This window comes from Geotrypetes seraphini, chromosome 2, assembly GCF_902459505.1.
Source record: "Geotrypetes seraphini chromosome 2, aGeoSer1.1, whole genome shotgun sequence".
In the NCBI taxonomy this organism is placed as follows: domain Eukaryota; kingdom Metazoa; phylum Chordata; class Amphibia; order Gymnophiona; family Dermophiidae; genus Geotrypetes; species Geotrypetes seraphini.
Genome location: NC_047085.1, coordinates 113053696 through 114146039, shown reverse-complemented (window position 1 = coordinate 114146039; position 1092344 = coordinate 113053696). Strand labels below are relative to the sequence as shown.

General features: G+C 42.2%; 2 protein-coding genes across 8 annotated transcripts; both read right to left on the bottom strand.

Annotated features, from left to right (window-relative positions):
- Positions 1 to 11096: 11096 nt before the first annotated feature.
- Positions 11097 to 166268, bottom strand: NSMAF (neutral sphingomyelinase activation associated factor). Its single transcript, XM_033933475.1, has 31 exons — positions 165902 to 166268; positions 155973 to 156062; positions 148905 to 148983; positions 139288 to 139355; positions 139150 to 139186; positions 133339 to 133389; positions 131683 to 131754; positions 129372 to 129419; positions 129229 to 129281; positions 128317 to 128446; positions 126341 to 126412; positions 120459 to 120567; positions 114302 to 114478; positions 110789 to 110868; positions 100778 to 100868; positions 97475 to 97538; positions 89900 to 89951; positions 89670 to 89790; positions 87605 to 87736; positions 76638 to 76677; positions 65779 to 65936; positions 63492 to 63600; positions 59135 to 59193; positions 52347 to 52414; positions 40918 to 40985; positions 38162 to 38285; positions 30721 to 30804; positions 24706 to 24856; positions 19131 to 19233; positions 14460 to 14569; positions 11097 to 11719 (listed from the first exon to the last, which is right to left on the bottom strand). Exons 1-31 carry the CDS (start codon positions 165949 to 165951, stop codon positions 11625 to 11627), a joined length of 2745 nt encoding a protein of 914 aa, XP_033789366.1. The 5' UTR covers positions 165952 to 166268; the 3' UTR covers positions 11097 to 11624.
- Positions 166269 to 305556: 139288 nt separating this feature from the next.
- On the bottom strand, positions 305557 to 955969 carry TOX (thymocyte selection associated high mobility group box). Of its 7 annotated transcripts, none has more exons than XM_033933701.1 (10): positions 955864 to 955962; positions 770017 to 770115; positions 627462 to 627527; positions 573221 to 573463; positions 430613 to 430891; positions 400410 to 400640; positions 361244 to 361324; positions 339756 to 340142; positions 330040 to 330191; positions 305557 to 306488 (listed from the first exon to the last, which is right to left on the bottom strand). In XM_033933701.1, the coding sequence occupies exons 3-10, from the start codon at positions 627510 to 627512 to the stop codon at positions 306452 to 306454; spliced, it is 1461 nt and encodes a 486-aa protein (XP_033789592.1). In that variant the 5' UTR covers positions 627513 to 627527; positions 770017 to 770115; positions 955864 to 955962; the 3' UTR covers positions 305557 to 306451. The 7 variants fall into 7 exon arrangements, with proteins under 7 accessions (XP_033789592.1, XP_033789587.1, XP_033789593.1 ...); XM_033933696.1 differs by lacking the exon at positions 955864 to 955962 and adding an exon at positions 948588 to 949466; XM_033933702.1 differs by lacking the exon at positions 770017 to 770115 and having other exon boundaries at positions 955864 to 955969.
- Between the last annotated feature and the right edge of the window lie 136375 nt (positions 955970 to 1092344).

Below are 1092344 nucleotides of genomic sequence, written 5' to 3'. Positions count from 1 at the left end.
TAACTTTAAAATCCTATAAATTTTGATTGGGATAGTCTACAGTTCTAAATTTGATATGTACGGATTCCATATGATACTGCCTTTATGTAAACAAACTGGTTCCGACATTCATTCATTAGCGTCGTTGCCAGATTGACGAGAAGATTCACTTGCCACACTGTCCATAAGCCAGAAGTGTGATTTTTTTTTAAAAAAATAATGATATTTCACAAAAAAAATCAATTTTTTGGCATCTGCAAGCCCTTTTTACCATAAAAATGTCGCAAAAACAAAAAAATTGGCCTACGATCCTTATGGTCCTGAAAGGGTTAAGGCAGATTAAGCAATTTTCAAACAAACTGCAAGTTGGATGGAAGGATAGAGTAGTATTTTCTTACTTACATATGGAAACAGTTTTTTGAAACTACTCTTCTGACACCAGCCATGTCCCCTCCCCCCAACACTCACCTCAAGCGGCATCAATCCTACCATATAACCTCTTCCCCTCCCCTCAAAAAAAGAAAAGCTTTCCTGCCCTTTCAATCTCTCCATCTCCCAATTCCACCCTTGCCTCTCTCTGGAGGTAGTCTTGCAGTACAACTTTATATGGTTGCCAGACCCTAAGAAGTAGTACGATGAGACAATTCTTTGTCAACTTCTCCAGACCAGTACAGCCTTAACTTTTGGGTAATAGGTAACCATGACCATCAGGTGGAGACTGAGACCAAACCTTTGGTTATACCGCGTTTCCCCAAAAATAAGCCCTAGCAGGATTTTCGGGATAGGTCTTAATATAAGCTGTACTCCCAAAATAAGCTCTAGTCCCGGGATTCGCTGGCATTTTCCCTTCCCTCCCTCCCCTTCTGCAGCAGAACCCTTGAGCGAGCAATGCACCCGCCGCGAGCCCTACTTACCTCCTTAAGCAGTGTCAGGCCAGCAGCACTCTAAACAGGCTGCTTCAGCCTTGTCTGCCCATGAATTCACTGTGCGCACATGTGGGGGAGAGAAAGGAAAGAGGAATAATTGGGGTGAAGGAGAGGAAGGGAGAGATGATCATGTACATAACCCTGAAAATAAGACCTAGTGCCTTTTTTGGGCCTAAAATTAATATAGATACTTTTTTTTAAAATTCAAATTATAGTTTTACAAGTATAAATCTTGACAATGAAAATAGAATTACAGTGCAATAACAAAAAATTCTTATTCATTTAGGAATAGAAAACAAAAATTTTCCTAATGCAATTCTAATTACACCTCATTAATATAAGAAAACATGAGACAACTAAAGGCAGCTAAAGGCAAGAAGTAAAAATCACAGGGTTTATAATTGGCAGATAGCACTTTAACTATCTATATTTTCTGCTTTGTTAACATTTGAAGGTGTGAAGACTGCTATTGGAACTAGAGGTTTCCTTGATTCCAGAAAATTTTGTAGATGTACAGGGTCCAAGAATGCAAAAATTTTCTCATCTATTTTGACAATACATTTACATGGAAATTGCAGAAAAAAAGTCCCTTTTGAGGTCCATTACCAGAGGTTTTAAGGCTAAAAAAGCCTTCCTCCTCTGTTGAGTGAACCTACAAAGGTCAGGAAAAATCATAAGTTATAGAAATTTTGCATCCACAAACTTAGCAATAAGGGTAGCTTTGTTAAATTTTTCATCAGATTTTTCCAACAAGTCAGTAACATCAAGACTAGCTTCTTGGTTCTGGACTGGAATTGTTTTTTTCAGTGGGATACCAACATTAATATAGTAAATTTTTAGTTACTGTAGGCATAGATTGAACAGGTATTTGTAATACTTTTCTTAGAATTTTTTTAAGCATTTCTATAGGTTGTAGAAGAGAAGATTGAGGAAAATTCAAAAATCTCAAGTTCAAACGCCTTTCATAATTTTCCAATCTTTCTATTCTCTGATGAATGTTCAAATTGTCCTTAACCAAGGTAGTTTGAACTTTTTTTAACTCCTTCTATAACCTCAAATTCTTTAACTAGGGAGTCCACTTTAGCAATAAAGTCCCCTGTTTGCTTAATATGAGATTGTACTACCTCTGGAAGTTGAAACAATTTATCTAAATGTTGAGTCAATTTTTCCTCTAGAGTACTAACAGTCTCCCATAACTCCTCCAGTGTCACTTTTTCTGGTCTTCTCTTCAACCTGGTGGAATTCTCCAACCCAGCCTCATTGGTTCCAGTCGCAGCAGGTCCTGGCCTCGGGAGCTTACCCTCAGGCTTTCCTCCTACTGCTCCTTCACAGCTCTCCCTGGCTGGTTGTTAAACCACGGCAAGCAACGATGGAATTGGCGTCCCTGCAAGGAAGCTACCGTTGGCAACCTCTTTGGTAGCCGAGTCTTCCCATCGATTCCTCCGATTCACTTCCGGGTTGCGGTGGAATCTCGCGGTCCCCAGAGCTCAGCGTGGTTTCAGTCACGCTGCGGATGAGTTCCCATGTTTGATGCTCACTGCTGCTCTGAGGATTCTCCAGTGCTAGCGGTAAGAGGAATTTGTCCAGCGTCTGCTGTCCCGATACAGGGGAGGGAGCCGAATCGGCCAAAAACATTTGAAGCTTCCCTTTCCTCTTAACCCAATCATCTTTGGCGATATCAGTGTCCTCTCACACAACCGCCACCGCTGCAATCTTCAAGACAATCTTATTTTCAGGGGAAACACAGTAGTATTTAATAGCTGTCCCTCCCACTAACTAACAGTCTTCTCTTAATCTCCAGCAGTTAGTAGCCTCGGGGACATCTCTAATGACTTGTTGCGGACTTCAGCCAAGTCCATGTCCCTTGGGGTGGCTATGTGTCGTACCTTATTGCTTTGTGCTTGGTCGGCGGATGCGGCTTATAAGGCTAAGCTGACAAAATTTCCCTTTTGGGGGTCTTTTTTGTTTGGCAAGGATCTAGACAAGTTGGTTCAAACCTTGACAGATTCTAAAATTCCCCATTTGTGTGAAGACCATGCTTGGAGGGGGGAGGGCTGCGCAAGGTGGCATTGTTCGGGGGCATTTGCGTGCGTTCCACAGATATCACCCTAGTCGAGGAGCTTCTTCCTTTTCAGCCTCTGGGTCATCCTGGTGTCGTTTCAGCACATGCAGTCCTTTGGGGGGGGAGACATGTGATTTCTCTGCTTGCCAGCGCCTCCCTTGGTTCCTGTGGGCACTCGGTTGTGAGGTTTTTACCAGGGGTGGCAGCTATCACATCAGATCAATGAGTCCTGGAGGTAATTCGGGACGGTTATGCCCTGGAATTTTCCCACTTGTTGCCAGATCCCTTTCTTGATTCTCGTTGTAGGCGGCTTGGAAGAAGCCTCTTCCGCTGCCCCTCTCGCCCAACCTTCTGACTCAGGGTCCCATTCCAATGTTTGATCCGGGTCCCTTTTGTTTTACGGCTTGGCTCTTGAGTGGAAATGCCTAGGTAAGAAAGGTTATCTGAAGTGATCACTCTCTTGGAGGCCTGGAGACTTTCCTCTTCCCAGACTTATGTGCATGTGTGGCGTATAATTGAGGAGTGGTGTGCTATATTTGAGTGGTTTCCTTTTGCACCTCTTTGCCTCACATCTTGGAATATCTTGCAGGATGGCCTGGCCTTGTCTTCTTTCCAGGTTCAGCTTGCAGCATTGTTCGCTTTTCGTGGTTTGCTCCAGGGTAGGCACTTGACATCTCTGCCGGACGTGGTTCAATTTTTGATGGCAGCCAAATTTCTTCAGCCTCCGGTGCGACTGTCTGTTCCATCTTGGGATCTCAATCTGGTCTTGTCCTTGCTTGTGCGCTCTCTCTTTGAGCCCTTACTCTTAAAGCAGTCTTTTTGGTGGCTATTATTTCTTTGAGACGCGTTTCGGAGCTATAGGCGTTCTCGTATAGGCCTCCCTTCCTGGAATTTTCTAGGGAGCGTGTTGTGTTTCGTCCTGTTCCTTCCTTTCTGCCTAAGGTGGTTTTGCCTTTTCATGTCAGTCAGCAGTCCTCCTGGTTTTGGGAAGTCGGGAGGACGCTTCAGAGCAGAAGCAGTTGCGCAAGTTGGATGTCTGCCGAGTCCTTCTCTTATGTTCATCTGACCCAGAAGTTCCGGAAATCGGATCATCTCTCTGTCCTCTTCAAGTGTCCTCGTAAGGGGGAAGGGGCTTTCTCAAGGCTTACATTGCGTGCTGGATTAAGGAGACTATCGCTTCCGTGTATCTTGAGAAGTCTGTTCCGAAATTTCTCAAGGCTCATTCCAGTCAGGGTCAGGCAGCTTTGTGGGCAGAGTCTTCTCTTCTACCTTTAGGGTATATCTGTAAAGCTGCAGTGTGGTCTTCTCTGCATTCTTTTGTTTGCCATTACCATGTGGATGTTCAGGCGCGTCGGGACGCAGTGTTTGAGCATGTTCTGGTGTTGGCCCGCCAGAGGTCCCACCTGTGATGGGTACTGCTTTGGTACGTCCCATCAGTTAAGGCTATATCAAGCTGGAGAGAATGACAAAGAAGGAGAAGTTTAGGTTCTTACCTGCTAATTTTCTTTTTTTAGACTCTCCAGACCAGTATAGCACCCCACCCTGTCTTGTCATTGTTGTTTTGGTTTTTTCACGTGAAGATTTTGCTTTTTTTGCAGGTTCTAGTATTTTTTTAGGGCTGGGGAGATCAAGAACAGCAGCTGTGGCTGGGCTGGCGTAGCTGTGGGGACATTTGCTGCAAGGGCCTGTTCTGTGCATTTGCAAACAGCATTCCTGTATATTAGTTGTTACTCCTGTTGGGAGTGTTACTGGGTTTTTATTTGTTAGATTTCTTAGTTCTGCTTGGATATTCGACAGACAGGAGGGAGGGACAGCTATTAAGTACTATAACCAAAAAGATTGTTCTGTCTCCACCTGCTGGTCATGGTGAGCTATTACCCATCAGTTAAGGCTGTACTGGTCTGGAGAATCTAAAAGAAAGAAAATTAGCAGGTAAGAACCTAATTTCTCCTTACTTGATGTGGGATTTAGAACTAGAACAGGAGCAACTGGGGGTGTTCTCTACTCCCCTTGGACACCAAATACCCCTAGTGTTGGCGGATTAAGTGTACTTGTTGGGATGGATAAAAACAGTTTGGACATGGAATGGGGGGGGGGGTTACTCTTGTCTTTTGCATCTGCCATTCCAGTAGGCACTTATTTGCACCTTTGGAACAGGTGTAACTGCTGTCTTGAATATTTTTTCATATCAATTTGCATTCCTCTTCTAAAATGCAGAATATAGTTTGATATGTTTGGCTCCTCCTAACCATGACTTTGTGCTATTTTTTCCATATGTAAATAGTTCTATTCAAAAATGACTTTTGCATGTGTGTCAATCTACATATGGGGGAATGCGCCAAACTAAAGGCCTTAATTATTGTGCCAGAAGTTTATCCTGTCATTGCCTACATTCTAATATAGTATTATACCGTTTCCCCCAAAATAAGCCCTAGTTGAAGCACTGGATTTGAAGGCAGCTGTGCCCCCCCACGCAGACTGCATGACCGACATACCATTACCTTCTTCTAAACAGTAGTTGCAGTAGCAATCTAAACGTGCTGCTTCGTAGAAGACCTGAAGCAGCCCGTTTAAATTGCTGCCATTTGGAAGAAGGTAAATGGTATGTCGGTCTTGTGGTCGGCATGGGGAGGGAGAACCGGAAGGGTTGGTAGGGATAGAAAGATGCTGTGGGTTTGTGATTGGGCATTATTGGCCCAAAATTAATATGACAGTCTGATTTTTGGGCCAATATTGGGCCTTATTTTTCTTGCTGCTAGTAACCTTGTGAAATTATCAACTTTGGCATTTTTTTCTACTGTTTTGGGGGGAATACATCCTAAAATGACTTTTGCATGTGTATGTCAATCTACATATGTAAAAGCTGCTATTTTATATGTAGGAATGCTCTAAAATAAAGGCCTTAATTATCTTGCCAGAAGTTTATCCTGTCTTTACCTACATTCTAATATAGTATACCTATTTCTCCCACTGCCAGTAACTTTGTGAAATTATCAACCTTGGCATTTTTTCCCGCTATTTTTGGAGGAATACAAACAAAAGTAGAAGTGGTGAGGGAGACACTATCAAACAGTAATAACAACCAATTTATTGAAAATACATTAAAAAAATAGATATAGATTATAGATATAGATAGATATAGATTATAGATATAGATAGATATATATAGAGAGAGATATTACATGCATGGGTGCTACAATAGCCCTACCTATACCCTGATCTCACCCATGCCCCGCCTCTATCACGCCCGGACCCTGCCTCCCGCAGCACTCCCTTTCCCACCCTCTACCATCTCTCTCTGACCCTGTTTCACCCCTTTTGCCCTCTTTCCCTTTCCTGTCCCCCTCTGTCCTTCCCCCAAGACCATCTCTCTCCTGCCCACTCCACACTCCCTGAAGTCTATCTCTCCCTATCCCCTACCATCTCTCCTGGTCCCCCTAGTAGCCCCTCTGTCCTTCTCATCCATCTGTCTCTCTCTCCTTTCCTCACTTGAGTCCAACATCTCTCCCTTCTCCCACTCCCTCCCCCGAATCTGGGGGAAATCCACTGCTTTATTTTAAGCAGCATAAATTTGTTCTACTCTTTGGGACTTGTGGTCTGTCTCAGTATGGTAGCTCTTATGCATCTCTGGCTTACTTCCTTTTGTTCTCTAATCACCAGTAGCTTTGGTGGTAATGGAAACCCTATTTCCCTGACTGTCAGCAGCTGAGGAGAAATCCCTGTGTTAGCTGCTGGTGGGCAGGGCACTCGTAAAGGGGATCACTAGACACTGTCACCTGGAGCTGATGAGGATTCCCCTTCGCCACGGCTGGCACACTGTGAGCCCAGGCCAACCTCTCGGCTGGAGCACAATGAGAGCACTTTTTCTCTTTAAAAGTGCTCATTATCCAATATGCAGACTAGCTAAGGCAAGAGTGCAGGTTGACAGTAAATCAAGTATAGTCAGTTGAAGGCTTCCCTTCAGACTGGTATTGCCTTAGGAATTTTTTTTTTGTCAGAACAGACTTCTCTGGCTCTCTAAGTCATGCCTTGTCAGTATCTGTGGCAAAGCTTACAGCTGAGGCACCTCTACAAAATGTTGGGAAGATAGAGGAAATGGGAGGAAGGACTCGTGACCCAGTAAGTGTGACACCACTGAGGTCAGATGGAGACAAGAAGGTGACTAAACAACTTCCACCAGGCCTATACTCACCCAGGGAAGACTAGCAACAGCTTACCACACCTGCTTGGAGACTGAGAACAGACTGAATGTATTAGGGGGAAGCACAGCTACTTGTATTACAGCCAAAAGGTATTGTTTCTGTCTACACCTGCTGGTCATGGTGAACTATTACCCACCAGTGAACTGGTCTGATCTAGAGAGTTGCTAAAGAAATTGCCTTTACAAGCTGGCTTTTAGACTAGGGAAAAAGCAGCAAGAGAATTTACAAGGAATCCTTATTATTGGGGGGGAGGGGGGTGGAGAGAGGTTAGCCCTAGTAAGGACAAGTGAATCACAGGGAAACCCTGGGGCTAGGGAATAGCCTGAGCAGGGAAAGAGGTGATTCTGAAACAAGTTTCTGGAAGACAAGTGTGTTCCCCTGTTAGATAGAAGCTAAAACCTAGAAGGAAACTTACTTGGGAGCAGTGGTGTGGGAGATTCCTCAGGTGGTGGTGCCCATCAGTGCCTTGCTATGCATCCCCTTCTGCTCTTTTCGCTGCTGCATATGCACACACTTCCAATTTTTCCAGCATCAACTAAGAAGTGATGTTAGCAGAGCTAAGGCCAGCAGGTAGAAGATGGAAGACAGGAGGAGTTATTAGAAGTCCCTGCTTGGTTATATAGTAAGGATGACTTTAAATTTAAGATTGAATATAGCAACAGATAAATTATTTTTCTGGATATAAGAATTATAGATGAGGTGACAGGTTAAAAATCCACTGGCATTAATAAGTTATTACAATGAAAGTAACTATATTCACACATTAGTATATGATTTTTCCTTATAGCCAGTTTTTAAGGGTGAAGAGAGTCTGCGCAGAACATGATATGACCAGACCTTGGTTATAGCTTCTAGGTTTCACGAAAGAGGTTACCTATTGAAGTATAAGGGACGTTTTTATTAAAGTAGGGTTTCAAGTAGCGATGGACACTGGAACAATGATTCATCAGAGTCCTTGCATTTTCATCCCCAACCCTTCACTGTCTCAGCATTTTTCAGCCCTGTCCCCACAGTCTTAATTTTCTTCCCTGCATCTTTCTGCTCAAAATAGAAAGATGATTTCATGCAATTTTATGGGCCCAAGGCATTGTAAATAAACATTTTAAGCCTATAGTGGGGTGTTTCTAACTTCTATTTGATTAAAAGAACTTAAGTAAAAGTACAACTTGTGAGGCATGCTAGCCTGGGTTCTGCATTGTACACAGAAAACCAATCAGGACCAAGTTCATATGAGCAAAACATTTTCTATTACCCTACTTTCCCCCTCCCCCTTTTTACAAAACCATAACATGGTTTTCACGCCAGCCATGGAGATAACATCTACACTCATAAGAATTCTATGAGTGAGCAGTTAAAACCGTGGCTGGTGCTTTAAAAGGGGGAGGGGGGTGTTTGTGAGCATTGAACCGCAAGGTAAAGGCGGAATAGAAATCACTAATGTAATGTAATTTCTTTACATCAGGGTGGTTTTTTTCCTGCAATTTCCATGTAATATTTTGTTTAATTAGCTGATGCCATGCTTTTCAAAAAGTCTTGAAGCAATATCACTTCCTATCTCTTTACTGATGTCACCTTCTTCTAGTGGTCTGGATGCAGATATTCTTATTCCACAATCTTTATTTATATCTTGGAATAAAACCAGCGGTGATTAAAAAAAAAAAGCTCACTGCCGTCAGTTGAATGTCTACACCTAAATGACTAGCTTGTCTTGTGCCTGATCAACCGTAAGGCCACCACTCCTGATATGTCAATTTAATTTGTGATACAACATTTTGACTTAAAATATTTTATAACATTTTTCAATAAAAAAGATTGTGAAACATAAAAATAGAAACTGTAATTGGAAAAAGAATGAAGGTGACAACAAAAGAGCAAAATTACAAATGTTTTTCTAATTTATTTTTTAATATTTTGCTTATTTATTCATTTTCCATTTTTCTACATTTCTCCTTTTACTTTCTTCTAGATATTCTTTTCCTAATTGCCTTTGATTTTAATTTTTGTAAACCCTTTGATTCATGTTTTTGAAAGGCAGTATACAATACAAAGTTATTCAGAGTAGTGAAGACACAGGGGGATTGCGAAGATCTGCAATGTGACATAATCAAGCTTGAGAAATGGGCATCGACATGGCAAATGAGGTTCAACGTAGATAAGTGTAAAGTGATGCATGTCGGTAACAAAAATATCATGCACGAATAAAGGATGACCGGGGCAGTACTTGGAGATACCTCCCAGGAAAGAGACTTGGGAGTTCTGATCAACAAGTCGAGGAAGCCATCTGTGCAATGTAGGGCGGTGGCGATAAAGGCAAACAGAACGCTAGGAATGATAAAGAAGGGGATCACAAACAGATCAAAGAAGGGGATCACAAACAGATCAAAGAAGGGGATCACAAACAGATCGAAGAAGGTTATCATGCCGCTGTACCGGGTCATGGTGCACCCTCACCTGGAGTACTGTGTCCAGCACTGGTTGCTGTACATTTAGAAGGACACGGTACTAGAAAGGGTCCAGAGAAGAGCAACTAAAATGGTTAAGGGGCTGGAGGAGTTCCCTTGAAAAGAGGAGACTAGAGGGGACATGATCAAAACATTCAAAATACTGAAGGGAATAGACTTAGTAGATAAAGGCAGATTCTTCACCCTCTCCAAGGTAGAGAGAATGAAAGGGCACTCTAAGTTGAAAGGGGATAGATTCTGTACAAACCTAAGGAAGTTCTTCTTCACTCAGAGAGTGGTAGAAAACTGGAATGCTCTTCTGGAGTCTGTTATAGGGGAAAACACCCTCCAGGGATTCAAGACAAAGTTGAATAAGTTCCTGCTAAACTGGAATGTACGCAGGTGAGGCTTGACTCAGAGCACTGGTCTTTGACCTGGAAGCTGCTGTGTAAGCGAACTGCTGGGCATGATGGACCACTGGTCTGACCCAGCAACAGCAATTCTTATGTTCAATTAACAAATATATATTTCTGTCCTGATGTCCCTTTGTGGTCTTACTGGCTTAATTCCCACATGCCAGTCCTTTCTGTGAACTATTTTGTTTTATTTGTATTTCTCTTTAAAGAAGGGAGATAAAAGAAGATAAAATACCATGAGATAAGATAGTCTCACTCCCTTCACTCCTTCTTGGCAAAATATACCATCCCCTTGTTTCCCCTTTCTAGAAAATGACACAGTGACAGAATAACTGCAGGAAACTGTCCCATGTCATTCTTTAGTGTCTGTCTCAACCTCAGTCCTACACCAGCATTCTTCAATGCAAGGCTTGCGGCTCTGATATGGGTAAGGTTTTCTACCGTTATCTGTGGGGACAGGGACGGTGATAAAATTCTGTCAGTGTCATTCTCTACCCTATTGTTACACTCTGCTCACTGCTTGTTCATCACATACACACCAGCATTTGTCTAATTTCTATCCCTTCCATTATATCTGCCACCACTTCGTCTTTCTTCCACCTCTCCCATTTTTCTTCATTCCTCATTTCTTTTCCTTCACTCTCTTTCTTCCACCCCTCCTAACTCCCTCAAGCTCTTTAATAGGGTGTGAGCCATGGATTACCTAAACAGCCGCAGCACTCTCTTTTCCATCCATCTCATTTCTTTCAAAAGGAACTAGGCTGCCGTGATATGTAGCACTTCAGCATTTCAAAGACCCCATGGCCCATGTTGCTACTGCTGCCCCGTGCAGCTTTTGAAAGTTCTGGGATCATTGGGGTTGGGAGGTTCAAATTGATTTGACTGTCCTGGGTGTTGGACTGCTAAAGTAACTCTTCCCCTGACATCACTTCCTGAGCACTGGGCTAGGCCACAGTTTAAGCTGGGGACTGCAGCATAATGACAGCAAGCACCTGGAGAAAAAACCCCAAACGCCTTGCTTTGAAGTAATAAGACAGAGTCAACCAAACAGACACTACTTATAAACAATGAACTACAAAACAAGTATTTTAATGTACAGTATAATAATACAGCAACAGTTTAGAAAGTTGACAACTGAACTTTCTATCTGGTCAAGTCATTGCACAGGGGGAGGAGGATTTTCAAAAGCTATTCACCCAGACAAAAAGGGGCTGTTTGAAAGCTGCCCTTCCTTAACCCAGCTAAAAGCACATGCAGGATACTACAGAGCACCTGCTTTTAACCCAGTAAAGGGAATACATTCATTGGGGCACGATTGGGCTGCATTAAGATGTAGCACATATGTGTTACCTCCCAGTCACATTCAGCCAGCACTCAAGGTATCTGCAATATGCATTGGGCAGTTTTCCTCACGGGCAGTTTTCAAAGGGAATACAGACATGGGTAAAAGCTACCCTCAGACCTGGCACCTGGGTGGCCTGCTTTGAAAATTGCCCCCATAATTCATTAAAATAAATTTGGTTTAAAATAGAGTAAAACTAAATGGTTTTCATTGAAATTCCGAAGTGCAGGAGGGCAGGAATAAGGCAACAAGGCACTTAGTATAGCAGTTTCCAGAACAAGATCTGTTTGTCTTCTCCCCCTGTGATGATGCTGCTGCACTGTTCATTCATCCACATGCATGTCACGGCACCTGGAAGAAAAGAGAACTATGAAATATGAAGCACATTCGCATTGCACTACCATTCGACAGAGCCTTGAAAATAATGTGGGCGGAAAGTTTGTAACACCCATAAAACCCACAGGCTGTTACATAAAATATGTGTATAAGTTTGCTTTGAAAATTATCCTGGCAAAGCTAGCTGCACACCTGACATCAGTTGTAAATAGTTTGCCAGGATAATTTTCAAAGCAAACTTATACCCATATTTTGTGTACTCTGGCAAAACTAGCTGTACACCTGACATTTGTTGCAAATAGTTTTGTCAAGATAATTTACATATATATTAAAATTTAGACACATAGTGCCACCCAGATCCTGCCACCAGCAGAGACTCTCCTGAATGCAGATAAGAGAAATTCTATAAAACAGAGGCCGATGCCTACCATAGGCAGAAGCAAGTAACTAATGAGTGGTCTAAGTGTTCATTAAAGGCTGCATGATGCAGAAAGGGTTTTAGTGCTGTAGATTTCTCACATGGTAGACATATTAAAATATATGGTAAAGAAGCCATTAGCTAATCTGTAGCATTGATGCCTACCACATGAAAAAACTACCACCAAGTGGCATAGAAAGGAGATCCTCCCGACCTGAATCCCCAGAGCTGGATATGCTTTCTGCATCGGCCCAGTATCCCTAGCAGTACTTCCTCTCTGAACCCCACCCAACTTTTAAAAATGTCCTGGTGTCTTGTGGCACCCCATCACCCCTTGACATGACCTTCCCCCTCTCGCATCACTCTGACTTTAAAAAGTCATTGAAGTCTTAGTGGCAACCATGGTCTCCCCCCCTCATTGAAAAAAACAAACCCTGGTGTCTACAGTGAACCTCCTGTGACCCCCTCAACTCCCCAGGCTTCCCAAATGTTTTCCCTGAGTACCTTCTCAAAGAGGTAGGCTCCTGCTCCTACACTGCCATCTTGAAAAATGGTGGTGTCTGATCCCGCGAGGTGCATCCTGGGATGCTGAGTGGGGTCAGTCTACAAAAAAAGGGGTGCCATAGGAGGAATGGCACTGGAAGGACAGGAACGACTGAGGATCAAAATATAACTTCTGAGAGGTATAAAGAAAAGACAGGCATGAAGAAACCAATGGCAAAGCTTTGGTGGTGGTGGTGGGGAGCCTTGGGGACCTAAGCCCGTCAATTTAGATTCGGGCTTCTCCAAAATTGCTGAATCATGTGCTGCTTTGGTTGGCAGGAGTCTCCAAGCCCCACCAGCAGAAGTACTACTTCACCCACGGCCTGCATTTTTTTTGGGTTGCCACCAGTCCCTACCCACTGCTTTGTTTTCATGAAACTGAGCATGCATATGGGGTAGGCCTCTCCCACACATTCTCCGTTTCATGGAAGTGATAGCGGTACAGTGGGATTGTGGATGGAGTGGCTAAGAGTATTAGGAGGGTAGGATGAAGATTGGTGGTGGAGGGAGCAAAGAGCCAGGGGCTGAGCCTAAATTTTGTGCCCCTTACTTTTGAGCTCAGACACTACCCCTCCTTCTCCCAAGAGAAACAAGGTCTGGCTACATGGCTGGAAGAAACACAGATGTTGGCAGAAAATGATCATTTGGTCCACCCGCTGGTGAAAGAGGATAGATAACAAAGTATTAGAGTGGAGAGAAGGAAGACAGCACAAGATGGAATAAGGATAAAAAACAAGTTGAAAAATGCACACTTGAAGCACTGCACAAAGGTTTGTGTGGTGTGTGTTTCTGAGGGTGTTTCTGGGCTAATGAGATCATGTGGATATTATGAGTAGTGGTGGAGGCCGAAGGAGTAGATGTGGCCGATAGTAGAATGAGGAGCTACGTGATAGGTGTTTATGAGTGACAGTGTATACAGGGAAACCTTAAAGAATGCTACAGGGAGGCATGAGTTAATGTGGAGGTGGGACAGCGGGGGTTGATATGAAACTGCTGGAGGAACGTTTTCAGTATGAGGAGTTCCTTCCTTCCCCTTCTCATGCCTGCCTCTCACCTTTTTCCTTTGCTTTCCTTTCTCTTACTACTATTTAGCGCTTGGTTTCAAGTCTCAAATGATCTTTGCCAGCATGGTTGCAGAAATCTCTACTAGCATATATAACTCCATAGTCATGGGTCCCAGTAATCCTGAGTGGCAGGGATAATGGGAATCTCCTCCACTTATTCCATCAACTCTCCTTGGCCTCTCCCCTTTTTCAGCAGGTGCAACCTGGACTTCCCGCCTGCCTTAGCGTTTCTCTCTATACTTTTGGGGAAGCAGGGCTTAGTCTTTTTACCACCATGTTTCTTTTGGTGTCATCAGCCCTTGCTCTCCTCCCGATTTTATCTCCATACACTTAGGCTTCTTAGCACATGCAGAGATATATAATTGCTGCAGCCTCTGAAGGTGAATCCCCTTGCCTTAACCCCTACCTAGGATGTTTCTTACCAAGATTAATAAAGTGTGCATGTGTGTGTGATATTTTAGAGTGCCTGTAAGGTCTAGGATGATGTTTTTAATGGTTTCTACCTCAACATAAGAAAGTGATTAAAGTTTCCACTCAATTTTAGTACTGGTGGTTGCATTAAAGTTTTAAAATGCCTTGCCCCTGAAACATGCCCCTTGTATTCACTTTTCCATTCAGAACAGCCTTAAACTGGATGTTTAAAAAAAAAAAATTCAGACTTACTGAAACATCCTGCTGATTTCGGGGACTGCTATTTATTGAAATATAGAAAGTGATCTATAAGATGTACCTGAGTGTCCTTGGATTCTTTCCATCACTTTACCAGCAACCAAGTCCCAGACCAGTAATTCACCTGATTGGCTTCCAGATAAAACTGTGTTTCCATCCCAGCAGAAACACCTGCAATAAAAATTCAGCAGCAGCACATATGTTTCACAGGAACTGATAGAACAGTAGATTCAAACATAGGCTGTAGCAAAATCAGCAGCTGACCCAGGACACATTATTAAAAACAATTGACACAGACACCCGAAAAGCAGGAACAGTGGAACTGGGGATTTTTCTAAAGCAATGGTTCTCAACCCAGTTCTCAGGGAACACCCAGCCAGTCAGGTTTTCAGGATATTCACAATGAATATGGATGAGATAGATTTACTTGCACTGCCATACTTACATGCAAATCTGTCTCATGCATATTAATTGTGGCTATCGTGAAAAACAACAGTAGATTATCAATACAAACAAAATCAAAGTTCAAACTATTTAATATAAGGAAACACAATGTTTCCTTTGAATAAATATTTTGAACTTTGATTCTGCTTGTATTGGTGCTTTGCTCCAGTTTGCTGCTTTTACACAGATCTCAGCCTTGTTTTTTGTTCATTCAGTTATGCTTTATACATCCTAACAGAATGATTTGCAATCAGCCTAGCTTATTGGGAATGGCAGAAACAAAAAGGAGACGTTGGGAAAAGACAGATTAGATTTACCTCTATAATCTTCTTTCTTGTAGATGTGTCTAGTAAGTCTTGAACACAAGGGTTATGCATCTGAACCTGCAAGTTGCTTGCAGAATGATATCGCTCATCTTTAAACACCGCCTCCTTCCAAGAAGGCTTGCTCCTGCCCCCTCAGTTTGTGAAAAAGCAGTAAAGAACCACTTTAATGGAAGACATCACTGGAAGGAAGGCAATGGGGAGAATTCCTCAACACCATACTTCTGTTCTGCTTGAAACAAGTGGCAGCAGATAGATAGGGTAAGGAGGAAGTAATTCCACCGAGTCCCTCCTTACCCCACCTCAGAACACATTGTCAGTGGAATCCCCGCCTACCTGACGAGAGACTTAATGGTCCTACAGCAGCTCTAAAATCAGAGAAGACCAGGCGGGCCACTCCCAAAGGGCAACACGGACCGATCCCAGGACTATACCAATACTTCTTAGAAGGAAACAACAATCACCCATAACCACCATTACTAGACACCAACAAATTAAGAGGAAAGAGCAAGGAGAACACGTAAAACAATTTAATTAACCAATTAAATTATATTTAACCTAGTATGTCCACCCCTTAAGAATACCAATCAAGTGCAAAGCCCCTACCCAGGAGGAGTTGACACTAAAGGGAACTAACTGCCATAGCAGGTAGCGTTACATAACTGGGCTATTATAACATTGAGGATAACTGCCTGTAAATAGTAAAATGAAATGGCTACAAATCTACTGCTTCACCTTGATAGGTTTAATCCTGATTAAGGCAGGAGCAAACGGAGGGACATACAATGATGCCGCATCAACCAACATCTTGATGTTCTTAAATAGAGTAGGATGACCCAAGACTCACTTGAGACTTTGCTATAATCAACAAAACTTCCATGGTCGTGATGTTACTTCACCAGAAGGCCGAAAGTGATCAGAGGAAATAGAAAGAAAAATCCCTCAACTTATCGTAATAAAAGAAGGGATTGTAAAAATTTAAAACAAATCCCGTGTAATATAGAAATGTACCCTGAGGAATATCAGTTGGTAGAATGCTTATATCTAAATGCATGATTGGTCTGTAACAAGACCTTGTTCCTAAGAGACCTGATAAGCAATCATCAGGCAGGAATAGTCTGTATAACAGAATCATAGATACCGGAATATAACTCCCCAATTCTGGCTGACCTTTGTCCACCAGGATACAAAATCAAAGAGGTGAAGGATTGCTATTACTATATAAATATTTTCTCTCATTAAGGCTATCAGATAGTTGCAATGATCAGGGACTAGAATATATGATTTATAAAATGAAGAATCCTGAGGAAGGAAAGACTTAGGTATACTCCTGGTCTACAGACTTCCGGGTAACTGGAACAGGACAGATGACAAACTATTTAACCTGATCTTTCACTTCACTAATCTGATTACCGTATTTTCACGCATATAACGCGCGCGTTATACGCGTTTTTACCTACCGCGCATACCCCTCGCGCGTTATATGCGTGAGCGCGGTATACAAAAGTTTTAAAACATAGTTCCCACCCCGCCCGACACCCGATTCACCCCCCCAGCAAGACCGCTCACACCCCCACCCCGAACGACCGCTCGCACGCGCTCCCACCCGCACCCGCATCCACGATCGGAGCAAGAGAGAGCCCAAGCCCTCTTGCCCGGCCGACTCCCCGACGTCCGATACATCCCCCCCCCCCCGGCAGGACCACTCGCACCCCCACCCCGAAGGACCGCCGACTTCCCGACAATATCGGGCCAGAAGGGAGCCCAAACCCTCCTGGCCACGGCGACCCCCTAACCCCACCCCGCACTACATTACGGGCAGGAGGGATCCCAGGCCCTCCTGCCCTCGACGCAAACCCCCCCCCCTCCAACGACCGCCCCCCCCCCAAGAACCTCCGACCGCCCCCCCAGCCGACCCGCGACCCCCCTGGCGACCCCCACGACCCCCCACCCCCCTTCCCCGTACCTTTGGTAGTTGGGCCAGAAGGGAGCCCAAACCCTCCTGGCCACGGCGACCCCCTAACCCCACCCCGCACTACATTACGGGCAGGAGGGATCCCAGGCCCTCCTGCCCTCGATGCAAACCCCCCTCCCCCCCCAAGAACCTCCGACCGCCCCCCAGCCGACCCGCGATCCCCCTCGCGACCACCACGACCCCCCCACCCCCCTTCCCCGTACCTTTGGTAGTTGGCCGGACAGACGGGAGCCAAACCCGCCTGTCCGGCAGGCAGCCAACGAAGGAATGAGGCCGGATTGGCCCATCCATCCTAAAGCTCCGCCTACTGGTGGGGCCTAAGGCACGTGGGCCAATCAGAATAGGCCCTGGAGCCTTAGGTCCCACCTGGGGGCGCGGCCTGAGGCACATGGGCCCAACCCGACCATGTGCCCAAGGCCCCGCCCCCAGGAGGGACCTAAGGCTCCCGGGCCTATTCTGATTGGCCCAGGCGCCTTAGGCCCCACCAGTAGGCGGAGCTTTGGGCCAGATGGGCCAATCCGGCCTCATTCCTTCGTTGGCTGCCTGCCGGACAGGCGGGTTTGGCTCCCGTCTGTCCGGCCAACTACCAAAGGTACGGGGAAGGGGGGTGGGGAGGTCGTGGGGGTCGCCAGGGGGGTCGCGGGTCGGCGGGGGGGGCGGTCGGAGGTTCTTGGGGGGGGCGGTCGTGGGGGGGGGGGGGGGTTTGCGTCGAGGGCAGGAGGGCCTGGGATCCCTCCTGCCCGTAATGTAGTGCGGGGTGGGGTTAGGGGGTCGCCGTGGCCAGGAGGGTTTGGGCTCCCTTCTGGCCCAACTATCAAAGGTACGGGGAAGGGGGGTGGGGGGGTCGTGGGGGTCGCCGGTCGGCTGGGGGGGCGGTCGGAGGTTCTTGGGGGGGGCGGTCGTTGGGGGGGGGGGGGGGTTGCGTCGAGGGCAGGAGGGCCTGGGATCCCTCCTGCCCGTAATGTAGTGCGGGGTGGGGTTAGGGGGTCGCCGTGGCCAGGAGGGTTTGGGCTCCCTTCTGGCCCAACTACCAAAGGTAGGGGGGTGGGGGGGTCGTGGGGGTCGCCAGGGGGGGTCGCGGGTCGGCTGGGGGGCGGTCGGAGGTTCTTGGGGGGGGCGGGCGTGGGGGGGGGGGGGGGTTTGCGTCGAGGGCAGGAGGGCCTGGGATCCCTCCTGCCCGTAATGTAGTGCGGGGTGGGGTTAGGGGGTCGCCGTGGCCAGGAGGGTTTGGGCTCCCTTCTGGCCCAACTACCAAAGGTACGGGGAAGGGGGGTGGGGGGTCGTGGGGGTCGCCAGGGGGGTCGCGGGTCGGCTGGGGGGCGGTCGGAGGTTCTTGGGGGGGGGCGGTCGTTGGAGGGAGGGGGGTTTGCGTCGAGGGCAGGAGGGCCTGGGATCCCTCCTGCCCGTAATGTAGTGCGGGGTGGGGTTAGGGGGTCGCCGTGGCCAGGAGGGTTTGGGCTCCCTTCTGGCCCGATATTGTCGGGAAGTCGGCGGTCCTTCGGGGTGGGGGTGCGAGTGGTCCTGCCGGGGGGGGGGGGCAGGGCAGGGCAGGGCGGGTAAACGGAGAGTCGGGACAACGCACGGAGAGTCGGGGAGGGCGAAAGGAGAGTTGGGGTGGCCAGAGGAGAGTCGGGGCAGGCGAAAGGACAGTCGGGCAGCATGCGCAGTATACAAAAGTTTTTGTACATAAAATCGTGGTTTCTGCGCGCTATACCCGTGTGCGCGTTTTACACGGGTGCGCGTTATCTGCGTGAAAATACGGTATGCCCCTCTATATCTTTATCTTAACTCTAGCTTTCCTATCTCTAATGGAGTTCCTTTCCTAATTTATCTGTATTTTACTGTAAACCACTTAAGCGGTATATCAAATGTTAATAAAACAAACAAACAAGTAAATTAACAAACAAATTAGACCACATTGTGCAAGAACATGTTCATATACATGGCAAATGTAGTTAAATACTACTCTTTTTTGGCTATATTGCAATACCTCTGTGGTTGTCCTGATGGTATGGATGAGATGAGCATTCCTGTTTGTACATCAGTCACTTTAAGGCAGCCATCTTTTCCTGTGCTGAGGATATGTCTGCTGTCTGCACAAAAGATTTTTTTTTTTTTTTAAATCTTAGTATCAAAACCCACTATATTTATGTTTATTAAAAACTGATATCCCTCTGAAGCTTACAACAGTTTTCAGCAGCTAACAAAAAATAGCAATAATTATATAAAGCAGGGGTGCCCACACTTTTTGGGCTTGCGAGCTACTTTTTAAATGACCAAGTCAAAATGATCTACCAACAATAAAATAAAATAAAAAACACAAAGCACATTGTACGCATAGAAAATGTTAATTATCATTCCTATTCCAGGGTTTTTCAAAGAGGTCAAAGCAGATGACTCTATGCACTATCACCTCAGTAACAACCATACAAAAATAGACAAATATACCCCCTCCCTTTTTATTAAACCACGATAGCAGTTTTTAGCGCAGGGAGCTGCGCTGAATGCCCAGCGCTGCTCTCGACACTCATAGGCTCCCTGCACTAAAAACCTCTATTGTGGTTTAGTAAAAGTGTAAAATATAGACAGCAGATATAAATTCAGACACATTTTGATCACTAAATTTAAAATAAAATCATTTTTCCTACCTTGGCTGGTGATTTCATGAGTCTCTGGTTGCACTTTCTTCTTCTGACTGTGCATACAATCTTTCTTCCCTTCTTTTAGCCTGTATGCTTCCTCTTCTCCAGACATCATTCCCTCCCCCAACTTTTCCTTCCTCTCTCCCTGCCCTTTCTCTCGGCCTCCCTTTCTTTTTTTCTGTTTCTCTTCTTTCCTTCTGTCTCCCTGCCTGCCCTTTTTCTTTCTTTCTCCCTGCCCTCCCCCAAGCTACTGCCACTGCCATTGGGGACCAGGACTCAAACGCCACCAATAACAGGCCCCAAGCTCTCCCTGCTTCGGCCAATCAGCATTCCTCTCCCCGACGCCAATTCTGCCGTCGGGAAGAGGAAGGCTGATCAGCCCAAGATCGTGATCAATCTATTGGGGGAAATGCTGCCGGGTCCTGCCTTCGCGGAAACAGAAAGTAGGCAGGACCAGGCAGCAAGAAGAGGAAATGCTTCACTTAACTTCCCGCCTTAGCCCGTAGCAAATGCTTGCTTCAGGGCTCTCAACATGTGCGTGCCGGCTTCCCTTCTCCCCCCCTCCCCCCCCCGGACATAACTTCCGGTTTCGGAGGGAAGAGAAGAGAAGCCTGCACACACACGTTAGAGTCCGGAGCATAAGTTCGCTACGGGCTGAAATCTCCAAGCCGGATTTTTTGGGTTTTTTTTAATGTTCAGCAGCGGCAGATGACAGCTGGGCGGACCGCCCAGCTAAAAGGCCCTAGGGAGAACACTGATCAGCCCGTAGATCAGGACGGCAACACGAGTCTATCACGGAGCCCGGGATGGGTTCCGCGATCGACTCACATTGCCTTCCTGAGCTACTGGTCGATCGCGATCGACGTATTGGGCACCCCTGATATAAAGTAACTCCATAAAATACTGTACCTACTCCTCTCATACAATAACACAAAATACAGAAATAAAACCCTATTGCATATGATTCACGCGTTATTGGGATGGCGGCCAGCTTAATTCAGGAGCTGAGAGCTTGTGGGCGTGCTTACACAGGACAGTGGCTGGCTTAATTTGGGAGCTGAGAGCTCATATATCAGGACGGCGATTGTTTTGAGAGGTGAGATTTGCGGGAGTGTTTAGCTCATCTTGCAAAACACTCGCAAACCGCGTTACTCACAAACCGAGGTTTGACTGTATACATAAAATAAAATTTAAAAAAAACTTAGATAACCAAATAATTAGAAAATAAGACTAAAAGACTAAACGGTTTATTAAGTTTGTGATATCCATGTAAGTTCAAACTAATTACCCAAATATTTAGAAAACTAATGTCTTTAAGGGTTCCTTTTACAAAGGTGCGCTAGCATTTTTAGCGCACATACCAGATTAGCAACTACCGCCTACTCAAGAGGAAGCAGTAGCGGCTAGCGCGCGTGACATTTTAGCGCGCACTATTCCACGCGTTAAGTAAGGCCCTAACGCACCTTTGTAAAAGGAGCCCTAAGGTCCTGATTCTCTAAAGTGCATCCCGATTTTAGGCGTCCTACAGCTGTCTAATCAGCCAATCAGGATGCACGTTTTAAAAAAAAAAAAAATGCTCCCCAGTCAAGCCTGAAGGCACCTCCGGGAGCCTAGGGAGACCCACAAGATGCTTAAGCTCGTCTAAGGGCCTTAGGCGGGCCTTAGGTTGAACCTAGGCGGCCCTACGCGTCTCCCTAGTAGAGGCGAAGCTTAAAATGTAGGCCAGCAAAATGCTGGCCTACATTGTAAGTAGACGCGGCCGCTATACTTATCGCGGCAAGGGATCTCTCTGCCGCTATAAGTATAGCGGGCCACGGCCCCCTGACCAGGATGGTGCCCAAACCCTCTGCCTGAAGACGCACCCCCCCGACACTACCGATCCCCCCCCGACATTACCGATCCCCCCCCCCGACAATATCGATAGCTGGCAGGAGGGTGCTCAATCCCTCCTGCCCGAAGACACACCCCCCCTCCCCCGGCGCTAACCCCCCCCAAACCTCAACTCCACCAAACCTGTTCTTAGAAGGGTCTTGCACGTCTTGAGCCGGCAGGCACGCCTCGTCTCGTCGAAATGAAGCGGGCCCGCCCCTTCCCGGCCCATCCCGCCGAAGCCTAAGGCCTGATTGGCCCAGGCTCTAGAAGCCTGGACCAATCAGGCCTTAGGCATAGCGGGTCCACCCATCCCCACTTAATCTAAGGCCTGATTGGCCAATCAGACCTTAGACTTAGTGGGGATGGGCGGACCCGCTATGCCTAAGGCCTGATTGGTCCAGGCTTCTAGAGCCTGGGCCAATCAGGCCTTAGGCTTCGGCGGGATGGGCCGGGAAGGGGCGGGCCCGCTTCATTTCGACGAGACGAGGCGTGCCTGCCGGCTCAAGATGTGCAAGACCCTTCTAAGAACAGGTTTGGTGGAGTGGAGGTTTTGGGGGGGGTTAGTCTTCGGGCAGAAGGGATTGGGCACCCTCCTGCCAGCTATCGATATTGTCGGGGGGGGGGATCGGCAATGTCGGGGGGGGCGGTCGGTAGTGGGGGGGGTGCGTCTTCGGGCAGAGGGTTTGGGCACCCTCCTGGTCAGGGGGCCGCGGCCCGCTATACTTATAGCGACAGAGAGATCCCTTGCCGCGATAAGTGTAGCGGGCCGTGTCTAATCTAACCCGTTTCTCTAACCCGCGTCTGTAACATGGACGCCGGTTACAGAATCGGGGTTTAGTTTAGGCCGATTCTGAATAGGACGCCTCTCCCGGGCGTCCTATTCAGAATCAGGGCCTAGGTGTCTTGCGGGCCTCGCCTTCAATATAGGCGGCCTGCCTGGGGAGCATTTTTTTAAAAAACGTGCATCCCGATTGGCTGATTAGACAGCTGTAGGATGCCTACAGCTGCCTAAAATCGGGACGCACTTTTAGAGAATCAGGCCCTAAGTGTCTTCTAAAGTCCACATAGGAATTGGAAGACATGATCAAATATTCCAGATCCTTGCCCCATAATGCTGCCTGGTATGACAAAAGATATTGATAGTATTTTTTTAGGTTACAACCTCTTGTATCTAAATCCCTTGGAGTGAAGATCATTGAACTTTTAAGACAAGAGTATGACATGTGTTCATTATGTGGGACTTTTTTGGATGTTTTTGTGTATATGGTTTTGTGTATTTCAGAAAATGATTCAAGAAGTAAGCTGTTCTGAAGAGTGCAGCACTCTGATGCAGAGCCAGCACTAGAAATGTGATCACATTGGTGCTACTCCTATTAGTTTGATTTTGAAAGCAATACATTTCCCCAGTAAATATTGGTGGTTTAAAAAAAAAAAATTATAAATAAGATTGTACAAAAGACTCAGAAAAAATAGTTTGTGGGACTGATGATTATATTCATAGTAGGCTCTTTAACTATGATGAACATATAAGTGAACTTTATAGCCTCTGATATGATGGCCCCATTAACTTTTATAAGCACCTACCTTTGAATTAAAGATTGAATTTAAAAAAAGTATTTTAAAAAACAATTAAAGGGAAGGGATTATGTTGGTATTTCACCTAATTTTGGGATTTAATCTTAGAGCTATCTATTTGGTTTTGTAAAATAGGAATTAAAACAAGCTCCAGAATAGAGAGTGCATGGAGACTGCCAGCAGAAGCAGTGTCTCCCATCTCCCTCCTCCTCCTCCCACTCTGAAGAATCTTGGCTTATTTGAAGAGAAGTGGAGCTCATTACCTCAGGATGCATATTCCCCTTCTTTTGCTGGGCTACAAGTATTGTTATTTTAAATCAAACAGTATTAAAGTGTCCTATATGGTGTGAAGCAAGACACTGGCCCTGTGTAGCAAAGGGGAAAGATGGCACTATACTACCACTATCGGTCTACCACAGTCAAGCTGCGAGTGGACATTAAGAGAAGGTTTGGGAAGTGCGAGTAGTAGGGGTACAAAAATGTAAAAATGATAATTATTTATTTTTATATACCGCCTAACCAGCAGTTCATAGCGGTTTACACAATAGGTACTCAGCATACAATATAACAACATCATACATAATAAAATTCTAAGTAACTAATACAAGCATTAAAATTAATGAATAAAAAAACACAATATAAACTAAAATAAGAATAGATAAAAAGATTAAAAGTACATTATAACTACATGCTAATATGAAAATCAGTAATGTATATTATATTTTTTAAATAAGTGGGTTTTAAGATCTTTTCGACATTGATAGTAAGTAAAAAATGGAGAAACAAGAAGATTCAATGAGTGCAAGGAAGGGGATAAGGGCAAGAAAGCATGTGAGAGCATCAGAGGGTGCAGGGTGTGAGGACCGAGAGGAGTGGGTAAAGCCATAACTGATGGGATAGGAGGGATAAGGTTAAGTGAGAGGTTCAAAGGAGTTGATGGTTGAGAGGGAAGGGATTGGAAGGGTCGTGGTGTGTGAATGAAAGAAAGGACTGGTGTCAGAAGAAGCAGTGTAAGTGGTCCTCCTTTTTCTCCTTCCCCTTCTTCCATTATTCACTTTCCTTTTCTTTCCTCTCTTCCCCAATTCTCTCTATCCTTCTACCCCTCCAGCCTGAGACTCCTCCATTTCCTTCTTAACAATCTCTTCCTTGGCCCATTTCCCAGACCCCTTTCACTGTTCTCTAACCCTCTCCTTCCTTCCCAGCACTGATCACTAAGATCCCCTTTTCACTAATAGAAAACCACAAATTCTACTAGATGGTGAAACGCCAGAACATGACTATTTTTATAAAATAAAATTTATTATGAAAATACACCACATGATCATTTCAGAATTCCAGAAACTTTGCTGCATATCCTACCCTTGAGTTGCCTCATGACACCAGAGCTTGTGGTTAAACTAAATATGACTGCTACTATGGTGTCTTGTTTAATAGTTGTTCTTAATTCAGATAGATAAAAAGCAAGACTATACATACCAGGGCTAAAAGCAGCATCATGTACAACCCCTGAATGACATGAAAGCTGGTGTAGCATACTGGCTGTAGAAAGGTCCCAAATGCTAAGAGATCCTTCGGTGGTTCCTGATACCAACATTGAATTTGCAGGGTTCAGGTTGATTATATTTACCTGGAAAAAGGAATTGTAGTTTTCAGTCCAGATATATGCATTAGGTTCACATGAATGGGCCACACGTACCAAGCTGGTGCAGCCAAGGAAGTCCAACTTCAAACTCTTTCAAAGTCTCATTAGCACCTCATGGAGGCCCATTTTAAGCATGGCTGGCAAAAAAGGCATTTTTGTATTATCTGAATTTCTGGTTGTGCGCTGTTAGCATTACTACTTGCACAGTAAAAAAAAAAAAAGAAAGCATTGCTGTAGCACCCTTATCACCTCCTATTTAGGTGACATTAAGGACATTAACGGCTCCCATTTATGGACACACCAACTGGTTAGCATAGCAATAATGTGCACGTGCCAGCTGATTAGCACATCCAGGCCCATTCTCTTTGCTCCCAAAAATAAGTTACCATGCAGTTAGAGCGCACAGATGCAAAACTAAAGTGGAATGCTTTAGTGCATCCTGTGTTAGGTCATTTTTGCTGTCCTAACTCCCCCCACACACAATTTTTACTAAACCATGGTAGATGTTTTGATCATGGCCCGGAGCACTAAATGCTCTGACGCTGCTCCGACACTCATAGAATTCCTCTGAGCTTCGGAGTGTTGTCGGAGCATTTAGTGCTCCAGGCTGTGGCAGAAACCTCTACCATATCTTAGTAAAAAAAAAAAAAAAAAGGGTGGGGAGGAGGGGTGTTATGCATTCTAAACTAAACTAAAGCTTAAGAGTCATAATTCTGAGAAGGCTCGATTTGTTTTACAGCAATTAAATAAACAGGGAATAATTTACAAATGATAAATAGAAAATAATAGCAAAATTTGAAAAGCATTAATTTTCAAATTGTTTGGCAAATAGAGTAGTTTTTAAAGATTTATGGAAAAATTGAAATGAACTGAACTCCTTAAAAAAGGGGGAGATCATTTCAGAGTTGAGAGAGTTTAAAGACCAAAGATTGACTAAAGATCTTGACTCCTTTAATCCCTTTTTTAGAAGGAAGTTAGAGTTTAAATTGTTGGCTATTTCTTGCAATGGAGAATCGGTAAACATTCCAAAGTAAAGGAATAAGAGGATTAAAGATACCATGTAGAATTTTAAAAGAAATACAAGTGAATTTAAACTGAATTCTAAAATAAACCGGGAGCCAATGAAGACTCTGAAGCAAAGCAGTCACATGGTCAAATTTATGTTTTCTAAAGATCAGCTTCGCAGCAATATTCTGAATTAATTGTAATCTATGAAGACAAATTTTTGTAATTCTGAGGTAGATAGCTTTACAGTAATCAAGACGCCACCAATTGGTTAAGTGGACACTCTGCCCTCAGCTCACCCCTACCCTGGCTATTTAGAGAATGGTTGTTTAGCGGGGATATTCAGTGTGAATATCAGGAATTAGGGTTAAACATTACTCTACTCTTCCACTTACACATGTAACTTACAGAATACTAATACTGTATTTTAAATCAAGCAATATTAATGTGTCCTATATGGTCTGAAGCAAGATGCTGCCCTGTGTAGCAGAGGGGAATGATGTAACCTGACCAGTGAGTGCATCACATGGAACCTGGTCTACCCTTTTTCTCCATTCTAATCTTCTGCCTAAATTTCTGTATAGTCCACTCTCAGCCTATACTCAAATAACTTGTATCTAAACTAAACTACTTATATTTAAACTACTGTTCTTAATTTGCTGTATAGTCCCTATATTTACACTGCTGCACAATCTCTTATGTCCAAGTATTTAAATCTACTGTATAATCTTGTATGTCCAATTCACTCCATTGTGAATGTTTACTTGTAAACCGTACTGGGAGGACGGGATAAAAATCTAAATAAATAAATAAATAAAATACACCTTATGACGAAGACCATCAACCATTTTAGTAGCCTTCAACTGGACAACTCCATCCTGATTATATCTTTTTGAAGGTGTGGTCTCCAGAATTGTACACAATATTCTACAGCAGGGGTGTCAAAGTCCCTCCTGGAGGGCCGCAATCTAGTCGGGATTTCAGGATTTCCCCAATGACTATGCATGAGATCTATTAGCATACAATGAAAGCAGTGCATTCAAATAGATCTCATGCATATTCATTGGGGAAATCCTGAAAACCCGACTGGATTGCGGCCCTCCAGGAGGGACTTTGACACCCCTGTTTTACAGTAAATGAGGTCTGACTGGAGTCTTACACAGGGGCATCAGTACCTCCTTTTTCCTACTGGCCATTCCTCTCCCTATGTCCCACAGTAAGTCTTTTTAATATGTGGTAAGCGCGCACTAGCTCTTACCTCAGTTTAGTAAAAGGATCCCTGGATGTCTTTAATCACTTCCAATCACTTTAATGTCTTTAATCACTTTCCTGAATTTTTGTTTTCAGCTATTCAACCTTTACCTAGTTAAACTATCAGCAAAGCTACTAGAAAGTATGAAGGCTATAAGATTTCCAATTCCATCATTTTGAAACCAGAAGGAGCTGATATAATGCAACAGCATCCAGCATTTATTTATACTCAGCAGTGAAGGGGCAGCTGCTGAATTTTGAAATTCGCCTACATACCAAATGTTTGGTAATTGATGTTTAGCAATCAGGGTTTACAACATTCACTAGTAATGTCTTCTGCATGCAGAAGTATCATTAAAAAGGGTATCACGACCAGGTCGAAGGAAGTCATCCTGCCACTGTATCGTGCAATGGTGCGGCTGCATCTGGAATACTGTGTCCAGTACTGGTCGCTGTACCTCAAGAAGGACATGGCACTACTTGAGGGAGTCCAGAGAAGAGCAACAAAGCTGATAAAGGGTATGGAAAATCTCTCATATACTGACAGATTGAAACAGTTAGGACTGTTCTCCCTGGAGAAGCGGAGACTTAGGGGAGACATGATAGAAACCTTCAAGATCCTGAAAGGCATAGAGAAAGTAGACAGGGACAGATTTTTCAAACTAAGGGGAACCACAAGTACAAGGGGGCACTTGGAGAAATTGAAAGGGGACAGGTTTAGAACAAACGCTAGGAAGTTCTTTTTCACCCAGAGGGTGGTGGATACATGGAATGTGCTTCCAGAGGCTGTGGTAGACAGGAGCGCTGTACAGGGCTTCAAAGAAGGTTTGGATAGGTTCCTAGAGGACAAAGGGATTGAGGGGTATAGATAGGTGTAGATATGGGTTGTAGGGATAGGAGTAGAGGTAAGTTACAGGAATAGGAGTAGAGATAGGTTATAGAGCTAGTCAGGGACCACTGCTCAGGCAATGGGCCTGATGGGCCGCCGCGCGAGCGGACCGCTGGGCGAGATGGACCTCTGGTCTGCCTCAGCAGAGGCAATTTCTTATGTTCAGGTTGCTATTAAAAAAGTTATGGGATGCCATTTCATGTTAAAAAAAAACTTAAATTAGGAAAATTATCTTGAGATATTTTATTTGAAATAAACATTTTTCAAAGAAATAGTGTCCAATAGCAAATTCCAGAAGAAAGTCCTGACCTTACTAAATACATATGTTAAAATTCAACCTTCGTCAGAGCCCCTTCTTCTGAATAAATCAGTGGTCCTGATAATTAAAAAGACATAAGTGGTCTACACAGACTGTCTCTGTTCTACACACAATTTATGCACAGGCCACAATTTCACACAGGAACGGTTTAAGGTGGGTAATATTCATCTGCTCTGCGTACACCTTCTATCTACGTCAGTCAGGCCAGCAAAACACAAAAACAGATGACACAGTATATTTAATGTGCCATTTAAAAGCTAGGTCCACCGATTATACAGATAATGTAAAATGCTGCTACCGGTAATTTACTTTACCCAGCTACTGCAGCCTTTGAAAATCAGGTCAACAATTTTCTAAGTTTAGAGTTTCTGAGGTTAGCAGGCGCTTAAAAAGATCTATTTAAAACGACTATCTTCAAACGTCATCTATGTCTCTGACTTGTATCGGATTATTTGGCACAATACAGCTAGATTTTGGTTCTATAGGCATTAAAACAACTTAAATTTTATTTCAGATGAGAAAAATATTAAACTACTGTCCAGTAAGCACAGTTACTTACCGTAACAGGTGTTATCCAGGGACAGCAGGCAGATATTCTTGACTGATGGGTGACGGCACCGACGGAGCCCCGGTACGGACACTTTTAGAGTGATTGCACTCTAAGAACTTGGAAAGTTCTAGAGACCGCACCGCGCATGCGCGAGTGCCTTCCCGCCCGACCCCGACGCGCGGTCCCTCAGTTTCTTAGTTTCCGCGGAGCTAAGAAGTCGCATTTTCAACGCATTAAAACAACTTAAATTTTATTTCAGATGAGAAAAATATTAAACTACTGTCCAGTAAGTAAAATATGTTTAAAGTGATTAACCAGGAAGTGCTAAGGGAAAGAGTCTAAGGGCAGTAGTTTCTAATGTGCTCTGAGGTGGCATTATCTTTCTACCCTAGGATCATTGGTCCACTAACACACTACCTAATGTGTTCCCAGAGACTGGAGTGCCTAAATTGGTGAGCCTCCTTGCTATTCCCTTTCCCCCTCCACAATTAAAGTCCCCTGCCTACTACTGCTACTACTTATCACTCATATAGCACTGAAAGACGTAAGCAGCGCTGTACATTTTGACAGTTATAGACCTCCCCGAAATGATCCCCAACCTCCTTTCCCGAAGTGTACCCCAGGGGAGGGGGAGGGAGGGTTCTTGATGTTTAGCAGTCGAGGCAGCAGTGATCCTCAATTGCTCCTGCCCCAATGGTCTCCAGGCTAAAATGCACCAGGTCATCCTAGTAGAACCACAAGACTATCACCGGCACTACTGCATTTTGAACTCAAGAGATCAATTCAAGAAGCAACTAAAAACCCAATTGTTTGCCACCGCATTCTTATGACTTAACAGTTCTTTGGAAAAGAAAAGTTAGTTCTCTCCCCTGTTGATTTTAAGATTTTAGTTTTGTCATAATTACTATGTTTTTTATTTTAATTCATGTGAACCGTTTAGTTCTTAAGTGGTATAGAAAAGTTTTAAATAAATGAAAAGCTGAGACCAACTGGAGATTGTTCCTGCCCCAGTTGCTAGACATCAGGGAGTGACTGGTAGGTTCCTAGGTGGGATCTTTAGGAGGGATCTATAGGTGTGACTTCCATAGGGTTAGCATTTGTTCTGAGCAGATGTGGGTCTTTGCTTGGTAAGTACGGGGGGAAGGGAGAGCGCATCAGTTCATATGCACCGGCCTCTTTTAGATGTCCCAGGGAGCAATGGCCCATGTGTTAGTAGCCTGATGTTTCTAGGAAATAGAATAATGTTGCTTGTGAGGCTGATCCCAAGTTGCATTATTGATATACTGCAGGAGTCAGTTTACTGCAGCAAAGTAATTACATTACATTACCTCCCTAAATCATTAAGAAGCGAGTGATGGGAGTAGAGAATGACACGGTGACAAAATTCATCACCGTCCCCTTCCCCGTGGATAACCGCGGGAAACCATCTCGATGTCATTATTCAAGGAGAGAGGGAGGAATCAAGAGTATGAATGGGCTCAACCACAGACCCTTAAGCCTTGCATTGAAGAATGTTGGTGTAGAAGGACTGAGGTTGAGATAGACACGTAAGAATGACACAGGATTGTTTCCCGTGTCATTCTCTAGATGGGAGCATAGAATTGGGTTTTAGTGATGACTACTAACCTGTCCAAGGATCCAAACAAACAGAAGCAACGTTCTTTGCTACCCTGTACCATTCAGCTTCCTCCTCCAGTTCTGTCTTATAATAGCATGCTGTACATTGTGATGAATATTACATTATCAATGCGAGACTATTACAACCAGCTGCTCACAACAAAGAAACAAAAAATGAAAGGTTCTGAACAGGCAAAATGCTTGTGCTCCATACTCACACTGGCATCTTGTTCTAACTCAGCTAGCAATTCAAAATCATTTCTTTTGGTCCCTGAAACTTCAGTAGAAACACAATGCCAAACCTACAAATATAAATAACATAAAAATTTATTTAAATACCGCAATACCTTTGGAGTTCTATGCGGTTTACAAAAGAAAATGGAAAGTGACAAAAACAAATGACCTAGAAATTATAAAAATTTGCATGCAACAAACCTACTCAATCACTCAGTGAGCAATTGAGACATGTGCAAAGCCCTAACAGTAGTGAGAGGAGAAGCAGCATCCTGTCACTGCTGTCAGGGCTTCTGCTTTTTTTTTTTTTTTATGGGACAAATGTTCTGCGCAACTTAAATGTGCACCATCTGTCCCATTAAAAAAGCCCTCCCCCCATGCTAGCACCCCTGAGCTACCACCAGTGTTCCCTCTAAGCGGGCGGGTGTTGTGAGCAAACTTTTTTCACTGTGAGCTAAAAATATCGGGCGCCAGCAAATTATGAGCCAAATAAATATGTTGTCAAACTTGCTGATACATGAGGACGAGGTATTCAAAGGAATTTTAGGCCTACACGCTAAATTAAATAACGTTAAATAATATTTTTAAGAACACAAAACAACGCATTAATTCTTGAAAGTACAAAATTCTTTATTTTTTTTTATTTTTATTTTTTTTTTTTACCAGAAAAACTCAAATTTATTTTAAAACAGTCTACAGAAATTGTAGGGATGAAATGATATCTTAATAAATGTTTTACAACAAATGTAGTTATGTCTGTTACATCCATATGTGTAAAATGTAAATTAAAAACAGTCCAGAAGACAATACGTTTGATGCTTTCAATTTCTAGACAATCTATCAATTCCAGCTTCTACACAAAAGTATAAATACATTAAAACAAAATATTGAAAACCAAATGTGTCCGTTTCATTGATTTTAGCATGTTCTGGAAGTTCTTCATAGGCTTTTAGGCTCCAAAATTCTTTATTAAGATTGTTCTCTTCTGCCTTTTTCTGATTTCCAAAAATTGTAAACACTGTCTATGTTTACATTATTTCCTGTGTCTAAATAAAGTTTGATTCTAATTAGGCATTCCAAATGTTCTACTCTTAACTTATTACGAGTCTTTGTCTTTATAGCATTCATCAAGCTAAATCCTCTCTCACAATCGGCACTTGAAGCCTGAAAGGTGCAACACACGTCTAATAGAGCATTTAGTCCACTGAACTGTTTATGCTGCTGAGTAAAATTGTACATTTCCTGAAGCGTATGTATAGCTCCTGCTTTTACTTTTTCAGCAATAATATATTTGAACTCCGAATATTCTGAAATAAGCTGCCTTTTGAAACAATGTTCATCATCTTTGTTCATTAACAGAAAATAACGGTTAGATAATCGTGAAAATTGTTCGTTTCCAAATGTAAATTCCTCTAAGTTGGACGGATTTGAGATACAGTCTTTGTCGAAAACACGCCAGTCCTCTAATTCATTGTCAGGAAATCTTTTGTCCATATGATCACAAGTTTGTGTAATAAATGTAAGAATATGATCTGTTTTAATTACAGAATTACAAGATGAAATGAGAGTTTCAACATTTTCATTGAAATGTGGTTTTTTCCCCAGATATTGAGATCTGAGTTTCCTTAATTTGGCTTTAGTGAACTGGAATGCATCCAAAGGTGCCAAACAACTCTTCTGAAGAAGCTTACACAGTGATCCAAGCTCCTCAAGAACATCGCAGAGAATAAATAGCGCAACTTTAAATTCCAGATTACTCAATTTAGTCAGGCAGTATTTGTGCACGGGATCATTGTCTTCTTCCACCTGTTCTTGACAATATTCTAACAGGATGTCATAATTTCTAACCACTGCACTTACAGCAAAGTGCCGAGACAGCCACCTAACATCATGTATAGCTTTAAATGAAATGACATCTGAGTCTGCAGCATTAGCAATATCCTCCAGTTTGGCTTTTCGTACGCTCGATCTACTGAAAATCGTATACACGGTGCGTATTAGAGTTTCGATCTCTTTCATGAATGGGATCGTTTTCCATGCATCATCTATGCCTAGATCTTCGCGGTGAGCTACACAGTGTTGCTCTAGAAGATGAGGAACTGATTGACGTAACTTTGCAGCTACACCATTATGCTTCCCAAGCATGACTGATGCTCCATCGGACGTGAACATGACCATACGACTGAAATCTAAATCGTTCTCACTATAAAACTGCTTTATAGCATCAACTATAGCTGTGCTGTCACAAGCAGTTAGATGTTTGATGCCAGCAAAAAGTGTCTCATGAATGTTGCTGCCACTTCTTCTAAATTTAATGTATATTATGAGCATTTTCGAAACAGAAATATCAGTACTTTCATCAATTATTAGGGTATGAAAAGGAGACCTCAGGATTTCTGTAAATGTTTCCCGTTTAACAATGGCATTTATGCAGTCAAGGAACTCGAAAGCATAGTTTTTGCTTCTCCAGCTATCAGGTATTTTTACGTATTTAGCCATGTGATTGTTAAATTCCTGGACGGATAGCATGGACATATTCAACTTTACCGCTAGCAATATATTATCAATTAAAATGTTAACTTCCTCTGGACTTGATTTATATCTCTGTGCGTATTCAATTCTGTTGTTCCGACTATCGGGAGTTTCTTTCAATAAATTCATTAGAAAACCTCGGCTTTGATTGTGAATCTTTTGAACCGCTTCTAAATGAGAATTATGATTCAGATGACGCTTTAAATAATCAATTTTCCAATCAGACCAAGTCTTCCCTGTGCTCCATTCTCCGTTAACACCTGCTTTTCGGCATAGGGAGCAAATTAATGCGTTGTCCGTGTCGCTATATTCGAATATTTCTTTCATCGCCACTGTTTTCCGTCCACTCGCGTGCGGCAACGTGGTGTCAACCAAAAACTCGGTCAGCCATTCCTTCTTAAATTGGTTGCGCTTTTTCTTTGTGCTGCTACCAAACTCTTCATTCTCTTTACGCTTCGACATTTTCGAATGGATGTAAAAATTATTTGACTGAATCTATGGAAGATCACAAAAGAAAGTTTATGCACACGCTTCAAACGATCTAAACTTGAAAAGAACTTGCTTCATGCATGTATAGATAAACAATGGCTCTCGTGCGGCCTCAGTTTTGTAGCACCCCCACCCCGACGTCCGATTCCTCCCCCAGCCTCCCCTTACCTTTGCGACGCGTGTAATATAAAGCTGTTTGAGGATGCGGTTAAAATGAACAATTTCTCTTACACAAGGAGGTTTCCAGATCTCACCCAATGACTATATCCCCAAACTCTCAACATGCTTCATTTCTTGCAGCTGGCTCCTTTGTTTTAACACTAACAAGTCCCGCCCTCCCATGTTTGGTCCTTCTCTCTCTCTGTTTTCATCTGATTTTTACGAAGTCAATATTTAAACACTGCAGTTGGCGTTTGTTGTTGCATCTCCCAGACACCCAAGAACCGGCACAATGTCTTTCGACCCTGGGGCGCTCTCAGTCCCACACCAACAGGGCCAATGAGAACCTCCAGGGCCAAAGAACAAACCCTCTCCCCCAGGGTCATCCAGACCCCACAAAAGAACCATCCATGATCAGGGACATAGCACAGAATGTCTTCCCCTTTGGGTCTTCCCTGCAAATGCCCCTGGAGTGGTGACCTCCCGGGCAAGCCACAGCCCAACTCCACAACCGCTACCTCCCCCCACAGATATAACAAGCTCCGCCGGGGGCGAAGGCACGCCGCGACCAGGGCACGCGGCGACCAGGGCGGGCCGCACCCCCCCCCCCCAATTGGAAAGCGGACGGAGGGACGGAGCGAGAGGGGCGGGACGAGGCAGCCAGGGCCGCAGAACACCACCGGGGCCGAACCGGCCGCCGCAGCGCAGAAACCGGGGCAGCCCGCGGCCGCCCCACCCGACAACGGAGACCATCCAAATCCCTCCCCACCACCAGCAGGAGGGCGGCGGCGGAGCTCTGGAGGCAGACACGCCGAATCGGCAACGGAGGAGGACGAAACTCCCGCCAACCCCCCCCCCCCCCCCTGCAGCTGCAGATTTTGTTTTTGCAGTCCTAAGTTTATCTGGGATATTTATCCAGATAGTGGGACCTCGCGGCCCACCTCCAAACCCTTACCTCCAGCGGACACCGGCACCGGTTGAGGTTTGAATGTTGGCAGCGTGGTGGTGTGTGCGCTGTGACGAGAAACTTGTGCGCTGCGATGTATTATTTTGTGCGTCAACGCACGTCAACGCAGCTTAGCGGGAACACTGGCTACCACCCCCCCACACTCTAAAAAAATGGCAGGAGGAATGCCCACTCCCTCCTGCCATGAAGGCTCCTGCCTGCCCGCCCGCTCCCCTGAAATAAATGGCAGGAGGGATGCCCACTCCCTCCTGCCACCGCAGTGCCCCCTCCCCGCCCCGGTGCCCGTACCTTTCTGTTGGGAGCAGGAGGTACCGAAAATACCTCCTGCTTCTCCTCTGGTCGCTACGCCACTGGACCTTAGGCCCTGCCCTGGTGCATCATGTGATGCACAGGGAGGGGCCTAAGGCCCTGATTGGCTTAGACTCCTCGAGCTCCTCCCTTGGGTAAGTCATTTTGATAATCCACCACTAAAATGCATGAATGCTAAACCAGCCGGAACTGGTTTAGCAACCACGTTAAAGTTTTGAGAATCTTCCCCTCAGTGGTGTACTACTATTTATTATTTCTACAGTGCTACCAGGTTTAGCCATGGTGGGGGGCCTTGGGCACCCCCCCTTTGGGTTTGGGCCCCCTCCAGAACTTCAGCATCCATTTACCTTTGCTGGTGGGCTTGTTGAAGCCCTGCCAGCCAAATAAATACAGTGCTGTCGCTCCCCTCATCCTCGTGCCGCTTTCTTAAGGCAGAGGTTGGCAGCATGCTGACAGCAAGAAGTCCTGGTGTCAGACACTGAAGGCATAATTACATTACATTACATTACTGATTTCTATTCCGCTTGTACCTTGCGGTTCAAAGCGGATTACACAGGAAGAGAACTGGACATTTCCAGGAGGGTACATGACATTGGAGAATACAGGTTGAGGGTATAGACTTAATAACAGAATGAGTGTATAGACATAATAACATTGGAAGGTAAATCTGGTTACATTACATTACATAGCAGATTGTCTGTTTCCATATGTTGGTAGGTAATCTGTTTCGGAAGATGATTTAGGTTCCATTTTTTTTTATTGGTCAATTGAGGGTATGGTGTCAGGGAGTGCATAGAACCTTGTCGGTGTAAGTGGAGGAGGAGAGGGAGATTAGGAAGATTGTAATGGTATTGAACAGTAGTGTTTTGATTTCTAGGGGGAGAGGAGAGGGAGGTTAGGTAGTTTGTATATACTTTTTGAATAGCAGCGTTTTGATTTCTTTACGGAATGCTTTGAAGTCAGATGTTGAGGTTAATAGCCTGGTAATGGAGGGTTCGAGTTTTGCTGCATGCGTTGCTATGAGGTTATCGTAAAGCTTTTTACGATGAGTGCCATTGAGTGGTGGGTATGAGAATGGTGTCAGTGTTCTTCTTGTTCTGGGTGGAAGGTTATAGTTTAGGCGATCGTTTAGATAGGCAAGTGCAGTACCGTTGATTACTTTGAAGATTAGACAGTATAGTTTGAATTGAATTCTGGCTCGAATCGGTAGCCAATGTGAGTCTAGGTAGGCATTGGTGATGTGATCAAATTTTCCGAGGGAGTAGATTAGTCTGAGGGCTATGTTCTGAACGGTCTGTAGTTTTTTGATCATGTTTGTAGGGCATGGTAGATATAGGATGTTGCAGTAGTCCACAAGACCTAGTACCAGGGATTGTACAATGATTCTGTAGTGTTCTTTGTCAAAGTATTTCCTTATTTTTCTTAAGTTGCGCATTGTGAAGAATGCTTTTTGGGTAGTTTTATTGATTTGAGTCTGCATAGTGCAGCATCTGTCTATCAGCACTCCCAGGATTTTGAGGGAGGTTTGGATTGGGAATTTGATTGCTTTAATTTCCAGGTCTGTTATGGATGGGTTTTTGTCCATTTCAAGCATTAAGAATTTGGTTTTGTCCGAGTTTAGTTTTAATTTTTGGTTTGTCATCCATTTTTCTACTTCATCCAGTATTGTTTCCAGGTGTCCTGTTGTGGTGTGGTCTTGGGATTCGAAGGGGAGGAGAATAGTTATGTCGTCTGCGTAGCTGAATGATGTTACATTTAGGTTGTCTAGGATGGTACCGAGGGAAGAGATGTAGAGATTGAATAGAATGGGTGAAAGTGGAGATCCCTGCGGGACTCCGCATGGATTTGACCATGGGTTAGATTTCGTATCATTTATCTTAACTCTGTACGTTCTTGTTTTAAGGAATCCTTGAAACCAGTTATAAACCACCCCTGAGATCCCTATTGCATCCAGTATCTGGAGTAGTATGGTATGATCAACTAGATCGAAGGAGGCGGAAAGATCTAGTTGGATGATTAGGATCCTGTGTCCTTTACTGAGGTATTGTCGGGCTATGTCCAGTAGTGTTGCTAGTAGTGTTTCTGTGCTGTGGTAAGATCTAAATCCTGATTGAGATGAGTGAAGTATATTGTGGTCAGCTAGGTAGTTGGTGAGGTATTGAGCCACCAGTCCTTCAATCAGCTTGACGTATAATGGGATCGAAGCGATAGGTCTATAGTTGGTAGGTGTGTCTATAGGGCCTTTTTGGTCTTTCAGTAGAGGTGTGATTATAATCTCTCCAAGATCTTGCGGGAATTGGCCTTCTATGAGAGTGCTTTGTATCCATTGCGTGAGGCTGGTTTTGAATTTAGGGGAGGCATTTGTAAGTAGATACGATGGGCAGTAGTTCAAGTCGCATGAGGTGTGGCTGTATTTTTTGTATAGTCGTGCCATACTCTGCCTCAAGGAAGCAGTGTGAGGTGGAGGGGAGCGACAGCACTGTATTTATTTGACTGGCAGGGTCTCAGCAACCCCACCAGCAAAGATATGTTTGGCGAAGAGGGAAAGGAAAGAACTCCTCCCCCCAGTCCACCCTTGGTCACCCCTATATTTGGAGGACTGGCTATGCCTGTTTCCACTGTCCTCTCTCTCTCTGTTTTTCTTCAATTCTAGTAGTAGTTTTGATATCTCTTTTCTGCAGAAAACCACTTTGATTTCTCAGAACTGGTACATTAAGCTTAAACAAAAATATGACCATCCTTTTCATGACATACAAGCACAGGCAAAAGCTATAACTAAGTGACATTGTCTAAGGTTTGGAACCCATATTCCCTGCCCTCCCCATGTATCTAATTGTGGTTATAAAACAATTTTAAAAAATATGCACATATACATTTGAAGAAACAAAGGGTGAAAGTATTGATTTAGATAGTAGAAAGGGCATTAGTATGTACTTAGCTAAGAGATTGCAACTATTTAAAATGCAAACCTTTACTGTAGAATCCCAAGATGCAGAATACAACCTATTGTCATGCCAACAGATCTTGCTAACAGCATCATCGTGTCCCATTAATGTGTCTTGCCGTCTACCAAATGCTACTGAATAAAAATATCTGTGGCAAAACATGACAGGAGGGTTATTGAAGTCTGTAAATGAGTGTAGAGGAAAAGCAAGCTTATTTTACTTTATAGATGCTGGCTACATTCATTTAAAATTTTAGAGACAAACTAACTCTGCCTTGGTGTAAACCCTGCAGATACTTCTTACCTGTGCGGTTTACAGCAATAATCATTGAAAAATTGTCCAGGTCATTTTGCTTAGCATACTGCTGTGGTTACAAAATAAATGCATTATCTGTACCTGTGTTTCTTTGCAGACAAAAGTTAAGGAAAATAATGGCGTTAAATCCAGAAACTGAATGCTGGGCCATGTCTGGCCACCAACATTGAATTCCTGGGTTTCTGGAGCTAACACACAGTTAAGTGCTGAATATTGCACTTAACAGGCTATGGATTACTGCATAAAGACTTAACCTGGCTGGTTAAGTACTGAATATCAGCAATTAGCTGGCCAAATGCCGACACTGCTCATGGAATGCCTCCTCCCCCCCCCAAAAAAAAATAGCCAATTTTCAGTTTGGTGCTAACTGGTTATTTTCAGTGGCACTAACCAGTTAAGTGCTGATGAAAATTAGGGGGTAGCCTCAAACAGAGATTTAACCAGCCAGGAGCTGTTTCTAGTCAGTTAAATCACTTTGAATATCAACCTATGCGCAAAACATTTTCATCCCAATCCAAACAAACCTTCAGGAATTCATCTTGCCTATGTGGGTTAAATTACACACACTGTTGCAAACTTTTAAGAAGCTGATTTCCATAGATGGAACAGATTTTACCTGTGGAAATCAGCTTTCAAAATTACCATGTTTTAGATCTGGGGTGTCAAAGTCCCTCCTCGAGGGCCACAATCCAGTCGGGTTTACAGGATTTCCCCAATGAATATGCATGAGATCTATTAGCATACAATGAAATCTGTGCATGCAAATAGATCTCATGCATATTCATTGGGGAAATCCTGAAAACCCGACTGGATTGCGGCCCTTGAGGAGGGACTTTTGACACCCCTGTTCTAGATCAACCCAAATGAAATGGAAACTGACAAAAGGACGAGATTAAAAAATAAATTCTTATAATGGTCACACTGTCTTTGCTCAGAATTTATTTAGAAGTATTATGCCAGCATATAAAACAATATGGGGCTCAAAATCAAAACAAAAAAAAAGTCTAAAAAGTGGCTTAAATGGGAACTTGGATGATCAAAAAGCCTGATCGGCCAAGCACCCATAACCAAAGCTGGTTTTAGACGTATCTAAAACCAGCTTAGGCCTTTCCCCTGCCTCTAAACGCATAGAGCAAAAAGAGGCATTTTAAGAGGAGGGGAAAGGGTGGGAGATGGGCAGGAGGTGGGCCTACCTAGACATAGCCGTACAGCATGTATAACCAAAGGTTTAGGCAGGTTGCCTAGTCGGCACTTATACGTTTTGACTTAAACCAAGTCAAAACAGGTATAAGTGCCGAAAAAGGGGCCGCTGAGCTGATCGCGGCTGCCGCGATCAGCTCAGCGGCCCCAGCAACCTACCCCTACTGCAACGATCGTGACAGAAGAGATGACTCATCTCTCCTGCCATGATTGCGATTGCCATTGCCCACCTCCCTGAACCGCGGCACTTCAGGGTGAGGATCGAGGCAGGGAATCTCCCCTGCTGCGATCCTCATCCTGAAGTGCCACGGTTCAGGGGGTTGGGTGATCACCATCATGGCAGGAGAGATGAGCCATCTCTCCTGCCGCGATCCACACCCCTAGCAATGATCGGGGCAGGAGGGAGCCCAAGCCCTCCTGCCCGAACAACCCCCACCCTCCCCGATGCGATCAGGGCAGGAGGGAGCCCAAGCCCTCCTGCCCCAAGCCCTCCTGCCCCCTACCCCCACTAAAATACGGGCAGGAGGGATCCCAGGTCCTCCTGCCCCAACAGAGTCCCCCCACATCTGACCCCCCAGAACGCCCAATCAGCCCCCCACCCGCCAACCCTGCGATCCCACCCCCGTACCTGAAGAACGTTGGCCGGACAGACGGGTCCCAAGCCCTTCCGTCCGTCCAGCTGCGTCGGGGCAGGGGGACCTGGGATCCCTCCTGTCTGTATTTTAGGGGGGGTAGGGGGGGCGCCAGGGAAGGAGGGCTTGGGCTCCCTCCTGCCCCAATCATGTTGGGAAGGGTGGGGGTTGTTCGGGCAGGAGGGCCTGGGCTCTCTCCTACCCGATCCAATCGGGAGGGGGGGGGGTAGATCGCGGCAAGAGAGATTGGCTATCTCTCCTGCTGCGATTGTTGCTGGGGAGTGGATTCTGTAACTGGTGTTCTTTTTCACAGAAATCAGTTACAGAATCCAGCGTTTAGGTAAAGGACTGGCTCCTCCTTCACCTAAAAGCTCGTCTTGGGCATTTGGGACTTAGGCTTTTTATTGGTTGATTATATGTTGTTAGTGTAGACGTAATGGTGGTCTGGGCGTTTAAACAGCTGAACGCAGAGGCAGGCCATTATCAAAAAAACCATTTGGACATTTTTTTTTGAGAATGGACATTTTCCCTGCTTCTACTTTCAGCGTTTAGGGCCTAGGCCACAAGGGACTTAGACGGGTTTGTTTTTTTTATTATGCCCCTCCCCGTTGACAAGAAAAATCAGATACACACATATGATTGTCCCATGAAGAACACACTACAGTCGAGTCTTCCGGTAAGATTACACAAGATGACAAAGCCTGAAAAACAAAAAATAAAAAGTTATTTCACCATTATTTATTCTAGACATGGTATACTCTTTTCATTGTTTAAATTTAAAAAATAAGAAACAAACTCAATTGCCTTTGGTTTTAAACTCCTGCTTTTGTTCCAGACTGGCTTCCTACTACTAATCATTTCTACAGCACTACTAGACGTATACAGTGCTGTACACATTATATGCAGATACTTTCTCTGCTCCTAGTGTGCTCACAATTTAAGTTTTGTACTTGGGGCACTAGAGGGTTAAATGACTTGTTCAGGGTCACAAGGAGCTGCAGTGGAAACTAAGCCTAGTTCCCCAGGATCACAGTCTGCAGCAATAACCATTAGGCTACTCCTTGCCTAAATTATAAGTTGCAACTACTTTTGGAGGATAAGTTCATAATAAGACACTATGGGGTCTCTTTACTCAGCTCCAGTAAGCACTAGTGGGTGCTTACCGCAGCTTAAAAGGGCTAAAAGTGGGACATGTTCAGGCATCCCGTGTTTTGAAAACATTTGATTGCTTCAGTGCTGGAGTTGAAGCAGATACCGGGATAAGCTCTCAAAACTTCTATTTTTCTCCATTTTATTCAAGGTAAGGGATTCATTTCAGGGGTCTTACACTAAAAAAAAACCATGAAGCCTCTGCTTATGCATTGTTTCACCATGGCGCCATCTTGGATCCAACTTGTCTTTCTATAGTAGGTGCACTCAGGAGAGGAGCGTGGAGAGAAATTCATGATTTACCAAAAAGAACATAAGAATACCCTTACTGGGTCAGATCACTGGTTCATCTAGCCCAGTAGCCTGTTCTCACTGTAACCAATCCAGGACACCAGTACCTGGCAAAACCCCAAATAATAGCAACATTCCATGCTACCAATCCAGGGCAAGAAATGGTTTCCCCCATGTCTGTCTCAATAACAGTCTGATGTACATTTACATCTGCTCCTGAGCAGGCATAATATCTGCACCTTCAATCTTGGCACAATTTTGACAAGAATTGTGCTAGCATTGTATAAAGACAGATAGGTGTCTTTGTGGCCCTTTTACTAGAGATTACCGTATTTTCACCCATATACCGCGCACCCGTGTAAAACGGGTATAGCGCGCGGGGAACACAAATTTAAGTAAAAAAAAAATTTAATATAGCGCGCACACGCGTATACCGCACATGCTAAAACCTCCTCCCGCCTACTCCGAACCGGCATCCTCCCCCCCGCTCGCTTACCCGACAGAGCATTTTTTTTTTCATTCGAATCCGGCATTCCCCCTGCGAACCGGCATCCTCCCCCCCACTCGCGTCACCCCCCTCCCCCCCCGCGATCCTACATCCCCCCCAGCATCGCAAAACATCTCTTACCCGATTGGGTACCGGCACCAGCACCAAGGCACAGGATGTGCCAGTGCCTGTGCCCGAAGATCCTCCCTCGTTGGGTTGGGCTGGGCTGGGCGGTGCGGTGCGAGAGAGATCCTCCTTCTTCCTGCGCCGGGCTGGACTAGGCTTTGAGCATTTGCGCATGCTCAAAGCCTTCTGGTCTCGCTCTCTCCGAGAGAGCGAGACCAGAAGGCTTTGAGCATGCGCAAATGCTCAAAGCCTAGTCCAGCCCGGCGCAGGAAGGAGGATCTCTCTCGCACTGCACCGCACCGCCCAGCCCAACCCAACGAGGGCGGATCTTCGGGCACTGGCACATCCTGTGCATGGGTGCTGGTGCCCAATCGGGTAAGAGATGTTTTGCGGTGCTGGGGGGGGGGGGGGGGTGTAGGATCGCGGGGGAGGGGGGTGACGCGAGCGGGGGGAGGATGCCGGTTCGCAGGGGGATGCCGGATCGGATTGAAAAAAAAAAGTTGTAAAACGCGCTCACACGTATAACGCGCACGGTTATGCACGGTTTGTAAAATCGTGTATAACGTGCGCGTTATATGCGTGAAAATACAGTAGTATGCACTAATGGAATTAGCGCACACTAAATACTAAGAAGCCCACAGATATAAAATGGCTTATTAGCTTTTAGTAAGTGCTAATTCAGTTATCTTGTGCTATTGTTTAGTAAAAGGACCCTTATGTGTCTTTATAAAATGTATGTTAAAAATAGGCCTTCCTACCCAATTAAACTAAGTGCCCTGTTATGAAATGTGTGTTGTAAGCCACATTCCCTTGAATTCTACAAAGGTGATCCAAATTTGAGCGCAGATGCAAGATGCGTGCGCAAACTAATTAGTTAATGAACCGTTAACTATAAATTGACGTTAACCATCAATTCTTGAAGTTAATTTGCAATAATTAGGATTTGTACGTGCATATACCATGTGCTATTCTAAGAACATAAAAACATAAGAATAGCCTTATTGGGTCAGACCAACGGTCCATCTAACCCAGTATCCCAAATTCATAGTGGCCAATCCAGGTCACAAGTACCCGGCAAAAACCCAAATAGTAGCAACACTCCATGATATCAATCCAGAGCAAGCACTGGCTTCCTCCATTCTATAGTACCAGTTGCCTAAATCTCATAGGGCTCCTTTTACAAAGGTGCACTAGCGCTTTCAGTGCGTGCTAACCCCGCGCTACACGGAAAATACTAACGCCAGCTCTATGGAGGTGTTAGCGTCTAGCACGCGCGGCATTGTAGCTAGTGCACCTTCGTAAAAGGAGCCCATAGTGTGCAATTCAAAAGGGGACATGTCCATGGAGGGACATGGACGGGTCATGGGCATTCTGAAAATTTGGGTGTAGTTTTATAGAATTGCATCATTTACATACCCAATTGACACAGGTTGGGTGCCAACATTTACACCAGGCTTCAGCTGGCAAAGGGTGCTAGTGCCCAAAGTTGAGTGTGGGAATCAGTGTTATGAACTGTTCTATGAAAGGCAGTCAACTCGGAGTGCGCGTTATTGAATGCCATTTACTGAATCTACATGTTACCGGGGAATCGAATATGTACTGCCTTCCAGCACTTGTCAAAACTTGCCCCATGGGCATTGAGGCTCTAGAGAGAAAGGTGTGAATGTCTCTTCCGCCTAGCCTCAAAGTTGGGATACCGAGCTTGATGGACCTTTGGTCTGACCCAGTATGGCAGTTCTTATTTTCTTTCTGAAAAACTGGCTGGCTAGTTATCAGAAAGTGCAAAAGAATCCATGTGCAAAAGCAAGTATCTACTTTTTTTTTTTTTAGAATACTAGTTTAAATGGGAACCCTATAGCTGGTGTAAATGTTTGAGCTTAGAAGTTAACACTTATGCAGATACCTTTGCACTCTAACTAAACTCTGCTCATGTACACACTCACTGGAGCAGTACACATCAACAAATCACAGCGCATATTCTGCAAGGAGTCATTTATACATTTACTGCAATGCCCTATTCAAGGGAATAGCTCAAAATGAAATCAAGCGTCTACAAATCATTTAGAATGCTTCTATCAAGCTCATATTCAAAGCCAAGAAGTTTGATCACGTAACACCCCTTCTCAATAAAGCGTACTGGCTTCCAGTTGCTCACCGGATAACATATAAACTATGTTTGCTCACATTCAAATCCCTTCTTTACAAAACTCCAGCTTTCATTTATAAGTTATTAATTCCATATACTTCCAATAGAACGTTAAGATCTACTGAACAGCACTTGCTGATGATTCCCTCTCTTTGAATTATTAATACTAGACGACAATTGATTTTTTCTGTTACAGCCCCCCAAACTTGGAACTCACTTCCTATTCACTTGAAGGAAGAACACAACTTAGAAAAATTCAAAAGTAAATTAAAGAGCTTTCTTTTTAAAGACGCCTTTGAAAATTAGCCATTTAGTCTTCCAACCAATTTTACTTTTTCTCTCTAATTTTATTGAAGTAATTTTTAACTTCCCTTTCCTTCTGTATCTCCCTTATATGTCTCTTTAATTTTTAAATAATTTGTAGTTCTTATCCCTCTCTTCCCTTATGTTCTTAGTTTTGTTACGTTTGTCAATAGTCTTGTCAGACCTGATTTTTATTTATTGTATTGTTCCCCACATTTTGTAATTTTATTATTATGTACATCGCTTAGAATTATGATTAAGCGATTAATCAAATCTCCATTAAACTTGAAACTTCCTGCTGTCTAAAACTAGGTGGCTCCTTATATAATTACTCCCTTTGTGTCATCCTGCACATTAAAAACATGAATAAAGATTTACATGCTTCTGGATGAGATTTGTCCCAGTTATTGTTGGATTATGTCACCCACTGAAGTGGACTATACTGCTGTCCTCAGAGAAGTTTGCATTATTGTTATTTGTATTGTTTGTTCCTGTATATTCTAAAATATCAATAAATTATTTTATGAAAAGAAACGGGGACAATAAGATTGACAAGAATATCTCCTATTCACTGAAAACCTGACTAACAAACAAGGGACCCTTTTATTAAGCTACACTATGAGATAGCAGGCACTATGACTAGCACATGTTTTCCCAGGTGCTGAGGCCAATATAAGCATGGATGTAAAATGCCTACATTTCATATTTCCTCCATTAACATCTACTGCTAATTTCCCAGTTAGCGTGTGCTTGTTAGCACAGAAGCCCTTATTGACACAGCCATTTAGAAAGTGGGGCGGGTCCAGGCAGCAGCGCAGAACACACGCTCCTGCCGGCTCATATACCACAAGGCTTAAGGAGCGTTTATAAAGATACTACGGAGCGGGGGGTGTTTTAAAAGGAAGTGCTGGCGGGCAGGCCATGTTTTTGAAGGGCGGGTGGTGTTTTAATAAAGTACCAGGAGAAGGGGGGATCAGCACGCTCCTGCCGGCTCATATACCACAAGGCTTAAGGAGCGTTTATAAAGGTACTACGGAGCGGGGGGTGTTTTAAAAGGAAGGAAGGGCGGGTAGGGGTGTTTTAAAAGGAAGTGCCGGCGGGCAGGCCATGTTTTTGAAGGGTGGGTGATGTTTTAAAAAGGTACCAGGAAAAGGGGGGGAGGGGGGGATCATCTACGCTCCATAAGACGCACCCACTTTTCCACCTCTTTTTTGCGGGGTGGATAAAATGTGTCTTATGGTGCGAAAAATACAGTATATAATTTTTAAACAATTCTTGAATGTTTCCATATAAGAATTGATGAGAAATCATTACTGCTTTATACTGTACTCTGAAGGTGACTGGTAGCCAATGCAATTTTTGGAGATGTGGCGAAATGTGATCATATTTAGACAATCCCATTATCAATCTTGCTGCTGCATTTGTATAACCTGCAATACTCTTCAGTGGTTCCCAAACCCTGTCCTGGGGGACCCCCAGCCAGTCGGGTTTTTAAGATATCCCTAATGAATATGCATGAGAGAGATTTGCATACCTGTCGCTTCCATTTTATGCAAATCTCTCTCATGCATATTCATTAGGGATATCTTGAAAACCCGACTGGCTGGGGGTCCCCCAGGACAGGGTTTGGGAACCACTGCTCTACATCTTGCTTCCAAACTTTTTTTTAAACCACACTAACTGATTTTACCACATTCTCCAGCCCCAAACATGCGGTAGTGGATTTTTAACCTGTGAATAAAACACGTTAGTGCTTATTGCAGCTTAGTAAAAGGACCCCATGGGAAAAATGGAACCTCCTCTCCCATGCTGAAAACAAACCCTTGCTATAAGAATTAATCTGAATCTCAGAACAGGACTTCTCTTGTTCCTCCTCTTTTAGTAGTCATGAACCAGTTAGTTGCTGCTCTAAAAGAGCATAACACCTCTTCACCCAGCATTTCCTCAAATTTGATTTATTAAATTTATACACCACTCAGCACAACCAAGGTATTAAAGCAGTTTACAAAAAAAACAAAAAACCCCCACAACAAAACAAAACAATACAATGCAAATACTGGTACAGTATAGACCAGGGGTAGGGAACTCCGGTCCTCGAGAGCCGTATTCCAGTCGGGTTTTCAGGATTTCCCCAATGAATATGTATGAGATCTGTTTGCATGCACTGCTTTCAATACATATTCATTGGGGAAATCCTGAAAACCCGACTGGAATACGGCTCTCGAGGACCGGAGTTCCCTACCCCTGGTATAGACAAATTACACTTCTCCCTCCGTATTCGCGGTTTCCGTATCTGTAAATTCGCTTATTTGCGATTTTTCGGCTGCTGATTCCGCCCCCTCATTTTCATCACTGAACCCGGCGTTTCACATTGGAAATCGCTGCTCCCGGTGGTTCATGGAGGAAATCCCTGCTCCTGGCGTTGTACGGAGCAAATCGCAGGTCAGGTTATTCATGGTTCAATATATTTTTCAGATCTATTTTACCGAAAACCGTGAATAACATGCAAAAAAGTTATTTGCAGTTTTTCGTTATTCATGGCTATGTTCTGCCCGCATCCCCCGCGAATACGGAGGGAGAAATGTATAGCAAAGCACGTAAAGAGACATGCTAGAATTATATCATTCAACCCATAACTCTTCTCAAATAGTCAGGTTTTCAAAGCCTTATAAAATGATAAACAACAAGTAGGAGTACCACTTAACTCAGCTGGCAGCAAATTCCACAGTAGTGATTCATCATAAAAAAAATACTCTGTTCCTAATAGTAGCCAATTTAATAGAACTTAAAGAAGATAATTGATTCAAGCATTTTTTACCTGTGATGTTTTTATTTTATCTAAAATATGTCTATCCTGTACTATCCTAGGCCACTGTGAGAACAGGCTACTGGGCTTGATGGACCTTTGGTCTGACCCAGTAAGGCTATATTATATATGAATAAAAATAAGAAATGAGGTGTTTATTTTATTTATTTTAAAAAAACTTATATGCCACCTAAAACTAAGTCATTTACAAAAAAATCAACTTCAGCTAGTATTTTAAAAAAGGAGCTGCAGACATAGAGCCTTTATTAAATTCATGCAGGAATGGATGTTTTTAAGCCAGCTGCGTGCAGTGGGAGCATTCATTTTGTAAGTGTCAATGGGGCCAACACTCCAACACACCCGTATGTGTGCCAGCATATGCACACGAATAGACTTGAAACATTCAATTTCAATAGAAGGAATAGCTCCGAATCACAATTGAAGGGATGGAATAATTCAACCTCCCCTAAATGCCTTCTATGTAAATAATTCTTCCGGCCCTCAGAAGTGCCACCAAATGTTCAATAGACTTTCATAACAGTTGGCTTTATGCACCCTATCGTCATCGGGTCACTAGTCTAATATAATAAAATGGTAAGCCGCGCATGCGCACTTCCTAAGCGTGCATCCGTTTTCTGTGAGCTGTAGCTAGGAAGTGCGCATGCGCGGCTCACCCCCCTGCCCTCTCCGTCGCCTCCCGCCTCCAGCGGTGTGTCAGTTTTCAAAGAGGCGCGGTATTCTTTCAACGCGGAACCACCAGCCGTTAAAGCTCCTGGCGCAGACTCCCAACGGTGGAGGAGAGGCAAGGTAGAAGAAGATTTCCACTGCCCGGCACCCAAGTCCTTTGCCGCCCCCCGCGGCCACGACTGGCGATTTCAGCAGTGTGTCCAGCAGTCTTCACACGCTGCTTCGGGCCCTTCTACTGCCCTGATTTGCTCCGGACGTGCCAGAGTAAATCAGGCCAGTAGAAGGACCCGAAGCAGCGTGTGAAGACTGCTGGACACGCTGCTTGAATCGCCGCCATGTGTAGTCGGACCCGCGGGAAGGGAAGGGAAGGAGAGGGGCCGCCAAAGGACTCGGGCCCGCGTTTGTAGTCGCTACTGTGGGAAGGGAAAGGGGGTAGAGGAAACAATAATGCTGCTGCACAGGGAACTGGTGTGGGGGGAGGGAAATGGAAGGGGGAGGGAATGTTGCTTTGGACAGACAGACAGAAGGAGGAAGGGAGACAGAAAGACAAGAATAAAGACACAGGGGCAGGTGCACAGGGAACTGGTGTGGGGGGAGGGAAATGGAGGGGAAGGGAATGCTGCTTTGGACACACAAACAGAGGGAGGAAGGGAGACAGAAAGACAAGAAGAAAGACACAGGGGCAGGTGCACAGGGAACTGGTATGGGGGGAGGGAAAGGTGCTGCTGGACAGGGGGGAGGTAAAACAAAGGGAGAAGGGCTGCTGCTGCATAAGGAGAGCTGTGAAGGGGTGGTGGTGGACACAGGGGAGGTAAAAGGAAGGGAGAATGGACAGGGGGAGCAGGCAAGGGGTGGTGATGGACAGCCAAGGAAAAAGAAAGAAAGAAAGCGGTTAAGGAGAGAGAGAGAGAAAAAGAAATAGAGAGACACACACACACATATATTCTAGCACCCGTTAATGTAACGTAAGACTGGTTTAATAATATTATATCTACAATGGTTGAGTTAAATCTTCAATAAGTCCAGTTCATTTAGAGAATTTTCTTCAAGATAAAAATAAAGTTAATATATTACCTGAAACTAATACAGAGATTGAAATTGAGTGAAATATAGAAGTTTTTCTTTGCCTTACTTGAAGATTATTGAATAATTTCCTGTTAAAATTTCTATTTATTTTTTTGGTGATGTCAATAGAACAAGCAGCTCTCATATAATGTGGACTTGAATTGGATTCTCTTTTATTTTTGATGCATTTTCCTTGATTATTTGTTTTCATGGAATTGTTAGAAGTTTTAACAAATGAATAAATTTATAAATAAAAAAAAAAAAATAATAAATAAAATCTTCAATAAGTTAAGTAAAACCATCAGCTTAACTGGATAATAAAGTGAATGTGTACTTAGCTTGGGTGGTTGACCAAGAGGGATGAAGTCGCCAACATGTTTCACCCTTAGGGGGTTTCTTCAGGGCACAATCCCTCAGTTTTACTCATTTCTCACGACGTGGCCACCCGATATATGATCAAATGACACACAATATATGACACATTCACTTTATAATCCAGTTAAGCTGATGGTTTTACTTAACTTATTGAAGATTTAACACAATCATTGTAGATATAATATTATTAAACTAGTGACCCGATGACGATAGGGTGCATAAAGCCAACTGTTATGAAAGTCTATTGAACATTTGGTGGCACTTCTGAGGGCCGGAAGAATTATTTACATAGAAGGCATTTAGGGGAGGTTGAACTATACCATCCCTTCAATTGTGATTCGGAGCATATGCACACTGACATTTCAGAACATAAAAATCTCTGTCTGCCATTTTAGAAACCTACTGTACATGTCTATTTCCTAAGCTGCCATTGAACTCATTATCATTCGCCAGTATCATTTTCATGGGGGGGAGGGGGGACCACAAAAAAATGCTCAGGGGAATAAAAGGGCAATCTCCCCTAATCTTTACAGCAGAACACCCTCTCACTCTTCATAAAGGTGGTTAATAAATCCCATTAAATAAATACTGTATAAAACAAACATTTTCATATAGCCAGCCTATATGTCCCTAAGAGCAGCTGTAAATCCTAATGTAAATCTCTGAGGACATAAGTGTGCATTCTCCTTCTGAAATAGAGAATGCATGTGTGTATTTTAGCTCAGTCTAGTTGCAACCAAAACATACTCAGACCACACCACACCCCTTTGCTATATTTACAACAGGAACACATATATTCCAGCTTTCTAAAAGCTGGATTTAGATGTGCATGTGATATACCAGTGTATCTCAAATTTCTTTACCTCCGGCACACTAAACGGAGCAAATGGTTTTTTTTTGTGGCACATTATAATTGAAATTAATAAAATTGCAAAATCAAGAAAAAAACTAAATTTGAGAGTTATTTATTTAAAGTTCTTAAAGCTATGTATAGGTAAATGTAATAATGGTTAAACTAAAGTAGATAGAATTGTTAATCAATGCAATGAATGTGCTTGTTTTTGAGTGCAAATTAACCTAAAACGTGGCTCGATAGTTGACAAGCAAACACGCAATTCATCAGCCACCATCTGCAGTCATTCTTTTTTTTTTTTTCAATTTAATTTCTATCAGAGATAAGAATCCAAGTTTGCATAGGTAAGAAAATCCAAACGGTAAGAAAGTCTTGATTGCTTTGTTGCTCAATTTAGGATAACTAGTGCATAAAAAATAAAAATAAAAATTACTTGCCGTTTTCAAAGACCAATCGCATCAAAGAATGACGCTTTTCTGGGCGGTTGTATCCCGACGCACACCGACACTCATATAACATTGACAGACTCTTGCGTACATGACATACATGTCACCTATTCTAGCGTATACTTATGAAGGGAATTTTTAAAAATAAAGGAAAATTCTGGAATCTCTTGTGGCACACCCGGAATCTCTTCAGGGCACACTGCAATATACTGTACATGTTTAAATGCTGGTTTCTGCACATCCACATTGTTAACAGGGCTTCTAAAATAAAAGGGGATGGAATTTGATATACTATCTTTCTGTGGTTACAATCAACATGGTTTACATATTATATACTGGTACTCCTCCACTCCACCGCATCTTAATGATAGCCCATGTTGAGAACTTCCCACCTAAATGTTCCAAACCTTTCTTTTTATAGCTGTAACAAAGAAGGCAAGTCTTCTTAACTGAATGAAGCAAACCCTTCCCTACCGACAAAAGAATGATAACAGCTGCCTACAGCCACCTACTTTTATTTTTAAATTTAATCAGAAGTGAGGTGCAATGAGATAAAGGATCTTTTTCGAACAGCATGTCAAATTGCAACACTGTCAACACACCAAAAGCAAAACACTTAGGGCTCCTTTTACTAAGGTGCACTAACGTTTTTAAACGCATGCACAAGATTAGCGCACACTATAGCGTGCGCTAGCCAAAAAATTACCGTCTTCTTAAAAGGAGGCGGTAGCGGCTAGCGCACCTTTGTGAAAGGAGCCCTTAAAAAACACAAAAAAACTCCCGAATAGATATGACGGCAAATAATGACTGTAAACTTAGGGCTACTTTTATCAAGGTGTGCTAGTGGGGTTAGCGCGTCGGACATTTCATCACGCGCTAACCTCCGCGGCAAGTCAAAAAACTAACGCCTTGTCAATGGAGGCGTTAGAGACTAGTGCGGCAGCCGGTATTCCGCGCATTAAACCCCTACCGCAGCTTGATAAAAGGAGCCCTTAGCCACCATACACCATCTATGTACCTAACAGAATATGATGGCGGATAACTACAAAGCAAACCTTACGCTGTCCGTAGGTCTCACAGAGAAATGTAGAGATCAAAACAAAAGGTAGCAAGTTAGCAAAAAGGAACTTGGTCATCGAGCATCAACTCAGCAACAGCGACTTATCTAATGAAAAGTGAACAAGATCTTAGCATGAGATTTCCTGTCAATACCTACAGAGGAGTTAATGATAAAAGGTTGGGAAGAGATGCAAGCTCCTGAGCAGAACCTGATCTCAGATGATCCTGCGGCAGAGTCGCATCGCTGTATCTGAACATGAAATACTCACCATATTTGAAAAAGAAATACTTCTTTGGAGTGTTCCTAATTCCTTAGAAAACATCTTCAGAGTTGAATCTAAGTGAACATTATTGAATGAAAAACAAACAAACAAAAAAAAAAGATATGCATATTTAATTTCAGGGAAATAAAAATTGTTTTATTCTCTGCAATAGCGATTGTAATGGGAAAACGGCAGGTAAATAAATGTGGTGCGTTTTTATAACAGAGCCCCTCAGAGACACAGACGGCAGATATGGTTCTCTTAAGGGTACTTTGATTGCTATTGTTTCCATTTCTGCCTAATTCAGCGCCAAAAAACTTTTTTTCAATCTATTATGCCAGTGCTATCTGCATTTCCCGAGGTTCCCTTAATAGTTGCAGGTAATTTTAATGCTATTTTAGACTCTACAATAGAAACTAACATTATATTGATTGGTGGGACCTTGAGATCTGATAAGGGTCTTAACATTTTTACTTGCAGTGTGGGGCAGCATGTGGCGCAGTGGTTGGAGCTACAGTCTCCGCACCCCGAGGTTGTAGGTTTAAATCCATCGCTGCTCCTTGTGACCCTGGGCAATCACTTACCGTATTTTCACGCATATAACGCGCGCGTTATACGCGTTTTTACCTACCGCGCATACCCCTCGCGCGTTATATGAGTGAGCGCGGTATACGAAAGTTTTAAAACATAGTTCCCACCCCGCCCGACGCCCGATTCACCCCCCCAGCAGGACCACTCGCACCCCCACCCCGAACGACCACTCGCACGCGCTCCCACCCGCACCCGCATCCACGATCGGAGCAAGAGGGAGCCCAAGCCCTCTTGCCCGGCCGACTCCCCGACGTCCGATACATCCCCCCCCCCCGGCAGGACCACTCGCACCCCCACCCCGAAGGACCGCCGACTTCCCGACAATATCGGGCCAGAAGGGAGCCCAAACCCTCCTGGCCACGGCGACCCCCTAACCCCACCCCGCACTACATTACGGGCAGGAGGGATCCCAGGCCCTCCTGCCCTCGACGCAAACCCCCCTCCCCCCCAACGACCGTCCCCCCCCCCAAGAACCTCCGACCGCCCCCCCAGCCGACCCGCGACCCCCCTGGCCGACCCCCACGACCCCCCCACCCCCCTTCCCCGTACCTTTGGAAGTTGGCCGGACAGACGGGAGCCAAACCCGCCTGTCCGGCAGGCAGCCAACGAAGGAATGAGGCCGGATTGGCCCATCCGTCCTAAAGCTCCGCCTACTGGTGGGGCCTAAGGCGCGTGGGCCAATCAGAATAGGCCCTGGAGCCTTAGGTCCCACCTGGGGGCGCGGCCTGAGGCACATGGTCGGGTTGGGCCCATGTGCCTCAGGCCGCGCCCCCAGGTGGGACCTAAGGCTCCAGGGCCTATTCTGATTGGCCCACGCGCCTTAGGCCCCACCAGTAGGCGGAGCTTTAGGACGGATGGGCCAATCCGGCCTCATTCCTTCGTTGGCTGCCTGCCGGACAGGCGGGTTTGGCTCCCGTCTGTCCGGCCAACTACCAAAGGTACGGGGAAGGGGGGGTGGGGGGGTCGTGGGGGTCGCCAGGGGGGTCGCGGGTCGGCTGGGGGGGCAGTCGGAGGTTCTTGGGGGGGGCGGTCGTTGGGGGGGAGGGGGGTTTGCGTCGAGGGCAGGAGGGCCTGGGATCCCTCCTGCCCGTAATGTAGTGCGGGGTGGGGTTAGGGTGTCGCCGTGGCCAGGAGGGTTTGGGCTCCCTTCTGGCCCAACTACCAAAGGTACGGGGAAGGGGGTGGGGGCGTCGTGGGGGTCGCCAGGGGGGTCGCGGGTCGGCTGGGGGGGCGGGCGGAGGTTCTTGGGGGGGGGCGGTCGTTGGGGGGGAGGGGGGTTTGCGTCGAGGGCAGGAGGGCCTGGGATCCCTCCTGCCCGTAATGTAGTGCGGGGTGGGGGTAGGGGGTCGCCGTGGCCAGGAGGGTTTGGGCTCCCTCCTGGCCCGATATTGTCGGGGAGTCGGCGGTCCTTCGGGGTGGGGGTGCGAATGGTCCTGCCGGGGGGGGGGGATGAATCGGACGACGGGGGGGGGGTGAACGGAGAGTCGGGACAGCGCACGGAGAGGCGGGGCAGTGCACGGAAGTCAGGGGGGTGAACGGAGAGTCGGGACAGCGCACGGAAAGTCAGGGCAGTGCATGGAAGTCAGGGGGGGGTGAACGGAGAGTCGGGACAGCGCACGGAGAGGCGGGGCAGTGCACGGAAGTCAGGGGGGGTGAACGGAGAGTCGGGACAGTGCACGGAAAGTCAGGGCAGTGCACGGAAGTCAGGGGGGGGTGAACGGAGAGTCGGGACAGCGCACGGAGAGGCGGGGCAGTGCACGGAAGTCAGGGGGGGGTGAACGGAGAGTCGGGACAGCGCACGGAGAGGCGGGGCAGTGCACGGAAGTCAGGGGGGGTGAACGGAGAGTCGGGACAGCGCACGGAGAGGCGGGGCAGTGCACGGAAGTCAGGGGGGGTGAACGGAGAGTCGGGACAGCGCACGGAAAGTCAGGGCAGTGCACGGAAGTCAGGGGGGTGAACGGAGAGTCGGGCAGCATGCGCGGTATAATCGTGAGCGCGTTATACCAAAGTTTTTGTGCTTATCATCGTGATTTCTGCGCGCTATACACGTGTGCGCGTTTTATACGGGTGCGTGTTATTTGCGTGAAAATACGGTAATTCCCCTCATTGCCCCAGGTACACTAGATAGAGTTTGAGCTCGCCGGGACAGATAGGGAAATATGATAAAGTACCTGAATGTAAACCACTTAGGACAGGGGTAGGGAACTCTGGTCCTCGAGGGCTATAATCCAGTCAGGTTTTCAGGATTTCCCCAATGAATATGCATGAGATCTATTTGCATGCACTGCTTTCAATGCATATTCATTGGGGAAATCCTGAAAACCCGACTGGATTACACCCCTCAAGGACCGGAGTTCCTTACCCCTGACTTAGGATATAAGTGGTATATAAATAATAAAATAAATGAAATGAAAAAAAAAAATTGATTTGGGTGGACTCTTGGAAGGTCTTCCACCCCACGGAGCGTGACTATATGCATATCTCCAGAGCTCATGGGGCGATGGCATGAATAGATTATATCTGTTTCCAGAAGCTTATTTCTTAAAGGGAGTACAGCAAACATAGGACCTTTAATAGTTTCCAAACCATTCCCCGATATCTATTGAGCTTGAAAGTTTGGGAGCTGAGAGAGGGGGAAAACCTAGTTGGTAGTTTCCAGCATTTCTTTAACGTTGTTTATTTATTTATTTAATTTTTTTTTACCACCATTCTAACCATGCACTTATCACAATCTCTCCAAAGCCTGGTAAGGATCAAATGTTACCAGGATCCTTTCAACCCATCTCTTTCATTAATGTGGATCTGAAACTATTGACTCGTATCGTGGCTGAATGTCTTGCTAAGGTTTTGCCACAGCTTATTTATAAATCTTTATTAAATTTTTAAGGCTAATACAAAGTGCAGAAAATTATACATGCATTAATAATCATCTTATAGATGAGGAACAGACAGGCAGTTATAAAATGTCAGGAAATTGCTATTAGCTTTAGAGACTTATAATCAACATTCTACTCCAGCGTTGGCTGTAAGCTTTGATTCAGAAAAAGCTTTTGACAGGGTGTAATTGACTTTTCTCTTTTCTGGTATGGTTTCTCTGGGGGGGGGGGGGTTTGCGGACACTATTAAAGCTTTATATACCAACTCTACTGCACCCGTCTTAGTAAATGGTTTTCCCTCTATGTATTTTAAGCAATGCAGGGGCACAAGACAAGGGTGCCCCTGCCACTCCTTTTATACTTACTGTTTCTGAAACCTTTATTACTAAAGCTCAAAACTGATTGATCCTGGTGTGTCTGGATTATTTTGTGGTCCTCTTTCAATCATATGTTTAGAATTCGCAATGGGCAGCAATGGGCAGAGTCAGATGGTGAAGCCTGATGTCAAACCACATTTGGTGGAGAGGAGAAGCACAGCTCCAGAGAAAAACAGCAAATCCCTGAAGAAGCATTTTTTGCGAAACAGGGGGCCCTGTTGGATGTTTTGGAAGAATATTTAGCTTAGATGATTGGTAGCTTTTCTTCCATGGAGCAGTTTTTCCTGCTTTCTTAACCCAAGGACTACACTTGAATACCAATACTCAGATAAGTGACTTCTATTTTGTAAAACAACTGTTCAATATGAGAGACTAATTTTGAAAATACGAAGAAAAATTTGAAAATTATAAGAAAATCATAAGAAAAATTAAGAATAGAATTTCACATGTAATTTGGGAGTTTATTGACCAAGGATGTGTCTACTAGGATTAAATTCTGTTTAAAACTAGCCTGTCTATGTGGGAAGCTTATAAAGCCCCTATTAGACACTGAGGTCTTTTCTCCCTTTTTTGGAAAGAAAGGTGTTTTTTGTCCTGTTTTGTTGGAGGGTGCAGTATTTTTGTGATTTATTTTGGGCATCCTTCTCTTGAATTTCTTTGATATCTTTAGAATTCGCGGATGACATGTTAATATTCATTGATCCTGCCCAGTCTTTGTTATGGATATTTAACATTTTTGAGAGTTTTGGTGCCATCTCTGGCCTTAAATTAAATGTTTCTAAATCAGAAGCGATACCATTAAATATTTCTATAGCACAGCTATGGGGGCCTTTCTCCTTATAGGAGACTAAAGGGCAAGTTCGATACCTGGGGTTTTATGTTCGTGAAAATACCCAGATGGTATAAGTGGACAATATTTGGCCACTATTAAAAACTACACTAGAGAAGCTGAATCTTTGGGAGGCATTTCCAGTATCTCTTTCTGAGAAAATATTTTTTACAATATGCTTATAGTGCCACGATGGCTTTGGGGCTCATAGTCAAAACTTTAAAATGTCCAAAAACCAGCCTATGTCAGCACTTGGACGTCCTAATAGCAGGGACGTCCAAGTGCTAAAAATCAAAGCCAACTTTCTGGACATGCAGCAGCACTTCTAAGCTCCTGTGCATCCAGAGAGCAAAGGGGCATGTTAGGAAATGTGTTATGGGCAGGCTTCAACTTGGATGTATCCCAACCATAATCAAAGCTTTCCTAGAAGGAACTTCGAGACTCTGGCAGTTAGACCTGTTTGAGTTGCGTCTAAGTTCTACAAAGGTGCCCAAACTGACAAGATGACCACCACCCAAAGAGCAAAAAAAACATAAGGCATCCCATCAGCTGATTGCGGCAGAGGAATCCCCATCAACTGAGCCGGTTTCAGGGATTCCTGGCAGCTCAGTTGATGGGGATTCCCCCTGCCAGGATCAGCTGAGCTGCAGAGTCTTACACCCCTCCCCCTGACATCCCACATATCTCCTTAACTTCCCTGACATCCCCCTGACATCCTGGACCTTCCCTGACATCTCCGCCCCACCCCCCCTCCTATATGCCCCCAACATTCCTGGAACCCCCCCTACCATATCCCCGGACCCCCCCCCTCCCGTACCTTCAGATGAGAAAACAGCAGGAGGGAAGCTAACTCTCTCCTGCAAATGACAGGGCTTCCCCCTCCCAATGCATCTTGGGATGCAATAGGAGGGGCCAAAGGCCCTGATTGGCTCAAAATGTTTAAAAAAAATATATTTAAGCTACATATTTAAAAATGTAATATGTATTGATATTTATTGTTTTTACAGTTTTTGTCTTTGTCCCTGACATAAGAGGGGGCAAAACATGGCCATGTTGGGCTATTGAGAATTATCAGTGTTCATTGTAATGCAACAATTTATTTATATATCTTTATGCTAGTCTGCTGGTTTTGTTTTTTGGACTGAAAACTCCAGCTCAAGCAGTACTTATCCCTTTCCCATGATGGGAGGAACTTCCTTTCTCTGTGTTAGGCCTCCAGTCCACTGCACTTCCTCTAGGTTAAACAAATCCTTTATTTTTTTCCAACATGAAGAGGGAGAAAAGAGTGCAGGGCAAATACCAAATGGGGCTGTAGGAGATGGGTAGGGAACTGGCATCACCAGCTATACCCTGATATAGGCACCCAGGAAGCCTAATCCCCTCACTCAACTGAATAAGCCAAGCCAAAATAGGAGCCTTGCTGGGCATGATAAGCACAGATGAAACTAGGAGCAGGAAAGGGACCGTCCAACAGCCTGCTGGAGATAGAGAATACTGGATGACCAATGAGCCTACCATCCTATATAAAGCATATGGGACAGAGCTCAATTTGATGCTCTCTATCTCCATCTGCTGGTAGGTGGTTACAACCAACTCACCTCTGGATTCATCTGCTATTGATGATATTTGTATCTTGTTATTTATCAGTAGAGCAAACAGGTATATATATGAGTGTCCCACTTCTATGGACCATACAACTCAGTAAAGGCAAATAGACAATGTAGACAAAAAAAATATCCCCTTTCCTTTTCTCTAGTAAATACAGCTTGAGGTTTTGCAGCTCTTATTTAATTTTAGTAACCTCTCTCTAAACCACTTCCTTCCTCAATGTGTTTACAATGTTGTTGCCTCTACAACTGTATATAATACTCAAGTATTATGTGACATTTGGATATTTCTCTTGAAGTGACAATCACATAGATATGGCATACATTTAGGATTTATATTTATTTAATGGATAGAGAACTGTTATACAAAATGTGATCTCTTCAGGGGTATTTTTTATTTTTATTTTTTACTGCCTTGCAATGTACAGTGAGCTTGGCTTATTTATTTATTCCAAACATTATTAAAGTGAAAACAGGAATAAAATAAAAAGAATAATTTTCAAGCGAGACTAACCTTGAGAGGTAGTAAAAACGGAAGACCCATTGCAAGTGACAGCTATCCCTGTCACTGCCCTGTTTAATAAAAAACAACAACAAAAGTCCATTAGAAACCATCACCTGATCAACAAATCAAGTAATTTTTCATTAGTAAGTAGGACTATAAAAGTTAGAATCTCTCTTAAGCAGCATAAAAATAGATGCAAAATAGAGTCAGATTTTTTAGTGTGAAACACCAGTGCCAATAGCTTAAAGGTAGTTATTACTTGCTAGATTAACCAAACATTAACTTGTCTGATTCTTCTTACTCCCAAGGTCTCTCTTCTTTTTAACAGTGATCTTGTCACATCTTTTTGTAATAACCTTTTATTATCACAGCATCTTTCCTGTTCTTCAAGAGTTTGTGCTACACTCGTATTATCTTAAATACATATATTAAGAACAGTACAAAGATTTATTTGCCTTGGTTTTGCAGTGGAAAGTAAGGTTACTTACTGTAGCTGTAATGGAGATTCTCCATGGAGAGCAGGATAAATCAAAATGACAATATCTCTGACAATGCCAGGTTGGATCCTCTGAACCAGATCCCAGAAAAATCTGGAAAATTACCTGGGCATGCAAAAGTGGTTTACTCTATGTGACCACTATTTTTTCCCCTTCAGTCCATTCCAAAGCGTAGGCAATTTCAACTGAAAGAGTAGGTGAGAGGCTTTGTCTTGCTGATTTATCGTACTGTCCACACAGAATGTCCATTATAAGTAAGTTACCTTAATTTTTCCATGGACAAGCATAATATATTCCGCAACACTCATGGGTGACTTCCAAGCTGGTACTTTGAATGGAGATTAATAACTCTTACCACCTGGAAGTTGTAATTGTGGTATAATTGAATGAGATAAGAAAGTAAGAATGAATTATGGAGTGGTGAACCAAGGCCGCGTGCTGCAAATGATGGGCCTTCCCCCTCTCAGTGAATCTTGAGATGCAGTTGGCTCAAAATTTTGAGACAATCAGGGGGCCCCTCCCACTGCATCCCAAGATGCTTTGAGTGGGGGAAGGCCCATCATTCGCAGCAAGTGGCCCTGTAAGCAGTGGGCTTCCCTTCTGCTGATTTTGCTTCGGAAGGTATAGGGGTGTTTGATGATGTATGTGTGGGGGGATTTTGCCTTATATTGGGTGGTGTCGGGTGATGTGGATGGGTGTTGCCTGATGTCGGGGGTGTTGGGTGATGCTGGGGGGGGGGGTGTCCAGTAATGTTGGACGATATGGCGGGGATGCAGGGGGGGAGGGTCCAAGGATGTCTGGGGATGTCGGGGGGAGGGGTGGAGTACTCCACAGCTCAGCTGATCCTGGCAGGGAGAATCCCCATCAGCTGAGTCACCAGGAATTCCCGAAACCAGCTCAGCTGATGGGGATTCCTCTGCTGTGATCAGCTGATGACAAGCCCTCAATGTGCTGTTTTTATTCCCCCCATCTCTGAGTGGTGGGAGGGGGGGTTGTGACCACTGGGGGAGTGAGGTGGGGGGTCATGCCTTAAGCCCTCCAGTGGTCATCTTTTCAGTTTGATCAACTTTGGAGCACTTACACCTGTTTTACTTTGGTCAAGTCTTGGCGTGTAAGTTGCGTTTAGGATGTCCTGGAAAAGCATTGATTATTGCTTCAGGACGTCCAGGTAGAAGCCTGCCCGATTCCTGCCCATAACACACCTCCAAACACATTCCTTTGAGCTTTGGATGTACAGCAGCTTAGAAGTGCTACTGAACATCCAGAAAGTTTGTTTTGATTATTGGCACTTGGATGTCCCCTACTATTAGTACGTCTAAGTACTGACTTAGGCAGATTTTTGGACGTTTTAAAGTTTTGATTATGCCCCTTAAATGTTTATTTTAGTATATTTTTAATTGTTCATAACAGAGAGAATTAGTTGCCCAAGTTAGCAGAAGATCAGGATTCAAGCAGTCATTTGAGATTATGCTCACCATTGCTCCCACTGGATACCCAAATAAAGAGATTTATTTTTTTTTTAAATGTAAATGTCAACATCTTCAAAGAAATTAAATAAAATTTAGGACATAAGGAGAGTTAATAATTGTTTTGTTTTTATTGTCTGAATTTCCCATACTACCTTTGCTAGTAGTGATGCTTACAGGGCCATCCTGGGGGCTGTGTGGGCAGTACAGCCTCACATAGTGCATGGGAGACAGGGGAACAAAAATTGCTCCCTGTTCATTGTCTCCCCTGCAGGGGCCATGGCACAATAAGTTAGGCAGGGTCACCACAGGGTATGTCACACAAGGTACCTCTCTGGCTTGGGATGCTCCTGGTTGCTTTATAATCAGGGAATGATAATAATCATGCATTATTTTATATTATGTAGGACAATGATTTCTGGAGTTATTCCAGTAGTGAAGCCATAGCGATGGTTTGGGGGGGGGGGGAGGAACTTGGGAGCCTGGGCCTCTCCTCCACTTTGGGCTCAGGCCTCTTTCCAAACCTGTATGGATTGTGAGGATATCAAAACCCCCCATCAGTCCAAAACATTCCCTGCTGAGCCGCTCCTCTCTTCCTTGCACTGCTGCAATAATACGGAAGTCAGTGGGGTGCTTCCAGTTGCCGACGATAGGACTCTTCATGCTTGCTCATTTCATGCAAGAACTGAGTGTGCTTGCGGAGTCCCAGAGTTATTAGCTGGAGGCACTCCTTAAATTTCCAGGTTACTGGAGCAGTACGAAGAGGGGAGCAGCTTTACTGGTAGGACTTTGCTCCCTCAGTCTACCTTTGGGGGGTCCCCCCAAATCAAGGCCTGACTTTACCTCGGAGCCATCCCTCACATTGCAAATTTTAAAGCCACTCATATCATGAATAAGCTATGGGGCTCCTTTTCAAAAAAGATAGATGTCCAAAAGATAGCATAAACTGGCACTTGGATGTCTTACTAGTCAAAACATCCAAGTGGGCATTTTCAAAACTAACTTTTGAGATGTCTTTCTAGTCATTTTGTCTCCAGTGCATCTAAATCTTGAGGGGGAATGTTAGAGGCATGTTTTGGGTGGGATTAGGACGGGCCTAGTACTTGGACGTTTTACAGTGATAATCAAACATTTTACAGAATATCTAATTTGAACATTTTGGGCTAGATCCATTTTTAAAATAAGGACCACAAAGGTACCCAAACTGACCAGATGACTACTAGAGGGATGAAAATATGACCTCCACACACTCCCCCAGTGGTCACTGATCCCCTTCTCATCCCCAAAATATCTGCATGAAACAGTACATATCTGTCTCTATAACAGCTGCAGATACTATGGCCATTCCTAGTAGAGATGCAAGCAGGTCTCTGGAGTAGCCTGGTGGGCAGTGCAGTGGACTGCAGAGAAGGGGACCCAAGTCCATATGCCACCTTAACCAGCACACTTGTGGTAGAAAGTGTTTGTACTGCCATTTAGCTGACACCTGTAGGCATAAGGGCTACTGAGGTGGTAAGACAGGTAAGCACAGTAGGTTTGGAAGAGTTTTAGAGGACTCATCATATAATTTATGGGGGTTATGGTGAGATGTGTACCTGGCACCCTTAATATGAAGTTCACAGCAGTGCCCCTTATGCCTTACTGCTCTGCTAGCATGTCTGTGTGGCCAATGCATTAAAATGCTGGCCCCTCGTACATGCAAGTGGCTTGTTTTAGATGTTTTTAATTTGGATATTTTCTTTTCTGATAATTATAAAAAAAAAAGTCTAGGTGGACAAAACATCTAGCTGGGTCATTTAAAAAAAATAAATAAATAACTCCCCCCCCCAAAAAAAAAAACAAAACACCATGAAAATGGACATTTTCTCCTCCCAATTTTTGGATTTTTTTCTCAAAATATCCAAAGTCGGACTTAGATGTCCTATCGAAAATGCCCCTCCAAGTATTTCTTCTGCCTTAGTTTGCTTACCTTCAAGATGAGAACATCAGTAGAACTGAAAAGAATCATACTCTCACATATACTATATGCTAATTGCAACAAAATGCTGTGTAACCCTATTTTTACTTTATGAATTTAAACTAAATGGATTACAACAATTTTAGCAACTACTGTATATTAGTTAAGGTGCGAGAATCTAGCATCGTTTAAATGCCATCTGGGATGAATAGTCCTAGGAACTTTTTAACAGGAAAAGTGAAGAAATAAAATTGCATGCATATCCTTTGGATGCACTTTATGAATGTTGACTGCGTGAAGTTTTAGGATTCAGCTATAGCATAGATAATGCAAGACTATCCTCATTTAAATTCTCATAACTTTTGGTTTTCAAAGTACATGAGAGAAAGCATGTGCAACTGAGGCACCAGAATGGCATTTGATTATTTTTCAGTAAAGAGACTTACTCTTTGTGAATTTTATGTTGATTGTCTAACTTTAGTTTGGTGATATTGCTCCATGCTAGCAATCTGCTTTCTTCCGTCAGATCTTCAAAAGATTCTTCATGAGGAGATACTTCAAAATATTAATATCACATTAACAAATTAAAATTGCAAAATGAAAACAAAAGGTTACTAATCCAAATCAGCTAAATTAAGTTTGTAACATCTGGTTCCGTGATTCTGTGAATGAGTGGGGCATTTTCCTAGTGGTTGTAGAAGTGGGCTGAGAACCAATGAAGTCAGGGTTCAAATCTTATGCAACCTGTCATTGCCTCAGGCACAAACTTAAAAGTTGTAAGCCCCACAGAGCAAAGAAGGGCCTACTGTACCTGAAGTGTAACTCAATTTGAGCTTGAATTTAAAAGTACACCTGCACTTCCTGAGATCATATACAGCCACCTTTCTAACTTCATGTGGATTTCTTTGAATTGGTCCTTTAATTAATTTAAAAAAAATGTATATACTGCATAAACTACATGGTTTACAAAATGACATACAAATTAACTTAGGCTCCATAAACAAACAATATCTGATTTTGTTTCAACAAAACAAACTCCTGTTTATGTTATATGCCTATATGTTCTACCTTCACATACACCCTACATGCCTATATGTTCTACTTTCACTTATACCCTATGCTATCCATTAAGACATAGGAATCTACTCTGTGGGTGCTTGAGCACCCCTAACATTGAACAAACTCCTTGACTGTGTCAGGGAGAGGTAATTTCCATTACACTTATCACCCTGAGATTGCAGAGAGAACGAGAGCCAGAAGATCTTGAGCATGCGCAGATGCCCAGCCCAGGCAAGAGGCAGGATCTTTCTTTAACTCGCACCGGCAAGCAGCAGATGGGGTAAGGAGTTTGTTTGGGAGGGCAGGCGGGCGGATGCCGCTTCTAGCACGGGAGTGCAATGCCGGTTTGAGCGGGGGAGGGGGGGATGATTGAGCAGCGCCGGTAGCCTCGGGGGGGGGGGGGAGGAGGAGGTGGAACATATCAAGCAAGTTTCCCTTACTTCCTATGGGGAAACTCGCTTTGATATACGAGCAATTTGGTTTATGAGCTTTAGAGAATGACACGGTGACAAAATTCATCACCATTCCCGTCCCCGCGGATAACCGCGGGAAATAATCCCATGTCATTTTCTAGTGTCTATTTCAACCTCAGTCCTTCTATACCAGCATTCTTCAAAGCAAAACTTGCGGGTCAGTGGTTGTGGCCATTCATACTCTGATTCTTCCCTCTCTCCTTAAAGAATGACATAAAGATGGTTTCCCGCGGTTATCCGCGGGGACGGGAACGGTGATGAATTTTGTCACCGTGTCATTCTCTAATGAGCATGCTTCTGGAACGAATTATGCTCGTAAACCAAGGTTCAACTGTATTTCTAAATGTATGTTCCATTGAAGTGCTGCAATTTGCTTCTTTGACATGATATTTTGGACATGAGTTCTTTTTGTTTATGCCTTGTTAATTATTATAACTGAAATGGCTCTTAAGATATATTTTTTTAAAGTAACAAAAGTTACTGTTTTCCTCATATCATCACTTTGTCTGATTTACTCACAATGTTCAGCAACCCAACATTTCAGATCCCAGAACTCCCACCTTTTTTAAATTATAAAAAAAATAATAATAAAGGATTAAAATTTTCCATATCTATTTTACCAAGTCTATACTGTGTATTGTTATAGCTTATTTATACTAGAGAGGAAGGCAGATCTGATTCTTGTTTGTAGTTTAAACAAGTCTCCTATGGTGAAATTCTTAGAGGATTTGCATGTTGAATTTCTCTCTGGGTATGGTAACATTTAAACTGAACTCCTTTAAATAGATTTTCTATTGCATCGCATAAACACAGTCGAAAATCTCATGCCTTGTTTAATTTTCCTTCTGTACAGGGTTGTAAAAGCATAAAATTTCTTGAACATACTTTGGCATTTCAGGTAGCTTCCCATGATAAAGAATTTTGATCGTTATTACTTACTGCTTATTCCTATAAACATTTTAGGACTTTGTTGAAAACTTATCTTTTTTCAAAATACTTGGTTAAATGATTTATTTTGTTTCCAATAATATTGTTCTTTGTTTATAATCTTTTGTAAACCGCATTGAACTTATGGCTACGCGGTTTATAAGCATGATGTTATGTTATGTTATGTAAATAACAAATATTAAGGTATTAACCTCCCCAATGCATCCTTTAATATGAAATACTGGGAACATGAATAATTGCGTTTGAATCTTACCTGGAGATTCAATCCTGCAATGGCTAGATGACCTGGATATACTTTTAAATTTTGGTGTTATTTTCCACGGATGAGGCTTTGTAAACAATTGTTTTGGTGTCTGCCCAAATTCCAGAATTTGCGTCAGGATAGCTATTTTCTGATTGGGGTCTTCAATACTTAAAAGAACAAAACAAAACTTTGCAGTACCATGCCTTTTAAGCAATTCATCTGCAGTTTAAATGCGACAAACAGAAGGTTAATATCTATATAATTTCAATCATATCTAACTCTTTCTCTTGAATATAAACTATGACAAACTCCTGCTTATTACCTGTGCATGATTATATAACCTGAAGCATCATCAGTTTCACTGTTTTGGCTGGGGGGAGTTACGGGGAGACCTTTTACTTGAAGTACAATTGGCAGGCCACTCACCTACCGTATCCATGAGTTGAGTTCAAATCTAATGTGGAGATTTCTGTCAGGTAGTTGGTTTCTGGCGAACTCAACCATCCAATTTCAAAATGAGCACCTGGCCTTAGCCAATGGAAGCAAAGATAATGGGGAAGTCAATGGCAAACTGCTCCATTAGTCTGCCAAAAATCTGTCACACAAGTGGTGGCCTCTGAAAGTTGTTCTTGGCTTGGTACTTGGATACATGGGACAATCTTTATCTTTTACTTTTTTTGAGGTATCCAATCATATCAGGGTCTACTTCAGAGTCACTCACTGTTATGTGATCGGAAAGGCCTGAAGCAAAACCATTAAAGATTTTCACTAACAGCTAAATGTTTAAGAACATCTTCAGTTTCAATCCCAGCCATTAGGATATCTGAAAAAGACTACTTATACCACAGTGACCCTGATCTGAATTCAGAGGAATATAACCTAGACAATAAGGTACTAAACTATGCTCATGTTTGAAACACATTTAGGGCCAGATTCTGTATGATCCCTATATTAGGCACAGCTAGGCACCCTAATCAAGGATACCTAATGATGCTTAACTTAGGAATCCACAAACAACTTCTTAAATTGGCTTAATTGGTGTGGTAATTTAACCATGACAGTTTTCAGCTGTTTTTTTTTTTAAAAAATTAAATTTACACTTAAGAGATCATCAAACTCTTAGGAAACCTAGCAACACCTAAGTGTGGACACCCTCTGACGTCTAATGACACCTATCTGAAAAGTAGGCATGGTTAGGAGCAGAGAACAGGTGTGGTTGGCTTAGGCATCACTAGACCTAATATACCGGTGCCTACCTCTAGGACATCTAGTGATGTCTAAGCACATCTAGGCACCGCTGGGTGGAATTCTATAAGCAGCACCTAGCGACTGATTGACAATGTAGGCGCTGTTTATAAAATTCAGTCCTTAATGTGTGCTAAAACGAAAAATACATGCTATTCTGTATGTCAGCATATCTGTGTACTACTTGCAATTTTAGCACAGGTAAATATTTAGCTCTTATGAAGATCTATGCAAAATAAATCCTAAAATAGGTCATGAGCTGCACATTATATAAGTCAGTTCATTACTTATGAATGCACAGCCAATCAACACATGACTATAAGCATGAGAAACTTATCCACATCTCAAAGAGCTATAGCTAAGAAATTTCGCAATAACTGCAGCATCCTCATACAAACTTTAATACGTACAAGTGTTTTAACCCCAAAGTGATTTGCATGCTATCAGAGAGGGCCATTATAACATGTTAGTTAATGTGATAATGACCCATTTTATTGTAGCTTAGCACAGACCTCTTAGGCTTAAATACATTGAATAGGGCCATACTTGATCCATCATTATCAAATTTAATAACAGATATTGATTCATGTATCATAAGACTTCAAGGCTGGGCTTCCTCTGTACGGATGAAACTAAATGCTTCAAAAACCAAACTATTATGGTTTGGTTCTATTACATATAATCTTCCGTCTTCTATAAGACTAAGTTCAGGTTTTTCTTTACAGATGGAATTTTCATTTAGAATTCTGGGATTTGTTTTGGATTCTACTTTTTCAATGACAAACCAAATTAATAACATATCTAAAAAATGTTTCTTCAGTTTACGGATGTTAAGGAGAGTAGGTTGTTTTTTTTCATCAGCATCATTTTGCAATATTGGCTCAGGCTATAATATTGGCTTATTTGGATTATGCAAATTCCCTTTACATTGGCTTAAGTAAAGGTAACCTAAAGAGATTACAACTCATTCAGAATATGACAGCTCAAGTAATATTTGGGAAAAATAAATACTATCATGTCACTCCATTATTGAAGGCTCTGCACTGGCTTCTGATATATTGGAGAGTTCAGTTTAAATGTGTAAATGTGATTTTTGACTTTCTGTACACTTGTTGTAAAATTTAAAATGAATAAAGATTTAAAAAAAAAAGTTTATATGGGATTTTTTCCCCATTATTTCCACTTTCTTTTAACTCTAATTGTTTCAATTCTATGAGATATATACATCAATTTAAACTACTACTCCCCCGTTAAAGGGATTCAAACTTTAAGCAGATTTTCACACTCCTTAGCCTTTGCAATGGTGAAGATCTGGAATGACCTTCCTCCAGATATTAGAACTCTTGCCTCATTGTCCAGTTTTAGAAAAACTTTAAAAACATATTTTTTAACGAAATATCTTACAAACAGCTGTTAAAATGTTTAGCTGATCATATTATGTTGTTATCTATCGATCCTCCCGAGTCCCTTAGTGAAATGATCTGGTATATAATCTTAAAGATTAGATTAGATTAGAAGACTAAAATGCTGTTGATTACAAACTAGGAATGAGCCTATAAAGCCAAGCAAGAACATCCAAACATAGCAGGAATACATAAGAACATAAGAACATAAGAAGCGCCATCTCCGGATCAGACCTTCGGTCCATCAAGTCCGGCGATCCGCACACGCGGAGGCCCTGCTAGGTATTCACCTGGCTTATTTTATAGCCAACCATATCTTTATATGCCTATCTCAAGGAGATATGCATCTAGTTTGCTTTTGAAACCTAGGACTGTCGATTCCGCAATAATCTCCCCTGGGAGAGTATTCCAGATGTCAACCACTCTCTGTGTGAAGCAGAACTTCCTGACATTAGTCCTGAACTTGCCCCCCCTTAGCTTCATTTCATGTCCTCTTGTCCGTGTCAAATTGGACATTGTAAATAATCTTCTCTGCTCTATTTTGTCAATTCCTTTCAGTATTTTGAAGGTCTCGATCATATCCCCACGCAGTCTCCTTTTCTCAAGGGAGAACAATCCCAGTGTTTTAAGTCGATCCTCATATTCCAGTTTCTCCATACCCTTCACTAGTTTAGTTGCTCGTCTCTGCACCCTCTCCAGCAGTTTTATATCCTTCTTTAGGTAGGGAGACCAATGTTGGACGCAGTATTCCAAGTGGGGTCTGACCATTGCCCTATAAAGCGGCATTATAACTTTCTCCGATCTACTCGAGATTCCTTTCTTTATCATGCCCAACATTCTATTTGCCTTATTTGCCGCTGCCACGCATTGTGCCGACGGCTTCAGGGTCCTATCTATCAGTACACCCAGATCTCTTTCTTGTTCACTTTTCCCCAGAGTTGCACCTGACATTCTGTACTCGTATTCCTTATTTTTACTGCCTAAATGCATTACCTTGCATTTCTCCACGTTGAACTTCATCTGCCATTTCTCCGCCCATTTTTGTAACCGACACAAATCGCTCTGGAGTTCCTCACTGTCCTCCTGCGATCTGATTGCCCGGCAGAGTTTTGTGTCGTCTGCAAACTTGATGATCTCACTGGATGTTCCGTTTTCCAGGTCATTGATATAAATATTAAAAAGGATCGGCCCAAGTACCGAGCCCTGGGGCACACCACTAGTCACTCTCTCCCAGTCGGAGAACTTCCCATTTATGCCCACTCTCTGCTTTCGGTTTTCCAGCCATTTGCCTATCCATCTTTGTATATCTCCCTCTATGCCATGGCTTTGTAGCTTCCTGAGAAGTCTTTCGTGTGGAACTTTGTCAAATGCTTTCTGGAAGTCCAAGTATATTATGTCCACCGGCTTTCCACTATCAATTTGCTCGTTCACGGTCTCAAAGAATTGGAGTAAATTCGTCAGACACGATTTCCCTTTCCTGAATCCATGTTGACTGGGTTTCATCAAGTCGTGTGTGTCCAAGTGCTGAACTATGCTATCCTTGATCAGTGATTCAATCATCTTGCCGGGGACAGACGTAAGACTCACAGGTCTATAGTTGCCCGGTTCTCCTCTCGATCCTTTTTTGAAAATTGGCGTGACGTTCGCTTTCCTCCAGTCGTCTGGTATCTGACCAGTTCTGATTGACAGGTTTGCAAGTTTTTGCAATAACTCTCCAATTTCAATCTTCAATTCCTTCAAGACTCTCGGGTGAATTTCATCCGGTCCAGGTGATTTGTCACTTTTAAGTTTGTCGATCTGATAGTATATCTGGGCTAAGTCCACTTCAACTGTGGTGAGGCTGTCTTCTATTTCTCCTGCAAACACTTTCTCCGCTTCAGGTATTGTTGAGGTGTCCTCCTTCGTAAAAACGGACGCAAAGAAGGAATTTAGTTTGTCTGCGATTTGTTTATCTTCCTTGATGTACCCTTTTCTTCCCTTGTCGTCCAGGGGTCCCACTGCCTCTTTTGCAGGTTTTTTCCCTTTCACGTATCTAAAGAAGGGCTTGAAGTTTTTGGCCTCCCGGGCTATTTTTTCCTCATAGTCCTGTTTTGCTTCCCTCACCGCCTTGTGACATTTCTTCTGTTCATCTTTATGTTTGTTCCAGGCTTCGGTTGTCTTCGTGCATTTCCATTTTTTGAAAGAGTCCTTCTTTACCTTTATGGCTTCCTTCACCTGTATGGTAAGCCATGCCGGTTCTCTTTTGCCTTTAGTTCTCCGATCTTTGGAAATCCTCGGAATGTAGAGATCTTGTGCTTCTGCAATAGTATTTTTCAATAGGCACCATGCCTGATCTACTGTTTCAAGTTTGTCCACCATCTTCTCGAGTCGTTTTGTTACCATGGCTCTCATGCAATCGTATTTACCCTTTTTAAAGTTTAAGGTGGTGGTTAAGGTTTTGACATGTTTCCCTTTCCCGATGTCAAGTTTAAAGTTGATTACATTGTGATCACTCGTTCCCAGTGGAACCATGACTTCTACTTCTGTTATCGGTCCAGTGAGACCATTTAGGACCAAGTCCAAGGTGGCGTCGCCTCTTGTCGGCTCTTTTACCATTTGCTCCAGGAAGCAATCCCCTAGCACCTCCAGGAACTTGGCCTCCTTGCCGCAGTTGGAGGCTCCTAGTTTCCAGTCTATTCCTGGGAAATTGAAGTCTCCCAATATAACTACATTGCCTGTCTTGCATACTTGTTTGATTTCCTCCATCATTTCTGAGTCAGTGACTTCCGCCTGTCCTGGGGGACGATAGTAAAGGCCAATTTTTATATCTGCGCCATTGCGACCAGGAATTTTGATCCAGAGGGACTCCAGCTTCTCTTTCCTGTCTGTTGTACTCATTCCAACAGAATCTATTTCTTCCTTAACATATAGGGCAATACCTCCACCTTTCTGCCCTTCTCGATCTCTTCTATATAGTTTGTATCCCTGTAGTACTGTGTCCCATTTGTTTTCTTCATTCCACCATGTTTCTGTTATGCCAATGATATCCATGTTCTCATGTCTTGCTATCGTCTCTAGTTCTCCCATTTTGTTTCCTAGACTTCTAGCATTTGTATACATACATCTAAGTTCCCTTCGTGTTACCTTTTTGGACCTTCTACTCTTGGCTGTCCTTACAGTTTCATTTACGGTATCCTTTACTGCTCCTGTGTTATCTCCCATGTTTGCTGTGTGGTCATCCCCTCCTGTGTCTGAGTTGTCCTTTCCTGCTTGTTCTCCTTTGTTGGCTGTGAGGTCGACCTCTCTTGTGTATGAGTAGTGGTCCTTTGTTCCTACGTCGGGGCATCCTGTTGTCCGTGCCATCGACCGGTTGTCGACTGTCGGCTTTCCCCTGTCCTTCAGTTTAAAGCCTTCTCTATTGCTTTCTTCATGTTGCCTGCCAAAACTCTTGCTCCTTCCTTGTTGAGGTGTAGTCCATCCCTTCTGTAGTACTTGCTTTTTCCCCAGAACGCCGTCCAGTTGCGCACGAAGTCGAAGCCTTCGTCTTCGCACCATCGTCTCATCCAGGCGTTGATCACTTGCAATTCCCCTTGTCTCTTTCCATCTGCTCTTGGTACAGGGAGGATTTCAGAGAAGGCCACCTTCACCTCCCTGATCTTCAATTGTCTTCCGAGTGAGCGGAGCTGGCCCTTCATCTCTTCCCTGTCATACTTCCGCCCGCTCACATCATTTGTTCCCACGTGGATAAGCACAGCGGTGTCCACTCCCCGTGCGCCATCTATGATCCTGGAGATCCTGCTGGTCACATCCTTTACTCTTGCTCCAGGCAGACAGGTGACGACTCTGTCCTCTCTTCCTCCTGCGGTGTGGCTGTCCACGTGTCGTATAATGGAGTCGCCTACGATGATCCCCATCTTCTTTATTCGGGAGTTCCTTGGGGGGCGTAGGTCCACGTCCTTGGAGTAGGGCCAGTCATCTTCCTCCAATGATACTCTTGAAATTGTTTCCTGTTCTTTGGGTGGGGGGACATCTTCCTGTGCTCTCACTATTCCTCCTGTTGTGCGGTTGTCTCCTATCTCGTCTTCGTTTTCTTCTGTGTTTGCATGGATGTCTTCTCTCCTCACATGTGTTTCCTGAGTACAGTTTTCCAGCCCTGGGAACTCTACGTGGTGCTGATGGGCTTCCTCTATGAACGTTTCTAGATCCTTGACCTCGTCGTTTGGGCTGTACTCCACTAGAATCTTCCCTTGTGCTCGGATTCTGTCTTCGAGTTCCATCACTGTTCCCTCCAATAGTCTTACCTGACATTTCAAGCTATCCATCTCCATGCATCGATCGCAAATGTATGCCTGGATCCCCGAAGGGAGGTAGTCATACATATTGCAGTCGATGCAGAAGACAGGAAAGCTCATCTTCTGACTTCCTTGGGCTTCCATTTCGTGCTTCACTAGCTACATTTCCCTCCACCTGCTTGCTCTAGTTGAAACATGTATTTGCCCTGAGCACTCCAGTGCCTCCAGCACTCCATTGCTGCCCTCTCCCATGGTGGCTACCATTTCTCCCATACACCTACTGGTTGAGGCGTATATCCTCTTTGGTAAATACAGATGAAAAAAACATGTTCAGTCTGTCAGCGATAGCCTTGTCCTCCCTTATCGCTCCCTTTATTCCTAGGTCATCCAAAGGTCCCACTGCCTCCTTCGCAGGTCGTTTCCCTTTAATATAGGGGTGTCCAATGTCGGTCCTCGAGGGCCGCAGTCCAGTCGGGTTTTCAAGATTTCCCCAATGAATATTCATGAGATCTATTTGCATGCACTGCTTTCATTGTATGCTAATAGATCTCATGCATATTCATTGGGGAAATCCTGAAAACCCGACTGGACTGCGGCCCTCGAGGACCGACATTGGACACCCCTGCTTTAATATATCGAAAGAACGGCTTGAAGTTTTTCGCCTCCTTGGCTATTTTTTCCTTGTAGTGTCTTTTAGCAGTGAAAGACTGCCTTAGGGCACCTGTGTTGATGTTGTTTGTGCTTATTCCAATTTTCATCTGTTTTTGATCTTTTCCATTCCTTAAACGAGGTTTTTTTTGTCTCTGATCGCTTCCTTAACCTCTGTAGTGAGCACGCCGGTTCTTTATTTTTTTCTTCTTTGATCCCTTTTTGATATGCGGTATATATAGATTTTGTGCCTCGGTGACTGTATCTTTAAAAAGAGACCAAGCTTGCTCTAGTGTCTTCACATTTTTTATCTTCTTCCCCACTATGCGCCTCATCCCTTCATAATTCCCTTTTCGGAAGTTTAGTGTCATGGTCATCGATCTGGACCAATGTTTCGTCCCTGTTTCCAGGTTGAAGCGGATCATATTGTGATCGCTGTTTCCCAGCATCCCTTCTACTTCTACATCCTGTGCTGGTCCTCTTAGCCCATTTAGAATTAAGTCCAGAATTGCGTTTCCTCTCATGTTTTCCTTGACAAGTTGTTCCAGGAAGCAATCGCCTACAGTTTCCAGGAACTTGGTCTCTCTAGCACAGCTGGAGGTGCCGAAGTTCCATTCTATCCCCGGATAGTTGAAGTCACCCATGACAACTGTGTTGCCTTCTTTGCAGTTGCATTTAATCTCATCCGTCATTTCTTCATCAATTTCTTTCGACTGCCCTGGGGGTTGGGAGTAGATGCCTATCCTCGTTTCCGGTCCGTTTGTTCCTGGAATTTTGACCCATAGAGACTCTAACCTATCCGTCTGTTGTGGCATGTTCTCTCCAGTAGATTCAATTCCCTCTTTAACATATATGGCAATGCCTCCTCCTTTTTGAGTCACTCTGTCTCTGCGGTATAGTTTGCATCCCGGTAGCACCGTGTCCCAGACGTTTTCATCAGTCCACCATGTTTCTATGATGCCGATGATGCCAACGTTATCCTTTTGTGCCACAGCTTCTAATTCACCCATCTTATTTCTAAGGCTCCTTGCATACGTGTACATACACTTTGAGTTTGCAGCCTGTTCCCTTCTTTCGTGCCCTTCCCTCGTGTCCCTTTAAGTCTGTCTTATCTGTGATCTGGTGAGTCTTCCCCTCCATCTTCCTGCACGGTATTCTCCAGGAATACCAGTTCCCGAATCATCGACTCTGTCTTGGTCAACTGTCGGCTTTCCCTTTCTTCCTAGTTTAAAAGCTTCTCAACTTCTCTCTTGATATTGCTTGCAAGTAGCCTTGTTCCATCTCTGCTGAGGTGGAGTCCATCCTTACTGTACAGCTTGCTCTTCCCCCAGAACGTCATCCAGTTACGCACGAAGTAGAAAACCCTCTTCCTCACACCAGCGCCGCATCCACGCGTTGACTGCTTGCAGCTCCATCTGTCTCTTCTCATCTGCCATGGGTACCGGCAGGATCTCCGAGAATGCTTTCCTCTGCATTCTGGTCTTCAGCTTCCTTCCTAGTGCCCAGAACTGGTGCTTCAGTACATCTCTGTTGTAGTTCCTGTTGCTCATGTTGTTTGTTCCCACATAGACCACTGCCGTATCTTCTTGTTCCACGCTGTCGATGATCCTGTCGATGTGGCTCACTATGTCTTCTATCTTGGCTCCTGGTAGGCAGGTCACCATTCAATCCCGTCTTCCTCCCGCTATGTGGCTGTCGACTTGTCTGATGATGGAGTCCCCCACGATGATTGCTGTCCTCTGTCTTCTCTTGATTCTCCAGCCGCAGGTCTGTGTCCTCCCATCTTCCCTAATCTTGGCATTGGCTCGCATCGGACTTGTCTTCTTGTGGGTCCCCTCCGCTGCCTCCAGATCCAGCTGCTATGTTGTCCTGCTGGTGGTCCTCACTCTCTGTAGATGTATCCCGTAAGTTCCACTGTTGCTGGTGATTTTTCACAGTCTCCTTGTATGGCTCCTCTATGAATTTCTCCAGCTCTCTGATCTCTTCTTTGATGGTTTCCTCTGGCATGATGTTCTCTGCATCCTTGTCCTCCTCCTCCTCCACTGCTCGAAGTGCCTCCAGTTCCAGTATTCTGCCCTCCAGGAGTATGACTTGTTTCTTCAGGCTCTCCAGTTCTCTGCATCGAGCGCAAACATAAGACCACCTCCCAGAGGGGAGGTAGTCATACATATGGCAGACAGTGCAAAACACTGAGTAGCTCAACTTCCTACTTCTGTCTGCTGCTTCCATTGCTGTCCTCCGCGTCTGCTGTGGGTGTCCTCTGCGCCTGCTTTGTCCTCTGTCTGCCTGGTTGTGTGTCCTCTGTACCTGCAGTGAGTCCTCTGCGCCTGCTGTGTCCTCTGTGTCTGCCTGGTTGTGTGTTCTCTGTACCTGCTGTGTGTCCTCTGCGCCTGCCTGGTTGTGTGCTCTCTGTACCTGCTGCGAGTCCTCTGCGCCTGCCTGGTTGAGTGCTCTCTGTACCTGCTGCGAGTCCTCTGCGCCTGCTGCGAGTCCTCTGCGCCTGCCTGGTTGTGTGCTCTCTGTACCTGCTGCGAGTCCTCTGCGCCTGCTGCGAGTCCTCTGTGTGTGCCTGGTTGTGTGTCCTCTGTACCTGCTGCAAGTCCTCTGCGCCTGCCTGGTTGTGTATCCTCTGCACCTGCTGTGGTCTCCTTCAGTGGTGGCTCGTCCCTTTCTCAAGGCCCTTCGCAAAGGCGCTCTCGCTAAGGTGAGTGCCTTTAACGCACGCCTTCGGCGCGCGTCGAACGGCTGGGCGCCATTGGCCCCTCTCCTTTTAAGGAGGAGCTCCGGTTCTGCTCTGTGGTGACGTCGGAGGGGTGGGCGGAGCTATCTCTCGCCGCTGCCCCTTACTATCTCCTGCCTTCTCCCCTTCGCTTCTCTCCTCTGCCTCCTGACTCTCCTGCACCTGCCCTGCTCTCCTCACAGTGATCATGTAGCTGCCCTGCTCTCCTCACAGTGATCCACAAATCAAGGCCATAAATACCCAGCAGATCTCATAAGTTTGAGCTATTCATCATAGCTCATTTCCAGGGATAAGCAATGACCCCAAATCTACCTGGCTAATGATTTTTAATGGGCTTTTCCTCCAGGAACTTGTTCATACATCTTTTGAATCCTGATTTCTAGTCACCTTGGGCAGCTTAACTATGTGCTGAATGAACAGAATAAATTTGGAAGACTGGATGGATTTGGTCTATTTCCGTCATCATTTATTATGTTGCCATGAAACCAGAGAGAACTTAATCAAAACAAGCCAATGCAAAATACCCCTTCTGAAACACTAATTTTATAAGAGTTTAATTACCTGTCCAAGTTCACTCCTTCATATGTCAATGGATGGAACACTGAGAAAAGGAACAGTAATAAAAAAAAATAAATTATTTCCACAGATTTGGAAATCTATCAAAGTGCATGCTGTCACTCTGCTCTGCCCTTCATATTATAATTTTTTTAGAAGATTGTTCATCATCATCTTTATTTGATATACCGCAAAGTCAGCACAGGCATTTAAATGGTTTACAATTAAATATGATCTAAAATGGGGAGATAAAACATTGAAAAGGGGAAATACATAGATACAAAATACATTCAATAGCACTATATATTAAAACTATAGGGGCCCTTTTATTACAATATGCTAATTGGACTTACACTAATGTAGGCTATTCTCACATAATAAACGCAAGCAATGCTTTTTTTTGGGCAGGTTCTTTGCTAATATTTCATTAGAACATGGAACCTACAAAAAAGTAATACAGAAGCACTTACTACTTCCTATTTAGGAGGCACTAAGGGGTCCTACGTTAATTCTGCGTTATCCAATTAGCAGGTGCTAATCAGAATGTACATAACTTAAGAATACTTGTAGCCATACTAGGGCCTAGATTCACTAAACCTCCAAACCGTGTGCGATCTGTTTGCATGCCGGCCGATCAATTCAGTAAAGGCCTGCATGCAAATGGGAATGATCGTTAACACCCCCCCCTACCCATGGCCAGAGCGATCCCCACTCATGCGCACACCCTGACAGTAGTGACAGGAGAAGCAGCCTCCTGTCACTACTGTCAGGGCTCAACCCAGCCCAGATCTCTCTTGCCTGCTCCTAGACTCTCCTGCTCTCTGCCGCCGTTCCTTGCAGTGCAAGCCCATGGTTTTAAAGCGGGCCTGTACTGCGGGGAACGGCGGCAGAGAGCAGGAGAGTATGGCGAGCAGGGAAGAGAGATCAGGCACCGGCCCGACATAACAGCCATGCTTGACAACAGCACTCGCAACACGCCCGCGCCCCCTCACCCCTGGAAAAAAAAGCAGGAGGGATGCAATTCCCTCCTGCCATCAGCGTTTAAAAAAAACAAAAAAAGCTGCATGCATGCAGCACGGCCCTCACCCCCCCCCCCAACTGGCACGGCCCACCCACGACATTAAAAAGTTGTGAGCAGGAGGGATGCTCAGTCCCTCCTGCTCCTTGGTCTCCCATCCCCCGGCCCACCCCGGTATCTTTAAAATAGTTAGGAGCAGGAGGGATGCCCGGTCCCTCCTGCTCCTTGGAGGCTCTGAACATCTTCGGGAGCAGGAGGGGTGCCCAGACCCTCCTCCTGCTCCTACGCCGCTCCAAAATATTCGGGAGCAGGAGGAAAGTCCTCCTGCTCCTACTCTGCTGCCGACCGCAGCCCAATAGAGCCTCAGCCAATCAGTGCCTTAGGCCTCTCCCCGTGCATCAGATGGTGCGCCGGGGCGAGGCCTAAGGCCACTATTGGGTGGCGGCTGGCAGCAGAGTAGGAGCAGGAGGACTTTCCTCCTGCTCCCGAAGATTTTGGAGCAGCGTAGAAGCAGCAGGAGGGTCCGGGCACCCCTCTTGCTCCTGAAGATGTTCGGAGCCTCCAAGGAGCAGAAGGGATTAAGCATCCCTCTTGCTCCCAACTATTTTAAAGGTAACAGGGTGGGTGGGTGGACCCGACCGCTTGGGCTGACTGGGGTGGGCCAGGTGGTGGGAGGCCTAGGAGCAGAAGGGGCTGAGAACCCCTTCTGCTCACAACTTTTTACTGCAGGGGGTGGGCTGTGCTGGTCAGCGGGGGGGATGGCGAGGGCAGTGTCGGTCAGGGGAGGGGGCTGATGTTAAGAGGGAATTGGCATCCCTCCTGCTTTTTTCTCAGGGGGGGTGCAGTCCGTGCTGGGAGTGGGGCGAGGGCTGTGCTGGTCGGGGGCAGCCTTGCTTGGGGGGCGCGTTTTAGTGAGAGGGTACATATTTTTTTTGACAGGCCTGTCTTGTCTTTTTTGTTCTTTTTTTTTTTTTTATGGGGCAGATATTTTGTGTGTGTAACATATGCAAAATATCTGTGCCATGGAAAAAAAATGAATAAAAAAGACAGGCAGGCCTGTCAAAAAGCCTGCAGACCTGACAGTAACTCAGTTACCGACAGGTTTGCAGCAGTCGGGTTTGCCAATTGTAAAATCCGACTCAAAATAGCCAAGCAATTGTTAGTGAATCAATCGCTTGGCTATTTTGCATGGGGTTTTACTATTTGCATGGGACGATCGGAACCGGATCGCTACAGGCGTTAGTGAATAGTGTAGGAGGGAAATCTAGTCGTAAAGGGCTTGCAAACCAATCGATACACGATCGGTTTGCTTAGTGAATCTAGCCCTAGGTCAGCCCAATGATCCATCTAGCCCAGTATCCTGTTTCCAACTGTGGCCAATCCACAGTTCAAGCTTGATAACACAGGAATGCAGAGTCTCCGCCCCCTTATCATTAATGCAGGGTTTAGTGTGCAGAAATAGGGAAAATAATGCAAAATGCTTTAAGATACACCCTGCTTTTGCACATAAAAGTATTCAGGGACTTAATGCTCTTTAATAAAAGAGCTTCATAAAGAGGTATAATCTAGCATTATAGGACATGTAATTATGAAGGAAAGTAGAGAAGCGCAAATCACAAGACAAGTGAAAGATAGAACAGATAAAAAGAGTTGCAGAAGATGAGCACAAACAAACCAGGCATTTGAAGTTAAAAACTAAAGCTTGGCAAATACTGTACAAGTATAAAAGGTTTTCAAGGCAGATTTAAATTTAGGGTGTATAGATTCAAAACCAATATATAGTGGAAGTTCATTCCTTAGTGCAGGAGCTTCAAATGAAAAACGCCATAGACAAAATTTAGCTAGATCTGGAGATGAAACTTGTTATTAGGTGCTGCCACAAACACTGGAGGATGCAAGAAGGGGTGTAGGGAATAATGGTTATATAGAAAAGAAGGCACTGTAAGCAAGAACCAGAGGCTTAAAGAGGGGCTGAAACAGCATAGTTTCTAAAATACTTGCAGGAGTGCTCTATAGAATTCAATATGATGCACTATTGAGTGGTGAGCACTAGATAAAGCACAGACATTGTGAACCATATACCCCCGATCCTCAGAGACACCACACTAGGCTCAAAAACTTTCATTTGCCTAATGATTTACATGTCATCTCCTCACTCGATCTGTGTTTTAACTATGCAGTTTCTTGAAATCCTGACTTTATATTCAAGTTAAATATTAGTTAATATTAATTTATAAATTAAGTAATAGTACTTTTTTTTTTATTATTCTTTATTCATTTTTTAATCTTACAACAAGTGTACAAATAATAAAACATTTAAAATTAAATACCGTATTTGCCGGCGTATAAGACGACTTTTTAGTACCTTAAAATCCTCCCCAAAGTCGGGGGTCGTCTTATACGCCGGGTACAGTTTACATGCCCTTACTTGCGGGGCTGGATGTACTCAGTCGCGCGGCTCTTCTTCTCCCTACCTTCTCTGCTTGCAGCACAGAGCCGAACGGAAGTCTTCCCGACGTCAGCGCTGACTTCGGAGGGGAGGGAGGGCTTAAACAAAGCCCTCCCTCCCTCCGACGTCAGCGCTGACGTCGGGAAGACTTCCGTTCGGCTCTGTGCTGCAGGCATGGCAAGTAAGGAGAAGGAGAGTAGCCTCGCGGTTCGAGTGGCTACCAAGAGAGAGGGGCGGCCGCCCCGCCCCGGTTGCAGCACAGCCGGCCAGGTTCCCTTACTTTTGTGGCACTTCCCCGACCGACCGATAACAGCCCGGGCCCGACAATCCTCCCTGCCCTGTAGCCGCGAATCTAAATACCTTCTTACAGCAGCTGTAAGAAGGTAATTTAGATTCGCGGTTAAGGGCAGGGAGGTTTGTCGGACCGGGGCTGTTGTCGGTCGGTCGGGGAAGTGCCACAAAAGTAAGGGAACCTGGCCGGCTGTGCTGCACCCGGGGCGGTAGAGAAGGTGTGCGGAAGAAGGGGTCGTCTTATACGGCGAGTATAACACAAAACTCTATTTTTTAACTAAAAGTTGGGGGGTCGTCTTATACGCCCAGTCGTCCTATACGCCGGCAAATACGGTACATCACTTGAATTTCTTTCTAGTATAGCATCAAATAAATAAATTTATTCCCTTCTCACTCACCCTTTCCTTTAGCATTCAATCAAAAATATACAAATATAAATATTCTTTACTATTGATTAAACCTATAGTAAAACTTTAATTCACCCTCCTCCCCCATTTGCAAATATACTTTCAATAAAAAATGGTGTTTACTCATTACAGTAAGTCGTCAATGGCCCCCTGATCTTTTTAAATTTATTATAATACCCTTTTTGAATAGCAATTATGCTTTCATTTTATAAATGTGACATAACGAATTCCACCAGAAGGTATAATTTAATCTATTGCAGTTTTTCCAATTACTTGTGATATTTTGAATGGCAACCTCTGTCATAATCAATAAAAGTTTATTGTTGTTTGATTAAATCTGACTTTTTGTTCTCATTGATGTACCGAATAGAATCTTATCATATGATAATGCTACATGATTCTCTAATAAACAATTAATTTGGCACCAAATTGATTTCCAAAAGGCCATGATAAAGGGACAATAGAATAATAAATGATCTAGAGTCCCTGCTTCAAGTTTACAATGCCAGCATCTATTAGTAATAGTACTTAGCTTTGTGGTCATTACGCTAGGGATCAATTGAAATCACCCATTATTAGAAACATGATGGCAGATAAAGGCCAAATGGCCCATCTAGTCTGCCTATCCACAGTAACCATTATCTCTTTCTCTCCCTGAGAGATCCCACGTGCCTATCCCAGGCCCTCTTGAATTCAGACACAATCTCTGTCTCCACCACCTCTTCCGGGAGACTGTTCCATGCATCTACCACCCTTTCTGTAAAAAAGTATTTCCTCAGATTACTCTGGAGCCTATCACCTCTTAACTTCATCCTATGCCCGCTCATTGCAGTTTCCTTTCAAATGAAAGAGACTCGATTCATGCACATTTACAATACGTAGGTATTTAAATGTCTCTATCATATCTCCCCTCTCCCGCCTTTCCTCCAAAGTATACAGATTGAGATCTTTAAGTCTGTCCCCATACGCCTTATGATGAAGGCCACATACCATTTTGGACTGACTCCATCCTTTTTATATCTTTTTGAAGGTGCAGTCTCCAGAATTACACACAATATTCTAAATGAGGTCTCACTAGAGTCTTATACAGGGGCATCAATACCTCATTTTTCCTTCTGGCCATACCTCTCCCTATGCAACCTAGCATCCTTCTAGCTTTCGACGTCACCTTTTCAACCTTTTTGGCCACTTTACGATCATCACAGTCACACCCAAGTCCCACTCTTCTGTTGTGCACATAAGTTCTTCACCTTCTAAAGTACTGTTCCCTCGGGTTTTTGCAGCCCTAATGCATAAACTTGCATTTCTTAGCATTAAATTTTAGCTGCCAAATTTCAGACCAAGCTTCGTCAGGTCTTTCTTCATGTTATTCACACCATCTGGTTTGTCTACTCTATTGCAGATTTTGGTATCATCCGCAAAGAGGCAAATCTTATCTGACAACCCTTCAGCAATATCGGGGTTTGTCAGGTATGATTTGCCTCTTTGCAGACGATACCAAATCTGAAATATTAGGGCAATTGAAATCATCTATTATTCTGTTACTCAGTTTGTTAGCCTCCCTAATTTCTGAAAAATATTTCAGCATCTGTCTGTTCATCCTGACCAGGTGGACAGTAGTACACACCTATCACTAGAAAACAACAGGGCAGGCGGTCGGCAAAATCCAAAATGGTAGTCAACGAAAAGCAGCACAGCCAAAAAGATGTGTAGGAACCAAGTTCAATTTTATTGTGCACGATCAGATAAAACATCACATAAAACCCAACAGGCTGTGCTTTGCCCACATTAAGGGCTGCATCAGGAGTAAATAAAACTATGTGGTGTATAAAAACTGAATCACCAACAGATGAAAGCCACAAAGTAAAAGGTAACAACACTCAAAAGTGCCTCTCTGTGGAGACTAGCAGCATTAGATAACAGCACTTATAAATGTGTCTCTGTGAATATTTATATCTATATTTAAATCTATATATGTATATATTGCTTTTCTGATAATACAGACTAGATAAACCATGTAGTATGGTATGGTCTTTGTCTCTAACACAGGCTGGGGAGCACCTTTTGGTCCCTTCAAGACCCAGGGTCATCGGGGGCCCAGCAGAGCTATATCTACACATCACTACGACCCCATGTTCTATGTCTGGCGAATCTTCCAGCCATATAGACAATATTCTACGTCAACAAGCAAGGAGGTTCAGGATCCCTATTCCTCTGCAGGGAGGCATACCACCTCTGGGGCTTTGCTTTGTCCCTCCAAGTGGACTTTCAAGAAGTTCACGTCCCAGGTCAATCAGTTGTATTAGCAAATTCACTGTCAAACTTAAACCTCACAAGTGGTCTCTAGACACTGCAGTTATCTAAACACCGTTCCAGCGATGGGGAACCCAATCAGAGCTCTCTTTACCTCAACGAACCACACAAAGTGCCCACAATATTGTTTTCTCCGACCAGCATAACAAGACTATCGAATGAGATGTCTCCACTATTCCTTGGGTGAGGAACTCTTGACATGTCTTTCCAATAGGGTCCTTCAGAAAATCTGTGCATCCCGATTGCTCCTCGGTGGACCAGACACCTCTGAATTCCTCTTCTTCTGGAATCATAAAGTATTTGGAGTAGTACCCTCTACTTTGGTGGAAGTGAGAGTTTCTGGTGAAGCACAACAAAATTTACTGCCCCCCCCCCCTTTTACAAAGCCTCGTTAGGCTCTTTTGTTTTATCGCCAGCTGTGGTGGTATTAGCTCCGATGTTCACAGAATTCCTATCAGTGTTGGAGCTAATACCGCTGCAACCGGCATTAAAAAAGTAGCTTCGGAAAAAAAGGGGGGGTGTTAATTACCAGCAAAATCCATCCTTTTATAGTGAGAAAAATAAATTCATGAAAATTTATCCATGCATTCTGAACATCTTCATTAAAACATTCTACAAAAAGAAACTTAGTTTTCACTTCTAATCAAACCGATAGATTACGGACAGGCTTACTAAACTTCAGGAAAGCAATAAAAACCCACCGTTTTACCTGACTCTTGCAACACGCCCCTAACCCCTATTTCTACCTCAGCAAAATTATTCTGCCACATTGAATGTGCCCTCCACTTGCCTTACAGGCAGAACTAAGTCTCGAGGCACACACTCGGTGCGAAACTAAGCAAGATCTTAGCTCCCTACTACAGTTACCCAAACCATAAATGCCAAAATCTGTCCTACACTTCAAATATATTGTAATTCTAGCTGCTTTACATATAGGGCCTCTCGGTTGCCATGCTACTGTGTTTAGCCCCAAATCTTGTACTCTCCTCTCCATACAGTTCATAAGAATTATCCCTCTGCTGCTGTTCTTCCCTTTAATCTGCTGTTCTGAATATCTTATATGTGAATTTGTATCCTTGTTGCCCATCGTTTGCCATGTTACTGTGCCCAGTACCCAAAACATGTACACAGGAATTTCTACTACTGTTCTTCATCCTTTTGATTAGCTGTTCTGTCTATCTGCTGTATATCCTATATAATAAAAGGCTAACTCGCGCATGCGCATTCCTATTTGCGTGTTCCGTGCGCTGTAGGTCTGTGGCCTAAGGAGTGCGCATTCGCGCTAATACGTCACCAGCCTATCAACTCCACAAGCCGGACCGCAGCCAGACGACGTTCTCCGTTTCTCCTGCCGCCGCCGACGATCTCCGTTTCTCCTTTGCCGCCCACCCCCTTCTTTTCCCGCGGGCCCGAATGGCGATTCCAGCAGCGTGTTCATCAGTCTCCACACGCTGCTTCGGGCCCTTCTACTGCCCTGATTTGCTCTGCCGCGTCTCTGATGATGTCATCAGGGACGTGCCAGAGTAAATCAGGGCAGTAGAAGAGCCCGAAGCAGCGTGTGGAGACTGATGCAAGCGCTGCTGGATTCTGGAATCACCACCTTTGTAGTCCGGCCCGCGGGAAGGGAAAGGGGGGGGGGGGGTAGAGGAAACGCTAATGCTGCTGCACAGGGAACTGGTGGGGGGGGAGGGAAATGGAGGGGAAGGGAATGCTGCTTTGGACGGACAGACAGACAGAGAGAGGAAGGGAAACACAAAGAAAATAAGAAAGACACAGGGGCAGGTGCACAGGGAACTGGTGTGGGGGGAGGGAAATGGAGGGGGATGGAATGCTGCTTTGGACAGACAGAGAGAGGAAGGGAAACACAAAGAAAATAAGAAAGACACAGGGGCAGGTGCACAGGGAACTGGTGTGGGGGGAGGGAAATGGAGGGGGATGGAATGCTGCTTTGGACAGACAGACAGAGGGAGGAAGGGAGACATAAAGGAAAGAAGAAAGACACAGAGTCAGGGAGATACACAGAAAGACAGGCAAAGGAGGCCAGGGACAGAGACAGACAGAAAGGACAGCGGGAGCCGCGTCAGGAGGGGTGCGGGATGCGGCAGTGGGAACTTTTCCAATGGGTGCAACTGGGCAGCTGTCGGGAACCTTTGATCAGGGGCAGAGCAAGGTAAGAGTATCATAGGGATAAGAAGGAGGAGGGAGGATAAAAAAGGAAGGGATGCCTACTGCTGGACAGGGGGAGAAGGAAAGAGATGCTGATGGACAGGGGAGGTGAAGAAAAAGGAACGGAGGACTAATGTTGGACAGAGGGAGAAGGAAAGAGGTGCTGCTGAACAGGGGGGAGGTAAAACAAAGGGAGAAGGGCTGCTGCTGCTTAAGGAGAGCAGTGAAGGGGTGGTGGTGGACACAGTGGAGGTAAAAGGAAGGGAAAATGGACAGGGGGAGCAGGCAAGGGGTGGTGATGGACAGCCAAGGAAAAAGAAAGGCAGAAAGAAAGAAAGCGGCTAAGGAGAGAGAGAGAAAAAAAGACAGACACACACACATATGTTCTAGCACCCGTTAATGTAACGGGCTTAAAGACTAGTGAAGTTATAATCTTGTTGCTAAACCTTTTACTGTGTATGTAAACTTGTAACCCATTCTGGGCTCTTCTAGGAGGACGGGCTAGAAAGTCGACTAAATAAATAAATGATTAGTGCATTTCTTTGATTACTATCCTTCTTAGGTTGGCTATAGGGTAGCTTAAATATGACTTTTATTATCACCACCAAAATGGAGCCATTCTAGTTTTGGAATGCTGAAATTGGCTTTTTTTTCAGAATATATCTGCTCTGAAATGGAACTGACAAAACACGGGTCTTGTCGGGGATCATCAAAATTTGTTTTGAACTAGGTGATTTTTTTAAAAAAATATTAATCAGTAAAATATTGTAGCAAAGAGGTAGTTTTCTAATTAGCGATTGGATGGATCGGTTCGATGATTATATACGCAAAATGTTCTGAGGTCTTTTTCACTCCCTGCAGTGGGTTCTAACAATTTATTAAGTAATTAACCCCCCTTCTACAAAAACACGCAACAGGATTTTAATGCCGAATGCTCTGTGCTGCTCCAATGGTCATAAAGCTCCTATGAGCATCAGAGCAGCACAGAGCATTCTGCATTCTGGCCAGCGCTAAATACCTCATAGAAACATAGAAGATGACGGCAGAAAAGGGCTACAGCCCATCAAGTCTGCCCACTCTGCTTACCCACCCCCTGTCTATGCCCTAATGACCCAATTTCCTTATCTTGACCCTTGTAGGGAGCCCCTATGGGTATCCCATTTATTCTTAAAGTCTGGCACGCTGTCTGCCTCGATCACCTGCACTGGAAGCTTGTTCCAATGATCAACTACTCTCTCTGTGAAGAAATACTCTCTAATGTCGCCATGAAATTTTCTGCCCCTGAGTTTGAGCGGGTGCCCTCTTGTGGCCGAGGGTCCCTTGAGAAAGAAAATATCATCTTCCACTTCGACATGTCCCGTGAGGTACTTAAATGTTTCGATCATGTCTCCCCTCTCCCTACGTTCCTCAAGAGTGTAGAGTTGCAATTTGTTCAGTCTTTCTTCGTACGAGAGACCCTTGAGCCCCGAGATCATCTTGGTGGCCGTCCGTTGAACCAATTCAATTCTGCGCACATCTTTACTGTAATGTGGCCTCCAGAATTGCACACAGTACTCCAGATGAGGTCTCACCATGGCCCTATACAACGGCATTATGACTTCAGGCTTTCGGCCGACGAAACTTCTATTGATACAGCCTTGCCTTAGATGAAGCCTTCTCCACTTGATTGGCAGTTTTCATGTCTGCACTGATGATTACTCCTAAATCTCGTTCTGCTGAAGTCCTAGTTAAAGTTTCTCCGTTCAAGAAGTACGTCCTGCATGGATTTCCGCTTCCGAGGTGCATGACCTTACATTTCTTAGCATTGAAGCCTAGCTGCCAGGTTGAGGACCAACTTTCCAATGTAAGCAGGTCCTGTGCCATATAATTCTGTAAACTGCATTCACTTACTATATTACATAGTTTGGCATCATCGGCGAATAGTGTTATTTTACCTTGAAGCCCTTGAGTCAGATCCCTTATGAATATGTTGAAAAGGAGTGGACCCAGGACCGAGCCCAGCGGCACTCCACTGGTCACCTCCGATGTTTTAGAGAGGGTACCATTAACCACCACCCTCTGAAGTCTGCCACTCAGCCAATCATTGACCCATGCAGTTAGTGTCTCTCCTAACCCCATCGATTCCATCTTGCTTAGCAGCCTGCGGTGTGGGACACTGTCAAAAGCTTTACTGAAGTCCAGGTACACCTCTTGCACAGTTTTGTAAAAAAGGGAGGGGGGTTTAAGTGTCTACTGTTAATTCTTGTGGCATTAACTCTTTTTTTCATCTGTCAAATTACCCCCATTCTGAGATTTAAAAGTTCACTTTTCTGCAGTGTGGTCTTCATACCATTGTGCGCCATAACAGCTTCGCTCCCTCTCTGTTTATAGCCAAATATTAGGTCAATCCACTCATGGAGGTGTTCGGACACATGCTGACTTTCTAAAGCTTCTCGATTTTTCTGAAGAAAATCACTAGGATCTATTGGAATAAGAAAACAGAAAGGATAATGAATTTATAGTATGTACTTAGAAAGAAAAACCACAAACACACACACCACATTATGACCACCATCTGAGCCTGTTCTAACTTTAGCCCCTTAAGTTAGTGGATTGAATATTTAAGTTCTGGCTCCACCCAAGCTCTGCCCATAAACTGCTCTGGCCCTAACTGAACAGTGCAGGAGCGGTTTGTGCCAATATTCATTGGCAGTTAAATGCCACTGAATATCAGCAGGTAGACAGACATACGCGATTAAATCTCCTTAAACAGCAACCTGTCAATATCACTGGATTATCTGACTACTATGAGGTTTGCTAACAAAAAAAAGGTTAAATTCAAAATCACCCTGTATTTTCTTTTCTATAGAAAATTTCACTTTCCATATTTTATTGGAGTCTGTCATATAATCAAATGATGAAAAAGAAAAAACCCATTAAGATGATGACCGTGATCACAAGATGGTAGACAAAGCTTAAGGTTGTACCCTTGGCTCAAATGACCTTTTTAAGAACATAAGAATTGCCGCTGCTGGATCAGACCAGTGGTCCATCGTGCCCAGCAGACCGCTCAAGCCTGCTTGTCTTTTCTTTTTATGGGGCAGATATTTTGCGTGTGTAACACAAGCAAAATATCTGTGCCATGGAAAAAAAAAAATGAAAAGACTTGTCAAATAACCCCCCCCCCCCCTCAACAAACGCGGGAGATTTCAGGGCAGCAGAGAGCAGGAGAGTCGGCAAGGACAGTAGCGACTGGTCCTCAGCAGTCGCTTCTTTTTGGATCGGCCAGCCCAATCGGTGTGCCTGAATTTTGTTAGTAAATCGCGTCCTTCCTACTTTGCATGCCGTTTCCCCTCATTTACATGCACGAATCGAATCGGATCAGCACAGAGGCTAGTGAATTGGGTCGGAGGAAAATCGGGTCGCACAGGGGTCACAAACTGATTGGTACACAATCGGTTTGCTTAGTGCAGGGGTGTCCAATGTCGATCCTCGAGGGCCGCAGTCCAGTCGGGTTTTCAGGATTTCCCCAATGAATATGCATTGAAAGCAGTGCATGCAAATAGATCTCATGCATATTCATTGGGGAAATCCTGAAAACCCGACTGGACTCCGGCCCTCGAGGACAGACATTGGACACCCCTGGCTTAGTGAATCTAGTCCTAAATGTCTGGTTCAGCCACTGATCTAGAAGTTATGAAGGTACTGGCTGAGACCTACATAGCTACATGGGCAAAGATAGGACTGCCTTTCGTAAGGTCCAACCTGTCCACTTAGCTATGCGAGCACTGGCACTAAATATGGCTGGTGTCCACATAACTTTTGGCACTTCCCTGGCACTAACCATGCAAAGTCACTGCACTCAGAGCAGATATTCAGCAGCACTGTGTAGTTAAGTGCTGCCGAGTATCTGGGAATGGCCTGTTAAGTGGGGTTTAAGTGGGCAAAAAGCCTCTCCTGTCCACTTAAAACATGTTGAATATTGATCCCCAAATATTTGCTCTTTAATGAGGGGGAACCGAATGAATACATGGCTTGCAAAAATTGTTTTAGAAGCTTCCTCCTATCTTGACTTTAGAAAACAGATAAAAACATATCTATTCAACATGCTAGAATCTTAATGTTTATTTTTTAATCTAACTTTTATCCTTTTAAATTGTTTGTATTTCTTAATATAGTTAACATTTTATTATGCATAATCTTCAGAAGATTTAATCTGATGTATGCATTTGGATTGTATATATTGCATCGTATGTACTATGACTGATTGTTGTAAACCGCCTAGAACTCTCAGGTATGGCGGTACATAAAAATAAATTATTATTATTATCCAAATGCCCATTGACAGAGACTTACTACTGAAGAAAGTCAACTTATACAACTCATTGGAGTGAATGCATACTGAGTGGATTTACCTGTAGCCCAAAGTGGAAGTTCAATGTCTTCAACTACCTTTCCTCCCTGTCTCTTGCCAAGGTCTAGCTTTAAACTGTTCAGCATGAAGTCACAATCAGGTCCATAAAACTCTGGAATCAGCTACAGATAGGATGAAGTACATGGAAAAAGCAGTGATCCTCAATAAAAGCAGACTTCAAACATGTAGACAACATGTAAACAATGAACATTACTATCGCAGGATGCTTACCTCCTTAAAGTCTGTCACACCAACCAAACAATTTTTCCAGGTTTCTGCAATGCTAAACAATATAACAATACTGTTAGGCAGTTTTCTTTTTGTTTCCAACATATTTTTCTCACACAATTATGCTACCATGAAAAAATGTACAAAATGTGGCATATGTATTTGCTTTCCTCCCAGAAGTACATCATGGAAAGAGAAGATAGTTTCCTGTAATGGGGGTTATCTACAGACAGCATGGTACTGTATTACCCATGTTCCGCATTTTGACAGTTTCGCCAGATCTACAGCTGGCGTAGTTGCAAACATGTAAATGCAAGGTGCACTGATACTGGGTTACGATAGCATTCCGTAACAGAATCTAGGCACCCAGATGAAAGCCTATTCTATAATGGCATCTGGGAGGGCTCCCACTTAGATGTATAACTTAAGAGTACAGTGTTACCCATATTCCGTATTTTGACAGTTACGCCAGATCATAACCTCTTCATAGCATCCCTAGGCATAACCCTAGACGCCCTAAACACAGTATCATTCAGCTATGCAGATGATATAACTATCCTCCTACCCTTTAATATTCAAGACCCCTTATCCACAAACCACCTGAAAATGATAATGGAAACGGTAGAAAAATGGATGTCAAGTCATAAACTAAAACTGAACTCGGAAAAAACTAAATTCCTACTACTGGAAAGGGAAAAAAAACCTTCTCTCACAGAACTAGAAGTAAATACAATCAAGTACCCAATGCAAAGCACACTCAAGATCCTGGGAATTCAACTAGACAGAAACTGCACAATGCAGTCTCAAATCCACAAAATCATCCAAAGAGCATTCTTCACAATACGTAACCTAAGAAAAATAAGAAAATTCTTCAACAAAGATCAATACAAGATATTAGTACAATCCCTAGTACTGAGTATTGTAGATTACTGTAACAGCCTATACCTATCATGCCCAAATTACATGATAAAACAATTACAGACAGTTCAGAACACAGCCCTCAGAATCATCTACTCACTAGGCAAATATGACCACATCACCAAAGCATACCTAGATTCACACTGGCTACCAATAAAAGCAAGATCCCAGTTCAAATTCTACTGTCTACTATACAAAGTAATACATGGAACAGCACCCAGCTACCTAAACAACAGACTACACCGTAACCTCTCACACAGATTAAGGAGAACTCAGAGCCTATTCACTCACCCCCCTCTCAAAGGAACACGACGAAAGAAACTATATGACAGCCTTTTAGCGACACAGGCAGCAAAGATCGATACTACCATCACCAATCTACTGACCAAATCAATAGACATTAAAGCATTCCGAAAAGAAATCAAAACTCATCTCTTCAAAAAACATTTCCCATCATCATAACCTCACAAAAGTATTAGAAAATGCTCTCATGACTACCCTAACACCACCACCAGCAACACCCGAATCCGGACAGTATTATCTCTATTCGTCTAAACAGCAGAATCCGGACAATATTATCTCTATTCGTCTAAACAACCTATCACTATCTAATATCTACTACCAATTTATCCTGGAAAAGTCCAGAACAACAATTGTAACTTAACGCATTCTTGATTATATGTACTGCAATGCTACTGGAAATGTCCAGTCTTCTAACTTGTAATCCGCTTAGAACCGCAAGGCACAAGCGGAATAGAAATCACTAATGTAATGTAATGTAATGTAATGTAATCTACAGCTGGCATAGTTGCAAACATGTAAATGCAAGGTGCACCGATACTGGGTTACGATAGCATTCCGTAACAGAATCTAGGCACCCAGATGCCATTATAGAATAGGCTTTCATCTGGGTGCCTAGATTTTGTTATGGAATGCTGTCAAAACCCAGTATCAGTGCACCTTGCATTTACATGTTTGCAACTACCCCAGCTGTAAATTTGGCGTAACTGTCAAAATGCGGAATATGGGTAACACTGTAGTCTAAGTTATACATCTAAGTGGGAGCCCTCCCCATTGCCTGCCCATACATATGCCCTCTTGGGTTTTTTTTTTTAATATTCTTTATTCATTTTTATAACTTACATCAAGTGCATCAAAAAGTAACAACATTTTAACTTAAATACATCACTTGAAATTCTACAATTTTTCACATTAAATAGAATTTATCCCTTCCCCTCCCAACCCTTCAATATCTCATAACACATATACCATATAAAAGTCTTTCCTTCCATTCAAAGCAAATAATGAAAATTCAAAAAACTACCCCCCCCTCCCCATTATTTCATTTGTATTAATCAGGGAAAATGATACCTATTCATTGCAATAATTTGTTAATGGCCCCCACACATCTTGAAATTTATTAAAAATTCCCTTTCTGAATAGCTAATGTTCTTTCCATTTTATAAATAAGACACACTGAATTCCACCAAAAACTGTAGTTCAATCTATTCCAATTTTTCCAATTACATGTTATTTGTTGTATGGCGACTCCTGTTAAAATAAGTAAAAGTTTATTATTTCTGGAAAATATTTGGCTCTTAGCTCTCATAGACATGCCAAATTCTGTATTATATGATAATGCCACATGATTTTCTAACAAACAATTTATTTGCCCCATATTGATTTCCAAAAAGCCAAAATAAATGGACAATAGAATAATAGGTGATCTAAAGTCCCTGCTTCAAGATGACAATGCCAACATCTATTAGACTTAGGGCAATCTAATTTTTGTAAACGAATAGGGGTCCAGAATGCTCTATGCAACAGGAAAAACCATGTTTGTCTCATAGAGAGAGACATTGTACATCTCATCCTCCAAGACCAAATTCGTGGCCATTGAGACGCAGTAATTTGATGCTTAATCTCAATGCTCCAAATGTCCCGAAGACCAGTCTTTGGATTTTTATTCATAAATCCAGATATCAATTTATACCACTGAGCGGCCTGGTGTCCCAGGAAGTCCACCTGAAAACATAAGAATTCCAAACTATATTGATTAAGATTTAGATTAAGAAATTATATTGATTAAGATTTTTCCATTCAGGGAACCCCACCTGAATGGCCTGCTTCAGTTGCATCCATCTAAAACTTTGTGATTTATTGAGGCCATATTTATGTTGCAACTGTGAAAAATCAAGCAGCTTACCATTAGAAATAACATCTTCTAATACACGCATTCCTGCAATCATCCAACACTTCCAGATGACTTTAAATCCACCAATTTGAATCTTGGAGTTCAGATTTTGCAGGTGTTTCTTGCATCTTCTGCTTGTTTGATGCCATTTTAGAGATTTTATATTCAAATAGAAGAAAAATTGTTTCTTTAAAGTTTCTTTAAATAATGCTCAGAGGAGGGAGCTCAACTGCTAGCCAACCATCCACCAAGCCTCCAAGTTCCGGAATCCACATATGCCCTCTTGTATTTATGCTCGTTGCAATTTACTTGTGCCTGTAGAGTGCTTTGGCATCCTGCTGGCACTTTCAAGGGTAAGTGTACCCTTATGCTAGTATTCTGTACCTTTACGCATGCACAGGGCATGTAAATGTACAATATATAATTACCTTTTAGGTGGCCACTACAAAGTTTCAAACTGAGGTTTTATCAGCTGAATAACAACATTCAGGTCCCAAGGGAATAGGGACTTTCTGTTGGAGACTTTGTATGCCAGATATCCTTCATAAATTTGATACTGGAGAGCGCATCAAACAGCTCTTTAGCATTCCATGGTATGCTACTCTTGGAGTAAAATTAAAAGGATCTACATTTCAATGTTACAGTACTTCTCCTATGTTCTGTATTCTGGGACTGCTGCAGATGTATACAGTACATGGTAATCTCCACATTAAAAAGATCTGCATACAATCAATATGCTAGATGATGTTATTATCAAATTGTATACTGTGTACCTAATTGTGTAAACCGCTATGAACTGCTGTTTAGGCGGTATATAAAAATAAATTATTATTATTATCATATGGTATCAAGATTATACTGATCATCTTCTCTTAACATAATTAAGTGATGCTCGTTGGAAATTCTCTTATATGTCAGACATAACATTTACTGATAATGCGTGTGTTAGTCTTATATATCAGTTATATATATTTCATACATATAAGAACATAAGAATAGTCTTACTGGGTCAGACCAATGGTCCATCAAGCCCAGTAGCCCATTCGCAGGGTGGCCAATCCAGGTCACTAGTACCTGGCCAAAACCCAAGGTGTAGCAATATTCCATGCTACCGATCCAGGGCAAGCAGTGGCTTCCCCAGTGTCTCTCAGTAACAGACTATAGACTTTTCCTCCAGGAACTTGTCCAAACCTTTCTTAAAACCAGCTACGTTATCCGCTCTTATCACATCCTCTAGCAACGCCTTCCAGAGCTTAACTATTCTGAGTGAAAAAAAATTTCCTCCAATTGGTTTTTAAATTATTTGCACAGTTGATTTGTTTTATGTTTTATTCAATAATTATACACTTTGTTTATTTGTTTTAGAAACTTAATAAAAATAAAAAATAAAAGATCTGCACTTTTTGGGTTTTTTTTTACAATAGGAATAGGTTCTTCAAAAAGCATAACAGTGAGAGTATGCTCCCTTGTAACTGTGCCAGTCCTCCTGCAGGGTTGAGCAGTGGTTTTTAATGAGGGGTTACCATTTCATTAATGCCAACACTGAACAAGTTCTCAACAGTACATGGGATGTCTCCTACTCTGGGCTAGATGCACTAAACATGGTCAGTAAGACTGTGCTATGGGCTAATATTTTGGCCGATTCTGAAACAGCAATCGATGCTCAAACAAGTTTGCATATAAATGATTTGCGCAGAGGTTCACTGCAATCTCTGTTTGATCCTGTCCGATCGATCGCTGTGAGAGTGACTCTCACACATGCACAGAATAGCCCAGTTGATACAGCAACAGTGTATGCATATGCCAGATTTGTTATGTCAGTCATAGGCGTGGATTATTGTAGCGTGTCATATGCGTACATCATTGGCACATGTCGAAGGGAGTCGGTCGCAATGCATTCTTGTCGCAAAATGCTTTATAACACGGTCATTAAGAGATTTTCCTTTTTTTGGAGCTGTTGGAAGGAGCTTTTGGAAAGGAAAAGAGAACAGGCGGTGTTTACAGAACAGTTTGACCATTGGAACACAAGACCCATGGAGCACAAAACACATGTAGTTAATAAATGCTGGTATTTCACGCGCTTTTAAATTGCACAGTGAGGGCAATGTGCCACTGATGGGTGTTTTGAAGCCTCCTTAGAGCTCTTCTCCTTACATCCAAATGATCCAGCTTTGGCTGAAGGACCTCCATTTCAAATACTGTGAACTTCCTTGCTCTGGGAGATATTTTTTGCACAGGAGGAGCAGTTGGGGACATCATGAATAAATTCTATACAGTGACAGCAGATAGCATGTGAATCTGTGATCAATATTCTTTCTGCACAGGCAAAATCTGAAGCTTGATGGAAGGGTATCTATGGGAGAAGAGCTAACTGGCAGGGTTGAACTCAATGGCAGTCAAAATGTCCTGAATGGGTAGCAAGAATCAGAAAGGAAGAGAGTTGCCTAAACTAGGGAAGTAAAGACATGAAGTAAGGCAATAAAGTCCAAAAGAGCTAGAGAAAAAGATCTGTATCCACACAAAAGTTTGGACAAAAGGCTGGAAAATGGAAGAGGCAATTGTATGCAAGGAAACTTCCAATCACAAATAGACGAGGATGTCCGAGCTTAAAATAAGTCAGTGTTGGTATCACTACTTGAAAGGGTCCAGAGAAGAGCGACAAAAATGGTTAAGGAACTGGAGGAATTGCTGTACGAGAGGCTAGAGAAAAGAGAAGACAGAGGGGATATGATCGAAACATTCAAGATATTGAAGGGAATTGACTTAGTAGAGACAGAGAGATTGTTCACCCTCTCTAAGGTGAAGAGAACGAGAGGAAACAGCTCCTGGCTGCTTAAATCGCTTATTCAGGGCTGGCCAGTCATTTTCAACAGCACTTAACTGGTCAGTGTCTATGTAAAAACTGGCTATTTTGGGGGTGCGATGGGGATGAAGTCAACACTTGGCCAGTAATGGCATTTCACTGGCCATGGTAACTGCATATTAAGGTCGGTCCTATCTTTATATGGTGCCCCATAGCTAATTAAGTGCTAAATTTCATATTTAACTGGTTATGTATTAGCCAGTTCTGCAAACCTGAAAATTCATGCTGAAGTCCGGACATGATCCAGTACTGAACTCCAAGGCATAACAACAGTGGCAGTCAGCAAAATGCTGAGCACCGCTGGCTGAATATCGACCCCAGAAGTATTTGAACACTCTTATTACAGAAAAAAAACAAACAAACAAACCCCAAAAAACCACACATTAAAATAAAAAATCTCTAGCAGTTTCCATGACTTGCTTTTTGTCACATGTTTTAAAGAGAAAGAATGTCTGGATAAATGTCTAATGGCCTGGGCTGGTAACACGTTGTCATGTAATAGAACCCCAAATATCCTCTAACATATAATCTTTTCAGAACATTAAAGTTAATTCATTAAATGATTCATGCCTTAAAGACATATGGGTCAATTTTCACCATAGTTAATGAATTTAAACCACTGACAGCCACGGATTAAATTAAGCCTAAATATTCAATGCTGGGCGTGTCTGGATATTGGCATTGGGTTAGCATGGCTATCCAGAAGTTACTCAGACACCAAATGATATTCAGACTGATGCCCAGGTAGCTCAGTGGATGAAGTCAGGAATGCCTTTTTGCTTTATTCACTTACTTAAGCAGTTAGCAGCTTGAACATTTCCACTAATTGGGTAAGTCTTTCTTCAGCCTGACTCTGCCCCTGGAACACCAACGCACTGCCTAGGCAGTGCTGCAGCAGTCAGAGCCAATATTCAGCTATACTGTCAGGTTAAAGTGCCTCTCAATATTGGCAGCTGGCCTGCAACATTAGAGTCTTTTGCAGGCTCATAGTAACAAATAAAAAAAACAAAAAAATACTATTGATGCATGGTACATGGGCTTGTCATGCTACTGGGTTTGTACACATCTGAGAAGCTGAAAGCTATGCTGTCGTTAGTTTCACTACCAGCAGGGCCTCCCAAGGCGGACAGGTTTCAATGGAGATGTCAGACTAATGATGTACCACCTATCTGGGCAGCAGCAGATGGGCAGTGTTGGAGGCGGAGGATTGTGTTTGATGTAAAAATGATGACAACATCAAATTATACTGTGCAAAAGAAAGTCTCGGCAATCTACTTCTGTATTCTGCCATGAAAACTTGATGATGTTCTTCAAGTCGCTAGGGCTCGAACATGAGTCGATGGCACCTAATATATACTACTGTGTATATACATTTACATATATACACACACACACACACACACACACATACATACATATGCATACTGTTTTTTCTTAGTTCCCCCCCCCCAAAAAATAAAGGAGAAAACCGTGCACTCCCACACCAAACAAATGCAGAATAGTACAGTGGGAATTATCAAAATTGATGAGCCAAGATGCAGGCAAATGTTTTTTTTCATAAACATTTACAAAGCTATACGAACATGGAGATTACACAACACACCTGTTAAACATTCTGTCAGCATGGTCAAACTTGCCATTTTGAATACAGAGCATGTACTCAGGTGCTAAGGAAATAAGAACAAAGAAGAACACATAAGAGACATCCCTCTTCTTGTGAAATTAACTTCTTTCTTAGGATTCTATGTAATAAATTTTGTGAATGAGCCCAAGCAGGAAAAGTTCTCAAGCTCCAGTTCAAGTCTTATAAATGGCTGTGTATCGTGACAAACTATTCACAACAATAGCCCAGCTGAAGCAATTAAAACTGATTTGTCTAATATCAGAAAAAAACTAAGTCCTGAAGGAGGGTGAGGTAGTGTGGGGTCTGCTCTTGGGGGCTTGGTTCAGGGGGAGGCATCAGATCAGGAAGGACATAGATCATGGCTATGCTACCAGGCTGCCAGTAACATGGCTACACTTAGCATTCCTGAAGAGGCAGTGTTATCAGCAATCAAAACAGCTAGTGTGCTACATTGTCACTGGCAGCCGTACCTACGTCCATCCATGTGATGCATATGACTTATCCCTATCTGCATTAAGCAGCTAATATTTTGATGCAAGGTAGCTGTTAGCCCAAGTCCATGCAAATTGCTTAACGCAGCTTAATAAAAGGGCCCCTATATGTGGAGACAAAGATTATGGGCCCCCTTTATATCAAGCTACGCTAGAGTTTTTTTAGTGCGAGCCGGCACGGCAAATGTTTCAACACTCACAGCATTGGAGCACTTACCTCGCTGGCCTACACTAAAACCCTCTAGCGCAGCATGATAAAAGGAGAAGTATGAAAGGTAAGCAGACTGGTCAGCAACATTATCTGAAGTCTCACAAATTAGAAAACTCATTCCACTATTTTTCTTGTTGGCACAGTGGATTTCTTTATAAAATGCGATGCCTTTCATTTGGCCAAACCAGAATGATGTGCACTAATAAAAGTGTCCTTCAACTCATCCGATAGTGTAAAAACCTTTATTCATCCAATAGCACAAAAGTTCATCCAACGACTCGATGGCTCGACATGTACATGTTTCGGCCAACGGGATTGACTCAGGAGTCTTAAGAACCTCCAACGCCAATGAAAATTGGCATGGTGCCAACTTGGGAGATTTTTTAATCACACCAGTAGCACCCATTACAGTTGGGGAAATTTAGTTATTGTCTATCACATTTTGTTTTGTTCTGACTACATTTCTTGGTACTTTAAGATCTTCTTTTCTTAATATATTATACAGAATAAATAATTTTGTGCTGGTTCTTCTATTAGTAATCTTATTCATGTGTTTTTCTCCTTTACTGCTATATCTAGTTTTCAGGGTCAGCTTTGGGGAGAGGAGACGGCAAACAAGATAGCTGCCCTGGGCCCCAGAACTCCAGGGCCCGGCATCTTTTCTCTTTCTCCCTCCCTACCTTCTCCAAACTCTCTCGGCCTACTTCAATGTGCATTTCTCTTCACATTGGCCATCAGAGCTTTTCTTTTGCTATGTTCTGTCCCTTCTGACTCTAATTCCTATTTCTGCCTGGATGGAACGCGACAGAAGGAAAGCTCCAGAAAGGCTGCAGGCATTGCATCAGAATCACTGCTGGGCTGGCAACCAATGTGAAGAGAAATGTATATTGAGGTAGACATCAGACCAGGGTGGGGAGGAGAAAAGATGCTGGACCATGCGGGCCCCCTGAAGATGTTTGAAGATAGAGCGGGAGGGGGGTTGAGCAAGAGGGGGAAATGCTGGACCAGGGGTGGAGGGAGGGGCTGGAGGAAGAAATGATGGGTAGGAACAGAAGGGAGGGGAAGAGAAAGATGGTGGACAATAGGATGAAGGGAGGGAAGGGAAGAGAGAGAAAGAAAGAGAGAGAGAGAAAGAAAGAGAAAGAGAGAAAGAAAGAGAAAGAGAGAAAGAAAGAGAAAGAAAGAGAAAGAGAGAAAGAAAGAGAAAGAGAGAAAGAAAGAGAAAGAGAGAAAGAAAGAGAAAGAGAGAAAGAAAGAAAGAGAAAGAGAGAAAGAAAGAAAGAGAAAGAGAGAAAGAAAGAGAGAGAGAAAGAAAGAAAGAGAAAGAGAAAGAGAGAGAGAGAGATATGTTAGACCTGGAGATGGTGGGGAGGGACGATGTAAGAAGTGCATCATCTTTAATAAATTTTAGGAAACTAATTAAAAACAGTGCTGGTTGAGAGATATTTTTTATGTAAGTCAGATGGTTGAGAGGAAGTCATATGGCCACCTATCATTAGGCCTGTTGCACTGAGGCTGGTTTTTAGATTTTTTGGTTACCTTAATGGATGTGGTTTTCTGTTTTTTTGTGATGGTTATTGTTTGATGTTTGCTTAATTTATGGGTGTTTACTTGTAACTCACTCAGAATTGTAGATGTAGTGAGTAAGAAATTTTTAAATAAAGAAATGCTGAACATGAGGATAGCGGGGAAGAAAGATTTTTTTGATCTAGACATACAGTAGAAGGGAGGGAGGGAAGGAAGAGGGAGAAATGCTGAACAACAGGAGGAAGAGAAGGGGAGAGAACCTGTATAATTGTTTGTGAGGGTGTGAAAAACAGCAGGAAAGAGAGAGGAGATGATGTTGGACAATGGGGGGTGGGGGGTGGGGGTTGACATGTCTGTAATATTGTGTGTGCTTTTGGTCTATTTGATCTTTTCTATTTTATGCTGGAGTTCCTTTTCCAATATTTTAATTTGAATTATAAACCACTTTGTCCTTCTAGTCAGCAAAGGCAGTATAGAAACTGTAAGACTACGTATTTCCTCCCCACCTAATTCTAGAAAGTTGCACACTCAAATTTATGACTAGCAAGCAAATTTACATGTGCAAGTTATACAATAAGGCCATTTCCACACATAACTTAATGAGCCAATGGTGCTAATGATTATTAGTCTATAAATTGGCACAAATTACTAGTTACGTATGTTAACTGCCCTTAGTCAGTATTCTATAAGTTGCATGCTCTAATTTCAGAGACCAGAATTTCAAAGGGGTGTGTGGGAGGGGCATGAGTAGATCAAGGGTATGTCAGACAGTTATAGAATACTAGTATTTTCTCCAGCCATTGAGCTGGCATAAGTGCTCACGTTTAAAATTAGGCACACAAACGTGGACTTGCACTAGTGTTCATAACAGCAGTTATGTGCACAACTACCATTATTAGAATTTGTACTTAGCCCACATCATCCCAATGGTTAGCTTTAGGCATTTTACTAAGAATTACCCCTTTTGTGCCTAATTTTTTTTGTATAATTCTGTATCATGGTAAGTAATACAGTGGCGTGTTACACAGTATTCAATTGGTTAAAGAATCTTACCAACTCTGACAAGATAGAACAGAACATAGCCTGGAGAGGAGTAGTGACTCCCATACATAAACTTTGGATCTGACATTTCCTGATAGCGTGTCTGAAACACATACAAAAATAAAAAAGAAAAATTATTGCTTTTAAAATATTAAATACACATACCTCTAGATTCTATATACAGTACCCAAAATTGCACACCCATCAGGCATATTACATAATTGCGTGTACAACTTGATCAATAAATGAGCAGTTAATTTCAATAATTGGATTTATATACACATCTTGCTAAGAGCTATTCCATAAAGATGCATATGTATATCTTTTAGTGTGCAACTGAAAAGGAGGCAGGGAGAAGTATGGGTGGTTCGAGGCATTCACTAAAGATGTACACTTTATTATAGAATTTGGGGGATCCACGCCTAAGGATAGAGATACATTTGGTGAGAAGAGTGCCCAGGAGGTTTTAGATCAGAAATAGGCCCAGTCTTCTAGTGACAGAAAAATTTGATATATATAATCTGTTCAGCTCTTCTCCAAGTCTGTTACAACATTTAGTAAAAACAAACACAAAATCTTAAATATCACAGAGGCAAAATGTTCTATAGCCAATGAAAGATTAGGTTCTTACCTGGATAATCTTCTTTCTGTTAATCTACTATGGATTCCGTACATGTGGTGATAAATCCATTCCCATGAACTAGACTTGCAGAAGGGAGAATACTTACAGCTTTGAGTACCTCCTATATGGAGGCGAAGCCCAGTGTACCCTCCAGTTATGTCCCAAAGCATGAGAGTCCCATTGGAAGTTTATCAAGTTTCAAGTTTATTAAATTTTTAATATACCGACCATCAACAGGTATCTGGCCGGTTTACAATAAAATTATAAAAAGAGAAAAAAAGTCATAAATATAAAAAGCCAATGGGTGAACATCAAAAACATAACTTGACTAACATGAAAGTGAGGATAAGGGGAAAAGGAGGGGAAAAGTTACATGTTTTGGAGAAGAAAGGGAGAAAGTGGGAATGGGAAGAAAACATATTGGAAAGGGTCGCTTTTTTTTTTTTTAAAGCGGTTGGTTTAATAAATTGGAATCAGCGAAATGGAGTAGAGAAGAAAGAAGAAGAGAGAAAAAAAAAAGAAAAAAAAGAAAAACGAGAAAAGGGAAATAGAGAAGAAGAAGAGAAGAAAAGGAAGGTGGGTTTAAGGACAGGCAAAGGCGTCACGAAATAAGAACGTCTTCAAGTTGGTTTTGAATTTATCTAAATGTTGTTCTTCTCTGAGTTGTTGTGGTAGGGCATTCCATAATGTTGGGGCGACAACTGTAAAATTTATTTTCCGGGTATAGTAAAACTCTTTTACGGAAGGAATTCGTAGAAGTTTTTGGTCAGTTGACCTCAAAGTATGTGATGAACATTGGGGGATGATGACCTTATCAAGATATAGGGGCTGGTGTGAGAGTTTTATTTTAAAGGTGAGCAAAATGATTTTGTAAGTTATACGATGTATGATAGGCAACCAATGTGCCTCTTTCAGAAGTGGGGTAACATGATCATATTTGCCTATTTTGTAGATGAGTTTTATTGCTGTATTTTGTATTAATTGTAGACGGCGGGTTTCTTTTCGTGGCAGGCCGTTATAAAGGGAATTACAATAGTCTAAATGAGAGATAACAAGAGAGTGAATCAGAATTGTGATTGCCTCTATCCCTAGAATTGAAGTTAATGAACGGATGAGACGAAGTTTGAAGAAACAGATTCTAACTACTGAACTGATTTGATTGTGAAATGTAAGATTCTCATCTATAATAACTCCTAATAATTTTATTTTTGATTCCATTTGTATAGGAGTGGATTTGATAGAAATTTTGCCAGGTAGAGATTCACTGTTTTTGATTGGGAGTAGTAGGGCACAAGATTTATCAATATTGAGAGAGAGTTTATTTGTAAAGAGCCAGTTATTTACAGTATCAAGTTTATTATTTATGTCTGTTATATCTGAGGAATTTGAGGTATTGATTGGGTGGAGTAATTGTATATCATCAGCATAAGCGAAGATTGTGAATCCAATAGACAAAGAAGGAGGGGAACGGGGCATCTCCCAGCATACAGTAAACAATTCTGTTCTGCTCTGTAACTTAGAAAACAATTCAGCATAGCAATTGTAAAATAACCATAGAGATACAACCTGCTGTGTGCAATTGGCACTAACAATAAAGAAACCAGAGACTGAGGAATACACATACTCTTAGTAAATGTTTTATTTTGGGGAAGAAATGTATCATGTGTTGCTGGCTGTCTCCTGAACCACCTTCATTCTGGTACTGGAGGAATCGCCTCCATGAACTTATGGGATGGGAGGCCCGTTTGGCTCGTTCTTCTCGACGCCGGAGCAGAGACTTTGTTCACACTTGGACTCCGTATTTGAACATTTTGACTCCTGAGAGTCGTAGCCGGGTCTTGAATAGACTCCACCTCTGAAACTGTGCTTCTAGGTGTCACTGCTGTTCCCTGCTTACGAGTTTTTCTGTAGATGTGGGGGGATGGGGGAGGGGTGGGTGGGGGGTAGGGGCTTCTTTGTCGGGGGGTGGGGGTATGATGGGTCCGGGGAGGACATAAGAGTCCAGTCCTCCGCGGGTGTTTGATGGAAATGTATACCATGGTTGTCATTGCTGTTGTATTTACTGTTGCTTAATAAAATAGATTTGAATATAACTGTCTGGCTGAAAGAAGAATTCCAGGTGTGGAATACAAATATCTGAGGCAGAAAGCAGGCGGTACAGAATATACAGAGGTCGAGACATATGGAATCCGTAGAAGATTAACAGAAAGAACCTAATCTTTCATTCTGTTACATCTACTCTAGATTCCGTATATGTGGTGACGTACCAAAGCAATAGCGACATCTAGGGATGGACAAAAGAGCCAACCATAAGACCGAGGACCCAAAAGTAGCATCCTCTTGAGCTGCCACATCTGCCCTGGAAAATCTGGAAAAAGTATGCAGAGTAGACAAGTAGCTGCTCAACCAATCTATGTGGGAAGAACTGCCCAAGACTCCGCACAGAAAGAGGTGACACTCCTGGATGAGTGTGCCTTGAGAGAGACTGGTGGCTGCTTACTGCAGGTAATGTATGCCAAAGAGATGGCCATACGAATCCATCTAGCAATAGAGGCCATAGAAGCTGGCGTGCTAAGCCTGGAGTGGCTGGTATGCACGAACAGATGGTCAGAAAGGCAAAAGTCATTTGTCCTTTCCAAATACTAGAGCAAAAACCTGTGAACGTCCAGCTTCTTCAACACTGTATCCTGTTTGTCATACCCCGTGGGTTGAAAAGCAAGCAGACGAATGTTCTGGTTGACGTGGAAATCTCGGAGAAACAAGAGAGAGATACCGCCTTCCCAGAACTTGGAAAGCAAGAAACAACAACAAAGGTGACTTTGGTGCTCAGTCACTTAATTGTATTATAAGACTCAACATGATCATGTTTCAACCCAAAGGGACCTACCTCAGGAGTCTAAATTCTGATTAAGAAGTAATTGTGACAGAATCTCTTAAATGGTCAATGATTATATAGCGATGCTTAACCATTGCATTATCAGATCAAAAGTAATGTTATCAGTGAAGTATTGCTTGTAAAATTATTATTGTGTTTGACAGAAGAAAATGTAAACACCAGGTTGCAGTGTGTGTGGACACCAGCCCACACACACTGCAATAGTTGGAATAATCCTTTCAAACTAGCACAGACCACTCAGAAGCCATGCTGTAAGACCAAAGTGCTGTGGATTCTCCATGGGGGCTAGCCTCTGACTGAGAACACTGTGATGAAGATGCAGCCAGAGACCTTCATCCAGGTAAAGACATATTAGGTCTGCATATCAAGCCCGACAAGGGCAGACTGGAGCCACCAGGATCACAAGGCTTGGATGAGTTGCAATCTTGTGGTTGGCCCAGCCTACCATGGGCCCAAGGTGGCAGACAAAAAGGAGACTGTCGAGCAGCCAGGGCTGGACCAAAGCATCCAACCTTGTGCTTCCTACTTCAGTTTTTGACTGAAAAAACATTTGGCTTTTGTGTTCCTGGCCAAAGCCATCAAATCTATCATTGGTCTTCCCCAGTACTGCACAATTAGATCAAACACCCTATGCGAGAGCGACCATTCCCCCAGGTCCATGAACTGTTGACTTATAAAGTTGGCCTTAACATTTTCCACTTTGGCCACGTGGGCAGCGGAAAGAGCCTGAAAGTGAGCTTCCATTTGCAAGGGGGCACTCCTTGTAATCCCTGTATGTTCACATAAGTTACCACTCTGGTGTTGCTAATCTTACAGCCTTTACAAATGAAGAAAATAAGAAGAAACACAAGCACTGGCAAGTTAGATGCAAAACATTGATAAAGATAGTAAAGGAAGAATATTACATTACATTAGGGATTTCTATTCCGCCATTACCTTGCAGTTCAAGGCGGATTACAAAAGAATTATCCAAGATATATTACAACAAGAACTTACAAAAAAAAAAAAAATTGGTCATTTTCAAAAAGAGTTAGAAATGGGTAAGGTTATTTGTTTGGGGTAGTTGGCTTTAGTGAGAGGTGGAGTTTGAGACTTGTGGTATTATTTCTTTTTTCAGAGTTTTCTTGAAGAGTATGGGCTTTATTTCTTTTCTAAAAGTCTTGTAGTCGAGGGATGCCGTCAGTAGATTGGCGATTTGGTTGTCTAGTTTGGCTGCTTGAGTGGCCAGGAGGCCATCATATAGTTTTTTCCGTTTGACCTCCTTAATTGGGGGGTATGAGAATGGGGTGTGAGTTTTCCTATGTCTGGTTGCGGTGTTGTGGATGAAGCGGTTATTCAGGTAGTTTGGACTGTCTCCGTATAAAGTCTTAAATAGTAGGCAGTAGAATTTAAATTGTATTCTTGCTGGGATCGGAAGCCAATGCGATTGGAGATATGCTTCTGTAATGTGATCATGTTTCTTTAATGAGTAGATGAATCTTAGTGCTGTGTTTTGGATAGTTTGTAGTTGTTTTGTTATGGTTGTAGGGCATGGGAGGTAGAGGATATTACAGTAGTCAAGTAGGCCTAGTATTAAGGACTGAACTATGAGTTGGAATTGAGTTTTCTCGAAGAATTTCCGAACTTGTCTTAAGTTTCTCATGACTAAGAATGACTTTTGTATTGTTTTATTGATTTGCAGTTGCATGGTGCAGCATCTGTCGATAGTTATTCCTAGCAGTTTTAGAGGGTGGTTTGTATGGGGTAGTTGATTGCGTTGATTTCAATGTTGGTTATGGTTGGTATTTTGTTGTTTTCTAGGAGGATGAATTTCATTTTATCTGGGTTCAATTTCAGTTTGTGATCTTTCATCCAGGTTGCTATTGATTTTAGTGTTTGGTATATTGTGTTCATCATGGAGAGTTCAGGTTGATCGAAGGGTATGAGAATGGTAATGTCATCGGCATAGCTGTAGGAGGTTATGCCTTGTTTGTCCAGGTGAGAGCTGAGGGAGGCTGTATAGAGATTGAAGAGAGTCGGGGATAGAGGGGATCCTTGGGGAACTCCGCAGGGGTTTGACCAAAGTTCAGATTTGTTTGTCTGATTTTACTCTATAGGTTCTTGATTTAAGGAATCCTTCAAACCATGTGTATACTTTATCTGTGATACCTATTGTATCCAGGATTTGTAGTAGAATGTTATGGTCCACCAAGTCAAATGCAGCGGTAAGGTCTAGTTGTATGAGCATCATTTTTTTTTCCTGTGCTGAGATGTTGTCTGGCTGTATCCAAGAGAGATCCTACTAGTGTTTCCGTGCTGAAGTTGTTTCTGAAGCCGGATTGTGTGGGATGGAGTATGTTATGGTTTTCTAGGTAATTGGAGAGAAACTTGCAAAAGAGGGAAAAACTCATAGTAATTTTTTAGGTACATCAGAAGCAGAAAACCTGTGAGGGAATCTGTGGGACCTTTGGATGATCAAGGAGCAAAAGGGGTGCTCAGGGAAGATAAGGCCATAGCAGAAAGACTGAATTAATTCTTTGCTTCGGTCTTTACGGAAGAAGATGTAAGAGATCTACCTGAACCAGAAATGGTTTTCTAGGGTGATGATGCAGAGGAACTGAAAGAAATCTCGGTGAATCTGGAAGATGTAGAGCTGCTTTCTACGTGGGTTGAGCAGCACTCTGACTTAATGTGGTGGGACAATAGAGTGGGCAGACTTGATGAGCTATAGCCCTTTTCTGCCGTCATCTTTCTATGTTTCTAAATCAAATCGACAAGTTAAAAAGTGATAAATCGCCAGGACTGGATGGATGGTATACATTCCAGGGTACTAAAAACTCAAACATGAAATTGCTGACCTACTTTTAATGATCTGTAACCTGTTGCTAAAATCATCTGTAGTACCTGAAGATTGGAGGAGACTGGCCAATGTTACGCCGATTTTTAAAAATGGCTCCAAGGAAGATCCAGGAAATTACACACCAGTAAGCCTCAATTCAGTGCCGGGCAAAATGGTAGCAACGATTATAAAAAATAAAATTGTGGAACATGATATAATGAGACGGAGTCAGCATGGGTTCAGTCGAGGGAGACTGTGCCTCACCAATTTGCTTGACTTTGAAGGTGTGACTAAACATGTGGATAAAGGTGAGCTGGTTGATCTTCAGAAAGCTTTTGATAAAGTTCCTCACGAGAAGCTCGTGAGAAAATTAAAGTATCATGGGATAGGTGGCAAAGTTCAGTTGTGGATTAGGAATTGGTTATTGGATAGAAAACAGAGGATAGGGTTAAATGGTCATTTTTCTCAATGGAGGAGAGTAAACAGTGGAGTGGCACAGGGGTCTGTACTGGGACTGGTATTTAACTTATTTATAAATGATCTGGAGATTGAAATGACGAGTGAGGTGATTAAATTTGCAGATGACATTAAACTGTTCAAAGTTGTTAAAACACATGCGGATTGTGAAAAACTGCAGGCGGACCTGAGGAAATTGGAAGACTGGGCGTCCAAAAGGCAGATGAAATTTAATGTGGACAAATGCAAAGTTATGCACATTGGGAAGAATAACCTGAATCATAGTTATCGGATGCTAGGGTCCACCTTGGGGATTAGTGCCCAAGAAAAGGATCTGGGTGTCATAGTAGACAATATGATGAAATCCTCCGCCCAATGTGTGGCGGCGGCCAAACAAACAAACAGGATGCTAGGAATTATTAAAATAGGGATGGTTAACAAGACTAAGAATGTTATAATTCCCCTGTATCGCTCCATGGTGCGACCTCATCTGGAGTATTGCGTTCAATTATGGTCGCCTTATCTCAAGAAAGATATAGTGGTGCTAGAAAAGGTTCAAAGAACAGCGACCATGATGGTGAAGAGGATGGAACTCCTCTCGTATGAGGAAAGACTAAAATGGTTAGGGCTCTTCAGTTTGGGAAAGAGACGGCTGAGGGGAGATATGATTGAAGTCTACAAAATCCCGAGTGGAGTAGAACGGGTACAAGTGGATTGATTTTTCACTCCATCAAAAATTACAAAGACTAGGGGACACTCAATGAAGTTACAGGGAAATACATTTAAAACCAATAGGAGGAAATTATTTTCAGGAACGCGTTGCCAGAGGATGTGGTAAAAGCGGATAGTGTAGCAGGTTTTAAGAAAGGTTTGGACAAGTTCCTGGAGGAAAAGTCCATAGTCTATTATTGAGAAAGACATGGGGGAAGCCACTGCTTGCCCTGGATCGGTAGCATAGAATATTGCTACTCTTTGGGTTTTGGCCAGGTACTAGTGATCTGGATTGGCCTCTGTGAGAACGGGATACTAGGCTTTTTGGACCATTGGTCTGACCAGTAAGGCTATTGTTATGTTCCCTCCAGGATGTTTTCTAGAGCTACTAAGGCCAGTCGAATAGCTTGGAGTTCCAAACAGTATATGAACCACGTCTTCTGAGCTCCTCAGCCAAAGAGGCTGGCATCGGTTCCGAGTCATCCATTCTGAGATCTGGAGAGGCATGCCCTTCAACAAGGAAGCATTCTGAAGCCACCAGCGTAATCTGACCCTCCCAGCTCCCAAGGGAGCTGCATCTGAAGAGGATGTCTCTGCAGAGACCACTAGGACAGAAGAGAGTTCTGTAGGGGGTCACATATGAGCCCTGGCCCAGGGGACAGCCTCCAGCATGGCTACCATGGAGCACAGTACCTGAAGGAAATGGCAAGCAGTCAGAGTCTGTATCTCCAAGAGAGACAGAATTTGTCTCCAGAGCTTCTGTTTGCATGACTTGGGAAAAAAAACTTGGCTGTGCCGCATGGAGCCTGAGTTTAAAATGAATGTACCGGGCTTAGGGGGGTGGAGTCCACAGCGTGCCACTGCTATACGGCGGCAGAGATGTCACAAAGAAAACTGCTGGAATAAAGTAAGAGCAAAATAAGATAACAAACATATATCAAAATCATTAAAAGCAGTAAAACCAATTAAAAAAACAGTTTCTATAAAATGTGGTGTACAAACAGTGCTTCGGGTGAAGCTTCCCACTATTTCCCCCTCCCCTTATGTTTGCTACCTTTTTTCTAGTTGTTTTTATGTATCCTGTTACCATATATGGTCTTTCCATATATGACCCATGCGAAATGCTATAAAAGGTGTATGCAGTACTCTGAATAAAGAAGGAGAAAGGGAGATATCTTTTTGCCTATTTGCAAGTGTTTTTATGTATGTGTTTTTCTTTCTAAAGAGATGTCCCTGAATGCATCTGTAGTCAGGACAGCAGAACGAGACTACTGCAAATTGGGACCTGGTCGTTTCAGCGGTCACAAGGTGCAGTGCGGGATTTGAACCCACAACCTCAGGGTGCCAAGGCCCTCTCCCCATGAATGCGATGGTCCAGTTGGATATCTTTGGGCATAATGGTGACTCTTAGAGTAGAGAGCGCAGAGATTGGTGTCTTCAAAGAGCCCCAAACGATAAGTCTCGCTAGTTTCCTGCAGGGCCATGAGCTTTAGAAGAGCAAGTCGGTCTTAAAATCTTGCACGATCTCTAGCACCAGGCACTGGAAGGGCAGTTTGTGAATAAGCAGCTCAGTGGACTTATGATGGAGGATTTCTTTAAGCGCTACAGTGCCTAGTCAGTGGCAATGAGGTTTCTTCATACCACCTGTGGCATGGGCACTTTAACACGTGCATATTTTATAAAACACAGATGTACATCGCAACCCCATCTTTACCCAAATGATACCCCTGGAAGCATGTAAAATAGACACACACTATGTGCATACTTTTAATGTAAGCACAAGGTTGTGCAATTTTTACTTTCAAACAATTTTGTTGATGAAAATGCAAATAGAACAGTATAGGACCAATACTAATGACAATGGCAAAATGGGATAAGAATGTAAAATTCTGTAGTAGTCTGTCCACACAATATCAGCATCATCATTTGAGAAATAGAAATATACCAAAATATCAACCCATCCCCTGTCCCTACCCTCAAAACAGAAAACCACACAGAACAATGAATAAAACATGGCAGGGCCCTGGATTCTGATGAGCCCTGGGAAGAATAATAAATCTACCAACCCATCCCAAACCCCGCTGAATAATAACAAGACATAGGCAATGTAAACATAGATCATCATATAGGTTGTGCAATTTTAAAAAAGTTCTTTTCTGCATGAATTACAGGCTTTACACATGGAAAATCCTTTATAAAATTATTCTTAAAGTCAGAAAATTTGTCCTGACTTTACAGAAGGCAAAAATGTGTGCACTTTCAAAGGGAAAGTACACACACAGTTTAGTTTAGAAAACTACTGTAACTTATGCATACATCTGACATACAAATTAGGCTGTCTGTTGGAGGGGATGGGAAGCATTTTGCTAATATTATATATATATATATATATATATATATATATATATATATATATATATATATATATATATATATATATATATATATATATATTTTAAATCAGTTAAGCATCTAGTACCAGTACCTTATCCAGTGACAAAATAAAATCACTATACATACCAATAATCTTTCCAACCTTTCCTTATTCAATGCACCAATCGGTTTACTGAGATCTCGAAAAGTTTCAGGGTTTATTAGATCTAGCACGAAAAGGAAAAGTTCATTTTTTATTAAAGATAAACAGAAACATACAAAAAAACTAGAGAACGCACATACAACAGCTGAATTAGTAATCCTGTTTTCCCTGTACTACAGGGCCTAATTGATCTCCAGATTTATTTTTGCTTTCCACTACAAAGGCACATGCCAAAATTTCTACAGTACAGACAAATCCATGCATTTGTAAGTGTTGTGGTGGATTTGCAAGACAAATATGGAACAATCTTCTTTAAAAACATGACAGTTTGTGGCAAAATCTGTAAACCATAAGGGTCTAAACAAAAAAACCCTGCAATAGATTTTCTATTATAAACAGCCAAAACAACTCTAGGATGTCAGCAGAAGAATTTGCATTCAATATAGGATCTTTTTTGTATCTCATACGTGAAAACAACATTCAAACATGTTCATTTCCTACATATTAATCACAGTTGTTCAAGTAATAAACTACTGTATTTCTAAAGTTTTAACAGGACTCTCTTGGAGGATGGTTTGGAGGTCTCTTTTGTCTCAATATCTGAAGGATCCAATGGTCTGAAGTTATTATGAACCAGCAATGGTAATAGTGGATGATTTGGCCTCCTATGTGCAAAGAGTGAAGAAGGGGTTCTGAAATACTGGCTAAGCTCTGTGGGATGGAGTCAAAAAGACTATTGTGGTTTATGTCATTGGTGAAGCAGCAGAGGGAAGCCTTAGTAGGGCAGATCTCGAAGCAGAGGGAAGCCCTAGTGGAGCAGGTCACGAAGCAGCCCATTCAGAGCACTGCCGTTGCTACAGGAGGCCTTGGAGGTATTTCAGGTTTCATGGTGGGAGGATTGGTGAGATGCTGCTGCGCAGGGGGATGGGAGGGGAGGAAAGATGCTGTACATGGGGAAAGAAAGGAGGAAGAGGAAGAATTGTTGGGGTGGAGGAAAGGAAGGGAGAGATGAAAGGTAGAAAGGGGTGAGAGAAATTCTCCATATGGTAGAGGGGAAGAATACATGCATGGAGAAGAAAGAGGGAAAAATGTTGGAGAAAGGGTGGATGGCAGGGAGAGATGGTACATGAGGAAAGAGAAAGAAATGTTGCACATGATAATGGAGAGGATGAAGGAGATGCTGCATTGAGTGGAATAGATAGGTTTGACCCAGGGCACAAGCCAGGGGGAGTGAGAGAGATGTTAGACAGTGGGAAAGATTCAAATGTTGGTTACGACAGTGGAAGGTAGAAAAAAATAATTTTCTATTTTGTGATTTCAATATGTCAAATTTGCCAGAGCTGGAACTAGACAGCGAGTGCAAGCTAGGACCTAACAGAGAAAGGAAAAGTATTTTTTATTTTGTTTACACCACGGCACCATCGTGGGAAATTCGATAGTGACATAAGGAAGTATTTCTTCACAGAAAGGGTGGTAGATCACTGGAACAAACTTCCAGAGCAGGTGATCAAGGCCACCAGCGTTATTGACTTTAAGAATAAATGGGATGCCCTAGTAGGATCCTTACGAGGGTCAAGTTAAGGAACTAGGTCATTAGTACTCAGACTTAATGGGGTGGGTCAGTAGAGTGGGCAGACTTGATGGGCTATAGCCCTTTTCTGCCGTCATCTTTCTATGTTTCTATGTTTCTATGAGAGGGCAAATGAGAGGTGAAGTGGGTGGAAAGACTACAAAATAATTAATTGCCCCAAGTGCACTAAACTGCAAACAGATATGAACTAATGTGCACACAGGTGATTATAACACACACTTTCTAATACTTCTCAGTGCTCAGAGAACCGTTTTTAGCTTACGAGACCACTGGGTAAGCAAAATTTTTAGCCCATTACTGATACAGCTCAATTCTCAATCATTGTACTGGTCCTTGTAGTATCTATAAGTATAATACTCTCTCTCATTTTTTTTTATCTTTTTTAAATACTTTTTGTCTTTTTAAATGCTCAACTTCAAAACAGACAGCTTTTAATGCAGGGGTTCAACGGGTTCTGACGCGTTTCGCCATGCTGCCTCAGAGAACCCGCATCAACACGAACTTAATTCTGCCCCCACCATGTCTGTTTTTACTTCAACCGCTCTTGCTAAGACCAAAGGTCTTTCGCCATGCTGCCTCAGGGGTCTTAGTAAGAGCGGCTGAAGTAAAAACAGACATGGTGGGGGCAGAATTAAATTCGTGTTGATGCGGGTTCTCTGAGGCAGCATGGCAAAATGCGTCAGAACCCGTTGAACCCCTGCATTAAAAGCTGTCTGTTTTGAAGTTGAGCATTTAAAAAGACAAAAAGTATTTTTAAAAGATCAAAAAAGTGAGAGAGAGTATTATACTTATAGATACTACAAGGACCAGTGCAATGATTGAGAATTGAGCTATATCAGTAGTGGGCTAAAAATTTTGCTTACCCAACGGTCTCATAAACTAAAAACGATTCTCTGAGCACTGAGAAGTGTTAGAAAGTGTGTGTTATAATCACCTGTGTGCACATTAGTTCATATCTGTTTACAAAATAAACCTGCCAGGACGTTTGAAAAACGAACGAAAAAAAAATCCCCAATCGATTTGAGCAGGAAAAATGAATCAAATTTCGATTCAATAGGCTGACTCGAATTGAAAACATTTTCCCTGAATCGGGCAGAACTACCGAGTAGTACCAGTGGTTGTTGTAGCTATACAACAGATACTTATATTTACATTATAGTACCTAGGAAACGTCATATAAAAATAAGAAAATAAAAGCATCTGCACCTTGGGCTTGCAATGCTGCCGAGGTAGGGGCAGAGCCCTAGCCATTGTACTTGATGTGTCAGATTTAGGGATCCTTTTACAAAGGTGCATTAGGGCCTTAACGCGCAGAATAGCGCGTGCTAGCCACTACCGCCTCCTCTTGAGCAGGCGGTCGTTTTTCGGCTAGCGTGCACTAATCTGGTGCATGCGCTAAAAACGCTAGCGCACCTTTGGAAAAGGAGCCCTTAATGTACAGGGAAAACTGGCCATAAAAGAAAACGAAAAAAAACTTTACTGAAAAAGGTAGATCTGCTACTCTGGTGACAAAACAAATTAATGAGATTACTATGGTTAACATCACATAGAACAAGGGATATAGAAGCATTTTCTTGAATTAACCTACTACTATTATCCTCTGAGCCTTATTGTCTTTAATAATAATTTGCATTCCTGTAATATTTTTCTTCCAATTAACATACTGACATTGTTTATTGTCATTGCAGATCAGACACAACATGTAGGCGCTTTCAGCATGGAAAGATATGAACAATGCAGCTTTGAAGGGCATAAGGATGAATCATGCTTATAATGTTATTACCATTTAATTAAAGTTACTGTACTTGGACTGACACAAAAAAGTGATTTGGGCTCAGTTATTTTAAAAATAATAGAGGTGTCGTCCTCCCTTCTTTAATGATATGAAATTAGAAAAGCGTGTTACCAAGTTCTGAACTAGTATAATCTGCTATTATCCATGGAAACACAGGGTACTGCGAGAGGTCATTACAGCTCCGGTCTGCCAGGTTGTTGAGGTGAAGAAGGTATTCGTAATTTGAAAGGTGACCCTTCTGCCACTGTAACATGTAGCTCTCTGCTGTGTGCTCTGTAACATGATTCTCTAAAGAAGAGGGAAAGAATAAAAGGGTATGATGATCAAACCACCTCCCTTCTCAGCCCTCTCCCCAGTGCTAAATACACTTCACATAGGATAAAAAGGGAATGGAACCTGTAGGATCTCTCAGAGTTTGTGATTTGTCTAACTTGAAAAAGCAAGTCAAATAATTTTTTAAAAAAGGGGGAACTAATGAGATTGGTTCAATCAAGTGCACATTTTCTGAAGAAAGAAATTAGTACCTGTGTTTTGAGGATAGACCCAAGGGCACTGCTAAATCTCAATTTTCCCCTACGAGTTCACCCTCCTTAGGCAGAGACTACAGCACAGTTTGTTGGATTTTTAATTTATTCAATTTGTACATAGCAGTGCTTCTCAGCCTATGAGTATTGCAGCATTTAGCGCTCTGGGCCATGGTAGAAACCTCTACCACAGCTTAGTAAAAGAGGGCCTTAAAATATCAAAATAGTGAAAAATAAGTTAGCATCCATTGACATAACAGTAATTAAGAACTTTATAACAAAATAAATCACATTTAAACATGAATATACTACAATAGAGATTCCCAAACTTTTCTGATTAGACCATATAGTTAATTTCAAATCAAGAAGAGCGGTGGATGGGGATTGGTTCAGAGAAAGGTTTGATGAGTAGTGAAGGGAGGACAATATCTGGCCTCTTCAATGGATTTCAAATGCTGAAGGAGGAAGGGGAAAAGGTTCCCAGGGGTGTGTAATACAACTCTATCCCCTACTTCTATCCTTTCCTTAACACTTGTCCCTGGCAGACTGGGTGTGTGGCATCCTCCTTTTACATTCCCCATAAACTCTCCATTTTCTTTCCTTTCTACCCTCATTTTCTCAGTCTCCTTCTCTCTTTATTATATTCTCTTACTCCTTTCTCATTCCTCTCCTTCAATTCTCTCACCTGCCCCCAACCTCTTCTGATCCTGCAACCCAACAACAAGATGTTCCCATTTCTACATTCCTGATCCTGCATCATTGAGAGCAGAAAGCACCCAACACTTACATCCAGAAGTTGCAAGCACTTACATGTACTGCCGGTCCTAAAGTTCTGGGGCAAGGAGATGCACCATCTTCGCTCTCCCTCTCAGGCCCTACATTTTAAGAATGGAGAGTTATTCCCACATATGGAAGTGAGGATGCTCAGGCTGTGAAGAGAATGGACCTAGGCTGAATTGCAGTCATGGAGAATTGTGGCTGTTGGGCAGATCCACTTTTGGGAAGTGGTTATTCCCAGCCCTGTTCCTGAGGCCATTACCACTTTCTCAGCAGATGTTAGAAGGATCAGAATTTTAGCAGTAGGAAAGTGTGGCAAGTAGGGATAGAAGAACAGACCACTGAATCAGCTGGCTGCAGAAAGAAAAGGAAGAAAGAGAGTGAGGGATAAAAACAATGCAAAAATAAATTGGTTCCATGGGCTGGATCTAATCTAGGGAGTGAAAAAAGTATGGATATCCAGAAAAACTTGAACTAAAGGGCCATATCTGATCCTCGGGCCATGGTTTGGTGATCTTTGTACTAAGAATCTAAATCTAAACAAATAATTGCATAAAACTAGATAGCAAACAAAAAGAATTATAAGATTCACAATTTAAAATTCCGTTCTATCTGGTACACCTACTAAAACAAATCAGGTTTGAAGCAGAAGTAATCTAAAATCAAAAGGCTGTTTAAAAAGTCGGGTGTTAAGTTTCCAAACAACAACAACAAAAAAACAAACAACCAAACTACTTTTCAACCTTGCTTCAATAAGAAGTGTGTGTAAGGCTGGCGTTACATAAAAGGCTATCTGTGCCTTAGTTCTGGACAAATGGAAATCTGATTGCTTGGCAGAGCATAAAGCTCTGGTAGGAATATAGCAACTAGGCAGAATTCCAATTTGATTTGGGTCAATGCAATTCAAGACCTTAAGGAAACAATTTTCCAAAGAATTCCCCATGGATAAATGACCGTTTCCCTACAAAGAACTCCCATTTGAAAATTCTGCCTCTTTCCCCCAATGTGCTGTGGTTGCAAAAAAACAAACAAAAAACAATCCAATACAATGTTAGGGATTATCAGAAAAAGTGATAGAGTACAAAACCAAAAATATCATTATGCCTTGTATAGGTTCCTGGTGCACCTACACTTTTGAGTACTGTGTGGCGTTCTAGTTATTTATTTGGATTCCAAAAACTTTATTATTCTCTTCCATTAATTTACTTACCACAGAAGTCAGACTTACTGGCCTGTAGTTTCCAACCTCTTCCTTACTTCCACTTTTGTGGAGAAGGATCACATCTACCTTTCTCCAGTACTCCAGGGCCTCTCCAGGGACTAGAGAAACATTGAAAAGGTCAATCAGTGGAGCCACCAGAACCTTTCATAAGTTCCTCAGTACCCTCAGATGTATACAATCTGACCCCATCGCTTTATCCACTTTAAGTTTAGCTAGCTCTTTATAAACATAATCCTCTGATAACTGATCAGGTTCCATTTTTCCTGAAATCGCAGACCCAGGCCGGCTGCCCAGCCCTGGGGGACCTAAAGGAGGTGAAGCCCAAAGCTCCCACCTCCTCCCCCAACATGCTGTAGCACACAATATATGGTCACAGATCCAGCACCAATCTGGCGCAACATAAGAACAGAAGAATTGCCGCTGCTTGGTCAGACCAGTGGTCCATTGTGCCCAGCAGTCCGCTCACGCGGTGGCCCTCTGGCAGCGCCCTAACTGAGACTAGCCCTACCTGCATACGTTCTGGTTCAGCAGGAACTTGTCTAGCTTTGTCTTGAATCCCTGGAGGGTGTTTTCCCTTATGACAGACTCCGGAAGAGCGTTCCAGTTTTCTACCACTCTCTGGGTGAAGAAGAACTTCCTTATGTTTGTACGGAATCTATCCCCTTTCAATTTTAGAGAGTGCCCTCTCATTCTCCCTACCTTGGAGAGGGTGAACAACCTGTCCTTATTTACTAAGTCTATTCCCTTCAGTACCTTGAATGTTTCGATCATGTCCCCTCTCAATATCCTCTGTTTGAGGGAGAAGAAGCCCAGTTTCTCTAATCTTTCGCTGTACAGCAACTCCTCCAGCCCCTTAACCATCTTAGTCGCTCTTCTCTGGACCATTTTGATTAGTACCGTGTCCTTCTTCATGTACGGCAACCAGTGCTGGAAGCAGTACTCCAGGTGAGGATGCACCATGGCCCAGTACAGCGGCATGACAACCTTCTCCAATCTGTTCGTGATCCCCTTCTTTATCATTCCTAGCATTCTGTTCACCCTTTACGCTGCTGCCGCACATTGCGTGGATGGCTTTATCGACTTGTCGATCAGAACTCCCAAGTCTCTTTCCTGGGAGTCAGAACTCCCAAGTCTCTTTCCCGGACATCATGTATTTGTGCATGAGATTTTTGTTACCTACATGCATCACTTTACACTTATCCACGTTGAACTTCATCTGCCATGTTGATGCCCATTCCTCAAGCCTGATTATGTCAAGTTGCAGATCTTCACAATTCTCCTGTGTCTTCACTACTCTGAATAACTTCATATCATCCGCAAATTTAATCACCTCACTCGTCGTACTAATGTCCAGATTGTTTATACAGATGTTGAAGAGCACAGGTCCAAACACCGAGCCCTGCGGCACCCCACTGGTGACGCTCTTCCAGTCCGAGTATTTTCCATTTACCCCCACTCTCTGTTTCCTATGCTCCAGCCAGTTTTCAATCCACTTGAGTATTTCACCCTCGATTCCATGACTTGCAATTTTCCTAAGTAGTTGTTCATGTGGAACCTTGTCAAACTCCTTCTGAAAATCCAGATATACAATGTCGACCGGGTCGCCCTTGTCTATCTGTCTGTTTACTCCCTCAAAGAAGTGCAGCAAGTTTGTCAAACAAGATCTACCTTTGCTAAAACCGTGCTGACTGGACTTCATCAGCCCGTGTCCGTCAAGGTGATCAATGATGCGGTACACAAACAGATTAAAGGCTGGGGAGTCCATCCCAAATAATTTTTAATCAGATTGAGGGGGTTTTGAGGCAGAAATAAAACTTTGGAAAAAAAAAAAAGATTGTTTAAAATCCAAGATGGCCATTGCCAGTGAATTCATGTCAAATCAGCAAAAATAAACAAAATCCAAAAATAAAAAATAGCAGTCTGGGGAGGTGGGGACCTGAGTACTACCCTCAGAAACCTAGTGTAAAAACTTGGAATGACCTACCAGAAGCTATCAGGACAGAGACAAACTACACTACATTCAGAAAAAACCTGAAGACTCACCTCTTTGACAATTAACAGTCTTAGTTTCTGTATAACTCCCCCTACTTCTGGGTCCCCTCTCTTTATTTATCCATACCCCTTCCCTACTACTTTCCCCCTTCCTCCTTGATCTGTCGCTTTGAGCCTGTATAGGTATGTGCAACGCACAAATGGAAGATTAGATTCGATTAGAAACTGTGAAAAACAAATTTTAAAACATTTAATAAGTCACCCACTGACGTTCCCATAGGAAATAATGGAGGTTTTACTCAGTTTCAGCAATACCAGCCTGTCAGCAGTTTCACAGCAGCTAAATGGAGGAAAAGGATCTTCTGCCTCAGAATTGCTCCAATTTGGCCAGACTTGAAGCTCTTCGGACTGCCAGTCACACTGCCAGATATTGACTGTAACTTCCGCCCCCACGGATGCTCTCCATGCAACTGGGGGTGGGAAACGAAGCCTGTGCTCTGAAACCCAAGGGGGTTTCACTCTTGATGCATACAGCCTGTGTTTAAACCCATGACAAGGTCAGCAGACAATCGAACTACCAGGGGAATGGACCCCGAGTCCAAGAAGGGTGGCACACAGGAGGCTGGCTCCACAGATCCACCAAAGTTTCTCAGTGAAGCAGCAGTCTGGCTCCGCGGGACTGTGTCCTTTCCTCCAACAGGGGACCACCAGAAAAGGATCTCAAGGCACTGAAGCCATCAAAAAAGCGTAAGTGAAAAAATAGGAAAAAGAAACAGAGTGGATTGCTTGCAGAAATTGAAACTAGATATAGCTCCAGCTCTCAGTCTAAGAGGGAAGAGCAAGTACTCTTGTACTCAGAAAAGTGTTGGATTTCTGCAACTCCTGGACTGTGGGATGGGCTTGAACACCTAGCGTATGGAATCCAGAAGTGACGTAACAGAATGAGTTATTGATGCCCCTAGTAAGACCTTATTTAGAATATTGTATACAATTCTGGAGACTGCACTTTCAAAATGATATAAACAGAATGGAGCCAGTCCAGAGGAAGGCTTTGTGGTCTATGTCATAAGGCATACAGGGACAGATTCAAATATCTCAATGTGTATACTTTGGAGGAAAGGTGGGAGAGGGGAAATATGATAGACAAATTTTAAATACCTACGTGGCAGAAATATGCAGGAGGCTAGTCTCTTTCAATTGTAAGGAAACTCCAGAGTGAGAGGATATGGGATGAAGTTAAGAGGCGATAGGCTAAGGAGTAATCTATGATAATACTTTTTTACAGAAAGAGTGGTAGAGGTAGTGGAGACAAAGACTGTGTCTGAATTCAAGAAAGCATGGGACAGGTACATGAGATCTCTTAGGGAGAAGGAGGAGATTGTGGATGCTGCAGATGGCAGACTGGATGAGCTATTTGACCTTTATCTGCCATTGTATTTCTACGTTTCTGTTATAACAGCTTTGGTATAAGGACCCCTAAGTATTAGTGTAGCTTAAATAACCATTAATAATTCAATCATATTTTAAACATAAAAAATGTAAAGATAATAAATTCAATTATTGCATTCTTGCATGAGGGACGAGTGTTAACAAGAGAAATCCACAAATACTAACTCTGTGGTCAATTAAGGGATGGCACATAAGAGTGTAGGTGCCAATCCAAAGGAGGCAACAGACTGCAGGCATGAAGAGGTAAAACCCCCACATTTTCATCAATTAAACAACAGAGAAAGCCACAATAAAAGGCTCTAACCTAGATAAGATGCGATATAGTAATAGAGCTCATCTCGATCCTCAGGCTTGTAGAACTTTAAGTAGATATCAGAGCACAAATCATTTTCTGTGCAAAACACTTCAAGACCCTAAGAAATAATAAAAAATACAAATTATTCAAATTTAAATTAAAATACTAAGCTTACTATCAGTGCATTAGCCATTTAGGACAAGATTCTATATATGGGGCCAAAAAATGAGCACTAAGCACTAAGGCCCATATTCTATAAACAGCACCTAAGCTGAGCAAAAAATGCCATTTAAATATCATTTTAAACAGATTTTCAAGGCACCTACCAGCATCTAAAGAAACAACACCAGAATTACGCTTCCCTAGGTGCTTTATGGTGCCTAACACCACTGTAGGCATGCCTAACGCCAGAAGTGGCGTAAAACGCCTACGGAGGCACAGAGTGGCGTAAAGTGCCTATGGAGGCACAGAGTGGCGTAAAACACCTAAGGAGGCACAAGTCATATCAAAGGTAGGTGTCGGAAATGTATGCCTACATTTCCGGCACCTACCTTTTCCAGAGGTGTGATTCTCTAATGGTGCTGTCATGTGATTGACACAATCGGCGGCTGCTTTTAAGGTGATTGTCAATCATAGCGCTGTTTAGAGAATCCGGCCCTTAAGTACTATTCTATAAATGCATTTATTTAAAAAATTTCTATTCTGCATTAAAATTCAAATGACAAAACAATCACAATAACCTAAATGGCATTCTGAATTGGGCACTGTTTATAGAACAGCACCTAACTTTTAAGCGCAAGGATTTATACCAACTGAAATCTGGTGTAAATCCCCATGCCTGAATTAGGAGTAGATTGAGCATAGTCTATAACAATCTGCAGAAGTTCTTGGAATGTCCATGGCCTCACCCTCTTTTCAGAGGCATTCACTAGCATTTACGCACGCATCTTTATAGAATACAACTAGTAAGATGTGTGCATACATTTTAATTGTTCTCAATTAGCGCCGGTAATTACTGGCTCCCAATTATTCATTTCAATTGCATGTGGAATTTGGGTGCACACACAATTTTGAGCGCCATATATGGAGTTTGTGGGTTAACTATGAATAATTATTTTAGAAACTTGATTCTAAACTGCAAAAATATTACAGTAAGCCTATTTGATATATATCGGTCATGTATATGGGTCCCCATTCTGTCTACTAAAGGCCCAAAAGTTAAACTTTATTTTGTGAAAGAGGTAATATGAGTAAAAGGAATTGAAACAAAAGCTTAAATATGCACATTGGTAGATGCGTGGAACAGTCTCACGGAAGAGGTGGTGGAAACATAGACTGTGTCTGAATTCAAGAGGGCCTGGGATAGGCATGTGGGATCTCTGAGAGAGAAAGAGATAATGGTTACTGTGGATGGGCAGACTAGATGGGCCATTTGGCCTTTATCTGCCATCATGTTTCTATCAGTGGTAAAACTCTGCTAGAGATGTAACTATATCTCTGTGTTTAATCTCTTTCGTAAGTGTTCTGGCAAAAGGCACATCGTACTTTAAAAAATGCTTTGTGGTAGAAGTTCTTCATGGGGGGGGCATGCTCACTAAAGTCAATAAGACTTGCAATTAATGTGGAATTTAGCATATGTTACCTTCAAATCTGTTATTTTTAAGGGAATTTTTTAGGTAGGTCATGCGCTAATGAGGTTATTAGTGCACGGTACCTGCTACAATTTAACACATGATCACAGCATCTCCTATGTAGGAGGCACTATCAGCCTGTTTTACAAAGCCGCACAGCAACAGCCCCAAATCCCTTTAAATCTCTATGGGTTTCGGAGCCGTTACCGCACAGCAGCCGCTAGCGCGGCTTTGTAAAACAGGCCCTATGTGATCCTGTAATTCCTGAATTAATCCAGCACTATCCAGTTAGCATGCATTAAGCAGAACACGCTAGCTGAATAATGTTTCCATTCCCATGCCCCAATTTCTCCCAGAGAAATTCCCTGAAAATTGCTAATGCACAGGTTACAGCACATTAACCATAAAATTGCAGCAGAATGCCTTAACACAATCAGGTGGTTCCCCATTAGTGCATGTTAAGGGCTTAAGGCTGTTTAGTAAACATGTTCTATGATTAGTTTTAAATAAAATTAATATTCCTATATCTTCAGAACTTTTGGATATTTCATAACTACCGGGCTGGCAGCCTTACTGGAGAGTAGAGACATGCATTCATGCACCATTAAGTATATTAGTGTGCCTCAAAATTTTTACTACTCACTCAACCTATGCACATTAAGATAATTCTATAAAGCGGTGCCTACATTTAGGAACCTAGGGACCGATATTCAAAGCGCTTTCAAGACTCCTCACATTATTCCAATGTCCCAGGAACACTGGGCCACATAGCTGTAGTCTGACGATCCCAAGCTGACAGAGTACAGCAAGGTTCATCCTGGTTTATGTCCCTCCCAGCTCAAGCCCCATCCCCAAAAGATCCAAGCTCCCCCATCACCACTTTCTAGACAGCCCTCAACCCACTAAAAGAGCTACATTTGTAACCATTGGTTATCCAGGGGGGAGTGGGGAGGCTTGGATCTTTTGAGGGGTAAGGCTTTAGCCTAGGACGGGAGCTGTCTATGGCCTTTGGGACCTTGCTTTTCTGGGCAAGGAGCACTGGGCTGCAGCTTTGTGGCCCAATGCTCCCAAGTGGTAAAAAAAACAAAACAGCAAAAAGCCGAGGTTATTTCATCATGGTTTTTTTTTGCCCAAACATGACTTGTGGTGTATCACTGCAAGTTGCATTACAGTATTTGCATAGTAATGAGATTTAAAGCATGTATTTGAATCTCATTACTATGTAACCCTAATGACTTAAATATCACTGCAGTAAATTTTGTTAAGCTATGTTAGGGTCCTTAAGTTGCATTAAGGGGCAAATGATGCTACACAAAGCCATAATGCAGCTTGATAACTTTCCCCCGTGTGCTTTTATACAGTAACCAGATCCAACAGTGTGCAAATCCCATGTACAAATTTATACCTACTCTGAAAACAACTGTATGGAATACATGTATATCCTCAGGTGCACCCATGAACTTTAAAATACACACCACCTCTGCCCCTCTCAAACTACATCCCCATGAATGTTTATATACAGTTTAAGTGAAAAGTAGTTGCATTCTTTACATACAAATAATTTTTACCCGCATATGCTGCTGTATAATTTTATAAAAGCCCTTTCCTGTATGTAAAAAGATTTTATAGATAAAATAAGGGCATAGGCTTCCTTATGTCTTACAAATCCGCTCATCATTCTGTTTACTTATCACTTCCTCTTGTATCTTTCCACCAATCATTTTATTTATTACAACCACAGCAATATGACCAGCAATTTATTTGCATATTCAGTCATCACATTAACTGAATCTTGCTTTGACCAGATAGATGGAGTATAGGTCTCTTAAAGTTAGTTAGTTATGTATTACATTAGACCGATAAAAAGGCATCTACAACTTTTTTGCTGCAGTTCTTAGGTCTTTAACTTGGACATGCTGGTATTTCAAATTCACTAATTTTTGTTTTCATGTCGTTCTTTAAAGAAACATGTAGGATGCATGCTCCTTCTATGCAGGATTAAACATCAGTATACATGAAACTGAAAGCTGAATCTAACAGAGAAAAAGTCTGGTGCATTTTAATTAAAATGGCAACCTTAAAAGCAGATTTCATACTTGCTTTTTGGTTTGTTTGGGGGGGGGGATTTGTTTTGTTTTTTCGTTTTGCAACACTTAAAGCCCAATTTTGTGCAAGTTGCTAAGGTAGGAAAAGAATGTCCAAGCCTGGATTTCACAGTTAACCAGATATTCTACAAAAATCTAGCTCAAAGCAGAGGTTTCTGTAAAATAGTTCTAAGGACACAGGAAAAACTTGTCCAGTGGGATCAGCTACGAGTATCTTACAAAATAACAAAAACAGCAGCATCCCTTAGGGTGTTCAATGTGCAATGCCAGTACTTACATATGTGAACGGCAAATTTTGCAAGCTACATGTGTTTAGTATTGCCACACACATGTGGAACTGCTAGATTTTGCTAAACTGGAACCAATTAAGGAACAAAGTTGAAAATAAAAACCTTGAAATGCCAAAGAGGATAGCCATAATTTCCCTAACTTCAGTTCCAAATGATTATATGGATAAGACTTATGTATGCCTTGGCACAGTAAGTTTTGATATGTAGATTTGTTCATGTCTGTGTATTTAGGCTGCAAACCAGGATATACCGTATTTTTCGCTCCATAAGACGTACCTGACCGTAAGACGCACCCTATATTTAGAGGAGGAAAACAAGAAAAAAAAACCCCATTCTGAACCAAATTCTTCCTGCCAGGCTCTGCACTCAACTTCACACTCCCTACCAGGCTCTGTACCCTGTCCCCCCCTCTGGTGGTAGGCTGGGACAGGGCACAGGGTGGGCAGGGACAGGGCACAGAGCGGGCAGGCCTAGTGACAGGCAGGCCCCATACCCCCATGTACCCCCCCCCGGTACCTTAAATCATCCCCCCACATACCCCAGTACCTTTTTTAATCATCCCCCTCTTGTACCTTTTTAATCATATCCCCCCCCTTTGTACATTTTTAATCATACCCCCTCTTGGACCTTTTTAATCATACCCCCCCTTTGTACCTTTTATATCATACCCCCCCTTTGTACCTTTTATATCATACCCCCCCTTTGTACCTTTAAAAAAACACACAAAAAAACAACCCGTACCTTTTTTAATTCTTCCCTCCCTCCCTCCACGGCTCTGCATTATTTTCTGGCACCAGGAGCGCGAGTCAGGAGCACGGTGGTCAGGGCCAAACTTTACACACTCCTGCTTGGGCCCGCGCCGCTTTCTGAATGGCTGCAAACAGTTCTCATGAGTCCCGCGAGAACTGCCGCTAGCCATTCAGAAAGCGGCACGGGCCCAAGCAGGAGTGTGTAAAGATTGGCCCTGACTGCCGTGCTCCTGACTCGTACGCCGGGAAGTAATACAGAGCCGTCGAGGGAGGGATATACACTGGATTACCAGGCTTGGAAACAGGTATGGCAGCGGCGGGTTTGTAATTCCACGGGGGGGGGGGGGGGGGGACAAGCGATGCTGAATGGTAGTACGGTGCGGAGGGGTGGTGGTTTTTTCAATTGTATGGGGCAGGGGGGCGAGCGGTGCAGAAACATAGTGTGGCTGCGGCGCGGGGGTGTTTTCTAATTGTATGGAGGGGCGGCGGCAAGCAGTGCTGAAAGGCGGTGCGGGGGGGGGGGTGTTGTTTTTTTCAATTGTACGGGGGGGCCGGCGGTCGATGTTTAACAGGGCGGTGCGGCTGCTGCGTGTTGGTTTGGGGTGTTACAGCTATGCGGGAGATTATAATTCTTTTTTACCTTCACTTCATATGACGCACGGAGATTTCCACCCACTTTTGGATGGAAAAAAGTGCATCTTATGGAGCGAAAAATACAGTATATGCAGTTTTCAGGTTCATCCAAACAACATTAGGAACACTCTTCTTTGGAAAATGTGCATACTGCAGATATCCACATGTAAGTAGCAGCTTTTATAATATTGCTACTTAGACACGTTAGATATCTGTACAGTATTTGAGGGAGGGTGGGATGAGGGTTACATTTTTAATTAAAAGTTATAATTATAAGATGTTCAAGTGCTCAAACTAATTGTATTTATTATGAATATTTGTACACTTGATGAAAGTTTTAAAATGAATAAAGAATTAAAAAAAAAAAAAAAAAAAAAAATATATATCTGCACAGTAAACTGAAATTTGCACATGTCAATACCACAGAAACCTTTTTAAGAGGACCTGCAGGAGTCTGAGCCAAGCAATCTTTTCCTAGCTTACCAGTGGCATTAGACCATGTCTTCTTTTGTAAATACGCTGAATATCATGCAGTCTTATCTGGACCACAGGCACCTTTAGAGAAGAAAATGAATATTCAATATAAATAAAATATACACACATACAATTATTACACATATACATGTATAATTATTACACATAAATCCAAAAGTATCACTCCAAGACAAAAGCACCACACAAGCCAAAAAAGCTAGCTTAATACTTAAGCGAAAGAAAAGCCTCAGACAAACGGAGAGGTGTACCCACACTCTTCCACCCAACCATCATAGGCAAAAAAACTTTCGCACAAGTCTAAAGTTAGCATGTGGGATCAAAAAAATAGCTGAGAATGATTAATGGTAAAAACCACTGAACACAAACAGGCCAGGCCGACGATCGTTTTGTGGCCGGTAACCACTGCTTCAGGACTTTCAGGAGCAGTTAGGATCTGTGTACTGATAGCCTGGATTTCATGTGCTTTGCTTCAGTAACACATTATTAAACATCTTTTTCTATTATTATCAAATAGGAGTCCTCTTTAGCCCCAAAATAGAAGTTTAGTATGCAATATATATATATTTTTTTTTTTTTTTTATGTGCTTTGCTTAAGTAATGCATTGTTTAACATATTTTGAGCTTAATATCAACCTGGAGTCCTATAAAACCCAAAAATAAAAGTCCTGTTCATCTATAAACGGATGCTTAAGTGATGCCTAACTGATGCCTAAGTCACGTTCATCTAGCTAGCGTCTACCTAGCGCGCAGCTCACGCTCAAAAGTAAACCTGGTTTTGCAACATCTATATTAGACATCTATATTAGATAGATGCCTTCAGGCGCTGAACAGCATACGATTCTGTAGATTGGCGTCCAAATCAAAGCCACTTTCACGCCGTGCCCATTTTTTAGGCACAGCTTTTTCTGATGATGTCCATGAAATAGTGGATGTCTATTTGTAGAATCGCATCCAGCATTTAGACATCTAAGTTCCAATTAATGCTTTTTAAAGTCATTAATTGACCTTATTATCTACTTTATTTGGACGCTTATGTCAGTAGACGCCCACATTTTGGACGCCTAAAGTTAAACGTCCTTTACAGAATCTAGGCCTTGGTATCTCCATTTAGGCACACCAACGTTGCATGCCGAGTGTCAATTCTATGACAGCATTTGTTTTCCCAAGATGAAATTATAGAATAGTGCAAACCTGAATTAGGAAAGGGGAAGGAGATGGGACTCGATATACTGCTTTCTGTGGTTGCAAATCAAAGCAATTTACATATTATACACAGTTACTTTAATTTGTTCTTGGGGCAATGGAGAGTTAAGTGACTTGCCCAGTCACAGGGAGCTGCAGTGGGAATTGAACCCAGTTCCCCTGGTTCTCAGGCCACTGCACTAACCAATAGGCATTGGAGCATGTAAATTTAGGCATGATTTGTGTCAGATCAATGGCAGGCATAAGTGGGCCTGCCTTAATGCATCATGCAAAGCATCCAACTTATAACATTCTATTAGTTATGTCTGGTGGCTGGGGACACGGCCATAGCCGCCCATGCCCTGCCCACATGTTCACCTCTTTGCAGTTATATACGACATGACTTAGGTGCGACCTTATCGAACAGCGTCTAGTGCACTTGAAAGGTAACTGCCAATTTTGGTGCCTATTATTTCTTAAGTGACATGTGAGTGTCGATACCAAGTTATAACTTTTAAACATATGTAGGGTGACTTTATATGCGAGGCTGCATATTACCATCAAGATATGTTGAGGGTATTTGTTTTGCAACTTCTATAACAGGCAGACCCTAGTAACATTAGAAGTCCCAAATTCAAAAAGCATATTAAAAACTATCAAAATTCAAACCTATACACAAAAATTCCAGCAATAATGTGAAGCCAGAATAGAACACTGACTGGGGCAGGTTTTAGAGGCGACACAGGTTGGCAAATACAAAATTTGAGGCCCTTTTTACTTACAGGATATCCATTAAGGGGCTGGAAATACAGGCTTTTGTCTGTAATGCATACATGCCCGGGATTTGTCACCAGGGGTGTCACCATCTCTGCCTCACATTCCATGTGCGACATTTCAGTAACGCTTTGAAATCTATTAATAAAAGAATGTTCACATCAAATGCTGAGCATGTACCCATTTTGTTCAGCAGAAATGTAATATCAATACCATGTGCATTCCAAACACAATACACCAGAATTTTGAACAATTTTAGTTGACTAGATACAGCTATTTTGATACCGTTTCTTATGTTGGTCCTATTAAGTTTAAATCTGCCATTGCCAAGATCACCTCATTTATTGTATTTATGTTTACTGTATATTTGGTCTTGTTGCTTTATTGATTTATGCCATGTGTACCAATGCTGTGTGTCTTTAATACTACTACTACTGCTATTTATCATTTTTATAGCTCCGAAAGGTGTATGCAGGTCCTCCCTTTCCTCCTCTCCACTCCCATAGCATAATCCATACCTTGATTTCAATCCATTCTTCCTTTCCTCCTACCAGGAGGTCAGCTTCTAAATTATATCTGACTTCTCCTCTGTTGGCTTCTATCTGAAGTCTGACCATATGATACTGGTGGGTCCTATAACACTTCATGGCCTCACACAGTTCAGATTTCAGATTGAAGTTGAAAGAGGAAACAGCAAATGCAGGTAAAAATCAGTGTGCTTCTCATGCCAGCTATGGGGAAGGGGGTAACAGAAGATAATGTTGATGGTGACCTTAAGTGCATCTCTGCTGTGCCTAATGCAAAATCTATTTCAATAAGTATACCATAATTAAATTTTGTTCTACTTCTAAGCCAAAATACAACTTTTAAGTCTCAGCAACAAATTAAAATAACTATTTTTATTTTTTTTAAAACCCTACCTGTTCTTATCAAATGATGTCCTAGCCAGACGTGATTGCAAAATGGCAGTTATCTAAGTAAAAAATTAGAACACATTTTTTTAACTTAAATAAAATTATTTGCTTAAAAAGTAAGATATCTGAAGTTACTGAATTATTCTTACCATGGCAGTTTGGTCACCTAATTTGTGAAGACCAGAAGCTCTGTGAAGCTAGACAAAAAAAAAAGTAATTTTATCTTAGCAAAACAGTTCATTTAAAACTTAGCACTTATGTTGAATTGGATTTGAATTTTTGACTTATTACTTCTACTCCATAATTATCATTGTATGCTTACTTTGAAAACATATGGTCTAATATTCAATACAAACTATGCATTCATTGGCAATGTGAACGTGTAAATTGTCAATCCATTTTTTTTCAAAATATATATGAACAACATTGGAACATTTAAGGCTCCTTTTACGAAGGTGTGCTAGCGTTTTTAGCTCACGCTAGCCGAAAAACTACTGCTTGCTCAAGAGGAGGTGGTAGCGGCTAGCGCACGCTATTCCACGCGTTGGGGCCCTAACACGCCTTCGTAAAAGGAGCCCTTAAATTGCTAAATGATCTGACATGATAGAATAAAAAGCAGATGGGGTGAGGACAGGCAAAAAAAAAAATCCCAATAGCAACTATACTTAGCCGCTATCTCGAAAAGTTACCTATATATTTAGTTTAGGCCTGCCAAATACAGACCTAAACTAAAAATGACAGTGCCAGCATAGTTGTTTCATTATTTGATGATGGCTGACTAATAGTTATATTGTTTGTTAATCGAAAAACTTAATAAAAAAATGTAATAACTGTCTATCTTAACATTCAGTGCCACACCATCTATGGGATAATAGTACAGAGTACTCAGATTTAGTTGAACATAGTGACCGGTGTTTAACTTAAAATCAGCTACCATGTTGGTTGAAATCTAACCTTGGCTGTACTAGATAAGCAAGGTCTTATTCAAAGGAACTTAAATATAGATGAGTAATCCCATGTCAACTGGTCTATTTTCAAAGAGGGTCCCCACACGACATCGTCCACGGATACAAAAAAGTGACCCAAATAAAAGGGGCCCCTAACTCTGGACCTAGTTTAGACCATGCCCCAATACTCTGCTTATGTTCATTAAAGGTCCCTAAAAAAATCATCATCAATTTTTTTTGGCTGTTTAGAAATTATACATTGAAGTACAGTAGTATTTTTCTAAGGTTTATTCAATAAACTCTTTTTAAAAAATTGATTTATTTGCATCTGGGATGTTTTATTTGTGTATTGGTTAAAGCCTAAATATCAGAACTCCATATCACAATCAGGGGTTATCTTCTTTAAATTCATATCCCAGTGAACAAGTTAAAACTGAAGACCTGGTTTACAATGGCACTGCCAGTAGGGCTTACTTAATGGTGGAAGTCATTTTCTAGTCTAAATCCCTTACCAAACACTGTTTAACTTATAGCAAATGAAATATTAGTAACATTTGCCCAAAAAAGTAATGAGCGGTAAAATGATTTGCCTATGTTCATAAGGCACATCAATAGAAGTGAGATTTAAGCCCTGGTTTGTCCAATTTCTAGCTCATTGCTCTACCCCAGGCCACTCCTCAGATTTACAAACAGTCTTGAAATCATCAGATATAAAGGGCTCCTTTTACAAAGGTGCATTAGGGCCTTAACGCACGGAATAGCACGCGCTAAAATGCCCCGTGCGCTAGCCACTACCGCCTCCTCTTGAGCAGGCAGTAGTTTTTCGGGTAGCGCGCGCTAAAAACGCTAGCGCACCTTTGTAAAAGGAGCCCAAAATGCATATACTCTAGTGCAGTGGTTCCCAACCCTGGCCAGTCGTGTTTTCAGGATAACCCTAATGAATATGCATGAGAGCGATCTGCATATAATGGAGGTGCCAGGCATGCAAATCTGCTCCATGCATATTCATTAGGGCTATCCTGAAAACACGACTGGCCTGGGGGTCCTCCAGGACAGGGTTGGAAACCACTGCTCTAGTGGTCCTTCATTTGTTCGGTTAAATATCTATCAGTGAATAAGAAGGTTTTTGTTTTTGATTTGAAATGGTTTAATTGGTTTTCTTCTCTTATATAAGTTGGAATAGAATTCCAGAGTGAGGGAACTGTTACTGAAAAAATAGAGGATTTGGTTGTATCGTAGTTTATGTGGTGAAAAGAAGTTATTGTAAGTAGATGTTGGGATTGCGATCTAAGTGATCTTGAACATGTATAGGGGAATATGCTTTGCATATTCACTCCCTACTAATTATGAGACTTCTTCAGCTGTATTAAAGAAGTTGTCCAGTTTAATAGAAACATGGCATTTGCTGGGAGAACTACCCATTCTTTGTTTGGCAATGGACACAAACAAGATTAAATACAACACATCAATACAAAGATAATGTACAATCAAACCAAAAAGTAGAAATCCGTACCTGACGTAAAGTCTGTACAACATCAGCTACCTTCCCAGCAACCTCCAATCGAAATAAATACTGCATTTCACCCTGGATAAAAGTTGAATTAAAATTTGTATTTAGATTTTCAACACTTGGAAAAATGTGTGTGTAGTATTATATAAGAACCTAAAATATAAGCTTAAGTGTGCACAGCTATACCAGGCATAGGACTCATGCCAAAAGACATAGTTACTCACATGTAGCAGGTGTTATCAATATGACAGTGAGACTCTTACTGGACACACTAAATGTCACCACTGTCAGTGGTGTAATCTTATGTTGGAAGGGCCCCAATGGATTGACCCCCAATCAGGTTACGTGGTGAGAGCTAGGGCTGACACGACCTGCAAGACAGCGAGGGTGGTGTATATAATTGTTTGCCCATGTGATCTTGTATATGTGGGCCGTACTAAGAGGGCTATCAACATACGCCTTAACGAACACAAATCCTGCATTAACACTGGGGCAGTACAAGCCCCCATAGTTCAGCACTGGCTGGATATGGGTCATGGGATTCAACATTTAAAATGGAGGGTTATAGACTATGTACCTGAAAGAGAATTAGAAGGGGATTGGGAGGGAAGACTTAATCTAACTGAACAATGTTGGATCTATCGTTTGAATACGGTGGTCCCGAATGGATTGAATAATGAGCTGGAGTGGGCTTCACTAATATGAGGCTGGCTCTGGGGGTTCTCAGTTACTATCTTCCGTCAAATAGAAAAAATGTGCTAGTTAATTCTGGTTACTGTAAGTTTTGACGTCAGACTCTGACGTCCCTGATCACCTGGGACGTTGGCGTCTGGGTCACGTATAAATCAGCTGATTAAGAGCGTGACCGCCATTTCATTTTAGACGCGATGGTGGGAGAAAAAGGTTATGAACGGTAAGGGTTATTGCATGGAATAAGTTTAAATTGTATTAAGTAATTATGTGCTTTACAACAGTATGGACACTTAGAAGTGTTTTTTATTCTGTTTAGGGAGAGGGAGCCTTGATAAAGCCCTTGAATTGTATGGGCGAAACATGTTGGGTGATTGATGTTTCTACCCTCCCGATTAGCATCGAATCCACAAGCTAAGTACTTTTAGCATATATTTATATATAAAAATTTCTAAAAAATTAATATTTGCGATACATGCATAGAAAAAAATATATAGATGAGTCCAATGACGAGTGGGAGCATAAAGCCCCACACAATGAGATGGTTTGAGTGTGTGGTGGCCCGCTGAGGACCTTAAAATATTGTGAAGTCATGCAGAATGAAGTTTGGTAAATCAGTGAGATAACATCTTACTGAAGCTGGCTGTTATATGAGAATATTCTTCATTCAAATTGATTACATCTAGTGCCTAGCTTTTCATTATAAGGCTCTGTTGATGACATCACACACGTGAGAATATGCTGCCTACTTGTCCTCAGATAACACAAGTATGCATACATACCAGAGATACTGGTGTTCTATATAGGAAAATTAGTGCATACTTTCTTTAATAAAACAAGTGCCACAATGGTGTCTCTAGACGCACAGCTGTGGAATTACTCGTTTTATTATTTTTTCATTGTGTTAATATTCATTTACATCCCCCACAAGTTTTGTGACTTCCCTGCTTGCAACCAAAAAGCACTCACTCGTTGGATTTTATAAGGTGCCACAAGATTTTCTTCTTTAATGAAATAAACCTGAAAGGACAAAAAGGAAAATTTAGAACCAGAATTTTTTATCTGACATAAAAACATAAGACTTGCCGCTGCTGGGTCAGACCAGTGGTCCATCGTGCTCAGCAGTCCGCTCACGCGGCGGCGGCCCTCTGGTCAAAGACCAGCGACCTAACTTAGACTAGCCCTACCTGAGTACATTCTGAGGATTTTTAAGAAGCTACTTTGCAAGAAATCTTAAACAAATAACAGAAATGAATAAGATTCCATGGCAAAAATTATTCTCTATTCCCATGTTCTCGTGTTTAATGTAAGGGTAAAAAACATAGAAAATCTGAGCATCAGCCAAAACTAGAGTATTATCTGCAATTCTGGTTACTCATCTCAAGAAAGTTATTGTGGAAATGGAAAATTTGCAGAGAAGGGTGACCACTAGTTCTGCTCGATTCAGGAAAAAAAATTTTGATTCGATTTGATTTTCTTGCCCAATTGGGTGTTTTTTTCAAACATCCTGGTGGGTTTATTTTATAGCCTCTTCACCCCCTTTGCCTTCTCCTAACCACACTGGTGCTGTGGTGTAAACAAAAAAGACTTTTCCTCTCTCTCTTAAATCCTAGCTCACATTTGCAGTCTAACACCAGCTCTGGCAGGATACATGTTTCAAATCTGACATATTGTAATCACAAAAGGGAAAATATAATTAGTTTTTCTACCTTTTGTTGTCTGGTCATTCAAATCTTGTTGGTCCCAGGCTCTGGTTGTCTTCTGATAACTTGCTTGCCAGGGTCTCCTTCTTCCTTCTTTCTGCATGTTAACCATCCATCTGTCATCTCTGTCCTCCCCTTCCATTTCCCTTCCCTCCCCTGGAGGTCAGGTATCTTTCTTTTTTTACATCCCCATCCACAGATCCATCTTTTCTTAACTACCCTTTCATCCAGCATCTCTCTCTCCTTCCCCACCACCCCAGGGTCCACCATTTCTCCCTTTCTTTTCTCAACTACCCTCCTATCCAGTTTCTCTATCCCCCTTCCATACCATACCTTGTGTCCAACTTCTCTCCCTTTCTGTTCCTTCCCTCCCTAAATCCCATTGTCCATCATCTCTTCCTCTCCTCTATTTTCAGACCCATTATTTCTTCCCCCCCAAAGTCCGGCATATGCATGTCTCTTTGAACCCCCCTTCCCTCCCTCCGTGTACTTCTACACTAGGGCCCCCCTCCCCTGGTCTGTCCCCCCATTGAAGGCCTGCACCTCCCCATGAAGACCTGTACCCCCCTCGAAGGCCTACATCCCCCCAGAAGGCCTGCCTGCCTGTCTCCCCCCCCTTTGAAGGCCTACATCCCCCCCCATAAGCCTGCCTGCCTGTCCCCCCCTTTGAAAGCCTGCCCGCCTATCTCCTCTGAAGGTCTGTACCCACCTCCCCCGGAAGGCTGCACCCTCCCCGAAGGACTACACCCCCCCTCCTCTGGAAGGCCTGCTGTTCCCTTGGCCTCCAGAATCAATCTCCCTAACTTCAGCAGCCAGCAATAAGATCGCTGGTGCTAGCGATCTTTGCAAGCTGCTGAAGTTAGGGAGATTGATTCTGGAGGCCAGGGGGAAGACGGAGAGCACAGCAGTGGGTAAGCCACTTCCTGACTGACCCTCCCTACTCGCCCCTCTAAAGCAGGAGCGGCAGGCCAGCAAAAAGCAGCGCTGCCGCTTCTGCTTTAGAGGGCGAGTGGGGAGGGTCAGTCAATGGGGAGGCCAATTTTTTGGCGGGGTAAATTGATTCAAATCGATTCACTCAAAATGAATTGGTGAATCGATTTGAATCGTGAATCGGGCAGCACTAGTGACCACAATGATAAAGGAATGGAACTCCTCTCCTATGAGGAACGTCTAAAGAGGCTTGTGCTCTTCAGCTTGGAGAAAAGACAGCTGAGGGGGAGATGTGATTCAGGTCTATAAAAACCTGAGTGGAGTAGAATGGATAAACACAAATTAATTGTTTACTCTTTCAAAAAGTCTAGGGACACTCCATAAAGTTGCATAGTAGCACATTTTAAACAGCTACCTGTAGGAAAAAATATTTTTTTACCCAATGTACAGTTAAGTTTTGGAACTCATTGCTAGAGCAAGTGGTCAAAGCAGTTAATGTAGAGGGGATTCAAAAAGGTTTGGACAAATCCTTTAAGGAAAAGTCCATACACCATTATTAAAGTAAACCCAAGGAAAGCCACTGCTTGTTCCTGACGTTAAGCAGAATGAAATCTTGCTACTTTTTGGGACTCTGTCAAGTACTTGTAACCTGTACTACCATGTTTCCCTGAAAATAATACCTACCCCAAAAATAAGCCCTAACATGATTTTCGGGGTAGGTCTTAATATAAATCCTACCCCAAAAATAAGCTCTAGTCCTGGGATTCATCAGCATCAACTCTTCAACCAGGCCCCCGCCCCTGAACCACCACTGACCCTCCATCCTTCCCTCCCATCCGAATCCCGCCGAATGCAAGCGAGCCCTACATACCTTCATCCAAAGAAGTGTCGGGCTGGCAGCACTCTAAACAGGCTGCTTTGGCCTTCTCCGCTGGGGAATTCACTCTGCTGTGGGGGCGGGAGGATGCTCAAGGGTTCTGCTACACAAGGGATGAGAGGAAGGGAACGAAAGATAGAAGCCGGGCAAGGGTTCTGCTGCACAGGGGGATGGGAGGAAAGATGCAACACATGTGGGGGAGAGAAAGGAAAGAGGAAGAATTGGGGTGAAGGAGAGGGAGAGATGATCATGTACATACCCCGAAAATAAGACCCAGTGCATTTTTTGGGCCCAAAATTAATATGACACTGTTATTTTCGGAGAAATACGGTAGTTACTGTTGGGAACAAGATACTGGACTAGATGGACCCTTGGTCTGACCCAGTAGAGCAACTCAAGTTTTTTCAGGAGCCCAAGAATATTTTTGTTTCTGCTTCTTTTGGGGGGTGGGGGATTTATTTTTTGCTTCTTTTATTCATTTCAGTGTATACATGAAAGCTAAAGCATATGTACAACAAATTTTACATTAAATAGTAAAAGTTATCTTATAAAATAAATAAATGTTTCATACACTTCTCCCTCCGTATTTGCGGTTTCAGCATTCGCAGTTTCGATTATTCGCGGTTTTTAGCTTGCTGGCTCTTCCCCCCCCCCCCAATTACGTCAGCTTGCATAGAGAAATCGCCGATTCCAAGCGTTTACAAAGAAAATTGTCAATTCCCAGCACTTTCTTCACTGTGTTTTGCCTCTCCTTCAGGAACAGGCCAGGTCTCCCACCATGTTATTCGCGGTTTCACCATATTCACGATGGTTTTTAATAGAAAACAGCAAATAATATGAAAAAGTTATTTGCAGTTTTTCTGTATTCGCGGTTCTGTTAATCTCCTATCACAGCGAATACAGAGGGAGAAGTGTATTTGTTTCCATGTATTATTTATTCAAAGAACAAAAGGCAGCATAGCTCTCAAATGTATGAAATTAATCCAATAAAAAGAAGATTATCGCCTACAACTTTATTTGTTGGCCTTTACTTCTATGTGTCCAAGGGGACTAATATAACAATGTGTCTACCTCATTTAAAATAAAAACCTATCTATTTATGACTGGATGAGCAGTAAATGTTAAATAAACAAGCATGTAAGATGTTTATTGCCATAGTTTTCTTCTAATAAGATTTATTGTTACGGAGTGTGATAGAAAGTAAGGCTCCCAGTGTCCTTCAAAGCTCTAGAGTAGATTCTGTGACAAGACTTAAATTTGTGTAGGTTTTGTTACAAATTTGAATCCATTTGCGCACGTAATTAATAAGCTTCACACAACTTAACACACCACAACTCTTAACTTTTTATGAAATTTAAAAGTTATAGCACTGAGAAGAACTTGATAAAAAAAAAGCAAAAATATAAGTCAATAATGAAACATTTTTAATGTTAGTATATGTGTATGTTTGCCCACATAAAAGTGGGATTTAATTGTTACCCCTTTATGCAAGCAGCCAAGTGTGCTCACTTACTCAATGACAGCATGCATACATTTACTCCTGCCTGCCCTCCCCCCCCCCAAAAAAAAGCAGCCCTTGCTCTCCCTGCCTGAACCAGCAAGCATGGAGAGCAGGGGCTGATTTTTTTTTTTTTAAATGGGAGCAGCTGCTTGTGCATAGAACACACATAAGAGCTGTGCCTATAAGTTCCCTTCCTGTCTGTCTTCTACGATACGAGTGGATACGAGTGATACGAGTGGGGGAGGGGGAAGGAGAGAAAGAACGGTCCACTACATCAACAGGCTTGTGTGGTGGGGAGCTGTGGGAGACTGTCGAGGGGAAGCTTGCAGCTGGGGTCAGGGGTTATGTGCACAGCTCTTGTGTGTGTGCTGTGCACAAGAAACCCAGAAACAGGGCTTAAAATTTGAGGCACCAAAATGAGTGTCTTGTAGTCTGAGGTATATTACAGATAGCAGCTGACCATTAAAATTGTTTTTATTTCGGGTTTCTTGTATTATTAGTCTGAGTCTCTGAACCCCCTGGTAGGGATTTCTTAAAAAAACATGATTTCAGATTTTGACAAGACAGTATCTGTGGTTGTGTGAATTATGATGGTAAGTGAGGTTCCACACTTTTGCTATTTGGTACTTGAATGATTTGCTGTGAGATGTCTTGTATTTTATATCTTTCAGAGTTGGGAATGATAGGATCAGGTTGTTAGAGTTACTTTGATCAGCAGATCTACCCAGTAGTTCAGTGCATGGCATAGACGCTCTTAAATGGAGGTATCATATTACCCTCTAACAGAGGAAGCGCAATGCTGTACCATCAGGTCTCATTGTTATATTTTATATGGGTTTTTAAATAAACAATGCACAGAAAGATTGCAGGTATAACAGAACATAAACCGGAATAAATCCAGCTTCATGCATGTTACAGAAGGGTAGTGGGAATACAAAGGCAACGAGCAATAAAGCCACAAATCTGAAACCAAAAACAAAAAAGAGAAAATGCTGCTAGAACCAAACCTTAAGGATTTTAAATATATTGCAGGCTTTAGATATGAGAAGGTTATCATGCCGCTGTACTGGGCCATGGTCGGTGTACATGAAAGGACACAGTACTACTCGAAAAGGTCCAGAGAAGAGTGACAAAAATGGTTAAGGGACTGGAGGAGTTACCGTACAATGAGAGGCTAGAGAAACCGGGCCTCTTCTCCCTTGAAAAGAGGAGATATGATTGAAACATTCAAGATATTGAAGGGAATAGACTTAGGGCTCCTTTTACTAAGCTGTGCTAACGGTTTTAATACGCTAGACGCTAACGCCAGCATTGAGCTGGTGTTAGTTCTTGGCGCGTAGCGCGGGGTTAGCGCACGCTAAAAACACTAGCTAGCGCACCTTAGTAAAAAGGAGCCCTTAGTAGAGAAAGAGAGATTGTTCACCCTCTCCAAGGTGAAGAGAACGAGAGGACACTCGCTAAAGTGAAAAGGGAATAGATTCCTTACAAATGTAAGGAAGTTCTTCTTCACCCAGAGAGTGGTAGAAATCCGGAACGCTCTTTCAGAGGCTGTTATAGGGGAAAGCACCCTTCAGGGATTCAAGAAAAGGTTAGATAAGTTCCTGCTGGACCAGAACATACAAATTCATACAATAGTATTGCAGTTAATATAAGAATGTTTCATCAGACAAGCTTTAAAAGCTTAAGTATTGCGGACTAGTTCTACCCACCTGTTCAATGCAACTTTTAATAAAATAATATCAATACATTCTTTCAGACTTATTTCTTACCTGATTGAATACAATTAGAAAGCCACCAGACCTATTCCTAATACAAAAATAAAAACATTTTAAAAACTATCAATTTGCACACAATTTAAATAATAAAACACACCACGAAGTATCCAAAATGCATAAAAATGTTCATACTGTACAAATGGGTTATTATTTTCATTGTCTTCTGCCTCTTCTATTTTTACACAGTCTCTCAATGTGATCTGTAATAGATTATAAAAACAAAAAAACCTTGTCACATTCATTATACATAGAGCTCATGGGGTCCTTATATATGATCTGTTCATAAAAAAAAAATTGAATTGGAAGCTGCTTTCCTCCATCAGTTCAGGGCTGTTAACTCTAGACAGCTAAAAGCTAAGCCTCATTAGGGAGAAATTTGCTGAACCAAAGACCACTCAATAATATTAAAGGAAGGGATTTGGGATTTTAGCTTACACCTCTTTCAATTGCAGCCTAAAGGGCGTTACCTTCTTGTACAGTAGCCATTTTCCTCTCTATGGACAGATTACAATCTGAAATGTGTACCTGGGGCAGTAGTAACAGGGCAGGATTAATTCTTTAGTAGACCCTAAGCACACAAGAACACTAGGCTCCCTACCCATGGCCCTGCCTACTCCCTACCCCTCCCACAGCCCTGCCCATTCCCCCATATTTCCGACAGCCCTGCCTATCTACTCCCCACCCAGATAGCACTGTAAATATTACACTGGGCCCTAGAAATACTATTACACTACCTAATGGGAAAAAAATAACAAAACCAACAACCCACACACGGGACTGCCACAAGATCTCTACACAGAAACTGCATGCCAGAAGAACACCACATCCTGGTCACACATTCAAAACATAGACCCTCAACAAATATGAAACTAGGGACCACAGATCTGTAATAGTGATATAAAGGCAAGAAACTGAGCTGGAAATCTCAAGAAATCAGACTCATGTATAGCAATACTAAAGAAATAGAAAGTGAAATACAAGGTATCAGAAATGGGCATTTCTAAAAGCTAAAAAAATAAAATTAAAAAATCCAAAAGGAAAAGAAAACCCCCACGAACAGACAAGGTAAACCAAAGAAGGAGTGGGGAAGGGACTGAACACATCAACCTAAGGAACAAATGTCATTTTATTATAAGCAAAAATAGCATAAAATCAAATCATATACCTTATATACTCGAATATAAACTGGGATTTTGGGGCCAAAAAATGGGGGTCCTGGTTTATATTCAGGCCAGCACCCCCTCCCAGAATTATTGCAGGTCGCCGCCAGGCTCTGCACCCTATCCTCTCCTCCCTGCCCTGTCCTCGTACCTCTTCTGCCGAGCCCTGGTGGTCCAGAAGTGCAGCAGGCAGGAGCGAGCTTTCTGCGCTCCTGTCCCATTGCTAACCCAGTCGGTGGTGACTGCCGTGAGATCCGGTTTCTTCTGCCGCTGAGCAGCAATGAACAGGAGCGCGCTTTGGCGCTCCTGCTTGGCATGGGCAGTTTCTTGACTGGCTCCTGCAAATTCTCAAACTTGCCCAAGATCACATGAAACAGCAGTAGAAAACTTCCCTGGTTCTCAGCCAGTTAGTTTCTCCACTTTCTAATAATTTAATCAGCCCTAAATTTCTAGTCAGCCACAATGTACTGAAATGCTGCTTTAGCAGTAACATAGAAATATAGAAATAGACTGCAGATAAGGGCCACAGCCCATCCAGTCCGCCCACCTAATGACCCTCCCCTACCATTACCCTGTGAATAGATCCCACGTGTCGATCCCATTTGGCCTTAAAATCAGGCACGGTGCTGGCCTCAATCACCTGAAGTGGAAGACTATTCCATCGATCAACCACCCTTTCAGTGAAAACTACTACAGTACTACAGTTTAGTTAGCCGTGATGGTTTAAATCAGTGTTCTTAAACCGCCGGTCCGTGCACTGGTGCTGGTCCGCAGAAATTTCTTGCCGGCACATGCGTCGGGCCTGAGACAGTGTTCTTCAGCCGCTGGTCCACGATGCGATCGATGCGGCGTTGTCTTTGGGCCGGCTCCCTCTTCCTCAGTGCACAAAGTCTCAACGTCAGAGGGAAGGCTTTCAGATGAGGCGCAGACACGCAAGGAGCCGCTGCCCTTGGCTTTGTGCACTGCAGCACTGAGGAAGAGGGAGCCGACCCGAAAATAACACCAGGGAGCGGCATAAAATGGCCAGGCTGGAGCAGGCCAGAAGGCAAGGCACAGCATGGAGGGAGGGAGACAACAACGGTAGGGGGAATGATTTTATGTTTGAATTTAGTGATTGATTTACATCTGCTGTCTGTTCAGGAAGAAATGCATTTGTTTCTTTTCCTCTGAGGTTGTACTGCATGCAGAGTCTTGCACCTTAGGGTTTGTTTGTATATATATTAGTACTTTTAGTTTAGTCTTGTATTTGTAAAAGGGTTATCTGTGTTCTGGTAGGAATGAATACTGAGAAGCATACTGCGTGCTTTGTGTAGTTTAATTTTGTGGTTAACCATTATGTGTTAATACGATTATATTGTGTATGTGTGTATATATATGAAAAATGAATGGAAAAAATGGTGTTACAATTAGTACTATTATGGGGGCGGGGTCTGGGGCGGAGATTGGGTGGGGTCTGGCCCACGCCTTAGCCCAGTGTTCTTCAACGGCCGGTCCACAAAATAATTATTTTATTTCCGCCAGTCCATAGATATCAAAAGGTTGAAGAAAACTGGTTTAAATCATAATCTTCCTTACAGTTTTATTATGCTGAACTAAAGTCCTGCAGACGTTGAAAAAAAGATTTTTGTAAATTAACACATCGTTTTTTGTCATAACTAGAGATTTTCATTGGCTGTCATGGTCTAATGCCCCACTTATCTCTTATGAAGCCTATAAAGGAACTGCTGGGATGGTGCAATGCCGCAACAGAGACTCATACATTACAGGACTCAAGAGTCACCCTTCAATTCACTTCTGCAATATTCAGCCCTATTCACGCAATTAATACAAGCAACTGAATCCGACTTCTAGTTCCTTCTTCAACAGAACAAATCAGCTTTGTATTTAATTTAAATTGTTGCTGTAATTCATGTAAAATGCTAGCAATTGTGTTTTCAGTTGCTAATTGATTTTCATTCTCCTTACTTTTGGAGAGGTATGGTCAACAGATAATTCTATTGAGTTTTCAGAGAGAAAACATCATTGGAAAGTATATGGTGGCTCCACTCTTGATTGAAGTTTGAGGTGGTTTTAAGTGTAATTATTTACATTTCTTTTTCAGACTTTTTGTAAAGTATTTTAACCGCTAATGCAGGCTTTGCCAAAACATGGCCAAAACAGATTTTTATTGTAACGATATCCTCCCTTTAGAATTTTGTGATATTGTATAAGTTTGTAATAAAATGATTGTTATTTTATATTGCTAAAATTATTTCCCTATTTATTGATTAATGTATTTATGCACATATTTATTCATTCATATATTACTGTAGACTCGCTGTCTGTTTGGTTTAGACATCTATAGCAAACAAAGGCTCAGCTGTCTGAGGCCAACTTGGAAGAGCTGCTATTCTTGGCAGCAATCAGCAACTGGATATGAACAAACCAGTGCAGACACTACTTAAATATATTTCATGGAGCTGATTCAATGTACGCTGGAGTGCAATCTGACGTCTCCCCTTTTTAGTAAGCACGTCGGCTGATTTTTCAGCAGCTTTTTCCCTTCTTTTTAATACGTCACTTAAGCCAATGTTCATTGGTTCCGTGCTGTCAGCGTTCTATTTGAAATTGGACACCATTTTTAAGCTCTGTTTTCAGATCTTAATCTGAGTTGTGCGAGGAGAGCCTCTGAGAGTACTGGACTTTAAATGTTAAAAAAGCTAAGTATTCTTAGTGCTACGTATATAGAGTGTGGAACAATTGGGTTTTCTCATTGATTTAACTACTATCAATTTTATATATTAAAATGAAAGGAAAAATTAAGTTTTTTAGGGCCTTTTCTATCAAACTGCGCTAGCAGTTTGTAGCACGGTGAACCGCGCTGAATGACCCATGCTGCTTTTAACACTCAGAGTTCCTATGAGCATTGGGAGCAGCGCGGGCCATTCAACGCGGCTCTCTGCGCTAAAAACTGCTAGCGCAGTTTGATAGAAGAGGCCCTAACGGCCTCTTTTACAAAGTCGCGCTAGTGGCTGCGCTGCGTTAACGGCCCCAAAGCCCATAGAGATTTAAAGGGCTTCGGGGTTGTTGCCACGCAGCCTTGTAAAAAGAGGCCATAAGTCTTTTTATAAAATTAAATTAATTAATAAACATTTTTGAAAGTGTAGAGGGATATAAGAGACCTATGATAGTTCTACTTCAAACAGACGTAGGCACTTGAGGTCACTGTTCCCCAAAATACTAATCAATAAGAAAAAAGTTAAAAATGAAAAAGAGAAAAAGAAAAAAGAAAACAAGGAAGAGTGTACTTTCCATGTTAACCATAATAGAAGGGTAATGTGTCATTGAAAAAAGTAAGTAGTCATAACGAGATAGGCATTTTAAGGCAGATATGTATTGTTCAGCTATTCCAGCAAATAAAACAGCCATCTTAAGCGGTAAGATTAATTACACATAACGGGTAGTGAATCTCGTAATGCATCATAAGGAGTGCAAACATCTATGTATTAATATTTTCTCTTTAAGGTTAGTGCTTTTTCAGACAAAAAAAAAAGTTTAATCGATTAATTTAATGGAGAAGCATTTATGAAGTTTTCTAGTCAGACAATTGTGATGGCTATCTCTCACATGAAATATTAAAATATTAAGACCGATAAATCCTGTTGAACTTTATCTATAGTGATTTCCTTTGTTTCACATGTAACAGTCAATATATAGGTTTCAACCTTTAAGATACAACATATTTATAAAATTATTTATAATAATTAAATAAAATGAAATATTTAATATCAACATCAATTCACTTTTTAACAGGGGTTTGTTGGAATTTTCACGTATTATAAATTATTAATGCAGTTTATGTTTGAATGCAGGATATAAATGAGATTTTGAAGAGCAGCAGCCCCTGAGGAAACTTTACCAGTGAAACGGCTGGGTAGCCGTCAGGCCACAAGTTAAGTGCTCTTCTTAATATCAAGTACTGCACCACATTGGTAAAAATTTGTTTTTGCCTGCACTAAATAAATAATTTTGAAACAAGACCGATGAGGAACACTTTACCCCAGCAAGGACACAAAATATATTTAAGTAGTGTCTCGGGTGTTTGAGGTCTTGAATACAAAGTAAATCTGTACCAGTTTGTTCATATCCAGTTGTCTATTCATTTATAAGTTGAACAGACTGTTTTTCCATTGACAGTTTGGATTCTTGGTAGCAATGCCATAGCCTGAGCTCTCTGCTACCGCTATGCTGAGGAGGCGTGGGAGAAGAGGTATGTCTGGTTTTCATCACATGCATCCACTTTGTATTGTGAGACGCCACCAGTAATGCGTTTGTGAGAATTTCTCTCAGCTTTTGGTCATCACAGATGCATGGAATATATTTAAAATCTTGTCAGCTTTTTCAATCAGTGAACAATGAATAGAATAGCATTTTGCTTAAGGCTCCTTTTACTAAGGTGCACTAGCGTTTTCAGTGCACACACAAGATTAGCACGCGCTAGCTGAAAAATTACTGCCTGCTTAAAAGGAGGAGGTAGCAGCTAGCGCACGCAGCATTTTAGCGTGCACTAAGCGTGCACTAAAACCACTAGTGCACCTTTGTAAAAAGGAGCCCTTAGTGTTTCTGCATATTAACCCCATCAAATCATTTCATTGAACTAGTCGCAAGGTAATGGCGAAATAGAAATCTCGAATGCAATGTAATATCCATGCTGCTTCTCATGTTCTAACCCTGTTCTATTTACACATTACAGATGCAAACAATTCTGCTTTTCTATTCTTTGAGGGTAACGACATGCAAGAATTTAGGTCATAACTCAAATGTTGTGTGTGCTGCGTTAACCACCATAAACTGAAAGTCTTATAAAATGAACCACAATGATGCCGATTTACTGCTCCATTTCCTGGGGCACTTGCCTTATGTATAAGGGGGAAAATGCAACAGGCTAGCAACTCCCACACAACAAGGAACGTGTCTTAAGATACAGAGCAGTCGGTCACAAGAAAGAGTGCTAATAAGATCAAGGTCTCTAGAAGATCAAAAAATTAACAAACACAGCTAAGAGAAACCAATAGCTGGACTCAAAAAAATATTCTTACTGTTTTACTATCAAACTTTGGTTTGGTCTTTTACAGAACTAAAAACAAAACAGTTTCAGGGATGTTAGAGAGAAAACAAAAATGTTTCCTTTTTGCTACATCAGAAAATGAAACAGGTAGCAGCAGCTGATGAGTTATTATTAGCATAGTCAGTGAAATATGCTGGTGGAAGGGGATAAAAATTTACAGAACATGACACCCACTCCTTTCTCTCGTTCTTCTGTAAACGCTCACTTTCAATTTCTCTCTCTTTTGACATTACTTAGATCTCTTGTACTGTTTTGTCTCTTCTTTAACCACCTCTCTCATTTTAGTTCTCTAATTTATCTGGCAGACTGGCACTGCACCTCCTCTTCAGCTGGTCCCTCAAACTGCCTCACTTCTCTTAAGAGCAACATGCCCCTTAAGTAACCAAGTTCTGAAAAAAGAGCTGCCCCAGTCACTGCAACTGACTTACATATGGTTGCAGTGGGCAGGATAGTCTGCCCCCATCATTTTAAAGAGAAAATTGGTTGCTGCATTTCAGATGAATCAGTGGTGTAGCTAGACAGACAGTTTGGGGTGGACCAAGCCTGATGTGAGTGGGCATTTCATTTTCTCTGCCCCCTACCCACAATCTAGCATCTCCCCTCTTCTGGTGATCCAGTATCTCTCACACCACCCTCCTCCACTGCAGTGGCGTACCCAAGAGCAGGATGGTGGGGCAGTCCGCCTCAGGTGCCAGGAGCTTGGGGTTGCTGGGAGCTTGGGAGTGCTGAGAGGTATGTTGTAGTATGTTAGTCCCACTCCCTCCGATGTCAACTTCCTATTCCAGGGTGCTGATGGCCGCACACAGGCAGCTCACAAACTTGCAACTGATCCACACACCTTCCCATTACCTGGAGGAATGGAATGTTCCGCCTTAGGAAGGGATGCTCCTCCCCAGGTTCCCAGTGTACGCTTAAAAAAAAATTTTCACTTGAAGTCGCCAGTAGTGACTCGCACACACTTCACACCAGCCCCAGATCCTTCCCTAGAATGCAACTTCCTGCATCCACACAGGCAGGACAACATCAGAGGGAAGGCTCTGGGGCCGGTGGAAACAGCATATGTGAATCATTGCTTACTGCTGGCGACCGAAGGAAGTGATGAGAAGTTTGTGAAAGGTACACTGGTGGGAGGCTTAGGGATCCTACCAGCCACAGCAAGGATGTGCTGCTGCTGAGTAGGCCTCAGCCCACAGTAGCCTGTGCCCATGCCGCTGATATGTATATTATTAGGGAGACAAAAAAAATTAAGTGACTGGAAATTGCTCCTTCCTACCCTACCCTAGTCCGCCAGGGATCCCTTACAGTAGGCCTGAGGTGCAGAGGTATCTCTGGCGAGAAAGGGAAAATGGGAACATCCTCTTATCGTATGCCAATTCCTTTAAGATGGTGCCTTTAAGATGGGAGTATCAGGCTGCATATTAGTGACCCAATGTTCCCAGGGAGGAAGAAAAAGGCCAACTTTGAGCTGATGTTATTTTCAACAAATAATACAGCTTGTGGCATTTACCACAAGCTGCATTATGCAATTTACATCATATTGCGTTTTGCACCCATTTGCACTTTTTATATGCTGGTTTTGAATAGCACGTAGCACTGGCTGAAACCTCTGACACCCTAATTCTGAGAGGAAATACCTTTCCCATCACCCCTTCAATTAGAATCCTGGGAGCTCACCTTGATAAACAGCTATCTATGACAACTCAAGTGGACTAAGTCATATGCAAAGGCTTTAGCATGGTTTGGAAACTAAGATCCAGAAGAAAATTCTTTGAACCGGCATCTTTCCAGCTACTAGTTCAAGCACTAGTGTTACATCTACTGACTACTGCATCATTTCATACTTAGCAGGACAACGCAGGCATTTCCAGAAACTCAGTATCATCCAAAACACCACGGTAAGACTAATCTTTAACCTAAAAAAATTTGTTGAACACTTAACTCCATTCTACCAAAAACTATATTGGCTTCCTGTCGAGGGAAGGGTTCTCTTCAAAATTAGATGCCTCTTCTACGAGCACTATATGGCCTACTGCCTAACTACCAAGATGATAAAGGGGATGGAACTCCTCTTGTATGAGGAAAGGCTAAAATGGTTAGGCCTCTGCAGCTTGGAAAAGAGATGGCTGAGGGGAGATATGATTGAAGTCTACAAAATCCGGAGTAGAGTAGAACGGGTACAAGTGGATTGATTTTTTTACTCTGTCAAAAATTACTAAGACTAGGGGACACTCGAAGTTGCAGGGAAAAAACCAATAGGAAGAAATATTTTTTCACTCAGAGAATAGTTAAGCTCTGGAACGTGTTGTCAGAGGTTGTGGTAAGAGACATGGGGGAAGCCACTGCTTGCCCTGGATCGGTAGCATGGAATATTGCTACTCCTTGGGTTTTGGCCAGGTACTAGTGACCTAGATTGTCCACCGTGAGAACAGGCTACTGGGCTTGATGGTTCTTTGGCCTTACCCAATAAGGCTATTCTTATGTTCTTAACTGCTCAGTTCCTATTCTTGTCTCCAAGTCATGTTACACGTTATTTTTTACCTTCCCTTCCATCAAAAGCTGTACTTGGAAAAGATTCATTAACCAACTTATCATACCAAGCCACTACCAAGGATCCTGAACTGGGCCAAATGGTTAGAATATCAGCTTCATATATGCATTTTTAAAAGCTAACCCACCTGTTCTCAAAATTACTATAACCCCCTCCAGAGTAGCACATTGATAGAATACTACTGTTAACTTATCTATGTCAATGATCTATTGTAGCTCACTGACAATGGTCAGTTCACCTCTTTTGTAAATCATATAGAAAAGGCTTTTGCGATACATAAATAATAATGTTATGTCCCAAGGACTGGGTTGAGAACCACTACTTTAGAGAGTCATGTGCTGAAATATGAACATGTGACACCTCTATTAAATTCTCATCACCATCTCCCTGTCACTTTTAGGATCAGAGTTAAGAGTCTCCTAGTCCACAAAGTTCTCTACACTGATATTTCATTCTGTCATCATTACTTGTCCCCTATGTACCCTCTTGTGTCTTTCAGTCATAGTGTAATCATCATCTCATCATCCCCTGAGTAGCTTGTTTAAGACTGGACCTGCTTCTACATCCTTCTGTCTATCTTTTCATCCAAATGTACTAGGGTTGCTAAACATGGATGGAATTGGGTGAAATCTAGTTGAAGAGACTTCTACTAATGTTCTAAACCTCCTACAAGTTCCATTCAACCTGTCTACAGAAAATATCACAGATTTATATGTGGACAAACAGTTCATAGGTGCTTTTCTGACAGAAAAAAACCCCACGCACCTATAAACAATGCACAACATATTTAAAAATACTATAAACCTTTTTATTGTGACCTTGCTTGGCAGGAGGGGGGGCAAAGGGGGGGAGGTTGGACATGCAAGTCACTTTGTAATCAATAAGCATAACTCAATAAATTTGGAATATTTTAACAAACTATTCTGTAACTTACTTTAATGATAGGCTTTGATATTTCATCTGGCTCAAATATGATAGATTTTGAGCAGATTTTCAGAGATCCTCTAATAGTGCTGAAAGAAAAAAAATGAATTATTTTACCAAAGTAAATGGAAATGCTCATGTTTGTATTTTCAAGATGCACATTTCTAGGTTGTCAGTGTTGTATAGTTCTGCTCAACAAGTCTACTGATGCAATTCACTTGACCTACGCCAACCTAAGAGGTCATTTAGTTGACTTATAGTGCATTTAGACATGTAAACTGTGATTTTAAAAAGGCCACCATTTACAGATTTAGAACCACTGCACAAAGTTTGGAAGGGGGTACTGAAGGAATTTAGGGCTCCTTTTACAAAGGTGCGCTAGCATTTTTAGCTAACGCAGGATATTACCGCACGCTACGCGGCTAGAACTAACACCAGCTCAATGCTAGCGTTAAGGTCTAGCGCGCGCTATTCCGCACATTAATGCCCTAATGTAGCTTAGTAAAAGAAGCCCTTAGGGAAGTTCTGTAAGCTTTGCTGGCTGATATTTTCAATGCTTCTCTAGAAACATAGAAATAGACGGCAGATAAGGGCCACGGCCCATCTGTCTGCCCACCCCAATGACCCTCCCCTACCTTTCTTTGTGAATAGATCCCACGTGTCTAGCCCATTTGGCCTTAAAATCAGGCACGCTGCTGGCCTCAATAACCTGAAGTGGAAGACTATTCCAGCGATCAACCACCCTTTCAGTGAAAAAGAATTTCCTGGTGTCCCCGTGCAGTTTCCCGCCCCTGATTTTCCACGGATGCCCCCTTGTTGCCGCGGGACCCTTGAAAAAGAAGATATCTTCTTCCACCTCGATGCGGCCCGTGAGATACTTGAATGTCTCGATCATGTCACCCCTCTCTCTGCGTTCCTCGAGTGAGTACAGCTGCAACTTATCCAGTGTCAGGAGTGGTCCCAGAGGTTTGGATATGGCTGGATGAAGAATAGCGCACGCTAGCCGCTACCGCCGCCTCTTGAGCAGGCGGTAGTTTTTCGGCTAGTGCGGTGCGTGCGCTAAAAATGCTAGCGCACCTTCGTAAAAGGAGTCCATAGTGATGACAGTTTCTTAGGGTTAGAGAAAAGGATGTTCCCAAATATTTCCAAGACTACTAAGAAGAAATGAAAGCACTTTTTGTTATTGTGAGAAGGCATTATTCAGTTTAGGGGACTTTCATTTTCTTGCATTTCCTTATAAATGTGTAATCAATCAAGTATCAGTCTGATCTATTTTCTTTGAATCCAATGGGTGAAGAATGGGCCAGTATCTTCAACATTGGATTTGTGCTCCACATCTGAATCTGCTGATAAGCACATAACAGAACTGTTAGCACTGTCATATTCTGCCAAGGTGATGCTTAAATTTTGTTTCCTGCTAATGCTGATTTTGGATCTCCCACTATGAGGATTTGAAGTGATTTCCCGAGTGCAATGTATCCGAGTTCCTGATTAATTTCTTTACTGTCTTTAATTTCTGTGCAAGTACATTCCTTGGAATTGTAAAATAACATTTATTTTATTTTTTGTATTTATTGCTTTATAGCTTTCAGCAAGCTTAGTGCTTCTTTTACAAAGCTGCAGTAAATCGCTCCAATGCCCATAGGGATTTAATGGGCGTCAAGAAAGTTTACTGCGCGGCAGCCATTACCACTGCTTTGTAAAAGGGAGGATAGTGACTTCCTTGCATGATGACTTAAGAGTAATTACAATCCTAATTTTAGTAATAAAGATTTATCCTTACTTTTTATATACTTTATCCAGCAGCTCAATCCAATATTCCAAGTAGTCTTTGTCCTATAATTAATATGCTATCCTCTAATCATGGCCTTGAAAGCATCCCATTTGATTGTTGGTGAAATATATTCATTATATTTAGAATATTCTTCCATTTCCTTCTCCAATAATGCATCATCATCATCATCATCAAAATGAATACAGGCCAAACTGTTCCAAATGAACTCATGTACAACGTTAGTGCGATCTGACACTACAGTGATCTGATGTTTATGAACCAAGATTCAAACGTGCAAAGAACAAATAGGCCTCCTAAAGTTCAGGCACCATAGGCATATATGCACATATATGCAAGTATTCTAATCAATCATTTTTGCCCTCATATTTTATAAAGACATAGATGTCTATATGTGTTTATAAAGCAGGTGCCTAGATAACTTTCACACATAGGCAACCAGTTATAAGATTGCCCTATACAAACTAATTATCTTTTGAAACAATGGAAAATCATATCCTTTCATAAAAACCGTTTAACAATATATGTTTTCTACCTTCTAGGTTTGCTGTCTTCACTTAATACATGCACAATTGGTGCATAAATGCTAGCACCTATGTTATATAATTAATCTCTTACCCCTAAATTTTATAGTCAGGGACCCAACTTTCCGCTTAGCATGCAAAGATGCGAGTGCAAGTTACAGAAGATCAGTTCTGTGCATAACTTAATAATATAATAACAAGCTGATAAAAAAAGCTTCAGGACAGTGGCCCAAGCAGTCCTCCTCCCCCACTTGGACTATTGTAACTCCCTCTACTGCTGCATCGCAGAGAAAGACCTTAAGAAACTGAAGATACTCCAAAACACAGCAGCAAGACTTATCCTTCACAAAACCAAACATGAGAGGGCAAGTCCACTACTTAAGGAACTGCACTGGCTACCAGTCAAAAGCAGGGTTCAGTTCAAACTTGAATGTATGGTCCATAAAGCAATATACAGTGGTGCCTCACACAACGAACTTAATTGGTTCCAGGAGCAAGTTTGTTATGCGAAAAGTTCGTTATGTGAAACGCGTTTTCCCATAACAATACATGTTAAAAAAAATAATTCGTTCTGTAGCATAAAATATGCTAAGATGACATAAAAAAAGATAAATTTTTGGTTATTATTTTTATTTAGATACATCTAAAAACATAATTGTTTTTTAAAACAACACACATTTTTTAAATTTAAAGACAGACTAAGTAGAGTCTAATTTTACAGTGAGAGGGCAGAGTCTCAGCGGCAAAAACTGGGACTTAACTGTTCATTTTTTTTTTTTTTCTACCGTGTTTCCCCGATGATAAGGCAGGGCCATCAAATAAGACAGCCCCCCCCTTTTTAGAAAAAAATGTAAAATAAGGCACCCCCCCCCGCAAATAAGCCACCCACCGATACCTGCGCTTACCCGAATCGGGTGGTACGGTGGGTGACTCCGTGTGGTCCCTGGCACCCCCGACACGATCGGGGCAAGAGGGAGCTCAAGCCCTCTTGCCCCCCCCGACTCCCCGACACGATCGGGGCAAGAGGGAGCTCAAGCCCTCTTGCCCCCCCCGACTCCCCGACACGATCGGGGCAAGAGGGAGCTCAAGCCCTCTTGCCCCCCCGACTCTCCGACACGATCGGGGCAAGAGGGAGCTCAAGCCCTCTTGCCCCCCCCGACTCCCCGACACGATCGGGGCAAGAGGGAGCTCAAGCCCTCTTGCCCCCCCCGACTCCCCGACACGATCGGGGCAAAAGGGAGCTCAAGCCCTCTTGCCCCCCTGACTCCCCGACACGATCGGGGCAAGAGGGAGCTCAAGCCCTCTTGCCCCCCCGACTCCCCGACACGATCGGGGCAAAAGGGAGCTCAAGCCCTCTTGCCCCCCCGACTCCCCGACACGATCGGGGCAAAAGGGAGCCCAAGCCCTCTTGCCCCGCCGATTCCCCAACTCCCCGACAATATCGGGCCAGGAGGGAGCCCAAGTCCTCCTGGCCACGGCGACCCCCTAACCCCACCCTGCACTACATTACGGGCAGGAGGGATCCCAGGCCCTCCTGCCCTCGACGCAAACCCCCCCTCCCCCCAACGACCGCCCCCCCCCAAGAACCTCCGACCGCCCCCCCAGCCGACCCGCGACCCCCCTGGCCGACCCCCACGACACCCCCAACCCCCTTCCCCGTACCTTTCTGTAGTTGGCCGGACAGACGGGAGCCAAACCCGCCTGTCCGGCAGGCAGCCATCGACGGAATGAGGCCGGATTGGCCCATCCGTCCCAAAGCTCCGCCTACTGGTGGGGCCTAAGGCGCCTGGGCCAATCAGAATAGGCCCGGGAGCCTTAGGTCCCTCCTGGGGGCAGGGCCTGAGGCACATGGTCGGGTTGGGCCCATGTGCCTCAGGCCCCGCCCCCAGGAGGGACCTAAGGCTCCCGGGCCTATTCTGATTGGCCCAGGCGCCTTAGGCCCCACCAGTAGGCGGAGCTTTGGGACGGATGGGCCAATCCGGCCTCATTCCGTCGTTGGCTGCCTGCCGGACAGGCGGGTTTGGCTCCCGTCTGTCCGGCCAACTACAGAAAAGTACGGGGAAGGGGGTTGGGGGTGTCGTGGGGGGCGGCCAGGGGGGGTCGCGGGTCGGCTGGGGGGGCGGTCGGAGGTTCTTGGGGGGGGCGGTCGTTGGGGGGAGGGGGGGTTTGCGTCGAGGGCAGGAGGGCCTGGGATCCCTCCTGCCCGTAATGTAGTGCAGGGTGGGGTTAGGGGGTCGCCGTGGCCAGGAGGACTTGGGCTCCCTCCTGGCCCGATATTGTGTGGGGAGTTGGGGAATCGGCGGGGCAAGAGGGCTTGGGCTCCTTTTTGCCCCGATCGTGTCGGGGAGTCGGGGGGGGCAAGAGGGAACCAGGCGGAGAGAGGGCAGTTAAGCGCAGTGCCTGCGCGGAAGGATGCAGCTCGGGCGACTTCGTTGTGTGAAACGAAGTTCGTTGTACGGATCAAGACATAAAGTTCGTTGTGCGCAGCGTTCGCTGTGCGAGGCGTCCGTTATGCGAGGCACCACTGTACGAAGAAAACTCAGCTGGACTCACTTCTGCTACCCCAGTTGTACGGTCCTTCAATGACTTGAGGATAATTCAACACTGGAAGCTACCACTCCCCTCCCCATTCCAGGTTCGGAGAAAAGCTCTCTTTGAGACCACCTTTGAATTCCAAGGACCCAAAATCTGGAACAAACTCCCAAGCAACTTAGGACGATTTATCACATCCTTCCAATTCAGGAAAGCACTGAAAACGCATTTATTCTGCACTAACCTGTTATAACGTATTCAAATATGTTGTCATCGGTACACAGAAGGCCCCAGCGAGAAGGCCGTGAAGCAGTCTGTGAGTGCTGATGGCCCGACACTCCTCTGTCGAAGGTATTTATGGTCGGCGGGGATCGGTTGGAAGGGAAGGATGGAGGGTCAGCGGGGATTCGGCTGCGTGGGGGGTCAGGGGGAAGCGCAGCTGCCTAAGACTACAGCTTATTTTCGGGGGTAGGGCTTATATTAAGTCCTACCCTTAAATGTGTTTCTCAATATAACAGATGTAACTTTAACCCCCCTTCCCTTCCAATTGTTGTTAGTCTTGTCTTACTTCTAATGTTTATATATATATACTGTATGTATTTTAACTTAACTTATTTTATTATTATGTACATCGCTTTGTATAAAGATATAGCGATTCATCAAATATTTAATAAACCTTGAAACCTTGAACCTTGATACCCCGAAAATCATGCTAGAGCTTATTGTCGGGGAAACACAGTACTATTTATTATTTCTATAGTGCTGAAAAAGTGTACGCAGCGCTGTACATTTTAACATACAATAAACAGTCCCTGCTCAGAAGAGCTTACAATCTAATTTAGACAGGACATTACAGGATTGGGGAGATTATGGTAGAGGAAATGATACAGTGGGTAGAAGAATCTGACAGCAATGAGTGGGAGTTAAAGAGTTGAAAGCAGTTTCAAAAAAGTGGGCCTTTAGCTTGGATTTGAACACTGCCAGGGATGGAGCACGACGTATTGATTCAGGCAGCCTGTTCCAGGCATATGGCACCAATTAGCAGTTACAAGTGGAACCGACCTTAAGTTGACATTCTACAACATGGGAGTGCAAAATCCATCATGCACAATTACAGTGGGGGAGTGGACTGAGAAGGGGCATGGACGGGGCAGGAGCATGCCCAAGTTATAGAATACATACAGATACATGTAAGAACACTTATACCAGCCTTTGAGATGGTGTAGGTGCTCATGCCTAAGCTTACTAAGTATTCTATAATGGCAGTTCCATCCAGAACTAACACTTAGAACCAAAGGTTTGATGACTTCTTGAATTTAAGCCTTAATCATAGTAAATGTTTTTTTTTTAATCTGGAGTAACTGTACTGGATAAACCCTCAATGGTTATAATACAAGTTTGGTTACAACATGTTAATTTTTGCAAAGGCATGATAGTTGCAAATTTTTACTGCATTTTAGTAAAAACAGCCTCTAGGGGGGAATTGGCATAACCTGCTTTGAAACTGCTGCATACACTTGTCATTAATTTATCTTTGAAACTGTGATAGAATGCAGGAACAAAAACAGTTTCACTGTTGTATAATGTTTGAATATTCTATTCTATGAACCAACAATGATACACATTTACATTTATTTCTAAGCATTAATGGTAGACACTAGTTATAATATCTCACAATGATAGGGTAACCAAGATACAAATGCCGTTTCTCTCCCATTATGCCTAGAAAAAAAGCCCAAAACAAACAACAACAAAAAAAAACCAACAACAACAAAAAAAACAACCCTGGCTTGATTCTCTAAACCAGGGGTGCCCAACCTGCGGCCTGAGGGCCGCATGCGGCCCGGTCGAGGGCGATGCAGTGTTTTCCTCTGCTGCCCCTGGGTGTTTACCGTCTTGCCGGTTCCCTCCTCTATCTTGCTGCAGCGTTTGTGCATTTGTGTGGCCCCAGAAACATTTTTTTCAGTCAATGCAGCCCAGGGAAGCCAAAAGGTTGGACACCCCTGCTCTAAACGGTGTCGTCTCGTGATCAACATACAATCAGCGGCCGCTTTTAAGGCCGCTGCTGATAACAACGCTGTTTAGAGGATCCAGGCCTAGGTGCCTAGATGACCTTCACACACAGGCAGTCAGATAAGATTACCCTATAAAAACTAATTATCTTTTGAAGGAATAGAAAATCATAACCGTTCATAAAAAACTGTTTGTACAATTAATATATGTTTTCTACCTTCTGGGTTTGCCGTCTTCACTTATTATGTGATAACCTATATGTTGCTCAAAAAAATACTCTTCCAAATCAAGCAGAAGCAGGGTAAACCTAGGTAGGAAATAAAATGATAAATATTCTACATTAGTAGGGCTGAAAACAGAAAAATTATCAATTTCACAATGAAGGAAGAATAGAAATTTATAATCTTACATTTTTCCTAAATTGAAAAATATTACTAAAGTAGATTTTAACACTTGGTGGAATACTGTTTGCATAACTAATAAATCTGAATGCGTAATTGCTGAAAAATATAAAAGCATAGCTAATTATGGGGTCCTTTTACTAAGGTGCACTAAATTGATTAGTGCACCTTAATAAAAGTACCCCTATGTTAAAATATGGAAACCTTTGCAAGTTTACTGTGAAACCTCTTGATATCTTATTTGGTCAGAAATGTATAATCTCTTTAGTAATAATGTTTATTCTAATCTATTGATTAGATAGCGATGCAATTTTTGGGAATTATAACACTATATAATTTCTGACAAGGGATCTTTGAATTATCTCCATGCGCTCTCAAACATATCATTAATGACAACAATATTGTTTTCTGAGTATATTACATATGATATGTTGATGTGTCCCCTTTCTATGTTTAAATATATGTTATATTTGTTATTTGACAATAAACGCAATAAAATATTTTGAACAAAAAGAAATTTGCAATCTTACTTTTGAACATGTTTTTAGTTTACCTTGGCTTGTAATGACAGAGGCTGATAGCACCTATTAGGTTAACCAGTTTAATGTGGCATTAATGTTCAAGGATATAGAGCTACAATCAAGAGGCATGGCAGTTGACCTTAACATGGTGCACAGCCTCCCAGCCTCTCAACCTCATTCAGTTTATTGTTGCAACATCTGCAACTGAACTTCTTTCTGCAGCTCAGGACCCTGCAAGGAGGAAAAGACATTAAACTTGAGAGCAGCTGACCATAAGGCAAAAAAATGTCAACTCTTGGGGCTCTTGACCATTCTTCTTCTTCAATGGTCCTCTTCGGGATTTGCAACATCTCAATATTTGGGATTGCCAGCTCAGAATGTGGATTTTTAGAAAAGCAATCTTTCTCAATCAATTGATTATTCTTCTGACCTCTGCCCATGCTGCAAGATGAAAGGTGATCTAGAACATAGTAGAGCATTTACTCCCCTCATGCAGCAAACACTATCTACATGGCTCTGGCTACAGTGGTATTAGGCTTGGAACACTCCAGTCACTGCATTAATGGTGTTCAGCTTAGGGTGTGGAAAGGGTCAATATTGTCTCAACACTAAATAGTCACTTGTATGGGTATCAGGCACAGTCTAAAATGTAGTCACAACATGACACCTTTCAAATCCAACCAGCCTCTCTACTTAGTTCTCAGTTGGCCAACAAGTAAAGCAGCATGACCCAAGAAAATGGTTTTCCTACTAACTTCATATAGGAATATTTAACCCTATAATGCTACTCTCTCATGGATGACATCAATACTTCAGCCATGGCTTCATCTGGACCTGGAAACTTTATCAGACACAGACTCCCAGTGAACCCTGTTTGCCCATTTCCCAAGGTTTACCACACTGGCTACTCTTGTAACGCCAGTGTATTTGTAAGACCTAGTCTAGTACGTCTACTAGCACACAGTGGGGCTAGTCATTTTACCCCAGATGCATGGCCTAGTTCACAAACTGCCCTGATAAGTACCTAGACAGGATCTGTGGTGAGATTTGAAGTAGGATTAAAGAAAGTAGCATCCAGACAATCCTAAAAGTAATGCGGTATTAGACAGGGGGAATGAGAAACTGCCCAAATCCTGGAATTCCTCTGACGTTAAACCACAGAGCACCATCCATAAATTTAAAATTTACAAGTCCAACTAATCATGGTGGAATTAATTTATAAACCACACAAAAACATAAGAGAAAGCATAGCTCCACACCCAGCAGCAATACAGATCTTATCTTACGTTTATCGTCTCTTGAGCAGATTCTTCTTCAGAGGAGGACAGAAACATGGAGGTTCTAAGTCAAGTAAGAAAAGATCAAGGAAAAGGCTTATCTGCACCGTCATCCCTATCTTGATTGTGGGAGTTGGTTCCCAAAAGTACCAGAAATGACTGTGAACCATATCTTTGTAGTGCACTATGATTGTAAAGGCTGAATTTGGTATAATTATGACAAAGAATTCAGAGATCATCTAGATGAGAACAGATTCATGATTTGGGGGCACTACACATGTTGGTTCATGGCAGCAAACAATAACTAATGAGGATTATCACTCCAATCTGCAGAATCAGCCTGGTTCCCTGGCTCAGGGCAAGATGTAACCTATCACTTTAACACATCATCAATATGCCTGCACATATGGTACTAACCACACAGCAACCCACTACCCCCAAAAAGCTACCGATTAAACATGTGCACAGATAAGCCTACCAGAAAGCACCATCTTTCCCCAAGGCTCTTCAAATACCCAAAGAAGCAAGTGGCAAGACCAACCTAGAGTACTGATAGAATTGAAAAATGAACTTGCAGAGCTATTAGTAATCTGTAACTTTATCTATAAAATCCAGCATGGTACCAAAAAGACTGGAGGGTGGTCAATGTAATATCAATTTTTAAAAAGGGTTTCAGAGGTAGATCTGGGAAATTATAGAATGGTGAGTGATATAGGTAGAGACTATTCTAAAGAACAAAATTAGAGAGCACATACATAAGTATGGATTAATGAGACACAGCCAACATGAATTTAGTCAAGGGAACTCTATCTTGCCTCACCTCGGCAATTTTCCAAGCGAGGAATTGGCCTTTGGTGACCAAAAATCAGCGACTGGACCCGGTACTGTGCTGCACTGTGAAAAGCATATCTCTGGTGTGCGTTTTGATTGTGACTAATGGGAATAAATAAATATTACAAGATTCACATAAATTATAGCAGTATTTTTTGGGGTGAGGGAGGACAAAATCATGCTTCTTGAGTGCACGTGTGTCTTATGTGTTTCTAGTTGTGGCTCATGATATATTAAAAACAAATTATCAGATTTTACATAAATTATAGTAATTGAAAGCCAACATTTGCATCTCCCTTCTCCTCTAATCGTGCCCATTGGTCCACAGGGGTGGAGGTGAGGTCAGGCTCTGTGTCTGGCTGGCAGCCCGAAGATCAGCATTGGAAAGACATTCCCAGCTTAAGGCAATGATTCTTCTCATTTCCAGCTACTTTTAAACTGAGGGGAAGATTTTTAAAACTTTGTGGTAAAAACTGGCGGGCCACTGTCGCAGCCATTATTGTAATGATTTTTTAAAAAGTCATGTCATTCTCAAAAAAACATGCATGTAAATGAGGTTGTGGAGAGTAGCAGAACTCACTAAATTTACTTGAGCCTCTGTTATACTTCACTGGGCACCCTAGCTCCACCTGCAGTTTTTCCCTTCTGCAATCATGCCAGCAGGAATGTATATGTTCTGCTCTCCATTTTATTATTTTATTAGGTGTTTTTTCATTCCCTTTTTTTTTTTTTTTTTGGGGGGGGGGGGGTGTTCTTGTGCTCGGAGTGATTATTCAGCTGTGCCTGCATTAAGATCACACAGACTTTGGTCTGCAGCTGACAGACCAATCCCTGGTGGTACCTGTCAGCCAGCCTGCATTTGCTTCACTAGAACAAGGGGTCCATCTCCAGCTTTCTCCTGCTGAACAAAGGTTCAAGCACAGGCTGTTAGGCATCCATAGGAGACTGGGTGGTGTCTCACAAGATGAGCGTCTTCTCACCTCCACCTGTCGGTCCGCAGGGGGGGAGAGCACGACACACAAACCACTTGTCTAAAATTTAGTCTCACCTATTTGCACTTGAAATTCATTTACAGGGAAATTAAAACATGGAAGGTAACCTAGGATGAGGTTTTTCAGGATCTGACATTATGAGTCCATGACATCTTAGAGTACAATTATGTTGTTATCTCCTTAGACTAAGGGGGGAAATTCATCAAGAGGTGCTAAACGCCAAGACGCCCTTAGTAATACAATAGGTGTCTTAGTGTTCAGTGTGCACTAATGGGCATTTGGTGAGCGGGAAGTGACTGCCATAGCTATGTTGCTGCCTATCCCCTCGTCTCCCCCATAAAAAAACATATTTGCGGTTTTTCAAGATTTGCGGGGGTTCCTGGAACGGAACCCCCGCCAATATCAGGGGAGTACTATACCACAAGTAAATGCCTGGTCACCTACTGCAGCATCAGCAAACACATTCATTCTCAGATGCATAGTGAAATGTAAACATAAGAATAAGAAAATAAGAATAGTCTTACTGGGTCAGACCAATGGCCCATCTAGCCCAGTAGCCCATCTTCACAGTAGCCAATCCAGGTCACTAGTACATGGCAAAAACCCAAATAGGTTATTGAATTAGGATATTTTAAATATTTCAATTTTCCATACTAAAGCACAATATTGCCATAAAGCAAGAATAGACAAATCAGTAAGTTAAGGGATTGAACAAACATCAAGAAGCTGAATGCAGGCAGACCACTAATATGCAAAACAAATGACACCGCCTAGAGAGGATTCATCATAGGTCTGTTACAAGACAAAGGCTGTACATGCTTTTCCAGTTCCATGACCTCTTCATCAGGAAGCACTAATAAGATCATGAGACTGAGGCACATGATATAAATCTGTAAATTCCTATATTTCTTCACTGTGTATAGATGTTAGACTATGGCTGAGAGAAATAAATCAATGATGAATCTTCCAGTAGGAAGAATTCAAACTAGCTTCTGCGTTCACATAATAGAATCAGCTCATTGTAGGAAAAAATGCTTCATGATGCTCATGAATTGTGTAGTAAGCAAAAGAACTCATGGGGGACTATTAGCAAAACTGAAAGTGGTCAATGCAAAGGGATCAGTTGGCATACATCCTAATATAACAGGAAAATAATGGAGAAAGGAAAGAAGCTACAGGAAGAAGCTACAGAACTGGAGACAAGCAGCTACTGCTTTGTTGTTTTTGAAGAGGAACAAATAAGTGGGGAAAACATGCAGAACATGGCTCATGGAATTCTTTCCAAACTCCCTGTGCATGCCCAGTCCCCCAGCCTTGTAAGATCCTTGTACTATTCTCAATCAACTCAGGATTTAACAATTTTGAAGTCTTATGCATCTGCAAATTTAGTCACCATACTAGTCACTCCCTTTTACAGAGCAAAAGAAAACCACTATCCCACTATCAGTCAGGTTACCCAAGGACTCTGCCCTGGGACCTCTTCTTTTCTCCATCTATATTCATTTCCTTGATGTTCTGATCCCCTACCATGGTTTTCAGTATTACCTTTATGAGGACGACTTGCAGATTGACTTCTCTACAGCAAAAATCTCTACAGGAATCCGGGCCCAAGTCTCAGCCTGCCTGCCTGTCTGACATTGCTGCCTGAATGTCTCACCAGTACTTAAAACTGAATATGGCCCAGTCTGAGCTATTTATCCTTCCCCTGTTCAAGCAAGGCTGAAGACTTGAACATCGGGGCCAAAATTGCCAGAATGGATTCTCTCTCCCACATGGCTGGGCTAGAGACTCCGTTCTGTGAATTCAAATAACAGACATGAGGTTTTATTAATAGTTCTCCTGTGCCTGGGAAGAGCCAATATAGTCCATCACAATTTCACTGCTCTCCAAAGGGAGAAAGCAAGGACAAACAGATTTATACTCTATGTCACATCATTTGTAGTAACTATCATGCTTTAGAACAGTGTTTTTCAACCTTTTTACACCCGTGGACTGGCAGAAATAAAAGGACTACTAGAACTAAAATTTTAAAACCCCATTTCCGCCCCATCTACGCGAGCTCGGTCACCTCAGTAACTATAGAAAAATAGACAAATATAGTGCAAAATATAGACAGCAGATATAAATTCTTAAAACTGACACGTTTTGATCACTAAATTGAAAATAAAATCATTTTTCCTACCTTTGCTGTCTGGTGATTGATTTCATGAGTCTCTGGTTGCGTTTCCTTCTGTCTGTGTATCCTTTCTTTCATTTCTTTCTTTCTGCACTCAGCCCAAGAATTGTCCCTTTCTATTCCCTCCCTTTTTCCTTCCTATGTCCTTAGTGCCCCCGGTGCCTCCTTCCCATGTCCTTAGTGCCCCTTCCTGCTTTAGTGCCCCCAGTGCCTCCTTCCCATGTCTTTAGTGCCCCCAGTGCCTCATTCCCATGCCCTTAGTGCCCCTTCCTGTCAGTGCCCCCAGTGCATCCTTCCCATGTCTTTAGTGCCCCCATGCCTCCTTCATATGTCTCTATCACTGCCTTCCACACTTTGTCCCACCCCCACCCCCCAAGCCATCCTGCCTGCCTGTCTACCTCTCTCTCTCCCTCCCTGGCCAAAGCCAGCCTGCCTACCTCCTTCCCTCCCTGCCGTGCAAAAAAAAAAAAAAGCCTCCCTCCTTCCTTTCCCCGGGTCAGCTGCTATCTGACCGCCCTGCTACTGCTAAAGCCGACAGGAAGTCTTCTTTCCGACGTCAATTCTGATGTCGGAAAGGACGTTCTGGGCAAGCCAGGCAGCGATTGTCTGGCCCAGAATTGATGTCGGAAAGAAGACTTCCTGTCGGCTTTAGCAGCAGCAGGGCGGTAAGATAGCAGCCGACCCGGGGAAAGGAAGAAGGGAGGCTTATTTTTTTGCGCGACAGGTAGGGACAGGAAATGATTGCCTGTCCCGTTGACAACGGGACAGGAGGTCTGAAAACAGGACCTATGGTCACCTTAATATTGCCGGCCCTGCGTGGACCGGCAGAAATTTCCTGCGGACTGGCACTGGTCCGCGGACCGACGGTTGAAGAACAGTGCTTTAGAATACAATGGCACAGTTGATCACATGACTTCCTTTCCAAGAATGCCTTACGTCAATGTTACATTTAAATCCTTAATTTTAATGTTAAGTCCATTCTAATGTTAAGTTTTTTAAATCCAGTAGGTGGCAGTGTTTCACATTTTCTTTCTTAATCACTTTTGATCTCTGACCTTTTCAGACACCAATCGTGTCAGTAAAAGGCCGGCATCCTGCAGACACATTCTAACTTCTGTATGATCTCCCAATTAACATTGCATGAAACAGATTCTCTGTAAAAACCCCAAGTTTCCTGCTCCTCTGAGAACTTTATGAACAATGGTACATAAATTGGCCTATGTCTTAAGAGTCACAAAGACAAACTAAACTTTTGAACTTCCTTTAAACTTTTCAATCTTTAATTACAATGCCTCAGACTTTTCCACTAGAGCTCATTTTAATTCCCTAAATTTATATATATATATACATACACACACACACATACACACACACTCAGTTTTGATTCATTCACAAAGTAATAGTTTTCATATCTTGAGACACCTATCACCCTGTAAACTTCAGGAATTCTTCACCACCACCTAAACCTTCCTCTCCCTGCATTCTCTAGCTCAGTGGATAATACTGTCATCCCCACTTGCAACCTTGGGGTCATGTTTGACACCTCTTTCTCTGCACAAACCCAACAGACTGCCAAAACCTGTTATTTCTTTCTCTATATCACCAAGATCCGACCTTTCCTCTCTGAGAACACTAACAAAATACTTATCCACATGCTTATCTCTCACTTAAGACTACTGCAATGTGCTTCTCCCTAGGTTTCCAATTAACCATCTCTCTCCTTTTCAATCCATTCAAAATTCTGCTGCATGACTTATATTCCGCCATAGTTGCCATGCTCACATCACCCCTCTCCCACCAGTCACTATACTCACATTACCTCTCTCCTCAAGTCACTTTACTGGCTCCCTATCCATTTCCGCATACAGTTCAAACTCCTCTTATTGACTTATAAGTGCATTCACTCTGCAGCTCCACAATATCTCTCCTCTCTTATCACTCCCTATACTCCTTCTCAGAAAATCCACTCACTGGGCAAGTCTCTCCTATCTGTGCCCTTCTTCTCTACTGCCAACTCCAGGCTATGTCCCTTCGCTCTTGTTGCACCTTATACCTGGAGCAGGCTGCCTGAGTACATATGCAAAGCTCCATCTCTGGTAGTATTCAAATCTAGGCTAAAAGTCCACTTTTTTCAAGGTTGCTTTTTAACTCTTAATTCCCACTCGCTTGTAAGACACCCTGCTGTATTGCTTCCTCTCTGAGAAACTCCTTAACCCCCTGTTTGTCTGTTTGATTAGATTGTAAACTCTACACAGGGACTGTTTCTTGAATGTTTAACATACAGTGCTGTACGTACATCTGTAATGCTATAGAAATGATAGTAAATACTATCCCAAAAACTACAAGGCTGTTGGGATTAAGAGGAAATAAAGGGCTGCAAGCAAGTAAATAATATAGCATTGACTCTTGCAGGTGTGGTGGAGATGGAGAAAATTAATTGTGGGGATGGAATGGATCTTAGCAAGTATGGATGGGGATGTCCACTGTACAATTATTATGTTCCTAACCATATTGTTAATCCCTTTTGTCATTCCTGAGACTTGTAAGTCACCTTCTTGAACCTCTAAGTATAGAGCGACTCAGAAATTGCAATTTGCAACTTTCTACCCACAACCTCAGGGACAAAGAGCAAAAAACTCAAATATAGAATAATCATCAATGTATATGTTTTAAAAAAGAAAAAGGGTGAAGCACTTTCCACACAAAATCAAGTTTTTAAATAATGATATGTATACTATCTACCCTCTAAAACGAGAGCAATGAAAGACTATTAAAAAATGTGTTGGGTGCCATACATAGTAACTTCTCTTCCATTAACACGGTGAAAAAACAGCCTTCTCCTACATGCAGGCTAACAATACAACGGACAAACTACTACTACTAATTATTTCTAGAGCACTACTTGACGTACGCAGCGCTGTACAGATTTAAACGAGACCCACCATCATCATCTATTCTAGCGTCCCTTTGGAATGTTATTTGCCCCACCTCTATAGCCTCGCTTTGGATCACAACCCCGCCCCCTATAAAAGATGACTTCACGCTTACAGTACTTCTTTCCAGCTTGTCAGGTTAAAAGTTTTTTAAGTTATTTTACTGTTAGTGATGCCTGAAACTTTAAAATAAAAACAGTACCAATTCCCTAATTTTTCTCCTCCTCTCCTGTCTCTCGCATAGTATCCTGCGGCCACCACGCTTCCCCAAACTACTCGCCTTTCATGCGTTCCTTGCACCTGCTAATGCTACTGAATGCACTAAACGCGTTTAAACAGAGGCAGTCAGGACGAAGGCTCGGTGATGACGACGACTATAGCTCCTAGGCTAGGCAGCAGGTGAGACTGAGGGACGCGGGTAGGACGCAACAGAAAAAGGCGTCCAAAGGTCTCGAGCTCTCTCCAGAATTCATAAAGAACGCCAAAAAAAAAGGCAGAACGTTTCAAAATAGTACAGAGACACGAATAGCTCGATCACGAGATTCTGATCACCGTCTCCATTCTCTCTGGTCAATAATAATTAAAGTTTGATGCTGCAACTACTAGACAGAAAGCTACATTGTTCACGTCGCCATCTCTGTTTATCTTTGCGTTGTGTACGCGTGCCACTTATGCCGGCTGCGGCTGTGACGTAAATAGTAGGGCAGGGGCGCTTCGTTCCATCCTTTCTCCCCTTTAGCGAGTTTGTCTCCTCACGCCGCTCCCGGCCCCACCTCCACAAATAAATGTTTTGACTCCCCCTGCGGAGACTTTCCGGCTCTCACCCTTTTGCCACCTTCATAAGGTTAAGCACGGCTGGTGTGCCGTTTCAACCCAAGTACTGTAATTTGTTAGGTTGGGGGCAGTAAGCAAGGGTATAGCTGCCTCAGGCAAAGACCGAGCGCGCTCCCTCCCTCCTCCTCCTCTGACAGAGAAACCGGCAGTGAATGCCCCTGCAAAGAAGAAAGCCACGAACCTCTCTTTGGAGGAGTGCTGGTCCCGTTCCTTCCTTTTCCTGAAAGCCATCGGAACGAGGGCAAAACAAAACAAAAGCCAATAAATACAACCGCCCCCCCTCCTCGCCGGAGCCCGAGTCGGTCCAGCGGGTGGGCGAGGGGACCTCCTGCTTCTGCTCCCGGCGAAGAGGAAACGAGGCGGGATCAGGGCGGGAAGGGGGAGGAAAGTAAACCTTTCACCGCCCGGCCGGAGGAGCAAGCAGAAGCAGCGGCCTCCTGTTTACAGGAAGCGAGAGAAGGTGGCTCCTGCTGGCGTTATATACAAACGGAAAGAGTCTGGGCCTGGGCGCTAGATTTCTCTCATTGCGGTCGCTGGATCAGAGCGAAAATGTGCTCCATTTATAGAAACGCAAGTGGTTGGCGACTCGTTGCTTTTGCTGGAGACAACCCCCTGCTTTTGTATTTTCAAATGTGAGCTTCTTGAGTGCATATATTATAGCCAGTTTGTGGTAAACGGTAAATACTTGAGTACCGGAAAGTAAACCAGTTAGGTATAAGTGGTGTATTAAATACTAATAAATAAATAAATCTTGTGGTTTTGCTCTTTTGTGGGAGAAAGTATATAGGGATATGTTAAAGAAGAAAAGCGATCTCGCAGGAGTCTGAAACATACTGTATGCTCTTCTGAGCCAGAGTATGTCCTGCAGGAGGAATGTATGAAGGATTGATGTCGCTGGATTTATGGGTTGTTAAAGTTTCTGTTGGAGTTTTGATCCCGAGTTTACAGATTGAAATAGGAAGGTATGTGTGCCTGTGTCACAGCAGTGCTAAAAAAAAAAAAAAAAAAAGGGGGGGGGGGAAGGGCCAAAGTGTGTTTATGTGTAGGCTTTCCCTCTAGCATGATGATTTTGGCTTGTGGTGCATGGCAGCAGAAGCCTTGTGTACTGCCTTTCCAGTTGTAGCAACTATAGGACACTTGGAAACAGTTTGGGCGGGTTTCACGATCAACTAAATTTGGGGAGGCATGTTTCATACAGGCTGTCACTAGATCTATGCTAGGACAGGTCTGTGAGTGTCACAAGGAGAAAGAAAATCACCAAAAGTAAAAGTTTTGGGTCAGGATACGTTTTCTCCATATTTCCTGGAGAGAGGTGTGTAACCCAGCTGGCAGGGGCTTTGGACTAGCTCTTCTGATAGGCCTAGGGCCTGAGGACTAAGAGTCCTTGTGCTAAAGGACCTAGTTGCATACTGGAGCTTGGCAATTATCTTTTGAACTGGAATATAGATATTTTGTCTTTTGGTATTTGCTATGAACTGCTAGTGGGAGGGCAGGCTGGGATTGTGTCAGGAAGATGTGAAATGCTGCCCTGAAATAATTGCTCCAGACCACAGTTTAACAGCATATGTTTTGGTGAGTTCAATAAATCCTGAGATCCTTGTGAAAAGATTCCATTATCCTGGATTTTCCTTATTTCCAGCACCACGAAAAAAAGGAGTAAAAATCTTTACCTGGGGTTCGGGCAGGTCTCTGACTGGCTGGTGGGCCGTGCCCGGCCACTATATATACTGTGTATATATAATTAGCACACAATTAGTGTAAATTGCAATTAGTAAATATCACTAACTAGTACCACACAATATATATTGTTACAATATTAAGATTACCTGAGAAGATTATAAAGAAGGAACTAATATTTGACTTAGTCTAATTAAAGTCCAGTAAATAACCTCTCCTTTGCAAGCCAAGGAAATTAGAGGGGCATAATCAAAAGAAACGTCTAAGTCCATTTTGGCCTAACTCACAATTCGTCCAAAGTCGGACACTGGAAAAGGTCCATTTTCAAAAAATACGTCCAGCATATTTTAATTTTTTTTAGAAAATCGTCCAACTGTACGTCCAGCTGTCTAATCGTCCAGACCGCTAAGTCATCCATCTTTATACCCCATTTTCGTCCAAAAATTTATCCAAGTCAAAAACGCCTAGAAAAAGACCTTTTGGATGTGGGAGGGGCCAGAAAAGTAAGGGACTGGACACCCAGACATGGCAACAGAGTAGTGGGGCACCTTACAGGGCACTGCTGTGAACTTCACAAAAACATCTCACAACAGCTCCCTTATAGGTCATGGTGAGCCAACCAAAACACTCCAAGAATCTACTAGATCCATCTCTCTACCACTCCAATAGCTCTTATGGCTGCAGAAGAAAAGCAGCTACAGAGAGAGGCAGAGGGAGAAAGAAGCCAAAAGGGGAAAAAAGCAAATAAAAGCAGGAGAGAGAAGCAGAGGCAGGAGACCAAGAGAGGAATCAGTGAGAGCTCCGCCCACCCCTTGACGTCAAGCACTGAAACTGTGCCTTAAAAGGGGAGGGGCCAATGGTGTAGAGTTGATCTGAGCAGGAGACAAGCAGCTACAGAGAGGCAGAGGGAGAGAAGCCAAAGGGGGAAAAAAAGCAGATAAAAGAGCAGGAGAGAGAAACAGAGGCAGTAGACCAAGAGGGGAATCAGTGAGAGTTAGCTCCGCCCACCCACCCCCGACTTCAACCACTGAAGCTCTGCCTTAAAAGGGGCGGGGCCAACAGAGCAGAGTTGATCTGAGCAGGAGAGAGCAGGAGAAAAGCAGATACAGAGAGGCAGAGGGAGAGAGAAGCCAAAGGAGGAAAAAAGCAGTTAAAAGAGCAGGTGCAACCACAGCAGACACAGAAGGCATCCGCAGCAGACCAGCAAGCAGGCAGCAATGGAAGCAGCAGACGCAAGCAAGATGTTGAGCTACCCAGTTTTCTGCATCGTCTGCCATATGTATGACTACTTCCCCTCTGGGAGGCGGTCTTACATATGCGCTCGATGCAGAGAACTAGAGAGCCTGAAGAAACAAGTCAGACTCCTGGAGGGTAGAATACTGGAACTGGAGGCACTTCAAGCAGCGGAGAAGGGAGACAGAGATGCAGAGAACGTCCAGACAGAGGAAGCAGAGAATAAGACAGAGGACACCATCGAGGAAGAAGTCCAAGAGCTGGAGAAGTTCATAGAGGAGGCATATAGGGAGGCTGTGGAAAATCACCAGCAACAGTGGAACTGCCGAAAGACACCTACAGAGAGTATGGACCACCTGACGGACAACCACCAGAAAGAATGGATGACACAGCAGCAAGAACGAAGGACATGGACCTGCAGCAGGAAAGATGGACATATACCAGGGACATGGACCTGCGGCTGGAAAATCAGGAGAAGACAGAGAGGACAGTAATCATCGTGGGGGACTCCATCTTCAGTCAAGTCAACAGCCACATGCCAAGGTAGAAGACATAGTGAGCCACATCGACAGGATCCTCAACAGTGTGGAAGAAGAAGATACGGCGGTGGTGATCCATGTGGGGACGAACAATGTGAGCAACAGGAACTATAACAGGGAAGTACTGAAGGACCAGTTCTGCATGCTAGAAAGGAAGCTGAAGACCAGAACCCAGAGATCCTGCCGGTATCCAGAGCAGATGAGAAGAGGCAGATGGAGCTGCAAACAGTCAATGCCTGGATGCGGCACTGGTGTGAGGAAGAAGAATTCCACTTCGTACACAACTGGACGACGTTCTGGGGGAAGAGCAAGCTCTACAGGAAGGATGGACTCCACCTCAGCAGAGACAGAATGAGGCTACTTGCAAGCAACATCAAGAGAGAAGTGGACACGTTTTTAAACTAAGAAGAAGGGGAAAGCCGACAGTCGACCGAGAGAGAGAGAGTCGATGTTTCGGGAACCGGTATACCAGGAGGATACCGTGCAAGAAGATAGAGGGAAAGACTCACCGGATTACAGGCAAGACAGATCAAAAAGGACACAAGAGGGAAGGAAATGCAAGAAAAGAACAGGCCGCAAACTCAAATGTATGTACACAAACGCAAGGAGCCTTAGAAATAAGATGGGTGGATTAGAAGCCATGGCACACAAAGATAACGTTGACATCATAGGCACCACGGAAATATGGTGGAGTGAGGAAGACATCTGGGATACTGTGCTACCAGAATACAAACTATACTGCAGAGACAGAGTGGCTCAAAAAGGTGGGGGCGTTGCCATATATGTCAAAGAGGAAATTGAATCTACTGGAGAGAACACGCCACAACTGATAGATAAGTTAGAGTCTCTATGGGTCAAAATTCCAGGAACAAATGGCCTGGAAACGAAGATCGGCATCTACTATCGACCCTCAGGGCAGTCTGAAGAAATTGACGGAGAAATGACAGACGAGATTAAATGCAACTGCAAGGGAGGCAACACAGTTATCATGGGTGACTTCAACTATCTGGGAATAGACTGGAACCTAGGCACCTCCGGCTGCATTAGAGAGACCAAGTTCTTGGAGGCTGTAGGCGATTGCTTCCTGGAACAACTTGTCAAGGAAAATACTAGAGGAAATGCAATTCTGGACTTAATTCTAAATGCCCTGCGAGGACCGGCACAAGATGTAGAAGTAGAAGGGATGCTGGGAAGCAGCGATCACAATATGATCCGCTTTGATCTGGATGCAGGGGAGAAACATTGGTCCAAAACGACAGCCACGGCACTGAACTTCCGAAAAGGGAATTACGAAGGGATGACACTCATGGAAGGGAAGAAGATTAAGAAGAGGATAAGCACTGTAAAAATGCTAGAGCAAGCTTGGTCCCTTTTAAGGACACAGTCACTGAGGCGCAAAATCTATATATACCGCGTATCAACAAGGGATCCAAGAGGAAAAAGAACAAAGAACCGGCGTGGCTCACTGTAGAGATAAAGGAAGCGATCAGAGACAAGAAAACATTTAAGGAATGGAAAAGGTCAAAAACGGATGAAAACTGGAACAAGCACAAACAACATCAACGCAGGTGCCATAAGGCGGTAAAAGGGGCCAAAAGAGACTACAAGGAAAAAATAGCTAAGGAGGCGAAGAACTTCAAGCCGTTCTTTCAATATATTAAGGGGAAACGACCTGTGAAGGAAGTGGTGGGACCATGGAATAAAGGGAGTGCTAAAAGAGGACAAAGCAATTGCCGGCAAACTGAACATATTTTTTGCATCTGTATTTACCGAAGAAGATGTACACACTATACCGGAACCCATCAGGCTATATGCTGGAAATGAAGACGGAAAGCTGACAGGATTGACGGTCAGTCTAGAGGAGGTGTGTAGGCAGATTGATAAGCTTAAAAGCAATAAATCCCCGAGACCTTCAATATATTAAGGGGAAACGACCTGTGAAGGAAGTGATGGGACTGTTGGATGACCATGGAATAAAGGGAGTGCTAAAAGAGGACAAAGCAATTGCCGGCAAACTGAACATATTTTTTGCATCTGTATTTACCGAAGAAGATGTACACACTATACCGGAACCCATCAGGCTATATGCTGGAAATGAAGACGGAAAGCTGACAGGATTGACGGTCAGTCTAGAGGAGGTGTGTAGGCAGATTGATAAGCTTAAGAGCAATAAATCCCCAAGACCGTATGGCATCGATCCAAGGGTCATCAAGGAACTGAAAGGGACCATAGCTGAACTGCTTCAACTAATAGTCAATCTGTCGATCAAATCGGGAAAGATTCCGGAAGACTGGAAGGTGGCGAATGTTACGCCGATCTTCAAGAAAAGTTCGAGGGGAGATCCAGGAAACTACAGACCTGTGAGTCTGACCTCGGTACCGGGAAAGATGGTAGAGTCACTGATAAAGGACAGCATCATTGATCACCTTGATGGACACGGGCTGATGAGGACCAGTCAGCCCAGTTTTAGCAAAGACAGATCGTGTTTGACAAACTTGTTGCACTTCTTTGAGGGAGTAAACAGACAGACAAGGGCGATCCGGTCGACATTGTATATCTGGATTTTCAGAAGACGTTCGACAAGGTTCCGCATGAATGACTACTTTGGAAAATTGCAAGCCATGGAATCAAGGATGAAATACTCACGTGGATTAAAAACTGGCTGGAGCATAGGAAACAGAGTAGGGGTAAATGGATAATACTGGGACTGGGAGAGCGTCACCAGTGGGGTGCCGCAGGGCTTGGTGCTTGGGCCCGTGCTCTTCAACATCTTTATAAACGATCTGGAAATAGGTACAACAAGTGAGGTGATTAAATTTGCGGACGATACGAAATTACTCAGAGTAGTGAAGATGCAGGGGGATTGCGAAGATCTGCAATGTGACATAATCAGGCTCGAGAAATGGGCATCGACATAACAGATGAAGTTTAACGTGGATAAGTGTAAAGTGATGCATGTCGGTAACAAAAATCTCATGCACGAATACAGGATGTCCAGGGCGGTACTTGGAGAGACCTCCCAGGAAAGGGACTTGGGAGTTCTAATCGACAAGTCGATGAAGCCGTCCACTCAATGTGCGGCGGCAGCAGAAAGGTCAAATAGAATGCTAGGAATGATAAGGGGATCACAAACAGATCAGAGAAGGTTATCATGCCGCTGTACCGGGCCATGGTGCACCCTCACCTGGAGTACTATGTCCAGCACTGGTCACCGTACATGAAGAAGGACACGGTACTACTCGAAAGGGTCCAGAAAAGAGCGACTAAGATGGTTAAGGGATTGGAGGAGCTGCCATACAGCGAAAGATTAGAGAAACTGGGCCTCTTCTCCCTCCAACAGAGGAGATTGAGAGGGGACATGGTCGAAATATTCACAGTACTGAAGGGGATAGACTTAGTAGATAAGGACAGGTTGTTCACCCTCTCCAAGGTAGGGAGAACGAGAGGGCGCACTCTAAAGTTGAAAGGGGATAGATTCCTTAAAAACGTAAGGAAGTTCTTCACCCAGAGAGTGGTAGAAAGCTGAAACGCTCTTCCGGAAGCTGTTATAGGGGAAAACACCCTCCAGGGATTCAAGACAAAGTTAGACAAGTTCCTGCTGAACAAGAACGTGTGCTGGTAGGGCTAGTCTCGGTTAGGGTGTTGGTGTTTGATCAGAGGGCCGCTGCGTGAGCGGACTGCTGGGCATGATGGACCACTGGTCTGACCCAGCAGCAGCAATTCTTATGTTCTTATATGGCAGTACAAAGGGTTTGGGTTTTTTTGGGGGTGCACATGTTTCTCCATGAATGCAGTGATTAGAGTGGCTTATGGGCCTGGGTCCTCCTCTCCATTGTTCACTAACCTACCCCCAAGACCACTTAAGCCACCTCTGTACAGGTCTACTAGGCTTTCCTATGCCAGGCTGGCAGGTGCTGATGTTCTGGAGGCAGATATGTACTTTTTTTTATGGGGGGGGGGGGGTCAGTGATCACTGGGGCTGTGTGTGGAGGTCTGTACTTTGTGTCTGCAGTGCTTCTCTGGTCACTTTGGATACCTTTTGTAGACTTAGACCTGGTTTTAGATGGCCTAAGTCACAATGTCCAAGTTCTGTCTAAGCAGTATTATAAAACCTTCGGTTATACATGCAGTAAGACTAAGTCTAGGACAGCCCACGTCCCGCCCAAATCCGCCCTCACCACTCCTCCTAAAATACCCCTTTTAGCTCTGGTTGTTCAGGAGCACTGTGAAGGCCTAAGTCGTTTTTAAATACATCTAAAACCCTGTTCGATTATCGGCACTTGGACGTTTTTTGTTACTGATCATCCAAGTGCCGATTTAGGCCGGTTTTTAGATGTTTTTCTGTTTTGGTTATGAGTCCCTTACTGTCTAACCCCTAAAACAGGGGTCTCAAAGTCCCTCCTTGAGGGCCGCAATACAGTCGGGTTTTCAGGATTTCCCCAATGAATATGCATGAGATCTATGTTCATGCACTGCTTTCAATGCATATTCATTGGGGAATTCCTGAAAACCCGATTGGATTCCGGCCCTTGAGGACCGAAGTTGCCCATGTCTGGCCTAGAAGGTCCTGCAGATAAGATCCAAAATCCCAGCACTGCTACAATGGAAGGTATTTCAGATACATAAAAACCATAGAGCACTCCTATTATTCGTGGAAAAGGTCATAGGCCAAAGACAAAATTCATTAGTGTCTAGACTAGTGGTTCTCAACCCTGTCCTGGAGGACCACTAGGCCAATCGGGTTTTTAGGCTAGCTCTAATGAATATGCATGAGAGAGATTTACATATAATGGAGGTGACAGGCATGGAAATCTGTTCCATGCATATTCATTAGGGCTATCCTGAAAACCCGATTGGCCTAGTGGTCCTCCAGGACAGGGTTGGGAACCACTGGTCTAGACACAAAAGAGTCCCTATCAGCCAATGGGAGGTATGACAGGCAGGAAGGTTTCTTCTCAAATTTGCTTTGTTTCTCCTCTAAATGCTCAGGAGAACTTTCAAAGTTCAGACTTGAACTCCTTCAAGTCCAAACACGACTGAGTCCAGTTTGCGCAGTTTCTCTCACTGCACAGGTGACACACATGGACCAATCAGGACCTGTCCAGAAGGGTATTGTCATACACAGAAGAATAGTGAATAGGCTTCTTGTAGATGAATCCACTGGTCAAACAGCACGTCTCACCAAAGATGGTAAGAGAACAAGACATAGTTCATAACATTGCCTGCAAAGCTCTCTCCTATATATTCAAATATATTTATTGAGCTCAACAATAGTAAGTAACAAGCAAAACAAACAAGCTCAGTATTTTAAATAACAAAATCTATACCTATGAATAACCCAACACAACCCACTCCCCCAAATAAATAAATAACACCCCCCCAGGGTCCTTCCAAATACATTTCAACCCAGAAAAGTGCAACCAGGTAACTACATAAAATAAAGGAAAACAAAATAAAGGAATTCAACAATTTAGCAAGCGGCTTCGGGCCAATGGAGTCATTGTTGTCCAGAAAGGTTCCCAAGTCCGTTGATGAAGACTTGTTAGTAATTAGAGTAGAAAATGTAATTTGGAATCCTGACCGGGGTGGGGGGGGAGGGGGTGCTGCTGGAAGAGTAGAAAAATCCAACACATCCCTCCTTTCCCACATCAAAAGGGTAATCATCCAACATCTCCAAAAAGAATAATCAGGAGCTGTATCTTCAAGCCAATGAATCAAAATACATTTTAGGGCCACCACAACAGTCCATTTCAGAAAAACAGTAGCGCCCCTCAGTCGAGGAAAAAAATGAGGAACAATCCCAAATAATAGCAAAGGAGAACGACGAATGGATATTTTCCAAATGCGCTCCACAAAGAATATCTTTACACAGCAAGAAGGGCCCAGTGTTGGTATATGATCTTGACTATGAATACATGCATCTTGTAAACAAGTCCATAATGCTTCTGGAGAGAAAAAGATTGTTCATGGCCTAGACAGGCTTTAAGCCTCCAAAAGGTAAAGCAAGGATACACCCCCCTCCCCCCCGCCATTGAAGGAGCAATAACTACAAAGGAGTCTTTCACTTTCAATCTTAGAATCTATAATAATAAAATGTTAGTCGCGCATGCGCACTCTAAAGTCGTGTTCCCTGATCCGTCGCGGACATGAGAGTGCGCATGCGTGCTTATCACGCATCGGGCTTACCACCGCTGAAGCCAGCTGAGGTCTATGACGCAGCTCAGCCTCTTCAGACACCGCCGCTCCTCTTCGGGCAGCAGGCTTCTCTCGCGCCCAGCGCCGCCGCTCGGAGGCCGGCGGGACAGAGCTGTGGCACCGATCGCCTCCACCAGTCGGGCAGCCAGCCGCCGATCTCCAGCGGGCGGGGTATCGGAGGAGAGGGATCACGGCCGCTCAGTGCCCCCACCGAGGAGCCCAGCAACTTTCCGCCCGGGCTCTTTAACTGACCCCGCCGCCCGGTGGCGATTCCAGCAGCATGTGCAACAGTCTTCACATGCTGCTTCGGGCCCTTCTACTGCTCTGATTTGCTCTGCCGCGTCTCTGATGATGTCATCAGAGACGCGGCAGAGCAAATAAGGGAAGTAGAAGGACCCGAAGCAGCGTGTGGACATTGCTGCACACGCTGTTGGAATCACCAGGTTTGTAGTTGGGCCCGCGGGAAGGGAAAGTGGGGAAGAGGAAACGCTAATGCTGCTGCACAGGGAACTGGTGTGGGGGGAGGGAAATGGAGGGGGAGGGAATGCTGCTTTGGACAGACAGAGGGAGGAAGGGAGACAGAAAGAAAAGAAGAAAAACACAGGGGCAGGGAGATGCACAGAAAGACAGACAGACAAAGGGGGCCAGGGACAGAGACAGAAAGAAAGACAGCGGGAGTCGTGGGGGGGGGGGGTGCGGGATGTGGCAGAGGGAACTTTTCCAATGGGTGCAACTGGGCGGCTGTCGGGAACCTCTGATCAGGGGCAGAGCAAGGTAAGTGTATCATAGGGATAAGAAGGAGGAGGGGGGGAGAAAAAGGAAGGGATGCCTACTGCTGGATAGGGGGAGAAGGAAAGAGGTGCTGATGGACAGGGGGGGTGACGAAAAAGGAACAGAGGCCTAATGTTGGACAGGGGGAGAAGGAAAGAGGTACTGCTGGACAGTGGGGAGGTAAAACAAAGGGAGAAGGGCTGCTGCTGCATAAGGAGAGCAGTGAAGGGGTAGTGGTGGACACAGGGGAGGTAAAAGGAAGGGAGAATGGACAGGGGGAGCAAGCAAGGGGTGGTGATGGGCAGCCAAGGAAAAAGAAAGAAAGCGGCTAAGGAGAGAGAGAGAGAAAGAAATAAAGACAGACACACACACATATATTCTTGCACCCGTTAATGTAACGGGCTATAAGACTAGTATTAGAATATAACTGGATTGGTTAAACTGAGACACATGGTAAAGACAAAAGAAATGCATAAACAATAACATAAGCATTTCACATGACTAACAAAATCAGCAATAAGGCTAGAAATAACTAGTAATCAATGATCAAACAACAGCAAAAAAGGACCAAAGCCATAAGTAAATGATCACAAAAACTAGACTGATAAAATGTTAGTATAATGTCTTACACATCAAAACCAAAACTAAAACATGGCAATAAAAATGGATGCCAAAGCAAAATGTAGTACTGAAAAATCAAAAGGAAAAATACGGCTGGACCAAAAATCAATCAGTCATAGCTGCAACAAAGTCTTGCAGTCTTAAGTTCATTTGAGTTGGACAGTGACGAATAAGATGTTGCAGCTGTAGGACATTCCATATAAAAAAAGACATTTTTTTATATTGGAAGAACCAGAACAAGATGACCCACAGGCTTGGGATGACCAAGGTGATGAGGAGGTCAGTGCTATAAGTAGCAAGAACTTCATGAAAACCAGGGGAGTCAACAGTAGCAACATGCAGGTCAGTACTATCAACTTCAGGTTCAACAGTGTGAGAGGATCTGAACATAAGGACCTGATTGATTTTTCAAGTAAAGTTGATAGGATGTTCATGGAAAACGCCCATAACTTCAATATCAGTTATGTTGGAATCTGTGTCAAGATAGAACAGAGAAACACCTCCAACAGAAGTACCTGTATGCTCAGTCTACCGCTTTGAATGTGGTTATATAACTACAAAAAGGCAGTATACAAGTCTCAATCCCTTTCCCCTCCTTCCACTGCTGCAGCACCTTTCTCCCTTTCCTTCAGCTCCAGCCCCCTCCTGTGGGTCCAGCAGATCTCTATCCTTTCCAAGGGCTCCAGCCAGCCCCTCTCCGTTTGTGGGTCAAGCACCTCTTGCACCATTCCCTTTAGCTCCAGTCCCCCTTACTGTGCCTTTCCCTCCAGCAGCACCCCCTCCCCCCCACCCCAGTCAGGATTCCAAATTACATTTTCTACTCTAATTACTAACAAGTCTTCATCATAAAACATATGGGGACAGACTTAAAGTCTTCAATATGTATATTTTGAAAGAAAGGTGACATAGATAAGATATTATAAAGATATTTAAATACCTCCGTGGTATAAGTGCACAGAACATAAGAACATAAGAAATGCCTCTGCTGGGTCAGACCCGAGGTCCATCGTGCCCAGCAGTCCGCTCACGCGGTGGCCCAGCAGGTCCAGGACCTGTGCAGTAATCTTCTATCTATACCCCTCTATCTTCTTTTCCAGTAGGAATTTGTCTAATCCTTTCTTGAAGCCCAGTACCGTACTCTGCCCAATCACGTCCTCTGGAAGCGCATTCCAGGTGTCCAACACACGTTGGGTAAAAAAGAACTTCCTAGTATTTGTTTTGAATCTGTCTCCTATCAACTTTTCCGAGTGCCCTCTTGTTCTTTTATTATTCGAGAGTTTGAAGAATCTGTCCCTCTCCACTCTCTCTATGCCCTTCATGATCTTATAAGTCTCTATCATATCCCCTCTAAGTCTTCTCTTCTCCAGGGAAAATAGACCCAGCTTCTCCAATCTCTCAGCATATGACAGGTTTTCCATACCTTTTATCAGACGCGTCGCTCTCCTCTGAACCCTCTCGACTAATGCCATATCCTTCTTAAGGTACGGCGACCAATATTGGACGCAGTACTCCAAATGCGGGCGCACCATTGCCCGATACAATGGCAGGATAACCTCTTTCGTTCTGGCTGTAATACCCTTTTTGATTATACCAAGCATTCTATTCGCTCTCTTAGCGGCCGCTGCACACTGTGCCGTCGGCTTCAATGTCATGTCCACCAATACCCCCAAGTCCCTTTCCTGGGTACTTTTATTTAATAATATCCCTCCCATTGTATAGTTGTACCTCGAGTTTCTGCTCCCCACATGTAATACCTTACATTTCTCAACGTTGAACTTCATCTGCCATCTCATCGCCCAATCTTCTAGTTTGTTCAAGTCCCTTTGCAATTCTTCGCATTCCTCTGTAGTCCGAGCTCCATTAAACAGTTTAGTGTCATCCGCAAATTTTATTATCTCGCACTTCGTCCCTGTTTCTAGATCATTTATGGCAAGTCTTTCAATCTGAAGTACTTGTGGTACTTGAAGTACTGTGAGGCTGTTAGAGGTAGCAGCAGACATGTAGCAGCCTTGGACTTGAGCAGGAGCAAGTGGACCACTAGGGATTCTTCAAGGTAGACCCAGGGGAGGAGGGGGCTGGCGAGGCTGGGTGCCCAGGCATAACTTCATAGCTGGAGGGAGGATTATTTCCATTCAGGGGGGTGAGGGAGTGGTGGTGGTGGTGGTGGTCAGGAATAAGCTGTGGTAGCCAGGAACTGTGCATTAGTCCTGTATAATCAGTGCCGATGCCTGGATATATCCCAGCAATGAATACCAGGGGCTAATTCAGCTGGTGATGGTCAGCATGTACCGTATTTTTCGTTCCATAAGACACACATGATCATAAGACACACCATAGATTTAGAGGAGGAAAACAAGAAAAAAAACCATCCTGAATCAAATTCTCCCTGTCAGGCTCTGTATCCTGTCGTCCCCTCCCCCTTCCCCCCCCCCCCGGTGGTCTAGTGGTAGGCCGGGGCAGGGCACAGAGCAGGCAGACCTAGTGGCCTAGTGACAGGCAGGCCTAGTGACAGGCAGGCAGGTCTAGTGGCAGGCAGGCCACACACACCCCAATACCTTAAATTATCCCACGTGCCCCCAGTACCTTAAATCATCCCCCCACACCCCAGTACCTTAAATTATCCCCCATACCCCCAGTACCTTAAATCATCCCCCCATTAAACTATGTGCCCCCCAGTACCTTTAACCATCCCCCTCCGTACCTTTTAATTCCTCCCTCCTTAGATGGCTCTCATCTTTCCCAGCCAGCGCTGCACAGGCCAGAAGTGCAGAGATCAGGAGCAAGTCCTCCGCGCTCCCGCCTGGGCCCGCACCGATCTCCGAATGGCTGCAGTTAGTTCCCACGAGTCCCCCGAGAGCTGACTGCAGCCATTCGGAGATCGGTGCAGGCCCAGGCAGGAGCGCGGAGGGCTTGCTCCTGATCTCTGCACTTCTGGCCGGGAAATTCGCTGGACCACCAGGTATGATGGCAGCAAGTGAGCGGGTGGGATTAAAGATGCAGCGGTGGTGACATTTTTTTTTTTTTTAAATGTGGCGGCGGGGAGTTAAACATATGTGGTGGCAGCGGAGAGGGGTGTTAAAAAAATATGCGGCAAATTTGTATCTTTGCTTCATAAGACGCACTTACATTTATACCCCCTTTCTGGGGGTGGAAAAAGTGCTTCTTATGGAGCGAAAAATATGGTAAATAAAACGCTGACCACTAACAGCTAAATATCAACTGCTTTTTTTCCTTCAACTCTCCTTAGTTGAGTCTGATAGGTTTTCGTGCAACCCCTTGTCTGGACTGATCAATTTCTTCTTATGATGGCCCTTTATAAGGAATGTACTGATAGTTTCAATAAAGTGATTAGAACAGCAAACTACATTCACTTTTCCAATTGACTTCAGAGAACTTTTTTCATGGATAAAGGTGCTGTATAATATTCTTAGCTTAGTTGCACCTTTTTCAGAGCTTAAAAACTTTGCAGACATTAGTATAGGTGCTCCCCAAGTTGCTTGATTTTGTATGACAATATTGATGATCTGCAGGCATCTGCTTCCATTTGCAAGTGTCTCCTCTCTCCTCTACTATATTACTGCAATTCTTTTGGACTTGGATGATGAAGACTTTGGCGCCACCTTCTGTGCTACCTGTAGTAGTTTTCCTATAGTCAATCTGCTTATGCTGAAAAAGGTTCTCTGCTCATTAAGGCCTGCTTCTTTGGATCTGCTTTTGGCTTCCCGGCTAAAAATTTGGCCTCAGATCTGCTTTCTTTTCTTTTTGCTATGATTAAAACTAATTTCATGTCAAGTTTGTTTCCTTTGGAAATCCAATGTCCTCCTCATTCATGAAAAATCCTAAACACGATAGCAACTTGCTTCCTAGTTATCCTAACTCACATCTTCCTATTGTACTAAAATTATCCCAGAGGACTCTGTACCACCTATCTTGTCCCCATCTATATATCTGCACTTGGCCCCTGGGCTATATAGTAAGCTGTATTGTAGACAAGCATTTGCTTCATATATACAGTATATTATTTGAATATTCTAATGTGTGCTTATTAGGTGTAACTTACCAACTCAAAGAAGGAGGAATGGAAGGATAATAATCAAAACAACAGCACAAAAATCACTCCATTGAAAACAAACCACCAAATGCCAAGAGTAATTTATACTAAGAAAGAAAAAGCCTCAGACTAACGGAGAGGTGTACCCACACTCTTCCACCCAAGCATCATAGGCTAAAAACTTTCACATAAAGTAAATAATGGCAAGTAGGAGCATAAAAATAGCCAAAAATAAATACTTTTGTGGAAAACACACTAATGGCAAGAAAGCACAGCCAGGCCAATAATCGTTAAGTGGCAAACAGCCACTGCTTCAGGGCCTTGACAACACTCCAGAGGTTGCATGCAGTAGTTCTGATCTGCAAACAAATAGCCTGGAATGTGGTTGCATGCAATAGTTCTGCATGCAACTTTCTTAAAACCAGCTATGCTATCTGCTCATACCACAACCTCTGGCACAACCTTTAGCATTGAATGCCTCACCTTCTCCATTGGGCATACCAGAAGCCACACATTTGCCCTGATCTACAGAGCCCCAAACTCCCCCACGAATGTCCTAGATGACCTCATAACAGTCATCATACTTCTCATACTTGGTGACTTCAACTTCACAAACTACCTCAACATCACCAGGGCACAAGCTGACTTTATAACAACAATATCAGACTTAGGCTTCCACCAGATCATCACCTCAACCACCCACATTACAGGCCATACTCGACCTAGTTTTCACACAAAATAACTAACCAACCTCTTTGTAGCCTGGGGAATGGTAGCTGGCTATTATAAACATGCTGAAGATGTATCTGGAAGCATTGTAAAATTATTGACTGAAATGTTGCTGGTTTAAGATCTTCAATAAAATAAGCAAATGTTAGAACAGCTCTGAAAATCTTAAAAGTAGGGACTGCAGTATTACAAGAAGACATGGTAAAGATGTGTTTTTTGGGCCAAAAAATCTATATGTGTATTGCTCATATTACAATGGGAATATACGAGGACCCGCTGGAAAGTTCTCAGCCCAACCAATAAGAGAATGATGTGGAGCCATGAAACTTGGTTATTCACACTTTTCTTGACACTTTTCGTTTCAGTGATATTAAATGAAAAGTGTCAAGAAAAGTGTGGAATAACTTGAAAATGTCATTACTCCACATCATCCTCTTCTTGGTTGAGCTGAGAACTTTTCAGCGCCTCTCAATGTCAAGTTGCTAGAGGGGTCGGCAGCCCTGAAGCTTCCCCAAAACACCACTTGTCCCCATAGTTTAAATGCACACAATGATCTACACTAGAGTTTTCTTTATTAATTATTTCAAGTCAAAGGCAAAAAACAAACAAACTCTCTTTTATCTCAGGTAATGACTTTGAAAAAATTATAGAGATCAAGCAATGTTTCCTAAGGGGGCAGGATAATCTCCCAAGTAAATCCTTTGTTTTATCCTCCTCCTTAAGCCAGAAGTTCAGCAAGGAGTTTGGGTTTTATTTTGTTTGGCTCAGTTCAAGTCAGTCTTAAGCAACAAGTCTCAAGCATTCCTAATGCATTTAATACTTGTACTGGATAGAAATTCTCAATTGTAGGGTTGCTTGAAATTTCAATGCTCCTTTATACTGCAGTTTCAGGGCTTTTTCAATGTAAGGCAGAAAGGGAAATTTAATGCTTCCCTTCTCCCTACTCCTATTTATTATTTCTATAATGCTACCAGACGCATGTAGCACTGTACATTAAGCACACAAGAAATGGTCCCTGCTCGAAAGAGCTTACAGTCTAATTATGATAGACACACTGGACAAAAATGATGAATCAACATATGCTGCCTATATAGGGAAATACAAATGGAAGAAGAGGTAGAAAGGGTAGGGGGACTACAGAGAGAATGACAAATATAATGCTTTACAAATTGGTAGGGTTAGAACTTAAACGTTCTTTCCTGCAATAGCAATTCCAAAAACAAGTCCTTTTTGAACAGAAATTCTAGGTCACAACCCTACACAGTTGTGCCTGCAGCCCACAACCCACTTGCCGGGATTTTAATGGTTCTAATCTGGTGTCCTTGCAGCCACTCACTGGGCTGGGTAATTAAATAATAGAAAATGGAAATTTAAGCTGAGACTCACTCTGCTTTAATCTCCATTGGCTCCTCAGGACAAAGCTCCCACTCCTCCACAACTTCCATGTTTTCTTCTAATGGCTCAGGGAAAGTGTTTCCAGGCTGCTGTTCTGCTCTGCTACTGAAAGCTTTTTGCCAAGGTGCATTTATTTATTTAATTTTATATACTGTTCTCCCAGGGAAGCTCAGAATGGTTTACATCAGTGGCGTACCAAAGGGAAGCGGGGGGGGGGGGAGGTCTGCCCCGGGTGCAGCCTTAGGGGGGGTGCACAGCCGGCCCGGTCCTTATCGCACTCCCTCCCTCCTTACTGCCGCCTTCCTTACTGTCGCCACCGAGTTGAATCAGCTCCTTTTCTCCCTCCCTGCCCCTTACCTTTGTGGTGCTTTCACACACCCCCTTACCTTCGTGGCGCTTTCACACCCCCCTTGCCTTTGTGGCGCTTTCACCCCCCCCAACAGGCCTGGTCCGACAAACCTCCCTGCCCTGTGGCTGGCGCTTCTTCGGCAGCCGTAGCATTGTAGTTGCATATGGCTGCTGTAAAGGTCGTCTCTGACGCAACCGGAAGTTGCATCAGAGACCTTTACGGCAGCCATATGCAACTACAACATTACGGCTGCTGAAGAAGCGCCGGCCACAGGGCAGGGAGGTGTGTCGGGCCGGGCCTTTTGGGGGGGGTCAAAGTGCTACGAAGGTAAGGGGTGTGTGAAAGCGCCACGAAGGTAAGGGGAAAGGAGGGAGAAAGGGAGGAAAGGTGGGGTGAGAGGAAAAGACACTGAAGGGAAATGGGTAAAAACAGAGGGGGGAGTAGGACGCTGAAAGCACATGGGGAAGATAGAGTGGGGTGCAGGATGCTGAAAGGACATGGGGAAGACAGAGGGGAGAGAAGGACGCTGAAAGCACATGGGGAAGACAGAGGGGGGAAAAGGACGCTGAAAGCACATGGGGAAGACAGGGGGGAGAAGGACTCTGAAAGCACATGGGGAAGACAGAGGGGGAGAAGGATGCTGAAGGGAAATGGGGAAGAGAGAATGGGGAGAAGACGCTGAAGGGAAATGGGGATGACAGAGTGGGGAGAAGACGTTGAAGAACATAAGAACATAAGAAGTTGCCTCCACTGGGTCAGACCAGAGGTCCATCGTGCCCAGCGGTCCACTCCCGCGGCGGCCCATCAGGTCTATGACCTGTGAAGTAGTTCCTGACCATTTTTATAACCTACCTCTACTCCTATCTGTACCCCTCAATCCCCTTAACCTTCAGGAACCTATCTAAACCTTCCTTGAAACCCTGTACTGTGTTCTGGCCTATCACAACCTCCGGAAGCGCGTTCCATGTGTCCACCACCCTCTGGGTAAAAAAGAACTTCCTAGCATTTGTTTTAAACTTGTCTCCTTTCAGTTTCTCTGAGTGACCCCTAGTACCTGTGGTTCCCCACAGTCTGAAGAATCTGTCCCTGTCTACCTTCTCTATGCCCTTCAGGATCTTGAAGGTTTCTATCATGTCTCCTCTAAGTCTCCGCTTTTCCAGGGAGAACAGCCCCAGCATTTTCAATCTGTCAGCGTATGAAAAGTTTTCCATACCTTTTATCAGTTTAGTTGCTCTTCTCTGGACCCCCTCAAGTACTGCCATGTCCTTCTTGAGGTGTGGCGACCAGTACTGGACACAGTATTCCAGATGTGGGCGCACCATTGCACGATACAGCAGCATGATGACTTCCTTCGTCCTGGTTGTGATACCCTTTTTAACGATACCCAACATTCTGTTCGCTTTTTTTGATGCTGTCGCACACTGTGCCGATGCTTTTAATGTTGAGTTCACCATCACCCCCAGATCTCTTTCAAGGTTGCTCACCCCTAGCAATGATCCCCCCATTTTGTAGCTGAACATCGGGTTCTTTTTCCCTACATGCATGACCTTGCATTTCTCTTTGTTAAAACTCATTTGCCACTCTTTTGCCCATTCTTCCAGTCTCGTTAGATCCCTTTGCAGGTCTTCACAGTCTTCCGTGTTTCTAACCCTGCTGCAGAGTTTGGTGTCATCAGCAAATTTAATAACCTCACATTTCGTCCCCGTCTCCAGGTCGTTGATAAATATATTGAACAGGAGCGGTCCCAGCACCGACCCCTGCGGAACTCCGCTCGTGACCCATTGCCAGTCTGAGTAATGGCCCTTTACTCCAACCCTCTGTTTCCTGCCTGCCAGCCAGTGTTTGATCCATCGGTGGACATCCCCTTGCACCCCGTGGTTCCACAGCTTCTTAAGTAGCCGCTCGTGTGGTACCTTGTCAAAGGCTTTTACCACACGAGCGGCTACTTAAGAAGCTGTGGAACCATGGGGTGCAAGGGGATGTCCACCGATGGATCAAATACTGGCTGGCAGGCAGGAAACAGAGGGTTGGAGTAAAGGGCCATTACTCAGACTGGCAATGGGTCACGAGTAGAGGTCCGCAGGGGTCGGTGCTGGGACAGAGGGTGGGGAGAAGATGCTGGAAGGGAAGAAGACAGAGATGACAGACTATTGGGGGGGGGAGAGGAGGGAAGAAAATGGGTACCAGACCAATTTGGAAGGGGGGAGAAAGGGAGAGGCACAGTAACAAAGCAAATGGAAGACGAAGAGAGACAGTGGATGGAAGGAATTGAATGAGTAGATGAGGAAAGCAGAAACCAGAGACAACAAAAGGTAGAAAAAAATCATTTTATTTCTATTTTGTCATTAGAATATATCAGATTTGAAATATATATCCTGCTAGAGACATAACTGGGGACTGCAAAGCCCAGGCAGTGCTTCTTTAGCTTCTAGCTGGCTTAGGGCTCTCTCGGACCAGGGGGCAGTTACCCTAGTTGCACTCCCCTAATACTATTCCTGTCATGTGTGACTGCAGTATTCTGTTAGTGTGATATTTCTGTGTAGCATTCTATAATAATTTGGCTTGTTCAGTTTTCTTGATAGTAGAGGGGATATATGTGAAGGGGAGGGGAGACAGGGGTTTTGTTGGTTCTTGCTCTGTATATTTATATTTATAAAATGACAATTGTACAGAATATTGTTTCTTTTTATACTTTAATAAAATATGTTCAATATAAAATCTTAACTGACACTTGTGCAGATGGGATCAGATGGTTTGCGGGGACTGAGCTTTCAGAGAAGGGGTAGAAATGTGTTTTTTAAATTTCAGTCTTAGTAGTTTGACGGTCCACAAAATAATTCTTTTATTTCTGCCGGTCGACGGGTGTAAAAAGGTTAAAAAACATTGCTCTAGAGCAGAGTCGTCAGCTGCGCTGAGGTGCAGGAAGGTCCCCCGATGATTCGTCTGCTGGCTTTGCTCCGGAAGAAGTAAGTTATGTTGAAGGGGGTGGACCCAGCAGAAGCAGTATTCGCGGGTCCTTGCCGCAACTCCCTGCGTCTCCGACATAACTTCTTCCAGAGCAAAGCCTGGAGTCATCGCGGGACCTTCTAGCACATGGCTGCCGACTCTGCTCCAGAGCTAGTACGTCGGAGTGGGGTGGACCGGCAGCCGGCAGCTACAGTCATCGTGAGAAAGGAGCAGGTCTGCTGGAATAAAAGAGTGGTGCAGGGAGAGAAAGGGGGCAGGGTGGTATGGAAGGGTGGTGCTGATGGAATTGATGTACAGGGAAAGGGGAGAGAGACATAAGGGGGAAGGATACTGGATGGAATTGGATCAGAGGGAAAGAAAGGGGGCAGATGCTGATTGAAGAGGGGTGGATGGAGAGAGAAAGGGCAGACATTGGATGGTAGTGTGGCGGGTAGAGGGGGAGCCTATGCTGGATGGAAGTGCAGATGGGAGAGATAAGGGAGAAAATGCAGGAAGGAAATGGGAGGAGAGAAAAAGGGGAGCAGACAATGGAAGTGGACAGAGAGAGGAGAAGGTACTAGATGGAAGGGGTAGAGAAAGAGGGCACCTGATGGAAGGAGGGGATAAATAAAAGGAGGGCACATGATGGGGGAAAAGGACTGAGTTAGGGAAATACTGGAAGGGGTGAGGGAAAGAGGTGGTGAGCTGTAGTAAGACAGTAAAAAAGGAAATTGATGAGAGGGTAGTAAGAATGTAATCTAGATGGATGCAGAAAATAAATTGAAAAGGAAAATAAGGGAAGAAAGGGATTGCAGAAGAGAGGTGTGGGAGAGGGAAGGAGAGGAGAGAGATGCCAGACCAATGGGGGTGAAAGGAGAGATGGAAGGGGGAGGTATACAGTTTCTGGAAGGGGCATAGAAGGAGAGAAGATGCAATATAGGGGCAGAGAGATGGCAGTCAGTGGATGGAAGGAAGAGAGTAACAAGAAGATGAGGAAAGTAGAAACCAGAGAAGACAAAGGTAGAACAAAAATTTTCTATTTATTTATTGCTTTAGGAGATATGTGTCACTGTTTCTGTGGTGTTGCATGTAAGCAGAGTTCAGCTTCTTGCTGGTTCAATTTAACCTTTGTCTATGTACAGTATTTCTATTTTATCCCCCCTTTTACAAAACTGTGGAGTGTTTTTTAGCAGCTCTGATGCTCAGAATTCCATGAGTGTCAGAGCTGTTACCACCGTAGCTAAAATCCACACTACAGTTTTGTAAAAGGGGGAGGGGTTAGTTTATGATGACATTCCATACTAAGCAAAGGTGTTTTCTGTGTTCTGTGTGTTCAAAAGACATGGTTTTCTGTTAGGATTGAAGGTGTAGGATTGATCTGTACTAGTCTGGCTTGTTTAGTTTTACAATGGGTGTATTGCTATTGTACTGCTCACTATAGTATGTAAGATGCTGCCTTTTCCTAGGTACTCATGTGTGATATGTGGCTTGTTACTAAAAATCATGTTTTTTGTACAGATGGGGGTGTGTGCCAAAAAATGATGGGCCCCGGGTGTCACATATGCTAAGTACGCCACTGGTTTTACATTAATTTATTCAGGTACTCGAGCATTCTATACCATTCTCCCAAGGGAGCTCAGAACAGTTTATATGAATTTATTGAGGTACTCAAGCATTTTTCCCTGTCTGTCCCAGTGGATTCACAATCTATCTAATGTATCTGGAGCAATGAGGGGATTAAATGGCTTGCCCAGGGTCACAAGGAGCAGTGTGGGTTTGAACCTATAACCTAAGGATGCTGAGGCTCTAACTTTTATCACTGCACTACACTGCCCATCCCCTTTCCAGGCTCTATGTGGTTAAGAACATAAGAATAGCCTTACTGGATCAGACTAATAGTCCATCAAGCCCAGTAGCCCATTCTCATGATGGCCAATCCAGGTCACTAGTACCTGGCAAAAAACCAACATTCTATGCTACTGATCCAGGGCAAGCAGTGGCTTCCCCCATGTCTTTCTCAATAACAGATTATGGACTTTACCTGCAGGAAGTTGTCCAAACCTTTCTTAATACCAGCTATGCTATCCGCTCTTACCACAACCTCTTCATGGAAGCCAATCCAAGTCACAAATTCCTGGCAAAACCCCAAATAGTAGCAGCATTTCATTTTATAAACTTTACTGAAAGTGCAAAGTGATGCATGTAGGAAACAGGAACCCAACTACAGCTATTTGAAGCTAGGTTCTACATTAGGAATCACTGCCCAGAAAAAGGATCTAGGTGTCATTGCTGATAATATGTTGAAACCCTCTGTCCAGTGTGCAGCGGTGATTAAGAAAGCAAGTAGAATGCTAGGAATTATTAAGAAAGGAAAAGAAAACAAAAAAGATTATTATAATGCCAGAATTATAATGGCAGAATCTTTAACTATAGTTTTACCAAAGCCAAATAAAGATCCTATGTTGGTTTCAAATTACAAGCCTATTTCTTTGATTAATGTAGAAGGAAAACTTTTGGCTGTTATTGGCTTTGCGTTTGGCCAAGGCTCTCCCTTGCCAGAGACATTCATCAAATAACACCAGACTAGCCTTTCACATGTTAAATCTAACAAAAACTATGAAAGATCCGGCCTTCTTCATATCCTTGAATGCAGAGAAGGCCTTTGATCGTGTGGAATGGACCTTCATGTATCAGGCAATGGACTGGTTTGGTATTGGTTCTGGATTTATACAAATGATTCAAACCTTGTATAGTTCCCCTTATGCAAGATTATATGTTAATAATAAGTTTTCTGAACGTTTTTGTCTTAAAAGGGGAGTTAGACAAGGGTATCCGTTATCTCCTTTGCTTTTTGACATTGTACTGGAACCCTTGTTATTGGCTATTCAGCAGGCAAAGGAGATACAGGGTATTCCTTATACAGGTCGGGAATTTAAGGTCTCTGCTTATGCGGATGACATATTGCTTCATTTGAGGAATCCTGAAATTACCATTCCGCATGTAATGGATCTGATTGATAGATTTAGAAAATTCTCTAGTTATAAAATAAATTAGAGCAAATCAGAGGTTCTTCCACTAAATGTATATTGTACAAAATGATTTTTTGATACATTCCCTTTTCTCTGGAAGGAAGAGGGTATAAAATATTTAGGTATCTGGATAAAAAGTACACTGGAAGAAACTATGAAAGTCAATGAAAAATTTTTATTGCTGAAGGGTACAGAAATGTGTGAGCATTGGAACCCATTACATGTCTTGGTGAGGGAGAGTCCAAACAGATAAGATGATGATTCTGCCTGTAGTCTGTTACCAAATGGGTATGTTGCCAGTGTTTTTCCAGGGGTCTTTTTACAAGAAATTAAATAGTATTCTGACAAGATTTATTTGGCTGGGGAAAGCAGCAAGAATTGCCATGGTATCTTTACAAAAACCAATTGCGGAGGGTGGGGTATATTTCCCAAACTTTTATCGGTACCATCAAGCCTATATTATGCGTCAAGGTAAGTATTGGATCCTTCCTGAGCTCATGGAAAAATTTCCAGATTGGTTGACGTTGGAATGGCAACTCATGTTTCCTCTGAGATTAAGCCATGTTCTCAGTATCAAAATGACTAGGTTATATAAAGAAAATAGAATATTAGTAGATACATGGAAAACGTTAAGATATGTTAATAACTTAACACCTATTTCAATACTTAAATCAATGTATGGCTAAACTCCAAGATTCAAATTGGCGGATTTAAGATCATCTGGAAATATTGGATGAAGGCAGGTATATGTACTTTAGATCAGTTGTCCTGGAGGACCACCAGGCCAATCGGGTTTTCAGGCTAGCCCTAATGAATATGCATGAGAGAGATTTGCATATAATGGAAGTGGCAGGCATGCAAATCTGCTCCATACATAAAAGGCTAGCCTGAAAATCCGATTAGCCTGGTGGGCCTCCAGGACAGGGTTGGGAACCACTGCTTTAGATGATGTTATTTCTAATGGTAAGCTGCTTGACTTTTCACAATTGCAACACAAATATGGTCTTAATAAATCACAAAATTATAACTGGTTGCAATTGAAGCATGCCCTAAATGGAAAAATCTTAGTGATAAGTATAGTTTGCCTTTCTTATGTTTTCAGGTGGACTTTCTGGGACACCAGGCTGCTCAGTGGTACAAATTGATATCTGGATTTATAAATAAAAACCCAAGGGCTGATCTTCGGGACATTTGGAGCATTGAGATTAAGCATCAAATTACTGCATCTCAATGGCCACAAATTTGGTCTTGGAGGATGAGATGTACAGTATCTGCATCTATGAGACAAACCTGGTTTTTTCTGTTACATAGAGCTTTTGGACCCCGGTTTGTTTACAGAAGTTAGATAGCTCTAAATCTAATAGATGCTGGCACTGTCATCTTGAAGCTGGAAAATTAGATCATTTGTTATTCTATTGTCCATTCATTCTTGCTTTTTGGAAATCAATATGGAGTCAAATTAATAATTTGTTAGAAAATCCAGTGGCATTATCCTATGACACTGAATTGTTAGGCATTTCAATGAGGGCTAAAATCCAAATATCCTCTAATAATAACAGGCTTCTGCTCATTATGACAGGGGTTGCCATACAACAGATTACAAATAACTGGAAAAATTAGAAGAGGCTGAATTACAGCTTTTGGTGGAACTCTTTATGACACATATTCATAACCCTAACAAAGAAAAACCTTCACAGACTCCAACGGATTCAAAATGCCGCAGCCAAGCTTATCTTTTCAAAAAGTAAATTTGACCACGTCACACCGCTCCTTTTCAAGCTTCATTGGCTTCCGATAATTTCCAGAATCCACTTCAAATGCATCTGTCTAACCTTCAAGATCATCCATGGCATCATTCCTCCATTAATCCCGCTCTCTTGGAACTCCTCAAACCCTAACGCCTCCAGACCCATCCAAAAATCAAAACTCTCCTTCCCCTCACTAAAAGGCATTTCTCTCCCAGGAAAATTAGGGACTTCCCTCCCCTTCAGACTCACCGAGCTCTGGAACAACCTTACCTTCCCTCTTCGGAACCTTAGTGCTCTCCAACCCTTCCGTAAACAGCTGAAAACCTGGTTATTCTCTAAAACCTAACATCCCTCCTAATTTGACACCCTTGCCCTCTAACCTCCCTCTTTCCTCTGTTACTCTTCTAACACTTTCCATGGAGTTCCTTTCAAATTACTATTCATGTAAACCGTGCCAAGCTCCACGATTGCGGAGATGGTGCGGTATATAAACCTAAGGTTTAGTTTAGTTTAGTTTAGTTTATATTCAAAATGGAAAGGATAATTGCTAAACATCAGGGAAATTTAAAAAATTTTTCAGGTTATTTGGGAGCCATTAACAATATATTGCAAAGATTGAAAGTATTGTATAGAATAAACATAAATTTTTTTTTTCATTTGGTTCATATATGTCCAGGGTGATGTGGGGGGATGGGAATATTTTATGATTTCTTTTACTTATAAATAAATATAGAATACAAGGGCGAGGGATTATTTGATATAGTTTAGAATTTGATATTATATTAAATGTGATTTAAGTATAAATGATTGTATTATATGTTACACTTACTGGGAGCTTTAAAAATGAATAAAGATTAATTAATGTAACAAGTTATGGGGGAAGAAATGATTGTTTTATGTATTAATTGTGTATTGTGTCTTTTTTGTAGTGTTTATATCTAAATTAATTGTATGGCACTGTCAAAGTTTGAAAATCAATAAAGATTAATGAAAAAAAAGAAAGGTTCCCTAGTAGCATTAGGCTACATATGTTTTCAAGGAGAATCATAAATCAGATTGTGAAGCTGATTGCAAGTAGTGTCATTCATTTACCATCGGAGTCACTAACCTATTCTGTATAGCTTTGTGAGTAGCAAAACTACCCAGCACCATTCAGTGATCAATAACTTTTCAATTAAATTAAGTTTGATTTGTGTCTCAGTACTCATGAAGTGACCCCAGGAAACTATTTAATAGCTAATTTCAAAAGCCATGAGAACACTAAGAAAAGATTAAGCGTGTGACCATCTGTTATACCAAGCAGGGAATAATACAATTTTTGCATATAGATGTGTCATGTCTCTAACATTTTAACCTCTATAAGACTAAAATCACTGAAGATAGAGGAAAAATCAAGGTACACTGTGAATAAAGAAAAGAGCTGGTTTTACAAAAGTATTCAATTTGGCACACTTCAAGTTCTAATTTTATGTGAAACATAAAATGTAACTTTATTTATGGCCAATAGATGGCACTAATTTATCACTTTGTTTTTTTGTTTTATTTCTATATAACACTTAATGAGAAAACTGTACAAAATCAGCATATGAGAGCTTTTGTATGGCAAAACTGTTTATAATATTTCAACTTATAAAAGTATGTGTGATTTTTGAAAATTTTCAGAATTAAAGTGCTTCATGAGGCTGCTAAAGTAAAATAACCGATATCTAAGTATCCAAACCTGTAACAGATGGCAAATGGTCAGAAAGAAATAGGTGTTTTAACACCATTTAGATGCTGATTGGTGCTGGGTTTGGTGTGGTATCTGGAGGATGGTTACCATATGACTCCAGAAAAAAAATAGGATGGATTGAGATATCTGGGCATTACTTCCATTGATAGCAATGAAAGTAAGAAAAACAGATAGAGACATCTGGGTTTTACTTCCATTGAAATCAATGGAAGCAAAACCTGGATATCTCAATCTGTCCTCCTTTTTATGGAGCCACATGGTTACCCTAATCAGGATCCCTATGTACTGTATCTCCATACAATAAATGTAAACCAAATAACAATTACGGGACAAAAATATATCTAATATAGCCTCAATTAAATCAATACATCTTATTATAAAGAAGCTATTTAGCAAATATAATCATTCATCAAAATTATTCTTTATTACAACAACTTTTCTATATTATACAAAAATAATTATAGATACAGTAAAACCTTGGATTGTAAATAACTCGGTTTGCAAGTGTTTTGCAAGACAAGCAAAACATTTGATTAAATTTTAACTTGATATACAAGCAATATCTTGCAATACGAGTACATACCGTATACACACATCACAAGTGAGACGATGGTTCTTCTCTCTGACACTGCAAGAGTGTAGTGACTGTTCTAAAAAGCAAAGTCTTGCAATACGAGTACATACAGTATACAAGTGTCACATCGTCACAACTGACCTTGTGGTTCATCTCTCTCTGACACTGCAGGAGTATAGTGACTGTTCTAAATGAGCGAGGTCTTACAATGCAAGTACATATAGTATTCTGTATTAAAGTTTTAGGGTTGTGGAACGAATCGTCTGAGTTTCCATTATTTCCTATAGGAAAATTCACTTTCATATACAAGTGCTTTGGATTACAAGCATGCTTCTGGAACGAATTATGCTCGCAAACCAAGGTTTAGAAACAAAGAAACATATAAATTGACGGCAGAAAAGGGCCATAGCCCATCGAGTCTGCCCATACCAATGACCCACTCCCTGATTCTTACTCCCCTATAGATCCAACATGAATATCCCATTTTCTCTTAAAATCTGACACGCTGTTGGCCTCAATCACCTGCTGAGGCAGCTCGTTCCAATGATCGACCACCTTTTTGGTGAAGAAGTACTTCCTAGCATCACCTTGAAATTTCCCTCCCCTGATTTTCAGCGAGTGTCCTCTGGTTACCGTGGGCCCTGTAAGACTGAAGATATCATCTTTCACCTCTATACACCCCGTGATATATTTAAAGGTCTCAATCATGTCCCCCCTCTCTCTTCGCTCCTCCAGTGAGTACATCCACAGTTTTTTAACCTTTCTTCATATGTGAGATCCCTGAGCCCCAAGACCATCCTGGTAGCCATTCGCTGAACCGACTCAACTCTCAACACATCTTTCCGGTAGTGTGGTCTCCAGAATTGAACACAATACTCGAGATGAGGTCTCACCATGGATCTGTATAGTGGCATTATGACTTCAGGTTTTCTGCTGACAAAACCCCTACGGATGCAGCCCATCATTTGTCTTGCTTTGGACGAAGCCTTTTCCACATGATTGGCAGCCTTCATATCATTGCTAATGATCACTCCTAAATCACGTTCTACCGTGGTCCTGGACAAGGTTTCACCATTTAGTGTGTAAGTTCTGTGTGGATTTTTTTTGCCTAGGTGCATCACTTTACATTTTTTAGCATTGAAGCCTAACTGCCAAGTTGATGACCACTGTTCCAGCTGCCGTAGGTCCTGTGTCATAAAGTCAGGCACACTGCTTTTGCCTACTATGTTGCATAGTTTGGCGTCGTCGGCAAACAGTGATACTTCTCCTCTAAGCCCTTGGGTCAAATCTCCTATGAATAAATTGAATAGAATCGGCCCTAAGATGGAACCCTGAGTTACTCCACTCGTCACTGCTGACGTTTTGGAGGGGGTACCGTTTACCATCACCCTATGAAGCCTACCATCTAGCCCAGGGGTGCCCACACTTTATGGGCTTGCGAGCTACTTTTATAATGACTAAGTTGAAATGATCTACCAACAATAAAATAAAAATAAAAAACACAAAGCACACTGAAAGGCAGAGAAAATGTTAATTATTCATATTCCGGGTTTTTTAAAAGAGGTCACGGCAGATGACTCTATGCAATGTCACCTCAGTAACAAAATACAAAAATAGACAAATACACCCCTCCCTTTTTACTAAACCACAATAGTAGGTTTTAGCACAGGGAGTTACGCTGAATGCCTCGCGCTGCTCTCAATGCTCATAGGCTCCCTGCGCTAAAAAACGCTATTGCGGTTTAGTAAAAGGGAGCAATAGTGCAAAATATAGACAGCAGATATAAATTCTCAAAACCAACACATTTTGATCACTAAATTGAAAATAAAATCATTTTTCCTACCTTTGCTGTTTGGTGATTTCATGAGTCTCTGGTTGCACTTTCTTCTTCTGACTGTGCATCCAATCTTTCTTCCTTTCTTTCAGCCTCCTGTATGTTTCCTCTCCTCCAGACCTCATTCTCTCCCCCAACATTTTCTTTCTGTCTCCCTGTTCCCCCTTCTTTCTGTCTCCCTGTCTGTACCCTTTCTTTCTTTCTCCGTGCCCTCCCCCAAGCCACTCGGTTTGCTGCCACCGCCATCGGGGAACAGCCCCCAAGCCACCGCCGTCCAAGCTTTCCTTGCAGAAGCGTCGCGCTGACCAGCATTCCGCTCCCTGACGTCAATTCTGACGTAGGAGAGGAAGTTCCGGGCCAACAAGGCATTTCTCCTCATTCCATCCAGCCTGAGCCCCATCTCTCCTTGATCTAGCATTTCCCTTCTGTGTCTGTCAGAATTACCATTCCACCTATTTTCCAGCATCACCCTTCTATGTGTCCATCTCACCTATATCCCTATCTCACCACTTTTTCAGAATCTTCATTTGTTTCTGTCCTTGTCTTTACCCCATGTTCACCATTTGCCCTTTCAATGTCTTTATCTCCCCCCACACACACTTTTTCAGCATTACTTCTATGTCTCTATTTCACCTCCTCTTCATGTCCCCTCTGTATCTCTATCCTTATTCAGTAGGTCCTGCTTACCCTTTCTCTTCTTTATGTCACTATCTCCATTTTCAGCTTTCCCCCCTTTTCCTTTGTTACTGCACCCTGTAACCAGAATCTTTCCACCCTCCCTCCACTTCGGCCCAGCCCAGTATGAAATATTTCCTTTTGTTTTCCTCCCCTCTCTCTTTCTCTCTCTCTTCTCCTCCCGCACCCACGAGTCCTGCATCTGGCCCTCTCCCTTCTACCTGCACCTGGCAAAATCCCCATGCTCCGCGGCTCTCTTAAGCAACTCATCAGCAGCGGTGATCAAGACAAGCTGCCGACATCGAGGCCTTCCCTCTACGAGTCCCGCCTTTGTGGAAAAAGGAAGTTGAAACAAGCGGGACTCGCAGAGGGTAGGGTCCGACGTCAGAAGCTTGTGTCGATCGCTGCTGCTGAGTTGCTGAAGAGAGCCGCGGAGCAGGGGGTGTGGCCGGAAGCAGGTAGAAGGGAGAGGGCTGCTGGAAGAGGTAGAAGTTCCGGAGTATGACACCGACCCGGGCCAGGATGATTTCTTTTTCAGGCTGTTGCTGCTGCCGCCGCCACACCACCACGCCCCCCCCCCCCCCGAAATGACAAAAACAGCCTAATGCCCGGCGTCGGCATCTTTGACGTCGGGGAGAGGAAGGCTGATAGGCCCGGTAGATCGGGACGGCAACACGAGTCTATCACGGAGCCCGGGATGGGCTCTGCGATCGACTCACATTGCCTTCTTGAGCTACCGGTCGATCGCGATCGACGTGTTGGGCACCCCTGATCTAACCAATCCCTTACCCATTCAGTGAATGTATCCCCTAATCTCATCGATTTTAGTTTGTTCAACAGCCTGCGGTGTGGGACGCTATCAAAAGCTTTGCTGAAGTCCAAATACATCACGTCCAGGGACTCCCCGGCATCCAGATGACTGGTCACCCAGTCAAAGAAGTCAATCAGATTAGATTGGCAGGACCTTCCCCTGGTAAATTCGTGTTGGTGTGGATCCCGTAAATTTTCTTCGTCTAGAATTTTGTCAAGTTTCTGTTTGATCAGTGTTTCCATGAGTTTGCACACTATGGATGTAAGACTCACCGGTCTGTAATTTTCTGTCTCTGTTCTGCAGCCCTTTTTGTGGAGTGGAATTACGTTAGCTGTTTTCCAGTCTAGGGGTACTTTTCCCGTGCGCATGGAAAGATTGAAGAGCACGGATAGTGGTTCATCCAGAACTTCACTCAGCTCTCTGAGTACCCTGGGGTGTAGATTGTCTGGTCCCATGGCTTTGTCTACTTTGAGTCTAGAAAGTTCGTGGTAGACGCTACTGGGTGTAAACTTGTAATCATGAAACAGGTCATTTTGGCTGTCTCTTATCTGTAGTTGTGGACCAGCTCCCGGTGCTTCACAGGTGAATACTGAGCAGAAGTATTCGTTTAGCAGTTCTGCCTTGGTAGTATCAGAGTCTGCGTAGTTTCCATCTGATTGCCTAAGGCATTCTATCCCATTTTTGTTTCTCTTCCTGTCGCTAATGTACCTGAAAAATGATTTGTCCCCTTTTTTAATGTTCTGTGCTAGATCTTCCTCTGTTCGAAGTTTGGCTTCCCTGACTGCCTTTTTGACAGCCTTAGATCTGGCCAGATAGTCTTCTTTTGCCTCCCTTTTCCCATATAAAACCAATAAAATCTCACACTCCCGTGGAACCCTCTCCCCTCAACCACTTTCATTAAAAAAATATTAATGTTTGTTGTACAAGCTTGCTCTGAATATCAGCTGAAAAGCCAAGATTACTGTCCTTTGTTTCCAAAGTTGCTTTTCTCCGAATCTTTTGGCAATCTTGTTTCACCAAATCTCACTCCATATGGTCAGTAACTGTTGATTTAGGTTTTAAACAGTCCAGCTCAACACAGGTTTCACAATCAAGCATCTTCAGGAGCCGCGACTGGAGAGGACTCCCACATCAGTCATCAAACTCCATGTTTCATTTTGCACTGAGGCTTTCTCATTAACGACAGGACTGGAAGAAGGAATGAAGGGTCAGACTTCAGGTGGAAGGAGAATGGCTGATACAGGGATGCAAGGATAGAGAGTAGATAGCAGGTGCTGTGAGGCGTGGAGTACAGTGGCCTAGTACACTGCTGGTGGCAGGATCCTGAAGATGTGAATCTGAAGAATGATGGAAAGAAAGGGAAGATTACCTACTACCTATGACAACTTCAGAAAATAAGGAACTACTTCTCAGAATCTGACTTCGCCAAATTTCTCTATGCCTTCGTACTCTCTTGCATGGATTACTACAACACCCTATTCAACAGCCTCACAACAAAGAATATAAAACCAATGTGTAAAAAGTGCAGCGATCAGATTTCTAAAGAACCTTCATGCCCATGATCCTATCTCCCAGGCTCTATCATCAGACCACTAGCTACCCATAATCAAATGCTGCATCTTTAAGGGCTTGAAGCTAGCGTACAAATCTCTGCACAACATGACACCAGACTGCATGTCAAATAAGTTTCTACCATACATGCCAAACAGATCACTCTACTCCCAGGAGGAAACATGCCTCGAAACATCCCCTGGTCGTGCCCTTGAACTACAGAATGCCAGCTGATGATCCTACTCCCATTCCTTTCCAAGCTACTGGAATCAACTTCCCCTGCAGATCAAATCCCTCAAAGGACTCCTGAACTTTAGAAAAGCAATAACAATTTACCTTGCCTATTGGAAAGAAATCTCTATATATGCTGAGTTAGGATGAAAAAAGTGTATTGTATGAGTAATCAGTGGCTCAGAGCCTGGGTGATCTTGCCTACAGGTGGTTGGAACCAGAGAGTAATCTATTTAATAGTCCTGGAACAGTTCTTGAATATCTTTCCCCCATTAATAAAGACCTGGGTGACCAGGCAAGGACCGGGGTCACTGGATGAAGCAGTACTCTTAGTAGAATGCTATCTGGAAGCACATGAGGGTTGGAAGGAAAAGAAGGAGGAACCTTTAGCCAGGAGACCCCCAGCCAACCTGGTAGAAAGGAAGAGCAAGCCCAAAACTCCAGTGGGTAAAGAAGAGGGTTCTAGGGGAGGGAGAATGAGCCCTAGGACCTGGGAACCCAGGAGGATAAAGTGGGAAGGCCCTGACCCCAAACCTAGGCCTAGTGTGCGTCCTGGCTTAAAATGTTATGCATGTGAGGAAGAGGGCCACTACCAGAGGGATTGTCCCCAGATGGAATGTTCATTTTCGGAACAGGAATAGGGCAGATGGGGAGGTCCATGGGGGAGAAGCCAGCCCTAAAGCAGGGGGTTTGGGTGGCTGGGATAGAAATTGAAGCTCTTATAGATACTGGTAGTAATCAGTCTCTTATATCCAGGGCCTTAGCAAGGAGATTGAAGGTTGGAAAAGGGGTAGGGAGTTCAAAGGAATAGCACAGTACATGGAGATGTTGAAAAGAAACTAGTATATGAAATTGGTTTAACCTGGAGGGGTAAAACGGTTCCCTTGAGGGTAGCTGTAGTAGAAAAACTACCCTGTCCTCTAATATTAGAAAGAGACTGGGGAGGAATGGAGGAGGTTATGGCAGTTAAAGAGACTTGAGTGGCCACTCGAACTAAAGATTATAGTAAGTATGGCAAATTGTAAACCGCTTTGACTGTATATTATTTATGTTATCCTGTAACCCGTTCTGAGCTCATTGGGGAGAATGGAATAGAAAACAAATTAAATAAATAAATAAGACAACGTCCTCTCCTTTGCATCTCTGCTCTCAAGCACCTCTTGGGGAAGTGACAGTATAAGCCAGCCAACCAAACCCACCAATAAAATAAACTTATAATTTTTTCCAAATAAAGCTATTGTATTGGCAAATCATTAAACATCGTTTCAAATGTTATACATAACTAGTTTTTTAGCCCGTTACATTAACGGGTGCTAGAAGCTCTTCTTCCTTACTTTTTTCTCCCCCCTGTCCAGCAATACCACCTCCCTTTCTCTGATCCCACAGTCTAGCAGTAGGCCTTTTCCCTTATTTTTATTTCCCCCTTGTCTAGCAGCATCCTTTCACTGCTCCCCCTGTTCAGCAGTAGCCCATCGCCACCTCTTCCCTGCTCCCCCTGTCCAGCAGTAGCGCTTCTCCCTAACTTTTACCTTATGTGGAGCTATCTCCAACATTCACACTCTCTCCATGTCCTCCTGCTCCAGGGTGCTCAATTTCCCCCGATTTCTGGTCCTTTGCTTCCTGTTTGTCTCCGTGGCCAGCATTTTTTTTTTTTTTCATATAACCTGCTGAAACCGCCGTGTGCGCCGCATGCCGCAAACAGTCACGTGCCACAAATAGAATACGGCCATGGAAGCACTAATCACAATGGTAGGGATCACGGCCTCCTAAGTGCGCATGCTCGCTTAGGTTTTTAACATAAGAACATAAGCAATGCCTCTGCTGGGTCAAACCTGAGGTCCATCGTGCCCAGCAGTCCGCTCATGCGGCGGCCCAACAGGTCCAGGACCTGCGCAGTAATCCTCTATCTAGACCTCTCTATCCCCTTTTCCAGCAGGAAATTGTCCAATCCTTTCTTGAACTCTAGTACTGTACTCTGCCCTATTTCGCCGTCTTGAAGCGCATTCCAGGTGTCCACCACACGTTGGGTAAAGAAGAACTTCCTAGCATTTGTTTTGAATCTGTCCCCTTTCAACTTTTCCGAATGCCCTCTTGTTCTTTTATTATTCGAAAGTTTGAAGAATCTGTCCCTCTCTACTCTCTCTATGCCCTTCATGATCTTGTAAGTCTCTATCATATCCCCTCTAAGTCTCCTCTTCTCCAGGGAAAAGAGTCCCAGTTTTTCCAATCTCTCAGCATATGAAAGGTTTTCCAAACCTTTTATCAGACGTGTTGCTCTCCTTTGAACTCTTTCGAGTATCGCCATATCCTTCTTAAGGTACGGCGACCAATATTGGATGCAATACTCCAGATGCGGACGCACCATCGCCCGATACAACGGCAGGATAACTTCTTTCGTTCTGGTTGTAATACCCTTCTTGATTATGCCTAGCATTCTATTTGCCTTCTTAGCGGCCGCTGCGCACTGTGCCGCCGGCTTCATTGTCATGTCCACCATTACCCCCAAGTCCCTTTCTTGGGTACTCTCATTCAATAACATCCCTCCCATCGTATAGTTGTACCTCGGGTTTCTTTTTCCCACATGTTATACTTTACATTTCTCAACGTTGAACTTCATTTGCCAAATCGTTGCCCATTCCCCTAGTTTGTTCAAGTCCCTTTGCAATTCTTCGCAGTCTTCTTTAGTTCGAGCTCCACTGAATAGTTTGGTGTCGTCCGCAAATTTTACTATCTCACACTTCGTCCCTGCTTCTAGATCATTTATGAATATATTAAATAGCAGCAGCCCAAGCACCGAGCCCTGCGGGACCCCACTCGTGACCCTCCTCCAGTCCGAGTAATGGCCCTTCACTCTTACCCTCTGTTTCCTACCCGCCAACCAATTTCTGATCCATCTATGTACGTCTCCTTCCACCCCATGGCTCTTCAATTTCTGTAGTAGGTGCTCATGGGGCACCTTGTCAAAGGCTTTTTGGAAATCTAGATATATGATGTCTATGGGGTCTCCTTTGTCCATCCGTTTGTTAATTCCTTCGAAGAAGTGCAATAAGTTCATTAGGCACGAGCTCCCCTTGCAGAAACCATGTTGGCTGGTTATCAGAAGTTCGTTTCTTTCAAAATGTTCTTCGATGTTTTCTTTTATCAGTGCTTCCGCCATTTTCCTGGGAACCGAGGTCAGACTCACCGGTCTGTAGTTTCCCGAGTCACCTCTTGATCCCTTTTTAAAGATGGGAGTAATGTTGGCTATCTTCCAGTCCTCCGGGATCATGCCTGTTTTCAGGGATAGATTGCAAATTTGCTGCAGTAGTTCCGCTATCTCCTCCTTTAATTCCTTCAGAACCCTTGGATGGATTCCATCCAGACCCGGGGATTTGTCAGTTTTTAGTTTTTCTATCTTCAAGGCTCACTTCCATGGATGTTAATTTTTCTCCTTTGATTTCCATTGAAGAATTGCTCAGGTTCCGGTATGTTGGATGTGTCTTCGTTTGTAAATACAGATGAAAAGAACATGTTAAGTCTCTCTGCCACTTCTTTCTCCTCCTTCACCACTCCCTTCCTGTCTCCGTCGTCCAGCGGTCCCACCCCCTCCCTAGCCGGTTGCTTCCCTTTAACATATCTAAAGCAGTGATTCTCAACCCTGTCCTGGAGGAACACTAGGCCAATCGGGTTTTCAGGCTAGCCCTAATGAATATGCATGAGAGAGATTTGCATATGATGGAAGTGATAGGCATGCAAATTTGCTTCATGCATATTCATTAGGGCTAGCCTGAAAACCCAATTGGCCTGGTGTTCCTCCAGGACAGGGTTGGGAACCACTGATCTAAAGAACGGTTTGAAATTTCGTGCTTCCCTGGCTTGCCTCTCTTCATACTCTCTTTTGGCTTTTCAAACCACTCGGTGACATTCTTTTTGGTACTTCCTGTGCTCTTTCCAGTTCCCCTCAGTTTTGTCCTTTTTCCATTTCCTGAATGAATTTTTCTTATTGCCTATCGCTTCCTTCACTATTTTAGTTATCCACGCCGGGTCTTTTGTTCGACTCGTTTTGCACACCTTTCTGAATCTGGGGATATACAGATTTTGTGCCTCACTCACTGTGTTTTTGAGAAAAGATCAGGCTTGTTCTACCGTTTGCCATTTTTTAGAAGTGTTCCTAAGTTTCTTCCTTACCATTTCCTTCATTGCTTCGTAGTTTCCATTCCTGAAGTTGAAAGTTATCGCTATGGTTCTCTTTCCTTTCGGTATTCCTACCTCAACCTTGAACTTGATCACGTTATGATCGCTGTTTCCTAACGGTCCCACTACCTCTACTTCCTTTGCAGGTCCCCTTAACCCATTTAGGATTAAATCTAGAGTGGCATTTCCTCTTGTCGGTTCTCTGACAAGCTGCTCCATGAAACAATCTTGTATAGCCTCCAGGAATTCTGTCTCCCTAGCGCATTTTGAGCTTCCAAGACTCCAGTCTATCCCAGGATAGTTGAAGTCTCCCATAATAACCGCTTTTGCATTCTCTCTTCATCTCGACTTCCATTTCTTCATCGATATCTCCGGTTTGCCCGGGTGGACGATAGTATAGGCCCATCTTTATTTCAGTCCCTTTCCTTCCCGGTATTTTAACCCATAGCGATTCCAGCTTGTTGGTCGTCTCTGCTGTGTCCTTTTTTGTTGATTATATGTTTTCTTTTATGTATAGGGCTATTCCACCTCCTTTCTGTCCTGACCTGTCCTGGCGATAGAGTTTGTACCCCGACAGTGCTGTATCCCATTTGTTTTCCTCATTCCACCATGTTTCAGAGATTCCAATGATGTCTATGTCTTCTGCATTGGCCATGGCTTCTAGTTCCCCCATTTTGTTTCTTAGGCTCCTTGCATTAGTATATATGCAATTTAGATCCTGGTATTTTGTTGTCTTTATGTCCATTCCCTTTCCTTCGGTCTTTAGTTTCTTCTCTTTTGGGTTGGTCGACTCCTGCAATTTGTCCCTTGCTTCTTCCCAGCCTTTTTTCCCCTTAGTATCTTCACGGGATACCTTCTTCTGAATCGTCGACGCTTGGTCGACTTTCCCCTTCTTCTTAGTTTAAAGCCTGTTCTATTCCTCTCTTGACGTAGTTTGCTAGAAGTCTAGTTCCCGCTGCGCTCAGGTGCAGTCCGTCTCTCCTGGATACTAAAAGCAACAGGGAGAGAGTATATATAAAGCAGCATAACAAAACTATCATTCTCTCAAGCTACAAGGAAAGCAGACCACTGGGGTGATGAGGGACTTTCATTCACTGATACAATGGGAAGATGAAAAAAGCACAGTCCCGCAGCAAAGTATCACATAGCCTAAGGGCTTATTCAAATTGAGATGGTCTCTTCCTCCACTTGATAGATATCTAGCTCCAAATCTTCCACCTCTGATCTTTTGCCCTGAAATACTTATACTATGGTATGGACTCAGAAGAAGTGCTAGACATAGTAGTTGTTGCTTAAAGAATGTTAAAACCCCTACCAAAGAGTAAAGAAGATGCTTGGATGACTGTTGTCAGTCTGCTGTTCATGTGTTGTTTTGCCATGTAGTATTAAATGGTCAGCAAGCAAAGAGGGTCTGATGGCCTGGCTCTCCATAAGCAGTTCCAGAACAACCCATCAGGCTATCAGTAGTTATCCACAGAGGGCTTGTGTGAGGTGTGTCTAATGTCAGGAACTGTAGTGTCAGCTGGTACCAAGCCTGGCATGAGAAATGCAGGGCTTGGTGGTGCTGTTTCATCAACCTAAGATTTAGTCTTTTCCTAGGGAATCCTTCATTTGGAACTGAACATGTGCTCTGAACACCACTAGTATCTGTTAAAGCAAGATGCAGAAAATACGTACAGTATATTCATAGTAACACATGCATGTATGTGCTTGTAAGACACTTATACACCTTCCAAGGTTGTTCCCCTCAAAGGAATATGATTGAGACATGATCAAGACGTGATCGAGACATGATCGAGACGTTCAAGTATCTTACGGGCCGCATTGAGGTAGAAGAGGATATCTTATTTTTCAAGGGTCCCAAGGCAACAAGGGGGCATCCATGGAAAATCAGGGGCGGGAAACTGCACGGTGACACCAGGAAATTCTTTTTCACTGAAAGGGTGGTTGATCGTTGGAATGGTCTACCACTTCAGGTGATTGAGGCCAGCAGCGTGCCTGATTTTAAGGCTAAATGGGATCGACACGTGGGATCTATTCACAGAGTAAAGTAGGGGAGGGTTATTAGGGTGGGCAGACTAGATGGGCCGTGGCCCTTATCTGCCGTCTATTTCTATGTTTCTATTCCCACCTGCTGCCCATTTCTCCTTCCATCAAGCACAATGAGCATCTAGGGATAAACATTATGTTTAGAGAAAGGAACACTTTTGGTCTTTAGATCTGGTTTTAGGAATTAATCTTACGTGTATCCAAACGATACCCAAAAAACAAAAAGTAGAACCAGAAAGAGGGTACAGTATCCAACAAATCAAGTTTATTGTAACATCTTATGTAGATTCATAACCCATTCATAGTTATTATAACATCGTATATAGATTCATAACCCAACACAGTACCATATTTCAGTGAAGATACACCTTCTTCAGGGGTTAATAAACCAGGATCTATAAGAAACATAGAAAATACTTAAGAACATTGATAAATAATAAATGATAAAGAACATAGATGATGTGCAAATAAAAGGCTTATAAATGATAAAGAACACAGATGATGTGCAAAGAAAAGGCTTATAAAATAAGATTATACAATGATATATATCCAAAACTGGATTACAGTGACAAAAAGTATTCCTCATATATATAAATCTTTAAAAAAAAATCAATAAATAAGAATAGGAGAATACATAATATTTGCATAAACTATAGTCACAGAATGATATAGATTAAGGGCCTTTTTCACAAAGCTATGGTAGTGATGCTGACCAGTGCACCAAAGCCCATTCAATTCCTATGGGCTTCGGTGCCTTTACTGCAGCAACAGCGCTACCAAAGCTTTGTAAAAGGAGCCCTAAATAACCAAAGTATGCTCAACAAACTATCCCTCCTTTTACAAAACTGTAGCGCAGTTTTTAGCACCAGCCACGGCAGTAATAGCTCTGACGCTCATAGAATTCCTATGAGCATCGGAGCTGTTACTGCCATGGCTGGCGCTGAAAACCGCTCTACGGTTTTGTAAAAAAGGGAGTATGTAAAAAAAAAATAATATGAAATAATACCCACATATATAAATTAAAAATGACACTTATCATGAGCTCACAATTACAGTCTGATCCACTAGGAGCAAGAAATTCATAAATCATTAGATGAGACACCAGATACAGTATAATCTCGTTATAACAGACTCACTTATAATGGAATATCATCCATGGTCCATTGGTCCCGGCCGTGTGCCTTTTCAAACATGCAGAAAAGCACCACATATAGCGGACCCACATATAACAGAATTTTGCATATAACGGACAAACAATTTGGTCCCCAGAGCCGCTGTTAGCTGTAGTTTTGTTCAGCTATAACGTACATGCAGGCTACGCCTACAAGGCGAATGGCATGCCGGTGATACATTATCAAAATGCAGCCCAGAAGAAAATGACAGATTATTTTTCTTTCCAGTACAGTACAACATAATGCTTTAAAACATCTTTTAGTGTTCTGGTTTTGCAATAATTTCATGCCATACCAATGTTTTGCTGAGTTTTGTTACTGATATTTCATGTTGACCTAAATAAAGTTTTAAAAAAAATGCAACTCTGGATATAACAGACTGTTTTGCCAGGTCCCTTGAAGTCTGTTATAACGAGATTATACTGTACTGTGTGCAAAATGATATACTTTTATTAAGTCTTGATAAAATCATTAGACATTTTGGAGGACAAAATACTAATTAAGGGCTCATTTTACTAAACGGTGGTAAAGGCTTCTACCACTGGCTGATGAATTAAATGCGCTGATGTTCATATGAATCTTATGAGTGTCCAGAGCATTTAACTTGCCTGCCCGCAGTAGAACATAAGAACATAAGTAATGCCTCTCCTGGGTCAGACCTGAGGTCCATCGTGCCCAGCAGTCCGCTCACGCGGTGGCCCAACAGATCCAGGACCTGTGCAGTAATCCTCTATTTATACCCCTCTATCCCCTTTTTCAGCAGGAAATTGTCCAATCCTTTCTTAAACCCCAGTACCATACTCTGCCCTATTACGTCCTCTGGAAGCGCATTCCAGGTGTCCACCACGCATTGGGTAAAGAAGAACTTCCTAGCATTCATTTTGAATCTATCCCCTTTCAACTTTTCTGAATGCCCTCTTGTTCTTTTATTTTCTGAAAGTTTGAAGAATCTGTCCCTCTCTACTCTCTCTATGTCCTTCATGATCTTGCAAGTCTCTATCATATCTCCTCTAAGTCTCCTCTTCTCCAGGCAAAAGAGACCCAGTTTCTCCAATCTCTCAGCGTATGAAAGGTTTTCCATACCTTTTATCAGACGTGTCGCTCTCCTCTGAACCCTCTCGAGTAGAAATTTCTACCGACATTTAGTAAAACCCAGCATAAAAGAATGTTGAGAAAAAAGATCAACTAAATGTAGTAGAGCAAACATAATTTTAAAACCAAATACCATTTACACATATTACAAGAAGTGAAATGTTTTCAAAAGATGTCACTACAGTAACATCTCTTTTAAGAGTCATGTGATATTGACATGGACCTCGTTCGTGTTGCTATAAGTACTCCAGACAAAATATGTGTAAAAAAATTATTACTTAAAACATATTTTTTGAATCACTAGTGAGCTATTGTGAATTTGGGGTTTTTTTTGTTGTATATCTGCATTTTATGAGTGGAGCATGGGATAAACCTCTTTGTGTATTTTACTTTTATGATTATTTATTTATTTCAATTTCTTATATTCTGCTTCTATTTGAAGCGGATTACATTCATATACTGTATTTCTAACTATCTGTTGCAGCAGTCTCATAATCTAACTACGGTACCTGGTGTAACAGAGTGTTAAGTGACTTACCCAGGGTTACAAGGAGCGGCGTGAGGATTGAACCCACAACCTCATAACACATTTTTTACTTAGTCCACAGCACATAATCTGGTTTTCTCATTCATAATGTTGATGATCAACCCCTTTGCATCCTTACCAACATCCCATTTTCCATTCATTAGTATTATAAACTTTTTTGCTCTCCCGTGTTTTCAAATTTGCAGTTTTAGGCCTATTTTATGTTGGATTTTACTTATTTAATAAATGGGTGCATTTGTACATGTTTGAGTGATTTTTACAATCATGGAAACATATCTTTATGAGGCAGGGTCCCATTGCTTAGAGTGCAAGCATGATGTTTTGTGAGTCCATGCTTTTTCCTTTAAAAGAATAATACACCACAAGCATGCTTTACTATAGCCCGTGCTTTTCTTGTGGATGCTAGCTTCAGATATTTGCTAATACCCTATGCACTGAATGGTCTCAAAATTTCTTAAGATATTCCTTTTTCACATTGGAAGCAATAGGATATTAAGGAATACTTGGTCTGCCTTTCGGTTTGTACATTTTGGTGTGTGTATTCATGATAGCTTACTGGTGGTTCAGACAATATATTTTAAGAAGCAAGGATTCATTGGACCATAGGGACAAGTAACAGACCTTATACCCAGTTGCTGACATGTTTTAGTGAGGAGGTATGGTAACATTCCCAGCCCTTCTAGTACTGAAAAAGGAGAGAGGATTCATATAGAGTAACTGTAGTGACATCCAGGCTTTTGTAATTAGTGCATGCAGGAGGAGTAAAGGTGTTTGTAACACCTGATAACATCATTACTGCAGAATCACTGAATCTATCTTCTAGATACCACGGAGCTTATAAGTGTTACATTTGATTAAATCTTGATAACAGAAGCTAATTTCTGTGCCGTGGAGACCTGTGAGGAAAACAGACCCCTAATTCTGTATAAATAAAAGCCTATTCTTCTGCTTCCTAAGACTGCTTGTTAGCATTTGTGTGACTTCTGTTGGGTGACCGGGCTACGGCATTGGTCCAGCGGGACGGCTTTGGTCCCATAGGTGGGGCTGAACCTATAGCCACCCAGGCACCATTCTCGGATCAACTGCAGTCCTCCCAGAGAACCGATCTAGAGCAACTGGTGTTCAAAAACAAAGATATCTTTTCTATGAAGCCAGGGCAAACTCATCTAGACACATACAAGATCATCATGGATCCTGGAATAGTTGTCCGCCTACTAGATTCCTGAGTCTCAACAGCAAGCAGCAATGAGGGAGGTAGAAGACATGTTACAGATGGGAGTCATAGAGGAGTCTTCCAGTAACTGGTCCTCGCTGATAGTACTGGTGCCGAAGCCCGATGGAAGTATAAAGTTGTGTATTAATTCAAGGGATTCAAGTAGGAGACCCCATCATAACTGTCACTGGCTGATGATTACCCACTACTTATTAAACTGCTGGCATCATTTCGGTTGATGAGATAAGGAACCTATTAAGCATGGCTCAGATTCCAGCTTCTTTGGACAAAGGCTAGCCTGCTTTGATAAGATCTCTGGTAAAGTCTTGGGCCCTTTTTTAAACTACCTACATCAATTTCTCATTTTCAAATGCCGTATTGTGTGCTTTGGGAGTACTCTACCTTTGCCAGTTCCTGCAGTCTGATCAGGACTCTAGTATTTCTCTCTGTACAGGGTGGTAGGCTGGCCTTCTTTTCCTGGCTGTGATCATTTGGGGCATGGGAGCAAGAGACTCCAAACCTTTGGGACAATAGATGCCAAGCGAAGAAGGCATCTTCTGCTGCTTTTGCGATGCAGTACTGCCTGAACACTGCCAAAGGAGCACATCTAAGTAGCTCCTTGGCTTGCCCTTTAATGTTTATCTTGGTCATGTTTTTGAACTAGATTAGTAATGTCGAAGATTTTGTTTTTAAGGTCTATTAATTAGGTCAGGGGTCCCCAAAATTGAGGGCCGAATCCAGTCGGGTTTTCAGGATTTCTCCAATGAATATGCATTGAAAGCAGTGCATGCACATAGATCTCATGCATATTCACTGGGGAAATCCTGAAAAACCGACTGGATTCGGGCCTCAAGGAGGGACTTTGGGGACCCCTGAATTAGGTATTACTGTAGCTCATGTGGTTTTATATGGATGTGAAGGGATATGTATGGGTAGGGAAATAAAGGTTGTCAAACTTTTGTGGAGGAGAATAAATGACAACTATAGGATCCTTGGTAGACATCATTTGTTGAAATTAATTCTGGAGGGGTACAGATGATGTGAAGGAATAATAATAGTGGGTTTATTGAAGACAGATGTGATTAAGGATTTGATTAATGAGTATAATGTTCATACTTTTTGCTTGACTGAAACCTAGGTGGGGGAGGAGAACTTGGTATCGATGATGCGGGCATGCCTGATAATTTTTATTTGTTTTCTTCATCAAGCTGACAAAGAAGACAGAGGGTTTTCATTTCTTTACCATCAATCACAAGTTTTGCTGCAGCCCAAACTTTACCTGAGTTTCCTATTTGAGCAATAATATACACTATTGACAACAAAGAAAAAAAACAAATGCGGGGGGGGGGGGGGGGGACATAATTTCAATTAAAAAAACAACATGAAATGAGATGAGAAATGAACATTTCAAATGAATGCACCTCCTTAGAAACCACTGATTAGTGTAGCTGGGTTTAAAAAAAGTTTAGATGAGTTCCTGAAGTAAAGGCCCATAGTCTGCTATTCAGCTAGACATGGAAGAAGCAATTGCTTGTCCTGGGGTTGGAAGCATAGAATGTTGCTACTATTTGTGTTTCTCAGGTACTTATGACCTGGATTGGCCATTGTTGGAAACAGGATACTAGTCTGATGTAGTATGGCTATTCTTATGGTCTTATGTTCTAGATAGGCTGGGGGGTAATAGTGTAAACAAGGATCAGGGGTGGGCCCACGGATGCACAGACATGTTCATAAAGATAAAACAAAATTCTTTATTAACTCAAAAGGATAAAGCCTGTTACTTCACCAGTACAGAATTGAAGGGTTAAAGTCTCTTTAGATTCAAGGAAGTCTGAACTTTGGCCTGTGGCTGACAGGCCCCAAATATAGGTTGCAGTCTCTCTCAGGTACTTTAGTAAAAGCAATGAATGTCTCGTGGGATCTCTTGGAGAAAGATATAATGGTTGCTGCGGATGGGCAGACTAGATGGGCCATTTGGCCTTTATCTGCTGTCATGTTTCTATGTCTGAATTCAAGAGGGCTGGGGTAGGCACTTGGGATCTCTCGGAGAGAGAAAGAGATAATGGTTGTTGTGAATGGGCAATTTGGCCTTTATCTGCTGTCATGTTTCTATGTGTCAATCTGTTCTCCTTTTTCTGGTCAATATATTAAATGAACTACTACTATAAATATATCAAGCAAACCAAACATTAATATAGTAGGAAAGGACAACTATAACAAAAGCCCTCTGCACTTACGCCCCCTTTTACAAAACCGTGATAGCACTTTTTAGTGCAGGTCAGTGCGCTGAATGCTCTGCACTGCTCCCAACACTCATAGGAACTCTATGAGTGTCGGGAGCAGTGCAGAGCATTCAGTGTGCCGCCCTGCGCTAAAAACCGTTATTGCGGTTTTATAAATGAGGGGGTGGTAATGACATAAAAATTGTGGAGATAAAGAGACTTCAGAAAATTTTCACCCCTTATTTTCAATACAACTCATGTCCTGCATAGGGGTTAGCACAGCCATTGGTCTCTTAAAAAAAAAAATCCACAAGATTTTAAAATATCTCAGTTCTTCAATGTAAACAGTCTTTTCAGACATCAGAGTATTTTTTGGAAGGGTTACAGAAACTTCAGACACGATGTGCCAAGTGTTTTGAACTTAGGAGTGAATATATGTAATAACTTGTAAGTTTCATGTCTCCAAATCATTTCCTTCTTGGTTGGTTCCCATTTTGCCAAAGCTCATCCTTAATGATTACAATTTTATTCAACGATTTTCCACTGTATTTTATTGAATGCTTCTTTTTTTTTTAATAAATTGAGTTTAAACATTATTATTACATAATATAATAACAAGGAAAGGATATTACATGGAAATGTTGAATGCTTCTTTAACACTCCTCAAGTCAGACCAAGTAGTATAGTTAAAAGTGATAAATGATAAGTAGATTGGTATCATAATCTCTCTTTCATGAATTCACCTGAGGCATCTAATACCCTTGCATTAACTGAGCATGGAGAACTCTCCCTACTCCTCATGGTTCCAGTCCATGTTGATTCTCTTCCAATCTTACTTTCTTCACTGAGAACTTTCAGCACTCCTCCTATACACATTTATGTGAAGCTTGGAGAATCTGAAACTATTTTTGAAAGCTAAATGTTCTTTTCAGAACTGAAGGTCTAAACCCTTAAGAGTGATCTCTTATCTTAGAATTCTAAGGAATTCTGTGGTACAGAGCTGTTTCCAGTCAGCATTCCTGATATGCCAACAGGCTGTATGAGAAAGCTGTGAGACTGAGACAATTACTGAGGAGTTTCATTATTTCTGAATCAAAGATACTTGGATGTACAGATAAAGCTGAGGTTGCTCAGATATTGTGAATGTGTGTGTTGAAACTCTGTCAGCTGATTTCAAATCAGAAACATTTTTTTTTGTTTTTGTTTTCATAGGAGGGTCAGTTTAGGGATTAAAGAATCTGTTCTTTTTCACATTTAGTTAGACATACAAGGCCTTAGCATGGGACAGTGAGAGAGGATAAAGCATGGAAGCTCTGGATACATCCCTGTAAGTCCTGACATTAGCAAGCCAGGTGAAGTGGGATACATCCCTGTAAGTCCTGACATTAGCAAGCCAGGTGAAGGGGGATGGGATAAAGACAAAGATCACTTTTCTCTTTACAGAAAAACTGCCCTCACCCCCTGCAACTGACATCTACCTTATCTATCTCTGCAGATGATAGAAACAGTAGATTAACTATGGAAAGATATTTCACCATTAAGTGAAGAGCATGCAAAGATGGAGAAATACGCTGTTTTATGAGTTCAATTAGCTACTGTAGAAGTAAAACTAGAGAAAAAGCAACAGGTCCTGAGGCTGTGGGCTAGCTGTGGTTTTACACCAAGGCCCACCCAGCCAGATACCATAAAGAGATAAACAGACCATGGTCAGAAGACAGAATTCTCAGAAGAAAGAATTCATAAGAAAAATCATCTAATAGAAAGTATCAGAGATGTTTAAAGTTGGGAGGGGGGCTTGTGCTCGGAAATACTAATATGGTGGGGAAACAGGCATTTCGGGGAAAAAGGTAGGTTTTACGGAAAACAGAGTGAACATATAACATGACGTAGGTGAGAATAGCCAATAAATGAATGTAGTTAGGCAGTAATGCATAAGTAAATAACCAATAAGGATGTATCATGTGATGTAAACCAACGTGGTGTTGGCCACTAAGAACTGTATAAAAACCAGGCCTTTAGAAGAGAGAGGTCAGAACAGACATCAGAGGACCTCTAGGCCTAGAGATCACCTTCTGTTACGCTATATGCTAAATGATTTATTCCTGTAAGCTGTTATTGATTGGCTAAATAAATATATACTTATTGAAACCAGTATATAGCGTTCGAGGTCTCATTACCGAGGTAGGCCTGGACAGCGGCCTACATCAACAGTCACACAACCATTCACTGGTATACATATATCTTCCAACATTGATTTCCAAACCATTGCAACAATCAGCTCATAAATCAAAAACATCCCATTTGTGACTCACCAGTGCCATGGAATTTGATTCCTGAAGTCAGAGTTTTAAAGTAATTAGAGGCTGTTTTGGCTGTGGAGCTTAATCCACGCGATGACGCACCACTGTAGCAAAAGTGAGACAGTGCTAAGAAGAAGAGTGATAGAGAAAGGATTTAAATGCTGACTTCAGCTACTGTCGGGTCTCACAGAAGTACCTCCTCTTGTGCAAATATTGTGGTTTGGAAATCAGCGTTGAAAGATACCGTATTTTTTGCTCCATAAGATGCACCTGACCATAAGATGCACCCTAGATTTAGAGGAGGAAGACAAGAAAAAAAACATTCTGAACCAAATTCTCCCTGCCAAGCTCTGCACCCAACCCCATACTTCTTGCCAGGCTCTGCACCCTGTCCCTCCCTACCACGCTCTGTACCCTGTCCCCCTCTAGTGGTAGGCCTTGACAGGGCAGGTCGGGACAGGGCAGACAGGCAGGCCTAGTGACAGGCAGGCAGGCCCCATACCCCCCCACATAACCCCCAGTACCTTAAATCATCCTCCATCCCCTCCACTTACCCCCCCAGTACCTTAAATCATCTCCTCATACCCCACTGAAACTTTTTTAATCATCCCCTCTTTACCTTTAATCATACCCCCACCGTACCATTTTAAATCCCTCCCTTCCTAAACGGCTGTCTTGTCGATTTCCCAGTGAGTCCCACGAGAACTGACTGCAGCCATTCAGAAATCAGAGCGGGCCCAAGCGGGAGCGCGGAAAGCTTACTCCTGATCTCCATGCTTCTGACCTGTGAGCCGCTGGATGGGAAATACGCTGGACCACCACGCTGGACCACAAGGTATGACAACAGTAGTGGGCGGACTGGTTTAAAAATATGCAGCGACAGTGGCGGGTTAAAAAAATTAGTATCTTCGCTTCATAAGACGCACTTACATTTCCACCCCCTTTTTGGGGGTGGAAAAATGCATCTTATGGAGCGAAAAATATGGTATATGTATACCAGCGAATAGTTGTGTGACTGTCTCTGGCAACTATGAAGATAAGTACCTTGCTGCACAGTGATACTAAAAGATCTTGAAAAAAATTGTTTATATTGAAGAACTGAGATATTTAAAAAATCTTGTTGAGTTTTCCGGGGAGTTTTTTTTAGAGACCAATGACTGTGCTAGCCCCTATTAAGGACATGAGTTGTACTGAAAACAAATGGTGAAAATTTTCTGAGGTCTCTTTTCTCTACAATTTTTATGTCATTAAGTACAGAGGGCTTTTGTCATAGTTGTCCTTTCCTACTATATTAATGTTTGGACTCCTTTTTCTGGAGCCATATGATAGTAGACACTTGAAAATTCCATACTTTTCATTCACATGGTTCTATCAGTGATCTGAAACGTCAAAACATAGCATTACAATTCTGCAAATTGGCACGTTGCAAAATAAAATAACATTCTTTTCAGCTACAGTGGCAAAATAATACTCAGAGTTTAGGAAGTTGGTTGGTCTGAGAACTTTTCAGCACCCCAGGGCCGTCATCAGGGCAGTACTACCAGTCCTGCATTCAGGGGCCCGGAGCTGACAGGGGGCCCGGGCTCCCCCAGGGTCCTAGGCAGTGTTCTAAGGCAGGGGCGCCAGTAGCTCGCCAAGGCAAAGTGAGTCGATCACCCAGGACTCACTTTGTCTTGGCGATCTAATCTATCAGGCCGATCAGTCTTCCTCTCCCCGACGTCAATTCTGTAGTCGGAGAGGAAGTTCGGGCCAGCCAATCGCTGCCTGGCTGGGCGGAACTTCCTCTCCGACGGCAGAATTGACGTCGGGGAGAGGAAGACTGATTGGCCCGAAGCAGGGAGAACATGCGTCGGCGTCGGCTTTGGGGCCTATTATCCATTGGTGGGTCCTGTTCCCCGATGGCAGTGGCAGTGGCTTGGGGAACGGCAGGGAGAAAGAAAGAAAGAAAGAAAGAAAGGGGGCAGGCAGGGAAACAGAAGGATAGAAGAGAAACAGAAAAAAAGAAAGAAAGGTCAGGGAGAGAGGAAGAAAAAGTTGGGGGAGGGAATGAGGTGTGGAGGAGAGAAAGCATACAGGCTGATAGAAGGGAAGAAAGATTGGATGCACAGTCAGAAGAAGAAAGTGCAACCAGAGACTCATGAAATCACCAGACAAGGTAGGAAAAATGATTTTATTTTAAATTTAGCAAAGTGGAGGCAGTATTACCACAGTTTTCAAAGGAATTTGACCAAATAACTTAATAGTTAACTGGGTAAATTCCCAGAGATGAAAACTTCCCTTCACTTACTAAGCACAGTTCTGAATTTATATCTGCTGTCTATATTTTACAATATGGTCCCCTTTTACTAAACCGCAATAGTGGTTTTTAGCGCAGGGAGCCTATGAGCGTCAAGAGCAGCGCTGGGCATTCAGCGCAGCTCCCTGCGCTAAAAACTGCTATTGTGGTTTAATAAAAAGGATGGAGGGTATATTTGTCTATTTTTGTATGGTTGTTACTGAGGTGACAATGCATAGAGTCATCTGCCTTGACCTCTTTGAAAAAAACCCAGAATAGGAATGATAATTAACATTTTCTCAGCGTATAGTGTGCTTTGTGTTTTTTAATTTTATTGTTGGTAGATCATTTTGACTTGGTCATTTTAAAGTAGCTCACAAGCTCAAAAAGTTTGGGCACCTCTGAGCTAGAGCGTTGAAACTGTGTATTTCTATTTTATCCCCCCTTTTACAAAACTGTGGAGCGTTTTTTAGCGCCAGCCGTGGTGGTAGCAGCTCTGATGCTCAGAATTCTATGAGCGTCAGGGCTGTTACCACTGTGGCTAAAATCCACACTACAGTTTTGTAAAAGAGTGAGGGGTTAGTTTGTGATGACATATTCCATACTAGGCGAGGGTGTTTTCTGTGTTCTGTGTGTTCGAAAGACATGGTTTTCTGTTAGGATTGATGGTGTAGAATTGATCTGTGCTGGTCTGGCTTGTTTAGTTTTACAATGGGTGTATTGATGTACTGCTCACTGCAATATGTAAGATGCTGCCTTTTCCTAGATACTCATGTGTGACGTGTGGTTTGTTACTAAAAATCATGTTTTTCTTACAGATGGGGGGGGGGGTGTGTGCCAAAAAATGATGAGCCCCGGGTGTTACATATGCTACGTACGCCACTGTATGTAAAGATACCAGAAAGCTGGCGTAGCAAAAACTTTAAGTAAATTGTTATTCTTCTAAGTTTTGAGTATTTAACCCTCCCACAATCTCACGGGCACTCGTTTCAAGTTTCAAGTTTATTGAGATTTTGATTTAAACGCAATATCAAATATTTTCAATGCATATAACAAAAATAAATTTGGGGAAATAAATAAAACCATTTGAACAATAAACATACAAACATATCCGTAGATGATTAAAATTACATAAGGAGTACAAGGATAAACTACATTTGTTTAAAAATGCGTTCTCCGCGCCTGCTCATAAATTTGTTGACTGGAAGGATCCAGCAATGTGGCCAGATGCCATTCAGGACAAAGACAGAGAAAGAATTGTGCAATTTGGATTAATGATGGAAGATGATTTAAAGCAAATGGCACAGTCTATGAGTAAAGATCTTGACGGACGTTCTTTTTATGAATATCTCCTCTATGCCAAATCACCCAATGGACGTGAGAAGATTTTACGGGACTGGCTTAGGTGGAGCATTAGCAGAAAAGTATGTGTGTATTCGGCCCATGGAAGAAGGGGGGCCGTCGGGGGGAGGGAAGGGGTGCATGGGGGGCCCAATAGGATTGCTCAGTAAGGGGCCCAGAAATTTCTGATGGCGGCCCTGCAGCACCCCCTCATACTGGTTAAGATCTCAGCAGATTAGTAATCAGAAAACGTTGTAGGGATTCAATCCAGCATTGCAGCAGAAAAACAGCTGAATACTCAAATACAAACATTTGCTTTAAACACTAATGATATTAGGCAATCTAACTTGAATCAGTGGTCTTGCACAGTGAAGGGATTAAAATTCTCTATGTCCCAGTACTTAATATTTCTTTTTAGCAATAGGAGTCACAAAATTCCAGTTTAAATGCTAAATAATTTTAAAAGTTCTTATCAATTTCCCTTTGAAACATAACTCCAAACTTCATTTAGAAATCTCAATAAATCATGTGAACCAGCAAGTATCAGATAAGTTCTTGACCCCCAACTCACACAAACTCAGCTGTATCAGCCTTCTCATTACATTCTTCAATAGAGAATGACACGGTGGCTGTTACCCGTGGATAGCCGCGGGTAACCCGCCAAAAAGGTGAGGGGGAAAAGTGCTCACCGTGGGTATGGGTACAAGGCCATCCACCGCCCCATGGAGTGGTGAATGGCCTTGTCCCCGCTGTTAAGGGAAGGAACACATACGGTCCCCTCCCTCCTTCCTAACTACCCGAATCTCTCTATCTCCCTCCCTCCCCCTTACCTTCGCAGTGCGTTTTGAGTAACTTTCGCAAAGCCATCAGAGCCTGCAAGCAGTAGCGTGCATGTGTGGGTGGAAGCTTTTCCTCTGACATGCACACTCTGTACATGCTCGTGTCTGCTTTCCAATTGTGGAATACCTATGCTTGAGTATCTGATTGTTAAACCGCTTAGATAACCGGTATATACTTTTTATATACCGCTTGATAGGCGGTATATAAAAAAAAAAACCCCAAAAAACCAACCCTAACCTAATAATTTGAGCAGCCTGGTGTTGATTTTGTGCACATGAATGATACTTTAACATTTTTTTTTTTTAGAATTGTCTGCTATGTGCCTATTCTTGCACCGAAACCAATGAAATAAGCTGGGAAAGCTGAATTTGTGCCTTGAAACATCTTCTCCATTAGTAAGGTGATAACTATGATGCACTAACTGAAATTGCTGATGACACCACAGGATCTTCTGCTAATACCTCACAAGCCAAAGGCGTTTCAAGTTTGTGGTTTCTCTTGTTGTGTGGCATGACATTCTTTTTGAGATCAATACGTCTAGCAAACAGCTTCAGGGAAGGAAAAAGAATCTGACATACATAATACTATTTAATAATGAAAAAAGCCAAGTAGTTTCTTGCAGACTGCAGAAGTCATGGAGAGCTTGTGAAAACACTGATAGATATTTGTGAACTTGCTGAGTGAGGTATTGGAGATGTTGCTGCACTTTGAAGCAGATCTCATTTCTACTAGGAGAAAAATATAATTCATATATGAAGATCATGAGCCTATCTGGAGACGAAATTCAATGTGAACTTTTTGCACTCCTTAACACACCAGCAAGTCAAGTAGCCAAGGCTCAAATCCCACTGCTGTTCCTTATTATCTTGGACAAATCACTACAGTCTCCATTGCATCAGGTACAGACGTAGGCCCTTTTTTTCCTCAGACTTGATAAAATAGCATGTTTACATACAAGGAAAATAACTGTAGGATTTACTAACCAGTACCACATATTTGGGAAATCCATGGTAATTGTCTTTTCATGTTATGGCTGGGAACAATGCAAAACAAGTCCCAATTCAGGAGAGGATGGGACTTGAATACTGCTTTTTTCTGTGTGTGGTTACAATCAAAGTGGTCTATGTATTTTTAGACAAGTATTTATTTTGTACCTGGGGCTATAAAGCATTATGGGGTCCTTTTATCAAGCTGCAGTAGGGGTTTAACGCGCGTTAAACCGTCTGCCGCGCTAGCCGCTAGCGCCTGCATTGAGCAGGCGTTAGTTTTTTAGCCAGCCAGCGTGTGATGAAATGTCCAATGGGCTAATCCCGCTAGCGCGGCTTGATAAAAGGACCCCTAAATGTCTTGCGCAGAGTCACAAGAAGCTGCAGTAGGAGTTGAACTCACAACCTGAGGCAGCTGCTCTAACCGCTAGGCTACTCTTCCACTCTGAGGGGTGGGAAAGGATAACCTTGCTCCTCACCATTACACCACAAAGACAGTCAATCCCTAAAGTGGGGGGACATTTTCTATTTGGAAGTCAGCACCTTCAAGTTGCTCCTTGAGAACATTAGTTGTTTGTTAACAGGCCAGCGCTCCCATCATTGGCAAACAAAATCCTGCCCATTTTGCCAAAGCTCATCCTTAATGATTACAATTTTATTCAACGAGTTTCCACTGTATTTTATTTAATGCTTCTTTTTAAAAAAAAAATTGAGTTTAAACATTATTATTACATATAATAACAAGGAAAGGATATTACATGGAAATGTTGAATGCTTCTTTAACACTCCTCAAGTCAGACCAGATAGTATAGTTAAAAGTGATAAATGATAAGTAGATTGGTATCATAATCTCTCTTTCATGAATTCACCTGAGGCATCTAATACCCTTGCATTAACTGAGCATGGAGAACCCTCCCTACTCCTCATGGTTCCAGTCCATGTTGATTCTCTTCCAATCTCACTTTCTGTCATTAGTAATAGAAGCAGGAAAAGTTTAAACTTGAGCTGCTAAGGTCTTTCATTCATGGCTAACTTTGATTGTTTATCTCCCCCCCCCCCCCCCCCATTTTCAAAATGTCTTTCTCTCTTCCAGCTCAGCCACTGCAACACCATACACAAATAAAAAAGCCACGTACCATAGATTTGTCTTAGACTTAACAGCCATACAGCCTTAAGTTAGACAGAATTTTTCATATTTTAGTTTAACACATTGAGAACAGCATTAGTATCCAAAACAGGTCACGAAGTGGCTAAATTCCAAAACTGTAGTCAAACTAAATGTACTTACATTTCATTTGAAAACCATTGCTGTATAAATCAATAGCTAAAATCAATCTAACTGTTCAGTAGAAAAACAGTTTCCTATCTTCCATATGTTACCAACTGGATTAGGTTAAATGAACATTTTTTTGGCATGATTTTAGAAAGTAATACTTTACAGATCATGTGGAGCTAAAAAAAATATAAATGTACTTTTAAGTCGTTCACCAATTATCTTTTGTTTCTGCCTATGGCAAAAATCTTTAATCACAAAATGTTAACAGGTTGTAACTATGTCCACAGATGAGCTTATGGCATAAAAACAAAGACATTTTCCTCCAACTTTAAATAATGTTAGTTTCATTGTATAATCAGAAATTATAGTGAATTTTTGTTATTGGAACAGAAGCCAGGCAATTATATGAAAGGGTTCAGTAACAGGAAAATCCTTTATTCTCTAATAGTTTATAGACAAAGGGCACAGATCGGATTGGATCCATGTCCGGGGGCCTAATTCACGAATCGCTCTCATGCAAATGAGGGCGATCGGAATCATGCCCCCAACCGACCGCCGGGTTCACTCTGTAGCAATCCCGACGCATGCGCAGATCTTCTGTAGATGGTCTGCGCATGTGTCTAAGAGTCGCAATTTAAAAAAAAAACTTTTTTACTAGCCCAGCAAGCCTGTGGTTTTAACCTGTGGGATAAAACCACAGGCTCGAACTGTGGGGGAAACCCAGGGCAAGGAGCAGGAGAACAGATTTGGGGCAAGGAGCAGGAGAGCAGATTCGGGGCAGAGAGTCAGGGCAAGAAGCAGGAAAGCAGATTCGGGGCAGAGCAAGGTGGCAGGAGAAAATTGCGGCAGAGAGTCAGGGCAGAGAGAGCAGAAGAGTCGGGGGCAGAGAGCTGGAAAGACAGTAGGCAGAGCAGGAGATGGCAGTCGGAAAGTTGTGAACGACTGGTTCCCAGCAGTCGCTTGTTTGTGATCGGCCAGCCCAGTCAGTGTTGCAGGGTTTTTGTTTGTGAATCGCGGCCTGCCATCATTTCAATGCCGTTCCCCCTCATTTGCATGCGTGGATCGGAGGATGATCAGGACAGAGGTTAGTGTATCAGGTTGGAGGGAAATCGGGTCACAAAGGGGTCGCAAACTGATCGGTACACGATCGGTTTGCTTAGTGAATCTAGCCCAAAGGCCCGGATTCTTGTCGGGAGCCAAAAGTTAGGCAGCAGTAGGCATCTTACTGCTGCCTAATTTAATTGTTTTAATTGGTGCTAAACGATGCGGTAATTGACTGCATCATTTAAAACCAATTAAAAAGTCATTTTAAAAAGGGCGCCGGCATCTAGGTCCCTGGAGGCTAGCAGAGCATAGTAATGCTAAAGGCTGGAAGTGAGCTTGGTTAGGGGCCACAATTCTGACAGGATTCTAAGGGCTAGATTCACTAATCCTATTTGTATCCTATTTGTGTCCTATCCATTTCCGAGTCATTCTGGCAGATCGATTCAGTAAAACTTGTCCATGCAAATGATCAAATCGTAAACAGCCCCACGCCTCGCTGTAACATAGATTGATGCGCGTGCGTACTGTCTCCTTGTTGGTTTTGAAGCACCTAACGCATGCGCTAGCTCTTTAGGACTTCACTGCGTAGAAATGGGACAGGGTTTAATCGCGGACATCTTTGGCAGGCTCCGAATGTGCCTACCGCAAAGCATTGTTGCTGTACAAAATGCAATACAAGAACTGTAGTTTTTACCAACCTCTCTTTTTTTCTTAAGAGCTGTTGCAAGCTGTATAAGCTGTGACCGTAGCTTTTTGAAAAGTTTGTTGGAGAGGTTTAAGGAGAAACAGCATCAGAGGTTTGTGAGCGAGCTGTGGAAATCTTCGAATTCGTCCTTTTTTTATGGATCGTTCTCGAAGTTTATTACGTGCTTCCAAACAGCTTAACATTTCTCTCAGGAAAAGAACTGTTAAGTTGTTAGAAGGTGCAACAGTTAACAGCAGTTGAATGCGCAGGGATCATGCGCTGTTATATACAGCCTACAAATCCCAGGAGGCTGTGCGGCTCTTTCTGCCGTGAAGCATGAAGCAGCCAAAGGCAACCCTGTGACGTCAGATGCATGCGACAATCTTGCTGGCATTGATATTTGAAATGTACAATGCGCAGGGAGAGCACGGGGTTAATCCGTGATTTTCTCGCCATGCGCATTACAAATCTGAGATTCACTCCTGCATTCGCTATGCACATTCCAAAAAAATAAAAAAAAATATTTCTAATGCTTATGTACATGAGAGTTTACATATATTTAAAGTTTAGATATATTTTTGATTTTTTGCGGGGTAGATATATATTTTTAATGGGGTTCTTAACATGCATGTGGCAGTTGCTAGGCAGGAATAGTCGGCGAGGATGTAAAGCGACTGGTCCTCAGCAGTCGAAACTTTTTGGAATGGAAAGGCCAGTCGGTTTGGACGATATGGTTTCATGAATCGAGGCCTTAAGAAAATTACATGCCTTTTTACTCATTTGCATGCGCAGATCGGATAGGGTGCAAATGGGGTCTGGAGGAAGGTTAATGAATCGAGCTGTAGTAGGAAAGTGAAGGCAAACCGAGTGGTACGCGATCAGTTTGCTTAGTGAATCTAGTTCTAAGTGCTGGAAATGTAGGCCTGCAAAACCCTGGCCTACATTTCTGGTGCCTAAGGTTCTGTCAAGCCATTATTCTGGAAGTGGCGCCCGTCAGTGATTGACACGTGGCTGACGCTGCTTACAGAATCAGCCCCAAAGGGCCTAATTCAGAACTGACTTCTCATTGTTAAAGGCCTCTAGTTTAGAAAACTCTATTTGTGATTTGCATGCGTAAATACATATGGAGACGCACATTTTGCTTTGCATACTTTGCTAACTCTCTAGGCCTGGGGAGCATGGAAAGTGGTAGTAAAGTCATGAATCTATCGATCACAAAAATAGTAGTGAATTTTCACTGGAGTGTGAAAGATGGGCATGAACACTGTGAGAAGCAGGCAGCAGCAGGAGCACCTGTGCACCAGCTCACAGTTCACAGTTATTTGATGGATATTTAATTGATTTTGCAATATAAGTAGATTACAAAGGTTAAAAGAGAAACCAACTTACAAACAAAATTAGAGAGAATCGTCAACAAGAACAAAAAGGTAATAAAGACCGAAAACAAAAAGGAATAATAGCTACATAATAAAAACAAATAAAAATGGAAAATACAACATAAGGAGTAGAAATAAGTTAAAGACAATGGTTCTGATATTCAGGACTATTTAACTATCAGAAACAGCTGCTGATCGGTTTAATAGTGCTTTTGAGGCTCACCATGAATATTCAGTGGGAGATAACTGGTTATCTTTGCTAAATATTCATGGGTAATGCCTATCACTAAGGCAGTGGCGTACCTAGGGTATGTGGCACCCGGGGCCCATCATTTTTTGACACCCCCCCCCCCCATGTAAAAAAATATTTTTTGTAATGACCATGAAACGGAATAAATGGTCAGAATAGAAACAGGCAGTGAAAATTTTCTTATATTCCAAACATAACATAACATAAATTATGTCTGAATTGTCATGACATCAGAAGTACATATGGAGTAGTTGCAGGTGATGCTTGGGACAGTTCTGATTGTGTTAGTTCGGTTTTATGTGTTTTTTGAATAGAAGGGTTTTTATTTCTTTTTGAAGGTTTTACAGTCTGTGGTCGATGTCAATTGGTTGTAGAGTTGGGGGTCGAGTGTTGCAGCTCAAATGGCTAGGAGGTTGTCGAACAGTTTTTTTCTTTTGACGTTTTTGGTTGGAGGGTGTGTGAATGGTGCGTGAGTTCTCCTATGTCTGTTTGAGGTGGATTGAATTATTTAGCTGAAGAAATTAGTTACCCCCTCATTCCACACACATTAATTCTCTTCCATTTTTGTTCCCATTATAAAAAACACTGATAAGTTCCCAGAAAAAAAATATATTAAAATAAGAAGTGAAAACAAAGGCCCCTACAGATGAGAACATAACATAAGAATAGCCTAACTGGGTCAGACCAATGGTCCATCATGCCCAAGAGCCCATTCTCATGGTAGCCAATCCAGGACACTAATACCTGGTCAAAACCCAAAGAGTAGCAACATTCCATGCTACCGATCCAGGGCAAGCAGACACTTCCCCCATGTCTTAATAACAGATTATGGACTTTTCCTCCAGGAATTTGTCCAAATCATAACTTCTGGCCACTTCATTTTTAAGTTTAGATCTTTCCTTTCAAACAGAGACCTTGCTAGATGTCAAATACAGCACAAGGTAACTTCACATGGACTTAGCTGTGCAGGAAATGTGAATCTCCTCATACACCCACCATATAGTGCAAAAATGTGCAAAGGTCTGTTTTTTTTCATTTGATCACTACATAGCCTAATGCCACACAAGCAGCGCTGTTACAAACATATTCTGTAGGTCAATGCTAAGGATAACAAAGTTTCCTTCCTTGGACCAGAAGGAGATACTGAAAAACCACTGGAAGAGATCCCAAACAACACCCAAAGACCCACTCAGTGTGTGAACCAGTTGAGTGGAGTGGACTAACTGGGGGTTGGAAACACATCACTGGGTAGGCCAGCTATGCTATAAACTTTATAAAACACATTATTATATTTTCTTATAAAGCACATATTTTAACTGAACTCTCTGACATCCTCAGCCTTTCCATTCACAAAAATAGAAGGAAGAAAAGTTCCCATTTCCTTCTGTCTCATGTCCCCGGCCTATACAATATTTTTTTTCTGCACACCCTTCAAAAGTCTGACCATATCCTCATTTCACTTGCATTATAAAGTACTGAGGATGCCATCTCTCCCCAATCCCAGGTCCTAAAGTCTAAGACAGTAGCGCAAACTAATGCTGCCAGATTCAGGAAAAAAAAATTTCGATTCGATTCGATTCAGCCTATTGAATTGGTTTTTCAATTCGATTTTCCTGCCCAGTTGGGTGATTTTTTTCAAAACTCCTGGTGGGTTTTATAGCTTTTTCACCCCCTTTGGCTTCTCCTAACCACACTGGCGCTTTGGTGTAAATAAAATAAAGAAACAAAAAGGACTTTTCCTCTCTCTGTTAAATCCTAGCTCATGTTTGCGGTCCAACACCAGCTCTGGCAGGATACACATTTCAAATCTGACATATTGTAATCACAAAACAGAAAATAAAATTAATTTTTCTACCTTTTGTTGCCTGGTTATATTTCAAATCTTGTTGGTCCAAGGCTCTGGTTTTCTTCTGATAACTTGCCTGCCAGGGTCTCCTTCTTTCTGCATGCTAACCATCCATCTGCCCTTTCCATTTTTCTTCCCTCCCCAGGAAGTCTAGTATCTTTCCTTTTTTTCATCTCCCTCCACAGATCCACCTTTTCTTAACTACCCTTTCATCCGGCATCTCTCCCTCCTTCCCCACCACCCCAGAGTCCACCATCTCTCCCTTTCTTTTCCCAATTACCTTCCTATCCAGTATCTCTATCCCTCCTCCACACCATCCCTTGTGTCCAATTTCTCTCCCTTTCTGTTCTTTCCCTCCCTCCCTAAATCCCATGTTCCATCATCTCTCTCCCTCTCTTCTATTTTCAGACCCATTATTTCTTCCCCCCCCAAAGTTTGGCATATGCACGTCTCTTTGAACACCCCCTTCCCTCCGTGTACTTCTAAACCAAGGTTCCCCCAAAGGCCTGTCCCCCCTTAAAGGTCTGCCTATCCCCCCTTGAAGGCCTGCACCCCCCTTGAAGGCCTGTCCCACCCCCTTGTAGGCCTGTCCCCCCCTTGAAGGTCTGCACCCCCCCGAAGGCCTGTCCCCCCTTGAAGGCCTGTCCCACCCCCTTGTAGGCCTGCCTGCCTGTCCCCCCCTTGAAGGCCTGCCTGTCCCCCCCTTAAAGGCCTGCACCCCCTTGAAGGTTTGCACCCCCCTGCCCCGAAGGCCTGCACCCCCCCCCCGAAGGCCTGTCCCCCCCCCTTGAAGGCCTGTCCCATCCCCTTGTAGGCCTGTCCCACCCCCTTGTAGGCCTGTCCCCCCCTTGAAGGTCTGCCTGTCCCCCCCTTGAAGGCCTGTCCCTCCCCCTTGAAGACCTGCCTGTCCCCCCCTTGAAGGCCTGCCTGCCTGCCTGTCACCCCCCTCCCCCTTGAAAGCCAGCCTGCCTGCCCGCCCCGCCCCACCCTGAAGGCCCGATGCCCCAATCCACCCCGAAGGACTGCTCGCCCCCCTGGCCTCCCCGCACCACCTATGAAGCAGCTGCAGCAGGATCGCGACGTCAGCGATCCCTGCGCTGCTTAGGCCCTGCTTCCTGCGCCACGGTCCCACCCCTCCTCTGACGTCAGAGGAGGGGCGGGACCGTGGCGCAGGAAGCAGCGCCCAAGCAGCTCAGGGATCGCTGACGTCGCAATCCTGCTGCGGGCTGCTTCATAGGTGGTGCAGGAAGGTCAGTGGGGCGAGCGGTCCTTCGGGGATGGGGGGGACTGAACGGCAAGGCCGGGAGCACCTCCTCAGGGCTGGCACCCGGGGTGGACCGCCCCTCCTGCCCCCCCTTGGTACGCCACTGCACTAAGGGCCTCTTTTACAAAGCCGTTTAGTTCAGGCCGATGTGGTAATGGCCCCGAAGCCCAGAGAGATTTAAAGGAATGTCGGCTTAACCCATTAACTGTTTAGCGGCCAAAACCCCCAGATATTCAATACTAATCAATGGAAGCGGCCCACAGATGAGCTGCAATACACTAGAATAAACAGTTCTTCTTTAAGGTATATAAAATAAAGTAAACTGAACTAAAGGAAGGAAAAGTCTTTTGTTTAAATCAAGAGGTTACTTGACGAAAAAGATCTGACCCTAGCAACCTCAATAAGTAGTGGATTCTCTTGTTGGAAGTAATTGAAGATGAGTGGTAGTGAACAGGGCAGGATTAATTTGTCGAGGGCCCCCTGCCCCACCCCACCATGCCCCGTCCCCTGCCCCACCCTCATGTACTTACTCATTTTCTTATTTACTTCTTTATTTCCACTTTATTTCAAAATTCAAAACAAACAACAAAGATTACCATACCAGGGCCAGTATACAGTTTTTCTTCTCTGCAACCTCCAAACATCTGTGATCAAATCCCCCCCTAGATGAAGAGATCTTCAGCTGGCAGGGCTTTGGGAAGCCCACCAATTTATATTTTGCATATAGGTAGGAGGCATGGGGCATGGCGAGAAGAAAATTTAGTGCCCATCATTGTATTGGACTAATACATTTCTCACTTAGCTTTTAGAGGTTAAAACCTCTTTCTTCAGATCAGTAAACTATACTGCTGTTACAGTATCCCTGTCCTGACCTGAGGAAAGGAGTTATGGTCTCTGAATTAGTAAAAAAATGTATTAAAATTAGTTCAATAAACAGTATCATCTTATTTCCATTTTCTATTAATAAACAATTATAAATACAGCTACAATAATACCTTATCCTAAAGCAAAAATAAATAAATAAAACAAATAGAAATTTTTTTCTACCTTTGCTGTCTGGTTTCTGCTATCCTCATCTTCTCATCATTCTCTCCCTTCCATCTCTCTCTCTCTCCCCCCCCCCCCAATTGGTGTGGCATCCATCTTCTTCCTTTCCCTCTTCCAAAGGTCTGGCATCTCTGTCCTCTCCTTCCCTTCCCTCTCCCACACCCCCGTGGTCTAGCATTTCACTCTCTCCTTTCCCTTCCCCCCACTTCCATCAGCATCAGTCCCCTTTCTTTCCCTCCAACCCAATTAGATAAAGTATCCTTCCCCCTTATGTTTCTCTTCCCTTTCCTTGCACACCAATTCTATCAGCATTTGCCCCCTTTCTCTCCCTCCACCACCCTTCCATACCACGCTGCCCCACCACCGCAACGGGTTACCCCCCCCCCTGCATCAATGGCAATGGGAAAAAAAATTGGCATATTGGTAAGTCGTCCTTCAGCGGGCCCCCCTGACTATTTTGGGCCCTAGGTACGTGCCTTCTGGGCCTATTCATTAATCCGGCCCTGGTAGTGAATTCAGTAGAGTATAATGTTAAGTAGTGCAAGCCTAGGAGTGGGATGAGGGGCAGGGTAGGAGGGCCTAAAATAAGAGATCTGTAGGCAGTATTAGCTGTGAAAACAATCACCAAGTCTATTATAACTTATTATAATTTACAGTACTGCTGCTATTATGTTTTGTAAGACTTTATGTGTATTGTATATTTATTATGTATGTAAAGTTGTAATCCATCTTGTTAAAGGCGGACTATAAATAATAAAACCACAAACTATCAGGTGCTTGCAAAGATGGGGGAGGAGGAGACAGAGGCTATCACAATTTGCATAACAGGAAATAGTTATCTGAACAGCCACTGATAAATCTCTAATTTCCACCAAGGCTGGTACTAAACAAGATATTTAACACGGTTGACCAATCTCAAGCTTCAGGCAGGGCAGGATTAATTTGTCGAGGGCCCCTAGGCACACAAGTACACTGGGCCCTCTGCCCCGCCCCACCCCACCATGCGCTCAGGTGAAAACAGGAAGCTGTGTCAGAGGGAAGCTTTGGGCAAGCAGCACCACTTGCACAATTACAGTTCCCGTTGCCTTTCTTACCCGTATTGCTTGCTTGTCTTACTTTCCATTGATGGGGGGAGGGGGTTTCCAATTGGGGTGGGGCCCACATTGCCGATTGATGCTGGAGGGGCCCATCGCCGTTTGGAAAAAAACAATGTTGATGCTTTCCTTCATCGGTCCCCCCTGACCATTTCGGGCCCTAGGCACGTGCCTATTTGGCCTATTGGTTAATCCTGCCCTGGCTTTAGGATAAACCAAAGATTAAAAACTTTTATCTCCACACAACAGAACAGAAAGCCAGAATTGTTCCACACAAACAGAATAGCAAACCAGAAAGCTCAACGAAACAGTAAGGATTAGTTAGAAAAATGAGAGAATGTAAAAATGTTTGCTAACTCAAAACCAGGGAGGTCCCTGCAGGCAGATCAGCTCATGTAAGGCTTTGCCAGAACAATCACTACACCCCTCTGTAGTTCTCTTTCCTCCCTCACTGGTCAGGTACTTTGGAAAGTGGGGGAAGGGGGCAGAGGCTAGCACAATTTAGGAAATAGTTATTTGAAGGGCTACTGATAAATCTCCAATTTCCACCAAGGTTGGTACTAAACAGAGATCAATAGAGTTAACCCGTCCTGAGCTCTTTGGGAAGGATGGGATAGAAAATGAATTAAATAAATAAATAAATAACCAGTGCTTAAGCTTCAGAATAAACCATTCATGCACAAGATCCTTACCAGCATGTAAATAATTTGGGACTTGAAACAAATTGCATAAATAATTTAGTACAAAGTTATACCCACAATTTCTGCTTCCAGAGCTTGATAATGGGATCTCCATTCCATGCTCACTCTTTTTCTTCTCTTAAGGCACAGAGAAAGAAAGTGAATTTTGGATTTAGCTCATGTCTTTTACAGTTGTAGCTCAAAGCAAGTTGCATTTAGGAATAGTAGGTATTTTCCTGTCACTAGAGAGCTTACAATATAATTTTGAACCCGAGACAATGACAGGTTTAATGATTTGCCCCAAGATCATAGAGAGCCACAGTGGGCTTTGGACCAGGTTTCTCTGTTCTTAGTCTACTGCTTTAACAGTTAGGCTATTCCGCCCTAGGCGGTGGCGGAGTAAGGGGGGGAAGGCAGTCAGTCCCAGGCATGGTCTTCCTAAGGCTTCAGCACCCCTCCTTCTTTCCGCCTCTGCCTTCACATCCATGCTCCTCTCTTTGCCACGCGCCCTTTGCCTTCCCCTGTACATTTTGTACTTCCCTGGAGCGAGTTTACTGCCTGCGTCGGCATCGGTGCTCTCTCTGATGTCACTTTCAGGACCCACGCCTAGGAAGTGACATCAAAGGGCAAGCCAACATTGACGTGGGCATGCTGCTCATGCTGGAGAAGTTAAAAAGGTATGGGGAAAGGGAAGGGGGCATGCGCATGGTAGGAGGCAGGGGAGGGGCACCACCGCCCCGGGCGTCGTTCACCCGTACTATGCCACTGTCCCTAGGAATAGTGTCCCAAGTCTCACATTAATTCCTCCTTCTTCCTGGGTCTCTGTGGTTAGAGCGGGGTGGCCAGGTGGAGGGAGGAGAGAGAAATAGGTCAATGGCAGTAAAAGGCCAAGAAGAGGGAAGCTGTGCACTAGTGCTGCCCGATTCGCAATTTGAATCGATTCACCAATTAATTTCAGGTGAATCGATTTAAAATCAATTCGTTTCTGTAAAAAAAAAAAAAAAAATCGGCTTTGCCGATTTGGAGCCCAACCCTCCTTCCTGTGCCTTTAGGTCTCCTAAAGCAGGATCTGGCCATCCACTGCTGCTGCCACTCCTACTTTAGGGGGTGAGGGAGGATGGTTAGTCAGACCCGCGCACCTGTCCAGAGTTCTTTTCCACCCCCCTGCGGGATCCGGTACTTATTTACCCTGCTAGCTCCCCAACAGCACTGCACGCGTTCACTGTCGGGGTCGTGGGTAGTGTTATAAACACACTGCCTTCGCGAGCCCCGGAAGCTTTTCCTCTGCTCTTCACCTGTGTTTTAGGTAAGCGCTTTCATTTTCTTCATTAAGGCTGTGCTCATTACTATGGCTTATGTTTATTTTATGTTCTTTTTTGAGGCTAGTTGTATTTCTAAAGTTCATCACATGCTAGATTGCCACAAAATGCTTTTAGTTTTCTTTCCGTTCTGTCTCCCCTATCGTTTTGCTTATGCGGGGCCAGTGGACAGTTTCTCTCCCATCGGGTAGCAAGTTACATTATATATCTTTTATATTTATATATATATTTTTTAAGTTTTTGAGTTTGTAGTCCCCTGATAGTTTCTCTCTCATTGGATAGTGTGTTTCACTTTCTTAAGGGCTTTTGTCTTTAGCATTTTTGCTTCATCTTCTCTCTGGGGATTTATATCAGATTCTCTCCCATTGAGGGGTGTGTTAAATTTTGTAATATTCTCTTATTATTTAATTTGTAGTTGCCTGACTGGTACTCTCCCATCGGGTAGTGTATTTTTAGTTTTTATATTTTTGATTCGTTTACTCTGGGAATTTTAGATAGTTCCTTGCTGATATTTCTTTCATGGTATTTTCATGTTTTGCCCTTTTCTGCTTCCCTTTCATTAGCAGCACCGGCATGCAGGGTTGGCATGGGAGAATAGAGTTCTGGACACGTGAGCAGGCCCAGATGAGTGAGATAGGCTGGAGGGAGAGAGATTTGACCTATGGGGAGCTAGTCAGAGAAACTGCTGGAGTTTGGTTGGGAAATGTTAAAAAGAGAAGGGGGGAAGAAATAATGGGTCTAAAAACAGAGGAGAGGGAGAGAGATGGTGGACAATGGGATTTAGAGAGGGAAAGAACAGAAAGGGAGAGAAGTTGGAGACAACTTGAGAAAAGAAAGGGAGAGCTGGTGGACCCTGGGGTGGTGGGGAAGGAGGGAGAGATGCTGGATGAAATGATAGTTGAGAAAAGGAAAGATGGTGGATCTGGGAGTGGTGGGGTCTATCGCTGCAGCAGTGGGGATGGAGATGAAAAAAGGAAAGATGCCAGACCTCCGGGGGAGGGAATGGAAATGGAAGGGAAGGACAGAGATGAATGGTTAGCACAGTGAAAGAAGGAAACGATAAATTGGCAGGAGACAAGCGAGTTATCAGAAGACAACTAGAGCCTGGGACCAACGATTTCAATAATGACCAGACAACAAAAGGTAGAAAAAATAATTTTATTTTCTGTTTTGTGACTACAATATGTCAGATTTGAAATGTGTATCCTGCCAGAGCTTGTGTTAGACAGCAAGTGTGAACTAGGACCTAAAAGAGGAAAAGTCTTTTTTATTTGTTTATTTTGTTTATACCACAGCACCAGTGTGGGTAGGAGAGGGCAAAGGGGGTGAGGAGGCTTTAAAAGGGATGAAGAGGCTATAAAATAAACCCACCAGGATGTTTGGAAAAAAAACAACAACACCCAATTGGGCAAGAAAATCGATTCAATAGGTTGAATTGAATCAAAATTTTTTTTCCTGAATCGGGTAGCACTACTGTGCACCAAAGTCATAGAAGGGTAGGGGAATTTCCTCTTGCTAAATTTTACAATTCAGCCACTGACCTTCACTATACCAGATATCCCTTAAAAGCCAAAGAAAAGGATACCTGAACCCACACTGATTCCTGTTTATAAGACCAGAAGACAGAATGCTTGAACCAGTGTTGAACATGAGGCACAGGAGTCTGGGCGTGTCTCTGCTATGATCATTTTTACAATATCCACTGTCTTTTATAGGCTCTCTTTTGTTTATTACCATATTACTTTTTTTTTCCTTAAAATCTGTAAATTTTTTGCATAGCTACAGCTTTTACTGTTTCCAAAGATACCTCAACCATATTTGGACGTCAATAGGAAGTGTCCAAATGGAGCTTCCCACAGATGATGATAGCTCAGTACTAGTTTACAATGGGTTCTATGTTCAGATTTGTTTGTTTGTCTTTGGGGAAATAACAATAAATCTTTCCTTTTGAAATCTGGGAGGTGCCAAGTGGCTATCCGAATGTTCTGGTACAATTTAACCAGTTATGTTGGCAAGGAGTCAGAAGCATGCCAGTTAAAGATAATCAAGTCAGACTGAAAGTTGCTGTTCTGAAGCTGACTGGATAAGTTGTTCAGTTAACTTTAGACAATAATTTTCATTGGTCTGGTTTAACTCGTTATGTTCTGTGAATATCCAGTTAAAGATAACTCAATAAGTTATCCAGTTGATGGCCAAGCATCATTTTTTCTTATTCTTCCAAAGTTAGTGGCAATTTATCTTTTAATTACTTATGTTCCCTTGTTAGAAATGTTTTTCAGTATATTTTCAACATTTGCTAAGGTTAAAAAATCCAACTTGTTATAATTATTCATGAAATGTGGCAGACACCTTCCATTAGGGGATTATCTTTCTTTCTTTTTTTTTTTAGGCCATTCTATTGGAAAAACCTGACTCATAATATTTAGTCTGCACATTTGCCTTGTCTCAGTCAGGAGTCAGGACCCATCTGTTTATAGAATTGTTTCCTGGTTTCATTTAACATGTGTGTCCTTTTAATTTGATTTAATGCATTTTTGTTTTCATTTCCTGTAATTCTGTACCAGCTTCTAATAGTTTTGATTGGTTTCCTGGTTTAGAGTGCTTTAGAAATACTTAAGCAATAATAACAATTATAAGATCGTCAGAGGTCCCTTAGCACAGAAAATATCTCACAGACCTTACAGATTTCAGATTTTGGTGAAAAATGAGCAATGCTGCCAGCCCAGAAGACAGAAGCATCCTCACTTCTGTGTGATCAGCACATTTGTCAAAGTGCTTGACAACTGTGCTGTAAAACAATTTCACATCTTTCAAAAGCAAGATTTCTAACACCTCTGTTTAATGATTTGAGATCATTTGCTGCTTTAAGCCTGAGGAAGCAATACTTCAGCATCCAAACCATTGTTTTCTCAAACATGTCAAGTACATCAAATAGCTCAATAAATGCAATATCCATTCTCTGGTAAAATAAGACTTTGGCAAGAAACATTCTTCACAACTTGCTGAGGAAATAAATACATTTTATTTGCCTTGGTGCCTTTCTTAGATTCATGTTCACACTCAAATAGGCCTAAAATAAAGTGAGGGTGTCTTCACCCAGCAAGAAAAATTAAGAAGGGAGAACAGACCAGGGATTTATTCTCCCCATTTCGATCCATGAATTGGGTAAGATGCTAAATAGGAAGTGGTTCTGATGGCAAGCCCAAGGGACGGGGCTCCTCTTTTACAGGAGGGGTCTGGCACTTATATACATCTTTTTTTCTGTCTAGCTCAAGCCTTTTCACTTGTAACTTATGGCAAGATACATTCAGGTCACTAGGGGCCACTTTCTATATATGATGCCTAGAAAATCAGCACCCAAAAGGACAGAGCATAGTGTAATTCTATAAAAAGCATCCACAGTTACATGTAGTTTATAGAATGATGTTAAGCAACCACATACTGAAAGGGACCATAGATGAACTGCTTCAACTAATAGCCAATCTGTCGATCAAAACGGGAAAGATTCCGAAAGACTGGAAGGTAGCGAATGTTACGCCGATCTTCAAAAAAAGGTTTGAGGGGGAGACCCGGGAAACTACAGACTGGTGAGTCTGATCTCGGCACCGGGAAAGATGGTAGAGGCGCTGATAAAGGGCCACATCAATGATCACCTTGACAGGCCGATGAGGACGGTCTGATGAGGACCAGCTAACACAGTTTCAGTAAAGGCAGATCTTGTTTGACAAACTTGCTGCACTTCTTCGAGGGAGTGAACAGGCAGATAGACAAGGGCAAACCGGTCGACATTGTATATCTGGACTTTCAGAAGGCGTTCGACAAGGTTCCGAATGAACGACTACTTCGGAAAATTGCAAGCCATGGAATAGAGGGTGAAATACTCACATGGATTAAAAACTGGCTGGAGCAAAGGAAACAGAGAGTGGGGGCAAATGGACAATACTCGGACTGGAAGAGTGTCACCGCGGGGTGCCGCAGGGCTTGGTGCTTGGACCCGTGCTCTTCAACATTTTCATAAACGATCTGGACATAGGTACGACGAGCGAGGTGATAAAATTTGTGGACGATACAAAGTTATTCAGAGTAGTGAAGATGCAGGGGAATTGCGAAGATCTACAAAGTGACATAATCAGGCTCGAGGAATGGGCTGCGACATGGCAGATGAGGTTCAACTGTAAAGTGATGCATGTTGGTAACAAAAATCTCATGCACAAATACAGGATTCCGGGGCAGTACTTGGAGAGACCTCCCAGGAAAGGGACTTGGGAGTTCTGATCAACAAATCAATGAAGCTGTCCGCGCAATGTGCGGTGGTGACGGCGAAAAAGGTGAACAGAATGCTAGGAATAATAAAGAAGGGGATCACAAACAGATCGGAGAAGGTTATCCTGCCGCTGTACCGGGCCATGGTGTGCCCTCACTTGGAGCACTGTGTACAGCACTGGTCGCCGTACATGAAGAAGGACACGGTACTACTTGAAAGAGTCCAGAGAAGAGCGACTAAGATGGTTAAGGGGTTGGAGGAGCTGCCGTACAGCGAAAGATTAGAGAAACTGGGCCTCTTCTCCCTCAAACAGAGGAGATTGAGAGGGGACATGATCGAAACATTCAAGGTACTGAAGGGGATAGACTTAGTAGATAAGGACAGGTTGTTCACCTTCTCCATGGTAGGGAGAACGAGAGGGCACTCTCTAAAGTTGAAAGGGGATAGATTCCGTACAAACGTAAGGAAGTTCTTCTTCACCCAGAGAGTGGTGGAAAATTGGAACGCTCTTCCAGAATCTGTCATAGGGGAAAACACCCTCCAGGGATTCAAGACAAAGTTAGACAAGTTCCTGCTGAACAAGGACGTACGCTGGTAGGGCTAGTCTCAGTTAGGGCGCTGGTCTTTGACCAGAGGGCCGCCGCGTGAATGGACTACTGTGCAGGATGGACCACTGGTCTGACCCAGCAGCGGCAATTCTTATGTTCTTATACTTGACTAACATTTAGGTGCACCCATTTAGATCAATGAAAAAGCCTAAACAACCGTGCCTAAGTTGTGCGTGGATTGGGCGTATTCTATAACAGTGCACTTAACTTTTAAGAACATCCATGATCTGCCAATGCTCTTCCCCTGGCCACACCCCTTTTGAGTCACACACTAGAATTTATGATACCATTTAGAGTTAATTATAAGGTGTTAATTGCCAATTAGTGCAGATTAGCTTATTAAATAATTAAATTGTACGCACAAATCAGCAATGCACACTGATTTATGAACATAATTTTTGTTGTACTGTGCAGAATCTGGTCCTTGGTAGTTCCTTACCTTAGAGGGCTTGCAGTCTAAGTTTGTATCTGAGGCAATGTTAAACACTAAACAGTCATTCCTCATCTGTTATCTGTGCCCTAATCTGATCTTGTGCTCTGAAATGCAACTTAAAATATGTGGAGAGGCATAATAAAAAAATACATCTAAGTCTGTTTTGGGCCTAAGTTGCTAGTCGCCCAAAGTCGGAAATGTCCAAAGTCCATTCTTGAAAAATACATCCAAAATATATATTTTTTTTCCGAGAATCGTCTACTTATACGTCCAGCCATTTGATCAGCCAGACTGCTAAGTCATCTATCTTTATATCCCATTCTCATCCAAAAATTTGTCCAAGTCAAAAACGCCTAGAACAAGACCTTTTGGATGTTGGAGGGGCCAGCAAAGTGATGGACTCGTCACCCAGACATGGCAACAGAGTAGTGGGGCACCTTACAGGGCACTGCTGCGAACTTCATAAAAAGAGTGCCAAATAAACATCTCACCACAGCTCCCTTACCATGGTGAGCCCCCCCAAACCTCCCTGTCTACCACCCTAATAGCCCTTATGACTGTAGGTGGCACCTATATGGCAGTACAATAGGGTTTGGGTTTTTTTGTTGTTGGGTGCACATGTTTCACCATGAATATAGTGGTTAGAGTGGCTTATAGGCCTGGGTTCTCCTCTCTATGGTTCACTAGCCCAGACTACTTAAGCCACCTCTGTGCAGCTCTACTAGGTTTTCCTATACCAGGTGCTGATGTTCTGCAGTCAGGTATGTACGTTTTTATTCTGATTTTTATGGGGGGGGGGGTATCAGTGATCACTGGGGGAGTGTGTAGGGGTCTGTACTTTGTGTCTATAGTGATTATCAGGTCACTTTGGATACCTTCTGGGTATTTAAACCTGTTTTAAGATTGCCTAAATCACTATGTATAAGTTACGTCTAAGCAGTCTCATTAAACTTTCAGTTATACTTGCAGTACGACTTAAGTCTAGGTCGGGCCACATCCCGCCTACCTCCCGCCCTAACTACTCCTTCAAAAATGCCCCTTTTCACTCTGAGCATACAGCAGCACTGAAGAGGCCTAAGCTGTTTTTAGATACGTCTAAAAATCCATTTCGATTGGCACTTGGACAACCTGTCTTTTTGATCATCCAACTACTGATTTAGGCGGGTTTTTAGAGGTTTTTATTTTTTATTATAAGCCCCTTAGTAATTTAGATTAAAACACTTTTATATAAAACCCTAACAGAGACTCTAAACTTGGCTACACTATTGCCTAAACTGACTTTGCTGAAAAAGGCAGAGTACTGAATTTAAAAAGTAAAAGAGTAGGACAATGAAATAACCTACTGAAACCCAAATTTACCTTTTCCCAAGTTTGAAAGCCAGCAGATAAAATATTCCAAAATGGAGTTTTTCTTCCCCTTAGCAGATCCTCACTCAGCACCTCTTCAGGACTAGGAGCAGTTGAAGTCTGGAAAAATTAGGAGAGGCTGGTCGAGTAGTCAGAAAAGCAAAGATGCAAATGGAAGAAAAAAATAGCCGACATTGTAAAATGGGGGGAGGGGGAGGGGGGAGAGGGACAAGACATTTTTTTAGGTATATTACAGATAGGAAGAAGTGCAAAAGTGGTATTGTGAGACTCATGTAGAAGCTGATAAAGAAAAGGTTGATTTGCTTAACAAATATTTCTGTTCTATATTCATAGCTGAAGCGCCGGGAGTGGTACTGCAAGAAGACAGATGCAAATAGGGATGAAGGTGGGGTAGAACCTGATCGATTTTCAGAGGATTGTGTTAATTAGGAGCTAGCTAAACAAAAGGTAGACAAAGCGATGGGGCAGGATGGTGTACCGCTGAGGATACTGAAGGAAATTAGTGAAGTTCTAGGGATCCGCTGGCTGACCTTTTCAATGCTTCTCTAGAGTGACATCCTGTTTGTCTGTCTTGCCTGTTTAGATTGTAAGCGCTTTTGAGCAGGGACTGTTTTCTTATTCTTTGTGACTCTGTGCAGCACTGCGTGCGTCTGGTAGCGCTATAAAAATAATTAAAAGTAGTAGTAGTAGAGCTGGGAATGGTACCAGAATACTGAGAAGGGCGGATCTGGTCCCTCTCCACAAAAGTGAAAGCAAGGAAGAAGTAGGGAGCTACAGGCTGGTAAGTAAATTAATGGAAAATCTTTTTAAAAAAGAGAAAAGAATAGCGACATTTCTGGAATCCAGTGGCTTACAGGACCTGAGGCAACTTAGATTCACTACAGGAAGGTCTTGTCAAACAAATCAGATCAATTTTTTGACTGGGTGACCAGAGAATTGGATACAGAGAGTGTGCTAGATGTGGTGTATTTAGATTACAGCAAAGCCTTTGACAGTGTTCCACACAGTGTGGGCCCCAAAGTGATGGACTGAGTCACTGGAAGGCTCTGAGTAAAGGGATGTTGTCAGTGATGTGCCTCAAGGATCAGTTCTTGGGCCTAATCCTTTTAACATTTTTGAAAGCAATGGCATGGAAAACATGAGGAAGAACCTAGTGAAGCTTGAGGATTGGTCTGAAATTTGGCAGCTAAGATTTAATGCTAAGAAATGCAAGGTCATGCATTTGGGCTGCAAAAACCTAAGAGAATGGTACAGTTTAGGGGTGAAGAACATTTATGCACGAAAGAGAAGTAAGACTTGGGTGTGATAGTATATGATGATCTTAAGGTGGCCAAACAGGTTGAAAAGGCGACGGCGAAAGCTAGGATACTTGGGTGCACAGGGAGAGGAATGGCCAGTATGAAAAAGGAGGTATTGATGTCCCTGAATAAGATTCTTGTGAGACCTCATTTAGAATATTGTGTACAATTCTGGAGACTGCACCTTCAAAAAGATATAAACAGGATGGAGTTGGTACAGAGGAAGGCTACTAAAATGGTCAGTGGTCTTCATCATAAGGCATATGGAGGAAATGCAGGAGAGGAGGCATATCATGCAGACTTTTAAATACCTATTTGGCATAAATGCACATGAGGCAAATCTCTTTCTTTTGAAAGGAAGCTCTGGAATAAGAGGGCATATGATGAAGTTAAGAGGTGATACGTTCAGGAATAATCTAAGGCAGGGGTGCTCAAGAGGTCTATCGCGATTGACCAGTAGACCACAAAGGCAACACGAGTCGATTGCGTTGCCTTCGCGTTCTACCTGCTTCCTGACACAGAAGTGCCGAGCTGACCAACCTTCCCCACCCGACATCAATTCTGACGTCGGAGAGGAAGTTCCGGGCCAGGCAATCGCTGCCTGGCTGGCCCGGAACTTCCTTTTCCGATGTCAGAACTGACATCAAGGGTGAAGGTTGGTCGGCTTGGTGCTTCTGTGTCGGGAGGCAGGGAGAGCTTGGGGCGGCGGTGTTTTGGAGGCCTGTTCCCCAATAGCAGCGGCAGTGGCTTGGGGGAGGGAAGGAAGAAAGAAAGAAAGGGGGCAGGCAGGGAGACAGAAAGAAAGAAGGGAAACAGAAAGAAAGAAAGAAAGGGGGGACAGGGAAACAGAAAGAAAAAAAGTAGGCATGGTGAGAGAAAGACAGACAGAAAGAAAGAAAGGGGAGGAAAACAGGGAGATAGGAAGAAAAAGTTGGCAGAGGGAATGAGGTCTGGAAGCATACAGCAGCTGAAAGAAGGGAAGAAATATTGGATGCACAGTCATAAGAAGAAAGTGCAACCAGAGACTCATGAAATCACTAGACAACAAAGGTAGGAAAAATGATTTTATTTTCGATTTAGTGATCAAAATGTGTCCGTTTTGAGAATTTATATCTGCTGTCTATATTTTGCACTATGGCCCCTTTTTAATAAACCGCAATAGCGGTTTATAGCACAGGGAGCCTATGAGCGTCGAGAGCAACACGGGGCATTCAGCGCAGCTCCCTGTGCTAAAAACCACTATCGCAGTTTAGTTGTTACTGAGGTGACATTTCATAAAGTCATCTGCCTTGACCTCTTTGAAAAAAATCCAGAATATAAATGATAATTCACATTTTCTCTGCGTACAGTGTGCTTTGTGGTTTTTTTAAATTTTATTGTTGGTAGATCATTTTGACTTGGTTATTTTAAAAGTAGCTCGCAAGCCCAAAAAGTGTGGGCACCCCTGATCTAAGGAAATATTTTTTTACAGAAAGAGTGGTAGATGTGTGGAATAGGTTCCCAATAGAGGTGGTGGAGAAAAAGACTGTATCTGAATTCGAGAAAGCATGGGACAGGCACATGGGTTCTCTTAAAGAGAGGAGATAGTGGATGCTGTGAATGGGCAGACTGGATGTGTCATTTGTCCTTTATCTGCCATCATGTTTCTATGTTTCTAAGTAATGGAGGGAGGGTTAAGTGATTTATCCAGAGTTACTAGGAATGGGATTTGAGCCCTGGTTTCCATGGTTCTCAGCCCACTGTTAGGCTACTCAAAAAGAAATATTTACAATAAATGAAACTAAAATCAACCCCTCCCCACACCTAGGGACACTTTTACTAAAGTGAGATAAGGTTTTGCACTTACTGTACTTCATTGCAAAATCTGTGCAGTAAATGAAGGGTGTATGCCCAGTATCTGCTGTGCATTAACTGCACAGGGCAAACACTTACTGCACGGCACCATATTACTTAGCATGGAAACTCTGCACAATCTGTTATTACATTTAAGACAGTAGGTGAACACATAGATATATAAATGAATGAACATTAACCACTATGGTGGAACACAATCCATTTGATTTCCCCTGCATATCCCCTGCATATCCCCACTGATACCTCTACATATCTAATCCATCACTGAAGGCCCCTTGAAACTCCAATGCCTCTCCCATGCAAACACCTTACCCTCCTCCTAAAACCCTGCCTGCTCAAGAAAACCATCTTCAAGCCCATCACTTCGCCACCACCCTGACCCACCTCTGGACTTACTCAGGAGTGTTCATGGTAATCAGTGGTGGCAGGTAAGAGCAGTCTCCTGTTCCTGCTCAGGTTTCCTCAGGCTTCAAAATGGCCTCTATGACCTCTAGAAATAGTCTCATTATACTACTGCTAGGGGGCATTCTTTCATATAATATTTTCTGCTTATATGGAGAGCAGAGAGGGCTGCTCCTGTTTGATCATCACTGACAACCATGGAAACCTTGGGGTAGGTTCCTGGAAGCATTGAACTGATTGGGGAGAGGCAGGCTTGAGGGGAAAGAGATTTTCTTCAGGTGTGGGGCTTTTGTATGATGCAGATGTATGCATGTGGGTGGTATCAGAGCAGGGACAGGCAGAGAAATGGGGGCGTGGAAGCACCACTATGGATATGTTTGGATAAGTACAGCCAAGACTGGTAGCATATGGTAATGACCTACATTCTAGCTGACACAGCTGCTCCTCTGTTGACCTGCCCCTGTCATACATAGTTTCCACACCATTCCAGGTTAACAGATTAATGTGCCAGCTTCACATTAATAATTAACTCAGCAGTGAGATAGCACTTAACAATATTGGTAAATTAACTACTTATTACACTTTAGTAAAAGAGCTCCCTAATGACTATAAGATAATGAAGATTTTTACCACCTCAGGTGAAGCACAACTCATATTACATCCTATCAATTCTAGAGGGAAGTTATTTTTGGAACAATCTATATCCTACGGCAGTGGTCTCCAACATGCGGCCCCAGGGCCACAAGTGGCTCCCAAAGTCCTCCATTGCGACCCTCAAACATTTGGCTGAAGTGCTCTTCAAATCCTGTAAATGCATTAATTTAAATAAGAACATAAGAAGCGCCATCTTCGGAACAGACCCTAGGTCCATCAAGTCCAGCGATCCACACACGCGGAGGCCCCGCCAAGTGTACCTTGGCATAGTTTTGGTCCCCATATCGCTCCAAGCTTCTCGTAAAGAGAAGTGCATCTAGCCTACCCCACTTGATATAGTAACTGCAAATAATCTCTTATGTGTGTTACTCAAATGCCTCATTTATGTTGACAATCCAAAATAAAGTGAGTTTTAAAAATATATTCTTGAAGTATTGTAGAATCAATATTAGTATTAATGTTTAATAGCCAGTCTGAATAAGTAGGTCAAGGTGTAAGTTTGAAATCTTTTTGTAGCCCTCAGAGCTTACTCATATTCACACTGTGGTCCTTTACATGAAAAAGGATGGAGACCACTGTCCTAGGGCAAGCATTAGCAGTAAAGATGAAAGCCTAGATAATACCTGACCTACCCCAACTTAGGAGTAAGGATCATTACTGTCATGATATTTGCAAAGCTAATCTGTTGGAGGATACTGTTCTAAAGAGTTTTTCCCCCTTTGCTTCACATAAGAGGAAAGTAAAGGATTTATGTGCTATTTGTTCGAAAGACAAGTTTTGCAATTTACTATTCTTGTCATGGCAATGACTTGTTAAAAGCTATCGGAAATGGCTCTAAAGTGGATTTATTGCAACTCTTTCCAGAGACTTATTTTCCAATCAGATGGAGTAAAGGGAAATAATTTGATACAAGTTGGATCCCATGATTTTCCTTTGGAGGAAATTAAATAAAAATAGCAGACACCACAAAACATTTGTGGCAGCCCTGGCACTCACTGCCATTTCATAAAAAGTAGATAGAGCAGCTTTAAAACTAAAATGTGGGGGGGAAACTGACAGTCTAATCTAATCTTCTTTTCTGTGTTGCACATACCTAAGCAGGCTCAAGGCGACTTACAAAGAGAAGTGAGAGGATGCAGAGAAAGGCAGGGAGAGACGGGGAGGAGACATGGGGAGAACATTTGGGCAGGGGAAGATCTGAGATGTTCAAGTGTCAAAGAGGTAGGTTTTCAGTTTATTTCCAGAATGTGGTGTAGTTGGGTTCCGTTCTGGTCGTTTCAATAAGGTCATTCCAGGTTTTCACCCCTAGGAAGATAAGCATGGAGTGAAAAATTTGCTTGTATTGGAGATTCTTTGTTGAAGGAAGGTTTAGTAGTTATAACATGTCTTTGAGAAGAGTTGGATGAGTGGAGCTGCTGAGTTTCCGTGTATTATTTAGTATATGATGCATGAAGTTTAAAATTTTATTCGCGATGAAGGGAATAGACTTAGTAGATAAAGGCAGGTTGTTCACCCTTTCCGAGGTAGGGAGAACGAGAGGGCACTCTCTAAAGTTAAAAGGGGTTAGATTCCGTACAAATGTAAGGAAGTTCTTCTTCATCCAGAGAGTGGTGGAAAACTGGAACGTTCTTCCGGAGGCTGTTATAGGGGAAAACACCCTCCAGGGATTCAAGCCAAAGTTAGACAAGTTCCTGCTGAACCGGAGCATACCTAGATGGGGCTGGTCTCAGTTAGGGCACTGGTCTCTGACCTAGGGGCCGCCGCGGGAGCGGACTGCTGAGCACGATGGACCATTGTTCTGACTCAGCAGCGGCAATTCTTATGTTCTTATGTTCTTAATGGATAATCAGTGTAGTTGCTTGATGAAGGCTGATATCGAGTCGTATTTTTCAGGTTGAAAATTAGTCTTACAGCTGTGTTTTGTATGAGTTGCATTTTTTGGATCAGTGTGGTGTTGATTCTAATGTAGTCAGCGTTACAGTAGTCCAGCTGTGGTAGGATCATCGGCTGTACAATCAGAGCAAAGTGATGCTGATGAAAGTATGGTCTGATGAGTCTTAGTTGCCTCATGGTGAAGAGGGACTTTTTCCGGATATTAATGATTTGAGCTTCCATGGTTAACGTGGAGTCAACAATGCAGCCTAGGATTTTAGATGTTTTATTGATAGCGAGGGTGTGGCCCGATCGGAGAGTGATGCTTGTCGATGCTGTCTGTTGGGCTGTGTAGAAGTCTAAGATTTTAGTTTAGGTTTAATTTTAGCTTGATTGTTGCCCAGTTTTGAATTCTTTCAATATATTGGTTAAGACTTTGTTGACATCTGACAGGTTGTTGGTTGTGGAGATGAGAAGCAGAATGTCATCTGCGTAGGACATTATCTAATCTAATCTAATCTAATCCTTAGGTTTGTATACCGCATCATCTCCACGTTCGTAGAGCTCGACGCGGTTTACAGTAGGAGAAATAGGAAGGAACTACAACAGAGGGTTAGAGATAGAAGTGTGAAGAAAATTTAGAGGACTTGGGATGCCAAGATATAAGAGTTTCATTGATTCCTAAGTTGGAGGGAGACTTACATTTTTTGAGAAAAGCCAGGTTTTCAGATGTTTGCGGAAAACTTGGAGCGAGCTCAAGTTCCGAAGAGGGGAGGTAAGGTTGTTCCAGAGCTCAGTGATTTTGAAGTGAAGGGAGGTCCCTAGCTTTCCTGTGTGGGAAATGCCTTTTAGCGAGGGGAAGGATAGTTTTAATTTGTGGGAGGATCTGGTGGTATTAGGGTTTGAGGAATTCCAAGAAAGAGGGATAAAGGGAGGGAGGATACCATATAGGATTTTGAAAGTTAAACAGGCGCATTTATAGTGGACCCTGGCGATTATCGGAAGCCAGTGGAGCTTGGCCAGGAGCGGGGAGACATGGTCAAATTTACTTTTAGCGAAGATGAGCTTGGCCGCGGCATTCTGAATCCATTGGAGTCTGTGGAGGTTTTTCTTAGTTAGGCTTAAGTAGATAGAGTTGCAATAGTTCAATCTGGAGAGGATGATGGATTGGACAAGGAGGGTAAAATGTTTTTAATGGAAGCAGGATCTCACTTTCCTCAGCATGTGAAGGCTGAAAAAGCATTTAATGTGGAATCAATGATGATGCCCAAGACCTTGCTCGAGAACTCAAGCTGCAGAGAGGAGCCAGAGGGTAGTGGGATGGAGGTGGGTAGGTGATCTAGTTTTGGACCGAGCCAAAGAAGTCTTGTTTTGGACTCATTCAATTTCATTTGCACAGTGTGGGCCCAGGATTGTAGGTTCATTGTACAAGAGGATATGTTCTTAGACAGGTCAGTGAGGTTCGAATCAGTCTCGAGGAGGACGAGGATGTCATCTGCATAAGTGTAAATTGTTTCAAGGGGGGATAGGTGGAGGAGTTTTAGGGAGGACATATAGATGTTGAAAAGGATAGGGGATAGTGGAGAGCCTTGCGGGACTCCACAATTCGGTTTCCAGGGGGAGGATGAGGTGCCATTCATGTTAACAATGTAAGAACGAGAGCGGAAGAATTTAGAGAACCAACCTAGGACTGTGGAGTTGATACCTATCTCAGAGAGTTGGTAAACAAGAATATCATGGTGAACAACGTCGAAAGCAGCGGAAAGGTCAAATTGTAGGAGGACGGCGAACATTATGCTTTCATCATTGAATTTGATGTTTCCGAGGGAACTCATGAAAAGGTTAAACAGGATGGGGGGAAGTGGATAGCCTTGAGGCACCCCATAGAAGGCCTTCCAGGGTTTGGAGATCTCTTCATTCTTTTTAACGATGTAGTCTCTGTTTTGTAGGATGTCAGAGAACCATTTTAGCACTGTTCCGGTTATACCAATTTCTGACAGTTTTGTTAATAGAAGGTGATGATCCACGGAGTCAAAGGCAGCTGAAATGTCAAATGCAGGAGTATTGCTTGACGTCCCGTACTGAGTAGTTGTTTGGTTTTTGTGATTAAAGTGAGGATGAGAAGTTCAGTGCTGTGTTGTTGATGGAAACCGAATTGGGTCGAGTGGAGACATGAATGTTGCTCGATGTAGGTTGCAAGTTGTTTACTTACATGGGTCTCGATGATTTTTGTTAGGAAAGGTATGCCAGCGGATGGGTCTGTAGTTGGAGGTCATGGAGAGATCTGCCTTAGGATTTTTTTGGTATGGGAGTAAGTGCTATTTTTCCCATAATTTCTGATAATTGGCCTTGGTTTAGGGAGGTATTGAGAAGGTTGGTGATCCAGATGATGATTTGCTCGGGCGCAATTGCAAGGAGGTAGGTGGGGCAGTTGTCCAGGGGACTGCGTTGTGCGGACATTTTGGATAATAATTTTGTTGTATCCGAGATGGACAGGCCAGAGAATGAAGTCCAGATTTGGTCTGCTTTAGTGGGTTCCGTGGAATGCCACTGAGTGTCAAGAGAATGATGTTCCATAATGGTCGCTTTGGCTACTTCAGATTGAACTGTCTTGATTTTATTTAGAAATAATTCTGCTAGTTCTTGTGCAGTGATTATGTTGGGGTGACCCGTGGAGTCTTGTTTCGGTGGGGTAGTGAGCTGTCGCACCAGGAGGAATACATTTTTTGTGTCTAACGTTTTGGTGCCTAGTTTGGAGGTGTAATAGTTTTTCTTGGCCTCCGAAATGTTGAGTTTGTATTTATTTATTGCTTTGCGTCAAAGTGTTCTGTGTTCCTGCATTCCACTCTTTCTCCATTTCCTTTCCAGTCATCTTCATAATTGTATGTCTGTTCTCAGTGATTCGATGAACCAGGGGAAAGTTTGATTTTGTTTTTTGGGAGTGGGGGGGGGGGGGGGTTAGAGTGTTCACTGTGTTGGTTATGGTATGATTCCAGCTTGCTAGCATTGATGTAGTACAGTTAGAAGGGGGGATTAGGGAGTTCGTTACTATGTTCCAGAAGAGGTTTGGTTGTATCCTTCCTCGTACTAATTTCTCTTCTTTGATGGCTTTGTCACTCTAGTCCTCCGTTGTAAGGTTTAGGTGAAAGTTTAGGAGGTAATGGTCCAACCATGGTACAGGGGTCCATTTGATGTCAGTAGTGAGATTGGTGGGAGTGGTTACCAGTATATCTAGGATGTGTCCTTTTTCGTGTGTGGGTCCCGAAGGCATTACAGTGATTTTGTAGTCTTCGAGTAGTGTTTTGAGCTTATGGACATCTTTGTTTTCCATGGATTCAAGAGGGAGGTTGATATCTCTGAGTATAATCATTTTGATGTGTTGGTATGTCAGGCTAGTTATTAGTTCTGTCATTTTGAGGATGGAGCTTGATTAAGAGTTGGGGGGGGGGGGATCTATAGATCAGAAGAATTCCGATGTTGTTGAATGTGGAGTTGGGCTTGTCTTCCAGTTTACAGACGAAATATTCTGGATCTGGGTGGGTAGCCGAGTCTAATTCAGTGATGGTGTATGAGCTTTTGTATATTATTGCTAGGCCGCCACTTCGCTTGTGCAGGGCCGGATTAATCAATAGGCACACTAGGCATGTGCCTAGGGCCCAAAACGATGAGGGAGGCCCGCTGAAGGAGGATGACTCACCTTGCGGGCAATGGGCCCCCCTGGCATGAACCGCAATGGGCCTCCCCCTCCCAGCAGCAATGGCAATGGGCCCCCTCCCGGCAGCAACTGTAACGGGCCCCCTCCCAGCAGCAACCGCAATGGGCCCCCTTCCCGGCAGCAACCGCAATACAGCCGGATCTGTTACTGGAAGGTCCCGTGATGACTGCTTCTGCCGGTCCATCCCACTCCGATGTCACTTCTTCTGGAGCAAGTAAGTAATGTCGGAGGGGGATGGACCGGCAGAAGCAGTCATCGCGGGACCTTCCAGTAACAGATCCGGCTGTATTGCGGTTGCTACTAGGAGGGAGGCCCGTTGCCGTTCCTGTGGGGGGGAGGGGGGGCCGTTGCCATCAGCTGTTATAATGCTGCTTTCGGGCAAAGAAGCTCAGAGGGCAGAGCCAGCAGCAATGTTTGGAGAGGAGAAAGGAGCATGGAAGGGTGGTGAAGGAAGAGAAGGGGGCAGGGTGGTATGGAAGGATTGTGAGAAGGATGTATGGAAGGGTGGTGGAGGAAGAGAAAGGGGGCAGGGTGGTATGGAAGGGTGGTGGGAAAGATGGTGGAGCAGCGTGGTATGGAAGGGTGGTGGAGGGAGAGAAAGGGGGCAGATGCTGATGGAACTGTGTGCAGGGAAAGGGAAGGATACTGGATGGAATTGGGTTGGAGGGAAAGAAAGGGGGCTGATGCTGATGGAAGTGGGGGAAGGGAGAGGAGAGAGTGAAATGTTAGACCATGGGGGTGTGGAAGAGGGAAGGGAAGAAGAGAGGAGAGAGATGCCAGACCATTGGAGGAGGGAATGGAAGAAGATGGATGCCAGACCAATGAGGGTGAAGGGAAAGATAGAAGGGGGAGGCATACAGTTCTTGGAAGTGGCACAGAAGGACAAAAGATGAAAGGAAGATATTGACAAGAAGATGCTTTAGGGGACATGCATCGCTGTTTCTGTGGTGTTGCATTGTATGCAGAGTCCAGCTTCTTGGTGGTTTTATTTAACCTTTGTCTATTTTATCCCCCCCTTTACAAAACTGTAGAGAGCATTTTTTTAGTACGAGCCATGGCAAAAAACCATACTACAGTTTTGTAAAAGGGGGGAGAGGCTAGTTTGTGATTACATATTCCATACTAGGTGAAGGTGTTTTATGTGACCTGTTTGTATGAAAGACATGGTTTTTTGTTAGCGTTGACTAGCCTTGTTTGACGAAATGCATCAGGCATGGTTCTTGGGAGCACCTTGAATTAACCTGATTTGAATCTTCTTATTTTCTGCCAATCTTCTTTTGTTTCATGTTGGATTCTTTGGTGGACTGCTTGCCTTGTTGTTTCGTTGCAAGTTAACATACATGGAGTGGAACGTACTAGAGGAGTTACAGATATGGTTGTTTATACATACATTTGGGTTACAGTTGGTTGATGTAAAGTGAGGCAGTTGAGAGGCGTTGTAAACTTGGTTATTAATATAGACTTATATTTCGGATAGTATTACTGCTTTACAAATATTTGAACACTTTCATATATGCATGGAAAGGGTTCAGAGTTAAATTCCTGGGTAAATAGGTGGGAAGGGAAGGAAGGGAGATTTGTTCAGAGATGTTTGGGGGTTGCATAGAAGAAAAACTGTGCACTGGCATACTAATCTTTGTTTGTTTTGAATAAAAAAAAAAGAAGAAATTCAAGTGGAAATAAAGAAGTAAAGAAGAAAACAGATAAATGGTGGCAGGACATGGGCGAGGTGGGGGCGGGACATGGGCAGGGTATGGGTGGGTTAGGGGCGGGGCAGGGCCAGGGGGACCCAGTGTACTTGTGTGCCTAGGGGCCCTCGAAGAATTAATCCTGCCCTGCGCTTGTGTTTCCTGGGGAATTGAAGTATGTTGTATCCATGTGGGCAGAGCTGTGGGAGTTCTGGGCCATCTGGGTCCTTTAGGTTTTTATGTGGAATATTTTATCTTTATGTGGATTATTTTATTGTACCTTTGAACTTAGATTTTTTCAATAAAGTTCATTTCAGGAACATCGTTACTATTGAAACAGGACATTTAGGGAATCCCAATAGAGAGGTTTTAACAATGGTGAAAGGAAGCCAGAAGAGCAGAATAAAGAATGCACATTTTCCCTGTCAGCTTTTAAGCAGCCTGTAGATGCAGGGGAAAAAACCCACATTTTGAAGTATCTGTACACAAATGCTAGAAGCGTACAAAATAAAGAGAGAGTTAGAGTACAGGCAGTCCTTGAGTTACAAACACCCGACTTAAATACAACTCGTACTTAAAAACGTATTTGTGGCTTCATTTGATTTCACTAAGCAGGAGAGAATGTGATTGCCCTGACGCAGCCGTTATTCGGCGAAACAAGAGCCTTGTTGGTGACATCCAGTTCCTTGTCTTTTTTCAGCGCAAGAAGTGCTATAGCAGGAAGATCTACTCGCTGTTGTTGTTGCCATCATCAGAAGATAAGTGAACTGTTTTGTTCTTTTTATGGCTCCCTGTGCACAGGGCTTTGGTCCCGTTTTGAAAAGTTACATTTTGAAACGTGTGGAGTTTTTTTTGCCTATGATACAGAGCAGGAATGGCTTAAGAACTCATTGGGTTGCCGTCCTTATATTGTTGATAAGTTGAGGCTTTTTCTCCACCTATTATAAATGTACTTTCATGGGGCATCTCCACCACTGGGCTAATAACAATTTTTTTGCTGATTGTATTTAAACGTCTCTATTATATCTCCCTTCTCCCGCCTTTCCCCCAAAGTATACAGATTGAGATCTTTAAATCTTTCCCCATATGCCTTATGATGAAGATCACATACCATTTTAGTAGCCTTCCTCTGGACCGACTCCATTCTTTTTATATCTTTTTGAAGGTGCGGCCTCCAGAATTGTATACAATATTCTAAATGAGGTCTCACCAAAGTCTTATACAGTGGCATCAATACCTCCTTTTTCCTATTAGCCACACCTCTCTCTATGCAACCTAGCATCCTTCTAGCTTTCGCCATCACCTTTTCAACCTGTTTGGCCACTTTAAGATCATCACATACAATCTCACCCAAGTCTCGCTCTTCTGTCGTGCACATAAGCTCTTCACTCTGAGGTTTTTGCAGCCCAAATGCATGACATTTCATTTCTTAGCATTAAATTTTAGCTGCCAAATTTCAGACCATTCTTCAAGCTTTGCCAGGTCTTTCTTCATGTTATTCACACCATCCGGCGTGTCTACTCTATTTCAAATTTTCGTATCATCCGCAAATAGGCAAATATTACCCGACAACCCTTCAGCAATATCATTTATACAAATGTTAAAAAGAACAGGCCCAAGAACAGAACCTTGAGGCACACCACTGGTAACATATCTTTCCTCAGAGCGATCTCCATTATCACCCTCTGTTGTCTTCCACTCAACTAGTTTTTGACCCAGGCCATCACTTTGGGACCCATCGTGAGAGCACTCAGTTTATTTATTAGACGTCTGTGTGGAACACTGTCAAAGACTTTGCTAAAATCTAAATACACCACATCTAGCGCACATCCTCTTCCCAATTCTCTGGTCACCCAATTAGAGAAATTGGTCATATTTTTCTGACAAGACCTACCTCTAGTGAATCCATGTTGCCTCCAGTCCTGTAATCCATAGGATTCCAGAAACTTGACTATTCTCTGTTTTAAAAGTGTTTCCATTAATTTGCTTACCACAGAAGTCAGACTTACCAGCCTGTAATTCCCTACTTCTTCCTTACTTCCACTTTTGTGGAGTGGGGCCACATCCACCCTTCTTCAGTCCTCTGGTACTCCTGACTCTAGAAACATCTTTTTTTTTAAGACCACCCAAGTCCATTCTAAAACATACCTAGAACACACCCTCTTGCCATATCCACATTCTTCATTTGTATGCATTTATATCCTGGCTTTTTAAAATCATGATTTCGATGTCCAAGCAACATGAATATCTAAATGCTAGTTTATGAATCTGTTGTTCTATCGTCCTTTGATACTCAACTTTTGGAAGTCAATATGGGGACAGATTAATACCATACTGGAGTTATCGATTCCATTGACATATGAGGTAGTCATATGTGGGATGATATTGCATCTTAAACCCTCATTGGATAGATATAAATGTTGGCTTTTCCTTATTATGAGTGGGATAGTCATGCAAATGATTACTCGTAATTGGAAAAATTGGGATCACCTTAGTTATACTTTTTGGTGGGCGAATTTATGCTTAAGTTATAAATATGAGAAAATGAATGCTGACATGCTAGAGCATACTAAGATATTCAAATTATTTTGGGGTCCATTGACATCTTTTATAGAGTTGTTATAGTTGGCCTTTATCTTTATTTCCCGTTGTTTTAGCACCCACACATCCAGGGGAGGTTGGGGGTATATTTTTTGTTTGGTATTATTCCCTGATGGAAAATGTTGGATGGGAGAGGGAGTTTTATTTTTGTATTGATACTGATTGATTATAAGTGCTTATTCTTGGACGAAGGGAATCTACGGGACCCCAATCAACATGGATTCACCAAGGGTAGGTCCTGCCAATCAAACCTCATCAGCTTCTTTGACTGGGTAACAAAAAGACTGGACGAAGGAGATTCACTAGACATAGTGTACCTGGACTTCAGTAAAGCTTTTGACAGCGTCCCACACCGCAGACTGTTAAACAAGATGAAATCGATGGGGTTAGGAGAGACTCTGACGGCATGGGTCAATGATTGGCTGAGTGGCAGACTTCAGAGGGTGATGGTTAACGGTACTTTCTCTGAGACATCGGAGGTGACCAGCGGGGTGCTGCAGGGCTCGGTCTTGGGTCCACTCCTCTTCAACATATTCATAGGAGATCTGACTCAAGGGCTTCAAGGTAAGGTAACATTATTCGCCGACGACGCCAAACTATGTAATATGGTAAGCGAGGACAATCTACAAGATATTATGGCGCAGGACCTGCGTACATTGGAATGCTGGTCCTCAACCTGGCAGCTGGGCTTCAATGCTGGAAAGTGTAAGGTCATGCACCTGGGTAGCAGAAACCCATGCAGAACTTATACCTTGAACGGGGAGACCTTGACCAGGACTTCAGCAGAACGAGATTTAGGAGTAATCATTAGCGCAGACATGAAATCTGCCAATCAGGTGGAGAAGGCTTCCTCAAGGGCAAGACAGATGCTGGGTTGCATCCGTAGAAGTTTCGTCAGCAGAAAGCCTGCAGTCATAATGCCATTATACAGGACCATGGTGAGACCTCATCTGGAATACTGCGTGCAATTCTGGAGGCCACATTATCGCAAAGACATGCAGAGGGTCGAGTCGGTCCAAAGGATGGCCACCAGAATGGTCTCAGGGCTTAAAGGTCTCTCGTACGAAGCAAGACTAAACAATTTGCAGCTCTACACTCTCGAGGAACGCAGGGAGAGGGGAGACATGATTGAGACGTTTAAATACGTCACCGGACGTATAGAAGTGGAAGATAACATTTTCCTTCTCAGAGGCTCCTCAACCACAAGGGGGCACCCGCTCAAACTCAAGGGCGGAAAATTTCACGGCGACACCAGGAAGTATTTCTTCACGGAGCGAGTGATTGATCAATGGAACAAGCTTCCAGTACAGGTAATCGAGGCCAGCAGCGTGCCATATTTTAAGAATAAATGGGACGCCCATGTGGGATCCCTAAGTGGGTCAGGGTAAAACATTGTATAATATTAAGGGGAGGGTCTATAGAGTGGGCAGACTTGATGGGCCTTGGCCCTTTTCTGCCGTCATCTTTCTATGTTTCTATGTTTCTATTATTTGTATCTATATTGTATTGCACTTTTTGTTGGCTTTGAAAACTAAATAAAGATTTAAATGTTAGTTTATGAATGTTCAGAACATGAATACTGCTTCTAAAATAAGCATCTGCATATATTTATTATAAACCATTGAGAACTTTGGAGATCAGGCAGCCTAGAAATATTATTATATATAACTAAAATTGTTTGGAGTGATGCTCGGATCTGTATTGATCGGACTTTATTTTATTTGTTGTACTTATTTTATTTTAGTCTGTTTTTATTTCTGTTAAGTTCTATTTAATTTTATTGCCTTAATTTCTATTTTATTTTTGATGGATATGTACATACATATAATACTTTTTTCATGTTCTATATTTCCCTTGGTACTTTAACTTAGAACGTGAGCCAGATAAGTTTCTAAGTGACTTAAGATAATGTAATTTACATAAATTATAATCCGCTTAGGCTTAAGCGGAATAGAAATGTTAAAAATAAATAAATAAATAAAAATTACTCCCAAAGGGTCTCTAGCTACTCATTTTAACAGATCGGGAAATCTGCCTAGTAAATGCATGGACTTACATCAATTCATATGAGGGACAGTAGAATGCCCCGCAAAATTGTATGGCACTTTCAAATTTAAATAATCAGGCAGCCGCTGCGCAGCATCAAGAAAGCCTGCCCACGGAAGTCTTCATTCTACTTCCGGAAGCAGGTCTGCTCCTTCAAGTTGCGTGGTGGCAACTGCCCGATCATTTTAAGTTAAACCCTTGGAGGGTGGGCACCAGTTTTTGGGGAGGCCATGGCCCCTGTGGCCTCCCCTGTTCCGATGCCTATGATTCACATTCTCCAGTACTGGAGCTTAGGCAGTACAACACCAACTGTGATATTGTGCCTGAAGATCAAATTCTAATTGAGTTTAATTATGCCTGGTGACAGAGTTTTCTCGACATGAATTCATGTTTCGCCTGTAAACTGAATCATGAGGGTCTCCATTTCATGAAGCTTGCACTTTCTCTTCAAGTGCAAGCGTTAAGAAACAGAGACCCTCACGATTCATCTTACAGGTGAGACACGAATTCATGTCGAGAAAACTGTTCCCAGGCAAAATTAAGCAGTGAGAATTCAATCTTCAGGCACAATTAAGCTCTGGATCTTCATAAATAAGATAAGTAAATTTATTTTTGAATTTATGTCTTTACAAAAATATCTAAAAAATATATTTTGATGACCTAATGAAGAAGATGGTTATCCTTTAAGGGCCAACTGCATCTTCAAAACACTTTAAGGGCACACCTCAGAAGGTCATTTACCGAAAATGAATAGTTTAAAAATCTATATATGCTTGATTTGGTTATAGAATGATTATTATAGTATATACAAGTTAAAATTTTCTTTTGCCACATGTAAGTCAGTGAAATAATCTACTTCATTACACGAAGTCGGCCAGCAGGAGGGATGCCCACTCCCTTCTGCCGAACACCCCCCCCCTCCCGAATGTTCACGGCAGGAGGAGTGCCCAATTCCTCCTGCTGCAACGGTGAACCCTCCTGACACAGTCCACAGCAGGAGGGATGCCCACTCCCTCCTGCCACCACCCCTATAGACATCCCTAGCAGGAGGGATGGCCACTCCCTCCTGCTGGAACCCCTGAAGCCCCCCGAATGTCAGCAGCAGGAGGAGTGCTCAATTCCTCCTGCCGCAATGGCAAACTCTCCTGACACAGTCTGCAGCAGGCAGAGTGTCCAATTCCTCCTGCTGCCACACCCTGAGGCATCCCCGTGCAGGAGGGATACCCACTCCCTCCTGCCGGAACACATCCCCCCTCCCCCCGAAGATCACTGGCAGAAGGTATTCCTACTCCCTCCTGCCGAAATGCCTCCACCCCCCTGAAGATCACCGACAGGAAGGATGCCCACTCCCTCCTACTGAAACCCCCCTAAAGACATGCACCCATCTGAACATCCCAAGCCCAGCCGGATCCCCTGTACCTATTTCTCACATGCCAGCTGGAGGGATGCTTACTCCCTCTGGCCAGCAGGCCCTTCCTGGTGCATCCTGGGAAGGGTGGGGCCAAAGGCCCTGATTTGCCCATGCCTAAGGTCCCTCCCATAGGAGGGGCCCTAGACACCTGGAACAACTGGAATCTTAGGCCTCCCTCCCAGTGCATTCAGGAAGGGGAAGGCCCACCATTCTGCTGCTGTCCAGAGGGAATAAGCATCCCTCCAGCTGGCCTGCAAGAAATAGGTATGGGTGGGAAGGGTCCAGGTTGGTTTGGGGGTATTGGGGTGGGGGCATGTCTTCAGGGGGGTTCCAGCAGGAGGGAGTGGGCAGCCCTACTGCTGGTGATCTTCGGGGGGGGGGGGAGAAAGCCAGCCAGAAGAATTGGGAATCCCTTCTACTGGTGACATTCGGGGTGGGTGTGCCGGTAGGAGGGACTGGGCATCCCTCCTGCCAGCCAACTTCACAGCTGGGGGGTTTCCTGCCGCGACCGTTCAGCTGATCGTGGTGGAGAGATTCCCTTGCTGCAATCAGCTCAGCGGCAATGTGATTCTCTAACTGGTGTCTGTGACATGGGCACCGGTTAGAGAATTGGGGTGGTTAGGTGGGGTTAGGCGTCTGTCGGTCAGGACAGATGTGATTCTATATAGGACGCCCATGTGTGATTCTCAAAAGCCGCTTCTGCGGCTGCTGAGACCGGGCATCCTATATAGAATCAGGCCCTTTATCTGCAATATAACAATGTCTTCTTGCATTTGCAACAAATATGAGCAAAATTAGACCTGCATCATAAAAATAAACAACTGGAGCAAAGTAGTAACAAAAATTTATTTGTGTTTTATTCTAATTGTTTATTAATACAAGATTCAAGACAAATGAGGGCTACCTGCAAATGAAGGAGTGGAAAGATGGCCTCTGATATGGCATACCTATATGGTTAATTTGATTAACCATTCCATTAAGATGTATTTCTGGCATGATACAAGCTGTGATCTTTCCTTATTGCTCCAGAAACAAAACTCAACAGCTATGATGGATGTTTAATAATTTATCTACCTGAGTATGAAAGAAAGTAGCAAGCATATTGAAACAAATCTGTGCATGTTGTAACATGTCTCAAGGTTACTCATGCACAGCTTCTGCTCAGTGCGAATCTAACATTCCAAGAGACAGGATGTCAGGAGAATCCTTGTGCAAATCAAGAAACTGTTAGATTTGGAGCACCGCTCAGTGATAACATGTCTCACAAAAGAAGGGAAAAAGCCAAAGGAGATCCATAAACGCTTGACTGCAGTTTATGGTGAGTCTGCCCCATCATTTTACAAAGTAAAATTTTGGAACAAGCAGTTTATGTGGGGTAGAGAGTCCATTGAAGATGATGCTCACACTGGACAGCCTGTGGAAGCAACTTCCACAGAAATGTGCAAGAAAATCGAGGATTTAATTTTGTCTGACAGACAAATTAAGATTTCCAGAATAACTGAAGAAATGGGCATCTGAACAGGTACAGTTTGGAAAATAATTCATGAAAAGTTGGGCATGTCCAAGGTTAGTGTAAGATAGGTTCCAAGAATGCTGACATTATGTCAGAAGGCCACGAAGCTCCAGTGCTGTCAGGAGAACTTGGAGATGCTCCATGAAGACCAAGTGAATTTTTTTCATTGTTTGGTGACTGGAGATAAGACTTGGGTCTATCACAGAGAGCCTGAATTCAAAATAAAGTCAATGCAGTGGAAACACAAGTCATCCCTACCCCAAAAGAGTTCAAAGACAGAAAAATCTGCAGGCAAAGTCATGGCAACTGTCTTCTGGGATGATGAAGAACTTTTGCTTCTGGAGTTCATGCCACACAAGACAACCAAACCAGGGAGAGTTACATCAATGCTCTTCTGGAGTCTGTCATATGGGAATCCCCTCCAGGGATTCAAGACCAAGTTCGACAAGTTCCTGCTGAACCGGAATGTACGCAGGTAGGGCTAGTCTCAGGGCACTGGTCTTTGATCAGAGGGCCGCCACGTGAGCAGATTGCTGGGCATGATGGACCACTGGTCTGACCCAGCAGTGGCAATTCTTATGTTCTTATGTATGTTCTAACACAATGATCGCTTTGCTAGAGTCAATCAAGAATAAGATGAGGAAAACTCATAGCAGGTGTGCTGCTTCTTCATGACAATGAGCAGGTGCATATGTCATGAAAATCACCAGCTGACTTCCAATAATGTGGGTTTCAGCAGCTGAACCATCCACCTTACAGTCCTGACTTAGCTCACTCGGATTATTTCATGTTCCGAGTTTTAAAGAAATCTCTCCATGGAGCGCGGTTTTCAACTGATAAAGACGTTTGAAGGCCAAAGGGTTAAAGTCATTGCAGGAAAAGTGGATGACGCGTATGGAGCTATCAGGGGACTATATCGAAAAATAAATTTTTTTGAAAACTTTTCTTTCCGACTGAGGTAGATAAATTATTGAACGCCCCTCATTTGACTTTGTTTTTGATGTGCAGGAGTGGTACTTAAATGGAAGATCCAGCAGTGAGGAAGTGAAGCTTATGCTGGACACACTTCTATGGTCTGTATCCTGTATATGGCAAGACAGATTGGGATGGGATGGAGTTAGCTTTGACGGTAACTCCAGCAGTGGCAAGACAGATTGGGATGAGCTGGAGTAGGTTTTGATAACACCTTAGTAGCTGGAAAGTAGGGCAGTGAGGGCAGGATACAGTATACTGAAAATGGCAAGGATGGATCAGGAGGAAGTATGTATATTCTATACCACATTCATATCAAGTGATTACAGGTTTTGCATATTTCAGGTGGAGGGGAAGATGGCTTAAAGGTGGAACTTAGGAAGTAAAAAAAAAAATAATATACTGGATTGCTGGTTCAATATTGACCTGATAGTGAATGACTGTTGGGCTGACTGGACGGACCATGCAAGTCTTTATCTGACATTTACTATGTTACTATGTAGATTGTAGAATACATAACTGCTTTCAGCCATTATGTTCTGAGTTAACCTTTCAACTATAAGGGCTTTACTGAAATGACCTATAAATGACACATTAGTCAGAGTTATGACTTAGAATAGGTTCATTTTTTGGACTTCTCAGCCTGTTATAAAATTTCCCTCTTCAATGTGAATTTATAAACATTTGTATGAAATCTGCTCATTGACAACGAAATGGATTAGGCAAAGCTACTCAAAAAGTTGGGAGTCCTGATCAGATTGAAAATATAAAATTTAAACTAATCTGCCAAACCTGCAAATTTCTTCTGGACTCATTCAATTACTTCATAGTCTTATTTCATTTACTTATCTCTGATCAGGAATAGCATCAGTAAACATTGCTTGACTGTACAGTAAGGGCATTGGAAGCAGAGCCTTCCATTGGAGATGATGGAGGCAGAAAGAGTAACAGAATTGAACAGAGTATATAATAAGCAGAGATTATCTGCACATATTGGGAACTGAAATGTTGTTTTCAAATGGAAGAAAAGAGGGACAGGCAAGAAGGGCTTCATGACCTCTATCTGCTATCATTGGTTTCTTGTTTTCCATGTTCCTTTTTCTGTGACCTGTTGGTTTATAAATGACAGAGCTGTGAAAGTACATATTTTTGTAACAATATAGGTCTCTAAGGTCTGATTTAACAGGGACACGAAATATGAGGTAAATATCTTTCAAATGGAAGAGCAATGACTTCTCTGGAAAGCACATCTGGCTTCCCATTCAAGCTGCTCCAGCTATGAAACAGATGGTTTGAAAATAGAGAGCAGAAGGTGGGATTGAAGATTACGATACAGGCAACTTTCCTAGTAGATCATTACTGGCAGTTTGGGGTGTTTGAAATAGCTTTACTAGTAAGAAAAAAAATTAGTATGTGTGGTGGGACATTATCATTTAATACTAATTAGAGGGAAAGTACAATATATATAAAAAAAAGAATTGGGTAGAAACATATGTGCACATTAAAAAGCCTGCATAATGTTTTATTTATAGATAATTTCAATAAAGTCCCTGTAGTTGAAAGATCAACTCGGAAGATAATAGCTACAAGCTGAGTTATACATTCTGAAGCAAAGGGAATTTCAAATCTGAGATTGATATTGTATAGGGAACTGGAGAAATAGTGCTCCAATTTTTGTGAGCTATTTGTTTAGATTCATAGCTGTCAATGAGTGATCATAAAGACACAGGTACAGGTCTGAAAGAGAGATGGAGTAGAAAAATCTAGTTTATTCTGATGTTTTTTATACAGGGTAGACTTGGATTTAAAGACATATCCTCCTTTAAGTGGAAGTAAACCGGTCAATTGTAATATTGCTTCTTACTGATGACAGGGTAGTAGTTAAAAGAAAAGATTTAATAATAATAATAACAGTTTATATACCACAGGACCGTGAAGTTCTATGTTTACAATGATTAAAAATGCTACAAATTGAGTAGAATGAACAAAGTTAGAAATTAGTGACTCACAGTTCTAGAGATCAGTTGTTGTGGGAAAGATCGTGTAGATCAGCTAGCTAAGTACTTCAGGAACAGATATGTTTTGAGGTGTCTCCTAAATTCCCCATAGTTATTAGCATGCATAAGCAATTGTTCTAGTAGATGGCAATTCTAAAAATAAGTGCTAAGATTTAGGCATCTCGTTGCTATGCGCTTAGCTCCAATTCTATTGAGACTTTATGGCACCAGGATTCCATTATAGAATACTAGAGATAATATGTAGAAATAAAAAGCCCCCCCCCCTCAAAAATCAAACAAAAAAAAGGATCCAAGTGATAACCATGCTCTAGCTGGTCCAATCAAAAAGGTATCACTTGGATTCTTTTTGTTTTATTTCTTTTTACTTCTACATATTATCTTCAAGAGTGGGCTAACATGGTTGCCACACTATTTCTCTCAAGAATATTAGAGTAAATCAGTATCCACCTTCGCATTTAGTTCAAGCTCCTATTGCTGACCTACAAGTGTGTTCATTCTGCTGCCCCTCAATATCTCTCCTCTCCTTATACACCTCCCAGAAAATCTAGTGCTCAAGTGAACAATACACTGAAACCTTCTGCCTAATGTGCAGTGGCATCCAAAAAAGCAAACAAAATGCTGGAGGAAAAATCCATAGTCTGTTATTAAGAAAGACATGGGGGAAGCCACTGCTTGCATGGGATCGGTATCATGGAATATTGCTACTCCTTGGGTTTTGGCCAGGTATTGGTAACCTGGAGAATGGGCTACTGGACTTGATGGACCATTGGTCTGACCCAGTAAGGCTATTCTTATGTTCATATAAAAATTGTTGATGAAAATTTCAGATTTTTCAGGTGTAATCTAGAACTAGTATTTCTCAACTCAGTCCTGAAGTACTCCCTTGCCAGTCGGGTTTTCAGGATATCCACAATGAATATGCAAGCAAAGAATTTTACATATATGCAGATTTACATGTATGCAAATCAAGTTTATGTGTATTCATTGTGGATATCCTAAAAATCTCATGCTTACCATAGCTTAAAAGGGTTACTGTGGGATGCACTGAGGCATTCTGCAGTAAATTTGGCAATCTGCACATGCACACTGCACGCTAAAAAAATAATTGTTATTTTCTAGGAAGAGGGCATGTTTGTGGTGGAGAGTGGACATGACAGCACAAATCAGTTAGCATACAGGGGATTGCTGCATGCTGATTAGCGTGGGATTGGTGCATGAATCTATACCACCTACATAATGGGTGGTGGTAAGGGCTCATATAGTAATATTTTTAATGGCCATGCACTAATTGCACATTTAGCACATGGCCATTAATTCCAGAAATAGAAAAGCTGCCCTATTTCTAGCCACAGCATGCGGCCTTGATGCATGGGAAAAACTCACAGTAAGGGTATGCTAAGGCTACATGTGTCACAATCATGTCAACCCTTCTTTTAAAGAAAGCACACTGGTTGCCAATTCCTCACAGGATAACTTATAAAATCGCCGTCTTAACACTTAAAGCCCAAAAGACCAAGGAACCCGCCTTCATAGATAGACTTCTGATCCCTACATGACCCATCCAGAATCCTAAGATCCACCTCCCAACATCTATTTTATGTCCCTTCTTTAAAGATCATCTGTACCCATAGGGCCTCCATCTTCTCTGTAACAGCTCCCATGATCTGGAATTCTCTTCCAATTAACATCAAGGCAGAACAAAACATTTACAAATTTAAAGGAGGATTAAAATGCTTCCTTTTTAAAGATGCCTATGAATAAGATACCCTTTCTTTGCTAAATCGATTCCTTCTTCCTACCAGACTCTCCCTCCTCACCTTTTGTACATTTCCCTTCTATGTCTTCTTTCCTTTCAAATTTTGTAGTTCTCCCTACTCGCCTACAGTTTTCATTTTAAGTCTATATTATGTCTTGTTTAGTTCCTCCTATTTTTATTTTATAATTGTAAAATGCCTAGAATACATGATAAGCGTTTTATCAAATTTTAATAAAACTCAAAACTTTAATAAAACTCATCACACAGCTTCAGTAAAAGGGCCCTGTGAGGGAGTCTATAGAATACTACTTCTTCTCCTGCTAGATACTTCCTCACAGTGTCAGAGCCACCTTAAGTTCAATAGTCCCTTCCAAACAGGAAAAGACACAAGAGGGGTGGAACTAGGAAGACAGCTGCCAGGAAGTATAAAAGGCAGGGCCAGAGTTGGGTTAAAGAGGCCCAGGAAAAGGAAGAAATGGATCCCTAGCATGTACCTGCCTCAACTGTGTGTAATTACTACAACTTGGCTGAGATAAGCCAATTATTGATTTAGTACTGAAGAGAGAGAGAGTTTGGTCTGGCTGGAGCTCCTGAAAGAGACTGTAATCTCTTTCAGCCACATCCTCAAAATCAGACTTCTTTGAATTTAAGGAGACTTTAATTCATGAATCCTGAGCCTGTGAGTTAATAAAGAGTTTTGTGTTACTTTTATGATCGTGTTTGGCTGTATGTCCATGGGCCCACCCCCAACCCTTGCTTACGCTATCACCGGCCCCCCAAAGGGCTGTTCCTGAATATTCAGTAGTACCTAACTGCACAGGGCCACTGAATATCCCCTCTGACTGCTGCCAACACCATGGTTATGTAGGGTCATGAAATGGTTAAATGTTGTTTGAAATACTGCTCTGGCTTACATAGCTGGAAACAGTGTACAATCTGCTGACATCATCTGCTTGAAATGTATGTCCCTTCCTTACCACATTGTAAGCTAAATTGATAAGAGTTTGAGCCATGATGTACCTTGTCCTCTTGAACATGTAACAGTTAGAACTGCAAGGCTTAGATAAGCAGGTAAATGAACTAGCTTCCTATAGGACTATAAATTGTACCCCTGAACCTATCGCAAGTGCTGGTTTAGGACCAATAATAATTGTAGAAAAGTTATAGAAGTAACAAATGAGAAGTTGTAGATTTTGCATATATTAGACACATTGAGTAACTAAGGTATTTGCCAGGGTAGGCCTGGCTGGGCCTCCGCGTGTGCGGATCGCCGGACTAGATGGACCCAAGGTCTGATCCGGTGCAGGCATTTCTTATGTTCTGGGTCAGAGGTTAACCAAATATTCAATGCCGGTGTCTAGACATAACCTAGCATTGAATATCCACTGATCAACACATGCTGAATATTGGCCTTTATAAGTTTTGTAAAACAAATGAAGCCCACAACCTAGTATTATTCAACTGAAAAGTCTCTAATAACTTCTTTACAATAGGAAGTAGAAACATTTAGCAACCTGAGAAAGAAGATCAATAATATTGATGGTGGCAGATGATTTGTTCTTCATTGCTGTTAAAATGTTTTGTGTTAAAAGGAGTACATATCTTCACTTATCTGAAGCTATAAGTGATCTCAACTAATTGTATGCACAAACATAGGCTGTGTAACATTTTTTTTGTTTGGAGGTTGCACAAAAGTTCTGCCCTAGACCCTGCCCAAGCTCTGCCTTAGACCCCCAACACCATAATAGTAGTACTAATTGTAATGCTCTTTCTTCCATTCATTTTTCATATACAATACATAACGGTAACCACAAAATTAAACAACACAAAGCACACTGACTGCAAAGAAAATTTTAATTAACTATCATTTATATTCTGCTTTTCAGAGAGGTCAAAGCAGATGACTTTTAAATATGCAATTGTTACCTCAGTAACTGCTACAGAAATATATATAAATATAGTGCAAAATATAGACAACAGATATAAATTCTCAAAATTGACACATTTTAATCCCCTCTTCGGAACTTGAGCTCTCTCCAAGTTTTCCGCAAACATCTGAAAACCTGGCTTTTCTCAAAAAATGTAAGTCTCCCTCCAACTTAGGAATCAAGGAAACTCTTATATCTTGGCATCCCAAGTCCTCTAAATTTTCTTCACACTTCTACCTCTAACCCTCTGTTGTAGTTCCTTCCTATTTCTCCTACTGTAAACCGCGTTGAGCTCTACGAACGTGGAGATGATGCGGTATACAAACCTAAGAATTAGATTAGATTAGATTAAATTGAAAATAAATTCCTTCTCCCTACCTTTGTTGTCTAGTGATTTTATTTTTCTAATCATCTTTTTTTAGTCTCTGGTTGAAATTCCTTCTGTCTATGCTCTTAACTGTATTTCCAAGGCCTTCTTATCCATTTGCTGTTTTTTCTCCTTCATTTTCTGCCCTACATCCATCTTTGGCATTAACTTTTAACATTCAACTTTCTTCCATTTTCTGCTTTCTTATCAAAATCTATTTACTTTTCCATGTCTTCTTCCCTTCCCTTCCTATCTATCCATGTGTACCGTAACCTCCCTCTTTTTTCTACCCATTCCCATCTTGCAATAAACAGCATTTCTTCTATCTCTCTTCCTTTCCCCACCCATCACTGTGCACCATCTCCTCCCTTTCTTCTTCCCCTCCATCCCTGTGCACCATCTCCTCCCTCTTTTCTCTTCTCCTCCATCTCTGTGCACCATCACCTCCCTCTCTCTCCCTTCCCCTCCATCCCCGTGCACCATCACCTCCCTCTTGCTTCTCTTCCCCTCCATCCCCATGCACCATCACCCCCCTCTCGCTTCCCTTCCCCTCCATCCCTATGCACCATCACCTCCTTCTCGCTCCCCTTCCCCTCCATCCCTGTGCAGCATTTTCTCCCTCATCCCTTCTGCTCCATCCTGTGCACCATCATCCCTCTATCTCCCCTCCCATGGTCTGACATCTGTCTTCCCCCTTCTATGGTCTGTCATCTTTCCCCTCTACTTCCCACAGTTTGGCATCTTTCTCCTCTCTCATGGTCTGGTACCTCTCTCTCCTTCGCTACCCCTTCCAGTGGTCCAACTTATCTCTCCGTACCTTCCCTCCTTCCTATGATCTGGTATCTCTCTCCTCTACTTCCCATAGTCTGACATCTCTCTCCCCTCCTTCCCTTCCCTCTCTCCTCTTACTGTGGTCTGGTATCTCTGTCCCGTCCCCCCCACACCAGTCTAGAGTCTCTCCTCCTTCCCCGATCTTTAATATCTCCCTCCTCCATTTCCTACCTCCCAGTAGTCCGATATCTCTCTCCTTCCCTTCCCTCCTTCCCATGATCTGGTATCTTTCTCGCATCTCCTTCCCACAATCTAGCATCTCTCTCTCCTCTCCCATGTTCTGGCATCTCTCTCTCCTTCCCTTCCCATGGTCTAACATCTCTCTACTTTTTTTAGGTTTCCGTGCTTGGCATCATGCTGTTGTCCAGGTCTCAATATGTCTGGGTAGCGTGATGGCTGAAATGTTGGTTTTGCGTATCCAGACATGGCAAGACTTGGACAACAGCAACAACCATCCCTCGCCTTTCCTCCCCCTTCTTGTGGTCTGGAAGTTATCTCCCTTCCTTCCTACAGTCTGGCATCCCTCTCGTCTCCTTCCCACATTCTGGCATCTCTTCTCCTTCCCACAGTCTGACATCTCTTTCCCCTTCTTCCCTTCCCCATCCTCCCTACTTTGGTCTGACATCTCTCTGTCCTCCCCTCCAGTCTGGAATCTCTCTCTTCTACCATGGTATTACATCTTTCTCTCCTCATCTCTCTCCTCCTTCTGTGGTTTCACATCTCTCTCCTTCTTCCTTCCCTCCCCCCCCCCACTCCCCATGGTCCCACATCTCTCTCCTTTCCTTCCTCTTTTTCTTGGTCTGGTATCTCTCTCCTCTCCTTCCCGCAGTCTGGCATATCTCTCTTCCCTCCTTCTCTTCTATTCCCTGGTCTGGCATTTCTCTCTCCTTCCTTCCCCTTCTAGTGGTCTGACATCTCTTTCTTCCTCCTTGCATCATCCTTCTTCAGAATCTGACATCTCTCCCTTCCTTGAGTCATCTCTCCTCTCTCCAGTTTAATATTTTCCCCTCTTTCCTTTCTACCCCCTGCTGTCCAACATCTCCCCTCTCCTCCTCCTTTCTGGTCCCCTCCCAGTTCAAAATTTCTCCCTCCTTTCCCTTCACCAGTCCAACATTTCTTTCTCACTGCCTCCTGCATACTTCTTCTCCTCTGGTCCTCATTCCCTTCCCATTCCAACATCTCTACCTCTCCCTCCATGAGTCCAACTTTTTACTCTTTGCGCTCTCCCCCTTCCCCCGAGTGTGACATATCTCCTTTCCTCCTTCTCCATCCAACATCTTTCCCTCTTTCTCTTCATGAATATAACACTTTCTGCTTCCTGCACACTTTCTCTCCCCTCCTTCCCTCAAGGGTATTTTTCCCTCCTTCAGTCTATCTCTCCCTCCTTGTATGCTCTCTTTGCTCCAGCTCTTCTTAACCTCCACCCCACAATCTACCTTCACTTGCGGCCAAAAGGATGTTGCTGGTGGCAGCCAATCACATATGCTACCTTGCTGCTGGTATCGGCATCTCCTTTCTACTGCAGCCCACCTTTGAGAAAATGGAAGTTATAACAGAGAAGGGGGGGGTGCACAGAAGAGAGAAGATGCCAGTACTGACGGCAGGGCAGCATATGGAATTGGCTACTGATGGTGATGTCCTTAGGGCCATAAATTAAGACAATGCTGGGCCACCAATTTTTGAGGGGGTCATGGCCCCTGTGAACCCCCTGTTCTGATGCCTATGTGCACAACAGTTTAAAGAATTCTGAATCTACTTAGATTATTAATTGTGGACTATGTTCAAACTGACCCAGTATTAGACACCTGAAAAAGAAACACGAATCATGTTTTGCAAAGGGCAGATTGCTTTTTTTTTGTTTAATGAATACTTGATTTTGTTTTTTACCATCAAGTGCTCAGACCTTCCAATACTCCAAATAATGTCTTTGGCTCATTTCCTCAGCCAGCTGTTAGTTTTGTAAAATGTTGTTGTGATTCTTAGCATCAGTTGATTCAAGCTGTTCTCTATTTGACAAAAATAAAGATTCTGAATTGAAACGATGTCACAGTAAAATACTAAATACCCAGCTAGTTCAGGGAGGTCAAAGCCATTATATTTCAGACTAGACCTGCCCTATATGTTATGCTTGAAGAGAGAATACAGATGACTAATGACTCCAAATAAATTGTGAAGTGAAAGAAGGTTTCAGTACAGACTCATGTGAGTCTGAGAACCACTAATCTGAAATTACTTCTAGTTTTGCAGGGTGTTCACAGTGCTCTCATTAGTTAGTTAGTTAGGTGCCATCAACTTGCACTCGACTCCTAGTGACTTGATGAATTACAGATCTAAAAAGAGATGGATTTTGTGCTAGTCCAGTAAGGTTCTCCAGTGTCATCCCCATGGTTGTTTTCAACATGTTCAGCCATCTGATTGCAGGTTGCCTTCTTTGCCTGGTTCCTTCGATCTTCCCAAACATAATGTTCTTCTCCAATGATCTTTCTCCTCTGACAATCGTAACTTCATCATTTGGGCTTCGAGTGACATAGCCGGTTTGATCTCTTCCAGAATCGATTTGTTAGTACTCTCCTTACATCATAGATTCCTCCTGGTGCTTAAACTGAATGTGTTCTAATCCATAAACCTAAATATTCAATTAATAAATCTATATTCAGTCTTCAATGGTATTATAAACAAATCAAATCCCCCATGGGATATGATTATTTATAATAATATACTGTAACTATTCAAAAGAGGGAGTTTAAAACTTATCTTAAATAATAATAATAATAACAGCTTATATACTGCAATACCGTGAAGTTCTATGCAGTTTACAAAGATTAAGCAAAGGTACAAATTGATTGACTTTAAGAGGGAGGAAGAAAGAGGGTTAATAGGACAGGAAATCCATTTTTGAGGAGAGAATGATCAACAGAACAAGTTAATCGCTATAGAGGGGAGAGAGAAGAGAGGATTAGTTGTTTAGATACTTTAGGAACAGGTGTGTTTTCAGACGTTTCCTAAATTCCTCATAAGTAGTGGGCGAAAGCAATTGTTCTAGGTCTTTACCCCATGATGCTGCTTGGTGCGAGAGAAGATGTTCATGGTGGTTTTTCAGTTTACAACCTCTCACTGGGGGGGAAACAAAGTTGGAATGTGAGTTTCTCTTGTGTCTGTTGGCTGAGAAGACGAAAAGGTCAGTTATATATTTAGGGGCAAGTCCTTGTAGTGCTTTGAAGCAGAAGCAGGCAAATTTAAACTTTACGCATGCCTCCATTGGCAGCCAATGCAGCTGCCGGTAGTAGGGTGTCACGTGGTCAAACTTCCTCATCCCAAAGATCAGTTTGACCGCTGCATTTTGCATCAATTGTAAACGCTGCATGTTCTTTTGGGAAATTGCTAAATAAGCAATGTTACAGTAGTCAAGTAGACTCAGTACGAGGGATTGGACTAGGGTTCTGAATGCCGCTGTATCGAAATAAGCTTTAATGGATCTGAGTTTCCAGAGAGTGAAAAATCCCTTTCTGATCAAGGAGTCCACCTGGTCTCTCATGGTTAGGCACTGATCCAAAGTTACACCTAGTATCTTTATGGTAGGTTGGATAGGGTAATTAAGATTATTGATACATAGTGGTGATTTGGTGTCAAGTGGATGTGGCGAAGCAACAAAGAAAGTTGTCTTTTCTGAATTAAGTTTGAGCCTAAAGGTTGTCATTCAGTGCTCCATCACGTTTATGGCTTCTGAAGCTTTAGGAATAGTTTCAGAGATAGAATTAACGAATGGGATGATGATCGTAAAATCATCTGCATAACTAAATAGTTTTATCCCTAACTGGGTTAGCTGCATACCTAGTGAGGACATGTAGATGTTGAAGAGCAATGGAGATAGCGGAGACCCTTGTGGCACACCGGATGGATTGCTCCAGGTATCTGAAAGTTCATAATTAAAACGGGACATATGGAAGCCACGGAACCAATTCAGCACCTCGTCCCTGAATGGCATCCCTGAATGGCGTCTAGGCATTGCAGCAATTTCCCGTGGTCTACTAGATCAAAGGCAGAACTCATATTGAATCGCATAACCAGGGCATTAAGGCCCTTACTAAACAGTAAGCGCAGATTGTCTAAAATAGCCGCAATTACTGTCTCAGTACTGCATAACGGTCTAAAACCGGATTGAGTTTCATGTAGGAGAGAGAACTGATCCAGATAATCCATCAGTTGGGTGTGTACCAATCCCTCCATAATTTTTACAATAAACGGAATGGATGCTACTGGTCTGTAGTTGGATATTATAGCTGAAGATTCTTTTCGATTTTTTAGAATTGGGGTTATTATTATGTGACCATTATTAGAGAGGAACTTCCCAGTTGTTAGGTTATGAGCCAAATATTGCATCAATGATAATTTAAATACTAAAGGTGCCGCTTTCATGATTTCTGGGGGGCATGAGTCCAGAACGCAATAAGATTTAGAGTATTTGTTATATAGTCTGTTGTAATTGTTCCACTCTAAATCTTGAAAGGAGCTCCAGATCATGTCTGCTGGTGTATCATTTCCTTGGGTGATAGGTATCGGATGATCACTAGGGTCGTTTGTTGAACAATGAATTCTAAGGTTTTTAATTTTCGAATCGAAGTGTAGTGCTAAGTCATTTGCAGAGGGTAACTTAGAGTTGTGTGTGGGTGTGGTGTAGCGAGCGGTGTCAAATAAATTTGTGATCAGGTTGAATAGCTCTTTTGTATTGATTCCTCGTGAACCATTACAAGATGAGTTGATTTTAATTGAGTAGAATGCTTTACATTTGTCTTTTATCATTTGTTTGTAGATTTTTATGTTAGCTCTCCATTTGTTACGGTCTGTTAGTTCTCCTGTTTTTTTCCAAGTTCTTTCTAGTCGTCTAGCTAGTTGTTTCAGTTTTAGAAGTTCGGTGTCAAACCATTTGTTATATTTATTTGCATTGCTTTTGCTATTGCATATAGGGGCGATTTTTATCTAAAATGGATGTGCTGGTTGTCATCCAGTGATCCCAGAAATCAATTCCTTCTTCTAACTCTGATTGCAATTCATATTGTGACCAGAAATCTATTGGATTAATATAGCCTCTGGTGTGATGTTCTCTTTTTATTATTGGGCGTGTTTTAGATTTAGAATAAGACCAGATTAGCTTGAAATAATAAGTAAAATGATCAGACCAGATATCATGACACCAGGTGCCTTTACGTATAGAGATGGCAGAGTATGGGATGTCCTTTGTGGACATGGCTACCATATCTAACTGATGGCCTTTTTCATGTGTTTGTGTGGGTAGAGGGAGGTTGTAATTGAGTAGGGATAGAAAGTTTTTAAGCTCTTTCGCGTTTGTACTGTCCTCTTCATCTAGGTGTAAGTTTATGTCTCCTGCGATGATATTGTAAGAAGAACCGAGTGAATTGCTTAGGACAAATGCACAGAAGTCTTCTTTGGCTTTTGGCCAGCTTTTTGGTGGGACCAAAAATCACTGCTCAGTAAAATGGAAGACATGAAATAACACGAGCTATACAGTTATACATTTTGAAGACATTTTACAATCAATGGCAAAATTATTAAGTCTGTTATACAAATAGTTTTAATGAAGCTCTTGCCTGATTTCATTAAATCAAATTGTGCACCTCAGTATTCAGCAGCATTTAACCAGGTAGTACCTCTGAAAAACACACAAAAGAACCCAATTATTCCACAGTAGAAAAGGGTTTCCTTTTGAAGAGTGGAGTAGCCTAATGGTAAGTACAGTGGCCTGAGAACCAGGCTACTTGGGTTTGAGTCCCACTGCACTTCCTTGTCAAGTTACTTAACCATCCATTGCCTCAGGTACAAAATAAATGCCTGCATATAATATATAAACAGCTTTGTAACCACAGAAAGACAGTGTATCAATCCCATCCCTTTTCCATATCACTACTACTACTACTAATCATTTCTATAGTACTACTAGACATACGTAGTAACGCTTTACATCAAAACATAGAAAGAGCTTACAATCTAGTCAAGACAGACAAAACTCGATAAGAAGGTGCATCCAGAGGCACAGTGAGGGTGGGAGGCACCTGGGGCTGTGGCCACCCACCCTCTTCTCTGTCCCTCCACCGCACATGCCCCTTCCCTTTTCCCGCACCTCTTTAATTTCCTCAGTGCAAGCAGCATCTCCAACCTGCTGCCCACGCCGGTCTTGGCTCTCCCTCCGACATCACTCCCCGGTTTCACAACCCAGAAGTGAGAGTCGAGTCCAGAACGAGCAGCAGTGAGATCTTAAAGGCCACTACTTTATTAAGATATCTTCTACTTGCAGATAACTACCAAAGGTGTCTCTAACAATGTCAGAATTTTGCACTAAATCCTCAAAATAGTTCAATCCATCTGTCCTCTGAAATAACTGATGCACATATCTCAGACCTTCTTATTGCCACTCACCAAAGACAGCAGCAAATTTGAAAAAGACAGGTATGGATTGTGTGCCACTGAAGTCATGGGGAAGTAATTTCACCTGAACTATTTCATCATGCATGTACAATCATTGGAATAGGTGTATTAGTTTTTCAGATTTTAAGAATGACATAACCAGTAGTAACTAATTTGCCCAACCTAACAGTACCAGCCTAATAACTCTCCAAATCCAGTCAAGGAGCCTATGGCTCTCATCCAAACAGTCCCACAAAAATTGGAATCTTGCCACCCAGTAGTAAAGTCTATATTATGGTAGCCCTTGCCTAGAGCTGGTGTCTGCCTAGGATGAAACAATTTGGGGGCAGCCTTACTATGGCGATCAAGATGTCTACAGAAGACTCATCATGGCCTGCCATGTCTTACTCCTGCTGAACAAGGAAGTTTGGAGGGTTCAGATTCCAGCAGGCCTTAAGCATGTACAGATGCTCAAAGCCTCATGCCATAAGGAATCTTCTGCCAGTGCCAATGGCACCCTAGAGGGGGGAAGGGAAAAAAAGAAGCCACTGAACTAGGGTTATCATACAGCTCCAGAAAAAAAAAAGGACAGATTGAGACATCCAGGTTTTACTTAACTTGGAAATAAAACTTGGATGATTCAATCCATCCTCCTTTTTCTGGAACCATATGGTAACCCTCCACTGACCACTGTGGGGAGGTGAGAAAGAAGAGAGATTATAGGGCACTGAGGGGCAGGGGACGTAGAAAAGGAGAGAAATGCTGGATATCATAGCGGGAGGTAGATAAAGGATTAACTACATATCCACTAATTAACCCTGGGATTAGTAACATGGAATTTTGCTACTCTGAGAGATTTTGCTAGACTGGCAAGATACTAAGCTAGATGGTTTATCATTCTGATCCAGTGTGGCTATTCTTGCGTTCTTATTTTTTAAGAAGAGAGATGCTCGTCACCTTGGGAAGGAGAGGTAGGGAAGGAGAGGGATGCAAGACACCACTTTTCTTGACCTTAGAATTACAGGGCTCTAAGTGACAATTTTCAGTATTTTTAACTCCGATGACTTCCGGGTTCTATCTGACATGTAGATGTTACAACACTCACGAGGATTTATTGCAACTTAACCATTCCTTCATTTCATAAGAAATTACATGGTAAATCAGCACATGTCATTGAATACCAAATTGCTCCACAAACCTCCACTTCAAATTCCTGAGAATGACTTTCGGTACAGTTAGAACCATGTAATTCTAAGGTCGCGTCTTGCTGACCCACCACTATTGTGACACTTAAATAAACAGCTTATTTGATTGGGGTGACTTTATATTCAAACAGCTCTTTGGAACTCATGATTTTGGCCTAACAGGAAACATCTCTGACTTAAGAGAAGTTACATAGTAACATAGTAGATGACAGCAGATAAAGACCCGAATGGTCCATCCAGTCTGCCTAACCTGATTCAATTTAAATTTTTAAATTTTTTTTCTTAGCTATTTCTGAGCAAGAATCCAAAGCTCAACCCGGGACTGTGCTTGGGTTCCTACTGCCAAAATCTCCGTTAAAACCTACTCCAGCCCACCTACACTCTCCCAGCCACTGAAGCCCTCCCCAGCCCATCCCCCACCAAACGGCCATACACAGACACAGACCGTGCAAGTCTGTCCAGAACTGGCCTTAGTTCAATATTTAATATTATTTTCTGATTCTAGATCTTCTGTGTTCATCCCACGCTTCTTTGAACTCAGTCACAGTTTTACTCTCCACCACCTCTTTCGGGAGCGCATTCCAGGCTTCCACCATCCTCTCTGTAAAGTAGAGTTTCCTAACATTGTCTTTGAATCTACCACCCCTCAATCTCAAATTATGTCCACTGGTTTTACCATTTTCCTTTCTCTGGAAAAGATTTTGTTCTACGTTAATACCCTTCAAGTATTTGAACGTCTGAATCATATCTCCCCAGTCTCTCCTTTCCTCTAGGGTATACATATTCAGGGCTTCCAGTCTCTCCTCATACGTCTTCTGGCCCTCCTCTGGACTGCTTCAAGTCTTCTTACATCCTTCGCCAGATACGGTCTCCAAAACTGAACATAATACTCCAAGTGGGGCCTCACCAATGACCTGTACAGGGGCATCAACACCTTCTTCCTTCTACTGGCTACGCCTCTGTTTATACAGCCCAGCATCCTTCTGGCAGCAGCCACTGCCTTCTCACACTGTTTTTTCGCCTTTAAATCTTCGGACACTATCACCACAAGGTCCCTCTTTCCGTCCGTGCATATCAGCTTCTCACCTCCCAGCATATATGGTTCCTTCCGATTATTACCGTAATCCCCAAATGCATTATTCTGCATTTCTTTGCATTGAATTTTAGTTGCCAGGCATTAGACCATTCCTCTAAGTTTTGCAGATCCTTTTTCATATTTTCCACTCCCTCTTCGGTGTCTACGCTGTTACAAATCTTGGTATCATCTGCAAAAAGGCACACTTTTCCTTCTAACCCTTCAGCAATGTCACTCACAAACATATTGAACAGGATTGGCCCCAGCACCGAACCCTGAGGGACTCCACTACTCACCTTTCCTTCCTCCGAGCGACTTCCATTAACCACCACCCTCTGGCGTCTGTCCGACAGCCAGTTTCTAACCCAGTTCACCACTTTGGGTCCTAACTTCAGCCCTTCAAGTTTGTTCAACAGCCTCCTATGAGGAACTGTATCAAAGGCTTTGCTGAAATCTAAGTAAATTACATCTAGCATATGTCCTCGATCCAGCTCTCTGGTCACCCAATCAAAAAATTCAATCAGATTCATTTGAATTTTTTGATTGGGAAACAGAATAACAAAACTCCAAAGCACAGGAAACAGTGGAGGCTACAAAAAAACAGGACAACCAGTGGATGACCACATTTCAGCTAAATGGCCTATATCAGGACTCTGACAGTATTTGAAAATGAACAACTGATGTTGATACTCAGTGTTCTCAAAAAACAAATCCAGCACAGCCGAAGTATAAAGGGGTGTTTTTTGTTTTTTTTTAAAAATTGTTTATTTATAACAAAAAACAGTACAAAGAAACAGCAATACATCACAAAAGTAGTACATGCAGCAAAACTCCAAAACCCATTGATGTCACCCCCAGTCCCCAACTCCCCCCATCCCTCCCCCCCTGGTAACAGCAAGTAGAAACGCACACACCCCAAGATCCATACAAAACCACTGATTGTTGTCGCAGCACCCAAGGAGTTGGATGGATGTTTTTGATATGATATCCAAATCCGAGTTTGGACATTTTGCAGAAGACGCACAAAAACCCAGTAGCAAACATGACCATTTTTGAAACAGCAAAATGTTGATCTTTTTGTTTTGAAAATGGTCATTTTTCAGAGTGATTATTCTCAATGCATCTATCTTTTTGGACCATTAAAAAAAAAAAAAAAAAAAAACCCCACACAAAACACCCCAAAACAAGTCTAAAAGAAAAACACACAAAACAAGCCATTGGGATATAGGAGGGGGTCAGCATTTTTAGTAGACTGGCCACACAGACATCCAAGCAGAGCAGTGGGACACCTCATGGGGCACTGCAGTGAACTTCACAAAAAAAGGCCCAGGTATACATCTCACCATAACCCTCCAAAACCTGCTGGGATCAACTGTACACCAAACCCATAGCCCTTATGCCCGCAGGTGTCACCTATATATAAGTATAGTAGGTTTTGTTGGGCTCACACTCTCTACCACAATTCTAGTAGTTAGAGCAGGATACTGCACTAACCACCAGGCTACTCCAGAAATCTGCATGCTGCCGTACTAGGATTGGACTAGGATTGGCCATCATACAGGCACGTATATACTGTTTCATTTACATCTTTGGTGGGGTGGGAGGGAGGTCATGCTTACATCCCTCCAGCGGTCATCTGATCCATTTGGGCAACATTTTGGCACATATTCATTATTAAAACTGGTCTAGCCCCAAGACATCCAAAATTGTGACCTGGACATAAGAACATAAGAATTGCCGCTGCTGGGTCAGACCAGTGGTCCATCATGCCCAGAAGTCCACTCCCGCGGCAGCCCTTAGGTCAAAGACCAGTGCCCCAACTGAATCTAGCCTTACCTGCGTACGTTCTAGTTCAGCAGGAACTTGTCTAACTTTGTCTTGAATCCCTGGAGGGTGTGTTGCCCTATAACAGCCTCTAGAAGAGCGTTCCAGTTTTCTACCACTCTCTGAACATAAGAATTGCTGCTGCTGGGTCAGACCAGCGGTCCATCCTGTCCAGAAGTCTGCTCAGGTGGCGGCCCTCAGGTCAAAGACTAGTGCTCTAAATGAGTCCAGCCTCACCTGCATACATTCCAGTTGGAACTTGTCCAACTTTGTCTTGAATCCCTGGAGGGTGTTTTCCCCTATTAACAGACTCCGGAAGAGCGTTCCAGTTGTTTACCAGTCTCTGGGTGAAGAATAACTTCCTCACATTTGTATTGAATCTATCCCCTTTAGGTTTTAGAGAGCTCCCTCTCGTTCTCCCTACCTTGGAGGGTGAACAAGCTGTCTTTATCTATTTAAGTCTATTTCCTTCAGTATCTTGAACGTTTCGATCCTCTCTGTCTCCTTTTTTCAAGGAAGAAGTGGCCCAGTTTCTCCAATCTCTCACTGTACGGCAACTCCTCCAGCCCCTTAACCATTTCAGTCACTCTTCTCTGTACCCTTTTGAGTAGTACCGTGTCCTTCTTCAAGTAAGGCGACCAGTGCTGGACGCAGTACTCTTGGTGAGGGCGCACCAAGGCTCGGTACAACGGCATGATAACCTTTTTTGATCTGTTCGTGATCTCCTTCTTTATCATTCCTAGCATTCTGTTCGCCCATTTCACCGCCACCGCACATTGCGAGGACGGCTTCATCGACTTGTCAATCAGAACTCCCAAGTCTCTTTCCTGGGAGGTCTCTCCAAGTACCGCCCCGAACATCCTGTATTTGTGCATGAGATTTTTGTTACCGACATGCATCACTTTACACTTATCCACGTTGAACCTCATTTGCCATGTCGATGCCCATTTCTTGAGCTTGGTTATGTCACGTTGCAGATCTTCGCAATCCCCTCGCGTCCTCACTACTCTGAATAATTTCATATTGTCCACAAGTTTAATCACCTCACTCGTCGTACCAATGTCCAGGTCATTTATAAAGATTTTGAAGAGCACGGGTCCAAGCACTGAGCCCTGTGGTACCCCACTGGTGATGCTCTTACAGTCCGAATATTGTCCATTTACCCCCACTCTCTGTTTCCTATGCTCCAGCCAGTTTTTAATCCACGTGAGTATTTCACCGATTCCATGGCTTGCAATTTTCCAGGTGAAGAACTTCCTTAGGTGTGTACGGAATCTATCCCTTTTAATTTTAAAGAGTGCCCTCTCGTTATCTCTACCTTGGAGAGGGTGAACAACCTATCTTTAGCTACTAAGTTTATTCCCTTCATTATCTTGAATGTTTCGATCATGTCCCCTCTCAGTCTCCTTTTTACAAAGGACAAGAGGCCCAGTTTGTATAATCACTCACTGTACGGCAACTCCTCCAGCCCCTTAACCATTTTAGTCAGTCTTTTCTGGAATCTTTCAAGTAGTACCGTGTCCTTCTTCAAGTACGGCGACCAGTGCTGGACGCAGTACTCTTGGTGAGGGCGCACCAAGGCTCGGTACAACGGCATGATAACTTTTTTTGATCTGTTCGTGATCCCCTTCTTTATCATTCCTAGCATTCTGTTCGCCCTTTTCACCGCCACCGCACATTGCGAGGACGGCTTCATCGACTTGTCAATCAGAACTCCCAAGTCTCTTTCCTGGGAGGTCTCTCCAAGTACCGCCCCGGACATCCTGTATTTGTGCATGAGATTTTTGTTACCGACATGCATCATTTTACACTTATCCACGTTGAACCTCATTTGCCATGTCGATGCCCATTTCTTGAGCTTGGTTATGTCACGATGCAGATCTTCGCAATCCCCTCGCGTCCTCACTACTCTGAATAATTTCATATTGTCCACAAGTTTAATCACCTTACTCGTCGTACCAACGTCCAGGTCATTTATAAAGATTTTGAAGAGCACGGGTCCAAGCACTGAGCCCTGCGGTACCCCACTGGTGATGCTCTTACAGTCCGAATATTGTCCATTTACCCCCACTCTCTGTTTCCTATGCTCCAGCCAGTTTTTAATCCACGTGAGTATTTCACCGATTCCATGGCTTGCAATTTTCCAGGTGAAGAACTTCCTTACGTGTGTACGGAATCTATCCCTTTTAATTTTAAAGAGTGCCCTCTCATTATCTCTACCTTGGAGAGGGTGAACAACCTATCTTTAGCTACTAAGTTTATTCCCTTCATTATCTTGAATGTTTCGATCATGTCCCCTCTCAGTCTCCTTTTTACAAAGGACAAGAGGCCCAGTTTGTATAATCACTTACTGTACGGCAACTCCTTCAGCCCCTTAACCATTTTAGTCAGTCTTCTGTGGAACCTTTCAAGTAGTACTGTGTCCTTCTTCATGTACGGCGACCAGTGTTGGATGCAGTATTCCAGGTGGAGGCATACAATCGCCCGGTACAGCAGCATGATAACCTTCTCCGATCTGTTTGTGATCCCCTTCTTAATCATTCATAGCATGCTGTTCGCCCTTTTTGCTGCCACTGCGCATTGCGCAGACAGCTTCATTGACGTGTCGACCAGTACTCCCATATCTCTTTCCTGGGGGGTCTCACCGAGTATTGCACCGAATATCCTGCATTCGTGTATAAGATTTTTGTTACCGACATTTCAAATAGTGATATGAATTAAATAAAATAATGTAAAAAAAAAAAAAAATCAGTTCTTTCTTGATATTAAAAAAAAAGTTACCTTAAAATCACCTTAAAGTCCCTTCTTGTTTAGAATGATCTGTTAGGAGCAAAGTTTCACCAATCTGATTGCACTTAACATAAGATAGCAAGAATGAAAATAAAAAATAACTGTAAAAAATATGTTAATTGGTACTGGAATGATATATATACACAAAAAATAAATAAATTGTCCTAATTAATGTGAGATATTATCCAATGATATAGATGAATAATTTATGTACAAACTACTCATTACCCCCCCCCCCCCCTTTACAAAACCGTAGCATGGTTTTTAGCGCTGGTCGTGGTGGTAACAGCTCCAACGCTCATAGGAATTCTATGAGTGTCAGAGCTAATATTGTTGTGGCCAGAGCTAAAAACCATGCCACGGTTTTGTAAAAGGGAAAGTATATCTAGTGTGTTAAAAGTGTCATTTTAATTAAATAAATAGTGCACAAGTGAAACTAATTAATATATAATCGTTTGAGGTAAATATTCAATGACGTTCATTGCCTCATTATTTTGTACAAAGAAACAATATAAGTATATGTGTATTATATACAAAAATAATCTTACTACTGTCGGGTGAAAATAAAATTATAACTAAAGAGTAAAGTTAAACAAGGGAGTAAACATCTCACATCAATTAGTCTGTCATTTTTGATTATTGTTTGAATATTCATATTTTATATTAGGGGGGTCATAACTTAATCCCTCCAGTGGTCATCTGGTCAGTTTGGGTACATTTTTGGCACTTAGATGTTATGATCTACACCTGTTTTAAAAGTGTCTAAGTTCTGTCCATGACATCTTGGGAAAGGTTTGATTATTACCGCAAGCCTGCCCATAACACACCTCCAATACCCCCCTTCCCCTTTAGTCTTGGATGCATAGCAGCTAGGACACCTCACAAGATGTCCAGAAATACAGTTCCAAAAATCAGCACTTGGATGTTTTATGGATGTGTTAGGGTTTTGAAAATGCACCTAAATGTGAGCAACAGGAAGCTACTTTCATGCCTTAAGGAGAACCCCTTAGCAAATGCCACAATATTCACCACACTGGTAAAAACCAAAGAAACCCTTCCCCTTAAAAGAGGGAAACTTGTGAATGCTGAAGCCTTCCCCTTTAGAAAACATAATGCTTTTAACAGACACCAGTGGATGAATGTAGAATACACATTGGACCCTGTGGATCCTTCTCAGAATGTGTTATGTTTAAGTGTTCTCATAGAATAGGGCTATTACTCTGTTTTTAGGTTGCCTAAATGGAAGCACCCAGATTCTGATATAGAATCCTAATGTGAACCCACATTGGCATGCCTATTTACACTAGGTCAATAGTAGGTATAAATGGGCACATCTAAGTGCACCATGAAATGTGTAAACAAACTGATATATGTAAAGCTGAAGAAACAAGGGTAGTAGAGCGTTCAGATCCTTCCACCAGAAGACTATCGGGGTGGCAGCAACATAAAAGTCAGTGCTGAAAGAACCCATACTCCTGTAGCCCAAAATGAAAGAATACCCATGGTAGCAACACAGTTTTCAACCTAAACCAGCAGAAAAGGAGGATACACCCACAGTTGTCTAAATGACAGCAATTAGCTGGGGGAGGGGATCTAGTCCCTGCTGGCTGAATAAGAGGTGTTCTGCTGCACTGGAAGAGGAGCTGGTCAGGCTCAAGAAGATATAAAAAAAAGCTTTAGAAAGTATGTGTGTGTGTGTGTGTGTGTGTGTGTGTGTAGGGGAAGAAGAAATACAGTATGTAATAGAGGGAGTGAAAGAGAGATGAGGAAAGTACAAAAGGGAGAGAAAAGGAGTGATAGCAAGAAACAATACACAGTCACAAACACCCAAAACCACTTCTGTCTGTCTTTCACTCTCACTCTCTCTCTCTCTCTCATACCCCCCTCTCTAAACCAACAATCAATTCCCTGCCACCCTCATGCTGCATTCTGTCTTCCTTGCTTCATAGCACCGTATGACCATCCTCAGAGCATTTCCTCTACCCGGCTCCAGATGTTCATGAATAAAGAGAGAATATCTAGTTATTAAAGAACGAGATCATAATATCACACTCGTATATAGTACTGAAGCTGATCATGCACTATGTGATATATAGAGGTGAAATCTAAAATCCCTTGTAAAGTGGGTATATTCAGATTTCTGAAGACACAACAGTTTCTTTCAACCAAGATGATCTGAATATATTTGTAAGTTGCCTAAACCTTCTTGGGAATTTAGGAGAATAATAAATGGAATATGTACCTAAAGTTATATGAAATATTTACACATAGAGTTGACAAATCTCTTATTACTTAAAAATTTTCCAAGTGCTGAACTTGGATTAACTGAGCCTATATTTACATCAGTAGACAAAGGGACTCATTTGCAAAGCACCTAGACACCCAAAGTACCATAGGTTAAACTATGGTGTTGTATGTCTAAGTGCTTTGAAAATGAGCCCTATAGAATGGTAGAGCTTGCATTTTGCCCATTCTCTCTACTTATCATAGCATCATAAAACCTATTTAATTCTGCAGAGCCTGTTTAGCTGGTAGAATCAAGATCTCTAGCTAGCCAGTAATAAACTGAGTTTAAAAAAGGCACTTTTGAGAGACTGAAAGTAACATTTTCCATTTCTGCTTGTTGGGAAATTTCACTTCGATACAGAACTATGCTTCATGAGTGGCTTTTATTTTGTTTTTTTGTGTCATAGGGTGATATGTTTTGTCTTTGTTTTGTTCTATTTCTATCATTTAAATTTCTCCAGAATTCTACTGTTCAACGGCTCCCCCTTCTGCTTCTATTCCTTTCTCTCCTCTCTTCTACATTCCAAAGTATTTAGATCAATGCTGTCTTGTTAAAATGTTTATTTTATTTTTATTTTTCCTCTAACTCTACTTTTCACTTCTCTATTACCCTCCAGGTACTTTAGTTAGATTGTGAGCCTTCGGGACAGTAAGGGAATTTTTCAAGTACCTTTCTTATTTCTAATCTTAATGTATATTTTCTGTAAACCGCTTAGAACCTAACGGATGTAGCGGTATATAAGAAATAAATTACATTACATATGTCTCAGAGTGCTGCTTACAAAGTAATATTAACTGTCACACTGAATTCTCAGTCCTGCTACTTGCATGTACTGTATTGTTCCTGTAGTAATCAGTATAAGTATAATCAATGTCGTGTTGCTGCTTCCCTTCCTACCGATTCTTTCCATCCCTTCTGTTCAAGCAGCAAATACAAGATCAGCAACGGGTGGTAAACTTTAGCCATTGCATAAAGATAAGCAGATGCTATTCAGTGGTCCTATCCATTTAGGTAGGATTGTTGATCAGGCTGCCCTTAAATGGATAACCTATGTATATCAGCCAGGACTCCTGTTTACACAGTTCTACTAAATGAATAAATGAGATAATTCTAGAAATGGCACTCAGCACGTATACTTGAGCACACAAGCAAGTGCCTAAATTGGCAGTTAGGTGTGCTAATTCACTACCCACTATTTTATTTAAAACATTTATAGACTGCTTAATATCTAAGCGGTTTCCAGCAGCAAACACACATATAAATTTACCATAAAACATATTAACATAAAAGACAGACATTCTCAAAATCTCATCTTATATGGTAACAATATATCAAGGCAGTTAGAACGAAATTAGCCTTTTTACAAATAGGCCTCAACAAAAAGTTGTGAGGGGCATAATTGAAAGGAACATCTAAGTCCATTTTCATCTAAGTCGCAAGTCATCCAAAGTAAAAAACTGCCTAGGACACATTTTCGACGTCCCAAATTTTTTTTGTTTCGAAAATCGTCTAACTATATGTCCTGCCGATCTGATTGTCCAAGTCGCTAAATCGTCCATCTTTATACCACACTTTCATCCAACTTTTCGTCCAAGTCCAAAACGCCTGGAACAAGCCCTGTTGGAGGTGGGAGGGGTCTGCAAAATGATGGACTGAACACCCAGCATGGCACCTAAATAGTGGGGTACTGCTGTGAACTTCACAAAAAAGGTGCCATGTCTTTTCCTCACTACAGCTCCCATATAGGTCATGGTGAGCCCCCCAAACCAGCTCCAGAATCCCTTAGACCCACTTATCTTCCACCACAATAGCCCTTATGGCTGCAAGGGTTTTGGGGGTGTATAGGGAAGTGCACATGTTTAAGTATCAATGCAGTAATTACAGGGGCTTATGGGCATGGGTCCTCCTCTCCCCCAAGATGTCTTAAGTTGCCTCTGGGCTGGATGACTAGGCTTCCTATGCCAGGCGGCCAGGTGATGATGGTCTGAAGGCTGAAATTTAAAGTTGTGAATAAAATTTTTATGGGGGTAGGGAGGGGGGTTGGTGATCACTGGGGTAGTGTGTGGGGGGTCTGTATTATGTGTTTGCTGTGCTTATCTGGTGACTTTAGGTGGGTTTTTGGGACTTAGACCATGTTTTAAATGGTCTAGGTCAGTGGTTCCCAACCCTGTCCTGGAGGACTACCAGGCCAATCGGGTTTTCAATCTAGCCCTAATAAATAAGCATGAGGGAGATTTGCATATAATGGAAGTGACAGGCATATAAATCTGCTCCTTGCATATTCATTAGGGCTATCCTGAAAACCCAATTGGCCTGGTGGTCCACCAGGACAGGGTTGGGAACCACTGGTATAAGTCACAACATCCAAGTTCCGTCAATCCTGGGCTGTATAACTTTCGGTTATACGTGCTGTATGACTAAGTCTAAGCCGGCCCACGTCCTGCCCAACTCCCGTCCTTGACACTCCTCCTGAAACGCCCCGTTTAGCTTTGGTCATTCAGCGGCACTATGAAGACCTAGGTAGTGCCGACTTAGGCCGGTGTTTGGATGTTTTTCTCTTTCGATTATGAGCCCCTGTGTCTTTAAGAGCTTCTTAAAGTTAGTACAATTCGTTCACAATCTTAGTTGTCCAGGTAAATTATTCCATAGATGTACCCCAGCAATACTAAACATTTGTTGTTTTGGGGTTTGTTTTTTTTAGGAAACGTACCATACACTTCTTTCCTTAATTGCAGCTAATCTCATAGCTCCCTCTGATCTCAGCATTCTACCAGGTCTATAGATCTATATGGTAGCACAGAAAGAGGGCCATACATGTGGGAGAGGCACAAGAGGCACAAGCATTTCTACTACATTTGAGTGACAAGTTTAGGCACACCCACTTATGCCTGCCATTGACTTGGCATAAATGGGTGTGTCTTCCTTTTGGTTGCTCCGATGTGGGTGTATGCTATTATTCTATAACAGAATCTGATTCCATTACAGAATTGGCACTGCCCTTGGTGCATCAGGGTGCCCAAAAGGAGGCACCACTTTAGAGATTTGCCACTAAAATAATTAGGACTGTGGCTGAATTTCACCCCTATCCAGAAAAATTTTCCATCTATTCTCAGATTGTCTCTTTCCCATCTCTTCTTGATTTTGGCCAGGCATCCATTTCACCAGCCAAATTTATCCATTCACCTGCAACACTAAGGTGTCTGCTGTCAGCCACCAATCACATTTGTTTTCATTCCTCTCAGATTGCATATTCTAATTTTCTTTTGTCACTCCAAATTTGTACATGCTTTGCATTTGGCTTCACTTTCTGGTCATCTATTCTCACACACTGCCAAGGAGTGACTCAAGCAGCAGACAGTTGCTGCCTATGATACGAGTTCTGTATTATAAACCTCTTTGTTCATTTAAACATATTATCAACACAGCATGGTCATCACTGCAATACAACAATCTCTGTAAAGAATGGGCAATAAACTAGTTTTTCCACACTGATCCACTCACTGATCAGCCTCATTCTGAGTTCTGCATGTTGCTGTCTCTGTCCCCATTACTCATTCTCCTACCCTTTGTGATTTTTGTGCTAATCAGTAAATCATTTACATTTCCTAGAGAAGATGGTGGGGAATCCCCAGGTACCTTGCTGGGGATTTATTGCATTGCTAACTGATTTACCATACCATAAAAATCCTTATACCCTCACAAGTTATCTGCACGGTTTCACTGCAGCTTACAAAAGATTCCTAGAGTTTTCTGTGTAGCTACAATAAAATTCCTATGTTATAGAAGAATACTAAACTTGGAGAATAGGAATGTTTTAAACATTTTCCTGAAATGATATAATAGGAAGTGATCTGGTGGAGACATAATGGTAGGTCATTCCATATTTTAGGGCCCTGATATTTGAAGGTGGATTCAAATAACTTTTTTCAACTTGGTAGAGAGATAGAAATGTCAGTTTGAAGCTTTGGATAGTTATTGAGTTATGGAAAGAACTTATAACCTTTATATCAGTTATCAGTCCCTTAGAATTGTCTCCATATATTGCCTTGAAAACCATACAGGCAATCTTGAACTATGTTCTTCTTCATATTGATAACCAGTGCAGCTCCCTCAGTAATGGACTTGCCTTTTCAAATTGACTTAGTTTATATATCAACCTGGCTGTGGTGTTTTGGAGTAACTGCAGTCTCCTGTATTCCTTCTCTGTGATACCAGAGTACAGTGAATTGCAGTAGTCCAAATAAGGGAGCAAAACAGCCTTCTGAAACTAGTTTGGCTTAAAATAGGTCTTATTGCGCTTAACTATCTTAATCTGAAGAATTTTTTTGATTAAGGAATCAATCTAGTCTTCTAGGGTAAGGTAGGAATCCAAAATAATACCTAGAATTTGACGTTCTTTCAGTCTTAAGTTTCTCTCCTGTTATCAGCATCAGGTCTATATGTGGCAGAGAGTTGTAGTCATAGAACCAGAGCACCTTGGTTTTTAGTTTTCCATAATCCGATTTTTGGGCTAAGTATAGGAAGAAAATATCATCTGTGTAAAAGCATGAATGGACAAAGGGGAAGGTCAGAATCCTACCCAGTCTACTCATGTATATGTTAAACAGCGAGAGAGACAGTGGGAAGATTTGTGGCACGCCATAGAAGGCATTCCAGTTTTGGGACTTTTTACCACCCTTTCTGACCTCATATGTTCTATTACTTAGGAATTCAGTAAACCAATTTAGTACTGCTTCATGTAGTCCTAGTTCAGTCAGTTTGAGGATTAGTACAGAGTGATCTATTGCATACTATGAATTGACATATGATTATTATTCTTTTTTGTAAACCAGTTTGGGTTGTAACTTGATATAAAAAAGCAGTAAAGAAATATGTTAACATAACATACAGATGACTGACAAAGATTCTGTTTCTTTTCATAGTTACCACATGAACAGTCATCCACAGGAAACACTTTTCTTGACTAAATTTACATGTATGGATCCTCATTAGGGCCATTGTTTCCATATAGTGTCCCAAGGAAAGTAAAATCCTCTTCTCCAAATATCTCCTACAATAATCTTTTTTTAAAAAAAATATACAGTATATAGCCCCATCATTTTCTTTTGGTTATGTAAGTATAAAAATGAACACAGCTAACATCATGAATAAGTATGAAGGAGAAAAACTTCCAGAGTGGCAGGATGCATAAATCACATTTACAGAATTATTTTCCAAAGTATAAAGGTTTCATTAAAACTTTTCTTCTCAAAGATCCATTAGCCACATAGTAGTGTGAATGTTCATTTAATAGTAAGAAGAAGGATGATTAAAGTATTAAAGAGTTTGGCAGAAATCTCTTTCCTTTTTCGAGCCTTAGGCAATAAGTTAATAAATGGGTGTTTTTTGTTATTTTTTTGTATGAAAATAATTGCACAAATGAAAGTAATAGATTATATCCAAACCATCTGTTGCTACAGAAGCACTTAAACATGAAGCCAGGTATGTAAACCCTCAGAGACCCACCTAATATGTAATGTGTTAATAGAAGAAAATACTGTGTTTTTTATCTGGGCATCTATGTTCTGGTCAACCAGAGAGGTTACCTGGACTGCACACAGATACTTCAAAACCGCGGAACAGTACTTTCATTCATAGTGATCATGCTATCTCTGGTCTGACCTAAGATCAACAACACTAGACCCCTGCGGAATGTGCTTTTAGCTCTGAAACACAGGCTGTATCGGGTCCATATAGGATGTTGTATTAATTTTTATACAATAAGTTGCCAGTCTTGAAATTTGAATCATAAGTAATAATAATAATCAGTTTATATACCACAATGCTGTCAAGTTCTATGTGGTTTACAGTAGTTAAAAAAAAAAACAATAAAGAAGTTGAATAGAACTAAAAAAGTTAAAAGCCAATAATATTTCAAAAACAGATATGTTTTTAGATGTCTCCTAAATTCCCCATAAGTGTCAGTAAGCAAAAACCAATTGTTCTAAATCCTTACCCCATAACGCTGCTTGATATGAAAAAAGATTTTGATACTGTTTTCTAAGTTTACAATCTCTAAAAGGCAGAAAAACAAAATTCAGATGTGAGTTTCTCTTATGTCTGTTGGTTGCGAAAGAGAAAAGCTCAATTATATATTTGGGAGCTGAACCAAACAAAGCCTTAAAAAAAAGCAACCAAACTTAAACTTCACCTGCGCCTCCATAAGTCGAAGTTTCTTTCCATCCCCCCCTTTTTTGACCATCTTGATTTCTTCATGGTGATTGTTTTCCATTTATGCTTGCACATTTATAGCACTGCCTTTTCTTAGGTGGGTTAGGACTGTTATGGTGTGTTAAGTTTTCTGCATAGGTTTTGAGTATCTTTTTGCAGGATTTTGTGTTATTTTGCAAAGTACCTGTCCTATTTGAAATCAGGCATTAGAGCAAGAGCTGCCTCACTCAAAATAAAAATGCTCAAGACCAGTGGGCTCCACATCTTGTTGAGTTATCGTACAAACAAAAACCTGTCTGCTTTAAACAAAGTGTCTGGCAGTGGAAGAAGCTGTTCCTGAGCTGATGATCATAATTTGAATACTTATGTTTGATGAGTTGCAGTGGCTTGCAGTAACATTTATAACAGGGAGTTCAGTAAATGTGATAAACAGGAGATTCCACAACACCAATATAGCACCTCCTACCCTCACAAAAAGATCAAGAGGGGCTGAGCAGTCCCAGCACCATATGTCCCACTAGAGAATGATATGGTGACAAAATTTATCACCGTCCCTGTCCCCGCGGATAACTGTGGGAAACTATCTCCATGTCATTCTTTAAGGAGAGATGGAAGAATCAGAGTATGAATGGACACAACCACTGACTCTCAAGCCTTGCATTGAAGAATGCTGGTGTAGCAGGACAGAGGTTGAGATAGACACAAAAAAATGAGGAATAGGATTGTTTACTGCGGTTATCCATGGGGACGGAAATGGTGATGAATTTTGTCACCATATTCTCTATGTCTCACTTCAGCAAGAAACTCCAACAAACTCCAACAAAAAACAACAAAAAAAAACCCAAGAAGGGCTTGTTAGCCCCCAACATAGCAGTTCCCACCTCCAGTGGAGACAGTAAGCCTCAATGACCACAACAAACACCACCAGAATTAATTAACCAGTTTTACCAGACAGTTTTTCTCCTCTCTGTCTCTCTTTTCCTTTGGACTTCCCTTCATTCTTGTCTCCCATCCTTTCAGCCACACTCTCCTGCCTCTTATCCTGCTGTCCATTATTTCCTGTTTCCCCAACCCTCTCACTCCCACTACCTTTTCTTCTTCTCCTGTTGCCATACCCACTCTGTTCCTATCCTAAACACACCCTACACTTTTCTCTTTGTTCTTATCCCTTTACTCTTTCACTCCTTGTGCCCTGAACTTCCCTCTCTGTCCTTCAATCATTCTCACTCTTGTACCTCACATCCCCTTCTTCCTTTCCATCCTGCCCCAGCCCTTACCCTATTTCTCTTCCCCTCTTGCCGCTCTAAACTCTCCCATCTATACCCTCCCCTCTGTACCCCCGTTTGCCCCTATTCCTTCTGTCGTACCATTCTGACCCAGTATCACCTTTTTTTTTTTTGCCCTCCCTGTGTCCTTTCTCTCTTTAGTCTCTTGCTCCCTAAACTCCTCTGTCTTTCTCCCTTACTCCTGACCAGGCTGAAAAAAACCCAAAAACCAGCATTGGACCTAGTAGGTCTATTCTCCTCCTACCACAATGATGATAATGGACCAATCTCTCTTTTTCTTGTTTCACTAACCTGGGACGTTAATGTGACTATGTGTATGTGAAGAGTGGGGGATTGAAGGCTTTAAGGGAAATGCTGTTTCCTGCTGCTTCTTGGAACCAGGTTGCCAAATTTTTGAAAAAACATCAAACCCCAAAACCAGAAAACCCACCACCTGCTGCAGCTCTCCCACTGCTCTCCCTCCCCCCCCAAATAACTACAGCTAGGACAGAAATATAAGATTCAACAATGCCTGAAGGTCTCAATGCCTGGGGGACGTACAAGAGACTTCAGTCCCACATGCTTCACCCATACAGTTTTAAAGCCAAAGAAATTCTGTATCCACGGAACTAGGGTTACCAGACGTCTGGGAAAACCCGGACATGCCCTCTTTTTAGAGGACTGTCCAGGTGCCCAGGTTTTCCAAAACCCGGCAGTTTGCCCAAGCTTTGGAAAGCCCCGACAAGTTCCAGCCCCATCTGGAGGGCCTCTGAGCATACATCCACGCATGCTCCAGGCCCTCCAGATGCGGCCGGAGCTAGTCAGGTAAGAAGAGAGGAGGCTGGGGCAGAAGGGGGTGGGGCCATATGTCTGGGGTTTTGTAGCCCAAAATATGATAACCGTACACAGAACTCTCTGGTCCTCCTCCAACAATGAGTGCAGAGAAGAGCTAGGAAATTTCATCATAAAACTCTACATATAAATACATTTCTGATTCTGACATAATCTCACTAATATAACATATAGAGATGCCAGTGCCAGTGTCAGTGCTTCTTCCTTATGTAACATAAACTCTCTCAGTACCAGGCATATTGTGAAGTAATACAACTCTACAAATAAGTAACTCAGGACTTAAGAACAAGTGTTCCGCAAGGGTCAGTGCTGGGACCACTGCTGTTCAATATATTTATTAATGATCTAGAAACGGGGACAAACTGCGAAGTTATCAAGTTCGCGGATGACACAAAACTCTCCAGCAGGGTCAGAACTGTTGAGGAATGCAAAGAACTGCAGATCGACCTGAACAAACTGAGTGAGTGGGGAAAAAAATGGCAGATGAGCTTCAATGTGGATAAATATAAGGTCTTGCACATAGGGAAGGGGAACTCCATGTACAGCTATACGATGGGAGGGAGGGTACTCGGGGAAGGCAGCCAAGAAAAAGATCTGGGGGTATTGGTGGATAACACAATGAAGCTGGCGGCGCAATGTGCAGCAGCCTCAAAAAAAGCGAACAGAATGTTGGGCATTATCAAAAAAGGTATCACTACCAGAACGAAGGAAGTTATCCTGCCACTGTATCGAGCAATGGTGCGCCCACATTTGGAATACTGCGTCCAATACTGGTCGCCATACCTCAAGAAGGACATGGCAATACTCGAGAGGGTCCAGAGGAGGGCAACGAGAATGATAAAGGGTATGGAGAACCTTTCATGTGCCGAACGGTTAGACAGGCTGGGGCTCTTTACCCTGGAGAAGCGGAGACTGAGAAGGGACATGATAGAGACTTATAAAATCATGAAAGGCATAGAGAAGGTGGAGAGGGACAGATTCTTTAGACTAGCAGGGACAACTAAAACAAGAAGTCATTCAGAAAAACTGAGAGGAGACAGATTCATAACGAATGCAAGGAAGTTCTTCTTCACTCAGAGGGTGGTGGACACCTGGAACGCGCTTCCCGGAGAGGTGATAAGACAGAGTACAATTCTGGGGTTCAAAAAGGGACTGGATGACTTCCTGGAAGCGAAGGGGATAACAGGGTACAGATAGAGGTTTACCTTACAGGACATTGAGCGAATAGGGTATGGATATTTTAGGTTAGGTTGGGAACACTTTCAGGTCATGGACCTGGAGGGCCGCCGCAGGAGCGGACTGCCGGGCACGATGGACCCCTGGTCTGACCCGGCAGAGGCAATGCTTATGTTCTTATGTTCTTAATTTCCAAAACAAAAAGCCCAATTATACAAAGATAATGCCCTAAATATTAAAATGGACTGGCGAATTTCAATACCTCCATTGGAAAAACTGAACAAGCTAAATTACTACAGATCACTAAATAAAAAATTCATGCTAAAAGAATACTTGGTCTCAGTCAGACACACAGATACCAAATACAGAATAACTGACCACAAACTAGAAGTACAGTAGAACTATGTAGACAGAAATTAAACTGAAACCACAAAAAAGCAGACCTTGCATGAAGTACAACACTAGAGAAATAGAAAGAGGTGTATTTCTCTCTGTGTAGTGCAAAATATATAGGGTGCAGATGTCAGGTTTTACTTCCATTGCTTTCAATAGAAATAAAACCTGAATGTCTCAATCCGTCCTCCTTTTTTTGGAGCCATATGGTAACCCTAGTTGTGGGGACAATTGAAAGGCTTATTTCCAAGACTCTCTAAGTTCAATGTGACTAATATGGACTTAGCAGTTTTTGGAAGTAAGCCCTTCAATTGCCCCTTACCTCCCTAGCCAGAAAGAACGCCAAGCCTGCCTGAAGCTAAAGAAGGCACAGGCTGATAGTGGGCTTTGGGATTTCCCCCACTCTCCTCTCCCCCCCAAAAAAAATTCTGTCCCGAGCTCCACCTATGTTTAACACCAGCTCTGGCTGCAATCCCTCCTCCGGCAACGATTTTGACAGCTGTCGGTGGTTGGTGCATTGTAGTGGGGAGCGACGCGATGGTGATGTCTGCTCATCGGGGTGGCGAGGCTCGCACATCTTGGAGGACGCTGAGCTGGGATGGACTGGAACTGCACGTCTGTGGCCTTCAGTTACCTCAGTCCGGAGCCCTTTTTGCCAGTGTTGAGTGTGATGTACTGCTCCCCTGTAGCTGGAGATCCTGTTGATGCTGGCTGGCTGGCTTGCTTTGGACTGCTTTGGGACTTTGAGGTTTTTTTTATTTACTTTTATTCTCTTTATTTTTTGAATTGTACCCTTCCCTCACCATTCTAGGAATTTTGTTATATCTTTACGATTTTAATAATTGTTTACTCAGGTACTTTAGCTAGATTGTGAGTCTTCGGAACAGATAGGGAAGTTCTAAGTACCTAATTTTATTTTATTGTAACCCATTCTGGACTCCTTGGGAGTTTGGGCTATAAAAATGAATAAATAAATATATTCAAAAAACTGACATAGGGCCTCTTCTATCCAACTGCGCTGAATAGCCTACACTGCTCTCAATGTTCATAGAGTATCTTTCTTGTCCCCCTGCCCCAACCAGGTTCACAGTTCCTTTATTGCAACTTTCTATTTAAGTGTGGGCAAACATGCGAGAGGGAAGGATCTGAGGCATAGCCCAGGCAGTATAGGATCACTAACACTGCTGACCAAAGAAATAAAGTTTGAAAGACTAAGAGGGGAGGCTGAGGGATGGAAAAGGAGATGTACTTGAATTCTGCGAGAATAGGAAAGATGCTGGACTTTGGGGGGGGGGGGGGGTGTTAGAGAGATACTAGATTCACAGCAAAAGGGAATGGAGAAAAATGCTACAGACTTTTAAAAAAATACCTGACAGTGCCACAGGCTGGGGATTCACTGATTCCCTTGAAGGCTCTGATTGTATGCTACTGGTGAGTTGTAAGGGGGATACATCTCCATTGTTGGGGAATATGAAGTTTGTGATACAGAACTGGCTTTGGGATTTATATTGTGATTCTGACCACACCTGTAGAGCAGTAGTTCTCAAATCTGTCCTGAAGAATCACCAGCCAGTTGTGTTTTCAATATATCTACAATGATTAAATTTGAGAGAGATTTTCATGCCTCCACATCTATCACATGCTAATCTTTCTCATGCATGTTCATTAGAGATATCAGAAAAACCTAACTGGTTGGTGGTCCCCAAGGATAGGTTTGAAAACCACTGCTGTGGAGAATGCAAACTTCACTCTCACACAAAATAATTTGTTGTATGCTGGTATAAATTATAATGGTAGTTTTTTTTTGAGTAGCTGAAACTGACTGGAGGGGGGCGGGGGGATGGTTTCTTTATGCATAGAAAGCCCAGGTGTCTTATATTGGTAATTTAACAGTTGGGATGAAGAGGACTTTGATGTACAGAACTGTCATGTTGGCTTGCCACCCCCCACATACTTAGCTTGCCCCTTGTTGCCACCCCCAAATATTTTTGTCTAGAGATGCCACCGCCAGTGATTCTTCCTTATGTAACTCTCCAGCATGAGGCCTTCCAGCACTTGTACAATGACAGGCCCTGTGATGCTCTGCACCTTGAATTGGGGCCAGAAAGCTTGTGCTGGAGGAAGGGATATTGTTGGTTTCTAGCAGAAACCTAGAGTTGGAAAGGAGGCAAAGGTGTATAGCTCTTTGGGAAACTTAAAAAATAAATTACGGTACTCTTCAAAGCTAGAGCATAATACATGTGCGGGAGGCCAAATAGTGGCAAACTGGGCACTAATTATACCGTGCATGATCCAGATGATTTTATTTTGAATATGCAAGGTCAATTGTGTGATATCAAGCTTCTGTGGAAAAAGACTGAGCAAGCAGAGGTGCATAGTGATGCCAAAGTCTGGCACCACCTCTAAACGTGCCCTTTTTCTGGGCTTTGGTGTCACTTTGTGCCGCTAGGCACCAGGGACAGATGTGCGGTCCTGGAGGCTGCGTAGCAGGGCTATTTTTTATTTTTAAATGAAGGTTTAATTGGGTATTAATGGTGCAACCCATTATCGTGCCACTTAATCTCAGTTAAACCACTTATGTTAGGCACCGTTAGGTTCGATCTAGGTGCTTGTTTGTGAATCCGGACTTATGTGTACTTTTTTGTGTGCCAGACATGATCCTGTTTTTCATGCAATGCTTTTACTCCGTTCATCTGGTAAATCCCTCTTATGTTTCAAGTTTATTAGTTACTTGATATACCGTCTATCCAGAATATCTAAATGGTTTCCACTGGCTCCCACTAGAATCCAGAATCATATTCAAATTTGCCTGTTTTTGCTACAAAACAATATTTGGTTTATCCCCAAGCTACACCCTAAACCACAACTATAAGAACTCCCGCAAAATTCAACTCAATGTAATTCCCTGTACCACATTTGATGTCACTTCCTAGGTACAGGTCCCAGGAATGATGTCAGAAAGAGCACCAAAAAGGTATAGGGAAAGGCAAGGAGCATGCACAGCAAGGAGAGGAGCGGGGAGCGAGCAGGCGGGTGGGGAGCAGGGAGCGAACGAACGGGTGGGCAAGTGAGTGGGAGAGTGGGCGGGCAGGCTAGGGAGCAAGCAAGCGGGCGAGCAGGTAAGCCAGGCTGGGGGGGGGTTGAGAGAGGAGGAAGGGTGCTGCCTTGCCCTTAGGAAGACCACACCCAGGGCGGACTGCACCCCCCTCTTACTACTGACTGCAGCTGATTCAGAATACACAGCCAGTCCTATTTTTCGTAGATCTAAATTGTCTCCTCTGCTGATTGACCTCCACTGGCTTCCAATAAAAATATGGATAATTTTCAAGATATGTTGCTTCGTTTTCAGAATTGTGGAGGGAGATTGTCCCGTTGAATTAACATCATTAATATCTTCATTGGGTGATTTTGAGAAATGGCAAACTCGAATAGACCATGTGTTGCGATTCCTGCCTTTTAGAGATGATTTTATAAATAATCTTTTACAATTCAAATAGCAAAATTTTGGAATATTCTCCCTGTGGAGATTAGATTGTGTTCATCCATTATTTATTTTTGAAAGTTGCTGAAAACATTTTTGTTTTCAGAATTTTTCATGTGATATTGTCAAAATTTCATTGTTGAATGTAATTGTTATTCTGGATCTAAGTATCTTGTTGTGTTAACTCGCTCTGAACTTAATTGTGTGGGGGGGGGGGGCAAAGAGGGCTATAAATCCTGTATCGTATCGTAAACATCCTGTAACTGTTCTCTTGTTAACATCTTGTACCATTGTAAACACCCCAGTACCTACTCATTTTGTATTATCCTGTATCCTACTGTTAACACTGTACTCTCTCCAGACACGACTTTCACTGTAAACCGCTTCGAACTTAGGGTATAGCGGTATATAAGAAATAAAATTATTATTATTATTATATTCCCTGGGGTTTGCTTTTGTGGTGAAGAGTTGCCCTTTTGGAAGTTTAATTATACATGTTTATTTTGTTAGGCTTCTGCAGCTAGAGTCATGATTGTTACACTTCTGTATCTCACCTGTGGCTTTCTTCAGGGTGTGCTGTGAGGTCTGCAGTTTTCTCCACTAAAATTCAAATTTCTGACCAATGGCATTTTCTGCCAAATTCAAATTCATGACCAAGGGACTTTCCTGCCTCAATTACCCCACCCAATTAGGTTTGAGGGCCCCCTATATATAAAACCAAACTGTAGACCTTTCAACACACCCTGAAGAAAAGCCACAGCTGGTTCTATCTACCCAGATGAAGTAAGACCAGGACAACTACAAAAATCAATTATTCATATTGTCTTCTTTGCAACCTTGCACTTTCTGCTTTCTATGTTGTTAAGACATTCTGACAGACTTTTTTTTTTTTTTTTTTTTTTTTGCTGTCTTGCCCTGACATATTGCTACTTTGCATCCAGAAGGAAAATGGGAGAGCATCTTCTAGACAGAGGCAGTGACAGAGCCTGCAACTCCCTCTTAACTCTGGGACCTCACAACCACATAGGAAAGAGACAGGGAATATTTTTTTAAAATGTACCTTATTTTTGTTTTTAAAGATATTGTTTGTTTTTTTATGGTTTCTGTCTCATTAGGTTTAATGATATACAGTATAGGCATGAATGGTTGCTGCAGAATGAGTGTGTGCGTGTGTGTAGCTGGATAAGAAATGAAACTTGCCTGGAGGTAATATCCAAAGGCAAGTTTTCTGGTTTTGCCCATTCAAAATCCCTTTGAAAATTGCTCCCTCTGAGGCATTGATTTGAAAATATTCATTGAAAATATTGCAAAGATTGAAAGTGTTATATAGAATAAACATTAATTTTTTTCCTTTGGTTCATATACGTCCAGGGTGGTGTGAGGGGGATGGGAATATTTTATGATTTCTTTTACTTATGAATAAATATAGGATACAAGGGAGAGGGATTATTAGATATAGTTTGGAATTTGATGTTATATTAAGTGTGATTTAAGTATAAATGATTGTATTATATATTACAATTACTGGGAGTTTTAAAAATGGATATAGGTTAATTAATATAACAAATTATGGGGAGGAGAGGTGAGAAATGATTGTTTTATGTATTAATTGTGTATATAATGTGCCTTTTTTGTATGGCACTGTCAAAGTTTGAAAATCAATAAAAATTAATTAAAAAAAAAGAAAATTGCTCCCTAAATTTTTCAAACTAAATAATGAGTGCACATTTCCAATGTTTTTAGCACAGTTTTACAGACTGCTTAATATTCACACCAGCTGTAGTCAGACTATTCACTTATCTTTTATTACACTCATTTTGTAAATATAAAACGTACAACAGTGAGCAATTAAAGTAAAGGAAACGTATACACCTAATGTATGTTTCTGATGGATTCCAAATATTTATATATTGTATTTTCCATTTCGGTTTGACTGACTTTTGAGACATCTCCAGCAAGGACACATACATCTTATGAAGCTGAAAATGTATCCTGAGCCCATGTTCTTTTTAGGTGTGGTCATCAGCCAGCAAAATGATTGTCCACAACTTACCAGTATGCCTGCGTGAGTTGAAGCACTATTTTTGAATTGCTTTTCCCCCTCAGGTTGTGGTCATTACTTTAACAGCTTTCTAAACACTTTTATGGAGACAGTTACACGCTGTGGTTTGCAATTCTCTATCACGTGCCTAACTGTGACACCACTGTCTTTGTGTGGGATGGTGCTCCTAGCACCTTTCTAACCGCCTACTGGCTTCCGGTATCTGTTATCAGCTCAGTCATCAGCCCAGAACAGCCATCTTGGCTTGCAGAGGCTTACAGGAGCCCACAGAAGGATTTTTAAAAAAGGCTCATTTGGCAATGCTTTGCTTTTGCTGTTTGGCCTGGAGAAAGACACACAAAGTGGGATAAGATTGTTTAGTAACAGCTGGCAAGCACCAGGATGTAGGAGCCTGGTTTTCAGATCTGACGAGCACTCGCAGGATTGTTGCCAGTTACATCTGTTCAAAAGCTTTAATAAACAGCAAGTCAATGCTAATCTTTTCCAAATTAATCTTTTCCCTGACAGCCCATCATAGCAATTAAGTTTGCATTTATTGTAAACACACAGTTGTTATGCAAGCTTTTTTTTTTTTTCCCCCTAACCTGAGATAGGCTTTTCTTAGGTTGTTATTTATTTTACAGATATCATCGGTCACGTGGCCCCTCGGTCTCAAAGTCCATCTAGGTAGCTCACACAGCCCCTGTTCATGAAGTGAAGCAGTCCGTTGCCTCCAATGATGCGGAGTTCCTTTCAGCCCACATGGCCACCAGAGTCAGCCGGTGCTTGTTTCAGCAGGGTAGGCCAGGGACCCCACACACTCCACTGGCTACTGACAAACAGACCCCAGTCCTTAGTCATTAATTTATAAATGTCTTATTTGGAATTTGATAGCATACAGTCGTGTCTGTCTTTCATTTTCACCAAAATGCACAGAAATAAGACAATTTAAATGAAAGCTATTTTTATGAAGTTGGGAATGGGAGTCCCTAACAGACTGTGATGTAGTGGCATTTTCTAAATTTATGTGTGTATGTACTCATTGACAGCTTTCTCTAATTAAGCAGTAATTCTGACAGCTGCTGGAAATGTTATAAGTCATTTTTTGTACTGTTTCAAATCTAAAAAAAATGTAAAGGATGATATCTATTTTTGATTTTCAGTATTTATAAATAAAAGCATGCAAAAAAGGAATAAAGTATAGGCTACAGTGCCATAAGATCACAAGTTTTACTGACATGATCTTGCATGGCCTCGCCAGCCCTTTTTTTTTTTCCCCTCGAGTTACAGACACCCAACTTAAGTACGACTCGTACTTAAGAACGTGGTTACGGCTTCATTTGATTTCACTGAGCAGTATTTCCAGTGGCATAGACGCCTACACTTCTCCTGCAGCAGGTTCAGGAATGATGCACGGCCATATTAGGAACAGTGTGTGGTTGTGCATGCTGTACCTTAGAGGGTTTTCAAACTATTGTTTAAATTTATATCTTGCTTTATGAAGCAGCTTATAATACTTTTAAAAGACACAAGGGGAATCTCAGAATGCCACTTGTCTGCTTATTGGTTCCTGCAGTACAATGTGGCAGCACTTGTCACTGGCTCACCCAAATGTGCCCTCTATTCTATTCTCTTTTTTTCTTTTTTTATATTCTTCACACTGTTTCTAATTCTAATTTTTCATACTGTTTCTGTGCTCTTTAATAAATAAATAAATATGCTAATATCTTTAAAGTCATTTCCAAAATCTCAATTCATTGAATTTTTTATCTCTTCCATATGTTTTCTTAGTCATTTCATTCATTTCAATAATTTATCATTCTTTCTGATTCATTTTCAAGCAATATACTGAACATTTCTTATCCCCTAGATAACTTAGCTTTGTTAGTGCAATGTCGCTGTTACACTAAACCCCACCAATGCGTTTCGTATCTTCCTCAGGACGGGGGAAGTGCCTTAACTACAACAAAGCAAACACAGCAACATAAGAGTTATTGGGAGGGGAAGTTCAATGAATAATTATCGGTATTATATCATTCCCTTCAAGTACTCACCAACTACATTTCATTCATTCGCTTTCTCACGCTGCTTACAATATGTCATCCAAATATGGCCGCGGCCCCTTATGTTGCTGTGTTTGCTTTGTTGTAGTTAAGGCACTTCCCCCATCCTGAGGAAGATACAAAACGCGTTGGTGGGCGTAGTGTAACAGCGACATTTGATCTCGGGGTTTTTTTTCACCCTGCCCAGATTACTCTTTTTGAAGAAACTTTTGGACTCCAGCAATGTGCACTTGTATGCACGTTTATAATCTCTCATTTGGACTATTGTAATGTGGTCCATGCAGACCTGTCTCAGTCATAGCTTAAGCTGTTACAAACTTCAGATAACACTGCAATGCAAATCATTTTGACCATTGCACTCCTCTTTTGAAATTGCTTCACTGGCTGCCATTCTCTGTCTATTCCATAAGGCCTTACATAACAGGAATTCCATTCTAACTCTTTAACCTAATTTTGGCCTACAACCCTAGATACTCACTGTCTTGTTCTCCGCTTCCCAGACTTTCCATGAGTCTACTAGACATTCTGAATTATTCTTTTTAGCATCAAAGTTATGGAATCTTTTGCTATAATACATTTGTAGTCTCTTAATTTTCAAAACATTTAAGAAAACCCTCAAAACATATTTTTTGAACAGGCCTTTTCTTGCCCTTAATGTTGAGTAGATTCTGGTTTGATTCCTGTGTCGAATAGCGGTTTTAGTTTAGTTCTAACTTAGTTTTATACTTCTCCCTCCGTATTCGCTGTGATAGGAGATTAACAGAATCGCAAATACTGCAAAACCATGAATAACTTTTTTATATGTTATTTACTGTTTTCTATTAAAAACCATCGTGAATATGGTGAAACCACAAATAACATTGTGGGAAACCTGGCCTGTTTCTGAAGGAGAGGCAAAACACGGTGAAGAAAGTGCTGGGAAACACCGATTTTCTATGTAAACCCTTTGAATCAGCGATTTCTCTGTGCAAGCTAATGTAATTTGTGGGGAAGAGCCAGAAAGCTAAAAACCATGAATAAAAGAAAACGTGAACACTGAAACCGCGAATACAGAGGGAGAAGTGTAGTTTATTTTGTATATTTTATATAGTATGATGTAGTTTTAATATTTGAAGTGAATGGTCTTTTGTGTTTAAATCTGTTGGTTTTATGTTGGAGTTCTTTTTTATCTTATTATTTAGTGTTTATACTACTTTGACCTTTTTTTTGGAAAGGTGGTATAGCAAGTCTTTTTAATAAACAATACCTGGTACCCTTATCTGGGAATTGGTAATATTCAGATTTTATATCCAGATAACTATCCAGTCCTAAGTTAACTGAATCATTATCTTGGTCCTGGCACTGAATATCATTGATACTCAGATAAAATCCTGTTCCACCTAGTGTAACCAGGGTTAAAAGTTTAAAAGTTACCTGAGTGAGAAAAACAGGGTTTAAAGAAGATTTTAAAGGGTTTTTAAAGCAAAGAAAATCTGGAATGTAAGACCTGTGGGTTTTTTCCTATTTTGAGAAGTTTGGTTTGTGTATCTTTTGTATTGGTGCAGTTTTGGTATTCTGTTGCTGATCTCCTGCACAGGTTTGCTGTCCTAGTGCAGAGATCAGCATTAGAGAATGACACGGTGGCGGTTTACCCGCGGCCACCGCATTTTAGCCGCGGGTCACCGCCGAAAACGGGGAAGAAAACTAGCAGTCGCTGCGGCGACGGGGACAAGGCCATTCACCGCCCTCGGGGCGGTGAATGGGTCTTGTCCCCGCAGTGAGGCATGAAGGATCGCACGGTCCCCGCAGCTCACACCCGCCTGCCCAATCGATTCTAGTGTTTAGCCAGCTCTCTCCCTTCTCCTCACCTTAGTTTGTAGATTTTCTTTTTCGGCGACCCGCACGCTATCAGAGAGCCGCGCACCCGCTGCTGCTCAGTTTCGATCTTCTGCTCTGACGCAACCGGAAACAGGAAGTTGCAGCAGAGCAGAAGATTGAACACTGAGCAGCCGCGCGTGTGCGGCTCTTTGGGAAAGCGTGCAGGTCGCTGAAAAAGAAAGCCTGCAAATTAAGGTGAGGAGAAGGGAGAGAGCTGGCTAAACACTAGGATCGATTGGGCAGGCGGGTGGGGGCTGCGAGGACCGTGCGATCGCTAGTGTTCCCGGCTCAGACTGTAAGGAGGGAGTGAAAGGGAAAAGGATTCTGGGCCAAGGTGATGAAAACGGAAAGAAAAACCCACAGCAGGAAAGAAAGGGAAGGACAGGCAGGTGAGCCAGATGCTAGAAGCAGGGGGGGGGGAAGAAAGAGGGAAAAAAGCTAGATGGGGTTGAAAAGAAGAGACACACTGGTATGGAAGAGGAAGATAGGGGAAATCTGGACACAGGAAGGTAACAGAAAGAGGGGAAATTATGTGCATTGGGGCATAGGGACAGAGACAAAAAGGGGACATGCCATGTGGATGGAATATGGACACAGGGGGGGGCAATGGCAGATACATAGGGGAGATATTAGAAAAGTATATAAAATCGTACCCGTTTGAGGCTTTTATGTATGCAGCAGTGACGGTGACGGGGCGGTGAATGGGATGGCAGTGGCGGTGACGGGGCGGTGAAGAGGATGGTGAGATGGGGACGGGGCGGTGACGGGGATGATGAGACGGGGACGGGGCGGTGACGGGGATGGTGAGACGGGGACGGGGCGGTGACGGGGACCAATTTTTTCACCGTGTCATTCTCTAATCAGCATCAGCTGTTTGAACATTCTAACTGTCAGATTTGACAGTTGGGAGGGTGACTTGAATCTGTATGGAGGTGTTTTGGCTTGGGAGGGTGTTGAGAAGGTAATTATAGCTGGTTTTATTGAATTTTGAATGGGAATTTGAGGTTTTGGTTGAAGTTGAGGTTTGATTTATAGATTCTGGTATTTATCAAGGTTGAAACCATTTCTTTCTGGCTGATGTGAAGAACTGTTTTATCTGTGAGATGGTGGTTGATAAAATGCGTTTGCTTGTCAACTGTTGAGCCACATTTTGAGTTAATTTGCACTCAAAAACAAGCACATCCATTGCATTGATTAGCAATTCTATTCTATCTGCTTTAGCTTCACTGTTGTTACAATTACTTATACATAGCTTAACAAACTTTAAATAAATAACTCTCAAATTTAATTTTTTGTTGTTTTTGCAATTTTATCATTTCAATTATAATGTGCTGTGAAAACCATTTGCTCCATTTAGTGTGCTAGAACTGAAAAAGTTTGAGAGACACTCACCTAGATAGTGCTGAGGCAGTTTCTGGATCTTCAGCCATATTCACTGGATATTGCTGCTGAAATCCAGGTATACTATTACCATGAAGAAGGCACAGGTGAAACAGGCACCTGTCGAGATCATAGAAACATGATGGCAGATAAAGGCCAAATGGCACATCTAGTCTGCTCATCTTCAGCATCCACTATTTCCTCATCTCCCTAAGACAGTGGTTCTCAACCTTTTCTATACCCTACCCCTAGAAAATATTTTATTAGTGTTTGTACCCCCTACAAAAGTAATATCACAACCACCTACTGCCACTGTTCTAGGCACACTGGCAGCTGGTTGAGTGATGACTTATGACTGGTCACAAAGAGATACAAGTCACTCTTTCACACCCTTTAAAATTCCACCTTGCACCCCAGGTTGGGAATCCCTGTCATAAGAGATCTCATGAGCCTGTACCACACTTTCTTGAAATCAGACATGGTCTTTATCTCCAACATCTCTACCAGGAAACTATTCCATGCATCTACAACCCTTTCTATAAAAAAGTATTTCCTTAGATTACTCCTGAACCTATTTCTTCTTAACTTCATCCTATGCTCTCTCATTCCGGTATTTTCCTTCATTTGAAAAAGGCTCACGTCCTGTATATTGCCATCGAGATATTTAAATGCCTCTATCATATTCCCTGTCTTCTGCCTTTCTTCCAGAGGGTACAAGTGGATCGATTTCTCACTCCGTCAAAAATTACAAAGACTAGGGGACACTCAATGAAGTTACAGGGAAATATTTCTAAAACCAACAGGAGGAAATATTTTTTCACTGAATAAATAGGTAAGGGGAGTGTGTGGCACAGTGGTTAGACAGCCTCAGCACCCTGAGGTTGTGGGTTCAAATCCCATGCTGCTCCTTGTGATACTAAGAACATAAGAATAGCCTTATTGGGTTAGACAAATGGTCCATCAAGTCCAGTATCCCATTCTCACAGTGGCCAATCCAGGTCACTGGGCAAGTCACTTAATCCCTCATTGCCCCAGGTACATTAGATAGAATGTGAGCCCGCCAGAGCAGATAGGGAAAAATGCTTGAGTACCTGAACATACACCCATTAGGTTATAAGTGGTATATAAATACATAAATAAATAAATAAGCTCTGGAACTTGTTGCCAGAAGATGTGGTAAAGTGGTTAGCATAGCTGGGTTTAAAAAAGGTTTGGATAAGCTTCTGGAGAAAAAGTCCATAATTTGCTATTGAGACAGATATGGGGGAAGCCACTGCTTACCCTGGGATTGGTAGCATGGAATGGTGCTACTATTTGGGTTTCTGCCAAATATGGGTTGACCTAGATTGACCACTGTTGGAAACAGGATACTGGGCTAGATGGACCATTGGTCTGTCCTAATACGGATGTCTATTCTTATGTTCTTATTAACAGTTAATGTGGCACCGTGGAGGGGAATTTTTGATATGATGTCCAAGTCCAATTGTAGATGTTTTGTGGAAAATGTCTAGAATTCTCATTCCAGACATAGCAGTTTTGAATCAAAACATCTAGTTTTTGTTTTGAAAATCACTACTTTCTAGGTGTTTTTGTAGCCAGTATGTATTTCTTTAAGTATTATTAAAAAAAAAAAAAAAGTCCAAGAGAAAAATGCACAAAAGAAGACATAGGGATGGCTGTTTGACACTGTTCCAGGTAACTGGTCACACAGATATCACACCAGAGCAGAGGGGCAACCTATTGATCAGTGCAGCGGACTTCACATAATGGGACTCAGGTACAAAGATCACCTTCAAACCTTTATTTTATATTGTGAGCCCTCCAGAAACACCTACAAACCTACTGCACTTAACTGTACACTATTACAAAACCCTCAGGTCTGCAGGTGTCTCCTATCAATAATAATAATAATAGTTTATTTTTGTATACCGCCACACCATCAGTTCTTGGCGGTTTACACAATAAATTACAAAGTATTTAAAATACAGAGCCAGATAAGTTGGTATTTTGTGTATTTTTGAAAGCTCACAATTACCACCACAATTATTCTAGATAAAGCAGGATGTGGACCTGAGTCCCTTTCTGTAGAATCTACTGTGCTGCCGATTGGCTAGGGTTACCAGATTTTACGATTGTTAAAGCCGGACACCCTAGAACCGCCCATCTCCGCACCAGTCCTGCCCTAGCTCTGCCTCCTGCCTGAGGCGATTGAGAGGAGGCTTTTCAAAACCTGGACAAAGTGCCGGGTTTTGAAAAACCGTCCAGACCCTCAAAAGGACCAAAACCTATCCGGACCCCCAAAAGGAGGACAAGTCCGGGGAAAATCCGGACGTCTGGTAACCCTACAATTAGCCAACTCCTGGGACTAACTTGCTGTTCTAATAGAATAGCAATACACTTCTCCCTCCGTATTCACGGTTTCAGCATTCGCGGTTTCGATTATTCACAGTTTTTAGCTTGCTGGCTCCTCCCCCCCAATTCCGTCAACTTGCATAGAGAAATCACTAATTCCATGCATTTACAAAGAAAATCACTGATTCCCAGCACTTTCTTCACCGTGTTTTGCCTCTCCTTCAGGAACAGGCCAGGTCTCCCACCATGTTATTCGCGGTTTCACCATATTCACAATGGTTTTTAATAGAAAACAGCGAATAACATATGAAAAAGTTATTTGCGGTTTTTCTGTATTTGCGGTTCTGTTAATCCCCCTATCACAGTGAATACGGAGGGAGAAGTGTACTATCTAAAGCTGTTAGAGAGCTTGATGTGTATCATCTCTGTCACATCATTGTGGGGCGGGAGGGGGTCGGTGATCACTGGAGGATTAAGTGGGATCATGCCTTAATCCCTCCAGTGGTCATCTGGACAGTTTAGGACACCTTTTTGTTACTTAATCATGATTGAAACAGGTCCAGATAAAAATATTCCAGTTTGTGCCCTAGACATTTTTAGGTTCATAGACAAAATCGCGCGAGACAACGGTGCGCCGACAACTGAGCGCAAGGTTGATGGCGCACCGAAGAAAAGCACTAATTTAAAGGGTCCCGAAGGGGGGGGGGGTGTTGGTGGGGAACCCCCTATTTTATTTAACAGACATTGCGCTGGCGTTGTGGGGGGGGGTTTGAGGGGTTGTAACCCCCCTCATTATACTTGAAACCAAACTTTTTGCCTGTTTTTTAGGGAAAAAGTTCAGTTTTAAGTATAATGTGGGGGGTTACAACCCCCCAAACCCCCCACAACGCCAGCGCAATGTCTGTTAAGTAAAGTGGGGGGGGGGGTTTCCCCCCCACACTCCCCGTCGGAGCCCTTTAAAATAGTGCTTTTCTTCGGCATGCCATCAACCTTGCGCTCAGTTGGCTGCGCTCAGTTGTCGGCGCGCCATTGTCTCGCGCGATTTAGTCCCGTCACCCATTTTTAGCTTGTTCCAGTATCCCTGAAAAACATCCACATTCTGAGACCACCCAAATCCCACCCAAAACATGCCCCAGCATACCCCCTTGTGATTTAGATGAATTGCAGAGAAAACCTTCTCAAATCTGAGTTTTGAAAATTTTGGCTGGCATGTTTTTCCATGAAAAACGTCCATCTGCCACTTCGTCCTGGTTTTGAGACATTTTTTCTTTTGGAAACGAGGGCCTTACTGTGTGTTAATTGCCACGTTAAATAGCTGGGGTGGAGAGAAGCAAGATGTGCCTGAGAAATGGGTGGGGGATGTGATTTACAGTTAACATGGAAGTAATTACTGTTTGTTAATACCAACTTAACAGGTGGAGCTAAATGCATCATGATGTCTACAATGCAGTTAATGTGTATTGACACATTTTCCTTTGTGTTAACCAGATGGGAAACTGCTGGGAACATTTCCAATAGTTAATACCTAGGTTTTGCAGCTAGTAAACATTAAATTTGGCATAGTGACTGCAAAACCCTACTTCTAGTCAATAAATAGGCTCTTGAGTCCCTTATGGTTACCATTTCTATCTGAGTCTTGCATTAGCATGATATATTCACTGAGTGAGACACCACACTAAGATTAAGAAGCACATGCATGTGCACGCACACTCACATACACAAACATACACACATACATACATAAATATCTATATCTATGAGGGACCACTGAAAAGTTCTCAGCCCAACCAGGAAGAGAATGATGTGGAGCCATGAAACTTACAAGTTATTCCACGCTTTTCTTGACACTTTTGGTTTCAGTGATTTGAAATGAAATGAAAAGCGTGGAATAACTTGTAAGTTTCATGGCTCCACATCATTCTCGTCTTGGTTGGGTTGAGAACTTTTCAGTGGCTCCTCGTGTGTCCTGTTTATCAATCTTTAAATAGAAAGATGTGCACGCAAATACATTTATTTATTTAGCTTGGTTTAATCAAAGAAGTGCAGAAATAAAAATAAGCCGGTTTTGTTTAGTGCTGAAAAAAATCTGGTTTGGTTTTATTAATGTCACAGTAAAAACTCAATAATGAAGTATTTATACCAGTCGGAAATGTGCAGCAAGAAGGGGAAGAGGTTTAACAGCAAAAGTTCAAACATCAAAGAAACCTCTTTAAAAGGCTAACAAATTTACTTACAAACACCTATATTTATTATTTCATAAATAGGCGCAACAAGTTCCATAAAAAAAAAAAAAAAGATTAAATACAGACACGGTATGAAGAAACAGTAATACACAGCTATATGTCAAGGTTATAATTTAGCTGTTTCCAATCTGTCTCTGATTCTAATATAAAATAGCAGGTAAGCATTTGGCAGGTTTATACATTAAAAGGACTTAAATGACATTTACTAAGCATTACACAAGAAGTGATACAAAACCCTCCCCAAAAAAGGAAGCAGCTTTTATGCAGTAGAAAATAAACGTGTTTTGCTTTTCTCTCTTCCCCTTATCATACCCCCTCTTTTACAAAACTGCGGAAGCAGTTTTTAGCACAGGCCGGCGCTCTGAAGGCTCTGCGCCGCTCCCCACACTCATACCCCCTCTTCTATTAAACTACGCTAGCAGTCTGTAGCGCAGAGAGCCACGCTGAATGGCCCGCGCTGCTCCCAACGCTCGTAGGAACTCTGAGCGTCGGGAGCAGTGTGGGCCATTCAGCGCGGCTCACCATGCTAAAAACTGCTATCGCAGTGTCGTAGAAGAGGGGGATATATGAGCATCGGGAGCAGCACAGAGGATTCAGCGCACCGGCCTATGCTATAAACTGCTTCTGCAGTTTTGTAAAGAGGGGGAGGGGATTTTTTGAGTCCTGTCACTGAGGCAAAGCCAATCTTTCTTCTACTACTTCTATTAATATTATTAAAATCATTTGGGTACACTTCCTTTCTTTTTCTCCATTTTGAAAATATAGAACTATCAGTCGCCTGTTTTAATAATGAAGTAAAAATATGAATGTTTACCATTTAACCCCTCCTTTGAAACCGGAACCCTCCCTAAAACATTCCAATTAAACAATAAAACCTTGAATGAGCCAGTTTCAAATTACAGTTTAGCTACAAAAAAAGAAATTCACATTTATACTCTAGGAGAGTGTAACACAGAAGCTATTTACAACCTTGCTATGAGTGCTACATCAAGCCATTTAAAAAGTCTTTAGTAGTTTCATATAAACACCCATTATGAAAACCAATGAAAAATCTAGGATTTGTATCCCAGACACCTACAGTTGCTAAGGCAGTTGCTAGAGTAGCACTTCACAGCAAAAAGAAAAAAAAAAAGATTAAAAAACAAAAAGAAAAAACCCCCAAAGAAAAATCCCTCCCCCAAATATTTAAATTTTCCAAAGTTTCCTTTGTGAAGGAAGTAAAACAATGTCTTCTAAAAGATCTCTGAAAGAAAAGAACGAAGCAAGACTACTTTTTGGAGTGTGTCACCCACAAGCTCACATTGTCCTAAGTGCTTAGCAACTTGTATTTTCTAATAAACCACAGAACTGCCCTGGCTGCACAAAGCAATCCTCGATGTAAAGCTTTCCCTGCATTCCTCAAAAGAAACATAGAGGTTTGATAGTTTTGCAGGTCTTCAGGTAAGGTACAGGGCTTTGTCCCTCTGCATGCCCCTGCAGGGAAAAAAAAAATCATGGTTAATACATATTGACAAAGGACAAACTTACTAATTCAACTATTAGTCTACAAACTTACTAATTCAACTGTTTGAGCTTTTGTTACGTAGCCACTTTAGACACATGGAACCTCCTAGCAAATATACTACTACTACACATAAATATAGGGGCCTTTCAACCAAACTATGGAAAAAAGTGGTCTTAGTGCATCCTTACATTGGTCATTTCTATAATTCATGATGCAACCTCAATAAAAATGAGATTTAAAAAAAGAACATTATTACAACCAGGGTACAATGGCCAATTTTTCCTATTAATGGCCATGATTTTCCCCGTAGCATGAGTCCCTACTGCCATCTTTTATGTAGGCAGTAAGGCCCCGATTCTCTAACCGACGCTGTTGTTGGTGGCTGCCTTAAAAGCGGCCACCGACTGCATGTCAATCAGGCAACTGCGCCATTTAGAGCTAATCTGTAGCGCGGGAAGCATGAGCTGTGTGTACTAAGGGGGATTTCCTTGATACAGCCCGTATGGGCGAAACGTAGGACTACGTCGGAGTGCTTACCCCCACCCGCGTAGTATAAGATGAGTACTTTAATCTAAATTTATCTATTGAAATATTTATAAAAATCTTTGCAAAATAATTATGAGACCAATGACGATTAGGGATACCTGTTGTTCTGTATGATCTAAAAGTTTAGTGGCATACAGATGGTATCACTGAGGTCTTTGAGTGTATAAAATCTTAAGAAAACATCTTTATGAGATCTTCTTACTGATATATATGTTGACTTCCTGCATTAGCCACACTGATAGTGACATTAGGCGCTGGTAGGTACCTCCAGATGTGCGATTCCAGCACTGGTTGTTTAGGCACCGGTAGGCACTTTGAATTTGCCCCTTAACTTCTGTTTCAAACATGCTTCCCTCTTAACTTAGGTGCTGGTAGAGCGCTTACCAGCACCTAAGATAAGGCGCTATTTATAGAATTTGCCCCTAAGAGTTCATGTGTTAATCATGCTCTAATCAGGTAGTAAGCCAGCAATATAGCTGCACTAGCCAATCAGCATAAAGCATGCTCACTCTCCGCCCCAAACCCACCCCCCAGCACTAGCACGTGGGTAGTGCGCAGGTAGAAGGTGCACATGTAAAAATTACCACATGATGCTTGAGTATGCTCCTTGGTGAGACATTTTTTGCTGCAGTAAGCATACACTTGTGTTTGCCGCAGCTATAAAAGGACCCCATACAGAATAATTGGTGTATACCATTCTGGTTTGGTTTTGGAAAGCATAACTTTCATTTGTATTAAGGAATGAATATGTTTGATTTCTTAATTATATTGTATCTTAGCTGGAGAAAAGAAAAAAATTAAGTATTAAAAAAGCAAAAACTTTTTTTTCATTATGCCATTTTCTACCTAAAAAATCAGCACAGACCAGAACGCTTAGAGGGGCATAATCGAAAGGGATGTCTAAGTCCGTTTACGTCCATTTCGCAAGTCCTCCAAAGTAAAAAAGAGCCTAAGTCCCATTTTCGAAAGAGACGTCCAACGTCCTTTGACTTTTGAAAATCGTCCAATTATACGTCCTGAAGATCTGATCGTCCAAGCCGCTAAAACGTCGATCTTTAAAGCACATTTTCGTCCAACTGTCCGTCCAAGTCCAAAACGTCTAGAACAAGCCTTGTTGGACGTGGGAGAGGCCTGCAAAGTGATGGACGGAACACCCAGACAGGGCACCTAAATGATGGGGTACCTTACAGGGCACTGCTGTGAACTTCACAAACAGGGTGCCATGTCTTCTCCTCACTACAGCTCCCTTATAGTTGACGGTGAGCCCCCCAAACCACCTCCAGAATCCCCTAGACCCACTTATCTACCACCCCAATAGCCCTTATGGCTGCAGGAGCCACTTATATGCCAGTAAAAAAGGGTTTTGGGTGTATAGGGCAGTGCACATGTTTAAGTATCAATGCAGTGATTACAGGGGCTTATGGGCATGGGTCCTCCTCTCTATGGGTCCCTAACCCACCCCCAAGACGACTTAAGCTGCCTCTGTGCTGGACGACTAGGCTTTCCTATGCCATGCGGCCAGGTGATGATGGTCTGGAGGCTGAATTTTAAAGTTGTGATTAAAATTTTTATGGGGGTGGGGTTGGGGGGGTCGGTGACCACTGGGGTAGTGTGTGGGGGTCTGTTTTATGTGTTTTCAGTGCATATCTGGTGAGTTTAGGTGGGTTTTTGTGACTTAGACCATGTTTCAAATGATCTAAGTCACAATGTCCAAGTTCCGTCGATCGTGGGCTGTATAACTTTTGGTTATACATGCTGTACGACTAAGTCTAAGCCGGCCCACGTCCCGCCCAACTCCTGCCCTCGACACGCCTCCCGAAATGCCCCGTTTAGCTTTGGACGTTGAGCGGCACTATGAGGGCTTAAGTCGTTTAGAAATAAGTCCAAAACCCAGTTTGATTATCAGCGCTTGGACGTTTTTGAGAAATGTTCGTCCAAGTGCCGACTTAGGCCGGTTTTTGGACGTTTTTCTCTTTCGATTATGAGCCCCTTAGCGCAATTCTATAAAAGCATTCACTATATATAGAATCATGCTTAGGCCCATATTCTATAAATGGTGCCCTACTGGCCCCTAAGTTAAGTCCAAAATGCTGATTAAAAGTGAACTTAAAAGAAAATTCAAGGCGCCTCCAGAGGTGCTTTACGATGCCCAATGTCACTGCAGGTATGGCTGATACTGGAAGTAGCGTTAGGCGATTCATGTCAAAAGTAGGCGCTGGAAATGTAAGCCTTCAAAAACCTGGCCTACATTTCCAGCATCTACCATTGCCGGAGGCCCAATTCTCTAAATGGTACCATTACGTGATTGACACGCAATTGGCAGCCGCCGACAATGGTGCCATTTAGAGATTCCGGGCCTTATTGCTTGTATACATGACTAACATTTAAGCACACCCATTTAGGTAAATGAAAACCAGGCCTAAATACTGGAACCTAAGTTGTGTGTGGGTTGGGCGTATTCTATAACAATATGCCTAACTTTTAGGAATGCTGACTTTTCGCCAATGCTCTTCCCCTGGCCATGCCTCCTTTTGAGATGTGTCCACTAGAATTTATGTGTACCATTTTATCGAATGCACTTAGAAAGTTGTGCGCATAACTTCTAATTAGTACCCAGTAGCATCAATTTGAATAAGCGATCCATCAAATATAAATAAAAACCTGAAAAACCTGAATTATTTATTTATTCAGTTTTCTATACCATTCCCCCAAGGCAGCTCAGGACGGTTTATATTAATTTATTCAGGTACTCAAGCATTTTTCTCTGTCTGTTCTGGCAGGTTCACAATCTATCTAATGTACCTGGGGCAATGAGGGGATTAAGTGATTTGCCCAGGATCACAAGGAGGAGCGTAAGTTTGAACCCATAACCCCAGGGTCCTGAGACTGTAGCTTTAACCACTGCGCCACACACCCCCCTAGGGTATACATATTCAGTAGGGTGGTTCCAAAAAATAAAGTTCATGGGACATGATCTCCGCAAGTCTATTTTTGCATGGAACAGCCTTCCAGTAGAGGTGGTGGAGACAAATACTGTGTCTGAATTCGAGAAAGTGTGAGACCTGCACGTGGGATCTCTTAGGGAAAGGAGAAGATAGTGGATGCTGCATATGGGCAGAGTGGATGGGCCATTTGGTCTTTATCTGCCATCATGTTTCTATGTTTCAGTTCTATGTCTGGCCAGGGTTAATTGTGCCAAATTATAAGCCTTTTGGTGAACATTTAGAGGTCACTCAATGATTTTTAATTTAATTCATAAATGCCAATTATTGGCACTGATTAGCTTATTAAACAATTATGTTTTGCGTGCAATTTGGGACACGCCCCCAATCCTGTCCTAGCCCCACCCCAATCTTTCCCTAGCCCCGCCCCAATCCCACCCTAGCCCCGCCCTCAATCCCATCCCCAATTTCTTCCATTCATTTTTCATGTACACATAATATCTTATTAATTCATAATGGTAACCATAAATTTTTAAAAAAACTACAAAGCTCACTATATGCAGAGAAAATGTTAATTATCACTTATATTTGGGGGGGGGGGTTTCAAAGATGTCAAGGCACTATACAGAATCTAAGCCTGATTGCATACAAGGACGTGCCGAAAAGTTCTCAGCCCAACCAAAATGAGAATGACGTGGATATGGCTCAATCAACGATCTGAAACAATGTCAAAATACAGAATTTCATTTCTGCAAAATAAGAGAATACTCTTTTCAGCCACAGCAGCAAAATAACGCACAGAATTTAGGAAGTTGGTTAGTTTGTCTGAGAACTTTTCAGCACCCCATAGAACATAAGAATAGCCTTACTGGGTCAGAGCAATGGTCCATCAAGCCCAATAGCCTGTTCTCACGGTGGCCAATCCAGGTCACTAGTACCTGGCCAAAACCCAAGGAGTTCTACAGATAAATTTGGCCATTTTATTTATAGAATGCCTGACTTGTAAAGTTCTATGCATATATTTTTAAGCAGCCCTAATACATATAAGTGCTGCTGAAACTATGCTTAATTTTAAAAGGCTAGATACCTACATGTGAGCTTCTATTGGTGGCTGCATTGCTGAATACTGAACTCACTGTATTACTGAATCTATAGTTTTTTTCTTTGCTTGGAAAAATAAAAGAAGATATTCTGGGTCTATGCTTTTCTGTATGCATAATTTTCAGTAGTTCTCCAAATTTTGCTGACTCAGGGCATTAATGTAATGTCAAACAATATAAATCTCTAGGCTATGTGCTTGTGTGAATTCCCACTGTTCAGACGGCTGACAGCCTGACAAGTTCAGCTAATGTGTGCAGTAATTCCTGACACAACAAAGCCTGCCTGGTCATAAACTTATAAAGAGCAAATGAAAAGAGAAGTAACGTTTGGTCTATATGAAAATGGTGCTCATAAGTCATTTTGAAAGAAACAGGCAGAAGTTATCCAAATGTTCTGACAAAATAACAAAATTTATTGCCTAGATTTATATTCAATAGCTAAGAAATGATTATTTTCATGGCTTTTGCTTTTTAGTCAAAATACAAATTATTGTTCTTCTGTTATATTGTTTGGGAATAAGCAATATATGCTTTTATGAATCTAAACACCGGTTGAATTTCTTGTGTCTAAAGAAGAGGCGAGGATCCAACTATCTGTTCCACAACCCACTGAGGTCAGCTAGAATATGTTTGCAGCAGGAGGTGTCCTGATAATCTGATTCTCTATTTACTTCATTGTTTGTTGTAATCTTGGATCACATATTGTGGTTGAAAATTATAGGCCCCCTTTTACTAACCTCCTCTTCTACGAAACCACGCTAGCGGTTTTTTAGCGCAGAGAGCCGCGCTGCTCCTGACGCTCATTGAGTTCCTATGAGTATCGAGAGCAGTGCGGGCAATTCAGCGTGGCTACCCACGCTAGAAACTGCTATCGCAGTTTTGTAGAAGAGGGGGTAAATCGCAGTAGAGGTTTCTACCGTGGCCTGGAGCGCTAAATGCTCTGACACTCATAGGAATTTTATGAGCATCGGAGCATTTAATGATCCGGGCCTCAGTAGAAACCTCTACCACGGCTTAGTAAAAGGGGGGGGGGGGGAATAATTATTTAGGGCACCCTTTATCAAGCTGCGCCACAGGTTTCTAGTGCAAGCTGGCATGGTAAATGCTCCAATGTTCATAGAATTCCTTTTAGCATCAGAGCACTTACTTCAGTGGCCTGTACTAAAAACCTCTAGCGCAGCTTGATAAAAAAAGGGGGGTAGGGGGTGTTTTTGAGGGTTGCGTAATATTTCCTATATCACAATGGTGTAATTATGATTGTTAATTTGAATATATAAAAACAAAGTGAAAAAACCTCCAATTTATTGCTGTTATCCCTCTTTATTGCCCACTGATATATATGGGACAGCACCAGACATAGTAGAAGAAAAATCTGGGTGAGGATAATCAGTCTGGGTAAGGGAAAGGAAATGATGGGACAATGCAAGCCCAAACTTAGCCATAATCAACACAGGCAACCATCAGATAGAAACCAAAGAAGAACTTTCTCCCACTTTAGGGTCATGTGCATATGCTACTTCAAAAGGGCACCACGGGTCCATCTCCAACAACTTAAATTGAAGCCGCTGCCGCGGTTAACCTGGGAGCCTGATACCTGACATCTGAGGGATACCGGAGGTGACTCTTTGTAGCTCCCGAGCTTCCTGCAGCAGCGGTTTTTGTATTCTTTCGCTGCTCAACGAGCAGGCACTGCAAGAGACGGACCCCTGACGTCACTGGGTCTGTCTCCAACAACTTAAATTGAAGCCGCTGCTGCGGTTGCGGCTGCAGGGCGTGGCCAAAGGGGCATGCCCTAAGGGGCATGTTTGCCCCTTGGGAGCCACGAGGAGCTGGAATTTAAGGTTATATCATTTATTTTATAACGTTTGATAGATCGAATATGGGGAAAAGAAAAATTAAACCTAAGAGTTCAACACCCTATGGATTGGCATTTGACATTATTAATTGAAAAGCCTTCAGTTGCACCACTTAATATGAACTTTTCTATGTCAGGTGCTTCAATGAGCCCCCTCAAACGGACTCCTCCCCTTCATCCAGTATCAAGTGATAGTAGGAATATAAATCCTACTAATTCCACCGAATACGTGGTATCCTCCACTTAGATAAATAAGTTAGTTTTTACTGAAATACCTATATCATTTGATTTTTCAGGTGCAGTGGAAGATCAACCACAAATGGAGGTAACACAAGATATTACCCTTAAAGATTTGTGGTTAGGTATTTCTAGAGTAGAAGGGTTTCTTAGATCAACTGTGAAACAAACGGTGGATTTTTCACAGTCTGTTTCTCATAAATTAGAAAATGTGGATTCCAATTTGAGTTGTTTGGATAAACGATTAAATGTGGTTGAAGCTCAATGTAACACACTTCAAGTTGTCTCAGTATCTGCTGTTAAAGATTCCATAGTGATACATTCTAAAATGGAATTAATGGAAAATATGTATAGGGTGAGAAATCTCCGCCTGGTCAATTTCCCAGTAACTCATTTATTATCATCTGAAATCTTACTAAGGAAATTTTTTAAAGAAATACTGGGGTTGCCCAACGCAGAGAATTTTCCAATCAATAATTATTATTATGTTCTTCAAAAAAAAATTGAATCTGCCCAGGAGGTGGACCATTTTGTCACAACTGAAATTAATTTGACTGAGTTTTTGGAAGATAGGATGTGATCCAGAGTCGGTCCACTCTGGTGATAACATGCATGAGTGAGATAGATAAGATGTTAATAATGAAATTTTATTTTAAAACAGGTTAACAAAATTTTGTGGGGATTTGGTTAGAATTTTTCCAGATGTCTCTAGAGCTACTCAATTAAAGAGGAAAGAGTTTCTGAAGTTAAAAGCTAGAGTTTTAGCTCTAAAGGCATCTTTTTACCTAAAATTCCCATGTAAATACATTGAATATGTTTTTTGGGACTCCATACAATTGCAAAAATTTCTAATTGCTCGAGAACAGAAATGAGTTAATTTTAAGAGGTTTAAAGTTTCACTGCTGAGAAATAAGAGGAGGAAAAATTAAGAATACCTTTAAGAGTAAGGAATGGTTTAGGATTTGCGAGGGTGAATCAAGAATTATTTCCTTTCAATAATTTCATTTTCCTGCATATAATAATATCATAATATATCCTAATATACAATACAAATAAAGAATAAAGTTACCCAAATATAACTATCAATATTTATTCCCGTCCCTCCAACCCCCCACCCCACTGGATGTGTAAAGATAAATAAACCAAAGAAAAGAAGAGATATGATGAAAATATATTATTATGTTTTTACAAATTTAGTCAATGGGCTCCAAATTTTATTAAATACCTCACTAAAACCCCTACATTCTGCATTAATTCGTTCATATCTGTATGTAGTACACACATTCACCCACCAAAATGTATAATTAATTCTATCATGGTTTTTCCAATTACTTGTAATCAATTGAATGGCTATACCTGTTAGGATCATATATAGACGATTCTTATATTTATCTAGAGTGGGTTTCACATATAAAATTGTTCCACAGATTATAGCCTCATATGAGATAATAGTGTAATATGTGGAATATCTTTTGTTCTTTCATTTGTATGACACTGTTTTTCATTAAAAATCAATAAAGAATTTTTTTAAAAAAAGAATTATTTCCTTTATCTTTTCTTATAAATTTGTTTTTGGTAATTGTATCATGTCTCCTCATTTGTGTGGGCTTAAAAATGAATTTTGTATGAATGATTATGTAATATTTAAGGAAGATCTTTTTTTTCTTTTGTATCATCTGATATTGTAATTATCTAAATTTATAAATTAAAAAAAAGGCCACCACTACAGCACCAGGCCTTCCTCCCGTCATCTTCTGGATGTCCAATGATTGAGATCTCTGATACCTTCTTTGACTCTCCTCCCCCTTTCAGCTCTGAGATCTGCTGTCTGCTATTTGCCTTTGGGCATCAAAGGCTTGGACCTGGACCCAGGGAGATGAAAGGTCACCAGGTTACTACCAAAGGAAATACTACCCAAAATCCAAAAAAAAGATGGAAAAGTGAGATCTTCAGAGAACACCTCAAAAAATATAACCAATCTCACTGTATGGTATTTAGAATGACTCAGGAGGAGAGGGTCTCAGAACCCGCTTGGATTTAGGTAAAAATACCTTATCACAAGGTTGACTGGTTAGGAGTTTTAATCATTGACCCTGCATCCATCCTCCTCCCTATACTAAATAAATGTTTCTTTTATTTATGCTTTATTCTTTTTTTGCCTTTTAGTTATTACATTTAAACCATCATCATTTCAAAATTCCAAAAAATTGGCAAGCAATTCACTTAGCTTGATGTGCAGATTTCCAGATAGCCCAACAGGATCTGTTTCGCCACAGCAGTGGCTTTCTCAGGGGTTTCATCGGACAATCTACATGTATTTTTATGTATTCCTCTCTTAGGGCTAAAATTCTTGTTTTTCCAGTTTTTAATTTTTCTCCTCTGCTGTTGCCAATTCCGCTATCAGACCCATATTTATTTATTCAATTTTCTATACCGTTCTCCCAGGAGAGCTCTGAACGGTTTACATGAGTTTATTCGGGTACTCAAGCATTTTACCTTGTCTGTCCCAGTGGGCTCACAATCTATCTAATGCACCTGGGGCAATGGGAGGATTAAGTGACTTGCTCAGGGTCACAAGGAGCAGCGTTGGTTTGAACCCACAACCTCAGGGTGCTGAGGCTGTAGCTTTAACCACTGCGCCACACTCTCCCCTTGTTCTTGAATGTTTTAATTGCTAAAACGCAGTGGAGTACCTAGCATATGTGACACACGGGACCCATCATTTTTTGACACCCCCCATCTATATGAAAAATATGATTTTTAGAAAGAATCCACATATCGCACAACAAGAGTGTACCTAGGAAAAGGCAGAATCTTAAACATTGCAGTGAGCACTAGAACACCAACACATACATTGTAAAACTAAACAAGCCAGATCCCGCACAGTCAATTGATCCTGCAGTCAATGCCAACTGAAAACTATGTTCTTTTCATACATACAGAACAGAGATACACCCTCGCCCAATATGGAATAATCACAAACTAAAAATAGAAATATGTAGACAAAAGTTAAACAGAACCGCCAAGAAACCAGACTCTGCATACAATGCAACACCATAACACCACAAAAACAGTAACACATGTCCTCTAATACTGTGCAAAATATAAAGACAGTAAATTTGAAAAAACTCATACATAACAATCACCACTTTACAAATTAACAAATAAAAATAAAACAAATAATGAGAAATAAGAAAATACCATTTTATTGGACTAATCACCGTACGCACGGTCCCCATTCCTGCAAACCATCTGATTCCATCCACACAAGCCTTGAATTGTTTTATATTGAACTTATTATATTAAAGTATAAAAAGAAACAATATTCTGTACAATTGTCAATTTATAAATCAACGTCTTTTCCCCACTCTCTCTTCCCCATTTCCCTTCAGCGTCCTCAGCCCACTCTCACTCCACTTTCCTTCAGCGCATGCACATAAAAACAAGCAAGTAATTTTATATCATTTTCATTCTTTTCATTCATAGAAATTAAAGTCTAAATAATGCCAGTCACATAACAAAACATGATTTTACAAAAATAATTCCCTGCACAGTCAAGCCTGCAAGGATTACTAGATGTCTTTCAACAGCTCTCCTCCCTCCCTCCCCCTTAATTTGTAGCCAAGTCAAAATGATCTACCAACAATAAAATCTTAAAATCACAAAGCACACTGTACGCAGAGAAAATGTTAATTATCATTTATATTCCGCGGGTTTTCAAAGAGGTCAAGGCAGATGACTTTTTGCAATGTCACTTCAGTAACAACTATACAAAAACAGACAACTATACCCCCTCCCTTTTTACCAACACGCGATAGTGGTTTTTAGTGCAGGGAGCTGTGCTGAATGCCTCACGCTGCTCTTGACGCTCATAGGCTCCCTGCGCTAAAAACCGCTATTGCGGTTTAGTAAAAGGGGGCCATAGTGCAAAATATAGACAGCATATATAAATTCTCAAAACGGACATATTTTGATCACTAAATTAAAAATAAAATCATTTTTCCTACCTTTGTTTGGTAATGTCATCAGTCTCTGCACTTTATTCTTCTGACTGTGCATCCAATATTTTGTCCCTTCTTTCAGCCTCCTGTATGCTTCCTCTCCTCCAGACCTCATTCCCTCCCCCAACTTTTTCTTTGTTTTATCCTGCCCCCTTCTTTCTTTCTCTCTCCATGCCCCCTTTCTTTCTTTATGTCTGTCTTTCTCTCTTTCCATGCCCCATTTCTTTCTTTCTTTCTCCATGCACCCTTTCTTTCTGTATGTCTTTCTCTCTCTCTCCGTGCCCCATTTATTTATTTATTTCACCCTGCCCCCCTTCTTTCTTTCTCTCTCCATGCCCCCTTTCTTTCAGTATGTCTGTCTTTCTCTCGCTCCATGTCCCATTTCTTTCTTTCTTTCTTTCTTTCTTCCTTCCTTCCTGCCCTCCCCCATGCCACCGCCATTGGGAAACATGCTGCTACCACTGCCGCCGGGGAGAGGCTGCTACTGCAGCCATCGGGAACAGGCCGGCGCCGAGTTCTCCCTCCCTGCTTTTCTTCTCCGCGGGGCCGACCAACTCTCACCGCCCGACGTCATTTCTCCACATTAAAGGTCATCTGCTATTTGGATGCCCAGTTTTCCCTTTACTAAGATCTTCTTGCAATTTTTCAGTCTCCGTGTGTTTTAAATATTTTGAATAGTTTTGCGTCATCTGCAAATTTAATCACCTCACTTGTTTCTATTTCACCCTGCCCCCTTTCTTTCATTCTAGCTCCCTGTCCCCCCTCTTTCTTTCTTTCTTTCTTTCTCCCTGCCCTCCCCCATGCCACTGCCATTGGGAAACATGCTGCTGCCACCACCGCCGGGGAACGGCTGCCACTGCAGCCATCGGGAACAGGCTGGCGCCAAGTTCTCCCTCCCTGCTTTTCTTCTCCATGGGGCCGACCAACTCTCGCCGCCCGACATCAATTCTATGTGCATCACTTTGCATTTCTCCACATTAAAGTTCATCTGCTATTTGGATGCCTAGTTTTCCAATTTACTAAGATCTTCTTGCAATTTTTCACAGTCTCCGTGTGTTTTAAATATTTTGAATAGTTTTGCGTCATCTGTAAATTTAATCACCTCACTTGTTTCTATTTCCTGATCATTTATAAATAGGGTATGAATAGAACTGGTCCCACTACAGATCCCTGTCACTACAGATCTACTAGTCACCCTTCTCCATTGATAAAAATGTCCATTTTGTCCCTCTGTTTTCTGTCCAATAATCAGTTCCTAATTCACAACAGAACATAACATTGTCTCCTATCCTATGAATTTTTAGTTTTCTCAGGAGTCTCTCAAGAGGAACTTTATGTTGTATGAGGTTATACATACAGTAGATGGTATAACTGGATTATGTTTCTGTTCCACTGTTTCAGGTTTACTACTGTTGTATTGATTGTATGTTTTTTCTTTATTTTTTGTATCTTTGTATTTTTCCTAAACTCACAATAAAAATTTTGAACTAAAAGAAAAAAAAAAAAAAAGAAAGCTTTCTGCCCCTAACTTTTGGCATCAGACTTACACCTGCTGTAAATTGGTGTAAATGCTAGCATCTATGGATAAAAATAACTTAAAGCCACACATCCGTGTCAGACATTCTGGAAAGGGTCATTTTGCCTTCAAAGTATGATTTGCATCAAGATTCTCTACTGTTTACATACATCTTTTACTGAAAAAATTGGCAGAAGGAGCCAAACAGCTTAACACAATTGTGTATACTTTCTATATTTTTCCATGAAAAAAATGTCTGAACAATAAACAATCTCAGCACAGAAAGCTGATAAAATGATACTTTCAGAAACATATAATAGATTCTTTGGCCAAATTTCTGCTAACTCATAATTCCCCTGAGATGGGAGTGGTATCACAGATGATGGGAAGCTGAAGCACATTGTTCCAATTCACCAGAGGATATAGGCTTTTCATCTTTATGCAAAACATTTGTGCTTGTGTTCCAGCACACATCATTTTCTGTACTTTCAAAGATTACAACTTATGTCAGGATGCCCTGTTGTTAAGATGTTTTTACAGGAAAAATTGGCAGTCAGGGGTTTCTAGGTTAGCATCATTTAAGATAGAAGTTGTTCCCTCTTTTCCCTGTATAAAAAATAAATAATTTTGTTACAAGCTACTTTAGCTAACAGTAAACAAAAATATTTTTTTCAGAAATTTTAGGATCACATTGTCACCTGTGTATGTGTGTATGTGGTAATTTTCAAACAGCTCGCACAGATTTACATTACATGATTACTTTTAACATAACATACATTTTCAAAGATAAATCAGGGACGTTCATTCTGTTTGAAAAATTAGTGTAAACTAGAAGCGGCATTAAGCTTAATTTTAAAGGTTAATGGATTTGATATACTGCCTTTCTGTGGATACAAATAAACAAAAGTTGACCCTTGGTGCTCCACAGAGACGAAGACACAACCAAAACCAAGAGAACTGTGGAGGAGATGTTCAAGATGCAGGCTTTTTATTTGAAATATAGTCATTTAATCTACATGGTATAATGTCTAAAACCCAATTGATGGGGACTGTGGACCCAACATGGTCCGTGTTTCGATGACCCTGTCTTCCTCAGGGGTTCCAAAACAAAGTCCTAAGGTAAAAAACGTGGATCCAATGCTAAAAACGGTCCTGTTTAAGAATGCTACGCGTTGGAGTAAAACTTCTAAATTATTCATTATTATGTACAGCACCATATAGATACAATACGGTATCATAGTCTGCATTCAAAAATTAAACAAGACCAATGATGAATATGTCACCCCAGTAAGGACACAAAATCAGTTCAAGTAGTGTCTCGGGTGTCTGAGGTCTTGGTAAACACATTTATTAGAAGCATAGAAACATAGAAGATGACGGCAGATAAGGGCCATAGCCCTTCAGGTCTACCCACTCTACTGACCCACCCCCAAGTCTACTATCCTAGGGATCCCACACCTGATGACAGGTTTCCTTAGTTTAACCTTCTAAGGGATCCCACATGGGCATCCCATTTGCTCTTAAATTCTTGCACACTGTTTGTCTCGACCACCTGCACCGGGAGCTCGTTCCAAGGATCAACCACTCTCTCGGTGAAGAAATATTTCCTGGTGACAGTTTGTTTATATCAAGTTACATGTGGCATGATTAGTTGAACAAGCTATTTTTCCATTGATCCCTTAGGATTCTCCAAAATTGTACACAATATTCTAAATGAGGTCTCACCAGAGTCTTATACAGGGGCATCGATACCTTCTTTTTCCTACTGGTCATACCTCTTCCTGTGTACATTAGCATCCTTCTAGCTCTTGCCATCACCTTTTCAACCTGTTCGGCCACCTTAAGATCATCACATACAATCACACCCAAGTACCACTCTTCTGTCATGCACATACTGTAAATTCTTCACCCCCTAAACTGTACTGTTCGTTCAGGTTTTTGCAGCCCAAATGCATGACCTTGCATTTCTTAGCATTAAATTTTAGCTGCCAAATTTCAGACCATTTTCAAGCTTTGCTAGGTCTTTCTTCATGTTATTCACACCATCCGGGTTGTCTACTCTATTGAAGATTTTGGTACCATCCACAAAGAGGTAAATCTTACCTGGCAGCCCTTCAGCAATATCGCTTATAAAAATGTTAAAAAGAACAGGCCCAAGAACCAAACCTTATGGCACACCATGGTAACATCCCTTTCCTCAGAGTGATCTCCATTGACCACTACCCTCTGTCATCTTCCACTTAACCAGATCCTGACCCAGCCAGTCACTTTGAGGCCCATCCTAAGAGTACTCATTTTATTTATTAGATGTCTGTATGGAACACTGTCAAAGGCTTTGCTAAAATCTAAATACAACACATCTAGCATACTCCCCAATTCTCAGGTTACCCAGTCAAAGAAATTGATCAGATTTGTCTGACAAGACCTACCTATCCATTTTGCCGGATTCCAGAAACTTCACCATTCTCTGTTTTATAAGCATTTCCATTAATTTGCTTACCACAGAATTCAGACTGACCGGCCTGTAATTCCCTACTTCCACTTTTGTGTAGAGGGACCACATCCACCCTTCTGCAGTCCTTCAGTACCACTCCTGACTCTAGAAAAATATTGAAAAGGTCAGTCAGCGGAACTACCAGAACTTTCCAAAGTTCCTTCAGCACCCTCGGATATAAACCATCTGGCCCCATCACTTTGTCTACCTTTAATTTAGCTAGCTCTTTATAAACACAACCCTCTGAAAATCGATCAGGGTCTAACACTTCACCATCCCTATTCGCATTTATCTTCTGCGGTCCAGTTCCCAGAACGTCATCCGTGAACACAGAAAAGAAATATTTGTTAAGCAATTCAGCCTTTTCTGTATCAGCTTCTACATATTTCTCCCCTTCACATTTGAGTCTCACAATGCCACTTTTGTACTTCTTCCTATCCTATCACATGGTATATATCTAAAAAATGTATTATCTCCCCGTTTTACTGTGTCAGCAATTTTTTCTTCCACTTGTATCTTTGCTTTCCTGACTACTTGACTAGCCTCTCTTAATTTTTCCAGATATTTTTGCCTGTCTTCCTCTTTCTGTGATGTTTTGTAGTTTATGAAAGCTAACCTCTTATTCCTTACCTTCACAGCTACTACTTTTGAGAACCAAAGTGGCCTTCTTTTCCTCTTACCTTTACTTACTTAACTCACAAAAAGATGTCACCCTTACAATAACTCCTTCCATTTTTGCCCACTGCATTTCTACTCCTTCCAGACAATAATTCCTTGACACAATCCCCCATCTGAACAAAATTAGTGTTTTAAAAGTCTAGAAACTTTACTTTTTAATGAACCCTTTCTATACTCATCTTAATATTAAACTGTACTATGCAATGATCACTGGATGCCAGATGATCACCCACTGTGACATCAGAAACACTTTCCCCATTTGTAAGCACTAAGTCCAGTATGGTCCCATTCCACATGGGTTCCATTACCAACTGCTGGAACAGTTCTCCTTGTAGAGAATCCAGGATCTCCCTACTTCTAGAAGACCCTGCAATAGGGATACCTCACTCAAAATCCGGCATGTTAAAATCACCTATTAGTAAAACTTCCCCTTTTTTAGATATAATCTGAATGTCTACTATTAAATTTATTTATTTTACTATTTATATACCGCTTATAACCTAAGCAGTTTATATTCAGGTACTCTAGCATTTTTCCCTTTCTGTCCCAATGGGCTCACAATTTATCTCTGTCCACTTCTGTGAAGGAGGCCAGTATATCACACCAATATAAATATATTTACCATTCCATCTTTCCAAATTGATCCACAGTGCCTCCTCCTTGCCCTGCAGATCCTGCAATTGTGTGGCTTTAATATGATCTTTAACATATAATACTATTCTCCCTCCTTTTCTTCCTACCCTGTCTTTCCTGAACAGATTAAAGACCTGTATAACTACATCTCAGTCATGGTGCTCCATGAACTATGTCTCTTTGATCACTACTATATCCAACTCATCTTCTTCCATCATAGCTTCTAGATCCAGAATCTTGTTTCCCAGAATTTGAACATTAATATATACTGCTTTCCAGATATTGCCCCTTTTCCCATCCATGTAGAGGTATTCAGTGATTTACTTAACTGAGGGCTTATACTCACCCGGGGGCTTTGATGACCCTGCCCCTTCACTTCTAGTTTAAAGCCCTCTTTAGTAGATTAGGCAGCCTGCTTCCGAAGACACTTCTTTCCTTCTTTGATAGATGTATACCATCCCTGCTCAGTAGCTCTTAGAAAATCATCCCATGGTCTAGGAAGCCAAAACGCTCTCGACGACACCATCCACGTAGCCAAGCATCCTTCTCCAGGATGCATACTTCTCTGACTTGGCCCTTACCCTTGAAAGGGAGAATGGACGAGAATACCACCTGTGCACCTGACTGCTTTACCTTCTCTCCCAGAGCCACAAAGTCACTTTTAATACATTTGCAGGGGTACCTGGCAATATCATTAGTGCCAATGTGGATAAGCAGCATTGGATAATAGTCATCAGGCTTGATGAGCCCTGTCAATCTCTCTGTAACATCTTGGATTTTGGCACCAGACAGACAGCATACCTCCTGGGACATCATGTCTGGTCTGCAGATGGACGTTTCTGTACCCCTCAGAAGGGAATCGCCAACCACCACTACCTTACGCCTCCTAGTGATTATGGATCCAGCAATTTTAGGAATTTCAAGCTTTGGTCCTTCCTCTCTCTGGAATGCTCTCATCTCCTCCACTTCCAGGGCAGCATACCGGTTCTTCAGTTCAAGGGTGGGTGGAGTCTTAGTACCAGTCTTGCAGGGTTCCATTATCTGAGTCCAGCTGTCTTCCCTCAGCACAGCCTCTTCTTTCCCACTACTGGAAATCTTTGACGCCTCATGAAACATTTCATCAATGTACCTCTTATTCTCATAGATGCTTCTCAGTTTTGCCACTTCCTCTCTCAGCTCCTTTACTTACTTAATGAGGGATTCAAGATGAAGATAATTTGTACATGGAACCACTCCCTCTGCCTGGGTAACATGCTCTGTCTGTACAGAGACAGAAGCTGTAACCTGAGTTGCAGCTTTGGTGACACGATGTTTCCCAGCCATACTGTAGTTGCAGAAGTACTTACACCTGGAAGAAAAAAGAAAGAACAGAAAAATCTTACCAACGCAATGCCCTGTTCTAGGTTGGCTGAAGAGCCATAAAAGCTCTGCTTTGGGGTGGAATCTGATCTCTAAGAAAATCCTCAGAACTCAGTCTCAAACTAAGAGCCCTTTTCAGTTAGGGTGAGACTATTCACACCCCCCATGAAATATAGTGCACTTGGCCTGACTTTGACTAAGAGTTTTCCAAGCCTCTCTACCACTTACTACTACCCAAAGTCTCATAAAGGGTCCTAAACAGATACAAAGAAGCCTTTTAGTCAACAGCTCTCTCCTCAAGCAAACTCCTCTCTCTTAGAATCAGGCTTACTGAGGGTTAGGCACTAGACCAGGCTTACTGAGGGTTAGGCACTAGATTATCATTCCTCCCCTCAAGGGTCACCTGTGGAGCCTGATCTCTAAGAAAGTCCTCAGAGTGCAGTCTCCTTATAATCCTTATTTGAGCTGGAATATATTAAATTGCAATACATTAGTTCCAATTCAAGAGGAATTGTATGTAATACAATTTTAGGAAAGAATCCTATGTCAGATAATCATTGACATATTTTGCCTACTTTCAGAAAATGCACCTTGGAGGCCTACTATTCAGATTTCAAGTCACAAGACAAAGTGGCAGTGGGTCCATGAAATTGTTACAGTACAATTCAGGATCCATTTCCCAATAATCCTAACGTGTTATATTTTGTCAAAATGAGAAGCAGCGAGCGCTTCAAAATTTGTTTATATACAGTCCCTCTCAGGAGTCAGTGAACATCATTTTGGTTGGGGTGGGCAAATCGCCAAATTCTACTCATGCTCTCCAAGTTCTCTAGTAACTGATTTCTTGCGACTCACCTCTTTCCTCTAGACGTGGAGAAGTATTACTGATAAAACATTATGTAGTTGCAAATTATTTTGAACCTGGTCAAAGAGTCATTCGGGTAAGAAAATTGTTAGGGAAAGAGATAACCTTAATTCCCCATTCTATGTAGCATCAGCAAAATTAACTTAGGTCATGATATTGTACCATTCATTCATACTTTTTACTACAGAACCAAGGGGCAAATTTGAAAAAGCCAGCAAGGATGCAATGACCTTCTGGAAATATCTTAGCATTATCTCTTTATTTCTCCATGAAACCGATATTACATTACATTACATTAGTGATTTCTATTCCGCCATTACCTTGCGGTTCAAGATGGATTACATCCAAACTAAAACAAGAATTACATTCAAAATTTGAAGGAATAGAATAAGCAGTGACATAAAATTTTTAAGGTAATAAAATGTTGGGTAAAGAGTTACCAACGGGAAGTAGAGGTCTTTAGGAGATAAGAATAGAGTGAATTATGGGGTTTTAGATAACGTTTGGTAGATAGAAGAATATTAGATAGTATTAAGGGTATAGAGAGTGTTGGATGTTGGGTTGGGATTGGTCGTGCTGGATAGGTTTGGGAACATATATTTTCTTTTAATTAGATAGAATGAGGGCTTCAGAAAGGGATAACAATTCTTTTTTTTTTTTTTAATACTTTTTACCTATAATCTTCTGTCACAAAAGCAATAATAGGTACCACCATTTGCTTTTGTTTAAGAAAGTTTATGAATAAGAAATCTTTAAGAAGCATTAGAGCAGGGGTGTCCAACCTTTTGGCTTCCCTGGGCCGCATTGACCAAAAAAAATGTTTCTGGGGCCGCACAAACATGCAAATGCTGCAGCAAGACAGAGGAGGGAGCCGGCAAGACAGTAAACACCCGGGGGCAGCAGAGGAAAACACTTCATCGCCCTCGACTGGGGCCGCACAAAATACCTCACTGAGCCGCATGCGGCCCTCGGGCCACAGGTTGGACACCCCTGCATTAGAGAGCGGTGTTAGGTAGACAAACAGAGCAATTGCCTGCTGTACCCATATCACAGAGGGTGTACTTGGAGCTGATTGAAACACAGCCCGGCAAAGATTTTAGGCAAAAATTATCAATAAATTATCATTGTGGACCAGTGCAAGGGTATTACTAGTAGGGTTACCAGACATCCAGATTTACCCGGACATGTCTTCTTTTTAAAGGACATGTCCGAGCATCCGGACGTCTTTTCAAAACCCGGCACTTTGTCCAGGATTTAAAAAACCTCCAACTTGGGACGGCGTCAGGAGGGCATCTGCGCATGTGCGGATGCCCTCCCAACATGGCTCCGAGCACAAGAACATGTTGAGGGGGGTGAGGCTGGGGTGGAACGGGAAATGATTTGGATGGAACGGGTTGGGTGAAGCTGGGTGGGCCTGGGGGAGGGGCCTTGTGCTTATATCAATTAGCCTTGCCACTCCTCTCCCTCAAACCCACTCTGAATAATCCAGGCGAAATAGGTATTTGAAAACTAACAACCCTCTCTTCTGATAAAAGTACCTATTATTTAATTAAGTTTGTTTGCTTGTCAGGACCTATTGTTTGTTTTATCTGTGGCTGCCCTCTGGTAATCCCCCCTCCCCCCAGGTGATCATCTAGTCCAGGGGTGTCCAACCTGCAGCCCGAGGGCCGCATGCGGCCAGTGAAGTATTTTGTGTAGCCCCGGTTGAGGGCAATGCAGTGTTTTCCTTTGCTGCCCCTGGGTGTTTACTGTCTTGCCAGCTCCCTCCTGTGTCTTACTGCAGCGTTTGCACGTTTGTGCAGCCCCAGAAACATTTTATTCGGCCAATGCGACCCCCCAGAAACATTTTATTCGGCCAATGCGACCCAGTGAAGCCAAAAGGTTGGACACCCCTGATAGTCCTTCTTAATGGTTGGGCTAGGCCCTGTATGACATTGGTAAACAAGTGTGTACTCGCAGGCCTGCATAATTCTCATCCCTACTCTATGAATTTCCTGTTACCAAAGAAACCTCTGCAAGGGATGAGATCACTCCAGGGCCTATGGACTACCTCTGGACTACAGTCACTGGGCTTATTTTTCTTGGTATTGTGCCTGAAGATATTCACTAGCACCTAACCAGCAAAATTACAGTAGGTGATAGACGACTTAGCAAAAAGCGAAGGAACAAAGGGTAGAAAAATCAGAGAAAGGCAATAGAGGAAGAGGTAGGAAGGAGAGAGGAGACTGCGGATTAGGCCTTTTGTGGGGGATGGAGCGATAGGAGAAGGAGGGTCAGAAAGTTAAGGGGAGAATAGAGAGAATTACACACTGGAGATGGGGAGGGGGGTTATTAGAGAAAGAAGACCTGGGAAGGGGTCATTTATGGAAGAAAAGACGCTCAAAAGCTGCAAAGCAGGATATGGGAGTAGGAGAGAAGAAACCTAGGTTCCTTAGTGAAGCACTAAGCATTTTCCAATACAACAAGGTATTCTGCAATATATAAGAAGAGAACAAGCCTCGGACTGCTATACCAAAAACAACAAGAGGCACTGGAGATGTCACAGCCAACTGATGGATACCTCAGGCAGTTCAAGTCTCTCAGTTACACGTAGTCCTAGAACGTACGCAAGCACGTACGCTGACAGAAGTGAAGGTATGCTGCGATTGGCTGGGCTATCCTGAAGGATTCCACGTCCAGGAATCTGTTTTTCTTCTTGTGCTTGAACCTGTCTTTCGCCTTCGTGGAGTTGATCTACGGGATCCTTAGTAACAGTTTAGGTTTAATTTCGGATTCCTTTCATATATTCTTCGACTGCACAGCTCTTTTAGCAGGATTGGTAGCATCTGTTATTTCAAGGTGGGGTGCAAATGATAGTTTCTTACGGCGTAATATTGTCCCCTGAGAAGGGCGACGTTAGTCGCCGAAATTTGGATCTGAGTTGGGACTTTGCTTGTTGTTTCAAATTTTAAAAGACTTGTAACCGTCAGTTGGCTAGAATCAGAAAATAATATTAAATATGGAACTAAGGCCAATACTGGGCAGAATTGCACGGTCTGTGACTGTATATGGCCGTTTGGGGGAAGATGGGCTTCAATGGCTGGGAGGGTGTAGATGAGCTGGAGTAGGTTTTGACAGAGATTTCGGCAGTTGGAACCCAAGCACAGTACCGGGTAGAGTTTTGGATTCTTGCCCAGAAATAGCTAAGAAGAAAAAAATTAAATTGAATCAGGTTGGGCAGACTGGATGGACTATTCGGGTTTTTATCTGCCGTCATCTACTATGTTACTATGTGACATCTCCAGTGCCTCTTTTTGTTGTTTGTGATTCTGCAATATGTCACATTTCCTACACCTAAACAAATGGAGGGGCTGATGACTATAACGCTTTCTCTTTCAACATTTGATCATTCTTCAAAGTGAAGTGGAACATTATTACTGTAGATTGCTCTATATTTCCCCTCCATTGGTGCTTTCTGGAGGGTATTTGTGTTAGAGTCATTTGGATGGAAAATGTTTGACCTATTTTTGAAAACTTCTTTGGATATAATTTCTAAATACATGACTTGTACTTTGATGCTTTATTGTTCCACCACTGCAGTCACAGATAAAAAAAAAGAAGGTTGATTGTAGGCTTTCAGTGACCCACTGATTATTTTTCAGAGGAAAAGAGTGCTTTACTATTAAGTGTCCTGCTATAAGTTATGGGGCTCATAATAAAAACAACAACAACAAAACATCTAAAAAGTGGCCTAAATGGCTACTTGGACGATCAAAAAGCCTGATCGTCCAAGTACCCATAATCAAAGCTGGTTTTAGACGTATCTATGTTTCTATGTTTCTATGTTTCTAACTTAGGCCTTTCCCCTGCCTCTAAATGCACAGAGTGAAAAGAGGCATTTTTAGAGGAGGGGAAGGGACGGGCGGTGGGCTGACCTAGACCTAGGCGTGCAGCAGGTATAACCAAAACTTTAGGCAGGTTGCCTAGTCGGCACTTATACGTTTTGATTTAGACCAAGTCAAAACAGGTATAAGTGCCGAAAAGGGGCCACTGAGCTGATCGTGGCTGCTGCGATCAGCTCAGCGGCCTCAGTAGCCTGCCTACCCCCTACAGCAATGATCGTGGCAGGAGAGATGGCTCATCTCCCCTGCCGCGATACACCCTTCCCCCCTCCCCCCCCCCGACAACAATCAGGGCAGGAGGGAGCCCAAGCCCTCCTGCCCCGTGGCACCCCCAACACTATCGGGACAGGAGGGAGTCCAAGCCCTCCTGCCCTGCGGCACCACGACTACGTTTGGGGCAGGAGAAAGCCCAAGCCCTCCTGCCCCATGATCCCCAAACCCCCCCCGGGCCGAATCCGTTGGGGCCAGGTTGGAGTCCAAGCCTTCCTGGCCCGGCGATCTCCCCCCCTCCCCCACCAACACACGATCCGGCTAGGTGGGAGCCCAAGCCCTCCTGGCCCGCAACCCCTGTAATCCCCACCTCCCACTAAAATACGGGCAGGAGGGATTCCAAGCCCTCCTGCCCTCGACACAACCCCCTCAACAGCCGCCCCCCCCGAATCCCCAAAAGAAGGACATGTCTGGGGAAATCTGGATGTCTGGTAACCCTGTACATAATGTATCTGCCTCAAGAGAATATTGTACTTGTAGAAAAATCGTGTGGTTTAGAAAAAAAAAACAAAAAACAAAACTTGTACCACCATTAATAATGGACGCCCTTCCCTCATACAGGGGCACTTTTATTAAGCTGGAGTAAAAAGCAACCATAGCGTGCCCTTTCATGGGGTTTCCTGCAGTTTACGGCCATTTATACTGCAACAGTAAAATGGTCAATTTTCCCTTTTTAAAAAAAAAAAAAATTAATTGCCATGCGCTAATGCTATCATTAGCACATGGCCATTAAAAAAATGACCAAGCTAGCATTTACCAATACCTATTTTGTAGGAGGTGGAGGCTTATGTGATAATCCTGGGCTAACCAGTTAGCATGTGATAATGCAGCCATGCTGATTAGCACAGGAACGTCCGCTCTTCACCCCTTGACACACCCCCTCCAAGAAAAAATTAAAAGTATTATTTTAGCACATGGTTAGCACCTGCAGATTTGGAACTTTCTGCAGGACACATGGGTACATCCCATGGTAAGCTATTTTAAGACGGGATAGGTGCACGCTAGCGCCTACCCCAGCATGGTCTACAAAAGCCCTATGAGGAAGAACCATGATTATTTTTTTGTGACTCTCTATCTTCCTGCTGCCATTCACTTGTGTCATGTACGTAGCTCAGCACAAGGTGGCATTCACTCACTGCTTACCCGTTATTGCAGTACTCATTATTCCAGTCCACAGTCTGTGCCGGAGGATTTCTGCACCCTGAACGAACATACTCCATTGCTTGAGTAACAACTTGTGCAGCTGTGGATGTTGGGTTGATAAGATTCTGGTATTCTTGCTGAAGAGTAAATCCCTGAAGGACAAATTAAGACGGCAAAATATACAATCATCATCTATAAAGTCGTTCAAAATGCAGTACATTGCTTAACCCTCTGTTTCGGCACGTACAGGGTACAGTGCCTCTATCTGATTCTCTTGGCCTAATATTCAAAAGGTTTCACTGGATCATATAGCTATGCGAGGGGAAAGAAAAGTGTTTGGAAGAGAGAAGTCCCTCTTTGACAATAAAAGGCTCCTTTTACAAAGCCGCGGTAGAGGTTTCTACTGCAGGTCGGTGAGGTAAATGCTCTGATACTCGTAGGAATTCTATGAGCATCCGAGCATTTACCTCGGTGCCCATGATAGAAACCTCTACCGTGGCTTTCTAAAAGCCAGTAAAAGACTTTAAAATGTTAGGGGGGGGGGGGGGAATCAAATGTGAAAGAGTTTCTGCTTTTCCTGCAATTAAAACATTTTGGAAAAACAAGACAATTTTTCAAGCTAAGAAACTTATTATAGAAACAATGTGAGGCCTGAGGACAACTCAATCAGCATAGACACAGTCTGTTTGTCCCTTCCTGCTAGCATTTTGATTAAACTGAAGCATACACTGATAGTTAATCCCTAGAATATGCAACAGAATCTTTTTGAAAGACGCAGGCAGCAGGTGGCTGAGTATTTATTTGACTACACCTATTCATATATTGTTCTCTAAACTCTTTCCCTTCATTCAGTCACAAAAGGACCATCTGCTTCTGCTTTTATTTGCACTTGTTCTTTCTCAACTAGCTCAAAATTCAAGTTGAGCTTTTTTAAACAGTTGTTGCTGCAGTGAAAGGTTCTAAACTACTTATTACTGTATCTAAAAGCAGAGAAAATGCAAAACATACCAAGTATCTATCTATCTATGTGAGAATACAGGTTATATCAGCATGACCAGGTAACTTAGGTACATGACCAGTACATAAGGCATTGATAAGAGCGGAGGAGCAACTAATTGCTAATACAGTGGGCTGAGAACCTGGGGGTACTGGGTTCAGTTTCCATTGTGGCTTCTTGTGGTCCTAGGCAAGTTACTTAGGAGTACTTTTACTAACCCCCTCTTCTACGAAACCGCGCTAGCAGTTTTTAGCGAAGAGAGCCATGCTGTAAGGCCCGCGCTGCTCCCGATGCTCACTGAGTTCCTATGAGCATCGGGAGCAGCGCGGGCCATTCAGCACGGCTCTCTGCTCTAAAAACCGCTAGCGCAGTTTCATAGAAGAGGGGGTAATCTGCCATAAAAAGTGGCCGGTTCAATGAAAATGTATTAAACAATGGGCTCTCATCCTTGCAGAAGCCTGAATGTTGTCCGGTGAAAAGGCAGCACTATAGGGTATGCAGTAGAGTTTTCCCACCTTCATGGTGACAGTTTTTATAAATCTAAATAGAAGTTGGCTAACAGTCTTCGTCCCTTGAGGGGAATGTGAAGGATAGAAACCAATCTTTTAAATAATGGACATCAGTATGAGCCCTCAAAAGTAAACGTGGGATTATGGGCTCGGGCAATAACTCATAGGTGACCAGCACCAGATATAAGTCTAAATAAGAATTGTCCCATACATCATTTAGTCCTTTTCAATATAACCACTGTAACCAGTGTAATATAAATACCTTTTTAATATTACCATCAAGGGAGAAGGCAAAATGAAAAAAGTAGAAAAAAATCATCAATAAACTCCCAAAATCATCACAGTGAATGAGGTCCTTAAAGTGCAAGTGCTCTAAAAAGTTCATGCTAAAGTGCTTTGAGAAAATTCATACTAAAAATTCATGCTGGAAATCTTCAGTGTTACAAAAAATTGTTGCTAAAATTTGTTAATGTCTCTTAATAAGCTGAAAGTATAACTAAATGCATAAAGAGAATAAAAGTTCATGCTGAAGTAGATGAAGAAAAAATTAGAATTAGAAAAACTCTTGAATACCATAAAAGTTTGCAATAGATGAAACTATAATTCATAAGTTAAATTGAGAATAGTGTCCTAAACTGACAATTCATTGTGAAAAATTCATCAAAAACTATTAAGCACAAAAAAGTACTTAGCTGAATCTTATGAAGACAGTTTTTATACCCAGCACAAGAAAACTTTGGAACTGGAGACACGATTTAAATTGCATTTAATAGAAATATAGAAGGTGTGTAGAAATTTGAGCACTTGAAAAACTACATAAAAATGGCTCTGGGAGTTTTTATTTTAATGACCAATGAAAGAAACATTAAGCAGAATGCACTGAGATATTTCATTATTAATCTTTGCAAAGGCTTCTAAAGTCTTTTTCTCCCATCCAACTACATGTGCATTGAAATATAACGGTAGTTTCATATTCTTTTCTCTGGGCACTGGGTTCACTTACTATTGTGGCTTTTTGTGACCCTGGGCAGGTCACTTAGAGGTCCTTTGACTACGGTGCGCGTGATAGAACAGAGTATGGTATTAGGGTTCAAGAAGGGATTGGACAATTTTCTGAAGGAAAAGTGGATAGAAGGGTATAAATAGAGGACTACTACACAGGTCCTGGACCTGTTGGGCCACCACGCGAGCGGACTGCTGGGCACGATGGACCTTTGGTCTGACCCAGCAGAGGCACTTCTTATGTTCTTATGTTCTAGATTAGTGAGTGTTAAGTGTTATGCATCCATAGGTATACAATGAGCTGCACTGCATTTAGCGTGTACTAATCGTTGGCGCACACTTAGGGCTCCTTTTACTAAGGTGCGCTAGCGTTTTTAGCGCACGCACAAGATTAGCACATGCTAGCCGAAAAATTACCGCCTGCTTAAAAGGAGGCAGTAGTGGCTAGCACGCAGGGCATTTTAGCATGCGCTATTCTGTGCGTTAAGGCCCTAATGCACCTTTGTAAAAGAGGCCCTTAGTAAAAGGATACCTTAGGGGTCTTTTCTGATTACTAATCTGCTGAACCTTTAACTAGTATACACTGTTGTGTGAAGTCTGGAGAATCTAAAGCTATTTTTTTGACAGTTAAGGGCTCCTTTTACTAAGGTGCCCTTGCGTTTTTAGCGCATGCAGGAAATTACCGCATGCTACACCGCGTGCTATACTTCTAGGTCTAGCGTATGCGGCAATGTAGCGTGCGTTATTCCACGCATTAAAGACCTAACGCGGCTTAGTAAAAGGAGCCCTAAATGTTCTGAGAACTGAAGAACTAAAACTTGTCTCTTGGCTTGGTATTCTGAGAGGTTCTGTGGTGCAGAGCTGTTTCCAGTTAGTATTCCTGATATACTGGCAGGTCTGTGGGACTGTGAGATAATGACTGAGGAATTTCATTATTTCTGAATCAAAAATACTTGGATATGCAGATAAAGCTAAGGTTGCTCAGATATTGTGTGAGTGTGTGCGTTGAAACTCTGTGAACTGATTTCATATCAAAAGCATTTTTGAGGTTTTCCTGGGACAGTCAACTTAAGGATAAAATAATTATCTATTCTTTTGCACACAAAGTTAGAAATAAATGGCCTTAGCCTAAGAAGACACTGACTTTAGCCTGCATTCATCCAGGGAGGTTAGGGATTTGCTTCCTTTAATTTGTTTACAGATAGGATAGTAGCAAATATCTGATTTTCAGAGGAGTTGCTGGTTCCGGACAGGTGGCAGGACAACAATTCAGAAAATGCAAGAAAATAACAATACTGGTACAAACACGGTTTAAAAAAAAAAGTTATATTGATGTGCACACATATATACATTTTTTGTATTTTATTGAACTTTAAGACTGAGAAACATTCTCTGGTTTAAAGAGTCACCTAGTCAAATACTTATCTGTGGTTTTGGATATCCTAGAACAAAGTTGGTATTAAACTGAAAGGCTGTAAATATTATCACTAACTATAATGGTGTAATCAATGTAAATTTGGTCACACGTGAATGGTAAATTAGTTTTGGTATTCATTTATATGTAAATTGAATTTACCTTGTTTAAACAATATCTGATAACAATTGGACATATTTAGTTTTCTTTCACCCTCAATTGTTGCAACAAATTAATATAAATATTTCAATGTTTTATCTCTGTGTTAGTGTGAATTGAAGGGGAAACCTATTGAAACATCTGACCGTGATTATAACATCTCATACATTTAATTGCAATAATTAACCCCCCCCTTTTTACAAAAACCACGAAAGAGGTTTTTAGCGTTGGCCGGTGTGCTGAATGCTCTGCACTGCTCCGACGCTCATAGAAACTCTATGACCATTGGAGCAGCACAGAGCATTCAATGTGCTGGCCAGCCTTAAAAAGCTCTTGTGCGGGTTTGTAAAAAAAAAAAAAAAAGGTGTGAGGGGTAAATTGTAATGTAATTTCATCACATTACCACTAGGAGTTATACTACTACTATTTATTATTTCTTTAGCGCTGAAAGGCGTATGCAGCGCTGTACATTTTAACATACAATAGACAGTCCCTGCTCAGAAGACCTTACAATCTAATTTAGACAGGAAATTTCAGGGTTGGGGAGATAATGGTAGAGGAAATGATACAGTGGGTATAGATATCTGACCGCAGTAAGTAGGAGTTAAGAGTTTAAAACAGTTTCAAAAAAGTGGGCTTTTAGTTTGGATTTGAATACTGCTAGGGATGGAGCATGACGTATTGATTCAGGCAGCCTGTTTCAGGTATACGGTGCTGCAAGAAAGAAGGGATGGAGTCTGGAGTTGGCAGTGAAAAAGAAGGGTACATAAAAGAGGGGCTTGCCTGATGAACGGAAATCACAGGGAGGAGAATAGTGGGAGATAAGTAAAGAGGGATATTGGGGGGCTTCAGAGTGAATGCACTTATAAGTCAGCGAGAGGAGTTTAAACTGTATTCGGAAATGGATGGGGAGCCAATGAAAGTGACTTGAGGAGAGGGATAATGTGAGAATAGCGGTTCTCATGGAATATGAGTCGTGAAGCAGATTTTTGAATGGATTGAAGAGGTGAGAGACGGGTGCGCGAGAGGCCTGAGAGAAGTACGTTGCAGTAGTCTAAGTTCGAGGTGATGAGAGCACGGACAAGGGTTTTAATAGCGTGTTCAGAGAGAAGAGGACAGATTTTGGTTTTATTATAGAGGAGGAAGCGACAGGGTTTGGTAGTTTGTTGGATCTGAACAGAGGAGAGGGAGGAGTCAAAGATCACCCCAAGGAAGTCTCTTTTTAGAGGTGCCTGGAGTCATATAGCCAAGGAAATACAACTGTCCTGTTCTGCTAGAAAGATGGTTGCTGAAGTTTAGAGAAAGAGAATGGTATCAAGGAACTTCTCCCATTTTATCTAGCTGAAGGAAGCGTATATGATTCCACTTTAGTTAGCGGAAAATATATATGCACAAGCAACCAGTTGCTCATACCTAGTGACATAAACATGTAAAACATGACAAAGTGCAGAACAGCTGCATACAGATACCAAATTAAGGTATACTTAATGTATAGATCACAGAACATGAACAACCAAAACTTATTTTAGTCTTTTCAAGTTTATCCAGTACATGAAGAAAAGAGTTGGAACACAGCTTGTTAGTAAATATTTGTGAATTAGTTATATAAGTCCTCAAACAATGATGAAATGTTAAAAAAAAAAACCCCAACCCAAAAAAACCAAATGTTTACAAAAACAAGTGTTTAGAGGGCCTAATTAAACAATGCTAACTATTTCGCATTGTAATGCTCCAGAGAAAACCACCAACTGTTGTGCAACATGCCTGGAATTTAAAATTTCATTTTCTTATGCCAGCCTGAAATAAAAATTGAGAACTTGATAAAGATTAATTTGATGTCAGATGGGACATTTGGTCTTTAATTAGATTTCTGTTGCCCTAGCCATTTCACTCTGCCACTGTAGCGAGTTTTGAAAAAGCCTGCAGCAGAACTGAACAGCGATCCTCATCTCCACACTTTACCAGGAACTAATTTCATTTCCTGCCTGTCTGGAGAGGTATTTTCAACAGGCATCAATGTTTTTGTCTTCACAACTGATTTATTCATCAATCTCAATGTGATTTTTTTTAAACCTTTAAATTGCATCCAAATCCTAAAGCATCTGTTTATTACAGAAGGAAATTGAAAATCTGTCTGTGCGATATCATACAAAGATTTTTTTTCCTTAAGGTTATAAAGGAAGTTGACAGATATTAATGATTTTTTTCTTGACCTCATTCTGAGGCATGGTGCAGCCAAGAAATGAATTAATCTGGACAAATAAAAACAGGTTCCTGGATAAACTAATATATTCTCTTTTTTTTTTTTTTTTTTTTGGGTGGGGGTGAGGGGTGCTATTATTGTTGCCAGACTATGAAGTATTCACTCATTATACATTTGTTAAATGTAAGTACCCCCCAGCATAATTAAGAAAGCAATTTTCAAAGCTAGTTATTATAATTCAGTGTTCTGTTTGAAAATTGCCCTCATCTACCCAGTTAAGGGGGTCGTTTGCCAATAATTAGCATGTGTTACCTGTTTGTTTGTTTTCCTTTGAAAATTAGCAAGTGCAAAGTATGGCCCTTCCTGTTTTACACCTATTATTTGTATACAGGCAGGTTGATATTCAGAGCAATTTTATTGTTCAGAAATGGCTCCTGGCCAGTTCAATTGCCTATTCAGCACTAAGGAATAGGTTCGCTAAGGACACCGATTGTGTCCCGACCACTTTGCGAACCTGACCTGATTCACTAACCTTCCTCCTGCACCCGATCTGATCATGCAAATGAGGGGGAATGGCATGCAAATGTAGGCAGGCAACAATTCACTAAAAAAAAAAAAAGAGGAACACTGACTAGGCTGGCCGATCTCAAAACAAGTGATTTCTGAGAACCAGTCGCACACGTCCTGCCGATTTTCCTGCTCCATTGCCATCCTGAAATCCCAGCCAACATCCACCAGCCCTGCTCTCTGCCCCGAGTAAAGCATCTCCTGCTCTCTGCCGACCAAAAAAAACCCTCTCTGCTCCCTGCCGCGATTCTCCTGCTTGCCGCCCTGCGCTCTCTGCCCCAACTCTTGCTGACCGCCCCGACTCTCTTCTCTGCCCCGATTCTCTGCCCTTCCCTGCAGTGTGAGCCTGTGGTTTTAACCCGTGGGTTAAAACCACGGGCTCGCAAAAAGTAAAAAGCAGTCTACAGCCCTTTCACCTCTAAGTGCAAACACCCCCACCGGAGCCTAAACTTTGGGCAGCCACTTCCTGCAAGCATGGGAAATGTATAGCTCCCGCTAATTTGGCAACACATTTTAGACAGAAGGCAGAAGGGAGTAAAAAAAAAAGTTTCCAGTGTGGAGAGCATGCGCAGACCATCTACAGGCAAAGCAGATGGTCTGCGCATGCATCAGGATCGCTCTTCAGCGATCCCTGTTGTCGGTGGAGGGGGGGCGTTCCTCCGATCGCCCCCACTTGAATATGGACCCGTCGTGATTTGGTTGGCCTGCCATGGATCGCACACAGATCCGACGCTATCGGTCAGATTAGTGAATCTAGCCCATAGTGCTAATTTTCAGCGACTGCCGAAAATAACCGGATAGCATTGAAATGAAGACAGGTCATTTTTGGGGTGTTCCAGGGATAGAGTCAAAACCTTAACCGGCTAGGGTAACTGCATAAATAGGACTGCAAAAAAAAAAGTCAGTCCTATCTTATGCAATGCCCCATAGCTGCTTAAGTGCTGAATATTATAATTAACCAGCTATGCATTAACCAACAACACAAACCTAGAAATTTAGGCCCCGATTCTATAAATGGTGCTGTTGTTGGCGGCCACCTTAAAAGCGACTGCCAATCGCGTGTCAATCACATGACGGCGCCGTTTACAGAATTGTTCCTTCGGGAAAGGTAGGCGCCGGACATATAGGCCAGAGTTTTCAAGGCCTACATTTCCAGCACTTACCTTTTACACGAATCGCGTCTCCAGAGGCGCTTTACGACGCCTAACATCACTTTCAGCATTAGCCAAGCCCACAGTGGTATTAGGCATCCTAAAGTGCCTCCAGAGGCCTGATTCTGTCACTGTGTTTTTAGATGCCTTTAATTTTTGTTTTAAGTCTGCTTTTAAACAGCATTTTGAACTTAACTTAGGCACCGATAGGATACCTACCGACACCTAAGTTGAAGCGCCATTTATAGAATATGGGACTTAATGCCGGTGCCCAGCATTAGATTTCTAGGTTTAACACTGACAGCTGATGAGTGAATATCAGGGCCAGGCTTTTAACTCCTGGAAACTTAACCCACCACAAGAAAGTCCCTTGTAAACATTGCTATCACTATACATGCTACAGAATTGACCAACATATTTAGAGAGTCCAATTTCCAATCAGGTTATTCTACCATGTTAAAACCCAAATAAACGCCTTTGAAAAGCCCTATCCTGGTACTCAAAAGCGACAGCTCAAATTATTCTCGAATGCTCTCTCTTACATTAATAGTGCCATTGATATAAGAATACAAACGTATACCATCAATTTGTAAAAAAATTGCGAAAGGAAATACACAACACAAACAAAGTAATATACGTGAAAGATGCTGCTACATTTTTATGGAAGTTGTACTTAATCATTCTGAATTAATTTATAAATAACAAAGCTGCACTATTTCCTATTTAGAACCAGGGCTCAGTTTCTGGGGCAATGGCCTAGCACAATGTTTCTCAGTCAGGTTTTCAGGACATCCACAATGAAGATCCACGAGAGAGATTACCATGAAGTAGAAACATTGCATGCAAATCTTTCTCATGAATATTCATTGTGGATATCCTGAAAACCTGATTGGCTGGAGTTCCCCCAGGACAGGTTTAGAACACAGTTCTATCATTTCTTTTCCAGCTCCAGAACAGCAGGGGTATTCTGCTCCAGCCCCTCTCTTTCAAGCAGCCTGCAGGGAAGAGGAGGGAAGGAATGAGCCTGGAGTACAGTGCAGAACAGTCACTCTACTCCCAAATACAGTCCCTCTTCTCCTGCTGCTTCTGCCCTTGGTTCTACCATTCCTCTCCTGGATCTACAGTTCCATTTCCTCTTCATTTACAACTCTCCCCATAAAACTGCGCCGTAATGCTTAAAATCACATAGCCGTAGGGGATGTAGTAACTTGCTTAATGAGTTATAATGGGTGGAGGGGGGAGGTTCTAGGGATCTTGCTTCCTTGTGTGCCATAGGGGGACGGGGGAGGTTTGGGAGGGGTGGGGGTGGGGCTTTGAAGGTTTGTTCTTGTTGTAATGTTTGGTTATTTGGGGAAGTGCGTCACCAGTGGGTGTATTGCGCATGGGTAAGGTGAAAGGGGGAGGGGTTTTTACGCTGTATGTATAAAATATTTTGAATGACACTATTGCACTGTTTGTTTTGAGCTTTTGGCTTTATTTGTTGTCATCAATTAAAAACCGTAAAATCACATAGCCACAAACCCCCTCTTTTACAAAGGTGCGCTAAGCTTTTTAGCGCGCACTAAATAACGCTAACATGTGCATTTTATCCTATGGACGCGTTAGCGGTTAGCGCATGCATTGATTTAGTGTGCGCTAAGTCTGCGCTAAAACACTTAGCGTGCCTTTGTAAAAGAGGGCCAAAATGTCACTAGAGCAAACAATTTAGACTAACCTGCTGCATTGTAGGTGAATGTAAAGCAGGCTGGACCTGCATTGGTAGCTGGCTTCCAAGAGACTGTTGCATCGTAATATTCTGGTGCTGCTGCATGTTGAGGTGCTGGTGGAGTGGCGGGCTAATTTGAATCGGAGGAGGTGGAGATACAGCCATGTTTGATATGGAAACAGTCACTGGCAGTTGATTGTTGGGCTTGGGGGCTATGCTCCTGGGGAGACTAGAGTGCATGGCAGGTATGTGAGGATTCATTCCCGGCTGCTGATGGTAGGGGGAATTGAGGTACAGTGCGGAATGAGCCTGTGCCTGCCCATGAAACACTGATGGTTTGGAATTCATCATTTGAGAGGGCTGAGGTGCCTTCACATCAACAGGTTCACTGTAGCTCTGTTGAGAAAACAGACAAAATGTTAAGCCTTAAAACTGTCACCCTCGTTTTCTTTCTTTCTTAGGATTTATTTACCACGCTTTTGAACGAATTCACTCAAGGCGGTCTACAACGAGAACAAGTCAAACACAGGCAACAATTACAGCAGGAAAAATATTCAAATAACAATACAAGTAATGGCTTAGTATGCTACATTACAACGTTGACACACGCTATAATAAAACCCTTAGCGCACATGCGCACTTCAAACTTCGTGCCTCCGTGGTGCCGTGCTCCCGCATGCACAGTAGGACCCTGCGGCATTTTCTCTATCGGCCTCCGTTCTCATGCGCATATGCGGCAATGGCTTCCCCCCTCCCACACCCCAGCCAACCTGTGCCTCGACAAATGGAAAATGTCCAGGCCTCTAGGGATCAAGGCACCTCTGCCAGATGCACAGACAGGGACTAGCGGGGTTTCCCCAGCCCAAGGCTGGACCAGCAGTGGCAGCAGCCGCGGTTTCATCAAGCAGCCGCGGGGCATTTGCTAGGCCGGCCCACTTTGATAATGCAAGGCAGGTCGGTCTAGCAAAAGCCCCAAGGCTGCCCGGTCTAGCGGATGCTGCACAGGAGGGAGCAGGTAAGGGAGAAGGGGTACTACTGGATGGGGGGAGGTAAAAGTAAGGGAAAAGGGCTACTGCTGGACAGGGGGAGCAGGGAAGGGGTGCTGCTGGACAGAGGGGAGGTAAAATTAAGGGAGAACGGCTACTGCTGGACAGGGGGAGCAGGGAAGGGGTGCTGCTGGACAGGGGGGAGGTAAAAGTAAGGGAAAAGGGCTGCTAGCACCCATTAATATAACAGGCTAAAAAACTAGTTACACAATAATATTGGCATAACTGGTTAACGTTTTAGTGGTTAAATCATGGATATTAAATGCTGGTTGCCGGAAATGGCCCAGCATTAACTATCTGGGTTTAATGGAGATGGTAGACACCAAAGCACTGCCCGCCGCAGGCTGATTATCGAGTCCATTTTTTCTGTGAAAAATGTTTCCAGGACTGATGTTGTACATTTCTGAACTGTGATTTATGTTTCCAATCACAACTATCATATTTTATTGTGCCTTTTGTACCTTACTTTTTATGGATCATGGATTTGATATATTGCCTTTCGGTGGATACAGGTACTTTCTCTGCCCCTAATGAGTTCACAGTCTAAGTTTTATATCTGGGGCAATGGAGGGTTAAATGACTTGCCCAGGGTCACAAGGAGCTGCAGTGGAGGTTGAACCCAGTTCCCCAGGTTCTCAGCCCACTGGTCTTTTTGACTGATAAAGCAGTACATACACACAAGAAAATGTATATATACATCAGCATAGCCTAAATAAATTAGCTTTGCCTGTTATAAATATATTTGTAAGTGTATGTGTATGTGTATATAATATATTTATAACAGGCTATGCTAATTTATTTTTAAAGTTTTGCTATGTTATTACTACTACTACTATTTATTATTTCTATAGCACTGAAAGGAGTATGCAGCACTGTACATTTTAACATACGATAGCCCCTGCTCCAAAGAGTTTACAATCTAATTTAGACAGGACATTTAGGGTTGGGGAGATTATGGTAGAGGAAGTGAGTATAGGTATCAGACAGCAGTGAGTGGGAGTTAAGAGTTGAAAGCAGTTTCAAAAAATGGACTTTTAGCTTAGATTTGAATACTGCTAGGGATGGCGCACGACGTATTGATTCAGGCAGCCTGTTCTAGGCATATGGCGCTGCAAGAAAGAAGGGACGTAGTCTGGAGTTGGCAGTGGAAGAGAAGGGTACAGATAAGAGGGGCTTGCCCGATGAACAGAGATCATGGGGAGAAGCATAGGGAGACATAAGTGAAGAGAGATATCGGGGGGGGGGGGGGGGGGCTTCAGAGTGAATGCACTTTTAAGTCAGCCAGAGGAGTTTAAACTGTATTCGGAAATGGATGGGGAGCCAATGAATTGACTTGAGGAGAGGGGTAATGTGAGATTAGTGGCTCTCACGGAAAATGAGTCATGAAGCAGAATTTTGAACGGATTAAAGAGGTAAGAGATGGGCACATGGGAGGCCTGAGAAAAGTACTTTGCAGTAGTCTAAACGCAAGGTGATGAGAGCATGGACAAGGGTTTTGGTGGTGTGTTCAGTGAGGAAAGGACAAATTTTGGTAACATTACAGAGGAGGAAATGACAGGATTTGGCGGTTTGTTGGATCTGAGCAGAGAAGAGAAAGAGGCATCAAAGATCACCCCAAGGTTGTGAGCTGATGAGACAGAGAGGAGGATGGTGTTATCCATAAAAATAGAGAACGGCGAGAAGGGCAAGGGGAGTTTAGGCAGAAAGATAAGGAGTTCAGTTTTAGCCATATTCAGTTTGAGATGGCAGTGAGACATCCAAGTGGCAATGTCAGACAAGCAGGCTGAAATTCAGGCCTGAACTCATGTAGAGATATCTAGCATGTAGATCTGGGAGTCATCAGCATAGAGGTGATATTGAAAACCATGAGAGGAGATCAGTGGACCAAGAGAGCAGGTATATATGGAAAAGAGGTGAAGGCCCAGGACAGAGCCTTGGGGTACGCCAACAGACAGTGGGATTGTGGTGGCGGAGGATCCACCGTAACATATGCTGAAGATACGATGAGAGATAGGAAGAAAACCAGGAGAGAGCAGAACCCTGGAATCCCTTCAACACTGTTGACTACCACCTCCTTCTCAACACATGGTCCTCACTGGAATCCCAGTGAGGACCACGTGTTGAGAAGGAGGTGGTAGTCAACAGTGTTGAAGGCAGCAGACAGATCTAGAAGAATGAGGATAGAGTAGAGTCCATTGGATTTGGCCAGGAACATGTCATTAGAGACTTTAGCAAGGGTAGTTTCTGTAGAGTGGAGAGGGCAAAAGCCCGATTGAAGCGGGTCAAGAATATTATAAGAAGAAACGAAGTCCAGGCAACGATGGTGAACAGCCCATTCGAATAGTTTGGACAGGAAGGGGAGGAGGGAGATAGGGCAGTAGTTGGAGGGAGATGCAGGGTATAGCAAGGGCTTTTTGAGGAGGGATGTAACTACAGCATGTTGAAGACATCAGGAACTGTAGCAATGGAAAGAAAAAGGTTGAGGATGTGTCAGATGGGAGGGATTACAGTGGGAGCGATGGATACGAGTAGGCGGGTAGGAATCGTATCAAAGGAACAGGTGATGGGTTTGGAGGAGGAGAGAAAGTGAGCAGTTTTCTCTTCCATGACTTCAGAAAAGGAAGAAAGGGTCGTAAGAGTTGAAGGGAGGTTGACAGAGTGGACAGTCGGAAGAGGTGGTGGGGGAGGCAACATTGTTGAAAATTCAAGGTGGATCTTGTGAATCTTGTTGTGGAAGAACTCTGCCATCGTCTGGGGGGAGAGCGAAGAGGGGATAGGAGGCGGGGGTACTTTGAGAAGAGAGTCGAGCATGGCAAAGAAACGGCGAGGGTTGACACTAAGAGAGTTAGTTAAATGGTTGTAGTAGTCCGGTTTGGCAAGCAAGAGGGTAGATTGGAAGGACGTCATCATGAATTTGAAATGAACGAAGTCAGCAAACATGCGGGATTTAAGCCAAAGACGTTCAGCAGTTCGAGCACAGGAGCGCAGGTAACGGATTTTGAGGGTCAACCACATCTTACAGGATGGGAAATGGGAGGGGCAAGGGTATCGATAGATGATGAGAGAATGGAGTTATAGGAGAAGACAGCTTCATCGGTAGACTTTTTGACATAGTAGTAGAAAGGAGAGATGAGACAGTGGTAGAGAGCGTATCAGGGTCGATAGCCTGAAGGTCCCTAAACATAGTGATCAGTCGGGGTTGGGGAGGAGGATGATGAGTCATGAAGGTTAACAGCTGATGGTTGGAGATGGTAAGATTTGAGGTGCAGAACTCGGTAATAGAGCAGTTGGAGGAGAGGTTAAGGTCAAGGCAGTGGCCTTTCTGGAGAGTAGGGACACTAAGGAATGGATTCAGACATTGGGAGGGGAGGGGGCGGGAATTCTATAATCTAGCTCCAGGATGTAGGTGCCACAATAATATATGCTTAGCACCAATTGTATAATGGCTTCAGGGTACGCCTAAGCCATTATAGAATACCAGTGCAAAGCCACACTACACCAAAATTGAGGCATGCCTACTTACAACAGGTCAATGGCTGGTATATACTGATGCACCTAAGTGAGCCATGCAATGTGTGCAACTGATCTATTCTACAAGTTGCTTGACTAGATGCCCATGGCCTACGCCCCCTCACAGTTACATGGTAAGTGGCTTTACTGCACATTATAGAATAGTGCCTGGCACTCTCGTATGCTAATTATTGATGCCTCTAATGTGTGTCAGTGCTATTTTTCTATATCAGTGGCCTCTAATGAATGGCCCTCAAAGTCCTCCATTGTAGTCCTCAAATAGTTAGCTGAAATGCTCTTTCAATCCTGTAAATGTGTTAATTTTAATCTTGCTCACTTGATATATTTATTTATTTATTAAATTTCTATATCGTTTTTTTCCAAAACGGTTTACAAAAAGTTACATACATAAAATATAAAAATCAGAACAAGATGGAACAAAAACAGACAGATTCAATCTTTACATAAGGTCAATTGCTCAAAGAAATGCATCTACAAATAGTTGTATTTTTAACATTTTCCTAAATAAGTTCCTGTCTCTACATTTTCGAATTTGACCAACAAGGCTATTCCGCAACTTAACTCCTGCACATGTGAAAGTCATGGCATTCGTTTCTACATATTTAGGATTAGCAATGCTGAACTTTTGGAGTGCAATGATCTTAATGGATGATACCCAGACATCAAACTCTTAAAAAATTCAGGGATCGTACCACATAAAAATTGGTGACATAACATAATTGCTTTGTATTGAATTCTAAATACAACTGCAGTTGTTGGAGATATGGAGTAATATGCTCATATCTTGATGTTCCAGTTATCAATCTAGCCTTGGCATTCTGAACCACCTGCAAGCAATCTCTTAAGTGTGTTGCTCAAGTGTCTCATTTATGGAATTTGCTACTGTTGACAATCCAAAATAAAGTGAGTTTTTAAATATATCCTTGAAGTAGATTCAATATTAGTATTAATTTTTAATATTTAATACACAGACAGGTCACAGTGATTTTACAAAATTAGTAGTATGTGTAAGCTTGAAATTTTTTGGTTGTCCTCAGAGCTCTCTCGTATTCACACTGCGACCCTTTACATGAAAAAGACTGGAGGCCACTGTTCTATACTATTAGTTGCCAAGTTGTAGAATGAAAGGGGCTTATATTTTTGGCTTCTAGTAGGTGAATAGCAGCAGAACAAAATGAATAGCTCAGAGCAAAATGTCTGCTTGTTTGGTATTTAGTAGTTGTTTTTTTTTTTAAATCTCAGAAAGTTATTTTCAAGTTCAAACCAATATTTTCAAAAAGGAGCAGATGACAAAGCCAGCAGATATATTCCAATATCAACCTCCAAGTCACCTCTGCTCTTAACCCAGAAAGGATTATTTGCCCATTGAGATCTGTGGATTATATTTACCTACCCAGACCTCAATAAGTAAACAGATTTACTCCTGCTCAAGTAGACTACCTTTTGCCTACCTAGTGCCTGTTATTTTTCATAGGAAGCCTGAATCTACTGAGGCATTTAGTCAAGTCCTAAAGTCTGAAAAATAATCTTCTGAAGGAGGCTCACTGCACTTTGGGGCCCTTTTATTAAGGTGCACTAACCGATTTTAGCGTGCGCTAAATGCTAAGGCGCCCATAGAATATAATGGATGCCTTAGCATTTAGCATGCGCTAATCTTTAGCGCGCCTTAATAAAAGGACCCCTGTGTACTTTTAGAGCCAGCTAGGTATGCCTCAAATGCATTTCCATTTTAGTTAGAGAGTGCAAAATATAGCACCGCCATCTTGAACCTCTTTTATATAGACTGCTCCTAATTGGAATGACCATAGGATGTGATTGCATGAGATGATCTTAAGGTGGCCAGACTGGTTGAACAGGTGGCAGCGAAAGCTAGAAGGATGCTAGGTTGCATAAGGAGAAGTATGGCCAGTAGGAAAAAGAAGGTATTGATGCCCTTGTATAAGATTTTGGTAAGACCTCATTTAGAATATTGTGCACAATTCTGGAGGCCGCACCTTCAAAAAGATAAAAAGGATGGAGTTGGTCCAGAGGAAGGCTACTAAAATGGTGTGTGGTCTTCTTGATAAGGCGTATGGGGAAAGACTTAAAGATCTCAATCTGTATAGTTTGGAGGAAAGGCGGGAGAAGGGAGATATGATAGTCGTTTAAATACCTACGTAACATAAATGTGCATGAGTCGAGTCTCTTTCATTTGAAAGGAAACTCTGCAATGAGAGGGCATAGGATGAAGTTAAGAGGTGATAGGCTCCGGAGTAATCTGAGGAAATACTTTTTTACAGAAAGGGTGGTAGATGCATGGAACAGTCTCCATGAAAAGGTGATGGAGTCAGAGACTGTGTCTGAATTCAAGAGGGCCTGGGATAGGCACGTGGGATCTCTCAGAGAGAAAGAGATAAAGGTTACTGCGGATGAGCAGACTAGATGGGCCATTTGGTCTTTATCTGCCATCATGTTTCTATGTTTTAACTATGATGAATGACAATCAACTTTCTATCAAGTGGCCATCTTAGACACAATAATGGTTTAGGTGGAACATTGCTCTCAGTATTCTTTCTTTCAAAGTAGGAAGAAATGTCTCTAAATGTGTCATTGTTGTGACTTCTTCTGACACATTATTTGAATCGCATTTCAATAGGATTGCATAATAGAAATAATGTGGTGACACCCATCTCCCTAAATTTCCCATGGGAGGAAAGAAAATTATATTTTCTTCTCATGGAAAATAACAAGTGCTGGGCAGACAAAAGGTAGTTTTTTTTTTCTCTGTTTCTATTTGAAAATTTGGGTTGGACTACTACTATTACTATTTATTATTTCTATAGCGCTGAAAGGCATACGCAGCGCTGTCCATTTTAACATACAATAGGCTATGAAAGTAGCCAGATGCATACTAATTGGATATATATTTTCAGCTAGGAATTTACCCAGGTAGCTATTTAATTACCTGGGCAGATTCCTTAGAAAACTGCTTTAAATCTGCCTTTGCTCTATTTATATCCTTTCATGGGTATCAAAAAAAGCTAACCCATCAATTTTCAACATTATTAGTAACACTGATTGCCACAGGCAGGTTTAGAACCCAATATTCAGTGCTGAGATACATCTGGCTATTGGCACTGACTATACTGTATGTGTTTTGATTTTGTCTTCCGCTCCAACTGCTCAATCATCTCTACCTCAGTTCTTCCCCTCGCATAAATCTCACAACTCATCACCCTGCCCCCCCCCCGTGAAAAACTCTGTAACAATTTTTTAGTTGCATCAGAAGCAGAAAACCAGCGAAAGAATCAGTGGGACCATTAGATGATTAAGGGACAAAAGAGGTGCTCATGGGGGAAAGAAATGATTCATCTTGGCCCTTTAAGGGCCACCAATTCATCGCTGTCCTTCCATTGTGGCTGATTCAGAGCCGCCAGTTCAGCGCAGCATTTTCATCACTGGACGTTCCTTCAGCGCTGGGGTTTTTTTTTTTTATCACCGTTCCACTTTAATTTTGCTTTTCAATGCAGTGGCTTTTTCTTTTTTACTTTTATGTCAACTTTTGCACAGAAAACACTTTAAGACTGCTTTCACAGTTCAGCGCATTGCACAGAAAACAATTTCATTTTGCAAAACAAGATTTGAAAGATTTACTTTTGCAACTTACAGAATACTTTTACAGTTCAGCACAGCGGTTCAATTCCTTTTGCATAGAAAACACTTTAAAACTGCGGCAGTTCCATTCTACTTTTATGTCACCTTTTGCACAGAAAACACTTTAATTTTTGCTACTTTTGTAACTTACAGAATATTTGTTTAACCTGCTTCTCCGTGTATTCTATTTCTCTTTGACAAAATAAGGCAATCTCTGCATTTTTTTCCATGCTATATGGCCCCCACCTCTTGTGACATCAGGCGCTGTGAACACCATAACGAGACATCTGCACCATGCCTTAGCTGAAAGTTAAACTGTATGGCCCCCCATGTGACATCAAGGTGCCTTGAACGCCATAAGGAAAGTTAAAATATAAATCTTGTTTTGCAAAAGAAAGTGTTTTCTGTGCAATGCGCTGAAGTGGGTCAGACCAATGGTCCATCTAACCCAGTTTTCTGTTTCCAACAATGGCCAATCTAGGTCATACTACCTGGCAGAAACCCAAATAGTAGCAACTCTGAAAATGAAATCAATGTTTTTTTGGGGGAATTTTTTTTTTTTTTTGGGAGGGTGGCAGGGATCCTGGAAGCTTGAATGCTGTACCATTCAATCCACCCCCTCCCCTTTGTCCTGCAAGTCAAAGATACATACAGAGACAACACAATTACAGGTAGTCCCCAGGTTAAGAACAAGCTATGTTTTTAAAGCTGTTCTTAAGTCGGATTTGTATGTAACTCAGAACTTCTAGATTTTAAGATTCTTACTGCTTACCTCTGCTTCCAGCTGACAAAAGGGTCAACTGTCCCTACCAGTGTTCTCTCTAAGGTACAGCATACACAACCACACACTGTTCTTAATGTGGCCATGCATCATTCCTGAATCTGCTACAAGAGAAGGGTAGGAGCCATTGTCTTACGGAATAATATTGCTTGGAACTTCAATAATGAGTAAGAGTCCACTTAAAAAACAAATGGATAAACTCCTCTTAATTATAACTGGAGTCACGTTGCAAATGATAATATGGAATTGGAAGCAATGGGATAGATTAAAAGTACCATTCTGGGGCTCATAATCAAAAGAGAAAAACGTCCAAAAACTGGCCTAAGTTGGCACTTGGACGAACATTTCTCAAAAACGTCCAAGTGCCGATAATAAAACCGAGTTTTGGACGTATTTCTAAATGACCTAGGCCTTCATAGTGCCACTCAATGTCCAAAGCTAAATGGGGCGTTTCGTGAGGCGTGTCGAGGGTGGGAGTTGGGCAGGACGTGGGCCGGCTTAGACTTAGTTGTACAGCATGTATAACCTAAAGTTTAACAACAGAGCCTAGATGGAACTTGGACGTTGTGACTTAGACCATGTAAAACATGGTCTAAGTCACAAAAACCTACCTAAACTCACCAGATAAGCACTTCAAACACATAACACAGACTCCCACACACTATCCCAGTGATCACCAACCCCCCCTAAAAATTATATTCACAATTTTAAATTTCAGCCTCCAGACCATCATCATCTGGCCGCCTGGAATAGGAAAGCCTAGTTGTCCAGCACAGAGGCAGCTTAAGTCATCTTGGGAGTGGGTTAGGGACCCATAAAGAAGAGGACCCATGCCCATAAGCCCCTGTAATCACTGCATTGATACTTAAACATGTGCACTGCCCTATATACCCCCAAAACTCTTTTTGACTGGCATATAAGTGGGCTCCTGCAGCCATAAGGGCTATTGGGGTGGTAGATAAAGGGTCTGGGGATTCTGGAGGTGGTTTTGGGGATGCCCCCATGATAGTGATGCTGTCTCGGTAAAATGCATTTAGGAGTGGATTATATATAAAAGTTAATTCTGGACTGTGGGCATTTAAGAACACTTTTTTTAAACACCTTTTAGAAAGCCATGATAGTGATGCTGTCTCGGTAAATGCAACGAAGCCCATTCAATTCCTATGGGCTTTGGTGCATTTACTGCGGCAGCATTGCTACCAGAGCTTTGTAAATGAGACCCTTGGGGGGGAGTTCATCAAGGGGCACTAACCGATTTAGCACATGCTATCCATTTGCATGCATTAAAGCAGTTAGCATGTGCTAAATCGTTTTGTACTCCTTGATGAATTCCCCCCCCCATAATGAACTGATGAAAATGTTTTTAATGATATCGTTAATAATTCCACTGAAGGATTTCATGGAGCTTTTCTTATATAGTAGATAGGTCTCTAAAGATTCCCATGTATTCTTTTCCTGCCTAAAAGAATAGGGGATTAGACCGATGAGGAGGATAGCTACATTGGAAATTCTGTACTACAACAGATTAATTCTGTACAGAAGTAGCCGCTGAGGTCTTTTCTCACAGTAGGTAAAATCAAAGAGAAAGAAAAAATGGAGATTTCAAATGTGTGGTAAAATGAAGAAGAAACATTGGAGTATATCAGAAGATTTTTTAAAATATATTTAATAGACAAGGAATGAGGATTTAGTTGATAGAGTTTGTAAAATATGTCCCCAGCAGGGGGCACATATGTCTAAGAAAGAGGAAGAGGAGTAGTCATTGCAGACACACCCCACCAGGTGGTGACCTGGAAGTTAGAGGGTAAAAATCGAGGCTTTGATTTTTCAGTGATTTGAGCTGGATCCAGGTTCAAAGCACCTCCATAGACTTTAAGGCAGCTTAAATGGAATATTGAGGAAATTCTTGGAATCACTGCCGGGCACGGCGGTAACAGCTCCGATGCTCACCAGAATTCTATGAGCATTGGAGCTGTCACCGCCGTGGCTGGTGCTAAAAACCGCACTATGGTTTTGTAAAAAAAAAAAAAAAAAAAGGGGGGGGTTAAAAGAGGCAAACTTGCTTTTCAAGGATTTACTCCAATGAATTTGTAAGCTGCATAGATACAGGTTGATTTAAAGTGTGTTTGAACTACAGTGGAAGACCTGCATTCGAGCTGAGAAGAGAAGCAGGACTTTCTTTATCTAGAGGAAAAGAAGAAGAGGGTCTATGAAAGGAGAAAGTACACTTTTTGTCCAAGATACCCTAGCGTGCATTTTCTAGTGTTTCTGTAAAAGAGAATTCAGGCAGAAAAGGGGAAAGCCCAAAGGAAGCAAAAAAGGATCTTTGGAGTAGCCTGAAAAGGTGTCTAGAGACAACAGAAACACCTGCATGTCTGTGAACTGCCTAAGCAACTGTCAAATTGACTTTATGAATACAACCAGAAGACATATGCCTTTGCGAACATTAAAAATCAGAAAACCTTATTTATTTTGGAACAACGCAATCTGGTGTAATGTTTTCCTTATTTCAAGACTCCAGAAGGATCTCCATAACCTTAAGAGTCTTGAAGCAAAGCTTTTTTTTTTCTGCCAAAGAAACCCCAGAAAGCTCCATGGTTGTGTGATGGCTCACCTCCCAGATTACCTCTTGTCTAGTAAGATAGAAGGAGTGCTACGGTACAAATCTAACGGCCTCTTTTACAAAGGCGTGCTAGCGACTGCACTGCACTAATGGCCATGAAGCCCATAGAGATTTAAAGGGTTTCAGGGCTGTTGCCGCGCGGCTTTGTAAAAGAGGCCGTAAATGTCAATGAAAGAAATGCCTCTAGTCAGGATAACCAAGAAACATATCACAGCTTTTTCTGTGTGTTTGGCTCCTTTCCCCAGGTTTATTTGGTTTTCACACTGGACATCAAAAACAAATATCACAAATTATGGGCTCCTTTGACAAAGCCACAGTAGAGATTTCTGCCACAACCCAGTAAGGCGAATGCTTTCATGCATGTTAGAAGTGATTGGTGAGTATTTATTTTATGCTACTTAACATACATTTCACCATTACAAGAGATTATAAGTAAAAAGCTATTTTATAAGAGGTTCATGATGAAATGTCAGTGATTCTCAAACTAATCTTCAGGACATACCTGGTCAGGTTTTCAAGATATCCACAATGAATATCCTTGTCTCCGCAGGGAAAGGAGGGAATGCGCGTGGTCACTGATCACGGCTCCCTCCATCCATTCTGATAGCCGCCGCCTGATCGCCGCACCGCCGCTGAAGCATCTCCCTCCCTCCTTCCCTATACCTCTTTAACTTCCCCGGTGCGAGCAGCATCTCCAACTTGCTGCCTGTGCCGTCCTCAGCTCTCCTTCAGACGTCACTTCCTGGTCGCAGGACTAGTATGTGACATTAGAGGGAGAGCCAATGTCGCTCGCGCGGGCGAAGAGCTAGAGGTACAGGGGAGAAGTGAAAGTGTGTGCACAGTGGGGGAGGGGTGGGAAGGAGCCGGGGTGGAGAGGTGCTGGTGCTCCTACCAAGATGGCACCCAGGGCGGTCTGCCACCCACCTCCCCTTACTGCACCACTATTCCAAGTTTCTAAGTTTATTCAGTGTTTTTAGAGCTGTACAGAATAGTATGGTTTACTATTTTGCCTTATACGAATATGAGGGGCTGCTGAAAGGTTCTCAGCCCAACCAAGAAGGAACACATAAGGTAAAGTTGGGAGTTCTGATCGATAAGTCAATGAAGCCGTCCACGCAATGTGCGGCGGTGGTGAAAAAGGCGAACAGAATGCTAGGAATGATAAAGAAGGGGATCACGAACAGATCAGAGAAGGTTATCATGCCGCTGTATTGGGCCATGGTGCGCCCTCACCTGGAGTACTGAGTCCAGCAATGGTTGCCGTACATGAAGAAGGTCACGGTACTACTCGAGAGGGTCCAGAGAAGAGCGACTAAGATGGTTAAGGGGCTGGAGGAGTTGCCGTATAGCGAAAGATTAGAGATACTGGGCCTCTTCTCCCTTGAGCAGAGGAGATTGAGAGGGGACATGATCGAAACATTTAAGGTACTGAAGGGAATAGACTTAGTAGATAAGGACAGGTTGTTTACCCTCTCCAAGGTAGGGAGAACGAGAGGGCACTCACTAAAATTGAAAGGGGATAGATTCCGTACAAACGTAAGGAAGTTCTTTTTCACCCAGAGAGTGGTAGAAAACTGGAGACAGTCATAGGGGAAAACACGCTCCAGAGATTCAAGCAAAAGTTAGACAAGTTCCTGCTGAACCGGAACGTACGCAGGTAGTGCTATTTTCAGGGCGCTGGTCTTTGACCAGAGGGCCGCCGCGTGAGCGAACTGCTGGGCACGATGGACCACTGGTCTGACCCAGCAGCGGCAATTCTTATGTTCTTATGTAAAGGGGGCTAATGATAGAGAAAAAAAGTTAGTCTCAAAAGAGAAGATGATTGTCACTGTAAAGCTGTTGTCCTTCTTGTGCATCATCAAGAATGCTTAAGACAATCACTTTATCCAGTCCTGCATAGTTCGAGCATTCACTGATTTCTAATGTAAAGCCAGTTCACATCTAGCAGCTAAAAAAGCAGTTGAACAGACAGCGTTTTTTGACCCTCTGGCCACTTATGGGAATCATATCCCAACAGACACAGTTCAGGCATTAGGATCAAAGATTAGATAGATTGTAGCTTTCCTTCAATCATTGACCAATACTATCTAATCACCGCACATGTCCATCACATATGATGATAAGATCCGTGTGATCCAAACTCCCTAAAGCAAAGATCAGAAAACTTGTCATTAATCTTCTCGTATGTAATTCTACCTGGGTCATATAAGATCAAAGCTCAAACTTATGACCTTTTAAGTTTAAATATCAAGTATTAACCTTTTAGAAATGGTTTGTGAAAGCCATAGGATTTCAATATCATTATAATTTTGTCTCCTTAGTCTTAAAGATCCCCTTCTCCAAACAGTAGCACAATTATATATAATGAAAATAATCTTTTTTTTTTTTTTTTTACTAGGGCCAGTGTTTGAATTTATCTCCTTGTTCAGACACCTTGTTCGACATAAGATAGCTTATTGGACCAAAAGGGAAAGTTCATCCCATACCCTACAGATTTTTAGAGGCCTTTCTCCACTCACTCAGTACTTGACAAGTGTATGGGTTACTTATTCCCCTAATGTAGGGTCTCAGTGATCCAGATCAGGCCTATTCTTATAGAGAATGTGGGGTTGCTTAAAAACTTTCTATAGACGTATTAGGTTTATCCTCCTCTAAAGCCCTCTATGCCCACTTATGTCTTAAATGAGTTGCATCATAATACACTTGGAGATCCAGAACCCCTTCCCCCCTTAGACTGATGTTTCATCAAAATACTTATGGCATTCTAGGACTGAGAACATTCCTAATTAAAATTGTTAATTAATTTCTGCCAGCTTTGTAAGGTACTGTATTAAGAGGAATGTGTAGGGGTAGCTAAATGCCATCAAACAAGTACCTCTGCTTAAGAGGGTGAGAGGGTTCTACTCAAAGTATTTCCTCATATCAAAAAAGACTGGAGGTTTCCGTCCAATCCTGGACCTCCACGCTCTCAATAAATACTTGTTGAAAAATAAATTTTGAATGATCTCTCTGGGAACATTGTTACTACTGTTAGAAAAGAATGACTGGCTCTGCTCTCTACATTACATTACATTACAGATTTCTATTCCGCCATTACCTTTCAGTTCAAAGTGGATTATAAAAAGAGTTATGGAAGAAGAGTTACAAAGTTAGATCAGAGATCGTTTACAAGAGAGGGATAAGAAGGATCAGGGGTTGGGGAGGGGATGGTAAGGAAGGGTATTCATGATATTAAGCTTTATTAAGGGATTTCTTGAAGAGTATAGTTTTTATTTCCTTTCTGAACATCTTGCAGTCTGGAGTTGTTATCAATAGGTTGGAGATTTGGTTATCTATTTTAGCTGCTTGAGTGGCTAGTAGGCCGTCGTATAGTTTTTTCCGTTTTACTTCTTTGATTGGGGTGTGTGTTTTTCTATGCCTGGTAGAGGTAGTTTGGATGAGGCAGTCGTTTAGGTAGATTGGGCTGTCTCCATTTATAGTTTTAAATAGTATACAGTAGAATTTAAATTGTATTCTTTCCTGGATTGGAAGCCAATGTGAGTTGATGAATGCCTCAGTAATGTAGTCATGTTTCTTCAATGAGTAGATGAGTCTCAGAGCTGTATTCTGAATTGTCTGTAATTGTTTAATCATTCCCATCCTCCCAGCCCACATGAAATATCTTCGCTTTTGAGTAGGGACACACCTCTTCCAGTACTACCATTTGGACTAGCATCAGTACCCAGAGTTTTCATGAAATGCTTAGTGGTAGTTTCAGTCCTACGCTCATGCAGCTTCCATGTAGCTTACACAGACAACCTGGTGATCAAAGCCTCATTGTCTCAACAAGCTTGTCAGATCATAAATTCAACAGTATGTCTCTTGGAACTTCTCACATTTGCAAACAATTATGACAAATCCCACACAACCTACTCAGATTCTAGAGTTCATAGGAGCACTTCTAGACACAACTCAAGCTTGTGCCTTTTTACCTCAACAAAGGCTCAACACTCTATTACAGGTCTACCAGAAAGTATTCAGCTTCCAACACATCACTGTACGCCAAATGATGTGTCTTCTAGGCCACATGGCATCCACTGTTCATGTAACTATTTTTCCATCTACATCTCAAGGAACCTCAGTGGACTCTCTAAATGCAATGGTCTCAGTTCATTGGAACACTATCCCAAAAGATACAAGTAATCTCCGACCTTCGTCAGTCCCTTCAATGATGACTTTTATTGCCCAATCTCTCCAGAGGCCTTCTGTTCCATACTCTACCACATCAAAAGATACTAACCATGGATGCTTCCATGCTTGACTGGGGAGCTCATCTAGACAGCCTTCATATGCAAGGCAGCTTGGCTCCTCATAAGAAAACTCTCCACATCAATCTCCTTGAGCTCCGAGCAATCCAAAATGCTCTAAACACATTCCAGGATCACCTCCTCAATCAATTGGTACTCATTCAAACAGACAATCAGGTAGTTTTGTACTATGTCAACAAACAAAGTGGCATGTGGTCTCACCCACTTTGCCAAGAAGCAATCCAAATCTGGTCCAGGGCAATTCCTTACAACATAATTTGCAAGGCAGTTTATCTCACAGGAAAACAGAATGTATTAGCAGACAAATTGAGCAGATTTCTGCAACCTCACGAGTGGTCACTCAACTCAACAGTTTTACGTCATATATATGAGGAACTCCACAAATGGATCTCTTTGTGTCCTCCCATAATCACAAACCTCCAGTCTTCTATTCCAGAATCTACATTCCCAATCATCTGGAATTGGATGCTTTTCTCCTCGACTGGCAAGGCAAATTCCTTTATGCTTTCCCTCCAGTTCCTCTGCTTGGGAAAACTCTACTCAGACTTCACCAAGAGCAGGATACTATGATATTCATACCATCTTGGTGGCTGCGACAACCATGGTTCCCTCTTCTCCTGCAGTACAGTGTCAGAGAACTCATCACCCTTCAAATCTTTCCAACGGATTTGTACTCTGTCCTAATCTATATTCAATAGCCCCCTACAGCATAGTAGATGTTTCCACACTCTCTGCACCAGTATCAGCCATCATTGAAGCTTCTAGAAAAACTTCTACACAATGCTGTTTTAACTTTATGTGGACTCGCTTCACAGTCTGGTATGATCTCAACTTGTTAGATCCAATCAAGTGTCCTCTCCTATCAGTTCTGGACCATCTTCTATATCATTCCAAATCTGGTCTCAAAACTACTTCAGTCAGAGTTCATCTCAATGCTAGTTCAGCTTTTCATTCACTTCTCATCAAAAAGCCATTATCTGTACTTCCCTTAGTTTCCAGATTTATGAAAGGCTTTTTTCATATAAAATCACCAATCAAGCCTCCTCCAGTTGCTTGGGATCTTAATGTTATCCTTTCCTCTCTGATGAAAACCACTGTTTGAACCACTTTTAGCATCATCTTTCAAGTTTCTAACTTTGAAAGTAGTATTTCTCCTCTGTATCACGTCAGCACACCGAGTCAGTGAGCTTCATATGCTTATGGCAGATCCACCTTATATAACATTCTAGCATGACAGGATGGTTCTTCGCACACATCCCAAGTTCCTCCCAAAAGTTGTCTCAGAATTTCATCTGAATCAATCCATAGTTCTTCCTGTCTTCTTTCCAAGACCACATTCGCATCCTGGTAAAACAGCACTCCATACATTGGACTGTAAACATACTCTTGCATATTATTTGGATCACACTAAATGTCATAGAACATCCATGCAACTGTTCCTTTCATTTGATCCAAACAGTCTCGGAGCTTCTGTCACCAAGAAAACCATCTCACTGGTAGACTGTATTTCCTTGTGCTATGCTTAGACTGGGTTGATGCTAGATGGTCATGTTACTGTGCATAAAATTCGAGCAATGGCAACTTCAGTAGCTCACTTACATCCCATTCCCATTGAGGACATCTGTAAAGCAGCCACCTGGTCCTCAGTTCATATATTCACATCCCACTACTGTTTGGAGAATCATTCCAGATGGCATAGTTGGTTTGGCCAAGCAGTTCTACAGAATTTTTTTCTCTAAATGCTAACTTCCCTCCAGCCCTTTTGATTTCATCAGGATCATAAGTATGACCCTGGTAGCTAGGGACTCCCATATGTGAGAATATACCGCCTGCTTGTCCTAGAATAAAGTGGGAAGGCGCCAGTGCATGCATGGTATGGTCAATCTTGGGACTTGCAAAAAGTTTAAAGTGACAGTTCACTTTAACACTGACCTTATTGGGTTCTGTGGATGATGTCACCCACATGTGAGAATATAAGCCTGCAGTCCTCGGATAATACCTGTTACAGGTAAGTAACTGTGCTTTTTGTATTTTCAGTATATACAAAAAGAAAATAATTCACATAGCTAGAGAGAAATGAAGCTACAAATCAAAAACAGCACAAAGAAATCATAAAGTCAATACTGTCTTAAATGACTATGGTCTATACATTCTAGACCTAATTATCACCAGGAATATTTTCTCTCTTCATCTAATATGAAAAATTCTAACTCAGGATCATGAAAAACATATTTCTTATTATTATAAGTAATCATACATTAACATGGAAACGAAGAAAAAGGATGTTCTGAGAGACAACACATAAGATTTATAACCTAAAAACGGTTTCCTAATTAACCCCCTCCTTTACAAAGCCGTGTTAGCGTTTTTAGCGCCTGCCGGTGCTAAAAACGCTAATGTGGCTTTGAAAAGGAGAGGGTAATTGTGTTGTCCTGGAGACATACGGAAAAACATGGATCATTTAGCCACAAAAATAATTTTATTTTGAAATCTCTGCCATTGAGTCTCCCATCTCTACCTGTAGGTCCTTCCTGAGATCAATTCTTCCTCAATCATACAGCAACCTCCAACCGCACCCCCACTCTATATTAATCCAACTCTTTCTTACCTTCTCCCATACATTTAACCCTCAAGCTCATCTCCAGGCTCCCTCTTCCCTCCCTCCTATCTCTTTTCTTACCTTGTTCCCTTGCATGATCATAGATGACAGCTGAACAATTGCTGCTTCCTGACATCATTGCTCTTTATGAGTTTAATATATGTGGTGTTCAAACTCCAACATGGCTCAGTCAGTCTTGATATCTCAGGAAAACATTGTGGAAAATCATACATCACACAGCTCAGACTCAACAAGAGTTGTACTGTGCCGAAAAGCAACAAACTATTCCAGAGTCTACATTGGCAGCAAACAAGGGAGCCAACGGACTACCCATCAAACAAATCAAAACTCCATTAATGTTCAAACATATCTTTTTTTTTTTCTCTCATCTAAAGTGTGGAAGGAAAATGCCTCAGAGTCATCATCAATGTTATTGACTCAGGGGTTCATAATCCAAAAAAAATAAGCCTGATCGTCCAAGTACCCATAACCAAAGCTGGTTTGTAGACGTATCTAAAACCAGCTTAGGCCTTTCCCCTGCCACTAAACGCACAGAGAGAAAAGAGTCGTGTTTAGAGGAGGGGAAAGGGCGGGTGGTGGGCGGGCGGTGGGCCGACCTACACCTAGGCGTGCAGCAGGTATAACCAAAACCTTAGGCAGGTTGCCTAGTCGGCACTTATACCTTTTTGACTTAGACGAAGTCAAAACAGGTCTAAGTGCCGAAAAAGGGGCCGCTGAGCTGATGGCCGCTGGCGCAATCAGTTCAGCGGCCCGGCAACCTACCCACCCAACTACCGCAATCATCATGGCAGGAGAGATGCCTCATTTCCCCTACCGCGATGCAATCACCCCTCTACCCGAACTGCTGCGACCCGCGGCAGGAGAGATGCCCAATCTCAAATGCTGCGGGTTGTGGAAGTTCGGGTAGAGGAGTAATTGCATCGCAGCAGGGGAGATAGCCAATCTCTCCTGCCGGGATACATCACCCCCCCCCCAACAATATCGGGGCAAGAGGGAGCCCAAGGAACCGATGACATCGGGGCAGGAGGGAGCCCAAGCCCTCCTGCCCTGCCAGCTGCGGCACCCCGCGACAACATTGGGCCAGGAGAGAGCCCAAGCTCTCCAGGCCCCAGCGATCCGCGACCCCCCCTCCCCACGATTACGTTCGGGGCAGGAGGGAGCCCAAGCCCTCCTGCCCTGCGGGCCCCCCCTCCGATTACGATCAAGCCAGGAAGGAGCCCAAGCCCTCCTGACCTCTCACCCCCCACCCCCCTACACGATCGGGCAGGAGGGAGCCCAACCCCTCCTGCCTAGGCGGACCCCCCTATCCCCCACCCCCCACTACAATATGGGCAGGAGGGATTCTAGGTCCTCCTGCCCTCGACACAACCCCCCTCCCTCCAATGTCCACCCCCCTGAACTCCCAATCGGCCCCCCTGCCGACCCACGACCCCCCCACCCCCACCCCCCTTCCCCGTACCTCAAATCGTTGGCCGGACAGACGGGTGCCAAGCCCGCCCGTCCGGCAGGCCAACCGGCTCCAGAATGGGGCCGGATTGGCCCAGGTGGCTGAAACCCCGCCCTCAGGTGGGGCCTGAGGTGCCTGGGCCAATCAGAATAGGTCCAGGAACCTAAGGCTCTTCCTGTGGGCAGGGCCTTAAGCACAGATACCAGTTACAGACTCCAGCTTTTAGGCGAAGGACTGGCTCCTCCTTCACCTAAAAGCCCTTGTGTTGGACGTTTGGGGCTTAGGTGTTTTTTTGGTTCATTATGGGGTATAAGTGTAGATGTCGTTTGGGTACAAATGTAGATGTAGTGCTGGTCTGGGCGTTTAAACAGCTGAATGTAGAGGCAGGCCATTATCAAAACAAGGACTTGTTTTGGTTATGGACACTTTCCCTGCTTCTGCTTTCAACATTTAAGGCCTTAGGCCAAAAAGGGACTTAGATGGTTTTTTTGATTATGCCCCTCTCAATGACTTAAGAAGCAGTATGTCATCGACTGAAAAAAATTTTCTATGCAAAACTTTAAATTCAATTCAAAATATGTTAGAATATTAATAGAGGTTTTTAGTGTGAGAAAAAAAAAAGACTGGAACCCTACATTTGAATATTAATGCCTTTTTGATTTGTTTGATGCACAGTAACTGACACTCCACACCACTATTATATATGTTTTGATACAATTGTATATTGTATTTTGAGAGTTTTTTGTCCAACATAAGACCCTCAAAGGGCCCAGTGGGAATGGGTTAGGAAAAGGCAATTTTGCTTCATGCATTATTGATGCATTTAAATAATTCACAAATTAGGTTTGTAGCAATCTTTTTTTTTTTTTACAACAAAGTGGATGCCAAATAGCAGAGTTTATGGGCTCCTTTTACGAAGGCGCGGTAGCAGTTTAATGCGCGTAATACTGCGTGCTAAACCGCTGGCCGCGCTAGCCGCTACAGCCTCCTCTTGAGCAGGCAGTAGTTTTAAGGCCAACGTGGGGGTTAGCGCATGATGAAAAGTCGTGCTCGTTAAATCCGCTAGCGTGGCTTCATAAAAGGAGCTCTAAATTTACCTTCATGCAAAATGTTACTATGCAAACATAGGTAATGAGCCAATCTGATTGATTTTTCAGGTCATGGCTTATTGTGCACAAAGTTTGCCCTACACAAAAGCTAAGGGACCCTTTTACTAAAGTTTAGTGTGCACCTATAAGCTACATGGCATTTAGCTCTTGCTAATGTCCATTTGCACGTGTTTAGCTTTAGTAAAATGGCTCTTAAAGTAGCTGCAAACACATGCCAAATAGTGCGCACTGGCTTTTCTTTGCATGCATTGGTGCTTTTCTAAAGCACTAACATTGCTTAGTACATCTACTTCAAGGTACAAGATTCAACAAGCTGAGACACAGATTTCAGGGCAGAGAGCTCATGATCCAGTGCACAGTGAGACCCCAACCACAAAATGATGACATAATCGCATGTTACCTTGGACACAAGGCTTGCTCTGTAGGCAGCCAACTGCTTCAGGTATTCCTTTTTGGCTGCCTCAGTTTTCTTTTTGTACACCTACGAAATAACAAAAAAAGTCTTAAGTAGATGAAGATATACAGCCTTCTATAGTAACAAAACTTCATGCTTGGATAATCTATCACGCCTTATGTTATGAGGGGCCGTTGAAAAGTTCTCAGTCCAACCAACAAAGTTGGGGCAGCCCAGTGATTTACCACTTTTTTCATTCTGTTGGAAAAATACAGAACGAAAAAAGTAGAAAATCACTGGATTAAATGTACAGAACTTTCCAGCTGCCCCTCATTATTATTCAGGGTCACTTATGCAATCCATGGTGGTGCTGAAAACAATTTGGGCATTATGCAAATTTGAGAAAGGGTTAGAGGTAAGGCAGAGGGTAAGCCTAAAGTTAGATATAGAGAAGGGAGGTTTAGCAGCTCTATGTATATCTTATACTGTATATGCAAGTTTGGTCTCAGAAACAGCAGACCAAATGTATGTATAAGCTTGATGTTCATTAACGCCAGCATTTACAATATACCGTATTCAGCAATGTTATTTGAATGGATAGGTGCATGAATGCAACAGAACAGTCAATCAGAAAGATCCAATATGGTGGAGAAAAAAAAGCAGATCAGACGAGAAGGTTCTTTCAAAAAATATTTAATAATAAGCTACACTTAAAATAGATAAGGGATACTGTTGTTGTTGCTGCTACACAGAAGCTTGGAAAAATCTACCACTTAGTTGACATCTCATTCACATATGATGAGAGATTGGTAACCTCTGCTGATGTCTCCTTAAGGTTAAATTTTTTTTAAAAAAACCAAACAACTATTTTGAAGACATTTGATTTCTGTCCTGATAACATTTTTATAAAATAAGCATAAAAAGGCTCATTTCTGGACATTTCACATAGGCACACTATTATAAAGACCAGAAATATGAATCTCTGTATACAGAAGTATAACCCCTAGTGATAGTACCAAAGACTACCACAAGGGGTAATTGAGCCCTTTTGGATTTGGGAACAAGCATGGAGGGTTGCTGTCACCTGGGAAAACTCAATTATTGATGCTGACCTGTGAGTAAGCCCCAAAAAGAGGGGATGGGGTAGGAACAGGGTGCAGCTCTGGCTGGGGCAGGGTGTTAAGGTCCCAGGGGCAGAGTTTGGAGAAGGGGTGGACTGGTTATTTTAGCACCCTGATGTTGAATAGAAGGTCAAAGCTGCATTGACAGAAGGGTGCAGCTGTGCCACTAGAATGCTGGGAATATGTTGGGGTGCCTGATCGGGGTGGGATGGGGATCTGGTCTGCATCAGGAGAGCATGGGTATACCTTTGGGGTGCTTGAAATAAGTCGGGGTGTGTGTGTGTGTGTGTGTGATGTGAGTGCATGATTGGGAGTCTGTGTCAAGAGATGAGGCCTGATTGAGACAATATTGGCCTTCATCAAGGGTGCAGGTGCTTGATAAGAAGGGGCCCCCTGACAGCTAGCACATGGTGGGCGATCTGTGTGCTAGCTGTCACAGTTGGCCACTATTCTGCCCGCCCCTGTCTTGCCCAGACCACACCCACTTCCAAAACAGGCAGCTAACACTGAATTTTTAATGCAAATACTCCTATTTTAGTTCAGTTGACAGTATTGTGTGCCTGTGCTACTGTCTACAGTGCTGAGAACCCCATGTTAGATGCTTCATAAAGCGTTTCAAGATGTATGTGGCACTGTACAGCCTATCAGAACAGTGTCTCACAAACTTTTTTTTTAGCTCTGGCACACTAAATGGAGCAAATGTTTTCCGCAGCACATTATAATTGAAATTATAAAATTGCAAAACCAACCAAAAAATTAACATTTGAGTTATTTATTTAAAATTCTTTAAGCTATGTATAGGTAAGTGTGGCACAGTGGTTGAAGCGACAGCCTCAGTACCCTGGGATTGTGGATTCAAACCCCGCGCTGCTCCTTGTGACCCTGGGCAAGTCACTTAATCCTCCATAGCCCCAGGTATGTTAGATAGATTGTGAGCCCACCGGGACAGATAGGGAAAATGCTTGATTGTAAAACCGCTTAGATAACCTTGATAGGCGATATATAAAATCCTAATAAAACTTGAAACTAAAGTAGATTGAACAGAATTGCTAATCCATGCGATGGATGTGCTTGTTTTTTAATGTAAATTAACTCAAAAGGTGGCTCAATAGTTGACAAGCAAACACGCATTTCATCATCCACCATCTGCAGTCGTTCTCTTTTTTTCAATTTAATTTCTGTCAGAGCTGAAAATCTAAGTTCGCAAAGATAGGATGATCCAAAGCCTTGGTTGCTTTGTTGTTCAAGTTAGGATAAATACTGCATAAAATATAAAAATAGTTGCCATTAGTTTTCAAGGACCAATCACGCCAAAGAATGATACTTGTCTGGGCAGTTCTATTCTTACGCACACAGATGCTCATAACATTCACAGACTCTTGCATACATGATGTACATGTCATCTATTCTAGTGTATACTTATAAAGGGAATTTTTTAAAATAAAATAAAATTCTGGAATCTCTCATGGCACACCCAGAATGTCTTCGGGGCACACCACTGTGCCTTTTCACACAGTTTGAGAGACACTGGATTAGAGATTCCCTGCTCCATGGAGCTTAAAAATACTGAAATGTGATATTAACCCATGAATAAATACACATGGCTGTTATTTTGTGAAATTGATCTACAGGATACAGATGAGCTCATGAATTATTTACATTCCACTGCTAAATTTCATGAGAAATTATTTGATCCCAGGAGATCCTCTATTCCCTAGTAGACTAATATCCTGCCTTCCCCTTAGCAACTTCCAGATTCTTCTCCAAATCCTGGTTTAGGGTTCAAAATATATATATATATATATAAAAATATTTAGGTGCTTATCATCAAAATGACCACCTGCTACCCACAGCTTCTTCCTTTCTAAAATAAGGATCCTCCAGAGGCCCTTCCCCCTATAAGCCCCTACTTACCCCCCATGTGAATATTCCATAGGGGCAGACGTGATCTCCCCTTGCTCTTCCCTGCAGTGGCCGTCTTGGAAACCAAATACTCCGGACTTCTGGCAGTATACTCCTGAGATGTAGTTATTTGTTTGGCAAAAACAGGCCCACAAGCCTTTTTTTGTATGCCTGGCTGTGCCAAGCTGCGCATTAATGAGCTGCTTTGCATGTATTTGTACTACAGCAGCTCATTAATGTTGAATTTACATAAACTGAATGTTTACTATAAAGAAGGCCCCTTGCGTGAAATCTTGTCCAAAAGGGGGTTTTGTGTGTTAAACTCCAGAAAAATGCTTTTTATTTTTTTTTTGTCTTTTGGATTATTTAGTTCACAAAGAACCTTTTGCAAAAAAACAAAACAACACCCCACAACTTTGCACTTTAATAATACATAGAGCTGAATGAGGACAGACAGACATAGGGAGCAAAGCAATATGGTTTCTGAAGTGTGGCCAAGATATTAGACCAGCATTATTTCTCTCTGTCTTTTCTTCTTCTTCCCTTTTACCCATTAACAGATGGCTAAGTTGCAGTGGGATCTGTAAAAGAATCCATAATAGAGAACTTTTATTAGAGGACAAGGCCTAAAATAAATAACCTACTTTTCAGTACAACACAGAGCGCTTGAAAGAGACAAAACCTACAACTGAAGAATGTCAGAAGGTTTGTATAAAAGGGAGAGATTTTGGAAACCATTTCTTAAAGAGAGAGAGAAAAGAAAATTCCAGTTTTGCTTGTTTGAACTTGCTGACTGACTCATAGAAGCAGAAGGCTTTACTGCTATAGAAATTCCTCGCAGGAAAGAGGAGGGCCTTCACTTGAAAAGGTTTGTCTCATAGAAGTCACAAAGAGGAAAGCCTTTTTTCTGTATAAACCTTTTGAAGAGAGAGGTTGTTTGGATTTATCCTAACCTGCTAGGGGAAAAATGTGTCTCTGGAAAACAGGTGTCAGGCCAGTGAAATCAGAGCAGCTCTGCTCTTTATAGAACTGAAAGAAGTGAAAACCATTTGAGACTATTATATTTTTATCTCTTTTTGTTTTTTTGCCCTACGGCAGTTAGTGTGGCAGTCAAGGATTGGTGAGAACTAGAGTCATTCTATATTTTGTGTGTTATTTTGTCTGCCATGTAGAAAATCTACCATTTACAGTGGTGCCTCACACAACGAACTTAATTCGTTCCAGGAGCAAGTTTGTTATGCGAAAAGTTCGTTATGTGAAACGCGTTTTGTATATGAAAACTATTGAAATGTTTTCAAAGATCTCCTGTAAATCAGAAGAAGTCTCCTTATCTTAAAGAAGTCTCCTTCTAACTGTATACTTAGAATAGTGATCTATCTCACACCTGGGAAAAGCAATAAGATTCATGATGCCTCCTTGGCAGGACAGAGAGTGAAAAGCAAAGAAGAGAAAATGTGCCCAAAGAATAGTCTGCCTTCCTTAGCAGTAATATCCACATCTCAATGTGGATTCAGGAGGGTGAATCAAAAAAATTTGTTTATAACCAATCCACAGTTTTAGGCAAAACTTCAACAACAGCAAAAGCAATTATTTCAGTCAGTTATTGAAGAAATACCTGCAACATTTTAGACATGAGAGGTCAAACTAAAGTTTCTTTTTTATGGTGAGGATACAAACATTTTTTTCTCTGATCTTCCCAATGTATGGAAGAGCACCACCTAACTACGTAGCTACCATTCCAGTTGGTAGAAGAACATCAGACAACATACAGTGCAACTAGGACTGCCTACTCTTATCAAATAAGCAAATCCATACTGGAGTAGATGGTATCATGCTTGAGGCTCTGGAGAAAATTCTTGAAGATTCCAAGAGATTCTTTGTTTTCATAGTTTCAAACACTTGTATCTTCTATAATAAGACCCTAAGCGCGCATGCGCACTTACGATGGCGTGATCCCTGCCTCCGTGATGTGTGCCTCTGTGGCCGTGTTCTATTTGTGGTGCGTGCGGCGGCTTGCGGTGCATGCAGCGGTTTGAGCGGCGGTGGTGATAAGTGGTGGTGAGAGCAACGGAAGGAGGGTTCACCACCAAGAGCAAAGGCAGGAGGGTATCCTTCGGCCTCGACAATGCAGACAGGTGTGCGGGTGCTGCAAGGCGTCTGGCTGCCACTGCTGCACAGGGAAGTGGAGGAGGAGAGGAAAAGGGAGCTATTTGGGGGGAGAGGAGTGCTGGGGGGCAGGCAGCAATTTTGATTTGCTCTGGGGTGGGGGAGACAGAAGGGGGCCACGGAAAGACAAGCAGGCATGGCGCAACAGAGAGATACAGGCAGGCAGGGGGCCAGGGAGAGAGACAGAGAGACAGAAAGAAAGAATGACAAACAGACAGGGGGCCAGAGAGACATACAACCAGCCAGCGACCAAAGAGAGAGACAAAGAAAAAAAGACAGACAGACAGACAGTGGCCAAGGAGAGAGAGAGAGAGAGAAAGAAAGAAAGACAGACAGACAGGGGGCCAGGGAGAGACACAGACAGAAAGAATGACAGACAGACAAGGGGCCAGAGAGACAGACAGAAAGATAGACAGTGGCCAAAGAGAGAGAGACGAAGAAAAAAAGACAGAGTCCAAGAAGAGAGTGAGAAAGAAAGAAAGACAGACAAGGGGCCAGGGAGAGACACAGACAGAAAGAAAGACAGACAGACAGCAGCCAAGGAGAGAGACAGAAAGAAAGACAGACAGACAGACAGAAAGCGGCCGAGGAGAGAGAGATTCAGAGAGAAAGAAAGACAGACAGACAGTGGCCAAGGAGATAGAGAGAGACAGAAAGAAAGAAAGACAGACAAACAATGGCCAAGGAGAGAGAGAGAAAGAAATAAAAAATGACAGACAGACAATGGCCAAGGAGATACAGAGAGAGAAAGAAAGAAAAAATGACAGACAGCAGCCAATGAGAGAGACAGAAAGAAAGAAAGACAGACAGACACAGGGGCCAAGGAGAGAGAGAGACAGAAATAAAGCGCTACTGCTGGACAGGGGGAGCAGGCAAGGGGTGGTGGTGGACAGCCGAGGAGATAGAGAGACAGAAAGACAAACAGACAGTAGCCAAGGAGAGAGAGAGAGACAGAAAGAAAGACAGACAGACAGAAAGTGGCTAAGGAGAGAGAGAGAGAGAGAAAGAAAGACAGAAAGACACATCTATTCTAGCACCCGTTAATGTAACGGGCTTAAAGACTAGTTAGAATTATAATTTAATAAAATAATAACATACATATCAGGTTTCAGGTTTATTAAAAATTTGATATACCGCCTTATCAAATATCAAAGCGATTTTACAAAGTGTTATTAAAAGAAGACATTAAAAACAAATTTTCTATACAGCGACAAGACAAGATAACAATAGAAATTGCCTAGAGGTTATAACATCTAAGACAAAACATGTCTACGTGGTAGCCTGTCTTCTGGACAATCTTTCTCAAAGATATTAACCATTAGTTTCCAAGCATTCCTCTAGCTACTCTTTTCATCTTCTGGACTGCTTATATATCATATCTACCGTTGATGTGAAAAAACCTGGAATTTCAGTATCATTGTAATTCAATTCATTTCCAATTTGTGCTTATTTAATGTTATTATTATTGGTGGTTTCTTATAATGCTGTTTCAAGTCAAAGATGCATGTTACAGTACGTACATTTGATCTATATATTGCAACTTCAGCTGCTAGGAGGGAATGCTGAAAAGTTCTCAGCCCAACCAAATTCCTAAATTCTGAGCGTTATTTTGCTACTGTAGCTGAAAAGCATGCCAATTTGCAGAAACAAAATTCTATGTTCTGACATTGTTTCAGATCAATGATTGAACCATAACCACATCATTCTCTTCTTGATGTGGCTGACAACTTTTCAGCACTCCCTCTTATTTGTGTCTGTGGCATTATATCATTAAAATATATTTATGTTTGTTTGTTTTTTTAATGTAGCAAAAAAATGGGCATTTGTGTGTGTGTTAGTGATGATTAGTGTTTGGTAGGCCAGCTTTTACTCTTGCAGACAGCTTTGCACAATCCTGACATTGCATGGACTGGCTAACAGGGATCTCAAACTTGCGGCCCGGGTGCCACATGCGGCCCACCAGGTACTATTTTGAGGCCCTCGGTATGTTTAACATAATCACAAAAGTAAAATAAAACAGTTTCTTGATCATATGTATCTTAGGTATAAATTACAATATTATTATTAAGATTTAGCCAAAAGGAAAGATTTATAAACTAGAAAGAGTTTTACCTCATGCAAAATGATAATTTCTTTAATAAGACATTAACTATTTTTTTCTGAGGCCCTCCAAGTACCTACAAATCCAAAATGTGGACCTGCGAAGGGTTTGAGTTTGAGACCACTGCTTTAGAAGCTGGTGGCTTATGGACTACTTGATTTCAGGTAGCAATGAGTATCCCTATCGGCTCTTTTTGATGCAGGAAACTGCTTGGATATTTCAGTGTTATTTCATGCCATGGGTTCTTGACTAGATTCCGTAGCCAACCTACAAAATTATCTAAATTTGAAAGAGGAGCGAACACTGAAACACATACTCCCAGATTCTATATATGACGATCAAAGTTGTGTGCCCAACTTTGGGCATGTTTCTGAGAAGTGCACTCAAATAAATTGCAAAATCAGCTCTGAATCATCAATAATTGGATGCTAGCAAGCAGTTATTGATGTTAATTGGTACTCATAAAAATTTGTGTGCGCTTCTGGATGTGCACTATTCTATGCAGTACAACGTATAACTCCCATGGCATTATGGGATGTGACCATGGGTGTGTTGGAGGCGTTCCAACATGTTGGATATGGAATTACAGAACTCTGCTTAAGCGTGCCTAATTTAGGTGCCAGCATCTACATCAAGTTTCAGCAAGCATAACTTCAGCACCCAAAACCAGAATTTGCCTTAAATACAATTCTATATAAGACATGGGCTCTTTATAAAATAGTGATTAAGGCCTGATTCTATAAATGGTGCCTAACTCCTAGGCACTGTTGTACGTGATTGTCAATCATCCACTAGGTGCTGTTTATAGAATTGTGCCTAGTGGCGTCTAGGCAGTCTTAGGCAGTGGGAGGTGTTAAAACCTTAGGCACACTCCCATTTAGGCCAGGGTTTTCTTGGCCTAAATAAGTGCACTTAAGTCAAACTACCCTCAAATCCACTCTTAACCATGCCTACTTGCTTGTAAGTTCCTCAGTCTAGATACCTAACTCAAAGTGCTAGGCGCCTACCAAGTTAGGCGTCTAATATCTAATTAATTATTTTTTAATTATTTTAAAATTGTTTTTAATGGTGCTTTCAATTATCAGCACCAATTAAGCCAATTAAGAAAATTAAGTAGGCACCTAGATTGGCTAGGCATGCCGATCTAGGCACCTAACTTTAGGTGTCTTTTATAGAATCAGGACCTTAGAGGGGCATAATCGAAAGGGACGTCTAAGTCCGTTTTTGTCTAAGTCGTAAGTCATCCAAAGTAAAAAAACAACCTAGGACATATTATCGAAAAATACGTCCAAAATTTTTTTTCTTTTGAAAATCGTCTAACCATACGTCCTGCCGGTTTGATTGTCCAAGTCGCTAAAGCGTCCATTTTTATACCACATTTTCATCTAACTTTTCATCCTATGCCCTCTCATGAAAGAGGCTCGACTCATGCACATTTATATTATGTAGGTATTTAAATGACTCCTCATATCTTCCCTCTCCAGCTTTTCCTCCAAAGTATACAGATTGAGATCTTGAAGTCTCTCCCCATATGCCTTATCACGAAGACCACACACCATTTTAGCAGTCTTCCTCTGGACTAACTCCATCCTGCTTTTGTTCAATCGATTTGTAAACTAAGAATCAACTCAGCTCTGCCTATTCAACCAGTAACCCTAAGAACTATATAGCTCTCATATTCTTTCATTATGTAAGATTGTATTGCTGACTTTGATTGTAACCTCTTTGCTGATTGTCCAGCGCTTCTTGCTGTAAACTGCCTCGAACTTCTATGGTTTTGGCAGTATATAAGAATAAAATTATTATTATTATATCTTTTTGAAAGTGCAGCCTCCAGAATTGCAGACAATATTCCTAAATTTCATAAAATCAAGATTTTATGTTGTTATGGCGATGTCCCAGAAATTTATTTTTACATACTTTTTTTTTCTAAAGCCCTGTTGGACATGGGAGGGATCTGCAAAGTGATGGACTGAACACCCAGACATGCCATCTAAATAGTGGGGTACCTTACAGGGCACTTCTGTGAACTTCACAAAAAGGGTCCCATGTCTTCTCCTCACTACAGCTCCCTTATAGGTCATGGTGAGCCCCCCAAACCACCTCCAGAATCCTTTAGATCCACTTATCTACCACCCCAATAGCCCTTATGGCTGCAGAAGCCACTTATATGCCAGTACAAAAGAGTTTTGGAGGTGTATAGGGGAGTGCACATGTTTCAGTATCAATGCAGTGCTTAAAGGGGCTTATTGGCATGGGTCCTCCTCTCCATGAGTCCCTAACCCACCCCCAAGATGACTTAAGCCGCTTCTGTGCCGGGCGACTAAGCTTTCCTATACCAGGCTGCCAGGTGATGATGGTCTAGAGACTGTATTTTAAAGGTGGTGGGGGGTCGGTGATCACAGGGGTAGTGTGTGGAGGTCTGTTATATGTGTTTGCAGTGCTTGTCTCCCCACTCCTAACCGTGCCGAGCTCCACAACATCTGTGGAGATGATGCGGTATATAAACTTAAGGTTTAGTTTAATTTAGTTATCTGGTGACTTTAGGTGGGTTTTTGTGACTTAGACCATGTTTTACATGGCTAAGTCACAACGTCCAAGTTCAGGTCTGCCCACTCTACTGACCCACCCCCAAGTCTATTATCCTAGGGATACATGCTGTACGACTAAGTCTAAGCCAGCCTACGTCCTGCCCAACTCCCGCCCTCAACACTCCTCCCGAAATGCTCCATTTAGCTTTGATCGTTCAGCAGCACTATGTAAGCCTAGGTCGTTTAGAAATATGTCCAAAACTCATTTTTATTATCGGCACTTGGACATATTTGGGAAATGTTCATCCAAGTGCCGAGTTAGGCCGGTTTTGGACGTTTTTCTCTTTCGATTATGAGCCCCTTAGTGCATAATTTATTCTATTTATTTAATTTATTTGTAACCTACTTAAAGACCTAAGCAGCTCCCAATAAAACATACATAATAATAAAACCAAACACAACAGTGATAATACACAAAATTAATAAAAGCATCCTACTCAAAATATCTCTTCACGTGTTCTGAAAAGGCCTCCAATAAAGGAATATTCCTTAATGAAGGCATTACAGTGCTGATGAACCAAAAGCTGGTCACTTTCCATATGACATTAGGTTGCAAAAACTAAAGATTCATTGTGGTATTTTCAAATGGTTATGTATCCTAGGTATATCTAGCTACACATTTTTGTAATCCACATTGGAGCCTTGTGTACTTTCATGGAATATAAACTCGATTTGTGTTTGTATAACAAAGAACTTTTGCCACCATGGGCTGGGACTGCTTGCTTCCTCTACTCAGCCCCACTGAGGGGACTCAGTGGTCTCTCTCTAATTCACAGTCTTTTGCAAAGGATAAATTTGGAAACTACAGCAACCAAATTTGAAGAATTATAACCTTATGAAGCCTAACATTGCTCCTGTGGTTGTGGTGATTCAGATCTTAAACTCTATTTGGATTTTGTTGATGGACACCACATGGCCCTGTGTTAGTGTCATAATCTGCTCCAACAATATTTCAGTTGTTCTAAGTGAAAATACGAGTAAGAGGTAAACGTTTGTGTTAACAGTGTATATGTGATGTTACCTAACATGTCATCATCTCTCTTAGCATCAGTATTTCCTTGAGCATTGAGTCTTGCCCAGCCTGTTCCCTGGGTGCCATCTTTTCCGGTGTCCTTTATATCTTCTTAGACCCATAGCGAGTGCAAATTTTATATCATTTTTACCTGACTTGCTGATGTATATCTTTTTACATTCCAATTCAATTTGTTCATTATTGATGCTTGAGGGATCGATTTTCTAGTTTAAATAGCCAAGTTGTAGCAGAATTCTTACTCAATGCAGCCATACTGCCTGAACTCCACAGTGCCCTCCCCTCAAGAATCTTTGTTTTTACCCTATTAGATTATCGTTGAAAGTGAATGAAACCAGAGCAATGATTAAAAGCCAGATTTGTGGCTAAGTCAGGCCTAGCCAAATTTGCAATGGATTTAGGAGCCAATCTAAAAGCCTAGAAGGTAGTGCAGAAAGTTCTATCAACCTTACCATTATCCCCACAGTTGGAGGTGGAAAAGGAGGTATAGGGGAGTTGAGAGAATTTTGAACTGCTGGATCCTAAATTTTGCAGCTCCCGCTCTGAGGTTCACTGCAGTTTCTATAGGCTTGATTTACTAAGGTTTAAAGCTAGGCGTGGTTTATAGAATATACATAGTGACTGGCCCTGTGACTAAAATTTAGGTACAACTATTTATGCCAACTAAAACCTGGATTAAATGCCCGCACCTAAATTCGGCACGGATTGGGTGTATTCTATAACAGTGCATGTAATTTCTAGGAACGCCCATGCCCCTCCCATGGCCGTGCCTTCTTTTAAGATCCACATGTTGGAATTTGTGTATACCACTTTATAGAATACATTTAGAAAGTTGTAAGCATAAATTCTGCATTACTGCCCATTAGTGCTGATAATTGCTTGTTAGCATTTATTTATTTAATTTGTTTTCTATTCCATTCTCCTCAAAGAGCTCAGAGTGGGTTACAGATTGACATACATAATATATAGTACAGTTAATAGGTTGCCATATTTACAATACAAGTTTTTTTTAATACAAGTTTTATCCTAATTTGACATATACGTAAATATACATAGGCAAATATAACCCCCTTACCCCTCAGTAGGCCTTGTTGGAATAGATCAAGAAATGAAGATTGATGAAGAGGAGCAGTAGTGTCCTGTTGAGCTGGGGGCGGGGGGAGGTGGGGGGGAGGGGAGAAGCAATAATGTCCCACCCAGCTTCGGCTGGAGAAGAATTAATGGCATCATGCCAGGCCAACAGAGGAAGAAGAAAAGGTGCTTCCCTGAAGCCCAATAAGGGAAGAAAGAGCAACAGCATGCTCAGGGCAAGAAACAATATTTATTTATTCAATTTTCTATACTGTTCTCTCAAGCGAGGTCAGAAGCCCATTATCAGTGACCATTGGCTTGTTAACAATTAAGTTACATGCACAATTTGGCTGCACAGCCACATTTATGGAAAAAACTTTAGTCGCCATATGTAGAATCTGGAGTTTTATGTCTACAAGGAGAAAACGTACTGAATCAACCCACCCCCTCATCAGCATTCCAGCACCTCCCTGGCAGCTGCATTTAATGCTTTTGGGCCAAGATTCTCAAAACTTTAAAGCCGTCGCTGAACTGTTTTCCGATGGTTTAGCCTGCACACATTTTAGCGGTGGATTATCAAAACAGATTCTCTCTGTCTTTAGTGAGGTTTCCAGCAGTCTCCGATAATGCTATGCAAATGGGCTCTTCAACATTGAAATGAGCCCTCCGGTGGATTCTTAAAAATTGCCGAGCCATTTTCTAAAAGTGGCGACAGCTTTTAGCTACAAAACTAAGCGACTGGTCCAAGGGTGCCGGTACAGTGACTGCACTGTTTTAAACCCTGGCACGGCAATGTCAGAGACTGTTAAAGAAACCATGTTGTGATGCAGTAGGAGAGATGCGCTGGTTAGATCAACATCCTCAGCACCCAGAGCTAGTGGGTTCAAAACCCCACGCTGTGACCCTGGGCAAGTCACGTAATCCTCCACTGCCCCAGGTACATTAGATAGTTAGTGTGCCCACCGGGACAGAGGGAAAATGTTTGAAGTATCTGTAAAAGATTACGTAAACTGCTGAGAATTCTGTAAGATTCAGCGGTATATCATATTTCAACCTTCAACAAATATTATAACAAATACACCAAATCCTTCTGCAAACTAGATACTTGCCCCCCAAATGTGATGAAAACGGCTCCGATCTACTTCAAAGCAAACATGCTACTATGGGTCAACTCCCTACTATCCGCAGGAAACTTCCCTCCAGAACAAGGACATATCTTAATAACCCCAATCATAAAAAGCATAAAGGACTCTTCCAACGCACCTTCCAATTACAGACCAATAGCTAACATACCACTATTCACCAAAATCGCGGAAGGGGCAGTAAAAGCAGAACTCTCCGCATACCTGGAAAAATTCAATATCCTAAGCGACAATCAATCGGGCTTCCGCACGGACCACAGCACAGAGACCATCATCGCCTCCTTACTAGACCACCTGCACATACTCTTCAGTCGGGGCTCCAGCGCCCTGATCTTACAATTTGACCTAAGCAGTGCGTTTGACCTAGTTGACCACACTATTCTCCTGGAATGCCTGGCCCACATTGGAATCTCCGACCGGGTACTCAGCTGGTTCCAAGGGTTCCTACGAAACAGATCCTACAGGGTACACAAAAATGACAACTTCTCCTACAGCTGGGTGAACTCCTGCGGTGTACCACAAGGCTCCCCCTTATCCCCCACCCTGTTCAATATCTACCTCGCCTCCCTCAGTAACCTCCTTCACAAACTTAAGCTCAAATTCTTCATCTATGCAGATGACATCACAATTGTCATCCCTCTAACCAGTCTATCCCAGGATCTTCTCAACTACATAACTAGCATACTCAGCCAGATAGAACTCTGGATGCTCTCCTTCAAACTAAAGCTCAACCCAGACAAAACAAAATTCTTTCTAGCCACCCCCAAAGACAAAATCAAAGACACCACAATCCAGGTGAAAGGATTGGTTTTCCCACTCGAACAAACATTAAAAATACTAGGAGTCACGCTTGACAAACATCTATCCCTAGAAAATCACACCGACCTCATTGTCAAGAAAGGCCTTTCAGCACTCTGGAAACTCCGTACCATAAAGAAATACTTCGATGACACTGCATTTCGACTATTAGTTCAATCCTCTATCCTCAGCATACTGGATTATTGCAATATCATTTACCTAAGCTCCACAAAGAAAATCACCAGAAGACTAAAACTGATTCAAAACACAGCTGTCCGCCTCATTTTCGGCCTGAACAAATGGGAACACATCACCCCCTTCTACCACCAACTGCACTGGCTACCCTTCGAATCCCGAGTCCTCTTCAAGTTCGCCTGCATCTGTTACAAGACAGTATTTGGTCTCTCACCAAAATACCTCTCCCCACATTTCAATATGTATTGCACCAACAAGAAATCCCGCAGAATCCAGTTGTTTACCTTCCCCTCCATAAAATCATGCCAGCTCAAAAGATTCATCGACAAAACCTTCGCCTTCCAGGCGGCCAAGCTGAACCCTTGGCTAGCCCAAATGATGCTAGAGGCCCCGACCTACCTAGACTTCAGAAAACTTCTCAAAACACACCTCTTCCGCGAACAAGACCCTTAGTCCTTACTCCCCGCATACACTCCAACCCCCCCCACCCCCACCTCCCTCTCCCCCCCCCCTCTTCTGGTTTCCCACTCCCTCCATTTTATCTTCTAACCCAACTATGATAAACCTGTGCCTCCTTCCGCGCTACCTGCAATTCCGACAAAATTTTTGTAAATCCGGGTTCAGACCGGATCCTAATGTAATGGATGTAAACCGCCTAGAACTCTTTGGGTATGGCGGGATATAAGAACCTAATAATAATAATAATAATATTTGAATAAACATAAACAGAACACCCTTCCTCTGCAGGGGGAGAGATGCCGATTCTCTCCTACTGCCAACCAACAAATCCCCCCTTTGCAGCGTGAGAAATGACCAATTTTTCCCACCATAAACAACCCCCCCTGCAGCGGCGGTGACCCCCCCCTTGCAGTGGGAGAGATGCTGATTCTCTCCTGCTGCCAACCCCCTCCCTGTCCCCCGCAGCAGGAGAGATGGCCAAGTTAGAGATGCTGCTTGCGCTGGGGATGCTAAACAGGTATAGGGGAAGGAAAGGGGAGCACGAGCGGTAGGGGGTGGGGCTGGTGAAGGAGTGAGGGGACAGAGAAGAGGGCGAGGGGGGGGGGGCGTTACCGCTCTGGGCACCTCCTAACCTCGCTATACCACTGAGTGTTCTAAGCTGGTTACCCAGAAGTGAAACGATATGAATTTCATTTTCTATCCCATCCTTTTGAAAATGATCAAAACTGGTCACAATGACAGAATAATTTCAGAGAAACAAAGCACACAATAATAAACAGCAGCATTGCAAAATGACTCAGTAACGAGCAGCAACTCCAAAACACAATAGGCCCAGTATTGAGAAAACAAGCTCAAAGATGTAACAGATGAAGTATACATGATAAGCAATAGGGAAGTCATATGATGGAGCGGAATGTGAGAGGCCCTCAAATATCGCATCCTTGGATACCTCAAGCTCAGCAGGGCCAAATGTGAGCTGAACAGTTTAAGCCTAGCAAAACCAAATCAATACAACATAAAGCGTGGGATGAACACAGAGGATCTCTAATCAGAAAATAATGGGTCTACATTGAAGGAACTAAGGCCAGTACTGGGCAGGTGTGCACGGCCTGTGTCCCGTATAGGGCCATTCCAGTTGAGGACGGGCTGGGGAAGGCTTCGATGGCTGGGACGGTTAAGATGGGCTGGAGTGAGCTTTGACGGAGACTCCAGTAGATGGAACCTAAGCACACTATCGGGGCAGGGCTCTGGGTTTCTGGCCCACAAATTTCTAAGAAAAAGGCCAATTTAAATGAAATGAGATTAATAAGAAGCTGAATGGGGTGGCTACAAGGGCCAGGTCCCACAAATATTTCCCCAACATAGTATGAGAAACTAGAGAGCTTGGGAGCGGCGGGAGAATCGTTTTGTCACTCCAACCACAACAATGTCCCGCTGCCTCTGACGTGCAGGTTGAGTTTTACTCTTTTATTTTATCTTTACCAAGAGATCTACCTGCAAGATGATCTACTGTATGTCCGTTCATAGCTATGAAATAAGTGAAAGGGATGGAGAAATAGTTCTGGTCTAACTGCACCACGCAATTTCACTCCTTCCCTATCTCCGTGCATCCATTTCCAATCTCAATATAGCTAAGAATTATTACATATTAATACTGACATATTTCTTCACATAAACCATTATAATGCTGCAGAAGATTTCAGTAGGGGGAATATTTGGTTTACTGAGGGATTCTGATGTGAAACCTACATTCACGAGATCATTAAAGAATATTCTATGAAATTTGTGTAGGGGGGGGGGGGGTTTGAGCACCAGTGATGGGTAAAGGATTTGATTGACTTGACATAAAATTAATGGAATTACCGACAGCTCCAAGAAAAAGACATTGGTTTGTAGGCTCCAAGGATTTGTCAGCTGTCTCAAAAGTGTAATACTGGCTCTTCATATCCCTGCTGCTTCTAATTTAGCAGGACAGGCTCATAATTGAAGCAAATTAACTATTTACACTTGCTACTTCTACCAGGGGAAGAGGACACATCAGCAGGAAGGAATGAGTGGGAAATTAAATTCTTCCCACTTATGCCAGATCTACCCTTTTATAACACATTAACAGTAATTTCACAAGGCGTCAAACATAGGAATAAATACTGAGGGATAAAATAATGAGGTGTTGCTACTCAGCTGAACTGCTATGGCTAATATTACTGTATCTGAATTACGCAGCCTGCAAAAAGGCATATGTTACAGAGCTCAAGTGTGTTCCCTGATCATTAAACGTTATATTCCTTCATATAACCATCTATTTCTACTGTAAACATACACATTTTAGTGAACATTACCATACAAACAGACATGCACAATCTATCTATCTTTCTATCTATCTATCAAACATAGAAACATAGAAAGATGACGGCAGAAAAGGGCTACAGCCCATCAAGTCTGCCCACTCTACTGACCCACCCCATTAAGTCTGAGTGCTGATGACCTAGTTCCTTAACTCGACCCTCGTCGGAATCCCATGTGGATGTACCATTTATTCTTAAAGTCGAGCACACTGGTGGCCTTGATCACCTGCACCGGAAGTTTGTTCCAGTGATCTACCACCCTTTCTGTGAAGAAGTACTTCCTGATGTCACCACTAAATTTCCCTCCTCTGAGTTTGAGCGGGTGCCCCCTTGTGACCGAGGGTGATGTCACTGTGACCACCATACACACACTCAAGCTATAGCCTTAGTTACTATACCAAAAGACAAAAGGGCATTAAATTCCATTTTTAGCATAATCTAGTGCTAATTTGGGCTTTACGGCTACAGCTTTACAGTCATTTATGGTAATGCAAATAAGAACATTTTGTTTGCAATTTGTGAAATGTATTGTAGCTTTACTATGCTTTCAGTTAGAAATGTAAAGGTACGTTTTGCACATCTACATATGGTTTCAATTTGAAAGAACTTTCCCTTTTCACTTATGTGACTGAAAATGACCTAAGCATGCAGTCTTTCTTTCAGACCAGCTCTTTGTTTCCAAGCCAGAGAGGCTCCGCTAAATTTAGAACAAAAAAACCCAAAAACAATTAGAGTAGCTAACTTTGGTATCTTTTAGATAGCCAACAAAAATGTCTTAAAGTGATCTAGATTAAAATTAAAATGTGTAATGAGGGCCTATATTAAGCTGCGTAAGCTGTTAACGAGGCAGTTAGCACGTACTAACAGTTAATGCCGCAGCTGCGCAGACTAATATCCATAGCAACAGTTAAAGCAGAACAGAGTAGAGAAAAGGTGAAAATTATATAAAGAATGGACAGCAACTTCAGCATTTGGAATAGAGAGCTGCATGGGAACGGGGACAACGGGAATCCCGCGGGTTCCCCCTTCGGGTCGCGGGGATCCCATGGGGACACCTCCTAGGGTCACGGGGATCCTGTGGGGACACCCCCTAGGGTCGCGGGGATCCCATGGGGATGCCTCCGAGGGTCGAGGGGTTCCTGCGGGGTTGGATGCGAGGCTAGTCTTCTCCCTACCTGCCCTGCCGCAGCACACAGCTGATCGGAATGGAAATCTTCCACGATGTCAGCGCTGACGTCAGAGGGAGGGCTTAAGCAAAGCCCTCCCTCCCTCCGATGTCAGCGCTGACATCGGGAAGACTTCCTTTCCGATCGGCTGTGTGCTGCGATTGGCAGTGGTGTACCAAGGGGGGGAGCGGGGCGGGGAGGGCGGTGCGCCCCGAGTGCAGCCATAGGGGGGGGTTCACAGCCGGCCAGGTCCCCTTACCTTTGTGGCGCTTCCTCCGACCGACTGACAACAGGCCTGGTCCGACAAATCTCCTTGCCCTGTAGCCTCGAATCTAAATTACTTTCTTACAGCAGCTTCAATAGTCCAGCTGCTGTAAGAAGGTAATTTAGATTCGCGGCTACAGGGCAGGGAGGTTTGTCAGACCGGGCCTGTTCTGTTGTCAGTTGGGCGGGGAAGTGCCACAAAGGTAAGGGGCAGGGAGGGAGAAAGGGAGGACAAGTGGAGTGGAGAGGAAAAGACGCTTAAGGTAAAACTGAGGGGGTAGAAGGACGCTGAAAGCCCTGGGGAAGACAAAGGGGTGGAGAAGGACGCTGAAAGGACATGGGGAAAATGGGGGGGGGAGAAGGACGCTGAAAGGACATGGGGAAGACAGAGGGGGGAGAAGGACGCTGAAAGCACATGGGGAAGACAAAAGGGTGGAGAAGGACGCTGAAAGGACATGAGGAAGACAGAGGGGGAGAAGGATGCTGAAAGGACATGGGGAAGACAGAGGGGGGAGAAAGACGCTGATAGGACATGGGGAAGACAGAGGGGGGAGAAGGACACTGAAAGCACATGGGGAAGACAGAGGGGGGAGAAGTACGCTGACAGGATATGGAGAAGATGGGGGGGGAGAAGGATGCTGAAAGGAAATGGGGAAGAGAGAGTGGGGAGAAGATGCTGGCAGGGAAGAAGACAGAGATGCCAGACTATGGGGGGAGCGGAGGGAAGAAGATGGGTGCCAGACCAATTTGGAAGGGGGGAGAAAGGGAGAGGCACAGTAACAGAGCAAATAGAAGGCCTTGTTACACAACACCTCACAAACTACCTGGAAAAACATAACCTACTTCACCACACACCATCAGGTTTTCGAACCAACCATAGCACAGAAACACTTCTAATCTCACTCCTAGATATAGCCCGGCAACACATCAGTAAAGGAAAAAAGATGATACTAATACAACTTGACCTCTCTGCAGCATTTGACCTAGTTGACCACACCTTATTACTACAGATACTCGACGCCATAGGGATCTCAGGCAAGGTCTACAATTGGTTACAAGGGTTCCTCAAATCAAGAACCTATAGGGTAAAATACAATGATACCAAATCAGAGCCATGGGCAAATCCCTGCGGAGTACCACAAGGATCACCTCTCTCACCTACACTCTTCAACCTCTTTATCTCCTCATTAGGAGCCACCTTAGATAAACTAAACGTCACATCCTTCAGCTACGCAGACGACATCACCATACTCCTCCCCTTCGACCCGTCAGAGCCCACCACCACAGAAAAGCTGGAAACAACCTTAGATACAGTAGAAAAATGGATGATGGATCACAAACTAAAACTAAACCCAGAAAAAACAAAATTCCTCCTGCTTGAAAAGGCCAAAACCCCTACCATCACAGAACTGATAATCAAAAACACCAAATACCCAATACAACTCGAACTAAAACTACTAGGAGTTACCATAGACAGATGTTGCACAATGCACTCCCAAATCAACAAGACGACACAGAAAGCCTTCCTAACTATGAGAAACCTACGCAAAATCAGAAAATTCTTCAACCAAACACAATTCAGACTAATAGTACAATCCTTAGTACTAGGTCTACTGGACTATTGCAACTCCCTATATCTCCCATGCCCAGCCTTTATGATAAAGCAACTCCAGACCATACAAAACACCGCCCTCAGACTAATCTACTCACTTAGAAAATATGATCACATAACAGCTGCCTTCTTAGACTCCCACTGGCTACCCTTACAAGCACGAATTCAATTCAAATTCTACTGCCTATTATTCAAAGCTTTACACGGCTCTTCCCCATCCTATCTAACCAACCGCTTAAACCAGATCTCCTCAAAAAGACACAGAAGAACCCCTAACCCTTTCACCTTCCCCCCTTTCAAGGGCACACATCGCAAGAAAATGTTCGATAACCTTCTGGCAACTCAAGCAGCAAAACTCAACCAATCTGTCACCAACCTGCTGACAACATCGGACGACTTCAAAACGTTCCGCAAAGAAATCAAAACCCTGCTCTTCAAAAAATTCATCCAAAAACCCTAACCCCCTTACCTACCACCAACTCACTTCACCAACCTCTCACCTTCATCCAGAAAATCCCAGTTACCCAAAAAAAAAAATAAAAAATTTTGCATCCTCACTGGAAAATGTCCAGTAATCTCCTCTGAAATGTTTACATCTCTGGAAATGTCCAGTCAATTCTTTTGTAATCCGCCTTGAACTGCAAGGTATAGGCGGAATAGAAATCCGTAATGTAATGTAATGTAAAGATAGTGGATGGAAGGAATTGAATGAGAACATGAGGAAAGCAGAAACCAGGCAACAAAGGTAGGAAAAATATATATATATATATTTTTGTTTTTGCTTTAGGATAAAGTAGTATATTAGCTGTGTTGATAAAAATTTATAAACATTAGAGGCTCTGGTAGAAACCCATTTACAAAGTATGTATTCTTCCTAATTAATATTTCCAAATTAATAAAGTCTTTTTGCTTATTTGTAAATGGGTTTCTACCAGAGCCTTTAATTCAATAGCATAATTAAATGAAATAACTATTTCTGTAGTTTATAGGGACGGGTGGGGACGGAGGGGATTCCTCGTGGGGACAGGTGGGGACGGAGGGATTCCTCGCGGGGTCGGGTGGGGACGGGTGGGATTCCTCACGGGGACGGGTGGGACTTTGGCGGGGACGGGTGGGATTTCTGTCCCCGCGCAACTCTCTAATTTGGAACTGGTTGAAAGATAGGATAAATGGTCAAAATTCTCAATGGAGAAGGGTAAATAGTGGGATTCCCTAGGAGTCTGTGCTGGGACCACTGCTTTTTAAAACATATTTCTCAGCGATCTAAAGATAGGAATAAGTAATGAGATAATTAAATTTGCTGATGACACAAAATTGTTTAAAGTTGCTAAATCGCAAGAGAATTGTAAAAAATTGCAAGACGACCTTGCAAGACTGAGATAATGGGCATAAAAATGGTAGATGGCATTTAATGTGAGCAAGTGCAAAGTGGTGCATGTGGGAAAGAGGAACCCAAATTATAGCTAAGTGACACAGGGTTCCATACTAGAAGTTACCACCCAGGAAAAGGATCTAGGTGTTATCATTGAGGATAGGTTGAAACCCTCAGCTCAAAGTGCAATGGCAAATAAGAAAGCAAATAGAATGTTAGAAATTATCAGGAAAGGAATGGAAAACAAAGATGAGAATGTTATTATGTCTTTGTATTGCTCCATGGTGTGGCCACTCTTTGAATACTTTGTGCAATTCTGTTCACCACATCTCAAAAATGATATAGTGGAATTAAAAAAGGTACAGAGAAGGGTGATGAAAATGATAAAAAAGGATTGGACGACTTCCCTATGAGGAAAAGCTAAGGCAGCTGAGGATCTTCAGCCTCAAGAAGAGAAAGCTCAGAGGAGATATGATAGAGTTCTATAAAATATGGAGTTGAGTGGAATGTGTAGATGTGAATTGCTTATTACTCTTTCCAAAAATACTAGGACTTGGGGGCATGCAATGAAGCTACTAAATAGTAGATTTCAAACTGGAGAAAATAAATCTTCACTCAACATGTAATTTAACTTTGGAATTCGTTATCAGAGAATGGGGTAAAAGCAGTTAGCTTAGCAGGGTTTAAAAAGGGTTTGGATAACTTCCTAAACGAAAAGTCCACAAGCCATTATTAAGATGGACTTGGGGAATTCCAATGCTTATTCCTAGGATAAGCCACATAAAATCTATTTTACTCTGATAAGTTACTCTGTTTTACTCTGGAATCTTGCAAGGTATTTGTGACCTGGATTGGCCACTGTTGGAAACAGGATACTGGGCTTGATGGATCTTTGGTTTGTCCCAGTATGGCAACTATTATGTTCTTATGTTCTTGGCCTACGTGTGTGAGTGTACTTATTGATTCATTAATCACTGTGCTTTTTATTCACTGCACCATTATTCACTTTTATGTTAGGCACACGAGAGATTTCCTGTGATGGTGTGCAGGTAGGGGCTTCCCGCCGCTGCCTTGTGTTTAGCGCTGGAGGCTTGTCCTCCCTTCGCTATTACCTCACACTGAGGATATCCCATTTCACTTTTCCTTTGGTGTCTGTTTCATATTAGTTTATTGTAGTTTAGGTGTTTTACCCGGTTCACTCTCTTACATCCAGGATAACCGCTCTCTGAACCGATTGACTACACTGCATTTTTGTTATTTCTTATGTTTTAACCAGCATTATGTTATCAGCAAGAAGTAAACAATGCAGGAAAGGTTCAGAAACCCATGTAAATTTTTCTATAGTTTGTCAATGGCTAAGACTAATTCATAACTTTTGGTATGTGCACCTTTATGATAAAATTTACATTCTCATGTTCTAATGTACTTTTAGCAAAGGTCAAAGTGCATCTGGTTTCTTATATGTGGTTTTGTGCGCATGCATGCACACATATACAAAAATAGTCATTCCATCCTGTGTTGTCAGAAAAGCAGTCACTTTTATTCCTAATCTATTACTAAATAAGATTTCCTAAATATTATAGTTTTGTTAGCAGAAATCTCTGATCTCAGACTCTTGCCACTGCATATTTATGTATATACATTGTAGAAGACACGAATGCAAGGGTGTAATAGAAGGGAATTCTGCTTTCACATCTGGGCTGTCTGCCATCATAAATGCTAGTACAGCTGTCCTTGCAATTTGCAGATTTTTCAAGCATGGATGACTGTAATGAGCAGCCATGAAGGTGCTATTCCATTTAAGGGAATGTAAAATAAATGTCATAATTTAAATAAAAAAAAAATAAAAAAAAGACACGTATAACATAAAATAAAGAGACACATTTTCTGTGACCTGACTTTCTCACTGTTGCCCCTCCCCCTCATCCCTTCTCTCCAGCTTGCAAAAGTAGCTATGAGCTAACCAGTAGGAAACCAGTACAAACACTTGAGCTGATTCAGAGCTGGATTTATCTATAAACTAGATAAGCTACAGCTTAGTGCCTCACACTTCACTAGCATGGAAAACTATTAAACCTAAAATTCACTTTTTGCTTCATATAGGGGGACTCTTAAATGTTACAGCTTAGGGGCCAGCCACACTGCACATAAATCTGTCAAGAATTTTAGACTTAGGGATCCTTTTACTAAGCTGTGATAGTGGTTTTAGCGCGTGCATAATTGCTGCCCACTAGACGCTAACACCAGCATTGAGCTGGCGTTAGTTCTAGCCGCATAGCGTGGGTTTAGCACGTGCTAAAATTCTGCGCGCGCTAAAAACGCTATCGCAGCTTAGTAAAAGGAGCCCTTAGTGGAATAAAAATTGTATAAGTACATATCTAAAATACGTTTTTAAAAATCTGCCCCGTGCTGATTGCTAAGGAACGTACTCAAACATTTTTCAGTTCAGAAACTAAGATTTCAGTTTACACCAAGCAATTACACTAACTCCTAGGTTCAACTCACAGACCTAATGCAAAGATAACATCAAGACAGCAACAGAAAACACTGTTAGCTGCAATGTTGTTCAACAATATTTCCTGCGCAAAGCTTGCTTCCATTTCAATTCTGGATCAGGCACCTCTGGGGTATGCAATATCCTGCAGCTCAGAAATCAGATTGTATTCCAGGGCTGCTGACAAAATATTACCATATAAAGCAGGCTGGTCTTTGCTGAAATTGTACCTGATACAGGCATGATTCAGTTATTTCTTTGAACTGTGAAGAGAAGCATGACATACCCAAGCTGACAAGTCCTCTAATTTCAAGGGAAACCAAACTGACAGTGTGTCTCTGCCTAAAATGAGCAGAATCTTTGCTGAAGAGGTGGGACTAGTTTCCTATGTTACTCATGTAATAACACATGAGGTGTCAAACCTTTCTCCAGATGAATGAGCATTTCAGATGTATTTTGATTTACTCTACTGATAAAACAGCTGGTCCCAGACCATTGCACAGCAATTAGTATATTAAGCATTTGCAAAGAAATGCATACAGTATTATAAGCTGCTACAGGCAAAATGTAGTGATCTGCTGAACAGCTATAAAGAATAGGGAGTGGTTGTCATAATGGGTGGTGGTAGGAGTTCACATGCTAATGGCCACATGCTCATCATTATTATTGTTATTATGTTCTTATATACCGCCATACCCAATGAGTTCTAGGCGGTTCACATCAATTAATTAATATCCGATCTGAACACGGATTTACAACATTTTGTCAGAGTTACAAGCAACGAGGAAGGAAATGTTGGAACATTTTAGCAGAAATTTATCGGAGTTATAGGCAGCGATGAGTTGGATTGGATGGAAAGAGGGAGGGAGAGAGCAACAAAGGAGGGGAGGGGGGAGGGAGGAGGGGGGAGGGCGGGAGTTGGTTTATTGCAGGTCCTAGGAAAGGGAAATAGGAAAATCGGCCATTTTATCTCTGCAGAAAAATGGTCTTAGCATGTAGGAATGACCCGTGTCAGCAATCACTAAGGCCCTATTTTTACTGCAGTTAAGTAAAAGGGCCCCTTACTATATTATTTTCCTTTCGCTTATTTATTTATTTAAAAACTTCATATACCGCCTGGAGTCACAGTGGTTTCCAAATACACACACATAAAGCAAAAACAAAATCAATACAAATCATTCTTCAAAATAATATCAACACATATGAAAATAAGACCTACAAATTCTTCATTAACGGATTTGAAAAAAATGTTACAAAAAAAATGCCGAAGCAACGTTAGGAAAGACAGATCAAAAGTATGCATCTACAAACAGCTTGGTTTTCAACATCTTCTTAAAGTTGTAGTGATCTGCACATAATCTTGGTGTGGTGACTAGGGTTACGGACCTTTATGTGAAGAAAATCAATAAAAACGAGAAAAAGGAAGCCGATATGGTTCTCAAAACTAATGGCGGAGAAAATAAAGGCGAAAGAGTTGGCATTCGTGAAATATAAAAAAACCAAAGAAGAGGAGTGTAGAAAGGACTACAGGGTGAAACCGAAAGAAGCCAAGAGAGAGATACTTCTAGCGAAAGCACAGGCGGAAGAACAAATAGCTATAAATGTAAAAAAGGGAGACAAAATTTTTTTCAAATATATTAGTGAAAGGAGGAAGATGAAAAATGGAAATGCTAAACTAAAATATGCGGGGAACCGATATGTGGAGAGTGATGAGGAAAAAGCAAATGTGCTAAACAAATACTTCTGTTCTGTGTTCACATAAGAAAATCCTGGAGAAGGACCGAGATTGTCTGGCAAAGCTACACAAGAAAATGGAGTAGATTCTGCGCTGTTCATGGAGGAGGGTGTTTATGAGCAAGTTGAAAAACTGAAGGTGGACAAAGTGATGGGACCAGACGGGATCCATCCCAGGATACTAAGGGAGCTCAGAGAGGTTCTGGCAAGTCCTATTAAAGACTTGTTCAACAAATCTCTGGAGATGGGAGTGATTCCTGGGGATTGGAGGAGAGCAGATGTGGTCCTTATTCACAAAAGTGGTCACAGGGATGAAGCAGAAACTACAGGCCGTTGAACCTTACTTCAGTTGTTTGAAAAATAATGGAAGTGTTGCTGAAAGAAAGGATAGTGTACTTCCTTGAATCTAATGGGTTTCAGGATCCGAGGCAACATGGCTTTACAAAAGGTAAATCGTGCTAAACGAACCTGATTGAATTTTTTGATTGGGTGACCAGGGAGCTGGATCGAGGACATATATTAGATGTAATTTACTTAGATTTCAGCAAAGCCTTTGATACAGTTCCTCATAGGAGGCTGTTGAACAAACTTGAAGGGCTGAAGTTAGGACCCAAAGTGGTGAACTGGGTTAGAAGCTGGCTGTCGGACAGATGTCAGAGGGTGGTGGTTAATGGAAGTCGCTCGGAGGAAGGAAAGGTGAGTAGTGGAATCTCTCAGGGTTCGGTGCTGGGGCCAATTCTGTCAATATGTTTGTGAGAGACATTGCTGAAGGGTTAGAAGAAAAAGTGTACCTTTTTGCAGATGATACCAAGATTTGTAACAGAGTAGACACCGAAGAGGGAGTGGAAAATATGAAAAAGGATCTGCAAAAGTTAGAGGAATGGTCTAATGCCTGGCAACTAAAATTCAATGCAAAGAAATGCAGAGTAATGCATTTGGGGATTAATTATTGGAAGGAACTGTATATGCTGGGAGGAGAGAAGCTGATATGCACGGACGGGGAGAGGGACCTTGGGGTGATAGTGTCCGAAGATCTAAAGGTGAAAAAAAAGTGTGACAAGGCAGTGGCTGCTGCCAGAAGGATGCTGGGCTGTATAAAGAGAGGCGTAACCAGTAGAAGGAAGAAGGTGTTGATGCCCCTCTACAGGTCATTGGTAAGGCCCCACTTGGAGTATTGTGTTCAGTTTTGGAGACCGTATCTGGCGAAGGACGCAAGAAGACTTGAAGCAGTCCAGAGGAGGGCAACGAAAATGATAGGAGGCTTGCACCAGAAGACGTATGAGGAGAGACTGGAAGCCCTGAATATGTATATCCTAGAGCAGGGGTAGGGAACTCCGGTCCTCGAGAGCTGTATTCCAGTTGGGTTTTCAGGATTTCCCCAATGAATATGCATTGAAAGCGGTGCATGCAAATAGATCTCATGCATATTCATTGGGGAAATCCTGAAAACCCAACTGGAATATGGCTCTCGAGGACCGGAGTTCCCTACCCTTGCCCTAGAGGAAAGGAGAGACGGGAAGATATGATTCAGACGTTCAAATACTTGAAGGGTATTAATGTAGAACATAATCTTTTCCAGAGAAAGGAAAATGGTAAAACCAGAGTACATAATTTGAGGTTCAGGGGTGGTAGATTCAAAGGCAATGTTAGGAAATTCTACTTTACGGAGAGGGTGGTGATGCCTGGAATGCACTCCCGAGAGAGGTGGTGGAGAGTAAAACTGTGATTGAGTTCAAAGAAGCATGGGATGAACACAGAGGATTTAGAATCAGAAAATAATATTAAATATTGAACTAAGGCCAGTACTGGGCAGACTTGCACGGTCTGTGTCTGTATATGGCCGTTTGGTGGAGGATGGGCTGGGAAGGGCTTCAATGGCCGGGAGGGTGTAGATGGGCTGGAGTAGGTTTTAATGGAGATTTCGGCAATAGGAACTCAAGCACAGTAACGGGTAGAGCTTTGGATTCTTGCCCAGAAATAGCTAAGAAGAAAAAATTTAAATCGAATCAGGTTGGGCAGACTGGATGGACCATTCGAGTCTTTATCTGCCGTCATCTACTATGTTACCAGACATCCAGGAAAACCCGGACATATCCTCTTTTTAGAGGATTGTCCGGGTGCCCAGAGTGATTTCCCAAACACGGCAGTTTGACCTTAGGTGGCATCTGGAGGGTGTTTGTGCATGCATGTGATGTCATCACATCGATGTCCATGCATGCGCAGACACCCTCCAGACGTGGTCCTGATCTCGGGGAGGATCATGTGGGGGTGGGGTGGGCTGGAACAGGGCAGAGATGAAGGCAGAATGGGGCGGAATGGGGCAGGACCAGGTTTTTTTCCTTTTTTTTAATAAAGGAAATCTGGCAACATTAGTTGTAACCCACTTTGGACAGCCCAAGGAGATGTGTTGACAGCCAATTCCAAATCAACACCAAGGCATGCAGATTCTGTTATGGAATGCTAGTAAACCCATTATTGACATGCCTGACATTTACACAGGCAGCAAATATAGGGGTTCTTTTATTAAGGCACGCTAACCGATTTAGCGCACGCTAAAGATTATCATGTGTTAAATGCAAAGGTGCCCATAGAACAGAACGGATGCCTTAGCATTTAGCATGCGCTAATCTATAGCGCACACTAAATCAGTTAGCACGCCATAATAAAAGGACCCCAGAACGGCTGGCTAGCACTCCTCATCCTATCTCAACTTCAAAAAACTAGTTAAAACCAACCTGTTTAACCGATTTGTAACCAAGAACTCTTAAAGCCTTATCCTTGTATACTACTTACATGTCCTCGATGTCCCTAAATTGTGACTTTTACTCTGTCTCTAGACTTCATTGTTATTTTTTTTGCTGACTGTCCAGCTCTTCTTATTGTAAACTGCTTCGAACTACTATGGCTTTGTAGGTATATAAAAATAAAATTATTATTATTATTATAATATTCCAAAGATAAGTATATCGAAGCACAGCAAACATGCAACCTCAGGATCTCATTTCATCATTTAGAATCTTCAAAAGACCTTAGTGGCAGCTTTCGTCCAACTCTCTTTAAATCCTTGCAATATAGATTAGCTGCTTCAAGGTGAGGATTTAAAGAGAGCTGGGAGAATGCTGCTGCCATTTTGATCCAGAGAAGAGCTGGGGCTTAATGACGAATGTGGCAGGGAAAGGTAATGAGGGGACAGAAGGTAGAAGAATAATGTTAAGGTAATATTTTTTCTACACAGTAAATTATGTTTACAGCTCTCCCTCTGGATTCACGGTTTCCCTACTCGCGAATTCGATTCGCGATTTTTTCTTCTTCTTTAGCAGCTGCCCGAACCTCCCCGGACCTTACCTAGTGGTCTAGCGGCAACGCGGGGCAGGATCGATTGTCCTATGCTCCTGCCCCTTGCAAAGCCATCATCAAAACGGGAACTCACGGCTGCCATTTTGATGACGGCTTTTCATCGGGAAGGAGCGTAGGAAGATCGCTCTTGCCCCGTACATGTGGCATATTGGATGCACATTCCCCTGGCTGAGTGGATTATATTAAGAACTATAATAAGAGAAGTCCTTTTATACTTAAAAGTTATAAGAGTGAAAGTAACTATCAGGAAAGGACTAATGGTGAGGATGGTGCATAAAACTTGGTAGCTCTGAAAGCATTTGAGCTCCAAGTGGCACCACTGAGGTCTTTTGAAGATTATAAATGATGAAATGAGACCCTAAGGTTGCATATTGCTGTGCTGAAATTTACACCAGCCATAGACACACTCTGCTCATAAATGCCCCGTCTGTTGCCCCCTAGCTCCGCCCATGTATATGCCCCAATGCATTTGCATGCTATACTACTTATGGCTTTATAGAATGGTACAGGGGTGTCCAATCTTGGCCCACACCAGGTTGGGGTTTCATGATTTCCCAAATAAATATGCATCTATTTGCATACAATGGAAACAGTGCATGTAAATAGATCTCATGCAAATTCATTGGGGGAAATCCTGAAAACTCGACTGGATTACGGCCCTCAAGGATCAATGTTGGACAACCCTGGAATAGAGCTTAGATGCTCTACTTGCACATTCATGGGTAAGTATACACTTAAGCATATACTGGAACTGGTAGTATTCTGTAAACTTATATCATAGCCCTGTGTGGATTTATCCTTCCATTAGGTCATTAAATTCCAAAGGGACATTACTTCTTTCTGTCCCTTCATTGAGAGGAATTCATTTTGAGGAGACTAGAAAATCTGCTTATTCCATTGCAGGTCCTAGAGAATGGACCCATCTCCTTTAGCTATTAGGAGACAGGCAGCCACTGCTTTATTCAGAAAACAACTGAAAATTCATATATCTGAGCCTAACAGGCAGGAAGCATAGTTTAATTAGTTTTTAATGTGGAGTGCGGCCATTTAGGTACACTTTCAGAATGTTTAGGTGTTGTTTATGTTTATTGGAAGCTTCTATACCACTACTAATGACTGGGGGAGTCAATTCAGAGCGGTTTACATAAGCTTTAGTAATGGTGTTACAATATATGAGCTTCAGTAAAGATGTTACAATACTTGAGCTTTAGTAAAGGTGTTACAATAATGAGTTAAATGTACCTATTTATACCATCTATGTACATATATTATTATTACAGTTTCTGTATATCATATATTCATATTTCTTTGTATTATTCGTGAGTTCATCCTTTCATGTTCCAAATGGGTAGTAGCCTGCTGTTTCCTCCATGTTGCTATTCTCCCTAATTGTTTCTTTATTTGCTAAAGTGTTCTGTGAAGAGTATCATCTTTATTCCTTTCCTGAACTTTTGGTGTCCTTTTCTAGTTTTAATTTCCTCGGGAGTTCCACCACATTGGGGCCATCACTGAGAACATTCTTTTCCGGACGCTTTTGTATTTGATGTCTCTGAAGGAGGATATTTCTAGTAGTTCTAGACTCGAGCGTAGGGTGCGAGCTGGTTTATGGTTGTCTATTCTGTTTGCTAGTTATTGCAGTTCTGAAAGATGAATGATTTTGAGTGTCAGCAACATGATCTTGAATTTCACCCTGCTTTCAATCGGGAGCCAGTATAACTCTTTCAGTAGTGGGTGGTACTCGTCTGCTTCGATTTTCCCAGCAGAAATATGGCTACAGTATTTTGTACTATTTGGATTTGCCTGATCATATACTTTGGGACGCCCAGCAGACTGCATTGCAGTAGTCAAAGATTGAACGTACCAGGGATATTACTACGTTGGACATCACTTGATGGGTTAGGTAGGGTTTTAGTCCTCTGAGTTTGCCATAAACATTTTTCACAATGCGTTGGATGTGTATTGTCATGTTTAGGTTTGGGATCTAGCCATATTCCTAGGTTGCCATTCCTTCCGTGGATGATTTTATAGTGTTGCCGTTCAGAGTTAGTTGGTAACTTGGGCTGCTTTCACCCCATTTGTTGATTAGAAGTAGTTCTGCTTTTTCCCTGTTGGCTTTTTACCTGTTGTTTGGAACCAACCAAAAATTTTCTCTAGGTCTGTCTTGACCTTCTGCTTGGTTTTTACATCTCATTTCTTCAGTGGGATGACCAGTTGGACTTTATCTGCATAGATATAGCATGCCCATCCTTGTTTTCTGATGAATTTCCCCAGCGTTTGGAGGAAGATGTTGAACAGCATGGGTGACAATGTTGATCCCTGTGGTACTCCGATGTCTGCTTCCTTCCAGTTGCTTGTAGCCCCTGCCACTCTACTCTCATTAGCCTTTTGGATAGAAAGGATTCTATCCATGCCATGACTTTTCCTTTGAGACCTAATTCTCCACATCTCAAGTTTAGCAGTGTGTGTTAGATTGGGTTGAAGGCTGCTGAGAAGTCCAGGAACCCCAGAGGCATGTCTTCTCCTTTAGCATGGTGATTGAGGACTGAGCTCTGTACTGCTACTAGTACTATTTCCATGCTGAGGTATCTCCTGAGCCCTGATTGGGTCTGGTCTAGTTTGATGAGTTTTCTAGAAAGTCTGATATTTGTTGGCAGGCTAGTTTATCTATTAGTTTAGATACCCATGGTTGGTTGGCTACAGATCTTCTAGGTCTTTTTGTTCTTCAGAATGGGCTTGATGACTGAGAGTTTCCATTTGAGTGGGACCTCTCCTAACTGTAATGATTTACTGATAAGGTCTGTGAGGTAGACGAGTCTCGGGCCTTCAAGTTCTCTCGTTGGGTATACCGGGCATGTGTCAAAGGATGGTGGGCCTGGTTTCACTCTTCTTAGTATTTTCTCAACCTGTATCTCCATGATTGGTTCAAACTCTTCCACTGTCTCCTGTTTTCTTCGTATGTTTGTCGATTGATATGTTGTTATTTAGGTTGTTGTCTCTCTGTATCTTCTTAATTTTCTCTGTGAAGAAATTGCTGAATTTCCCCAGGGAGTATTTGGTGGTGATTTCTTTTTGGTTTTTCCCTAGCAAACCATATACTATTTGGTATAGGTTCTTTGTGGAGTTTCCGACTTCAAGAATCTTTTTTGATAGGTATTCTTTCTTTTCTTTACATATTTTCCTGATGTAAATTCTGTTGATTCTAAGCCAGATTTTTCTAGCTTCCTCATCCTTGTTAGGTTTCCTCCATTTTCTTTTGAGCTTCCTTTTCTCTTTTTTTTAGATTCATGGTTTCTTCTGATGAGGTGAATCCATATTTCCCCTTATTTTTTGTACTTTTAATGGTCCGGTGCCTTGATCCAGAGTCTCACGTTCTGGAAGGTCTGTGGTCTTGGTTTTTACATCTCTGTGGTGTGTCTCCAGTCTGTTTTTGAATTTAGTGCTGTCTATGAAGCCTCTCCCTATTCTTGGTCTCATTCCAGAGGTTTGTGATTGTTTCTTATTTTCTGGTTGTCTTATCCCAAAGCGTATTAGTTTCAAGTTTCAAGTTTATTAGATGACTTGATTAACCGCTTAAACCAAGTTTCTAAGCGGTGTACACTTAAAAAGTTACATATGTTGGGTAACAAAACAGTCCATACAATTAATAAATAAACTCAATGTGCTAAAAATTAACATTGTTAAACACAAGGTAAGGAGGGATGAAATACAATTTGTAAAGAAAAGAAGAGACATCAAAGGAAAATACAACAGGATAATAAGACATTTAGGGGGAATAAAATAAACAAAGCAATGATGATCTGTCCATTTCACTTTTATAGCTGTGGGGTTTCAGTCCCCTATATCTTCCTCCCTGCCAAACAGTAATCTAAAGTGGACCCTAAGAGGGGACATGATCAAAACATTCAAGATAATGAAGGGAATGGACTTAGTAGAGAAAGAGAGATTGTTCACCCTCTCCAAGGTGGGGAGAACGAGAGGGCACTCTCTAAAGTTAAAAGGGGATAGATTCCGTACAAACCTAAGGAAGTTCTTCTTCACCCAGAGAGTAGTGGAAATCTGGAACGCTCTTCCAGAGGTTGTTATAGGGGAAAACACCCTCCAGGGATTCAAGACAAGGTTAGACAAGTTCCTGCTAAACCAGAACGTACGCAGGTAAGGTTAGACTCAAATAGGGCACTGGTCTTTGACCTAAGGGCCGCCATGGAGCGGACTGCTAGGCACGATGGACCACTGGTCTGACCCAGCAGCAGCAATTCTTATGTTCTTATGTGTGTCCTTTAGTGTGGGGGTTTTCCTTCACTGTTTAGTGTAGTGCTTGGCCTCCCACTTGCTGGACTATCTGTTGGGCTTTTTGGCATCCTGGGTCGTCTACATGAAGGTTAAAGTCACCACATACCCAGAAAGAGGAGAATTTTAGGTTGATTTCTGCAATAAGGTTCACTATATTTTGCCAATTTTCTGTGTCTAGGTTGGGAATGACATATGACATCATTACGCCCATTGTGTTTGTGTTTCCTATGCTCCTATTGTTTGTGCTGTTTTCATTTGCTGGAACCCCAGGTTTGATTTGTGTATTACTGCTACACCCCCTCCTCTCTTACCTATTCTATTTTTCCGCATGATGTGGTAGTCTGGTGGGTACACTATGCTTATGACAACCCCACTGTTCTCTGTGAGCCAGGATTATGTTATCATTAGGAAGTCCAGTTTGTGTTCCTCTATTAGGTCTGCAATCTGAATCTCTTTCTTGTTCACTGATCTCCTGTTTAGTAGGCCTCCTTTCTATGGTGTATTTTGTTTTTTCACTTGCTGGTTGGTGTGCATTTATTGTCTGTTTTTTTTTTTTTGGTGTGTTTCTGTGTTGCCAACCCTCTCTCCCTGTTGGTGTTGATCTTGTTGAGCCTTTGCTTAAACACATTTGTTTATTTGCAATTGTTGCTCTAGTGAATCTTTCCTATCTGAGTTCTGTGTCTTTGTTTTATTGTGTATAGCTTGAATGGACATACATTCAGGTTAAATTAGTATAGTTTCAGGTTGAATTGGTGGTAAATAATTCATCTTGGTGTATTTTATTTGAGAATTGTTATTTATTTGTGAGTTGTTACTTTTAGTCTATTTGGGTTGTGTTGCAGGTGGGGTTTTTTGAGAGTGATTGGTAGGTGGAGTTATATATGCAGGGTTAGCTTAGGGGTGGGAGGGCCTGGGCTGAGTGCACAGTGGGGCTGTGGAGACTATCTCAAAAGTTCTCCTAGCTGTTAACATATGCTTTGTCAAGGAAGCATTTTTCCAGAAGACCCTGGTAGAAGAAGTAAAAGATAAGAAAATGTTTGGAGCTGACAGATGGATTTAATCAGAGCAGGTAGATCTGCAGTAGAATGGCTGGCTTAAGCTTTAAGTAGATTTTTTTTCTTTTTTTTTTTTTTTTTAGTTCATTAATTTTATTGAATATTATAAGTAATATACAGAAAGCAGTTCAAATACATAAAAATTGAATAAGAAATAGTGATGTAGAAACAAAAGAAACCATAATTGCTGTTATTTGCATATAGTAGATTAGTAAGAAGAATTCAGAGTATTTGAAACTGCTAAGAAAAGAAATAGAAAGGATAGAAAAGCAGAGAAGATGAATTGAAATAAAAAAGAAAAAAAAGAGATAAAGAAAGAGAGAGAGAAAGAGAGAGAGGCAGAAGTGTCTACAAGGCAGAATGAACATATGAATCTAAGAATGACCAAGGTGATTTATTTCGCACCAAATTTGTAGATAAACGAGATATCGTGTTCTTTTCATATGCATATGATTCGAATTTGTGGTACATGCTTAAGGAGTTCCACCAAAAGGTGTAGTCTAGTAGTGTGGGTGACTTCCAATTTTTCAAAATGTGCATAAGAGCTGTCACAATCATGGTGTCAATAAGTTTAGGAGGACAGTTTGATAGTGCGAAACAAGGGTGTTGAGAACGAAGGATTATAATGTCTATGGAAATAGCTTCTGAACATTTGGTAATAGATTTTATGGTGTCCCAGATACGAGTCCAAAAGGAATGAACCATAGTGCAGTGAAGAAGCATGTGATCAAGAGTTCCAGGCTCTTTCAAACAGTTCCAACAGGTAGGGTCTTGTTTCAGTTTCGCTTTCCACATTCGAAATGGAGTCCATACTGCATTCCACATAACAAAGAACATTGATTGCGAAACTCTTGAGGATAATAGAGGGCGATTTGTAGATGACCAGAAGAGTTCCCAATCTATTTCAGAAAGCGTGGTCTTTAGGATAGAGCCCCAATGGTTCATGGATTGAGGTGTAAAGGTGAAGGTGTGATCTCTTAAGATGCTATAAAAAAGAGATATCGCCCTACCTTTCAGTAAAGCCAAAGTAGACCAGTGACGAATAGTTTGTTGAGAGGTCATAAAGTCAGGGCGCATTTGTACATTAGCTAGTATTTCAGTAAGCGTAAGCCATTGGGGATATATAGAGGATGGGAGTGAGTTTACAGAACAAAAAGTATCAAATGGGATAAATGAAGTGGAGGAGATCAATTGATGAACAAACCACACCCCTGCCCGTTGCCACCTCTTCCATGAAAGGGATCTACCCTTATTTTGAATTTTAGAATTATTCCAAAGGGACATAAGTGGGCCTTCAGCAACAGAGATCTCAGCCGCTGCATCTAATAGTTGAAAATAGATTTTTTTTCTAAGGAGGGCAGAGACCTGCTTGTAGCCACACTAGATCTGCATACTATGTTAATGTTTATTGGAAGCTACTAATGGACTGTGGAGTCAATTCAAAGTGGTTTGCATTTGTGCTGCCCGATTCACTGATTCAAATCAATTCACTTTGGTGAATCGATTTGAATTAATTCGTTTTCTCCATGAATCAGACTCACAGATTCAGTGACCAGGCCTCCCCCCGGTGAGGCCTGACATACCTCCAGGGCCTCCTAAAGCAGCAGCGGTGATGACTGGCAGGCAGATGCAGAGCTCTGAGAAGGTTATTTGTGGCCTGCCCTGCTGGGGCCTTCCCTCTGCCATGTCACTGATGACATCATTGATGACACGCCAGAGGGAAGCCCTGGTGGGCAGGCTGCAAATAGCCTGTTCAGAGCACTGCCTTTGCCCACTAGTCATCACCACTGCTGCTTTAGGAGGCCCAACGGTTTGTCAGATCTTACGGTGGGGGATGGAGGTGTCGATTGGGAAGTGCTGCATAGGGGGTTGGGAGGGAGGGATGGAAAGTTGCTGCACAAGGACGGAAAGAGGAAGAGTTGTTGGGCATGAGGTGGAAGAGAGGAAGGGAGAGATGCAAAAAAGCGGTAAAAAGGGATGAGAGAAGGTGAAGGGGAGGAAGACATGCATGGAGATGAAAGATGGAGAAATGTTAGACATAGGGTGGAGGGCAGGGCAAGATGGTACATGGGGAGATAAAGAAATGTTATCAGGTTTTGAAAATCTCTCTGGGCATCTGGACAGTCCTCTAAAAAGAGGACATGTCCGGGTTATCCCGGACATCTGTTAACCCTAGTCACAACAAATGAAAGGAAAATAACATAGTAAGGGGCCCTTTTACTTAAATGATAATGGAGGGAGAAAGGGAGAGATGCTGCATGGAAGGGAATAGAGAGGTTTGAGCCAGGGCAGAAAGCAGGGAGAGAGAGAACGACAAAAGAGATGGTAGATAGTAGGAAAGAAATGTTGGATATGGCAGTGGAAGGGAAGGAATCAACAAATCAAAAAAGTGGACACTAATAAATATAAATCCTTTAAACCGAAAAGGTGCTCAGAACTACAGTGATGGTAAGAAAATCACAAATGGGGGACAAGGCCCTGCAAGTGTTTTCAATAGTCTATCATTGCACCATCTTCAATCGGTAGAAAGGTTTAAACAGTGTCAAAATAAGTGTTTGTTTTAAAGTGTTCATTTCCTTATAAGAGCAATCTTCAATGCATACAAATGCAGATCATTATAGTAACTTAGCTTGGAGTACAGGTGAGATAGTCAGAAAGTTGTCTCACTTCAGCGGGAAGGGAAGGCACAGAGATGAAAGATGGATGGTGAACACGGAGAAAGAAGAAAATGTCAAATGGGCAGGAGACCCTGGTGAGCGAGTTAACAGAAGACAAACTGAAATCAGAGCCTGGGACCAACATGATTTGAATAATAAATTGACCAGACAGGCAAAGGTAGAAAAAATAATTTTATTTTCTATTTTACGATTACAATATGTCAGATTTGAAATGTGTATCCTGCCAGAACTGGAATTAGCGAGCACGAGCTAGGACCCAACAGAGAGAGGAAAAGTCTTTTTTTGTATATTTTGTTTACACCACAGCACAGATGTGGGGTTGGAGAGGGCAAGGGCAAAGGAGGGGGTGGTGGTGAAGAGGCTACAAAATAACCGTGCCAGAACATTTGAAAAAAAAAAAAAATGCCTAATTGGGCAGGAAAATCAAATTGAATCAAAATTTTTTTCCCTGAAATGGGCAGCACTAGTTTGCATGAACTTTACTAATGGTGTTACAATACATGAGCTTCAGTAAAGGTATTACAATATTTGAGCTTTAGTTTTGAGTGTTTTATTGTATTGAGGTATTTTATACCTTAGTGTATTTGATCAGCATCTTATGTGGATCATAGAAATATGATGGCAGATAAAGGCCAAATGGCCCATCCGCAGTAACCATTATCTCATTCTCTCTCAGAGAGATCCCACGTGCCTATCCCAGGCCCTTTTGAATTCAGACACAGTCTCTGTCTCCACCACCTCTTCTGGGAGACTTCTCCATGCATCTACCACCCTTTCCGTAAAAAAATACAAGGGTCATTTCATAAATAATGCACACTATTTTTAAAAATTTATTTTATTTTTTTCAAGTATTTACAGTCCTTCAATATAATCTCCCTGCTTTGCAATGACCGAGTCCCAACATCCAAGAAGCTTCACTATTCCATCCAAGACACCATTTTGTTCAGTTGCCAAATGGCTTGTGTAATGGCGGAAGAAAGCTCTTCCAGAGATGCAAAACGATGTCCACACATAGGTTGTTTCAACTTTGGAAAAAGGTCAAAGTCTGGTGGACTCATGTCTGGACGGTAGGGAACATGAGGTAACACCTCTTAGCCGTATTTGCATATTTTTCAATGACAACATTCCCTATGTGCTGGCTAGCGTTGTCGTGATGAATGAATGGCCTAGCCAAGAGCAACTGTGGTCAGGTTTTGTGCATTTTTCTGCATATTTTTTTAAAAAAATTACGCTAATACTTCTGTGACACTTCTTCCACATGGAACTTTGTGATGATGATGCCTTCGTGATCATAAGCAAAAATCATCATTTGTTTCACACATCGTTCATCAGTTGTTGATTTTGGCCTTCCTGGTCTTCCATCATTATCTACGTTCACACAACCACTCCGAAAATGAGTTGCCCACAAACTTCACATAACGCACTGTGGATTTCTGTCGGGCTTTTGCCACGTAGATTTTCAGTCTTAATGTACGACCTCTGATCGTCAACAGACACAGTACCCGAGACACCTGCAGACTCCATTTCTCACACTTGTCACAGCCACACTATGTACACTACAGAGCTGCTAAGCACACGTCCTGCTCCTTCAAGCACTGAAGTGAAAGTGAAACAAGGTTTACTGCAATCACATCATCCACTCCCCAATGTTGCCAACTTTTGCATTATTTATGAAATGATCCTTGTATTTCCTCAAATTACTCCGGAGCCTATCACCTCTTAACTTCATCCTATGCCCGCTCATTGCAGAGTTTCCTTTCAAATGAAAGAGATTCGACTCATGCACATTTATATTATGTAGGTATTTAAACGACTCTTATCATAGTTCCCCTCTCCCTCCTTTCCTCCAAAGTATATAGATTGAGATCTTTAAGTCCGTCCCCAAACCATTGGTTTAAATGTTTTTACAACTGAGTATGTTTTATTGTACTCTGCCATGTTAAAGGTGGATAAGTAATAAATTTTAACCTTTAACCTTATGTGACTAATGGGGAATAAATGTGGGCACACAGTTATAGAATTTCCTTTTTCGTGTGCAGGTGCATAAGATGTTGAAAGGAGCCAACAGAACTGAAGGCTTTCCAGTGTTAATGTAACATACCCGGAGATTTTATTCTAGTAAATACAGAAGCTGCTTGGGGTGGTTAGGAGATGTCATTTATTTTCTTCTTTACCTATCTGCTAAAAGAAAACAAACCTTATGTTTGATGAGCATCATTTCATTCTTACCTGTTTCTGTTCCTCCCCTAAGCCATCCCACATTGATGCTACTATTTTGGAAACTTCCCCAAAAGTAGCGTTTGGATTTTGACCCTTAATGGCTGCTTGGGTATCTCGAAAGAATAATGCATAAGCAGACACAGGCTTCTGTGGCTCATTGGGGTCCTTCTTTTTCTTCTTTTTGGGGGTTTTAGGCTTCTTTCCCATATCAGAAGCAGGCCGCTTCTCACCTCCATTGATCTGCAATCAAAATACACAAACATTAGTGGAAACCTTATTCTCTGTACATTTGCAATATTTAAGCATCTCTATCATCAATAACAGTAAGAACAAAGAAAGAAAGCAGCTCTGAAAGAGTCTGTAAAACTTTGTTCTTGGTTTAGTTATTTTTTCTATATTCGCATTTAAACTTAAAATTTGTGTCGTGCAGGATCCAGTCCGAATTTTGTGAGCCCAATTTTGCATAGAATATCTATAACAAGTAAGAAAAGGGACATCCAAGTCAGGATGTTTTCAATTAGGAAGATGTTTTACAAAAATCTCACTGAACATGGAGCCTTTTGTAAAACACCAATAAGGCTATGAGAAACAAATGTGTATTTGATAGCACACCCATGGGAACAGCTATTTTATAAGAAGTGTGTTCAGAAAATGAGTGGCATCACTCAGGATTCTGCATGTGTAAATGTTGGCATTGAAAGCATAATTTTATAACAGGGCATCACACATATGTGCTATTTTATAAAGAAAAGTAGGAATCTAGACATGCCTAGATTACAGATGTGGACATTTACATCACCCCTAGAGACAATGTAAATGTCCACACCTATATTTTGCATGTTGTGGATAAATTATATCATACTTGCACACTCTGCCCAAACTCCACCCATGTGCATGCCCACTGGTAAAATACATGCCCTGATGCACACATGTGGTCACTTATGCCCAAGAATGACTAAAGGATTAAGTGGCAGTACTTGATTTCATAACACTGGGCATGCAAGAAGAGTTGACGAAGATTAGAGTGAAAAACTTTTTAAAATGATGTTTTCAGCTGAGAAATAAGCACACCTGCCCCCTCAATCACTGGTGCTAACCCCTGAACCAAATGAGCCATCAGTAGAGCAGGTATAAATACTAACAGACTTCGCCGTTATAAAAGATTTATTGATAAAATGTTTGCATTTTGGGCAGGCAAATTTAACAATTGGTTAAGTATAATAATTTACCAGACTCAGGGCTCCTTTTACCAAGGTGCGCTAGTGGTTTTAGCGCCTGCTTAGCGCGCAATGCAATGCCACACACGCTAGATGCTAACGCCTCCATAGAGCTTGCATTAGTATTTTTCGTTTAGCGCGTGGTTTGCGCACACTAATCTTCAGCGTGCGCTAAAAACGCTAGCGCACCTTAATAAAAGGAGCCCTCAGTCTTATTACACCTTTCGAAAATCTATGAAAACGTATCTTTTTGAAAAATTTGTAAAGTAAATGTCAGTTATACTCTGTATTCTCTAAGAATGTATTATCACTGAACTGTTCTGTCTCTCTTGAATGTGAACCGCCTAGAACTAAATGGTATGGTGGTATACAAGAAAAAGTTTATTATTATTATTATTTTTGAACCTATGCATGTACGAGGGGCCACTGAAAAGTTCTCAGCCCAACCGAGAAGAGAATGAGGTGGAGCCATGAAACTTACATGTTTTTCCATGTTTCTTCATTTCATTAAAACAATAACTATTAAGAAACATGTGGAATAACTTGTAAGTTTTAATTTTAATAATTTTTATTGGTATTTAAAGAAAAAATCATACATATGTAAATCTCAATACAATACAATAGAATATAGATCGTATCTAGTGAAAGCAATGGAAGTAAGGAGAACAGATAGAGACATCTATTGAAACAAATGGAAGTAAAACCCGGATGTCTCAATCCGTCCTCCTTTTTCTGGAGCCAATGGTAACCCCAGTCTTTCCTCTTCTCTATCTACAAATTTCTGGATATTGAGGATTGGGTGATCATGCTCACAGTAACCTTGCCTGGGCCTTCTGTAGCCCAAACACTTGGCCTTCTCTGGTGCTCCCCTATCCAGATACTAAACAGTGCTGGCTCTGCTCAGCTGCTGAGATCTCTCCCTAGACAAATTTGCTGGGCTCTTTCAGTGCAAATTAAAATAAATAGCACAAGAAAAGTTTACGTCAGTGTTTCAGAATATACCGCCCACTGGTTAGATTAGTAGCCCACATTGTCTCAGAAGTCCAGAACAATCTAAATTATAACATTGCATCTTTTCCTGCAAATGTTCTCTCTATAAATTTGCAGTCTATCTAAACTGGCATTGTATTTTTGGTTAGGTAGAAACAAGTTGTTATTTGATTATACTGAGGACCAGCCAGATTATATCATAAGGACTGAAAACTGTTCTATGAATTGTTTGATACGTAACAATAATCTCTTTCTTGAACTGAATTTCTTTATATTCCCCTAAAAGGGTCAAATATACATAGAAAGAAACTATGAAAAGAAAACCGTAACCAAGCAAAACTGAAGACAGGGAGATGTGAGAAAAGCTACAGCCAGCCAATTTAAAAAATATTAGATAAGAAAAACATCTCAAAAACTGTTCTAGAAAATAGAAAAATCATGGGAAAATATAGAAGCAGACAACCTCTTAGGTAAAGGGCTTGAAAACTGCTATCTACAGGTATCACGATAAATGCTTATGAATAAGAATTGCAGCTTATCTATTTTTAATATCATTGTTCCTACCATCCACTTTTAAAACCAATAAGAGGAAATATTTTTTTCAGTCAGAGAACAGTTAAGCTCTGGAACACATTACCAGAGGATGTGGTAAGAGTGGTTAACAAAGAAGAGCTTAAAAAAAGTTTGGACACGTTCCTGGAGGAAAAGTCCATAGTCTGCTATCGAGACAGACATGAGGGAAGCCAATTCTTGCCCTGGGATCTGTAGTATGGAAAGTTGCTACTATTTGATTTTGTGCCAGGTACTTGTGACCTGGATTGGCCATTGTGGAAACAGGATACTCGGTTACATGAATCATTGGTCTGACCCAGAATGCCTATTTTTATGTTCTTCTGTTTACCGTCTAAATGTGGCACTCCATCATAGAGTTACTCCAGTTACATGTCAAAAAACTGATGAAATCGCATTGGTGGTGGTTCCCTCTCCAGATCCCATGTCAGTACTGACATTTAAAGCACCCTCTCCTGATTTCCACACCATCCAATCCCCACAAACACCACATTCTTCACTCCTACAATAAGCCCTCAACAGACCAAGCAGGGTCAGACTATCTATGCTCTGAAAACCCCCAACTCTCCACCCCTCCCCGACTCCTTGGACTCACAAGTGGGAATGTTTCCTTTCCACTCTTACCCATTTTGCTCCCAACTTCAAAATTGTGCTGATGACTCCTAGCAACAAGTCTTATTCTTGTGATCCAAAGCCTATTTGCTATTCTTTCTGACATCATCATATGAATTTTAGTCCATATTCAACTATGATCTACCTGCTCCATACTAAATTGTTTTAAAGGCAAAGTAGCATTTCCTGAGATTTGTCACCCATCCATTTTGGATTATAACTCATTCTTTCTTCTGGTTTCCTTTCTAGAACTCTTCCCTTGCTTGTCACACCCAAGGATTTTTTTTTTCCATTCCTTAATCATCTGATGCTTTTCTTTATCATCTGCCTTCAAATTGCAAACTCTTTCAAGCTGAGGGCTGACCATTCAATAAGTTCCTGCTTTTTCCATGGATCCATCCAGAAGGATAACGGAAGCAGGCATAGGGAGCTCAATTTAAAGTTAATGAGAAAACAGGGGAAATTTGTTAAGAACCGATTGTCTTTGAGATGTAAGATCAGTCACAGGCTTTTGCATTTTATCTCATAGAATTTCTGAAGTAGTTTTAAAGTTTTAGATCTAGTACATACAATAGCAGCCCAAATAATATTTTGTTTCAGGTGATAAATTTGATTTCTTATCCGTTTAATTTACAAATTTAGGGCCCCTTTTATCAAACTTTGGTAGAGCTTTATATCTCAGGCTGGCAAGGTGATGCTCATTCAATTCCTATGAGCGTCCGAGCATTTATTTCGCTGGCCCATGGTATAAAGCTTTACCGCAGTTTGATAAAAGGAGCTCTTAACTTTTTTGATGGATTTATGGGTGGTTTTGTTGTGGGAGGATTTGTGTATCTGGCTAGTTTTCATTTTTATATGTTATTATATGTTTGAAGTAGTACAAAAGGAAGTGGGAACGGACAATGAACACTCCACTGAAGATCACTGATGTAAAACCAACTTGTTTATTTCATAAAAGGACACAAGCAGAAGCTTGCTTATATGTTTGAAATCATTTTAAATTGTAACCTGCCTAGTTCTTCATGTAGATATAGTGCAAGATATAAATATTAAAATACATATTACAGTGCAGACTCCTGTAATTAAAATATTAATATAAAATATACGTATATTTTTTACAAAAAGAGCTCAGATCTGTTGCTTAAATCTGTATGCTATCTGTACGTAAGACAAAACAAACACAATCCGAAAGAAAAAAGAACCTGTGTTCCATGCACAAATCGAGGAACTCTACAACCAAAACAAATGCATGAGATAAATCAATCCAAAACCAGCTATGCCAAATGGTCAGACCCATAAGAGAAAAGAATCTATGAAGAAATTATTTAAACAATGCATTCATAGTATGAAAATGGGGCATTAGTATGATTTTTGTATACAGTTGATAATACTGCTCTGAACAGGTTTCTCAGAATGCTTACCAGCTCGGTCAAATTCACTGGTAGTGAGGAAAGTACAACCAGAGGAGAAATAAAAGTAATATATATTTTGTAAGAGTCATGCCTCATAAGATCCCTAAAGATGTAGTTAGCCCTCCTGTCATGGCTCATTGCTTAATTACAGTGATATATTTATTTATTTATTTATCACATAGAAAAAAAAACCCTTTCACTTATTAAAAAAAACATACATTGTTAGTACTGCACATGTTAACATATCAGAAGAACATATGCTACAGAATTTAAGATGATCAAGCAATGGGTACATCACCGATATCTAAATGTCCCCCGATAATTAAAATAATGTCTGTAAGCATATTTAAAACAAACTGGAATGGAATCAAGGCGTTTAATGGAACTAGGAGAGCTGGGTTTTTTTTTTTTTTGCATACCATCTTGCAGTAATCGGAGCAGTTTAAAATAGATTTTAATCAAGCGCCATCTGCATAATAAACTGAACAACACAGAAGTCTATTAATAGTATGTATCATATAAAGTAAATATTGCAAAGTACCTACAGAATAAAGAGAGAACAGTATGTTCCCATACTACTGGGCTAATAGTCTTTTATTTCATTATTTCCACATGTTGGTTTTCCTGCTGTTTGAAAATTCATTGCAGAGTAAATTTGAGGAATTACAGTGTTGAAAAAGTCCACAAAGCCCCTAGGATGGTCTGTATTTTTACACAGTTTATACTCGAATTGCAAAACCACTTCAAATTTGTGATTTTTTTTTTTTTTTGGGGGGGGGGGGGGTGGAAGGAGAGGAGTTATGAAGTTGTTGTAAAATCTTGAATTAGTTTACCATGAAAGTCACTAACCTGTGGTAAATCACTACCAGAGGTTAATGACTCCTGTGATAAAGGAACAACACATCTTGTGATCAACTTTGCAAACTGTGTTATTCTGCTTTCTGTGACTATTGGGCCAATAATATAGTATATGACTTGATGCAACCAAGGAGTCTTTCTTAAAGGGGTCAACATGGTAAAAGAGAAGTATAGTCTGGGGGTCCTCCTTTCCTCTAAGATCTCAGCCCAACAAACAGACAAGATGTGATATGAATCAACTTAATTGAGAGGAAAAGGGTCTAATGAGACCCGTTTCACTGACAAAAGCAGCTTCTTCAGGGATCTACCAGAGGGTCAACATCAGTTTAGTTTAGTTTATTAGGTTTTTATATACCAGCTATCAGGATTATCTAAGCGGTTTTATAATCAGGTACTCAAGCATTTTCCCTATCTGTCCGGTGGGCTCACAATCTATCTAACATACCATGCAGCTGAAAATAAAGTGAAAAATCAGTTAATGACCAAGTGTCAACGATTCAGAAGAAGGTATCCCAAGAGGATACTGAGTGGGAAAATTGCTGGGAAGACACAACAGGCAAAAAACAAGAGTTGACAGATCAAGAAGAGGATGATAAGACGATCGCAGCACAGGAAGAGAAAATGAAGACAAAAAAATATTACCAGGACTTAAATTGCAAGGAGCCTAAGGAACAAAATGGGAGAATTAGAAGTCATGGCCAAAAAAGTGAACCTAGACATCATTGGGGTCTCTGAAACATGGTGGAACGAAGAAAACAAATGAGAAATAGCACTGCCGGGGTACAAACTCTGTCGCGAAGACAGGTCAGGTCAGAAAGGAGGAGGGATAGCCCTATACATAAAAGATAACATACACTCGACCAGAGTGGACACAGCAGCAACGTCCAACAAATTGGAATCACTATGGGTTAAAATACCAGGAAGGAATGGACCCGAGATAAAGATGGGCCTATACTATCGACCACCTAGGCAAACCGAAACAAACGATGAAGAAATGTAAGCCGAGATGAAACGAGAATGCAAAAACGGTAACACGATTGTTATGGGAGACTTCAACTATCCCGGGATAGACTGGAGTCTTGTAAACTCAAAATGCGCTAGGGAGACCAGATTCCTGGAGGCTATACAGGATTGCTTCATGGAGCAGCTTGTCAGAGAACCGATGAGAGGGAATGCCACTCTGGATCTAATCCTAAATGGGCTAAGAGGACCTGCAAAGGAAGTGGAAGTAGTGGGGCCATTGGGAAGCAGCAATCACAATATGATCAAGTTCAAAGTGGAAGTAGGAATATCGAAGGGAAAGAGAACCACAGCGACAACTTTTAACTTCAAGAAAGGAAACTATGAAGTGATGAGAGTAATGGTAAGGAAGAAACTTAGGGAACAGCTCCAAGAAATCGCAGACTGTAGAGCAAGCCTGGTCTTTATTCAAGGACACAATGAGCGAGGCGCAAAATCTGTATAACCCCAGATTTAGAAAAGGATGTAAAAAGAGCCAAACCAAAGACCCGGCGTGGATAACTAAAGAAAGTGATAGGAGACAAGAAACATTCATTCCGGAAATGGAAAAAGGACAAAACCGGGGAGAACTGGAAAGAGCACAGGAAGCATCAAAAAGAATGTCACCTCATGGTTAGAAGAACAAAAAGAGAATATGAAGAAAGGCTAGCCAGGGAAGCACGAAATTTCAAACCGTTCTTCAGATATGTTAAAGGGAAGCAGCCGGTAAGGGAGGAAGTGGGACCGCTGGATGACGGAGATAGGATAGGAGTGGTGAAGGAGGAAAAAGAAGTGGCGGATAGACTAAACATGTTCTTTTCGTCTGTATTTACAAAAGAATACACATCCAACATGTCGGAACCTGAGAAAATCTTCAAAGGAGATCACGCTGAAAAATTAACATCCATGGAGATAAGCCTTGAAGACGTACACAAGCAGATAGATTAAAAACAGACAAATCTCCGAGCCCGGACGGAATCCAACCTAGGGTATTGAAAGAAATAAAGGAGGAAATAGCGGAACTACTGCAGCAGGTTTGCAATCTATCCCTGAAAACAGGCATGATCCCGGAGGATTGGAAGATAGCTAATTTGGCTGCTCGGGGCAGAGAAACCATCTAGCAGCCGTTGCTGCTGCTCCTTTAAAACAGCCCTCGCGACCCCGAACCAGCCCGACAAGATTCCTCACTGAAGAGGCTGTCAGCCTAATTGAAACACCGACGTTGATCTTACTGCTGGGCGTGCGAGCTTGCTCCGCCCCCCAATCCCTGCCGGGACATTTAAATTTGGCTGCTCGGGGCAGAGAAACCATCTAGCAGCCGTTGCTGCTGCTCCTTTAAAACAGCCCTCGCGACCCCGAACCAGCCCGACAAGATTCCTCACTGAAGAGGCTGTCAGCCTAATTGAAACACCGACGCTGATCTTACTGCTGGGCGTGCGAGCTTGCTCCGCCCCCCAATCCCTGCCGGGACATTTAAATTTGGCTGCTCAACGGCGCACAGCCGTTCGGCGCGCCGGCTAAGGCGCACGGCAAAGGTGCGTGCGCCTTAGCTCGCGCCTTTGCGAAGAGACTGAGCGAAGCATAAACAATCCACCTATAATCTAACCACAAGACCTGATCCTTCAAAACTTCACAACAAATGAGAAAACCCCCTACAAACAACAAACTTAAACCAAATTTAAATCAACACCTCAATCAATCCAAACCAACATCACTTAGGGGCGTGGCCTGACCGCCACAGAGACCACACATATGAAATAACTACTCCTCTTCACTCACACTCGAAGTTGATTAAAAAGTGCTTAACAAAAATAAATAATTAAATAATAATAATAATAATAATAATTTTTACAACTTCACCAAAATATAACTGCCTAAGTCCATATGTCACCTCCAAAATCGGCGAAAAATGAAAATGCTCCATCCGCGTCAACCGGAGGGAAAAAGCCGAAACCTGATCTGAATACGCCAGAAAAAATGGCACCGAAAAACGATGAGGCTTCACTAGACCTGCTCCTGAAAGAAATAAGATCAAATAGGGGAATAATTCAGGAGCAAGTTGAAGAAATCAAACTTTTAAGAGGTGAAATTGAGGCAATTAATTCCCAGTTTGTAGATGCCCGACACCGTTTAGACGCCCTGGAGGAAAAAACATCTGTCATATCATCACTACAAGAAACGGTAACTAAACATGATAAACTTATTATCAATTTACAAAGAAACTTTGAAGACCTTTCTAATCGCAGCAGAAGATCCAATTTAAGAATCATTGGACTACCTGAATCATCGGAGGGATCTGATATGATTTCCTTTCTTTCTACTCTTTTGCCTGCTACCCTGGGTCTTATCTTTTCACCTCCTCTGGAAATAGAGCGAGCTCACCGTGTACCGTCTCACCTTTCTTCATATGCCTCATCTCCCAGACCCATAGTGGCTAAACTGCTCAGATCTCAACAAACGCTCCAAATTCTAACAGCAGCTAAATCTAAACCTCAACTGCTACATCAAGGCAAGAAGTTCTTCATTGTTCCAGATCTAGCTAAAACTACAGCTTTAAAGAGAAAAGCATTTCTCTCACACCGACAGAAACTTAAAGATATCGGAGCCAAATACGGTCTTATGTACCCAGCCAGGATGAAAGTAACTTATAACAACCATACTACATCTTACACTGATCCTGAAGAGCTGGCCGTATTCCTAGATTCTTTGAAAATACACTGACACATTGAACTCTCATTATCTTGATTTGCCTTTATGTTCTCTTGCTATAATCTATATGACTATATAATTTATTATTTCATAAATAAGCACACCACTTTTAGGTTCCCTAAATTTTAACGAGTGTGAATTAAGTAAGTTGTTCCATACGAACTATTTCTACGTGCTCATAGAAGCACTCTTATACTGTATTATTTTAAACATGATAGTAAGGTCACATCTCTTTCTGACCTTACATTATGCTGTTACTGATAGTATATTTGCTCTTATTTTTATGTTTTCTTTCTTTCTTTCACTTCCTTCTGGCAGAAAATGTATAGATGTGAGATTTGTTAGTTGTTCACCTATGTATACCTCCGTGCTCATAGGAGCACCCTTGAACTGTTATACTATAAACATAGCAATAAGGTCCCTTTTGACTACATTGCATGCTGATATTTCTTGCTTTTACTCTTTCTTCTCGTATCTCTCTCTGTTCTTCTTCTTTCTGCTTTCTGACAGGAGTGTCCTTTATATTTTGATATATTATGTTGATTCTCCGATTTCTCTGAAAATGGGCGGATTCTACTGCATTGTAGTAATACTTATTATGACTTATGACTGACTTACACATTTTTTCTTTTAATGTGAATGGTTTGAATCACCCTATTAAAAGGAAAAAGATAGCCAACTATATCATTAATAAACATCCTGATGTGGTTTTTCTACAGGAAACTCATCTCACGCCTGCTACCACTTTGAAATTCCAACTTAAGGGATATTCCACTCACCTATATTCTCCTGCAACTCTACGTAAAAAAAATGGGGTATCAATATTGCTTAATGATAAACTTTCTCCTGTTATTCATTCCTCTAAAACGGATACAGAAGGTAGATGGTGTTTGGTACATGCTGCGTTACACTCGGTGGATTTTGTTTTTCTTAATATTTACGCTCCAATTCTAGACCATCCAGAATTTTTTCATGAGCTTCAGACGGTATTGATGGAATATGGATCTTGTCCTCTAATATTAGGTGGCGACTTCAATCAAGTTCAGGATATATATATTGATAGATCATCATCCTGTAGATATTCGAAGTCCAAGTCCTTCGCAGCCTTACATGCCCTTAAAGATGCCTTTTCACTAGTCGATCCCTGGCGGTTATTTAATCCAAAGGGTAGGGAGTACTCTCACTTTTCACCACCACACAATACATACACCAGAATAGACTTCTTTCTTTTATCCTCTTCCCTAACTCATGACCTTACAAACACCATTATTCATCCGATCTCTCTTACGGATCATGCGGCTATTTCTCTGCATCTACTTCTCTCTGAGCCTCGTAAAGAATCTCCATCTTGGAGACTGAATAATACTTTACTCTTAGATACTGAAATAGCTGAAAAAATAAGATCCTTCACCACTGAATTCTTTGAATTTAATTCCAATGACCCTGCAGTTTGCCCTTCCATTGTTTGGGAGGCTTACAAAGCTACCATTAGAGGTGAATTAATTAAGCTCGCCTCCTGGAAAAATAAACAATCCATACAAAAAGAGAAAGAATTAGAATCTTCTATCAAAATGTTAGAATTACAACACATGTCTGCTCATTTGTATGACCCGTCCATACATCAACGTATACAAAATCTTAAATACGAATATAATACTTTGGTTTCGTGCACAGCCAGGAGGGATATTTTTATTTCATCCTCTGGTCACTACATGGGTGACAACCTCATGGGCCGTCCTTTGGCTAGATACCTTAAAACTAAATCTAAACGTTTGCACATCGCAGCTGTTCAAGACCCGTCAGGACAGATGGTTAAGACTAGGTCCCTGATTTCTTCTCAATTTGAACAATTCTATACCTCCTTATATAAATCCGAACACTCAGCCTCTGACTTTGAGATAGACTCTTTTCTTGCTCCCTTGATTCCCTCATCCTTATCAGATTCTGTAAAAATGGAACTTGATTCCCCTATCACTATATCTGAAATAGAAGCTGCAATTACTTCCCTGCCCAATAGTAAAGCACCGGGTCCAGATGGCTTCACTAATGAGTTTTTCAAACAATTTCGAACTCTTTTGGCCCCTCATCTTCATACTTATTATGAATTTCTACATTCTACTCCAGATAAACAATTTAATTTTACTGAGGCTACTATTGTAGTTATTCCTAAACCTGACAGAGATCCCACCTTGGTTAAAAATTTCCGCCCCATTTCTCTTCTTAATCTAGATTATAAAATTATGGCAAAACTTCTTTCTCTGAGACTCAATAGAGTGATCCCCTCTCTAATTCACAAAGATCAAGTAGGATTTATTAAACACAGATACATAGGTGATAACTTACGCCTCTTCCATCATGTTAATGCCCATGCTAAAACTCTTTCAGATCCTGTAATCGGCCTGGCTGTTGATGCTGAAAAGGCCTTCGATCGCGTCGAATGGCTCTTTCTTTTCCGAATCCTGAAATGGTATAATTTTGGTTCGTTCTTTATAAAATGGGTTGAAACCCTGTACAAACAACCCACAGCTCGAATCTTGATCAACAATTCCCTTTCCAACAAATTTTCACTTCACAGAGGCACTCGCCAAGGCTGTCCACTCTCCCCTTTATTATTCAACCTAGCTCTAGAACCTCTCCTTTCGGCCATTCGTCAATGTCCCTCAATTAAAGGCATTTCCACTTCCTCTCGACAGATTAAATTAGCGGCATATGCTGATGATGTTCTTCTCTTTATCCGAGATCCTACTAATTCCCTTCCAGCTCTCGTTAACATCGTCTCTCGATATTCCTTGCTCTCTGGATACTCAGTTAATTGGGAAAAATCGGAGATTTTCCCCCTTAATGATCATATTTCTCCCTCAGACCTCACTCAATTTTCTTTCCCATGGTCGCGTGGGGCTGTGAAATACCTAGGTGTCTTGATACATAAAGATCCAATTCACGCTCAAGATCTTAACCTGTCTAAAATCAAAAACGTAGTCCTGAACACTATATCTCGTTGGTCTCCACTATATTTATCTTGGTGGGGCAGGATTGCTTCCATCAAAATGACTCTTGCCCCCCAAATAAACTATATCCTCTCAATGCTCCCATCTTTATGTAAGAAAACATTTTTTCAGTGGCTGGATAAAAAAATTTCTGAATTTGTTTGGAATAAGAAAAAGCCTCGAATTGCTCTTACCAAATTGAAAGCCTCCAAAGTTCATGGCGGTTTAAATTTACCAGATTTCTACTTTTACTATATTGCATCATTGGCCAAATATGGAGCTTATTGGATCACGGACCCCTGTTCCCAGGACCCTCCAGCTTGGTTCGAGATGGAACGATTTATATGTACACCACTACATGTCTCTTGTATGGCAACAATTCCAATCCCTAGACATTTGAGAAGATACTCTCTGTTGAGTGCGACGCAGCATGCCCTTCATCTATTAGATGCGATAGCAGAAATTTCAATCAAAGATAGCCCATTTGTGTCTATTTGGAACAACCCCAAACTCCAACACAACGGAAAGTCACTTTCATGGAAAAGATGGCAGCAGGCTGGGCTATGGTTTCCTCATCAAATAACTACTCAGACCTCTATTGTGCCTTTCAACACACTCTGCTCTACATACTCATTACCTCCTTCCACATTTTCTCAATGGCTTTCCCTCACTGAAGCAATATCCTCTCAGTCCCTACGATTTGACTTTGAGTTATCCATTCACACTATACGCCATTGGTCTTTACTGGCTATATCGAAGGGCAAAGCAATCTCTTTATTTTACAGCATACTAAGGGACAACTCCTTTATCTTTTCTCCTCATTCCATGAAACACTGGGAATCCATACTAACAACCCCTCTTACTGATGTTGACTGGGATCTTTTTTGGTCCTCGACAAATCGTCCTCTCTTATCTTCCAGAGTTTCACAGTCAATGTTCTTCGTCATGTGGAATGCGGTATGGACTCCTTTTCGGATGTGGAAAGCCAACCTTAAACAAAACTCTATATGCTGGAATTGTATGAAGGAGGCCGGAACCCTTGATCATATGCTCTTCCACTGCACTCCAGTTCGCTCCTTCTGGTCTCGCATTTGGGACACTATAAAGCATGTTACTAATTGTTCGGATGAACTTTCTTTGGATATTATAATTCTCAGATCTCAGCACCCCTGCTTTATTCTTTCGAATTGTCCTCCTAAACTTATTGACACTATGTTTGTGACTGCCCTTATGCATATATTGAAGAATTGGAAATCCTCTTCATCATTGGATTATACTTTTTGGTGGAAATCTTTGTGCATGTATCATAAATTTGAATCATATGCTTATGAGAAGAAAAATATTGCTCGACTATCCATGAACATGACACTATGCAACTCACCTTGGAAATTCTTAGACTCCTATGTTAGATCTGTTTCATAGACACTCCTGTCCTTCTCTCTTTCTCTTTCTCTCCTTCTCTTTCTTTTATCTTTTCTCTCCTTCTTTCTTTCTTTCTGTTTTCTTATAAACAGTCCAAGTACTTTGGATCTCTTAGAAGGTTTCAAACCCAATTACAATTGATTGTAGTTACTGCTGTGTTACACTAAGTGTTATTAGTTTCGAGATCCCGGTGTCGTACATGTATCTGAATGCATTTTTGGACTGTATCTTTTCATAAAGCTTAATAAAAATATTGAACTGGAAAAAAAAAAAAAAAAAAAAAAAAAAAAAAAAAAAAAAAAAAAAAAAAGGAAGATAGCTAATGTTACGCCCATCTTTAAAAAAGGATCAAGAGGTGACCCGGGGAACTACAGACCGGTAAGTTTGACTTCGGTCCCAGGGAAGATGGCGGAAGCGCTGATAAAAGACAGCATCGATGAGCATCTAGAAAGGAATAAACTGATGAAAACAAGCCAACATGGCTTCTGCAAGGGAATATCGTGCCTAACAAACGTATTGCACTTCTTCGAAGGAATTAACAAACGGATGGACAAAGGGGACCCCATAGACGTCGTGTACTTAGATTTCCAAAAAGCCTTTAACAAGGTACCCCATGAACTCCTACTGCGGAAACTGAAGAACCATGGGGTGGAAGGAGATGTACATAGATGGATCAAAAATTGTTTGGCGGGTAGAAAGCAAAGGGTAGGAGTGAAGGGCCACTACTCGAACTGGAGGAGGGTCACGAGTGGTGTTCCGGAGAGGTCGGTACTCGGTCCGCTGCTGTTCAATGCATTTATAAATGATCTAGAAACAGGGACAAAGTGTGAAGTAATAAAATTTGCAGACGACACCAAACTATTTAGTGGAGTTAGGACTAAAGAGGACTGCAAAGATTTACAAAGGGACCTGAACAAACTAGGAGAGTGGGCGACGAGATGGCAGATGAAGTTTAATTCTAGAACTCTGGAAGACGGCAGCATCAGCTTAAGCTCTGTGTAAGACTTTTTAAGACAGCCCATTACATCTTCGGTGGTATTTCTTCTAGTGCCTAGCTCTATGAATGAGAACTCGGTGTGAATACTTCCAGTGATCACTTGAAGATCTGTCTTTGCTTGTTAAATTGATTAGTAAGGACAGATCAGAAGAGGCCTAGTGCTGACAGTGGCAGTTGGACTGTGAATTACTTTTGAAGAAGCAGCCTGCTGATATCAGATGATTCAGAAGAGGCTTAATGCTGATAGCGACTGTTGGATTGTGAGTTAATTTTATGAAGTAGTTGGCTCTGCTCCGCCCTATTTCTGACCAGTGGGGGTACCGGCATTTAAATTTAAACAGACTCCTCAAACTGTACAGCTGAACCTACTCACTTTAGAGTCTGCCAATGAAGAGGTAGTGTGGGGGATCTCTGCTCTGTCCCTTTTCCCGATCAGCGGAGGACTCGGCATTTAATTTAAATAGAGTCGGGGTCGTGTGACGCTTGGCTCAGAATCCTTATACTGAACAGCTGAACCCAACCCACTTTGGAGTCAGTAAGTGAGTTTTTCATTGACACCTTTACCTCTCCTGATTACCCTCTTACTGCTGGGCTGGGCGTGTGAGCTTGCTCCGCCCCTAGTCCCTTGCCGGGAGCTCTGAAATTGCTTCAACTGAACGCTGCAAGGAGCCATCTTGTAACTGCTACTGCCCTGCCTTGCTTCCGTCAAGACTGCCTGCCTGCTCCACTGTGAGAAAGTGTGGCCGCTGACTGCCAGGATAAAATCCAAAGACTTCTGTGGTGTTTGTGCTGCTGATACGCTCTGGATCAGCTGTTAGCTGTGTGGAGAAGAAGAAACCTGAGAGGCAGTTTTGTGATACGATCTGGGGCTGTTGACTAGTCTGAAATCTGAATTGACTGCTTTGTTGGAGGTTTTCATCTGTTCTGGCATCCAGCCACCGTTCCCTGCTCATTGACCTGAGTTTTGATCTACCTCCTCCCCACAGCCAGCCGGAAGAGGAGACTCTTTGCCTCAAGCCGCTGCAAGGAAAGCTGCCACCGTTCCCCACCCCTTCTTCCCAGAGCTCACAGCTCATTTCTCTTCCGCCCCTTAGGGGCTCCTGTTGTAGCATGCAGTCAACTTCTTCTTCAACACACAACCAAGTCAATACACCGTGCCCCCTTATAGCCATCACACTCATACTCCCCGTGATGGCATACCACATACCCACCATCACTGGCCAGGGTCGATATGGAGACATAAGAAGCTGCTACCGCGCAAAGCCCAAGAAAATCAATACCCACAACCTCATAAAGATCAAAACTGACACATATGCCCCCATTGCACACAATGTCGCAGCAGCCCTAGTGAATGCCAGATCCGTAAACGACAAAAACCTCGTTCTCACAGATGACATTACAGAGTACAACTGGGACCTCCTACTAGTGACGGAAACATGGCTCAAAGACAATGATGGAGTCACCTTGGGTGCATTATGCCCTCAAGGCTACCAAGCACTGGCATGCTCCCGTCCCAACAAGAGAGGGGGAGGGGTGGCAGCGATCGCCAAATTCAAGTTAAACCCACGCCAAATACACTCCATAACACTATCAGACCTAGAATGCCTCGTTTTCTCAATAGGCCACAATAAAAAAAATTACAATCATACTAGTCTACAGAGCACCCTCTTCTCCTATGTCTGCGCTCGATGAACTGCTAACCATTATAAGCAACCTATCCGTAATCCATAAACAAATCATAGTCCTAGGCGATCTCAACTTCGCGGACTACCCAGAAGTCACGGGCGCCCCACGAGATTTCATCAAAACTCTGTCAGATCTAGGACTCACTCAACAAGTCACCTCTCCAACTCATTCCTCTGGAAACACACTGGACCTAATCTTTCTCCCAGATGGCCCACAAATTGACCAGATAACATCCTCGCCGACAAACATCGTGGTCCCCTGGACCGATCACCATATAATCACGTTCAGCCTGCACACCAGAGTTAAAGAGAAGCAGACCGAATAAATTCCCAGGAAACAATTACGTTTGACCCAAAATCAGTAAACCCAACCACATTTTCCCACGGCATCTCCAAACTACAACTAGGCACTAACTCCCTAGAAGAGAAGGCACTGACCTGACACTAAGGCATTAAAGCACTCTATGAGAACCTAGCAAAAGTCAAGGTGATTAAACCTAACTCACAACCATTCTCTTCACCCTGGTTTACAGAAGACCTGAGAGTACAAAAAAGGAGAGTTAGAAAAGCAGAAAATACTTGGCGCAAAACTCTCAGTGACCAGGACAAATCCTCCTGGACAAACTTGCTGCAAAACTACAAACTAGCCACACATGAAGCAAAGAAAGCTCATTTCACTGCTCTACTATCAAAGTACCCAAGCAGATCAAGGGCCATCTTCTCATTAACGAAAAACCTATTCTCCTTATCCCAAGGTCCAATGCATTCCCTGCAAATGAACCTAGACTGCGAATCCCTCTCCACCTTCTTCCATGAAAATATCAAAGATACACGCAAATCTGGACTCTGAGGCCAAAGCACTCCCATTCATCCCAGAGACTGCCCAAGATGACAATCCACCCAAGATGGAAACCTTGAACAGTTTCAAACCGATCTCCCACAATGACCTCAAAACAATAATCAACTCCGGACGCCCCGCAACCTCGATCCTGGACCCATGTCCCTCCACTACACTGCTGAACACAAATGAGGTATTCCTGGAATCCATCCTACCCCTAATAAATGAGTCCCTTATGACAGGTGTAGTTCCACGGAGCTGGAAATCAGCCATAGTAAAACCACTCCTGAAAAAAACAACCATGGACCCAGACAACCCAAGCAGCTTCAGACATATCTCAAACCTCCCATTCATCTCAAAAATATTGGAAAAGACTGTACTCACGCAATTGCAAGACTTCATGGAGACAAACGCCACCCTCTCCAACTTCCAATCGGGCTTCAGGAAACACCACAGCACAGAAACTGTGCTTTTGGACATCCTAGATGACTGCTGGAAAATCCTAGATGATGGAAATGATGCATTGCTGGTACTATTAGACCTCAGTGCCGCCTTCGACACCATAGACCACTCTCTCCTCTTGTCCAGGCTAAAGTCCATTGGAATCCGTGACAATGCACTTAAATGGTTCTCTTCATTCCTGAACGACAGATCGCAGAGAGTCCTACTAGGAAAATCCTTATCTGAACCCAAACCACTCCACTATGGAGTGCCTCAGGGAGCTTTACTTTCACCTCTCCTCTTCAACCTCTATGCCAAACCAGTACTGGACATAGTGGGTAAACACCGCATCAGAATCCACTCCTTCGCTGATGACCTACAACTCTATCTTCCCCTAGGCCGTCACCAAGACACACAAATCAAATATCTCCAGTCTTGCTTAACTGAAATAAAGTCTTGGATGACCGTAAACAAATTACAGTTAAATGAATCCAAGACAGAACTTCTCTGGATGCACAAAGATTTATGCATATACCCCCGTCCGTCCTTTTCCTGGGCCACAAATACCCTTACACCCAAAGACAACGTCCGCAGCCTAGGAGTAACTCTTGACTCTAATTTATCAATGACAGATCATGTATCCAAACTAGTATCATCCTCCTTCTACTACCTCCGCCAGCTAAAAACCATACGTGCCTACTTCTCAGAATATGAATTTGCCCAACTACTCTACGCTTTTGTTCTATCCCACGTAGACTATTGTAACGCTCTATTAGTGGGCCTGCCTACCAAAACTCTCTCCCGCCTCCAAAGGGTGCAAAACACTGCAATCCACCTTCTGAAAAACCTAGGTATCCGCGACCATGTTACCCCTGCATTAGCTTCCATGCACTGGCTGCCCATTCAAAAACGCTGCACCTTCAAGGCCCTGCTCCTCGCTTTCAAAACCTTCCATGAAACGATTCCGTTCTACATGAAAACCAAACTACAAATCTACTTCCCAAAACGACCACTGAGGTCCCAAGGAGAAAAATGACTGACCATACCTTCTGGATGCTCCCTCAAAACTGAAACTGCCCGCAAACGCTCCTACTCACATTTCATACCCAAACTTTGGCACACAATCCCTCCATCTGTCAGATCACTAGATGGACTCTGGAACTTCAGGAAGGCCGTGAAAACCTTCCTCTTTACTAACCCAGCGCCTTAAAGTCATTCACCCTGAAATGCCACCCAGTCAACTCACCTATATCACTTAATTTCACCAGATGCTACTTAGTACATATGTTTTATTGTTATGTCTTTATTGTAATTTATATAAACTGTCATCTATATTGTAATTTATGTAAAATGTCATCTCTGCACTGTCTGGATTATTATGGATGTACTTTGTAACCCGTTCTGGGCTCTTTTGGGAGGATGGGCTAAAATTCGAATAAATAAATAAATAAATAATGTAGAGAAATGTAAAGTCTTGCATATAGGAAACAGCAACCCGAAGTACAGCAATACGATGGGAGGGCTGGTAATGAGTGAAAGTACCCAAGAAAATGACAATGGGGGGGGGGGGGGTAATAGTGGACAACACAATGAAGCCATCGGCATAGTGCGCAGCGGCCTCTAAGAAGGCAAATAGAATGCTGGGTACTATCAAGAAAGGTATTATAACCAGAACGAAAGAAGATATCCTGCCGTTGTATGGGGCAATAGTGCGCCCGCATCTGGAGTACTGCATCCAATATTGATTGCCATACCTTAAGAAGGATATGGCGATACTCAAGAGGGTCCAGAAAAGAGCGACACGATTGATAAAAGGTATGAAAAACCTTTCATACGCTGAAAGATTAGAGAAACTGGGGCTCTTTTCCCTAGAAAAGCAGAGACTTAGAGGGAACATGATAGAGACTTATAAGATCATGAAGGGCATAGAGAAAGTGGAGAGGGACAGATTCTTCAAACTTTCAAAAACTACAAGAATGAGACGGAATTCAGAAAAATTGAGAGGGGACAGATTCAGAACCAATGCTAGGAAGTTCTTTTTCATCAAAAGGGTGGTGGACACCTGGAATGCGCTTCTGGAGGGTGTGATAGGACAGAGTACGGTATTGGGGTTCAAGAAGGGATTAGATATTTTCCTGAAGGAAAAGGGGATAGATGTCAGTTCTGCTGTTGGGAATGTAAAGATTTTTTTCTTTGACATGTCAATTATTTTAAAAACAAGGTATGTTCAAACAAGAAAAGTATGCATAGCCTCTGGGCAGATGGAAACAATGCAGAATAGGGCAATTTTCTGTGTTTTGATGCCTCCATAATGCAGTTGGAATTATGAAGCCTACATACAATAAAGATACAATAAAGATGAAATTTGCATAGCTTGATGCTTTTCCCATCAGAGAGCACATTGGTGTTGGAAGAGTACTTGGCTTGAACTACTTTGCTATGGCCTTCCTTATGAGACCTAAAAAATACAGCTTAGATCGGAGAAGGTTATCATGGCTGTACTGGGCCATGGCACGCTCTCACCTGGAATACTGCATCCATTACTGGTCGCTGTACATGAAGAAGGACACGGTACTACTCAAAGGGGTCCAGAGAAGAGCGACTAAAATGGTTAAGGGGCTGGAGGAGTTGCCGTACAGTGAGAGATTAGAGAAACTGGGCCTCTTCTCCCTTGAAAAGAGGAGACTGAGAGGGGACATGATCAAAACATTCAAGATACTGAAGGGAATAGATTTAGTAGATAAAGACAGGTTGTTCACCCTCTCCAAGGTGGGGAGAACGAGAGGGAACTCTCTAAAGTTAAAAGGGGATAGATTCTGTACAAACGTAAGGAAGTTCTTCTTCACCTAGAGAGTGGTGGAAAACTGGAATGCTCTTCTGGAGGCTGTTAAAGGGAAAAACACCCTCCAGGGATTCAAGACAAAGTTAGACAAGTTCCTACTGAACCGGAACATACGCAGGTAGGGCTGGTCTCAGTTAGGGCACTGGTCTTTGACCTAGGGGCTGCTGCGGGAGCGGACTGCTGGGCACGATGGACCACTGGTCTGACCCAGCAGCGGCAATTCTTATGTTCTTATGTAGGGTGCCAAATAGTGATCCATACTGTATGAGAGCTGTTTTCAAAGTATGAAGATAGAAGACAAGAACATAATCATGGTGACCGACAGCAAAAAAAAAAAAAAGACCACAATGGCCTATCTAGTCAACTGAGTTGAGATTTGTCCATTTTGGATAGATGCACATAAGAATTCCAACCAGGGAAAGATTTACCGCTTGGTGGATTCTAGGTAAATAAGTGCTTTGAGATCCTCATTGTAGCAAAAATGCTAATCCTCTGTGTATTACAAGGACTGCATTTTGATGACAAATTTTAATTGTGATTAATTGTTCAATTAGAAATTTTAATTGTGATTAATCTTGGAATTAAAGGACCAATATCAAAAGCAAGCAGAAAAAACTAGCAAAATTGACCTCCCCTCCTAACTAACATATTCCAGTTAATAAATTCAATATAACAATCTTTTTCTAACTTTGTTCTCTAGACATCTTGTTTTTCCATCGTGTTGGATGCAGTTTTTCTTTTCTGCTTTCCTGTCTGTCTTTTGCATCTCCCTTTGTTTCCTGCTGTTCTCCCACAGTCCTAAGCTAACCTACAATCAGCACACTCCTAAAACCACGTACCTACCACATACATACCAACACATCCAACACTACTCCTCATACATTCCCCCCCACACACTATTTGCCAACCATACCACAAATCCATAGATCAAAGACTAGTGCTACGGTTCACCGATTCACTTCGGGTGAATTGATTCGAATCGATTTAAAATAAAAATAAAAAATCGGCTTCCCAATTTGGACCCTCCCCCCCTAAAGCAGGAGCGGCAGCGCAGCTCTGCTGGCCGTCCGCTGCCGCACCTGCTTTAGAGAGCGAGGAGGGAGGGTCAGTCGGGAAGTGCTGCTGTACGGCTTCCCCCCCTTGTGTCCGGCTTCCCCCCTGGCCTCCCGCTTTCCCCCTGGCCTTCCCGCACTGTTTACCTTCTAGTTGCAGCCTGCACAGAAGATCGCAGTTATAGTGTCTTTGCAAACTGCTTTTAGCTGTTTCCTCCGCCGTGATCCTGCCTCTGACGTCAAAGGAGGGGCAGGACCGCAGCAGAGAAAACAGCTCAAAGCAGTTTGCAAAGATGCAATAACCGCGATCTTCTGTGCAGGCTGCAACTAGAAGGTAAACGGTGCGGGGAGGCCAGGGGGAACACAGAGGCCTTTCCGGGGGTGTGTGTGTGCACAGTCCTTCAGAGTGGGGGTGGGGCAGGCCTTGGGGGGGTGCAGGCCTTTAAGGGGGGGACAGACCTTCAAAGGGGGGACAGGCCTTCAAAGCGGGGACAGGCAAGGGATGGTAGCATAGGCCTTTAAGGGGGGACAGACCTTTAAGGGGGGGACAGGCCTTTAAGGGGGCGACAGACCTTCAAAGCAGGGACAGGCCTTCAGGGATGGGGGGACAGGCCTTCAGGGGGGAACAGACCTTCAGGGGAGGAGGGCCCTGGTATAGAAGTACATGGAGGGAGGAAAGGGGGGGTTCAAAGAGACGTGCATATGTCAGACTTTGGGGGGGAAGAAATAATGGGTCTAAAAATAGACGAGATGGAGAGAGATAATGGACAATGGGATTTAGGGAGGGAAGGAACAGAAAGGGAGAGAAGTTGGACACAAGGGATGGTGTGGAGGGGGGATAGAGATACTGGATAGGAGGGTAGTTGGGAAAAGAAAGGGAGAGATGGTGGACCCTGGGGTGGTGAGGAAGGAGGGAGAGATGCTGGATGAAAGGATAATTAAGAAAAGGTGGATCTGTGGATGGAGACGGAAAAAAAAGAAAGATGCCAGACCTCCGGGGGAGGGAAGGGAAACAGAAGGGGAGGACAAAGATGGCAGACGGATGGTTAGCACGGAGAAAGAAGGAGACCCTAGCAAGCAAATTATCAGAAGACAACCAGAGCCTGGGACCAACAAGATTTGAATAATGACCAGACAACAAAAGGTAGAAAAACTAATTTTATTTTCCATTTTGTGATTACAATATGTCAGATTTGAAACGTGTATCCTGCAAGAGCTGGTGTTAGACTGCAAATGTGAGCTAGGATTTAACAGAGAGAGGAAAAGTCTTTTTTGTTTGTCTATTTTGTTTATACCACAGCACCAGTGTGGTTAGGAGAAGGCAAAGGGGGTGAAGAGGTTATAAAATAAACCCACCAGAATGTTTGAAAAAAACACCCAATTGGGCAGGAAAATCGAATCGAATAACCAATTCAATAGGCTGAATCGAATCAAAATTTTTTTTCCTGAATCGGGCAACACTATTAAAGACTCCTACACACATTTCTTCACTCTTTTACAATCCACATAAACATATTACATTAGTGATTTCTATTCCTTGCAGTTCAAGGTAGATTACAAATGAATTGTCAGGACATTAGAAGTGTGTTGGGAGTAGTTAGTACATTTCTTTAAGTTGCTAAGGATTATATCTGAATTGTCATGATATTAGAAGTACATAAGGAGTAGTTGCAGGTGATGCTTGGGGTAGTTTAGACTGTGTTAGTTCGGTTTTATGTGATTTTTGAATAGAAGGGTTTTTATTTCTTTTTTGAAGGTTTTGTAGTCTGTGGTCGACGTCAATAGATTGTAGAGTTGGATGTCAAGTGTTGCAGCTCGAGTGGCTAGGAGGTTGTCGTATAGTTTTTTTTGTTTGACGTTTTTGGTTGGAGGATGTGTGAATGGTGCATGGGTTCTCTATGTCTGGTTGAGGTGGATTGAATTAGTCAATTGTTCCAATAGGAATTGTTCCAATAGGCTGGGCTGTCTCTGTTTATTGCTTTAAATAGTACAGTAAAATTTGAAGTGTACTCTCGCTTTTATTGGGAGCCAGTGTGAGTCGTGGTATGCCTCTGTGATGTGGTCTAATTTCTTCAGTGAGTAGACCAGTCTTAGGGCTGTGTTTTGTATTGTTTATAGTTGTTTCATCATGGTTGCTTGGCAAGGGAGATATAGTATGTTGCAGTAGTCTATTAAACCTAGGATTAAGGATTGTACCAAGAGTTGGAATTGTTTTCTGTCAAAGAATTTTCAAACTTGTCTTAGGTTTCTCATGACTGCAAATGATTTTTTTTTTTGTTATTGTTTTGTTGATTTGTGGCTGCATTGTATAGCCTCTGTCTATCAGTAGTCCCAATGCACCATTTCATCCACTTTGATATGTACATACCCTCTCCCACTAGTATCAAGAGGAAGCAGGGTGCGTTCTCACTGAGGTGTGCTCCATTGTATATGCTGAGTCTCCTAAGCCCCACCTTCAGGCTAAAATTGTATAGGTGCCAGAAAGCCTTGCCAAGTGATTCATTGCAGATCCACTGCTCTAACACTCCCCTTTTCATGTTGCCTTGCGTAGTTTCCTCATGCTCACCCTGAATACAATAGACAGCAGGACAGACATTTATAAGACATATTGCCACCTTTTGCTCTCTGATTGCCATTTATCTGTTTAATTCTCTGTCATCACCGTCATCTCTATATTCTCTCTTTCTTCCCCTTCCCCTACCTACAGTTCTACACCTCCTGCTCTCTCTGTCAATCCCTCCCTCCTCCTGCTTTACCTTGTCTTGCAGAGGTCCCTGACAACAGCACTGATAACACATGATATATATACACTGCCTGTATCCTGCTCCATAGCTGTCTCTCTGACCTGTTCTGTCCATGCAGAAACAAGATGTTGTGTCAGAGTGAGTGGGATGGATCAGAGGGAAAGTTCTAGAGCAGGACGTGGGCAGCATACGTGTATTACTAGAATGTTTTGGTCTACTACAAGACCAGTTAAGGTAGACAGGTAGGTGGGTTGGGAAGAACTGAGAGAGAGGGCAAGATGCGAAATCACAGGCGGAGGGAAGGAAGAGGAGGATAGATGAGCCAGAGAGATGCTGGGGGAAAAAAACAGATGGTGAGATCATGCTAGAGATGCTACAGTGCAATTAATTTTATTAACCATGATTAATTATTTTTAACAACAATTAACATTCAACCCTAGTAGCATACAAGGTTGTAGATAATCTTGTTCCAAAACTTCTTTTTCAAACTTCCAAATGTTATGAATGTGCCCTTCCTTTTAGCAACAGGTAGTTTTGAAATAGTTTAAGGGGGCAGCAAAAGATACTCCCATGTAAATGACTTGCACCTGGCTATCCACCTAATTGGGCACTGCTGCCGAATATTAGCACAGACTGCACCCTTCACTATCCAGGTAGTACTGTGCATTCTGGGGGTGAACTCTGGGTGGAGCTGGCTTATCCAGGTACAGCACCTGGATAGCTCACCGGCCAGATAGAACTGCATTAAAAAAACAGTTCTATTTTTGCCTTGTCAGCTAGCCAGGTACCGGAACTGAATATTGGCCAGTACCCAGATAACTTTTGGGTAGCATCCAAAGGGTCCTGTGGTCTCTCCTCCCTTCCCCCCCCCCCCACATAGCATTGGCCTCCTCTGTCTTGACCCTTCTGAGAAGCATTGCCCCCCCATCCCAACCTCCCAAAGAACACTGGCCCTCTCCCTCCCAACCCCCTGAAAAGCATCAGCTCCCTCCCTCCTAAAGAGCACTGCCATCCCCAACAAGAGTCAACTCTTCTCCCTCCCCTTAAGATCATTGATCTTCCTCAATTCCAGTTCCTTATATGGAACTCAGTATCCCACCATCTCGATCTGCTGCTGTGAAATCATCATATATAATTAGGGCTTCTATTCTTTATAAATTATAAATTTAAGTGTTTATTTTCTATTTAATTAGGGGGGTTCTCAGAAAGTGCATTAAAAAGTCAGTTTATTGGTGTTTTCATGCCACACCTTGTTTTGGTTTATAATTATTTACTATATGGTTCCCTTAAAATTAAGTAAAGATATGCTTGTAAGAAATATGGGATGGGAAATACAATGTCTTTTTTCATTCTTACAGGGGATATAATCTTGAAAAAGCCTCACGGCGAAACATGTCGATGTGACAAGCCCCTACCCGATCCTATTAAGGAAACAACATATATTTAAGATAAGTCAACTTCTATTGCAAAAAAATTTTTTATTGCAAATATTTATGAGAGCACTATGCACTTTATAAAAGAAAAGGAATTAAAATAAAGAAAAACAGATAAAAATTATTAAAACTATTAAAAATTTTTTTAAAAAATATTCTTTGAATGGGTGAATGAAGAAGCCACAGCCATAGCCACTAAGATCATTTTGTATCGCCGAGAAAAACGAGCGAACAATAATGGCATGTCTGAAGCTCTAAACAGCCAATTATACAGTAGTTGATGAGATAGTAGTGACATTAGTCCTTTGATATTGAACATAAATTATGGACCAATGTTGAAGAAGAGACTGGGTTATATACCTTGTATTGATACATATCTTTTCCTGTGGAATCAAATGAGTTTGTTTGAACTTTGTAAGAGTCATCAGCACAGAAAAAAAATGCACAGACACTGAGAAGAGGATACAAGTTTGACATCTTTGTCCTTCTTGAGATAGATTTGAACCTCACTAACCTCACCGAAAATATAACAGCTTGCATAACAAAACTTCAATCTTGGGCCCTCTCTGTACAAATGAAGCTGAATGAGTCCAAAACAAAACTATTCTGGCTTGGCCCAAAATTAGATCAGTTACCCATGCTCATTCCACTATTTTCTGGTCCCATACTGCAGATCGAATTCTCAAGCAAAGTTTTGGGCATCATTATTGACTCTACACTTTCCTTTAATGATCATCTCAACTCTCTGGTAAAAAAAAAAATGTTTTTTAATGTAAAATTTGATAAATAAAAAATAAAAAAAAAATAAAAATGTTTTTTTACTCTTCACATGTTGAGGAAAGTGAGATCCTGCTTCCGTCAACAACATTTTGCTGTCCTTGTACAATCAATCATTCTTTCCAGACTGGACTATTGTAATTCCATCTATCTATGTCTATCCAAGAAAAATCTTCAAAGACTTCAGCGGATCCAGAACACTGCGGCTAGGTTGCTCTTTGCAAAAAGCAAATTCGATCATGTTTCCCCGCTTCTGTCAAAACTTCACTGGCTTCCGGTGATTTCTAGGATTCACTTTAAATGTACCTGCCTAATTTTCAAGATCCCACATGTCATTCTTCCTCCCCTAATCTCACTATCCTAACATTACCAGATCCGCCCACATACTCAAACTATCTTTCCCCTCGTTAAAAGGTGTCAAGTATGCAGGTAAATTAGGGAAATCCCTTTTCTTCAAATTCACTGAGCTTTGGAATAACCTCCCTGCCCCGCTGCGGAACCTAGGCTCATTCCAATTATTCCGAAAGCATCTGAAAACCTGGCTTTTCTCCAAAACGTAAAGCTATCTATTTAAAATGTAAAGCTAGCTATCCTCTTCATAACCTCAAATTTCTTATTATGTCCTTCCCTTATTTATTGAATTACCTGTAAACCGTGTCGAGCTCTATCTTTATGGAGATGATGCGGTATACAAACTTAAGGTTTAGTTTAGTTTAGTACAAGACAAGTTGGGGACGGGAGAGAGAATTCTAAGAGAAATGGTGTGTTTTTGGTATTTAATCAATAAAAACCTTTTTTTTTTGTTTTGCATTGGGGTGTTTTGTGTTTCTCAGTTAAAATCAGAAGCCCTAGTTATTCTCTTCATGGTCATCTCTATATCATTCTCCCTACAAGACCGTATTGCTCTCTCTGCCTCTCCAGTGCATAACTCTGCATCTGCAGAAAACAAAGTTAGAAGGATACGCTTAAAACTAAAGGGTTCCTTTTATGCCACTGTTGACCAAATAGTGACCATGTGAAACCACTTCCCCCCCCAAAAACAAAAATACATGCCTGCTTCTGCTTGCTCATTGGGGCCTTACTTCTTGATTATTAGGCGTTGAGGACTATTATAATTGGATTGTGCTGCCAAGCAGTACAAGATCCAATTATAAAAAGTGCTTTGGAAAAAAACAGGTGGTAAACTGCCTGTATCACACAGAGGTCTGTTTTGTTTCTTTGTAAGCAGTGATAAAGCAGTCTCCTTCAATCAGAAATATGTCCGTGTAAACACAGGCAGTGCTGACATCCATATTTATTTTAATTTCAAAAGATCTCTGGAATCTAGCAGTGAGAAGCTGCCTTGTTAAAACAGCAGCCGGCTGCTCCTGGTGCACTGTGATGCCGTTTTATAGAAGCCACACAGTCCATAAAAGCGCTCCTCGCCACACTCTGCCAGAAGGGAAAGGCAACTTCATTACAGTATGTATAAAGCCAGCTGCTGCTGGGGGTGAAAGAACTGGATAATTTTGCACTGTGACAGAACTGTGAATCCCATTAACAGCACAAAATTACTTTCTGTGGATAACTGCAGGGTACTAAGAACCAGAACACACATCTTTTGCCCCAAAGGATTTCCTTCCCTTTGGTGTGTTAACATCTCTCTTTCCCTGGTCTCTGGCCTGCTCTTCTTCCTGCCTTTGAGCTTGACTGACATAGAGGGGTCAGTACTCTTCTCTTCCATGATATTCACCAGGGGGTAGGATGGAGGGGAAATACATTCATGGATATGCATATATTCAACCCTAAAATGCAAATTTGAAATTGAAAACAGCAATGTAACTTACCTGAAGAGAGAAGTACATTTTGAATCTCCTTGCTTTTCTCAAAATTGCACAGTTATTTTCATATGGAAAATACTATACACTACAGTATTTGGCAAATAATATTCAGCAGGTAGTGTGAGTGTTTCCATATATGTTGACTGCCACCAACTAAAATAGACCCAGCTATCTAGCACTGTCACCGGATATCCGGGTGTTTTGCAGCACTTGGAAACTATCTGGTTATGAATGATAGTCAATGCCATGCCCACATAGTTATTCAGAACTACTTTTTATGTGACCCAACATGTTTGATTGACTAACTGGACACTGGCACTGAATATTGATGGTGCCTGGATAACTCCAGGCTTTGCGGCAATTCTACTCCTGGTTTACCTTGGCACTAATTGGAGAGTTCCAGGTGATCAGAACAGACATTCAGAAACCATAGCCAATAAATTGACACTTAATATCTGCTCCTGGGCCAGCCACATGTTTCAACCAAGCAGAAGCCTCCCCAGCCCTATTAAATTGCTTTAAGTAGCAACCTGATTTTTAATAACTTTGCCTTCTATAGTTAATAAACAATAGAACAGAAGGTCCCAACCATTTTGTTTGTGTGAACCTCTTAACCTCCATTCAGGGACCCTCTATATATCACCACCACTTTTTTCTGACCCTTTCCCCTCAGTACAAGCCCTCTTTATCTCCTGTCTCCACCAGTATCGCTCCTTTCCCCCAGCCAGTCAATGCTGAACTCTCTCTCTTCTCCCCCAAACATTCCCTACCAGTCATTCTCTCCTTATGGTCATGTTCCTCCAGTCAATCTATCTCCCTCTTTCCCTCCAGCTAGTCCCCACCATTAGTACTTCCATTTCTCTTCACCTGTTGATGCTGCACTGCTATTCCCAGGCCCTGTAAGACAATATTGGTTTCAGTGTGCCTATTTCCACAGTTGCTTGTGATTATACCCTCTTGCCCCCATCAAAGTGAAAGTTTCTGCATCTGGCAAAGCAGGGACTCAGTGGGCCCTGGGCAGGAGAGCCAAGATGGGCCCCCTCCCAACACACCCCTGGGTATAGCACCCCCCCTGTGTGCCCCCCCCCCCATGTCTGGAACCTCCCCTTCCCTCACTCAGCCTCCTATCTACCCACTACAGTGGCAGAAACAGTGCTAAAGGCTGCCTCTCTGGATGGCAAGATCTTTCCTCTGCTGTGTCCTGCCACTCTGATGCAACTTCCTGTGGGCGGGATGTGGCAGAGGAAAGGTTCCACTGTCTCTGCCATTGTAGTATGTGGAGGACCCAACAGATGGGTAAGTAGCTAAGTATGGGGAGGAGGTGCTAGACTCCGGGTTTGCGCAGGGGGTGAGACATGCTGGATCTGTGCGTGTGGAATTGATGATTTAGCTGCAGGCAGCGCCTACCATTGGGTGGCCCTGGGCATTTTGCTGGGCTCGCTCAATGCTAGCTAAACCTGCCCTCACGGTTGCTGCTACTTCCAGCTCCTACAACTACTTATGCTTCCATTACTATCTTTGCAGTCATTACTGATCCTGCCTCTGCAACAGCCTCTATACTCTGCTTGAATAGATTTCTCTTCTGTGTTCTGCAAACCCTAGGAGTATGTGGACCAATGGTTAGGAACCACTGCAAAAGAAAATATCGTACACTACAGTTTTTCATCAAAAACCCCCATATAAATTCAGAATAATATTATTAAAAAATTCTTTGCCTGCTATAGTAAATGAATTTGAATAAACTTTGTTCTTCCTGTATACATAAGCGATACTAATTACTTTATTAGTTTAAGAAGTGTCTCCTCACCTTAGAGGCATCGTCTCCTTCATCTTCATGAACTGAACTGGATGGTGAAGGAGTCGCAGACTTGCTTCCTGGTGGCGATGGGGAGTTATGAGAAACGTTGTTTCCTCCCATGTTCAAACCAAGCTGAGTGCTGAGCTGTGACTGGTTAATAGTGGTCAGCTGACCATGTTGCATCATTCCTTGCTGCCTAATATCAGCAGGTTGGACTGGTGGTCTCATAGCTGCCATCTGTGGGTGAGATGCGTACTGAGTTCTTTCAGTATTCCGTAGCTCTTGCATCTATAAAATTGAAAGGGGAAACGTGTGACTTCCAAATTATCTTGTTCCTAGAAACAGGTTTTCACTGTCACTGGATAGCAGTTTAGCCTTTGAGACGATTAAAGAGATTTTCAGTTCAGCAGGTTATACATACGTGTGCCCCCTAATTAACACCTGTGAAATAAAAATGCTTATGATTTTACTCTGTTTCTCTTTGCAGAAAAGTCAGTGATTGAACAGTTGCTATCAAATGTGGATGCCAGTATAATAAAGTGTGTTAATTTTTGCTGTTAATATGCTCATGTTAAGAGTCCATGTTAATGACACTCAAATCAGTTTTGATTTAATTTACTAGCATTAAAGTAGGTGCATTACCATGGATGCTAATGCAAAAACCTAACTACCCCTCCCTGAGGTGTAATGAATTTTACATTAATGGGTCTGCATTAAATGTGGTGGATTTTAACATACATTGCTTTCTAGATACTAACAAGTAATAAGCTGTTTTGTATAGTTGTGCACCTCACTGCCTCATTTTAATGCAAAAATCCTTTTTTCCCTTATTACATATGTTTTTTAACCATGAAAACTGTCTTGAGATAATTAATTGGGGGTTAAAAATATTGTTAATGCGCATGAACGGGATTTTGAAGCCTCTTTACTAAAGCTCAGTGTACAGACTAGTTCTTCCCTCTTCCAAACTAGCTCATTATGAAATCTAAAAGAAAATCAGCTTACTGTTTCATCTCACCTTTTCTTTGGAATGGTTTGCCACCTCTGATCAGGATGGAACTATCTTTTCCCAAATTTAAGTCTATTTTAAAAACGCATTTGTTTAAAAAAATGGATTTTAACTGTTTCCTTCAGGAAGACTGATCTGAATAAGATGACACAATTGGATTTTAAGTATGATTGGTTACTTACCGTATATAGACTTTACTATAATTTTATGGCATTCTTTTCCTTTGTTCTTTGCTTTTAATTGTAAGCTGCCTAGACCTTTTGCATTGGTGGGATATCAAAATAACAATAAACATAAGCACAAGGTCAGCAGATTTGTCCAAGAAAAAGAAAAGAGGATATGTGGCCCTGCCCCCAGCTCTGCCCCATCCCTACACAAATCTCAGCTCCACCCAAAGTTCGCCCCCAGATTGCCCAGCATTACCTGGATAGTGCAGGTGCAGTTTGTGCTAGTATTCGGCAGCAGTGCCCAATTAGGTGGACTGCCCGGGTGCCCGGTGGGATTTCCAAAACCTGGAAATTTGCCCAAGTTTGGAAGGCCCTGAACTCGGGGTTGCGTCTGGAGGACCTCTCAGCATGTGCGAAGGCGATATGACATGCTCAGAGGCCCTCCATATGAGGCCTCGAGCTTGGGAAAGAAGAGTCGAAGTTTATGTGGTGGAGGAGCTGGGGGCGAAACAGGGCAGGGCTGGGCAGAGTAGGGGCAGGGCTAGGGGTTGGAGCAGGGCTGGCCCACCTACTCTCTTTTTTCCAGATGAAATCTGGTAACTCTAGCTACCACACACCATGGTAGCTGCTTAGTTATTAAACATCTACCTATATGTGCAGCATTTCAATGGATGGAGAATAGAGCAGGCAAATTTGTGATTGGTACATTGACCCTTTCTCTAAATAAAATACAGGAATTATTTATTTATTTATTTATTTAGTGCCTATTGTTCCTAGTGCATACATGTACATTATTGCACCAGCTTCAGAGCGGATTCATGGTAAACACCTACTTTTCTTGTGGTACAGTGTTCCCCCGCAAATTTGCTGTTTGCAAACTCACTCATTCACGGTCTGCTCTGACGCTTCTTCCTGTAGTAAAGTCGGGCTACACCAATCAGGAGCTGCGTGTCAAAGCAGCTCCTGATTGGTCTAGCCCGACTTTACTACAGGAAGAGGTGGTAGGAGCAGACCGCGAGAGATTTTCTTCAGCTGATGGCGCTTCAGCTGCACTCTCCTGCCTCTCCAGCTGCCCTCTCCAGCTTTTTGACAAGCAAAAAACCGTATTTGCGGTTTTTCAAAATTCACGGGGGGGTCCTGGAACGGAACCCCCCGTGAATTTCAGGGGAGTACTTTAATTCTATAAAAATGCACAGGTTTATTTGCTACCTTTACACAATAGGCTCAGCATATCCACATATGTGTCTTTCCTGCCTAGGTGCCAAGACATAAAATTACACTCTATGTAAAGGGGGGAAGAATCAACATGGATTACTGTTAACTTGGTTTGATTTATCATGAGCTAGGATATGTTACCACAAGTTGAGTTACTTTAGCATAAAATGAGATCATGTGCTAAAATAACTCAATTTGTAGTAAAATAACCTGACCTAACCGAAGCCCACATTAATAACTTCCCCCCCTCCCCCCGTTAGTCCAATGAAAAGGTATCACCCTATTTTTTTAATGCTTTATTTATTAATCTTTTCTTCTGAAAGGGAAGAGAAATTGCAGTCTAAGAGAAATTGAAGGAGAGGGTCATAGAGTTGGGGATGAGAGAAAAATGCCCTGTAAGGAAGTGTGATAAGAACAGCTGAAGGAAAATGTCAGAACATCTAGGGAGTGAGAAATAAAGAAGGACTGAGAGAGAGATAAATGCTTGTATGTAGATTGCATTAACACATGCATACACACACTGACACAACAGCTCTCATTTTATCTAAAGGAACTACAGTACTGTATTTATAATAATGCGCATTAATACCATGTGCACACATTAACTTGATAATGTGTTTACTAGAGATGAAAATAGGATACAGGTATTGGTATTCAGGGTGTCAGGTCAAAAGAGCGCCGGGACAAAGGCACGCGCAGACAATTGAGCGCAGCGCAGAGGCGCGCGCCGCAGAAAATTACTGTTTTTAGGGCTCCAACGGGGGGGGGGGCGTGGGGGGGGAACCCCCCACTTTACTTAATAGAGATCGCGCCGTGTTGTGGGGGCATTGTTGGGGGTTTGTAACCCCCCCACATTTTACTGAAAACTTCACTTTTTCCCTGTTTTTAGGGAAAAAGTTGTTTACAGTAAAATGTGGAGGGTTACAACCCCCCAAACCCCCATAACGCCAGGCCATCTCTATTAAGTAAACTGGGGGGGGGGGCTCCCCAACAAAACCCCCCGTCGGAGCCCCTAAAAACTGTAATTTTCATCGGCGCGCGCCTCCGTCTTGCGCTCAGTTGTGGCGCACGCCTTTGTCTTTCGCGGGGTTGTCTCTGAACCGGTATTCAGCATGGGGTGTATAGCCCAAACTATTTTATGTAGTTATGTTTCTCACATCATTTATGCATTTCTTTTTAGTTCTGTTTTTGTTTTTTCCATTTTGGGAGCACTGATGTTAACAGTGATCACTTTTTCCAAAAAGTGCTCACCCTTCTGAAAAGGTGCATTATTCAGACCGCACACTCTTTCCCGATTGTGCATGTATTGGTACACTATGGACCGCATTCTATATATGACACTGAAAAATCAGCACCTGTTCTATAAATAACACTCCGAATTGGCCGCTGTTTATCGAATAATGCCTAGCACCGGGATCTGCACCTAACTTTTACGCATAAGGATTTGCACCAATTGAAACCTGCAGTAAATCCTGATGACTAAATTAGGCTCGGATCTGGCCAATTAGCATTGATAATTTATTATTAGCACCCAGCTATCAGCACTAATTGGTTCATTACTCAATTAAATTATGCGCCCAAACTGTGCACATGCCCAAATGTGTGACCACAATTTTGTGGGCCATATATAGAATCTGGGGGCATTTGTGCATATGCACAGTGGTGCTTGCATCTATGCACTATTGGAAATGAGGGAACACTCTTCACAAATAGTACTGTCTTTGGAAGAGTGTGCACTATTAATGACATATAAATAACTGAAATTTAGGTTTTTTAAAAAAACTTTACTGTTTCTTCAGCTAAAAAATTGACATTCTTATGTTGATTCAAACAAATGTGCATTCCTAGTATGGTATAAACTGCTTTCAGCTCTTTTAAAAAACTGCAGAATACAGAGGGAATATTGAGGGCTGAGGGACATGTCTACTAAAGAGCTATTTTTACAAAGCCGCAGTAGCAATTCTCCTGTGAAAATGCACCAAAGCCCATTGGAACAGAATGGGCTCTGGTGCATCTGTAGCAGGGGAATCACTACCGTGGCTTTGTAAAAGAAACCCATAGTGTGTTAAGTCATAACGCATGCTTAATGCGTGTGAAAACACTTACTGCAAAGCATGTTAAAGTGTTTTGCAGTAAACAACGTGTTAGTAAATGCTAAGTGAACAATATATATATATATATATATTTGTATTTATTTTCTGGAGTAGCATGTTAGGGGTGGAGAATGGGTGTGGACATTCTATCCAATAGAAGATTCTGATTACCATGCACTAACTGGTTAGTGTATCTAAAAAATTGGGAGCCAATCCGCACATGCAAATGAGGGCAATGGCATGCAAAGTAGGCAGGGATGCGATTCACTAAACAAAACCCTGCAACACCGACTGGGCTGGCCAATCAAAAAAAAAGTGACTGCTGAGGACCAGTCGCTGAAGCCCTTTCCAGCTGCCCTGCCTTCTGCCGCCCTGCTCTCTGCCCTGTCAGCCCCTATTCTGCAGCCCTGAACATGCCTGCCTGCCTGCCTGCCCCGAACGTGCCTGCCTTCCTGCCCTGAATACGCTGCCTGACTGCCCCAAACACACTGCCTGCCTGCCTTCCCTGCACTGCAAGCCCGTGGTTTTAACCCGCGGGCTTAAGCGTGTTAAAATCACGGGCTTTAAAAAAACAATCGCATAATTAAAAAAAAAAATCTATGCCGGTCCTGAGGCCCAATGCATGCGCAGACCATCTGCAGATGGTCTGTGCATGCTGTGACCAGCCAGATATTCTCCCTGCTCAGGTCCCAGTTAGGACAGAGGAAAAAGTGGAAGAAAAGAAATCCTGGAGAGGAATTGGGAAGGGACAAGTAGTTGCTGAACATAATAATAACACTGTCCACCGGGGGAGCCCAGGAGGCCCTTGGAACACTGCCAGGGCTGACAAAGCAGGGCGTTACCCCAAGGTACTTAAACCTGTGTGTAAGAACAGAGAGGGAAGCCAGCTAGGGAGGAGGTTTAATCCTTTCCTCCCTAAAGAATCCTCCCAGTCAAGCAGGAGCAATGGCCCCGTTCCAATGGAGGTGCTAGAGGAAGGTCAGGTTGAAGATCCTGTGTTCCCTGGAGAGTTACCTATGGAATTGGAGGAAGGTTGGTCAGATATTGCTCCTCAAGTCACTGAAGCAATGCAGGTGGACTTTGCCTCCATTTCCAAACAGTGAGTGTGATTTTGAATGCTGGACTGTTTAGAGAATGTTTTTCTTTTTTGCTCTTGCTATTTTTCTTTTCACAAGCTGGGGAGTGATTAATGGGGAGAGGTTTTGCTGTTATCCTGGGTGGGAACTGTGAGAGTCAAACTAATGACTGTTTGTGTGCAAAACCTATCACTCCCTCGTTTTTCCTGGCAATATATGGAACTAGCCAGAGGCTTGTAGAAACTGTGGCACTTCTGGGAAGTGGAGATAAATACCTAAGACTGTATTGTTTTTTTTTGTTTGATGATTTTGAAAATTGCCTGCTTTTGTAGCAGCCAGTGTTTGGTTTGAGTTGGACTACAAACGCTGGTCACAGCTGAAGTGGCCTCAGTTCTGAAGGCAAGGCAAAGTCTGGTTTGTATACTGGCTTTGTACTATTTGAGTTGTTTCTCATTGTTGGTGCAGCTGTTTGAACATTCTGATCAATGTAGCAGTCGTCTGGAGAAAACTACTTACCTGAATTCAGGAAGAATAAATATGATTATGCTTTTGAAGAAATAGATGATAATGACTTTGTGTTGTTTTTGATTCCATCTTGGAATCCAGTACTGCAGGGTGGCTCCTTTTCTGGGCCACACGTCTGGGTGCTATTGGTGAAAGGTTCCATTGTGATAGTTATACAGGATTGTTCTGCATTACAGTGGGCCACAATGCACGGGGATCGTTATCGAGTGATCCGGGAAGGCAGTTGGGGGCGTTCCTCCGATCGCCCCCATCTGCATATTGGGGCTTCTTGAATTCATCGCACCTGTCCGGATTGGACCCGATCGTGCAGGTTCATGAATCTAGGCCCAAGTGAGGCGCCTAGAAAGCAATTAATTTCTATTTACGCCAATTAAGCTTATCAGCGCCAATTAAGCCCATTAAATAATTAAGTTAGGCACCTAGATCAGCTAGGTGCACCCATCTAGGCCCCTAACTTTAGGCGTATTTTATAGAATCTGAGCCTTAGAGCCAGATGCAGTAAACTGTGTTTGAATTTAGGTGCCAGAAAGATCTGTACTAAACTTATATTCTATAAAGGGCGTTCATTACCAAGTGCACTTTGCAGAATAGCGCTTAGGGCTGATTCCTGAGTTACACTTACTGAAACTTGGTATAAATCCTGTGATACAAGTTGGATGCACAACCCACAAATTTAATAACACTACACCCAAATTTTTAGAATGCCCCTGATCTTCCCATGGCCATGCCCCCTTTTGAGTTGCATATGAGATAGTTTGGGCATGCAGCATTTTAGAATAGGCAGATGCATGGGTAAGTCCAAATTTGTGCCAATTAATGCCAATAATAGATTAGCTAATTAATTTGCATGCACATCTTCCATGTATAACCTAATTTGGGTGACCTATATGGAATACAAGGGATTATTATTTTCCTCAGCAGCCACCCTTTGGACTTTCCACCTTCCTTCTCCCCAGGTGTCCCCTCGCCCAGACCCCTTCATCTTAAATTATCTATGATTTGTAAAGGGGCAGGTGTATTTCCCAGTTTCTCCAGGTTTTGCTAATTCTGTGCCACAAGATGGCACTGGCTCATTCATGGCCAACACCATTTTGGAATACACTGGATTTGGAAGGATGGTGGTTAAGGCCAAGGTAGGTCTTCCTTTACAGATGTTAAAATAGCATATACATAAAATAAAGTAAATTGAAAGTGATAAAATCTAGGTACTTCATGAAACGATATATAAACAAAATGAAAAATAATGGCCTGCAGCTCCCTAATTTGTCCTTGGTGATGATTGGTTCTAGTGTGCTTTTGCAGACTGTAAAGAGCAAAAAAAAAAGAATAGGGTCATTTTCATTCTGAAGTTTAATGGCACTGATGTTCTATAATAGAACTCCTTTGAAGCAATATAATATACAAGAATAATATCCTTTTTGCTTAACTTCAGAAATAAAATCACTGCTATACAAAGGTTTATTATATTTTGTTTCATTAAAAAATATTGAATTGCTGATGCACCATAAATGTGAACCAAAACTTCAATATGAATCTGGAATATATAGCTTTGCTTCAGATGTGCTCCTTTCTTTGAACTGCCAGCATCCCTCCTAGTCAAACATGTTTGCCATGAGAGCTATCATTATCTCTGCCTCTAGCAGACATTCTATATCAAAACAGTTGTACACATAAAGCTCTAACTACTTCTTGGCCCTGTCTATCCTGATCCAGCTGTTTCACTGAATAGCAGTTGGTGAACGGAGAACTGGAACAGGGATAGCCCTGAGGCCTTATTTGCTAATGTTACTCACCAGCTGCCACTTTATGTGGTGTTAGCAAGCAAGGCCTGGAAGTATGCCAGTTGTAGAAAGACCAAGTGAGGCATCTCAGAAGCTCTTCCATTTACCCCCATCTGTCATCGTTTGACACTAAACATTACTGAATAGTGTCCTCTGGGCCGCTGAGAGGCCCTGCTGAAGCAGAACTGCCTCAAGAGCTAAATGGCCCTTTTCTACATATTTCTTTCTGCGCACCTCTCACTGTCTGTGTAGTGCACTGTGAACCATTGATACCATAATCTATTGCCTATTGCTTTCCAAAGGAGATTCTGTTGTCAGTATATCCTTAACAACTTTTGTCTGATGTTCTAATCACACAAACTTTTTCAGCAAGTCTATACAGTACATAAACAGTATATAAAGTTAATTTAATCATTTATTTTTTAATGAGAATAACAAATGGGCAGACTGGATGGACCATTCAGGTCTTTATCTGCCGTTATTTACTATGTTATTATATAGAACCAAATATTTTCCAGAGGAAGGAAAATGGTAAAACTAGAGGGCATAACTTGAGGTTCTGGGGAGGAAGACTTAGGAGTAAAGTTAGGAAATTCTTTTTCACAGAGAGGGTGGTGGATGCCTGGAATGCCTTCCCGATGGAGGTGGTAGAGAGGAAAACGGTGATGGAATTCAAAAAAACGTGGGATAAACATAGAGGATCTCTAATTAGAAAATGAATGGTATAAATTAAAGAACTAAGGCCAGTATTGGACAGACTTGTACAGTTTGTGTCCCATATATATGGTGATTCGTGTAGGATGGGCTACAGAGGGCATCAATGGAAACTCCACTAACTTGGAACATGAGGAAATTATTGGCCAGACTTTACGGTAGATATCCTGCAAACAACGGAATTGTTGGATAGACTGGAGTGAGCTTAGATGGTAACTTCAGCAGTTGGAACTTATGACAATACCAGGTGGGCTTTAGTCTATGGCCAAGGAATATCAAAGAAGAGACAAATTAATTTAATCAGGTATTTTTAATGAGAATAACTAACGGACAAACGGAATGGATTGTTCAGGTCTTTATCTGGCGTCATTTACTATGTTGCTATATTATATGAAGGAATACGAAAGCAGGATGCACATGTTCTGGAAAGTAGAACCCTTTAGTACTGGTGTGGAATTCCTTGGCCCTGGCAACCCAAAAGCCTTTCCTTGCATTTTGAGCAGAAATAATGTGTAAAAAGTGCTAAGATTGCTGATGAGATGTTTACAGAGACAGAAATGCATATTTGCCTTAAAATTAACACAAGTACTGCAAAATACTCAGTGCAAATATACATACACCACCCCCAAGGACTGTGAGTTAACAAATGAAATCCATGTCTCCTTTAAAATCTTGATTATGATTTTGTTCCCTAAATAAATTTTCTGATGACAGTTATGTTATTTAATCAGAACAAATAAGACAGAAGTCTTTGTAGCATGATATATAAACATTAATAAATCAATACCACCCCCCTTCTATGATGCCGCGTTAGAGTATTTATTGTCAACCACTGTGGTATTAGCCCTGACGCTCATAGGAATTCTCTGAGTGTCAGCTAATACTGCCACGGCTAGCAATAACAAAGCCTAACGCGGATTTGTAAAAGTGGGGGGGGTAAATGATTTAAGAAAAATTTATTACCGGCGGCATCACACAATTAGCACCTGAAGTTGATTTGGGCTCTGGCGAAAGTAATACCTCCAAAAATTCTGTCAAATAGCAATGGTCAAAAAAGGGAAAATCTGGAACATATGCATCAACCCAAAATATTTCGGTATGATTTCATAAAAGAAATTCAGTGCACACAGAAGCAGAGCATTCAGCCCCTGATGCCCAAAGCTCCAGCTACCCGATATGAAATAGCAGGTTGGGAGCGATTTTTCTTTAGCGGGTGTATCTCTACAGTATTTTTGCACTGTATTAACTGTATCTTCACTGTACTTTACCCCTCGCTGTATTTTAACCCCTTCCCTAAATCCTTAAGTAATATTTTCCCGAACTATCTCTGAGCTGTAACAAATTATTCTCTTTTTTTTACAAAACTACGTAAGAGGTTTTTAGTGCCATCCAGCTCGCTGAATGTTTTGCGCTTCTCCGACAGCCATAGAGTTCAGAGCATTTAGCGAACTGGCCAATGCTAAAAACTTCTTATGTAGCTTTGTAAAAGAGTGTGTGTGTGGGGGGGGGGGGGGAGGGGGGTGTTATCTCCTTAAACTGCCTGGTATGACAGGCAGTTTACCTCATAGAATCACAAAGGCTCTATAATATATCTCTATAGTATCCTTATATTGTACTAAACTATATCCCCATAAATTGTACTGTAAGTCACCTTGAACCATTATAGGCATAGCACGACTCATAAGTCTCAGGCTAAATTAGATTAGATGATGCTCAGCACAAATAGCATGTAAATCATATACTGTACATACTGTTTGTGTGGAGTGGCCTGGTTAAAGGGGGAATTGTGCCTGGTGTCTGCTCAGAAGAGCCAAGTGGTAGGCAAAGCTCTTCTGAGCAGGTCTAGTAGTTCCCAGGCTCCCCTGTCCTTTGCCCACTGCTTAAATCTATTTTGACTGCTGCTCTCCCCCTGCCTTAGATAATCTGATCCGGCACCGGCTCAGCTGACAGTGGCTCCACTCTCCCCCTGTTGACTCAGCTGATCATAGCTCCATGTTGCTCAGCTGATCACAGCTCCATGCTGGCTCAACTGATCGTGGCTCCGTATAGGATCAGATGATTGCAGTTCCGGTGCCAGCTCAGCTGATCATGGCTCATTTCTTCATTTTTTTTTTTTTCATTTATGGGCACAGTTGTGCAGGACATACATTCATATAACATATGCACAAACAGCTACTGGCAGCTCCAGACCTACTGGTACATTTTGCCCATAAGAGGTGAGTGTTCCCTTTTGAGCATTACAAGGAGTGCTTATTTAAATGCTAATGAGTTTCTTGTAATGCATTTGCTTAGGGTTCTCAGTAGCAGCCACTGCAGTCAGTAAAAGCCCTCAAGAACCCTTTTGTGCATCAGAGGTTGAGCTTAGGCATTGCTAGGTGTCCTAGAGATAGGCACCAGTATATAAGGCCAGATTTTACTTGGGCTAATTTGCCGACACCTAACTCAGATGCGTAGTGATGCCAAAGTCAACCACACCCATTCTCTACCCCTAACCATGTGTTCTTTTAAGATAGTCTTCGTTAGGTGTTGGAAGGTGCCTTGACTTAGGCATTGCTATGCATCCAAGTTCCATGTTGAAATCTTAATTCAATTTCTTTTGATTAGCTGAAAACGGGTGTGGTCAATTACCATGCTAATTAAACCAATTAAAATTGCACGTGGATTCTGAGGTTAGGCGTTAATAGGTGTTCTTGATTAGGGCACCTAGCGGGGCCTAATGTAGGCATCCCATACAGGTTCTGGCCTTTTGAGGTTACAGTGCAAGCCTTATTGAAGTTTCCAGGAAATGAATCTGAAATACCACATTCCATTTGATTATCAAATACATATACTTATATATGATGCAAAAATTGTGCATATGTATTTCTAAAGATCTAGTAAGATAGTTACTGTCTGCTTGCTATAAAAAAAGAACAAATTAGCAAACTGTGCATTGCCCCTATTGAGGGAAACCTGGAACCTAAGAATGTATTATGATGGGGAAAGAAAATTATTGGCTTCAGGGGGAACTGTTGCATTTGGTGTTCACCATTAGATTATTGAGACATACCAGAGTATACCAGATGTTCTGGTAATTATTAGAGTGATGAAGGCAGAGGTGTAGTAAGGGGAGGGGGGCGGGCCACCCTGGGTGCCAACTTTGCAGGGGGCACTGGAAACTCTCTTCCTCTCCACTACCCTGTGCACCTTTTTAAATGTTAACTGACTTAAGCAGCATCTTCTATTTGCTACTCGCACTGGAATTGGCTCCCTTCTGACATCACTTCCTGGTCACGGAATAAGGATGTGATGTCAGAAGGGAGTCAACGCCGGTGCGAGCAGTGGGTGGAAGATGCTGTTTGTGCTGGCGAACATTTCAAGAGGTATAAGGGGGGGAGTGCTCAAGCGGCGGGAAAGAGTGATGGGGTGGGGAAGAGTGGGGGCGCATGGTGCAGTGATGCCGTGTACCAACCTCCCTTGCTACGCCACTGGATGCATGGGAAGAGTGAGCAAATAACCTCCTATAGCAGAAAGCTATAGTAATGGAACCCGGGCTTACTTTTAGATTTGTATTGCTAAATTCATTGGGGATAATTTTACAAATTTGGAGCCAGATTCTGTAGAAGATGCCTAAAGTTAGGTGCCTAGATCGGTGTGTCTAGCTAGTCTAGGTGCCTAACTTACTTGTTTAACAAGCTTAATTGCCATCAATAACAAGCAATTAGCACCTCATAATTGACTTAAATTAAAATTAATTGGATGATAGGTGCGTAACTTGGTAGACGCCTACCATTTTCAGAAAGGTGCCTAGTCTAAGGTTCAAGTTTATTTAAAATTTGATACAAACGCTTATAAAATTTCTAATTGGTGTACATCACTAAAATAGGAGGGGGGGGGGCACATGAATGTTTAAAATAAAAAAGTGGACAAACTTGGACAATGGACAAATCTGAGACAAGGGGAGAGGCGGTAGAACTACAATGCTTAAAGAAAAGAAAACAATGAGGGATAAAACAGTGGGGTTGGGGTAAGAGCAAGAGCAGCAAGTCATGTGTGAAGAGGAATGAGAATCGATGAGTGTGCATTCTAATAGTCGATCGTGCTGAGCCTCAAAGTTTAAATTTCGGAAGTGTCCCTATACAAAAAGATTTTCAAGGAATTCTTGAATCTGTCTAATAATGGTTCATCTCTAAGTTGAGTAGGAAGGGAGTTCCATATCTAGGCATTGTTAGGGGTGGATTGCGGGTGTATGGCATGTAGGTATCTGTTTTGTACTTACTGTAGGTGCCAGTATTTAAGCCTACTGGTGCTTAAGTTCTCTTCAGGTGCCATTAGGCGCGATTCTATAACCGGCACCGAACTGAATATTGACATGTACTAAACTCATAGGAGAAACCTTAGGCACCTGAGCCAATCCTCCCAGGGCATCCCAGGATACACCTGGAAGGAGAAGGTCCGCCATTGTGAAGAGGCAGGCCTGTTGCAGGAGGAAGTGGACATCCCTCTTTGCCAGTCTTCCTGTAAAGGTATGAAGGATGTGTCGGGGTCATTTAAGAGGAGGGATGGGCATCCCTCCTACCAATGGGTGTGTATGTGTGTGGATGGGGTACTGGGGGGGTCTTCTGCCCACCACAGCCTACTGAGCTGATCGTGGCAGGGGAATTTCCCCTGATCAGTTGAGCCAGCAGGACTCCTCAAAGCCATGGTTTCGGCGAGTCCTGCTGGCTCAGCTGATCGGGGGAAATTCTCCTGCTATGATCATATGATGGCAACTGTGATCTAGTGGCAAAGATAGGCAACTGAAATGTAGGCCAGTGTTTTCTGACTTACATTTCAGTTGCCCATCTTTGGGTGACTCAGGCGCGATTCTCTAACCTGTGTTGTCATGGGCGCCAGTTACAGAATCCAGGCAAATGAACCATGTTGGTTGCTAGTTACTTGATAACTGATAAGAAAAATAAAAGAGATAAGTTATATTTCTTATATATTTTGAAAGATAAAACCAAAGTAAATATAAAAAATAAATAATGAATTTTAAGTGACAAAGTTATGAATAATAAAAATGCAATAGCCCAATGAGTCATGAGTTATTGAGTGTACGCTCATTTGAAAGAAGTCACCACTGAAGACATAATTATAAGGTGCATTATGTAGGAACATTGTACAGATCTCATCAGCAGCATGTGAGGTTTTTGATATAATATTCTTTAGCATTGGTATTTCAATTTCGTTTAAAAATAACAATCAGGTTCCACTAGCTTACTACGAGGAATGTTCATTGTGAATCAATGTTGGAACATTCTTCTTTTTTAAAGGTTCTAAAATTTGGAATTGTATTAGATAAATTCAATTTGATTTAAGTTTTTGAAAAGAGTTAAAAGCCTACGTTTTTCTGATTGGATTAATAATTAGTATCATGCTGGCTATTGTTATCCCTTGGTTTCTTAATCTGTACTTCTTAATCTATTGCTTTCCAAAGGAGATTCTGTTGTCAGTATAATCCTTAACAACTTTTGTCTGATGTTCTAATCACACAAACTTTTTCAGCAAGTCTATACAGTACATAAACAGTATATAAAGTTAATTTAATCATTTATTTTTAATGAGAATAACTAATGGGCAGACTGGATGTACCATTAAGGTCTTTATCTGCCGTTATTTACTATGTTATTATATAGAACCAAATATTTTCCAGAGGAAGGAAAATGGTAAAACTAGAGGGCATAACTTGAGGTTGTGGGGAGGAAGACTTAGGAGTAAAGTTAGGAAATTCTTTTTCACAGAGAGGGTGGTGGATGCCTGGAATGCCTTCCCGATGGAGGTGGTAGAGAGGAAAACGGTGATGGAATTCAAAAAAGCGTGGGATAAACATAGAGGATCTCTAATTAGAAAATGAATGGTATAAATTAAAGAACTAAGGCCAGTATTGGACAGACTTGTACGGTTTGTGTCCCATATATATGGTGATTCGTGTAGGATGGGCTACAGAGGGCATCAATGGAAACTCCACTAACTTGGAACATGAGGAAATTATTGGCCAGACTTTACGGTAGATATCCTGCAAACAACGGGATTGTTGGATAGACTGGAGTGAGCTTAGATGGCAATTTCATCAGTTGCAACTTATGACAATACCAGGTGGGCTTTATTCTATGGCCCTGGAATATCAAAGAAGAGACAAGTTAATTTAATCAGCTATTTTTAATGAGAATAACTAACAGACAGACGGAATGGATTGTTCAGGTCTTTATCTGGCGTCATTTACTATGTTGCTATATTATATGAAGGAATACGAAAGCAGGATGCACATGTTCTGGGAAGTAGAACCCTTTAGTACTGGTGTGGAATTCCTTGGCTCTGGCAACCCAAAAGCCTTTCCTTGCATTTTGAGCAGAAATAATGTGTAAAAAGTGCTAAGATTGCTGATGAGATGTTTACAGAGACAGAAATGCATATTTGCCTTAAAATTAACACAAGTACTGCAAAATACTCAGTGCAAATATACATACACCACCCCCAAGGACTGTGAGTTAACAAATGAAATCCATGTCTCCTTTAAAATCTTGATTATGATTTGAGATAGGTCATTAGGCGGGGAGGGAAGAGGTTAGAGAAATTTATCAAAGAGGTAAGATTTGAGAGATTTCCTGAAGGATGGGTAGGATGGAGCAGATGAGATGAGGGTGGTCAGGCAATCAGTCCATCTGCCAGCTTGGAATGAGAGAGTTTTGTTAAGGAATCTTTTGTAGATGCATCCCTTTGGGGATGGGTAGGTAAACAGATAGGTATTGCGTGTGCAATTGGTGCCTGGGAATGCAAAGTGGTGTGACAGGTATATCAGGGACCAGCCAGTTAAGGTTTTGAAGCAGAGGCAGGCGCATTTGAAGATGACCCTTGCACCGGAACTGCAATCATCTGATCCTGCACAGAGCCACGATCATTTGAGCCAGCATGGAGCTGCGATCAGCTGAGCAACATGGAGCCATGATCAGCTGAGTCAATAGGGGGAGAGTGGAGCCACAGTTAGCTGAGCCGGTGCCAGCTCAGATACCACATTGTCAAATACATATACTTATATATGATGCTAAAATTGTGTATATGCATTTCTAAAGATCTAGTAAGATAGTTACTGTCTGCTTGCTATAAAAAAAAGAACAAATTAGCAAACTGTGCATTGCCCCTTTTGAGGGAAACCTGGAACCTAAGAATGTGTCATGATGGGGAAAGAAAATTATTTGCTTCAGTGGGAACTGTTGCATTTGGTGTTCACCATTAGGTTATTGAGACATACCAGAGGGTGATAGACACCTGGAATGCGCTTCCGGAGGATGTGATAGGACAGAGTACATTAAGGGGATTCAAAGAGGGATTGGACAAGTTACTGAAGGATACGGGGATTGAGGGATATAGATAGAGGTAGAGATAGAGATAGGATTATGGAAGGGTATAGGTAGAAGAATAATGGGGATTGAAAGGTTTTAGACAAAGGATCACTTACAGGTCATGGATCTGATGGGCAGCCGTAGGAGCGGACTGCTGGGCACGATGGACCCTTGGTCTGACCCAGCGGAGGCAACTTCATATGTTCTTATGTTCAGGTAATTATTAGAGTGATGAAGGCAGAGGTGTAGTAAGGGGAGGAGGGCGGACCACCCTGGGTGCCAACTTTGCAGGGGGCACTGGAAACTCTCTTCCTCTCCACTACCCTGTGCATCTTTTTAAATGTTCACTGGTTTAAGCAACATCTTCTATTTGCTGCTCGCACTGGCATTGGCTCCCTTCTGACATTACTTCCTGGTCACGGAATAAGGATGTGACGTCAGAAGGGAGTCAACGCCGGTGCGAGCAGTGGGTGGAAGATGCTGTTTGTGCAGGCGAACATTTCAAGAGGTATAAGGGGGGGGGAGGAGTGCTCAAGCGGCGGGAAAGAGTGATGGGGTGGGGAAGAGTGGGGGCGCATGGTGCAGTGATGCCGTGCACCAACCTCCCTTGCTACGCCACTGGATGCATGGGAAGAGTGAGCAAATAACCTCCTATAGCAGAAAGCTATAGTAATGGAACCCGGGCTTACTTTTAGATTTGTATTGCTAAATCCATTGGGGATAATTTTACAAATTTGGAGCCAGATTCTGTAGAAGATGCCTAAAGTTAGGTGCCTAGATCGGTGTGTCTAGCCAGTCTAGGTGCCTAACTTACTTGTTTAACAAGCTTAATTGCCACCAATAACAAGCAATTAGCACCTCATAATTGACTTAAATTAAAATTAATTGGATGATAGGTGCGTAACTTGGTAGACGCCTACCATTTTCAGAAAGGTGCCTAGTCTAAGGTTCAAGTTTATTTAAAATTTGATACAAACGCTTATAAAATTTCTAATTGGTGTACATCACTAAAATAGGGGGGGGGGGGGGCACATGAATGTTTAAAATAAAAAAGTGGACAAACTTGGACAATGGACAAATCTGAGACAAGGGGAGAGGTGGTAGAACTACAATGCTTAAAGAAAAGAAAACAATGAAGGCTAAAGCAGTGGGGTTGGGGTAAGAGCAAGAGCAGCAAGTCATGTGTGAAGAGGAATGAGAATTGATGAGTGTGCATTCTAATAGTCGACTGTGCTGAGCCTCAAAGTTTAAATTTTGGAAGCGTCCCTATATAAAAAGGTTTTCAAGGAACTCTATAATCTGTCTAATAATGGTTCATCTCTAAGTTGAGTAGGAAGGGAGTTCCATATCTGGGCATTGTTAGGGGTGGATTGCGGGTGTATGGCATGTAGGTATCTGTTTTGGACTTACTGTAGGTGCCAGTATTTAAGCCTACTGGTGCTTAAGTTCACTTCAGGTGCCATTAGGCGCGATTTTATAAACGGCACCGAACTGAATATTGACATGTACTAAGCTCATAGGAGGGACCTTAGGCCTGAGCCAATCCTCCCAGGGCATCCCAGGATACACCTGGAAGAAGAAGGTCCGCCATTGTGAAGAGGCAGGCTTGTTGCAGGAGGAAGTGGACATCCCTCTTTGCCAGTCTTCCTGTAAAGGTATGAAGGATGTGTCGGGGTCATTTAAGAGGAGGGATGGGCATCCCTCCTACCAATGGGTGTGTATGTGTGTGGATGGGGTATTGGGGGGGGGGGGGCTTCTGCCCACCACAGCCAACTGAGCTGTTCGTGGCAGGGGAATTTCCCCTGATCAGTTCAGCCAGCAGGACTCCTCAAAGCCATGGTTTCGGCGAGTCCTGCTGGCTCAGCTGATCGGGGGAAATTCTCCTGCTATGATCAGATGATGGCAACTGTGGTCTAGTGGCAAAAATAGGCTACTAAAATGTAGGCCAGTGTTTTCTGACTTACATTTCAGTTGCCTATCTTTGGGCGACTCAGACACGTTTCTCTAACCGGCGCTGTCATGGGCACCAGTTACAGAATCCAGGGGCAAATGGAACATGTTGGTTGCTAGTTTCTTGATAACTGATAAGAAAAATAAAAGAGATAAGTTATATTTCTTATATATTTTGAAAGATAAAACCAAAGTAAATATAAAAAATAAATAATGAATTTTTAGTGACAAAGTTATGAATAATAAAATTGCAAAAGCCCAATGAGTCATGAGTTATTAAGTGTACGCTCATGTGAAAGAAGTCACCACAGAAGACATAATTATAAGGTGCATTATGTAGGAACATTGTACAGATCTCATCAGCAGCATGTGAGGTTTTTGATATAATATTCTTTAGCATTGGTATTTCTATTTCGTTTAAATATGACAATCAGGTTCCACTAGCCTACTATGAGGAATGTTCATTGTGAATCAATGTTGGAGCATTCTTCTTTTTTACAGGTTCTAAAATTTTGAATTGTATTAGATAAATTCAATTTGATTTAAGTTTTTGAAAAGAGTTAAAAGCCTATGTTTTTCTGATTGGATTAATAATTAGTATCATGCTGTCTATTGTTATCTCTTGGTTTCTTAATCTGTACTCTACCTTGTATCATTTTTATGGAACTAGAGGGATTATAAATTGCTGAACAGAATACAATTGAATGCAATCCAGAGCAGTGGACCTGGAGTTGGAGAGTTTGGTACTGTATCTGAGTGAATGTAAGCTCACTGCATGTTCTTTTCAGCTGATCACAATAATCGAGCAGGGCAATATATTTCAAAACTGATGTTATGATGGATGGCACTTCATTATTTAAAACTTTGTGAATCAACAAAACTTTAAATTGGATCCACCTGGTAACTGGAAGTCAGTGTAGGCTAGGGGTGTCAAACTCAATCACATAAGGGGCTGAAATCTAAAACTTAGGCTAAGTTGCAGGCCAAATTTTTAATTAAGATACTTAGGGGTCCTTTTATTGAGGTACGCTAACCGATTTAGCGTGCACTAAATTCACACCTTAATAAAACCACCTCTTAGTCTTAGTAGAAGTATAGGGTTACAACCTCTCCAACTCCACGCCGGCTCTGTGATGTAAACAAAATAAATAAAAAAGACTTTTCCTCTCTTTTAGTTCCTAGTTTTCCTAGTTCATGCCTGCTGTCTAACACCAGCTCTGGCAGGATACACATTTCAAATCTGACATATTTCAAATCTGACATATTGTAATCACAAAACATAAAATAAAATTATTTTTTTCTACCTTTTGTTGTCTGGTCATTATTCAAATCATGTTATGGTCCCAGGCTCTAGTTGTCTTCTGATAACTCGCTTGCCAGGGTCTCCCTTTTTTCTTCTTCCTTTCTGTTTCCCTTCCCTCCTCCGGAGGTCTGGCATCTCCCTTTTTCCTTGTCTCAGTTTTCTGCCCACAGAATTTTCCTGCCTATTTCCACGCTTCCCCTTCCTAACTCTGCTCTGAAAAGTTTCCCTGGGCAGGCCAGACACTGTTCCCTTCATTAAGGCTCGCACAAGGATCGAAAGCTGGCCGCCAATCTACTCAGCGCTCACCGCAGGATATAGGCCTGTACTTACTCCAGCATCGACTCACACCCAGTAGCATGTGACCATAACTCACAGAAGCGGCTCCAACCCCTCACAATCACACTCAAGCCCCATTGTCTTCTCACTCCTCCCCCTTTCTGGCTCGACTAGCAATACTTCCCTGCCTTTCTCCCACAACATACAAGCAGCCTGCAGAGGGTCGCCGATCAGCTGTAGCGATCCTCAGCAGGCTGCCATCGGCCTCCGCAGCACGAACCCTCTGTCGTGGTCCCGCCCCTCCTCTGACATATGGGACCTCGGCAGAGGGAACGTGCTGCTGAGGCTACAGCAGCCTGCTAGGATCACTACAGTCGCCATATTTAATATGCAGGCTGCTTTAATATGAGACCTACAGCTGATGCAGGAAACAAAAATATCTGCCAGCGGGCAGCTTAAGTGCCAATTTGGAATTGTGTGGCGGGCCAAATGTTATTACACCACAGACCAGAGTTTGACATGTCTGGTGTAGGTCATTTAAGACAGGTGAAATTGCTCATGTTTAGGACATTTTGACATTAATCTTGCTGTAGCATTTTGTGCACCTGTAATGCAAGAACCATATACTGTAAGTCGATAAGCCTACTATAAGGTATTACTATATGAAGGGCTGCTGAAAAGTTCTCAGCCCATCCAAGAAGAGAATGACGTGGAGCCATGAAACTTACAAGTTATTCCACACTTTTCTTGACGCTTTTTTTTTCAATGATATGAAATTAAATGAAAAGTGTCAAGAAAAGTGTGGAATAACGTAAGTTTCATGACTCCACAACATTCTCTTCTTGGTAGGACTAAGAAATTTCAGATGCCCATCATAGTCAAAAAATGGAATTATCATATTTTGAACTAACATTCTGATATTTTCTGGAATTAGATAACCCTACAATCTTCTCACTAATCTTAATTTGAAAAAAAACAACAGCACACTCACCAATCTAATATGTAGTTGCAATGATAAAGATGAATTATTCCTAAATATCTTCCTTCCAATTTCAGATTTGACATTCATCTAAATAAACATTCTCAGGACAAATTCCATCTTTGATCATGCTAAAAATAATACTTGTATCTTGCTATCATTTAGTCAAAAATGATTAGCTGTCATCTATTATTTTATCAGATTAATGAAAGAATATCTGATACATGCTTAATGGCCAAATCAATTGAACTCTCTACTAGAAAATAACTTGTAAGTCATCTGAATATAGTTTGTAATTTAGACTTAAACATATGAGTAGTTTGCAAATGGGTGTATATGGTTTTGCATAAGATTTTGAATGGTCAAGTTCCTGGCTACTTTTTTTTAGCTCATGATTTTTCTATGCCCTGCTATCCCTTGAGGTTAGTGAATCCATTTGCATATTCAACCATTAGGGGCAGAATGCGTTTGGTTGTCACAGAGCGTTTACTTGCTTTCCAAGCTGCTCATTATGGCTCTGATTTATTAGCTATAATTAATGATTCATGTTCTTATATGCATTTTTGAAATAGTTTGAAAACTTTGTTTAGAAAATTTTTGGTTTCATGATGTTTTACTGTATATACTCAAATATAAGCTGAGATTTTTGGCCAAAAATTGGGGTCTCGGTTTATATTTGAGTTTCCCTCCTCCTGATAGGACATTCATCCCAATAATGTCCCTCCACCAACACATCCACTGCCAACCTCCCCCAAACCAGCAGAGATTTCCTGCTTCAGCAGCACCCCCCTTCCCACTATAGCATGCACATGTCAGCCCCCCCAAACAGCCAACATTCTTTTCCCTTATCCTCCCTTGAACATACACCTCCCCCCTCCCAGCCCCAGTAGTAAGACTCTAGGCCTCACCTTGCTTTTCTAGAAGTCTAGCGATGCATTGAGGCAGGAGCAATCCCCACTTGTAATGCTATCACTGGAAGTCTCAGCAGCCATTTTTTATCATGGAGAAAGCATGGGCAGGAGCAAGTGGGGATCACGCCTGCTCCAATGTGCTTCTAGACCACCAGGAAAGCAAGGTAAGGGCTGGGGTCAGGAAGGGGGATGAGTCTGTTCAAGTGGGGGGGGGGGGGAATGGGAGATGAATGCTGTCTATTTGGAGGGGGGAGGGGACACACATGCACACTATGGCAGGGAGGTCTGCTGGTTCAGAGGGGGGTAGGTGGGGGGTGCTATTGATGGCAGGAAAACTCTGCCGGCTCAGGGAGGGGGGCCTGGTGGCATCGGTATCAGCGTCAGTGGAGGAGGAGAAGGGACATTACTGGGAGGGAGGGAAGATGGGTGGCAGGAGAGGAATGGTGGAATATAAATCTTTGGTTTATATTCAAGATGCCATTTTTCCTTTAAATAGGGGGGCAAAAATGGTATCTCAGTTTATATTCAGACGGATTTACATTTGAGTGTATAGGTATTCTGTGATATAAATATAGGATTACTGCACAGGTCCTGGACCTGTTGGGCCACCGCGTGAGCGGACTGCTGGGCATGATGGACCTCAGGTCTGATCCAGCGGAGGCATTGCTTATATTATGTTCTTATCTGTGCAGCTTTGTACTTTGCAGAGTTTGTTCAGTTTTCTTTTTGATTGTAAACCACTTTGAACTGTGAGGTAACTGCAGTATACAAATAAATTGTTATGTTATTAAAAAGCATGGCTGATAAAACCAATCCCTTGTCTCACTTGTGGCTCAGGAAGAAACATATAATCCTTATTTAACTTGAAACTGTCATATACTTTAAAAAAAGCCTGAAACCATGAGAGTATATTTCCTGTTATTCCTATATTAGCTAGAAACATCCTTTTATCCACTGATTTGAGCCAAGAGCCTGGTAAGTCAATGTAGATGATGTTGCAGTAGTCCAATTTTGAGGCAACCAAAAGCATAGAGAAGAGTAGCACAGGCATTTTCATCTATGTGAAAATGGAAGGAATGAAAGTCTAAATAGTACAAGAGAGTGATTCACCAGATCAAAAGCCACAGTGAGGTCTAGTGAGATCAACAAGGCCACATTTCCCCTATCAAACTGTGGAATGTGGATCATTGAGAAAAGAGGTAAGAATTGTTTCAGTGAAATGACCTGGGCAAAATCCTGATTGGAAAGAATGTCATTAGTCTCTGTTCAGGGGCCAATATCATTAAAAGGGTGCATCACCATGCATGTGAGACTAATGTACATTCAAGGCAGATATTTGTGGAAATTTTCCACTACCACAGTGCCCCACCTGTGCCCACCCCATGCCCAGTCTGCTGTTGCCAGTGCCTGTTCTGTGTCCTGCAATATTCTCCTGCTGGGCGCTTTGTAATTTGGGGTAAACAGAAGGAGCAGCCCCACAATTTCTACAACTTGCAGAGGCTGATCATCCAAAACCATCATTTTACTTATCCACCATGTCATCACTTTGGATGTAGCTTGCCTCATATCACAGTAAAGTGCATTAGGACACCATCCCATTTCCGTCATTGTAGCCTGCTACTAGATTCTTCTTTCTTTTTTTTTTTTCCTCCTGTTGCTTTCCTGATTACCACTGCTTCATTTGTCTGACTTGAAAGACTTCTGACTTCCCCTGAAAGCAACAGAGCCTTATGTTGCCTCTATAAGTTGTAGTTTATAGAAACGTTGGAAGAAGGGACAATTAATTTTACCTGGCTCACATGCTTTTTACAGTGCAGACATTCTACAAAGCATTGACCTCTAAACATCTGATTTTTGAACCCCTAATCCCTGGATGCACTGTTCCCTCTCAGCTGAATGGAAGTTCCTCCAACTGTATTGCTGCCAGTGGGGGCAATGGATAATATATGGATTATATTTTCAAACACTAGGAGCAAATAGGTTTCTTGGAGTCCTGGAAAGCTTGCCTGCCTCTCACTACTGAAAATGTGATAGTAAGAGCACTGCATACTGGCAGGACTGTAGGTGGAGAATTCCCACTCAGCTTAGAGCAAGGGTGTCAAAGTCCCTCCTTGAGGGCCGCAATCCAGTTGGGGGTGTGGCCATGGGTCCAGATTTTCATTCCTGAAAATCTAGTAACCCTACTCCTACGAAGGCCCTTGATGTCGCTGGGGCACTGGTGGTGCACGTCAGAATATGATGCTGGTGTACTAGTAGCAAGAACACCATGACTAGCATGTGGATCTGCAGGAATAGGAGTCTCCTCCTCCACCTCCGACACTTGGCTGCTAATAATATTCTCAGCTACCACAGATGATATATCTCCAGAATTTTCCATTTTTATTTCATGGATGCCATCATCATCTGATCATTGGGGAAATGGAAGATCTGGACTGCAACAGTCAGGTGCGACTGCCAGTGGCATCAGGAGAGTACTTCCTTTCCCTTCTCCCTGTTGGCTGTGGGCATACACAATTAAAATTTGGCCTTGAAATGTGCAAGATATGTGAATGATGTTGAATGTGTGTGTGTGTGTGGGGGGGGGGGGGGGGGGAGAGATTTTGCTAAATTTGAACCCTGTGCACACTAAATTTGGTAGTTCCTGGCATTCTTTTTTCTGTCATGCATTAATATCATTCAAGTTAGACAAGGTCAAAGTTTCCAAACTAATCACAGAATCTGTTGCCTACTATTCGCCTTAAATACTCATCCTCTCTTTTAAAACAACTTACAATAAATTGCATTACAAGGAGTTATTAAAAAGGGTTAAAAACCTATTAAATGTCAAAGAATTTACTTGACTCAAACTTCTAATAAAGAAACAGAACAGGCTTTCTTTTTGAATTATTTAAATCTTTACTGACTGTGCACTGAACCATGAAATTAGAAAAATGCTATATTGGATGTGTTCGCTCATTTTTATGAAAAAAAAAAGCGTAGCATAAAGTGTATCAAGCCATACCCTATACCTTGACTAGTCAAAGAAATAGGCTTTTAATCCTTAATACATGTAATTTTTTTTACCTGTATAAAAAGACCCTAATTAAAATGCTGTGCTGCAGCTATGAGGCTGTAAAATTCCTATTACAGAAGCACTGCAGTTCACTTAATATGGAATGGCTAAATGTTCCCATTTTAATGTGGACGTGTATCTTCAATTTTATTGAGAACTGCAAGGTCCACTAATTTGGACCCTCTCAGCAAACAATTAAGGTTATTAATCGTGACTCGTTTTCACATATTAATAGTGATTTCTTTTATCTACTTTTAAGTGTATAATGCTTACTGGGTCACCTGCAGATACAGGTTCACTCAAGACAATTGTCAAATTAGTTAAACGAAAAGCTATGAAGTAGTTAAGACAGTGAAGCTATCTTTATTAGGCTAATAAATGTTTGAAGATGTACACTCTTGGGACTATTGAAATCCTGGGTTTGGACACTGAAAATAACTGACTTGGAATCTGAGATCTCTGTTTTGCAGTCAAGTCACACAACATTAGAGCAAGGATGCCTTTAAGAGCTGGGACAAAAATCATACACCCTTTTGAAAGCTTAGCTCTAATCTGAAAAATTTGTTACAAAATCGAATTTCTACACATCCCATGTATTTTCTCTTAGATATGACCTGCTTGAGAAAGGTTGCTAGAGTAGGGTGTGTCTGTTTTAGGTATAGATTTGTATATTTTTCAGCGGTTTTGCATGCTGAATCTGAAGTTATCATCAGAAATTGTTTAAAGTGAGTCTTAATCTACCTCAAATCACAGTTGAAATATGTAGAAATTAAGAAATATTTATTTGAACATGCAAATAGTCTGAGCTTCATCTCTAGTCACATAATTGTCTTTAAAACATCATTTATGCAGTTAATTTAATGTTATTGAACAAAATCCAGCAAAGAGGCCATATTTTGTTTGCTTCTGTTTTGGCTCATGAGTTCCCTACTGACCCCCAATAGAACTTTCCCTTCTCTCCTGATTGTACACATGACCTTTCTATGGACTGGATGTGTGATAGCCACTCTGGAACCACCATGGGCTTGCTCAGAAATGCCTTGATCTCTGCTGTTGTCATGAAACAGTTAAGAAGAGGATCAGAGATCCTGGAGCTCCAGTCAAGTAATTGGGTGAGTGTAGTTGCCTCAGTGTTGACGGACGGTGTTTTCCTGGGCCTCACTCTGCTGTCTCCAAGCTATGTCTTCTCATCTTCATCTCTGATCTTCAATATCTTTTCCACCGCATCTCATCTCTCCTGTTCCTCTTCACTGCACAATATAGCTTGCAGAACATTTTAACTGTAACCATACCAAACTGACCTTCTCACTGTAGGCATGACTATCTTCCTTAGCTCTTCACACTGTTCTTTCAACAGTTGCAGCTGGAAAAAGAGATGTCTAGGACCTTGTGTCCAGTTGCTATTTATTTTTATATTGAACCAGTTTACCATGTAAACCCCAAACACAGAACTCTACCATCATTTTTAAGTTTTTCAGATTCTTTCCTTTCAAATTATGCTTGGAAATTCATTAATATGCAATGCAAACACAACATTTATTATTAGAACATTTAAAACATATTTCAGTAATTTGTATATTTTTGCATAATTTCCTATTACATAAAATTTAAAGCTAGGATAAAAGAAGTGATGTTACCCTAGCAAATGGCAGCTTGAGCGATGAGCTCCTAGGACACCCACCTGCATTCAGCATTTCCCCCATGTTTTTGTAGCACTTCTCTGACTCAATATGTCATATTGTCGCCAGAGTTGGGTGGTCATATGTTATGGGTGTCTATCTGTAAGAGGCTGGCTGATAAGAAATCCAGTCTGAAAGCAGTGTCTGATTCAGAGAGGACCCACGTGGTAAAGATGGTATTTATCATCGAAGGAGCGGGAAGCCCCATGGCATCATGAGAAGCTGAACTCACCCTTCTCTGAAACAAAATGCGGCAATGGCTTCAGGAACTGAAATTGGACCTCACTTCGATGCAGTCCGAGTTGCAGGAGATTTTAGAAGAACTTAAACGTGATGTGGGAAGATTGGACATTGAGTTGACGAGGCAGGGAGAGGACCTGGAACGTTTAAGAGATAAGCTGCAGCAGATGGAACAGAAGCAGGAGGAGGCGATGTTGATACTGGAGGATTTGGAGAACCGCTACAGCAGGACATTGAGACTGCTAACCCTTATCCTCCTGGTTTCGATTGGGTGCACTGAGCATTCCTATGAGCGTTGGAGCATTTACCTTGCCAGCCTGCGGTAAATCTCTATAGCTACTTGATAAAAGGAGCTTTCTGTTAGCACACACTAAAGGATTTAGTACATGCTAAACGTTGTGGGGAGGTAGACTTAGGAGTAATGCTGGGAAATTATTTTACACAAAGAGGGTGGTGGATACCTGGAATGCCCTCCCGAGGGAGGTGATGGAAAGGAAAATTGTGGTGGAATTTTAAAAAGTGTGGGATAAACACAGAAGATCTCTAATTAGAAAAAGAACGGTATATATTGAAGAACTAAGGCTGATACTGGATAGACTTGCATGGTCTGTGTCCTGAATATGGCAATTCATTACAGGGCGGGCTAGGGAGAACATTGATGGGAACTCCAGTAACTTGGAACATGAGGACATTGCTGGGCAGACTTTAAAGTATGTGTCCGCAAACAATGAGATGGTTGGATGGGCTGGAGTTAGCTCTGACGGCATCTTCAGTACCAGGTGGACTTTACCGTCTATGGCCCAGAAATATTAAAGAAAAAAGACAATTTAATTTAATCATGAATGTATAATGCATGTAACTAATGTGCAGTCTGGATGAACCATTCAGGTCTCTATCTTCTATTATTTACTATGGGATCCTAGTAACCGATTTAGTGAACGCTAAAGATTAGAGTGCACTAAATGATAAGGCATCCATTATATTCTATGGGTGCCTTGGCATTTAGCGCACACTAAATCGGTTAGCACGCCTTAATAAAAGGACCCCTGTGTTAATACGGATATTCCTATGGGCATCTTAGTGATTAAAGTGCACTAACGGAGATAGTGCCCCTTGAATTCCTCCCAAATTTGATATTTTTAATAGTAATTTAAATTGTTTTTGTTGATTATCAATTTTTGATGGGTTTTGTGCTATTTATAATTTGATTTGATTTAATATCTTTATATACTGCTCATTACACTAGGTGTAAGAATGATTTACATTTAAAATGGTTACACATCTCACATTTAAGCTTGACAATCACAAAATAAAACATATTTCATTTTATTTGCATTTTTTCGCTACTTATCATAATCATTATAATGTTTATATAAATTAGTGGTTTTATCAACACAGCTCCACTTTTATTCAAATGATACTAACCAGCTTTCAATGTAACTTACACACAGAGATTCATTTCAGTCAAGTGAGTAATTCATATTCTAATAGTACTAATTGTGGTGCCCACCATTACCATAGCAATATAAACCCAATAATTAGAAGCTAAATACCATAGTCCAATCCTACAGGGTTTTCAATTGCTTTATGTATGTTTCCACAAACCACATTAGTTTTGTTCGTTCCTAGGGCTGTGCTCTGGTTTAAGGAACAAAAATTACTTTAATGATATGTTAGTAGGCCAGCATTTCTTTGTTATTACTCACAAAAGTGGACAGTATTTCTGATGAATGTTACATTAGCGCTTAATTGTTTTAGAAACAAGAAACTCTAAAGCACTTTGGAGGTAATTCTATAAATCCTTTTTTTTTTCATGTAAATGGCCTTTTATAAAATTATCTCACATGCAAAAGCAGGTATAGTGCACTTAGGCCCGAACTTCTAAGCAATGTAGGCACATTTGGGGAGGAGTTTAAGCAGAGGATGACTGGAGGCCAGACTCACACACGTATTTTATGAAATATCCATGCTTTCAGCCTACTTTTGAATAAGGGAAGGGGTGTGGCAGACAGACTCAGGTAGTTTATTCCAAGCATAAGGGGCAACGAACTGAAAGGAACGCAGTCTGGAACTGGAAGTGGAGGACAAGAGTAAAGATAGAAGCGATTGGTGTGAGAAACAGAGTTCTCAGGGAGGTGTATAAAGAGAGAGAAAAGAGGAGAGATACTGAGGGGCTGTAGAACGAACACACTTGTAGGTTAGTAATAGGAGTTTGAACTGTATGTGAAGGCAGATAGGAAGCCAGTAAAGTGATTTGAGAAGACGGATGAGGTGAGTGTAGTGAGATTGGCAGAAGATCAGTCGTGCAGCAGAGTTTTGTACAGATTGCAAGGGGGAGGCTAAAGGTATAAGGAACTGATTTAGTTAGTGTGTGTGGCAAGCTAGTGCTGGTGAAAAATGAATTAAAGGTTTAGGTCAGTATCTCTCAAACTGTGTGCCAAGGCATAGTGGTGTGCCCTGAAGAGATGCCAGGTATGCCACGAGAGATTCCAGAATTTTATTTTAATTTAAAAAATTCTCTTCAGAAGTATACACTAGAATAGATGACATGTACGTCGCATACGCAAGAGTCTGTCAATGTGTGTATCAGTGTGTGTAAGGATACAACTGCCCAGATAAACATCATTTTCTTTGGTGTGACTGGTCCTTGAAAACTAGTGGCAAGTATTTTTTATTTTTTATGCAGTAGCTATCCTAACTTGAGCAACAAAGCAATCAAGGCTTTGTTACTGTTTGGATCTGCTTATCTTTGCAAACTTGGATTTTCAGCTCTGACAGAAATTACATTAAAAAAAAAAAAGAGAACTATTGCAGATGGTGGAAGATGAAATGCGTGTTTGCTTGTTGACTATTGAGCCGTATTTTGCATTAATTTGCACTCAAAACACAAAACACATCCATCGCATTGATTAGCAATTCTATTCTATCTGCTTTAGTTTCACCGTTGTTACAATTACCTATATATAGCTTAAAGCAGTGGTTCCCAACCCTGTCCTGGAGGACCACCAGGCCAATCGGGTTTTCAGGCTAGCCCTAATGAATATGCATGGAGCAGATTTGCATGCCTCTCACTTCCATTATATGCAAATCTCTCTCATGCAAATTCATTACGGCTAGCCTGAAAATCCGATTGGCCTGGTGGTCCTCCAGGACAGGGTTGGGAACCACCGGCTTAAAGAACTTTAAATAACTCTCAAATTTAATTTTTTGTTGGTTTTGCAATTTTATAATTTCAATTATAATGTGCCGTGAAAAACATTTGCTCCGTTTAGTGTGCCAGAGCTAAAAGGGTTGAGAGACACTGGTTTAGGTGAAGAGCGCAGCTTTCACCTGCTTCCTGAAGTAGAGGTAGTCTGGAGTTAGACATAGCTCATCTGGGAGTAAATTCCAGAGCAAGGAGGCTACTCCTGAGAAGGTTCGCTGACGTGATGCCATGATATGTTTGTCAGGGACAGTAGAATATATTTCCTCTGTTTTGGCTATATTGATGGACACTACAGTATTTTAAAGTAAGTGTACTGTATATATTTATTGTAGCAATTTTTTTTTGTATTAGACTTTTGAGGAAAGTCTCCTTTATGTCCTTTCATCAAAATTAACAATTTTGACATATTTTTGATATAAATATTTCTAGTAATAACAATAAAACATTCAGAAAGACTATACTCTTCAAAAAATCCCTGAAAAAGACTTAACTCCACAAGCTTCCATCTTTCCTCCCACCACCTCCCTGACCTCCCAAAAAAATCTGATCTACTCTTTATCTTCCCTGGAAATGTCCTGATACTCTCTCCATCTCCCTTGGATAATGTCCAGATATCTTTTTGTAATCCACCTTATTTAACTCTTTTGTAATCCGCCTTGAACTGCAAGGTAATGGTGGAATAGAAATCCATAATGTAATGTAAACATTTTCAGAAAACGAAAAAAAAAAATCTACCTTTTCCTGAGTAAACAGAGTCCCTGGGTCTCAGTGCATAAAATGGGATCTGTGCTATAATAGCACAAACTGGTGATAAAATAAGATAACTGTGACAGCAGCCCACGTTGATACCCTATGCCCCATGGTCTGGCAATTTTAAAAGAATGAAAATCACAAGAACTATACTGTAATCTGAAACTCAAAATAGCACTTAAACAGTATGGACTCCGGTGTTAAGTCCACTGCAACATTCCAAAAAGTGGGTTTTCCTTTAAATTTTGTAGTTGAGTTTGAGATTTTTGGAGAGGGATATTCTATTCGCCAGTACTCTTGAAATAGCTGTGTGCGAAACAGGGTCGCTGTTGCATTTTGGTTTTTGTTTGATGCTTTTTTTTTTTTTTTACCCTTATGATGTTTGAACTGTTTGGGGGGGGGGGGGCAGGGGGTTGTGCTGGATTACTTTAGTCCTATGTATTCCTGTATTTAAGAAGGTTTATACATGCTGTTTTGTGGAGTTTATTTTTTTTTGAGAGTTTCAAGTTAAGATGTGGTATACCGCCCAATCAGCCTTCTAGGCAGTGTACAATGTCATAAAAACATGTATTGACTAAAAAAAAAACCAACCCCCCAACATATTTAAGATGACAGAACATCATTAAAAACAATAATAATTATTAAAAACATTTAAAAACAAAGACAAACAGGAACATAAGGAAAAAGGGCAGGAACTACAATAATCAAGCAGAGAGAAAAACATAGGGAAAAAAAACAAAAGGAAGGGTGACTAAAAATAAAATAAAGCTATGCAGCCCTGAAAAGGACATTTAGGTCACGAATGCATCAAGAACTATGACTGTGATTAAGCCCCATGTTGCATGACTTGATGGTGCTGAATTATGTGGGTGCATGTATTCTGAGGTCTCTTTTTCTCCACATTGTTGGATGTTGCAATGGACTTAACACAGGAGTCCATATTGTTTAAGTGCTATTTTAAGTTTCAGGTTTGTTTTTTGAATTCTTTATTGATTTTTAATCAAAAACAGTGTCATACAAATGAAAGAACAAAAGATATTCCACATATTCCACTATTATTTATGCAGGTAACATAAATATCATTCAATAATTTCATTTTCCTGCTTATAATAATATCATAATATATCCTAATATACAATACAAATAAAGAATAAAGTTACCCAAATATCACTATCAATATTTATTCCCCTCCCTCCAGTTTTAAAAGAAGCCATATCTGTGCCCTTAGAAGCCAGCTCTGTAGATGCTTGCTTGAGCACCCTCAATGCTGAGCAAATTCCATGACTATGTCCAGGGAGAGGTAATGCCCATTAGGTTCTGGACCTCCAATCCTTTTGAAAAGCTGCCTCCTACATCTGTGCCTACATCTCTGTTTTATGTGCAAAATACCCTCTATGACAGATTGCGGAGCCCAAGGTCTTCCTCTTAAGGCTGAAATTCACAGTGTGTAACAGTTTGCACGTAGCTTTACGGTATCAGGGTGGATTTCACCAGCATTCTAGGCACAGTTTCTCAACCCAATTAAATAATATTTCAAGCATTGTTCCAAGCTATTTGCCAGCTATGACATATCAGGCGACTGCTTCATTTGGGAAACCCTTTTCGTAGGCAGAAACATCCATAAACAGTAATTACAGAAAAGAGGCAACAAAATCAAAGCTCAGAGAAGGAGAGGTCTGACTGACACAATAAATAATTAGTATCCTTCCACTTATCTATGTTAATATGAACAATAAATCTTCCTTTAAACAAAGATTGTGTGAATCTTCATTTATCTTTTATGACAAGAGTGCAAAGGTTATACTTTAATGAATGGGAAGAAGGAGGAAGGTCAGTTTTAAAAGCTTCACAGGTCAAATGTCTAACATCTTGGAACATTAAACAAGAAATAACATAGGTAATTACTGTGATGGTTGAGTCACTGATAGTCCTTTGTAGCTGCAAGTAAAGTATATACTGTATATACACACACACTATATATACACACTATATATTTATTTATTGGGGTTTATTTACCACCTTTATGAGGAGAGTCACCCAGCAGGTATAATTCAACATAAAATGTAGGCCCCTCTTTTACAAAGCTGCAGTAAAGGTTTCTACTGCAGCCCAGGGCGCTAAATGATTTGACGCTCAAAGGAATTCTAAGAGCATCAGAGCATTTAGCGGCCGATTCTTATGAAATTTAGTGTGTCGTATCCTGAGGGAAATCGATGTAAAATGATGTAAATATTTCCCACTGTACCTTGTGAAAATGCATTGCTTCTATGGGATGTGTGCAAAAGCAGACAATCATTTGTAAACAGTCTGTATCAAAATGGTTTTCACTGCAGAAGACTGAATTCTGACAAAGAACCTGGTACTGCTGAAAGGTTAAAGATTGTTGAAAGAGTTCCCACAGATGGGTTGGAACAAAAATGGCCTTGAGGTGCTGCTATGCAAGATCTGAGCAACGAGCACTGTAGATTGTAAGCCAGGCAGTGGACAACCTCGCTCGATCCGCACGCATGAGCACTTTTGCGTTGTACACGATCGTGTACTTAGCCAGAAGGACGAGCCTCAAACACACCGACCAAGGCTGAGGGTGTGCCTTCATGCAAAGGGAGCACACGTTGAACATCTGATTAATTGAGCATTACCGTATGACTAGATTTTTTGTGCAACATACGCCATAAAACTTTCATTCAGTTCACGCCTCATTTTCACAAGGTACATTGGGACATATTAACATCATTTTACATCAACTTCCCTCAGGATACGACACACTGAATTTCATATGAATTGGTTGAGTTCTGTGGAAGATATGACAAAAAACATTAGGGTGTGTTGTTTTTTGGGGGTTCACAGTGTATATACATCTCCCCTTTTTATCAAGCTATGCTAAAGGGTTTTAGTGCGGGCTGACGAGATAAGTGCTTCAATGCTCATTGGAATTCTATGAGCATTGGAACATTTACCATGCTGGCCTGCGCTATAAACCTCTAGTGCAGCTTGATAAAAGGGGCCGAGAGAGAGAAAGTCGCGTTAGTGGCTGCCATGCGGCAAAAGCCCCGAAGCCCTTTAAATCCTTATGGGCTTTAGGGCAGTTACCACAGCGGCAGCCGCAAGCGTGGCTTTGTAAAGATGGGGGAGGGAGGAATGAAAGATACCCAATTTTAAAGGTTGCAGAAAGATATTTGTTTTGCATTTGATTGACATTTATTTGCAAATGGGTGGGAGGGCCACTGGAAATCTTATTCCTATTGTAATCGCTACTTGCAAAATTGTATAACGTAGACCTTAGAGATAACATTTACAGCAACGGGATCCAAAGCTGAATACCTGTGCTTTACACATTGATTCTCTTTTTCCCAAATGCGAGACCTGTGTCATCCAAAAGAGTTATTTATAGATCCAGAGAGCTCGATCAGGGTCATTAATAACAAAGGGAAATTGATCATCTTTGCAATGGGATTTGACAATGGCTTTTTTTTCAACGTGGGTACTAATGTATTGATGTCTGTGAAGTTCATTAAGGCACTAATAAATCATTATTCCCCTACAAAATGATTTATACGTTGGTTAAAATGAATTATAATGGGATGTCAAACCACACTGCGGAACTGAGAAGGAATGCACCCAGCAGCTTACTTTCGGTTCTCCAACCAAATTGCTGATACTTGAAAACAATGAAAAATAAATTACAGTTTACAGAAACTATGTCCTGAACTCTTTTGAAAGGATGACAGAGTTTTACCATCAGTCACTACTCCCCCCCCCTTTTATGAATCCACGTTAGCGTTTTTTTAATCACCGGCCGCTGTGGTAAAAGCTCCAATGCTCATAGAATTCCTATAAGCATCAGAACTTTTACCGCTGCAGCTGGTAATAAAAATTGCTAACGTGGCTTCATAAACAGGGGAAGGGGTGTCAGGTCAAAAGCGCGCCGGGACAAAGGCGCGCCCAGACAATTGAGCGCAGCGCGGAGGCGCGCGCCGCTCTAAATTACTGTTTTTAGGGCTCCGATGGGGGGGCGTGGGGGGAGGGAACCCCCCACTTTACTTAATAGACATCACGCCGCATTGTGGGGGTGTTTTGGGGGGCGTGGGGGGTTGTAACCCCCCATATTTTACTGAAAACTTAACTTTTTCCCTGTTTTTAGGGAAAAAGTTCAGTTTACAGTAAAATGTGGAGGATACAACACCCCAAACCCCCCATAACGCCGGCGCGATGTCTATTAAGTAAACTGGGGGGGTTCCCCAACAAAACCCCCCATCGGAGCCCCTAAAAACTGTAATTTTGTGCAGCGTGCGCCTCCGCGCTGCGCTCAATTGTCGGCGCGCGCTTTTGTCTTTCGCGCCGTTGTCTATGAACCGGGGAAGGGAGGTAAGGAGGAGAAGTTGAGGAGAGTGTGGCACAATGGTTAGAGCTACAGCCTCAGCATCCTGAGGTTGTGGGTTCAAACCTTGCGCTGCTCCCTGGGCAAGTCACTTGATCCTCAACTGCCCCAGGTACATTAGACAGATTGTGAGCTCACCAGGACAGGTAGGGAAAATGCTTGAAGTACCTGTATGTAAACCGCTTTGAGTGTGTTTGTAAAACTACAAAAAGACGTTATACAAGTCCCAATCCCTTTCCCTTAAATTGTCCAGAGAAGTTATCAACATGGACTTTTTGGAGGGGGAGGGGGGGTTTACCACAAGTTGGGTAATTTCATCACTGGGTCTCACTGCATAAAATGGGACAATGTGGTAAAATATTCCAACTTGTGGTAAAATAACCTGACTTAAGAGCAGCCTACATGGATAACTTCCCCCTTAGATTTGATAACATACGTACCTTCCTATTGAAGTTTGAGATATGTACAAATAACATATACATATATTATTCTGATCACCCTGTTAAAATATTAAAATACCCATACTACTATAGGCTATTCCACCCAAGTGTAGTTTTTACAAGTATCAAAGAGAATATATAGGCGACATAAGCAGAATAAAATCATAGCAAAACAAAATCATAGTGTGGTTTTTAGCGCCAGCCGTGGCAGTAACAGCTCCTACGCCGACCGGCACTAAAAACTGTGCTACACTTTTGTAAAAAAGGGGAGTTAGTTAAATGTATTAGCAATAATTTATTATTTTTTTTTTTTACTGCAGTAACAAGAGCAATTTGATGTGAATGTTAAAGATGATATGTAAGAAGAGATATGGAGTGTAATAATCGACAATAGCAAATTTTTACTTATTTGACCCTTGTTTAGCTACTGTGTTTATTGAAAACATTGTACATCATTTGGAAAAGTTGAAAAAACAACACATATTTAAATTACACCCCCCCAACCCCCCCCCAAAAAAAACCAAAAACAATTTATGCTTACCACCCCATTGTCATTGAAAACCCATTCTCCTCTAACTGTTGGAAACAGGATACTGGGCTTGATAGACCTTCGGTCTGTCCCATTATGGCAATTCTTATATTCTTAATGTCAACAGAATACACAATAAAACTTTTTAATAGACAGCTTAGGGTGTAAACAAAGATGAAACATATAGATAGATAAGATAGAGTAACAGGAGTTAGAAAATAAGGGGACTAATTTAAAGAAAGTTTCACATGAGGACAGGATGGTGTTTGAAAATAATCTCAGCTAGGATAGGAGTGGGTAAAACATGTCCTGCTACAGTATGACTATAGCAAAAACCCCAAGACAAAATATCCTTGAAAGACACCAAAATATAAGTTGGGCGTGTCCTAGGGCCTTGCATGAATGTTAACTCCCTAGACTCCACCCAAAATATATAAACCTCAAATCTAAATTTTTATTTTTAAATCTAAATTTTTAAGATAAGGAGCACCATCAGCATGAGTTGGAAAGCTTTAAAGAGCGACTTAAAGAGCAGCTCTAGTGCTTAGAATAGCAAAGCCAGCAAACACTGAGCAGAGATTATCACTCGCTGCCAGCCGCACACCATCATCTGGGTGTTCCTGTGTGCTTTAAAGTGCAAGTCAAGTGCACACAATGTGCAATAAATAAATATATATAAAGGTGGAAGACAAAAAGTTCATTGTCCTGCAATGCCCTGAATGCCTAACCCACTGTCCCTCCAGTTACCTAGCTGAATACAGGTGCTGTAGTCAAATAATAGCAAGGAGAGTCCAGTTTTTTTTTGGATCAAAGACCAAAGTTAAGGTGCAGTCCTCTTTCAACATGGCCGGTTTAATGGGCATTGGAACGTTTGCCACATGGCAGCCACTACAGCAGCTTTGTAAAAAGGGGGTGGGGGATGGGTGGCGTTAAGGACATTATACAATATCCTCAAATTAAATTCACTCATACAGTTCCACAATATGAGATAGAGGTTGCAAAGCACAAACTCAGGAAATATTAATTTTAAAAGAACAAACTTATCAGGATGTAGATGTAACACAAAGAGAAACAGATGGTCTCAGAGGGCTACTTCTCAGGAGGTCAAAAAAGCACGTAGGTAGGCTGATTCATTAAAAAAAAAAAAAAAATCTAAATAACGAAATGCATTTCAAATGCAAGAACGTTAAAGAGTGATTGTACTGAGCAGGTGAAACAAATTTTATAGAAGATATCAGGCCAAACAAGGGGTCCTTTGACTAAGGCGTGGTAGCCGATTTGGCATGTGCTAAATGCTAACTCGCCCATTATATTCTATGGACGCATTAGCATTTAGTGCGCCCTAATATTTAGCGCGTGCTAAATCGGCTAATGCGCCTTAGTAAAAGGGGGGGGGATTTCAGCACCATTCAGATCAATGGGATACACTGGCAAGATATAGTTTTATATTCAGCGGCAGCAGAATAGCTTTCATAAGGAGTGTGCGGGGTGGGGGGTGGTCCGCCCTGAGTGCGGTCTCCTCTCTGCCCCCCCCTCCTCTCCTTGCCATGCACGCACACCCCTTGCCTTTCCCCGTACCTTCCTATTTATTCCGGCGCGAGACTGCTGCCCACGTTGGCATCGCCGCTCTCTCGGACGTCATTTCTGGGACCCACGCCTAGGAAGTGATGTCAAAGGGTGAGCAGACACCGATGTGGGCGCGCTGCTCACGCCTGAGAAGTTTAAAAGGGAAGGGGACATGGAAGGGGGGGCATGCGAGTGGCGGCGGCAGGGGAGGGGCGCCATCCCCCCCGGGGAGCCGTTCACAATTACTATGCTACTGATAATGCTGTTCAATTAACAGCGCCAATTGAACCAGTTCATCAATGAATCCCCCCCTTTTACAAAACTGTAGCATGGTTTTTCACGCCGGCTATGGGGGTAACAGATCTGATGCTCATAGAATTCCTATTAGGGTCGGAGCTGTTACTGCCGCAGCCAGCACCAAAAACCATGCTACGGTTTGTAAAAGGGGAAGGGGGCATCTAGATCATCTAGGTGCAGTGATCTAAGTGCCTAACGGCAGGCACTTTTTTTTATAGAATCAGGGCCTTAGTGCATACCACCAAATAAGCGATCCCCTTTATGTTCCTGTGTCACAAATTGGTAATGAATCTTAAGGCTTTAAACCAGGGGTGTCCAACCTTTTGGCTTCCCTGGGCTGCATTGGCCAAAAAATTTTTTTCTGGGGCCGCACAAATGCGCAAACGCTGCAGCAAGACAGAGAAGGGAGCCGGCAAGACGGTAAACACCCGGGAGCAGCAGAGGAAAACACTGCGTCGCCCTCGACTGGGGCCACACAAAATACTTCACGGGGCCACTTGCGGCCCTTGGGCCGTAGGTTGGACACCCCTGCTTTAAACCTACCTGTTGGTCACTAAGAGCTCTTTTTACTAAACGGTGGTAGAGGTTTCTACCGCAGACCAGCGAGGTAAATGCTCTAACGCTCAAAGGAATTCTATGAACACTGGAGCATTTACCTCTACTGCCGCCTAGTAAAACCCAACTTAACTTTCCAAAGGATGTTGCCTTCCATAGTTTAAAAAAAAACATTGCCATTGTATTTTTTGTTATCTTATATTATTGGCAGTTCTTTGGTTCTTTTTGAAACCCTTCCATAGTTAACATTGCTTTTTTAGCATACAGATAGAATTTACATATTTAAATTGCTAAAAATGTCTTGCTCAATAAACTTTATTATTTAACATAAAAATCTGCTTAGAATTAATTGCTATCCTTGATCTTACTAAGGGGAAACTAGAAGACGGAATAAGATGTGCTTTTATGCATCTCTGCTCTCAGTTTAATTTAATTTTAGAGTGCTAGGGCAGTCTAACCATGTATCATCTGATCGTATACATTTCAAATATCATAGGAACAAACTTCAATCTAAACAGTGTTTACACATTTCCACATGGAGTCTGTCCCACCCTATGCAACAGTGCTTGCAAAAAAGAATTACAAGGAAGGATGCAATAGCAGTTCGCCAAAATCAACAAAGAGCCTGCCAGTTTTTCAGCTTGGAAAGCAAGCTGATACTGGAGAGCTCAAACGACAGCGTTGCATAAATGGCACCAGAAAACCACAAGAGAAATAAAACACCCCGAAAGAAGTGCTTTTAAAAAAAATTTAGTGCATAGTAATGATTCAGTGCATCGTTCATCCAGATGCTTTTTAACATCTTTTGCTTCTCTAAAATGTCATGTGCATGACAGGTAGATTCTTCTGTATATTCAGCAGAAAAAAAAAGTTCTTTTTGCATACAATATATGTAGCTTATTGGTAAGGGCTTCATTGCTGGTTTAAGCTTCACTTTACTTCTGTTGGCCATTGTGGGAAAGATAAATATGTGACTGGCTAGTTTTTCTAAATAAAATCAACAGATCCCCCTCAGTGTTACTGCTTATTGAGGGGCTGACTGATAGTTCAAGTCTTTCTTCTTTCTAGTTATGACCAGTTATGCTAAAATTATCCGATGAGGTCGAGGCAGGAAGCATGATGCATGAGCTGCACCAACTATCTTTCACTGCACAGTAGTTGAGGGCTAAAAGGTGATTTTCTTTAGAAAACTGAGCAGTCTGAGCTGTACATTACAGGGCACACACTCATATGGAGTTCAAAATCACCTGGCACATTTACAGAAAAGGAAGGAGAGGGGAGATATAATAGAGACATTTAAATACCTACACAGCATAAATGCACACAAGGCAAATCTCTTTGAAATGAAAATAAACTCTGGAATGAGAGGGCATAGGATGAAGGTGAAAGGGGTTAGACTCATGGCCTCTATGGTCCTTTGGGAGAAAAATGTAAAAGGTGGGGTTTGCCCTGACACCAGGCGTGGGCCTTTCTTGTACTTAATGATGAAGGCATGTATCTTGGGTTCTCGCATTCTGGCTTGCTTTGAATATGTCATCTGCTCTTGTATAACTTGTGGTATATACTTTTGTGTTCCTGTATTGTTGACTCCTAATAAACATATATTAAAAAAATATATATATATACTTTTTCATGGAAAGGGTGGTGAATGAGTGGAATGGCCTCCTGGTAGGTGGTGGAGATACCTTTTCATGGAAAGGGCGGGGCTAAATGAGTGGAACAGTGGGTTCTGGCTCACTGGTTGAGCTGCTGCCTCTGCACGCAGAGGTTGTGAGATCAAATCCCAGTACTGCTCCTTGTGACCCTGCGCAAGTCACTTAATCCTCCAGTGCCAACCACTTTGAATGCAAGCTTTGAAATGCCAAAGCCATAAAAAGGCAGTATACAAGTTTCCTTTCCCTTGTGGGTGGTGGAGACAGAAACTGTATTTGAATTTAAGAAAGCTTGGGAGAAGTATATTGAATCTCTAAGGGAGAGGAAAGGAGAAGCAGACTAAAGCCATATGGTCTCTATCTGCCTTCACGTTTCTCTGTTTCTACCCACAACTCCCACTACTTACCCTCACCTGGAGAGCAGGAAGAAAGAAAGTGAACACCGAGTGAAATCCTTCCCTGTATAAAAGGGTTAATTTATAAAATGTTTAAAAGACTGGGTCCAAAGTGAAATAATACAGCTTGAATTGGTCACCTTGATATGTGTATAGTAAATCCTGATCAATTTGTCATGCCATTTGAACATATGTAAATCTACAAAACGAAACGCTTTGTAAACAATGATTGCTGATAAAAAAAAATAATATTCAAATGACAAAACTAAAATAGGTGCTTAGTTTTACAGGTCTCACAGGCAATGACTTGCAGAAAATCTTTTTACCAACAGTACTAGGTAGGGATTCATTTGCATATATATTGCAATGCAGAAAGCAGAAACAAAATCTGTTCCCATGGAGTATCAACCCATGAAACAAGTGCAAAAATCTGTAGGTACAGTACAAGTGCTAAAATCAGACACAAGAAGCATCTTTACTGAAACACAAACATGACACAATATTATTTTTTAAAAATGCACCACTGAGCTGGAACCGCAAGAGAACTTCCCCCAAATACAAGAATTCTAAAGAAACAAAAAAGTAGGCTGCTCATAGAGAGTTAACTAAATTAATGGAAGGGGCAAAGGACAGCACTTCAAACTAGGACAGCTCTCTTTGGAGAAAAGAGATTGAGGGGGGATCTGATCACCAAGGGCATTAGCAGAAGTCGAGAGTGGAATTTACGGAATTGAGAAATGTGGACAAAATAAGAAGTCATGAAACAAAGAAGGCTTCTTAATAGGAAAAGATCCTTAAGTTGACAGTAGTTAAGGCCTGACTGTCATGTTTAGGAGCAGTCACTGTTCCCTGTAAGTTGAGCAGGAGTCCTCCAACTGCATTGCTGCTATATTGATTCTTGTGTTGGGATTGGCATCAGTGTTTTGGGAGTCAGGGTCCAAGTGGGATTTTTTTTCTTTCTTTAGAGAGGCCAGATTTCGGAGGCATTATTGCTTGCCTGTGGGGTAGCCAAAGGGTTCACTGTCTTTATGTTTTTGAACATCTATCTTGCACCCGGTGGTTGATATTATCAAGAGAGTTGGGTTATGTCATATATATACAGATCACATTTGAATTTGGATAAAGGTTGGGAAATAGTAAAGCATAGCACTTATATATTAAACAAATGCCTGTTAGCTGTGTCTTCATGTTTTAAAGAGACAGAGTTCACGTTAAACTTGGAAAAAACTCATTTTATGTACTTTATGAAGTCGAAAAATTCTCAGCTTCAAATTTCTAACACTGTTGGTGTTGCATTAAGAGAAAATGACAGTTGAAAAAGTAGGTATAGACAATAGATTAGAGTTTGAAGAACACATTTGGGCTTGTTTGAGTTAGTTCTCTGAGTTTACATCTAATATGGTGCTTTGGACATCAGTTAGAACAATCTGAATCTATTATTGCATGATTTCTTAACATCTAGGCTGGACTACTGCAAAGCCTTATTCTCTGGTTTACCTAAGTATCAACTGGAATGATCAACTGGTTCAAAACAAGAGCTGCTGACTTGATGAATAGAAAGGCCCAGGATCACACCACACCTATTTTGATTGACTTGCTTTATCTGTCGTGTCTAAGGAAGTTCCTGATTGTTTATGGCCAATCAGGGACTTCCTTAGATTCAAGTTTCAAGTTTATTAAGATTTTATATACCGCCTATCAAGGTTATCTAAGCGGTTTTACAATCAGGTACTCAAGCATTTTCCCTCTCTGTCCCAGTGGGCTCACAATCTAGCTAATGTACCTGGGGCTATGGAGGACTGAGTGACTTGCCCAGGGTCACAAGGAGCAGTGCAGGGTTTGAACCCACAACCCCAGGGTGCTGAGGCTGTAGATCCAACCACTGCACCACACACTCCTCCCCAAAGAAGTCCCTGATTGGCTGAGGCACCTCAGGCCCCTCCCAAGGGAGGAGCCCAAGGTGCCTCAGCCAATCAGGGCCTTAGGCCTCTCCCTGTGCATCACATTATGCACTGGGGTGTGGCCTAAGGCCCGTACTGCATAGCGGCCCTGGAGAGCAGCAGGAGCAGGAGGACTTTGCGCTTTCTCCTGCTCCCGAAGACGGTGCTATCACGGAGGGAGGCCTAAGGAGCAAGGAGGGACCAGACACTCCTCCTGCTCCCAACTATTTTAAAAGGATGGGGAGGGATGGGGGTGGGTGCATGCAGACTGGCCTGGCCCGACCAGGGGTGGGCCAGTCGAGGATGCGGTGGGGCCGGTCGGGGGTGGTGGGAGTGTGACCCTCGCGCCGGATATTTTTTGGTTCAGAGAGAGAGAGGGGAAGGGGCACTTGTCAGGAGAGGAAGGGGGGGGGGGATTTTTTTTTTTAAATCGGGCTGATATTTCGTGTGTGTCAAACATGCAAAATATCAGCCCGATTTTAAAAAACTTTAAAAAGCCGGCAGAACCCTGACAGCAGTGACAGGAGGCTGCTTCTGCTGTCACTACTGTCAGGGCTCAATCCTATCTGTGCAGTCAGTTGGGAGCGTGCCTCTGATCCCCCGCATTTGCATGCAGATGGTTGGCGAATCGGTCGGCCTGCCTCCAATCGCACACGGATCGAATACGGATCGGAGGGTTAGTGAATCTACCCAATCTATCCAATGTACCTGGAGCAATGGGGGGATTAAGTGAGCAGCAACTAGGAAGGTAATTGGATTGTTTTTCTACCATAGATGTAGAAGAGACCCTATGGATGGATGAATAGGAAAACAAGTGTCTGTTAAATGTTGGAAATGCTCCTCGATACCAGCAATAATGGATGAATCTATTGCAGTAACAGTAAGATGCATCAGCAGCTGGGCACATTATGGAAGGACATTGCAGATGGTAGGATTCTGATTAGCAGATAAGACCCTTGTTACCACATCAAAGGCAGACAAGACACAAATGAAGTAATTTAGCAGTGGTTCATTTAAATCCAAAAGCAGCTTCTGCAGTGTTTTTAATCATTGAATTCAGTTGCCAGTTGTCTAAGATGTGTTAAGTTTTTACATATTGATACTAGTCTTGTTTTCAGAGAATGACAAGAGGACATAGTTTGTCTCTATCCTAGTGGGTTCTGTCCCTGCCCCTGCAGGTTCTGACCCCATCACACAGATAACTGCAGGTACCCATCCCCATGTCATTCTCTTGTCTGACCCAGTATGGCTATTCTTATGTCCTTATACATTAAGCTTTGGTGTAGAGAGTCCATTAGAGCTGAAGCTGTGCACAACACAGACAAAGGCCTGTTGCATTATGGAGTGATTTTCTGTAGAAGGTGAAGAAACCATCCTGCAAAAGCTGTAATGAGGGAGATACTGAAGACCAAAATGTACATGACAGGAACAGCATGAGAAAAATATGGAGGAGAGAGAGGGAGTTAATCCCAGGTATTCTGGATTCAGAACACTGTGCTTTAATCACTTAGATCAACTAAACTGGCAGACACTAGTTAAAGGCTTAGTCTATTTAGGGCCCCTTTTACAAACTGTGGTAGAGATTCTCCCGCAGCAAACGCACCAAGAAACCGTAGGAACTGAATTGGCTTTGGTGCGTTTGCCAGAGAAGAATTGCTATTGCGACTTTGTGAAAGGATCCCTTATTAGGATAATTTATTGACATTTTGAAGGCAAGAATACATCGAAAAAAAGCTTCTATAGTATCTAAAATACTGTAAAAGAATTTCATTATTAATCCTTTTTACTGCAGGGTTCCACTAGAATTAATTGAATAACCAGCTCATATAAATAATACATTTATTGTTTATCATAATGAAATCAATTACTCTACCTCCCCCCCTCCCCAAGACAAAGGTCAGCCCAGTCCTTGCCACTACTCGTGCTGAAGAACAGCAAAATAGTGATGCAGTACTGTGGGGCCTTGTGATAACGTAACCAATGTTACTGAAAAGGGGCACATACCGAAAAGGACGATAAGCACTGGGTTAATTTGATAAATGATACATTCGTTGTAATAATTATTCAATTCACCTTCTGAAAGCTTTAGAGTAGAAGTAGTAAATTGGTCCCTTCAGTGTCCTCTAGTTCCCAATGTTTTTACCATATTTAAGCAAATCATTGTGAACGTTGTAATTTGGAACCTCCAGCCCCTAAACAAGATTATGAGAGTGTGATAGTTTTATGGCCATGTGGGACTCTGCTGTATTAAAATTCTTATTAAACAAATCATTCAAGGCCCTTCTGGAATTTTAATTTGTACTTTTATGAAAATAAATACTCTATCAGTGTTTTAAAGTCTAATTATTAATATACATCTCTAATAAGGTATCTCTCAACTCAGCTGCTGCTTTCTCTCTTTACTTTCAAAGCATTACAAAACTATTTGATGAGTTATAATTATCTTTTGTTATGCACTTTTTCTTGCAATTTTTGTCAAAACACTTTTATTATTATTATTATTATTTTTTAATCATGGTCTGTACCCCCCCCCCCATTTACACAAACTATTCTGCTCTGATTTTGGGACTATTAAACCCTCTTAGTTCTCTGCCAGCTCCCACAAAGTTATTAACCAGAGAGAGACAAACTTACTCCCTTCTCCTTCTGACCCCAACTTAGGTCTCCTTTTACTAAGCTGCACTAGCAGTTTTAGCACGCGCTTAGCGCGTGCTGAATTGCTCCGTTAGTTTTTGGCGCGTAGCGCGGGGTTAGTACGCGTGGCAATGCAGCGCGTACCTTAGTAAAAGGAGCCCTTAGTAAAGTTTGCATTGCCATTTTCAAAGTAATATCCGAAAGCACACAAACTAATTTCTATTTTAGACCTTTCCCTGTATTTATTTTATTTTCAAATCCCTGCCACTCTGCCACAGCAACCAATGTGCTCCAAAGTGGCTAGAGTGGAGTGCAGCATAACATTAGCATTCGCACTCTGTCACCTGCAACTAAAAGCTAAACACCAATCAATCAATAATCACACAACTCTATTTTATTGAAATATTTGGCTGTAGCTTTATTATCTATCTTAATATTATCTTCACTTACAATGGCTACTGGGAGACGTATTCTCTTCCCCTATGGGCAAGCCTAATGGTGTGGAGTGGATATTTGCGGACATCTCCATGAATACACCTGATAGTCACTGTCCACCCTTTTGGGGAGGCTTCCCTATTGGATGTATCTTTCCCCAGAACTGGCCAGCAACATAGATTGAGTGGCCCCCAATGTCTAACAATACAGTAACCTGCTGCTCCCCTATTTGGATCCATATCCCATACTCCTTCCCTGGTTTCCCTGGGGTGCTCTGGGCCACTATGCATTCCTGCTTTGCTTAGCAATATCTCTGTAAGTGTCCTTTCCACATTTGAAACAGGAAGGGGACCCTGCTGGTCTAGGCCTACTTATAAAGTGGGGACCCTTCTCCTTGGGAATGTGATTCTCCCCTGTTAAACCTCCCCGGCTAGGGATTGTACCTGCCCGGTCCCTCTTTTCCTCCCCCATGTATGTATTGGCATCTATGAAGGCCTTGGCTACCTCAATAACTTGAGCCAGATTTCTACAGCCTTGCCTCCAGATCCAGCCTTGTAAATTCTTTGGGACTGTTCCCACAATATTTTGGTAAGTAAGGCCTGTGGGTCAGACATGAAAGGTTGTAGCCAGTGCTCGGCTAGCTTTTTCAATCTCTGCAGCAGTGCTTTTGGTCTCTCTTTCTCAGTTATCTGAGTACTCCTAAATTTCTGGCAGTAATGTTCCCTTGTGTAGCCCAAATGATCTAAGATGGGTGTCCTATCTGCTTTATAGCTGTTAGATAACTCTGGGCTGAGGGTCTGGTACGCAACCAGGGACTCCCCTGCCAGGCACGGGATCAGTCTTATTGCCCAGTGTTCCTTTGGCCAGCCTGCAGCCGTGGCTACTCTTTTGAATGCATTTAAGAAGTCATCGGGTGCATCAATAGGTCCTATCTTGCACAGGTTTAAGTGTGATAGAGGGGTTCTGCTCTACTGGCAAGAGTCTAGGTATCACCAGCTGAAGGTGCCACCACTGGTTTCTGCATCCACTGGGCTATAGTCCTAGTCTGTTCCCCCATCACCTGTACTAGTTCCTGATGCTGCCACCATGTAACTTCCTGGTTAGATGGCCTTCAGGTCTTCTGACTGCTTCTGGTGCTCATTGGCCAGCATGACCATCATCTGCTGGAAGTCCATCATGATCTAAAAAATAAACAAACAAAAAGAACACCAAGTGCGGTTCTTCTCCTATTGGGCCCCGTCTTTCCCCATAGTTGCTCCCAACCAGCTCAGAGCCTCCCCATTATGCACACCAGTCTCCGTCAGGTACTCTTACTCAATATACTGGTGAGTCTGGGTATTTTTCAGGTACAGCACATGCCAGTGTTCAACCTCTGTCCACCAGGCTCCTCTCTGATCTGGTCTTAGCAACTGCTCTGCTATACGTAACTCACTGGGATCCTTTTCCAGTCCGAACTCTGCTCCTGCTTGTATTCTACTTCTGGTCCTTGGTTCAACAGTATAAGCTCAGAGTAATATCTTCAAATACTTTGGTACATCCAAAACAGCAATGGAGATAGGAATAAATCAAATACAACAACAACAACAAAAATCCTTTTCTTTTGCTAGGTATCTTTCTTCTGACCACCAGAAGAAATCAGTCAAATCCAACCTGGACACCACTTATGTCACCAGTCATCCCTTAACCAGAATTCAGAGGGCGGCAAGTGGCACTATTTTTATAAGCTCTTCCTAACTGAAGAAGCTTTTGGTGGTCACCTCATTACTCAAAAAACAAAACCAATACAGTTCCCAAATGAAAGCTAATGACACTATCAAAGACTTAAAGTAATGTAGCTTTTATTTAAGTTGATGCAAATACCCAACAGGTAGTCAGGATGCTCCAAAATTCTCAGGGTTTGGTTCCACTCTCGGCACAATAAATGCTTACAGTCTTTTCCCCAATCAAAACACAAAACAGAGAAAAATAAAAAATGGGTATGTTGCGCACATCACTTTTAGGGCACCGCACTTGCCCCAAATAGTCAGGAACAAAACATGAGCTCAACCCAATAGAGTCCTCCTCCCTTTACAGTCTCATTAACGCGATGTTCCGAGTCTTTTCCTTGCAAAATACCAAACAGCCTATTATAGCCTCCCTTTTGTTAGGCTCAGGGCGCTGCTGGAGAGTTCTCGAGTCTGTGTGATAGTATTCAGAGAAAAATAAACCCACTGAACTCACCTCAATGACAACAGACTCTCACAGCTCTTTAGCAGTTAGTAATCATGCACAAAACAAAAATACTGTAGTTCCAAAACAAATGGATAGCAGTTCCTTTAAGCTGGCTTCAGCCAGTGCTTTAGACTCTCACAGTCCATGGTAGATTCAGGCAAATTGCTCCGTACAAATTCATCCAAACACTTGCCCTTTCCCCTTCAACTGACTTCCATGTCCTTGGGCTCCAAAGTGCTTGCATTTGTTTCAATTTCCACATCCATGGGCTGTTCCTGACTTGCCTCAGAGTCTTGGCTTAAACTCTCTGAAGTACTATTTCCAATTTCCATCTCCTCTGGGAGCTCTGCCTGCGTGCCTCCCAACTAGTGCTGCCCAATTCACGATTCAAATTGGTTCACCGATTAATTTCAGGTGAATCGATTCGAATTGATTTCAAACAAAAAAAAATTGGCTTCCCAATTCGGCTGACCCTCTCCCCCTCGCTCCCTAAAGCAGGAGCGGCAGCGCTGCTCGTGATGGCCGGCCGCTGCCACACCTGCTTTAGAGGGCGAGGAGGGAGGGTCAGTCTGGAAGTGCTGCTGTCCGGCTTCCCCCCCCCTGGCGTCTGGTTCCCCCTCCCGGCATCCAGCTTCCCCCCTGGCCTCCCGCACCGTTTACCTTTGAGGAGCAGCCTGCAGACAAGATTGCGGTGCTAGCAATCTTTGCACTGCTTCAGAGCTGTTTCCTCCACCGCGATCCTGCCTCTGACGTCAGGGGAGGGGTAGGACCACGGCAGAGGAAACAGGGGGGAAGCTGGACACCAGTGGGAGGCCGGGAGGGGATGAGCAGTCCTTCATGGTGGGGGGGTGGGGACAGGCCTTCAGGGAGGACAGGCAGGCAGGCCTTCAGGGGTGGGATGCAGGCCTTCAAGGGGAGACAGGCCTTCAGGGATGGTGGCACAGGCCTTCAGGGTTGACAGACCTTCAGGGGAGGGGGGCCCTGGTGTAGAAGTAGACGGAGGGAGGGAGGGAAAGGGGGGTTCAAAGAGACATGCATATGCCAGACTTTTGGGGGGGAAGAAATAAATGGGTCTAAAAAATAGAGGAGAGGAAGAGAGATGATGGACAATGGGATTTAGGGAGGGAAGGAACAGAAAGGGAGAGAAGTTGGACAAAAGGGATGGTATGGAGGGGGGATAGATATACTGGATAGGAGGATTTGGGAAGAGAAAGGGAGAGATGGTGGACCCTGGGGTGGTGGGGAAGGAGGGAGAGATGATGGATGAAAGGGTAGTTGAGAAAAGGTGAATCTGTGGATGGAGACAAAAAAAAAAGTAAAGATGCCAGACCTCCGGGGGAGGGAAGGGAAACGGAAGGGGAGGACAGAGATGGCAGATGGATGGTTGGCAAGAAGAAAGAAGGAGACCCTGGCAAGCAAGTTATCAGAAGACAACCAGAGACTGGGACCAACAAGATTTGAATATTGACCAGACAACAGATTTGAAAAGTGTATCCTGCCAGAGCTGGTGTTAGACCACAAACGTGATCTAGGATTTAACAGAGAGAGGAAAAGTCCTTTTTGTTCTTTATTTTGTTTACACCACAGTACCAGTGTGGTTAGAAGCCAAAGGGGGTGAAAGAAACTATAAAATAACCCACCAAGATATTTGAAAAAAAACAAAACAAACGAAAATTGAAATCAAATCGAAAAACCAATTCAATAGGCTGAATCGAATTGAATCAAAATTTTTTTTTTCCATGAATCGGGCAGCACTACTCCCAACCATCTGGAATCCCTAGGTTTTTTCTCCCTCTACAACCATTTCTCTCGTGTTTAAAGTGTGTGGGCCCCCACCCAAAGCTTCAGGGCCAAGGGAAAGAAGGGCTTTGAGCTCTCTTTCTCCCCTGTGGTCATTAAGTAATATAACTCCTGCTTACACTAGGCTTTACCTTATGTGTGCCTAGCGATCTCTCGCTCCTCCCAGTGCCCCTTTATGAGCTAATGTCTGGAAAATCACTAGTCTTGCAAGGATAGTGGGCTGCTCTGGTAGTGCTTTGCTTTAATGCTTAGTCCATGCTGCTAAATAGTCAGAATTCTGAGCAACTGAGCTATCTTGTGTAGTTGGTGGGTGACAACAGTCACAAGTGACACACAAGATAAAACCCAAATGTATAAAATAAAAGTGATCCAACATGGTCCGTGTTTCGGCAAAATAAAAATGCCTTTCTCAGGGGTCCTTGGCTGTCTTAAATATAAAAACATTATGTTTTAAAGTTATTTGGATGCTTATTAAACTACAAACTGGTACATCGATCTTCAGTTCCACAATCTTTTTATTATTTTTGTTGCTGCATTTCCTTTGTGGGAACCTTTTGGTGCTATTTGAATTTTGTTGTTTTACTTATAAAGTCTAGCCAGCTCTGCCCAAGCAACAAATGTACTTTACACTGGTCAGGATTTTATAAGGTTGTTCCTCCAAATATATATATGGCGCTTTGAGAGGTGTGCATAATTTGGGTGCACACCCAATTTGCACGTGCACCTTAATTGAATGAGCCAATTAGCATTGATAATTGGCTTCTTAACAAGCAATTATCAACATTAATTGGATGTAATATACATTTATGTATGCAAATTTAGGCACAGGATCTGTGCCTAAAATTTACATATGGTGCCAAAAAGGGGGCATAGAATTGGGAGGGGTCATGAGTGGATCAAGGACGTTCCAGAAAGTTACGCTTGTAATTATAGAAAAAGGGGGCATCTGAGCTAACTTTAGGCATTTGGATTGGCACCACATTTCCGTTGATACAAATGGACGCACCTAAAATTAGATGCTATTCTATGAACCACATCTTATTTTTAGTGGAGTTTACAGAATACTGCTTAGTGGCACTGATTTTTTTTATGTGCCATATATAGAATTCAATCCTATATACAGTGGCATAGCGAGGGTGCACCCGGGGAGAAGCACCCGGGGAGGTGGCACCCCTCCCCCACCCTCTTCTCTGCTCCCCTCCTCCGCCCTCCCCTTCCTGTAGCACAGGCGCTCCCCTTCCCTACCCCTGTCCTCTTTAACGTTCCTGGTGCAAGCAGCATTACCAACTTGCTGCCCATATTGGAATTGGCTCTCCCTCTGACATCACTTCCTATGCGTGGGTCCAGGAAGTGATGTCAGGGGAAGAGTCAGTGCTGGCACGAGCAGCAGGTTGAGGTTGCTGCTCACACAGGGAACGTTAAAGAGGTACGGGGAAGGGAAGGGGTGCATGTGTGGTACTGAAAGGGGGGGAAGGATTAGGGTGGATGAAGAGGAAGACGGGTGCTGGCACCCGGGGTGAACCACCCTCCCACCTTAGTGCACCACTGCTTATATACATAAATGATAATAGTGAAACTTACACACGTTGTTAGCGCCTAAAACTAGACACCATTTTATAGAATAATCCCCAGTGTGCACTAACCCTTTAATCCTTATTAAATAGAGACCACTAGGCTATTGCGAGTTATACTGTAGCTTACTTCTGATTTCCATGATACCACTTCTCCCTGAATTTTTGCTCCACGTGTCTGCTAAGGCTATAAGGGGTTTTATTTGAGTGCAAAGAGGTTTTTGGAAGTTTTGCTCTTTGTCATCTTTGATTCTGATCTGCTGTTATTAATTACGTAAGTCACAATTGCAGGCCACTGTGAAAATAAGTGATAGCTTTTAGTCTGATCTAGTGGAAGTAAACAAGAGATTTCCTCTACTTGGAAAAGAAATAACCTCAAATGAACAATGTAAAGCTGCCTAAAGAAGTTAGATGATTGCCAGAGAAGAGAAGCGTGCTGCCACTGAATTTTTAACACCAAAAGTAACCCAATTGGAGAAATAACGAAATCAGTGGGAAAACAGATCTCTCCAAAAAGTATATATTGTGTGTAGCGACAGCAAGACCAAAGAACCACCAAAATTTAATAAAATTAGATGAATAATAGAATAAATGAATAAATCCCACCATCCCACCATTTATTCATTTATTCAATTATTCATCTAATTTTATTAAATTTTGGTGGTTTTGGAGAGCTCTGTTTTTCCTTCCATTGAATTCTTAACAGCAACTGACTACTGTACTGTGTTAGCACCAGTATATAATACCTCATAAGTCAATACTATCCAGAACTGTTCAGTGGTACAGCCGGAGCCGAATAAAAGATGGGAGGATGCCAGTGGCACACGATATATAGAGTTGTTTCCACGATATATAGAGTTGTTTCCAGTTTTGATATACTTGATGAGGATGTACATGATGTCAATATGCAAATAAACAGACGGCAACGAGAAAGCGTTCCATGTAAATGTGTTGTACAAGTGCCTCTTGCTTTTACTGCAACCAATCTGCCACATCACTTTATAAAGAGGAAATAAAATGTCTTCGCCTTTTTTTAATGCTTAGTTTCAAGCCTGCTTCTTTTTTGCTCCCCAAACACTTCAAACTTGAAATGTTTACTTTGGCAAACAAACTTGTCCTGTAATTGTATGATGATATATGAGGATACTTGTATGTGTATCTTATTTTTTTTTTTGTACACTGCTTAATACTTATGTCAAATCAAGAAAAATAAATCCAATCCAATCCACGGGTGTTTTTCTAATTAGAAATCTGGAATGGTCCACCTTCTCTTGGCTTTTCCCCTTTATGTTAAAAACCAGATTTGACCTGGATCATACAATACATTAAAATCAAATAGCAAAATAATAATAATAATAAAAACCGTAAAAACCTTTTTTTAAAAAAATCAAGTTTTTAGAACTCAAATAATTTTCAAATAATAATAATAAAAAATACATGAAACAAATAAATGCACATTATGTTCCACAAGAAAAAGCAGTTTCAATAGGCTAATGCTCAAAGAAAATTCATTTTTATCAAGCAGGCCATTTCATTCTTTGGTGCTGTTACAAGCTGCCTTGCAGTTACTAAGCAACCATAATTCATAGTACCTTTTAATGGATACTCTGCTACTGCTGAGAACATTAAGGTGAAGAGAATAAATGCCTTGGGTGAATCTTGAAATCTTTCATTATGCATGTCATTCTATTTCTGTAATGCTATAATGCCGAAATGTTTCTGTGGCAGGAAACTTGAGTTGTGGTAATTGCATATTCCACTCATATATGTTTTGTAAGCAGAGCAGCACGTACTTGTCTAAAATGAGTTATTTCAAACATGATTGAAATTGGCCTTTTCTACTCCTAAAGGTAGTAAATAAATCTGTATGGGGGGAAAAACAACAGATCTGGAAGAAACAGGACTGAAACTTCTAGTTGGGGGGAAGGGAAGGCAAAATTGTACAGCATAAGTAAGCTGAAAGTAACCACATAGGATAGAATCAGACCCTAGTGATATGTAAAAAAGCAATATATATGATTTAAAATGCCAAAAGAAAACTCCATAACAATGGAAAAACTACGTTCCTATCACTGTCATAGCTGCTATTTGCAGACGTAGAGAATGTTGATCCAGTAGGACATATGACACCATACCAACTGAGTCATATTTTCCTACTAGTTTTCATTCTCTAGCTTACAGCACTGCAACAGTAATATTTTCATCTACAAACTGCTTGGATGAAATTATATACAGTATTTATATATATATTTTTTCTAATAACAGAGCATGATGATGTTTGTGTTTCCTAGTAATCTGTTCCTCTGATGTATGTTCCTTCCTGCACTTACAGTGGCTTCAAGTCTTTCATTAATGCATGTTAGCAGCCAAAGGTATCTGTTAGTTACAGTTTCTCTTTTGCCAGTTGAGGTAGTGTCAGAAAAGGGCTGAACGACCGTCCAGTCAGGGTGGCCTTTGCACTGGCCTTGAGGATTTTCACACACTAATAAAAGGTGCATCAGGCCTGAAGTATTAAAACAGTTATGTGCCCTTATAAAGGGCCTCATTTGGTGAAGATTCTTTCCAAAGACACAAGAATGTGGAAAAGCCCTTTTTGAATATGGCCCATTGGCAGACCAAAGTCCTGCAGAGCAGAGACAAACCAAAGCTATTCCACAAAGTGAAGGGGTTACTCAAACTTCTAATATAGAGAGGGCCCGATTCTATATTAGAATCTATTATGAGAATAGTGTGGAATATAAATAAATAAGAATAGAATAGCATGGACTCGCTTTTACAATACATGGAGAGAGATTTCATAGTTTCCTCAGGTGATAGAGACTATTTTAAAAGGTTGTTTTGAATTTGCAGGATCAAAGTAAGTGATGAGTTTAGTAGCATCCCAAGATGCAAATTGTATCCTGTTTGTCTAGGCCACGGGTAGGCAATTCCGGTCCTCGAGAGCCACAGGCAGGTCAGGTTTTCAGGATATCCACAATGAATATATATGAGATGGATTTGCATGCACTGCCTCCTACTGGCCAAAACTATCCCTATGCAACCTAGCATCCTTCTAGCTTTCGCCGTCACCTTTTCAACCTGTTTGGCCACCTTAAGATCAGGGACCCCTGAAGAAGACTTTTTGTCGAAACGCAGACCGTGTTGGGTCCTGTATACCTAGCGGACTAGGTCCTTTAAGGCTTTTATGTGGATGATTTATTTTTATGTGGATGAAATTATTTTATGTGGATGATTTCAATGTACCTTTGGAACTTTGACACTTTCAAATAAAGTCCATTTAAGAACATTGTCATTTCACAGAGTTTTTTTGGTTTTCACCTTAAGATCATCACATACATTCACACCCAAGTCCCGCTCTTCTGTCGTGCACATAAGCTCTTCACTCCCTAATCTGTACCGTTCCCTCAGGTTTTTGCAGCCCAAATGCATGACCTTGCATTTCTTAGCATTAAATTTTAGCTGCCAAATTTCAGACTATTCTTCAAGCTTCACCAGATCTTTCTTCATGTTATTCACACCCTCTGGCATGTCTACTCTATTGCAGATTTTCGTATCATCCACAAAGAGGTCAAATCTTACCAGACAACCCTTCAGCAATATCGTTTATAAAAATGTTTTGAGTTCAATAATTTTATTAAATTTCAGAACTTGCAAAAATACATCAGCCATTTGCCCAAACCATGAACCTAGGCAGAAGTGAATATTATAAAGCAGTACGATGTATACTTAACAGTAACATAAGTCACATCTACAAGACAATAAGTGACATGAGCAAATGAAACATATACAATACTATATCGTTCTTCAGATATGTTAAAGGGATGCAACCGGCGAGGGAGGAAGTAGGACCGTTGGATGATGGAGACAGAAAGGGAGTAATAAAGGAGGAAAAAGAGGTAGCCGATAGATTAAACAAGTTCTTCTCATCAGTCTTCACAAGCGAGGACACATCCAGTGAACTGGAAGAGATCTTCAGTGGAGACCAAGAAGAAAAACTGTCAACAATAGAGGTGAGCCATGAGGATGTCCTCCAGCAGATAGATAGATTGAAAAGCGAAAAATCACCAGGCCCGGACGGAATCCACCCTAGGGTACTAAAAGAACTAAGAAATGAGATAGCGGAAATACTCCAACGAGTTTGCAACCTATCCTTGAGGACTGGAAGATAGCAAATGTTACACCTATCTTTAAAAAGGGTTCGAGAGGAGACCCGGGAAACTACAGGCCAGTAAGTTTGACATCAGTTCCGGGCAAGATGGTAGAAGCTCTGATAAAGGACAGCATCTGTGAGCACATCGAAAGAAATGGGCTAATGAAAGCGAACCAACATGGCTTCTGCAAAGGAAGATCGTGCCAAACAAATTTACTGCACTTCTTTGAGGGGGTAAACAGACAGCTGGACAAAGGGGAACCCATAGACATTATTTACTTCGACTTCCAAAAGGCCTTTGACAAGGTACCCCATGAGCGGTTACTTGGGAAGTTGTGGAACCACGGGATGGAAGGAGACATACACAGATGGGTTAAACACTGGTTAGCAGGCAGAAGGCAGAGGGTTGGAGCGAAGGGTCACTACTCGGACTGGAGGAGGGTCACGAGCGGAGTTCTGCAGGGTTCGGTACTCGGACCACTGCTATTCAATGTATTTATTAATGACCTGGAAACGTGGACGAAGTGTGAAGTTATAAAATTTGCGGATGACACTAAACTCTGTAGCAGGGTTAGAACTGTGGAAGAATGTGAGGACCTACAAAGAGACCTGAACAAACTGGAGGAGTGGGCAAATACATGGCAGATTAATTTCAATGTAGGGGAATGCAAGGTCATGCATATAGGAAAAAAGAATCTGACGTTCAGCTACCAAATGGGGAGATTAGTACTAGAGGGAAGTAACCTTGAAAGAGACTTGGGTGTGCTGGTGGATACAACAATGAAGTCAACGGCACAATGCGCAGCAGCCTCGAAGAAGGCAAACATAAGCAATGCCTCTGCTGGGTCAGACCTGAGGTCCATCATGCCCAGCAGTCCGCTCACGCGGCGGCCCAACAGGTCCAGGACCTGTGCAGTAATCCTCTATTTATACCCCTCTATCCCCTTTTCCAGCAGGAAATTGTCCAATCCTTTCTTAAACCCCTGTACTGTACTCTGCCCTATTACTCCCTCTGGAAGCGCATTCCAGGTGTCCACCACTCGTTGGGTAAAGAAGAACTTCCTAGCATTCGTTTTAAATCTGTCCCCTTTCAACTTTTCCAAGTGTCCTCTTGTTCTTTTATTTTTCAAAAGTTTGAAGAATCTGTCCTTCTCTACTCTCTCTATGCCCTTCATGATTTTATAAGTCTCTATCATATCCCCTCTAAGTCTCCTCTTCTCCAGGGAAAAGAGACCCAGTTTCTCCAATCTCTCAGCGTATGAGAGGTTTTCCATCCCTTTTATCAAGCGTGTCGCTCTCCTCTGAACCCTCTCGAGTAACGCCATATCCTTCCTAAGGTACGGAGACCAATATTGGACGCAGTATTCCAGATGCGGGCGCACCATCGCCCGATACAAACAGAATGTTGGGTATTATTAAGAAGGGTATTACAACCAGAACGAAGGAAGTCATCATGCTGCTGTACCGCGCAATGGTACAACCACATCTGGAGTACTGTGTCCAATATTGGTCGCCGTACCTGAAGAAGGACATGGAGATACTTGAGAGGGTTCAGAGAAGAGCGACAAGAATGATAAAAGGTATGGAAAACCTTTCATACGCAGAGAGGCTAGAAAGGCTGGGGCTCTTCACCTTGGAGAAGCAAAGACTCAGAGGAGACATGATAGAGACTTACAAGATCATGAAGGGCATAGAGAAGGTGGAAAGGGACAGATTCTTCAGCCTATTGGGAACTACAAGAACAAGGGGGCACTCGGAAAACCTGAAAGGGGACAGGTTTAGAACCAATGCTAGAAAATTTTTCTTCACTCAGAGGGTGGTGGACACCTAGAATGCGCTTCCAGAGGATGTGATAGGACAGAGTACATTAAGGGGATTCAAGGAGGAATTGGACAAGTTCCTGAAGGATACGGGGATTGAGGGATTGAGGGATATAGAGGTAGAGATAGGACCATGAAAGGGTATAGATAGAAGAAAAATGGGGATTAAAGGGTTTTAGACAAAGGATCACTTACAGGTCATGGACCTGATGGGCCGCCGTGGGGGCGGACTGCTGGGCGCGATGGACCCCTGGTCTGACCCAGCAGAGGCAACTTCTTATGTTCTTATATTGGTCAATCTCTTATATGTCAGTATATGTTTGTTTATATAAGTACAGAGAGTACAAGACAGCTAAGAGGGAAATAATCTGGTGAACAGATGAGCTTAGTGTTCCACCATTCAGTATAAGTAACACAGGAGAAGTCTTTCCAATTAGACAGTATAATACGTATGGCTATTACCATTAGTAATTGTATCAGATATAACAATTCAGTTGGTAAGAAAAGATGAGGGTTAATTATACTGATGATAAGCAGTTGGTAGGAAATTGGTACAGAAACATCAGTAATAGACATTATAAAAGACCAAATTTGCTCCAAGTAGTCACATAATAGAGGGCAATCATATAACATGTGCTTCAAAGATCCAGTTGTGAGTTTACAAGACCAGCACAAATCATCGTCCTGTAATCTATTTAGTTTTGAGAGTTTAAGGAGGTGTCCAATATGCTCTGTGTAATAGAAAATAGAAGGATTGATATAATGCAGCTGAACTTGTAATTTTAAATGTTATGGACCATACTGTTTGCCATGACTCAGGAGATATAGCCATATCAAACTCCTCCTGCCACCTCCTGTGGTGGGTAATATGGTCTGAGTGACTGAAATGTTGTGTACCAGTTAGAAGCCTCTTTCTTCTTGAAGGCAAATTTTTGACATAAAACTAACAAGTCAGGCTTATCCATGGATAGTACAGAAAAGTTGGGGTAGTCACGGAAAGCGTGTTTAAGTTGTAACCATTGAAAAAACCCAGAGGGGGGTAATTTAAAGGTAGAGCACAGCAGATCAAAGGGGATCCACCTATTACTATAAAATAGGTGTCCAATATGCCAGATGCCCAGTGATTTCCAAAGTTTCTAGTTTCTAGTACGATCTTGTATTTTGGTATCAGGATTACACCATAGAGGGGCTTGTAGAGTTCTATTCCATTTCACTTTTAACAAAGTTTCCAACTCTCTAACAGCAGACTGAGAGGAATCAAGTATATGATCTTTTCGGCACAATATTCCGGAAGGTGATATGAATGGTAGGTAAGTTAGCATCATCCATTGGTAAATTTCCTGATTGAGTAGAACCCAATTAGTGTTGTCGTCCATATTCTCATCATGCAGGATCCATTTAGAGATTTGTCTTAGGAGGAAGGCATAATAGTAATCTAAAAAATTAGGAAAATTTATGCCCCCGTTTTGCCGGGGCTGTTTCAATTTCTGTAACTAAATATGTGGAACTTTACCATTCCATAAAAACTTAATCAGTATTTGATCCACTTTCTTGTAGAACCATTTCGGGAACAGGATGGGCAACATAATTTTTTGGAGTAACCACCATTTTAATTGATTCCAGATAGCCCCACCACGTTAGGTTCAAGGGAGAGCATCTTGCAGTTAAATTTACTGCTTGCAAAATATCACCAGAACTATATTCTATAGTTTCCACTATTGTAGAACCGAAATTGATTCCCAGGTATTTGAGTTTGTTCTTAGCCCAATGAAAGTTGAAATCCATTGTATTAGTCCGTTGGACATGATTATTGAGTGGCATAAGTTTAGTTTTAGAGGTGTTCAGCTTGTAGCCAGAGACTTTCGAATAATTGGAGATATTATCTAACAAAGCCGGCAAAGATTGTGGATATGTATGTAGTAATACATCGTCGGCATATGCAGACATCTTCTGTTTCGCCACATCTAATTTCATTTATGTTGGGATTGTTGCAACTGGTACTCAGCAGGGGTTCTAAAGCTATATTGAATAATATGGGGGATAAGGGGCACCCTTGTTGGGTCCCTCTGGAAGGATGGAATAAACTCGAAACGATACCATTAATTTTCAACAAAGTTGATGAGGCTATGTACAGCACCTTAATCATAGCGATAGTTTTATTCTCAAAACCAAACCATTTTAGAGCCTTGAACAGGAAGTCCCATTCCACTCTGTCGAAGGCTTTCTCCGCGTCTAAGGCTAATGCCAGGTATGGATTGAGAAATTGACTTGCATACTGAGTGTAGCAAAAAGCCTTGTATTGTTGCTTACTAGCCTGTTTGGCATAAAACCGTTTTGTTCAGGTCCAATGATCTTGAGGAGTATTTGTTGAATTCTACTAGCTAAGATTTTGGCATATATCTTTGCGTTAATGTTAATTAGTGAAAGTGGCCTGTAGCTTTGAACCAATAGCGGGTCTTTCCCTGCCTTAGAGAGCATGATTATGCTGGCTTCTGTAAAAGAACCAATAATATTTCCAGTATTGAGGAGATGGTTATAGAACTTCAGTAACTGAGGGATGAGAATATCCGGAAATGTCCAATAAAATTCCACAGTGAAGCCATCAGGGCCAGGTGATTTCTTTTTTGCCATGTTCTTTACTGCATCTGTAATATCTTCTAGTGTAATCGGGGTGACCAGAGGATCATTATCTTCTTTTGATATTTGTGGTCGGTTAATTGATTCAGTTAGAAATTCTTCAGCCACACATTGATCCAGTTCTGTGGAGTATAAGTCTTCATAAAACAATTGAAATTCTCCTAAAAATTTTTTGGGATCAGTCAGTAAATGGTCTGACTTGTCTTTAACTGCATGAATATGAGATTTTTCTTCTTGGATTTTTAGGTAGTTTGCCAGTAGTTTGCCGCTTCTATTATTGCTGCTATAGTAATAGGCAGATTGCAAGAAAAAGGAGTTACCTGCCTGTTTGCTTAATAATAGGTTATAAGCTAATTGGGCGTCTCTTAACGAAGACAACGTGATGATATCAGCTGTATTCTTTTGGTGTAAGATTTCAAGATTTCTAATTTTAGTTTCATATTCAGTTAGCGACTTCAGCCATTCTTTCTTTTTCCTAGCTTGATATGCTATTATGATTCCTCTGATATGGGCCTTATAGGCATCCTACATAGATATGTGATTCACGATATCTGGGGTGTTAAAAGTAAAATACTCTTTGAGGGCCATTTTAACATGCTCGACAAAAAAGGTTGGTCTTCTAGCAGTGAGTTGTTAAACCTCCAAACTGACCTAACATGGCTAGAGATGTCATGTAATTGGAGTTCGATAGCAGCGTGGTCTGACACTGATATTTCATCAATATTGGCTTTAGCTATATTGTGTATCAGACTTTTGCTTACCAGAAAGTAATCAATCCTTGAATAGGAGTTATGGGGTGGTGAATAAAACGTGTATTGTGACTCTGTACTGTGTGTTATCCTCCATGAGTCAATCAGGTTCAGTTGATTATCATATTATGCAAACTATGCCAAGCTTTGGTAATCTTGTATGGAAAATTGGATTTCCTATAAATAGAGGGCTCAAGAACCAGGTTGAAATCACCCGCTATAATGTGATTGTGAGTTGTTCGCAATAGCTGTTGACATAATCTTATTAAAGAACGTGGGATCGTCTATATTTGGCGCATTCACATTGAATATGGAGATTGTGTGTTCCCCTACTTGTATTCTTATTGCTATCCATCTACCATCAGAGTCATTATTCTGAACAAGTATCTTAATATCCGGTCTATTTCTGATCAGTATAGCAGTTCCATTTTTCCCTTTTAGAGAGGGTGAATAGAAAACTGGTAGAGACCAATTAGTTTTTTAATGTTATAGCTTCCAAAGCTGAAAGGTGTGTTTCTTGAAACAGAACTGTCTGGTGATTTCCTGGATACTGTGACAGGGAAGAGCCTGTCAGCAGTTTAAACCCAGCTTTAAACCCTGCCTTGCAAAGGCTGGCCCCTATTCCTAAGCCCAGGAAGCTGCCTAATAATCCTGTACCTATCACCAAGAGCCAACAGGCAGGGCAAGGCAGAGAGAGAAGGGCAGAAACCATAACATCTGGTTTAGGGCACTATAATCCCTTTTATAATACCTTGGGAAAATCTCCAACAAAACCTCTAGTAAAGAAAACCAGCACAGGCATGGTTAATGAGAGGGGTGTGGCTGGCAAGCAGGACGAACCCAGAGGCAGAGTGGGATTAAGCTTGCAGCATAAAATGAGCACAGGTGGAAACACTAGGGAGGAGATTGGTAAGAAGACTGCAGGGGAGAACACTCGGGAGAAGACTGTAGGGAGAAATGCAGGAGAGAGACATGCCGTGCTAAGCAGGAAACAGCCTGCTAGGAGGTCTCTGTCCCAGATCCTAGCTAAAGCACAGCTGGTCTTACAACCCTCCCGAGCTAACAGACTTCTGACTCCTAAGCCGAAGTGCAGGGGAGTAGAAAGACTTCCAGGGCAGGGCTGGCCGTTAGCTGTCCCTGAAGGGAGTTCTTACCCTGTCTCAGAAAGTGGAGATTCCCTAATGGAATTAGAGGGAGAGCTATCTGAAAGCAGTGAGATGGAGTGCAGTCTCGCAGTATGGGATCTCCTGGAGAATCACAGTTAACAAGGTATGAATGGGGGAGGGGAATGAAAGTGAATGTATCTTTGTGTAGCGTTCTTTCTCCCGTAGCAGAACTGTGAGCATGTGTGAATGAATCACTTAGAGCCTGAGAGGGAGGCCATGTAGATAAAGGGAAGGAGGTGAGAACCTTTAATTAACTTCCCCGAGAAGTGTAACGGAACTCAGAGACCTGACATTGTGGAACCCTGAAGCAGGGAACTTTCGGGAGGGGACTTACACCAGTCATAAAAGGTTGGGTTATATAAAGTTCCCTAGCCCTACCCAGGAGCATAGGGTAGTGGGGGGGCATTGGACTTCGGGTGGGTTAGGTCACAGAGCTTCCTGAAGTATTTCCAAACAAAAGGAGCAAAATTAAGGAGAAAACGTTTTGGTTTATTTTTTTGGCTTTTCTGCCTGGGTAGCAGGCTGGACTGTGTTGTAAGGAAGAAACCTTGTGAATATATGTTTTGTTTTAAGTCTCCTCAGACCAGAGGGACTACTGGAACCCTAGTGCTGTGAACTAGGGGTAATAAAGATAAAAGCTGAACTTTACCAAGAACACAGTCTCCACTAATTATTCTACTGCTTATCCAGTGGGAGTCCTCCTGGGAGCGCTCCGTCCTTACGCCTGGGGCGGGAGCCGGGTTGCCAGCGCTAGGCTTACCCCCGGCCCCGCCACAGAGCATAATATTTTGGCAGTGGTGGGATGTAGCGCCACTCACAGGCTACTGCTGGAACAGTGGAATTTTTTTTTTTTTTTTTTGCTTTTTCAAATTTTGTTTGGAGAATTGACTTTTGCTGAGGAATTGCAATACTGCTTGGTGCAGGTTTTGAGTGCTGCACAAGTGTTAAGAGACTGAAAACAATAATTTGGAATTGCCTGTGGATTATAGTTTTTTTTTGTGAATTTTGGGACAGTGATTACTAAAGTCTCATTTTCTTGGAGTATTGGTGGAGTCTCACAGAGGTGTTGCTGGAGAGCGTGGCTACTAGGCCGGAGATCCTGGTCGGCGGACGAGGACCGGAGTGAGCCCAGCTGCGTCCTGGTGGAAAGGCGACCAGAGGAGCAGTGTATGCGGAGACGGAGATCGAATCCTGGGGAGGAAAAAACCCAAAGGCGCAGACTCATCAGTGCCTGAGGTAAGGGTACCTTAGGGTGCTGGTGAGGGATTCTAAGTTAAAGGTTTCCTGTTTCCGGGAAGGGAGAGGGGAAAGGTGTTTAAAGAGCCACACTTGGTTTGTGTTCTCGTTTCCATTGCCTTCCAGATGGAGTCGGCTAAGCCTACAGCAGCGTGGGAGGTCGAGCGGCAACAGCTTGCAGAGGCGATGCGAGAGTCGGTACGGGCTTTTGTGGAAAGCCGCCCAACAAACCCGCCATGCCGAGCTACTTCATATGCTTGGGGAACAAGTGCAGGCTATGCATAAGCTGGCACAGCGGCAAGTGACTGAACCAACCACCAGCGCCCCCGCAGGAGCTTCCTTTGGGGAGCCTATTAGACTGAATAAGCTAGCACCAGAGGACGATATTGAAGATTTTTTATTAGCTTTTGAACGGGTGGCTGGGGCATCTCACTGGCCTCAGGACCAGTGGGCTATAAAGCTTATTCCCTGCTTAGCGGGACGAGCACTAGAGGCTTACCGAATTTGAGTGCTGAGCAAGCCTCGGACTATAAGTGCTTAAAAGAAGTGCTGCTAGAGTATCTTGGACATACCCCAGAACAGTACAGAATGCAGTTTCGGGCCTTAAAAATGGAGCCCGGAGAGCGACCTAAGGCCCTAGCGCAGAGGCTTAAGCGTCTCTGTGAAAGGTGGTTAGCATCTCATGCCCAAAGTTGGTCGGCTATAGTGGCCGAACTCACGAGAGAGCAGTTGGTGGAAGCAATACCCCCAACAGCAAGGGAATGGTTAATGAAGCAAGGGGGGAGATCTCTGGGATCAGCTGTCCAAATAGTAGAAAATTTCCTTAATGCGCAGGGGAAGGAGGAATGTTCAAGGAAGGATGGGGCTGGTAAGAAGGGCAAGGCAGGAGGTAGAGTCCACCTGTCCAGAAGAGGTTTGGGGAGGGGGACGAAGATGCGGGCAAGAACGATGTTACTGGGAAGGAAACCAGAAAACCCTGGGAACTCCTGGGAGCTGGGGGTAGAGGTGCAAATAGAGGGGATTCCCATGCGTGCCATGCTAGATTCGGGGGCTGATCAGTCCCTCATATCCTCCCAAGCCTGGGAGGACTTAGTACGACAGAAAGGGACCCAGTGTGTTCGGCCCCGGGGTACCTTAAAGATCAGGTGTGTGCATGGGGATTCCTCCCGATACCCATTGAGACTCATTAAGCTCCAACACCAAGGGAGAGCATATTGGATATGACTCGCAGTTGTTCCTCGATCCCCAAGATCCCTAATTCTAGGCCGGGATTGGCTGGGGTTTTCGGGGAAGCTGGCCCAGGGGCACATATGGGTGAACAGGGGGATGAAAGGGGAAAGGCAGAGGAACCCTAGCCGACCAGAGCTAGAGGGGTCCTTGTCTCGTCCATGGATTCCTGAGGAAGTATTGGAAAAATTCCCTAGGTTTTCACAGGAACAAAAGGCTGACCCTGTACTAAAACATGCTTGGGAATACGTTAAAACCCCACGTGAAGAATTTCCCAGATTCACTATTAAGGGGGCCTTACTCTATCGGGAGACCTGGGAAGGGAAGCGCCGGCAGCCCCGGCGGCAATTAGTGGTTCCCCAGATATTCAGGCAGACTATTTTAAAGTTGGCTCATGCGCACCCCTTAGCCGGTCATAGGGGCCGGGAGAATACTTTAGACCAGATCCTCACCCGGTTTTACTGGCCAGGGGTATATAAGGAGGTGAGGGACTTTTGTGGGTCCTGTTCAACTTGCCAGAAGTTGACAGGTAGTAAGCCACTGAGGGCCCCGCTGGTACCCTTGCTCCGGGTGGGGGAACTTCTGTCTCGAATGGGGATGGACATTGTAGGCCCCTTAGATAGGAGTAGAAGGGGACACGAATATATCCTTGTAATTGTGGACTATGCCACCAGATTTCCCTGGGCCATCCTGTTGAGGTCCATTTCGGCTGGGGTTATGGTACAGGAATTATCGAAATTGTTCTGCCAGGTAGGGTTCCCTCGGGAGGTGATCACTGACCAGGGCACAAATTTTCAGTCCGGAGTGTTTGAGTCCTTCCTGGCAGCCTTTGGCATCCACCATGTGAGTACATCAGCTTACCATCCCCAGGCCAATGGGCTAGTGGAAAGATTTAACCAGACCTTAAAGAAAATGGTGAGAAAAGGTGCAGAAGCAGATTTGAGGGATTGGGACCTGTTTGTTCCCTTTGCCCTTTATGCAGCCCGAGAAAATGTCCAGAGCTCCCTGGGGGTGTCTCCTTTTGAACTCCTTTACGGGAGACCCCCCAGAGGACTCCTGGACGTAGTGAGGGAGACTTGGGAGCCTCAGGGGGGCCAGGAGAAAAATATTCTCTCATATTTACAGGGGATGAGGAAAAGATTACGAAAAGTAATGACCCTGGGACAGCAGGGACTGAAAGGAAAACAGGAAAAACAGAAGGTTTATTACGACCGGAAAACCCAGCAGCGGACACTGGAGGTGGGAGACAAAGTATTGGTACTAGTGTCTACTTTCCCTCACAAGTTTACCGCCCGCTGGAGGGGTCCTCTGGTGATTGTGAAGCGCCTAAATGAGGTAGACTATCGCGTAGTGGATCAGAGAGGGAGGGAGCAGACGTACCACATAAACCTCTTAAAGGCTTGGAAGGACCCTGAGGGTCTCTTCCTAGAAACCTCCGAAGCGAAGGAGGAGGACTTAGGACCCCAGATAGTAGACATGAAGCTGGTGGGCCAGCCGAGAATTGGGTCCCACTTACTGGGGGAACAGAGGGTACAATTGGAGAAAGTATTGAAGGATTTTTCGGAGGTTTTATCTCCCAAGCCAGGCTGTACCACCTTAGGGGGGCATAAGGTCATCACACCCCCGGGGAAGATAGTACGGCAGAGGCCCTATCGGTTACCAGAGAGCCGCCAAGTTACTGTGGGAGAGTTGGTGAAAGAAATGTTAGATTTGAAGGTAATTGAGGAATCTCACAGTCCCTGGTGTAGCCCTATTGTTCTGGTGCCAAAATCCGATGGGTCCACTAGGTTCTGTATTGACTTTAGGGGTGTCAATGCAGTATCGGAGTTTGATGCCTATCCCATGCCGTGAATAGAGGACCTGTTGGACAGGCTAGGGAAAGCCCGGTATCTTTCTACTCTAGATTTGTGCAAGGGATATTGGCAAATACCCTTAGACCCAGCTTCTCGGGCTAAAACGGCCTTCCAAACCCCACAGGGATTGTACCAGTTTAGGCGCATGCCCTTCGGCTTGCATGGCGCTGCTGCTTCTTGCTAACTTGTAATGGACAGGGTGTTAGAGGGGCACGGTCAGTATGCAGCGGCCTACATGGACGACATCGTCATTTTTTCAGCTAATTGGACGGATCACATCAGGGCCGTACGAGCAGTGTTGTCAGCTTTGCGGGAAGCGGGTCTAACTGTCAATCCTAAAAAGTGTTCTTTTGCCCAGACCTGAGTACAATACTTAGGCTACCAAGTGGGGGAAGGGGAGATCAGGCCCTTAGTGGGTAAAGTGGAATGCATCCGTGACTTTCCCCAGCCTCTAACCAAGAAACAGTTGCGAGGTTTCTTGGGGCTTGTAGGCTACTATCGTAGATTTATTCCCCACTTTGCGGATCTAACGGCCATCCTGACGGACATGCTCAAAAAGAACTGCCCTAATCAGCTTCAATGGGCTCCTGAGGGACTAAGGGCCTTAGAACAATTGAAAAGGTGTTTGTGCAGGGAGCCGGTGCTCAAAGGGGTAGACTTCACGCAACCTTTTATTTTGCAGACGGATGCGTCTCAAGTCGGTCTGGGGGCTGTTCTTTCTCAAGAGTTCCAAGGGGAAGAGCATCCTGTAATGTACCTCAGTAGGAAGCTACTGCCACGAGAGCAGGCCTATTCTACTATTGAAAAGGAGTGTTTGGCTATAAAGTGGGCTGTGGAGGCAACCCGGTACTATCTGGAGGGGAGGGCCTTTACTTTGGTTACCGATCATGCGCCCCTAACCTGGTTAGCTCAAATGAAAAATGACAATGCACGGCTTACCCGATGGTACCTGGCCCTACAGCCTTATAAATATACAGTAGTGCATAGACCAGGGGTTCTGCATAAGAATGCAGACATTCTGTCACGTCTGGAGGAAGGGATAGATTCCCCGCCCAAGGATAAAAGGACTGATAGTGTTTTGAGGGGGGGGTATGTGACAGGGAAGAGCCTGTCAGCAGTTTAAACCCAGCTTTAAACCCTGCCTTGCAAAGGCTGGCCCCTATTCCTAAGCCCAGGAAGCTGCCTAATAATCCTGTACCTATCACCAAGAGCCAACAGGCAGGGCAAGGCAGAGAGAGAAGGGCAGAAACCATAACATCTGGTTTAGGGCACTATAATCCCTTTTATAATACCTTGGGAAAATCTCCAACAAAACCTCTAGTAAAGAAAACCAGCACAGGCATGGTTAATGAGAGGGGTGTGGCTGGCAAGCAGGACGAACCCAGAGGCAGAGTGGGATTAAGCTTGCAGCATAAAATGAGCACAGGTGGAAACACTAGGGAGGAGATTGGTAAGAAGACTGCAGGGGAGAACACTCGGGAGAAGACTGTAGGGAGAAATGCAGGAGAGAGACATGCCGTGCTAAGCAGGAAAGAGCCTGCTAGGAGGTCTCTGTCCCAGACCCTAGCTAAAGCACAGCTGGTCTTACAACCCTCCCGAGCTAACAGACTTCTGACTCCTAAGCCGAAGTGCAGGGGAGTAGAAAGACTTCCAGGGCAGGGCTGGCCGTTAGCTGTCCCTGAAGGGAGTTCTTACCCTGTCTCAGAAAGTGGAGATTCCCTAATGGAATTAGAGGGAGAGCTATCTGAAAGCAGTGAGATGGAGTGCAGTCTCGCAGTATGGGATCTCCTGGAGAATCACAGTTAACAAGGTATGAATGGGGGAGGGGAATGAAAGTGAATGTATCTTTGTGTAGCGTTCTTTCTCCCGTAGCAGAACTGTGAGCATGTGTGAATGAATCACTTAGAGCCTGAGAGGGAGGCCATGTAGATAAAGGGAAGGAGGTGAGAACCTTTAATTAACTTCCCCGAGAAGTGTAACGGAACTCAGAGACCTGACATTGTGGAACCCTGAAGCAGGGAACTTTCGGGAGGGGACTTACACCAGTCATAAAAAGTTGGGTTATATAAAGTTCCCTAGCCCTACCCAGGAGCATAGGGTAGTGTGTGTGTGTGGGGGGGGGGAGGGGGCATTGGACTTCGGGTGGGTTAGGTCACAGAGCTTCCTGAAGTATTTCCAAACAAAAGGAGCAAAATTAAGGAGAAAACGTTTTGGTTTATTTTTTTGGCTTTTCTGCCTGGGTAGCAGGCTGGACTGTGTTGTAAGGAAGAAACCTTGTGAATATATGTTTTGTTTTAAGTCTCCTCAGACCAGAGGGACTACTGGAACCCTAGTGCTGTGAACTAGGGGTAATAAAGATAAAAGCTGAACTTTACCAAGAACGCAGTCTCCACTAATTATTCTACTGCTTATCCAGTGGGAGTCCTCCTGGGAGCACTCCGTCCTTACGCCTGGGGCGGGAGCCGGGTTGCCAGCGCTAGGCTTACCCCCGGCCCCGCCACAATACATAAGTTGATATTTTTTCCTCTTAACTGGATTGTTAAATCCCTTAAAGTTTAAGGAGATAAGTTTCAGTGACATATAATAGATGAGATAAATCTAGAAGACATGATTGTAGTATATGGAGTTGACCATGGTACTACTGGTTGCATAGTATACATTCTTAAGTGTAACATATGAAAGGTAACATTCACTTCTAGAAAAATAAACTCCATCCCATATAACAAGAACTTGGGACGGAAAACAAAAGTAGTTCTTTGGGTAGTGAGGAGATAAGGGCAGCATATCTGCTGCAGCTACGGCTACTAATTAGGGTTGGTAAGAAGTCGCCGTGACTAATTATAGTAGGTATGGAGATATTGGTATAAAAGTAATATAGAGGAGAAAGAGCTTAACAATCTAGATGGTGTGAGTTAAGAGTTGATCGACTGAGCTCGAGCACCTTGTGAAAAGAACATATACCTATATTCCTAAACCTCTAATGAGCAAGTGTGTTAAACTGAAACAATAACCTACAACTATGATCAGCTTAGTATTAACCCAGGCAGACGTTAGTACTGTATGAGACGTATACAATTCTGACCCTGTGAGGATCTTAATGTGTGTATCAGTAATATGGATCACATAGTTAGGTAATCCCAACAGGCAATTATTAGTGATGGTTATACACTCTAATTTGCAAGCATCAGAGCCTTTCGACTATAATAGCCTGGTTGGCAAAGGTATGAAGAGTTTCAGGAACTTGAGATGTCCCCCAGCTTTCATGGACAGTGGAAAGACAATAATATTAATCTCATATAAAGACATAAAGTAGCACCCAATCAAAGTTCAAAGTTGAAGTAGGAATACTGAAGGGAAAGAGGACCACAGCGACAACTTTTAACTTCAAGAAAGGAAACTACGAAGCTATGAGGGTAATGGTAAGGAAGAAACTTAGGAACAGCTCAAAGAAATGGCGGACTGTAGAGCAAGCCTGATCTTTATTCAAGGACACAGTGAGCAAGGCGCAAAATCTGTATATCTCCAGATTCAGAAATGGGTGCAAAAAGAGCCGAACAAAAGATCCGGCGTGGATAACTAAAGAAGTGAAGAAAGCGATAGGTGATAAGAAGAATTCATTCAAGAAATTGAAAAAGGGCAAAACCAAGGAGAACTGGAAAGAACACAGGAAGTATCAAAAAGAATGTCACCTCGTAGTTAGAAAAGCAAAAAGAGACTATGAAGAGAGGCTAGCCAGGGAAGCACGAAATTTCAAACTGTTCTTCAGATATGTTAAGGGGAAGCAGCCGGCTAGGGAGGAGATGGGACTGCTGGATGACGGAGATAGGAAGGGAGTGGTGAAGGAGAAAAAAGTGGCAGAAAGACTAAACATGTTCTTTTCGTCAGTATTCACAAAAGAGGACACATCCAACATACCGGAACCTGAACAAATCTTCAAAGGAGAATAAGCAGAAAAATTAGCATACATGGTAGTGAGCCTTGAAGACGTACACAGGCAGATAAAAAAATTAAAAACTGACAAATCACCGGGCCCAGACGGAATCCATCCTAGGGTGCTGAAAGAACTAAAGGAGGAAATAGCAGAACTACTACAGCAAGTCTGTAATCTACCCCTGGAAACAGGCGTGATCCCGGAGGATTGGAAGATAGCCAATGTTACGCCCATCTTTAAAAAGGGATCCAGAAGTGACCCGGGGAACTACAGACCGGTAAGTCTGACCTCAGTTCCGGGAAAAATGGCGTAAGCACTGATAAAAGATAGCATCGAGGAGCATCTACAAAGGAATAAACTCATGATAACAAGCCAACATGGCTTCTGCAGGGGAAGATCGTGCCTAACAACTCATTGCACTTCTTTGAAGGAATTAACAAATGGATGGACAAAGGGGATCCCATAGACATCGTATACTTAGACTTCCAAAAAGCCTTTGACAAGGTACCCCATGAACGCCTTCTTCGGAAACTGAAGAACCATGGGGTGGAAGGAGATGTACACAGATGGATTAGGAATTGGTTGGCGGGTAGGAAGCAGAGGGTAGGAGTGAAGGGTGTGACAAATCTAGCTCTCTTATTAGCTTCGACACAGGATTAGGGAAGAAGAGCAGGAAACCCCGTTGCAGGAGAGCAGATCAGGTTGGCCCTGCTGATGTTATAAGCGCTGACTTCACTGTGACTAACCCAGGAGCTAAGAAACTACAGCTCCCAGAAGGCCAGTCTCAGCACAGGAAGCTGTCACTGAGACAGGCACAGCTGCAGAGAGATTTCTCTCCCTTCCCCCTCTTCAGAGCAGGGAGGGGCGAATTAGAGGGGGTTAAAACAGAGCAGCTGAGAGAGAGTCAGGAGAGGAGGAGCCGAGGAGGCTTCCGGGGGGGAAGCAGCCTGGAGGCAAACGGGAGAGATTCATCCACAGCCCGAGGAGGCTGGAGACTGGCAAATGGTGGACACAGAAGAGCTTACTGCTGACCCAGGGAGTGAGGAAGGAACCCCAGGGGAACCCATGGAAATCCAGGAGAGTCTGGTAGGACCGGAGGAGGTGTCCATGGACATTGATAAGCAGTAAGGGGATGTGTATTGCCTGTGTCCACAGTAGTGAAGCTACCCGTTATGCCAGTGATAGTTTAAAGGGGAGTTGTAGTTCTCTCCCTGCTGATAATGAACTGTTAATTGCTGCTTGAAAGCTTTAGTTGTAAAGCTAGCAAATGTTTCGGCATTTTTTTGTTCTCTCTGCTAGCAGCCAAGCTGAGCCGAGAGCGTTCTTCCTCACAGCTGTGCATAATTAATTACTTGAAAGGCACAGCAGGGAACTGTGCTGAGAGCCTGCACGGACCTTGTGAATTCTGTGCTAAAGAAGAGAATACGGTTTACAGAGCTGAAGCAGCTTAGGGAAAGTTACTAAATCCAAACTACTCTGGTGAACAGGACTGTTTATAGGTGTGCTAACAAAGTCCAGAGGCTGTGGAACGGTAGGTTAAGATGAGACACACCCAAAAACCTGGACACTGGATTTCTTTGAAAGTTTTGCTCTGTTTGAACAGCTTGTGTTTTGCCTCATAGTTTTGAGTGCTTGTTTGAGGTCTGCTAAGCTGAAGCATTTTTTTTCTTTTGTTCAATGCAACCAGTGAACATAATAAAACCTTTGTTTGATTATTCTACTATACTGGATTTTGAGGTGTGTGAGTTTCTTTTCCCTTGCCTGTTTTTCTTTTGATAATATCAGGGAATCTGATATTATACCTTAGGCAGTCGCCTAAGAAGGCCTGAAGGGTACCCTGGTTAAAGGGTACATGTATGGACAGGAACAGTCACAGTGTTCCAGCTCGCTGCCGTGAACAGGAGCTGGGCAGGTGTGACAAGGGCCACTACTCAGACTGGAGGAGGGTGACGAGTGGTGTTCCGCAGGGGTCGGTGCTTGGACCGCTGCTATTCAATGTATTCATAAATGATCTAAAAACAGGGACGAAGTGCGAAATAATAAAATTTGCAGACGACACCAAACTATTTAATGGGGCTAGGACTAAAGAGGAATGCGAAGATTTACAAAGGGACCTGAATAAACTAGGGGAGTGGGCGACGAGATGGCAGATGAAGTTCAATGTCGAGAAATGTAAGGTCTTGCATGAAACAGAAACCCGAGGTACAGCTACACGATCGGAGGGCTTTTATTGAATGAGAGTACCCAAGAAAGGGACTTGGGGGTATTAGTGGACAAGACAATAAAGCCGTTGGCACAGTGCGCAGCGGCTGCTAAGAAAGCAAATAGAATGCTAGGTATAATCAAGAAGGGTATTACAACCAGAATGAAAGAAGTTATCCTGCCGTTGTTATCGGGCGATGGTGTGCCCGCATCTGGAGTATTGCGTCCAATATTGGTCGCCGTACCTAAAGAAGGAAATGGCGATACTCGAGAGGGTTCAGAAGAGAGCGACACGTTTGATTAAATGTATGGAAAACCTTTCATACGCTGAAAGACTGGAGAAACTGGGGCTCTTTTCCCTGGAGAAGCGGAGACTTAGAGGGGATATGATTGAGACTTATAAGATAATGAAGGGCATAGAGAAAGTGGAGAGGGACAGATTTTTCAAACTTTCGAAAAGTACAAGAACGAGAGGGCATTCGGAAAAATTGAGAGAGGACAGATTCATAACCAAGTTCTTCTTCACCCAACGGGTGATGGACACCTGGAATGCGCTTCTAGAGGGTGTGATAGGACAGGGTACGGTATTGGAGTTCAAGAATGGATTGGACAACTTTCTGAAGGAAAAGGGGATAGAAGGGTAAAGATAAAGGGTTACGTACAGGTCTGGACCTGATGGACCACCGCGTGAGTGGACTGCTGGGCATGATGCAGCAGACCCAGCAGAGGCACTGCTTATGTTCTTATCACAAACAGATCAGAGATGGTTATCATGCTGCTGTACCAGGCCATGGTACACAAAAACAAGAGGAAGGGGGGCAAACCTACCATCAGAGGAGAAGCAACAAAACTAGAAATAAAGTAAAAATAGTGAAGTAAGGCATGACTTATATTACACCTGGAAAAAAATAATCTTTAATACATTGTCTGATACTCTCGGATAGGTAATGCCAGTATAAACTACTCAAAACACGTATGTTTATGCAAGTCTGTGGATATCTTCCACAGTGTCTCATTTAACAGATGTTGTGACCCCTGAGGCAGGCCTAGTGCCGAAACAAGGATCCTGTGTTGGGTCAACTTTGCATTCTTCTAGTGATTTTTATGAAGCTGTTTTCAAATAGACATTTTATTGGAACTTTGTGGAATAGCTTTGGTTCGTCCCTATTCTGCAGGACCCAGGTAAGAACTGGTCGCCCTGCTTCAAACTCTGAAGTTCATACATATCTTTGTGGGCTATGGTTGTTGCCACTATGTCCTTTTGATTTTCCTGGCCCTCATAACAAACACTGGTTGTGAAGTGCCCACCTGCTTTCTAATAATATTAACATTCCGTAAGTCTGAAAATTTGTTCAGCATGTTGCACAGTGCTATACATGTTTTCAAAGAATTTAACAAGTTATCCATTTTCTAGAAATCCTGAGGCCATTTCATCTTAATTGATGCTGCACACACAGTCACAATGTGCTGTGAGCCGGATTCAGTAAATCGCACTGAATAATAGACATTTGGAAAAATCTGTGCTCAGTATTAATCTATAAAAACTGCTCTGGGGTGAGTGCTCTTTATAGAATAGCACTTAGACCTATATTCTATAAATGGTGCTTTAAGTTAAGTAGATAGAATAACACAGGAGAGTCAAATCCACAAACACAACACTCAGACTTAGAGCAGTGGAAAGGTCCAAAAGAAGACTGGTGAACTCAAGATATCATACACAAATCTTTATTTCTTTAATACACCATATGTTGACTTGACATGCGCATGTTTCGGCCAAAGAGGCCTGCATCAGGAGTCTCATAAATCTGTATAAGGTACGAAAGAGCACATCCAATATTTATTACACAGTAACATGTATCGTGCTGTAAAACAACACTACCATTTGTCGAATGCAGTTGGTAAATGGTAGCGTTGATTTACAGCACGATGCATTTTACTGTGTAATGAATATTGGATGTGATCTTTCGTAACTTATACAGATTTATGAGAGTTCAGATGCAGGCCTCTTTGGCCGAAAGATGCGCATGTCGAGTCAACATATGGTTTATTAAAGAAATAAAGAATTGTGTGTGATATCTTGAGTTCACCAGTCTTCTTTTGGACCTTTCCACTGCTCTGAGTCTGAGCTTTAAGTTAAGTGCCCTACCAACACATAAGCCATTTAAACACAATTAAAATCCTGTAAAAAAAATGTAGTCACTTAACGGTGCCTAGAAAACCAGCACCTTCATTGCGGCTATGGAGGCGCTTTATTTTCTTAATTAATTAATTAAATTTTCTATCCCATCCTCTCCAAAGAGCTATTGGAAGAACTGGGATAGGTTAAATTACACTTTCTGGTGGGAATCTCTCTGTTATACTTTTAAAATCGAGTGTTTGATGGCCGAACAACAGGGACGGTATAAGAAATTTATGGACGTTTGGTAACCAATGACTAAGTTCTGTAAGGAATGATAACTGATTTTATTTTATTGACCCTTAAGTATACACATCCAGGGTGGGTAGGGGGTGGGGGGGTTTGCATTGGAATTTCATTCGGGGAATATATGGATGGTTTCTTGTAGGTATGTACTTTTTATGATTATTTGGGGGGGAGGGAATAGTTGTGCATTAATGTCTATAAGTTTAACGTGCATTTCGTGTAATATTATGTATATTGAAATTGTTTGTTTGCACAATGGTAGTTTGGAAATTTAATAAAGATTAAAAAAAAAATAATAATCAAAAAGAACGGGTTACAGGCTAACATACATAATATACAGTTAACGGGTTACAATGTACCATAGTAATTCACGTTTTGTCCAGTACAAGTTTTTATCCTAACTCGACACATATTAGGGATTTAATGCCAATATACATAATATACAGTTTATGGGTTAAATTTGTTATAGTTACAGTGCAAGATTTTTCAATACAAGTTTTTATCCTAATGCGATACATACCGAGGATCTTGTATCAATATACATTTCTTTGTAATCTATTGGTCGTGGTCAGGGGAGTTAGGTGAAGAGGGGCGTTTTTATTGCTTTCCTAAAGTTGAGGAGTCCTTCGAGGGATCTAATCACAGGCTGATCTGGAGAACAGGATATTCATCGTGAGATAGCCGACTATCTCCAGCTGAATATTGGTGGGTAGCCAGCTATGTGCTATTTAGCCAGCCAGGAGCAATTCCTGGCCAGCTAAATAACTCTCAAAACAGCAGTAGGACTGCTTGAATTATAAGTGTGGGGGGTTATGAGAGGGAGAGCAAGTGTGAGTATGCTCTTTTGGACCTGGAATCACCCTCTTAACACTATTTAACACTATTTTTTCCACTCCTAGTTCTAGGTGGATTTAGTGCGAGCAGTTTCCTTCACCATTCTGTATATATAAACTGTTTGTTATGGTTTTAAGCATGTTCGAGCACATTTTGTTCCAAATAGAAGTGCATGGCAGCACTTTTTATTTACACTTCTGCTCAGTTGTTTTATGTTTTGCTTGCTTGGATACAAGCTGCCGTTCACCTATGTTCTCAGTTCAGAGAACAATTTGCACAAATATGCCTTTAACTGCTTCCTGAAAGTTCTTACTTTCCATTCTTAAAATTATCATGAGGAAATTCTATAGGAGAGGGTTTGATACTGAAAAAGCAGTATCGTTTGTGACAGACCAACCTCACCTGAGCTGAGGATACTATTAAATATTTGGTACTGCTGGGATTTAATATCACAGTAGGATCATGAAGAAAGCATATCATATAACAGTAACTAGGCCCTTTGTCAGCTAATACCAAGAAAATCAAAGAACAGATATTAAATTCTATGGGGCTCATAATCGAAAGAGAAAAATGTCCAAAAACCGGCCTAAGTCGGCACTTGGATGAACATTTCTCAAAAACGTCCAAGCGCCGATAATCAAACCAGGTTTTAAACATATTTCTAAATGACTTAGGCCCTCATAGTGCCGCTCAACGTCCAAAGCTAAACGGGGCATTCGGGAGGTGTGTCGAGGGCGGGAGTTGGGCGGGACGTGAGCTGGCTTAGACTTAGTCGTACAGCATGTATAACCAAAAGTGATACAGCTCACGATCGACGGAACTTGGATGTTGTGACTTAGACCATTTGAAACATGGTCTAAGTCACAAAAACCCACCTAAATTCACCAGATATGCACTGAAAACACATAAAACAGACCCCCACACATTACCCCAGTGGACACCGACCCCCCCACCTCCATAAAAATTTTAATCACAACTTTAAAATTCAGCCTCCAGACCATCATCACCTGGCCGCCTGGCATAGGAAAGCCTAGTTGTCTAGTACATAGGCAGCTTAAGTCGTCTTGGGGGTGGGTTAGGGACCCATAGAGAGGAGGACCCATGCCCATAAGCCCCTGTAATTGATACTTAAACATGTGCACTGCCCTATACACCCCCAAACCCTTTTTTACTGGCATATATGTGGCTTCTACAGCCATAAGGGCTATTGGGGTAGTAGATAAGTGGGTCTAGGGGATTCTGGCGATGGTTTGGAGGGCTCACCATCACCTATAAGGGAGCTGTAGTAAGGAGAAGCCATGGCACCCTGTTTGTGAAGTTCACTGCAGTGCCCTGTAAGTTACCCCACTATTTAGGTGCCCTGTCTGGGTATTCCGTCCATCACTTTGCAGGCCCCTCCCACATCCAACAGGGCTTGTTCTAGACATTTTGGACTTGGACTGACAGTTGGACTAAAATGTGCTTTAAAGATCGAAGTTTTAGCGGCTTGGACGATCAGATCTTCAGGACGTATAATTGGACGATTTTCGAAAGTCAAAAGACGTTGGACGTCTCTTTCGTAAATGGGACTTAGGCTCTTTTTGACTTTGGACGACTTGCGAAATGGACGTAAACGGACTTAGACGTCCCTTTCAATTATGCCCCTCCACATTTAAAGCTCTTGATGCCAATTTTCAAGTGAAAACTATATTAATATTGCCTCCACTCTTGTCTATATTTTTTCAAAGGCACCAATAAAAGTCATATAATTTTTCTGTGGCTTCTTCCTTCTATGAGGCCTTTTTGACTCTTAAATCTTTCTAGATTTATAGCTTGGTCCAGGAGCAGTGGAACGCAGAAGCTCAAGCTATACTCTCAAGGACAGGTTGTTCACCCTTTCCAAGGTAGGGAGAACGAGTGGGCACTCTCTAAAGTTGAAAGGGGATAGATTCCGTACAAACTTAAGGAAGTTCTTCTTCACCCAGAGAGTGGTAGAATAATAATAATAATAATAATTTTATTTTTATATACCGCCAAAGCCATGAAAAGTTTGAGGCGGTTTACAAGAAGAAGCGCTGGACAATCAGTGAAGAGGTCAACAATTCAAAGAGATCTATACAATCTTATGCAGGGCTTGTTCTAGACATTTTGGACTTGGACTGACAGTTGGACTAAAATGTGCTTTAAAGATCGATGTTTTAGCGGCTTGGATGATCAGATCTTCAGAACGCTCTTCCGGAGGCTGTTATAGGGGAAAACACTCTCCAGGGATTCAAGACAAAGTTAGACAAGTTCCTGCTGAACAAGAACAGGCGCTGGTAGGGCTAGTCTTTGTTAGGGTGCTGGTCTTTGACCAGAAGGCTGCCGCGTGAGCGGACTGCTGGGCATGATGGACCACTGGTCTGACCCAGCAGCGGCAATTCTTATGTTCTCAATTCTTCCTCTAGTCTCTACCCCAATTTCTCACTTTAAACCTAGTCATTCTTACATATATATTATATGAAAATCATACAGCATATAATTTGTTCATTCACTTGGGCAATCCCAGACCAAACAATAAAGCTCCCCTAACAACGAGTACAAAACAGAACTAGAATATTTCACATTGCAATTCAACATATAAAAAGATTTCGGTGTCACAGTAGCAGTAACACAAACTCCATCTGCTTTCAAACACAACGTGAAGAAGTGCAAAACCCTGTAAATGGAGGTCCAGAAGTTTACTAAACCATGTCAGCATCAGCTCTGAGAACTCAAACTGTATCAACCCTACTATGAAAAGTCAGTACTGCAAATATTATATTATACAAGTATACTTCTAGTGGTTAAAAAAACAACAACAAATCAGAGAGCCTACATAGAACCTAACAAAATTATTTAACTCGGTTACACAGAAAAAAAATAGACCATCACTTTATGAAGAATAGGAGATTACAAAGTCAGCAAGCAAGGTAAGGACTCCAACCTACTGTAGATGACAGGTTTCTTTTTTCTTGCTCTGTTTTCTTCTGCTCTGTTATAAAATTGGGTTCCTTTCCTCCTTAGTATTTTTTTTTTTTAATTGTAAGCTGCTTTGATTGATTATATTGAAATGGAAGCCATTAAGTCTTAATAAACATAAATAAAGAGACAGGGAAGAAAAGAATTAGAAAACTAAAGAAACCAGACTCACTGAGCTGAGGAACAGTGAAGAGAGAAACGGAAATGCACTTCTTCCTGTACTGGAAAAAGTTTTAATGGCAAAAGAAATATATGGGGCTTGATATTTAAAAGGACTTAATCAGGCAACAGAGGGTTCTGCCTGATTACTTTGCGCTGATTAGATAACCTCTGAATTTTTAGTGGCACATAACCAGATACTGGCACAAAAAAATGGGGAGGCATCCACGGTACTATCCGGTTAGTGCTGGGGTGTTCCAGGAGTGGAATCTGGGTGGAGTTGATATTTTCTCTGTTAGTGGCAATTTGTAATCCACTAATTGGTTAGGCGCCTAGATAAAGTTAGGAAAACAAAGATGCCTGAATATTTGCTGACTCCAGGATAAATTCCAGTGGCCAGGCAAGACCCATATATTCAATTCTGGTATCTGGATTAGGCCCAGCACTGAATATCCATGTAAAATTCTGCCTATGGTGAGAACCGTGAGTTTAATATTGGGCCTGTAATCCAAAAGAGAGAGGAAAAAAAAAAATCAGTGATCAACAGGAGGAAGACAATAGACAATAGAATATCAGTATGTTGAGTAAAAGTTATTGAATGAACACAAACCCAACACTATCATGTTTCAACAGTTGCCTGCAATGGGTATAATTTCAGTTGCCAAAAACAAAGGCATGCCAAAAGATGACTATGCAAATGAAAGCTTATATCTTCTGTATGAGCAAGGTGCTAATTTCTATTAAAAAACTGACCTCATCTACCTTTCTCATCTACCTCTTAACCCTTAACCAATCCATTTCATTTATTCTTTGTCCACCTCCATTCCCTTTCTTATGTTTTGCTCCCAACCAGGCTCCCTTTCCTCCTTTTACCGCCCCCATTTCAACCCTCTTCCTTCAAAAACATACCCCTTTTCTTTGTCTCTTACTCAGTCTATAGCCCACTGCTTATTTCTCCCCCTTCCACAGCATCCATTATCCCTGCCTCTTCCATCCCTAACATCCATTCCCCAGTTTCCTTCCCCATAGCTCTTCTCCTTCAACAGCATCTGCCCACCCACCTTCTTCTCCAATATTCATGTACCCTGCCTTTTCTCCTTACCCTAGCATCCTTCATTTATGTCCCCCCCATCTTCACCATCCCCTACATATGCTTCTCCCTCCCCCCCAAAAAAATTGTCTGTCCTCCTTTTCCTTCTTATGCTCCCAGCATCAGCAATTTTCTTCCACTCTCACCCTAACCATCCATGAGTGTTAGCCCTTCCTCCACCTACCAAAATTAGTCCCATTTCCAACCCCAGCATCGGCATATGCCACTTTGTGCCAGTGTCTGACCCTAGACCCTATCTCCCAGCCCCAGCTTCTTCCAGTGCTGCTATCCTCTACAAAATGCTGAGAGCTTGTTCTTTTGTTTCTGCCACTCTGCCTGTATTCAACCAGCTCTGATCATCAGCTTTTTGTGGGACCTTTGAAAAGAAAGAACAGGTACATTTTATATCTCACAAGGAAAAGGAAATACCTGCTATTGTATTACAAACTAGGTTCACAGTGCTGGTAGCCAGGCAGGCAGAGTGGCAAGACCAAAGAAACAAGCTCTTGCTACTCTGCAGAGGATTGCCAAGGCACTGCAGGCAGGCAGCAGAAGGGAGCTGAAGATGCAGCTAATGGGATGAGAATTTGGTTGATCCAGGGGCTATATGGCCCATTCCATTCTGATACCGATATCTTGGATATATGCAGCCCCATTTTAGAGAAAATGTAGAAATTGGAATTGACAATCTATTTATTTATATTACCTTTCTAATAGTGTTCAGAGAAGCACGTTAAAGGCAGTGTGAAGTGTGACAAACTCTCTTCAAGACATAGCACTTGGATCCACTGAAGAAGCTAGTATGTGAAACGGGACCCCATCAGGCTACAAGGTAAGTGCTGATTTATTATTTATATTCACTCATTGCATCACATGCTGAGCTAGATGAGTTACCGTATTTTCTCGCATATAACGCGCGCGTTATACGTGGTTTTTACGTACCGCGCACACCCTTGCGCGTTATACGCGTGAGCGCGTTGTACAAATTTTTTTTTACATAGTTCCCCCCCCACGTCTGATTCCCCCCCCCCCGCAGGACCGCTCGCACCCCCACCCCGAAGGACCGCTCGCACGCACCCGCACCCCCACCCCGAAGGACCGCTCGCACGCACTCCCACCCGCACCTACACCCCCACCCTGAAGGACCGCTCGCACCCCCACAGCCTCCCGACCCCCCCCCATCATGTAGAAGCTCCTACCGGTGTCCTGCTGCTTCCTCTTGGCAGTCCCGACATGATCGGGGCAAGAGGGAGCTCAAGCCCTCTTGCCCCAGCCAACCGCGGCACCCCCGACACGATCGGGGCAAGAGGGAGCTCAAGCCCTCTTGCCCCCCTGACTCCCCGACACGATCGGGGCAAAAGGGAGCCCAAGCCCTCTTTCCCCGCCGACTCCCCAACTCCCCGACAATATCGGGCCAGGAGGGAGCCCAAACCCTCCTGGCCACGGTGACACCCCTACCCCCACCCCGCACTACATTACGGGCAGGAGGGATCCCAGGCCCTCCTGCCCTCGACGCAAACCCCCCTCCCCCCAACGACCGCCCCCCCCCAAGAACCTCCGACCGCCCCCCCAGCCGACCCGCGACCCCCCTGGCCGACCCCCATGACACCCCCACCCCCCTTCCCCGTACCTGTGTATAGGTGGCCGGACAGACGGGAGCCAAACCCGCCTGTCCGGCAGGCAGCCAACGACGGAATGAGGGCGGATTGGCCCATCCGTACCAAAGCTCCACCTACTGGTGGGGCCTAAGGCGCCTGGGCCAATCAGAATAGGCCCGGGAGCCTTAGGTCCCACCTGGGGGCGAGGCCTGAGGCACATGGGCTCAACCCGACCATGTGCCCAAGGCCCTGCCCCCAGGAGGGACCTAAGGCTCCCGGGCCTATTCTGATTGGCCCAGGCGCCTTAGGCCCCACCAGTAGGCGGAGCTTTGGGACGGATGGGCCAATCCGGCCTCATTCCGTCGTTGGCTGCCTGCCGGACAGGCGGGTTTGGCTCCCGTCTGTCCGGCCAACTATACAAAGGTACGGGGAAGGGGGGTGGGGGTGTCGTGGGGGTCGCGGGTCGGCTGGGGGGGCGGTCGGAGGTTCTTGGGGGGGCGGTCGTTGGGGGGAGGGGGGTTTGCATCGAGGGCAGGAGGGCCTGGGATCCCTCCTGCCCGTAATGTAGTGCGGGGTGGGGGTAGGGGGTCGCCGTGGCCAGGAGGGTTTGGGCTCCCTCCTGGCCCGAACAACTAGCGGGGGGGGGGGGTTCGCAAGAGCCAGGAGGACTTGGGCTCCCTCCTGGCCCGATATTGTCGGGGAGTTGGGGAGTCGGCGGGGCAAGAGGGCTTGGGCTCCCTTTTGCCCCGATCGTGTCGGGGAGTCGGGGGGGCAAGAGGGCTTGAGCTCCCTCTTGCCCCGATCGTGTCGGGGGTGCCGCAGTTGGCTGGGGCAAGAGGGCTTGAGCTCCCTCTTGCCCCGATCGTGTCAGGGGTGCCGCGGTTGGCTGGGGCAAGAGGGCTTGAGCCCCCTGTTGCCCCGATCGTGTCGGGGAGTCGGGACCGCTAAGAGGAAGCAGCAGGACACCGGTAGGAGCTTCTACATGATGGGGGGGTCGGGAGGCTGTGGGGGTGCGAGCGGTCCTTCAGGGTGGGGGTGCGGGTGGGAGTGCGTGCGAGCGGTCCTTCGGGGTGGGGGTGCGGGTGCCTGCGAGCGGTCCTTCGGGGTGGGGGTGCGAGCGGTCCTGGGGGGGGGTGAATCGGACGTCGGGGGGGGCATCAGGCTTTCAGGGTGGGGACAGGACTTCAAGGGGGAGAGGAGAGTCGGGCAGGCGAAAGGAGAGTCGGGGTGGCCAGAGGAGAGTCGGGGCGGGCGAAAGGAGAGTCAGGCAGCGACGGGAGAGTCGGGCAGCATGCGCGGTATACGGGTGTGCGCGGTATATAAAAATTTCTGTACATAAATGTGTGTTTTTTGCGCGCTATACCCGTGTGTGCGTTTTACACGGGTGCGCGTTATCTATGTGAAAATACGGTATATGGAGGTTTTTTTGTGCCTATGAAAGATATTGGGCTCCTTTTTACGAAGGTGCTCTAGCGGTTTTAGCGCACGCGCTAGACACTAACGCCTTCATAGAGCTGGCGTTAGTATTTTCCGTGTAGCGCAGAGTTAGCGCACGCTAAAAACGCTAGCGTGCCTTCCTAAAAGGAGCCCATTGAGTCCACATATGAGGTGCTGTGACATATGTTGTTATAGCAGTTCACCTCTGGACCTCTGAGGCTTTTCCCCTCCATTTTAGGTAGATTGAGATCTGTTTTGTTTGAAATTGGAATTAAGACATCCAAGCTGGAAGCATTTTAGAAAACTTAAAGACTGTTCTAAAATACATGCAGGAATGGATATGTATGTGCTGCAGAAGCATTTATTTCACAAATATATATGTGGAAAGCATCAATTGAGGAAAGTCAGCTACTTACAAGTGTTGGCACAGACACCTGTATGCTTTGCCATTTTCCAAATTTATGCATGTAATAGCTGCTTATTAGACACAGAGGCCACAATCATTTAATTTATTGTTAAAACACATGTGGACTGTGAAAAATTGCAGGAAGGCCTTAGGAAATTGGAAGGCTAGGCATTCAAATGGCAGATGAAATTTAATGTGAACAAATGCAAAGTGATGCACATTGGGAAGAATGATCAAAATCATAATTACCTGAGGTTAGGGTCCACCTTGGGAGTCAGCACCCATGAAAAAGATCTAGGAGTCATTGTAAACACCCGTAGGAGAGAGGGATGGAAGCACGGATTTGAGACGCAGAATGGAAGGAAGGACAATGGGCATGTTGGAACATGGAAGAGAGGAGGAAGGTCATGTTTGGAAAGAAAGGGAGGAAGAGGGAGCACAATGGCACAGGAAGGGAGAAGCAGGACCCCAGTTCATAAGTATGAGTCCGATGTAAGTTGAACATTCTTAACCCGGGGACTGCCTGTACTTTTAAATCAAATAGGAGGACATATTTTTTCACTCAACAAACAGTTAAGCTCTGGAACTCATTGCCAGAGAGATGTGTGAAGTGTGCAAGTTCTTGGGGGGGGGGGGGGGGGGGGAGGAAGATAGGAGGGGAGATCAGGAAAAGAATGAAGGTTGACATTGCTGGGAGAGGAACTGAGAAAACATGTAAATAGTAATACATTTTAGAGACCTATAATAATAATAATATAATAACTTTATTTTTGTATACCGCAGTACCACAGCAGTTTAGAGCGGTTTACAGATGAAGAGACTGTACACAGACAGCGATGTTACAGAAAATACTTTCAAATTACATTAGCGAGTCAAGAGTAGTCAGGTATATCCAGAGGCATATCAGAGATACAACAAGGCAGGAAGGGAGTCAGAGAAATTTATCAAAGAGATAGGTTTTAATTGATTTCCTGAAGGTTTGGTAGGAGGGTGCATTTGAAATGAGGGTGGTTAGACATTTATTCCATTTGCCTGCTTGGAATGACAGAGATCTATCAAGGAATCTCTTGTAGATACAACCCTTCAAGGATGGGAAGGCAAATAGGTAGGCACTACGGCCCAAATTCTGTAACCAGTGCCTAAAGTTAGGCACCTATTTCAGAGGCGCCTACCTAGATAGGAGCCTATCTAAATTGAATAACAAGCTCAATTAGGCTTTTTAATCAGTATTGATTGAAACATAGGCGCCTATCAAGAAAGTGCGATTCTTTTTTTTGTTTGTTTATTTGTTTGTTATATGTATGAAAACAAAAAATTTTGGTGGGGTTGACCTGAGGGCCATATCATTTCTGCTTTGGACTATGTGCAGCGGTTTTACTGGTTGTGTTTTGCACTTCTACTTAGCTTATTGTATTCTCGTTGACCATTGTTTTATTTTATTTTCTTTTTGTACTCTTGGTCTCTCTTGTTGACTCTTCAATAAACATATTTTCAAAAAGAAAGTGCGATTCTATAACAAGGCGCCTCTAAAAATTTAGGCGACCTTCAAAAAAATAGGCGCTATGCATGTTAGGCATGGGCTGGCTATGTGTTAGGCGCCTTCTTACAGAATCGCTGCTCTTAAGCGTGCTTAAGCGCTCAGCTAGGTGCCTAACTTTTAAGTGTGCCTAGAGCTGGCCTATTTAATGGGCATCTCCAAAATAGGTGCCACTCAGCGGGATTCACTAAACAGCATCCAACTATACTTGAATCACGCTGAACAGTGCCTATATAGGCGCCTAACTTTTGAGCGCTTCTTATAGAATTTGCCCTTACGTATGCAGGTGATGCCTGGAAATTTAAAATGGTGCGACAGGTAGATTGGGGATGAACCTGTTAAGGTTTTGAAGCAAAGGCAGGCAAACTTGAAGATGATCCTTGCCTCTATCGGTAGCCAGTGTAGTTTTCTGTAATACGGGCTTACATGTATATATATGTTTGTGAATGGCCTGCTATAGTAAACCTATACAACCTTTGACCTTTTTGATAAAACTGGCATCCACAGTACCCAGTTGTGATGTGATTTTTATTTTGTAATGTGAACACCTGCAAATTTAATTAGATTACCAACTCCAGGAGGCTTTCAGATGATAATCACTTTTGATTGTTACTGACCTTTGTCAGAGTTAAATGGAGCGCCTAGAGGTCAACAAAATCTTTAATCTCGTCTGATACTAATATACTCTAATTCTAAAGCACACATTGTATAGGCACATATAAGAGATAACTCCTGCTCCATGGAGCTTATAGTCTCGGCAAGTCAAACATAAAGACTGGCGGCGAGAAAGAGCTAGCAATGGAGGAGAAATAGTTGGAAGTCAGTACTGGAAGAAAGGAGAAAGGCACATATTAGAGTGACTTAGCATAAGAATGGAGCTCCCGAGGAAGAGTGCAGGGAAAGAGAATAGAGATTTGTAATGAGGAGTTGCAGAGTGAATGCATATGTAAGTGAGCAAGAAGCCTGAACTGTATATGGGAGCAGATGGGTTCCAGTGTAATGGCTTAACGAGATGGGTTACATGGCCACAGCAGTGCTAATGAAAGACAAGCCTTGCATTTGAATACTAAACAGACAATAGTACAGAAATATAGTTCAGTAGATCTGTGAGGAGTGGTTTGCAGTAGTCTATGTAAAAGGTGAAAAGAGATTGGATGAACATTTTAGTAGCATGTTTAGAAAGGAAGGAACATATTTTAGCAGTGTTACAGAGAAAGAAATATTATGCTTATAGCAGTGTTGTGGATATATATATATATACACTAGTCTTTAAGCCCATTACATTAACGGGTGCTAGAATATATGTCTGTCTGTCTTTCTTTCTGTCTCTCTCCATATCCCTGTCTTTTTCTTTCTGTCTCTCTTCCTCCCACTGTCTTTCTTTGTTTCTGTCTCTCTCCCTGGCCTCCTTTGTCTGTCTCTCTCCCTGCCTCTGTGTCTTTCTTCCTTTCTTTCTATGTCCCTCCCCACATCCCTGTGCATCAGCAGCAGCATTTCCCTCCCCCCCCACTTCCCTGTTCAAAAGCCGAAGCTACTTCCCTGTTCAGCAGCAGCAGCAGCAGTATTTCCCTCCCCCTCCACTTCTCTGTGCAGCAGCAGCAGCAGCAGCGGTATTTCCCTCCCCTTCTACGTCCCTGTGCAGCAGCAGCAGCATTTCCCCCCTCCCCGCGGTCTGGCTGGCTCCCTTTCTTTGACTGGTGGGACTTTGGCATCCCCACCAGTATTATACCTAATGTGTGGAGTAGAGAGAAGAAATGTGTGCTGCTCAACAACCCATTGACTGTCCTATAGTGTCCGCAAGAAACTCCCTGTTAGAGAGAGTATGCAGATATGGAGACAGTTTCCTCTGGCCTTTGGTACCTTTGGCAGATTAATATATGAAAGACACAACACATTTTCTGAATATCCTGTCTCAACTTGATGCAAAATCAGAAAGGATATTATTATTGGTGTTGGATGTTCAGGCTGAAGCTTATGAGATGGTAAAGACAGCTTTAGACAATCATCCCAGACCTTTCACAGTCTTTACTGGTTTTTTTTATTACAACTTTTAAATTTGGCATTGTACAGTTATGAGAAGTGGCCAAATATCCCTCAGTCTCTGGTCTTCTTCAGCGGCTGTGTTTTTGCTTTGTTTTTCACCCTTTATTGTAAGGAACACGTTTTGTTTGTAAAGTAGTAGTGGTATATGATAGTGCGCTTTAAATTGAGGGAGGAAAAAAAAAAGTCTTGCACACGTGATGTTAATGGTTGGAAGAGCGTTATTGTTTATTAAAAAGAATGTTTACTACGCTCTGTTGTGAGAACCGATTTGTGTTAGTGGAGTGTCCATTATCACCAGCGGACATTTTGCCCCCCAAGATTCACTGCTGTACTAAATTGCAATATCATAATCATTTGTGACCTAGCATTGACATCCCTCCTTTTGCAAATGTTTGTTCATCTGAACATGCCATTTTGGCCCATTCATAATAAGTGCAGCACAACAAAGAAAAATGGGGAGACTCAATGATCCACAGTGAAAACAATCCACCGATGAAAACAAAAACAAAAACTGTGGATACAGATGTTCTGGAGATAATTTATTAAACACTGACATATAAAACCATGAAAATTCAATTAAAAAAGTACAATGATAAAAAATACTGTGATAAAAATCCAACCGGACCCTACACGGTCTGTGTTTCGGCGAACACGCCTTCCTCAGGGGTCCATTGATTTGCAACCTTACATATAAAGAATTGGACTAAAAACAGTCTGTTACAATGGCATATTCAGATGAACAAAGACTTTTAAATGGGAGGTTGGTGCTGGGTTAAGTGAACAGCATCAACCTCCCATTTGAAAGTGAATGCTCATTTGAATATGCCAGTGAACAAAGATTTATGAGTTTTTAGTGCTGGCTCATTTTGATTTGTGCGCTTCTCTTGTTGCTTTGATTTTTTTCCCTGATTGTTTTGCATTTAATATGTATTTTTTACTTTTATAATTTTTTTTACTTGATTTGAGACTTTTTGATGAAAAATATAGTTTTATTGTAGCCTTATTATGAATGGGTCAAAAAAATATTACAATATAGCAACTTGAATTGCTATGTAGCCATACAAATTTACTTGAGTGGCATGTTCAAATGAGCAAGGCCAACAAAAATGGTAATGATGATAATATTTAATGATTATGGTATTGCAATTTAGTACTGCAGTGAATGTTGGGGGTGAAAGATCCCAGGAGCAAAATGGGTGGGGTGGGTGGGAAGAAGATCCCGGGAGTGAATATATGGGGACAAAAATTCTGGGGGTTAAATGTACTTGGGGGTGAAATGTGTTTGTGTGGGGAGCAGAATGTGGGGGGCAAAACTTTGTACCTTCCAAGATTCTGACAGAGCTCTCTGCATCTTCACCATATAAAACCCGTTTGACAAAAATCACTGAAACCAGCTGAGAATCTTTCCCCAAGTACCTACTGTATATACTCGAATATAAACCCATCAGAATATAAACAGAGGTAACCTTTTTCCCCATAAAAAAGGTTGACTTGAATATAAACTGAACTCACAGCAGTCTTGCAAGGTTACTGTGGGAAATCGCATCAGCCATTTTGAGTAGTGAGGTTGCACAGGGCAGGAGCATAGGAGGATCTCTCTTGCCCTGGTTTACCACTGGACCGGCAAGGCTTAAGGTAGGCCTGTGATGGGTCTGAGTGGGGGAGGACGCAAATATAAACTGAGATCCCTATTTTTGGGCCTTTTTTGGCCCAAAAATCTAGGTTTATATTTGAGTATATATAGTAATCCATCTAAAATATGTACTAAAAGTACAGAGTTCCATAGGGAGGGGGCAACACAGAAAAAAACCCAGTGGCATGTAAACTCAAATTGGGAACCAAAGCTAGATGGGATACATAGATGATACTTATAGATGGAACACAAGGGACAAACAGAATAATGTATAGTGATAAGAAAAGATAAATACGGTAGAGCCAAAAAGGATTTTGTAAATTAGAATAAGGATTTTGAACTGGATTCAATTTTGAACAGGGAGCCTACAGTGCTGAATCTAGGGTAGGGTTATTCTGTCAAATTTCTTTGCTTGTGTAAATATGCAAATAGAAGTATTTTAAATAGACTGAAAATGTTTTGGAAGTCTAGAGCTAAGGCCAGCATTGACCACATTGTAGTAGTCAAGTCACGACTGAACAGTGGACCTAGAGACATAGAGACCAAGAGCTTAAACTATTTCTGAACAGACCAGTAACATCATATAGCAATGAAGCACAATTAAGGACAAATGAAACTGTTGGTAAAACCTGAGCTGCTGATCTAAGTCCACACCCAAATAGCAAAGGAGGTGATTAGAGGTATAGTTGAGTTGGAAAGCAAAGGGGTAGAATCTGGAGTGAAGGGTTGACCAGTGAGCCAACAAACAATCATTTTAGAAGGGTTTAGAATAGTTATTGGACAGTAGAAAGGACAAGGCAGTCAGGATTATGTAAAGAGAATAGGAGAATATCATCTGCATATTTGAACAAAGATATTGTGTTTTTTAATTAAGGTAAATATAGGACTTAAGAAGATATTTAAAAGGACAGGAACAAGAACCGAGCTCTGAGCCCATGTAAGAGAGTAAGTAGCAAAAGTAGTTGTGGATGTGCACAGAAGGAACACACCATTTAAGTATGAGCTAAGGGATGTGAGACTGGTAAGGAGAAGATCTTGGCTTACCAAATCAAACACAGAGCTTACATTGAGAGAAATGACCAAGACAACTTTCCCTTGCTCACAGCTAACATGCAGAGTTGATTAAAACAGTGAGTAGAGTCTCGATACTGTGAAATGGCCGAAGGCCATATTTGTTAGTGGTGTAACAAGAATCCGATAAGTGTGCTGAAGAAGCTGAGGCAAAACCCATTTCTCAGTGAGCCTGGACAGGAATGGAAGATTACAAATGTGTCTGCAGTTTGAGGGATCTAGAGTTTGCTTTTTTAGGATTAGTCGCACAGTAGCCAATTTCAAAAACTTCTATGAAGACCTTGATAGAAAAACTTTGAGGCATCATGGACAGAATGAAAAGGAGGAGGCTGTGTTTAGAGAGACCATTCAGAGCGAACTTAAAATGCTAACAAATCAGCTGTGATCAGTGAATACTGGTTGAGCTATCTTTTTCACAGCTTCTCACTACAAGAAACTGTCAGCACCAAAGTCATAGCAGTACTGCACAAGCTAAGTACCATATGCTATTTATAATAAGCTGGTTTTGATGAAATAACATGAGTTGAAGTAAGAAGTATTGTCTTGAAAAGGAACTGACAGATTTCTATCACTATAAATATTAGTAAAAATAATATATGTATAAAACAAAATAAAAAATAGAGAAATACATAAAATCATACAAAGAGAATATATAAGCTAGGCAATTAAAGACCAGTGATAGTTCACATTAGGTTTTCTGGGCAAGATTATTTTCAAACCCAGCCTGCTGTGAACACTTGAGGTCTTTTGGCCTACAAAGACCATAAATCTACACTATATACATAGATTGAAGGTTTCATATTTAAGAACTTCTCTATACTCATCATTTTTTAAAGGGATAGTTGTCTTTGACTTTATATATAGAGGATTAGTGTATTCATTTATAGAGATTAAGCCAGGGACTGGGGGAGGGGGGAAGGGATCTGCTCAGGTTGCCAACAAACTATAAATATTAACAGCAGCTAGTTCTGCACACCACTTTGGTTTTACAATACAATTAATTTTATCTTCAGTAACATTTATATGCTTTTTTTTTAAGCCTTGTACCCCATTCCTTCAATGCCCAGGAATGAAGTATTTGTAAGTAATTAAAAACTACATATGTAGCTGTATATTTGGTACGCTACATCTGGTATTCTAATTTTTGAATTATTACAGAAAATTTGTAATGCAAAATCTGTATTCAAGCACACAGCGATGCTGATTGTTCTTGTCTTCTGCCTACTAAAGTTAGGGCTTGGATTTTTGCTCCTCCTTACAGCAGATAAGAGAAACTATTACCTATACTGTCTGTTCCCGAGATGACAATCTCCTTAACCCTTCTCAGAAGAAAACACCCCTGCTTCCATAAAAACATGTTCCCGGTTTTCTATTAGCTCATAAAAATTACTTCCTCTAACCCTTTTCCCAGATCCTCTACACTACTAGTCCTTTATACATTGTGATCCCATGTTGTGATTTGTAAAATGCTTGATTGATGGAGGTTCTTGTGAAATTTGTGAGTGTTCCCTTTACTAATGTGTAGTATGTGCAAGAGTGGTACTAAGAGAGGCGAGTACAAAGTCTGTGCAATAAATGTAGGAAGTGTGTCCTGAATCTGCCTTGCATTGACCGCATACAGCAAACAACTACTATACAGGCACTGTGTTATATGAAGTAGCAGATAGTCAGGCACTGTATGTATCATGGTAGTGGCTCCCTCCAAAAATTATTTTGCTGTGGCATACCCATTCCCTCCAAGGTCCCTCACACATCTGATCCCTTTGATCCCTCCATGCACATTTGATCCCCCTGATATTCCCCACATACATCTATTCCCTCCTCCCAAGGTGCCCCACTGAAGGTCTGATTCCTGTGAAAGATTCCATTCCTTCCATAAACTTCACTCCCTAACAAAAATCTTCTACATCCCAGAAACCCTTCAACCCCCACCCCTAAACCCCATAACTTGGAGTTGCAACTGGTTGTGCAATGAAACCTGGACTGGAGCCCCTCTGCTCCTGCTCAGGCCTCAGCCAGGATCTAAAATGGCCACCAAGATCCCTAATGGTAGTCTCACGGTACTACAATTTCAATGTAAGCAGTAAGGGATCGAATTCAAGGAACTGGGGGATTGCAGGAGGTATGTCTCATAAAGGGATTGGAGGATCACAGAGGAAATCTCATAGAGGGGTCAGGAGATCATATTGGAGATGGGGTGAAGAATGGAAAGCACTGCCGCGGGTGTCTGTCAAGGAGTGCCCTTTTGACAGTTAACATCCAGCCCATCCAGTGCCTGTGCAGTAAGATTTACTGAGATTGTGAGCTTTTCTGTTATATACTGTAGCTTATTTCTGAGTATGTTCATTTGTGCTTGTAAACCATGTTGACCTCTTTTGAAATAGGTGGTATATTAAGTTATAATAAATGAGAAATGATAACTGTCTGCCCTGTGCAGTAAATGCAAGACAGATGCAGGACACGCCTCCTGAGATTTACTGCACAGCTTTATACTTATTGGGCCTGATTCTAATGCATATGTGGCACCTAAATAATTAGCCTAGAATGATTTTATAAAAGGCACGTGCCATATATGGAATTGTGCTTAGCAACTGTATGCATTACTAGCATTTAGGCGCACCCATTTAGACAGTGAACTTAATGTTTAGGAACTCCCATGTTCCGCTGCTCCACTGGACATTCCTCTTTTGAAATTCACGCATTAGAACTGACACGCACCACTTTATAGAATGTTGTTGATTTACATGCAATCATCAAATATGTCAAATAACTAGGGTCTCCTTTTACTTAGCCGCGTTAGGGCTTTAACGCGCGGAATAGCGCGCACTACATTGCCGCGTGCGCTAGACCTTAACGCCAGTATTGAGCTGGCGTTAGTTCTAGAAGCGTAGTGTGCGGTAATTTCTTGCGTGCGCTAAAAACGCTAGCGCACCTTAGTAAAAGGAGCCCTAGGACATGAACCCTATAAAATCTTAAAAAAATCAAACTTTTAAAATCTATTCTTGCTGCAATTGGCAGCCAGTGTAGTTCTCCTAACAACAGAGTACCATGATCATATCTATTTTCCCCTAAAACTAATTTATCTACAACATTCTGCATAATCTGTAGTCGTTTCATCTAATACCTAACAATCAGATATTACAATAATCCATGGAAGTAAGCACAAGAGACTGAACAATAACCTGTAAATAATTTATTTCTAAGAACATTTTCAAATTGGTGTAAAATCATCCTTATATTGTGGTAAAGATTGTATCTTAATTTGTCTTAAAAAGCATTTCCTTGAAACATGTTCAACTCTTCTCTTTCTGGGTCTACATCCCAATTGAACTTCTATTCTTTACTAGTTTGGTTACAGTCTATTAAATATGCATAATTTATCTTTGGTTGCAGTCTATTCAAATAATTTTCCACTCATTTTCCCCAAATAGATTGAACAGTGTAAGATTGAAGTATCCCTCTCATCATGTGTAATCCTTTATTATCCCTTGATAGCCAAACAATTCTCTCCCTTTCCCCTAACCTCAAATTCCTACTCAGAATTAAGAATGAGGCATGATTGAGTAGACAAAATGTTACATTGTTTTTATGCAAAAATATGGATTCCCAGTCAATAAGAACTAGTAGAAGCATGCCATTATGAATAAAGTTGTTGAAAATAACCAAGCAAAAATGTTATGGGACTTCAAAATCCAGACTGATTGACACCTTGAACATAACACCCCAGACATTATTGTCTGCTAGCAATCTATAAACTACATATGCACTTGGTACCTAATAGTAGGTGCAAATTTATAATATGAGGGGGTATTTATGTACCATGAATGTTAAGGCTTAAAATTCTTAGCTACGAGTATATTCAAATCCACCCAGATTATATAGCCTTGAAGATCACAACATAAGAACATAAGAGTTGCCTTACTAGAACAGACCAAAGGTCCATGAAGCCCAGTATCCTGTTTCCAACAGTGATCAATCCAGGTCATATGTACCTGGCAAGATCACAAAACAGTAAAACATATTTTATGCTGATTATCTTTGTAATGATCAATTCTAGTTGAGCAACCAATCATTTATTTCAACATGGCTTCCTGCACAGAACATACAGCCTTTGCTATACGTCTCACTGATGGTAGATTATCTCATAACTCCTTTGCACAGGAGCTGTAACACTGTTTTTTTCATGGTTAGAATGAGGTTTCACTATTGTGATGATGATACATACCCTTTTAATAATGAGACTGCTTAAACATTAAAATGGTTAACTCATGATATTTAAAGCTGCAAAATTAATTTATAGTTAGTTACCTTTTGGGGTTAAATTTACCAGTTTTTTCACTGGTCTAATACATTTTATAAGGCTATAATCAGCAATATACCGGTGTGATGTTTTGCAAATAGGTGGAAGTTATCAAGTGAGATTAAGGTACTAAATTGCATCATTTGGCTCAGAATACATGTTAAGGGGTTCTAATGTGACTTACATTAAGCAACGCAGCTTGATGTAAGTCACCACAGTAATGAGATGCAAACTATGCAAATGCATGCATGTAAATACCATGTTGTGACTGGTGATGTGCTACAATAACCTGAATTATTTTACTGCCCAGGTGCATTGGGCCTCAAAAGCATGGCCTGATGCTCACATAAGTAAAATTATCCTAGTGGTCTGGGTGCATCAGACCTTGAGGCTATAGCTGAATGCTCAGGGGCTGTTGCTCAACAGACCATTCAAAGTTGGTAAGCCCCCTCCCTCTATCATCACCCAACCCCATGGTTAGGGGTGCCATTTTTTGAGATGGTGCCAGCAGGGCAGGATCAACTAGGATATGCTCCTGCTCAGGGATCCATTAGACAAGGGTTGTCCAACATCAGTCTTCAAGGGCCGCAATCCAGTCGGGTTTTCAGGAGTTCCTCAATGAATTTGCATGAGCTCTATTTGCATATACTGCTTCCATTGTATGCAACTAGATATCATGCATATTAATTTTGAAAATCCTGAAAACACAACCTAAGGGCTGAGGTTGGACACCCTTGTATTAGACCATCATGTATGGGCCTGTAGGCCTCCAGGGGTGGTGGTAAGACCTTTGGAGGGTTGAGTGACTGACCAAGGGGGCAGGATGAAGATGAGAAGGCCTTTGAATGGGAGGGGGGGGGGGGGTTCAGGAGATGATCACAGGGATGGGTGGATTGAATACTGGAGGGATTATAAACTCTGAACGTCTCTTTAAACAGCAACCCCTGAGCATTCAGGCACAGCTTCAAGGCCTGATGCTCCTGGATTGCTGGAACAATGTTGCTTAAGAGATGGCTCACAAGCAGCATTATTTATTTGCATAGGAGTCAGAAACTTACAGCACTGAAATACTGTAGCTGGTGAAGAGCATGGTAATTCAAGGTACAGTAAAAGCTCTTCTTTTACCACACCCTAACTTCCCTCCCATAATTTGTTAGATTGGAAGTTATCATTAGGGGCTACCATTAAGATGTGTTATTTTACCATTAACTAATGCTATGCTAATGAAATTTAAAAGTTCACTCTTGCTTTTAATACATCCATTATTTACTGTGAAGAATTACAAAGGGACCTGAACAAGCTAGGGGAGTGGGTGACGAGATGGCAGATGAAGTTTAATGTAGAGAAATGTAAAGTTTTGTATGTAGGAAGCAAAAACCCAAGGTACAGCTATACGATGGGAAGGATACTATTGGGTGACAGTACCCAAGAAAGGGACTTGGGGGTAATAGTGGACAAGACAATGAAGCCGTAGGCACAGTGCGCAGCGGCCGCCAAGAGAGCGAATAGAATGCAAGGTATAATCAAGAAGGGTATTACAACCAGAACGAAAAAAGTTATCCTACCATTGTATTGGGCGATGGTGCGTCCGCATCTGGAGTACTGCATCCAATATTGGTTGCCGTACCTTAAGAAGGATATGGCGATACTCAAAAGGGTTCAGAGGAGAGCGACACGTTTGATAAAGGGTATGGAAAACCATTCATACACTGAGAGACTGGAAAAACTGGGGCTCTTTTCCCTGGAGAAGAGAAGACTTAGAGGGGACATAATTGAGGGGTGGAGGGGGATGTTCTACTCATGGATTAAACACTGATTGGGCTGGCAGAAAAAGAGGGTTGGAGTGAAGGGCCAATATTCAGACTTGGCAATGGATCACGAGCGGAGTCCGCAGGGGTCGGTGTTGGGACCGCTCCTGTTCAATATATTTAAACCGATCTGGAGACACGGGGACGAAATGTGAGGTTATAAATTTGCAGATGACACCAAACTCTGCACGCAGGGTTAGAACCAAGGAAGATTGTGAAGACTGCAAATGGACCTAACGAAACTGGAAGAGTGGGCAAAAAAAGTGGCAGATGCGTTTTAATATAGACAAATGCAAGGTCATGCATGTTGGGCAAAAGAGAACCCCAATGTTTAGTGGGGGATCATTGCTAGGGGTATGTAACCTTGAAAGAGACCTGGGTGTGCTGGTGGATACAACAATGAAAGTATCGGCGCAATGTGCGGCAGCCTCAAAATAAAGTGGAACAGAATGTTGGGTATCATCAAGAAAGGCATCACAACCAGGACGAAGGAAGTCATCATGCCACTGGTATTGTGCAATGGTACGCCTGCATCTGGAGTACTGTGTCCAGTATTGGTCGCTGTACCTCAAGAAGGACATGGCAATACTTGAGGGGGTCTAGAGAAGAGCGACGAAGATGATAAAAGGTATGGAAAACTTTTTCATATGCCGACAGGCTAGAAAAGCTGGGGCTGTTCTCCCTGGAAAAGCGGAGACTTAGAAGAGACATGATAGAAACTTTTAAGATCCTGAAAGGCATAGATAAGGTAGACAGGGACAGATTCTTCAGGCTGTGGGGAACAACAAGCACTAGGGGGCACTCGAAGAAACTGAGAGGGGACAGGTTTAGAACCAATGCAATGGAAGTTCTCTTCACCCAGAGAGTGGTGGACACATGGAACACGCTCCCGGAGATTATAATTGGGCAGAACACACTGCAGGGATTCAAAGAAGGTTTGGATAAATTCCTGAAGGATACTGGGGATTGAGGGGTAGGATAGAGGTAGTGATAGTTTATAGGGTGAGTCAGGGACCACTTAACAGGTCATGGACCTGATGGGCCGCCTCGGGGTGCGGACTTCTGGGCGCAACTGGACCTCTGGTCTGACCCAGCAGAGGCAACTTCTTATGTTCTTATGTTTTTATGAAGGGCATAGAGAAAGTGGAGAGGGACAGATTCTTCAAACTCTCGAAAACTACAAGAACGAGAGGGCATTCAGAAAAGTTGAAAGGGGACAGATTCAAAGCCAATGCTAGGAAGTTTTTTCCTTCACCAACAAGTGGTGGACACCTGGAATGCGCTTCCAGAGGGCGTGATAGGACAGAGTACGGTATTAGGGTTCAAGAAAGGATTGGACAATTTTTCTGAAGGAACAGGGGATAGAAGGGTATAGATAGAGGACTACTACACAGGTCCTGGACCTGTTGGGCCGCCGCGCGAGTGGACCTGCTAGACACGATGGACCCTCTGGTCTGACCCAGCAGAGGCACTTCTTATGTTCTTATGTACAGGATGCCATAAAAACCTTCTCAACTTACAGATATTTGTAATCGCTGTTGGTCATGTCAAGAAGCCATTGGAACATACAAGACATATTTTATATTCTTGTCCTTATCTACAGACCTTCTGGAGAGCTGTATGGAATAAAATCATACAGCTATTGTCCATCACAGAGGATTTCAATTATCATATTTTGATTTGAAAATCAGTAGGTCTGGAAAGTTCAATGCCAAAGGGCCAGGATAGGGTGTGTGACTTTTTACTGGCTGTTGCCCTTCAACTTGGTGTGACCAACTGGAAGAATAATTCTTTGCCATCAGAGATCTAGTGATAGAATATTATATGTCTATTCCTTAGATATGAAAAGGAGGTGGAAGATAGGACTGTTAAGAGTAAAAGTAAGCATTGTAAATAGGAACGGTTAGATATATGTCTGGGCAATAATATTTTATGAAGATTGTATCATGGCTCTTGATTATTCTATTGTTGTTTAGTTGGTTTGTAATTTTCTTGAAAATTAATAAAAAATAGGTCTGAACTAAAACAAAACCCATAGCTCATACTGGAAAAGCTTACACAACAAATGCTGTTTAAACTTGCCTTGATAAAGCCCCTGGATTTTTTTATTGTTAATTATTTCACTAAGCAACATACTTGCATTTTCCCTAATTGTTCTGGAAGCAGCTGTGCTGACAAGTGAGTCACAAAGAGTTTGCAAAAATTAATATCACAAAATACACTAAACAGACAATTAGACATCAGTGTGAGTTAGTCATTTCTGAGATGCTTACCAAGAGGATATCTCTCTGGTGAAAAATCTCTTTACAAGTAGTTATAATATATTAACTTGAGCTAAAATGGATTCTTTGCAAGTTGTGTTGCCTGTTTATTGGCATGACATAAAAATAATTTAAAAGATGATACTGTGCATGAGTTTTCAGAAATCACTATTTCAGGCATCTGAAGAAGGAAGCAATACTATCTTATAATTCAAGTATAATATATTTGAATAATTTCTATGTCAGATTTTACAGTTTGTAAGGAATCTTAGAAAAGCCAAATGCTGAATCTTAAAAAGATGCTTTGGGGAAAAAAAAAAGGGAATGAGTAACAGTGGTCACTGGGCCTTTCTGAGACAAATGAGGAGACCTGCCACCTACCGTTTGTTACGTAAGTGTGGCCACAGGCAAGCAGCCAAAGGGGCATGACAAGCCACCTTTGGTTATATCCCTTCAGAGCACCCGTGGAACACTCGAGGATCTTCTGTGGCTTAAATCTTTGTAAATTGACCAAGAAGATGAAAAAATTTTATTACCTTTATTATTATTTTATATTATATTCTTTTCTTTTCAACTTTGTTAACTGGCTCGAGTCCTTGCTGGAATGATCCAATATATAAGATGGAAATTAGAATAGATTAGATTAGAGTAGTCCTCTAGATAGACCCTGCTCCTGTTCAATAACTGATAATGGAGCTTTAGTCCCTGGTGCAGCCTAAGTTCTAGGCTTCTTTGAATCCTAGTAGCCAACCCTCAATGTCTCCTCCTCAGCTTGACTAGTTTCTTTATTGTGAGGGGAGAAGAAACTGTTTCAGATTTTTGCAGTTTTTCAGACTAAAGTTGCCTCCTGGGCCTGTTTTGCCACAATGGATTTAGATAATTCTTTCTGTGATCACTCCTCAGGGAATGTTTCCTTAAGAGACATCTGACAAATTTTTACTAGGCTGAGCCTTTATTTACAGTGACTCAGTTTGTGTAATATCTCTAAGGAATTGGTGGATAAGTTTCAGAGTTGAATGGTAGAATGGATGGGATGTTCTAGACAACGTATGTCCTTGGAGTCTCAAGCATCTTTTGCTTTATCTTTTGGTTCTTTCAGCTCCAGATACTCTGGGAAATTTTGTGTGAAAAGTCTACAACTACCGCAACAAGTATTATATGGCAATATATTGTTTGAGGCTTGTTGGACTGTCAAAAGAGTGTGTTGACATTTTCATGGGGAAAGTCACCTGTCTAATTGAATATGTAATTATACTACTTAAAATGTTTTTGAAAACATTTAAAGTTTTTTGGCACCAAAATGGAGGTTTTTATGCCAGTGACTGTGCTAGGGAGTGTGGGGATTTCTCTGTGTAACTCTCCCGTTTGTAAAATCTGATGGCTTTTCCTTGGTTTGGCTCGTTTACTTTCTACGAATGGCAATATATATGATGTGGTATTAAAATTCTGCAAATCTATTTAGTTAGTAGGAGCTGCCCCTTGGTTGGAGCAGTGGGTTTTGGCTCATTATTAGCCTACTATCCCTGTGATAAGATTTTGTTTTGAATGTGACCTGGATTTGCCACCATAGAGATGGGCTGCTGGGCTGGATGGACCGCTGATCTGGCCCAATGGGGCTATTCTTATTGCTTAAAGGGGTCCTGGGCAAATTTATGTGGACAAACATTATTATTTTTCATATTATACTACATTACAAGGCGGATTACATTAGAGGTTATCTGGACATTTCCAGATGAGTTGAACGGGTTACTTTGTGGGATTGAAATGCTTCCTGCGGAGTTAGTTTGTCTTGATGGATTTCTTGAATAGCAGGGTTTTTATTTCTTTTCTGAAAGTTTTGTAGTCTGGTGTCGTGATCGGTAGATTGGATAGTTGGTGATCAAGTTTCACTACCCTCACTTTCTCTCCTTTCCAAAACATTCTTCCCCACTCCTATTATTATTTATTTATTTTTAAAACTGTCTATACCGACTAATTCCTAAATGGTTACATGATATTACATACGTAGATTTGGAAAACAAAATACAACACATGACATTAATAAACAAAGTCATCAAAAAATCAACATTAGGAAAACAATACCTGAAAAGGCATTTATAACAATTGCAAATAGGTTCTCAGAAAATCAGAGTCAGGAAAGATCAATGTTACCAGCCCATGCCTGCAGATGGACCTCTTTCCACTGGTTGACATGAGGACAGGCACGTGTTGCCTCTTCCTTCTGGTCCATTTGAGCTGAGGCAAGCATACCTCTACCTTCTTCCATCCTGCACCGACCCATGCAAATACTGCATGAGGATTTTCAGACCCATGCAAATACTCATGAACTTTGCAGACTGGTGAAACACAGCCCAGGACCATAGGTAAGGGCTGATGTAAGGATATTAGGTAATACAAGTGAACATTTGACATTGTTCACCACCAGTTAACTCCCTAAGATTTTGATAATTAAACTCTACAATCATTATGAACCCGCTGGTGTCCTTCCTAGAACAATGCTATAGAAAATTCATAATGGGCCTATATATACTGTACGTACTCATATATATAAAGAGAGACATATAAGAACATAAGAATTGCCATACTGGGAAAGACTGAAGGTCCATCAAACCTGATATCCTGTTTCCAAAAGTGGCCAACCCAGGTCACAAGTACCTAGCTAGATCCCAAGTAGTAAAACAGGAATAAGCAGTGGATTTCCCCAAGCCATCTCAATAATGGCCTATGGAATTCTCTTTTAGGAAATTATTCAAATCTTTTTTAAATCCCGCTAAGCTAACTGATTTTATCACATTCTCCAGAAATGAATTCCAGAGTTTAACTATACATTGTGTGAAGAAATATTTTCTCCGGTTTGTTTTCAATCTACTACTTAGTAGCTTCATCGCATGTCCCCTAGTCCTAGTACAGTGGTACCTTGGTTTCCCAGCATAATTCGTTCCAGAAACATGCTCGTAAACCAAAATACTCGTATATCAAAGCGAGTTTCCCCATAGGAACTAAGGGAAATTCGCTTGATATGTTTCACCCCCCACCCCCCGAGGCCAGTGCGCTGCTCTACCCCCCGAGAACAGGCATTGCTCCCCCCGAAGGCCCCCGCGTGATCCACCACCACCCCCCGCGATCCAGCACCCTTCCCCCCACGATATGGCATCCCCCCGCTCGCGTCGCACCCTCACCGCCGCAATCTGAAATCCCCCAGCACCCTCCCGAACACGCTGCTTACCCCCATCTGGCCACCGGCACCGGCACCAACACACAGGACATGCCGGTGCCCGAAGATCTGCGTCGTCTTCTTTGCTGGGCCTTGAGCATCTGCGCATACTCAAGGCCTTCGAGCTCACGCTCTCTTGGAGCCGAAGGGGCTGAAATCTAAAACATAGGCTAAGTCGTGGGCCAAATTTTTTATTAAGGTACGCTAACCGATTTAGTGCGCGCTAAATGTGCACCTTAATAAAAGGACCCCTTAGTCTTAGTAGAAGTATAGAGTTACAACCTCTACAACCCCCACCCCGGCTCTGTGATGTAAACAAAATAAATAAAAAAAACTTTTTCTCTCTCTGTTATGTCCTTGCTCATGCTTGTTGTCTAACACCAGCTCTGGAAGGATACACATTTCAAATCTGACATATTGTAATCACAAAACAGCAAATAAAATTATTTTGTTGTCTGTCTGTTAACTTGCTCACCTTGGCCAAACCTCTCTATTCTGCTCCATGCAGCATCTCTTCCTTCCTCCCTTCCATTATTACGTGCAGCATTTTTCTCCCCATGCATCTCTCCCTGCCTTCCACCCTATGTCCAACATTTCTCTCTCTTCTCCATTTATTTCTCTCTCCCCGCCACCAAATGCAAGATTTCTCCTTCACCCCTTTATACATCTTTGTTGCATCTCTCCATCTCCTCCACCCCATGTTCAATAATTCTTCCTTTCTCCTCTCTCCCCCAAAGTGCAGTAGCTTTCGATCCCTCCCTCCCTCCCATCCCCCTGTACAGCAGCCTTCCAGCCCTCCCTCCCATCCCCCTGTGCAGCACTTCCCGATTGACGAACCCCCCCCCTCCCATGAGACATCAACTTTCAGGCCTCCTACAACAGCAGCAGCATGAACAGTCTAACCGCCAGTGCTCCCTCTTTCCGTGTCATCAGTAACGCGGCAGAGGAAAAGCTCCAATGGAGCAGGCCAGGAGAAGCCTGTTCAGACTGCTGACTCTACCTGCCAGGTATCGCCATTGTTGTTGCCGCTGGTGGATGAACAGCCCCTGCCGGTACTGGAATCTAAGAACACAGTGAGAGTTGTAAGAGCAAGTCACACGCTAACTGCGTCTCTGGAAGTACAACTGCAGGGGGCGCTCTTCCTGAGCCAGGAGCCTCCATTTCCTACTACCCTTCGTCCTTGTCCTCTTGTGCGCTTCTTCTCGCTGTCTCATGGCTGGTCCTTTCCTGTGTCTGACCCGGTAGCTGGTGGTTGCTTCCCTCCGTCGCCGCTGAGCAGAGAGCAAGCAGGAGGGTATTCTCTCACGAGCCAAATTAGGGAATTCACTCATGGGCCAAATTTGACCCATGGGCCAGAATTTGACATGTCTGCAATACAAGGGCATTATAACATTTAATCTTTGTTTTCCATTCCTTTCCTAATACAGTGGTACCTCGGTTTACGAGTGCACCTGTTTACGAGTGTTTTGCAAGACAAGCAAAACATTCGCAAAATCGGCGCCTCAGAAACCGAGCGTGCCTCGATTTGCGAGCGGCACCCCCCGCGATCTGACGCCCTCCCCCCATGTGATTCGGCCCCCCCGCCGTGATCAGGCACCCCCCACCATGATTGGGCACCCCCCCGCCGCTTCTTACTGTCATCTGGGCCTGGGCACCGGCATGTCCTGTGCGTTGGTGCCGGTGCCCGAAGATCGGCCTCCTCTTCTTGCTGGGCCTTGAGCATCTGCGCATGCTCAAGGCCTGCGAGTTCACGTTCTCTCTGCAAGGGGGGCAGTGGGGAGGAGGAAGAGGGCCAGGGCCTGCCTGTTGCCTGCCTGGGGGGTGAGGAGGAAGAGACCAGGGCCTGCCTACTGCCTGCCTGAGGGGTAGGGAGGGAGGATGGAGAGGCCTGTTTGCTCTGCCCAATTAAAAATAGGGGGGAAGGAGGGAGGGCGGGGCTTGCCTGCTGCCTGCCTAGGGGGTAGGGAGGGAGAAGGGAGAGGCTGGGGCCTGATTGCCTGCCCTCCCTACCAAATTAAAAATAGGGAGGGAGGAGGGAGAGGCCGTGGCTTTCCTGCTGCCTGCCTGAGGGGGAGGCCTCCTTGCCTGCCTGGGAGGGGGGGAGGTCTGCCTGCCTGCCTACCTACCTACCCGCCATGTCCCATCCCTACCTGCCTGCTTGCCCTGTCCCTGCCTGCCCTGTCCCTACCTGCCTGCCAGCCACTAGAATTGCCTGCCCTGTCCCTGCCTGCCCTGTCCTGGCCTGGCAGGGAAGGGGGACAGGGTACAGAGCTTGGCAAGGAGTGTGGGGTTGGGTGCAGAGCCTGGCAGGGAGAATTTGTTTCGGAATGTTTTTTTTTCTTATTTTTGTCCTCTAAATTTAGGGTGCGTCTTATGGTCAAATGCATCTAATGGAGTGAAAAATCCGGTATAATCAATCACTATCAATACAAAAATAAAACTCCCTCTCCCATTCAACATTTTCCATCAGGGAATAATACCAAACAAAAAATATACCCCCTCTTCCCTGGATGTGTGGGTACTAAAACAACGGGAAATAAAGATAAAGGACAGCTATAACAACTCTACAAAAGACGTCAATGGACCTCTTTTGTATACTGAAAAATGCTTTATCCTTCAAGCATGTGGCTCTTCCCCCATCCACTTTCCGCTTTCTGTCCTGAGCCTGGGTAGAGAGGCAGAGTAACAGGATTCCCCCTCCGTTAAAAACAATGGGGGGCCACCATAGAGGTTTCTGAGGGTCACCATTGGCTCCTGGGTCTTGCATTGAAAACCACAGTCATACAGTGTGAGGCCTGGGGCAGTTGTCTCTTACTGCTGATAGGTAAAGGAAGCCCTACTGATAGCATCCGGAGCAGTGGTTCTGTGTACCCTACTTCCTTCACCCACAGTCCTGGCATTGTTTGATGCAGCAAGTAGAATATACTGTATAGTATAACATAGGAAATGCAGGTGAGTCTTACTCTTTTATTTAAACACTAGTGTTTAAGCCCATTACATTAACGGGTGGTAGAATAGATGTATGTCTGTCTTTTTTTTTTTTCTTTGTCTCTCTCTCTCCTTGGATGCTGTCTGTCTGTCTGTCATTCTTTATGTCTGTGTCTCTCCCTGGCCCCCTGTCTATTTGTCTTTCTTTTTGTCTGTCATTCTTTCTTTCTCTTTCTCTCTCCTTGGCCGCTGTTTGTTTTGTTTTTTTCTTTCTGTCTCTCTCTCTCTCTCTCTCCTTGGATGCTGGATGTCTATCTGTCTCTGTGGCCCTCTGTCTGTCTGTCATTCTTTCTTTCTTTCTCTCTCTCCTTGTCCGCTATCTGGGTTTTTTTTTCCCCTTTATCTCTCTCTCCTTGGATGCTGGCTGACTGTATGTCTTTTTTTATTTGTCTCTCTCTCCTTGGCTGCTGTCTGTCTTTCTTTCTTTCTGTCTGTCTCTCTCCCTGGCCCCCTGTCTGCCTGCCTGCCTGTCTCTCCTTGATCCCCTTCTGTATTCCCTCCCCCCCGAGCAAAACTGTTTGCCCCCCAGCACACCCCTCCCCCCCATAGCAGCCCCCTTTCTCTCTCTTTGACTGCCTCTCCGTGGCCCCCTTCTGTCTTTCCCCCCCCAGAGCACCTTTTCTGTTAGTTTGTCAATGTCCCGTCTGTTTGGCTCCCTGTCCTTCTGTGTCTTTCACTGCCACCTTTTCTGTCAGTCCTGTCTGTTTGGCCCCTGTCCGTGTGTGTGGAGATGTCAGGGGGATGTCGGTGGAGGTCGGGGATGTCGGGGAAAATATTAGGGATCTTACGGGGATTGCGCGCCTTCTCCCACCTACCTTTTTTTTAAATCAAACGGCAACCGGCACATAATAGCCGCTGCTGGGAGAAGAAAATGGAATGTGCGCGCCTCGCGTGTTGTAAATGCCGCGTTCGCGCACACTTTACCAACTTTTTTTTTCTACTATTTATCTGCCGACCACGGAGCTTCGGACGCATGGAGCCATCAGGTTAGCAGTGCGCATGTGCGCTAAGGGAATTATTATTATTGATCTGCTCTAATTCCATAGTTATGGTTTTGTCTTAAAAAAAAGGGGCAACTTCTTGAATTCCCTTCCTCTTTTCCTCCAAAACACATTTCTCATAACAAGATGCATGGCATGTTGTTCCAGATAAAAGGGCTCTGAGAATAAAAAAAAAATAAAAATGTTCTGGTGCTATCTTTTCAAGAACGCAAAGTTTAGCACTTCAGCAAGCACAAGGAAAAGTTTATTCTACTTTATTTTATACTCATAAGAAAGTTATCAATTGCTGTCTTGATCAGTGCAAGATTTATGTCTGACAGAGTCATTTTTTTGCAGCTTTTAAAGGTGCCAAAACTCACAGCTCTGGGTCAGCCCCGAGATTAGTCATGAATACTGAATTTAAAACTGAATACAAGCAGCCGGAGAAAAGAAATAGCTTTGAAAGAATCCATGACAACTACAAACAACTTTTTGTATTGGATTTATTAGCCGGCATGCTATGAATAAAAACAGCTGAAAAGAAATATGAAATAGAGCCCCCTCCCCTCCCTTGTAGCATTACAATGACATTCTGTATTCTTTTTAAGTTGTTCCTCATACGGGTTGCGGTATTTGGAAAAGGATAGCTTGAGGGGAAGAAAACCAGGGCTATTATTGAAAAAGCTTTAATAAATTGTGGCACGAGGCTAAGCAATTATTCCTTGGCTTTTTTGATTCTGTCAAAGTGTATGCAATCATTCTTTTTGTTGTTGTTGTTGTTTGAGAAACAAGCCATTGAGACACTCATTTCATTTTAATGTTTCCAATATTCTGTATCTATATAATTAGAGCTGACATTATTCACTCTATGGTGCCTTAAAAGATTCTGGGCTATGGTCCTCTGCTGAATGTTTTATGCATTGTATGAAATAAAATATATATATATAAAAAAATCCTTAGTATTTTGAAAACATTTATTTTAAAAAGAAAACCCAACAATCAAATTCTTTGTAATCACATTTTCTGCCTGGCTTTGAAAGCAACATTATTCAATATGCCAGTGGTCCTTTCTGTAATAGCAGCATATTAGAAATTCATGCTGCTCTAATATATCTGAATTCACTCATGTACAGCACTCCCGATAGACCTGCAGAAACATTTTATTTCGGTTTCAAACACCCTGCGCTGCACCTGCTGATGGGAAGCTTGTCAAAACAGCTGCACAGTTAGTCTTAGAATTCAAACAGCACAATGGATGACTGACAATAGCACACCACACTTCTGGGCTTTCTAGCTAGTTCAATAATAGACAACCTGATCGGGACTCTGGAAAATTCCTCCAGAACTTACTTGCCAGAATGAAAAACACTTGCGATCCATTCCTGCCCCTCCCCGGTGCAGTCCTCTCTCTCCTCTCCCACTCCTGGCTTTCTCACTCTCCTTTTCTCTTTCACCTCCTATGAAGCTGTTCTCCCTCACCACTCTCCCAATGTTTTTGCAACCCTTTCTCCCTGCAGCTTCCTAGGCCTTGATCACGGCTGATAATAGCAGTTTAAGTAAAAAGAAAGAAACCTTGGAGTCAAAGCATAGCAAATACAAAGTTTGTTATAATAAAAATAAAATAAAAAATATAAGCCAACCTGTCTATGTAAAACAAATCCCCAAAGACAGTAGGAACATAAAAACATAAGAATAGCCTTACTGGGTCAGCCCAATGGTCTGTCAAGCCCAGTAGCCCATTCTCATGGTGGCCAATCCAGGTCCCTAGTACCTAGCCAAAACCCAAGGAGTAGCAACATTCCATGCTACCGATCCAGGGCAAGCAGTGGCTTCCCCCATGTCTGTCTCAATAACAGACTATGGACTTTGCCTCTAGGGAATTGTCCAAACCTTTAAAATCAGCTATGCTATCTGCTCTTACCACAACCTCTGGCAATACGTTCCAGAGCTTAACTATTCTCTTGAGTGAAAAAATATTTCCTCCTATTGGTTTTAAAAGTATTTCCCTGTAATTTCATCGAGTGTCCCCCAGTCTTTGTAATTTTTGATGGAGTGAAAACTCGATCTGCTTGTACCCGTTCCACTCCACTCAGGATTTTGGGGACTTTAAATCATCTCTCTCCTCAGACGTCTCTTTTCCAAGGTGAAGAGCCATAACTTTTTTAGCCTTTCCTCATACGAGAGGAGTTCAGAGGAAGTTTGTCATTTGATGCTCAAATAAAAACCGTGGTCAAGAAAAAGTTATTTTATGCTCTGGAAACTTTGGACAATTAGATCGTATTTTAATTTTTCAGCATTTAGACTTCTTGTGCAATCACTGATTCTAAGTCTTATAGACTACTGTAATATTATTTATTTAGCCTCTCTTAAAAGGAACATTAATAAAGTACAGCTTATCTAGAACATAGCAGTTCGACTGTTTTTAAAGTTGAAAAAAAATAAATCATGTGACAATGTACTACTACATACTACATTGGTTTCCAGTTGAAGCAAAGATAGTTTTTAAAATGGGCTGTTTCTGCTATGAAACATTGGACGGTCTTGTGCCAAACTACCTTGTTGATTATTTCAAATTTGCAGATAGAAAACCATCACTGCATAAACTTACCATATTTACATTTCCAACAGCATAAGGCTGTATTTACAAACAATTTTTCCAGAGAATCTTAGCTTATCAAGTAGCGTTTTGGGACAAGAGTTTTAGTAAGCTGAGATCTGGTTCCAGCTCCTATCAGGTTTTTAGAAAGATGCTGAAGACTCCCTTATTTTATAAATTTTGTAAATGAGCTTATAATCTACTGTGTTTGTACAGTTCTTAATTCGTTTGTAAACCACTTAGAACTGAAAGGTATAGCGGTATATAAATGGCTTTTTATGTTATGTTATGTTAAATGCCCAGGAACTGCGACTGAATTTAGGCATTGCCATTTGTACCAGCCAAAATGCAGTGCAAATGTCCATAGTTAAATTTAAGAGTGGAGGCCCTAATTCTGAAATTACACGTCATTTAATGGAATGTCCCTGATCCATCCATTTCCACACCACCTTTTTTGATTCACCTGTACAATTTAGGAGTTGATCTGTGCCTAAATTTTAGGAGCAGAACCCTTAATTGATTTTAATTAATACTAATAATTGTGTGTTAAAATGCAGGTTATCAATGTTAATTAGCTTGTTATGCAATTAGACTGCATGCACAATTTGGGTATACAATCATGACTGCATGTACAATTGTTGCACTTTTTTTTTATAGAATTAGGGGGAAAGAGGTATTTTTGTAATAATGACTGCCTATGTGGTGCTAGTCTATAAAAGAAAGTAGATGTGTACTAAAATAACTGGTGCTATACACACCTATAATCAGGGTTAAATCAATTACTCCAGCCATAGAGCTAAGTACTTGTGTCTAAATTGTATAGAAACACATATAGGAAAATTCGGCACTGGGATGATGCCCACTATGCGTGAATTCTATAGTCAGTTCCTTCCTGATCAGTCTTTATAGAATACTAGCATAGAGTCTGATTCTCAAAACCCACGTCCCAATTGCAGACGATGGTAGGCGTCCTAGAGCCGTCTGGAAGCCAATCGGGACACAACATTTTAGAAAAAATTGAATGAGGACGGACGCCTACATTGTAGGCGTCTGTAGCGTATCTACGTAGATGCGTAGGGATGCTTAAGCCCATCCAAGGTGGGGCGTAGGCATGGTTTTACCCGGAAGTGGCCTTGGGCATGTATAAGCATTCCTATGTGTCTCCATAGGCAAGAGACAGATGCCTTAAATACAGGCCTGAAAAATGCTGGCCTACATTTAAGGCGTCTGTTCAGCGATTTAGACGCAATTCTCTTTGGGATTTCAATGCATGGCTGAGATTGGCGTTCTATAGTGAATCAGGCCCTTAGTGCACAATTTCATGCTTAATTTTGGGTGCAAGCAATTATACCAGCCAAAGGCTGTATTCATACCTAACTACTGTTAGTTTGCCACAGAAATGCATGCACTGTATTCTATAAATGTGTGTGGGAATGAGGTGCTGGAACCTGTAGAGGAGAAGGCAGGAGGGAAAGGACTGAGAGAGAGGTGCTGATGTACAGGGGGATTGCTGGAAGTTGGAGAGAAGTGGGAGTTGGAACTGATTGGGGGGATGGAGGTTTAAAGGAGAGAGATGCTGGACCTAGGTGTGGGGGTGGGGAGATGGTTGGCGGGAGAGGAGAGAGGTGCTGGACCTGCAGAGGAGGAGGCTGGAGGGAAGGAAGAAGGGGTCAAATGCTGAACCCACAATGGGAGAAAGAATCAGATAGAAATATAGAAACATGATGGCAGATAAAGGCCCATCCAGTCTGCCTATCTGTAGCATCTACTACCTCCTCCTCTCCCTAAGAGATCCCACGTGACTGTCCCACAATTTCTTGAATTCAGACAGTCTGTCTCCACCACCTCTACCGAGAAACTATTTTACACATCTACCACCCTTTCTGTAAAAAAGTATTTCCTTAGTTTACTCCTGAGCCTTGAGACATGCCTCATGCACATTTATGCCACATAGGTATTTAAACATTTCTATCATATCTCCCCTCTTCTGCCTTTCCTCCGAAGTATACATATTGAAATCTTTAAGTCTGTCCCCATATATCTTATGATGAAGACCATTTTAGTAGCCTTCTTCTGGACCGACTCCATCCTGTTTATATCTTTTTGAAGGTGCTGCCTCCAGAATTGTACACAATATTTTAAATGAGGTCTCACCAAAGTCTTATACAGGGGCATCAATACCTTCTTTTTCTTACTGGCCATACTTCTCCCTATACACCCTAGCATCCTTCTAGCTTGCACCATCATCTTTTCAACCTGTTTGGCTACCACATATTAACACACTGAAGTCCAGCTCCTCTTTCAAGCTCTTCATCCTCTAAACAGTACAGTACCCTTGGGTTTTTGCAGATGGTGGAAAGAGGATGGAAGTGAGGGAGATAAGCTGGTTGGGATGGGTTCAGAGAGGAGAGGGACACATTGGTATTGGGGAAGTAGGGATGGGAGCAGCTGGACACAGGATGGTATATAGAAACTGAGGAACACAGAAAGGAAGATACTAGACATAGAAGAGAATGGGAGCACAGAAAGGAGGTGCTGGACATGGGTGGCATAGGGACACAGAGGGTGATGATGGATGTAGGGATATGAAAATTTACAAATATGTATAGCTAAAAACAATGATAATGAGAGACTTGGGAATTTACACAGAGTGCATAAATGTGCATCTAAGCTGTATAATTATATTAATGACTATTTTAACAAAAGTGCCTTGTAAAGAAAGAAATGTAGGATAATACTGGCAAAAAAAGGGAAAAAGACCTGTGAAGTTGGGATTCAGAGTCAATAACCAGTATCACCAGTTTATTATACTTTATTCAAATAGTTTCATTTAATTTATTTTGCTCCTAAAGGGGAAGTTAACTTGCTGCTGATTTGGCTAGTTTGATGTAGCCCCTAAAGATGCTGTCATTCCTTCACATGGCTAATAACATATACAGTACTCCCCCGATATTCGCAGGGGTTCCGTTCCGCAAAAACGGTTTTTAGCAGGGGAGACAGGAGAGGGCAGCCGGAGAGGCAGGAGAGAGCAGCCGGAGTGCCGGCGAGTGAAGGAAATCACCCACGGTATGCTCCGACCGCCTCTTCCTGCACCAAAGTCAGGCCTCACCAATCAGGAACTGCTTTGACACGCAGCTCCTGATTGGTGAGGCCCAACTTTAGTGCAGGAAGAGTCGGTCGGAGCATACCTCGAGTGATTTCCTTCACTCGCCGGCGCGCTGGCTGCTCTCTCATGCCTCGCGGCTGCCCTCTCCTGCCCGGTCATTCGCGGTCAGAAAATACCGTGAATGACTGGGACCGCAAATCGCCGACTGCGAATGACCGGGGGAGCACTGTATGCTGAAATCTGACACAAAATAAGTGCATTTACTGCAGAGATTGTTTTCTTTTTTAAATTCTGGATGCAGACTATTTGAACTGAAGATTTCAAGCATGTCTTGAGGTAGCAAGAGAACAACATAAAGACAAGCAAGATTAAGGGCATGGTTAACCAAAGAAAGCATTCATGGTATGAGGGCGTGCTGAAAAGTTCTCAGCCTAACCAAGACGAGAATGGTGTGGATATGGTTCAATCAATGATCTGAAACAATGTCAAAAACATAGAATTTTGTTTCTGCAAATTGGCACTTAACAAAATAAGATAACACTCTTTTCAGCTAAAGTGGCAAAAAAAATGCTCAGAATTAGGAAGTTGGTTGGTTGGGCAGAGAACTTTTCAGCACCCCCTCGTACATTAGCACTTCCACCAGCACTTATGCAAATTTTTGGCAGCACCGCACCATAGATCAATTCCTACTCTACTTTTGGACAATTTCTCTTGAACGGTACACAAATTATTCTTCAGTTCTACCTACCCCTCAAATAGAAGCTTGAATTTTTCATGAACTGCGTTGCGAGAGTGCTACAGATATGGCAATTATCCTAGTGTTTTGACATGAAACAGCATACACATTAGCTATTGGCAGCACCACAAATCTAAGAAAAATAAATAGGAGAAAAATATGTGGTAAATGGAAACACAGAGAGTTGAAACGTTGTATATTGTTCTGCTCTGGGTGGAGGTCAAACTTTCTTTTTCCTGCAAACGAAACCTCAGGTAATGCACCTGGGCAAACTGTTACGATTCTTCTATTGATTTAGGCTGAGGCAATGACAGGATTTAAATCAAAAGGTAGAGGAGTGAAGCCATAACCAATAGGCCAGCACAATGGTGCATGGAGAACTCTCCAAAGCAGGAGAAAAGGCTTTAATGAAATGATCCTGGGGCTAATCGTCGAGAATCAGAATTGATTAGCACTGAGTAAAAAAACACCAAGGTTCCTGGGAACAAGGAAGTGGGCTGGAGGGCTCTGCCCTCTTACTATAGAACATCTCCCTGCAGAATCTTGCTTTAGAAACTTTTGCTTCAGGAGCGTGCTTCAGATTTCGAAAGTACTAAAACTCAAATGACCTTCACACTTTTAACTACTACTACTGCTCTTTACTAGTTCTATAGTGCAACCAGACACCCACAGCGCTGTACATTAAACATGCAAGAGACAGTCCCTGCTCTAAAGAGCTTATAATTTAATTATGTCAAACATGCAGGTTAAAGGGTATAAAGGGTGTATCGATATGTGTTGTTCATGTTGGGAAATACAAGGGGATGAAGAGGTAGAGAGGGTAGAGGATTACAAATGGAAAAACAAACAAATATGCAGTGGTTAAAGCTACAGCCTCAGCACCCTGAGGTTGTGGGTTCAAACCTGTGCTTCTCCTTGTGACCATGGGCAAGTCATTTAATCCTCCCATTGCCCCAGGTACATTAGATAGATTTTGAGCCCACCTGGACGGACAGGGAAAAATGCTTGAGTACCTGAATAAATTCATGTAAACCATTCTGAGCTCCCCTTGGAAAATGGTATAGAAAACTGAATGAATAAATAAATAAATAAATAGAGTTAGGTCTTAAATGCAGCTTTGAAATCATGGGCTTTCAGCCTGGATTGGAATATCATCAGAGACAGAACCTGATAAAGTGAGTCAGGCAGCTGTTCCAGGCATATGGCGCAGCAAGGCAGAAGGGATGAAGTTGGGAAGTGGCAGTAGAGGAAAAGGGTACAGACAAGAGAGACCTACCTGATGAATGGAGTTAATGGAGTTCATGAAGTGGAGTATAGGGAGAGAGGAGAGACACTGAGCAGCTACAGAGTGAATGCACTTATGGGTCAGTAAGAAGAGTTTGAATTGTATGTCGAAGCACACAGGGAGCCATTGAAGCAACTTGAGGAGAGAGGTAACGTGAACATAACAACACTGGCAGAATACGAGGCATGCAACATAATTCTGAATAGATTGAAGGGTAGAGAAATGGCTTAGTAGAAGACCTGCGAAAAGCACATTGCAGTAATTCAGGCAAGAGGTGACAAAAACGTAGAGAGGTATAAGTGGTGATGAATAGTTAGAGTAGTGGGCTTGGATACAGGAGGGCCTAAGTTCAAATTCCACTGTGTGGCCTTGGGTAAGCCACTTGATTCTCATTGCCTTGGGATAGCCATGGATAGTGCTAGCAACCTCACCCTGCTTAGGGCCTGTCATGGAATCCATCACATTTGTACCAGCATTCACAGCTTGGTGCACAGGGAATAGAGAGAGGGGTATATAGAAACATAGAAACATGATGGCAGATAAAGGCCAAATGGCCCATCTAGTCTGCCCATCCGCAGTAACCATTATCTCTTTCTCTCGCCAAAAGATCCCACGTGCCTATCCCAGGCCCTTTTGAATTCAGACACAGTCTCTGTCTCCACCACCTCTTCCGGAAGACTGTTCCATGCATCTACCACCCTTTCTGTAAAAAGGTATTTCCTTAGATTACTCCAGAGTCTATCACCTCTTAACTTCATCCTATGTCCTCTCATCACAGAGTTTCCTTTCAAATTAAAGAGACTCGACTCATGTGCATTTACATTATGTAGATATTTAAACATCTCTATCATATCTCCCCTCTCCTGCCTTTTCTCCAAAGTATACAGATTGAGATCTTTAAGTCTGTCGCCATACCCCTTATGATGAAGACCACATACCATATTAGTAGACCGACTCCATTCTTTTTATATCTTTTTGAAGGTGTGGCCTCCAGAATTGTACACAATATTCTAAATGAGGTCTCACAAAAGTCTTATACAGGGGCATCAATACCTCCTTTTTCCTACTATGCATACCTCTCCCTATGCAACCTAGCATCCTTCTAGCTTTCGCCGTCACCTTTTCAACTTGTTTGGCCACCCTAAAATCATCACATACAATCACACCCAAGTACCGCTTTTCTGTTGTGCACATAAGCTCTTCACTCCCTAATCTGTACCATTCCCTCGGGTTTTTGCAGCCCAAATGCATGACCTTGCATTTCTTAGCATTAAATTTTAGCTGCCAAATTTCAGACCATTCTTCAAGCTTTGCCAGGTCTTTCTTCATGTTATTCACACCATCCGGCGTTTCTAATCTATTGTATCATCCACAAAGAGGTAAATCTAACCCGACAACCCTTCAGCAATATCGTTTATAAAAATGTTGAAAAGAACAGGCCCAAGAACAGAACCTTGAGGCACACCACTGGTAACATCCCTTTCCTCAGAGCGATCTCCATTATAAGAACATAAGAACTGCCATCACCGGATTAGATCTTCACTCCATCAAGTCTGGCGATCCGTACATGCGGAGGCCCAGCCAGGTGTACACCTGGCGTAATTCTAGTCACCCATATCCCTCTATGCCTCTTGTAAGTAGATGTGCATCTAGTTTGCTTCTGAATCCTAGAACGGTGGATTGATCACTACCCTCTATCGCCTTCTACTCAACCGTTCTTGACCCAGCCCGTCACTTTGGGACTCTCCCGAGGACACTCAGTTTATTTATTAGACGTCTGTGTGGAACACTGTCAAAGGTTTTGCTAAAATCTAAATACACCATATCTAGCACACATCCTCTATCCAATTCTCTGGTCACCCAGTCAAAGAAATTGATCAGATTTGTCTGACAAGACCTACCTCTAGTGAATCCATGTTGCCTCCGGTCCTGTAATCCACAGGATTCCAGAAACTTGACCATTCTCTGTTTTAAAAGTGTTTCCATTAATTTGCTTACCACAGAAGTCAGACTTACTGGCATGTAATTCCCTACTTCTTCCTTACTTCCACTTTTATGGAGAGGGACCATATCCGCCAGTCCTCCGGTACCACTCTTAATTCTAGAGACTCGTTGAAAAGGTCAGTCAGCGGAGCTACCAGAACTTCCCTAGGTGAGAGGGGACATGATCAAAACATTCAAGATAATGAAGGGAATAGACTTAGTAGATAAAGACAGGTTGTTCACCCTCTCCAAGGTAGAGAGAACGAGAGGGCACTCTCTAAAGTTAAAAGGGGATAGATTCCGTACAAACGTAAAGGAGTTCTTTTCACCCAGAGAGTGGTAGAAAACTGGAATACCGTATTTTCGCGGATATAACGCGCACCCGTGTAAAACGCGCACACGGGTATAGCGCGCAGAAATCACGATGATATGTACAAAAACTTTTGTATACCGCGCTCACGGGTATACCGCGCATGATGCCCGATGCTCCTTTCGCCCGCCCTGACTTTCCGTGCGCTGTCCCGACTCTCCGTTCACCCCCCCTGACTTTCGTGCACTGCCCTGACTTTCCGTGCGCTGTCCCGACTCTCCGTTCACCCCCCCTGACTTCCGTGCACTGCCCTGACTTTCCGTGCGCTGTCCCGACTCTCCGTTCACCCCCCCTGACTTTCCGTGCACTGTCCCCCCTTGAAGTCCTGTCCCCCCTTGAAGGTCTGTCCCCATCCTGAAAGCCTGATGCCCCCCCCCGACGTCCGATACATCCCCCCCCCGGCAGGACCACTCGCACCCCCACCCCGAAGGACCGCCGACTCCCCAACAATATCGGGCCAGGAGGGAGCCCAAACCCTCCTGGCCACGGCGAACCCCTAACCCCACCCCGCACTACATTACGGGCAGGAGGGATCCCAGGCCCTCCTGCCCTCGACGCAAACCCCCTCCACCCAACGACCGCCCCCCCCAAGAACCTCCGCCCGTCCCCCAGCCGACCCGCGACCCCCCTGGCCGACCCCCACGACACCCCCACCCGCCTTCCCCGTACCTTTGTGTAGTTGGGCCAGAAGGGAGCCCAAACCCTCCTGGCCACGGCGACCCCCTAACCCCACCCCACACTACATTACGGGCAGGAGGGATCCCAGGCCCTCCTGCCCTCGACGCAAACCCCCCCCCCCCCCCCAACGACCGCCCCCCCCAAGAACCTCCGACCGCCCCCCCAGCCGACCCGCGACCCCCCTGGCCGACCCCCACAACCCCCCCACCCCCCTTCCCCGTACCTTTGGTAGTTGGCCGGACAGACGGGAGCCAAACCCGCCTGTCCGGCAGGCAGCCAACGAAGGAATGAGGCCGGATTGGCCCATCCGTCCTAAAGCTCCGCCTACTGGTGGGGCCTAAGGCGCGTGGGCCAATCAGAATAGGCCCTGGAGCCTTAGGTCCCACCTGGGGGCGCGGCCTGAGGCACATGGTCGGGTTGGGCCCATGTGCCTCAGGCCGCGCCCCCAGGTGGGACCTAAGGCTCCAGGGCCTATTCTGATTGGCCCACGCGCCTTAGGCCCCACCAGTAGGCGGAGCTTTAGGACGGATGGGCCAATCCGACCTCATTCCTTCGTTGGCTGCCTGCCGGACAGGCGTGTTTGGCTCCCGTCTGTCCGGCCAACTACCAAAGGTACGGGGAAGGGGGGTGGGGGGGTCATGGGGGTCGGCCAGGGGGGTCGCGGGTCGGCTGGGGGGGCGGTCGGAGGTTCTTGGGGGGGCGGTCGTTGGGGGGGGGGGGGGGTTGGCGTCGAGGGCAGGAGGGCCTGGGATCCCTCCTGCCCGTAATGTAGTGCGGGGTGGGGTTAGGGGGTCGCCGTGGCCAGGAGGGTTTGGGCTCCCTTCTGGCCCGATATTGTCGGGAAGTCGGCGGTCCTTCGGGGTGGGGGTGCGAGTGGTCCTGCCGGGGGGGGGGATGTATCGGACGTCGGGGAGGCGGCCGGGCAAGAGGGCTTGGGCTCCCTCTTGCTCCGATCGTGGATGCGGGTGCGGGTGGGAGCGCGTGCGAGCGGTCGTTCAGGGTGGGGGTGCGAGCGGTCCTGCTGGGGGGGTGAATCGGGCGTCGGGCGGGGTGGGAACTATGTTTAAAAACTTTTGTATACCGCGCTCAGGCATATAACGCGCGAGGGGTATGCGCGGTAGGTAAAAACGCGTATAACGCGCGCGTTATATCCGCGAAAATACGGTACTCTTCTGGAGGCTGTTATAGGGGAAAACACCCTCCAGGGATTCAAGACAAAGTTAGACAAGTTCCTGCTGAACCAGAACATACGCAGGTAAGGCTAGTCTCAGTTAGGGCACTGGTCTTTGACCTAAGGGCTGCTGCGTGAGTGGACTGCTGGGCACGATGGACACTGGGCTGAAGCAGCAGTGGCAATTCTTATGTTCCTTCAGCACCCTAAGATGTACACCATCCGGCCCCATTGCTTTGTCAACCTTTATTTTAGCTAGCTCCTCACGAACACAACCCTTTGAAAATCGATCAGAGTCTATTACTCCTCCATCCCTATTCACGTTTGTCTTCTGCGGTCCCGCTCCCGGTGCTTCAGCCATGAACACAGAACAGAAATATCTGTTGAGCAATTCGGCCTTTTCTTTATCTGCTTCTACATATTCCTCCCCTTCACCTTTGAGTCTCACAATGCCACTTTTGCCCTTCTTCCTATCACTAATATATCTAAAAAAATGTCTTGTCTCCCCGTTTTACCATATCAGCTATTTTTTCTTCCATTTGTATCTTTGCTTTCCTGACTACTCGACCAGCCTCTCTGTATCTTTCCCAGATATTTTTGCCTGTCTTCCTCTTTCTATGATCTTTTGTAGTTTAAGAAAGCTAACCTCTTATTCCTTACCTTCTCAGCTACTACTTTTGAGAACCAAAGTGGCCTTCTTTTCCTCTTACTTTTACTTACTTGCCTTACAAAAAGGTTTGTCGCCCTTACAATCGCTCCTTTAAGTTTTGCCCACCGCATTTCCACTCCTTCCAGACGTTCCCATCCAGACAATAATTCCTTTACGTAAACACCATCCAAACAAAATTAGTTTTTTAAAAGTCTAGAACCTTTGCTTTTGAATGAGTCCTCTCTATATCCATCTTAATATTAAACTGTACCATGCCAGATGATCACCCACTGCAACATCAGAAACACTTTCCCTGTTTGTAAGCACTAAGTCCAGTATGACTCCATCCCGTGTGGGTTCAATTACAAACTGCTGGAACAGTTCTCCTTGTAGAGAATCCAGAATCTCACTACTTCTAGAAGACCCTGCAATAGGGATACCCCAATCAACATCTGGCATGTTAAAATCACCTTTTTTTAGATATATTCTGAATGTCTACTATTAAATCTCTATCTACTTCTTCCGTCTGTGAAGGAGGCCTGTATATCATCAATGTAAATATATTCACCATTCCATCTTTCCAAATTCATCCACAGTGCCTCTTCCTTGCCCTATATGTAACCTGTAAGATACAGGTACAGCTCTAAACACATTATTGAGCAGACTAGATGGACCATACAGGTCTTTATCTGCTGTCATTTACTATGTCTCTATGGGGCTCACTTTCAAAAAAGAAAAATGTCTAAAAAGTGGCATAAACAGATAGATGGACATTTCGTACTTGCCAAACCCTTCCAATTTGCTATTTTTGAAATCCATTTTCTAGATGGATTTCTATAGTGATTGTCTGTAGTACGTCTAAATCTGAAGGGGGTGTGATTTGAGCAGGACTATGGCAGGCTTAGGATTTGTACATTTTTCTGCAATAATTGAATATTTTAAAGAAAACATCCAGATCACAATTTGGATGTTTGGAGCTAGACCTGTTTTAACAATGGATAAATACCAAAAATGTGCCCAAACTGACCAGATGACCACCGGATGAGGGATGAAGGCATGACCTTCCCGCACTCCCTCAGTAGTCAATGACCATCTCTCACTCCCCTCCCCCCTAAAGATGTGAATGAAACAGTACACACTTGCTTATATGATAACTTCAGATGTCATGACCAGTCCTAGAAGAACAGCAAGCAGGTACCCGGAGTAGTCTATTGGACAGTATAGTAAACTATAGATAGATTTTGTGAGCCTTCCAAAGACCACCCAAATTCCATTATGCCTATATATAGGTGACACCTGCAGGTATAAGGGCTATTGGGGGTGGCATACAGTTAAGATACAGTAGGCTTTGGGTGAATTTTAGAAGGCTCACCATACAATGTAAGGGGGTTATGGTGAGATGTGTACCTGCAGTGACTTCCTGTCACTGTGAAGGCGGTACCTGCAGAGAGGCAGCTTCCAGGGCAGGTCAACGGCAGCAAGTGGAGGTAGGGTTGCCAGATTTTACATTAGTAAAATCCGGACCTCCTAGACCCGCCCCTCCCCATTATGCCACAGTCCTGCCCCTAATCCCGCCCCAGCCCTGCCCCCGCTACTTGCTCTGGTCAGGGAGGAGGGCATCCGTGCATGCGTGTGACATCATTGACCGACACAATTTCGGGAGAAGCTTTTCAAAACCTGGACAAAGTGCTGAGTTTTGAAAAGCTGTCCGGGGAAATCCGGACATCTGTAACCCTAAGTGGAGGAGTCAGGAGAGCCAACCTTGCAAAACTAAAAATGCTAAACCCAGACAGACTCCCCCATAAAAAAACTGTCCAAGTTTTCCTGGCCGTATGTTAACCCTAACTTTGTGAGTACTCCAAGTGTTCCAATATGGCAATATAACAATTCCTCCTTCCTTTAATATCCCTTCTATTGAAATACTGAAGGAGTACCTTATACAATGGGTTTATTCACACACTGTGTCTTTTGACATCTTCTCTGATTTAAATACCTGGGGATTGATTCGTAAAATCAATTAAAACCCAGCGCCCTGCCTACAATCCCTAAAAGGTTTTGCCTTTTCCATCTGTCTAAACAAGACTCATAGGCCTCTGGGTTGGCCAGCAGTGGTATAAAAAGGGGCAATTGTTCTCTGTGCCAAAATTGAAGATGAAACCCCGATATCAATCTTCTGAACAAGTTTTTTTTTTTTCATCCACACTACTTGCTCTGTTTCACTTTATTTCCTCCGCTTTCCCCCTCCTTCCTTCCTGTCCATGAAATTGATAAAAATAAATGACACATTGTTGGACAGCAGGCTCCAACCTTGCGAAGCCCCACAGGATTCCCCACTTTCACCTATATTATTTAATATGTATATATGTCTTTGATTTGGGTTTCACTTCTCTGAATGTACAGTTTTATCCTGACACAGATGGCATGCTACTTTTAATGCCGGTAAGAGATGACCAATCGATTACTTAAGCCAAAGGCTCAACTTGTAATTCAATGACTAAGCATTATACAGTAGTTCAATATATGGTTTTAAGCTTAAAAGAATAAAACAAAACTGTTATGGTTGGAACACTATCAATTCTGTTACTGAAAAGCTTATGCTATCTGATGGATTGTTATTGAAGATCAATTACACATCTCAGGTTTGGGGTTTTATATTGGACACCACATTGTCTCTTGAGACTCAAGTTGTGCTGATAGTTTTCTTCAAACTTCACATTGTCTGCCATGTGTTTGGTTCAGGTTTTTGTTTTGTTGCATTTATTTATTTTATTTTTAGTATTTTTACACTGCTGATAGCCTAAGACAGTGGTTCTTAAACCTGTCCTGGGGGGCCCCCAGCCAGTCAGGATTTCAAGATACCCCTAATGAATATGCATGAGGCAGATTTACATAACATAGAGATGACAAGCATGCAAATCTGCCTTATGCATATTCATTAGGGGTATCTTGAAAACCTCACTGACTGGGGGTCCTCCCAGGAAAGGTTTTAAAAAAAATTGAGTTGTATACTGTCTTTTTGTAGTTTTACAACCACACTCAAAGTGATTTACATAGAGGTACTACAAGCATTTTTTCCTTATCTGTCCTGGTGGGCTAACAATCTGTCTAATGTACCTGGAGCAGTAGAGGATTAAGGCCGAGATTCACTAACCTCCTTTTTTGGGGCGATCTGTGTGCAATCCGTGGCCGAGTCTTGCTGGGCGACCAATTCACTAAAGAGTCCTCATGCAAATGATCTGATTGGACACACGCCCACAAGCGATCTAGACGCATGCGCAGACCACCCTCTCTTCCTGGAGATGCGATCTACGCATGCGTTTGCAAAGCTCGTTCAACTCGAGGTCAAAACAAAAAGGGGGGGGGTGGCTGCACTCGCTGGGCCCACGAACCATCTAGCCCAAAAATCAGACTGGTGAACAAATCAAAATCAGACTGGAACAAAAATAACAATGCCGTAGAGCAGCCCCGCTTTTAACCCGTGGGTTAAAACCGCAGGTTAAAAACATGGGCTCGCAGAGAGGCAGGGCGGCAGAGAGCAGGGCGCTTTTTTGCATAAGGGAGATGTTATACTTTTATGGTTTCAGGGTGGCAGAGAGCAGGACAGTCGGCAAGGATGTGAGCGACTGGTCCTTGGCAGTTGCTTTAGTTCGATTTAGCCAGCCCAATTGGTGTTCCTTCTTCTCTTTAGTGAATCAAGGCCCTTCCTACTTAGCATGAATGGGCAGATTGGATCGGGTGCGGAAGGTTAGTGAATCGGGTTGGGGTTGGGGAATGATTGCAAACTGGTCAGGACACGATCGGACTTTAGTGAATCTAGGCCTAAGTGACTTGCCAAGGGTCACAAGCACGTGGTTTGAATCCACGACCTTAGGGTGCTGAGGCTATAACTCTAGCCACTATGCTATACTCTCCTTAAGAACCGTTGGCCTATGTGGTTCATATTCAGATATGCAAGTATTTCTCCCTATATGTCCTGGTGGACTCACAATCTGATTAACATACCTGGGCAAGGAAGTGTTAAGTGACTTGCGCAGGGTCATAAGGAGCAGTGCTGAGTTGAACCTGCAACCTCAAGGTGCTGAGGCTGCAGCTCTAAACACTAGGCCACTCCTCCACTCTTAGGGCTCCTTTTATCAAGCCGCGCTGGCCTCTACCGTCTCCTCTTGAGCAGGTGGTAGTTTTTAGCCAGCGCGGGGGTTAGCGCGTGATGAAGTCAATCGCATTAACCCCGCTAGTGCGGCTTGATAAAAGGAGCCCTTAGTCATATTACAAGGGTTCTACTAAAGGTTTCTGCACTTTCTTATTTTCGTGGGAAATGATTGAGGGCAGGAAAAGTCGTAAGAGGGCGTGTTCTAGAATGTCATGTGATTCGTCAGTCAGGGTGATTATGTGGGAAAAGTGATGTCATTTGCTTTTTAGATATCTAATAAATAGTGTTTAAAAAAAAAAAGTGCTGAAACTTTTTAAAGATCCCTCGTACATTCAAAGCTTCAGATCCTCCAAAATATGACTGTGAATCTGATTTTTCTTATAAAGAAATTTGATGTAGTCAGCCTTCATTGGTTGCTTTTATGTGAAATCTGTTTTTATTAAGCAACAACCAGAGCACAAAGACACAGCAGGGCAAAAACATTTCAAATATAGAAAACAGAGCTCCCTACCCCCAAGAGGACTGGACTCTGATGTCCTCTCAGGTTACATAATATCCCAACCCCCCCTACCCCCCCAAAAACCCCACCCAACACCCCACACCCCCCAACCCCACCCCCCCCAAATCAGACAGGTGGGATAGAATATGCATGTAGTCTATTCAAGATACGACTGCGCACCCGGGGAGACAAACTGTCCAAATAAGGAGTCCAAATGTGCACAAAGTCTCTGCTCTGGCGGCGAGAGGAAGAAGCCAGGAGGGCCTCCCATCCAAGAAGGGCATGTAATTTATTCCGCCAATACCAGAAGGAGGGAGGAACCTCCGCCAGCCAAAAATTCAAGATACATTTTTTCCCCAAAATATAACATTTGCTCAAAAACAATTTCTCCGCAGATGTGTACACAGAAAACAAGGAAAAATGAGCAAATAACATATGATTTACAGAAACAGGAACAGAAACTCGTAAGAGACCCTGAAGAAAGGAAGCCGCATGTATTTTTTTTTCAAATTGGCTTGTATTATATTTAAGCTTTTTGGTAGTTCCAGTCCTGAGTAATTATTAGTCCTTTATTCATTTCCTTCTAATTCTAGATTTTCTAGAAACAGAGAGCTACATCTTCATTTATTAATTTGCATTTATTTATTTGTATTCCTCCCAGAAGATTCCATCTTTTTTTCTTCGGGAGTTCAATATAAGAAAGAACATAAGAAAAACCTTACTGGGTCAGACCAATGGTCCATCTAGCCCAGTATCCCGTCTTCACGGTGGCCAATCCAGGTCACAAGTATCTGGCAAAACCCCCAAATATGAGGGGTGTTCAATAATTTATCTACCTGAGTATGAACAAAAGTAGCAAGCATATTGAAACAAGTCTGTGCATGTTGTGACATGCCTCAAGATTACTCATGCACAGTTGCGGCTCAGGGCGAGTCTAACATTTTAAGAGACAGAATGTCAGGAGATTCATGCGAATCAAGTAAGAAACTGCTAGATTTGGAGCATCGTTCAGTGATAAGCTTTCTCACAAAAGAAGAAAAAAAGCCAAAGGAGATCTAGGATTGTGGCTGCATTGTACGGTGAGTCTGCCCCATCATTCTACAAAGTAAAATTTTGGAGCAAGCAGTTTAAGTGGAGGAGAGAGTGCTGTCAGGAGAACTTTGAGATGCTCCGTGAAGACCAAGTGAATTTTTTTCAACATTTGGTGACTGGAGATGGTTCTATCCATATAGTTCCAGAGTCCAAAATGGAGTCAATGCAGTGGAAGCATGAGTCATCCCCACCCCAAAAAAAGTTAAAGACAGAAAAATCTGCAGGCAAAGTCATGGCAACTGTCTTCAGGGATGATGGACTTTTGCTTCTGGAGTTTATGCCACACAAGACAACCATAACCAGGGAGTTATATCAATACAATGATCACTTTCCGGGAGTCAATCAAGGAGAAAAGATGAGAAAATCTCACAGTTAAAGTTAAAGTTAAAGACAGAAAAATCTGCAGGCAAAGTCATGGCAACTGTCTTCAGGGATGATGGACTTTTGCTTCTGGAGTTTATGCCACACAAGACAACCATAACCAGGGAGTTATATCAATACAATGATCACTTTCCGGGAGTCAATCAAGGAGAAAAGATGAGAAAATCTCACAGCAGGCATGCTGCTTCTTCATGACAATGCACCCGTGCACATCACAGGCTGCCATCCGAGAATGTGGGTTTCAGCAGCTGAACCATCCACCCTACAGACCAGACCTGGCTCCCTCGGATTATTTCCTGTTCTGAGTTTTGAAGAAATCTCTCCGTAAACATCGGTTTTCGAGTGATGAAGACTCCAAGGAAGCTGTGACATTCTGGTTTGAAGGTTAAAGAGAAGAATTCTTTTCAAAGGGGTTAATGTCATTGCAGGAAAAGTGGATGAAGTGTATGGAGCTATTATGGTATTATATTGAAAAATACACAATTTTTATTTAAAGTCTTTTCTTTCCTACTGAGGTAGATAAATTATTGAACACCCCTCCTATTAGCAACATTACATGCTACTTACCGATCCAGGGCAAGCAGTGGCTTCTCCCAATAGCAGACTATGGACTTTTCCTCCAGGTACTTGTCCAAACCTTTTTTTTAAACCAGCTATGTTAGCCACTGTTATCACATCCTCTGGCAACGTGTTCCTGAGCTTAACTTTTCTCTGAGATTTAGATAGGCCAGTTTATTACTAAGCAGTTCAGTTCTGGCATTCCTTGCCAAATGATCTGAGAAGTATAGGCTCTAATTACTTATTTCAGAAAAATGTAAAGACTTATCTCTTTAGAACATTTCTGTTACAATGTTCCTTTTTTGCTGATTTCATTTTGTTATCCACTTTCAACCTTTTTATGGGTGTTGAAAGAATTCAAAATTCGTTACAACTCATCATTTAACGCCACTTGTACATCAAAGAATACAGCTTTTTTAGTCTCTTTAAATGGATTTGATAAAAATTGTGTCACAAATTTGAAATCAGTGGATTTTTTTTTTATTTCCAGCAGAGACTTAATAAAGGCACCAGGAAGGGGCCAACAGTGACCTCCATCCCCTGCTCTGTCTACAGAAGGGAAAGGAAACAATTTGTCACAGTTCAAAAAGTTTCCAGGTCGGTGATATGTGACATGACCTGGCAGAAAATAAGCACTGATCCTTCCTGCAATTATGTAACAGGGAACCTAGATTAACAAGGCAGGAAGTGCTTATTTTACAGAGATACATTGCGGTTGGGGGGTGGGGGGCATTTTCAAAAGGACATCCCAAATCAAAAATGGCTATGAGATGGATTATTGTTATATATATATATATATATATATATAACAATAATCCATCTCATAGCCATTTTTGAACAGGAAATACAACTTTTGTATTTTAAATGCTGAGCCCTCCAAGAATATCACCTCAATAGCCTTCAGGCTTACAGATGTCAAAATATTTGGGTACAATATGCCTGTTTCTGAAAGGTTCACAATTTAAAGGAAAAAAAGAGAACTGAAGTAGAAATTGGAACTGAGTCCCTAGGTTTTTATAGTCCACGGCTACTTCTTAGACTTGCTGTCTGCTTGGTTCAGAATTTCCATAAAACCAGATGCTATACACTTCCCCTTCGGTATTCACGGTTTCATTAACCGCGGTTTCGATTATTCACGGTTTTTCATTCTCTGGCTCCTCCCCCAAATGTACATCACAGGAAATCGCTGCTCCCAGCGTTGAACAGAGGAAATTGCTTCTCTCGGCATTGTACATAGGAAATCGCTGCTCCCGGAGCAAATCAGGTTAGGTTATTCACTGTTTTTTAATCTCTTTTAGGGATTTGTTATCGAAAAACCACAAATAACATATGAAAAGTTATTTGCGGTTTCTCAGTATTCGTTGCTATGCTTTTCCCCCTATCACCACGAATGCAGAGGGGGAAGTGTATTAGCCTTTTACACTTCTCTCTCCATATCCACGGGGGTTAGGGGCAGAGCCGCCCCGTGAATTTTTAAAAAATGCGAATAATATTTGGGCTGGTTCTGCCCCTAACCCCCGTTTCACCCCGGCTATTTTAAGCCCTGTAAGCCCCCCTTAAGCCTTACCTGGTGGTCTAGCGGGTTTTCAGGGCAGGAGCGATCTTCCCACGCTCCTGCCCTGTGCAGATTGCTCATAGGAAATGGCTGCCTTGAGCTCCCGTTGTAGTCTCGAGAGACTATGGGAGCTCAAGGCAGTCATTTCCTATGAGCGATCTGCACAGGGCAGGAGCGTGGGAAGATCGCTCCTGCCCTGAAAACCTGCTAGACCACCAGGTAAGGCTTAAGGGGGGCTTACAGGGCTTAAAATAGCCCGAAAAATTAAAATGTTTTTTTTGTTTAAAAATCGCAAATAACCGAATCCACAGAAGCTGAAACTGCGGATTCGGAGGGAGAAGTGTACTTCTTTCTGGTTTCAGTTTCAAGGGAGAGGTAGGAGGACAGCAACCACTGAGTGATTCATGAGGGATCATGCATAATCCCTCCAGTGGTCAGCTGTTCAATCAGAGCATCTTTTTGTACCCTGAAAAAGGTCTAAAAAAAAACCAACACCTTCCTTCTTTTTAGACCAGTGGTCTCTAACACGCGGTCCGGGGGAGCCACATGCGGCCCACCAGGTACTATTTTGAGTCTCTCAGTATGTTACCATTGTTCTGGAACGTTGCCCGCCTCACTGCCATAACCTCATGCAAGCGCTTTCCTGCATCTTTCTGCATGTTGCACTGCTTTCAGCTGTGTATAGCTGAAATTATCAGAAGTAATTAAGGAAAGATTTATAAACTATAACGAGTTTTACCTCATGCAAAGTTGTTATTTCTATAATAAGACATTAATATTTTTTCTGCAGCCCTCCAAGTACCTACAAATCCAAAATGTGGCCTTGCAAAGGGTTTGAGTTTGAGACCGCTGTTTTAGGCGGACAGTTCTTCATGTCTGATTATTGCTTTGGGACCTGCTAACTTTGGGCCCTCCCTAGTCTCACCCAAAACATGCTCAGAACACATTGTCTTGCTATTTGGACGATTAGCAGTACAGGACATCCAAATTCTGTCATTCCAAAATCACAATTTGGAGGCTTTTGGTGGCTGGATGATTTTTTTGTCATGTTGAGATGCCCATTTGCTTTGAAAATGAGCCCCAGAGGCATCCATATGTGTTTATAAAATACTAGCATAAATCCTGCAGAAATTGTGCCTGGAATTGGATTGCGGGCATGGACACTGTGCAGGTATGAGGGTGGTTTGAAAAGTTTGGCAGAAAAGCAAGTTAAACAACGTAGTCTCCATTGAGGGCTATACACTTAAGCCTGGATTCTAAAAACGGCACTGTCGTTGTCAGCCGCCACTCACATGTCAATCATGCGACGATGACGCTTATAGAATCTCGGCCTCAGGAAAGGTAGGTGCCAGGATTTTCAAGGCCTACATTTCCAGCACCTATCTTTCATGTGAATCGCCCCTATAGAAGCGCTTTATGATACCTAATGCCACTTACAGCGTTAGCTACGCCTACACTGGTGTTAGGCATCGTAAAGCGCCTCTGCAGCCCTGATGCAGGCGCCATTTTTTAAAGGTGCTGCAGGTACTTACATTTTTTGTTTTAAATTGCTTTTAATTTTTTTTTAAACAGTGTTTTCAATTTAAGTTAGGCACCTAATTTAAGGAGCCATTTATAGAATATAAGCCATAGTTTAGTGAGCTTCCAGTTTTTTCATAAGCAATTTTTCCTATGATATGAATAAAACTAGAAACTCACTGGACTATCTCCCCCCCTTTATTTATTTATTTTTTTTGCTAAGCCACGGTAGAGGTTTCTATTGCGGCCCAGTGGGCTAAATGCTCCAACGCTCATAGAATTCCTGCGAGCGTCGGAGTATTTAGCACTCTGGGCCGCAGTAGAAACCTCTACCATGGCTTAGTAAAAAGAGGAGGGGCGGTAAGTGTATAACCCTTGATGGAGACTACTTTGTTTAACTTGCTTTTTTAACCAAACTTTTCAAACCAGAGTGATTTGTGCGATTCCCTGTACTGAACATGTAACTCCTTTGTTGGTCAAGCTGCACTGTCTTCCAGTTTCATGGAGAATTCAGTTTAAGATCTCAGTGTTAGTATTTGAGGCCATTCAGCACTTGCTACCAAAAACAGTGGGTTCTTTAATTATACCATATGTTCCCTCTCATACCTTACGGTCACTGTCTCAGCATCTGTTTAAAGTGCCTTCATTATGGTCTATTGCAAAAGCCACAATTCGCTCCAAAGTATTTAGTGTTGCGGACCCACAATTGTGGGATGCTCACGTCAGATTCCTTTGCTTCTTTCCTTTCGTAAAGCTTTGAAGCATTATTTTTTCTGGGAAGCTTTTGGTAATTTATAAAGGAACAAAATTGTTATATTTGATTGATAATTTCTGGATATAAATTGTTATTTTGTTTTAATGCGTGTGTGTATTTTAATTCATTTGTGTGGCGGAGAGAGAGACACGGACAAGAGGACATGGTTTGAAGCTAAGGGGGGACAAGTCCAGGACAAATATCAGGAAGTTCTGCTTCACGCAGCGAGTGGTAGATGCCTGGAATGCTCTCCCAAAGGAGGTTATTAAGGAATCCACTGTGCTAGGATTCAAAGGCAAATTAGATGCACATCTCCTTACGAGAGGCATAGAGGGATATGGGTGACTAAAACTACATCAGGTGTATACCTGACTGGGCCTCCGCGTGTGCGGATCGCCGGACTCGATGGACCATGGGTCTGATCCGGAGATGGCAGTTCTTATGTTCTTATGTGTCCGATTTTAAGAAAGCCTGGTATGTGGGATCTCTTAGAGAGAGGAAGAGATAATGGTTACTGTGGATGGGCAGACTGGATGGGCCATTTGGCCTTTATCTGCTATCATGTTTCTATGTGTGTCCATTGTAACCTGCAAAGATCTTTGTGATATGTAGGAAATAAATGTTTGAAATAAATAAATAAATAAACCACCCTCTTATATGTGATATCTCAATAATTCTATAAAAAGCACTGAAAATTGCACATGCAAATTCGGGTGTGTATTCTATTTGCATGCACAATTTAATCAAATAAGCAACCTTAGCACCAATAATTGTTATTTTAACAAGCCACTATTGGCACCAACTGGAATTGTAATTATGTTATGAACATAAATTTAAGTACGGGATTCACCCCTAAATTTTATGCACAAATCAAAAAAGGGCATGCAGAAATGGGCAGGTCATAGGCGGATCAGGAGTCTTCCTTGGATTTTCATGCAAAATTATAGAATCAAGGCATCCGCACCGGCATTTGAACCACATTTCTGGGTGGCAGCTGTCCCTCTCCACTGCCTCCTGGGTGGACGTCTCTTCCAAAATTGTACCTAACTCTCCTGCCCCCCCCCCCCAATAGTATTACAGTAGGGTATACTACCAGAAGACTACATCTAGAAGATATTTTGACTCCAGCGACAATGGAAAGGGAGCACAGTGATGGGGAACTGGATTGGGAAGACTGGTGTGCTGCATCATCTTTTGGTAGCCATACTACCAGTCTGCACTGCTACACTTACTGTCTCCTCTTGAGGTGGTAGTAGGTTTGGCTGTGTTATCGGCAATCCCAATAGCTAGACCCTGGTAATGACCCGGCTACATATCTGCCCACCTTTCTCATGTCCAGATCCCACCCTCTCCTATATTAGGCAGTAACTACTTTTTAAATGCAGAAGACAATAGCCTGAGTTCACACTACTATCCACTAAAATGTTTCTCAACTTCAAGCCAAATACTCCCTAAGTCTAATAAATATCAACCGAGTACCCCTGCAATGTCACCTCAGTAACAACTATAGAAAAATAGACAAAAATATAGACAGCAGATATAAATTCTCAAAACGAACATATTTTGATCATTAAATTTAAAATAAAATAATTTTCCTACCTTTATTATCTGGTGATTACATGAGTCTCTGGTTGCACATCCTTCTGTCTGACTGTGCATTCAATATCTTTTTCTTTCTGCCTCCTGCATACTTCATCTCTGGACCTCATTCCCTTCCCCAACCAACATTTCTCTCTAGCCCTCCATGAGTTCAACTTTTCTTCCTCTCTCCTCTACCCCTATTGGCAACAAGTCTCCCTCTCTCTCTCACTGTCCATCTGTCTTTCTCTCATTCCCTCCCTTGCTGCAAAGGGAGTGGGGAAAGAGGGAGAGAGAGATCCAGGGTGCATCTCTCCAACCCCCTCTGCTGCCACATCCAACAGTTCTCCCTCTCTCATCCCCCGGATCATGTGCAGCATTTTTCACCACTGCCCGCATTCCTGCAACAAGTGCTGCTGAAGGCAGGAAGGAGCAGCCCACTTGGAAGGAGGTAACTGAGATCCCCCACTGACCGAAAGGTTTCCCTCCGAAATCAGCTCTGACATCGGAGGGAAGCCTTCTGGGTCAGCTTCAGCGGAGGCTGGTGGGCAGGAAGAAGGACATGGGATCCTCGGCAGCAGCGGCCATTAAGGAAGAAGTGGACAGGAGACCCGTGTAGTGCCGCGTACCCCCAACAAGCGGCTCGTGAACCCCTAAGGGTACGTATATCGCATGTTGAGAAACTCTGATCTATTGCACAGTAAACCTTGCATTTACTGCTTAAAGAAGCGTAGTAAAAGGGCCCCAAAATGTGCATTCCTTGCAGTCAATAAACATCTAAGAAATAACTTTCAGCATATACATAGAAATGAGCTAGCCTAAGTCATAAGAACAGACAACAAACAGGCAGTCATAATGTTGCTTGGTAAATGAGAGGTTTTACACTTTTAACATGGCTTCTATAAACGAACAAACACATTCAATCTAGCAGAGCAAACACCATCACCTCAAGACTGATGTATTTGGAAAAATGCCACTCCCTGCAGAGAAACTAAAGATAGGTTTCACCACAAAACCACTTTTCCATGAGAAGCCCAAAAAAAGCTTCATTTTCGTTTTGAATGACTTCAGTTTTTCCATGCTTATTGCAGTCCTGAACTGTTGTTTTTCTTAAAATCCACAATATTGGTTTTGCTGTGATTATGCTAAAGAAAAGTCAAAACCACTTATAAGCTTATGCGTAATGTACCGTTTTTATATATATATGTCATGTTTCTGATCCAATGAACTTAAGATGAACATCATTCCACTGTTAAAATTGTCATTGTGCATTAACAATAATGGCATACACCATTTATTTCATTTTATTAACGGGATTTTAGAACTATATTAAGTGTTGTGTGGTGTGAATGCTTTATCATGCACCATCCTGATCAGTGTGTTGCTACATAAATGCTGTAAAGTTAAAATCAATTACATCAGTTTTTGATTTAATGAAATTATATCTGAAATAATAAAACGCTATCCGCGTATGCGCACTCAACTGCGTGATTCCGTTTTCCCTGATCCGACATGTAGTTCCGTGGCCTTGCAGGAGTGTGCATGCGCGACTCCCCAGCCTTACTTGACCAGCAAGAGTGCGGATGCGGCGGCAACACAAATCGCAAGACGCTGGACAGACAACCCCTGCCCTCTCCAAGCCGGGACCGCAGCCAGCCAACGATCGCCTCCACAGCCCGACGACTCCCCCCTCCCGCACCAACCGCTGCCACTCCTGTTTGAAGTGGCCTGATGAGATTCGTGCCCGGCTGTTTTGAACATCGCAGGCCGCTCTCCACATGAAGCACGTTCCCTCTGACGTGATCGCGTCAGAAGGAACATGCAACCATATGGAGAGCGGCCTGCGAGGTTCAATACAGCCGGCCGCGAACCTCATCAGGCCGCTTTGAACAGGAGCAGCAGAAACCATGGATGGATGGACGGAGGTAAGAACGGGAGGGGAAGCCAAAAAAGGGATATGGAGCAGGCAGAAAAGGGAGCTATTTTGGTGGGAGGGTTGTGCTGAGTGCACGAAGCAGGCAGGCAGGCATTACACAACAGGGGGAGAGGCAAAGGGGGCTGCTTTGGGGGGATGGTTGTGCTGGGGGCCAACAGCAATCATGGGGGGAACAGAAAAGGGCCACGGAGCAGGCAGGCATGGCACAACAGGGGGCCAGAGGGAGAGCAAAAGGGGGCTGCTTTGGGGGGAGGGGTGTGCTGGGGCAGACAGCAATCAGGGAGGGGGGAGGAACAGAAGGGGGGCCACGAAGCAGGCAGGCATTGCACAACAGGGGGAGAGGCAAAGGGGGCTGATTTGGGGGGATGGTTGTGCTGGGGCAGAAAACAATCATGGGGGGGAGGAATAGAAGGGGGCCATGGAGCAAACAGGCATTGCACAACAGGGGGATAGGGGGCTGCTTTGGGAGGAGAGTTGTGCTGTGGGCAGACAGCAATTATGGGGGAGAACAGAAGGGGGCCACAGAGCAGGCAGACATTGCACAACAGGGGGAGAGGGAAAGGGGGCTGCTTTGGGGGGATGGTTGTTCTGGGGGCAGAAAGCAATCATGGGGGGGGGAAATAAGGTGGCCACAGAGCAGGCAGGCATGGCACAACTGGGGGCCGGGGGGGAGGGAAAGGGGGCTGCTTTGGGGGGATGGTTGTTCTGGGGGCAGAGAGCAATCATGGGGGGGGGGAACAGAAGGAGGCCAAGAAGCAGGCAGGCATTGCACAACAGGGGGAGAGGGAAAGGAGGCTGCTTTGGCAAGCAGGGGGGCCAGGGAGACAGATAGAAAGAAAGACGCACAGACAGGGGACCAGGGAGAGACACAGACACAAAGAATGACAGACAGACAGCGTCCAGGGAGAGAGAGAGAGACAAATAAAAAACAAAAAAAGACATACAGACATCTACTCTAGCACCCGTTATTGTAACGGGCTTAAATACTAGTTTATCATAATTGCTGTTAAATGTTTTCTTTAATGTTCCCTTTGAACTTGACTATGGGTTCCTTTTACAAAGCCATGGTAGGTTTCTACTATGGGCCACTGAGTTAAATGCTCTGACTCTCTTAAGAATTCTATGAGCATTGGAGCATTTACCTCGCTGGCCCCTGGTAGAAACCTCTATCATGGCTTTGTAAAAGCCAGCTTATGTTTTTAAGGAGGAAGGAGTGGCCTAGTGGTTAGAGCTAAGCCTCAGCAGCCTGAGGTTATGGGTTCAAATCCCATGCTGCTCCTTGTGACCCTGGACAAGTCACTCAATCTTCCATTGCCCCAGGTACGTTAGATAGATTGTGAGCCCACTGGGACAGTTAGGGAAAATGCTTGAGTACCTGATTGTAAACAGCTTAGATAACTTTGATAGGCGGTATATAAATACCTAAAATAAATAAATAACACTATCACTACACTTTGCATTGTGTTTTCCTGTCATGATTTTCAATATCATATTAGTTCACTTAAAATTAGAACCTTTTCATTTGTGACCAGTTGGTCACTGACTCATGCAACACACACAGTGAGGAATCTACCCTGTTTCATGGCAGGGTATGGGAGTGGTTTGCCATTGCCTACTCCTGTACAGTATGTCTCTCCACTATGTTGCTGCTGCCCAGCATGGGGCCCCTCGTCCTACAGCACCTGGTATTCCCAGGTGGTCTTCCATCCAGATACTAGCCAGGCCTGACCCTGCTTGGCTTCTGATGGTAAGGGTGGGCCTACTCAGGACGGCCAAGCCATAGGCCTATTAACTATAGGAGGTGATATTCAAAGTGATTCAACTGCCTAGAAAAGGCTCCTGGCCAATTAAATTGCCTTTCATGGGTTAACTGCTAATTTTCACCACCACTTAAACCAGTTGGTACAGCTGAAAATAACTGGCTAACGCCAAACTGAAAACTGGCAATTTGAGGGGCATTCTGGGAGTCAGCACTTGGCCAGTTAAATGCCAATATCTGGCACTTAACCTGCCAGGTTAACTGCATAAATAGGACTGCATACAAGTTAGTCCTATTGTTATGCCTCAGCATATTACTGACATGTTCAGAACATATTACTGATATGAATCCTCAAGTCTGCTTACCTGACATCCTGACCTCCAAAGAACAGTAAGACCAAATGGTCTCTGCAATAACCTTGCTTATTTGAGATCCTGACTTCCTTTGTCTAAGTGTCAACTGGATAGCATCAAAGAGACAATAAAACTGCAACACCTCCTTGCGTATTTGAGATCCTGACCTCTTTAATCTCCACAGGACAGTAAGACCAGATGGTCTCTGCAATAACCTTGCTTATTTAAGATCCTGACTTCCTTTATTTGAGTGACAACTGGATAGCATCAAAGAGACAATAAAACTGCAACACCTCCTTGCGTCCTGACCTCTTGGATCTCCACAGGACAGTAAGACCAGATGGTCTCTGCAATAACCTTGCTTATTTGAGATCCTGACCTCTTTGATCTCCACAGGAGCTAACATCCTGACCTCATTGATCTTCAAAGGACAGTAAAACCAGATGATCATCAGTAAAGACAGATGGGAAACTACATCAAAAAGACAGTGACAAGTATCTGCTATCTTGACCTCTTTTGACCTGGGTGTTGTCAAAACAGATAACAAAAGAACAGAACCGGCTGTCTTATTAAGAGGGCAGCAGTTTTTCTCTATAAAAGAGAAAAACTCAGCCCATAGAATTTGAATCCAGTTTCGTTGCAACAAGGGACAGCCCGTTCGATTCTCCTCTCCTATCAATCGCTTTGGGTTCCAGATTGTGAGGGATAGTGATGTCCGGAAATACGGTGATGTTAATCTATTTTAATATTTATCTATGCATGTAATAAAGTGTTATTGTTTAAGCTTTATATTGTCTGGGTGCCTTTCTGAGGGTTACTGATCATCCCATTGGGCAGAAATAAGTGGTAAAACAAATTGGTACCAGAAGTGGGGTTGATCGATGTGGTCAAAAAGGCACCAGATGAAACATGGGGTTGAGGGGCAGGCCCCCAACCTCTCCATTCCGGGTTGGGATGACAGCATTTATAAATTAGTAGCCACTGAGTGGTCTGTCGAGGCAGGATTATGTGAATCCTGGACTTTTGGAAGTGGGGATCCACATGAATTATGTGCCTCTTTACAAAAGGTAAAAATTACAAAAGGAAAAGAGCGAGAGGGAATTTCTAGACGAGGATGGATGATTTTAGCAGCATGGAGGAAGTTGCATGAAGCTAAACATGAGTTACAATCAAAGTTAGGGGAGCTGGAAAAGAAAATGTGTGAGCAACAGAATGCCATCACAATGCTACAATGTCAAAATAAATTGTTAATGGATAAGGTGAACACCTATCAAAATGTAGCCGAAAAGGCAGCTGTGCGTTGTGCTCAATATAAATACAAAAAACGGAGGGGGAAAGTGAGTGCCAAAAAGGTTAGGACTTTGCTTTCCCATCCTCCGGATGATTGGGATCCAGATAAATGGGATGGGGATATTTGGGATTCCAATTCTAATACCAGTGAGGAGGATATATGTAATGAAGGAAAGCAGGCAGAAAGCTTAGAAGCAAAGCCAGTGAGAAGACGAAGATTACAGGGAAATCTGCAGACAGGAGAAAATCTAACTAGAAATGATGTTATGGAGGACTTTACTCAGCAAGAAGTCATGGATATTATGGCACGCTTTACACAGCGGCCCGGGGAGCCACTAATACAATGGGTAATTCGGGTACAGGAGTTGGGCGCAGCAGGGATTATGTTAGATGCCACAGATGCCCCTAAATTTGTTCGAATTAGTCAAGAAGCAGCAGTACAAGATGCGCTACGGGAGGATCCCGATCCGACAAATTACAACCAATGGTCTTTATTAGAGGTAATTGGTAAGGGTGTCACGAGGCGATATCCCCTTGAATCTGACTGGCCTTCCAATGATAAAGTTTGGTATACATTGAAAGATGCACAAATGAGAATTAAGGAAGAGGCTATGAAGGTAGCTTTAGTAATAGGTCACGCTGACACATATATGTCATTACCTTTTACTGTATCCATGAGAAATAAAATTATCAGGTATGCTGCACCGGCATACAAACAGGTAATTATGACTCTGTTGATCAACCAAACAGACAGGTCTATTTTGGAAGTCTTGGAAGCGGTCCGACAGTTAGGAGATCTGGGAGACTGGGGACCTCAAACTACTTTTGATAAAAAGAGGGAAGGACAATCCAATTCAAACAGGGCTAATCGAGTATCCCGAAGGGATATGTTTTTGGCATTAATAAAAGATGGGGTAAAGAGGGAAGAAATAGATGGGAAAGATACCGGGACTTTATGGAAAATGTACAAAAGTAGAGGATTAGGAAAGAAATCTATGTCTCAAGCCCAAGTAAGCAAGAGTGAGGATATGCCGGTGCCAACTGCTCCTCCTGCGGAAACTGCTTCCACTCTTTATCCTGATTTAAAAGGGTGGAAGTGGTGGGAGGATCAATGATATGAATGCCAAGCCTCAGTGTTTGCCTGGACCAAATTAGAACAGCGTCCACATGTCGAGGTAAATATCTATTGGAAATCTGGGGAGCAAAAGGTACAAGCTCTAGTGGACACTGGGGCGGAGGCATCTATTATATATGGGAACCCTAAAAAATTTCGGGGCCCTAGAATACAAATAGCAGGATTGGGGGGGAAAATTATTCAAGCAGTACAGACAAAACTGAGATTAAAAATTGGACAATTACCAATCCGGGAGTATACTGTACTGATCACTGAGATTCCTGAGTATATAATAGGGATAGATATTCTGAAAGGGCTAACCTTACAGCTTTCTGATGGAATTTATAGTTTTGGCAAATCACCAGCCATTCCTATAAGATCAGTAGTGGTGGGAAAATTACCTGTTCCAATAGTAGTACCAATCTCCACAAAAATTGTAAACATGAAACAATATCGCATTCCGGGAGGGCACGAAGAAATTACCAATACAATACAGGATTTGGTGAAAGCGGGAGTAATAAAAACAGTTACCTCCGCCTTCAATAATCCTGTATGGCCCGTCCATAAGGCAGATGGAAGTTGGAGAATGACAGTAGATTACCGAGAATTGAATAAACACACGCCACCTTTAAGTGCCGCTGTTCCCGATATGATAACACTGGTTGAACAAATTCAATCACGAACTGGTACTTGGTATGCAGTTATTGATTTAGCCAATGCATTTTTCTCTATTCCTATAGTGGAGCAATGTCAGGAACAATTTGCATTCACTTGGCAAGGGAGACAATATACATTTACCAGACTACCACAAGGGTATTTACATAGTCCCACTTTCTGTCACAAGATTATAGCAGAGCATTTAGATAACTGTACCTTACCTGAAAGAGTAGAACTATCACACTATATTGATGACATTTTGATCCAGGGTAATACAGAAAAGGAAGTTGCAGATGCTTTGGCATTGGTAGTAGAAACAATGAGACAGGCTGGGTGGGAAATAAATCCAAAGAAAGTACAGGGACCAGCACAAACAGTGGTATTTTTAGGAATTAAATGGTCAAAAGGGTGTCGAGAAGTGATAGAGAAAGTTAAACAGAAAATTGTAAACTTCCCTTCTCCCCAAAGTAAGAAACAAACCCAGGCCTTTATTGGCCTTTTTGGATTCTGGAGGCAACATATTCCACACTTGGGGCAAATCCTGTCTCCTCTGTACAAAATCACAAGGAAAAAATATGATTTTGTCTGGACTGAACACGAAGAGCAGGCTTTCCAGAGAGCAAAGGAAGCTATTCAGCAAGCCATGAATTTGTGGCCATTAAAGGAGGGTCCAGTAGAATTGCAAGTGAGTGTACAGGAGCGATATGCTAATTGGAGCCTATGGCAAAAGCAAGCTGGACGACGAGTGCCTTTGGGATTCTGGAATAGGACTCTCCCAGAAACTGGGACCCGATACACACCCTTTGAAAGACAGCTGCTAGCATGCTACTGGGCTTTGGTAGCAACAGAACAGTTGACCATAGGACACGAAGTAATGATACGACCAGAAATACCCATTATGACATGGATCATGAGTGACCCAAAAACTCATCGTATTGGACATGCCCAGGAACAGAGTATCATAAAATGGAAATGGTACATCCAACAGAGGGCTAAGTCAGGCCTACATGGAGTAACGATGCTGCATGAAAAAGTATTTAATGTGCCCACAGAAGATACCCCAATGCAAGTGGACGACATATGTGAAAGTCCCATTCGGTGGGGAAGGACATATCAAGAACTAACTGAGACACAACAACAGCATACCTGGTTTACAGATGGTTCCTCCAAATACCAGGGTCAACTGAGACATTGGAAGGGCGTGTCCTTTAATCCAGTCACAAAGCAACTGCTAACAACCACTGGAAAAGGAGAGAGCTCACAATATGCTGAACTATATGCAGTGTGGCAGGCCATACGGCTAGAACAAGGACAACAATGCCATATCTTTACTGATTCATGGGCAGTAGCAAATGGAATGACAACTTGGATGATGAAATGGAAAAAGGACAATTGGACAATTCATAATAAAGAAGTCTGGGGAGCCAGACTTTGGCAAGATATTCTGGAATGGGCCAATACTACCGTAATAACAGTGTACCATGTAGATGCACATGTGGTGAAAGATACGCTTGACACTGTTTTCAACTCTGTTGCAGATAGCGCATCCAAACTCACTGAAACAGAGTTGGCAGAAGAACAAAACTCTTCCACCCCGCACGTTGTGGTCATGGAAACAGATGTTGCTTCCGAAATGGCCATGGCAACATGGGCACATCAAAAGTCCGGACACCTTGGAGAGAAGGGAACTATTAGGTGGGCACATGATAGAGGAATACATTGTACTGTAGATATGGTAAAGACAGTAATCAGTAATTGTCATTTATGTAAACTAGCTCTCACATCAGCGCAGCAGATGCCCCCAATTTTTGGGAAAATAGCCAGAGGCAGGCTACCAGGTCAGATTTGGCAAATAGATTATATAGGCCCTCTACCATTGTCTAAAGGATGTCAATATGTGTGTACCATGGTAGATACCTATTCAGGGTTGTTAGTGGCTTATCCTTGCCGGAAAGCCAATCAAGAAAACACAATTAGAGCATTAGGATTAATTACCTTATATTACGGACACCCTCTAGAAATACAGTCAGACAGGGGGACTCATTTTACAGGTAATATGATTAGGGATTGGATCAATGATAACAATGTTCAATGGAGACTACATGTAGCCTATCATCCACAAGCCTCAGGACTGATAGAAAGAATGAATGGATTATTAAAAACCCAATTAAAGAGATTAAGATATCAGTCATTGCGTAGGTGGAGGGAACATTTAACTGAAGCCTTACAAATTTTGAACAATAGACCCATAGCTTCACATACTACACCCCTGAATAGGATGCTGTATTCCACACTTGAAGCAAGTGACAAAATTTGTACCCTCCAGTTTTGGACTGTTAGACCTGGAGTACAGCTTCCTATAAGGGCCACTGATGGATCTGCTGGACTAGATGTATATTGCCCTAATGAATGCAAATTAGATCCACAAATAGTGAAACCTATTCAAACTGGTTTGGGGGTGCTTATTCCAAAGGGATATTATGGACAGATTTGTCCGCAATCAAGTTTGGCTCTTAAAGGTGTAACTATAATGGGGGGTGTCATTGATTCAGACTATCGGGGCGAAATTGGAATATTATTATTAAACCTTGGAAAAGAAGCTATCATTCTCCAAAAGGGGGATCGTGTTGCACAATTGATAACTATTGCAATTAAAATGGAAGCTCCACAGTTAATTGATAAACCCCTGCACCATTATGGCCGAAGTGAACCAGGCTTTGGGGCAGCTAATGTAATTAAAGCTGGTATGAGAATCTGGTGGAAGAAACCACTCCAACCAATAGTAGGAGCCACCGTAATAGCTGCAGGGAAAGATAGTATTGTACAAATACTAGTGGATGGTTATGAACGTCCAATCTTCGCTCCTCGAGACCAATGTTTTAGGAGAGAATAAAGATTCTTTTTCTTTCCACAGGACCTAACATGGAAGTGTATCACCATTCTATCTTTGGTATGGTACGGACAAACTGCAATAATGCCAGTGAAGAGTGACCGTCCAACCACTGTCGTCATGATTCAGTGGAAAAATGCTACTTCAATGAGAAAACAAGATAATTTCACATGCAGCGAAAACTCCCTGTGTAACATTTGGAATTTTACATTTTCTCCTTCCCCTGTCATTCGATATGACACAGATACCGGGTTCACTAAATATTATAAAACTCCTTTTTGGGTGATGAATGCCTCTGTAATTAGCATTACCATTCGAAATCACACTGGGATCCAATGTACTAACTATACTTTCCCCCAAAATATAGTTAGTAAACAAGTGGCTCGAGATATCATACAAACACAAAAATTTACTAGCACTACATTTTGGAATTTATCCTTACCCATTAACAGGGCACAGGGACTAATTTGTAGGAATGCAACCAAAATTGAAAACCGCACTGACATGGTAATTATTATGACATTTATCCATACTAATCCTATTTCATTAAATGCCTCTTTAGTAAGAAATATTAGAGAATGCAAAAATACCAGTTTAGAACATAAGGAAATGATATATGAATGGAAAATTAATTTTCCTATTCTACCCAAATGTAGGACCCGAAGATGGCTGGATCAACTATTAGGGGGGGCGGGAACTACATTAGGTATTGTAAATACTATTGATTCTGAAATACTGGCTGGCAAACAAGCATCTTTTGGCTCCGGAGTAGCGGATGTATTTAGATGGGAAGGTAAATGGATGCCAAATACTGTACATAATCATGAACTAACCCTACGATATGATCAGTTAATGTTACATGTTGTTAATGATACTATAATACAGCAATATACTTTAGATAGTAATGTTTCTTCAGCCTTACATTGGACTATTTGTGAGATTCGTGTTTTGTCTTTTATACAACAAAGAATTAATTTTATCCAGCAGTTACAATTACGAAATACCTCATTGATTTTTGTATTATTTAATAAAACCACGCCCTTAGATAGAACATGGTGGAATTTTGATATAAAACAATGTTCTGATTTCTCCTGTGAAGGGTTGCTTACGTTATTTGATGTAAGGAACTCTACCATAATGTGTCCTTTCACTGTGATGCCTTTGGTATTAGGACCCCAATTATGGTTTCCTACTTACTATGGGCAACAAATAGATGAACAGAACAAAACATACGTGTTAAAAAATTGTAAACAAATTCAACATGGACAAGTTTGTCCATCTTCTTATGCGATCTATGAACCATGTTCTCTACAACATACCTACAATCTGTGCCAATGGACTGTTCAACCTCAAGGTTACACTTTTATACAAGAAATATTACATAAATATAAAAGTGTTATTGTTTAAGCTTTATATTGTCTGGGTGCCTTTCTGAGGGTTACTGATCATCCCATTGGGCAGAAATAAGTGGTAAAACACCTATTTTTAAGTTGCAACTCATAGATGGTTAAATGCCGAATGTCGTATTTAATAGGCTACATGTTTGCTGGCTCTGGGAACCTGGAAACTCAACACCTGGCATTGACTTTCTGGGCTTAATGCTGGTGTAGGTCAGCACAATGCTGACCATTGGGCTCTAACACTGTGGGCCCGATTCTATAAACAATGCCTAGGTCAGGCGCTACTGGGTGCCCTAATCAGGGATGCCTAGCTGAAATCCACATGCAACTTAAATTGTTTTAATTGGCTTAATTGGTGTGGCAATTGACCATGCCATTGAAGTTTAATTAAAACCCAATTAAGACTTCCACATGGAACTCGGAGCAGCACCTAGTGATGCCTATTTTGCGGCACCTATTGGTGCCTACCCTGGCCTAATATACCACATAAACACCTAGCGACGACAAGCATGATTTGGTGCTGCTAAGCGTGATTCTATAGGTGGCACCTATTGTAGTTATAGAATCAGGCCCTCTGTCTTTACAGCTAATCTTCAGAAAATTTTTGTGGTGCCACGTTTCAAACACCTCTATTTCACTTCATGACCCCCTTCCAATATGTTCAGAAAACAAACATGAGAAACTGCTTTCACAACAGTGAAAGGCACAAAAACAACAACGAAGGAGACCAGATGGTGCTCAATCCTTTTATTTAAAACAGACTCGACACGATCGTGTTTCGGCCCAAGAAGGCCTGCCTCAGGAGTCGTTGTTAAATGATAAAACCCTAGATGTATTAATCCATATGTCCAAGTATTGCAATAAGTTCTCTTTATAAACACAAAGGTAATGGCTGACGGCAAGTGCAGCGAAACCGCATACCACATGCTGTCAGCCATTACCTTTAGACATATGGATCAATACATCTAGGGTTTTATCATTTAACAACAAGACTCCTGAGGCAGGCCTTCTTGGGCCGAAACATGATCGTGTCGAGTCTGTTTTAAATAAAAGGATGGAGCATTTCGTTGTTTTCCAATATGCCCATGTTTCACTTCCTTGCTCTATCCCTAAGAAGATATAGATATAAAATACCTCTATCTTTACTTTTGAATTTAGATTTCTCCTACGACCCCTTTGACAATTCCAAAAATTATTTTAAGTTGGCTTTTCATACTTCTTTTAATTATTTCCTCTATAAATTGCCCACTCTTTACATGAACTGCTATATATTTTCCATATTCTTTCATTTGTTTGGTAAGGTGGGCAAACCTCAATTCCCGGGAGATGGTCATAACTGGGTACTGGTGTGGCCTTGGATGTACCCATGGAATTTTAGAAGGAGGAATTTCAGTGAGGGAAACAGGAGCAGGGGTTATTAATGTTTGGCAAAATAATTTTTATGATTTAAGAATTTTTATGATGTAAAATAAGAGTTTTCAGGCTGGGATTGGCTGGTAGAGCAGGAGGATCATGGAAAGTTGGGTGGGAGGAGGAGGTCTTTAGGGACTGGAAGAGTGATGTCTTACAGTGGGCTTCTCTGCAGTTTGATTTTGGAAGCCCATTTCTTACACCTTCCTCCTATAAGTTAAGCATGAGAGAATTCAAAGCTAATTGCCTTTTTTGAACATCCAGCAAAAAAAAAAAAACCCAAACAAACCTCGCAATAATCTAGCCCTGATAAAATATAGGCTTGCATAACTATTTGCAATCAAATCTCAAGAAAGTAATTTCAAACTCGCGTCAATTTATGCTATTTCCAGTTTACTGTAATTGAGTTCTTAGAAGTAAGATCCAGAAACTTGTTTCTGTTCATATCAGGTTAAGACTATGCATAAGAGTAAAGTTAGTTCTGGCAATAATTTTGACTCTTTATAAAAGAATCAAATAGTATTCCTATTAATAACAGCATGAATTTCAGTAAGAGCATGAATTTGAGCATGAATCTTTTCTAATATGTGAAATGTACAAATATAGTATATGACAATTTATAAATTTATGGAAAAGATTCTTTCAGATCATTGTGGGAAATATTCATTTGCCATTCATAGGCAACCTGGTTCTGAATTAAAATATTCATGAAATCATACAATTTCTTACCACAGATAGTGAATTTGAAAGCAGGGATCCATCTTGGCTAAGCATGTTGGACACTGTAATTGCTGGTAGGTCCATATTCTGTGGATGAAATGGAAGCAGACCATTCTGACTCATTGGATGACACATTGAGTGGTATCCGGACTCTACATCAGTTAAATGGATGAGTGAGTGGTCAGGTAGAGAAGGAGGTGTAATTGGAGGAATGTTAAAGTCTTCATTCTCTAGACTTGGACCAGGATATGACTGCAAAAGAACGCAACAGAGACCATTGTTGTCAGCAGAAACATACACTATACAGAAATTACAAACATAAATAAATAAATCAGTTTTTCAAAATAGAAATGGTACGAAAAATCCTTTCAAGTGTGAAAATTTTTACTAAGCCCAAATCACCAGAAATACTTGACTCCAAGGATTCTTATAGGCCTTGGGAACCTTGAGCAGGTAGGGTAGGGGGCTTCTGTTGGGAGACAGAAGACTTCTTTGGGCACCTTAATGCTGGGAGATACCTTCAGGTTGGGGGGGGTTCTACTTTCTGGGGGATTATTTGGGCGGGGGGGGGTGTCCCAGAGGAGCTTATGGCTTGGGGGAGCACTCTTTCAGTTACGAATGCTGGCCCTTTTAAGAGATGCCTCACAAAACTGGCAACATTAATCGTTTGATGTTCATATCCAGCCTTAAAAAACAATGTTTCTTCAAATATATGTAATCTGGATAGAATAATAATCTTCACTCTATATGCATTATTTTACAGGACGCCTCAGCCCCACCACTCCACCGCTGTAATAATTTGCTACCGCGGGAAGAATTATGTGGTGCCTCATCATTGGCTGCCCATTTTGTTATAATTTATTATATTTTATGGCATATTTCAAAAATACTCTAATGTTTCTTCAATAGCAAAGATTTTTTAAATAAATATCTCAAATGTATAAGAATATAAATAGTACTTATCTCAGCCAAACCTAGGAGTCAGACCCGACATGTTTCGCACTAAAAAAGTGCTGTATCAAGGGTCTCCCAAGGCTGCCGCTGTCATCCAACTCCTATTATCATAACATAATAGGAGTCGGATGACAGCGGCAGCCTTGGGAGACCCTTGATATAGAACTTTTTTAGTGCAAAACATGTCGGGTCTGACTCCTAGGTTTGGCTGAGATAAGTACTATTTATATTCTTATACATTTGAGATATTTATTAAAAAAATCTTTGCTATTGAAGAAACAGAGTATTTTTGAAATATGCCATAAAATATAATAAATTATTACAAAATGGGCAGCCAATGATGAGGCACCACATAATTCTTCCCGCGGTAGCAAATTATTACAGCGGTGGAGTGGTGGGGCTGAGGCGTCCTGTAAAATAATGCATATAGAGTGAAGATTATTATTCTATCCAGATTACATATATTTGAAGAAACATTGCCTTTTAAGAGATGGCCAGGCAGCTGGTGGCCTAATGCTGCTGGGCCAATTAAATAATGCTGCTTGCAATGAGGCTCACAAGCAGAATTATTAATTTACATAGTAACATTTATTTATTTAAAAAATTTCTAATCTGCCTATCAACTAGGCAGATAATACATGAACCATGGGAAAACCTCATGGCTGAAATATTGTGTGTTGGCTTGGCTGCATACGTCAGGGCTCAAGGAGCATACCAGCTTTCGCTCCTTGGCATATCGTCTTTATGAACTTCTAACATCAGATCCTATTGTCTGACTGGAATTTACTTTATTTCATTTATTTTATTTTATTTTTATTTATTGTTTTCTCAGGTACTTTAGCTAGATTGTGAGCCTTCGGGACAGCTAGGGAAATCCAAAGTACCATTTTTATTTATTTTATTTTAATGTATCTTTAATCTATCTTCATTGTAAACCGCTTTGAACCTCACGGTATAGCGGTATATAAGAAATAAAATCAAAATCAAACGTACACAAATTCAGCCTAATCGAACTTGCAACATCAAGCAAGTTTGATTATGCTCCCTCAAATGTTTCCCTCGACCCTGAACAAAGGTTTCACTGTGAAACATGCATGTCGGGAGAGGTGAATGAAGGACAGATCACTAGAAAGATAAGTGACGTTCTTCGGATACCACTATATAAAAAAAAATCAAAAATAGTAAACAAAAGTAAAAAAATGTGAAAAATGAGTCTTAATCAATAATTAATAAAGGCTGGGCTGACGAAGAGTAAAGCAACCGGTAGCGCTGTGCCCGGCTGCGGTCTGAAGGTCCATGCAATTGATATGAACAACTATTATTATGATTACTAAGTACTTTTACCATCTACCTTAAGTGAGATATCAAACAAGACAAAGCACGATATAATTTGACTTGCTATTTTAAGGGCACTGATCATAAATGTCTATTTATGACTGGCAATTGCCATCAAAGCCTGCTCATGTCCTACCAGATCTACATAGCCATAATTGGGACACATACCATAAAAGACTGCCCAGCACTAGCCTTAGTTCTGAATGACTAGATTTGCCACTTAAGCATGTCTAAGATGTTTTGTTTCTGTTCTTCCATATAGAAATTCTCTGGTCTTTCCAAACAACCACCACCCTTTCTGTGATATAGCACTTCATATTATTACTCCTAAGTTGACCCCCCTGTAACACAATTCATGTTCTCTAGCTCTACCAATTAATCTTTTCTAGAAAAGATTTGTTTGCATATTAATACCTTTCAAATATTTAAACATCTGTATCATATAACCCTTGTTCCTCCTTTCCTCAAGGGTATACATATATGAGACTACATTTTTTATGACGGTTTTGCACAGGGCAGGAGCTTAGGAAGATCACTCCTGCTCCGTGTCACCACTAGACCACCAGGTAAGGTCTTGAAAGTGGGTGGGTCAGAGTCAGCCCTAAAAGTTATCCATGATTTTCCATATTCAGGGGCCAGCTCTGCCCCTAAACCTCGTGGATTTAGAGGGAGAAATGTAGTATTATAGGTGCTGCCACTTTATGAGATGACCCAGACAATGGGGATATTTTACAGTAATTTAAGGGCCACAATGTGATTTGTGGTGGGCATCTGGTATTCACTGCAAGTTGGGTCATGGAATTTACATAGTAAAAGTTGCTTTACATGCATTTGCATTTTTACATCTCATTACTATATAACCTGTGATGAGTTAAATATCGCTACAGGTGTTTCGTGTGAATTTTAAGATGACTTTATTTTCTGGCTTTATACTGTAGTGCAATTCAAACATACAAACAAAAAACTCTCATTGGTGGCTAAACAGCCTATTAGCTCACCATGCTTATTCACTTTACAGTTCAAGAAAAGAATATGGCAACTTCAAGCAACTTGTCTCTGGAGCAATTCTCAGGGTGTAATTAACTGTCTCACCCAGAGCATGGGCTTCTTAACTCTTCTGATACCCTTAGTTAATCAGAAGCCGTAATTCTTAATTAAACATAAGAACATAAGCATCGCCTCTGCCGAGTCAGACTATAGGTCCATTGTGCTCAGCAGTCCACACTCGCGGCGGCCCCCCAGGTCCATGACCTGTAGTGATCCTTTAAGTAAGACATTTTATCTTTTATAGTACCCCTCTAACTATACCCCTCAATCCCCTTTTCCTTCAAGAACATGTCCAACCCCCTTTTGAAACCCAAAATCGTACTCTGCTCTACCACCTCCTCCGGAAGCGCATTCCAGGTATCCACCACCCTCTGAGTGAAGAAGAACTTCCTAGCATTTGTTTTGAATCTGTCTCCCTTCAATTTTCTTGCATGCCCTTTTGTTTTTGTTACCCCCGCCAGTCTGAAGAATCTGCCCCTCTCTAACTTCTCTATACCCTTTATGATCTTGTAAGTTTCTATCATGTCCCCTCTAAGTCTTCATTTTTCCAGGGAAAAGAGCCCCAATTTCTTCAGCCTCTCAGCATATGAGAGGCCTTCCATGCCCCTTATCATCTTTGTTGCTCTTCTCTGGACCTTCTCGAGTGTCGCCATATCCTTCTTAAGGTACGGCGACCAGTTTTGAACGCAGTATTCCAGATGCGGGCGTACCATCGCCCAATATAGCGGCAGGATAACTTCTTTGGTTCTGGTAGTGATTCCTTTTTTAATAATTCCCAACATTCTGTTCGCCTTCTTGGAGGCCGCTGCGCATTGTGCTCCCAACTTCAATGACTGGTCCACTAAGACCCCCAAGTCCCTTTCTAGGTTGCTCCTCCCCAATACCATCCCCCCCCCATATTGTAGCTGAACATCGGGTTTCCTTTCCCTATATGCAAGACTTTGCATTTCTCTACATTGAAGCACATTTGCCATTTATTTGCCCATTCACTCAGTTTGTTCAAGTCCCTTTGTAGTTCTTTACATTCTTCAACAGTTTTAACCCTACTGGAGAGTTTTGTGTCGTCCGCAAATGTTACTTTGTTTTGTGAGGCAATACCACATTATCAGAAACAGCTTTTACTTCTGCAAGACTTCACTCTGTGACCATGCCCTCAAACATACCTAATTCCTCAGGCTCCATTTCAATATCCTCTACTGACATTTCTTCTGGCATTTCCATCTGAGGTTTTCTACCTGCTTGTTCTGGGAAGTGATGGTCTCTGCCTTCTGAATCCATGCTTGCATAGGTCTGCTTCTCCTCAAAGATTCAGGAATGCTGTAAGTTTGTGGCTGCCTCCTTGGCCTAGAGACCACACCCTTTTCTCTAGCATGGGGCTGATTGCCTCTCAAAACACCTGTGGTTCTCTGGTGCTTTGCTAATCAGCCTGGATAGCTTCCCTGCTCACTAACCCTGCCCCCAGAAGAGCTGATTGCAGGAGCTAATCCCTTTGTGGATTTTGCTATCCCCTGCCTGGTGCATGCTGGTACCTGTAGTTCTTTGCCTTTAGTATTCCCTACACTAGAACTAGGCAAGTATAATCGGGTCACTTTTGGGTAGCCTTTCACTGGGGATAAATTCTGCAGGGCATTTTCCCTAATCTGCCTGCTCCTAGGAGTAGGTTTAGGGATAGTTTTAGAGCACTGCAGGGTTTCTTCCAGCATGACAGGACTCTTCCTGTCACACTAGCTACTAATAACTGTAAAATAGCATGTCTTAACAGTAACCCATGTTGATAACCAATATCCTTTATCTCCACAATTCTGAATATTGATATACAGTATAGCCATTGACTTTCCTTTACTGGGATGCTTTAGTTGTTGAATTAGCCTATCTGAAAGAGCAAGTTTGGAATTTTAATTTCTGTATATATAGCTATATTCACGGTTAAAGAATTCAGCCTAGTATAAATGAGTATTAAGACATATTATCCAAATGGCAAGAAATGTATTGGCAGTAAATGAGCCAGATGTACTAATGACTTCCCCCAAGACACAAAAATGAAGAAAACCATTAGTACATCTGGTCCACTGTCTTTTCTACGGGAGCTAAAGGTCCAAAATAAAGGTCTTTAACTGAAATATCATTCACTAGTAATGCTTTGGCCATATGTTGTTATAATTCTTTAGCCAGGAATTTTTCTTTTATAAACTGTACTCGGGTTTATAGATTTTTTTAAAGCAACATGCATAGAAATAAGATTAAAAGGAAAAGTGAAAAGGTCAGGATCAGTGCAGAGTGACTCATCCAGGAGGTGTAGCTCAGTGTTTTTCAACCTTTTTACACCTGTGGACCGGCAGAAATAAAAGAATTATTTCGTGAACCGGCAAACTACTAGGTCTAAAATTTTAAAACCCCGTTTCCGCCCCATCCCCGCGAGCTCGGTCACCTCAGTAACTATAGAAAAATAGACAAATATAGTGCAAAATATAGACAGCAGATATAAATTCTCAAAACTGACACGTTTTGATCACTAAATTGAAAATAAAATCATTTCCCCTACCTTTGCTGTCTGGTGATTTCATGAGTCTCTGGTTGCGTTTCCTTCTGTCTGTGTATCCTTTCTTTCTGCACTCAGGCCCAAGAATTGTCCCTTTCTATTCCCTCCCTCTTTCTTTCCTATGTCCTTAGTGCCTCCAGTGCCCCCTTCCCATGTCCTTAGTGCCCCCAGCGCCTCATTCCCATGTCCTTAGTGCCCCCAGTGCTTCCTTCCCATGTCTTTTAGTGCCCCCAGTGCCTCCTTCCCATGTCCTTAGTGCCCCTTCCTATGTCTTTAGTGCCCCCAGTGCCTCCTTCCCATGTCTTTAGTGCCCCCAGTGCCTCCTTCCCATGTCTTTAGTGCCTCCAGTGCCTCCTTCCCATGTCCTTAGTGCCCCTTCCTGTCTTTAGTGCCCCCAGGACATCCTTCCCATGTCCTTAGTACCCCTTCCTGTCTTTAGTGCCCCCGTGCCTCCTTCCTATGTCCCTCTCACTGCCTTCCACACTTTGTCCCACCCCCACCCCCGAAGCCAGCCTGCCTGCCTGTCTACCTCTCTCCCTCCCTCCCTGGCCAAAGCCAGCCTGCTTGCCTGCCTACCTCCTTCCCTCCCTGCCGTGCAAAAAAAAAAAAGCCTCCCTCCTTCCTTTCACTCGGTCCGCTGCTATCTTACCGCCCTGCTGCTGCTAAAGCCGACAGGAAGCCTTCTTTCCAACGTCAATTCGATTGGCTGGCCCAGAATGTCCTCTCCGACGTCAGAATTGACATCAGAAAGAAGACTTCCTGTCAGCTTTAGCAGCAGCAGCAATCTTGCCGGCCCTGTGCGGACCGGCAGAAATTTCCTGCGGACCGGCACCGGTCCACGGACCGGCGGTTGAAGAACAGTGATGTAGCTGACACCACTTTAACTTTAGAAACACAGCTAATAAAAGGTAACCCAGATCTCAACTGCTCTTTGTCCTAAAGAGGTGCTGAATGAGGATCTGATAAGGGGAAGAAAACTCCATTGGTAACAGGTAAAACTTGGGTTTCAGTAGGTTATTTCATTGTCCTTCTCTACTACATTTTTAGTTTAGTACTCTGCTTTTTCAGCAAAGTCAGTTTAGGCAATAGTGTAGCCTTTAGAGTCTCTGTTAGGGGGTTTTATATAATGGATTTTAGTCAAGATTAGTATTTTAGGTTACATTTCAGAGCATAAGATCAGATTAGACTTGTGCAACTGCTCCTCTAAGTTTCTTTTTACCATTCCTCTCATGTTATCATAGTCTCCTTTTTTAAAGTAAAATGCTGTTGTATTGGATTTCCTGTGTGAACTTATTCCTGGGATTATATCAAATCTGATCATGTTATGATCACTGTTATCAAGCAGCCCCAGCACCATTACTTCCCTCACCAATTCACGTGCTCTACTAAGAATTAGATCTAGAATTGCTTCACATCTTGTCGGTTCCTGAACTGGCTGTTCCATAAAGCAGTACTTATAGAAACATAGAAACATAGAAATTGACGGCAGAAAAGGGCTATAGCCCATCGAGTCTGCCCATACCAATGACCCACTCCCTGATTCTTACTCTCCTAGAGATCCCACATGAATATCCCATTTTCTCTTGAAATCTAACACGCTGCTGGCCTCAATCACCCTCTGAGGCAGCTCGTTCCAATGATCTACCACCCTTTCAGTGAAGAAGTACTTCCTCGCATCACCCTGAAATTTCCCTCCCCTGATTTTCAGTGAGTGTCCTCTGGTTACTGAGGGCACTTGATCCCATCAAATAATTTTATGTCCCTAACATGCCCTGATGTTACATTTACCCAGTCAATATCATGGTAGTTGAAATCACCCATTATTATTGTGTTACCCAATTTGTTAGCTTCCCTAATTTCTGATAATATTTCAACATTTGTCTGTTCATTCTGTTCAGATGGACGGTAGTACACTCCTATCACTATCCTTTTCCCCTTTATACATGGAATTTCTATCCATAGTGATTCCAAGGTGTGTTTCTGCTCCTGTAGAATTTTCAGTCCATTTGATTCAAGGTCCTGCTTAACATAAAACGAAAAACTTTAGAACAATCTATGTTCCATCTAGGATCCTTCACTTTTCAGTTTAACTGAGACTGACCATACCTACCAAAACCATTTGTAGGCTGAAAAGGGCAGAGCAATTTACACTGCTTGGAAAGGAACTTCTTCCGGTTGCTATTAGGAACAATCAGAGCTATATGTCCTTTGACCGTAATTTAAAAACTTGTCTTTATAGGAAGCAATTAACTGTGGGCCAATAACTTGAGCAGGAGGTTGGGAATTACAGGCCAGTTAGTCTGACCTCTCTGGTAAATAAATTATTGGAAACATTTCTGAAACAGAGGATAATGCAGTTTCTGGAATCCAATGGATTGCAAGACATGAGGAAGCAAGGTTTTACTAGAGGTAGATCCTGTCAGACAAATCTGAAGAATTTCTATGACTAGTAGGTGATCGGAGAGTTGGATTAAGGATGAGTGCTAGATGGGGTATGCTTAGATTTCAGCAAAGATTTTCACATACAGTAGTTCCACATAGGCAATATACATTATAAATAAAGCATGGTGGACAGCATCTGATTTAAATGTTGATCACCACAGTTTGTTTTTTTTTATACCTGGATATTCAGTGCTGTCAACTGAAAATTACCACTAATTAGGTAACCTGAAACTCCGCCCAAGCTCTTTTCCTGGAGCACCCTGGCACAATCTGCATAATACTGCTGAAAATTTGGGTACAGCCTCAGTCAGAAGCACTTATCCAGGTAGGAACAATTCTGACCCAGATAAGTGCCACTGAATTTGACCCAGCAATTTTCATGTACATTTTTCTTTCTCCTTATTACAGCACACACCAAGGAATGCCTTAGACTGACACAGTGACATAATTTGTCATCATCCCAATCCCTGCGGATAACTGCGGGAAACCATCCCGTGTCATTCTTTAGTAATATCTCAACCTCAGTCCTTCTACACCAGAATTCTTCAATGCAAGGCTTCAGAGTCAGTGGTTGTACCTATTCATACTCTGAGTGTTCCCTCAATCCTTAATGACATCGAGATGGTTTTCCCCAAAACACACACATTTAGCTACGATGAGGAGTGTAATTTTCAGGCAGCAATGTGGATAAAAATGGCTTTTAACCTCAAAGTCCCTTTGTGGGCAAATCTCTGCATAGAGCAGATGGCATTAATAGAGGATAATTGGTACCTCCTCCTTTGCTGCACCATAAATATTTTGAAAATAGTTTCAAATATCTTTTTGAATCATCCTCAGTATCTATCATTTTTTAAAAAATTAATTATTACATACATAATACAAAGAATACCATAGGATTATAAATTCACAAAATAAAACATTCTTAATTCAACAAAAACATTCTGGTATAAAGCCCACATCATGGTGAATCAACCCTTCGATAAATTAAAGAAAACTCCACGGCAAAGACACAGAAATAATAACTGTAGAACCCTATTTATTTTATCTCAATCCAAAGAAAAATAAAATCTAAGACATTTTCTCTTGTTCAACTACTGCCTTGCTCTGCAAAAATGACTCCAATTGAGTTGCCTGAAGAAATACATACTGAGTGTTTTGATATAATACTATACACCAAAAAAGCTGGAGGGGCAGACTAATTTTTTAGGAAAATATGTATAATAAACGAATCCACCTGTATTTCCCCCTCTCTTACAAAGGCGCACTAAGCTTTTTAGCGTGCGCTAAATATTAGCGTGTGCTACACACATGCTAAATGCTATTGTGTGCATGTTATTCTATGGATGCATTAGCGGTTAGCACATATACTGATTTAGCGCGCGCTAAATCTGTGCTAAAACGCGGGTAGGGGCATAATCAAAAGGGACGTCTAAGTCCGTTTACGTCCATCTCGCAAGTCGTCCAAAGTAAAAAACAACTTAAGACACATTTTCAAAGATACGTCCAACTTTTTTTTGTTTCAAAAATCGTCTAATTATACGTCCTGCCGATCTGATCGTCCAAGCTGCTAAATTGTCCATCTTTATACCACATTTTCGTCCAACTTTTCATCCAAGTCCAAAACGCCTACAACAAGCCCTGTTGGACGTGAGAGGGGTCTGCAAATTGATGGACTGCACACCCAGACATGGCACCTAAATAGTGGGGTACCTTACAGAGCACTGCTGTGAATTTCATAAAAAGGGTACCATGTCTTCTCCTCCCTACAGCTCCCTTATAGATTACGGTGAGCCCCCCAAACCACCTCCAGAATCCCCTAGACCCACTTATCTACCACCCCAATAGCCCTTATGGCTGCAGGAGCCACTTATATGCCAGTAAAAAAGGGTTTTGAGGATGTATAGGGGAGTGCACATGTTTAAGTATCAATGCAGTGATTACAGGGGCTTATGGGCATGGGTCCTCCTCTCTATGGGTCCCTAACCCATCCCCAAGATGACTTAAGCTGCCTCTGTGCTGGACGACTAGGCTTTCCTATGCCAGGCAGCCAGGTGATGATGGTCTGGAAGCTGAATTTTAAAGGTGTGATTAATATTTTTATGGGGATGGGGTGGGGGGGGGGTCGGTAATCACTGGGGTAGTCTGTGGGGGTCTGTTTTATGTGTTTGCAGTGCTTATCTGGTGACTTTAGGTGGGTTTTTGTGACTTAGACCATGTTTTATATGGTCTAAGTCACAACGTCTAAGTTCCGTCGATCGTGGGCTGTATAACTTTCGGTTATACATGCTGTACGACTAAGTCTAAGCCAGCCCACGTCTCGCCCAAATCCCGCCCTCGACACTCCTTCTGAAATGCCCCATTTAGCTTTGGTCGTTCAGCGGCACTATGAAGGCCTAGGTCATTTATAAATACATCCAAAACCCGTTTTTAGTATCAGCACTTGGACGTTTTTGAGAAATGTTCGTCCACGTGTCAACTTAGGCCGGTTTTTGGATGTATTTTTCTTTCAATTATGAGCCCCTTAGTGCCCCTTTGTGACCTTAACAGTTAATACACAAAATTATCAAAACGGGCCTCAAAGCCCCAAAGGGAATCCACAAATATTGAAGAGATTTATTGAACATTGGAGGCACAAATGTATGAAAAAATTGGTGGGTTTGTGTGATATGAATTTCAAGCACTATTGTTAATTATAATCATCATAAGAACATAAGACTAGCCCAACTGGGCCAGACTAATGGTCCATCTAGCTCAGAGTCCCATCTTCATGGAGGCCAATCCAAGTCAAAAGTACCTGGCAAAAATCTAAATAGTAGCAGCATTCCATGCCACTGATCCAGGGCAAGCAGTGGCTTCCCCCATGTCTGTCTCAACAGCAGACTATAGACTTTTCCTCCAGGAACATGTCCAAACCTTTTTTTAAACCAGTTAAATTACCACGTCCTCTGGCAACATTACTACATCTTCTTGCAATGCGTTCTAAAGCTTAACAATTCTTTGAGTGAAAAAATATTTCCTCCTATTGGTTTTAAAAGCATTATTCTGCAGCTTCATCAAGTGTCCCCATGTCTTTGTAAATCTTGATACAGTAAAAAATCGATCCATTTGTACCCGTTCAACACCACTCCGGATTTTGTAGACTTCAATCATATCTTCCCTAAGATGTCTCTTTTCCAAGCTGAAGAGCCCTAACCTTTTTAGTTTTTCCTCAAATGAGAGGAGTTCCATCCCCTTTATCATCTTAGTTGCTCTTCTTTGAACCTTTTATAGTTCCACTATATCTTTCTTGAGATAAGGAGACCAGAATTGAAAGTAATACTCCAGGTGTGGTTGCACTATGGAGCGATACAGAGGTATTATAACATTCTTACTCTTGTTAACAATCCCATTTTTAATAATTCCTAGCATCTTGGTTGCTTTTAAGGCCGCCACCGCACATTGGGTGGAAAATTTCATCGTATAGTCTACGACACCCAGATCTTTTTCTTGGGGGCTAACCCCTAAAGTGGACCCTAGCATCTGGTTACTATGATTTGGGCTATTCTTCCCAATGTGCATCACTTTGCATATGTCCACATTAAATTTAATCTGTCACTTGGATACCTAGTTATCCAATTTCCTAAGGTCTGCCTGTAATTTTTCACAATCTGCATACATTCTAACAAAATTGAACAATTTAGTGTCATCTGCAAATTTAATCATTTCACTCATCATTCCAATTTCCAGATCATAAATAGCCCTGGTCCCACTACAGATCCCTGCGGGACTCCACTATTTATTCTCCTCCATTGAGAAAAATGGCCATTTAACCCCACTTTCTATTTTCAATCGGATAACCAATTCCTAATCTACAACTGAACTTTGACACCTATCCCATGATTGTTTAATTTTCTCAGGAGCCTCTCATGAGGAATTTGTCAAAAGCTTTTTGAAAATCTAGATACACTGCATCAATCATCTCATCTTTATCCCCGTGTTTATTCACACCTTCTGACTCTGTCCCATTAAATCACGTTTGTCTACATGTTCCACAATTTTATTTTTTATACTTGTTTCCACTATTTTGCCCGGCACTGAAGTCAGGTTTACTGGTTTGTAATTTCCCAGATCTCCCCTGGAACCCTTTAAAAAAATCAGCGTAACATTGGCCACTTTCTAATCTTCAGGTTCTACAGACGATTTTAGCGACAGGTTACAGATCACTGAGAGCAAGTCAGCAATTTCATGTCTGAGTTCTTTTAGTATACTATCCGGACCAGGTAATTTGTCACTTTTTAACTTGTTGATAATGTTTATTGGGCCAATGAGAATAATTGGGACTCCTTGTAGAGACTATTTCGTTTCTATATTTGTGGATCTCCTTTGGAGCTTTGAGGCCTGTTTTGATAATTTTCTGTATTAACTTTTAAGGTCGTTGGTCACAAAATATAGGCAGAGTAGTTTATTATGCATGTTGTGATGATGTAATACCAAACATTTGCATGGATGTTTAAGGAAAACATTTGTACCTATAGTAATTGTCTTATTCTTCTATTGCTAAAAAGCTCTTCTTTTTATCTGAGTTGCATGAGAAACATCAGGAAACATCATAACTACTTATCAATTTTAATAGCTCAGAATTGTAGAAGAACTATCAAAGTTGCCAATTTACAAAATTAAATCTTGTGAAGATTCTAAAAACTGAGAGACATCCAAATTATTAGGCAAAGCAATAGCATCTTGATCTCCTTGCTCAATAACAAATTTGATGTCTTTAGGAACATAATCCGCATTCATTATTAGGACATTTTCATGTTAAGGAAACTGTAAGACATCTTTATGAGAAACAAAAAAAACACTGTGGAGTGATGATGTTCCTGAAATGGACTTTATTGAAAATACCAAAGTTCCAAAGATACAATTGAGCAATCCACATGAAAATAATCCACATAAAAACCTAAAGGACCCAGTCCGCTGAAAGCGTAGGACATTTTTAAGATACATTTTAACAACTCTTTAGCGCAGGGGTGCCCAAAAGGTCGATCGCGAAGACAACGCGAGTCGATCACATTGCCTTCGCGTTCTACTTGCTTTCTGACTCAGAAGCACCTAGCCAACCAACTTCCCCACCCGACGTCAATTCTGATGTCGGAGAGGACGTTCCGGGCCAGCCAATGGCTCCGAAGAAAAAAGTGCAACCAAGAGACTCAAGAAATCACCAGACAACAAAGGTAGGAAAAATGATTTTATTTTCAATTTAGTGGTCAAAATATGTCCGTTTTGAGAATTTATATCTGCTGTCTATATTTTGTACTATGGCCCCTTTTTACTGAACCGCAATAGCAGTTTTTAGCGCAGGGAGTCTATGAGCATCGAGAGCAGTGCAGGGCATTCAGCACGGCTCCCTGTGCTAAAAAACGCTATCGCGGTTTAATAAAAAGGGAGGGGGTATTTTTGTCTATTTTTATATAGTTGTTCCTGAGGTGACATTGCATAAAGTCATCTGCCTTGACCTCTTTGAAAACCCACGGAATATAAATGATAATTAACGTTTTCTCTGCGTACAGTGTGCTTTGTGTTTTTTAAAATTTTATTGTTGGTAGATCATTTTGACTTGGTCATTTTAAAAGTAGCTCGCAAGCCCAAAAAGTATGGGCACCCCTGCTTTAGAGGATAAAAAATGAGTATAAGGAAAATTTAACAATCTTAAGTTGGGAGATCTAACACTATTCTCCTAATTGCAAATGAGTGAATAAACTATCTTTAACCATAGTCACTAGTGCTGATTGCAGTGTAATGGTTTGAGCCTCAGTTTTTCTCACACAATATGAAACATCCAACAGTTTCCTATCATGTTGTAGAATCTTTGCTGAAACATCCTCAGAATACTTAGAAAACTGGACCAAATTAACTTGCAAGGATTTTTCCATAGGAATCACCAGTAACTATTTATCATTCAAAGTGACATCAGTTTTATCTCTTAAGTAATAACAGAGTCTATCACCTTAACAGGAACCAGAATTGGAACAGAAGAAGAGAAGACTTGAGAAGTTAAAGCACCCTCAGATTTCTCAAGTATACAGTATAAATGGATTGAGAGGATGCAGTCTGATCACCTGAAGAGATAGAAGCTTCTATAGGAGATATTAGCCTTGGACCCTTTGACATCACGGCACTCACTACAGTCATGTCTTGATGCCCAGAGCCCTTTAATTGATGATATACTGGCAACTTTATCTTCAAATTTAAATGATTTATTCTTTTGTTTCACCAGATGGCAAATGACCAAGATTTCTGGCTCTAGCTCCTCAGCAGCTCTATCAGGGCTCCAAAAGGGCATGACCTGCCCCCACCCTTTTAGGCACACACCCACAGCAGGCTGAAAATTTTATCCAGCAAGGAGGTCCTCGTTTGTGAGTCAGCAAACTCGCTGCTGACCGTGGCTTTGCCTGTATTTCCAAACAGCAAACTGGTGAGTATCCAAATTGTTCCCAGAACTCCCGCAGCACGCTGAAGGATTTATCCAGCAAGGGGTCCTTGTTTGTGAGTCAGCAAACTCGCTGCCAATAATGACTGTGCCTGTATCTCCAAGTTGTTCCCATCCTCAGTATCTATCAGATATTCTCTGCGTATTACTTCTGCTCTGGACAATCTACATTTTTCTACCCTAAAGTATAGTGGTAGAATATCTGGATCATAAAGGAAGGATGAAAACATGGGTAGTGATTTTATATAGCTTCATTTTTTTCTGTACCCTATAGAAGTAAATTTATAAAGGATATTTTTAAGTGGATACGTGCTAGTTGGTCCAGGGCCCCACAAATATGTGATCCATCCCTGAGCTTTATGTATCTTTATAAAATAGCTACAAAGAGCACCTTACCATATGTGCATAAAATACCTCATAAAATTACCCAGGGGTTACATGCATAAAAGTGCATATGGTGACAAGAAGGCATGTTCAGTGGTAGAGTATGGGCAGAACATGGGCAAATTCACAATTTATGCATCTAGGAGTCAATATTCACTCAGTGTTTTGCTGACCACTGCCAGAATTATGTAAGTGCCAGCAAATACACACGTTTCCAAGTTTATTAAAAGATTTTGAACTTAAAAAAAAAATTTGAAATACCGCTTTCGATTCTTGCCCAGAAATAGCTAAGAAGAAAAAATTAAAAAATTTAAATTGAATCAGGTTAGGCAGACTGGATGGACCATTCGGGTCTTTATCTGCCGTCATCTACTATGTTACTATGCTTATAATAGCTGTCTAAGTGGTATACAAAATTACAATATACAAATTTAAAAATAAAATTTTGGGGAATAAAACGAAGACACATAACATAACACGATGTACAGGAACAAATAGAAGGGAGGGCTGGCTGAACTACAACTGAAAATAGGACAGAAGAACAGCAATGGATAGAACATTAGGGAGGGGTAGCTATGCTCGTCCTTTGATGATATAGGTGGGAACAAGGATGTCAAAGGTCGCAAGCATCCTTAAATAGGAAGGGTTTTAAGTTTCCCTTAAATTTTTCAAGGTTAGTTTTTTCCCGTTAAGTATAGTGGAAGTGTGTTCCAAAGCGTAGGGGCAGTAACTGAAAATATTTGCTTCCAGGTGGTATCATAGAAGATATGTATGTTATAGGGTCAACATCTACATATGCACTTGTGGTACTTATAAGTATAGATTCTCCAAGTGATGCTGCTCTTTTTTTATGTGTTGATCTCTAAACTCGGTGCTCCTAATGTATATGCTGGCATATAGGCATACACACCTGCATACCATATTTTACAAAAGGCTCTGCATTTGGGAAACAATTGGACATGTGAATATTTTGACCTGGACATCCTAATTCTTACGTCAGCGTCTCATGTAAAATGGACTTTAGCAAAAACAGATCCCCACACAGGCCTACTGGACCTAGGCCCAGGGGTCCAATGTTCTGGGGGAGCCTTTCTCATTATCAAGTGGGCTTTGCATAGCAGCGTACCTGTACAATCTGGCTGGCAATAGATCAGTAAAACTAAGTACTTGCAATTGCTGTCGGGAAGGGGGACCATATGTGCTAGTTGGTCCAGGGGCCCACAAGGATGTGATCCATCCTTGAGATTTAGGTATCTTTATAAATAGCTTCAAATGAGTGCTTTTTTGCCCCTTCCCATATAAACAATATTTTACAAGCTGCTCTTCATAGATTTGCTTTTAATTATACATTACTATGAATTCTAATGGGGCCATGTAGCGTTATATCAAATGTGAATAAATAAATAATCATGAGAGTGAAAAAATAATACATTTTCTTGCGCATATCCCATCCAATATAGTTTTGGCTTTCAATTAATGCACCTCAAAAATCAAGGAGCTTGTTAATAAAAGAATTCACTTTGTAGGCATCCAGAATGTATGATAATGTAATTCACGTTATTGGATGTTTTGGGGAATTTAAATAGGATCAACCTTATCTTTAATTTCCAAATGGAAGGCCTTCCGATGCAAGTATTTTTCAACCTCTTTTGTCTCAGCATAAGAAAGGCTTGATAGCTGGAGTGCAGACTAATGTATTACTGTGGAAACCTTCGGTCCATTACATAAATCATCTTAACACTCGGTGAGAAATGTCCAACAGGGCTATTGATGTGTTCAAGTCAATGATCCTGCAAACAACTTTTTGTCTTTCTCCACAGGTTAGACAACACTAATAAATCATTTTCATTTAAAACATGCAAGGTTCTAATTTATCAAGCAACAGTTGTGAAAAACATATTATTGTCGAAGATATAAACTTCTCTTTCTTTGTGATAATCAATTTTTCTTATTCATATGCTAGGTACAGGGTAATGCTTCCAGCAAAACATTAATTTCCTTGGGCGTGATGAATTCAATTTTCAAATTACTGGTGGAAGAAGCTTATTATTGTTAGGATGGAGCCAGCAAATTTTAAAAATCCACAGAACTTTTTAAATTTAGTGGCATTGTTCTCGTGTTTTATTTTTTAAGTTTATATGTGTGATTTTCAAGCTTTGATGGATTTTTAATCATGATGGCTAACAGTACTAAAACACATCATATTCAGAGGTTTTAAACTAATGTCCCCAAAGGCCAGCATTTCAAAGCCTCAGCCTTTAAAAGCCTCAGCCGCAGTTATTGTAATCTTGACCAATCACATTCTGACTACAAACATCAAAGCCTACTGTTGAATGCTAAATCTTTTGCTTAGTCAAAGAATGTCTCGGATCACCCATATTTAGAATGGCTAAAACTGGTAGTGATAATAGGTGATTTGATTTATCTACTATTTTCCTGTCCTATTAACCCTCTTTCTTCCTCCCCTCTTAAAGTCAATCAATTTGTACCTTTGCTTAATCTTTATAAACCGCATAGAACTTCACGGTATTGCGGTATATAAGCTGTTATTATTATTATTATTATTACTATCACCTATTGCCTTATATGACAGCTTGACCACTAGAGATGGTACCATGGGCACCATTTTGAACTTGGTGCTTGAAGGGAAAGGAGCGAGCAGGGATTGTACCTGTCCTGAACCTACTAGAAATCAAGGATTATAAATGTATGCCGGGGGAGGGGACTAAGGGAGAATAGGGGCACGGGATATTATTTAGGGAAGAGGGGAAGGAGCAGCTCCTCTTCCTGAACATCAGCCCCTTTAAGAAATGGCCTAAGATCATCAGTCTGTGGATTTGCGTACCAATGTTCCTGATTGTGTTATTGAATTTACATAGTAATGATTTGTTGTGCATGTATTTCCATGTTTGTATCTCATTACTACTGTACATAACCCATAGAAACTTAAAATAATGTGCTTTATGGTGTGCCCTGGTACCTTTGACATGTATTAAGGAGCAAATAGCATTTGGTAACGTACCTTAATAACTATCCTCTAAATATGTTAATGTACATAATGAACTCAATATGCGCTAATGGATGCACATCCTTAAAGGACAGAAAGCCCATAGCAGCATGTTGTCATGATGTCATATATGGAAACCAGAACGGGGTAGCATAGCCATTCAGACCTTTTGCATTTTGTGGTCCTTTTATTAAGGTGCGCTAACTGATTTAGCGCTCACTAAAGATTAGTGCATGCTAAATGCTAAAGCACCCATAGAATATAATAGATGCCTTAGCATTTTGCGCATGCTAATCTTTAGTGCATGCTAAATTGGTTAGTACACCTTAATAAAAGGACCCCTTTATGCTGAATATACAATAAATCCTTAAAAAAAAAAAAACCAACGAAAATATTGTATGAATGAAAGATTTAAAACTGATGGGATCAGTATGGAAAGCAGTTTTTACAGTTTTCACAGGGAAGGTACAATCATATTCTCCTTAAAATTTCTCATTTAAAAGCATGGAGGGGCATAATCGAAAGGGAGGTCTAAGTCCGTGTTCGTCTAACTCGCAAGTCATCCAAAGTAAAAAACAGCCTAGGACACATTTTTGAAAAATAGGTCCAAAAATTTTTTTCTTTCGAAAATTGTCTAATTATACGTCCTGCAGATCTGATTGTTCAAGTTGCTAAATCGTCCATCTTTATACCACATTTTCATCCAACTTTTAGTCCAAGTCGCCTAGAACAAGCCCTGTTGGACGTGGGAGAGGTCTGCAAAGTGATGGAATGAACACCCAGACATGGCACCTAAATAGTGGGGTATCTTACAGGGCACTGCTGTGAACTCACTACAGCTCCCTTATAGGTCATGGTGAGCCCCCCAAACCACCTCCAGAATCTCCTAAATCCACCTATCTACCACCCCAATAGCCTTTATGGCTACAGGAGCCACTTATATGCCAGTAAAAAAGGGTTTTGGGGGGTGTATAGGGGAGTGCACATGTTTAAGTATCAATGCAGTGATTACAGGGGTTTATGGGCATGGGTCCTCCTCTCCATGAGTCCCTAACCCACCCTCAAGATGGCTTAAGCTGCCTCTCTGCCATGGGAGGGGCCAATCTCTCTTACCGCGATCACCCTCCCCCCCCCGAACCGATCCAGGCAGGAAGGATCCCAAACCCTCCTGCCCCAGTGAAACCCCAACCCTCCGATACCATCCGGACAAGAGGGAGCCAACCCTTCCTGCTCCAGCGACCCTCCTACCCCCCACCCCCCACTAAGATATGGGCAGGAGGTATCCCACAATACACCCCCCCCACAACCACCCGCTTGGCCCCCGAGCCGCCGACCCTGTGACACCTGCCCAACACCCCCCTTACCTAAAAGAAGTTGGCTAGACGGATGGGTCCCAAGCCCGTCCACCCAGCAGGCCCGGCATCCGTCGAATGGTGGGCCTTAGGGCCTGATTGGTCCAGTCGCCAAAGGCCCCTCCCACAGGAGGAACCTTAGGTGCCTGGGCCAACCGGAATTGGCCCAGTTGCCTTAGGACCCTCCTGTGGGCAGGACCTAAAGCACATGGGCTGGGTTGCCGGGAACCGCGGCAATTCGGGGGGATCGTTATAGCGGCAGGGGAGATGAGGCATATCTCCTGCCGCGATCATTGTGGTGGGGGGTGGGCAGGTTGCCGGTGACCGCTGAGCTGATCATGGCAGCCGCGATTAGCTCAGCGGCCCCTTTTCAGCACTTATACCTGTTTTGACTTGGTCTAAGTCAGAATGTATAAGTGCCGACTAGACAACCTGTCAAAAGTTTTGGTTATACCTGCTGTACGACTAAGTGTAGGTCGGCCTATCTCCCGCCCGCCTCCCGCCCTTTCCCTCCTCTAAAAAACACCTCTTTTCGCTCTATGCGTTTAGAGGCAGGGGAAAGGCCTAAGCTGGTCTTAGATATGTTTAAAACCAGCATTGATTATCGGTACTTGGACGATCTGGCTTTTTGATCATCCAAGTACCGATTTAGGCCACTTTTTAGATGTTTTTCTCTTTTGATTATGAGCCCCTTAATATCTCTGAAAGCAGGGGTCACATAGAAAGTAATGATATGACAATGAATTTCAGATTAAGGAAAGGCTTTGGTAAAAAAACAAAAAACAATCAAACAAACTTTAAGTAAGGCTTGAAACCTTACGAGAGCTTTCTCTAATAAATGAAGCAGAATAGAATTCCAAAGAGATGGTGCTATTTTGGAAAAACAAACAAACCACAAATAATAATAATAATAATAACAGTTTATATACCACAGGACCGTGAAGTTCTATGCAGTTTACAATGATTAAAAGATGCTATAGATTGAGTAGAATTAACAAAGTTAAGGGCTAGTGATAAACAGCTCTAGAGATCAGATATTGTGGACTAAGATTGTACAGGTCAGTTACCTAAATACTTCAGGAACAGATATGTTCCTAAATTCCCCATAAGTAGTAGGCAAAAGCAGTTGTTCCAGGTCTTTACCCCATAATGCTGCCTGATGTGCGAGAAGATGTTGAAGATCTTTTTAAAATTTACATCCTCTAAATTCAAGTGTGAGCCTAAAGTTAGATGCTGATAGGGGAGCTAAATGTAGAAATGCTGAAGGAAGAAAAAATGTGAACGCTGAAGAAAGAGACAGCGGCTTGGATCCTAGCACTTACTACATAATCCTCTGATGAAGCCACAGATAGTTTGGTGAAACAGGCCATGTTGGGTTGAATAAGATAAATGCACTGGATAATTATATTTAAAAGTTCCAGACTTGGACTTTGTTGAGGGTGTCTAAGGTTTTTTTTCCTACACATAATTAGAATCAAGCAGTTCAGAACAGACATGGTTCAGCTGAAATAATTGTTTCAGACTAATTTAATTGAGCAATAGGCTTAATCACTGCCTATAGTGGCACTCCGAACCTCACAATCAGCTTTGATTGGGATTTCCTCATATAATAATTTATTGATATTTTAGAATATACAGAAACAAACAAAACAAAACAGAGCAATACAATACAAATAACAATAATATTAATGATGCAAGATATTATAAATATAATAAGTCCTGGAATGTTATAAAAGATCATAGAATGTTTTCCCATTGTGAAATATTAATATTCAACCACCATAACTACAAAAAGGCTTCCATATGTTATGAAATTTCTTCAAGTTTCCACACCTAATAGCAAACATTTTTTCATATTTGAAATATAAGCACAATGGCCCGGATTCTATAAACGGTGTCCTGATTGTAGACAGCCAACTGTTGCCTAACCAGCCAATCTGGACACATGAATGGATGTTGGCTGTACAGCAGGGAAATTATAAAAAAATTTTGGTGGTTTGGGAGCCATTGATAAAGTACTGTAAGGATTGATTTTGTTTGTTGGTCATTTCATTATGCACATCCAAGGGGAAGGGGAGGGTAGGGATTCATAGGATGATTATAAACTGGGATTTGCTGTTGATTATTAATTAGAGGGTGGCTTAAAATGATTGTTTAGGTATAATTATTAGGGCAAAGTGCTTTTATTGACTATTATATGTGTATAATTGTTATGCACTATGATTGTCTGAAACATAATAAAGATTTAAAAAACAAACAAACAAACAAAAAAAACCTCCTGAGGCAGGCCGCCTACATTGGAGGTGCCTCCGGGAGCCTAGGGAAGCGATCAAGACCGCCTAAGTTCGCCTAATGCGAAGTGTGGGCATGGTTTGGCCCGGAAGTAGCCTTAGGTGGACCTAGGCGGCCATACGTGTATCCCTAGGCCAGCAGTAGACCCGTACAATGTAAGCTGAGCTTATTGTGACAAGGGATCTCCCTGCTGCGTAAGTTTAGCCGCTGTGGTGGCGGCTGCCCGTCCCCCCCATACATTGCCGGCAGTAGGTCCAATCCCTTCTGCCAGAACCTTCCCTCTAAACGATCACGACAGGAGGGATGTCCAGTCCAGTCCCTCCTACTGACATGTCCCGTTAACCCCCTCCTCCCCCCGAATGATCATGGCAGGAGGGATGCCCAGTCCTTCCTGCCTGGCACCCCTAAACCCACCTCAATATTCCCCGGCAGGAGGGGTGCCCAATCCCTCCTGTTCATACCCTGCACCCCCCTAACATCGCAAGGACCCCCCTCCGAACCCTCCCCCCAACATGGAATCGATGGCCAACTGAATGGTTCCTGCCTGTGGCCGGCAGGCCAGCCTTCGCTGCAATGGCAGGCCTGCCCCTTCCTGGTGCATCATGGGATGTACCGGGAAGAGGCCTAAGGGCCTGAATGGCAAGGCACTTAAGGCCCCTCCTGTAGGAGGGGCCTTAGGCACCTGGGCCAACTGGAATCTTAGGCCCATCTCCCAGTGCATTCTGGGATGCAATGAGAGTGACCTAAGATTCCAATTGGCTAGATACCCTAGGCCCCTCCCATGGGTTTAACAAATAGTATCATCCATATGGAGTACCAGCCGATATAGACTCTTCAAATTTAAACCAAGCAGGAGATAACAATTGGTCTGAAAGCAACCCACTTTGAACTTAGTTGAAGATAAAAGCTAAATGATATTTGTAGAAAACTAGGAAATTTTACTCCTCTCCATATCTTTATCACCCTTCAAATTCTTCTCATTGCATGTATCTTCTTGCAAACCGCTCTGAACTTATGTATCTTGTTGTAAACCACTCTAAACTCTTATTCTAAACATATATTTCTTGTTGTAATCACCGCATACTCTAATTGCATGAATCTTGTTGTAAACCGCTTTGAACTTATGGTATAGCGGTATATAAGAAATAAAATTATTATTATTATTATTATTTAAGCTTATCTTAGGGGGTTTATCATTCTACAAGAATTCTGATAACATTGTCTCAAACTTACCCCCTCTTCTACAAAGCTGTGCTAGCGGCTGCCGTGCGGCAACAGCCCCGAAGCCCTTTAAATCTCTAGGGGCTTCGGGGCCGTTACCACGCAGCAGCCACTAGCACGGCTTTGTAGAAGAGAGAGTTAGTATAAAGTGACCTATCCAAAATAACAGGCAACATGCTAAGAGCACAATTAATTACTGCCACAATCATCATTTTGATTGTATCTAAGCGACCCCACCATGATAGCTTAAATGGAGTCCAACTTGAGATCAGATTATTTATGCGTTTATATAAATGAGAAATGTTGTACTCAATAGTTTCTTCTACTGTGTAACAACAACCAAAAAAATACCCAGATATGATCTTACAAGAAATACCAACCTCTGGACAATTAAGTAGCATGATCTCTGTTTTGAAATTATTAAGTTTATATCCAGAAACAGAAGAATAAGTATTAATCGTGTATGTGTTGTAAAATCTTAGGCACCTGAAATGCAGGTGAGAGTTTAAAGGCCTACATTTCAGGTGCCTAAGTTTTTGGAAAATCGTGCTTAGCGACATCTAACTCATGCTCCGCCCACAGAAATGCCCACTTAGGCGTTAGGCGCCGCTATGCACATTGCGATAGGTGCCTGTCTTTTAGAGAATCGGATAGGCGCCTATCGCCCAATTAAAATTTTTTTAACCAGTTATTGAGGCCATTAAGGGTATTTTGTCAATTAAATCCCCCTTTTACAAAACTGCAGTGTGGTTTTTAGCTCCAGCCACAGTGGTAACAGCTCTGACACTCATAGAATTCCTATGAATGTTGAAACACTTACTTTCGCAGCCGGTGCTAAAAACCACGCTACAGTTTTATAAAAAATTCATTTTTTAATCTATTTATTTTTATTTATTCAATTTTCTATACCGTTCTCCCAGGGGTGCCTAACTTTAGATGCCCTTTATAGAATCAGCCCCTCAGTGCCTATATCTTTATAGAACCAGGGACAAAGTATGTATTAAATGGGAATGAACTTGAAGATAGGAGAGTATGACAGGTATTGCCGAGATAAACAGAGTCCTTGCTGGGGAACAGGGAAGAAGAAAACGATAAAGAAATTGTGGTACACTCTAAGAGTTTGAAAAGTAAGAAGAATGTTCTAAAACTGAACTTGGTAAAGAACAAAATTACAGAGCATATATATAAGCATGGATTAATAAAAAGCCAGGTGGTATAAATTGTTATCTGAATTCCTGAACAAAAAAACCCAAAAAACAAAATTCGGAGCATTGAGATAAAGCGGTATATTTCTGTGTCTCGATGGCCACATATTTGGACTTGGAGGATGAGATGTACAACGTCGGCATCTATGAGACAAACCTGGTTTTTCTTGTTACACAGATCTTTTTGGACCCCTGTTAGGTTGCAAAAGTTGGACAGTTCTAAATCTAATAGATGCTGGCACTGTCATCTAAACTAAACTAAACCTTAGGTTTGTATACCGCGCCATGCTCCACAAGCATAGAGCGCGGCACGGTTATACAGGGTTAGGTTGAAAAAGGAGCTACAATGAAGGGTTATAGGAAAGGAGCTAGGAAGATAAAGAGGGACAGGGTACCAAAGAGCGGGAGGTGTTAGATTTTTGAAAAGAGCAAGTTTTCAGGTGTTTGCAGAAGGATTGGAGGGAGCTTGAAATTCTGAGCGGGGATGTGAGGTTGTTCCAGAGTTCTGTGGTTCTAAAGGGGAGGGATGTTCCTAGTTTTCCTACGCGGGATATACCTTTGCAGAGGAGAATGATAGTTTCAGTTTTTGGGAGGATCTAGTGGAATTAGGGTTAGAGGAGTTCCAGAAGAGTGGGATAACGGGAGGGAGGATGCCATGTAGGATCTTGAAAGCTAAAACAGGCACATTTGAAGAGGACTCTGGAGTGAACTGGGAGCCAGTGAAGTTTGGACAGGAGTGGGAGACGTGGTCGAACTTGCCTTAAGCAAAAATAGCTTGGCCGCAGCGTTCTGGATTAGCTGAAGTCTATGGAGTTTTTTTTAGTTAGGCATAAATAGATGGAACTCATCTAGAAACTCATCTAGAAGGTCCTTCAAGATTTGGGCCTTATTGCATGCTGATCTGGCATTGCAATAAAGAGTCGGGACTGGGGTGAGAGAGTCAGAGACAGCATTAGGAATATTGGCTGGGGACAGGGGCTTTAGTGAGTTTAGGATGACTTCGGAGATTTTTCTTGAAAGGGGGAATTTTGGTGCGTATCAGCATGGGGATTCTGAGGCCAGGGCAAATATTATTGGTGTTTGGTGGGTCAAGTAGGTTGGGGGAGGGGGGTATCAGACAGAGGGAAGAATAGAGAGGTGAGCAGACATCGGGACATTGGATCATCTGTTGTTTTATTGTCCTTTGATATTCAATGTTTGGAAGTCAATATGGGGACAGATTAACCTCATATTGGAATCAACAATCCCATTGACTTATGAGGTAATTATATGTGGAACACTACCGTATGTTAAGCCCCCCATGGATCGTTATAAATGCTGGCTTTTTCTGATTATGACTGGGGTAGCCATACAGATGATAACTCAAAATTGGAAAAACTGTGATCGTCTTAATTTTTCCTTTTGGTGGGCGAGCTTATGTTTAAGCTACAGGTATGAAAAGATGAATGCCGATATTTTAGGGCATTCTAAGATATTTAACTTAGTTTGGGGTCCATTAACATCTTTTGTACAATTGTTATAGTTCGTTTAGCCTTCTTTTACTGATGTAATTCAGACATATCCAGGGGGATGGGTAGGGATGTATCTTTAGGGTGATCTTTAAGGTAATTGGGAGGGGAAGGCATATATTGTTGTACTAATACTGTTTGTATTTAAGTGCTTATTTATTATTACTGATGTGAATATTGTGTTGCACTTTTTTTTAGTAATAAAAATTAATAAAGAATTAAAAATAAAAAAAAAAGCCAACATGATTTTGTCCAGGGAAATCCTGTCTCACCAATCTACATTTTCTTAAAAGGGTGAATAAACATAGAAACATGATGGCACACAAAGGCCAAATGGTCCATTCAGTCTGCCTATCCATGGCATCCACTATCTCTTCCTCGCCCTAAGAAATCCCACACAGTCTGTCTCCACCACCTCTACTGGGAGACTATCACATGCATCTACCACCATTAAATGTCTCTATCATATCTCCCCTCTCCCGCCTTTTCTCCAAAGTATACTTATTGAGATCTTTGAGTCTTCTGACCATTTTAGTAGATTTCCTCTGGACCAACCTCATCCAGTTTAAATCCTTAACTGGATCCATAGCATTCTAAATTATATTCATGGCATCCTATTTGCTTGTCTTGTCTGTTTAGATTGTAAGCTCATTCGAGCAGGGCCTGTCTTCTTTGTGACTCTGTACAGTGCTGTGTACATCTGGTAGCGCTATAGAAATAATAATAATTATTAGTATATCTTTTTGAGGATGTGGTCTCCAGCATTGTACTCAGTATTCTAAATAAGGGCTCACCAGAGTCTTATACAAGGGCATCAATACCTCCTTTTTCCTACTGGCCATTCCTCTCTCTCTATGTACCTAAAGCATCCTTCTAGCTTTACTATCTCCTTTTCAACCTGTTTGGCCACTTTAAGATCATCACATGCTATCATACCCAAGCCCCACTCCTCTTTCAGGCATAAAAGTTCTTCACCCTCTAAACTTATTCTCTTGGAATTTTGAAGCCCAAATACATGACCTTGCATTTAAAGACATAAGAATAGCCTTACTGGGTCAGACCTATGGTCCATCTAGCCCAGTAACCCATCTTCACAGAGGCCAATGCAAAGTCACAAGTAGCTGGCAAAAACCCAAAGAGTAGCAGCATTCAATGCCACCGATCCAGAGCAAGCAGTGGCTTCCCCCATGTCTATCACAACAGCGGACTACAGATTTTTCCTCCAGGAACTTGTCCAAACTTTTCTTAAAACCAGCTATATTAACTGCTCTTACCACATCCTCTGGCAACGTACTCCAGAGCTTAAGTATTCTCTGACTGAAAAATTATTTCCTCCTATTGGTTTTAAAATTATTACTCTGTAATTTCATCCCCTAGACTTTGTAAATCTTGATGCAGTTAAAAAAAAAAATTCGATCCACTTGTACCCATTCTACACCACTCAGAATTTTGTAGACTTTAATCATATCTCCTCTCCGGTGTCTCTTTTCCAAGTTGAAGAGCCCTAACCTCTTTAGTCTGGAAAAATTAGAGGTACGGGGAGAGGGAAGGGGCGGACCGGCTCCCTTCCACCCTTACTATACCACTGCATTTGATTATGGCCCTCTTCTACTAAGGTGCGCTAACCGATTAGCACACGCTAATGCTAATGCTAACACATGCATGTTCGTCTATGGACGTGTTAGCGTTTAGTGCACACTAATTCGATTAGCGCGCTAATCGGTTAGCGCACCTTAGTAAAAGAGGGGGTATATGTCTTATTTTGTATGTGTATTTTATGAGTGGTTTTGTATTATCATTTTAAAAGATTTCAAAGTTTGTAAATTTTCATCAATAACCACAATGAAAACAAGCTCACAATAACCCATAAACAGTTACAGAACTCTAAAATAAGCTCATTTATTGAACTTAGCCCTGGATTCCATAGAAATGCTCATTAAAAAAGGGCAACACAGTTTTTAACTGGGTGGCTAGTAACATTGGACGATGTAGAGGCCAAGGGATAGAAGAAATGGGTGGGAGAGGGGTTGGGGGTGGGGGTGGGATGCAGATTAAGAAGGTGAGATGGCAACAAGGAGACAGTGAAGGATAGGGGTGGGATCAAGTATGAATTGGTTGGGAAAGAAGAGAGTGGGTAGAGAGTAAGGAGCGAGGAAACTGAGGAGAATTGGCAGGGAGAAGAATTTATTTGAAGAAAGGAGGTAGAGGGAAGTGCTGGAGAGTGCTGATCCCCTCCCTCCCAGCCCACTGTAGTTTGGGTGGGTTTTCTGCGGAATATTGGGTTTAGATGGGTTGTGGTGGGGGGAGGTCGCAGCTAATTTAGGGGGGGGGGGTCCATGAGAAGAGCATTGATCAAAAAGCGGATTGAAGTTAAGATATAAGAGGGGGGAATTTTAAAGAGATTCTCGTGGGCGATACCGTCACAAGTTGAGGTGGCTTGACGACACTGTAAGTCACCGGAGGTTATGAGAGTAAAGGGTTGGGGGGATAATGGAGCTAGTTTCGATACTGGATAGCTCCTAGAGATACATCCGCTAAAATGATTCAAAATTTTAGATCTTTGTTGTATGTTCATGAAAGTTATAAAGTTAATATGCAAGATTATGATAAATAAAGCGGCGGCCAAGGTTTGCCCATTTAAAATGGTGTTATGGAATTATTTAATAGTATTAAAAGACGTATGTCAGAGAATGGCTGAATTACGTATCTCGATGTTACTACACATACAAAATGAAATACATGACATTCGTTTAATCTGACACTAACCTAATAAATTCTGCTGCAGACTGTGAGGGAAGTACCATCATGGAATAGTTTGTTTTCTATCAGGGAGTGGGGGTGGGGTTAGGGGTAAGAAGAAGGTAAATATGTTTCACATTACACCTAAAAGGTTATTAAATGCTATAATGCTCTAGATTTACACTGTAACATTTCCACATGCTGAACTAAAAGACAATTTAAACTTTGTTTGCAGCTGCACATTTATTTTTCCCAGAGCTCAGTAGTATATAGATATGGATTCCTGTGGGCAATAAACCAAGGGAAAGTAGAATCAAATTACGATAAAAAGTAAAAAATTGAAACTTACTAATAACAGTGGGGCATGTTCCTACAGTAAGCCAAAAGAAACAAAAGTCTTTAGATATCAATGAACCCAGAACAGCTATTAAGACATTTTTATAAACTGTAAGAAATATGTGATCTATTACATGATATAATTCTGAAAAACAGACTTCCAAATAAGGAGCCAATTTAAGAAGAAAACAACATAAACAATAGTAACTTGTGTGCTCAAGTGAAGCATCTTTTTAATTTTGAGTAATGAAGATGTCAAGCCAAATGCTAGAGTAGTTTAACTTAATTAGGTGGCCTATTTTTCCAGGCAGCCTTTCATTTCCCATTGAAAACTCAGCTTGTATGCAAGGCAACAAGAGCAATTTTGTCTGTAATGAATACCTTTGGGACTGCACTGAATAAGCATTTGAATGCTGCATTGAAGACTGGTTCTAGTAACTAGCTTGAGTTTGTTAAGATGCCAGACTTTGTTAGCCTAACTAGATTAATCAAAAGCATGGCAGCTTCATCATTTTATTAGGCCAAAGGTCAGTAAGTCACACTGATCTTTGCTGCCAGAGCACTCACCAAAAAGGGATACCCTAATAATAATTGGTCTAATTTGTAGTTCAAATTCATGTCATGACCGCAGACATATTGTAGATAAAAAAAGACATATGCTAAATGCAGTTTGCTTTTTAAACGTTTCCTTTAATATTTCCCAAAACTGCTGCTCGTATTTCATGTACACCCCCTAAACTGGAAAGGGTCCAGAGAAGAATTCTATATCACTAAAATATATTCTGTCCATAAATTGTTTTCTTTTGGATAACAGATAAGGGTACTGAAAGACAAAGACTTTTAATAGTCTAAAAGACAGTTTGGTTATTCATTCTAGGAATGGAATTGATGTACTAGTACTTGGGTGGAATTTCATTTATTTTTTATTTTATTTATTTAAAATCTTATAGCCCAGCAAAACCTAGATAAGTTCCAGAATACACACATTTAAAAACAAATAAAAACACACAATTACATAAATAACACCACCACTAATATAATCAGTGACATCATTCTAGATACACTGCCGCATATCAATAATCCATGTGCAACTTTTATATAGCATTGAAACCCTTCCATCAAGCCTAGGATTACTACAGCAATGATATACATGGTGCAGTCCTGAAGCAATTTCATGAAAGGTTAATCTAATTCAGATTTACTTGAAAAATAAATATAATTGGGGGATAGGCACCTATCTTCTTAGGTGCGATACTACAAATGATAGGTCCCTATTGCAATGCGTCTAGTGGCACCTAACACCAAAGTAAGTATGTTTAGGGGTGGACAAAGAGAACCACAGTGACATCTTTTAACTTCAAGAATGGAAACTACGAAGCTATGAGAGTAATGGTAAGGAAGAAACTCAGGAACAGCACAAAAAAATGGCAGACTGTAGAGCAAGCCTGGTCTTTATTCAAGGACACGGTAAGCGAGGCGCAAAATCGGTATATCCCCAGATTCAGAAAAGGGTGCAAAAAGAGCCGAACAAAAGACCCGGCGTGGATAACTAAAGAAGTGAAGAAAGCGATAGGGGATAAGAACAATTCATTCAAGAAATGGAAAAAGGGCAAAACCGAGGAGAACTGGAAGTATCAAAAAGAATGTCACTTCGTGGTTAGAAAAGCAAAAAGAGAATATGAAGAGAGGCTAGCCAGGGAAGCATGAAATTTCAAACCTTTCTTCAGATATGTTAAAAGGAAGCAGCCGGCTAGGGAGGAGGTGGGACCGTTGGATGACGGAGATAGGAAGGGAGTGGTGAAGGAGGAGAAAGAAGTGGCGGAAAGACTAAACATGTTCTTTTCGTCAGTATTTATAAAAGAAGACACATTCAACATACCGGAACCTGAACAAATCTTCAAAGGAGACCAAGCAGAGAAATTAACATCCATGGAAGTAAGCCTTGAGGATGTACACAGGCAGATAGAAAAATTAAAATCTGACAAACTGCCGGGCCCGGACGGAATCCACCCTAGAGTATTGAAAGAACTAAAGGAGGAAATAGCGGAACTACTACAGCAGGTTTGTAATCTATCCCTGAAAACAGGCGTGATCCCGGAGGATTGGAAGATAGCCGATGTTATGCCCATCTTTAAAAAAGGATCGAGAGGTGACCCAGGGAACTACAGACCGGTAAGTCTGACCTCGGTTCCGGGGAAAATGGCTGAAGCGCTGATAAAAGATAGCATTGAGGAGCATCTAGAGAGGCATAAACTTATGAAAACAAGCCAACATGGCTTCTGCAAGGGAAGATCGTGCCTGACAAACTTATTGCACTTCTTCGAAGGAATTAACAAACGGATGGACAAAGGGGACCCCATAGATATTGTATACTTAGACTTTCAAAAAGCCTTTGACAAGGTACCCCATGAAACATAGAAACATAGAAAAATGACGGCAGAAAAGGGCTATAGCCCATCAAGTCTGCCCACTCTACTGACCTACCCATTAAGTCTGAGTGCTAATGACCTAGTTCCTTAACTCGACCCTCGTAGGGATCCCACGTGGATGTCCCATTTTTTCTTAAAGTCAAGCACGCTGGTGGCCTTGATCACCTGCACTGGAAGCTTGTTCCAGTGATCTACTACCCTTTCTGTGAAGAAATACTTCCTGGCGTCACCATTAAATTTCCCTCCTCTGAGTTTGAGCGGGTGCCCCCTTGTGACTGAGGGTCCTTTAAGAAAGAAGATGTCATCTTCCACCTCGACACGACCTGTGATGTATTTAAATGTCTCAATCATGTCTCCCCTTTCCCTGCACTCCTCTAGAGTGTAGAGCTGCAATTTGTTTAGTCTTTCTTTGTATGAGAGACCCTTGAGCCCGGAGATCATCCTAGTGGCCATCCGCTGAACCGACTCAACTCGGAGCAAGTCTTTAAGGTAATGTGGCCTCCAGAATTGCACACAGTATTCCAGATGAGGTCTCACCATGGTTCTGTACAGTGGCATTATAACTTCAGGTTTGCGGCTGACGAAGCTTCTATTGATACATCCCATCATTTGCCTTGCCTTGGATGAGGCCTTCTCTACTTGTTTGGCAGCCTTCATGTCTGCACTGATGATTACTCCCAAGTCCCGTTCTTCTGAAGTCCTAGCTAGTGTTTCTCCATTTAAGGTGTAAGTTTTGCATGGATTTCCACTGCCGAGATGCATGACCTTACATTTCTTAGCATTGAAGCCCAGCTGCCATGTCGAGGACCAGTTTTCCAACGTGATCAGATCCTGCATCATACTATCCTGCAGATTGCTTTCACTTACTATATTACATAGTTTGGCATCATCGGCAAATAGTGTTACTTTACCCTGAAGCCCCCGGGTCATGTCTCTTAAGAATATGTTAAAAAGGAATGGACCCAGGACTGAGCCCTGTGGCACTCTGCTAGTCACCTCCGATGTCTCAGAGAGGGTGCCGTTGACCATCACCCTCTGAAGTCTTCCACTCAGCCAATCATAGACCCATGTAGTTAGTGTCTCACCTAACCCCATCGATTTCATCTTGCTTGATAGTCTACGGTGTGGGACACTGTCAAAAGCTTTACTGAAATCCAAGTACACTATGTCCAGAGACTCTCCCGAGTCTAGCTTTCCTGTTACCCAATCAGATAAGATTGGGTTGGCATGACCTACCCCTAGTGAATCCATGTTGACAGGGATCCCTAAGATTCCCCTCATCCAAAATCGTGTCTAATTTACCTTTAAGTAGAGTTTCCATGAGTTTACACACTATTGATGTGAGACTCACTGGTCTGTAATTCGCAGCCTCTGCTCTGCAACCCTTTTTGTGCAGAGGAACGACGTTAGCCGTTTTCCAGTCTAGGGGGACTCTCCCCATACTTAAGGAGAGGTTGAAGAGCATGGCTAATGGTTCCGCCAGAACATCGCACAGGTCTGTGAGCACTCTTGGGTGCAAATTGTCCGGTCCCATGGCTTTGTTCACCTTGAGTCTTGACAGTTCGCTGTAAACATCAGCTGGTGTGAACTCAAAATTCTGAAAAGGGTCTTCCTTGCTTTGCTTTTCTTCCAGCTGTGGCCCGTGCCCTGGTGAAAATCTGTTTAATGTTTTGATTTATTTATTTTCTGTCACAGGTACTGAGTTGGATTTGAACTAGGAACATCAGTGTAGAAGGCTGTAGCTTTAACCACTGTGCTACAGAACCATGGGGTGGAAGGAGACGTACACAGATGGATCAGGAATTGGTTGGCAGGCAGAAAGCAGAGGGTAGGAGTGAAGGGCCACTACTCGGACTGGAGGAAGGTAACGAGTGGTGTTCCGCAGGGGTCAGTGCTTGGACCACTGCTATTCAATGTATTTATAAATGATCTAGAAACGGGGATGAAGAGCGAAGTAATAAAATTCGCAGATGACACCAAGCTATTCAATGGGGCTAGGACTAAAGAGGACTGCGGACATTTACAAAGGGACCTAAACAAAATTGGGGAGTGGGCGACGAGATGGCAGATGAACTTCAATGTAGAGAAATGCAAAGTCTTACATGTAGGAAACAGAAACCCGAGGTACAACTACACAGTGGGAGGGCTGTTATTGAGTGAGAGTTCCCAAGAAAGGGACTTGGGGGTAATAGTGGACATGGCAATGAAGCCATTGGCACAATGTGCAGCGGCTGGTAAGAAAGCAAATAGAATGCTAGGAATAATCAAGAGGGGTATTACAAGCAGAACGAAAGAAGTTATCCTGCCGTTGTATCGGGCAATGGTGCCTACTGAGGAGAGATATGATTGAAGTCTACAAAATTCTGAGTGGTATAGAATGGATACAAGTGAATCGATTTTTTACTCCATCAAAAATTACAAAGACTAGGGGGACACTCGATAAAGTTACAGGGAAATACTTTTAAAACCAAGAGGAGGAAACATTTTTTTTTTTCACTCGGAATAGTAAAGCTCTGGAATGCATTACCAGGGGATATGGTAACAATAGTTAATGTAGCTGGTTTTAAGAAAGATTTGGACAATTTCCTGGAAGAAAAATCCATAGTCCACTATTGAAACAGACATGAGGAAAGCCACTACTTGCCTTGGATTGGTAGCATAGAATGTTGCTACTGTTTGGGTTTCTTTCAGGTACTTGGCCACTGTAGAAACAGGATACTGGGCTAAATGGACCTTTAGTCTAACCCAGTACAACTAGTCTTATGTTCTTATGGCTTGAAGGTTATTGTAGTGATGTACAGTTAGGTACGGTACATTTTTTGCTGTACCTGGAGGGCTCACAATACATAATAAAGGAGTTAAGATGGGATTTGTACCTGGGTGCTATTTGTTAAAGTCTTCTTCACTGACCACTAGGCTGCCCGTCTGATCTGCAGTGATGTCTGTACTGTTCGCTCTAAGCTAAGCTGGAGCCCTCCACTAACAGTCCTGCTAGTGGAGGTTGCTGTTTCACTATCACATTTTCAATAGTGAGGTACAGGCAAGATCTGCAGGACTCCAGAGAACCTGCATAATAATAATAATTTTCTTGTACACGTCCCACCAGTCGTTTTAGGCGGCTCACAACAGAAAAAATTGAGACATTCCAATTAAGGAATACAATCTCGTGCACACTGCTTCTAATACAGCAATTACTACAACATAGTTAAAATACAGTTTCTAAGACACACAGCTGTTAATACCACAGTTAAATATATCATTGATTTAAAAAATGTTACAAAAAAACCAAAACCAAAACATAACCTAATAAAAACACCATCATAAACATATACTTAATAAAAATCAACATTCTTGTTTATCAAATAGATGAGTTTTTAATAATTTCCTAAATATAGGGTAACAATAAGCTTGGACAATCAACGGGCTTATCTAGGAATTCATCTTCCCCGCCTGATATTTCAATGTCCCTCATGATTGAAAAACTAATTTTGAAGCACCCCTCCCCCCCCCCCACACACACTGGCAGCAATGCAGTTGAAGAATTCCTGCTCAGGTCAGAGGGAACAATATAGGTTTGTAAACCCATTTTTATACATAAGATACCAGGCAGACATTTTTGTGCCTGCTTTTTTTTTTTTTTTTTCGCCAGTTTAATTGATCTTCTGAAACACCACCTTGGACTCCTATAATTCATTGTCCTAAGCTTTAAGGCCCAAATTCTGTAACCAGTGCCTAAAGTTAGGCACCTGTTTCGGAGGCGCCCATCTAGATAGGCGCCTATCTAAATTGAATAACAAGCCCAATTAAGCTTTTTAATTAGCACTGATTGAAACATAGGCGCCTATCAAGAAAAAGAGATTCTGTAACAAGGTGCCTCTAAAAATTTAGGCGGCCTTCAAAAAAATAGGCGCTATGCATGTTAGGCATGGGCGTGGCTATGTGTTAGGCACCTTCGTACAGAATCACTGCTCTTAAGCGCTCAGCTAGGTGCCTAATTTTTAAGTGTGCCTAGAGCTGGCCTATTTAATGGGTGCCTCCAAAATAGGTGCCGCTCTGCGTGATTCACTAAACAGCACCCAATTTTACTTGAATCGCGTTGAACAGTGCCTATATAGGTGCCTAACATTTGGGCGCTTCTTATAGAATTTGCCCTTAAGTGCTATTTCCTCACCGGATCATTTTAAATTCATACTAATGCTTTTGTATAAATATACATAGGGCTCCTTTTACAAAGGTGCGCTAGCATTTTTAGCGCACGCACCAGATTAGCGCGTGCTATAGCGTGCTCTGCCCAAAAAACTACCGCCTGCTCAAGAGGAGGCGGTAGCGGCTACCGCACGGCATTTTAGCACGCGCTATTCCGCGTGTTAAGGCCCTAATGTACCTTTGTAAAAGGAGCCCATAGTTTAGCTGCGACTATTAACATAAAACTTATCTCAAATGTGGTCTTCCTTAATGGGATAACTTTGCCAACATGTTTCACTATCGAGTTTTTTTCAAGGCCGTTCATCCCTTAGATAAGCTCTGCGCTATTCCATTCGACCACACCGGGTATTTTTTTTTTTTTTGCCATTCATAATTTTGGCCATTTCAGTTTGGAAAATAGTTGTTCATTTTGGGCATTTTTCAGTGCAAGAACATCTTTCCCATGTATTTGCAAATAGAAAAATCCCAATATTTTTCTGGTTCAAAATTAGCAGTGAGATAGATGGGGTTTTTTTTGGGACGTAATGAGCGGGACATCTCAATTCCGATCTGGACGATGTTTTCAAAAATGCTCTTCCGTGTGTCTTTATAAAATAGGACAAAAATAAGTGCCAACTTGGCCTTTACCCATAGGTGAAATATTATAAAATTACTTCTTGCATGAGTTCTCATGTTCAACCAACATGTTTTTTTTAAGTTCTGTTTTTATTATACACATATTAAAATGTATGTAATACAATGAGAATAAAAGTAATATAGATGTAAGCTGAAAGCACTAAGGCTCTTGTATACCCAGTTGTAAGAGATAAATTTGGTAATGTACATTGAGTCTAAAGTGCTAAGCAGTCTTTTGGGATAGTCGAAAAGAATATCATTAATTTTTACAGTATTCTTTCACTTCTGGCTGTGATCCAGAACTGGCTTTCTATAAAACTCATTTCACATGCACAATTATGCAGTTTGCTTGCAGCAACAACAGAGGAACAGAACTGTGTCCTAGGTAGCTACTTAGCAGCTTGTTCATCAAGTCCCAAACCACGTACTGATTTGAAAATTGAACAGAAAGCATAACTGTCATGTAATGCTCAAAATAATTTTCTTGGATTATGTAGAACATTCAGTTGTTTGAATTTTTTGTGAAGAACCCTACTTTACACCAGGCCAAATGAAAAAAGTTGGGCCTGATATTCAAAATGATTTAACCAGTTAAATTATACTGAGTGGGTCAGGAAGACGTCAGGTATATAAGAAATAAATTATTATTATTATAACTGGGCAATGTTAAGAACATAATTGCCATACTGGGGCAGACCAAAGGTCCATCAAGCCCAGTATCCTGTTTCTAACAGTGGCCAACTCAGGTCACAAGTACCTGGCAAGATCCCAAGGAGTAAAACAGATTTTATTCTGCTTATCCTAGGAATAAGCAGTGGATTTCCCCAAGCCATCTCAATAATGGCTTATGGACTTTTGTTTTAGGAAATTAGCCAAATCTTTTTTAAACCCTGCTAAGCTAACAGCTTTTACCACTTTCTCTGGCAATGAATTCCAGAGACTAATTATACATCGAGTAAAGAAATATTTTCTCCAGTTTGTTTAAATCTTCTACTTAGCAGCTTTATCACATACCCTCTGGTCCTAGTATCTTTGGAAAGAGTGAACAAGTAATTCATATCTACCCGTTCCACTCCACTCAGTATTTTATAGACCTCTGTCATAGCTCCTTTGAAGTGTCTCTTCTCTGAGCTAAAGATCCCTAGCTGCTTTAGCCTTTCCTATAGGGAAGTCGTCCAATCCCTTTTATTATTATGATACCTAGATCCTTTTCCTGGGCAGTGACTCTTAACAAAGAACCCAGCATCTTGTAGCTACAGTTCGGGTTCCTCTTTCCCACATGCATCACTTTACACTTGCTTACATTAAACATCATCTGTCATTTGGATGCCTAGTCTTCCAGTCTCACAAGGTCCTCTTGTAATTTTTCACAATCCTCTTGTGATTTAACAACTTTGAACAACTTTGTGTCATCTGCAAATGTAATTATCTCACTAGTTATTCCTATCTCTAGATCATTGATAAATATGTTAAAAAGCAGCAGTCCCAGCACAGACCCCTGGGGAATCCCACTATCTACCCTTCTCCATTGAGAATATTGACCATTTAAACTCACTCTTTGTTTTCTGTCTTTCAACCAGTTCTCATTCCATAAAAGGACATTTTTTCCTTATGGCCGTGTGCTTGCCTAAAATGGAGTTTAAACTCAGGACAGGAGGGAGCAGAAAAGAGGGGGGGTGGGTTAGCCCAGCCTGAATACAACAAAGAACACTGAGAGCTTGCCTTAAAACTACAAACATTATTTATATATCTCAATACAAGCAAACTGCTCCCAAGAATGTGGGACAAACACTCCCCGCCTGGTTTCTGTAGATACCATTATTACCACTCAATCTTATTAATATCACATAGTTCATTCAAAGTCCATATACTATTTTCAATACCATCTTACACTTTACATCTGCATCAAAAGATTGTAACTCTTAGGCAAATTTTAATAAATGGAATTTACTACATCGAAAGATCACTTCTACATCATTCCATTTCACAGGATGCATTTTCCTAGCACTGTACCATTTTTTTAAAATCATATACTTGTAGAATTCTTTATTTTTGAACTTAACGTCAAAACTGATCAAAAAATTGCAGTTACTCCAGAATACTGCAGTTAGACTAATTTTTGGTTTAAAAAGATATGAAAGTGTTACATAAGCATATAAAAATCATTGGTTATCAGTTTAGAAGCAAATTAAATTCAAATCAGCTTGCATAGTTCATTGTATATTACAGACTGACTCTTCAGATAATCTGATTGTGCTTTTTTCTCATTTGCATTATTCTTCCACTAGATTATGTGGTAGTTTATTACTACATTTTCCACAGATTAGAGGAGTACGATATAACGACAGGTGAACTCCTCTTTTGCTTACGGTGTCATTACAATTTGGAATAATCTACCTGCTTACATTAGGACGGATATCAATTACTTAACATTTCATAAAAATTTGAAAATGTTTTAATATGATTTGATATTTGATATTTTATTTATTGATTGTGTATTTTCCTGTAGATTTGATGGCTTCTTTGAATAATAATAATAATAGCTTTATTTATATCCCGTCATACTTTACAGTTCAAGATGGTGTACAATAAAAGGTGCTGTAAGGACAGCGAGGTAACATCAATTAGATTAGGGAAAGGGTAAATAGACAGTTATGAGTTGGGGTGGCATAGGGAAGATGAATTGGGTGTAGCGCAGATTTGGGGGATCAGGTAAATTTGTCTATAAAGTGGGTTTTTAGTGATTTTCTGAAAGAATGGTATGTTAGAAAGTTCAGGATTAGGTCACTTAAGGTGTTGTTCTTGAAAGGAGAGTGTCCTGTTGAGGATATAAATTGCCTTGAACCTTTTTGATTAATAAATTATGGATTAGATTAGAACAGAAAACCATCTTCAAAATGTGTTTTCTTCCCAGGACCTTGATAAAAAAAATCAGTTCTTATACTATCAGAATACAATAAAGAGTTGCATTCCTGAGGATATCACAAGATGGCTTTTCTTTAAGACATCAGTGAACCCATCAGCCAACATCTCCTTCCAGCATTTTACATAGGAAAACAGAAATACCATGTTAGGTCAGACTAAACTAAACTAAACTAAACCTTAAGTTTATATACCACATCCTCTCCACGGAAGTGGAGCTCGGCACGGTTTACAAGAACTTAAAATATAAGAAGAGAAAGGAAAAGGTTTACATGAGCTTATATATAGAATGGAAAAGTAAGGGGGAAAATAGAATTACATGTTAGAGAAGAGCCAAGTTTTCATTTGTTTGTGGAATAGTTGGAGAGAGCCCAGGTTCCGCAACGGATAGTAAGGTCGTTCCAGAGACCTGTGATTTTGAAGAGAAGAGATTTTCCCAGTTTACCTGCACAGAGAATACCACATAGAGAGGGGAAGGATAGTTTATATCTTTTGGCAGTTCTGGTGGAGTCAGGACTCGAGGAGTTAAATGTATAATATATATAAATGCCATTTGCCTGTCCCTATATAGTAGACAGATAGATTTGATGTTTTATTTTTAAAATACTGGCGACCAATGATAATGTGGACTAGGACACGGTTGATTAATTGCCTTATATGTTTTGTTGTTCTTTATATGGAATTTGTATTTTTGTGGTCATTCATGAATATTTGTTATTAAGGCATTGTAATGAATAATCAAATAAATAAATTAAAAATTTTAAAAATTTTAAAAAAAAATTAATGCTGAATTGTATAAATATTTCAGAAAGTTTTTAAAATCAGGACTCAATTATCTGTTACTTTATGTAATTCCTGAGATTGTCTCAGCTTCTTTTTTTAAAAAAAGATCTTTATTCATTTTAAAGCTAACAATAAGTGCAACATATTATACAAACATTTTACACTTTAAACAGCACTTAAATTCAATCAAATTATATTTCATAACAAATCTTCCCCCCTCTTATACACACAAAAATTACAATCAACAATAAATTAAATTAAAGGTATTTCCCCACCCTGGACGTGTATAATCAAAGGGCTAAATCAATAATCACTCCTTAAAGAATTTTGTCAATGGTTTCCAAACATCCTTAAATTTTCTATAATGTCCCAGTTGTATGGCAATCATACGTTCCAGCTTAAAAGTGTGACATAAAGATTCCCACCAGAAAATATAATTTAATTGGTCCCAGTTTTTCCAGTTCTTCAAAATAAGAATACAATGTAAGGGGGTTTTGGAGAGAAGTATATCTGACACCCTTTATATGAAGTTCACAGTAGTGCCACTGCTCTGCTGGCATGTCTGTGTGGCCAATCTAGTATAGATGGTGTCCCTGCGTACATCCAAATGGCTTGGTTTTGGACATTTCCGCCCTTGAAAATGGCCAAAAAAGATGGACACACTAAGGGCCAAAACATCTAGAAAGGACAAAGTCCTGGAGGAAAAGTTCATAGTCTGTTATTAAGACATGGGGGAAGCCTCCGCTTGCCCTGGATCAGTAGCATGGAATGTTGTTACTCTTTGGGTTTTGGCCAGATATTAGTGACCTGGATTGGCCACCATAAGAACGGGCTACTGGGCTTGATGGACCACGGAAAAACAGCAAACAACTTCAAACAATACAAAACACAGCCCTAAGACTTATCTACTCGCTGAAGAAATATGACCACATCACAGAAGCCTACCAAAAATCACATTGGCTCCCAATACAAGCCAGAGTACACTTCAAATTCCACTGCTTTCTTTTCAAAGCTATAAACGGAGACAGCCCTACCTACTGGAACAATTGACTAACCCAATCCACCTCAACCAGACACAGGAGAAGTCACACAATATTCACACATCCGCCAACCAAAAATGTCAAAAGAAGAAAAATGTATGATAACCTGTGGGCCACCAGAGCAGCGAAACTGGACCGACAGCTCACCAATCTGTTGACCTTGACCACAGACTACAAAACCTTCAAAAAAGAAACAAAAACCCTACTCTTCAAAAAATACATAAAACCCAATATAACACAACCAAACAGGCTCTGAACTCCTCCTGCAATTACCAACTACTCCTTAATAAATTAGAAAATGCTCAAACTATTCCTTAAGTACTTCTTAATATCTTAACAATATGTTCTTATTATTATCATAACAACTCTTATGTAATCCACCTTGAACTGCAAGGTAAAGGCGGAATAGAAATCACTAATGTAATGTAATGTAATGTAATTAGGCTGACCCAGTAAGGCTATTCTTATGTTCTTATGTCATTTCCCCCCCAAAAAGATAGACGTCTTGTGGTTTCGAAAATGGACATTTTCCCCACCTGATTTTTGGATGTTTTTCTCATAACATCCACAGTTGAACTTGGACATCCTATCGAAAATGCCCCTCCAAGCCTACGTTGAGGGAAGTCTGCAGGAATTGTGGAGTAAGGAAAAGTGATTATTGGATTTTTTTTTTTTTTTTTTTTGGGGGGGGGGGGTTGTCCAGCCTGTGGAGAGAATAGACTTGGGAAGCACTTGCTTTAAATGTAAAAAATGATTGTTTTGCTTGCAACTCTGGTGTGGCTGTAGTTCTGGGAATTCCAGCCCTGGCTGCAGAGCCACATTACCATAGCTCTAACAGTTAATGTGAGTACTACACTATCAATTATCACGGTGGCTTAGCCATTAATACACAAAACGGTAATTTCAGTGTTAATAGCAAGTGCATAGGGCTGAGAATATGTGAGATAACGTGTTAAAATGTTCGATAATGCACTGCAGTTTAAGCCACCTAAACAGGTACAGCTAACTGCATCACTTTATTTGCTGTAAAGGGTTTTGCTCTGCCTTGTTTGAATAACAAAATGTTCCCACACATTAATTTTGACTGCTAACCCTCAAAACTGCAAAGTCTTACCACACTTTAGTAAACACAGCCCTGAAATTTTCCACCCTTTGAATCATGCAGCTAAAAGTGGTCACAAAAGACTAAAACCTATTATAAAAATATTAATTTGTAGAAGGAAAATGTGCAAGATATATGATATGCATTTATAGCCCTTTATCCAAAACTATTTCAAGGAGACATAATGATTCTCTGATAGGTAGCAGCTGCTCTGTAACAGCAATCATTCCCTGAGTTTGTGTATCCACTATTTCAAACAAATTCAATTAGCCCTTGCACTCCAAAACCCTTACGGCATAAATGAGATGATACTAGGTTGCTTTAATCTAATATTAATACTAAGCTTGCCAGTAGTTTTTGGATTAATGGGTAGGGGGGAAAAAAAATCTAATACTAGCATTTTTTTTTCTAATCAAACTGTTCTATTCAACATTATATATGGATCCTGGAGGGCTCTTACCTAAATGAGGTTCAATCAGATTACGATCCGAAATGTAAGGATCTGCGCTTGGAAAAGAAAAGGTTTTCGCATTAATCTCATAGGCATGCATGGGAGAGGGGCAAAATGATCATGTCCATCAACTGAATGCTGAAGAGAGAGTATGAAGAAAGGAAAGACTTTTTTCAAATGAAAATTGTCCCCAGGATGTCTATTTAGACTGATATACAGTAGCTTTCAAGCTCTGTTCTTAAGCTAGTGTGCTAATCAACATTCCAGTTCAAACTCTGGTTCATTACAATATCGTTTCCCTGTATGTCTCTGCTTGAGCTTTTCCTTATAGGCCATAATTTTTAATATTCTAAAGAAAAAGGAAATTCTGCATTAGCTCTTCTGTGCATGCGGAAGATAATTTATGAGGGGGGGCACCTAATCTATGCCTGTTTTAAGTGCCTATTTAAGTGAATTCTATAAAACTATATAGGCACTTTTTTATAGTGCCTATATAGGCCTGTTTTAAGTGCCTATTTAAGTGAATTCTATAAAACTATATAGGCACTTTTTATAGTGCCTATATAGGCCTGTTTTAAGTGCCTATTTAAGTGAATTTTATAAAACTATATAGGCACTTTTTTATAGTGTGTTTTAAGTGCCTATTTAAGTGAATTTTATAAAACTATAGGCACTTTTTTATAGTGCCTATATAGGCCTGTTTTAAGTGCCTATTTAAGTGAATTCTATAAAACTATACAGGCACTTGTCTTCAGTGGCGTAGCAGGGGTGGGGGAGGGGGGTTGGGGTGGGGTACGGACCACCCCAGGTGCCATCCTCCTACTCACCTACCTACGCAAATGATTGCTGGCAGCGAGCAGCAATTCTAACCTGCTGCTGAAGCAGGTCTCAGCCCTCCCCCTGACATCGCTTAGTCGTGGGACTAGGAAGTGATGTCAGAGAAATAAGGCTGACACAAGCAGAAGGTTAGAGATGCTTCTCGCTGCCAGCAATCATTCGAAGAGGTATGCTGGGGGAGGGGGGCTCAGTGAGGATGGAATGCGGGACAGAGGGGTAGTGGAGGGGAGAGGGCACACGGAGCGGTGGTGCCTGGTGCCACTAACCCCGAGCGCCTCCTTCCCTTCCTGTGCCACTGCTTGTCTTTATAAAATACTACCAGTGTAAGTGGCAGAAATCATGCCTACACTGCAGATGTATCTCAATCAGTATCCACTCATAAACCTGTCAGTACTTAGATATTGTCATATATATATCCTCAGATGGCTGTCAAGTTTAGTTTAGTTTATTTGCTTAAAGTTCGCTTTTCCCAGAGTGCAACAAAACATGCACAATAAAATCAACATACACACTCATTTTTGAACCAGCCTATATCTTCATCGATCCGCTTGTTTTATATATGTATATATAAACTTATATCACTCCAATTTAGTATATATGTCCTTGTTTATACTAGAATCTAAATGGTGTACATTAAATCAGTAGTTCCCAACCCTGTTCTGGAGGACCACCAGGCCAATCGGGTTTTCAGGATAGAAACATAGAAAGATGATGGCAGAAAAGGGCTATAGCCCATCAAGTCTGCCCACTCTACTGACCCACCCCATTAAGTCTGAGTGATGATGACCTAGTTCCTTAGCTCTACCCTCATAGGGATCCCACTGGATGTCCCATTTATTCTTAAAGTCGAGCACGCTGTTGGCCTTGATCACCTGCACCGGAAGTTTGTTCCAGTGATCTACCACCCTTTCTGTGAAGAAGTACTTCCTGGTGTCACCACTAAATTTCCCTCCTCTGAGTTTGAGCGGGTGCCCCCTTGTGACCGTGGGTCCCTTGGGAATGAATATGTCGTTTTCCACCTCGACACGACCTGTGACGTACTTAAATGTCTCAATCATGTCACCCCTTTCCCTGCGCTCCTCTAGAGTATAGAGCTGCAATTTGCCCAGTCTTTCTTCATATGAGAGACCCTTGAGTCAGGAGACCATTCTAGTGGCCATCCACTGGACCGACTCGGCTCGAAGCACATCTTTACGGTAATGTGGCCTCCAGAATTGCACACAGTATTCCAGATGAGGTCTCACCATGGTTCTGTAAAGTGGCATTATGACTTCAGGTTTGCGGCTGACAAAGCTTCTCTTGATACATCTCATCATTTGCCTTGCCTTGGATGAGGCCTTCTCTACTTGTTTGGCAGCCTTTATGTCTGCACTGATGATTACTCCCAAGTCCCGTTCTTCTGAAGTCCTAGCTAGTGCTTCTCCATTCAAGGTGTATGTTCTGCATGGATTTCTGCTGCCGAGATGCATGACCTTACACTTCTTAGCGTTGAAGCCCAGCTGCCATGTCGAGGACCAGTTTTCCAACGTGATCAGATCCTGCATCATACTATCCTTGAGATTGCTTTCACTCTCAAGGATAGTATGATGCAGGATCTGATCACGTTGGAAAACTGGTCCTCGACATGGCAGCTGGGCTTCAACACTAAGAAGTGTAAGGATAGCCCTAATGAATATGCATGGAGGTGATTTGCATGCCTGTCACTTCCATTATATGCAAATCTCTCTCATGCATATTCATTAGGGCTAGCCTGAAAACCCGATTGGCCTGGTGATCCTCCAAGTTTCAAGTTTATTAGGATTTTATATACCGCCTATCAAGGTTATCTAAGCGGTTTTACAATCAGGTACTCAAGCATTTTCCCTCTCTGTCCCGGTGGGTTCACAATCTAACTAACATACCTGGGGCTATGGAGGACTGAATGACTTGCCCAGGGTCACAAGGAGCAGCGCGGGGTTTGAACCCACAACCCCAGGGTGCTGAGGCTGTAGATCCAACCACTGCGCCACACACTCCTCCAGGACAGGGTTGGGAACCACTGCATTAAATCACCATCCCTAAGGACCCAATCTCAACCAGCAGTTCCCGATCCTCAGAGACAACACACTAGGTTCAAATCAATCATCTGCCTAGTGATTGACATGTCACTAGGGAGATGACTGATTTGAACCTAGAGTGTTGTCTCTGAGGATCGGGAACTACTGGTTGAGATTGGCTCCTTAGGGATGGTGATTTAATGTACACCATTTAGATTCTAGTGTATATTCTGGACCCTTACTAATAAGTTGGTGCATATCTGACTAATAAGACCTTGTTTATAACCACTCTTTTTCTTATCTACTACAGTATATATAATTTCATAACACTTATCTTTCTTCATCGAATGCTGATTCATTAATCCAGTGTTAATCGGAGAGGAACTGAAATGTTTCTGGACTATTGGATGGGGATTTGGGGGTCCTTTTACTAAGGCGCGCTAAATGTTAGTGTGCGCTAAACGCTAACGCGTCCATTATAGTCTTTGGACGCGTTAGCATTCAGTACGCGCTAATATTTAGCGCACATAAAATGGCTAGTGCGCCTTAGTAAAAGGACCCCTTGGTGACATATTTACTTTTTTATTTTCAATTTTTGCTTGTGCTAGTACCAATATAATGACATGTTGACATGTTTTCCTCACAGCATACATAAGACTTACTATCTGGCCACAAATACTGTGTGTGTGTGTGTGTGGGGGGGGTGACATGTGTGTGGGGGGGAAGGGGGTGACATCGAAAACGACAGATATTAGTGTCTAATCCATAAACGCATGGAGAGATTTCAACCAAGCTTGGTACACATATGACTTACTATCTGGGGAAAAATACTGTGGGAGTGGGAAGGGGGGTATAATACTATGGGGGTGGGAAGGGGGTGACATGTAAAAATGATCAAAAACGACAGTGTCTAACCCATAGTTTTCGGATTCACTGAAATGAATACTGACACTCCCGATGCCGTTTAAGTCCAAGTTCAGCCCAATAGAGAGGTACATTCCTGAGAGATATGTGGGGGGTGGGGCATGTGGGATATGTGTGAGGGGAGGAATGTGGGAAGTCGGCCATGTGGAGGGTGGGACATTTTGATATAAATAAATATCCAGGTAATGCCGGGTAATCTGCTAGTTATTATATATTTCTTCTAAAATGAATATTGCATTGTGTGGACTTTTTTTGAGAGACTAAGACTGTGATTGGCCATAAATACATGACATTCTTATGTTGAACTGTGTGGGCTCCCTTATTTCTGAGGTCTCTTTTTTTCTCCACAATTTTTTAGTGATAAAGCTATATACAGTACAGTCCTCTTGAACTAGGAGTCTTTACTATTTTTTTCCCCGTTTTGGGTTGTTTTTCAAATATTTATAAATAGTATAGTTCTTTTAGATTTTCAACATAGGTATTTAAACATTTCTATCATATCTCCTCTTTCCTGCCTTTCCTCCAAAGTATACAAATTGAGATCTTTAAGTTTGTCCCCATACGCCTTATGACGTAGACCACCAACCATTTTAGTAGCCTTCCTCTGGACTGGTTCAAGCAACCTCAACACATCTGAAAGGCAAATTGAGGTCATACTTGGCAATCGTCCTCAGAAAAAGTCACATAAGAGAGCAGTCAATGGTAGAATGATTAATAAGTTAAGGAATCAAAGGTAAATTACAACACTCCCAAACAACCCTCTACTCCCTATCCCTGGTTACTATATTTTTGCCAGATCTCTGGTAAACAAGGCCTTAATGATCAAGGACTGGCTAGCAAAAGAACACTGGAGAGAAGCCTGAGACATCTCTAAGACAAAAACAGCAAAGCAAATACAGGAGTCGTGAGGAAGAGATGGCACCAGCTCAAGCATGGGTCAATCAGGAGAAACTTTATTGATAGTTGCAATAGTTGACTCGACACTGACAGTGTTTCGGCAAGAATTGCATTTATCAAGAGTCAAATGGTCTTCTGGTTGGTACAATGAAAATTAGCCAATTTGAAGGAGCAAAATCAATCTGCGTGGCAGAAAGCTGCTAGTGACTGTGACATACATTTATTGTCCCTAGAGATTGATTTTGCTCCTTCATATTGGCTAATTTTTATTGTACCAACCAGCAGCATAAGAACAACCAGGGTTCCTACTGGACTAAAACTTGGTTATAACCTTTTACAAGACCTACTCCCAAGGTTTTTTTCAATTTGCACACGGTACGTGAGATTGAACAATTCTGAATCAATAAATAAGGTGAATAATCATTTTCTGGAGAATAACTTATTACTGAATTATTGAAAAAGTACAAATAATGGTGATATAAATGATGTTTTGGGGTAAGACCCACAGTGTGCTTTATGATGCATGTTGTCTGTGGGATATACCCTGGTGAAAACCTTAGGGCTCCTTTTATCAAGCCGCGCTAGCGGGGTTAACGCGCGCGACTTTTCATCACGCGTTAATTCCCGCGCTGGCCAAAAACTACCGCTTGCTCAAGAGGAGGCGGTAGTGGCTAGCGCATCCCACGGTTTAGCGCGTGCTATTACATGCATTAAACCGCTAGCGCGGCTTGATAAAAGGAGCCCTTAAACTAATAGGTTATTCCCCAGAAACTGATCATATCTAGGAACCAACACCTTAATGAACAGATTAGGGCTCCTTTTGCAAAAGTGCCCTAGCGATTTTAGCGCATGCACAAGATTTGTACATACTATAGTGCATGCTAGCCGAAAAATTGCCGCCTGCTTAAAAAGAGGCAGCATTTTAGCGCACGCTAAAACCACTAGCACACCTTTGTAAAAGGAGCCCTTAGACTAACACAAGGTGTTCACAGACTATATTAATAATAGTATGACTGGAGACACTGGATTTCCGGTTTGCTGACAAGGATTGGATGACATCTGGAGAAGTTTGGCAGCCAAAGCAGTGAAGTCATTTCAAGCTGGACTTCAGTCTTGACTGTTTTGTTTTTATTTTTCACTTTCTTTTTAGTTTATGATATTTTTTTTAAAATCTCATTCATTGTTTTGCCACTTGTTTTTGTTTCTTATTTTCTTATTTAAATTTCATTTAAATTTCCCCAGAATTCTATAGTTTCAACGGTTCTCCCTTCTGCTTCTATTTCCTATCTCCCCTCTTTTTCAACCTTTCAAAGTCCTTTAGATCATTGTAGTCTTATTAGAATGTTTATTTTCTTATTTTTCTCACCTATCTCTATTTTATTTCTTCATTACTCTACTAATTGTCATTTTTCCAGGTACTTGAATTAGATTGTGAGCCTTCGGGACAGTAAGGGAATTTCTAAGTACCTATATTACTTATAATTTTAATGCACCCTATTGTCTATTTTCTGTAAACCGCTTAGAATCCTAACGGAGTTTAGCAGTATATAAGAAATAAATTACATTACATTACATTACATTATTCACCTTATTTATTGATTCAATTGTTCAATCTCAAGTACCGTGTGCAAATTGAAAAAAACTTGGGAGTAGGTCTTGTAAGAGGTTATAGACAATTTTGGGACCCCCTTCTTACATTTAAAAAGGTTTTTTGACTAATTAGTATAACTTGGTTACAGTTACAAGGAAACCTAATAATCATAGATCTGCTCTCACATGGCTAATTTACTACATTTATGCAGACAGAAAAAGAGAAGAGGAGGGCGTAGCAATCATTTACAACAGTGGTTCCCAACCGTGTCCTGGAGGACTCCCAGGCCAGTCGTGTTTTCAGGGTAGCCCTAATGAATAAGCATGGAGCAGATTTGCATGCCAGGCACCTTCATTATATGCAGATCTCTCTCATGCATATCCATTAGGGCTATCCTGAAAGCCCGACTGGCCTGGGGATTTACAATAACTATTTTAAGGTTACCATCATCAACAAACTTTTATTAGAATCACTTGAAATCATAGCTTGCAAAATAACAGACCTAACAAGAACAGTTAATTATTTCTATAGCGCTACCAGGCGCATGCAGCGCTGTACAATGTACATGCGACAGTCCCTGCTCAGAGGAGCTTACAATCTAATTATGACAGATACACAGAGGGAACTAAAAGGTAGTAGGGGACTATTAAGGGAATGGCAGACTGATATATTGGTTGGGTCAGTGTTTAAACGCAGTTTCAAATAAGTGGGTTTTTAGTCTGGCTTTGAATGCCACCAGAAATGGAGCCTGATGTAGCGAGATAGGCAGGTTGCTCCAAGCATGCAGCGAAGCAAAGTAGAAGGGACGGAGACGGGAGTTGGCGGTAGAGGAGAAGTGTATAGAGAGGAGGGATTTGTCTGATGACCCCTACTTAACAAACAAGCTAATCTGCATCATATGCTACAACCCGCCTGGGAAATGGCTAAAGGCCAAAGGTCACTTCACCCCCTTTCTAACCAATCTAATGCTACAAGACAATACAATACTAATAGCAGGAGACGTGAACATACACTTAGACAAAACAGGAGATAAACCACCATAGAATAGGAGTTATGTGGCCCTAACTGAATATTGGGCAGACTGTATCCCTTTAAAAAAAAAAAAAAATCAGAAATAAGAGCCTCAGAGCCCTGATTCTCCTCTTAAATCCCCCTCCTGCTCACAGCCCCTCTTGCACGCCCCCTCCCCTAGACCCTGGGAAAATCCATCCAACCCTTCCTCCCTCTCCCCCACCTAAAAGGTTCCCTGCATCCCCAGAGACTCCAATCCTTCTCCTAACCCCCCATCACGGACCGTCTTTCTTCCTCCCCCTCCCCCCAACTGCCCTTCCCCTCTCAAGGGCCTCCTGCCACCTCCCAGCTGTTCAGGTAGGCCCAGACTCCTCTTCCCCCGTCTACCTGCATCAATGGTGGTCCAGCAACTTTAATGGGGCAGGGGTGCAGCTCCCTCACTCCTGCCTCCTGCAGCACCTTTGGAAAATGGCTGCCGCAAACTCTTGTGGCAGCTAGCAGTAAGTTGCGTGAGAAAACTGGCTGTGTGCACTAATTTGCGTGCACGACATAAGGGCCATATACCAAATTTGGGGGTGAATGCATACGTATGTTATTGAATATGGTTAAAATTACATATGTAAGCGCTAACTGGGTGCTATGCGATTATGCAACAAGTTATTACAAAATGCCTGCCCTTAAGTTAGGAACACAATGGCACCTAAGTGAAAAACAGGCGCATAACTTGAAAACAGGTCCACAATCTGCCCCCGCCACGCCCACTTTTTATAGAATCACTTTTTTGAATTAGGAGCCTAACTTTCAATTAAGCCCAATTAATAGCAATTATGAGGGGTTAAGTGCCAATTAGCAGTCTATTAATCAATGTAGTGCCTAACTTTAGGTGGATTTTATAGAATTTGGGGATTTGTGCTATTTTTCATGTGAACTGCTTTTTTCTAAGTACATTTTGTAAAGTTACTTCATTTAACTCCCCCACGCCCCTCTTTTTATCAAGTTGTGCTATGGAGCAGCGTGAGCTAAATGCTGAGTTTCCCATAGGAACATTTCTTTTTTTTTTTTAAATTGAAATTTTTTAACGTATCCAAACAAGTATACAGGATATGGGAATTTACTCAAAAAAATATAGAAATATTATTTCTTAATACAACTTAAATCAATCATAGAAAATCAGAAATCCCATCAAGCCCACATCATTGAGGAGAAAAAATTGCATTACATAGCAACATAAAATTGGTAATCAAAACGGGATAACCATACCCTTAATTTTATAGAGGCATTTAACTATTTAAACTCCTATTTTCATTGAAATTATCATAACCAAGAAAGGAAAATTCTACCCCATCTTACAAAAAGGAGGTTACTAAGAATGTTCAAGAAAATACTCTAATTGAATAGGATCAAAAAATACGTAATATTTATCATGAACAGTTACCAAACACTTACAGGAACATTTCTGAATGAATTACCCATAGGAACAGAATGGGCGGCTCGGCATTTAGGTCGCGCTGCTCACCACCACAGTTTGGTAAAAGAGAGGGTTAGCACATGAAACTCTATTACGCATTATTTATAGACGATGCAGCATTTTATCAATTTTTTTTTTTTTTTTTGCAAATATTTAAAATCAAATACTGGGAAATTGTCTCAAAAATAAATACATAAAAAATTAAACAAGTTACAGGCCATGAAAAATACCAGGACTGTTCCCCCTCTGTAATTGTTGCCATCAAAAATCTTGGCCTGTATTCACAACTTCATAAAACGAAGAGACTAAATAATTAGTAGTTTTTATTGGACTTTTCGCAGCTGCTCCTCTGCGAAGTGCAACATCTGCTGCAAATGAAGACGATCTTTCAAGTTTCAAAATTACAGACTAGTAAAGGCTGGTACAGGGGCTCTGCTTGAGGTGCAACTTTATTGCAAAGCTATTTAGAATTGTTAAAAAGAAAAGAGACAAAGCATGGGTATTATACGTTGCATAATATTATGGGGCCTTTTTACTAAAGCGCCCTAAGTAGTTAACATGTGAATTAGGGAGAAATTCATCAAAGGGCGTTAAGTGCGTTAGCGCACACACAACTGTGTTAGGCACCTACCAGCTAATTAAGAGCTCCCTTTACAAAGCCATAGCAGAGGTTTCTACTCCGGGCCGGTGAGGTAAATGCTCCAATGCTCATAGGAATTCTGTGAGTGTCAGAGCATTTACCTCATTGGCCCGCGGTACAAAGCCTCTAAAGACAATGATAGTTACACCAAGTATATGTCCCTTAGGCTATCACATTATAGCAGGCTCCCGTACACACAAAGGAGTAACAGTCATTACTTGCCCATGACAAATGGATTCCAAAGAAATGTTTATTGGGCACATTAGGATAAAAACTTATATTGAAAAAACATGAACTGCCAAGGATAGCTATGCAAATTGTAACCTGGAAACTCTATCTGTACTAGATCCCTAGTTTGTATCAAGTTAAGATACAACCTTGTACAATACTTCCCCAAAATTCGCGGGGGTTCCATTCCAGGAACCCCCGCAAATTTCAAAAAACCGCAAATGCGGGTTTTTTGCTTGTCAAACGGCAGGGGAGGCAGGAGAGGGTAGCTGGAGCGCCGGCGGGTGAAGAAAATCACTTGCAGTTTGCCCCGACCGCCTGTTCCTGTCGTAAAATTGGGCTACACCAATCAGGAGCTGCTTTGACACGCAGCTCCTGATTGGTGTAACCTGACTTTACGACAGGAAGAGGCAGTCAGAGTAGACCGCAAAAGAGTGAGTCCATGCTTCGCGAACCACGAATTCGCAGGGGAACACTGTAAAGTAAACTTGTTCTGTAATTATGTCAAATTGTAACCTGTCAACTATATAATATGTATGTTTAACCTGTAATCCGTTCTGAGCTCTTTGGGGACAACGGGCTAGAAAACAAAATAAATACATACATAAATCATGCAGCTTTGTAAAAGCCAACGTAAATTTTTTAAAATTGTTTTTGAAATTGCTTTTTAATGACGCCGATTAAACCGATTAAGAAAATTAAGTTAGGCACCTAGATCGGCTAAGTGCACTGATCTAGGCACCTAACTTCAGGAGCCATTTATAGAATCTAGGCCTCAGTCCATCTAGTGCAGAGGTGTCAAAGTCCCTCCTCGAGGGCCGCAATCCATTTGGTTTTTCAGGATTTCCTCATATGCATGCATGAATATGCATGAGATCTATTAGCATACAATGAAAGCAGTGCATGGAAATAAATCTCATGCATATTCATTGGGGAAATCTTGAAAACCCGACTGGATTGAGGCCCTCGAGGAGGGACTTTGACAACCCTGATCTAGAGGCCGGGCCAGCTCTGCGTTCCGCTCTGAAGACACCGACGCGTTTTTATGCTGCTTATTTATTGAATTCACGACGGGTTTCGTCTCTCAGCCCGCGTGTTATCAGTCCGCTGAGGAAGGATGCCGAAACTGGGACCCTAGTTGGGACTTCTTAGGAGACTTTATGAGACATTTTATGATTTTGTGACTTTTTACCATAATTAGGTAACTGTTTGGTTGATCTTTGATATTTATGATGATTATTTATTGGAAAGGGAGAGAAAATGATTCTCTATGGTTACTTGTAAGTTGTATGTGCGTTCACGCTTTAATGTCTGCTTATTATTTTGTACATTGCACTGTTAATATTTTGAAACTTAATAAAATATATATATATATTTTTTAAAACATCTCATTTGCCTCTAACTTTGTGTTTTTGTTGCTACATATTAAGGCAAATCTCTTCTTTCCCTATTTGTTTTCCTTAATAATCTATACATTCTACATTCTAATTCTGGCCATAAAATGAAAGTAGAGCAAAGGATATGTCTGTCCTTTCTTAACACTTACTACAAACTGAATAGTACAATAGTAACCAAGGAGACATTTTTGTTAATGTGAGCATATGCTAGCTTTGAGGGTAAGATTTCCCAAGGGGATTAATTACTACCACCATTGATCTATTTATTATACAGTAGAAGGCGATGCCAACTTTAAAAAAGTGCACAGTAGACTTGGGATAAAATCACACTGTCTGGTGTTAATGGTAAGCCCCAGAGATGCATTTGAAGATAATCATTATAGTTGATAATGAATTGATTACTGACACTGGTGGGAGCTTTACTTTTAACCCTCAGTCACATGCTTTCTATTAACATTAACCGGCCTGGCAATGAATATGAAAGCAATTGTCTGATACGCGTAGCTTATAATGAGTAACTTCTCTGCGGTGAGTGCCACAAATAAGCTGCACCTGTAAAGACTTTATTTCCTAAAGGTAAAACAACTGTTTAGGAAAGATCACGCTGGCAAAGCAGCTGTTCGCGTGCTAGAGAGGAAGCAAGGTAGCAGCTTACAACAAAATGCCAACTCTGGGGCTTTATCGGCTCTATCTGATTAAGTGGAAACAAGGCTTAAATGCTTTGTTTATAAATTATGATTATTCCTGATTGCCGCAGTTACTGATAGTGCCACTCATTTGCAATGCAAGTCTTTGAATTTGCTTAATTACGATTTGAAACAAGGCAGAGAAGATTAATTAACCCACCTGGCTTGCTGGCACGTAGTCCTGGCTTGGCTCTGTCAGGCTCATATACATGTTGTCACCGTCAAACTGCAAAATGAAATAACAGTAAACATTCAGCGTTTGGGAATGGTTTTTCTTTCTTTCTTTTTTTCTGCAGTAGCTATGAAACTACCAGTGTCTGGTTCAGGAGATTGTGCTGAAAGGCATTGTCGCTGTTTTTGCACATCTTGTCTTTGATGTTCCTGCTGTCATCCTTATTGACCCTGGATGTCAGTGATTTGGGGTAATTAGCGCACTAGTAATTACAGCAAGCTAGCAAGGAGAGAATGGTTTCCTTTCATCTGCAATCTGTTACCAAACAAAATGGCTCATTCTGTGCACTATCTATGCATATTGCTGTTACTCTTAATGAAGTGTTAAGAGAAATAGGGAAGAAAACAATGGAGAAGAGCCTAGAAAGACATCTCAACACATAACCTCGGTCATTCACCACAAGTAACATGTTTTTAAAAGTTTCCAGCACATTATAAAATGCCTTTATTAAACGTGCCTAACTTGTACTTGAAAAGATAGTTGGATATGTTTTAGGCATGCAGGCCTATTATGAACAAGGGATAAGGAAACAAAAAGGCAGCCGGTCTACTAGATCCAACGTAGAGAGTAGAAACGGGGTAAAACGCAGACCTCGCAGATCTTAACCGCACGCCCTTAAAAATCTGCTCATTTTGAGAGTGAGCAGGAACCGTGAGGTCTGCGGGAGTTAAAACCCCTACGCCATGGCCGCTTTTAGTTCCGTGGGGTCTGCGAGACCCTCTTTTTGACGTCTACCTTTGCTGGCTTCTTTGCCGTCAGTGATTGAGATTTATGGCACTGAATACTGGAGTCTCACCCTAGTTCTTCCTTTTGCTGTGCCCAGCTTTTCTGCACCCTAGTGCCCCAAATGCCTTTCACCTGGAGGCCCCGCGGAGCTAAAGCACACAACCTTATAAAGAAGGCGGCCATGATGCGGGGTCCGCAGAAATCCTCATTCTTTTTTCAGTTTAAAGATTTTATTGATTTTAATATACAGCAAGAACAGGAAATGTTAACAAGGCAAGATACAAATAAGCTGCACAAAATAAGGAATCTCAAAATGTTGACGAACAGTACGATACAGCAGATTGAACTATGCCTATCTAACAGGAGAGTGTCAGCACAATCCTCATTCTAACTGCCGCAGACCTCACGAATCTTGCTCACCCCCAAGATGAGCAGATTTTTAAAAAGTGTGCAGTTAAGATCTGCAGGGTCCTTGGAGTCCGTGAGGTCCGTGTTTTACCCAGTCCCATAGAAAAGAAGCAGCCCATATCAAACAACACAGTCTTTATTCAACATACTCTCAGGATACAGAAAGTACCCAAATGGGATTTTGCAGAGAGCTGTGGAACCACTGATTTGCCTCTGACGCAGCCAATTCTGATGAAACGTGATCATCTCATCCACTTTCTGTATCCCGGGAGTATGTTGAATAAATATCGTGTTGTTTCATACCAGGGCTTTTTGAGCTTGCGAGCTACTTTTAAAATGACCAAGTCAAAATGATCTACCAACAATAAAATTTAAAAAAACACAAAGCACACTGTACGCAGAGAAAATGTTAATTATCATTTATATTCTGGGTTTTTTTTCAAAGAGATCAAGGCAGATGACTTTATGCAATGTCACTTCAGTAACAACCATACAAAAATAGACAAATATACCCCCTCCCTTTTTACTAAACCGCAATAGCAGTTTTTAGCGCAGGGAGCTATTGCGGTTTAGTAAAAGGGGGCCATAGTGCAAAATATAGACAGCAGATATAAATTCTCAAAATGGCCACATTTTGATCACTAAATTGAAAATAAAATCATTTTTCCTACCCTTGTTGTCTGGACATTATTCAAATCTTGTTGGCCCCAGGCTCTGGTTGTCTTCTGATAACTTGCTTGCCATGGTCTCCTTCTTTTCTCTTTCTCTGTGCTAACCATCCATCTTCTATCTCTGTCCTCCCCTTCCATTTCCCTTCTCTCCCCTGAAGTCTGGCATCTTTCCTTTTTTTCATCTCCATCCACAGATCCACCCTTCTCAACTACCCTTTCATTGAGCATCTCTCCCTCCTTCCCCACCACCCCAGGGTCCACAATCTCTCCCTTTCTTTTCCCAACTACACTCCTATCCAGTATCTATTTCCCCCCCTCCACACCATCCCTTGTGTCCAACTTCTCTCCCTTTGTTTTCCTTCCCTCCCTAAATTCACCATCTCTCTCCCACTTCTCTGTTTTTAGACCCATTATTTCTTCCCCCCAAAGTCCGGCATATCACGTCTCTTTGACCCCCCCTTCCCTCCCTCCCTCCATCCGTGTATTTCCACACTAGGGCCCCGAAGGCTTGCACCCCACCCCTTGAAGGCCTGCCTGTCCCCCCAAAGGCCAGCACATTCCCCTGAAGGCCTGCACATTCACCCCTGAAGGCCTCCACCACCCCTTGAAGACCTGCCCCTGATCCCCCCCCTCCCCCGGAAGGCCAGCGTGTTCCTCCCTGCCCTCCCACATCCATTTACCTAATTCCTGCAGGGAGCAGCCTGCAGAGAGGATCGCTGGTACTTTAGCAATCCTTGCAAGTTGCCATAGGCCTCAGGAGCTGTCTTCCCTCTGCTCCGATCCTGCCTCTGACTCAGAAGAGGGGGCAGGACCGCGGCAGAGGGAAGACAGCTCCTGAGACCAATGGCAATCTGCAACAATTGCTAAAGTACCGGGAGGCCAGGGAGAAAGCCGGATGTCGCCCAGCGGCAGCTGCTCACCCATCGACTACAGCAAAGATGTGGACCAATGGGGCCAACCCCAAACTCTCCGTGGAGAGCAATGAGGGCAAGCTGCCCTTCACGGACTACATCAACATGTTCCCAGCCAGCGGCTCCATGACCAGCACCCCTCCCGATTGCTACCTAAACCCGACTCCCTTCCCCGCTCCTTCAAGCATGTCCACTGCCAGAAGGACGAGAGCGCGTTACGCCCCTCTGCCGCCTGCTCTGCGCCGAGGACTCCTCTTCCTCCTCCACCAGCAGCGGCAGCCTGGGGGTCTGGAGGGAGGCGGGGACTGAACGAGCTGACTTTTAATTGGCCTGCGTTCTTCAAGAGGCGGGCCAGTCAGGAGGGGGAAAAAAAACAGAAGGGAAGGGAACCTGACTCTGCGATCGACTGGGGTTGCCTGAGCGATCGACCGGTCAATCGCGATCGACGTATTTGGCACCCCTGTTTTATACAGTCTGTGTCTTTTCTACTATTATGAACCAGGGATGGGCTGTTATTTGCAACAATGTAGGAAACGTCAAGATGCCACTACATGTTGTTCAAACCCGAAAACGAGCAGAAAATATACAAAAATTCATAATAATAAGGATAATAATGTGCAGCCTATTGAATGAAGGTGCATTGCTTTCAAAAAATGGTCTCAAGCTTTCTGAAAGTGTGCCCTCTTTTCCAGAGAACGTGCCATTCAACATGCACAACTATCATGTAAGCGTGAACACTGAGCATGCGCATGCTATCAAGAAAAGAATGTGCACTGTTTCAGAAAGTATGGTAGCCTCCTCCAATAACATGTGCACTTAGGCCCAGCTGTGTAAACGTAATTCAGCCTTTTTTGTAGGCGCCTGCTTTTTTTCTTAATTAGTTTTTAATTGGTTTAAAATGGCATGGTCAATTACCACACTGTTAATGGCCAATTTTAAAAAAATAGGCGCCAATTGGGTGCCTATCAGTGCCTTCCGAACAGCGCCATTTTGACAATCCAGGCCTTAATGAATTTTCTCCCTAGGCAAAAAAAATGGCCACTGAAAATAAATCAAAATGATAATTTCTGGAAACACCATTAAATGAAAATCTTCTGGCTTTCCATCCCTTTTATGAACAAGATAAATTTAATTGTTTGACCACAACAAAAAAGTGGAACTGAGAAGGCCCCAAAATGTTTGTTAAACCACTGCCCTAGGGTAGCAACCAGGCCTGCTTTTTAGGATTGCCACCATAAATATTTAGGTGATTTGTCTGTATAATGTCCTATGCTATTGGTAATTTGCACATTATGTTATCTGAGGATAGAGGCTTGACACCTCTTATTTGAAGGAATGGGGAAAACAGGGAAAGCACAACAGATTCATTATGGATATCAGCACCTGTTACCTAATTCAGTCAGAAATATCAGAAAACCTTGCACCTCCTTTATGCATGTCCTAACTTTCAAATTTATTGGTCGGGAGTTTGGACTAGAATTCTTTCTATAATTCATATGAATAATATGATACCTTTGTCTTATAAATCCATCATACCGCATTCCTCAAACCCAGATACCCATCATCATTCAAAAAAATCTTTGATTTCATGATTGCATTAGTCATCTACCATATTATCTATAATTGGAAAGATAACTCTAAGCTTAACTTCCATAAATGGTGGAATCACTATGTGTCATTAGGAAATACAAAGAAATAATTGCACTCAAACAAAATAATATTGCTAGTTTCACTAGAACTTGGGCTCCTCTGGATAAGTTTTGTAAGGATATAAATGTTAATCCTATATGACCATATTATAAAGGACTTCATGACATGAAGTATGCAGCTTACTGTTTTGTTTGTTTATATTTGTATTTGAAAAATTTTCAATAAAATATTACTAAAAAAACACAAAAATTTCAGAAAACGGAGTGAGTCATACAAACAATGGTATTTGTTGTCTTTTCTTTTTGAGAACTAGATTTCCAGATGGACCAAACCAGTCAGAATTCATGAATATACTACAGAAGAAAAACCTATTATTCATTCCTGGGCCTTATCTCCAACACAGACTCTAAAATGAGCAACATCTCAACACAATCAGCATGTCAGATTTCTTTACCCTGGCTATTCAACACAAGCGATTGGTACCTTCTTCACATCAGATTTGAACTTAATCAGCAATCATATTGCCAAAGTTGGAAACATGGGATTCTAGACAATATAACTTAATCTCCCATCATTATAATTTAAACCAGGGTGCACCAATTGTCTGAGGTCACACCTTTTATGGATGGCAGTCAATATTTTAAAAGCTGTCACTGAATATTGTGACAGGAAAGCCCCTGTCACGGGTTCAAAACCTGCTTTAAACCCTGCCACTAAAAAAAATGTGCCTATTCCTAAGCCAAGGAAGCTGTCCATTAATCCTGTTCCCAGTGCCAAGATCAGACAGGCAGGGCAGAATAGAGGAGGGATGGCACAGAAGAACAGAATACCTGTTCCAAGTCATTATAATCCCTTTTATAAATCATCTGTTAATTCTCTAGCTTAACCTCTGGTCAGGCAATCTGACACAGCAAGGGTTAAGGAAAGGGGTGGAGCTGACAGAAAGAAAGTGGCTAGAGCACCAGTGAAAGATACACAGCAGAATAAATCAAAGCCAGCTGAGAACAAAGACAGGCAATCAGCAACCTGGAAGGAAGTTCTCTCTTACTGCCTTCTGCTAAGAAACCCCCTGTTCCACAGCACTTCCATACTGACAAAACTCTGCTTCTTCTTGGATGGGAAAAGCTCCATGAGCAGGGATGGCCCAATGCTGCTCCAAACGATAGCTTGTACCCAGTTTCAGAGAGTGAAGATTCCCTTATGGAAGTAGAGGGAGATATCTCTGAGGGGAATGAAATGGACTGCAGCCCAAAAGCCTTAGACTATGGGCTCCTTTTATCAAGGTGCGCAACGGGGGTTAGCGCGTCGGACATTTCATCACGCGCTAACCCCTGCGGCAAGCCAAAAAACTAATGCCTCGTCAATGTGCGGTATTCAGCACGTTAAACCCCTACTGCGCCTTGATAAAAGGACCCCTATATGTCTGAATGCAGCATGAGTCAGTAAGGTATTGTGTGGGGGAAGGGAATGAAAGTTTGTTTTATATAACAATGGCCTAAATTACTTAAAAGAAACATTTCTGTCCTTAGGTGGGACTGTATAATGAATGAGAGTTTGATGTGTGAATGTGAGGATTGGTTAGTGGTAGAAATTAAACCAAAATCCCTGTATGCAAGCAAAGCTTAGTGAGTGGGGGATGGGTAATGCTAACTAACCTTAGGAGGAGAAATAAAGCCAGCAGTGGATTCAGTGACCTGACATTGCACATCCCTGATAGTGGAAACTTTGGGAGGGAAATCTTAGACCAGCGATGGCGAACCTATGGCACACGTGCCAACTGTGGCACGCGAAGGCCTTGCAGCTGGCACGCACAGGGCCGCCATCAGGGCAGTACTACCAGGGGGTGCACAGGAGAGAGAACTGAACGGGAACGATGGGGGACCCGCGGGGTTAAATATAACTCGAGCCGCGAGGCTTGTCTTCTACTCCGACTGCCCTGCCGCTCACACAGCCGATCGGAAATCTTCCCCGAAAGCCCGCCCTCCGACGTCAGCGCTGAAGTCGGGGAAGATTTCCGATCGGCTATGTGTGCGTGGCGGGACAGGCAGGAAATAGAAGACAAGCCTACGCGGCTCGAGCTACATTTTGCTGAGAAAGTTGCTAAGATAGGCTGGGAGACAAATGGGGAACACAAAAGGGGGAGGGAGTGCGTTTTGGACACAAGGCATGAACTTGGGAGAAAGGAAGGGAGGGAAAGAGATGCTGAGGTGGGGGAGGGAATGGGCTTTTGGACACAGAAGGCATGAACTTGGGAGAGAGGAAGGGAGGGAAAGAGATGCTGAGGTGGGGGATGGAATGGGTTTTTGGACACAGAAAGCATGAACTTGGGAGAGGAAAGGAGGAAAAGAGATGCTGAGGTGGGGGAGGGAATGTGTTTTTGGACACAGAAGGCAAGGACTTGGGAGAGAGGAAGGGAGGGAAAGAGATGGTTGTGTACACGGGGAATAGAAGAAAGGAGAATTTTTGGTCATAGGGAGGGAGTGAGGTACAGACAGTGGCATACCAAGGTGGGGGTGGGGGCGGTCTGCCCCGGTTTTACGCCCCAAGGGGGTGCACAGCTGGCCACCCTCCAGTGTTCTCCCTAGGCTGGCAAACTGCGTCTCTTTAGCCACTTGAGTGCTACCGCCGCCATTGGGAACAGGCTGGTGCCAAGTTCTCCCTGCTTTTCCCTGTGGGGCCGACCAACTCTCGCCACCCGTGTCAATTCTGATGTCGGAGAGGACGTTCTGGGCCAGCCAATCGCTGCCTGGCTGGCCCAGAACGTCCTCTCCGATGTTAGAATTGACGTCGAGCGGCGAGAGTTGGTCGGCCCCATGGGGAAGAGAAGCAGGGCGAACTCGGCACCGGCCTGTTTCTGATAGCGGCAGTGGCAGCCTATTCCCTAGTGGCGGTGGCAGCGGCAGCATTTTCCCAATGGTGGTGGCATAGGGGAGGGCAAGGAGAAAGAAAGAAAGGGGGGGACAGGGAGCAAAAAAAAAAAAAGAAAGAGGGCTGGGTGAAACAAAGAAAAATGGGGCATGGAGAGAGAGAAAGACAGACATACAGAATGAAAGGGGGTATGGAGAGAGAGAAAAAGAAAGAAGGGGGCAGGGTGAAACAAAGAAAAAGTTTGGGGAGGGAATGAGATCTGGAGGAGAGAAAGCATACAGGAGGCTGAAAAAAGGGAAAAAATATTGGATGCACAGTCAGAAGAATAAAGTGCAACCAGAGACTGATGAAATTACCAAAGGTAGGAAAATGATTTTATTTTCAATTTAGTGATCAAAATGTGTCCGTTTTGAGAATTTATATATGCTGTCTATATTTTGCACTATGGCCCCCTTTTACTAAACCACAATAGCGTTTTTTAGCGCAGGGAGCCTATGAGCTTCAAGAGGAGCGTGAGGCATTCAGCGCAGGTCCCTGCGCTAAAAACCGCTATTGCGGTTTAGTAAAAAGGGAGGGGGAATATTTGTCTATTTTTGTATAGTTGTTACTGAGGTGACATTGCATAAAGTCATCTGCCTTGACCTCTTTGAAAACCCGCGGAATATAAATGATAATTAACATTTTCTCTGCGTACAGCGTGCTTTGTGTTTTTAAAATTTTATTGTTGGTAGATCATTTTGACTTGGCCACAAAGGTAAGGGGGAGGGAGGGGAGCTGCTGAAAGAGTCTACCTTGACGTGGTTGCAGGCTTACAAATCTTTTGGTCAAAGAGTGTGGCGACAGAGAAAAGTATGTGTGTATTCAGCCCATGAATGAAATCATTAAAACATTATAAATTGCCAATAAATTGAAATGAAAACCAAAGGATTGTGAATCAAATTGATTCTCTGACAATACAAAGATTCCAACCTTTAAAAATGATGTTACATAGTTCAGGCAACTTTATAAAGAGTTTTTAGATACTAAAATCTTGTTATTAAGGTTTAATTGACGTGCTGGCACTTTGAGGAAATTCTTTGGTTTTGTGCAGCAGTTTGGGCACTCGGGCTCAAAAAGGTTAGCCATCACTGTCTTAGACCATTAAAACAAGGGTGGATGGTTCCCTGCCCACTGCCCAGAAATAAGAAGGGTCAGTGGGATATTCATACTTCAGGCAGTCAGGTGGGGAGAACTTCCTGAAGAAACAAAGGGCTCAATATAATAATTGTACCAAGCCTAAAAGGCGTGGAGCTAAAGCCCAGGGCCGGCTGGTCCATTGGGGCTCTTGTATATAAGTTCTTGAAACCAGAATGCTGCCCAGGACTGTACAAAGCATGGCAGCTGAATTGTGAGAAAGAAACCCTGGTTTAAAGGAGAATTTTTATTTTTTTTTAGGGGGGGGGGGTGTTCTTTCCTGATTGAAGCAAGGACTTGCTTTAAAAGGAGAACTTTGTTTGTGATAAACCTTTTCCAAGCATCATCAGCTGGTGTGGTTGTATCAGAAACAGTGCAAACTGAACTGGATAATAAAACTTAGAACTGGCAATTGTTGGTGGAAGGTTTTTTTTTTTCCTTTTCTTTATCTCTGCTGTTCTTATACCAGAGTAGTCCTCCAAAGAGCGCTAATACTTGCGCCTGGGGCGGGAGCCGGGTTGCCAGTGCTAGGCTTATTCCTGGCCCCGTCACAATATTGATAGATTAATCCTATACTATGCTGTAAACATAACTTTAGAAACATGGAAATGTATCCCCACCTCCCCCGCAGGATGGAGGGCTATGGTGCTTAAAATAGCCTGCTTCTTTGAGCACAGTGCTGTCAGAGTTTGAGTTCTAGCTATGAAAACCTTTAATAGCATTTGAATAAGCAAATCAATTCATAGGAATAAAATAAAAAAAAAGGAAGATAAGCTGATTCCATTTTTTATTGGACTAAATACATTTTTTAACTAGCTTTCAAACACAATGCCTTCTTCAGGTCAGAAATAAGCTAGTGATGATATTATTAGAGTTACCAGACATTCAGAAAAACCCGGATATGTCCTTTTTTAGAGGGCTGTCTGGGTGCCCAGACAGACTTTCCAAAATCTGGTACTTTGTCCAGGTTTTGGAAAGCCCCAACCTCCGACCGCGTCTGGAGGGCCTCTGATCATGTGTGGATGATGTCACACAAATCCATGCATGCTCGGAGGCCCTCCAGACATAGCCTGGAGGTCAGAGAAGAAAGATAAGGCTTTGGGGCTTGGGTATAATGGGGTGGGGCTTGAGGCATAACAGGATGGGACTGGTGGCAGAACAAGGTGGGGTTGGGACAGAATGGGCGGGGCCATGTGTCCAGGTTTCTATGTCAGAAAATCTGGTAACCCTAGACACTATGAGAATATATAAGTGAACGCCAGTGCAAAAATTTCAGACTTGGCATTTTAAAAGCATTCCAATGACAGTATCAGCATGTAAGCAACCCCACATCCAGCAGGGGTAATTCTGAACAAGTTGGCTAAAGTTAGATGCCTAAAATATGTGTGCTAAGTATGAATTTTCTAATGATGCGTTTGCATGTACTGTATATAGTTGGATATAAACTGAGATTTTTGGGCCAAAACAATGGTCCAAAAATGGGGGGTTTAGTTTACATTTGAGAACCACCAAACCCAGACCCACTACAGGTCTCTTCTTGGGCCTTCATTACAGCCCTGGTGGTCTAGTGATAAGCTGGGAAGGGAGCGATCTGTCCCTTCCCCAAGGTGAGATGACGTGTCCTCTTCTGTCCTGTCCAGGCTGGGTTTACATCCACCCAAACCTGGAACTCTATGAGCGTCAGGAGCAGCGCGGGCCATTAAGCACGGTTTACCACGCTAAAAACTGCAAACGCAGTTTAATAGAAGAGGGCCTAAGTGTGACTGACATGAAATAGTTGCCTAACTTTAAGTGCCTATCTTTTTAGGCGCCCAATTACAAAATCTGTCCATGCCCAAAATTGCACATCCAACTTTGGGCAACATATACAGAATCCAGCTGCAAGCGTCAAATTGTGTGCAAACATTTATAAGATTAGGGAGTTAGAGGGTACATTTATAACCAGGTCACTTGAGAAGGGAGACCAAGCAGACACCTAGGCTGAGGTCATTTTATGAAAACGTCTTGAAAAATTAGTCTCAGAGAACCTGCACAGTCATTGCTAAATTGCACTAGTATACATTTACACCTTATATGTACACTGGTCAAGTATGGGCATTTATGCATATTTTATAAACCATATGTGTACCATATGTGTACTTAAACCATGGTCTGCCAAAACTACACCTCTGAACTTGTCACTGTACCTACTTTTATATGCATAACAAATGGGGTGATTTTATAAGAGGCCCTTTACATGTTTAATTTTATACACACAGGATCAAACTAGATAAGGCACCGAAAAATCAGCCCACAAAAAAAGTGCACTAAACAGCACTGCTTTATTTAGGTGCCAGTAGACACCCAAGCTCAGTAAAAAAAAACAGCGTTTAAATGACTTTTTAACTGAGTTTCAAGGCTCCTAATGGCGCCTAAAAATATCAGCACTAGAATCACGCCTAATGCCGGAAGTGGTGTTAGGCAGCCTAAAGTGCCTTTCGAAGCATGATTCACATCAAAGGTAGACCCTGTAAATGTAGGCCCGGAAAACGGCGCCGGTTAGAGAATTTGGGCCTAACCACTATTTTATAAATGACACTCTGAGTTGGGTGCCTTTTATAGAATAGTGCCTGGTGCCAGGGTCCATGCCTAAAATCTTTAGGCACGAGGATTTATACCAACTGCAACCTGGTGTAAATCCGCACGCCTAAATTAGGCGTGGATCAGGTGTATTCTGTGGAGATTCTCGGAATGTTCATGACTTACCCAAGGCCCTCAGATCCGCAGACAAGAATTTACATGCACCGATAACTATTAGCACCCAATAATTGGCGCTAAGCGGTTCATTACTCAATTAAATTGTGTGCAAATTGCGCAAGAAGATTTTAGCGTTGGCCGGCACGCTGAATGCTCTGCGCTGCTCTGACGGTTGTAGAGTTCCTATGAGTGTAGGAGCATTCAGTGCGCTGGCCGGCGCTAAAAACCTCTTGTGCAGTTTTTTAAAAGGGAGGGGGGGGGGGGGTAGTCTATGCTGTCAATCATGGTGGCCAGAGTTTAATCTGGCATTCTGCACAGGTTCCACTTCTTCATGTTTAAATAGTGGTATACTTAATCTCTGTCTCTCCCTGCCAATTTTTGGGCACAGACTGTAGAAGTCTGCTCAGCTCTAGTCCTAATTTCCAACTGCTGGAGTTGGCATTGAAGGCCACTCCTGCCTTGATCCTGGAGTTAACTGGCATGAAAAATCCTTTATAAAATGACTCTCCATAAGTAGAGTGTTTAATTTCATGAAACCTAGTAAATGTAAAATGTTGATTTTTTTTTTTTATTTGCTGTCATTGTGATGATAGATAAATTCATAGTATCGCATTATTAAGAATTCCCTTGATATTCAACAAAATTCCTTTCATACCTCTGTTAATGCCGAATGTATTTCTACTGAAGCTCCATTCTAATTTACCATGAAAGAAGCATTTAGAAAGAAATACAATGAATAGCATTATTCCCCTCAGGCTGAAGCTATTACAGCTGGAACAGAGGTGTTTTTGAAAATTTTAAACTGGAAAATGTAATTTTATGTTTAAGTACATTCTGTTCAACTTTTAGACTTTATATGCTTGGAGATTTTTGTTCTATGCACTGTAGAGTTTTGTGAAAGAATACAAATATTGGTTTTACTGAATTCTTGCTTTCAGGTCTACAGCATCCCAAAATGCTTCACAGAGAGGTGGCATGTCTTCAAAGCATATTCCCTCTTATTCCATGATCTTGTGTGTACAATTTTGCACTTTGTTTGCAAAGTGTGTGCTTGGCTGAAAGTGAGAAGCTAGATGAAGCAAATGAAAAATTGATGTTAGCTAATAAATTATGTCTTAATATGGATGAGACAAAAGTTATGTTTTTAAGCGCTACTACAGATGGACATGGTATTAAATTCTTGAGGTCCCTCCGACATTTAAGAGTGATTTAGGGCCTGTATTTGTCTATGAAGGAGGCTGTTGCGGCTATAGTGAAAAAGTATTTTATAAATTATTGATGTTATATTGGCTGGTTTATATATTGGATTACCTGCTATTGTTATTAGACCTTTATAGGTAGCACAGAATGCTGCAGCTAACATTTTAATATGAACATGTTTGAATCAGTGAAACCTGTACTAAAATCTTGCATCAGTTGCCGATTGAATATCAAGTTGAATTTAAAATATTGTGTATGTAGGTATTTCAGAAGATACAGACGTGTATGTTTGCAATTTTAGAAACCTACTCTGATCTCTGTATTTCCTCTGAATATCTACTTATTGTATTTTGCTGATTGTCCAGCACTCTTGATTGTAAACCGCCTAGAAGTCGCAAGATTGTGGCGGTATAGAAGAATAAAGTTATTATTATTATTACACGTGTGTTTCCCCACCCTATATATTCCTCAATGGATTAAACACCATATATTATAAAAGTATTTTAGAAAAATTTCAAATGTAGAGAGTTAGGATTAAATTATTATTGAAATCAACTCTGGGGGATTGGTGGATAAAAGCCAATGATTGATATTCAGAGTGCTGTCGTAAGATTTATGGATGACTAATCAGGTACATAAACAAGTTACGTGTCTATCTTAGTTTTCTAGGGGAACCATAATCTCCTTACCCAAGGTTCGTTATTTTGCCAGTTTATACTAAGAAGCATAGAGACCCAGGCTATGAGAAATACTTTATTATAAATATAAAAATATAATTCATAAGCCAGTAGCAAATAATAATTATTGGTCACAAAATATCCGAATACATATATGAAACTCAGTACATAATTATCACACCACACTTGTTAGATAAATGAGTAAAACTAATTCTTACACTCTAAATAATTCCCTATAATAATAATTCCTGATTAGCAGCAACTAGAAATATAGCTTATCATCACAGGTGCTTAAGTAACCTTGTCCCAAAGACAATCGAATTCTCTCTCTAACCCAGCTGAAAAGACATATAATTCCTTATTCTAACCATCCAATTAGGCCGTAGCACAGAATCAGGTGAAATGGAAGACGTCTTTCCTCCGCTTAGCAGATATAAAAATTCTTCTGTTTAGGAACAGTCCGTCAGCAACTGCAGAAGCTGTAAATTAGGTTGACAGCAAAGGTTTCCTTTATGTGATGGAACCCAGATGTATAAAAAGTCCGGTTTCTCTCTCTCAGGCAGAGAGTCACAAGAGATAACTTTTCAGGTCTTAATTATTATAGAAGATGTGCAGAAAACACCTATGATAAGATGCGAGCTCCCTCACATCCTAACACAGACTAAATTAATAATTAGGCACATTCCACTCAGTTCATCAGATGACCTCTCCGGACCAATCCAGAAACATAACTTAGATGAATAGCCTTTCTGTATAGAGTCTCGCTCAGGCCGTGAAACAGAGGCGCCTTCGTTAGATAAGACCAGCACATGAGCCATGACTCCCCCAAGATTCACACATGCTGAGCATGTAGGCATGGCGGATGTTCTTGACTAGAATACAGTTCTGGTACATACCCAGAATGCATCAGGCATCAGAACAGCAAAGATGTTTTCTTCTTTCTCTTCTTGCATGGTTCAGGCTGGAATGATTGCTTGCAAATAATGGTTCAAGCTTGATGATGTCAGAGAGGCCTAACCTTCAGGTGCAAATAAGGAAACACCCCTACAGTGCATGAAAACACTCTATGTTATAGACGCTCTAAGTCTGAGGCGATTTCCACCTAGTATTAATGTTTACATGTATATATAAATGTTAGGTGGGTGAAATAATATTATTATTATCCATTGGAAAAGTAGGAATACTTTTATAATATTTGGTGTTTTCCCACTATTGCTCTCTGAGTGGACAAAAAAACACTATAAGGTATAGGAAGCACCCTTCTCTATTCCTAGGTGAGCACTGCTTAAAATGATCACTTTGGATTAACCTAGATGTCCCTGTGAGCAGTTGTAAATCCTGTTACTCATCTCAGAGGACATATCAGGTCAGATTCTGTAACTGGCCCTTAAAATAATATCCGCATAAAGTCAGGCACCTATCCATATTTTGGCACCAATTACAGAATTGCACCTAGCAGCACCTATCATATTTTTCACTCCATAAGACGCACTTTTTCCACCCCAAAAAGTGGGTGGAAAAAAGGGTGCGTACTAAGGAGCGAATAACCAAATCCCCCCCGTTATCTTCCAGGACCTTCCCTCGCCCGCCGCTGCCGCTTCTGGTTGCTCACTGCCAAAATTAGAAGATGGGAAAGGCCAGGCGGGTGCAGCGATTGTAAGCTGCCGGCCCAAAAGCCTTACCCCCCGACCTCAATTCTGACGTTGGAGAGAAGGTCCGGGCAAGCCAATTGCCCATCCGGGTGCTGCACTGCTACCACATCAGGGGTAAGACTTCTGGGCTGGTGGCATGCAATCGCTGCACCCGCCTGGCCCATCCAGGTGCCACGCTGCTACTACGTCGGGGGTAAGGCTTCTGGGCCGGCAGCCTGCAATCGCTGCACCCACCTGGCCCTTTTGGGTGCCGTGCTGCTGAGTCAGGAGTCCGCCCCTCCTCCCGCTGCTGCTGCTTTGGCGACGTGTCCTCACAGCAGCAGCGGGTGGTAAGTAAATCCATCGGGCAGGAAGGCTTGGGGGGGGAAGAGGACGAAAGCTAGAAGGCAGTGAGGGGAGCATAGGAGGGAAGGAGAAAGGGACAATTGTTGGGTTTGAGGAAGGAAATAAATAAATAAATCACCAGACGGGGTGGGGATGGGAGGAAGAGGACAAAGGTTGGAAGGCATTGAGGGGGAAATAGGAAGGAGAGAGGGAGGAAGGGACAATTGCTGGGCCTGAGGAAGGAAAGAAAGAAAGAAATCACCAGACAATAAAGGTAGGAAAAATGATTTTATTTTCAATTTAGTGATCAAAATGTGTCAGTTTTAAGAATTTATATCTGCTGTCTATATTTTGCACTATATTTGTCTATTTTTCTAAAGTTGTTACTGCCTTGACATTTGTGCCCTGTCCTGCCTGCCCTATGCCCTGTCCCTGCCCGTCTTGTCCCGGGGACAGGGTACAGAGCCTGGCAGGGAACGGGGACAGGGTACAGAGCCTGGCAAGAAGTGAGGGGTTGGGTGCAGAACCTGGCAGGGAGAATTTGGTTCAGAATGTTTTTTTCTTGTTTTCCTCCTCTAAATCTAGGGAGTGTCTTATGGTTAGGTATGTCTTATGGAGGGGGGAAAATGCGGTAACTTTAAACTTAGGCACTTGTAATACAGGCCAAGGTTTTACAGGCCTACATTATAGGCACCCAAGTCCTTTAGAAAATCGCACCTAGCAGTGCCTAAGTTCTTCTCCACCCCTAAACATGCCTACTATGGTGTTAGGCATTGCTACGCACCATGTCATAGGTGCATATCTTTTGTAGAATCGCACCTAAGATAGGCACCTATTTCCCAATTAATTTTTTATTTCAATTTATTTGTTGGCTTGTTAAAGCTCATAACTGAAGCCAATTAACTAATTAAGTTAGGCGCCTAACTTTAGGCACCTGTTTATTTAGGTGCCTAACTTTAGGTGGCTCTTATAGAATTTCCAGGCAGACAGAATTTCACCATTATGTATTCCCCTTTAGAAATGGAGAATACTTGTATAATTTTTAGCTGTGCCCTAGTCCCACCCAAAATATGCCCAGACCACACCCCCTTGGCATGCGCATATAGTCATAATTAGGATCTACAGTATATATTCCAGCTTTCTAAAATCTGGATATAAGCATACATGTCAATTTACACATTTCCAAAATCATGAATATACCATATTGTTTCTTATATCCCGCAAATATCAACTGGGAATCATTGTGGCTTTCATAAGATTAATAAGGTTAGCAACATAGACATTATGAATCATAGCAAGACTATAATGAAAACAGATGAGTTTTTAGCACCTTCCTAAACTGAAGATAGGTGGAGGTCTGACATAAGCAGGCCGGGAGACAGTTCCAAATTTTGGGGCCTTGAAACTTAAATGTGGATTCAAAGAGTGATTTCTTCCGAACTCGATGTGGAGAGGGAAGAGGTAATTTATAGTGTTGAGTCATTCTTGAGTTATAGAAGGAGTGTGAAACTTGGATGGCTGAAGTTAGCCCAGTAGAGCTTTCTCTATATATAGCCCTATGAACCATACATGCAATTTTAAATTGAATTCTATACTTGACTGGCAGCCAGTGTAGTTCTATCAGCAGCGGAATGGCCCTCTCAAATTGGGACTTACGGAAAATCAGTCTAGCTGCTGTGTTCTGGAGTAGCCGCAACCTCTGAAGTCCTTTCTTTGTGATGTTGCAATATAAAGAGTTGCAATAATCTAGATGTGGAAGTAGAACTGTTTGAATCACTGTCCAAAAACTAGTCGAGCTGATCTTATCACACTCAACTGATCTTATCAACTGATCACACTCAACTGATCATATCACACTCAACTGCCTCAATCTGAAGAAAAATATGGCCTCTCTAATTCAAATAACCACCTTAGGAAGGAAGTTATCAGTGAAGGCTACTGTTAAGACATTATTTAACAGTTAACCTCAGTTATTTGTAAGTGAGGCTAAACTATATTTGAACATGCAACTGAATAAATATAATGATAAAATAAAATGTCTTAATAGTATCTCATGTTGATAACTACTGTATTTTTTGCTCCATAAGACGCACCTGACCATAAGACGAACCCACTTCTAGAGGAGGAAAAACCAAGAAAAAAATTTCTGAACCAAATGGTGTGCTCTGTACCCTGTCCCCCCTCTGGTGGTCTAGTGGTAGGCAGGGACAGGGTACATAAAGTGGTGGGCATGTCTAATAGTAGGCAGCCCCAAACCAGCCAGCCCGCCCCAAGCCAGCCAGCCAGCCACAGGCCCGCCAGCCAGCCAGCCAGCCAGCCCCAGGCCAGCCAGCCCCAAACCAGCCAGCCCCCCCCCCCCCCATACTGTACCTTTTAAAAACTTCCATCAGCTCCAGCCGGCTTCTCTCCCTCCCTGCCTGCCATGGCAGCCTTTGCTCTTCCAGGCTTTTCCGGCCAGCGGTGAAAGAAATCAGCAGCGCGGATGTCAGGAGCAAGCTTTATGCTCACCCGCTCAGCCCGCACTGCTTTCCGAATGGTTGCCATAAGTTCTCGTTTGTCCCGTGAAAACCTACGGCAGCCACTCAGAAAGCAGCGCGGGGCTGAGCGGGAGAGCGTAAAGCTTGCTCCTGATGTCTGCGCTGCTGATTTCTATCACTGCTGGCCGAAAAGTAAGACAAGGGCGCTGGACCACCAAGTATAAAAGGGGGAATGGTGAAGACGTATGTTCCCATAATGAAGTCTACTTTGCAGTCCTTATGGTTAAACTCCAAGATTCAAATAGGCGGTGCTGGGATCAGTGCTCCCTCTAAGCGGGCGGGTGTTGTGAGCAAAATTTTTTTCGCTGTGCGCTACAAATATCGGGCGCCAGCAAGTTATGAGCCAACTCGCCCGATTCTCCTCTCGCCGCCCTGCCCCGCCGTGCGCTGTGACGTGAAACTTGTGCGCTGGATGTAATATTTTGTGCGCCAGCGCACGCCAGCGCAGCTTAGAGGGAACACTCGGAAGAATTGGATGCAGGCAGGTATTCGGACATTAGATGACGTTATTTCTAATGGAAATCTGCTTGATTTTTCATGACTGCAACAGTCATTTGGAATTTTAAAATCTCAACAATATAGGTGGTTGCAGTTGAAGCAGGCTATTCAGAGTGGGTTCCCTGAATGTAAAAATTTAAAAACTTATTTCAGCCTGCAAATCCTTTGCTACCAAACTGATCTAGTAGGACATCAGGCTGCCCAGTGGTATAAACTGATTTCTGGATTTTTGAATAAAAAGCCAAAAAATAGTCTTAGAGACATCTGGAGCATCGAGATAGAACAGTATATTTCTGTGTCTCGTTGACCACAAATTTGGACTTGGAGATTGAAATGTACAGCGTCAGCATCTATGAGACAAACATGGTTATTTTTGTTACATAGGATTTTTTGGATCCCAGTTCGATTAAATAAAATAGATAGTTCTAAGTCTTTTAGATACTGGCATTGTCATATTGATATAGGAACTTTGGATCATCTGCTATATTTTGTCCGTTTATATTTATATTCTGGAAGTCAATCTGAGGACAAATAAATTTAGTTTTGGATTCAAATGTTCCACTATCATATGAGGCTATAATTTGTGGAACAATTTTACATGTGAAACCCACTCTAGATAAATATAAGAGTCGTCTATTTATGATTATGACAGGAGTAACTGGAAGAACCATGATAGAATAAGCTACACTTTTTGGTGGGTGAACGTATGCACTACGTATAGATATGAAAGAATTAGGCCCTGATTCTCTAAAAGTGCGTCCCGATTTTAGGCAGCTGTAGGCGTCCTACAGTTGTCTAATCAGCCAATCGGGATGCACGTTTTTTTTAAAAAAATGCTCCCCAGGCAGGCCGCCTATATTGAAGGCGAGGCCCGCAAGACACCTAGGCCCTGATTCTGTATAGGATGCCCGGGAGAGGCGTCCTATTCAGAATCGGCCTAAACTAAACCCCGATTCTGTAACCGGCGTCCATGTTACAGACGCGGGTTAGAGAATCGGGTTAGATTAGACACGGCCCGCTGCACTTATCGCGGCAAGGGATCTCTCTGCCGCTATAAGTATAGCGGACCGTGGCCCCCTGACCGATCACTGGCAGGAGGGTGCCCAAACCCTCCTGCCCGAAGATGTACCCCCCCTCCCCGACACTACCGACCGCCCCCCCCCCCCGACACTACCGATCACCCCCCCCCCGACAATATCGGTCGCTGGCAGGAGGGTGCCCAATCCCTCCTGCCCAAAGACGCACCCCCCCTGGCGCTAACAACCCCCACTCCACCAAACCTGTTCTTACAGATGGATCTTGCACGTCGAGCAAGCAGGCACGCCTCGTCGAAATGAGGCGGGCCCGCCCCTTCCCGCCGAAGCCTAAGGCCTGATTGGCCCAGGCTCTAGAAGCCTGGACCAATCAGGCCTTAGGAATAGCGGGTCCGCCCATCCCTACTAAGTCTAAGGTCTGATTGGCCAATCAGGCCTTAGATTAAGTGGGGATGGGCGGACCCGCTATGCCTAAGGCCTGATTGGTCCAGGCTTCTAGAGCCTGGGCCAATCAGGCCTTAGGCTTCGGCGGGATGGGTCGGGAAGGGGCGGGCCCGCCTCATTTCGACAAGGCGTGCCTGCTTGCTTGACGTGCAAGACCCATCTGTAAGAACAGGTTTGGTGGAGTGGGGGTTGTTAGCGCCGGGGGGGGGGGTGCGTCTTCGGGCAGGAGGGATTGGGCACCCTCCTGCCAGCGACCGATATTGTCGGGGGGGGGGGGGATCGGTAATATCGGGGGGGCGGTCGGTAGTTTCGGGGGGGGGCGGTCGGTAGTGTCGGGGAGGGGGGTGCGTCTTCGGGCAGGAGGGTTTGGGCACCCTCCTGCCAGTGATCGGTCAGGGGCCACGGCCCGCTATACTTATAGCGGCAGAGAGATCCCTTGCCGCGATAAGTATAGCGGCCGCGTCTACTTACAATGTAGACCAGCATTTTGCTGGCCTACATTTTTAAGCTTCTCATCTACTAGGGAGACGCGTAGGGCCGCCTAGGTTCTGCCTAAGGCCCGCCTAAGGCCCTTAGACGAGCTTAGGCATCTTGCGGGTCTCCCTAGGCTCCCGGAGGCGCCTTCAGGCCTGCCTGGGGAGCATTTTTTTTTTAAAAACGTGCATCTCGATTGGCTGATTAGACAGCTGTAGGACGTCTACAGCTGCCTAAAATCGGGACGCACTTTTAGAGAATCAGGGCCTTAATGCAGAGTGTAGAGGACTTAGTGGTGTTTTTAATAAAGTTTGGAGTCCATTGACTAAATTTGTAAAATTATAATAATAATATATTTATCCTATTTTTCCTTTTGTTCAGTTACTTTTACACATCCATGGGGGTGGGGGTTGGAGGGGGGATAAATATTGATGGAGACATTTGGGTAACTTTATTCTTCAATTATACTATATATTATATTATGTTATATTTTATTACTATTATATGTAGGGAAACTGAAAATCTTGAATGATATATTTGTTATCTGTACAGATATTAGTGTAATGTATGTAATACCTACTGTTCTTTCATTTAAATGACACTGTTTTAGATTAAAAATCAATAAAGATTAAAAAAAAAAAAGGAAAAAATATTTCTATTCAGGGTACTAGAATCGAGGAGGACCTTTGGTTGGACCTGGTGCTGCAATCCAAATGCTCTTATGTTTTATTTCCAAAGGTAAGGAAGTTTAGGAAAATTAGCTCAGTTGCACCCCTCTATCACCAGCCCTGGTTTTCCTAATTAATTGGAGGAATGTCTCAGGATTTTTCCTTACAGTCTGGAAGTCTACCTTTTTTTCCCTTCAAGAACTCTGTTGAAACCTTAAAGACTTCTTCTAGAAGATATTGTATACGCTCTTAATTAAAACTGAATATTCTTTAAAGGACACAGCACTACTTTTTCTATCCCTGTTAGCAGTAAAGCACAATGCATTTATTCTGGTCCATGCAGAATTATAACCACCAATGATTTGAGCCATAGGCATTGAACGCTTTTTCATTTGGAGGGGGAGGGGGCCCAAAGGCTCTGCTCTAGCCCCAGCAGAATCCTGTGGCACGACCTCTCTCTCCAGCTCCCAATTCCCCCACCTACCTTCCCCGGTCGCTGTAATTTTAAATTTTCCAGCAGCCACCGCATAGCGTCAACGAGCAGGCCTGACCCGGAAGTCATTCTGCAGAAATTCTGCATGGTGCCTGCCTGAAGATTTAAAATTACAGCGGCTGGAGGGAGGTGGATGGGGGAGTAGAGCCATAAATGACTCTTCTGATCACCAATTTTTGGGGGGAGCCATAGTTCCTGTGGCTTCCCTCATTCTGATGCCTGAGCTAAGACATAGTGCTATATATCATATAGCCTAGGTTCAGAAAATATATGTAACGTAGCAGGATAATTCAATATACAAATTCTTTTTTTTTTTTCACATAGGGAAAATGTAGTGGATCACTGCCAGCCATAAATGCCTCTGCAATTTCTGTTTCTTATTTTCTCTGCAAATTAGTGACTGAATAAGTCCTCTCCCCTGCGCACTCTGTAATATTAACAATACTTACAGACATAGTCGCAGTTTTCAACCTAAAAATAACATTCCTTGCTTGTTTTATAATGCCTCTGGGCTTATGCAAGCTATTTTTGGATGCTATAGTTATTCATGTTGTTCAGATAGTGACTAGATTGAACATTTTTTCTCATAAATACCCATTTGAAGAAGGTGCATTATGTATTATTTTGATGTCTAATTTGATATTATTTCTCAGACAGTCCTGCATGCAAATAAAAAATACATTCACGTGTTTTAAAATGAGTTTTGTTAAAAAAAAAAAAAAAGAGGGAAAGAAATGAAAAGGATTAATTAATTGCATTCATATTGGTTTTCAAATTCCTTATCAGGCTTCTAGGTGTGATTTCATATATGAGGTTGTGGGGTATAGTAGGGGTGTGCAGCCATATTTTGTGTACTTTCTCATGTTGTTTCTGGGAATGTTTGTTTGGGTTTTTACATTGTGTTGTCATGGGAGAAGGTGTTGTTAAGAGTATCCCCCCAAATTCTATATACTGCAACCAAAGTTGCACATGCAACTTAATTAGCTAACAAGCCAATCAGTGCTGATAACTACCAATTAATAAGCAATTATTGGCACTAATTTGAATTTATGTGCATAATTTGCAAGTGTATTCTATAAAATGTTGCACATAAATTCTCCTGTGTAGATCTCAAAGGGAGACATGGCCAGGGGAGGGGCGTGGGGCAGGTCATGGGCATTTCTAAAAGTTAGGGTGTACTGTTACAGAATACGCCTGATCTGAGCACAATTTAGGTGCAGGCATTTATGCCTGGTTTTCATTGGCATAGATGTCCATACCTAAATGTTAGTTGGGCGGATGGGCACTAAGTATATGCTATATATCGCACCTAATTCCGGAGAAGGTTTATAGAATAGCACTAAAACCAGATTTTTTGGAGTGCAGATTTTTTTAGGCGATGTTTTAGTCCTATATTGGTCCAATGAGCACACACTCTTCACACTCTTAGCAGTGCATGGGCACTATTCACAATTGTGCAAACGTTCACACATGTGGACCATTCGGAAAGAGTGCAAACTCTTTGAAAATTAAGCACATGTAGTCTTTTGAAAGAGTCCCCCCCCCCCTTTTACTAAACCACGATAGCGGTTATTAGCACAGGGAGCCACGCTGAATGCGCTGCGCTGCTCCCGACACTCTATGAGTGTTGGGAGCAGTGCAGAGCATTCAGTGCGGCTCCCTGCACTAATAATCGCTATTGCGGTTTAGTAAAAGGGGGGAGTATGTGCTATTGACAGCACACAGAAACCATAAAATTTGTTCTGCTTGTTTTTATTTTGTTGGCATGAAATGACGTGCACATATGTTGTTTCAAATAAATGCATATCCTTAGTGTACACTTAGGTTTACAATAGCTAAGGTGAAACTAAACTACAGTAGTATTATGTACAAGGGTAGAATTATAATCTAAACATTGAGGAAGCCTTAAAAGACTCAACTGAATTTTTTTTAAATTTGTTTTCAAGCAAAAGAGTACAAAGATACCAGGAAATAACAACACAACTTGTGATGTGTGTTAATTTTTTGAACAGCATACTTTAAGCCAGTGCTTTTCAAGTCAGTCCTGGATTACCACTTTGGCAGTCAGGTATTCAGAATTGTCGGGCCTTTCTTCTGCGCAGTATAAATTTGATGTTGTTGCCATTGTCGCCTCAAACGCGAACCTCCGCCTCCAACACTGCCCATCTGCTGTTGCCCAGATGGGTGGTACATCGTAAGTCTGACATCTCCACTGAAACCTATCCGCCATGAAAGCTTGATGATGTTCATCAAGACATTAGGGATCAAATACGGGTCAATGGCACCTATCAAACCTGACTGTAAACTACTTAATACATCTTGTCCAAGTGGTATAAAGTTGTGGTCTTTAAGCTTATTTCTCCAGAGTTGACAACAGAGCAAATTTTCAGGGTATCCCTAATTAATATCCATGAGAAAGATTTGCATACAATTGAGGTAGTAGATATGGAAATCTTTCACATGCATATTTGTGAATGGGCTGTGTGGTCATTGCCCTTCACCTCCGTGCCCCCAGGCTCTTTTGGTTTACCTCGGTCCTTCCAGGCACTGGTCTAACACCTTCATCACATGACCTCCCTGATCTATCAGGCTGCTTGGCTCTAACTGGCCACTCCAATTCCTCTGCTAGTCACCACTGGTCTCCCCACTGGTCTCTCCATCAGCCACTCCCTGGAAACCTCACTGGTCCCTCTACCAGTCATTAAGCCTGTGTCCCTCCTTGGACTCCAGACTATACCGGAGCCCTCAGGCTACTCCTTCTCCCAGGCTCTTCTCATGGTCCCTCAACTGTCTTTTCCTGCATGCACTGAGGACTTTCCTAGAGGACCAGTTGTTCAGCTGTCTTTTCCTGCACACACGCACTGAGGGCTCGCCCAGCCTCTCATTTATTTTATTGCAGCTCTACCAGGACTCTCAGATGCTCTCTCACTCTGGGGCTCCTGGTCCCTCTGGTTGCTGGCCTCTCAGGTCCCTTCTGAGGACTCTCCAGGTCCCTCAGATGCTCTCTCACTGGGCCCTCTACTGGTTATCAAGCTTGAGGACTCTCAAGTCACTTCAAGCTCTACTAGGTAGCCTAAAACAGGGCAGGGTATTTTTTTCTCTCTCTCTCTCTGCTGCACCATGTCCCCATCAGCACCGGTTAGCACCAATTTGCACCAGGCCCCAAATCAGCACCGTCCAGTATTGGGCTTACTGGGAATTAGGCCAAGGCCAGCATTCTTCCTTATGAGGGTAACTCAACTCCTCAAGGAGCTTCTTGTTTTTCTAACTCTGTCTGGTAACTGTCCTTTTCAGCACCATAGCTTACTCAGGGTGAGTGGACAGCTCCCAGCAGCACTTGCAAATTATGCAAATTATCTCACTGCTCCAGTACACAGGCTCCCTCAGATAGAATGCCAGTGACAGGGAACTTCACCCTGTCATAGTATTCATTAAGAATATCCTGAAAACCTGATCCATTGGTGGCTCACAAGTACTGGGAGTAAAAAAACCCAAGGTAATATAGCAAACCTGAGAATGTTGCAGTGGCTGTCCAAGAAATTAGACTATTGAGTTTAATATTAATAATGATAAAATGGTGGAAGCTATTGTAAAATAAACAAAATTACTGACCACAAAGTAAGACACAGCTTAGTGAGAATAAGTTAGCAAGGGTTCAGCAAAAGGAAATTTTGACTTGCAAATTTTTCAGATTTTCTTTAAGCTTCAAAGGAACATGGATTCTACTCTCTCTTTCAGGCCACAGGTGAAGTCAGTTGCATCTCATGTAGTTTTTAAACTTTGCCTATTGCGTAGGCTGAGAGATTATCTCTCTGTTGATAATTTTAGGACAATAATTAGTGCAGTGTTGACACCAGTTCTTGATTAATGTAATGTTTTGTAACTCGGCTTACCTAAATGTTTGATTTAGGCGCTGCAAGTTGCTCAAAATGCCGCGGCACAAATTATTGTGAAAGCTTCGAAATTCGATCATATCACCCCAATTTTACAGAATCTGCACTGGCTGCCAATTGGTTCATGTGTGGAATTTAAGGTTCTTTGCTTTTAAATGACAACTCTCCGATGGTGCTGAGTTCTTTGTTGCATTCCTATCTTTCAACATGGATGTTACAATCCATGGATAAGTTGTATCTGGAAGTGCAGTCCATGAATATGGTCAGACTATCAGGTTTTTGTAAAGCCATATTGACCGTTCAAGGACCAATATTTTGGAATGCATTGCCTATGGAGATTAAAAAAAAAAAAAAAGGCATCGCATGTTTTGCAGTTTAGGAAAATGGTAAAAAAAACATGCAATTTGATTGTGTATTTCCTTAATGGCACATATAATTTTTTTTTTCAATACACTGTTATGTGACTTGCTGAATTGTGTTGATATAAAGAAATAGTATTACACTTCTCTCTCCGTATTCGCTGTGATAGGGGATTAACTTAACCGCAAATACAGAAAAACCGCAAATAACTTTTTCATGTGTTATTCATTGTTTTCTATTAAAAACCATTGTGAATATGGTGAAACCACGAATAACATGGTGGGAGACCTGCCCTGTTTCTGAACAAAGAAGAAAGTGAAGAAAGTGCTGGGAATCAGTGATTTTTTCTGTAAACGCTTGGAATCAGCGATTTCTCTATGCAAGCTGACGTAATTTGGGGAGGAGGATCCAGCAAGCTATAAGCCGTGAATAATCAAAACTGTAATTGCTGAAACCGCGAATATGGAGGGAGAAGTGTAGTGATTTTATGTTGTTTGTTTATTAATTTATTATATATGTATTGTTGTTACCCGCACTGAATTGTAGGCTGTAGAAGGATACAATTTTTTAAAAATAAATAAATAATAGTTAATGCAGAGCCTAGGGGACTCATAATCAAAAAATAAATATGTCTAAAATCCCGCCTAAATCGGTACTTGGATGATCTAAAAGACAAGTCGTCCAAGTACTGATAATCGAAATGGTTTTAGATGTACCTAGAAATGACTTAGGCCTTGTCAGTGCTGCTGTATGACCAGAGCTAAAAGGGGCATTTTAGGAGGAGTGGTGAGGGCAGGATGTGTGGGATGTGGACTGATCTAAACTTAGTCATACTGCAAGTATAACCAAAAGTTTAACGAGGCTGCCTCAACAGAAGTTGTACATTGTGACTGAGGCCGTGTAAAAACAGGTCTAAGTGGCAAAAGGTATCCAATGTGACCAGATAAGCACTACCACAGTGATCACTGACACCCCCCCCACCATAAAAATCATAATAAAAACATCTGCCTTTGCTGACCCCGCCCATGTCCAAAAGGTCTTGTACTGGTCATTTTTGACTTGGATGAATTTTTGGACAAGAATGGGGTATAACGATAGACAACTTAGTGGTCTGGACGATCAAACGGCTAATCACCCAACTAGACGATTGTTTTTTGCAGAAAAATATTTTGGACGTATTTTTTTGGAAATGGACATTTTTTCTTAGCCGACTTTGGGCGACTAGCGACTTAGGCCAAAAATGGACTTAGATGTTTCTTTTGATTATGCCCCTCCACGTTAATAACATGTATGAAAGGTACATAGGTACCTAAATTGGACCTGTTTTATGTATCTTTATAAAACTGGTTCCATAAATGCTGCATAAATCCCAGCTAAAATGAAGCAGTTAACATTTATGCCTACTTAGGAAAAGTTTACATGTAAACTATGTGCAAAATTGCAAATCTACATGTGCTTCACATAAAAGCCACTCCCAAACACTTCTGTATTTCTACTGCTACTACTGTTATTATTAATAATAATAATAAAATCTTCCAACAATATATACACAATATCATTAAGGACAATAAATGGTAATAAAAAATGTTTTAAATTTACAAAAAGTTTATGAAAACACAATAGCCAACTATCCCCCTTCTTTACTAAAGCTTAGCACGGGTTTTAGCATCAGCAGGGGCGGTAACTACTCTGATGCTGATAAAATTCCTATGAGTGTCCGAGCAATTACAGCCGCTGCCGGTGCTAAAACCCATGCTACGCATAAGTAAAGGAGGGGGTTTATTAGTATTAATAAAAGGGTCATTTCTATTCTCATTTCATTGACAACATATTGGAGCACAGTAGCTTAATATGACCATATTAATAGCACCATTCTACTACTAATCATCACTATTGCATAAAGTTTTCTGTAACAAATAAGTTTTTAAAAGCTTTCTAAAATACGTCTTTAATTCTAAAATACGTCTTAGAAGTCAATTGTCAAAGCATTCCACAGTAAACATAAGAACATAAGCCGTGCCTCTGTTGGGTCAGCCCAGAGGTCCATCAAGGAAGAACTACTATGGCAACAAAATCTGCAGCTCCAACAACCAAAGTAACACTTTGTTCAACATCTGGCGCTCCATATCCACTAAACACGACTCCTCCTCACTCCCCTCTTCTCCTGCTGCTAACGATCTAGCAAAATTCTTCAATGAGAAAGTGACTACCTTACGATGCTCCTTTCCCCCAACCCCCGCTTACAACTCTCTGGTGCTCACTACCTCCACCCCTAATCTAAGCGAGGCCAACCATATCTCAGCCCTGGACCGCCTTTGAGCTCGTTTCCGACTCCCAAGTCTCTAAGCTCTGCCTCAAGTTAAAATCTTGCAACTGCACCTTGGATCCTTTCCCCTCCTACTTATACGAGAACATTCCAGCGCTGGCCATCTCATCTCTCACCAAACTCTTAAACTCCGCCCTGCTCTCAGGCCTATTTTCGACAGAAATGGGACACATTTCCCTATCCCCTCTCTTGAAAAAAGCTGATCTGGACCCCTCCACTCCTTCCAGCTATCGCCCAATAGCCAACATTCCACTCCTGACCAAAATGCTGGAATCCATCATCACCACCCAACTCTCATCCTATCTTGAGATTCTCCATTCTCCTACCCTACCAACATGGATTCAGACCCAACTACAGCACTGAATCTCTTTTAGCCTCTTTAATTTCAAAGGTCCAACAACTCCACTCCTGCAACAAGTTCGCTGTCCTTCTTCAATTCGACCTCTCTGCTACTTTCGACATTGTCCACCATGACATACTAATCCTCCAACTTTCCGAAATTGGCATAAACTTCACAGTCCTACATTGGTTCTCAAAATTCTTACGTTCCCGCTCCTACTTCATTAACATGAATGGTACCTCATCCTCCCCTTGGAAACCGCTCTGCGGAGTCCCCCAGGGTTCACCTCTATCCCCGATTCTCTTCAATGTCTATATGTCCTCCCTGAAACTCCTCCAACTATCTACCTCTGAGACACTCTACACCTACGCCGACGACATCCTTATCCTTCTTGAAACTGACTCTAACCTCAACAACCTCTCTGATAACATCTCAACTTGCATAACAAATCTCCAATCCTGGGCTCTCTCCGTTCAAATGAAACTAAATGAGACCAAAACAAAACTTCTTTGGCTCGGCCCGAAATTGGATCATCTACCCTCCCTCATCCCTCTTTCCTCCGGCACCAATCTGCAGCTTGAGCACTCTAGCAAAGTTCTGGGAATCATCATTGACTCTACATTGTCCTTTAACGACCACATCAACTCCCTAGTAAAAAAATGCTTTTTCAATCTTCATATGCTAAGGAAAGTCAGATCCTGCTTCCACCAGCAACATTTCGCTGTCCTTGTCCAATCCATCATTCTTTCCAGACTTGATTACTGCAACTCCATCTACCTAAGCCTAACAAAGAAAAGTCTTATCAGACTTCAACAGATTCAGAACACCGCAGCTAAACTAATCTTCGCAAAAGGCAAATTCGATCATGTCTCCCCGCTTCTGTCTAAGCTTCACTGGCTCCCAGTCTTCCTCAGGGTTCGTTACAAATGCGCCTGTCTTACCTTCAAATCTCTTCATGGTATCCTTCCTCCCCTCTTTCCTCTATCTTGGCTCTCGAGTACCCATTCCACCAGATCCACTCAGAAATTCAAACTATCCTTCCCTTCTCTAAATGGCATTTCCCATACAGGAAAACTTGGAACATCCCTCCTCTTCAGGATCACCGAGCTGTGGAACAGCTTTACCGCCCATCTTCGGAGTTCAACCTCCCTCCAACACTTCAGAAAACATCTGAAAACTCAGCTCTTCTCCAAAATGTAACTTCCCCCTCCCTCCCCCCCTCTCCCTCCTGTTTACCAAGCCCTCCTTCCTTCCATTGGAGTTCCTTTCTTTGTTTTTAATTCCTGTAAACCGTGTCGAGCTCCACTTCTGTGGAGATGACGCGGTATATAAACTTAAGGTTTAGTTTAGTTTATCATGCCCAGCAGTCCGCTCACGTGGTGGCCCATCAGGTCCAGGACCTGTATAGTAACCCTCTATCTATACCCTTCTATCCCCTTTTCCTTCAGAAAATTTTCCAATCCCTTCTTGAACTCCAATACCGTACCCTGTCCTATCACGCCCTCTGGAAGCGCATTCCAGGTGTCCACCACCCGTTGGGTGAAGAAGAACTTCCTAGCATTGGTTCTAAATCTGTCCCCTTTTAATTTTTTCGAATGCCCTCTCGTTCTTGTAGTTGTCGAAAGTTTGAAGAATCTGTCCCTCTCCACTTTCTCTAAGCCTTTGTGATTTTGTAAGTCTCTATCATATCCCCTCTAAGTCTCCGCTTCTCCAGTGAAAATAGCCCCAGTCTCTTTAATCTTTCAACGTATGAAAGATTTTCCATACCTTCTATCAAACATATCGCTCTCTTCTGAACCCTCTCGAGTATCGCCATATCCTTCTTTAGGTACGGTGACCAATATTGGACGCAGTACTCAACGGTATGATAACTTCTTTCATTCTGCTTGTAATACCCTTCTTGATTATTCCCAACATTCTATTTGCTTTCTTAGCAGTCGCTGCACATTGTGCCGACGGCTTCATTGTCATGTCCACTATTACCCCCCATGACCCTTTCTTGGGTACTCTCACTCAATAACAGCCCTCCCATCGTGTAGCTATACCTCGGGTTTCTGTTTCCTCTGTGTAAGACTTTACATTTCTCTACATTGAACTTCATCTGCCATCTCGTCGCCCACTCCCCTAGTTTGTTCAGGTCCCTTTGAAAATCTTCGCAGTCCTCTTTAGTCCTAGCCCCATTAAATAGCTTGGTGTCATCTGCAAATTTTATTACTTCGCTCTTCGTCCCTGTTTCTAGATCATTTATAAATACATTGAATAGCAGCGGTCCAAGCACCGACCCCTGCGGAACACCACTCATGACCCTCCTCCAGTCCGAGTAGTGGCCCTTCACTCTTACCCTCTGCTTCCTGCCCGCCAACCAATTCCTGATCCATCTGTGTATGTCTCCTTCCACCCCATGGTTCTTCAGTTTCCGAAGTAGGCGTTCATGGTGTATCTTGTCAAAAGCTTTTTGGAAGTCTAAGTATACAATGTCTATGGGGTCCCCTTTGTCCATCCGTTTGTTAATTCCTTCGAAGAAGTGCAAAAAGTTTGTCAGGCACGATCTTCCCTTGCAGAAGCCATGTTGGCTTGTTATCATAAGTTTATGCCTCTCTAGATGCTCCTCAATGCTATCTTTTATCAGCACTTCCGCCATTTTCCTCGGAACCGAGGTCAGACTTACTGTTCTGTAGTTCCCTGGGTCACCTCTCGATCCCTTTTTAAAGATGAGCATAACATTGGCTATCTTCCAATCCTCCAGGATCACGCCTGTTTTCAGGGATAGATTACAAACCTGCTGTAGTAGTTCCGCTATTTCCTCCTTTAGTTCTTTCACTACTCCAGTTTAACATAATCAGGCATACTTTAAGGCCCTCTTTTCTATGGTGCACTAAGTGTTTTAATGCGTGTTTAGCGTATGCAAAATCAACGCGTGCGCTAACCGCTAACACGTCCACAGGATAACATACACGCATTAGCGTTTAGCGCGTGCTAATATTTACCGTGCACTAAAAAGTAAAAGGAGTAAGTTTTGAACATCCATGAAGCACTGCTTTGGAGACTATAATGATCAAGGAGGGTTACAGTAGCTACCGGGGGTTTTAAGGAGGTGCCCTGCCTTAATCCCTCCAGTGGACAGCTGCTCATTCAGGGCACCTCTTCACACCCTGGACATGCCTAAAACAGGTCTAAATAAGGAGGTTCTTTTTAGACATGGATGTTTCTTCCTCTTCGATAACCATTTACCCTAATCCTGCCCAAAACACCCCCCCCCCCAACACACCATCTTGCTATTTGGACATACTGCAGTGTTGGATGTCCGGAGTGGGAGTCCTCCAAACACATTGCTGCCAGCGGGATGATAGTGTTTCAATATTCTGTTTTCAATTGCTAGGTACAGACAGGTGCCCTGGAGTCCTGCAGAACTTGTCTGTCCATCACTATTGAAAGCGTGATAGTGAAACAGCACCCCCAACTGGCAGCACTGTAGGTGGAGGACTGCCACTCAGCTTAGACAGAACAGTGATGGGCTTCCATTTCGGCCTTTTGAGACATCTACATGCTTCAAAGACAAGTGCCATAGTCATTTATATAGCTGTGTTCCCTCTGTTAACGTTACTCACATTCAACTTTGTAAAATGCATACTCCCTGCCACACAGAACTAGTACACACATGTACGTTCCTGCATATACCTTAGAACAGGCTCTACATCAGCAGATTCTGTTCTAAATTATTACCAGAATTGTACATGTGCCAACCTGGACATTGCAATTCCAATTTCTACGTCCTATCCAACATGATCCTCTTAATTGTTTAAAGATTTGGTTAATAAGTATATCTTCCATGAATCTAACAATATTATCACTGGAATTGATATTTGAAAGCCTTTATGCTGCCAGCATTAATTGTTGGCCACAAAATGACTTTTAAAAAGTTTCCATCCACAGGCAACAGCTGGAAGAGTGACAGCACAAGTCTATTAAAGAAATAAGGGGGAAAATCCTATGGTGGCTGTGACTGAAAATTTGCTGCACCAGAATCCATTCATTGGCTCTAGACTAGTGGTCTCAAACTCGCGGCCCGCCAGGTACTATTTTGAGGCCCTCGGTATGTTTATCATAATCATAAAAGTAAAATAAAACAGTTTCTTGATCTGTAGCTATAAATGACAATATTATTATTAAGACTTAGACAAAAGGAAAGATTTATACACTATAAAGAGTTTCACCTCATGCAAAATTGTCATTTCTTTAATAAGATATTAACTATTTTTTCTGAGGCCCTCCAAGTACCTACAGATCCAAAATGTGGCCCTGCAAAGGGTTTGAGTTTGAGACCACTGCTCTAGACAGTGGCGTAGTAAACGGGGGTGCGGTCCACCCCGGGCACATCACCCCTCCACCTCTTGGCCCCTCCCACGCTCCTCTCCTTGTCGCGCACCCCTCGCCTTCCCCTGTACTTTTTTTTACTTCCACAGTGCGAGGTTGCTGCTCGTGTCAGTATCAGCGCTCTCTCTGACGTCACGTCTGGGACCCGCGCCTAGGAAGTGGCGTCAAAGGGCGAGCTGACACTGACGTGGGTATGCTGCTCATGCTGGAGATGTTAAAAAGGTAGGGGGAAAAGGAAGGGAGGGTGTGTGGCAGGGGGGTGGGGGAGGGGCACCACTGTCCCAGGCACCCCACACCCTTACTACGCCACTACTTCTAGATGAGCTGAAAGAGAAAGGAAAAGGGAGGAACGTCTACGTTTTGGAGCTTGTTCTTGTTTGGTATCATTTATTGGTATTAGATCCCTAATATGTGTCAAGTTAGGATAGAAACTTGTAGTAGAAAAAACTTGTACAGTAACAATGGTACATTGTAACCCGTTAACTGTATATTATGTATGTTAGCCTGAAAGCCGTTCTGAGCTCTTTGGGAAAGATGGGCTAGAAAATGAAATAAATAAATAAATGTCCAGTTCTGTGAAATCCAACACAAGGACGCAATGCAGGGAGCAAATGCACAAACAAACCTAGCAATCATGCTTAAGAGAGAACAACAGGAGCCAGAGGGTCATCCAAACATGGGGAAGCGAGCTGAGGACGACACAGACACACCGCAGGATGGGGATGGACACAACAATGCTCGGGGGCTGGCAACCCATGAGGAGGTTGGCGGGAGCGCCAAGACCCGAGGAGAACCAGCGAAGAAGGCAAACAACCAGGACTTAAATTGTCTATATACTAATGCTAGGAGCCTAAGAGCCAAAATGGGAGAACTAGAAGTCATAGCCAGTACAAAAGACCTGGACATAATCGGAGTCACAGAAACATGGTGGACTGATGACAACAAATGGGATGTGACCATACCAGGGTATAAACTCTACAGGAGAGACAGGACACACAAGAAGGGTGGAGGAATAGCGCTTTATATAAAGGACTCCATACCTTCAACAAGGATGGAAACAACAGTAAGGGCGGATGTCTTGGAATCACTATGGGTTAAGCTACCTGGAGGAACTGGAGCAGACATAAAAGTGGGTCTGTACTATCGCCCACCTGGACAACCGGAAGCACTCGACCAGGACCTGGAGGCTGAGCTGAGGCAGGTATGCAAAAGCGGAAGCATGATGGTGATGGGGGATTTCAACTACCCTGGGATAGACTGGAGTATTGGACACTCAAACTGCATGAGGGAGAGCAAATTCCTAGAAACCACGAGGGACTGTTTCATGGATCAGCTGGTCACGGAACCAACACGGGGAGATGCCACTCTTGACCTAATCCTCAATGGGCCAGGGGGAACTGCAAAGGAGGTGGCAGTGCTAGGGCCCCTAGGAAACAGTGATCACAACATGATCCAGTGTAAGTTGAAAATTGGATCATCAAAGGTGAAAAGAACAACAGCGACAGCACTCAACTTCAAAAAAGGGAATTATGATGGCATGAGGAATATGGTGGGAAAGAAACTCAACAGCAATGCAAGGAAGATGGAGTCTGTTGAAAAAGCCTGGTCCCTACTCAAGGGCATGGTGCATGAGGCACAGAACCTATACATCCCCAGATTCAGGAAGGGGTGCAAAAAAAATCGAACAAAAAACCCAGTGTGGATAACAACTGCAGTGAAAAAGGCGATAAGTGACAAGAAAGCATCGTTCAAAAAATGGAAAAAGGACCAAACAAAGGACAACCAAAAGGAGCACAAAGAACACCAAAGGGAGTGTCACCGTGTGGTTAGGAAAGCTAAAAGAGAATATGAGGAGAGACTGGCGGGGGAAGCGACAAACTTCAAATCGTTCTTCAGATATGTGAAGGGGAAGCAACCTGCAAGGGAGGAAGTGGGGCCTTTGGATGATGGAGACAAAAAGGGAGTGATAAAGGAGGAAAAAGAGATAGCTGACAGTTTAAATAAGTTCTTCGCGTCAGTCTTCACGAGGGAGGACACATCCAATATTCCAGAACCGGAGGTCATCGTAAATGGGGATTGGGATGAAAAGCTGGCCCAACTAGAGGTAAGCCGAGAGGATGTCCTCAAGCAGATAGACAGACTAAAGAGTGACAAATCGCCAGGTCCGGACGGCATTCACCCAAGGGTACTCAAGGAACTAAAGAACGAAATAGCAGAACCACTTTGCCAAATATGTAACCTGTCCTTAAAAACTGGAGAGATCCCGAGGACTGGAAAATTGCAAATGTCATGCCCATCTTCAAGAAGGGTTCAAGGGGGGACCCGGGAAACTATAGGCCGGTGAGCTTGACCTCGGTCCCGGGAAAGATGATGGAAGCGCTGATTAAGGACAGCATCTGTGAACACATAGAAAACAATGGACAGCTAAATCCGAGTCAGCACGGCTTCTGCAAGGGTAGGTCATGCCTCACAAACTTATTGTACTTCTTCGAGGGAGTAAACAGCCAGGTGGATAAAGGGGAATCCATCGACATCATTTACCTTGACTTTCAAAAAGCCTTCGACAAGGTACCACACGAAAGGCTGCTTAAAAAGCTGTGGAAACATAGAGTGCAAGGGGAGGTCCACCGATGGATCAAAAACTGGCTGGCAGGCAGGAAACAGAGGGTTGGAGTAAAGGGCCATTACTCAGACTGGCAATGGGTCACGAGCGGAGTTCCGCAGGGGTCGGTGCTGGGACCGCTCCTGTTCAATGTATTTATTGATGACCTGGAGGCGGGAACAAATTGCGAGGTTGTTAAATTTGCAGATGACACCAAACTCTACCGCAGGGTAGAAACTATGGAAGACTGCGAAGATCTGCAAAGGGACCTAATGACACTAGAAGAATGGGCCAAAAAGTGGCAAATGAGCTTTAACGTAGGGAAATGCAAGGTCATGCATGTAGGGAAAAAGAACCCGATGTTCAGCTACAAAATGGGGGGATCACTGCTAGGGGTAAGTAACCTTGAAAGAGACCTGGGAGTGATGGTAGACACAACCTTGAAGGCATCGGTGCAGTGCGCCACAGCCTCAAGAAAAGCAAACAAAATGTTGGGTATCATTAAGAAGGGTATCACGACCAGGACTAAGGAGGTCATCCTGCCACTGTATCGTACAATGGTGCGCCCGCATCTGGAATACTGTGTCCAGTCCTGGTCGCCGTACCTCAAGAAGGACATGGCGGTACTTGAGGGAGTCCAGAGAAGAGCAACTAAACTGATAAAGGGTATGGAAAACCTCCCATATACTGACAGACTGAAAAAGCTGGGACTGTTCTCCCTGGAAAAGCGGAGACTTAGAGGAGACATGATAGAAACCTTCAAGATCCTGAAGGGTATAGAAAAGGTAGACAGGGACAGATTTTTCAGATTATGGGGAACCACAAGTACAAGGGGGCACTCGGAGAAATTAAAAGGGGACAGGTTTAGAACAAATGCCAGAAAGTTCTTTTTCACCCAGAGGGTGGTGGATACATGGAATGCGCTTCCGGAGGCTGTGATAGGCCGGAGCACATTACAAGGCTTCAAAGAAGGTTTGGATAGGTTCCTGGAGGATAAAGGAATTGAGGGGTACAGATTGGAGTAGAGGTAGGTTAAGGGATAGTCTGAGACCACTGCTCAGGCAATGGGCCTGATGGGCCGCCGCGGGAGCGGACCGCTGGGCGAGATGGACCTCTGGTCTGCCTCAGCGGAGGCAATTTCTTATGTTCTTATGTTCAGTCAAACCTTGGTTTGCGAGCATAATTCGTTCCAGAAGCATGCTTGTAATCCAAAGCACTCGTATAGCAAAGCAAATTTCCCCATAGGAAATAATAGAAACTCAGACGATTCGTTCCACAACCCAAAAACTTTAACACAAAATACTATACGTACTTATATTGCAAGACCTCGCTCATTTAGAACAGTCACTACAGTCCCGCAACGTCAGAGAAAGAAGAACCATCGGCTCAGTTGTGATGTGCATATGCTGTATGTACCTGTATTGCAAGACATTGCTTGTATATCAAGTTAAAATTTAATAAAATGTTTTGCTTGTCTTGCAAAATACTTGAAAACCAAGTTACTTGCAATCCAAGGTTTTACTGTACTCCTATGTGTAAGCTGCAAAATCGTTCACTTGGGGCTCCTTTTACGAAGGCGCGTTAGGGCCTTAACGTGCGGAATAGTGTGCGCTAAATTGCCACGCGTGCTAGCCGCTACCGCTTCCTTTTGAGCAGGAAGTAGATTTTCGGCTAGCGCACGCTAATCCGGTGCGTGCACTAAAACGCTTAGCACACCTTTGTAAAGGTGTCTAATTGTTGTTCACCCATGTGACACCACTCTTTTTTTTGGGGGGGGAGGGGGATTTCTTTATAAAACATCTGTTCCCACAAAATGTGTCACTAATTTCACAGGTTTTTCCTGTATCTTTGTAGTCAAGCCTTTTATAAAAATACACTTTAAATTGTGAATGTCCCTTTTTCTACTTGAATGGCATGTGCAAAGCTGGTTTTCATATCTGCAGTGCATAATACACACAGTAAAATACACAAACAGAGATACCTCAACCTCACAGAAAAGAATTCTCACAGTCCATACACTGCATTCTTTCTCACTCTCTCTAAAAGCTTACTTTTGAGCTGGAAAGTCACATTTTTCTGCTCTCACCGATGGTTTACCCTCTGAGCAATTATGTTGGCTCATGTAGTACAAGAAAATTTCTTTTCAAAATTATTTGGATCAAATAGCCTTAGTGGTGCGCAAGTTTATATAACTTTTTAAACATGCCTTTCCAGAGTTTAGCTTTTCCTGTTTAAATATTTTTTAGACAGGGAGGAACTCTTTACCATTCCAAGCATTTTAAATTCTTGCCTTAACAGATCACCTAGTCCAGGTGATCCAGTCACTGTCCTGTTAGTCCCTTAAATACTTAATGCTTAAAATGTTTAACTAGGTTCCATAGTCTGCATTATTCCCAAACTCTATAAATGACGCCTAAATTAGGTGCCCAATTACTCCCAGTTATAGAGTCATTTAAGTGTATAATTTAATTAGTTGTCACTAAATTAGCACTTAATTCGATATAAGTACCAATAATTAGCCTTAACGAGCACTAATTGACTAATTATAGCAGTTGTGTGTATAACTGAAGCTCTGATTCTATAAATGACGCCTAAAGTTAGGCACCCAGACCAGCCGATCTAGGTGCCAAACTTAATTATTCAACTAGGCTTAATCAGTGCCATTAATTGAAAATCACAATTACCATATTTCCCCAACTTATAGGCCGTGGCTTATAGATTGATTTTACAAACATGAGTACTGGGTGTGGCTTGCTTATATGGGGGCGGCCTATTTAAAGACATCCACCTCTGTAAATCATCCCCCCCCTGTAAATCAACCCCCATACCTTTTAAAATCACCCTTAAATACTTCCCTCGCTGGACAGCTGCCAGCTACCTCCTCCAATGTCGCAGACACCCCACTTCCTGAATGGCTACCGTCAGTTCTCACGAGTCCTGTGAGTCCCGCGAGAACTGACGGCAGCATTCAGGAAGCGGTGCGGGGCCAGGATGGATGTTGAAAAGATCGCTCCTGCCCTATACTGCTGGCTGCGACATTGGAACAGGCAGCCGGCAGCTGTCCAGCAAGGGAGGTATTTAAGGGGGATTTTAAAAGGTATGGAGGGGATGATTTACAGGGGGGGGGGGATGATTTACAGGGGTGGATGTCTTTAGATAGGCCGGTTGATTTCAAAAAAGTTCAGCTACTCCAGTAACGCCGCGGCTTATCTAATGGGGTAGTAATGGGGTGGTTTATCTAACATTTTTAAAACGTATATCGGCCTTTTCTGCGGCCTATAGAATGGAGCTGCCTATCATGTGGGGCGGCCTATAGTTGGGGAAATATGGTATATAGCAATTTAAAACCAATTAATTAGATCTTAGATGCCTAATTTGGTAGGTGCATCTTTCAGGTGGATACCTAGAACGAGGCACCTGCCAGAAAGTAGGCATGGTTAGGGGCAGATTGTGTGTGGATCTAGGGCATCTTTTTCATCTAGGCACCTAAACTGAACTTAGGCGCTGTGTTTAGGCCAAGAAAACCCTGCCTATGATTTTGATGCCTACTGGTGCCTAAATCCAATTTAAGTGCCGCTAAGCGTGATTCTATAAATGACACCTAACTCAAGACTGACAGCCGCTATGCGCTGCATTGCTCGGTGCCTATGTTTTAGGCGTTGTGTATTGAATCGGGGCCTGAGCACCTAACTCATCTCGCATGCAACTGCAAAGGGGGTGTGGCCATGGGAGGGCAGGGGCAAGTCAGGGGCGTGATGTTATAAAATAATGTCACTTCCATGCTCACGTTGGGTGTCAGCATTACACCAGGTTTTAGCAGGTGAAAAGGAGCACTCGAAGTTAGGGACGGGATCTGTATTTAGACTCTTCAATTTAGAAGCCCAAAAAGTGGCTAACCATGGGTTGGAGGTAGGATAGCATTGGATTCCAGCAGTAGGCACTAGGGGTGCTCATCCATTTAAAACGATGTGGGACATTTGAATGACATAACACTTACCATAAAAAATTACAAACACTCAAAGAAGTTTCAGGGAAATACTTTTAAAACCAATAGGAGGAAATATTTTTTTTTTCACTCAAAGAATAGTTAGGATCTGGAACTCGTTGCCAGAGGTTATAGTAACAGCAGTTAACATAGATGGGTTTTAAAAACTGTTTGGACAGGTTCCTGGAGGAAAAATCCATTGTCTGCTATTAAGAAGACATGGGGGGAAGCCACTGCTTGCCCTGGATCAGTAGCATAGAATGCTTTTACTATTTGGGGTACTTCCAGGTACGTATTGCCTGGATTGGAAGCAATTCTTTGCAAATAGTGTGCACTTTTTCAAAAGATTGCTCCTAAAATGAAAAAAAAAATGCCCGAGAAAGCCCCAAAAGAATGAATATTCCTTTAAACAACAGGGGGAAATAGCATGAAACTAAAAATTTCTGGCTGCATACCATTTCTCGGCATTTAACTGAGAGACTACTGCACTAAATATGGAAGAAACGTGACATCAGAGGGAGAACTGAGGCCGGTGCGGCAGCAGGTTGGAGATGCTGCTTGTGCCGGCGAAGTTAAAGAGGTACAGGGAAGGGAAAGGGGCACGTATGCATGGCATGAATGGGAAAGGATTGGGGGGGGGGGAGCGGAGAAAAGGGTGTGGGCCACCACCACCCCAGGTGCCACCCACCCTCTTTATGACACGACACTGGTCACTGATCACCTATGATGTGGAGATAAAGCAATTAAAAAATACCAACATTTTTGATAATAGGTCCTAAATCACAGGTATTTTAATCTCTCTTAGAGTCTCACCATAGATTTACTTTTTAGCATATGGATAGCAACTTCTGCTACACAACTGATCAATTAGATTATTACTGAACTAGCAAGTCAAAGTGGTTATGTAGAGCCTTATTTGCAAACAGTGAATCTAAGGGCTCCTTTCACTAAGCTGCGTTAGGGCTTTAACGTGTGGAATAATGCACGCTACAGTGCCACGTGTGCTCGATGCTGATGCCAGCATTGAGCAGGCGTTAGTTCTAGCCACGTAGCGTGGGGGTTAGCGCGCGCTAAAAACGCTAGCGCACCTTAGTAAAAAGAGCCCTACGTTTATAGCAAATTTATGCTAAGAACAAGTCATTTTTAGCCTTTTTGCACTTTTCTGTGTCAGCTGAATCTTTTCTAGTGATTGTGTGCTACCCTAGAGGCAGCTTTAAGGTGCAGTTCATTAGCAAAAGAATATAGCATGAATACTGGCTGGTAATAATGTTAATGCATATTATTTATAACTGTGCGATCAGTACTGTACAAGGTCATTCACACCCTGCTGTAATGAGTTAGGTTAGCTGGATTAGTCAGAGAATGAGTTTTTGAAGAAAGAGTAGAGGAGACAGTGAAACTATGTTTGGAGTTTGTATCTCTTCAGAACAATCATTTTAAAACTAGGTGGGATGCCAATATCCTGGAGCACAGTAGGTCAACAATTTTTTGTATACGTCTCAGATATTCTGTAGATGGAGGTTCTCTCTTATTTGTCAAGATTTGTTCATTGTGTAACTATTATAAAGCCTAATCAGCGAGTTGTTTGCAAATAGGGTCTCAGAATCTGATATAGCCCTAAAATTAATAATTCGGTGCTTGGACCCGTGCTCTTCAACATATTTATAAACAACCTGGAAATTGGTACGACGAGCGAAGTGATTAAATTAGCGGACGATACGAAGCTATTCAGAGTAGTGAAGACGCAGAAGGATTGCGAAGACCTTCAATGGGACATAAACACGCTCGAGAAATGGGCGTGACATGGCAAATGAGGATTAACATGGATAACTGTAAGGTGATGCATGTTGGTAACAAACATCTTATACATGAATACAGGATGTCTGGTGCAGTACTCTGAGAGACCCCCCAGGAAAAAGATTTGGGAGTACTGGCTGACAAGTCGATGAAGCCATCCGCGCAATTCGAAAAGGGCGAACAGAACAGATCGGAGAAGGTTATCATACCGCTGTACCGGGCCATGGTACACCCCCATCCAGCACTAGTCGCCATGCATGAAGAAGGTCACGGTACTACTCGAAAGGGTCCAGAGAACAGCGACTAAAATGGTTAAGGGGCTGGAGAAGTTGCCGTACTGCGAGAAGTTAGAGAAACTAGGCCTCTTCTCCCTTGAAAAGAGGAGGCTGAGAGGGGACATGATCGAAACATTCAAGATAATGAAGGGAACAGACTTAGTAGATAAAGACAGGTTGTTCACCCTCACCAAAGTAGAAGTTCTTCTTTACCCAGAGAGTGGTAGAAAACTGGAACGCTTTTCCGGAGGCTGTTATAGGGGAAAACACCCTCCAGGGATTCAAGACAAAGTTAGAAAAGTTCCTGCTGAACCTGAACCTACGCAGGTAGGGCTGGTCTCAGTTAGGGCACTGGTCTTTGACCTAGGGGCCGCCGCGAGAGCGGACTGCTGGGCACGATGAACCAGTGGTCTGACCCAGCAGCGGCAATTCTTATGTTCTTTAAAAAAATCAGTTAGGCCCCCCTTTTACAAAGCTGCGGTAAAGATTTCTATTGCAGGCCAGCAATAGAATTCCTATAAACATTGGAGCTTTTACCTAGACTGCCTGTGGTAGAAACCTCTACCGTGGCCTTGTAAACGCCAGCATTAATTTTTTAGGCTTTGAAGTATAATCAAATATAGAATTGTCTACCTTCTTATTGCAATTTTAACCTAAACAATTGGTGATGGTCAAAAAACTACATAAAAGCAAATGGTATGAACTTTTAACATCCTGACCCTAAAACAACACCAAGCAGACTAACCTTAGAAACATATGAAATGTCACTGATGCTTTGAAAGAAATGCCTTTTAAAAAAGTCAATTTCCTCAGAGAACTGGAGAAAGAACTGAGCCCTGAGAAAACACAATTACCTAATGAATGGACACTTGAATGCTGACCTTTCCAAGATACACTTTGGGGATAATATTATAACCCATTTCTGCAGATAAAGCAAGACTTTATGCACAAATGCTGGCTTTTACAAAGCTGTGGTGGAGGTTTCTACTGTGAGCCAACGAGGTAAATGTTCTGACGTCCATAGAATGCCTATAAGCATCGGAGCATTTACCTTGCCGGCTCAACCGCATGGCCTCAACCGCAGCTTTGTAAAAGGAGCCCATAAGATGTTATTAAAATTGCCAGGATATATATGTATAAACTTATGTACATAGACACTGCTTATAAAAACATAAGAATAGCCTTACTGGATCAGACCAATGGTCCATCAAGCCCAGTACCCCACCGTTCTCACGGTGGCCAATCCAGGTCACTAGTACCTGGCCAAAACCCAAGGTGTAGCAATATTCCATGCTACCGATACAGGGCAAGCAGTGACTTCCGCCATGTCTTTCTCAATAACAGACTATGGACTTTTCCTCCAAGAACTTGTCCAAACCTTTCTTAAAACCAGCTACGCTATCCGCTCTTACCACACCCATTGGCAACGCGTTCCAGAGCTTAACTATTCGCTGAGTGAAAAAAAATTTCCTCCAATTGTTTTTAAAAGTATTTCCCTGTAACTTCATCGAGTGTCCCCTAGTCTCTATAATTTTTGATGGAGTGAAAAATCGATCCACTTGTACCCATTCTACTCCACTCAGGATTTTGTAGACTTCAATCATATCTCCCCTCAGCCATCTCTTTTCCAAGCTGAAGAGCCCTAACCGTTTTAGTCTTTCTTCATATGAGAGGAGTTCCATCCCCTTTATCATCTTGGTCGCTCTTCTTTGAACCTTTTCCAGTGCCACTATATCTTTCTTGAGATAAGGAGACCAGAATTGAACGCAATACTCCAGATAAGGTTGCACCAGGGAGCGATTCAGGGGCAATATAACATTCTTGGTCTTGTTAACCATCCCTTTTTTAATAATTCCTAGCATGTATAAATTTCTCCATAGGAGTTATTTATAGGGGTGGGGTATGCATGGCAATGAATCTGTATATATGAGGGCAAATCAAAAATTAAAGGCAATTGTTAAATTATGCGATAACTGGAACAGAGCTAACAAAATGCAACATATGTACTTGTTGCCTTTTGGATAGTTCATCCATACACAGTACAGCACTTGGCCTTTAGTCATGTGGCAGCCACGAGGTCAGAAACATGGATGCTCCAGTGCAAGATTGCACCATTGAAGAATAACATGCAGTAGTGCACTTTCTTGGAACAGAGAAAGTAAAACCTATGGAAATTCACTGTTAGATATTGACTCAGTATGGACATAGAACTATGAATCAAGAAAAGTTTTATGAGTGGATAAAAAGGTTTAAAGCGGGAAGAACAGGTGTAACCGACAAAAGTTGTTTTGGTCTGCCATTTATATTGCGCACACAAGAGCACATTGACAGGGCAGATGTCTTAATTAGAGAAGACCGACGGATAATGGTGTCTCAATTGGCTTCAGATTTGGATATCAGCTATGGATCTGTGTTTGCCATAATGCACGATGACTTGGGATACAGGAAAGTCTGTGTACAATGGGCTCCCAAACTGCTTACTGATCTGCACAAGCAACAGCATGTAGAGGTTGTGACCCAGATCCTGAGATGGTATGAAGAAGGTCTGAGTATTCTAGAGAGAACTGTCACCAGCAACGAGACATGGGTGCATCTGTGCTACCCGAGAACAAAACATAAAGCATGATGAAGTAAAGCAGGGGTGCCCAATAGGTCGATCGCGATCGACGGGTAGCTCGCCAAGGCAAAGTGAGTCGATCACCCAGGACTCACTTTGCCTTGGCGATCTATCGGGCCGATCAGTCTTCCTCTCCCCGACATCAATTCTGCCGTCGGAGAGGAAGTTCGGGCCAGCCAATCACTGCCTGGCTGGGCGGAACTTCCTCTCCGACGGCAAAATTGACGTCTGGGAGAGGAATGCTGGTCGGGCCGAAGCAGGGAGAGCATGGGGCGGCGTCGGCTTTGGGGCCTGTTATCCATTGGTGGCGGTTTGGGTCCTGTTCCCCGATGGCAGCGGCAGTGGCAGTGGCTTGGGGAAGGGCAGGGAGAAAGAAAGAAAGGGGGCAGGCAGGGAGACAGAAGGAAAGAAGAGAAACAGAAAAAAAGAAAGGGGGCATGAAGAGAGAAAGAAAGAAAGGTCAGGGAGAGAGGAAGAAAAAGTTTGGGGAGGGAATGAGGTGTGGAGGAGAGGAAGCATACAGGCTGAAAGAAAGATTGGATGCACAGTCAGAAGAAGAAAGTGCAACCAGAGACTCATGAAATCACCAGACATGGTAGGAAAAATGATTTTATTTTAAATTTAGTGATCAAAATGTGTCTGAATTTATATCTGCTGTCTATATTTTACAATATGGTCCCCTTTTACTAAACCGCAATAGTGGTTTTTAGCGCAGGGAGCCTATGAGCGTCGAAAGCAGCGCTGGGCATTCAGCGCAGCTCCCTGCGCTAAAAACTGCTATTGTGGTTTAGTAAAAAGGGAGGGGGTGGGTATTTGTCTGTTTTTGTATGGTTGTTACTGAGGTGACAGTGCATAGAGTCATCTGCTTTGATCTCTTTGAAAAAAACCCGGAATAGGAATGATAATTAACAATTCTATGCGTACAGTGTGCGTTGTGTTTTTTTAAAATTTTATTGTTGGTAGTTCATTTTGACTTGGTCATTTTAAAAGTAGCTCGCGAGTCAAAAAAGTGTGGGCATCCCTGAAGTAAAGGAAGCAGTGTTCACCTGGCTTCAAGAGCAGCCAAAAAACTTCTACTCTGCAGGAATGCAGAAGCTAGTTGAACAATACAACAAATGCATCGTCTTGCATGGGGACTATGTGGAAAAATTATATGTTCAATTGCTCACAGTTACTTCTGTTAAAGCCGTTAAATGCTTAAGTAAAAGTAAAAATGTTATTGCCTAATATAATACTTTTTAAGTAAACGTAAAAGTATCACAACTACAATGAATGGTGTTATTGTTAACATTTTTATCCCTACGACTTTATTGCAATACAATTCAATCCACTTTGCTTTTAGTAAAACTAAAATTTTTGTAAGTCATTATTAAACCTGTACATTTAAAAAGGTTTTCAACAACTGCACTGGCAGAATGTGGATTGCTCAGTTTGATTACAAAATGCCTTCAAATCAGGCCACACTACAATATTACTGATGTCTTTTCACTGGGTCTGCAGATATTGATCAAGGGAATCTCTGTTTGAAAACTTGACTTATGTATAGTGAAGAATATTTTATCATCATTACTGTCATTACCATCTATATTAGAAGCAGTGCAGTCAAAATGATCTACCAACAATACAATTTTTAAAAAACACAAAGCACACTGTATGCAGAGAAAATGTTAATTATCATTTATATTTGGGTCAAAAAGGTCAAGGAAGACGACTTTAAAATATGCAATGTTACCTCAGTAACAACTATAGAAAAATAGACAAATATAGTGCAAAATATAGACAGCAGATATAAATTCTCAAAACTGACACATTTTGATCACTAAATTGTAAATAAAATCATTTTTCCTACCTATTGTCTGATGATTTCATGAGTCTCTGGTTGCACTTCCTTCTGACTGTATCCAATATTTCTTTCTTTCTGCCTCCTGCATGCTTCCTCTCCTCCAGTCCTCATTCCATTCCCCAACCATCTCTCTCTGTCTCTCCATGAGTCCAACTTTTCTTCCTCTCTCCTCCATCCCTATTGGCAACAAGTCTCCCTCTCTCTCTCACTGTCCATCAGGCTTGAGAGATCCAGGCATCTCTCCCACCCTTTCTTCTGCCACATCCAACATTTCTCCCTCTCTCATCCCCCAGATCATGTTTTTCACCACTGCCCACCAATCCCATGCCCATTTCTCCTTCTATCAACCCTTTCCAACACCATGCCACATCTCTCTCTGCATCACTATGTCCAACATTCCTCCCCCTTGCATCCCCTTCAATCTGTCCCTCTGCTCCCTCTCTACCACCATATCCAACATTTCTCCTCTCATCCTTCTCTCCCCATGCATCTCTACCTCTCTCCTCTTTCTCTCTATGCCCAATTTTCCTCTTTCTTCCTCTCCTTCTCTCACACACACACACTGATGCCCACCAATTCTCTCTTTCTATTCTCTCCCTCCTGTCTCAAGTTAGTGCCCCCTTCCTCCTTCTCTTCTGTGTCCCATGTTCATGCCCCTTCCCTTCCTTCTGTGTCAAGTTCTTGCCCCATCCTCCTCACTGCCTTCCTGCCTGTCACCCAAAATTAAGTTCCACTGCCCACACACACTCTTCCTCCCTCCCCCCGAAGCTGACCCGTGCCAAAGCCTGCCTGCCCCTCGGTGAAGCCGCCGCCGCCGATTCCTCCCTGCCATCTGACACGCTCCATCCATCCTGAAACCGCCTATTCCTAGCTGCCACCCGATGTGCTCTATCCTCACCGCCGCCGCTGCTGCTACCCGACATGATCCATCCATCCCCTGCTGCAACTCTGGGCAGGGACAGGCCAAGTGTGTGCAGCGATTGCATGCGAACAGCTCACAAGCCTTCCCCCCGATGTTAATTATGGCTTCAGAGAGAGGGTTCCAGGCCAGTCAAGCATCAATTGGCTGGCCTAGAACCTTCTCTCCGATGTCAGAACTGACGTTGGGGGAAGGATTGTGGTCCGGCCGCATGCAGTTGCAGGTAGGTGAATGAAGGGCATTGTGGGAATTGTGATTTGGACTAATTGCTGGAGTGTTTTATTTTCCTTTTTGAATTTAAATGAAGCATGTTTTTGTTTGAAACTGAAAAACCCAGTGTAAAAATGGGAGAAATCCTGATGTGCAATGTTGATTGACTAATGGTACATTCTGACAACAGTAATAATAATAAGAGTAATAAAAGTTTGATAAACTCTGACCTGTCTCTACTCAAGTTTGTGGAAAATGCAGTGGCCTACTGGCGAGAGTCCATGGGGACACACTGGCAGTAGCCACAATATGTAGGCATTGATTAATGAGATACAGCCAACATGGATATGTCAAGGGAAATCTTGCCTCACTAATCTACTAAATTTTTTTACAGGGATGAATAAACGTGGATAAAGGTGAGCTAGTCAATGTTATGTAGTTGAGTTTTCAAAAGGCATTTGACAAATTACTTTATGAATTTCCTTCTGGGAGATTAGAAAGTCATGGAATAGGAGGTGTTATAGAATAGGATAGTGTTATAGATTGGGAACTGGTTAAGGGATGGAGGAAAGAGAATGGGGTTAGATGTTCAGTGTTCTCAATGATGAAGGGTAAATGGTGGGGTTTCCCAGAAGTCTTTGCTATGACCACTGCTTTTTTAACATACCCCTCTTTTACAAATGCATAGCGTGTGTTTTAGCGCCGGCAGTGGCGGTAACTGCTCCGACGCTCATATGAGCATCAAAACCCGCGCTATGCTTTCATAAAAGAGGGGGATTGTGATCTAGAGATGGGAATAACTAGTGAGATAATTAGGTTTGCTGATGACCTAGAGTTGTTCAAAGTTGTTAAGTTGCAGGACGATTGTGAAAAATCACAGGAGAACCTTGCAAGACTGGGGGACTAGGCATCAAAATGACAGATGACTTTTAATGTGAGCAAGTGCAGGGTAATACATGCAGGAAAGAGGAACCCGAGCTGTAGCTATGTGACGGAGGGTTCCACGTTAGAAGTCACTGCCCTGGGAACAGGATACAGGTGTCATCGTTGATGATACATTGAAACCCTCAGTTCACTGTCATCTAGACATCGGGACATTGGATCATCTGTTGTTTTATTGTCCTTTGATACTCAACGTTTTGAAGTCAATATGAAGACAGATTAACCTCATATTGGGATCGACAATCCCATTGACTTATGACAGGGGTAGGGAACTCTGGTCCTCGAGAGCCGTATTCCAGTCGGGTTTTCAGGATTTCCCCAATGAATATGAGTTGAAAGCAGTGCATGCAAATAGATCTCATGCACATTCATTAGGGAAATCCTGAAAACCCGACTGGAATACGGCTCTCGATGACCGGCGTTCCCTACCCATGACTTATGAGGTAATTATATGTGGAACACTACCGTATGTTAAGCCCCCCATGGATCGTTATAAATGCCGGCTTTTTCTGATTATGACTGGGGTAGCCATACAGATGATAACTCGAAATTGGAAAAACTGTGATCGTCTTAATTTTTCCTTTTGGTGGGCGAACTTATGTTTAAGCTACAGATATGAAAAGATGAATGCTGATATTTTAGGGCATTCTAAGATATTTAACTTAGTTTGGGGTCCATTAATATCTTTTGTACAATTGTTATAGTTCTTTTAGCCTTCTTTTATTGGTGTAATTCAGACACATCCGGGGGAGGGGGGATGTATCTTTAGAGTGATCTTTAAGGTAATTGTGAGGGGGGAGGGCATATATTGTTGTACTACTACTGATTGTATTTAAGTGCTTATTTATTATTACTGATATGAACATTGTGTTGCACTTTTTGTTAGTAATAAAAATTAATAAAGAATTAAAAAAAAAAAACCAAAAAAAAAAAACCCTCAGTTCACTGTGCAGCGGTGGTTAAAAAAGCAAATGGAATGTTGGGAATTCTCAGGAAAGGAATGGAAAACACAGATGAGAGTGTTATAATGCCTTTGTGTCATTCCATGCGCCTCAAGTGCTGTGTGCTATTTTGGTTGCCACATCTTGGGAAACATATAGTGAAATTAGAAAAGGTACAGCGACTTCCCTCTCTCTCCTTCTCCACCCAACTACAACAGATCGCTAAAACTTGCTGCTTCTTCCTCTATACCAGTGGTCTCAAACTTGTGGCCCGGGGGCCACATGCAGCCCGCCAGGTACTATTTTGAAGCCCTCGGTATGTTTATCATAATCACAAAAGTAAAATAAAACAGTTTCTTGATCATATGTCTCTTTAGCTATAAATGACAATATTATTATTAAGACTTAGCCAAAAGGAAAGATTTATAAATTATAAAGAGTTTTACCTCATGCAAAATTGTCATTTCTTTAATAAGACATTAACTGTTTTTTTCTGAGGCCCTCCAAGTACCTACAAATCCAAAATGTGGCCCTGCAAAGGGTTTGAGTTTGAGACCACTGCTCTATACTATTACCAAATCCAACCTTTCCTCTCTCAGCACACTATCAAAACCCTTATCCATGCCCTCATCACCTGTAACTCGCAGCTCTCAGGTCTTTCGCTCTGCCATCTTTCTCCCCTTCGATCCGTCCAGAATTCGGCTGCATGAATCATATTCTGTGAGAGCCGCTATACTCACTTTGCCCCTCTCCTATTACAATGTTGTGAGAATGTTGGCAGTCACAGAACAGAGGGAGATTTATGGAACAACAGCTGTAGATTACATCTCAGAGGTGTAAATGCTTTTAATATTTTTATTGGTACAGAGGTTACATCTCTTTCTTGGAGTACACTTTTGATGCAGCTTAAACACTGTCATACTGGGTCCTTCATGTTTCATTCCTTTTCTGTAAACAGCTATTTTTACATAAACTACTGAGCCACAGACAAGAGCTTGTGCAGGGGAGACAGATCGCCCGAGGTACTCCTGAGAGTTCTCATTTTATCATTGTGTAGACACAGCAAGGCCTGCCAGGCAGCACTAGAGTAACAAGAACTCCAGCATCTCCATCATGTTGTAAAGCTCCTGCCAGCACACCGATCCCGTGCACTGATACACTGGTTACATTTGACAAAGAGCATAGATTCTGTAAATCACGCTGTTTTCATTGATTATACTCTGGAAGTACATTAAGTCTCTCTAAGGCATCAAGGAACCCTTTGTGAATGTTTGTAACACACGGAACTGTTCAGTGAAGCTTTCTGCGGATTAGTTTCTTGTTAAAAGAAACAATGTAGAGGATTTATGGCTAAAGATATGCCAGGGAAGATCTTTGGATAAACTGCAGCAGGAAGGGGGCACTCGTAGCATTGTTGCATGTGAATTGTCACCCATTTAACCTACTGAAGTAATACAAAAGCTGAAGAAGCAAAGAAAGAAGAAAGTTAGGCGTACTGTAATTCGTATTAGGAATGGATTGATATCACTATCCTAAATCATTATTATCTTGGTGATTTATCCAGTGGCATGACATTTTTTCATTTTGATTCTGGTTTGCAATGTTTAATTTGGGCAAATGTTCTTGAATCCTGGGTCATAATCTTCAATAGAAAGCAAAGTGAGAAAAAAATTATTGTAAAAATCCAGCCCCTCTTTAATTTCTATACATGATATCTTTCTTACACAAGGGTTTTGGCCAGGTACTAGTGACCTGGATTGGCCAAAGTGAGAACCGGCTACTGGGTTTGATGGACCATTGGTCTGAACCAGTAAGGCTATTCTTATGTTCTTATTAATGCTGCCTGATTCACGATTCAAATTGGTTCACCGATTCACTTCGGGTGAATCGATTCGAATCAATTTAAAACAAAACAAAACAAAAAAAATCGGCCTCCCGATTCGGTAACTGACCCTCCCCCTTCGCCCCCCTGAAGCTGGAGGAGCAGCGCTGCCTCTTGCTGGCCAGCCGCTACCGCACCTGCTTTAGAGGGCAAGGGGGGTGGGTCAGTCGGGAAGTGCTAGTGTCCGGCTTCCCCCCTGGCCTCCCGCTGGTGTCCGGCTTCCCCCTTGGCCCGCTGGTGTCCAGCTTCCTCTCTGGCCTCCCACTGGTGTCCAGCTTTTCCCCTGGCCTCCCATGCATGATATACCTACTAGCAGCACCCTGCAGAGAAGATCGCTGGGGCTAACGATCTCTGCAAGCTGTTATAGGTCTTTGGAGCTGATGTAAGAAGCAGGATCGCCGCAGAGGAATAAGCTCCGAAGACCTATATCAACTTGCAGAGATCGCTAGCCCCAGCGATCTTCTCTGTTGGCTGTGCTAGTTGGCAAATCGTGCGCGGGAGGCCAGGGGGAACACGCAGGCCTTCCGGGGGAGGCGGGGGGGGGGGGGGGTTGCGCAGTCCTTTGGGGAATATAGGCCTTCAGGGGGAATAGGCAGGCCTTCAGGGGTGGGATGCAGGCCTTCAGGGGGGACAGGCCTTTGGGGGGGGGGGGTGCAGGCCTTCAAAGGGGGGGACATGCCTTCAAGGGGGGTACAGGCCTTTAGGGATGGTGGCATAGGCCTTCAGGGGTGGGGTGCAGATCTTCAGGGGAGACAGACCTTCAGGGGAGGGGGGCACTGGTGTAGAAGTACACGGAGGGAGGGAGGAAAGGAGGGAGTTCAATGAGACGTGCATATGCCGGACTTTGGGGAGGAAGAAATAATGGGTCTAAAAACAGAGGAGAGGGAGAGAAATGGTGGACAATGGGATTTAGGGAGGGAAGGAACAGAAAGGGAGAGAAGTTGGACAGAAGGGATGATGTGGAGGGGGGATAGAGATACTGGATAGGAGTGTAGTTGGGGAAATAAAGGGAGATACGCTGGACCCTGGAGTGGTGGGGAAGGAGGGAGAGATGCTGGATAAAAGGGTAGCTGAGAAAAGGTGGATCTATGGATGGAGACAAAAAAAGGAAAGAAGCCAGACCTCCGTGGGAAGGAAGGGAAACAGAAGGGGAGGACAGAGATAGAAGATGGATGGTTAGCACAGAGAAAGAAGAAAGAAGGAGACCCTGGAAAGCAAGTTATCAGAAGACAACCAGAGCTGGGGACCAACAAAATATGAATAATGACCAGACAACAAAAGGTAGAAAAATAATTTTATTTTCTGTTTTGTGATTACAATATGTCAGATTTGAAATGTGTATCCTGCTAGAGCTGGTGTTAGACCGTAAACGTGAGCTAGGATTCAACAGAGAGAGGAAAAGTCTTATTTATTTTGTTTATACCAAAGTGCCAGTGTGGTTAGGAGAAGGCAAAGGGGGTGAAGAGGCTATAAAAGGGGTGAAAAGGCTATAAAATAAACCCACCAGGATGTTTGAAAAAAAAAAAAAAAAAAAAATAGCCAATTGGGCAGGAAATCGAATCGAATTGAAAAATCGATTCAATAGGCTGAATCAAATCGAATGAAATTTTTTTTCCTGAATCAGGCAGCACTAGTTCTTATAGAAGGTATTCTGTGTATATATACAGTATATCTAAAACCTATATACAGTATATATGATACAGTATATCTAGTATCATGAAACCTGTATAGGCTTATGCCATTATATAATTCCTCATTGGAGTTGCTCGAGTCGTTCAAGTAGCTAGGACTCGAGCACGATTCGATGGCACCTAAGAAAAAAGAATTCCTATTTAACACTGAAGGGCAAATTCTATAAGAAGCACCCAAAAGTTGGATGCCGATATAGGCACTGTTCAGCGTGACTCAAGTAAAATTGGGTGCTGTTTAATGAATCACACTGAGCACCTATTTTGGAGGTGCCCAATAAATAGGCCAGCTCTAGGCACAACTAAATGAGCACTTAAGAGCAGCAATTCTTCTAAAAGGTGCCTAACACGTAGCCATGCCAACGCCTAACATGCATAGTGCCTGTTTTTTTGAAGGCTGCCTAAATTTTTAGAGGCGCCTTTTTGCAGAATCGCCTTTTCTTGCTAGGCACCTACGTTTCAATTATTGCTGAGTAAAAAGCTTAATTAAGCTTGTTGATCATTAGTTAGGCGCCTATCTAGTTGGGCACCTCCAAAATTGGTTACAGAATTTGGGCCTGAGTTTTATTAAACACAGGTAGAGCTATTTGGGGTTTTTTACATTTGAATCAAAGGCCTGAAGATTGGTCGTTCCAGCCATATCTGAGCCTGAAGATTGGTCATTCCAGGCACCTTACTCAATACGTTTTTGCTGATATACATGCCACCTAGCATTGTTTAAATAACTGAATTTAAACTCCAGAATTTATGCATCTAACATCAGGACATACAGATGGACAGCTGTTTGGCTGATAACGATTAGGTCTGAGTTATGTGTGAATTTAGACCACTAACTCTTCCTGTCGATGTAAAGAACATTTATTTTTATATCAAAGACTCTTCCAAGGTGGGTAAAATTCTGATGCAAGGCATATCATATGACCTAATGCATGCGAGTCAATATATCGTTGAACAAAGGCAACTACAACCATCTTCCCCAAAACTAAATAGCAAGAATTCTGTCTATATTGAAAAAGAGAGGCTCTGATCCAATAGTAGCAGACACCACTGTCCAATTTCTAATGTTCCATTCCTAACCAAAGTGATTAAGATTGTGATATTCACCAGATTCTAGACATTCAGGTTTCTGGGCAGGGTGGAGATGAGAAATGGTTTTACTGAGCCTAGTGAGCAATATTAGACAGGAGAGGGGTCACAGATTTTTTCTTGGCCTGCCTGTGGTATTGCAAATGATGATCACAAGCTACTCTTGAGACATCACAAGGAGACTGGTGTTGAAGAAACCACCTTAGGTTAGTTTACTTTATTTCTGAAAAGAAGGACATAAGCAAGGCAATTTTATAACAGGACTTCTAACTTATGCATCAGACGGGAACAGAAGTGGCATCTGTTTTAGTGTATTGTATTTGATGTTTTAATCTGCATGAGTGATGTGCAAAGAAAATATTTTCCAGCTTGCAACAATATAAATTCTACCGGCAAATTACTTTACTACGACTACGATTTATCATTTCTATAGCGCAGAAAGGCTTACACAGTGCTGTACATTTAACATTCAATAGACCTTACCCATCCAATATCAATTAGCAAAATGCTGGAACCAACTACCACTTACACTATGATTTCGTGACCACCATCGCAGGTTCAGAAAACTTTTAAAAAGCATTTCCGTACCGAGACAAGCAGCCGACCCTGAAATGGTAATTGTAAAAATCCATTTCTAAACCATCCAACCCAACTCCTGGGACATAAAGATGAACCGATAACCTACTTGAACTTGTGTTCGTGTTTTCCCAAAAATAAGACCTACCCCCGAAAATAAGCCCTAGAAGGATTTTTGGGGTAGGTCTTAATATAAGCCATACTCCAAAAACAAGCCCTAGTCCCGGAATTCGCCGGCGGTTTCCCTTTCCTCCCTCCCATCCCTTGTGCAGCAGAACCCTTGAGCGAACACTGCCCCCCCCCCCCCCCGGAGCACCTGCCCCTGACGGGCAGCCGAACCCCCATCCTTCCCTCCCTTCCATCTGAACTCTGACATCCACGAGCGAGTCCTATTTACGGTATCTCCCTAAGCAACATCGGGCTGGCAGCACTCTAAACAGGCTGCTTCAGCCTTGTCTGCCCATCATCAGTAACGCGGCAGACTGAATTCACAAGCAGACAAGGCCTAAGCAGCCTGTTTAACATGCTGATGGCCAGACACTGCTTATGGAGGTAAGTAAGGCTTGTGGCGGGTTTCCGATGGGGGGCTGGGAAGGATGGGGCTTCGGCTGCGCGGTGGGTGCAGGTGCTGAGGGGGCGGTGCTCACTCAAGGGTTCTGCTGCACAAGGGATGGGAGGGAGGGAGGGAAGGGAAGCTGGGTAAGGGTCTTGCTGCACAAAGGATGGGAGGGAGGGTAGGATAGAAGCTACACATGTGGGGGAAAGAAAGGAAAGATGAAGAATTGGGGTGACAAAGAGGAAGGGAGAAATGATCATGTACATACCCCGAAAATAAGACCTAGTGCCTTTTTTGGGCCTAAAATTAATATAAGACACTATCTTATTTTGGGGGAAACCCGGTATGTATTTACAACTATGACCTAACTGTATTAAAAACTGTACTGATCTACTTGTACTAACAACTCTATTGAATGTTCGTTTCAACTGTCCATTGCAACTTCCTGGGTAACTGACCCAACTAACTTTGAACTGAACAGGGAAATGCGGAATAGAATTTAGGTCATTTTATTTTTTTCTCAATTTTTGTAAAAGGATGTGTATATAAACGTTTCTTTAGTAAGATCTTAGCATATCAGGCAGCATTATTGGATAAACAAATTATTATTATTTAAAACATTTTTAATCCGCCTTTATCAAAGGCGGCTCACAAATTTCCATAAAATTAAAATAAACATTTTAAAAGGAGACATACATCAATTAGAGGAAATTACAAAGTCACAATATTATATCATTGTGTCCTCAACAAGACTGTATCCAAACTAATTATCAAGTTATCACCATTCTTCAATTTAGTACACCATTAAAAAAAAATAACTCAAAAGATGTTTTAATAAGATACATATGATATCATTCAGAGGGAAGTCTAAAGGTCTCAGAAGGCACATTCTGTACAAATGCCTTCCTTGCCGGCATCCAGAATAACCGCTTTACCCCAACTAGCCTTCTAAACCCACAGAGCCATCTCTGGCCTCTCAAGTAAACCGATATCTTTTCCTCTCACAACTGCAACAGAAAGAATGACAGCTTAGTAAGACATTGGCCCATGCCTGTGATGTCATCCAGCACAAACTGCTTCCCCACTAGTCTCTGAAACAGCCCCCAGTAGTCTTCCCCACACCTCCAAAACATATCTGAACTCTCCAACTAAGCAGATTTAGCTTCCTCTTACCACAACATTAATTTAATGGGCATCAACATATGAATTAACGCAGTATAACCAATTTCCAATCAGGAAAACATTCAAATCTGCATACAGAGGGGTTTTTTTGGATCATAAACGTGTGAAACAAACCACCACATTAAGGCAAATGAAGAAAAAGACAAAGAATTGACCCTTAGGGCTTCTTTTACTAAGCTGAGCTAGCGTTTTTAGCGCACGCACAAAATTACCGTGCGGTACGCTTCTAGAATAACGCCAGCTCAATGCTGGCGTTAAGGTCTAGCGCGCGCTATTCCGTGCGTTAAGGCCCTAACGCACCTTTGTAAAAGGAGCCCTTAAAATTAAACAATCTCATCAACCTTCATTCCTTGACAAACTCCTGATACCTCAATGCTCCTCCCGCACTCTAAGATCCTCTGATCAAAAACTTCTTTTCATCCCCCCTCTAAAAGATTTCTATTATACTCGTAAAACAAATTTTGCTGTAACTGCCCCTACATTATGGAACTCCATGCCACAATACCTCCGCGACGAACAACAACTTGTTAAATTTAAATCCTGTCTAAAGACTTTCTTATTTCATGACGCTTTCAACCTAACCTAGATTTTCTACTATCTATCTTCTTCCTCTTCTCTTTTATTTCTATTTTCTCTCCTCCTGCAAGCAATTACTACTACAACATGCCCTCACCTTCACGTTTTTTCCCTACCCACTCTTCCCTTTTCTTCTTATTAAATGTAACTTTTTCCCCTCCTTCCTTACTATCCTCACAGTCAAGTTTGTCTGGTTTTTGTCATTTATGTCCCACTTAAATATTTTATACATTTTTCTCTTTTTACTCCCTCTTTTAAATTATATTGTTAACCGGCCAGATATTTGTTTTATGGTCGGGATATCAAAAACTAATAAACTTGGAAACTTGGAAACTTAGTTCCACAGGAGATGCAAAATCCAGCGAAAACGAAAAACTCTGTGGAAATGTTCAAGATGCAGGCTTTATTAAAAATGTACAATTGGATAATCCACATAAAATACTGTACATCTAGGACCTAAACCATTGAAGAAAAAGGCCATATTTTCTGAAAATGAAATAAAAACTGTTTACCTGTGTATAACCTGAGAACCTGTATTTGGAAAAGAAATGTCTATGCATTTGGAGTTAGAGGAGACCTCTCCTCACTGGTTCCACTTGAGTCCAGACATCCTTCATCCACACAAGCTTCTGGACAAAAGCAAGGAAAGGTACCAGGGAGGCTTTACATTTTACATGCAGCCATGTCTTAAAATTCACAGGTCTACAAACCTATCCTCTCACTTTTTTTTCTTCCTCCACATCCTGTGTAACAAGTTAGTCATTCAGCTACTGAATGACTCATAGAATTAACTGAGCCAGTAAACTGTGACAGAGCGAAAATTGAGTTATGCATAAAAGGATATGGTTAAATGCAAATAACGATACTGCTTCAATTTTGCTGTTTTTGCACATCTTGGTGCATTTTGGTACGTCTTTCTACATAAATGTTTAGTTTTATTTAAAAAGCTTGATATGCCGCCCAACCTTCTTGGATCAGGACGGTTTACAGTATAAAATCCATCAAATTTAAATGAAAAGAACCCCATTCCTTAAAACAGGAAAGACCTACTACAAACATAACAAAAAGACAAGAGAACATTCACTCACACATTCACACCAATTAAAAGTGTAACTGGCTTATTACAAATTACTTTTCCTGGACATCCTTGCTAACAAGCGGCAAAGGCATTTAAAACCGCCCTTAAAATTGTTTAAAGCAAAAAACATAGGTGCCTACGGACTTGGCACCTCGATTGCATTTACGGCGGTGCCTAATGATGCCTAAGGTTGAAGCAGGCATGGCTAACGCCAGAAACGACCTTATGTGTCCTTAGGCACTGCCGTAGACGATTCATGTCAAACTCAGGCACCGGAAATGTAGGCCTCGAAAACCCTGACCTATATTTCCAGCACCTGTTTTTGAGGTAGTTGTGATTCCACAAACAGCGTTGGTGTATAATTGACACGCGATTGGCCCTGAAGTAGCTGCGAAACGATCGGAGGCTGGCTTTACACATCGTTTTTTCCTAAATAAATTAGTAGTTTTTGTTTGCACAATTGGACTGCTATTTATCCCTCACATTTTTTCTTGGCAATATATTTGATGCAATAGTTGCAACAAAAGTTTTTTGGATGGTGGGGTAGTTTTTCCTCACCTATCTAAACTGAGGCTTTTTCTTTTGTTTGCTTGCATACGGGATCCTATTATATTGCTATACGCCTGGAATTTGATTTATTTTGTGGGGAGTCGTGTGTAGGCATTTTGTGATATATTACCCCTATTCCTCTTTTTGAGTTTTGTTTTGCACATAACATAAGAACATATGAGTTGCCATACTGGGACAGACCGAAGGTCCATCAAGCCCAGGATCCTGTTTTCAATAGTAACTAACCCAGGTCAAAGTACCTGGCAAAATCCCATAGAATGAAACAATATATGCAAGCCAAGCATACACTTTCACAACACACCTGCTCAGGAGTTGAGTTTGGGCAGAGCCTGAACAGAGTCATGATTTGCATGCATATTTTATAAAATATATACAATTATACTTATTGGCTGAAAATCTATATAACTTGACCAAATTTAGGTGCCGAGATGATCTGCGTTAAGCTAGTGTTCTATAAAGGTCATTCCACATGGAATGGCCTTTATAGAATATTAGCTTAGCAGACATTTTTTTGCCCAATTAATGGCTCTTAGATATGGAAATGACAGTATTCCATAACTCCATGCCTAAATCTTGGGAATGGTTTCAGTGTTAGAATCTATTGCAGCTGGTCAACTTACTGATTATCTAGAGAAATTTTCCTTACTTCAATCATTCCAACATGGGTTTCGCTCCAGTTTTAGCCCTGAAACTTTACTGATTTCCCTACTTTCAAAAATTCAACAAATCCGTCTCCAAAAGAAATACTCTATTCTACTTCAGTTTGATCTTTCTGCAGCGTTCGATGTAGTCCATCATGGTATTATTCTTCAGTTGCTTTCAGACATTGGTCTCCACCAGGCAGTTTTGGACTGGTTCTCCAAATTTCTTCTGTACCGCTCTTATTCAGTGAATTTTGAAGGTAATACTTCTAACTCCTGGCAATTTCCCTGTGGGGTTCCTCAGAGTTCCCCACTTTCTCCAATTTTATTTAACCTTTACCCTGAATATCCTTAAGTTGTCATCTTGGGAAACTTTACTCACTTATGTTGATGACATTTTCATATTGATAGAGATAGATCCGGACACTATTGACTTAGTTTCTAAAGTAAATCTCTGTATATCAAAACTTCAAGCCTGGGCACAGTCTGTCCAGATGAAGCTTAATACAACCAAAACCAAATTATTATGGTTAAGCCCAAAATTGGATTATCTTCCTCCTTCTGTGGCTTTAGTTTCTGGACCCTCTCTACAGATTGAGTTTTCTGCTAAGGTTTTGGGAGTCCTTCTTGACTCCTCTCTTTCTTTTAAGGATCAAGTCAACTCTGTGGTCAAAAAATGTTTCTTTAACCTATGTTTATTGAGGAAGTTTAGACAACTCTTTCATCATCGACATTTTTCCATATTAGTTCAGTCAATTATATTATCTCGTCTCGATTATTGTAATGTTATCTACCTTATTATTACAAAAACTTGTCTTCATAGATTGCAACTGACTCAAAACACTACTGCAAAATTGATTTTTGGGGAATGTAAATTTGACCATGTGACTCCATTGCTCCAGAGTCTCCATTGGCTCCTGGTGTATTTTAGAGTTCAATTTAAATGTGCTTGTGTTGTTTTTAAAATCCTATAAGGTATCTTTACTCCTCTTCTTCCTTATCTTGGAACCTTTACAGATTTTCCTTTGCAAGAGATAATCAACAATTTAAATTATCTCTTCCTTTCAAGAAAGGGATACAAGGAGTCAAGATTTTTACTCAATCTCTGATTTTTAGTCTCTCTCAACTTTGGAATGATCTTCCACTCCTTTTAAGGAGTTCCGGTTCACTCCAAATTTTTCGTAAATCTTTAAAAACCATTTTATTTGTTAAACAATAAGAAAATTAATCTTCTGAAACTTAGTCTTATTCTTTATGGTTTTTATTTTATTAAGTTTTTTTTTTATTAAGTTTTTATTATGGTTTTTATTTTATTATTCCTTGCACTGTTGTAAACCGAGTCGAGCTTTCTTGGACTGATGTCTCGGTATATATAACCAAGTATTAGATTAGATTAGACTCGCCTTTGCCCCTCCCAGGATTACGCCCTCTTTAGAGTTGCATGCTATGAAAATAAGGTGTACATGTTAGAAAATAAGGCACGGGGCAAATCCATGTGTAATTCCTAATGACTGCCAATTAAGTGTTGGCTAATGCCAATTACTGATTATCACCAATTAATCCAATTTCTTGTGCATGGATCTTCCATCTTTATGTAAAACTGAGCACATAACTTTGAGCGACCTATGCAGAATATCGTAGACAGTGGAGTACCAATCAGTGAGTCATAATAATATAATTGATTTGAGATATCATAATTTATAATTAATTGTTTATATTTTTTGGCACAGAGTAATAATAATAATAATAATAATAATTTTATTTCTTATATACCGCTGTACCGTGAAGTTCTAAGCGGTTTACAGTAAAAACAGAAGAAATGCAATAAGTAAGATTAATTAAGATGAAGAGAGAGTACTTAGAGTTCCCTGACTGTCCCAAAGGCTCACATTCTTGCTAAAGTACTTGAGAAAAATAAATTAGTTAGGTTATAAACATAGAGTAGAAGAAGGTAGGAAAACAGTTCATAGGAAAATTAATTTTGAATACATTATACATTATATATTGTTCAAGGCGGAATACAAATTATAGGAGATTTGGACATTACCAAAAGAATTGCGTAATAAAGATTATCTAGATAAATTACATAACAGTGATTCATGTACATGTAGTTTGATTAATCTCCCTGATAAAGCTGAGTATTGCGAAAACAGGGATCCTAGTTGGAGAAATAAAGAATAGCAAAAACTGAAGTACACTGATGGGACAGTGAACTCAAATATCTTTTTGAGCACATATTTTGGACTTGCTGGAAGTTAATGTGAAGTGGATTTGAAGAAGAGTTTAATGGCAAAAGCTAAGTGTCATGAATAGTATTTTTGAACTTAATGCAATAGTATCGAGATAATACTGATGGATCCAAGAACATATGTACCATGAAGGAAAATAGGTGCCGCAGTTTTTTTTTTGACACTTTAAAGCACGTTTACTTTCTGAGCACATTTATATCAATTTGAAAACAGTTAAAAATTGATACGATATACTGTATTGGAAAATTGAGAATTTGAATACTATTGCATTCCTCATATATGCTGAACTAGACTCTCTCTGTGCATGCTCAAGATGATCTAACTATGGGCTCCTTTTACTAAGGTGCGTTAGGGCCTTAACGCGCGGAATAGCACATGTTAAATTGCCGCGCACGCTAGACCTTAATGACAGCATTGAACTGGCGTTATTCTAGAAGCGTACCGCACGATAATTTTGTGCATGCGCTAAAAACGCTAGCGCACCTTAGTAAAAGGAGCCCTATGTGGAACTAACACCTCCCTGGAACTGCTAATGTAAGATGAACTATCAGTATGTTATAAATCTTCATTCTGTGCCTGCTAATTCTGGATGAAAAACAGTATTAGACGAGTCCATATTGCCTTAGGCTTCCTTGTACTGTTGTTAAATTATTAAGTATGTTACCTTGTAACCCATTCTGAGCTCTCTGGGGAGGACAGGATATAAATCAAATCAAATCAATAAATAAATATATTTAACCCTAGACCAAGGGCTCCTTTTACAAAGGCGTGCTAACAATTTTAGCGCGTGCTTAACGCACGCTAAAATCCTCTGCGTGCTAGCTGCTACCGCCTCCTTTTAAGCAGGCGGTAATTTTTCAGCTAGCTAATCTTGTGCGTGCGCTAAAAACGCTAGCACCCCTTTGTAAAAGGAGCCCCAAGTATTTTATAAAGACCCATAGACATCTCTTGTGTCTTCAAAAAGCCGGGACCAGATAGGCATCTTGTTCCCCTCTAAACCCAGATACACAATTGTAAAATTACTCCCAGTGAGTGCCAAGGACCATCATCTGTGTTGCCTTGTCTATGATGGATCTTTTTATGATATCATCCTAGCCAATTATCAGTTTCCATCTAAATCGTGAAATTCATTTTTTAGCATGATTGCAATAATGATGGAGGCAGATAAGAGACAGCCTTTCTTTATAAATTAGGCGAAGTCTGAAAGCCACAGCATAGCAGAAGCATTACTTTGGTTAATAAATTGAACAAGTGGGTCATAAGGGGATAGTATACATGGAACATCTGTTTACAACAGCTCTTAAGATCTGAGACATTTGTGATTTATAGCAAGATGTCTACTAAATGATAGCTATAAGCTATTTGAGCAGTGTTAATTATTTAAGTCAGTGGTTCTCACACCTGAGAGAGTATCAGCCAGTTATGGTTTCAGGATATCCGCAATGAAGACACATAGGATAAAGTTGATTGAAATGGAGGCTGTGTATGAAAATCAATAATGTACAGCATATTCATTGTGATATTCTGAAAATCTGACTGGCTGGTGCTACTCTAGGAACATTTCGAGAACTACTAAGTCATTCATTCAAAATATCCACCAAATATTTGCCAACTTTGAATTAACAAAACAAAACTCATTATGTACCTGATTGCTTAGACCCTACTGGCAAAATGTAGAATAATATCTCTGTATTTTCAGGTCTGTGTGCTTCTTATACATTTGGAAACTGAGTAAATCCAATCAAAGTAGGCAAGGGAGATCTTTCCATTTAGAGAAAGGTCATAGGTTAATTTTGGACACATTGGATCGCTTAAATTTAGGTGACCTGTTATAAAATGAAAGGGATACTACCGGTATATAGTCTTCTGAAACTCTCTTTTGCCTCTCCCTGACACATACACATACTTAGGCCCGGATTTCTTAGGCACCAGTAGGTGCCTAAGCTCAGTAAAAAATGCTGTTTATATGACTTTTTAACTGAGTTTTAAGGCACCTTCTGGCGCCTAATAAATCGGCACTGGAATTGCACCTCTGTAGGTGATTTAGACTGTCTAATGATAATAATAATCAGTTTATATACCACAAGGCCGTGAAGTTCTATGCGGTTTACAACAATTAAAAATTACAATTGAAGAGAAGTTAAAATAGAGCTAAAATTTATAAAAACAGTGATTAAAACTATAATAATCTCATAATCTATCATAAAATCTTTGGATGTGGATAATGCCGAAAGTTGGTGTTAGGCGGCCTAAAGTGCGTACGGAAGCATGATTCACATCAAAATTAAGCGCCGGAAATGTAAGTCTGGAAAACCCTGGCTCAGATTTTCAGTTCCTACCCTTGCCTCACCGGTGCCTTAGTGTAATTGAAACGCGATCAGCGACAGTTTCTAAGGTGGCTGCCGAAAACGGTGCTTGTCAGAGAATCCGGGCCACACACTGGATAAGGAGTAATATCTGTTAGAAAATTAAAACGCATTCTGTAATTTTTTCCGAGTGACATTTGTGTGGGTTTTGGAACATTTTACACGTTTTTGTGCACAAAAGACCCTTTTATCAAGCTGCGGTAGCAAGTGTCATGCAGCAAATGCACAGAAGCCCATTCAATCCCTATGGACTTTGGTGCATTTACTATTCAGCTTGATAAAAAGAGGCCCTTTGTGAGTTAGTAAATCAACCTCTACATTTTTTTTTTTTTCAATTATCTTTATTAACAATTGCAAAGGAACACACAACCATGAGCAGAACAAGCAGAAAACAGAGCAGCCAGAAACAGCGCACTGCTTGTCATTATCAACCTCTACATTTTATTTTATTATCTTGTCTGTCAGGATTCCTGACAGTATCGGTATGGTTCATTTACTGATCTCATTTTAATATGTAAATTTTGATGCACGGCACTAGGGAAAGGTGCTGCATAAGGATTGTAATTTGATTACAATGATAACGGCGATAATTACCATCAACCTTTTTGTTTTATCACTCCAATTTGGAATAACATTTAAAGAGATGTTATGAAAACACACGTTTTTAACTTTAAAAAGAAACTGGTACAATATGAATGGCTTGTTTTATTCTTAACTTGCAAAGTAATGATCTCTAGATACAAAATATTGTGCAAAAAACCGAGAATTCAGAAGGAACATTATAATGACCAAAATGCACTGTACGCTTTCTATTATGCTGGAAAGTCTTTCAAGAAATGGAAATCACTACATTCTATTGATTCAAGTCCAGCATCCTCAGACATAAGTCATCAGTGTTGACACTCTCAAATACATAAAAAGTGACATCTGCTCTTATAAATGCACTATGAGAGCTGCAAATCATCAGAGAGAAAAACAGTTCAATGTCATTTCAGTCAGTGCAAGCTACGGTTTACAACTGAGATAAAAATAGTCACACAGTTTCTATGACATCTAAACCACTTTTCTAGTGCAGAGTTCTATGTTCTAATTTATCTCTGTGGTTGAACACCACACAATCAGTTGTGAGCAATTACTGAAGTTTCCGATTCTAGTCGAGAGCAATTTTATTTTCTGCTTTGTCTTCTGTCATCCTGCTCCTCCCGTCCCAATCACTATTTTTTTTAAGCGGGTTCCCAAATGCATCCTGTAATCTGAAGGCCTTTCCAGTGTGCTTGAAAACGCCACCTCTCCATTCTGGAGAAGCATTAGCACAATTTACGCATCGGCATTACTCAGAAGTCTGACAAAATGCAACTGTACAGTACTGACTTCCTTACTGCTAGGAAATACTAGGAGCTGCTGAAAAGTTCTCAGCCCAACCAAGAAGAGAATGACGTGGATATGGTTAAGATAACTCTTTTCAACTACACTGGCAAAATAAAGCTCAGAATTTAGGAAGTTGGTTGGTTGGGCTGAGAACTTTTCAGCACTCCTCTTATGAAATAAAAGTGAGCCATGTAGAGGACAATCAAGCCATTATGACATCAGTGATGAGCAGTGTTCCCGCTAAGGTGCGTTGGCCTGCGCGCGCGCACAAAATATTACATCGCAGCGCAAAGTTTCTCTTCACAGCGCACACACGCGTCGCAAAGGTAAGGGGAGGTAAGGTAAGGGGACGCATTGGGGGGATTGCACTTCCCCACAATTGCCATGCTTCGGTTCCTCTTCTTCCTTCCTTCCTCCCCCCCCCCCGCGGGACCCTGCGGCACCATCAACTCTTACTCCCTCTAATGTCGGCCCTGCAGCTCCAGACTTCCTCGCACCTTCTCCCCTCCCCCTTTGGATCGCTATTATTTTAAATGTTATAGCCGCGGAGCTGTATCCATCAGTGGAGATGTCTAACCTCGGCCTGCCCCGGAACTCTTACTGCAACAGTGACTTCCTGTTCCTGCCTAGACGGGCGGCTGCTGCAGTAAGAGTTCCGGGGCAGGCCGAGGTTAGACATCTCCACTGATGGATACAGCTCCGCGGCTATAACATTTAAAATAATAGCGATCCAAAGGGGGAGGGGAGAAGGTGCGAGGAAGTCTGGAGCTGCAGGGCCGACATTAGAGGGAGTAAGAGTTGATGGTGCCGCAGGGTCCCGCGGGGGGGGGGGGGGGGAGGAAGGAAGGAAGAAGAGGAACCGAAGCATGGCAATTGTGGGGAAGTGCAGAGCTGCAGGGAAGAGTGTTGCGGTACCCAGCTGGAGGGAGAAGGAAGATGAGGGAGGGAATTAAAGGAGATGCCAGGGCTTGGAGCGTAGGAGGAAGGTATGCCAGTCTAAGGGAAAAGGAAGGGGGAGATGTGAGAGCATGGAGGGGGAACGAAAGATGGAAGAAAAGGAAAGGAGAGAGATGCCAGAGAATCAGGGAAGGGGAGATACCAGACTATGAGGAGAGGTGTGGGAGAGGGAAGGCGAGGAGAGAGATGCCAGACCAATGGGGTGAAAGGAGAGATGGAAGGGGGAGGCATACAGTTTCTGGAAGGGGCATAGAAGGAGAGAAGATGCCATATAGGGGAAGAGAGACGGCAGACAGTGAATGGAAGGAAGAGAGTTACAAGAAGATGAGGAAAGGAGAAACCACAGAAGACAAAGGTAGAAAAAAATTTCTATTTATTTATTGCTTTAGGAGACATGTGTCACTGTTTCTGTGAAGCATTGTATGCAGAGTCCAGCTTCTTGCTGGTTCAATTTAACCTTTGTCTATGTATTTTTATTTTATCCCCCCTTTTACAAAACTGTGAAGCGTTTTTAGCACCAGCCTTGGTGGTAGCAGCTCTGATGCTCAGAATTTTATGAGCATCAGAGCTGTTACCTCCGTAGCTAAAATCCACACTACAGTTTTGTAAAAGAGGGAGGGGTTAGTTTGTGATTACATATTCCTTACTAGGCGAAGGTGTTTTCTGTGTTCTGTGTGTTCGAAAGACATGGTTTTCTGTTAGGATTGACGGTGTAGGATTGATCTGTGCTGGTCTGGCTTGTTTAGTTTTACAATGGGTGTATTGATGTACTGCTCACTGCAATATGTAAGATGCTGCCTTTTCCTAGGTACTCATGTGTGACGTGTGGTTTGTTACTAAAAATCATGTTTTTCTTACAGATGGGGGGGGGGTGCCAAAAAATGATGGGCCCCGGATGTTACATATGCTAGGTACGCCACTGTATGTAAAGATACCAGAAAGCTGGCGTAGCAAAAACTTCTAAGTTTTGAGTATTTAACCCTCCCACAATCTCACGGGCACTCGTTTCAAGTTTATTGAGATTTTGATTTAAACGCAATATCAAATATTTTCAATGCGTATAACAAAAATAAATTTGGGGAAATAAATAAAACCATTTGAACCAGTGTTCCCGCTAAGCTGCGCTGGCGTGCGCTGGCGCACAAAATATTACATCGCAGCGCACACGTTTCTCGTCACAGCGCACGATCGGAAGAGGCGTACGGCAGATGGCAGGGCGGCGAGAGGAGAATCGGGCGAGTTGGCTCATAACTTGCTGGCGCCCGATATTTTTGGCTCACGGTGAAAAAAGTTTGCTCACAACACCCGCCCGCTTAGAGGGAACACTGGTGATGAGGTTGGCTCTTATTGGTAGAATGATGTATTATGACATCAGAATCTCAGCTCTGGTTACCAGAGACTAAAGGTTCCTTTTACTAAGGTGCGCTAGCGTTTTTAGCACAAGCAGGATTTTAGCAGCGCTAAACCCGCGCTACGCTTCTAGAACTAACGCCAGCTCAATGTTGGCATTAAGGTCTAGCACGCGCAGCAATTTAGCATGTGCTATTCCGTGCATTAAGGCCCTAACACACCTTTGTAAAAGGAGCCCTAAAACTCTTCACACCACAAGGGAGTGCTGAAAAGTTCTCAGCTCAGACAAGAAGAGAATGATGTGGATATGGTTCAGTTAATGATCTGAAACAATGCAAAAACATAAAATTTTGTGTCTGCAAATTGGCACTTAACGAAATAATATAACACTCTTTTCAGCTATACTGCCAAAATAATGCTCAGAATTTAGGAAGTTGGTTAGTTGGGCTGAGAACTTTTCAGCAAGTGAATGCAGTTTACAGAATTATATGGCGCAGGACCTGCTTACATTGGAAAGTTGGTCCTCAACCTGGCAGCTAGGCTTCAATGCTAAGAAATGTAAGGTCATGCACCTCGGAAGCAGAAATCCATGCAGGACGTACTTCTTGAACGGAGAAACTTTAACTAGGACTTCAGCAGAACGAGATTTAGGAGTAATCATCAGTGCAGACATGAAAACTGCCAATCAAGTGGAGAAGGCTTCATCTAAGGCAAGGCAGATATTGGGTTTTATCAATAGAAGTTTCGTCAGCCGAAAGCCTGAAGTCATAATGCCGTTGTACAGGGCCATGGTGAGACCTCATCTGGAGTACTGTGTGCAATTCTGGAGGCCACATTACAGTAAAGATGTGCACAGAATTGAATCGGTTCAGCGGATGGCCACCAGGATGATCTCGGGGCTCAAGGGTCTCTCATACGAAGAGAGACTGAACAAATTGCAGCTCTACACTCTCGAGGAACGTAGGGAGAGGGGAGACATGATCGAGACATTTAAGTACCTAACGGGACGTGTCGAAGTGCAGAATGATATTTTCTTTCTCAAGGGACCCTCGGCCACAAGAGGGCACCCGCTCAAACTCAGGGGCGGAAAATTTCATGGCGACACCAGAAAGTATTTCTTCACAGAGAGAGTGGTTGATCATTGGAACAAGCTTCCAGTGCAGGTGATCAAGGCAAACAGCGTGCCAGACTTTAAGAATAAATGGGATACCCAGTGGGATCCCTACGAGGTCAAGATAAGAAAATTGGGTCATTAGGGCATAGACAGGGGGTGGGTAAGCAGAGTGGGCAGAATTGATGGGCTGTAGCCCTTTTCTGCCGTCATCTTCTATGTTTCTATGTTTCCTCGTATGTCCAGTCAAAACAGGAACTCATCTATTAAAAATCCTGCACACAGCTTCTCACTCAAAACATAAATTATAAAAATGAACAAAAAACTACACAAACTACAACAAACTACACAAACAAATCACAGCCAATAATAGTGTTGTATATATTCCTTTCCATTTTTCAAAAGAGAATAAACATCTGTATCCTATGGCTACTTTGATAATTTAATTAGTATTTGAATGCGCATTCATTTTTCAAGAGACATTCAGGAAAAGATTTTAAATAACCCTTAATAATTTAGCTCATGTTTTTTGAAGTGAGAATGGTAGCTATATTAAGCAACATATTTAGTTATATATGATTTCAAAATGTCTTTCACAGGTTCCATCTTTTCTTGTGCATAGAAAGGAGCTTATCAGTGCTTAGCATTTCAGCTAACATACTTTTAGGGATAAATACATAGATCTTGATGCTCAAAAGTGTTCCGTGGCAGTAAAAGTCATTAAAGCACTCTTACTAGCATGGAAAGCTGCCCTACTGATGCACAAAAGGATTCTCTGTGGCTGCTACCGATCATCGTAGCAGCCACCGAGAATCTTATGCTAATGCAATACCAGGAGCTCATTAGTATTATCCACATAATGCATGGCAGGGAAACGCCGTGCAAAATTTAATGGGTCTGAGCTGTCATAGCCTTACTTTCCTGTCAGTGCCTGAGCGTTGATTGGCTCAGGCACTAACAAGAAAGTAAGGCTATGACAGCAGACCCTGCCGTTAAAGGTGTCGATTCCCAGTTAAAAAAAACCCAAACAAACCTCCTCATCCCTCCTTCCCACCCACTGATCCCTCCATCTATGCCTCCACCTGAACACCCCTCCCACCAAGTCCCCCCTACACCAAATAAACCACCTGGTGGTCCAGTGGTACCCTCTCATTGCCTTATGGTCCAGGCCCCCACCCCCCTGCCTCAGACCGCCTCTTCAAAATGGCAGATCTTCCCCCTCCTGGTGTGCAGGTGACTAAGGCCCCTCCCCAGAATGAACCAGAAGGGGGCAGGGCTGCCATTCTGAAGAGGCAGCTAACTTTTCAACAACATAAAAAATAGGTTGTGTGTGTGTGTGTGTGTGTGTGTGTTGAGGGGGGGGGGCAGGTTCAGGCCCATAGGGCCACTTGGGGAGGAGGATTCCACTGAACCATCAGGTGTTTTTTGGTTGTTGTTTTATGGGGTTGGGGGTTCAGTGACATGGAATCTTTTAATGGGCTTGGCTGTTGTGTATATGTTGTGCAAGCACAGAATACACGCAAAACAGCAGTTTGGGGATTCCCTTGCTGGCTCTGAAGTAGGAACCGGCAGGGGAAGCTCCAATCAGCTGCAGTTGCTGCTCTTCCTTCTGCCAGCTGATCGCAGTTGGAGCCACCATCATCTGGGCAGAGGGAGAAAGCAGCGACTACAGGGAGGAGCTGTACCTCGAGATTGCTATTCTGAGTAAGCGCTAGGCACAATTCCTCCCCCTTTTACCAGTAATATTCCATACAAATAGCATGCATATAATTTGCATGCTATTGTGCTGAGTACCTCCAGAAAAAAAAAAAAAAATCGCTCCAATCATGGTCTTTTTTTACCATGGTGTCGGAGCTTTGTGCATCCTGCCCATAGTTTCCTCTAAGCTCTGTTGGAGTCTTTAACCTACAGTCCTGGCAGTGTGTGTGTGTGTGTGGGGGGGGGGGGAGGGTGCTGTTTCACTATCACATTTTAAATAGTGAGGGTCAGGCAAGTTCTGCAGGACTCCAGGTAACCTGCTGTCTCTAGTGATTGAAAAAACTATATTGAAGCACCGCCCTCTACTGGCAGTAATGCTGTTGGAAGACTCCCGCACAACTTAGTTGAAACAGTGATAGATCATATCTTTGGAATAAAGTTATGAGGGCCATTGGCAGATTGCTTAGATTGCATTTTCCACCTCAGGGATGGCCACGTGGAAGTTTTAAACTAGATACAAAGCTTCCCCAAGATGGATCATCTCATTAAAAAAATGTTGAATGTAGCGTATACATCTAAATGCTTACTGCAAAACATATTAATGTGTTTTTGTGATAATTGCCTCTTTCCACGTGCTATCTCCGTATTATTTTTTTAATATATATTTTTTAAGGGTGTCATGCGCAGGGAATGAGCATGGAAGTGTTATCATCTAGCGTGTTAGGATTAACATGCACTAACTGGATAAATAGAACAGATTTAGGAGGGAATTCATCAGAAGGTGCTAAGCGATTTAGTATGCGCTAATGATAAGAACATGCTAAACATTGAGATATCCATAGGAATATAATGGGTGTCTTAGTGTTTAGCATGTGCTAATGCAGTCAGCACACACTAAATCGCTTAGTGCCTGGGTTGGTGAATTCCTCCCATAATATGGGAGGCACTTAAGAACATAAGAATAGTCTTACTGGGTCATATCAATGGTCCATCAAACCCAGTAGCCCGTTCTCACGGTGGTCAATCCAGGTCACTAGTATCTGACCAAAACCCAAGGTGTAGCAATATTCCAAGCTACCAATACAGGGCAAGCAGTGGCTTCCCCCATGTTTTCTTAATAACAGACTATGGACTTTTCCTCCAGGAACTTGTCCAAACCTTTCTTAAAACTAGCTACGCTATCTGCTCTTACCACATCCTCTGGCAATGCGTTCCAGAGCTTAACTATTTTCTTTTTTTTTTGTAATTGTTTATTTATAACAAAGAACCACTCACCAACACAGTAGTACAGTACAAAAACAGTACAGTCAATCAATCTGCAGAACAGCAAAACCCTCTGATAACAACCCCACCCCCTCCCTCCCAGCCCTTCCACCTCCCACCCATCCCCCATAACAGCATACAACACCCGTCATCCCCTATAAACCAGAAATCCCCCCCCCAAGGGGCGTCTTAGGGCCCTAGTAAAAGGAAGGAGAAAAAATACAGAATCGAACAAAGAAAAGCACAAAACCAGAATAATACAAACCCCCAATACCCAAATCCATACCCGGTTCAGCAAGTCAACTGACAGCAGAGCTCCCCACATCCAATTCCTCCACTTCTAGGTATCTCCACCAGATATCGTAATATTGCTTAACTATTTTCTGAGTGAAAAAAAATTTCCTCCTATTGGTTTTAAGAGTTTTTCCTTGTTACTTCATCGAGTATCCCCTAATCTTTGTAATTTTTGACGGAGTGAAAAATCGATCCATTTATACCCGTTCTACTCCACTCAGGATTTTGTAGACTTTAATCATATCTCCCCTCAGCCTTCTCTTTTTTAAGCTGAAGAGCCCTAACCGTTTTAGTCTTAACTCATACGAGAGATGTTCAATCCCCTTTACCATCTTGGTGGCTCTTCTTTGAACCTTTTCTAGCACCACTATATCTTTCTTGAGATAAGGAGACCAGAATTAAACACAATACTCCAAATGAGGTTGCACCATGGAGTGATACAGGGGCATTATGACATTCTTAGTTTTGTTGACCATCCCTTTTTTAATAATTCTCAGCATCCTGTTTACTTTTTTGGCCACCGCCACACATTGGGCAGCTAAATAGGAGGTGATAAGTGATATTTGTTGAAGATTTTGTTTATTTTGTATATATTAAAAAAATATTTTAGCTTACTTTTAACTTGCTTTCAATTTGTTTTTGTTTTGTATTTAAAGGTATAACTTACCATGTTACACATTTGTATAGGTCTTTATTTTAGAAGTTCTATTTTTATTCGATTCTGGAAGCGATCAAACCAGCTATGTCACGCGAAGCCCAAATGACAATGTTACGACTGTCTTATTTTGGTCATACTGTCAGAAGAGAAAGATCATTGGAGAAGGACATTTTGCCACTGTAGCTGAAAAGCGTGTTATCTTATTTTGTTAAGTGCCAATTTGCAGAAACAAAATTCTATGTTTTTGACATTGTTTCAGATCATTGATTGAACCATATCCATGTCATTCTCTTCTTTGTTGGGATGAGAACTTTTCAGCACCCCCTCATATCTTGGGTGCTGTTGGTCTTTACAAAGTACTTATTTTATGCCTGTAAATCTGTATCATCACACACCTTATCATGTTATTCCTTCTTAGTGCTAAAAAAATAAACCCCAAACAAACCCTGACGGATCCTGACAAGTTGAATGTTACTTCACTGGTTGCATATCAATTTCTTCCAATCCTCTTTGCAACTGTCATAGAAAACCATTCTGCATGACAAATCTTTTTTACCATTTGAAATTAATTTAGAGTAGAAGCATTGTTTATTTAATTACATTGATTTAGCTGGACAAGCCACCAAACAAAATCATTACATTAATATGTCACCAAAGGCTTTGTCTGCTCTGATAATGAAATTAAAGATCACTGGCCATAAAATAACATCCCAGAATTTAAAATATATGAGATATGACTTAGAGGAATGAAATTTGTAACTAGTTTTAAAACTATAGACAGTAGGGTGACAATAAGCAAAACTGTCAAGCAGGTAATCATTAATTTACTTCCATAAAAATATATTTTTATAATTGACCCCACTTAACTGCAAGCAAAAATAACCCATGAAAATAGTGAGTGGGGTTCGGCTGCCAGGAAAGGGACATTTTAATGCTTATTGCATTTTATTTGTATGGATGTATTTTCTTGTCCATATTTTCCACCTTCTTTCCACGCTTTTACCACTTCCACGTCTGTACCATAAGTATGCAAGGCAGCCCTTATTTTTAAAGTGAAATGCCACAGGGAGCGTTCCTTTGAAACAGTCTGCAGCCCCATGGGCTTACAAGCAAGACTGTCGCTAGATCAACAATACCCTGGGCCAGGGTTGCTCTTGTGCCCTCTTACTTTGAACATAAGAACTTAAGAATAGCCTTACTGAGTCAAAGGCCCATCAAGCCCAGTAGCCCGTTCTTACGGTGGCCAATCCAGGTCCGTAGTACCTGACCAAAGCCCAAAGAGTAACAACATTCCTTGCTATTGATCCAGGGAAAGCAGTGGTGTCCCCCTTGCCTTTCTCAATAATAGACTATTGACTTTTCCTCCAGAAAAGTGTCCAAATCTTTCTTAAAACCAGCTACGCTATCCGCTCTTACCACAACCTCTGGCAATGCGTTCCAGAGCTTAACTATTCTCTGAGTGAAAAAATATTTCCTCCTATTGGTTTTATAAGTATTTCCCTGTAACTTCATTGAGTGTCCCCTAGTCTTTGTAGTTTTTGATGGAGTGAAAAATCGATCCACTTGTACCCGTTCTACTCCACTCAGGATTTTACTAACTCACATATTCAGGCCATACTGTTCATTCGGTGTTGCTTCCAGGAATATTTGTTTTGTTCTTTTTCCCCACCCCCCTTATGTCATTATGAGAACAAGGTTGTTGCAAGTGTGTGCTCTTTCAGAAGAGTGCACTCTTTTTCCCAATAGTGCACACACAGATGAACCATTGGGCATGCACTCTCAGAAAAAGTACACAATCTTCTGAAAGTGTGCACTCTCTTTGCAAACAGACGCATGCTTTCAAAAGTGCATGTTCTTTCAGAAGAGTGTGAACTACCGTATTTTCACGCATATAACGCGCGCGTTATATGCGTTTTTACCTACCGCGCATACCCCTCGCGCGTTATACGCGTGAGCGCGGTATACAAAATTTTTTTTACATAGTTCCCACCCCGCCCGACGCCCGATTCACCCCCCCCAGTAGGACCGCTCACACCCCCACCCCGAACGACCGCTCGCACGCGCTCCCACCCGCACCCGCATCCACGATCGGAGCAAGAGGGAGCCCAAGCCCTCTTGCCCGGCCGACTCCCCAACTCCCCGACAATATCGGGCCAGGAGGGAGCCCAAACCCTCCTGGCCACGGCGACCCCCTACCCCCACCCCGCACTACATTATGGGCAGGAGGGATCCCAGGCCCTCCTGCCCTCGACGCAAACCCCCCTCCCTCCAACGACCGCCCCCCCCCCAAGAACCTCTGACCGCTCCCCCAGCCGACCCGCGACCCCCATGGCCGACCCCCACGACACCCCCACCCCCCTTCCCCGTACCTTTGGTAGTTGGCCGGACAGACGGGAGCCAAACCCGCCTGTCTGGCAGGCAGCCAACGACGGAATGAGGCCGGATTGGCCCATCCGTCCCAAAGCTCCGCCTACTGGTGGGGCCTAAGGCGCGTGGGCCAATCAGAATAGGCCCTGGAGCCTTAGGTCCCACCTGGGGGCGCGGCCTGAGGCACATGGGCCCAACCCGACCATGTGCCTCAGGCCGCGCACGGAGAGGCAGGGCAGTGCACGGAAAGTCAGGGAGGGTGAACGGATAGTCGGGACAGCGCACGGAGAGTCGGGGAGGGCGAAAGGAGAGTCGGGGTGGCCAGAGGAGAGTCGGGGCGGGCGAAAGGACAGTCGGGCTGCATGCGCGGTATACCCGTGAGCGCGGTATACAAAAGTTTTTGTACATAAAATCGTGGTTTCTGCGCGCTATACCCGTGTGCGCGTTTTACACGGGTGCGCGTTATCTGCGTGAAAATACGGTATTAATGGCACTCACAAAAACCCCCCCACAAGAGTCGATATTCAAAGCAATTTAACCAGCCAGAAATTGATCCTGGCCAGCTTATTCTCTTGTTCAGGGCTAACTAGTCATTTTCAGCAGCACCTAACCAGTTATACTGCTGAAAATGGCCACTTACCGCCAAACTCTACGTAGTAAAACTTAATAAAAAATATATATATATTAGGCGGCCTCCAGGACTTGCGCCTAGGTCCATGATGCTAGCATCGCCTAGTGATGTCGAAGCCCGGAAATGGATGTGTTTAGAGGGTGGCACTGGGCTTCGGCATCACCAGGCAATGCTAACACGATTTAGAAAGGACCATAGGCATCAGAAATGTATGCCTGTAAAACCCTGGCCTACAATTCCGGCATCTAAGGTTCTTGGTTGCTCTGATTCTGGAAGCAGTGCCTGTTGATGATTGATGTGTTGCAGGCACCTATTTTGTAGGTGCCAGCCAAGGTAGGCGCCGCTTACAGAATCAGCCTAAAGCAAAAGCAGCTATTTTGGGGGTGTTTCAGGGGCTGAGGTGACACATGGCCTGAAATGTTGATATTGCACACTTAATTAGCCAAGGTAACCACAAAAATAGTACCTCATAAAAGTCATTTCTGTCTTTATGTAGTGCTCCATAGCCTGATCATAAGTGCTGAATATCGTACTTAACTAGTTATATGTTTGCCAGATCCAGAAACCTGGAAATTCAATGTGGAGCCCAGTCATGGCCCAGAACTGAATTTCCAGTCATAATAATAATAATAATTTATTTTTGTATACCGCCATACCCAGGGAGTTCTAGGCGGTTCACAACAAATAGATGAGTTACATACAGTGCAATTGAAAAAAGAAGAACATAACAAGGCAATCGAAGGGTCAAATGCTAGTAGCAGTCATCAAAATGCTGAATGCTGCCAGCTAAACATTGACCTAATAATATTTTGTTTTATTCTGCTCGTTTTCATTTGCCTTTGACATGAAGTGATTGGAATGTTCTTAAAGAGACAACGTAGACATTTCCAGAACCAACTTCAATAGAGAATTCCTATGAGTTTCGGAGCTAATACCGCCATGGCCAGTGATAAGAAAGCCTAATGCAGCTTTGTAAAAGTGGGGGTTAATTAGTAAATTGGCTTTAATAAGCTCATAATTGAAAAAAATAAAAAATTAATTGGGCTACAGGCATCTATCTTCTTAGGTGTGATTCTATAAAAGCTAGATGCCTATCACATGGTGGAGAGCGACTTAGGCACTGCTAGGTGCAATTCTCTAAAGGACTTAGGTGCCTATAATGTAGGCCTTTAAAACCCTGGCTTACATTACAAGTACCTACCTTTTAAGGTAGGCACCACTAAGCGCGATTCTTTAATGGGTGCCCAAGTGATTGATAGGCGCCTATCTTTTTAGGCACAAATCTTTTGGCGCCAATTACAGATTTTTAAAATTGACCTTTACCCCCCCCCCAAAAAAAATACAGGTCAATGTATATGTGCAATCTCTATATGCCCATACTTCTATCAGCACAATTTGAGATACCAATATGCTTTTATTTTTAAAAGTTACTTTTTGTGTGTGTGTGTATGTGTGTGTATAATTTTATTGCAGTAATTTTCACAACAAACTCATGTGTATAAGTTCTCTGCAAAAATCGGTATAAATTAAGTAAATACTCCCAAATTCTATAAAGTCCAACTACAGTTAGGCACCTACAGTACATTGGCACACCTCGCTCATGTAGGTGCCTAACTTAATTGTTTAATTGGGTAGGTCGGTGTCAAAATTTGGCAATTAACACCTCATAACTAGCATTAGTCCAAATTGCATAGTAAAAAGTGGGCATGGTTAGAGGTAGGTTGCTGGGGTGTTTTAGACTTAGGCGCAAGCATTTAGGCTAAGAAAACCCTGGCACAAATATGGTATGCCTACAAGTTGGATGCCTCGCAACACCTAACGCCACAGGCAGCGCTAAGCGTGATTCTGTACAGTGTGTCTAACTTTTATAGAATTGCGCTTAGTGGTGCTGATTTTTTAGGCTACTTATACAGAATTGGGCCCATAGCCTTTAAATTTATGTAGAATGTTATAAAATGTATCCCAGAAATGTCTAGAGCCAGAAAGTCTTCTCAAAATTCTTTCTTTTTTTTATAAACTTTATTGAATTTTCAGCCATTGGCAGTGCATTACAAATAATATAACATTAAAAGCTTGCATAAAATGCATCTTAATACACAAAATATAAATGAAACAACCATTCCCCCCCCCCTATCATCCAATTATTAATACATTAAATCATTTTTATTACAATAATATACTCATATATTTTAACCCCACAAAGTATCCCTCCCTCCCCTCCCCCCACCCTGAATGTGTAAAGAAACCCGAGAAAAAAACCCAAAAATTACATTATCCTTATTTTCTTCTCAATATTCTTGATAATAATCTGAGTCAGGTCATTTGATGGACCTAATTCACTTTTTTCCTAGACCAGGTCCTTAATGAACAGTTTTAGAAGGCAAGAGAACATCAGTATAAACATGGTAGGATTGATGCATAGGCAAAGTAGGCAGGTGCTTAAGATCTAATTTTTTTTAGGAAGGGCCCTCTCAGCTGTCCTAATTCAATTTCTACCAAGGCAGATTTTCAGAGCTTGCAAATTACCCAGTCCCAGATAGGAGATTTTAGACCAGCCCTGGATTTGTAACAAAACCCCATCGTAGTGCATTATGGGACCTGCAACATAGAGTTCAATCAGTGGAATCAGGCACTGCAAATGCCATACTGTTTTGGGATGTAAAACTAGGACTGGACAAAATGTCTCCTTCCTTGCACTGAGCAACTTGAGAGCTCTAGATTTTTTTTCTCCTGGTAAGTCAATGGTGATTGCTGCCGGCAGAAAAAATAAAGCAGTGAGTGAAGAGGTAAAGCTCAGAGAGTTTGGCACCTGCAGAGGTCTGTACATTGTCCTCCAGTCATCAGAAGCTATGGAGTCAGAACCATATAGGTTCCCCTTGTGTGAGCATTAAAATGCATTTAAATTACAATGAAGGGCCCAATGAGCTTGTTTGCCTATCCACCTCAGGGTTAATCCTGCTCTTAATATGCACTGCATAGGATTATTTTAAATGTACATACACATTTAGACAAGGAAAACACTGGACATCAAATCTTTCTTTCAATGATGCAGTAACTCTGACTACTTCAAAACAACATACATGGAAGCATAGCAATCTAAATAAATAGGACAATCTTAATTCAATGATGTTTTGAACATTCAGGACCTGATTCTCCAAGGCTTTGCTTTCACTTTGTGCCTATGGGATCAAACCTTAACCCAAACAGGCCTATGAAGCAATACACTAGACAGCCATGTTTGCAGAATAGCCATCCCATAATATTTTTCCCTGGATTTTGAGAAGCAAAGCTAAACCACAAGTCAAGTTAAGTTACTCCGGTGTAATCTAAGGAAATACTTTTTTACAGAAAGGATGGTAGATGCATGGAACAGTCTCCCGGAAGAGATGGTGGAGTCAGAGACTGCGTCTGAATTCCAAGAGGGCCTGGGATAGGCACATGGGATCTCTCGGAGAGAGGAAGAGCTAATGGTGACTAAATGAGCCATTTGGCCTTTATCTGCCATCATGTTTCTATATTTCTATGTTTATCATATCACGTTGATTTATGCAATAATTAATTGTTAAGTGCCCTGGTTTAGGGCATTCTATATAAAAATTAAAATAATAATTGGAAAAAAACATAATCATAATCAAATTAATAATAAGGAATATTTTTTTTCTATGATAATCACATTGACGAAACAAAAGTGCAACTAAACAATTACATCAGTTTCATGTTAACCTTGGATTTTACTAAGGCATTTCTTTCAATTTGTGCATGTTTCTAGAGCTAACGAGAAAAGAAGCAGACCCAATTAGCGAAATAACCACAACAAGCCATACATAGCCCAAAACAGAAAAAGACAACTTGAATCTAATGAATCCTTTAAATTTTAATTACAGATTTCCTAACAATACATCATGACGGCTCTCTTGGAGAAATCAGCTTACTGTTTAACAGTTTCTGACTAATTTTATTAACCTGTACATCTGAGAAGATCAACCCCCTCTGGGTTTAATTAGAAGAAAATTCAATTTAAATCTAAATGTCAACAGTGGTTACTAATTATGGCAAGGGCCCCAGACGAGACATCTAGTCTGCAATCAGGCAAGCACCCTGGTAACAATTAACTGTTTCTTTTTGAGTTATGAGTGTATTAAGAGTTTTGTTTCTAATAAATGTGATTCAGCATAGACCACATCAATACTGTGGAACACCTACTGCTAGGTGCAGACATGCAGAAGAGACAAGATCAAATTATAGAAATGTCTCAAATGTAGACTCGAATTATAAACAGTTACAAAACAAGGTCAGGGTCACCCACAACAGACCATTACCCCTCCCTCCCCCAAATGTAAAATAAATATACCCACTGTCTTTGAAAAGAAATCCTTCCATTGTTATGCCCTTTGTCAAGAACACATTATTGCAAGCTGATATTTATTTCCACAGTCCTTGCAGCTGCGAGCACACAACTGAATTAATCTTTCCAGAACTGATTTTGCATGCAATTTCAAGACCATGATTACAAAATGTAAATGCGCTGCTTGAGAAAAAAAAAGAAATGATTATGAAATGCAAAGGGGAGAAAGAAAAAGTAGTTCTTCATGTGCTGGTTTGATTTGCTCCCTTCTAATGAAGTAAATAGTTGACAAGCTGCAGAATAAAAACAAACAGCCCCTCCCCCCCAGCCCTAGCTCCCCCTCCCCCCTCCCCTCAGCCCTAGCTCCCCCTCCTCTCCCGTTCAAAAAAAGGATTGGGAAGACGTGAAAGGAAACTTTTTAAAATCGAATACTGAACATCTCGTATATACCACTTATTTACGGTATTTAGTTTTATATCCTGTCCTCCCCAAACAGCTCAGAAGGGGTTACAAATTAATAGTTATAGTATTACAGTCCACCATCGCCTAAGAATAGTCTTGGAACAATGCATTTAGAAGCATCTTATCTTATACGGTGGAATTAATATACAAAATTACAGAGGTAAAACATTATCAAATAGGTGAAATGACTATACAGAATTCCGGAGTCACAAAATAAGTTCTAATAGTGATTTCATAGTCCAGTAGACGGTCAAGCATTTTCATGGCTTGAGGGAGGCAAAGATGGAGGTTTTTATGGTTTTCCTGAAATTTAAAAGGCCCTCTAGGGATCTGATGTGTATATTGTGTCACATAGTAACATAGTAAATGATGGCAGATAAAGACCCAAATGGTCTATCCAGTCTGCCCAGTACTCTCTTTAAACTACTGATTTAATTTAAATTGTCTTTTTACCTAGACATTTCTGGGCCAGAAACCCAGAGCTCTGCCTGGTACTGTGCTTAGGTTTCATCTACTGAAGTCTCTGTCAAAGCTCGCTCCAGCCCATCTAAACCATCCCAGCCGTCGAAGCCCTCCCCCGCCCATCCTCAACCAAATGGGCATATATGGGGCACAGAGCGTGCAAGTCTGCCCAGTAATGGCCTTAGTTCTTCAATATATATATAAATATACATACATTATTTTCTGTTTTAGAGATCCTCTGTGTTCATCCCATGCATTTTTGAACTCTCCGTTTTCCTCTCCACCAACTCCCTAGGGAGCGCATTCAAGGCATCAGCTACCCTCTCCTTACATTACTCTTTGAGTCTACCACCCCTCAACCTCAAATTATGTCCTCTGGTTTTATCATTTTCCTTTCTCTGGAAAAAATTTTGTTCTACGTTAATACCTTTCAAGTATTTGAATGTCTGAATCATATCTCCCCTGTCCCTCCTTTCCCTCCTTTCCTCTAAGGCAATGTGCCGCAAACTCTGTCTAGTTGTGGTACACTAAACGTAGTGGCCGCAGCTCGAGGCATCCCGGAAGTGCGTGACGTCGACGCGATGTCACATTTATACATGACATCAGCACGTCGATTTTGCGCATGCACAAAGGCCCTCCACATGGGCCCTGAGCTGCCAGTAAGGGGTGCCAGCAGGGAAGACGCATGGAGAGAAGGAGAGGCACTGGCACCGATTGATTGCCTACAGGATATGCCTCTCGCTGCAAGAGGCACGTCCTGTAGACAGTCAGTCAGCAACTTGTGGCGCACCTGAAATTTCAGGAAGCACACAGTTTGCGATACACTGCTCTAGAGTACACATATTCAGGGCTCCTTCTGAATTCTAATCCCCAAATGCATGCCAGGCTGGGGATTTACAGGTCTACATTTCCAGTGCCTACCTTCGATGTAGAATCACGTTTAGCGGCGCTGAACATCAACTCCGTCCATAATAATACTTCTTTTGATGATCGGTGTCAAAAAGCATCTGCATAGATGCAATTCCAGTTTCGTGGTTTGTAGGCACTTTGTGGCGCCTATTTGTTTTTCTTTTAATTTGTTTTTAAATGGTTTTTAACACTGTGGTCAATTACCACACTGTTAATAGCCAATTAAAACAAGTCACAGGGCTAGATTCACTAAGCAAACTGATCGTGTACCGATCAGTTTGCGAGCCCTTAGCGACCAAATTTCACTCCAACCCCATTCACTAAAGCCTGTAGCAATCCGATCTCAACCCTCCCATGCAAATTAGCAAAACCCCATGCAAAATAGCCAAGCGATTAATTCACTAACAATTGCTTGGCTATTTTGAATCGGGTTTTACTATTGTCAAACCTGACTGCTGCAGACCTGTTGGTAACTGAGTTGCTGAGAGGTCTGCAGGTTTTTTGACAGGCCTGCCTGTCTTTTTTATTCATTTTTTTCCCATGGCACAGATATTTTGCGTTTGTTACACACGCAAAATATCTGCCCCATTTTAAAAAAAAATGAAAAGACAGGCAGGCCTGACAAAAAATGACCAAGGGAACCCCCAACAAACGCGATCCCCACCTTCCGGTGACCCAAAAGATCAGGAGGGATGCCCACTCCCTCCTGCCCTGCCACCAACTGAGTCACCCCTTCCCCCGACAAATATGCGAGTCACCCCCTAGCTCAGCCCACTCCCTGACCGGCCTACCGCACCACCCCCGACTGCCTGCCACACCACCCCGGACAGACTGACTCACCCCTTGTCGGGCCGGTCATGACCCGGCCCAAAACCTCCCCCGTACTTAAAAGTTGGGAGCAGGAGGGGTGCTGAGTCCCTCCTGCTCTTTAGGCCTCTCTCCAGCGCCATCTTCTGGAGCAGGAGGAATTGCAAAGTCCTCCTGCTCCTTCTCCTGCACACCACGAATGAGGGCCTTAGGCCCATCTCTATGCTTCATGTGATGCACAGGGAGGAGCCCAAGGCCCTGAATGGCTCAGGTGCCTCAGACTCCTCCTTCCTTGGGAGGGGCCTGTGGCACCTGAGCCAACCAGGGACTTCCTTAGGGCTGGGAAATACTGTTAAAACCAATAGGAGGAAATATTTTTTCACTCAGAGAATAGTTAAGCTCTGGAACATGTTGGCAGAAGTTGTGGTAAGAGCGGATAAGATAGCTGATTTTAAGAAAGGTTTGGACAATTTCCTGGAGGAAAAGTCTATAGTCTGTTATTGAAAAGACATGGAGTAAGTCACTGCTTGTCCTGGATTGGTGTAGCATGGAATGTTGCTACTCAGTAGCAAGGGTACTCCATGGAATGTTGCTACTCCTGACCCAGTAAGGCTGTTCTTATGACACGGGTTCTAATGGATGCCTCGTGTGTCCAAGAGCCAAAATATTGAGGTCTGTTTTTCTCCACTTTGTCTTTATTATTTATTATTGTTTTCAGTTATGTTTGTTTGATTGGTAATATTGATGCCCCTGAATAAGACTGCTGAGTCCTCATTTAGAATATTGTATACAATTCTAGGGACCGCACCTTCAAAGAGATATAAAAAGGATGGAGTCGGTCCAGAGGAAGTCTTGGGTGTAGAAGCTTAAAGTTACATGCCATTTACAGAACAGCGCCTAGGGCTGAGAACCATGCCAAACTTTAGATGCAGCCATTTACACCAGCGGAAAAGTGGTGCAAATCTCACACCTATATTAAGTACAGATCCCCCCTCATTCTATAACTATGGTGCATGGTCTTCACCATAAGGCGTATAGGAACAGACTTAAAGATCTCAATCTGTATACTTTGGAGTAAAGGCAGGAGAGGGGAGATATGATAGACATTTAAATACCTATGTGGCATAAATGCTCGTGAGTCGAGTCTCTTTCATTTGAAAGGAAGCTCTGGAATGAGAGGGCATAGGATGAAGTTATGAGGCGAAAGGCTCAGGAGTAATCTAAGGAAATACTTTTTTTACAGAAAGGGTGGTAGATGCGTGGAACAGTCTCCCAGTAGAGGTGGTGGAGACAGAGACTGTGTCAGAATTCAAGAAGGCATGGAATAGACACATGAGATCTCAGAGAGAGGAAGAGATAATGGTTACTGCAGATGGGCAGACTGGATGGGCCTTTTGGCCTTTATCTGCCATCATGTTTCTATCAATACTTAATACAGGATTTTTATTTGTCTTGGGTGTAGAAGCTTAAAGTTACATGCCATTTACAGAACAGCGCCTAGGGCTGAGAACCATGCCAAACTTTAGATGCAGCCATTTATACCAGCGGAAAAGTGGTGCAAATCTCACACCTATATTAAGTACAGACCCCCCTTATTCTATAACTATGCGTGCAACTTGCCATGGCCCTCCCATTTCTGCACTCCCTTTTTGAACTCACGAGTAAAATTTAGGCACGGATACCATGCCTAAATTTACACACGTACATATTAATTAAATCCAATTAGTGCCAATGATTGCTTTTTAAGATCCCAATTATTGGCAATAATCGGCTTGCTAACGAATTAAATTGAATGCACGAATTAGGTGCATGCCCAAATTTAACAATAAACTTGTTTGTCCAGTTCTTAGACTTATTTGAAAAATTTTAAAACTGTGGGTACTCATGAAAAAGAACTCTCAAAAAAAGCCTTACCCTCTATATATCCCCAAGATTTAATCATGGTAGGGGGCTACATTCATCACTGCACCTACAGATTTAAATTTTTTTTTTCTAACAAAAACAGGTATTGGTACTCAAAAACCAGGAGTGGGGTGATCGCTGAGGGACTTACCCCACAATAGCCAGGCCCCCTGCAGCCTGCAAAATCCATGAAAAGGCAGCACTGAGGGAGAAATTCATTTGTAAGGGTCAGATTCTATAAACAGCGCCTAAGTGTGCCTATATTGTAGGTGCTCCTCAGCGTGGTTGTCAATCAACTGTTAGGGGCCACTTATAGTATCCCGCCTAGTGGAGGCTAGGCATGCTTAGGCATCGCTAGATGTCCTAGAGGTAGGCACCTGTATATTAGGCCAGGTTTTAACAGGCCTAACTTACTGGCACTTAACTCGGACAGCTAGCAATGCTTAAGTAAACCATGTTTATTCTCCGCCCCTAGCCATGCCTACTTTTCAGGTAGGCGTTGGAGGGTGCCCACTTAGGTGTCACTAGGCATCCTAACAGTTCACTGCCAAATTTTTTTGATTACCACAGCAATTAAGCCAATTTAAAAAAAAGTTGCACGCAGATCCTAAAGTTAGGCATCACTAGGCAGCCACAATATGGGCACCATTTATAGAATCTGACCCTAAGCTCATTAACACCCCCCGAGTGTGCATAACCTAAGCTCTTTTATCATGGGGATCATGGGTATTTTGATCAAGCAATGGAAAAGGGGCTGGTACTCAGTACCCCTGAGTACCCCCTCAAAAAAGCCCTGGTTTCTATAGGGTTCATAGACAAAACCGCGGAAGACAAAGGCGTGCGCCGACAACTGAGCGCAAGACGGAGGCGTGCGCCAAAGAAAATGACAGTTTTTAGGGGCTTCGACGGTGTTTTTTGTTGGGGAGCCCCCCCCACTTTACTTAATACAGATCGCGGTGGCGTTGTGGGTGGTTTGGGGGGTTGTAACCCCCCTCATTATACTGTAAACTTAACTTTTTCCCTGTTTTTAGGGAAAAAGTGAAGTTTTCAGTAAAATGTGGGGGGTTACAACCCCCCAAACCCCCCACAACGCCCCCACAACGCGGCGCGATCTGTATAAAGTAAAGTGGGGGTTCCCCCCCACACACCCCCGTCGGAGCCCCTAAAACCAGTTATTTTCTTCGGTGCGCGCCTCCGCGCTGCACTCAGTTGTCGGCGCGCGCCTTTGTCTTCCGCTGTTTTGACCTGACACCTTCTATAGTATATCTATCAACAATATCTATGTACTTATCTTTTATAAACTTCCAAGATTCTTGTAGAGCGTTGCATTTAAAATCTACCATAATTTCATCCATCGTCGTGTATACAGTACTTGCAACTTTGGCCAAAACTAAAAATAAAAAATTCACTTCACTGATGGGCTTTTTCAAGGAAGAAACATATTTTCAAGTAATCCCCATTGTTACCCACAGATAGCAGTTTATTTTTGTAACTGAAACCACTTCTTGCATTTAATTCAGCTTGTGCGAGCCTACTTCCTGCGCAACTGTCGCACTCTTTTTCACTGAGCAGTGAGCAACACTAAAATGCAACACTAAACTTATTTGTTTGAAGTTAATATACTTAACTCCATATTCTTGTCTTCAAATATTCATCAAATTGATTGCAGTAGAGTAGATGACATACTTAGCAAATTAGCTAAAATTTGTCGGCATCGCATTGCTATGATTTTGCATTGAACTAATTCCATAAAAATGTATTCTTTCTTCTGGGATTGAGACACTAGCATGTGTATACTCTTTAACCTAACTACTTTAAGACTCTCGAACAGTTAGGCCTCTGTACACCATTGAGACTCAAGGTCCTATAAAAGAGCATCACTACCTGTGTATCACCTTCTTGCAAATTCATGCTACTGAACTAATTCTATAAATAGCACTAAAAATTGCGTGCAGAAATTTGGATACATGCCCAATTTCTACACACAATTTAATTGAATAACAAGCCAAACAGCATCGATAATTGGCCGTTAATAATCAATTACTGGCACTAATTAGAATCAATTACAATTTGTGCATGTGATTTTAGGCATTGTTCCAAAAAGGGGGCATGGCCACAGGAGAGTCATGGGCTAATCAGGGAGCATTCCTGTAATTTATGCAGGCTGTTATAGAATAAGGGGATCCACACTTAATTTAGGTGTGAGGATTTACACCGGGATTTAGTTGGCGTAAATCCTCGCACCTAAAGTTTGGTGTGGCTCCTGGCGCCAAATGCTATTCTAGAAACACTGCATAACTTTGAGCGTCCTTTATAGAATAATGCTCAGCACATTTTTTAGTCAGTGTCTGCTTTTTCAGGGCCATTTATGGAATTCAATCCTATGTAAGTTAAATGGGTATTTGCAAAATAGCACTTAAGCAGCATGCTGACATATATGCACTTAAATGTGCACATATGCACGTATATGCTAATATTCTATAAATATATGCTTGACCTAGGTCAGGGGGTAGGAAACAAGGGCCACAAACCAGTCGGGTTTTCAGGATTTCCCCACTGTATGCAAATCGATCTCATGAATATTCAATGGGGAAATCCCGAAAACCTTCCTGGATTGCGGCCCTTGTTCCTCACCCCTGATCTTGGTTACAGAAGTACCCCTAAATCATCAATTTGTCCTAATTCAACTGGTAATGAAGTCCATAAAATTAGAATAATAATAATAATTTTATTTTTTTATATACCGCCAAAGCCATGATAGATCGAGGTGGTTTACAACAAGAGGTGCTAGACAATCAGCGAAGTGGTTACAATACAAAGTCATCGAATATAAGGTACAGGTTGGGAGTAGTGATACACTATAAGATTCTTAGGTTACAATCGAATTCGTTTTTATTGATTTTCTAAAACTGAAGTAGGATGAGGAATGCATGATAATGTTACCCAGCCAGTTGTTCCATTTACCTGCCTGGGAGGCAAGAGTTCTGTCCAGGAATCTTTTGTAGCAGCAGTCCTGTAAAGATGGATAGGTGAACATATGAATTCTCCGTGTGGGCCTAATAGAACTGTCCAGATTAAATTGAGAAACCAGGTACAAAGGGGCCAGGACAAAAATTGATTTATAACAAAGGCAAAAAAATTTAAACAAAACTTGTGCTTCCAGGGGCAGCCAGTGATGTTTTTAATAATAGGGACTAATGTGCTCCCATTTTTTCAACCCCAAAATCAGTCGAACTGCTGAATTTTGAATGACTCGGAGTCTTTGGAGATTTTTTTTGAAGGTTCCCAAATAAATGATGTTACAGTAGTCAAGTATGCCTAGAATGGAAGATTGAACCAATAAGTGGAATGATACTGCGTCAAAATATTTTCTGATGGTTCTGAGTTTCCATAATATCGAGAAGCATTTCCTAACCAATAAATCCGTGTGTATATTTAGGGTAAGGTATCTGTCCACTCCCAGAATTGTTATGGAATCTTCAATAGGGAAGGCCTGACCATTCACAAAAATTGTTGAGTCTTCAATTTTGTCATTTGGGCTTGCTAAGAAAAATTTGGTTTTGTCTGAGTTGAGTTTTAATTTGAATTTGATCATCCATAATTCCATCTGTTTTAAAATGAATGACAGATGGTTCTTTGTTTCATACGACAGGGTTGTAAGGGGGATGACTATAGTGATATCGTCTGTATAGATATAGAATTTGACTTTTAAGCTTTGCAATAAGTTCCCCAGTGAGGCGAGGTAAATGTTAAACAATGTTGGGGATAGGGGACAGCCCTTCGGCACTCCGCAGGAGTTTACCCAGCTGCTGGATTGTTTATTATCACTAAAGACTTGATACGATCATTTAGTCAAAAAACCCTGAAATCATTTCAACACATTACCTGAAAGGCCAATTGACACCAAACACTCAACCAGAATGGCACTAGAGAACTTTTACCTTGACTGAATAAGCTAGGAAGGAAATCTAGCAATGATGCAATGACTGTTTCGGTACTAAACCCATATCGAAAGCCTGATTGGTTCTCGTGTAGTATGCTGAATTTGTCTAAATACAATATTAAGTCCTGGTTCACCAAACCTTCCATCAGCTTTACAAATAAGGGAGTGCTCACAATAGGTCTGTAATTTGATGTCAGCTTAGTAGATTCTTTAGGATTTTTTACAATTGGTGTGATCAAAATCTGACCTAGATCCTCAGGAAATGTACCGATCAGTAATAGAGAGGAAAGCCAATTGTATAGCTTGGCTTTGAAGGTGACTGGAGCAACTTTCATAATATTTGGTGGGCAGCAGTCTAATCTGCAATAGGAATCAGCGTATTTCATGTAGGTTTTAAGAACATAAGAGTTGCCTCCGCTGGGGCAGACCATAGGTCCATCTTGCCCAGCGGTCCGCACCCGCGGCGGCCCATCAGGCCTATTGCCTGAAAACAGTGTTCCCAGACTAATTTTATAACTTACCTCTACCTCTATTCTTTTCTGTACCCTTCTATCCCTTTGTCCTCCAAGTACCTATCCAAAGCTTCTTTGAAGCCCTGTAGCGTGTTCCTGCTTACTACATCCTCCAGGATGTTGCCAGGATGGAGTAGTAAAGTTATTCCAGGACATGTCTACCCTAGGTCCATCTTTGTATTGAGCAACCAGCTAGGTCCAATGGTTGGTTGTGGAGACTGTTAGTTTGGATGTTAAATTATTTATTTTGTTGTTAAAAAATTTGGTTCATAGACAAAATCGCGCGAGACAACGGCCCGCCGACAACTGAGCGCAGACAACTGAGCGCAAGGTTGAAGGCGCGCTGAAGAAAAGCACTATTTTAAAGGGTTCCGACGGGGGATGTTGGTGGGGAACCCCCCTATTTTACTTAACAGACATCGCGCTAGCGTTGTGGGGGGTTTGGGGGGTTGTAACCCCCCTCATTATACTTGAAACCGAACTTTTTGCCTGTTTTTTAGGGAAAAAGTTCAGTTTTAAGTATAATGTGGGGGGTTATAACCCCCCAACCCCCCCCACAACGCCAGCGCAATGTCTGTTAAGTCATCTGAGTCTTGATCCTTTGATCTAAACATATGACTTGAGCAACATATTGTAATACCTCGGAAATACAGTCAGGTGTAAATATGAAGCTTTATAAATTAATGTTAAAATTTTAATCTTGATCTGGCAATGAAGTTCAACAAGTTGAGGATATATATAATTAAACTGATTAGTACCACACAAAATTCAGACAGGCCTACATTGTCCTCTGTGACCCTGAGCAGGCCACTGCACAGGTATATTAGATAGATTGTGAGCCCACTGGTCCAGACGGAAAAATGCTTGAGTACTTCAATAAATTCACGTAAACCGTTCTAAGCTCCCCTGGGAGAATAGTATAGAAAATTGAATAAATAAATACATTCTGAAATACAGAAATCAAGTATGAAATTATCTTGTAAAGATTGGATCACTGTATGGAAGCTGTTCAGACACAAATGGCTTCAATGTTTGTATGAGGGGATGCTGAAAGGTTCACAGCCCAACCAACAAGAGAATGATGTGAATATGGTTCAATCAATGATCTGAAACAATGTCAAGACACAGAATTTTATTTCTGCAAATTGGCACTTAACGAACTAAGATAACACTCTTTTCAGCTACATTAGCAAAATAATTCTCAGAATGTAGGAAGTTGGTTGGTTGGGCTGAGAACCTTTCAGCGTCCCTTCATATTTTGCTATTGCTCAGATGACATGAGAATCCAATTTTTTTTTTCTTTGTATTGCGACTTCCATGGAGGAGAAATTATCTATGTTGGCTACTGCTGAAACCTGATATTTTATTGTTAAACCCAGTTATTAATAACCACATTTCACTGGACCTATGCTAAAGTAGCATAAGAAAGTGGTAAAATAATACATCTTAACAGTGGCCTACATTGATAACTACGCTCTTTAGCTCTGATCTGATTTTTGTGGATGCAGAGCATATTTCATTTAATTTATAAGAATTGCTATACGGTGTCAGACCAGTGGTCCATAAGGGTTAGGTATGCACTGGGTCACATATACTGTACAAGCGTAATCTATCTGGTGTATTCTGACTGAAGAAAGTTGAGAACTACTGACCTAGAAATTCAGCAGCATTTAGAAAGCATATTATTTTATTAGAAGTGTGATCACTTACGGATTGTCAGTCTGGAATATTTTTAATAAATGAAAACATGTAGATCTTTCCAAATTTATACCCAAATGTACCACTACAAAACTTCACTACTTGGCCTTCAGTATCATTCAGTGTGATGGTGATTTCACTGTTTGGGATGGGCCACCCTTGGCATACTCGGAGCTTGCCTGAGGTACAAATATGCATAGCTTATATTACACATTCATTTAGGCATGAATTAATTTTATAAGTCCACTTACATACATAAATCAACATTGTACAAATGAAAATGGCTTATAAAATCAGCCCTTACATCACTTGTAGCGGGTATCAAATTCCTTCAGTGAAATCACTGAAGTTTACAGACAGATCCTGCACTGACATTGATAGCCCAGTTCCAGTGCAATCCATAACAAGTAGTTTATTAAAAACACACTAAAACATGATTTTATAAAATCAAGGCCTCCTTTAGCAAGTGGTTAGTGGATTCATTTATAGTAATGTTTATATAAAAACACATGATACCAGCCTTCTAAAGTAAAGGAATAAGGGGAAAAAAAGGTCTATTTCAGTTTACCTTCTCCTCTTCAAATTGAACAAAGTAGTAGATTTAAAACAAAGCAGAGAAAATATTTCTTCACTCAACATGTAATTAAACTCTGGAATTTGTTGCCAGAGATTGTGGTGAAAGCAATTATCTTAGCAGGGTTTAAAAACAGTTTAGGGTTTATTCCTAGGATAAGCAGCATATAATCTGTTTACTCCTTGGAATTTTGCCAGGTACTTGTGGCCACTGTTGGAAACAGGATACTGGGCTTGATGGACTTTTGGTCTGTCCCAGTTTGGCAACACTTATCTTCTTATGTTCTAACATATGCCAAAAAGGCCAACTAAATGGAACTAAAGCAACTTGTGATGTAGCACCGCAAATCATGTTAAAGTATTTGCATAGTAATGAGATGCAAAAAAAATATATGCTTTGCATCTCATTACTATGTAACTTGCAGCAAGTTAAATATTGCCATGGAAAATTTTGTTGACCTGGGTTAGGGCCCTTTAAATTGTGTTAAGCGGCAAATAATGTGATTTAAAGCACTAATGCAGCTTGAAAACGTCACTTCTAAATACTTTAATATCAGGGGTTCACATGGCCAATTTTTAAAGATTCTGTTTATTGTAATTTAAACAAATATATTTGTTTCACATATTCTTTCTTTGTGTGTATATTGCACATTAATTTGGAGATACAGTGGTGCCTCGCATAACGGCCGCCTCGCACAGCGAACGCTGCGCACAACGAACTTCTTGTCTTGATCCGTACAACGGACTTCGTTTCACACAACGAAGTCGCCCGAGCTGCATCGCTTAACTGGCGCTACATATTTTAAACCTCCCCCCGCCGCCACCGCATATTTTTAAACCTCCCCCCGCCGCCACCGCATATGTTTAAACCTCCCCCCGCCGCCACCGCATATTTTTAAACCTCCCCCCCGCCGCCTGGGCCTGCGCTGATCTCTGAATGGCTGCAGTCAGCTCTCGCGGGACTCACAAGAACTAACTGCAGCCATTCAGAGATCGGCATGGGCCCACACAGGCGTGCAGAGGAATTGCTCCTGATCTCTGCGCTTCTGGCCTGTACGCCACTGGCTGGGAAAGATGGGAGGAATTAAAAAAGGTACTGGGGAGTATGTGGGGGGTGATTATAATACACAGCAAGGATCAACAAAACCCCTGTCTCCCCTCCCCTTCACATATATCCCCTCTATATCATGCTAACAGCTCTAACAAGGTAAATTTATCTTTTTTTATGTCATCTTAGCATATTTTATGCTACAGAACGAATTATTTTTTTTTACATGTATTGTTATGGGAAAATGCGTTTCACATAACGAACTTTTCGCATAACAAACTTGCTCCTGGAACGAATTAAGTTCGTTGTGTGAGGCACCACTGTATACTGTACATGTGTATAAGTCATTTGTTCGCACTTTAAAAATTTTAGGACCCCCCAAACAAGCAATATACATGTTCATGAATGTACACTTCTGAAAACACCTCAGGGGGAAAAAATTCAGGCACAGAATAGGATAAATTCTTTAAAGAAACTGTTCTCTCAGAGAATTAGGTAGGTTTGGTATTTAATGATCACCTTCTACTTTCAGGCCCCAATAAACAAAGTTTCTTGCAATAAGAATGGTTTTAACCAGTCTTATTTGCAAGGAAACTTTCCTGCCGATGTACAAAAGAGTTCTCCATGGCTGCTACTGATCGTCAACCATCTTCTGCTAATACATTATAAGGAGCTCATTAGAATTCCAATGAACACTCCCTGTAATGCACAACGGTTGTTTCCCATGCAAACTTTACCAGCAGGGTCTGAGCTATCATAATCTTATTTTATTATCACTGCCTAAACGCTTATTGACTCAGGCACTGACAGAAAAGTAAGGCTATGACAGCTCACCCTGCTTGTAAAGTCCCCAAAAACAATTTTTAAAAAATCACGCCCTCCCACCGATCCCTTGTCCATTCCCCCATCCCCCCTCCTTCCGAGCCCCCTGATGCCATGCCCATCTCTCTCCTGTCGAATCCCCCCGATGCTGCCTCGCCAAGCCCCTGTACTTTTTTCAAGATTGGCAAGAGGGATGCTCTCCCTCCTGCCTTGGCCACCATCGCCCAGACCCCTCACAACCCCCAACCCCCCTATCTTCTAATGAAGACCAGCAGAAAGGATGTTCATTCCCTTCTGCTGGCAGGCCTGCCTTTTCAAAAAGGCTTTCCCCTTCCTGGGATATACTGGAAGGGGCCTAAGGCCCTGATTGGCTCAGGCACCTAAAGCCCCTCCCATGAGGGGCCTTAGGTGCCAGAGTCAATCAGGTCCTAAGGCTCCTCCCAGTGCATCTCGGTGATGCATTAGGAGGGGCCTTATGTGCCTGAGCCAATCAGGGCCTTGGGTCCCTCCCAGTGCATCCCAGGATACATTGGGAAGAGGAAGGCCTGCCATATTGAAGAGGCGAGCCTGCTGGCAGGAGAGAGTATGGATCCCTCCTGCCAGTCTTTAATGGTACAGGGGGGGGTCAAGGGGCCCTGGCTGACATGGCTAGGGGAGGAGGAGAACTACTAGACCACTAAGTTGGGGGTGGGGGTTGTCAGGGGGCCAATGGCTAGAGATAGTGGGCACCCCTCTTGCCGATTTAGAAAAAAAAGTACGGGGAGTTGTAGGAGGGGGGATCACAGCATGGGAGGGGGGAAGGGGGTCAGTCCTGCCTAGACCTTTTTTTTAATGTGCACAGATATGTGTGTGTAACACACACAACTGCACTCATTAAAAAAAACCTGCTTTCTTCATGCCCTGAACAGCTTTGGGGCAGGCAGAGCAATCAGCCTAACAGGAGGGAGGAGCTGTGCCTAGTGATTGCTTTTCTGAGCAAGCGCCAGGCAAAGATCCTCCCCCTTTTACAGGCGATTCTCTGCATGAATAGCATGCATATAATTTACATGCTATTGTGCAGAGGAGCACTAGTAAAAGAAAATTTGCTCCCACCACGGTATTTTCTACCTGTGGTGTTGGAGCTTTGTGCTTCTGGTTCTCAGAGATCTTTTCCAAAACTCAGCTATTGTATGATATTGTATGTTTTATATCTTAATGCCTTTTCTTTGTAAAAAAAAAAAAATGCTAATGAATTTTTTTTTCCAATTAATGACCATTGGCTTTATCAGGCTGTGATGCAGCTTGGTGAGTATGCAGCAGGAAATACTTATTCCCAGGATGGAAGCATCCCTTTCTCTTCAAAACTCTGCTATTCACCTCAGGGAGGCATAATTTCTCTACCAGTCAACATCAAGGGCTTTTCTGAGCCCTACACCAAAGCACTTTGTAGCAAGATCCCATACGGTCAATCATAATCAGTGTCTGTACTTTGAAATAATAATAATTTTAAAACATGTTGAATGTTTATGTGTTTTACATCTTTGTACTAATGTTTTCATATATTTTAGATTTATTTTGTTAAGATCTGTTTCCCAGCAATGTTACAATATACCTTTGGCAGGCGTCTTTCTGAACCTTAATCTGAACACTAGGTTTATTCTTTGATACAAAAGAAGGAAAGAGGAACAGTGCTCTTGCAGTTACAATATTCCAGGTCTACTACATTCTGTTATTGCTATTAAATGAGATGTGTCAAAACTAAAATAAGTCAAACCTCGGTTTGCGAATGCACTGGTTTGCGAGTTTTTGCAAGACGAGCAAAACATTCCCGCAAATCGTGCCTCGCAAGCCGAGCATTGACTCGATTTGTGAGTGCTCCCCCCCCCAGTGATCTGGCATCCCCTCCCCCGCTCGCGTCACCTCCCCAATCCGGCATCCCCCGCCGAGCACTCAAACAGCATCCCTTACCCCGATTTGGCACCGACACCAGCACCAACACACAGGACATGCCTGTGCCGGTGCCCGAAGATCCTCCCTCTTGGCTGGGCTGGGCTGGGCCTTGAGCATCTGCGCATGCTCAAGGCCTTCTGGTCTCGCTCTCTCTGAGATTCTCCGGCATGTCCTGTGCGTTGGTGCTGGTGCCAAATCGGGGTAAGGGATTCTGTTTGGGTGCTCGGCAGGGGATGCTGAATCGCGGGGGGGGAGGGGCGACGCGAGCGGGGGGGATGCCAGATCGCAGAGGGGATGCTGGATCACAGGGGGGTGTTCAATGGCGTGGTGTGTGCGATGCCAGTTCTTGGGGGGGGGGTATGGAGCAGCACCGGTGGCCTCGGGGGGGGGGACTAATCAAGTGAGTTTCCATTCATTCCTATGAGGAAACTCGCTTTGATATACAAGCAATTTGGTTTACGAGCATACTTCTGGAACGAATTATGCTCGTAAACCAAGGTTCCACTGTAATCAATACATTTTGTGTTCATTTGATCACAATTACTTACAAACACATCAGCTAACCAATTTTTAAAACAGAATTTTAATACAGTAGACCAACATAACCAAATCAACTGACCTTTAGGGATCTACAAAAGTATGCTAATATTCAATGATGCCACCACCATAAGCATTTTAGAGAGCAATTCTATAAGGGAGTTCATATTATAAGCAGTACAGTATATGAGGGATTGATGAAAAGTTCTCAGAAAAGTTCTCAGCTCAAACACCAAAGTTGGGACAGTCTCTATCGAGGGCTATATACTTAGTCCAGCAGTTTTCCACTTTTTTCATTCCGTATTTTTCTGACAGAATGAAAAAAGTGGAAAATCGCTGAAATAAGTGTATAGCCCTCGATGCAGATTGCCCCAACTTTATTAGTTGGGCTGAGAACTTTTCAGCGGCCCTACTTTACTTTGTTGTGGGTAGGCCCACTTTCCAAAACTCTTCCCTCCCCCCCCTTTTTTTTTGTCATGCAACTCTCTCCCTCTCACCACCCTTGGATCTTGTTTTTTCCATCTGATCATGTCCCAGCAACCCCTCATCCCCAGTCTGCCTCAGACTCTTCACCAGTGCAACACTGACACACATCCAATGCCTGCACCAGCCTCATAGGCTTTCCTCTCCTATGTCCCACCAAAGAGGTAAAGGGAAGTGAGGTTGGTGAGAGCGGGATGTGGCAGAGGGAAGACTATGCCGCCAACACAGGAAGCGGATGAGCACAGCGGTGGTGAAGATGCTGAGGTAGATTGGAATGAAAGGGGAAGTGGGTGAGAGATCTAGGTGGCTGCCACTGAACTGTTCTGGTGGGCTTAAAATGATAGGCCAGAGACAAGAATGGGTGGGCCTATGCCCACCAGGCCCACCCATAGCTATGCCACTGACATTAAACATTTATACATGGCTAGAAATACATAAACATAGAAACATATAGGCCCATCCAGTCTGCCCATAAGCAGCATCCTCGCATTAAGAGATCCCATATGCCTGTCCCATGCTTTCTTGAATTCAAACATAGTCTTTGTCTCTACCACCTCTACCAGGAGACTATTCCACATATCTACCACCCTTTTGGTAAAAAGCCCTTCAGCAATATTGCTTATAAAAATGTTAAAAAGAACAGGCCCAAGACCCGAATCTTGAGTCACACCACTGGTAACATCCTTTTCCTCAGAACGAACATTAGTACATAAATGAGCCCTTACAGAATACCAACAAGTTGAAATGTACATGCTAGAACATGACGATGCTTGCTTTGCCAATGGATGTTTACAGGTTGGTGTTTGGGTGAAGAATTGGCAGAATGCACAAGCACACACATAGATTGGAGACTAATTCAAATTACACATGTACATAACACATATTGCCATGATATTTACACCTTCATGCCTGTCACTTAACACTAGTATTTTATAAAGAAAAACAGGTGCCTAAGGAGACATAGGAGCCAACTCTGTGGGTGCTGTGAGTGCTTGAGCACCTCCAGTATTGAGCAAACTCCTTGAGAGTGTCCAGGATGGGGTAATTTCCATTGGATAGCACTCCAGTCTTTTAAAAAGTTGGTTTCTTGGGAAAATTTATAAATCTCAAATTGTTAGCTCGGCCATTATTCTCCAGAGCTTCCAACTTCCTTCTTTAACCAACAAATCTTGATTTTGTTTTAGTGATATTAGCTCTTTACTTGTATTTTGTGTCTCTGTTTTTAACTGAAATATGTCTTGTTTTATCAATTTTATTTCTTCTTTCTGTTCTTTCATTTCTTTGTCCAAACTTTTAATTTGAGGATTTAAGGAATTTCCCAAATTCACTACCAAATCCCTTAGTGCTTCAAGTGTAACTTTGGGGGGTTTAGTAGGAGAAAAAAGTTGTAATTGTGTAGTATGAAACTGTTCTGGGATTAATTGAGGAATCCCGGGATAGACCATTGGACATTTCCGCAATACTGGAACAATCTTAAAGAGAATTGGCTGTTCCAGCCACTCTCTTGTTGTCTGTGGCCTTGGCTCCAGACAAGGATTGGATATTGAAACTCTTCTTTAAAAATAGATCCAAGGTCTTCCTGGGACATCATATTCAGATATTTCTTGATGTCTCTAGAGCAGGGGTGCCCACACTTTATGGGCTTGCGAGCTACTTTTATAATGACTAAGTCAAAATGATCTACCAACAGTAAAATTTAAAAAAAACACAAAGCACACTGAAAGGCAGAGAAAATGTTAATTATTCATATTCCGGGTTTTTTCAAAGAGGTCACGGCAGATGACTCTATGCGATGTCACCTCAGTAACAAAATACAAAAATAGACAAATACACCCCCTCCCTTTTTACTAAACCACAATAGTAGGTTTTAGCACAGGTAGTTACGCTGAATGCCTCGCGCTGCTCTCAATGCTCATAGGCTCCCTGCGCTAAAAAACGCTATTGCGGTTTAGTAAAAGGGAGCCATAGTGCAAAATATAGACAGCAGATATAAATTCTCAAAACAGACACATTTTGATCACTAAATTGAAAATAAAATCATTTTTCCTACCTTTGTGTTTGGTGATTTCATGAGTCTCTGGTTGCACTTTCTTCTTCTGACTGTGCATCCAATCTTTCTTCCTTTCTTTCAGCCTCCTGTATGTTTCCTCTCCTCCAGACCTCATTCTCTCCCCCAACTTTTTCTTTCTGTCTCCCTGTCTGCCCCCTTTCTTTCTTTCTCCGTGCCCTCCCCCAAGCCACTCGGTTTGCTGCCACTGCCATCGGGGAACAGCCCCCAAGCCACCGCCGTCCCAAGCTTTCCCTGCAGAAGCGTTGTGCTGACCAGCATTCTGCTCCCTGACATCAATTCTGACGTAGGAGAGGAAGTTCCGGGAAAACAAGGCATTTCTCCTCATTCCATCCAGCCTGAGCCCCATCTCTCCTTGATCCAGCATTTCCCTTCTGTGTCTGTCAGAATTACCATTCCACCTATTTTCCAGCATCACCCTTCTTTGTGTCCATTTCACTATATCCCTATCTCACCACTTTTTCAGAATCTTCATTTGTCTCTGTCCTTGTCTTTACCCCATGTTCACCATTTGCCCTTTCAATGTCTTTATCTCCCTCCCCCCCCCCACTTTTTCAGCATTACTTCTATGTCTCTATTTCACCTCCTCTTCATGTCCCCTCTGTATCTCTATCCTTATTCAGTAGGTCCTGCTTACCCTTTCTCTTCTTTGTGTCACTATCTGCATTTTCAGCTTTCCCCCCTTTTCCTTTGTTACTGCACCCTGTAGCCAGAATCTTTCCACCCTCCCTCCACTCCGGCCCAGCCCAGTATGAAATATTTTCTTTTGTTTCCCTTCCCTCTCTCTTTCTCTCTCTCTTCTCCTCCCTCACCCAAGAGTCCTGCATCTGGCCCTCTCCCTTCTACCTGCACCTGGCAACACCCCCCTGCTCCGCGGCTCTCTTCAGCAACTCGTCAGCAGCGGTGATCAAGACAAGCTGCCAACATCGAGGCCTTCCCTCTACGAGTCCCGCCTTTGTGGAAAAAGGAAGTTGAAACAAGCGGGACTCGCAGAGGGTAGGCCCCGACGTCAGAAGCTTGTGTCGATCGCTGCTGCTGAGTTGCCGAAGAGAGCCGCGGAGCAGGGGATGTGGCCAGAAGCAGGTAGAAGGGAGAGGGAGATAGGAAGGCTGTAGAAGCTCCGGAGCATGACACCGACCCCGGCCAGGGTGATTTCTTTTTCAGGCTGCTGCTGTCGCTGCCACGCTCCCCCCCCACCCCCCCGAAATGACAAAAACAGACTAATGCCCGGCGTCGGCGTCTTTGACGTCGGGGAGAGGAAGGCTGATAGGCCCGGTAGATCGGGACGGCAACACGAGTCTATCACAGAGCCCGGGATGGGTTCTACGATCGACTCACGTTGCCTTCCTGAGTTACTGGTCAATCACGATCGACATGTTGGGCACCCCTGCTCTAGAGAGACCCAAAAGAGAAGAAAATAATTTCTACTTCTGAAATCTGGAGTGACTCAAATAGGGGGTATTTTCTTTTTGAGATATCCATGTAAATGTGTAGTTAGATACTTATCTTTGAAGTATAATCCCTATTGGCCTCTCTAATCTCTAAGGTTCAGCAACTGCATTCTCGTAACAAGTTTGCTGTCCTTCTACAATTCGACCTCTCCGCAGCTTTTGACGTTGTCCACCACGACATTCTAATTTTCCAACTCTCCGAGATAGGCATTAGCTCCATAGTTCTTGATTGGTTCTCCAAATTCTTGCGCTCCCGTTCTTACATGGTTAACATGAGCGGCACCTCATCCTCCCCCTGGACCCCGACTTGTGGTGTCCCACAAGGCTCACCCCTCTCCCCAATCCTCTTTAACATTTACATGTCCTCCCTGAAACTACTCCAACTATCCCCCCTTGAAACTCTTTACACTTACGCTGATGACATCCTCGTCCTCCTTGAGACCGACTCGAATCTCACTAACCTCTCCACGAACATATCCTCATGCATAAAGAACCTCCAATCCTGGGCATTCACAATGCATATGAAACTAAACGAGTCCAAAACAAAACTCCTTTGGCTCGGCCAAAAATTAGACCATCTACCTTCCTCCATCCCATTGTCCACCGGCCCCCCATTACAGCTCAAGTTCTCAAGCAAAGTTCTGGGTGTCACCTTAGACTCTTCTCTATCCTTCAACGAACATCTCCAATCCCTGGCGAAGAAATGCTTCTTCAGCCTTCACATGCTAAGGAAAGTCAGACCCTATTTTCACCAAAAACACTTCGCAGTCCTAGTACAATCCATCATCCTCTCCAGATTGGATTATTGCAATTCTATCTACCTCAGCCTAACTAAGAAAAGCCTCCACAGACTTCAGCGGATTCAGAACGCCGCAGCTAAGCTTGTTTTCACGAAAAGCAAATTTGATCACGTCTCACCACTCCTGTCTAAGCTCCATTGGCTCCCAGTAATCCCCAGGATCCACTTCAAATGTGCGTGTCTGGCCTACAAGATCCTACATGGCATCCTTCCTGCCGTTATCCCTCTATCTTGGAACTCCCCAACCCCTACTTCCTCCAGATCCTCACAAATTTTTAAACTATCCTTCCCTTCCATAAAAGGTATTTCCCATGTAGGCAAACTTGGGTCATCCCTCCCCTTTAGAATCACTGAGATCTGGAATAACCTCACCTCCCCTCTCCGAACCTCAAGCTCCCTCCAACTCTTCCGCAAACACCTAAAAACCTGGCTATTCTCAAAACTGTAACACTTCCCCCCTCTTAGGCCTCTAACCTTCCCCCTTTACACCTAACTCTTTAATCTCTCCACTGTAGTTCCTCTCTCATCTTTCTTCCTGTAAACCGTGCCGAGCTCCGCATTCGTGGAGATGGTGCGGTATATAAACCCAAGGTTTAGTTTAGTTTAGTTTTAGTTTATATTTTTACAGAACCATCTCATTTGATAAGTTTTCTCTCGATGAAACGTCTTGAGAAAGGAATAGCTGTGCCTAAGGAAGGTTAGCTCTCTATACTGTAGTAGACATGGCTTTCTTGATAATTCATTTTGACTTATTTTGTTCTACTCTTTAAACCTTGGATCCAATTATTGAGGACTAGTGTGCGATCAAATCAGTTTATATTATTTTATGTAATTTTATTTTTAAATTTAACTGTGTATTTCAATTTTGGGAACTCAGTTTATTTGTTTTTGACTGCACTTTGCTCTACAAGATGTTTATGTTTGGTAATATTATAAAATTCTATAAATAAATAAATTTTAAAAAAAATAAAAATTGGTTTCTGTGTAAGGAGGTACCTTCTTGCCATCTTATCCTAGGTTCCCTGTGATAACATTACCCTCTGAGCTGCATAGTTTTAGGTGGCAGAAACACATAGAAATGATGGCATCCTAGTCATTTAAGTGTGCAAGTGGCCACATGCACACGTTCATACATGTCCAGGTCCTATTTTCTGGCCCTTGGAAGCTTGGCAAATTTTGGAAGTTCAGATTGGTAATCCGAACTTCCAAAATTTGCCAAGCTTCCGAGGGTGATGCAGTTTCAAGTCTCATGAAACTTGAAACCATGTGACCAACTGAAACTTCTGGCACCATGCAGCTCAAACTTGCAGAGAGCATTGTGGGGAAGCAGGAATCCCACTACTTCTTCTGTAGCTAAAGCTAGGTGAGGGGAAAGCAGGATCGGCATTAAGAGGGCCCATGACTTTAGGGCGCCCCCATGTGATAATAAGAATAGCCTTACTGGATCAGACCAATGGTCCATCAAGCCCAGTAGCCTGTCCTCACAGTGGCCAATCTGGGTCACTAGTACCTGGCCAAAACCCAAGGAGTAGCAACATTCATGCTACCAATCCAGGGCAAGCAGTGGCTTCCCCATGTCTTTCTCAATAACAGACTATGGACTTTTGCTCCAGGAAATTGTCCAAACCTTTCTTAAAACCAGCTACGCTATCCGCTCTTACCACAACCTCTGGCAATGCGCTCCAGAGTTTAACTATGCTGGCATATCTTCCCTTTCTCTCCCTCCCCATCTGGCGAACCCCTTACCTTTCTGGTCTAACTTTAACATGTACTTATGCTTCACCGAGGGATGCTAGTGCTGCAGTAACATAGTAACATAGTAGATGACAGCAGATAAAGACCCAAATGGTCCATTCAGTCTGCCCAACCCTGATTCAATTTAAATTTTTTAAATTTAAATTTTTTCTTCTTAGCTATTTCTGGGCAAGAATCCAAAGCTCTACCCGGTATTGTGCTTGGGTTCCAACTGTCGAAGTCTCTGTCAAATCTCACTCCTGCCCATCTAAACCCTCCCAGCCATTGAAACCCTCCCCAGCCCATCCTCAACCAAAAGGCCATATACAGACACATACCATGCAAGTCTGCCCAGTACCAGTCTTAGTTCAATATTTACTATTATTTTCTGATTCTAGACCTTCTATGTTCATCCAACGCTTCTTTGAACTCCGTCACTGTTTTCCTCTCCACCACCTCTCTCGGGGAGCACATTCCAGGCATCCACCACCCTCTCCGTAAAGTAGAATTTCCTAACATTGCTCTGCAGTGATTCCTATATGCTGCCCCCAGCCTCCACTGTACTTTCCCACTGCCATGGTCCACCTTACCTCTGGGTTTCTCCTGCCCAATAAAATTGCTTTGAAGGTTGACTCCAAAGGTTTTAAAATCCACTATCTGAATGTCTAAAGTGCCATCACATATTCAAAGCCCCAAGCACTTCTGCTCTTTTTTTAATGTATTTATTTGTAGAACATAGTTCGTGCTTTATGTGCAGCCAAATAAACACTGTTTTCCCTGTGGCCTGACAGATATTTTATAAAAGGCTCCATGCTCCTTTACAAAAGATCTTTTAAATTTGTTTTTTTTTTGTTTTTTTATTGTAAACAGCATTGATTTATTGTTTTACTGTAACATATGCGGTATATCAAATATACGTAACCTGTAACCTTAACAAGTTCTAATAAGCATTGAAAATGTATTAAAAGAAATGTGTGAAACAAACCACTCCCTTCCCCCCCTAAAAAATCTGAAAATTGAGGAAAACAATACAAATGAACTAAAAACAAACCAAATCTAGTGTGCACAAAGACTGACAAACTAAAAAACCCCAAAACAAAACATAAAGAGTAAACCATAAAAAACTGTCTTAATAATGATAAATCTTAAACAAGACAAAAAATAGAACCCTAAATGGAGGAGGTACAACAACAAGCTAACAAATGAAAGAACCTCCCTCACCCCAAGAAGTCTGCAAAGATTAGGGAAAAGAGATGAAGTCCAACTCCAAACTAAGCAGAAAATGAAAATAATTCTATAATTTAATTTAAGAGCATTAACCGGACAAGCCCTCAGTCACACAGCAACCTCTGGAAACTCTGGAGTTTCCAGAGGTTGCTGTGTGACTGAGGGCTTGTCCGGTTAATGCTCTTAAATTAAATTATAGAATTATTTTCATTTTCTGCTTAGTTTGGAGTTGGACTTCATCTCTTTTCCCTAATCTTTGCAGACTTCTTGGGGTGAGGGAGGTTCTTTCATTTGTTAATAATGATAAAGACATAAAACAAACCTTGCTGTTCTTGGCCTACTTTACACAGATGGATTGCAACAAATAATTTGCTTACAGTATATTACATCCAACTTTCTGAATAGAATGTAAGAAAATAATTTACTTGAATACTAAATGCATGAAAAATTCACAAATGTTGGCATGGACAGCTTCATGCAGCAAAATATTATTGGATAGCTTAATACAACTGACAACTATTTTTGGTTTAAATGTTGCATTATATATCAAGGTCTCAAAGGAGAAGTTCTCATCTGATACTAAGAACAATTCACAGAGAACCAGTGAAGCAAGAATACTAATTCCATTTATCTTACTGGCCAAATTTGCAGGAAGTTTTTATAAGGAATGACTGTAGACAAAATAGCATTTTGGACTAGACTCATGGCGTTATATGTTAAAGTAAGGAAGAAGTAGGACATTACAGGCCAGTAAGTCTGACTTCTGTGATAAGCAAATTAATGGAAACGCTTTTAAAACAGAGAATGGTCAAGTTTCTGGAATCCTGTGGATTACAGGACTGGAGGCAACATGGATTCACTAGAGATAGGTCTTGTCAGACAAATCAGATCAATTTCTTTGACTGGATGACCAGAGAATTCGATCGAGGATGTGCGCTAGATGTGGTATATTTAGATTTTAGCAAAGCCTTTGACAGTGTTCCACACAGACATCTAATAAATAAACTGAGTGCCCTTGGGATGGGTCCCAAAGTGACAGACTGGGTCAGGAACTGGTTGAGTGGAAGGCGACAGAGGGTAGTGATCAATGGAGATCGCTTTGAGGAAAGGGATGTTACCAGTGGTGTGCCTCAAGGTTCTGTTCTTGGGCCTGTTCTTTTTAACATTTTTATAAATGATATTGCTGAAGGGTTGACGGGTAATATTTGCCTCTTTGCGGATGATATGAAAATCCGCAATAGAGTAGACAAGTCGGATGGTGTGAATAACATGAAGAAAGACCTAGCAAATCTTGAAGAATGATCTGAAATTTGGCAGCTAAAATTTAATGCTAAGAAATGCAAGGTCATGCATTTGGGCTGCAAAAACCTGAGGGAACGGTACAGTTTAGGGGGTGAAGAACTTATGTGAAAGACGGAAGAGCGGGACTTGGGTATGATTGTATGTGATGATCTTAAGGTGGCCAAACAGGTTGAAAAGATGATGGCAAAAGCTAGAAGAATGCTAGGTTGCATAGGGAGAGGTATGGCTAGAAGGAAAAAGGAGGTATTGATGCCTCTGTATATGACCTCATTTAGAATATTGTGTACAATTCTGGAGGCCGCACATTCAAAAAGATATAAAAAGGATGGAGTCGGTCCAGAGGAAGGCTATTAAAATGGTGTGTAGTCTTCATGATAAGGCGTATGGGAACAGACTTAAAGATCTCAATTTGTATACTTTGGAGGAAAGGTGGGAGAGGGGAGATATGAAAGAGTTGTTTAAATACCTACATAATATAAATGTGCATGAATTGAGTCTCTTTCAATTGAAAGGAAACTCTGCAATGAGAGAGCACAGGATGAAGTTAAGAGGTGATATGCTCCAGAGTAATTTGAGGAAATACTTGTTTTACGGAAAGGGTGGTAGATGCATGGAACAGTCTCCCAAAAGAGGTGGTGGAAATAGAGACTGTGTCTGAATTCAAGAGGGCCTGGGATAGGCACGTGGGATCTCTCGAAGAGAGAAAGAGATAATGGTTACTGTGGATGGGCAGACTAGATGGGCCATTTGGCCTTTATCTACCGTCATGTTTCTAAATAAAAGTCACACAATTGCAGGATCTGCAGGGCAAGGAATAGGCAATATGGATCAATTTGGAAAGAGGGAATGGTAAATATATTTACATCTTGAAGAGCGCTGAGCTGGGATCCCCTGTGGCCCGCCTTTCCTCCTTTCTCCTCGACATACTTGCACTCCAGCTTCAGCTTTGGATTCAGCTTGCCTTTGGATGCCATGGGCCTCTCCTGTCTCTGTGAACTTTTGCTTCTGGTGAGGGAGTCAACTTTTCCTGGACCTGGGCAGTGGCACTTTCATTTTCAAATTCTCCTCGTTTATTTTTCTTTTCTTCTCTTACACTTGTTATTCATTTATTTATTTATTTTATTCTAATTCATATTTACAGTTGTATTTAAGACTAATTTAATTTAATCTAATTGTAATTTGACTAGTTACTGAGAAAATTTTATTTATATTTCATTTCTTTTCAATTTTCTTATAAGTTGCAAGTTATTCTATTTATTGACTCTGTAGCATGTGTATCTCTGAAAACTTTGTGTAGGTATCCTATGTAACCCGTTCTGGGCTCCTAGGGAAGACGGGCTATAAAAATGAAGAAATAAATAAATATACAGGCCTCCTTCATAGATAGAAGAAGTGGACAGAGATTTAATAGTAGATATTTAGAATATATCTAAAAAAGGGAAAGTTTAACTAATAGGTAATTTTAACATGCCGGATGTTGATTAGGGTATCCATATTGTGGGGTCTTCTAGAAGTAGGGAGATCCTGGATTCTCTACAAGGAGAACTGTTCCAGTAGTTGGTAATTGAACCTGTGTGGGATGGGGTCATACTGTACTTATAACTTACAAATAAGAAAAGTATTTCTGATGTTACAGTGGGTGATCATCTGGCATCCAGTGAACACTGCATGGTACGGTTTAATATTAAGATGGGTATAGAGAGGGCTCAGAGTAGAAATGCAGTGGGCAAAATTGAAAGGAGTTATTGTAAGGGCGACAAACCTTTTGTGAGGCAAGTAAGTAAAAGGAAAATAAAAGAAGGCCACTTTGGTTCTCAAAAGTAGTAGCTGAGACGATAAGGAATAAGAGATTAGCTTTTATAAACTACAAAAGATCGCAGAAAGAGGAAGACTGGCAAAAATATCTGGAAAAGTTAAGAGAGGCTGGTCGAGTAGTCAGAAAAGAAAAGACACAAGTGAAAGAAAAAATAGCTGACATGGTAAAATGGGGAGACAAGACATTTTTTTGATATATTAGTGATAAGAAGAAGTGCAAAAGTGGCATTGTGAGACTCAAAAGTGAAGGGGAGAAATATGTAGAAGTTGGTAAAGAAAGACTGAATTGCTTAACAAATATTTCTGTTCTGTGTTCACGGCTGAAGCACCAGGAGTGGGACAGCAGAAGACAAATGTGAATAGGGACCCTGATTGATTTTCATGAGGAGCTAGCTAAATTAAAGGTAGACAAAGCGATGGGGCCGGATGGTGTATATCCGAGGGTGCTGATGGAACTTAGGGAAGTTCTTGTGGCTTCGCTAATTGACTTTTTCAATGCTTCTCTAGTCAGGAGTGGTACCGGAGGAATGGAGAAGGGTGGATGTGGTCTCTCTACACAAAACATAATATAACATCGTGCTTATTAATCACATAATCGTAAGTTCAAAGCGGTTTACAAAAGATTATAAACAAGTATCATGAAAAACAAGAAAAGTTATTTGACCAAGTATATTGAGAAAAGATAGATTTTCAACTGAGTCCTAAAGTGTTTATAGGAACAGGCTGTAAGCAGTAACAATCAAAATTCTTTATCGTGGGAAGTTGCTTGACATGCTAAATAAAGTATGATCAAGAAATTTCTTGCTTTTATAACCCTGTACAGATGGAAAAGTAAACAGGGCGTGAGATCTTCTACTATGTTTATATGACGCTACAGAAAATCTATTGAGCATATAGAACGGAGCAGTGCCATACATAACCTTATATCAAAGACAGCCCAACTTAAACATGACATGGGTCACCATGTCTTTCTTAGTAATTGTCAGGTAGACAATGTTGCAATAATCAAAAAGACTCAACAAAAGGGATTGGACCAGAAGTTTGAAAGCAGAAAACTCAAAATACGATTTTATGGTGCGTAGTTTCCATAGAGTATAGTAGCCTTTATGTACCACAGCACAAAAGTGGAAATAAGGAAGAAGTAGGGAATTACAGGCCAATAAGTCTGACTTCTGTGGTAAGCAAATTAATGGAAATGCTTTTAAAACAGAGAATGGTGAAGTTTCTGGAATTCAGTGATTACAGGACCAGAAGCAACATGGATTCACTAGAGGTAGGTCTTGAAAGACAAATCTGATCAATTTCTTTGACTGGGTGACTAGAGAATTGGATAGAGGGTGTGCGCTAGATGTGATGTATTTAAATTTTAGCAAAGCTTTTGACAGTGTTCCACAGAGACACCTAATAAATAAACTGAATGCTCTCAGGAAAGGCCCCAAAGTGACATGCTAGGTCAGGAACTGGTTAAATGGGAGACGGAGTTAGAAAGGTACAGGGAAGGGCAACAAAAATGATAAAAGGGATGGGATGACGTTCCTATAAGGAAAGGCTAAAGTGGCTAGGGCTCTTGCTTGGAGAAAAGACGGCTCAGGGGTGATATAATAGAAGTCTATAAAATACTGAGTGGAGTAGAAAGGAAAGATGTGAATCGCTTGTTCAGTCTTTCCAAAAATACTAGGACTAGAGGATATTTGATGAAGCTATTACATAGTAGATTTAAAACAAACTGGAGAAAATATTTCTTCACTCAACGTGTAATTAAACCCTGGAATTCATTTCCAGAGAATGTGGTGAAATCAGTTAGCTTAGCCTGGTTTATAAAAGATTTGGATAATTTCCTAAAAGAGAAGTCCATATGCCATTATTAAGATGGCTTGGGGGAATCCACTGCTTATTCCTAGGATAAGCAGCATAGAATCTGTTGGGATCTAGCTAGATGCTTGGGACCTAGGTTGGCCACTGTTGGAAACAGGATACTGAGCTTGATGAACTTTTGGTCTGTCCCAGTATGGCAATTCTTATGTTCTTATGACAGAGGGTAGTGGTCAATGGAGATCACTCTGAGGAAAGGGATGTTACCAGTGGTGTGCCGTAAGGTTCTGTTCTGGGGCCTATAGAAGAACTCTGCCATAGTCTGGGGAGAAATTGAGCGGGGGACAGGTGGTGAGGGTGCTTTGAGTAAGGAGTTTAGTGTGGTAAAGAGACGGTGAGGGTTGGATCTAAGAGAGGTGGTAAAGTGGGTATAATAATCTTGTTTGTCAACGAGAGAGCAGACTGGAGTAATGTCAGTATGAATTTGAAGTGTATGAAGTTGGCATGCGCATGGGATTTAAGCCAGAGACATTCAGTGGAACGGGCACATGAGCACAGTGAGTAGATGCGGGCAGTCAGCCAGGGTTGGGGTTTGGCATGCCTAACAGGATGTGAAATTGGAGGAGCAAGGGTATCTAGAGCAGAGGAAAGAATGGTATTATAGGAGAGGACAGCTTCGTTGACAATCATAGCAAAATCTCCAAAACATGAATAATGTGGAAAAATATGAAAGAGCTGTTTTTACTTAGCCTGACGTACGAGGAACGGCTGGATAAGTTGCAGCTGTACTCACTCGAGGAACGCAGAGAGAGGGGCGACATGATCGAGACATTCAAGTATCTCACGGGCCGCATCGAGGTGGAAGAAGATGTCTTCTTTTTCAAGGGTCCCGCGGCAACAAGGGGGCATGCGTGGAAAATCAGGGGTGGGAAACTGCACGGAGACACCAGGAAATTCTTTTTCACTGAAAGGGTGGTTGATTGCTGGAATAGTCTTCCACTTCAGGTTATTGAGGCCAGCAGCGTGCCTGATTTTAAGGCCAAATGGGATAGACACGTGGGATTTATTCACAGAGAAAGGTAGGGAAGGGTCATTGGGGTGGGCAGACTAGATGGGCCATGGCCCTTATCTGCCGTCTATTTCTATGTTTCTATGTAAATCAGGGGTTCCAACATGGACCATGTTTTGACACCTGCTTCAGGGAACCTGATGCAAAGGTTTGACCAAAATCTTCACATTAGTGAATGGCCATTAAATTTTAAAAAATGGTACAATCTGCCATTTTACTGCTGTGATTAAAAAAAAAAAATGGCCTTAGCATGTGGGAAAATCCCATGTAAGTGCACGCTAAGGCTCCCTTTCACACAACTTAGTAAAAAGACTCCAAAGCTTGTTCCTTCACATGTACTTACATCATATCATAAAAGGACAAGAACACCTTTTACATGAAGCAGAAGTACTCAGATGATATGATAGTAAAAGGCCAATGTTCTATTTTGTGGGGTTTCCTATGACTTACAGCCTCTTTTACAAAGCCGTGCTAGCGGCTGCACTGAGCTAATGGCCCCGAAGCCCATAGAGGTTTAAAGGTCTTCGGGGCTGTTGCTGCACGGCTTTGTAAAAGAGGCCGTTAGTGGACTTTTCATATGCAATACAAGTCACACACAAATTTACAAATAAGCTCCACAGAAAATCTGTATGTGAAGATTAGCTACTGGACCCAGGTTAAGGAGTCAAAATATCAAAATGATTAGTGGTGTTAAACGCAATACAAATTATCCATCCGTGGCCAGAATGAAGGCGTTTGCTCAATGTTAGGGGTTCTCAGCATCCACCAGAACCCACAAAGCTGGCTCCTGCAGACCCAATTGAAAAACGGTAACTACATATTTTGAGGTGTAGCTTCTTTATTGTAAAAACCAGTCTGCATGAATACTTCTGCACTTCAGTATTCAACAACTCCCTAATGAACTGCTTGGCATTCTGTTGTATTCCACCAGCTCAGTATTAATGAGCTTACATAAATGTTCGCAAGTAGGAAGCTATGCATGAAGGATGAGGATGATTCCCATATGGGAACCATATGTAAAGGAACAAGAAAATTGACCCTAATCTCTCTACAAAAAGAGACAAAACAAAAAATCTTGTGGCGAGTCGATGTCCAAGATGAAGACTTTATTAGAACAAAAACATAATCCACATAAAAATGTCTAGGGCTACCGAGTACAGCTCACCAGCACAGAGACTATAAGATTTTATTCTTTAATCCACAAGACTGCATATAGGACCAATAGGGACCCCTGAAGAAGACAATAGTGTCGAAACACAGACCGTGTTGGGTCCAATTGTTTCCAGTGGTTCAGGCCCTAGACATTTTTATGTGGATTATTTATTTGTTCTAATAAAGTCTTCATCTTGGACAATGACTCTCCACAAGTTTTTTGTTTTTGGTTTTAACTATATGTAAAGGACACATACTAAAAATTCCAAAATCATTTCATGTTTTGGGCAATTTTGCACAGGCCCCCTTTTTGTGAAAAATTGTGCAGGTTTGTCTGTGAGTGGCCATGCCAAAAGTAGTGATGGAAAAGCCACAGATATGTCATATATTTTCAGTCATGCATTGTGACATGATTTTATTACTGGAAACCTAATATGTTGCATTTTTTGGACAAACTCTCTTTTAAAGTGATTTTGTTAACTGAAAACATATGTGTCAGTTTAAGTAGTAGCACAAGCAAAATTTAGTTGGCAGTTAAATACAAGGACTTGAAATCACCCAAATTCTTGATTTAGGATAAAAACTTATATTCAGAAGTTATTTGGTTGTTCCAGTGAGTGAAAATAATCCAATACTATACTCATATTGAGTACACAGGGTTCAGAGAGCATACCCTAAAGCAGCTGTGTTAAAACCTTTCAAAATCTTTTATGTCTAATCCTCACTTCAAATAGACCAATACATCAACCTGATCTACTCTTTACTAGCTCTGGAAATGACCAGAGATCTTCTTTTGTAACCCACCTTCTAGAACTCTTTTGTAATCCGCCTTGAACCGCAAGGTAATGGCAGAATAGAAATCTTTAATGTAATGTAATGTAATTATTCACTTTAAAACAATAGGTATGATTTTCATTAACTTTTTTTTTTCCAACTTACTGTGTTGATCTTATTAACATCCTTCGTAAAAGGAGCTCAATAGCTTTATCACATGTCCTCAAGTCGTATGGGGACAGAATTAAATATCTCAATCTGTATACTTTGGAGGAAAGGCAGGATAGGGGAGATCTAAGAGACGTTTAAATACCTGCGTAATTTAAATGCTCATAAGTCGAGTCTCTTTCAAAGGAAACTACAATGAGAGGCAAAAAACCAAATCCAAAGAGGAAAACAGGGTTCAACTGTCTGCAGTGAAAAACAATCCAGAACAAACAAAGCAAAAAACTGCAGACCTTGTACACGATGCAGGCAGGCTTTATTATGACAAGTAAATTTTAGGTTAAAAACCTTTTACCAGGTGAGGGATCCAACACGGTCCGTGTTTCGGACTAACCTTCGTCAGGGGTCCCGATAGGTGACATGCTGAAAAAACCGCCCGGTTTTTTCAGCATGTCACCTATCGGGACCCCTGACGAAGGTTAGTCCGAAACACGGACCGTGTTGGATCCCTCACCTGGTAAAAGGTTTTTAACCTAAAATTTACTTGTCATATCAACTACAATGAGAGGGCATAGGATGAAGTTAAAAGAGGTGATAGGCTCCGGAGTAATCTAAGGAAATACTTTTTTTTACAGAAAGGGTGGTAGATGTGTAGAACATTCTCCCAGAAGAGATGATAGAGATAGAGACTGTGTCTGAATTCAAGAGGGCCTGGGATAGGCACATGGGATCTCTCAGAGAGAGAAAGAGACAATGGTTACTGCGGATGGGCAGACTGGATGGACCATTTGGCTTTCATTTGCCATTATGTTTCTATGTTTCTTTGTTCTGTCATTTTGTTCTTTATAATAGTCTCTACCATTTTGTCGGGCACTGATGTCAGACTCACTGGTCTATAATTTCCTGGATCACCTCTGGAACCCTTTTAAAAAATTGGCATCACATTGGCCACCCTTCAGTCTTCTGGTACTATGCTGGATTTTAAAGAATAATTACAAATTACTAACAGTAGATCCATATAAAATCAATAGGGGTGGGGGTGGGGAAAGGGGATAAAGACAAGCCATAGAAAGAGAAATCAATGAAAAAATGTTAGGCTACAAAATGCTTTTAGCTTAATTCCATAGCCGTGGCCAGTGGAATAAGATTGGGTAGGCTTATATGTAGTAATTTAAAAAATGAAATGTTCCCTTATCCTTAAGGTGTCTTTTGTCATTCTCTGATGGTACTCAAGGCCTGCAAGTCTGACATATTTGTTGCCCCTAAATACTTCAAATGAATACCACTGCTGTATAATCTGACTAGCACAGCAACTTAAGGAAGCCAACGCTCTTCACAAGTAATGGATCTTTGCATTCCATAGCCTTTATTTTACACTAAATTCTTCTAAAAACAGCAGTCTCTAATATTGCTACATTACAGATTACTAAAGTACATAGAACTGGATGAATATGAATCCAGAAAAGTCTATCCCATGAAGAACTCCATCAATGTTCTCTTAGGTTTACATGGCTGGCATCATATTTGGATTTTCGTGGGAAGGTCAGTTGGTCACGAATTTGAATTGGTGAAATTCAAATTGGTGACCAACGGACTTTCTTGCCTCATTCATCTCAAGCCACAATCAATAGGGTTTGAAAACCCACTATATATAAAGACAGAGGCCTGGATTCTCTATAGAGTGCCAATTACGCAATGGCACCCTATAGAGAATTGTGCCTCCATGAAAGATAGGTGCCAGAAAGGTAGGCCAGGGTTCTCTGTGCCTACATTTCCGGTGCCTATCTTTGTTGTGAATGGCGCCCTGCCAGTCAAAGGAACTTCTGCTAGAGAAACATGCTCCTCTCCGGCCTCTGCAGCAGTAACAATTGGAAAGTGATGGCAGCTCAGTGAACAACCTCTGTGGCTCTGTAGTGTTTGTAACCATTCTGTGTTGAAACCTTGCACGTATTAAGTTGCATTCGTGACCTCACGAGATCATGAATAAGACTTGCTGCCTGTGAGGTTTCAACATAGCACAGACGCTAGAAATTCACATGGGCTATACATCAGGACATTCTCTGCTGCCGCAGCTAAGGCCAGGAGAGGAGGATGCTCCTGGGAGGTTGACACAGGTAAAAGTACTGGCATGAGATTTGGGAGACAGGGGAAAGACTAATGGCACGTGGGAGGGGTTAAGTGAGAGACTGATGTCACAAAATGAGCCAATATGCCTAGTGATCCCTCAAAAACATCAGTTCTGACTACTCCACTGGGCGGGAGTGCACGTGCGTTTGACAGCACATGTACCAAGAACAGCCATTATTTATTTATTTAAAAACGTATATACTGCTTTAAACCAAAGCAGTGTACAATCAACATACAAAATATAGAACGTACATCAAGCAAGCAACTCTTCCAAAACTTAGGGGTCCTTTTATTAAGGCACGCTAGCTGATTTAGTGCGCACTAAATGCTAACGCGTCCATAGAATATAATGGGTGTGTTAGCATTTAGCACGTGCCAAATCGGCTATCACGCCTTAGTAAAAGAGGGGGGCTAATGCATTAAACTCCCCAAAAATATATAGTAAAAAAAATTTGTGGCATAGACCCAGAAGATTCCACATGGATATGTAAGGGGTACCACTTCCACATATAGCTACCAAATCGGTAGTGAGAACACAATTTTGACTTGGTTTAATTAAATTTAATTTTAGGTATTTATATTCCGCCTAAGCAGTTTACTATCAGGTACTCAGGCGTTTTCCCTATCTGTCCCGGTGGGCTCGCAATCTATCTAACGTACTTGGGACAATGGAGGATTGAGTGACTTGCCCAGGGTCACAAGGAGCAGACCCAAATATAATGTCTCCCTTAATTTCCCATGGTACATGACTGAAATGAGAACTTTTACAAAACAAAACAAAAAAAACCTTTACATGCCATCCACATATACCTGTATTATTTTTATATGGGAAATGCACGTGGTTTGAAAAGTCTGGTTAAAAAGCAAGTTAACTTTATTCTTTATTTGTATTGTATATTAGGATATATTATGATATTATTATATGCAGGGAAATGAAATTATTGAATGATATTTATGTTACCTGTATAGATAATAGTGTAATATGTGGAATATCTTTTGTTCTTTCATTTGTATGACATTGTTTTTGATTAAAAATCAATAAAGAATTAAAAAAAAAAAAGGCAAGTTATACAACATAGTCTCCATCGAGGGCTATACACATAGGGCTCCTTTTACGAAGGCGCGTTAGCGGTTTAATGCACATAATACCGCGCGCTAAACCGCCGGACGTGCTAGCCACTACCACCTCCTTTTGAGCAGGCAGTAGTTTTTCGGTTAGCGCGTAATGAAAAGTCACGCGCGTAAAACCCACTAGCGCGGCTTTGTAAAAGGTCCAGCGAATCTCCGATTTTTGTCTGGAGAAAAGGGAGACTATTTTTCGTATGATATAAAAATGCTGGAAACTTCAAGGGAGTGTGGCTTGGGCAGTAGTCAATCTACAAGGGTGATTTGAAAAGTTTAGTAAAGAGCAAGCTAAACGACATAATCTTCATCGAGGGCTATACATTTACCCCCTCTACTATAAAGCCACGCTAGCGGCTGCTGCAGGGCAACAGCCCTGAAGACCTTTAAATCTCTATGGGCTTCGGGGCCATTACCGCGCGGCAGCCGCTAGCACGGCTTTGTAGAAGAGGGGGTAAATGTATAGCCCTCGATGAAGATTATGTCGTTTAGCTTGCTCTTTACTAAACTTTTCAAATCACCCTTGTAGATTGACTACTGCCCAAGCCACACTCCCTTGAAGTCTTTGCATGCTGTTGACCTCCACGTGCAAACAGTGGCTGCCAAAAATTGGTATTTACAGGTATACGTGATAAACACATAAGAGAAAACAACAGACTATCAAAGAAATGCTAAGCCCTACGTGGCAATGTTTTACCTACAAGGCTGTGTCATGAATAGAATAAATAAAACTAAAAATATACAAATGAATTAATAAAACACCCATCTCAAAAATTAATTAATAAATAAAAACTACCATGCAGATCTTAAAATAAAAAAGACATGCATAATGTACTATAGATTAAAACCACAAAGTCAAACAGAAACATGCAGCATAAAAAAAATCTGTACTGTGACTCTTTCAGTGGAGTATACACTTCTCCCTCCGTATTCGCTGATAGGGGATTAACAGAACCGCAAATACAGAAAAACCGCAAATAATTTTTTCATATGTTATTCACTGTTTTCTATTAAAAACCATCGTGAATATGGTGAAACCGCGAATAACATGGTGGGAGACCTGGCCTGCTCCTGAAGGAGAGGCAAAACATGGTGAAGATAGTGCTGGGAATCAGCGATTTTCTCTGTAAACACTTGGAATCAGTGATTTCTCTATGCATACTGACGTAATTGTGGGGGGAGGAGCCAGCAAGTTAAAAACCGTGAATAATTGAAACCGCAATTGCTGAATCCGCGAATACGGAGGGAGAAGTATACAACCACGACTATTAATGTGAAAAGCTCCTTTATTAGTTTTAATTATGCGAGACATAGCACATTCACTTTGCATTTTTCTGTTTGACCCTGTGTTTAGATTTTATATGCATTTAGGGCTCCTTTTACGAAGCCGCACTAGGCTTTTTTTTATCACCAGCCGTGGCAGTATTAGCTCTGACACTCATAGAATTCCTATGAGCGTCAGACCTAACACCACTGCGGCCAGCGATAAAAAAGCCTAACGCGACTTCGTAAAAGGGGAGTGGTTATTGAGATTGTATTTTATTTATACAGGCAGATTTGGGACCATGAATATCTTGCAATAGTTTGCACTTTGTTGTATATTCTTTCTATGATGTGTGCTTTTTTAGGTTTTTTATCATACTCCATCTTGGTTAAAGGTGGATTTTAGATTGCAATAAATGAAATGAAATAAAATAAAAAAAGACTTTCATAATGTAAGATATGTTTTTAATTTTAAGATATGCATGTTAGTTTTTATTATTTATTCATTTTTAAATTTTTAAATGTGTTTTATTTCTTAACTCATATGTATTTGTTTTTAATTTTTTAAATTGTATTTAATTGATAGTCAATGCTCCTGATGTAGCCTTTTTAGGTGAAACCTTGCCGCGTCAGGCTTAGTATTTCTTTGGTTCAATTAAAGCGTTCCTTCTCCTCCTAACTTCATGTGATGGTCTGCTGTTTTCTCGGCTGATCTGAGCATTGCTGATCCCTGCCTCCCCTTTGAGTCTGTGAAATATACGAGTAAATGATGCTTACAAGTAAATGATGCTTTTCACAAGTGGATATGTTTCTAAAATAATGGTCTAAAATTGAGACCACTCTCACTATCTCAAAAGGAGGGAGAATATGAATATTGTTTGCAGAGATATGTAGTGGTCAGTGTACGTACACATGTGTGCTTGGGACATTAGAGCATTGTTTAAGTTTCTTTAAGTCAGGGATCTCAAAGTCCCTCCTTGAGGGCCGCAACCCAGTCGGGTTTTCAGGATTTCCCCAATGAATCTGCATTGAAAGCAGTGCATGCACATAGATCTCATGCATATTCATTGGGGAAATCCTGAAAACCAACTGGATTGGGCCCTCAAGGAGGGACTTTGAGACCTCTGCTTTAAGTCATATTTTTTGATGGAACTTTGAATTTGACATTTTGTAACTATCACCCCCTTTTACAAAGCCAAGTTAGGCTTTTTTATCGCCAGCTGCGGCAGTATTAGCTCTGACGATCATACGAATTCTATGAGCTTGAGAGCTAATACTACCACGGCCGGTGATAAAAATGCCTAACGCAGCTTTATAAAAGGACCCCTTTAAGAAGAGGGATTAAACAGGAGAGATGTAGGGCTCCTTTTATGAAGCGCTAGCCGCTACCGCCTCTTCTTGAGCAGGTGGTAGTTTTTCGGCTAACAGAGGGGTTAGCGCGTGATTAAAAGTCGCGCGCGCTAAAGCAACTTCGTAAAAGGAGCCCATAGTGTATATGATCAGGTAAATTGAATGTTTAGCCAGATTCTAAGGAACTTCATTTAATTAATTTTTAGTTAGGTGATGAGCAAGCGGATTGAGAATGAATCCCCTAGCATGATAGTTTTTCCCTGACTTTACTGGATCAAATGTATTAACTGCATTTAGATAAGTCATCATGAACAAATCTGTTAAAGGCTCTACAGCAAATTAACCTTCTAAAGGCAATAATTTAAGATGGATTGATTGCGAAATGATACTTAACACCTTCGGCTTCACCTCTGCCCTGCATGTTCTTCAAACAAGACATTAACTGCCCAGTACATGCCTGTTCCATCAGAGATTATGATGCAATTACAGTAGATTAATCTGTGTATCACAGAAATATATATATATATATATATATACTAGTCTTTAAGCCCGTTAGATTAACGGGTGCTAGAACATATGTGTGTGTGTCTGTCTTTTTTTCTCTCTCTCTCCTTAGCCACTTTCTTTCTTTCTGCCTTTCTTTTTCCTTGGCTGTCCATCACCACCCCTTGCCTGCTCCCCCTGTCCATTTTTCCTTCCTTTTACCTCTACTGTGTCCACCACCACCCCTTCACTGCTCTCCTTATGCAGCAGCAGCCCTTCTCCCTTTGTTTTACCTCCCCCCTGTCCAGCAGCACCTCTTTCCTTCTCCCCCTGTCCAACATTAGTCCTCCGTTCTTTTTTCTTCACCTCCCCTGTCCATCAGCATCTCTTTCCTTCTCCCCCTGTCCAGCAGTAGGCATCCCTTCCTTTTTTATCCTCCCTCCTCCTTCTTATCCCTATGATACTCTTACCTTGCTCTGCCCCTGATCAGAGGTTCCCGACAGCTGCCCAGTTGCACCCATTGGAAAAGTTCCCACTGCCGCATCCCGCACCCCTCCTGACGCGGCTCCCGCTGTCCTTTCTGTCTGTCTCTGTCCCTGGCCCCCTTTGCCTGTCTGTCTTTCTGTGTATCTCCCTGACCCTGTGTCTTTCTTCTTTCCTTTCTGTCTCCCTTCCTCCCTCTGTCTGTCTGTCCAAAGCAGCATTCCATCCCCCTCCCCCCACACCAGTTCCCTGTGCACCTGCCCCTGTGTCTTTCTTATTTTCTTTGTGTTTCCCTTCCTCTCTCTGTCTGTCCAAAGCAGCATTCCATCCCCCTCCATTTCCCTCCCCCCACACCAGTTCCCTGAGCACCTGCCCCTGTGTATTTCTTATTTTCTTTGTGTTTCCCTTCCTCTCTCTGTCTGTCTGTCCGTCCAAAGCAGCATTCCCTTCCCCTCCATTTCCCTCCCCCCCCCCACCAGTTCCCTGTGCAGCAGCATTAGCGTTTCCTCTACCCGCCCCTGTCCCTTCCCCTTCCCCTTCCCGCGGGCCGGACTACAAAGGTGGTGATTCCAGCAGCGCTTTTATCAGTCTCCACACGCTGCTTCGGGCCCTTCTGCCCTGATTTACTCTGGCACGTCCCTGATGACATCATCAGAGACGCGGCAGAGCAAATCAGGGCAGTAGAAGGGCCCGAAGCAGCGTGTGGAGACTGATGTACACGCTGCTTGAATCGCCATTCGGACCCGCGGGAAGAGAAGGGGGTGGGCGGCAAAGGAGAAACGGAGATCGGCGGCGGCGACAGGAGAAACGGAGAACGTCGTCTGGCTGCGGTCCGGCTTGTGGAGGCGATCTGGTTGTGACGTATTCGCGCGCATGCGCACTCCTTCGGCCACAGACCTACAGCGCACGGAACACGAAAATAGGACTGCGCATGCGCGAGTTAGCCTTTTATTATATAGGATATAAACTCGCACAAAACCCTCCATTGGTGATGAGGGATTTAGATTTGTTAAGAACTGGACACAATTCTAGAGAAAAGGGAGCCTATTCTTTAAAAAAATTGTGCTTGACTTTACCAAGGGGAGAATCAGACTGCTGGCACTAATGTTCAAAAAAGAGATAGAACAGCTTTAAAAATAGAATCTTGGCAGAAACCAACAGTCATTCAGGAGCATAAGATCTAGAGTGAGGTATCTTTGACAGATAAAGGGTTCCAGGGGAGATCCAGGAAATTACAGACCGGTAAGCCCGTCTTCAGTGCCGGGTGTAAACAATTATAAAAAAATAAAATTGTGGAACACATAGACAAATATGATTTAATGAGACAGAGTCAGCATGAGTTCAGATGAGGGAGATCTTGCCTCACCAATTTGCTTGACTTCTTTGAAGATGTGAATAAACATGTGGATAAAAGTAAGCCGGCTGATGTAGTGTATCTATATTTTCAGAAAGTTTTTAACAAAGTTCTTCATGAGCGGCTCCTGAGAAAAGTAGAGTCATGGGATAGGTGGCAAAGTTCAGTTGTGGATTAGGAATTAATTAACAGATAGGAAACAGAAGGTAGGGTTAAATGCTCATTTTTCTCAGTGGAGGAGAGTAAACAGTGGAGTGCCACAGGGATTTGTACTGGGACTGGAGCTATTTAACTTATTTATAAATGATCTGGAAATGATTATAAATGATCTGGAAATCATCTGGGATGATGAGTGAGGTGATTAAATTTGCAGATGACACTAAACTGTTCAAAGTTATTAAAACACATGCAGATTGTGAAAAATTGCAGGCAGATCTTTGGAAAATGGAAGACTGGGTGTCCAAGTGGCAGATTAAATCTAATGTGGACAAATGCAAAATGATGCACATTGGGAAGAATAACCTGAATCACAGTTACCAGATGCTAGGATCAACCTTGGGGGTTAGCACTCAAGAAAAGGATCTGGGTATCATTGTAGACAATACGATGAAACCTTCCACCTGTGTGTGGCAGTGGCCAGGAAAGCAAACAGGATGCTGGGAATTATTCAAAAAGGAATGGTTAACAAGACTAAGAATGTTATAATACCTCTGAATCACTCCATGGTGTGACCTCACCTGGAGTATTGCGTTCAGTTCTGATCTCTTTATCTCAAGAAAGATATAGTGGCACTGGAAAAGGTTCAGAGAAGAACAACCAAGATGATAAAGGGGATGGAACTCCTCTTCTATGAGGAAAGACTAATAAGATTAGGGCTCTTCAGCTTGGAAAAAAGACGGCTGAGGCGAGATATGATTGAAGTGTACAAAATCCTGAGTGGAGTAAAATGGGTAGAAGTAGATCGATTTTTCAAGGTATCAAAAATTTGCTCCATAAGACGCACTCTTATTTCCACCAATTTTTTGGGGGAAAAAGTGCGTCTTATGGAGCGAAAAATACGGTACCCCCTCAAGAGGCAGTTCTATAACTTGGTGCTGCCATTGAAGTGGCAAAATAAAAACATTTGAATGCTTAACTGCTTTTATAGAATACTACATGGTATCCAGATAAACAGGACTCCCAACATTTTTCCAAATAACCCATAAAAGAAATGTACTGTTGTTTTAGAAATTATTACTATTATTGACAGGTTTTACTGAAAGATGCTACAACAATTGTTTTTAAACTGGGATCACTGCTTTAGTCAAATGGCATTTAGCAAAGAAGATACAGTTGTGTTTAAATGGTTGCGTCAAAATAAGTCATACAGTGTAAAGTGATTTTTTTTTAAAAGGAGTTTCCTAATAAAGGTTGGACTAATGTATTTGAAAAAGGGAGAATTTATCAAGGGGCGCTAACTGATTTAGCATATACTAATGATTAGCACGCACTAAGTACCAGATTCTATAAAAGGCACCTAAGTGTGCCTACCTTATAGACACCGCTCTGCATGGTTGTCTACCGCTAGGTTGCACTTGTAGAATCACCCCTGGCAGCGCCTAAGTGGACTTACTTATCACTAGGCCCTGTTCAGCTAGGCACCGGTACATTATACTGGGCTTAATTTACCAACACCCATCTTACACATCTAGTGATGCCTAAGTTTATCACAACTATTCCCTGCCCCTAACCATGTCTATTTTTCAGGTAGGTATCGGAAAGCGCCTGAACTTAGGCGTCACTAGTATGAGTTCTATGCAGATTAGCTAATTTTTTAAAATTTATGTCAATTAACTTCAATGGTGCAGTCAATTACCATGCCATTTTAACTATTTAACATAATTTGGGTTATTCAAGTTTATTATTATTCAAGTTTATTAGGTTTTTTTTATATACCGCCTATCAAGGGTGTCTAAGAGATTTTACAATCAGGTACTCAAGCATTTTCCCTATCTGTCCCGGTGGGCTCACAATCTATCTAATGTACCTGGTTGCACGCAGATTTTAGTTAGGCATTGCTAGGCGGCTGCAAGCAGAGTGCCTAGTGAAACCTAGCATAGGCACTGTTTATAGAATCTGGCCATAAATGCTAAGATGTACACAGGACTAATATATATACTCGAATATAATCTGACCCGAATATGAGGTAACCTTGCCCCCCCAAAAAAGGAGGAAAAAAGGTTGATTCAAATATAAACCAGGGGGTTAATATTCAAGTGCCCTGCCCTGTCCTGACACGCTCAGCACCCAGCCCCTCTCTCTCACTCCCCTGCCCTACCAGGCTCCACATCCAGCCTCCCTCCCTGCCCTACCAGGCTCTGTGCCCTGTCCCTTCCTGCCCTGCCAGGCTCTGCACCCAGCCCCACTCACTCACTCCCTACCCTGGGTGCTAGGTTCTGCACCCTGTCCTCCCAACTTGCCTGTCAAGCTCTGTACCTTATCCTCTCTCCCTTCATGCCAGGCTCTGCACCCTGTCCCCTCCCCCACCACCTTGTCCCCCCTCTCCCTCCCTTCTCCCATTGCCTTGCAGGCCTCCATCAGACCTGCTGTAAGACCTGGTGGTTCATTTGGTGGGCCAGGACAGGAGGGATCCCTCCCTCCTCCTGTCCCGGTTGACTGCTACATCTTATACCTCCTTCCCGCCTTCCCAGCGTACCTTTAAAATCCCCGGTGGTCCAGTGGTGAACCGGAGCAGGAGCAGTAATCCTGCGTTCTTACCCCATACAGAGCCGCTAGTGAATGGCTGTCGCAAGTTATCAAAAGTCCCACAGGGCAGGGTTATGGGTGTGCCACAGAAAAACATTTGCTTTGTTAGTGTGCCGGAGCAAAATAAGTTTGCGGTTCACTGTGCTATAAGATCACAAGGTTTTGAAAACAGAGTGACTGGAACAAGAATGCAAGCAAAAGCTGGACAAAAGACAAACATCTACTTGAAAAACAGAGAAAAAGTGGAACCAAGAAGAAAGAGGAAAAAAAAAATCTTTTCCTAATATAAACCATAGATAAACTGTTAGAAACCCCAGCGTGGCTAGGTTCCACCAGACTGTCTCAAGGAAAAGTTTAAGAACACTCGCACACATGAAAAAGAAAGCAAAACATGAAGGCCTCTAAATGTTGCTTTAATACCTTGTTTCTTGCCAACGACAAACATTCAGTGAGATTTGAATGGCCAGTATGATATGAAATGGGGCATTAAAACGGCATCTAGAGACACTGCCTTCACAGTAGTGTAAAAAAGGTGGCAGAGTTACACCAGCTGTCTTCAGGGGAAACCACAGACTCTAGGGATGTTGCAGCCCAGAGTGCAGAATGTGCATTTGCACAAGATGGCGACGTGCAGGGATGGCAAAGGTCAACATTAGTCACAGCACAACAATGGAGCTCAGAGAAGGTAACTGAATCATACATTTGTGAGAAGAATGCTATGTACGCTGAGGAACCACTATTTAGGTGTCTGCTTTCCAGCATATTTGTTCTTACAAAATACCAGCGTAAGTCAGCAGCCTACATTTAGGCATATCTAGGGTTACCAGAAGTCCGTATTTCCCCGGACATGTTCTCCTTTTGAGGACATATCTGGGGGTCTGGACAGCTTTTCAAAGCCTGGCACTATGTCTGGGTTTTGAAAGGCCTCCTCAAATCGCGTCGGGCAGGGAGGAAATCTGCGCAGGCGTGGGGGGTGGGGCTATGGTGGGACTGGGGGTGGGATTAGGGCATTACAGGGTGAGGGCATTACATTATTAGGACATTATTATGACTGGGGGTATTATTAGGGCATTGCAGGGCAGGATTAGGGCATTAAAGGGCAGGGGTAGGCATTACATTATTAGGGCATTAGAGCGCGGGGGTGAAGAAGAAAGAAGGAGACCCTGGCAAGCAAGACAACCAGAGCCTGGGACCAACAAGATTTGAATAATGACCAGACAACAAAAGGTAGAAAAACTAATTTTATTTTCTGTTTTGTGATTACAACTTCTAATGCCCCCCCCCCTTGATATTTGGATGCACTCTGGTTAAAAATTCTCCCAATCCTGCTTTTTTGAAATTCATAATTTAGACCTTTCAGCAGGAAAAATGTCCTGCAGTTTTGTGCTGCTTTTGAGAGGTACGGGGGAAGGGAAAGGGTGCATAGACGCGGTGATAGGGGGTAGGGAAGGAGTGGGGGTCGGGGGAAGGAGGACAGGTGCTGGTTCCCCTGCTAAGATGGTGCCTGTGGTGGACCGCCCCCCCCCCATTACTACACCACTGTGTGGACTTCAGATAAAGGGACCCGGGTACAAATCCCATCTAAACCTTTCATATTGTACGGTAGGCGCTCAAACTCAATGCTGTTCAATCAATGTTTTTAACTGAGTTTCAAGGCACCTATTGGTGCCTAAAGTATTGCTGTTGGAGTCAAGCTTATGTAGGCTCTTTAGGCTACCTAATGCCACTATGTGCATGGTTAATGCCGAAAGGGGCACTAGGTGGCTTAAAATGCCTACGCAGGTGTGATTCAGGGCAAACATAGGTGCTAGAAATGTAGGCGTGGAAAACCCTGGCCTACATTGCCAGTGCCTATCTTTCGTGGCGGTGCAATTCTCTATAGGGTGTTGTTACATGCCCCAGCTCCTTACACCTATATGCAAGGAGGCATTCATGGGTGAGGAGCATGGGCAGTGCTTAGGTAGGGGGGCAACATTTATGTCGACAGGGTCTGATTCTATATATAGTACCTAAAAAATCAGCACTGATTAAGGCGCACCCACTTAGGCTAAGAAAAACCAGGCCAAAATATCTGTGTCTTAGTTGTGTGCGGATCGGTTGTATTCTATAACAGTGCACTTAACATTTAGGACTGCCCACAGTCCGCCCATGTCCCTTCCCTAACCACACCCACTTTTGAGATTCACACACTAGAACTGACGCAAATCACTTAATAGAATGTGCCTACCACATTGTGCATGCAACTTCTAATTAGTGCCAATTGGCGTCAAAGAGGTGTTAGTTGCCAATTATCAGCGCCAAGTTGTCTTCTTAAACAATTCCGTTGCATGCATAAATTGATTGTGCACATAATCCATGGCACTATATACAGAATCTGGGGGATGGCTTATAGAATACTGTGTTACACGTTTTAGTGCTGTATTTAAATGTGCCCACTGCAACACTGGCGTAAGGTGTGCCTAGAGTTGCCGGACCCCCTAGAACTGCCCCCAGGCCCGTCCACCATCTCTTCCTTTCTCTTCCCAACTACCCTCCTATCCAGTATCTCTACCCCCTCCACACCATCCTTTGTGTCCAACTTCTCTCCCTTTCTGTTCCTTTTTTTTATTTTATTTTATTTATGCATTTTCAAAATAATCCACAAGAATACACTTGTTTCAGAAAGCAGAGTATAAGTAAAACATGATTATCATTAAATAATAAAGGCAAATCAGAAAAAAGGTAAACTAGATAATCATTAAATTACAAGTATTATAATTAATCATATCTTTAAACGCTTAATAAGGCCTCAATTCTCAAGAGAAAACAATAAAGAAAAAGACATGGAGGTCTTATTTTTAACAAGAATACATAATTATAGGAATGGCTTAACATTATCTATACTCAACCCAAAATTTCTCTTTGGACTACCCTACGGAATTTCAAATCTTTACTATTAAACATATCTTAAACAGTCACAAAATGGAATACGTCTTCCTCCAAACCTTGAAGACAATGGGAGTCTGTCTTAACCTTTGTTTTTACCTTCCCTCAGCTGTCAAATTTTGTGAACAATGTATTTATTTACTTTCTCCCTCAACAAAGATCAAGGTAAAACAGTTAAGACAGAAGAAAACCACCTGGTTTGGGGTTTTATTTTCCACTCACCTACTGCAGAGCTGTGGCTAGAGAGCTTCCCTTTTTAATGTTATCTTAAGATCTCAACTAAAACTTCAGTTGAGTGTGTAGAAAAGTGAAGGTACTGGGTTTATTTTTATTTTTAGAGCAAGGTGCATACTATGTTCACGCCTGTGTCTTAACTGATCTCCGTTCAGGGCTTGCAGAACTGAAATGTTATCATTTGTTCTCTTCTTGAAACTGATGCACATTTTTGGGGAAATTTGAGCAGGTGATTTTTAAGGAAGTTTTAGAAATTTCAAAAGCACTTATCTGGTCAGCATTTTATGAATGGTTGTTTACTTATTTATTTAAAAAAAAAAAATTATATAACGCCATAAATCTCAACGGTTTCCAAAGTAACATACACAGAGACATAAAAATACACACAAAGTGGTACACAGTAATCCAAAATCGTCATACATATAGGGCTCCTTTTACTAAGGTGCACTAGCGTTTTTAGCGCACGCAGATTAGCGCACACTAACCCCACACTACACGGCTAGAACTAACACCAGCATTGTAGCGTGCGCTATTCTGTGCGTTAATACCCTAACACAGCTTCGTAAAAAGAGCTCATAGCTAACGACATAACAAAAGTACCCTTAAAAATACTTTCAGCAATTACTCATCAACTACAGTAAAGAGAAAACAGCACAATTGGAGGAATAATGGTCATACCGTAACATAAATAAGCATCCACGAATAGCTTAGTTCTAAGCAGTTTTTTAAAGATTGAATTTCTTGGTTTTAAGAGCTGGTTAATGCTGAAGGATTATTAGTGTATCCGTACTTCCCTCTATTGCTGAGGTTTCATGCTGTGATAAACTTAGAATTTTAAATGATTTGATATTAATCTTGTTTGTTTGTTTAGTGGGGTGTTTTTGGTTTTTTTTCATACATATGACCTATGTTGAATTGTATTGTATTGTGATTACATATGTATGACTTTTCTTTAAATACCAATAAAAATTATTGAACATAAAAATAATTTTAAATGAAATAAGCAGAATATTAAGAGAATAAATAGTGTAGTAGCTGATTAAGGGCTCCTTTTACAAAGGTGCGTTAGGGCTTTAACGCGCGGAACAGCGCATGCTAAAATGCTGTGCGCGCTAGCCGCTACCGCCTCCTTATAAGCAGGCGGTAATTGTTCAGCTAGCGCGTGCTAATCTTGTGTGTGCGCTAATCTTGTGTGATAGCGCACCTTAGTAAAAGGAGCCCTAAGTGCGATATGCAGCACTTAACTGACTATGGATTACTCCATAAAGACAAGACTGACTTTTATGTGGTCCTATTTACGTGGTTAACCTGACTGGTTAAGTACTGAATATCAGCACTTAACCAGACAAGGACTGATTCAGCCTCTTGAAAACCCCAAAAGAGTCGTTTTTCATTTCAGCGCTAACCAGTTATATAGCACTAACCAATTAACCCCCCCCCCTTTTATAAAGCAGCGCAAGGCCTTTTTATTGCCAGCTGCAGTGGTATTAGCTCTGATGCTCATAGAATTCCTATGAGCATCAGCGCTCGTACTGCCGCAGCCGGCGATAAAAAAGCCTAATACGGCTTCACAAAAGGGGGGCTAATTGCTGCTGAAAACCCACCTATGAGCCTCCCATTTCTGTGTTCGCTTTTGAAACTGGGCATAAATTTGCACGCCAAAATTTTAATTACAATCAATCAACGCTAATAACTGCTCGTTAAGAAGCCGATTATCAGTGCTAATTGGCTCATTGTTCAATTAAGTTGCATGTGCAAAAACAGCATGCGCCCAAATTTGTGCACCTAATTCCAAATTGCCATTTACAGAATTCAGGGGTATAAGTATATCAACATATTTTATAAAATAGTTGCATCCTCCAGGATCACCTACATAAAGGCCTCTATCGGTGCGCCTAGCCAATCTAGGTGCCTAACTTAATTATTTAAAAAGCTGAATCGGCACCAAAAACAAGCAATTAGCACCTCATAATTGGCTTAAATTAAAATTAATTGGGTGGTAGGCACCCAACTCAGTAGGTACCTATTGCTTTCGGGTAGGCGCCTAGTCTATGGTGACTACCAGAAAGAAGGCGTTGTTAGGGGCCGATCATGGGTGGAACGTGGGAGTGTTTGTGTGTAGGGGTGCCAGTATTTAGCCCAAGAAGAGCCTTGCACAAATAGGGTTCAGATGTCTACCGATGCCTACGTTCACGTTGGTCGCCACTAGGTGCACTTCTATAAACTGTGCCTAACTTAAGATTGACAGGCACTAGGCACCACATTCCTTCTTTATAGACTCGGACCTGAAAAGCATAAGAAAGAATAGTGGATGGTACAGATGGGCAGACCCTTTAACCCGTTCTGAGCTCTTTGGGGAGAATGGGCTAGAAAACGAAATAAATAAGTAAATAAATTGGATAGGTCTTTATTTGCCATCATTTCTTAAGTACTGGAAGCTGTGGATGGCAAACTGGATGGGCCATTTGGCCTTGGTCTGCCATCATAGTAACATAGTAGATGACGGCAGATAAAGACCCGAATGGTCCATCCAGTCTGCCAAAACCTGATTCAATTTAAATTTTTTCTTCTTAGCTATTTCTGGGTAAGAATCCAAAGCTCTACCCGGTACTGTGTGTTTCTATATGTTATCATACATATATACCAGGTAATAGCCACAAATTTTAAAGAAGGTCTTTTCCATGTATAAAACTGATTATAAAGAACAAGTACACTTCTATAAAATTACTCTCCACGTATTGATTTCCATTTCTGTTATTTGTCCTGTCTTCATAACTGTACATAGATAACCACATCAAGAAATATATATGTAAACATATGTTCACACAGATACTCAATATAAAGATTGTTTTCTGATGTATTTTTCCATGGCGCGCAGAAAAAGTGTACCATTAAGTAAGAAATTTGTTAGCCTTCAGCTTGGAGACAGGTTTATTAGCAAACAGCTAAGTGGAACAAAAAATCTATAACTCTGATCTTATTGAAATAATTACAGAGCATTTAATGTCCCACAAGGCACCCAGAGTGAAAAGGATGGAGTGCACAGTAAAAGAAGACAGTAATGAAAGTAGACAGAAATAGGGCAACTAGCCTACCTTTCACTTAGACAATACAAAACAAATGTCAGAAGAAGACCATACATAGATGATGGCGAGATAGAAATAATGGAAACGATCCTTCTCAAACTGCTTAGTGTGTAAAAAAATAAATAAAAGAGGTTAGGATCTATACTGTATCTGAAAATATATACAATGTATCCTTCGGCCATGTTCCTAATACAGAAGCACTCTATCACTGTCACGTTAAAAAAATGCTATAAACATTTATATTCCCCATAGAAAAAGTATTAAACTTCTTTACCAGATGGTGGCAGTGTTGCTATTATACTGATGGGGCAACAAATTTAACCTCATATGAAGGGGGTGCTGAAAAGATCTCAGCCCAACCAAGAAGAGAATGACATGGATATGATTCAATCAATGATCTGAAACATCAAAACACAGAATTTCATTTCTGCAAATTGGCACTTAATGAAATAAGATAACACTCTTTTCAGCTACAGTGGCAAAATAATGCTCAGAATTTAGAAGTCAGTTGGTTGGGCTGAGAACTTCTTAGCACCCCCTTGTAGATAGCATACATTTAACATACAAAATCAAATACACTTTTCCCTCCAAATTCACGGGTTTAGGACTTGTGACTTTGGTTATTCACGAGTTTCTAAACACTGACCCATCCCCGCCTCTCTTCCACTTCCCGGACCTCTTTACATCTTATCTGTTGGTCTAGCGGTGAAGCAGGGCAGGAGCGATCTTCCTATGCTCCTGATCCATGCAGAACCATGAATAAAAATGACTGCTGTGAGTTCCTGTGGTCTCACGAGACTACAGCAGGAACTCAAGGCAGCCATTTTTGTTCATGGATCTGCATGGGGCAGGAGCAAAGGAAGATCGCTCTTGCCCCGCTTCACCACTAGACCAACAGGTAAGGTGTGGACAGGCCCAGGTGGCGGGAAGGAAGTGTGGGTGGATCAAAGTTGGCTCTAAAGTTATTCGTAAATTTTCCATATTCACGAGCCAGCTCTGCCTCTAACCCCCGCAAATTTGGAGGGCGAAATGTGCTCTCTCTGTTCATTCAATACATTTATAGATTTTAGACCCAAATATAAAGCTTGAAAATCACAAATTACTCAAACACCAATCTTGATGATACACAACATGGAGAGCAAACTTAATGTTAACCTATTTTTTAGGACCTCTTACACCCAGGACATTACCCAAATTTCTTTCATGCCCTTACTGGGGTGGTGTATCCATCACTGGTCCTTTTTTCAATTATTTTCAAATTTGGCTATTATAACCACTCGTGTGTGCATTCAAAAGAAGAAAAAGGAGGAAGCCCTTAACTTCAGCCCGACGGTTACTCAACCGTTTCATGCCTTGGTTTCCTCAGGGGCTGTGCTAATTCCTCTATAGATGTACTCCATTGCACAACACTGCAGGAGTTTGGACGGTCTCAGAAATAATATGTAAATTCAAGATTTGGCTGCAGTGTTGCACAGTAGAGTACATCTATAGAGGAAGTAGCACAGCCTCTGAGGAAACCATAGCGTGAAACGGTAGAATAACCATCGGGCTGAAGTTAAGGGCTTCCTCCTTTTTCTTCTTTTGAATGCACACATGAGTGGTGATAATAGCTAAATTTGAAAATATTTGAAAAAAAGGACCAATGATAAATACACCACCTCAGTAAGGGCATGAAAGAAATTTGAGTAATGTCCTGAGTGTATGAGGTCCTAAAAATAGGTTAACATTAAGTTTGCTCTCCATGTTGTGTTACTCACTAGAGTTTAGACCCACCATCATCCCTTAAAGAACTTTTATACATGTAACAGCAGCACAAATGTGGGATCTTAAATCAAAATGCATCATATATTGAAATCTATGCATTTTTATACTATTAGAAAGGTCAGAATTATATCTTTTTCCACAATAACATCATTTATATTTGTATTAAAGAGTAATTAAAGTTATGAATTTTTTTTTTTTTTGCATAATCAATTTTTATTTTCAACAATGAAATCCAGCCTACAAATACAATCAACCATAGAATACAACCAGAATACAATGATACAGAATTTATTTTACTGCAATGTGTACACTGATGACAACTCAGCCATTCATTTATTTTTGGTCAGCAAATGAGTACCCGGCCTTAGCAATGGAAAACCAGCCTACTAATAGTCTGGAGGAATCTGTCACACAAGTGGCAGCCGCCATAAGTCATCTGTAATTTGGCCCTTGTATGCTGGGAACTTTCCTGCGCACACTGATGGCAACAGCTTATGGGAGTAACATGGATGGGTCATATGATTTGTGCCACTTTGAAAAGAAACATTCTGTAGAAGTTTCCAGAAAATGCTGTTGAATATGTGTTTTTGGAGACATGTGCAAAACAGGACCAGCTGCCCCTCAGTTTAATGATTAGTAAACACAGAAAGTCATAAAGATCAACTTCCAAACAAGGAAGAAGGATAGGATATAGTTACATTGTATAGTGCCATTAAACTGCTGTCATCAGAAAACTACATACCAGCAGAAGACAAGAGAACTAGAGGCTGTCTTTAGATAAGTAAGGGTGAGACGAACATAATGCTAGTGGGTGACCATATGAGAAATATTTTTTTTTATTAGAGGAACTTTTTCTTGGTTTTGAAATGAAACTAGACATAAAGTAAATACCCTCAGGAAGGAAGTCTTGGAAACTAAAAGAAATCATTCCTAGGACGTTGACAGTTGGGCTTTCTCTCAAACAAGTAGGTCAGTTTTAAAATCCAAACAAGGAGTAACATGAAGTCAATAATATTTGGCATAGGTCTGACCTGAACCCTGCGTTAAAGCCCTGTATATCTCTTCTAATCAGGTAGACATAGCAACCAATATTACCACTTCTTATGTGACATGGGCTCTGAAAACTGAGGATGAAAGCCTGTCACGAGATGCTTAGTTTTAGGTGGCATGGATATGCATGCATGCTGGTAGTCCGGTCATTTACATATACAAGTATAATGTGAAACACACGTACTCATAAATGAGCAGTTTCTGACTAAGCGGTGTTCTGCACGTACATGCCTAAATTTGATGGTGCATATTTTGTGAGTGGACATTCACATGGGTAGAGTATGATTAGAACCATGGGTGGGGTGCATAATTAAATGCATAGGTTTCCACGGGGAGGGGAAGAAAAAGAAAAATTCTGGATATGGAGGGGAGGGAGGAAAGAAAGTCTGAATAGGTGGGGGAAGGGAAGGAAGGCAAGATATGCTAGATCAGTGTTCTTCAACCGCTGGTCCGTGGACCGGTGCCGGTCCGCAAAAATTTTCTGCAGGTCCATAGGGCCGGCACCTCCATCAGGCCCAAGAGATTGTTCTGTAGCTGCCGGTCCTCGGTACAATCAATGCAGCGTCTTCGGACTGGCTCCCTGAGTGCTGCAGTGCACAAAGCCGTGGGAAAAGGCTCCTACCCATGGCCTGCGCCTGACCCGGAAGCCTTTTCTCTGATGTCACAATGTCAGAGGGAAAGCTTCCAGATGAGGCACGGGATGCATGCAAGGAGCCACTTCCCACAGCTTTGTGCAATGCAGCACTCAGGGAGCCGGCTCGAAGACCCTGCGTCGATTGCACTGTTGACCGGCCTGAAGCTAACACCGGGGGGCAGGCCAGAAGGCAAGGCACATGGAGGGAGAGAGACAACAATGGTAGGGGAGTAACATGGGACATTGCTGAAACAAGGCTGCCCTGTGAACTTCTAAAAGCTAAGTTACTCAGCATTTCATATTCTGCTCTTTTCACTGGTTTTCAGCATTATATCTGCTTAATTTCTCTTCTCCTCCCTGTTTCTTACTAAAAAAAAAATATAAAAATGCACAAAAAATTAATCCTTCTCTTTCCTCTGTTAAATCTTATTTCCTCTTCCTGCATTTTTGTTTAAAATACTGTGTTTTAGGTGGTATAGAGCCTATATTTCTGGTGCCTATGGCTCAGGGTGACTAAAGTAGGGAAAATCCTGTTATAAATCCTGTGTTTTAGGGTAGCACTGATAGAACCTGCATTTTTGTTTAAAATACTGTGTTTTAGGTGGTATAGAGCCTATATTTCTGGTACCTGTGGCTCAGGGTGACTAAAGTAGGGAAATTCCTGTTATAAATCCTGTGTTTTAGGGTAGCACTGATAGAACCTGCATTTTTGTTTAAAATACTGTGTTTTAGGTGGTATAGAGCCTATATTTCTGGTGCCTATGGCTCAGGGTGACTAAAGTAGGGAAAATCCTGTTATAAATCCTGTGTTTTAGGGTAGCACTGATAGAACCTGCATTTTTGTTTAAACTACTGTGTTTTAGGTGGTATAGAGCCTATATTTCTGGTACCTGTGGCTCAGGGTGACTAAAGTAGGGAAATTCCTGTTATAAATCCTGTGTTTTAGGGTAGCACTGATAGAACCTGCATTTTTGTTTAAAATACTGTGTTTTAGGTGGTATAGAGCCTATATTTCTGGTCACTTCACAACCAATCAAGTCACTTCACAACCAATCAAGATGACCTTTATTCTATGCAATCACTGTGGTGCTTTAATTCCAAGACATACTATTTGGAGGCTTAAGGCTTGCCCCATCTGTCTTCAACTTGCCAGTATTAAGGAGGAGCTCTGCAAACTTAAACAGGAATTGAATACAATTAAAGCAGCTTCCATCACTCCACAAAATCATACCAACTTACCACCTCTACCTCAAAGAATAAAACTGACCATTATTCCATTGTGGATGCACTTCACATTTGTTAATGACATTGTTATAATGTGCTCCTTGTTAGAGCACGCATATTGTTGGCTTTGTATTTCATCTTTTATAAAATCAATAAAACTTTTTGAACTATAAAACAGCCCAGGAATAAATGGGTCACAGTAGGCTCAGGAAGACTGCGACATGTAACACAGAAACATCCACCTTCACTAATATTACCTCTACAGAATTCCTTCGCTCCACTAGTGCACTGCGATACTCAGGAAAACAGAAGGGAGGTGGGACTGGAATCAATGAAGGTAACTCAAGAGAACAAGAGCACCCTAAGTACAAATAAAAAAGCCAAAAACAGAAAACTATTACTGTTGGGGGATTCCATCATCAGAGGCATTAACCTTGGAACACAGGGCGAGGAGACCAAAATAGTGAAATGTCTTCCAGGATCCTCAGCTACCAGGAGTTCCAGGCAAATACTGACTATAATTAAGGAAGAAACTAAGGATTTTAACACTGATGTTGTTATCCATCTGGGAACAAATGACCTGGCCAACAACTCCACACTTGCAGCACAGAAAGCTTTTCGGGAGCTTGGTGAGGGCGTGAAACCTTTTGTAAAGACTTTAGCTTTTTCTGAAATACTGCCTGCATATGGAAAAGGAGAGCAAAGAGTGAAAAACACAGAGGACTTTAATAGATGGCTCAGAGCCTGGTGTCATCAAAAAGGCTTCAGGTACATAGGAGGATGGGGAAATACATGGAAGGACAAGAAGCTATATTGCACTGATGGGCTACATATTACTACAGCAGGAAAAAGAAACCTTGCAGAGAAATTTAGACAATATTTTTCTAGGCATTTAAACTAGAAGGTGGGGGTGGTGTATGTACGAAGGACAATTATAGAGACCACCCCCGGCAAAAGAAAAGATGTGATAGTAGTAAAGGCTGCAACATAAGCAATATCAGCAACTCATTTCTTAGTATTGCAACGGAAAGTGAAACGACACAAAAATCCATACGAAAAAGGAGATTATCGCTGAAAAATAGCTGGAAAGCGATGACCACAAATGCTCGCAGTCTAAGCAACAAAGTTCATGATCTGCAAGCCCTGATATTAGAGGCAGATCTAGATATTGTTGCTATCACAGAGACATGGTTCAGTGAATCACATGGATGGGATGCAAACATACCGGGATATAATCTTTTTAGGAAGGACAGAGATGGTCATAAAGGTAGAGGAGTAGCTCTCTATGTAAAGATCAATATCCAAGCGACCGAAATGCAAGGGACCTGGGGAGAGGAAGAAGCGATATGGATTGCTCTGAAAAGAGAAGATGGAACTTCTTTCTACGTGGGTGTAGTCTACAGACCTCTGACTCAATCGCAGCAAATTGATAAGGATCTGATTGTGGATATCCAAAAGTTTGGAAGGAAAGAGGAGGTTCTGCTGTTGGGAGATTTCAACCTGCCGGATGCGGACTGGAATGTTCCGTCTGCGGAATCGGAAAGAAGTAGGGAGATTGTGGTCGCCTTTCAAGAGGCTCTGCTCAGACAAATGGTGACGGAACCCACAAGGGAAAAAGCGATATTGGATCTGGTCCTCACAAATGGAGAGAGTATCTCTAATGTTCGAGTGGGTGCTCACCTGGGTAGTAGCGATCATCAAACGGTTTGGTTTGATATAACGGCTAAAGTGGAGAGTGGCCGCACGATACTTAAAGTCCTAGATTTCAAACGTACGGACTTTAATGCAATGGGAAAGTACCTGAAGAAAGAGCTGTTAGGATGGGAGGACATAAGAGAAGTGGAAAGACAGTGGTCTAAGCTGAAAGGAGCGATAAAAATGGCTACGGACCTTTATGTGAAGAAAATCAATAAAAACAAGAGAAAAAGGAAGCCGATATGGTTCTCCAACCTAGTGGCTGAGAAAATAAAGGCGAAAGAGTTGGCGTTCATGAAATATAAAAAAACCCAAGAAGAGGAGAGCAGAAAGGACTACAGGGTGAAACTGAAAGAAACCAAGAGAGAGATACGTTTGGCGAAGGCACAGGCGGAAGAACAAATGGCTAAAAATGTAAAAAAGGGAGATAAAAATTTTTTCTGATATATTAGTGAAAGGAGGAAGATAAAAAATGGAATTGCTAGGCTAAAAGATGCTGGGAACAAATATGTGGAGAGTGATGAGGAGAAAGCAAATGTGCTAAACAAATACTTCTGTTCTGTGTTCACAGAAGAAAATCCTGGAGAAGGACCGAGATTGTCTGGCAAAGTTACACGAGAAAATGGAGTAGATTCTGCGCCGTTCACGGAGGAGGGTGTTTATGAGCAACTTGAAAAACTGAAGGTGGACAAAGCGATGGGACCAGACGGGATCCATCCCAGGATACTAAGGGAGCTCAGAGAGGTTCTGGCGAGTCCTATTAAAGACTTGTTCAACAAATCTCTGGAGACGGGAGTGATTCCTGGGGATTGGAGGAGAGCGGATGTGGTCCCTATTCATAAAAGTGGTCACAGGGATGAAGCAGGAAACTACAGGCCGGTGAGCCTCACTTCAGTTGTTGGAAAAATAATGGAAGTATTGCTGAAAGAAAGGATAGTGTATTTCCTTGAATCTAATGGGTTACAGGATCCGAGGCAACATGGCTTTACAAAAGGTAAATCGTGCCAAACGAACCTGATTGAATTTTTTGATTGGGTGACCAGAGAGCTGGATCGAGGACATATGTTAGATGTAATTTACTTGGATTTCAGCAAAGCCTTTGATACAGTTCCTCATAGGAGGCTGTTGAACAAACTTGAAGGGCTGAAGTTAGGACCCAAAGTGGCGAACTGGGTCAGAAACTGGCTGTCGGACAGACGCCAGAGGGTGGTGGTTAATGGAAGTCGCTCGAAGGAAGGAAAGGTGACTAGTGGAGTCCCTCAGGGTTCGGTGCTGGGGCCAATCCTGTTCAATATGTATGTGAGTGACATTGCTGAAGGGTTAGAAGGAAAAGTGTGCCTTTTTGCAGATGATACCAAGATTTGTAACAGAGTAAACACCGAAGAGGGAGTGGAGAATATGAAAAAGGATCTGCAAAAGTTAGAGGAATGGTCTAATGCCTGGCAACTAAAATTCAATGCAAAGAAATGCAGAGTAATGCATTTGGGGATTAATAATAGGAAGGAACCGTATATGCTGGGAGGAGAGAAGCTGATATGCACGGATGGGGAGAGGGACCTTGGGGTGATAGTATCCGAAGATCTAAAGGCGAAAAAACAGTGTGACAAGGCAGTGGCTGCTGCCAGAAGGATTCTGGGCTGTATAAAGAGAGGCGTAGTCAGTAGAAGGAAGAAGGTGTTGATGCCCCTGTACAGGTCATTGGTGAGGCCCCACTTGGAGTATTGTGTTCAGTTTTGGAGACCGTATCTGGCGAAAGACGTAAGAAGACTTGAGGCGGTCCAGAGGAGGGCGACGAAAATGATAGGAGGCTTGCGCCAGAAGACGTATGAGGAGAGACTGGAAGCCCTGAATATGTATACCCTAGAGGAAAGGAGAGACAGGGGAGATATGATTCAGACGTTCAAATACTTAAAGGGTATTAACGTAGAACAAAATATTTTCCAGAGAAAGGAAAATGGTAAAACCAGAGGACATAATTTGAGGTTGAGGGGTGGTAGATTCAGGGGCAATGTTAGGAAATTCTACTTTACGGAGAGGGTGGTGGATGCCTGGAATGCGCTCCCGAGAGAGGTGGTGGAGAGTAAAACTGTGACTGAGTTCAAAGAAGCGTGGGATGAACACAGAAGATTTAGAATCAGAAAATAATATTAAAGATTGAACTAGGCCAGTTACTGGGCAGACTTGTACGGTTTGTGTCTGTGTATGGCCGTTTGGTGGAGGATGGGCAGGGGAGGGCTTCAATGGCTGGGAGGGTGTAGATGGGCTGGAGTAAGTCTTAACAGAGATTTCGGCAGTTGGAACCCAAGCACAGTACCGGGTAAAGCTTTGGATTCTTGCCCAGAAATAGCTAAGAAGAAAAAATTTAAAAAAAAAAAAAAATTTAAATTGAATCAGGTTGGGCAGACTGGATGGACCATCCGGGTCTTTATCTGCCGTCATCTACTATGTTACTATGTAGGGGAAATGCTTTTATTTTTTTTATTTAGTGATTTTACATCTACCTTAATTGTCTGTCCTGTCTGTTCAGGAAAAAATGCATTTGTTTGTTTTTCTCTGGGGGTTGTACTGCTTGCAAAGTCTTGCATCTTAGGGTTTGTTTGTGAATATTAGTACTTTTAGTTTTTGGTCCTACATTTGCATGGGGTTATTTGTTTTCTGGTAGGAATGAATGTTGAAAACCTTTGTGTATTTTAATTTTGTGGTTAACAATTATGTGTTGTTAATACGATTGTATTGTATGTGTGTATATATGAAAAATGGATGGAAAAAATGGTGTTACAATTAGTACTATTATGGAGGCGAGGTTTTGGGTAGAGATGGGTATGACTTAGCCCAGTGTTCTTCAACTGCCGGTCCACAAAATAATTATTTTATTTCCGCCAGTCCATAGGTGTCAAAAGGTTAAAGAACACTGTGATAGATAACCATGTTGGAGGGGGAGGAGGATAGAAATGCTGAAGAAGTGGTAGGGGAGGGAAGGGGAGGAAAGAGAGAAATGCTGGAGATTGTGGGAGAGGAAAGAAATGGTATAAAGGAGGGAGAGTGGAAGAAAAAGAGAAATGCTGGCACAATAGGGGGGAGAGAAGAGAGATGCTGAAAAGCAGGAGGGGAAGGAGAGAAATGCTGGATACTGTGGTAAGGTGGCTGAGAAGGAAGGAGAAAAATTCTAGATATGGGGTGGGAAAGATGAGCAAGATCTGGAAGGGGTGAAATGTTGGACACCATGGGGGAGAGGTTTGAGAGGTAGTGAAGGAGAGACATGATGGGCACTGTGGGGGTGGATGGGGTTTGAGAGGCAAAGAAGAAGATAATTGATGAACACTATGTGGAGGGAGGGGTATTTGAGAGAAAGGGATAGAAAAGCTGGGTGCCATTGAAGGGGGTGGGGTGTGGGATAATACGCAAGGGAAAGGGAGGTTCTGCACATAAAACATGAGTCTTCCCTAACATTATTTAGGGAAAAAAATCAAGACTTTTCTATTCAAGGATGCTTACTACATCTAATCTCTGAGCCTTTTTTCTCCCCTCTGAATAAAATCCGATTCAGGCTATTTACACCAAACGCTTCTTTTGAAGCAAAATATCTCCTTTTGTTTTACCCTCTCCCTTTTCGACATTTTATTTTTTTAACTGGATATATTTTTTTAACACCTCCTATTCCTCCCCTCCTGTCACGTTAGTCCTGTATAGTATCTATGACCCTCTCCCCCATTTTCCCTTGTTGCTTAATTGTCATATGTGGATACTGTTTTTATTGTAAAATGTTTTCATTGATTGTAAAGAGAAGGAGAAAGAAGGTACCAAGCCTCGAAGCAAAGCAAAACCAACAAGAAGAGGCACTGGAGATGTCGAATCCAACTTGAATGGTCAGAAATCCTTTATTTGCACTTTGTATCAAAGTTTAAAACAAGCAAAGTTCCAAAAATTGGGACTTTGGGCTCCTTTTACAAAGGTGTGCTAAGCGTTTTAGCGCACGCACTGGATTAGCGTGCGCTAGCTGAAAATCCTGCTCAAAAGGAGGCGGTAGCGGCAATTTAGCGTGCGCTGCTCCGCGCGTTAAGGCCCTAGCGCGGCTTTGTAAAAGGAGCCCTTTGTCTTTTGGAACTTTGCTTTGATACAAACTGCAAATAAAGGATTTCTGACTATTCAATTGGATTCGACATCTCTAGTGCCTCGTCTTGTTGGTTTTTATTGATTGTAAACCAGTGGTTCTCAACCCTGTCCTGGGGGGTCCCTCAGCCAGTTGGGTGTTCACAATATCCCTAATGAATATGCATAACATACATAACGAATATGCATGATACATATTTGCATCTCTGTCTCCTCTTTTGTATGCAAATCTCTCTCATGTATATTCATTAGGAATATCCTGAAAACCCGACTGGCTGGGGGTCCTCCAGGACAGGGTTAAGAACCACTGTTGAAAACCATCTAGATCAGTGGTCTCAAACACGTGGCCCAGGGGCCATATGCGGCCCGCCAGGTACTATTTTGAGGCCCTCGGTATGTTTGTCATAATCACAAAAGTAAAATAAAACAGTTTCTTGATCTTTTGTCTCTTTAGCCATAAATTACAATATTATTATTAAGACTTAGCCAAAAGGAAAGATTTATAAACTATAAAGAGTTTTATGTCATGCAAAATTGTGATTTCTTTAATAAGACATTAACTATTTTTTTCTGAGGCCTTCCAAGTACCTAGAAACCCAAAATGTGGCCCTGCAAAGGGTTTGAGTTTGAGACCATTGATCTAGATATATTTTGATAGATGGTATATCAAAGAAATAATAAACTTGGAAACATGGGAGGAGCTTGGGTACCCATAACTTTTTTTTTTTTTAAAAAAACAGTGTTTCTTTGCCCCTAGGCAAAAGTATTGGGAAATGGAAAAACTAAACCCGCAAAACTGTGAAGATTTAGCTTTGCTGAGTTCAGGAGGGCAATGAGACGGCTTTGATCTGAAAACAAGAGGATGAGGTCCAGAGCTGAGAAGTAAAAGTTTCAGGAAGGAAAGATCCATAATATCATGTTTAGCAATTCCAGGAGACAGAAATTCTCCAAGCTTATATTATGATGGTTAAATGCTTGTCCGCACAATCTCCACCCAAATATTTTAAAGTTCTGTTGTCTATCTGCTCGCTCCATCTCTTAACAGTGCCTTCTTTAACCAACTGTTACATTATTTCTTTGAAAAACGATGCTATCTCAAGGGTTATTAAATTTAATTTCAGCATTGTTCACGAACTCTCTTCGGGACACTCCAGTGTCATTAGCAGAGGAGCCGCAAGCACTTACAGTAACATTCAGGAAATGGGGAAAAAAGCACAAAAACTGTCCAACATTTCACCCTAAATTTCTCTGAAACAGTCCGGTGGAAACTGTCCTACTGGAATCAGGGAAATTAGGGCAACATTCTTCTTAGGACGATGCAAACCTTCAGAAAGGAAATCTATCCCAAATGAGGTTTTCGCTGAAATAATGACAGCATTTGGTCTGTAAATACATTGAATGTTACACGCCGAAGAAAAATGTCACTTTTCAGAGTTAAACAGCCTTTAAGCCTGCCTAAATATCTTCTGTACTTTTTCCCCACAGCATATCACAAAGGCGGCCTTTCTACATAAGCTTAGCACGTGCTAACGGATATTAGTGCGCACTCAACGCTGCACGTCCTATTTTATACCTATGGGTTACGTGGCACTTAACTCGCTTTAACGTCCAGTAGCACATGCTAGGCTTTAGTGAAATGCAGTAAGTCACATAGTCCTGTTTATACAAACTCAAGAATTCTGCAGACTTGAGGCTTGCATGGCTACAGTTCCGTGCAAAACCCATCCATCTCTGGTGTAAAGATATACAATTCAGTACAACAAAGGAATGGAGGAGAAGAGTAGCCTAATGCTTAATCAGCTGAGTTTGAGTTTTCCTTCAGCTCCTTATGACCCTCAGCAAGTTACTTAACCCTCCATTATCTCAGGTACAAAAATTATCTTAGATTGTGAGTCCATTAGGGACAGAGAAAGCACTTGCCTATACCGTGGCGTAGCAAAGGTAGGGGGCACCTGGCCCCCCGCACTCTCCTCTCCATTGCCCATCAACTTTCCTGCCCCCTATGCTACACTCACGCCCTCCCTCACCCCCTGTACTGTTGTTCTTTAAATTTTAAAAGCTACCAATGATAATATTCAAATTTGGGAAGAATAATTGAAAATTTTACTACTAATCATTTCTATAGCACTGTTAGACATACAGAACACTGTAAACAATATATGTTAAAGGGCGGGACAAACCACTCTGGGTGCCTTCTTGGTGGGGATGCTGGCACCTCTATGACCCCCCTCCCCCATGCCAGGCTCATGCCCTCTCCCCCCCCTCCATATCTCTTTAAATCTTTGCCAGCATGAGCAGTTTCACCAGCCCGCTGCTCGCGCCAGTGTTGGCTTTCCCTCTGATGTCACTTCCAGGCTCCGTGAGCCCGAAGTGATTTCAGAAGGGAGCCAGGCCAGAGACGTTGCTCACACTGGTAAAGATGTAAAGAAGTAGCGGGGGAGGGGGAGAGGGCGTGAGCCTGGTGTAGGGGGGGGGGCAGAGAGGTGCCAGCATCCCCACCATGACGGCGCCCAGAGCGGTTTGCCCCGCCCTTGTACTATGCCATTGTGCATATATTGTGTACAATGTTCTGTATGTCTAATAGTCCTATAGAAATGATTAGTAGTAAAGACTTCAATTATTCTTCCCAAATTTGAATACTCTCATTGGAAGCTTTTGGAAATTTAAAGAACAACAGTGCAACACAGATCTGAAACATGGGCCGCTGCTTTTATGAGTATTTTGGTTAATTCCAATTTGAGCTTCAAAAGCTGCTGGCTGCAGCAATACTGAATATGGAAATTAAAAATACATGCTCAACCCTTCATGCCAGTCCCTCAGATTGATTTAGTGGTCATACATCTGGATCGTAGATGCGCCGACTCAAAGCTTTCCGAGCAAAACAAAAGCTGGGCATTTATTATTTATTATAAACGCTACACACTTATCTCAATAACCTATTCAGATATATCATTGAGTTTCCAAGACGGTCAAAGAAAGCAGGCACAAACCATGCCGGTCTTTTTCAGTTGTCATTTTCTATGTTCCAAACCTTACCATAGGTGTCTTGTCTGTGACCAAAATGTGGAAATGTACTAATAAGTTTTGTGTGTGAAAATTTGCTGTTAGTGAAAGAGATTAATAGTGCTTTTATACCACAATGTACATTAGTGTATCTTGTGAAATAAGACTTTCTATATTCAGGGACCATTTGTGCTAAGCGTTCACATGCAGTTAATACTGGAAAATGGCGTAATGCAAAACACAGTAAAGTATTTTCCCTGGATTTATTTATTTAATTTTATATAGTGTTCTCCCAGGGGAAGCTTAGAATGGTTTACATTAATTTATTCAGGTACTCAAGCATTTTTCCCTGCCTGTCCTGGCGGGCTCACAATCTATCCAATGTACCTGGGGGGATTAAGTGACTTGTCCAGAGTCAGTGTGGATTTGAACCCACAACCTCAAGGTGCTAAGGTTGTGGTTTTAACCACTGTGCCACACTCTCCCCCATACTCAAGCTATAGTGCTCACAGATGTGTGCGCAAATTTGCATGTGCAATTTAATTGAGTAATGAGCCAATTAGCGCCAATGCCGTATACACTGGAAAATAAACTGAGATTTTGGGGTCAAAATAAAAGCCCCAAAATGGGGGTCTTGGTTTATTTTGGGGTCAGCGCTGCCCTGCCCCCTTCCCAAATCTGTTTGCAGGCCTCCACCAGCACCCAACTCAGAGCGTCATTTATGAAATAGTGCTTGGCTTGCATTTTTTTCTTGAGCGCCCAAATGTGGGCATCATTAAATGAATCTAGTCCTTGTGTTAGTCTAATGTAAGAACTGGGACATAACTTGTAACTTTGTATTTGTAACTATGATCTAACTGTATTAACAGTTATACTGATCTACCTGTACCTGTTTCTTAAGATGCTTAAAACTTTACTGTTTGAGTGCACTTAAGTGACATGAGATTGAACACTGAATTCTGCTTCTTTTAAATTTTGTTTTATGTCATTTGCGATGCTGCTGTTACTTTAGGTCCGTATATTTGTTAGGTTGCACTTAAGGCTACTTCATGAAGTGATGTTATGTACAGCCCTGCTACCACCTGTCCGGTAGCAAGGCTGTTGCTTTATTGTTAAGTGATTGAACTTGTGCAGCCTGTTTCCCAATCTGATCCTCCCTGATCAAGGCTTCAAACTGGCAGCAGCTCCCCCCCCAAAAAAAAAAGTAACCCTCCAAATCAACTCCCCCAGCAGAAACCTCCCAGAGCAACCCCACCCCCTAACAAGTGACCCCCCCAAAACAAACCTTGGTCCTCTTCCCCACTCCAAGGACTTACCTGTGAGTTCCCTGGTAGTCTAGTTGGCTGGGAGAAGAGCAATCCACCTCTGCTTCTGCCCCAGTGCTGTTCTGAGTTCAGAATGATGCCGATGTCCCCCTAGAAATAGATAAATGGTACTGCCTTTAGGAGGTCATCAGAGCAATATGACGGCAGAAGAGAAGGAATATTGCTCCCATTGGCTTATTAGACTTCCAGGGTGTACTCTGGGTAAGTCATGGGGGGTAGGGGGTAGAGGGTCAGCATATGGTTCTGGGAGGGTACTTGTGGGACAGGATTACTCTGGGGGCTTTCCACTTTGGGGGATGCTCTGGGGTGAGGTTTTCTGTTGGGGAAGTTGATGTCCGATAGGGTGCTTATTGGGCTGTGAGGCTTGATTGGAAGGATTGGATGGGTGGGTTTAATTAAGGGGCTTGTTTGTGGGTGTAGAATCAAATCAAGGGAGTTGTGATGCAGCCACAGCTTTTTGCTGTCTATTTCTCTTTGCACTGGGGCCTAAGTTACATGTATTTACAGCACTGGTGTACCCACATTATCTGCAAATGCATGTAATGCAAGGTCTGAGCAGTAATGAGGGAATTCTATATATGGTGATGAACATTAGACACACTTAGGGGCCTATGTATAGAATAGTGCATCCTTTTTCACATGGTTCTGAAAAGGGGGTGTGGACATGGAAGGGGCATGGGTGGGTAAGGGGGTGTTCCCCTAAAACGTGTGCAGTGTTAGTTTGTGTGGATCTGTGCCAACTTGTACACCGGGATTTACACTTGGTGTCAGCTGATATAACTCCTCGTGTCAAAGTTGGGAGAGGATCCTGGCACTACACGTTATTCTCTAAAGGGCGTTCACCGCAGAACGCTCATTATAGAATATCTCTCAGTGCTGAATTTTATTTTTTTTTTGGGGGGGGGGCACCGAATTTTAAGCACCATTTGCTAAATCCAGCCCTAAAGGGCTGATTCTATAAGTGGCGCCTAAAACTGCCAGCGCCTAGCAAAATGATATCTGCTACGTGTCAAGCACTTTCAGGCACCATTTAGAGAATCGCGACTATTGTTACCTAATGATGAACTTAGTTTCAATTTATTAAAAATTTATTTGATCGCTTTACATAAAATTTGAAGCGATTTTCAATAAAAGTGGGGAAATGTGTAATCAATTAAAAACATAACAAGACACAAACACGAATCACTTACTGGAACATATGGGAAAAGGGAGAACTACAATTTAAAAATGAAAGGAAGCAAATAAGGATAACAGAAATGGGAGGGGAAGACTTGTATGAAGGCGAGAGAGGATTGATGAGTCAGTGTTGTGGGAGGGAGACCGAATTTAGGAATCGAAGGCATCTTTAAAAAGAAAGCACTTTAAAGATCCCTTGAATTTATCTGTGGTTTTTTTCCTTAGGCGCTGGTAATGTTGGCCAGGGTTTTTAAAGGCCTGAAGTTCCAGCACCTAGGTTCATTTTAGAACCGTGCCTAGCGGCGCTTAGTGACACCTAAGGCCAACTCTGCCCTAAACATGCCTACTTAGGCGTGTGGCATCACTAAGCGCTGTTAGGTGCCCGGGTGTCAGCTGACATTCCTGGGAGGTGTCCAGGTTTTTTTAAATTGTTTTTTTAAATCAGCTTTTAATGGCACAATCAGTTATTGTGACACTTACAGCCGATTAAAACAATTAAGTTAAGCAGCAGTAGGCACGATCTAGGTGCCTGCTGGTACCTAATTGTAGGTAGCCCTTACAGAATTTCCCTTTAAGAGCAAATGATGGGATTGGCCCCTGCATTTAACTCACATTTACTTTAATAAGTGCAAACATTCACAATAGTTCAGTAAACAGATCCCTAATCTGCCAATTAGATGCTCAATTCCCCAATCAAGCAAGATACTCTTGCACTTTCCTAGCAATCTGCTTGAAATATGTTGTCATCTACCTAACAAATTTGTCTAAACTTAAAAGCGATAGCTCAAATAAGTGTTGGTCTTGCCACATGGCTGTCGGTACATTGAGCCACTCATTTTACCAATGTGTCCATTTACAAGACAACTGGCTACGAGTATGGGAAACTATCTCTTCCCTGCTGAATATAAATGAACCTCTTTCCTTGAAGATTATGATAATAGGGCACTATGGACTTCAACAACCAATGGCTGAAGATCACTCGAAGCTATTACAGATTTTATTGTATCTAGCCACAAAAGTAACACTACGACACTGGAAGGATGCCTCATCGGTGGAACACATCACTTGGTGGGACATGGTTTGCATAACTGCCAAAATATGAACATGCCGCTGCTGAAAGATCAACACTCTCACATCTTTCTCTAAAACCTGGGATCCACTTGAATCTTACAGTCGCACGCCTACTTAACTCCTCTTTATACTTAGGGCTCCTTTTACTAAGCTGCGATAGCGTTTTTAGCGCGCGCAGAATTGCCGCATGCGCTAAACCCGTGCTACGCGGCTAGAACTAACGCCAGCTCAATGCTGGCGTTGGCGTCTAGCGTGCGCGGCAATTATGCTATCACAGCTTAATAAAAAGAGCCTTTAATGATACATTTTTCACATATATATATACAGTTTCTGTGTACATCAGCCCTGCTCCCTTTATTGTACCTTCTGGTACTGTTGTACGATTATTGTCTAGGTCAGGGGTAGGCAATTCCGGTCCTCGAGAGCCGGAGCCAGGTCAGGTTTTCAGGATATCCACAATAAATATGCATGAGATAGATTTGCATCTCAAGGAGCAATGCGTGAACATTCATCTCGTAAATATTCATTGTGAATATCCTGAAAACCTGACCTGGCTCCAGCTCTCGAGGACCGGACGAGGTGATGTTGTCACCTAGTTGTTGCTTTCCTTATTTTCTCTACTGTCATGCATATGCTTAATCTGTATATTTGCTATATCATTGCTAGAACTTGCATATGTATGACTTGTTTTACCATAACTAACGTGACCATACGTCCCACTTTGAACTGACGGCAGCCATTCAGTGAGCGGCGCGGGACCAGGCAGGCATGCGAAAAGCTTGCGCCTGCCTTGTGCGCTGCCCTGCTGCTGCCGGAAGACAACAGGGACAGGAGGCAGCTGCCGGGATTAAAAAAAGGTACCGGGGGGGGTGGGAGGGGGGGAGGTCCAAGGTCCTGTCTCATTTTAAGTTCAATATTTTTATTGTTTTTACATAAACAGTACATAAAAAATACATATACTGCGTAATGTGCACAAAATCAAATATTTTCAATAAATGCTCACATTAACCATAACAAATAAAAATTTTTGAACTAAAAAGAAATATGTTGTCATCTACACATTTGATTATTTTACTTATTGCAAGTTAGTTGTCTTGCTTGAATGAAAGTTTGCTACATATAAAAATGAGATAGATATGAGCAGAGGAATAGCCTAATGCTTAGTACACCGGACATTAAACCGAGGCCCAGGTTCAAATCCCACTACGATCTCAACTACGATTTAATCAATTTAGTTTTGCATTCGAACGTTCCACTATCATATGAGGCTATTATTTGTGGAACGACATTACATGTGAAACCCACTCTAGATAAATATAAGAGTCGACTATTTATGATCATGACAGGTATAGCCATTCAATTGATAACGAGTAACTGCAAGAACCCATGGAATGACAGAATAAGTGGAATGACAGAATAAGTTATACTTTTTGGTGGGTGAACGTGTGCACCGAATACAGATATGAAAGAATTAATGCAGAGTGTAGGGGATTCAGTGGTGTATTTAATAAAGTTTGGAGCCCATTGACTAAATTTGTAAAATTATAATAATTTATATTTATCTTATCTTTCCTTTTGTTCATTTGCCTTTACACATCCATGGGGGTTGGGGGGTTGGAGGGAGGGGAATAAATATTGATGGGGACATTTGGGTAACTTTATTCTTCATTTATGCTATATATTATGTTATTATTATTATTATTATATATAGGATAACTGAAAATCTTGAATGATATATGATATATATGTTACCTGTACAGATATTAGTGTAATGTATGTAATACCTACTGTTTGATCATTTGTATGACACTGTTTTAAATTAAAAATCAATAAAGATTTAAAAAGAAGAAAAAAAATCCCACTATGATCTGAAATGGAGAGTAGATGGCATGGATGGGCAGACTAGATAGGCCATATGGTCTTTGTAACTCGTATGTTTTCATGTTTCTATGAAAACTTCAAGAAATTTTGATATTGAGTCAGTCTGAAAAAAATAATGGTCTGTAATAGAAATGCAGTTTTTTGTTCTGAAACAGCCTACATAAACTTGTGTTATATGCCCGCTTTTTGCCAGATTCAAAATTAATGAGATTCTTTGCATGTTTTTTATGCCTCAGAGCAGCTCATTAATTTTAAATTCAAATAAACATTTTTTTGTGTCATAAGAACATAAGAAGTTGCCTCCGCTGAGTCAGACCAGAGGTCCATCTTGCCCAGCGGTCCGCACCCGCGGCGGCCCATCAGGCCTGATTGCCTGATCAGTGTCCCTGAGTAATTTTGTAACTACCCTATAACCTACCTCTACTCCTATCTGTACCCCTCAATCCCTTTGTCTTCCAGGTACCTATCCAAACCTTCTTTGAAGCCCTGTAGCGTGCTCCTGCTTATCACATCCTCCGGTAGCGCGTTCCATGTGATAAGCAGGAGCACGCTACAGGGAAGCAAACTCATAGCAAAATCATTTGTTAGTCAATGCTCTCTTAAGTTGTGGAATTTGTGAATAGTATTGGATTAATAGATGTTTTGGACAAATTGCTAGAGGCTAGGTCCATTAATAGATATTATCCGGGAAGACAGAGGGATTGCTACCTCTTACTTCAGGAAATAAGCAGTAAGGAATGGAAATCTGTCTGCTGCTTTATGGATGCCTGTCCTCTGTATTCAATTAAGTTAGCATTTATGTTATTTTTAGATCTGCTCACTCAATGGTTGAATTATTCTTTGTCATCTGGTTTAATTCCTTCATTTGGATTGGTTATTGTTTTGATTCCTACACCTAAGGATGTTAAATCAGCCAGTGTAGTTCCTTTAGAAGTGGAGAAACGCTTTCGTATTTGCCCTTTTGGAAAATCAATCTAGCTGCCGTATTTTGTAATCATATTCTGCAGTACCAATGTTTAAGGAGTTGCAGTAATCTAGGTATGGGAGAAGGACTGCCTGTACAATTGTTCTGAAGTTGGATTGGCTCAGCAGTGATCTGATTGCTCTCAATTGCCTGAGCCTGATGAAGAATTTCCTGACCAATGTGTTTATTTGTTCCGTGCAAGTGCGATCTGAATTGAGGATCACACCCAGAACCTTTGAGGATCGTTCCAGTTTAAGCGATTCACCAGTCGTCAGCACCAGGCCTGTATAAGATATTGTGTTGTAGTTTCCAAACCATAAGACTTTGGTCTTTAGTTTGTTCAGTTTCAGGAAGTTTGTTGTAGCCAATGCACTGATGTTGTTGATCAGTCGTCCTATGTGTGCTGTGATATCAGCGAAGGTATCCTTAACAGGGGGTTAGTATAAAGATGTCATCTGCATAGGAGAGCACGTGGGTTCGAGGATCTGTGAAATTAAGTATACTATATATTAAACAATAAGGGGCACAGTGGTGAGCCTTGTGGGACAATGCAGGTAGCCTTCCAGGTTTTTGATCTGTCGTTGTCCTTTCTCACCTCATAGGTTCTGGTGGAGAGGAATTCTGTGAATCACTTCAGTACCGTGCCTCCTATGCCTAACTCGCTGAGTTTGTATAGCAGAAGTGAATGGTCCACGGCATTGAAAGCAGCTGAAATGTTGAATTGTAGGAGAACATACTGTGTGTCCTTGCTTAGGTAGGTTTTGGCCTTCGAGGTCAGCTCCAGTAGTAGCGACTCAGTGCTAAAAACTTGACAGTGCTAAAAACTTAATTATTTCATAAACTTGATATATGAATGTTTAATTGTAGTTTAGCTATTATAATATTTTCTACTTTCTAGAAAATCTGATTCAGCTCTCATTTTGTGGAATCTGTTCTAGAACTGTTAAAGAATAGGCAGAATACAAATATTGGTATGACATAATATTCCCATTAGGGTCTGTCAGGGAATTCCAAGTGATGGGGACTGGCCACTACTGGAAACAGGATTTTGGGTCTCATGGGCCATTATTAATTTTTTTATTTATTTATTGGATTTTATAAATCACTTACGCTGGCTTTTACAAAGCCACGGTAGAGGTTTCTACCGTGAGCCAGAGAGGTAAATGCTCTGACACTCATAGAATTCCTGTGAGTGTCGGAGTATATACCTTGCCGGCCCGCAGTAGAAACCTCTACCGTGGCTTTGTGTAAGAAGCCCTTAATCTTCTAGCATGAGCCAGTAAGACGCATCTGATGTTCTTATCCTCTTAAGCAAAGTTATAAGATGTCCCTGATCTCAGACTAGAGGCCTCAACTAAACTGGCTTCAGTAAATTACCTGTCCCTGACTTCAGTGGGTACAGAAGCATAGAACATGAGTCTCTTTCTTCCTGTACTTTGGTGTCGCACAGTGAAATGTCAACATTCACTCCTGTCATCGATCCTTTCATTCCCATGCCAGCTGCCTAACCTGCCCTCTCGCTCTGTCTCATACCAGCCAGCAGCAGAAGGGATGCTTAATACAATGACAACTTATTGTGTCATGGTGATGGGGGGGGGGAGGGGGGAGGTAGAGCCGCATCATGAGAATGGATCCACAAGGCACAGTTAGCTGATGGGCTACAAAATGTTGTTCCTTCTGTACACATGGCAGCAGAAAGATGAGCAGTGTTATTTTCCAACCTCCAACCTGACTAGCAGGAAAACAGATGCACCTGTTCCTCTGTAGTATCTTCTTTCCCTTTCACACAGTTCAGATCAACTTTGATCCACACGGAAGGGAATGAATCAGAGAAGAGGTATGGGTTAGAAACACTTGCGGGAACTACCATTCTGCTCTTGTATAGACCAAGCTGGGGAGGGGGAGGTCTGGAGTGTAGGCAAAGTTAGGAGTAGCAACCTCCACATTAGAGGGGGGATTTTTTTATGGGGGTGTGGTGTGTACAGTTGAATTCTCTAGGACAGAGGAATTTGCATGAAAGACGTATGTATGGTTGGGAGATTTGGGACTGGGAATATTCAGGGTTATTATGTGGTTTGGAGCTATAAAAGTCTGAGGGATATCTGTGAGTACACTGGCCTTAAAGGATTTATGGTCATGGATCATATATTTGAGAGGGTTCTGGAGATTTGTATGGAAGGCTTTGGGAGACTCTAATTTATTTATTTATTTAAAAATTTGTAGCCTGCATATGAAAACAGTTGGGATGAATCTTGTATACCAGGTATGGGAGAGAGGGATTAAAAAAGGTAATTATGCCAGAAGAAAACATGGTTATGCCAGGGGCAAAGAAAGCATGGAGATTTAATGACAGATAAAATCTGATCCTTCATAGATAAAAGATTACCTATCTAACCGTCCAAAACTTTCATTTTCTTTCACACTGTAAACACCATGCTGTCTACCTCAACAACTTCTGGCCATAATGGATCTTCAACTCTTCCTGCCAATATCAACTCCATTTTTGCAAGATTCAAAATGAATCTATGACACATCATCCAATCATTAATTGCAAGCAAATATAATGTCAGTTTATCCTTTAACTCACTTTGCCAATCTGACAGAAGAAAGAAAAATTGTACATTGTCTGTATACAGACGATAACTAACACCTAACTTAAATGCATTACCCAACAATGCCAGCTAAAGATTGAACAAAAGCACAGACAGCACAGAACCTTGCAGTACCCCCTATCTATAGTAAGTTTTGTAGAAATACATCCATTGCTTTTCCCTTGCATAGATCTATCTTGAAAGTAAGAAACAAACCAATCAATGACTGAACATTCTATCCTCATATTAGACAAAGTACCTAATAAAAGCTTAGTATCAGAAAGGTGACCATTTTTTTTTTCATCAAAAGGGGACATCTATTAATTGTCAGTCCCGCCCCCCAATCCCACCCTAGCCCCGCCCCAATCTTGCCTAGTTCCTCCCCCAATTTATTCCATTCCTTTTTCATGTACACATATCTTATTAATTCATAATGGTAACCATAAAATTTTAAAAAACTACAAAGCACACTATACGCATAGAAAATGTTAATTATCATTTATATTTGGGGGGGTTCAAAGATATCAAGGCAGATGACTTAAAAATATGCAATGTCCCTTCAGTAACTATAAAAAAATAGACAAATATAGTGCAAAATATAGACAGCAGATATAAATTCTCAAAACTGACATATTTTGATCACTAAATTGAAAATAAAATCATTTTTCCTACCTTTGCTGTCTGGTGATTTCATGAGTCTCTGGTTGTGTTTCCTTCTGACTGTGCATCCTTTCTTTCATTTCTTTCTGCACTCAGGCCCAACAATTGTCCCTTTCTATTCCCTCCCTCCTTCCTTCCTATGTCCTTAGTGCCCCTAGTGCCTCCTTCCCATGTCCTTAGTGCCCCCAGGGCCTCCTTCCCATGTCCTTGGTGCCCTCAGTGCCTCCTTCCCATGTCCCTAGGGCCCCCAGTACCTCCTTCCTTAGTGCCCCCATTACCTCCTTCCCATGTACCCCTCACTGCCTTCCAGACTTTGTCCCACCCCCACCCCCGAAGCCAGCCTGCCTGCCTACCTCCTTCCCTCCCTGCCGCACAAAAAAAGCCTCCCTTCAGCACCCAATTTAACCCCCCCTCCCCGCCACCGCTGCTGCTGCTCTCCTTCTTACCTCCCTGCTGCTGCTGCTGGCAATCGCCACCCAGATGCCTTCTTCTAGACGTCAACTGCTGCCTGGCTGGCCCGGAACTTCCTCTCTGATGTCAGAACTGACATTGGAAAGAAGGCTTCTGGGCGCAGCAGGGAGGTAAGAAGGAGAACAGCAGCGGCGGCAGACAGGGGGAAGAGGTTAAAATCGGGCGCCCATCTTCCCAGCTGCATGTCCAGCCCCAGTAACCGTTCTGACCAATCAGCACTGAAAGGAATTGAAGCCCTTGTCTCTGCCCTTCTCTCCCTCCCTCCAGCGCTGCAAGAGGCCAGAAAACGAGGGGGGTGGGGTTTGTTGGTTTATTTTTGCGCAGCAAGGAAGGACAGGAAGCAATCGCCTGTCCCGTGTCCCCGTGGCCAGCTTCGGGACGCTGTCCCTGAAAACGGGATATTTCGGCGTCCCGAAGTTGTGTGTGGGGACAAGGGATCCAAAAACAGGACGGTCCCGTTCAAAACGGGACGTATGGTCACCTTAAGTATTAGCCATATCAAAAGCAGATGACGCATCCATTGACATGACACAAAAGATTTCATTTTTATCAATTCCTCTTCTCAACTCATCCATTATGGGAGCCAAAGATTCATCACTACCGGTAACCCCCTGTTTACTAAGGTGCACTATATGTTTAAGCATGCATTTAGCACATGCTAAATATACGCATGCGCTAACTGCTAACGCGTCCATAGACTAACATGCACACATTAGCGTTTAATGCGTGGTTAGCGTGCACTAATATTTAGCATGCGCTAAAACGCTTAGCACACCTTTGTAAAAGGAGCCCTATGTCTGGTTCTAAAGCCATATTGATGACAATCTAATACAAGGGTGCCCAAAAGATTGATCGCAATCGACCAGTAGATCACGAAGGCAACGCGAGTCGATCGCAGAGCCCATCCCGGGCTCCGTGATAGACTCGCATTGCTTTCCGTTTTACCTGCTTCCCGACCTCGTAAAGAGGACGCTGAAGCGCCTGGCTGACCAACCTTCCCTACCCAACGTCAATTCTGACGTCGGAGTGGAAGTTCCGGGCCAGTCAATCGCTGCCTGGCTGGCCTGGAACTTCCACTCTGACGTTAGAATTGACGTCGGGTGGGGAAAGTTGGTTGGCCTAGCGCTTCAGCGTCCTCTTTACGGCGGTTGCCTGTTCCACAATGGTGGCGGCAATGGCTTGGGGGAGGGCAGGGAGACAGAAAGAAAGAAAGGGGGCATGGAGAGAGAAAGTCAGACATACAGAAAGAAAGGGGGCAGGGAGACAGAAAGAAAGACGGACAGAAAGGGGAGGGGGCAGGAAGAGAGGAAGAAAAAGTTGGGGAGGGAATGAGGTCTGGAGGAGAGGAAGCATACAGGAGGCTGAAAGAAGGGAAGAAATACTGGATGCACAGTCAGAAGAAGAAAGTGCAACCAGAGACTCAGGAAATCACCAGACAACAAATGTAGGAAAAATGATTTTATTTTCAATTTAGTGATCAAAATATGTCCGTTTTGAGAATTTATATCTGCTATCTATATTTTGCACTTTGGCCCCCTTTTACTAAACCGCAATAACAGTTTTTATCACAGGGAGCCTATGAGCATTGAGAGCAGTGCAGGGCATTCAGCGCAGCTCCCTGTGCTAAAAACCGTTGTTGCGGTTTAGTAAAAAGGGAGGGGGTATATTTGTCTATTTTTGTATAGTTGTTACTGAGGTAACATTGCATAAAGTCATCTGCCTTGACCTCTTTGAAAAACCGCGGAATATAAATGGTAATTAACATTGTCTCTGCGTACAGTGTGCTTTGTGTTTTTTAAATTTTTATTGTTGGTAGATCATTTTGACTTGGTCATTTAAAAGTAGCTCGCAAGCCCAAAAAGTGTGGGCACCCCTGATCTAATAGGTTCTCTTGTTCCACAAAGTCCTGTAATTGTTTCTGAACCACCTTCTCAATGATTTTCCCCACAAAAGGCAGCACAGCAATTGGTCTGTAATTCTCCAAAATTGACACATCTAAATTATCCTTTTTCAATAATGGTTTAACTGTAGCTGTTTTCAATGCATCAGGCATATTACTGGTCTCCAAAGTTGATTAATAATGTCAGTGAAGGCAAAACTCCCTCACCTGTTTCATTACAGACAAAGACCATGGATTAGCTATCGATCTTGTAGGACGTAGAGAGTGTAAACAGTCAGTGCTTCCTATTTAGGAGGTCCTAAGTCAGGGGTGTCCAATGTCGGTCCTCGAGGGCCGCAATCCAGTCGGGTTTTCAGGATTTCCCCAATGAATATGCATGAGATCTATTAGCATACAATGAAAGCAGTGCATGCAAATAGATCTCATGCATATTCATTGGGGAAATCCTGAAAACCCGACTGGATTGCGGCCCTCGAGGACTAACATTGGACACCCCTGTCCTAAGTGTTCCCATGTTGTTAGCCAAAATACTTCTTAAAAATCAATAATGCACAGGTTAGTTTCCATAAATTACGAACATAAGAATAGCCTTACTGGATCACACCAAAGGTCCATCTAGCCCAGTAGGCCATCTTCACGGTGGCCAATCCAGGTCACTAGTACCTGGCAAAAACCTGAATAGTTGGATCATTCCATTCTACTGACCAGAGCAAGCAGTGGCTTCCCCGATGTCTGTCTCAATAACAGATGATGGACTTTTCCTCCAGGAAATTGTCCAAACCATGGATACTCCATGAAACAGCTGAAACTATATCAAAGGCACTGACTTACTAAGCCTATTGATGCAAAACATTTTCCATTTAGGTGCTGGAGTCAACTATTGTGGCTCAAAATAAAATGTTTACTTCCCTCTCTTTGCACAGTTCTGCCTAGATACACTGATATGTCACTTCCTGCTTGGCACCATGGGACAATAACTTTGCACTTTGTTCCAGTAAACTAACCAGCATGTACAAGATAGGAAAAGCCTAAAGTAATGTACTGTAGGGGAATTTACTTTTACTCAGTAGTAGAAAATATTTTGCTGAAGGGTACGGTCAATCAAAATGAATGTTTGAATTTTCAAACTGGTTTAATTGTTCATTACTTTAAATTTTTTTTAAAAAAAAATAAGTATCCAGTATTACAATTGAATTCCATATTCACATATGAATTAGTGACAGGTCAGTTGATAAAACTTTCACATCTTCCTCCCTTTCTGGACAAACTCCTCATCCCTTTCTGCCCCTCTCGGACTCTTAGATCAGCAGATCAGAACCTACTATCTATTAAAGAATTTTATTACACTAGGAAATCCAATTTCTCCATTGTCACCCCAACTTTATGAAATGCCTTACCTCCCCAACTTCGCCATGAAAATCTCCTAGATAAATTCAAGATTAAACTAAAAACGTTTTTATTTCAAGATGCATTCCACAGCTCCTAAACTTCTTATTGCCAAGACTACCAACTGCTTTTAAGACCCAATCCCTAATGTATTATCCCTCTCCCTCTCTCTCCTTTCTAACCCTAGGAATTTTTTTTTCTTTTTTCTCTTTAACAATGTAACTTTACCCCCACCTTTCTTCTTCAATCCCCACTCTCATGTATGTCTTTGTAAAACGTCTACAATGTTCACTTTTCTCCCTTTTATAAGCATTATTTTAATTCTTTATTTTATCATAGTGTTGTAAACCAGCTAGATATTTGTTGATGGTCGGTATATTAAAACTAATAAAACTTGAAACTATAATATCCCTCAACATTAGTGAAAAAGTCTTATATAAAGGCCATATTCAATGTACTTTGAATCTTTTAAAATACTGTTTATGACAAATGAGATTCATATGCATAAAAGTAATGATGAATCAGGCGTGTACAGCATTGCTGATCCTGTGGCGAGCCTTCTTGGTGGAACCTTATAAGGTGGCCACACAACCAGCCACGCTTTCCATAGGCAAGTGAAATCCTTAAAATCCTAACCAGAAGGAAGGCTATGTAATCCGAGGCTGTTCTTAGAGTTGTTTACAGTAAGGCAGTGTTCCAATACAGCCAAGTTTCACAGACTCGTTCTTCATTGGTTTAAATGTGTGACAGCATGAAATATTTAAAGACCTTGAGAAACTTTATACACTTGGAATGTGCATCATTATGGTCAGTCATTGTACTAATACAAAATACGTAGCACACATTAAGGATAATTCAACAAAGTGCCATGAATATACTTACTTGGACCCTTTTCTGTAAAGGAAAGTAAGCATCTACTTTTCTTTATAGAGTTCCAGCATAACAGGCCGAATACATATATGTCTAGATTTTAGGCACAGGTTCATAAATGCTAGCACCTAGATTATGAAAGCACTTATATAATAGACTACTTTACTTATAATCTATCATGTTTAAATAATGCTACATACTATATACAGAATAGCACATAGCCAGAACAAATTTAAGTAAGTTGATGTTCACATATGAGCACAAATGAGTAAACTATTGGCATTTACACCCATTATGTGGGATGTAAGGGTTCACGTGCTAATCAAGTGTCAATCTGCAAACGGTAATGTAGCTGCACTAACCGATTAGTGTAGAATATGCCCACTCTCCACCCCAACCACACTCCCAGGTTTTAGTGCGCCTACATGCACAAATTAACATGAGATGCCCAAGCGTGCCCACAGTAAGCCTTTTTTGCTTAGTACAAGGATCCCCGAGGGCTTGATTCTATAAACGGCACCTAACTGCCCCTAACTTGTAGAGCGGTTGTCAATCAACTGCTAGGTGTCTTTTATAGAATCAAGCCTAGTAGCATCTAGGGATCTGTAGGCGTCATTGAGGTATGCGCAGGGCAGGATTAACCAATAGGCCAAGTAGGCACGAAATGGTCAGGGGGACCCGATGAAGGAGGGCATCAACATTGTTTTTTTCAAACAGCGATGGGCCCCTCCAGCATCGATCGCCGATGAAGGAGGGCATCAACATTGTTTTTTTCCAATCGGCGATGGGCCCCTCCCAATCGGCAACGCCCCCCCCCATCAAAGGAAAGTAAGACAATCAAGCTACACGGGTAAGAAAGGCAAGGGGAACTGTAATTTTGCAAGCGGTGCTGCTTGTCCAAAGCTTCCCTCTGATGCAGCTTCCTGTTTCTGCCTGGGTGCATGATGGGGTGGGGCGGGGCCGAGGGCCCAGTGTACTTGTGTGCTTAGGGGCCCTCGACGAATTCATCCTGCCCTGGGTACGCGCCTTTTTTACCTGGCCTAATTTGCCGATGCCTAACTCAAATGCCTAGAGACGCCTAAGGACACCTAGGCATGATTCTATAAAGGACACCTAGCAGTTGACTGACAGCCATGTGGACCGGTGTCTACAAGTTAAGCACAGTTAGGCACCATTTATAGAATCAGGATCTTTTTACTAAGCTGTAGTAAGCACTATGCCCAAATTTGGGTGCCTAAGTGTATGTCTCCTTAAGGAACTAGAGTCGGAAGAAAGAGAGAGGAGTCCAACAGGTCTACAGTGAATGTCGAATAATTGAAACCAGAAAGAAAACTGCAGAACAGATGTACTTGATGCAGGCACTTTATCGAGTCAATCAAAAAAACATTGTTTTAAAATGATCCACCTTTGATTGACTCAATAAAGTGCCTGCATCAGGTACATCTGCTCTGCAGTTTACTTTTTGATTTCCTTAAGGAACTACTCCTATTGTGTATTATTTGCAGTGTATAATTGATGAATGGGCATACAGATGGATGGAGTGTGGCAGGGCTCATATATATGTGGATGACTTATAGAATACTATAAGTTACACACATATCTCTGGCATTAAGGAGCAATCATTTTTACCAGCTCTATGGCTGGCATAAGTAGGGAGCTTGCGAAGAAGCTACTAAATAGTAGATTTGAAACAAACCAGAGAAAATATTTCACTCAATGTGTAATTAAACCCTGGAACTCATTGCTGCAGAATGTGGTGAAAGCAGTTAGCTTAGATAATTTAAGAATATAACATAAGAATAGCCTTACTAGGTCAGACCAATGGTCCATCAAGTCCAGTAGCCCGTTCTCACGGTGGTCAATCCAGGTCACTAGTACCTGGCCAAAACCCAAGGTGTAGCAATATTCCATGCTACCAATCCAGGGCAAGCAGTGGCTTCCCCCATGTCTTTCTCAATAACAGACTATGGACTTTCCTCCAGGAACTTGTTCAAACTTTTCTTAAAACCAACTACAATATCTGCTCTTGCCACAACCTCAGGCAATGCATTCCAGAGCTTAAGTATTCTCTGAGTGAAAAAATATTTCCTCCTATTGGTTTTAAAAGTATCTCCCTGAAACTTCATTGGGTGTCCCCTAGTCTGTGTAATTTTAGAGGCTGTGAAAAATCAATCCACTTGTAACCATTCTACTCCACTCAGGATTTTGTAGACTTCAATCATATCTCCCCTCAGCTGTCTCTTTTCCAAGCTGAAGAGCCCTAACCTTTTTAGTTTCTCCTCATACGAGAGATGTTCCATCCCCTTTTCTTCTTGGTCGCTCTTCTTTGAACATATTCTAGTGCCGCTATATCTTTTTTAAGATAAGGAGTCCAGAATTGAATAAAATACTCCAGGTGAGGTTGCATCATGGAGTGATACAGGAGAATTATAACATTCTTAATCTTGTTAACCATCCCTTTTTGAATAATTCCCAGCATCCTGTTTGCTTTCCTGGCCACCGCCACACACTGGGCAGAAGGTTTCATTGTATTGTCTACAATGACACCCAGATCCTTTTCTTGAGTGCTATCCCCATGGTTGACCCTAGCATCTGGTAACTGTGATACGGTTTGTTCACATTAAATTTCAACTGCCACTTGGACGCCCAGTCTTCCAATTTCCTAAAATCTGCCTGCAATTTTTCACAATCCGCATGAGTTTTAACAACTTTGAACAGTTTAGTGTCATCTGCAAATTTAATCACCTCACTTGTCAATCCAATTTACAGATCATTTATAAATAAGTTAAACAGCACTGGTCCCAATATGCAGCACTCCACTATTTACTCTCTTCCATTAAGAAAAATGACCATTTAACCCTACCCTCTGTTTTCTATCCGATAACCAATTCCTAATCCACAACTGAACTTTACCACCTATTCCATGACTCTAATTCTCTCAGGAGCCTCTCATGAAGAAATTTATCAAAAGCTTTCTGAAAATTTAGATACAGTGCATCAACCAGTTCACCTTTATCTACATGTTTATTCATACCTTCAAAGAAATCAAGCAAATTGATGAGGCAAGATCTCCCTCGGCTGAACCCATGCTGACTCCGTCTCATTAAATCATGTTTGTGTACGTGTTCCACAATTTTATTTTTTATAATTGTTTCCACCATTTTGCCTGGCACTGAAGTCGGGCTTACCGGTCTGTAATTTCCCAGATCTCCCAGGAATCCTTTTTAATTTCCTAAATCAAAAGTCCATAAGCTATATTTAAGATTAACTTGGGGAAATCCAATGATCATTCCTAGGATAAGAAGCATAAAATGTGTTTTACTCCTTGGGATCTTGCCAGGTACTTGTGACCTGGGTTGGTCACTGCTGGAAACATGATACTGGGTAGTATGGCAACTCTTATGTTCTTATGTTTAATTCTTCCCACTGGACAGTTCCCATCTATTCATAATGGACAGTACCCTTCCATTCTACAAAAATAACAAAAACAACTTACCCTAACACTCGGGGTCTCCCCCTAATCCTAACATTCAGGGGGATGAAGGGATGAAAGAAGCAAGAAAAACATCACCAAAGAAGGGCTAAGACAACATTTACATCCACAAAAATAAAGGCCAAGATTAGCGAATAGTGTGCAACAGATTTATAGGGAATGGTCACTTACTATCTTCATGATTTGTCCTCTCTTCTTGGCATTAAAAAAATTGAGTTTTCCTTCCTTTCATGAGCCTCTCACTGAGCTCCTCATGTCCTGAACAGCACCGGCTGAAGACCGAGTAAAAATAATTAATCATAAAAGACGTCACACCGACACGACATCAAGCAACGATCACCAACGTGAACAGAGACCAGAACAGAGGGGGATGGGAACTGTTCGGGTGGGAAATCTATTTGGAGGCAATGGTCCACAGTGGTTGTAGTCCGGACAGCAATTGGTAGTTGGGAACTGTCCGGGGAGAATCGACCGGGTGGCTACTTGCCTAGGGTTACCATATGGCTCCAGAAAGAGGAGGATGGATTGAGACATCCAGGTTTTACTTCCATTGCTTTCAATGGAAGTAAAACCCAGATACCTCAATCCGTCCTCTTTTTTTCTGGAGCCATATGGCAACCCTATACTCGCCGGATACAGGAAACAGGAGACTGGGCTTGATGGACTTTCTGTCTGTCCCAATATGGCAACGCTTATGTTCTTAACTCGCACCTAACTGCATTCACATACGTATATATATTTGGTAGGCACCTACTTAACTTTAAAGAATAAAATCCACATGGCCACTTTTAAACACCTAATTCCAGGTGCCCTTCTATAGAATTGGATTATGGTGCTTTGTTTAGAATGCATCTTACACCCCAGTGGGCCTTGAAATTAACTAAATTACACTCTGAAAAACTTTTCTTATCAGTCTACACATAGATATTGATGGGGGGAGGGAGGGAAGGAAGGGGGAAGAGTAGGATTGTCAAGAATATTTGTAATACTCTAGGCTAGGGAATCATACCGTTTGTTTAGGCTTTCAAAGTGAAATATCAAAGGTATAACTGTTGTCCTCCCATCCCCCATCCTACCCTGTACTCATCTGTTCTCTTTTTTACATTTTGGATGGAATATGGATATAGTTTTCCCCCTATGGCTTTTACTGCCACCAAATGTATTCACTAGCTGTACAGTAATTAACAGCTCTCGACTGGAAAACTGCCAACAAGTACAACGTGACACCCTTCCTTTGAACACTAACAAAGTGAATAAGTAATTTATGTTGGATTAAATATCCTTAACAGGGGCCCTTAAGTAACCCAATCACTTTAAACAGGCTCCACATGTATGCTCCTGTGCACTGAAAATGTCAGACTGTGATAACCCACTAATAGCACAATTCTAACTATATCCCAGCCATTAAGTATTTTACGACATCAATCCTCATTAGACCTGGCACGTTAAAAAAAAAAAAAAAAGATACCAATGTTTCCCAGTGTTAGAGCCAAGGTGGAAGGGAAATGGAGAGCATGTAGGCAGGTGCTGTCTACCGAAATGAATTAACATTTTTTTTTTCCCTTTGATAAACGTGGTTGCAATTTTCTGTTAGTACCTTTGTTGGTATTGAAAGAGAGACAACAAAGAGGTAAAGGGCTACAAGGATCTCAATGGAATCCGGCCAAGAATGGAAGAAAAGGCTGGTATTTCAGTCATTGTGCTCCCTGCGAAAGCATGGTGCCAACTCATCTTCCAGCCCATTATATGAAATTTAATTTAACCTGCTATGCAATTAATTCAGATGTTCAGCCTATTTTTCTCATGGCAGAATCCCTCACACAATGCCTTATTTAAATATTAATCAGTCCTCTTTCAATTAGGACTAATTTGCTTCATGGGGTTTCTCTCATCTTCTGATTGCAGGAAAATGGAGGTAACGTGCAACGTTTGAGGATAATTAACATGGTATTTTTATAATACTGATACATCAAATGGGACCTTAATGAACCCCGCTGATTCCATTTACTAAAGCGTGCCTCAAAGTTATAATCAAGAGGAAAGCCGTTGCCATCTGTTTAAAATACTAAGGAGCGCAGTTTAAACACAGGGTTGGTATTTCTCTAAAATGTCTATTGTGAGGGTCTACAAAAGTCATTTTTTATATAAACTAATTGTAAGGCATTTTAATCTGAACCTTTTATCATATATATGCAAACAGTGACATCTTAAAATTCTTAGGTCTTCCTTAATTAAATCTGACAGCTAGTGGTATTAGCAACATTTTGCCTTTTTTTTTTTTTTTTTTGGAGCCTGCTGTTTATTTGCACCTAAAGCAACCGAGTCAAATTTCTGTACTCAGCGATTGTAGCAATTTATCCACTTTTCTGCAGTATTCGCGCAGCATATTTCACCAAAGCTGCGCATCCCTAAAGCCCAAGTGAAACGCATCGGCATATGCTGTTCATTCGATAGTCATTCTTTTAAAAAAGGTAAACACGTTAACATTTACACATGACCAATTGTTCATAAAATGTTCCATCTGCTGCAGAGCAGGTCGAAGTTCATCTCTTCATGCAAAGAATAGCTCAAGAGCTCCTAGGAAACCCGGGGTCCAGGCCAATTCCATGTGAGGAAGCATATCAGATCATGAATTCAATGTCAAGAAAAGTATGCAGCGAGAAACGACAGTAGCATAAGCCAAAATGCACCCTACAGAAAATGCTCTCAAAAGGATATGCATTATTTAAGACTTGTTGCAAAACTGAAAATATATAGGGGGGAGGGGCGCTGAAAAGTTCTCAGCCCACCAAGAAAAGAATGATGTGGACATGGTTCAATCAATGATCTGAATATCAACAACACAGAATTTCATTCTGCATATTGGCACTTAAGGAGATAACTCTTTTCAGCCACAGAGACAAAATAATGCTCAGAATTTAGGAAGTTGGTTAATTGGGCTGAGAACTTTTCAGCACCCCCTAGTACATATCTTCTAGCCATCTAGCACATAGTGGGGCGCAGTGGTTAAAGCTACAGCCTCAGCACCCTGCGGTTGTGGGTTCAAACCCACGCTGCTCCTTGTGACCCTGGGCAAGTCACTTAATCCCCCCATTGCTCCAGGTACATTAGATAGATTGTGAACCCGCCAGGACAGACAGGGAAAAAACTGCTTGAGTACCTGAATAAATGCATGTAAACCGTTCTGAGCTCCCCTGGGAAAACGGTATAGAAAACTGAATATATAAATTTTTCTTAAAAGTGTTCTAATATATGCATCTAGAAATTTACTTTTTTCTTTCTAGTAATGTAAAGTATTGAATTAATGAATAAGGTATGAAGTGCCACATAAACGCCACCATTCACAAAAAATGCACATAAGTTCAGTATTCGGCCTAGCTATAAACAATAATTATGAAACATACTAAAGGACAAAGTCAGTTAATCTACATACTGAAGGGGTCTTTCACTAAAGATTAGCATATGCTATCTGCAGCAGGGATCAATAACAATAAAATTGAGCATGTGCTAAACTTTAGTATAAGACCCCCATAAGATCTGCATCAGTCCTACCAGCAAACCCTTTACTCTGGTAAGGTATATCTGAGCAGATTCCATTTGGTGCCTCCACAATTTTGCTTATTACTGTACCAGAAAACCAGTTTTCCTAACTTGAGGTATTGAAAACAACTCTGTGGAGGCTTTTAGCTGATTGGATTATAGTACTGGTTGAGATTAATTTTAGATAAGTTGTGCTGGGCTTGTTTTAATTTTTGGATGTCAAATTATGATTATGTTTGTATTTTGTAAACCGTTTAGGATTAGGAGGGGTTAGAATTTTTTAAAATATATAAGTAAATAGTATCCTGATTTTTAGCATGGTTTTATGCAAATTTTATATTGTACACCGCTTAGAAACCTGACAAGTGAGCGCAAGACATGTGAGCGCAACGACAATTGAGCGAGAAGACAATTGCACGCAAGACAATTGAGCGGAAGGACAAATCAGCGCTACGACAATCACGCGCACGTTCACGTTACTATGGTTACGTTAGCTCCTTTTCTCTCGCCTTTTTGTGATTCGTTACGTTAGCTCTTTTTTTACGTGCTCGGAACAGCCCGCCCTCCTTTCGCTAGCATCTTTGTGATTAGTTACGTTTGCTCCTTTCATACTTGCTAGAGAACAGTCCGCCTTCCTTTCGCTGCCTGACTGTGTCCGTTATAGGTCTGGTCTAGAACTTGCTCTATAACAGGTATTTTTCTTGCATGGATTTCACTCGCCTTTGGTGAGAGCGACACTACTTTCAAATTCAGATTAGCGCCCGTTAAATGCTAAGGCACCCATAGAATATAATGGGCGCCTTAGCATTTGGCTAAATCAGTTAGCGTGCCTTAGTAAAAGAACCCCTATGTTAGGCGGTACTTTGTGATGTACTCAGACATCCTGTGGTAAGTCTGAAAAATGTGCATGCTAACTTCGCGCTAACAAATTTTTTAAAAAAATTTTAGGAGGTGTGTAAGTATATCTACATTACCTCACATTAACTAGTTAGTGCAAGAATACCACGAAGTAGGGCTCAGAGTCTATAAACAGCACCTAAAAGATAGGCATCGAGGAACACAGCACATTCTATAAATGGTGCCTACATTGAAAGCACTGCTCAGCATGGTTGTCAATCAACCGCTAGCTATCCTTTGTAGATTCTTACCTAGCGGTGCCTAGGGATGCTTAGTTGTTGCTAAGTGTCCTAGAGGTAGAAGCCGGTATATTAGGCCAGATGCCTAATGATGCTTAAGTCATCTATTCTCCACCGCTAACCACGCCTACTTTTCAGGTAGGCATCTCTAGGCCTCAGAGTGTGCGTTCATGTTTGTTTTTGCTGCTTTTTTTGGGGGGGGAGGGAGGTTATTTTGGGGCCCCGAATGTCTTGCTATTCTTCAACTGTTGTCTTAAAGGGCGATCCCCTGCGACTCACTGGCCCTGACTCTCCTGCTCTCTGCCGCCTTCCCTGCAGTGTGAGCCCGCAGGTTTAAAGCGGGGCTGCACTGCATAGTGCAGCCCCACTTTAAACACGTGTGCTTGCATTGCAAGGAAGGAGGCAGAGATCAGTCGGAGCTAAAAGGCAGGAGAAGGGCAGCGCGCAGGGCGGCGAGAGGAGCTAAACAATGCGTCCAACAGCCACTGCTCTCCCCCCCCCCCCCCCATATGGCTTCTGCAGAGTAAAGGCAGCCAGATTGGGGCAGCAGAGAGTAGGGCGTGCAGAGAGCAGGGCAAAAAGCAGGGCGGCAATGGAGCTGGAGAGTGGGAAAGGACGTTTGCAACTGGTCCCCAGCAGTCGCTTCTTTGGTTGATCGGCCAGCCCAGTCGGTTTGCAAACTTTGGTTAGTGAATCGCATCCCTGCCTAATTTGCATGCCATTACCCTCATTTGCATGCGTGAATCGGAATCGGGTTGGCAGAGAGGTAAGTGAATCAGGCCATAGTAAAATCGGGTCGCAAACCGATCGGTACACGATCGATTTGCTTTGTGAATCTACCCCTTAGGGGAAATTCATCAAAGGGTTCTAACGCAGTTAGCCCATGCAAAATCATTTAGTGCTCCTTGATGAATTTCCCCAAAAAGGATCATAATTTTCTACTGTACCCAAGAATGACATACTGATATATCAATTCTTATCTCCAGAATATAAACAATCCTCTCTGCATGGCCCATTCGTTTTACATTCACAGTCCACGTGCTAACGCGTTTCATTATCGCCAATCTGAATTTTTTTTTTTTTAGCTGCATTTGATTGATTGATTGATTTTAAAAATGTATATACCGCCAAAAACTCAGTAGTTTACAAAAGCTACATACATAAAATATGAAACACAAATATCGACATATGAAACTCAATATCGACATACAAACATATAAATATAACATCAAATGTCGCCCATGGCGATATCAGAAAAATTTGATGTGTAAAGCACTCTGATGTCCTGAATGATCAAGCAAATAAAATAAACTAAGGGGTATGTCTAGTAAATGGGCTTAGCATGCGCTAATTTGGGACTTTTCCCCTGCACTAAATCCATTTATAATGGACCCAGGAAACAGAACAATTTCCAGTATTTGTGTGCTAATATTTGTATTAGTGCGTGTAATCTGAATGAAATTTATGACGGAGCACATACCACTTCCTATTTAGGGAGTGCTATAAGCTTCTGCATTATAGCCATGCTAACCACTTAGGCCTGGATTCTTTAAATAGCGCCATCATCATCGGCTGCCTTAAAAATGGCCATTGATCACCTCTCAATCACACAATGGTGCCATTTATAGAACTGCGCCTTTGGGAAAGATAGGCGCCGCAAACGTGGACAAGGGTTTTCAAGGCCTACATTTCTGGCTTCTACCTTTCACTTGAATTGTGCCTATGGAGGTGCTTTACATAACATAAATGTTTATTTATATACCGCATTAGCCTTTCGGTTCAAGTGGCATTAGGCATTGTAAAGTGTCTGTGTAGGCGTGATGCAGGTGCCATTTTTTTTAGGCACCAGTAGGTTTCTTGAATTTCTTTTAAACCCCTTTTAAACAACATTTTACACTTAACTTAGGCACCAGCAGAATGCCTGCTGGCGCCTAAGTTAAGGCATCATTTATAGTAGATGGGCCTCAGCGTGCACTAGCTGAATACCACATCTATGCCCATTCTCTACCCCTGACATTTCATCTCCAGACTATAAATACAAAGAAAAAAAAATGCTTAGTGCACACAAAGTTACCACAAAAGATTTTAATGCACTTTTCATGTGTGCAATGCATATTTTAAGGCTTAATGCCCCTTAATAGACATAAGAACATAAGAACTGCCATACTGGGAAAGACTGAAGGTCCATCAAGCCAAGTCCCAAGTACCTAACTAGATCCCAAGTAGCAAAACAGATTTCCTCAAACCATCTCAATAATGGTCTATGGACTTCTCTTTTAGGAAATTATCTAAGCTTTTTTTAAACCCCGCCAAGCTAACTGATTTCACCACATTCTCTGGCAACGAATTCCAGAGATTGATTACACATTGTGTAAAGAAATATTTTCTCCAGTTTGTTTTAAATCTACTACTTAGTAGCTTCATTGCATGTCCCCTAGTCCTAGTATTTTGGGAGTGAACAAGCATTTCACATCTACCCTTTGCACTCCACTCAGTATTTTATAGACCTTTTATCATATCACCCCTGAGCCATCTCTTCTCCAAGCTGAAGAGCCCTACCTGCTTTATCCTTTCCTCATAGGAAAGACGTCACAAACCTTTTATAATTTCCATCACCCTTTTCTGAATTCTTGTTGCCTCCACCAAGAGCAAAAAGTGAGGCTTAGTGGTAATTATGTGTCAGTAACTATTAACCACTATAATTACAGTAGTACACAGTTATACTATCAATAATTGTCCTAATAACTGCCTTCACTCTGTCTAGAAAATGTCAATAAATTGCCTGACCCTTTTCCATATCCCATTGGATCTCTTCCCAGACCCCTTGGGGGTGCAGGCAACACTGTCTAAGAGCACCTGCCCTAAAGTATGTACAGTAACCATGCACAGAGAAATGCACTTATAGTGCCAACATCTGGACAGCTGTTATAACTAAATATTTCATCTGGATAAGGCAGACAGATGCCTACAGACTCACAGATCATCAGGGATGTTTAAGGATGAGCTGAAACCAACAGTACACAAAAGACCAAACCTAGAAATGAATTTAAAATGTGCTTAAAAGTGATTGGGTGAAATACCCATGTATGCTATCCAGTTGCAGTAAACACCAAAAAGTCCAATAGAACAGAGAACCCACAGGTATAAAACAGTACAAAAGGAAGTGGGAATGGATAATGAGCACTCCACTGAAGAACACTGATGTAAAACCAACTTGTTTATTTCATAAAAGGGCACAAGCAGAAGCTGTGGACCCGACACAGCACTGTGTTTCGGCGTCTGAGGAACGCCTGCATCAGGGGGTCATTCGGTCCAACTGAAATGCCAGAGTAACCAAAATCACATTTTCTCAGTAAGCTCAAAGTTGGATGAGCAACTTGGGTCTGAGGTTGTTCAGTTATGCTGACGATATCACAATAGTCATCCCATGCTATAAAACGCTATCTAACATTACTCAACTTATTGAGTCTGTGCTAAACACGATGGAATTCTGGATGCAGGAATTTAAATTGAAATTAAAACAGGAAAAAGCAAAATTATTCCTTGTGTCATCACAAAAGATAATTTTTGAACCAATAATTAAGATCAATTCAATGTCATACACAATAAGCCCTACAATTAAAATCTTGGGAGTTGTTCTTGATCAGTGCTTGACTATGAAAAATCAGATTGACGCAGTGGTTCAAAAGGGATACTATACCTTATGGAAACTACGTACCATCAGATCCTACTTCAATGCCACTGCTTTCACAATTTTAGTTCAGACATTACTTCTGAATATATTGGACTAAATTGTATATTTGACAAGTACTATGAAAAATTTGGCTAGATTGACCCTGGTTCAGAATACAGCAGTAAGAATGATTTATGGTCCGAGGAAGTATGACCATGTAACCCCCTATTACTGTGAGCTATATTGGCTTCCAGTTGAGGCCGAGTGATCTTTAAGTTAGGATGCTTATATTATAAAGTTGCTTTTGGTGTTGCCCCATTATATCTTGCCGACAGATTAGTTATTGTGGGGCATGAGAATAGTAGAAAATCTCATGCCCTATTTACGTTCCCTTCAGCCAGGGGCTGTAAAAGTAAGAAACATCATGGGCATTGTCTTTCCTACCAAGCAGCTTGCTATGACAAAGATTTCCGTCATTTATTAATTAGATCTACGTCTTATGAACATTTTAGAAAACTGTTGAAATCTTTTCTTTTTTTCTAAATTTCTGATCAACTAGATTTCTGTATATCATATTATTCCTGTATTTTTTTCATAGCATAAATCTTTTACTAACCGCGGTCTAGAAATCTGCTATTATGGTATGTTATGTTATGAAACAATATTAGAAATCCTAGGGGTGTGAATTCATTAGTGTGCATTTGGTTCATTAGTCTACTCTACATCGTAAAATGTAGGGCCCTTTTACAGAGCTGCACTACGCACTAACACCTGCTTACCGCAGTAAAAAATGGTGTATTACAGGGCACGCTGAGGTGTTCCATGGTAATTTTGCCATATTCAAATGCTTCTTGTCCTAAAAATCAGACTTTATTTTTTGGCGCAGGGCCTGTTTGTGGGCAAAGAGCGGGTGTTTCTATGCAAATCAGTTAGTGTGTCAGCATAGCACAGGTTTAGCACTTAAGTTCCTACCACCTATAAGTTACATCCATTAATTCTGTATGAAAAATCTCCTATTGTAAATAATGTACTACACTCCTCCCTCGATATTCGCGGGGGTTGGGGGCAGAGCCGGCCTGCAAATATTGAAAGTTTGCAAATAACTTTGGGGCCACCCCCGCCTCCCTCCCGCCTTCCCCCTGGCATCCTGGACCTTACTTGGTGGTCTAGCGGTCTTTCGGGGCAGGAGCAATATTCCTACGCTCTTGCCCCATGCAGCTCACTCATCCAAAATGACTGCCATGATTTCCCATAGTCTCTCAAGACTACGATGGGAACTCACAGCAGCCATTTTGGATGAGTGATCTGCACGGGGCAGGAGTGGAGGAAGATCGCTAGACCACCAGGTAAGGTCTGGGGAGGTCCGGGAGGCGGGAGGGAGGTGGGGATGATTCCAGTTTTAGGAAATCGTGAATAATCAAAATCACGAGTCCTAAAACCGCAAATCGGGAGGGGGAAGTGTACAGTAATTTAAAAAACACTGAAAAAGTAAAAAAAAATTAATGAAAGACCCCCAAAAACTAACTAAATATTTCTTGCCTAAGAACAGCCCTAAAGAATTCCTATATGGTTCCAAAAATATTTAAGAGCCAGAGAAAAAAAGCAAAAAATCCTATTGTCTCGTAGGTCTCATCTCTTCACATTTTCTCCATTTGCCTTCTATGTACCTTGCCTTCTCCACCAAGTTCTTTTACAGTATCTCCCCTACTTCCCTGCTCTGCTCCAGATGACATTTAATGTGAGCAAGTGCAAAGTGATGCATGTGGGAAAGAGGAACCCAAACTATACCCACGTGATGCTAGGAGTTACTGATTAGGAAAAGGATCTAGGTGTCATTGTTGAGGATACATTGGAACCCTAAGCTCAATGTGTGGCGGCAGCTAAGAAAGCAAATAGAATGTTAGGAATTATCAGGAAAGTTATGGAAAACAAAGATGAAAATGTTATAACGACCTTAATCGCTATATGGTACGGCTGCACCTCGAATACTGTGTGCAGTTTTGGTTGCCGTATCTCAAAAAAAGATATAGCGGAATTAGAAAAAGTTCAAATTATGCATACACAATTTATAAAGATATAGCGGAATTATCCATACCTGAGGAAATACTTTTTCATGGAAAGGGTAGTGAACTCTTGGAACAGCCTCCCGGTGGAGATGAAAACTGTAACTGAATTCAAGTATGCTTAAGATAAGTACATAGTATCTCTTCGGGAGAGGAAGGGATGGTACATGGCACAAATGGTATTTGCCTTCATTTTTTTTCTCTGATTTTATGTTTTCCTATACAGTACAATATATGTGACAATTCTATAAAATCACACCAAAATATAGGTGCCACAAAGGGTTGTGTAAAGCATGAACCCTGTAATAACATTAGGGTGCACCTAAATATACAATTTATAAAGATTTAGGGCTAGAGTCACTAACCTGCCTCTCCGTGCCCGATCCGCGGCAGGCCGACCAATTCACCAAGGCTCAGCATGCAAATGGGGGCGATTGGAGGAATGCCCTCCACTGACCACACGGATCGCTAGTGAGCGAGGTCTGCGCATGCTTACAGAGTTGCAAGCTGCTTTTTTTTCTGTTTTTTTAACTACTGTTTCGTGAGCCCGTGGTTTTAACCCACTTTAAACCGCGAGTTAAAATCATGAGCTCGCACTGCGGGTGAAGGCCAGGAGAGTCGGAGCAACGAGCCAAGGCACAGGGCGGCAAGAGCAGAGTCGGGGCTGAAGTTAGGCTGAAAAGGGAAGGAAAAGTCGGCATATAGCAGGAAAGGTCGTGAGCAACTGGTTCCTACTAATCTCTTCTTTTTGGATCGGACAGCTCAGTTGGTGTTCCTTGAAAAGTTTAGTGAATCGTGTCCTTCCTACTTTGCATGCCGTTTACCCTCATTTGCATGCTTGGATAGGAATCAGATTGGACACGAGGTTAGTGAATTAGGTAAGGGGCCGCAATGGTTTGCTTAGTGAATCTAGCCCATAGTGGAATTAGAAAAGGTACAAATTATGCATGCACAATTTATAAAATTCCAACTAAAGGCAGTCCAATTAGAGCCGTTTAATACCTGCAGTTAATTATTAAATTATGTGCTTAACTGACACTATTGTATAACTTGCGCACGTATCATTTCCATGCTAAATGTAACATTTGACATGCAATTTTATAGAATTAGGGGAGTAACTGTTAGTCCATGCTAGGTTCTACTTTAAATACCTAAAGGCTAGATTCATGAACCTGCCCGTTCGGGACCGAACCGTGTACAATCTGGGCAGGTCCGATGGATTCTTCAACATCCAATATGCAGATGGAGGTGATCAGAGGATCGCCACCATCTCCTGGCACAGATCGCTGGTGTGCGATCCTGACGTCTGAGCCATGACTTTTTTTTAACTTTTTAGCCCAGCGAGCCTGTGGTTTTAGCCCACTTTAAACCCGCGGGTTAAAACCACGGGCTCACAGTGCGGGGAAGGACAGGAAAGATTTGGGGTGGCAGGCAGGACGAGCAGGGCGGCGATTCAGGAGAGAGTTGGGCAGCAATTCGGGGCAAAGCAGGTAGGAGAGATCGTGGAAGAGCATCGGGGCGGCAGGTAGGAGAAATGTAGGGCGTGCAGAGGGCAGGGCTTCAATGGAGCTGGAGAGTCGGAAAGACGTTTGTGACTGGTCCCCAGCAGTCGCTTCTTGGGTTGATCGGCCAGCCCAGTTGGTTTTAAAAATTTTGTTGGTGAATCGCGTCCCTGTCTACTTTGCATGTGTTTCCTCTCATTTGCATGCACGGATTGGAAGCGGATTGCAGGAGAGGTTAGTGAATCGGGCCGGAGGGAAATCTGGTCGCAAAGGGGTCGCAAACTGATCGGTACACGATCAGTTTGCTTTGTGAATCTAACCCTAAGACAGACATTTCTGTTGCAGTACGGCATGGTTTGGGAATGGGTAAGGACATTGCTTTAATACGTGTGAAATGCAAAGCCTTAATAGAGGTGATAAATAAGCCTTAAAGCGCTACCTGTGAATTCTTTGCATTCCCAAGTAGCAAAATTTCATATCTAGGGGCCTTTTTACAAAAAGCTTAGCACGTGCTAATAGAATTAGTGTGAACTAAATCTTATGAGCTCATTTTAAAACCATGGGCTTCTTAGCATTTAGCTCGCACTAATTCCATCGGCCTACGCTAAGCTTTTGTAAAAGGGCCCCCTAAGTTTGCTATATACAAGTACTTATTCATATTAAAAGTTAATGAGCTGCTGTGATACAAATGCACCACAAAATCCATGCACAATAGCCACAATAAGCCATATCTCAGCCATATCTCAGTGAAGTGCAGTTATCGTTTTTTGTGAAATATCTCAAAGGGCAATGTTGTGTGCCATCTTTTCATGTGCAGAAAAATGGGCATGGAATTCCCCAACCGATGCAAAATATGGCACACTTTAGTGCAGCGGTCTCAAACACGCGGCCCGCGGGCTGCATGTGGCTCTCCAGATTTTATTTGCAGCCCGCGGTCTGGACTGGATCATTATCTTCCTTTTGGAGCAGCAGCGTGTCTGGCTGGCTCATTCCGTTCAAAGCCGCTGGTTGGCGGCTCCTTGCGCTACCCACGGAAGAGCCAGCCAGACACGCTGCTGCTCCAGTGGCGTACCAAGGGGGGGGGCGGTCCACTGTTCTCCCTAGAGTGCGGCTCGTCTAGAGCAGTGGTGCCCAACCTGCTTCCCTTCCCTTCTCAGGCCGGCACCGTGTTATTGATCTCCCTGCTTCTCTTCGGGGCCGACCAACTCTCGCCGCCCGACGTCAATTCTGACGTCGAGAGGACGTTCTGGCTAGCCAATCGCTGCCTGGCTGCCCAGAACGTCCTTTCCGATGTTAGAATTGACATCGGGCGGCGAGAGTTGGTCGGCCCATGGAGAAGAGGAGGGAGATCTCGACCTGTTCCCGATGGCGGTGGCATGGGGGAGGACGATGGCGGTGGCAGCGGCAGCAGCCTATTCCCCGGCGGCGGTGGCATGGGGGAGGGCAGGAAGGAAGGAAGAAAGAAAGAAGGGGGGGACAGGGAGCCAGAAACAAAGCAAAAAATGAGACACGGAATCAGAGAAAGACAGACATAGAGAAAGAAATAAAAAGTTGGGGGAGGGAATGAGGTCTGGAGGAGAGGAAGCATACAGGAGGCTGAAAGAAGGGAAGAAGTATTGGATGCACAGTCAGAAGAATAAAGTGCAACTAGAGACTCATGAAATTACCAAACAAAGGTAGGAAAATGATTTTATTTTCAATTTAGTGATTGAAATGTGGCAGTTTTGAGAAAGAAAAGATATTAAACTTTAAATGTGAGTGCTGCAGAAAAAATAAAGTACTTGGAGGGCCACAGAAAAAATAGTTAATGTCTTATTAAATAAATGACAATTTTGCATAAGGTAAAACTCTTTATAGTTTATATATCTTTCCTTTTAACTGTTAAAGGAAAGTTTTATAAACTATAAAGAGTTTAACCTCATGCAAAATTGTCATTTCTTTAATAAGACATTAACTATTTTTTCTGCGGCCCTCCAAGTATCTACAAATCCAAAATGTAGCCCCGCGAAGGGTTTGAGTTTGAGACCACTGCTTTAGTGCATGTCTTATAAGCATACAACTTGGATATCTCCTTGAGTTTTATTCAGAACAACAAAAGATCCTTTTTTTTTCAGACCCATAGCTCCATTTAATATTCATGATTTACAAAGAACATTTACATTTGAGAGTATCCAATTATCTGATCAAAATGCCAGATCTTATTGGAATATTAGAGACAAAACAAAGCTGCTCAATATGGATAGAATACAGAAATCAAAATTTTAACTTTTTTTTTCCTACAGTCAGTATGCTAGTATTTCCATCTATATGTTAATCTGGTATGTCAATACATTCTTCCACACTGCTGCAGACATCTATTAATTATTATTGAATGCTTTTTACATGTCAGTTTAGGCTTGGGTGGGTAAATAGTGCATGGAACTCAGTTTTTGTAGGGGTATGACAGTGTTTCCTTCCATAGATTCTTTAGAAACACATCTATTTAATTGTAAGAGATATTGGTGAAGGGCTGTCTGGTAAGGTTTGCTTCTTTATGGTTGATATCAAATCTGCAATAGGGTATATACCTCTGATGGTATGGATAACACGAGGAAGGACCTGACCAAGCTTGAAGAATATTCCAGAACTTGGCAGCTAAGATTTATATTCTAAATAAGCAGGGAAATGTATTTTGGCTACAAAAACCTGAGGGAATGATATAGTTTAATTTTTGCGCACTAAAGAGGAGCTGGACTTATGTGTGATCATATATTATGATCTTAAGGTGGCTGAACCAGTAGAAAAGATGACAGTGAAAGTTAGCAGGATGCTTGGGTGCATAGGGAGAGGAATGGTCAGGAGGAAAAAGGAGGTAATGATGTCCCTGTATAAGACTCTGGTGCGACTTCATTTAGAATATAGTGAACAATTCTAGAGAGCACACCTTCAAAAAGATATAAACAGGATGGAGTTGGTCCAGGGGTGGCTCCTAAAATTGTCAGTGGTCTTTGTCATAAAGCGTTTAGGGACAGATTTTAAAGATCTCAATATATATACTTTGGAGGAAAGGTGGGAGAGGGGAGATATGATGGATACGTTTAAATACCTCTGAGGTCACAGGAAGCTAGTCTCTTTAAATTAGAATGAGGAATGAGAGGGCGTAGGATGAAGGTGAAATAGGAAAGATTCAGGAGTAACCTGAAAAAATACTCCATGGAAAGGATAGTGAACTCCTGGAACAGCCTCCTGGTGGAGATGAAAACTGTAATAAATTCATGCATACTTAGGACAAGTTCATAGTAACATAGTAGATGATGGCAGATAAAGACCCGTATGGACCATCCAGTCTGCCCAACCTGATTCAATTTAAATTTTTAAATTTTTTTCTTCTTAGCTATTTCTGGGCAAGAATCCAAAGCTTTACTCGGTACTGTGCTTGGGTTCCAACTGCCGAAATCTCTGTTAAGGCTTACTCCAGCCCATCTACACCCTCCCAGCCAATGAAGCCCTTAACTTATGCGTGTTTTATAGAAGTTGTCTTATAATGCTGTTTCTCTCCCATGACCAGTCATCTTTGAAACAGGGCTCTTTAATTCCAAGATAGCATTATTCCCATGTAATGTAAATTACAAAGAAATTGGACTACAGGGGTACGTGTTTGCCACAGCAATCTAGTGATCCTAAAGCCACATTTTGGATTTAAGGCATTAGCTTGTAAGTAGCAGAGCTCACCTGTTTGTTTTTCAGTTCCAGTATAAGTATGGAATGTAGGAACATGACACATATACAATTTATTCCCTACCAAATGACAAAAGATTTATTGCTCTGGTTTTGCAGCTGTGGCAGAGAATAAAAAAAAAATCTTTACCTCTATTTCCAATTTTGTGTGCTTTCTATTCAGTTAGAGTTATGCATACATTGTCTGCATTTGTCTACATATATTTGGAAGAATCAAATATTCTACAGTCGGTGCAGCTCTTGACACCATTACATACTGGCTACAGAGTGCAGGAGAGTGGGTTATTGCTCTGAGACAATAATGCATGGGTACACTCTAAGTTGCACTTTGAATACATGAAGAAAACACACATTATTACGAGTATAAAGTACATCAAATTCCTCTTGCATGCTCTCCGAGGAACAGTGACACAAGGAAATGTATTTATTCTACAAGCCAAAAGCAATCAGAAAGACAAAAGTCACTATTATATTTCCAGGCTATGTAGTAGGCAATTTGGTTCTTCACTGTATAGGGAATGTGTACTATCAAAGTACAACTAGTATAATAGACTTTATCTTTTATCTTTAAACAAGAGTAAAAGACAGGTGAGTAACGGGAATGCAGAAGATTTTTCTTTGTAGTATTTGGAAGAAACAGAAACATGAGAACAGAGAATAAAAAAGCAGATGAGGACCCTATGGACCATCTGGTCTGGTCGTTTTCTTTCCAATTAAAATGCCACACACTCTAATTGATTTCTGGCTTTCCTTTCTCTCCTTTGTAACCAAGGAACCTTTGGATTTATCACTGATATTCATGGTCTAGATCAAGTCCAAATTGTGCAGAAGATTATCGTTCTGTCAGTAGAGAGCAGAAAGTAGAACTCCTATTGAGATTAAGGAGCATAAACATATACATAGGGGTCCTTTTACTAAAGCGCGTTAACTGATTTAGTGCATGTTAATCGATTTAGCACGCGCTAAATGCTAACGCGCCCAATATATCCTGTGGACACGTTAGCATTTAGCATGCGCTAAATCTGCTGGTGCACCTTAGTAAAAGAAGGGGATAGTGACTATGATGAGCTTTTTACATCTCCACCCACTAGTCCTGTTCAGACATTGTTGCGGGTCCTTCAAAAAAGTTTTAGAATCACAAACACTAGCCCCATGAGATCACAATTATCAGTGCCCACAATTGTTTTATCCAACCAGGGGGAGAGGGAGGAGCAGAGGCCAGTTTTACCAGCCACAATGGTAAGTGATAGTCCCATTAGTAACCTTTCAAATATTATACTTTCTGAAACTCAAACACAAGTTCTTATGAAAGGATTATCATCAGTTCCCACAAACAAATATGACCCTCTACAGGTGCATGTAGATATTTTTGGGGGGGTTTAACAGACAATTTCAATTTTTTTCCCCATGAATTTGACTAGTTGTAATGATCGGTCCATAATAAAAAAATATTCTAAATGAATTCCAGATACACTTAATCCCACCTTCAATAAGTGCATGTTAGGAGATATTCAAAAATTAGAGGAGAGAAGTCATCGAAAAAGATTTCATAATTTAATCAAAGAACAATATACTGCTTTAACAGCTTTATCACACAATCGTGAGGTTTCTGACACTGAGCATTTTATTTAGTTAGACATAGATCCTACTGTGGGCCGCCTTCAGATGGAAATTAGTCAGCTGAGTCAAGCAAATATATCTATTAAAGGATTTGGTGCACCATTGGTCTTTTCTGTATTGTTTTTGTCAGCTCTGCTGGGTTTTTTTGTGCGTTGTCGAGAATGTAATGTAATGTAATGTAATTTATTTCTTATATACCGCTACATCCGTTAGGTTCTAAGCGGTTTACAGAAAATATACATTAAGATTAGAAATAAGAAAGGTACTTGGAAAATTCCCTTACTGTCCCGAAGGCTCACAATCTAACTAAAGTACCTGGAGGGTAATAGTGAAGTGAAAAGTAGAGTTAGAGGAAAAATAAAAATAAAATAAACATTTTAAAAAGACAGCATTGATCTAAATACTTTGGAAGGTAGAAGAGAGGAGAGAAAGGAATAGAAGCAGAATGGGTCAGCGTCAGTGATGAAGTGGAGCAAGTAAGTTTAGGAGGAGCGATTGACGTATCCAGAAAGGGCTTCTTCTGGCCGACAGTCCCAGGATGCCTATGTCTCCTCCCCTGCGATGTTCTCCCATCCATGCATTCCCTCCCAGACACACTGCCCGTGCCCCAGCCGCTCCAAGGAGGCTGCCCCAGATGAGGTCCACGGTGAATGCAGGATTCTCTCCTCTGCGGGAAAGCCTCCCGGAACCGACAGTCGATCTTCTTAGCGGATTGCAGGGGGGGAAGAGTTCACACTCTTGGTAGGATCGGGTCTGAGTGCTCTCGGTGGTTGTGGCTGGTCTCATTGCTGCTTAGATGTAAAAGCAGTTGATCTCCACTGCTGCTGATATTTAAAAGCAGGCAGATTGATCTCTCCAATGGACTGTGGAGAAGTGTGGAGTATTGCTTTTCTGTTGTCTTTAACATAATGTCAAACATGAGCAGGAACAAGCAAAATACTTGTGGGAGCCCCAGCACTTGCCCTTCCCCACCCTAGGTACCAGGTCAATAGCTCTCACCCTCCCTCTGCTGCTGTGCTCCTAGCACTGTCTTCTCCTGACTGAATGGGTCAGCAGATCCAGAAACAGATTAATTGCAGCTCCGAGATCAAGGAATAGCAGCATCAATGCAACTGAAGGAACTATGGTATGACCGCTAGGAGCTGCGTCAAGTGTTTTATACTGTCTACAGCAGCTTTCCAATCCTGGTATCACATTGGGCAGTTCAACAGTGAGATGAACATATGAACCAGCACAACTGTGCATCCGGACACTTGCCAACAGACAGATGCTACTTCTGGCGATATGCCTGATAAGTCCTTTTGGGCATGGATCTCCATTATTTAATTTGTCTGCATCAAATATTTTAATAATTAAAGGGCCCTTTTGTAAGACCACACTAAGGCCTAAATTCTATAAATGGTGCCTAACTCTGAGGCGCTGTTGAGCATGATTGTCAATCATCCGCTAGGTGCTGTTTACAGAATCACACCTAGCGACGTCTAAGCAGTCTTAAGGGATTCAACACCTACCAATCCCTAGGTGCACTTCCATGTAGGCCAGGGTTTTCTTGGCCTAAATGAGTGTGCCTAAGTTAGTCTGTAGACTGACAGTAAATAGTAATGAGATTTTGTACTCACATATTTGATGCCACTTGCAATAGAGAAGAGCATTTTGTAAATGCGCCATCACATGCTCTTACTATTTATATATTTATGTGGAACTATTTACACATCTAAGGCTGGATTATGTAAAGCTACACATTCATGGGGAATTGATGGGAATCGATAAAGGAGTTATCATCCAAAATTCAAATGATTTGCAAGGGAGATAGGTTTGAACACAGCTCCCCCTTCATGCAGTCAAACACACACACACACCTCCAGTCCATGTGGGAAGTTGGTCAGGGGCTATATATGATTCAAAGCAGGTGCAAATGTCAAAATGGACATTTTTTTAAGGTCATGTGCTGCCATTTTAAAAAAGAGGAATACATGAACACTTTGAAGGACTGTACAAATCACACCCAGAACATGTCCCTTTAAATCTCTGCAAGCTAACACATATCTACATGTAACACTTTTTAAAAATTTCTACATATATATATATAACTTACATGTGCAAATCCAGTTTTTACACAAGTAAATGATGCCTACCTTTTCTAAAATTTACTATACTATGGGCTTATTTTTAAAACACAAAGATGTCCCAAAAATTGTCTTAAATTGGCACTTGGATGTTTTTCTCACCAAAATGTCCAAGTGTTGATTTTTGAAACCAGCGGGCTTTGGGCATGCTTAGCACTTGGATGTCTTATGGTGATAATCAAACATTTCCTAAGACATCCAGGTCGCCATTTACACGGCTAACGCTGTACCTGTTTTAGAAGCATCTAAATGTCACAAAAGTATCCAAACTGACCAGAAGACCACTGGAGGGAGCCCCTCCCCTCCCACACACACGCTCTCTCCCAGTGGTCACTGAGCTCCTCCCACCCCACAAATAATTTGAATAAAACAGTACATACCTGTCTCTAGAACAGCAGCATTTGGTTGGAAAAGTCCAGAAGAGCAGCAAGCAGGTGTCTGGAGTAACCTGGTAGACGATGCAGTAAACTATACAAACCCAGGCCCATATCCCACTCTACTCACTACATTTGTGGTATAAAGTGCGAGCGCAACAAAATCCTACTATACTGCTCTATGGGTGCCACCTGGAGCCATAAGAGCTACTGGGGTGGTAGATAGGTGGGTATAGTCAGTTTGGGGGGAGTTTTGGAGGGCTCACCATACATTATAAGGGAGTTATGATGAAATGTGTACCTGACACTCTTTATGTGAAGTTCACGGCAGTGTCCTCTAAGGTGCCTCGCTGCTCTGCTGGTATGTCGATGTGGCCAGTGTAGTATAAATGGTGGCCCCTCCTATGTCCAAATGGCTTAGCTTTTGACATTTTGAACTTGCATCTATGCTCACAGCCATGGCAGAAATTTGGTTTCCTGTTTTTCTGGATGTGGCTTTCTTATAACACTAACAGCACTAATAGAAGTGGTAGCAGTACATAAGAACATAAGAATTGCCGCTGCTGGGTCAGACCAGTGGTCCATCATGCCCAGCAGTCCACTCATGCAGCAGCCCTCTGGTCTAAGACCAGCACCCTAACCGAGACTAGTCCTAACAGCATATGTCCTTGTTCAGCAAGAACTTGTCTAACTTTGTCTCGAATCCCTGGAGGGTGTTTTTCCCTATAACAGCCTCCGGAAGAGCATTCCAGTTTTCTACCACTTTCTGGGTGAAGAAGAACTTCCTTATGTTTGTACGGAATCTATCCCCTTTTCACTTTAGAGAGTGCCCTCTCGTTCTCCCTACCTTGGAGAGGGTGAACAACCTGTCCTTATCTACCAAGTCTATTTTCTTCAGTACCTTGAATGTTTCGATCATGTCTCCTTTCAATCTCCTCTGTTCGAGAGAGAAGAGGCCCAGTTTCTCTAATCTTTCGCTGTACGGCAGTTCCTCCAACCCCTTAACCATCTTAGTCGCTTTCTCTTCTCTTTCGAGTAGTACCATGTCCTTATTCATGTATGGTGACCAGTGCTGGACACAGTACTTTAGGTGAGGGCGCACCATGGCCCGGTACAGCGGCATGATAACCTTCTCTGATCTGTTTGTGATCCCCTTCTTTATCATTCCTAGCATTCTGGTCGCCCTTTTCGCCACCGCTGCACATTGCATGGACGGCTTCATTGATTTGTCGATCACAACTCCCAAGTCCCTTTCCTGGGAGGTCTCTCCAAGTACCGCCCTGGATATCCTGTATTCTTGCATGAGATTTTTGTTACCGACATGCATCACCTTACATTTATCCACATTAAACCTCATTTGCCATGTCGATGCCCATTCCTCGAGCCTGATTATGTCACGTTGCAGATCTTCGCAGTCCCCCTACGTCTTCACTACTCAGTAAACCACGTTCCTGAGGGGTCAGTAGCATGGAATCTTGCCACCTTTTGGGACTCTGCCAAGTATCTGTGATCTGGATCAGCCACTGTTAGCAACAGGGTACTGGGCTAGAGGAACCTTTGCTGATCCCGTATGGTAAGACTTTTATGTTTCTATTGTTCTTACATCATGGTCATGTTTGGGGATCAAATGGTGAGGGGGATTCACTAGGCTTCTTCCAATATTGAATATGAGAAGATCTGCCTCTTTAAGATAAACAATCCCAGGGCACCTTGCAAGTCTCTAGTATTTGACTACTACAGCAACTTCTGGTATAATCTCTGTTTTGTTTTTCTACATAAATCCTCAGGTTCAATTTTAACTTTGCAAAGTATGGGATCCAGATTGCTCTGCGGTATTCACACAGTATCAATATTTGTGAATGTCTGATTTTCTAAATGTTTTTACACCCCTGAGGCAGGCACTAATGCCGAAACATGGACCGTGTCGGGTCTACAGCACTTTTCAATCCAATTTGTGACAAGAGACTAAATATAACTAAGACTGTTTTATTGGTACTTAATAAATATTTATTTATTGCTTTTATCTCTGGTTGATGTGTACTGTTCCAAATGTTCCAAATGGTAACAAATACCATTTGCAAGTGTTTCGGTTGTGTACAACTGGCTGCACAATTGCTTAAATTACAAGTGGCCTTGCTCGATTCAGAGGCCTGAGTTTAGGCCTTTGCAATTCAGTTTGAGATGTTTTGTTACAATAAGAAAAAAAGATGTTTCATTCAGTTAAAACTGACAGCATCTACTACATGATCCAATTCCTACAAGATTAAAGAAGACTGCTTCAAAGAAGGATGGCTGGAGATAATTTTGATGAAAGGCAGTACAGAGTAGTGTTGCATGCATTTGCTTTAATATCAAATACTAAATGCATTGTAAGGACACCTGGCAATCACAACCGACTGTGGCGGGCAAAATTGTGCTTTTGTGTTGCACTGCAGTATTTTGCTGATTTTTATGCATGTTTTATTGTAATCAAATCAGCTGGTCTTATATAGCTATAGCTATGAAGCTATTAAGCCAAATACCATATATATAGTTTCACACTACAGTTTACAAAAGCAATAATATTTTCTACAGGGACCCTCAGATATTTGAAATTTTCTGATTCAAATGCTATCTTCATTGGTCCATTTTTTTTTTTCTTTTTCTTTTTTCATAATTTCATAAATACTACTTCAATCGAACATCTTAGGAATATTTCTCCCATAATATAATATATAATTTCTTTCTTTATTTAATAAATGAAAGTGAAGTACTTATCTTTTCAAGATATATTCATACAACCTTCAGCACTTCAACATTTTATGTCTCCGCGTGGCAAGCCTTCGACATTACCCTATGTTTCACCTCACCGGCTTCTTTATTTTATTTTATTTTAATTTTATTTATTTATAGATTTTAACTTTTACAACACAAGAATCCGCTTGTTACAGAAATTCAGAGGAATAGATAAGCAAGAAATCATGAGATGTGCATATTGCATATTTAAAAAAAAAGAAAAAAGGGCAAATATAAAGAATAACAACTTAACGGAAACATAAAAATTCTTAAATTATGCAATATTCTCCAGTAATTAATTTTATACTCTTCCTTAGACCACTAAACGGCTCCAAAAAGACAAGATAATAGTAAAGATAAGGAGATCTCGTGACTATGTAATCAACTTTAGGTAAAAGGTATAACATGATTTATCTCGGCATAATCTTGTATAGCAGCTCTTATTATTTATTTAGTTGATTTAATCATTTTTTGAGAATCCAAAAAAACTACGAAGTTGTACTGGTACAAAGTATACATATTTGTTTCCTGCATATTTTATCACACATTTACAGGGGTAACTTAACAAAAAAGTCGCTCCCATTTTTGTTATTTCTTCCCTCATGCTTAAGAATAATTTCCTCCTCTCTTGAGTAGATTTAGTGACATCAGGGAAAATCCAAATTTTTTCTCCCAGAAACAAATTTTGGGAGAAACGAAAATAAGTTTTCAATATATATTTAGGTCTTGTTCAAACACTAATGATACAATCATGGTTCCTCTATATTGAACTTCCTCCTGAGTGGTTTCAAGAATACCGGTCAAATTATTCAAATCTAATTTCTGAGGGTGGGAATTTTGTATCTTCCTTGGTAGGTAATATATTTTATTTATAGGTGGAATACATTCAGTTGGAATTTTTAAAGTCTCTATTTTGAAAACTTCAGTAGGTGTCCCAACTACTAATTTAGGAAAATTCAAAATTCTTAAATTCAATCTTCTACTGAAGTTTTCCAAGTTTTCAATTTTTCGTTGAAGATAAGTTCTATCTTGAACCATTGTAGAGGATAAAGACTTTAATGAAGAGATCTCTTTATCTACTAGTTCAAACTTTCTATGCATTTCAGATTGAATAGTTTGCACTGAAGAAGATAAGTCATCCAGTTTATTAGCTACCTTAGATATGTCTTCAGCTGATTTTGTAGCCGCAACTTCGAGTTTTTGAAGACTCTTCCAAATAGCTCCAAGAATCACTGCCGAGGGGTCCGAGTTCTCACCGACCCTAGAGAGTGTTGCCTCGACATCCTGTCCAGTGCTGTAGCCCCCTCCGTGTGAAGACGCCGAGCTCATTGATCACTCGGCTCTCTCATGCTGAGTACTGTGCTGCGCCGGATTCAGGAGTGAACGAGCTGCAGGAGGGGAGAGAGATATTTCGAAACCCAGTGCTCCTACAGCTCCTTCCAACAGGGCGTCAGTGGGCACATTTCCTCCTCCTTCAATTGCCGGTGAGCTTGTCAGGAACCGGTCCATCAGCGATTGTCCGGGGGCAGAGGAGTCCCCTCGGAGTACACCCTTGCGTTTAGTGTGGGGCATTTATTTTCACATGAAAAGGAAAACAGTAACAGGAAAATCTGCAAGGTAAGACGGAACTCCAGCTTCAAGTGCAATCACGCCGCCGCTATCTTGCCTTCCTGAAATCTTCTGTTGCGACCCTGACCTCTCTATTTCTTTCAAGTTTCACACAAGATAGTGTTATATCGAAGGCTTGCTGCACAGAGACATGAAATGTTGAAGTGCTGAAGGTTATATGAATATATCTTGAAAAGATAAGTACTTCACTTTCATTTATCAATGAAAGAAAGAGGACCCAAAATCACCCCCACAGAATGCCCCTATTTTACCTGGTGTACTACCACTACTATCCATTCAGTCGTGTCCGATCCTTGGATACCCTGTAGGCCAGTCCTCGCCATGCTTCCCTGTTTTCCATAGTGTCTTTCAATTGCTTGATGTTTATTCCTGTGTCATTCTTTATGGTATTCAGCCAATTTTGGTCTCCCCTGCTTCCGTTTACCACTGACCATTCCGAGTAGCACCTCTTTTTCTAGTGAATTCACTCACATCACATGTCCAAAATAAGTCAATTTCTGTCTAGTGTACAGGCTTCCAAATATTCTTCTATTACTCTCTTTACACAGGGACAGGCTGAGTCCCAGCTGTTGGCTTCTCGAGTCCCCTTAACCCTACCTTTGGCAGAGTCTGATACTTCGACTTCTGGGCACAATGTGGCTCTTGAGATTCCAATTACAGTGGCAGTAGACCGTGCCTTGCACACTGTTAAAACCACTATAGCACTATTAGATCCAATGCCTATACCTTAAGTAAAAGGTTTTGCAACCTTCTTTCTCCCTTTTATTACCCAAATGGTGCAAAATAGTGTATTGCAGGGGGCCTGGTGCCATCAGTTTGGAAAGTGGCTATTATATGGTCAATACAAAAAAATTTTCGACATAATAGGGATTTGGTAGTTAATTACTTTATAGGCCAATAGCTCAACTGTCCTTTCTTTCCAAAGTCGCTGAACATGGAACTCTCTTCCCAATTATTTAAGAGATGAACGCTTTCTTGACAGGTTCTAGAGTAGTCTAAGATGCTTTCTTTTTAAGGATGCTTTCGATATTTGACTCTTTAAGCTAGGATAAGCTTAAAACCCTCGATCTCTGATTCCTTAAGCAAGGACAAGCTTCCAACTAATCTTATCTCCATTCTATAACCTTTTTCTTTTTCTTCTTCTTTTTGTTTCTCCTCTTCTTTTCTCAAAATCCTACCTTATGTTTTTCCCATATTTGTTTCTTTTATATCTCATATTGTATTTCTTACCTCCCTTCCTCATTGGCACTGTAAGTCTTGTATGTTAAATCCATGTCTTATATATTGTACGTCCCTGAATGTTTTAAACTTTTATTTTTGTATATCACTTAGAAGTAAGTAATCAAATTTTAAATAAAACTTGAAACTTGAAAACTTGAACATGTGGAATCTGTGTTTCTACATCCTAACCAAATGGGTTTCTGTCCCCACCATAACACAGCCAGCCATGTTGTTAGGTATGCTTCTTAACATCCAACCAGAACTGGTAAATAAAAGAACCGTTCTCATGCTATTACTAGATTTGTCTGCAACCTTCAATATGGTAGATCATGAGCTGCTATTATTTCATCTAGCCAATGTAGGGACAGTGAGTCAAATGCTCCATTAGTTTCACTCCTATCTTTCTAGAAGGACATATCATATCATTTAAAAATGTGAATTTTCGGTTCCCTTTGAGCTCCCGTGTAGAGTCCCTCAGGGTTCTCTCCTTGCATCTATGTTGTTCAATATCTATTTGTCCCCTCTGGCATTTCTAATTCAGTCCATGAGGCTGATACCTTATATCTATGCCAATGATATCCAGATTCTAGCACCTTTAGAATCTGTAGATACCTCCTCACTGGCTAAAGTGCACCAAATAAAGGCCTGGCTTAAAACAAGTACAATATCACTTAATGTCCAAGAGACACACTTTCAAAAATTTTGTAAGGGACAACCTTGTCCCATATTATCAACTTTGAATTTAGAAGCAGTTACTCTTCAGATTAGCAATACCATCAAGATTCTAAGAGTCATACTGGACTCCAGTCTTTCTTTTAAAACATATGTATCCTTCATTGTTAAGACCTGTTTCTTTCATCTGAGATGAATAAGGTCAGTCGGATACTTGCTGGACTAGGTTGCATGAAGTATCATCCTTCATGTATCTGTTATTACACATATAGATTACTATAATGCGTTTCTGATGGGTGTTGGTCAAAGAGAGATCAATCAACTGCAATTAGCACAAAATATTGCTGTTAAATTGCTTTTCAGTGCCAAAATGTTCAACAATATAACTCCACTGTTGCAAGCTAAACATTGACTTTTGATGGAATACTGTATTATGTACGAGACTTTGCTGATGATTTTTTAAATCCTACATTCTTGTTCCCCCCCCCCTCCTTATTCCTGTCTTTGAATCTCTTGCCCTATACTCCAAAAAGTGCCCTGTGCTCTAGCCAACATCTAACTATTCCCTCAGTCAGGGCCTACACATTGTAATGCCCTCCCTTCATCACAATTAAAGAATGACAAGGGGTCAAATTTTTCCCCTTTCCCGTGGGAACTCAAATTCCTGTCCTGGTGAGTTCTTTTCCTGTCCCTGCCCCATTCCTGCAAGCTCTGTCCTCATCTGCACAAGCCTCAAACACTTTAAAATCATAAGTGTTTGAGGCTTATGCGGTTAAGGCAGAGCTTACAGAAATGAGGTAGAGACAGCAACAGTGACAAAACTGACGGGGACGGGATGGGGAAATTGAGTTCCTGTGGTTTGGGGACAAATTTGTCCCCATGTCATTCTCTAAGCACAATGTACAGAGGGCTCTCTTTCCCTGTTTAAAGCCATGTTGAAGACTCACCTATTTTATTTAGCTTTTAATATATAACTTAGGCTGATTTAAGGAGGCAGGCTGCTTCCTGGGGTCTAGTGAAACATGGCAAACCTATTATCTGTTAACTCTTATTGGATTGTAACTCTTTTCACTCTACTGCTTATTTTTGAAATATAAATCACTTTGATGGCTTGACCTAGGCAGTCGATCAAATAAATGGAACCTTGAAGCTTGAAGTGGAGAGCAAAAGGGTGAGACAGGGGCACATGAGGCAAAACCCTCAGGCTCTATAAGGAAGTCTATAATGTTACCATTTCAGATCCCAGCTATCTAATGTCAGTTATGTGATCATAACAAGTTCAACCAAGACTGGGAACACAAAAACTGAAATAGGTTAACTGCAAGCAAAAGAAAAATAATATCAATCTGCTAAAACTTTACAAGCAATAAACTTAGTTCTAAATCCATATCCCTCACCAAAATAACATGGACACTGGGGACTGCCAGACACACCCTCTTATATACCCTCCTTTCCAATTAACACAACAAAATCTCTTTCGAGGCACAACAATGGCCAGTTACACATCCAAGGGGTGGGTGGGAGGGATGGGGGTTTCTTTGACTTTTACAGATGCTAACATGGGGAAAGTTATTGATGGAATCTATATTTTGGTCATTTGGGTGGGAGGACGGGAGGAGTAAAAGTGATTGCTCCTTTTTTTTTTTGAAAGTTGAAAGTGTTTTATCTGGATTTATATATATATATATATTGTCACAAGCCCGAGTCCAATGCCGGCCTTGTGCCAGAGAAGAATGAAAGAAAACATCCCCTGAAACTGGTCCGGGCTAATCACTGTGTCCCTGATAGGCAGGAACAAGACCAGAAAGCACAGGCTGTGTTCAGACCTAATGCAGAACACAGCCTGGTGAAATCTGGTAAGGCCCCTTTAAATCCTCCATTTTGTGGAAAGCTGGCTAAGCAGGGGAAAAGGCAAACACAGCTGAAGGAAGTTCAGCCCCGGAGTAGGGCTGGGCGTGGTACAGCAGCTTGGCAGCATTTAGAGAGCTGGCTGACCAAGAGAAAGGGAAAGACTGGAGAAGCTCTCATGTGGAAGGAGCCTCCAATTCCTCCAGAGCCACGGGATGTGGAAATGTTGGACTCTGAACCAGTTGAAACAACCTTGGTAAATCCAGAATGTGAAGATATGGATTACAGTGTTTCACCAGAGGTGGGATTGCATGAAGCAATGGAAATCAGTTAGTTTGGAATTGTTTTTTTTTTTTAATTAAGTTGTGAATATTTCCAATTCTGCTGGGCATGAGGGTTTTGGTAAGCATGCTAGCTAAAGGGATGTATGCTAGTGAAAATGTGTTTGCTTTAATGGGAAGTTTTTTTTTTCTTTTGCCAAGATGGCTGCTATGAAAAGAACCTCAATATTTTCTTTTCATAAGAGGTAAACATCCTGATAGCTGGAACAGGATTTACCCAGCACCTTAGTGAATTGTTTGCAATTTATTTTGCCCTTGATAGCAAGGAGCCGCCTTGATAAATCCGTCTGCCTTATGCCTCTGTGTTTTTGAAAGGGCAGCGCTGCACAGTGCAGTATAACATAATTGTTTGTCAATTTTCCAATAAGACTTTGAGAGAGTCAAGAACTGCCAGAGACTTTGTGATACCTGGGACATTGATAGTTGAACTTGGAGAAAGTTATCCAGACCAGGCTGGTTACCTGCATATTATTTTGTTTTCATGTTTATAACCAAGACCTTTTGGAATTCATGTTCTTTTCATATTTTTTTGCTTGGACTTGTGAATTGAACAATAAATTTGATTTCTTTATTTTTATTACTTACCTGTGTGAGGCCATTCTGATTAAACTAATAGGATAAGTTTTGCACAACAGGGACTTCCTCCACCTTGGGGAAGCACGCTGGGGAGAATATTGTAAGCGTGGGCCGGTTACCACGAGCCTTGAGGGCCGGCCACGCTACAATATATATAATTGTTAATGCACTGTTCATAGTTTGGAAAATCAATAAAGATTTAAACAAAATAACAATGACCAGTTATAGTCCAGCAGGGGCTTAAGTTACCATCTAACTGAGTACCAACTCAGTCCAGACCCTGTCACATGCCAGCTATGGCCCCTATCAGGTGTAATGCTCTCATTCACACCCAGACTGCTGTCCCCTACTGCAATAGTTACTAAACTACATCACCAGCTGAGGTCTCTTAGTATGATCTTAGCTCCATGCTGCCCAAAATTAACAAATATCTTAGAGAGCCCACCTCCACTAAACAAAGCTGTGATATTGAACAATGATGCACAGACGTTGTATAAAGGAAGAGTCACCAAGGGGTACATGGAAGGGGAGTCAAGAAAACCAAAGAATTGACCCCATGAATCCACAGAGCAGTAGAAATCCAAGCAAAAACAAATTGTGGAGTCTGATGTTACTGATGTCAGCTTTATTGATGTGAAAAAGTTATTCACAATCTAAAGACAATGAGGTACATCCATAACTTTAGTCAGTGAAGAGGACCCAACACGGTCTGTGTTTCGACCAGAAAGGTCTTCCTCAGGGGTCCTGATAGGTCTCTTCTGAGATTTTGTGGATATAACAATCTACATCCAGATTAAGTCGAATAAATGTTTCCCTTAAGCTGACATCAGTCCCTTAAACTGACATCAGTAACATCAGATTCCACATTTGTTTTTGCTTGGAAGGGGATTCAAACCATAAGGAAACAAAAAGAAGAGATGGCACCTCATGCTTATTCCTGTGACATATCATACCCCATTTCACAGACCCTACAAGAGCCTCTACCAACATGATGAGTAATTCCTACCATATATGTTTCAAATGTAGCTATATAAGGCCTCTGTGACATTTTTCTTCACCCTCCCCCCTGCCTTTGCTACTATTACTAAGGTGACCATACGTCCCGTTTTCAACGGGACAGTCCCGTTATTGGACCGACCGTCCCGTTGTCCCGAGCCATTGCTTCGGGACGCCAAAATGTCCTGTTTTCAGGCACAGTGTCCCAAAGCTGTACGCGGGGACAAGGGGATGGTCGGTCCAGCGCCAAACCCCTGCAGTGTTCTCCGCGCCCGGCTAATCCTGCTGCTGCCGCCGATGCTCCTTCCTGGGCTGACTTCAGCATGCAAACTGAATCCACGCTCTGGGCTCTAACGTGTGCGTGCCAGCTTCCCTTCTCTTCCCTCCGAAACCGTAAATTACATCCCGGGGGGAGGAGAAGAGAAGGGAAGCCGACACGCACACGTTAGAGCCTCGGAGCAGGAGTTCACTACGGACAGCGACGGAGGGAAGCTAAGCGAGACACAGAGAGAAGCTTACAACTTGCTTCGGGCCTTCCTCGCTGCTGGGTCTGACTCCTGCCTACTTTCTGATTCTGCAAAGGCAGGACCGGCAACGAGGAAGGCCCAAAGCAAGGAAGAGCAGCAAGTTATAAGCTTCCCTCCATCGCTGACCTATGGAAGATAGATCAGCAATGGAGGGAAGCTTGTGATTCTGCCGATGGGAGTGATAGGAAGAGAAATGATGCTGCTGCACCCAAGGGGGGGGAAGAGAAAACATGCTGCTGCACCCAAGGGGGGGGAGAGGGGAAGAGAAAAGCTGCTGCTGCATCCAAGGGAGGAAGGGGGGAAGAGAAAAGCTGCTGCTGCTGCACCCAAGAGGGGAGGGGGGAAGAGAAAAGCTGCTGCACTCGCTGGGGGAAGAGAAAATCTGCTGCTGCTGCACCCAAGGGGGGGAGAGGGGAAGAGAAAAGCTGCTGCTGCATCCAAGGGAGGAAGGGGGGAAGAGAAAAGCTGCTGCTGCTGCACCCAAGAGGGGAGGGGGAAGAGAAAAGCTGCTGCACTTGCTGGGGGAAGAGAAAATCTGCTGCTGCTGCACCCAAGGGGGGGGGGGGAGAGGGGAAGAGAAAAGATGCTACTGCACCCAATTGGGGAGGGGATAGGGGAAGAGAAGTGCTGCTGCTGCACCCAACTGGGAAGAGAGAGGGGAAAAGGAAGACCAGGGAAGGGAAAGGAGAGGAAAGAGATGCCGAGACCATGGGAGGGAGGGAAAGGAAAGCAGCTACCAGACCATGGAGGGGGTAGAGATGTCAGGGTATATGGGGGGAGGGGGAGGAGACAGATGCCAGACCAGGAGGAAGAAAGGAGAGAAAGGAAGAAGAGATGCCAGATAATGGAGTGGGAGGGGGAGATGGAAGGAGAGGAGAGAGATCGGAAGGAGATAGAGATACCAGACCATGGGGTGGAGTGGGAAGGAAGGAAGGAAAGGAGAAAAGAGAGATGCCAGAGCATAGGGGAGGGGGTGGAGACAAAAACTGGAAGGCAATGATGGGGACATAGGAAGGAGGAACTGAGGACACTAAGGATATAGGAAGGGGCACTGGGGGCACTAAGGACAAAGGAAGGGGCACTAAGCACATAGGAAGGAGGCATTGAGGACATAGGAAGGAGGCACTGGGGGCACTAAGGACAAAGGAAGGGGCACTAAGGACATAAGAAGGAGGCACTGAGGACATAGGAAGGAAGGAGGGAGGGAATAGAAAGGGACAATTGTTGGGTCTGAGTGCAGAAAGAAAGAAATGAAAGAAAGGATGCACAGTCAGAAGGAAACACAACAAGAGACTCATGAAATCACCAGATAGCAAAGGTAGGAAAAATGATTTTATTTTCAATTTAGTTATCAAAATGTGTCAGTTTTGAGAATTTATATCTGCTGTCTATATTTTGCACTATATTTATCTATTTTTCTATAGTTACTGAGGTGACATTGCATATTTTAAAGTCATTTGTCTTGACATCTTTGAAACCCCCCCAAATATAAATGATAATTAACATTTTCTCTGTGTATAGTTTGCTTTGTAGTTTTTTTTTTATTTTAAGATTACCATTATGAATTAATATGAAGATGTTATGTGTACATGAAAAATGAATGGAAGAAATTGGGGGTGGGACTAGGGCAGGGTTGGGGCAGGGCTAGGGTGGGATTGGGGGCGGGACTGAGAATTAATAGATGTCCCCTTTTGATAAAAAAATAAATGGTCACCTTAACTATTACCTTTGATGCTTCTATTAGTTACCATGAAATTTGTTGTGGTTAGTCAACTTACGACTTACCCAACTTACAACTGTTCGACTTTATGACCAGACACCAACTCAGCAGCCACTCTCCCTACAGAACTAGCATACGCTTCCCCCTGGGCTTACCTCAGACTCTGGTGATCCAGCAGGGTGAGTCGGAGCAGGAGTGATCCTCTTACACTCCTACCCATACAGTCTCAAAAAAAAAATGGCTGCCGTGAGTCCCCGTGACAACCTTGCAAGACTGCCACAAGCTTTGGCAGTCTTTTGAGGTTGTTGCGGGACCTAACGGCAGCCATTTTCAACTGACAACCAAATCAGGTTGCAACCAGTTGGTCGGAACTGGATGTGGTTGTGAGTCGATGACTACCTGTATTATTTTATGTACGGTATGTAATTTATTAAAAGCCACCTAGATTTGTAGATAGTGCGAGGTAAAAATATTTTAAATAAATACATATCAATAGATGTGCCAGTGGGATAGATTTTGATCAGACCCAGTGCTCTGGCAGTCATAGACTACTAGCTGCCTCACTAGACTGTTTGTGAAGCCTGCTAAAAATATTGTCAGAACTTATCACCAACTGCAAGGTAATGCCAATTGTGTGTGTGGGAGGGGGAAGGGGAAATTATTGCTAGGAAGTTAAAAAGTGCTTTGTGTTTTGCCTGGTATTTTTAAAACAGATGAAGAATCATAACATTCCAGATGGTTACACTTGTGAAGCTGAGCAATTCTACAGAATTAACCTCACCTTTTATCAAGCTGTGCTAGAGGTTTTTAGCACGGGGCGATGAGGTAAGTGTTCCGATGCTCAAAGGAATTCTATGAACGTTGGAGCATTTACCATGCTGGCTTGTACTAAAAACCTCTAACACAGATAAAAGGGGCCCTAAGGTCAAAATGTGTTGTACCTACAGCAATGCAAAAGACTTCCGTGATGAATTCCAGAATTCCACTCTACAAAGATGAATTCTACCAGAAAACAGAAATGACAGAAGCTTATCATGAAGTTATTTTGTATCTTCTATATAATTTCTCACAAAACAATATACTACTATTTTATCTAAGAAGGTTTTTTCCCATAAGTAAAAATCATGAAAGCATGCTTTTTAAAGACTCTTACCACCCCCCCCCCCCCCACACACACACACACTTTTACAAAACTGTAGCGCAGTTTTTAGTGCTGGCCTCAGCAGTAACAGCTCTGGTGCTCATAGAAACCATGCTACAGTTTTGTAAAAGGGGAGGTTAAATGTCAGCTATAGTCTTATGCACAAATATATTAGGCAATAAAAACAATATTTTTCTAAGGTTTTATTATCAGATACCAAAACCCACATGCAACCTTAGATATTTTCAATTTTAACCTATTTAAAGACCAAAATCTTCATCGGTCTATTTTTTTTTTTAATAGTTTTTCATTCTTTAAATTTAATCTAAAGAATTAAATTTAAAGAATGAAAAACTATAAAAAAATAGACTGATGAAGATTTTGGCGCTAATGAACCTGTGAATGAAATCTACACAGTCTGCACTGCTGAGGTCTTTAAACGGGTTAAAATTGAAAATATCTAAGGTTGCTTGTGGGTTTAGCTATAGTCTTAATCATTGTTTAAATCATCCTGGTCCAATATAGTATGTTCAATCAGAAATACCTAAAGGCTTGTTCTTTTCAACTTTATTGTTTAATATCATGATACATAGTAGCACAGTAAATAACAACAGAAAAAGATCTTCACAGTCCATCCAGTCTGCCCTATAAGGTGACCAGAGCCTTGCCTGTCACTCCACGTAGGCCCAGGTCACCCATGTCTAAATGCTGGTTGTGAAGTCACCATCATGCCAACCACACAGGCAGCCAAACATGATGAAGTATATTGCTGACAGATTTCAAATTACCAGTCAAGATGCCTTCCCCTTCCTCCTAAGCTACACAGTTTCCCCACTCGTAGTATGTGACAATAAAATGATCAACACACTGGAGTTGTCAAACGTTCACCAGTCATTCACCATGTGCAGGACACAGACTGTACAAGTCTGTCTGGCATCGGATTCCATTTCCCCATGCAACACTTATCTTCAGAGTTACATAAAGAAGAATATGCTGACAATATTCAGATTTTGTTACCATTGGACGATCAGTGTAATGCTAGTATTCTGTGTATGCAGAATATGCAGTGTATGCAGTTGGTATGTAGATGATTAGATTGTAACAACCTTGTATTGAACATTAAGAAAACCAAGCTGGTGATATTCCAGTTGAGTTGAAGATATTTGTAGAGAAGGTGGAGTTGCAAGTAGCATGGGTGGTGCAGGGTCTGGGGTTCAGGTTGACTTACAATTGGGTAGTGTGATGCAGAAAACGTCCATGATGCTCTCAAGATTTGTTAGGCTTTGGTTGTTGTGGAGATTGTGTCATGTCATAGAGGCTGAAAAATGTCATGTTGTACAGTCTTTGGTGTTGACCAGGGGTAGGCAATTCCGGTCCTCGAGAACTAAAGGCAGGTCAGGTTTTCAGGATATCCACAATGAATATGTATGAGCTGGATTTGCATGCACTGCCTCCTAGAGATGCAAATCTATCTCATGCATATTTATTGTGGATATTCTGAAAACTCGACCTGCCTGTGGCTCTTGAGAACCAGAATTGCCTACCCCTGGGCTAGACTATCTATATATATAAAATCGAAGGTATGTGTGTATGTATGTGTGTATGTGCCGCGATCACGCAAAAACGGCTTGACCGATTTGAACGAAACTTGGTATGCAGATCCCTCACTACCTGGGATGATATGTTCTGGGGGTCTCGCGGCCCACCTGCACACGTGAGCGGAGCTACAAACAGAAAATCACATTTCACCCATTGAAGTCAATGGAAAAAATGTAAAAAGCTGTGGGACCGATTTGAACGAAACTTGGTATGCAGATCCCTCACTACCTGGGGTGATATGTTCTGGGGGTCTCGCAGCCCACCTGCACACGTGGGCGGAGCTACAAACAGAAAATCAGGTTTCACCCATTCAAGTCAATGGAAAAAATGTAAGAAGCTGTGGGACCAATTTGAACGAAACTTGGTATGCAGATCCCTCACTACCTGGGGTGATATGTTCTGGGGGTCTCGCGGCCCACCTGTGGTGGGAAGGGTGGGTTCACCCAAGAATGTATATGTTCTTGCTCCTGGAGGTGAAACTAAAAATGTTGTTTATAATCAAGTTTTGTGTTAGTTGTATTGTATTCATTTTGTCAAATATTTCACATTATAATTTGAATATTGTACTTTTTATAAAGCTGTAAAAAAATATTTTCATTCACCACTATAAAGTATCTTTATTTGAATCCATTTACAGTGTTATTGCTATAATTAAATACCCGTGCAACGCCGGGGCATCAGCTAGTAGTCTATATTTAGGGCTGCCATGTTATATGATTCACTCCATTCAGTTGGTTCACAGAGCAGCTGTGAGACCGATGACTGGATGCCTTTTGAAGGAACACATTACACTATATTCAAGACAGCTGCATTGGTTTCCAATGATGCAATGCATCGAGTTTAAGGCTGGTGTATTGATTTTGTGGACTGTTGTTTATTTGATGGAGATACTGCATTTTCATGAACCCTTACTTACACTATCCCCATTTGGTACTAATCAGCTAGGAATTCCATCAGCTTCTATGACGCATTTCAGTAGGGATAGAGCAGCCAAATTTTCAGTAACTGGCCTACTGCTCTAGAATAAATGGCCTGCTGATTTGTAATATGAAACTGATTCTTTTAAATTTTGGAAGTGTAAAGGTTTTTTGTTTTAGTTTTAGAGTTTACCTGGATGAAATTAAGATGAAATGAGCACCTCTTCTCAAATGCCATACCAGCCAAATTAAGCCAGAAAGGTGTAAACATATAGTGTCAGTTGAAGACGCCACCACTTGCCTTATGTGGGCCAGAGCAGCAGCTGTGACTGATGACACCATCTGTTTCCTGACATGGCACACCCTAAACTTTTAAGTCCTAGGTGAATGCCTAGTTTACATGTGCTTTCATTCTGGCCTGGAAATGGGATGTAAAATGTTCACATTTTCCAGAGTATTTTACAAAAGGCTCTGTTAAATACAGGAGCCTACATTTATTTGCTGGCATGAATAGCCAGATCATATATAAAAACCCTACAGATGCAGAAAATGAGTAGCATCACTTGGGACTTTAAATGTGTAAGTGCAGGCATCTACATATATACCAGTGCCAATCTTGCAAAAAAATGCATGTATATTTGCAGGTGATTGCATGTGTATGTGTCGGAATTTACAAAGATACACAGGCATTAAGTAGCACAATTTCTTCCTAGTTCACTGGATCCAAATAAACAGGTAGCTGGCACTTGTGCATATGGAGCAGATGAAAAGAAAAATCATGGCCCTTTGAATTATTTGCACCCTACGGCATCTATATGCACACATAGGCTCCGATTATATAACAGCGCCTAAAAATTAGGTTCTGAGGAACATGGTGCACAGCGCTTGTCAATCTTCAGTTAGGGGCCATTGACAGAATCCAACTAGCGGTGCCAAAAATGGACTTAGGCGCCACTAGGGCACATGAATCTTAGGCACCCATTTATGGCAGGGTTTTCTTGGTCTAAGTCCATTTTAGGCGCCTACATGGAAAACACACCCAAGATCCACCCATGGTAGGTGTCTTGGGCTAAGCGCTTACCCAAAATCAGTAGGCACAATTTACACACACATCTACAAGAAGAATTAGGGGAGATTCTCCCCTCATCCCACAACAGTTCCCCCTCCCAAAAATTGATTGTGCTGAATCATTATGCGCCCTGTATTTAATTGACAATACTTAGATGTGTTGGTTGCTAAAAATGGTAGATATATATTTTACTATTCAGTCAAATACAGATATTAAAAAAATATTATTTGGCTAAATACAAATATCGAACATGAATAATGGGCACTGATCTTTAACATAACAAATAATAAAAGAAACAACGTGAAATCAGAAATCAAGTTTTTACGTTTCCAACTTTTAATTAATTTTTCAGAACAAAAGGTAACAAGCGTACAAAAGACACTTGAAAACAAGCATATAAAGACATGTAAGAACATAACATAAGAACATAAGCAATGCCTCCGCCGGGTCAGACCATAGGTCCATCCTGCCCGGCAGTCCGCTCCCGCGGCGGCCCAAACAGGTCACGACCTGTCTGAATCACCAGAAGGGGCTCCCTTGCCACCTTGGTTTCTCATTGAAGTCCTATCTTCCCATCGAAGTCCTAACCCTCCGGTCTTGCACATGCACGACCTGGTTGGGTTTCTATACTTATTACCTGGTTAGCTTTCTATACTTGTGTTACATCCCAGCTCCTCCCTCAGTATCCCACGATCCCTTTATCCCTCAGGAATCCGTCCAATCCCTGTTTGAATCCCTGTACCGTACTCTGCCTGATCACTTCCTCCGGTAGCGCATTCCAAGTGTCCACGACCCTTTGGGTGAAAAAAAACTTCCTTGCATTTGTTTTGAACCTTTCTCCCTTCAGTTTCTCCGAATGCCCCCTTTTACTTGTTGTCCCCTTCAATCTGAAGAATCTGTCCCTATCCACCCTCTCTATGCCCCTCATGATCTTGAAGGTCTCTATCATATCTCCCCTGAGCCTCCTTTTTTCCAGAGAGAAGAGCCCCAGCCTATCCAACCTCTCGGCGTATGGGCAGTGTTCCAGCCCTTTTACCAGTTTCGTTGCTCTCCTTTGGACTCTCTCAAGTACCGCCATGTCCTTCTTGAGGTGCGGTGACCAATACTGAACGCAGTATTCCAGATGTGGACGCACCATCGCTCGATACTTCCCGCGTCCTGGTTGTTATGCCCCTCTTTATGATGCCCAGCATCCTGTTGGCTTTTTTCGAGGCTGCTGCGCACTGTGCAGATGGCTTCAGTGATGCATCCACCAGCACACCCAAGTCTCTCTCAAGTCTGCTGTCTCCCAACAATGCCCCCCCCCCAATTTGTAGTTGAACAATGGGTTCTTTTTCCCTATATGCATGACCTTGCATTTTTCCACGTTAAAGCGCATTTGCCATTTGTTTGCCCAGTCTTCCAGCTTGTCCAGGTCCCTTTGTAGGTCCTCACACTCCTCCCTGGACCTAACTCTGCCGCACAGTTTGGTATCGTCTACAAATTTTATAACCTCGCACTTTGCCTCCTTTTCCAGGTCATTGATAAATATGTTGAAGAGTAACGGCCCCAGCACCGATCCCTGTGGCACACCGCTTGTGACTCCCCGCCAGTCAGAATATTGGCCCTTCACTCCGACCCTCTGCAGTCTACCCGACAACCAGTGCTTGATCCATCTGTACACATCCCCTCCCACCCCGTGGTTCCACAGCTTCCTAAGCAGCCTTTCATGTGGCACCTTGTCGAAAGCCTTTTGAAAATCGAGGTAAATGATGTCTATGGGTTCCCCATTGTCCACCCGACTGCTTATTCCCTCAAAGAAGTACAGAAGGTTCGTTAGGCATGACCTTCCCTTACAGAATCCGTGCTGGCTTGTTCTCAGTAGGCCATTCCTCTCGATGTGCTCGCAAATGCCGTCCTTGATCATAGCTTCCACCATCTTCCCTATAATTGAAGTCAGGCTCACCGGCCTGTAGTTCCCGGGGTCACCCCTCGATCCCTTCTTGAAGATAGGTGTGACATTCGCCAATTTCCAGTCCTCTGGTACGTCACCAGTTTTCAAGGATAGGTTGCAAACATGCTGGATTGTGCCCGCTATTTCTTGTCTTAGTTCCTTCAGAACCCTTGGGTGGATCCCGTCTGGGCCCGGTGATTTACCGCATTTTAACCTGTCTATCTGTTTGAGGACATCCTCCTTACTTACCTCTATGTGTTCCAATTTTTCGGCCTGTTCCCCACTCATGAGCTCCTCTGAGTCCGGTATATTAGATGTGTCTTCGCTCGTGAAAACCGACGAGAAGAACGTGTTCAACCTCTCAGCTACCTCTTTATCCTCCTTAATCACTCCCTTCCTATCCCCATCGTCCAACGGCCCCCACCTCCTCTCTCGCTGGTCGCTTCCCCTTTACGTAACTGAAGAATGCCTTGAAGTTTTTCGCCTCCCTGGCCAGCCCCTCTTCGTATTCCCCTTTCGCTTTTCTAACCTCTCGGTGGCATTCCTTTTGGCATTTCCTGTGCGCCTGGTGATTTTCCTCCGTTGGGTCCTTTTTCCATCTCCGGAAGGATACTTTTTTGTCATTTATTGCCCTCTTTACTTCAGTTGACATCCAAACCGGGTCCTTTGATCGCTTGTTCTTGCAGCCTTTCCTGAAACTGGGGACGTACATTCTTTGTGCTTCCTGCAGGGTGTCCCTGAATAGGGTCCAGGCGCTTCCCACAGTCTCCATCCTAAAGATGTTTCTGAGCTTCCTCCCCACCATTTCCCTCATAGCAACATAGTTCCCTTTCTTGAAGTTGAGCGCAGTTGTTGCGGTCCTCCTTACTATGGGTGTCCCCCTTTCTAATGTGAATCTGATCGTGTTGTGATCACTGTTGCCTAGTGGTCCTCCCACTTCTACCCCTCTTGCAGGCCCCCCTAATCCATTTAGGATGAGGTCAAGAGTAGCACCCCCTCGCGTCGGTTCTTTGACTAGTTGCTCCATGAAGCAGTCCCTCACAGCTTCTACAAATCCTGTTTCCCTAGTGCAGTTGGAGTGACCCGTACTCCAGTCTATTCCCGGGTAGTTGAAGTTCCCCATCACTGTTACACTTCCAGTCCTGCATTCCTGTCTCAGTTCCGCTTCCAAGTGTGTCCGACTCCTTCTGGCGTACCAGGTGGGCGATAGTACAGCCCCAGTTTTATGCCTGCACCCTTGTTTCCCGGCAATTTGACCCATAGTGATTCCAGCCCCTCTGCCTTCGTTGCCATATCCATCCCGACCGAGTGGATAGAGTCCTTTATATATAGTGCTATGCCTCCCCCCTTCTTGTGGGTCCTGTCCCTCCTTTAGAGCTTGTACCCCGGCAGCGCCACATCCCATTGATTTTCCTCTGTCCACCAGGTTTCTGCAATTCCAATTATATCTAGGTCCTCCCCCTTGGCCACGACTTCTAGTTCACCCATCTTGGCCATGAGGCTTCTTGCATTTGCGTATAAGCACCGCAGGTCCCGTAGGTCCCGTCGTTTTTCCTCCACCTCTGCATTTACCTGGGCCGCCTGCCCTTGGATTTCGGGCAGTTCTCCCATTCCCTGTGCTTCTGCTTTGCCCTCAGCCTTTACCCTCTTAGCTTTCAGCTTCCCCACATTTCCGCCACCCCACTTCCCCGCTTTTCCTCTGGGATTTCTAGCCCTACCGGCCCCCTCCTGGGCTTTCATCCCTTGAGCCTCTGTTTGATCCCCCCTCACCTTGTGGTACCTCTATATTGCCCTCAGCTTTCGCCCTCGTGCCACCCAGTCCCCCTGTGTCTCCATGCCCCTTAGTCTTCTCCCAGCAAGCTCCCTTTACCTGATGTTTCCCTCGCTGTCTGATCATAAGATCCTCCGGTCCCTCTGCTTCCTCCCTGCAGTCAGCCCGTTCAGCATCTGTTCTGGATACTGTTGTCCGAAGCGTCAACATCAGATCAACTGTCGGCTTTCCCCCTCTCCTCAGTTTAAAGCCCTCTCGATCTCCTTCTTCACATTGGCTGCCAGTAGTCTAGTTCCCGCTGTGCTCAGGTGCAGGCCGTCCCGCCGGTAGAGCTTGCTCTTTCCCCAGAAGGACGTCCAGTTCCTCACAAAGTGGAAGCCCTCCTCCTGGCACCATCTCCTCAACCATGCATTCACAGCCTGTGAAAGAACAACTTTTCATAGCCCTCCCCCACCCCAAGCAGAGATCAAGTTTTTATTTTAGTAGGATTTAGCACAGTAGAGCTTCAGATTATTATTTGAATTATTATTTGAATTTAAATTACTTCGGATAAATACGTATGTATTTGGGCACTATTCAGGGCTGAATTGAATCAAATATGAATACCGGTATAGCCCTATTAAGTCCATTGATACTTAGATGTGTATGTCATTGCATTGCCCCTGTTATCCCCAGATTCTATATTGGTCACCAAAAGTTAGGTGCCCAACCGATTTAGCACATGCTAATGATTAGCATGTGTGCAAATTAATGAGTTAATGAGATGTTAACAGCTAGTGATGTTAAATTATCCCAGTTGGACTATTGCAGCGTATTCTACTTAGGCTGCAAAGTAGATATATGCAAAAAACGACAAATCCTCCAGAATGTAGCAGCAAGAGAAATATTCTCGGCAACAAGATATAAGAAAGTATCCTCTTTGTACCTCAAAGTACACTGGTTCCTCTCTGAAGCTAGATGTCTCTTCAAAATATGTCGAATTCCCTGACTACTTGATGAATCTAGTAGACCTACCACCAAACAAAAGCTACAACTGGTTGAGTAATCATCTAAGACTGAGATTCCCCAGCCCCAGGGTCATTAAATACTACACAATACACTCAACAACTTTTCCATACCAAGCAGCTTAATGGTGGAATTTTCTCCCAATTCAACCAAGAACCACCCCCTTCTACAGACACTTCCTTAAAGACTTGAAAACTCACCTATTCATGAACTACCTAATGCAAGCAAAAGTATACAACTAAGACGAATAAAACCACATCTGCATGATAAACACCCCCCACAGAACACATAATACAATGCCTCACTCCTACATATAATAAGGTCACGATCCCCATGTAAGAGTGTGATCCCTACACACGCACTGAAGGCAACAATGTTCATAATTCCTGGGTATGACCAGTTTCTTCTTTCAGTAAATCGCACAGAACTCCTCATGGGGAATATTAGCGATCCACAAATATTAATGTAATGTAAAGTAATGTTAATTAGCACTAATTGAGATTTGATCGTGCATCTCTGCCAGTGCACTATTCTATAACACTGTGCATAAATTGTCTTATGTGCAACCTAAAAAATATGTACCCATGGGAGGGACATGGGCGGCTCTGGGACATTCCTGAAATTTAGGCGCCGTGTTATAGAATACCAAGGTTTTTGTGCCCAACTTGCATGCCATAATTTATAACAGGTTATCAATAGGCATAAATCCTTGCACCAACATAAAGCTAGGTATAGGAACCCAGGCTAAGCACTGTTCTCTAAAGGGTGCTCAGCCTGGAGATCCCTTTATGGAACAGCACTTAGCACAGATTTCTCTTGGGCCCTAAATCTGAGCGCCCTTTACTGAATCTGGCCTTAGGGCTCCTTATACGAAGGTGTGCTAAGCGTTTTAGCACATGTACAGGATTAGCGTGCGCTATAGCGCGCACTAGACAAAAATCTACCACTTGCTCAAAAGGAGGTGGTAGCGGCTAGCGTGCATGGCAATTTAGTGCACGCTATTCCACGCGTTAAGGCCCTAGCGCAGTTTTGTAAAAGGAGCCCTTAGTGTTTTAGATGCTAAACTAGAGCAGCCAAATAAGCCAGCTCTTTGTCTTGTACTGGTGGGCTGCTGCAGTTGGCATTTGCCCCTCTTTTGCTCCTAATAGATTTTAGATGTTGACACCGGTAAAATGGCTGCTCCCACAGCGCATAGCTGACATGTTTGTGTTCATTCTTGCAAATATGATGGGCCACTGAAAGGTTCTCAGCCCAACCAAGAAGAGAATAATGAGGAGCCATGAAACTTACAATTTATTCCACACTTTTATTGACACTTTTTGTTTCACTTCATGTCTGTGAAATGAAAAGTGTCAAGAAAAGTGTGGAATAACTTGTATATTTCAGGGCTCTACATCATTCTCTTCTTTTAGTGGCCTCTTGCATTTTAGTACGTTTTCTAAAATACTGCCAGAAGTTGACATGTCCAGACCTGTTCATTGGAATTCCAAATTTCTAAACTCTAGGTAAAATCTGCCTAACTAGTATCAAACAGCATTTATAAGCACTGGCATGTTCTATCCCTAAATAGGAAAAATACATGATAAGAACATAAGAACATAAGAACATAAGCAGTGCCTCTGCCGGGTCAGACCAGAGGTCCATCCCGCCCAGCAGTCCGCCCCCGCGGCGGCCCAACAGGTCATGACCTGCCTTAATCACCAGAAGGGGCCCCCTTGCCCCCTAGGTTCCTCATCAAAGTCCTATCTTCCCATCAATGTCCTAACCCTCCGGCCTTGCACCTGCACGACCTGGTGAGCTGTCTATACTTATGCAACACCCCAGCACCTCCCTCAGCACCCCACGATCCCCTTTTCCCTCAGGAATCTGTCCAATCCCTGTTTGAATCCCTGTACTGTACTCTGTCGGATCACTTCCTCCGGGAGCGCATTCCATTTGTCCACGACCCTTTGGGTGAAGAAAAACTTCCTTGCATTTGATTTGAACCTATCTCCCTTCAGTTTCTCTGAGTGCCCCCTCGTACCTGTAGTCCCTTTTAGTCTGAAGAACCTGTCCCTGTCCACCCTCTCTATGCCCCTAAGTATTTTGAAGGTCTCTATCATATCCCCCCTGAGCCTCCTTTTTTCCAGAGAGAAGAGCCCCAGTTTATCCAGCCTCTCAGCATATGGGAAGTTTTCCAGCCCTCTTACCAGTTTCATTGCCCTCCTTTGGACTCTCTCAAGAACTGCCATGTCCTTCTTGAGGTGCGGTGACCAATATTGAACGCAGTATTCCAGATGTGGGCGCACCATTGCTCGATACAGCGGCATAATGACTTCCCGCGTCCTGGTTGATATGCCCCTCTTGATGATGCCCAGCATCCTGTTGGCTTTCTTCGAGGCTACTGCACACTGTGCAGATGGTTTCATGGATGGATCCACTAGCACACCCAAGTCTCTCTCAAGTCCAGTGTCTTCCAGCAATCTCCCCCCCATTTTATACTCGAACAACGGGTTCTTTTTCCCTATGTGCATGACCTTGCATTTATCTACGTTAAAGCGCATTTGCCATTTGTTTGCCCAGTCCTCCAGCTTATCGAGGTCCCTTTGCAGTTCCTCACACTCCTCCCTGGTCCTAACTCTGGCGCAGAGCTTGGTATCGTCTGCAAATTTTATAACCTCACACTTTGCCTCCGTTTCCAGGTCATTGATAAATATGTTGAAGAGTAGCGGCCCCAGCACCGATCCCTGCGGCACACCGCTTGTGACTCCCCGCCAGTCAGAATATTGGCCCTTTACTCCGACCCTCTGTAGTCTACCTGACAGCCAATGCTTGATCCATCTGTGTACATCCCCGCCCACCCCCGTGATAAAATATGAAAGAATCTATGGTTCATTCTGAATTTCAAAACCAATGTTGTGAACCAAAAACAGGTATGGGGTATATTCCATAAGGTAAATGTGGTTACTGTGCACTGTCATTAACTTTACAAGCTTTGAAGAATCCAGTCTCGTAAATTATATTGACGTTTGTGGCTTAAATCATCATATGTCCTTGTTAGAGAATCTATGTGGAGAGAACAAGTAGACCCTGAGCACAAATTAGGCATTAACACAGGGAGCTGCAATGCATTTTTGCTTTCTTGTCAAACTCAGATGGGTGGATTTAAGATATTTGTACTAGATCACTTAGAAGATGGAAATGGCAATAAATCTTAAGCACTAGCTTGGAAGGAATAATGGTGGATGTTTCAGAATGTATTATAACTCAATAGACAATGAAGATAGTTGTGTAGTCTGGGTATTTCAGGGCTGTGGAGGTGGTACATGAAACCTTTCACTCTGACTCCCTTATTTATGATATCTCCACTCTGACTCCGAGTCCAACTCTGACTCCTTTATTTATACAAGTCTCATTCCATATTTGAAGTTTTGGTATTTGTGAATTTAATTATTCGTAAGCTTCCAAACAAGCGGCATACATCCTGCCTCCACAACTTACATTTAAAGCCCTGGTGGTACAGCAGTGAAGTGGGGTAGGAGTGATCTTCCTATGCTCCTGCCCCTTGCAGATCCGCTATAAAAAAATGACTACCTCAAGTTACCTAAAAAATATGTTCACCCAAAGTGGCTCAAGAAACACTATACCAAATTAATACATATACCACTTTCATAGAGGATGCATCCAAAATATTCTCTATTGTGACTTTATCTACTCAGGAAAAGGCCTCAGAATTGGAGCCTACGCACAGTCCTATCATAGACTGAACCATCAGCGTAGCTTTTTCTGCTCCTTGCTCCAGTCATCGGCCAGAAAAACCTGAGATTCTATTCTGATACTTATTAAACCATTTCTTATTATCTTTTAATATTTTTTGTAATTTTTAAATACTTTTTAAATAATTTAAATAATTCTAAATAGTAAACGTTTTAAATAGTAAACTTTTTTAAAAACATTTTTAACTCATGGGTGCATCTCTCTTTCAGTTTGAGAAAATGTTTGACAACTGAACACTTATCTCAGCGTTGCCATTGCTGTGTTTATCACTTCATATATTGCCTGTTTACTGCCATTTTACTGCCGATGCGGCCAGCGTTTCGTGGGCATAACAGTCAGGGCCAGAGGCAGAAACATCCAGGCATTCTTCCGTTATCGGCTGCCAAATCGCGAATTTGGACTGACTGTGGACAGTGGACTGACTGTTATGCCCACGAAACGCTGGCCGCGTCGGCAGTAAACAGGCAATATATGAAGTGATAAACACAGCAATGGCAATACTGAGATAAGTGTTCAGTTGTCAAGCATTTTCTCAAACTGAAAGAGAGATGTTTCAATCATTTTTATCTTATTTTTTTCAATTGTTCAGGTGCTTTTGTAAATTTTATCCCTCTTTCTTGGAATTCCTCATACCCTAATACCACCAGATCCTCCCACAAATTAAAACTATCCTTCCCCTCACTAAAAGGCATTTCCCAAACAGGAAAGCTAGGGACCTCCCTCCACTTCAAAATCACTGAGCTCTGGAACAACCTTACCTCCCCTCTTCGGAACTTGAGTTCTCTCCAAGTTTTCCGCAACATCTGAAAACCTGGCTTTTCTCAAAAAATGTAAACCTCTCTCCAACTTATCTGGTCATCCCAAATCCTCTTATATTCTTCTCACTTCTACCTCTAACCCTCTGTTGTAGTTCCTTCCTATTTCATCTACTGTAAACTGCGCTGAGCTCTACGAACGTGGAGATGATGCGGTATATAAACCTAAGGATTAGATTAGATTAGATTAGATTTTAAGGAACAATTTTTAATTTTAGGCTGATGCCATAATGTAGTTTGTGTTACTTTCTCACAAGAATGTTTTTTCTTTTTTTTTTTTTTGCACCAGATGGCTAACATTAATGGAAGAAGTAACTGCTGAAATGTTAAACAAGAACACTGATAGAAGCTTAAATATGTGTTATACTGGTGACATATCCCTTGTATTGAGTATACTAACTCCTGAAGAAGTTGGGGTTTTTTTTAAGATTAAACTGGAGTCTAGAAGAGAAATTTGGTGTTTGGCCACAAAGATAAGTGAACTACACTTGAATTCTGAACCATGCTTGAACTGTTTCAAAAAGTTATATTTTAAAAACAGAGTTTTATTGCGTGAATAGATTGCATTGGACTGATGATTGAACTTGATAATATGTTTGGCAGACTCTTGTTCGGAGGTCCTTTTACCAATAACTCTAGATTTGGAGATTGTTTTGACTAGCTAAGATTAATGTTTTGCTACTGCTGCCAACCAAACATTAATGCTGAGCTTGGTAATTTGAAAGAGGGCATGAAATATCTGAGCAATTACTTGCTCAAAGCAGTGTGGATTTACCTTGACTACCTGGCAGTGGACAATATCAGAAGGCTTCATTGAGCTGTTGGTGTAACTTGGCTGAAGTGTTTGTGCCAGCTGCATAGCCTGTCTTACTAAATATTATATATGGGTTATAGATTGCACAGGTGTTATATACAAGTGCAGACGTCTTGTTCACTGTGGCCTTTATTTTATGTTTATGTCTATTTATTACATTTTATGTATCACATAATTTTGGAACAGTAAAAAAGTGGGAAGGAACTGTACACATCAATCAGAGATAATATAATACATTTTATTAGATCAAATAAAACCAGTCTGTATTTCATGCTGGATCAATTTCTTAAAGCCAATCTTATAGAATGGTTTTAAAAATTTGATTCAACATGAAATACAGACTGGTTTTATTTGTTCTAATAAATTTTATTATATTATTTCTGGTTGATGTGTACAGTTCCTTCCCACTTTTTTTTTTACTGTTGCTTGCTTATCATGGAGCTTTGTTTCCTTGTTTTTTGTGTATATTTGGTTTCACAAAATTTTGGACCAGCCAAGTCAAAGTGATTTACAAACCAGTTAAAATCAATATAAATTAGAAAGGAACTACAATGGTTACAAAAGGAGAGGTGGTTCCTTCATCCAGAGGAGGGGGAAGGGAGAGAGAGGGGAGAAGAGACAGAGAGGGATAGTCCTAGCAAGTGACTGCTGTGATGCTCTCGTCAACTGCATAACTGTATTAGAAAGAGAAAGCTTAAGAAAAAAAGAAAAATCTTTAGCTGTACTTTAAATTTAGGGAGAGAAAATTCAGAGTGAAGTCCTGGAGTATAGCATTCCACAGGGTGGGGACCAAAAAGAAAGAAAGAAAAAAAAAAAGCACTATTCCCTGTGGAGTTCCTTGACGATGATGAAAAAACCAAGTGATGGTCATTGACTGATCGAAAAGCCAATGCTGGCACACAAGGAATAGTTTCCTTTGACAAATCATTTTAGAAGCTTTATTCATGTTTTAGATGTCTATAAACTAACATTTAGACGTCTATATTGCATGGCCATCCAAATCTCAATTTTTTAAAGCCAGGATACTGCCATCTAATCCTGCAGTAAGTCCTTATGGCAAGGGTACACTGACTGGGCATCTTTTATGGGTAGGACTAGGGAGGGGCCAAAATATGGCTATCCAACTCTAATTTCAAAAGGGAAAGGAATGTCTATATCTAGAAAGATGGATGTTGGTATTTAGACGTCATATACAGCACATCTAGAATAAAGAAAGGTGCTCTGACTGAGCAGATTAATGTTTGGAGGGATTAAGGCAGGAGTATCCAAAGTCAGTCTACACCTTGTTAGGTTTTCAGGATTTCCCCAATGAATATGCATGCAAATAGATATCATGCATATTCATTGGGGAAATCCTGAAAACCTGACTAGGTAAGGGATGACATTGGATATCCCTGAATTGGATACACCCTCTTTATCCCCCCAGTGATTGCTTCCCCCCCTCCCCCCATATGTGAAACTAGCAAGAGATGCCAGACTCTGCGACAGTTTCAGAAACTATATTCATTGTACTATTTTTTTTTTAATTAAGTTCTGAAGAGATGTCTGTGTGGTGTGGAGGCTTAACCAAATGGTTAGCATGGAGGGCTCAAAACTGGGAGACCCTGGTTCAAATCCCACACCAGTTGTTGTGATTTGTGTTGTTGTTTTTTTAATTGCAAGCCTTCCAGGGACAGAAAGACACCTATTATACCTGAATGCACATCAAATTGCTTTTGAGCTTGCAGGTTGTCAGAGGTTGTGGTAAGATTGGTTAGCCTAGCTGGTTTTAAAACAGGTTTGGACAATTTCCTGGAGGAAAAATCCATAGTCTGTTATTGAGACAGACATGGGAGAAGCCACTGCTTGCCCTGGATTGGTGGCATGGAACGCTGCAACTATTTGGGTTTTGACAAGGTACTAGTGACCTGGATTGACCATTGGTCTGACCCAGTAAGGCTATTCTTATGTTCTTTTATACCACCTTCAAGCCTGAAGATTAATGCAGTGTACATTCAGCACAATAGGAATTTTTCTGTCCCTGGTTCTCAGTCCATTACTCTAACCATTAGGGCTACTTCCCTACTACATATGGACATCTATGTGGCCATTTTATAACATAGATGTTCCTCTGCTGTCATAATAACATCTGTGTCCCCTGTTTTGTCCCACTAATAATTTGGATATTTCAGTTTGTACAATACGTAGATGTTCATGCTGGACATAACCAGTACAAGGAAGTTCATTTCTCATTATTTTAGAACATGCTATACATTGGCAAACTGTTCAAAAATATTAGCACCACCCGCAATGTACTGTCCTAGACGTCCTTATTCTGAGTTAGAAGTCCTTTCTAAAATGCCTTTCTGTTTGTCTGACTTGGACGTTGTCCTTGTTGATGTTAATAAATCTGTCGTCTTGACAGGGGAGCTGCCTGTATGTTTTTGTACATGACTGTGTTGATGCAAGGCTTCATGAAGGACGAAGTGTGTGCAAGAAAAAGGCTGGACTGTTCAGGCTGCCTAAGCTTTAGGGTAAGCAACACATTGCTAACATCCGGCAGAATATTTATTTCGTACACTGTTCTGAGTCACTGTTGCACAGGAAACATATTAGTATTCAATCTTTAGTTTAACTATAGAATCTGGGGAAATCCCATGCTCATTCTCTTTTCATCACATTAAAGACAGAGTGTTATTGGAATCAACCACCGTTCTTTTATAAAACATGGCGATCAGAAGGCACGTACCATAGACAAGGCCAGTTGACATAAAACACACGATTTGATCAAACACATTGTTTATATTTGTACACATTTTTACCCAACTGTTAGACTCTTTCAGCCAAACCAACCTTTAAACCAGGTATGGTAGCTGCTACTGTTGCATCCTATTTGTCAGAAGAAAATCTCATGAGATATTACGCAGTGGAACAGTATCATCCTGTTATGTTACATCAGTTATTCTCTGCGCCATTTAACACAGGATATAATATTTGCCAAAATCACTGAATATCTCCCTACCAGAGATTATTCTATGCTCCAGATTTGGAAGAATTGCACCCACTGAGTCTAATAACTGGTTTCAAACCTGTTTCCAAATGTCAAATGAACCGTCACATGAAACTGTAGAATGATATTAAAACTTGTTTGAAATTGCTTTTCTCAAACCTTTGGTGAGGAATGCACTATAATAGAAACATAGAAACATGGTGGCAGATAAAGGCCAAATGGCCCATCTAGTCTGCCCATCTGTAGTAACCATTATCTCTTTCTCTCTCCGAGAGATCCCACGTGCCTATCCCAGGCCCTTTTGAATTCAGACACAGTCTCTGTCTCCACCACCTCTTCTGGAAGACTGTTCCATGCATCTACCACCCTTTCTGTAAAAAAAGTATTTCCTTAGATTATTCCACAGCCTATCACCTCTTAACTTCATCCTAAGCCCTCTCATTGCAGGTTTCCTTTCAAATGAAAGAGACTCGACTCATGCGCATTTACATTACATAGGTATTTAAACGTCTCTATCATATCTCCCCTCTCCCGCCTTTCCTCCAAAGTATACAGATTGAGATCTTAAGTCTGTCTCCATATGCCTTATCACGAAGACCACACACCATTTTAGTAGCCTTCCTCTGGACTGACTCCATCCCTTTTATATCTTTTTGAAAGTGCGGCCTCCAGAATTGTACACAATATTCTAAATGAGGTCTCAACAAAGTCTTATACAGGGGCATCAATACCTACTAGCCCATACCTCTCCCTATGCAACCTAGCATCCTTCTAGCTTTCGCCGTCACCTTTTCAACCTATTTGATCACCTTAAGATCATCACATAAAATCACACCCAAGTCCCGCTTTTCTGTCGTGCACATAAGCCCTTCACTCCCTAATCTGTACCGTTCCCTTGGTTTTTTGCATCCCAAAAGCATGCCACACTTTCCTCTTAACCTTCCTACTTAAAATTATAGGATGGACAGTTTACTTCTCAGAAAACATGCAGCTTCTGATGCAGGACGTGTCTCACTGTTACCGTTGTGCAATGATCCCTATCCACCCCACGAATGCAGATTAGTGAAGTGATTATAATCCTGATGGTTACAACACTCGCAGCGGGGGTAAGACCGAATCAGTCTTCTAGAAAAGCATTTGAAATAATCTGCATGGAGCAAGGGCCAGTGCAGGGTATTAGGTATAATAAATGTAAACCCATTTTAGTTGTACTTCAGAAAGGCAGAGTACCAAATCTCTGACCCTGGAAAGCTCTAGACATGTAAGTGGCCATTTTACAAAAACAGCTACCTCCACGTGTATATCTACAATACTTATGGTTTTGAAGACATGTTGTGGGTGGGTATGAAAAGTATGCACGTACATATTTCCCATTTTGCCAAGGCAAATGCATGCATGCTTTCAAAACGTTTTCCGTTGACATCTATACCTGCTCTAAGTAATGTGTGTCTACAAACTCCTCATTTAAACTTAGGCTTTCAAGGGGTGATTGAAGGGGCAACTGTATTTTCATCTCTGCTGTTTACAACCACCTTTAAAGGCCAAATATTCGAGTTTTGGAGCTTGATTTGTTTGACTCCCCTTGGACATTTGGTTTTGTGAAATCCGGTTCTTTTGCGTGTAAGTGGTAGAAAGTACATATATAGGTTTCAAAATTATCCACTTATATGTGTTAAGTTCTTCTCCCTACATATTGGAAGACCTGAGTGTTGCTACTATTTTCTTTAGGAATATGCATCTTTGTAAAATGAGCGTTCCTGCTGTACATGCTGCCAACTACGTGCATATTTTCTTTGGCCTTATAACTATTTAAAAAGGTCCTGTGTTTAGCAAGGCCTTCGGAAAACACTCTGCAAATAGAGAATGTTCAATCTATGCAATATCGGTCTTCACATATCCCCTCTTTCACAATAGAAGATGTTATGGAAACTTGATATTCAGTTGTTCAACAAATTAAGGTCCAAAGCCCTACAAATGCCAAAGTTTACTCTTTCAATATCCATGTACTTTACTTACAGTATTCCTGAATCTTGTCTCCTTCCACCCTAATGCTATGATTTCCTGATTCAAGAACTTTCTTTCCTTTTTATCTCATTTTTATTTAAAAAATTTCTAACCCACCTAGACCTAAGTGGTTTACAAAAATACAAACATAATCATCATGTAACCAACATACAAATGCTGTAAGTAGACAAACATCTTCAGTCAAGATCCTAGGTCAATCAAGAGACAAAGAAACAAAGTTGTTTTCAATAGTTTCTTGAATTCAGAAAGCAAACTCAGTTGTCCTGTTAGATTATTCCATAACAAGGCACCTCCAAATGATATTATAGATGTTCTCATATTGGCATAATGTACATTTGCTAATCCATCTGTTGATAGTCATAACTTTCCCTCTCATGTATATTATCTATTCTTCCCAATAAATAAATAGCTCTATCATATCTTGAGCTCTAGCATATCTTGATGCTTTCCTCTCAAGATCATTTTACTAAAGTACAATAATCATTTAGGGCTAAATTTAGGGCTCCTTTTACTAAGGTGTGTTAGGGCCTTAACGCGCGGAATAGCGCACGTTAAATTGCCCCGCGCGCTAGACCTTAACGGCAGCATTGAGCTGGCATTATTCTAGAAGCGTACCGCGCAGTTTAGCGCACGGTAATTTTGTTCGTGCGTTAAAAACGCTAGCGCACCTTCGTAAAAGGAGCCCTTAGTAAACGGTGTTCAAAAATTGGGCCTGGGAAAAACTGACAGAACAGTGTGGAGCACCGATTTCCACACTTGGATAATGCTGAGTTACTTGTTTTAATGATGATGTACATAATAATTGTGATCCACTGAGAGTTAATGAAGTCAGGCAGACTATAAATGTTTTAGTTACATAAATAAACGTTGGGGTCCTTTTACTAAGGCCCGCTAGCCGTTTTAGCACGTGCTAAACACTAATACGTCCATTATAGTCTATAGAAACATAGAAACATAGAAAATGACGGCAGAAAAGGGCCACGGCCCATCTAGTCTGCCCACATGTTAGCGTTTAGCGTGCGTCAAAACAGCTAGCGCGCCTTAGTAAAAGGACCCCTTTGTGTGCTAGGACTTTCGCTGGCTGAAACCTGATTATAAATCTCGGTGAACAAGTTGGGCGTGCATCCTGGTATTCTATTAACACTGCACCCAAATTCTCAGAACACCCCCCTGACCTGCCTGTGCCCCTTCCCTGGCCATGCCCCCTTTTGGTCTGCATGCTATGGGATTTAGGCGCGCAGTATAATAGAATATTGCTCGGGCAGTTGCCTGAGCAAATCTTAATTAGTGCAAATTAACAATCAATAACTTTTAGTTGCTCGTTAACAAATTAATTTGCGCACGCATCTCAGGATGGGTGATCTTTATAGAATCCAGGGGTTAACGCTGACGTGCAGAAACAGGCTACCGTGTGAACATGTTAGGGGATTTTGTGGTAGTTTTCCCACTATACATTATTGAATTTTTCAGAATTTTTCCATCAAGTTGTGAAGTTTTTGTTATCAAGTTTTCAGAATATCAAGTTTTGTTATCAAGTTATCAAAATATCAAGTTTTATCAAGGTTTCAGAATATCAATTTTTCCATCAAGTTGTGAAGTTTTTGTTATCAAGTTACATCATTTTGCTTTTACTTGATTATCATTCAGTAGTGTATTATATCTATTTAATACCTGTACAACAAGAAATAATGAATAAATACTGTATACCTACTTTTGGCTCGGTATTTGTAAACTTGCTACCCCTGCGCCATATGCAGCCAAATATGCAACACTCCTGCAGGTACTTTAAAAGAGTGGTTCCCAACCCTGTCCCGGAGGAACACCAGGCCAATCAGGCTTTCAGGATAGCCCTACTGAATATGCATGAGAGAGATTTGCATATAATGGAAGTGAGAGGCATGCAAATCTGCTCCATACATATTCATTAAGGCTATCCTGAAAACCCGATTGGCCTGGTGGTCCTCCAGGACTGGGTTGGGAACCACTGTTTTAGAAAAAGCTTTTCATAAGCAGATCCTTTTCTAAAATACTACTGGGACTGTGCACTTCCTAACCTGGCTGTCTCAATTGAAAGTTTTACCTTCAGGCCCTTTTATAGAGAGGTTTCTAGTAATGAGCACATTATTCCAAATGAAGTATCACCAAGAATTTGTACAGAAGCATTATTATGTTTTCTTTCTGCTGGTGACACCTCTCTTCATGCACCCTAACATTCTGGTGCTTGCCACTGACTGGTTTAAGACGAGCCATTGAAAAGTCCTCAGCCCAACCAAAACAGTTGGGGCAGTCTCGATCGAGGACTATACACTTAAGGGCAAATTCTATAAGAAGTGCCCAAAAGTTAGGTACCGAATTAGGTACTGTTCAGCACGATTCAAGTAAAATTGGGTGCTGTTTAGTGAATCACGCTGACCGGCACCTATTATGGAAGTGCCCAATAAATAGGCCAGCTCTAGGCACAACTAAAGTTAGGTGGCCATACGAGCGCTTAAGCACGCTTAAGAGTAGCGATTCTGAAACAAGGCGCCTAACACGAAGCCACGCCCACACCTAACATGCATAGCGTCTATGTTTTTGAAGGCTGCCGAAATTTTTAGAGGCACCTTGTTACAGAATCGATCTTTCTTGATAGGCGCCTAAGTTTTTATCAGTGCTGATTAAAAAGCTTAAGTGAGCTTGTTATTCAATTTAGATAGGCGCCTATCTAGTTGGGCGCCTCCAAAATAGGTGCCTAACATTAGGCGCTGGTTACAGAATTTGGGCCTTAGTCCAGCAATTTTCCACTTTTTTGTTCCGTATTTTTCCGCCATTCCCAGTACCCTCTTCAATTTGGTGCACATAAGAACATAAGAATAGCCTTACTGGGTCAGACCAATGGTCCATCAAGCCCAGTAGCTCATTCTCACAGTGGCCAATTCAGGTCACTAGTACCTGGCCAAAACCCATGCTACCGATCCAGGGCTTCCCCCATGTCTTAATAACAGACTATAGAATAACAGACTATCTCATCTCCTCACAAGTCCTCATCCCTTGGATTTCTAAACACCAACTACATGGTTAGAAGAAGCCTAATGACTAGCAGAATGGGCCAAGAACCAGGGAAAACCAGTACAAATCCTACTGCAGCTCCTTTTCCACTTTTTTGTTCTGTATCTTTCCGACAGAATGGAAAAAAGAGGAAAATCACTGGACTAACCCTCTCTTTTACTAAGGTGCGCTAAACTGATTAGCGCGCACTAATTCGATTAGCATGCGCTACACACTAACGCGTCCATAAACTAACATGCATGCATTAGTGTTTAGTGCACATTAAATAATAATAATAACAGTTTATATACCGCAATACCGTTAAGTTCTATGCGGTTTACAAAAGATTATTGGGGTACAAGTTGAATTAAATCAATTAGCGTGCGCTAATCGGTTAGTGCACCATAGTAAAAGAGGGCCTAAGTGTACAGCCCTCAATAGAGACTGCCTCAACTTTCTTGGTTGGGCTGAGAACTTTTTAGCGGCCCCTCGTACAAAGCTGCGGTAGAGGTTTCTACCACAGGCCGGTGAGGTAAGTACTCTGAAGCTCATAGGCATTCTATGAGTGGCAGAGCATTTGTCTCGCCAGCCCATGGTAGAAACCTCTACCGTAGCTTTGTAAAAACCAGCATTAACCCTCCATTGCCTCAAACTCTAACCGAGGGGGTTCTTTTACTAAGATGTGCTAACTGATTTAGTACCTTCTAATGATTAGCATGTGCTAAATGCTATGACGCCCATTATATTCCTACGGGCATCTTGGTATTTAGTGCATGATAAATCGGTTAGCACACCTTAGTTAAATGATTGCTTTAATGGCTTTCAAGTGGTAAATAGGAAATTAACCTCCCCTTTTATAAAGCAGCAGTAGCGGCTGCCATGCGGCAAATGCTCTGATGCCCATCAAACCTCTATGGGCGTCAGAGTGATTACCGCAGCAGCAGCCACTACCACAGATTTAGAAAAGGAGCCCTAAATAAATATTAGTTGGCAAGCTATTAAGCAGAGAACAGGCTATGCCACATTAAAATAGTCTGATTAAAAGCAATGCTTTATGGGTGAATTTTTTTTTTTTTTTTTCGCGTCTATGTGTGAAATTTCATTTGAGGCTTCAGTCTACATTCTCAATCTTCAGCTCACAGTTCACTTACAGTATTTGGGTACCTGCTGATGTCTTACAAACTATTAAATATGTAACATAAATACCACCAATACTCTTTTAAAGAAACTAATAAAATTAACAGCTGGAAATTTTTTGAGATGCTTCAGGCTGAGTCAATTAATTTCAATAATTAATCAAATACGTGAGTTATTGTAGCAATGAATAATTTAAGACACAATTAAGCTAGTATCAACACAGCTCACAAATAGACAAGAATATAGCAGCATTTATTAGAATACTGGAACCATCAGAAAACAGTTGCACTTCCAGCTGGTGTCTCTTGCTCTACACACTGAATTGTGTTCGGTATTGTTCAGTATTCGTGGACCGCAATAAGTTGCAGCAGATTGCCCAATAGTTTCTGCCTTTGTTTTCTACTTGCTGTGAAATCATGGTATAGAAAAAAAAGTCTGATTTTTACTGTAAAAACTACAGTCATGTGATTTACCAGCTGCCAGGCTTTATGACTTAATATGTTACTGTAATATTTTACAGCCAAAAGGCTGACATAGTTAAATATGATATTACTATGTTTACTGAAATTTCTAGAAGGTATGCTGCTATTAGTGCTGGAATTTTTTTTCTGTCTCCCTTTGCTATTCTGAGAAAAGGAAGAATGAAAGAACAGTTCTGAGGAAAAAAAAAAAAAGATTAAAAGAGGAAAACAAACCGCGACCACAGAAACAAAGTGTTTCTCGAGAATCCAATATATCACAAAAACAAAATTGTTGAACTAAATAACCTCATCCATCAAGAACCATTCCAAAAGTTTGTTTTATGAATATTACACAGCAACAGATCAAAACGATACCAATGACTCTGCTATCAGTTAGAATGTTTATAGCAGAGTCAAAATTAATTACTTCAGATACCTTGCTTAGTGGTTCGATAGGTGGGGTAGATACATAAAATAGTATTTTAAAGTGGATGGCAAAAATAAAAATAGTAGCAGAACTGAAGGAAGCCTGGGGCAAACATAGAAGATCTTAACTTGTAAAGAAGTCAGAGGAAATCTTGAGATCCAATGGGGTCTGTGACATTGTACCAGCAATAAAACTGGATAGGTTAAATGGATTTTATAGTTCTTTAGATGCTACCCTATTCTACATTTCTGCTATTTAAAACTCAGGGCTCCTTTTACTAAGGTGCGCTAGGGTTTTTAGTGCACGCACAAGATTACCGCAGATAGCATCACTATAATCAATGGGAGCAAGCCTGTCTACATCTTATCTAAATTACACCCCCTTGCGATCTTCATTCTAAGCTTCTACCTAAAATGGGTCTGAATGTGTTAAATTTGTAACATGCAGAGATTCTGTCAGCTTCAAATGCATAATTTGATCAGGGGTAGGGTTGCCAGATGTCCAGGACTGTCCGGGTGCCTGGAGGGATTTCCAAAACCCAGCAGTTTGGGTTTTGGAAGGCCTCGAACTCAGTGCCGCATTTGAAGGATTTCTGTGCATGTGCGGACTTCGTGATAGCATCACAAGCATACATGTGATGTCAATGCGTCGACATCTGCGCATGCGCAGAGACCCTGAGCTCAGGGAAGGAGATGCAAGGTTGGGAGGGGCTGGGGGCAAGGCAGGACAGGGCTGGGGTGGAACAGGGATGGGCTGAGGCTGGAACAGGGCGGGTGCCAGGTGTTCTTTTTTTTTTTAAAGAGGAAATCTAGTGACCCTAATCAGGGATGCTTAGATTGTTGCACACAACTACAACACTGAAGAATTACAGATAACTTTGGCAAGGAAAATGATATGTCTGAACATTTGATGTCATCAATTATGTAAGTTTCATGACAAAAGATTCAGTTACTAAATAACATACTTTTTACAAGAGTGTAAACTTTTATTTGGTGTCCACCCAAAACAGAAATCTGCCATCAATGATGTTTAAAGAAATCTGAGTTTTGTGACCTAGCAGTGACTATAAAATTTCAGGTATAATTTGTAGACTCTTCACTGTATGTTGAGCTCCACAGTCTACAAATTATACCAGAAATTTTATAGAATATTTACCCTTTTGCAGTTGGTTCATTTACTCTCTGGCATTCACATGCTTGCTAAGAACCTAGGATTAGATTACCGAACCTGCCCGATCAGGACCAATCTGTGTCTGATCCGGGCAAGTCTGATGGATTCTTCAACCTCCAAAATGCAGATGGAAGCGATCGAAGGAATGCCCCCATCTGCCGGCACTGATCGCTGGTGTGCGATCCCGACGCATGTGCAGACCATCTGTAGATGGTCTGCACATGCCCGTCTGAGCCACGACTTTTTAAAAAAACTTTTAACTTTTTTTTACTTTTTAGCCCAGCGAGCCCATGGTTTTAACCCGCTTTAAACCCGTGGGTTAAAACCACGGGCTCGCAGTACGGGGAAGGGCAGGAGAGATTCAGGGCAGCAGGCAGGATACATCCGGGGACGAGCAGGGTGGCAATTCTGGAGAGAGCAGGGCAGCGATTTGGGGCAAAGCAGGCAGGAGAGATCAGGGAAGAGCATCGGGGCGGCAGGCAGGAGAGATTCGGGGCAGCAGAGAGCAGGGCTTCAATGGAGCTTTAGAGTCTGAAAGACATTTGCAACTGGTCCCCAGCAGTCGCTTCTTGGGTTTATCGGCCTGCCCAGTTGGATCAGGAAATTTGTTTAGTGAATTGTGTCCCTGCCTAATTTGCATGCCGTTCCCCTCATTTGCACGCACGGATCAGATTCGGATCGACAGAGAGGTAAGTGAATTGGGCCGGAGGGAAATCTGGTCGCAAAGGGGTCGCAAACCGATCAGTATACAATCGGTTTGCTTTGTGAATCTAGCCCCTAGAAAAGGCTTGGACTTGACAGTATGTTATTTAAATCTATTTTACATCAACCCCCTTATTGAGTCATATCCAGCAGAAAACCCTTTGAACATTCCTGAATTTATAAAAGCCAAAATAACTTTATTGGTTCAAAAACATCACAGGGGTTGAAGTGTTGTTGATTTCAAAATCAGGAAAAACAACTTGTTTGCATATTATTGGTTATAATCAAACAAAAAGATCAGGGGCCTAGCTAAGAGTTTGACAAATATATTCATGATTACCCATGAAATTCCTCAATGAAAAGCCTGAGGGATAGACATTTAGGGGGGAAATTCTATTAAAAGTGCCTAAAGATAGGAGCCTAAATAAATAGGAGCCTAAAGCTATGCACCTAACTTAATTAGTATATTAGCTTCAATAATGAGCTTTAACAAGGTCATAATTGAAAAAAAAAATAAAATTTAATTTGGAGATAGGTGTCTATCTTCTTATTTTATTATTTATTTTAAAAATTTCTATACCGTTTAAAACTAAACGGTTTACATAATTTTACATACATAAAATTGTAAAAAAACATAATCAGCCAAACAAATAATCCTCACAGAAACAGCTATAAAATAAAATGAAAAACTTATACAAAGAGTCATAAAATCTTCTTGAACCAGCATCACTGAAAATGTTATTGTTTAGAGAACGCCACTGAAAGAATTATTGTCTAGAAAAAGGCAGGAGTCTACAAAAGATAGGCGGCTATAGCATGGTGTCTAGCGACGCCTAACACCAAAGTAGGCATGTAAAGGAGTGAAGAAAGGCACCGCTAAAAGTGATTCTCTAAGGGCTCCTTTTACAAAGGTGCGCTAAGGCCTTAACTTGCGCAATAGCGCGTGTTAAATTCCCGAGCGCGCTAGCCACTACCGCCTCCTTTTTAGGAGGCGGTAGATTTTCGGCTACCGCACGTTATAGCGCACGGTAATTTTGTGCGTGCGCTAAAAACCCTAGCACACCTTCGTAAAGGGAGCCCTAAATAACTTAGATGCCTATACGGTACAGGGATTCAAACAGGGATTGGACGGATTCCTGAAGGATAAAGGGATCATGGGATACTGAGGGAGGAGCTGGGATGAAACACAAGTATAGAAAGCTAACCAGGTAATGAGTATAGAAACCAAACCAGGTCGTGCATGTGCAAGACCGGAGGGTTAGGACTTCGATAGGAAGACAGAACTTAAATGAGAAACCAAGGTGGCAAGGGAGCCCCTTCTGGAGATACAGACAGGTCGTGACCTGTTTGGGCCGCCGCGGGAGCGGACTGCTGGGCGGGATGGACCTGTGGTCTGACCCGGCGGAGGCACTGCTTATGTTCTTATAATGTAGGCCTTTTAAAACCCTCCCTACATTACAGGTGCCTATGTTTTAAGGAACGGTGAAGATCTGATGCACATCACTCTATTCGCTGCAGAAGTGGCGGGTATGGAGGAGGAGCATTATACTGAGATCCAAAAATTAACTAAGTACAGTGTGTGTATGACTATAGGATTGCTAATATACTATACAAAGATCACACTTAGAAACTGCAGGTGGAAATTAGATATTTAAGTTTTAGGTTAGGCGCCACTAAGTGTAATTCTGTAATGGGTGCGTAAGTGTGATTCATATGCAATAGGTGCCTAACTTTAGGGGTGGAGATGGGACCAAATTTGTCCCCATGTCATTCTCTAGTAACGTTAAAGTAAATAATCCCTATCAGAAGTGGTGCCTAGTATCAAAAACAATGTCACAGTTTCAGAATTTGGAATGGATTGCAATGTATAAGAAGAGTCCAAGAATCCATTTTAAGTCCCCAGTCAGTGCTAAATTTCCAGGTTGTTTTACTGGGAGGTAATAAGCGTTCACAATTAATGGAATTTGCTCTACAGATAACTTGAGAACTTCAAGACAATAAAGCTTAACCATCTCCTTAGGGGGAATCTTCACATCCTGAGGAAAATTAAGCATCCTCAAGTTTACACTTCTTAAAGTACTTTCCACAGTTTCTAATTTAGCTCTAATAGAAGTTGCATCCTTTATAACAACCGTTTGAGTAGTCTGAACTTGAGCTCTTTTGAAGTCAATAGTTTCTATTATTCCTGTGTCAGATTTAAATTCTTCTACTTCTTTTTCTATTTTTAATCTTCTTAAGCAGTGGCGTACCAAGGTGGGGCAGTCCACCCCGGGTGCATGCCCCAAGGGGGTGCACAGCCGGCCACCCTTCCTATTCTGCCGCTGCCGCTTTCCTTAACCAGCAGCAGCGATAGTAAACCTGTAAACAGGGGTGTCCGGTGGTTGTTCAGCTTCTGGCTGGCTCCCCTGCTCAAAGCCGCGGGTGTCGGCTCCTCATGCGATCTGCAGCTGCATCGGAAGCATTCCCTCTGATGTCACGACGTCAGAGAAGGCTTCTGACTCAGCCGCGGATCGCGTGAGGTGTAGACGCCCACGGCTTTGAGCAGGGGAAATGGCCAGAAATGCTGGGCAGGGAACAGAAATGTTGCTGCTTAACAGGGAAGGGGGGGAAAAATGCTGCACAGGCAAGGGAGGGTAGAAATACTGCACAGACAAGGGGGGGAGAGAAATGCTGCACAGGCAAGGGGGGAGAAATGCTGCACAGGCAAGGGAGGGTAGAAATGCTGCACAGGCAAGGGGGGGGGGAGAAATGCTGCACAGGCAAGTGGGGGGAGAAATGCTGCACTGGCAAGGGGGGGGAGAAATGTTGCACAGGCAAGGGGGGTTGAGAAATGCTGCTGCTGCAGCATCCAATTGGGGAGAGAGAGGGAAGGAGGTAGAAGGAAGACAAGGGAGAGGAACCAGAGATGCCAAGTCCATGGGAGGGAGGGAAAGGAAATAAGGAAAGGAGATACCAGACCGTGGAGGGGGAGGAAGAGATGCCATGGCATGGGGGGAGTGAAGGGAAGGAGATAGAGATACCAGACCATGGTGTGGAGCGGGAAGGAAGGAAGGAAAGGAGAAGAGAAAGAGAGAGATGCTAAAGTATAGGGGAGGGGGTGGAGACAGAAAAATGAAGAGGGAGTGAAGCTGAAATGAATCATGTGCAAAGGAGAGAAGGGACACAGGATATACAGTTTATTGAAGGGACATAGAAAGAGGGAAGATGCCATATGGAAGAGAGAGAGGGTGGACAGTAGATAGAAGGGGCAGAGAGAGTGTGGGCAGTAGATGGAAGGGATAGAGAGAGAGAGCAGAAGCTGGGTGGAAGGGGCAAAGAGAGGGCAGATGTTGCATGGAAGGGAGAGATGACAAACGCTGTATAGAAAGAAGAGAGCGAAGAGAAGATGATTAAAGCAGAAACGACAAAAGATAGAAAGATTTTGTTGTTGTTGCTTTACTTAGAATCAAGTAGTATTGTAACTGTATTGATAAAAGTTTATAAATAGGAAATGGAAATAAGGCAATTTTTTTGGACTACACCCCTTTCCTCAGGACAGAATAGCATAACAGCAGTATAATGTACTGTTCTGAAGAAAGATTTGGCCTCTGAAAGCTAATTGAAAAATGGATTAGTCCAATAAAATTGTATTTTCTTATTTCTCATTATTTGTGTTATTTTTATTTGTTAATTTGTAATGTGGTGATTGTTATGTATCAGTTTTTTCAAATTTACATCTACTGTCTTTATATTTTGCACAGTATTAGGGGACATGTGTCACTGTTTCTGTGGTGTTGCAGAGTCTGGTTTCTCGGCGGTTCAGTTTAACTTTTCTCTACCTATTTCTATTTTTAGTTTGTGATTATTCCATATTGGGCGAGGGTGTATCTATGTTCTGTATGTATGAAAAGAACATAGTTTTCTGTTGGCATTGACTGCAGGATCAATTGACTGTGCAGGATCCAACTTGTTTAGTTTTACAATGTATGTGATGGTGTTCTAGTGCTCACTGCAGTGTTTAAGATGCTGCCTTTTCCTAGGTACACTCTTGTTCTGCGATATGTGGATTGTTACTAAAAATCATATTTTTCATATAGATGAGGGGGTGTCAAAAAATGATGGGCCCCAGGTGTCACATATGCTAGGTACGCCACTGTTCTTAAGAAGACAAAGAGTTCAGCACATGAATGTCCATTCCTCGATGTATTTTAGAACACGCTCAATAAAGGCAGATCTTGTTCTAAAATATTAGTGGAACTTGAGACATCTTGATTTGGAAGTCTTAATTTTAATTTGTACCGGTCTATCCTTTTTAATCCCTGCCCTCCCCCCCCACCATACTTTAACAGATTTTATAAAGTGTTACATAGAAACATAATGGCAGATAAAGGCCAAATGGCCCATCCAGTCTGTTTTATGTTCTGTTCTGCAGTTATATCAGCCGGCGCGTACTTTACGCTCTTCAGACAGGATGTGCTTGGAAGTGCCCTCGTTAAGCGTAGCGATGCTATCAGTTAGTCGTAAAACAATGCTTTCCATTCAGGGACCAGTGTTCTGGAATGCCCAACCCTTAGAATTAAAAGAGAATCCTACCTTTCTACAGTTTAGAAAATGTCTAAAAATGGCTTTATTTGAGCACTGCTTTGCAAATTAATTAGATGAGGAGATGAGGAACAAGACCATTTTCCCCCTTATTATCCTAGTATCTCTGTTTTAGTTGATTTATCTTGAATGTATGCTTGACTATTTAGTTACTTATAGTTACTATGGGCTCCTTTTACAAAGCTGCGATAGCGGTTTTAGCGCACGCTAGACGCTAACGCCAGCATTGAGCTGGCGTTAGTTCTAGCTGCGTAGCATGGGTTTAGCATGCACTAAAATGTTGCGTGTGCTAAAAACGCTATCGTAGCTTTGTAAAAGGAGCCCTATGTATATTATGTTGTAAGCCGCATAGAATTGCTAGATATGTGGGCTATAAATATTTAAATATATAAATATAAATATATATATATATATATATATATATATATATATATATATATATATATATATAATCATCAAAAGGAGATAAAAAGTAATCCAAACAAAGAAGAAGAAAAAAGAGCCCTGGAGTGGTACAACTCACATTTAACCCAGATCGAAAGAATTCTTTTAATCAAAATGCTTTCACAATCTTTAGTTGAACCTACACTTGCCAACAATATTAGAGAGAAAGTAAATCAGAAGACAGTGGCTTTTCTCATACCCATGCAAACATTCTCTATTTATTTAAAACAGTCTGGCAGGAGCCCTCATCTCATTCCAGCTGAAATGCATTCATTAAAACAACATTTTCACAAATTAAAATGAATGAGAAAAATGTCCCTTATACCTTTGGAATATGGATGAAAAGTACAGGTTATTGAAATGCATTGCCTGACACAGATTTTACCTTTGCTTTATGGAGGGCATGATAGTGAGTTGGAGCCATGATTAAAAGGTCACAAATTTTTTGTGACAATTCATTAAAATATTGGTATGGTGTCTGTTTATTCTGATGGTCTACCCCATGTTTAAAATTGAAATCAGGGTTCCCTGTTGACTATTTAGGGCACGTTTTTCTATTGGTTTGTACTATAATTTGCTTCTTCATCACTTGGCTAGTTTTTGTTGAAGCATTTACTGTGTAGTGCATAGGTGCATATCTGGCATGGTTGTATGTCTTTGCAGACATATCTGCGAGTATGCTAGCATTCTGAACATTTTTACAAGCAACTGGTGTAGAATTACCTCCTTAATGCGTTTTCATTCTTTTGCAGTCATGTGGGTGAGTGTACACGTCTGTCCAGAATGCATTCTTCTCATGCTACGTAAGCTCAACTAGTTAGTTTCTATGTAGCTTAGAAAAAAAATGTTTATACAGAGCAAATTTAATAGATAAACATAAAAGCTGAATAACAAATTGATTTGCTACTCGTATAGCTATTTAACATATGATACCTTACCATCTTGTGCACCTTCTCCTTGGTTCTACTTAAGGGTAGAAATCCAAAGCAATGGTATGACTGAGCCTTATTTGCATTTGGTTTGTGTACCAATATGATTGCAGCATAGCAGCTTTCTACTTAAAGAACATGGAGGAAGAAACACATGCCTATTGTGCATAAATATGATTGTAACATTGCTAGGAATTATTTAAAAAAGGATTGGTTAACAAGACTAAGAATGTTATAATGCCTCTACACTTCCCCCTCCCAATTCACATTTTTGGCAATTGCGATTTCACATATTCACGATTTTGGGGGGAGGGGGATAAAAGAAAAAAAAACCCATAGTTTAGCCTCCCCCCCCCCCCCAGCATCCCAGGCTCACCTGGTGATCTAGCAGGCTTTCGGGGCAGGAGCGATCTTCCTACGCTCCTGCCCTGTGTAGATTGGCAATAGGAAATGGCTGCCGTGAGCTCTCGCTGTAGTCTCTAGAGACTATACGAACTCACGGCAGCCCTTTCCTATTGGTGATCTGCACGGAGCAGGAGCGTAGGAAGATTGCTCCTGCCCCAAAAGCCTGCTAGACCACCAGGTGAGCCCGGGATGCTGGGGGGAAGGTGGGAGGGAGGCCAGACCAGAAGATATTTGCGGTATTTCACGGGAAACTGCACGGGGACACCAGGAAATTCTTTTTTACTGAAAGGGTGGTTGATCGCTGGAATAGTCTTCCACTTCAGGTTATTGAGGCCAGCAGCGTGCCTGATTTTAAGGCCAAATGGGATAGACATGTGGGATCTATTCAAAGTAGATAGGTAGGGGAGGGTCATTGAGGTGGGCAGACTAGATGGGCCATGGCCCTTATCTGCCATCTATTTCTATGTTTCTATTCGCGGTCCGGCTCTACCCTTATCCCCTGCGAATCCGGAGGGAGAAGTGTATATCGTTCCATGGCACAACCTCATCTTGAGTACTGAATTCATTTCTGGTTGCCTTGTCTCAAGAAAGATATAGGCCCTCTTTTACTAAGGTGCGCTGACCTTGCATGTTAGTCTGTGGACGCGTTAGCATTTAGTACGTGCTAATTGGTTGGTTCACCTTAGTAAAAGAGGGGGACAGCGGAGCTAGAAAAGGTTCAAAGAAGTGCAACCAAGATGATCCAAGTTTCCAAGTTTATTCTCTTTTTGATATGCTGAACATTGGCAAGTATCTGGTTGGTTTACAATACTAAAGTATTAAAATATTAAAAGAAATATTAAATATTAAGAAATATTAAAGTATTAAAAGAAAAGGGGTCATTTACAAATATAACAATAAGTGACTGACGAGACATAGACAGACATGGTATGAGAGATACTGGGGGGTTAGGGCTATGAAAAATACATCGAAGTAAAAATAAATTTTAAAAGGGAGGGGATGGAACTCCTCTTCTATGAGGAAAAACTAAAGAGGTTAGGGCTCTTCAGCTTGGAAAAGAGACGGCTGAGGGGAGATATTATTGAAGTCTACAAAATCCTGAGTGGAGTAGAACAGGTACAAGTGGATCGATTTTTCACTCCGCCAAAAATTAGAAGACACTCAATGAAGTTACAGGGAAATACTTTAAAAAAAAAAAAAAACTTTATTGATTTTTAATCTAAAACAGTGTCATACAAATGAACAAATAGTAGGTATTACATACATTACACTAATATTTGTACAGGTAACATATATATCATTCAAGATTTTCAGTTTTCCTACATATAACAATATCATAATATATAGTATAAATGAAGAATAAAGTTACCCAAATGTCACCATCAATATTTATTCCCCTCCCTCCAACCCCCCACCCCCCATGGATGTATAAATGTGAATGAACAAAAGGAAAGATAAGATAAATATACATTATTATAATTTTACAAATTTAGTCAATGGGCTCCAAACTTTATTAAATACACCACTAAATCCCCTACACTCTGCATTAATTCTTTCATATCTGTAAGTGGTGCACACATTCACCTACCAAAAAGTATAACTTATTCTGTCATGGTTCTTGCAGTTACTCGTTATCAATTGAATGGCTATACCTGTCATGATCATAAATAACGACTCATATTTATCTAGAGTGGGTTTCACATGAAATATCGTTCCACAAATTATAGCCTCATATGATAGTGGAATGTTTTAATCCAAAACTAAATTTATTTGTCCCCAAATTGACTTCCAAACTATAAATATAAACAGACAAAAATATAGCAGATGATCCAAAGTTCCTATATCAATATGACAATGCCAGCATCTATTAGACTTAGACCTATTTTATTTAATTGAACTACTTTTAAAACCAATTGGGAGGGAATATTTTTCCACTCAGTGAATAGTTAAGCTCTGGAATGTGTTGCCAGAGGATTATGGTAAGAGTGTTTAACATAGCTGGTTTTAAATTGAGTCTGGACAAATTCCTGGAGGAAAAGTCCATAGTCTGTTATTGAAACATGGGAGAAGACACTGCTTGCCCTTTATCAGTAGCATGGAATAGTGCTACTATTTGGGTTTTTGACATGGATTGGCCATCATGAAGATGGGCTATTGGGTAGATAGACCATTGGTCTGGCCTAGTAAGGCTATTCTTATGTTTTTATGAAAGTCAAAACATATTGACTTTAATTTACACTCACCAAGACAAATTACTTAAAATAAACTCATTTTAAGCATGGAAGACAAAAACACATTTTCAAAGGATAATCATACATTCTTTTTCATTCCAGTCTTTGAAATCCATACTGCTGAATATTGGTAGTAACAATTAATTTGGGATGATTCTTGGGTATCACATACCACTAATTATATGCTGTGCCTAAGAAACCCTGAAAGGAAATTATCCTAGTACATGTAGCAAATTGAAATGTTAATTCATAAGTTCTGTTAATGCATGACTGAGCACACCTCTCTCAAGAGTTCCATGCTATACATTTAGCATTCCCCTCCCCCTCCCAGAAATATACCCCAGGACTTACCGCTTTCTGTGCACTGAACTTGGGCTCCCAGTAATCTTACAGCCTGTTTTACAAAGCTGCGCAGAAACAGCCCTGAAGCCCTTTAAAGCTCTATGGGCTTCGGGGCCGTTACCGTGCTGCAGCCGCTAGCGTGGCTTTGTAAAACACACCCTTAGGGCTCAATTTATGGAATTTTTCTAATTCTTTGTAAGCCGCATGGCCCTGCAGCATACGAACTGTTGTTATCACGATTAATGTTGTTATAATCAGATGTACACTGCTATACTCTGTAATTCGCTGTCTGTACAGTTTCTCTTTATTGTAAACCGCCTAGAAGTCGCAAGATTGTTGGCGGTATATAAGAATAAAGTTATTATTATTATTTTACAAAGGCGTGTTAGGGCCTTAAAGCGTGGAATAGCGCGCGCTAAAATGCCCCGCTAGCCACTACTGCCTCCTCTTGAGCAAGCGGTAGTTTTTCGGCCTAAAACCCTAGGATACCTTTGTAAAAGGAGCGCCTAGTGTCATTATGGACAAAGCATGTAAATAAATAAATAAACTTGAATTATGAACTGAAATAGCAGAATACTATTTTTTGTAATGTCAAGAGGTTTCAGAGTGCTTCAACACGAATACAATATTTATTATTATTATTGTGTTTTTTTATGTTGATAGGGCAAAAATATGTATGTTCAAAATGGGGTTTTTTTTGTGTGTGTTTTTTTTTTTTTTTCCAAATTATCTTTATTAGCAACTGCAAAGAAACATACAACCAGGATCAGAGTAATCATAAAACAGAGCAGGCAGATAAACAGCACTGGAAACAATGGTTTTATAAAATTACTATACTATAATTTTTTTAAATCTATTTTTGGCATAAACAAAGCATGGTGGACTAAGAACTAAGGGGCCCTTTTACTAAAGCTTATCAAGCGCGAACAGACATTTGTGGGTATTAAATGCTGCACTTTCTACTTTACTTCTCATACTTAAGGGCCACGTGACATTTATCCCCTGTTTTACTAAGGTGCGCTATGCGTTTTAGCGCGTGTTTAGCATGCGCTATATATACGCGCACGCTAACACGTCCGTAGACTAACATGCATGCATTAGCATTTAGCACGTGGTTAGCGCGCGCTAAAATGCATAGTGCACTTTAGTAAAAGGAGCTCTTAGTGCATGCTAATGTCCATTAACACATTCTAAACTTTAGCATAAGAGCCCCTATTGTAATTGTTTTTCTTGGCTTCTCCATTTCAGAATGGACATGGAATTTTTAGAACCCAGAATACTATATATTGGCAGGTAAAAAGCAGATGACCCATCTAGCCTATCCATTTACATATCTTGCCCAGCTTTACAATTCCTTCCTCTCCCTCAGAAATCCTCTGTGCTATTCCGTGCTATCTTGAATTCAGATTAGAGAATGACACGGTGACAAAATTCATCATCGTTCCCGTCCCCGCGGGAAACCATCTTCATGTCATTCTTTAAGGAGAGAGGGAAGAATCAGAGTATGAATGGCCACAACCACTGACCCGCAAGCTTTCCTTTGAAGAATGCTGGTGTAGAAGGATTGAAGTTGAGATAGACACTACAGAATGACAGTCTCTGGTATCCAGAGCAGATATTGTGATGTCATAATGCCTCATTCCACCAGTGACAAAGAGCCAATCACATCAGTGATGTCACAATGGCTTCATTATCCTTGGCTCACATAAGAATCAGAGTATGAATAGCCACAACCACTGACCCGCAAGCTTTGCTTTGAAGAATGCTGGTGTAGAAGGACCGAGGTTGAAATAGACACTAGAAAATGACATGGGATTATTTCCTGCGGTTATCCACAGGGACTGGAACGGTGAAGAATTTTGTCACCGTGTCATTCTTTAATTCAGATGCTATCCATGTTGCCACCACCATCACTAGAAAACTGTCTGTAACAAAATATTTCTTAAGATCTTCTTTTCTTAAAGAATAGGGGCCACATACATACCTTCTTGAGTGAATTACTGGTAGATTGGGGTTTTTTTTGTCATCTACCATACTGTCATCCCGCTTTTTCAGGGGCTCACATCTCAAACTAATCCACTTCCATTTGCCACCCCATTCTAGGGTTACCAGACGTCCGGATTTTCCTGGGCATGTCTTCCTTTTTGAGGACATGTCCAGGGGTCTGGACAGCTTTTTAAAACCTGGCACTTTTTACGGGTTTTGAAAAGCTTTCCAGATAGCAGTGACGTCAGGACAGCATCTGTGCACGTATGTGGGCGACGTCATCGTGTCACATCAGCGCATGCGCAGATGTCCTCCTGACAAGCGACCAGGTTGAGAAATTGGGGCTGGAGGCGGGGCTGGGGGCAGGGCCATGGGTCCAGATTTTCGTTCCTGGTAACCCTACCCCATTCTCCAGTTTAAATGCCGGGTATCATATTACATGAATTTCTCACTTAGAATCCTTTTCCTTCCACAGAAATATGCAATCCATTTGAGGGAGTCTATAGGATGCAGCCACTTCCCCTTGAGGATATTTCCTCACAGAGTCAGAACCAGTTTAAAACTCATAGTCCCGCTCACAGGGGAAATGATATGGGAGGAGATAGAACTAGGAGGGCATGGTTCAGGAAGTACATAAGCTTAGAGCACAGCTAGGTTAAGGAGGCCCAGAGGGAAGCAATGAATGTGTCTGTGAACTGCAACCATGAGAGCCAAGTTTAACTTGAGACCATTCTTGACTCAGTTGTAAGCAAATTGGTGAGTATTCTTGACTAGAGACCATAGTGCATCTATGGATTGCAGGAGGACCATGGGAGTACTTTACAGCATAGAACTAGTTTATGTTATTTTCTCCCTTGCCTCACATCTGGCCTTGTTAATAAAGGATTGTTTTCTGTTTCCCTGAACACTCTGTGTGGCTCTGCTTTGTCTGGGCTCTGGGTCCACCCTCGCTCATATTACCACAGGTCATCATATAATATTTTGTTTTCCTATACATTGACTAGACACTTATGTATCTATAGTGTTCTTGTTTATATCAGGCTTTTGAACCACATACTGAATGAAGCTACAATGCTACTCTTCTTTTCAGGGGCTTTAGATCCTGCCCCCAACTTCTGAAAAGGTCTCTGTGCCAAAAGTGTGCTGTTTCTGGCTAGGTCATTTGTCTCCAGAGAGTATACAACATCAATTTTTTAAATCCGTATGGTTTTCTTCAATTGCACTTTGAATCAGTCTTGTAGTCCTGTTAGCTCAGGGACCTAGATGATATTTCACCTTTTTGTGACCTTTGAACTAGGTCCTCAAGCTTAATGCCTCGATAATGGAGTCTTGCAGCAACAGTATTTTTCTCTTGTGAGTTGTCTTATTAAAACCTTGGGGATGTTGTGTGTGTTTCCTCATCTCCGGTACCAATTTAGATTCTCAGGATTGTCCTCATTTTCCAGTACAGCAGAGGCATGGGAATAGAATAAAAAAGACAGTATGAGAAGAGCAGAGAGGACCAAAATCCAGTTAAGCCCCAAATAAAGCCAACATGCTTAACTGTAAGGAAAAGCCAAAATCATAGTACTGTATTGCATAAACTGATTGGAAAAAAAAAGTGTTTGATAGTCTTCCACACTCTTGGATTATCAATTTCATTGAAAAGTAGAAAATAAACCCAAGACTGAACAAATACGTAGTTTGCCATGAAAATGTGGCATATTACAATTCATCTTAATTATGAAGGTCCAGTGAGGCATTTTTCAGGGAAATTTCCTGCCACCGTTTTTTCTGACTGACACTGAATCCACAAATGACATTTGTCTCTTAATCTTGCAATTATTTATCCTGTTTTATGTGAGGGATAGGACTTTTTAGTGTGTTTTAGTGTATACAGTATGGAATAATCTTTGACTTGTTGTAAAAATTGTAAATATTAAATGTAATTCCTTGAGCCGTGGAGTCATCCTTATTCACAAATACACAAAGATCCACAAATTACATTTCACCCACAATTTGTAGATGATTTGAAACTTAATAGCTGTGATTGCCATTTATTTATTTTTGAGAAAAATTATATTCTGTCAAATCCAAACATTATGTGCTCTCTATGGATAACTGTAATAAACATAAAATTGCAAGTATATAAATAAGTGAACATATGGGAGAGCCAAATGCTGCAGCCACCTAAATAAAATAGAATATTCTTTGGAGAAGAAGTAGCAAGAAGCTAATTTCCTGAAGACCGACGTTGATGCCTAGGACCACAGAACAGCATTTTAGAAAGGATGTCCAACTCAAAATAAGGACTTTGCTGATGGTGCAAATAAGTACAGTGTGTTCTAAAATACACACAAAAAAAGGATGTCCATGTGCTGGTTACGTCCAGCATGAACATCTATCGTACAAATTAACCCCCCCTTTAATGAAGCCACGTTAGCATTTTTTATCGTCATCCGCGGCAGTAAAAGTACGGATGCTCATAGGAACACTATGGGCTCTTTTTACTAAGCTGTGGTAGCGGTTTTACTGCGTGCGCTAGACGTTAACGCCACCATTGAGCTGGCGTTAGTTCTTGGTGCGTAGCACGGGGGCAGTGCACGCTAAAAACGCTACCGCGGCTTAGTAAAAGGAGACCTATGAGCATCGGAGCTTTTACTGCCATGGCCGGTGATAAATAATGCTAACACGGCTTCATAAGGGGGGGGGGGGGGACAAATGATCAAACCATAAACAGGGCAAAACAAGGGACATAGGCATCATTGTGGCCATATAGATGCCCATATGGAATGGAGAAGTAACCTAATGGTTAGAGCAGTAGGCTTAAGATGCAGAGTATCTGAGGACCCCAGGACTGCAGCACTTTCTATTTTTATTTTTATTTTTTTAATGATGAGCCCTCCAGGGACAGAAAAATACCTACTGTACCTGAATGTACTCCACTTCAAAAGATTTTGGGCTTACACTTAGTCCTTCTTTTATGAAACTGCAATAGCAGTTTCTAGCGTGGGGAGCCGCGCTGAATGGCCCGCGCTATTCACGACGCTCGTTGAGTTCTTAGTATATAATTGGCAATAACAACCAATAATAAAATACAAATTATATAAATTGGTTCTAATTTGCAGTTACATACATAACTGCCCTTGGTTTGGATTTTATGCACAGGCTTTATAAATACTAAGGGGCTCATAATAATAAAAAAAAAACCATCCAAAAAGTGGCCTAAATTGGTACTTGGATGATCAAAAAGACAGATCGTCCAAGTACCGATAATCAAAGCTGGTTTTAGACATACCTAAAACCAGCTTAGGCCTTTCCCCTGCCTCTGAATGCCTAGAGCGAAAAGAGGCATTTTTGGAGAAGGGGAAAGGGGGGGGGGGGGCGAGAGGTGGACTAACCTAGATTTAGTCGTACTGCAAGTGTAACCAAAAGTTTAATGAGGTTGCCCACTCGGAACTTATATGTTTAGACTTAGACCAAGTCAAAACAGGTATAAGTTCTGAATAAATAAATAAATTTGCCTGTAGATGGTCTGCACATGCTCACCGCGAAGATGGAGCTTGAAACTTGTTTTCTTTGTCTCTATCGCAAGAGCTGGAAACTTTCGCAAGCCCGTGGTTTTAACCTGTGGGTTGAAAGCGGGACTGCACCGCAGGTTAAAACCGTGGAATCGGGGCAGAGAGCAGGAGAAGCGTAATCAGGGTAGAAAGCAGGTGATTGGGGCAGAGAGCAGGAGAAGCACAATCGGGGCAGAGAGCAGGAGATCGGGGCAGAGAGCAGGGGTTTTTAAACAAGCGACTGGTCCTCAGCAGTCGCTTGTTTTTTGATTGGGCAACCCAGTCGGTGTTCCTGAAATTGTTTTGTGAATCGCATCCTTCCCACTTTGCATGCTGCCTTTCCTACTTTGCATGCTGTTCCCTCTCAATTGCATGCGCAGATCGAAGGATGATCAGCACAGAGGTTAGTGAATCGGGTCGGAGGAAAATTGGGTCAGTACACAATCGAAAGACGATCGGTGGGCTTAGTGAATCTAGCCCATAATTAGATGGTCATAACAAGAGAACTTATTTTTGTTCAGGGTTCCGACGTGGCCCATTTCATTCCTGCATCAGGGAACCGATATGCAAGATTCAAGCAAAAAGGTTTTAAAGGTGGCGTCTGTCTGAAAACAGTTAAATTTCTAAAGGTTATAACAAGAAACAGTTCTAAAGGAGGGGAAAAAAGACCTCAGATTCCCTTCAATGGCAAATCGAACAATGCATGCCTACTGAATAGTGTGACATCAATCGTAAATCAGAAAAAAACCTCCTTGTATTATTAAATAATATTGCAAACATATCTTTTATTTTAGATTATATTAATAAAGAACTGCTTTACTTAACTGATGAAGCAGATGGTGAAACAGGTCCTATCGGGATCAGGACCCTTTAGTTAAGTAAAGCTGTGCAACTTACCCCCCTCTTTTACAAAACTGCGATAGCAGTTTCTAGCACGGGGAGCTGCGCTGAATGGCCTGCGCTGCTCCCGACGCTCATAGGAACTCAATGAGCATCAGGAGCAGCGCAAGCCATTCAGCGTGGTTCCCCGCGCTAGAAACTGCTATCGCAGTTTCGTAAAAGGAGGACTTAGTGCAGCAACCTCATAAAAGGGTAGTGTACAATCTTCCTCTGTGGCTTACTTAAAGGTATGAATATGAATTGGAAAACGCAAAACTGAAGAAAAGTCCTATGAACTCATTTATAGCAACATTTTTGGATAATATTTATGTCAATCCAACTTACAAAGTTTCCAGACTAAAAACTAAACTAAACTACAGCTTAACTTTATATACCAGGTCATTAACCTAAGGAAGCTCAACTCGGTTTACAACAATTAAATAAGAAGTGAAAAAAGTAAAAACAAAGGTTTAAGAAGGTTAACATAACCTAAGGCAGAATATTTCCAAATACAATTAGACATTAATACGACTTATCATTTCTATAGTGCTGCTAGATGTTTGCAGCACTTTGCATTCTTGCTTCAAATTTGTATTTGTTGTAGTTTCATGACACTAACATGCATTTTGTTTCATGGCATCCACTTTTAGCTATATGACATAAGAACATAAGGATAGCCTTACTGGGTCAGACCAATGGTCCATCAAGCCCAGTAGCCCGTTTTCACAGTGGCCAATCCAGGTCACTAGTACCTGTCCAAAACCCAAAGAGTAGCAACATTCCATGCTACCAACCCAGGGCAAGCAGAGGCTTCCCCCATGTCATAATAACAGACTATGGACTTTTCCTCCAGGAATTTGACCAAACCTTTCTTAAAACCAGCTATGCTATCCACTTTTACCACAACTGTTGGCAATGCGTTCCAGAGCTTAACTGTTCTCTGAGTGAAAAAATATTTCCTCCCATTGCAGTTTAATCAAGTGTAATTTTTGACAGAGTGAAAAATTGATTCACTTGTACCCATTCTAGTCCACTCACAATTTTGTAGGTTTACTGCATAATCTTTAAGTATGATGAAGGAATCTGAGAAACTTTGACAAAGCCTTTTGCATCAATCTTGTCTACCATCTTCTCTAGTCCAAAAGGAAATTTTGAACTCTGCTCATCTTCTAGTTCAACATCTTGTCTTTCTTTATCCTACTCCTCTTGTAATAATTATTCTTCTCCGATCCCTCACAGCTGACAGTAATGTAGCTGAACTATGCACCAAACACATTTGTCATTATTAATGACTGTAGTTTAGAGATGTGATCGTTGCAGAATTTCTATTCACATTTTCAGTTCGATATATTAGCTTTGAAGAATAATAATCTCTCAGTGGACTCAAGGTATCCAAATTATTCTTATAAGTATGACTTTGATCATTCAGTAGAGCTCTCCAAGATCGGAATGGGAATGATTTTTTTTTTATGTGTACTTTGTGTGGTGTTGCAAAGAGGAAGTCTTGAAAGCAGTATGGTGATCTTGTTTCCACTGCCTGTAGAAACGCAAGACCACCATAGTGTAGGAAAACCCACCTAAAGATGTGCTAAGGCCACTTTTTGCTACAGCATAGTAACAGGACCCCTCAGTTTTTATAGCCATCCACAGCAATGCCTGTGAGAGAGGAAAGAGCAAGCTTCCTGAAGAACTGTCCTTTCTCACAGACACCACTAGGAGCAACCCACGTTTCACCTCTACTCAAGGATCCCTGGCTGTAGTAGCAAGTAGAGAATGACACGGAGAAAAAATTTGTCCCCGTCACCGCTCCGTGCCCACGACCACCGTCCTTGTCACTGCCCCATCCCCATCCCTGCAACCACTGTCCCTGCCCCATCCCCGCGACCACTGTCCCTGCCACGTGACTACTATCCCTGCAGCATCCATACAATCCTCAGTACTGCAATATTTAGCTTATTCCTTCCTTATAAATCAAAGTTCTGGCTGCTGAACTAGAGAATGAGATGTTCAGCTGGCAGGGCTTTGTTTGTAAATTTTTATCAACACAACTAATATACTACTTTATCCTAAAGCAAAAAAAAAAAAGGAAATAAATAAATAGAATTTTTTTTCTACCTTTGTTGTCTAGTTTCTGCTTTCCTCATCTTCTCATTCAATTCCTTCCATCCACTGTCTGTCTTCTCTCAGCGTCTTCCATTTGCTCTATTACTTTGCCTCTCCCTTCACCCCCCCAATTGGTCTGGCACCCATCTTCTTCCCTCCGCTGCCCCCATAGTCTGGCATCTCTGTCTTCTTCCCTTCCAGCATCTTCTCCCTACTCTCTGTTCCCCATTTCCCTTCAGTGTTTTCTCCCCACGCTGTCTTCCCCAATTCCCTTCAGCGTCTTCTCCCCACTCTGTCATCCGCATTTCCCTTCAGCGCCTTCTCCCCACTCTGTCTTGACCTATTTCCCTGCAGCGTCTTCTCCCCACTCTGTCTTCCCCAATCCCCATTTCCCTTCAGTGTCTTCTCCCCACTCTGATTTCCCAATCCTCATTTCCCTTCCCTCTTGCCACCTCACCGCCCTTCAGCACCCCTCGCACGGCCCGAGAATCTCCCTCCCTCCCCCTTACCTTTGCAGCGCATTAGTAAAGTGATTTGCTGAAGTCGGCCGAGCCTGCTTGCAGTCGCATGTGTGTGGGCGGAAGCTTCTCCTACGATGCAACTTCCGGCTCAGCTGGCTTCAACAAGTTACTTTATTAACGTGCCGCGAAGGTAAGGGGGAGGGAGGGAGATAGATTCGGTAGGTAGGAAGGAGGGAGGGGGCCGCACGCGATTGTTTACCGTGCGTGTTCCCTCCCTTAACTGCGGGGACAAGGCCATTCACTGCTCCATGGGGCGGTGGATGGCCTGTCTCCATGCCCCCAGTGAGCATTCCCCCCCCACCCCCACTGTTTCGGCGGGTTACCCGTGGCTAGCTGCGGGTAACAGCCACCGTGCCATTCTCTAGTAGCAAGCAGGCATGTTCTTAAGTACCGGAGGTCAGTACTTTTGAGATGTGGGGGGAAGAAAAGTGTAGAGTAACTTGTAAGTTTCAAGGCTCCACATCATTCTCGTCTTGCTTGGGCTGAGAACTTTTCAGCGGCCCCTCATATAGAGCTTATCATGGGGTGTGCTCAGATGTCCTGTGGTAAATTCTGGGATAATGCATACACCCCACCTAAAATTATTTTTATATTTACCGGGGAAGAGGTGTGTCTGAAGGGGTAGAGAGTGGGTGTTTTTGCAATGGTCAGTTAGTACAGCTACACTGCAGTGTGATAACCGATTAGCGTGTGATTAGCACGTGAATCCTTATTGTCTACAAAAAATAGGTAGCAGTAAGGGCTCATGTGCTAATCTTTTTTTAATGGCCACATGTGATCAATAATACAAAAAAAAACAAAATACCGTAATCGTCCATTTTATTGCTGCGATAAAAATGGCCTTAACACATGGCAAAGACCCGTGTAAGAACGTGCTAAGACCATTTTTTGGCTCGGCTTTGTAAAAGAGCCCCCATACAATTTAAAGAATAAATAGATTTGGAGGTCTCTGCTAAAGCAACTAATATGTTCTGTTAAGTCTCACTTGTCTTCACTTGGCATCACTAGAATGTTTTAAGGTGTTTTATTGACATGTGAAAGTTTACAAATGTCAGCTCTCTGTAGTGTAGCAGTGTGCAAGGGTTATTAATAGTTCTCTTAGGAAGCGTAAAAATATTTTATAGGTGCAATTTTTTTTTCAACAAATCAAGCGAAAACTGTATTGCAGCCACAGATTTTCCACAACACATTTAAAAGGCGCAGCTTGTCCTAATTGTATGCAAAATGTCTAAATAAAGATTTATTCAAGGCTCACACACATATGCAAAGTAAGAGCAAACGCAGGGTCTAGTCTCTGAATTGTTTTGCTGATGACATAATGGAACTCTCCATTTTACAAACAGAACCTTCTGGAGATTTATTTTATTCCATGGCTTCAAAAAACATTTTGTTTGAACATGAGGAGGCACTTTGTGGCTCTAATATGACTGCTAATCATATAAGCAGATTGAGCTTTGGAAATCAGCATAAGCAACATATTGAATAAGGAGCTATTCATACATACTTGCTCCATGCTGGCAGTGGCTAATGCGGTTTTCCCATCAGCAACTAATTTAAGAGACAGGTGTGACAGTAGCCAGCCATTTGCCTGATCAGGGCCCCTATTTAATTAGCATGACCTCTGGCCATAGGCCTTCCCCTCAAAATGGAAGCTTCAATTACTCTTCTAAAGACCAGTGATTTCCCCTGCCCTGTGCATCAAGAACACTTTGCAAAAGAAACCCTTTAAATGATACCAGCTTGCCAACGCCCAATATCACTGCTCCTGCAGTGGCTATAAAGCAAATCTACCAACTGAGCACAAATTATTTGCAAGTTGAACCACTGTATGTGAGCCAGAGCAATTCTAGAGTTGCACTATTTAGGGGTGTAGTTAGCAATGTGGGTTACACTTAAAACATGCTATTTTACCACTAATTTGTGCTTTCTTAGGATAAGTCTCATTTTATGCAATAAGACGTACAGTCACTAATAACTGAGGTTAACCATAAAATAACACATCTTAACGGTAGCCCACATTGATAACTTATATTGATTTGTTTAGCTTGTTTTATTTTTACCCATGATAATTCACCTAATTTATTTTGTACAGTTTATCGACCGTCTTTCTCATCATGCAGCAAAGCGGTTTACAACAGAAATTCAAACACACCATATTTTCCCTCATGAAGGAATAGGTGTCCTGGAAGATTTTTTCCCCATTTTGGGTGAGTTGTACAATGTTTTTTTTCCTCAAGACACATGAAGGATAATTTTATAACAGAACACCTGGTTAGCAGTCCACTTTGACACGCAGCTCCTGATTGGATAAGGCCTGACTTAGTGCAGGAAGAGGCGGTCGGAGTATACCGCGAGTGATTTCCTGCACTCACAGCACTCCGGCTGCTCTCCTGCTGCCCTCTTCAGGCTCCCCCATGAAAAACCGTATTCGTGGTTTTTCGAGATTCGCGGAAGTTCCTGGAACAGAACTTCTGCGAATATTGGGGGAGTACTGTATATAGCTGAAGTGAAAGTGTATTTTATAATCTATGTGCATCATGACTCTACTAAACGATACCCCTGAACAAGCCTACATTCAAGAAAAAGCATGCCATCCTTTTGTGAGTTTACAGTTGTACGAGGGTAAATCACAAATTAAAGACAAAATACATCTAACGGCTTTAACAGAAGTACTAACTGTGAGCAACTAAACATATCACTTTTCCACATAGTCCCCATGCAAGACGATACATTTGTTGTATTGTTCAACTAGCTTCTGCATTCCTGAAGAGAAGTTTTTTGGCTGCTCCTGAAGCCAGGTGACATCACTTCCTTTACTTCATCATGCTTTGTCTTTTGCTCTCCGGGTTGCAGTGATGCACTCATGTCTTGTCGTCAGTGACAATTCTCTCCAGAATGCTCGGATCTTCTTCATACCGTCTCAAGAACCGGGTCACAACCTCCAACGCGCTTGCTTGTGCAGATCAGTAAGCTGATTGAGAACCCATTGTGTGCAATCTTTCCTGCATCCCAAGCCATCATACATTATTGAAAATACAAATCCATAACCAATAACCAAATTTTCAGTCAATTGAGACACTGTTATCCATCAATCTTCTCTAATCAAGGCATCCGCTCTGTCAATGTGCTCTTGTGTGCAAGATGTTGATGGGCAACTAGAACGACCTTCGTTAGTTATACCTGTTCTTCCCACTTTAAACCTTTTTATCCACTCATAAACCTTTTGTTGATTCATGGTGCTACGTTCATACAGAGTCACTCCCTCTGCCCAAAGAAAGCATACTACTGCACATTGTTCTTTGATGGTGGAATCTTGCAATGGAGAGCCCATGTTTATGACTTCATGGCTGCCACATGACTGAAGAATGAGCGTTGCACTGTGTGTGGATAAACTAACAGGCAATGTACGAGTGCGTATGCTGCATTTCACTAACTGTTCCAGTTATTGTTGCCTTTAATTATTAATTTGCCCTCATATATAAACATTTGCATGCAAAACAGAAAAAAGCCCTCTAGTATGTCTGATCCAAAGTATTTTACTGGTAATTTTAAGCTAAGTACAGGCAACTCTTTGTCTTTATAAAATGATTACTATATATGCCCTGATGTTTCTTCTAAGCCATGTGGGAGTCTTCCACCAATGGTCCTGCCAGTGGGTGATGCTTTCACTATCACATTTTCAATAGTGATGATCAGGTAATCTCCTCTCACTAGTGATTGAAAACACAGTATTGATGTACCCAGCAGTGCAGTTGGAGGACTCCTGCTCAGCTTAGGGGGAATAATGGCTACTGAGCTGTACTGGGCTTATTTCATTTTCAGATCACCAGTTTGACAGAAGAATTATCCATCAGTATTCCTAGAATGCAAAGTCATATGAACCATCAAATTGTTCTAAAATAAATTAATCAACGGCATGTCATCCTTAATGTTGGAAAAAACTATTGTGCTACTAAATGCCCAATATTAACAGTCAAGAAATTGGCTCAGGGTAAATGATCAAACCTGAAAAACGAGATCACTGAATTTTCACGGCTTGATAGCTTAGTAATAAATAACGTGCTCATATTCAATCTATATATTAAGTCTTTAACATGACTTTAAGGCTTTCTGTTTCAGCTGTGCCCATTACAGGGTAGCCATAGAAACTGACACTTTTATTTCTTAGATTAGTGTACCGTTGAAAATATTAATATAATACAGTAAAATGGGGATTTAATCTAATCTGTTGATGGAAGGATGAAGCTGGTAAAAAGGCTGAGTGCCCTACAAGTGGAGGAAAGATTACAGCTTTAGAGGCATGCTCAATATTGCTTAAAAAGATAAGCTAAACAATCTATGACATTCTACACACTTGCTAGATTTCAATAGACTTTGTAGAATATAATATGCTATGAACTGTTTTACTAACAGATATCACCAATAGACAGACATCTGTTTCATATCAAGGCTCAACTATCAAAACTGAAGCTTAGCAGGCAAAGACAGTAATGTAAATATGGGTTACAATAAACGAGGAGATGAAATCTGACTTTTTCTACAAAGATGTCCAGCTGTAGTTTATTGAAACTCCATGCACACAATTGTAAACAGCAGTACTATGAGCTGTTCCTAGAGACATGTTTCCCAGATGAAAGACTCAAAAAGACTGGCCAACAGTCAAACTGTCTGTTGATACAAATACCACTATGACTTTTCCCTACAGGATCTCTGCCAATAATCAACGCAAAAGAAGGCTTACAATTTTCCTTTGATTACTGCAGTGAGCGCAGCTTATGGTCAATACTTGCACCTGTGTTTTGAAGCAAGAAAATTTTTAAGGATAAAAAATGCCTGTATTTTATAAAATGCAATCAACGTGCATTATCTCTTTCTCTGACTTAAGCGCATCTGTGGAGTACTTCTGCTCAACGAGGCAAATTCTATATCGTCTGCCTAAAAAAAAATAAAAATCTGCACCAACTAGTACGGCGCAAAGCGAGATTCTATAAAAGTCGTGTAGAATCATGCTTAGAATGACCATGACCCGCCCTCCCCTAACCACATCCACTTTTAACTGCTTACTTTGGGCTAGGTGCCTGCATTTTCTAGAATCGTGTTTTTCAAGTTAGTTGCCTTTCAATTAAGTCCAATTAACGTCAATTATGAGGTGTTACGTGTCAATTATTGGCGCTGATTAAGCTTAGTAGTCAGGTGCCATCGGCTAGGTGTGCTTTTTTTTTTAGGAAATCATTTTTATTAGGAAGGGTGCAACAAAAGAACGAGAACAATCCAAACACTGAAATACAGATGTAAATACACAGAACCAATGCAGGCATATAAGATAATAGTACGTTCTCCCCTAACATCAACAAATGAGACAAGAAAGACAGAGCAGTTGGAAAAGTCCAGCATTACCTATCAAACTGATACCAAGAGAGAACTGTTACACAGAAGCAAGAAATAGCTGGCATCCCAAACTAGGGAAATGCAGAAAAGCGTAATGCCCCAGATATCCGCAGGGAGAAAGAATGGACAAGAGGATCTCCCCAATTCACCCAGTCGACCCCTCCAATTCTCAGTTTTATGTGAAGAAACGAGATCCCATCCTGGGCAACTCCAGGCTTACCACACAACACAAGCCAGCCACACACAACAGACACACCCCATACTCACACCCCATTCACTCGGGCTAGGTGTGTTAATGTATGTGCCTAACTTTTGGCATCCTATATAGAATCTGTCCCAATATGGGCAACACCACATACCATAGAGACAAACGTGTGTGGTGTGGCCCTCATCAAGAGTGGGTGATATTATAGAAAAGCCGATTTACAGGGTGAATAGTGTTTCACCAGAAGAAATATTTATAGTATTTAATAACAGATTTTTTTTTTCCAATCCTCACACTTTTATAATAATAATAATTTATTTTCTTGTATACCACCCCACCAGCAGTTCACAACAGAAGAACTGAAACATTTCAGCAGAAAATACAATTTCAAAAACACTCTACTGCATACATCAGTCAAATGTAGAGAATGACACGGTGACAAAATTCATCACCGTTCCCGTCCCCGCGGATAACCGCGGGAAATAATCCCATGTCATTTTCTAGTGTCTATTTCAGCCTCAGTCCTTCTGCACCAGCATTCTTCAAAGCAAAGCTTGTGGGTCAGTGGTTGTGGCCATTCATACTCTGATTCTTCCCTCTCTCTTTAAAGAATGACATGAAGATGGTTTACCGCGGTTATCCGCGGGGACAGGAACGGTGATGAATTTTGTCACTATGTCATTCTCTAATGCAGCATTAGTAAAATACAATTTCAGACACATTACTATCGATTAACACAGGTTAAAAATAATTGATATAAAAAACACCATCATAAATATAATTAAAAGAATCATCATTCTTATTTATCAAATAGGTAAGTTTTTAATAATTTCCTAAATGTAAAGTAAGAATAGGCTTGGGCAATCAACGGGCTCATCCAGGAGTTCATCTTCCCTGCCAGATATTCCAATGTCCTGTCTTCATCATACTATTGACAGAGCTTTTATGAGTCACTGTCTCACATTTTTTATTAAATCAGGACTTTCTTTCCAACCACACAAGTGCGTACTGCGTAGATTGAGGAGGCATACGTATTCTGACAGACCAAGTGTTATTAAAGAAGGAAAGCACAGCATTTTGTCCTTGAAATGCAAGCATGTAAATCCCATAAAGTATTCGAATAATAATTTACTCAATCTTTCAAGGTAATTAATTAGAACACTCCAGCCGCTGGAGAAAATCACCTTGAGCTTATAACTGGAAAGCCTCCTGTTTTGCTTCTCTGCATGCAAGCAGCTCAAATGGACTTACCCTGTGCTTTTTTTTTTTTTTCCAGTTATGGTTTTTGATTTCACCCGATAATAAATGGCCAGGGATCTAATTTTGCCGTGTCACAACCGATTATGTTTCACAAGAAAAGGTAATGTGCACACCTACCAGATGAAGGTGAAACCTAAAACTATCCTAATCTACATGATGTGCCCAAATTCGCTCAGAGCAGCAGGAGCTGTACATTTTTGGCTGTGATGTACACATACATACCCCGGAAAAAAAACCATAAAAATACCAGCCAGGACAAAATCGCAGAAAGTTTCAAGTTTCTTAAATTTTTGTTATGTACGCAATATCAAAAGCTTCAAAGTGTATAACATTTTAAAAATGGGGGGTAGAACAAAACTCTTTAACATAATTACAATCAAATTCTATACATTCTAAAACATAACTCCTTCCTCTGCCCGACGCCGTTCAAGCAGGAGGACTCTGCTCTTTCTTAGAGCCCCTGCTTCCTCCAGCCACCGGGGATCGCCAACTCAGCCCGACTTTTGCGTCTGATTTTCTTCAGCCCTTGAGGGCCACCGAAAGCCTCTCCTCCCAGCGACTTCCTAGGCAGAGGAAGGAGGAAGTTTCTGCCATCTTGTCCCTCCTTCCTCCGCCCGACGCCGTTCAAGCAGGAGGACTCTGCTCTCTCTTAGAGCCCCTGCTTCCTCCAGCCACCGGGGATCGCCGACTCAGCCCGACTTTTGCGTCGGATTTTCTTCAGCCCTTGAGGGCCATCGAAAGCCTCTCCCCCCAGCGACTTCCTAGGCAGAGGAAGGAGGAAGTTTCTGCCATCTTGTCCCTCCTTCCTCCGCCCGACGCCGTTCAAGCAGGAGGACTCTGCTCTTCTCTTAGAGCCCCTGCTTCCTCCAGTCACTGGGGATCGCCGAAAGCCTCCTGCCAGTGCAGGTTACTTATCTGGCTGCCTCTGCCCAACTTTAACTGGGTGTTGTGACCCAGCTCTGTCCCCCCCCCCCACCCAGGTCACCGAAACCACGCAGATCTCAACTAGAGAAGGGCTACTGGCCGGTTTTCAACCGTCCTCAGTTCCAGCTCTCCCACAGCTCTCCTCTTTTGCTCCTGCATTGAACCTTTCAGTCACTCTCCAGCCGCTAACCAACAACATGTCACCCCCCACTACCAAACTCCTATGCACACTATTACTTCTCTCCCTACTCACAACAAACTGGAGAACAGCAGGCCACCACTTTTCACCAATACCAATAGTGACAACAACATACAGGCAGACACAATCACCCAAGAAACTTCACCAGACAAGAAACCTAATAGAATGCACAACAGCCTCACAAGAAAACATCCCACCCACATGGGGACGAAAACCACCCCCCAACACAAAGAAGTCGGGTCACAAACTCCCCCATACACCCAAGAACCTCCTTCACCCACAGATTAGCCCCAACTACCACAAACATCTTTTCTCAATCCCCTGTGCGTACATGAACATAAGATCAATCAGCCCAAAGGCAGACCTAATAAAAGACTGCATAGTTAATGAACAGCTAGGCTGCCTTTTCCTATCCGAAACCTGGCTATCCTCCTACTCGGACCCAAGCATTACAGAATTTTGCCCCAAGAGATACAAACTTGAATTAGTCTGCCGAGAAAAAAAGCGAGGGGGCGGTCTGGCCATCCTAGTAAAATACAACCTTACCATCACTGTCCTAGACAAACACTCCATCTCACAATCAGACCTGCTTGCCGTCCAACTTTCCAGTAACTCACTCAAAGACACCCTTACCTGCTACATAGCTCCAGGAAAATGGAACACCACAAAACACGATCTTGAAGATTTCATCTTCCGGAATTCATTAACCTCAACACACAACCTGCTCCTCGGAGATATAAATCTCCACCTAGAAGACACCTCCTCCAAACAAGCTTCTGGTATAATTTCATACCTCAATGCACTCTCTTACCAAATTCTGTATCCTCAACCCACACATGAAAAAGGCCACCAACTTGATATTGCAGCCTACATGTCACAACACCCCCACGCACCAAACATTCATATCTCCAATGGGGCCTGGCACCCCTCCTTCTGGTCAGACCACTTCAAATTCACCTTCAACATCAACAGGACTCAAAGCACAAACAAGCACGAAACCCACAAAACCTCCTTCAAAACCCGACCAAAAATCGACCCTTCTACATTCTGGACCACAATAAACCCATCAATCGCCTCCATAGACCAAGATGTATTCATTCACCAGTGGCGCTCCCTGAGCGAAACAACCTTGAACGGTCTAGCCCCAGAAAAGACAAAACACAAACTCTTCAGACAAATGGTTCGACATAGAACTTCTTCAACTAAAGAGACACTGCAGACAACTCGAAAGAGCATGGCAAAAAAAGAACCAAGAACCAACCCAAGTAGAGAAACCTAATAAAACAATACAAGATCAAACTTAAGGAAAAACGAAGAGCTTATTACTCCAAACTAATAGGCACAGAATCCTTAGACACAAAGAAACTCTTCCAACTTGTGAAGAACCTCACCGACACTCAACCATTCCTAACCACTCAAGGAATCCACCCTCCAACGGCCACCCAACTAGTGGACCATTTCAAGAATAAGATCGCCAATATTAGAGCCTCCTTCAACAACTCACCGACCCTCCTAGACGAGATCATAACAAACCCTACAACAGATGAAGCCACTGCAGCTGACAGGCACTGGTCCAACTTTACAAAGGTGCAATGGCTGGACATGAACCGACTCTACAGAAAATACAGTCGAGCGTCATGCGACCTGAACAACTGCCCCTCATATCTACTGACAAACGCATCCCCCAAATTTAGAGCTTGCCTCTTGCAATGGATCCAAACAACTCTCACGGAAGGCCAATTCCCACAAGACCTAGGGGAAATCATAATCACCTCAATACTGAAAGATCCCAAAGGACCAATAGACACCCCCTCCAACTACCGACCCATCGCCTCAATTCCATTATATGTTAAACTAATAGAAGGTCTGCCAAATACCTCACCAACTACCTTGAAGACCACAACCTACTCCACCCAACTCAATCGAGGTTCAGATCTAACCACAGCACCGAGACACTGCTAGCTTCCCTTCTAGATATAGCCAGACAGCACCTTAGCAAAGGAAGAAGGATGCTGATAATTCAACTCGATCTCTCTGCCGCATTTGACCTGGTCGACCACACTATACTTCTTCAGATATTAGAAGCAATAGGGATCTCAGGCAAAGTATACAACTGGTTTCAAGGATTCCTTAAAACAAGAACATATAGAGTAAAAACAAAGGATCTTATATCGGAGCCTTGGACCAACCCCTGCGGAGTACCCCAAGGTTCCCCACTGTCACCCATGCTCTTCAATCTTTACATTTCCTCCCTCGGTACCCTGTTAGACAAACTCAAAGTAACTTCATTCAGCTATGCAGACGATATCACCATACTCCTCCCCTTTGACACACAAGACCCCACCAAATCAGGCATCCTGAAAAAAACTCTAGAAGCAGTGGAAAAATGGATGACAGAACATAAACTGAAGCTCAACCCAGATAAAACTAAATTTCTACTGCTTTAAAAGGACAAAACCCCTTCTATAACTGAGCTAGAAATAAAAACCACCAAATATCCCTTACAACCCACTCTCAAACTCCTTGGAGTAACAGTAGACAGAGGTTGCACTCTTCAGGTGCAAATCAACAAAATTACACAAAAAGCTTTCTTCACCATGCGCAACCTTCGCAAAATCAGAAAATTCTTTGAAAAAGAACAATTCAGACTCATAGTTCAATACCTAGTCCTAAGTCTATTGGATTACTGCAATATCCTCTACCTTTCTTGTCCCACCTACCTAATAAAACAACTACAGACCGTGCAGAACACTGCCCTCAGAATGATCTATTCCCTTGGAAAATTTGACCACATCACCAACGCCTTCCTAGATTCACACTGACTTCCAATACAAGCCCGCATCCAATTCAAACTATACTGCATGTTATTCAAAACATTAAACGGAACGGCACCCACCCACCTAAACAACCGTCTAAACGGGAACCTCTCAACCAGACAGAGGAGAACCCAATCCCCTTTCTCCTACCCCCCTTTTAAAGGAACTAAACACAAAAAGATGTATGACAACTTACTTGCAACACATGCAGCTAAATTGGACCCCTCCATCACCAACCTACTGACAGCATCAACTGACCTCAAGGCTTTCCGCAAAGAAATCAAGACCCTACTATTCAAGAAATTCACCCAAACGTCCTAATCCCTTCCTTTTCCCCTTTCACCCCCTCTTAGAATCCTCTCATCAAAATTGCTTTAGACCTTACGCCTTTAATTGTAATTGTATTTCTCTTCCTGGAAATGTCCAGTTATCGTTCTGATGTAATCCGCTTAGAACTGAAAGGTACAGGCGGAATATAAGCCAGTAATGTAATGTAATGTAACTGGTATGGAAGGTGAAAGGGATGACTACAATCTTTAAAGAGAGAAAGGAAACATTTAGCGGGGAACACATTTGGTAGGTAACACAAAAAGGAGAAAAAAAAGAGAAAAAAGAAAGGAAAGAAAAAAGATGAATCTATAATCTATACAGAAATCTAATTTAGATCTAAGAAGTTTGGTGATTTGTGAAATTGTGTTGTCTATTTTTCAAAAGCGTCCTTGAACAAAAAACTTTTTAAGGAACGCTTGAATTTTTCTAAAGAAGATTCATTACGAATATAAATTGGAAATGTCAAGGAATTGACCACCACTTATTTCATCCATTACCAGGTTTACTGAACACTCTTATCAAAGCAACAGAAAGAGAACCATACCTAAATGAGCATGAGGTTGGTTATAGACCTGATTGAGACGAGTCATGCTCAGGTTATTTATGACATTTGTAGATACTTTCGCATCTGAATGATAACACCAAGTCTGCTCATAACAGTTTATGTTTTTGCTCATTCCTATGACAACAGTTGAAGCCTGCAAGAAAGTGTTGCCAGCACTATTAAAAATAAAACCAGGAAGGAAGCTAGAGGAAGGAGAAAATATATTGGAAATCTGGTTTAGAGTGGAAACAAAAAAAGCCAAGAGCTGAGGAGAATTACAAAGAGAACACAAATCCTGGCTATTTCAACAGGCATTAAGAAATGAAAAATATGTATTTAATACTTAGATTTTTTTTTTCATTTATTATCTTATCTTCATAGTTAAGTTTGTATACATTATTGTACTAGGGTTTTTACTGATGCCTTGATTTTATTATTTCTTGTTAGAATCTTTTATTTGATTTTATAGTATTTATGCTGACTGTATTACGTTATGGTTTCTGCAATTCCCATTCTGCGTTAAATCTAATACAGAAAAAGAATTTGGGAGCTGGGTGTGAAAAATGAAATGCAATCATCTGTAGTGTGGTTAAGGGAGTATTATTTAACCAGTTCAAAACTGAGTGGCCACTACAAACAGGAAACCAGTAATCTTCAATTCCACAACTCTTGTTTGCTTAAAACATCTTTTGGACAACCTTTCATAGATGCAATCCTATACATGGAAGAAAGACCTGGCGAAGCTTGAAGAATGATCTGAAATTTGGCAGCTAAAATTAAATGTTAAGAATTGTAAGGTCAGGTATTTGGGCTGCAAAAACCAGAGGGAACGGTACAGTTTAGGGCAAGGGTGTCTAACCTGCGGCCCAAGGGCCGCATGCGGCCCAGTGAAGCATTTTGTGCGGCCCTGGTCGAGGGCGATGCAGTGTTTTACTCTGCTGCCCCTGGGTGTTTACCGTCTTGCCGGCTCCCTCCTCTGTCTTGCTGCAGTGTTTGCGCGTTTGTGCAGCCCCAGAAACATTTTTTCGGCCAATGCGGCCCAGGGAAGCCAAAAGGTTGGACACCCCTGGTTTAGGGTGTGAAGAACTTATGTGCACGAAGGAAGAGCGGGACTTGGGTGTGATTGTATGTGATGATCTTAAGGTGGCCAAACAGGTTGAAAAGGTCACGGTGAAAGCTAGAAGGATGCTAGGTTGCATAGGGAGAGGTATGGCTAGTAGGAAAAAGGAGGTATTGATGCCCCTGTATGACTGGTGAGACCGCATTTAGAATTTTGTCTATAATTCTGGAGGCCACATCTTCAAAAAGATATAAAAAGGAAGGCTACTAAACTGGTGAGTGGTCTTTGTGATTAGGCATATGGGGACAGACTTAAAGATCTCAATCTGTATACTTTGGAGGAAAGGCAGGAGAGGGGAGATATGATAGAGTCATTTAAATACCTAAATAATATAAATGTGCATGAGTCGAGTCTCTTTCATTAGAAAGGAAACTGCAATGAGAGGGCATAGGATGATGTTAAGAGGTGATAGGCTCCGGAGTAATCTGAGGAAATACTTTTTTATGAAAAGGGTGGTTGATGCATGGAACAGTCTCCCGGAGGAGGTGGTAGAAACGGAGACTGTGTCTGAATTCAAGAGGGCCTGGGATAGGCACATGGGATCTCTCAGAGAGAGAAAGAGATAATGGTTACTGTGGATGGGCAGACTAGATGGGCCATTTGGCCTTTATCTGCCGTCATGTTTCTAATTTATCATTTATTTATATTCTGCTGTATCCAAGGCAGATTACAATAGCACATTCATAAAATCAAACACAAACAAAAAATAAATACCGCTACTACTATTTTACAAGTAGCAAAATAATTTAAAATTATATAAAATACCTATAAATTGCAAAGGCACATTGTCCCCTTGTTTTAGAAGCTCTGTTCATATTTTGGATGCCTGAAAACTGCATTTGAACATCCATATTGCATGGACAAAGGAGCAGAGGTTTGCCTTGATGATTAGAGCAGCTGGCTGGGAACTAGAAGGCCCAGATTCAAATCTCACAGCAGCAACATTTCACGTTTGGTAAGTCTCTTAACCGTCCGTGTCTCAGGAGAAGGCAATGGCAATTCACTCTTGTATCATGCCAAGAAAACTACAAGGGAAGTCCCTCACTAGATGATTTCTAAGAGTTAACTCATCCTTGAGGGCAGACCTAGATTACATGGATGTTTAAATCCTAATTTTAAAGAGCCTTGCTATGGACATCAAAATTGCAGTATCTCTTTAGCGCAAGGTGTTATGGTCTGGATGTTTTCCGGGTATCACTAGGTAGGGGTCAAAATATGGATATCCCATTCCAGTTTCAGATGGAGAAGTGGCATCTATGGCACTTAATTTTTTTACTTGGCTTAATCAGTGCTGATAATTGAAACACTATTAAAAACCAAGTTAAAAATGTATTTGCCAGTAGGCGTTTACTATAATAGGCGACTACCACTTCACAATAGATGTATACATAAAGACACCTATTGGCAAGTAGGCATAGTTAGGGGTTGGATTAGGGTTGGAGTATAAGCATGATTTGACTTAATTGCCAGTAGGTATCTACCTTAGATGCTCCTGCTTAGGCCAAGAAAACCCTGGCCTAAATGGAAATGCACCTAGGATTTTAATGCCTACCGGCGCCTAAGAACACCCACTAGATGCAAATCTATAAATGGCACCTAGCAGTTAATTGCCAATAGCACCGCGCAGCACCTAGGAGCTAGGCGTTGTTTATAGAATCAGGGCCTAATTGGCATTAACTATCAATAATCAGCTCATTTGGTGTAAATTAGCACTAATTTGCTGTAATGTATGTAACGGCGTAATCTTTTATATATGTATCTTTTTTCATTTTCAATCTAAAACAGTGTATTTAAGAATTCACACAAGTTATTTGAAAAAACAGCACTTACATCCATCAATAAAATACATAAGAATAATTTTCCCCTCCTCCCTCCCCCCCCCCCCCGATTTCAATGTATTCAAGATAACCATACAATAATATTTACAGATCATTAATAAACCAGTCCCTGTACATTATCCCTCCCACCCACCCCCATCCCCTAGATGTGCAAATTATAACCAGAAGTAAAGGGAAAGCCCATTCAATTAGAGTCAATAAAATAAATAAATAAATAACCCAGCTACTGGGCCAATTCCAGTTGGCCCAGGCACCTCAGGCCCCGCCTGTGGGCAGGGTTTGAGGCGCCTGGGCCAATCAGGCCCTAAGGCCTGCCATTCGATGGATGGTGGGCCTGCTGGATGGATGGGCTTGGGACCCATCCATCCGTCCAACTATTTCCAGGTACGAGAAGGGAGTGTCGGGGGTGGGGGGAGTGTCGTGGGGTCAGCGGGGGAGTCTCACAGATTGGCGGGTGGGGGGGGCCAAACAGGGGTTTAGGGGGGACGATCATTGCAGGGGGGTGCATCGAGGGCAGGACAGCCTGCCCGTATCTTAGTGGGGGGTGGAGTAGGGGGGTCACCAGGCCAGGAGGGCTTGGGCTTCCTCCTGGCCCGATCGTTCTCGGCCACAGTGTCGCCGGGCCAGGAGAGCTTGGGCTCCCTCCTGACCCGATCGTTCTCGCCCGGGGTGTCGCTGGGCCAGGAGGGCTTGGCCTCCCTCCTGCCCGGATCGTGTCAGGGGGAGGGGAGAATCACTGCAGGAGAGAAGGCTTATCTCTCCTGCCGCTTTAGCGCTTACAAGTGCCGAGTTTGGCGGCACTTGGTGGTATCGCTATTGCAGCAGGGGAGATGAGGCATCTCTCCTGCCGCGATGGTTGCGGTGAGGGGTGGGTAGGTTGCCAGGCCGCTGAGCTGATCGCAGCAGCCGCCATCAGCTCAGCAGGCCCTTTTTCGGCACTTATACCTGTTTTGACTTGGTCTAAGTCAAAACGTATAAGTGCCGACTAGGCAACCTGTCAAAAGGTTTGGTTATACCTGCTGTACGACTAAGTGTAGGTCGGCCCACATCCCGCCCACCTCCCACCTTTTCCCCTCCTCTAAAAATGCCTCTTTTCGCTCTATGTGTTTAGAGGCAGGGGAAAGTCCTAAGCTGGTTTTAGATATGTCTAAAATTAGCTTTGGTTATGGGTACTTGGATGATGAGGCTTTTTGATCGTCCAAGTACCCATTTAGGCCACTTTTTAGACGTTTTTTATTTTTGATTATGAGCCCCTTACTGTATGTTTAGTATAATTGAAATCTGAAGATAAACCTCAGCAGAGGAAGAGAAAGTTGTTGAAAACAAGGAGACCCAAGCACACAGAAGTGCCTGGCTATATTTAGCAGATGTCCACACAGTTACATGAGAACTGTGTAATTTTACTGGTACTTATTCCTCTCATATTCTTATTTACTTAGACTAGCTCTGTACACAAGATTTCATGCTTTGCGGTGCATGTAAATGATTTGTTTTAATGCAAACTAGGAATACCTATGAGTCAGTGTTGCCAAAGTAAATAAGCCAATAAGTACATCAATTAGTAATCTAATTTGCAAACACTTCATTTGCACAGTGCTACAGTCTGGTATAACTGCTTCTCTTTGCTTTTAAACAGCTAACCTCAAATTAACTACCTATATTCTACAGACAACTATTTTAACTGCAACAAACATGATTAAACCAGCAACCATAATGCTAAGCTTCTCCGCCAATATATAATGAGAAATGGACTTGCAGTGTTAGAGAGGGAACATGCAAAATTGAAATCTGGCAACTTTTACATGCTTGTTTAGTCTACATTGGGTCAATAGTCACCTAGCACAGTCAGCGTTTGTTTTTGTGGGGTTTTTTTTTATACCAGCTGTAATGACCGAATTAAATCTATGTAGATATACAATGCTGGTATCTGGATAAAGGCCAGTGCTGAATGTCCAGATTCAGTGGTAATATTCAAGTCACTATCCAGACAGCTAAAGCAAGGACATATGTGTCATAGTGGTTAGAGAAAGAAAGAGGAGGGCCAGGGGGAGAGAGAAATAAAGAGGGGGGCCAGGGGGAGAGAGAAAGAAAGGCAGAAATAAAGAGGGGAGCCAGGGGGAGAGAGAAAGAAAGAGGGGGGGGCAGGAGCAGAAAGAAGAAGGACCAGAAGAAGGACCAGAGACTCATGAAATCACCAGACAAAAAGGTAGGAAAATGATTTTATTTTCAACTTAGTGATCAAAATGTGTCCATTTTGAGAATTTATATATGCTGTCTATATTTTGCACTATGGCCCCCTTTTACTAAAACGCAATAGCGGTTTTTAGCGCAGGGAGCCTATGAGCGTCGAGAGCAGCGTGGGGCATTCAGCGCAGCTCCCTGCGCTAAAAACCGCTATCGCAGTTTAGTAAAAAGGGAGGGGGAATATTTGTCTATTTTTGTATAGTTGTTACTGAGGTGACATTGCATAAAGTCATCTGCCTTGACCTCTTTGAAAACCTGCGGAATATAAATGATAATTAACATTTTCTCTGCGTACAGCGTGCTTTGTGTTTTTAAAATTTTATTGTTGGTAGATCATTTTGACTTGACCACAAAGGTAAGGGGGAGGGAGGGAGGGGAGCTGCTGAAAGACATCTAGTAATCCTTGCAGGCTTGACTGTGCAGGGAATTATTTTTGTATAATCATGTTTTGTTATGTGACTGGCATTATCTAGACTTTAATTTCTATGAATAAATAGAATGAAAATTATATAAAATTACTTGCTTGCGGGGACCGCGTGTTCCGGCTCACACAAGGAAGGAGGGGGTGAAAGGGAAAAAGTTTCTCTTCCTTGGAAATAGATTCTGAAGTGACCTCATCAAAGAAGACCAGCACCAAATGTACAAGAAATCCCTTAAACAATGTCAAAAGAGCCCAAAATAGAAAACTGCTACTGCCTTGAGACTCCATTATTGAAGGAATCAACTTGAAATCACAGAAGAAACAGGAAAAGGTTAAATGCCTCATGGAATCCTCAGGTACAAAACACAAACCAAATTGTGAATGAAATCAGAGCAGACAGTAAGAATTATAAAATTGATGTCATTATCCATCTGGAAAAAAAAGCGTACTAGAAATAATGCCTCAGCAATACAATTTTCAGAAGTTCTATTTGCTCATGATAAGGGAGAAGAGAGACTGCTAGTGATGAAAGAAGATATGAAAGAAGGGTGGTAGAAAGGAACAGATGGTAAAGGAGGGAGGGAAGGGTGGTGGTGGAAAGGAATAGAACAGACATTGAAAGAGGGTAGAGAGGAACAGACCCTGAAAGGAAATGTGGAAGGCAGAGTGGGGAGAAGACGCTGGAAGGGAAGAAGACAGATGCCAGACTATGGGAGAGCGGAGGGAAGAAGATGGGTGCTAGACGGGGACGGTGACGGGGCGGTGAATGGGATGGCAGTGGCGGTGAAAGGGATGGTGGTGACGGTGACGGGGCGGTGAAGGGAACGGCGGTGACGGGGCGGTGCAGAGGATGGTGGGCCGGGGACGGTGCAGTGACGGGGACAGATTTTTTCCCCGTGTCATTCTCTAGTTAGAGCTACAGCCTCAACATCCTGAAGTTGCAGGTTCAAATTCTGTGCTGATCCTTGTGACCCTTGGCAAGTCACTTAATCCTCCAATACCCCAGGTACATTAGATTGACTGTGAGTCCACCAGAACAGATAGGGAAAATGCTTGAAGTATCTGTATATAAACTGCTTTGAGTGTGATTGTAAAAACTATAAAAAGGCAGTATACAAGTCCCCAATCCCTTTCCCTTTTGCTCTAGTAACTTTGGACCCCTTTCAGAAAGCTATGACCAGTGATTCTCTTGTGGCAAATAAGCCCATTCAGTTCCTAAGGCAGGGGTGGGGAATGAGGGCCACAATTCAGTCGGGTTTTCAGGATGTCCCCAATGAATATGCATGAGATCTATTTGCATGCACTGCCTCCATTGTATGCAAATAGATCTCATGCATATTCATTGGGGACATCCTGAAAACCTGACTGGATTCCGGCCTTCATTTCCCACCCCTGTCCTAAGGGCTTCATCGCATTTGCTAGGCCAGGAATCTCTAGTTGGGATTCGGAACTGCGTATCTTGTTTGCTTCCTCGATTTCATATATGCATTTCTGAAAACTATTAAAGACATCTCTTTTTGTAAAACTCTTAGGAAAGTAAGGAAGATGATATTTCTCTTGTATTTCACTGTGATGTACAGTCTCTTGATGATGTAAACCGCATCGATCTAGAAGGCATTGCAGTCTAGAAATGTATTTTAATGTAATGTAAAAGAAGCCCTTTATTCAGACATCCAAATTAGCAGACTGAATATCATCACTAATAACTCTGGGAACCACCCTCTCTCTGCTCACAGATCACCCTGGCACTATCCAGATAGCACAGTAGCAGTTTGTAATACTTTAAAGCTGCATTATCTGGATCAGTGGCAGTTTTCAGGTATTAGGAGTTTCTGCACGAATAAAGTGTTTTAGAATATCGGGCACTTAGATTTTAATCTGAAAAGCAACTGAAAACTTTGGTGAAAATTCTGCAAATTAGGTGCCACAAAATCCATGATTAGGACTGGTTTCAATATGGCAACCAGCTTTGGGGGAAGAAAAAAATCAGTATGGAACACTATGCTATACAGAGAGCTCTAAGTAGAGCGATCATTACGGAATAGCACTAATACAAAATACTTCAATAAAAATCATCACTGGTAAAAGAAAATTTGACCATGTCACACCATTACTAAAGAACGCACATTAGCTTCCTATCGACCACAGAATAACTTATAAAAAGGCACTCTTCACATTCAAAGTTTTACAATTCAACGCGCCACTATTCCTAGACCGAGTCATTATTTCGTATTCTCCTTTCCGTTTCTTACGATCTGAAGATAAAAACCTACTTACTATTCCATCCCTACAAATCATAAATACTAGACATAGCACACTCTTCTCTGTCACTGCTCCCCAAACGTGGAACCTACTACCTGCTCAGGTAAGAGAAGAAAAGAAACCTCAATAAATTTAAATCAATATTAAAAAGTTTCTTGTATAGAGACGCTATTATTTTATTTTATTTTTTAAATATCTTTATTCATTTTAAAGCCAAAAATAAGTGCAACATATTATACAGACAATTTACACTTTAACAGCACTTAAATTTTATCAAATTATATTTTATGACAAATACATATATCACCCCCCCCTTGCTACACATCCCACACTTGCACTTAAATTAAAAGTATTTCCCTACCCTGGATGTGTATGTTCAAAGAGCAAAATTAATAATCACTCCTTACAGAATTTTGTCAATGGCTCAATAGAGATGCTTTTAATTAATTAGACTTTAAACCGAGTTACTATTCCCAATTGACGTAGGTAAGTACTGATCTAATATAACATAACTCCTATTGTTTTATCCTTATTTGTTCTCTTTTCTATATCAAATTGTAGTTCTTCCCTGATTTCCCTACAAAGTGTATGTCCATCTATCCCTATATTGTATGTCTCCCTTATTTGAAAATTATTGTTCATCGCTTTGTAATCTTTGAAAAAAGCAATTTTATCAAATACAAAATAAACTCGAAACTTGTAATTGGCACCTAGAAAAGACAGGCGCCTAAAATTAGGGACTCCTTTTACTAAGCTGCGATAGCGTTTTTAGCGTGTGCTAAACCTGCGCTACGTGGCTAGAACTAATGCTGGCTCAATGCTGGCATTAGCGTCTAGCATGCACAACAATTCTGCATGCGCTAAGCGCGTGCTAAAACCGCTATCGCAGCTTAGTAAAAGGAGCCCTAGGTGTCTATTAGAGAATGGCGCGGGGACAAATTTTTCCCCGTCCCTGTGGGAACTCATTTTCCCGTCCCAGCGAGTTCTTTTCCTGTCCCTGCCCCATTCCTGTGAGCTCTGTCCTCATCTGCACAAGCCTCAAAACACTTTAAAATCATAAGTGTTCAGGGTTGGTGCGGTTAAAGCAGAGCTTACAGCAGGGGTGTCCAATGTCGGTCCTCGAGGGCCGGAATCCAGTCGGGTTTTCAGGATTTCCCCCATGAATAAGCATGAGATCTATTTGCATGCACTGCTTTCAATGCATATTCATGGGGGAAATCCTGAAAACCCGACTGGATTCCGGCCCTCGAGGACCGACATTGGACACCCCTGGCTTACAGGAATGGAGCAGGGATAGGGACAAAGACAAAACTTACGGGGACAGGATGAGGAAATTGAGTTCCTGCAGGGACGGGGAAAAATTTGACCCCCCCATGTCATTCACTATTGTGCATGCTGCTAGGCAAAATGCCCACAATACACCGATGCTCCACCCCTGTTAACATCCCCATTTGACTGCATGCTAAGAGACATAAGCACATACTTTAAAGCGGTGTTCTTCAACCTTTTGACACCTTTGGACCGGCGGAAATAAAATAATTATTTTGTGGACCGGCACCAGTCTGCGGACCGGCAGTTGAAGAACACTGGGCTAAGTCGTACCCATCTCCACCCAATCTCTGCCCAAAACCCTGCCCCTATAATAGTACTAATTGTAACACCATTTTTCCATCCATTTTTCATATATACACACATACAATATAATCGTATTAACATTACATAATGGTTAACCATAAAATTAAAATACACAAAGCTTTTCAACATTCATTCCTACCAGAAAACAAATAACCCCGTGCAAATGCAGGACCAAAAACTAAAAGTACTAATATTCACAAACAAACCCTAAGATGCAAGCCTCTGCAAGCAGTACAACCCCCAGAGAAAAACAAACAAATGCATTTCTTCCTGAACAGACAGGACAGACAATTAGGGCAGATGTAAAATACATTTCCCCTACCTTTGTTGTCTTTCTCTATCCATGTGCTTTGCCTTTTGGCCTGCCACCCGTTGTTCGCTTCAGGCCGGTCCACTGTGAGATCAACGCAGGGTCTTCGGGCCGGCTCCCTGAGTGCAGAATTGCACAAAGCTGTGGGAAGCGTCCCGCGCCTCATCTGACGTTGCAACATCAGAGAGAAGGCTTCCGGGTCAGGCGCAGGCCGCGGGTAGGAGCCTTTTCCCACGGCTTTGTGCACTGCAGCACTCAGGGAGCTGGCCTGAAGACGCCGCATTGATCGTACCGAGGACCAGCAGCTACAGAACAATCTCTTGGGCCTGATGGAGGTGCCGGCCTTGTGGACCGGCAGAAAATTTCTGCGGACCGGCACCAGTCCACGGACCGGTGATTGAAGAACACTGCTTTAAAGAATAGCATCTGTAACTGACAGTTATTGTCACCAATCACGCACACACATGCTATTATTCTATAAAAAATGTGTGTGCTACTGGTGCCTAACTTTAGGCACACTTTAAAGAATTGCACTTTCTTTGTTATACTAAAAATCTACAATCCTTGAGGCTTAATCCTTAGCTATTTAATAGAGTGTGCATTCGTTAGCACACATTTAGGGGTAATTCTGTAACTGGGTATGTGCTGGGTATGTCTTTTTTGTGTACGTGGCGCTTAACTGGACATGCACAAGTACATTATGGCCCGGATTCTCAATAGGGTGCCGATATTGGCAGCTGACTACAAAGTGGCTGCTAATCACATGTCAGTCACGCCACGGCACTGAATAGAGAATCGCATTCCAGGAAAGATAGGCGCCAGAAATGTAGGCCAGGGTTTTCCAGGACTACATTTCCGGCGCCTATCTTTGTCATGACTCGCACCTATGTAGGTGCTTTAGACCGCCTAATGCCACTTCCGGCATTAGCCATGCCCAGAGTTGCGTTAGATGGCCTAAAGAGCCTAAGGAAGCACAGTTCCTGCACTGATTTTTTTAGGTGCCAGTAGACACCTTGAAACTCAGTTAAAAACATAGGGCTCCTTTTACGAAGGTGCGCTAGCGTTTTTAGCACTCGCACCGGATTAGCGCACGCTAGCCAAAAAACTACTGCCTGCTCAAGAGGAGGCGGTACCGGCTAGCGCGCGCGCTATTCCATGCATTAAAGCCCTAACGCACCTTTGTAAAAGGAGCCCATGGTTTAAATGGTGTTTGTTTGTTTTTACTGAGCTTGGGCATCTACTAGACAGAGCCTAACAAATCGGCACTGATTAGAGAATCTGGGCCTAAGCGCTATACTGCATAAAAAATCCAAAACAAAACTGCAGAATGTGTACAAGGTCCAGGAATTTATTCAATTAAAAGTCATAAAACACATGTATAGTAACATCAATAAAAATAGTAAAACCAAAATAAAAATAATTATATCCAAAGGCTGATTCTTATTGTAAGACGTGCTGGACCCGGCACTGTCCGTGTTTTGAAAAACACTTCTTCCTCAGGAGGGTCCTATAAAAGATAGTATTATGGTGTGACAGTGACATAGTGACTAAAAATGACTTGTGACTACAGTGGTGCTGGATGAAGAACTGAACAGAAGAGAATCAGTGATGAAGAATGGTTAACAGAAACATAATCAAGTGGGTCCATGTGGGAAAAATGGAAAAAATCATTTGGGAGATGAAAAAACTAAGCATGTGTCTGTGGACAAGATAAAAATCTGTTAATAGGGTGGGTAGTGTCCAAGCAGAAATAAGTGGGCATGCTGTGATACATGATGAACCTAATAAGAGATATGTGAATTACAAACAAATGAAGTGAAAGGTAAAAATAATAAGGATGAATTAAAATAGACATACATACCAAGTCGATGAAGCCATCCACGCAATGTGCAGAGGCAAAAAGGGCGAACAGAATGCTAGGAATGATAAAGAAGGGGATCACGAACAGATCGGAAAGGGATATCATGCCGCTATACCGGGCTATGATGCTCCCCAACCTGGAGTAACATAGAAACATAGAAGATGACGGCAGAAAAGGGCTACAGCCCATCAAGTCTGCCCACTCTGCTTACCCACCCCCTGTCTATGCCCTAATGACCCAATTTCCTTATCTTGACCCTCGTAGGGATCCCACATGGGTATCCCATTTATTCTTAAAGTCTGGCACGCTGTCTGCCTCGATCACCTGCACTGGAAGCTTGTTCCAATGATCAACCACTCTCTCTGTGAAGAAATACTTTCTGGTGCCGCCATGAAATTTTCCGCCCCTGAGTTTGAGCAGGTGCTCTCTTGTAGCCGAGGGTCCCTTGAGAAAGAAAATATCATCTTCCATTTTGACACGTCCCGTGAGGTACTTAAATGTTTCGATCATGTCTCCCCTCTCCGTACGTTCCTCGAGAGTGTAGAGCTGTAATTTGTTCAGTCTCTCTTCGTACGAGAGACCCTTGAGCATCCAGCACTGGTCGCTGTACATGAAGAAGGACTTGTCGCCGTACATGAAGAAGGACATGGTACTAATCAAAAGGGTCCAAAAAGCGACTAAGATGGTTAAGGGGCTGGAGGAGTTGCCATACAGTGAAAGATTAGAGAAACTGGGCCTTTTCTCCCTCGAACAGAGGAGATTGAGAGGGGACATGATCGAAACATTTAAGGTACTGAAGGGAATAGACTTAGTAGATAAGGACAGGTTGCTCACCCTCTCCAAGGTAGGGAGAACGAGAGGGCACTCTTTAAAATTGAAAGGGGATAGATTCTGTACGAATGTGAGGAAGTTCTGCTTCACTCGGAGAGTGTTAGAAAACTGGAACGCTCTTCTGGAGTCTGTCGTAGGGGAAAACACCCTCCAGGGATCCAAGACAAAGTTAGACAAGTTCCTGCTGAACCAGAACGTAGGCAGGTAGGGCTAGTCTCAGTTAGGGCACTGGTCTTTGACCAAGAGCCACCGCGTGAGCGGACTGCTGGGCATGATGGACCACTGGTCTGACCCAACAGTGGCAATTCTTATGTTCTTATGTTCAATACAAGAATATTCAAGAACCAACTAGGATGGAAATAATTATGCAAAAATATTACAATAAAATAAAAAACAATGGTTAATAGTTAATGAAATAATAAGACCAGTAGAATAAGAGAGCAGGAGTATGCTTAGATCTGTGGTGAACAGTGGCGTACCTAGGGTATGTGGCACCCGGGGCCCATCATTTTTTGACACCCCCCTCCCCCCCCCCCCATGTAAAAATTTTTTTTTTTTTTTTTTTTTTGCAATAACCATGAAATGGAATAAATGGTCAGAATAGAAACAGGCAGTGAAAATTTTCTTTTATTGAACCTCATATATGTAACCATTATTCCAAACATAACATAACATAAATTATGTCTAAATTGTCATGACATTAGAAGTACATATGGAGTAGTTGCAGGTGATGCTTGGGACAGTTCCGATTGTGTTAGTTCGGTTTTATGTGTTTTTTGAATAGAAGGGTTTTTATTTCTTTTTGAAGGTTTTGCAGTCTGTGGTTGATATCAATTGGTTGTAGAGTTGGGGGTCGAGTGTTGCAGCTCGAATGGCTAGGAGGTTGTCGAACAGTTTTTTTCTTTTGACATTTTTGGTTGGAGGGTGTGTGAATGGTGCACAAGTTCTCCTATGTCTGTTTGAAGTGGATTGAATTATTTAGCTGAAGAAATTAGTTACCCCCCATTCCACACACATTAATTCTCTTCCATTTTTGTTCCCATTATAAAAAACACTGATAAGTTCCCAGAAAAAAAATACATTAAAATAAGAAGTGAAAACAAAGGCCCCTACAGATGAGAACATAACATAAGAATAGCCTAACTGGGTCAGACCAATGGTCCATCATGCCCAGTAGCCCATTCTCATGGTAGCCAATCCAGGACACTAATACCTGGTCAAAACCCTAAGAGTAGCAACATTCCATGCTACCGATCCAGGGCAAGCAGACACTTCCCCCATGTCTTAATAACAGATTATGGACTTTTCCTCCAGGAATTTGTCCAAATCTTTCTTAAAACCAGCTACACTATCTGCTTTTACCATAACTTCTGGCCACTTCATTTTTAAGTTTAGATCTTTCCTTTCAAACAGAGACCTTGCTAGATGTCAAATACAGCACAAGGTAACTTCACATGGACTTAGCTGTGCAGGAAATGTGAATCTCCTCATACACCCACCATATAGTGCAAAAATGTGCAAAGGTCTGTTTTTTTCTTTCGATCACTACATAGCCTAATGCCACACAAGCAGCGCTGTTACAAACATATTCTGTAGGTCAATGCTAAGGATAACAAAGTTTCCTTCCTTGGACCAGAAGGAGATAAACCACTGGAAGAGATCCCAACACAACACCCAAAGACCCACTCAGTGTGTGAATCAGTTGAGTGGAGTGGACTAACTGGGGGGTGGAAATGGGCCCGGAGTTTGCTCAGCAGAATTTCCCAGACCACCTCTTCCTCTCAACACATTGACACGCTGCCACCATCACCACTAGGAACACCTCACTGGGTAGGCCAGCTATGCTATAAACTTTATAAAACACATTATTATATTTTCTTATAAAGCACATATTTTAACTGACCTCTCTGACATCCTCAGCCTTTCCATTCACAAAAATAGAAGGAAGAAAAGTTCCCATTTCCTGCTGTCTCATGTCCCCGGCCTATACAATATTTTTTTTCTGCAGACCATTCAAAAGTCTGACCAAATCCTCGTTTCACTTGCATTATAAAGTACTGAGGATGCCATCTCTCCCCAATCCCAGGTCCTAAAGTCTAAGACAGTAGCGCAAACTAATGCTGCCAGATACAGGAAAAAAATTTTTTGATTCGATTCAGCCCTATTGAATTGGTTTTTCAATTCGATTTTCCTGCCCAGTTGGGTGATTTTTTTCAAAACTCCTGGTGGGTTTTATAGCTTTTTCACCCCCTTTGGCTTCTCCTAACCACACTGGCGCTGTGGTGTAAATAAAATAAAGAAACAAAAAGGACTTTTCCTCTTTCTGTTAAATCCTAGCTCACGTTTGCAGTCCAACACCAGCTCTGGCAGGATACACATTTCAAATCTGACATGTTATAATCACAAAACAGAAAATAAAATTAATTTTTCTACCTTTTGTTGTCTGGTTATATTTCAAATCTTGTTGGTCCAAGGCTCTGGTTTTCTTCTGATAACTTGCTTGCCAGGGTCTCCTTCTTTCTGCATGCTAACCATCCATCTGCCAACTCTGTCCTCCCTTTCCATTTCCCTTCCCTTCCCAGGAAGTCTGGTATCTTTCCTTTTTTTCATCTCCCTCCACAGATCCACCTTTTCTTAAATACCCTTTCATCCGGCATCTCTCCCTCCTTCCCCACCATCCCAGAGTCCACCATCTCTCCGTTTCTTTTCCTAATTACCCTCCTATCCAGTATCTCTATCCCTCCTCCACACCATCCCTTGTGTCCAATTTCTCTCCCTTTCTGTTCCTTCCCTCCCTAAATCCCATGGTCCATCATCTCTCTCCCTCTCCTCTATTTTCAGACCCATTATTTCTTCCCCCCCCCCAAAGTTTGGCATATGCATGTCTCTTTGAACACCCCCTTCCCTCCGTGTACTTCTAAATCATGGTCCCCCCCCAAAGGCCTGTCCCCCCTTAAAGGTCTGCCTGTCCCACCTTGAAGGCCTGCACCCCCCTTGAAGGCCTGTCCCTTCCCCTTGTAGGCCTGTCCCCCCCTTGAAGGCCTGCCTGCCTGTCCCCCCCTTGAAGGTCTGCACCCACCGAAGGCCTGCACCCCCCCGAAGGCCTGTCCCCCACTTGAAGGCCTGTCCCACCCCCTTGTAGCTTCTCCCCCCCCCCCTTGTAGGCCTGTCCCCCCTTGAAGGCCTGCCTGCCTGCCTTTCCCCCCTTGAAGGCCTGCACCCCCTTGAAGGCCTGCACCCCCCCCCTCGAAGGCCTGCACTCCCTTGAAGGTCTGCACCCCCCCCCGAAGGCCTGTCCCCCACTTGAAGGCTTGTACCACCCCCTTGTAGCTTCTCCCCCCCCTTGTAGGCCTGTCCCCCCCTTGAAGGCCTGCCTGCCTGCCTTTCCCCCCCTTGAAGGCCTGCACCCCCTTGAAGGACTGCACCCCCCCCCGAAGGCCTGCACTCCCTTGAAGGTCTGCACCCCCCCGAAGGCCTGTCCCCCCCCTTGAAGGCCTGCACCCCCTTGAAGGACTGCACCCCCCCGAAGGCCTGCACTCCCTTGAAGGTCTGCACCCCCCCGAAGGCCTGTCCCCCCCTTGAAGGCCTGTCCCACCCCCTTGTAGGCCTGTCCCCCCCTTGTAGGCCTGTCCCCCCCTTGTAGGCCTGTCCCCCCTTTAAGGCCTGCCTGCCTGCCTTTCCCCCCCTTGAAGGCCTGTCTCCCCCTTGAAGGCCTGCACCCCCCTTGAAGGCCTGCACCCCCCCTTGAAGGCCTGTCCCCCCCCCTTGTAGGCCTGTCCCCCCCCTTGAAGGCCTGCCTGCCTTTCCCCCCTTGAAGGCCTGTTCCCCCCCTTGAAGGCCTGCACCCCCTTGAAGGTCTGCACCCCCCCAAAGGCCTACACCCCCCCCGAAGGCCTGCACCCCCCTGAAGGCCTGCCTGCCCCCCTTGAAGGCCTGCACCCCTTGAAGGTCTGCACCCCCCCGAAGGCCTGTCCCCCCTTGAAGGCCTGCCTGCCTGCCTGTCACCCCCTCCCCCTTGAAAGCCTGCTTGCCTGCCCGCCCGCCCCACCCTGAAGGCCTGATGCCCCGACCCACCCCGAAGGACCGCTTGCCCCCCTGGCCTCCCCGCGCACCACCTATGAAGCAGCCGCAGCAGGATCGCGAAGTCAGCGTCAGCGATCCCTGCGCTGCTTCCTGCGCCACGGTCCCGCTCCTCCTCTGAGGTCAGAGGAAGGGCGGGATCGCGGCGCAGGAAGCAGCGCAGGGATGCTGACGCTGACTTCGCGATCCTGCTGCGGGCTGCTTCACAGGTGGTGCAGGAAGGTCAGTGGGGCGAGCGGTCCTTCGGGGGTGGCGGGGGACTGAACGGCAAGGCCGGGAACACCCCCTTAGGGCTGGTACCCGGGGCGGCCCGCCCCCCCCGCCCCCCCCCTAGGTACGCCACTGGTGGTGAATTCAAATAAAAAGCCTGCGGAATCCATACACAAATGTGTCTCAAGTTGGCGAGAGAGAACCCAAATGACGCCCATATTGTGATTTGTGCACTCAATTGTATCAAGAATATATTACAAAGAGCCTATACTGCATAAGTGCAAGGGGGCATAAAGAGAGATGGAACATGGGTGGGCCATGGGTGTGCTGTCAGGCAATGTACACTACTTACAGAATATTATCAGTTATGGACATTGTATAGCACACTTAAGAGTGCCAACTTAAGCCAGCCATTGACATGGCATAAGTAGTCCTGCCTACTTATGGCATGGCAATGCAGCTCTCTCCAGTATTCTATAATGGTTTTGGTGTGCCTGAATAGCATTATAGAACTAGCACCCACTGGGGAATTCTATAAGTCCACCTAAAATTAGGAGCCTACATCGGCACGCCCAGGTAATGTAGGCACCTAAATTAATTGTTTAAGAACATAAGAATAGCCTTACTGGGTCAGACCAATGGTCTATCAAGCCCAGTAGCCCATTCTCATGGTGCCCAATTCAGGTTGCTAGCATCTGGCAAAAACCCAAGGTGTAGCAATATTCCATGCTACCAATACAGGGCAAGCAGTGGCTTCCCCCATGTCTTAATTGGTACCAATAATCAACAATTAGCACTTCACAATTGCTGTACATTGCACTTATTTTATATTAGGTGCTTAACTTGGTAGGCATCTACCATTTTTAAGGTCCAAGGTGCCTATCACAAAGTAGGCGGGATGGGGGGAGGATCATGGGAGTGTTTTGCATGTATGCACCTGTTTTGGCCTTAGGTGACGGTAGGCGCCTAACCTAGATGCATGCATTTAGGTTAAGAAAACCCTGGCATAGATAGGGTGTGCCTAAAGTTAGGGGGCCTGATTCTATAAAGGGTGCCTAAATTGGTAGGCGCCTAGGGAAACAGCACTTACCATATGTCAATCAAATTTGGGCACTGTTTATAGAATCATACCTAACGTGACCATTTATTTTTTTTCATCAAAACGGGACATCTATTAATATTCAGCCCCGCCCCCAATCCTGCCCTAGCTCCACCCCCAATCCTGCCCTAGCCCCATCCCCAATTTCTCCCATTCTTTTTTCATGTACACACAATATCTTATTAATTCATAATGGTAAACATAAAATTTTTTAAAAACACAAAGCACATTGTACGCAGAGAAAATGTTAATTATCATTTACGAGTTTCGGGGTTTTTTCAAAGATGTCAAGGCAGATTACTTTAAAATATGCAATGTCAATAACTATAAAAAAATAGACAAATATAGTGCAAAATATAGACAGCAAATATAAATTCTCAAAATGGACACATTTTGATCACTAAATTTAAAATAAAATAATTTTTCCTACCTTTGTTGTCTGGTGATTTCATGAATTTCTGGTTGCACTTCCTTCTGACTGTGCATCCAATCTTTCTTTCGCATCCAATATTTCTTTCACAATCCAGCCCCATCTCCTATGGGTCTAGGTCTCTCTCTCTTTTCCCTCTGTTACCCTCCCCAGATCCAGTGTCAGTTCTCATTTGTACCTTTGTTCCAGGTCTCCCTCTCTCTCTCTCCTCTGTTATGATCTTAAATCTCCCTGTTCTTCCCCAGGGTCTCTCCCCCTCTGTCTGAACCTCCCATAGTCCTGTATCTGCCTCCTGTCTTTCCCCTTTGGTCCAGGCCTTTCTCTCTCTAGTCTTTCTAATCTTCTTACAATCCCCCCCCCCTTCTCTGCCTCTTTCTCACCTTCCTTCCTCCCTCCCAGCAGATTTTAGCATATCTCTCTTCTCCTTTTCTCCCCTCAGATCTGGTATCTGTCTCCTTCCTCTTTTCCTCCTCCCAGGTTTGGTATCTGTCTCCTCCCCTTCTCCCCTGCTCGGGCATCTTTCTCTCTGCTCCCTTCCTCCTGTTCTTCCTTCTCAATTTATTTTCTGCCTCTGTCTAAATTCTTTCTTACTATTCAGTCCTCAATTTCCCTCTTTCATTGTGTCTACCTATAGCTTGCCACCTCTTTCCCTCACCCCTTCCAGTATCTAACTCTATCCTCTTCCCTCAATCCATCATGCGCCCTTTTTTTATTTATCCTCCCCACTTCCTTTCAGCGTCTGCTCCCCCTCTCCCTCCACTTCCATTCAATGTCTGTCCCTCCTCTCCCCCACTTCCATTCAGTGTCCCTCCTTTCCTCCACACTTCCATTCAGCGTCTGCCCCTCCTCTCCCTCACACTTCCATTCAGCGTCTGTCCCCCTCTCTCTACCTCTTCCATCTACTGTTCACCCTCTGTCTCACCCCTTCCATTCTCTGCCCTTTTCTATCCAGTGTCCCCGCCCTCTCTCTCTTCCATATGGTATCTTCCCTCTTTCTATGCTCCTTCCATAAACTGTCTCCTTTGTACATGATTCATTTCAGCTTCACCCCCTCTCCATTTTCTGTCTCCCTATGCTCTGGAATCTCTCTTCTCCTTTCCTTCCTTCCCACTCCACCCCATGGTCTGGCATCTCTATCTCCTTCCTTCCCCCATGCCCTGTCATCGCTTTCCCTCCATGCTCTGGCATCTCCTCTCCTTCTGGTCTGACATTTGTTTCCTGTCTCTCCCCCCATGCTCTGGCATATTTCTCCTCTCCTTCCAACTCCCCCTCCCCCTTCATTATCTGGCATCTCCTCTCTTTCCTTTCTAACCCTCCCTCCTTCCTTCCTTTCTCATGGCTGGCATCTGTCTCCTTCCCCCCCATGCCCTAGTATCTCTCACTCCCCCTCCATGGTCTGGTTTCTTCTTTCCTTCCCTCCCATGGAGTTGGCATCTCTTGTTTCTCTCCCTTTTTCTTCTCCCTCCTTCTGTGTCAGCATGCCCCTATCTACCTATTATTCCAATATCCAGAACCTCCTTTTTCTTCTTATTGCATCCACCCCGTGTCCAGGATCTCCCACCTGTCTTTCTACTCACATCATTTCTGGGGGGTTTTTCACCCTACAACCTCCATGTCCAGCATCTTCCTGTGTTCCTTTTTTTCTTCCTTATCTGATTTAGCAGCTGTCTCCCCTTTCCTGAGCCAGCCAACCCACCATCTTCCCATATCCCATTCCAGTACCTCCTCTTCTTTTCCCCAACTTAATAGGCCTGAATGGTATAGAAGTCCCTCAGAGTTTTCCCAGTAATGCTGAGAGACTGGAGGCGATTCTTAGCTGCCATCTGCCCTGCCTTCGGCTGCGCCGGTAATGCTAAACTGGATGGTAAAAGCAAAGAGAGACGCCGCGGGACTTTTCCACTTGCCTGCATTGCTCTAAGTTCTGCCGCTCTCTATCCCGCCCCCCTCTGAAGTGACTTCTTCCTGTTTTTGAGGGGCGGACCGGACACTCCTTCACCTGGCTAAATAATGAAATAGATTGGTTTCAGATTTAAAGTTTGTTGAAATTTTGTGACGTCATAAAGCTCTGCCCCCAATGTCTGACATCATGATCGACCCTGGTTGGCTGGAGCTTCAAATTCTGGGCCTGCTCCGGGTTTTGACATAGCTAGAGTTGCCTGTCAGCCAGGTGAAGGAGTGTCCGGTCCCTGGTAAGCCTATTTAATAGTATTTGAAAGGTTTTGAAACATTTAGTGTGAATGTATTTATTAGTCTTGAGTTTCTAGTTCGCCCTGACCCTGTTGTCACAGTAGAAGGTGGTTAGAATGTTATTGTTTTTCCTTTGCAGTGCCCCTCCTGAGGAAGCCGATCGCGAAACCCGGGTTGGGGGGGGGGGGTTAACAGCTAATGGCAGTTGCAATGTGTTAGTACTTTAAATATGTACCTGGAGCAGTGAAAGAGCAACAGCAGTGCCATCCTGCATTCATATAAGTTATCGATCTTTTCCTTGTATGTTATTAGCAGGTGACAGAGACAGTGAACTTGCTGTGATGGTCTCTATTATAACTGACTCCGTGACTTTTCACTAGAGTTTGGTTATGGGTCTGAGCGTTCACTTAGAAATCTAGAGTCACTGTGTGACCACAAAAGTATTTGGTTGTTTATTTATGTGGAAATAAGGTGATTATTTTTTGAATTGTTATATGGTTATCACCTTTGAAGAAACAAGGTCCTTTATATTTTATGTGTCTTAGTTTATAGCCTGCATTTCAAATATATGGGCTGATTTTGGGACCTGTTAAAGCAGGGTGGAGTTGTGGTATTATTCTGAAGTGGCAGCAGGACACTTGCTCATTATAAAATTCATCCCAGATCAGGATGGGTTTGACTTGTTCCACAACAAGCAGAGAATCAATAGATTGCACAGCTCTATTTCAACTGCTTCTGACAAAAGAAATTAATTCATATTCAGTTCAAAAATGACTTGGCAGCAAGTGGTGAACATGTTGTCAGCTTTCAAAATCAACTCAGTATCCACTCTTTGCAGAACCAGATGAACTCCAGCTAATAATGTATTCAGTGTGCTCTAATTTATAGAAAATGTTTATAGAGACTCTCACACATGCTTACTTCACAAGCTTAGCCATTTAAAAAGAGAGTGGCTATCTCTGCAATATGGGAAAGTACTCAACTGGCACATGTAACGAATATAAATGATGATTTTAAACAACATTATTTTTGGAAATGGGACTTCTCTGATAACTATCAGCGCTTGTCCTGAGAACAACATCTCTTGTCCAGATAAGTGCTGCTGACTGGGATACTGAGCTGCACTAGCTGGATACCCCCTAATTCTAGAACTGGGTTTCCCCAGTTATATGCTTCTTGCTTATAAATGTACAGAATATCAGCATTTTCATGCTGTGGGAGATTCAGGGATTTTCCATCACTGAAGCTGCAGTTATACCCCTGGGCAGCAGGGGGTGGTAGATAAATCTGCGGGAACTACCTGTCCCAGAATGCCCTGAGTTTTGCAGCTAGGGCTGAAATCCATTATACAGACCTGCTGAGGTAGAGGGACAGGACTCAGGCAGGGAGAAAGATATATGCCTGGCTCAGAGTTATTCAAGAGAGGTCCGAGGATGAGCGGTCTCAAAATAGAGACTTCCTCAAGAGAAATGTCTAAAGACTAGAGCTCTCCTGAGAGAGAGAGAGAGAAAAAATTCTTCCCTAGGCATGGGTTGAGGAAATCCCTAGGAAGTCAAGAAATCTGGCAAGGACTGTTAAAAGGGTTAACATTGAGAGACTTTTGGTACATGGCTGACTGAGGACTGTGGAATATGTTCATAGGTCAGGCTGGGGAATATTTGAATGGAGAAACTGATTCTCCTGAGCCTGTGAGGAAACAGGCTCAGAAAAGTGAATAAATAAAAGCTTCTCCTTATACTTTCCACGAGTGTATATGCTGTTTGTGTGTGAGTGTAAATAGAGGGCTCCTTTTATGAAGGTGCACTAGCGTTTCTAGCGCACGCACCGGATTAGCAAATGCTATAGCATGCGCTAGCCGAAAAACTACCGCCTGCTCAAGAGGAGGCGGCAGCGACTAGAGCGCGCGGCATTTTAGTGTGCACTATTCCGTGCGTTAAGGCTCTAATGCACCTTCGTAAAAGGAGCCCAGAGTCCAGGAAGTGTCATATAAATACATGCGCTTTTGTCAATGTGCATATTTGTATATGTGGGATGATTGTCGTACACACACAAAAATGCCTTTATAAAATTATAGGAACAGGGAAATACCTAGTTTACTTGAATATAGCTCACTTTGAGCTACAATTGAAAAAAATAGTATATGATACTAGTGTAAGCAAAAATATATGCCTATAATTTTGGTATAAAATGAAACACCAGGCTCTTTAGTATAAGTTCTAGAATGGAGGGTATTCAACAACACAATCACACAACAGTGAAAAATTATTCCACTGTCTTCCCATACACCATTCCAAGTGATTACTTATTCAATTTTCTCAATTTTTGGGTCCTCAGCGGGCCACCACACACTCAAGTGTTTTCATAGTGTGAGGCTTTATGCTCATAATCGTCATTGGACCACTATTTGCTTTCAGTTTTTTATATATATAAATTACGTTTTAATGTATGTATGCTAAAGGTACTTAGCTTAGAGTTTTGACGCTAGCCGGGAGGGTAGAAACATCCGTCACCAACATGTTTCGCCCATATTATTTAAGGGCTTTGTCAAGGCACCCTCTCCCTGTGATAAAAATAAAAATAAAACTAAGTGTCATAACTACCATAAAGCATGTAAATCGTGTATAATAAAATATTTATCAAACTCTCTTACCGTTCTCACTATTATGCTTCCACCATCGCGTCTCCGACGAAATGGCGGTCACGCTCAAAGTAAACCCATTTATACGTCACCAAGACGTAACGTCCCAAGAGGTTAGAGACGTCAGAGGTAGACGTAACGGTTCTCTAGACAATTATTGTTTATGTATGAAGTTCATTAATAGAATGTTTTAATAAAGGATGACACTCAGAACCCCCCCTTTTTTTTGTTATTATTATTTTCTCCTCATATTAAGGACGCCCACTCCAATTCATTATTCAGTCCATAAGGGACCACTGTGTTAAGGCGGTAAATCCACCTTTGTTCGATGAAGTTTAGTCTACTCTCCCAGTCCCCTTCCAGTTGTTGTTCAGATATATGCTCAATCACCCTCCATTTAATATGTTGGATCTCATGACCCTTATCTAACCAATGTTGAACTATTGGGGCTTGTATCGCCCCTGTGGTGATACGGGATTTGTGTTCATTCAGACGCACACTAATAGCTCTTTTGGTGCATCCTACATAGACAAGGTTACAGGGGCATACAATGATATAAATCACCCTCATTGTTTTACAAGTAGTGTCTGCCTTAGCTCTCACCGTGTAACCTGAACTGGGGTCTGTCCACTGGAGTCCTTCCAATGTCGAGTCACACCATTGGCAATGTTGGCATTTGATGTGTCCTGTCCCTACACTACTGTCATACTGATTTTCTAATTTCCTAAGGGCTTGGCCAATGGTCTGACCCCTTCGGTAAGAAAATAGGGGGAGTTCTGTAAACCCTTGATGAAGATTCATATAAGGCCCGGGTACAAGAGGAGGAAAGACTAGTATGTGTGCTCCCCTTTTCTAGAGCTTCAGGGGTACTGATCTCATTCATAAAACAATATTGGCACATACTGAATCTTCATCAAGGGTTTACAGAACTCCCCCTATTTTCTTACCGAAGGGGTCAGACCATTGGCCAAGCCCTTAGGAAATTAGAAAATCAGTATGACAGTAGTGTAGGGACAGGACACATCAAATGCCAACATTGCCAATGGTGTGACTCGACATTGGAAGGACTCCAGTGGACAGACCCCAGTTCAGGTTACACGGTAAGAGCTAAGGCAGACACTACTTGTAAAACAATGAGGGTGATTTATATCATTGTATGCCCCTGTAACCTTGTCTATGTAGGACGCACCAAAAGAGCTATTAGTGTGCGTCTGAATGAACACAAATCCCGTATCACCACAGGGGCGATACAAGCCCCAATAGTTCAACATTGGTTAGATAAGGGTCATGAGATCCAACATATTAAATGGAGGGTGATTGAGCATATATCTGAACAACAACTGGAAGGGGACTGGGAGAGTAGACTAAACTTCATCGAACAAAGGTGGATTTACCGCCTTAACACAGTGGTCCCTTATGGACTGAATAATGAATTGGAGTGGGCGTCCTTAATATGAGGAGAAAATAATAATAACAAAAAAAAGGGGGGGTTCTGAGTGTCATCCTTTATTAAAACATTCTATTAATGAACTTCATACATAAACAATAATTGTCTAGAGAACCGTTACGTCTACCTCTGACGTCTCTAACCTCTTGGGACGTTACGTCTTGGTGACGTATAAATGGGTTTACTTTGAGCGTGACCGCCATTTCGTCGGAGACGCGATGGTGGAAGCATAATAGTGAGAACGGTAAGAGAGTTTGATAAATATTTTATTATACACGATTTACATGCTTTATGGTAGTTATGACACTTAGTTTTATTTTTATCACAGGGAGAGGGTGCCTTGACAAAGCCCTTAAATAATATGGGCGAAACATGTTGGTGACGGATGTTTCTACCCTCCCGGCTAGCGTCAAAACTCTAAGCTAAGTACCTTTAGCATACATACATTAAAACGTAATTTATATATATAAAAAACTGAAAGCAAATAGTGGTCCAATGACGATTATGAGCATAAAGCCTCACACTATGAAAACACTTGAGTGTGTGGTGGCCCGCTGAGGACCCAAAAATTGAGAAAATTGAATAAGTAATCACTTGGAATGGTGTATGGGAAGACAGTGGAATAATTTTTCACTGTTGTATAATTTTGGTATAAGCACTTATACCAGCCATAGGGCTGGCATATAGGCTTGCGCCAACATGCCAGAAACGCCACACTCACGCCCTCCCTGCGCTGCATATCATACCTCAGGGCTGCCCAAGTCCGGTCCTCGAGATCTACTGGCAGGCCAGGTTTTCAGGATATCCATAATGAATATGCATGAGAGAGATTTGCATACCAAGAAGGGAGTGCAGGCAAATCTTTCTCATGCATATTCATTGTGGATATTCTGAAAACCTGGCCTGCCAGTAGATCTCAAGGGCAGGACTTGGGCAGATCTGTCATACCTCTTTGAATCTTCACCAGTGCGAGCAACTACTCTGGCCTGCTGCTCGCAGTGTCCTGGCTCGCTCTGAAATCACGTCTGGGTCACGGGCCCAGGATGTGACTTCAGAGGGAAAGCCAACGCCAGCACCTGCTGCTCACGCTGGCAAAGTTTTAAAGAGGTTTGGGGTGAGAAGGGAGGATGCGAGTGGTACAGAAAGAGGAGGGCATGGGGGGGTGCCACTGCCCCGGTCATCTCCTACCCTCGCTATGCCACTGCAGAGATGCAAAGCTAAATTAAAGTATTCTATAAATTATATGCATAAGTGTGAGTCCCAAACACATCACTCAAACTCCATCTATGGTTACACCTACTTGTACAATATGTGCTATGTAAAGATATGCACATATTTATAGAATAGCACTGAGGCCGATTATTTTTGCATTTACGTGCATATGTACACACATATGCACTTATATGCTATTATTCTATTGTTCCATGTGCATAACATCATGTAAATGATATCTCTGAACATTCAACTTAATCTGTATAGTTGGCATTGATGTGTACTGGCCTGTGACTGTGCTGTGGGACCCAATATTCAGTCAAGTGATCAGAATTTTGCTGACTGCTGCCGGCATTAAAACTAGAAATTCTATTCTGGGGCCATGGCCGAGCACTGGCATTAAACTTCCAGGTTTCCAGAGCTGGCGGTTAAGTGCGATATTCAGCATTTAACTAGCTATGGGTTACCGCATAAATCCCCCCCCCCTTTTACCAAGCCGTGATGGAGGTTTCTACTGCAGCCCAGAGCTCTAAATGTTCCGCCACTCATAGAATTCCTATGAGTTTTGGAGCAGCATCGGAGCATTTAGTGCCCCGGGCCATGGTAGGAACCTCCGCTGCAACTTAGTAAAAAAAAAAGGAGGGGGGTTAAGATAGGACTGACTTTTATTGGGTTAAGATAGGACTGACTTTTATTGGGTCCTATTTATGCAGTTAACCTAGCCAGTTAAGTGCTGAATAAGGGAAAGAAGATGGGATTTGATATACCACTGATTCTGCTCCCAGAATGCCCCCAAAAAGCCAATTTTCAGTTTGGCACTAACTGGTTATTTTCAGCAACAGTAACTGGTTAAGTGTCACAGAAAATTAGCAGTTAGCCACAAACAGGCAGTTTAACCAGCCAGAAACCATTTCTGGCCAGTTAGATTGATTTGAATAAAAACTTCTATGCCCATTTTCTGCCCATAACATGCCCCCTCCCCAAAAATTTTTTTAAAAATAGCTTATACAAGGTTTAGTGTTTGCTAACAGATAAAATACCAAACAATTTTAACATGTTTTGTGGTAAGCCTTTTCTCACATGCTAAACACACTTTAGTGATTAATGCCCTTTAGTAAAAAAAAGTCCCATAGTTAACTAAGCACCTAGGTCAATCGGAGTCTTAGGCCACTTTCCCAATTGACCAGATATCTGAGCCAATCAAGGCCTTAGGCCCCTCCCCGGGGCATACCAGAATGCACCGGCAAGGGGTAGGCCTGCCATTTTGGAGTGGCGGGCCTGCTGACCAGAGGGTGTAAGCATTCCTTCAGCTAGAGTTTCTCTTCCAAGGTACGGAGGGGGTGGTGGCAGGAGTGAGTGAGCATCCCTTCTACCTAGCTACTTTGAGGGGGGTGCGGGTATTCAGTGGCAGGAAGGAGTAGGCATCCCTCCTGCCAATTTTGGTGGGACTTGTGGGGGGTCCCCTGCTGCAGCTGTTTAGCTGATCGTGGCAGGGGGATTCCCTTGCTGTGATCAGCTGATGGCAAAGGATCCCTTGATCAGGCAGGCATGATTTTCTAACCGGTGCCTGTGACATGAGCGCCGGTTAGAGAATCGGGGTGGTTAGGTGGGGTTAGGTGTCTATCCATTAGGGCAGATGCAATTCTGTGTAGGACGCCGGTATGCGATTCTCAGCAACTTCTTAGATGGCTGCTTAGACCAGCATCCTATACCAAATTTGTCCCAGAATCATGCCTATAGCGTGGCACCTCAGGACAAAATAGGAGTGTTTAGGGGTGGCAATGACTTAAGTTTTTTCTTAGGCGCGGTAGCCAAGATTCTGTTAATGGCGCCTAAGTGTAATTGACACATGGCCGGTACCAATTTTCTAGGCACGTCCAATTTAGACGCTGTTTACAGAATCCGGGCCTAAGTGTTCTCATATTACGTTTTTTTTGCAGATACCACACACTAATGTACACATTTAGCATACAACCTCCATCTACATTCAATTCCAGAAAACCCCGAAAACATGGTTCTTCCAAGAACCTATGCATAAGAACTTAGTCTAACCAAACTTTAAATTATATACAACAAATGCTGCAAATCAACCTACAACCTCCAGGAACCCAAACTACAATGCAAGAACTCTGCTAGACGCAACCTGTTTTCCTAGACATCCATAATTTAATGTAGGGATTTATCATCCAACAAACACCATGTAATGAGTCAATTGGCATGGTTCTATTCATATAATTTTTGAAATGCTATGGATAAGCCGAATAATTGGCTTAGAGTGTTGGCCAGTCTGTCTCTGAACATCTACTTTTGGCTCTCTTTTACTAAGTCACGGTAGAAGTTTCTACCATGGCTCGGGGCACTAAATGCTCCGATGCTCATAGGAATTCTATGAGCGCCGGAGCATTTAACACTTTGGGTCTCAGTACAAGCCTCTACCGCAGGTTAGCAAAAGGGAGTTTTATGTCGGAAAATTTATGGGTACCTCCTTGAGCATTTAAAAAGCTCTTTGACATACTCAAATCACTCATAAAATTAACCCCTAATTACAAAACATTCAAGACTTAAAAAAAGGTTGAAGCAAATTAAAAATGTAATATCAAGGCAAGAAAAAGCAAGGGGGGGGGAGCTTTATATTTATGGCACTCTCAATTTAAACACAACATACTAAAAATGTCTGTTTGTGTTGAGGAAGAGCTGTTGACAGCCATCAGCAGCCCTGAGCAAATGGTGTATGTAAAAATGTAATAAGAACTGCAGGAGTATATTTCAACCCATATAATAAAGCAATTGTGCAGATGTAATTGCAGTCTGGTTTCATACCATCTGAGGGAAGAACGAGACGGCTAGAAAATAGGAGAGTCTCTGAATTATTTTGTAAGCAATTTCTGCAGAGGCTCAGCCTCTTGGAGTATATAGCGTTTGTCGAAATAATGAAAAATAATGGAGTTCACCTCCAGCAAGCCTCCATGTCACTCTTCCCCTGCAAAATGATCCCAGGTTACTTTACCCTCACAAATATATTCCACCATGCTAACAAACACTTTTATACCTTGGCACTCTGCTCAGTAAGAAAAAAAAAAAAAAAAAAAGTTTTGCATAGAAAAATGGTCTATGGCTGGACAATATCCTCTGTGTGATGTACTTTCTTGTTTAACTTTAGAAGTGCAGATGGCAAGGAAAATCCTTTCACTACAAGTCATTATATAAGAACATAAGAATTTCCATACTGGGACAGACCGAAGGTTCATCAAGCCCAGTACCCTGTTTCTAACTGTGACCAACCCAGGTCCCAAGTACCTAGCTAGATCCCAAGTAGTACAACATCTCAATAATGGCCTATGGACTTCTCTTTTAGGAAATTATCCAAAACTTTTTAAACCCCCTTAAGCTAACTGATTCCACTACATTCTCTGGCAAGAAATTTCAGAGTTTAATTACACGTTGTGTGAAGAAATATTTTCTCTGGTTTGTTTTAAATCTACTACTTAGTAGCTTCATCGTTTGTCCCCTAGTCCTAGTGTTTTTGGAAAGAGTGAACATGTGATCATTTTCCATTCCATGCATTATTTTATAGACCTCTATCATATCCCCTCTGAGCCATCTCTTCTCCAAGCTGAAAAGAACTAGCCGCTTTAGCCTTTCCTCATATGTGGTGTTATGAGTTGGGTTGCATGGTGGGAATACATGTGGAAAGGGTAGTGGATGCCTGGAATATCCGCCTGGTGGATGTGTTTGGGGACAAAAATGGTGGCAGAATTTTAAAAGGTATGGAATAAACACAGAGGCTCTCCATATAGCAAAAAGGACCAAAGTGAAACAAATGACAAAAAACTGTAACCTGCACAGAGCAGCATAAACAATTCTGCATAAAGACCTAGAGGAGGTAACCTGCATGCAGAACTGACAATGGGTCAACGAATCATGGGTCAACAATATTGGATGGGTCAAGTGGGTGAAAGGTACATGTCTAGGACTCATTGACACATGATATAATTTATCCATGCCAGTTCAAGATGTTAATAATAATGCTTTTTCTTCCGATTTCAGTGTACTATAATGTAATAAAGCAAAAAAAGCTGCAGAATTATTTAGGCCTACTTACTTATCTCTAGAATGGTTGACCAATCAATTAAGTTTAATTCTTTGTTTTCATGTTATGACGTGACCGTCGTGACTTTACCTTGTTGATCAGCGTTTGCTGTGTAAGAGTAGTGAAAATTCAGTCAAGATATCTATGAATCTTAGTCGTGGACATTGGACAGTATGTATAATGTGATTCAAAATATTTCTGTTGTTCTGAAAGAACATGCAGATGGCAAAGCCGAATGTTGGATAACATTCAGATTGGTTGAAACCGCAAATGGTGAGCAGATTTTTGGAGCCAGAAAAATGCAACACAGGTCATGGGCCAAAGGCTTGATGGATCACAGGGTCATGGGTCACAAAAGATGACCCACTGTCAGTTCTGTCTGCATGTTCTGAACAGAGCAACACCTTGCTGAGCAGACTAGATGGACCATGCCAGTCATTATCTGCTGCTACTACTACTATTATCTTTTTAGCGTAATGTATCTCAAACTGTGTGCCAGGGCACTCTAGGGTGCCTCCTGAATTTTCAGGTGTGCCACGAGTTGCTGGGGAGGAGAGGTGCTGGCACTGGCTGACTACCCACAGGACTTGCCTCTTGAGGTGAGAGGTACATCCTGTTGGCAATCAGCTGGCACCAGCATCTCTCCTCTCCGTGCGTCTTCCCTTCCGGCACCCCCCCCCCCGGCACCCCCCCCCCCCCCCCCCCCACACACACACACACACTGGTGGCTCAGGGCCCATCTGGAAGGCCTTCATGCATGCGCGGAAGTCAATGTGCATGATGTCATCATGTCGACGTCCACACACTTCTGGAAGCTTCAAGCTACAGCCACTACGTTTGATGTACTGTAGCTCGACAAAGTGCTACCAGATGCACACAGCGCTGTACATTAAACACACATGAGACAGTCCCTGCTTGAAAGAGCTTACAACTGTGTTACTATGTTATTAGATTAGAAATCTACAATGGTTTTTCTCAGTTTTACATAACATCTTCCACCAGAACCATCATCTTTGTATCTTACAAACACCAAGGGGCTCGGTTATAAAATAAATGATAGGTGTGGCATTAAAAAATGGGCATTCCCCCCTAAAATGCTAATTAACTACTTGTTGTGCTACTAAGTGTCAATTAAAAGAAACTGGGTCTAAGGCCAGGGTTATTTATAGGACACACCTCTATAGAATGGATTTGGATTTTAGGTTTAAATATACACCTTTCTATGCCCAAGCTGAAAGTGAGTATACTAGGTACTTCCTCATCCCAGAGGGCATACAATCTAAAGTGGTACTTGAGGCAGTGCAGCATGAAGCACCTTGCCCAAGGTTACATCATCAGTAGGAGAGCTGGAATTTGAATTGACTCCCCTGGTTCTCAGCTGCTGCTCCAACAGTGTAGCAAAAGGTTATTTCCCTCAAATATATTTAAACTGTAAGAAAGACTACAAAGTTGTCCTCAGTGACCCACCTCCCCCTCTTCCCTCAGATCGTTTCTCAAATGAAGAAATGAAGAGTAAATCTCAATGGTCTAAAAGTGGACACCAGTTTTTAAACTTTGCAGGAAAATGTGCCCCTAATTTTCAGTGGTTCTAAATTTGGAGTACAAAAAGGACTGGGCAGATGTAATTTATGCATGCAGATTTAACCAAACAGCTTGCCCGCCTGCTTTATCTGCCTTCATTGTAATATCAGATTCTAGATGCACCAGTAAGGCATGGAATTAGACTGTAAACTGTGACCACTTGGTCAACAGCCCTTAAGTTCGGATGATGGTATGGAAATGATAGTGAATGTCCCCAAAACCAAGGGCCCAAATTTCAGTCTGTAGTGATCAGCACTTGCTGACCACTGCTAGTATTAAACCCAAAACTTCAATTCTGAGCCATGACCAAGGACCAACATTAAATTTCTAGGTTTCTGGAACCAGTTAACACATAGCTTATTAATCCCCCCCCCAACATTATGAAGTGCGTTAGTGTTTTTTATCACCGTCTGCAGCGGTAAAAGCTCTGACACTCATAGAATTCCTATGAGTGTCGGAGCTTTTACAACCACAGCCAGCGATAAAAAAATGCTAACATGGCTTCATTAAAAAGGGGGGGGGGGAGTTGTGTATTCAGCACTTAACTGGCTATGGTTTACCACATAAAAATAGGATTGACTTATATGCGGCCCTATTTATGCAGTGACTTTGGACGGTTAGTTGCTTAATATCAGCACTTAACTGGTCAAGTGCCAGCTCTGTCCTTGGGAAATCTCCAAAGTATTCACTTTTCAGTTCGGTACTAACTGGTTATTTTCATCAGCACTAACCAGTTTAAATGCTGCTGAGAACTAGTGGTTAGACGGTTCATAGACAAACCCGCCAAAGACAAAGGCGCGCGCCGACAATTGAGCGCAAGACGGAAGCGTGCGCCGAAGAAAAAGAGTGTTTTTAGGGGCTCCGATGGGGGTTTTTGTTGGGGAACCCCCCCACTTTACTTAATACAGATCACGGCGGCGTTGTGGGGGATTAGGGGGTTGTAACCACCCTCATTATACTGGAAATTTAACTGTTTCCCTGTTTTTTAGGGAAAAAGTGAAGTTTTTAGTAAAATGGGGGGGTTACAACCCCCCAAACCCCCTACAAAGCCCCCTCAATGTAAAGTGGGGGGGGTTCCCCCCATACCCCCCGTCGGAGCCCTTTAAAACAGTCATTTTCTTCGGCGCGCGCCTCCACGTTGTGCTCAGTTGTCTGCGCGCGCCTTTGTCCCAGCGCGCTTTTGACCTGACACCGTAGGTTCATAGACAAAACCGCTGAAGACAAATGTGCGTGCCGACAACTGAGCACAAGACATTATACTGGAAACTTAACTGTTTCCCTGTTTTTTAGGGAAAAAGTGAAGTTTTCAGTAAAATGTAGGGGTCACAACCCCCCAAGCCCCCCACAACGACCCACAATGTAAAGTGGGGGAGTTCCCCTCCCACACCCCCCGTCGGAGCCCTTTAAAACAGTCATTTTCTTCGGCGTGCGCCTCTGCGTTGCGCTCAGTTGTCAGTGCGCACCTTTGTCCCGGCGCGCTTTTGACCTGACTCCTCATTCGGGTAATGGTGAATAATTTAAAGATGTCTGTTAAGGCGTTAGCCTTCTCCTCCCCCCCTCCCTTGTGAATTATGATCTCATGGAATGACTTTAGGCACCCTGTCAATTCCTTTAGCATTCCTACAGAAACACCTAAAACTGAAAGTGTTCAGTTCATTTGGCATCATGTGGGAAAAGCACTAGGACTGAATTTACAATTCTTTTACCCAATGACTGCAGTTTCAAATGTAGAGTTGCCTGCCCCCCCCCCCTAAAAATACACACACACACACACACTCCTCCACCATGCCAAACACATTGCTTATAACATTGTTCTAAAATTATTGGCTGGTTTCTTCTTAAAATGCTATGTTTGATTGAAGAGCAAACTTTAAAGAAAATGTACCGTATTACCTGGGAGAAGCCTGCACTGAGCTGTGATATTGTGATGTGATCCTGCATCCCTGACAGCAATTTTGGCTTAACAACCCAATCAGGGTGGAATCTTTGGCTTCAAGTTGCAGCTGCGGAGTTAAATTTTCCTAAAGCAAAGGTTTCAAGTGCTCTTATCTCTCCTCCTGAAGTACTGCAGTGTTTTTCTTCTTTTTGCGTCCATCTAAATTTCAAATGTTTTCTTGTACTGACAAAGGAATACCTGTTCATGTACAGATTCCTAGTTCCCACCATATCCATGCAAATCCCCCCCACCCCCGAAAAACGCTCACTTTTTATTCTTTATCAGGGCCTACAAAAACATAAAATGTCAGTCCAGCTCAGTCCATTTCTCTACTGGCTCATTTGCTGAAACTGTACTCCAGCACATGAGAAGATGTGTGCTCTTGCATTCTCTGTCCAGCTTCAGGATGATATTAAGATGATGTCATATAAACAGAAAATGATTTAGGGAAAAACTACTTGGAACCAATGCTGCATGAGCTGAGTTTAAATATGCTGTCACCCTCTCAAAAAATAATCCAAACAAACTGGAAATAGGGAAGAGACTCAAACCACCCCAAAATATTACCCCTAGAACCAAGAAAAAGAAAAGAGCAGAACAATGCCAGGGAAAATGGCGCTCCAAAAAATTGTAATATGTGATCTTATTGCTGACCTACAAGTGTGTTCATTCTGTTGCCCCTCAATATCTCTCTTCGCTTCTCTCTCCTTATACACCTCCCAGAGAACTCCGTTCCTCAGATAAGCTGCTCTTAGCTGTACCCTTCTCCTACACTGCCAATTCCAGACTTTGTTCCTTTCATATAGCTGCCCCATATGCCTGGATTAAATTACCCGAGTTTGTCCATCAATTCCCTTCTCTTCCCATGTTTAAAAGCAGACTGAAAACTCACCTTTTTGATATAGCCTTCAATCCATAACCCTACTCCTTTGCCCTCCAACCAAGCTACCTGAATAACTGAGCTTGTGATGTCATAATGCCTCCTTCTACCAATAAGAGACAACCTCATCAGTGATGTCACAATGGCTTGGTTGTCCTGTACTCCCCTCTTCCCTCCATCCCAGCCAGCTGATTAACCATTCCACTTAACTGTATCCATGACATCCTGTTTGTCTGTCTTGCCTGTTTAGATTGTAAGCTCTTTCGAGCAGGGATTGTTTTCTTCTTTGTGACTCTGTGCAGCGCTGCGTACATTTGGTAGCGCTATAGAAATAATTAATGCTAGTAGTAGTAGAAAGTGCTCACCAGGCACCAAACTAAGACAAATAAGAGTCTAAACCGATTCAGTGGTCACTAACATTTCACACCATTTTGCTCTTCATTATTGTCCGTCAGTGACATAATTCTGGTGTCAACATCCCAACATACACATAAGAACATAAGTAGTGCCTCTGCTGGGTCAGACCACAGGTCCATCACGCCCAGCAGTCCGCTCCCGCGGCGGCCCAACAGGTCATGACCTGTCTGAATCACCCCTTGGTTTCTCATCGAAGTCCTATCTTCCCATCCAATTCTTGACCCTTTGTCCCCGCACCCCTTTCAGTACCCTACGATCCCTTTGTCCCTCAGGAATCCGTCCAATCCCTGTTTGAATCCCTGTACTGTATTCTGCCTGATCACTTCCTCCGGGAGCGCATTCCATGTGTCCACGACCCTTTGGGTGAAGAAAAATTTCCTTGCATTTGTCTTGAACCTATCCCCCTTCAGTTTCTCCGAGTGCCCCCTCGTATCCGTTGTACCTCTCAGTCTGAAGAACCTGTCCCTATCCACCCTCTCTATGCCTCTCAGGATTTACACAACGCGTTTTAGCCACAATGGACCTCCATGTGAACATGCCGAAATTTCAGCTCACAATAACATTACACTATGAAGGTTAGATGTGACAAATCTCTGAAGAAGAGTTTGAAATGGGGTCCTCGTCGAACACGTTGAAGTGCGTCGGCATTTCAAATGAGATAAGACTTTATTTTCAACTATGTATGTGGTGTTAACAGGTACCGGCAAATTTGAGTAGTTCTTTACCAGGGACACTGTTCTCCTTTCAGTTAAATGATTTCCCTGTTTATGCATGAATATTTGGCAATAATGAGGAGTGAAATGTTGGTGACAACTGAGTCGGTTTGGACTCTCATTGGTCTCAAGTTTGATGCCTGGTGAGCACTTTCATTCACCAATACCTCCTCCTTCTCATATTATAATTTTTTGGGAGAGTTGTTTTCCCTGTCATTGTTCTGTTCTTTTTTCTTGTTCTAAGGGAGTTATATTTTGGAGTCACCCCCCTCAATGCCAACTCCAAAATTCCTATGGCAATAAGATCTTAGGGGTCCTTTCTCTAAGCTGGAGTAAAAAGTGACCTTTAGCATGCCCTTAAACAGCTCTTTCCCTTGAACTAAGGCCATTTTCACTGCAGCCGTAAATATGGCTATTTTGTATTAATATAAGTTGGGCGTGCCCTAGGACATTGCAGGAAAGTTAACTCCCTAGACTCCACCAAAGATATATAAACCTCGAATCTAAATTTTTAAGATAAGGATCACCCGCAGCGTGAGTTTGAAAGCTTTAAAGAGCGACTGGCAGTGAGTGGTAATCTCTGCTCAGTGTTTGCTGGCTTTGCTATTCTAAGCACTAGAGCTGCTCTTTGAGTCGCTCTTTAAAGCTTTCAAACTCACGCAGAGGGTGCTCCCTATCTTAAAAATTTAGATATGAGGTTTATATATCTTTGGTGGAGTCTAGGGAGATAACTTCCTGTAATGCTCCACCTATCGTTGGTGGAGTCTAGAAAGATAACTTTCCTGCAATGCCCAACTTATATTTTGGCGTCTTATAAGAATATTTTGTCTTGGGCTTTTTGCTATAGTATTTTGTATGCACTAATGTGGCTGTTAGCATGTGGTGATTAAAATATTACCACATGTGCATATAGGGCTGCAGTTTTGTAGGCAGTAACCCTGATTGCGCATGGAATTTAATTGAATAATAAGCATTTTAACAAGCAATTATTGGTGTTAATTAGAATCAGTTAAGAGGTATGCGCATAAATTTGATTATGCATGGCTCAAAAAGGGGGGTGAAAATAAGTGAGTCATGGGTGGATCAGGGGCATTCCTTTAAGTTACGGCTTGGAAAAGAGACGGCTGATGGGAGATATGATTAAAGTCTACAAAATCCTGAGTGGAGTAGAACGGGGACGAGTGGATCGATTTTTCACAGTTCACCGGGACAAGAGGGCTTGGGCTCCCTCCTGCCCCGATCATGTCGGGAGGGGTGGAGAGTTGCCGGGCAGGAGGGCTTGGGCTATCTCTCCTGCCGCGATAGTGATCCCAAGTGCCATGGTTGGCGGCACTTCAGGATCTTTATCGCAGCAGGGGAGCTGAGCCATCTCTCCTGCCACGATGGTTGCGGTGGAGGGTGGGCAGGTTGCCGGGGCCGCTGATCTCATCGCGGCAGCTGCGATCAGCTCGGCAGCCCCTTTTTCAGCACTTGTGCCTGTTTTGATTTGGTCTAAGTCAAAACGTATAAGTGCCGACTAGGCAACCTGTCAAATGTTTTGGTTGTGCCTGCCTATGTTTAGGTCGGCCCACCTCCTGCCCTATCCCCTCCTCTAAAAACGCCTCTTTTTGCTCTATGCGTTTAGAGGCAGGGGAAAGGCCTAAGCTGGTTTTAGATATGTCTAAAACCAGCTTTGATTATGGGTACTTAGACGATCAGGCTTTTTGATCGTCCAAGTACCCATTTAGGCCACTTTGTAGATGTTTTTTTAATTTTATTATGAGCCCGTTATGTATATATTTATACTTAGCATACAGTTAGCACATATAGATCTGGCATTTAACCACAGGATGCTTGAGCAGGTCTCATAGTGTGGCATTTTAAGCTGTTATACACATGAGCACCTAACACACCTTTGTAAAAGGGTCCCTTACAGCTGTAAGGTTACAAGTAAATTATGCAAGAACACCAACTATCATTCAATTTTTTTGTAAAATGAATCCATTGCTATTTAAAAAAAAAATCTCGTTTTTTGGAAGGGGGAGGAGGGGAACATAGCTGACTTGTGAGATATGAGCTAAACATTAATGAGTCATAGGCAAAGCCGGCAAATCTACTCACTCTGATATGCACACATGATATGCAATTAAAATCTCTATTCACATTCCTATGGGGTTGTCAATCAGGAGAAAAGTCTTTTTGACAACATTCACTGAACCGTGTGGACTAACCGCTGAACAGCAACTTAAACAGTAACAGCTTTTGTTACTAGCACGAAGGGAGCCTTTCAGAGACTGGGTGCAATTTCTACAAAAGTGTTATACAGCTTTTTTTTAACTTTTCACTAAGAATAAAATATATATATATATATACATGCCAAAAAGTCCTTTGTATGTTATGTAATAACACAAAAGTTATCAGATATATGTGGAAAAACTATAACCTTTCTCACTGTAGGAAACAATTTAACCTTTCACATTTAGAACAATGAACAATGACTTTAGAGGCAGACGCAAGGAAAATGGGGACATTTTCTAGTGGAGCTGTAGCTGGTTTGAGCATGCACTAAGATGTTTAATTTATTTTCAAGTGCATAGAGACTAACGTGAAGTGATCTCTCGCAGCAAAGAGACCTTGCCAAAATCAGTCCTGTTAGTTAAACATTGGTTTTATATGTAAACACTGCATTTACATGTAATAAAAAGGGTATCTTGCTATTACTCTATAATTTATGGAATATTTTAACAGAACTGCTTTTATGACTGGCCCAGCTTGAAAACTGTAGATCAGTAGTCTCCAGCGGGTGGCCCCAGGGGCGGATGTGATCCCACAAGTAAACCTAGCCTTTGGGCCAAAAAAGGCCAAAACATTGGGGTCTTGGTTTGTATTTAAGTCGTAATACTAATGCTACTACTTCTTATCATTTCTATAGCACTGCTAGACATATGCAGCACTGGACATTAAACATTTAAGCTCAACAGAGCTTGCAATCTAATTAAAGCATACAAACAGGATAATAAGTGTTAGGTAATTTTTCAAAGAGGAAAATGATAAAACAGGCATGGACCCATCACAGGCCTCTCCCTGGGCCTACCTTAAGCCTTGCTTATCCAGGGCAAGAGCAATCCTCCTATGCTCCTACCCCGATGCGAGTTCCCACATGGAACTGACTTGTTGACAATCCACAATAAAGTGAATTTTAAAATACATGTTGGAAGTGCTGTAAATTCAATATTTTGAAAATGTGAAACGGATGTCACTTCCACATACCTTTCTATAGACTCACACTTGTCAAAAGTTTCTTCAATATTCACCAACCCTCAGAAGTGCCACCACGATACTCAAAACATTTCACTGTATCTGGCTTCACGCACTATATCTTCACTGGGTCCAACTTTTCTAACTGCCTTAGTTGAATTGTTTTTAAAGTTATTTTTAAACATTTTGTAAACAACCATTTCTAAGAAAGTACTTAGCTTTTAACTTTTTGGCTTCAGGTGGTCAGTTTGTAGGGACATCTATGCCGACATGTTTCACCCAACGGGTTTTTTCAAGGCTCATATCCCTCTCCAAGCTTTCGCCATCTCATACAACCACCAAGTCCTTTAAACATTATTTTTTTATGTTTAACACCCAGTCTTGAACAAGCAGGCAAAGTTATACTAATTTACAAATGGCTGCTTTTACAAAGCCGCGGTAGAGGTTTCTACCATGGGCCAGTGAGGTAAATGCTCCGACGCGCCTAGGAATTCCCGCAGTAGAAATCTCTACCACAGCTTTGTAAAAGCCAGTGAAAATTAGTAGTATATATAAGTTTGAAATCTTTTGGTTGCACTCAAAGCTTACTTGTATTCAGACTATAGCCCTTTACATGAAAAAGACTGGAAACTACTGCTGTAGATGATGAAAACCTAATAAAAATGTGTTCCCTGCAAAGCATTATTAGAGCACTGTGTAGCTGTAAATTCATATGGGTTTAAAATAAACAAGGATATACTTTTGTTTGAAATAACATGGTTCACATGAGCAACAAACCACATGTTGTTATAAAACAAAAGACAAGCAGGAAAAAAAATCAAAACTTTCATGTTTTTTTTCCCCCCGTTTGTTATCAATAGGGCACACTGTTTGGAAAAAAAATGCTGAATTTCAGAAGAGTATGCACTTTTCATTAAGAGTGTGCACTATGGGCTGAATTCAGTAAATGGCATTGAAAAACAGGCCATCAAACTTAAATATATATATATATATATATATATATATATATATATATATATATATATATATATATATATATACACGAGGGGCCGCTGAAAAGTTCTCAGCCCAACCCACAAAGTTGGGGCGGTCTCTGTCGAGGGCTATACATTTGGCCAGTGATTTTCCACTTTTTTTGTTCCGTATTTTTCTGATGGAATGGAAAAAGTGGAAAACCACTGGACTATGGGGAAAATTCTATAAACAGCGTTCCGATTCTAGGCGGCGGTAGGCTTCCTACCACTGTCTAACCAGGCAGTTAGGATGAACGTTAAAAAAAAAGAAACACCCCGAGGCAGGCAACCTACATTGTAGGTGTTTCGCAAGCCTATGGAGACATTTAGGGCCGCCTAAGCTCGCCCAAGGCTAGGCATGGGTATGGCTTCACTTGAAAGTGGCCTTAGGCGAGCTTAGGCAGCCCTAGGCATCTCCCAAGAGCCACAATAGGTGCCTGAAATGTAGGCCAGTAAAATGCTGCTCTACATTTCAAATAGTTATGGCCACTAAGCTGATCGCGGCAAAGGACTCTCCCTGCCATGATCAGTTTAGCGGCCACGGCAGGGAACCCGTCTCTCCCACGAAGTTGGCCGGCAGGAGGGATGCCCAGTCCCTCCTGCCAGAACCCCCAAAGCATCCCCCCCTGAATGTCCATAGCAGGAGGAGTGCCTAATTCCTCCTGCTGCCACCTCCAGAAGATACCTAGTCCCTCCTGCTGGAACCCCCCTTGAAAATATGCCCCCACCCCGACACCCCCAAGCCTACCTGGACCCCTTCCCCTTACCTATTTCTTGAAGGAGTCAGAGTCTTAGGCCATTCCCAGTGCATCTCAGAATGCACTGGGAAGAAGGCCTAAGGCCCTGATTGGCCTAGGTGCCTATGGCCTCTCCTGGGCCAATCAGGGCCTTAGGCCCCTCCCCGGTGCATCCAAGGATGCACCGGGAAGGGGAAGACCCACCATTCTGTGAAAGCGGGCCTGCCAGCCTGAGGGAGTAAGCATCCCTCTGGTTGGCCTGCAAGAAATATGTATGGGGGAGGGGTGGGCTTGGGGGTGGCAGGGTGGGGGTATATTTTCAGGGGAGGTTTCAGCAGGAAAGACTGGGCATTCCTCCTGCTGGTGATCTTCTAGGGGGGGGGGGGTCCAGCAAGAAGAACTGAGTATCCCTTCTGACAGTGATCTTTGGGGGTGGGGGTGTTTCAGCAGGAGAGATTTGGCATCCCTCCTGCTGGTGATTTTTGGGGGGTGGTAGCAGGAGGAATTGAGCACTCCTCCTGCCACATCAGTGTTGAGAGGATTCGCTGTTGCGGCAGGAGGAATTGGGCACTCCTCCTGCCACAGACATTCAGGGGATAGGAGCTTCAGGGGTTCTGGAAGGAAGGACAGGGCATCCCTCCTGCTGGCCATCTTCACAGCTGGGGGGATTCCTGCCATGGCCACTGAGCTGATCGTAGTAGGGAGATTCCCTTGCTGCGTTCAGCTCAGCGGCAACCCGATTCTCTAACTTGTACCTGTAATATGGACGCTGCTAAGATAATTTGGGGAGTTAGGCATCTGTCCATCAGGACAGATGCGATTCTATATAGGACGTTCATGTGCGATTCTCAAAAGCTGCTTAGGCGGCTACTGAGACCGGGCATGCTATACAGATTCAGGCCTTAAGTGTATAGCCCTCGATGGAGACTGCCCAACTTTGTTGGTTGGGTTGAGAACTCTTTGGCAGCCTCTCGTAACCCACTCTCTTCTTCAGCCAACCTGATTCCAATCAGTCACTAAGGAGGTATAGGAAATTTGCATGCAGATCTCAGTCAAATAAGGGTAGCAAACCACGCTGTCTTCCGTGATATTAGCTTCTCTTCTTTCAATCATAGGTTTAAAAAAAATAAAAAAAGAACCCTCCTCCTGAATTGTTTCAACTTCCATGCTCATTTTAAAATATTTTTATACCATCTCAATATTTTTATACAATCTTATTACACAAAAATTACTTAGCTTTCCAATTGTTCTTACTAAGAACACAGAAGAGAGTGTGAATTACTACCCTTAGTTAACCGAGACTGTTCCAACCCCTTGCTAGTGACTGATTGGAATCTGGTTGGCTGAGGGAAGACAGTGGGTTATATATATTTATATTTGATGTATTTTACCACTGTCTCTTTTGTTTGAAGAGTGGATTGACACTGAAAAATAAGCACCAGGAAAAATCTATGTTCTGGGATGAGCACCCTTTATAAAAATAGCACCTAGCAAGGATTCTCATGTCCAGCTTTGGATGCAAGAACTTATATTAAACTAAATTAAACTAACTAAACCTTCACATTTATATACCGCATCATCTCCACGGATGTGGAGCTCGGCACGGTTTACAAGAACTTAAAATATAGGAAGAGAAGGGGGAAAAGAAAAGGTTTACATGAACTTATATATAGAAGAGAAGACTAAGGGGGATAGAATTACATTTTAGTGAAAAGCCAGGTTTTCAGTTGCTTGCGGAATAATTGGAGGGAGCCCAGGTTCCGCAGCGGGGTAGTAAGGTCGTTCCAAAGACCTGTGATTCTGAAGAGAAGGGATTGCCCCAGTTTGCCTGCATAATGAATACCATGTAGAGAGGGGAAGGATAGTTTATACCTTTGGGTGGGTCTTGTAGAGTCTGGACTCTAGGAGTTATAAGATAGTGGGATTAAAGAAGGAAGGATGCCGTGAATCTTAAAAGCCAGGCAGGAGCATTTGAAATGGATTCTGGAAATCACTGGGAGCCAGTGAAGTTTGGCTAGGAGTGGGGAGACATGGTCAGACTTGCGTTTTGCAAAGATCAACTTGGCTGCAGTATTCTGGATTAGCTGGAGTCTTTGAAGACTTTTTTTTTATAGGCTTAAGTAGATGGCATTGCAGTAGTCTAGTTTGGAGAGGATGATGGATTGGACAAGGACGGCAAAATGTTGTTGGCGAAAATAGGATCTTACTTTCCTCAGCATGTGGAGGCTGAAAAAGAATGATTTAGCCAAGGAGTTGAGGTGGTCATTGAGGGAGAGAGAAGAATAGATAATGATGCCAAGGACCTTGCTTGAGAACTCAAGCTGCAGTGCAGCGCCTGAGGGTAGTGCGAAGAGGGTGGGCAGGTGTTCTAAGTTTGGGCCGAGCCAGAGTAATTTTGTTTTTGATTCATTCAATTTCATCTGTACTGAGAAGGACCAGGAATGGAGTCTCATTATGCAAGCTGTAATGTTCTCGTGGAGGTAGGTGAGGTTCTGTTCTGTCTCAAAGAGGACAAGGATGTCATCAGCGTATGTGTAGATTGTTTCAAGGGGGGATAATTGGAGGAGTTTCAGGGAGGACATATAGATGTTAAAGAGAATAGGGGATAGTATAAATCCTGTCATGTAACTCGGACGAACATCCCCCAAATTAGAGACTGACACGGGGACAAATTTGTTCCCATCCCCACGGGATCTCAATATCTCCATCCTGTCCCCACGAGTTCTGACTCTGTCCCATTCCTGCAAGCTCTGCCTTAACCATACAAGTCTTGAACACATATGATTTTAAAGGGTTTGAGGCTTGTGCAGATGAGGACAGAGCTTGCAGGAATGGGGAGCTCCTAGGGAAGGGACAGGAATAGAGAGAACTTGTGGAGATGGGGACAATTTTGTCCCCAAGTCATTCTCTACATTACGCTGCACAAAGTTCTTTGGAATCCCCATGATCCACCTATGCCCCTCTATGGCCACACACCCTTTTGGGTTGTGTGCGAGAGGTTTGCGCATGAATCATTCTAGATTCGCGCAGAGCCAAAACTGCACATGCAAATCCAAATTGGAGCCAATTAACATCAATAATTGATCATTAACAGTCAATTATTAATGGCTTGTTTAAATTTGTATGCAGATCTCAGGATCATGTGCAAATCTGGGCAATATTTATGGAATCTAGAGGTACACTTCCCCATTTGTGGTTTCCGCACTCGCGATTTCACATAATTGCAATTTTATTTGGGGGGAGAGACTACGGGAACTCACGGCAGTCATTTCCTATTGGCGATCTGCATGGGGCAGGAGCGTAGGAAGATTGTTCCAGCACCGAAAGCCCGCTAGACCACCAGGTAAGGCCGGGATGCCGGTGGAAGGCGGGAGGGAGGCGGGGGTGGATCAGAGCCGGATATTCGCAGTATTTCCCTATTCACGGTCCGGCTCTGCCCCTATCCCCCGCGAATAACGAGGGAGATGTGTATGTGTAAAGAGGACACACTTTAGGAAAGAGTGCACTCACTTTCCTCCATAGTGCACTTTCTCTGCACAACCATAAGGAAGATTGTGCATTCTTGCGAAAGAACACACACTGTTAATGAACTTGCTCATGTAACAAAAAACTGCTCCCCAAAAACCTAAGCAAAATGGACATGCTCATAAATGACATGAGAAACTAAACAAAATCCATAATTTCTGGCAGCACATCCCTAAAACTAAATATGTAGGAGGTAAATTTAGAACATCATTTTCACACACACGTAACAACAGTTGTACATATGTAACTTGCTATAAAATTCTAACCAAGTGTGAATGTGTGCACATTGACATCAAGGTATGTACTTTGCCCAGTACACATTGACCCCTAGATTCTAAACTTGGCACTCAAAGTTGTGGTGTGCAAATTTGGGCACTTGCTCAAATTGCATGCAACATTTCACCAAGTAACAAGCCAATTAGCACCAGCAAATTGGATGCTAGCAATCAGTTATTGGCGCTAGTTTGGATGAGCACAAACAGATTAATGTTAAATATTTCTAAAGCCAAGATAATGCTGCTCTCAAAAGATTTGTTTTTTTAATTCTCAAATCTCAGTAAATGTGTTGGGTGCAGATAAGACTGTCTCTAGTGAAGTACGCTATCTAGGGGTGATTCTGAATTCGCAATTAACATTTAGAGCACATGTACAAACTGTGATTTTTTTTTTAAAAAAAACTTATTTTAAGTTGCGGTTGTTAAGCAGGTTAAAGAGATATCATTCAGGAAGTGATTATAAGCAAGTTCTTCAACAGTGGTGTTGTCTAGCTTAGACTACTGTAATATGGTATTTCTACTGTAGGTATGATTACCTTTACCATACATGCATTACAAATCACTCAGAATTCTATTATTTGTGCTTTATTTGGAATAAAAGCAAGATCATGTTTCAGAATATTTTATCATGCTTTATTGGTTGAAAATGGAGTACAAAATTAAATATAAGCTATGGTTGATGGCTTATCTGAGTATGCATCAATTGGCTCCTAAGTACCTGCAAGACTGCATTTTATCTTATGCACCTCCTCGTGCATTGCGTTCTGCTGGACATTCTGATTTAATCATTCCATCATGAAAGAAGTTGCACCTGGAAGCAATGTGGACTAGTGTTTACTCCTGTGCAGGCCCCACTGAATGAAATAAACTTCCAGTTTACATCAGGCAGCAGAGGGACTTATGTATATTTAAAAGATTGCCGAAGCTTCATTTGTTTTGTATGATGAAATAGGTCACTGATGTTTTATAATGGATAAATTGCATGTAATATTTTTTATATCTGTTGTCTATATATTTATTATGGTATTTATAAAGTACATACCTTCAATCCCTATGGATTGAAATGAACCCTGGGAGTGAACATATATATATCTATAGAGAAGCTGTATCGATGGTACTCTAGCCCCAGGACTTGGATTTCTGCTAAAGAATCTTTTGCTACCTTAAAGTAGACATATCTGCAGATAAGTGATAAAATCTTTTGAACTTTAAGAAGTGATTTGGAGTAATTGGAAAACGTACCTTGCTGTAAAAAGTTCTATTTTTGAAAAATTAGTTGGATATTAGTATATTCTGGTAATGGATGGGGTTTTTGACCAGGGATGTATTCTCTATTTCAACTTTAGGGCTGAAGTAGGCATTTCTTGGAGACACTAGTCAATTCTACATCTCTAGAGATACTGAGGTCTTTTTTGTCCATTTACCTGAATGAAGAAGTAGGCACACCTTATAGTTTTTTTGGTCCTTTCTCTCGCATATATGGAATGAATGTTTTTTGGTGAATTCTTGTTATTTTTGCATTCAGCTTATGTGGTTTATTATTTATTATGTGTGTATTATTGCAATCCGCCTTGTCAAAGGTGGACTACAAATAATAAACCATAAAAATGTATGCCTAATTCCTTTAGCATGGCACTGAAAAGGAGCATGGCCATGGGAAGAGTATGGGTGGGCCAGAGGCATTCACTAAAGATGTGCGCAATATTATAGAAAGTGAGGGATCCACACCTCATTTACATGGAGGGATTTACAGCAGGTTTCAGTCTGTATAAATCTTCATGCACCAAAGTTGGATGTAAGTCTCGGTGTGCCGTTCTATTGTATATTTAGCTCCCAATTCGGAACATTTTTTATAGAATAGCATTCAATGCTCTTCTTTTTTTGCCACCCAAATGTGGGTGCCATTTACAGAATTTACCCCCATAAAGGGTGGAGTTTGTTTATTTTTATTTATTTAAAACATTTATAATCCCCTTTTTTTTTTTTTTTACCAGCTTAAGTACATAACGGGTAAAAAACAGAGGTCAGGATACAAACACTATCACATAAGTGTCTTAATAATAGTAACATAATCTTCATTGAGAAGTAGAGAGATAACAGAAAAACGCCCATACAAAGGTAAGTTTTGAGCAATTTTCTGAATTGCAACAAATCATCGCAAAACTTCACAGTGCCAGACATGGCATTCCACAGAACGTTTACAGGCGTTCCGCAGAACATTAATTGCGAATCACCCCTGTCACACCCTCGCTCTCTGAGAACACCTTGAGCCGTCGGGTAGTGACATGAAGCTTGCTACTGGCGTGGTCCCTTTAGAATTAGGGTCACCTTTCAAGTTGGTAGTCGCTGGCAAATGCCCCACTAAGCTTATTCTCCAAGGATTTTGAAAAAAATCACACTGTCAGAATGGCCTTGGTGAAAACATAAGCTTTTATTCGGCCACCGGCCGTGGAATTACTGTGCCGCTCCGGGTTTTCCTGGGAGCATGCACCTCATACAAAAACAACAGAAAAAGTTCATTTCACTCTTAGTCACCCAGTAAGCAGCTCTGGACTTGATTGGTAAAACACATACAGTCCTTAATATGCCCTGAGGCTAGGCAGTGAAACAGTTAACACAAATAACTTTCTCCTGTAGCTTTGACAGAAGAGGCATTCCTGTTCCTGACTGAGGAATATGTGGTGCTGTCCTGCAGTGCATTCACTCTCTCTAGCTGGGTTGAACTTTCTCCCTAGTCCCGAGCAGGCTTTTCCCTGAGAGGGTTAATTTCCTTCTTCCTACCAGGCAGGCAGACTAATTGAATTAGTTAGTTGTTAAGGCACTATCTTAACAGCTGGGCACTTCCACGGAGTGTGGAAGTCAGGAAATTCTGGGCTTTAAACTAGCCAGCATGGCGTTTGGTTCAGCTGAGACCATAACCTGAAGAGGAGGTTACTGTATCCTTTCTCAATTTCAGCAAACCAACAGGTGAAATTGCAGTACAGGATTATTTCCCTAGTAACTCCCCCAGTCATTAGTTCAAAGAGCCAACAGAGAAATACAGCCAAAACAAAGCTCTGTTCACAGACCTTTTCAGGATATTCAGCTCTCCATTTCCTCTGGCCAGCTTTCCTGTATAGCCCCACTTTCCTCCAACACCATGGGTTCTGGGGGAAGGAATTCAGTGGCCAAATTACCAGCCTGTTCCTCAGTCATTTCCCAGTCAGTGCTGAGGAACTGCTCAGCCCCGTCCTGCCTCTGCTCTACTGCCAAGCCTCGTTCTGCTCCTCCTCCTTCCTCCTTCTGCTCTCTAAAGCCTGGCTTTAAGCTGAGGGGAAGAACCACTCCCCCTTGGCTTTGGATGGGGGAAGGGAATTCCTTCCTCAGCCCATTCCGTTCCTCTGAGGGGAAACTGCCTACGAGCTTTCTGCCTTACAGGCAATGGACAATAGCAAGGCAGCTTCTTCCTGCCTGGCTCTGGAACTGCTTCAGGTAAGTCTAAGCCTTCCTGTTCTATTTCCATTTCATTGTCACTCACCAGGTAGTCAGCTAATTTATTGTCCTGGGCACTGACCTGGTCAGCCCTTCTGCACTGGGGTTTATATACTTTCCTTAATTTTCCTGTGGCAAACCTTGGGAAAGACGTCCGTTTGTCACACCCCTAGATAGCGTACTTCACTACAGACAGTCTTATCTGCACCTAACACATTTTTCTGAGATTTGAGAATCAAAAAACAAATCTTTTGAGAGCAGCTTTATCTGAGGTTTTGCCATAGAAAAGCAAGATTTTTTAGTTCGCACATATCAAACAATGTTCAATTTCCCTGTATCAAGCAACATATGATTTTCAGGTCTCAGTGCCCTGGAAGGTTTGGATGGAAAGAGGGTGGTATTCAGAAGTCCTCGTGTAGATTATAAAATATGCTTATTTACCCACATACTTAGGAGCTCCACCCACACTCCACTCAAACTCCTCCCTTGTCCAAGCCTCCCAGGCAAATATGCTCCATCGTGTTTACCCGTGTATTGTTATAGCTGTCACAATTTTATAAGAGACCACTTACACACATTTGAGGCCACATAGGTGCAAAAATAACTTTATAAAATTACCCCTACATGTTTATTTTATGAGGGATTACTGAAAAGTTCTCAGCCCAAACAACAAAGTTGGGGCAGTCTCCATTGAAGAACTTAGTTCAGAGATTTTCTACTTTTTTCGTTCTATATTTTTCTGACAGAATGAAAAAGAGTGGGAAATCACTGGACCAAGTGTATGGCCCTGATGGAGACTGTCCCAACTTTATTGGTTGGGCTGAGAACTTTTCAGTAGCTCCTTGTACATTCTCTGTGGATTCAAGGTGCTCTAATTATCTTCTACAGGAAACTACTATTATTAATCATTTCTATCATTCTACTAGACTCGTATGCAGTGCTGTACACAATATGTGCAGGTACTTTCTCTGTCCCTGGTGGACTCACAATCTAAGGTGGTTTTGTTTCTGTGTTGTTGTTTGTTGTTTTTTTTTTTGGGGGGGGGGTGTACCTAGGGCAATGGAGGGTTAAAAGACTTGTCCAAGGTCACAAGAAGCAGAATGAATCAAACCACACAGAGTCTTTCTTCAGATTTCCAGATCATCTGTAATTTCAAAGCTAGATCAGTCTTAAATTATGTTGGAATATGCTCTAAATTAAAGTAGACCCAAAGCACGTTAATCTGGGTGTAGACATTTACACCTGCTCTGAAGCAGATGTGTTGGCACCTGCAACATAGGTACAATTTATGTCACATCTATTAGCATTTTACAAAGACACGTAAGTGCCTATAAAAGAGCACATGTGTTCTCTGAAACGTCGCGTTTCCTTAAAAATTTACCCTCAGATGTTCAACAAGACAGACTTTCAGCTACTGAGAGAAAAGTGCAATTTTTATATTTTGGAAGGGAAGCTAATATCATTGGTTGTTACAATATTTACCTTCTTTCTTATGATGTTGTGTTAGTGGAGAGAAAGCAGATGCATCTTGACTATTAACCGGCATGACAAATTGCCTTGCTAATGAACGTTGCACACTGAAAGTGCCATAACTGATTAAGCTACACTTTCCCGCTCCTAGAGAGAGACAGACTTGATCTGCCAGCAAGCCCGCAGGGTATAGTGGGGTACTTAGGAAACCAACACACTGTAAATCCCATTCGAAAAAATATTCCCAAAGACCATGTCCGTACATATAACAGGTTCTTAGAAACCTCACATGAAACCGTTTAGTTTTGCAGTTGATGAGCCATGTAAAAAGAGCTGTGTTTTAACAATTTCACTGGCATTACATGGCTGTGGGGAAAGAATATTTATGTTACCGTTTTCTCTTTCTGTCCACTCCTCCCCTCCCCCCCCCTCCCGGCCACAAGCGCTGCCTGCACTTTGCATTTCACATAAAAATCTCTCTCTCTTTTGTCAGGGCCCCTTTTGTTGGTGCAAAATTGGCAGCGGTTCAGATTCAAAGTACTCCCATTCATTTACTGGCCATTAAACCAATGTCCTTCTCGTTCACATCAACCAGAGAGCTAAGCTCTGGAGGAAGGGAAAAAAAAACCCCAACATAAAAGGCTTGCTTCACCACTGGCAAATAATGTGAACATTTTTACAGAGCTTAAACCTCAATGCTTTGCTCAAAACTAACAATACTGTATATCTTATCATTCCCTTTTCACAAGCCGGCAGCTGCAGAAACGCTTGCCACTTCAAAATATCAATTGCTTGCCAGAGCTGTCCTCCACACACCCTGTCAAACTAATGTACATTGTCCACTGAAAAGAGTGCAAGAATGAAAGCCAGAAATTGTGTCAAATTCTGCCGTGAAAGTATGATGTGTAAAAAAACTGTGTACGACAACCGTGGAGACTGAAAACAGTGGTGAGGCCTGAGTTTCTGTCTATCTGAAGAGGGCCTATAAAGCTTTTCCTGTATTCTTTAGATATCCATTAAATGACAAATGCATTTCTGCAGGCCGTGAACCAAAGGAAAATAGAAATCATGTTCCATAATTAAGTTAATTTTTTTATATACTTTCTGGGTTTCATTTCGGGGCTTGAAACATATCACGATGAAAAATTTAGCTGGACTGAGTTTTTTCAGGGCCTGGAACATTTTGCTAATCGGGGATGAAAACAAAAATGGCAGGTTTATCAAAATATATTGTAAAATGTGAAGACATGGTACATGTGCAGGTTTTACTCTGCTTACATTTCGGATTCTTTCTTAGTCTGGGCTATCTAAAAGGCTATCTTAAACTATGCAAGAGAACTCCTAAAGTATCGCTGTGTCTTTAATCTGCAACTACCCAATTTTCATGCTAATAAAGGCCTGCTTATTGATTTCCGAGTTTTTCCATGACAAAATGGATATCTTGTATGAATATACTCTTTGTTACAGAAAACACAGAGAAAGAGTTTACAAAGATAGCATTCTATTCTGAAATGGGATAACGTCCTCGAAAAAAAGATGAGTCACCAGTTTCACATTTAGACAAGGAAGGGCAGGGAATAATTACCTTCCTCCAGCGTTACTTTAATTAGCTCTACCTCAGCATAGATGTATGGATAAACACAAACATTACACGTCACTTAAATAACCAACATATGAAACTGTGTTTGTATGAGGGGTGTTGAAAAGTTCTCAGCCCAACCAACCAACTTCCTAAATTCTGAGCGTTATTTTGCTACTGTAGCTGAAAAAGAGTGTTATCTTATTTTGTTAACTGCCAATTTGCAGAAACAAAATTTTATGGGTTTGGGGTTTTGTGTGTTTTTTTTCTTTAACATTCTTTCAGATCATTGATTGTACCATATTGTCATTCTCTTCTTGGTTGAACTAAGAACTTTTCAGCACCCCCCTTCCTAATGGAAGAGCCATGGATTTTTAAAAGAACATTATACCATGTGCTGTGTAAATTTTCAAAAAGTGTACAAATCAAATTGTAATTCTGATGCCTTCTGACTAGAAACATTCCTGCTAGGTCATAATATTGAAATGTCTTTAAAACCACCCTCTTTTAACACTTCAAGCTGTTGGGCTGACCAGAAAGTCGCAAGCTACTTCATGCAATACGCCACAGTTGACTGTCTTTGCTCCTCAGTCTCAAATAGCATCATATCTCTAGATAAATCTACTAGCTAAAACCTGGAGTAATGGCATTTGTAACTCTTGCTGCTGTAATAAATGCAAGAAAGAAAAGGTTCAACACTCTGGCCTAAAGAAATTTAAAACTAATAATTTCACATTATTCTAATTGACACAAGTGGCCTAATTCTATATATGGAGCACTCAAAATTGTGTGCAGAAATTTGGGCATGTGATCAATTTTCACATGCAATTTAAATGAATAAGCCAATTAACACTGATTACTGGGCACTAATAATCAATTCTCAGCACTAAGTGGCATCAATTAAAGTTTATACGCACTTTTTAGGTACCAGGATCCATATGTAAATTTTGCCTGTGGATCCAAAAAGAGGGTGTGGCTATCAAAGAGGCATGGGCATATCTGGGGCATTCCTGGAATTTGCATACCGTTTTATAGAATAAGGGATATCTGAGTGTAATTTAGGTGCAAGAATTTGAATCCCAGTGCTAAACGCTATTCTTTAAACTGTGGTCAACTCTGAGTGCCTTTTATAGAAGAGTGCTTAGCGGGAAATTTTATTCACGTTGATTTATTGGCACCATATATAGAATTTTGGCCAATATGACTATTAAGAACATAAGAACAGCCTTACTGGATCAGACCAATGGTCCATCTAGGCCAGTATCCCGTCTTCACAGAAGCCAATCCAAGTGACAAGTACCTAGCAAAACCCAAATAGTAGTAGCATTTTATAGCACCGATACAGGGCAAGCAGTGGCTTCTCCTATGTCTGTCTCAACAGCAGTTTGTGGGCTTTTCCTCCCAAACCATTTTTAAAAAACAACTACACTAACCACTCTTACCACATCCTCTGGCGACACATTCCAGAGCTTAACTATGAGTGATAAAATATTTTTTCCTATTGCTTTTAAAAGTATTACTCTGTAACTTCATCAAGTATCCCGTAGTCTTTGTAAATCTTGATGCAGTAAAAAAATTGATCCACTTGTACCTGTTCTACTCCACTCAGGATTTTGTTTACTTCAATCATATCTCCCCTCAGCCGTTTCTTTTCCAAGCTGAAGAGCCCTAACCTTTTTTGTCTTTCCTCATACGAGAGGAGTTCCATCCCCTTTACCATCTTGATTGCTCTTCTTTGAACCTTTTCTAGTGCCACTATATCTTTCTTGAGATAAAGAGACCAGAATTGAACGCAATACTCCAGTTGAAGTCACACCATGGACTGATACAGAGGCATTATAACGTTCTTACTCTTGTTAACCATCCCTTTTTAAATAATTCCTAGCATCTTCTTTGCTTTTTTGGCCGCTGCCACACGTTGGGCAGAAGGTTTCATCATATTGTCTACAGTGACACCCAGAATCTTTTCTTGGGCACTAACCTCCTAGGTGGACCCTAGCATATGGTAACTATGATTTGGGTTATTCTTCCCAATGTACATCACTTTGCATTTGTCCATATTAAATTTGATCTGCCATTTGGACTCCTAGTCTTCCAATTTCCTATGGTCTGCCTGCAATTTTTCACAATCCACATGCGTTTTAACAACTTTGAACAATTTAGTGTCATCTGCAAATTTAATCACCTCACTCGTCGTTCCAATTTCCAGATCATTTATAAATAAGTTAAATAGCACCGGTCCCAGTACAGACCCCTGCGGCACTCAACTCCATTGAGACAAATTTAACCCTACCATCTGTTTTCTATTCAATAACCAATTCCTAATCCACAATTGAATTTTGCCACCTATCCCATGACTCTTTAATTTTCTCATGAGCCTCTCATGAGGAACTTTGTCAAAAGCTTTCTGAAAATCTAGATACACTACATCAACCTTTATCCACATGTTTAATCATACCTTCAAAGAAGTCAAGCAAATTGGTGCGGCAAGATCTCCCTCGGCTGAACCCATACTGACTCTGTCTCATTAAATCACATTTGTCTAGGTGTTCCACAATTTTATTTTTTATAATTGTTTCACCATTTTGCCCAGCACTGAAGTCAGGCTTACCAGTCTGTAATTTCTTGGATCTCCCCTGGAACCCTTTTAAAAAATTGGTGTAAAATTGGCTACCTTCCAATCTTCAGGTACTACAGATGATTTTAGCAACAGATTACAGATCACTAACAGCAGGTCAGCAATTTTATGTTTGAGTTCTTTTAGTACCCTGGGATGTGTACCAACCAGTCCAGGTGATTTATCACTTTTTAACTTGTCGATTGTGGCTTAGTACATCTTCCAGATTCACCGAGATTTCTTTCAGTTCCTCTGCATCATCACCTTTGAAAACCATTTCTGGTTCTGGTAGATCTCTTATATCTTCTTCCATAAAGACCGACGCAAAAAATTAATTCAGTCTCTCCGCTATGGCATTATCCTCCATGAGCGCCCCTTTTGTCCTTGAGCATCCAATGGTTCAACGGATTCCCTCACAGGTTTTCTGCTTCTGATGTACCTAAAAAAAATTATGAGTTTTTGCCTATCTTGCAAGTTTTTCTTCATATTCTTTCTTAGCTTTCTTTATCAATGCTTTGCATCTAACTTGCCAGTGCTTGTGTCTCTTCTTATTTTCTTCATTCAGAACCTTTTTCCATTCTTTAAAGGATGCTTTTTGGCTCTAATAGCCTCTTTCATTGCTAAAACCCAAAGGAACGGTACAGTTTAGGAGGTGAAGAACTTATGTGCATGACAGAAGAGTGGGACTTGGGTGTGATTGTATGTGATTATCTTAAGGTGGCCAACAGGTTGAAAAGGTGACGGTGAAAGCTAGAAGGATGTAAGGTTGCATAGGAAGATGTATGGCCAATAGGAAAAAGGAGGTATTGATGTCCCTGTATAAGACTCTGGTGAGACCTCATTTAGAATATTGTGTACAATTCTGGACACTACACCTTCAAAAAGATATAAAAAGGATGGAGTTGGTCCAGAGGAAGGCTACTAAAATGGAGTGTGGTCTTCATCATAAGGCATATGGGGACAGACTTAAAGATCTCAATATGTATACTTTGGAGAAAAGGCGGGAGAGGGGAGATATGATAGAGGCATTTTTTCTTGAAAGACATTTAAATACCTGCATGTCATAAATGCGCATAAGTTGAGTCTCTTTCATTTGAAAGGAAGCTCTGGCATAGGATGAAGTTAAAAGGAGTTATCTAAGGAAATACCTTTTTACAGAGAGGGTGGAGATGCGTGGAACAGTCTCCCAGAAAAGGTGGGACTGTGTCTGACACAGAGACTGTGTCTGAATTCAAGAGTGTGTGGGATAGGCACATGGGATCTCTTAAGAGAGAGAGGAAGAGATAATGGTTACTGCGGATGGGCAGACTGGGTGAACCATTTGGCCTTTATCTGCCATCATGTTTCTATGTGAATCCACTTAAGACTAAACCCTGGATTCCAGAAGTGGCGCCAGAAGATAGGCGGCGGTAGGTGCCCTACCACTGCCTATTTTAATTGGTTTGCTTTTAAGTGATACAATTGACCACATTATTTAAAAGCAATTAAAGTTGAATTAAAAAAGGCACCTACCGGTGCCTATATTTCCGGAATAAGAATCTCCTCTACGAAGACACCAGCTAGCACCTAAGGTTGACAGAGGCGGCGTGGTTAATGTTGGAAATGATCTTAGGTGCTAGCAGGCACCTCCTTAGACGCAATTCACATCAAACATAGGCACCCTACCCTACACTTTCGCCATCTATGTTTGACCTGGCCAAAATTCTGCAACTGGTGCCAGGGCTTGATTGACATGCAACTGGCACCGGTTTTGGAGGCACAGGTTGCAGAATCTAGCCCAAAATCTAAAATGATGCCCAAATTTGGGCACCAAAAAAAAAAAGAATGCTAAGCACTATTCTATAAACAATGTTCAACAATGGGTGTCATTTATAGAATAGCGCTTAGCGATGGGATTCATACCCAATTTCAGGTGCAAGGATTTATGTCAACTGAAACTTGGTAGTAAATTCCCATACCTAAATTAGGTGTGGATTTACCTTATTCTATAACACTCCCTGCAAATTCTAAGAATGCCTCTGACCTGCCCTCCCATGGCCATGCCCCCTTTTGGATGCGAGCGTACAATTTACACACACATATTTCTAAAATGCCGACTACAAAGGTGCGCACATAGATTCAAATTAGTGCCAATTAGCACCAATAATTGATTGATAGCGCTGAATTACTGGTGCTAATTGGTTTGTTCAATTAAATTGCATGTGTAAACTGGGCATGCTCCCAAATTTGCACATATCAATAGCGGGTATAAATGTGTTTGCCTCGATGGAGCACTACAGCATGTAACTTACATTGTTGTTGGACATACCTATATTATGCCCTGCCCATGTGCCTCCCCCTGTGAACGCCCTGCTGCATTTACATGAGATTCTTGGAGAGAGTGGGAGCAGGAAGGCCTTGAGCATGAACAGATGCTCAAGGCCCCATAGCGGCCAGGTGTAGAACATCGGCATCAGGCTCTTTCAACACCGGCATGTGCATGGGAAGAAGCACAGTGCCGGTCAGTGGGGGAGGCGGGGGATAGATAGGAGAACAGAAGTGCCGATCACCTTAGGCATGAAGGGAGGAGAGTAGTGCAAGTGGCCTTGAGAGCAGTGCAAGTGGCCGGAGGGGCAGGGGTTTGCAGCAGAAGATAGTAGTGCCGGTGGCCCAGGGGGGTGTCCTTGGAGTGGAGGGTAGCAGCACCAGTAGCCTCGGTGGGGTGGGGGTGGGGGGAGTTTGGAGTGGAGAGTAGCAGTAAAGGTAGTCTTGGAGAGAGGATTTTCTTGCCAGTTGGTTGTGAGTACTGGTTAGCTGAGTGCCAGTTAACTGGGATTCTACTTTACTGGGAAAATTAGAAGAGCATTCTGGCATCTGGCAACTATATTTAAAGTCTATCTCCCATATTTTTAGTGCATTGCTTCTAAGCCCTCTTTTGTAAATGCATCAAGCCAGTTGGGTTTTCTGAATTGCATGACATAAATTAGTATAAATTGGAGACCAATGGTATACAAATCTATCATGCATATTCATCGTGATAATCCTAAAAATCTGGCTAGTTTAGGGTATCTCCAGGCAAGGGTTGAGAAGCACAGTTTTAGTGGGTCAAATAGCGATCTCCAGAAAACATAACCACTGATACCTAATGTGGCATTCTTTGATCTCCGACTGGCATATTATGATCTGTGCTCGTGAATCTGGGATCTTTATTTCTGGATGTTTTGTGAAGACTAACATCCAAGCAATGAATCTCTTGTATTTAGTTAGAACAGATAGGTAGAAAGAAGAAAACAGAGGACAGCCAACTCATTCAAACATAGTCAAGGTAGCATGTTAATTATTAGAAAATGTAATCCAAACTGTATGATTTGATCTGATACAAACATTTTTTTCAATCACTTAAGTACAAGTCTATATTTTAATGGATTGAATCAAAGAAGAGATTTTAAGACTTGATTTAAAATTCATCCTGTTTGGGTACATATATCTATTTTTAGCCTGAACTCCCAAAGGAGTTCAGAATGGGTTACAAATCAGGTACTTCAAGCATTTTCCCTATCTGTTCTGACAGACTCACAGTCTATCTAATGTACCTGGGGCAGTTGAGGATTAAGTGACTTGCCCAGGGTTACAAGAAGCAGTGCAGGGGTTGAACTCACAACCTCAGGGTGCTGAGCCTATAGCTCTAACCACTACACCACACTTCTGTTTTAACTTACCAGAAATAAAAATCTCATGAAATAATGCTATTTTGTAGAGATGATCATATCTACCATCATCATATAAAAAATAGCAAATTCATAATCAAATATTTATCTCAGTATCCAATAATTATTCACAACCCATATTGGGAAGCAAATCCTTTCAACATGCCAGATTATAAAAGCATTAAGGGCTATATTGCTTAACGTTTTGAAGTTCATGTGGGTTAATGGCCACCTTTATCTTGAGGTAGCTTTAAAGCATTAGCAGGAACTTTTAGGGACGAATTCAATACTTAGGGGAAGGCAGCAAGGTTTCTACTATGAGGAAAAGATCTCCATTGGGCATTAGTGACATGGTCTGGCAGTGTAGCTGTCACGTTAGCAATTAGGCCCTGATTCTATAAAATACGCCTAAAGTTAGGCGCGTAGATTGGCGCACCTAGCCAATCTAAGCACCTAACTTAATTTTCTTAATTAGCTCAATCAGCATCATTAATTGAGAGCGTATTAAAAAAAAAAAATCAATTTTTAAAATGATATAAGAAAATTATCTGGTAGGCGTCTAACGCGGCAGGCACCTACCACTTCAAGGCAGGCGTCTATTCCAAGGCACCTACCAGAAAGTGGGCATGGTTAGGGGTGGATTTGGGGCATGGTTTGACTTAGGCCAAGGAAACCCTGTGTCTAAGGTTTTAACACCTACTGGTGTGTTTCTATAAACATCGCTTAACGGATGATTGACAACAATGCTCAATGGCACCTAGACGTTAGGCCTCGTTTATAGAATCAGGGCCGTAATGTGCAGTAAGGACCATAAGAACATAAGAACATAAGCAGTGCCTCTGCCGGGTCAGACCACAGGTCCATCCTGCCCAGCAGTCCGCTCCCGCGGCGGCCCAAACAGGTCAGACCTGTCTGAATCATCAGAAGGGGCTCCCTTGCCACCTTGGTTTCCCATTTAAGTCCTGCCTTCCTATCGAAGTCCTAGCCCTCCGGTCTTACACATGCACGACCTGGTTGGTTTATACTCATTACCTGGTTAACTTCCTATACTTGTGTTACATCCCAGCTCCTCCCTCAGTATCCCACGATCCCTTTATCCCTCAGAAATCCGTCCAATCCCTGTTTGAATCCCTGTACCGAACTCTGCCTGATCACTTCCTCCGGTAGCTCATTCCAAGTGTCCACGACCCTTTGTGTGAAAAAAAATTTCCTTGCATTTGTTTTGAACCTGTCTCCCTTCAGTTTCTCCGAATGCCCCCTCGTACTTGTTGTCCCCTTCAGTCTGACAACAAGTACGAGGGGGCATTCGGAGAACCACATTAACTTTGAAGCACACCCCCTTACTTCTATATTAGAACTTATTTCTTTATTAGATGTTTTCTGCAAAAATTAGCACATGCTAAAAAGTTATCAAATGGTAAAGAGGCCCTTAAATAAATGTACCAAGAAGGAAATGCAAGATACTTTCCACATGCTAATAAATATTTTGGAAAAGGGTTAGGGGATTTAGGGTTTTGAGGTGCTGACCTTTGCTGTGTTTATCAGCAAGACAATAATGTCTTATTAACACACAGCAGCTGTACCTGAACTGCTGCCATGAATATAACAGCCTTTTATAGACACCAGGGGAGTGAGATAGAAGGCCTTTATTAACCACTAGACATGATTAGCACATTATGTGAACTTTAGCAGGCAAATTATCTCTTACTGAAATATGTTGCCTGTATCTAATGTAAACACCATGTTCAAACTTCTCTGTAGAAAAATAAGTATAAATCAGCAGCAGGCAGTTAAAAAAAAAAAAAAGCCATTGCCGTCTCTTTACACAACATATTAAAAACAAGTGCGCTGTTAAAGATCTATGAATTCTACACAGACAAACTAGAAAACAATTGCTGACTTTCACTTAACTACACATTACCTTCCTTAGAAAAGCATATGGCAGAAATACAGTACACTGAGTAATAATTATGAGTAATATTTGATAGGCTTTAAATATGCCATTGCATTTTCTATTAAGGTTGCAAGCATTTCTCCGTGGGCTGGCTCTCAGGATACATTTTTGAGCTGTTAACTTGAAAAAGTGGCCTCATAATTTACCTCAAATACAGCTTAATTCTGGCAAAGGAAAGATTACCCCATTAGCCTTAGTAAGTGAACACAGTAACGAAAGTCCATTATGAGAAGTCTTTTATGCCCTAGCAGAAAGTCATTAACATAAAATAAATCATTAGCTTTGATATTAAGCTTCTACTGTCGGCAGGTTTTTATGATTTATGGTCAGGACTGTTATCGGCCAAAGGATAAAATATTTCCTTTCTGGTTCAAACACTATATTGCTTTCTTAACATTCTTCTTATTTACTTGGAGAAATGCTTTGGTGCAAATAGCATGTATTAGCTTTGAGCAGGGTGCAAATATACCAAGGGGCCCTTTCATAACACTGTGAAAAAAGTGACCTTAGCGTGCCCTTTTGCAGGTCTTTCCCACACTCTAAGGCCATTTCCACTGCAGCAGGAAAATGGCCGATTTTCCATTTTCCAATTTAAAGGCCATGCTCTAATCTTGACATTAGCGTGTGGCCATTAACAAACATTAGCATGTGAGCCACCTATTTATATTAACCTTTTCCTATCGTGTGTCCCGGATGACGGAACATTCCAAAAATGTCGTTGCCATCGTATGTCCCATATAAAAGAGCCAGGAACACAAAATATTTGAATTTACAGACTTATGACTTATTTACATTATGTTTACAATAGCCGTAAATGATAACGGTGAATAATACAAAACTTTGCTAAAATAATTACGATTGGAACCAGCGTAACGTAAAATGTATTACTAGAGGAAAAGGTTAACCAAGAAGAACCCCTTAGATCTAGTCATGATATGAGATTGATAACTCCTTTGAAGTCCGTAGGTCAATCGAATAGGACCTTTAATAGGCTTTTATTAGGAATGGGGTCCAAACTCTGGAACTCTTTGCCATTAAATATCAGAGTTATGTCAAACTATGTGAGTTTTAGACATGCTGTGAAGACTTGGGGTTCTTTTTATCAAGCAACGGTACAGCCTTTAACGGCGGGCCGGCAAAGTAAATGCTCCGATGCTCATAGGAATTGAATGAGCATCGCAGAATTTACCTTTATTGCTGCTTGATAAAAGGAGCCCCTGGTTATTTCAAAAAAATTATTGGAACCTAATATTGTGACTGTTTGGGTATATATGTTTGTTTGTTTTTTATTCAATAATGTTTTATTGAACATTTTTAAAGAGAATAGGGCCCTCTTTTACAAAGATGCGCTAAGCATTTTAGCACGCGATTAGCGCATGCTAAATCAATGCACACGCTAAATGCTAATGAGTCCATAGGACAACATGCACGCGTTAGTGTTTAGCACGTGCTAAAAAGCATAGCGCACCTTTGTAAAAGAAGGAGTAAATCTACAACAAAAAGCAGATTGCGCTGGAAGCAAAAACACACAGTAAAACCTTTTTTAGGTATATTAAAAGCATGAAGCCAGGAAGAAAATCAGTTGGACCGTTAGATAACCGAGGGATAAAAGGGGTTCTCAGGCCATAATGGGGGAATTACCGGTGCCAGAAATGGTATTCAATTCTAATGAATTAGAGAAATTGAAATAAATCTCTGTAATACTAGAAGATGTAATGGGTCAATTTGACAAACTGAACAGTAACAAATCACCTGGACTGGATGGTATACATCCCAGAGTGTTAATAGAATTGAAAAATGAACTCACAAAGCTATTGTTAGTAATTTGTAATTTAAAAAAAAAAAAAAAACAGCATAGTGCTGGAAGACTGGAGGGTGGGCAATATGACACTGATTTTTAAAAAGGGTTCCAGAGGAGATCTGGGAAATTATAGACCGGTGAGTCTGACGTTGGTGCTGGGCAAAATGATAGAGAATATTATAAAGAACAAAATGACAGAACATGTACATAAGCATGGATTAATGAGAAAAAGCCAACATGGATTTAGTCAAGGGAAATCTTGCCTCACCAATCTACTGTATTTCTTTAAAGGGGTGAATGAACATGTGGATAAAGGTGAGCAGGCTGATATTGTCTATTTGGATTTTCAAAAGGCATTTGACAAAGTACCTTATGAAAGACTTCTGAGGAAATTCGAAAGTGGGTAATGTCCTATTATGGATTAAGAACTGGTTGAAAGACAGAAAACAGATAGTAGGTTTCAATGGTCAATATTCTCAATGGAGAAGGGTAAATAGTGGAGTTCCCCAGGGGTCTGTGCTGGAACCATTGCTTTTTAACATATTTATCAATGATCTAGAGATGGGAATAACTAGTGAGATAATTAACCCCCTCTTTTACAAAACCATGATAGCGGTTTTTAGCGCAGGCCTGCACGCTGAATTCTCTGTGCTAAAAACCACTTTGTTAGTTTGAAATTCATAGTTGTAAATTTTTTATACAGTACTGTATTTCAGTGTGGAAATAGACTTTATGCATTAATGCATTGCCCCCCACCTCCAAATTCTACAATATAAACTTGAGTACACGATTTTGCAAAAAGTGCACAAAGTTGCACATGTAGGTTATAGAATTGTGATTAACATAATTGTTAGGTGTGTGCTTAAGTGGCATTAAATGAGCATCAGTTTGCAGTTATGCAGATAACTACACTTATGGGGGAATTCAACAAAAGAGCGCTCAGCTCGATAGCATACTCAATCGTGTTAGCATGCAGAAACAGGTTAGTAAGCACTAACCATTAAAGATGCCCTTTCTAGGGGCGTTTTTAGCTTTTAGCACGTGCTTACGCGCTTAGCACCCTTTATTGAATTCCCTCCTTAGGGGGAAATTCATTGATGGGCATTCATTGATGTCAGTGCGTGCTAATCATATTAGCATACGCTAACAATTAGCAAGCGCTAAATGCTAAAGAAGCCCATTATATCACTGTGGGCATCTTTAGTGTTTAGCGCATGCTAAAACGGTAGCGCCCACTGATGAATTCTTCCCTTAGTTGTTATTCTGTAAATTTTGGGCTCCTTTTACTAAGGTGCGCTAGCGCTTTTAGCGCACGCAGCAGATTAGTGCGCGCTAACCCTGCACTACGTGGCTAGAATAACACCAGCTCAATGCTGGCATTAGCGTCTAGCGCGCGCGGCATTGTAGCGTGCGCTATTCTGCACGTTAAAACCCTAATACAGCTTAGTAAAAGGAGCCCTTTGTATCTAAGTTCTATACACCTCCCCCTCCCCATTCGCGGTTTCGGCAATCGTGATTTCACATATTCGAGATTTTTGGGGGAGGGGGAAAAAAAGGGAAAAAACCCCACAGTTTAGCCTTCCCCCCGGCATCCCAGCCTTACCTGGTGGTCTAGCGGGCTTTCGGGGCAGGAGCGATCTTCCTACGCTCCTGCCCCGTGTAGATCGCCAATAGGAAATGGCTGTGGGGAGTTCCCGTCGCTCCTACCCCGAAAGCCTGCTAGACCACTAGGTAAGGCTGGGATGCTGGGGGGAAGGCAGGAGGGAGGCGGGGGTGGGTCAGAGCCGGACCAGAAGATATTCGCGGTATTTCACCATTCGCGGTCCGGCTCTGCCCCTATCCCCCGCGAATCCAGAGGGAGAAGTGTAGTGCGTAACTGCAAAGCAGGCATTAACATGAAATGATCATGGGCATGTCACACACTTATGTGCACAACTGACAGTATTTAAGTATAAGCCTTTACACCAACCTTCGACATGGCATAAATGCTCATGCCTAAAGTCAGTGTTCAAATACCAACTTAGGCTAGCATTCTATAACAGTTGCAGCACTCAACTTTGCTGTTACAGCATGCTTGCTTAGCGCTCATTCTTTTGTGCCTTACTTTTGAGGCTATTTCTTGAATCTACCCTTAGGCGTGCAAAGTGAGCCAATGAAATAAGCATACACTAATAAATACACTTCCCTACCAGCTGCCTTTTGGACTTCCATTGGCCCAGCCCAGTAAAGCAAAAACATAATAAGTGGGGTAAAGAAGGAACCAAATCGAGGCCCTCTTTTACTAAGCCACGAGAGAGGTTTCTACCACGGCCCGGGGCGCTATGTGCTCCGACGCTGCTCTGATGTTCACAGGAATTCTATGAGCACTGGAGCATTTAGAAATCTCTACCATGCTTAGTAAAAAGAGGGGTGAATGTCAAAGCAGTATTATTTATTAATTTCACTTTATGAGATGAAGACTCATGCTTCATCTAAATGTATGAAATCGCTTCAAAAATATGAAGGTTCATGCTTCGTGATAATGTTCAAATGTAAAGACTCGACATGGCCATATTTCGGCAAAAACAATGCCTGCATCAGGAGACCAACTTCAGAATATGTGTCAGAAGGACACTGTATTCTGATGAGTATGTCATCAAAAAAATAAAATTATTAGTGAAAAGCTGCACCTGGGCCAACTGGAGTCTTAAGGGGCTTAGTGATCTGATCAATCAGAGTCTTAGGCCACTCCCAGTACATCCCAGAATGCACTGGGAAGGAGGCTAAGACTCCAGTTGGTTCGGGTACCTAAAGCCCCTCCTATGGGTTCAGAGGGGTGCTGGCAGGAGGGAGTGGGCATCCCTCTTGCCCAGGATGTTGGAGGGGGTGCTGGCAAGAAGGAGTGGGAATCCCTCCTGCCGGGGATGTTGTGGGGGGGTGCCGGCAGAAGGGAGTGGGCATCCCTCTTTCCAGGGATTGTTTTGTGGGTATCCCTCCTGCTGGGGATGTTGAGGGGGTGCCAGCAGGACAGAGTGGGCAACCCCCTGCCCGGGATTGTTTAGGGGTGCCGGCAGGAGGGAGTGGGCATTTTTCCTGCTGGGGATGTTGTGGGGGAGGGTGTGCCGGCAGGAGGAAGTAGGCATCCCTTCTGCCGGTGATTGTTTTGTGGTTGCAGCAGGAGGGAGTGGGCATCCCTCCTGCCGCACACAGTGTGTGGGGATTCGGGGATGCTAGCAGGAGGGAGTGGGCATCCCTCCTGCTGGGGATTGTTTTGTGGCTTGTGGTAGGAAGGAGTGGGTATCCCTCCTGCCGGGGAAGTTGAGGGGGGTGCCAGTAGGAGAGTGGGCAACTCCCTGCCCAGGATTGTTTAGGCCAACTTGCGGTAGGGCTCGGGGTTCCTTGCCGCGATTATTATATGGCCGCGTCTAATTGAAATGTAGGTCAGCATTTCAATGGCCTACAATTCAGGCGCCTATTGTGCTATTGCAGTCCTAGGGAGTTGCCTAGGGCCACTTAAGCTCACCTATGGCCACTTACGGACAAAACCACACCCACACCCAGCATTGGGCGAGCTTAAGCATCCCTAAACATCTCCCTCAATTGTGACAGATGCCTACAATGTAGGCGGCCTATCTCAGGTTGTTTTTGTTTTTAGAAAACATGCATCCCAATTGGCTGGTTAGACAGCGGTAGGACACCTACCACCACCTACAATCATGACATCGTTTATAGAATATGGCCCTTACTTTCTCTCTTTCTCTCTCTCATTCTATATTTATAGGATATCCCTTAAAAATATGTATGGGATAAATCCATTGCAGGAGCTATTCTACCACTTGGTTTAATAATAATAATAATAATTTATTGTTTATATACCCCCCAAAGCCAAGGTATTTCGAGGCGGTTTACAATAAAGAAGAGCTGGACATACAGCGAGAAAACTATGAAGTCTTCGAGTACAATACAATGCAGTGCAGTGTAGAAGAGCTGGACATACACCGAAAAAGAAATAACGAAGTCTTTGAGAACATGGCTGTTTGTATAGAGTAAGGTAACCTTGTAGGGACGGGTTTACAATAAGAGTAAGTCAAAGGGGAGCAGGTCGTACAGTGGGGTAAGCAGTGAAGGTTTTGGGAGAACTTGGTCAATGGGAGGTCGATCGAGGAGATTTACGAAGAAGGGTAGGTCATACAGTGGGGGAAGTAGTGGAGACTTTAGGCATTCCTGGTCACGAATCGGTTGAAGAGGTCGGTTTTGATTAGTTTTCTGAAGTTGAGGTAGGATGAGGAGTGCATATAGAGTAAGGTAACCTTGTAGGGACGAGTTTACAATAAGAGTAAGTCAAAGGGGAGCAGGTCGTACAGTGGGGTAAGCAGTGAAGGTTTTGGGAGAACTTGGTCAATGGGAGGTCGATCGAGGAGATTTACGAAGAAGGGTAGGTCATACAGTGGGGGAAGTAGTGGAGACTTTAGGCATTCCTGGTCACGAATCGGTTGAAGAGGTCGGTTTTGATTAGTTTTCTGAAGTTGAGGTAGGATGAGGAGTGCATGATGGTGCTGCTTAGCCAGTCGTTCCGTAAGCTTGCTTGGAAGGCAAGCGTTCTGTCAAGGAATCTTTTGTATCGGCAGGTTTTTATTATAGGGTTGCTGAACATGTGTATTCTGCGTGTAGGCCTGGTTTATCCATTTATACACCCTGAGATTGTGTTATAGGAACATATCTGTTATACAATACTAATATAATCCATTATCAATGCGCCCAGCACTTGCAGCCATAGATCTGGTATATCTATAGGCATTTAACTGTGAAAGAGACATGCATAACTTACAGTATTCTGTAAGATACACACATAACTAGGATCCTCGTCCATGTGTATATCCCCTTGCATTTATTCACTATGCCTATCGATATTCAGCTGGCGGTGGGCAGCATTTTTTTAAACGCTTTCTGACACCTGCTGACTTATCCACTGATATTCTGTGTTGGGTCCTGTCTGGGTACCGGCATTAAATATTAGTAGAAAATTTTGGGCAGCTAAGTTTATGCGGGCCCAGCCATTATTCAGCCAGTTATAAGGCACCGGCTGAATATCTTTGTCTTTATTTTAATTCCAACACCTCCAAGCCCCTGAGCCCCCAGCCCTCAACTCCCCCTCCCAAACTCAATGATGCCCCTTCCCCTCCCCTCAGCCTGCGGCCAGTTATAATTATGAGGGGGTGCTGAAAAGTTCTCAGCCCAACTAACTTCATAAATTCTGAGCATTATTTTGCCACTGTAGCTAAAAATAGTGTTATTTTATTATGCAAAGTGCCAATTTACAGAATCGCAATGCTATCTTTTGACACTGTTTCAAATCATTGATTGAACCTTGTCAACAAAAAATGTGGAATTTTCCAGTGTGGAACTCCAAGCCATCACGAAGTTCCTATTCCAGCAGAAGAAAACTCCAAAGGAAATCCATGAATGTGTGATGCAAACACTGAGTGACAAATGCCCATCGTATTCCACAGTGAAGAAGTGATGTGTGAAGATGCACAAGGTCTGGGAGGCCTCAAACGGTGTCAACTCCTAAAATTGTTGACCATGTCCATGACCTGATTTTGGCAGATTGGCACTACAGATATCCATGGGACGTGTTGGGTGTATAATCCACCAGCATCTGGGTATGCAGAAGCTGTCAGCCAAGTGGATGCCCAAATGCATGAATGCTGATGAGAAACAATGTCGAGTGGACACTTCCAAGTTGATTTTTGCAGCATTTTCAGCGAGCTGGTGCCAACCTTTTGCAACGACTAGTTACTATTGTTGAAACTAAGTTTCTGAGACAAACAACAGTCCATGCAATGGTGGCACTCAGGTTCTTCAAGGCCAAGAAAATTCAAGACCCAAAAGTGAGCAGAAAAGGTCATGGCCACAGTATTTTGGGACCAGGAAAGTGTTATAATGACTATTTTCCAAGGGGCCAAACACAGTTGATACAGAATACTACTATAACTTGCTGTGCCGATTAAAGGAGGCATTGAAAGAAAAAAGGAGAGGGGAATCTGCGGAAAGGAGTTCTGTTTTTGCAAGACAATACACCTGCTCACAAGGCTGGCAAAACAATGGATGTTTTGACACAGTTCGGGTTTCAGTGCATAGACCATCCACCCTACTCACTAGATCTTGCTCCATCTGACTATTTTCTGTTTCTAAACCTTCAAAAAAAAGTTTGAAAGGGTGACAATTTTTGAGTGATTTGGAGGTGATCGCAGCAGCGGAGAAGTATATTTTGGAAGGATTATAGAAAACTTCAGACACGATGGCCCAAATTCTGTAGCCAGCACCTGTTAGGCATCTATTTTGGAGGCGCCCAAATTGAACAACAAGCCCAATTAAGCTTTTTAATCAGCAATAATTGAAACTTAGGCGCCTATCAAGAAAGAGTGATTCTGTAACAAGGCGCCTCTAAAAATTTAAACGGCCTTCAAAAAAATAGGTGCTATGCAAGTTAGGCGTGGGCGCGACTACGTATTAGGCGCCTTGTTACAGAATCGCTGCTCTTAAGCGTGCTTAAGCGCTCGCATGGCCGCCTAACTTTTAGTTGTGCCTAGAGCTGGCCTATTTATTGGGCCCCTCCAAAATAGGTGTCCAAATAGGTGCCGCTCAGCGCGATTCACTAAACAGCACCCAACTGCGCTTGAATCGCGCTGAACAGTGCCTGATTAAGCGCTTAACTTTAGGGCACCTCTTATAGACTTTGCCCCGATGTGCCAAGTGTGTTGAACGTGAGGTGAATGTCTGGAATAACTTGTAAGTTTCATGGCTCTATGTCATATCCTTCTCGGTTGGGCTGAGAACCTTTCAGTACCTCATCAAATGTACATATTGCTCTAAACTGATGAGAAAAAAGCTTATATGGCTAAGCAGTATATTTAAGCCCCCTTTTATCAAGCTGCATCAGGGTTTTTTTTTTTAATCATGGATCACTATGGTTAAAGCTCTGACACTCATAGGAATTCTATGAGCATTGGAGGTTTTACAACAGTGGCCTGTGATTAAAAAAAAAAACCCTAACGCAGCTTGATAAAAGAGGGCCTTAATTTCTTGTAACTAAATAAATATAAGCCCGTTTCTGCAAGTAAAGCAGCATTACACACTGAGAGTATTATACAATCACATCAAGAAAGAAGAGAGACACCTTCTTTACACCTCCTTTTGAACAGATCTAAATGTGTGCAAGGCAATTTGTGAGTTGATTATTATACCAGTCTATATGATTTCTTCATTAAGGTGCACTAACTGATTTAACACGCACTAATGAATTAGTGCGCATTAAGCACCATGCAAGCTTATAGGTATGCGATGGGCTATGCATCATTTCGAGTGCACTTAATCCATCAGTGCAGCATAATAATAATAATTATTATTATTTTATTTTTATATACCACCCTACCACATAGTTCTAGGCGGTTCACATACATTAAAAATTATACAATCAATTAAAAGTACATTAAGATCCACTAAAATATACGACTATAAAAACAATGTGCAATTGATCAATCAGAATACTAAAACATCAGTTTACATTTATCAAATAAATCCATTTTTAGCAATTTCCTAAAAGACTTGTATGAGTGAGCCTGAAAGATAATAGCACTTAACCATAAGTTCTTTTTACCTGCCTGAAAACCGAGCAATTTATCGAAGAATCTCTTATAACGACAAGACTTGAAAGTCGGGAGAACAAATAAATATTGCCCTCGAGTAATCCTATTGGGTTTGTGTCGTTCAAAACATGAGGTCAAGTAAATAGGCGCCATTCCAAACAACACTTTAAAACATATACAGTGCAACCAAATTTAAACAATACTCTAGCCTCAAAAGGCAGCCAGTGCAACTGTCAATAAGATGGAGTAATATGTCATAATGAAAGGACCCATTTGCTAGAAAGGCATACAGCTACTTTTCTGAAAATATCTGAAGCGCATTCTTTCAATTGCAATAGAAACCGTTATATTAAGTGAGTGCCGAGTTATAGAGTCTATTATTTCTCAATCAACTAGTAAACACCAAGGAAACCAGTAAACATTTCTGTCAAACTACAGTACCTACAGAGAAATTTGAAGGCTATTGTGTTCTCCCCCTGTTGAGGAGTCGGTATGTCTGTCAGTGGGGAAATTACCCTTTTTACAGAGTCAAAATATAACTATATGAGTTCTTGTAGCATAAACAATAAAACTTAGGGGAGTTGGCAATGTTAAAAAGGATCGGTTTGTGCTTGGTTTAAATGGAAATTGTAATACGAAAACTCTTCTGAAATAACTGTCTCATACAACGAAAAAGAAGTATTATTTCTGCTAAGTGCTGTTTTGACAACTCTTCAAACTCTATTTCGATTATCTAGTCCTATTTTGGCTTTAACATCCTGTTTCAATGAATGAAGACATGTTGCTTAAAAGAGACATGAACTAATTGACGGGCTGCTATCTTAATAGTTCATAGCTCTCGATTGCCTTTCAAGTAATGAACTGTATTACTCCATGTCTAAATCTGTCTGTCTAGTTGACCATCTCTTCTGGGCAGATGGTAAAGATGACCTATATACAGGAACATACCATCCTTTCTGTCTGAGCAAGAAATGCCTCACACAGTTGTCAGAATCAATATTGTTTGTGTTATTTTTAACTGGATTGCTTTGTTTAAAAAATACTTTCCCCAGCTGGGGGGTGGGAATGTGGTATTATTTTAAATAAGAATGGGTTATTGGAAGAATAATTGCATTTATATTATTAATTAAGTAAAGGGGTGGGGGAAATATTACTTTCAATTATTTGTAAGTTCAAAGTGCTTTTCTTGATTTGTTATATGTTCAGATTCATATGTTTTGCACTGTTACTACTTGAAAATCAATAAAGATTTCTATAAAATAAAAGAAAGTAGAAAACACATGTGTGGTGAGTTTCATATTTTGTAATGAGCGAGCTGGGGGACAGGGTAACACAAAAGATCCAGAGAACTTCTTCCTTCATTGGGAGGAGATGAAAGCTTAAAAAGATTTTAATCCTGTGCTTTCAAGTCAATGCTGTTATCTGTGGAAAATGGATCTACTATTATTTTAAAAATCTCCATTTCACTCTATTTCAAAAGAAAACTCCAAGTTGAGTTCACCGCTAGTCAAGACATAATAAACTCTTCTAATTATCCATTCAAATCTCATTTGAAAATGGAAATATTTTTACTTTCAAGATTAAAAATATTGTATGAGTCAATAATCATTGGTCCAAAGAAATTCTTTACTAGAAAGATCTAGAGCAGAAGAGTTTGGCCAGGACAAAGCTTACATAAACCTGTCCACACAATCAACAAATATAATGACCTGAAATAACCTTGATAAAACAATTGGGTGGAGAAGAAATATTGTATAGGGTTTAGAATTATTTGGAGATGCAAACTCTCTGGAACCATTCAACAGGTTTAAAAAAAAAAAAAGGTTTACTGGTTGAGGCAGAGTGTCCCCACTTTCAAAATATCTACTACAGAAGTAACACAGAATGAAACCTTTTCTGAAAAGAGAGCCTTAACTCTTTAGTAAGCATCATTCCTGTCAATCTGAATCCATTCAACTGGATTTCATTTTCTTCAGGCATAGTTGTGGGAAGTATGGTTGCAAAACCCATGCACTGAACACCTCCTGAGAAGCTGCGATTTTTTTTTTTTTTTTCAAACAAGGCACTTTGAGCAAAACATATATTTTGGAATTCTGATCCTGAGAGAGAGGGAGGGGCTGCACCATATGAAACATTCATGGAAAGTGCTATATTTCATGGGCCTAACAAACCCCCTTAGCCCATCAGTGAACAGTGCCAAACCTATAAAATAGACTATTAGACAAATGGCATGAAGCCAGCACGACCAGGGTATTGAGTCTCTTCCATGAATAGCACAATAATAAAATCTGATTACTCCACAATTTAATTTTATTTGCACTCCAATCTATGTAACACGGGAAAGCTGCTACTTGCCTGCAGAACAGATGCATTTACATTTAAAAAGAACAGTTTGCGCCTTCATATATGGTGTGCAGATTACAAGGAAATGCATGCAGTTAGCACAAAGATCTTGAAGAGGCATTTTTAAATGATTTTGTTTGATCTGCATTGAAGCCACCCAAAAATATTTAAATAGCTTACCTGGAAAAATGAGTGCATTTTATCAAAGTAATTTAAAACATTTGACTTTTAAATGCAATCTGGCCCACTTGCTCAAGAGCCATGAGTAGCATTGCACGTAGATCACTTTTAAAAGGCTAATATCACTGATTTTCTTTGCCTTAAAAATGCACACACTAAAGTGTTGCCCAGGCCATTATTTCTCCAGCATCCACTTTCTTTCACTTTGACATCATGAAATGATGTTTTTACAGTGCCAGCTAATCGGAGCAAAGGCGATTTCACTCTAGCACTTCTTATCACTGTGCAACTGGAGTCTATTTCCCTAGAGGGAACTGAGTTAAACTTTGTGTCTGTGATAAAACTGCATTTCATAAATCTGTCCCTAAATATTGTGCATGCTGCCATAGTCTGCTTAGATGTATTAATTTTAGTGTGTGTGTGTGTTGGGGGGGGAGGGGGAGAGGAAAAAAAGCAAAGTTGATAACCAAGAATCTAAGGCAGGGGTGTCAAAGTCCCTCCTTGAGGGCCACAATCCAGTCAGGTTTTCAGGATTTCCCCAATGAATATTCATGAGATCTATTTGCATGCACTGCTTTCATTGTATGCTAATAGATCTCATGCATATTCATTGGGGAAATCCTGAAAACCTGACTGGATTGCGGCCCTCAAGAAGGGACTTTGACACCCCTGACCTAAGGTCTTCATTTCTAAAATGTTTTGTTATGACTACACACTATATTATAAAGAATAGCACTTGTGATCTCTCTTCTATCATCACCTGTATCAAATTTATATTCAACAAACTTTATTTGTTCTTTGAAGGCAATAAGCTTCTAATGATTTGAAAGCATAATGGATTTGTGAAACCACATGTACAGCTCTCACAGCAAAACTTTTGGGGCAGTATGCACACTTGGAAAAATCCAAATCAGATGGAAAACCTGTACTGCACTTTGCAAATGCATAAGGAAATGTTCTCCACATGATATTTCTATAGATGTAACTGGATGTGTCTTTACTGTAAATCATTTTTTTGCAGTTAACAATCATATCCCCTGCTTAAATTTCCTCCGATACAGACATTGAGCTAGAAGTTCCTATCCAGATTTGGCAAGATGCTTTGAAACAGTTTTGGGGCAGTGATAAATGTTCAGCTTATAAAATATAGAACCCATCCTGCCGATATAGTGACTTAAACTATACTAGTTGACCAGTTTGTCATTACAAGGGGGCGCTGAAAAGTTCACAGCCCAACCAAGAAGAGAATGGCATGGATATGGTTCAATCAGTGATCTGAAACAATGTCAACATAGCATTTCGTTTTTGTAGATTGACACTTAACGAAATAAGGTAACGCTTTTGCGCCTAAATAACCCTCAGAATTTGGGAAGTTGGTTATGCTTAGAACTTTTCAGCACCCCCCTGATAAATAAAATTCCCCCCTGCCTGCAAACAAAACCATGAAACCCATATCTTCCAAGGGGTTAGGGCAGGAATGTCAAAGTCCCTCCTCGAGGGCCGCAATCCAGTCGGGTTTTCAGGATTTCCCCAATGAATATGCATGAGATCTATTAGCATACAATGAAAGCAATGCATGCAAATAGATCTCATGCATATTCATTGGGGAAATCCTGAAAACCCGACTGGATTGCGGCCCTCCAGGAGGGACTTTGACACTCCTGGGTTAGAGAAACAATTTGCTTCTCTAAGGGAGATGTTAACCCGCTAACCGAGAAGTAATGCTGACGTTTCTAGATTTGCCAATTCTTTTGGTGAATCGTGTAATTCGTTTGCAAAGACGGTTCTGAAGGAGGTGCGTTTGGAAGGGCAGTTTCTCTGCAGCCGGACCAACAGCTTGCTCCTGCTAGAGAACAATGTGAAAACACTGTGCCTGCTTCTGGGATAAAAGGAAACAATTCAAGGGGTCTCTGTTATCACAGGCACACACGGGCGTCCCACTGTGACACCAGGGGCTTCTTGGACTAATAACAGTAATTCGTAATTACAGAAGAAGAACTTTAACATTTCAGCGGCCTCTCCCTGCATGCCCTGAAACTTGTTTCCACACACAAACTGGGATATAAGGAGGAGGGGGGGGGGGGGATTTGCCATTTGAACAATTAATTCGTATGCCGAGGGCAAGAGCAGAGTCAAACTATGCTCTGAGCAAACTTCTGCTGTTAACCAGGGATGGCTGCATGCAAGATTTTAGTGGGGGAGGGGGGGATCATAATGGGTCATTTGCAGGCTGATGTTTTTAACTTTCAGCAAGGGAGAGGAAACCTGCCTCTGAAATCGCTAGCAATTACCATCACAGTTATTGAGCTTCACGTTGTACTCCCTTATGTTAAAAACAAAACAAAACACCACAGCAACCGGAAAGTACAAAAACATTCCTATCCCCCCCCCCTCCAAAGCTACCGAGGAAATATATAGGGCATTTTCCCCACCCTGCAACTATATCAGATCAATGCCGGATCTAGGGAACCGGCGGGGAGTGAATCAGGAGAAGCTGCTATTTCTATGCACGGTCGCCCCGCTCTGCAGGGAAACGCACAGAGCTCGCGCTCTCCCAGTCCAACATTCGATTGAAAAACTGCAAAGAACTGCCCGCCTGCATTAACTCGCCAGTCCCTCCATATACACAACAAACACAGAAAATCCCTCCGCAGCAATGATAAGGAGTACAAAAAAAAAGGAAAAAATAATAGTAATTCACCTTGTTGCAATAGTACGGGTCCAGGCAGGGAGAAGGTCCCAGGCAAGGAGTATCAGAAGCGGCAGCAGACTGTGGTGGGAGATAAAATCTTACGTCCATTTCAGTGCAAACATCCAGCAAACTCCGTTCTCTCTTTTTTCTCTCTCTCTCTCGTTATGTTCAACAGAAATAAAACCACACTCACAGAAAATAAGGTGAGTTTAAGAGTAAGAAACACCTTCCCTGCCCCACATCCGTTTGTGGGTTGCACACCATAAAAATGAGTTGAAACAAAAAAAACACAACACAAAGCAAACAAAAAAAACCTCTTCCAAAAGACACCAGTCTAAGGAGAATTTATGAAGAAATAGCAAATCGTTCTTCTCTTAGCAGATCAGGCAGTGCGGAGTAGTAGGTCTGAGCTCCCTCTGAGTTATAGATCTATTTGGTGAAATCGACTAACATATCTAAATGTTCAACGATACTGCAAATCCCTAAGTTGTTGGGGGACTGGGTTGGTGGGTTGTTTGCCTGGTTTTCCGAAAAGTGGGGGGTGGGGGTTGAATGATTAGCCGAGGTAGGGTAGCACCGTCTCTCCGGGCTCTGTGGAAGGAGGAGGAGAGTTGTGCCCGGCTCTTGGAACGTCTCACACAAAGGGGCGAGAGACATCAGCGGCGGCAGCAGAAGATACCAGGTTTGGCGAGCTGCGCGCACGCGGGCTGCCGATAAGGGGCGCTGTGGCGAGTCCGGCTCCTGCCTGCTGCTGCAGGCGGGGGGAAGCTCAGTGCAGTATCTCCTGAAGCTGTGAGGCGGAAGGGGAAGCGAGGCATCGGGGAGCCCCGGGAGCCTGCTGCTGCTGCATCGGAGCTGGAGGGAGCCTGCACACATCGCTGCCTAAACTCGGTCAAGAAAACACAAAGGGACACCCCTCCCATTTCCCATCCAACCCACGTTGGGAGTCCTCAGCTTTAAAAGAATGGAGGGAATTCGGAGGCTAGGAATTGGGCCAGGTGGAGAGCACCTGTACCTATTTTTGGAGGTATCACTGCAGATAAAGTAGATCCTTTAGATTTTTTTTTTCATTATTTTAAGCAATCGTTCTTCCTTTTGCTGTTACAAGTCTGAACGATTGCTTAAAAAGCTGTTTAATCATGTAGCGGTTCACTTTCAACCAATAGCTAAGTTAGTAATTCTCAGCCTTTTTTTTATTATTATTGGGCACACTTTCAAGTTTGCTTGATCCTCTGGGCAACCTGATGTTCTAAACTTACCTTTAAAATCCTGTAGGTCATTGTAGTGCAATTACATTTTCTGATTAAAAAAAAAGACGGGCAATACTTTGCATGCAAATGAACTTCGTGGAGGTCCGCAGAAATTCCATCAGATCAGTCATCGGAGAAAGCAACCGACACATGCGCAGAATAGTCCACGGAAAGAGGGATAAATGTGCCTCTTTCCGTGGACTATTCTGCGCATGTGTCGGTTGCTTTCTCCGATGACTGATCTGATGGAATTTCTGCGGACCTCCATGGACCTTCGCGAAGTTCATTTGCATGCAGTCTTGGGCGCGCTTTATTGTGGTGCATCATCGGCGCACGTCGTAAGTGTCCATCGATGCCATAGGCGGAGGGGAGGGGCAGAGAACTACCAGCAAATCATGCAAAAAAATTTTTGCACGCTGCTTCCCAAACCTGCTGGCATATGCTTTTAATGAACACACATGATATGCACTTTTAAGACACGTGCATGAGACACGATTTTAATACACGAGTATATGGCACCCCCAACAAGTATGATGATCTTAAGGTGGCCAAACAGGTCGAAAGTGTGACAGAGAAAGCTAGAAGGATGCTAGGGTGCATAGGGAGAGATATGCCCCTGTATAAGACCCTGGTGAGACCTTATTTAGAATATTGTGTACCACCCCTTCAAAAAGATATAAACAGGATGGAGTCGGTCCAGAGGAAGGCTACTAAAATGGTGTGTGGTGTTCATCATAAGGCGCATGGGGACAGACTTAAAGATTTCAATATGTACAGTATGCTTTGGAGGAAAGGCAGGAGAGGGGAGATATGATAGAGAAGTTTAAATACATACATGGCATAAATGTGCATGAGGTGAGTCTCTTTCATTTGAAAGGAAGCTCCGGAATGAGAGGGCATAGGATGAAGTTAACAGGTGATAGGCTCAGGAGTAATCTAAAAAAAATACTTTTTTCATGGAAAGGGTAGAAGATGCTTGAAAGAGGCTCCCAGTAGAGGTGCTGGAGACAAAGTCTGTCTGAATTCAAGAAAGTGTGGAACAGGCACTTGGGATCTCTTATGGAACGGAGGAGATAGTGGATGCTTTGGATGACCATTTTGCCTTTATTTGCCATCATATTTATATGTTTCATCTCTCATGCAATCAGCAGCCTAGACCTGCCAGTGTACACTTTTGATGCACATGCATGAGAAACACCTTTAACACACACTCCTGAGACATGCTTTTAACATATGTGGTTCAACACTCCCGCACCTCCAGACCTGCTGGTGATTTTTGGAGTGTTAAAGGTCAGCGCTTCATTTCATGCATCACCAGGCAATGTTTGGGCATCTCCCGGAGTGTCCATTTTAATATTAATGACCTTATTGTATTACATTTACTTAGTATTATCAGAGGATGCTACGAAACATGGAAAAGTCTGCACCGTGCCATTATGTGCATTGGAAGCTAAACTACTTTGACACTGAACCAGTTAGAACGGTTTCAGGTAAACAACACTGAATATCCAGAGTTTTTTTAAACCACTAGAGTGTTAACTGGATATGCCGATATTCAATGCTCACTGCTTAACTTTTTTTAGCAGTTAAAGATAGGACAGCATACATTATTGTCCTATTTTACCACCAAACTGATTTGGTTAGGTGCCGATATTCAGCGCCTAACCAGTGATATGAAACGAAAAGTGTCAAGAAAAGTGCGAAATAACTTGTAAGTTTCATGACGCCATTTCATTCTCTTCATGGGCTGAGAACTTTTCAGCGGCCCCTCCTATATGTAGCTAGAAATAGTAAAAAGAGGGAGCTTAAAGATGTATCGTGAGAGTGGAGTGGATTTTGAGTGGATTGAGAGGCAGAAAAATAAATAGATGAAAGCTCTGTCAGAGATAATGTAGGGGGAGAATGGAAGAAGACAAAAGGAGAGAAAATAATGGCAAATGGACAGGAGGCCCTGTCAGCATTCAAAGAGGATAGTGGAAAGAAGAAACAAAGACAGTGACTGATGTGATTAGAAAAATGAAATCACCAGACAACACAGGTAGAAAAATAATTTTATTTTCCACTTAGTGATTGGAATATAGTAGGTCAATTTGGGGACATGACATTTCCTATTTTTATATTTGGCATAGTATAGGAGAAAATGTAACTCTTTCTATTTCTCTGCTGTTGTGCTGAACACAGAATCTGGCTTCTTGGGGGGTTTCACATTAACTTTATCTACATATTTCTGGTGTCAGGTCAATAGTGCGCCGGGACAAAGGCGTGCCCAGACAATTGAGCGCAGCGCGGAGGCGCGCGCCGCTCTAAATTACTGTTTTTAGGGCTCTGACGGGGGGCGTGGGGGGGGAACCCCCCCACTTTACTTAATAGACATCGCGCCGCATTGTGGGGGGTTGTAACCCCCCACATTTTACTGAAAACTTCACTTTTTCCCTGTTTTTAGGGAAAAAGTTAAGTTTACAGTAAAATGTGGAGGGTTACAACCCCCCAATCCCCCCCATAACGCCGGCGCGATGTCTATTAAGTAAAGTGGTGGGGTTCCCCCCCCACACACACCCCCGTCGGAGCTCTAAAAAAAGTAATTTAGAGCAGCGTGCGCCTCCGCGCTGCGCTCAGTTGTCCGGGCGCGCCTTTGTCTTTCGTGCCGTTGTCTATGAACCCATATTTCTACTTTGTTTGTAGTCACTTAGGCCCAAATTCTGTAACCAGCACTGCTTGAAACATAGGCACCTATCAAGAAAACGCGATTCTGTGACAAGGCGCCTCTAAAAATTTAGGCGGCCTTCAAATAAGCATGTTAGGTGTGGGCGTAGCTACTTGTTAGGCGCCTTCTTACAGAATCCCTGCTCTTAAGCGTGCTTAAGCGCTCGCATGGGCGCCTAACTTTTGGTTGTGCCTAGAGCTGGCCTATTTATTGGGCGCCTCCAAACTAGGTGTCCAAATAGGTGCCGCTCAGCGCTATTCACTAAACAGCACCCAATTTTTTCTTGAATCGCGCTGAACAGTGCCTAAGTAGGCACCTAACTTTTGGCCGCTTCTTATAGAATTTGCCCTTTAACCTGTATTTGGGAAGAGTCGATTTGTTTTCCGCAGAGACCGGGTATTATGTTAGGATGTAAGTGTTGGAGGAGAGTGTGGCCTAGCGATTAGAGCTAAAGCCTCAGCACCCTGGGGTTGTGGGTTCAAACCTCCTGTGACCCTGGGCAAGTCACTTAATTCTCCACTGCTCCAAGTATCTTATCATTACATTGTGAGCCACTGGGACAGACAGGGAAAATGCTTGAATTATCTGTATGTATACCACTTTGAGTGTGGTTGTAAAACTACAACAAGGCAGTGTACAAATCCCAGTCCCCACATAGTGCAGAAAGTTAGGTGTCCTTAATAATAATAACTTTATTTTTCTATACCGCCATAGTCAAACTGACTTCTAGGCGGTTCACATAGAAAGAAGGCTGGACCATCAGCGAATTACAAAATGCAAGAAGAAGGAAGTTACATCCTTGAATTGGAGAAACATAGAAGTATGCTAATCACCAATTCTCTAAATGTTGCTTAGTCCTAAGCAACCTTTATAGCAGTGATTCCCAACCCTGTCCTGGAGGAACACCAGGCCAATCGGGTTATCAGGCTAGCCCTAATGAATATGCATGAGAGAGATTTGCATATGATGGAAGTGATAGGCATGCAAATTTGCTTCATGCATATTCATTAGGGCTAGCCTGAAAACCCAATTGGCCTGGTGTTCCTCCAGGACAGGGTTGGGAACCACTGCTCTATAGAATAGCTCTTAGATCCATATGCTCAAAACCATGCCTTTAATGGTCGATGCTAAGCCAGCTGTCGATGCACAAAATTGCTAATCACGGTCTTTTCCATGGTTTTCAGCAGCCTCCAATAATTGTACGTAAATGGATTACAACAAGCTCATGAGAATTAAAATAAGCACTCCGACCGATGCACAAAATGAAGCGCCGTCTTTAATGATCCCAAATTAGCAACTGGACAGGAGGTGCCGTTAGCATTGAAACGCATGTGTCAGACACGTATATCGGCAAGTCTGGGCCGCTGATTGCTGGTAGAAGTTCATAAAAAATACTTCTTATGGGATTGGGGACCATACAATATACTTGTGTGTAGACAGTGTGGTCTGGGGCTGTTGGTTGCATATGTCCTGCCAAAGCAGTGCAGAAAAAAGCAAATATATCATGCATTTTCACATTTGCATGGTTTGTTAGTTCTCCCCCCCCCCCCCCTCTTATTATTGTACGCCAAAAGGCATGCCTATGATTGAAGCTCATGTGTCTCTGTAAAGTAGCTATTCTGCACACATATCAGTTGCTTTCTCTTACAACTGATCAGATGGGATTGTGCCGGACCTCCACAAAACTTATTTGCATGTGAAGTTATTTGACTATCTATCGTGATTTTCAAATTGGACAATTTATTGGCACCACAGGGACCCAAAGAATTTTTATTTTAGGTATTTATATGCCTATCAAAGGAGTTTACAATCAGGTACTCAAGCATTTTCTCTATCTGTCCCAGTGGGCTCACAATCTAGCTAATGTACCTGGGGCAATGGAGGATCGAGTGACTTGCTCAGGGTCACAAGGAGCAGTGTGGGATTTGAACCCACAACCTCAGGGTGCCGAGGCTATTGCTCTAACCACTGCACTACTCCTTCCATCAAGGGATTTTAAAGCATCTGGATCTTAGTGCGGATTCCCGTGCCCAACTTTGGACATAAGGATTTACAGCTGATGAAACTGTGTGTAAATCCTCAAACCCAGCTGATGGCAGTTGGGGACACAAATCCAAGAACTCTATAACATCATATCCCTTACCCTTCCATGCTCTTTTTGAGTTGCGTGCTATGAAATTTAGGAGTCCATGTTATCGAATAGGGCATAGGGCAGATGTGTTTGTAACTCTTAAGTACTGCCAGTTAAATGTCAATCAAATCCAATTAACTCCAATAATTGTTAGCATCTAATAACTAGTTAGTGTATGCACATATCTAGGATCCATGCCCAAATTAGACACTCAACTTTGAACAACCTACATATAGAATTCAACAGCGAACATCTGCATGGATTTGTAAGAATCTGTCTTGTTCAGTTTTCTGAATAGGTGTATTGATTTTCTGGGCACGCTGCAATATTTACCATTCTTGGTCCTTGGTGGTGCTGCTCTGGATGGTAACATTTAATCTGCTCTTACTGAGACGAAAACCAGAATCAGACTTTTTTCTATGATGAATTTATGGGGAAAATTATTGACCCCCCTCTTTTACTAAGGTGCGCTAACTGGTTAGCGCGCGCTAATCGATTTAGTGCATGCTAAATGCTAACGCATCCATAGACTAATATGTACGCATTAGTGAGTGCTAAATCGATTAGCGCACCTTAGTAAAAAGAGGGCCTTAGTTTTGCTCTGCACCTATCATAATGTGAGGAAAGCTTCTGTGGATTATCATGTGGCTAATGAGGAATATGGCAATGAGGTTCATATTCACTCGTAATAGCTAATCAAAGTCTTTCCAGAGTTCAATCCACTTGGGTTTTCACTCCACTTTACCTATTGGATTTTGCCTTCAGAACAGAGTACTGTACCATGTTCCAGTATTAAACAAATTTCCACATTCTTTTTTTTTCCACAGCAGCAAATTTATTCATGTTCAAAACAAACAAAACAGTAAGCTGCCTTCAATTTCAATGCAATCTTTATGAATCCTTTTTAGTCACTTTTTCAGCCATTTGATAACTTCTCAAACAGTCCACAGCAGATAGCAATTTCTTCAAGGAACATAACTCCTCCCTATTCATTCAGCTTGTTACCTCAAGCATCAGGCTTTCTCCCTAGCTCGGCACTAACACAAACTTAAAGTCTAAACAATCTCTTCTTCCATTCGGTTCTTAACACTGACTTCCATGGCTTTATCAGCAGCAGTCACCTTCTTGGTCCTTTATTTTCACTGCCATTCATCTACTGCTGTTTCTCACAGTGTTCAAAGAAAAACAAACACCAGGTACCTTTTACTTTGTCCTGTACATGCCCACAGAGGTTCAGATTATTCTTCAGTCATTCTGCTCTGAGCAACTCTGGCATTATTCTCAGGTCAGCTGACTTTCTTTTCCTCCCAGCTTCTTCCCAGGAAAGGGGGGGGGGAGAGATTGTGGGCTCCTCCTTTTCTTCCTTCCCCTATGTCTTAAAGGGCCATGCTTTATACTGATTAGCAAGCCTGAGGCATGGTGCCTGCTCTTTGCCACTCCCCCTTCTAATCTGGCTATCTTCCCTGTAAGATTTGGTCTCTCAAAAATCTGATCCCTTCTTTGGGATACTAGCCCAGGTTTTTCCTTTCACCAAGTGATCTAATCCTATCCTGCAGGTCTGTTAGGTTATCTTTGTAATGAGGGGCAGTAGGGATGGAAATAACTAGTCTTGCTCATCACAGGATGCAGAATAAAGTATGTTTGCATTTAATACTATAATGATGCAGGGTCTGGAGGCAGTATTTGTTTTGTTGTTAGGTGAATTTCAGCTACATAATTTTAAAACATTTTTGTAGACTATAACCAATGTTGCCAAGGCTTTCTTTTTTTCATTCTTGCATTTTTTTTTCCCTTGGGGGAACTGCCTTACTAATGCAGAGATGCCAAGGTACCCAGTTCCAGGCTGCATATTTTGGAACAGGCTGGGTTTTGATATCCTAAGGCAGTGTGGGATTTGTAGTGCCTGATCATTCCCATTGAAATCAATACTGTAACTTCCATAATGTGCCAGGATGGAGGGATCAGAAATCCAGGACTGTCTGAAAATCTCCAGATGAAACTGGGTAACTTGGCATCTCTGCCAATGTTCAGAGTGAGAAAACATCCTCACTCTTCTCCCTGACAAGAGTTTTCAGAGGGTTTTCTCTTATAAGTGGCTTCTGTGTATGTGTGTGGGGGGGAGGAGGGGGCACCATTTCATCCCTGATCTCAGACACCAGACTGCCTTGAGCTGCTCCTAGGATTAATCAGAAGTGAGCTGGGGAAAAAACTGCTGCTGGTTTGGGACATGAACATGGGCATCCAGAGAGTGTGAATTAGCATCTCGAATTGGATCCTGCCGTTGTTCCCATATTCTTCTAAATCATTACCTGTCCTGATTATATCTTAAGCTTTTAATATTGTACATTTTAAAGTACATTTTCTGGCATTTCATTGTGAAATGGCCAGTGGCCAATGAATAGCAAACATGATAACTTTGCACATTTAGGGGCAAATTCTGTAAAGGACGTCTAACTTTAGGCGACCACAATGTGGATGCCCATTGACTTAGATGTCCACATACTAAACCTCATTTCCAAAAGGTTAAGAAAAGAAAAAGAGATACACTACTGTGCTTCAGAGCAAGTGGATGTGTCTGATGCACAATCTTGACATCATTGTGACATCATCAATATGTACCTACTGTAGATGGCAGAATGCCACTAAAAAATAATAGGAAGGCCTGAACAAAAGCTCCTGTGGCTCACAGGTCATGGGTTTAAATCCCTATAACCCCTCCCCCCCAGTACCTTAACAGCTTCTTTTTGGTCTCAAAAGAGAGTATGGATTGTGGATTTTGTCATTTGCATTTGCACTCTGCTCTTTCCAGCTCCAGAGGGAAACTTATTTTTACCCTGAGTAGGGTTACCATAGGGCTCCAGAAAAAGTAAGAAAGATTAAGACAGCCGGGTTTTACTTCTATTGAATGCAATGGAAGTAAGGAGGACAGATAGAGACATCTGGGCTTTATTTCCATTGAAAGCATTGGAAGTAAAACCCAGATGTCTCAATCCGTCCTCCTTTTTCTGGAGCCATATAGTAACCCTAACCCTAAGATAGTTATGATCTTCTAAGGCAGGGGTGTCAAAGTCCCTCCTTGAGGGCCGCAATCCGTCGGATTTTCAGGATTTTCCCAATGAATATACATGAGATCTATTTGCATGCACTGCTTTCATTGTATGCTAATAGATCGCATGTATATTCATTGGGGAAATCCTGAAAACCTGACTGGATTGCGGCCCTCGAGGAGAGACTTTGACACCCTTGTCCTAAAGTATCATCTTACATGGCAGGAATCTCTGCCTAAAATAAGGTACCTGTGGCTTAGTTGTTAAAGGCCCTGCTTACATCTTCTAAAGGTCATGGGTTCAAATCCCAAGTATGGTTAGATACCCCAGCACATATTGCTATTTTTTAGTGCCATTCTGCCATCTATTGATGATGTCACAATGATGTCCACTTGCTCTGAAGCACAGTCATTGTGAGTAATGTATCTCTTTTTCTTAACCTTTTGGAAATGAGGTTTAGTATGCAATATATAACTGTATATATATATACAGTGGAACCTTGGTTTACAAGCATAATTTGTTCCAGAAGCATTCTCGTAAACCAAATTACTCATATATCAAAGCGAGTTTCCCCATAGGAAGTAAGGGAAACTCACTTGATTGGTTCCACCTCCCCCCCCCCACCCCCGCAGCCACTGGCGCTACTCCACCCCACCACATCCCCAAAAGATCTCCCCACCCCCGAGACCACTGGTGCGCTTCCGCATCCCCCCCCCACGAACTGGTATCGACTCCCCCCCACTCACAAATGCCACCGCCCCGCAAACCGGCATCGCCCCCCTCGCGAACGCCCACCCGCCCAAACTGAAGCCTTACCCCCATCTGGCACCGGCACGCAGCACCAAACCACAGGAGGTGCCGGTGCCCGAAGATCGTGCTGCTTGCTGGACTGGGCCTTGAGCATCTGCGCAGGGAAGAAAGCATTTGCGAGGGGGGGCGATGCCAGTTAGGGAGGGGGAGTGGTGTTCGCGGGAGGGGAGACTCACAAATCGAGTCAATGCTCAGTTTGCGAGTCACGATTTGCGAAAATGTTTTGCTCATCTTGCAAAACACTCGCAAACCAACGTTTGACTGTATATTTTTTATGTGCTTTGCTTGAGTAATGCATTATTAAACATATTTTGACCTTAATATGAACCTGGAGTCCTCTTTAGCCCAAAAATAAAAGCCTATATACACCAAATTTGCACCCAACTAAAGCCCAAAAGACCTAGTTTTAGAAATGACATGTGGTTTAATGGCTGAGTGTGTGGTGCAATGGTTAGAGCTACAGCCTTTGCTGTTGTTGGTTCAAATCCACCACTGCTTGTTGTAACAGAAGAGAGAGAAAAAAAGATTAAAATATAATAGTGGTGCCAGCATAACAGCATAAAATCACCATTCTAATGATGTCATAACACTAAAACGTGATAATGTTTTAGACATTATGAAGACGTCTATGTGATGCCTAAAAGGCGATTCTGTAAAGGACGTCTAACTATTTAGACACATCTAGACTCGCTGAGCAACACTGAGCGCAATTCTCTATAGTACATCTTTGAATTGTAGAATCGCGCTCAGCATTTCCCCGCTGGACGTTTACACGATGCCTAACTTTCAGATGAATTTGTTCCTTAGGGCCTGATGTTCTAAACTTACTGAGCCTTTAACAATCGATACTAAACCAGTTCTAACTAGTTTTAACTGTCCTATCTTTAACTGCTAAAAAAGTTAAGTAGTGATCACTGAATATTGGCATAACACTCTAGTTGTTAAAAAAAAAAAAAACCTCTGGATATTCAGTGTTGTTTACCTGAAACCATCTGGCATTGAATATCCAGGTTAAATACTGGTAGCGGACAGCAAAAGTGTTGCTGGTTGAATATCAGGCCCATTGTGTTGCACATTTCCAGTCATTTTAAAATGTTGGCACATATGCCCATGTCCAGCATCTTCCTCTACTCTTCCCATACTCTTCTTCTTCTGACCCCACCCCCCTGCAGAATCTCCTCCCAATCTTCACCTTCAACTCCCCATTTGTCCAGTCTCTCTCCTGATTACCACCTGGGAATTCTAAACAAAACAATAGTTTAAATTCTGTGTAGAATTTTGGAAAATTTTGAAGTAGGAAAGAGGAACGCCAACTATAGCTTTGTGATGCTAGGTTCTGTGTTAGGAGTCCAGGAAAAGAATCTAGGTGTCATTATTGAGGATACGTCGAAACCCTCAGCTCAAAGTGTGACAGTGGGTCATCTTCCCTAGGAGGAGAGTTTAAAGCTAGACTAGGGCTCTTCAGCTAGGAGAACAGACGGCTCAGAGGTGATATGATAGAGGTCTATAAAATACTGAGTGGAGTGCAAAGGGTAGATGTTAACCGTTTGTTCACTCTTTCCAAAAAATACTAGGACTAGGGGACATGCGATGAAGCTACTAAGTAGTAGATTTAAAACAAACCGGAGAAATTATTTATTCACACAACGTGCAATTAAACTCTGGAATTTGTTGCCAGAGAATGTGGTGAAATCAGTTTGCTTAGTGGGGTTTAAAAAAGGTTTGGATAATTTCCTAAAAGAGAAGTCCATAGGCTATTATTGAGATGCTTGGGGAAATTCACTGCTTATTCCTAGGATAAAGAGCATAGAATCTGTTTTGCTACTAGGTACTTGGGACCTGGGTTAGCCACTGTTGGAAACAGGATACTTGGCTTGATGGACCTTCGGTCTGTCCCAGTATGGCAATTCTTATGTTCTTTTTTTTAATGCTACAATTAGTATTTTTTGGGTAGTAGAATTTCCCACCATATAGTCAAGTCTCTTCCATTCCCCCTCCAGGGCCGCCATCAGGGTAGTACTACCAGTCCTTCATTCAGGGGCCCGGAGCTGACAGGGGGCCCGGGCTCCCCCAGGGTCCTAGGCAGTGTTCTAAGGCAGGGGCGCCAGTAGCTCGCCAAGGCAAAGTGAGTCGATCACCCAGGACTCACTTTGTCTTGGCGATCTAATCTATCGGGCCGATCAGTCTTCCTCTCCCCGACGTCAATTCTGCAGTCGGAGAGGAAGTTCGGGCCAGCCAATCGCTGCCTGGCTGGGCGGAACTTCCTCTCCGACAGCAGAATTGACGTCCGGGAGAGGAAGACTGATCGGCCCGAAGCAGGGAGAGCATGCGTCGACGTCGGCTTCGGCTTTGGGGCCTGTTATCCATTGGTGGGTCTGGCTTAGGTGGAGCATTAACAGAAAAGTATGTGTGTATTTGGCCCATGGAAGAAGGGGGGAGGGTGTCGGGGGGGGGGAAGAGGTGCGTGGGGGGCCCAATAGGATTGCTCAGTAAGGGGCCCAGAAATTTCTGATGGCGGCCCTGTCCCCCTCAGGCCTAAATAGTTTCCCCAACCCACCCAGCGTTCTTCTTCCTCACCCCAACAATCTTATTCCCCAACTAGCTTAAACACACACCCCCATCCCCCACCCCCAGCTTGCTATAAGATCCCCTGACCTCTGGCAGGTCTAATCCCCTGTTTTATCTGCCCCCTTTTTACCTTGGACACGATCCCCCTCCCCTCAGCATTTATTACTCTAAGACAGGGGTGCCCAAATGGTCGATCACGATCGAACAGTAGATCGCAAAGGCAACACGAGTCGATCGCGTTGCCTTTGCAATCTTTTTCTTCCTGCTGCTTCCCCAAGCCAGGCCTGGCGCATACAAGCGCCAGACTTACAAAACTTCACCTCTGACATCAATTTTGACGTCAGATAGTTCTGGGCCAGCCAATCGCTGCCTGGCTGGCCTGGAACTTCCTCCCCGATGTTAGAATTGACATTGGAGGTGAAGTCTTGTAGGCCCGGCGCTTGTACGGGGAAGCAGCAGGGAGAAATCGCATTGGTGGCTTAGGGTGGGGGTAGGGAAAGAATTGGGGAAGTGGAGAAATCGGCACGATGGCTTGGGGGGGGGGCAGGGGAGAGAGAGAAAGAAAGGCAGAAATAAATAAATATTTACAAAAGAAGGAAGTACAACCAGAGACTCATGAAATCACCAGTCAAAAAGGTCGGAAAAATGATTTTATTTTCAATTTAGTGATCAAAATGTGTCCATTTTGAGAATTTATATCTGCTGTCTATATTTTTCACTATGGACCCCTTTTACAAAACCGCAATAGCGTTTTTAGCGTAGGGAGCCTATGAGCATCGAGAGCAGCGCAGGGCATTCAGCACAGCTTCCTACACTAAAAAACGCTATCATGGTTTAGTAAAAGGGGAGTGGATATATTTGTCTATTTTTGTATAGTTGTTACTGAGGTGACATTGCATATTTTAAAGTCATCTACCTTAACCTCTGATAAAACCCCCAAATAATAATGATAATTAACATTTTCTCTGCGTACAGTGTGCTTTGTGTTTTTTAAAATTTTATTGTTGGTAGTTCATTTTGACTTGATCATTTTAAAAGTAGCTCACAAGCCAAAAAAGTGTGGGCACCCACCCCTGCTGTAAGACCTCGTTTTCTCTCCATTCCTCTCTTTCTCAAACCCCTGCCATATAAACCCACCATGGTTCTATCCACTTCCCCTCTCCATACTGCCCTTGTGGAATACACCTCCCAAACATCACCCCCAGCTTTTTCTCCACTCTTCCATCCTCCCAGACGCCAAGCAGAGCCAATCTCACCATTGACTATGTTCTTAGCACAGTGGTTTCAAACTCGCGGCCTGCCAGGTACTATTTTGAGATCCTCAGTATGTTTATCATAATCACAAAAGTAAAATAAAACAGTTTCTTGATCATATGTCTCTTTAGCTATAAATGACAATATTATTATTAAGACTTGGCCAAAAGGAAAGATTTATAAACTATAAAGAGTTTTACTTCATGCAAAATTGTCATTTCTTTAATAAGACATTAAATATTTTTTCTGAGGCTCACCAAGTACCTACAAATCCAAAATGCGGCCCTGCACAGGGTTTGAGTTTGAAACCACTGTCTTAGCACATGGTCCTGCTTTTCAGCCCCCCTGCAGATTTATGCAAATAAGTTTCCCACAATAAGTATCTGTATATGGGCCTGTAGGCCTGATGGGCTTCCTGCACTTTAGACATCAGCTCACTCCCTCCTGCAGCCCCTCCCCCCACAAAAAATATTCTCTTCCTATTGCTCTCTCCCACCCCCCTCCCCACACACATCAGCCTCTCTCCTGTAGGGCAAATAGGGTCAGATGAACTCTAACAAGAGGTAATAGCTTTTCTTGTGATTATGCTTCTGCTGAGGAAACTTAACCCCCTCCCGTTTTGAAAGACACCGTTCAATCTTTTGTTTTATTTGCTGAAATGCCTAATTCCTTATTTTTACTGCATCCCCTCCCCCACCCCCGCACTGTACCCGGAAATCTTTTACCACTTGTACATTTTATAACCCCCTTCAAAACAGCTGGCTGTAGTTGAGGAAACGTCTACCGCACGGCGCATGGTTTTAAAAGGTGCACAAGTCTTTAATATATTTTGCTTCATCATGCATCCCATCCCCCTATATGAGGAATCAACCTCTCCCTATAGTTTCCTTTCCTCCAAGGGAGTTGGCTCCAGCTGAGGAAAGTTTAACTCTTTCCTGTCCTTGTTTGTTCTAGGCACGAGCACACTGGAGTAAGGCTACAGTCTCTGATTACTTTCGCGTTTGACAGGCAGTTGAGCAGACTGGCAGCCGTGCTCAATAATTCTCTCCTGCAAATAGTGTAACTTTAGCCTGCTTGTCTCGAAGTTCAGCTATTATATCCTGACGGCACTGAGCCTCGCTATTCAGTGTCTCAGTGAGAACATAGATCTGCCCCCCCCCCCCCAATACATAGAAACATAGAAACATAGAAAAAAAGCGGCAGAAAAGGGCTATAGCCCACCAAGTCTGCCCATTCCATGTATCCCCCCCCTGAGTTTACTCACTTAAAGATCCCACGTGAGTATCCCATTTTCTCTTAAAATCCGTCACGCTGCTGGCCTTTATCACCTGGAGTGGGAGTCTGTTCCAATGATCCACAACTCTCTCGGTGAAGAAATACTTCCTGAAGTCGCCACGAAACTTCCCTCCCCTGATTTTCAGCGGATGCCCTCTGGTGGTCGAGGGTCCCATGAGCCGGAAGATATCATCTTCTGACTCGATGCGTCCCGTGATATACTTATACGTTTCAATCATATCTCCCCGTTCTCTTCTTTCCTCAAGTGAGTACAGTCGCAATTTCTTTAGTCTTTCTTCATACGTGAGATCCTTGAGCCCCAAGACCATCCTGGTGGCTGTTCGCTGCACTGACTCGATTCTCAGCACGTCCTTTCGGTAGTGAGGTCTCCAAAACTGAACGCAGTACTCTAAGTGAGGCCTCACCATGGCTCTGTACAACGGCATCACAACTTCAGGTCTCCTGCTGACGAAACCTCTGCGTATACACCCCATCATTTGTCTTGCCCTGGAGGAAGCCTTCTCCACTTGATTGGCAACCTTCATGTCCTCGCTAATGATCACTCCTAGGTCGCGTTCCGCTGTGGTCCTAACTAAGGTCTCACCATTTAGTACATAAGTTCTACGTGGGTTACTCTTTCCCAGGTGCATTACCTTGCATTTTTTAGCATTGAAGCCAAGCTGCCAAGTAGTTGACCATTGTTCCAGCAGCAGTAGATCGTGTGTCATATTATCAGGTAATAAGCTTCTGCCTACTACGTTGCAAAGTTTGGCGTCGTCAGCGAACAGCGATACCTTTCCCCTAAGTCCTTGCGTCATATCTCTTATGAATAAGTTGAATAGAATCGGACCCAGGACCGAGCCCTGCGGCACTCCACTTATCACGTCCGATGCTTCAGATGGAGTACCATTCACCACTACCCTCTGATGTCTGCCGCTCAGCCAATCCCCAACCCATGTAGTTAGAGTGTCTCCTAATCCTATCGATTTTAGCTTGTTCAGTAATCTTCGATGAGGGACGCTATCAAATGCTTTACTGAAGTCCAAATACACTACGTCCAGTGACTCTCCTGCATCCAGTTGTCTAGTAACCCAGTCAAAAAAGCTAATCAGATTAGATTGGCAGGATCTACCTTGGGTGAACCCGTGTTGGTGTGGATCACGCAGTTTTTCTTCGTCTAGGATTGTGTCAATATTCTGTTTGATCAGTGTTTCCATGAGTTTACACACTATAGACGTGAGACTCACTGGTCTGTAGTTTGCTGTTTCTGTCCTGCAGCCCTTTTTGTGGAGTGGGATTACGTTGGCGGTTTTCCAGTCCAAGGGGACCCTTCCTGTGCTTAGGGAAAGATTGAAAAGAACAGATAATGGTTCTGCCAGGACTTCCCTTAACTCCCTGAGCATTCTGGGATGCAGGTTATCTGGTCCCATGGCTTTGTTTACTTTGAGTCTTGATAGTTCGTCGTAGACGCTACTGGGTGTAAATTCATAATCTTGAAACGGGTCTTTCTGGTTATCTCCCGTCTGTAGCTGTGGACCAACTCCCGGCGCTTCTCGGGTGAATACTGAACAGAAGTATTGGTTTAGTAGTTCTGCCTTCTCAGAATCTGATTCCGCAAAATTACCGTCCGATTGCTTCAGGCGTACTATCCCATCTTTGTTTCTTTTCCTGTCACTAATATAGCTGAAGAAAGATTTATCCCCTTTCTTAATTTTCCGTGCTAGCTCTTCCTCCATTCGGAGTTTGGCCTCTCTGACTGCTGTTTTGACAGCTTTAGATCTGTCTAGGTAGTCCTCCTTCGCCCCCTCCCTGCCTAGATGTTTGTAGGTGATAAATGCGTCTTTTTTCTGTTTAACTAGGTCTGAAATTTCTTTACTGAACCATTGGGGTCTTTTGTTTCTCCTGCGTTTACTTACTGTCTTTATGTATCGGTCTGTTGCTTCGTGTAGTATGGATTTCAGAGACGACCACATATCCTCCATGTTGTCAGATTTTGCTTGTTTATGTAGCTCCCGATGGACATAATCTCCCATGCGGTTGAAGTTTGTACCTCTAAAGTTGAGAACCCTTGTTGCTGTGGTTGTCTTAGGGAAACCTTTCTTAAGGTTGAGCCATACCATATTATGGTCGCTGGAGGCTTTGCCAGAGAATGTTCGTTTTAGCTCCTTGTAAGTCACCAATGGCCTCAACTGTCCATTGTGAAATTTCAGTTTGTGTATCAAACAACTTTATGTCAACGTCAAACCTACTAGCTTCAGAACGCCAGTGTTTTAACATTCTATTCAATAATTTCCTTTTTGGACAGCTAATGTCCTTTCCATTTTATATATGTGGCACACAGAGTTCCACCAGTAATTGAGTCTATTTCAGTTTTTCCAGTTGTACGTGATCTGTTGAATGGCACCCCCTGTTAAAATGAGCAATAATTTATTATTATTAGAGGAAATGTGTTTCTTTGCCCTCATTTCCATGCCAAATAATACTGTCATATGATAATGCCACATGATTTTCTAAAAGGCAATTAATTTGGTTCCAAATTGATTTCCAAAATTCTAGTATATATGGACAATAGAATGTGTGGATGCCATTGATAGATTATTGCAAAGATTAAAAATATTCTTCCCTGATTATAATATATGACATATGAGGGAGGGTGGGGGAAGGGAAAATTTGATTATTAAAGAAATAGATCATGAGGGGGGGAGGGTACAATATTTTAGAATGATATGATCAAATGTAAAAATTCAAGTGTTTTTAAATGTTCAATTGTTAAACATCATTTACTGTACTTGATTTTAAGATATGAAATGAATAAAGATTAAAAAAAACACCAACAATTAAATGTACATATAGTGAAAAAAAAAACAACCTCAAAACATTTTATTCTAAATTAATTAAAACCTATTGTCACATCTCAGCTAGCCTCCTATCATGCTGCCTGACAGGAAGTAAAACGACAAACCATAGGTTCACTGGGCATGTTGGAATTTCTCCTAGCAGTTGTACTGCAAATTGTAGCCATCCCTTACACACAGACATCAGCTCTCTCTCCTTCTCCACCGTGTGCACTGCCCCATTACATCTCCTGATCATTTCTTTCATCTCCCCAATGTCCATGCACTGCCACAGTCTACTGGAGAACAAAAAAATTACAGCTGCATAGCCTTGGAACCTAAATGCATTATCAGCATCTTCCTCTGATGCAACTTCTTGGGTCAGAAGGGAAGGGACTGCCAGACACTGAGGAGGTACACAGGCTCCAAGGCCCAAGTTGCTATTTTCTTACAACCTTGGTCCCATTCAGGTGTGTGTGTTGGAGAGGATTGAATCCATCGGCAAACTACAATTCAGGCAACTGGGCAGTGCCCGAGGTCCCAGAGCAGCTGGGGGTCCCAGTACCTCCTCCCCACATGACTGATTCTCTTCCCTCCTTTCCTGGGCCTGGCACTCCCCCTCTGCCATCTCTCCTGAATCTAAACCCAACCCCTACATGTTTGCCTCAAAAGTTCCTTTCTCCATACAAGGATCTGACATAGACTGTCAGCCACTGACCAGAATCTTCTCTCTGCTGTTGCTTGCCCCTTTCTGATGTATCTTCCCACTTTCTCATGGGTGGGTCATGGCAAACAGCCCATGCTGTGGCCTTGTACACGGAAATGAATTTTTAAGGTAAACAGGTAGGGGAGGGGGAGTTGAACCTTGGGAAAGAGGAAAAGGAAGAGATGCAGGACTTGGAGAGCTCATTACTCTTACTGCATTTAGGTCTTAACTTTACCAATTTGAAACACCACATCTGTTTGTCATTCCCTCTGTAGCCCCTCCCTCTCAACCTCTTCTCCATGTATTTCCCTACATGAACAGCATATATTGAGTCACTATTTTTAACCAGTGTGTCTTTCATAATTATATTGTAAATTCTTTTGAGCAGAGACCATCTCTTGTGTGTTTGACATACAGCCCTGTGTGCCTTTGGTATCACTATAGAAATAATAAATTGTAGTAGTAGTAGTTATTTCCCAGGGGCTCTGATCTGGTTGAACCAGAGCAAATCTGGTAACACACCAATAAGTTCTTGGCAGTGCACAGGTTGAGAAGCACTAACTTATAAAATAGGTGCTTTATTGCAGATTCCGAAATGCCCCCCCCACACACACACACACTTTGGCATCCTTAGACAACATTGAAATAGACGCCATTATATCATGTAGGAGCTGAGTTATACAGACTCTTCTTTCTCAATCAACTGGTAAACACTAAGGAAACCAGTATACATTTCTGTCAGACTACCTACAGGGAGATTTAAAGGCTTTTGTTTACTCCCCCTGTTGAGGGGTCAGTATATCTGTCAGTAGGGAGATTACCTTTTTTACAGAGTCAAAATATGAGGGCTGTTCAAAAAGTATCAGACCTTAATTTTTCATGTGTAAACAAATAAAGCTAGGGAGGCGTGGTTTGATTTACATATTGTAGCCACACTGCAGCCCTAGGCCGGGACTCCACAGCGCTCTTAGTGGCTATACACAAAAAGTGCACCAGCATGTGACCCAGACTGGAGTCACCCTGCAGGATTTACAAAAAAGGAACTGAAATCAAACAAAACCACAAACATCGTGGTAGCCTGGCAAAAATGAAAATTTAATTATCAGAATGACCAAGGGCCAAAACAAACTAAATAATGCAACTTGCAAAGTCCAACAAAAACAACATTCAAAAGGAAAACTGAGGAAAGCTCAGGATTTTCTTTCCAGCCAAAGTCAGTAATTTGCTCTGAGATACTGCTCTCCTCAGAGCTTCTTTCTCTCAGGGCCTTCACAGCCTACTCCCTAGCAGGTTGTAACAGAAAATACAGTTCTCTGCTTTGCTGCACAATATTCACAGTTCCAAATAGCAAAGCCTCCAGCAGCTTTTAGAGCACTGCTGGGAAAAGGAGAGTGCCTCAGGTTTGCCAGTCAAAAGCTCCAAAACAGCCTTCAAAATCCCTCCCTGGGTGTTTGCAAACCTCTCCCCAGAAAAGACACTTTCAGCTTCTTAAACCAACAAAATGCAGAGAGTCCAAAAAAGTCCAAAAACAAAAACTCACAGTTTAGGCTTAGTCCTTGCACCTGGTGGACCAGCCTACTTCCATGGGTTCAGGAAACTCAGCTAACTCCTCATCAGGTAGTTCTCCCTGAAGTTCCATGGGAGTTTTATCTTCAGGCACTGTTAGTTCTGGAGGTGTCCCAGCTTCTTCTACCTCCATGGGTGTACAGCCATCACCCCTGCTTGAGCCAGGGAGGTCATCATGGGAGAGAGACCTCAACTTTCTCCCTATCCTGCCTAACTGCTTGTTCCAGACAGCTGGTTTATCTAGGGGAGGGACACGCCCTGCTCTGCCTGAGTCAGCAGCAGGGAACCGAACCTCTTTGGGCTCCCCTGGTGGTGACCTGGATACAGGTTTCTCTGAGTGCTCTTAGTTCTACTGTGTTCCCTATGGGTGTGACAAGTCTTCCAAGCCCCTGACTCTGGATGGTTAGTAGGCTCCAGGAAATCCACATAGTGACTGGGCCGGACTCTGGGTATCCCCTTTCTGGGTTTCTTATCCCCTTTCCTCCCAGCACTCATTGGGACCTTGGCGGGCACGGAGTCTGACTGGTCACAATATGTAGGCGACCCTAATGCGCAAGCTTGAATTTTTTCCTGCCTACAGAAGCTGTCAGTCGCCGGCAGACCGCCGATGAGGGAGGAAGTGTAAGTGAGCACTGTCGGATTTTCATTTTTGACAAAATGAACAACACTACTGCATTAAATTTTGTGTAAAGCTTGGCGATTCCCAAGTGGAAACGATCCTCAAGATTCAACAGGCCTTTGGGGATGAAGCAATGGGCACCACACAGATAAAGGAGTGGTACAACCGCTTAAGAGATGGCCGCACATCGGTAGAGAGTGAAGCATGTTCTGGTAGGGCCTCAACATCCAGAAATGAGATCATCATTGACCAAGTGAGGACTCTGGTGATGCAGGATCGTCGAATCACGATCAAAGAACTTGCAGATGAGGGGAGAATCAGCGTTGAATCCGTTCATTCCATTTTGACTGAGGATTTGGGCTTCAGGAGAATTTCAGCGAAGTTCGTGCCAAAGCTGCTAACGATCGAGCAGAAGCAACTCCATTTGGAGATCACACAAGACATACTGGAGACTGTGAACAGTGATCCCAACTTTCTCAGCACAGTGATCACTGGCGATGAGTCCTGGGTTTATGGGTACGACCCAAGTTGACATCACAATGGAAGCATTCAAAATCCCCAAGGCCAAAAAAAAGCAAGGCAGGTCCGCAGCAATGTCAAAAGTCATGCTGACCGTCTTCTTTGACTCCATTGGCGTGGTTCATCACAAGTACGCACCTCACGGCACAACCATCACCAAGGGGTACTACCAAGAGGCTCTGTGTTGCCTTCGTAACGCTGTGAGATGCAAACAACCAGACCTGTGGGCAGCGGGCAATTGGCAGCTCCATCATAACACACCTGCCTATTCTTCACATTTGATAAGGAGTTTCCTGGCCAAACACAACACACCTGTGATTCCTCAGGCTCCCTACTCTCCCAACATGACTCCGTGTGACTTCTGGCTTTTCCCCAAGCTGAAAAGGACCAGATTTCAGTCAAGAAAAGACATCACGCAGAATGCGACGAACCAATTGTGTGTGGCAGCCCAAGGGGACTATTTTGAAGGAGATTAGTATAAGATTGTATCTGAATACGAGTATTTTTTATGAATAAAGGTCTGATACTTTTTGAACAGCCCTCATATAACTATATGACTTTTTGTAACATAATAAAACTTAGGGGAGTTGGCAATGTTAAAAAGCATTGGTTTGTGCTTGGTTTAAATGGAAATTGTAATACGAAAACTCTTCTGAAATAACTGTCTCATACAACGAAAAAGAAGTATTATTTCTGCTAAGTGCTGTTTTGACAACTCTTCAAAGTGTAGAACATTTCCCATTGAGCTCCTCTATTTCGATTATCTAGTCCTATTTTGGCTTTAACATCCTGTTTCAATGAATGAAGACATGTTGCTTAAAAGAGACATGAACTAATTGACGGGCTGCTATCTTAATAGTTCATAGCTCTCGGTTGCCTTTCAAGTAATGAACTGTATTACTCCAAGTCTAAATTTGTCTGTCCAGTTGATCATCTCTTCTGGGCAGATGGTAAAGATGACCTATATTCAGGAATATACCACCCACTTCTTTCTGTCTGTGCAAGAAATGCCTCATACAGTTGTTAAAATCAATACTCTGTGTTATTTTTAGCTGGTTTGCTTTCTTTAAAAAATACTTTCCCCAGCTTCCGTGAAAGTGGAAAGCATATGCATGTTGAGTTTCATAAATATTAATGAGCAAGTTGGGGAATAGGGTAACACAAAAGATCCAGAGAACTTCTTCCTTCTCCTGGAGGAGGGAAAAACTATAAAAGGCTTTTATCATGTGCTTTCAAGTCAATGCTGTCACCAATGGAAAATAGCTCTATGAATCAATCTCCATTTCACTTTATTTCAAAAGAAAATTCCAAGTTGAGTTCACTGCTAGTCAAGGCATAATATACTCTTCCTATTATCCATTCAAATGTCATTTGAAAATGTTACCTCTCTTCAATTTCAAGATTAAAAATATTGTATGTCAATCATTGGTCCAAAGAGATTCTACACTAGAAAGTCTATAACAGAAAAGCTTTTCCTGGACAAAGCTTTCATACAATAAACAAATACAATTTTATTTATTTATTTAAACATTTCTATTCCACCTAAAATCTAAGTGGAGCACAATACAATTACCCTAACAATCTTCTTTCCACAGTCCGTGATTACAATTCCTCTTTTCTCCTGAAAGAACCTAGCTAAAATGATTGGATGGAGAAGGACTCTCTTACGAGGGGCCACTGAAAAGATTTCAGCCCAAACAACAAAGTTGGGGCAGTCTCCATCAAAGGCTATACACGTGGGGGCTGATTCTACAAATGGGCATCTCAATTGTAGGCGATGGTAGGTGTCATACCACCGTCTCACAGCCAATTGGGACGCACATTAAAAAAAAAAATGCAGGTAAAGAACACACCTACATTATAGGTGTATGCTGCATGCCTATGGAGACGCGTAGTGATGCTTATGGGTGCCCAAGGCATGACGTGGACATGGGCATGGTCTCCACTTTAAGTGTCCTTGGGTATCCCTAAGCGCCCTAACGCGTCTCCATAGGCATGAGACAGATGGCTTAAATGTAGGCCTGTAAAATGCTGGCTTATATTTAAGGCATGTGATTCTGTACAGTAGGGGTATCAAATGTCAGTCCTCGAGTGCCGCAATCCAGTCAGGTTTTTAGGATTTCCCCAATGAATATGCGTGCGATCTATTTGCATGCACTGCTTTCATTGACTGCTAATAAATCTCATGCATATTCATTGGGGAAATCCTGAAAACCCGACTGGATTTCGGCCCTCGAGGACCGACATTTGACACCCCTGTTCTACAGGACACCGATGCGTGATTGACACGCAATCAGCAGCCACTGCTCAGGTGGCCACGAAGATCAGTGTCCTTTAGAGAATCAAGTCCTTAGTCCAGCAATTTTCTTCTTTTTTTATTCCATATTTTTCCAACATAATGGGAAACTTAGAAAATCACTGGATTAAGTAAGTAGCCCTCGATGGAGACTTCCCCAACTTTGTTGTTGGGCTCAGAACTTTTCAGCAACACCTCGTATAAGACTTAGAATTCTTTGGAAATGCAAGGTCTTCAGTGCCCTTTATGAGGCTTAAGAGAAAAAAATATGTACTGGTTGAAGCAAATTAGGATAAAGCCTTCTTGAGAAAAGAGCATGAACACTTTAGTAAGCTTTTGATTTTATGTAGCACCATCACTCCTATATTTTGAATCTATTCAACTAGATTTCACTTCATCGGGCATAGTTGTGGGAAGTTTGATTGCCTAATCCTTACACTGAACATTTCCTGAGAAACTGTCATTTTTAAAACAACTAGTCATTTTGATTAAGAGAAATATTTTGGTAGTCTGACCCTGAGGGAGGGGGAGGGGATACACCGCATCAAACATTCAAGGAAAGTGGAATCTTGCATTGGCCTAACAAACCTCCTTAGCCCATCAGTGAAAAGCGACAAATCTATAAAAGCCTAGTCGACAAATGACATGAAGCTAGCACTACCAGTATATTGAATCTCCTCCATGATTAGTACAATAATAAAATCTGATGACTCCACATTTTTATTTTCAATTGTATATGCAATTCCACAAGAAAAAGAAAATAGGAAAATGCATATCACTATGGGGGTCCTTTTACTAAGACGTGCTAAATGCTAACGTGTCCATTATATTCTATAGATGCATTAGCATTTAGCGCATGCTAAATCGGCTAGTGTGCCTTAGTAAAATAGGGGGTATAACATTTTAAATGAAGAGAATATTATCTTACAAGAAATCCATCAAGCCTTCATTGAGAGAAATTGTTTCATCAGAAATAAGGAAAAAACAAACAAATCAGGGACAATTTTTCCTCAGCTATAAATGGTGCAGCACATTCTCTATGTATTCCTGTATAGAGTGTTTATCCTCATTACCTTTTAGAAACTGTTCTTTTTTTATATTCAATAATTCCAAAGGAAAAAAGGAAAAATCACACAAAACAATACATAATCAAATCATGCATACATAATTTCTTTTAAGCCCACATTAATGGGGAGAATATGTTACTATTTCTTATCAAAAAAAATTCAAGAAAACTAAAGGACTATAATTCTTGGTTCATACTAAACAACCTTGAATCATTCCTTACTAGTTGGGATATTAATTTAATTTAATTTCTCCTCTTGTTCTCAGCTAGATGAAACAAACTCATTTCTGTTCTCTCGCAACTAAAAATTGTTGTAGTTGTAATAATAATAATAATAATAATATTTTATTTTGTATACCGCCATACCCAGGGAGTTCAAGGCGGTTCACAACAGATAGATGAATTACATACAGTGCGATTAGAAAAAGAGGAAACATAACAAAGCAATCGTAGGGTCAAACTCGTTTACAATAACAATTTAGGTGAGAGAAGGGCCAAATACGGGTACATACAGAGTGTGCTGTAGTAGGATACAATTAAGTTTAAGAGAGGGGGGGAACCCAGCATATTAGCTGGGAAAAAAAGGGGGGGGCGGAAAGAAGAGGAAGAGGAGAGGGGGGGTGAGATGGGGGAAGGGGGCGTTAAGGGATAGGTCTGTTGCAAAGAAGGGTTTGTATAGGATCCCAAAAGGCATACTCAGTATCTTGTAACTTAATCAAACATTTACAAGGAAATTTCAGGTAAAAAGATGCCTCTAGAGCCAAAACTCTATCCTTCAATTTCAGAAATTCTTTCCTTCTCAATTGAGTTGTTCTAGAGACATCCGGAAATATCCTAACTAAATCCCCACAAAATTTCATTAACCTATTTTTAAAGTAAAGTTTCATTAATAACATCTTATCCATCTCACTCATGCATGTTATCACCAGGGTGGACCAGAAACTGTTCTAATGGCAGTGGATCCCAAAATACAAAATCTTTATTTTGATAGATCACGCATATATTTGCATGGAAATTTTAGAAAAGAAAAGCTGCATGCAAGGCCACAACTCTAGACTTCAGAACTACAAAAAACTTTTTGTCTTAGGGGGTCCTTTTATCAAGCCGCGCTAGCGGGGTTAGCGTGTTGGACATTTCATCACGCGCTAACCCCTGTGGCCAGCTAAAAAACTAACGCCTGCTCAATGCAGGCGTTAACGGCTAGCGCGGCAGGCGGTTTAACGCACATTAAACCCCTACCGCAGCTTGATAAAAGGACCCCTTAGTTGCATAGCTCTGGCTACGTCAGAAAACACCATTGTCTTGGACCCGCAGAAAACCTCGGTTTTCTTTTTTATTTGTGCTCCAATCTATGTAACACAGGAAAGCTGCAACTTGCCTGCAGAACAGCTGCATTTGCATCTAAAAAGAACAGTTTGCGCTTTCATAGGTGGTATACAGATTACAAGGAAAGTCATACTGTTAGCACCAAGATCTTGAAGAAACATTTTAAAATTAATTTGTTTGATCTGCAATGCAATTGTTCAACAAATATTTAAATTGCTTTACTGGGAAAATGAGTGCTTTTATCAAGATCCATCCGTCAAGCATAGGATTCCGTTTCTAACCGTGGTCAACCCAGTTCACAAGCACTGAAATGTTTGATTTATCACTGCAAAACGTCCAAGTCCAAAACTGTCCGCCAAAAACATACCTCTAACATACACCCTTGAGATTTAGATGCACTGGAGACGAACATCCTAGGATAATGTCTAGAAAGTAGGTTTCACAAATGTTACTTTATGTTGGTGTTTTGGATGTTTTGAAAATGAGACCCATAATGTGTGTTTAAATTCTCTTTAAAAAAAAAAAAAAGTTTATTGATTTTCAAGTAGTAGCAGTGCAAGGCATATGAATCCGAACGTATAACAAATCAAGAAAAACACTTTGAACTTACAAATATTTGAAAGCAATCTTTCCCCCACCCTCTTTACTTAATCAATAATATAAATGCAATTATCCTTCTAATAACCCACTCTTATTTAAAGTAGTAATACATTCCCACCCTGGATGTGTAAGGAAATCAAACAAAAATTAAAGAGAAATGACAACTATATAGAAGCAATAAAAGATGCCAATGGGCCCCACACCAGGTTAAATGCATTACTATGTCCCAAGATTTCAGCATTCATTTTTTCATATTTGTAGCTGGAGCATAAGTTCGCCCACCAGAAAGGAAAGTTAAGTCGATCATAGTTCTTCCAATTGCGTGTTATCATCTGCATGGCTATTCCCGTCATAATTAAGAAAAGCCGGCATTTATAAAAATCCATAGGGGGTTTAACATGTAATAGTGTTCCACATATTATGACTTCATAAGTCAATGGGATTGATGACTCAAGTACAACATTAATTTGACCCCATATCGACTTCCAAAAATTAAGTATCAAAGGACAATAGAATAACAGATGATCCAAAGTCCCTATATCAAGATGACAATGCCAGCATCTATTAGATTTAGAACTGTCTATCTTTTGCAAACGAACTGGGGGTCCAAAAACTCCTATGCAACAAAAAAAAACATGTTTGTCTCATAGATGCTGATGCTGTACACCTCATCCTTCAAGTCCAAATTCGTGGCCAGCGAGATGTAGAAATATACTGCTTTATCTCAATGCTCCAAATGTCTCTAAGACTAGGGGTTCCTTTTACTAAGGTGTGTTAGGGCTTTAACGTGCAGAATAGCAATCGCTAAATTGCCACGCGCTAGATCTTAATGCCAGCATTGAGCTGGCATTATTCTAGAAGCGTACCGCGTGGTTTAGCATGTGGTAATTTTGTGCGTGCACTAAAAACTCTAGTGCACTTTAGTAAAAGGAGCCCTAGATTATGTTTTTTTATTCAAGAATTCAGAAATTAATTTATACCACTGGGTGGCCTGATGTCCTAAAAAACTCTGTCTGGAAGCATAGGATCTGCAAGCTATAATGAGTTTTTAAGTTTCGCCAATCAGGGAACCCACTCTGAATGGCCTGCTTCAACTGCAACCACCTATAATTTTGAGACTTTGAAATACCGAATGATTGTTGCATTCGTGAAAAATCAAGCAGTTTCCCATTAGATATAACATCATCTAATGTACGAATGCCTGCCTGCATCCAATGCTTCCAGAAGATCCCAGATCCGCCTATTTGAAACTTAGAGTTTAGCCATAAGGATTGAAAAGTAGATTTCTCTATTGGAATATCTGTTAATTTATTAATAAATTTCTAAGTTTTCCACGTGTCCAATAAAATACTATTGTCCTTAACATATCTAGGTAATTTAATACTCAACACATGAGACAGTCGTAATGGGGACATAAGTTGCCACTCTAAATATAACCAATCAGGGAGATGTTCTATGAGCTCGGGGAGGATCCAATACATACCTTGGTGCATTATATAGGCTTGATGGTATTTATAAAAATTAGGAAAATTTACCCCACCCGCCACAATTGGTTTTTGTAAAGATACTAAAGCAATTCTTGCAGTTTTACCTAGCCAAATAAATTTGGTAAGAATGCTATTTAATTTCTTATAAAAGGACCCTGAAAAAAACTGGCAACATACCCATTTGGTAGCAAACCACAGGCAAAATCATCATCTTGACCAAGAAAGATGTAAAGGGTTCCATTGCTCACACATTTCTGTGACCTTTAGCAATAAAGTTTTTTCATTTACTTTCATCGTTTCTTCCAGCGTTTTATAAATCCAAATTCCTAACTATTTTATACCTTCTTCCTTCCAAAAAAAGGGGAATGAATCAAATAAACCTTTTGAACAATGTACATTAAATTTTCCTAATCTATCAATCAAATCTAGTAAACGTGGAATGGTAGTTTCAGGATTCCTCAAAGTCCTGCTTTTAAAATTTAAGTATTTTGGAATGATATATGAAATATCATTATCTTTGGATGCTTATTGTTCCTCCATTGCATCCTTACTGTTATATGTATCATGTTTGATGTACAATTTCCTTCTGTACTTTTGTTTTTCTTATTTTTTCAAAAATTTCAATAAAATTTTAAAAATGAAATGATATATGAAATATTAGAATGATTTTTCTGACATATGATTGAATTAACCCCATATGAGTGATGGAAAGTGCATTAGATAGACACCTCAGTTTTATAGGGATGTCTGAGGTCTTTTTTTTCCTTCTGTATTTTTAGGACAAATAAATGAAATAATAAGTGTCAACATACTTGAATATATGAATGTAATCTCTGTATGGGAGTTTGTGATTAAGGTTTTTCTTCTTCAAATATTTGGGTTTTGAACAGAATTTTTGTGAAGCAAGTGTTCCTATTCTGGCTAAGAATGGCCATATTACTACTTGTTTTTAAAGAAACCACAATGGTTGCCAGTGGCTGAACGCATTAGATTTACCGTATATACTTGAATATAGCATGAGATTTTTGGGCAAAAAAAGACCCAAAAATGGAGCCACTGTTCCCTCTAAGCTGAGCAGGAGTCCTCCACCTACTATCCTATCTGCGAGGGGGTGCTGTTTCTCTATCACATTGTCAATAGTGAGGAGCAGGCAAGTTCTGTAGGACTCCAGGGAATCTGACTGTCTTTAGCAATTGAAAACACAATATCGAAGCACCGCCCTCTGCTGGCAGCAATGCAGTTGGAGGACTCCTGCTCAGCTTAGAGGGAACAGTGTTTAATCACCTGACCTCCTCCCGGACTTGATGCAGGCCTCTGGTAGGCCGGGGACAGGAGGGATCCCTCCCATCTTGGCCAATACTAACAATTTTTTTAAACACCCCCCCTCCCCGCGTACCTCTTCTCGCATCCCTGGTGATCCAGCAGTGTATGGGGAGGAGCGGACTTTCCACGTTCCTGCCTTGCGTAGCACCCCTCCTTCTGTGCCCCTCCTCACCCTCCAATCTCATGGCCAGTGCACGCAGGAGCGAGCTTCTTGAGCTCCCGCCCAGCCCTGGAGATGTTTCATGGAAAAGAAAGGACAGGAGGGCATTTCATAGTGTATAGGTGCTGTTACAGAAAATATGGATTTACAAGTAGTATCGTAGGTAATGTGATGAACAGAGGGTACAATTAGGATATTTTGTTGGCTGGAACAAAGTGTCCGTGTAGGAACATAAGGAATAAGTAGTCTTTGTATGAATACTGGAGTGTGGTTTTGCCTAATATGAAGGTGGCTGCTAATTACAAAACACTCAGGCCAGTGTCTTTGGTGGGTAACTTAATAATATTTCATTTATCTATTAATTTTAGGCTGTTTTTCTATAATGGAAAATGGGCACATGCATTCCTTTATACTACATAGGCTCCTACTAGATATCCATTGTAGAATTACCCTCAAGCTGAATAGGTGAATTGAGAAAAAGAGAAGTGGATAGATGGAAGATAGATTTTTGTATTTATAGTTTATAGTTTGTTTATTTATAGTCCACTTTTTCCAAAGCGGATCACAAAATCACATATATAAAATATATAACAAACACTCATATAAAATCAATCAACAAGAAATACATCTTCTCTCAACCACAATGTCCATTATTCCACTACAGAATATAAAAGTTTCCCAACACCCATATTTCATATTACAGAATAAATACCATCTTAATAGTCTTTTTAAAATGTTATTTTCTGCTTGCTGCCTTATATAGGTCGGGTTCCATTCTGCGGGACCGGTACAGGAAAAAGCGCTCACTGTAGTTGTTTGTAACCTTATTTCTTTCCTTGTTGGAATATATACTGTAAATCAGTGTTTCTCAACTGGGTCCTGGAGTATCCTCAATGAATATGCATGAAAGAAATTTGCATATAATGGAGGCAGTGTATGCAAATCAAGTTTATGCAAATTCAACGGAGATATCCTGAAAACCCGACAGGCAAGGGGGTACTCCAGGAGTGAGTTGAGAAACACTGCTGTAAGTCACAGTATCGGTATGTAGTTTTTTGTTTGTTTTTTTAAATGCTTGTATTTATTTGATTTTCATATAAATAAATAAAAAATAGAACTGTTAAACTTACACTTCTACTTGTTGTTTACTGAAAAGGGGAGTGGAGAAAGACTAATGTTGGTTGGGAAATGGGGTAGATACTGTTTTATTTACTGAAGAGAGTGGATGGAACTAACAGAATAGTGAACAAAGTCAAGGGTGCAAAAGAATGCATCCTAGGATATAAAAGATATATGAAGAGTTTCTAGCAAGTTCACTGATGGATTTATGCCCATGGGACTGGAGAAGGATGGATACTGTCTCTTGTCACAAAGTAGCAGAATGGAGATTAGAAACCACGGGTTGATTAGTTTGATGTTGATGGTGTGAAAATCAATGAAGTCTTTACTGAAGGAAAGCATTATCGAAGTGTCTATAAGCCAGTGGAACAAAGGCATCATTCTGGTTTTACCAGAGGGAGATTTTGTCATATAAATAGGATTTGACTTGATTGAATTGGTCAGGGAATTAGATCAAGGGCCTTGGACGTGATATACTTGGATTATAGAAAAGATTTTAATAGTGCCTCACTTAGGAGGTTCACAAATAAGCAGAGAGGTACTATGGGTGGATCTCACAGGGGTGAACTGGAAATTGGTTGAGAGATACAATACTGAGAACAAATGTGTGATTTTCAAGTATAATCTTGAGAATTAGGTAATATATAGAAATAAAACAAAGAAAAGAAAATAAGATGATATCATTTTCATTGGATTTTTGTCCCGGATTCTCTAACTGGCGCCGATTTTTTTAGGCGTTGGTAGGTGTCCAAACTCAGTAAAAAAAATGGCACTTAAATGATGTTTTGAACTGAGTTTCAAGGCACCTACTGGCGCCTAAATTCTCGGCATTGGACTCATGCCTCCAAAGGTGCTTTAGCCACTATGGGCGTGGCTAATGCCAGAAATGGCATTAGAAAGCTTAAAGTGCCTATGGAGTCACAATTCACATCAAAGGTAGGCACCAGAAATGTAGGCCTTGAAAATCCTGGCCTACATTTCCGGCATCTACCTTTTCCAGAGGCGCAATTCTGTACCTGGCACCATCGTGTGATTGACACGTTATCTGCAGCCGCTTTTAAGGCAGCCATTGACAACTGCACCGGTTACAGGATCTGGGCCTTTGTGATGATCTTTCAAAGGTTAGTTCAGCCTGTAGCTGCGAGAGGCATACAAGCCACTTACCACCAAGGCTGAATATTATCTCCTAATTGCACACCAACAAATGCATACCTTTATTGAAAACCCTGCAAATGTTCATTGAGAGCTCTTGGCTTCTAAGGAAGGTTAGGACTTCCTAACCTACCCAGTTCCTTGGCCAGCAGCTGAGCTGTTTATATTTCTCATGCTTTTTTCAAAGTTTTTGGGACTTCTTTGCTGGAGTCCTTTCAGATGAAGTCTATAGCCTTGAGCATCGCTGTCAATCACTATTAAGGATAGTAGGAAATGATAAGTGTGTGGTATAGCAAATGCCTATAAAGAGGCTCTTCAAGTCACATAACATTTTCAAAAGCTCCTAAAGCTTTGGAAAAAGTGTCTAAACTTCAAAAATTGCCCAATGAGGCCGTTATACCAAAGAACAATGAAGAGAGCTTGAAGCATGCAGGAAAACATTACTCGCATCTTCCATTCTGAAGACTCTTAGTAAGAGTGTCCTCATCATCAGCTATAAAAGTAATGTCCTAGAAATCAATACGTTAGAAGTCACAGTGCATGGAAAACAGTGCATTCATATCTGCTGGCATACTTTAAGAAAACATTTCAACTTTCGATGTTTCCATTTCAACCCAATAGTACATTTTCATTGTTCCTGGAAACAGCTGAAACAAGGGCAACAAAATTGAAAGGAAGAAATTACTGTAAATGAAAAATAGTTATAATAAAAGAGACATACAGAAAAAGAGGCTAGGTTAAGCTCATTACATTTCGCAAGAGTAAAACATTTGGTATTGGAAAGCCAATACTGGAACTTTCTCCTGAAGTTATAGTCCTAGAGAGAGAATTTTAACTGAAATTCTTTATTGTGAATAAACGTGTTTGTCTACACAGTGGTCCCTTCCCCACTTCCTTGTTTTGTTTCTATAGTTTGCTCGTGGGGTTGTTTTTTTCCTCTGTATACTGAGGCATACACTAAAAACCCTGACACATCTGTGTTAAAAAACCAGGCAGGGATGGGCAGGGCCTTGAGCTCATCATTGGCTTATAGTATTTGCACTTGCTTTTCCTTATGTTGCTGTAGGATTGGGGGTCATAGCCTAGGAAGATGCAGGAATGAGGGTTGGAGAAAAGAGAGAAAATACAGAAGCAGGGAGAAGGAGGAAAGGCAAATGCTAGATGGAATCAAAAAAGCTGAATTTGCGGGAGATGCTAAAATTTCAACAAGGGGATGGAGAGAGAGAACAAGTACTAGACAGGTTGAGGCAGAGGAGGTACGATCTGGACAGACTGAGAGGAAGTCAATGAGGGCAGATAGTGGATTTGTTGGGGGTGAGAGAGGGTAAATGGGCATGTTTGAACCATATGTGTATGATGGGGAGAGAAGTTAGATGAATGAGAGCGGCTACAGTAACGGCAGGAGGTGCATAGTTATGTTTCATGTGAAAAGAAAGACAGCATAAACTCACATATTTAATGGGGGAAGGGCAGGAAATTAGCTGTTTAAGGATGGACACTCAAACTGAAATTACCTTTGTGGAGGAAAGCATAGAATCAGCATTAGAAGGAAGGTGAATTCAGGAATTCAGTTGTTGGGTGGCATGTAGAGCATGGACTTAGTGATTGGGGGTAGGAATGGAAAGTAACAGGTTGATGATAGTTGGGGGGGAATTGGAGGCTTATGATTCGGGGAGAGGAAGTAAGGACAGAGATCGAGAAGATGGACTAGGAAGGAGGATAAAGTGAGAGATGGAAAGCCAAAAGGTCAGCACAAGGGGTAAAAATAAAGACATGTATTTATTATTTTTTATTAGAATTTTTTTTACCACTTTTTTGAAGGAATTCACTCAGGGTGATTACAGCAAGAAGAAGTCAAAAATAAACAATAGACAATTACAGCAGTAAAAATATTGAAATTACACTTCCCCCTCCGTATTCGAGGTAGTTAGGGGCAGAGCCGAATATTAAAAAACCGTGAATAATATTTAGGCCGGTTCTGCCCCTAACCACCACTTCCCCCAGCTATTTTAAGCCTTGAAAGCCCCCTTATGTCTTACCTGGTGGTCTATCGGGTTTTCAGGCAGGAGCAATCTTCCCACGCTCCTGCCCCATGCAGATCACTCACAGGAAATGGCTCGAGAGACTACGGGCTTAAAATAGCCTGAAAAACAAAAAAGCATTTTTTGTTTTAAAACTGCAAATAATCGAATCCGTAGATATGGAAACCGCAAATCCGGATGGGAAAGTGTATAATACAATGTATGGCATAGTATGCTACATAACAATGTCAATACAATATATGATAAAACATTTTAATAGGCAGCATAGGATATAAACAAAGATGGAGCATATACTGTAGATAAGATAGAGTAATAGGAGTAAGAAAATAAGGGGACTAATTAAAAAAAAAATATTTGCACATGAGGTCAGAATAGTGCTTAAATATTATCTCAGCTAGGGTAGGAGTGGATAAATATGTCTTATTATAGTATATGTAGCCAGTGTCATGACTTGTGTCTGTGACTAGCAAGTAGCTACTTCTTCCATTAAAGGACATATTGAAGAACAAAGCTTTCAAGCTACTTCTTGAAGTAGAGAAAGGGAGTGCATTCCAGAGTGCGGGGGCTACTCTGGAGAAGACTTGCTGGTGGGTATCACATTGTATAATATTCTTCGAGAGGGTGTGGATAGGGATACTTCTTGGGTGGAACTTAATATTAGTGATATGGAAGGTGTGTAGAGGAGGATCTTGTTCTTCAAGCACTCTGGACCATGTCCTTTAAGGTCCTTGAAGTTCAGCCATAGAGTTTTAAATTTAAGCAGGTAGCCAGTGAAGATTTTGCAAAGTCTTTACTGGCTCACAGCTAACTGTCCAATCCTTGTGCTATCCCTAGTCTTCTTTCCTTTTATTTTTTGTATATCTTTTTTTATTAAGGAACATCCAACAGAACAACCATGATATATAAAACACAAGGCAAGCAATCAAATCACCAGTTACAAAGAACTGACAGGCACAAAGGCAGCCTATCACATACAAAAGTACAGAGGAACAGGAAAAGAGTAATATACAAAATCAGGAAACTATAGAAATGCAAAAGCCAAGGACATCCCCAAATTTTCTGTTATCACAAAATCACTATTCCCTTTTCAACGTATATTCCTACTAGATGATCTTCACAGAAACTGAAACAGAGGATGGACCATGCTATCATGCTGTCATGATTTGCAGAAACAGGTATCATTCGCACAGTATGTGTTTGGGTTAGATTCTATCTCTCAGGCAACAGTCCATACTGTTCAACAGCATCTCATCGCCACCATGTGAGATTACTACAAGGATTGATACTGTTGTCTTCTTTTAATATCTACCCCAAGCCTCTAGTCAAGCTGATTTGGTCAATGTATACTCAGTTCTACATCTATGCAGATGATGTGCAACTACTGTTGTCCATTGAACCAGACTTACCTACATCGCTGAATAAAATGATTATCTGTTTAGCAGTAATTTAAGTATAGGCTAAAAACAACAAACTTCACCTGAACTCAAGTAAAACTCAGCGCCTCTGGATCCCTAACACATCTGGCCACATACCTGACATCAAAAGTTCTATTGGGAAATAGGAACTCCCCCTTAAATCACAAGTTAAGAACATTAGGGTACACTAAACTCTGAACTTGCTAATCCCCCAAATCCAAACAACCTTTGAGTTGCTCCTATCATCTGCGACAATACACTGCCTCTCTCCACAAAGTGCTTCATGCCATGATGACATCAAAATTGTATTACTAACATGCACCTCTTTAATGGACTGACTACAAAGAGTTTGATCCAGCTCAGAATGCTGCAGCAAGGTTGTAAGCAACGTGATCACACTTTTCCTGCAAAAACTTCACTGGCTACCAGTAAAATACAACTCTAATCTTCAAGGTCCTTAAAGGAAATGGGGTCAGAATACATGATCTCTCCCTGTCCACTTCCAAGGGCACTAAGGGCCAGATTCTATAAACAGTGCCTACATTAGGCACCATTAGGTGGCCTAATTGCAGCAGCCTAGTGATGCCCAAGTTTAGAATCTGCCTAGTTTTTATTTTTTAATTAGCTTAATCGGCATGGTAATTGACCATGACCGTTTTCAGCCTATCAAAAAAAAACAAAACCCAACAACAATTTAAGAGTTTGCCTAGTGATGCCTAAGTGGTGGCACCAACCCATGCCTAAGGATGCCTAATGACACCTATGTTAAAAAGTAGGCATGGTTAACTTAGGTGCCATTAGGCGTCTGAACATAAGAATTGCCACTGCTGGGTCAGATCAGTGGTCCATCGTGCCCAGCAGTCTGCTCACGCGGTAGCCCCTAGGTCAAAGACCAGTGCCCTAACTGAGACCATCCCTACCTGCATTCGTTCCGGTTCAGCAGGAACTTGTCTAACTTAGTCTTGAATCCCTGGAGGGTGTTTCCCCCTATAACAGCCTCCGGAAGAGCATTCCAGTTTTCCACCACTCTCTGGGTGAAGAACTTCCTTACATTTGTATGGAATCTATCCCCTTTTAACTTCAGAGAGTGTCCTCTCATTCTCCCTACCTTGGAAAGAGTGAATAACCTGTCTTTATCTACTAAGTATATTCCCTTCAGTATCTTGAATGTTTCGATCATGTCCCCTCTCAGTCTCCTCTTTTCAAGAAAGAAGAGGCCCAGTTTCTCTAATCTCTCGCTGTATGGCAATTCCTCCAGCCCCTTAACCATTTTAGTTGCTCTTCTCTGGTCCCTTTCAAGTAGTACTGTGTCCTTCTTCATGCATGGCGACCAGTGCTGGACGCAGTGTTCCAGGTGAGGGCGTACAATTTCCCAGTACAGATGGCTTCATCGACCTGTCAACCAGCATTCCCAAGTCTCTTCCCTGGGGGGGGGGGTGTCTCTCCAAGTAACGCCCCGGACATCCTGTATTCGTGTATAAGATTTTTGTTACTGACATGCATCACCTTACACTTATCCACATTGAACCTCATTTGCCATGAGGCCCATTTCTCAAATGTGTTTATATGTCACATTGCAGATCTTTGCAATCCTCCTGCGTCTTCACTACTCTGAATAACTTAGTATCGTCTGCAAATTTAATCACCTCACTCATCGTAACAATTTCCAGATTGTTTAGAAATATGTTGAAGAGCACGGGTCCGAGCAGCGAACCCTGCGGCACTCCATTGGTGATGCTTTTCCAGTCCGAGTATTGTCCATTTACCCCCCACTCTCTGTTTCCTATCTGCCAGCCAGTTTTTAATCCACATGAGTATTTCATCCTTGATTCCATGGCTCACAATTTTTCAAAGTAGGTGCCATCAAGTTAGGCGAGTGAAAAGCTGGCCTAATTGAGTGGTGCCTATGTCTAGGATACCTAGTGATGCCTAAGCCCGCTTAGGCACCACTAGGTGTGATTCTATAAATGGTGCCTTTTTTGGATTGACAGCTGCGCTGAGCGGCACCTACAATGTAGTCGCCACTCAGTGCCATTTATAGAATCTGGCCCTAAAGTCCTCCCATGGAATATCACTAACCACACTTTCTTCAAAAGACATTACATGATGTGACACCCACCAACAAGACTTCTCCAGAGTTGCTCCTATACTCTGGAATGCATTCCTTAAAAGGCCTTGCTCAATTCTCTACTTCAGGATTCAGTTGGCTCTTCTCCCAAGCTTTTAATGGAAAAAGTAACTTACTTGTTAAAGTCTGGTCATTTACATACATCATTAGCATCTAAATATAGGCACCCTGTTATTGAATTGTGCTCATTATGTTCAGATTTTGCCTCATAATCTAGCTGAAAGAGTTCATGCACATTTATGCCATCTAAGATGGTTAAAAAACAGATCACATCTACTTTATCCACCTAATATTCAGCTTGCAGTGGGCAACGCTTTAGCTAGCCACCGCTGGCATTAAACCTGGATGATTGGCATTCAATATCTAGGTTTTTCAATACCGGCTAGTGCATGACCAGGAAATTGATTTTCAGATTTAATTGTCCATGGCTTCATGGACAAAAATAGGCTTGCCTTTTATGCAGTCATATTTACCCGCTAAGCCTGGCCACTTAAGTTCCAATATTAGGACTTAAATGGTCACACCCCTGGAATGCTCCCAACATCGCTGGCTTATTTTTCAGTGCTAACCAGCCATTTTCAGTGTTGATAACTAGTTAAATGCTACTAAAAATGCCCAGTTAACCACCGAGACATGTTAACTGTTTGGTGGCTGTTTTTGGCCGGTTAACCCATGCTGAACATTGGTTTGTATGGGCATGTTTTTTTGCAATTTTAATGAACATGCATTACTTTCTTCCTCAAATGAGTTATGGCCCAGGGTACAGCTATTTATTCTGCAGTGAACAACAGGGGAGTTGTAAATATATGTACATACTTTTATCTAAATCTGTTTTTTATCTATTGTGTTGGAATGTGGGATCTGCATAGAGAAAATTCTATAGAGAGGTGGAGGTGAGAGATCAACAGAGGCAATGAACATTGCAAAGGAAAATCCTAGAAAAGAAGCAAAGACAGAAAGGAAGTGAGGTCACTGTAGAGAAGAGCATGTTGGGAACTTTGGCTGCATCAGGTTCTCTGTAGCTATAAGCTTGACAGGAAGAGACAATTTGTAGACATAAGCTGGGAATGTTGTTTGGCAGGAACAACTGGGCTTGCAAAGAAGCTCGACTGAGTTCAGGACCTGTCCAAGAGATAGTCATCCAAAGACACTAGGAAGGGAAACTCTCCAAAACTGCCATAGAAGCAGACATACCAAGGCAGCTAAGGATCAGGGATTTGATTCAAGGGATCCAGAATCTGTGAAGAAGGTAGAGGCCCAGAAGCAACCATTAAAGTTTCAAAAAATGTATTCATGTCCCAACTAAAAGGGACCAGGGGCACAAGGATTGAATGGAATGGGCCTGCTAGACCTTTGGGGCAGCAGGAGAGCCAGATTTGTGAGGGTTATTGTTTAAAACTGGTTATGATATGCATTATGAATGCTTCTGTGCTCATTCATGAGACCCCTGAAGGAGTTAAACTGGACTTTTACCTCTGAATGAATAAAAATAGACTCAAGAGAGACTGTTGCAATCTGTTGCTCACATGGATGTTTTCCTACCTTTAGCAAAAATATTTGATATGATCTGAATAGTAGCACCTATGTTGTTCCAGATTAGACACTTGACTTTTATTTCCAATATTTTAGACTGAAGATATTCTTTCTATGGGACTTGAAAGGGTTTAGCCATTTTATCTATTTCAATTCTTCTAGTTTCAACATTTATTTTAATACCTGAATACAAAATCTGGTCCTATGAACTTATTTAGGAAATGGAATTAGATGAGCAGAAACCTTGTACATACTGCATGAGATCCCACATTCACTACCATCTGTTTTGTGCCCTAAACACTATTTCTCTCCACTAAAAATAAGAAAGAATATAGCTAAGCCCATTAAAACCACACCACTATATAGCCCACTGACTCATGAATTCTATGATTCACTGTGGACACGGAGTTCAGGATCCACTCCAGTCAAAAAGTAATGCACTTTCTATTTTGATATGGAGACAGCTGACCTACAATTATACAGATCAGCTTCACTTCCTAAGGTTATGAATTTTTAAAATGCTATCAACTGCACTCAGAATGGATCAACCATGCACTTTTTCTTTTTACTACCACCCTTTATGTTTATATGGGATGAAACTATTCCAAATTTACAGATAAGATATGAGCACAGTTCCTTACATCCATGTCTTGCAAATGTGAGCTATAAGTGAGTTGTCAATGTTGAAATAAAGGGCTCCTTTTATCAAGCCGCGCTAGCGGGGTTAGCACGCATGACTTTTAATCACATGCTAACCCTCGCGCTGGCCAAAAAACTACCGCCTGCTCAAGGAAGGCATTAGCGGCTAGTGCGGCTGGCGGTTTAACACGCGCTAAATGAAAGCAATCTGCAGGATAGTATGACGCAGGATCTGCTTACATTGGAAAACTGGTCCTCGACATGGCAGCTGGGCTTCAACGCTAAGAAATGTAAGGTTATGCATCTCGGTAGCAGAAATCCATGCAAACCTTACACCTTAAATGGAGAAACACTAGCTAGGACTTCAGAAGAAAGAGACTTGGGAGTAATCATCAGTGCAGACATGAAGGCTGCCAAACAAGTGGAGAAGGTCTCATCCAAAGCAAGGCAACTTATGGGATGTATCAATAGAAGCTTCGTTAGCCGCAAATCTGAAGTCATAATGCCACTGTACAGAACCATGGTAAGACCTCATCTGGAGTACTGTGTGCAATTCTGGAGGCCACATTACCGTAAAGACGTGCTTAGAGTTGAGTCGGTTCAGCGGATGGCCACTAGGATGATCTCGGGGCTCAAGGGTCTCTCATACGAAGAAAGACTAAACAAATTGCAGCTCTACACTCTGGAGGAACGCAGGGAGAGGGGGGACATGATTGAGACATTTAAATACATCACGGGACGTGTCGAGGTGGAAGAAGACATCTTTCTCAAAGGACCCTCGGTCACAAGGGGGCATCCGCTCAAACTCAGAGGAGGGAAATTCGATAGTGACGTAAGGAAGTATTTCTTTACAGAAAGGGTTGTAGATCACTGGAACAAGCTTCCAGAGCAGGTGATCAAGGCCACTAGCGTGCTTGACTTTAAGAATAAATGGGATGCTCTAGTGGGATCCTTACGAGGGTCGAGTTTAGGAAATAGGTCATTAGTACTCAGACTTAATGGGGTGGGTCAGTAGAGTGGTCAGACTTGATGGGCTATAGCCCTTTTCTGCCGTCATCTTTCTATGTTCTATGTTTCTATTACGCGTGTTAAACCGCTAGCGCAGCTTGATAAAAGGAGCCCAAAGTCTATGTGCTAAAATTTGGTGTGCATGATAAGGCCTGAAAAATAGCACTGAATATCGGGCAGACCTAACATAAGTAACATAAACCAATACAATAAGGGTTTCATAATTGAAATTGAAAAATGTTTAAAAACCTGCTCAAATCAGTACATGGACAGGTCATCCAAGTGCCGATAATCGAAACAGCTTTTTACACGTTTCCAGGGACTTTTTAGGCCTCTGAATCCTGCTGTATTCCCAGAGCTGAAAGAGGCATTTTTGGAGGAATGGTTAGGGCAGGATGTGGGCGTGATATGGGCCAACTTAGACTTAGTCGTCCTGCAGGGATAATTGAAGGTTTGAAGAGACTGCCTAGACGGAACTAATACATTGTGGCTTAGACAATGTAAAGACACGTATAAGTGCCCAAAAGGTATCCAATGTGACCAGATAACCACTTCAGGGACAAAGTCAAGAACCCCCCCCCCCCACCCACACACACACACACTATGTTCACTGAGGTCATACTGCCGTTATATAGATCCATGGTGAGACCTCATCTGGAGTACTGTGTCCAGTTTTGGAGGCCACATTATCAAAAGGATGTGAAGAGAATGGAGTCGATCCAGAGAATGGCCACTAGGATGGTCTCAGGACTTAGACATCCCTTATGAAGAACGTCTGACCAGACTGCGCTTATATTCTCTCGAGGAGCGCAGAGAAAGAGGGGACATGATAGAAATATTTAAATACATCACGGGTCACATTGAAGTGGAAGAAGAAATATTTTTTCTTACGGGTCCCATGGCAACAAGAGGACATCCGCTAAAACTTAAGGGGGGAAAATTTCATGGTGACACCAGGAAATACTTCTTCACCGAATGGGTGATTGATCGATGGAATAAACTTCCACGCCAAGTAGTCGAGGCTAGTAGCGTGCTCGACTTCAAAAGTCGATGGGACAAACAGGTGGGGGCGCTACAGAGTTATGCATAAAAGATGGATACTCCAGGGAGGGAGGGTTTTTGAGTGGGCAGACTTGTTGGGCTGCTGGCCCTCTTCTGCCGTCATACTCTATGTTTCTATGATCCTGTCATATCCCCACAAAGTTCTGAATAAAAACGTATATACCTGCCTCCGGAACATCAGCACCTGCCATAGTACAGTTGCGCAGAGGTAGCTTAAGTAGTCGGGGGGGCTAGTGAACCATAGAGAGTTGGATCTAGGCCCATAAGACACTCTAACCACTACATCAATGGTGGAAAATGTGAGCCCACCAAAACCCTAGTCTTCTGCCATATAGGTGCCATCTGCAGCTATAAGGGCTATTCGGGTTGTAGAAGGTGGGTATAGTGGATTTTGGGGATATTTTGGGGGGCTCACCATGATCTATAAGGGAGTTGTGGTGAGATGTTTATATGTCACCCTTTTTGTGAAGTTCACAGCAGTGCCCTATAAGGTGCCCCACTGCTCTGTTGCCATGTCTGGGTGGCCAGTCCATCACAATGGCCCCTCCCACATCCAAAAGGTCTTGTTCTGGACATTTCAGACTTGGATGAATTTTTGATCAAGAATGTGGTATAAAGATAGACAAAGTGGCAGTTTGTATGATCAAATGCCTGGACGTATAGATAGATGATTAAAAAAAAATAAAATTTGGATGTACTTTTCTAGAATGGACATTTTTCTGCTGCTGACTTTGGGCAACTAGCGCCCTACGTTCAAATCGGACTTAGACGGTTCTTTTGATTATGCCCCTCCACATATCAAATACAATATTGTATTGTCTGCACTGACGTCCTCATGAATTGGCAAAGGGAGTGCACATTGTCAATAATAATAATAACTTTATTTTTCTATACCGCCAACATCCAAAAAGTTCTAGGCGGTTCACAGAATAAAGAGCACTGGGCATTCCAGTGATGATACAAAGCACACAGAAAAGCAGTACAATAATAAGTTGAAGTCTTTTTCTCAAATTTAGACTTAAATCCATATTGAAAATTCTCAATTTTAAAATTGGTTCCTTTAAGTAGTTCTATTAAGCACTGTCAAATTTCCACTACAATACTGCAGCCTGCTCTCTCTTCCTCCCTCCCTTCTTCCTTAGCTAGCACTCCCTCTTCCCCCAGTACTCTCAGTATTTTCCCAATTCACTATACCATGCTAGTTTGGACCTTTGAAAGACACAATATCTAGATGTAGAAATGCTGTATTTGGGAGACAAAATGGCTGACAGTGACAGCAGGTGGTTTCTTATCTTCTAGAATAATGTTTGCAGATGGGTTAGTTTTGTGTAAAATCTTCCCAAATAAAAGTGATGCATGTGTTTGATACATCCAGATAATACATAGTAAAAAGTCTGTGGCATGAAATACGAAACGCGTCGGCAAGGGGATGGACCAAAAATAAAGCTAAGTCAAACTATGATACATATAAGAAATGACTAAGTCCAAATATACAGTATATGGGAAAACCAAAAAACTGGTACTCTACTAAGAAGAGTGATTAAAGAGAAACATGCAGAAGTCAGAAAATCACTCAATAGGTATAATAATAGAATCAATACTTCTGAAACACACACTTAGAATTCAAAAATATGCTCAGAGACACGAAGGCAACAACATGGAGCCGCAGCCCCAAGAGAAAATTGCCTCACCACCCAATCATTGCATATTGTAAATTCCAGTGAAAAACAGAATTCATTGCTGCAAACTAGCATAGAAAAAGTTCTTATACTTTGAACTGTCACAAGCAAACACTTAGCTTGATCAAGTTCAAAGTATAAGAACTTTTTCTATGCCAGTTTGCAGCAATAAATTCTGTTTTTCACTGGAATTTACAATATGCAATGATTGGGTGGTGAGGCAATTTTCTCTTGGGGCTGCCGGCTCCATGTTGTTGCCTTCGTGTCTCTGAGCATATTTTTGAATTCTAAGTGTGTGTTTAAGAAGTATTGATTCTATTATTACACCTATTGAGTGATTTTCTGACTTCTACATATAAGAAATGCACAAAAAAATTTACTAAATTATTATAAAATTTATCATAGAAAATTTGACATGTTCAAACCTCAATGTTGGGATTAGTGAGGATTGATACCGCCTTGAGTTATATTACTCGAGGGGTGGTCTGAGGATCCCTCTGAGTACCAGTTGTTTCAGTGGTTGAACTTCTCATTGAAATATTAGGAATGCATAGTAATTGAAGATCGTTGAATAATTAACACTGTGATAAGTTGTGAATACTTCCAGTGTCAGCCATGCCTACAGTGGTGTTAGGTTCCTTAAAGTGCCTAAGGAGGCGCAATTCCAGTGCCGTTTTATTAGATACCAATAAGCGCCTTTTTAATGGCAATAAATGCCATTTTAAATGGCATTTTGGACTTAACTTAGATGCCGGTAAGGTGCCTACTGGTGCTTAAGTTAAGGTGCCGATTACAGAATATGGGCTTCAGTGACTCAACTATTTGACTTGGATAGGTGGGACTAAGGTTCAGTGGGATGGGGTATAATGGAGCAAGTTAAAATCCTTAGGTGTTGCTTCCCCTCATAAGTCAACAGTAAAGGTACAGTAGAGGCTTTTTTGAACACAGCAGGGAAGGATTCCTTCACTGTGTTTCTGGTGCAGATCTACCAGCTGTGCCTCCCCCTATTATCTCTCTTACTGATGGTAATATGCACACAAAACACCACTCCGGATCTAAATAAAGTACACTAAATAAAACATATTAAGCAGAACAGTGTGTGTATGTGTTGGGGAGAGGGGGTCCAGTTCCAAAATTTTATTAAATTTTGAAATAAACAATACCAAATCCAAATAGGAGAGAATATATGCTTAAAAAAATATCTTCATAAATAGAGACATATTCATAACATAGGGTATTTGAGAATTCACATGAAACATGTTTCAAAAACACCCAATCCAACCCACCACCAATCCCTAATGCAGAGAGTGATTCACATACCAACATCCACTCAACCTATAATTTGTTCAGAAAAGACAGAAAAGGAGGGCAAGTAGCTTTATATGTTAAAGATCATATTAAAGCCACACAATTGCAGGATCTGCAGGGCAAGGAAGAGGCACTGTGGATCAATTTGGAAAGAAGGAATGGTAAATATATTTACATTGGTGTGATATACATGCCTCCTTCACAGATGGAAGAAGTAGATAGAGATTTAAAAGTAGACATTCAGAATATATCTAAAAAAAGGGAAAGTTTGCTAATAGGTGATTTTAACATGCCAGATGTTGATTGGGGTATCCCTATTGCGGGGGTTTTTAGAAGTAGGGAGATCCTGGATTCTTTACAATAAGAACTGTTGCAGCAGTTGGTAATGGAACCCAAGTGGGATGGGGTCATACTGGACTTAGTGCTTACAAATGGGGAAAATGTTTCTGATGTTACAGTGGTGATCATCTGGCATCTAGTGATCACTGCATGGTACGGATATTTTTTTTTTTGTGTGGGTACCCTGATTGATTTTTTTTTTTTAATCTTTATTGATTTTCCAATCTTCAATAGTGCAATACATAAATATATCATATATAATAAATCAATATAAGCACATTTAACTTTCAAATATACATAACCAACCAATTTCTCCCCCTACCCACCCACCTAATGATAATTTAATAAAACACAGAAACATAGATTTCCCAAATAACCTTATCCTATTAGCCATATCCTTCCATTCTCCCACCCATCCCAAGTGTAAATATTTAAAAATAAAATTATGACAGAAATAACCCCTCCCCCTTCCACCCTTCCCTGGATGTGTACCAAAATAAACAAAAACTAATTCACAATCAAAAACCTATTATAGTACATGGTACAGTTTAATATTAAGATGGGTATAGAGAGGGCTCATACAAAAGCAAAGGTTCTAGACTTTAAAAAAACCTAACTTTGTTCAGATGGGGGTTTACATCAAGGAACTGTATGTGTGGGAACATCTGGAAGAAGTGGAATGCAGTGGGCAAAATTGAAAGAAGTGATTGTAAGGGCGACAGACCTTTTTGTGAGGCAAGTAAGTAAAAGTAAGAGGAAAAGAAGACCGCTTGGTTCTCAAAAGTAGTAGCTGAGAAAGTAAGGAATAAGAGGTTAGCTTTCATAAACTACAAAAGATCGCAGAAAGAGGAAGACAGACAAAAATATCTGGAAAAGTTAAGAGAGGCTGGTCATGTAGTCAGGAAAGCAAAGATGCAAATGGAAGAAAAAATAGCTGACACAGTAAAACGGGGAGACAAGACATTTTTTAGATATATTAATGATAGGAAGAAGGGCAAAAGTGGCATTGTGAGACTCAAAGATGAAGGGGAGGAATATGTAGAAGCAGATAAAGAAAAGGCCGAATTGCTTAACAAATATATCTGTTCTGTGTTCACAGCTGAAGCGCCGGGAATGGAATCGCAGAAGATAAATGTGAATAGGGATGGAGGAGTAATAGACCCTGATCGATTTTCAGAGAGTTATTTTTGTGAGGAGCTAGCTAAAATAAAGGTAGTTAAAGCGATGGGGCTGGATGGTGTACGTCCAAGGGTGCTGAAGGAACTTAGGGAAGTTCTGGTAACTAGGTTGACTGACCTTTTCAATGTGTCTTGTGACCGGGTGCGGCCAAGCTGGGCTCCGCAAGTGGCCTTATCCAGTGCACATAAACCTCAGCCGAGCGGATATGCGAGGTTCTAATGGTAGCTTGGTATTGGAATAAAGGAATAGCAACCAGTTTAGAGTCAGAGGTGCAATTTCTCAAGAATACTTTATTGAACAAAAAAATCAAAACAAAACCTTTAATATGCTCCTTCAGGTTTGTATCACCTGATATCCTGGCAGTATTTAGAACACAAACAATAGTCAATTCCCAGCTTACTGTCTCCAAAAGAGAAAAACCCAAAAAACCTGGTTCTTAATGTAAAGCTTTCTTCAAACACAAAAACTTTCCAGCCTTGTTCCCAGCCTTTTCTCCCAGCTGCCATAACAGGAAAAGATCAGCTTGTTTCCATACATTCAATAATGGGCTGCTCTGTTTCCTCTATCTCCATATCATGTGCAAAGTCTTCATCAGCTAACTCAAACATAGTTTCACCACTCTCTGTGACTTCTATATCACCCACCTGTGCCTGGTCTTGTAACCAGGAGGTAGACTGTGGCTTCTTAATTCTGTGGGCTGGCAATCTGTAACTTGCAACTGGCTGACTGGCTCTGGCTTGCTGGGTTGGGAGCCGGTGTGTACTCTGAGGCTGGTGCTCCCACTGCTTCTGGAGCTTGCTCCCCTGTTTTGAGAAAGTTACTCCCTTTTCTCTCACGGCAGGAAGCTGATTAATCCTTCCTGCAGGTGTGTTGGTGTAGCCTGATCTCACGGAGCTCCTCACCTAGCCTAAACCAATTTGGGACTGATTGGAAGTGGCTTGTATTCCAGCCCTGCTCTTTCCTGCTCCTGGCTGTAGGCCTCCTGGGAAATGTAGTCTTTCCACTTGTTTCTTTATACCTGGCTTAGGTAAAGCTAAACCAGATCTGCCCACTTTAGGCAGGGCTTTAGGAGGTTTCAGTGTTGGAAGGCTTGGCTTATAAGTGTTCCTAGGGGCTGCTTTGGGACTCTCCCTAGCCGGTTTAGGAATACTTGCAAGGGTTTTAACCCTATTTCCCTTCTCTGGCAAGGCTTCCTCACTAGGAACAGGGGGCGACCTTGTGACAGTCTCTAGAGTCAGGAGTAGTATCAAAGGACTGGAGAAGGGTGGATGTGGTCCCTCTCCACAAAAGTGGAAGTAAGGAAGAAGTAGGGAATTATAGGCCAATAAATCTGACTTCTGTGGTAAGCAAATTAATGGAAACTCTTTTAAAACAGAGAATGGTCAAGTTTCTGGAATCCTGTAAATTACAGGACTGGAGGCAACATGGATTCACTAGAGGTAGGTCTTGTCAGACAAATCTGATCAATTTCTTTGATTGTGTAACCAGAGAATTGGATAGAGGATGTGCGCTAGATGTGGTGTATTTAGATTTTAGCAAAGCCTTTGACAGTATTCCACACAGACGTCTAATAAATAAAGTGAGTGCCCTTGGGAGGGTCCCAAAGTGATGGGCTGGGTCAGGAACTGGTTGAGTGGAAGACGACAGAGGGTAGTGATCAATGGAGATCGCTCTGAGGAAAGGAATGTTACCAGTGGTGTGCCTCAAGGTTCTGTTCTTGGGCCTGTTCTTTTTAACATTTTTATAAATGATATTGCTGAAGGGTTGTCGGGTAAGATTTGCCTCTTTGCGGATGATACCAAAATCTGCAATAGAATAGACACATTGGATGATGTGAATAACATGAAGAAAGACCTGGTGAAGCTTGAAGAATGGTCTGAAATTTGACAGCTAAAATTTAATGCTAAGTAATGCAAGGTCATGCATTTGGGCTGCAAAAACCCGAGGGAACGGTACAGTTTAGGGGGTGAAGAACTTATGTGCACGACAGAAGAGCGGGACTTGGGTGTGATTGTATGTGGCCAAACAGGTGGCCAAACAAGTTGAAAAGGTGATGGCGAAATCTAGAAGGATGCTAGATTGCATAGAGAGAGGTATGGCCAGTAGGAAAAAGGAGGTATTGATGCCTCTGTATAAGACTCTAGTGAGACCTCATTTAGAATATTGTGTACAATTCTGGAGGCTGCACCTTCAAAAAGATATAAAAAGGATGGAGTCGGTCCAGAGGAAGGCTGCTAAAATGGTGTGTGGTCTTCGTGATAAAGCATATGGGGACAGACTTAAAGATCTCAATCTGAATACTTTGGAGGAAAGGTGGGAGAGGGGAGATATGATAGAGACATTTAAATACCTATGTAATATAAATGTGCATGAGTCGAATCTCTTTCATTTGAAAGGAAACTCTGCAATGAGAGGGCATAGGATGAAGTTAAGAGGTGTTAGTCCCTGGTGTTAAGCTGAGGAAATACTTTTTTACGGAAAGGGTGGTAGATGCGTGGAACAGTCTCCCAGAAGAGGTGGTGGAAACAGAGACTGTGTCTGAATACAAGAGGGCCTGGGATAGGCACATGGGATCTCTCTGGGAGAGAAAGAGAAATAATGGTTACTGTGGATGGGGGATCTCTCAGGGAGAGAAAGAGATAATGGTTATTGTGGATGAGCAGACTAGATGGGCCATTTGGCCTTTATCTGCCATCATGTTTCTATGTTTCTAACCATTATTATCTACATATTCTTGTATGGGTAACCATATCCCATAGAATTTAACTTTCTTGCCTTTCTTCTCTGTAAGTGCAGCCTTATATTTCCTAGTCAAACATACAGAGTTTCACCAAAACTGAAAAGATAATAAGGACACATTCTTCCACATTCTTAAAATGGTCTGAAGTGCAATCACAGTAAGAATTGCTATTAACATCTTATGATCTTTAGTTATATTGACAGAAGCATTAAAAATGTTGAAAACAGCTCCAGCATACGTTGGAGAAACATCTATATGTAATAACATCTGAACATGACTCCATACCTGTTGCCAAAAATCATAAACTTTAGGACAATAAAACAACATATGATCTAACGTTCCCTTATCACAACAGCAGGACCAGCACAATGGAGAACATCCAGGGTTGAACTTATTCAGTTTAAAGGGGTCCACATCACACGTCGGATTATAAAAAATAGTGATTCTTTCATAGAAGCTGATTGACAGTAACATAGTCGCTTGAGAAATATACAAATTTCCAGCAATCACCAGTCAAAGCGTTATTTAATTCACATGACCATATAACACACAGCCCCTCTATGTTCCATGTTTACTGTTGCAATTGTACTAGTATTTTATACCAATCAGATGCTTCATGACCTAATCCCATAATCTTTTTACACTATGAAAGTACAGTATACTTGGTTCAGACAACACCAGCAGAATTTTTGAACAGATGATAGCATGGTGGAGTTGTAGCCATTTAAAGCTATGAACAAATCTGATGTGATGACTATTACGTAGTTCTGAACATTTTTTAAAAATTATCTGATTGTAGTATGTCTGCCATTGTATATATGCCTTTTCACATTTTATATGGTGTGCCAAACCCCAGCCCTAGTTGACCTCTACAGAATGTCTTTGGCTGAAATCCCACACTCATACTGACTTCATGCATTTCAGATTCCTGCTGAACTCTTTCCAGTCTGCTCTTTCACTTGCAAAACAAGACAACTTTACCCACTTAACTAATTCTCTTGGATATAACCCTCGCTGTCTTTATGCCACATTCAACTCTCTACTAAAAATGTCCTCACCTCCAACTCCTCCTTCTCTTTCTCCCTAGACTATGTCTGAGTACTTCCATTTCAAGGTTCACAAGATTAATCTTGAGTTCTCAACCAAATCACCTCCACCTCTCTGTCCTCCAGTCTACTCTGCCAACCCATCATTAACCCCCAGCTTCTGAAATCACTGAAGAGGAAACTGCACATTTTCTTTCCTCTTCCAAACTCACTACTTGTTTCTCTGATACTATCCCTAATCATCTGCTTATCACAATCTCTCCTACTGTCATAACCTCTATTTGTCATATCCTCAACCTATAACTCTCTACTGCAACTGTGCCCAAATCCTTCAAACATACCATAGCTACACTGCTCCTCAAAAAGCCCTCACTGGACCCTACCTGCTCCTCCAACTATCACCCTGTATCCCTCCTCCCTTTCTTTTCCAAACTACTCGAACATACTATTCACAGTAGTTGTCTTGCCTTTCTTTTGTCTTGAGCTATCCTCAACCTGCTTCAATTGGGCTTTCACCCTCGTCAATTTATGGAAACCACCCTTACTAAAGTCTCCAATGACCTGTGCCTGGCCAAATCCAAAGGCTTCATCCCGTTATTCCTTGATTTATCTGTGGCTTTTGACACTGTAGATCACCACCTACTCATTGATATACTGTCCTCACTTGAGTTCAGGGCTCTGTTATCTCACGGTTTCCTTCTTATCTTTTCCATTGCACTTTTAGCATATGCTCTGGTGGATACTTCTCCCTTGCCACTATCCCACTATCAGTCAGTGTATCTCAGGGCTCTGTCCTGGGACCTGACATGTATATCCTGGACTCTACAGACCTATCTTTTCACTTGTGTATGCTGGAAACTACAGACATATTTTCCCATAGCCAGCCTGTACCTTGCTGTCTGTCACCATCTGTAGCCTTTGCAATGCTAACAATGATGTTCTTGTTTCCCTGCTGGGAGGATATCCCTTCAAGGTTCTGCTGAACTGTTATCAGTGCTCTGCTGAACTGTTATCAGTGCTGTATGACTTCATAGACTTCATATGCCAGACACCCTAGAAAGCCATAAAACTTTTATAATGAGCAAGGAGCTCTGCTCATGTGGGTGTAACGAGATGAAAGAACTTGGTACCAAACCATGGGTTTCCTGTCTCCCAACCAAGCTATGGGAACCAGACAGCTGGATTGTTGAAAGGTCATCTTTGCCAACTTTTCATCTTACAAGGACACCAGCTCGAATATGCACAGAATTGTAAAACCTCTAATTAGCAGCTGCATGTCTCCGTGCTGAAAGAAGAAAGTTCAACAACAGTTCTCTGTTTCTGCAAGGCCCCCGGTGGAGGTGAGAGAGGCGTGGACAGAGGGGAGGAGCTAGCTTTACATTATTTTATGTACCAATAGGGAATTACATAACCAGAATTCGGTGATGGACTTTCTTGGAACAAAGGAAGAATTGCTCTGTATAAAAAACACGTGTATTCTAGGTAAAGCCAGAGAGATTCACTTACTTATGCTACGGGGAACTGCTAGCCTGCTAAGCATATGGGTGCAAATTCTTCTCTCCATTGCATATTCTGAACTAACAATATCTTTTTTTCCAATATGTCTTTGCTGCTGTAATACTGTAAGTTTTTATACTAACAATAAACGAATATTGTCTGTTTTGGAAGATACAATGCCGTCTTGTAGTTATTCCAATGAGGTAAACAAAGCAGCTTTTACTTCAGACCAATTATTTTCTCCATCTACAGTATACTTTTTCCCTTAGTGCTCTAATCTCCTCCCATGCAGTTTGCGATACAGAACTGGAGCTTCAAGGTTTATAAAGCTAATTCATCTTCTTTCTAATGTGTCATGCTATGGTCGTCTTACTCCTTTATATCTCCAATACCATTGGCTTCCAATTCAGTTTCGTATTAGATTGAAAATTCTTTTTTTAATGTTTAAATCTATTCATTGTAATATTCCATCTTACCTTTCTGTACTTATTCGTTCTTGTCCAACAAGAGTCTTCAGTTCCCTGAATGATCAGCATCTTTATATTCCTTCTGATCTTACTAGAGAGAGAGAGAGAGAGAGAGAGAGACCATTTTTTTTGTCTTTCACCATTTCTCTGAAATTCCCTTCCATCTTTAGTGCATTTTGAATTTACATATTTAAGATTTAGAACTTTGTTAAAACTTTTTGAACAGGCTTTTTCTATTCAGTTGAATGGCTCTGATATGATTCAGATTTACTAGCAATGCAGCCAGCAATTCTTAATTTTAATTTAATTAATTAAATCTTTTTTTTTTTTTTTTTTACTTGTGATATAGTTAGTTGTATTGTATGTTTTATTGATTATGTGAACCATTCTGTTATTGTATAAGGAAGAATGGTATATTAGATAAAATAAACCATAAACCATATACTGAGATTGTGACTAATCCAAACTTCGCGCCCACATAGAAGAATTTGTTGAATGATGCTATCAGTTATAATGATGGTTTTCCTGGGTAGTTTAAACAGGCTGGAGGAAAGATGGTTTCTTTTATATATAGAAGACAGCTAATTTAAAAGTGGAGGGGGGTATAGGGGTTATATATAAATTGTTGCTTTGACGTGCCTCCATGTTGCCACCCCAAATATTTCTGTCTTGAGATTGCCACTGACCTTCAGCCATGGATACTCAGATTCCCTTAACAAAGGGGGGGGGGAAAGGGACTTAGGCCCCAAAGCACAAAAGTCTACTTGCACAGCAGCTCAGCCTCTGATGCACAAAATGGTTCTCAGGGGCTTTTACTGAAGCAGCAACCAAGAACCCATATTCATTGTGGAAATCCTGAAAATCTGACTTAGTGAGAGTCAGATTGGTCACCCCTGGTTTAGCTTATCTACTGAATCCACTGCCATAAATATCATTGCACGTCATTGAATTGCAGTGGTACCTTGGTTTATTAGCATAATTCATTCCAGAAGCATGCTCGTAATCCAAAGTACTTGTATATCAAAGCAACTTTCCCCATAGACCATAATGGCAACGCTGACAATTCGTTCCACAACCCAAAAAGTGCCAAGGAACTGGGAGGAAGTGGGGAGGGGTGGCCCAGCGGTGTGTACCTGTTGGATGCCGAGTGCTGCAGCGCCATCTCAAGGAAATGCCTCCTCTGTCCGCCAGCTGCTGGAGAACCCCTGAGCTCACACAGCGCTTCTTCAGGTGGATACCTCTTCCATCTGCCGGCCAGTCTTCCACAACGGGTGCCTTCCGCATCATGTTGGAGAGCCTCTGAGCCCACGCAGCCGAGCGCCGTCCCACCTGTACGTTGCGTATGATCACGCACAACGTCGATGATTGATTTGTGTGATCATACGCAATGTGCTTGGCTGCATGGGCTCAGAGGCTCCCCAACATGCAGAAGGCACCCGGCGTGGAAGGCTGGCTGGTGGATGGAAGAGGCATCCCCCTGAAGCGGCGCTGCCTGCAGCTGAAAGTGCTCGTTTATCAGGGGCGGTGCTTGGTTTGTGAAACAAAAGTTTGCTGAGTTTTTTGCTCATCTTGGAAAACACTCGCAAACCGCTTTACTCGCAAACCGAGATTCCACTATATGGTTCCAAGTGGGAAACTTAAATGTAGTTGGATTAAGTTGTTAGTTTATCTGATGTAGCTTTGAACCAGAATATACAGTTTGAGATGAGTCAAGACAGGAGAGAAATGCATTGAAAGGACTAAGCAGGGAGACATTATAAGACTGAATTGGGAAAAAAAATACAATACTTACCGATGAACTACATAGAAAATCATCAGGCTGAAGCTCTATCATGTGAAAATATATTTATAGCAAAATCAAATGCATTTGATTAGAAAATCAAAATACTAATTATGAGAACAAATTATATTTTGATGAACATTGCTTGCATAATTTAACAGTAACATATTTTCTGACAATATACTGTACTAGTAAACAAAACAGTGACTGAATTTTCCTAATAGTATTAAAGGAATTGTTTTGAAATACTCTGTATGTGCCAGAGCAGTGCTATTGGCTGGTTCTATATGACATCACACATAGCCACACAATGGACATATATAAAAGAATGATTTCTTATGAACTTATGTTGACATCATTATTAAAGGCTTGAAGCCAAAAGGAAGGCTTGAGCAGAAAGATCAAAAAAATGCAGAGGGGCAATTTTATTAGTGTTGTGTAATTGCTTTGTGTTAAGTACCCAAATTATTGCATGGCCATCACAAAGCCTCTGCAGTAAGGATTGGAGGCTTCCTTCAAATCTGCCCATGAAGTTGAGTAGAAACCTTTAGCATGAGTTAGCAGCACAGGCACTTTGGCCCAAATTCTGTAACTAGCGCCTAAGGTTAGGCACCTATTTCGGAGGTGCCCATCTAGATAGGCGCCTATCTAAACTGAATAACAAGCCCAATTAAGCTTTTTAATCAGCACTGATTGAAACATAGGTGCCTATCAAGAAAAAGGTGCCTCTAAAAATTTAGGTGGCCTTCCCAAAAATAGGCGCTATGCATGTTAGGCATGGGCGTGGCTATGTGTTAGGCGCCTTCGTACAGAATCACTGCTCTTAAGCGCCTAACTTTTAAGTGTGCCTAGAGCTGACCTATTTAATGGGTGCCTCCAAAATAGGTGCCGCTCAGCGTGATTCACTAAACAGCAGCCAATTTTACTTGAATCGCGCTGAACAGTGCCTATATAGGCACCTAACTTTTGGGCGCTTCTTATAGAATTTGCCCTTAAAAGCCTCCTGCTTAGGAATTTGGACTGATTATGGGTGGGGGGCGGGGGTGGGGCATAGACTGTATTTTACAGTTAGCACATAACTTACCACATCCTGTCGCTCCTCCAGATAGTGTGAGTGCGCACAATGCAATGTTAATACAGTAAACAGTGTTGTTTATGAGGGGCAGCTGAAAAGTTCTCAGGAAAAGGGCTTGGGACTTGTATACCGCCTTTTTGTACTTATACAACCACACTTAAAGTGGTTTACATACAGGTACTTCAAGCACTTTTCCTACCTGTCCCAGTGGGCTCACAGTCTATCTAATGTACCCGGGACAGTGGAGGATTAAGTGACTTGCCCAGGGTCACAGGGAGCAGTGTGGGGTTTGAACCCAAAACCTCAAGGTGCTGAGGCTGTAGTTCTAACCACTACACCACACTCTCCTCAGCCTACCCAACAAAGTTGGAGCAGTTTCCATCGAGGGCTATACACCTGCCGCCTGTATTACTAAGGTACGCTAAGCGTTATAGCACGCGTTTAGCACTTGCTAACTGCAAATGCATCCATAGACTAACATGCACACGTTAGTGTTTAGCTCGTGGCTAGCGAGCGCTAAACGCTTAGCGCACCTTAGTAAAAGGAGCCCTAAGTCCAGCAAGTTTCCACTTATTTTTGTTCCATATTTTTCCGACAGAACTCCAGCTTATCCAGAATACTGCAGCCAAGTTGATCTTTGCAAAACGCAAATCTGACCATGTCTCCCCACTCCTGTCCAATCTTCACTGGCTCCCAGTGATTTCCAGAATCCATTTCAAATACTCCTGCCTGGCTTTTAAGATCATTCACGGCATCCTTCCTCCTCTAATCCCACTATCCTTTAACTCCTCGAGTCCTGACTCCACCAGACCCGCCCAAAGATATAAACTATCTTTCCCCTCTCTACGCGGTATTCTCTATGCAGGTAAACTGGGAAAATCTCTTCCCAGTTATTAATTTTATAAACGTTCAATAGTGAAAAAACAACTTTACGCCATTGTTAGCTATAATTAATCCTAGGGTTCTACTGAGCTTGGTGTCAAGGAAGAATATCCCCTTCAGGAACCCAAATTCCTTAATAACAAAGCCCGAAAAGTTAATACACGCAGTTAGGAATGAAAAATAAATATGATTTGCCGCCAGTTAGCTGCCCGAAAAGGAAGGAAGCAATGACTCCACAGAACCGGCTTAACCACCATTTGAAAAAAGACAATGGATGAACTTTTGCAAGATAAGTACCTCTTTGACCGCGTTTCAATTACTATTTCACAGGGAGCACATGGTGTGTGTCAAAGGGAAAAATTTAACCCTTTGGAAATCTGAGCATTTGAAAGCATTAGAGCTTCAACTATCTTGGGTAATTTGCTCTCATAACTTATGACTACATACTGAGGATACACAAAAAAAGTAAAATATTTACATTTATTTTCACTAGCTTTTTACATTGCTTTTTGATTAATGAATATACCTTTTTTGATACTGGCAAATAAGACCACACAAAAAAGCAACCTTGCCTGGACAAACCTATCTGGGTCCTTGGCTGAATTTTAGCTGCGACTCAGGTATAGAGGCTTGTCATACAAACTGCCTTGTGACTGGTATTCTGCTCTCCCCTCCAATGAGCCTAAGAACTGATCCTTCCCCCTCTTCCTCCACCTCTATGATGAGCATAAGAACATCCTTAATCTTTGGGGGTAGGGAAAGTGGGAAACAAATGGATGCTCATCAGGAGAGAGGAGGTGAAAGGACCAAGGGATGGTTTTAGGCTTATCGGGAGTGGGAAAAAGATGGTGAAGGATTGGGAATACTCTTATGCTCATGTAGGGGAGGGAGAAAGGATCGGGGATGTTCTTATGTTTATCGGGTGCAGGGGGTGAGGGATAGGATCATCTGTCACATAAGCTGCTTTAAGGCAGCTCATGACAGACCCCTTTATCCAATTCCCACCTAATATACAGCTGTGCCTGCTGAATATTATCTGAGACCTGGATAAATGCTGACACTCCTAGATATTCAATGCTGGTGCCTGGACATGATCCGGCATTGAATATCCAGGCCAAATTTAGCCCATAGCTTTCAGCATTTAAAAACGCGCTGACTGCTCTTGGTTGAATATTGATGAGAAAGTTATTCAACACTCATATCACATATGTAAAAAAAAAAAAAAAAAAAGTAACTGCCTCTTAAACTTGATAACTGGTTACACATCCATCAGCAACAATACATTGCAACCAAATACTTCTTATAATTGAGGAATCTTAGCCCACTCGTCTTTGCAGAATTGCTTTAATTCAAACACATTCATAGATTTTCATGCATGAGCTGCTTTTTTCAGGTCTTGTCAACTGCATCTCTACCGGGTTCAAGTCTGGACTTTGACTAGGCCATTCCAAAACTTTAATTTTCTTTCTCCTCAGTCATTAAGATATAGACTTGATTTTGTGTTTTGGATTACTGTCTTGCTATATAACCCAGTGTGGTGCAGCAGTTAAAGCTACAGCTTCAGCACCCTGAAGTTATGGGTTCAAACCCACACTACTCCTTGTGACCCTGGGTAAGTCACTTAATCCCCCCATTGCCCCAGGTACATTAGATAGATTGTGAGCCCACTGGGCCAGACAGGGAAAAATGCTTGAGTACCTGAATAAATTCATGTAAACTTGAATAAATAAATAAATACACTTCAGCTTATGGACAGATGATTGGACATTCCTCATAAGAATTTTCTTGTACTGGGCTAGATGGACCATTGGTCTGACCCAGTATGGCTTTTCTTTTGTTCTTATGATGTTCTTACTGTGGAATACTGTATTTGCTCTATTCTAGTCATAATGGGACCTGTGTTGTCCTAAGAGTTCCACTTTTGATTCATCTGTCCATAGAACATTATTTGAAAAGGTTGAAGATTATCCAGATGCAAATATAGTAACATAGAGGCATATTTTCAAAACATTTAGGCAAAGTTCCATAGACTACAATGGTACAGTACTCCCCCGAAATTCGCTGGGGTTCCATTCCAGGAACCCCCGTGAATTTCAACAAACCGCGAATACGTTTTTTAGACAGGGGAAACAGGAGAGGGCAGCTGTAGAGGCAGGAGAGGACAGCCGGAGCGCAATAAAAGGAGAAAGTAAACCTGTAGGTTACTATTTGAGATGTTCGGCAACGTTTTTTGAGACTACACCACCTAAGTTATAAACTTTTTGTATTGTACTATCAGTTCCCTGACGCAGGATCAAAACGTGCCACGTCGGAACCTGCAAGCTAAGATAAGTTTGCTACATAAGACTCTAATCATATGTGAATACAGTGAATATAGTAGACTGTGAGGTACACAGCGCTATAAGAAAATATAACATTCTTGATATCAACTAAAGTCTTTTGAACATGCGATGATTGGGTGGTGAGGCAATAGTTTTGGGGTTCTCCCCTGTTTATTGCCTTCGAGTCTCTGAGCATTAGTTTCATTACCAGTTGATACATTTTTCAAGTATTGAGTTCTATTTTTTACGAGTGATTTTCTATTTGATATGATATAGAAGGAATAGGCTGTCATTTGCAATTACATGGGGAATATCAATGATATATCCTATGTTGCTGCACATTTGAAACTTGTTGCAAAAGCATTAACCATTGTGCTTGCATGTATTACTAGAAAAAAGTGCACACTCCGAAAAGTGTGCTATATTTGCAAATTGTGTGTACTCTTTGCAAAGAGGACATACTATTTGAAAAGAACATTCACTCACTCTTAAAAGCATTCCCCCAAAATAAAAATTAAGACTAACCCAAACAACATGAACAAAGTTGCAAAAGACACTAGAAAAAATACAAAATGAAAATTTTGTGGCTGCCCCATCCCTACCTTTCTGAAGGAGTTCTGAAAGAAGAGAACATCTCTCTCGGTAAGAAAACATTATTTTGTTGTGTGCTTTAGTGATTTTAAAGCTTGGAATAGAAGAGAATTTCCAGGTTTACTGCTAATATCAGTTTGAATTTCATAAAAGCAAACATTATTAACATATTTAAATAGTGTACAACTCTTTTCCCCATAGCTTTAAACTTTCTGCCAGAAACTTAAAACTTAACTGTTACAGCCTATAGAAAAAAAAGAGCAGGGCCTAGTTCAGACTTCGTTCCCACTCTCCCCTGATAGATCTCGTAAATTATAGTCTTACCCCCCTTTTATGAAGCCGTGTTAGCATTTTTTTATCACTGGGCACTGCAGTAAAAGCTCTGACGCTCACAGAATTCATATGAGCATTGGAACTTTTACTGTTGTGGCCAACGATAAAAAAATGCTAATATGGCTTCATAAAAGGGGGGCTTAATTTGTAGTCATTTTTTCTAATTAAGAGAACAAGAGAGAGGTTTGTCATTACAGAGTATTTTCATCTGCAAGTGATTACCGTAAATAATTTACACGTGCTGAGAATCAAACACTAAATAAATCATACATTGTACCATATAACTTTACGGCTCTTTACATTAGTCTAATATCCCTAGTACCTTAACAAGTTTTAATTAAATAACTCACCAGTATTAAGAAGCAGGTAGCAATGAAAGGGGAGCTATCCGGTCTTTTGCATTGAGTAGCAGACTTAGACGAGCTGAGACAGAGAGAGAAGTATACAGAAGAAACCTACATGGACATAGTAGAGAAGTTCCACCGCCAGGCTAGCAGCCTCTGTGCTGCCTTGAAGAATTGAGGTCACCTAAATGGAGAAGCAGGAAGTGATCCTTTAGTTAGGACCTGCCTTCCAGAGGATGCAATATCCGCTCACAGAGGATATGTTTCTAGGGGCTTTAGAGCCAAAAGAACATCATTTGAAAAATGGAAAAAGATCTAACTGAAGAAAACAAGAAGCACCACCAGCACTGGCAAGTTAGATGCAAAGCATTGAGAAACTTGCTACAGAGGCAAAAACTCAAAATAATAACTTTTCTAAGTATTACAGAAGAAAAAAGTCTGTGAGGGATCATCAAGGAGTAAAAGAGGCCCTCAGTGAGGAAAAGACCATAGTGGGAGAGATTGAATGAATTCTTTGTTTCAGCCTTTACTGAAAAGGATGTAAGAGATCTTTCTATGTCAGAAGTGGTTTTCAACGGTGATGATACAGAGGAACTGAAACAAATCTTGATGAACCTGGAAGACATACTGAGCCATACAAGTAAGTTAAAAAGTGAATAATCATTCCAGGGGACTGAAAGAACTCAAACATAAACTTGCTGCTCGCTTGAGGAATGAAGAGAGAGAGGGGACATGATTGAGACATTTAAATATATCACGGGCCGTATCGAGGTGGAAGAGGATATCTGCCGTCTTATAGGACCCTCATCCACCAGAGGACATCCACTGAAATTCAGGGGAGGGAAATTTCATGGTGACTCCAGAAAGTATTTCTTCACTGAAAGGGTGGTCGATCATTGGAACGAACTCCCACTGCAGGTGATTGAGGCAAACAGCGTGGCAGATTTTAAAAATAAATGGGATATTCATGTGGGATCTCTAATGATGTAAAGGAGGGGGTGAGTCGGTAAAATCAGGGCAAAGGGTCACTGGAGTGGGCAGACTTGATGGGCTGTGGCCCTTTTCTGCCGTCATTTTTCTATGTTTCTATTATTATTGATCTGTAACCTGTCATTAAAATCACCCATGATTCCTGAAGACTGAAGGGTGGCCAATGTAATACCAATTTTTAAAAAGGGTTTCAGGGGTGATCCAGGAAAATATAGACTGGTAAGCTTGACATAAGTGTCAGGCAAAATAGTAGAAACTATTGTAAAGAATAAAATTACCAAACACATATACAAACATGGCTTCGTGGAACACAGTCAATAAGAATTCAACCAAGGGAAATCTTAACTCAGCAGTTTTAATTTCTTTGAAGGTGTAACTAAACATGTAAATAAAGTTGAGTCAATGGAAGTAGTTTATCTAGATTTTCAGAAAGCTTTTGAGAAAGTCCCTTGTGAGAGACTTCTTAGAACATTAAAAAGCCATAGGATAGAAGGCAATGTTTTGGTTTGGAGTAGAAATAGAATAGATAGAAACAGCATAGATAGAAAAGAGTGGGTAGGGTTAAATGGCCATTTCTTCCAATTGGGGAATATTAATACTGAAATGCCCAAGGAGTTTGTACTAGGACCAATGCTATTGAACATATTTATAAATGATCTGGAAACGGGAACGAGTGAGGTGATTAAATTCACAGATGACACAAAACCATTCAATGTTATTAAAATGCATGTGGACTGTGAGAAATTGCAGGAAACGGAAATACTAGGCATCCAAAAGGCAGATGCTCTTTTGGGAAAAATAATCCAAATCACAGTTATTTAATGCTAGGTTCCACTTTAGGAATCACCACCCAAGAAAAAGATCTAATTGTTATTATGGATAATACATTGATGTCTTCTGCTCAATGTGTGCAAAAAATACGATAGAAAATACGATAACAAATATTATCATGGAGTATCACTCCATGGTGTGACTTCACCTTGAGTATTGCATGCAATTCTGGTTTCCATATCTTTTGAAGTGAAAGGCTGCTTACTTAACTTCACCGGAGATACATTGTGAAGGAAAAAGAGAAACCAAAAATAAAAATAAACCCAACAAGATTACATTGTATATTCCAAAGCAAATAACTTTTTATTCTAGTAATAAGTATTATAGCAGCATTTGTCAAATCAGAAATAAATCAGTTTGGACATATATAATGGGGAGAGAAAACCTCATACGAACAGTGCCGGCATCATTCTGTAAGCGTGGCACAGTCTTTCTAAGGAAACTCTGCCACAGCATGGGGGTTTTATACAGAAAGTATCTTTTTCTCAGACCCTTCCCCTGGCTGGGAATATGTATCACTCTATTGGATAAACCAAATGCCTATCTAACCCTCTCCTAGTCCACACCTCCATTCTTCCCTGGGGGGCTCTGGACAGGCATAGCATCTAGAACTGTCTTCTTCTTGAAGTTTCCATTCTTCACACGGGCACAGCATCACTTTATCAGTTCTTAGGTTCCCTGATGGAGTGTTCTGCTGAATGGCATTTTTCTTTCAGCACTGTTCATTGTCTTTCCAGCACTGGTTGGTGTCCTTGAGAAATTTCACAGTAAGAAATACACACACTCACATGCCACACATTAGCATCTCAGCATCTGAACTGAAACCAGTTTGCACAAGCCCGTGACTTCAGCAAAATGTAGGAATAGGTCTCACAACCTGTAAAAGTCTCCCATAGGCTCCTGTCATCTATCTCACTTTAAAAAGATTTAGTGGAATTAGAAACGATTCAAAGAAGGGAGACCAAAATTATTAAACTGATGGAATCCTCTGATATGAAGAAAGGTTTAAGAAGTTAGGATCTTCATCTTGGAGAAAAGACAACTAAAGAGGGATAGAGGTCTACAAAATACTGAGTGGAGTAAAAGAGGGCAATGTAAATTGTTTGTTTACTCATTCAAAAAGTACAACAATTAGGGGACATGGAATGAAGTTACATGGTAATACTTTTAAAACCAATAGAATAACTTATTTTCCACTCAAGGAATAGCGAAGCTCTGGAACTAATTTCCAGAGGAAGTGGTAGCAACAGTCACATTAAGTTGTGATCATTTCCTCCAGGAACTTGTCCAAACCATTTGTTAAAACTCAGATACACTAACAGTTAGTATATCTGAGTTTTAACAAATGATTTGGACAAGTTCCTGGAGGAAATGACCACAACTTAATGTAAAGACAGACATGGAAAAGCCACTACTTATCCCTGGAACTGGTAGCATAAAATCTTGCTACTCCGAGATTCTTCCAGTACTTGAGACCTGGATTGGCCACTGTTGAAAGTAGGATACTGGTCTAGATGGACCTTTGGTCTGCACTAGTATGGCTATTCTTATGTTCTTAGCTTATGAAGGGATTGTTGTTTTGATGGTGAACTATGTAAGCTTAGGGCTCTTTTTACGAAGGTGCACTAGGAGCTTAACGCGCGCTAAATTGCCGCGTGCGCTAGCCGCTACCGCCTCCTTTTGAGCAGGCGGTAGATTTTTGGCTAGCGCGCGCTAATCCGGTGCGTGCGATAAAACCGCTAGCACACCTTCGTAAAAGGAGCCCTTAGTCTTCAAATAGGGCAGAGAGAAATTATATAAGTGCTAAGATTCTCTAAACAATCAGAACTCTGGAACAACCTCACATCCCCGCTCAGAATTTCAAGCTCCCTCCAATCCTTCCGCAAATTTCAAGCTCCCTCCAATCCTTCCGCAAACACCTGAAAATTTGGCTCTTTACAAAAATCTAACACCTCCCGCTCTTTGGTACCCTGTCCCTCTTTATTTTCCTAGCTCCTTTCCTATAACCCTTCATTGTAGCTCCTTTTCAACCTAACCCTGTAAACCGTGCCGAGCTCTATGCTTGTGGTGATGGCGCGGTATACAAACCTAAGGTTTAGTTTAGTTTAGTTTAGTTTAGTTTAGTTTAAACAAGTAGATTTCTGAGAGAGGGCATGAGTGTTCTATTTGTAGACCATGGACCATATGCATACTGCTTGACCCCAGGATGTGGCTCATTTAAATATTTAGTAAAAACTAGTTACCTATGTAGCTAGTACATATGAATTTGTAATTATATTGAGATCATTCTGAGAAAGTAATTATAATTGTATTGAAGTTCAAGGAAGTTGAGCTGTTCAGAGTGAAATCTGACATGTGGACTAAGGTGACAAATGCACTCATTTTTTTTAATAGTTGAACTGCCCTGAGCTCAATAGACTCAGAAATTTTGAAGAATTGTGGAGCAATGTGATTGAACTGCAGTCATCATTTCATATGAGATTTACAGTGTTGGTGATCTTGAATTGTGCTTTAAGTTTCTGCAGCTATTTAGTCTCTGTGAAAATGCATTCTCTTTCATGAAACTGCTGCTTGAACCGCCATCAGTAATGTAAATCTACAACAGAGTCAAAATTGAAATGTGGCCCAACTGAATACTTACTTCTTAAGAATAGTTAAGTTTGTTAAATGACAGCATTCTTGATGAAAATTGATCAACCACTAGCACTAGGACTGTAAACCGCTCGCTCTAGGGCTTTTGTATAAACGTCTGTTAAACCAGTATTCTCATTGATGATGAAAATTGATTAGTGACTAACACTAGACCTATGACTAAGCACCTTTTTGTAAATAAAGTTGATTAATGTAACTCATCCTCCCTTTCGGTAGAATTTCTCACTGCCACTTTCTCTTTGTAGTCAGCGAGGGTTTTCAGTGAGAATCCTCCATAAGGATAGAAGACATTCACCCAAATAATTATTCAACCGGATGAAACAAAACTTAAATGTTAAAGATCAGACACAGTCTGAAAGTGCAAAACTGTTATTGCACTAAAAAAATGGTTAACAACAATAAAATGAAAATCCTTATTTTCACAGAATAGTTGTAACAAAGTTACAGTTTTCAATATCTAATAATTATAGGGAATATTTGCATTTAACCACGTTTTGTTCTTCTCACAGATTTAAACAATTACCTGAAAAAAAAAGTTTGTAATATACATCACTTTGCTTCAACAGTGAATTTAAACAGGAAACATAATCATCAGATAAGTAAATTTTCTCTGATCCTTTTAATTAAACCTTTACAGTAAAAATAAATTAAATAATTAATTATTTTAAGAATTTAATTCTTTCGGTAAATGTTCTGTCTTACAGGTGTTTCAGATGATATACTGGACTTCAGCTCAGCAGATACAGGTAAGTATATGTAGAACGTTCTTGAATCTTTCTTCTTCTTTTTTCTCCTTTCTTACGTTGGATACCAGCATTTTTGATTGCAGATTCCAACAAAGGCAACCTACTAGCCTGACTAACTTAAAAAACCCAAACCCTATTCTCTACCAAAGTTTATAATTAATTACTATTTGTAGCTAACTACCGGAAAAGAACAGATAGTTCAGAGTACCCTGAACTTAAAACCTCCCACACAGTTCAGGACAAAAAAATCTCTCAGCTTCAAAATTTATAACAAATAAATATTAATATCATTTAAATATCAGTTTAACAAACTTTAGCCAAGTTCACTTTCACCTTTAGGCACAAATTAAACTAAAGTTTACATAGGGCTCCAAGGTTAAAAAGTTTTCAGCCACCTCAAGTTAATAAAATAAATTAATTACATAGCTTAAGAGGCCAAGCAGAGTCTAGATTTAATTCCAGGGGAGTCGTTATAAAACTTTAAATTAGTAACTTCTGGAGAAACTGCTGTCACACTACTCACAGCATTAATCTATTAATCATTAACCATTGTTTCTCACCTTTTAAAGATATCAGCAAATTATTTATAACAAACTAGTGTTTAAGCCTGTTACATTAACGGGTGCTAGTAAAGTCTCCTTCCCTCACATGTCACCTATTTTCAGCCCCAGCTCCAAACCCATTTTTACCCCCCCAGCCCCCTTCTCCCATCTTTTCCCTTTCAGCTTCTAGTCCCAGCCCCCTTTCTCACCAGCAGCATTTCCCTCCCCCCACTTCCCTGTGCAGCAGCAGCATTCCCTCCCCCTGCATTTTCTGTGCAGCAGCAGCAGCAGCATTTCCCTCCCCCACCCCACTTTCCTGTGCTGCAGTATTTCTGTTTGTTTCTGGCCAGCTCCCTTACAGTCCCTTGCCAAAGTTATTTTTGAGTTTAAAGCCACCGCCGCGGCTCCTCTCATGATCTGCGCCTGCGTCGGAAGTCTTCTCTCTGACATGACGCCAGAAAGGCTTCCAACGCAGGTGCAGCTCGTGAGAGGAGCCGTGGCGGTGGCTTTGAACTTAAAAATAACTTTGGCAAGAGACTGTAAGGGAGCTGGCCAGGCTGCGTTAGACGGAGTGAGGGCGGGAGGGAGAAGTCTCCTCCGTGCATCCCTGTTTAAGGTGCCTCCACATGCGCAGAAGAAACCACCGCTGACTCCTTCTACTGTGCATGCGAAGCCACGGAGCTACAGAGCACGGATCACGCAGGTAGGAGTGCGCATGCGCGCTTAGGGTTTTATTATTAGTGATACTCCAGTACCAAACTATCATGTAAAGAGCCTTGAAAATAATACTCAGCTGTGCTGTAAAGTACAGAGTCTGTGTAGTAACCCAAAACTTCACAAGCACACACCTAGGGCCAAAATATACCATGGGCCCTAATATTTTTAACTATACGTTTACAAGCACTCTTTACTCAGTTTTATCAATATAGTAATTCCGAACAAGGACAGCTACCGACACCTTCTGCCTTGACCAAGAGGCCCGCCCAACTGCTGCATTACTTCTCAAGCAGTTGCTCTAACTGAACTTCTTTTTAAATCAGTCAACACTCATTTCATCAGAGCTGGGTTGCCCAAGATTCTGAAGATGACATGCAGCACAGAATTCCAAACGCTGTAGAGCCAGGCACACAGCTTTTGGGTAAATTTAAAATGTTTGTAACTACTGGTTACATTAAATTTTTATGAACTGCTTTTATATTACTGGAAACAAAAATCCATATTTTTGAATAGCTCACATGCATGTACTTTTCCCATGGTTGTCAATAAAAAATTAATGCAGCCCATACACATATGGATTTTGGTTCATGTGGCTTGTTTACCTGAGGGATGGAGGGCTATATTTTTAAAACTATCTTGCTACAGCTCATTTATTAAAATCCTTGCCATTGCCTGTTGCCACAATAGCATTAGTATGAAAAAGCATTTGACCACACAGAGTGAAAATATTTGCTCTGGACAGTTTGTTGATCTGCATTAAGCTTTATATAGATGGTATGCATTTTACATACTGACCTATATATGAGGAAAGTGACATAACTATATTTATTTAAAACATTTTTATGCCACATAAAACCTATGCGGTTTACATAAAGACATACATCCAGACTGCACTTTTTTGAGGGGATAAGCGAACAATTGGACAAAGGCGGCCCCATAGATATCGTATATCTGGACTTCCAAAAAGCCTTTGACAAGGTACCCCATGAGGGCCTACTAAGGAAACTGTGGAACCAAGGGATGAAAGGGGATGTGCAAAGATGGATCAAAAATTGGCTGGCGGACAGGAAACAGAGGTTGGGAGTAAAGGGACACTACTCTGACTGGAAAGGGGTCATGAGTGGCGTCCCGTAGGGGTCAGTGCTGGGACTGCTGCTGTTCAATATATTCATAAATGACCTGAAAGTAGGGACGAAGTGCGACCAAAACTCTCTAGTAGGGTCAGAACTGTTGAGGAATGCAAAGAACTACAAAGAGACCTGCACAAACTGAATGAGTGGGCAAATAGATGGCAGATGAGCTTCAATGTAGAGAAATGCAAAGTTTTGCACATAGGGAAAGGAAACCCGGTGTATAACTACACGATGGGGGGGGGGGGATGGTTCTGGGGGAAGGCAACCTAGAAAAGGACTTGGGGGTTTTGGTGGATAAAACACTGAAGCCGGTGGCACAATGCGCAGCGGCTTCGAAAAAGGCGAACAGAATGTTGGGCATTATCAAAAAAGGTATCACGACCAGAACGAAGAAAGTTATCCTGCCACTGTATCGGGCAATGGTGCGCCCACAACTGGAGTACTGCGTTCAATACTGGTCGCCGTACCTTAAGAAGGATATGGCGATACTCGAGAGGGTCCAGAGAAGAGCAACAAGGATGATAAAGGGTATGGAAAACCTTCCATATGCGGAAAGGCTAGAGAAGCTGGGGCTCTTTTCCCTGGAAAAACGGAGACTTAGAGGGGACATGATAGAAACTTATAAGATCTTGAAGGGGATAGAGAAGGTGGAGAGGGACTGATTCTTCAGACTAGTGGGGGCAAAAAAACAAGAGGGCATTCAAAAAAAACCTGAAAGGTGACAGTTTCAGAACAAATGCTAGGAAGTTCTTCTTCACTCAAAGGGTGGTGGATGCCTGGAATGCACTTCCATAGGAGGTGGTAGGACAGAGTACGTTTTTGGGTTTCAAAAAGGGATTGGATGATTTCCTGAAGGAAAAGGGGATTGAAGGGTATAGTTAGATGGTTAATATACAGGATATTAAATGAATAGCGAATAAAATGTTTTAGGTAAAATATCACTTACAGGTCATGGACCTGGGGGGCCGCCGCGGGTGTGGACTGCTGGGCGAGATGGACCCATGGTCTGACTCAGCAGAGGCGACGCTTATGTTCTTATGTTCTTACATTAAAAAGTCTAACATACATACATATTCATTAGAAAGGCCTAATTCTATGTGTCGTTACAAAGGCATCAACTAACTCCTCAATCACTAAATCATCACAGCACCTCCCTTCTTATCTTCCAACACCTCTTCAAATTCTTACCACCGCCTTCCGAGATTCACCATGGCTCCCAGTACAGGTACGCATACATACAAATTCTACTGCACCCTATTCAAAGCCCTAAATGGAAATGGGCCAAGCTATCTGAGCAACCGCCTAAAAAGGAAAAACACATCCAAACCAAGGAGAACTCATGCACACTTTACCCATCCCCCATCAAAGGTATACAAAGCAAAAAATATATACGACGGACTATTAGCCACCAGAGCAGTGAAACTAGACTGTCACCTCTCCAATCTGCTGACTATAACGCCCAACTACAAAACATTAAGGAAAGAACTTAAAACCTTTCTATTCAAGAAATTTATCAAATGTTCTAATTAAACCTGATCGACCCTCCACAGATCCTGACGCATACTACATCTATTAACCATGTATTCTCCCTGGAAATGCCCAGGCCAACTCTTGTAAACTGCCTAGAACTGAAAGGTATTGGCGGGATAGAAGACACTAATGTAATTTCCCAAAATTGTGTCTTCAACAATTTCTTAAAATCCAGTCTAGCTGCACATAAACACAAAGATCCCGACAGAGCATTCCAGAGTTTCACACTCCCTACTGACAACATGGCGTCACCAATCCTAGAGTGAGTGATCATCCTGTTGCTGTTGCAATTTAATCTCATACTTGTTTCTGACCTTAAACTCCATCTTGGATGATATTTCTTCACAGTTTCATTTAAAAAGGGGCATTAGGCAAGGTGTGTCCCATTGTCACCCATGTTGCACATTCTAGGTTTGGGTCTCTAACATTGCAATTCCCTATTATGGGCATTCAGGAAGTATCTTATCAGCACAGTCATTAAAAGATATGGCTATGTATGTAAGAAAGTTCATTGTTTTTATGTTTATTTATGTTAATTTATTTCACTAGTAATGATACTGCAAAGTCAAATTGAATCAAAGAGCTGTTTAAATATGTTCATATCACCCAATCAGCAAGTTTCAAAAACACTAGCATGTGCAAAAATAAAATGTAAGTTCCATATATATAACTTGCGTGTTGATCTTATTCATAACAATGGACTCTATTAAATTTAGAACATGCTTCTCCTATATGAATGTGGAAATCTGTTAATTGTATAAGTTTGCTGATTGTGGATGTTTAGAAGAAAATGATCCAGTTAAGGACAATATTTAAATCTTGTGGATAGAGGGAACTCAATCGGAATATCCACCTTGCCTCACGTTTCAATAAACATTTCTTTCTGTTGCCCCCCTCTCTCTGTACAACCTTGTACAACCCTGTACAACCTTGAAGTGGTATTGATGTATAAAGTGTATTAACATCTAAACTTACCATATGAACGGAAAATCTTCTTGTGGAATCTCATTCAAGATATTGATCAAATTTGAAGAATCTTCTCTAAGGAAAGCATCCACAAAAAGTAAAAGTAAAATATATTTTTCACGAATAATTGATTAAATTGAAAACAGAGAGGTTTTTGATCAATGAAAGACAACGGAACCCATGTAATGCAGACTTATTTATCCTAATCGGATCAATTGTAGGGTTGCTGAGATCTTTTCCTCTCTGATTAAAGTGTCATTTATCTTGGACTACTTTAGGAGATCATTTATTTATGTGGGAGAGGGAGGAGTCACCACAGAGAGGGAGGAGAGGGAAGGAAATAAGAGGAAGTGCCACTCATCATGGGGGAGGGGAAAAGCAAGGTAGAAGTGATGGTCACGTGGGGTAGAGGTAAGAGAATATTTGAGTATACGCCCTTGGCATATACCCATGCTAATGGTCCCCCCGCCTTTTTTCAGGGAAAGCTATTGCCTCAGCTTTTACTTGGATAGGCTTATATTTAAGTATATACTGTAAGTAAACATTTTGTCACTTTTACCTAAAAAGAAGTATAGGAAACATTTGTTACTATTACCAAAATAATAATTTCACCAATGTTAACTACTTTTACTCAGTTACATCTGATTCTTACAGCTAAAAGTTAAAAGTAAAAGCAGAGGTAAGACATATATGATGATTCTTCAGTAAACCAAATGAAACAGCAAAACCTATTACAAAATTTTGCTATTTGCAAACCTCATCACACAAAGAGTGGATCATCTCATCTTAAATGAATATAGCCTATGAGAATAGTGGCATTTCCTGTGTTTGTTGAATTGGTTACTGTTCTCCAACCAAACAGAGGAGTGATGAGTTGGGACACTTTGAAGCAGAGATGATGCTGAAGCTGGTTGCAATTCTTGGGAAGCACATATATGTCTCTACCACAACAGATTGCTTGTCATCTGATGAAAAATTTGATATTGGGGTGATTGTGCACTGGATGGAAAGAGTCTTTAGAGAAGAAGTCTGCTTGTCTGTCCTTAAGACTGAAGAGCTCTCACACATGTGACATTTTTGCGTCAGTTCTGAAAGATATTCAAACAGAGTTTGCAATCAAATGAAAAACAAAACAGACAGTGATTCCAAATTTGTGAAAGTTTTTTCTGTAATTGGACAGCACGACAATGACAATAAAGATGAAGATACAAGTAGTGAAATAGATCATACTACTTCTAGTACAGATGATAATGTCAATGTTGATAATACAATTTTCTTTGCTATACAGAAGTCAAGTGTTTCAGACAGAGATTCCCTTAATCAATATTTGCAAACTCAGAAGACATCAATGATATTGCAGCCTGACCTTATTTGAAAGAACTTTTATATTAGATCAAATTAGACCAAATGAGGTGGTGGCCTCAGGAGGCACTTTTCAAGGAATAGATTCATGCCACTGACCTGGCTTCTTGTCCTACAAGTCTATCTCTCATCTTTCTCCTGAGCTTCAGCCACTGCCCCTCTTCTGTAAGCTCTATTCTCATCTGCACAAGCCTCAAACACTTTAAAATCATAAGTGCTTGAAGCTTGTCTGGTTAAGGCAGAGCTTACAGGAATGAGGCAGGGACAGGGACAGCAACAAAACTCATGGGGATGGGATGGGGAATTTGAGTTCCTGTGGGGATGGGGAGAAATATGTCCCCGTATCATTCTCTAGTGGGGAGCTCCTTTCTTCACTTCAGCTGCTCTGGCGCTAGCACTGCAAAGCTGATAAAATCAGAGAGATTCTACTTTCTATTTCATGTGTGCTCCAGGAGGCATTCATTCTCTATTTTCAATTCATGTTTGGTGCTGGTGGCTACAGTGGCTTGAGCTAAGAAAAGAGCTCCCTTCTCTGCAGTAGATTTATTGGTGCTGGGCAGATAGGAGAAGGGGATTGCTGAGACCAGTCCAATGCTGGCTAACAAGGGGCTAACAAGGGGGCAGGTGGGAAATGGAAGCTGGAGCTTGGAGAAGAGTCTGATACAGGGGATGAGAAGAGTGCATTAGTGTTGGGAGGAGGAGAAGGACAGATATTGTTGGGGGAAGAAAATGGACATATGGAGGAGAAAGTGAAGATGGAGGGGTACAGAGATGGATGCTGGGGATAAGGTGCAAAAAAGATGGGGTAGAAAAATATTGGAGAAGGAGGTGTGGATGCTGAGGAAATGAAGAAGGAAATATTGGAGAAGAGGTAGGGGCAGTGGCTGCTGGGGAAATGGAAAAAGAGGGCTACTAAGAGTGTTTGAAGGATAAAGAAAGGGGACGTAGATAAGAGAGGGTAGAAATAAGGGAGGTAAAAGGGGAATGCTCCAACTTTTCCATTTTCAAAACTATTTGTTTTGTTATAGAAAAAATACCCGCATAAAAAGTATATGCAAATCACAGTAGGTTCTGTTACCTGTACAATTTTCAAAGACACAGGCCCTGATTCTGTATAGGACGCCCGGGAGATGTGTCCTATTCAGAATCGGGCCTACACTAAACCCCGATTCTGTAACCGGCGTCCATGTTACAGACGCTGGTTAGAGAATCGGGTTAGATTAGACACGGCCCACTACACTTATCACGGCAAGGGATCTCTCTGCTCTAGGCGCCTGGGCCAATCAGGCCTTAGATTTAGTGGGGATGGGCGGACCCGCTATGCCTAAGGCCAGATGGGTCTTGCCCGTCCGCTATGCCTTAGGCTTCGGTGGGATGGGCCGGGAAGGGGCGGGCCCGCCTCATTTCGACGAGGCCGGCCTGCCGGCTGGACGGGCAAGACCCATCTGGCCAAAAGAAAAGGTTAGTTTGGTGGGGTGGAGGTTTGGGGGCTGTTAGCACAGGGGGGGGAGGGTGCGTCTTCATGCAGGAGAGATTGGGCACCCTCCTGCTAGCGATTGATATTGTCGGGGGGGGGGGGGGCATCTTCTGGCAGGAGGGTTTGGGCACCCTCCTGCCAGCGATCGGACAGGCGGCCGCGGCCCGCTATACTTATAGCAGCAGAGAGATCCCTTGCCGCAATAAGTATAGCGGCCGCGTCTACTTACAATGTAGACCAGCATTTTGTTGGCCTACATTGTAAGCGTCTCTTCCTCTACTAGGGAGACGCATAGGGCTGCCTAGGTTCGCCTAAGGCCCGCCTAAGGCCCTTAGGCGAGCTTAGCGTCTTGCGGGCCTCCCTAGGCTCCCGGAGGCGCCTTCAATATAGGCGGCCTGCCTGGGGAGCATTTTTTTTTTAAAACGTGCATCCCGATTGGCTGATTAGACAGCTGTAGGACGCCTACAGCTGCTAAAAATCGGGACACACTTTGTAGAATCAGGGCCACAGTGTGTAGTTAATTTACTAGTACCGTATTTTCACGCAAATAACACGCACCCGTATAAAACGCGCACACGTATATAGCGCGCAGAAATCACGATGATAAGCACAAAAACTTTGGTATAACGCGCTCACGATTATACCGCGCATGCTGCCCGACTCTCCGTTCACCCCCCTGACTTCCGTGCACTGCCCCGCCTCTCCGTGCGCTGTCCCGACTCTCCGTTCACCCCCCCTGACTTCCGTGCCCTGCCCCGCCTCTCCGTGCGCTGTCCCGACTCTCCGTTCACCCCCCCCTGACTTCCATGCACTGCCCTGACTTTCCGTGCGCTGTCCCGACTCTCCGTTCACCCCCCCTGACTTCCGTGCACTGCCCTGACTTTCCGTGCGCTGTCCCGACTCTCCGTTCACCCCCCTGACTTCCGTGCACTGCCCCGCCTCTCCGTGCGCTGTCCCGACTCTCCGTTCACCCCCCCTGACTTCCGTGCACTGCCCCGCCTCTCCGTGCGCTGTCCCGACTCTCCGTTCACCCCCCCTGACTTCCGTGCACTGCCCTGACTTTCCGTGCGCTGTCCCGACTCTCCGTTCACCCCCCTGACTTCCGTGCACTGCCCCGCCTCTCCGTGCGCTGTCACGACTCTCCGTTCACCCCCCCCCCCGACGTCCGATTCATCCCCCCCCCCCGGCAGGACCATTCGCACCCCCACCCCGAAGGACCGCCGACTCCCCGACAATATCGGGCCAGGAGGGAGCCCAAACCCTCCTGGCCACGGCGACCCCCTACCCCCACCCCGCACTACATTACGGGCAGGAGGGATCCCAGGCCCTCCTGCCCTCGACGCAAACCCCCCTCCCCCCCAACGACCGCCCCCCCCAAGAACCTCCGACCGCTCCCCCAGCCGACCCGCGACCCCCCTGGCGACCCCCACGACCCCCCCACCCCCCTTCCCCGTACCTTTGGTAGTTGGCCGGACAGACGGGAGCCAAACCCGCCTGTCCGGCAGGCAGCCAACGAAGGAATGAGGCTGGATTGGCCCATCCGTCCTAAAGCTCCGCCTACTGGTGGGGCCTAAGGCGTGTGGGCCAATCAGAATAGGCCCTGGAATCTTAGGTCCCACCTGGGGGCGCGGCCTGAGGCACATGGGCCCAACCCGACCATGTGCCTCAGGCCGCGCCCCCAGGTGGGACCTAAGGCTCCAGGGCCTATTCTGATTGGCCCACGCGCCTTAGGCCCCACCAGTAGGCGGAGCTTTAGGACGGATGGGCCAATCCGGCCTCATTCCTTCGTTGGCTGCCTGCCGGACAGGCGGGTTTGGCTCCCGTCTGTCCGGCCAACTTCCAAAGGTACGGGGAAGGGGGGTGGGGGGGTCGTGGGGGTCGGCCAGGGGGGTCGCGGGTCGGCTGGGGGGGCGGTCGGAGGTTCTTGGGGGGGGGACGGTCGTTGGGGGGGAGGGGGGTTTGCGTCGAGGGCAGGAGGGCCTGGGATCCCTCCTGCCCGTAATGTAGTGCGGGGTGGGGTTAGGGGGTCGCCGTGGCCAGGAGGGTTTGGGCTCCCTTCTGGCCCGATATTGTCGGGAAGTCGGCGGTCCTTCGGGGTGGGGGTGCGAGTGGTCCTGCCGGGGGGGGGGATGTATCGGACGTCGGGGAGTCGGCCGGGCAAGAGGGCTTGGGCTCCCTCTTGCTCCGATCGTGGATGCGGGTGCGGGTGGGAGCGCGTGCGAGTGGTCGTTCGGGGTGGGGGTGCGAGTGGTCCTGCTGGGGGGGTGAATCGGGCGTCGGGCGGGGTGGGAACTATGTTTGAAAACTTTCGTATACCGCGCTCACGCATATAACGCGCGAGGGGTATGCGCGGTAGGTAAAAACGCATATAACGCGCGCGTTATATGCGTGAAAATACGGTACTTTCGAGAACCGGTACATAATCTGGAGAAGTAAAAATACCATTGGATTTTGCATAATTTTGAAAATTTTCCTTTTTTAAAAAAAAAAATCACAAATGACATTTCTTGAGTTGACAGAAATGTGAGTCCAAAAACTAGACAAGTAAGAAACACAAATATTACAATTGTGAATCATGTAGTATGAAGATTAACAATTTTTCCATGACTCAATTAAAAACAACATTAGCAGTTTCTAATTCGATCATCACTCTCAACAAGCTTACCAGACTCCTAAATACAAATGACAACCTTGTGACTTTTAGGATACCTTTAAATTCAAAACGTCCAGCCCCTGACCTGAAAAGACATTCATTTGATAAGATATACTGACAATGGCAGTACAGTATATACTGTATGTGTACTTGGTACAGTGCACTCAGTGCTTGTCCATTATGATAACATTATAAAATATATATAAGCACTTTCCAACCATGGAATGCAAGATTCATTTTTTAGATTGGCACAGCATAATAGTGTCAGTCCTTTAAAAAGTCTGGCTGACAATTTTCTATAATAGCTTATGGATGAAGATATACTGTACAATCTGCAGTTCTCTAAGACATCACACATTAGCCTAATTGCTTGCATCCTTTCATATACTCACTCTGTACCTACAGTATGTACAGATTGGTCCCTTCCATTGCCAGGCTAAATAAAAGATAAGATGAAATTAGCATCCACAGAATGTATGGGTAACAGAATTGTGCTTGTGAATTATATTAGTACTAATGTTTTTAGCATTCTAGTATTCAATTCTGCAATCAAGTGTCTAAGCACTTAGGCACGGATTCTCTAAATGGTTTCTTTGTTGGCAGGGGTGGCCCACCTCAGGTGCCATCTTGTGAGGGCACAGGAATCTGTCCTCCTTTTCCCCCCCACTCCTTCCCCGCCCCCCTCCATTGTCGAGCGTGACATCAGAGAAACAGCCGATACTAGTGCGATAGCAGTTTAGGATTGCTGCTTGTGTCAGGAATTACAGAGGTACGGGGGAAGGGAAGTGGTGCGTGCGAGGCAGCAAGGGGCAGGTAAGGAGTGTGTGGAGGTGGGGGGGTGGTGGAGAAGAGGATTGGGGCAGGACTGGGGCATAATGGGTATGGGATGGGTAGAACTGGGAGGGCTGGAGACCGGGTCTAGGGGGGTTCGGATTTTACTATAGTAAAATATGTCAACCCTATATAAGTTAAATATAGAATGAAAAACCACCGATATAAACCAAAATGACTGAAAGTAATAAGCAACGGCCTTGGTTTCTAAAGGGCATAAGCTAAGTACCTTAAGTTCAAAAAGTCTGAGATGAACTGAAGTAGTTTACAGCAGTGGCTCCCAACCCTGTCCTGGAGGAACACCAGGCCAATTGGGTTTTCAGGCTAGCCCTAATGAATATGCATGAAGCAAATTTGCATGCCTATCACTTCCATCATATGCAAATCTCTCTCATGCATATTCATTAGGGCTAGCCTGAAAACCCGATTGGCCTGGTGTTCCTCCAGGACAGGGTTGGGAATCACTGGTTTACAGCACTAATGCACTTTTTTAACATAGCACTTTGAAGCACCAGTGCACTTTCTTAAGAATAAGTACAATTCTTTCTGTCGGTTTTGAGTTCTGAAATGAGCTGTGAGGTTTCATAATTACAAAGTATTAATGAATTCTCTTAAGTATAAAATATCAATGAATTGTGAAGTTTTTAGGATTTAAATAGATTAGTATAAATTTTAATATAGATTAATTGGAGATTGAAGAGTGATGAATTAAAGAGATGAAGCAATTTAAGAACATAAGAACTGCCATCTCTGGATCAGACCTTTGGTCCATCAAGTCCGGCGATCCGCACACGTGGAGGCCCAGCCAGGTGTATACCTGGCGTAATTTTTAGTCACCCATATCCTTCTATGCCTCTCGTAAGGAGATGTGCATCTAGTTTGCTTTTAAATCCTAAAATGGTGGATTCCGCAATAACCTCCTCTGGGAGAGCATTCCAGGTGTCCACCACTCGTTGCGTGAAGCAGAACTTCCTGATATTTGTCCTGGACTTGTCCCCCCTTAGCTTCAGTCCATGTCCTCTTGTCATTGTCACATTGGACATTGTAAATAATTATTTTCCTGCTCTATTTTGTCAATTCCTTTCAGTATTTTGAAAGTCTCGATCATATCCCCTCGCAGTCTCCTTTTCTCAAGGAATACAGAATTAATTAATCGTTAGAGTTATGGTAGGGAGGATGGGTTCAAGCCGGTGAGTAAGTAGGAGTAAGAGAAAAAAAACTGTCTTTCTCTTTGAGAAAACCCGGAATGGGTGAAATTCCATAATCTGAGGCTTGTTCCCATTCAGATTATACTAAGAAAAGAAAAAAAACTACCTGCAGTGCCATTTTGGTTTATATATGTGGTTTTTCATTTTATATTTAATTAATAGATAACCACCAGGTTTCCCTTAGTTTATGGTTGTGTAACCCTATATAAGTGGCACCTAGCAGTTGATTGACAACCACGCTGAGCGGCGCCTACAATGTAGACACACTTAGATGCCTTTTATAGAACCTGGCCCTTGATTCTCAATTACAACAAAAAAAGTGAAGTGTGAAAAGGGAAATGAGGGGTCCTTTTACTAAGGCACGATAGCCATTTTAGCGTGTGCTAAATATTTGCACGCGCTAAAGTCCATTATAGTCTATGGACATGTTAGCGTTTAGCGCGTGCTAAAACAGATAGCGCGCCTTAGTAAAAGGACCCCTCAGTTTTAAAAACAGTCACATTTACTCCACAATACTGAACACTGGTGCTTGTTCAATGGGAAATGGGACATAGCCGTATAGGGACAGACTTAAAGTAACAGACATATACTTTGGAGGAAAGACGGGAGAGGGGAGATATGATAGAGACGTTTAAATACCTACCTGATGTAAGTGCGCATGAGTCGAGTCTCTTTCATGTGAAAGGAAGCTCTCGAAAGAGAGGGCATAGGATGAAATTAAGAGGCGACAGGCTTAGGAGTAATCTAAGGAAATACTTTTTTACAGAAAGGGTGGTAGATGCGTGGAACAGTCTCCTGGTAGAGGTGGTGGAGACTGTGTCTGATTTCAAGAAAGCTTGGGGTAGTCACGTGGGATCTCTCAGAGAGAGGATGAGATAATGGTTACTACAGATGGGCAGACTGGATGAGCAATTTGGCCTTTATCTGCCATCATATTTCTGTGTTTCTATATAATCCTTGAGTTAGGAGACCGAACCATCTCATCAAAAACAAGTGTCAGTTCAAGGAATTAAGTGCAGAGTGATGCATTTGGGGAGTAAAAATCCAAGGAGCTGCATGCGCTAGGGGAGGAGAACCTGATCTGCATGGACTGGAAGAGAGACCTTGGGATGATAGTTTCCAAGGATATCAAAGCTGCGAAACAATGTGGTAAAGCAGTGGCTGTAGCCAGAAGGATACTGGACTGCATACAGAGAAGAATCACAAGCAGAAAAAAGTGAGGTGTTGATGTCCTTGAGGCCTTACTTTGAATATTATGTTCAATTCTGGAGGCCATATCTTGCTATAGATGGAGCAGTCCATAGGAAAGTGATGAAAATGATATTAGGATTGCACCAAGAGACATATGAGAAGAGACTTGAATACCTGAATATATATATCCTAGAGGAAGGAAGCAATAAAGAAGATATGATACTTTAAATACTTGAGTGGTAGTAATCCACAAATCTTTTCCAGGGAGAGAGAAGCAATAAAACTAGATGACATAATATGAGGTTGCGGGTGGTAGTATATGTTCTATTACATGGGACTTTATATGCCTGCCAAATTTTGTTTTATTCATGTGCATATTTGTGCAAATTTTAACTGAAATTCTATGTTTTAAATAAACGTATTTGTCCACACAGTAGTTTGACCTGTGTTCCTTCCCCACTTCCTTTTTTGTCTCTATAGTTTGCCCTTGGGGTTGCATTTTTCCTTTCTATTGTTTGATAGAGACTTAGGTGTAACGTCAGGAAACTCTTCTTCACAGATAGGGTTGCGGATGCCTGAAATGCTCACCCTATGGAGGTGGTAGAGGCAAAAACAGTGACGGAGTTCAAAAATGGGTGGGATAGACACAAAAGATCCTTACATAGAAAGAGGATAATATTGAAACAACGTGACAGAACTACAGCTATAAATTCTTTTATGATGCTGGTTGTCAATTTACCACCATGCCAACTATATAGGCAGCTAAACATGATGGGGATGATACATGGTTATAACTAGAACTCCAAATATTGTTGACCAGTATTCAACTTACCAGTCAAGATCCTTCCCCTCACCCCCCCTCCAAAGCTGTTCAGCACCCCCACTCACACTATTCGACAATGATCTAACACTGGAGATGTCAAAACTTTACTTGTCTCTAGACATTTGCAGGACACAGACATAAAAGAGCATAAAAATAGCCTTAATGGGTCAGACCAGTAGTCCATCAAGCCCAGTAGCCCATTTTCACGGTGGCCAATCCAGGTCACCAGTACCTGGCCCAAACCCTAGGAGTAGCAATATTCCATGCCACCTATACAGGGTAAGCAGTGTCTTCCCCCATGTCTTTCTGAAAAAAAGACTATGGACTTTTCCTCCAGAAACTTGTCCAAACCTTTCTTCAAACCAGCTACGCTATCCGCTCTTAACACATCCTCTGGCAACACGTTCCAGAGCTTAACTATTCTCTGAGTGAAAAAAAATTCCTTCTATTGATTTTAAAAGTATTTCCCTGTAACTTCATCGAGTGTCCCCTAGTCTCCCCTCAGCCGTCTCAGACCACAGAAGTCTGTCCAGCATCGGCATTACCTCAGTCCTCCCATGCTGGATTTGGCTAATCTTCCAATCTCTTGTATTTGCAGGACACAGACCTATAGAAGTTTGTCTGTCATTAACCTCAGTTGCCACTACTCTTGCACAAGATAACACCTCGATATCCATTTTGCATCTCCATCCTCTTTCTGATTAGGCATCCCCTTTGTCTATCCACATTTTAAAATTTGTTCACTGTTTTGGCTCTAGTGTCTCTCTCGGAAGAGCATTCCAGGCATCCACCACCCTCTTTGTGATAGTTTTTCCTGGTATTATTCCTAAGGCTATGGCCCTGCAACCTCCATTCATGTCCAAGTTTCCAAGTTTTATTTAAAATTTGATAATCCGCTTATCATTTTCTAAGCGGCGTACATTGTTAAAATAATTAGGGATACATAAAAACAAAACAGACACAGACGTACAGAAAAAGAGGGTGGAAGGGTAGAACTACATCGTTGATAGGAAAGAGAGACAGAAAAAAGGGTAAAAACAGGGATGGGGTCTATCTGATTTAAGAATTAGAAAGGAATCTATAAAAAGGCATCTTTAAATAAAAAAAAGTTTTTAGATTCAATTTAAATCGTTCTAGTATAGTTTCCTCACGCAGTTCTATATGTCTCTAGAAGAGGTTTGCTTGAATATTATTAATACCTTTTGAGTACTTAAATGTCTATATTACATTACATTAGTGACTTCTATTCTACCGATATATCATACCACCTCTCTCTCCTTTTTTCCAGCATAAAGTCCTGAACCATTTTTGTCATCTTCCTCTGAAACCACTCTCAAGTCTTTTCATATCCTTGTAGAGAGAGGGCCTTCAAAACTGGACACAATACTTCAACTGGGGCTTCCCAATGACTTGTACAGGGGCATCAACAAATCCTTTCTTTTGCTGGTTATGCCTCTCTCTATGCAGCTTAGCATTCTTTGGGCAACACCCACTGCCTTCTCACATTGTTTTGCTGTCTTGAAATCCTCAGACACTACCCCGCCCCTCCCCCCTCCAGGTATCTCTCCTGACCCACAAGTGTTAGTCTCTCACTCCCTAGCACATTAACTGCTCATTGGGATTTCCACACCCTAGGAATATTACTTTGCACTTCTTCGTATTGAATTTTAACTGCAAAACATTCAACTGTTCTGCTAATTTTTGTAGATCCCTTCTTATATTGTCCACTCCCTTCAGGGAGTCTGCTCTTTTGGATGTTTATCATATACATTTTCTTTTGATACAGTCTACCTGGTTCTTTTTTTTCTGGCCTATGGTCAATAAAATGCAATTGCTTTACATCATAGATTATTCCTCTTATATTGGTCTAAGTATCTTGCAAAAACTAACTAAATAAAGAAGTAACGTAACTCATGTTTACCTTGCAGCAGGTGAACAAATATGAAGCAGTAAAATATGGCTTTTTTTCCTGACAGTTAAGCATATGGTTCCCCTTTCTTACCAAAGCAATGAAACAATATAGCAATATTTTGTTTGGTTTTCTCTAGTGTGGGAGGTAAAGATCACGAGGGATGTGCTTTGTGCACATGAAGAGCAGCTGGAAAATGAGATTTTTAGTCTTCCCACCAAGCCCTAGGTTGTAACATGCCCCAAAGTAATATGTAAGGATTTTATTTTCTCATGAAAATGACTGGCTAGCCATCAGGCTGTAAAAAAAAAATAAAAAAATGCACAAAACACTTTTGGGTTTAAATACTTATTCGGGGGTTGGGAAGAAGGCTGAGGTGACTACAAGGTCTGTGAAAGAAATAATTCTTCTTCAAAGCTAGTGCAAACAAAAAGCATTTGGCCCATAGTGCTTCAAAAATAGAGGGGGAGTTGGGGAGTAATAATCAGATCAATTAGAATATAAGAATTGATATACTGAGTTGAGAACAAAAAGCCATCTAGCCCAGTGTTCTTCAATCTTTTTACACCTACGCATTGGCGGAAATAAAATAATTATTTTGTGGACCGGCCCCGGTCCATGGACCAACAATTGAAGAACACTGGGCTAAGTCGTGGGCCAGACCCTGCTCATTTATTTATTCCAATTTCTATCCCATTCTCCCAGAAGCTCCTTCTCCCCCCTCTGTCTTCCCCATGTCCTTTCAACGTCCTTCTCCCCCCCATCTTCCCCATGTCCTTTCAGCGTCCTTCTCCACCCCTCTGTCTTCCCCATGTGCTTTCAGCATCCTTCCCTCCCTCTGTCTTCCCCATGTGCTTTCAGAGGCCTTCTCCTCCCTCTGTTTTACCCATTTCCCTTAAGCATCTTTTCCTTTCCACTCCACCTTTTCTCCCTTTCTCTCTCCCTGCCTCTTACTTTCGTGGCGCTTCTCCCCCCCCCCCTCCATCCCGCCCGCCCGCCCGGCCAACCGACAACAGGCCTGGTCCGACAAACCTCCCTGCCCTGTGGCCGCGAGTCTAAATTACCTTCTTACAGCATCCGGAGCGTTGTAGTTGCATATGGCTGCCGTAAAGGCCGTCTCTGATGCAACTTCCAGTTGCGTCAGAGATGACTTTTACGGCAGCCACACGGAGCTTCAATGCTCCAGCTACTGTAAGAAGGTAATTTAGACTTGCGGCCACAGGGCAGGGAGGTTTGTCGGACTGGGCCTGTTGTCGGTCGGTCGGGCGGTTGGACGGTTGGGTGGGCGGGGGGGGGGGAAGCGCCACAAAGGTAAGGGGCAGGGAGGGAGAAAGGGAGCTGTTTCAACACCATTCACCGCTGAATTTTCCAGACCTGGCCGGCTGTGCACCCCCCCTAAGGCTGCACCCGGGGCGGACTGGCCACTCCTTGGTTCGCCACTGGTACTAGGTAACTCTTTTATAACAAAGATTTAATCCACATGAGACCAGCTTCCCCCCCTCCTCCCACCAGTCCAGCTAGACCCACTGAACAAAGCCACCTAAGCAAAAACCAGCAGACAGTTCTTGGAATGATCTGAAGAGATTAAATTCAAAAACAAAAAATAGCTTCTCCTAAAATACTCCAAAGTATACTGCAGCTTCAGCACTTGCCCACTTTACCTGATCTAAGCAGGCATCTCAATAACCATAGGAAAAATAACCAAGTGACTCAACTATCACCTAAAAACTGGCCTTTTCCCCAAATCTGGAGGAGGAATTATTTTAATGCACATTCCCAAGAATCCAAAACTCAGCCCCTCTGATGTGACCAATTATTGGCCAGTAGCTTCCATCCCCCTATTTAGCAAAGTGATGGAAGAATATGTCACAGAACAACTTGAGTACTACTTAGAATGCTTCAATATCCACCACCCTTCACAATCAGGATTCAGGAAAAATCACAGCAATGAGACAGTGGTTGCAGCACTAGTAACATAAGGCATAGAACTACTAAGCAAGGGTCACAACGCAATCATAGTCCAATTTGACCTAAGCAGCATATTTGACCTAGTAGACTTTGATCAAATGTCCGAGATCTTCAGTGATTTAGGATTTAGTGGCCCAGACCTCTCCTGGTTCCAAGGCTTCCTAACCACTCAGCACTATGCTGTACGTAAGGCTGGTGAACTTTCTAACAGCTAGCACCTTCCCAGTGGGGTCTACCAAGTATCCTCCCTTTCACCATCAGTGCTCAACCTTCTAATGTAATTCTTACGAGCCAACCTAGATCTCACACGAATAAAACATTTCACCTATGCAGACGACATAACAATCATGCTACCTATAATGGCTGCATTAGCTAACACCCTCACCATTGTCAAAAAATGTGTCTTCATCAAAGAAAACTGGACTCAACCCACTGCCTCAAGGATTACAGTTGACAACACAGACTTTCCATTAGAACTACAATCCCGAATCGTAGGAGTAGAGTAGAAATTGATAACCACTTATCCAAGAAGAGCCACGCACAATCAATAGTAAAACAATCTTTCCTTGTAATAAAAAAAAGCTAAGATCCATCAGAAAATACTTTGAAACAGAGACTTTCTGAATTTTAGTGCTATCTCGTCTATAACTTGTTCAAAATGCAGCAGTAAGCTTCATATGTGGGCCATGGAAATCAGAACGCCTACAGCCCTACTATATGAAACTACATTGGCTGCACATAACCGCAAGGATCAAAATTAAATTAGGCAGCACTGTTTTTAAGATCCTGAGAGGGAATGCCCCCAACTACCTAAGAGTTGGCCATCCTACTACAAGGTGCCTCCAACAGATATTTCACCAGAAATCATTTCCACTTAAAATTCCCAACATTCAACAATATAAAGTCTACCAGGCAAATTGCCTTATCCATGCACTATCAATTAGCAAAATGCTGGAACCAACTACCACTTACACCATGATCTTGTGATCACTGTCTCAAGTTCAGAAAACCTTTAAAAGTATTTCTGTTATAAGACAGGAAACCAACCCTGAAGTAAGTGAAATGGTAATTGTAAAGGCCCATTTCTAAACTATCTAATGCAACTCCTGGGACATAACAATGAGTCAACAATGACCTACTTGAACTTGTAACTATATATTTGTAGCTATGACCGAACTGTATTAATAATTGCACTGATCTACTTATACTAGCAACTCTATTGAATGTCCATATCAAACTGTCCATTGTAACTTCCTGGGTAACAGACCCAGCCTTTTGTAATGTAATCTGATCTTGAACTGAATAGGTAAAGGCAGAATAGAACACCTGATTAACATAACATATTTCATGGGAGGTTTTTCATGTATCTGGCCAGTCAAAGTCTTAGGCCCCTCCCAGTGCATCCCAGAATGAACTGGGAAGGAGGCCTCTGGTTGGCTCAGGTGCCATAGACATCTGAGCCAATCAGGGTCTTAGGCTTCTCACCAGTGCATCCAAGAATGCACCAGGAAAGGGAAGTTCCACCTTTTTCCAGTGTCAGGCCTGCCGGCTGGAGGATGTATGCTTTGCTCCGGCTGAACCTTCTGTTTACAAGGTATGGGGGGAGTTGAGGGTGGTCTCCCCTTTAGGGGGGATCACCGAGTAGGTGGGTTTGGCGGTTGGAGGGGAGTGGTCAACAGGTAGGTGGGGATTTAGTTGATCACCTTTTGTGGGGGTGTTTCAGGAAGGTGTTCTGGCAGGAGGGACTGGGCATCCCTCCTGCCTATTACGGTTGGGTGTATTTGTGTGTGTGTGGGGGGGGGGGGGGTGTTTCACAAGGGTGTTCTGACAGGAGGGAGTGGGCATCCCTACTGCCTATTGCAGTTGGGTGGGGGATGCTGTGGGGGTTGCTTTAGGAGGTGGTGGCAGAAGGGAGTGGGCATCCCTCCTGCCACCCAATTTCACAGGGGGGGGGGGATGTTCCCTGCCGCAGCCACTCAGCTGATCGTGGCAGTGAGATTTCTTTGCTGCGATTAGCATAGCAGCCATGTCTATTTGAAATGTAGACCAGCTTTTTGTTGGCCTACATTTCAGGCACCTATTGAAGCCCTGAGATGCATAGGAATGCCTAAGCTCGTCCAAGGCCACTTCCGGGTGAAACCACACCCATACCAAGCCTTGTGCAAACTTAAGCATCCCTATGTGTCTCCCTCAACTGCGACAGACACCTACGGTGTAGGCAGCCTGCCTCGGGGTGTTTTTTTTAAATTTTAAACATGCGTCCTGATTGGCTAATTAGACAGTGGTAGGACGCCTTCTGCCGCCTACAATTGGGACACCATTTGTGTCTGCAACTTAATTTTGAGGTGGGATTTTGGTCATATTTTGAATCATGGAATCATGTTTTATTCTCATTATATTTTGACATATAGATATGATAGTTTAGGTTCATTGAAACCTAAACCAAGAATGGAGTGTTAATTATTATTGAGACCTTCTCTTTGGCAATTGAGAAGTGAGTGTAATAGTGGATTAATGCTTTATTAGCCTAGATCAGTTAGGAATAAGGCAATAGTAATTTTTGATTTTGTATGTTCTCACAGACCAGATGCGACAGCATAGATAGGTGGCTGAAATGTAGGCCTACATTTCAGCCACCTATCTTGGCTGAATTTAAGTGCAATTCTATAGCTGGAGCTGTGTAGTGATTGACACATTATTGGCGGCCATATGGCCTTCATACTTCGACAAAGTCCAAAGTGGATACTGCCAGAATCTTTATTACTAGTGCCTGCATGGATAAAATTTGAACAGGCTATGTTTGCTGTATCTTTGTGGACAATACCATATACTAATCATAAATGTGATCAGAGTAACAATCCAGAGATCATTGCTTCTAAGACAGCATTTTAAGAATTGGAAATAAATGTCACGGTTAAATGGAATGAAACATTATGAACTCCAATATGGAATAATCCAGCGTATAAAATACAAGGAGTGACCTTTGACTGGAAGATTTTGAGTAGGACTGGGATTTGGCAGATCAAGCATTTAATACATCAACAAGATTGGATTCCTTTTTCTGTTCTAATAGACAATATGGGTTGCCTCCGCAGCAGCAATATAGATGGATCCAATTCTTACATTGTATTAAATCAGTTCATTTACAAATTAAGTTACGAGATATACAACCGGATTGTGTGTCACTCTGTTCATCTTTGTCTAATTGTAAAGGGGCAGCTTCTCAGTGGTACAAGCGCTTAAAGTTGAATACCTTTCAACAGCCAAAGGGATTGCAGAGGCCTTGGGAGTTTGATATAGGTAAAAGTCTGGATGAAATCATGCAATGGAAATCAATATGGGTATCTTTAATGACATCATTTAATTCGGCAAGTCTAATGCAATCTTTTGTTTTTCTTAACGCATATAGCTTTGTGGACTCCAGTGAAATTATCAAAAATAGATGAATTTATGTAGTTAGTCGATTTTCTAGCCCATCTTCCCATACATAATGGAAGGATAATAACAAAGTTACAAATTCACACATAGCAGATATACCGAACAACCGACTAAAAGTATGAACGACATCAGTGAGATAATTCCTCTGTACTGCGTGTAGGACTAAATACATATTTAGGGGGATGAGCACAGTAGCAAAGCGAACGATAAGGCAATATAAGTTTAGCAGCTACTTGTAAGGTAGCATCTGGAACTATGGAGCACATGCTATTTAATGTCCATATGTGGCTAAGTACTGGAGTAAAGTTTGGTCATTATTTCATCCGTGCTTTCTATATCAGAACCTTTAACGTATTTAGTAATCATATTGGAAGGGTTAGGTCTAAAGACCAAACTAAATAATTATTGAGAAATCTATTAAGGATAACTATTAAAACAATATTATATAATTGGAAAGATTTTTCAAAATTAGAATATAACATGTGGTGGAATATGTTGTACTTGTATATGCTGTAAGGAGTGGTAGCTTGAGAAAATTTAATAAAATTTGGGAATGTTCAATCAGGTATAATGAATGTTAAATTTATATTTATTAGAATGTTAGTATTGATGAGGCCAATCTTTAATATTTTTCATTGTTTCTTAATAGTTTTTATTTGTATTGTATTGTTTTCTTATATTAGTTTATAGTAATATTTCAGAAAAAAAATTTCAATAAAATATTTTGAAAAAACAAAACAAAAACAAAATTGGATTCACAAAAATTTTCAAAGCAAAAGGACAATGTACCATTTTTTTTTTAAGTAGAAGTTTTTTTTTTAGGGCAGGGTTGACTGTGACTGGTTCTTTCTGGAACAATTTCATCATCAATGAACCCAAAGTTAGCTATTAGGTTACGATTGGTTCAGAATGCAGCAGTTAGTTTGATTTTCGGTCTCAAGAAGTATGATCATGTTTGTCCTTTTTATGCTAGACTGCATTGGCTGCCTTTCAAGGCCAGAGTGTTTTTTTAAGTTTGGGTGTATCTGTTATAAGGCTCTTTTTGGTTTATTGCCTTCCTATTTGGTATCTTATCTGAAATTGTTCACTTCATTAAAATGTACCAGAAATTCAGGTATGTTCCTCTTCCCTACCCCAAGGGCCTGCTGTTACAAGATTTTTTTGGACAGGACATTGGAATATCAGGCGGGGAAGATGAACTCCTGGATGAGTCCGCTGATTGCTCAAGCCTATTCTTATCTCACATTTAGGAAATTATTGAAAACTCACCTATTTGATAAATAAGATTGTTGATATTTAAGACGATGTTAGGTTTTGCTTTTTAAATGTGCTTTTTATTAGGTTTTGTATTTTAAATATATTTTTATCTTATGATGTATTTAATGGATGTAGTAGTTATGATAGCAGTGTTTTTGAAATTGTATTGCTAACTGAAATGTTCAGTTTTTACTGTTGTGAACCGCCTAGAACTGTTAGTGGGGCGGTATATAAGAAATAAAATTATTATTATTATTATCTGGTATAATTTTCCTCTATTGGTTTGGACAGTCTCCTCTCTTTCTTAGGCAATATTCATGTACATGCTCTCTTAGAGAACATGCCACTTTTTTTCTGTCTCCTCAATTTGCTTTCAGCTGTTGCCACATTATTAATTTAAACTGGATTTTTCTGCCATATGGTATCACTGAGTCACAATGAGTTTTGGCACAAAAAAAGACAAAATTGTTTGGTCTCCTTGACAATGACCTCTTAGACCAAACTGCCCAGCTGTTCCTTCAGAAAATCTAGCTATCTTCTGTTCTTCTCCTGGCTACATTCGCTTTCTTCTAAGCTCATTCCTATTGAGTACTATGTAATTTTCTTTTCTTTTTGCAACTGAGTGGGTGAGAATTTTGGAGGTAATTTTATAAAAGATACACACCATGTACATACAAAGAAAGAGCATACACATACACATGTTCATAGAGGGGCATGCTGTATAAAAGAAATTAATAAATGTGTATGTTGCTAATGATGCCGAGAAGTACACACATCCAAAAGGGGTGTTTTGGGCAGAAAATTGGCATGTATTGGGTAGAGTGCCCAAGGACCATAAGTACTTCTATCATTTTTAATGCTCTTACATCATCCAAGATGGAAGCCTGCATTTACACCTATTATAGGTAATGCACAAACAGCCAAGATGTTGTTTTGGGACCCGGAACCTGGTTTGGTGCTATAGTCTGATATTTGAATTTGTGGCCAGTTGGTCTTCCTTTGCCTGCTTTCCCCCTCCTCTGTCTTTGTTTACCTTTCTTTACATCCTCATAGCACCATTTTAGCCTCTCTGCTCCTCCTCACTCCTCCTCTCAGACCTTCTGGTGTGCTTATGTGGCTGATGCTGGGTTCAGTGATCAGGTGCTGGCTCTAGTACAAATTTTATCCAGGGTAGTCTATCTAATTTGAGTGGTGTGCAACTATGGCTCCTATGTGCTTTGGCAAAGAGGAAGTAGTGACAACAGAGGAGGATAAAATACAGTCTGAAGAGTATATATAGGTCTGGGATACAGTTCCTGAACTTATCCAAGCTGGTGACAGACATTTTAACTCAGACAGTGGATGACAGGTGAGAGAAGACAAGGCTGCTACCTGTGATACCTCCCACTGGACCTGTTGTAGGGAGTCTGATGTCTTCAGGACTTACTTGGGATGCAGATTTTGTCTGGGGGCTCTTGCTTGAAGGGAAGTCTTGTTGGAGGGGAACTGCACTGATGTGAGAAGTTGGAAGAAAAATTTAACAGGCACTTATGCGGGTCCCAGCTGATATTTAGCCGGGACCTGCATAAGTATCTTATCCAGGTCCTGGTTAAATATCAGCTGGGACCTGGATAAGTTTAGGTAGCCAACAGTAACAGTCTAGTTAGTCCTGGATATTCAATACCGGTGCTTGGACACAATCCAGCATTGAATATCCGAGTATAACTTAGCAATAGAGTTTAAAAATATGAAGAAGGAGGCATGGCAAGAAGGACTCTTTCAAAAAATGGAAATGCATAAAGACAACCGAAGCCTGGAACAAACATAAAGATGATCAGAAGAAATGTCACAAGGCGGTGAGGGATGCCAAACAGGATTATGAGGAAAAAATAGCCCAGGAGGCCAAAAACTTCAAGCCCTTCTTTAGATACGTGAAAGGGAAAAAACCTGCAAGAGAGGCAGTGGGACCCCTGGATGACCAGGGAAGAAAAGGGTACATCAAGGAAGATAAACAAATCGCAGACAAACTAAATTCCTTCTTTGCGTCCGTCTTTACGAAGGAGGACACCTCAACAATACCTGAAGCGGAGAAACTGTTTACAGGAGAAATAGAGGACAGCCTCACCACAGTTGAAGTGAACTTAGATCAGATATACTACCAGATCGACAAACTTAAAAGTGACAAATCCCCTGGACCGGATGAAATTCACCCGAGAGTCTTGAAGGAATTGAAGGTTGAAATCGGAGAGTTATTGCAAAAACTTGCAAACCTGTCAATCAGAACTGGTCAGATACCAGACGACTGGAAGAAAGCGAACGTCACGCCAATTTTCAAAAAAGGATCGAGAGGAGAACCGGGCAATTATAGACCTGTGAGTCTTACGTCTGTCCCAGGCAAGATGATTGAATCACTGATCAAGGATAGCATAGTTCAGCACTTGGACACACACGACTTGATGAAACCCAGTCAACATGGATTCAGGAAAGGGAAATCGTGTTTGACGAATTTACTCCAATTCTTTGAGACCGTGAACGAGCAAATTGATAGTGGAAAGCCGGTGGACATAATATACTTGGACTTCCAGAAAGCGTTCGACAAAGTTCCACACGAAAGACTTCTCAGGAAACTACAAAGCCATGGCATAGAGGGAGATATACAAAGATGGATAGGCAAATGGCTGGATAACAGGAAGCAGAGAGTGGGCATAAATGGGAAGTTCTCCGACTGGGAGATAGTGACTAGTGGTGTACCCCAGGGCTCAGTACTTGGACCGATCCTTTTTAATATTTATATCAATGACTTGGAAAACGGAACATCCAGTGAGATCATCAAGTTTGCAGATGACACAAAACTCTGCCGGGCAATCAGATCGCAGGAGGATAGTGAGGAACTCCAGAGCGATTTGTGTCGGTTAGAAAAATGGGCGGAGAAATGGCAGATGAAGTTCAACGTGGAGAAATGCAAGGTAATGCATTTAGGCAGTAAGAATAAGGAATACGAGTACAGAATGTCAGGTGCAAGTCTGGGAAAAAGTGTACAAGAAAGGGATCTGGGTGTACTGATAGATAGGACCCTGAAGCCGTCAGCACAATGCGCGGCAGCGGCAAAGAAGGCAAATAGAATGTTGGGCATGATAAAGAAAGGAATCTCGAGTAGATCGGAGAAAGTTATAATGCCGCTTTATAGGGCAATGGTCAGACCCCACTTGGAATACTGTGTCCAACATTGGTCTCCCTACCTAAAGAAGGATATAAAACTGCTGGAGAGGGTGCAGAGACGAGCAACCAAACTAGTGAAGGGTATGGAGAAACTGGTATATGAGGATCGACTTAAAACACTGGGATTGTTCTCCCTTGAGAAAAGGAGACTGCGTGGGGATATGATCGAAACCTTCAAAATACTGAAAGGAATCGACAAAATAGAGCAGAGAAGATTATTTTCATTGTCCAATTTGACACGGACAAGAGGACATGAAATGAAGCTAAGGGGGGACAAGTTCAGGACTAATGTCAGAAAGTTCTGCTTCACACAGAGAGTGGTTGGCATCTGGAATACTCTCCCAGGGGAGATTATTGCAGAATCGACAGTCCTAGGCTTCAAAAGCAAACTAGATGCATATCTCCTTGAGAGAGGCATATAAAGTATGGTTGGCTATAAAATAAACCAGGTGTATACCTGGCAGGGCCTCCGCGTGTGCGGATCGCCGGACTTGATGGACCGAAGGTCTGATCCGGAGATGGCGCTTCTTATGTTCTTATGTTCTTATGGCAGACTTAGGTCATACTCTGAGGTTGAGATCTGCTTGAGCTGTTTTCTTGGTTTTTTTTCCCTCATGCCTCATCCCAAGCTTAAGGGTAATGTGAAGGTGAATTCGCCACTGCTGCCTTCACAAACTTTGTCCCTGGTTCAGCAGTTCCTGGACCGTTTTGCAGTGAAACTCTTGAGCAAAATACCGGTAGGTGCTCCTGCTAGCAGTTTGGAGGAAGGAGCCTCCACCGCTTTGGGACCAGACATTTCGTTATCTCTTCCTCCACCATGCCCGACTGAGTAACGGGTTGAGACAGTGCTCCTGGGCTCATTGGAAGACTTTTTGCCCGAGAGCTTAGATGGCAGGGTGTCACCTGAAGAGACGAAGGAGCTCTATTGAATACTTGGTCGGTAGAAACACGGAGGTGACCCTCAATTCTATCTGGAAGGCGATTCAAAACTAAATGATTCAGTCTCCAAATCAACCCAGGAAACTACACTTTTCGCAAACTTTGGATTCTACTAAGCAAGAGAATTTGAAATATTTTGCACAAATAGACAAGGATATTGAAAATTTGAGGACTTCAGCTTCAGCCCTCATGAAAGATAATACTGTTTTACATCAAAAAACTGAATGGCTTGAAAATTTTAATCAAAGGTTAAATTTAAGAATTTTGAATTTTCCAAAAATGACTGTGATGCCTCCGGTAGATCTATTCAAAAAATACCTTGTAGAAATTTTGAATTTCATTAGTGAACATTCCACCTCTAATTAAAGTTTTCTACTTACCATTATCCTCCAAAAAGAAAAAAAGGATTCTTCTCAGGATGCTGAGAACCAAGTTCAGTCTCGAGTAAATCAAAACGTGATCCAAGATTTGTCAGCTATTTTGGAGGCGTCTTTTATAGAAATTTCTGAAAGATCTACACTTTTGGTCTCATTTGTGTTTGAAAATGACTTGAGCTTGGTTTTGAAACAACTCTTTCGTAAATCACAATTTTTATTTTTTGGGCAAAAAATCTGGATATATCCAGATATCCCAAAAACTACACAGGATAAAAGGAAGTTGTGTCTAATCATGAGGGAAGAGAGTAGATCCCTGGGGGTTACCATTTTATTAGTTTACCCCTGCAAATGTCTGGTGAAGTATCTTGGGTTAAAATACATATTCTTTGAACCTCAACAGCTGAGAACCTTCATAGATATATTCTATGGACGCGGCTAGTGCTCCTTTGTAAAAGAAGGGGTTAGTTTACAACAGTGGTTCCCAACCCTGTCCTGGAGGACCACCAGGCCAATCTGGTTTTCAGGCTAGCCCTAATGAATATGCATGAGAGAGATTTGCATATAATGGAAGTGACAGGCATGCAAATCTGCTCCATACATATTCATTAGGGCTAGCCTGAAAACCCTGGCGGTCCTCCAGGACAGGGTTGGGAACCACTGGTTTACAACACAAATTGTTCCTAATTAACTAGTAACTACATGTATTATAATGGTACATTTATTTTTACCACAGAACCAGTTGGAGTAATGGATCCCAAGGCAGATGAGATTTACATTAAAGCTACAAGCTTTCCTAACATAGGTTGTTCAGATAAGATTAGAGTCAATTTCCTGGTCTATCTTTTTGGCTCAGATCAAGCTTAGTGCCTGAGTCATTAACTAAGAATTGACCTTTCTGGCATGAGCCAGAAATAGCCTAGATATATAACAGAGAATTAACTCATGTCACCTGATAACATAGAGGGTCACAAAACTGGGCCTTCACGAAACCAGGAAGATTGATTCTTTCTTAAAGGAAATTTCCCTTGTTTGGATACACAGGGTGGATGTGGTGGTTGCAGTGGGCACCTATAACATGGCACCAGTGCCCTCTTTTTCATTCTCTTACCATGCTGCTGGCATAATGTATGCAAGCTAAGCTCCAGCAGCAGGGGTTCCTGTTGAAATTGTAAATGCTGGGGCGGGGAGGGGGAGGGGGAGAGATATAAATATGTACAAACTACATTCTGTTTATACTTTTCTGGCTATTTTGAGACCTCACCTGTCCCATGCTTCTGCCATGCTGTGACTACATGGTGTGGATATAGCATCAGGGAATCTTTTTCAAATACTACCAAGGCCACAGCCAGTGTGTATCAGGACTAATAGCTACAGATGACGGCAGCTCAGAATGAATTTTACAGCCAGCTCTTATCTGTAGTACTGCTGGACCTTTAGCTTTTGCTTCAGCTCCATTGTTGAGGTAGTCATAGGAGAGGTGAACAATGTAGGCATCCACCAGCCTTTGGGATGCCCCTTGGGTCACAAAATGTCTATGCTCAGGGGCTGGAAATGCAGAGACAAGGTAAGGGCCAGAGGAATGCAGAATAAGAAAATGACACCGTTGAAATAGCTATACCCTGGCAACCAAGAAGCACAGTGCAGAATGGGTGCTAGCCAATGTGAAAGTGTGGGTGGAGAACTCAGAAGCATCAATTTATTTATTTATTGGGATTTATTAACCGTCTTGATGAAGAGATTCACCAAAGGTGGTGTACAGTAAGTACAATTCAATAAAGTTTACAATTTTGTTACCAGCATAACAGTAGTAAAAAGACCAAGTAAGTACAATGTAGGTGTTAAAGGGCTCCTTTTACAAAGGTGCGCTAGTGTTTTTAGCGCAGGCACCAAATTAGTGCGCGCTAGCCGAAAAAGGAGGCGGTAGCGGCTAGCGCACGGGGCAATTTAGCACGTGCTATTCCGCGTGTTAAGGCCCCAACGCACCTTCGTAAAAGGAGGCCAAAGTCAAAATCAACAAATTTAAATTTAATAATAGGATTACCGTGAAACAGTTTCCAAAATATACTTATTAACAGCACTGAAATTCAAATGAGAGAGATAATACAAAGTCAGCATAATACTTATGAAACACCTAATACTTAAGAAGCACACATCAGAACATTCACATACCTTAGATATAACGCTAATGTTTTTCTACAATACAGCTTATTGTATAGCTAAGAGTCCAGGGGCAGATAGGTGGACAAGATGGGTGGTACAGAGTCTGTCGGGATAAAGAGATGGGAGGCTAAACGCAAGGCAAGTTGTTGATACAGTTAAAAAAGGCATAAAGAGCTGATTTAGTTAGTCCTGATGCAGAAAGAGTGTACCATGGGTGAAGAGTTAGGCTTTCACCTGCTTCCTGAAGAAGAGGTAGTCTGGAGCAGAGAATGACATGGGGACAAATTTTTCCCCGTCCCCACGGGAACTCATTTTCCCATCCCATCCCCACGAGTTCTTTTCCTGTCCCTGCCCCATTCCTGCAAGCTCTGTCCTCATCTGCACAAGCCTCAAACACTTTAAAATCCTAAGGGGCTCATAATCGAAAAAGAAAAACGTCCAGAAACCGGCCTAAGTCGGCACTTGGACGAACATTTCTCAAAAATGTCCAAGCGCTGATAATAAAACCGGGTTTTGGACGTATTTAAAAACGACCTAGGCCTTCATAGTGCCGCTTAACATCCAAAGCTAAACGGGGCATTTCGGGAGGCATGTCGAGGGCAGGAGTTGGGCAGGACATGGGCCGGCTTAGACTTAATCGTACAGCATTTATAATTGAAAGTTTAACAACAGAGCCTAGATGGAACTTGGACGTTGGACTTAGACCGTGGTCTAAGTCACAAAAACCACCTAAACTCACCAGATAAGCACTGCAAACACATAAAACAGACCCCCACACACTACCCCAGTGATCACCAACCCCCACACACCCATAAAAATTTTATTCACAACTTCAAATTTCAGCCTCCAGACCATCATCACCTGGCTGCCTGGCATAGGAAAGCCTAGTCGTCCAGCCCAGAGGCAGCTTAAGTCGTCTTGGGGATGGGTTAGGGACCCATGAAGAGGAGGACCCATGCCCATAAGCCCCTGTAATCACTGCATTGATACTGAAACATGTGCACTGCCCTATACACCACCAAAACCCTTTTTTACTGGCATATAAGTGGCTCCTGCAGCCATACGGGCTATTGGGGTGGTAGATAAGAGGGTCTAGGGGACTTTGGAGGTGGTTTGGGGGGCTCACCGTCACCTATAAGGGAGCTGTAGTGAGGAGAAGACATGGCACCCTTTTTGTGAAGTTCACAGCAGTGCTCTGTAAGGTACCCCACTATTTAGGTGGCATGTCTGGGTGTGCAATCTATCACTTTGCAGACCCCTCCCACGTCCAACAGGGCTTGTTCTAGCCATTTTGGACTTGGACGAAAATGTGGTATAAAGATAGACGATTTAGTGGCTTGGATGATCAGATCGGCAGGACGTATAATTAGACGATTTTCAAAAGTTAAAAAAAGTTGGACGTATCTTTTGAAAATGTGTTTTAGGCTCTTTTTAACTTTGGACGACTTGTGATATAGACGAAAATGAACTTAGACATCCCTTTCGATTATATCCCTCCACATGTTCGAGGCTTGTGCGGTTAAGGCAGAGCCTACTGAAATGGGACAGGGATAAAACTCACGGGGACAAATCTGTCCCCATGTCATTCTCAAGTCTGGAGTTAGATGTAGCTACTTTTTGGAGTAAATTCTAGGCTACTCCTGAGAAGGCTTATTGGTGGGTATCCCATCTTACAATTTCTTTTGAAGAGGGTACAGAAAGTGGTTCTCTTTGAGAGGACCTCAGAGGTCTTTAAGGTGTGTAAAGGGATAGCTTATTCTTGGCTCATTTTGTCTGAAGACTTTGAAAATCAAACATAGAGTTTTAAATTTTGCCCTGCCAGGTACTGATAGCCAGTGTAGATTTTACAGGAAGGGTGTATTGTGGTCACGCCATTTGCAGCCTTCTATCAGTTGTGCTGCAGCATTCTGAATTAGTTGCAGCTGATTGCATTTGAAGATCCAGGAGAAACCTAGGACCTGGATAAAGCTGTTCCAGTGTGGGAAATGAGCACATTGCTGTTCCTAGTTCATATGCATAGCATAAAGTATTTTCTTCCATGCTTTGCTCCTGTGCACTCTCCCTTTAAATACGTGGAGGGGCATAATAAAAAGAAACGTCTAAGTCCGTTTTTGGCCTAAGTTGCTAGTCGCCCAAAGTCGGCTAAGTAAAATGTCCATTCCCGAAAAATACGTCCAAAATATTTTTTTTTTCCAAAAATCATCTCGTTAGACGACCAGCCGTTTGATCATCCAGACTGCTAAGACACCTATCATTATACCCCATTCTCATCCAAAAATTCACCCAAGACAAAAACGCCCAGAACAAGACATTTTAGACATGGGCTGGGTCAACAAAGTGATGGTCTGGCCACCCAAACATTGTAACATTAGGAGTGTGTGGCGCAGTGGTTGGATCTACAGCCTCCGCACCCTGGGGTTGTGGGTTCAAACCCCGCGCTGCTCCTTGTGACCCTGGGCAAGTCACTTAATCCTCCATAGCCCCAGGTACGTTAGATAGATTGTGAGCCCACCGGGACAGAGAGGGAAAAATGCTTGAGTACCTGATTGTAAAAACCGCTTAGATAACCTTGATAGGCGGTATATAAAATCCTAATAAACTTAAACTTAAACTAAACTTAAACTTAAACTTAACAGACTAGTGGGGTACCTTACAGGGCACTGTTGTGAACTTCACAAAAAGGGTGCCACATAAACATCTCACCAAAACTCCCTTATAGGTCATGGTGAGCTCCCCCAAAACACCCCATCTGTCTACCACCTGTCTACCAACCCAATAGCCCTTATGGCTGCAGGTGCCACTTATATGGCAGTATAAAAGGGTTTTTGGGGGTGCACGTTTCAACATGAATGCAGTGATTACAGTGGCTTATGGGCCTGGGTCCTCCTCTCCATGGTTCACTAACCCACTCCCAAGACCACTTAAGCCACCTCTGTGCCAGGCTGCCAGGTGCTGATGTTCTGGAGGCAGATATGTAAAGTTGTTGTTACAATTTTTATGAGGTTGGGGGGGGGGGGCAGTGATCACTGGGGCAGTGTGTGGGTGTTTGTACTTTGTGTCTGCAGTAGTTATCTGGTCACTTTGGATACCTTCTGGATACCTTCTGGATTTAGACCTAGTTTTAGATGGCCTAAGTCACAACGTCCAAGTTCCGTCTAGGCAGTGTTGTAAAACTTTCAGTTATACATGCAGTACGACTACATCTAGGACGGCCCACGTCCTGCCCAAATCCCGCCCTCGCCACTGCTCCTGAAACACCTCTTCTAGCTCTGGGCATACAGCAGCACTGTGAAGGCCTAAGTTGTTTTTAGATACATCTAAAACCCGGTTCGATTATGAGCACTTGGATGACTTGTGCTGATTTAAGCCGGTTTTTAGACATATTTCTGTTTCAATTATGAGCCCCTTACTGTGTAAGTTAAGCAAGTATTTACAGAGTAGTGCTTAGGTTTTATGCAGGAATATACGCTTGTAAGTACACACACATGCACATAGGGGCTGATTCTTTAAATGGCGCCTAAATAAAGGCTTTATCAAAAAGTATACAAGCTGAATATCCAAAAAAAATCAAAAAAATAACCAACAAATATTCAGAATAAAGCTGCTAATAGTGGAAGGAAACAGGCTGAAAGGCAAGTAACTAACATGGAGAAAAAGACCACAGTGTTTCAAAGAAACAACCAAGAAACTATATGTTCAGTTATAAACTGCCATACAAAACACATCCCAGGTCAAAAAACTCCATAGAAAAATTCATAAAGATACAGTTTAAAATACACAAGTTAAACTGCAAAAAAACAGCAAAAAACTGTAAAAACTTGCACTTATCTTCCATTTATCTCCCACAAGCAGTGGAAATAAATATCCGTTGCTCCAATACGGAACCAGACACACTTTTCAAAGAATAAACTCAGTAAATAAAGGCATCAGCCACATGTCGATCACACTTAGCTGCTGTTTACAGAATCACGGCTAGCGGTGCCTATGTAAAAACTTAGGTCCCTGAAACGTAGGTGAGGGTTTTAAAGGCCTACATTTCCAGTGCCTGTTTTTGGAGAATCGGGCTTAGCGGTGCCTAAGTCACGCTCCGCCCATAGAAACACCCGCTTAGGCATTAGGTGCCATTAAGTGCCATGTGATAGGCGCCTATTGCCCAATTTTATTTTAGCAATTATTGAGCCTATTAAGGGCATTTTTCTAATTAAGTTAGGCATCCTTTATAGAATCAGTCCCTATTGTATAAGCCAGTGTTCTAAAAATTTAAACATATGAAAGGAAATTCTATAATTTGGACCTTCAATGAGGAATGTCAATGGTATGCACAAAGAGACAATTCATTAATGACCAAGATGCTATTATAGAATATTAGAGTAAACCCAAATTGATGAGCCAAAATTTAGGCATGACTATTTAAGCCAGCTCTATGACAGGTGCAAATGGGCATAACTAATTTCTCCATATACAGTATATAATTTATAGTATTATATACGCAAATATAAACCTAGGATTTGGGACCAAGAAACTGGCCCCAAAACGGGGGTCTCGGTTTATATTTGAGTCCTCCCCCTCTTAGACCCATCACAGTCCTCTCCCGAGGCCTACCTTAAGCCCTTCTTGTCTAATGGTGAGCAAGGGCAAGAGTGATCCTCCTATGCTCCTACCCCATGCAGTCTCACTACTCAAAATGACTGGTTTGAATTCCCACAGTAACCTCACAAGACTTCCACAAGTTTGTTTTATATTTGAGTCAGCCTTTTTTTTATCCCTTTTACAAAGCTGGGGTAGCAATTTTCCCATGGCAAACGCACCAAGGCTCATAGAAATTGAGTGGGCTTCGGTACATTTGCTGCTGGAGAATTGCATTGTAAAAAGGGCCCTAAACTTTTTAACAGTATTCTGCTATATCTTTTTTTGAGATACAGTGACCAGAATTGCACACAGAATTCAAGGTGCGGCTGCACCACAGAGCGATACAAGGGCATTATAACATTTTCATCTTTGTTTTCCATTATTTTCCTGAGATTTCCTTATATTCTAGTTGCTTTCTTAGCTGCCGCCATACATTGAACTGAGGTTTCAACGCATCCTCAATGATGACACCTAGATCCTTTTCCTGGATAGTGACTCCAAATGTGCTATAGCTATAGTTTGGGTTCCTCTTTCCCACATGAATCACTTTGCACTTGTTCATATTAAACATCATCTGCCTTCCGATGCCCAGTCTTCCAGTCTCACAAGGTCCTCTTGCAATTTTTCACAATCTTCTTGCGATTTAACAACGTTGTGTCATCAACAAATTTAATTATCTCACTAGTTATTCCCATCTCTAGATCATTGATAAATATATTAGAAAGCAGTGGTCCCAGTACAGACCCATGGGGAACCTCTCTGTTTAACCTTCTCCATTGAGAATATTGATAATTTAAAACCTACTGTTTTCTGTCTTTTAACTAGTTCTTAATCTACAGTAGGTCATTACCTCCTATCCCATGACTTTCTAATTTCCTCTGACACTTTCATGAGGTACCGTATATATTCAAATATATACCGACCCAAAAGGAAGAAAAAAAGTTGACCACTAGGTCTTAGGTTTGGAAAGGGGTGGGTGGGTGCTGTCCTGAATATAAACCAATACCCCCATTTTGGAGCCATTTTTTTGGCCCAAAATTCTCAGTTTATATTCAAGTATATACAGCACTTTGTCAAATGCCTATTGAAAATCTAAACACACAATAACTGAGTCACCTTTATCCACATGTTCATTCACTTCTTCAATGAAATGCAGTAGATTGGTGAGACTAAATCCATGCTGGCTTTCTCTCATTAATCCATACTTATGTATAAGTGCTGTCCCTACCATTTTGCCTGGCAACAAAGTCAGATTCACTGGTCTATAATTTTACGGATCACCTCCGGAACCCTTTTTAAAAATTAGTGTCACATTGGCCACCCTCCAGTATTCCAGGCAATATGCTAGATTTTAAATAAAAATGACAAATTACTAATAGCTCTGCAAGTTCATTTTTAAATTCTATCAGCACTCTGGGATGTATACCATCTGGTCCAGGTGATTTGCTACTGTTCAATTTGTCAAATTGACCCATTACATCTTCCAGTGTTATAGAGATTTGTTTCGGTTTCTCTGATTCATATTAATTGAATACAATTGCTGGCACTGGTAACTTCCCCACATCTTCCTTGGTGAAAACCAAAGCAAAGAATTCATTTAATCTCTCTGCTATGGCCTTTTCTTCACCTGAGAGCCCCATTTATCCCTCAGGCATCTAGTGGTCAAACTAATTCTCTTCCTGGCTTTTTGCTTTTCATATACCTAATAAAGGTTTTACTGTGTGTTTTTGCTTCCAGTGCTCTCTTAATTTCAACGTTTCTCTTTGCCTTCCTTATTAGTGCTAGGCATTTGACTTATCATTCTTTATGCTGTTTACAATTATTTTCAGTCGGATCCTTCTTCCATTTTTTTTAAAGGATTCTCTTAGCTCTAATGGCTTCCTTCACCTCACTTGTTAACTATGCTGGCTGCCATTTGGTCTTCCTTCCTCCTTTTTTAATACATGAAATATATCTAGTCTGGGCATCCAGGATATTATTTTTGAATATCATCCACTTTGTAGAAAAAAAATTAATACAATAAATAAATTCTAAATTTTAGCCCACAAATATTAAGAAGGAAAGCAAGCAGGAAATAAATCAAGGAAGATATTTTCACATATCTAGGATGTCATGACTATCTTTCAGGTATCTTTCTTGAGGGAAGGCTATCTATAACAGAAGGTTCTCTTGCAACCAAAAATTCTAACAAATGTTTGGGGTAAAAAAATAAGGACTCCTTTTACAAAGGTGTGCTAAGCGTTTTAGCGCACGCACCGGATTAGCGCGTGCTATAGGGTGCGCTAGCCGAAAATCTACTGCCTGCTCAAAAGTAGGCGGTAGTGACTAGTGTGCGCGGTAATTTAGTGCGCGCTATTCAGCGTGTTAAGACATTAAGGGGGGAGGGGGGTGGATATTTTTGATTATAATTGAAACAAATAATTTTCATAAATAAATAAGGGAGGGGATAATATTTTATATTATGATGATCAATTATAGGATTTCAAGTGTATTTGAATGCTTAATTGATAAATGTCAATATTGTACTTGATTTAAGATTTGAAATAAATAAAGATTTTTTTTTTTAAAAAAGGCCATAGCGCGGCTTTGTAAAAGGAGCTCTAAGTAATTATGTCCACTTAAAAAAACCAAAACAATGATAAGGACATTTTAATAAAAATGATCCTCCCAAGGCAAGAACCCTTAGTTTAAATCCCAAGAATTCCCTCTGCCTGGATTGGATCATCCTAGACATATCAGGAAATACTCAAATTAAAGACCTCAAGAACTGTTGTGACAGTTTCAAAATAGTATTTCAGTCAGACTCAGTAGCAAAAGTTACAAGGAGATTCCAATGATGACTTAAGAAACTCTGTAATATTCAAAGACTCTCCTTGACCCAATCCTTGTTCCACTTCTTTTCCAGCAGTATTGGATACTGAGACTGATAAATACATAGTTTTCACCACTGGCGGTAAATTATCTTAAGAAAACACAAACTTTCTCTAAAATATTTCCTCTGCATCTCTAAAAGGAGAAACTAAGGAAAATTTGGAGACATTTAGGTATCTTAAATTGTTCTTTCTATTTTGATTCTCCTTAAGTCTCTTCATTGGCTCCCTGTCCGTTTCCGCATACAGTTCGAATTACTCTTACTGACCAACAAGTGTATTTACTCTACAGCTCCTCAGTATCTCTCCTCTCTCATCTGTCCCTATACTCCCCCAGGCACTCCACTTATTGAATAAGTCTCTCTTATCTGTACCTTTCTCCTCTACAGCCAACTCCACACTCCGTTCCTACTACCTTGCTGCACCGTATGCCTGGAACAAACTGCCTGACTCAATAAGTCAGGCTCCATCTCGGCAGACTCAAAGCCCACTTCTGTGAAGTTGCTTTCAGTTCCAAACTCCAACCCACCTTCTAAGCCCCAATATCTGTCTTATCATTCCCTTTGTAATTCCCTCACCTGAGCACAATGTATTCATGCATCTTTTTGTCTAGTTTGTCTGTCTTGACTAGACTGTAAGCTCTTTTGAGCAGGGACTGTCTCTTTTGTGTTTTGATGTATAGCGCTGTGTATGTCTAGTAGCACTATAGAAATTAATCCTCCATTTTGTCCCAGATAGATTGTGAGCCCACCAGGACAGATAGGGAAAATGCTTGAGTACCTGATTTGTAACCTCCTCTGAGCTTCTTTGGGAGGATGGGCTAAACATTTGAATAAATAAATGATTAGTAGTAGTGATTCTCAAGACATTTCATTCTCCTATATATGGTTCTCCTTTCTTTAGAGTAAGCCGCAATAACTGAGTCTCAAAGTTCTCCAATCTAGTGGCTAGATGTTCCTGCTCCTGAGTTAGACCTATATTCTGTGTAGAAAAGTCATCCATTTTAGCAGAAATATTAGAAATTTGTACCTGAAGAGATTGTTCCATACCAATTAGGATTTCCCAGAGAAAGCTAAGTATTACAACTGAAGACTTGTTCAAACCTTCCCCGCACATTACTCAGAGCTGTTGAAACTGAAATCCCACTCAATGGTTGAATAAAACCTGCAGAGTCATTTCCACACTGTGGCAAAGTCAGAGAGGACATCACCAGCAGTAGACACTGGCAGCATCACATTCATGAACAGGACAGAAGGGCCGGCCCCACTTACCAAAGAATGGATTTCAGGTTGCTGTGGAGGAGGAAGCTACATAGGGCTTAACAATGTCCTGTGGAACCTTTGGGATTGCCCATAACTGAAGGAATCGTTGCTCAGTGCTGAATCACACAGGTGTCCACTGTCATCTGCTTCATTCAGGGAGACTCAACCATAGCCAGTTGATAAGTCTTAAGCTTAGCCTTTCTCTTCCCCATCATTAGCAGAGTCTCTACTAACAAGGCAACATGATCAGCCACCATATTGGCTCCTCAGCCAATCTTCATCTTGGTAGTTCATCGGGGCCGTGGTGGCGGGCCCAAAATCTACTCAATTCCACCCCTAGTGGCTGCAATTCCATTCTCTGCTCCCAGACGCTTCCCCTTGGCCAAAAAGAAAAAAAAAAGTTATTTTACCACATGGATAGCACATGCACTTTTGGAACTTATCTCGGTGTACCCCACGGCTAGCTCTTTTAAGCTGCAGTAAGCATGCATATAGTGCTTACTGCAGTTTAGTAAAAGCCATAGAGCGGCACTATCTCAAAAAATCCAGTATTTATGTCATATTTGCATTTAATCAGCAAAAAAGGGAGTGCTCAAAAGTAACCACCCCCTAAAACCAGAGAGCTGTATTGAATAAAAGATCTTTATTATACAGTAGTCACATGAAAACCTGACATGTTTCGCTGAGAGGTTGCATCAGGATTAATGTAATGTCATGAATGAGAACAGAGGCTGTGTATTTATTGCTTCCGATAAAATGCATAGCTTTTCATTCTTCTAAGTAAATTGACGTTTTCCTTTTGCAATTAAACCACTATATTAGCACTGAAATATGTTGGGTTTTGTTTGACTATTGTATAATTAATATCTTTTATTCAACACAGGGCTCTGTTTTTTAAAAAAATCTGTACACACTCCCTTTTTCTGTGCTGCACCAGCCTCATTTTTCATCAATGTTTATATTTTACTTCTAATGTGTAAAAAAACAATTGCCCGGGATCCTTTCTTAAACTCTTTCAGAAGTTTTCATTCCCTTGTAGTATACTTTGTTACAGCTGGTCATTCTTTTGATTTTTCATAATAAGCTCATTCGCTGGCACGCTACAAACACTACAATGAGGTATTCATACAGTCACACTATCTAGTCCAGGGTTGTCCAATGTCGGTACTTGAGGGCCGCAATCCAGTTGGATTTTCTGGATTTCCCTAATGAATTTGCATTAAATCTATTTGCATGCACTTCTTCCGTTGTATGCAAATAGATCTCATGCATATTCATTTGGGAAATCCTGAAAATCTGACCCAGCAAGGACCAAGGTTGGATGCCCCTGATTTAGGACAATAACAGAAAAACATAGGCAGATCAAACACTAGAATTGATTACAATGAACTTGATATAGAGATAATGAAAAAGTGTTTTACAACAACAATTTCCCCCCTTTGACAAAACTGCAGAAGTGTTTTTTAGCGCAAACCGGTGCGCTGAATACACGGCTCCCGATGCTCATTGTAAATGGGGGGGTATATATTATTTCTATAGCGCTACCAGGCGCATGCAGCACTGTACATTAAACATGCAAGATGCAGTCCCTGGCCAATAGAGCTTACAGTCTAATTGTGACAAACACATATGACAAAAGCCCTATCTTATTCTTTCGAAATCAAAATAAAATAATAACTGTTAACAGAAACACTACGATTTTCACCTTCTTATCACATTCCATTCAGTTGCACACCGCCTACACCACAGGATCTTGATCCTCTAATTTTCCCTAATTTGTGTAGTGAATAACCAAATACTCATAACACAATTAGAATATAATCAGGCTTGTAATTATGTTAATTGCTGGAGACCTACATCAATCCTCCAGCATAGTGATAGAATTTCATGGAAACGATTAACAGGAAGCAGGAGGGGAAAGAGAGAGAGGGTAAAGTAGAAATTGGTGGAACTGTTTAGGAAATTCTCAATATATGAGGTTTTGGGCATTTTCAAGTGAAGCTTTTCAGTCGGTCCTCCTCCTCTTATTGAAATAAGATGAATTTAGAGAAATCAGATCCATGACTGCACTGACTGACTACAAAGGAGAACTGTTTAGATGAGCAGCAGCTTTCTGTGTCTCTCACATCACTGAAAGAGCCACTGTACTATTTTCCGCTGTGATCTCACTGGGTATTCTTTTCTCATGGTGATGTTGAATATTATTACTTTTTTTTTTTTTTTTCCTTTTGAGAAGCAGAGTTGCTAACGCAGTGACCTGCCTCCGATTTGCAATGCACCATTCATAGTCTGTGCAATAGTTATATGCTAAAAGACATTGGTGAAAATGAAATGTAAGATCTGGGTTGTGAGCTGAGACAGTCACTTCTTGGATGTTTGGCTGAGACTGACAATCTATAAAAATTTAGGGAAATAGTTCCATGCCACTTGACTTCATCGTGGACATGAAAATGCTTGGACTTTGACCAAACCAGCAGGATTCTACATATTATATATATATATATATATATATATATATATATATATATGGGAATTTTTTTTAGCCAAATGCCTAATTTTGTTGATATTCAGCAAAACTCAAATAACTACTGTTTTTAGCCGTTTCCCAGTTATAAATAATTTGAGTGATGGTAAGCTCCATCAGGAAAAGTTTAATTGCACCTGTATTTAATATGACACTGCTTGAGGAGAGGATCTAAATATAAAAAAAAACAAAAATCAAATGCTACTTTCTATGTTACTAATATATAAAATTTAATTACAAGGGGGTGCTGAAAAGTTCTCAGCCCAGACAAGAAGAGAATGATGTGGATATGGTTCAATCAATGATCTGAAACAATGTCAACACATAGAATTGTGTTTCTGCAAATTGGCACTTAACGAAATAAGATAACACTCTTTTCAGCCTCAATAGCAAATTAACGCTCAGAATTTAGGAAATTGATTGGTTGTGCTGAGAACTTCTCATCACTCCCTCATATTTTATTAGAACCATTATTATTATAATAATATTATTATCTCCCTTTATTCATACACGTCCAGGGTGGGGAGGGGGGAGAGAATATTTTACGATTTATTATGCTTAAGTACAATTGTTGGATATAAGGAGGGGAGGGATATTTGATGTGAGTTAAACTTTGATGGTATATTAAGGGCTCCTTTTATGAAGCCGCGTTAGCAGTTTAAGGCACGTAATAGCGTGCGCTAATTTGCCATCTGTGCTAACCGCTACCGCCTCCTCTTGAGCAGGCGGTAGTTTTTCGGCTAGCGCGGGGGTTAGCACGCGCTAAAATTGTGCGTGTGATAAAGCTGATAACGCGGCTTCGTAAAAGGAGCCCTAAGTGATGTTGAAGTATAAAATGATTGTATCTTATATTACACTTGTTAAAAGTTTTAAAAATGAATAAAGATTTTTTTAAAAAATAAATATAAACATACAAGGGATGCACATAGAATAAAAAAACCTCTTGCTTTTGTGTTTTCCAAATTTATCTTAAATTTTATGTGGGGATTTGTGCTTGTGTCGGTTTTTGGGTTTTTTTTTTTTTTTTAGATTTTGGAGCCCTTTTACTAAATGCATTAAAATTTTCAGGTGCACAGCTAAACATGTACTATTTGCATATTTAATGCCCCTTTTACAAAGCTTTGATAGCGATTCTTCTGTGGCAAATGCACTGAAGACCATAGGAATTGAATGCCTGGCTAAGCGAAACTGTTTCACATGCTTCGTCCTTTAGAAAACTGGTGAAGACCTATCTTTTTGACAAATTTGTTACTTGATATCTCTCTGTTTAGTACATTGTTTGCATTTCCCTAATATTTGTATTTTCAATGGTTGTTAAGTTCTCTTTTCTGTGAACCGTCCAGAACTGTAAGGGTGTGGTGGTATACAAGAATAAAATTATTATGGTGCATCTGTTGCAGGGGAATTGCTATCTGACTTACAGACTGCAGTGCGCTGCACAAGAGAGTTTTATGCCTGTTGACTACCGATTTTGCTTACTCTATCCATTTTGTTTTTTTGATATTCTATGTACTACCAGCATGGACCCCTGAGGAAGGAGTGTTTCTTCAAAACATGGACTGTGTTGGGTCCGTTTCACAGGAATATTTGGATATATTTTTGATGCAGAATATGCACTTTGTTTTAAAATTTTTATTTTTGTGATTTTAATAAATTCCTGTATCCTGTACATTTTCTTGCAGTATTGCTTTTGTCTGCAGGAGTGTCTTGTAGCAGAGGTAGCCAGATTTGAAGATTATTCTGGCCTCGACGGTTAGCCAGTGAAATTTCTTGTAATATGGGGTGATGTGTTCGGATTTTTTCAGGCCAAAGATTAGTCGAATGGCTGGGTTCTGGATTAGCCTCAGTTTCTTGATGGATTTTTTGTGTGACCCTAGGTAGATTATGTTGCAGTAATCCAGTGAACTCAGGATCAGTGACTGGACCAACAGTCTAAATTAGGGGTGTCCAACCTTTTGGCTTCTCTGGGCCGCATTGGCCGAAAAAAATGTTTCTGGGGCCGCACAAATGCGCAATCACTGCAGCAAGACAGAGGAGGGAGCCGGAAAGATGGTAAACACCCAGTGGCAGCCGAGGAAAACACTGCATTGCCCTCGACCGGGACCACACAAAATCCTTCACGGGGGCCGCAGGTTGGACACCCCTGGTCTAAATGATGCGAAATCAAAGAATTATTTTAGTGTGCTTCGTTTCCATAGTAAGTGGAAGCATTTTTTGATAGGATGTTGGTGTGGGCTTCGAATGTTAGTTGTTGATCTAAGGTGACTCCTAGGATTTTAATGGTAGGATCAGTTGGGAAATTTCTTCCATTTAGGTTGACCTTAGTAAATACTTTAGAGTTTAACGAATAGGTCTCTTAGAGGGTAACAGGTCACCTATGTGTGTAAAGACCAAGGGCTCCTTTTACGAAGGTGCGCTAGCACTTTTAGCGTGCGCTACACTGCCACATGTGCTAACCCTGCGCTACATGGAAAATACTAACGCCAGCTCTATGGAGCGTCTAGCACGTGCGGCATTGTAGCGTGCGCTAAGTACGTGCTAAAAATGCTAGCGCACCCTCATAAAAGGAAACCCAAGTAGGCACCTATTTCAAGCTTATTTTATCTATAAGTCTATGCGCCTTTATAAAATAGTAGGGATGGGGGGATTGGGACTTATATATTGCCTTTTTGTAGTTTATAACCCAATTCAAAGTGGTTTACATGCAGGTACTTCAAGCATTTTCCCCTATCTATCCTGGTGGGCTCACAATCAGTAGTGTAGTAAGGGTGGGTGAGGGGGCAGTCTGTCCCAGGCGTGATCTTCTTCCACGGGGTGCCAGCACCCCTCCTTCTCTCTTAACCCCTTCCCACCCCTCCCCCTGCCACCCGCACGCGCCCCCTTCCCCGTACCTTTTTCATTTCAGCACGAACAGCGACAAACTTGCTGCCTGCGTTGGCTTCGGCACGTTCTCTAACATCACTTGAGATATCCTTGCAAGTGCATAGTGTGCTATCAGTCTGAAATATGCTTTCTATGAACCTCTCAACTGACTACTTTTTTAGCCACTGAATGAATAGAAGAGATCAGAGAGGAAACATCTAAGTAGCTTTTCTTATGTATCTATGCATCTTAAGGAAGTCAGATTAATTTATTCTCAGTATTTTTTTATTGCTTATTCTCCACATGTGGTAATTTTGGATCCAAATTTGTGGTCTTGAGTGATATCTCAATTAATTTCAGTTCTTTTTATATTATGGTAATATTTCTTTTCTCTCAGAATGTCTACTTTTTCTACACAAATGATTTGCTTGGTTAAATATTAAAATTCTATTAAAAAAATAATTTTCTAACATTACTCCTAAGTCTACCATCCTGCAACCTTAAGTCTTGCCCTCTAGTTGTATCATTTCCCCTTTTCTGGAAAAGATTTATTTCTATATTAATACCTATCAAGTATTTAAATACCTGTATCATATCTCCCCCAGCCCTCTTCTCCTCTAGAGCATACATATCTAGGTCTTCCAGTATCTTCTAGTACATCTTTTGGCACAAACCCCAGACCATTTTTTGTTGCTTTCCTCTGGTATGCTTCAAGTCTTTTAAAATCCTTAGCCAGATACAGCCTCCAAAACTGAACATAGTACGCTAAGTGGGGTCTCACCAATAACTTGTACAAGGGCATCAAAACCTCCTTTCTTCTGCTGGGATGCTAGGTTGTATAGAGGCATAACTTATGGCACATAGTTTCATCACCTTCAGATTCTCAGACACTATCACCCCAAGGTCCTTTCTTCTCTCTGTACATATCAGTCTCTTACCTCCTTGCACACCCAGTTCCCTCAGATTTCTACTCCCCTGGTGCATTACTCTGCACATCTTTGCATTGAATTTTAGTTACCAAACATTAGATCATTCTAATTTTTGCAGATCCTTTTTCATGTTTTCCACTCCCTCCAGGGTGCCTATTCTAGTTACAGATCTAGCAGTGCTATAAAAATAATAAGTAGCAGTAGTTATAATTACATTACATTACGGATTTCTATTCCGCCATTATCATAATCTGCAAAAAAGCAAACCTTACCTTGTAACCTTTCAGTAGTGTCGCCCACAAATATATTGAACAGAATCTGGCCCAACACCGATCCTTGAGGCACTTCACTACTCACCTTTCTTTCCTCTGAATGCATTCCATTAACCATCACACTCTGACATTGGTCCATCAACCAGTTTCTAATCCAGTTCATCACTTTCAGCCTATTAAGTATACTCAAGAGCCACCTATGAGGAACCATGAAAAAGGCTTTGCTGAATTCTAAGTAAATTACATCTAGCGTACTTCCTTAATCCAATGTACTGGTCACCCAGTCAAAGAATTCAATAAGATATGTTGGGCACAATTTACCTTTAGTAAATCCATGTTGCCTCAGATCTTGTGACTCATTCCTTCACTTAAAATTATTAATACAAGAAGGCAATTTATTTTTTCTATCACAGCCCCTCAAACATGGAACTCGCTCCCTATATATTTAAGAGAACGCAACTTGGATAAATTTAAGAGCAAATTAAAAAGCTTTCTTTTTAAGGATGCATTTGATAATTAGTAAGCCTGATTTTAACTTTACTACATAGTTTCACTGAAGTGTACTGATTTTTCATTGATTTTTCCTTTCCTCTTGTTTTTCCCTTGAATGTCTTACCTACTATCAAATAATTTGTATTTCCTTTCCCTACTTTTCCTTGTGTTGAATGGGTTTGTCATGTTAGTTCTTAGTCTTGCAAGACTTAGTTTTTGTCATTTGCTGTATTGTTCCCTAAATTTTGTAATTTTAGTGATATGTACATCGCTTAGAATTCTGATTAAGCGATTAATCAAATCTTTATTAAACTTGAAACTTGATTTTAGGAAGGGAATGGAAGGGGGCCCTCGTGTGGCGGGGGCGGGGGCGGGGGGGGGTTGGAAAGGAGTGGAGGATGGACTGCACCAGGTACAATTCACCCTCACTATGCCACTGTTTCCAGAGGGTTTTATTCAAAGTTGTTCTTGGGCCTGTTCTTTTTAACATTTTTATAAACGATATGCTGAAGGGTTGTTGGGTAAGATTTACCTCTTTAAGGATGATACCAAAATCTGCAATAGAGTAAACATGCCGGATGGTGTGAATAACATGAAGAAAGACCTGGCGAAGCTTGAAGAATGGTCTGAAATTTGGCAGCTAAAATGTAATGCTAAGAAATGCAAGGTCATGCATTTGGGCAAAACCCTGAGGAAACAGTACAGTTTAGGGGATGAAGAACTTTTGTGCACAATAGAAAAGCGGGACTTGGGTGTGATTGTATGTGATGATCTTAAGGTGGCCAAACAGGTTGAAAAGGTGAGGGCGAAAGCTAGAAGGATGTCATGGTAGGTTGCATAGGGAGACATATGGCCAGAAGGAAAAAGGAGATATTGATGCCCCTGGGTGACTAAAAATTACACCAGGTGTATACCTGGCAGGGCCTCCGCATGTGCGGATCACCGGACTTGATGGACCGAAGGTCTGATTCAGAGATGGCGCTTCTTATGTTCTTATAAGACTTTGGTGAGATCTCATTTAGAATATTATGTACAATTCTGGAGGCCTCACCTTCAAAAAGATATAAAAAGGATGGAGTCGGTCCAGAGGAAGGCTACTAAAATGGTATGTGGTCTTCATCATAAGGCATATGGGGACAGACTTAAAGATCTCAATCTGTATTCTTTGGAGGAAAGGCAGGTGAGGGGAGATATGATAGAGACATTTAAATACCTATGTAATGTAAATGCACATGAGTCGAGTCTCTTTCATTTGAAAGGAAACTCTGCAATGAGATGAAGTTAAGAGGTGATAGGCTCTGGAGTAATCTAAGGAAATAAATTTTTACAGATGCATGGAACAGTCTCCCAGAAGAGGTGGTGGAGACAGAGACTGTGTCTGAATTAAAAAGGGCCTGGTATAGACACGTGGGATCTCTCGGAGAGAGAAAGAGATCATGGTTACTGCGGATGGGCAGACTAGATGGGCCATTTGGCCTTTATCTGCCATCAAGTTTCTATGTTTCTCAAAACTTGTATTTCCCTCAACAATGTCCACAGCGATAGCTCCCAATGTTAGGATCTCAATTGGGTAGCAATAGGGTATTTCTGGCCTGGAACTGGGATTGGAGTCTTCGGAGAGCAGTACATATAAATAAAACTTACCCTCTCAATCAATCTGCTCTCATAAATCAAATGTATAGACTTTGGGTTTCACTCTCCCCTGTCCCTTATAGGCTTCAGACAGAATACCGTAATTGTCACTGTATCAAAATCACATGCCCAAAGTTTCTTCAGGATTGGGAATTCTCCTCCTAGCCCCCAATCCCCAGAACTGCTCTGTGCTGCAGTACAAAAAAACAAAAACAAGAACAAGCAAACAGTTTTCCTTTTCTCTGCATAGCCTCAGCGTCCTGCTTTTAGAGTCATTCTCCAGCACTGTTCTGTGCAAATAAAAAAAAAACCACACAAACAATTCTCCTTTCTTCTTTACTTAGTCTTAAAGTCCTTTTTTCAGAGTTCCATTTATCCGATAGACTATGGACAATTGGCTGTTTTCCCTACCTCCTTTCTTCCATGAGAATCCCTATCTTTATTTCTTCAAGCAAAATCAGAGATTCTCCTCCCCCCCATGATATTACACGAGTAGGAAACAGCCAGTAAAATCCCCTTTTCAAACCAAAACACACTCTAGCTCACCCAGCTCAGTTTGTTTCCATCTCCTCCATAAACTCTTCTCTACTTTTCTCAGCCCCTTCAGATGTCAGTGGCTCTTCTTCTGAAGCTTCCTCCTTTTCCTCCTCTCTCTCTCTCTTTCCCGTAACTGCTTGAGTAATGAGGCCAAATCTCTATCACGTGGGACATTAAAGAGTAGCTCAGTAGTCCTGGGTCGGGCTGCCTAAGGAATCAACTGCTCATGTTATAAGAAGAAACCATCCCAATCCCTAGCCTCCTCATCTTCATTCTGGGTTTTCCGCATATCATCCCTGTAAGCTGTGCAGTCAGGTTTACTGCTAAAATCAGGGAACCCTGTCTGTTCTGACCACCTTTTGTTTATGGGGAAAGGAGGGCGAGCCTGGGCTTCTGGGCAGGGCAGAGTTCATAAAGGAATAGTCCTATATTTCATCCCTAAACAGCCTGTCTCTTGTGATAGCCCTAGCAAACTTTTTTGCTCCTTCACACTAATGGAGCAAATGTTTTTCTGTGGTACACCCACAACCCCGCCCCGCTTCACCCCACAGCCCCACCCCATACGAGCCTGAGCTCAGGGCTATGTACACATATGCACAATGTCATCACGTCGATGTCCACATACGCTCGGATGCTGTCTAGACATGACCCCAAGCTCAGGGAAATGAGATGAGGTTCGTGTGGGGGGCAGCAAGGAGGAGAGGCGTCAATGCTGGAGGTAACACTCGGTATACGTCATGTATTCTTCAATCCCTGGGAGCAAACCTGGAATCTTGCCACGGCACACCGTTTGTGATTCACTGCCCCAGCCTTTCTACTAGTTCCAGTGCTTTCTCTAAAGGATCTGTCATAATAGGCAGGTAATAAGAACATTCAATGTACTCTCTGTTATACCACTTTCTGCCTCATATCTCTGTTATAGTGAATATGTTTATTTTTGATTGGCAGGACACTAAAATCTGGATCAAAGTCAATCCCATATTACTGTGTTTTCTTTAGGATTATAATTTTCCAGTGTTGTAAATTCTTGGTGGTAAGCATGGCTAATATTCAATGCTGGGCCTAAACCTGTTACCGGTGGCAAATATCCAGGTTTTGTAGGCCTCTGTAGTTATTCAGATCCAGCCAATATTCAGTGCCAATATCTGGATAGCAAACCAGACATAGTTATTAGGGAATAAGATGGGGACAAATTTGTTCCCGACTCACAGGAACTCAATTTCCCTGTCCCACCCCCGCGGGTTTTGTCACTGTCCCTGCCCCATTCCTGTTAGCTCACACAAGCTTCGGACACTTATGATTAACCACACAAGCTTCGGACACTTATGATTTTAAAGTGTTTGAGGCTTGTGCAGATGAGGACAGAGCTTGCAGGAATGGGCTAGGAGCAGGAAAAGAACTCGCCGGGACAGGATGGGAAAATGAACTCCCGCAGGGATGTGGAAAAATTTGTCCCTGTGTCATTCTCTAATGGTTATGTCTGCATTTTAGGTGGTCTTACTTTTCCGGTTAGTCGTTCAGGCACCACCATGTATTATCTGCGGTGCCAGGATAACTACCAAGTTTTTCTCAACTCTGCCATTGGACCACCATGGCACTAACTGGAGAGCCAAAAGAAAAACCAAGGGACGGGAAAAACCTCTATGAAGCACAGCCAAAAAACCACATAAAAATAGTGTAAAATATAAGACATTCTTTTATTGGCAAAGCACTGACAGATAAAAAGTGTAGCTGGTTTTAAAAAAAGGTTTGGACAATTTCCTTGAGAAGATGTCCATAGTCTGTTATTGAGACAGACATGGGAGAAGCCACTGTTTGCCCTTGATCGGTGGCATGGAATTGATCAGTGGCATGGAATGCTGCTACTATTTGGGTTTTGACAAAGTACTAGTGACCTGGATTGGCCACTGTGAAGACAGGCTATTGGACTATTGGTCTGACCTAATATTGCTATTCTTATGTTCTTATAGTTTTGCAGCATTAGCTGTGAGACAGAGGGGTATGTTTGTTTGTTTTTTTGCCTCTCTTTAGCACCTTGTGGGTTCTATTGGATGCAGACTTTGCTCTTTGGACATCTTTTGACATAATAACACATTTGACTGATTATTTGTGACCCCTGAAGCAGTCGGTTATCTGCAGAAACACGGCCGTGTGTCATGTCGTGTAATCTGTTGATGCTTTGCCAATAAAATAAAGTTTTATATTCTACATGTGTTCACCCCCTTCTAAATGGAAAGTGTCACGGCAATCATAGCTATTATTTATTGGCACTCTCCCATTAAGTCTCTCAGAATATTAGTGCTTGGGCTGAGCAGGGTGATTTAACTGGGCAGGAGCCTCCCCTCCACAATTAAGAACATAAGAACATAAGCAGTGCCTCCGCCGGGTCAGACCATAGGTCCATCCTGCCCAGCAGTCCGCTCCCGCGGCGGCCCAAAAAGGTCACAACCTGTCTGAATCACTAGAAGGGGCCCCCTTGCCACCTTGGTTTCCCATTGAGTCCTATCTTCCCATCGAAGTCCTAACCCTCCGGTCTTGCACATGCACGACCTGGTTGGGTTTCTATACTTATTTCCTGGTTAGCTTTCTATACCTGTGTTACATCCCAGCACCTCTCTCAGTATCCCACGATCCCTTTATCCCTCAGGAATCCATCCAATCCCTGTTTGAATCCCTGTACCGTACTCTGCCTGATCACTTCCTCCGGTAGCGCATTCCAGGTGTCCACGACCCTTTGGGTGGAAAAAAAACTTCCTTGCATTTGTTTTGAACCTATCTCCCTTCAGTTTCTCCGAATGCCCCCTCGTACCTGTTTTCCCTTTCAGCCTGAAGAATCTATCCCTATCCACCCTCTCTATGCCCCTCATGATCCTGAAGGTCTCTATCATATCTCCCCTGAGCCTCCTTTTTTCCAGAGAGAAGAGCCCCAGCCTATCCAACCTCTCGGCGTATGGGCAGTGTTCCAGCCCTCTTACCAGTTTCGTTGCTCTTCTTTGGACTCTCTCAAGTACTGCCATGTCCTTCTTGAGGTACGGCGACCAATATTGAACGCAGTATTCCAGATGTGGACGCACCATCGCTCGATACAATGGCATGATGACTTCCCGCGTCCTGGTTGTTATGCCCCTCTTTATGATGCCTAGCATCCTGTTAAATTAAAACTCAAGTAAGAAAAACATGGTGCTTTTAACTTTTTAGTGATCACTGCATATCACTTTTTGTTTTCTAATATAAGAAGGGCACTCATATATGCATTAAAAATAAAAAGCTGAACTTAAAAGGTTCTTCTTTAAATCCCACTATTCAGTGGATTACATCCCTCAATAAATATATGGCTGTTTAAGCATAGTGATTCGAGGATTTAGCCAATAATATTAAACAATTTAGCACTTAAAGCACCCTTATGTCTGCTTAAGAAAATCATATATGTATTGTTGAATAGGACAGCATATTGCTACATGTAGTTACAAAAGAGAAATAATGAAAAATGGATTAATGAGTTACTGGAAACATAATTCTATCAAGGGGCTCTGTTGGCATCAAGTTGTCATTAAAATGCCAAACAGGAATTCTAGCAGATGAGGTTCTATTGATACGTGCTTGGAGTCTCTATTCCGCAGCCTTCTACCTATTATTTTCTATGAGAAAATGAAGACATAAAAGGCACATAAAACTAAATGGAAACCTATGTGCTGCACAGTAATGTATTTGATACAATAGTTAATTTACATTATAAAGTTCTTTTCAAGGTTTATTATCTCAGTTATTTTAAATGGACTTGGACTGAAACTTGGCAGCTACTGTATCTTTCCACTTTCTAGACCACTTACAATTTGTTCTCAGAAAAAAATGATCAGCATTAATAGATAGTTTGCAGTTATAGGAAGAGAGTTCAGTCTTCCAGTGCTTTGTTTTAGGCTATCATGGTTCATCTGTGTACTATTTAGAATCAGAGAAACAAAAGTTAATAAATGAAAACAAAAATGTGAAGTGAATAGACTTAGTAGTTAAAGACAGGTTGTTCACCCTCTCCAAGGTAGAGAGAACGAGAGGGCACTCTCTAAAGTTAAAAGGGGATAGATTCCGTACAAACGTAAGGGAGTTCTTCTTCACCCAGAGAGTGGTAGAAATATGGAACGCTCTTCTGGAGGCTGTTATAGGGGAAAACACCCTCCAGGGATTCAAGACACGGTTAGACAAGTTCCTGTTGAACCAGAACGCACACAGGTAAGGATAGTCTCAGTTAGGGCGCTGGCCTTTGAGCTAAGGGCCGCTGCATGAGCGGACTGCTGGCATGATGGACCACTGGTCTGACCCAGCAGTGGAAATTCTTATGTTCTTATACATTTTTATTGGAATAAGAATTCATTTTGAAGGAGATTTTAGAAGAGTTCAAGTTCAAGTGTATTAGGCTTGATAGATCGCTTATCCAAAAAAATCTAGGCGTGCATAATAAAATATTGAAAAATAATCTACAATATGAATAAACATATTACTTACATGGTAAGACTTTTTTTTTTTACAAATTGGAAAGAGGAGAAGAAATACAAGATAGATATATCGTATTTCTTCTCCTCTTTCCAATTTATAAAAAAAAATATATATATATATATATATATAGGAAAGAGGGGGAAAGGGGAAGAGTACTGGAGGAGAGAAAACAAAATGCAACATATCATAGTTCTACTGAATCCTAATAGCTGTAAGCATCTTTAAATTTAAAAATGTTTTTAATTTCAATTTAAATGTAGGAAAATAATCTTGCTGTCTGAGGTGAATAGGCAGAGCATTTCATAAAGTTAGTGCAAAATCAGAAAAGATGGATTTACAGGTGGAGTCATAGACAATGAAGGTACAGTTATGAGGCATTGATTAGTGGAGTGTAGCAGTCTAGAAGCAGAGTATTGTATGATCAATCTATCAATGAAGGCAGGAGAATGATCAGATTTTGTTGTAAATATTAGAACTAGAATTTTGAATGTAATACGGTGTGAGATTGGTAGTCAGTGGGCATTTTTCATTAAAGGACTTATGCCCTGCCACCTAACACACTTAATTCCCTCCTCCAACTTTAAACTTTTTCTTCATCTCTACTTGCCCCCTCCCTTTCTTTTTTTCTTTTTCTCTCTCCCTGCCCCCTCCCTTTCTTTCTTTCTCTCCTTGTCCCCCTTTCTTTCTTTCTCTCTCCCTACCCCTTTCTTTCTTCCTGCCCTTCCCCTTTCTTTCTTTCTTTCTTTCTCTCTTTCTCTGCCCCAACGCCCCCCCCCAGCCACCACCACTGCTGCAGATTTTGCCAAGTCACCGCCATGATTTCTCCCTGATTCCCCGATGCGACGGGCCCACAAGCCTTTACGCCGATGTCGGTTGTGACGTCGGAGAGGAACTTCCTCTCCGATATCAGAATTGACGTCGGGGGGGGGGGGGGGAAGGTTTGTGGGCCGCCGCATCAGGGAAGCAGGGAGAAAGCAATCAACCATTGTGGCCCAAAGCAGAAGGCATGGGCCCAGGGCAGCTGCTCTCCTTGCTCCCCCCAAATGCTGGCCCTGCCTGCTAATACAACTGAGAAGGGGGAAAGATGAGGAGTTCCGGCCAGCAAGGGAGGGAAAGCTGAAGTGTATGGGGGAGGAAGCAAGGCAAGAGATCGCTTCTCCCCCAAAGCCAAAATTGTCCTTTTCAGAGGGGCCCCGACATGGCAGCTGCTCTCACAAGCTGTGGCTGGCTGCCCCAAAGTTTTCCCTCTGCCGCAACTTCCCATTTCCGCCAGGGCAGATCACGGCAGAGGGAAAGCTTCAGGACAGCCGCCGGCAGCTTGTGAGAACAGCTGCCATGTCGGGGCCCCTCTGAAAAGGACAATTTAGGAATTTAACAAAAAAGTTCGGACCATGGGGGCCCAGGACAGCTGCCCTGTTTGCTCCCCCTAACGCCGGCCCTGGGGCCCCCTGACAATTCCGGACCCTAGGCACATGCCTCCTGGGCCTACCCTTTAATCCGGCCCTGTCCACTGTCCCAGGTACATTAGACAGATTATGAGCCCACTAGGACAGATAGGGAAAATGCTTGAAGTACCTGTATGTAAACGCACAGCATGAAAGATTGAATATATTTTTGGGGAACTAAGTACAGTAGTAAGACAGTTGTTAAGGCACTGTAATGATGTGGGCACATGAAGTAGAGAGACATGTCCATGCGTAGCCTAAAAACAAAAATACGCATTGGGACTCAATTGCAGCTATAATTCAAATGGTAAGGCACTTTCAATGACATGTGCATAACTCTTATAGAAGTAGATTTAGACAGTTGGTTTAGGGTTGGGGTTGGTCTTGCTGTGCTTTTCCCTCTCAATGCTAGGTTCAGTTTGATAGTCTTTCCTTCTTCTGGTACCCAGTATATGAAGTGGTGTAGCGAGGGTGAGAGGCACCCTGGGCAGTGGCACCCCTCCCCCACCCTCTTCTCCCCTTCCCCTATCTCCACATGCTCCTTCCCCACCCCTTACCGCCATGCGCGCACCGCTTCACTTCCCCCGTACCTCTGTAACATCCCTGGGGCGAGCAGCAACCCCCAAGCTGCTGTCGCGCCAGTGTCAGCTCTTCTTCTGACATCACTTCCTAGGCACGGGTTCAGGAAGTGACATCAGAGGAAAAGTCAATGCTAGTGTGACAGCAGTTTGGGGGTTGCTTCTCGCGTCAGGAACGTTACAGAGGTACGGGGGAAGGGAATCAGCGCGCATGAGCGGCAGTGGGGGGTTGGGAAGGAGTGGGAGGGTGGAGAGGCAGGTGGGTGCCTGCGCCCTCACCAAGACGGTGCCCAGGGCGGCCGCCCCCACCCCACTTACTGCGCCATAGTGTATGTATCCATCTTCATATATAGTCATTTAGAAGCTGAACCACTAGATCCTCCATTTCCTTTTAATCTCTTTCTTGCTTTTTGACACCTCTGATTACATTGCTCTTGTCTTCCTGTGTTGCGGTTTTATCATTAGCAGGCGGCTCAGTTTTACAGCTTTTCCTTTGATGGTATTCTTTTTTCTTCCAACTTTTGACATACTCCCATTAGAATACTCTTGATTTCAATATAGCAATATATTATCTCCTTTATTTCTTCAGGGACTTACGCAACTGTTTTTACTAATTTTTTTTTTTTAATAAATCTTTATTGATTTTCAAATATTGACAATGCAATACATTAATACATTCATTTTTTTCATTACTTTCTGTGGTCTTTCCCCTGTTCTTGGGTCCATGAACGGGTTCACTGTTGCCTAAAGCTTCACCAGGGATGTTACCTACACTTGAAAGTTTAGAAGGATCCTAATGAGCATCACTTGCCCTAGTGCTGAGGCAAAGGGTGGGCACCTTTTTATCCTTGGTGCATGCAGCTAGTATGCATCTTTCTAATTTGTTCCTTGCATACTTTAATAGTAGTTGCTTGCTGAGATTTGGTCTGGATGTTATACAATGAGATATTTTCAAGTTTGATTTGATTGCAAAATCATAATCCAATGAGATTTACAAATAACGATAAAACTGGGGTAAAAAAGAAAAGCACATTAATTAAACCAAACGGTTAATACAACTTTTGACCAACCAAACACAAAGGGGGGGGGGGGAAGGATTAAATACAATTTATAAACAAATAAAAAAGGCATAGGTAATGAAACAATAGGATGGGAAAAGGTTACCCTCTCAATTTTCACTTAATAGCACTTTTAGTCCGCTAAAGAGTACCCAGATTATATAGAATTCAAATAACTCAGTTAAAGGCGTCCTTAAAAAGTCAGATTTTCAGGAGACTTTTAAACTTACTAAGTAATTTTTCTTGGGAGTGAATTCCAGATTTGAGGGGCCGTGACAGAAAAGATCGTGTCTCTCCTTGAATAAATGAGTCTTCGTGAAGGGACTAAGAGGAGAGATATTTCTTCAGATCTTAAAAATTTTGTAGGAATATAAGGGATTAACAGCCTTTCTAAGAATGCAGGAGCTTTGAAAAGTATTCTGCAAGACTTGGTAAGAAAATTTTACTCTATTCTCTTCTCCTCAGACATGCAGAGAAATGATAACCAAAACATCACAGACTGATAAATCACTGACATTACCACAGATATGAAATGAACATGCGATCAATGCTTTCTCTGAGATATACACAGTACACAGGTACAGGGGCAGGGGCAGAGGAACATCATTTTGGATGGAGGTGCCCCCCCAAGTTTCAAGTTTCAAGTTTTATTTTGATTTGATAAATCGCTTATTCACACCCTCCCTTCTCTCCTGTACCTCATTAAATTTTCACCAGCATGAGCAACTTCTCTAGCCTGTTGCTCACGCCAGCCTGACTTCCCTCTGAAATCATTTCCTAGTCTCAGGGCCAGGAAGTGATGTCAGAGGGAAAGCTAGCACAAGCAGCAGGCCGGTGAAGATATAAATAGGTACAGGGAAGAGAAGAATGAGTGTGGCATGGGGAGGTGGGAAAGAACGGGGAGGGAGCAATGAAGGAAAGGGGGTTAGAGAGGAAATCTTAACACAAAGTTAGCAGTTAGTTAGGGCTGCTCCCTAGCCCTCAGGGCCAGGAATGCTTTTCAACTTATCTGTGTATCTCTTGCCAAATCAGGAAATACTCTTATTTTAGACCCTAAAAACGGAGAATCCAAATTTCTAAAGGAAAGTTTCAAGACAGTATTGCGGTCTAGTTCAAAAGCAAAGACCAGTAATGTAGATCTGAGAATAACCACTTCCAGAGAGGCCTCCAAAAAAGCAGTGAGTCCCAAGGCTTCTTCTCTCCAACCTGTATCTTCAGGGTCAGTAGAACTTTACAGACCCTGAAGATACTGAGTTCGTGTAATAGGACGAAGTGCCTCCAAAAGCATTCCCAAAACTTCCATCAAACATTTCTTAAACATATCAACAGCTAGGATTAGTGGAGATTTAGGAAAGTTCAGCAGTCTTAGATTATGTCATCTAGATCAGTGTTCTTCAACTGTCGATCCATGGACTGGTGCTGGTCTGCAGAAATTTTCTGTCAGTCTGCACAGGGCCAGCGAGATCAGGGGAGCTCTGATGTTTTGCTTCTCAGCTCTCAATACTTACCTGCAACAGCGCCAGTAGCATCAGTGCAGCGATTCGCTTAGGCAACTTTAGGTCCTTTGATGGGTCATGCCATCTCTGAGGAAAGAGGAAGTTGCATCATCAGAGGCGGACTGCGACTCAGCAAAAGCCCCAAGGCTTTCGAAGTGAATCGCTATACTGACGCTACTGGCACAGCTGCAGACAAGTACTCAGGGGAGCAGAGGGAAGGGAAGGAAGCCACTGTTGGAAGTGGGGAAGCTGCTGGATAAAGGGAGAGCTACCATGGGACCTGGAGGGAGAAGGAGGGATGCTGCTGGGAGGGGAGGAGGAAAAGGGAAGGGGAGAGACTTACTGCTGGACTGGGGAGGAAGAAAAAAGGAAGGAGACAGCTGGCAGGGAGATTAGAGGAGGTGAAGGGGTCAGGGTGGAATGGAGAGATCAGATGAGGGAAAGGGGAGAGACAGAGAAATGAGAAAATAGAGAGAGATTGATGCTGGGAAGGGGGTCAGCAGAGAAATAAGGAGAGAGGGACAAAGATGCTAGATCTGGTGTAGGAGAGATAAAAATGAAGAGAGCAGAATGAATCATATATAAAGGAGAGGGGGGCACAGGCTGGATGGAAAAGGGAGAGGGACATAGAAAGAAGGCAGTTACCATATGGAAGGGAGAGAGGGCAGTGGATGGAAGGGGCAGATGCTGGATTGAAGAGACAGAGAGGGCAGACGTTGGAAGGAAGAGAGTGAAAAGAAGATGAAAGTAGAAACCAGAGACAACAAAATGTAGAAAAATATAATTTTATTTCTATTTTGTGATTAGAATATATCAGATTTGAAATATGGATCCTGCTAGAGCTGGTGTTAAACAGCACAGAAACACTACTAGTCTCCCTCTTAGACACAGCCAAACAACACCTAAGTAAAGGCAAAAAAATGCTACTCATACAATTTGATCTCACAGCGACATTTGACCTAGTAGATCACAACATCCTACTCCAAACACTGGAAACAATAGGAATCATAGGCAGAGTCTACAATTGGTTTGAAGGATTCCTCTGCTCAAGAAAATACAGAGTTAAAATAAACAAGGAACAGTCGGAATCCTGAAACAATCCCTGCAGAGTTCCCCAAGTCTCCCCACTATCTCCAATACTCTTCAACCTTTACTTAACCACACTTGGCACACGCTTAGATGAAGTAGGCATAACTTCATACAGCTATGCAGATGACACCACCATCCTCCTGCCTTTTGACCAAACCAACCCCAACACAACGAACAAACTACACACTGCACTAGAAACAGTGTCAAAATGGATGAGAGACCACAAATTAAAGCTGAATTAAGACAAAACCAATTTCTTACCTCTAGAAAAAAACAAAACCCCAACCATAACAAACCTAGAAATAGACTCCATCACATACCCCATGCAACCCAACCTAAAACTGCTGGGAATAATGATAGACAAAAGCTGCACCATGCAACTTCAAATCAGCAAAACAATCCAGAAGGTATTCGCAACCATGCGTAACCTAAGGCAAATATGAAAATACTTCAACAATGAACAATTCAAACTCTTGGTACAAGCACTAATCCTAGGACTCCTGGACTACTGTAACATCCTATACCTGCCATGCTCAACCAACATGCTAAAACAATTACAAACAGTCCAAAATCCAGCTCTTAGACTGATTTACTCGCTCCCAGTACAAGCACGCATACAATACAAATTCTACTGCACCCTATTCAAAGCCCTAAATGGAAACGGACCAAGCTTTCGAGCAACTGCCTAAACAGGAAAAACACATTCATACCAAGAATAACTCATGTACACTTTACCCACCCCCCAATCAAAGGTATACAAAACAACAACAAAAAATACGATGAACTATTAGCCACCAGAGCAGCAAAACTAGACCACCACCTCTCCAATCTGCTGACTATAATGCCCAACTACAAAGCATTCAGGAAAGAACTTAAAACCTTTCTATGCAAGAAATTTATCAAATGATCTAACTAAATCTGATCGACCCCCTCCCCAGATTCCGACGCATACTACATCTATTAACCTTGAGGGGCATAATCGAATGGGATGTCTAAGTCCGTTTATATCCATCTCGCAAGTCATCCAAGGTAAAAAAAACTGCTTAAAACACATTTTCAAAAAATACGTCCAACTTTTTTTTGTTTCGAAAATCGTCTAATTATACGTCTTGCCGATCTGATCGTCCAAGCCGCTAAATTGTCCATCTTTATACCACATTTTCGTCCAACTTTCTGTCCAAGTCCAAAATGCCTAGAACAAGCCCTGTTGGACATGGGAGGGGTCTGCAAAGTGATGGACTACACACCCAGACATGCCACCTAAATAGTGGGGTACCTTACAGGGCACTGCTGTGAACTTCACAAAAAGGGTGCCATGGCTTCTCCTCACTACAGCTCCCTTATAGGTCATGGTGAGACCCCCAAACCACCTCCAGAATCCCCTAGACCCACTTATCTACCACCCCAATAGCCCTTATGGCTGCAGGAGCCACTTATATGCTCTAGAATAGGGTTTTGGGGGTGGATAGGGTAGTGCATATGTTTAAGTATCAATGCAGTGATTACAGGGGCTTATGGGCATGGGTCCTCCTCTCTATGGGTCCCTAACCCACCCCCAAGATGACTTAAGCTGCCTCTGTGCTGGACGACTAGGCTTTCCTATGCCAGGCGGCCAGGTGATGATGGTCTGGAGGCTGAATTTTAAAGGTGTGATTAATATTTTTATGGGGGTGGGTCGGTGATCACTGGGGTAGTGTGTGGGGGTCTGTTTTATGTGTTTTCAGTGCTTATTTGGTTAGTTTAGGTGGGTTTTTGTGACAGACCATGTTTTAGATGGTCTAAGTCACAACGTCTAAATTCCGTCGATCGTGGGCTGTATAACTTTCGGTTATACATGCTGTATGACTAAGTCTAAGCCGGCCCACGTCCCGCCCAACTCCCGCCCTCGACACTCCTCCCGAAATGCCCCGTTTAGCTTTGGTCATTCAGCGGCACTAAGAAGGCCTAGTTCGTTTAGAAATACGTCCAAAACCCATTTTTAGTATCAGCACTTGACATATTTGGGAAATGTTCGTCCAAGTGCCGACTTAGGCCGGTTTTTGGACGTATTTCTCTTTTGATTATGAGCCCCCATGTATTCTCCCTGGAAATGCCCAGGCCAACTCTTGTTGTAAACCGCCTAGAACTGAAAGGTATTGGCGGGATAGAAGACACCAATGTAATGTAACTGGGGTCTGCAAAGCCCAAGCAGTGCTTCTTTAGCTTCCAACTGGCTTAGGGCTCTCTCAGACCAGGAGGCAATTGCCCTAGTTGCACTCCCCTAACACTATTCCTGTCATGTGTGACTGCGGTATTCTGTTAGCATGATATTTCTGTGTAGCATTCTGTAATAATTTGGCTTATTCAGTTTTCTTGATAGTAGAGGGGATATACCGTATTTTCGCGGATATAACGCGCGCGTTATACGTGATTTTACGTACTGCGCATACCCCTCGCGCGTTATATGCCTGAGCGCGGTATACAAAAGTTTTTAAACATAGTTCCCACCCCGCCCGACGCCCGATTCACCCCCCCCAGCAGGACCGCTCGCACCCCCACCCCGAACGACCGCTCGCACGCGCTCCCACCCGCACCCGCATCCACGATCGGAGCAAGAGGGAGCCCAAGCCCTCTTGCCCGGCCGACTCCCCGACGTCCGATACATCCCCCCCCCGGCAGGACCACTCGCACCCTCACCCCGAAGGACCGCCGACTCCCCAACAATATCGGGCCAGGAGGGAGCCCAAACCCTCCTGGCCACGGCGACCCCCTAACCCCACCCCGCACTACATTACGGGCAGGAGGGATCCCCGGCCCTCCTGCCCTCGACGCAAACCCCCCTCCCTCCAACGACCGCCCCCCCCCCCAAGAACCTCCGCCCGTCCCCCAGCCGACCCGCGACCCCCCTGGCCGACCCCCACGACACCCCCACCCGCCTTCCCCGTACCTTTGTGTAGTTGGGCCAGAAGGGAGCCCAAACCCTCCTGGCCACGGCGACACCCTAACCCCACCCCGCACTACATTACGGGCAGGAGGGATCCCAGGCCCTCCTGCCCTCGACGCAAACCCCCCTCCCCCCCAGCCGACCCGCGACCCCCCTGGCCGACCCCCACGACCCCCCCACCCCCCTTCCCCGTACCTTTGGAAGTTGGCCGGACAGACGGGAGCCAAACCCGCCTGTCCGGCAGGCAGCCAACGAAGGAATGAGGCCGGATTGGCCCATCCGTCCTAAAGCTCCGCCTACTGGTGGGGCCTAAGGCGCGTGGGCCAATCAGAATAGGCCCTGGAGCCTTAGGTCCCACCTGGGGGCGCGGCCTGAGGCACATGGGCCAAACCCGACCATGTGTCTCAGGCCGCGCCCCCAGGTGGGACCTAAGGCTCCAGGGCCTATTCTGATTGGCCCACGCGCCTTAGGCCCCACCAGTAGGCGGAGCTTTAGGACGGATGGGCCAATCCGGCCTCATTCCTTCGTTGGCTGCCTGCCGGACAGGCGGGTTTGGCTCCCGTCTGTCCGGCCAACTTCCAAAGGTACGGGGAAGGGGGGTGGGGGGGTCGTGGGGGTCGGCCAGGGGGGTCGCGGGTCGGCTGGGGGGGGGGGGGGTTGGCGTCGAGGGCAGGAGGGCCTGGGATCCCTCCTGCCCGTAATGTAGTGCGAGGTGGGGTTAGGGGGTCGCCGTGGCCAGGAGGGTTTGGGCTCCCTTCTGGCCCAACTACACAAAGGTACGGGGAAGGCGGGTGGGGGTGTCGTGGGGGTCGGCCAGGGGGGTCGCGGGTCGGCTGGGGGACGGGCGGAGGTTCTTGGGGGGGGGCGGTTGTTGGGGGGAGGGGGTTTGCGTCGAGGGCAGGAGGGCCTGGGATCCCTCCTGCCCGTAATGTAGTGCGGGGTGGGGTTAGGGGGTCGCCGTGGCCAGGAGGGTTTGGGCTCCCTCCTGGCCCGATATTGTTGGGGAGTCGGCGGTCCTTCGGGGTGAGGGTGCGAGTGGTCCTGCCGGGGGGGGGGATGTATCGGACGTCGGGGGGGGGCATCAGGCTTTCAGGATGGGGACAGACCTTCAAGGGGGGACAGGACTTCAAGGGAGGACAGTGCACGGAAGTCAGGGGGGGTGAACGGAGAGTCGGGACAGGCACGGAAAGTCAGGGCGGGCGAAAGGAGAGTCGGGCAGCATGCGCGTTATATGCCTGAGCGCGGTATAGAAAAGTTTTTGTACATATCATCGTGATTTCTGCGCGCTATACCCCTGTGCGCGTTTTACAATGGTGCGCGTTATATCCGCGAAAATACGGTATGTGAAGGGGAGGGGAGGCAGGGGTTTTGTTGATCCTTGCTCTGTATTATTTGTATTTATAAAATGACAATTGTACAGAATATTGTTTCTTTTTATACTTTAATAAAATATGTTCAATATAAAATCATAACTATTTGAGGCTTGTGCGAATGGAATCAGATGGTTTGCAGTGACTGAGCTCGCGGGGATGGGGCGGAGACGGGATTTTTTATTTCAGTCTTAGTAGTTTGCCGGTCCACAAAATAATATTTTTATTTCTGTCGGTCCATAGGTGCAAAAAGGTTGAAGAACACTGATCTAGATTGATTTTTCAGGCACTCTATGTTTTGCAATATCAAGTTTCTTTAAAAATTTGATATGATTGCAATATCATATTCCAATGCGATTTACAAAAGTCTCAACCTTAAAGAGCCAATTTCTTGTCCATGTTGAGTGGCAACCTGTGCTTGAACAAATACTGCATTTGAAATAGTTTTCAAATCCACAGTATTTTGTCTAACGTCTTTTAATAGAGAAGACTGCATGCCATTAATGGCATCCCAAAGTAATTCAAGTGTCACATTGGCTGGTCTTAACATCTCTCGTTTCTCTGAAACCAGAGATATCCAAGTCTTAGCTTTCATTAAATTACTCACTGTTTCCTAACCCAAGGTTTTAGAAGCAGCTTGTAACAGTTGTTCTTCTGGAAAAAGCCCCAAACTTGCAGCAGACCACCCCCCCTTGTTCGCAGGAGCTATATTCCTGTAAGGGTTCCCCTGCATAATGCTGGTTTTCTGGTGAACTTTCACCCAGTTGAGGAGGAGACGTCCATTCTATGGGGCTCAAAGATGCCCCATTCAAACTGCTGCCCGAGGCTAACGTTCTAGGCACGACTGAAGGAGAAGAGGTCACTGGTCCCACTGATGCTCAGAAACAGTCAAGAGTAGACTGTCTCATCCCTGGAGTGGAAGGTGCCACCGGGGGAGGCTCTCGTACTTCTCCTCTCTTCTTCCCCATTGCAAAGAAGACAGGGAGTAAGTTACAGCAGGCTAAACTCATACAAAACACTGAGCACCGCTCGCGTGTCCTTTCAGCACAACACCATTTTGGATCTGACCCATGATAGAGACATTTAAGAAACTCCATGGTATAAATGTCTGGGATGCAGGTCTTTTCCAAATGAAAGAAAGTTCTGAAATGAGGAGTCATAAGTTTAAGTTAAAGAGAATAGACTCACAAAAGAAATACTTATGTACGGAAAAGGAAATTGATATATGGGAGGTGGTGGAGATGAAGGCAGCATCTCAATCCAGGAAAGCATGGGTCAAGCAAAGAGGATCTCTGAAGAATAGGAAGGGATTGCAGAGCTTAGTAGTTGGTATAGAAAGGCAGACCAGATGGACTATACGATCTGCCATCATTTTCTATGGGGCCGATATTCATCACGCTGAGGTCAGCGTTTAAGCAACTGACAGCCATGGGTTGAATTAAGCCTGCACATTCAGGCCCAGATTCTCTAAACATCACCGATATTGGCAGCTGCCTAAAAAGCGGCCGCTGATCATGTGTCAATCATGTGATGGCACCGTTTACAGAATTGCACCTCTGGGAAACCAGAGTTTTCAAGACCTACATTTTTGTCGCCTATCTTTGCTGTGAATTGTACCCATGTAGGTGCTTTATGGTGCGTTAACTATACTTCCAGAGTTAGCCACACCTATAGTGAAGTTAGACGCTATTAGGTGCCTCTGGAAGTGCAATTCCAGTGCCTTTTATTTAGGTGCTGATAGGCGCTTTAAATTTAACATTGGTTGCTATTTCAAATGGCGTTTCTCAATTAACTTAGGCGCCTATAAAATTTTTCTCTCAATGTCCAGGCACCAACATTGAATTTCTGGGGTTAGCCACTGACCCAGATGCTATTTGGGGTTGGTACCCATGCAGCTAGGCGTTTTGTGAGGTCCTCTTTGCCCTCCTGTCATTGTAGGTGTCAGCCCTGGGTATGGCTAGTGCCTGAATAACTTCTGGCTCCTCTCTTGAATCTGCCCACAGAACAACCCAGTTCTAACTGGGCAGTTCCACAGCAGGCCGAACCAATAGTCACAGCACTGCCCGGTTAAATGCCACTAAACAACAGCAAAGAGGGAGGCTGAGTTTATGCTGAATATTGACCCTTATGTTTAAGTATAGTTAAGTAAAGAACTAAAAGCATTGTTATACAAAATATTCAGTCTAGGATTATTGTAATGCATTTTCAATCATCGTAAGAGGAATGGACTCTTCTCCCTGTGCTCTTCATTGCACTCAGAATCCATTTGTTAATAATATATTTTTTTTTCAAAGGAAACTAAATAAATCATAACTTTTTAATATTAGGGCCTAGATGGTCACATACTGGAAGATCTGTGTTAGTATTGTCATCTCTCTTTGCAGTACTATTGACGACAAAACAGGAACTTAAGCATGCAGTGCAAAAGTCAGATCTGTTCGACCGTCATCATTAATGTTACTTTCCCTGAGCAAATCTGATTGAACGTTTGTTTAAATATTTACAAATGCAGCCGAAAGAGCGGCAGGCAGACTTAAAATTAATGCTGAGCCAGAAGTCAATTGCTGAGAAAGATGTTTTTCATATCTACCCCTAAACCCGGATGATGGTTTCAGCTCTGATCGTGTTGAAGGATGGCAAATTTGGTATGTGCAGAATTCTTCACGCATATGTATTCACGGAATGAAAGAGAGGCCCGTTTCCTTTTGTACAGCACTGCCTCTTTCTGTTTACTCCCCCCTTCCCCAGCATAGAGAAACAAAAAATAAAATAAAATTGAAACATTCTTTTTAAAAGGTCACAGGAAACTGAGAAAAAATGTCAGGCACATAGACTGGCCTATTCAGAATATAATCAAGCCTGTTCTAAACAGAAAGCATCTACATTACGGGGACTAGGAATCTTTTTAGCTATTTTCTGTGTTTTGGTAATACTTGAATAACACTTTGAAACAATTGTTCCCTTTGGAATTAAAAGAAAATGTAGGCGTGGGAGAGGTTCATTAAATACACTACTGGTACAGGAAGAAAAGGAAGGAGTTTCTTTTCATCATCTAGCTGTTATTGTTTAGGAGTACTGTTTTTGTGTGTGTTTCTTTTTAAATCAAACTCTGTGCATGGTAGGATTATGAATGGAATCCTCAATATTAGAAAGAAATAAGCAGAAAATCAGGTCATTTTGTTTGTTAGAAGTTATTATGATGCATATCCACCAGCAGAACTAGGGAGGTCTCATGGTCATATTGGATCTGGAAGGAGTAGAAGCTTTTGGAGGTTGTGAAACCTATAACTGCAGATCCATCAGAAGAATGAACTGCTGTAGACTTCAGTCCAATGCACAATAGCTCTTTGTTCATCTGCTAAAATATATTGCAACTGAAAAATGTGATCTCCAGTTTTCAATCTCAGTAGCAGGGTCACACTCAAATGCTGCTGAGATCAGGGAAAGCTCAAAATAAAATTGCAGAGGCAAGTAAAAGTCACAGTGGTTTGAACCAATTCGAAGGCAAGGCACAGGCAAGTTAGAACAAAATTGGAAAAGTCTGCCAAAATCACCAAATTCTTGACACTTTTTGGGGCTGACCTAGGCCTACATAGTGCCGCTGAACGACCAAAGCTAAACGGGGCATTTTGGGAGGAGTGTCGAGGGCGGGAGTTGGGCAGGACGTGGGCCGGCTTAGACTTAGTCGTACAACATGTATAACCAAAAGTTATACAGCCCACGATCGACGGAACTTGGACGTTGTGACTTAGACCATCTAAAACATGGTCTAAGTCACATAAACCCACCAGATAAGCACTGAAAACACATAAAACAGACCCCCACACACTACCCCAGTGATCACCAACCCCCCACCCCCATAAAAATATTAATCACACCTTTAAAATTCAGCCTCCAGACCATCATCATCTGGCCGCCTGGCATAGGAAAGCCTAGACGTCCAGCACAAAGGCGGCTTAAGTCGTCTTGGGGGAAGGTTAGGGACCTATAGAGAGGAGGACCCGTGCCCATAAGCCCCTGTAATCACTGCCTTGATACTTAAACATGTGCACTTCCCTATACACGCCCAAAACCCTTTTTTATTGGCATATAAGTGGCTCCTGCAGACATAAGGGCTATTGTGGTCGTAGATAAGTGGGTCTAGGGGATTCTGGAGGTGGTTTGGGGGTCTCACCATGACCTATAAGGGAGCTGTAGTGAGGAGAAGACATGGCACCCTTTTTGTAAAGTTCACAACGGTGCCCTGTAAGGTACCCCACTATTTAGGTGGCATGTCTGGGTGTTCAGTCCATCACGTTGCAGACTCCTCCCACGTACAACAGGGCTTGTTCTAGGCATTTTTGACCTGGACGAAAAGTTAGACGAAAATGTAGTATAAAGATGGATGATTTAGTGACTTGGACGATCAGATCATCAGGACATATAGTTAGACAATTTTCGAAACAAAAAAATTTTGGACGTATTTTTTGAAAATGTGTTCTAGGCTGTTTTTTAGTTTGGACGGCTTGTGACTTAGACGAAAACGAACTTAGATGTCCCTTTCGATTATGCCTCCTCCACGTGTATTCAGGTAAAGCCCGGGTGAATGGATATCGCCCAGTATATAACAAATCAAAAACCTGCTTTTCAAAAAATTCATCCAAATATCTTAACCCCTCCTCTTTTACCTCCAGAAGATTCACCTACCTTCAGATAACCTTCCCCCAAATTACCCACCTTAACACCTTCCAATTAAACAAATACCATAAATAGATTGTAACCTACCCTCTCTAACTGAATTCCATATGTATTTTTCATACAGTTCTTCACTGTCAGTTTAATTTCCATCCTATAAATTCACATAGAATTTTTCTTTTTTCAACCATCTTTATTTTCTCTTCTTTATTAATTTCCAGGTACTTTAGTTAGATTGTGAGCCTTCGGGACAGTAAGGGAATTTTTTAAGTACCTTCTTACTTCTCATTTATAATCTTAATGTATATTTTCTTCAAACCGCTTAGAACCTAACGGATGTAGCGGTATATAAGAAATAAATTACATTACATTACATTACTTCTAAGGGGTGTTGGGGCGGTGGCAGGAATGTGTAATTCTGAGAGGCAGCAGACCAGGTATGACACCGGGCCTGTGGCGTATCATCTCGGGGCGCGGGTGGCAGCCTATTGGTGTACCCACAAGCTATTGGCATGAAAACAACAAGCGCCCCAATACACCCGCAGCCAGGGAAAAAAGACAGGCAAAGGATCAGCGGCGTCGGCAAGCCCTCGGCAGATGACCTGTCAGCGTGATCTCTCTCCTTGCGACTGGCAAGCTGCTTGAGAGATGGAGCCGTGGGGCTGGTGATCTTCCTCTGACCCCTCTGCGATCTATAGGTAGATTGTGATCTACCTGTTGGACATGCCTACTCTATTCTATTCTGTTCTTGGTATTTATAGCAGCATAGATCAACAAAGATTTCAAGTAGATTACAATAAGATACAAAATGTAGAAGCATTTAGGAATTTAACAAATCAAAAAATGTCATGAATATCAAAAAATATATTTTCAATGTTTTATGAAACTAGAGATATTCTAGGAGAGTGCAAATTTATTCAAGTTTAGAATTCCAAATTTTGCTAGACTGATAAATAAAAGAACTACCTAAAATTCTTCAGTTAGAAAGTTAGAAACTGCTCTATTGTTCAGTTTGCCTTACAGTTAAACAATATTGCTTGATTAAAGGAAAAAGTAAAAGGGGCAGGACAAGTGCAGAATGACTTATCCAGGAGGCGTAGCTGACATCACTTTCAGTTTAGAGGCACTTTTACAAAAAGATAATCCAGAACTCAGCTGCTCCTTGTCCTGAAGAAGTGCTGAGTGAGGATCTGGTAAGACTACTAGAAATATGAACTGATTACTCAAGATATGAATTTTCCATGACTGCCAAAAAGAAAAACCTGAGCATTTGTAGTGTTCAGATACTATGAGCATAACACTATTATATCCTCATTCGTTAATGGTGTCTCTCAATATTCTATTTGTTTTAGTACTGTGGATGGTCTGGCACTTTGTGATACCCCCAGCCACGGGCCCCTGAAGAAGGCAGGAGGGAGTGGGCATCCCTCCTGCCTAGTTTACTTGGGGGGTTCCAGGGCAGGAGGGAGTGGGTATCCCTCCTGCCTAGTTTACTTAGGGGGTTCCAGGGCAGGAGGGAGTGGGCATCCCTCCTGCCTAGTTTACTTGGGGGGTTCCAGGGCAGGAGGGAGTGGGCATCCCTCCTGCCTAGTTTACTTGGGGGGTTCCAGGGCAGGAGGGAGTGGGTATCCCTCCTGCCTAGTTTACTTGGGGGGTTCCAGGGCAGGAGGGAGTGGGCATCCCTCCTGCCTAGTTTACTTGGGGGGTTCCAGGGCAGGAGGGAGTGGGTATCCCTCCTGCCTAGTTTACTTGGGGGGTTCCAAGGCAGGAGGGAGTGGGTATCCCTCCTGCCTAGTTTACTTGGGGGGTTCCAGGGCAGGAGGGAGTGGGCATCCCTCCTGCCTAGTTTACTTGGGGGGTTCCAAGGCAGGAGGGAGTGGGCATCCCTCCTGCCTAGTTTACTTGGGGGGTTCCAGGGCAGGAGGGAGTGGGTATCCCTCCTTCTGACTGAGTTCGAGTAGGAGTCAGGGGTTCTGGTGGGAGGGAGTTGACATCTCTCCTACCAACCGACTTCATGGGGGGGGGGGGGGGTCCTGCCACGGCTGCTCAGCTGATCGTGAAAGGGAGATTTTGTTGCCATGATCAGCTCAGCGACCGCATGTATTTGAAATGTAGGCTAACATTTCAGACATCTGTTGCAGCTCTAGGGAGATGCCTAGGACTGCTTAAACTTACCCGAGGCCACTTCTGGGTGAAACCACATCCATGCTCAGCCTTGGGCAAGCTTAGGTGTCCCTACGCATCTCCGTAGACCCACGAAAATGCCTACATTGTAGGCCGCCTGCCTCAGTTAGGTTTTTTTCTAAAAAACATTTGTTCTGATTGGCTGGTTAGACTGTGGTAGGATGCCTACCGCTGCCTAAAATGGAGACACCATTTATAGAATCTGCCTCATTGTAAGCAGGAAAAAGTACTGCCGAGTTTAATTAGCTTGTTCTGTCTGGAGCCCTGCCACAGCAAAACGAAACGCAGGCGGCCTTTGTCGGCAGTGGACAGCTGACTTTAAAAACACTTCAGTTCTAATAAGGGCAATATTTTGGCATGAAAGCTCAAAGCTAAGTATTCAATCATTTTGATGAATTTAAATGTTTAAGAAGAGATTTGAAATTATAAGTTCAAGCTTTAAGCAGAAGTTGAAAGGTAGGGGGAGGTTAAAACTGGTGATGTTAGTCCCACTCCAGGTTTGCAAGCTGAAATGAAATAGCGAGCAGCAAACAGGGACCTGAGGTTTTCCTTCCAATACAACAAACAAGTGTTATATTCATGATCAAGCTACAACATGGTTTGAATATATAAGTATTTTATGTGCAGTGAGTATTTGTGAGATTGTTATACTATTGTCCCCCTGGACAGAATGAGCAGATAGATAAAGAAATGTTTTCACAGATCAGGAAAGCTGACAAATTGGGCAACAGTATAATAATGGGTGATTTCAACTACCATATATCCTTTTCTAACTCATATATAGACATACATTTTACAGTTAGATCTCCTAGTCCAGTGACACTGCTGTCTCTTTAAACTTTCAGTCACAAGCACACATCCACATACAGAACCAGCAATAATACTATTGTTGGGAGAAAAAGGCCTCAGATCAGCTTCATGGGCCAAAAAAACTCCCAATAGTTATTTTCAAAACTTTTCTGATTCTGCCTAGGCACTGCACCACCAAGCAACAGTAACAGATATTAAAGTTCACTTAGCTGTTGTAAGGATGAGCCATGCTTCGTCGGTCATTCAACAATTTCAACTACCCCAACCTTGATTGGATAACTGCTGCATCAGGGAATGCTAGGGAGGTAAAATTCCTAGATGTCATAAATGACTGCTTCTTGAAGCAACTGGTCTGGGAACTGACAAAAGAGGGAGCTATTTTAGATTTGGTCCTTAGTGGAATGCAGGACTTAGTATGGGAGGTAACTGTGTTGGGCCCACTGGTAAACAGTGACCATAACATGATAAAATTTGAGCTGACAACTGGAGTGAAGTCATTAAAGAAATCTACTGTAGCGGCATTTAATTTTTGCAAGGGTGACTACGATAAAATGAGGAAAATGGTTAAAAAGAAGCTAAAAGGGTCTGTAGCAAAGGTCAGAAGTATAAACCAGGTTATGGATGTTATTAAAAAAACACCATTGTGGAAGCACAGACCAGATGTATTCCACATATTGACAAAGGTGGAAAGAAGAGAAAATGAGAACAGGCATGGTTTAAAGGCAAAGTGAAAGAGGTTGTTACAGTCGAGAAAACATACTTTAAAGAATGGAAAAAGGATCCACATGAAGAAAATAAGAAGAGGCATAAGCACTGGCAAGTTATATGCAAAGCATTGATAAAGAAAGCTAAACAAGAACATGAAGAACAACTTGCCAAACTATTTTTCTCAGCTACATCAAAAGCAGAAAAACCTGCTGTTGAGACAGACATGGGGCGGTAGCGAAGATGGGGTTCTGGGCTAGATGGACCATTGATCTGACCCAGTAAGGCTATTCTTATGTTCTTATGACTTGGGATTTGGATTTGGTCACTGTCAGAGACCGGTTGCTGGGCTCAATGGATCTGCGGTTTTTCCTAGTGGCGCCTTTTTGTTCTTATGTAGAAAACTCTGCATGATAAACTGTAGCACTATTGCCAGTGCCAGAATCCTCAATGACTAACAATGTCGATGGTATACGAGGGGGTGCTGAAAAGTTCTCAGCCCAACCAACCCATTTCCTAAATTCTGAGTGTTCTTTTGCCACTGTGGCTGAAAAGAGTGTTATCTTATTTCACTGTGTCAATTTACAGAAAGGAAATTCTATGTTTTTGACATTGTTTCAGATCATTGATTGAACCATATCCACATCATTCTCGTCTTCGTTGGGCTGAGAATTTTTCAGCACCCCTCATATGAGTATGATGAATTCAGCAGAACAGCCAAAAGAAGGAAACATATACATTAACTTTTGATAATGCTGTTCTACTAAAAAGTAGTCAACCAGGGCACTCATAGCAGCTTTTCTTGAATACATTACTCAACATCTGCTATCAACAGCTGAACCTGGTGCAGAGATAAAATATTACTGATAAAAGTTCATCCATACTGGCTCATTTATTCGTGTAGAGAGGGTTTTATAGCAAGATTTTTCCTATGCTCTTGCCAAGAACAGTTATTCTTCTATACAACAAATATAAAAACACAAAATCCTCAATGGGAAAATGAAAATTTAGCTGGTAATTAAGATGACCTTTTTTGATCTCAGATTATATAAACTGAATGGGTAGTTTGAGAGGGAAAACAGCAAGGGTTGGGAATGGGGGAAGTTGTGATAAAGCCTGTCCTATTTCCATCTGAATTGTGCATTGCAGTACTTAGTAGCTGTGCTTTCTCTTTTCATTATTTTATTTTTAACTAGTCTTTAAGCCCATTACATTAACAGATGCTAGAATAGATGTGTCTGTCTGTCTTTCTTTCTGTCTCTCTGTCTCCTTAGCTGCTGTCTGTCTGTCTGTCTTTCTTTCTCGCTCCTTGGCCGCTGTCTGTCTGTCTCTCTGGCCCCCTGTCTGTTTGTCTTTCTTTCTGTCTATCTCTCTCCCTGGCCCCCTGTCTATCTCTCTCTGACCCCCCCCCCACGAGCAAACCAAGATTGCTTCCTGCCCCCCAGCACACCCCTCCCCCCCGAAGCAGCCCCTTTTCCCTCTCCTCCTCCACTTCCCTGTGCAGCAGTAGCAGCCGGACACCTCGCAGCACCTCGAAGGACACCCTCCTACCGTTGCTCTCACTGCCGTATGTGCCGCAAGCCGCCGCACACACCACAAGCTGATGCACGCCGCACGTGCCGCAAAGGGAACAAGGCACGGAAGCACAAATCATGGTGGCAGGGATCACGCCGTTTCAACTGCGCATGCGCGGGTAAGCGTTTTATTATAGAGGATGACTAGGAGTGTAGTCATAAGCACTGATGAGAACGGAAGCTGGATTTTCTCAGTTATAGGAAACATGATGCAGAGAGAAGATAGAGTGATTAGTCAAGATATGAAATCGCATTGGAAACTTATTTGAACTGTGAAAAATACATAAGGGAAAACCCCCATCTCTTCATTCAGTGCAGCTGAAGAGCTCGCCTTTCTTAGAGTTCGCTACCCTCCTGTGACCAAGGAAAGTAGCTTCTATTTTTAAATTGTGCTCACTAACCCTCCCCCCCCCTTTTTATAAACGTGCGGAAGAGGTTTTTAGCGCTGGTGGGCTGAATGCTCTGCGCTGCTCTGACTGTCATAGAGTTCTTATGAGTGTCAGAGCAGCACAGAGCATTCAATGCGCCAGCCAGCACTAAAACCCCCTTCCGTGCTTTTGTAAAATGGGGGAGGGGGGATAAATTCCCTTACGAAAATATCCTCAAGGAACACAAGCAAAAAAATCAGGCACATTCTTTTCTGCATATTTGGTGAAATGGTAAATGGAATGATATAAGGATTAAAGTGCTTTGTTGTCAGCTGTGTGAAATTTATCATAGCTAAGTAATACTTTGCTCTTTAGGGGGTTTAGCATATAAATGCTAATCATAATGTCAATTGATCCATTCTTTCTATTCTTTAGATATTTTACAACTAAAAGCCCTGGGAGCCAAACTTTCAGTAAGAAAACAAGCACTAATAATTCTTCTCTTGATTTTGTGTATTTTTTTTTCACTTCTGTCTGCCTCAGGAGCTGTCACTGAAACAAGGATCAGCCGCAGAGGAAGTATGTCAAATTGTGACAACTTTGCCTTTTCTCAAAACTTTGGGTGACTTCTAGAAAGATTTATTTTAGATGCCATAGATTCTTAATCATTTTTTGTTGTTGTTGTTTAGCACTAGTACAGGTCAGAAGGAAGAGAATTCTTTCACAAATCAATTTTTAAAAAAATCAATACAACTATCATTTTTCCAAATATCTTTTCTCCATGAAAGATTTATAGGAGTAAATCAAGACATAATTTTACAGCTTCTGTAATGGTAGAGAGTTGTTATCTGTTTCTATTTTTAACTTTAATTTTTGTGAGGGGAGGGAGGATACTTATTGTGGCCTTCAGTAAGATTATTTTGGGGGCAGATATTCTTTCAAGTGAAAAACAATGCAACTGCAAAGCAAATGAACTGAGAGGTATTATACTGACAGATATCAGGATGCAAATTCAGAGGAATTCTTCCTTGCCTTCATTTTTCTGCTTCTGGTAATCTACAAAACCTTGTGAATTTTCCAGGCCCTACAGTGACACTGGGTAACTGGCGAACAAAAAAACGGAACAAAAACCCCATGTAAAATCAAACAACAGAAGAACAAGTGTGGAGTGGGATAGACCACATCATCCTTGGGATAGACAATCTTTATTTGTAGCGATAAATTAACAATAATCATACATATAAATTCACTTCAAAGTTCATATAAGAATGTCCAACTGTATTAAAGTCCTGGTGTAGAAGGATGTGACCCGACAAGGTCCGTGTTTCAGCCTCCAGATGGAGACCTGCCTCAGGGGTGTAGTATATGAAGTCTGCCCAATGTCACTCCAATGTTGGGAAACTTAGAAATGGACACGTCTGCTCAATTTGTGGCACAAAATCTGGTCAGGGTACAGGATTCTAGCAAATAGCTCAAAATCAGGTGCTGTAAATTCTCCGGATAAGCATTGAAGTGACATTTAGTGGGCAGACTTTATATACTACACCCCTTTGAAGTGAATTTATATGTATGATTATTGTGAATTCATCGATACAAATAAAGATTGTTTATCCCAAGTTTGATGTGGTCTATCCCACTCCCCACTTGTTCTTTTGTTATTGGGTAACTGGAGCCACCAAAATCAATGAAGCTACTCCATGATGTGGCAATTAGCAAATACATGTGAAAGGTAATTTTATAATAAAAGGCCTGATTCTATATAGTTTGCCTAAAGAAATTGGCATTGACTAGTACAACACTATATGTGATTCTATATATAAGCTAGTAGGCACACTGTATAGAATCATGCTTAGTTTTGCCTACATGAGTGTAGGCATCTCTAAGCATCTTAACTTTAGGTGACCTAATTTATGCTAGGGTTTTCTTCACCTAAATACATACCAGGTGCCTAATCCACAAAGAAGCACCTACCTCGAAAACAAACCCATGATCCACCTCTAACCACACTGTTTTTTATAGAATCATGTTTTTCGAGTTAAGCACCTAACTTTCAATTAAATCCAATTAAACCAATTATGAGGTGTTAAGAGCCAATTTTCAGCACTGATTAAGTCTTTTAATCAATTAAGCTAGGCACCTAACTTTAGGTGAACTGTATAGAATTTGCCAGAAAACTGTGAAGACTTTGGGGCTGTTTGACTTGTCAAGACCTCCACCACACCAAAACTGATAAGCTTTATGAACGTTCCCACCCTAAAGGCCCTAGCTTTCACCATGGGCCACAAACACAAAATCACCCTCATCCTACTCTACAGAGCCCCCCACTCCACAGCAAAAGCCCTAGAGTCCCTCCTCGAATTTATCACTGAGCTATCCATCTCCCACAAACATGTGACCATCCTAGGAGACTTCAACTTCCCAGATTACCCCAACATCTCATGAATGAGGTTTAGCTTCCTCTCCTCCCTCACCGACCTGGGATTCCACCAAGCTGTAACCACTCCCACACACTCAGCAGGCAACACCTTAGACTTCATCTTCACCCATACGGACCTGAATGCAGAGCCCCAACAAACAACCTGCACCACTACACCTGTCCCATGGTCCGACGATCACCTCATTGAGTTCCAACTCCCGCTCAAAACTACCCCAGCCCTGGTAAAAGGCCCTATCCCACCCACCCAACATCGAATCTCTAACTCAGTCAACCCTACAGTCCTACGCCAATGACATCCAGCTACTCCTCCCACTAGGTGAAAACTGATTATCCCAAATCGTCATCCTCCAACTCTGCCTTTCTGACAAGAAAACCTGGATGACTAACAACAAACTACAGCTGAACACCTCCAAGACCAAACTTTTATGGATCAGGAAAAAAACTACTAAATACACACGCCCAATTCTATCCTGAGATTCTACCTCACTAACAGCAGCAGATCAGGTACGCAGCCTAGGAGTAATTTTGGATGGCCACTTGTCCCTGTCCACCCAAATATCTCAAGTAGTTTCCACCTCCTTTTACTACCTCCGCCAACTGAAATGGATCAAACCCTACATCTCCAAACCAGACCTAGCCCAACTCCTCTACGCCTATGTTCTCTTCAGGATGGATTGCTGCAACTCCCTATTTAACAGTGGCCAAAAAAGATCTCAAATGCCTCCAGTGTGTACAAAACGCAGCAATCTGTCTCCTACACAGCCTCAACTACTGTGACCCCCATCTCCCCAGCCCTCCGCATAGAGCATTGGCTTCCGATCAACTAACGCTGCGCATTCAAGGCCCTGGTAATAGTGCATAAAAGAATTTAAACCCCTCCCCCCAGCCTACATAGGATCCAAGCTATCCCTATACATCCTCATCTGCCTCCTCTGCTCTGAAATGGAGAAACACCTATGCATCCCCCCAGGAAGATCTCTCCTGTCAGAAACTGCCCGCAAATGCTCCTACAGCCACTTCATCTCCCAACTCTGGAACCAACTCCTCCAGCAAATCAGATTACAGAATTCATTGATGGCCTTCTGGAAAGCTGTAAAGACCCTCTTCTTTAACTAAAATTCCAACTGCAGTCAACTCCCATTGCCCCCTAAAATTCACCCTTCCTCCACCTCCATTCTTAACCTATACTTAAGTTGCTGTATAGTCTTTGTAGTGTCCAAATTTATTCCACTCTGAATGTTCGCTTGCAACCTGTTCTAAGCTACTGGGAGGTAGGGATAGAAATTGAATGAAATACATAAATAAATAAATACTAAGCTGAGTTAAAGAGCTAACATGGAGCTCATACCTCATGTTAGACATTGGAGAACATCTGTGTTAACCCCTAACACAAGTGATAAAAGGCCTCTAGCTGCCTAACACAATGAGTGGGTCTGACAGGAGTAGAGCAGAGATGTGGATATCATTGACATCTTAAATGTATTGGACATATGATGACTTTTTATGATGTCACACAAGCCAGGTGATGCCAAACAAACCAGATGGTGTCACACACCCAGATTGAGGTGGCCTTCAACATAACTCCTTATGTTAAATAGACCAAGCTTGATTCTCTCTTGCTCAGTAAGCATGACCATGAAAGGATTGAAATAGACAAAATAGCCAAAGTAATTGAGCAAGTGTGCAAAATCTCTTCATTGCTAGTAGAGAACAGAGTGTGTGTTGGGGGGGGGGGGATGTTAAAGGTATCAAAACCAAGCTTTCTCAGATGAGCTAAATTTGATGCTGTAGAAGTACACTTAATCACTTTGGAAAAAAAAGGGGTGGCAAGTTTATGAAATTCTGGCCCATAGCAAATCAGATAGATGGCATGTAAAGCATGCAAGATCTCCTGGAAGATATGGGCAACTTTAACTGCAAGCCCTGATCTTAGAGGCAGACCTGGATATTGTTGCTATCACAGAGACATGGTTCAGTGAACCCCATCGATGAGATGCAAAAATACCAGGATATAATCTTTTTAGGAAGGACAGAGATGGTCAAAAATGTGGAGGGGTAGCTCTCTATGTAAAGATCGATATTCAAGTGCTTGAAATGTAAAGGACCTGGGGAGAGGAAGAAATGATATGGATTGCTCTGAAAAGAGAAGGTGGAACTTCTATCTACGTGGATATAGTCTACAGACCTCTGACTCAAATGCAACAAATTGGTAAAGATCTGATTGCAGATATCCAAAAGTTTGGAAAGAAAGAGGAGGTGCTGCTGTTGGGTGATTTCAATCTGCCGGATGCTGACTGGAAAGTTCCATCTGTGGAATCGGAAAGAAGTAGGGAGATTATGGATACCTTTCAAGAGGCTCTGCTCAGAGAAATGGTACTAACCCACGAGGGAATGGTACTAACCCTGCTGCTCAGAGGAATGGTACTAACCCATGAGGGAAAAGTGATACTAACATAGTAAAATAGCAGATGACAGCAGATAAAGACCTGAATGGTCCATCCAGTCTGCCCAACCTGATTCAATTTATTTTTTTTTTAATTTTTTCTTCTTAGCTATTTCTGGGCAAGAATCCAAAGCTCTACCCGGTACTGTGCTTGGGTTCCAACTGCCGAAATCTCCGTCAAAACCTCCAGCCCATCTATACCCTCCCAGCCATTGAAGCCCTCTCCAGCCCATCCTCCCCCAAACGGCCATATGCAGACACAGACCATGCAAGTCTGCCCAGTACTGGCCTTAGTTCAATATTTAATATTATTTTCTGGTTCTAGATTCTCTGTGTTCATCCCATGCTTCTTTGAACTCAGTCACCGTTTCCTCTCCACCACCTCTCTCGGGAACGCATTCCAGGCATCTACCACCCTCTCCGTAAAGTAGAATTTCCTAACATTGCTCTTGAATCTACCACTCCTCAACCTCAAATTATGTCCTCTAGTTTTACTGGATCTGGTACTCACAAATGGGGAGAGTTATCTCTAATATTCAAGTTGATGCCCACCTGTGAAGTAGCGATCATCAAATGGTTTGGTTTGATATGGAGGGTGACCACACAAAACTCAAGAGTCCTAGATTTCAAATGTATAGATTTTAGTAAAATGGGAGAGTATCTGAAGGAAGAGCTTTTAGGATTGGAGGACATAAGAGAAGTGGATAATCAGTGGTCGAAGCTGAAAGGAGCAATAAAAATGGCTACTGACTTTTATATGAAGAAAATAAATAAAAACAAGAGAAAAAGGAAGCTGATGTGGTTTGCTAAACTAGTGGTGGAGAAAATGAAGGCAAAAGAGTTGGCATTTGTGAAATAAAAAAAAACTGAAGAATAGGTATACAGGAAGGACTACCAGGTGAAACTGAAAGAAGCCAAGAGAAAGATACATCTGGCGAAAGTACATGCAGAAGAGCAAAAGGCTAAAAATGTAAAAAAAGGAGACAAATTTTTTTTTAGATATATTAGTGAAAGGAGAAAGATGAAAAATGGAATTGCAAGACTAAGGGCTTGTTTTATCAAGCCGCGTTAGCGGTTTAACACGCACATTAGCGTGTGTTAAACCGCCAGCCGCGCTAACCGCTACCACCTCCCTTGAGCAGGCGGTAGTTTTTTGGCCAGCGCGGGGGTTAGCGTGTGATGCAATGTTGCATGTTTTAACCTCGCTAGCAGGGCTTGATAAAAGGTTCCCTAAAAAATGCTATGTACAAATATGTGGAGATTAATGAGGAAAAAGCAAATGTGCAAAACAAATACTTCTGTTCTATGTTCATGGAAGAAAATCCTTGAGAAGGACTGAGATTGTCTGGCAAAGTTACACATGAGAATGGAGTAGATACCGCACTGTTCACGAAAGAAAGTGTTTGAACAACTTGAAAAATTGAAAGTGGACAAAACAATGGGACCGGATGGGATCCATCCCAGGATATTGAGGCTGATCAGAAAGGTTCTTGCGGGTTCTATTAAAGATTTGTTCAACAAATCTTTGGAGACGGGAGTGGTTCCTGGGGATTGGAGAAGAGCGGATGTGGTGCCAATTCACAAAGTGGTCGCAGAGAGAAAGCGGGAAACTACAGACTGGTAAGCCTCACTTCAGTTATTGGAAAAATAATGGAAGCATTACTGAAAGAAAGGATAGTGAAATTCCTAGAATCTAATGGGTTACAGGATCCGAGGCAACATGATTTTACTAAAGGTAAATTGTGCCAAACAAATCTGAATTTTTTGATTGGACGACCATAGAATTGGACCAAGGACATACTGTATGCTAGATGTAATTTACTTAGATTTCAGCAAAGCTTTTGACACGGTTCATCATAGGAGGCTCTTGAACAAACTTGATGGGCTAAAGTTAGGACCCAAAGTGGTGAACTGGATTAGAAACGGACAGACGCCAGAGGGTGGTGGTTAATGGAATTCAACCGGAGGAAGGAAAGGTGATAAATGGTGTCCTC

Excerpts from the sequence above, each read along its gene's own strand:
- TOX (XM_033933696.1), bottom strand. The coding sequence starts at position 948,686 with ATGGACGTAAGATTTTATCTCCCACCACAGTCTGCTGCCGCTTCTGAT. Across the intron at positions 340,143-361,243 it reads GAGCAAGCCTTGTGTCCAAG|AGCTACAGTGAACCTGTTGA; the intron begins GTAACATGCGAT and ends TTTTCTCAACAG. Across the intron at positions 306,489-330,039 it reads AATGAGTACTGCAATAACGG|GGGCATGCAGAGGGACAAAG; the intron begins GTAAGCAGTGAG and ends TTTTCCCTGCAG.
- NSMAF (XM_033933475.1), bottom strand. The coding sequence starts at position 165,951 with ATGGCTTTCAGGAAAAGGAAGGAACGGGACCAGCACTCCTCCAAAGAG. Across the intron at positions 114,479-120,458 it reads CTATATCGCATCTTATCTAG|AGAATCATGTTACAGAGCAC; the intron begins GTTAGAGCCTTT and ends CCTCTTCTTTAG. Across the intron at positions 24,857-30,720 it reads AGTTAGAACAAGATGCCAGT|GTAAATATAATCAACCTGAA; the intron begins GTGAGTATGGAG and ends TCCTTTTTCCAG.